An 881153-nucleotide genomic window follows, 5' to 3' on the forward strand; every position below is an offset into this window, starting at 1 on the left:
AAAAGTGTAAGATTTCACACACAAAAATCTGACTTGATTATGCCCTTAGCATGTGGAGAACTGTGTCAGGCCCCATGCTAGGGATCCAGCGAGCTTCAAATGGCAGGATCGAGCCCACCCATGACCGGGTGTAAAAACCTTGGCGCCAGTGTTGTCACAACCGTTTGTGTACAGTACACACCTCCTGTGTACTCAAAAGCACCCACGAATCCACTGGTAACTGACCAGATTTGTACCACACGAATATGTGCAAACCTGTTGCGCCTTGTTAGCTGCAAGAGCTGTATGTTCCCCAGGGAGTTGAGATTGATAATAGGATGAGTCGTTGCGACTGTCATCCAACGATCGAGTGGAAAAACAAAGCGCCAGTGAGCAGCCTAGAGGGAACTCCTCGCTATATGAATAGATCATAATTATACTCCTACCCCAAAAACTAAGCAACAACTTAGAAGTTACAACCTTACTCTTTGAAAGGTAAACATTCAAAGAACGTGTAACCTTTAGTTACTGTCGAATTGATTTACCTGATAACTATGAACACGTCACCCGAACGCAACCACCCTCAGAGACAACACGTGCAGTCTAGTCGGTTAAAACCTACCTGTAACCATTCCTCTGGTATAGCAAGCATGTCCTAATTCTATTTTTCATGGGTGATACTGGATGGAAAGAATTGTAATGATGCTTAGATCAACAACACAACACATATGGACTGGCGTGCAAGGTCAACTAATCTTAATCCCACAGAACATGCTTGGGACATTATTGGAAGTCGTGTTTACTGTCTCTCTGTTCACCCCCAGACTCGTGATGGACTTGACTTGAAAGAATGACAGAACATTCCACAACATCATTTGTATCATTCCATGATATGCAAGTTCAACAGTGAGTGAGTGAGTGAGTTTAGGTTAACGCCGCACCCAGCAATATTCCAGTCATATGGCTGCGGTCTGTAAATAATCAAGTCTGGACCAAACAATCCAGTTATCAACAGCTTGAGCATCGATCTGCGCAACTGGGAACCATCAGCCAAGCCTGGCTGAGCCTGACCACCTGATCCAGTTAGCGTCTCTTACGACAAGCACAGTGGCGTTTTATGGCAAGCCTGGGTTTCTGACGGCCTGTTCTATCCCGGACCTTCACGGGTCGCAATTTCAATAAATGAAAATGTAATGAGGCTAAAGGCTTGTGTTGCCTACCTTTGTATGAGGAGCTTATTATTATGCTGTTTACAGTGATGGGACTGAGACAACTGCACGCTTTCTAATCATGCATATTCATGAATCAAAACAGCTTGTAATAATCTTCCATTGTTAATTTTTCAATTGTTAATCCATTTCACGATCTTGAGTCAACAACAATGTATCTATGGAGTAGATATCCGCTGTTTATCGCAGCTTGACGCAAAATGTGTACCAGCTTTAGCCCTTGTCATTTGTCGGTAATGGGAGAACGCATAAACTTGTAGATTATAGATAACAGCGTGGGAAACACGATTGCTGAAAACATACATTGTATTTCACTAACAAGTAAGATGCACTCAAAACCTGAATAATCCAGAAAGCCATGTAGGGGGCACTGTTGTATCTTCCTACAGCTGATCTGCTGATCTGCCTATCTCTTCACTGAAGTTAGGCACGTTTTAGCCACACAAGTAAGCCATGCCTCATGTGTCTCTTGTTGTGTGAATTCTTTTATCTTCATCTTATGCCATATAACCAGACCTGTTTGACGTCATTATGTTTTCATGAGTCCATGTACCAATTTACCTTCAGCAGACTTTACCTAGAATATTCATCTCAATATCCAGTATGCAAGAATCATGAATGATTACCGAACACAGTGCTGTTTAGTTGGGTCAATGTGTAATCTGAGTTTCATATTGATCTTAAACAACTTCATCATATGGTTTCAATAATAAAGTCGGCAGTCGATAACTGCTTCCAAGCCTTTGCAAAGGACAAACCCCCAAAAGGAGACGATTCATTCGTCAAACATTAATGAATATTCCTAGAATGGTGCGTGCTACATATTCTTTTCAACCCAATGTAAGAAACAAACCATTCAGAGCTGCATTTGGTCCTTTGTGAATATCAGTTAGAATAGCACCCCATTACCTTGTGACATAAGAGCAGACTAACATTTGGACTAGGTGCTAACATTCGGCATTAGGAAACATGCATTCATTCACCCTAAACTTGGTTTCGACCATTTCTCCGATCCGCTGGAGAGTATACTTAAACTTTGATTAACAAACCATCTCGTCAGTTTGAACTGAGACTGTACATGGTTCGATTTCCCATTGTTATTGATGACATGTTGTGCTCTACCAGATGATCGTTCGTGGTATTACAGGTGATCAATCATATGTCCTCTGACAGACGGCGATGGGCATTTGTACTCTTACAGATGAACTCTTGTGGTCTTATACATGGCACCTTGTGGTCTTATACATGACATCTTGTGGTCTTATAGATGGCGTCTTGTGGTCTTATACATGGCATCTTTTGGTCTTATACATGATGTCTTGTGGTCCTATAGATGGCGTCTTGTGGTCTTATAGATGGCGTCTTGTGGTCTTATACATGCCGTCATGTGGTCTTATACATGGCATCTTGTGGCCTTATACATGGCATCTTGTGGTCTTATACATGACGCCTTGTGGTCTTATTGATGGCGTCGTGTGGTCTTATACATGACATCTTGTGGTCTTATACATGGCATCTTGTGGTATTACACGTGATGGTCTTTCAGATGCCAACCCGCGTTCTGACAGACGTCCTATTGTGGTCTTACACATGCCATCTTGTGGTGCCTGACTCTGACGGTGCGGGATCGAATCCCGGTTGGGACTCAAACCCCCCAAAAGTACTAGAATTTGTACTTTACTAAGAAGGTGAAATCCCAAATATGACATGTTGCATCTTCTCATCACCTTATGAAAGAAATGGTACATATTTTGATTTGATTTGTCCTACATATCCACAGTTTAGAAAACTTCTATTGTGTTAGATCAAGTGTTTATAAGTTTATGTTACTGTTTAGATATTCCAATAAATCTGTCTTGAGAAACTTTGCTAAATACATTAAACTTTCTAATGAAGTGAGTACCCAAACACAATACATTGTCCAGACTCCATAAACTGACGGCAAATATAGCCTATGTCGTTTACTGACCTGTACACCGTGCGTTTGGGGGGACGAGGAACGCACAGGTTTTAGTTCTTCATTCTTCTAACGTTTTCATCTGTGTGACTTACTTACGTTCTCACTTACTTCAAAACAAACAGTAAAACACCTTTTCAGCATATAATTACACGTATCTCCATGGATAGAAGAGAGAGAAACGACGCAAAACACATGTCAGATTAATGGATTCAATGGTTCTATGTGTGAACGTCATATCAATGGTGGGTGTACCCCACGAAGAAGGGGAACAACCGAAACGGGGATGTACGTGTCCACAACAGGTCAAAGATTATCAGTATCACCAGGGTTGGGTCACAGAGTCGCTCACTTTCTATCCCTGTCCCACCATCCCTGGTCGCCATACACTCTCCCTCAGTACCCGGGGTCACAAGACCAACGATCAGATTCCGACCAAGGGTGTCGAAGGATCTTCTACTGGAACAACCTCGCAAAGCGGAGCCGAATGAGCCACTTCATTCATGGTTTTATTTGAAGGACTGGAAACCCACTGAGTCATCCCTTAAGTGATTTTCTTCGCTTCTGTGTGATCCTTGGTGACTGATCTGGATGAGAATGGACAACTGGCTTTGTATCATTGTGTGTTGGCTGTCTACGGTGAGTTGTACGCTAGGACTATAAAAGGCCTACATTACTTCACCTTAATCTTCACCTTAATTTTCACCTTAATCTTCACCTTAATCACCCGATCACATACGTGTGTATTGTGCCAGTGCGACATTGTTGTCTAGATATGGATAAGACTCGTACTCTTGTTTGGATTCTGTTCTACTCACTCAAAGGTTTACTTGTTATCTCCAACGTTACCATGGTTGCAGGTTCACCACTGGCAAAAAACTGTCAAAATAACACACGTTTCTATGTCACAAAGTGCTTGAAGCTGAATTGGTAATCTTTTATAGACTTCTATTAACACCTCTGTTACTAAAACAATACAGTTGCTATTTGCATTACAGCACACTTGTGTGACCGCTTTGTAGGATACCATCGTAAACATATGTACCTGCATACAATTTAGACTGTTATGTATTAGGAACGGATATCACCATTTCTATTTTTCAATTTTTTTGGTGATATTTCCATACCCGCAAGATAAAGATATCACGTCAAGTCCGCAAGTGGATGCTTTGGAGACATTTTGACATTAGACCTTCTGATGTGCATGATGCGTTCAGTTTTCTTAGACTCAAACACAGAGATGTAAATATGATATTCATATAAAGCAATTTCCAAATGGGACGGGTTGTTGAAAAAATGTCAATTATCGTATTAATATCTAGTTTTCATAATCAAAACAGAGGCAGTGTAGCCCCTACGCCTGTTTACAATATACCGTATACTTCTGCACAGTGAAGACTTATACATTGTATTTGCTAAATGTTTAAAAAAGGTCATTCCGGAGGTTTAAAGTGCGCCTACATGAATATACATTTCACACCGTGTATGTGCAATCCATTTTCTTTTGGTGCATTATGTTCATATACTGAACAGCAAAAGAAGCGCATTTTGAGCAAAAGAATCTCGTAAACGTAGCGTTAATGTTATGGATCGTTCATGCTACCGTTACGTTATTGTCGCTACGTTATTGTCGTTACGTTATTGAGACGATGCCCTGTCATTATACGTTCATACGAAAGATTCGCACAAAAACAGCACGTGCATCGACGGCACTGGCTGGAAAGGCTGCATTTCACTCTGAAGTATCCTTTATAAAGGTTTGTGTGAAAAAAATAGTTCAGTATTGACGCTGGGAGGTGTACAACCCACACAAACGATGCCAAGACGAAGTGCAGAGCGAATTGGAATGTCCACTCGAAAGTTTCACTGAAGTAGCTCTGCAAACGCTGTAGATAGACAAATGGGCTGTCATCCTTCCACCATTACGCAACTTGCTCAAAGTCATCAGCAAACTGATTTGGCTGCTGATCGTCTTCGTCTTCGGACTTCCGGCTGCTGGATAACCACTTCCCTCAAGCAGTCTTTCAGACTCTAGTGAAGTCATTCAGGCGACTTTGCACGGCGTACGAGGGGATGTCAATAAGTTTTGAGCCTTGCATAGAAAAACACAAAATATTGGTATGAACCATATTTATTTTTCAACATAGTCCCCTTGTGAGTCAAGACACTTGTTCCATCTTTTCTGCTAGTCGCTGATGCCATCTCTGTAGAAGGCGCCATTTTGGTCCTCAAACCAAGCCTCAGTAGCAGCAATAAGCTCATTATCATCCTGAAATCTACGACCACGCAAGTGTTTCTTGAGATTTGGGAACAGATGGTAATCACTTGGTGCCAGGTCTGGAGAGTAGGGGGGATGCGGCAAGATTTCGCACCCGCATTCCTGGACAGCAGCGGCTGCAACGCGAGAGGTGTGTACTGGAGCATTGTCTTGATGTAGAAGAATACCACGTCTGATCTTGCCCCGGCGCTTGTCCTTGATTGACTGTCGCACTTGCCTCAACAAGTTAGCGTAATATTCCCCATTCATTGTTCTTCCTTTTGGTAAGTAATCTATGTGGATGACGCCTTTGCTACCCCAGAAGACTGTCGCCATTACCTTCTGCACTGATCTGGAGGCTTTGAACTTTTTGGTCCTGGGAGAAGTGACATGTTTCCATTCCATGGATTCTTTTTTGCTCTCAGGATCATAGTGGTGGATCCAGGTTTCATCACAGGTTACTAGCCTAAATTGAAAATCTTCTGGATTCTTGTTGTATCTGGTTAGCATGGAGTTGTTTATGATGACCCTTGTTTGCTTCATTTCATCTGTAAGCATTCTTGGCACCCATCTTACGCACACCTTAGACATGACGAGATGCTCATGAAGAATTGTCTCGATGGATCTGGTCTCCTCTAACTCGTGGAGGGTGATTCGACGATTTTCCAGCACAAGTCTATGCACTCTGTCAATGTTTTCCTGACTAGTGCCTGTTGTTGGGCGACCTGAACGGGGGTCATCTTCAAGGCTCTCTCTACCATGCTTAAATTCATTGACCCATCGTTTGATGGTAGCAGATGAAGGGGAAGACTTCCCATAAACTGCTGAAAGCCTTTCTTCAATGCTCTTCGTCGAGTTTCCTTCAAGAACTAAAAACGTAATTACTGCTCTATACTCAATTTTATTCATTTTCACTGCCGTGAGGGGGGTCTCTGTCTGTCAATGTGAGCTGTTCAATAACTTCTGAGAGTAGGATACCAAAACTTATATATCACATCAGCTACACCCCAAGGTTTAATGTCGTACCATAGGCTGTGACACCTGAGTATGAAAAATGATCAAGGCTCAAAACTTATTGACATCCCCTCGTGTGTGCACTAAACAGACTCACTTTACGCATTTAGGGGTATCTCCATTTGACCCACAGTCAGCAATTTGAATTTATTGCAATTCAATGTAAACAGCAAATTTCAGGTGTTAAATGGATTGTGTTTTCTATAGAATAAATGATTAGACATAACTCTGGTTGTCTTTTATTTAAACAACTTGACAAAAAGGCAGATTTGCTCCTCAAGCTCTCATATTACCGTGCTAGTCCATTTTGAACAAAGGGAATATGCCTTGCGTTGTTTTAATTGATCCCTCATTTGCTGGATGACTAGTGGGAGTAGTAATAATGGGAGTAGGACTAATGGGACATGACCTCTATAATGAAGTGATGTCGGTTGGTACTTTGTCTTTTTAAATAGTAATAATAATAATGAACCGTAAAACATCGTATGCATAAGTTTGTACTATGAAAGTGTTTAACTCTAAATTACATTGTTGTAGCATCTAAGGCTTGTCCCTTTGATCTCAGAGAGCTGAGACTTCGGGTTGACGATATGCCCCATGCCTATGTGTGTTGAATGTCTCCACATATCAATGTAGACTGTTAAAGGTGGTCGGCAGTGACGCATACCCCGGCTGCCGCTGTTGTCCCGGTAACAGTAGGGCAGGAGTATAATAACGTCTGCAGTGATAACAGGCAAAACATAAAATATACCTTATTTACGTTTCCCCTAGATGACCATGTATTTAGAAGGCAAATGAGATACTCTGCAGCGAATCTGTATTTTTAATCACTGTCCACCTCCCTGGATATCATCAGGTTCTTACTATGCTGATTTATTAACAGGATTTTGTCATATTTTGAAAATTCGAGTTGTAGAGAGTGAACAGGCCATTCCTGCAGTTACGTAAGGCTTCGTGTTATCAAGAAAAGGGATTAATTGATCGACAAAGGATTGAGTGATCGTTTAAAACTATACACATGTATACAGTTGTTCTAATCATCTAATCAAACTACATCCGTATAGTTTTACTTGATGTGTTGCAGACACATTTGAGCACATATTGTGACACATAGCGTTGAATCATATGCTATAGACCGAAGGTCACTCCAGTCCGAATAAATATTGTTTGAATTCTTCCCTTTCACTGATATCTCACAAAAAGAACGATTTTTAATACCATGCCTTAATCATTCTTTCTTAATGGCACTGTTGTATTTATGTATTTATTCAGCATGAAGTAAGACCATTTGTCTTAGGTACCACTGATATCTTCCAACGGCAAGTTCTATGTTGGTTTCCTGGGTTACAAGAACAACGGTAATCTGGGATATGATGGTCAGTGCTGTGACGGAGAGACGGACGCTACTGGACACTGCTTGGACACATGCGATCTAATCTTCCAAGTGTCCGTCTATGGACTGGACAGGTAAGCTTTTATGTTGGAAGTCCAGTTCCGGTCAACATCCTAGATTATAAATATCCAGATAAACATTCTATTTACATGTCCAGATAAACATTCCAGTTAAATGTCCAGATAAACATTGTCGTGTAGGGGTCAAGATAAATGTTCAGATAAACATTGCCGTTGGACGTCAAGGTAAATGTCCGGATAAACATTGCCGTTGGACGTCAAGGTAAATGTTCAGACAAACATTGCCGCTGGACGTCAAGGTAAATGTTCAGGTAAACACTCTAGTTAATGCAACAGTCTTGTCGAAAGAAAAGTCAGAATAATTTGCGAAATAGAATCAGTCTCTCCTTCTAACCCATGGCTATACATCCAACAAACTGACTGGCACCTAGGATCAGTGTGGCGTTGTGTCAGTGACTGGGCACCAGCCAGTAATCTGTGTCTACCGTGTCTCTACAGAGGAAACATAACCAACAAGCGGCCGTCTAGGCTCCCCATCAACGACACCAACTCATTCATGTTCTCTGACGAATACAAACACGCCATCAACCCCATCTCGTTTGAGTTCAAGAAGTGGCCAGTACGTATATTTAATCTTCCTTTCCCATTCTGATGCATGGCACTTTGGGAATTTAAGTCGGGAGTGGGAAAGTAGTGATTTTCAAGTCAGGCAACAAGAACTTATTCGTCTTTTCCACGTCGCGACTATTTCATACTTTAGATTTCGATAGCAGTGCGTGAATCCTACTTCTTACATGCCGAGTTATTACTGGAATATTGCTAAATCTTTCTACAACCATGCCTAGTCCTTCACTCACTCATGGTGATGGTTTGTACGCATATTTACTTTGTGACCTTTGTCCAGCAACTGGAATTTATCTTTGCTTCATTGCTGGGTTCATTTATAGAAATATAAGTATTAACAACAAATAAATAAATCAGGAATATACGTCACCACCACTGTGTCTATTCTCAGAAAGCCCTGCTTAGAATACAGGGTTTTCGTGGGGTGTTTTCATCACTTATATCTGGGTGACGTATGCTGTCTCTAGGGAGTGGTTCAGGTCGTGGTGCAGGTGTTTGACCAAGACACGGACGTTGTCAGTAGCAACAGGACGCTGGAAGCCGTGGACGAGATGCACTACAATGTCACCCTACATGAATCCTCTGACCACTTCCTGTACCAGAACATCTCAGGGTTGAGGGCAGTGTCGCCATCAATGTAAGTAACTGATATAGTACAGTTGCCAGGGGATAAATCATTGGTATTTGCTGATCAGGGATGTGCTCCTTTATCACTGGTTTATCCCACATGCTCGTGGGATATAAACATTTGTACTGTGTGATGTCTTCCCTGACTAATCTTACCCGCCATGACGTATGAGAAATGCTGAAAGACCAAATTTCACGCAATGACAGAACTGTGAAATTTTTTCAACAAAAGTATTTCTTCGCCTTCATCCTTGAATCCTCATGACAAATATTTATGAATTTATTAAAGCAATTCAGCTTCCCCTCCAGAATCATGGTGTTGTTCCGCTACAACTGTGACACCACCTACTACGGGGAAGACTGCCTCACAGACTGCCTGATGAACCCAACAAACCCCCTGTGTCCCCGCACCACCAGATCGTCAGTGGCTACAACATCGCCCACGGAACCCATCACCGACTGCTCAGGCTCCACAGATGTCGTCACAGACACCTACACACTAGCTACACCCCCAGCCCCAACAGGTAATCCGCAATCTCCATTGTTACAGTGGTATTTCGTCTAAGGCTTTCAGTACTATAACATAGACAACATCCACTTATAGTCTTTTGTCATCACCATCTCTCATAGTTCGGTGTTTTCCATATAGTATTATTTGGTAAATGTTATCATAAACTCTTTTTAATTCTACTATGAACTATTTTGTCATAAACTATATATAATTCTACCATAAACAAATGTCTCTAAGTGAATCCTGTAATATTGTTTCATCTATAGAACAACCAGCGACGTCTAAAACCAGATCACCATCAATATTATTGAGTATTTCTACACAACTAGGGTCAAGTGGCACCCCATCACAAGGCACAAGCACCCCGTCAACTGACACAAGCTCTATGTCACAAAGTACAAGCGCCCCGTCAACTGACACGAGCTCTACTTCACAAGACGCAAGCACCCCGTCAACTGACACAAGCATCCAGTCACAAGGCACAAGCACATCGTCAACTGACACAAGCACCCCGTCAACTGATTCAAGCACATCGTCAACCGACACACGCATCCCACCAGACGCAAACACCCCGTCAACTGGGACAAGCACCCCGTCACCAGACACAGACTTTACGTCTCCAGGCACAAACACCAGATCGACCGGCACAGACGCCCCATCACCTGGCAAGAGCACCCCGTCAGTCGGCCGAAGCAGTTCATTAACATCTCCAGATACAAGGACGTCATTATCAACTCGAGACGCAGACACTTCAACTCCCGCCACGACAACCAACATAAACATCCTCTCAACCCACACAAACGCCTCACCATCAAAAACTAGCACCCTGTCACCCGGCAGCAGCACCTCGTCACTAGAAACAAGCACCCTGCCAGGCGACACGATCACACCAAGTAAACATCGGGCAACAAGTACCTCAACAATTAATTCAAACACTCATAAACCAGGTGCCCTGTCAAATACACCTCCCACCTGGAGTGTGACCTCAACTGGCGAGGGACATTCTTCTGTAAGCAGCATTACTGACAACAAGAATACCTCTAGCAATCATCCATCATCCCAAACACCGTCAATGACGCTATCTACCTCCACAGCAACCCCATCTACTTCATCCCCCATTCCAACAGCATCATCGGAACTAACAAAAGCACACACCCAGACCTCTGTATCTCCCAATCATTCTTCAACAAGGAATTCTTCAGCAATCACTACGAAGGATCCAAAGGATTTTGCTTTAAAGAGCGGCAGCGACAGTACATGGGAGATCGTCCTTGGCTGTGTTCTTGGTGGTGTGGCGCTTACTGCCATCGTCGTGTTCCTTGCATATCACAACAGGCAAAAGTGAGTACGCCTTCTAACATATAGATCTTTAGAAATGTATAAACATCAGATCGTAATTTTACCCATCTATGAAGGGTTCGGGTTGAGTTGTCTCCAGAAGTCTGATGTGGCGCCTATTGTTGGTCAGGGTTTGGGACTAGCATGATTACCTTTAACAACAAATACACAAAAGCACCGCCTTAGTTGAGTGAGGTTTTAAAGTTTATTAGCATTATATACTGCCAATGGTCCCTTTTTTTGCTGTTGTAATTGTGAACCTGGCTCATTTAACGTGTCCACATAATTATCGTGGTGTTATCCACAAACATTAATCTGACATTTAGATGAAACACAGGCTTATCATTCACGATGACAAAATATTGCGGCTTTAGTTGGGCCTATTTGTAGGTACCAGCGTCAGCTACGTTCTTGGGCAAAACTTTCCCAGTTCTCCTCCACATCGTGTTTGGCAAACAATGTGACAGATAGGTCGCGACCGTGAAATTAATATCCATTCAAAAGCTATTAATAGTGTAGACCCATTTTGTGTGGAGTCGTGTTTGTGCTGGATGTTGTAAGTGAGGGCGGTGAATGTAAATGAGATTAAGATGGCCGATAAGTCCGGATCTCGGGATGGTTTGCTCGGAGAGGCGATGTCTGCTTCCCAAGGAAGGAAGCCAGTTGCACTTGTCTTCATGTATACAGGCCACCATCACTGATGCGGCCACACAGGACTGGAGTGAAAACAGGTCAGAATGGGTGGGTTTCCGTTTGACGTAGAATTGCGTAACATGATTGCAAAACCACAAATGGACTTCACAGACTGTGTCAACGTTAGTACTCAACCAGGGTCTTAGGACGTGACGATAAACACAGTTTGGAAGTCGTTTGTATACTTATGGCAGTAGATGGATTCCTCTGTTTATGTTTGGGTCAGATAAAGTACTTTCTTGTGGACAGGAAACATACTTGACTTACACCATTTCGGAATTATCCAATTTTTTTTATTGAGTAGGCGTATTAACACCGCAGCGTTATAAATATCAAAGATTAATGGATTGCCTTCTTCCAGGAAGGTTGTGTCTCGATCAGATAATTAATACTGATACACTCTTAAGGCTCCAAAGGTGTTTCGAAAGAATGAATATGTTTTTTATCAAAAGAAATATATTTTCTAGTGTCGTGTACACAATTGTATATGGTAAATATTGAAATAATTATCTGATACCCATTTTCCAGTTCGAGTATGTTTTGGCGTGACATAGTTTTTGGGGTTCTCATACACATACCATCTGCTCTAGAGCCGAGGTTATCAAGTATTAAGTTTCTGGTTGCCTGTTTACTCAGAACGCTGTTCCGTCAACTTTCACATCCTAAATGTCAGAGGTTTCTTTACTGATACTGCTGTGTACACGACACTAAGTATCCCCCCCCCCCCCCCCACCACCATCCTACAATAACATAACGGGGTGTCAAGACAGAGGGATCCAATTAGTCCCTAACAGACAAAACAGTTGACAGCAATACATAAACATATCCTTATGACAGAGTCGAAACAATGGACACGTTTTCTTCCGATCACACAGGTGTTTAGGGCGTTTTTTTTATATTTTGATATACGACAGGGTCAATATGATTTATATAAGAACAGACATAGGGCACAAGGCGAGTAAGCTGTACCTATCATGTCCGCGCCAGATGTTGCAGTGTCTTCTTTGAGACACTGTGGGATTTAGTGGTTGATGTGATGAACAACGAGGAGTGTTATTTGTATATAAACATCTATTACTTTTCGAATGACGTGTCGATGTAGCTAGTAATACTGTCATCACTTGCCTGATCATATTAATGTTAAAGAAGTTGTATATCCATTATCTACACAGAGGTACACCTACATTGGTCACGTATACCTTACACACAACCCTAAATCCTTCACTGAGATGGAATCGGTTAACTATACAGTAACCATATTTTGCACATATATTTTCGGTTAGAGCTACGAGAAGGAGATGACCGCTCAGTACAGAACAAGCATAGATCATATTGTCAGTTTAACCGCTCGTATATAAGGATGAAATCTAAAATCAAGATTGATTAGCCCAAGTATATTGTACCATTCCGACCATACCATTAGCATGAACTGAGGAATGATAGTGTCGATACCCGCCAGGACCTAACAATTCAGTGATCAACATCACGAGCTTTCGATATATGCAGTTAAGCGTCAGTCAGCGACCCTGACAACCAAAGCAAGTTACTTGCTTCTTTCGACATGCACAAATTGCTCTTGATCAACTCTAACCCGGATCTTCACGGGCTAATCTACATGCCTGTAAAAGACAATGCATCAAAGGGTCTAAGATCTGTATTTTTTCTTTGACTAACTGCAGATAATTGTTAGCATTATGACGCAATGACGTCAACGTTCAAGGTCATGAGTCAAACACTTCCCTATGTACCAACTTTACCTTAAGGTGCCATTTCTTATATCACCAAATATTCCCAACAGCATAAAGGGCTCATTTAAGGTACTAAAGCATCGAATAACGGCCACACACGTTAGAAGGTGTATTATTTGTTGCTGTCTGTTTTCAGAACTTTGCTGAAACGCCAGGAGATCTACAACGTCAGCCCTGAAGTGATAAGTATCGTGGAGGAGAACGGTGCAACAGAGAGAAGTGATGTTCCCATCACCACATCCCCACTGTAGTCCACCCCGTGAAACACTCCAGGCACTGACGTAACATGTGTAGTTATCATTCAGACACAATCCTCTGCTAATAATTGAATACTGCATCTGGTGGTAACGTTTAAACACTCCATCTAATGTTAACATTTAAACACTGCATCTGTTGTAAATATTCAAACACTGCATCTGGTGGTAACGTTTAAACACTTCATTTAATGTTAATGTTTAAACACTGCATCTGTTGTAAATATTCAAACACTGCATCAGTTGTTAACATTCATATACTACACACTGCATCCCTGGTTATCATTCAGCCATGTGTTTCATGCTTGTTGTTAACACAATAATGATGATAAGTTCAGACACGCAGATTCAATGGTCGTTCTACAGTTCTGAATACCTTCACAAATCTGTTTAGACCTGCTGCTCACATCTTGTTTACAATAAGGCAGTGCTAGTTATATCTGTTTACACAATACCAGTCAAATATTCTGTTTACAGGAGGACCATATTAGTCTCATGTTTTGAAACAATTCAGAAACGTAGGTTGTGTTGTTTGCGTTGAGCCAGTACTTAAGATATCACATCGGAAATTTACATTAAGACAGCAGTGGTTACAGCTTCTGTTCACACTAAGACAATACTGGTTACAGCTTCTTTTTACACTAAGACAATACTGGTTACAGCTTCTGTTTACACTAAGACAATACTGGTTACAACTTCTGTTTACACTAAGACAATACTGGTTACAGCATCTGTTTCTTCTGCTTACATTAAGGCAATACTGGTTACATCTGCTGTTTACACAAAGACAATGCTGGTTACAGCTACTGTTTACATTAAGACAATACATGTTACAGCTGCACTTTATGTCTATACGTGTATATTCTAACATATGCATTCATTACTCTGTTCCATGTGTGCACCTGTACAGGACAAGATTGTTGCCGCTGAATGACTTGCGTCAGTAGGTAGTTGCAGGACGCGCCTTCAGTAATCATGTATACTTTCATACGGTAATTGTTTGTAATCTGCTCAATAAACCTTCACCAAAACACCATCCGAGGCCAGTCTTTTTGGACGTTATTATGTTAACAGAAATTAATTACAAGAGTTATTTTTCAATTCCTCCGATCAGAAATACGTATACATCAATGAAGATGGTACTGACACTACAAGTCGATTGTCTAAGTCGTGATAAGTAACACCTGCCGGTAATGAACTCTGAACATATCCATGCCTACAGCGGATGGGATTCCGAACTTGTTTTTCCGATATCAACTAATCCGCCCCCCATTTTACTAAGCCCACTTTAATATTCCACAGGAAGTAAGACAATTTTTTCAAGTTGGATTATTCAGGTTTCATTGTTTAAGAAATTCTGGTCCCAAAAGCCGTCACCCTCCTACCTAAATAAATAAATAAAAAATGATGAAATAAATAAAGATGTATCGAAAAAAGCATGGCTTAACTTTTGATATATCGGACGTATATGTCAAGTAAAATATAAATAATATCCACATAAATCTGTATTCATAAAATAGTTACATTTTTGCTTTTGTGCATCATATCGTCACAACAGCCAAAACAAGTACTGATGCATGTAAAAACGGCCAAGGATTTCGCTGCCCCATCCCATCATTGATGAAAAATATAAATTGTCCTTTTGCGAAAGTTAAAATATTTGTCAAAATCAGATGTATTTAGTGTATCTTGATTCGATGAATATACAACCGCGTGGTGACCAATGATTTGTAACGTGTGACAGCATGCCGATATCATCTTCCGGTCAGCATTGTCACAAGACACGAAAAGAATTATTACACAATGTGTAGATACCCACACCATGGTCATTTCAAGACCATATGCGACTACAATCTTGTACATGTATATATACTTAATTCGAAATTCTGATATACAGAAATCAAAAGATCGAAATGCTTATACGGTTCCTATGTCATGTGAATTCCTGCTTTGATCTGGACTCAAGACCAATTGGTAGCTCTTTACAGGGATGGACTACTACGGAGTTCAGTGAAGGCATGTTCACAAAACTGTTTGGGGTTATGGTTGTCGTAAGGTTGTAACCACCTTAGATAAAGCTGAGCAGCCCACATCTGCAATTACACGAACAGGGGAGTGAGTAATTGGTGAGTGAGTGAGTGAGGTCTTATTTGACAGCTCTGAACCTCTTTTTGCCATTGTCTAGTCATGAAAAGGCCTAGGACACAAATAGGTTTCACGTATTGTAGCCATTGTAGTAGGGGAATCGAACCTGGGCGTTGGGTTGACAACTCATTGATTAAACCTCTAGTGTAGTCTCTGCCCGTTATGACTTGTCATATTGAAACACCGTATTTGTGACATGGAAGCATGACGCTGCATAACCTCAACGTCCACTGTTGACCTCAGATATAGAAAAATAGCGTTATAGTCATTATCAGCTTCATGAGAAAAGATCCCATTTTTCTAATTTCTGCATACCTCTAATGCTTAAGTGTTTTTGTTGTTGATCGGTTCATCCCTGAAAAACAATCTAAAGTTAGGAAGTCATGTATCTGGTATTGATTGTTCTCCTACATGACGCATTCATATATCGATCGATGATGTAAGGGAGTTTCAAACAGTTGTTTGATTTCAGTCGTGCATATTTTTTCTCTTGATAGACTGCTCGACAGTTACAAAACATTTCTGCAAATAACTCTATGTTTACCCGCTTAGCTTGACATATCGGCCCTATACACGTAGTGGAAACCAGACTCTTGCTCACCGAAGGTCCTAGGCAAATGGCCAATATGTCCGGTAATCCGTTGTTCGAAACAAGGGTTTGTATTAGAAGTATATTGGCAAACCGTGGTCGATAACGTCTAAACTTGTCTTAAACTTTCGAGTGTGTACCAATGAGGGGGTTTAACAGAATGTATCGTTGTGTGCTAATCTGTACAAATGCACCAAAAACAAAACAAACAGGAGAGGTAGCTTAAGACAATATTGAGTGTTTTTTACTATATCATTCAAACTGGAATTCGTAAAATGTGCTAAAGATGTTCAATGGATACGTTAACACATAACTACACAAAGTGTATTCTAAAGTATAATAATATAGAACTGTTGAGTGTAGTAGCTGAGGTACATACACAATAGATACAGTGCCAGTCTAGGTTCATACACAACAGATATGGTGACAATGTAGGTTCATACACAACAGATATGGTGACAATGTAGGTTCATACACAACAGATAGGGTGACAGTGTAGGTACATACTCAGTAAAATAGTGCCAGTATCCTATACAGATAGAAGCTTAGATTTCCAAGAAAACATACCGATTTTAAGCAGATGGAACAAAACGTTTGCTTCTGACGATGACACATCTTGTCGTGAAATCCATACCCGTATACCCGTGATCCACGTGTTACCAGATATCAGCCTCGAGGACACTGTGATAATATTGGTGACAAAAGTGTACCCATCACATTATGGCTTTGACGCATAAATATTTCATACTTGACCTTTGAGTATATTCCACAAACTGAAATATTTATGTTTTTCACCATCGCCGACAAACTCTTCATATTGAGCATATTCAGGAAACAACATATGTCAAAGGTATTCCCTTGGTGAACTGAATTTCCAAACCCAATTTGATCCGCCAGTCAGATGACACTGAAATGAGTGTTACATTTTTTAGCACATTACTGGACCGCAGAGCCGTGACGTAACACTCAAAACAGATCATGGTTGGTGTGGCAAATCTTGTTGTCGAAACTTGATCGGATCGCGTAAATGCTGAGAGACGCAACGCTGCTTTCCAAGTCATAGTGACACGTACCCCCTTGCACCCCCTTGCACCCCCTTGTACCCCCTTGCACCCCCTTGCACCCCCTTGCACCCCCTTGCACCCCCTTGCACCCCCTTGCACCCCCGTCCACTGTATTCGTGCATATAAATAAGTAAGTGAACGTTCTTACAGTTAATAAAATCTTGTTATCAAGTTGCGTCTAAAGGACAATACCCCTACCTCTGTGAAATATACTGCTAGGAAAATGCAAGTGTAGTCTGAAACGTGCCCCACTAAAATGTACTCAGGGTTTCACCCTTTGCCAGGCAGGAAACACAAAACACAATCGAAGCGACAAAGCCATTTGCCCACCCACAAAATGAGTCGATTGTACAAGCAGACCTATTCAGGAGTGCGACGCATTCAGCAGTAAAACATCTGAATTGACGTTTGTCCCAGTAAACGACTATAGCACATTTTGTGCGGTTTCATTCAAGTTTGGGAAAATTACACCATTCCTTCAGATAATCTACACTCTTGAAAAAAAGAAACGCAAAATGAAATTAAAAAATGATACTTACATAATTTTGTACACATATGTAAACTCAAACATTTTTAGGTTTTCTGGAATGCTTTAGAAGATCATGCTTGACCACCAAAAGCAACCAAAAATGATTTTGAAGAGTTTTATGTGGTTGCAGTTGGAGGTGGCCATACTGCTAGTACTGTCTTCAACACCACCTGGTGGACAGCAGTAATGACTGCAATGACTGTTATTCTCCTGAAATATGGACAAGGTAGCGATGCATTGCTCCACAAAATGTCATTCATGTAGCTTTGTTTTCCGCTGATCTACACGTCCTTGAATAACACCAAATTTTCATTGTAATTTGGGGTTTGAGGGGTTTTTGGAAGAGTGTACTAACACTGACTAAATATACAAGGACAAAAGACCTTTGGAGATATTAGCTAACTCCGCGTTAAGTAGGTTTTTTAACTGAAAGAGTGGTCAGGCTATTACTCAGTTGCCACATACGATCAGTGGATTAGAAGTATACTGCTTCGTTAACTGAATCAAGAGTGGTCAGGCTATTACTCAGTTGCCACATACGATCAGTGGATTAGAAGTATACTGCTTCGAGACAATGTCGTACTTGACATACTTTGAACCCTCGAAGATGAAAAAAAGTTTGCTCGTCAGTCTAAACATAGCCGTGACAGATATATCTTTAAAGGCATTATACCAAGGGTCACTGGAGGACAGCAGTGTCATATTATAAGTTTGTACCATCTCAAACTTTCCCGAGCTGCTGGAATAACGGAGATGGTAGACGTTGCCGCTTGCCATGACGTGCAGGTCGGGGTTGCTGGTGCTGTAAACGGTAATCGCGTCTACTCGCGACAAGCCGCTGCTGGCGAAGAAGGTGCTGAGGTAGTGAGTGTCGGGGCATGAGCTGAAGGAGAAGGCACCGCTACTAGCTCTCTGGAAGCAAGATTCCTTTGTACCTGCAAGGAAATATTCTGACATTCTCGGTACTGACAAAAATAATTATTCTGAAGAAAATCACATTATTTAGCATATTTGACAATATATTAAATCATAACATTGACATATATTTGCAATTCTGTTGTGACGACCTGACAGTAGCACTTTACATGTAAGATATGTATGCATTGACGAACAAGGAAAAGTTGAGCAGCGACCAGACAACTGGCCAGTATGTATGAGTAGCCCCCACTGGCGCTTTGCCAATGTGAGCGAAGGGGGCCCAGGTTGTCCAAAGTGTAGTGTGTTGAAGCGCGTGACTAAAGGCGTACCTAGAAACACCCCAGGCTTACACATGATGTTTGCTAAAAATCATATGAAATTTGGGCAAGCCCTAAATATTATCTAAATATAAATCTTCGCAGCCCATCAAGCTTACACGAAAAAGTGACTTGCTGCGCGCCTGATGGCCTGTCTCAGAAAACTCCTACAATTTCATCGTACTAAGCCTGCACTAGCCTCTACCTTACACAAGCCAACGGGTTTGCTCATTGCCGTGAACCGCCTACTTCTCGTAAACGTACTCTTTGTGCCGGTCCAACTTATCCAGTTGTCTTTACGTACGTCATTCGTAACTACTGGCCTTGACCAACAAGAAGACTCTACCCGTATGGTACGCTATTATTGCCAGCAGTAGTGGCAAATCAGCCTATTCGCGCGTAATATAATTTGAAATGAGGTCAAATACATTGGAGTTTCCTTGCGATTATCGATTTTCATTATTATTTCATTGATTATAAAATTACTTTGTAACTGATATTTGTTAACGACTTAGCAAACGTACTTAAGGTGACTTTCGTGTTGTATTATAAAAATTGGAGTAGGAGTGGCTATATTTGTAAATTCGGAGTTATCTTTCCTTCGAAACATGGCTGCTAGATGGGTACGAGTCGTCATCCGGCTTGCCGGAATGACACAAGTAGTTGTGAATGGTTTCTGCGTGTTTATCCATACAATACCTGGCCTTAGTCCTTTACACAAGATGTAAGAACCAACATGTTTCACCATACATCATTCAGATGTAAACCTCGGAATCTCACACGACAAGGTTAGCATCTTCATTTCAGCCAGCTTAAACCTTTAGAAACTCTTGCTTGTTAGAACCACCGACCATGCTAAACACCAATTTAAACAGTCTGAACATGTTTTTATTCAAACCGTTTAGATTTTAAATATGAAATGCTTAGATTTATACCACAATGCTTAACAGGTTTAAACAATGTCATATAAATGTGCTCAGATCATGGGATCTTAAAACACCGTATTGTATTTTCAGCAGTATTTCAGCATGTTAACAAACTCAAATCATTACTCAATGGTAAGTGGTGAAGGGTAACATATGTCATATTGGGGAGTGCCTGACTCTGAGAGTGCGGGTTCGAATCCCGAAAGGGGCTCAACAAAAAGCACTAGAATATGACCTTTACTAAGAAAATGAAACCCCCCAAATGTTACGGTAACTCAACTCAGATGTACCTTTTAGAAGTACAGTTTTTCTTGGGCTTGTTCCTATGAGTTCGAATCCTGCGTCCACGGATGTTGCATAACCGGGGTATATGTCGGAGATGGAATAGTCACCGACCCGATCTACAGAAGTGATGGTGGAGCGCACTATGTTGAACTTGTAAACTCTGACCTTCGAACCGCTGAACATAGATGAATGGTAATCTGAGAAGTGCGTCACAGAAGCGTCAACAGGGAAGTCCACTTCACATTTCCTCTGGAACGAAATAAGGAATTGATGGTTATTGATGGTTATCTTCATGAATAAATGAAGAAAATATTAAATCAAATACACTGCGGGACAAGGTGTATTGCTGGTGTCTTTTTGCTTCAACGTTTGAAGGTTTGAAACAACCGGTGCTCTGTAGTACAGCCTTTCTTAAATATAGCCATAGGTGACCCAATATCTGATGGAAGACGTTGTTAAAACTATCAGCTAAATCGCCTGGCATATACAGGAAATACGATGCATAGTACATAAGGTAGGCATCGAGCGGTTCTCCAGGACGCTTCTTAATCTGAAACGAACGCTGTTTACTCAGTCGGTGATTCAATTATAGTAATGATAAGGTCACAGGACAATCAGAATACATTCGTGCTGGTACCGGATGTATTTTAAGAAATATCTGAACAGCAAGTTATTACATTGGTGTGAAATAATAATAGTAATAATATAATGAAAATATTTATAACGCGACTTTTCCAGGCGAGATATCTTGCTCAAAGCGGGACAGGACTGAAGTCCTAGAAACTCTCACGAGTTAAGTTACCAACATGTTCACCGATCCAAGGGAACTTCAGCTGATTTAAGCGTTATGCACGGAGTTCCACTGTGGTCGTTTGATGATGCTAAGTCTTCCAACCTTTAGGTTTGGATGGCTTCCTTCGGTAACATTTCGTTGTGCGATTGCATTGTCTCTAAACTTGTTTGGGAGACACAGTTTTGTCCACACTACGTTCTTCGTTCGGGAGAAGGCCGTGAAGTATTGACCATTGGCGTTCATATTCGATCAGATCAAAAGAAAGTGTGAGTAAAGAATGTTTACATTTATCCATTGTTTCATAAAAAAACTAACCGGTTTTATGTATAAAGCATTAAGAAAATTGCACCTTGAGACCACATGGCGAACAGTAGCAGCAAAATCTTTTGGTTCGAGTGGCCTTTGTTTCCTAGTATAAAACAATGTTTTCCCTGTTTCTCTGGCATTGCACCATTCTAATGGAGCAACGCCATGTCGAGTCGTTTTACGTTAATGTAAAACATGCTGAGACGTTTATGCTGCCTGGATAAAGGTTATTTAAACAAAGACCTTTTTCAACAACAAAGTAATAAACCCGTCATACAATAAGAACCTTGCGGAGATAACTAGAGAATATCAAGACAAGTGCAGCATAAAACCGTTTGAAGTATTGCCATGCTATTGCTCGTGTGTTTTCCAGCAACACAACTAAGACTTGGAGAAGTGAGGTCAGTGGTGCTGGATCGAACAAGGTTCCCGAAGGACAAATTTGTTAATTTATCTCTATGCTCGAGCTCGTCATATCGGAATACCCGCCATATATCACTAAGTTTCCCCAAATGTGTTCAGGATATCGTTATTTTGGTTTTCTTTTCTTCTCTGTACTGGTGATGCAAACATTAGACTTGAACCTCACGGGAATCGTATCAAATGAAAGATATATATGCCCACATATGCACTGAACAATTTGAATATAGTGTTTGCAAAACTAGGGAAAACTAAACTTTTAATCTGGACAGGAGTCAGTATTTCAACCATAATTCATCATAATTTGTAACCAAATTTCAATTTCAAAATTTTGCCTTTTGTTTTAATAAGAGTAAAATATGTTGCTGTTAACGTTTATACATATATGTATACTCAACAATATTCTAACATAAAATAGTGGTTAGTGCTAGATTAATGCTGATGTGCTCGTATGTATGTGAAATTTCCTTTGCAAATCAGTCGCTTACAAATATACCGTGCGTATTACTGTTATCGCCTGCTGATTTATGAATCACAGACACAATAGCCGCTCAATATGGAGCCATGTCGCAAAGCATCTGCTCACAAACACCTTCATATCAGGACTGACAGGGTTCTCGACAAAACACAAATTAAGAATTTTATCGCCTGAATCGTATGTTTATTTTTCACTCCAATAGTTTTCCGTGGCCTCGTAAACAGCCACACAGTAAATAGAGATTAAGTGAGCGTGTTTTCGTATCGTAAATATATTATGTGAACAAATAAAGATCTCATTATATGAGCCTTTGATATAAACTATATAGCAACAATCGAGGATAAAAATGGTTTATCGTGGGATGTTCAAGATCATATAGATTAAAGACACATTGTCATTGTCCACATGCTTCATTTGCATCCCTAGCTCCTGCCATGGGAGACGTGCCACTTTATATTTGTCAGAAAGGTAAACGTGATCAAGACCACCAGTTCTGAACTTAATACGCCGTGCAGTGGCTGAGTGGGTTAGATCGCTGACTTTGTACGTTGATGCCTCAACTTGAGGGAGTAACTTCAATTCCCAGATGTGTTCACATTGTCATAGGTTGCAGTGTCTATAGACACTGGGTAGTAAAAAGATCCGGAGTGAACAACACAATTTTTGACTTAGCATCAAATAGGTTTCAACCAAGTCTGGTATAAACACACACGAGCGCACGCACGGGCGCACGGGCGCACGGGCGCATGCACACACACAAGGAGCAAAGTAATCTCGGGAAGAGATACACAGCGCTTGAAGAATGTTGTTTCTACATGGTGACTGTGAAACCATGAATAGTGGATTCGTTTACCTTCTCGGCATCATTGTCCATCATAAAAGACAGTGAGATAACGTTAACACCCAGTCCTGGCAGACAGAGCCCTCATGGCACAGTGGTTATTTCTTGCTACACACGAAAGTTTGTTTTTATTAATTTGTATGCAACATTGTCAGGCTATCTGGACTTGGGATATCGTCACAGACGTTTTCTAACGACATTAGAACAAATACCTGGTGTGTGACCTATTGATCGATTGTTGCAATAGCACATTAAAGACTATTGTTTGCAAATCGTGGGTCGTAAAACATAGCGCCCTCTACATTGTAAGCGGAACTGTAACTGTGACTCACGATTTCACACAATTATTGTAGCAAACCTTTGGGCAGTAAATTTCATGGGGATGAGAAATAACCCGAACTGAATACAAGCAGGGCACCTTTTTAATCTTGTGCTGCTCTTTCTCTACTTCAACAATAATGTAATGCATGCGCTTCTTGTATACATGCACAGCGTAAATACATTCTTGAAATTAAAGTTATGTACCTTGCTAATTTGCTCTGTTGCAGAAAGTTCTCGAAGATATCACATTACACTAGACTCGAAAAGGACAAAAAACACAGTAACGTCAACACCTTTACTTGGCCAAAAGCAGTGTTACATTTCTGTGGAATACTCATTGTTACAACACAGCAACATGACCTTCAACTAAACCTTATAGGAAATACTATGGTAAAGTTTCAATATCAAGCCCCTTCGGAGAATGAATGTTTGAACATAGAGATTGCTAATAAAAAGTTACAAATGGCAAGTATGGGAATATTTTACAAATGCGTTTGAAGTCAAACTCATCACTTTCATTTGCCATAGTGCAGCAGCAATTATCTTGCCTTTGCCGTTTATATGCTTTATGTCTAAATGCAATTCCTGTAAAGAAAACCGTAAGCACATTAAGCGATGCATTTTGTTGTTGTTTTTATGAGGGTGTGGACAAAATCAGTAGAGTGTGAACAGTACACACGTGAAAACAAAGCCTCACTCATGTACACGTCAAATTGTTGCCAAGCTTACAGCGCAAGAGTTATTTTTCACAATGGTTGAATAATTTCTCTGTAAAATTACAAACAGGGTGACTAAAGTCTCATGCACCCAATGCCATTTGATTGGATTCATACTCTAAAAATGTAGTTTGAATGGCGTTGGACAATGACATGAATAACATGAATAGGAATTCTACATGTGCCTGCGCATATATTCACGATTTGCTAAATACACAGCCAGCTTGACTACAATGAGTGTTTTAAAGAACGCAAGGTGCTACTCCAGGTCAGTGGAATATGTGATTGGATCAATCCCACCAGATCATCAGCAATGCCATGGATGTGACGCTGGAATGTGGCTAGAGCGTGTTTGATGACAAATGGCATGTTTTTCTACTGAAATACCTTTCTCTTTAGCCTATCCGTGAAGGTCCGGGTTAGAATTGATCCTCTGCAAACCATGCTTGTCATAAGAGACGACTAATGGGATCGGATGGCTGACATGTCATCGTATCCCAGTTGCACAGATCGATGCTCGTGCAGTTGATCATTGGATTGTCTTGTTAAGACTCGATTATTTACAGATCGCTGCCAAATAGCTGGATTATTACTGATTGCGGCGCAATACAACAACCAACCGAACCATCTGCTGTGTCAAAGCTGCTAAATGCTAGGCACGCTGTCAGTGGAATCTGACAACCCCTCTTCGACCTGACGTTCTCATCTTTGAGCGAGTCAGTTTCAGAAACAGTATTTACAGGTTTCATGTCGGTACATCATCTCTAGCGTAAACCAGGCTTCGGTATAAAACTACAAGGAGAGCTCCAGTCACTTTGATTCAACTTTGCCATTGTCCACCATGTACTGAACCTCCTGCTTCAAGGCATCAGGATTGACTGGATTCATCAGGAGTGGATGTTGCTCCACAGACACATAACCACCTACGTCTGTTTCGTGACACACTAAATCTGTACCGCCAGGTACGTCCGTAAAGTATTGAGTAAACTCGTCAATCAACATAGATGACAAATGAACTCAGCGGAAATCCCAGTTAGCGAAAATGTCAGAATTGTTAAGTCTAGAGCTAAAACAGACAGCAATGAGTTCATGTTTTTACAAAATAACCTTTTCAATATACATGTATCTCAATTAAAACAATTATGGATAGAAGATAAAGTGACAACATACTGAATCGCGTCTTTTCTTTTATGATACAGTAATGTACATCTAATCATTAAGACATGACGAAACCTGTATCGTATTCCGATTGACAAGCGTTGTCACAATAAAGTCCATATGATTTATTTTCTTTCTGATACCCAGATACTCAGAGTTTTTTGCTCATAATAGAACTAGCTTAGGTCTTACATAAGCATATAAAATGGAATGCAGAAAATACAAAGCATGCGAGAAGGTGACAGGAAATATACGTAATGATTCCTGAAAACTAGAGCATAAACAGTTTTTTAGTTTTTAGATGTAGTGAGATTTGGGATAGGCATTATCTTCCAGGTGAGTGTTACGTTGTTGGCTAAAATATGAACATCTAAAGACATAATGGAATTCATACCAAGTTCACTGTGAGTTAAAAAGGTTACACACTCTTTTTTCGTGCGATATTCGTCCATCTAGCATTTTCTATTGGAAATTTATGGATAAAAGTTTTAAAAGACTAGGGTTCCATATATTTCCTGACAGCAGTATTTGTTGAGTAAAGGGGACTTTTCAAACACCTTGTAATATTGTCCCTGGATGCCTCATTCATTTCACGGATCCACCATTGTTAAAAGTGGTCTTTCAGGATTGATTCAGACTTTGATATGATCCAGGATTGAGTATTATTGAGTATAAATGAATTACAAATATATCCGTTAAGCCGCATTTACAAAATATATGTTTCACGTGATTTGGCCAGCGAGCTTCATCCATGATGTAATCGAAAATGAAAAATACTATTTGTTGTTTGGGTGGGAAAATTTAAATTTGATCCAATAAGTAATTAATCGGTTAATGATTTGTAGCTGGTCTTTCAAGTTCTCCATAAACCATAAATTTTGGGGTGTTGTATCTAAGACCGGAAGCTAATTGAAGGAATTTAAGATGAACATGTTCAATGACATTGCAATTTTTGAATCCCCATATCTGACATCCATACTGGTAAAACCAATGTAAAACAATGTATCAGACGCGAAGAGTATGACATCTAACAGTAACTTTATATTTCTTGCTCAGATAATAAATTCTGGATCAGACAATCCAGTGATCAATAGCATGAGCATCGATCTGCGCAAATAGGAACCGATGCCATGTGTCACCGAAGTCAGCGAGTCTGACAACCCGATCCCGTTAGTCACCATTTACGACAATGTCGCCCTTTATGGCATATTCTAGGCCTATTCTACCCTCATCTGTCTACCTATCTCTGTATCTATCTATCTATGTATCTGTCTATCTATCTATCTATCTGCCTACCTACCTACGTACGTACGTATGTATGTGTGTGTGCGCGTGTGTATGTGTCTATCTGTCTGTCTATCTGTCTATCTGTCTATCTATCTATCTATCTATCTATCTGTCTGTCTGTCTGTCTGTCTGTCTGTCTGTCTGTCTATCTATCTATCTATACGTGCAATCGTGCTCGTGTTTACACGTACATACCTTCTCATAGTAATTAGTTCCAGGACTAGACACCATGTATCTTCTAAGTGTCAGTGTTCCGAACACCACACAGCTTCCTAGTGGAGCGTTCGTTAGCTTGAACTGAAATGCTGAACACCCGGTGTCCCGACCGCACTTGAGAGAACACCCAAACTTCGTCTTCTGTCCCCAGTCGGTGCCCTGGGACACAGGACGAGCATAATCAAACTCCCCATACACGGAGAACCATGCGTTTTCTATCCCCTCGCATTGTGCAAGAACCAGCACCAATACACATATCGCCAGCATTTTGAAATCCCTTAGTATCGTTGCTCAAATGAAGATATCTGTGAAAAAGATTGTCCATTGATATCGCTCAAATGGAAATATCAAATCTTGTTTCAAAAGTTGGTCTCTGGGTGCAGACAGCATGTTCGTCAACATAGCATGTGTGCAGACGTAACCATGCTGGGGAGAGAGCGTTCTTCTTTAATGCTGTCTCGGTACTAGTTCATTAATCTAACCTGTTAACAGCTTCGTAACGACAAACACGGGCGAGTTTCGCTGCCTGTAGTGGGCATCTGTAAATAAGAGGTCTGCAAGTCGTCTTTGAAGTTTTTCACTAACATGTATGAGGGCAGTTAATTTATGTTATGGTGTTTTTATTTGCTATTATTGTGTTCTCGCAGCAATAAGGATCAATTTATGGACTTTTTCTCAGAGATTTCCAGAGCCCTTGCTGGTTTTCTGTATTTAGAAGAGGCCTCACAGATAAACTTGTAAGTGAAGAAGAAACACAGCAGTACCATTACCTAGATCGATAGGCCCGACGCGTTCATTAACATATAACGTGGTTTATGATAAACTCAAGTATATCAACAAAATCTATATATTTCGTACAACATTAGACTTCAGCATATTGGATTTGTAAATAGTAAGTTACGATATCTGCATTATCGTAACTTATAACTATAATGATAGTACTTTTTTTAGTTATGGCAATACTACATACTGATCAGTACAGATACATCATATTTCACCGAAGGTTGGGTTTCTGGTGATTAAATAAACTGACAAGCAAAAGAAAGTACACATGTGTAATTGTTGCTGCAATCCCAAATCTCCGTTCTAACTAGTAAAATTATTGAAGAGCACGGATTGTAGAGAACACAACCATTATGTTCCATGTGCCAAAATGGAAATTTGTATGTTTTTCGCAAGGATTATTGGTAAATTGTGATTATTGTTCTATACACGAGCAATTTTCATGTAGATGGTATCAAACCTGTTTCTCGTGAAGACTGAACAATCACTTGAGGGAAATCTCACGAGACAATGACAAGACTGGCGTCGGCGCAACGAGAACGAGCCACATGAATGTCCCATTTCCAACAGCCACAGTGAAAGGACTTGGGTTGCACACGAAAAATACCATAACCGTTTAACCGACTCAGTATGACAAACCAGACATGTGATCGACCCAGAATTCGACTTCCAGGAGTCGGAACACCCCAAGGGGATCGCCATCTGCGGGCTATTCACCTACGCAACCGGATGTTGACCCTGGCGTCATCAGGATTCACATCACTGGGTCATCGCGTGAGCCGATTCGCAGCGACAAAACGACTTGGTGCTGCTGGCAAATGGACCTGCCGAACGCGGCTGTGAATGGCCATGACCTCCAGTATTGTAGGAACCTTCTCCAGTGGTCATAACTACATGGCTGTTTATTGTTGCAATGCCATTTTTGCAGTTAGAACACGTGTGTTGCAGTGTGCTTCAATATACATGTTCCATTTCATCCAAAGGTTTTGTTATTTTAATATTTCTGGAAGAAACACAACTTGTGTAATTTCTTTTGCTCGTCAGTTTAGATTGCTTGTCAGATATATGGCCCTAAGTAAAGTAATGGGTACATTAACGCTAGTTTCTCGTTTGTATTGATACAATGTTGATAGAAGTTGATGATTAAGGATAAACACCATTTACTCTGTCATAATGGCAAAGTCTTATTATAGACCAGTCTTTCTAGTGGTGCACATTGACAGGTCAGCATCGCATCAAAGGCAGAGGAGGACGCGCTCTTGTGAAAGAGGGAACACATGTTTTCCGTGGTCATTTAATAAACCTGTATTTGTAGGTTCAACGTTATTGCCCTGGTCCGTTCACACACTCCTGACCTGTCGCGAAATGAACACCCCATACAACCAAAGCATCCTGCAGACTGTCCTGACCTCGCGGAAGAAGACTAACCGAATGCTGCAATGTGTCATTTGTGGGCTTGTCGTGAGTCAACTAGTGGCGGGAACACGATCTACTGAGTATAATAATTACAGTTCCATCCATGCAAGCACCTGTAACGTAAACCATCTTCTACTGTTTACAGTAGCTGCATACTGACAACATAATATACATCCTTGTGGTGCATTGTAACCTCGCTGTTGTTTTGTACCATGAATACAAATGTTGAATATTACTGGATTGTCTGGTCCAGCCTCGATTATGTTCAAACTGCTGGAATATTGCTGAATGCGTCGTTAAATAAGAATCAACTAGTTGTTTGATTTTTTAACATGCTGCATACTAACAAACCGTCAATCGACAAAAACAAAGAAAAATACAATGAAAAGAAGAAATCCATTTAGTCTTTAATCTGCTTTCTTTGAAAATGATGACAGGCAAGAACCTGTATATAGAGCCACTGATACATTTTACGGTGAAACACCAAGAAAATACCCTTCATTTACTTAGATTACATTTATTACCACAAAATAATTAGAGGGTCATTGGCAACTGTGTTTTACACAGATGCAATAAATATCCGAGAAGAAAGTTAATTCAGGGCTGAGGAGTTCAGCTGTGATTTCGGTATATTCGAATTCAGCTTGTCCACAGAGAAGTGTACCATTGATCGTTGTAGCCCTGTGGGCGGAACTCCTGTCATGCTCCAAGCAGTTATTGAAAGTTTCTATGATGTTGGTCCGCTCATACGGGCAACTAAAGAGCTTCCAGAAATAGGAGATATTTTAGGAAATATGCGCTTCATCACGGCGTGAATCGAACGAACAATGTGTCAACTTCATGATGATTGTGTAGAAACAATGATGTGTGGGTGGGTTGTAAGGGGTGGGGTGGAGTTGGGTTAATGCTAAAAGCGGCGTAAAAGCATGCTCGCACTCGCTGTTTTGTGTATTCACTTCGCTCTACTGTGTACTGCCTCTGCTCTGTTGTGTACTGCCTTCGCTCTACTGTGTACTCTTGTGCTATTAGCGTATACACGATCCGCACTGTTGTCTGTTGTGTACTGCCCCTGCTCAATAGTGTACTCCGTTTTGTTGTCTACTCCCTCCGATCTATTATGTACTGTGAACTCTCTATTGTGTACTGGGTCCACTGTTGAGTACTCCCTCCGATCCATTATGTAGTCCATCCGATTTATTGTGTACTACCTTCATTCTGTTGTGTACTCCCTCCGCTCTGTTATATACACAGTCCACGCTACTGCGTTCTTCATCCACGCTGTGTACTGCCTCCGCTCTATTGTGTACTGTCACTTGTCATGTTGTGTACTCCCTCCCCTCTACTGTGCACCAAATCCACTCTATTGTCTACAATCAATGAGACCCCAGTCACCATACATCTAGTTTGCCCCAGGTAGCTACCCCGATGGAAATCCTGTGCTGACATGACATTTAACCTGTCTCTGTCGATGGTAAGAGTGAAAGTAAATGTAACAGATTAAATACGACGTCGCTACTTCGACTGCCCTAACTGCTTTTTAATGACTCGCCTGCATTGGACATCAACTCATTGTCCCTGACGCCAAGTTGTTTTGATTCCGTCACAGATCAACTGCTAGATGTCAATAGGGCGAAAATAGTTGTGCGTCCTTTATGATTCTGCCTCAAATACACGCTAAAAGGATATTAATGTAGCTATGTTTCTCCAATCACGTTGATATTCGATTGTCACTTAATCATTATCTGACATGACATGGGTCGATACCGGAAGTTTTGAGCGCGTTAATGCCAGATCTCTTGGAAGACTACCGACTCGTCTTTGAAATGATAATCTTTTACCAAAAAAAATCAGTTCATAGCAAAATATATAATGAAAAGGAGCCTTGAGAATGTGGAAATCTAGACTTGGCACATATTCTAGACGTCCATGGGCTCTCTTTGATATATTTGTTGTATGACAGACTGATCTAATGGGCATTTCTGGATATATAACACTGTTATTGTTATATGTTGTTTGTTCCAAGCATAACAGAGCTGCAACTAGTTAGTGTACAGAATTAATGGGTGGTGTAAATTTGATTTGAAACCAGTGTAAAGAGTCCAAATAGTTGATTATCCTATGTCCTAGGCGATTCCCCATTGTAATTTATCTAGCAGATGTTGCACTGTTTTGTTTTGTTGAACAACTGGCTTGCCTTTGTATGTGGCAAGTGCCTCAGGGATGCACGATGCATGAATTTCACACTTAACCTATCCCTGCATATCGGTTTGGTTGTCAGCTAGCAATCGACGTTGTGTGATAACACAGCATGTAGACTTACTGCTACATAGCTGACGGTGTGTGATCACACGCCATGTTTACTTACTGCTACACACCGAACGGTGTGTGATCACACGCCATGTTTACTTACTGCTACATAGCGGACGGTGTGTGATCACACCATATGTTTACTTACTGCTACACAGCGGACGGTGTGTAATCACATGCCATGTTTACTTACTGCTACATAGCGGACGGTGTGTGATCACATGCCATGTTTACTTACTGCTACACAGCGAACGGTGTGTAATCACATGCCATGTTTACTTACCGCTACACACCGAACGGTGTGTGATCACACGCCATGTTTACTTACTGCTACACACCGAACCGTGTGTGATCACACGATATGTTTACTTACTGCTACACAGCGGACGGTGTGTGATCACACGCCATGTTTACTTACTGCTACATAGCTGTCGCTGTAAGATTCCACGCCATTTTACTTACTGCTACACAACCGAGGACCGGGGTATATAATGACTGTGAATTTTTTCCTTCAGCCTTCAGTGGGTACCGGGTAGTAGTGACATCGATGTCTTCAATAACACTCACCTCCGTGCAAAATCAAGGAAGTACAGTAATCAAACGCAATATTGATTCTACTTGCTATCAGTTTCCTCCATAAATATCAATTTTCTGTTCATCACCTCCAGATATTGATTCATGAAGGAACTACACACATCATTGAGTGTCGGGGTCGTGGCTGCATATATTACAAACATTAACTGAAATGGGGCATTGATTACTCAGGTCGGGACCAACTCAAAGACCTACTCTTCCTAGAATAGCTAGGTCTAAATCACAACTTGTCTACTTAGTCTGACCGTCCAGGTAGATTGAGTCTGTGGAAAAAGTCCACTAAACAAAGAGGCACGAACATATAGGCAACCGAAACCACGGGTAACAGAAATATGGTTATAGTTATAGCAGAATTACAGGTAAAGACACACGAGAGGAAATGTGGCAGCAAAATCATAGGTGAAACATAAACAGAAGTACATGGGGTAATACACATACACATAACAGAAACACGGGAAACATACATACTTAGTCATGGGAAACAGACATACAGGTAACAGGCTTGAAGGTAACAGACCCGACCACTCGCAACATGCATACAGGTAACAAAACACAGGAAACAGACATACACGTAACAGAAACATGGGAACCAGGCACACAAGTAACATAAACATGGATAACCAACATACAGGTAACAGAAACATGAATAACAGGCATAAAGGTGACGGACACACAGGTAACAGAAACATGGGAACCAGACATACAGGTAACAGACATAGAGGTAACTGAAACACGGGTAAAGGACATGCAGGTAACAGAAATACGGGTAACAGACACACGGATAACAGACATACAGGTAACAGAAATAAGGGTAACAGAAACACGGATAACAGACATATAGGCAACAGGAACATGAGTAAAGGACATACAGGTAACAGAGAGGTAACAGAAACATGTATAGCAGATATACATGTAACAGAAACGTGGGAACCTGACATACAGGTAATAGGGACGTGGATAAAAGAAACACAGATAACAGAAACACGTGTAACAGACATACAGGTATTACAAAAAAAGAAACCACACATACAGATAATAGAGACACGGGTAACAGGTAACAGAAACAGGCACGACAGACATACAGGTAACTCGAGAATGGGTAACAGACATACAGCAACACAGACATGGGTACCATACGTACAGGTAATGGAAACATGGGAACCAGACATACATGTAACAGAAACACTGGTAACAGACATGCAGGTAACAGAAACACTTTGAACAGACACACTGGTAACAGAGACACTAGTAATAGACATACGGGTAACAGAAACACGGGTAACACACATACAGGTAACGCAAACATGGGTAAAAGAAACACAGGTAACAGAAACATAGGAACCAGACATACAGTTAAAACAGACATGGGAACCGGGCATGCAGGTACCAGAAACACGGGTAACAGAGACAGGGGACCCAGACATACAGGTAACAGCAGCTTGAGAAACACCGGCAACAGACATACAGTTAACAGGCATACATACATACATACATACATACATACATACATACATACATACATACATACATACATACATACATACATACATACATACATACATACATACATACATACATACATATGTAAAACCACGGATTATGCATAATCCCTGAATTTTTTAGTGATTATGTACAATGTCTGATGAGTGATTATATATAATCATTAGAATATTCATGGATTATACATAATCACCGAAGAATAAATTAGAATCTGAGACCTATTGCCTGAAATCACTTCTTATGTAGTTTGAAGAATATTTTGGCACCCGTGGCGAGCCACCTCCTCGTGGTCGGTGCTGGGTAACGCCAAGAGCTCGCCGACACCCCCGTAGTGGACCCGAGGGTATATTTGGTCCACCAACCCGTTTACCGTGGGTTGCGTCCCGTGTCGGTGGAGGACGGTAGTCTGGTGGTTGAGGGCAGCAGGAGCCTGGAACCACGCTCCTATTGCTCAACACACCACTTCGGCCCTTACTTCACCTAGACGGGTGGTAGAATCGGCCCGATTCTGTCAATCGTCTGGTCACGCCAAGCCCTGTGCATGGTGACTGTATTTTGCACATTTTAACTATTATTGGGTATTGGCCGTTTCTATGTCATATATATATACACTATTTATTGATTGAACTGCCTTGAGTCCTATGCCAGAAGGAGGTGGCTCATGGGCCAATCTGGCAGGTTCAAATTGTCATCAAATACATGTAGGGTCTGAACCAACCTGACTTTTATTCTATTTGGCAATATCTGCTACCTGTGTCGATATTGCTTGAGTATAACCCTAGTGTTTGTCGTTGGTTTCCACTACAGCACTGTCCTCGTTGACACTCGATGGCGGGTGGGGAGCAGGGATGTCGAATGTTTACCTTCAACATGGCTTCCCCACAAATCACTGGTTCTCGGTACGCAACTAAAAGACGTCATATTGATATAGACACTATTTCGTCTTCTAATGATGAAAGTTCTGTTTTAAGTGCAGAGTCATGGCCACGATTTCTGGTTGTGGAAGGTGCTAATGGTCTCCCGCTTAAGATAAGCCCTTTTGTTGTCTCTAAGGCTGTGGAAGGAATATGTGGCACTGTGCAAAATATTACTCGTCTCCGTTCTGGCTCTTTGTTGATTGAATGTGCTAAAAGGCAGCAGTCTCTAAATTTGCTCAAAGCAAGCCATTTTGCTGATACTGAGATTGTTGTATCTGTCCACAAGGCATTAAATTCGTGTCGAGGCATTGTTCGAGATCGTTCAAAATGTTTGTCTGACATGTCAGAAGAGGGGATTGTGGCAGAACTCAAACTCAAGGGGTGACATCCGTGAAACGTTTCACTAGAAAAGTTAATGACAGGGTTATCCCTACTTCCACCTATCCGTTTACCTTTGCGCTTTCCAAACTACCCAAATCCATCAAAGCTGGATATCTTAACATCGGTGTGGATACATGTTTCCCAAATCCACTCCGTTGTTTTAAATGTCAACATTTTGGTCATGGGGCAAGTTCTTGTAACAACTCCCCAATTTGTTCCCGCTGCAGTGGAAATCACGAGAACACTGATTGTACAAATGCCATGAAATGTGCAAACTGCAGTGGTGAGCATATGTCTTACTCTAAGCAATGTCCAGTGTTTGAGAAAGAATCTAGGATTATTAAAATCAAATATTCAAACAACATTTCTTTCTCTGAGACCAAAAAATTAGTTGCCGACCAGACACAAAACGACAATTTAACAAAGCCATATTCTGTCGCAGTTTCTTCTTCTATCCAAAAAGTGGATAGTGTGTGCCAGACAGCCATTAGCTGGGTCACTGATCAGCAAACACTCCTCTACTCGCTCAGTGAAGTAACTTCAACAACTGACACGCAGACTGATGTACCATCTACCCCCCAGTCTCAAACAGTTGATCGTAGACCAGAATCTGTGCCTGAACCCCATACTGGGAAAAAAAACTGAACCAAACAAAACTGTCATTTCCAAAGCAGAAAGAAAACAACATAAAAGAAAAGAATCAAAAGTTCTTAAGCACCTTGACGTACCTATCACAATTCTGTCGAGGTTCGTAACAGCTTTGAACCTCTGGATATGGAAACCTCTCCATTACAGTGCAGAGGACATTCCCCTCATTCACGATCTCCTGTTAAACCACCATGACTTCCTCCACCTGTTTATTACAATGGAATGTTAGAGGACTTCGGAACAATTATAATGACCTCCAGCTATTAATCCAGGATTACAAACCATCAGCTTTTTGTTTAAAAGAAACCTTCCTCAAAACAACTGATACATTAAATTTAAGACAGTACGACTCGTAACATTACTTTTCACCTGCAGGTGACAAAGCAACCGGAGGTGCTTCTGTTCTGGTACGACAGGGGGTAATTCACAGTCCAGTTTCTCTGAACACCCCTCTCCAAGCTGTTGCAGTACGTTTGACTCTGAATATTGTTTTCACCTTGTGTTCTTTGTATATCCCACCGTCCTATTCTCTTCACCAGTCTGATCTTCAGGCACTTTATGACCAACTTCCCAAACCCTGTGTAATAATGGGTGATTTGAACGGTCATAACCCACTTTGGGGCGGTAATGACACTAATGCAAAAGGAAAATTACTTGAAGATTTTTTCTCAAATAACAATTTATGCCTTTTAACGATGGTACTAAAACCTATCTACACCCTGGAACTGGCTCGTATTCCTGCTTCGACCTATCAGCTGTTGATTCCAGTTTACTATATGAATTCGAATGGTCAGTTCATGATGACCTCTGTGGTAGCGATCATTCTCCTACTGTATTAAAGTCAAATACACCATCTGATGTTCCTCAATCTTCGAGATGGAATTTTGCTAAAGCAGACTGGGCTCGCTATGAAACTCTTTGTTCAGAAAAGCTAACACCAGATGTTTTCATTGATGTTCCCGACTCTATACAGCTCTTTTCCGATAGGCTTCACAAAATAGCTGATAAATGTATTCTGAAATCCTCTATTATTCCCCACATACGTAAACCTTGGTTTACTGCAGACTGCAAACAAGCTAGGAAGGCACGGAAGAAGGCTGAGCAATATTTCCGTCGTCATCCAATGGTCCATAATTTGAATAAATTTAAAATACTCAATGCAAAAGCCTGGCGTACTTTTAAGCAAAACAAGCGCCAATCGTCTCGAAGATAAATTCACGAACGCCAATGTCAAAGGTATGGAACATGATCCAGAAAATTAAAGGTAAGGGTAGCAAATCAAGCATACACCATCTCAAATGCGGAGATGAACTGCTGACGGATAAATCTGATATCGCAAATAACCTGGGTGAAACACTTGCGAAACATTCTTCCTCAGCTAACTATATTCTTCAATTTCAAACATACCAGAAACAGCAGGAAAAGACCATTCTCAATTTTCATTCAGATAATGGGGAAGATTATAACGAAATCATTTCTATTCATGAGCTTCATACTGCTCTTGAACAATCCCATAATACTGCTACAGGAACTGATGGTATACATTATCAGCTCCTACAACACTTACCAGAATCCTGTTTAGAGACACTATTGAATATTTTCGATGAAATTTGGACATCAGGTAAATTTCCTCCATCCTGGCGTGATGCCATAGTTATACCTATTCCCAAACCTGGACGTGACCATACCGAATCGTCAAATTATAGGCCCATTTCTTTGACTAGCTGTGTTTGCAAAACCATGGAACGCGTGGTCAATAACTGATTAACTTGGTACCTGGAATCTAATAATTTAATCACAAATATCCAATGTGGTTTTCGTAAAAATCGCAGTACCGTTGACCATTTAGTTCGACTGGAGTCATTTGTCAAGAATGCCTTTATCAGCAAGCAACATGCAGTGTCGATCTTGTTCGATTTAGAAAAGGCTTATGATACCACCTGGAAGCACGGCATCATAAAAGACTTACATGACTTTGGTTTACGGGGCCGTATGCCTCAGTTTATATTACAGTTTTCAACTGACAGGCAGTTTCAAGTCCGAGTGGATTCTACCCTATCTGATCATTACCAACAGGATCAGGGTGTCCCACAAGGCAGTATTGTGTCTGTAACTTTATTTAGTATCAAGATTAATAGTTTAGCTAAAGTTTTAAATGATTCAGTTGATGGTTCACTTTTTGTGGATGATTTTAATATTTCTTGTCGTGGGAAAAATATGCATACTATTGAACGGCAATTGCAACTGTGCTTAAACAAAATAAACAAATGGTGTCTTGAAAACGGCTTTAAATTTTCTAAACCAAAAACTAATTGTATACATTTCTGCCGCAAATATAAACCACACAAGGACCCAGAACTCTTCTTAAATGGCACTCCCATCAGAGTTGTTAAGGAGGCCAAGTTCTTAGGTCTGACTCACATTTAACTTTGTTGCGGTATATTAAATCCCTCAAAACTAAATGCCTGAGGGCACTCGACTTATTGAAGGTCGTGTCTAATTCAAAGTGGGGAGGTGATCAAGCTACCCTTCTACATCTATATAGATCACTTATCCGTTCGAAGCTTGATTATGGCTCAATTGTATATGGTGGAGCCTGCAAGAGCAACTTAAAATTATTAGATTCTGTCCATCATCAAGGTCTAAGACTTTGTCTTGGCTCCTTTCGTACTACACCTGTTGACAGCCTGTATGTCGAGGCTGATGAACCATCTCTTGAGCAGCGACGTATAAAATTAGCCTTACAGTATATAACAAAACTACACTCCAATAAGTCAAACCCTGCATATAGCTGTGTTTTCAATCTTCTCTATGAGGATTTATGCAATAAGAAATCTCTTGTTCCACCTCTTGGTTTAAGAATAAAACGACTTATCCTTGCTGCCGGTATTGATCTGGATACTATAGCTCCTTCCCACCTTCTTTCCTCTCATCCTTGGCAGTTGGTTAGGCCCCAAGTGGACCTAACATTGACCACATTTAAAACATCAGACACTAATGAACTACAATAAAAACAAGAATTTAATCAATTACATACTAAATATAAGGCATATAAATCCTTATTTACAGATGGGTCCAAGGACGGTGGCGCAGTTGCTTGTGCCACTGTCACTGGATCCAGAACAATATCTTCTAGATTGCCAGATAACAGCTCTATTTTTACTGCTGAAGCTAACGCCATCTTAATGGCTCTTAAGTATATTAAAAGACACTATAAACATAAACAGTTTATAATCTATTTAGATTCACTTTCTTGCCTTCAGGCTCTTCAAAATATTTGTTGCAAACATCCACTTTTAATTGAAATTATTGAATTGCATAATGATCTTGCTACTGGCCAATACGACATCGTCTTTTGTTGGTTACCCAGCCACGTAGGCATTTCCAGGAACACAATGGCTGATCTTGCTGCCAAGGCAGCTCTCAACAAATCTGTGACACCACTTCTTATTCCATACACTGATTATAAAGCCTCCATTAGATCTTATATCCATGATCTGATGCAGAAGAAGTGGGACACCCACGTGGGCATTAATAAATTACATGCAATAAAACCTTATATTGGTTATACCTATTTGGGTTCCCAGTCAAGGTTTGAAGAGGTCATCATGCGGCGATGTCGTATTGGCCATACGAGATATACACATGAATATTTATTGAAAGGTGAGGATCCTCCATTTTGTATCCCTTGTGATGAAATAATCACAGTCAAGCATGTCTTGCTTGACTGTGTCGAATATTATTCCATCACAAGGGTTAAATATTTCAAATCACCAACTATGAAAGATCTTTTAGTAACATAAGTTGTTGTTTAATTTTTGCATTTTTAAAAGAATTGGATTTGCTAACGGATTTGTAAATAGATAAATATTTTATGATTGGAAGTTTAAATTGATAACAAAGATTGTTAGTGGCTGTATCCTCGAGGGGGGTTAAAGTAGTGTAAAATTATTGTCCTCCTGAGAGGGTACTTAAGTCCACAAACATTCAAAGTAAATTCAAACTCTCTGCTATTTTAATCGTAATATATGTGTCCTTTTAAATGCATGGCTAGACATGCCTAAATTGCTAACAACTGAGGGGACGGTGTAAATCCAGCTAGGAACCATGCAGGTAGCTAAAGTAATGCAAGTCCCCATGGCCCCTAGTGTGGTGATCTACCTTCAGTTGTTGGCAATCTATAGTCCATTTTTATGGTGTATTGTCCTCTATAATGAAACTGTTTTATAACTACTTACTAGTCTTAGTTGGATATCTGTGATATATACTAGTGGTCTTACTGTTCTTCGTCAACAGGGTTTTAGTTTCTTATATTCTTTCATTCTACAATGTCATTCTTACTTGTTCCCGTCACGATATGGCTGCAATATTGCCGATGTGACGATAAAATTTAACTCACTCACTCACTTGAAGAATATTTTATTTTAAAAAGGTGTGGAATCAGTTAGTATCTAGCTTAGATCATCCATCTTATTGACAAAGCATCAATAGCCATGACAACTTTTCCAGACCAGCTAGCATTGAGTGTGCCACCAGTAATGTAGCTGTTCTAGATCCCTCAACAGAGGCAGTCAAGCCAAATCCAGACCCTGATGTTATACCTTGGAGATACGGCAGATCCACATCCACCTGTGGTTGCGGATATGCGAGCAGAAGCAGGTATGCAAGAACTAGGGTCCCGTTCCACAAAGCAATCATAACTCCAATTAGTTAACATAGACTTACGACCGTCCTAGCGCTACGATCGCTTGAGGCACGGAGGCCAGGCCCACCTGTTGTAGCAGCGCTTATAGACCCACGAGCTGCCTAGAACCTAGATCCTAGAGCAGTAGACTCTCACAGGTGCCGAACAAATAGTTGGAAGTGCTACAAGGCTGGTGTAAAGTGTAATACAAGGTGCCACTCTTCATTGTCGTGTCAGACTAAAAACTGAATTGATGTTTTCCAAACATATTCATCATAATTGCTTTGTGTACACCAAACATGTAAAAATCTTTTATGTTGAATAAAGAAACCATTATAGGAAAGTAACGTCCATATCCCACTTAATACAAAAATCTAGTTCCACATCTGTTTTGAAGAAATATGCCTCAAACTACACAATAAGTTATTTCAGGGAATATGTCTAAAATTCTAGTCTTTTTAAATGATTATGTGTGATCCCTGAAAATTTCAGTATAATCACTGAGTGAATCAGACATTATAAAGTACATAATCACTGAAGATTTCAGGGATTATACATAATCCTTGGTTTTACATATTCACTATAACGTATACGGTTAGGTAACAGAAATAGGTGGATGAAGGAGTACACATTATCTCCGAAACGTTGTGTTCTCATAATAAAGAAGTTGATGTCCATAAAAATCTTCATTCTTATGTATTTCACTTCTAACTGCCCTTCAAAGACTTAACATGTAGGTCTATGGAAATTACGTCAAATGTCCCAATAGAGCTGGCACATGCCTGTACATGCAGCAAGTTTGCATGTATCAATATGGATGGCTGAAAGTCGGGTGATAGAAGCATTCTGCAAACACGTGAAACAAAAACATTCATGTCAACAGACTAAAATAGAGAGGCAATATATCGCGTAAAGATTCGTAAAATCTCACTCTTCTTCTCAAAACGACTGTTGCGTGAAAGGGACGTAACTCTTCGATTCAGCTACTTCCATAACTGTGGTTTCGGGAACAGTTTTTTTAAGATGTCGTTCGTTGCAGCCAGAGGCCTGTCACTTCTTTCCAAATCGGTGGTGAGTGTTGTACCCACACGTCTCACTAGCAGATGTCTGATTCATTAATAGCTCTTTCCACCAAAGGCAGCATATGAATTTTTACGAAAGTGGAAACAACGAGCCAAGCTTGCCTTGTCGTCACGGCTTATGGTCAATGTGGAGTTGTGCAGTTGTCGGTCTGGTGCTGCCTTTGAGGTGTACTATGATGTGCGCAGAATGTGTCATTATCAATGATGATTGTAAGTATATCTGCGAGACATCATGATTGCTATCACACGCTTGAAACTGAAAAAGTTTCCAACGGAATTATACAGTATCAAATGTCCATTGAATCAACGTATGTTCATGTAAGTTCGTGATAATGGGAAGCAGCTGTTGCATACTTAAAGTTTACATTATATTTCAGGCGCAGTCTTGCAGCAGGTCACTGAAATCATCTCCACCTGTACAGGTATATTGTTGTGGAACGTTGATGTGTGCTGACAAAATTTCGTTTTTGTTGTGCAGCACATGCCCAAAGGAATATTGTGGTGCTGTGTAGTTTGTGTGCGTTCATTATGATACGTCTAGTACTAGTTCTGCTAGCATTATCTCCTGTAATGGGTAACCCACGATTAACTCCACTGTCACTTTCAAAATTACAACTGTGTTTGTAAAAAATTATAAATGGGCAGCAGGTAGGTCAACCACTGTGAAACATAGGTGTTAACCAATAACCAATAGCTGATGTTTTTGCTTCAGTGAGCATATTTTTGTCTTGTTTGTAAGTAAACGCACACATTCTGAAATAACGCATGCCTCATGCAGTGTCTTTAGTGTGCTTTGCATGTTGTCTTCTTTCTCACGCTACACAGATATTACTACATCTGAAAGAGTGATGTGCCAGACAGTACAGTTTTATACAGACAGTTACTTGATCACCAGCTATCCAGTGGGTTTCAGTGACAGGACTTATAGGATAAATATGCAAGTGGAATTAGTTGCTCACATTTAAGGGCATGTACTCGCTGAAATTTAGGTCAAGATAATATGAGAAATATTTATCAAAATTAGTTGATTTATCCAATAACAAACCGGTAAATCGATAGGCTATCTAGGATATGACCATCTGGCAGATGTGCTCACTCGGTCAGTCTAGTCAATCTAGTTTTTTATATACACTGGATTCTGTATCTCATCCTTGTGAAAAACACAGCATCATTCTCTTCAGCTTTCTCCTAACTAGTACCTAATTAGCCAGTTATTCTTTCAAGCGCTTTTGTTGTCAGCTTTGCTGTATGGAGCTGTATAGGTTATTGGGAGTGAGCGGAAGACATCGCACTTTAAATCTGTCAACGTCACTAAAGTACTGGTCAAGGAGAGACTTACATGATCAGATCACCTTTGAGCATTTTCCAGATGTTTTGTAAAATCATTTAATGTGACCAGCATTTATGTTACATTAAGAGGTAAAAACTAATGACACAATTAATGAATAATATTTCCTGTTCCAGAGATAGTTCAGTTCTCTGTGCATTTTCCAGACGTTATGTGACCAGCATTTACGTTACATTAAGTGATACAAACTATTGACACAATCAAAGAATAATATTTCCAGTTCCAGAGATAGTTCAGTTTTCTGTGACATGATTTAAATTACAGGCCTGGAAAATTGGCAAGGTGAGCCACATCGCCATAGCTGTACCTGATCTGGAGAAAGCCACCAGTCTATACCGAGATGTACTGGGAGCTAGAGTCAGTGACAAGCAGGTACATATCAGATGTAGAACTAGATGCATTGCAATATCTACTTTCCCAGCATTGGCTTTTTCAGTAAAAGTCCTGTTCATTTTTTTTGCTCTGGATCCTGCATAATACCTCTGTATAACAGCAGCCATGAAGTCGGAATGTCCTGTGAACACAAAATCAGTTTTGATATAGTTTGTTTTGGTGGACTGGTTAGCGCAATTAGGATACACACTTTATACCAATTATTTTCCTGATTATTGTTGGTTTGGGTGATAGTTAGCTTTACAAAGTTAGGTCTGTACAAGATTCTCATCAGTGATTGGCAAAATCTGGTTGGACAGGGTACAGACAAGTTGAGTGAAAATTGTTAAAGGCATGCCTTCTGCACATAATCATGCTTAAGTGCACATAAGTGCATTTATGCATCTAAATGGTCTTTCATATGATCTTTACATAAACGTGTCGTCCAAAACTGTTGTATGTCCATACTTTAGTGATTTTACAGACATCGGTTCTGTATTCACGTGATGAGCAGTGAGGGAATGGTTGTGCAAGTCTAATCTTATCATGCTAAAAGAGGCACTGGTACCGAAACAGTCAAAAAGACTCCTTGTAATGGAAATTGTTCCCTTGGTACTTTCTGTTATCAGCTAGCTTTGTGTTTTTCCTCATTTTTTAATTGTGTCCTTTTCAATAGAAAACAATGTCTGTATGTCTTAGGGATGAGAGAAAGCCTGAAAGGAGATTCGAATTGTGTAACTTCAGTATTTGATCACAGCAATGTTTTTATGTTTTGTTCATAGATCATTTGATATGGATAGCTGATGCCATATACTTAATCCTGAAAATGTTTCTTGTGAATTGCCTATTAAATATATAACATGCATGCTGCAATTCATGTAGTTTTACAGATTCAGCACTCATCATCATGCGTACCCAGGGACTTCTAGTGCAAACCATGTGACATACCATGCAGACCATATGTGTCTTATTGTTGATAATCTCTGACCTATCATGTATACCATGCATACCGAGAGACTCTTCATGCATACTGTGTGACCCACTGTTGTACAAGGTTTATAAAGAAAATTGTTAAATATTGTGGAGGGCACAGTAAATATGACCTTGGAGTCTCCTTGACATCAGTGATGCGTGCTGGTATGGTGAGTGGAATGAGAAACAGCAATGTCATGGTCCTGTGGTGCTTCAGCCTATCAGAATCTTATTGACTGCCTTATTGTGTGATGAGCATTCCCATTGTGTTTCCTCTCTCTTGAGTGACCAAACAAGGCAGTTTTATGTTCTCAATTTGTTCAACTGTTTCAATATGTGTGAGCACATTTGTCGTCTAACAGTTTGTACTGTTTTTTATGTTAACTGAAGAATGCATTATTAAAATTCTTTTCCACTCTTCAGTGTACATTAAATATCAGATTTATAATTATCAGTTTATGCCATTCTTCTGCCTTTCCAAATGCATTTAGAAATGGACAACGAAACACCAGGTTAAGATGATGAAATGTAGCTGTTGTACTGTTGATATCAGGAGCACTGATGTAACTATCTGTTTCTGCTACAGGCTCTGCCAGACCATGGCGTCAGCACAGTGTTTGTGGAACTTGGGGAGACCAAGATAGAGGTTTGTTAGTTTGAATTCAACCTTTAAGTCTTCTTACCTCACAGTTTGTCTGAGGCACAATATTGTGTATTTTATTTTTGACATCAGATTCAGTGACATCAGCACTAGCTCCATGAATATTCCACAGTAGGTTCCTAGCTGCGCATGCCAGCATGGGACTCTTGACGGGTGGGAGTTCAGACTTGGTAACCTGGTTGTACTGCAGCGTGAACATCTGGGTTAAGATTTAAGATTGACCTTCAGCAACCCATTCTTGTCTCTGCCATGTATTCTAGGCACATCAAGAAACTGTGCATACAAAAATCTAAAATCCAAACTTATCAAACCTGTGTAGACACATACAGATTTAAACTCAGAGATTAGTGACATGTATCCAACACACATGCACGAGCCACATTCTATGATGTCAGTGGTGTTGTCCTTGAGACGTGCAATACGTTGTTTGTACATGCATTCCGGGAAAGAGAAACAGAGCAAATGAATGCCACTCAATACTGTCACTTTGAAAAGCTCAACCTCTGCGATCGTTCAAACAATTAAACGGCTGTTGAAACGCATAGTATGCCAAGGCTACCGTCTGCACAATGTCATGAGGCCATTGGGATGGTCCATGGGGTAACATCTCATCGACCAGTGGAGGCACATTCCAGCTGCCACCGGAACACCATTTCTGCACTTTGAGACACTACCAGAACACAGATGACGTCATCAATTGGCCACATTGTCTATGTCCACATCTAACAACGCCAAGACAGGACAGATGGATAAGGGTGACCCATCTTCGCCACAGGTTTCAGACTGCAGTGATGACTGCCAAGACCATTCCAGGACTTTGCCGTATTCACCCAACACAGTTCAACAAGGTTTACGTCATCACAGGATCAGACGTCCCACCATATGACACAATGTCATCGACAAACTCGCCGAATGTGGTGCCAAAATAGTGTCTGCAGACCCTTGTTTTGGTATAGAAATGTTGTTTTTACAGATGAGTCCAGACTTAACATATTCCATAGTGATGTGTGTCAAGCTGCCTATAGACGTTATACATAGGCCTGTGTCTTGGAGAGGAATCGCTTTGGTGGTCGTGATGGTTCTGTGATGATTTGGGGCTGAATAAAAGCATGCCCAAGGACAAAGCATGTCAGGGCAACTTAACTGGTGTGGGCTACAGGGATCAGATTCTTCGACCTCTGTGTGGCAACATCATGGCCCAGGGTTAACATTCCAACAGGACAATGCCTGCCCTCATACGGCAAGGGTTGCTGTGGATTTCTTGCAACACCACAACATTGACTTACTGAGTTGGCCTGCAAATTCACCAGATCTCTGCCCGAGCATGTTTGGGCCGAGATGTATCGACATCTACACTGTCTTCCTCATCCACCAGGACCCATGACATCATTGTGCTTGAATTGAAATTCTCCCGACTTATGGTCTTATGTTCCCTCCAGTAAAACTTTATATGTACATTTGACTATTGTTATCATGCTTATCAACTGGGATAATATTTTGACAATGTACAGTTTCTTTTCGTGGCCAATGTAGATGTGGTTTAAGACTGGCCTTCAGCAATGTTTGTTTTAAGAGGCAACTCATAGGACTGAATGGTCAGGCTTCGATTGCATAGGTCAATGCTGTTGATCACTAGATTGTCTAGTCCAGACTCAATTATTTACAGGCTGCTGCTTGAATATTGCTGAGATTGTCCTACTGTAACAAGTAAGAAACAGGATTAGTTTTAGAGATATTTTAAGGTTGGCCTGGTCAAGGGGAGCTTCTGTCAGTGGTGCTTATTGTCCCTTTACATGTCATTGTCTATATTCATGTCACATGCTACATGATCTTGAGGGTCAGTGGGGTAGGGTTGTAGTTACAGTGGGCTCTCATCATAGAGTGAAGCCCTCTGTGAAGCCACTCTCCTGAATTTATCACATTGTCACTTGATGATGTAATCTTTTGTGGAAGGTGAGCCTCTTTACCTGTGACAGTCTGGTACTGATACTGCCTGTATGTCATGTTGTTAGTTGCTGCACCCATTGGGAGACAAGAACCCAATACAGAACTTCCTGGACAAGAACAAAGCTGGAGGGATGCACCATATCTGCATAGAGGTAACAGACAGCAGGGTTCTTACACATGTGGCCTTTGTTAGCCTGGTTTCCCCAAGTAGGCCCCTAAAGGACTTTAGTTAATGGTAAACGTTACATAAATTTGCCTTACCATTACGTCAGACCTTTAACCATCCTTCCCTGACTTCAACATTTGGATGCAACTCAAAGCACCTGGTGATTTGAACACCACAATTAGCAGTTACCTCCCCTCTTCTTATCCCCCTTGCATCTATTCGTTATAGCTTATCCAAACTTGGTACACATGTCAACCATGATCTGTAGATGTGCCTTTTGGGTCTAATTAGACCCAGATATGAATTTTATTTTTTCCTGTTTTCATGGAAACGTGACTTAAGCTGTGACTATGAGGATGTCATCTTGTCCAGAGCAGACTATTCTTGCTAGCTTTATCAAACTAGATACAGATGTCAAGCATAATCTCAAGATGTACCTTGTGGAGTTTAGTGTATTTGTGTATGTGGTGTATTTTTTTGCGGTTTCCATGGAAACGCGACTTAGGCTGTGGCTATGAGGATGTCATCTTGTCCCAGAAATTTATGTTAGTGCTTTTTTTCCCAGGGCAGATCATCAAAAACATTAATTACTGTAAATCATTAAATGGTGTTCAAGATTGGCTGCAAACTTTAATATGTGATTGGATTTACTTCAGATAAGACTTTCAGATGCAAGTAAGCTTTGAAACTGTCAAACTAAACTATGTTTTGAGAATTAGGCAAGTCGCAAAAATATTGTGACGTAAAAACGTCTGTTGGTTGCCACTCGCAAAAATATCATGACACTAAAATTTTTTGATTTACATTATTTCTTCTCCAAAATTGGCACATGGATAGGTCTTGTGGTGTACTGGTGCCTTTTGCTATTTTAATTCTAATAAAATATTTCTGTTGCAACAAGTTTGATTTGACTGAAATTGGTGGAAGGGCTCTTTTCTGGAGCAGATCTTTGAAACCATTGAATATTCATCACCAAACTTCACACACAAATAGTTCTTGTGGTGCACTGGTGGTCTGTAGTAGTTTTGGATTTCTGAATAAAACATATCACATAGTCACAGACTTGATTGACACATATCATTGTATCCCATTTCTGTAGACTGATGCTCATGCTGTTGATCACTGGAGTATCTGGTCCATATTCTGTTGTTTATAGCTCTGTATACTGCTGAGTATGGCATAAAACTAAACTCTCTCACTGCTATATACACACCAAAACATTTGACATGGTTGCAGCTGTGTGACACATTCATTAGGAGTATTTTGCCATTGTAAGGGATATTGATGACTTTTTCTTCTACTTAAGGTTGGCATGAAAATTGAAATATAACATTCAAAAGTTTGAAATAGAGATAAATCTTTAACCATTACTCAGTATTGTATAATTTCGTTGATATACAGAAAGGACAAGCGGTGGATATATTATTGACTAGGTTTTATATTTCCTCGACCCATTGAGCCAATAAAACTGAAATAAATGAAATCAACAGTAATGATCAGTAATGATAAAATGATGATACAAGTGAAGATTTAACTGTTTGGGCAACTTGTGGCAACATGTGAACATGGCTGAAACACAAGCTACCATATATTTAAAGAAGACCACTGATCATTTTCAACTGACATCTCTCTGGCAATCTTACCATGTAAAGTCTACAATATTCTGGAGAGCAAGCACATCGACCCTTCACCATCAGTGTCCTACATGGATCAATATATGCCATCTCCATAGAATTCTTATGCATCTGTACCATGACTGATCTACACAATATCGTTATTAATATATTTGTATTATGCTGAGGTCTGCACCTGCAGGATAATTTTCAGTTTATGTGGAAGAAAATCGTATTAAGCTGAGGCTGACATACTGTCATGTAACTACAAGTGATGTGTTCCCAGACAGCTCATCTGAGACCTTGCTGACATGTTGGATTCTCCAGTTAGAATTTGTCCCCAGCAATCTGCAGCTGATGTGACATTGCTCATTAAAACAATAGCTGGTTTGTCTGGACCATATTTAGCTATTAATAGGCCACTATTAAGTATATAGAAACCAGCTGAATTTAACATTCTGGTGATTTCAACTATTGCATTGCTCACTCTATACTGGCCAAATGTGTACGCAATAGGAACATAGAAGCAGTTTTTGCAATAAGGCGGATGCCGAGTCATTGTTGTGAGAATTGACAGGCAATATATAAATAGGAACTGTGTCATCACAACACTACCATGCAGTGCAGCGTGAATGGTATGGCTCATCATTGAAACCCATTCAGAGAGGGCAACATTTTCACCTGTATGGTGTCATCAACACTATTTTTGTCAGAAACATTTGATATTTTTGTGTGAAATCATGACTTCTTACAATCCTCTCTCTTGCTACTGTCGAACCCATTTGACAGGAGAGCAGCATAGTGAGATCCATAAATAAAACTTATAATTATTCAATTGTCATTTGAATTATGTACTGGATGCATTAATTCTTAGCTTTCTAAATTAGTAAATTTTTAACTTACCCTACAATAGGGCTTATCCATATTACCTCAAGCATCACTTAGAAGAGATCAGATGCCATTCTACTGAATGCATGCGCGGATAGTGAGATCGCGTCACTTCCGTTCCTATACACTCGTCGATACATGAGGTAGCCATTCGGTAGAAAGGCGTATCAACGACTGTCTGATCTCTTCTAAGTGATGCTTGAGGTAATATACATAAGCCCTATGGTAAGGTAAGTATTTAAATATATAAAATATTTACATTTTAATAATTTTCAACTGGTTTATATACCTTAAAATGACACGCTCACGAATTCAAAATGTGTTCACCAAATTACTCAGCACACAACTACAATTAACAGCCATTGTCAACTTCAGGCACATCATGTCAAGTGGTAACCAGTCTAATAGTTTCGTCATAAAGAAACAATTTTTGTATGATTTGATAAATATTTTTCTGTTCTTTGGTGAAAAGAAAATACTGAAGTTTCCCATTTTCTAAAATTAAAATTAAAAATTCAAACTTTCATTTTAATTAGTTTTATAACTACAAGCAAAAACAAAAACAATCTCATTGTTACATCACCGACAGGATGATGTTTTGTCTGGAAACACCTGGGATTTTTAATTTATGTACTTGTTGACGTGTAGTTGTATGACTTTTGACCAACACAGTTGTAAAAATCATGTGAGCTACAGAACCATTTTACAATTGGGATGCTTCATGCTTGTGTCAAACAATTGCCCTGTGTTTTTGCATCTTACCTGTTCCACTAAGAGTCATATACATTTTAAGGTATTTCAATATTTTTGTCATCATTTACAAAGTGGCGAAAGATTGATTTTTTTATAGCATGATAGTTATCTGCCAGGGAGACTGATGACAGAATAAAATAGGTAAATGAACAGTCAAATTTGGTGTTTGTCTTGATTGCAAGTTAAAAATATTTCAGAAAAAAGTAATAGGACAAGGTTATATTTTTGCTGAAATTTGATTGTTCCTTGATCTCTGCCTGTTGTATATCATTCAATAAGACTATATCTGAGGTCACTTCCAAACCCTCAGGTTTGTGTATGTGATTTTCAATATGCTCACCGGCTGTGTTTTAATGTATTCAGAAGCTCATCTGAACAGCTCTTGTAAGAACTCCTAGTGACTTGTGTTGTAGGTACAAGCTTATACATCATTGTTTCATGACTGAAAGAAACAAATGAACTCACATTCAAGGGATATTCTTTCCAAGATGTAAGTCAAGAATAAGAATACAGTGAGTAGTTTTAACCAATTATTGGCACCCTTTTAGAATTTACTTTTTGTATTGACATTTTCAGGTTGACAATATTAAAGAAGCAATGAAGGACTTGAGGTCAAGAAATATTCGCTGTTTGACAGAAGATGCTAAAATTGGAGCTCATGGAAAACCAGTCGTATTTCTACACCCAAAAGACTGTAATGGAGTTCTTTTGGAACTGGAGGAAGCATAGCCAAGATGGCTATGGAAGGGCCCAAGAAGTAGTGGTCGTTTATGCGCCTGAGATTAGGGATGAGATTGGTGGGTGGACGGGGTTCAGGATGTGAGGGGAATAGGGTTTTCTGGGAGGATGTTGGAGGAAAGCTGATTGGGAGATTGCGGTGTGTTGAGGGAGGATAGAGAGGGTAATAGTTGGGTGTGGATGTGGTAGAACTGAAAGCATTGATATCAGTATTAGTAAGTTCTATATGTGAGCCCTTTTAAAACACTGTGATAAGTGGATAAGTGTTGAAAATATATGCATGTACATGTGCGGTTTGTTTTTGTTCTCTGTACAGTAAGATACGTTGTATCCTCATTGGAGACTGTCCATGACTTCATAGCAATCAGCTTCAACCCGTATTGTCACACATACTTGTGAAGGTGTTATTCAAGTGATTGATGCCTAAATCTTCTTCATGTTTACTTCATGTATACTATTGGGTTCCCACGATGGTTTCCATATTCTCCCAGCAACAAATGATTCTTGAAAGAGGAGACACAATGAAGAGGATGGCTGACACGGTTTCTTTGCTTGTCAATTTTGCCCATCATCATGGCGATCAATCACGTGTTGTCTGTCCTCAAAATAGAAATGCGGTTATGAGCAGACAGTTACACCTTTAAACAACATCAAAAGAAAAGTATAACTTATGATTTAGCAGAATCAGGTTGCTTACCTGGACTGATTTGCTTGGATCCTTTGTACCATACTTCATGTATTATGATTTGAATCATCCGTTTGTCTGGTCCTGTCTTCCGTTGCAAGAAACGATATAAGCACCACGATTGTGGGAGGCTTATGTCATAGCATAGAATTTACAATCATCTAAGCTCAAGTCCAATTTCATGGATCAGGATGTGGACTAGATTGTGTAGGACAGCTTTTATGTGGCAGGAATGTTGTCAACTACGACGTTGGAGATCATTCATTCCGTGTCATTGGTGTCATCTTGCTTCGACACCAAGGTATCCAGTAAACACGCCCATTGTCTGCATCTACATTCGACAATAACATGACATTTTGAAGCTGTAACCTCAAGTACAATTAAGCTAGAACATTGCAAGAACATTCAGTAATACAGTTGCAAGGCTTTCCCAACATGAACATCTAAAGCGAAACCCAACAATAAGACAGCAAGTATCTGACATTAATAACATGGCAAACACATTCCAGCGTTAAGATGACTACTTTAGGATTGCCAGCAAAAAGAGAGCAAGCATATTCCAGTCAGAAAATAATTTAACGTGGCTGCCATAATCGAGCACATGGGCTGCAAGTACTCTGTGTCAGTGAGATGGCGGTGAATATAATGCAGAAACCACATTCAAAAAATAAGACGGCAAACACTTTCCACTACGACCACACGTCCATATTGCAGAAAGACAAGCATACTTCAACGGCGAATTTATTGGAGAAGTAACATGGAAATGAGATTTTAATATTACGACGAGAAGGTCGGTAAACAGATTAAATCAATAATGTGGCAACCATGATCTAGGGAATAAGTCCGGATTTACTTTCCATGTTTTCCTGCTGGAATATTCTGAAAGCCATATGCTACTGGCTATATGCTATACATCATTCCCAACGGATGGCAAGGACAAGTGATGGCAACTTGAAGGGAGTTCATCCATTTGGTTCTGGGTTGGGGTGTCAACAGTTTGGGACATTGTAAACTATATGTACTTCTCACCTTGTACATAGGTGTGTGTGTGTGCGCGTGCGTGCGTTCATGCGTGTATGGGGTAGGGGTGGTGGGAGAACTCTCCTGAAGAATCACCATCACCTCCTACCCACAAATTGTGAGCGGTCCCATTTTGATTTTGATTAACACCTTTCAGCAAACATACTGTATACATGTTAAGTCATTAACAAGGTTTGTTCTATAAGGCCCCAAACGTTTTTCAACAATTCAACTGACACATTCAAGTGACCATTCAATCTAACATAAAGTCAACAAGTGCATTCTAACGACATTACAGATATAAGACTGTAACTATGTAACAGCAACACGCCGGCAAGCACATACCAGCAATATGACGGTAAGCACATGCCAGCAATAGGACATTAACCACATACCGGCAATAGGACGTTAAGCACATACCAGCAATGTGACTTTAAGCACATTCCAGTATTATGACCTGAAGCACATGCCAGCAATATCACGTGAAGCACATACCAGCATTAGGACCTGAAGCACATACCGTCAATAGGACGTCAACCATTTCATGACTTGGACGGTGAACTCAGTCGACCAATGACAGCGAACATATTCTAGCAATCATGGTGCAAGATTATTATTTAGACGTCAAAAACCAGAAATAAAGCGGTGAGACCCTCCCAGTAAAAAGACAACAGAAATAAAGGGATGAGCACCTTCTAGTACTAAGACAGCAATAGAAATGAGATGGTGGACACCTTCTAGTAAGAACAGAAACAGAAATAAAGCGGTGAGCACCTTCCAGTAATAAGACAACAGAAATAAGGTGGCGAGCACTTAGTAATAAGACGTAAACAGAAATAAGGTGGCGAGCACCTTCTAGTACTAAGACAGCAATAGAAATGAGATGGTGGACACCTTCTAGTAAGAACAGAAACAGAAATAAAGCGGTGAGCACCTTCCAGTAATAAGACAACAGAAATAAGGTGGCGAGCACCTAGTAATAAGACGTAAACAGAAATAAGGTGGCGAGCACCTTCCACTTATAAGACAGCTTCAGAAATACTGCGATGAATACCAAGTAATAAGACAACAACAGAAATACGGTGGGGGCACCTGCCCCTTTGAGAAATTCAACTGAAGCAAGTGCATAGATTTCTGAGGTGTCAATTAAATAAATGGCAAGTGGGGATGTTATGACGGTGATTTAATACGATTCATCATATGTTGTCTTGGATCTTATGTACCTGATTCTTTTACAAGAAGTGAGCGAAAGGTGGCGTACGTGTCACGTTAAAACATCTCTCTTCCTCTTTCGAAAACGTTTAATGTGCATTTCAAAGTCTTAAGTAGGGAAATCTTTTTCAAGATTGTTCAAAGTGTGTAAATATTGCATATTATTGGACATTTGTGTGGAGCCACTTCAGTTAAGAAGACCGAAAGCTCTTTTTTGAAGGGAGCTAACTCGTGCCTCCCTCGCGAACTGGGCTTCCGTTGTAGTGTGTCTATTCGGATAGTGTACATCATGACGTTAACAAATACCCTGTCTTAGTTTCCATATGTTAATATAAGTGGTACAAACATAGTAGTGATGAAATCATACTACTTCTTTAAAGAATGTGAATAACGGGACAGGCAAGTGTTTGCTCTTACGACCAATTCTGCTTGTGTGAAACGTCTGGTGTGTTTGGTGGAGTTCTGCTTGTGTGAAACTTCTGGTGTGTTTGGTGGAGTTCTGCTTGTGTGAAACTTCTGGTGTGTTTGGTGGAGTTCTGCTTGTGCGAAACGTCTGGTGTGTTTGGTGGAGTTCTGCTTGTTTGAAACTGCTGGTGTGTTTGGTGGAGTTCTGCTTGTGCGAAACGTCTGGTGTGTTTGGTAGAGTTCTGCTTGTGTGAAACTTCTGGTGTGTTTGGTGGAGTTCTGCTTGTGCATAAGAGGTGGTGGTCATTTATTATATGGCATGACTGGCGATGGAATTAAGGGCTGGGCGTGTGGTGTGGTGGGGAAAAATGATGAGGGTAGGGAGTGGACGTGTGGGGTGTTTGGTGTTGACCACTTGGGGGAAGTGAAGCAAAATATAATCGTCCTAAGACCATTCTTAGCCATGTGTCATGTAATGGCTTTGATTACAGGGTGACATTTAGGTCTGTCATACTATAAATCCCATTCTATTAGTGTAAGACGTTTGGGTCTATCTTATCACGCTAGGAATGTGGCCTGTCTTTTAATGAAGGACAGCCGAGTCTGTTTTACAGCTATGTGGAAGGGGTGCTGGACGATTCTGTTTCTTAAATATAGCCAGATTTAATTCACTACTGCATATTTTGTGTGCTCAGTAAGGGACCGATTCTTTTGGCATAAGACATTTAGGTATGTTCCACCACTGTAAGTCAAGTGTGTTCCGTAAGGGACCTGTTTTGTTAGTGTGAGTCATTTAGGTCTGCTCCTTTACTGTAAATCAGGTGTGTTCAGTAAGGGACCTGTTCTGTTAGTATAAGTCATTTGGGTCGGAACTATAACAGGTGTATAACAGGTGTATAACAGGTGTGATCTGTTACTGTGAGTGGGACCTATTCTTTTAGTGTAAGATATTCTCATTTATGTGACGACATTAAGGCCTGCTCTACCAAGTCAGGTTAGCTGGATGAAGGACACAGTCTGTTATTGTAAGCCATTCAGGCCTGTTCCACCTGGCAGTGTGTTGGGTATGATACCCATCCTGTTGGTCACTTGTATTATAGGGGGTTAACCCTGCTACTACATGTCAGTCCCCATCTGCAGTAATTGTCAGCAGATTGATTGTAATTAGCAGGTGAGTCGGTCAGTCTCTTCATATCAATATAACATATATCACAGTGCGTCCAGTATATTCAAGTTAAGTGTTCCACAGATGTGTCTTGTATATCCCCACTGTAATGTGAGAAAGTAAACCTGTATATCCTTATTTTGGTGGAGAGAGAAAACCTGTATATCACCACTGTCTAGAAGAGGGAAACCTGCATATCATCAATGAGGTGAAGAGGGACAATCTGTATATCACCACTGTCTTGAAGAGAGAGAAAAAACTGTATGTCATCAGTGAAGTGAAGAGGGAAACTCCGTACCGCCACTCTGTGGTGAAGAGGGGAAAATCTGTATATTAATACTGTGGTGGAAAATGTATGTGGACACTGTGTACACGCGTGATCGAGATGTATTTACCTGTGTGATTGTGAGACTCCCAGTTCAGCACTGTGATGGAGAGCTAACACCTGTATACCGCCACCTAATGCTGCACAGAGTTGCTCTTAACACGGAATGGATAGTAGTGTTCAGTATTCAGGGACATGCAACTAAATGTTCAGATGAATTTGAAGTGATGTGATCATCACCTAGACGGGGACACGTTATAAAATCCACATATAATCAACTCATGTCGTGACAGAGTTTTTTTCTTAGCATAAATGTTCACTCACCATTAGATTTTCAATTCAATACACACACTATCTATGGTTTTGATTACACCTCTACTGCATACACCAACAACGTCGACGTTCAAATTATCCTTTTGTTCAAATAGAACTTTGCAGGAATATTTTATAATCGCATTCATCCCTTACAAATACTATACATTCAGAAAACCTGTTTATATTCCCCCGTATGGTACACTGACAATACCTATAATTCCACTAACTGCTACAAAGAGGCAGCTTTATTCATAGAGTGTAAGCTACAATTACCTACGTATCCCCACTGTGTAATAAACACAGACCCAGGGGTACAACTGCGTGCAGTTCAGAGGATGATGGCAGCTGTCAAGATACATTAGTGTTGTCGATAGAGATGTCTCGCACGGTTCGATGAATGAGACGGAGCTGTCCCCATCTCTCCCATGTGTTCAGCCATCGTGATTCAGCCTGGCGGGGAGCTACAACCTCCGCCCAATACAAACCCAGCCATCCGTCACCCGTCCAATGGTTCTCTCCAGAGTTCACACCCGGTGACTCAGGCGGCTCGTTTGTTCAAGTTTATATGTATCAGTTTGCGACGAATGCATTTGAGTCCCATGACGTTAAACATACTCCTATTAGCGAACCATGACTACATTCATTGAAATTAAATGTTGTGCCCTCCGGATGCACTTTATACATTAATTGGTGTAGTACATGATTATGAAATGCCAGATCTGAATGGAAGATGTAATTACTGATGACAGTAAACGTATACTTAAAGAAGAGCACAGCAACAAAGCCAAGTGGTTCTAATGCATGGTTATATTCCTTCTGCACTGAATCGTATTGGGTTAATGACGATGGATAGATGACTTCAATCAGTTGAATCTTTGATGTTTTTCACTGACGTATGTTCAACAACCGATGTTTCATACAATGCAAGGACAATGATCCCGTGGTTGTTTCCAGGTATATCCGGCCCCGGCATTTTGGGATGCTACTACACTGTACACACCAGTTTTTGTTTTAGTTTGGGCAATTAAACAATGTATAAGAAAGATTAGCAATTGTATCGCTCGGAATGAATGGCTCGCAAGTTCTGAATCATACATTACATGACTGAGATGGTGAGACAGCGCTCAGCCAAAGGTCATCTGTAATGAAGGTTATCGACATTGTATGTCCTCCATGTGCGAGGATGCAGTCAGGTGCATCACGTTCTTGTCAGGTGTGAAGCTTCGTTAGTATGAAAGTCCCTGGTTCCCTCCTTGATTTGTAATTTGTGAAAAAGACATTCCTTAATGTAACACACATATAGAGCCAATGCACATTAACTATGACATTCTCCGTCTACTTGAGTGCTCCTCTCACAAGACAAACACACATCCATTCAAGGAAAGTGTGAAAGTTATTTTCATAATACCCATCAAAACTATTAAACGTGCAGTGTATTCAGGGGCCGATCCTAATATATTGGCAGACGCTGTACCTTGACTTGACCCCAGCTTTGAAGCGATGGTCTCGTGTGGCTGATCACAGCAGCTACAAGTAGAGTGATCGCCAGTCATCAAAGTAGGTGTTGTGGGTGTGTGGAGATGTCGGCAGTTGACTTCTTCTTACTCTAAGGGACAATATGACTCAAGCTTGGGAACATGTAAGGAGGGAACGTTGTTCCCCCGCCCTTTTACATGTTGCTTTCACGTAGCATAGCACCGGTCTGCGGTCGTTTGTTACTGGGACAGAATAATCGAAGCCATTTTTGCCTATAAAATATAAGACATTCTTTTAAAACAGAAAGCTGCTGTACATTCAGCGTAAGAGGTCTCAGGAACAATGACACTCATTGGCAAGGCCCATTATATGGTTTCATTTGTAATTACTTTCTCAGATCAAGGGTAGAAATGACAAAGGTTTCCAGTGTTCCCGTCAGCACAATCAGACAGGAAGGCAGAAATTAAGCACCAGAAAGCCTGAAATGAGAGTCACTTGTGCCACTTGACTGGTAAAGAACCTTGTGTTATTATTAAGAGTTACCGTGCATGCATGAGCGATCCTTTTTCAACACCGGGAAACAAAACCTTGCACGAACTGCACGTGCACATGTTGTTATGATTCCTTAATGAAATAACATGGCATGGCATTCTGTTGTTGCCTCCTTGTTATAATTAGCGAGGCAGTCCTTATAACGGGGTGTTTATTAGAAGAATAGATGAATAATTTATATAATGTCATCAAGTTATAATCTTATCCACGTTTTTAACCTTACATACATCACATGACGTGTACCAGGATGATGGGGTCAAGGGTTTGTCAATGAAGGTCTCGTACGTTATGAACAGAGAGTCTCACCCTTGCCGCCTTAAATACCAAGCGCATTACTGCGAGTCGATAAAATATCAAAGCCTCAGGATCCAAATTAATTGTTAAAACATTTCCAGTTTGTAAGCCGAAGAAATACTAGTAAAATGTAGAGAAGAAAAGTGCAACTGTGTGGCTGTGCATGTGTCATGTGTTTTACGATGGTCTGTACTGTACAGCACGGTGCTTTTTGTGTATAAAACCATATATTGGGTGTACAACCCCTAAGTGTCATGTGTACATCCCGATGTATCACGATATGTCTTGTGTCTAACCTTATATATGTCTTGTACAACCCGATGTATCATTTGTACAAGCCGATGCCCCATGCGTACAACACGATGATCTTGTGTCTAACCCCATGTATCTCTTGTACAATCCGATCCGATGTGTCATGTGTACAGCCCGATGTGCCATGTGTACAACAGGGTGTATTTTATGTTCACCTGTATGTATTGGGGTGAAGCATGTGTGGTTTCCTGGTATGTCTAGTGATAATCCTCCTACCCCTTGCCCGAGATGTTCCAAAATAACAGTACCAGATTTATTTATTTATTTGTTACATGAGCTAATACTCACGTGGACCTGGCGACTGATTTTGTCATCCATGAGGATATCACAACCTTGCCCGTCAAGTAGAAACTCTACATGTTTATCCCATGTCTTTTGTCTAACACCTTGTATTCGTGTATGATGAACCAGGGTGCCGTTGACCTGTTTCAGTGGGTGTCAGAGCAGCAGTCTGTTTATCTGTCCGATATATCTTCTACTATGAATGTGACATTTTTTCTTTACTGACAGCTTGCATTTCTGATTGCTGGAAGTTGATGATGGAAGTGAATATGTGGTCCCAATGCATGGTACACCTGTAGACGTCAGTGAGAATACTGCCTGTGTAGGTGTCTACCTCAGGGGCATCCAAGTAGATGAAGTACCCAGCTGATATGATTTGGCGCCAGCGACTCAGACAAACAGAATCGGTTCACAGAATACATTTGACAGGTTCTGATGATATATGCGGCATACATGTTTTACTGAGATAACGTTTTCTCAGTAAAGTAGAGATTGTAGAACGGTTTGTGGTTGACTCCCATTTGGATGTCAGTATGCAAGCGATTAAGTACTTTACTCTGGGAATGTGGTTTCGAAACCCTGATTGACGTCAGTCCCACAAATGTATTGGTTTCAATACGCTACGCTACTATTGGGATACAGATGGTAGAATATTGGTGACAGAATCAGATGGTGGGATACAGATGGTAGAATATTGGTAAAATATTGGTAAAGAATCAGATGGTGGGATACAGATGGTAGAATATTGGTAACAGAATCAGATGGTGGGATACAGATGGTAGAATACTTGTGACAGAATCAGATGGTGGGATACAGTTTACGTACAGAATCAGGTGACAGAATACAATTAACAGTTACATGTCTCGTAAGATGCAATTCTCTGTATCTTGCCCACCTACAATACTGCCTTTGACCCAAAACAAAGGACAACAACAGAACAGCTACTGTTTTAGTCGCTTCCCTTCCTTAGATTGCCTGTAGCCAATTACGGTCGGATTTCTCCCGAATAATCATAATCAATTATTAACACAAGCAGAGAAAATTAATCACCCACCCCAGCCTGTGTCGTTATTTTAAGACAACACACAGCCTCACTCCCATACACAAGACACGGGGTATTGCGCAGTGATTTCCCCGATATTGATTGCATTCCTTATCGTTATTATCGTACATTTTATGCTTGCTTCATCAACTCTTAAGTTCTTTCGCTTCCTTTTCTTAAATATTCCAAGACATATCTGAATCAAAGTGAGGTGAACAGTCATCCAAGTATAGGCAATTTCCAACGATAGGAATATACTACCGAAGCAAGAAATATATCTGTGTAAATGGTGAATACCTTAGTTCATGTGCTCAGTTACAGTCAGAAATTCACCTCACCGAGGAAAGACTGTGTTCCTAAATCAGTGTAATGATTTTCCTATTTGGCAGTTATTGAATATTGTCATCGGGTTTCCAGTTACCAGCAGTAATTCGTATGCACACCCCAAAAGAACCAGATCTTCAAGAAAGTCAACAAAGTTTAGATGATCTTTAACGAATAATATTTTCCTGAACCTTTGAAAATGGCGATGTACCTTTATCCACGGTAACGATGTTTGGTGACAACCGTCCCCTAAATCAGGTACAGAAATTGTTTCTGAAGTCTGCGGAATGAAATAATGGTGTACAGACTTGAAAACTGTGATCATGTTTTTTCTGTGATTCAACCTGATTCCTTTCTGTGATAAAATGCAAATCTTTGGATTTTAAAAAACATTCATCTGTTCCCAATTACGCTTTCTATTTATGTGAAGTAATTCTTTCTTGTTGTCTTTATGGTTTGTGTTTAATCTTTGGGGCCGAATATTTAGCTGATCCTTCAATACATCTTTATATCGATATTTATTGGTCCTTGAAATACAGTACCAACTACGATGGAAATCCGAACCAAGAGAGGCGATGGTTTAGTCTTGTGGTGAACGCTCTGGTTCGTCACGCCGAAGACCCGGGTTCAATTCCCCACATGGGTGCAATATGTGAGGCCCATTCCTGGTGTACCCCACCACGATATTGCTGGAATATTACTAAAAGCGGCGCAGAACCATATTCACTCGCTCACTCACCCAAACAAGCAATAGAACTGATACATGATTTGGGCGGATTGTTTCCCCTATTAACATAACCTTGTTTATGGTAACAACTAAGGCTGATATACTGAAAATGACAACTAGCAGAACATATGTTCGTTCCCATTTTTGTTTCCTCGTATCTGTTAATGTATACTGCTTCAAGCACTGACCTAACACACTCGAACGACATTCAACATCTACTTTTTCGGTTTGGAGCCTTTATAATTTTTTATAAGTCCTCTTTTGCTGCAGGTTGTCCACGCTATTTTGGGGTCACATAAGAAAAACTGACGATCCTTGTCATTATGTGACTAACAGGTTGACAGTCGTTGCGGCAACAGGTGACAGAATTTATAATATGAGTTGTCCAGTTAACGATCTGCAAAAACTTGACTACTTGGATAACCTGGATGGTATCGTGTTAGCATAAACCGGCTTCCAACGTGAACTTTTCTCTCCATATGAGGAAAACTTCATGCAAGTTGGATATACCTCTATCCCAGTCGAGAATACTTCTATCCAGACAAGAAATACTTCCTTCTAAATAAAGAATACTTCCATCCAAGGAGGATATACCACTATGTATGTAGGGAATACTTTCATCCAAGTAGGATATACCTCTATGTATGAAGGGAATACTTTCATCCAAGTAGGATATACCTCTATGTATGAAGGGAATACTTTCATCCAAGTAGGATATACCTCTATGTATGAAGGGAATACTTTCATCCAAGTAGGATATACCTCTATCCAAATAGGGAATACTTTCATCCAAGTAGGATATACCTCTATGTATGAAGGGAATACTTTCATCCAAGTAGGATATACCTCTATGTATGAAGGGAATACTTTCATCCAAGTAGGATATACCTCTATGTATGAAGGGAATACTTTCATCCAAGTAGGATATACCTCTATGTATGAAGGGAATACTTTCATCCAAGTAGGATATACCTCTATGTATGAAGTGAATGCTTTCATCCAAGTAGGATATACCTCTATGCATGAAGGGAATACTTTCATCCAAGTAGGATATACCTCTATCCAAATAGGGAATACTTTCATTCAAGTAGGATATACATCTATGTATGAAAGGAATACTTTCATCCAAGTAGGATATACCTCTATCCAAATAGGGAATACTTTCATCGAAGTAGGTTACATTCTGGTATCATATTATAGTAATTATCAGCTAATAGTTAATTTGGATAAAACTAAAGTGGTTGTTTTCAAGAATGGCGGTATTCTCTCGAGAATCCAAATAGGGAATACTATAGAGAATATTATAGAGAAAAACGTCTCGAATGCGTGCCATTCTACAAATATTTGGGTACTATTTTTACTAAAACACTGTCGTGGGATAAACATACCAAAAGTGCAGCTACCCAGGCCAGAAAAGTTTTGTTAGGCATATTAGGGACACTCCATAGATTTAAAGCAATTCCGTATGCATTATGTTATAGGGAATACTTTCATCCAAGTAGGTTACACCTCTGTCCAAAGGGGGAATACTTTCATCCAAATAGGTTACACCTCTATCCAAATAGGGAATATTTACGTCCAAGTAGGTTACATCTTTATCCAATTAGGGAATATTTCCTTCCAAAAAGGAATATTTCCATACAAGTAAGGAATACCTCTATCAAAGTAGGAAATAGTTCCATTCAGGTAGGGAATACAAATAGGACATACCTCTATCCAAATAGGAAATACCTCTTTCCAAATGGGAAATACCACTATCAAGAAGGGAATACTTCATTCACAATAAATATTACTTCCAAGTACTGGATACCTCTTCCCAAGTAGGGAATACCTCTATCTATATAGGGAATGCCTCAATCCAGGTAGGGAATAGTTCTGTTCAAGCATTTGAATACTTCCATCCAAGTATTAAATATCTGCATCCTAGAGATGTGAGAAGTGAATTAAGTGACTGTCTTTAGTCAGGTTTGCAGTATCTATATCCAAGTAGGGAATACTCTTAGGGAGACTGTCTTTGTTCAAATAGGGAATACCAACATCGCATTGGGGAAGACTTCTATTCAGATAGGGACTATCTCCTTTCATTACGAAATCCCTCTTCCTTAGTGTTGCTTCCTGATTACATGATATGACAGCAGATATGTAAACATGTATTTACTCGGCTAGTAGCAATATTCTAGAATGAAACAACATTCAACAACGATATTTCAATACCGAAATACCGTCACAACTTGTAACCATTTAGAAACTCGAACCCCCATATGCCAGCTTAAGCCGATCATTCCATATGTTACGTAAGCAATACAGAACAGGCAACAAGGTGGTCTGTGTAATTCCTTCCCATTGATTATATTTAATTGTTGAATCGGTGATCTCTAAACTATTTCTGGAATTGACATTTACTGTTTTACAGGACGTGAGTATTGACTCACAACAATTGAAACAAATGCTTCTGTGCACAGCATAACATCGATCAAGAAGACTGAGTTCAAACTGAAATTCTCTTTTTATTGAATGTTGAGTTTGAAAAGGTGATGACTTTACGACTTGGTACAACCTTGGACTAAATGCAAAACATACATGCATGGTCTTCTATCAAAAGAGAATTTGATTTGGACGAGTGTGCTATCCTTTCGCCGTGTCCTCTTAAAAATGCTTGTGTAGTGTCAATAGAGCTAAAGCATTCCTTACTTCTCCGTTGATATCACAGTCATTTGGTGGCCCCGAGAGTCGTTTAAACTATTTAACCTGAACGATTTTAGTGATTATCTTTAGAGCGTTTTTCTCTTACGTGAATACACTGACTGACCGAAGGTAATTATTGATATGTAGGTTAAAGGCGAGTAGCCGACCATGGAGATGAGAGCTGGCTGATTACATGCCAGTCGTTCATTCAAACAACGTGTTCTTTGTACAGAGACGTCCAGACACTGTTACTGTATGGCTCACAGTGTCATGGCTGTGTTGTCCTGGCTGATGACATGGGTTACACTACCGGGACCTACCCCACTCACAGAACAAGAATTACTGACTGTTACTTTTTTCAGTATAGCAATCCAGCTGCAACTTTTATTTTGTGGTACAGTCTATAAATGCTCTAACCATCATTTTCCATCTGCGACTTAGAATAAGATGTTAGGTCTTGTTTTCGGGTGTTGCGTTTCTAACTGCAACTAGACAACACCGTCTTATGATGCCAGCCCAAGACACATTTCACTTTGAAGTATAAGATATTTAAAATAGAGCTGGGAGGAAAGTTAAGGTTTTGTAGCAGTTTAAGGAATGGGCTAATCAATATGCTGCAATATAATTTACCTAACACTCCGACGAAAAGTCTGCTGTATGTTTGTTTCTATTTGGTACGAAAATAAAAAAAAGTTGGAAGAAACGTGGCAATCACTTCCTGTTGTATACCTGTCAACGTTTAGTGAGCGTGCAAGTACTGTTGTATAAAGAGCATGGTCTGTGTTTTATGCATAACAAACGAAATATGATTTATATAAAGTTATAATTGCCGTTGATGTAAACAAATGATAAAATACTGTTTCGTGATTATGCTTATATTTGTTGTAATTGTAAAAATCATTAGCGACAGTGTTAGGTGTTACTTGTGGCATTGTTCCTCACTCCATCTCTCAACTAAATTCTGAAATTCCGAAACCTGGAACAGTTTTTATAGCCTCGTCTTGTACATACATATCTCAAATCTACATAGATATAAACCACCCCATCTCTCCCTTTTTTCGACAAGTAATTTCGACCTGAATGGCCGTTTATGTCCATATTGGATATATGAAACATGGCGCAGACATAGATCAATGATACGTATCCGAGCCACTGCGTATACATTATTTTAAATTCATACACATAATTTACTCAGCAAGATGTTGCCACAATATACACGCATCAGTGACGTCAACCTATCCAAATAAATATTGTATACCAGTCATCATATTGAAGTAGATCTGTTGTTGTCATGGTGCTCTGCACTAGTCGTGCACTACCGTGACACCAAGTGTGCATTGTTTTTGTTTTTTGTGATCAGGCTGCGCTCTGATACACCGAGTTATCTGCTCCTCTGTGTCATGTGCTCGTGTAAGATTCAGGTTGGTGAGTTGGGTGGCTCATTGATCCTGCATGCAAGCTGTAATTAAGTCTCTGTCCTTTTATAAGCCCTTATCAGATAGGTTCATGGTCTGATGATGGCTTAATTGTGTTTTGACTTACAGTAACTCCATGTACCGCCTGCTCGGACACCAGCCCTGCTAACATGGTAATTTTGATGTAAATTTTGATGCACATGTCCTTTCGAAACACCTATTCGTCCTTGGGATCCACGCTTAAGTAGGGCACATCTGCTTGATATGTACTGCTAATCCCGAGCACAAGTCCATCATTGCTAAAGTGAGGTGGGACACGTCTACCCGCGTTGTACCTTTAATCCCCAACATAAGTCCATCATTGCCAGAGTAGGATGGTAATTGTGAAGTGGGGCACATCTACATGCGTTTTACCACTACACCCGAACACGTGTGCCTCATTACGACAGTGGTAAGTGTGAAGTGGGGCACATCTACATGCGTTTTACCTCTACACCCGAACACGTGTGCCTCATTACGACAGTGGTAAGTGTGAAGTGGGGCACATCTACCTGCATTGTACCGCCTTTCGGTGTATCCTCAATCACTGGTGCGATGGTAGAACTGTCGAGGGAGCTCTTCTGCTCTCGTGATACCAAACCATCCTTCATTGGAAGTTCCAAGCTACGACGCAATTGCAGTTCTTTTCTGGTTTAGTCATGGCGGATCAATGATGAAACATCAACACTTCATAAGTTTGTACGAAACGTTGTAACACGTGTACTAGACACACACACCCTTCCCCTGTTTATTCTGCTTATACCAAGGACAAGTGGATCTATTTAGCATGATTAACTCCTTAACGTTTTATTTTCGCCCTCTGTTCGTGAGAAATCGGAACCATTTACCGTTTCAGTTTGTTAATATAATTTTGTACATGCGTCCTCTGTTTCAGTTAATGTGTGTGATGGGGGGACACCATTATATTTTGTCATCGTTACAAAGATATGTTTCCGTATTATATAATTATATGAGATCGATAAGTCATAAAAATGTCCTTACATAGATGTCGTTAGTCCATATGCTTCATCAGTTTCCAGTGGCCTATCCCCCCACCTCTCCAACAAGATCATATTTTCGTCGGTAACAAAATATAATAATTTTTTTTCGAACATGCTTTTTTAGCTATACGAATGCATTATTTTAATGAGTCCAGACCAACAGAGATACGTCCCTTATGCAAATGATAATTGTTTGCGATGTTAACTATATTAAACAACACACAAATAAGAGCTCCAACTAATTTCAAACCAATGTTAATAGACCTGCCGTCCTTTTGTATATACCACCAGTGCGGATCGTTGAGGACATGTGTTCTGATTTTCATATATTTGTTAACAAATGTTGATGTAAAAAATAACAGTTTTTAAGTGACACTGCTTGTTTCGTGAAAACAAAGATAAACATACACCGATTTACGACACAGTCAGCAATATATTTACTAAAAATGAATATATTGCTGACTCTTTCTATTATTCCTATTTTTTGTGTAAAGAAACACAATAAAGCTGCAGTGTATCATCGGCAGCGTGTTGTATTGTCGGCTTTCTGTTACGGGATCCTGGTGTCGTCAGTGATTTTCAGTGGTCCATTCATCTGAGTATCATAACCTTTACACCAGATGGGATTTAATTGTTAGACTTCTGTTTGATCATGTTTGCTGTTATGCCCGCTCACTGACTGGTACATAACAAACGTATGGCACAAATATATTTCTGCCAACTGTGCGACTCACCATTAACCAAGTTAACATATTTTTGATGGTTAAAAAATCTGAAAAATGTCTTCATTTTTTATTTAAATATATTAGTGCTTTGGCACTTTTCAAGGCCGCAACATTCACAATCAAGAGAACATCTGAGATTTTACAAGTCCAAATCATTAGATGAATTTAACACGCAGACAACAAACATTCGAATGTGACATGTAAAAATTACAGGCGTAGGAGAAGGCAACGCAGAATTACAATTTTACCTCATTAAATTAATTTGAAATTTCAGTAACCAGTAATCACCATGTTGGTGATACCATGTGTGCGCGAATAGAGGTGTTTGTTGTAATAATTATATCATTCGCCATTCCAGGTGTTCTTCATCCAATGTTTTCAGGGTAGAATCGGCCATGTTGCTTACGTTCTTCTATAGAATAAGATCACACATTGTATTTTCTATTTTACTATTTGTGTTGATTTAAATTATCACAACAAATGTGTATGGCCCGTAACATTACTGGACTGTGTTATGATCATATAGAAAAAGTTAGGTAAATATCTGCCACTGTCCCTTGAACGTCGAACAGTTGGCAAGTCAAGATTTTCACATAAACTTCATGACCTCTCCTGCTCCTCTCAGTATTGTCTTCACCAACAGAGCGTGTAACCTTAATATCCACCTGCGTCAGCAGAATGCCATTAACACTATTTGTAGATTTCATTTGTATAATCATACATTCCCGAACACTAATTTTCATGTAAGGAATACAATGCCTGCTTCGCCAGGGTCTGTTAACCCTATCGGTGTGTCTCCCAAGACTCGGTGGGAAGCCGGAGAGGTCTTTTCACAGATGTATAAAGTTTATTTGTTGTTAGATTCTACTTGAGTGTAAAACAACAAATGATCACTTGTAATAAGTAATCGAATTTATGAGATATGGTTGTTTTGCTTGCTTTCTTGGACTTGTATTTTACCGTGTTTGTGGTTAACTCCGATCGCCGACTGAGACTGGATGGACCCGCACCCATTATCTCCGGGACAGTAAGGACAAATCACAAACATAATTGACAACTTTAATTGACAGTCGATAATCCTGCACCCAAATCACCACCTCGTTTCCATGGAGATTTACCAAAACACGAACCCAACGGTTTTGCTGCTTGAGAAAGTTTTTATCTATATTTGATAGCACTGCGAAATGTCCCTGATGGTTCCACACACATGCTGGTGAACAACTGAAGAGGAGTGGATGGGTAAAATAGCTTTAAGTTGATTGGTCGTTAATGACAGCAGATCTGAATACTCTAATTTGATTGGCTGTACCAGCGAGGCGTGACCAAACTATCTGTCTATGCGAGGGATGATCAGAAGAGGGTTACACGGTACACTTTATCGATTGGTTCTCACTGACACTGTGTTGAACTTCCAGCAAATGAATGCAATGGCAAGAGCAACTTTTCGCATCTCCTGTGTAGCAATCACTAGAGAATGCATCTTTGTTTAGGGTTCCAAGATTTCCCACAACAAAGGTTGAATATTTAGATTTCCATCTTCAATTGGAAATAGCACCCTAGACGGCCGATTACACTTTTTTCATTTAAAGTAGAAACTTTCACCTACTGGAATGGAGACTATAGTACCAAAATAGGTTCTCTTCATAGCCAGTTATTAACGTCAACTTTAGAGCAGTTGAAGGTTATCGTATCATTTTCGAATTTTACTCTAGCTTTCTAGTCTGTGGACGTAAAGAAAGAAAAAAATATGATACGAAAGCAATTTGAGAATGTGATGTTCTATTTAAAAGCATAATGAAATGTGTTTCATTAAATAGCTTGGATTGATGATGACTCACATTCAGGTTACCTGGATTGCATCTGTTCTTATGTGCAGATGTTGTCATACAGATTCTTTTCATACATATTTACGTTTTTACGGTTTGATGTAAGTACGTTAAGGCTATTCAGATGTGCTGAAGGCATCTGTTGTATGCAACCAGCTGGCCTTGTGAACTCAGATGACTGCCACACATTACCTATGTCTTGCGTACTAGGTGAAAGGTCAGCAGTGCAGGTATTGCCTTCTGTCATATGTACTCATGGAATTAAATAAGGGAACACATGAAAGCACACGTGTTGTTTTATTTACTTCCAAAGTTTCACTCACAATGCAATCCAGTGTTGTCCAAAAGTGAAAGCTGTCTAGATCAGCACCGAACCATCCAAGCTAAATAAGGTATTCGCAAAACATCACAAGCAGAGTAGACTATTTCTGAACGATAGGGTTAATCAGTGGACCGTTGTAAGGTAATTGCAAAATATTTGTCTGATGTCAAAGGCGGAATACTGTCGTGCTCACAGGGTTACTAAAGACTCAAAGGTCGCGGTGCAAAAGTCACTGATCTGTATATATGGGAGTCTCAACAAGACAACCCAGCGATCAACAGCATGAGCATAAACTATGCGACTGGTATACGATGATATGCATCAACCAAGTGCAAGCCCAGTCGGTCCCGTTAGTATAGGACTGTGAAGATCACTTCTCTCAGTCGCCTCTTACATGCATGGAATTGTGTAGATCACTTCTGTTAGTTGCCTCTTACAAGGATGGGATTGTGAAGATCACTTCTGTCAGTCGCCTCTTACAAGGATGGGATTGTGAAGATCACTTCTGTCAGTCGCCTCTTACAAGCATGGAATTGTGAAGATCGCTTCTACACATGGTCTTCATTGGTAGTATGGTTTGGTGATCACAGTGCCGCTCGGATTCCTATGTGTCGGGTATCCAACATCATCAGTGTGAAATCGTCTTTCCTCCATTAGACGAGGTGGGGAATTATTGACAAAAAGGGAAAACTTTGTTTGCAATGACTAATATACGATACAAAAAGTGAACTGATTCCGACCTTATGAAGTAGGCATCAAACATATACAAAGTGCATAGAGGATAAATTACTTCATGTGTTTATTTAGTCACAAGACGATCATACCAGTTAGTAAGCATGACAGTTAAATACATGACACCATAACACAAGTAATCAGAATTGTTTTTCAGAAATACACTAGTCTTCAGCCACCCATGTCTTGAGAAATGACTCACGGGATCTGACGGTCAGCCTCGTAGACTTCGCCTTTCATCTTGTCACAATGGAGTTGGTTATACTCGTAATGTCACATCAGGATTCAACTACATGTATTTACACACACCCGTTATTTTGTTGGAACATCGCTGAATATGGCGGTAAAAAACGAAAAAAACCCAGTGTATTCCAAAGATAAATGTACCACAGTCGTATGGCATAATCACGAACCACTTGGGAATCGCAAAGAATATAACCCGAGTACACGGTGCAAAACGGCTTAACAGGACTATTTCGTCATTCATCACTACCGAAAAACTGACATGATGTAAGAATCATGCCAGCCAACAATATCCATGTCATAAATGTGGAATCAAATCACGGGCCAAGTACTAAATATTAGGAGGAGCATATACCTCTGCTATGAAGAGTATTGTACTGCACTGGTTTGTTGAACATGTTCGCGCAATATTTCTTTCACCACTAGCATAAAACCTGGAGTATAGTCTGTTGCTCTCTCTCTCTCTATCTATCTATCTATCCATCTATCTATCTATCTATCTACCTATATATCTCTGTCTCTCTCTGTCTATCTGTCTCCTCTCTCTCTCTCCCTTAAGCACCCGTACGTCTGTGACATACCGTTTTTGTTATGGCTTAAACATTGCTTAACAACATGAACTAACGAGCGAAACCTTCATCAGAAAGCACAATCATTAATCTTTAATGAAAACTGTATTTATCTCATTCATGTGTTTTGGAATTGACAGTATATTTAGATAATGGGGATAACAATGGTACAAACAAATGGGATGTTCTAATTCCAGAAATAAACTGCTAAAATCGTGAGTGGTGGTTATATCGGGAAAGCACCATCGTGGCGTCCCATGGCTGCCAAGACACACTTCGGCTGGCGTGAGAGCAGAACGCCCAAATCTATTGATTGGCTTGCGTTTCTACCGATATCCATTAATAAAATAAATCGTACTAGGGTCAGTCGCTTACATAGCATGCAGTGCTGAAATTATCTTGGGTAACAACACGCGTAACCATTGGCAACGATGAACGGGTTCGGCGTGCGTATGCGCGTGACGGTCAAAGACGTAGACGAGCAAGCACCGTCGAATAGGCTGTTGGAACGTGAGATGTATCTCAGAAGAAGGTTCCTGGAAATGGATGTTGTTCGATACTCGAATATTGCTGATGATGCACGTTCCAGAGTAGTCTGTCTCGTACAGGTGGAGGGGACGTCCAGAACATTGTACAACATTTCTCTTACGAAGGAATTCAAGCGTTGCTTGTTTAACTGTCAATCAAATTGTACCAGCTATGCTGTACTGTCGAGTGTTCTGGAGAACAAGTGCAGCCTTTTAGCTAAAATAACAAATTGCACGATTGTCAATATTCGAATCATAGGTACGGTTGAAAGAAATGTTAGGTATAATGGATTGAAGTCGGGCATTGATTACATTGTATCCGTTATTCAATAGCCATTGGAATAGAGGTGTCGGTATATCTAGCACAGCCCTACATGGGATGACAAGTGGCGTGATAATGATTTATTCTATGATCGAAAGTTCTTAAAGTTAAAATAACAATAAAACCATCGTTTCCGTTTCGTCCGTTACATATATTCATTCAAATTTCAGTGTCCTGCTTTGATTCAGTGTATTCTCCCGTCGTATATCAAATACGTTCGATCATGGTCTCGTCACAGGCAATCACAAATACGCGGAGTTTTTAAATCACCATATAAAGTTTCAAAACTCACACATTAAATTAAGGCTTAGCAGACCAAGTATGCAAGCCACCTTTCTTTCTTTATTAACCTACCCGAACACACGCGCAGATCTCTGAAATCTTTTCTGAAATCACATGTTGTGGACAATCAGCTGGCTGAAGAAAGATAATCGCGTTTCATTAATACACGTATACCTAATTAAATGCATATTTCAAATTGTTAATCTATTAGCCTCTTTTGATAAAAGATAACAAAAATCGATTGCAAACTAATGAGTTTATAATCCAGATTTTCTCCACAATAAAACCATTACTTTTCATTAAGCTTGTGTTCAAATCGCAGAGTGTCCTTCCACGAGTCGGACTCATTCAATGGTCAACTTGATAATTGATGACAAGTTCCAGATGAATGGGCGCACCTGGCTTGACCCTACGTCCCGGTCAGTCCCAGGTGAACACAAGTAGCCTGTTAAGTGGTCACTGGTCAGGTAATCTTAGTGTGGATCAATCCTAAACACCTTCAAGGCAGGTATACCTAGGGCAGGCGTCAGTTGAAGGTGGCTATCTGGTAATCGGACCCAGATGATTGTTGCAGGGCCCGAGGTGTTGTAATGTCGAAGGAAAGTAGGTTTTAGGGGTGGTTTTACAACACATACTAATCTGCCTTCACTACTGAGACTCTTGGCAGCCGGGTAGGGTAAACAAATTTGGTTTGGTAACTGACATTAGAGTTATGAACTGTTTTATTCTTTTTTTTCCCCTTTTTTCTTATTTTTATACAGTTGTAAAAATGATCACTGTATGATCTGCTGACATGGACTGCATGGACAAAAGGTATATCCCGGATCACGACAGTAATTAGGTACAACTGACTACCAAACGTCAGTAAAAGTCGATAAAAGTCAGTAGTGGCACCGGATGCGTACAATGTGCACACAAAAGTCAGTCTTTCATGCCTGTCACCTCAGAGAAATCATAGCGACGCAGCTTCTGACCAGACAATAAATTACATTTGTGACGCCATTCCACCGCGCCGTGCTCCTTCCATTATGTTCATGCGATGTGTATTAGTTTCAAATGCAAGACTTTCATAGTTCGTGCTCTTTGCATTACATGTGGCTTTTACAATTACCTATACTTTGAATGTAATTCAAGTAGGATAATATCCGAGTAGAGACCATATAATATATGGTCTCTGATCCGAGTAACTCCCCACTCCTAAAAATATTGGAACTCTGCTAAATTATTTTTAATGAATGGAGAGTTACTGAGACATTACCCTCTCCGTGTGGTTACAGTGGACCAGACCACATGTACATTTCCAGGACAGGACACGTTACTAAATTTGTTGAACTGAAAACGGACAGCTTCGTTTTGTTTTGTTACAAGAAAACATACCAAAAACTCAACCTGGTAAAATCATAAATGTTTTTGTAACAGACTTGATAATATGTCTAGGGCGTCTCGTTCATGAAAGATTTCAAAATCTAGTGAACTAATGATGCATATGTCAGCCTGTTTTCCTGCCTTGGCATTCATCCTTCGTTTTGCCAATATCTTTTAAACGAGTACAGTGGAGCAGTAAAAGCACAGTCAAATATTTGCTGAGACAAACGTGTGATATTTGTTTTGTCCATCGTGTAGAGCTAGGGGTACTGCCAGTCGCTGAAGGCAATGATACGTGGACAAAGATTTCTACTGTGCGTTATTAACGCTATCCATAAATAATTAATCTGGCTGTGCTGACGCAGTCTTAATATGCCAGGTAAAAGCAATTTACGTGGATTCTGCCATCGTTGCCTGGTCAGCCATAAATGTGCAAGCGACGTACTGCCCCTTGGTACTCCTATCCATGCTTAATGAGAGCTGTAAATAGTGGTCATCTCTTCCTCGCGCAGGTCTATAACAACTCTACTCAGCAGTGCGGAAATACTGCTTTGATCACACCGAATCGTACTTTTCGCAAATATTGCAGAAGCTCATTAGCTGTCTTTAGCAACTATTATAGCCACAATAAACATAGAACAACAAACCTTTCTGTTTGCGCAGAAAGTACCTCCCAAATCATATGCATGTACGATTTTATTATTATAATTGTCTTTCAGTAGTTTTATAGTTGACCTTTAAACATATCATTAAACATCGGATCCAATGAATATGTTTCGACATGTACATAATTCATACAGGTGAATGAATGGCATGTGTCTAGATCATATTGACTGCTGATAGCTTCTTTACATTTTTAATTGAGCGAGTTTCCTGTTCGTAACTGTTGATCGTTTGATACAACTGCTTGTGTCCACCGCAACGTCGTTGCCAGTTTGTAGAAGGAAGGCAGACATATGTATACTAGGCACATAAAGAAACTGTGCATTGTCAAAATATTATCCGAGTTGATAAGTTCCATAGCAATGTGAAAGGTACATATAAACTTCATGGAGGGATCATGAAACCATAACAAGTCGGGAGAATTTCAATTGAAAAGTCAAGCACAATGACGTCACGAGTCCACAAGCAGGACAGGGGTCAAACCACCATGCCACAAGCTCAATAACGGGTATGTCCACTATCGGCATTGAGAACAGCAGCGCATCGACGGCATTTAGAGCCTATCAAACGTGCAAGGAACGCTTGGGGGATGTCACGCCAAGTTCTATCAAGTTCTGTTTCAAGGTCAAGGATGTTATATGGCGGATGAGGAAGACTGCGTAGATGTCGATCCATCTCGTCACACACATGCTCTATCGAGGAGAGAGGCGGTAAATTTGCAGTCCAAGGGAGTACGTCAACGCTGTGGTGTTGCAAGAAATCCATAGCAACCCTTGCCGTAAGAGGGTGGGCATTGTCCTGTTTGAATGTTAACCCAGGGCCATGACGTTGCAGAAAAGAAATTGGCACAGATCGAAGAATCTGATCCCTGTAGCCCACACCAGTTATGTTGCCCTGAACAATCACCAAAGGAGTTCTTTGGCGTGCTGTCACTCCATCCCAAATCATCAAGAAGCCAAAGCGATTCCTCTCCAAGACACAGACCAAGACACAGGCCTCCCACGCGTCTGTATAGGCTCTATCGGGGAGAGATCTGGTGAATTTGCAGGCCAACTCACTAAGTCAACGTTGTGGTGTTGCAAGAAATCCATAGCAACCCTTGACGTATGAGGTCAGGCACTGTTCTGTTGGAATGTTAACGACCGGTCGAAGAATCTGATCCCTGTAGTTCACAACAGTTAAGGTTACACAACACAGTACCTTTACAGTAACTTTATATTTTTTAAAAAAATATCCAGGCTATCAACAACCATTCCATGTACACATGGGCACAGTCTGACCTCTAAGCTACAATAAAACACAAGTTGTGGCCAACTTGTCCGGCACATTTGCCAAGCACAGGAAGCGGAACACATCAACCCCCAGCTCTGCACCGAATGTAACCTACTTTAAAATATATGTACATAAGCATAACCCGTGGTGGTAAAAATGACAGCACTAAATACTTAAAATTGTCCTCTGTCCGTTTGAGTTGTTTCCATAGGGTCCTCGCTCGGGCAGCGATATTGATATAGTGTAGTGGAACCTTAAGTTGCCCTGGCATGCTTTGTCCTTTGGCGTGCTTTTATTCCGCCCCAAATCATCACAGAACCACCACCACCAAAGCGATTCCTCTCCAAGACACAGGCCCAGGTATAACGTCTATAGGCACGTTCACATATATCACTATGGAATATGTTAAACCTGGACACATCTGTAAAAACAACATTTCTCCACTAAAGCAAGGGTCTACGGACATGATTTTGGCACCACCTTCGGCGAGCCTGTCGATGACGTTGTGTCAGGATAGGTCGTATGGCGGGATGTCGTGATCTGATCCCGTAATGACGTAAACTTTGTCGAACTGTGGTTGTGTTCTGGTAGCGTCTCACCAGTGCAGAAATAGCGTTCCGGTGGCGGGTGAAATGTGCCGCCACTTGTCGTTGAGACATTCCAACACAGACCATCCCAATGGCCTCATGACGTTGTGCAGACGTTAGCCTTGGTATGCTATGCGTTTCAATAGCCGTTTAATGTTTTGAACCATTGCAAGGGCAGGTTTGATCTTTCCAAAGTGACAGTATCGTGTGGTATTCATTTGCTCTGTTTCTCTTTCCCGGAATGCACGTGCAGCAACGTATTGCACGTCCCAAGGACGAAACCACTGACGTCACGGAGCGTCATATTGAAGGAATATCAGTCTATGTACACTGTAGGAATACACGCATGGGAACAAGCACGTTCTTTAGAAGGTATACAAGGATATGTACATATGCGTCCCTGTTGGAGTGATACAATCATATGTACATGCACGTACGGTTGAAGGAATGCAAGCATTTGTACAGATACATTCTACTGAAAGAATGCTAACATATATACATATGCGTCATGTTGAAAGAATACAAGCATATGTACAAGCACATTCCATTGAATGAAATACAGGCATATTTAAATACACGTCGTACTGAAGGAATACCGGTATATGTACATACGCGTCCTATTGGAGGAATACAAACATATGTACAAAACACATCTTCTTGAAGGAATATAAGCATTTGCCCAAGTGGAGAACAAAGAACTAGACGCGCATAAGCAAACGCACATTTTGTGAGTCACATCTCAACAAACATACATCAAACACAAAAGAAACCCTTACAAGTAAGTTGTTATACGTGAAATAATGGAAGACATTTGTCAATAGAATACTTGCACACCATTTTTACATTTAATTTCTCAGGAAATGCATGTAGGATCTGGCTTCCGCCAGACAATATAAAACAAACTGTATTACCCTTATTAGCAGTTAAGCTAACGACGGTTATCTTATATTTACTAACCTCACTCTTTAAAAGACATGATCTTTTGTGTAACAGACATATTTTTTAATCTGAATATGAAGGAAAGTGGACAGTATTGTGTTACAGCAGAATTGCACTCTTTATTACAGTTATATCTTTGAGTCTTCTACGCATTCCAATATTTTCTAGATATCTTGTTTTGTACTACATGTACATATGGTGATCCATCATGAGGCAACACATGTTATTAAGTGGTTGAAAAGATACACAGCCAATTACTGACTGATGTAAACTTAAGTTTTTTTCTGAATCAAAACTCACGTGCTGTCATCGATATAGTTCATCGGAACAAGGACATTGACGCTGCATATATAGTATACGTCCAGTTGATGTTATGCGCATTATGGGAACTTGATCTGAGAAGCTCAAGTTTTGGTAGGTTTTCCATGGGTATGGTTGGTGAAAGTAGGTGACATTATTGGTTGGCAGCATACTTGAGGTCAGTTTCACGAGGCAAGACGTATCTGGCAAATAAATTCATATGCGTATCAAGAAAGATATGTTTATATTGTGTTAATGAACAGTGCACATGTTTTAGATCACTGACTGCGCCTGCATTCGAATGAATGCTGAAATATGTACACCCAAACTGCACGACTTGTCTAAATTACCTGAGTAAACAGATGTCTATGACGATGTACCCAGATGACAGTAAGGTTTGAATACGGACAATTATCAACAATTATCCTTTCATTTCAAACTACTGCGAGAGAAGTCCTTGAATTATTCAAACGACAACGAAGGTAGAACAGCGCACTGGAGTGAGACAAGGTTACCTATTAAGTCCACCCTGGTTTCTCCCCTGCCTGACAAACTCCTCTTTTACAGGAGGCCATGTTCCAGTCGGTGGTTTTATAACTGCCAAATTGCTGAAATAAATGTTGCCCGGATAAAGTAGAAAATAGAAGACGTTTTATGATGGCACATTTACAGGCAGCCTTTATATTCAATCAATCGGGATACCGCCGACCAGTTTGATGAGAGGCCGCGGTCTCTGTATCGTGAACGGTCTAGGGCCCACAGTACCTTCCTATGGTCCTCTTAATTCCAAAATGAATCTATACAGATTTAATGAGATGATCTGGGCCGAATTTGGACCTTGATATGTCCACATTCCTGTACGTGTTCAATATGTGAGTTAGGGTGAAGTAGGAAAAACGCATATGTATGTTAGTTTTGTATGTTTCAAAGATTTTATGTGTTTTGGGGTGAAGGAAAGCATGCATGCACATATACGTCAGTATATGTTCCATACAATATATGTGTCAAGGTGTGGGGAAACATGCACACACGTGTTGATGGTATGCATTGTTTGTAAGATGTATCAAGGTGAAGGAAAGAACATTCATGCAATCGTTGTATAACAAGACATGCTTAGTCTCATCCCAAATACGTGCAAAAGAAACACAAGTCTGTTTTTGGAGGGTGGGGTTTTGGGTTGGGGGGGTGGGTGCTTGTCGTTTTATGAGATTTCATTTTTTTCGAGCTTGCGGAGGAGGGGGGTTATTTTGTTTTTTATCGCTTTATTGGGTTTTTTTCCTTGCTGTTCAGTATACACTTACGTACAGATATTATATATGTCTATCGTGCAATATGCGTTTCAAGGTGAATCATGCAACCTTCACTGGATGCAAACTGTGTCAAGTTTTTTCCATTCAATCCTATTACTATGTCAGTGTATGTTAAGAGTGGCAGTTTTCATATCTACGTTGCTGAAGCGTTTCCTTTTTCTTGCATAAGCGGTTACGAGAGAGGGAGCGAGGAAATTCCTCTTTATGGCTACCCTAGTGGGACAGAGCCACTTATTGCATAGCTGTTTGAATACGGGTAGAAAATATTCCTCATGTATTTTCTTGTCAAACATACTTCGGTTGAAATATACCATGGGTATATTGATATCATTCAAGTGCGTATGCTTACATTTGAAAATCTCATTTGATACTCTTTTCATTTTGAATGTGCTAGGAAGGTGTATGTAAACATTATGAATAATAATTCCGCCTTAACAGGTATTGAAAACTCTAAACAGGGTTAAGAATCTCCTTTCAACGAACCTGAATTGCACACCCATCCAAACAAACATTGTCATGACCGCGCTTCACAGGTCGATGTTTGTAGAACAAAACAAACTTCGAAAGCTTTACAAACAATGCATTTCTGTAGATTAAGCAAAATATTCAGCTTCTTACCGCCAGTTAATAAATCAGCCCACTGTTGACTCCGACAGATGGGAAGCAAACGACACCTCACGGTGAATTCTTTTCACTTTTCACATCATAATTTCATTCAGAGCCTACAGGGTCGGGCCGTGTGATGTTTGACGGGGTAACCTTGACATGGCAGGCACGGCATGGAACATTGTTACCCATGCTGTCTTTACATTGCTTGAATATTGTTGAACATTGCATATACAATTATGGAAGTGATGAATGGGCTGCAAACGGTGGAGACTCGAATCCCTGTCTTCGACGAACCACTAGACTACCCCGACACATCATCAGTTTAGATAGACATATTTAATAACGGCATATTACTATGGAACATACTCTGAACACTATGATTGTCAGAACGAGAGAGTCAACAGGAGTGTAAGTTACTGTCTCACATTAGATCCTGATAATAGCTTGATCACAGTTATATTCGGATTGTTTCGTGCATGGTCAGCGCTTTCTAGATATATAAGAAAGTTTGTTGATGCCTTTCGCACAAGTCAAGTGGCGGGGTAACTTCACAAACTTCTTAACAACCTGTGTGTTCCCATGCGGAGAACCGAACCCGTGTTTTGGTGTGACGAAGCAGCGCTTTATCCACTATGCTATCTACAGTCTCTGTAGTGTAAGTGAAGGATTTCCCTCTGTATGAACATTGCATTATCTAAATGGTGAAAGGTTTGATAAAATCAGTATTGAAAGTTTTGAATGACAAATTAACGAATCCCTTTTCAAAGACACATTTTCACAACTCTGAGCAGAGAAATGGATAAAGGAGACGAGCAATAGACTTAAGTGTGGTTTTGTCACCCGTCCATTGATACGTCGAGGTGTAGTTTCCGCATGCATGAACTACTATGCATGAATATCGTCATAAACTAGGGTAACGTGACAGTGTTCACACCCTCAGCGACGCACAGTGCGACTCCGGGGGTCAGAGAGCTGTGAGGGGGTGGTGAGTTGTAACAAGCATCAAACATACCGACGCTGTGGCAATAGACAGGTTTGGGTCCACGCCAGGTTTCGGGAGTACTTTTACATGCATTGTAGATCAGCGAATAATTGTACATTTCCACCTGTCAGAATGATGTATGTGGTTGTAAATACCAATGTGTATGGACACAATAAAAGTATGTATGAACATGGGGACACGTGTTGTGTTGATTCCGACACTCTCCCGCCATGTTTATGTTGGCCGTTGTAGACCAACTCGGAACCTTTCCTAGGAGGATTAAGTATATATATATATATATATATATATATATATATATATATATATATATCATATATGTGTATATGTGTGTCAGTCTACACCTAATTATACGTGGCTTAAAATAAAGAACATTCTCGCTTCAAATATTCCTGGCAATTGTTTATATTTTTTTCTTTCATATCCGTCTTGTTTGGGTCTGTTAGTCAATCCGTGCGACCCATGTTTGACTATCTACATGTTGTAGAATATACACCCAAGGTTATCGCCACAGTTCTGTTGACTCTTGCGTCAGTCCCTGTACGCCAGTTCATGCGGTTTTATAATGTTGTTAAACAGGTACCTGTATGAAATGTATTGCTGTATTACTACCATTAAGATAGATTTGGGATATCCACCATCACGTGCGTGTTTTAATGGACTTTGGTCTACTTATTGTTGATGGACTTATATTTCTTGGATAACGAACAAGGACATTTTGTTGGCCGATCACTATCAATACAATGCCCATACTTCGTTATTCTCTTTTCTTCGTGAACAGTTCAATACGTATGTGATATCCGTATTAGCTGTGGCGGCGCCTTTGAAGTGCTTTATTGCTGTCATGAAGGTAATGTGACGTCTTCGGGCCAGAACGTTTCTTTACAATAAGCCGCACCTGAGCCCCCCAGGGGCTATCTCCCTTCCACCCCACTGCACCCCATACCGACAGCCCCGGGCAGGGGGAGACTGTGTCTCAACTGTCACGTGGCCCGCAGACAAATACTTCACATATACCGTCATACTCCGTATTTATATTCACTTTAGGAGTAACATGTATAGCTGACGTTTTTCGCCTCTATGTGTTGTTCAGAGCTTGACAGGTGGAATTTCTTTGAATGATACCAAAGCTTTAGATCTCAGCAGATTATTTTAGAGGCAGTGAGATGTTGATGTGATGTTGTGAAGTCTGGTTGAAAGAATTGAACGTAACTACTTAATCTCGAATGTTACAACTAGATGAAGTGGTTTCAGGGAGGGTTCTCCGTCTGTCTCCCACCAACACCAGACTACATCTATAGCTTGCCGTATTCTGTCTGTCCAATCACACAAGTCGCATTATGTATCGAACTTACTCAGAAAGAAACTGAGGTACATATATTTTCACAATCCCTTGTACCAGCTGATTGAAAATCTTGAAAACGTTGTCTTCTTCTTATCGCAGAAGTTGATATCCATGAACATCACCCCCTTTATAGGCGTAGACCTGACCTTACGTATGTGACACACTTTAGGCACTAACGTGCACTGGTATGCGGTACCGGGTTTGTCACACTAGATATGGACCATCTCAATGCACTTGGTGCCAAGTATCACATGGTATTGATATAAACCATTCCTGGTATGCGTCTCCGTGTTGCTGCTGGTTTAAACTACGATCTTATACGGCAGTCTGTAACTAGTGAGTTCAGTATGAACCATGCGAGGTACATGATAAGGCGTACCGAGTCATGCATATGTGTCACCCACGTATCTTGGTATGAACTTTGCAGATGTGTCTGCCTGTCCCCAATTATCATTTAATGAACTCTGTATATGTGTCTAAATGTCTCCAACTATCCTTTAATGAACCGTGCATATGTGTCTACCTGCCCCTATTTATCTTTTAATGGACTGTGCACGTGTCTACCTCTCCCAATTATCTTTCAATGAACTGTGCACATGTGCCTACCTGTCCCCAATCTTCAATTTATGAACTGTGCATATGTGTCAACATGTCCCCAAATATCTTTTAATGAACTGTTCATATGTGTCTACCTAACCCCAATTGTCTATTAATGAACTGTGCATATGTGTCTACCTGTCCCCAATTGTCCATTAATGAACTGTGCATATGTGTCTACCTGTCTCCAGTTATCTTTTAATGAATTGTGCACATGTATCTACCTGCCCACAATTATCTTTTAACCAACTGTGCACATGTGTCTACCTGCCACCAATTATCTTGGTATGAGTCAGTCATATGTGTCTACCTGTTCCAGTTACGTTTTAGTGAAAGATATATATGTGTCTACTTGTCCCCAGTTCTCATTTAATGAACTGTGCATATGTGTCTACATGTGTCCCCAATCTTCTATTTATGAACTATGCATATGTGTCTACCTGTCCCCAATCATCTTTTAATGAACTGTTTATATCCGTCTACCTGTCCTCAGTTATCTTTTAATGAACTGTGCATACGTGTCTACCTGTCACCAATTTCTTTAAATAAAGTGTGTATATGTGTCTATCCATCCCCAATCTTCTATTTATGAACTGTGCATATTTGTCTACCTGTCCCCAATTATCTTTAAATGAACTGTGCATATTCGTCTACCTGTCCCCAATCTTCTATTTATGAACTGTGCATATGTATCTACCTGTACCCAATTATCTTTTAATGAACTGTGCATATGTGTCTACCTGTCCCCAATTGTCCATTAATGAACTGTGCATATGTGTCTACCTGTCTCCAGTTATCTTTTAATGAATTGTGCACATGTATCTACCTGCCCACAATTATCTTTTAACCAACTGTGCACATGTGTCTACCTGCCACCAATTATCTTGGTATGAGTCAGTCATATGTGTCTACCTGTTCCAGTTACGTTTTAGTGAAAGATATATATGTGTCTACTTGTCCCCAGTTCTCATTTAATGAACTGTGCATATGTGTCTACATGTGTCCCCAATCTTCTATTTATGAACTATGCATATGTGTCTACCTGTCCCCAATCATCTTTTAATGAACTGTTTATATCCGTCTACCTGTCCCCAAATATCTTTTAATGAACTGTGCATATGTGTCTACCTGTCCCCAGTCTTCTATTTATGAACTGTGCATATTTGTCTACCTGTCCCCAATTATCTTTAAATGAACTGTGCATATTTGTCTACCTGTCCCCAATCTTCTATTTATGAACTGTGCATATGTGTCTACCAGTCCTCAGTTATCTTTCGATGAACTGTGCATATGTGTCTACCTGTCTCCAATCTTCTATTTATGAACTGTGCACATGTGTCTGCCTATCTCCAATTATCTTTTAATGAACTGTGCATATGTGTCTACCTGTCTCCAGTTATCTTGGTATGAGTCAGTCACATGTGTCTACCTGTCTCCAGTTATCTTGGTATGAGTCAGTCACATGTGTCCACCTGTCTCCAGTTATCTTGGTATGAGTCAGTCACATGTGTCCACCTGTCTCCAGTTATCTTGGTATGAGTCAGTCATAAGTGTCTACCTGTCTCCAGTTATCTTGGTATGAGTCAGTCACATATGTCCACCTGTCTCCAGTTATCTTGGTATGAGTCAGTCATAAGTGTCTACCTGTCTCCAGTTATCTTGGTATGAGTCAGTCATAAGTGTCTACCTGTCTCCAGTTATCTTGGTATGAGTCAGTCATAAGTGTCTACCTGTCTCCAGTTATCTTGGTATGAGTCAGTCATAAGTGTCTACCTGTCTCCAGTTATCTTGGTATGAGTCAGTCACATGTGTCCACCTGTCTCCAGTTATCTTGGTATGAGTCAGTCATAAGTGTCTACCTGTCTCCAGTTATCTTGGTATGAGTCAGTCACATGTGTCCACCTGTCTCCAGTTATCTTGGTATGAGTCAGTCACATGTGTCTGCCTGTCTCCAGTTATCTTGGTATGAGTCAGCCACAGTGGCACAGTGCGTGCGTGTGTGCGTCCGTGATTGTGTTGTGCCGTGCTCCCAATGCACGAAATAATATTTTGTTTGTTGTGGACATGCGCTTAATGTGTTTCCTCTTCTTTGGGCAGGCACCTTGCTAATGGCTCAAGCTGGCCAGGACTTGACATCATACTGTGCGAATGTGTCACAACGACCCAATATCCATCGCTGTAATAGGCAACGTTTTGGAATCAATTAAGAATACACTTACGTCTCCCAATCACCACGACGTGTCAATGAACTAGGATCATCTCTGTCCAGATGTAACTGTTCATAGTTGTAGAAGCTTGCAAGACGCGGTCTAGTTCTACCAGAACAAGATCCCCTTTACATCAGACGTCAACACCCTAGCCTTCGTTACTGCACTCAGTGTCACCGTGTCAAGTGATAATCTCGATTGAGCACAAATTGCTATATAATCAAAAGTGCGGACTAAACACCCCCAAACTATAGGTTCGAATTTCACAACAGAAACTGTATCCGCCAGCACTCACAGCACTCACCCATGCCCGTCTCACTCTTGGACGTAGTGTGTCTTTCTCTAGCATAGTTAACAATCGCATAGATCCGTTGTGTAGTGAGGAGGTGCAGGTTGTGCCCGGTAAGGTGAAGAAAGTTGTGTCTTGTCAGATGATAAAGGTTGTGCTCGTGTATGAATGCCTTGGATTTGATGCAGAGTAAGTGATGCAGAGTAGTGCCGCTATATAGAGGGATAAACCTGGTTAACAAGTGAAGTAAGACGAGACAAGGATGTGACAGGGTCATGTGCCTTTCTAGTGAAGTGAAGTAGCATGTGCCCCTTTATGGTGATATAAATCAGATTGGGATCCAGTACACTGAGGTGAAGCACAGAGAGCTGGGTCTGAATAGTGTCCCCGCATAGAGGACTTAATCTGGGTGGTGCCCCTGTGTGTAGGACTGAGTCTGAATAGTCCCCCTATGTGTAGGACTGAGTCTGAATAGTGCCCTTGTATAGAGGACTGAGTTTGAATAGTCCCCCTGTATAGAGGACTGACTCTGAATAGTGCCCTTGTATTGAGTACTGAGTCTGAATAGTGCCGTTGTATAGAGGACTGAATCTGGGTAGTGCACCTGTATAGAGGACTGAGCCTGAGAAGTGCCCCTGTATGTAAGGCTTGTTCTGGGTAGTACCACTGTGCAGATGATGTAGTTTGTGTAGTGCCCCTTTACAGAGGACTGGGTCTAAGAGTGTCCCTACATAGGAAGTGGCACAGGAACGTTTTCTATGGGGAAATGAAGATGGGTAGATTCCATCAGACTGAAATGTGACAAAGTAAGGTCTTCTGTTGGGAAATGAAGCGGAATAGAATCCAAAAAGACATCGAGACGTGCTACAGTAACATCTTCTATTGTGAAATGAGACTGAGTACACTCCAACAGACTGTGAAGCTGTGGTGAAGCTGAGTAGATTCCAACAGGCCACACCGAACAGTACCAGGTTACACCGAGATACATCTCACGCAGGTTTTACTAGCATGTTCCCATTCTTACCAGAGAACGAAACTAGTAATTATAATACGGAATGGGGTGTCAACATAACACACAGACTTGATAATATTTTGAAGTCCATTGCTGTTCCTTTGAAATCATGGGTTATTCGAGCCGACCGTGTCATGTGTGTACACATTCTTCCCCGAGTTGATTCTCATGCCAACAAAACATAACTCGTCATGATCAATACACAGCCCCCTAACGTAGCATCCCCACTTCTTGTGTTGGTATATAAATGGCAGTACATGATGTCATATAGCTGCAGTGAAGCACACCACTCTGTATAATGTATATGCAGTAAGGTGCTGAGTTGGCAAAACGCCAGCTCAGTTGACATGTGCATCCAAATTATGTTAACGGAAGTGTATCAGTTTGTAATGGATGGCCGATAAAAAGCGTTGAAGTTGTGCTTCCACTCTGCTCGCTCTTAATTGTAACATGGAATATTCACAAACGTTTAACATAGAGCCGATCTATAAGTATCGTTTATTGTATTTTTGCATGCACTCATATTATTCATTATTTATTTGTTAATATTTTCTTAATGGTCATTTAATTCAATGTTTGATATCAACTGACTGCCTCGTTACCATTTGTGGCTGGAGTGTGTGCACGATGTGCAATATGCTAAGGGTCCTTGGTGTTAACATTCCGTAACAGTTTCAGCGTACACTTGGTGGAATCAACAACAAGCTGCAGTACATTGTTTATTGATGACTGCGACAAGAGCAGCTCAGTGCATCAATGAATAAAGCCGGAGAGGCATACTTAATGGAGTTCTGTATGATGAGTGGGAAGGTTTTAGCTTTCTTGTTAGTCTTCATGATAGGTTGAAGCATAGGATGTTGTGCTTGAGTGGTAGCCTTTCATTTCGTCAAAATGAAGGTTTGGTAATGTCGGTGCATTCACCTGTTCTTTAATTCTTCCAGTGAATGTAACCATGGCAACTTATTTCAGGTATATATATCTAACACACATAGATAGCCGTCAAGGTTATTCAGAGTGCACTGACCTGAGAGCTGACTATGCTTTCTAATCCGTATAGATCAGTTACGATGCATCCCACCCAATATCGACCACACATCCCATCATAAAAACACAAATTTGCCCCCATATCTCTGAAGAAAAGGGCAATTTTGGAGTTAAGGATCAGTTAGCAATTCATTTTAACTGCTACGCTAAAAGTAACGCATATGCTTAGTTTAGATTAATTTCAAAATTGAAACAAACATCCACTTTGTCTGTTTGTCTTCTTTCACCCTTCGCCATAGTCTCAGTCGAGGGAAACATGTGACCAGAGACTGCAGTAGGTGCTTGGCCAACAACAACAACAAAGGGACAACAGAGAACTCGTCAAGGCAAAGTGATAAAAGCCAGTATGATTTAGTTATTTAGTTACAGTATATAAATAATTACAGTAGCAGAACAACCACTGTAACATTGATCCCATGTTACCGCAGATCCTGGCTGTTCCAGTTGGCTGCATGTACAAAGTAATGTGCCAGATACCCAACATGCATTCGAGACTGTATCATACGTTGGTTGGATTAAGTTCCAAAGTTATTAATCCAGTAAACAGCTGAAAAACACCGCTACCATCATATTTTGAAAGTCCCCAGGATATAGCACTGTTTTCTATTGCTACTTCATGAACATTTAGCATTTAAAAATTCAAAACATGTGATTTTTAGTCTTAATGTGTACACAAAAAGTATTGAAAGTCGTATGTTTCAAGACAACGACATATGATTTGTATTGATATATATAATTCATTGTTATCGATAGTTCATGTTTATTAACAATAATTATTACCGTTTATGTTTACTATTACTTTATCAGTGTTACTACACAACTGTGAAGTTTATCATACATTTCACATTTACATTTAATTTTTACGTAAATTTTAACTTAGGAACTGTTAAATTATATGTGGCATTTATGAACACGATTGAACTATACCATTTGGCAAGGTCCATAAAAAGTCACAGCAGCTCACTTTGATATCATACAACACAGGCAAGTTCACAAGCATGAAAGATGTTTCTCCACTTCCATGAGCTATTTGAAGAATGAATGTAATTGTTTAATACAGTTTGATCATTGCCAGTTTTACAAATTACCAGCTGCGAAAACATAAAAATTCAAGTTGTCCTTTAATGTACAAAAACATTATTTTCAGTTAAACATATGCACTATCAAGAAAATGGATTTATTACTTTTATTCTGATTTCTATGTTTACAAGTACTTAAAATTCTTCAGTACTTGAGATAAATAACCTTTTTTCACTTTTATGTGAAAAATTAATTTGGCACAGTTTGATATTAAAAATGATTGTACAAAACACACGCCTAACATATGTAACATTACTTTTGTGTAAATGTGTTGGGATATACTTCAATGCAAATCTCGATATTTTGCTTCCATCATGAAGATGTTTATTATATATAAATCTAAGAAATATTTATAGTTACAAATATCAATAGTATTTTTCAAATTCCAATATTTAACGGCGTTCTGTGACATTAATTATTTTAATATCCGATGCTACAATATATTTTGAAATGATTATATAATAGTCATTAATTGTTTGTCACGTTTAGGAAGTCATCTAGTTCATGGTTTGTATGCAGTATACATATACAAGGATGTTTGATCAATTCGGTTGGCGCGTGTTGAAGACAGACTTGGTATATGCAATAGTAAAATCAAGAATATCTATCTATGACCCACACTGAGTATACACATAACGTCAACACCATAGAATAGCTTGTCGTGATAATCTGCCGAAACACGTTCTATTGGGGGCAAACGCAGAATAGCTTTTTGCTGTATCAGATAGTTTCTTCACATTTTCCAGTGAATCAGATAGTTGCATCACTTTTGGATAGGACCGTCACATCTTTCACTATTGCATGTGTTTGACAGATAACCGAGACTGGATTTGACGTATTGAATTTGATAAAGAATGAGGAAAATCCTATTCAACCAAAAAGAGCAGTTAGACGTGTATTGTATCATATAGTAAGGGTAGTTAACAAATATTGTACCTTCACATAGTAACACGGAGAATGCAAAATATTTACTTTTCCTCATTATATTAACCAAAGTCCAAAATCCTGTCATCATTGATTCGAAAATATTTGACATACTGAGGGCCTTTATGAAACCGGTTATATGTGGTTTTATACACTTGTTAAACTGTATATGACATCTTAAGGCTATGTACTGCTGAAACAAATATTTGTTCATGATATACTCACAACTGTACAATCGACTCTGCTTTTGGCATTGATTTCATATGTGTGTGGAAAAGACTTTGTCGCTCCTATGTAATAATCATATGTGAGTGTAAAGGAATTGTATTTGATTATGATATGTGAGTGCAAAGGAATTGCATGTGATAATGATATGGGCATGTAAAGGAATTGTTTGTAATAGTGATTTGTGAATCTAAAGGAATTGCATGTGATAATGATATGGATTTGTAAGGGAATTGTTTGTAATAATGATATGTGAATCTAAAGGAATTGCATGTGATAATGATATGGGCATGTAAAGGAATTGTTTGTAATAGTGATTTGTGAATCTAAAGGAATTGCATGTGATAATGATATGGACTTGTAAGGGAATTGTTTGTAATAATGATATGTGAATCTAAAGGAATTGCATGTGATAATGATATGGACTTGTAAGGGAATTGTTTGTGATAATTATTTGTGAGTCTAAAGGAATCGTTAATGATACTTGGTTGGATATTAATTAATGGAGAAGTACATGTATATGTAGGCGAGACGCTTGAATAAATTCAAACAAATATATATTAAGTGTGTATGCCCAAGATATAGGGCCGAATTACATTTATTTTAGCTGTGATTTCATAATAGTATGAATAGGGCGTTGTCGCTTTTATTTACCAAGTTATATTAAATAAAAGGACAATTTCTTAATTCAGATACAGTCCCACCCTGACTCTTTTATCTAACGCCACTCAGTTGTTTCAGTCTAGACTGACTGCCAGACAAATAGTACTTTTTCGTATGTATGATATGCCTGAAAAGCTCCCCCATTCATCAAAATATACTAGGATACTATTTTGAACAAGCAATATCTGTTCAGGGGTATGAAATTGTAGTCTTTTTACCGAATCACTCTTTTAGTGTTTGTTTTCAGAAACCAATAAGGGCTTGGTCGACATTTTAGAAGATGTTATTTGATGAACATAGAGAAGTTTCTGGATTTCGTCTTCTTTTTTCTCTTTGATACACAGTTTCAGGAATTGTTCTGGCCCCATCACCGGGCAAAACTAATGATTTACTAGTTTTACTTGATTGTGGGGCCAGAATGAGCCTTCAAACGTTGTATCAAAGACTGAAAACAAGATTCTCTATGTTCTCCATGTTCAGACCAGCAAAGCGACAAATACATTTCAAAACTTATAATGAATTCCACAATTATTATATTGAACATGTGTTAATGAAGAACTTTCGAGTAAAAGCAGAACGTCAAGGACCTTGGATGTAGAAATCATGTTTTTGAAACCACGAATGTGTAACTGACGACCTAATTTTAAACATTTCAGTGGAATATGATAAATGATATCTACAGCTTCATCATATATGTACACGGCTGAAAAATAAACAAAGATCTGTTTCTACCTCAAATGTAGAGAGCTATTACCCTGTTCGAATTATCGTCCTCTGCTGACAGATATAAATTGCACACATAAAGTCACCATAATACGACATATAGGTATGGAAATTATACATACACTATATTCTACAATGTACAATAAACACAAGATTTTTATTTACAATATACACAAGTGAAACAGTGATCTTGATTGCCTGTATTTCATCATTGCATGCATCCGTTTCTTTTTGCTCTGATATTGGATTTGTTAAAAGCCACCCGAGTATATATAATAAACATGTAAACTTTGTATAAATATTATTGATACACATTGTGCGAATTCGCACTCACATATACTCATAGACTGATATCGATTCGTTTATATATATATATATATATATATATATATCGATGAGAATGGCATTGCCTTAATGTTTGTACCATATACATACATACGAGTGGCACAGGTCATGTGGAACATGTTAGTCTATATTAACATATTTGAAATTTTATATGTACTCGGTATTATGCGATGTATATTTCAGAGCAAGAACTAAAATAGTACTAGGATATCTCAGGCTTATGTGGTGTTATACAACGGACGTATGAATAAATTTGATGTAGTTTGTACTCAGATCTGGTAATCGTTGAAATGAAAATTGACACGATGATTTCTAACAATTATGTGCGAGGCATTATATCTACTTAAGCGTATGTAAGATTGCCAGGTAATTCAAACTGAAAATATGGATTATTGTAAAGCTTCACATTCCATCAACATCTGCTCAGGTGGAACAGAAGACGGTGTGGAACACTGCATGGTTATATGAATATATGACTGTACCACATTTAATAGACGTACGACTTGTTGACCAGCACTGACAGTTTTTTAAAAGCTTTTTGAACAAAGAATCTAGGTGCGTGAGTATTCTTGTCGTTTCTCAAAACCCCGGAAATGACCAGTATTAAAAACACTACCAGACTGGGCTTCGTTTAAGCGGTCATTTCTTAATTGGGACAAACATATTCTCCTGTGTTTTGTTCTTCCACTAAATAACCCAGCCAATGGTACCAGCCCTCGGCTGGAATTATCCAATGCTTCCAAATGGGGCCATCAAGTGACGCCACAAATCTGCGATACTTCGGTCAAACAGACATTGTCTTTCCTAATTACACGATAGCTAGACCTGTACAGATCATTGCCTTCTATATCGGTTGCATTTCCTTGTTCCGCTTCACTTGTGCTATACATCACTGCAGCTTACTCCACAAACAGCATTGGCATGAGTTTCTTATGAAGGGTTTTAATGAGTAACATCTCGTTCTCTGTACGACACTTACAAGTAGACTAACCTCGCTTTTTTATTTTCCACGTTGAGCCCCGAACAAATTCACGTGGCATGGACAGCGTACACACGCACGCACGCACGCACGCACGCACGCACGCACGCACACATTCACATCACTGGTAATATTATTTTGTGTGGTTCTCTTTCAACACATTATTATATATTAGGTACAGTAGAATATTTGTATAATCATAACAACTTCAGAATTATATCTCCTAGCTATTTCATAATTATACCACAGAAGCTATATGCTATAAATATTATATTCCTTATCATATCTGCTGAATCTAAGTACTACTTCCACTCATGCCATATCAACTACACGTTGTAACTGTTCTATTCTGTTAGGACGCCATTTAATTACATGTGATAAATGATTTTACTCTACATCATGCCAGATATATCTCATAACTAACTTTACATTGCACCGTCCCATCCACACGTTATATCTACTTTATCACATTACATTTTCATACCTATTAAATATGTGTAAATATTCTTAAGCAGTATAATCCGTGTTGTAGATGCTTTACAATATACCTCAATATTAAAAATTCCATTCTATATCGTTAAACGTATACTTTTGTCGTTGTTTCCATTTTTATCTATATCATGTCAGGTTCATCTCATAGCTACTTTTGCTCTCTGTGATGTCAACTACATGTTATAGTAATAGTGTTTTATTATCATGTCTGTTATTTGCATGCTATAACTAATTTGCTTTAAATCCTCATGTCACACTATAGCTGGTTCTATTTTGTTTTTATGTCACATGGTACAGATTATTTACTCTATATCGTGTCAACTAAATTTACCTGTCGTACCTATTTTACTCTTTAGCATATCCGCTACATGTTACAAATAGTGTGTCTTTACATCACATCCAGTGTACATGTTATAATACCTTTCTCTTTATCATAATCCGCTGATTAAATTTTGAGAAATTTCAAAACAAAAGTTTCTGGAACCTTTCTACTGTCATTTTGATCACCGTTGCATGAATAAGCAATTTCCAGTTCCATATAAATGGCCGTTGATTGACAGTCCTTAAACCTGTCCACAAACTAGCTATGAGTTAATGCGTTCAGTAACAACCAGTTGCCATAGAAACTGATTTATTGATCATTTAATCACATTGCGCCTCCCTCAGCCCGTCGCGCATGCGCAGTCTCTTAGGCTTTATTCACAATGAGCTAATCAATAAAAACGACGACAGCCTTGGAAAACATTAGTTTTGAAAATTCACAATGAATGATCATTTTAGCATTAATTTTACGCATGAGCGATTTCAATAACTGTCGACCACTAATGAACATGGCTATTCATTGTTCCATTTGTTGAGGAGATGGCTCGTAACTACGACAGTATGATGCAATAATTACCCTCTGCCGAGGTGCCATGTGCTCATATATTTGAATGTGTATGCCACTAGTTCAACTTTATTTTACAATAACTGTAACTATGTACACGCCTAAGTACCAATAACAAATGATAACGAAATACAATATTCTTAACTCAATGTTACACGATCGAAACAAATATCAACATCATATATTCGTGTTTCGAAACAATTACAGACATTATATTCTCCGCTACAGACTACCCAAAACAAATGCATACTAAAATGCTCATTTCTGTACTTATGCATTATAAATATGTATTATATATGTTTGGCACACTCAAAATATCTAATATGAAAAAACGTATATTTTTCAGATATTGCTTAACACTTGCAGAACATCGCTTAAAACTGCCTCTGTGTCAGAATATCAAAGCTACTTTTATGGATTCAAAATGTGTTTTTGTAGTGTGTTGGCTTGTATTTTAATGTTATGTGTTATTAGTGAAATGCACTTAACACATGTTGCACTGAATCCCTTTTCTTCACCAAAAAAGTGTTATATGCATATTTTCCTCTCGACCCCGATTCTATGTTTAAAATGCAATTACCAATTTGTAAAATATACGTCGCACTGGATCTAACATGTAAGCGCAGTAAACCAGTCATAAATTTACAGCTTTCAAACAGTACCACCATCTAGCTTATGTTAATACTACCCAAAGTAAGCTTTTTTATTTTTCCAAAATGCATACCCAATGAAATAACAAATATTGTGCACTTGTGCACTTGAGAATATTTGTCGGGATAAACAATTTGACAGCTATGTACTATTTACTTCACGTGAAATATTTTTTAAACATAAAAAAACAAAATCAATGTTGGTATATTTTTATATAAATAATATATCATCTAATTTAAAACTGCAAGCAGGAAATGAAAGTATACAACTTAAAATTTGAAAAAACGTTGTGGAAACGTTGTTAGGGTGAAAAATGTCCCGAAACAATGCAAACCTAGCCACTATCACACGCGGATGTCATAAAATATCATCACACCATTATATTACACTGCCCTTAAATTTACATGTACTGTCAATTTATTATCTGTACTCATATTGGCTAATGTTATTACACCCTTTTCAAATTTGTAATTGAAACAGACACAACAGATTCCCCTAAATTAACATGAATGAAGCGCGTTGTCATTAGTTTAAGCTTGATGTGCCACAAACAAAATAAATATGCTTCAAATGGTACCAAATTTTCTATTATATTCTACAAAAGATTATATGCGGAGGGAATTCCAAAATGCCCTTGTGTTTGTGCTGCTAGGATGTTGGGGGTAACAGTAAACACAAAAACTAAAACACATCGACCACGCGTTATGGATTCTTTGGATGTGTCTGTGAATGGTCATATAAATACCGTTGTATATGTCAAGGTTGGATTACATGTCTCCTAATTGCCCAGTTGACTTTCTGAATATTTCTAGTATGGACATATTTGTTTATGACCCCAAATGTCCGACCCACGAATTTTGCCTGTTACAGCAGCAACAGCAGCAACAGCAGCAGCAACAGCAGCTACATCAACAGAGGTGAGTTTGTAACATGCACTGTATTACTTACAACTGTTTGTCAATGTTATCTTTACATCAGATATTGTGTATTATTTCCATATGTTCAGAGTTATATAGTGCATGGTGATAAAAGATTGCATCGTCCCATAACCATGAAATCCACCTATTCTTTGACAACTAACGTTATTGAGGTATTATCCTATATAGTAAGTATAAAAAAGAATGACAAGAACATACCCAGTCCCACTTATCTGCAGTAACTTATTCCCCTACGCGAAAGATGCAAACTAGCACCTATATGTCATCATTTACAGTGTGTTATGAACATAAAAACCCAAATAGAATTAAACCATGCATAGAATACCGTGGTCAGAAAATAAAAGTTGGGAGGTATTTTTACAAATTTGGATTGAAAACACATCGTTTTGGAGAAGCAGGATAATTCATGTTGTGAAACTAAATCTAGTAACTATACTTCAGTCTTATTTTGCTGAATTGCATCCACCTATGACACAGGATATAGGTAACAAATAGATTTATCTTTTTTTACTATAGTAGATAAGCATGTGTTGTATAATTACTTTACCATGGATCGCATAAAACGATATTTATACCGTTATTTGCCAGGTAAATTAATATTCAGTCATATTAGGATTCATAAATACGTTTTACATTGTTCCCTGTGCATCAAAATTTACCTGAAGAATCAAGTCTTTGAAGGGCATTTAGAAGTGAAATACATAAGAATGAAGATTTTTATGGATATCAACTTCTTTATTATGAGAACACACATCACCTGATGAAGGAGTAAGCATTACGTTGTGTTCTCATAATGAAGAAGTTGATATCCATTAAACTCTTCATTCTTACCTGAAGAATGTTTAATACGGTGCCGTGGCAAGAAATCTGATCAATCTAACAAACTAGTGGACATGACTATCATACGTTCTCAGTATTTTACGAGTTTAAACGTATTGTTAGATAAATCTGAGCTGTTACTTCAAAAAACTTTGAATATGTATATTTTGAGTTTTCGGCCTATTGTGAGTGGTTTGTAGTGCACATCAATATAATGGTGCTATGGAACCCTCTGCATGTCACTCTGTCCTGGGTGTTAGACATTAGCTTCATTAGCCTCTACATCATTATCTTAATTATCAGCAAGTGTTTTGCTCTTGGGAAAATGTTTCAAATTCCATATTCTTTATAATGTATTCCATTTTTTCAGTCGGGAAGAATTTACATAAAACTTGATTTACCATATTCTACCTACATTCAGATATATGATATGCTTGAATTTAAATATGAAAATACATAATATGGTTCAAAACATGTCTATTTTGCAGTTAAACGAAACGTGTGAGTAAATGCTGTGTCATTTCTGACAAGACACGTTATCAGACAGTGCAAGTCTGATAATGTACGTAGTGTGGTTATGTTTCTTCGTGTTTGTAATACACGCCTAAATGCCATTTTTCTTTCCATCAATTGATTATACTGCAAATGGAAAATACTATAAGCAACAGCAGCCTTCAACACGTTTCTTTATGGGTGAAGACGGAGTGTGGATTCTCGTTACAGCGACACACACGGAGATCGGAGAGCGTGAATAGCGATCTCACTGACTCACTTCTCCCCATTACGACATCAAAGTCGACTCGAATTTAATCAGTAAAATATCACCGAAGGCCCCTATCACCCCTCTGTCCTCCGCCTCCCCCAAACGCTCGAGAAATATCCCCCAATTTAAATGCATGAGTTTCTCCTCAACCGCCCCAATTATGTTAAATTCGATGTAAAATTGAATTATCACATAGAAGAAGGGGGAGAAAACCGTAAGGTGGGGGTGGGGGGTGGGGTCCGCCTGATGAGCCACGTGCTGGTCTCTCAAACACACAGAAAGTTAATGGTGAATGGTTTGAAATAATTTAACAATGAAGGATTTTGAGACTGAAATTGGTGAATGAAAGACGGAAATCAATAAATATTTATGCACTCAGTGACACTGCCTTGGACTGGTGTAGTGTGTAATTCGTGTCTTTAGTACTGTACACACATTAAGTATTGTTAGCAAGTCATTACTAAGTGAGACCATGCCCTGAATTTACTACCTTTTGGGAAGTGTTTAGTTTTCTTGCACGTAAATATCAAGTTAGAAAATCCAAAAAGTAATATTTAAAATAAATAAATAAATAAATAAATAAATAAATAAATAAATAAATAAATAAATAAATAAATAATGTGAAATGTAATGCATATCTAAAAAGAAACTTTAAACTTTTTCATGCTCCTCTGTGATAAGTTCAATATAACAGAATGCCAAAATGTACAACCAAACTTTACCCTGCATGCCTAGTAATCAGTTTTCAACTTCATTATTGCAATCATATTACTAATCTATTATTTTAACACTTGTTATCAGTTGTGATAACACGGTTACAAAGCAGCGTTTTCTCAAAGCCCGAAACGATTAGAAGTCTAACAATTTTTAACAAACATGCCCTTGTATTCTTTTCATTTAGTTGGAGTGCAAAAAGTTGTAAATATTAGCTTTGTGGTACAAAACAGCGTAACAGATACAGCCAAATATTGTGGCACATTCCCCTGTGTGATTAGTTAACAAAACACACCATCGCCCAGCAGAGTCATCTGCTCACTAAGTGAATGTCAAAGTAGACTAGCTATGTACTGACGAGGAGAGGTTAATTGCCAGTCGAAAATGTTATATATAGATACACTTATGATGGATGAAAAGGGCTTGATGCAATCGACATGACCACGTGACGTCCTCTCAGCCAATAAGAGAACGCCAACGGCAGGGCTATATCATACATAACATGTGGCTTATGATCCACATTCCCTTTGATGTTGCCGCTCCTGCGCGGTTCAGATGCGCAGAACAGGAAGTTATAAAGTGTGGGACCGTAGTCACTCTTTGAAGATTTTATATATTTTTTTCATCGTTGCTGAATAGCTTGAGACACATATCAATAACTTGACACAGCACAGATGTTCAGTCGGTTTCAGCAGCCCGAAGCAGCATGAGATGAAATTGACAAAGTTTTGATTGAGTGTTGAGGGTAGTGTTGTGGGAGGGGAGGGGACGCAAGCTCCCCTCTCAGCGGGGGTGAGTTTTTGTACGTGAAGAAACCCTCAACACTAAACAGCCACACTCGATTGTACTTAGAGGCACAGCTATCTATACAGGAAAGATTTTGAAATTTTCAGATAGTGGAAATTTGCTATGCATTGGTTGAATGAGCCGTCAGTTTAAGTACATTCCCTCGAATTCCGCAAACATTAGAACTGGTTCATTCAGAAGGATTTCGTGTAATAATTAATGATAAACACTTGATGAACATCAACAATATATACACACACTTTTAAGGAACATACAAACTTAAAAGACAATTTAATTTTGAATTATTAAAACAAATGAATGAATTTGAAAGCGACATATAGAAGAAGTAAACCACGAACTAACGATAATTCTGTTCAAGTAGCATGTTAGTGGTGCACGTGTCCACACTGACAAGAACATAGTTAACAAAGTTGTTGTGTGAGGTATACTGTAAACACAATGCCAATCCATATCGCAACAACGGTTCGAATTTATTTCAAGTGGATCCTCTCAGACTAAAGGTGTAAATGTTTGCTCGACATAAATAATTCGTAAAGGGTAATACCACAGTACTGAAAATGCAATTCACTTATTTGCATGTGAACAAGATTCATAGGTTTATACTGTGTTATAACCTATATAACCCACAGTAAGATCCGTTCCCGAGAGGGGAGAAAGACAAAGAAAGTGTTCATATAGTCAACAGGAAATTTATTCATTATGATTTTTTATCAAAAAGCTAATACAGAAATACGTGGAATTTTATATGAAACAAAAACCAATCAGAATCCAATTTCTCGTTATCATTTCTTGAATCTTCTCGTATAAAAAATCTCGGAAAAAAAACATTACATTTTCTGAATTTCGATAAAATTAATTTCGAATGAATTAAGTGAAGCTAGGTAAATATTTCTGCCTAAATTGTTTTGAACTAATTCTGAATATTTAGAAAAGCAGTCGAAAATACACATTTTTAATGTTCTATGGAAATGAAAAATGATTTAAATAAACACACCTGTTCCTCCGTAATCTGTTGCTGAATATGGCTACCATTTTTGCCTTTGGTAACCTAGCTTTATGATATTTCAACAACAATCATACAGCTAGATAACCAAAGACATAAACAGAGCCTTCGTCTTGACCACAGTTTCCAGGAACTGGACATCCGTTGAAGTGATAAAGCAGGTGCCCGTGAGAAGGAGGGAGGTCCCAGAGGGTTGGGTCAGGTTCCGGGAAGGCAGCACGGTAAACTCCACTATGACCAAATGCAGGGTGTTATCTGGCGAGTGTTTTCGCATCACAGGTGAAATCACATGAGGACAAAAACACCGCGAGCAATAATCCAAGTAGGTCCAGCATTATGTGTCCGGTGTTGAGATATCTCGGCCCACAGTCAGTGTTGTCCAGTGGGGAGGAGACAATGGACTCGGGACTTAATGTTCTCGCCCGCTGTTCACCTCTCCGCTCACTTCTAACAGTCTCAACACACAAAAAAGCCCCACCAGTTTATGAGAAATTTAGATTTGTTGAGTTAGTTGCCTTGGTAACTGGAGGACAGTCAGTATGTCCGGACGAATTGCACCTCATGCCTCGACGATACTGCTCACGTCCATCATCCACCACTCGTTCTCGTCCAATCTCATTTTCATGTCCGCCCAGCATCCACCTGAAATAATAATGAAGAGAATTAATAAAATGCCTCACCTGTACCTGAAGACAGAACTGACCAAGACAGAGCCTATTTCCTGCCTCAGTCTGCACCAACACCAACAGCCCTAACACGGCATACAACATCGTCGACCGTCTGCCTCTTACCATACGTAGTCAGCTTGATCAAATTATTTCTGCCGTGATATGCTATCCAATACCAGCGGGTGACGAAACGCGCCAGCTCTGTCGGGTAAGTTAATTAAACACCATCCCAGGACTGTACAGTACCTAACGGTGACCAGAAGTGGACACGGCACGTCCAGTCCCGGCGAGTTCCGTCTGTGTTCTAGTGCGGTCTCCCATGCTGCCTGGTGCTCTCAGGCCGGCGGACTGACAGAGCGAATCAGCTCTTCGCCTGCCAATATGTCGGACGATTCGCATCTAAGACCGATGACCTAAATATTAACACAAGCCACGCAAGAGTGAACAAGCTTTCATATCGACAAGCGCTTCACTCTCTCCCGTCAGCAACGCTTGACGAGAGTACGGGCGCGGCAAACTTGCTTCAAGATGGGTAGAGTGAAATGACATTCCCGCCACAGATCGTCCAAGTATCTCACGATCAACAATTTCATCGACTATAATAGTCCTTTTCATTGTCACGGTATGGACTCGTCACTCAAATTTTCAATGAAAAAAAGGAAACCCGGTTTGAATCTGAGCCTTCATATGTTGCAGTGTTGATCTTGCACACACGTGTTCCCTGAATTAACGCAATTGAAAGCTATCGCCTTCCCATCCACTCTTGATAGATCTCCCAGACCCAGGCCAGGCGGCCCGACCCTACACACGGGGTAGCACCCGATCGCTCGTCCCTACACATCCCTTAGCCAAGCGGTAATAGGGGGAAGCCTCGGCTTTTGCAAATGAATAAAACGGAGTTTTCAAAAGCATATGGGAAATGTACGTAGGCGAAGGCAAGGGAGGCGCATGGGTGAACACATAATTTGCGTTGAAATGTAAAGGGACTTCACAGGGACGTGGTTCGTCTTGCACTGAGTACAAGCCTTCAACTAAATCTGAGCAGGAAACAGATATAAAAAATTGACAAAACAGGCATGTGGATTTTCTGTTCTCATCCCTAATAACTGATAAACGTATTTCGGTATTGTGACGGTACATTGATATGTTGTAGATTAATTACAGCCTGTGATATCCCCATGACTAAGTGTTAGTAATGGCTATGGCGTAATGCTCTGTCACACCGTTGTCGATTCATCCCCTACCACTCCCTGTAATTCAGGCAGGACGGAGGGAGGAGCAGGAGGCAGGAGACGGCATCTGTAGCCTCTGGGATACGTTACCGGGTCGAGGACATGTGGGAACGTACTCAGTAATAGAAGCAACAGACATGAAACATATTTTGAGGAGCTGTAGGGAAAAGATTTGCCCCACTAACCCCCCTCCCCCCTACCTAAGCAGATGAATGACCGGACGGAACCACGACCTGGCGATTTCATTCACCACTTTCTATAGACCTTCAATAAAAGGAGGCCTGAGAACTCCACTGCTAAAATTAAAAAGGGTCAAGGAATAGTGCTGCTGTAAAATACAGAATAGATGCGTGCGTCGTAATCTACCAAATACCCCCGAATGACGATCCTAATCATTGAATTGCGCCTAATTTGGCAAAACTAGTCTTATAATAATATTTTCTTTCGTAATTCATCACCGCCGAAAGACGACCTATCATTTTATATTATTTTGAGTTAATTAAAAAACCTTATTTATTATTATTCCTTTGTTCAGTCCATTTAAATATGTTTTTTTTTCCGTTGTGAACATTCAGACAGTTCTACAAGTACACCTGGTAACCTCCAGCTGTACAAGCATGTTTAGAGGCCTTTAGAATTAGACAACCACTATGTCTTTACATGAATGGCCACAGTGTTGTACAGTGATTGAAAGTCGGGGGTTTTCTTAATAACATCTGTACAACCTGTCCTGGTCACAAGGTCCTTGCACAAGGACGAACTAATGCGCTTTTGTCAACAGTATGTATCTACAAGTATGGAATGTTTGAGGTGCTCAGCTACCATCAATGTCTGGACACGTGTATGTCAATCACTGTTACAATATATACCCACGAGTACTGTCAATCAGTGATACTAATCTGGACACTGTCCCGAAATAATACAGCACAAAGTAATTCAAATCCTTTCTTGTCAGACTGGATGAAAGCGAATTGTGTCAAGGGTTGTTCGACGATATTGCCCCGACCATTGTGTGGACACTTCTCATATGAAACATAGCAATGTGGCTGAACAATCACGAGAAAACCACCATTGAAAGTGTTTTGAACGGCCGATTGTAAACTAACGAGATATATATAGATAGAGGTGAAAAGGCTAGCCAACATAGGAAGAAGGGAATTGACTTATGACATTGACTGCGTTCGTGACACTGACTCCCTCGCCAAATACCATGTGGAGCAAATGTCATTTTCTGACACAAGCATTTTGTTACGACCTGTTTGATTGGCTGGTAATTTAGAACATTATCAATATGAGCCAATTATATCAGTGGTTATAGTTTAACTCCAGAACAAAGAAGATGAAACATCGATGCTAGCATTGCTCAGTCTGGATTTCATTTTGAGGAATGCATGGTAGAAATAACACGAAATGATTGTTGTTCATTATCCAACACACAAACATTTCATTCGGCGATATAGTCCCGAATTTTACAATCACCCATTGAGAACTAATGAGTCCATAAAAAAAATAAAATAATAACCTTCATGCCCTATTTAAAGGCCATTTACTTGTGCGCTCTCTAACCCTCCGAGTAATTATTAATATCCACACCCTTCAAGTAGATGACGGCAGTTCTGATATAATTGTGCATATCTAGATATTTAGTGCTGCGGGTCCAGTACACGTCTACACCAAGTACTGGAAGTCGATAGTTACTGAAGGTGAAACATCATCAGCTGAACCTTCTGCGCAAGGTTATGCACTAAGTCTATGATAATTTGCAGGAATGTTTCAGTGCTCGAACAGCTATGCATTCAATATCGCAGGATAACGGGCTTTTCATGTGAACTTTATAACCCTCGTACGAACTGATATCGTTTAGAATTACGGCCAATAAAGAGGAGCCGTACACTAGCCTTACCAAATGACCTTTTAATATCGTGTAAAATTAATGAAAGATTATTTGATAACCCTTTTCCTAAACAACTGTTTACGATCCGTCGTAATAACTCAGGTTTTTTCACACTTATTGAGTGGCAAATTGCCCATATAATAAGCATATGCGTATGTACGAAACCTCAGCCTAGGTATCAAGTTACAAAACCACATTTAGAGTTACAATCCACGAAAATTCTTGTCTGATTGCATACCATTAACAAGGAAGAACTGTCAAAATTACTGATGCTGCTAGACTTAACTTGCATGCAATAAGCAAGCACCAATAGAACAGTAATCTTGTATTTCCATGGGAAGTTCGACCCTCTCCTTCAGTACATATCTCCGGAAGCGTCTAACACAGGACAACTATGCACGGCACAGCCCAGACTGTCAGCTAATAAACTACTTAGGTCGCTACAAATCTGCGCACAACAAATAACATCGACAGTTTTGGTCGACTTGAAATCTCGTATGACCTCGCGGAAGCCATGTTATAAAGTACAAATCTCGCGGTTTCAATTGCTCAGCGGGACTGCAGGCAATAGACATACAAATTGGCATGCGCAGTGTGAAGGTAGGCAAACATGTCCGGAAGGGTCACACAGCTGTGCTTCACCTCACGCTGGTTGTCAACTGCCAGGTTCATACAAAATTACAACTGTAGCTGTTGCTGCTTTATACAATAATTCTAAATGGAGAACACCAGATCCCAGATGTTGCCTGGTTGCCTCTACAGGCGGGTGTAGCTGTCTACCGTACTGACAGATGATCAGAAAATATTGTCTTAAATAACATTCTTCATTAGATAATATCCAGTGTCGAATTTTAGCCCTTAACATTTTGAAGTATTTTCACATGCCATCAATCAGTTATGTTTTTGGGCAAATAGCCACTAATATTTCACCAATATCATAATTACTTCTGTGGTAACGCCATCGATTCAGAAGTTATGTTACTTTGCGATGCCAATTAACGTTTGAAATTAAATTTACAATGTGAAAATGATTCTAGCAGATGCATTTACTGAGGGCATCTTTACATGGTCAATTTCAAGCAAAATAACTGAGACTGTTGGCCATGAAGATGTGATTTTACACCGCCTTTAATGTACAAAAGCATTGCTGTTTGACCCTCATCAGCTTTGAACTGACGTGAGACGAGTTGGACTGGGGACTTGGGAACAGATTGAGCATTAATTCCAGTCATAAGAACACTCTGGTATTTTGATAGTTCTGACAGTAATGGAGTTGTGTGCACGGTGCTGCACCATACATTGCATGTGCATGTGTCAACCGGGTGTGTGCAGATGTGGAGCACGTGAGACGGGAGGGGGAGGCAGGGGGATCAGTGTTGTTGCTTCTCCATCCCGCCCTTCTCTGTAGCATCACCCCACGGTAACTGGCAGTCATTATTTAAGACAGTCTTTAGTGGTAGGGGCACTAACTGCACCTTTGCTTGGGATCATAGGATAAAGACGCAGACATTCCGGGGGCACCTTAACACATCTCACATCCTCCATGAGGCATCCAGGGGCTCCAACCTGTCATAACAAACATGTTTCAACCATTGCCGTTGCACTGGCCTATATACCAGCCTCTGGGTCTTTAAGGGGGTTTAACGCATTACAGTACATTGGAAGTGAATTAGCAGTCTGCATATGCTAGTAGGATCAACAGTAGAAACATATGAAGGACATGTAACATTGTGATCCTGGAACACATACGTCACGAGCAAACACTTTCGAATATTGTATCGCCTACTGAATTCAACTTAAACATTCAAAAAATAATAATTTCTGAAGGAAATAAAATCCCATTATTACATTGAAGGGAGAACCATCTTGAACAGGTGACAATATGCATGCAGTACATTTCTTCTGTTATTGTTACATATTCCTGTCATTGGGTTGGAGGAGAGTTGAAGCGTTCTTTCGATACGCTGAAAAAAGAGTTTGATTCCCCACATGGATACGAAATGAGACAGCATATTTTTTGCATCACGTTCCTTTATATTGTTGAATTGTTTATAAACTACATTCAATTATAAATACACACGCTCAAATACTTAAGCATATATATGCTTGGCTTACAAAACACCAGACTATCAGTGATCAAACCACTGCATGTTGCCACTGCATGTTGCCACTGCATGTTGCCACTGCATGTTGCCACTGCATTGATCCTGGAAGTAAGTTGTGTTTTGCAGTTTCCAGGTTATCACACACATAGATGTGTAACTGTCATTTAACGCGTGTGACAGATCTGATGTAACCAGTATGTAACGATGAGGATAAAGTTGTAACAAGTCAAAGACCACCTCCCAGTCACTCCCAACCACATCTCCACCCCCATCCCACACCCAACACCCCACACCCCACACCCCTCCACTCCATACAGATCCGGTTGATTCAACAATACCAGTTTTTGCCACAAACTCACACAGTCAACGACTGTAGCTTCGCTATTAATACTTCTGTAATTGCATTATTCCTTTACTGGAGAACAGTTTTATTAATTTATGACCAATACAATCTCCTAAACCTTTTAGTCTAAATTGTACCGCAACTAGCCCCAGGCGATCCACCGATGGGGTATTATGTCTTTTGGGGAGCAACTGTTACAGCCCCTCAGCCTCAAGCCATATCTCCCCCGACCCCTCCCGTCACGTGACACCGAAGACAACATTGTTTTTCCTTTATATATGCTGGGCAAGAACCAAGGTTTATCATTAGACGCGGTACAACCATCGTGTTTTATGTCTCTATTCCATGTAATAATCGTATAATGTACAGATAATCGTAAAGTGTATTGAACACATTTATACATATATTAAAAGCATCGGTTACCTGTATTTCTCAGGGTAAACGTAGAATATGCGTTTATTTAACAAGCTCCTAACGCTTTATCGTAATGCAAGCACTGTGTGTATTATGTAATGTGAGAGTTCAAGCCTTGAAATCACACCACGATGAGGTCTTATAACAGACCATAAACAAAATATTGATGTTTGCATTCTGCCACAAGCCATTACATGAATAGGTTGTGACATTTCAGAAACTAGCTGACAAGTTGAGCTCACATTATCTTCTGACTAAGAAATATCACAATCACCTGCTTAATACAGAGATTCATGCACACATTACTCGTTTAGGAAATCTTTTACACCTTCACCGAAGATTCAACACACTATAACAATAGAGCTACAAGACATCTGACACTGTATCGAGTCGTAAGGTCACCCGGTTCCCCCTGAATCCCCTCCTCCCTACCTCGAAGACACCACTCGATGTGTATGAGGTCGGGTGCATCAAAGACTGGGCTGTGGTAATGTGATGTCGGGGTACTCATAACTGGGACTTCAGGTGATACTGAGACAGACTGCACCTGCTGTGCCACATGTTCGTAAGCTAACAGGCAATGGTATATTGTGTCCTTGGAGATCTCTATTTATTGTCGCTCATTAATTACCACAGCCATATCGTGAGCTCTCGTCAACTCATAAACTCCGGATTGTGGGAGATAAAATATCCATCTCCTCGCATGTGTAAGGGAGCTTTACACCATCTTGTAGGGCGGGTTCGTTTTGTACAATTGGTCATGTGGGTGGAATCGACCTCTGATGACCTCTACCTTTAACCTGCCACCTGTCTCCTTTAATCTTACAGGCAATGCTGTTAATTACAGGTAAGGTATGCATGAACAGATTGCATATATAAAGCTAGATACGTCGAATGTGTGACGGGAAATGGCATTAACAGACGAATTGTCGTATGCTCGAATTTTACATAACACTCTGTAGACATGTTCAGATCTGTCATGAGCTCTCCACACAACTTCACAATGGGTAATTGAATGAACTGACGTATATTCCTACAAGCTACAAAGCTCAGTACATTTACGTAACACCTCGTTTGGTTTGAATAATTTATGTCAATTTCATAAGAGCATAGTCAGTACTCGGTTAACAGAGACGTACGGCTTTGACCGCTTAGTGGCAAATTACTGACAGATAATTGCAAATGTCTAACGAATGCTTACATTCCAGTGGTTCAGTACAATGTGGCGGAGACTTGCGCCCTTGGATTCAGTGTTGCTTGGAAATAGTCGCTCTGCCATACCCCGGATCGGGATACTTAAATCCACCAATCAGAGATGAGAATTTCATTAGCGCCGAATAATTACGTGATGCACCAATGCATAATTTTAATACATTATATTTAGCCGTCGACTGTTGGAGCATATATCAACATGTCTTTATAGGGTGTATAGATTGGTATTGCCGAAGCAGTAAAGACATCGAGTATTCAACAAGTTCCCAAGCTGTCTTTTGTGGCAATTCAAATCTCAATCTTTGTGTTGGACCGAGGGGCACCGGCGAAGCATTCAAGGGTCGATTCGAAGCGAATATAATTCTCAATACTACATGGGGTAATTTAGTGAAGATTTTGTGGCGCTTTCAAAGAATACCTGATAGCTCATAGGGTCTTGTGTGCTTGTCAAAACTCTTTTACACTGGTTTGAAAGACAACCTTCCATCTCCCACTTATCCAGGCAAACTCCGTTAACATGACTTGTAAATGTGATAGCAAGCGCCCCAAACAGAAAATCTTGCAGGCGCCATTGATACGAGTCTGTGTGGGCGGATCCCAAACGAGTCAAACAGTACTAGAATAACTCATTGTTCCTTATGGGAATATAACTTATTCCCAAGTATATATTTTAGCTAGAACGACTTTAACAGGACATATCATACGGTTCAAGATTATACCGTTCAAGTTGACGGTGAAACAGATTTTTTGACATCTAACATTCCATGCGTCCAAATGGAATTGAATAAACTATTCGTTCAACAGAAATTACACTCATGATGAAATGTGATCATGAAAAACGATCAGAATCACACTGTGTTCCATAATAATGATTCGGGAAATAATAATTTCCACATTTTGACGCAACTCAAACTGAGCTAGTCAATGAAATGCATCGAAAGGTTTCCGGTAACTTACCGCAAGACTGTAAACGCTGTCAGAACCTGTGATTTGACATCAAGCATATTCCTCGGAAAATATCAAAGAAAACTAATCTACTTGGGTTTTCAGCGAAGCTCCATAAAACATGTCTACACGGTGATACTATAAACAAAACTGTGAGGGTAGGCAACGCTACAAGCGTGCAATATGAACCTGTAACATTACTCGAATACATACAACCTAACGTTACATAATGATAACGCCAGTCACATCTCACCCGCCACCCCAACAGCGTCCCCGCCCTCCTTACGAGGCAGCACCACTCAGCCCGTCACTCCTGACGTTATTTCTCTATCACTACACAGTATCAAAAACTCCCATTGAAAACATGAAATATGAACCATCTTAGCGAGGTAGGGGACATCTAACACTGTAAATCGCTCGCCCATATGGTGCTCTCCGTTAGGCAGCCATAGTCACTCATTTAGTGCACTTGTAATTTGTATTTGGTGGAGAATAACGAAATTGGCTGGTAAACCCTGACACTAAGAGAGATAAATTTGACACTCACGTAGGAGGTAGGATCTCTTGATAAAAACTTTGAAGAAAGAAAATGTGTTTCTTATAAGGTAGGCTGTGGTTTATTTTAAAGTCCTGATTGAGCTAATTTCGTGCAGAATCACCCGACCCTGATCAGAAGGATGCATATGCTACAAGTGGACACGGAAAGAATTTTTGAAAATAGTTTTCGATTAAAATACTTTTATACTATCAATATCAAAGTTGATGGTATTAATATAGGTAAATTAAACAAACTTAATTAAGATCATTATCAAATCCAGTCACTGTTTCCAGTCATCCAGTTTTATAAATTCGAACAAACACTGATGCCAGAGCGTTTAGTTTACCAAGTAATGAAAACGTATATTTAAATTTTTCATTAACAAATTAATGCGTTATGTCCGGGTTTCAATAGATGTCTCTTTAATGAGATTTTAGTTAAATACTGTAATTTGTCTGCTCCGTTTTAAATATTATCATGTTTTACGACATTAATTAGTTAACACCGAAATAGTTTAAGTTATAAAGTAGTAACTAAATATAACAAACCAACTAATTATAACTGATAGATATCGTTTAGTTGTTCATTGTAAGTGCGCATTTATAAATGTAGAGCACCAAGTCATAGACGTGAAACACCCAGCAAGATTGTAACCATGTATATTTTGTTTACAACGACAGGTCAGCCAAAACATAGGCATCAACAATACAGGGTATTTATTGTTTAACGTTGTAGCTAAGTGTATCGACACAACATGAAAACGTCTGAAAACACAGGCTACTAGTGTCCACATAACTCAACAACACAGGTGTCTGCTGAGTCCAATGTTGCATTTGTGAATGCAAAAGTCTATATCATGTGAAGAATGGACTGAACATTATATAATAGACTGTAAGATGGAACATCTGTCTCGATGGTATAGCGTATTACTTACCCAAGGATCCATGTAAACGCAAGGAGCCCGTGTTTCCAACTGATATCGACAGGTTAACCAAAGTAGTATATATACCCGACTGACGTAATTATACCTGTGCAATTATTGTACCATCAACTCAGGTAATTGCCTGGCCGCGTTATCAAACGATGCTTCGACAGGTTGCTGCTGGCTTCGGGAGTGTTAGGACGTGATTTAAAAGTAATTCACATCCCCATTCTAAATACTCTCCCAATTACTTTGAAATTTAAATGATTGCTTGAACAGATTCTTATTTGATCTGTTTGAACGAATTCAATATAATATTTTAAATTTACTTTTCAGTCATTTAGCTTTTCGCTTTTGTGATTACCAATACGTTTTCGGTATCAATTAAAGTCAAGATTATGCGCGCTTTTTCCGCGTTTGAACATGTTTAAATAAATCCTGTAGAAACATTTGTTTGTTTCAAGCATGGATCGCTTAGAAACGACATTTCCGCCCCGCTGCTAAAGCCACGCCTACTTAAAGTTAATTGGGCGATGCAGGCTCTGACTGAGTGTTGATTGGTTTGCGCTGTTTGAGGGCAGCTACCGACATCTTTATCGTTCTTGCTGCGAACAGCTGATGGCATGCTAGCGGTCTCTCTACACAAATTCAAGTCTAATTAGTTTCATCGATAGATTTGATGAACGGTCAATTTATCCCTAGGACAGAACGCACAAAAGGTCTCTGTGCTAAGACAACAGAATAATATGCTCAGTAAATCGGCGATTGTAAAACACCATTGATACACAGTTGGATGTGTTCACTATACTGAACATTATTTCATATTTGTAATTTAGACGATTATACGGCAAAATTTTGTTTACATCTTGAAATATTGCATTAACGAAGAAAAAAAAGGAAGATTAATTGATTGCAAAATATTTTTGTCAACAAATTATTATAATTTCTAATAAAGGAAAGTGATATAACACGTTTACAAATGGGACAGGTGTCGACACGAACCGATAATAAATCGTCGATGTATGCATATTTTTGTGGCATGCAATATGATATAGTATGAAAGAAACGGAGAGATTAGACGAGATACATGAAATGATCACAAGTCAGAAATGATCACACAAAGCATGCAGGTACCAGGTGTAATAACATGTTGTCTGGCTGTATATAAGGAACTCACACAACGATGGACATTTATACACACTGTTGGATGTACATTTCCGACTACTGTTTGTATTATGAGCATAATCTGAAACTTTATTAATGTGTGGTGTTTCGATTGGCGAGCATTGTTCAAGACGCCTGCGTTAAGGTAACTGAAATAGTTCATTGTCTGATAAAGCCGTAAAAACAAGATTATCCGTGTCAGCTATAGGCATCGTGCAATTATTGTCAGCGGTGTCTTTGTCAATAAATCATCAACAGATACTGTTGAAATATATCGACAAGCATTGTGATTTATGTCAAAAATCCAGCATTTATTGATATGTTAAATTCTTGAAAACTAAATTTGGCATCATGATAAATATCAATAGTTTTATTACAGTTAAACACAATGTACTATTAAGCACCAATGGGAAATGATGCCTGGACATAATATTTATTTCATTGTTAAGAAATAACAACAAACTGCATGTTTTAGGTTTCTTCATCGAAATTGTTACTGCTTTTAAAAAGGACGTTGGTTCAAATCTTTAGGTATTTCAGTATTATCTGGACAAAATATATTGTATATTAATTGTATACATTTAAAAAAAACAAAGAAAACACACTTCCAACAATTCTTAATGTTAGGGTACTGTATGAACTTCTGTTGTACAAAGTGGTACAATGTTTCGAGCTATTCACAAATGATATTTGGACCCATCCTCTCTCTCTCTCTCTCTCTCTCTCTCTCTCTCTCTCAGCCTCTGCCCCCCCCCCCCCCCCCTCTCTCTCTCTCTCTCTGTTAATTAATAAGAAATTCATAACACGCAACACTAAAACGTTATTCAAAATGTATATCAGACTGCACAAAGATGTAACAGCCTGTCTGGTTTAATAGCTGCCTGCTATCTTCTAACAGCTACCTGTACGTAGACCACTTGTGCCTTGACAACTAACTGATTGATTAAATATCCGCCATATTACCCCCTGCAGAGCTTGCTGACAGGTACCCGGCCCTCTCAGCAGGAAGACAAATTCACCGTGACAGCTGGCTAGAATTTTATTTGAAAAATATTCGTCGTTTCAATGCATAATATTGTATTTTATCCACATGTCGAAGCAAATTAGGTGTCTTCATCCCCGCATCACGCCCGTTCAACCATCAGAGAGAGCCACATGTGTACACGAATGTATGTCATGGTTACTAGAGGTATTGATCTTGTCTTCAACACCTGTCTGTCACAGTAAAGACTCACCCATGAAAATCATTTTGACTACAAAGGCCACTAGAACAAACAATAATCAACAAATATGGTGAAATTTAATTTCAATAATCTGTCTGTATGTGGACACGTCATTGCGCGACCACTGATAATGTGTTGATATATGTGTCGATAGGCGGACATGGCAGCCTATTAACATTATTGTAACTCAGACAAGGTTTAAGGCAAATACAGTTATCTCGAACTGGAAACTATATCTATTGTCTTGGAGGTGAAGATGTTCGACGTAGAAGTAATGTTTTGTACACTATGGTGCCAATGGTTCGCAAGTGCAATGAAGAATAAACTGAGATTCCCCTTTCGCTTCTTCCCCTAGAATATGAGAATGAACCTGTGACATGTGTCCTTAATTAATGTTAGATGTCCCATCCGCTATAAGTGATGACATCGACACGCTATGTTCAGGGGATACAAGTTTATGAAATACAAACCACACCCTTCCTTGGTAGTCCTTTTCTTCAAGTCTCGCATACACAGTTGAAAATACTGGTGACAAGTGGCACTAAGGTTGAAGTAGATGCTTTGATATGCCAATACATAGGTAGACACAATGAATAAATGTTACTTGCTTAGCATGTATGGTTTGGGCCGGATTAGGATTGCTGGATGACTACCCCCTGGTACATGGTCAGATTCAAGCGTCTCATGTGCTGGTTGACTACCCTGTACATTGTCAGATTCAGTCGTCTCATGTGCTGGTTGCCTGGTACATAGATGTATTGTCAGATACAGGTATCTCATGTGCTTGCTGACCGGTACACACACACACACACACACACACACACACACACACACACACACACACACACACACACACACACACACACACACACACACACACACACACACACACACACACACACACACACACACACACACACACACACACACACACACACACACATATATATATATATATATATATATGGTAATGTATGTAATGTGGCAACCTCAATGAATGTGGTGGAGAGCGATATATATGTACTGCTAGGCATTGATTTTTGGAGATGGGGCTGGGACTATAGTTATACCATTAGGTGATGTCCCTGATACCGATCACTGCACCATATTTTAAACAAGTGTACGATGTGATATAAACCACTTATAACATTCACAATTATTGCATCTCCATTTATTTATACTATGCGGTATGTATACAACTCTCTCTCTCTCTCTCTCTCTCTCTGTGTATATATATATGTGTGTGTGTGTGTGTGTGTGTGTGTGTGTGTATCTATATCCAAGTGATCCTGATACAGGATAGTTACCATCGTAAAACACACAAACTTGACAACCTTGTAACCGGCAAATTAGAGACAACACATTGCACGTTTTCCTGGAATAGCTGCCTACACATATTGTTTCTTGTCTTACGCGGCAATTTAGAGTAATCGCCCCTTATGAAAGGGAGACTATTCTAACTCTCGTCTTTAAGACCAAGTTTCTTTCGAGGCTAGCTGGTAATAAGGTTAGGTTTAAGTTAGGTGTACTCCCATGGACATAATGAAACAAGGTGACAATGCAGACAAATCAAACTGTCTTCAGTTGGGGAAAAGACCCCAGACGTGTATAAACACATCTGTGGAATCTGCACTGGTATCCTCGTTAAATCTTTTTTTCACAATTTATACCTCCAAAGTTTCTCAAAATTGTGAAAAGGTGTAGTCAGGTCCCAGTGAGGCATCGATGTTTAGTATCTTGGACTGCTCTTAATATGAACAATTATCCTAGCTGTTTCTCTATACATACGATGGATAATTTGGGCTGGATTGGATACTGACAAGACAGACGCCATATTTGTTAATACACAATGAAGTCGGGCCTTTCACACTGTCATTTCTTTCCGGAGCCATCTACAGTTAGTCATACCCTGTTGTATATACTTCGCTGATTCAAGCTCACGCTGTGATATCATTAGTTAACCATCTCATCATTTATTCGTTGATGAGCATGCATTGTGACATCTTGTATTATTCTTCCTTAATCATACATGCCTTGTGGAATATATACAACCCACGTCAAAGTATATTTTGTCATATCAAATATTAATATCAATCTTGTTTTGTTGCATTTTATGAAAGAATTCCTCAGCATACACAGTGATATGATAAACCGTCACCGCGGATACATCCTATCTGCAAGCATTCATTTATCACCGTTGTATGAACATTCTCCAAGCTGCGACTCAGTATGGATATGTCATATCTAAACCATCGCCAAACCTTCATATAATGGGATATTATGCATAAACCATCGTCAAGCATTCGTTTAATGGGATATCGTGTAGAAACCATCAACTTGTCTTTAACTATTGTGGTGCCCAACTAAACAACACATGTACAACTGTAAAGGATTACCACATTCTAAACAGCACATATACTGGCAAGAAATGTCAGTGATTAAGGTTGGTTGTGCCAGTGAGAACAAAGGGGTAACTTGGGAGCGTACAGTACAGGTACAGAAGGGCTCAGCTGACTACAGCCGTGGGGAGGATAGGGCTATAACCATCAAGGGATTTATCTGTCTACATAATTAGCTTTCATAAACTATGAACCTAAGTAACCCCTCATAATACGAGTACGTTGAGATAGTTCTTTCAGAATGATTATACACCTGAACTGGCTAATGTTCCCCAACTTGGTACAAGAAGAATGTGTAAGAACGCTGGCATAGCTAGTTCGGTGCAGAAAATCACCAATCATAGCTTGGGCCTATTTCGTGAAAGAAGCCACCCAGCTATAACTAATACCGTACTACAGAATGAAAAGTATTTGCTGAATTCCCTCATCCCAAACACCTTATTCAACGTAAGTAATGCGCTACTGTTGCGGTTATTGGAACCGTATGTATCAGACATGTGGCCCGGAGAAGGATGAGCAGTTGCAGGGGAAATCGGGGAATTTCCTATGTGAGAGCTTGATCGTACACGGATTACAACTTGCAAATTAAGTCAGTTATATAATCAAATGCACATCTATTTTCTGTCCAGAGTTATATACCCCAACATATTTCTAACCAACGCATGCTTCTATGTTCAAACAGAATGAAATAGTCAATGCATTAATAGAAAAGCCATTAGGCGAAAAGGGAACATTGCAAACGCACAGAAAGACATTAAGGGAGATATGGGCACCAATACCGTGATTTGGTCCACCACATAATGCACTCATGGCTGGCCACTATATACACCTATATGTAAAGGAGGACTGACCAGGCAAATCGCCAAAATAACATGAAAGGTTCTCACCTTGCCCCACCTGCATCCGTCACCGTGGTCTCGGCGGCGTCAGGTGCCTGCCACCATGTCAAATGGAGATCCGTGGGTCTTGTTTGCCTTTAAAGGCCTACATCATACTCACTCTCATCCAGTGCCTGGGGCTGCATTCCTCTCTGCCTATGATTGATGTACTGAATATAGTCCCATATCGACGACTTTTGACTGATAGTGTTTATCTGATGGGCTTTTATCACACGGTGACTGGTCCGTGAAAACTGCCATAGGCTTTCATCTTGAAGCTACAGGCAAACATTGAGACGCGTTCGGATGAGGGTGCGCATTTGGGGGAAAAGGTCGGACATTGAAACAGGGTGAAGGCAATGGTGCGAGGATACAACATGGTCTTTCAAAGTCGCTCAGGCACGAACAGAATAGAACTGGCAGCGGTTTGCGACGGATGGCTGCAGTAACTGCGTCTTTACAACGTTTTCCTCCCTTTCCACGTTTCCTAATATTAAGCCAGTCTTGTGAAGTGTTAGTGTATGGGTTTGCCAGGCGACTTGGGGTTTAGAGAAGCCTGTTTGATGGTTTTCAATCCAGAGAATACCTGGTCATAATGGCAGCCGGCCAAGGCGCTTCACAGGGGCTCGCGTAAATGGCCGGAGTTTATGGAGCATGAGACAGATGGTTTGCTAAGTCATTGTGACGTCACAGACAACGTTTAGGGAACAAAGCTGACGTCACAATAATATTTTGAATGTACACCTGTAATGAAAGGACACAATCCATTGTGCGTGTTCTATTAAGAGTTGGGGTTGCGATAACACGAAATGGCCCACTGGCTACAAAATGAGGTCGAACCAACTAATTCTGGATATAAAACTCCTTGATACAAGAAAACAGGAGATGCCACAATGAACTGTTTTTGGACCTGCCGAACAACATTTGAAGGATTAAATATGGTTCATGGAATAATGCTGTATTTTGTGAATCAAATATACTTTCTGCAAAAGCCAAGATGATTTTCAATTTCAACTGTGTAAATAAATTATCCATGCGTATTAAGTCCCAGTTGAATTCGGATCTACATTATTGTTTGATATTTGAGTTTCGCCCGTCTCCAAATGATGAAGTAGCGACACATATTTCTAATGCCACCACGATGCAAAGAGTGTGATGAAGAATGTACCATGTTTGTTTAAATACGTATGTTTCATTTGGCCCTGTTTATGTATGATTTATATTAGAGTAGCGTAAAAGAAATGGATGCAAAACATTAGTCTTTATGTTCAAGACAAATTACGACAGTATATGAAAGTATCCTCATAGCATAAGGAGACACCATGTGGAAGACGTGCTTCGACCTGGACATGCTAAAGCAATGGTTAAAACCCCAGGTATTCCTAATTCCCATATCAACACCTTACAATAACCTATTGTTTGGCATAACAGGGTATTAGCATATCTTTCTGTTCCCATGTTTACCACTATGTACTGACGCACGGTCAATCGATGTCCACATCGACGTCCACTAACGTTTTGACCCAGGTCACAAGTCCACGCTACAATGACTGGCCATGCTCCGTATTGTAAATACGCCATTATATTTTGAGATTTGGGCGTCTAAGTATGTGTCCAGTTTGACCTTTGATCTGGTCACTGACGCATGATCAATGCTACCCGTGGTGAAGGTTTTCTGAACAATCAACAGTGCTTTTAAAATTACATTCTTTGAAAATATGGGTCTAATTCGCCATCGTGATGTCCATTAACTTGAATATCAGCTGGGACCCGACTATTGTTAATGTGACTATTTTTGTTGATGTAATTATATAAAAGTTAATTGTAATTGTGTAAAAGTTAAACTTCAGACTGACATCTTCGTTCATCGATTTCTTCTAAATGTAAAAAGTAACCACTTCAAATACAGATTTATGACATGATTGCGTGTTTGTCTTGCATTAAGGATGTGGATTAACGAGGCATATCCAACGGCCACCAATAAATCTAAGCTTCACTGTCATCGCTTTACATCGAACCTCCAGGTCTAGAGAACGATTACTGTTGAAATCTGTATAATTTCAATTTGATTTCCTTAAATTTAATCAAACAAGTAGAAGACATTAGAGCTTTCTAAAACATAAAAGGTTTCTGTCGTGATGTTGTGTCTAGATTGTGTTGATTTAAACTTGCATCACAACGCGTTGCTGACAAATCTATGACATAATCCCGTCATCGCCCTTCAACAGAGACGTATTGCATATCATGTCCGCTATCTTGAACCACATCACAAATCTGTGAGAACAGCGTTAACAGTTCCGTGTACATCCACGGCGTTATATCTGGCCGCGGGCACGTGCATGACGTTATTGGCTAATGGTGTTACGTCATGAGGTGTTATCACATATAATTGCCCCGGGAAACAAGGCGAAGGCACGCCAAACTATATCTCACCCCAGCCCAAGTGAGCAGACATTGTAACTCCGTTTACACATTCCTAGAATATGAGCAAAGGCCCTCTACGTCAGCTTTGTAACCTGTGTATGTTAATTTAAAAAAGTAGTTTGGAATATTACGCTATGTGAAAAAAGCACATACATTATCCACTCATTGGTTTTGAAGGAGTTCTATTATTTACAAGTTCACAATATAAACAATAATACATGTAACAGACAAAACTATGTAACGTACACATTATTTCAATTGCGATGAAATTGCACTTGAAGGTAAGACAATTACGGTAATACGTTGGACCTGCCGATGGCTAGCCATATATAAAGTAGATACCGTACCGTATAAAGTAGATATCTTCTTTTTTTTCACAAACCAGCCCTCTGCTCCAACAGAACCTGTCAGACGTGTCATCGTATTCGTCAGGAAAGACATGTTGATAAATGCTGACAAACAACAGCTTGATATTATTGCCTGTAATTTATTTTTGGTGTTGACTGACTTGACCTGATCCTTAATACTATCATCTCCAAGTGTAAAGCTTCCAGCTCATTAAGGCGGAATCAAATGATGCGTAAACCGGAGGAGATAATGTTATGTCCTCAGGCACGGCCACACTCTATGGCGGGAAACCCACTCAAGCGTGGAGGACGGTTAAACGACAACAATCAAATGTTGAATATTTCACAAATAACATGGAGACGAAATCGCACGCTTCAAAGGAAAGAGAGAGGAATTATTCATAATAAGGACTGTTGTTTTAACATACTGGCCAAATGAGGCATTGTCACGTAGCGGACGGCCTTCTTGACGGAGATGTTCAAATAGACAAGGGTTTCCTTGTTGTACATGCACAGTGCATGTAGTTTACATTGCCATGTTGTATCGAGCAGTGTGTAACCTGTATGGTAATTTTTCGTGAACACTCTGTGTCATTACTAATATTCGGATGGCGGCTGAGACCGACGTTGATGCACAGTAGTAGCTGTTTTGCATCATTATAACGTAGCGAAAGTCGTGTAGACAGATGTTGTACTACAGTGTGTGCAGCTGATATTGTAAATGTGTACAGCATATTGCTTGGATTAGGTGACTGTTCTGTACGTAAGGTACTTAACATTAACGTTTTGTTGTGTTAGTGAAGTAGTTAACTTTAACGTGCTGTTGTGTTCGTGAAGTACTTATCGTTAGCTAAGGTTGTTGGTGCTGGAATTATCACAGTGTAGGACAGGTTGTGGTGCTTTCATTATCACAGAGTAGGGTAGGTTGTGGAACTTGAATTATCCAATGTAGAGCAGGTTATTGGTGCTGGAATTATCACAGTGTAGGACAGGTTGTGGTGCTTTCATTATCACAGAGTAGGGTAGGTTGTGGAACTTGAATTATCCAATGTAGAGCAGGTTATTGGTGCTGGAATTATCACAATGTAGGACAGGTTGTGGTGCTTTCATTATCACAGAGTAGGGTAGGTTGTGGAACTTGAATTATCCAATGTAGAGCAGGTTATTGGTGGTGGTGCTTGAATTATCACAATGTAGGGCAGGTTGTGGTGCTTGAATTATCACAGTGTAGGGCAGGTTGTGGTGCATGAATTATCACAGTGTAGAGCAGGTTGTGGTGCATGAATTATCACAGTGTAGGGCAGGTTGTGGTGCATGAATTATCACAGTGTAGAGCAGGTTGTGGTGCTTGAATTATCACAGTGTAGGGCAGGTTGTGGTGCATGAATTATCACAGTGTAGGGCAGGTTGTGATGCATGAATTATCACAGTGTAGAGCAGGTTGTGGTGCTTGAATTATCACAGTGTAGGGCAGGTTGTGGTGCATGAATTATCACAGTGTAGGGCAGGTTGTGGTGCATGAATTATCACAGTGTAGAGCAGGTTGTGGTGCTTGAATTATCACAGCGTAGGGCAGGTTGTGGTGCATGAATTATCACAGTGTAGGGCAGGTTGTGGTGCATGAATTATCACAGTGTAGAGCAGGTTGCGGTGCATGAATTATCACAGTGTAGAGCAGGTTGTGTTGCAGGAAGACTCTACCTGCAGCGTATAACGTGCTGCTCGAATTACATTGCTGTAGTGTTCAGTATATTATTTGCTGTACTTTGTTTGGCATGCGATGAGTCGCTTGTGTTTTTTCTACGGCTGGACGCATGCAGTAGCTCAAATGCACTATATGTTGCGTTAGCTTGCATTCGCTTATAATTGTAGCATTTGTGTTATGTACTAGTTTCCTGAATTGTAGCACATGAGGCATGCAGTAAGTCTAGTGCTAAACAGCCTTGAAAGAATAGGCCTTCAGCAACCCCTGCTTGCTATAAAAGGAGTATATGCTTGTCGCAAGAGACAACTAACGGGATCGAGTGGTCAGGCTCGCATACCATCGGTTCCCAGTTGCGCAGATCGATCACTGTTGATCACTGAATTGTCCGGTCCGGACTCTATTATTTACAGACCGACGCCATATAACTGGAATATTTGCTGAGTGCGGCGTAATACTAATCTCACCCCCCCCGCTCTAGTGCTAAACACGGTAGCTTTGAAATGAAGCTATGTAACATCCGACATTCCCCCCAACATAGCAATGTATAGTTTAGGTCTATACACGGACACTCGGGCAGTGAATCAATGGGTTCAACGAATACGGAACACCGAATAGGAACTACGGGTTAACACTGAAACAATGACCGACGCATATTGAACATGTCACGGTAGCATATTTGATTTATTCCCACATGTAGCACACACCCAATCACGATGAATCGACATGATTTCTGATGATGTTATTTGATGAGTCAGCATGTGTGGTTTTGCTCTCCTGGATGTGAGTACAATGCTCTACCCATGCAGTATGCAGCATTGAATGGTGTGTGATGTATAATGTGTATCATCACCAACACACGTGTAATAAATGTGAAACACTGGCAAAATAAAGGTTGGTTCAACCTTGTTCCTCGGCAGGTGTCGAATATTGGCAGGTTCGTGACGTGACGTTGTCAGTCACGTGACAGCCAAACTGTCATTATGTCATATAGACGACATGAAAGAGACTAGGAAGCGCCATCTATCACTTGTTGCTGCATTAGCGGAGAGTTGGGGGACAACCATGGTGAGGTTACGATCAATCTACAGTACGACCAAATTATCATAATACGGCGCATTCGTTAGGGCCCGTCCCATTCACAGAAGAGCCCTGATCGAGCTGGCACTTGCATGCTACAAGTCTGGAAGACAACGGTGTGGCGATATAACGTAATTATTCACTGTGCGCCGCGGAAGTGCTGAAACTGCCTCTGTAGAATGACAGAGAGTGGGGCAATTAATAAATACGTTTACGTTTTATTCTCATCAGGTCAACAGTGTGACTGATAAGGGCATGATTACCGTAAATGTTAGAGTTATCGCGCTACTGAATAAAGGTGTGATTATCGAAAAGCAAACAACGGCCTGCCTTGACACTGGGTGTATCATGTTTAAGTTCTGCTTTTTGTGCATTTAAACATATAAGGTGATGTATTTCAGCTTTTGTTACTCATTTGAGGAAATGCATTTTTCAGGTTATGAATCTCATATTTGGGAGAGAATCGGTTTCCAAACGCCCCACTATTTCCAATAGGAATACCTTATTGTTGAACTGGCAGATGAATCCGATTTATGTTATCGGTTCGCAATAACAACAAAATATTTGTGTGTTTCACAATTTATTTTTCGTTGCCTGTTATTTTACGGTATAACAGAGACACGTATCTAAGGGAGAAGCACATTACTGATTGTGCTGCACGTGTTTCTGCTGATCAAACACATACTACCTGCCATATGCTCTTCCTAAGTACACCCAGTATATATACAACTTTAAATATATATTGTTTAATGCAGTCACACTCAATGCTAACCATAAATATTATTCGGTCTCCATGAAACCAATTGGTTAAATGGTTGGAGTGCACGCCGAAGGGTCATGTTCTTTTCCGATCATATACCAACTGGCCAAGATACGCTGTTGAATTTCCGCTGCTGTTTCTCTTTGGTCTCTTTGACTTTGTACCTCACAAAGGACTCTGCTATAAGGGAGTTCCTCTTGTTTAGTAAATACTATTCAATCATCTTGAATTTCTATGCACAGATGCAAAGAGCATACTGAATTGTTCTTTTTCACTTTATTTGATTTCTAACGTTGGTTAGATAAGACGAAAATATCACTTTCCTTGACGCGCATGATTGACTTAAACAGCCAAAGCGGTTCTGTTCATAACCAAAGAAAAACAAATTAGCTGGATCTATTTTTGATCATCAATACATTTTGTCTAGGGCATTTATAGCTTTACGAGACTGATTGTTGATCAACAATATATACACATCAAAACTACGTGAAAATGTCACATCGACACCAATTGTTGATAATAAATGCAAGCAAAGACATATTATGCTGTCATAACATCTTTTATGGCACACATAAAGCACATCAAGGTATGATATAATGCATCCAAAGGTGTAACCCCCCTTTCGTCTTGAAACTTTGTTATATGACCATTGAAATTCGGGTGAAAAAAAAGAGTGCACCCCACCCCCTTCTCAATAGTGTGCAAACACCACCACCCACACACACCACCCAAACCCTACCCCACCACTCCCTGCCCTCTTTCGCAAAATGCAGTATCCGCTTCTGGTATCAAATACAATTTAACGTTGATAATCGATTCATGCAGATTGATGGTAAATTATCACCAAAAGCAAGTGTAAGGAATATTACAGGAAATCATAAGGAGTCCTTGGATTATCAAATGTTTATAACCAATAAAGCAGAGATGTGTATTGTGTAATGCCATTATATTGATTTGGATATCAGTACAACAAAGCAAGGCATGCTATAACGGCATTCTTATTACATATTGACAGTGGATCAATAGCGATTGTTGATAATCAATATTTCAGCTTATTTTCAAACAAAAACAAGAGAGTAAAATGAATATACCCAACGGTATGCTGTAGTATTTGACCATGCGACACACATCCAGACCACCCTTTTCCGTCCTATTCAGGAAGAATTAATAACAGTGAACCATCGTCGTACCCCTAGAAGAAGTTTATTGATCTCAGTTCAACTGGAATGTGTTGTGATAAATGATTAAGTGGGGCTGCAGACTAATGGCCACAACCACTATTTCGGTACGAAGCAATTAATGTGAATATTTAATCCATTAAACATGTCTATATGTTTCACACAGATAACCATCTAATCGAGGGACACTGTCCGAGAAACGAACAAAATGTTATAAATTTGTGCAATAAATGCATTTGAATTGTGCGTTCCGTCATCAAAATACTCGTGCCAATGACCGCGGCCTTCTATAATGAATTAATTAATAATACGTACTGTTCCGCATACGTATCTTCAAACCCATCCCTGATCATCCAGACCCTGAAACAAATATATTTAAGAATGCCCATATAAGTAAAACATGTGTAGCAAGTCTCAATATCATCTCTACTGAAGAAAGTCGTTGGGCTCCTTTTCATAATATTTTATTATTAGAATTGAGGAAACGGGTTTATCTGTGAAATCTTGACAAGTACAATCGTCTGTTATTCTGCGAACTTCAAGTATTGTTTCCACCTAATACAGACAGCAATCGCCCTTTAAACAAGCAGCAAAACAAGGTTTGTCTTGTTTACCTTTGTTATGAATTTCACTTGGAAACGTAATTACATACATGCGTATAAATACATTTTTCATGTTTGGTCCAGATTTCATGTTGATTCATATCTCGATTCATTTAATTATTCCATGTAATGATAGTCATTTCATGTTGTTTATACAAATATGTATGAGTGGAAAATATAAAATATAAAATGACAATGAATGATATTTCACTTTTTAAATTTCCACTCATTAGATAATTGCCACAATTATATCACTATACACTTAGTCTCACTGAAATGTACTTGCTTAAGCGAGGATGTTTCCCCAATTACTTTCTCTGGTCTATCTAAAAACATATTTTAATTTTCCAGTTTCAAATCGGTTGACAAAAATCATTTCCAATCATTATTAGACAATACAGATATAATTATATGGGACAAGTTTGAACGAACTGGCTCAAACTTGGCGGCGTGTTCTGTCAGAATGTATTTGCCATCAGGCGTTTCCCGCGCCGTCTACAGCTGAAGCGAACGAGGGAAATGGGAACGCACTTAAAGACACATCACGCTTCGATACGTGAAATAAATGCTCTTCATATGACATTTTCAAATCTTTGTGAATTGACAAAGGTCCTCCCCGATCACCGCATACCGGCCATGTCTGGCTTATCATCAATAGAAAGTTCATCTCAACTAATGTCCCTCTAGAACAGGAATACTGAGAATATATCAGACCATGCTCAAGCACGATGTCTTATTAATAAAACATTCTAGATGTAAAGCTGGACATACACGATACACGGAACAAAGTCGTAAGGCCAAACTACGGCACATTTACTTTCATTACGTGAGACAAAATACGGTACTGTTACATTCATTCCATGAGACAAACTACGGCACATTTACCTTCCTTTCGTGAGACAAACCTCGGCACATTTACCTTCATTCCGTGAGACAAAGTACGGTACATTTACATTCATTCCATGAGACAAGGTACGGTACATTTACCTTCATTCCGTGAGACAAACTACACACATTTACCTTTATTCTGTGAGACAAAACTTTAACTTCGTTCACCGGCTCACTTAGTAGTAGTGAGGAAGATATTACTGGGAGTCGGAGGTCACATGGCTCTTTTCAACGGGTTTCGGATGGACTTGGTATCACAATACTAACTTGGTGACGATAGGCTACATCTGCTGTGAACACTGTATGGATCTCTACATCGAAGATGACGTTCACATAATTTTTTCCTGTCCAAAATATTCTGCACTCCGAATGAAATGTATGTATTTGTCGGACATTCGAGAAATACAAGCACCATTTGTAAATTATGTACACATGTCACTTTTGACTCGAAACGTCACATTTATACATCCATATGGTGATTCATGTCCTGCAAAAAGTGCTTTATATCTTTGAAAATGATATGACATGATGTATGATGTTTAAGAACACCCGGTGTCAGCTGACACTTCATACAAATGGTATGAACAGAATGCGTTCACAAACCTTTCATAATATACCATACACTTCGCTTTTATCACTTTCCATTACAAAACCTGTTTCATATTTGGAGCACAAGGGATAGTGGACTTAACGAACTTCGGATAAACTTCGCATATCATGATATATTTCATTATCAAATTGCATGTCAATTCTAAAGCGCTGACGAAATCTGAAGTTCCTGTTTTTCAGAATCTTGTCTAAAGGCGCATTACCTAAAATGTACATGTGCCATGTGTACATACATGCTATCTCGCGTCCATATTATCTACACGATCTACATCGACATAGTCTCTGAATTGTATGCGTACAAGTGTCATGCAGTCGTGAATACCACAATTCGCTCTGAATTGTTTTAGCCGCAGCAATTAAACTACTCAATCATTGTGTTGCAAAACTGAGATATTATTTAACATTTCCTCTAGCGGTAAACTCAATTTCAGTTTCAACACAATTGTCTGATCACTCTAATCAGATTGTCTGATCACTCTCATCAGATTGTCTGATCACTTGAACATCATGTATATCGTATGTAGTTTGAATATACATTTCAGAGCATACGTTCAACAATTGTCTAATCCATGTCTACATTATGATGAATGGTTGGACTGACGATTAGTCATCGTATGCTCAGTGACGTGGGCGTCGACTGCGGCATCCCCGCCCCGTAAGTCCCCCATACGACATCTCTGCAATGCCTTTACCCTCCCATAGATAGCAACGTCATGCACATATCTATCATGATGTCACATGTGTGGATAGATTAAGGAATGCATACTAATGACATGCATAATGACCTCAGCTGTTGATGAGCAAGGCTGTATCTGTCCTGGATACCAATCATTACCGTCGCCATGGTGATCGTTCGCCACATTGTCGGAATATCTACCATTCCTTTACTAACCTAGCATGATGCGTTCTTCGTGCGATATGATACCACGGTCCATCTGCTATACATGGATATATACATATGCATACAGCTCGGACTTACATGGACTTACAACAGTGTGTTGGAAAACCATGTTTATGCCATTAAATATTTGATTAAGCTGTACTGAAACATGAAAATATGACATAAGAGTTTATTTAAGCTTAGTTTTGAAACTCTCCACCAAAGTAATCATTTTCAACGTATTTGAAATGGAAACATAGACGTGAATACTTTAGATAATAGTTTTATGTTTAAGCACATGATCATACACACGAGGTGCACTATTGTTTTGTCTGTGTTTGTTTGCTTGTTTGTCTGTCTGTCTGTCTGTCTGTCTTTTGTTGTGTAACACTGTTGTCAGTTTGGATCCCAGCAATACTGTGTTCACTTAATGGGATACTGTTTCATGTTAAATATCACTGTTCACTGCTGAATTGCTACGTTCATACTGACAAATGAAAGAATTCAAATGCATTCCATCATTTCAACAAAACAACCTCTGACATGTCGATGAACTATGATCTGTTCTGCCTGGTAATATATTCTTTCCATATGAAGGATTATTGATGGCGATATGATAATCTGTAAACATACATACGGCATTTACCATAGTGGTTTAAGTCATAAATAAGGACATGAACAGTCGCAGACCTTTTACTGATATGTCAGATTTCGCTCTCATGTTCAGTTTGTGCAGTTGAAAACAGACAGTTCAGTTTGAAACGGGAATCCCGACAACACCAGACAATATGGCGGCGTAGATTCTGCAGCGTGCAACATATGTATCATAAGCAACACAATGCAAATATAACAGGCTAATTGTCATGCTTCAAGTTACGTATATTGACAATTTTGAAAAGACCTTGTGTGTTCATACATTATTTCCGTCCTAGTGGATATATTGAAATATTGGCTATGCAGCTATATTCGTCTCCGTCAACGATGTCACTGCAACAGAAACATTAAGAAAATATTGAGTACAATGGATTCTCAGTGTTACCGCTGCGTAAATTATGAGTACATCATACGCTTCTCTCCCTCGGCGACAACGTTAACGGTTATTACGTATTTAACGTGTTTGTTGTGTTTTTTGGTTTTTTGTCTATTTACTCGTACATTGCGTTCTTTTTATCACAGTGCTTTGCACTCGTGCTAAGATTAATAGAATTCCCATGGAGAGGTCGTGTCTCCTTTGGTGCAACATGCACGATAATGTCACAATTGATAATATAATAAAACATTCACATATCAGGGCACCCATGCATTCACTAAATCTTATTGTTTAATTGTCGTATACTTACATCTTGGCATGCGTAGTTGTTTGTTGGTATAATGCCTGTTTAATGGTTTCTGAGTCGTACGGACTCTTAATTCTTGATTCGGTTTCTATAGACTCGGAGACAGCAAATGTAAAACATCATGGATATATCTTTTATGAATAGTAACCCTGATATGAATAAAGTTAAGGTTATATGTACTAACACTTAAGCTTATACATGTCCATTAGCATCTCTGGTAAATCCATCACGTCAGACTCGTTAGTGCAAACATTTTCCTCTCTTGGAGGCAGACAGAAATAACACTTGACTTTATATTTTATGTACGCTTTAATAAATTACCAAAGCATCAGAAAAGTACAAGTGACTGAAACTATTATTATGTAGCGTTGAGAAATACTCAAAGGAAATCATGTAGTCAAGACTGGCTCAATTTAGCCTCGCTTCAAGGCAGTACTGAACGATCTGCCCATGGATATATAGTAATTCTATCCTTCGAAGAGGTAGGACTGTATAAGCATACAGAACACCAATATGTTAAATGTTATGTTTTAGAAATCATCATTTAAACTAATATCTTAGAGATTAATGCAAGCCGAAGGCCCCCGGTCTGGTATTTATCACCTATTATCTTTTACCCTACAGTTTAGCCTCATTTGTCCTTGATCCTGTGTTAACTAACACAATTTCCTTGAGAACCATATGGCAATGAAGGAACGCCTTTTTATTTCTGAGTTTGATGGCAGTACAGTTTGACGAAAAAAGAGCTGGATTGGAACCCATGACGTGCTGATGAAGACCGTATATGGTTTTCCTCTGTGGTATCGTGGAACAAAGTGTATTGAATAACACCGTCACAGACATGGAGTGAAGCGTTCATGTTCAAATGTTTGATAAGACATTCTCTCCTATTTCAACAACGCTTCCAATAGTATGTCATTTCTGCCCGTGTTGGATGATACTGGATGTCAATGCTAAGCATTCTTGATCTTTTATGTGTTAAAATATCCATATATCCGTCGCGTAACAACTTTCTGCTGATGTTGAAAACTCCAACTGCAAGTCTTGGCTCAAAGATCTCCCTGCAATGATGTCAACGGGTGAAACACGGGATAATGCCAAATTCCAAGTCAGAATTATTCATTTCTCAAAACACAAACCCGTCGTACAACGCTGCGGTTGACACCACGGTCATTATAGAGGCGCTTCACTCAATAAAATATTCTCTTGCCTCTATCCAATTTATTCTCAGACTGTCATTTTGCATGCATGTTGTTATTGTATGTGAAAATGCAGCCCTTTAGTGGGAATACATGACCATACACATACCCACTGCGTTAGTCAAAGCGGTGCATGCAGCGACATGCTTCATGTAGATGTTACCTTCCTATATGCTCTGTGTAAGTAATTTTAGTGGCACCGGGTACAATGTGTAGAAATCGTAAGTAAATGACTGTGTGACAGGTCATGTGTATGATAGGTTTACCATGTTTATGTTGGTCATATCAGGGTGGATGTCACATGTCATTCACACCATGGTTGTATACAGTTTGTAGGTTTCATCGTGGCTGTATATGTTTTGTTGGTTACACGCAGTTTATGATATACGATACGATATATGATATTAATGAAGGGCCAGACTGTTGATAACAATGTTTCTTAAACCTGTCAATGCTACTATCGAACCCATTCGACAGGAGTGCAGGATAATGACATCTTCAAATAAAACAAGGTTAAACGTTTTTTGTCTGAAATATATACAAGTGAATGTTCTACAAACTTTCTCAACAGTAATGAAAAACACGTCAGGCTAATGAATTGTCATTACTGCGTTCTTTTACGTCCAGTATATTCTGTTACATTTCTTATTCAAGTTGTAAACGTGGGATTCCACCTGCCACTTAATGTCAGTGATTTGCACGTTCAAGTCGCTCTGTCCATGGAAAGTGGAGGACAATACACTTGCATTCACTGTCGTCACATGCACCCACTGTTTGAAGTCGCAGCTCTAAATGAGACGTTTTTCACGCTTGCCGTTAGGGGTTAGGCTATAGGCTTTTTGGAATCTAATAAAACTCAGCGGCAGGTCGAGTTTTATCGGAGGACTGTGAGAAAGATTTCAAGCCAAAGTGTCCGTGGAATATGCACGTCGACCAGGTCACCCAGAGACACAACAGTCCGAGATATTAGACCCATGATTAACACTGGGTTACGTAACAGATTCCCTAACGCAGCAGATCAACGCATTTCAATGTTCCCAATCTAAGGGTATCCATGGAACACCGTTCGAAGTGTAAGGGCAACCGGACTCCGCATTTGGCGACCTGCAGTTCGTCAGCCACTATTAAACACCATGTCACAGGCAGGCGCTCATGAGATGGAGCTGACGTCATGGCCGCTGGAATCAACGTCAATGGTCTCGTGTGCTCGTTACATTTGAAAACGTATTCAGGTGTCCTTCCATGATGGCAGGGGATGTGTCGTCGCAATGGGAAGAGAATCAGAGTGCTTCTTTCTGGACAGCCTTATCAGAACGAGATTTTGGCTTCATCAGCAGTACCTTTCCTGCAAGCTATGCATGGCTTTCATTGTCGACCGTCTTTACTGCAAGTCGACAACACTAGGCCTGATATCTCAGGCAGCATGATGTAAATTGGATAGTATGGCCAGCAAGCTCACCAGACCTCAAACCAATTGAGCATGCTTGAGATGTAAAAGCGTACACACGTCACACGCCGTTGGTGGATCTCCCAAAACTCCGCAGAGCTCTAGTAGAGGAATGGAATGCGATTCCACAAGTTTTCTCTGTGAGCTTGGTAAGGAGCATGAGAGCAAAGTGCACCCGTGTCTTGGGCGTGCGAGGGGGGTACGCAAAATATTGAATGACAAAGAGCTCCATGTTTGACACTCTTGGTTCTATTACTTCTTATGTGAATTATCTCATTTGACCCCTCATTAATGACGCTTAGTACTGTGTCGGTATCTGCTAGGACAAATACTAGCTATCCTCCCATCACGGGTCAATGTAGGTCGTATGCCTTACCCTGGTTATATACAATATGTTGCCCTCACCACGTGTGTATTTGGTTCGTATGTCTTACCCTGATTAAATACAATGTATCTCCATCACCACGGATGTATTTAGTCCGTATGTGTTACCATTATTGTATACAATGTGTTGTTCTCACCACGGGTGTATGTAGTTTGTATGTTTTACCCTGATTAAATACAATGTGTCTCCCTCACCACGGGTGCATGTAGTTTGTATGTTTTACCCTGATTAAATACAATGTGTCTACCTCACCACGGGTGTATGTAGTTTGTATGTTTTACCCTGATTAAATACAATGTGTCTCCCTCACCACGGGTGTATGTAGTGTGTATGTTTTACCCTGATTAAATACAATGTGTCTCCCTCACCACGGGTGTATGTAGTTTGTATGTTTTACCCTGATTAAATACAATGTGTCTCCCTCACCACGTGTGTGTAGTTTGTATGTTTTACCCTGATTAAATACAATGTGTCTCCCTCACCACGTGTGTGTAGTTTGTATGTTTTACCCTGATTAAATACAATGTGTCTCCCTCACCACGTGTGTGTAGTTTGTATGTTTTACCCTGATTAAATACAATGTGTCTCCTTCACCACGGGTGTATGTAGTTCGTTTATGTTACCGTGATTAGATACAATGGGTCTACCTCACCACCGGTGCATGTTACGTTCTTTACAGCAGTGGGAATTGAGCATATAGTGCCTGCCTTTAGTACTTCAGGTCTAGTACCCTGTGGGTTGATCATCGTTTAGATCGTCGTCACCGTAAACGAAGAAGCGCATCCTCGATATAAAATATATTTATTGATTGCCATTAGGAATGGTTAAAAAAGACAATACCCTTCCTACCGGAGCCAGAATCAGTCGTCACATGGGCTGTAAGAATTTACAAGACAACACACAAAAGATGCACAGGAAGAGTCAGTCCTATCACAGTCCTCTGCGCACTGTAAAACATCCTCCCAGCAACCGCATTTCGCCACTGTGCCTATGCTGGATCATAGATGCTCTAAGGGCCTGGCGCACTATGCTCCTATTTCCTGACTATCCACAGCTCGTTGTACCTGTTCTTCGTCTGTAAGGGGCTACTGTAAGTGGCAAGGTAGAAGTGGCTGTTGTCGTATAGACGGGTATCACCGATGGCAGCCCTTAACTGGGCCCGCGTCTGTTTCACTCCAGACTTTGAAGTGTATCCGCCGAATGACCTGATGCAGGAATATAGCACACTCAATTTAATCATAGGCCTGTTTTGCATGTATATTAGAGGAATCACTTGCGACATGGATTGCTGTGAATTCAGCGTCTGGTTTCGGGCATTGCTGATTCTGTTTTACTGTTGCGGTAATATGTATTTTGTAAACCACTTTCACACAAGGAATTTCAGCCCAAACACTTTTCTTTAAGCAGTTTTACTGCCTTGGGCAGAAAACTGCGCTCATCGACACAAGGACCTGTTCGTTTTTTATAACGTCCCGAACACAGGCCTGTGATAATTGTGATTCTGAGACGCCTGAATTGTCCACAAACCAACTCGCAATAAAATATTAAAATATTAAATGGAATGTTTGTTCAGTTCATTGTTATATGCAACTCACTTGCTGTATACATAGGTGACTGGACTCGACACGACCTTGACCATGGGGTCAGATGGTGTGGGTGGAGCCAATTGGCTGGCCAGAGGGATGTACATATACATGCTCATGTCGGTCGTGACGTCAGATCCGGGTTCACGAACTACCTTGGTCAGGAAGGGCAGTGTAATGTTCAATGGTTTGTCTGGAAACATTACATATGGTCAGTGGCAAAACATAAATGAACGAGTGAGCAAAAGAGTGACCATCAGTGTATGGTGTTAGAACAGCCGAGGTCATTGTTCGGCAAAACAATTACATGTCTAACTTTTCATTCTGAAATCCTTTATTGTCCGTGAAATCATTTTGAAGTAAGGAAGACATACCCCATGACAAACCAATCAAAACAAAACAATTGCTTCTTTTCACCGTGCTGAATTTTCATCCCAGCCTAATCTTCCAACTCCACTCTAACTTCACTCTATGTGAAGATCTTAATCGTCCGTTTATTCAGTACTCTTCTGCATGTTCTCACTGCATACACAGATTTTATATATTGAATTGGACTGCACTACTGTGTTGTCCTATCATTGCCCGTCACATGTGGAATGTTTAGCAAAATACACGCGGTCACCTACTCTGTGTATTCAGTCCGCTCAGATAGGACAGCAGCCGGTTGAACATCTGCAAGCGAGACGATTCAAGGTTCCTGACGTCGCCGGAAGTGACAATCCATTTCTGGTTGGCATACACTCGCTCTTCATGTGTCTGTAATGGATTCAAAGATTCGTCAGTACGTTTCAGGCTTTCACATTTGTAGGTGTTTCACTCATTCATAGTTTCATTGCAATATCTTAGAGATGATAATATGGGTTGGTGAAAGTTAAAATGCCTTGTTCACAAGCGATACAAGGATATTAGAACAATTGTCCTCTGTGGTCTTGCTTGTGACACACATGTATATTTAATGAGAGGACAGATGATAATCCGGTGTGATACATGACACATGGCGGTATTGGTCTGAATATGAGGGCCAGAAACTTCCTCCTCATTGTAACCCCGGTCAGTCCACTCAGTCCCCTGACGACGAGTCAAGACGTGGTCCTGGGATACCGAATCAAAGAGCAGACACAATCCAGACACCCAGAATCCAACGAGACACAGCTCTGCAAAGCGAATTCAACGCTTGACCCCCTTTTCACATGTTAGACAATACGGAAGGTATTATCGATGAAATGGTTTTACATATTCTGTTCACAGTGTATCTTGTTAAAGAAATAAATGCATTCACTGATATCGTGTTTCCTATCATATACTCACACTGCGCTGAGCAATTTTGCTGTACGATGGGCAGTCAAAATAATAGCACATAACCGTCATGTTCTGCGCATGCGCACAGGCGGCTAGAGATAAAACAACCAAGAGACCAAGCTGAAAAACAGTATTTGACGTCATCATTCAGAACAGGGAGTACACCTGGAAAGAGAAGAAGGGAGCAATGTAATTGGATGTCGAATAAATGAGAGTGAATATGGCAGACAGCTGCTGAAAACAGAACTTCAGGTTTTGGTTACTCGCGTCATATTATGACCTCTCCTGACCAGGCCACCCGTATCCCTTTGATTTGATGACTATCTTATAACCCCTTTGATGGATATTTGATATCTCTAACATTGTGGTTCGATTCCTTACATCTACACAATGCATGGAAGTCCGCGCCTTACTGTTGCCTAATACTGATCAAGGCTTTGTACAGCCCAGCTCACTCACGTCCTGTCGACGCCATTAAAAAGTCACATGGTATTACGCTACTCGTCCAAGCAACGGACTGTCGTTATGCATCATGCGTTCCACTGACACCAGGGCAACTAAACTTACTACATATTCATATACATGATCATGATTTACCTAAGCCATGCTCCTGGGAATGGGATAATAAACTCATAGCTGGCATCTGCAAAGTAACATTAAGGGGTTTGGGGGCATAACGAAATGTCGCGCGCATCCGGTCGTGTCATCAACAAATGTGCTTGGCTAGGTGCGAATTGCCGTTGAGGAGATACATAAAATGCGTGATGGCACACTCGACTTTACAACCATCATTCAAGTCTTAGTCAGAATACGACATCATAATGCTAGATTTCATCATAACAATGACTCATAGATACTAAGACTAGTGCTGTAAAAATATCATCAAGTGCACTAGTGTGTATTTTTGTCTACAATATTTAACGTGTGTATACGCCAGCTCTGTTACTCAGATCAAATATTATATATTTACAACAGTTTCTGAAAGTATGTTTTCTGCCTTCTCTGTTGGCTCCCCATCGGCGATCTCTTGAACTCCAAGAGAACCAAGCATGGTGCTCAACCATTCCGGGAAAAAAACGTTTTTAAAGTGCTCGTGTGCAATCGTCACCATGTGATTCATAAAAAAACATTATGATGATATAATCTGTTCTTGGATGTGATGTGTCACAGGACACGTTTGGCAAAGGTACAATGTGTTTCTTTAGGACAACTTGTGTTGTCACTTTTTGGTACTAGTAATTCATAAACGCAAGGACACGATGTTGTCGAAATAGTACAACTACTTTGATTGTGGAATAAATTGTGTCCCATAATTGATTTATTTTTCAGACTTTGTATTATATTATAACATTCATTTATCATACACAGCCCGATTTAGTCAGGTATATAACTTGATAACTCCGAACTGTTGTGTATTATCATATATTGCAGAGATCAGAAATGACAACTCACAAACTTGAGGTGATCTATGTCAGTGAGGGACGTGTGATAGAACAGGTTTGGGTTTGGAGGAGCTTCATCACGAGAGATGGTAAGTGGCTCCTGATGTCAGATCGTGTGGAACGTTACGTCATGCTACAGCGAGTGACACAACAGGCTGTCAACAACAATAGATGGTGCATGTCCTCTATGTCCAAATACAAGCGCCGTGACTGATGACGTTCAAGAACATCCATGTCTATCTGACCAGCGTCAACATGCCATCATGGCGACTGGTTATACCACTCTAGTGTTCATATGATTTATCGTTCTGTAATTTTATGGAAGCTTTCGTGAATGTACAAACAACGGTTTGCGACATGTAACCATCCAAAAAGTAGATGGTGTCCACAAAATAATCCAGACACCACAACGATGGCTATTTTTCATCAATATCATTCTCGACAAGACACCATACACATGGCAATACTGAGGGTGCACAGGTGCGGTTGTCATGTCTCTTGAAATATTAAAGAATATAGTGTTTACGAAAGCTTCACTGTATTTACGTACAAAACATATCATGGCCATTTTGAATTGCAGTGGTGACGGTACCTACATATAGAACAGCGTTCAGTGGGCTTTAGAGTGTAGGTGATGTTGTGCATACTATGTCATAGGTACCCACCTAATAATTCAAAAGCTGGCTTCACAAGAATTTCGAACTGACGCCGACAGACTGGCATACAGACTGGCATTCAATACCGAACTGACGCTGACAGACTGGCATTCAATACCGAACTGACGCTGACAGACTGGCATTCAGTACCGAATCTTGTTCTCCTTAACACAATGTTTGTGTGAAATATTTATTGATAAACCAACGTAAACCGGAAACAAACAATAATAACCGAACTACCATCAACGTATGGTTTAACTTGCTCTAACCTGTCTATAATATACTTGTGGACTTACCAGTGTCGGGGGATTGTCGGGCTGTAGCACAAGGACTCAGGAAGAAAGTGGAAGTTCATGCCTTATATGTACAAGTTGTCACGTGATCAGACGCCAGTTCACCGAGTCATGTGACATGAGTGATGGACGACGTCGTGGATCAGTAGTGGAGGGTATGACAAATAATCATCAACGTCAGTGCCATTTTTCATGCCACTTTCAGCCTGTGTAACATCTGATTCATGGCGTGTCTGGCGACAATTTTGAATTAAAATATCTAACAAGCTTACTCCGGTAAACAACGGTTCATTTGGGTCGAAAAGTTGAATTGACATCTAAATCGAAAACTAATAAACATAAAATACTCAACGACTAGCCAGGTGTTCGAGAAACACATGCCGAAGTGTACGAGTACCGACAAAGTTATTGATTCATTAACCTATGCTGTGCCTTCCCCATCCTTTCTCGCACACCTGGCTGTCCCTTACTTTGCACTCGTAACGATTAGTGAACTAATTAAATGATTATTTGTTTAACAAACTTTTACTTTTTAGGCCGTTTAGGATCTTAGGACAAGCCTCACTGAGGTGATCTGATTTTTTGACTATGATCAGCGTTACATTGAGTATTGGTTTTCGAGTTACATTGCAATCCAACGGCCTGCTTTCTCTCTCTCTCTCTCTCTGTTTCTCTCTCTCTCTCTCTCTCTCTCTCTCTCTCTCACACACACACACACACTCACTCACTCACACTCTCACTGTATACCTTTATAAGAGGTTTATTATTGAACGGACGAAGCGAAGCTATCATACTGTATACATTATCTTGTACAAAGTAAGCACACTACTGTCATGTGTATGGCATTGCTTATTCTTATTGACATTCACGTTAATTAATAACATGACGCATTGTTCAGTTTTAGGTTTAAATGTTCGCTGGCTTTAGCTGTATTGTCGAACAGAGCCAGCATTGACTGGCATGGTTGTTTACTGGCCGAAGGAAAGGCAGTTCCATTACAGATTTTACAATACTATAACCCATTAAATTAGATCATATGTGATGTGAGAAGGTGCTTCTGAGGTACACATCGTGACGCACGCCTTACTCATGATGGCGGAGAGGTCAAACAGGAACCTCTTGACCTTTTAATTGTCACTGGCATTGTCATATTTCACACGGACAAAACCCATGACATTCATGCTCTTGACAATATCACATCAAAGTAGGTTACGATCAAGGCTACTATCAAGGCTAGTATTCGACAGAATGATGCCTAAAGAACTTAGACATCAACTAGGTCAGACATTTAACATCGATCTGTTTCGTAATTAAGTATTGTATTGTATTGCATCGGTATGTCAGACACAAGGATCTGAAGAATGGAGTTGTCAGCTACCACTGTGAGCTGAGACGGAATGGACAGTACCGTGTGTCCATCAAGGTTCTCGGCGACCAGTGCGTTGGTGTCCTGCATGAACACACACGCGCCTGATCAGATGTTATAGAATATTATAATGTAGAGAACTTGAGTTCATGCTACATGCAAACATGGCAATATCATACAAACATATTATCAGTAAAAGTTACAATGCCCTTATGTACGTCACAAAATAGTGCTTCCTTACTTTTAAAAATGCTATCATTTGTTATGTATCAAATAGGATCGGTACAACTGATACTAAAGCATGTCAAGAAGAAGGCAATAGTTTATGTTTGTTTTATATGGAATATTGTTACATGGTATATATGCTAAAATGAACAAATGTTGAAACCGAACCATGTTCTTCATGTTACTTTCATTTTGGGGTGGGAACTGTCCTTGGTGGGAATTGTCCTTTGTGGGAATTGCCCTAGGTGGGAGGCCAACAGATCGAAAACCAGATGATTTCCCTACAAAATGAACTATAAATGCTCACACTCGGATCAATATTTTAAAAGTTATCCGCCACGAATCATCGAAAACAGCTATCTCTGAAATTTCACACCAAAATCATGGATCACCCGATACGGCGAAAACTCACCTTTTAAATTCGTTTACTAATTCCGGCCACGTTGACGGCACCAGCGTTGGGCTGGATTCGATCGGCTGCGGCATACCGTGGGTCGGAAAAGTTACTGCAACATCTACATGTCATTTTCTCGACAGTAAGCAAGCATTTTCACCAAAATCGCCTGCAATCCTACTCACCTGTCGGTCATAAATGACCTTGACATTCAAGTGAACGGAACAGATCCGCACAAACAGACTCGGGCCATCCGAGTGGTTGAGAATAATATATACAGTGGGAATGGCCAATTCGTTGCATCCCTTCCTTTTATATAGTACTAGCGAAGGGTCTATACACCGATATCTCTTTCGAAAGCCGTTTATGGAACAGCTGCATATGTTTACCACGTGTATGATGCCGGCAGAACCCAACCTAACCTGGAACAGGAGTATATGTTTACCACGTGTATGGTACCGGCAGAACCCAACCTAACCTGGAACAGCTGTATATGTTTACCACGTGTATGATGCCAGCAGAACCCAACCTAACCTGGAACAGCTGTATATGTTTACCACGTGTATGGTACCGGCAGAACCCAACCTAACCTCAAACAGCTGCATATGTTTACCACGTGTATGGTACCGGCAGAACCCAACCTAACCTGGAACACCTGTATATGTTTACCACGTGTATGGTACCGGCAGAACCCAACCTAACCTGGAACACCTGTATATGTTTACCACGTGTATGGTACCGGCAGAACCCAACCTAACCTGGAACAGTTGTATATGTTTACCACGTGTATGGTACCGGCAGAACCCAACCTAACCTCGAACAGCCGTATGTGTTTACTAGGTGTATGGTACCGGCAGAACCCAACCTAACCTCGAACAGCCGTATGTGTTTACCACGTGTATGGTACCGGCAGAACCCAACCTAACCTGGATCAGTTGTATATGTTTACCACGTGTATGGTACCGGCAGAACCCAACCTAACCTGGAACAGCTGCACATGTTTACCAGGTGTATGGTACCGGCGGAACAAAACCTAACCTGGAACAGCCGTATGTGTTTACCAGGTGTATGGTACCGGCAGAACCCAACCTAACCTGGAACAGTTGTATATGTTTATCACGTGTACGGTACCGGCAGAACCCAACCTAACCTGGAACAGCCGTATGTGTTTACCAGGTGTATGGTACCGGCAGAACCCAACCTAACCTGGAACAGTTGTATATGTTTACCACGTGTACGGTACCGGCAGAACCCAACCTAACCTGGAACAGCCGTATGTGTTTACCACGTGTATGGTACCGGCAGAACCCAACCTAACCTGGAACAGCTGTATATGTTTACCACGTGTATGGTACCGGCAGAACCCAACCTAACCTGGAACAGTTGTATGTGTTTACCACGTGTATGGTACCGGCAGACCCCAACCTAACCTGGAACAGCTGTATATGTTTACCACGTGTATGGTACCGGGAGACCCAAACCTAACCTGGAACAGCCGTATATGTTTACCACGTGTATGGTACCGGCAGAACCCAACCTAACCTGGATCAGTTGTATATGTTTACCACGTGTAAGGTACCGGCAGAACCCAACCTAACCTGGAACAGCTGCATATGTTTGCCAGGTGTATGGTACCGGCGGAACCCAACCTAACCTGGAACAGCCGTATGTGTTTACCACGTGTAAGGTACCGGCAGAACCCAACCTAACCTGGATCAGTTGTATATGTTTACCACGTGTATGGTACCGGCAGACCCCAACCTAACCTGGAACAGTTGTATATGTTTACCACGTGTATGGTACCGGCATAACCCAACCTAACCTGGAACAGCCGTATGTGTTTACCACGTGTATGGTACCGGCAGAACCCAACCTAACCTGGATCAGTTGTATATGTTTACCACGTGTATGGTACCGGCAGACCCCAACCTAACCTGGAACAGCTGCATTTGTTTACCATGTGTTTGGTACCGGCGGAACAAAACCTAACCTGGAACAGTCGTATGTGTTTACCACGTGTATGGTACCGGCAGAACCCAACCTAACCTGGATCAGTTGTATATGTTTACCACGTGTATGGTACCGGCAGACCCCAACCTAACCTGGAACAGTTGTATATGTTTACGACGTGTAAGTTACCGGCAGAACCCAACCTAACCTGAAACAGCCGTATGTCTTTACCACGTGTATGGTACCGGCAGAACCCAACCTAACCTGGATCAGTTGTATATGTTTACCACGTGTATGGTACCGGCAGACCCCAACCTAACCTGGAACAGCTGCATATGTTTACCAGGTGTATGGTACCGGCGGAACAAAACCTAACCTGGAACAGTCGTATGTGTTTGCCACGTGTATGGTACCGGCAGAACCCAACCTAACCTGGATCAGTTGTATATGTTTACCACGTGTATGGTACCGGCAGACCCCAACCTAACCTGGAACAGTTGTATATGTTTACCACGTGTATGGTACCGGCAGACCCCAACCCAACCTGGAACAGTTGTATATGTTTACCACGTGTATGGTACCGGCAGACCCCAACCTAACCTGGAACAGTCGTATGTGTTTACCACGTGTATGGTACCGGCAGACCCCAACCTAACCTGGAACAGTTGTATATGTTTACCACGTGTAAGTTACCGGCAAAACCCAACCTAACCGGGAACAGCCGTATGTGTTTACCACGTGTATGGTACCGGCAGAACCCAACCTAACCTGGATCAGTTGTATATGTTTACCACGTGTAAGGTACCGGCAGAACCCAACCTAACCTGGAACAGCTGCATATGTTTACCAGGTGTATGGTACCGGCGGAACAAAACCTAACCTGGAACAGCTGTATGTGTTTACCACGTGTATGGTACCGGCAGAACCCAACCTAACCTGGAACAGTTGTATATGTTTACCACGTGCATGGTACCGGCAGACCCCAACCTAACCTGGAACAGTTGTATGTGTTTACCACGTGTATGGTACCGGCAGAACCCAACCTAACCTGGAACAGTTGTATATGTTTACCACGTGTATGGTACCGGCAGAACCCAACCTAACCTGGAACAGTTGTATATGTTTACCACGTGTATGGTACCGGCAGAACCCAACCTAACCTGGAAGAGTTGTATGTGTTTACCACGTGTATGGTACCGGCAGAACCCAACCTAACCTGGAACACCTGTATATGTTTACCACGTGTATGGTACCGGCAGAACCCAACCTAACCTGGAACAGCTGTATGTGTTTACCACGTGTATGGTACCGGCAGAACCCAACCTAACCTGGAACAGTTGTATATGTTTACCACGTGTATGGTACCGGCAGACCCCAACCTAACCTGGAACAGCCGTATGTGTTTACCACGTGTATGGTACCGGCAGAACCCAACCTAACCTGGAACAGTTGTATATGTTTACCACGTGTATGGTACCGGCAGAACCCAACCTAACCTGGAACAGTTGTATGTGTTTACCAGGTGTATGGTACCGGCAGAACCCAACCTAACCTGGAACATTTGTATATGTTTACCACGTGTAAGGTACCGGCAGAACCCAACCTAACCTGGAACAGCTGTATATGTTTACCACGTGTATGGTACCGGGAGACCCAAACCTAACCTGGAACAGCCGTATATGTTTACCACGTGTATGGTACCGGCAGAACCCAACCTAACCTGGATCAGTTGTATATGTTTACCACGTGTAAGGTACCGGCAGAACCCAACCTAACCTGGAACAGCTGCATATGTTTGCCAGGTGTATGGTACCGGCGGAACCCAACCTAACCTGGAACAGCCGTATGTGTTTACCACGTGTAAGGTACCGGCAGAACCCAACCTAACCTGGATCAGTTGTATATGTTTACCACGTGTATGGTACCGGCAGACCCCAACCTAACCTGGAACAGTTGTATATGTTTACCACGTGTATGGTACCGGCAGAACCCAACCTAACCTGGAACAGCCGTATGTGTTTACCACGTGTATGGTACCGGCAGAACCCAACCTAACCTGGATCAGTTGTATATGTTTACCACGTGTATGGTACCGGCAGACCCCAACCTAACCTGGAACAGCTGCATTTGTTTACCATGTGTTTGGTACCGGCGGAACAAAACCTAACCTGGAACAGTCGTATGTGTTTACCACGTGTATGGTACCGGCAGAACCCAACCTAACCTGGATCAGTTGTATATGTTTACCACGTGTATGGTACCGGCAGACCCCAACCTAACCTGGAACAGTTGTATATGTTTACGACGTGTAAGTTACCGGCAGAACCCAACCTAACCTGAAACAGCCGTATGTCTTTACCACGTGTATGGTACCGGCAGAACCCAACCTAACCTGGATCAGTTGTATATGTTTACCACGTGTATGGTACCGGCAGACCCCAACCTAACCTGGAACAGCTGCATATGTTTACCAGGTGTATGGTACCGGCGGAACAAAACCTAACCTGGAACAGTCGTATGTGTTTGCCACGTGTATGGTACCGGCAGAACCCAACCTAACCTGGATCAGTTGTATATGTTTACCACGTGTATGGTACCGGCAGACCCCAACCTAACCTGGAACAGTTGTATATGTTTACCACGTGTATGGTACCGGCAGAACCCAACCTAACCTCGAACAGTTGTATATGTTTACCACGTGTATGGTACCGGCAGACCCCAACCTAACCTGGAACAGTCGTATGTGTTTACCACGTGTATGGTACCGGCAGACCCCAACCTAACCTGGAACAGTTGTATATGTTTACCACGTGTAAGTTACCGGCAAAACCCAACCTAACCGGGAACAGCCGTATGTGTTTACCACGTGTATGGTACCGGCAGAACCCAACCTAACCTGGATCAGTTGTATATGTTTACCACGTGTAAGGTACCGGCAGAACCCAACCTAACCTGGAACAGCTGCATATGTTTACCAGGTGTATGGTACCGGCGGAACAAAACCTAACCTGGAACAGCTGTATGTGTTTACCACGTGTATGGTACCGGCAGAACCCAACCTAACCTGGAACAGTTGTATATGTTTACCACGTGCATGGTACCGGCAGACCCCAACCTAACCTGGAACAGTTGTATGTGTTTACCACGTGTATGGTACCGGCAGAACCCAACCTAACCTGGAACAGTTGTATATGTTTACCACGTGTATGGTACCGGCAGAACCCAACCTAACCTGGAACAGTTGTATATGTTTACCACGTGTAAGGTACCGGCAGAACCCAACCTAACCTGGAAGAGTTGTATGTGTTTACCACGTGTATGGTACCGGCAGAACCCAACCTAACCTGGAACACCTGTATATGTTTACCACGTGTATGGTACCGGCAGAACCCAACCTAACCTGGAACAGCTGTATGTGTTTACCACGTGTATGGTACCGGCAGAACCCAACCTAACCTGGAACAGTTGTATATGTTTACCACGTGTATGGTACCGGCAGACCCCAACCTAACCTGGAACAGCCGTATGTGTTTACCACGTGTAAGGTACCGGCAGAACCCAACCTAACCTGGAACAGTTGTATATGTTTACCACGTGTATGGTACCGGCAGAACCCAACCTAACCTGGAACAGTTGTATGTGTTTACCAGGTGTATGGTACCGGCAGAACCCAACCTAACCTGGAACATTTGTATATGTTTACCACGTGTAAGGTACCGGCAGAACCCAACCTAACCTGGAACAGTTGTATATGTTTACCACGTGTATGGTACCGGCAGAACCCAATCTAACCTGGAACAGCCGTATATGTTTACCACGTGTAAGCTGCCGGCAGAACCTAACCTGGAACAGCTGTAAATGTTTACCACCACGTGTAAGGTGCCGACAAAAGTAGGTTGAGTTTAGTACATAATTTGACCCTTTTCATTGATTACTCAGAAGTCAGTCCTGAACAACACGAGAAACCAGTCATCTCTGTGAAGCTGCGACGGAGGAATATGAAAATGTGTTTTGTGAAAGGAACTCTCTTGAAGAAAGGAACAGGAACATTGTGACTAGACCTTTATTATCACACGTCTTTTGTGTATATTTCACCAACAGAGAATTCAAACGCATGTGGCTGTTAGCAGATTTACTTATATAGATTTGTCAACCAAACACTTCACAGGTTTTCAATCCATACTAAACAGGGATACCCCAAAGACCTTGTGAAACATGTTTTCAACTTCACAAGGAGGCATTTATGAAAGGATTATCTGTATGATGGTGTTTCATAGTTTCATGTTGTAGTATCCGTAACAACCAAACCACAACAACCAAATGTAAGTAATTAGAGGCGGTGTTAGATGAACACGTGCTATTTTCAGTTCTGTAATGTTATTGTGACATTGGTGACATCCATCTGCAGTGTCAGTGGCTCACAGCACGACATACAATGTACAATGTATGACCTAACGTTCTAGCAACTGAATGATCACCGGGAATATGTGCCACTTCTGTGAAGACAACTGGCTCATCAGCAGGAGAATTCTTGCAGCAGTAATTTAGAACAATGTAATAGACTAACTAATGTCTGATGTTACAAGATCACGTTACACTAGGACTAAACACTGTCACTTGTCCATGAATTCTCCCTTCACAAAGCTAATATCACAGTTTTGTTGCAAGAAACGGATTTAACAAGGATCCGATGTCAAGGTCGCTCGGTGGTCAAGATGTCACCTAGTGGTCCACCAGAACTCCATTGTTCACAGACTGTCTTGATATAGCTAATATAAGACTGACTGGTGAAATACACTATATTCCATGAAGATCATGAACTGATCTTCAGTAACCCATGTTTGTATCAGACGACTAACCGGATAGGGTGGTCAGGCACACTGAAACATGTCATCGGTTCCCAATTGCGTAGATCGATGTTCATGCTGTTGATAACTGGATTGTCTGGTACAAACCCGACTACTTGCAGACCGCCCCATGTAGCTGGAATTCTGCTGACTGTAGTGTAAAACCAAACTCACTCACTAACTCTTGTTTTGAGCTCGTCGCTAACAGCAGTGGATCAAAATCTATCACTTGGAAAGGATAACTATTCAGACTCTCTGAAAGCAGGCAGCAGATTCTTGATGGTATGAGTTAAATCTTCCATCGCTTCAGCGTTTAACTTTCGACACTGAGTGCAACACACTGACTTACATTCACGACATTCGTGCCTTGCATGGCGGTGACTGAACTCGTTACATTTGCGGTCGATGATAGTCTTGAAGTCTTCCTGGAGATTTCCAGAAGCTGTCATGCAGCTTTCCAGCATCGGCCTCACAAGGCCCTCCACCAGCACCAACCGCCGCTTAAAGAACTCGAGAGCAGTCTTGTCGTTAAGATCTTTGAACCCCTCCATGTGTTGGAGCCCACTGACGTCACTGTATTCTACGTAGACAGCCTGACGAAGACATTCCTCAAGCACATCATCAAAGCCACATTTGTCTGCCATATTCATGAAATGAACCAACCTAGCCTTGGGTAAAGTTTTCACGTTCAGTTTCAGGTAGGTTGTGACAAATGTCCGACAGCGTTCTTTAAGCGACGTTATGTCGTACTCCTCTGCCAGCTCAAGTAGTACCTCGATATTGTTATCTGTAATCGGGTTGTACATGGAGGGGTAGATACATCGAAGCAGCTCTGTCATGTCGGCGTATGTCTTCCCGGGTAGGGGCACTTCTGATAATGTTTTTTCTTTGAATTCCCCAAAGAACATTCTTTCAAAGACTGGAGATGCAAGTGAAAGAACAGTTTTGTTCACATGTAGCTTTTTACCCTCGACTACTAGCGCCACATCACTTGTAAGGGATGGTTCGGAAAACGGCTTCTCTGAATTCTCCATGTTCACCTCTGTAACGAGACGTTTTACATAAGCATTAATAACTAGTAAAGTGCACAAAAGAAAGTACACACCTGGTTCCTTGGGAATATCCTCACCAATACAAAGTAAATATTTTGCAAAGTGTTTTGATAGTGGCACACAAGTCAGAAACACTGAGTATCTGTTGCCGATACAAAACATATATGCATTATAGTGATGTGAGTGGAACTTCGTGGAACTGGAAGACCGAGAGTAGAGTCTTTCGATATGCCACGAAACAGTCAAAAGGTGTCTGAATCGTCTACGCTGGTGTATTTGCTAACATGTGTGGTGTTTTGGCAGCACCTACACAATGTTGCACTTGCTAGTTACACTCATTCTTTCTAATAATCAATTATTCCATTGTCAATTGATTTCTATACGCATATTTCATGTTTTCAAAACGGAGTAGCTTGACAGTTGCCAATACAGTAGAAAATAAACGGCCTTTTACATCAGTGTGGTGGAATATATAAACAGTTTCCTTCTACGTTACGCACTGGAGAGACAAGTGTCACACACATACATGTCGATAGCGAGCTGTAGTGGTAGTGATAGCGAGCTGTAGCACTGTGAATCACGTATGTTCTAATATAGAACCGTGTTATCATATGTACATCTTCATTTAGATCCTGATGAGTCTACTGCAACAATGTTTGATGAGTCTACCGCCGCAAGAACATTGTTTCATATGTCTACCACCGTGACAACATTGTTTGGTGAGTCTACTGCAGTAACAACAGTGTTTCATGTATGTGACTGCCGAGATGTAACAGTTTATTTCCACAACTTTCCGGGAGTCAAACTGACAGAATATACTCCCCGCGCTAAGCAGGTAAAATCAGAAGTAAAACAAACTGAACCTTACACGTATAGCAGATTGACAGTTCACTGTCGCAATACTCACTCTCGTCAGAAGTGTGTGTCTTCTACGGCGTGTCTCCTGGAGTACTGTGAGTCTGCACAGAGGCAGTCACCGGGAGAGTGACACCGAGACTACAACGTAGGTACAACGGTGGCAATCGTAGGGCGACGTAGGTACAACGTACAGTCGTTGTTGCGATCAGAGACAACTTAGTCAGGGACAGCACAGTCTATTTATAGCTAACGGGAGCTCTACCATCTAAATCAATATTCCATAGAGTTATCTGCTCTTGATATGAGACAAGACCTAAACATATCGACTTCTACGTGCGTACAACGTTTGACGATTGCGAAATAACAAACTAAAATATCGAAACATCATTCGTGTTGTAATTTGAAAAAAATATTGTGTAAATGAGCCGGATATAATATTAATATGTGCATTATGTCAAAGGGTGTTTGTGGGTTGTGCAGTGCATTTTCCAATGAATACTCAACGAGTCGTAAGTAAAATGTGTAAGTGTAGTGGACAAAAGTACGAGATGGCCATACATAGACCACATGTACGACCCGAAGGTGTTACGCTGTACACATAGATTGTGCAATTACACAGTTCATGTTTAGCTGCCATGTTAGCTAGATGAAGTGTTTACCAGTGAAATGAATGTAAATGTCACTTCGAACGCATCCGAAAATATGACTGATTTTCTATGTGAGTGTTTCGTGTATGGAACCGAGGCGATAACACGATTACTATCTGTGATGAAGCACTGAGGTAATGTGACGATAGAGTGGTCTCTCATGCCACGTGACACTGAGCCAGTGGAACTTCTCACTGTATAATGACAGACAGAAGAACGTTTGACAAACGTCCGCAGCTGTTCACATGCGTCCGTCATAGGTTACGTCGATGCGTCCTCACACCCACGCACATGCATGTGTGTGTGCGTACCTGCGCGTGTGTGTCTTGTTAAGATGCAGTGTTATAAGTTATGCAACAAATCTTCTCGCGAAACGTTGTACCTTGAAAGTCAGAAGAGGCGGTGGTGTGCTTTATTTAAACTTGAGCTACCTCTAAACAGAGAGCTGGAATATATTAATCCTCCTCTGATGCAGTTAACATTAGTATATTATTTTTCTCAATGTATTAGTGGAGCAAGCTATTGCTTCCCATCTCATATTACATCTCAAGTCACAGCGACGCCAGTTTATGGTGAATATTACCACAGTTGTTCTTATATCTACAGCTTGAAGTGATCAAGCGCATAATAACGCACTGCATGGCCGTGTCACAACTGGCTGGGTCTATTACTGTGAAGGGGTTCGCCTTTGTCAGTTGATTGTCAAGCTTTTAAGAACAACCAAGACAAGGTCGACCTTTAACATTCTCTACTCCCCTATTTAATGAAGTTAACTAGACCTGCCGTTTGTGCCAACTGACCTACGGTTCATGCATATGTGGCGTAACTCAGGTCAAGCCGGACAAGCTGCACACATAATCACTGCTCGCGTGTTATACTTGTTTTTACTCTTGTAATAGTAGCTGTAGCGTTTGACGCTGTTTGGTACAGTCACAGTGATGCTGTTGTATTGATTCTTGAATTTCGTAATTACAGAATGAAATATTGTTAATTACAGCACACTTCTACGTTATTTGTTGGTTTCACATCGAGTTCGTTAACGGACTGATTCCAAGCTAACGTTTACGTTTCAACTTGGGCCTCAACACATGACGGTGTGTCTGTCTGTCCGTGTGTGTGCGTGTGTGTATGTGCGCGCACGTGTGTGTGCGTGACTGTGTCTCTTAAGCCATTATCTTTCGTCTGTAGCATGGTGATACTTTCTTTTCAGAAAATCCCTATACAGCTTTGTGTCACACTATGACAAAATACATATTCCTCTATTTGTCCCCAAACAAACAATTATACAAACACACGAACGATTATACTGATATTGTTTTATTGGAATATACCAACGGTGAAGAAATGATGTTGAGTATATACGAATCAGTACAGAATGTATGTACAGATGGATGCAACGCAAGATACATTACTTATGTACATGTGTAAAGTGGGAAACAATTACCCACAGCGAATTTACCGGTTAAACAATATTTCAGTTATATCACGGCTTCACTGAAAGTCACCATGCGGCTCATTTCACAAACATGTTGACAGGGGGCTTTATATCCCGTAGAGAGTAGGCTGTATATGCTGTAGGGTTTAGGCTTTATATCATTCAGCCGGAATATACACTTATTGGACAGTTAACTGTTAGTGATATCTGATACGTTAATCAAGGCGCTGTGCGGCTTAAAGAGAAGACCTTCGTTGGATATTTATAGGACGCGTTAATTCAGTCTTGCAGTCGTTCAGAATGCCTCGATGACCACCTCTAATGCGGGAAGGATCATGCAAGTCGTGGATAACGTGTGCATTCACACATTGTAAGAGCTCAGACGGACTGATGTCACAATGCATAACATCTCACACTGTACTGAAGTAAGTAACGTACTATTGTGATACGACAGAGAGACTTTATCCGAGAGGGAGTCAGGCTTTACACCACCTTTAGCAATATTACAGCAGAATGGTATTTGTGTGGAATGCACACAGGTATATACTTCATACTTCCCCTTTAATTGCCTACACTCCTGACAGGATGAATGGCCGATTCAATGAATCGTTTCAACCCCTCTGAACACAATTGCATGGAGATACTTGTTTTCATAACAACCTGTTTGTTTCGCTTGTGGGCACCCTTATAAAACAAGCTGGTAAATAGCTGCATTGTACAAAATCAGTGATATTTGCGTTCTGTTCACGAATGCATATTGGCAATGATGGATAGGTATTTCTATATACATGAATGTACAACTACACACATATAAATATACACATGGTATGATGATCTTTACACAATGTTAGGTGAAATAAATAGACAAGAAGAAAACATCGACGTCTAGCTTGCGTTTGCAAAACTCAGTTAAGCGTAAGTACCAGTAGACTGACAGTAGACTGTGCAGTTCATAGTCCTGCGCTAAAGTGAGAATTCTTGATGTACGTGACGTCACCACCTGCTGTGGGAAGCAAAGCATCGTGGTACCTGACCCGGATTGTACGTCCTGCCTTGTCTACGCCAGGCTCAGACCATTGCGATTGTACTTCCTGCCTTGTCAACGCCAGGTTCAGACCATCGCGATCCCAGCACATGGTTTATGGTTAGAGAACCTATGTACGACACTTGTTTGATGGTTGCATGCTTGAGAGATGACTGGGGAGGGGTTCACTGTGGACCTAGGCTCTATGAGGCGGAAAAGACAAAAGTTCAGGGTCGATGTATGTTCTATGATGGACCAAACGGTAAGAGACTTGATCCCGGTTCTGCTAGGGGTGCGATGTGAGGAGTTCAGTCTGGATCTAGGTTCTACGTGGTGTGAACGTCGACGAGATCGGTCTGGATCTAAGTTCCGCAAGGGTGAACATCGAATTCATTCTGGATCTAAGTGTTGTCAGGGGTGTAAGGGAAATGGTTCAGTCTGTATCTACGTTGTATGTGGGGTGGACGTCGAAGAGTCCAGTCTGGATCTAGGTTCTGCAAGGGGTATGAGGGGAGAGGGTCAGTCTGGATCTAGGTCCTACCTGGGGTGGACAACACGGAGTTAAGTCTGGATCTAGGTTCTACTTGGGGTGTGAGGGGAGGGGGTCAGTCTCGATCTAGGTTCTACGTGGGGTGAATGTCGCGGAGTTCAGTCTGGATCTAGGTTCTACTTGGGGTGTGAGGGGAGGGGGTCAGTGTGGATCTAAACTCTGCAAGGGGTGTGAGGGGAGGTGGTCAGTCTCGATGTAGGTTCTACGTGGGGTGACTGTCGAGGAGTTCTTTCTGGATCTAGGCTCTATGTGGGGTGGACGTCGAGGACTTCAGTCTGAATCGAGGTGCTGTATGGGGTGTGAGGATAGGGGTTCAGTCTGAATCGAGGTTCTGCAAAGAGTGTGAAGGGAGGGGGTTAGTCTGGATCTAGCTTGTACGTAGGGTGAACGTCGAGGAGTTCGATGTGGATCTAGGTGCTGTAAGGGGTGTGAGGGTAGGGGTTCAGTCTAGATCTAGGTCTACGCGGGGGTGGGGGGGTTGGGGGTTTGTTGGGTGGGTGGGGACGTTGAGGATCTTGATCGAGCACAAGCGACTATAAGCCGTTTGACGGCATGGCTTCATATTCAAAGGCAGTATAGTGAAAATGGCACCCAAGTCCGCATGTTGACAATTCAGACCGTACACTGAATCAAAATACAACAATCTGCGAGTATGCACCACAAGAAACAATATCAATATACTGGCATAACAAAAATGCAACAAATCTCATTCCACGAATGTTTTGCCCTCCAGTCGTACCTGGCGTCACTGTGACTGAGATCTTGACACTAAGACTGTGATGGGATAAGACTGGACAATACTAGCTTGCCGGGGTTGATGCTAGCAGCAGCACCAGCCCCAAGCCTGTTCATTGAGCAGATGTAACACGGAGACACGATAAGCCAAAAGCGTTTTGAATTTACATGCACACTGACCGTTCAGACATCACGACACAACATCGACATTACACACAACATTTACACACCAAAGTATAAAAATATCAAAATTATTAAAATTTTGAGAAATTCATGTTTGGAATCACACATAGCTTTCAGAACGCTCTTGGCTTATCCGAGAATGTCAAACATCAATTGAATGCCTGTGGTGATGCCCTCCTAAATAAAATGCTCGGCTGGTGTCGATTTTCCTGAAAGAAAGCAAATTGAAGTTATTAGTACATTCGCATTTACATAGGTTGACAGGACATTCACCCTGCAATTGTGCACTACTGACTATTTTTAAAATGTGTATGTTCAATATCACACTTACCTTACTATTCCATTACATTGTCTTAATTGTAATTAATTGCAGTATGTGTTTTTTTCAGTGAAGGTGGTCATCGAACGCTGATTTCAAATGCTGTGTTATACTATTCCTTCCCCTTATTCTAACTGGTAGTGTTAACACGAATGTCACCTTGACGTATACATGATACTTTGAAACTTCCAAAAGCTGGCATATTCGTGCACAACTACATGTACAGACTTACTTAAGTTAGTTGTTTGTTGTTAATAAACGCCGCGCCCAACAGCATGATACCTGTATGGACTTTGTTAAGAACGGCACTTTTGTACATTGTATATCCTGGCCTTTTTGTACAATTTCCACTATATTTCTACGGCACTTGTCAAAACGTGTCTTCCCAGCAGTAAACACATGATTAATTCTTGATGGGTTTAACTAGCGGCTGTTCAGTTTAATTTGCTTCACTTTTTGAAATATTTGTTTTAAAATGTTTTCTCGTGATGGAACACAATATTATTGCATTTTATTATTAAGCTAACCAATTCAGTTAAAATTACCCCGAACTGAGTAGGTTAGTTTGCGTTTTTGTTCGATCTTTCATAACTAAAAGTCTTATTAATCCTATTATGTCCCTAAAAAGTAAAACAACACATAAAAGAACTATTATTTCAGCAGATATCTAATTTGTCCAGTCATACCTGCCAGAAGAGCTACGCGGTCACGATGTTTAGTTTCATTACTATTATTCTGCTCCAATACGTATACTTTAGATTTGCTCTCATAACTAAACTATAAACTTGTATAGCATACAGCTAATTTAATTTACACGTTTTTAAGACAGTATAAGATTTGCAAGTTCACTTTGTGGCCAGCAATATATTCAAAACATTTAAGCAATTTCCCGTTCACTACTGAGACAGACATGTAACACATTGTTTCGGAGATGTTGTATCCTTTGTGCGAACAGCCATGCATTGTGACGAGGCGGGCTTCAGTGTGTACACACAATGAGGTTAAGCCGTACGAACGTGCCAAATCTTCACATCCTAACCTGTGGCCATCTGAAAACTTCTAACACAATGAAATGACTTTATCACGTGACCCGCTTTGTACTCAAAGAAGACAGGTCGTGTTAATACAAGGCTTGTACATCGTTAGCGTCTGTCTGTAACGGTATGTTCTCCACGAAGTCACATACTGCACCTTGCAACAATAAAGTGCTAGCAATTATATATGTATAACACAAGTAATAGAAATACTCGTCTCAATGAGATTTCATTGATGCATTGTAGCCTAAGTGCTCAGTTAAGAAACGACCAAAATAGTCCGTACTTAAATTTATCATTTTTTGCATCTGCTGAGTAATGTCTGTAGATGTACAGACCCGTCAAGACTTTACATCATTGGAACACATTCTCGGGTCGCTGTGCGAGCCGTCGGACTGTTTATAGCTTACATGAGATAACCGGCTTGACGATTACAGGGGAATGCAACAGGACATGCCTCCAGATCGTCCAGGGCTCTTAAATCTAGACACTGTATGATGGCGACAGAGTTTACTTCTTTTTGTCTTATCATAATCATTTAGAAGTTAAACGGAAAAGTGGATGACATAGGTAAACTACCATTTCACTTCTGTGTGGTTTAGCATTGTTGCTGAACTAGGAAGTGATGCTGACTGCGACAGTTCTAGCTAATGTATAGGAACTCTACTCAGATGTATCAGATGTATCTCAATAAGAGAACTAGATTTCCTAATGAAAAAGTTTCTCGAGTCGGTAAATTGACACTCCCAGCAAGTGTTGATTCATGTCATCGTTACGTACAGTGGTTGTCTCAGGAACGTGGGCATTTGTTCAGCAATACTCTCGCTGAGAGAGGCACAGATGCAGTGTTTCAATTTATTGAACTTATGATATTTAACGTATGATGCTTGTCACTTACTATCGCATATCATGATATTTAGTGGCTGTTACTCAATAACATTGAACTAGCACCATGTAGGGCGTTTAAGGAACTTGAAACATATGATAGTTTGCTGGGAATATCAGAAAGCTCGAGCCAACTCAGTTCTAAAGCCTTATGTGCAACTGGCTAAGACGGTGTATGTGTTTTGCTCGACGCCGGGTGGTCAGATATATATCGTCCTCTACAGTTCTAGATAACCTACTGCATGCAGTGCAGGTGCCGAGATCTATCACGACCATACAAGGTAGTACAATACATGCTGTTAGTCAGGTGAATAACAATACAGGATGCTGTATAATGCATTACGTATAGGGAGTAAAAGTCAAGGTCACTGCACAGGATATGCTCACTGCGCATGCCTACCTTGACTTGTGGGTGCTGGGGTGAAGCGTGACGTGCGCACTAAAGCGATGGGTACATGGACGGTGATCTAAAACGTGTAGGGTGGCCTAACCTCCTTTTATGAATGACAGTTATAGCTATTCCAAACACGATGATTGACGGTATCCCAATCACCATTGCTGCTACGATTGGCCAGAAAGTGTCGTCATTTTCCGGATCACCGGAAACGGAAATAGAAAGTCCTTTAGCTTTGGAATCACTGCTGGTTGCCAACAGTGGGCCTGGCGTATGTCCTGACGACAGGTCATCGGAAGGTGTTGTTATCACAGGATCAGTACTGGCCGATGACTTTGTTGATGTTGAAGAGGAATTGATTACAGGTGTCACAGTTTGGGATATTTTCAAAGTAGACGTTGTTTTCATCGCTGTCGTATTTGGGGTGATGGGCAATGCACTTGTCGTAGCTGTTGTTGAGGATATCTTATTGGATGAGCTCTTGTTAATTGTCGGACCCGTGCTTTGTGTTTCAGTTGATCTTTCAGTCGATGTAGTCGGCAATTCCTTTGCAGTTGTTGCTTCAGTTGCTGTAGGCTTTGTCGTCGTTGTTGGTGTTGATGCTGATTTTGATGCCTCAGTTGTAATAGTTGTCGGTGTTGGAGTTGATGTTGATGCCTCTGTTGTGATAGTTGTCGTTGTAGGTGTTGTTGATGTTTTTATTGTTGATGTCGAAGGTGTTTGTGTTGTTGCTGTGTCTTCAGTCTCACCAGTAGTTGTCTGAGACCCGATGTCATCGTTAGCAGTTTCCCTAAACTCAGTTGTGGTGTCATGCAACGTAAGTTTCCTAGATTTGTTATTGTCTGTATCAATTGCGGATGTTGCTGATGTCGTAGATGATGTTAACACTGTAGTTGTGTCAGAGATCTTGGACGAAATGTCTGTTGTTGCTGCTTGTTTGGTCACTCTAGCGACTGGTGGGTTATTTGGTACGAACATGTCTGTTGGTCCAGGTTCTAACGTGGAGTCTGTCTTCTGTGACATGGGTGGTTCTTGTGACATACTGCTTGTCGGTGTTGAAGTTGAGCTTGGACGTGGTACAGTAACTGAACCAATCGTTGCGTCATCTGCGTTTACCTTGGGCTTCCCTGTAGGCACACCTGTAAGTGGGCTGAGAGTATTGGCATCACCCACACCAGTATTTAAACTTATTTTAGCATCATCGGTACTGTTTGTTGAGTTCGATTTGGTTATTTCAGACCATGGGTTGAATTCAACTACTCGAGCTGATGGTGTTTCAATTGTCGACGAAATAGGCGCAGTTCTAATTGGCTCTGGTGGTGGCGCAGGAGGTGCAGTCGACGAGGTAGTTGTTGGAACTGGAACATGCGGTTTGGAGAACGCAAGAGGTGCAGGAGGGCCTCTGACAGGATTTTCATTAGCACCGTCGCGGAGGGAATCCAAAAGCTGATCAAGAAAATCCTGATCATTTATCTGTTTTATGACACGGGGTTCTTGTTCATCCGCTGCCCATTTAAAGTCTTCATTTTGAACTAAAAGCGGCTGTGTTTTTTCATCTGTTTTAAGTTCAATATTCCCCTTAACGTCAGCTACAGATTTGTTGTCTGTGGGCGGGACTGTTGAAACGCTGGCAGTCTTACTGATTGGACTTGTAGTTGCACTTGATGCACCCGAAACTGATTGTGACTTTGACGTCGTTAAATATTGAGTAGACGAGAGTGTAGGTGAAGGCGTTGTCGTCTGTGTTGCCGCCTTTGTCTGAACGGAGGAAGATCCTGGAGTGTCAGAAGCTGTAGCATGGCTTAAAGCAATCGAATTCATCATCTGCTGAAGCCGATGGAGAGAGTCTTTCACAACCTCGTCAAAAGATGGTGATCCCTGCTCACCTTCACCAGAGAAAACACTCTCTTCTCTTGCTGAGCCACTCTGCAACCGGTCTGTGATACTGATCTGAACTGGCCCATTACGCAGTTTGTTTTCTCTCCTAGACCGATCCAAAAGCACCATGCTTGGAGAGATGCAGGTCCGGTGCAAGGCAAGTTGTATCCTGAAATATAATATATCATCATATTACAATAATGTTTTTGCACAGTTTCAGTTTTTCATAACTACAACATGTACATTACCCATTTGAATTCTTATCCAATAATGCCAGTCGTAGCACTGACATAACTGCACGGCCGTTTTACTTCATAACGCAAATGTAATTCGACTACCATTGGATTTGGTTCTGTCATTTATGTGCACCGGGCTAGTAATTATTTGCAGTAATTAGTATATAATATATTATTTGTCTGAAAATGGGCACGTCACATAACCAGAATACATCCAATTCAGGAAATGTACTGTAAATGGGGAAACTATCATATACGCATATCAGCCCACGACTGATGATGAGAAATCTTACAAAGCATCGTTATTCCATCAAGATAGCAAAGGATCGGGTGAATGTTCATGTTGAACTTATTAAAGGGAGATATTTCTTCGGCCATTTGGCCCATACAATTTGACTGAAAGCATATTCGTATAACGTACGGGCAATTTAATTTGACAGCAAAAGAAAAAGTTCTATCCTCTTCATTACACCATTCTCATAGGCAATGATTACCCAAAGTCCCCGTTTATGATGATTCAGTGCATCATGATATCGACGAATATCAAATTAACACCTCTGTCAGTCGTGTTCACCTGGTTTGTCTATCTCGACCAATCGCCTCGAGTCTCGTGACGCCCTCGCTGGTAGACTGGAGGCTGGAGTGAACTTGAAACACGTCCAAGACTTTGGCAACGTCGTCATCCTGAACCATTAGTGACAACTCCACCGACAGACTGCCCCCCTGTAACATCGTCAATAGACACATACAGAGGAAAAACACGATGGACCATGTGAAATAGCAATCATTAAAGTCGGAAACGTTTTCTTCTTAATACATGTCTTGTTTGAATCGCACAGTGGAGTCTATTTTAATAATGAACATTTTATGAGTAAGGAATTGGTTCTTTTGCTACTTTTAACAAGATAGATGAGTCATGAGCCATCTTAATATGCATGCCTGTACAGCCATAATCATCGTGATTTACTAACTGCATACTTTTTATACTAAGTGTTTTAAGATTGCATTACGTCTCAGAGCATGCTGAAATGGGTTGAGTGTCAAGTTTAAACCACGAGCCACGTGCATATTATGAAGACTAGATAAAGTATATTAACATTATTAGACGTCATTGCATCAGCAATTTCACTCACACAGTTCATGTTTCGAACTGTGGAAAGTATATTTCTACGCAGTGTATGTTGATGACAAGTTTACTGGTACCATTGTCTTTGTGAACCAATGTGTCAATATAAACTAGTTAACCAGGATAATAACATGCAACTGAGTGAACGTTATGAAAGTGTCAGTACTGGACCAAGTGAAAGTATCCCGGTGACTCGTGTGTCCATGCTCCAACATTGCACACATTCTAACACCGGACATGTAACAAAACACAATCGGTAAGTGTGTCTGAACTGACACTGGTTAATGAAGACAAACAGTGGTATCTGGTGGACGGATACATGTGGTAATGACTGCATTGGTGCAAGGTGTCTTCAACTCACATATTGCTTGGAATTGGACCTGGAGATAGCGACCACCTTGGAGAGCTGCCGTTCTTCCTGACATACGTCCAACACTATAGGGTCGATAGGTTGGAGACATTTAAAACTGGAGAGAGAAACAAAAGAAAATATACAACCCGATAGGTATGTGTTTTGACGAGGACATTAAATGCAACACCAAGGAAACACGTTGACCTTAAAGAAAATTATATCTATGCTAGTAGGGATCAGCGTTTGGGACAATCAACTACAACGAATATTTGGAATGAACTTCAAATTTTGATTAATCAAAACATGTAGGAATTGGTACTCTAAGTTTTAACCTGCTACATTATCACACAGTAATTTCGGCTGAAAGACACATCTATGTTTGCACCCTGAAGAAAAGAATCCCTAACTTAGAAAACGTTATAAAGATTTTAAAAAGACATATGCATGGTTGAAAACCAAAAAGAAAGAATGTTTTCGAAAAATATACGAAAATGGTTTTCTCTAGTCCCACTAACTGACACAGTATGGCCATTGGAAACCGCAGAACTTCCATTTGCATGTATATTCAATGTATCAGTGACACATACTCACATCACATACCACTACATGTATATATTCTCGAAAGAACCTTGTATTGATGGGAACATAAATAAGAATTTAAAAAATGAACCTGATGCCTTTTACTGGTCATCAAATAATCAATAACATACTTATCTTGTCCTTTCATCCATGACGAATGATCATGCAAGTGTGCTTTCAAATGATTTTACAGCTTGTATTTAAGAATAATTTGGCACGTCACTTTTTCTGGTCTACAGTTCGCGGACACATTCGTCCTACATGTATATATACATATATATATTCTCCAACGAACCTTGTACTGATGGGAACATAAATATGAATTTAAAAAATAAACCACAGCAGCTGAGGCTTTTACTGGTCATACAAATAATCAATAACATGCTTATCTTGTCCTTTCATCCATGGCGAAATGATCATGCAAGTGTGCTTTCAAATGATTCTACAGCTTGTATTTAAGAATAATTTGGCACTTTTTCTGGTCTACAGTTCGCGGACACATTCGCCCTATCTTTAACAGTAAGCAACATTTGTTTAACATTAAGTCAATGGTGTTTCTGGATTACGCCCTGAACAACGTCATAACTGGTCTTATCATATTCTTTGCATTTTTAGCATAAAGGAGAGAATGTTCGGACTCCGATCTACGGTCGAGATGATTCGTATGTTGTGTGTTTAACAGGGCGTCACACGTTGTTCTATTGATGCCGTAAAGAGACAAGTGTTGGATAAATTTGCCTGTTCAATGTCTCCAAACAGATGCATGTAAGCTACGTTGGGCAGGAATGCATATCAAGACAAATTTGTATCGAAACTATTTCTCATCATTCAACGATAGCAAACACACCAATCATTAGTACCAAAAGAGGTTCGCCCTCGAATTGCTTAGTTAGTGAGAAAGAAGTTCGCCTACTGAATCAGTAAAGCATGACATTACTGGCGGTGATGACGGAGTGGTGTTAGCAGTTCTGTACTAACAGAGAGATATTGACTCTAAATATTATGACAGGCTTTGTAGTGTCATCACAATTGGTGTGAAACGCAGGGGATGAGAGAACCTCTGTTACCTTGGCATGCAGGTGTGAATTTCGCGTAAGGTGTCAAATTTCTTCGCTGCATAATTACCATTTCAGACCATTGATGAAGTGGAAATCAACGTGTGAGGAAGGGGCATGAGTGTGTTCAGGATTTAGTGTTGTGTGAGATGGGGTATGGGTTGCTTTGTCATCGTGTCAGGGACATATCGGTTTCTGCTGAAAAAGGTTTGTGGTCAAATATTAAGGCCTTGAGAGCCTTTACCCTTCTGAATACACGAGTCAAGTATCAGAAGATGCTCTACACTGTTGATTTTAACAAGCACCAAAGAAAGGGGAAAATGTTTGCATGGTTTAAATCACACAATTTTTAAGCCGTGAAACAATAATTTTGTTTTGGAAATATTCTCTCGGTCTATGCCTCGTACAAATACTGTGAAGGTTAAGGGCAATATTTCCCACTGCATCTGTTGTGTGTATTTCTAGTAATATGCACGGTTATACTAATTAAAACCCTCATGATCTGTATGTTTGTTTCGTAAACCAGTAAACCGGCTCTGCTTACTGACTCAAAGTCCATCCTTTTAAAGCAGTACCACACACGACCGTTATTGGGTATTCAGAAAATGCCTCTCAGATACATAAATCGATGTACATGAAGATGATCATTTGGATTGTCTGGTCCAGACCGTCGCCACATTGTTGGAATATTGCTAATAACGGCGTTCAACAACAACAACAACAGACATAAAATACCATAGCAATACCATGTAGCAAACAGAGGATTGTTGCACCTAGCCAAATATGGATTAGCAGTTCCGCATACTTTAAATTTGTACATGACATGCGAAGTTTCATCTTACTTTAACCAATACCGGTATTGTAAACATTCACATAAACATTAGTCACCACCCTCACGTCAAAAACAGCATGTTTTCTGGATTTCCTAAAAAGTGTTTGCTACAAATACGTTGTTGAACTTACGCAGCTGCGACTGTCCCAATAATTGTTATGCAACAGCTAAGGTATTTTCAAAAATACTCAATTATTGCCACCAACAGAAAAAAGGAAGGGAAGTGATGACATGAATGTTCTAATCATTGATGTGTAAATTTGGAATGTCTCGGCGCTGCAGCTGAGAGCAATATCTAGTCATTACATAATTTCACACTATGCGTTATTTCAACATTAACCGCTGCACCTGCACACAAGGTATGGCTGATCAAAACGTGTACTCGACAGACGGCCAGGTACTAACTAACTGCTAGGGTTGCATCGTGGAGTCTTGGACGTAGTATATTGCTTTAGAAAAACGAGATATGGACAAGATCAGCTTGTTATAGTCGAATAAAGTGAAATTAGGATTGTGAATCCTCATAATTTTACCTTGCCAATTAAACAATGAAATCTCTGACTTTTAATCATCCTTGGATAAATTTTCATTGGCAAGGTAAAATTATGAGGATGCGCAATCTTAATTCCACTTTTGGTTTACTTTTTTATGTAAAGTGAAATTCATCGATACGCTTTCACTGCAGACAGGTCATATCTTATGTACACTACACAGTGGATTCAAATCGGCTGTCTTTACCAATAGAGAAATTCATATAATTACAGGACAGCGAAAAGTCCTGAAAACCTGCCCATGCAAATTGCTTGAAAGTCTGTGGAATAGTGCGATACCTTGAATTAAATGAGTGAGTGAGTTTAGTTTTATGTCGCACTCAGCAATATTCCAGTTATATGGCGGGGGTCTGTGAATAATCGAGTCTGGACCAGACAATCCAGTGATCAACAGCATGAGTATCGATCTGCACAATTGGGAACAGATAACATGTGTCAACCAAGTCAGCGAGCCTGACCACCCGATCACGTTCGTCGCCTCTGACCACAAGCATAGCCGGCTGTTATGGCAAGCATGGGTTGCTGAAGGCCTATTCTACCCCGGACCTTCAAGGGTCATCGTGAGTTAAAGATACTAAGTGGGTATGTTTTGTTTTACGCTGTTTTTAGCAATAATCCAGCAATATCAGAGTGCTACGCACACACACACCATTTACGCTGTCTATTCAATCAGTCTTAGTTATGCATTAGCTTCAGCAACATCTGATGTTGTTATGACATATTTAGCTTGCATTACTGAAAGTTTGACATCTTGGTGCAGTGGTACACGGTCAAACTGAGGAGCTGTGTCTCGCCAACATATTTTGCAATTAGCTGCTTACGTCAGTGTTTATATAGTTTTGATACATGTCGATACCTTCAAAAACAGCAACGTGCACGCCGAGTCAGAATCGGCGATAGATGTTTCTCAATTTGTGTCAATATTAACTCGACTGTGAATCACCAATACCTAAATATTTTCATCGTCAATAATTTTGTGCTTCGTGTTATATTTGAAAGAGCCGTAATCCCATACACACATATTGTAACAATTATATAAACTCTCGAAACATCAATACTGAGGCGAGGGGAGCACAGACAATATTTAGACTTTATGTTCTGCATCAACCAAGAAACCTGTCAAGCAAGAAACTACCACTCATAAATCAAACGCTCTGTAATGACAACTACCCGTCCATACTGAACAACAAGGGACATTTCTGTGGTATCTGTTTGAACGAATCCCTCGAATTTTCGCTTTCAGTTCAGAGTGTTGGTGTCAGGTAATAGACACTATTTGCCCAGACGTTTGTTTTCTTAACCCGCGGTCACAAAAGATGAAACCCAAAGAAATGGTAACATTTTCTTAACGTATTGAGTAAAACAGACGGACAGAAGTTGACGTGTGGTCTGCATGAAAAAGCCGTAATTGCCCAATTGCAGTGGCGGCGTGCGCATGGGGTATTTACCTGGCTTTTGACCTTCTTTCATTCAGCATCACCCGATTTCAGGTATCACTGAAGTTTTTCAAATTGCATTTAAAGAAACTGCGTTTCGCATTTAACCTACGGCTATAAACTACCTTTCATGGGGAATCTACTTGAAAATGAAAAAAAAAACCTTAAAAAGTTTCCATTTCCGTGGACGTATTTACATTTATTTGACCTACTATTATAACGAGTGGATTCCCCATCCTATCCAAAAGGACAGGTTTTACCATTTTCTTAGCATGACTGCCCGGCGCGCGTACTTTTTGAAGTTCCATGAGAGCATCACACCAACAGACGAAACAGGGTGATCAGGCAGTGGGGTAGTCGAGAGCCTGTGTTTGATACCCCCATTTTGTACATGTGCAAGGCCCATTCCTGGTTTCCCTGGGTGAAATTAGTGACATACTGGGTGAAACTCATGTCACTCACTTACCAACAAGATGTTCACCGTCCCTGGCAGTCGAGATGAACAGGATACAACAGGTGTTGGTTGACTCGGAGTCAGTGAATCGTGTCTGACCGATTTATGTATGTTCAACACAAGGGCATCTCAGTAAAGAGCAACTTTAGTCTTGGTACAGACGTGTGTGAACGTAGTTAGGCAATAAAAAATTTCGATGCTAAACCCCATTTCACCAGCCTCTGATCATGTCTGTACGTGTAACGTGTTGACCGCAAGGTTTTCATAAGCCGGTTAGTCTTAACGAAATCAATTCTGGATCAATTCGTCAAGAAAGAAAGGTCTGGGTTTGGGTAACATGGATCTTACACACTGTCCACCTAATCCACAAAAGGAAATAATAGCAAGCTGCACGCCACTTTGAACCTCAAGTATTTTCGGTTGTGTAGAGAGGCTACAGTAACTGAATGTGTGATATCGCCTGAAAAACATCTGACTGCTAAAGTATGATGGTTATGCCAACACTCTCACCTCTCTTGGTCTTTACACGTGAGAACGAGGCTGACCCCGGGGGTCGAGGTCAGGGAACAGAGGTCATGGAGGACGTTCCCTTGTATTCCGTCAACTGACAGCTCGGTATTGCATTCACCTGCACCCTGAAACATATCGTGATATTTGGTTAGTGTCAAGCTCACATGTATTTACATACTCCAGATTTGTGATGCAAACAGAGAGTGCTTGCCTGTATATACTTAAGCTTCACCTGTGCAAGGAAGGTCACCATTGGCGTTAATTCAAACGTCAGCAGTATCTGCCAGAAGACTATCAAAAGATAATTTGCTTTTATAGCAGACCGAGGTATGGTTACATAAAGAAATGTTAACAGTTGGTTATAAATATCCGTGCCCCAGTAAGGACACTTGATAACATTCTGAGCTACGTATTTGTTTAACTGAGACAATGCTACTTCTTCAAAATGTCATTTACTGATGTCATCCCGATCAGTCCGCTACGATGTAAGGGTCATTTGGGTTCATCATGAACCACAAGGTCCAAGTGGTGAAGTGGCGTGATGGTGTCAAGTTCAAGGGAAATCGCAGTGGCAAATCTAACCTCTGGGACAATTTGGTAACATTCAGCAAATATTCGGTCAGTGAACGACGGCAGGTATGACGCCGACGTAGCCACCAGTGTATTGAAACTCGGCATAACTAACATGTAACACGTTTTCGAGATATGCAATTGGTTGTCACGTGGACATGGCTCTGGAAGAGGAATGATTACCGGGTTCTGGTGACAGTGTCACGTTCACACAGATGTTACTCAGAGCTACGCTTGCTGAAATTTCACATGTACAGGTTTCGATTTGCTAACCCCAATTGACCCCGCATCTTGGAGCAGGTGACAGGAGTGGAGTTCTGCTCTCATCATTTACGTTTTGTCTTAACGCCTTCCAATGTGTGGAGCCAGCAGCACAGATCAACACTGGGTTCTGTGTTGCCTCTGAGTGGCCAACTCCTGATGTTTTATTAGAAAGAATGCTTGCTGTGTAAGAGTCGCTGCTTTTATTTTGAACTAGCATCACGGTATATTCCAGATGTGATCCTTTACTACAGACAGACTTCGATAAAACAGACACCTCTGGCCTGACATGAAATCTCCTTACCTCCTCACTATCTAACATATGAATTTCACTATCTGACACCATCTGACAAAATGATTAATGATTAGACACTACTTGACATATTTGATCCTAATACAAAGTGTGATTCTCAAATACTAAGTGGTAATAGCACTTGAATACTATCTGAAACACTACATGATACTCAAATTGCTTAAACACTAAATAACAATGACGCTAGCACACTTTGTGACATTGCCACTTAACCACTATGTGAAAATGATACTCGAGCACTATCTGACAACTGAGTTTAAACATTATTAACCACTGCTCCTTAGCGCTCACATAAGGTATACATGTCGTTGCAGTTCAAAATTAACCATGTCCTGCTAACCAATAACGATACTTCTTTCTAACGTATGTTTGGCAGCTGAAACGACTACCCCATAGTAGAGCTATTGATTTTTTAAATTAACGCAAACCACCTACATAGAGCTTTCCACCTGTCATTATCCCTGTCGTTAAATTATGTACTGACTCCACGGTAATGAAGGCAATGCTGGCTCATTTAGGTACTCGCGAATGGGCATTGTTATTTCATTCAACACGGATTACATAAGCGCAACATTTCACAAAAAGGTATTACACACACACTCAGCCCACACTTTCTGCCCAGGGGAACATGTCTCTGCTTGGTATTCATGTAATGCATGACTACTCTCTTTACAGACTCACCTCCCTGGAGATTCGAGCAGGAAAAAGGCAGGACTTCAGCAAAGTGTGCTAAACACGTGGGATTTGTCAACGGAATCGAGTCCGCTGAAATCAAACCTCCACATTTACAGATACCTGGTCGTGTTTATAAATTTTAAACTGATCAGTGCATCATTGGATGAGATGAGTCTGTGGCTGGCAGGTGGATTCTGGATTGAGTACTAACTACTGCGAGTTGTGAAAAATATGCTTGCTAAATGGCTCGATATTGGTTTCGTGTACTGTACTTCTCACTCCATGCTTCTTGCCTTCACAAACAATCCATCACGTCACAGGATAGATATGTAGCAGCAGCTTTGGTGTGGCACTAAGGGACATAACTTTATTACCGAGTTACAGTTTACACGAAAACATAGACAGATGTCTCATTCAAGGCAATTAAGTACCAATCACAATATTTTTCTCCTGATATCAACTATGTATTTTCATCAAATATTAAAGTGTGTTATAGAAATTGTCTATACATATATTGTATTTCCTTACCTCCTCTCACCAGTCCCCCTCCCTCCCATCCACCAACACACATACACTCACACACACACATGCACACACGCACACACTCACTCGCTCTCTCTGTCTCTTTCTCTCTCACACACACACACACATACACACACAGATGTGGCTTTTCACAACAACACACTGACGTAAACATATAACATCAAACGAAGATAACGGCATTAGAGAACAGCAAATGTAGTCATACCTCTTTCCACAACAAAACTGAATAATGACTACTTGACACTTTATGGTCTACATTTGATTAAAATCAGAAACCCAGTTTCATTTCATACCTCGAAATTAACAAACTTGTCCACCCTAAAGCAGATGGAAACTTAGTTCTATCAATAGCTTGGACGTAGTCATGGATGCAACAGTGTCTGAGGTTAACCCATACGTAGGGTTGCATACAATGGACATCACACCACCACCTAAACAAACATAACGAATTTTTTCCTGAACAATCACACGTATAAACCGCTCACTAATCTCACTAAATCAGGACCACACAATCATAAGTGAAAAACCGAAAAGCAAAGTCACTAGACAGCAGCCGATTTACGACAAGTAAATGATGAACAAAATTACAACGCTCGGTTCCAAATTGAATCAGAGATGTGTAATCGTTCAGGCAACTTCAGAATACAAAAGACTGTAGGTTTATCTCCTAATGAGATACAGCGGTTTTTAAAACAGGCCTAATCTCTTAGATGTCGCCATTGCAATATAACTACAAGATAAGGTTAACTGTAGGCTAACTCTGGGTGACCTTTATGGTTAATTGCCGTTTGTATGAAGAACAGAACATAAAACAGTTTTTGCTGGAATGTATTCTGAATGATACCGTAGATGGTCAGATTTTGGTCTTGTTGACATCGAACATCCTTTTTGTCAATGATGAATAAAATTCAGATATATCTATACATATAGCCTTTTTGGTAGGTTTATGCAGGTCTGAAACATTGCAACAAGTGAAACATCGGATGATGCTCTGTGAAATATTCGAAGGTTGAACATGCTAGAAGTCTGACGTCAGGGAAACGGATAGCTGCCTATCTGAAAGTCGAAGTCATCCCTCTTATCACGCCGTCCGTCGGACGTCCCTCCTTTTCGCTCTGAATGTTTATGTATACCTCTAAATCTGAAACAGGTGTCACTTCACCCATATGTTTTTAGTTATGTTGGGTTAATCAGTTTAAAAGAATCGGTTATTTGATAGTTTGTAGCACATAAGATGTACCTGAAGATTGCATAAAGGAATATTTGTTCTCGTGGGCATTGCTCTTTCCTTTTCTCCAAATCCTCATATGTGTCATCAGGATTTTACACATATCGTTTACATAGTTTATTTGAGACAATATGTTTCTTCCATTGGCCAGAACATTTGCAAATCGAGATGCATCTATATCTGTTGTCGGCTCGCCATGAATCAAGCAATGAGGTATCTCATGGGAGATAGTGGTATATACAGTTGATACCTGACTTTAAAATTGAATTTTCTTTTTCTGAAATTGAGAAAAAAGCGAGCAAATCTCTTCAGTCTCTCAGAATCCATACGGTAGCAATATTTCCTTTGTATTAAATACTTTGCTTGGATCTAAGAAAAAAATATGCCAATATTTGAGAGGGGTTTGATCGCACATTTATAGATTACGTGACCTGCAATACATGTGTTTTCTGAGGGGTTTTGCAGACCTTTGTATCTGGTACAAAAGGGGAACAAACATGCATTTTGGTTGAGCTGAAAGTTGATAGTGCCAGTGGCCAGATTTGTCGTATTAGTTAACACACTTGAGATTGCTCGTTACACCCATCTGACGAAATTCAAATATTGTGTGTTATTAACGCGATCATGTTTTACTTCTAATTGATATGTGTCGTAAACAAGCTGTTAACCTATAGACAGCAGGAAAAACATCCGCCCTAATTAAACCAGAAGAGGGAGGGGGAACTAGGCTCAGATCTAGGTGGCATAGTTTGTGTTTGTTGTTAATTTACTTCCGTCTTTTAATTTGACCGCCAGCCAACAGACAAGACCCCTGCTTAAACACATGGTGTACTTGTGGCAAGGCGCCCGGGCTAATCGGTGTGACGATTGTCGTACCGTTTATAAGAAAGCCGTGCATGGACACGCGCCTTGAGCACCTAGTTGTCTCTCGGAACTGAAACGTTGACGTGAATGGAGGTTGATAAATGAACGTCCTGTAATCCATGAACAACACACCAAAGATAAACCATAACAACATCCATTGAATGGATGTGAACAGTGCATGTGAACTCAAGCTTTCAACTCTATATATCTCCATAAAGCAATGGAGTTAATGCTGATCACAAGAACTGTGTGAACACAAGCTTTCAACTCTATATATCTCCATAAAGCAATGGAGTTAATGCTGATCACAAGAACTGTCTCAACACAACAAATTCAACAAACACACAAATGTTACATGCGCTTCTCATTTCTCGGGGTTTTTTTATTAAAGGACATCACAAGTTGGCGAGCACCGGGTTCACTGTTCAGATTTTGGATTTATTCCCTAACGTAAACAGTGAACTGTTAAAATAATAAATAAATAAATAAATAAATAAGAAATAATGAGCATGAAAAATGAAACATCATTAACGGCTCTGTGGTTTTATGTCACTAAGTGGAACTGGTAAAATTATTTCAGACGCTTCGCCTTTACTGTTTCCATTTTTTTCAAGACAGAGTAAACCCATATTTATTTACTCATATCGACATTATGGAGTACTGTCAGCACTTTGCTTGCTTTCTTTCAAATACGGATTTCTTAGTTGCTGTTGTTCCTCAAGACTCCTACTAAAGGAGAAGTATAGAAGGTATATTCAATAATATGAAACTGTGTTTGCAAATTAATTACATTAAAATATACAAACACCGGAAACACACTGTTATGAGCCAAAGCACAGATCGATGTTCCGGTCATCAGGTCTGGTTTGGACCTAATAGGTGTAGTGTTGGTTGATTCCAGATGTATTTGTCTCGGTTATTAAACTTATAAGAACCTAATCTGCTGTCATTGGGGACATGCTTGTTGTCTCATTCGTCATGTGCGTGGGAGTGTTTCCAGCAAACTGTTTCCATTAAACAGTTCCAATAATGCAAACGAAGAGTTGGTTAGAATGTGATTTTTTCCAAGTAAAGGAGAAATTGTTCAGATGTCCGACTAATACAACTGAACACATGCGCATATCGGGGATAGTTTGTCCAGTTAAAGCTAAAACTAACACTGTCTCTCTGAATCCGGGGAATGACACTACCTCCTTTGGTAAACGCAATGTAGATAACGGTAGGGGAGCCTTGCTTAACTGACTTACCCGCGACAGCTACTGCCCTCTGGATTTTCTGTATTTGATGGGATTTAGTCAGTAAATAGCCTCACAAAACGGAGACTTTGTGTGAGAAAGCCAAGGATTTGGAGATTTACTTAAGCGAAAGGCACAAGTTGCAGTGTTATGTTAAGGGAAAATTGGGTAAGAGATTGATAAGGATTAGAGTGGCATTCAGAAAGTTTTGAACAAACTAAGCCAAATCTAATTTGAAAGATTTTAGAATTGTTCGTTATACAAAGGGGCGTGGTGTTGCTGTAAAATATCCTTCACATCCATAAACGCTTAAAGACACACTAGAATCTATATTATCTTTTCATGACGAGATTATCTTCGTAAATATCATAAGGAACTCTTACGGTAGCAGGACTCACTCGACTGTAGTTGTCTGTACCTTGTCATGACATGACCACAACATGGAACCAACCACACCACTGACAAACACGTTGCTCCATCCTACAAACACATGGCTCCCATCATACAAATATATTACTCAGTCATACAAAAACATAACTCAATCGTACAAACATATTACATTAATAATATCACATTTCTCAATCATACAAACACGTGGCTCCACCAAGTGAAAACGCCTCCTCATCATACAAACATATTACACATCATACAATTATATGACACAATCACACAAATATGTTGTTTCATCATGAATATACATTGCTCTGTCACACATATATATTACTCTATCATACAAACATATTACTACAGCATAAAACATATTATTCAACCATACACATCATACAAACATATTACTCTATCATACAAACATATTACTACAGCATAAAACATATTATTCAACCATACACATCATACAAACATATTACTCCATCGTACAAACATATTACTACAGCATAAAACATATTATTCAACCATACACATCATACAAACATATTACTCTATCATACAAACATATTACTACAGCATAAAACATATTATTCAACCATACACATCATACAAACATATTACTCCATCGTACAAACATATTACTCATCATACAAACATATTACACAGTAACACAAATGTGTTTCTTCATCATGAAAACACATTGTTCTGTCACACATACATATTACTCCATCATACAAAAATATCATTCCTTCATACAAACATATTACTCCATCATTCAAATCTGTTGCTTCATCATACAAATGTTGCCCCATCATCACTTATCTCCTGGTTTATGTCGCTATTCTTTCATCATTCTTTGGCAAAGAGAAACTGAACATAAAATATACTGTTTTGTTTGACAAAGACCATAGATCTAATCTGACCTAGTTTAGTTCCACGAGCTTACAAAGACTCCCATCTGCCTGCCATTAAATATAAGCTATTAGTAGGGTAGGGTAGTTTTAGTGACTGAGTGAGTGAGGTTAGGCTTATGCCGCAGTTTACTTTTACGCCGCACTCAGCAATATTCCAGCCATATGGCGGTGATCTGTATGTTATCGAGTCTGGACCAGACAATCCAGTGATCAACAGCATGAGCATCGACATACGCAATTTGGATATTATGACGTGCCAACCAAACCAGTGAGCCTTACATTCCGATCCGGTTCGTCGCGTCTTACAACAAGCATGGTTTATTGCTCAAAGATCAATTCAAACCCACATCCTAACGGATCAGTAGTAGTAGTAGTAGTAGTAGTAGTAGTAGTAGTAAGAGTAGTAGTAGTAGTAGTAGTAGTAGTTGCAGCAGCAGAATTATTATTTTGGCTTATTCATAATTTATTTAGAAATTACTTTAGCCAATTTGATACTAATGATTTATGTCAAGCTTGGAGATTCAACACACCGTTTTGTTAAGCGACATACCATGTGTGGTAAAACAAATTGACCCATATCTTCCAAGTCTTCGAGTGTACTCTAATACTCATGACACCCGTACTGGCTTCGTCGCACTGTATCAGATCACTCTAAGCCCATGTCGTATTTTCTTATGAGATCAGTCATTTTATCCACACGTTGCAACAGGCCACACTGAGCTGGACAAACAGGAGACTGACTAATCCCCATTGAATTGTGTGTCGTGTATGTGTACAACAATGAACTGCAAGCTTAATGCCAAAATTCAACATCAACAAATCCAAAAGCACGCCATGTACCGCGACAGCTCAGCCAGAAAACAGATTTTGCCAAGGACATTTGGAATTGATTGAACACAATAAACAGACGAGTGGAGTAATTAAACGTGAATCATGCTCCATTTTGGAATAAAACAAACACATTAGCCGCTGGTACGAATGCGTGCATTTAACAGGGACTGTTAACTTTTAACCTGTGGAATTAAGCTGTGTTCTTGATTTGTCAAACAATTGTCCGTTACCCTGATTCTACTCGATGAGTGAACATCATCAGATGTTTCGTACATTCTCGCGTACATTAGTAATTTGAAGCCAGGATCATCACTGTTTTTCATCGCTGTAATTCAGTCCTGAAGTGTTTAAATGTACAGTCAAATGGTTGAGTGTTATACACAAGTGATACATACGTGTACAGATCAAAGGTTATATCTCTGTAGTTTTGACATCGATGAGTTGAAGAAACGAATGCCAGTGAACCTCTGTATAAATCCGTTTATAGGTCAGGATTCCCTCACCTTTTGGCGAACACCTGGTCTCATCACTATGTGATAAAGATTCATGGCCACACGCTCTGGCATCGTATCACATGATGCCTGCCTGAAAGTCTGCCCAAGAATCAGCTATTTTCAAACCACCGTCATACAGACGGAATATTGAGTTTGGCATGAAATATTCAAATAAGCATATCCTCGGTCGGACTTGTACAATCGTATGCCTATCCTCGTACTATAGTCGGACTAGTGCAATCGTACTATTGTACAAAATTCTTATGAATGTGGAAAGAGCTTGTTACCTGTATTCACTATACATGTATATAAACATTAAGCATTTTCTTTCCTAGTAAGTATTTTCGAATATACAGCGAATAGCTGGAGTACTGGTGATGTGGTGTAATTATTCATTCGTTTCTTTCCCCGGACCAGCAGGGACTTCAGCAATAAGCCCCGGCAAGTATGGGGTGTATAGATGAATGAAGTGGCGTCCTTGTAAATGGCAGACCGCATAACATTTACCATGGAGTCACAAGCAACTAGGCACACAAACTAAACCCTTACACTGAAAATGAGTCCCCACTATTTCTGTGTAGTGACGTTTGTGCTAATCGAAACGTATCCTGCTGATAATCTGGGAGAAAAGGTCCATTAAACATCAAAGTACTTGACCTTTTAGTGGCTGCTTCGTAAGTGCTTGATGTCACCACGTTAGTTCACCAGGCCTGACTTAGCGCCTCACTAACAATAAAACCTATTCCTTTTTTTCAATTTCCATGGAAATGTCAAATGCGGGAGGGATTTTCTGAGATACAAAGCCACGAGTAGCAACGTTGGATAAACTGAAATAAAACTTTAGGGCTTAAGGAAAACGGACTCAAAAAGCAAGTAGCTACATTGAGCTTATTTGAAAACACTAAATATGAATAAAATTTTTAGGTTGAGGTCATGAGAATACAATAATATGTCCAGTCGATTGTGAAGCATCTTTCGACATAAAATCATCCTTCCAATAGTGTATATAACAATTAAAGAGAATGTCTAAATAAGCTGTGACTTAATGTCACGGCGCAGGTCACTGTCAAAACATAACTGCAACTGCTCAAAACAGTTTATACCTTTTATATATATGCTCTGCTTGTACTCCACTGTTTGTTTGTGACTGTGACGTATATGTGTCTGTTCCTGTCATTAGTGATGATTATGTGTGTTCTATGTACCTACTTGAAAGTGTAATATGTGTCGTAACCTGTGAACAACTTTACTTTACTTGCAGTTTTACCCGACATTCATCTTGTCAGATATGAGTTCTAAAACAACCTGTCATATTAGAGTTGTTTGTGTGGGTCAGCTTATGGTGATAACTCGACTCATCATAGAAATATACTGTTACCTAGCAACTCATCATAGTATGATACTGTTACCTAGCAACTCATCATAGTACGACACTGTTACCTAGCAACTCATCATAGTACAATACTGTTACCTAGCAACTCATCATAGTACGATACTGTTACCTAGCAACTCATCATAGTACAATACTGTTACCTAGCAACTCATCATAGTACGACACTGTTACCTAGCAACTCATCATAGTACGATACTGTTACCTAGCAACTCATCATAGTACGATACTGTTACCTAGCAACTCATCATAGTACGATACTGTTACCTAGCAACTCATCATGATAGTGTTCGTACAGTAGACGAAAAGAGTAAAGTTATTTTATGACAATGGAAATGGCTTTGTCACTCATATTTGTAAGTTGGAAAACACGTCACTATTTTCACAAGATGTAATATATCGTCTTATCTTTTTTGGCAGAAATTTACATCTGTTTGACCAAATTGGCTGTGTGCAACTTCTGTTAAGTAAAACACCTACACATTAGTATCGTTTACACAAATGTTAAAAGCATTCCAAACAAAACAGCAAAGAAGCAGGTTCTTGACATGATCAAGTGATTTACTTGAAAGAACACTGTATTTATATGAACAAGAAGCCACGTGAAGAAGTGATATATTGTATTTGTTTGGTGAGTTTATCTGGGCAAGTACTGTGCTGGGGATCACGTGGAGATTGTTCACATTACGTGTTTACCGTTATCCCTCTAATTCGAAGAATTACACTTTTGTTGTGAACAGTCTTACTTTCGCAAAGTCCGTAAAGATTATGCAAGATTTCACTCCAACGAAGTTCTCGAAATGTTCACGTTAACAGAGAAGACATCCTCTCCTGCAAAATTTCTTGCCATGCTGGGAACAAATATTAACAATATCGTCGAGTTTTAACACTTAGCGAACTGTCGTAAAAACAGCCTGCTTATTGGCTATGTACAACGATATGGCCAAGGAATGAGACGATTAACAGAGACACAGAGTGCATACTGAGGCTTTAACATGCCATGAAACTAACACTTCGAAGATTATGCCATAAGAAAACATGCTTAGTTTTTTCCTTCTGTTTGGAGTTGTACCAGATCCTGACTTCAATATTTCTTAACGTGGGACAATGAAAAGGTTACGTAATCACCTGACCGTTCAAAAACGATGACAGCCGTTCTTTAAGAAGGTAATCACAAAGCATTTTCTTGAACACATCCTTCTAGAGCTTCTCACCTTTTGACTAAGCATAAGAAAACGTAATGATGTACGTTAACTTATGCACGGAACTTTGACACAGTGACTGCCTAATTACGGCGACGAACACCGTTACTTGAATGGTTCATTTTACCATTCCGATGAAATCATAAGTATGCTTTTATGTATCGTTATCAAACAGTTTATTATGCAGACTCTACAATCTAGTTTTTATACGCGTACGTGTACAGTATGAATATTCTATCATGAATATTATCAAGATATGTGTTATCAAGTATAATATTAACAAGTTATAGATTTATGAATCCCAAGTCCCACTACGCTCTATATCATATGCTCGTCGTACATCCTTCGCCATGTTCCAGTGACGTCATTACACATAACATACATATGGTTACCGACCAACTAGTAGAATACTCGAAATGAATAATCTCAGAGATCTGAAGGTAATAAGGATAAATTAAATGTCACTGAATGATTTTTGTCATTTTTCTAAATTCAGCATACTGTGAAACCACGGTAAATCACGGTAAAACAGTAATAAAGGTTGGAATTTCGGTTGTACAATTTGGCAAGGTTGAATGTGACGTAGGGTGTACCTAATCACACAAAGACCTTGGTTGTCCTTCTTTGTCCCTTGTCTTTCTCTCATAGAGCAATACACTGCTACAGCCGAACGTGAGTTTTTGTTGACAACTAACAAGACAGATGTCTTTCTCATATTTAACAAAAGGATCGACTTAATAAATGTTGAATGGGACAATACCAACGCAACATCACTGAACAAAAAATCGCCCTTATTAATATAGAGATAGCCAACAGCTTCAATGTAACTTCCCGTTGATATTGTGACGAGACCGTACGTGTTGACCCGATGCTCTGTGACGTGCTGATGGTCTCCCTGCCACGTTAAGATGACCTACTGACCAATGTCCACAACCTCACGAACATGCTCATATGTAACACTATTCAGTTGAACAACACAGGGCACATCATTAGCATGGTCTTAACAGACTCTCCTCCACCTCCTCCTGATTTAAATGTACATGCCCTCGAGCACCTGATGTCCTCCCTGTGCTTATCATCACATACTTATGATGGACTACTTCTGTTCAGATTTCTCATTATTATGCAAATGGCTTTGTCGCTTTAATACTGTTGTCACTTCCCCTGTGAATATTTGACAAAGGCTTACTGGAATGTGTGAAATGTCACAATGAATCCCATTTGAGCTAAAGCTTTAGGTATTCTGATGCAACTCAGTGAGGATGGAGCAGTGAACGTAGGTTGGTGCCGCATATAATTTTGCAAGCAGTGGCGGCTATAAATAACCATGTTTTGACCAGCGGCTTGATAGGGAGTTGTCCTTGTGTGTTTACGATGTCACAAAATCTGTCGCGTTGGAACCGTAGTGCAATATCCTACAACAAGCATTGAGACCTGTTATAGCTCGACCTCAACCGATGTGCTGTTACTAAATAATACCCATTTATAAAAACATCCTTGGACGGATCTAATTGTACCAAAGTGTTAAGTCACGGCAAGGGATGATGTTACAAAAATACAACATAGTTACCTTACCCTACACGTCTATGGAGGATTTAATGACCAGCGAATTCATTACGTCACAGCTAATTGCACCACACTGGGAAATCTCTTGTACTCTGTGACAATGTCACTGTATGATGTCTTGCAATATTACCTGTTTCCGTTGCAGTTGCCTAAGATCTTAGACTGCACAAACTGCACAGAAGTAAACTCACATTGGTCCCAAGCCAGATATTTGTTGACGTCAAAGATTAAAGGTTGGTATATCCTTCAAGACAAACCTAGGTCTAGATACAGGGATCTATGAAACATTCCCTGCTGCAGCTTGTTATGCTGGGGATGACTTGTAACCAAACCACCCACCACACCTCGGTTGTGGATACATCCCGCCCTGCTCCAGCTCACTCTACAGCCCCTTCTTCAAAGACCCAGCATAACACTGGCATTTCCTGGTCACTTTACAAAGTGTCAACTAAGAATTCTCGCTTCCCTTTCTATATCAACTTTGTGTGCATTTCCTCTTCAAAACATGGCGTATGTTTGTGACGGCTTATTTCACATATTTCTGATATAGATTCAGCAACTGTGTTCCATTCATTGTCTACTCTAGGAGTTGTTGGTCCAGGAGAGTCTGTTTTGGATTGTCATTCCTCGCATCGTTCAGTAAAGCTTTTATCAACAAAGTGGTCACATGGTCAAACTTGGTAATTTAAATGACATTGGGAAAGCTTGATCCAAATTTATAAACAATGTTATATATTTATCTCTTTGTATAACGCAAAGACATTCGATTACAGGACAATCAACGACGACCCACCAGTAGATGGCCAGGGTATTGATTTAAAGGGTTGTTAGATTGGACTATGAATGCCTCTGTTTATGACGTCTATGGTTGAGGTGAAGGTTACCCTATTGATTACAATGAAGAAAACGAGTTTATAATTTGCCAAAAGTTGTTTAATGACAAACAATTTGAAATGGAATGATTAAACACAGCAAAAGAGCACTTATTTACTGAGGAATATTTAGTTAGACATTCAACGAAAATAACCAACACTTTTCTTCACTGAGTTAGCCTAGGCGTGATTTGCTCCCAACCGTTTGTACTCTTATTACACTTCTATGTTTGTTAGTAAAGCGTATTGTTTATCAGGCGAGCGGGTATTCCCCCGTCTACAAATATTGTTCTAAAAATGACACATTCATACATTCATAATAATGAAATCATTTGTCAGGGATTACCGGACTGGGATTTCTAACCAGTATATTTCATAGAGAATCAAGGTAAATTCTCCGTGGGATTAATTTCCTTAGAAAAAAAATCGCCACATGTATTCTATTTCGCTCACAGAATGAATTTTACTTTATAGGAACTAGATATTAGTTCACTAAAGATGTCACGACTAGGATGCAACATCATCTTGTGACGTCTGTGGCATACAGCACATCTGAAGACCTCACATCGTCCTTATTACAACGCATGCTAGCCATTGTCTGATAGATAACGAACGAAGGAGATTCACAAAGTTCATCAATTGACCGTTGCTGTTCAGAAGAGTAGGTGACTACATGTTTGCGTCGTAGTTCATAAAACACTAACAGATCCCTTTCCATGACAAACAAAATCTCAGCGCAAAGCACAGTAACGCGGCCTGAGTATGTGTATGAAGTGGAACAGGACAGACAATATGCCTACTTTAAAACCAATTCAATAACAAATCTGTGAAAACAAGCAAGATCGAGAGAAAATAACATGGTTCAGAGCGAAGTCCAATTGATTTATGAAATATGTGTCTAGTTTGTGTCCTGTCAATATATATACATAAACAATTTAAAAGTTTGAATCCTACTTTTTTGACATGACAGTGTCTTCCTGTGCAAACTTACTGCAAACTGTCAGGTTTGGTGCATTGTGCATGTGCAATGTTACGTGGTTGCATGTGGAGCAGTGTGCTTGTGTACACAGTGGTACGTTGATGACATGTGCTGTGCGATTCGCATAGAGAGTGGCATGAAATGTATGAGTCAATTCAAACCTGAATTCTCAGATAAGCTGTTATGATCCCCAGGGAGTCGAGAATGAAAATACCTTTATTGTTACATCCACGAACCGAAGTCGATAAGTATCACTGCGGCACCAAACGTTATGACAGATTACATGGTCGGTGAGGTACCTTGAACAAACGTCAGCCTCGTTGCAAAATTAGCCAAACATCAACGGTAATTATTTTCTTTATGGCAAGACAGGAATGGTAATTGTGCAAAATATTCTCATGCACAAATCTTGCCGTGTGAAAAAAAACCCTGTTTATCACAAACGGTGCACTCCCTTTACAGTTAATAGTGATGTTTAAAGGGGCACATTGCCTCCATGTTTGCATTGTATGGAGCATTCCTGTGTCCCGTTACATAATTCGTGAAAGCATTGTTCAGTTAATTAGGCTGATGTATGGTTAAACAAGAGCTGGTCACATTAGCGCAGTGCCGTGGTAATGAAGCTGCTTATATTTACCCAAGGCCCATCTTTACACTGCTGTCTCGACAGGAAGCGGCAATGTACTAGGGAAATATTGGGACAATAGTTTCCGGCAACGTCGCTTTTTGTTCACGTCATTAAGCACAATCGTGCTCATTTAAATTACACCAACTAATACCTCCGTATCTTAATGTACTTCGCCCGAGTCCGGTGCTACCTTTATGGCACACCAGCACTCACGCCAGTCACTATCCTCACTCATGCCAGTCACTATCCTCGCTCATGCCAGTCACTATCCTCACTCATGCCGGTCACTGTCATCATTCACACCAGTCACTGTCATCACTCATGCCAGTCAATGTCCTCATTCACACCAGTCACTGTCATCATTCACACCAGTCACTATCCTCACTCATGCCAGTCACTATCCTCATTCACGCCAGTCACTATCCTCAATCACGTCAGTTTCATACTGTGAGGCAGTCCCCCACCCACGCCAGTTGCTATCTGTATGACAAACCCGACTCAAACAAAAATAGTAATTGACAACCAAGTATCTATTTACATGCGTTATCTACTAAGAGGCGTGTTTCCTATATCATTCAATTAGTACAAAGAAATATGAATAGACTCCTACTATATATTTGGTACATATGTCAACTAACATTCCCATTCAGAAACTGGTCAGTATTGCAGTGTATATTTACACATACTGTAAAGCATCAATAGCTTGTACTTTAGCTGTGAGTGTTAGTGGGTGGTAATCGCAGTACTGAGAGCATAATACACTATCAAATGACGAGAAGTGACTCAGCATCACAATTACGGCCCGCTTGAAATTCCAGCGCCACTTTTAAGGGTTATACCACATGATGTTAGTGGTTATTCCAAGCGATGTTTCTTTTAGCTAGACTGTCAACACTTGGGGAAGGGTATGTGCACCAACTTCAGCTAGACAGGTGGGTGGTACGTGGTATCAGGGTGGTGACAGGATGGACTAATGTGTGGCCAGCCCTATAGCTAAACATAGACGACCACAGCGCTCCGGTCACATCGCGTACACAAGTCCAGACTACATGATTTGGGAAGAGGGTCAATTAAAGCGATTGGAATGTACTAAGCCCTTTTGTGATGTACAAAGTATGATGAACAAAGACATTAGGTAAAGCTCTTGAACTGTGGTTTTCTGGTTCGCTATCCTCATTATGCATCACGTCCTTGCCTCTGTTTTCCTAGGTCCAGTAAGTGTGATGCGTTGTTAGTTCATCGTTACCCTGCCTTACAAACCGTAGATTCCATCACGTCTCTACGTGCGTGTATGCCTTTCAGTTCTTTTGTTCTCGGCTCTTTACACGTTGCCATTACGTGTCTGAGACTGTAGGTACAATTAGTTGCCCCTTATGTTTATGAAATAATCCCATAACAAAGTTATAAATGTAGTAGAAACCTTGTATGATCGTATCGGTATTGACAACATTTATAAACAAGAAAAGAAAAATCTCGAAGAAAGGGAAAACCTAACCATTGGATAAGGACTGCAAATTCACATATACTTCCCATCAAAAGTTTCGACTCACTTAAAACATTCCCTATATGTTATGTGTATGTATATGGTGACATCGAAGATTGATTTCTCCACTAATTTTGGGGTACCAACTGCAAACCTTATGCAGATTAATTGCACGATGATCATGCATCAAACTACTGAAAAGCATGTGCAAATATCGTGCACGTGAGCAGCTGCGTTTGAGTGTAAAATTTGGTATATATATATATATAAAAACTACACATATGATATCACGACTTAGTGTCATGCTAAATAAGATATGTAGACATGTGAAGAACATATGACAAAAGATACATTTCCTCCATTTAACCTTTATGATGGGCATTGGTGAATAATGCAGTAATGCGGGGAATGTTTCCAAGCCAGGTCCTATTTTACGTGGGCTTTCTCAAAATGTGATTAATGTTGACCTCAAAATGTACCCACTGTGTCTTTTGAAAAATGAAGTCACCGTATTCACCTTTGGTGGAAACAATGTCTTTGCAAAGAGAAATAGTTGGAACACGACTATAAACAAACATAACTGAAATCAAGACAAGACAGGGCCAGTATGGGACGACACACCAGTATGTTGATCCAGAGTATGAGTACGGCAATGAATACACTAGCCCTTATTTTGTTCTAGAATTGTGTCTATATATTTCGGCATATGCTCCACGGTGGTGTCAAATAAAGGCTTAAAGTCTACCTATTGTTTCAGTCAATGTTTTGCGTAAAATTTGTTAACTCACATGTCACTTGTCAGCCATATTGTCATAGAATCACAGCAATTCTTTCAGAGGAACTACAATATGTGAAGATGTGAAGATGTCCTTTAACGGAAAATCATTTTTATTTATATGCACTCTCGTGTTTGCATAATTTTTACATCAAATTTCTATTGTTGACAAATATTCTTATCTGCACTGACTGTGTATGTAAGTGAATGTTTCATGTCCCATCAACACCCATTCAAAAAAGTGGATGAAACAATAACGGTATTTACATCATCCTCGAAGCAACGTCATTCATATTTGTCTTCATGCATATATGGATTTATATCATGTGTGTTTGCGAACGAGAAGACAGTTTAACGCTCAGACTTAACATAGTATAAAGCATCAGATCACTGTGTTTGTAAATCCAGCATGCATCATAAGAACGCACGCACACGTACATGCAGTGCTTCACATTTTTAGACGAAGTGCGTAGTTTTAAATGGTTTTATGTGAAAGGTTGCGCTTAAATAACCAAATGTGTCTAATGGTTACCACAGCGTATCGACAATTGAAAAAACTCTGAATGTATATGTATACATGTATACAGGATACTAAGATCAATCCTCTACTCGACCTTCATTTACAATTTAAAGAAAAATCAATTCAGAAAACTTAAGATTTTACTGTTGCCTAGTTATTACCATTAGACGTTGTGGAGTATTTGTGAACATGTATAGATATTTTAGTGATCTGACGTGTATTGAGGGAGTACCGCACCACGAAACTATATACCTAGAACGGCTCATGTTCAAATGGCAGGACACTGAGACAGTTTTCCACAATATGTTGTTATTTAATATGATAAGGCTATTTATCGGATGACGAAAAGAGTTGCAGTTAAATAAGGATACATAGTTGTTCAGGCTTTATCAGATACAATGTTCAACATTTGTTAGGGCGTGTTCTCCAACTAATCTTTGAGGTCTAGTGAACCAAATTTCTGAGTTTCTAATATTGTAGTATACACAGAGTCAAACAATATAATTCAGAAGAGATTAAGTTTACACACATTGCGATAGCTATATGCGATGGTGGTATGTCTTCTAAAGAATGTCAAACACCTTCTCCGGACATATGTATGATAAAACAGGCCCGTTATGGTGTAGAACGAAATTCAGACTATATTATATGATGTTTGATCTCTTCAAATGTACCCCTTACGTATATATAACAGACGAAATTTGATAACAAATATCGCTAAATAAGTTAGGTCCCTTTGAACGCTTATCCACTTTACGAGACGAAACAGAATTCATTCAAGAATACATTTGGGTTGGTTATGTTTTATTCCAATGTGGCCTAATCTGTCCCTTAATATCACATAAACAGTCAAATACATTAAAACAATTATCAAACTTATATTACAAAATACTTACCTTTGTGGGTGTGGTCGCCAGAATGGAACATAGAACATTCCAAGAACCGATAAGTATCGTTAATACGTGTCGCATTGCCGGTAGCAGTTTTGTAATAATCACAGTTAATGGATGACAGGCTTAAAAGCAAAAATATCGAAACCCAACACAAATAACGAAAGTTGTCAAGGGAGTTCAGGAAGACACCATCCGGTACTGTCCGTGCTACAGAGTATGTGTTATCTTCGGTATCTATGTGAAACTCATCCCTGATTAATTGTCCTCCTTTTCCTCCGCTAGATGCCTGAATCTCTGTGCTGCTATTACTGCACACATCCAACGTGTTGTCGTTACACCTATGAACATCGTCATCCCTTGGCTCCACTCGACGTTCATTGGCTGCCTGGTTTGTTTGACGCTCGCCAACACCAACAAACAGGTATCGTCTGCCTGAACTATCGTCTGCTCCTGTTTTCGCCTGCTTGCACCACAGCCCTGGGATTGTCTTTTTTCACTTTAGATGAAGGTTTCACCCCTTGGATGTATTTATTGTTAGTAGTGGTCAGGGAACACTTCCCTTGAAGTATTGATGTCGGGTGTGAAATGAATCAGACCAACTGGCCAACAGTTGGACAGCTTCTGATTTGGCTGACTAGTGTTGCGTGTGCGTCACAACGAGGAAGGCACTTGGACATTGTATTCTTTTTATATTAGGTTTGGAATAAAGGAGTGTGCTTTGGTCAGTCTTTAAAGTGATTTAAATCTAGGGATTTAGCCTGCATGGCTCATCGTTTATCTTTACGTTCACAAGTTAATGACGCCTGATATCAAAGCATGCGGAGTTTTTTATATTTTGGAAAGTTCAGTATCAACACAATGTTGTCTTTCTGCTCTGGAAAAGGCCTAAAAGATTTGGTGAGACTTCTCTAGGTGTTTCAAACCAACAGTGCAATACCCTAAAACACTCTGTCATTGTTTTTCGTGATTAGTATCTTGCTTGTTGACAGGGACAGTGGAAAAACAGAGTTTTCCCTACCGATATGTCGATCATATACATATAGCTATATATGTATGTATAATGTATGTGTGTATGTATGTGTGTATAATATATATATATATGTGTGTGTGTGTGTGTATGTGTGTGTGTCCGTGTCTCTCTCTTTCTCTCTCTCTCTCTCTATATATATATGTATATATATAGATATAGATAGATAGATAGATAGATAGATAGATAGATAGATAGATATGTATAGAGAGAGAGAAAGAGAGAGAGAGAGGAACACGGACACACACACATATAAGTATAAATGCATCCGCGTCATGCACACGTACACCTTCCCTTGGCAAGCTCTATACATTTACTGGACACCAAACCACACATTGGGATAAGACTGTGTACTCTCAACAAGAATGAAAACATGGGTTTCCTCACTTGCTCAGTTACCTGTTCAGTCTGACCCAATTAACATGCTACGTGGCAGGCAAACATAACACATCCCCGTGCCCCGGACCCCACAAACAAAGCTTCCTCCTTTGCACTGGACCTTTCATTCATTTCATCAGTTCGTGTTCTCTCCGAGTCTTTCGTTGATCGTGGGTTCAACGTCCAGGGGAAAGTACAGTTATAATTTGAAATGTTGATGTTCTAGCTTCAGTATGGTTGTCACCGGACCAAATCAGCTTCTTGCAATTCATCCAAGGAAAAACATTTTATTAAACATCAAGCTTAGAGAAGAGTATAATCAAACAGATCATCAAGAGAGGCATCTTTTTGCTAACACACGTTATCTTCACTATGTGACAATGATTCCGAAACACTCGCAGGAAAGTGTCCGAATCATGCAATGAAATTCTATCCATTCCGAACATTCATAATAATCAAGTACACGTGTAATGACAGAGAAGCCCCGTGCAATTCACAACCTTGCCTTTATGCAAATCCCGACCAACACGCACGGATCAAACTGGACACATTTGAAGTTGACTTAAAGCACATATAACACGCGACAGAGCCACACTTTAATTGACTTTTGTCGACCGGATGAAAATATTTGTCATGCAAAACCTGAGGATCGTGATGGAGGTGGAGAGACGTCTTTTTCTAGGTGTCCTGGATTTGCAACTGTCAAGTTTCCAGAGAGGACAGTTGAGAAACTTGTTTGGTTTTTTCTTATCACATTACATTTCCATATTTGATAGAATTATTTTTTGGGTACATTACATGTCACACAGAGGTATTCGTGTGTTAATTGAAACATTGCTCATGGTTTGAGGGAGTTTACACTTCAAACAAGTTTTGATCAAGATTTGTTGTGCATGACGTGTCTTTTGTTCTCGCTGAAAACTTCATCATTCATCACTGAATCATGTTTGGCAAATATTCATATGACTAAAAGTCAAACCCAAAATAACAAATATTACTTGTGTGTGATATAAAAACTAATGTCTCACTAATTTCAGGGTAAATGATTTTCTTTAATCTAATATGGCTGTGGTTTGTATTTCTGTGGCATACACTGTATTCGTTAGGAAAAGTAAGAACTCATCTGTGTCTTTTGCATGTTGCAAATATAAGCGACAAACGGCGTTCGATAATCACAAGAAATCTTTGCAAAAAGGTGTGGAGAGGAGGAAGATGTAACCGTGTTATATTGACAGCGTATGTGTTTATACATCAGGTTCATAGCACATAAACAATACATGTTTCATGTAGCAATGACGTTTGACCAATGATTTGTTTGACGTCAATATACATAGGTTATACGAGTATGTATGTTTAATCAACGAACTAGTTGGTTATGCTACGACCCGCGAAGCGGCGAGTAGGATAACCAACCAGTACCCGGATTAAACTGCACTTACGAATCGTATAACTTACTTACACCACGACTGTGAAGAAAGAACTCCCCGTGAAGGTGAAAAATAGCAATGAAAGTTAATACTGATACGTACTCATTTTTGTCACAACGCTTGCGCGTGTGTTAAATTAACCGCAGTTTCTATGACTTGTTAAACAGATGACAATATATTTTCCAAAATGTTCCCTGAATTTCTTTGTTTTGACTTAAAGTAGAATTTAAGTATATTTTCGTCCTCATCATATTACAACAGAATATAATGTTGTGTCTTTCTTGTTATTCAGCACCAGTGTGGGATTTAGTTTCTGCTGCTCCGTGTTTTGCTTGGGCGCACTCCAGAGGTAATGCGGCACACATATGTAGTCACGTACCAAATTTATCACCCGTTCAAAATCATCACGTGCGTCGGTATCAACATTGGTGCCGTGGCTCATGTCCAGTCGACCACGTTGTCATTTTGAGCCAGTATTCAGGAAACCATTTGCATTAGGTGAAATGGAGGACAAATTCGTTCTAGTATTTTAGACAGTAATTTATTGGATTTGTAACGAAAAGATACAAAAAAGAGTTGAAATTAATTCTTTCAATATGTCTGCTAATATGTAGTTGATAACATACATCGTATTGGTCATACAAGGTATACACATGCATACCTGCTGAAAGGTGAAGATCGTCCGTTTTGCATTCCTTGTTGGGTCTTTGGAATTTACGGTCAATGTCAAGGTTGCATAATTGTAATTTCCGAAATAAAGGTTAATTTGAACTTTTCCATGTCCGTGTCTATTTAAGAAGCAGACGCACAGAAGAAAGTACTATCCGTAGTATAACCAATATTATGGTTGGTTATACTACACCCGAGGACAAAGCAGTCGTAGTGTAATCTCGTTATCCATCTAATCAGTCATTTCAGATCATGAGTGCTGTGAGCATTCCAGGTGCTATCCAGACCACCAATAACCTAATAGTATGCTTCTCATAAGTGACAATGTAATTGTGAGTGTTTTTGTTTCGTGCATTTGAACATTCTCCGTGGATAGTTTCCCATATGGATAGTCCACACTTGATTATTTACACGCAGCCGTTTCGAAGTTTCAGCTTCGTACAATCTCATCACATGTTACTTTGATATGTTTCTTCATTGTATACAATCGATCAGGCTTGTTCCTCAAGTAACCATGAATACCCATGAACCTAACTATGACCCGACCCGTGAAGGTCCCGGGGTAGAATAGGCCTTCAGCAACCCATGCTTGCCACAAAAGGCGACTATGCTTGTCGTAAGAGGCGACTAACGGGATCGATCGGTCAGGCTCGCTGGCTTGGTTGACACATGTCATCGGTTCCCAATTGTGCAGATCGATGCTCATGTTGTTGATCACTGGATTGTCTGGTCCAGACTCGATTATTTACAGACCGCTGCCACCTAGCTGGAATATTGTTGAGTGCGGCATAAAACTAAACTCACTCACTAACTATGACCCAAATCAAATCATGCACATTATGTAATCACATTTACAATATATTTGCAAGGATTGCATTATTGGTTGAACAAATATTGTAGTGTTCTTGTGGACGCGGAACTAACATTATGCCACACCTGTCTGATCGGTCTGGAATGAGTTAATGTGACTGTAAATATACTGTGTAAGTTTGACTGACTGAGCCACCTGCAAATGTCCAAGAAGTATTGAATCAAGTAAAGACAAAACAAGCTTCTGTATGCAAAAATACATGGAGTGAATAAGTTGTTCTTTTCCACGAATTGCACAATGGTATTTCGTAATATATTATGTGTTAAAATCATGATGACAGTCGTGTATTCAAATTGACATGAAGACAAATTATGCTTGACAAATAGACTTGACCGGTAGGTCACGGAAGCTTTGAAAACGTTACAGTCGCAAAAGCACAACAAAGTTATTATACACACACTAAACACTTCATCGACGAATAATCGGGGTTTTTTTTGTCATTTCTACCGTGTATCGCCAGTTTCGGAAAAGATCTCTATTGGATATCTGAACTTTCGTTTATGGTTCTTGGTATAATTCTGTAAACTACCTTTCTGGCGTTTGATGATGGTTTCTGTAAACATTCTTCTCGATACAACATAACATATTGTATGACACCTATGTATGAAAATCTTGACGCTAAGGAAAAAGAACTTTTCAAAGTTTTCCACAAATCTGCATTTGTTCAAATGATTGTTAGTATTATGCCAACTGCACTGTTATGTTCCGTCCGCTTTTCATTCTTCTGTGATGTAGTATTGCACAGCCAGGCGTCAAATACCCTGAATGTTGCTGGCATTAGTCATCCTTTAAATTGAAATTTGAAACCACAAAGTCTACAGAGAACCTGACAAAGAGACTATTATATGTTCACGACTGATGTCACATGAGTGTAACTTTCAAATGCGGATTCGTTGACTCTCGAACGATCGTCATCTGAATGCGCGTAGAAGATAGTGACCTTGAAAAGGCACATCAAGTCTCTCTTAAGCCAGCCGTCATCCCTTTCATCTGTTATTCCGCTATTCAACTTCTGCCGTCTGGCTCACCAGTCGGCCTAATTTGAAGAACATCGAAACAAAGAGATGCCTGCCATTATTGTGTAGACTACAAACGTTAGCGAGAGGTAACGATGGTTTTTTTTCGTAGGAACAGACATTGTATCCCATACTTACAATGGCTGGCCACATTTATGTAACGCTGGATTTTTTGTGGTTTAATATGTATCACTATGACCAAAGAGGATGGAATGAAGGAGGGGCAAGGCAGAAAGGTCGGCATAGCTGCCAGCATGTCTTGTCAGGGGGTGTAGTTGGCCGTGTTGCATACTTGTGTCAACTCGTCATTATTTATAGTAACATACCCTCATGTATCCCCGGCCTCTACTGCTGTGTCAGAATGCACATCACCGACAGGTGTGTAAACAGTTGAACTCCCATTGTTAGACCATTTGTCCCGTATATCCTTTCTGAAAAAATATTTTATCGGAAATTTTGACCCTATAACATGACGTGGTTATGACTGTGCCCTACTCCTTATTTCCAGATATAATGTATTGCTGTATTGAAATGATACATGGTCTTGGAACTTAAGGGTGTGGCCTACCAACAATATGTGCACATTGTCACTCTGAAGCAGGTCTTGAAGGTCAGTCTGAAACATTCATGACTTTCCGTTTCGTTAGAACCCATTGAAGAACTGAAGCTATGTTATCCCGTGTACACTGCAGCGAGTATGATGTCTTGGGTGGTAAAGGCTGACCAATACATGCCTACGATGCTATGCTGTCATTCGTGAAAATAATAAATTATACTGAGTTACAAATGACTTTCGTTAGCTTATACTACATTCTGTTGTTTTGACATTAAATTTCAAAACATTCGACTAACTTTGGTTCATTCATCTTATCCACTGTGCCATCACTATAACACTATATTTTAATTCGCGTGGTCATAGCATAATGCTTTTCAGAAAATGATACTCGGTATAAATCGGGTACCAACGTGTTGTTGGGTTACCTGCTTTTACTGCGTGCTTTCACTGGGTATATGAAAAGCTGCACCAGCGTGCAGTCTTCCCGTCTGTTTGTAAAGAAAGTATCAAGCGGAATCGAAGATTTGCGGAGGAGAATGCTTACTGGACAAAGACTTGACTTGTGCGCATTGTTCGTTAAGGTATTGGAAGCCTTTAGGTGCTTCTATAATAAATTTTAGACCTATATTTGTTAATGCCGACCGTCAGCTGAAATGTATTTTGAGGAATGAATTTCATCCTTTTAAAAGTGAGTTGTTTGTCTCAATGAAGAGCAGACGTTTTACCACATGTTCTGGATATGCAATGCTGCAGGGCACCTGATGTTGACTTAAACGTCAATTCAATATGTGCCCTCAGACCGTTGTCACATGTATCACAAACACACCAATTGCTTTGTATGCGCATTGCAATCAGTTCGAGTTGCATCTGCCAGGCGTGGTAGAACCAGTCACATATGCAGTCACACATAAACATGACTTCGTTTGTATTTTGTTTTCAAATGCTGCATTTGAAAACCACATCCAACGACGTTTGGATTTTTTTCGATACGTTAGACAGAAACCTAACAAACAACCCAAAATATGTGGACAATTATGAAATACAATGTAGGAAATTGCATCGGACATCACTTTTGTCACAGATGCATCAAATGCATTTCCCCCGCATGTTCCCGATAAAATGTCTAGAAAGCTTTTGGGGGCCTTGAATGCTGTAACATTGGTCAAACAACATCTGGACAAGCGTGGCATGGCTCTCTTTGATTTAATGATGAAAAGAGCATGCTCGATATTGCCTCAAAAGTTGTAAAATGTACACACCAAAGGCTGAAGCAGTTGCAATATTGCAGTTGGAAAGTTGAAATCACCCCCCAAAGCCCCCACCTCACACACACACACCAGAGTTTTCTGTAGGATTACGACCACATATACGTGTACATGTAAGTCATCGTTAACAACTCCTTACAAACTGTCACTTATTAGCCCTGTAATATATATAATCTTTGAAATATTTCCTATATGAGTGATACTCAGATTCGTGTGCACAGTTTGGTTTTAATCGGGGATAATTTGTACATGTTTTCCGTTGTTAGTAACGGGATAGTCAGTGTGCTCACACCTTGTCTATACGCTGAAGCAGCAACAACACAGTTCAGAAACATACCAGCGCATACATCTCCACATGATTTGAATTATATATTCTATTAGCTCTGTTGTTAAACATTCGTTACATTTTAGACTTCAAAGTGTTCGACAATTTAACACGAGTTAGTTCATGTGAAATAATATTTCCCATACATATCGAACACAAGTTCAAGTACATTTACCAGGGAACGTCAACAGGCGCAATTCATAACATTATTAGTGTGCCTCTACATGCTTATAATTAAACTTAAATATTAAGCGGTGTTTAGAGAATGGTTAATATGAATGTCCGCACTGAACAACCCCTTTCCCAGATGCGGAAAACAAATGATATTCATATCTTCTATTTGCTTGTTTATGTTCATTGACACATGTCAACCACTTCTGTCTATTCTATATGCAGACTAAATATGAGTATCTCAAACACCGCTGATTTTTAACCTTGCCGTTAAAGAGCAAACCGGCGAAAACAGCGCAGCTGAAAGAAATGCAAGGTTGTAAATAACACACGAGGACTCCACGTGGGAACAATGATCGTGTACATTACAGGCAAATCAATTTCACTGTCCTGAAATAAACATTGACTCCTTTAAAACTCCTCACGGCATACTAGACTTACAGGGCTAGATGTAACATGCAGGGCGGCTGTGTAACTGGAGATAGCTGCCATTCTTCCTTTATCTCTGTCAAATATATACAACCTGTATTGGGTTGCATTTAGATATTTGAGCCTTAATCAATGGGCAATACATGATGAGCCCAGCCTATGTTGGAAGACGTTAATGTCTTCATCTTTAGATACTGGGAGGTTCATCATGCCACAAATAGTTTAACTACCGGGCATGGACTTCTCGGATTTTCTTGGAAAGCCTCCTGCTTCAACATGTGCGTACTAGAGATAATCTTAAGATAATCATCTTAATGTTTCGTTAAAATGTATGGTGGTGTAAGTTATGATATTAACTTCATGGTATAGGCCTAAAAAATTGACTTAAGAGACAGCCATGTTGATTTCCTACCGGTTATGAAGTATATTCTTTAATCAGGTACATTGCACTCATGGAAATGCTGCTTTATATATCTCATATAGTCAACTAATTACATGTAATTGTATATAGACGATAACGTTTGCTTCCTATGCATGTTAATTTCGTTTTTGTGTGTATTCAGATATTAGTACCACTCTGACTCACTATATTAATCTTCATAACGGCATCGAAATCAGCATTTATTGGATCAATGCACTAAGATTCTGTCCACATACCTTTGTGAGGAATCATTTTGTGTGTACAAAAATAGATGGAATATCAACGATCGCTACTTTATTATCGCACTTAATGACAAATTACAAGTTTGCATTGGTCGCTGACGGCGGTATAACTGGGGATGTGGTTGTTAGTTTCCTGTAGCAGGTACAGATGTCTCGCGGGTATTTCACATCACATCGTCGGGCTTCACACTGTCTTTTCTTCGGAAGTTCTGTCAGTGTTCAAATCCAATATTAAAAAAGGCTCAAGCAGATTCTCATAACCACCGACAACATGTGACTCTAAGTGCGACAATTGTAGGTCAACAATGAAAAACTGGGACCTCATAACCGTCCCGTAACAAGTGCGGTCCGTGGTTCGGCAAGACCAGGATCAGTCACAACTGTTGTTGTCTGGACATTCCAGCACTTCGTTCCGCCATTACGCCAACTGGAAATCCTACAATTTCCGGTAGAAGGTTTTTGTTGTTGTTATTTTGAGATTAGAATGTACGAGATAAAAACTCTCTATGAAAAAGACTTGTACTTGATTTCAGTTTTTTATGGATTGTGTGAGAACCAACTAAACCTGAAAATAGCTTTTCGAGACGGTGGTAGCGCAAGTTTGATGGTGCTAAAATCAAACACGCCTCTCTGTTTTTTAACGCATTGAACTTGTTTCACGTACACAGATTTCAACTTGATTTTTTATACTCTCACAACTGGAAAGGAAAATACACAACAGATGATGTCCCTTCCACTCGAATGAGAAGGCACGAAACTATTTTCAATCCATTCTCATCTATTTTCTCACGACAGGCTCATGTGCAAACTATGATTAGATTCAAAATCTGCATGCTCTTCTTTTCAGTACCTTGCCATCTCTTAAAAATGCACCACCAGGCAAAATGTGTCTAAACTTAACATTCATTGATGGTTTACCATGTTTCATCTTCACATACATTAACGAACATCTGTCAGTAATCTCCAGAAAATATTTTTCACTTCTTCATTATCTACCGAGTTGTGCGTGAAAGAACAAACTTATAACAAAGTTCCAATAAAAGATCACTTAAAATCTGTGACGAAACTACGGAAACGTCCTAGTGCCACAGCTTGAATTTTTTTATCTCTCAATTAGAACTTATTATCTCCTAATTAGGACTTGGTATCTCCTAATTAGGAATTCATATCTCCTAATTAGGACTTAGTATCTCCTAATTAGTATCTCCTAATTAGGACTTAATATCTACTAATTAGGACTTAGTATCTCCTAATTAGGACTTCTTAGGGTTTAGAGGTTTGTACTGGATCAGAGCGAGATGGTTGCCTTCGTTGTCTGAACCTTGATTGGAACAGTGTTTTTAAATGGAATTGGTTTTCACTTGTCTGCACCATCACTGTATTGGGATTCTTGAGAGGCATCAGAAGTTGCTGGATATAATAAGACGAGTATATTGATGGCAACTTCTTTTTATTGTCTAACACGACGTTTGCCCCTTCTTCAGGTGATAGAGACAGGAGTACGAGACATTATATATACCAGTACTTATAGGAAGAAGACAAGTACATGTATATACAAACAAATCACAGAGGAGAGATCAAATGCAGTTATAAAAACAATGTTAAGAGGGATTAAGTGAAGCCAGTTAACAACTATGTACACAGCAGTCATATATAGATAATTAGATTTACTGAAACTCTCGGGTGTGCATGTGTATACAATCAATGAGGTACATGAAATAGACGTAATATAATCAATGATGATGGGGAAATGTAAACACAACAGAGTGACACACAGCTGATTAAATGACATCAGGAGTAGCTTTTTTGATGTTCCAGGCACTGTGGAGATATACACCTTGATCTCTATTAATCTCTAGGGTTAATCCCCTGATGTTGATGGCTTCTATTAGTTTTCGTTTGCGCCAATCGTGAACGTTGGTAGCTAGGATGCTAGTCTGTTGCCAGTCAATGGAATGGGTGGGGTTGTTTTTGATGTGCTCTGAAAGGGCAGATTTGTTTTCGGCCCTTCCAACTAATGTTGTGTGTTCTTTGAGACGTATATCAAACGGGCGTTACGTTTCTCTAACGTAACTACTGCCACAATGGCAGTTTAGTTGGTTTGTGCAGCCTCAGGGGTTTTGTATAGTCTGGTTGCCTGTACCTCGTCTATGTGCCTTAAGGATGGCCTTCAAAGTGTTGTCCGAATGAAATGAAACATGTATGCTGGACGGTCGTTGGTTTTGCTGGGGTTTTAACTATGGTCTGCTCTACAAGGAATATGAACGATGTGATCTATACTCAGAAAAATAAAAGTTTGACACTCGTTTCAAGCTCAATAATTTGAACATTTTGGAAAATGGGTTTGAAATAACTATTGTATTCAATTCTCTTGTCCTTAAAGATGCTATAGCATACAGATCATGTTTGTCATGGAATCGGTTCCACCGAAAATGTGACTACAATGTCCATGATAAAAACTGTGAGTCACAACTTAATGAATTCATACACATTCCACACATGCTCTATGGGTTGAGGTCGGGAGATCTTGAGGGCCACTCCATGGTATTGATGCCAGCGTTAATGGGGAAATTCGTTGTTAAATTGGCCGTATGAGGTCTGGCGTTATCCTGTTGGAAAGTCAGACCTGGGCCATGAGCTGCCATGAATGGCAAAAGCTCTGGAACGAGTACCTGATCCCTGTATGCTGTCGCATTAAGGTTTCCCTGGATGACAATGAGTCGGGATTTAGCATGACCGTCGATAGCACCCCAAACCATAACGCTACCGGCCCCAAAACGATCCACGTCCTGTTCGCAACTCTGGGCATTGCGTTCTTCTCGTCTTGTCCAAACTCTAAGTCTTCCATCAGCAAAGGTTAATGTGAACCTTGATTCATCACTAAACACAACCCTATTCCAATCTCGCTGAGTCCATCTCAGGTGCCGTCGTGCCCAGAGAAGACGTTGGCGTCGATGGAAACTGGTTAGAATTGGTCGCCGTGCATGAAGACGAGCACAGCGAAGGCGATTTCGAATCGTTTGGGCAGTCACTCGACCTCCAAACAAAACATTCTCAGTGGATGAGACAGTGACAAACCGATTACGCAAACGACGTAAGACAATCTGTCGGTCTTTTGCCTGTGACGTCACACGTGGTCGACCAGGACGGGGGCGGTCAGCTGTGGTGCCATTTTGATGGACACGTCTAGAGATTATGGATGGTCTGTCGACTTCATCCTATAACCCTCGCAAAATGAGTGACGGACGTTCCCGTATTCAGCATGCCAATGGCACGTTCACGCTAAATGTTTGACAGTCGTGGCATTGCAAATTAACGAATCATTAACCATAAAACCGTGGGTTTTTTTCGGCTACCGTGAGATCAAATGCTCGTGTATCAATAGGTCACGTGACTTGTGGCACGTGGAAACGTGATTTTAGCGTGCAGTGCTTTCCCCCTTGCTACGTAGGCCCGACCAGTAGAATGAATGTGTGACGAAAGCCCTTGACAATGCATTTAACCATAATCACAACAAGAACTCGTTCAAGAAAAGTTTCAAAACACTATTTGAAAAATAACGAGAGTCAAGTTTTTATTTTTGCTGAGTTTATCTCGGCAGGTAGCCAGTTGAACTGGGTCACAGATGGACTTAACTCTTCTAATTAGAGTTGATAATCTGGGGGTGGTGATTGAACAGGTAGTGGATGTATTGGTCGGTGTGAGTTGGCTTTCTGCAGACTGATGTGTCAGGCGAGTTATGGAGGAAAGGAAAGGCCTGTTGTTGTTCGGTCTCCGTGGCAAAACACATCATCTACCTTCCTGTACCAACACAGAGGCTGGAATGGTGATAAGGATAATGGGGATTCTTCAAAAACTGGTCATTAAAACTTCAGTGATGAGTGCACAGAGAGGAGAGCCGCCCATGGGGAGTCCATGAATTTGTTGATAAACTTTGTTCTGTCATGTAAAATAAGAGGTGTGGAAACAGCTGGATACCAAGTTGATAATACTGTCTATGCTACATTTTGTATTCAAAGAGTCCATACAATTGTTTAACCTGGCACGTAGGACGTCGAGGCTTCGTGGAGAGGTATGCTGGTAAATAAACCAACTTAAAAAGTAGCTGACCATCCTTCCTGATACATTTGAATCTCGCAGTTCGCTAACAGAGGACGATGGGTCACTGATGAAGGCTTTTCCTTCTTTGCCCGAGGGAGCAAGGAATTTGCTGGAAAATTGTGAAGTATTGTAGAATGCTGATCCACGTAAGCAAACAAGAATTCTTGCTGTAACAGAGTTCTAACAGAGTTAGTTAACAGTTAGTTAAAAGTGGCACGAGCACAGGGAGCTTGACATTGATAGGATTTAGCTTATTGGATTCAGAGTCACTTATTTCTTTATTGTTGTGGAGGGTCTTCAGGGTTTTCTTGCGTTGTCGTTCTAACTTTGCTGTGGGATCCTCGGGGAGGATTTTGTAGGTTTAACTGTCACTCTGGCTGATGTTGACCAAGTTCAGGAAGTCTGGGATGTCCATACCTACTGCTGCTTTGCCTTTGTCTGCTTCAGTAATGGTTATGGTTTTGTCTTCACGGAGTTTTTTGATGGATTTTCGTTTTTGTTAGGAGAAGTTGCTGTGTTGTCTAGTGGGTTTTCTAATAATATCAGCTACTTGATGTCTCAGATATTCAATATTGCCATGGGGAGGTTGAAGGTCACTCTCAATGCTAGTGAAAATTTCATCTGATGGGGTGATTCTGCAGGTTGGGATGAATTGTAGGTCCTTCGACAGAAGGGAGGTCTAGGCTGGTGACAGGGTTTTGGAGCTAAGGTTGACAACTATCTTTGGTTGTAAGTCCCACCGTTGATAATGGTAGTGCTACCATGGGAGGTGTTGACAAAAGCCAACCCTGGTGCCAGCTGTATATCACTCTCTTGTGTTGTAAGTTCCATGGTTGATAATGGTAGTGCTACCATGGGAGGTGTTGACAAAAGCCAACCCTGGTGCCAGCTGTATATCACTCTCTTGTGTTGTAAGTTCCACCGTTGATAATGGTAGTGCTACCATGGGAGGTGTTGACAAAAGCCAACCCTGGTGCCAGCTGTATATCACTCTGTTGTGTTGTAAGTTCCACCGTTGATAATGGTAGTGCTACCATGGGAGGTGTTGACAAAAGCCAACCCTGGTGCCAGCTGTATATCACTCTGTTGTGTTGTAAGTTCCATGGTTGATAATGGTAGTGCTACCATGGGAGGTGTTGACAAAAGCCAACCCTGGTGCCAGCTGTATATCACTCTCTTGTGTTGTAAGTTCCATGGTTGATAATGGTAGTGCTACCATGGGAGGTGTTGACAAAAGCCAACCCTGGTGCCAGCTGTATATCACTCTGTTGTGTTGTAAGTTCCATGGTTGATAATGGTAGTGCTACCATGGGAGGTGTTGACAAAAGCCAACCCTGGTGCCAGCTGTGTGTCACTCTGTTGTGTTGTAAGTTCCATGGTTGATAATGGTAGTGCTACCATGGGAGGTGTTGACAAAAGCCAACCCTGGTGCCAGCTGTATATCACTCTGTTGTGTTGTAAGTCCCACCGTTGATAATGGTAGTGCTACCATGGGAGGTGTTGACAAAAGCCAACCCTGGTGCCAGCTGTATATCACTCTGTTGTGTTGTAAGTTCCACCGTTGATAATGGTAGTGCTACCATGGGAGGTGTTGACAAAAGCCAACCCTGGTGTCAGCTGTGTGTCACTCTGTTGTGTTGTAAGTTCCATGGTTGATAATGGTAGTGCTACCATGGGAGGTGTTGACAAAAGCCAACCCTGGTGCCAGCTGTATATCACTCTGTTGTGTTGTAAGTTCCATGGTTGATAATGGTAGTGCTACCATGGGAGGTGTTGACAAAAGCCAACCCTGGTGCCAGCTGTATATCACTCTGTTGTGTTGTAAGTCCCACCGTTGATAATGGTAGTGCTACCATGGGAGGTGTTGACAAAAGCCAACCCTGGTGCCAGCTGTATATCACTCTCTTGTGTTGTAAGTTCCACCGTTGATAATGGTAGTGCTACCATGGGAGGTGTTGACAAAAGCCAACCCTGGTGCCAGCTGTATATCACTCTGTTGTGTTGTAAGTTCCATGGTTGATAATGGTAGTGCTACCATGGGAGGTGTTGACAAAAGCCAACCCTGGTGCCAGCTGTATATCACTCTCTTGTGTTGTAAGTTCCATGGTTGATAATGGTAGTGCTACCATGGGAGGTGTTGACAAAAGCCAACCCTGGTGCCAGCTGTATATCACTCTGTTGTGTTGTAAGTTCCATGGTTGATAATGGTAGTGCTACCATGGGAGGTGTTGACAAAAGCCAACCCTGGTGCCAGCTGTATATCACTCTGTTGTGTTGTAAGTTCCATGGATGATAATGGTAGTGCTACCATGGGAGGTGTTGACAAAAGCCAACCCTGGTGCCAGCTGTATATCACTCTGTTGTGTTGTAAGTCCCACCGTTGATAATGGTAGTGCTACCATGGGAGGTGTTGACAAAAGCCAACCCTGGTGCCAGCTGTATATCACTCTGTTGTGTTGTAAGTTCCACCGTTGATAATGGTAGTGCTACCATGGGAGGTGTTGACAAAAGCCAACCCTGGTGTCAGCTGTGTGTCACTCTGTTGTGTTGTAAGTTCCATGGTTGATAATGGTAGTGCTACCATGGGAGGTGTTGACAAAAGCCAACCCTGGTGCCAGCTGTATATCACTCTCTTGTGTTGTAAGTCCCACCGTTGATAATGGTAGTGCTACCATGGGAGGTGTTGACAAAAGCCAACCCTGGTGCCAGCTGTATATCACTCTGTTGTGTTGTAAGTTCCACCGTTGATAATGGTAGTGCTACCATGGGAGGTGTTGACAAAAGCCAACCCTGGTGTCAGCTGTGTGTCACTCTGTTGTGTTGTAAGTTCCATGGTTGATAATGGTAGTGCTACCATGGGAGGTGTTGACAAAAGCCAACCCTGGTGTCAGCTGTGTGTCACTCTGTTGTGTTGTAAGTTCCATGGTTGATAATGGTAGTGCTACCATGGGAGGTGTTGACAAAAGCCAACCCTGGTGTCAGCTGTGTGTCACTCTGTTGTGTTGTAAGTCCCACCGTTGATAATGGTAGTGCTACCATGGGAGGTGTTGACAAAAGCCAACCCTGGTGTCAGCTGTGTGTCACTCTGTTGTGTTGTAAGTTCCACCGTTGATAATGGTAGTGCTACCATGGGAGGTGTTGACAAAAGCCAACCCTGGTGCCAGCTGTATATCACTCTGTTGTGTTGTAAGTTCCATGGTTGATAATGGTAGTGCTACCATGGGAGGTGTTGACAAAAGCCAACCCTGGTGCCAGCTGTATATCACTCTCTTGTGTTGTAAGTTCCACCGTTGATAATGGTAGTGCTACCATGGGAGGTGTTGACAAAAGCCAACCCTGGTGTCAGCTGTGTGTCACTCTGTTGTGTTGTAAGTCCCACCGTTGATAATGGTAGTGCTACCATGGGAGGTGTTGACAAAAGCCAACCCTGGTGTCAGCTGTGTGTCACTCTGTTGTGTTGTAAGTCCCACCGTTGATAATGGTAGTGCTACCATGGGAGGTGTTGACAAAAGCCAACCCTGGTGCCAGCTGTATATCACTCTGTTGTGTTGTAAGTTCCATGGTTGATAATGGTAGTGCTACCATGGGAGGTGTTGACAAAAGCCAACCCTGGTGTCAGCTGTGTGTCACTCTGTTGTGTTGTAAGTCCCACCGTTGATAATGGTAGTGCTACCATGGGAGGTGTTGACAAAAGCCAACCCTGGTGCCAGCTGTATATCACTCTGTTGTGTTGTAAGTTCCATGGTTGATAATGGTAGTGCTACCATGGGAGGTGTTGACAAAAGCCAACCCTGGTGTCAGCTGTGTGTCACTCTGTTGTGTTGTAAGTCCCACCGTTGATAATGGTAGTGCTACCATGGGAGGTGTTGACAAAAGCCAACCCTGGTGTCAGCTGTGTGTCACTCTGTTGTGTTGTAAGTTCCATGGTTGATAATGGTAGTGCTACCATGGGAGGTGTTGACAAAAGCCAACCCTGGTGTCAGCTGTATATCACTCTGTTGTGTTGTAAGTTCCATGGTTGATAATGGTAGTGCTACCATGGGAGGTGCTGACAAAAACCAACCCTGGTGTCAGCTGTGTGTCACTCTGTTGTGTTTACATTTCCCCATCATCATTGATTATATTACGTCTATTTCATCTATCTCATTGATTGTATACACATGCACACCCGGGAGTTTCAGTAAATCTAATTATCTGTATATGACTGCTGTGTACATAGTTGTTAACTGGCTTTACTTAATCCCTCTTAACATTGTTTTTATAACTGCATTTGATCTGTCCTCTGTGATTTGTTTGCATGTACTTGTACCTGTCTTCTACCTATCACCTGAAGAAGGGGCAAACGTCGTGTTAGACAATAAAAAGAAGTTGCCATCAGTATACTCGTCTTATTATATCCAGCAACTTCTAATGCCTCTCAAGAATCCCAATACAGTGATAGTGCAGACAAGTGAAAACCAATTCCATTTAAAAACACTGTTCCAATCAAGGTTAAGACAACGAAGGCAACCATCTCGCTCTGATCCAGTACAAACCTCTAAACCCTAAGAAGTCCTAATTAGGAGATACTAAGTCCTAATTAGTAGATATTAAGTCCTAATTAGGAGATACTAAGTCCTAATTACTAGATATTAAGTCCTAATTAGGAGATACCAAGTCCTAATTAGGAGATATGAATTCCTAATTAGGAGATAATAAGTTCTAATTAAGAGATAAAAAAATTCAAGCTGTGGCACTAGGACGTTTCCGTAGTTTCGTCACAGATTTTGAGTGATCTTTTATTGGAACTTTGTTATAAGTTTGTTCTTTCACGCACAACTCGGTAGATAATGAAGAAGTGAAAAATATTTTCTGGAGATTACTTACAGATGTTCGTTAATGTGAAGATGAAACATAGGGTGATGTCCAGCTGAATACATCACGTGGCTTTGGCTTAAGGTCACCATCCCATGTTCACAATCACTGGAAAGAGAAACAAACTCCATCCCAAGTACTACGCTGTGCATGTGGGCATCTCCCGTGACGTGTATGTCCCATGACTGTGAATAAGGCGCTCACGAGATATAGCCTGTAGAACGCTGGGCGAAAAGAATCTGTCCAGTATACACTAGGATCGCACGCCTGATGCTATTACCGTATTGTAGTCACCTGATTGGGGCACGCTTGACATGGTCACTCTGTTGACACTCGTCCACGTGTGGGAGAATATAAGGCGTGGTCACATCCATGCAATGTCTCTGAATGTTACAATATATCGCCTCTTTGACACTCCTTCTTTATATTGCACAAGGTTAAGAATGTCTGTAGCTATTTACGAAGGTGTGGAATAAAGAACATGGCAAATTAGTTGATAAACAAAGGCTCGTGTTTAGCATCTCCTTCACATGACACTACGTTCGGCTATAACGGACATATTATATTCGAATGTCTGTCTAAACTGTTGTCATGTGGACAAAGTAATTAACCCACACACAGATTAAAAAGTTCTCCCTTGTCACCGCTTGTCTGTAACACTAAAGGCGTTCCCTGAACATGTATTCTAATTCAGAACAACCAGGTTGAGTGAAACATTAAGTCACCTTGTTAATCATGAACTTTTAATTTATATTACTATTTTCCTTCTGTTTTATATTTAACATATCTTATATAATTATAAGATAATTAGTGAAGGATAAAACATCAGCATTTAATGATGAAAATCCGGCCAACAAAGCGTTCCGCTCTACCATGGCTTTGTATATGTTGTCATTGCCATCTTCAGTGGGTACAGTCGCACCCGGTCGGATGATGAAAGCAATGAACACACCTGGGCCACTAGTTCATATCGAGGTTTATTACCTATGATGGCGAAAGTATCGGGGTTTATATTTTTCATACGATGCCCTTGGGCAAAACATCACTTTGTCAAAGTGACGTGACGTCATGTGCAATGCTGTGACGTCATGTTCTTCGAATTCCATTACATTGCTTTCTATATGCGGCGACGGCGGGTAACCAGCCTCTGTTTGAAAGTAGGATTGGGTTTATTTTCCTAAATTTGGTAACTTGGGTAATAAATAGAAAATTATATGTTTACGACCCTCGAACTTAAACATCGGTATACCCCTCGATCTCGCTTGAGAAAACCTACATTTAGGCACTCGTGTCGTAAACATGGTATGGCATTGTCATCTATATTATAATATCCTCTGTGTACATCGCTGTTCGGTTTTGTCAAGATGGTGTCATCTGCACAAATATGGGTTATGGCTATCTCAGTATGTACACATTATCATCACCTGTTTTAATCATATATTTGTCAATCTACTATATGTACGAATGACCGGTCGTGTGTGTATTTTAGGTCAAACACTTAAAGTAATGTACGAAGGAAATCTACTCTCTAGACACAGGCAAGGTTTGGCGCAAAAACACAGTGTTTACTTTGACCAGCTAGGTGCTTTACGTGGTAGGTATCGTGCGTGATTCAAACAGGATATAAATAGCTAGAGAGCAAACGAATTCCGCTATTCTGTGTACTCTCGGATACAATATGAACATCACAGTGACAGGAGGATGTTTTCACATAGCAACCGAGCAGCGCATCTGGGCGCGATGACGTCACAATGAGGTGACGTGTCAGGACACATATCTGGCACATCCTGTATGAGACTATTCCCTGGTGGAGGTATCAAAGTCGAGGTTGCCGGGAGAGGAACGAATGTCCCATCTATTAAAATAGCGCCGGTTGTGCAGGAGAAAATGTATTCACAAAGAACCATTTTTACACAGTTTCCTAATATCTGGGTCGTAAAGAGGTTGATAAAGAGTGTCGTCATGCAACTAATGCGAGGACGCTGATTAGGGCTATATATTCCACATGTAACATTTCAACATAAAAGGGACAATAACAGGGACGGCATCGTATTGTATCTCTGTGGACACACTATCCATCAACATTCAAAACGGTGAAAATTTCCTCATGAAGGAAATGACGTTCACAATGTAAAATATATAAAGGATAGTGTACATTTTATGTATAACATACTTATCTATAAGATGCAATGCAAATCTCGTTCCACTTTCACAATCCACAATGTAAATGTTGAAAGCGCTGTAGGATCTGTATAGGACATACTGATATACATTTTGAATCATATTTGCCGTGCACCGCCTATGGTACGAAAGTGACAGTGTACATTAGATGTGTGACATACTTCTCAACAATGCAAATCGTGTTTCAAATTATATACGTTACACAAAAGACTTACAGATTGCAAAATCTCTGCCAGACCTACTGGTATAGCATGTAAATCATATTCATATTGCATAATACACAGTGTATAATAAGTCCTACCATGCTACACAGTGTGCGAAATATAGACATGCCGTGTTAACATACGTGCAAAATATATTTTATCTTTACCATGTGGCATGTGTTGAGATCTAGCCTTTGCGCTTACAAAACGTCATTTGCAATGTATTCAAAAGGTGTTTAGGATTTATTTTCGATTACGGTTGAAAATATAACTTTGACGAAAATACAACTCGGGCGCAGTAGCTCTGGGAACAGTCGTTGTTCACCAAGAGATTACCCACGTTTTCAGTGTACGTGCCAGGAGTATCGGCGTGTCGTTCTTTACATTGTCATGCAGAGTTGTTGACGGTTTGGCCAGTGGGCATGGTTATTGCAGGGTCAGCATCCAAGTGAACTTGGCTCATGACTGATGCTTTAAGCCTGCATGGTCAGAGAGTACAGGGTTTGCTTAGCCGTAGACAGCGTGTAAGCATTCCTCGTGTGACACACACACATGACAGGGTTGCACGTACTGTATTGGGCGCTGCGCAAAAGACGCATAGAACAACACGCTCAGGGTACCAGGAAAGTGTTCTCCGCGATTCAAATTTTTTCATTCAGTGTGAAAGGTCTACGGTCCAGTATACGTGTGTATATACGGTCTGTGTGTATATATAGTCTGGTCACAATGTATATTATTAACAGTTATAATGGTTAGGTTTCTCATCAACATAAGTTAGTGAAGCGTTCGTAAATATGTCAGTTGTACTCTATTCTTCATTATCATATTATCACAATATAAAAGACATATTCTACATTCTGATGTGATCTCGGTCTAATAGACATATCCTGTGGTGTGAAGTGTTCAGGGTAGAATGGATATCTGCTGCATTATCACATGAACATGTTGGAGTGGATATCTTCTACACCATCACATCATCAGAGTTCAATAGACATATTCTGCATTATCACATGAACACGATGGAATGGATATCATCTACAACATCACATCATCAGTGTTCAATAGACATATTCTGTATTATCACATGGACAGGGTGGAGTTGATATCTTCTATAACATAACAACATCAGTATTCAATAGCCAAATTCTGCATTATCACATGAACAGGACATAAACGTCATATTCTACTGGTAAACACATATAAGATGATCCACGACCTGACAAATGGCCCCAATTTGCATACTTGGGAACGCCCCACAGAACGATCCCCTTGAAACAAGAGGGAGACAGGTTGTCTGATAAATATCGAGAAGTTCATTTTCCCCGTGCGTTCACGCAAGTAGTATAGGGAATGACAGTTCTAAAACACTTTCAAGAAAAGTCTCTACAAAGCCTTATTTACTAAATAAGGCTTTGGTTGGGCCCTTAGCTCTTGCTACTATTACCCCTACTACAAAAAAGTTGGCGTGCCTATGTCACGTTTACCGTGTGTTGGTAGGAGGTAACACTGTGCCGTACGGTACGATCAATACACGTTTATATCGATGAAACAGTTTAACGTGAACCGCCTACGATCTCTTTGGTGTTCATAATAAAGGCTTGTTGGGCTTTTTGTATCCCCTGTTCTATGTACTTTTTTTTCTCGTCCTCGCTGATAGCAGACTTACGAGACTTGGATCGAATATCTTGTTTCATTCCGTTATATTTTTTGAGTTCAGAGAGGATTGAACGAAACTCCTCTTCTGAGATCTTACTATCAGAGAGTGCCGTGGAAATACGCTCACTCACTGTGTTGAGCTTTGCTTCAGCCAGAACCCTGATCTCGTCGTGTTTCAATGCCTTACGATGAAGTCTGCGTGATACTAACTTAAGCGCCAACCCTGCCAACCCTGCCAACCCTGCCACCCCTGCCACCCCTGCCGTTATTTCAATACCTAGCACTATAGGTGCAGCCACGATGGTAGCCAACAATCCAACACCTGCCGCCCCTAGTCCCATGCTGGTTGCCATAAGGGTAGTGTCAGCCCCGTCCACGATATTGAAAGCTCTATTGTACTTTTTACATAGTGCTTTCCGTGTGTCACGGTCTTGTTCTAGTTGGCGTTTCACATCACATAACTGCCTCAAGCGGAACCCATCTACGGTTTCCAGCGTCTTCGCTACTTCCTATTGTTATTGTTATATTGTTATAGCGCACTCGATTTGGGTACAATCCCAGTGAATTGAATCAACACAATATACTGAGCAAATATGTTTAGGACCACCGATCCATTTCACGAAGCAAATGGCATTTTCCTGGGGTTTTTTAAACAAAATTGTTGAATGTGTAAAATGTTTGTCAATGCCCCAATCATCTATTTGTCTTCGTCTTAACTAAAGGTTAGCGTGGAATATCAGTATCGTATGTCTGAAATTGCAGTCTTATCATTCGAAGGAATATGCGGTGTTGATTTCATGTCACGGTTAGCATGTATTGCACGTGCATAATCGTCAAGCTACCTGTAGCAGCCAAGTGTACTCGCCCAATTCGTTGTACTGCCTCTCTTGTCACAAATGCGTTTAGTGCGCAGGATCATCTAATATGTGTCTAGCAGTACATTATTGGATAGTCAGTGTTTAGTAAAAGAAATTCTGTATTACCATATGAAGAGGATATATTTTACAATATATATGCATTGACTTTTCTACATGATCACATGCTTGGTATTCTATGGGCAGGGTCTACATTATCACTGATATACTTTGTGAATATAGAAACGACATAGAACGACACAAATTGGTTATTTTACAATTCATTTTGGTGAATATTCTTTAGTATTCATGTAAAATAAATAGAAAACTTCAAAGTCTTAAATGTAACATGTGAAGGGGATGTGTGGCATAAAATATATTGCACATGCTAACAATACTTACATATCACATCTGTTCTCAACATCTGTTCTCAATATTTACGAACATGTAACTACTTGATATGCCCTGTAACAGGCGTACATATAATTATGACAGTACACTGTTTCTTACATGGTATTTTCAACCATTATTACATCAGAGCCTCAACAAAAGTTAGATGTTGAAAGATCACACTGGCATTCTTCCGAATGCACCTATATGTGCACTGGTGCATTAAAACTGCTTTCCCAGCGAGGTTTAAATGGGTTAGTCACGATTTGACGTTGTGCTAATAGTTTAATAGGGTAAGGCTGATTGTTGACTGACACACAGTGTTCTGTACATTCAAGGCATCTGCCTACCTGTTTACTGTTGGTGAGCTTAACCTCTGTCACACATGTAGATACAAGCACAAATACACAACGGTCGTGGGTGTTTTCCGGGCTGGGACTAGAGTACGACGTCAGTTGGGATAGTGCGCGAATGACGTCATTGACATATGACAAGGGACCACGTTACAATCCGGTTAACTTGATCATTATCTTTGATATTGACGTGTTCTGTGGTTCGAATGAAGGTATATGTTTAGAATGACCCTGCATAAAGTCAAGAGACATGTGGACATACAAACAAACAAACATATATTAATATGAACAAATAAATAACTAACTTTTATGCATTTCTATCTCAATCTTTAAACAAATAAATGTAGTAACGTATTATGGTGAGATTTTAACAAATATTTTGCATGGTCTCTACAGAGAGAAACAGTGTGTGTGTGTGTGTGTGTGTGTGTGTGTGTGTGTGTGTGTGTGTGTGTGTGTGTGTGTGTGTGTGTGTGTGTGTGTGTGTGTGTGTGTGTGTGTGTGTGAGTGTGAGTGTGAGTGATATAGTATTATTTCCGATAACTAAAAGCTAATCACATTTTACAAAGTAGTCTCTGTTTTTAATGCGGCGCTAAGCTCTATTGCGGCGGCCAGTAAACACTCGACAATTCAGTCGTTGGTATTTTGAACAACTAACCACCAGTCGGAACGCCAAAAACCATGTCATCGTGGTTGATTATCTCATAAAAGTTGGTTTATTCCGCGCGGCGTTAACTGAAATACGATTCAATAGTACCTTAATCAGTCGTTACACTGTTCTGCAGATGGAAGCAAATATGTTACGGGCAAAGTGTGAAATCATTTGGTGAAATGACTAAACATTTGATTTCGGGAGATGACGAAACGGGTCAGCCATTTCGCGTCATTTTGTGCAACAACATTTTTGTGACCTTTGCACTAGTCTTCATATTGGCTTTGAAGAATTTACACCTGTTTGTTTGCCACTTGCTGTGTCCAGAACAGAAACACCTCACAAAGCCCTGTCCAACACATATAGATGAAATGAAATTTCATTAAATGACTGATGTAGTTATTTCACCAAATGACTGATTTCACAATCTTGCTGTAAGATGTACACCCATTTTGTGGCTAGGAATGAGTGATATAATTGGGTCGAGCATCCTAATCTGTTTAATAACAAGTTCACATTGTAAAACAAAGGTACATGTCTGTTTGTACGCATATGTGTGTGCATGCGCGCACGTGTCTGTATATGTGAGCATCACACGAATATTATACAAATTTACAATGATTACTGTGCATTATATCAAAAGCTTAGATGTGATCACAACCATTTTATAATGTCTGTTTTCCGTGAATGACTCGAGTCCTCCTATGACTGTGATAATTCCATTTAAACCCCGTTAAGACGAGTTCATGTAATAAGGATCCACACAGGTGAAGCAAGCAAAGAGAATGTGTTTGAGATAAATATCCGGCAATGTTTAATGTTATGTCGGGCCTCAGAATGTTTCTCTAGTGATTTTCACCTGGAATGCCGGGAGATGAGAAATCGGCAGATATTTTTGTTACGGAGATGTCCAATTTAGATGTTAAAATGGATTTTTCTTTTATACCACGGATTACCCGATATCATGTTTCGTTACACGAGCAGAAGTTATTGCATTGCAAAGGATATGACAATTTCTAGATAATCGAGTGCAACTCTCACTCTGTGAGAAGTGATCGCAAAGTCTTCTCGCAAGATATTATTTTTTTCAGAATGTCCGGGACGAAAACAGACCTGACATAGGCTCCAAATATTGAACTAGATGATCTCGAACTTTCAGAAGTTATGTTAGTCGAACTTTCCATAAGAAGACACGACTGGTGTAAATACACATAATACCTCGTCTGTCCACCCTCCACCCCAACACTGGCATGTCATGTCCTCGCCAAGTTCGCCCGTGTTTGTTGTTTAGGGAGGAGGAAGGAAAAGCGCGTGCCCGACCGGCCGTCAGTTAGTTGTAGAGGCTCCGGTGTAGGAGATTTGCCCTGGGTGGAAACTTCCGGATATATCCAACAACAAATGAAAATTTTATGCTTGATCTTGCTTCGATATTTCACCCACATCACTTGGTATTCTGTTCAGTATAGTGCAGTACTTTACATATAAAAACACAACTATTTTGTTCGATGAGACATGGTAATTGCGAGCTCCATGCGACTGTCGACATGTATTGTCTCGTTCAGCATATCTCCGCAGTTTGTGATCTACTGGTCAACTGATCATATTCCCCACTGTTCATATGTATCAATCACTGGCATTCTAGAAGACCCAAAACTTGTGTGTGACAAGTGCACTATGTATGTTGGCTATGTTGACAGTATGTTAATGTCAGATGTCAACCTGCTCACCTTCCAATCACTACAGCCTGACCATGATTCAGAAACACAAGGTCATGATGAAGTCGTACTGTATGGTCGTACCAGTCGTCGTACATATTCACATTCGCTTACTTTTTAGAAGGAGAACATACCTTTAGTTGAAAGGTATTTGCAAGTAATAGTGACAGTTTTATGACTTATAAAATTGTTAGGGTGTAACTGAGACGTGTGGAAAATATGACATTTCGCCATTTAAGTGCTATACACCTTTGTTTGAGTATTCCTAGTTACTTCCTCAAAAACATCTTTCACATACACCTTTAATTCATATGAGGGGAATAAACTATCAGGTGAAATGAGTTTGCATGTAATAGTGATAGTTTCATAATCTAAAACAAAATGTTAGGGTGTATTTGAGGTTTGTGAAAAATATGACATTGCCGATCTGATCTGATTCGCCATTGATGCTTGAGGGTTATAGTTCCATAACTTCTTTCTTTCTTGTTGATCTTATTATTTGACAAAACTGGAAAGGTGTTTTAGAACGCTTTGTGATAGTTGTACACTTTCTTTGTGTGAAAGTGTCAGTTAACGTTTTGTTAATGTCCATTCAATTCCCCACGTGCAATAAGATATCTGAATAAATTTTTAATGTAAACAAAAATGTTTCAAAGTAGATTTTTTAAAAGGACAGCTGATGTTAACACGTGTTCTCGCGATACTTTTGCGTTCTTTAACATGTTTTGGGAGGGAATACCGCGGTGTATCATTTATTCTTTCATTCATTCACATATGTACTTCTTTCTTTTATTCTTTTTCTTTATTTCGTTCATTCATTCACATAATTCTTGTTCTTAATTCTTAATATAATTCATTCATTCATTCATTCATTCTAAAATTCTGACTGATACAATATATTGGCTGAAGTTCTGTTAAACCAGGGATAATCTACAACCAATATACTCTATATAGTCTCCCTGGTTATACACAACTGAAGTTGCACTGGGAACAAGCCAAGTCACTGTCTGCATTGGACCATGACAAGGCACACGTTAATTAGTACAAATCGTAAAGAAAGCAAGCGAGTGACCCATCCCTGTTGTAGAGTATCCCTGATATATCTTCCTGTATCATGTAGATGCCAATAGCCTGTCAAAACCTGTTCATTTATATAACTGTCACGCTGTCGAAAGTGTATTTACTTTTACGAGACTGTGACATCGTTCAAGGTCAAATCAAGTGGTGTTGTCGCTCCATTTCACATGCGTGAAGATGTATGAAAGGATCGACAACGACACATGGTACCTTCTCTACAACATTCCACAATTTTGTCAAGCGGGATTGGTTGTCAAAGAACATAGAGTCAAGGTTAGAGGATGGGAACGGTCTCAAGTACTTGGTGCAAGAATCATGGACTTAAAGATAAAGATTTCTGATTGGCATGGAACATGGTGTAGTTTTGTACACGTGAAACCCAATTCTAAGTCTATCCTACTTCGATCTATTTACTACGAAACGCCGTGATAGTGGTGTGATAGTCGTGATAGTTGTGGATAGATGAAGGGAAGCAACTCAAGTTCACCCTCATCCCACGAAGTGAAGTGTTCTGCTGGATGGTCATGTGTCACCCAGGACATATCACCCACGCGGAACATCGACCGCGGGAGCGAACTCTTTACCTAGTAATCTAAACCATTGTCCATTAAACATGCTAACAAGGGTTCGTTCATGCATCGATAGTGTACCTACTACAAACAGAATTGTGTGTCTTGCAAATCGTATCCTCTAAACCTTGCAGATCTTGTAATCTTCATTTCCCTTGTATATTTACAATTTCAGACGTCAGGTGTGATTCCACTGTTACACGATTTGTGGTCACTCCACATTCAATCGTCTGTGTGTGTATATATCTTGTTGATCTTCTAGGACATATCTTTGGATAAAGACTTTGGATCGCATGCTGAGGTAATTTGGCTATTTTATTTACTAATTGTTCATGCAATATCATATTGGGACATATCTACTAGTTGTATAAGCGTCTGCTAGTCTCAAATGCACAGTATTGTGAATTTGGGTTTCTATTTGGTGTAAATGACCCAATAGACCACTCTGCATCCATTATAAAGTAACATTAATAACGTGATTAATATAAGGCAAAGTTAACCGTGTGATAAAAGGATGAACACAAGCATAGCTTTGTAAACATAGATGGGCAAATAAAAATGAGCATGAATGAATGAATGAATGAACGAATGAATGAGTTCGTATTTTTGCGTTGTTTTACATCTTGCTCAGCTTCAGCCAAATTTGTATGTTTGACTACTGTATCATTGCTGGGATTCTTTGTATATGTTCGTTATTATCATGTCTGTACTTATCATTATCATTTTCTCTACAGACAAGCATTTGATACAACAGCGTCCCCAGGTGTGAAATAAACCTAGGCCCACACACCTGGTACGTTTATGTATTGTTTATATACTAGTATCATGTATCGCAAATAGAAGGCATTTTGTATACAGTACATGTAATTGGTTACTGATCACGAAGAAACTATTTCATAAAGTTATAGAACATGTATGCAGTATATGTGTGTATCTGTGTTAATGGCTTGTGTATATTTCTACATTTATTACATTGTACACCTGATTGTTTCAGGGTTATTGTTTCACCTATACACACCTCCAATAAAACGTCGGCCATTGAAGAACAACACAAGTAGCTTCTGTTTGCTATGCCTGACTGACGCAGCCCCGATACTGAATATTTATCTTTAACAGGGCGTACATATATAGTACCCCTGCTCAAAAACAGAAAATCCAAAATTATCCACATGACGGTTTCCGATGTTGTCAGCTATCCTGGGGATTAAGTGCAAATCATACTTTATCATCTGGCATTTCGTTGTTTAAACGACGTGTTGAATAAGTACTCACCACTAGAATTGGTGTATGACGATCTGGTGCAAATTTTAGACTTTCCATACAACTGAGAAGATCCTTTGTGTCTAGTCCACCATTTTGTAGCATTTTGAAGTTACCAGCCCTGATATCTGGTTCGGGTTTTGGCTTATTTCATTCACTGCTTGAAAGCTGCATATTGTCAACCGTGGATGGTGTAGAATGTTTGACTGTGCAATGTTTGAGTGTGTTCAGTAGGATAAGTGGTCTAGAGGATATTCGGCTACTGATATCCAAACAGTAATACTTTGCCAACGTATGCAGTTATGTTGAGTTCAAGACTAGAGTGTCGGAATTATCATAAATATCTCTACTATATCTGTTTGTGTTACATAACCCTAAGGGGTAGTCCCATGATTTTGAAAGTAGTCGATCAGTGTTTACGTCATAACGTGTGAACATGCCACTACAAATCGTAGTAAAATCACGCTAGATTGCATCCGACAGGTTCTTATGGATGAGGAAAGGGTTTCTTTGCTTCTGTTCACAAGACCCCGCAGTCGTTGTGTGTCAACTGGAGTATTTTATGACGCTTCTAAAGCATACGCACGACAGTGGTCCAAGATTAAGCGGAAAATGAGTGTGGAATGAAGGTGCCAAAAGTCACAGGACCACCCCTGAATCCAGATCAAAGCACATGTTTCTATAATATGTTCAACGTATTGATTTTCAATAGGATGTACCTTTTATGAACTATCATAAAAGGTAAATCCAAAATACCATTCCTACTGTATCGCTATATCACTTTGAAATCACCCGTGTCCACAATCGAAGTAAAAGATTGCCGGACACATGGATGGACCATATGGTTCCTGTAGCACTATAGGGCCTTGATATTGAACATCATTTTTGTCACTGATTTGGGAATCTACTATAATGCTTTACTGGAAAGTTGCATGTTTAATCCCTGAGCGTGAGTAATTCGAAGCGCTTATAAAGAGAGCTCTCATAAAGAGATATAAAATGAACTGCTGGAATACTCCTTGACAAAAAACGGAACTTTTTAAGCGTAATTTTTAAGTGATTCCGTTGTTGCACATTATTGTTGAGAGTTTGTGTCACCCAAAATGGGTATCACATACTGTACCTACTGGGAAATATAAATATACCCATCTTCGCCGTGACGAGCGAACGCGTCAGAAAAGTGACTACCTCATCGCCCAGAGAAGGGAATATGCTATTTGGGCACTACTGAACGACATAGGATCACCAACAGACCTGACGTTTATGTTAACGTTTGGACTACATTCCCTGACTTTTGATTTCTGCCAAAATCGAAATCATGTGCATTTTGTACAAATTGTTCATAACTTTTGATAATAGACGTATATATATACATGCGGTCATCAAGTTCACTGACACATTCTCCATGGATCAAGGAATAAAGTCTGTCCGTGAGTTTCCTGCGAAACTCCTGTATAATGGTGTACTAAGTTGACAATTTTGAACAAGCAAGTCCTTTGACTTGTTGAGACTCCACATTGTATTAATTCCATTTGTCTTAAATACCTTCCTTGAATATGGGACACGTCCTTCTGTCATTGTAAATTTATAAAGGATTATGGTTACTCTTCAAATCGACACATTTTCTGGACACCATCTCGAAGCTTGGCTCCCCCTCATACTGGAAGGCTCAACACAAATTCCGCATGTTTTTTTATGATACTTTTTTACATACTTGGTAAATGTACAAATCCTGTAAAAGAAAAAGACATGCGTAATCCTAAAAACTATATTTCTTTTAACTGCAGATCAACCCGCTGGTATATCAAACTATTCATGTTATGCAAGTACACGAGGCTCTGGGTTTGGGTTTTAGCAAACATGATGCTCAGAAACATGAAAAGTATAGCCAAGTCAAAGAAATAATCAAGCAATATGTTAAATGGTTTACCATCCCATTTTAGTGACAGTTACATGAGGTAATAGAAAAAACGCGCATGTATACAAATTCTGGAAATATGTGCTGAATCATTGAATGCACTTTCTTAACGGCGTCTCCTGGATTAAGGCCGTGATTCACAATTTGCACATGTATGTTCAGTAACAGCGTACAACTGGGATGTTTGGTTTGGACATGGTACTTACACACGTTTTGTTGTGAATGTGAACAGCATTCATTGATCGTTTGGCTACCATGTACTAGTGTAAAACCTCTACGCGCCGTCGGTATTCAACAAACATGATTAGAAAAACCAGTCACATTTAAATGCGCATGCAGACGTTATCTCGGACAACACCAAGTGCATGCCAGGTGTGACATCACGCCAAAGGGACAAAACATATTCGGCAGGTACATCAACGTCATCGTTACCAAACCTATCACATTAACAGCTCGGCCAGTCTCTGGCTTGAGACAAATAAAGGTGGAATTGTTTTGACATCACAGCCCATTTACACTACTTCATACAGGTTATTGATCGAATATAGATAAAAACGGTGTAACATTTCACTCGCCGACTAGTATATGGACATAAAAATGCTTTAACAAACGAGACGCTGCCGTTTGTAGAGATGTACACATTGGTGAATGTAGAATGAGAAAACCGTATATTCACGAACCGTGTACCGTGAACTGTGTACCGCGAACCGTGTACCGCGAACTGTGTACCGCGAACCGCGAACCGCGAACCGCGAACCGCGAACCGCGAACCGCGAACCGCGAACCCCTAGTATCTTTCTCGTTGCATTCGAGTGAAATAACCATAGATCATAGATTCACAGGAGAAATATTAGCCCAAGCGCATTGATTGTGTAGCAACTGAAGCCTGATACATTGTCGAGAAATCAAGATATCTACTCTTTTCATATATCTTGCCGCGAAATTGTACCTGTCAGTATTTGAAATATGCCTGTATACATTTTGAAATGTAGCTGAGAGGTTTTCTCTATTCGTTTTTAGAACGAATATACATGAAAGTATATTTTGACTGACTGATAACACAATATAGACTTGAGTTACCATACATGACGACAGCAGGACGTATGTATGTTGTCAAGTATGTGTCATTATAATACAACCTGCATCTGGAAAAATGCGTATGTCATGCGTATCGATATCCCATTTCAGTGCATATTGCTTGATAATCAACTCCCCAATAATATATATTGAATCTCAAGTTTGTTGTAATTATCAGTGTATGTTTCAACTGATGCAGATAACTAAAGGATTATGATTTAATACTATGCTAATTGATTTGTGCTGATTTACTACGGACTCCTTAAAGTATGACAGAAAACGTCCAGTGACATACAAAGTAACCATTGCTGTAAAGCGACATACAGACGGCATGTAGTGAACTTCACCATATATGATATACAGCACCGTGTGACAGTTACATTCTATATGCTTGCACGACGTGATCTGACTGCTCTGGTCTCTGTGTCCTGACTTGGATATGATCACCCCCTGTTTTCGTCAGGTCATGAGTGAGTGAATGGCATGGTTTCCCGCCTCTTTTAGCAATATTCCGGCAATATCATGGCGGAGGACACCAGAAATGGACTTCACATACTGAACCCATATGGGGAATCGAACTTAGGACAGACGAGCGAACGCTTTCACCACTGCCCCACCATGCCACGAAGAGGTTTCAAAAGTCTGCCATATGAAAGCACACTATCCATTACAGTGTGTTCTAAGATGTGAATCACTGGCTTATGATATCCTTGCCAATGGATGTCAACAGTCTGAAAGTTACATCAAGCTAACCTGACCTGATATAGAATACTGCTACGTTACGTGATGTCATACACAGCTCGGGGACGGTACTGTAGCCTAGTGGTTAAAGCGTCTGCTCGTCTATCTGAAGACCCAGGTTCGATTTCCCCACATGTGAGCAGCCGATTTTGGGTGTTCCCTGTCGTGATGTTTATGGAATATTGCTAAATGCGGCGTAAAACCATAGTTACTCACTCATACACAGCTCACTTACACACTAAAACAGATAAAAATCAACACGACAATCATTGTAGAAAATACAAAAGATATTTATTTGGATAAATCTTTGTTGGATAAATATGTATTGTGTGGATAGATTGAGTGTTGCCTCCCCGTAAATTCTCTTAGTAGAAGAGGCCAAAACCTGGAAGAGCAATGTACAAAAGTATAAGGTATTGTATAGTACACATAATTGGTGACTAACTTATCTAATATCTATAGCGACTAGAATAGCAACTTACAATCCAGCTAAACGCCAGTTGATATGCAATGCTAGATAGAAAAATAGTTCTTAGTTTATGAATATGAAATATCTAATATTTCACTGCAGATTAAAATACACACCGTTCCCGACTCCCCGCAAACTGCCAGCATGCAGACCGCCAACATGTAAACCACCCATATTGCCAGCGTAGATCCCTCCTCCGATGTTGCCGGCTTTGTAACCACCTGCAGGTCCTCCGTAGACAGCCCCAGTTATCTTCCCTGCATTTAAACCGTCAACTGTTCCAGGGTAGGGAGCCCCTGTCATCTTTCTTTCATCATAACCACCAGCAGCTCCAGGATAGACATGACCAGTCACCTTTCCTGCGTCGAGACCACCAGCAGCTCCAGGATAGACATCCCCAGTCACCTTTCCTGCGTTGAGACCACCAGCAGTTCCAGGATAGACATCCCCAGTCACCTTTCCTGCGTTGAGACCACCAGCAGTTCCAGGATAGACATCCCCACTCACCGTTCCTGCATTAAAACTCCCAACATTTCCTACGTGAAGACCACCTAGACTGCCACCATGCAATACGTTTGTTTTGCCACCGTAGTAACCGCCAACTTTCCTACTTAAGAGACCTCCGTTGTAGCCTGTATGGAGTCCCGTCTGGCCGCCAGTGTAGACACCCAATAGTCCAAACATTGGCATATGTCCTCTGTGGCCTCCTGTGTACTTGCTAGCCTCAAATGTGTTCCCATATAATCCGCCGTGAATTCCACCTTCTCCATAACCGGCATTTCCGGGCAGCGGTGATTCGTGATCATCTATCGTGTTGTCGTCGTTGATAGGCTCAGCTGCTGCAGCGAGAGCCATACAGATAATCGCGGTGAAGGTCTTCATTGTATAGAGATCTGGAATTGAGGCGAAAACATGAATTGTTCCATGGACTGTAGATGTAGATGTACCAACTGTAGACGAGCGTTACAAGACGTTGTGGGACATGCTTATGGTGCACTTCGTTGTGTTGGGTTGCTATGCCAGCATACGCCAATACTAGTTCTAAACCCAGATTTTTTCCTGAAAGTGATTCTGGGTATCTGTCCGTCAAAAGCGTATGTGACATGGGCCTGTCAAGGTGTGTCGTGTCAGTTAGTGTTCACCTGGGCCAAGAAGCTGTATTAGCGTTACGATAGTGTGCCATACATTGATATTAACTTACGGTTATCTTTGCGCTAAGAAAACTTCGAAAATCTAGGTCCTGGTCGTTACAGAGTAGGGATTGCAGGGTGGTCATTGATTTGAGTTTAACTACACACAAATCTGGTCCTGACTAAATGTTGCACTTGCATAATTTCTAGCAACAAGTGGACAATGTGTTGTCAAGATTTTGAAACCTGCTAAATATACAACCATGTAGATATATAGGTAAAAGTTTGATTATACTTACCAGGTGTGTGAATATTCTATAGAAAGAGTCTCCAGGTACCAAGACGATATGACAACTGAGGCAGGTGCTCCTTATAAAGTCTCCAGTGAGGCACGCTGACCTGGTTCCTCCCTAGGCCCCAGGGTGGGCTACTCACGGCGTACGTCATAGGTGACCATGACGCAGCTGACACACTCAACATGCCACAGAGCCTCGGGGATCATGACGTACGCCGAATAACAACGAACGCAAGTTGATACAAATGTATCACATAATATGATTACATCAGTAACCATGTCTAGTTTTCATAAAATGGACCAACTCTATGCATGTTTGCACTCAAAAATGGGAAACCAAAGATTTTGCAAAGTAATACACAATGTATCATTCTTTTTTGTCAAGAAATTATCATTCTATATTTCTCACTCCTTAACCGAGATTGCTTGTGGTTATAAACATGATAGTAAGTCCGGATCTCAGTTCCATTGGAAACACGGAAACGTCCGATCCAGAATCTCAATACGGTGATTTATGTAACAATTTCACACTCCATCCGGGCTTCAACGCCCAGTGATGCCAGATATAGTCAAATTCCTAAGATTGAAATCACTGTGGCTATTAAGCCAACATTTCACAATGCAAACTCCCCACCTCCCGGTCAACATGGACGTTTCCTTTATGCAGGTGGTTAATCTCTGTACACAAGCTTCTGTGATAAGGTCATAATTCAGTAGATTTCGTGACTTTGTTTGAGATGACCTTTATCCAATGCAGTCTTCATGTCTTTTACGACTGTCCAAAATCTAAAACATGGAATACATTTTGATGATGTTAGCAGCGTAAAGCCAGTTTACAGTTACGTAGAGTGCTCATGCAGACACTGCTGAACTTACCCTGCGCTCGACATTGGAGGTTCGACAACAGGCTGGATATCAATGTTAAGTGTAGTACCTCAGTGCTACTACGCACTAGGGTAGACTAATGGCAAGTCTCTAAATAATTTTCATTTTGATGGTAACAAACAAACCTACATGTATTTTTACTGAAAAGGAGCCTCAGGGAGACCAGAGATTCCAGGAAATCTAGACTTGCTTCACGTGAGGCTCACTGCAGAGAAGGTTTGGCATTAGGCAAAATAATGTGGTTTTAGGAAAGTTGCTACAAGTAATTTTCCGTTATCATGAAATTTAGAAGATCAAACAGAAATAACGGAAACAGGCACATGCCAACAAATCAGTCATTATATGAATGGCTGCAGTGATGAAGAACTACCACCTCCACCATGATGGTGGCTCGTATCATTTCGACATGATGATGACAGAGGTGGATGAGTGAAGTGTGTATCTGTCACCCGAGTACCAGGGACAGATTACCGTCTTACTCTGACTTCTATATTACCTTGTATTTCTTCATTCATGGTATGTTGAATGTAAAAACACGACTGTACATAGTGTTCTCTTTTTAGTAATTCTCTCCCACTTAAACTTGGCGAGCTGATTTGGTTCATCGTTATGGTGCTAAACAGGAATATAACTAACGAGTTGCTCATATTAATGTTTTATATTCCCCTAAATTAAACATGAGCTCCCCTTCATGAGCTCCAGGCCTGCTATACAATGATGCGCGCAGTCAGTCGAAATCTTCCGAATACGTTCATTACTTTTCGAAGCGGCCTGCAAATCACATTTTGAACGTTGTGAAAAATCAGACAATGATCACATGAATAATCGACAGCACTGTATTTCAAGGCATTAAAAATACGATATTACCGTACATGTTGAGAAGGGATTCTGCTGGTTTCTAATGTGTGTAAATGAGTAATATATAACATGCAGGCCATGTTTGGATGATTTAGTTTACTTGCTTTCCAATTAGGTTATATCAATATGTATATTACGTTTCATTCGTTTCTGCATGATTAAAGATATAAGTATTATAGTTATGCGTGTCATGAGATGTACTTCCCTCCAAACGGGGAAATGTTCGAATAATCGTGCTCCATCCATCTCTCATCCAATTAGGTTAATATGACAGTTACAGACATGCTACATGCTACATGCCACTACAGAACCACTGCAATCATTGCCTCGGGAACTGACATGCATAATGACATGTGAAATGACACGTGGAATGACATACTTACGCACTGTTTGATGCCGCCAATCAGCTCTCACCAACACTAGCTCCACCTAAACCCGTTAACCGTGTTATTGCTGGGTCAAGCTGAATGTGTACTGGCGATCTACAAGATCACTCAATGTATTTGTATTGGTCGTGTCGGTACTGCCATGGGCAGCATAGGTATAGCTATAGGCAATAGACGTACATGTATTAGCATAGGCAGTGTACCGTTGACAGAATATTATAGACACTGACTTAGAGAGTGAAAGTGTGAATAATCAACGTTAACAGTGTGAAAATTGATTCAGGTACGTGTTGCCTTCGTAGACGCGGGTTTGTACGTAGAATGAATTGCCTTTGACATGTGCTTACACTGGTGGTGCAGATACTGACAGGCAATGAAGGTATTGACAATGCCGTTGTAGGTACTGACACAGACAGTGTAGGTGTTGGCACAGGCGGTGTAGGTGCTGGTACAGGTGGTGTAGGTGCTGGTACAGGAGGTGTAGGTGCTGGTACAGGAGGTGTAGGTGCTGGCACAGGAGGTGTAGGTGCTGGTACAGATAGTGTAGGTGCTGGTACAGGTGGTGTAGGTGCTGGTACAGGCGGTGTAGGTGCTGGCACAGGAGGTGTAGGTGCTGGTACAGATAGTGTAGGTGCTGGCACAGGTGGTGTAGGTGCTGGTACAGGCGGTGTAGGTGCTGACACAGATAGTGTAGGTACTGACACAGATAGGTGCTGCTAAAGGCGGTGTAGGTGCTGGTACAGATAGTGTAGGTGCTGGTACAGGTACTGTAGGTGCTGACACAGGCGGTGTAGGTACTGACACAGACAGTGTAGGTGCTGACACTGGCGGTGTAGGTGCTGACACTGGTGGTGTAGGTGCTGACGCGGGCGGTGTAGGTGCTGACACTGGTGGTGTAGGTACTGACACAGATAGTGTAGGTGCTGGCACAGGCGGTGTAGGTACTGACACAGACAGTGTAGGTACTGACACAGACAGTGTAGGTACTGACACAGACAGTGTAGGTACTGACACAGATAGGTGCTGCTAAAGGCGGTGTAGGTGCTGGTACAGATAGTGTAGCTGCTGGTACAGGTACTGTAGGTGCTGGCACAGGCGGTGTAGGTACTGACACAGACAGTGTAGGTACTGACACAGACAGTGTAGGTACTGACACAGATAGGTGCTGCTAAAGGCGGTGTAGGTGCTGGTACAGATAGTGTAGGTGCTGGTACAGGTACTGTAGGTGCTGGCACAGGCGTTGTAGGTACTGACACAGACAGTGTAGGTACTGACACAGACAGTGTAGGTACTGACACAGATAGGTGCTGCTAAAGGCGGTGTAGGTGCTGGTACAGATAGAGTAGGTGCTGGTACAGGCGGTGTAGCTGCTGGTACAGATAGTGTAGGTGCTGGCACAGGTACTGTAGGTGCGGATACTGGTGGTGTAAGTACTGACACAGATAGTGTAGGTGCTGGCACAGGTGGTGTAGGTACTGACACAGATAGTGTAGGTACTGACACATATAGTGTAGGTACTGACACAGATAGTGTAGGTGCTCACACGGGTGGTGTAGGTGCTGACGCGGGCGGTGTAGGTACTGACACTGGTGGTGTAGGTACTGACACAGATAGTGTAGGTACTGACACAGATAGTGTAGGTACTGACACATATAGTGTAGGTACTGACACAGATAGTGTAGGTGCTCACACGGGTGGTGTAGGTGCTGACGCGGGCGGTGTAGGTACTGAGACAGATAGTGTAGGTACTGACACAGATAGTGTAGGTACTGACACAGATAGTGTAGGTGCTCACACGGGTGGTGTAGGTGCTGACGCGGGCGGTGTAGGTGCTGACACTGGTGGTGTAGGTGCTGACACTGGTGGTGTAGGTGCTGACACTGGTGGTGTAGGTACTGACACAGATAGTGTAGGTACTGACACAGATAGTGTAGGTACTGACACATATAGTGTAGGTACTGACACAGATAGTGTAGGTGCTGACACAGGTGGTGTGGGTGCTCACACGGGTGGTGTAGGTGCTGACGCGGGCGGTGTAGGTACTGACGCGGGCGGTGTAGGTACTGACACAGATAGTGTAGGTGCTGACACTGGTGGTGTAGGTACTGACGCGGGCGGTGTACGTACTGACACAGATAGTGTAGGTACTGACACAGATAGTGTAGGTACTGACACTGGTGGTGTAGGTGCTCACACGGGTGGTGTAGGTGCTGACACTGGTGGTGTAGGTGCTGACACTGGTGGTGTAGGTGCTGACACTGGTGGTGTAGGTACTGACACAGATAGTGTAGGTACTGACACAGATAGTGTAGGTACTGACACATATAGTGTAGGTACTGACACAGATAGTGTAGGTGCTGACACAGGTGGTGTGGGTGCTCACACGGGTGGTGTAGGTGCTGACGCGGGCGGTGTAGGTACTGACGCGGGCGGTGTAGGTACTGACACAGATAGTGTAGGTGCTGACGCGGGCGGTGTAGGTACTGACGCGGGCGGTGTAGGTACTGACACAGATAGTGTAGGTGCTGACACTGGTGGTGTAGGTACTGACGCGGGCGGTGTAGGTACTGACACAGATAGTGTAGGTACTGACACAGATAGTGTAGGTACTGACACTGGTGGTGTAGGTGCTCACACGGGTGGTGTAGGTGCTGACGCGGGCGGTGTAGGTGCTGACACTGGTGGTGTAGGTGCTGACACTGGTGGTGTAGGTGCTGACACTGGTGGTGTAGGTACTGACACAGATAGTGTAGGTACTGACACAGATAGTGTAGGTACTGACACATATAGTGTAGGTACTGACACAGATAGTGTAGGTGCTGACACTGGTGGTGTGGGTGCTCACACGGGTGGTGTAGGTGCTGACGCGGGCGGTGTAGGTACTGACGCGGGCGGTGTAGGTACTGACACAGATAGTGTAGGTGCTGACACTGGTGGTGTAGGTACTGACGCGGGCGGTGTAGATACTGACACAGATAGTGTAGGTACTGACACAGATAGTGTAGGTACTGACACTGGTGGTGTAGGTGCTCACACGGGTGGTGTAGGTGCTGACGCGGGCGGTGTAGGTGCTGACACTGGTGGTGTAGGTGCTGACACTGGTGGTGTAGGTACTGACACAGATAGTGTAGGTACTGACACAAATAGTGTAGGTACTGACAAAGATAGTGTAGGTGCTGACACTGGTGGTGTAGGTGCTGACGCGGGCGGTGTAGGTGCTGACACTGGTGGTGTAGGTGCTGACGTGGGCGGTGTAGGTACTGACACAGATAGTGTAGGTGCTGACACTGGTGGTGTAGGTGCTGACGCGGGCGGTGTAGGTACTGACACTGGTGGTGTAGGTGCTGACACTGGCGGTGTAGGTGCTGACACAGATAGTGTAGGTGCTGACACTGGCGGTGTAGGTGCTGACACTGGTGGTGTAGGTGCTGACGCGGGCGGTGTAGGTGCTGACGCGGGCTTTGTAGGTGCTGACGCGGGCGGTGCAGGTACTGACACAGATAGTGTAGGTGCTGACACTGGCGGTGTAGGTGCTGACGCGGGCGGTGTAGGTGCTGACGCGGGCGGTGTAGGTGCTGACACAGATAGTGTAGGTGCTGACACTGGTGGTGTAGGTGCTGACGCGGGCGGTGTAGGTACTGACACAGATAGTGTAGGTGCTGACACTGGTGGTGTAGGTGCTGACGCGGGCGGTGTAAGTGCTGACACAGATAGTGTAGGTGCTGACACTGGCGGTGTAGGTGCTGACACTGGTGGTGTAGATGCTGACGCGGGCGGTGTAGGTGCTGACACTGGTGGTGTAGGTGCTGACACTGGTGGTGTAGGTGCTGACGCGGGCGGTGTAGGTGCTGACGCGGGCGGTGTAGGTACTGACACTGGTGGTGTAGGTGCTGACACTGGTGGTGTAGGTGCTGACGCTGGTGGTGTAGGTGCTGACACTGGTGGTGTAGGTGCTGACACTGGTGGTGTAGGTGCTGACGCGGGCGGTGTAGGTACTGACACAGATAGTGTAGGTGCTGACACTGGTGGTGTAGGTGCTGACACTGGTGGTGTAGGTGCTGACGCGGGCGGTGTAGGTGCTGACACTGGTGGTGTAGGTGCTGACACTGGTGGTGTAGGTGCTGACACTGGTGGTGTAGGTGCTGACGCGGGCGGTGTACGTACTGACACAGATAGTGTAGGTGCTGACACTGGTGGTGTAGGTGCTGACACTGGTGGTGTAGGTGCTGACGCGGGCGGTGTAGGTGCTGACACAGATAGTGTAGGTGCTGACACTGGTGGTGTAGGTGCTGACACTGGTGGTGTAGGTGCTGACGCGGGCGGTGTAGGTACTGACACAGATAGTGTAGGTGCTGACACTGGTGGTGTAGGTGCTGACACGGGCGGTGTAGGTGCTGACACTGGTGGTGTAGGTGCTGACGCGGGCGGTGTAGGTGCTGACACTGGTGGTGCAGGTGCTGACACTGGTAGTGTAAGTGCTGACACTGGTGGTGTAGGTGCTGACACAGATAGTGTAGGTGCTGACACTGGTGGTGTAGGTGCTGACACTGGTGGTGTAGGTGCTGACGCGGGCGGTGTAGGTGCTGACACTGGTGGTGTAGGTGCTGACGCGGGCGGTGTAGGTACTGACACAGATACTGTAGGTGCTGACACTGGTGGTGTAGGTGCTGACACGGGCGGTGTAGGTGCTGACACTGGTGGTGTAGGTGCTGACGCGGGCGGTGTAGGTGCTGACACTGGTGGTGTAGGTGCTGACACTGGTAGTGTAGGTGCTGACACTGGTGGTGTAGGTGCTGACGCGGGCGGTGTAGGTGCTGACACTGGTGGTGTAGGTGCTGACACGGGCGGTGTATGTGCTGACACAGGTAGTGTGGGTGCTGAGACATGTGGTGTAGGTGCTGCCACAGGCGGTATCGCTGCTGATCTAGGAGCTGTGCAGTATACCTGCATACGGACGGTGGGGTAAACGCTTTCTCTTGTCACGCCGAAGATCAAGGTTCGATTCCAAGAGTACAATGTGTGAAAGCCCATTTCGGTGTCCCCAGCCGTGACATTACTGGAAGCAGCGTGAAACTAAATTCATGAACTTCACATATACACACAGTGAAATGCGCTAGTGGCTTTTAAACATCCGTCATACTGCTTATCAAGTACATGGTCACTTGATGTATTGCAGGCAATATACTGCACAAATAGCTATGTTCAAGCGGTCAGACATACATTCGTTTGCATTCATTTGGTATGCTCACGTGTCTCTGCCAGGTGTTCTCTTTTATCTTTAATCTACGGTTATCTTAAATCTAGAATTTAAAACATGTATTGCAATAGGTATAGGTCATATAGGCAGCCATCAGTACAAGAGTTACTCCCCTTACATTACATTATGACTAGCGCTGTCTGAAAACATTTGTAGACTGATTCACCACCACATTCTACAACGTGCACCGTGATGTACTGGTTATGCAAATGCTATAATTATACGTGGTATATCCTTTCAAGTGTTAAAGGTTTTGTAAGGTAGAATAACCCAGTATAACACACGGTATACAACAGATCTGGGCTCGAAGCCGCACATGGTATAATGGTGGCCAACACCTCGCTAATACGGGTTCCAGTGTTCACCCGTGTGTAAACCTTTACCAAGATTATAAAGTCATGACACCTCATTGCTAATATCATCAACCAATAATTGTCTGAGCCAAATGTCATATTGTCATACCAAATGATTTTCACGCCACCAAATGACAAATGTCTGCTGATTACATCCCTTTGGGCTGTCGTCCTGGGCCAGACTGACTCGCCCTGCTACAGCTGGAATATCGGCCAAAGGGGTCTAAAACCAAACCATCACTCCTCAGTTCATTCTATGCATGACTGTTTCTCGTAAACATGTTCTCCGAGAGGAGGTGATGCGATATGTGCACATGTCATCAGTGTGCGAGGAGGAGTGAAATGAGGTCTATAACAGTCATCAGTGTTGGATGTGGAGGAGTGAAATGAGGTCTATAACAGTCATCAGTGTTGGATGTGGAGGAGTGAAATGAGGTCTATAACAGTCATCAGTGTTGGATGTGGAGGAGTGAAATGGGACCTGCATTTTCATTCATGAAATGAAGTTAGGACCCGCTTGTTGTGCCAGTCTGGTTTTAACCGAGAGGTTTTAACCGATCACGCTGCATGTGTGCAATGTGGAGTACATTCATGCCACACACTTTTCATGCTGTTTCTGAGGGTGTTTGTATTCGGGTGATGCAACAACATGCCGGCAAAAAAATGAGAATGATAAAGATATTATACTGACTAACTTGTTGTTTATTTTCTTGTGAGGAATATATATTTAGATGATACATTCCTGCGCCTGCGTTATTCGTACATGCTGGTGTTTTACTAAAGTGCCGTAAGACCTGCCTGTTGTAGACCATATTCTGACATGCTGGTGTGTTTTACTAAAGTACCGTAAGACCTGCCTGTTGTAGACCATATTCTGACATGCTGGTGTGTTTTACTAAAGTGCTGTAAGACCTGCCTGTTGTAGACCATATTCTGACATGCTGGTGTGTTTTACTAAAGTGCCGTAAGACCTGCCTGTTGTAGACCATATTCTGACATGCTGGTGTGTTTTACTAAAGTGCTGTAAGACCTGCCTGTTGTAGACCATATTCTGACATGCTGGTGTGTTTTACTAAAGTACCGTAAGACCTGCCTGTTGTAGACCATATTCTGACATGCTGGTGTGTTTTACTAAAGTGATGTAAGACCTGCCTGTTGTAGACCATATTCTGACATGCTGGTGTGTTTTACTAAAGTGATGTAAGACCTGCCTGTTGTAGACCATATTCCGACATGCTGGTGTGTTTTACTAAAGTGATGTAAGACCTGCCTGTTGTAGACCATATTCTGACATGCTGGTGTGTTTTATTAAAGTGATGTAAGACCTGTCTGTTGTAGACCATATTCCGACATGCTGGTGTGTTTTACTAAAGTGATGTAAGACCTGTCTGTTGTAGACCATATTCTGACATGCTGGTGTGTTTTACTAAAGTGATGTAAGACCTGCCTGTTGTAGACCATATTTTGGCATGCTGGTGTGTTTTACTAAAGTGCTACACGACCCGCTCCTCACACATCCAGATGACACACTGTGCCGGAGCTGCTATATTGTTTAGAGAGGCGTTAAACCCAACTCAGCGACTTCTCCTCAAACTACAGACACTGAGTCAGAATACACTAAACTAGGCTGTGTGTCAACTGGTATAGAGGCAATAGCCATCTTCACATACAATCATTATAAGTAAGAGATTCCAGTCATCGATTCCGTTAGCCGTGAGGGAACAGTGACTTTGGCATGGATCGTGTCTTCTGATGGCAGCCCTATATTCTAAATTCACAAATTCTAATTGTGTAGAGATTGTATATCCGCGATAAACTGAATACTTATTTTTTGGAAACACACATTTCAGAGTCCGATTCATCGGTACAGACGCCCGTACAGACCACCCATTCCATACACATCGCCAATTTTGTACAGATCGAACATACCGTACAGACCACCAAAGGCGTGCAGACAGCCCATACCGTACAGAGCGCAACTTTTGTACAGACCGCCCATACCATACAGAATGGCCATACCACACAGATCTAATAGTATTTATTTTGCACAGACCATCCAAGTCGTACAGGCCAGCATAGCACATATACTGTATGGATGACCAAAGCTGTACAGATCGCCCATTCCGTACAGACGGCCAATACCATACAGATTGACCATCGATACAGAGCGCCGACGCCGAACAGACCACTCAAGCCATTCGGGCCACCCATACCGTACGGACCACCCATACCGTACAAGCTGCCTATACCGTACAGTCCGCCCACAACGTATCCAGTGTGTTGGATACCAAAGTCTTTACCGTACAGTCCGTAGCTTATCGGTTCAACAATGATCGCGGCGACCAGGCATTTAACACGGGGACCTCTTTTAAAATCTGTGGGAAATTTAAACGTTTTACCAGAATAATCTTTGACGCTTTTTCTGCAATACCATTCCTATGTATATACTTGAAGCACAAGTATATCATATGCGATTGTCGATCTCAAGCAAGACTCTAATGTCGATAACATTCCCCTGACCCCATGCACTGGTCACTTTCATATCATTTGGAGCCTGTGATGTTAAGGAGAAAACAACGTTGAAGGTTGTTCACCATCAAATATTGACAACTTATCATTTTGCCAAAATGTTTGCAAAATAATCACTTTCACTGGATATGTGGGATCTTCTGAAGAAAAGTGGTCATCTCTCCATTTGACCATCACTTATTCCTGAAAAAGTTGGTCAAGAAATATTCTAAGTCTAGGTAATTGTGTGTGAAAAAAGCCTTGCTATGTTTGTAGTGATGCAATTTTGGGCCGGAAAATATGTTGACTGATACTATTTTTCAAGACTTCTTCTTCCTCCCCCTCCCCCAAACCTGGGAACCAACTACACATACACTACATGATAGAGCAGTAACTGGATGTACGTAATGATTGTCGGCACTACTATGAATGATTGGTTCGAGTGTGGATTCCGTGACAAATTTTAGCTTGTTTAATGCAGGGAATAAAAAAATACGACGACTATAGATACACCATATAGCATGAGACATTCTGCAGTGTATACTGACCACAAGCTACTTGTCTATACTGTTCACCTCTCACTGTCCACACCTGTATACAGACTGTATTGCTCTAGAAGTGATGGTTTTCACTTGGCCAATACACCCTGAAGCTGTGAGACATCACTCGCTCACTTCACTGACAAACTGTGAGACCATCACTCGATCACTTCGCTGACAACTTGTGAGACTATCATTCGGTCACTTCTCTGACAAGCTGTGATACCTCCACTCGCTCACTTCACTGTCAAACTGTGAGACATCACTCGCTCACTCTGACAACTTGTAAAACCATCACTCACTCGCTCACATCACTGACAAGCTGTGAGACCATCACTCGATCACTTCACTGACTGGATATGAGACCATCACTCGATCACTTCACTGACAAGTTGTGAGACCATCACTTGCTAACTCCACTGTTGGCAGAGTGCCGACAAAGTGTATATATCATCAAATGTCTCTGTGCAGCTTCGAGGTCATCATTTGACTGTTGTATTTGGGTGAATGGGGCGAAGAAGTCAAGATGATTGTTTGAGAGCCTTATTGTTATAAGGTGAAAATTGCATTCGTATACAAGAAACGATTTATACATCTATCATTGAGATTTGCGGTTAGTTCGGCATAGCACCAATGCTATTACTATTGGGTAATATATTAAGGGATGGAAAAAGGGAATAAATGTCAAACAACAGAACAGAATAGATTCGTCAAGTAGCAATTAAAGCTGAGTCACTGATTAGAATTAAGGGAGATTTCCAATCACGAGGTAGTACACGAGACCAGGGAATGATGTAACTTCTAACGAATCAGAGAGATTGTAGAGGGTCATGTGATAAGGGTGGAGCAGGCTCGAACACCTTAAAAAGATACCGTCAGCACTAAAAAGGTGCGAGGTGCGGTGCGGGTTGAAGAGACAGCAGAACGTTCACATCCCGAGAGCTTGCCCTACCCTGTCCAGGCCAAGACTAATTGTTATGAAGAGAGGGATCGAGTAAACCGATGTGAGTATAGAAACTTGTGTTGTATTATTCATTGTATGCCTCAGTGCCAGTACATGGATGCTATGTGTTAGTTAGGAATCCCGGTCGTCAGACCACTTATTCCTAGATGTAGCAACCGGGACAGACCAAGCGAGTATGCCACCAGAACTGGCAGCATCCCCAATAAGGCAGAACGGTCATCGTAACAGGTAACTGGTAAGAGGGTTTACTAACACCCAAATCCCAGTTACGACATTATTGTATTAGTTTTCACTAGTTAAGCTATCGTTCGATACCCTACACCCATTTCGTAGTAACTCTTATACTTTTAAATGAAACAACACGTTCACTCACATCTATCAATGTTTAGCCCTTGTTTATGATAGTGATAGTCGCCAGTCCGTAAGTACATGTTATAACACTTCTGCCACTGAGCGGACATCACACGTTTAATAAACACCAGCAAACCAACGTATACATCTATTGACATTGGAGAGAACCGCTCGCGTCCAAGACCTACATAGGTTGCTAAAACTTGATCCAGTGAACGGCGACATGGAAGAGGTCCGTGTACTCAAGTTGGCAGCCATGTGAGTTGAACTGACAGGTGAAGGCAGGCAATTCGGGCATGGTCAAATGCGTGGTCATGTCACGGTCAATACCGACTTGGCAGTCGATGTACTGTGCCTTTGTTTGCAATATCAGTAATTTAACTTACTAGTTTTAAACTGACATACGTTTCAAGAATTTGAGGGACGATTCTGACATGTCTGTAACACATATAGCGGCTTTCTGTCATATTCCAAAACAGAGCCCTTTTCTGAAGGTGTTCAAGTGAGCCAGATACTAGCTTTATATTACATTATTGTTAAAACGTGGTACTCTAAAGAATTTTACCTACGAATGAAATTATCGTAGGTAGAGCGGCAAGGTAACCAGATACATACAACTCAACCTTTCCCACAGCCGTGCCGTTAAAACGTAATACAACGCATTTTGTTTAATAAAACGTGCAGCAATACCACTTTACATATTCATGCAATTACACATCTCAAAATTATTATTGAATGACCAAACTACTGCAACGCCTCGCGATAATGTCAATGTCAGTTTCTCAAAATGAACAGGAGAAGATTTTTAAACATGCAAATAATTGATACTGGTAAAATTATGGGTTGTATTGTACAAATATTTGGTCATATAAAAGCATATTGTTTAACATACTGTATGAACATTTAAATAGAAGCATGCAGATACATATACTGTTTCAACACACATAGATACAGTCACACTCAAAGGTATTTATCTATGACACATGATGATAATAATTGTGCACGGTTCTTGACTTCTTATATTTTTCTGCAACGAAAAACAGTTTTGTATTTCATGATGATGTTATTAGGGAACTGTAAATTTATTTGAGATAGAGGCTGACCTGGATTCATAGAAAGTTCCACATTTAAACAGGGAGGGGAGTTCATTTGGTGTACCTGGTGATATACACAGTTTACATGTCTTAAATTCTGTATCGATACCAAGCCAACAGTCTCGACGGGTAGATATTGGATACATGTTCTATATTCGGAATAGGGTAATACGTTTGATTACACAGAATGAGGAGAGGATTCTGAAATGAAAGAATATATTTTAAACCTTTATAATCACACCTTTTAGGGGTTTTCTCGACATTAGAATTCCAGACACAGCAGACATTTGGAGTCTGTTTTACGTGCGTCAGCCACTGGCTTGAAACATTTTCAGCATTTTGTGGGTCATGAAATACGTACGATGGCCAAAACCAGTTACGAATTTGCCCCACAGTAATCTTCCAATCATTTTGTTATATGTTTTATAATTTATAAAATTTAGATACATATTATCAGTGAGCAAACATTTAGATTCTTTGCAACAATTTCGAAGCAGGTCCAGCTTTACGAAGTTCATGCAAGAAACTACAACACGTTCAGTTGTATAAACCGATAAAAGTATTCTTCCTCGTTCCACATAAACCATATGTTTTGTGGTTGAGTCTCTAAGATCACATTCTAGTTTAAGGAATACAAAATGAACCTGTTCAGTTAATTAATTAAACGATCAATTGATTAATTAATTAATGACGGGATAATATGACGATCTATGGCACACGTGTGTATGTTCACAAGTAGACACATGGTGTTACTGTCGGTGGTAATGTCTCATAATCTGAGTACGATTCAGCATTAGATGTAAACGTCGGGGACCTGGCAGACATGGCAGATGGAGTTGGCAAGCACAAAGTCAACCCTGCTATTCTGGGAGAGTCAACACAGAGTAAGCATGTGCACTTTATAAACCTCTACAGGGTTTTAGGAGTCTACTATCAACTAGTCTACTGCATAATAAATCAGTGATTTACGTTTAAGCCTGGGAGAGTCAACACAGAGTAAGCATGTGCACTTTATAAACCTCTACAGGGTTTTAGGAGTCTACTATCAACTAGTCTACTGCATAATAAATCGGTGATTTACGTTTAAGCCTGGGAGAGTCAACACAGAGTAAGCATGTGCACTTTATAAACCTCTACAGGGTTTTAGGAGTCTACTATCAACTAGTCTACTGCATAATAAATCGGTGATTTACGTTTAAGCCTGGGAGAGTCAACACAGAGTAAGCATGTGCACTTTATAAACCTCTACAGGGTTTTAGGAGTCTACTATCAACTAGTCTACTGTATAATAAATCAGTGATTTACGTTTAAGCCTGGGAAAGTCAACACAGAGTAAGCATGTGCACTTTATAAACCTCTACAGGGTTTTAGGAGTCTACTATCAACTAGTCTACTGCATAATAAATCGGTGATTTACGTTTAAGCCAGGGAGAGTCAACACAGAGTAAGCATGTGCACTTTATAAACCTCTACAGGGTTTTAGGAGTCTACTATCAACTAGTCTACTGCATAATAAATCGGTGATTTACGTTTAAGCCTGGGAGAGTCAACACAGAGTAAGCATGTGCACTTTATAAACCTCTACAGGGTTTTAGGAGTTCTACTATCAACTAGTCTACTGCATAATAAATCGGTGATTTACGTTTAAGCCTGGGAGAGTCAACACAGAGTAAGCATGTGCACTTTATAAACCTCTACAGGGTTTTAGGAGTCTACTATCAACTAGTCTACTGCATAATAAATCGGTGATTTACGTTTAAGCCTTCCCACCATTTGACAGTTAAGAGAAAGATAAAATATTTAGATGTTTTCACGATATCGAATTGTGTTAACTGGAGGCGTTCAAAATGTACGGGATCTGTTTGCAGAAATTCCTGTCAATATGATAAGTGGCCTCAAGTTCATTTATCCATGGCACTGATATAACATTAGGAGTGATGGTTTAGCGTTAAACCGTGGTAATCATCTAATATTGATGCCTAGCTTATGTTAATAATTACCCGTATATAGACGCAAGGAAGTAAATTTGGGTGCTGATGGTATTGTTCATTACCAACCTTGCAACTGATCATCGGAGGTTCATTACGTTTTTATGCTGAGTCGAGCTGTACAAGGCCTTTGAAAGTTTTCAGTTTTCACCTGACCCCAATGTATTTGTGACAACTACAGCCGCATGTCGTATTGATGATGTGTTCCTATATATACATTATTGTTTAACTTTTAAATGCTTTAATAAATTTCGCTGGATTCAACCTCTACAAGGACCCATACACGTACTGTTACAAAATTCAAAAGCCATAAACATCGGGAAGGTGATGTGCATCGACTATTGTTCTCGCAATGTACATAGTATAATGTTATTTTCATGATAAACAGAACAGTTTCGGCTCTATGTACGGCATCTACATATTTCTACTGCATAGTACATCAGAGCTACATTTTTCTCTTGCATTTTACATCAGAGAGTGTACATTTTGTGCATTCTTCACGGATATAGGCACTTCTCTTACAACTATCAGAAATCACGGTTCACCATCAACGATCTGATCATGTCCCTCATTAATGATTTTCCTAGTATATAACTTACAGCAATCATGGTTTACCATCAATGATCTGATTCTTCCATTCACGGTCTTATGATTGTGACATTTGAATTATCATAAATTGAGACATGCATTTTGACAAGATTATGAGAGATTCTCTTTTTCAGTGTAGTTTTCACAGCAATGGTCCCTATCTTCCTAAAGATCTTTACGTGAGCCTTGAATGACACCGTCAGAACAGGACAACGATACGACATCAATAACCAAGCTCAGAACGACGCAACGACAGAAGAGCTGAACATAATCCTCTAATCGACGATGGTATAATGTTTGTTGAAACATAAACGAGGAGACATCAATGTTTCTTTGCCAACCAAAAGCCCCCTAATCCTTTGCAAATGATATATTACATTATAATCGTCAGGCAATGTAACTTTTGCCTTTGGCTGCGGACATCTGCCTGTGTCACTCATCTCAAGAGACATAAAACAAACAATTGTTTACAGACTCGATCTTTCTAATTTATCCTTGCGTTCATTAATTAGATTGCTTTAGAATAAACGATATGAATTCGGCCTCATGAGGAAATGATTCTCCAACAGAATACCAACAGCTTCCTTTCTGATGCAGGCGTATGGACTGGGCGAACGTTGGTGACTTGGTCTTTAAATGTGTGACTTGTAAAATCCCTTCTGAAATACCAAAGACAAAATTTATATGTGTACCGTCGCTATACAGTATCATCTACCTAACAGTGTGTATTCCTTTTTCTCACAGTGTGGTTTTCTAAGATCTGAGATACAATTCTATATCCCAACATCATTGCTTTCATTCTTGCCTTCTCCACATACGTCCGTTATAGAGAAAAGGGTCTTTTCTTGAGTTCTCCAGAAATTGAATAAATTCGCGTTCTGGTGAGACACGGAATCCCTCCGAAGGTCAAGTTTACATCTTGGTGTCATGTGGATCTTATACCAGGAAATTGTAGCCATGGGTTCCAAAAAAGACACACATGGCCATTTCACCTAACGTTAAGTGTTGTTGTGATGAGAGTTTATCGCTCTTAGCTTGGTTTACCAATGTGTGAAAAGATACAGTTTTAACCCAAATGTAAGCAAATCGTCCTCCGAGAATCCATGGGAATATTGACCGTTCCCCACTCGGGATGTCCACAGATTACCCCTCAAGTGTTAAGCTGATGACTGGGGACATAAAGGATGACCTTGTCGACAGGTTTTTCACACTTTATTTGGTCAACCGATCGGCTTCCGTGTCTCCGTGTCAAGGTTAACGATGAAACGTATGTCATTTTGTATGTGAATTTACAACTGCGACTAAAAACATGCATCGGTTGCGATTGTTTTTGATGCAGAATGATGGCATGAAAGCCACGCTGGTTGCGTGATGGGCCGGCCTCCTATGTGTGGCTAGTACAATCCAGTTTTAAATACCTCAAAAGAGACAAAAATGTTTGAAACAGTTATGAAATATGTTTCTCATATTTGAGTTGAAAAAAGTAAATTTTTCTAATTCAGACGGGACACATTTAAAAAATATCACCTTGAAAAGTTAACGTTGTCTCGATTTGTTATCCGAATTATTTCTTGAATTGTCGAGTGCAGGTTGTTTTGATATTTTGTGATTCACTCTTTATGGACGGTTGTTTTTGTTTGAAAGAAGCTGGCCGATGTGTGAACGATTGCCATTGATTACGGTCCGCCTTAGAAAGAACGGAGAATGTCATTGTAACATGACACAGAGGGCCTACATGAACCTACGAATATCCTCCGACTTTGATTGGAAGATGCATATTATCAACGATCCAGTGTGTTTTCTTAACCTCTGTGTGTGTGTGTGAAATTTCATTCTCAACTATTGCTGTTGACAACATTTCTATATTATTGATGAGTAAATTGCACATCCCCATGTTCCTACATGTGTTCAGTGTGTGTTATTTGGGTACAAAAAGCTGTCAGAATGTTTGTTTCGAAATCGCAAACACGTAATACATATATTCATAATACGGTTAACTATAATGTGCACAATAAACACTGGACGTGACTGTGCTATTTGTCTTTCATCACATTTATATACCAAATAAATATTTCTCCTTGTACTAATGAGCCTAACCTAAAACTAAACGTTCCCTGACGTATTATCAGTACATGTCTGTAGATTTAAAACCTGTGTGGAACATTATTTAGGAGTTATTAAAAATGATAAGTTATGGTTACAATATCAGAAAGTAACTCACTCAAAATTGACCCTGCCCATCCGTCCACCCAATCTTTCGTTTCAATTCGTTGAGCTCTCACCCCTCATTAATAGACATAGCAAAACAAGTAGATAATTTAACATAAATTTTATTTCGTTTGTTTATGGAAACTGAGAAGTATCCCGCTTCGAATTCTGTATTTGACCATCACTAATCACTGGGGTGGCTGCCCTGCGAGTGTAAGCTACCTTTTTAGCGTGTGAACTAAATATATGCGAAGGATGGGAAATCACATTAATTTCATTTATCACAATATGACCTCTCATTCGACTTTTGTGTCACATGCCCGCACGCAAATACAAGAAAACTGAGACCAAAAGTCTGGAATATTTGCAAACACATATTTCCAAATCGTTTCAAAAGCATCACACCTATGTCACCCTAGATGGTGACGACATGACCTCACTTGGTCCACCTGGAGCCAAATGTATCCTCAAGCTTCATGTGTTCCAAATGTTTGGAGATGATATCGAATAGCGATCAAGTCCGTGTCTTCAACATAGGGTACACGAGTTCTGTTCCATCACGGACTAACATGCTACACCTTTTCTGCTGTATTTGGAGCCGACGGATTCCCACTGACATCAGCTCCAGCAGCAAGGGGTTTGCTGCATACCAATAGTATAGGGCAGATACTCAACAATGTCCTTATTTTAAATAACTGCTCCTGGTATTGTATGTGACGCCGAAAATGGATCAAGCTGAGCAACAGAAATTGATCCCATGTCCAGTATATGGATGTTAACTGAGATGAAATCGGACATATTTATTGATTTACCGGGATTACATCCAAATACATGAGTGATATGTTTGCCATTGTGTACAATAAGAGCAGGATTAGAACAAAGTTTATTTGAGTGGCGCAAATGTTCTTGTTTGTTAAGGAACATTGAGAAACACTTTCATCAATAAAGAATGCGGGGTTTTTTGCATGGCAGTATGGGACGATGATTGATATCAGCTATTGCTCATAACCAATATTTAGGAACTTTGTGTAAAAAGTCAATCTGAAGAAAGTTTATCAATATCTGCTATCAGAATGAGATGATCTCAGGCACCATATCGTATGGAATTGTCATCGGAGCGTAAAGACGGCATCCATTTGACTGATACAGAGTGCACAGGCGAAAGGTAAATGTGCAGTAATGTTAAACGTATGTGTACGTCCTGTCGACCTATAGTCCTGAGATGAGCAGCTGTTTGGCAAGACATACAGCTGAAAATAATTTAAAAAACGAAATAATTAATACTATATATTTCCTGGTTCTAGAGCTCGTGATTTGCGGAAGAAATGGAAATCATATAGCTATTTATTCAAAGCTGGACCAAATGCATTTCAGGTAATGATAACATATCTACTATTATGTTTGGTTATGTGTCATACCTCTGCAGTTAATGTTATTTAATTCATGGTTTAAGTAATACCAATAAGATTACACCTTCTTAAGCACAAAACAGTCTTATTCTGTTATACTGCCCCAATGCTGGAGTCACTCCACTGTATCCGGCGTTCCTCAGCATGCTGCAGGATCCTGTATTATCCCTTTAAGTTTCAGTGTTTTCAGACCCACTATACACTTATGTTGTGTGACGTATGTCAAATATGTAGCAAAGGAAACATCTACATGTTCAGGTGTGACCAGTGATACATCCTTGAAATTATTGACACCATAACGTAACTATAAATCATATATATGTACTTCTTCACACCAATTCCTATCATGAGTGCAATCACGATGCCCTTGCTCATGCACTTTTTCTAACTGGTAAACTCCACCCTTACCTGCCTCATGTCGGCTGTAGCCCCGCATCAATCTTATACGAGCTTATACAGATAAGTGCAGAGACAAAACATATTTTTATGGCTGACCTTTTATGAAACGATTACAACAGGAGATGCTGAAATCAGTGATTCGGTAACTTAATATTCAGCTTCTGTTCCTAAACACTAAGGGATAACATATACTGGACAAAATTAGTTAGGGATAAATATGAATTGTGAAACATTGAATAAGGATACATTTATTCATTGACACACTGATAAAATTTCAGTCATAAAAATACCAATATCCCTAACGTATTTTGTCCATTATACATCTATGTGTTAAGAGTCGGAGGTTTGACATCACAATAATGTGGTTTAAGCATCGCGTCAGATGTAATGCGTTCGAATTAATGTCACATACGTGAGTGTTCTAAGTACAGTATGTGTGATGATAGTTATAAATAAATAATAATCCTTTTCCTAATAGACAGGTGTCATCACTGATTTTCACTGATCTATTCATATACTTTTCACATGTATTTTCCCCTTTATACCAAAACGGGATTTGCTTTTGAGGATATCCAAAACTGGATATTGTTTTGCTCTGACGATGTACATTTCAACAGCTGACATTAGTTGATTCTCGTTGCTATGCGTTATTGACTGTATTATGAACATCTGTTTTTAAATATGTTCCAAGGAAGTGTTTTTAGATATCGTGTCTGTATTACCCTCAGAATATGTTTGAATATGGACTGCTATTACAGAGTAATGACTTATTAAAATATGTTTAAGCTGTGTATATTAAAAGACCTGCTTGTAAGGAATTGACGAAGTACTAGTGTGCATTGCATTTTCTATTTATTGTATAACGTATGACCATGTTGTGTATATTTAGTGTATGGATCTGAGGCCTTCGTAGAAATAACCTTGTCCTTTTTCTACTTATCGGTTTTGTTTTATTTTCATGCTTAACACGGAAAGATGAATGTCGAACAAGCGGTCAAATATAATGCATCATCTTTGATTTGTCAAATCAAACGTCAAGATTTCACAAATATGCCACAATGCACGTCCTCGTTTGAACTTTATTTAGCTTCAGAGTGTTAAGAGCCATCAATGGTCATTTTTATCACTTGGAAACAATATTTCCTCGCTTGTTTTGAACAGACAGAGCTAGTTTGCATGTTGTGGGTATGGAGTAAAGGAATGTCCGCCGCACTGCTGGCAGTGACCACTGTTAATGTGTAACTAGTCGATAGTAGCCACACTGACGCATGACAAACATTGCTGACCACTGTGTCGCTTTGGTCATCGATTTGTCCTCGAAACACTAGCTTGAACCCACCATCAAATACAAACGACGATTTTTACAGGTGAAGGAATTTCATTTCATTGTTCAGAGCGTGAGCAGGACAAGTATTTGTCCAACCATTGATTGTAACCTTGCAGAATGCAGTTCTAGGTTGTTGATGTTAAAAGTCATCTACGCCGAGTTATCAGGTCTATAATACAACACATCCCAACTGAATGTTCAGTAAACACACAACCCTCATCCTAACAACTTGTGAAATTATTCGCAGCGTCGCTACCTAAACGAAAGTAAGATTATGCGTATCCGAAATGAATATAGCAATATTTGATGTAAAATGTAAGGAAAGGCTCTTTAATATTTTCTTTAGATTTTATGAATACATTCTTTGGCACTTCCAACGAACAGAGATACCGAATAACCTGTTCTGAATAAAAGCTGCGAGTTAGGTTACCCTGATTAGAAGTTTGTTTGCGAACACAATTTACTGTTTCCTCAATATAATCTTTCTAATCTTTTCTGACTATTACATCGAGATAAACTTTTGTATTTGTATTGTATTGTAAGAAATATGAATAGCGATTGTTTGAATAAATTCGACCTAATGCTAACACAGATACAGACGATAATTAAAATTTAAAGAAACGCTTTTGTGGATGTATATTTTGAAACTTTTAGCGTCAAATGTATGAGTGACTCTTTAAAAACATTACTAGGGTTAACTTCTACGATTGAATCCCATAAGCCGCATCATGTCTTCTTTAAGCCTTGCTTTACATGGCAACATACATAGATAAAGAATATCCGGTATCACTTGCACAGCTCGGTATGTGCAGTGTCACTCCAGATAGCATTATTCCTTTGCGCCAGGGAAGAATGTTTCTAATTTAAAAAGACAGACAATAGTTACTTAGAAAAATATAACGAACTTGAATTGAACTATTAGCGCATACAAGGTACAATGAATTAAACGTGTAGAATTATCAATAAATAGAGGATACTGCCTGTCTCTGCTCCTCGCCTGATAGACTGTTGTGATATTGGCATAACACAGAAACTGCAGTACAAATCCAGCCCCAGATTCTGTTTCGTTTGTATGGCTGTGTTTTTCAGGTCTACATATTTAGACAAGTTCTATCAATTTCCGTGTAGACATAGAGAAGGTCCCGTTTGTACAGTGGCTCGCAGAGATGATACGCCCCAGATACACAGCCTCGTGGCATGATCACAGGTTATATACCACCGTAGGTGAAACCACTACGTCAAAGACGGCTGCAGTGTATGTAAACCCATATATGAAACTACTTGTATGTCCACACATTAGGCTGGTCCTGCAGACCACCGTTCACTGGACCAACGGGAAAATTTCGAGTTATCCAGACCGCAAGACAATGTTATTTTCCATAAATGGCCAATGCGTTCAATCTTACAGCTTTTGAGGAGCAACAGAGCAAGCTCTTTCCATTCAAAGGGCGTCATGCTCACTTTCTCAAGAGGTTTTTAATCAGGGATGAAACTTTCAAGGCCTCTGAGACACTGAAAAAGCTATAGACGTATCCATTTATGTCCTCAGGAGCTCACTAATAAATGTAAGAGTTCGGGTAAGATTGACATGTCTTTGTGTGTGTTTGGGATCGCTCAGTATACGACCGATCACAGTACTTGGTCACTGAAAGTTGTTCATAAACGCATGCTCGCCTTCTAGTGGGACTGGGAGAATAGTATCAACACATACACGGTTCTCCTAACTATCACAAAACAGTGAGTAATGACAGGAAAAGCTTTATTTTCAAAAATACATTTTCGTCCTTATATACACTTCGATGGACACAGTATTTACATTTACTCATTGATGAATACGGCAAATGCATATCATTTTATAGTGGTGACCCAATGAGTTGGTGGCATGTACATATCTACAATCATTTACATACAGTACTGGTTGACTACTTTCACTCAGCAATCAATGCTGCGGAAATATACACCGGATACGTCCATTTCAGAAACATTATGATCAACAACGCCGACAAAGCCGATTCATTCAGTTCATTACATAATACATTAAACGATGTACAATGTTATACTGAACCAGTCACACGCTTAATGTACATGGAAGCGACGTTACATTCTTGTTGTCTATAGTAACAATTTACATGATATTCGCATAGCATGTACAGCATCAATACACGGTAGGTTGAGCAAGGGTAGAGATGCCTTTGGTTACAGTGCTAAAGTATTCACAGTTTATTTCACAATTTCATTTACTCTGTCATTCTTGTATGTACATTTACACGTAGCACACACCTGTCACACACATATACTCATCTACACACATTTGATAACATAACGTCAGTGCTACAAGCGTATTGACGAGCGCGTCGCGTCCGACACGAGCGAGGCGGCGGACGACGAGTACTCGCTAGTGTCCGGGGGCTCCGTCAGGTGCTGGGGTTGGTCGTTATACCGAGATCGCTGCACATATAATCTGAAACATAGGGGAAACATTAGATACCATTCTACCTAGGTCTTCGTTGCCGTCATGTGGTGTTGGGTGTGGGCTATAGGTATTCGAAAAGCTATGGTGAAGCAATATGACATTATACTTTCTGTCATCACTCGTGCGATACTTTCAGTCGTTACTCTCGTATGATGTATAGATGGGTGGATACAGATGTGGAGAACGTAAAATCACGTGTGTTCTGCTGCCGTTCATTTAAAAAAATGTTTCAATGCATTGTAATGTGTAACATAATCCTGTCATGAAAACATTAAAAGAATTACACAATAATATATGCATTATTTTCGCTTGTAATACTAGAGTGAATGTGTTAAAGTTAATTATGACGTTATATCTGTAATGAAACTTAAGATATATTGATGTCATAAATGTTTTGTCATTTTTATGCCACGCAGCACTGCACGTGCACTTCTTTTGAAAACCAGTGGAGCCATGGGGAGAGGGGAGGGGGTTTAAAAACCCCTGGAAATATCACACACACACACACACACATACACACACACACACACACACATACATACATACACACATACACACATACACACGCACGCATACACGCACACATTGAAGCAATTATCAGAATTGAAAACAATATTGAAATGTCGTGTTCCTCAAAATAACTAGGGGCGATGGGGTAGCCTCGTGGATTTGCTCGTCACGCCGAAGGCCCGGGTACAACTCCCCACCCGGGTACAACTCCCCACCTGGGTACAACGTGGGAAGTACATTTCTGGTATCCCCGCCGTGATATTGCCGGAATATTGCTAAAAGCAATGTAAAAGTAAATTGACTTACCCCAAATATAGACGTTGACAACCATAAATTCTTGCCTTTAGGATATTCAGGATACTTCTATATCCAAAATATCATAAACGACACGGCTTCCAATTAAGACTATGAATAAGCCTATGACACCCATATGAACCCAGATATTAACAACTGCACGTACAGTGCAATGCGTATATCACACATTTAGAAGATTTGTTCTCTATACTAGCAGGCTTTATCGAGGAAACATGATCCTCTTTATATTTCAATTATACACATCCAGTATACAGATATATCCCCAATGGACTGAAAAAAGGATAGAAAATGATGCTTAACACGATTTCGAAATAGGTACGAATACTGTAACCTTGCTTAAAAAGAGTAAAGTAGACTGAACATTGTTCTTATTGCTGTCAGGTGCATTATACTTCTATTGTAGATACTCAGTGTTCAGTTCTTAGGTTTACAGTGGCTTAACCATTTGTTTTTCAAAATGTCGCTAAACATGTCTAAATTATGGCATGAAATTTATTAGAAATATTTCCGCTGGTAGTTGTTCGACCTGTCAACATTACTTAACAAGAGGCAGAGTGAGGAACTTTAAGGTGTGAAATAGTTTAAACTGTTTTATTGGTCACATAATGCCTCTCACGTGCTTCAAATTCCGCTGCACTTTGGGGATTTTAGTATTTAAGTTATCCAATGTCCCTGACGGGGCAGAGATTATTTGATGAATTACCTAAAGTATTACAAGCTGAATGACACATTGTTCCTTAATGTAAAGAGTATGGACATGGCAATGCTTGTACCGCCGCGCTGTCGTGGCGTCGGTATAAATAGCGACATTTATGAGCTTGGTTATATTTATATAAGTGAGTTTTTTCCACCTTACACGGTTGTAAACATTTGTTATACCTGAAACTAATGTTGAAGGATACACAGACCTGATTGCACAAACTCGGCTAAGTCTATTGCTTACACTGGTATAATATATATCTAAGCTGTCGTAATCAGGTTTATGCACAGATTAGAAGTTACCATGCGAAAATATTTCTGTCCTGAAAGACTTGAAACGTTTAAAGCCTCCTTTACTCAAAGTGTGTGGAATACAAAGGTTAATCTAATCTTATTCTGTAAAGCATGTCATGTTGTTATCACAAGTTTTTTTGGAGTTTATTTTTTCAATAAAAAGAGACAAAACAAGTTGCAAACCATGCAATTCTTATAGACCGGACTGGGAACGGTTACCACAAGACACAGCATATCACATGGAGAATAATATTTACACAGCTCAGATGAAATGAACATATGGTAGTTTCAAGGGCTGGGACGCATTATTCAGATTCAAAGTCGAGACTACATATAAATATTCGAGACAAAAGAGTCCCGTTAGAGGAGGCAGCCGAAAATATCTGAACGAAAGAGAGTTACGATGAAAGGTATTAGCAAAAAGAAACAGATTTCCAGTGGTGTAGTGGTGATGGAGAATGCTGACCTCAACAAAACCGTAGACAAGATGTTCAGGCTATATTGCATGGTGCTTTAGAAGAAATGCTGTTCACCATGTATTGTGAACATGGTTCTTGCCACTAAAAGCAATGTCATGTGAAGTTTCTTTGTAAGGAACATGTAAAGTTTAGCATCTCGTTACTTATATAGACATACATGGCATTCTGTAGAATTTTCAGAAACGACTACTCCTCTCAATTTGGCCAATACTTGCACCAGTTCAAACATTTTATGTACCCGATTTGCGTATTGGACAGTGTGGATATAAATACTGTTAATCCGACAAAACTACACATTTTCGGATTAATACTTCCAGCCAAATCGATGAATGAGCTGGCGGTATAAAGAAGATTCTACAACTAATTCAGTTATATCTGATTAAATGGATGAACCTCTTCACTTCATTCTTCAGCACCTGATTTCATCGGTATGTTACATTCTGGTTGGAACCAGTGACTTAATTATGACATTTTTCTGTAAACCTTGCACAGATATGTCTCATAAGAAAGTGAAACGAAGGCTTGCAAATCAAATCTGAATATAAGGTACGCATGTCACATTTTAGTCATATATTTAATACAAGCAAATACATATTTATTAGGAAACGGATATCTGAACCGAACAGATGAAACTAGCAATTTGGAACTAGTGTGCAGAATCAGAAGAAAAAACTGGCATCAAGGTGAAGGTTTTACTTTCTAGCATTTTCTTCAATATGCATTGCAATATTTTCTCCATGACGTTCGCTATTAATGGCTACTCAAACATTTCCACTGAAGGGAGAAATAAAGGTTGTAAACAAAACCCTCTTGATCTAGTATTACAGCCCGCTTGACTTGATGTGCTGTTCAGGATACATCGGTATAAAACAGGACAAGCTCTTTTCCATGCCTAAAAATAAACCCGCTGCAACAATCCCTCCGAGTTTTTCGTCATCCGGGAAGCAGGTGCTTCACTTGCACTCAATCATAGACGACACATTAAGAAAAAATACATGTACTTAATAACAATATGTGCATTTTTGAAAGTTAGGTCAAAATAAATGGATTATCTGCTTCTCGTGTCTGTCTTATACAAAGTGTGTTTGTGGGGAAGAATGATTAGGGACGTTTTCTTTCAAGGAATGGACATTTTACAGAACATTATTTTTACACCTGTAAAATGATGCTAAAATCGCCATAATTGCAGAAACTGTAAATGGTTATTGAGTTTGGATTAGAATAGCTTTCCTTCTTTACCTTTGCTCGGCAACCATAAGTTCGTAACACAGGTTGGTTTATTTCAAGATCCCGAAGATACCACGTATGGCAGTCGCTAAGTCAGTAAAAGTCACTGGTGCAAGCGATGACATATTTAGAAATATTTATGTTTAAATGTACGTTTTGTGTGAATGCAAAATGGTTTTCAAGTACATAACCATGTGTTAGAATATTCAGTGTGGAAATCCAAAGATATGACTGTAGTGAAATTATCCTTGTTATCAAACGATGGACATGAACAATGGTACTTTAGAGGTGCACAAATCAAAACTACTCCTGTCTTGGTGCAATATTTTCGAAAACATAATCATGGCCAGGCAAACAGATTTCTACATGGTATATATAAATCTTAATTTTCTCTAAACCCGCTTCTTTTTGTTGTATTCTTCAAGATACGTGATACTGAAATTACCCCAATATCGGTATATGGGCCAGATGTATGGGATTGTCCTGTTCTCATAGCGGGATTGAAAAGGTTAATCTCTCTGCATGCAAACGTTTTCTACCATAGAAACGGTAAACAAGTCATCAAAACTGAATTCATATGCACCAAAACAAAACAAAAATCCATAAATAGGAAAACAAACTTCCAAAGCTGCAACAATATTCATTAAAGCTGAAACAATCTCTCTGCGATGGAAAACAAATCGTTTGCATTGGAAACTTGCGTATCAGCTACAAGAGCGACCGAGAGCGGACGCCGAGCGTACAAAACGCCAGTCATGGCGACGGCATAACTATCGTAAAAGAATGCATTGAGGGGAGATAAACAGGCTTTGGTCAATAATATTTTCATTCACTTTGAGTCTAATCTTGTAAATTTGATATCGGGATGTAATGCAAGAACCCCCTATTGCAGTAAGCTTAAAACATATGTTCATACTTCTCTATGCCAGGCTTGCGATTCTGCACAAGGCAATTCAGAAAGTCATAGTAAATATGAAAACTTAGATATGTAATTCAGGGAGAATGAACAAGGTTTTTGCGAACTTTTCAAATCACTAAAATATATTAAAGTTGAGTGTGACGCTATGAACACTTTATTTACAAAGGGAAACGGTAGCACGACACATTGTCTACAACAAAGTACAAGCTATTCGGTCGAACGATGGACTACATGGTCGCAAGCCTGACACAGAGAAGTATGAACATGGGTTTGAAGCTTACTACAATAGGGGGTTCATGCGCTACATCCCGATATCAGATTTTCAAGATTAGACTTATAGTGACGAAAACGAAAAACATTTTTGACCAAAGACCTTCGCTTTGACGGTATTATGCCGTTTCGGGTTACTTTTAGCAGTGATATGGGCCTAAAGCCCCCCTCACTTTTGAAATGATCTTGCCATAATTCATTTATGCATAGAATCTTAAATCTTCATCACATTTTGTTAGCTGGTTTCTTTTGGCAAGCAATGAAAGGAATGAGGTGTCATTTTACCAGTAAATAATATTTCTACACGTTTTTACACTGTAAAAGTACCTCCCACAAAGGGACACTACGCCTCAGAGTTACTTAAATTAGGGAATTTATTCGATTTTGGTGGGGTAATCAAACTCTTAAGTCTTACAGTTCACTCTTTCCATTTGAAAAGCTTTCATGTACTAAAAAGAAATTGGTTTTCATAGGGGTTAATGTGTATTAACAAATTGAAACGTCTTAATCCCATAAAATGTTTTCTGATGAACATCATAGTTGATGAATGTATCCCTAGGTCCTCTGTTGTTCCTCATATATGAAAACCATTGCTCCAGGGTTATTTTACAGTGTTAGGTAGGTGCATTCATACACACACCTGGGGGAAGTGAAGGGCCTTGAGTAAGTATTTCTTAGTATGTCATACTAAATCATGTACATCTTTACTTCAGTTTTTTTACATAAACCTAATTGTATTCCAGTAAGAAGATTATTGATTTCTAAGTACCAAACTAATTAATAACTGGTCATGCGTTCCTTGGTTTTGCAAACGCAGCTAATTAGTGATATTTCCCGATAATTTGACGCATCGATATGGTCACGTCCAGGCTAAGTGAGTGAGTGAGTTCAGTTTTGCACCGCACTTCGCAATATTCCAGCTATATAGCGGCAGTCTGTAAATAATCGAGTGTGGACCAGACAATCCAGTGATCAACAGCATGAACATCAATTTGCGCATATGGGAACCGATGACATGTGTTAACCAAGTCAGCGAGCCTGACCACCGGATCCCGTTAGTCGCCTCTTACGACAAGCATAGTCGCCTTGTATGGCAAACATGGGTTGCTGAAGGCCTATTCTACCCCGGACCTACAGGTTAAAGAATTGGAACACTAATAGCATCACGCCCTGAAGAAGGAAATTCCACTGACGTCCAAATACTGTCCGAAATATTTAGAAGGGTTTCTAAACACGATTCTGTAATTGCTTCAGGAGTTCATACTCTTTGTTATTAGTTCCTGCAGCAGTATCTTGAATATGTTTAAGAGCTTCACGAAGCCCAGGAATAGAAAACATTTCATAGTAATCTTCCCCAGCAGAGGAAATTGGGGTATATTCATCAACTATTATGTTTAGTTCATCAGAAAACATTTTATGGGACGAAGAATCCCCATGAAATGTTCAGGTTTCAATTTGTTTACACACAGAGTTCATATAAAAGCCAGTCTGGCTGTATGCCACGAACGCTTTTAAATTAAAAGAGGCAATTTTAAGATTTAAGAGATTGATCTTCCACCACCTAAGCCTAATATTTTACCTAATTTAAGTTAACACTTCTGTATATTGTTCCATATTTGGGGCAGAAAGATGGAGTTTTGAGCGTCAACTTGTAACTGTAAGAAATCAGTACACATATCTTGGTTTTATGTTTAACACAACCATTAATTTGGAAAAATAGGTTGCTGAACTAGCCTTCAGAGCAAAGAAAGCATTAATTAGTTTATTGTCAGTTATGCTTAACTTTGGCGTGTTGACATACAAAAGATTTTTAAGCTATTTCATTCACACATATAACCTATCTTCCTCTATGGATCCGACAAAATCATAAAAATGCATCTATTAGCGTGTAAATGTTTCTGTGTTGGGGACAGTCAACACAGAAGTGCATGGTATATGGTGAATGTGTGAGACATCCTATCAATCCCTTTATCAGATGCATAAAATACTGGCTGAAAATTATATGAATGCATGAAAATAGACTACCTAAAAAGGTTTACTAAATGCTTCTTTAACTGGATGAGTTGGGTAAAGTTGCATGAGCATCTCATATCAGAAATCTCCCCTTTTCTCATGCATATGGTTTTCTGTGGCTAAATCAGTCGGTTGGCAATGTGAATCTTTTTGCATCAATTTCGAGAAACAGCTGTTAATATATGTAATTAAGACTGGCATTCGTTTGTAGATAATTGCTCACGCTGTAATTCCTATAGAATGTTTAAAAACCTACTCCAACCCGAAAAGTACCTATCACATTTAACATCCAAAACGTTGAGCAGGGCTATCAAACTTAATGATTAATGAAGGAAAACGTATGTCCAAGGAAAGATGTGAAACAATTTGCCCTTTATATAAATTATCTATTGAAAACGAAATCCATTTTTTGGTTTTTCTGTCATATCTTACATAGATTTGCGAAAAATATATTTCTGAATGTTACCTCTCCAAGTCAACTATTGTAGTATTCAAATAAATCCTGTCTACTCATGATAACTGTATCAGCTTGAAACTATCACAATACATTGACAATGCAATGTCTAAGGGTGATATTTTGTGAACATCATCTGTGTATTCAGGCTGTATGTGATTGTATAATGCATGTAACCCCAATATATATGGGCCGGAGGCCTGAAATACAATAAACATCTTTGACTTTGACTTGGGGCGGTACGTTAGTGGACACGTGAGTATGGAAAAATGAAACCATTTTCATTTTATTGTTCTGTTTGAATAAAAGATTCTAATGAACTTGCATATTTGAAGTAGGGACCAATAAAAAAATTCTCGTATGTCACCGTTCACCGAAATGTCAGGGGACCTGCCTTGCCACTAAAAGTGACCATGCATGCTTAAAGAACTTAAACTCCACAAGTAATGGGAATCTGTCAACCACTAAACAGTTTACTCAGCTATATTCAAGTCTATACTGCAAGTTTCTATTTTCAAATATAGAAGAGAAATACATTTATAAGTACCTGTCCAAAAAGGGATGATATACATAAATGGGTTAACTTCACATGATACTCACAAACAAAAGTAACATAATCGTGTAATATGTAATATTTGGGGTACATATAAGTAACATAATCATGTTGAATGTAATATTTTGGGTACATCGTTTAGTTTAACCCTTCTGTCAGGTGTACCATGGCTTGTTTCAGTTTCATCGCGGATTGTCGAGTCATTCAGTGAGGCTATAAGCGGTGTAAAGCCACATTCAATCAATCATACAGGGAGGAAAGTCACACAGGAATAAACTGTTGTGCGCATGGGCACGTTCTATGTTGTCCCACATCATGGTCCTTGGTCAGACTATGGGTTTGAAACTAAGATGATTGGATCCTGACATATGGGATGCTAATCTTTACGGTAAACTGCGGTACATCAGAGGACTTGAACACAAGTGTTCTGCACATATGACTCTATATGTATGATATGGTGTGATGGCAGGTCGCCATTCAGTTACCAGCATTCCAACGTGGGTACAAATCAAAATCTCATTTTTTAGTGACTGAAAAATATCATAACTAAATTATTTGTAAACCGGAAACAGCTGCTTTGTCACTCATACCTAGAAGCACAGTGTAGTGCTGTGTAAGAACGTAAGGGATTATCTAGACCCATCGTGCCACACATCAAAGTATCTGAAAGTGGTTGTGATAAACAATGTTCTGGCAATGTCAGAACGAAACATGATCTGTGTGATTGTTCACACACGACCAAAGACAATTTCATTAATTTCGGTTGTCAAAACAGTTTTAAAAATTGATTGTCAATTAAATGCAGGGGTTTCCCACCACTGCACAATGAAACGATGAAGATTACGAGAGTGATGATTTCTTGAGTACTAGGTCCAACTATATCTGTGTTTCATTACTGTACTGGTTTTCAAGCCTAGATTATCAACATGAATAGCTGATAACTCGTCAAGTATTATATCTTGCTAGCTTCAACTATAAATTCTTCCATCAAGCTTCTAGCCTTATCCAGAAAGCCGAGCAATCACATTTGCTGTTTATTGTTGATCGTATATATTTATGTCTGATGCATATGTCTTTAGGATCTATACTATCGAAATATTTCTAGCATAACTCTGCACCTGCTTTCAGTTTTAATTATCAATACACACTCAGAATTATTAGTATCGTGCACCTCACCTTTGAGCTCGGCATGCCACTGATGTGAGAACCGCTGCCACAAGAAACACTGTTCCTATCGTGAGACCTAAGATGGCTGGCCAATACCGGTTGAACACAGTTTGTATATTGAGTCTTTTCACTTGGAGCCCAATTTGTTGAGCTTCAGAATTTGATGGTATTGCTACAAATACCTCTTCTTCTGTTATTGTCCCATTTTCATCCTTTTGAGATGTCACTATTTTCACTATTTTAGTTGGTCCTGGCACAAACAATCCATCATTTGGAACGATAACTCTTGGACCTTTGTCAGACGTCTTATTTAATAATGTCACAGTAGGCCTCGGCACTATTTTCCGTGAAATTATCTTCTTTTTAGTGTCAATTTTATTTGTTACTGGTTTCTTTATACTAACATTTATGCCAATTTCTTTCCCATATTTTTTCTTTGTGTCTGTTTTTGCTTTTGTATTTACTTTCTTCTTCACATCTGATTTCTTCTTTATATTAGATTTCTTCTTCATGAGTGTCTTCAAGTCTATCTTTTTCTTAACAGCTTTGGGCTTTGAAATGTCAGGCTTTCTCTTTGGTGTCTTTGGAGGTGTCTTCTTCGTAGTAGTATCTTTCTTGGTTGGAGCTGCTGTTGGTTTAGATTGTGTCTTCTTTTTCTGATTATTTTTCGTCTTGTTATTCTTGTTGCCCTTGTGTTTCTTTTTGTTTTGAATGCCCCTGGTTGAAGTCTCTTTCTTGGTTGGGAAAGATATCCAGTTCGGCAAGGTCAAATCTATTTTCACTGGCTTTGTTGTGGTCTTCAGTATGCTGCTTAAAGTTGTTTCTATTTTGGCTGTAGGCTTGACAGTTGCCTTTCCCTTAGGGGTTGAACGTTTGTCTGTTGCTGGTCCTGTCCGGGTTGATGTAGTGGACAAAGACGCCATTAAGTTTTTGGAAGAGGTGCTTATTTTAATATCTCCTTCACGTGTTACATGTGGTGTATTCAGTGTTGTTCTGAAGTTGAACGTCATCTTTGTTGATGTCTGTTCCTTAAAAGTTAACTGAGTCGTAGTTTTGATAGCTTCTCTACTCGTAGATTTTTCTCCTTTGATGACTGTGTGGTTAATACCCGTCTGTGTCACCTTTGAGGCATCTTTAGGTCTAGCTGTAGACCTTATTTGCTGTCTGGTACTGGAATTCCTGCCTCGGATTGTAGGTAATGTGCTTGTTCTATACGACGTCTGCTGGTGCATTCGGATGGTAGAACGGCTATCATGTTCTCCAGTTGTAGGCATCAACGATTTCAAAATCTTGCTCTTCTCCCGGGATGTCAATGCAGTTTTCTTTGTGACGTCATTACCTATGACCAAAGGTCGAGATGTGATGATAGTTGATGCAGACTTCAGGAGATGTTTTGGATTTGGATTTGCACCTGCAGCAGCTGAACTAGTCTTCTCTTTATTCATTTCTTCCACTGACTCACCATTATACATTTTACTTAGTATTTCAGGAAGAAATTCAAATATGTTCCATCCCTTCATTTTAACAGTCGTTTCAATTTTTGATGTTGTGACAAGACCTCGGTCCTTCTTTGCATCTGGCAAAGGCATGGTGGTCCACATATGCTTCGCTTTGGTTAGATAATCTGATGTTTGGTCGGTTGATTTACCACTGTTTCGAGAATCTGTTTTAAAAGTTGTCCCAGGAAGATTTATTGTTCTTCTCCTTTCCCACCATTTCGTGGCAGACTGTGGAGTAGATGTAGTGTGATGTCTCACATTTTTCACATCCACTGATCGTGTTTGTGGTGACTCAGGCGTTGTGGGTTTCCTTCTTTGCCATGATTCTGTCTGTGGCACGACTGATGTGGTTGTCTGTTTCCTTCGTTGCCAAGATTTCGTCTGTGGTTTTGCTGTTGTGACTACATGATTCATCTTTGTCCTCCTTTGCCAGGATTTCGTCTGTGGTTTTGTTGTTGTGCCGGCATCATTCATCTTTGTCCTCCTTTGCCAGGATTTCGTCTGTGGTTTTGTTGTCGTACCTGCATCATTTGCCTTTGTCCGCCTTTGCCAGGATTTTGTCTTGGGATTAGCTGTTGTTCCTGCATGATTCGACTTTGTCCTCCTTTGCCAGGATTTCGTCGGTGGTTTTGTAGTTTTGCCTGCATCATTCGTCTTTGTCCTCCTTTGCCAGGATTTCGTCTGTGGTTTTGTTTTCGTACCTGCATCATTTGTCTTTGTTCTCCTTTGCCAGGATTTTGTCTTGGGATTAACTGTTGTGACTGCATGATTCGTCTTTGCCCTTCGTTGCCATGATTTCACCTGGGGTTTTGTTGTTGTGACTACATCATTCGTCTTTGTCCTCCTTTGCCAGGATTTCGTCTGGGGTTTCGCTGTTGTGACTACATCATTCGTCTTTGTCCTTCTTTGCCAGGATTTCGTCTGGGATTTTGCCGTTGTGACGACATCATTCGTCTTTGTCCTTCTTTGCCAGGATTTCGTCTGGGATTTTGCCGTTGTGACTACATGATTTGTCTTTGTCCTTCGCTGCCATGGTTTTGTCTGTGGTTTTGTTGTAGTTATCAGCTCTTCTTGTGTACCTTGTTGCCATGATTTTGTCACAGGTTTCGTTGTTGTTAACGGATATTTTCGTTGTGTTCTTCCTTGCCCTAGATATGTCAATGGCTTCTTTGTTGTCATTTGTGTTGTCCTTTGTTTCTTCTGTTGCCATGATTTTGCCTGCGATGTTCTTGTAGTTGATTGATATTTAGGTGTAGAATCCATACGGTTTATTGACTTTTCATCTGCTTTTGATTTCTTGTTCTTTACTTTATTTTCATACAATGGTGACTTGGTATTCAGTGTCCCGTTAGCGAAATATGAAGTCTTTTGGATCCCAAATGGCCTTCTGGTATGTCTTTCCCACGTCTGTGTTGTCTTCGGTGTGAAGATGGATGAAGTGACCACTGGTGTTGCTGGTATTGATTGGGTGGAGGTTCGTGGTCTCCAGGACCTTGTGCTATGTTTTGAAAACATACCACTTGCTTGTTTAGTAACACGTTCAGATTTTTTCTTCCACAATCGGGTTGTAGGAGCTTCACTATGTACAGTGGGGGTCGTTCGTCTCTGCCAAAATCGTGTTGGGTGTCCAGTGTATCTTGTAAGCCTAACATTCTTGGAGTCAGGTGTGGTCATTACTGACTTTCTACCCTGGTTTGATTCAGCACTACTTTTGTCCTTTCCTTTTCTACGTCTCTGCCAGGGCTTAGTTGGTGCATTTGTTGGTATGGTTGTTAACCATGATTCAGCTGTACCATCACTTGTGGACGAAACTGATTGTGCTGTTGTCTTCACTCTACGCCACCACCTTGTTGGCCTGAGGGTAAATACAATGTCCTTGTCACGTGATGACTTGGTTGACGTACCATCAAATGTAGCAGGTGTTGTTCTAGGTGTTTCATTTCGATTTATTCGTTTCCACCACCTTGTTGATCTACCCATGGAAGGAGGAAGAGTAACTTTCCTGAATGTTGGGTTGGTTGTTGTTGTTCTCAAAGTTTGTGGGACTGTCGAAGTTCTTCTCTGCCACCAGCGTGTGACTCTTCTTGAAGTGCTTTGCATAACAGGGATTCGCGTTGGTGCATAATTTCTTCTTGTAACACGCTGCTCGTGAGCGTTTTGTCTGTTTTTCTGTCTAGCATTATCGTTTTGCCTTGGCTCAGGAATTGTTTTGGTCTTCTTTGCTTGGTTCTGTCTTTCCCAATTCTTCAATTTATTCAAATCCTTCAGTTGAAAAGGTGTTTTCTGGGTTGGTGCTGGTCCCGTTGGGATTATCCTTCTGTTAGTAATTATTCTTGTGCTCATCAATCCTTCCCATATGTTAGTGGTCTTTTCTATGTCTACATTTTTCTCTCCAGTCATGTAACGCCATTTTCTAGTACTGCTGGGTGATGCAAACTGTGGTGGCGTAGTTGTGTGCCTATTATAAAATGTTTTGATATTTAAAGGTTTCTTAACGTTACTTTTATACCTGGGAGCGTTTGTCATTGGTTTCCTATTCCCCCATCTTGTCAGGGGATATTTTGGAATCTGAGCTTTTGTGGTTGGTAACGCCTTTTTCTTGAAGGGGCTTTCAACAGGAGATGGCTTCCTGGTTGCAGGTTCCTGAGTGTCCCATTGTGTAGAGCTTGCAGTTTGATGTCCAGTCATCCGCTTGCGTTTGTCTGTGATCTGCTTTGAATCAGGACCTGGATCTTCTGTGTTTCTCCTCCCTGGGATTCGTATTCCTAATCTTGTGATTCCGGTATTGCCTTGTCGGGGTGCTGCAGTTGTATGGAAACTAGTTGTAAGTTGCAGTGTTGTCCTCTTTGTGAACGGAGTCCATCCACTCTTCTTTGTAACTTTCACAATTTTCTCACGTGTAGTTGTACCTAGTTTCGAACTTTTAGTAACTTTAGAAGAAAGTAGTTGGTTGCCTTTGTGACTGTTCCAGCCTGTGTTGTGAACATTTTTCGAGGTTGATGCTGTCACTCCCGCAGCAGCATTCCTTGGAGCAGCTTTTATACTGACCGGTTTCTTCATAGTTCCATTTAGCAATCCCATCTGTGTTGTTTTGGGTTGCTTTGTTGTTCGTGTTGTAGCATGGGTTGGGTGAGATATTGTTGTAGACCTCAGCTTCACAAAGCGATTGACCTTTGCCTTTGATTTAGCAGTTGTCTTTGACCTTGAACTCATGGGAAACTTCATCGGCGAGTGACTGCTTTTTGGCTGGTTTGTCTTTTGCATTTTCATCCTTTTGTACTCATCAACAACATGTAATACCTTTCCTTCATTCACGCCAGCTGGTAAGATTTTCAGAGGTGGCAGGGTTGTGAAAGTCTTTGGTCTCTGCCACCATCGCGTAAAGTGAGTCCATGCTGCTGATCTAGAGGGCGTCACTGCCACCGTTGTCTGCCCTTCTCGTTTTCCCATCTCTGATCCTGAGGAATCCACTTGTGTAGAAGTCTCATAATTGCTAATGTCATCCCTGTTTGTTTTGAAAGGAGATTTGTCAGTTTGGGCAATGCTTGTTGGCAGGGTTGTATGTTTTGGTGTCATTGTGTGATGACCAACTTTTATATTAATATCATCAGGTATCATTTTCTTCATACTACTTTCAACCATGCTTTTGAGATCTTTCAGCATACTGTCTTGCAAGTCTGTCTGCTTTGTGGGTTTTACTGGTGCAAACGGACTTTTGCCAGCGCCTTTGAGAGGCCTCACAGTTGGTCTTACTGGCTGTCGGATGTTCTTCTCTGTGATTCCCGTGGTAGATTTTAACGGTGCATGTTGTTTTTTCTTCTCTATTTGAGAAACTGTTTTTGTTGATGGTTTCATGCGTGTCTTTGTAGCTACTGGAACTTTTGCTGTCGGCTTGACGGTATTTCTTCTAGATGAGATATTTTCTTTAAGGCGCGCCGATGAAGTAGGCCTCAAACGGTTGGTTGTTGTTTGATGTGTCTGGATACTTTGTTTCTTTGACTTTGAGGTTGCCCATGATTGAAATGCTTGTCTAGTTACTGCTTGAACACTTGGTGGTGAAGATGTCTGCATTCTATGGACACTTTCTTGGGGTGTTTTTCTTGCATTTTGAGTAGTAGACATTGGTTCTGAATTTTCTGTAACAGAAGATTTAGACCATGGTTGGAAAGGCCTTCTTGAAGCAGTTTTTCTGATAGTTTGTGGTAAGTTCGTTGTTCTGGAATCATTTTCAGGTGGCGGCGTTTTGGTTGACATTGTTTTCTTCGATATAAGTCCAACAACAACTGCGGGGATTGCTTTCTCTTCCTTCTTTGTTAGTTTGGTTTTAGTTTTTTGTTGATGATGGGTCGACTTTAGGCCCTCCTTCTCAGTCGCTTTGGAAGGTAAACGAACCATTGGTTTAGCTTTGTCTGCCCTATTTTCATTTTCAGCTTCATACATAAGTTGATATCTGTTCTTAAGTGCGCCGCCAAAATATTTTCTCTTTCTCTCGCCAAACCTCCTTCTTGTTGTTTCATATGCGGGTGGTGTGGTAATAGTTGGAGCAGCTGTACGTCTTGGTTTAGAAGGAGATGGCCAACGCCGAACATGGGTTTGAGTAGTGTATTGGTCCCTGTATGATGTAACAGTCTTAGGTTTTCCTGTGTGGCCTTTATGATGCTTATCTGTTGTGGATGCATGCCAAAAGTAGGATTGCGTTGAAGGCGTAAGAATTTCAGGCTTCTTATCCCATGTCATCGTGGTAGACTGAGTTTGCCATTTATCTTTTGGGAAGTATAACTTCTTTACTGTCACATCTGAAGTGTCTTGGGGTTGCTTCACTGATTTTGTTGGCTTTCTCCAAGGGCTCTTTTTGACAGAAGCTGGCTTAGCTTTCTTCACTTCAGGTGTTTTTCTAGAAGCAGTGGTAGTTGGTTTCTTTACCACTGTTTGTTTCGTGTGGTTTTTATCGTTTCTCTTTCTATATGATGGATACGACTTTATAGCACCTTCGGACATGGATGAGGTATGGGGTAATCTATCGGTGCTTGTTTCTGTTGATGACCGCTGTATCCACTTCCAGCTGGCTGTTTTGAAAGTGTTATAAGGATTGCGTTTTGTTGGTGCTGTTGAAATTGTAGATCTGTCAGCTGGTTCATCGGATGATCTAACAAACTGGTCTGTTGATGCATCGTTAAATGCACGTGTGTTTGGAACCAGAGTCTTTCCCCGGGAAATAGGTTGTTTGGGACTGCTAGTAGAGTAGTATTTTTCTCCTACTGATGTATAAGTACTTGATGATATCACGTCTTGTTTCCTCACACTGGAGTTATTTTCATTTGGCTTGCTGAATGGTGGAATACCATGCTTGATTGCCCAACCGGATTTCGTCTTTCCTTTGATTGCACGGGTATTGGTGACACCAACGTCAGGTGTAGGTTGACTTCTTGTGTTTGTTTTACGAACAGTGGATCCTGTTGTAGCAATTTGAGCATGGTTACCCACGGCAGGGGTATCCGTCTTGACAAAACGTCCACCATCTGATGGCCTTGTGTAAGGGTTCCTAAATCCATGTCTGTTAACTTTTGTTCCAGACTTTATAGATAACTTCATTGCATTGCCTTGACGCTGTGACTGTCCATTTACATCTTGTGATCCTGGCCACAACTTATGCGCGTTTGCAGCGACAGGAGCAACGGCAACATTTGTAACAGCTTTAACGTTTATGCCTTCGTATGTGGTAGTTGTCTTTTCATGTGTACCATAGGCCTTCCGTCTTACATTTCTGAACTTCTCATCTCTTGATCTAATGGCGGGAACATCAAAGTCGGGTCTGGTCACTTCATCGTTATTGTGTGATTTCTTCCATTTACCATCCTTCCACTGATGCGTAGCGGTCTCATTCGTGAGCTCTAGAGTCGTGCTTGGTGGCGGCGTCTTCTCAGATGTGCTTTTTGGAATGTACAGACCAGATTTAGTTTCTTGATCCTTTCTGTCCCAGGGCCAGCTTTTCCATTCTGGGGGAGGCTTCAGGCAGTCGTTGGCGGTGAAGCAATGGACAGACCATTCGAATTCAAGCCTGGAATGCAGACGAAATGATGTTCAGAAAATGTAATTGCAGTAACAATTGGTGAGTTTAGTTTTACGTCGCACTCAGCAATATTTCAGCTATATAGCGTTAGTCTGTAAATAATCGAGTCTAGACCAGACAGTCCAGGGATCAACAGCATGAGCATGGATCTGTGCTATTGGGAACCGATGACATATGTCAACAGTAAATGTATTGATGACTGATGACATTGTCACAAACAATACGTGTGGCCAGTATTTTAATATGTCACAGACATAAACGTCACAATATGGCCTTCTTGATATTTTGGATGGAACTCAAGGAACTTCTAACAGAAGCATATGTCTGATGCACAGTCACCATGTAAGAACGATGACGGTATGCTTAGCGTGTTTCATGTCTGACATACAATTCGTTCCTTGTGTGTTATCCTCACATCACTATATCAAGATATGTGTTATACTAGTAGTTTTCACAAAGAAACTTTTAACATTGTCCATCTATTATGCAAAATCTACATTGTAAAGCTGGATATCTTATTAGAATTGGCACTGCATAGAGCAGTTAAACATAATAGGGATACAAATATGTTTACATCAAAATTTGTGCTAGCTTGCATTGATTCGTGTCTCTTACGGAGTAACTAGATCTTTGCTTAAAGCCTATAGCTAGTTAACAGTCAAGTTACTATATATCCATGCTTCTGAAATGCATTTTCAACATTTCAGTATTCTATTTTGAAAATATACCAGGATAGGAAGCAACATGTATCACCATTAATCAATAAAAACTGCATAATATGATTGAAATGCCGCGCCATATCATTTTATTTCTACTGACAAAGACATGGAACAATTTGACTTGGAAGAAGTCAGCAATTGATAACACAACAACCGATAACACGGCCTTGTTCGGTATCAATTTGAGAAGACCGATCACTAGCCAACTGTCTTTCATATATTGTGATATTGAGATATGTAAATGTACTCAGTGCAGTAAACATGTATGTGTGTAAATACGTATACAAGGGAATGTCTGCGTGTGAACAACAATGTTGCTTCATTTCTTATATATATTATACATAATCTCAGGGTGGTTTTTGAATATTTCAGTATTTTGTTGCAATTTGGATTTATTATCTGTAATTACCTTATTTCATCTGTCGATGCACATATAGCCCTCTCCACAATATAGTACAAACAAAAAGTATTTGAACACCCTAACATTTGATATTCATATATAAACTTAAACGGTATGAGGTCATTGATGCTCAAGGCTAGGTGTAAATTTGTGTATGCTTTATGGTCACTTTAACCGATATGTTAGAACATGCAGTGAAGCAACTGATTCAATATTCACCACATTTAAGCTCATATATGACCATAAAATTTTAGGATGTTCCTATACTTTTTGTTTGTAGTATATGTTGCTACTATTGACGTATAATGCATATGGTACATAATTCCAATCTTCCTACATACGTTTAGAGCAACATAAAACGTTTCTATAACGTTCTTAAACAGGTCGAGCATAATGAAAACTAATGTCTATCGCATGTTGCACAGTAACATGTAATCTCCCTTACAACATTCTCCAAATTCGGTGCAATGGAAATGTCAGGTTCTTTCATATGCTACACGTTGTGAGTAGGACTAAGCTCTGATCTCGTCAAAGCTCTCGCAACACAGTTGACGAAATTCAAGTTTACTTAGTGCCAGCGAGAGGGTTCACAAACGTTATCAGTCTATTTAAAAGAAAGAATCGTTATCTCCAAGATTTCTTTGAATTGCTCACGTGAAGGGCAGGAATTAAATTACCTCAATTAAAATTCCATTTTAATGCAGTCGTTAGGAATCACCGGTTGAGCGATAAGGATGGAGATTCTTGCATTAAACAGAATAATGCTTGTTTGGAAGAAGCCACATATTGTAAGGTACTCACACCACGCCTATATCCATCATTATGTGCTTGCTACTTTAGTATATCTAAAACGTAATCTGCATAAAACAACGGCAAAAGAACTCCTTATTTACTGTTCATGCAGTTTGTGGACCAGGTTTCGTTGGTTAGGTCACAGGACCCAACTGCGGGTCAGAAAATCGATAAACTGGTCCTGGTTTACAATGCATCCCCCTGCCATATAACATGTAAATGCGCGTAACAGTAATGATCGAAAAGCGGACAATTATGCACACATCAATCAATATATCTTATTTCAAAGGTCTCACAAGCGTCAAACGCCTTTGTCCATATTTCCGATGTGTGTAAGAGGTATACACAAGGCCTTCCACGAGGCTTGCATTTGTTGATTTTTATTAAATCGCTAAAGACCGAGTTGCTGTGCCGGTTGTTGCTGGATCATAAAATGACAACAAATGCAACAAAATAAAATCACAAAATGAGAGGGGAAATTCAAACGTTTTTCATCCTAGGTGACACCGTCTGTTGTTTAATCTAGGTGAGATAATATTAAAAACGAGTGAAGATACTTCTTCAAAGAAACACATAAAAACCTATTCATTCAGTTTAATGTGTTAGCCAATCGGATCGCTGGAGTAAAGCACAGACGACCTAACTTCGTGTACCTCCGGCATAGCAACTCGGTCTTTGGCGATTTAATAAAAACCAACAAATGTATCACCATGGAAGGCCTTGTGCATGTCTCCTACACATAAAAGCTGTTGATACTTGTGAGACCATTAAAATACCATATATTAATTGATGAGTGCGTAATTGTCCGGTTTCCGACGATGTCGCCCTATTTCAGTGATGCACCTTACATTATATATGCTAGGGTGACTGGATAGTAACCAGGGACTCAGTTTATTGATTTTGTGACCCGTAGTTGAGGGCCTATTGGTCCGATCTGATGGAAATTAGTTTGAAATCGTGTACAAAGTTTGGGATTTGGACCTGTGTTTATCGCCAACTTTACGTTTTACGTTAAAGACGGTCCTCCTCTGCTTACACGGTCAAAACAGCTCTTTCACAATGTGTTCTCAAACAGTTTCATCAAATTGCACCAGTCAATGAACTTTTAGGATTTTCACTGTATGTACTTTTTTTACAACATACACTTTTTATCTCCAATATTTGCACATGTAAGGGTATTACTCTTTTAGTTCTTGCCTTGCAAAGTACATTGTGTTCTTTAAGGTTGGGAAGTGGTGTGGGTCTATAGCCTTATAAAAACGACAGCACACTTCTGTCTATCCTGAGGACACACCGATGATTCGCAAACACTTGCACACATTATCTCTGACCTAAAGTTTGCGGTAAAGGAAGAAGGGATCTTTAGTTTTGTATTCATTCTTACAGTTTTGATGACACAGATTGGTGGAAACTGCCTGGTCAGAAAATTGACATTTTTTCTGCTTTTACACTTTTCTCTACTGACAACGATGCCAACGATACCTCTAGGGCCATACTCTAACAGTATAATCTCCAATGGATAAGCGTTTAATCGTTTAAATACCTAAGGCAAGGGTAGCGATGGAACTTGTTCCGCCACATTACTTTCTCATCCCATTATTGCAAACTCATTTCACTGCTTGTGATTCAGACAGTTAAAAGACGAAAGGCCATTTAAACTGTCACGTTTCTGGACACTACCACTCATCCACCTACTCTGCGAGATCAACGATGCTTACCTTGATCTGATTTGTGACCTGGGAGTTGTGCCACACATTCTTTAATTAGGAAGGAAATGTTATGCATTCTTCATGTTTGTCAGCCCCATGGATATTTTGTCAGATCGATGACTTCAGTACTAAGGCTGCCTACTTTGAAATAGTTTACAAACGTATTTTGGGTTACCAAAATCTTTAGAGTTTATATGTTGAGCTCAAGAAACCATTTCCACGTCGGTACTGTACTGTCAGCTATAGCTGTGGCATAGCATGATGTATCCGAGTGGTGTAAATGGCGGGTACTACTGCAACTTCAGGACTTTCTTACTCCTGTCGCCAACATACGGTTTCATCACCACTTGTAATTGATCAATTCAAATATTTTTTCTGAGCTAGTTTCCTGTTAACCCTAAGTGAATCTGTATTGGCTCAAAATCAAGACTGCTTAGTTCCTTGCACTGATTCCATTTGTAATTGTTGTAAGGGAAAACAAAGGTTTAAATGGCATGTGTTGGTTGCTACATTTGAAAAGTATTAACATAAATTACGTACAGTAGGTGTGGACATACCAAAAAACATCAGGGAACAACGTGAGTAAACATTTTGGCCTTAAAATATTGTCGGCACAACCGATATATCGTGTTGGATTTACTTACTTTGTTTTATCTGACTGGCGGTTGCCTTGAACCTGGGACCTCTGATATTGGCCTTTGTCAACAGTCCTTTTCAGTTCATTTTCGAACCAGTCCACTAACAGTGTCGTGTGGTCGTAGTCGTCGTAGTCGTAGAAGAACACGTTCATCTTGACATGACCCTGCAACAGACCATTATGTTGTTGAAAGGATGTGGAGGATCTGGGAAGATTTTCAAGTGAATTGTTTGCTGTTCTGTCCATATGACATCCGTCAAATATTTTCCACATAACGAAATAGTGATAAAACGGCGCTGAGTGCACCATAACTCAATGCGAACCATATATCAATAAAGCAATGGTCAGCACCCAGGCCACCTGCCCAGGGGATATCTGACTAACCAACATCAAGTTTGTACACTTTATCTGTTGGCTAGCGGAGAAAGCCGTGCTTAAGACTGGGGAAATACCTCCGTGTGCTCTGAATAATGACTGCTTGTTTTATCAAATCACCATAATCCTCGGTGAATATTTGCTCACTAATCATTAACAAACATTATAAAGGTTTTGTTATTTTATAATCATAGAGGTGTCTTAAACGGCCACCGGAGGCGTTGCACCATATGTGGGGCATGCACACCATGTTCTTCCATCACGATAAAAGACGAAGAGATCTTACTGGATCTGCCACAGAATCATGGAGACAAATAGTAGCTTTGATATGGAAGCTGGAGAGGTTTTGCTGGTAACCGTTCATGTGAGCCTTGAGCTACTTCATAAAAATTGTATAAATATGGACATGTTTCAACTTTTAATTTTACAAGATAGCGTTACAAGTTGCCAACGTCCATCAACGTTGACGTAGGTGGGCGATGTGTGTCAAGAATTCTTACCGTATTTGGCCATTCATCGAAGAGAATAGTGAGGACCATGTCGGTTCCTTCTTCTTGGAACGAAATGTCATTAGCATCATACTTCAGCGGTCGATGGAAGAGGAATACATGGTCATTTGCCCTGCAGTAACAAATACGTCAGCGTTGTAGTATCGCACACACACAACTTACATGTACATCGTAAGTACTGAGGTGAATTCATGTCCATATTAATATTGTCATAAAGACAGATAAAAAATCACCACTAGTTTATTGTGGCAATTCAGTTTTGCTAAAGGTTCGAGTAATGTTAAGAAAAGAATATCCACTAGGTAATGTAAACAGCTGCAGCAAGAGTAACAAAAACTCTTGAGAGGACGCTAAAACCTGGCTAGAGTTTCACCTCTGTCTGTATGTTTATGCATACATAATAAGGCTGTTATTTACAATTGTCTGTGGGGATAAAGAGTGTGCAGGTTTGCCACATGCATGTTCATCCTAGTAGACCACTACATGGCATTAGATAAAGAATGGAAGCCTTGTGTGGTTTGCTCGTGTCAAAGAAGAAGAAAGGTGTTGTTAGAACAAGCCTTACCTTCCAAGCCCTGAGATGATGAGTCTCATGACATAATCACACTGATCGGGGCAGGTGCTGCTGTCGTCCGTTGTCTGATCGCAACAACTCCCATCGTAGGTACGGCCTTTGTGGTTCTCGAAATTCAAAAGTCGGATTGTAAGGACTCCTCTGGCGTCCGTATGATGTATCTGTAAAGGACAGGATTATATCAAGATATCATTCGTCCTATATGGTTAGCATGTGATGCTGACGGGTGATACCGATGGGGGATGCTACAGTCACACTAACCATTTCACGAACACCTGGTATCATCATTCTTTGACATTGTTTCATGAATATATGAATATATAATTATCATGCAACAGTCTTACAATGGTTGGTAGGAGCACCAAGCATGCACCATCACACACGCTGTCACAGAAGAGTGTGAGTATGAGCTAGACAACTGCAGGACGAATAGGTATACGAATATATATACTTTCAATTGTCGTAAAGTACGTTCACCCGTATGTCTTTTCTTGGGAGTATTTGTACATAATCCGAACCTTCTTCTCAAGCCGGTGTGAATGTTTTTAATACCTCGATGACGACATTATTCTCTTTGTGATATTGGCATTTTCTGAATGTGAAGCTTAACACGCGTTTCTTTAAAGAAATAGCATCTCAAGAGCTTTTCATGAATGTCGTGATATTGTGGCTTGCCAGATGTTTTTAGCTTGTCATTGGGCTATCCTCGGAAAAGCAGTGAACGAAACTCTTTGAGTACAGGTATGACACTGTCCTTCAGACATTAATGTTTATAAACAGTCAACGAATTATTGTAATCATGTGCGATTGTAACCATGTCCATTCCATTTGCATACCTTCATCTTCCATGTTAAGTCAACGTAACAGACGGGTATGGAAACGATCTGCAGTTCATTTATCCATGCTAAACGTTTGCCTTATTTGTAGAGTGCTTGCATTGGTGCTGACTGATTCTATGTGTCATACACCTGTCATGCATGCGCTAATCCCTGGGTCGAAGCACCTTTGCCGGGGAAAAAGGTCTAACGACACAGGTTAATGGCAAATTGCAAACAAATTAAGACTCAGCCACACAAGATGTTTACACGCACCAGTAAAAAATCAATTAAGCTGGTAAATGAGCGGTGATTTGTGGACAGATGTGAAGTCACATGTTTTCACAATATAATCAATGAGCTTAATCAACAAGTGCATTCCATTCTGCTGACATTCTTTGGAAAAGAGTTGTCGGGTTTCTATTTTTTCGGCGGGTAATGTACACTTGATGCATGAGTAAAATATAGATTAAACAATAGACGATGTGCTCTTTTTCCTTTTTTCATGATTGTTCGCGTGTGAGACATTGCTGCCTGATGAGCAAATTGTAGAATGCGAAGGAAAATTCCCATGTGCTTTGTCTCAAATAACGATTGTTACATCTTACACTCTAAACATTTTCGTGACGAAGTTTATAATCCCGATAACACATACCAGAGAATTCATGAGAAGGGATTGGTGATTCATCTAAAAAGCAAAGCGTCCTTTACTTTTTATGTTGTTTTCCTGTGATGCTCTTGATGTTGATGACGAAGTTTCTCATGATTTTCTATAAACACCTGAACGAGGTTGATGTTGGGGCATTTTGTCATTTTGAAAATATTTCTTCGTAGTCCTCATCAGTTCTTTTCACATATCAGGATAAGGTTAATAATGCCACAAAGAACGAAAGCATAATACTGGACTCTTTGAATATTTAATGTCACTATTTCTGTTGTTACTGTTTCAATTGGTATTTTTCTGTAACTGTTCCATATTTGAATGTTGTATACGCACAGACTTGAAACACAAGTAAGATAACCTTGAGAACATAATGTCTGAAGTTATGCACGACCACTTAAATCGCGATCAAATTGCAATCTTAAGTAAATATTGAAATGAATACCATCTAATGTTTTATACTAAATGACTGCAGTCCAATTCAGTCAGAAATTTCTGAAACAATCGAAGATGACATTTTCAGAAACAATTAACCAGAAGTCGACAGGGAAGATTTGATGCCAATCTGTTGTGTTTGATAACGAAATATGAAGGGAATGAGAAATTGATTGCATCAATGAAACGTTGTCTTAAACTCTGTTCCTGTGTTTTAGTGTTGACCCATTGGGGTCCTCATCATCACGTTGGAGAAAGGCAAATGAACGTGAAGCTGAAGAAGCCAGCCCTATTTGTACTTATCATTGTTCTGTTATTGGTGCTCATTCCCATGATGTTGACCACGATAGTATGTTCAGATTCGTAACATCAGTTCTTCTGTTTGTGCATTAACCGTTTAAAGAGTATGTCCTGTTTACTATCATGTCTAATAGTCTTATGGGGCGGTGGGGTAGCCTAGTGGTTAAAGTGTTCGCTCGTCATGCCGAAGATCCGGGTTCGATTCCCCACATGGGTACAATGTGTGAGGCCCATTTTCTGGTGTCCCCCGCCGTGATATCGCTGGAATATTGCTAAAAGCGGCGTAAAACCAAACTCACTCACTCACTCTAATAGTCTTATGGTCACATTTTTTTTTCTTTTACACTGACTGTATTACAGTCTTTCTAACATTAACAAACGTTGTAACGGCTGATACGTTATTGTTACTCACTATTTATAAAGACTACATCGTGGGAACGCTACAGCCCAGTTGGTAGCTAAGTATTGAAGGATTTACCTAAACTTAACTTGTTAGAATTTGTACAACTGTCTATGACAAACCTGCTAAATTCTCTCGCAAAAAAATAGATAAGACAGGGTTTGATGTACCATGTCAACTTGCAAGTGACATTCTTAGTATAAATACATTGTTATGCTATCCCCATGTCTTACACTGAAGGCAGAGATGCAATGTAATCGATAAGCCTTGAAGAAAAACTTCCGAAAAACGACAGTATGCATCATAGCTCAATAGCCGGTCGCCGTGGGGCTTTCTTCCATTTCGATGAGTTTGGGGAAGATAAACTTTGTCCAGCACGTTTCGTGTTGCTATAACACATGCGAAGTCATATTCAAACACATGTGATGTCATCAATTTTAAATAAACAACGAAGGAGGATAAAACAAATTTGCCTTAGCGTTAAAAATCATCGATTTCTGCACTATGTATGGTGTAGAAAGGGGATTATTGACATTGAAAGGTGACTGGAATATTTTGCGGGGACCTATGTTTAAAGACAGTGATCCACAGGACTACATGTGGCCTATTGAGACATTTTTGGTTTTACAAAATGTATACTATTTTGGAAGCAAATATGAAACAGCAGACAAAGAGGGGGACGGTTTCTAGAGAGCCAGTAATAATCTTCATTCTAAACACAGATGTTACATGACAAATATTTATTAGACTTTCTTAAATTGAATGACAGTAAACAGCATCCAAATATGATGGGACATTATTTTTCAATTTTATATTTACTAACAGTAAGAGCATTAGTCATAAATACACTGATATGCCAGGCACAATATGTGGAAGATGGACATGAAATTCCTACAACGCACAGAGATATTGACGTGTACAACAGTTGTCTGGTGCCAGGATTAAATATAATCCCCGATGCACACATTAAATATATACGGCCAGCCTTTTTTCAAAGGTTTTTCAAGCATTAAATCTTCCTAAAGTATGAGTTTGCCTAGACAGAATGCATCACCTGCATGAACTGACACTGTGTCCGTTGATGTTTAATTAATAAATGATATTTCTCTTTCAGGGGACATGTCTCTATAACATCTAACTAGGCAATATAGTCATAAGAACTCACGCAGCACATATGTCCATCACAAACCTCAAGTAATGAGATGACCGTTGAATGACCATGACATTAACAGTGCAACATATGTCACATTTGAGATTTCATTTTCTTAGTAAAGTACAAATTCTAGGGATTCGAACCCGCACCCTCAGAGTCAGGCACCTAATCGCCAGCACACAAAGTCAGACGCCTAGCCCGCTCAGCCACCGCGACTTCCACAAACTGAAAGTCGGACAACTGGTAGTCTAGACTGCATAGTTTGTGTACCCCTCTGATAAGTGTAAATTGGCACGGCTCCCACGGCCGAAAGCTATGATTACACGATGCCATTAGAAAGTGGTCAAATGCAACATATGTCATATTTGGGATTTCACTTTTTCAGTAAAATACAAATTCTAGTACTTTTTTGGTTGAGTCCCATCCGGGATTCGAACCCGCACCCTCATTAACAGTGTTCGGGTATTCCGTTCACCTGCGAGTGTAACTGTACATCCGGTGGACGTTACACAGGACGTTACATGGTCTGGATGTCTCACCTCATCTGTGGATATGTTAGATTATATAACATGTGTCACATCAGCGAATTATTGATATTTTACACGGCCATTATTGATCGCAATATTATACAGATATGTTAATGAGGTGCATATTCACATTGACGTTACTTGATCCGTTTAATAATAAGTAAATATCCACTAAAGAGAACAGGACAGTTTTAATGAATGGAGAATCGTAAGGTATTCTCTTATTGTTTCAGGATTGAGTGTTCTCTGTTGGTTTTTCTGTTACTTCGTAGTTAAATATTTTATACAATTCCAGTCTGTCTTCAAGTAAGCGAAGTCTTTGTTGTTCTACAAAGCACTGCTGACGTTGACGGACCACAATAGTCAGAAATAAATCCTTTTTTGTGGTGGATCATGAACATACCAGGAATGGCCGACTAATGACGACAGGTCATGCCAGGCGAGTTAATCTGACCTCAGCTCTTCGTGATGGATCATTCTTTAGCGCGTTGGTGTGACCACCGTTGGTCACATGTTCCTTCTTTGAGTGACATTTTAGAAGTTGGGCAGTCTGATAATGGCAAACTTTATGGATGAATAACTTTTTTATTCATGTGGGGTTATTTTGGCATCACCTGAGTATATCCATGTTCATCCATAAAAGTTGTAGTTATCTTAGCTATAAGATGGTTGGAATTCTACTAAGTTCTTACGTGGTAAGGTGACTGACTATTGGACAGTCGATTTGGTCACAGTCTCAAATACCGCTGCTGAATAGTTATAGAGCAACACCGATGATTCCAAAACCATCAGCATCTGTTTCAGCCTCCAGGCACATCAAAGACCGTCAACATGTCCTGGAGCTTCAGGTGTATGAGATTAGGGATTTCTCTTGTTTGAACTGGATAAGTGTACGGTCTAAAGTATTTATTCCTAAGTCTTTCAAACAAACAAGTCAAACTTTCAGGTTCATGATGGACCATGTCGCATTTTTACAAGCTGTATAAATCATATTTAATGTTTCATCAAAACGTGAGAGATTGGGACATCGATCTATAAAAAGCGCTGCACTTGCTACGATTTGCTATGTCAACAACCTCCCGTTTGATATGCAGCTTCTTTCCAAATGGTTTCCAACCTGCCACGTGATATGCTTCTTGTTGATACAGATGCCATTTCATGAGCATGGATAGAGAGGACGTGTAGAAGTGTCAGGTGTTTTCCACCGGCTTATGTCAATACACGCCTCCACCGCAGGAAGCTCAGTCCTGCTAAGTACATAGTGGCGAGTAATTGACAACTACAATACTTGGGGTACCTTCACCGTCTGTTATAAACAAATTTCCTGTTCATTCAATATGAACCTATTTAATGAAAAAAATGGAATCATGTTCCAGAGACATTGTATAAGTAACTCCAGACATAAGCCGATGAGACCATACAAGTTCTTGAAAGGCGTTAACTGTAAATATGTTTATGTTTACCTTTTGACATTCCACAAGTAGCACTGAGAACTGGGAGAAAATATACAGATTGTCGGGACTAGTTCTAAACGTTTTATTCAAATTTTACTTTTCGAATACACAAGAAAGCCACACGCTAAACCTCATATAACCTTGTACTAAACAATACATTATCACATGCACGATTATGCTAATCGTCGCATACTGACAGGTGTAACAATGATATAAACTATGTTGTCCAATGTATACGCTCGGCATGGAACCATGACAGATGAAAAGTTAAGAAAATACTTCGGAAACATCATGCTTCTCATAGTACAGACATTTACATCCATGGCATCCCAACAACCATTTGCTGCCAAATGTAATTTATCACGTTTTGTGCTTTCAGGAACAAGAATGTATGTTCAAACTGATGATAGAAAGAATAATGAAAAAGGAGTGTCTTTTAAATACATGAGTATGTGTGTATTAAAAAGGCCATAACTATAAAGAAAACAAGGTGTTCCAGCTTTCACAAAAGACTGATTCCACGCCCAGAAATGACACAGCTTCGTGTCAGAACTCTTAGCATTCCTGTTAATTGTTGTAGCCGGATGACAATATTATCAAGACGGGTTTAAATTAATATGACAAAGATTCAACCATTGGTTCGTGTTGTCTGTTAAGGACCTTTTGCTCTTATCTCCCCAATTTTGTAGAAAAATTACTTAAAGAATCCTCGGGCTGTTAACTGGGTGAAATTGCCAGTGTGATGAGAGATACAGAGGCTTAAATGTCAAAGATCTGATTAATCATTTGTCTCCATTTCTCTTTCTTGAAAAAAGTTTCAAATTAAAATATTTTTGGAGATTTAGCATAATCGGCGAAAGGAACAATTGAAACATGCCTACATTTTATATTCAGGTATTATGTATTTTCTCTTATTATACTTTGCTTGTTTTTTTTAGGTAATTTTGTTTTAACTTTGTAATTTGTTTTAAGTATTTCTGTGTATCGTGGACGTAATGTGTATGAAGTCACTTAAGGACCTAAATTCTGCAAACACAGTGTACAGACATTATGCTCAAAAGAAGTCGGATACTGGACAAAAATTATGTTAACATTATGACTGCTTTAGACAAAGCACGGTTCTAGTTTGTCAGTTTTTGTCATAAAAGTCAACAGAACCCAACAGCAAAACTCTGAAGCATCAGGCCTCGTTACAAATATGGAACACTAATATGGTTTTATATAATCTAAAAACTACCACTGCGTACCTCCTGTTCAATTAACCACCAGACGTGATAGGTGTCTGACACTGAACGATTTTCTACTGTTTCTTTCAGCCAACAAACGACTAGTCGGTCCGAATAATCAAGCAACGCTACACAAATCCCTGTGCCAATATTGTATCTACACAGCGACCGCCACTTAGCGAGGCTCTATCACGCTGGCTACACACAACCTGAGAGGCTGTAGTTGACAAGCCGCAGGACTCACTGCCTAAAATCCGCTCAAGTTTCCAGGGTCAGTTTGGTATCTGATGTTATCTGTTCATATGAAACATCAATCGATTGTTCACCTGTCGCGGATTCCGCACTACACTGTCCTCTAGTCTGTCAACATCAGACGACATACCTGTTCCCCCATGTGATTCCCGTGCTTGGACACAGGGATAATCGTTCCAACCTGGTGTTGCACATCAGTCATATCAGCAAATACTAGTTGTTACTGATTTGTAGCCTTTAATTGGTAGGAATGAATCTATTCAGTCTACTGTCTTTTTATTTTATTTAAGTAAGGTCGGCTTTATTCTAAAACTGTGAAATACCTACCCACTCATTTTACTGTCCTTTGTCGAGACATATTTTAAAATGATACCTTGTTTTCATCGTTATATGGTTGCAATGTTGCGATGTAAGCTTTTAACATACTCAGCAAATGCTATTATCTATCGCTCCTTAACTCCATAATTTATGATTGTCGTTTAGAAGCATAATCTGACAGTATCTGGTTTTAGTCGCAAAATTCATGTTATGTACATAACATTTTGTTGCATTTCTGGATTTTAATATTAAATAGTAAAACTAGACCAACAAACATTCGACCGCAATAGTAGACATAAGAAAAGATGTTCATTTGCATGTGACTACAAGCCGCATAACGCCAGTACCAAATATTGTGCATATTTTTTGTTCTTGAAAGCAAGAAGCATTGTGCTTGACATAACCTGATATTCCAGCCATGTTGAGAAAACACACTTGTTCCAGAATTAGACATTCTAATATCCCTCACCTTGAGACTTTCATCTGTTATGGCAAATGTTTCAGCAGTATGCGGTTGCGTGTATTCAATGTCCTTATGGTAATACAAACGGCTGTGACATGTGAATTTTTTGTGCCGTTAATATTTGGCCCCATTGCATGATATCTCCCTGGTCAATAAACCGAGGCCTTGTTTGTATTCTGTCACCGACATCAATGGGCACTTGATACATTTTTCGCACCTTTTCATAAATTGTCTTTTTAATACAAACAGGGGCTGTGTAGAAGGGCTGGTCAGAATCCGAACAAAGACTTAATACAACGCGTTCACACAAATCGGAAATATCTACCCACTTCATTCATTTGAATCATGAATGATAGAAAAATATACGAATAATTAATAGCAGACAGTTATTAACCAACCAACATAAATCATTCATTTACTTATGAATTCTAAACGTTTTGGTTTTAACGCTATGTAAACAATTTATAAATTATTTTCTACCTTGTGTTTATTGTGTAATTAATGATGAAGTGTTGCTGTCCATATTTTTACAGGACTGGTACATCACTGCTTAATTGAAAGCAATTGAAAAACATATATATCTATAAACTTCAATTCAGTAAGTGCATCTCGGATGGGCATCAATTACAGTGTGATTAGGAAATAGATTTCCAGATCGAACAATCCCGTTCCCAACAGAACAAAGGCCGTTGTCCAACTGTAAGGATGTTAATTCACTGCACTTTCAATTGCATTTCTAACTTTAAAGTGAAACTTCGTGGAATTCTTGTAGGCAGGAAACCCGCACCGCGTGAGTGTTTCTAACGAGCGCCACAACCAACAGTGATCCCGGTCTCTGATTGGATAAGTGATGCATGATTACACGTTCAGCATTCCTGACTAAATACCAAAGGTGTAATGTCAACAGGTAAAGTCTCAAGAGTTTCGCTGTCTCAACTTAATGCACTAGTTGTCCTCCACAAGCTTTATGTATTATGTAAGCTCTAACATTCGAGTTTCATTCTATTGGACTTTTTTCGACAACATCATGAATTTAATCTACGGCCAGAACAGTATTCAGGGATGCAATCATTTGATCATGGTACACACAGTGTTTAGGTTTACTTTTGACGTTGATTTAAAATGAAGTGTACAAAATATAATCTGTTTGTACAGGAGATTTAAATCCTTTAACAAGATTACTGCTTTCACTTTGTATCAAATTTCATTGTTGTTGTTTTTTTTCAACAGTGTAACCATGGTCAGCTGATGTCGGAGGGCAGGAATAAAAATCTGACCAGCTATTTTTACTTTTACCTTTCAGTCACAGTGTCTGTCTATCCATCATTTTGAACGTAATGTTGAGAAAACATGCATGCAGTTCAGTTTTAGAGGTGTCTTAAAAACGAAATCTCACTCAGTCGTACCAGGGTTACAAAAATTCATAGTCTATCAAATGTTTCATGCATGTAATCACAGGTAATGAAATAACCTGTCATCCTGATGTGGTATCAGTGATTTTCAATGCTCTAATCTTGCACTTTCACCTTTTACGTCCTATAGAATGTTTCGAAATAAGTACATCCTGAACTTTAAAGGATTAGCCAATTTGTATGGCAAATCCACCATCACACGTGGCTTGTGGCAAACGGACGCCAGATATTCTTCCGACCTCAATTAACCCACCATCACAAGTGGCTTGCGGCAACGGACGCAAAATCTTCTTCCGACCCTCGATTAACCCACCATCACATATGGCTTGTGGCAAACGGACGCCAAATCTTTTCCCGACCCTCAATTAACCCACCATTACATGTGGTTTATGCTAAACGGACACCAACATCTTTTCCCGACCATCAATTAACCCACCAATGCATGTGGCTTGTGGCAAACGGACGCCAACATGGTTTCCCGACCATCATTTAACCCACCGTTAAATGTGGCATATGGCAAACGGATGCCAACATCTTTAATGAACCCGCCATTACATGTTAAGCAAGACGCTGATAACACGTTATGTGTAGATTTAACACAGGAAGTTCCCCCTGAAGCGCAAACCTACTTAGTGTGGTTATCCGCCTGAACACTGCACGGCGACATCGTTGTTGACACCAACTACATCATGATGTAGAGCTGCCCGTTGTTTTCAGTTTGCTTTTACCGGTTACAAAGTTGTCTATGATTTGGATTCCATGCGAATTAATCAGTTGTTTGGTTATCACCCCTGCTGGTTTTACATGTAATTATACTGAATGTTTACGTTTACGTTCTAATTATTACATTCACATGAAGTATGTGAGAGGCATTCAGAAGTGACTTTTGTCAACTTGTGTAGTAGATAGAACACAACGTTTCGGAGTATGTTACTATTCGATCATAAAGTGAATGCCATCTAGCAAGTTGATAGCTACATGTAGCTCCAACCGATGGAGAAGTATGAATACACTCAGACACGTCCCGCTCCTCATATATCAGAAGTTCACATCCATCAATTTTCCTCTTTGATATTCATGTAAAGGTAATGTTCTGCCATGCTGTTTGTTGATAAGATAGTGCAGCATACTTCATTGATGATAGATGGCCATGGTGTGGTCCACTTAATACAGTGTTCGTCAATCACGCCAAAGATAAAAGTTTGATTAGAATGTGAAACCCATTTTCAGTATTCCCTAGGTTATAGTACTGTATTTTTTCCACAACACGCCTGAAAAGCTTACTAGATCATTAATACTATTGGTTTTCAAAATCTAGTCGTAAAACCGTGATTTGTATGTGTACATTCATTACGTCTATATATAGATCATTACACTTGGATCAAGAGAAACTCCCACAATAATCCCCCGAATTAGGTTTTTTGGCTTGAGAGTTGACTCATGTAATCATATGTTAGGTCACATGCCCGTTATAAATCCTTCGTTAATTGCTATGTCAACAGCTCATTACCGGAACAAAGACCACAGGATGGTCTTCATCTGTTGCACTTGACAATGACAGAAACGGGTAAATAACGCTGAAAATACATGTCACGCTTTGAAATTAAACACGTGCTTTGTTTTTGCGAAGGACGGAAAAAGATGTCTGACCAACACAATTGCCAACTTCTGAAACGATCGAAAATGAGACTTAGAATACGTTGCCACATGACAGAAAACACGACATATTATATTATCAGACAACTGCAAAGGATACATACACTCTTGTAAGATTACATTAATAATATTATATACATATATCTCATGCCTTTGCATGTCAAACAGCAGTGCACCCTACGAACATATGCTTAGTGGATTAATGGCAGCCGTTGAACCGAACATCGATGATGCAACTTCCGAAGGTCATCTGTCTGCGGCTCCACAAAGAGTTTAGCAGCGCCGCAGCGAGTGTTTGGTAAGTGTTAAAGTTGCAAGCTTTGTTAGGTCAAATCTGATACAACTAGACGTCCTGGCAGTTAGTCGCGGTGCTGTGCATGTGTGCGTTGGCAGCGAAGCAAAAGTTGGACACGTCCGTGTTGGATCAACTCAAAGGTCGTACAATAAGTGAAAAAAATGCCTTTTAACACTGTGAACTGAATAACTTGTTCTGGTGCCACCAAGCGAGTAGTTAGATTATCATAAATTGTTTAAGCAGAAGAAAAGCAATTATCATTATGGTTGAAGTTGAAGAGTAATATTATAGAAAGCAATGTTTTCTGTGAGTTGTATTCGGAGGCCGTACGTTATGCTATGTAGCATAACCTGGCCCATTTGGAATTACCATTCGTATCAGAGGCAGCCAATTTAATGCTAACATATTTATTGCTAAGAAATATCCACTAATAATGACGCAAGTGTGGAGAAAGACTACACTTGAAAAATACATTATTTTCCGAATTATAGCTCAAAGCAAACTAGTAAACCAGAAATCGTTCCCAATTACTTTGCTTCTGTGTTTTTACATATTACATCATTTATACCTGGACGTGCGTATTCAGCTTACACACTGTACGTATAAAGGTATTAAGGAGCAATTAGTTAGAACTCTAATATTCGAAAGCTTTGCATTATCATTCTTAGTATATGGCCGTTCGGCTGTGCATGGAGTAATTATGATACTTTAGGAGATTTGTTCTTTGGTATGATTTGAGCATACATCAATCTGAGTTGTATGAAAATGACTTATAATCATGACAGATATTTTCAGATTTCTAAAATATGATCCATTAAAGACAATGCCAAAATACAAACGTTTATGACCAGAAGAGCATTTTGAACGTGTGACTAAGTATTCGGAAAGAAATATATTTAAAACTGAAATATATTCGAACATTGCGAGTGTAGGTACTTAAAACAATCTTTCAGATCTGTGATACATAAGTCGTCCGGGCTGCCAGTGTGAGTGAGTGAGGGTTGTACTTACAGCAGTGAAAGCATGTGAACATATAACCACTCCGAAGGATCAGTGATATAGCTCCAGTGCAAAATGAAATCCGCTTGAAGCTGCGAATGTGAATCCCAAACTAAGGTAAGTTCCATGGAATACTTACCACAAATCCAAGAATTATCACAGAAAGGAGGAAAGTCCGTAGCAGCATCTTCTTCACCTTCTGTAACGCTTCTATACAGAAGGTACAGAAAGTGAATGTCTCCTACAAAGATGTTCCTTTAAGAACCACTAAGTCCAACAGATGTGAGTCACCAAGATCCACCACCTGCCTACACCTCCTTCTTCCACTAAGTCCACGTTGCCAATGACAGTTGCTCCTTATCTCCTTCTTGTTATGTAATGTTTGGCAGAGCGAGCCTCTTCTCTTTGCAATGATGGTTCTAACTCTGATAGAGACGAAGGTTAATAGACAGTTTTAACACAGTGGAGACATTCGATTCTAATGCTCCCTCAGCGGAGCTTTCCCACACACGCGGTCGGTTCTGCAACCAACGTGAAATATGCTAATATTGTAACAGTGTAATCAATGATGCTCCTGCCGGTGCCCATGTGCCCCCTCTGTTTACATCCTCCGCTACTTTGACATTTGCGCATGCGTGAGCGTAGGCCTGTTAGTGGCGTTTAGATCCGTGACGTCACATGATTCGATAGCAGCGTACCTGTTGATCTGAAGAGATCATAATGTAGTTGTACTCAGCCAGAGACACACCGGAGGAAACACATTCAAAGAAACTGTCCTGATTATATTTACATTCCTTGTAATTATTTACCTTTCTTGTAATTATTTATCGTCTTTAAACGTGATACAAAGTCAGTCAACCTCGATGAAGGTATTAGTTTTGGCTCGGTATACCACAAATATGAATAACGAATGATTTGTTTAAGCACACTGTTTATGTTGATGATCAGTTTGCTGAATTTGCTCATTTTTTTTCAGTGTAATAGTTGACACTACTCACCACTCTACTCTAACTTCGTTTCCTTTCTTATATTTTCTATCTTTTCTATCGCTTCATGAATGTAAAAAGATTTTTGTCGCTTTTTTTATTTAAATCGCCAATGTCCACAGAAAGTTGAATGAAGTCGGTAAAATAACTGACAAAACTTATTAATAACGAAACATTAGGAATTTATAAATGAAAGTTCTTTCTTGTTCCCTCTATTGACAGTGAAGAAAATATATCCCAAACATATATTTTTTCAAGTCAAGTTTTACCCGAGTAAATAATCAAATAATCCACACTGATATATATTATGTTTATATGTAAAAGGTCATGTGGAAAACTGGTAATGTGTGTGCGTCTGTGTGCGTGTGTGTGCGTGTGTTGTGTGTGTGTGTGTGTCTGTGTGTGTGTGTGTGTGTGTGTCTGTGTCTGTGTGTGTCTGTGTGTGTGTGTACATATATGTTATGTCTGTATGTAAAAGGTAATGTGGCAAGCTTGTTGCATTACGTTGCTGGTAACCGTGGTTATTCTTTCAAAATGGAATATCTGACACTGGTGACAACGACGAACACGTTTTCCCGACAATGGTGCCGTCATCTACAATTACATATTCATGTCAGATATATGAATGTGTACCAATTACATTTTTATGCAAGTGAAGTTATTATAAAAAAAAATTTTACATACAGTATTTGACATATTGTCCGTTTACGCATTATGGAGTCACGAAAGCGTATTTGATCTGCATCAGCTGAATCCTAGGGTCTTGTCCAGATCCTTGTAGCCAGTGCAATGAAAGAATACTGAAGAAAAAACAAAACAAACAATTGGCACGTCCATCAAAATACTTTGAAATGTATTCACAAGAGCAACATCCAAATAACATATTACTTTTAAATGCAGACCAACGTGCTAGATGTTTGATTTAATTGAAGCGGAAATTACATTTCATTGAGGTTTGATCCCTTTACTCATATTTACTGTCCCTTGTGTGTTTACTGGTGACGAGGTCCTGCCAACACGTGACCCAAGCTCGGACAATATGAGCCGGGCTGACACCCTATAAAAGAGAAAATCGATTAGTTATTGCATATCTACATTCATAGCGTAGTACCTCTCTTCACGAGGCCACCTATATCATTCACGTGTTGGCTGGAATAGACTGATATTCACAATGTAAATTCTTGCCCTTGGCATTATCAAAGATCGGCATGCCCATTTTACCTGAAATAAGCACACGCTATTTCCAGAGCCTATTTCTTGTGCCGTGTACAATTCCAACTATGTAGGATTATTTTGAATGGAATATTAATAGTTTCTTAAAGCAAACTTCGAGTCTTTTCTTAATCGATTAGAATTATTAGAATGAAAACCGGTAAATGGTTGTTATTTGTTTATGATGATTGCGTTTTGCTATATCGTCTGGCTTGTGGAATTGTGACAATGTATTTGAGGACGGAAATGTTAATAAAGAAGACTAAGACCGTAAGGCCCTATCAAAGCAGGTGAACCTTTTGTCGTTCAGGACGGTTTATATTCGGATCTATTTTGTTTAACCAAAAGCTATTAAGAGTGAAATTTGAATACTGGCAACAAAACTATGAACATAAGTTCTTGCTTTCATTATTATGTTTCTTTTTTTTATCTTCATTTATTTCTAAATTCTCAGCAGAGGATCTTCATCGTGGTATGTTTTGAGTGCACATTTATTATGCAATAGACACGTGCTATCCTGAGTGTGGTATTCAAACATGAGTTTCAAACACTATCAAACATGCATAACATGCGTTACGGTACGTGCGCCCTGGACACCCATTGCCTGAACGCAAGCGTTTTAATCAATTATATTGATATGGCTTAGTTTGATTGTGTCAACGGATATTTGTTTATGAAAGTGTTCCTGCACATTCTAATACATGAATGTCAACAGAAGGGAGCGTTAAAGCTAAATGACATTTTATATTGAAACAGGACACAGGAGGGAGACGGAGACTGATGTCACTAAATGCACCTTAGTCATAAAATAACCTGTTCCTTATGCTATTTTGTTTCCAATACCTATTTCCACTGATAGAAGTGATCTATTTGCCCACAGTTTGGAATGATGTCGCCAAAATGCACGGTACAGGTGTGTTGGATATGTGTAGTGGTATCCTGTTCAATCTGCCTTGAACTAGTCTACAACTAGTCCAATCTCTGCCATTCTGCCATGTGTGGTTTGACTTCTACCACTATACTACACTTATTAACATGAAACTATAATACATGTTTACCATTCTACCATATTTGGTGTGACTTCTACCGTTGTACTATAGTTATTACATGGAACTAGTATACATGCTTATTACTCGCCCGTTGAAGATACTGCAGTGTAATATTTTACGGCAATATTACACTAGTGTAATACCGCTTGACGTATGACGCCAAAATGGTTCAAGTTTGTGACGTCACAATGCTAATATCTCGCAATTTTACCAGACCTTGCTTGACTTCAAAGCTGAGAGTCCTCACACTGTAGGCAATTTTGCCGCAGTTTCTGTCAATTTATGTTGGTAAGTAATACAGAGAATACTAAACTCGCTTCCGTGAGATAACATTTTTTATTAAACTCGTTAAATATTTAGTATCAAATCATTAACTCGTTTAATAAAAATGATATTGCACGGAAGATCGTTTAGTATCATCTATATACCATCCTGTCTTCTGTGGTGTGAGTTATACCAGTATACTACAGTTATGAACATGAAACTGTGATACATGTATACCATTCTGCCGTATGTTGTATGAGTGAGTGTGTGAGTTTAGTTTTACACCGCACATAGCAGTATACCAGCTATATGGCCTCGGTCTGTACCGGACAATCAAGTGATCACCAACATGAGACCACCTGATCCCATTATTCGCCTCGTACAAACATGGATTACTGAAGGCAAATATTCTAACCCGGACCGCCACAGGTACCTTATGTGGCGTGACTTCTATCACTATACTACAGTTATAACATGAAAGTATAATACATGCATACCATTCTGCCATGTGTGGCGTGACTTCTACCACTATACTACAGTTATAACATGAAACTATAATACATGCATACCATTCTGTCATGTGTGGCGTGACTTCTACCACTATACCACAGTTATAACATGAAACTATAATACATGCATACCATTCTGCCATGTGTGGCGTGACTTCTACCACTATACCAGTTATTACATGAAGCTATAATACGCCTACCATGTGTGGAGACCTAGAAATCGATCTGAAGATTACCACTCAGCTCCAGTTAGCAAACAAGTAACTATAATTAACCGGCTGTCTTTGACAATTCAACATACAGATCCAAACGGATCGGAGGATGAGCTTAATCATTATTTTCGCACTCGATTCTATTTCATTCGTAACTTCAAAACGAATAATGTAAGTTATTCTGTGGTTCTATAGAAGTCGGAGCGAGAATGTAAGCAGACAAATGCTTACTTCGGGGACAATCTTTGAACTTCGTGATGTACGCACTGAAGCATTTCATGACAAGCAGGCAACATTTCCTCAGCGTTGTCGAACAGTTTGAGCAGGGATAAAAAAAACTAGATTTGAATGCACCCCCAAGCCGGTATAGGCGATGAAGTGTGCAAACAGACAGGCTGAAGTAGCGGGGGGTTTCGCTTTGCTGGCGAAATTAACACAGTAGATTCAAAATCAGGCGTTGACTTAAATACCCTTATGGATCAGAAGGTCCTGTACAAATATACTGACTCCTATCCATGTCATGGTAAGAGAGCCTAATGTGACAACATTTGCGGTGTAGTCTTTTTCTTGAGCTTTCTTTTAATGTAACAGGCCAACGCTAAAAACTGAATCTGTTTTATTTATAGATCTATGTACACATATCCAATAGATATTCCATAAATTCAATTCCGAACTTTCGATGGCATAAAATTCTGATCTTAAATATATTTAAATTTATCAATGGTTACAGCAACATTAACGGAAGAATCAAGATGAATAAAAAACAATACTATATGAGATCCTGTTTTCAGAGTATCATTTTATTACATGAATACACAGTTAATAATATTTTTTAAAATATGTATTATGAACATGCATGTGTCCCTGTTCTACATAGTTTGGTTATATTAACTGTCACGTGTTGTCGAGATTTCCACCCATGATCCTTTATTCTTTCGAAACTGTTATATGTTGTTTTAAATGGCTGCGGTTTTCCATTTCGCCTGTTGCAAAGAAACCAAAGAGCACATGTTATTCCTGCTTAGGTAACTAGTTTTTATTGTTCATCTTTGAAAAACATGCCGAAGAGGTTAGTTATGTGTGAATACTTGACCACGAAGCCTTTGTGCTTTGACGTGGAGCTTTCTAAACATATTAAAATCTTTCAGGTTCCAGTAAATCCACATGGATAATCCATGGCAACGAAGAATTGCCGAGAGAACTCCTCTAGTCTTTCAGTAAACACCAAAGCTGAGTAAATTTCTGCCCCCTTAACACCTGTTAATGCTTTAATAAGTTGTTTGACAACACGGAGAAGGATTCACAAGTCTCCCAGGCATTTACTCTATATTAAGACGGCGAAACATAGCTTTCATATCTCCATTGCTTGATGGTATCAAACCATTACAAGATAGCTTAATTGTACAGTTCGTCTTTTTGAAATTTATCTTGTTTTCCACTGCTCGAAGGGTGATTATATCTGCGTCTGGAAGTCTGAAAATGTTTGGCTGCAAAATTAGACAGCTATATGAGGATCACTGTTTGGGACTCATAGGAAAGTAACTAAGTTGAATACTCGCTTGAATGTTCGTGACACTCATCGGATGAACTTGTACAACTTTCAAATTCCTTTCAGAGAATGTCGTCTCTGCTTCTTATGGCACGAACAGGTTATGACAGTAATGAGGCATTTGAGCCTCTCGGTTACTAAAATTATATCTATCAGTGAATATAATGAAAACTTTATTGCGACGTGTATCATGTGTAACATTTGGAAGCCATTCTAGCTCATTGGAGGTGTCTTAACAATAGCATCAGTCAAACTCTGCTTGTCCTAAAACGTGCATCCATAATGCGAAAGGATACTTTAACCCCTCGGGTTCTTGTACAGTTGCTCAGTGAGTTTGATTAAGCCTTTAATGTGGATGCCGTCTCACCTGCCAGGTACCGATACAGATTCAAATGTTCCAATACCTGCAGACATTCAAGCGTTGCAGAAAACTGCATTAATGAAATGAGGGCAATGGAAAGCTGCTTGAGCACCTGTGTGTGTGTGCCACTGCATTAGAGGATGACATTATGTGAATGACAAACATTGTTCCAAGACACTCTGCAAGATTCTGTCACCATGACTGGACTATGGCCTCTTCAGTAATCACGTCACAGATGTGTACGTGTGTGTCTCCTTTTTAAAGCGATGTTTCTCTATAATCCCAAGTCTTTGACGACCTGCCCACTTCACATCATGCAACCAATACGTTGCTTAGTCAGTACAGCAATACAAGAGGTTACGCTCTGTAACCAAGCCTATCGATGGTCACCTATCGATGGAAACAAAGAAGTAAGTAACATCAAAACCAAAAGTGTGAAGATTGCTTTGTACTCATTTTGTGTTTAATGTACATAGAGACTTGATATGCTATCCCATGCTTCTGTTTACAGTGTATGGTTGTGGTGTGTAGGTGCTTTTCTCAAGACATAAAAGATGTTCGGAGGTTCAAAGACAAGAAGAGATCGTCACTGCCTGACATGTAGGAATTCACATGAACAGTTTAGACTATTCCACGGTGTATGTTACTCGTTCTTGGTGTGTTTAGTGTCTCCGGACACGGCACTCAGCTTTAGCGCAATGTTTGCAACATGGTTCCTCTAGTGTTGTAAACTTGGCAGTAAACGTCTACACATATCTTTTTTTAAATTCATTGGAAAATATATAACAATGAATCTTCACCTTAACTGACAGCTTCTGCAAATACATTATCGTCTAATTCATTCACGGAGACGCGAGTATCACACGAACGTACCGTGGCTATTTACCAAGTGTCTTGACTTTGGCATAACTTGAAAGACTTCAACTATCCTGTCTCGAGTTCTACGCTATTCAAAACAACCCTCTACACAACTGGTGTGACATTTGTTTCAGGTAGAATGACATTTCAAGTGACAGTACAAAAAATGTCTCGCATATATGGCCAATTCTGTCAGGCAAGGTAAATAAATCAATATTCTGACATATATTTTTTCAAACCGTTCCAACCAACTTAAGATTGTTTTTTTTTTAGTCTGAATGGAGGCCCGATGTGCCCGTCTGTCTACTTCCAGATCCAGTGGTCTGTTCCTTGTTGGTGATTCCGCTGGCTCACTCAGACTTTTCACTGAAGGACTGGGCTTCATTAGTCACAGCTTCCCCAGAACTGCAGCAGACCTGAATATGAAAATACAAACAGTGCTTTCAATGCAGTCAAGATTTGTGTTTAATTTCCATGATGAAACAACAACTTTGCGAATTGAGTCAAACTGTGACCAAACAAAGGCCATAGCGACAGTGCTTCCACATTGACTGAGCGTGCTCAATCTCAAAGCCCCTGTCTAAATGAATCAGAGCTCAAATGACCCCACGAACCATTAATTTGTTCAATAAGTCACAGCTTCTTAATTCCAAAAGGACTGCATACAAGGCCCTACTTTACCTGTTGTTGCTATGAAAACGTATTGAGTTGTTCCAGATCGGAGTAAACTGTCTTCCTGGAATTTGCGACAAACACCAGCAAGGGAGGTTTTGCCAGTGTTCATTATGGCTGCCTCCCTGACTTCAGTGCCTGCAAACATCCAGGTAAATGCTACCTTTCTTTACATCCTTTGTTCCTCTTAGCTGTAAAAACACGACACTTATGGTGAGGCCTTTTTAACAATTTTGCTCTCAACAATTAACAATTATGTACAATTACAGGATTTATTGCTTCTGTTTTAAATATCCTAAGCATAAGAAATTTATAACAGTTTGTTTGATCAAAATGCACAAATCATACGTCAGGCTTTTTTATATCTCTCTATCTTTTGTCACATACTACAAAGAAATGGGGAGATTATGGGTGTTATAAATAAGTATTGTTTATCTGACATGACATATTGATAGCAATATCAAATTATGAGGGCATGGCATATTTGTTTCAGAGATTAAAGTAATATATTCATGTGCAACTATTTTGAGTTCGTAATATTTAGGAGCTGGAATAGTAATGTTGTTGAGTAATCATACACTCATATCAAGAACATATAATAATGCAATAGAGGCACATAATCCTAGATAATGCAATCAAGAAATCAAAATAGTTTCTACATTGCATATTTATTAAAATATTGTGTCAATTGTTGTGGTGTCTACAGATAGAAACATTGGTACTATGTTTTATGTTGGGCTGACTTTGCTCTCTGAAAATCCTTTATGATCAAGTTAGAAACGGATATTTTATGCAGAAGGAAAATAGATATACGATGCAGGTAAGCCTTGACAACACGCTATCATCGATCATATATTTTACAAGTTGTTTATGTATAACGCAACGGATTTCAGAAAGGATAACCTCTATATGTAATTGAAAAAATACCTTTTGAACTACAGTTGATAAAAACTATAGTCTGAAGTATCAAAAATGAACACTTCGTAGGTAAAGGTAATCTTAAGAGTATTTTCTGTAGTGAAGGTTGCTCTGGATTGTAGCCATGTTCCCACTATATCTAATTACCTAACTTATCATGTGTTACATAAAAATGTTTGATATTAAAATCAGTGCCACATCAACTATCATGTTTTCAGGTGTTTCAGGTGCGGATTCGGTGACGTCAACGTGTGACGTCATTGAGCTCATACCCGTATCGCACATGCGATGGGCAGGATAATCCTTGAAACATCACGCCCAGTGAGGATGGCGTGGTTGCCATAGTATTCGCGATGACCCTACATACTCTACATACGGTATAGCACCAGGACATTGACATTATTGGAAATTCTGACGGATCAAATACATCGTCCATCTCTTGTTGACCTCCGTTTTGACAACAGTGGTCATCCTGTCTGACCCTGTGTGACCGCCAGAGACTGTAGGATGTTTATCATTGTCAACACTTTATGCACACATTAAGTCACGTTCTACTTTCATAGGGAGGTTTATGGTATCTGAGAAGACGTATACAAATATATCCGTGTTGAAAGCACTGGTACACTGTTTGCTGGGGAAAGAGTTTATATTCAGGTGTTGTCTATAACATGTGATTGACCATCCTGCAAGGTAGTTTTGGGTTCACTTGGGTCAATCGCTATTCAGAGTAACACATCTTAGTGGAGTAAGTCGAGCATGAATCTCGACATATACGCAATATGTTGGATAGGACATGCATATGAACATGTAAGCTGGAAGCAATTGTACTTTTGAATTATATCGGCAGTATTTCTGCCAAGACAATATACACTCAAAATGGTTTCCAAATTGTTAAAGGTCACATTTCAACTTAAAAGAAACACGCACACGAAAATGTTTTCATACAAACACATGATAGGTCATACCAGACAAGACAACTCAAGACTTCTTTAAGTAGCGTCCTCTTTTTATAGTGAAATTAAACTCTAATTAAATCACGTCGAAATTGATTATATGACGTCAAATGGGATGATTCAACCCGCTTTTGAAAAATTAATACGAGTCCAGGTAGACACTGATTTACACTTCTGGTACAAACTCGGTTTTTCTCAGAAATAACTAGGAATGCATGGCTATGTATTGACAGTATGTTCTGACAAAATCATACTTAATAGTAATCACCTTTTTTCGTATATATGATAACCCTATGATCGTATAACTGATTTTAGCAGAGATTCCTGTGTTTATGGCTACTTTCTTCCTTTAGTGATATTGTTGTTTCAAATTTCAAACCTACGTTTGTGAACAGCGTTGAGCTTGATTTCAATACAGGTATGTGATTGATAAATTAATGTGTTGACCCTGAATGAACATATCAGCAGTCAAAACTTCGCTGAAGGTAACAACGTATCTGGGAAAACCTTGAGCTTTTTAACTGGAAGTAAGCAAAAACTGATAAGAAGACGCCAGTCCGAAGAGACGAAGCATCGTGGTGATGTTTATGTTCATTTTCCGATGTTCTCATTTCTCTCAGATTACAGTGTCTCTTCTACGGGAATGTACTAGATGTATAGGTGACAGAATGCATTGTGTGTTACATAATTATGCAATTGAAACACCATTATTAACTCTTTATAACAACATTTTCCACTTTTGTAAACAAATGCTTCTTTTCCTTAAATGTTTCAATACAAAAACTGAAGCATAGACAATTTCAAGCAGAATCCTTGATCAAAGGTATTCCAATGTCGACGGACTTTAAGTAAATAACATGAAAGTAACCTCTACAGCTTTTCAAAAGGAATGCTAGAAAATCGTCAATTTCAGCGAGAGGCATGCGACAAGTGTTTATTCTTATGACGACTGTTATCGAACAGACAAGCCACGTGGTTGTCTCTTCAAGGTTATCTGTTTACATATTGACGGTCATGCCAACATGCTCTTTGGCACATGGCCTTACTGCTCGCCAATGCGTTGAATTATTCAATTAAAACACGATCACATGCATTCTTATCTCAACTTCACATCCTTAGAACAATCTGTATATTGATATGTTGAAGCGTTTTTAACTACTAACATCACGGGACGTTCGAAATAGACATCTTCAGGTATGCATGTCATAGTTTTTGCCAAAGTTGTCCAAACAAGAAATGAATGTTATGTAAGCTCGTATGAAACAATGGCACTCTATATTTGATAATATCTAATAGCATTTTAATCTTAAATAGACTGTGTTTGTTTAAACAGGAGGGCAATGTTTTTGCAATAACATTTATTACTTGTATTTCTTGAATTGTAGCAACTGCAAAAACAAAAACGGATTACCGCACTGCTAACAGGAATGCATTCGTTCGTAAATTTATTTGAATCTGAACTTGAATATTTGTTTTTGTTCATGATATGTAACCTTTGATTTGGATCTAATCGCAGTGGACGCCAAAAGCATGAAGTCTCAAGAACGTTTAATATTGTACACCATTTGATTCCCCATGGACGGACATACAATGCTATATACTCCAGGATGATATTACGTTCCTATTTCCATATATACTAATTAAATGCTATTCATTTTGTTTTGTTTCGTTTTTTGGTATGTGTGTTTTTCATTTATTTGATATAGTTTGGTTTTCTTATGTCTTACAATACAATTCAAATCATTCCTTCGTAATAATACCAGGATGACTTGTGTACAAAGCAGCGGTTCATTCATGTCATACTTTGTCCCGATTTGAACTAACTCTTAATGGCAACATGTCTAATTTAGATTGTTTATTTACCCGTGGCCAAGTAGACGATATTTATTCATATATTCTTTACAAATTAGCATTATTCAACGATCATGCGCAAGATCTTAACATGACCAAGTTTGCCGAGCGAACTTTTCTGATTTAACCACCAGTTTTCATATCTGCATTGTATGATAGAAAATTGGTTCAGAAACTGAACATGTTATATTCAAGACACTTTATTACCAATGAAAGAGTGTATCATTTCCAAGGATCGTTTTCAGTTATTCAACTGATGTTGACTACCATCCCTAAACAACAGACGGCATGTATTGAACATTCGCTTGAACTTGCAGTAGATAATCTAGATTTGTGCCTCTCTTACGACGTCTCCTTTAAAAATAGTTTATGGTGGATTTAATAACTATATGCTGGTTATAAATGTCAATACTTCATGAAAAGAAATATTTAAGTACAATATAGAAACTATGGTACGGACTTTCGGTTACTAGCCTTCAAGTTCAGATTAATTCACGTTATGAGAATTCAGACTTTTACAAATATTCAGAAAGAAGGCTATATATATTTTTGGTTGTTTGTTTTTGTTTTTGTTTGTTTGTTGGTGGTGGTGAGGGTTTTTTTCAACCCTGAACCAGTAAGTATTAGAATTTCGATAGTTATTTCTTTTGAATACTCTCCAGGAATGTATAGACTGGTATGGAAAACGCTCTTGAACGGGTTTTTTAATGCTGTGTATATGCTGTTATTTTCTCTTGGAAACTTTTCAATACGAAAATTATGTTGTCATAGTCACTGAAATGAATTGAATACTACTTGTCTGAATGTTTGTGTTACATATGAACACTCACGGATAACATTTGCCCTGAAACCACCTGCAGGGTCGACGGGTTTGTCATGACAAAATGCTGACGATACAATTTTGATAAAATATGTTTCATAAATTTATTTACTTCATGAGCATCATGTGATTTAATATCATCTGGTGTATCAAGTATAATGATAATCAAACTAATGTTAGTCAGTTTCCTGGCTTTGTATTTGTTCAGTGATTAATGGTTAATTCTACAGATTCATCAATGTATCTATGAAAAAACACCTTCTTGCTATGGAGATCCGAATGTTCAAAAGCCAAAGCTACCAAGGTGTCATTTCAGTTGGAAGAGTGTTCAATACACAGGTACCATGACGCAGTATCTTGAATGCGTGTCAGAGAATTCAGTCATACAAAGCAATGACAGATACTCCGCTGGATTACCAATGATGAAAATATTTTTTTTCCCTCAGGGGACGTTTTTGTTTGGCCGTGACCCAGATGGATTCCGTTGTCCCTCATGCCTGAATGCCCGAGTGTGAGCTGACCTTGAGAATTGCTATCTTGTGTCCCTGCTGACGTCAGGAGATGCTCGGGCCTCCATATCTCGCGTTCAATGTTAGTTTTTGCCTTAGAAAGTTCGAACCTCTTCTAAATACAATGAGTAAAAACTAAGTCTGACGTTAAAACCAACACTGTCCGAAATGCCCATTGATGACCGTTTGTGACGCAGTGTTGATATTGCCCGCTCAGCGCTGACCAACAAAAGTGTATTGTAGTTGTAAACACGCTCTGGCACCTTACATGTAAAAGTTGGACGTCTAGGAGTCATCACATCAAAGAAAGGATATCAGGTGAAAAATCAACTGTTTGGTTTTGGTTTTGTGTGTTGAGATGATGGCATTCTTTTACTGTTTTTCACCATGCGTTCTATCAACGATGTTTCCACGTCAAGGTCAAGTGCAGTTGTCTATAGAGGATTAGCACTGTCACACACGAGACATCTCTCACTGTTACAATATTGCTAATGGAAAACGCTAACACTTACGTAATGTGGTGAACCGCATCAATCAGGGGCCAGATCAAAGTAGATACCTTGGCTTTCATTTCTGCAGGTTTTCCCGATGGTCACTTAATACTTGTGTCTTATGTGATTGACATAAAATTAAACTGTGAAAATCTGATGAATGTGGTGTCAGTACTATTTGTGTTTGCAGACGTCAAGGCCTTAGACGTGTTCGTATGCATACCTAGGCCGCGTGCACTGTACATATCACTGGTTTTACATTCATAACGAATGTGCAGACTTCAATGGAAATATTAATAACTTTAAAATCATACAAAACGTAACATGCTTTTATAAAATATATTGGTACATTTTTTACATTTAATCTTGCACTACGCATGCATCCATAAGTGAATAACACCACAGGCTGCAAGATGCAATCGCTCAAATCGGAACTTACACTATGTGTAATTCTTCATATCACATGATACCAACACTGGGGTATACTCGGTTTCTATTCTCAGAATATACTCGGCGTAGAAAGCAAAATAGTCCTAAACATTATAAGAAATGGGTCACGAAAAATATCCTGCTCTACCAGTAGCACATTCCTCTCACAAACTGGTGTGCTTTTGTGCTACGAGAAAGAAGCGCAACTTCCACTTGTTACTATTTCGAAGTACCAAGATATTTTATGGATTAATTGTTTTAATCTTTGATGACCCCGTTTGTGTGGAAAACATTAGGCTTGAGTATATATTTCCATCTGAAACGATTTGCATGAGTGAGCCGTGTTGCAATACATGTGGTTACATGTAGTAGTATAAATGAACATTTACACTAAAAACGAAATGTGCGAACACAACAAGAAAAAATACCAAGAACAAATACTAGTATTTCATAACCATTGTGCCATTCCGATCGTATCAGTGGATGATCAAATCGTGATGGTGCGAGGTGATCGCATGACGGCGAGTGTGTCCTGCCATGCGTCACAAACACAAGTAAACTCACATGACTTGCTCACCTGTAATTTGAAAATGCACTGGACATCATTTTTTCATTGGATCTTCATATGTAGAAATGTTCTCCCCATGTCCACAAGCAAATATTTTGAAAGATTTGCAGCGGCCTGGAATGTTGTAACCTGGACCAATTTGAACAAGAATGTTTGGAAGAGAAAGTATGCTCGACTTTACAGCAGAAATTGCGGGATGATGACACCATTCCATGGAACCGCTGGAATACTGCTCAGCATAAATGAAAAGTTGACTTTTAGAAAGTCATCTCACAGTAATGTGAAGAGTTTTCGGTCGCCCCTGAATTTTTATACATAGGTCTATTATTCATCTTCTTCATATCTAAACCATAGAAGTAAATCAGAGGAAGCGAACCGACTTTTTCATCGCTTATAACGATTCACCTGTTACACCCCTTGAAAAAATAACCTGGTTTTGTTTTTGCCAATCCAAACTGCAATTTAAAGCTATATACGAATTAAAAGACAATTACCTTTGAATCGGTAGACATATCATGCAATATATGTACGTATCCATAAAAATGTTAATTTCAAAGGTACCAATTCTTGCTACTGGCATAAATCAAAGCAGCATTTAAAGAAAAACTATAACGTTTTCTATTCCAACTTCTATTTAAACACGAAAACAGGTGCATCACAACATACATCTTTGTGTACCTGATGTTATGAATACATATTAATGTGAAGTAATACTTTATGTTTGTTCGAAAAGAATGTGTTGGTCCATACAAAGTATTTCCAGTGCAAAGCTGTTTTTCTATAACTAGACAGGCATTGTAAATGGACACCAGACCCATTTTAACAAGCAGTTACGGAATAGCTGATTTTGTTTACTGACGATGATGTGTGGCCGTATGCCTCACTCATGTGACTCACATTAGAGTATCAAATATCTCGTTTTGTATTTCTGTAAAAAAAAGACGCCTCAAAGATCCATCGGATAGGTGTAACAATTCGTTGGAATTCTCAAGTGCAAGTTCATTCGTAACACTTGTAGCCATAAATAGGAGTTGACTGATCGAAATGTTCGTCCAGAAATATTTCTTGAGCATGACCTCCAAATTTCACATGTGTCCGGTGTTGCAGTCTGTGGTTTGCAATTTCATAATATTTTGAAAAAAGTGTGAAATTCTTTTTCAAATGATAACATGTGAGTTGTTCTCATCGATACCAGTGCATCGACGTTGTTGGTTCTGGAGAGGTATTTGTCACTGCTTGGGTCTTGTGTAATATGTGCTGATTCTTGTGTTACTTCATTTCATTGATCAGGAGAGTCCGATCCTACAAAGGGTTTTAGCGCATGGATGATCGCAACCCAATAATGTAACATTAACGTACGACAGCCCTGGCTCTCGGGATGCTTTTTTTGGAATAGGGTGATGGTCAATACGGTTTTGCATTGTTATGGCAATCAGTCTATGTCTTAACGTGTTAATGTAAAACGTCAGGTAGCGGCACAAGTACCATAAACGCCAACTGCTCTAGACTCTGGGGTTGCACAATGGACCTTTGCAAGAGGCCTGTAACAGTACAACATGTATCAAAGTGTGGTAGTTATGACATAGTTAGTCTGTGACTGTTTGTTTCAGTATTGTACCATATAAGTTGGTAGTCTTTAGCCAAAATGTGTTTCAGTTACATGTACACAATTTCAATTCTTTGACAAATTTAGGTTTAGTTCAGTTCAATTCAATTCAATATTCATTCCGACAAACCGCCATTGGTGGTACAGGAACAGTACAAATAAAGTCATCAAATAAATGATCAATTGTTATGATCACTTGGTAACAATAACTGTATTAGTGTGTTTATCCTTATTGTGGTGTTATTGATAGTTCTTATAAATGTTGAAATATTCCTAACAAGTGAATAATCATCTATGGTAAACAGTAGTTTCATTTTTCGAGATTCGGCCATTTACTGTAATACGTAGGGATATATTGGGATCTTATGTTGTCAAAAAACGAACATGTAAATAGGTAGTGAAATTCGTCGACTATTGCCGGTGAGTTACAAAGATAACAATTTCTGTTTATCCTTGGTTTATTCTGTAATGTTTACAGACGTTTGGATGGAAAACTGTTTATGCAAGTTTATCATCTTGATGAATAAGGCAACTGGCAACACCGGGAACAAATCAGCACAGATCTTGTCTTGAATATCTACCAATATACCATGGTCATAAGTCTTGGTAGACATTCCTCATCTAAACTATGGACATATTTCTTTTCAGAGATTTGATAGAAGTACAAAGGGTATATATCTTTAAAGAGATTTGATATGGCAAGGGTATATAGCGTAAAAGAACGTTCGCACAAATACTAACTGCATATATTTTTGTACAGATTTGACATACCTTGGTCATGCTTCTTGTCATATATTGCTGTCTGTTATGACAATCTATAACGACAGTGTGTATATAATACAAATGAATTATGTATTCAAGTAACGATTTGACTAAAATAATGGCTCTAAATATTACCTCACTCACTCACTTGACAAATCTGTCATATACACTGCCATAGGTCTTGAGAGACATTTTACATATCTGCAATGGATATACGTCGTGGGAGAGATTTGCATTTCTAAAATTTATTTTAAATCCTCATTGTTTCACTTAAAAATTTACCGTCCGGATTATCGGTGTTTCACTGTTGCCATACGCCATTGGTTCCACTAACGTCGTGTAACGTGGTGTAGACGTTTACAACAGAATTTGTATATCTGATACACAGATAAGCAACAAAGTAGTGTCCAAGTTAGTTTTTCTGGTCGTACTTTATCATTGTCCTGTGAACCTTTAATGTGTCACTCTGATGAGGCATCCAAGTCAACAAAAGGTTATTCGGGGTATTTTGTATCAATAATTATTTTGATAGCGTCCCCGTGACGACAGCACGGGTGCTGCAAGTGGTGTGTAACACAGCTGTGTCAAACCCCAATACCTCAATGTGTTCTACATAGTCATCACGAATGAGAACCAGATGCAAGTCCCCCAGGAATGTTGTCCTCTTAACTCCAGTCATTCACGGGAGTTCTTGAATAGGTCAAGTGCAAGTTCACTGCTATCTTGTGAAGTAACTTAAAATCGAAAATTCCGTCCAAGTGATTCTCTAACAGGTGTTAGATTTTGAAGTTTCATTCAATATGCTAAGCCCCTAGAGCCCAGAGCAGAAGCTAATCTGTATCAACAGGACAACAGAAAGCCAGTCAACACCGAGCCATTCGTTTAATTTTATTTATCCAGATTGATACTATACAACCACTCTATGCCATGCTTTCTTTAACAGGTCTAACAGGGCTTAAATCCTCCCTAATCAATTTCAGTGGGTTTTTTTTCTGCCGGTAAAATGTATTGAGATGCATCTCGATACCATGATTGGGATCCATTGTGACCGTATTGTTTGCTTGATTCCAATCGTTTGGCCCCTGTGATAAATGCGATGCTGTAAACAAATGAAACTACTCTCTTGAAAACATAGAGTTGCATGTAAATACGACATTAATAAAATTGACCATATCAAAACATAAATACCTAAACAAATTTTAGGTAAATTTTGCAGCAGTAAAATCATTTTGATAAATAGATGATCACATTTGAAGTTTAGAATTAAGAAAGAAAGAAATCAGGTTTATGTTAGAATGGCATTTAATTCAACACATTGTAATTTCGAAAAAAAGTAATTATAGTAATGTGAAAACTGCCATTTCAGCCAGAATCATATTCTGAGATACATGAACGAAGAAAATGGTAATCACATTATGACACAGTGTTTGATTATCTGTTACCTGCACCATTTTTATCAACAGAAATAAATCAATATTACACTTGGTAGATACATTGTTCGTGTAAATATAATGTGGAAAATGTAAATGTGTCATGTGGCTTCTGAACTACTGGTTACAAAATAAGCATTTACTTTGTCAAAATAGTTTTCTCTACGTCCCCATCCTCTATTGGAGACAACAGTGCAGTCAATAAGTCGTCATGCTGTATTGTCCGGAAATCCGTTAAACAAATCTATTATTGTGACAAATCTATTATTGTGACAAATCTAATATTGTGAGGACGTGAACAACACCATACTAGAACGGAATGAGCACCAAACAAACTGCCTGAAACATGAACTAATTCTCCCCCTTGCATTGATGAAATGTACAGGTACATGAAGAATCTAGATTGCGAAATAATTCCTGGTCCCCTGTTTGTAGGTGGCAATTATCGATCCCCTGCTTCCTGATTAAATTAGATCAGTAACGCCAAAAGTCCCACAAACAACTGGTCATTGACAAAATGTGCCTTTTTAATTATATTGTCCAATACATAGTGTGAAGTATGCGGATATTTATAATCAGAATGAGATACTGGTGTTTGCGAGGCAGGCGGGTTAATCTAAATATATGCATAACGACTCTAATGTGCAATTTACACAAGCATTTTTCATCTCACTGCACTTCCTTGTAAGGGATTGATTACAACAGGGAAGTGTTAAAGCGCGTAGCGAGTTGTTTCCGAATAGTTCATGTATAATCTGCCAGCCATTACGTGATCTCCGACAACGGCTGTGCTTGTGTTCTACATTTAGCATCCGTTGATATGTCCGCAGTTTCCAGTGTCGCCGTCTCCCCAACCCCCTCCCCCAAGCACCACCACCCTGTACTCACTTGGCACCAACAAACTTTGATCACAGAGGTGTCTACTGATGTTTTAGCTGGTGCATAGCTTTGGTGCTATAGTTATAATATGTTTGTGAAATCTAGTTGGTGAGATAGACGAGACTAATTATCTGGCGTTTAGTCGTCAGTATCTATGGTTCTATCAAAACGTGATCACATCTGTATCTATGGTTGTTTGTGCCTGCGTTCTGTACTCTGATCAAGTGCTGGGTTGTTTGCATTTTCCTTATCTACACTGATTCCACAAAAATTGTATTTGATAAGTGAACCTGAATTCAATACACAGTAATTACATTTCATAAAATATGTATCAAACATACAATGCTATCTCACAACCTACAGTTTAAACGGTGGCAGAGAAATGTAATAGGCCAGCCCAGATTACATAATGGAATGTAAAGACACAGATGGAAAATGCTTTGAAGAAACACAGGAGAAAAATGCAATACAGAGACACAGATGAAAAATGCAACAGAAAAATACAGATGAAAAATGCAGTACAGAAACACAGCTGAAAAACACGGCACAGAAACACAGATGAACAATTAATAAAGTGTTTTGAATGATGTTAGAACATGGCTTTCTTTGTCCTTGATATTTGTATGGGTAGATAGGTATATAGGCAAATTATTAGGTTATTGCGGGCAAGTAGGTACCTTTCTGTGTAAGGTTAATAACTGATAAATCCATTGTGAAATAGTTTAGACAAAAGATACGTTTTCTTGAACTTCGTATTGTTAATGGCTGACAGTGAAAGCCGTCACATCTGAAGGCCTCGTAATAGTTTCCCCTGCATTGTGTGTTTTATCTGGAATTAATAGAATCCGTCTCAAGTAATGCGTTGGCCCTCCGTCGAATGTAGGCAATTGTCATCATCCAATGAAGTGTTCATCATTAAACAAAACCGGTAAAAATATTTGTTTGCTCTTAAAAGGCAGTGATCAGGTGACTCTCAAGGTACCTCAATCAGGAACCTACAAAAACCTGAAGTCGGTGTGATCATGGTAAGGATATTGACAATAACAGAAAAAAACAACCCTCATTTCGACAAACTAACTTACTAACTAACCACTTTTACACTTACATCTATTATCTGTCCACAGATTATTCACTTACGAATATGAATAATATCGTGCATATGCACATAACAGAAGAGTTGCTTTCTATTGTGCACAACCTAATGGGTCAACTGACGAAACAAAGGAAAATACATTTGTTTAAGATATCTTGCCATTCAAATTATGCAAAGAGCAAGCAGTCAGTTTTAATTGCACACACGTTTATTGGAATGTTATGATTTACTTTTTATGTAACATGCTTCACAGTCAGAGACATTAAATCATCAATGACTACAAATTCGTCGAAATGTTTGTTTCTCCAATTTCAGCAAATGAGACACAAACAATGACATTAAATTTGCACATTGAGTAGGTATACATGCCTGACCAATAGGCGGCTTCTGGGCATCCTGCAACACGCATTAGAACACAGTTGTTGATGTTGAGTTGACAACCTGGATGTTCTATACTATTCTATTCTGTTGTGTTCAGCCCTCGTCCAGACTGCACTCAGAAGTAAGGATGAAAAGTCGCCACTTCCTTCCACGTGAAGATAGATATGAATACAACGCCGCTGGCCATCTCTACACAAGGAACACCAATACATTTAAACTAACACCGCAACGCCACCTCGATCCATCTCTGTACCTGCTTTTGTTGATTCTGAATTTTATTGTGCCAACAACGACAGGACCAGGCACAGGTTCCTATATGTACACAGGTGTATAGATCGTTGTATTCCCGACCCCCACCCCCACCCCCACCCCCACCCCCACCCCCCACCCCCAGACTGAGGTCAGACCCCCCGACCCCAATCAGACTATGGCCAGAGTCCCAAACCCAGACAGAGCGTGGTCAGACTCCCGAACCCAGACAGAGCGTGGTCAGACCCACGACCCCTGGCAGAATGTGATCAGACTCCCGGCCCCAGACAGATAACGGGTCAACTAGGGTGTGGCTAGTGAACAGGTAGTCGAGATTCGTCATAAGTTCAGGAGCATATTTAAGTAGCTGTCAGCTACAAATGAAATATTTGGTCCGTGACATTACCACTGACCCTCCAGCGTGTTGCAAGAAAATGTATTTCCCATACGCTTTTTGCTTTACCTATGCGCACTTGAATCTCTGTACCCCTACACAGCTACCGAAATTCCAAGTTAGTGAAGTGGATTTGTTGATTGCCTGGTTTGTCTACAGGTAACAACAGCATGACAAGGGTATTGCGGTGCGACATAAGGCAAAACAAGGTCCATGTTTAGACAAATGTTCTGAATGGCTTCTGCTTCCGACAGGGCAGGACATGATCAGCGAATGTCTTAACCTCTTCATCACCGACACCTATGATCCATTTTGATCTTTTTTCACAACTGTTTTATCTTTACCCCAAATGGTATTGGTATCAGAGGGTAGTCAAGCCTGTGTATTCTTTTGCACTTCCTCTGTATAGTAAGACTCCCGATGAATGTGATTAGACAACAGATTTAGGCATTCATAAGATCGTATTCCTTACTAGGAATCATTTCTTTTTATTAAACCGTATGCAGTCATTGAATTATTTCACATTCGGGAAGCGTCAAATTTCATAACGCACCCAAAAATCACAACGGTTAGTCATAACCGCATCTTTCAAATATATACAGAAAAAGGTTCCATGTAAGGAACAGCATCAGATTTTTAGATCAATGGAAATCTCCTCGTTGTAGTTGGCTACTTTCCCATCACCGGTACAGTCGGTTTTACTATATATCGATGAAATATTGCCAGGAATCCAGCCTATGAGCAGGACGTGGATTACTCGTTACTTCTTCAAAGAATGCCGTACTTTCGATAATGAGAAAGGAATTGCCCTAACACTCCTCCGACTTCTTGAACAGAGATTCCAGTGTTTCTGACGCATTACGTGCGAACAAAGGAAGTAAAACGTCCCCTTACACGGAAACCTACCCTGTGCTTCCGACGACATCGTGATGCTTTTCTGCTGTTGACATTTGGCGGTTTTTGTCCTTGTCTGCGAGCTCGGACACCATCTGACGAAATGTTTCGATCCCGTTCGGTCATAAAAAAACGTATATTTGTATCCCCATCGGCGTCATAGCTTTGTTTGTGTCTCATTTGCGAGAAACGACTTGACCGTTTGTACAAACATTGGTCATTCTATGCAGTGTTCCTGAAGCTAGTCATTCGGGTATTGCGGTTGGCAAACGGACGAGGATGCTTTGCCTTACTCATCCCAGCAGCTGCAAACCCAGGTCTGTTTGCATTACCTTGAAATTAATTAATGCTAAATCTTCTAGTCACACGGTAATAACGTTATTATCAATGATGGTATCTGTATTAAAATACATTAAACGTGAATTTATATCATTCGGTACTTAATGTGGACCTGACTTTAGAATGACATACAATACTATGAAAATATGGACAACTGTCTGTATGATTCACACACTTTGAACATACAAGGGCTATGTCTCATAACAATGTTCAATATGTCTCCCTCTTAGAAATGTAACACCACATGTTAAATGTGCTACTACGAAAGTCTGGGACCATATCACACTTGAATGACCCATCACACTGTTACCGCTGTCGGTTCACGTAGCAAAAGAACATGGTTCCTACTGGCGAGACCAAACCGATTCACAGATCATCGTTTTTAGATCAGTTCGTGAAAACCTGACAAAGGGAACCTCGGTGCATGTATTTTATTCATGCCCTTTTGATCGTCCTTTTTTTCTTTCGCGTACTTCACTGTTCGTCTGTGTTATTCGCTGTTCCTCTTCCAGTGACGATCTCCCCCTTCCCTCCCATTCCCCTCCCGCCATCCACGATCCTGCCGGCCCATGGCCGCCACCTTCCCAGACAGATAGCCTGGAGTCGGCATGTTATGAATCTGGACAACACAGAGACTGAAACACGAGGTCGTACATGCATGGTGCTGGATAATCCCGAGACGATTACCTTGGGATCAGCCAGCCTGCACTTTACTTACTTATAATCATACAGTGTAACAGCACTATTACAAGCATGTCACACCTAATCCCGCCATGTCAAGTGTCACATGGAGTGATTCCGTCTTGGAAGATATCCACATCCTCTCACTATAAGAGCACGCCTTTTTATCACCGCACCAGTATTAAAAATGTTCCTTTGATTCCTCGGTCAGGTGATACGTACAGGGAAGGGTAAGACAGGTCAGGTAATAGGTGGGGACAACCCTGAAAAGAAGGGGAAGATGTTTGGCAAAAAGAATGGTTGTAATTATCCTTTATAGCAGTAGTGATTTTTGATTGTTTTCGTTGTGACTTTGGTAAACTTCAAGAGTCTCTCAGATGTAACTGTTGATGTGTGTTGAGCGTTATATAGAGGCATGTTTACAAACGAAACCACTCTTATCTTTACAGACGACATCTGAGGTATGTAGGTATAACAGCAGGTTATTATCTAAAATGAATAATTATAGTTCGTATTAATGTCAGATTTAACAATATTCAGTTGTTGATCCCAATTGTTGTGAAACTGTTTTCCTACACACAACCCATTGCCTTCAAAGTTCATTATAATATTATTATGGTATAACCTGTCATGTTCATGAAATATTGGGGTTCTAAATGTTTCCACTCACGTTATCACATAACATTAACTATCGCCGCAATGTGTCAATGTACTCAGAGATGACAAAATTAGTTCCTAAGACCGGAAGTTCAAAAGTCAAAAGAAAATCTCTCCATGGCTTAAATCGTAGCAAAACACCAATACTTCTTTCTTCCCAAAACCATCCGCAGAGTCACATTCCTTATTTCTGCATCGAGTGCAAGTAAAACATCCTTTATCCCCTTGGCCCTCCTCTGTCGCCCTGTCTCCTTCCCCGTCCCCCACTTCACTACAAAGCTTCCTAGCCTACCCATCCCATTAAGGCAACGGTATCTGACAAATCTCAAGAGCGAGGCAAAACCCCAGCCTATTGCCATCTTGCTTTTGTAAGGTAACGTAATGTCCCTTGAGGCACTTGAGAGGATCAGGAACTAATCTCCAGGTATATCAACTTAGTGCGACCGGTGGCACACGAGTGTGGGACAGGGAGTGAGCTGAAAGGTGGCATGTGTAGGTACCAGGACAGTGTTTACATCTAACCACCATGGGATTACAGGAGTATGGTGCCCTGCACTTCCAACTGCACTTGCACGTAATACCGTGACCGTACATCCATATCAGATGAAACGTATGTACGAAACAAGAGCGTGTCAGCATTTCAGTTTCTCACACTTATTGATGATAGGATTTGCTTTAGATAAGTATCACACTTTTTGTACTGCAGATATTAGATATATTACGTCAGTGCAAAATGATACGTACTCGTGACGGGAAACCATTGTCGCACCGTGAGGAACTACATTGACGTGTCCATGTCCCCTCAGTACATATATATAGCATAATGTTGATAGTACAAGTCATTCATCGGGACCAAAGGTGCAAACTTAGTTATTGTTAGCGAGTGCAAATGACAATGGCATTATCAATTTACTTATTTTCATCCAGTCTATACTACCTGTGAAGGATCTACGAAAATAAACTAACGAGAGTCCTTAAGGTCCTAAGTCTTAATTAGTGAGCAACAGCCCAATGCTGACTGGTAATGCAGAATACAACTGGTATCTCAGGACTTTCATAGTATAAAGATTCTATAGGTGTACCTGTGTCTCCAAACGGTTGTCTGCGGGACTGGGATTTAAAATGTTTAAATAATTAGTCCCAGAATACAATGGGAGAAATATTTCGTCTCCAGGTTTGACACAAAAAGTAATTGTTTGCTGGACACGCTGGATGCTCTGTGTTTGTCTCGGGAACACATGGTCTGGGTCTTCTCTGATAAATACTTGAATACCTGGACTCATGCTCATCAGAATTCCCACCCTAGTTTATACAGGTATTGAGGAACCTAGCTCGCACATGCTATGTTCATACGTTATTCAGTGTGTTTAACTACAGTGACATACATGTACGAGCGCAATGTATATACAAAATGTACTCTGTCTATTATATGTGTTTGAACGTTGATGGTGTGTTACCCTGTGCATTGTGATATATATGCTGATGTACAGACTTTACAACATAACGAAAATAGTATCAGAAACATCTTTTTACGTATGGTTTTGTTCCTTTTTATTACCTTTCCTGTGTAAGAATCTTGAAACGTTATATAAAGATTCATCAGCCGGTTAAAACTGTAACATAATCCAGATGGCACGAGCGTCCACCATACCCCTTGAATTCAACGTGAAGAGGGAGGCTGCCATTCTCGCACCTTCATCAAAGCATTACGGAGCACCAGAAGGTTGCGAGACTGTCAAGCATGCTGCACTGCAGCAGGAACTGGTGTCTTGTAAGGAAACACATTTGGCCACGCACTGACGTGGATTAGGGCTCATCATTGTCGTCGTTTGACCACGTTCTGCCTTTTTGTCGAGTGGGGTAGTTGCTGTGTTGGATCAGTCTTCTGGTTTAGAGTAAGAGACACGTGTCTCAGCTATGTTATTGACAAGCAGGATACAGGCTCACGCAAATAGAAATAAAAACATGACTCATGTTGAAATAAAATTTCCTGATTTGCATTATTTGGAAGGAGGATGTTTAGGACGGTAATGCACTGCCTCGACCCATTTGAGATAGAACACGGCATTCACTTACAGTTTCGTTCAGTTTTTTTCATTATATGCATGCTTAGATGTTCCTCCCATGAAATCCGCCATTCCCCGCGTGACAGATCTGCAGGTCATGTGTGGTTGTGTGTTATATGGTTATAACACTGGTAATGATTTAGTGATAGAATATCAATAAATTATCCAGAAACCACGTGGCTGATGAAGTTTTCGTATGTTGATAATCAGTATAAACATACATACAAACTTGCATATCTGGGTAATATAACCGCGATGGTGAATGGCATGGAAAATGAAAAGAAGAATAAACTGATGTGTTTGACGATAATGCTTTAAGTCAATGATTGACGGCCGCAGAGTTTAATGAAGGAAACAGCCCAACTTTCAGAAAATGTTAAGAAACTCCCTATAAACGACAGTCAGACTTTCACGATGACCACAAAATACCACTTTAATGCTAAGGCCACCACTAAAACCTATTTCCGATTTGTTAGTCTAAACTTCAAACTGTCAGGGAGCAGCGAGGTCGTCGATTCAGTGAGTGAGTTTAACGTTACCTCCGTAATATTTCAGACGAGAAATGTTGGACATACAAGAGGTTAACTAACATAACTAGAGTATCAGAAAAAGTTATAACTAGCTAACATTAAAAGCAGAAAACTATTTTAGACGACACAATGTAAAAGTGCTCCGCTGATAGCCAACAACTGAAAATAGATCACTATCTTCTAGACAGTGTCAGCGTGCAAATATGGTCCAGTCATTTAATGAGTCATCACTCACTGCATCCCTTGGCACGCTATAAACACTGGTTGTGGGTTTGAATCCCGGTTCCCCCTGATCATGTTCTCAGGGTTGTGAAATGTCCCTATGTCTGTGTTCGTGAGTTTTATTGGACTGAAACTGATCGGAGCCCTGCCTCACTTCAGAGTGTTCGCTCTCATTACTGCGTCACATAACTGGAATAATGTTATAGATAAATCCCTCACTCGCTTGCTCAGTATCCCAGTCTTCAAAACTCGCTATGTCATCCACTGTGAGGTAAGACAATCGTAAATATTACCTATATTGATTAATTATCATTTTCAAAAGACAAGACCTTGATTTTTCTTTCCGAACTAGAAATCCTGATTGGTATTCTCGGAGAATGGTGATAAAGTCAAATATCAGTTATAATTTCCCACATCCAATATTATGGGTAAAGTTTACATTTGCAACTGATCCGAGAAAATATCAATTATTTTGTTTCAAAAATCAACCAAGATACAATTCTTCACAAATCTGTCGCAGCCAAATGAGTGATAAAAACAACCAAGAGATCACCATGTTTTTAGCGCTCTCAGTGTCGGGAAAATCTCTGGATCCCCGTATTGTGCATATGTGTTACGACACTGACAAACGAGTTTCTGTGTTTTTGAGAATACGATCTAAATACACATTCATCGATGTATCGATACTCTTTACACTATTTACACCGATACTTTTGAATTATGTATTGTACGAATTATTTGAATATGCAAACAACAGGCCAAATGTACGGCGCTATCTATAATTAACTTCGAATCAAGAGAAGATCTCGTTCTTGTAAACAGATATCGAGCAAATTAGATCCATCAGGTATGTTCATACAAGCTCCCAAATATATTTTTTAGCTAAGCAGCTATTTACTGTCCACATGCTCAAACATTGTTGTGGTTTAATAAAGGAGGAAAGTAAACACACCAGTAAAAGAACCCCTTACTACCGCTTCGGAGATGATGTCTTACGTAACCTAATTTGTGTGCTAAATATGATCACACACGCCTTGCCATCGCATCACAAAATAAATTATCAATTGTGAGAAAGGGCGGAATAAACATTGCCTGTTTATCATAAAAAAATTACTATACTATAACTCCTATGCAAATACACAGAAAATAAATATTTCCGATTACTAGTACACTTGGTGAATTGCAGGTAAGAAATATTCAGACAATTGTCACGATGATGTAAGGAAGAATATTTAAGTAGCTTCTTTGTAACCCATCGGTCATTTGCGGTTAGCTCAAGGAGATAAAGAGAGATATTAGACATTTCCTTGCAGACAAAAAGGCGGTGAGGACTCAACTCCTACTGTTCTGTTGCCACTCTCCATGCGGGTGCAATTTGTTCCATTGTTCTCCGCTAGGATATTGTTATGATGTAGCATGAAACGTGACAGAGCCATTCTCCTTGGTTTTACAGTAATAGGAAAGCAGAACAGTTATTGCAAGGTGACACGTTTATAAATGCTGTCGCCATGTAACTGTCCTTTACTGGAATAACGTCTTCAACCACAGCGCTGTCAATACACTTATGGAGCCGCGAAGATCCAAGTTAGCTATGATCCTCAGCAATCCAAGCATGTCATACGCACCGACTACTGACATCGGGTGGTCAGGCTCGTCGACTTGGCTGACACATGTCATCGTATCAAAGCTGTGTGTTCATGCTGTTGATCACTGGATTGTCTGGCCAAGATTATTTATGGACCAACACCATATAGCTGGAATATTGCTGATTTGTTGCGTTAAAAGATCAATCAAATCAATACACGTACTGTTGACCACGTAATACCTTTCACCATATAAGATATTTATCCTGACCTGGGACGAGTGAATAATGTTTACCTACTAAAAGGATAATGGCGTCACTGTGCGGTAATGTGAATGATTATCATTTCACTTTTGTGAGAATTTGTGAAAGTTTCAAATTTGTCAGATGAAAGATGATTTCTGGTTTTGAAATACTTGCATCTGGATCTTGCCACGTTTATTGGCTGTTGTCTCAAGTGAGCTGATATGCAAAAATACACACCAGTTATGACAAAATTTATCAACAATGCCAGCTGTGCGCTGAATGTGTACATGTTCCACTTTTACTTTTAAAAACTAACGCACACTCGCGAAGCGTTTCGAATGTTTAACGTCATGACGTTTTATATCTGTATTCTGTATTTTTCTCCTTCAGGGAGTGTTTCAATGTTTTGATGATGGATGGCATAAACACAAAAAGTGAATATAATCCGATGAAAGATGTCTTGACTATCCAAGCATCGTTTACTTGTGCTAGATTTAACCTTAAGGACGTGATCTAAAACAAATCCACGACCTTCTCTGTACTTATTATGCTGTAAGGAGGGCAGAATGTTTAATTCATTGTTTTTTCCCCTTGTTCTTTGCTTGAACTTGACGAGAAAGCATTACAGGGATAGGGAAATATGCATACTGTTTTAACAACGTGACATTCACGGCATTTACGAGTATATATGCGAGATGATTGTCCTGCGAACACATTATATATGCATGGCTATCAGACTGAGGTCATTAGTAAACTGCAAGTGTTCCCCTGTATGTACTTTGATGTCTGGCAGCTGATTCTTCAGTTTATTGTAGCTATTTGAAGTGGCGCTTCTGTTGGACTATGTATCGCGTTGTCTTTGTCTGGACTCGATTAAAGAAGTCTTTAAACTGAATTGTCAGTGAATCCTCTCTACATGTACATACCTGCAAATTTGGACGTACCAAGGTATATGCCTTCGTAATACCTTACATACTGCTTGTGGCGTAGATAGACGGTGATCCACCAACGGATTTATAGCCCACCATCCTTTTGCCTACTGTTATGAAAGGGAACATGGAAATGTAGAATAGTATGTTATTTCCAGCTATTAAATTTTGTTATTGAATCGTAAGGATTATATATCAACGGTTATATACACTATATACCTATTTGCATCATTATTAATTTGTATATTTAATATTGTATCAACCGTCATGGTTGGTGCAAACAATATTTTGCAACTTTCAGATAACAGATTAGACAGATATTCTATAACCGTACACAACGTGAATTCTCTGGTTGCTCGTCATTCAATACATAGACTGCAGCTGGTGCAAATCGATTTTGAATCTTTGTTTCTTGAACATACAAGTATGGACACGTCACTTTCTTTAACTCTGTAACATCATAGTCTTCTACTTAAAGTTGGTGATTGCGCACGGATTTTCTTTGCTATTGCAATACGCTTGTTCGAGATTTTATGGGATTTAACTAGAGATTTATATCAACAAATCGTGATCAGATTAAAGTATGTACAAAATACGAAGACATCTGGAAGATAGACATTGTGTGCTCAACACATGCAACATGGATCTCTTAAGCTGAGGGTATATATTAAATGCACGTAAAATCGACTCCTAACCGACCCTCTAAGACGTGATTTCATTCCAGATAGTGTGTACTCAAGATTGGCAGTAGTTGTATAATACATGTGGAAAAGCATAACGCTACATGGGAGATTTGCTGAAGATATACCCCTAAAGATGACCAACTGGGAGGATCAGTCATATAAACAGCATGTGTTTCTGAAACTATGCTTCGTGAAAACATCATATCAGTTCATACGTGTATCCAATAAAAAACATTTTGTTAGGAACATTCATGTTAAATCGAAATTGATGTTCCAGGTATCTTTATGAATAGTTTTAATGTGCGTCGTGCAATCAAGGATTAAATGTGAATCATTCTCACACATGCTTTTCACATCTATTGAACAGATTACTCAATATTCTGTTGCCTGCAGAATATGGGGATTTTTACAATGTATTGCCCGACTGTCGAAACTGTGATTGTGTCAAATATGCAGGTACTAAAAAACCTATTCCTGTGCTTGTATTGGTAAGCTTATCGACATGTGGAAGAGACGTCACAGGGCAGATTATGTGTCAGTGTCAACTTACTTTTTCACCATGTGAATCATACCTGAATATTTCACAGACATGATCTGTTTGTCCTTCAAAAATCACACTTCTCTTAAGCATTAATATCAAAATTTTCCAGCTATCTGCAGTCTCTGAAGATCATCTTGGCAAGCACACACGAAAGATAGCAACTCAGTAAGAGATAATTTGAAGCTGGCGTCAAGCGATGTTCATGCTTCGTGTTATTGTATTTAAACCTTTGTCAACATAGCAATCCAACACTATGCGCTCTTAACAAATATAGAACACTTTCGGAAAGTTTTGAACAGTATGAAATTACGAAAAAAGCATAAATTTTGCACGGCGAGTTATGATGTTGAAATATGATTCATGATGATAAATACGACAATTTGAATGTTGACACAACCGCCTCAACCAGGTGCGTGCTGTTTAATTTTCATTCAACTATCATGAAGTACACAAAGAAAACGATTAAAGAAGGTTTAGAATTCCATAAACTTGCTAACACGATTGAAGAAGGTTTAGAATTCCATAAACTTGCTAACATCAACTATTTGAGAAAATAGATACATGTGCACCTATGTTAAAGGTCACGTTTTAATCTATTTTAGGAAGAATGTAAAATGAATATTGTTTTGGAGAATTCAAATGTAAACAAAACATGACATTTTTGCTTTATTTCGTGCACATCTTAGGCTTCGAAATAATGTATGGTATTTCACTGTTATTTTTATCAATAGATGTTAGTTGGTTCATTGTCAAAGCAAGTTGACCTGTTCTTATTCAGAACATATATTGTACGAGTGTTTTGTCAGATCTTACCGATGTAGCACTATAAAACTGAGGTATGATTTCTCAGTGATATAGCACTATAAAACTGAGACATAATATCTTATTGATGTAGCACTACAAAACTGTGTCTTGAATCTAGCACTATAAAACTGAGGCATAGTATCTTATTGATGTAGCACTACAAAACTGTGTCTTGAATCCAGCACTATAAAACTGAGGCATAGTATCTTATTGATATAGCACTACAAAACTGTGACTTGAATCAAGCATTATAAAAGTAAGGCATGGTATATTTTTCATGTAGCACCATAAACGTAAGTATGATATCACAGCGATGTACCACTATAAAACTGAGCCATGGTATTCAGTCATCTTATCGTTACAAAACTGAGGCATGGTATTCAATGATCTTGCTCTATAGAACTGAGACACAGTCATCTACCACTATCAAACAGAAAAAAATCGTGACCCTATTGTCTCCCTCATCTCACTTCACCTTACCACACCTCTTCACTCGGTGACATTTCTTTCTACAAATATATTTTCATGAATGATACATATAACAGTTCGATCAGTTCGGGCGACTAACAAACAGAATTAAACATATACAAAGACAAAGCCCTGATGCCCTGAATGATAAATCATACTGCTCTTAAATTGTCCCTAATTACTAGTATGCCCGGATCATATATTGTCTGTCGTACGTTTCATGAACGGAATGATTAAACATTCAAATGGAGCTTAATTAAAGATTTGATTTTACCCTCCCCATCGTATTATTTGATTGAGTTGTTGGGAGTGATGATAGAGACATGTTTTTGTTTCGCCCCACTGTGTCACTCCCATGACAGCAAGTTCTTCCTGTTGAAATGGAGAAGGTCCAAAGAAAGGGGATTATATTTGCGCAATGGCTTAGCAAGTTACTCAGGGCTTTATTCCAAATCTTTTATGGCTGTTTTTATTAGACATGCTATTACCACGTAAATTAAACGGATACCAGAGCGTTTGTTTTTGAATGCGAGTTTGAAAGACACGACATTAGACTTATCACCTGCCTGCAGTATGAGATATGTGAGACGTATCAACACCGCGGCAAGGTCTTATAATAGCGGCCATGAACCGTGTTCCTTTCTGTAAACCAATGAGAAGGTTGAAGAGGTGTAGAATGTTGTGTATTGTTTATAGAACATCTTCAACTGGCCGGGTGCTCACCTGCAATATTGGTAAAAATGTCTGAGCAGCAGGTATTTTTCAGCGAATTAATCTCCTTGCATATTATTTCTTCAGCATTGTAGTGTAAAGTATATTTGATAATGCATGAAAACGTCGACATGAAAATGATCACGATGAAAACATCTCGAGCAGCCAATCAAACATGCATGCATTGCACGTGTGTTGAGAAAAATGAACGGTTTGAATTATCTAAATCTTACATCCACTGGAGATATCGGTTTTATGACAACAGGTGTTAGATTCAAGGCGATACAGCGGTAATGACTCTGGACTGACACTTTCAAGGCCATAATGACGTCACAAGACGTAGTGCTGCGTGTTTATGCGTGTTACGATTACGAACTAAAATGTTTCTGAAATATGTATTTATTATGATACAAATATTCCCCTTATGTCTTCTAATGTGACAAGATAAAAGCATAAAACTCCCGTGTATATTTGACATCCGAAGATATAGAGGTTACAGTCTCCATTGCTGAAACGGTTCCTGATGAGAAACCTATATACCTACTTAGATGAGGACACAGGAAAATCATGAAACATTGATGAAAAGATATTTAATTTTATCTTCCATTTTTCAGTAGATTTCAGCCATTTATGTCGTATTTCAGCCGTATATGTAGCGTACAAGGCAATAACATGGACGGATACAAGAAAACCTAGAGAAAACATCACAGACTTTCTGCGTTTAACAGTTAGTCGGTTTTCGTATTGTAATCAACATATATCACATTGTTGGACATTACTGTTTGTATTTACACTATACATTGTGTCATAATGCATCATCTATTAAGGAATGTCAAGCATAAGACCCACATATTCCCCAGTGACGTCATGCTTCAGGGGTGAAGTCCTCGGTGCTGCGGCATTGGTTTCATGATGCCGTTTACAAACTGAATATCTCGGATTATGAATATTGTTGTTGTGTAAAGAAAGGATGTGACACAACACTGCCGATGGTACACTCGGACACCCCGAGGAGACAATAAGTTGGCGGTGATGTTCTCAGGAAGCTCATATCGACACCTTCAGGGCATGGGGAACCCCCGTTTGCTCATTTTGTGTACTTTATTGATACTGTTTAGACAGTGATTTCTGATTCTAAATACTCCTGCATCCTATAGTCACACACAGAATCCTTTGACACCTGCGCCGCAATGCACGCTTACATATTCTTGACATAGTATAGATTCAGTTCCTTTTCCGTATATATCTGAGAGTTGTTTTGAGGTAAAAAATAAGAACCCTTGAAGTAACAAAATAACAACACAAACCAGTTTTACAAACGTTACGCTAATCATTGTCTTTCAGAATAATTTCACACGAAAAAGGATAAAGTGAATTATATTTAGACTTGTTAACAAGCCCAAAGTGTTGACTCAGCAACTTAAACACACTGGGATTCTCTGTAGACACAGATGATCGAACTGAAACAATTTAATACACAGAGTATGGTGCTTTTAAGCGCAATCATAATTAAGTCCGTTTTGCCAGTAACTAAATTTCGTCCTTTGCAACGTGCTTACATTTGAAGCAATAAAAATTACGCTTACTCTAGCTTATAGCATACAAATAAACAGATTTGAATATAGTGTTAAACTGTTAACCGGGAAACGTGACGATGGCGTTGAAAATGTCTACAAAGAGTGTGAGAGAGCAGACGGTGGTTACGGGGTTTGTCGAGTGGGAGGCAGACGACCCTGCACCTACCGTTCCTCCTGCGACAACCTCCGTCACCAATCTGCTATCTATTGCCCCTCAACATCAACTCTACTATATTTGTTATTGAACAGTGTATTTCAACAGACACGTGTGTTACAGGTTCAGTGTGTAACGATAACTCGACAGACGCAATGTTCAAAGAGGATCTTTAGATGCAGGTACAAACCCAGGGCAGAACATATGAGGGAATGTACCCACAACACGTGACTCCAGTTGATGTTTGAATCAGGACATAAATCAAGTTTAAATATGCTCTTGAAAACACAATGTGACATTGGGAGACTGGTAATCAGGTGGAATTGTTTCGAGGGAAATGTTACACCACAAAGACGCTGTGTTCACATTGGACATTCTGTGAAGGCAATACATTCTGTATGTATGCCCTTATGTTTTCCATTCTTTACAATAGACGGTATTGTTTCAACATTTGTAAATATATCTACTGTTCAAAATCAGTATCCACTTTTTATGTGTTCCTGTACTTTTGTTGTCCAATATTTAGTTTTGGTGTGTACGTGCACACTAAGTGTGCTGATGAGAGTAAATATATGAGGGATATGCGATTGAAGATTCCAGTAAACATCAGTGATTCTAGAGAGATACTTTCAGAAAAATAGGAGAACCAGTATTCGGCGGTGTGGTGTAAAAATATATAAATGAGTGCAGGTATCATTGCAACTTCCCTTATCAATTCTGTATCGTTCAGGCAACGCTCCTGTTCAGATGATCAGATCTTTATCTCCATAACTCTGTCATCAGTTCGGGGTTTCTCTGTGGAATATCAGGAACTGTTTAATACCTTTTATTGAAATTAAAAACAATGAAATGTAACTAATATATGTCTTTGTAATGAGTTATGTCACTTATCTTTTCGTAGATGACCAGTTCGGGAATACCAGCGGTTGCTGAAATTTGGAATCGGCATATAATATTAGGTATAAAAGACAGCATGTTGGCATGTGTGCTGTGCAGTTGCGTGATCTATCCACACCAAAGGCTACGCTGATTAGTTCGATCCTAGATTGTGGGATTCAGGCAGATTATGATCCTCGGTCTGTCAGGATTATACACGCCAGTCAGTTAGGGGAGTACTCCTTCACACTGTAATGTAAGTGAACTCGGCGTTTGAACAAATACACTCATTCATCGGACTCTGATCACTCCCCAAATCGTCTTATTGACCTTGTTCGTGAGCCAGGGCTTTTGGTAAACATATGTTCTTATATACCGACGATCAGATTACCTTTGTCAACAAAATGTATGGCGGTCGTTGTGAACTTGGTATTGGGAATGTATCAGATGCATAACTCCCTGTACATGTACACAGTCATCTCTGCTATCTTGAAACTTAAATTCCTTAAGAAGGTATTCTCGTCCACGGGATTAATGAAGATATATTAATTGTGAGACATTCAGTTCGCAGAAGCAGTCATCAGAGACAATAGAATAGGAACACTGTGGCATGATTTGCATGACCTGTATGTGTCTTCTTGAAATGAATCTTGAAACTTAAATTCCTTAAGAAGGTATTCTCGTCCACGGGATTAATGAAGATATATTAATTGTGAGACATTCAGTTTGCAGAAGCAGTCATCAGAGACAATAGATAGAATAGGAACATTGCGACATGATTTGCATAACCTGTATGTATCTTCTTGAAATGAATCAGTTTATTCATTTGAGTGATCAGTGAATGAAATAAACTTGTCATCCAATTGCTGAAAAGTCATGTGATCAGCTGCGTTTTGATGTAAAGCTGTGAAGAAAATTTGCCAATTTTCACCAAGTTTCGTCATTTGTTTGAACGCATGACAATAATCGTTACATCAGTTCATGTGTAAACAGTATCTTTAAACAGTATTGATTATTTTGCAAAATGTAATTCAGAACAGTCGACTGAAGTGGTTATATTAATGACTCTAAACATTTGTTTGGTAGTATATGTGCCGCGAAAAGTTATCGTTTTCTTTTGAAGATGCTATGCCTATCAGCAGTTGGGTATTATGAGAATATTTGTATGTAACATCAACATATAAGTATAACAATGACTTTGTGCATTTATTCTTTGAAAAGAACAATTTCATCTCATTTACTTGATGTCATCACTCATTCCCAGTGATCCATGTGTTTTATAGCATAGTCAAAGCTACGAATACGTTTGAAATGACATTGTGTATACGATAAAATAATGACGATCTAAAATTATTTGCAATTGAAAATTAACACACGTTAAAATTATCTGCGATATACAGTATCATCTACTCCTTGCTTACTTCATCAAAAGTAATGATAAATTAGTAGTTTTTCTCTTTCGAAAAGTTCACTCCCAAACATATCACCTCTAAAGAGCTATCTTCAGATACCTGCATACGTTCACGTTGTATCATGTGAATAATATTGAGTCTACCTGCCTGAAATACACAGGGCCATGACGCCCATCTGACGTCCAAAGTTGACTGAAGGGATTTCCGAGCACTGCAGTTCCCTGTATATGGTACTGAACTGACTTACACAGCTAGAATCAACCTTTTCAGAACGCATTCCCTGGTTCAAATTCCATGGCTACCATACAATTGCTCTCTATGAATTAGTACAGATCTTCTGGATACACGTACTTCTTTTTCACCTGCAAAAAACATACATGTACGATTTCTTTAAGGTATTATGAATTGCAGTGTGAAGAAAATTACAAATTACAGATATGAATATTATGGATGTGTTTGTTTTATTACATATGTTTGTGCGCCTTGCATGTGACATATATATATGTCTTTTACTATCTGATCTCTGGTGTAATAGTTTAGAGTAGGCTGACAAGATTAGTTTCCCTGGTAACCATTCGGCACAACGCCACATACACTCATCGTTGTTCAAGACCTTGTCGAGACTGCACAACACTTCATTGGTCATTTAGATTTCTTGAATCTCCTAAACCTACCTGGCAAGTTTGTATATAGGAAGGGAAATAACTGCTGCATCTGCCCAGAATGTGAGCCTGAGGCCTTTTACGTCAGCTTCACATTACACAACGTTAACATATTCCTTATCGGGCTCGGTTGGAACACTGTAATGTAAATATACGTACCTTAAGCCTAGACTGCTTACCTGACAGATGTTTGAAAGTGAGTGATTGAACGTTTGATGTGAGTGTATGCCTGCTAGCGTCTCCGTTGAGTTGTAGGGGAGTTTTCAATAATGTGAATATATATTAATTCAATGTCGATGTCGTGATAACATAAGTCCAAAAGACCCATTGTGTCTTAATACCTCTTGTAGATAAACCACATCCTCAGACCAAACGAGATGCTATGGAGACAAATACACAGGAGAAACATTATGCACCATAGCCACCAGACCTCTGGTGGAAAACCTGATATATACAAATCTGCTCTCTCGGAACGTCACACCGAGAATACGGACCACAATTTCATGACAAGTCTCTACATACCAACACCAACTATTGGAAAAGAAGAAACTTCAAACAAGCACCCAAATCCAGACAGGAAAGCCCGCTATCAACAGAGACGTCTACCTCAGGGTGCAATCCACTGATAACATCCATCACTCATAACATCCATCTCGTTAGTTGCCTTATTTCGTGTATAGTAGCCTCTTCCTTCTCAACTGTATACTTAATTGAACTTAATTGTACACATACACGCAAGCAAGCACGAATGTACGCAAACATACACACACGCGCGCGCACACACACGCACACACGCGCACACACGCGCACACACACACATACACACACATACACACACACACACGCACACACACATACACACACGCACACGCACACGCACACGCACACGCACACGCACACGCACACGCACACGCACACGCATACAATTGTTATGGTCATTGACCTTGTTATTATGTTCATGGCTTCGACTATATTGTTGTCATTGTACATTCCCCCTACTGGCTTGGTCATCACATTCTAGTCTTTGTACATTCCCATACCTTGCGCTGTGTTACCATAAATGATCTATTTATATACCCTTTAAATAAAGACACTATACACGCTTTTGGGGAGTTTACTTACTGAGTACATATAACTGATTCGAACATCATTGTCTCAGTTACAGTGCAATCCTCACTTTACAAATTTCCAAAACATGATTAGCCAGGGAGTGATCGGTGAGGGCTATAAAAGTCACTTGTTCAGAGTATAATGTCAGTATCTAGTGTGACGAACATGAGTATCGATAACAGCTTGACCCATAGAAAAGGGAGATGCTGAATGCTGTCTTGAGCAATGTTTTGATCCTCTTGCTGACGTGTTGCAGTTCTTGCAGATGAGGTGGCGGATAACGCAGTCGTCGATCAAGAGTATCTCATATATCGGGTGTCCCACGTGAACCGTGAACCGGCATTTTCTCAGCGGTAGAGAAATTGAATTTATTTTAAAAATTTACAGAGTAACCCTAGGGTATCATCAACATGTGTATAACATATCTAACATATTGCTTGCAAATCATGCGAGTATTGTCAAATTCAAAACAGTATGTCAAAAATGCAATGCCATGTGGGACTGTCTAAAGGAGAAAGTTTACCGAGGGGTGACAGACAAACTGACCGCGCCGGCGTTGAAGGACAGTGTAGTTATGTCATGGGAGGAGATATCGGTGGAAGAAATACGTAAAAGTATTTCTGTTTGAAAGAAACGTTCTGCTTCGTTTAGTTGTGGAGGGAGATGGAGGCCACATTGAACATGAATTCACTTATTTCTGTGCATGTTCAATGTGGCCTCCATCTCCCTATACACGTAATAAGGCAACTAACGAGATGGTTGTTATGAGTAATGGTTGTTATGAGTAATGGTTGTTATGAGTAATGGATGTTATGAGTAATGGTTGTTATGAGTAATGGATGTTATGAGTAATGGATGTTATGAGTAATGGTTGTTATGAGTAATGGTTGTTATGAGTAATGGTTGTTATGAGTAATGGTTGTTATGAGTAATGGAGTAATGGTTGTTATGAGTAATGGTTGTTATGAGTAATGGAGTAATGGTTGTTATGAGTAATGGTTGTTATGAGTAATGGTTGTTATGAGTAATGGTTGTTATGAATAATGGTTGTTATGAATAATGGTTGTTATGAATAATGGTTGTTATGAATAATGGTTGTTATGAGTAATGGTTGTTATGAGTAATGGATGTTATGAGTAATGGATGTTATGAGTAATGGTTGTTATGAGTAATGGTTGTTATAAATAATGGTTGTTATGAGTAATGGTTGTTATGAGTAATGGATGTTATGAGTAATGGTTGTTATGAGTAATGGTTGTTATGAGTAATGGTTGTTATGAGTAATGGTTGTTATGAATAATGGTTGTTATGAATAATGGTTGTTATGAGTAATGGATGTCATGAGTAATGGATGTTATGAGTAATGGTTGTTATGAGTAATGGTTGTTATGAGTAATGGATGTTATGAGTAATGGTTGTTATGAGTAATGGATGTTATGAGTAATGGTTGTTATGAGTAATGGTTGTTATGAATAATGGTTGTTATGAATAATGGTTGTTATGAGTAATGGATGTTATGAGTAATGGATGTTATGAGTAATGGTTGTTATGAGTAATGGATGTTATGAGTAATGGTTGTTATGAGTAATGGATGTTATGAGTAATGGTTGTTATGAGTAATGGTTGTTATGAGTAATGGTTGTTATGAGTAATGGATGTTATGAGTAATGGTTGTTATGAGTAATGGATGTTATGAGTAATGGTTGTTATGAGTAATGGATGTTATGAGTAATGGATGTTATGAGTAATGGTTGTTATGAGTAATGGATGTTATGAGTAATGGTTGTTATGAGTAATGGTTGTTATGAGTAATGGTTGTTATGAGTAATGGATGTTATGAGTAATGGTTGTTATGAGTAATGGTTGTTATGAATAATGGTTGTTATGAATAATGGTTGTTATGAGTAATGGATGTTATGAGTAATTGTTGTTATGAGTAATGGTTGTTATGAATAATGGTTGTTATGAATAATGGTTGTTATGAGTAATGGTTGTTATGAGTAATGGTTGTTATGAGTAATGGTTGTTATGAGTAATGGATGTTATGAGTAATGGTTGTTATGAGTAATGGTTGTTATGAATAATGGTTGTTATGAATAATGGTTGTTATGAGTAATGGTTGTTATGAGTAATGGTTGTTATGAGTAATGGTTGTTATGAGTAATGGTTGTTATGAATAATGGTTGTTATGAGTAATGGTTGTTATGAGTAATGGATGTTATGAGTAATGGCTGCTATCAGTGGATTGCAAATTCAAATTATTGAAAACTCCCCCACAATTCAACGGAGACGCCAGCACAGATATAAGTGAATTTTCCAAAGATATTATATTTGACGCGCTGTTTTGAATTCGACAATGCTCGCATAATTTGCAACCAGTCTCTCAGATATTTTGTAGACTCGTTGAAGGTACGCTAGGGTTACCCAGTGAAACGTTTCAATGAATTCGGTTTATCTATCGATGGGAAAATACGTGTCAAAAACCGGTTCACATTTTGGGGACACCCGATATGTTCAAGGGGGACAAATCGGGCGATCTAGAATTCCAATGTAGCACTTGAACATGGTTTTGCAGGAGGAAGTTCTCACAAACACGTACACCGTACACAGCCATTGTGCACTGTCTGGTCGGAGATTCGGCGCGGGATTTTGGTCTGTTGTGGATGATGCGGCCGTGGTGTTGGAGCGAGGAAGTCTCAGCCAAATGTCGCGATTTGTAGCGATGGTTCTAACCCTTAACCTGACCAGACCTGGCATTAACACTCCCAGTATTGTTGTATCGGGGTCCATAGGTTTGAGATTATCTGTCTGGACACATCGATGTTCCTCACCATTCTCGTACCCGATGCCTGTCCTTGGAAACGGCTGATGGCGTTGTGGCATTGAGCATCTGGCAGTCTTTTCATTCTCTTATTGGCGATCCTGCATAAATCCTGAGCTAGACAAGATGTATATCTTTAGTACCCCATTTCGCAAAGACTGTTGGACCTCCTATACTTTGACATATACTTACGAAAGTCGTACCTTTACGATAGCTATGAGAAAATGGGCCCAGGTTCAAGTGTACTGATGGACCTAACATCGTTCATTACCCATTAAACTGTCATTACTTTCCTCAGTCTTTTCATTCTCTTGGCTTTTTAAAGCCGAGAGATATACGCTTCAGCTGAAGCGTGATTCACAATGCCATGTCGTGATGTGTGTGTGTGTGTGTGTGTGTGTGTGTGTGTGTGTGTGTGTGTGTGTGTGTGTGTGTGTGTGTGTGTGTGTATGAATGCTGTGCACTTACTCAGTATTCACCAGATAAAGAAACGATAAGTAGCTGTATTATGCCCTATAAAACTTGTTATCCCCACAAAGTGTCAAGTTTTCATGCTCTTTCAAGTTCCTCTCAAGGACTACCTTCGATTGTTGATTTTCTGTACACATTGCTTTTTATTTCCACCGACCGTTTCCTTAAATAGTTGAAAGGGGAACACGGTTTTTAAATTTTTCGATTATGCTCGAAGGAGTTATCTCCCTTGATATGAGCGTTACAATTCGTTCGGTGGCTGGTTACCCCTATATACCAATATGAATATTATGTGAAGATATCGATACACAGGACTACTTCCTGCAGAGGTGACTCCTGCGTATACAAATGGAATTTGCAACCAGCATCGGGTCGTGGGGAATACTAAAGAGATTCACTGTCAACACGTCTCAGCTTAGGATGCAGACAGGACGGTGTCCAGGTAAAATAGACACCAAACAGGTATGAATTTCCATCTTAGAAAACTATTTCATACGACGAAACGAAACTCGTTCCGTCTTTGATACGTGAGGTATTTGACCTATGTGAGAGCTGTAGACATTCCCAGTGGACACCACTGCTCTAGATAACTCATGATACGGCAACTCTCCTTACTTTTGGTCCTCCTTCTGTCCTTACTGCTGATCCTGCTTCTGCCTTACTGTTGATCCTGCCACTACCCTTACTGTTGAACCTGCCAGTACCCCTACTGATGATCCTGCCACTACCCCTACTGACGATCCTGCCACTACCCCTACTGACCCCTACTGTATAAACAATTGGTTCATCGAGACCTTGAAACATTTCTCTTTTTGCACACTGAGGTCAGTTTCAAGAGTGAATCATCAGTAGCCAAAATGTCACATGGCATTTATGTTTTGAGAATGTTTTGTTAGGCTGACGATGCCCTTGATTTCGAGTTGTGTTATGTGTCACCAGCAGGTTAGAATAGTTGCTCGCGTGGTAGTAATAACAATAACAATAATATATATGGATTTGTATAGCGCCAATATCCAGATAGTCTTGCTCAAAGACGCTTTTTGTATGCATCTGACAAGGTGCAGTCACTCAGAGAAATAGTGCTGCCTGAATAAGAACCTTTTCAGCATTCTCTTGAAAGAACAAATGTTCTCAACACTTCTATTGTCTAGTGGGATGTAGTTCCACAGAACTGGGCCTGCATTTGCGAAACATCTGTCTCCAAATGTCTTTGCCCTCGTACGTGGCACGACTAGCAGCTTGGCACTACCAGAGCGAAGAGAACGAACTGGCTGATGGCACTATATCAACTCAGTGATGTATGATGGAGCAATACCGTGGACAGCTTTGTACACCAGAACAAGACTTTTTATTTCAATTCGTTTGGCTACTGGGAGCCGTTGAAGCTGCTGTAGGACTGGAGTAATGTGGTCACGTTTGTTAGTACGAGAGACAACTCTCGCAGCCACATTTTGAACCTTGTAATTTGGTGTTTAGGTAGACTAACCGAGTGGGCGTGGCAGTAATCCCGACGGGATAGTAAGTGGGCATGGACGCGTGATGCAGCTACATGCGTGTTTATGTACTTCCTTATGAGAGCAATGTTTATGATACGTTTGTTTGCAGATTTGACTAATGTGATCATCAAGACAAAGAACTGAGTCCAGAATAACCCCCAGATTGCAAACTTTCTGTTTTGGTTTTATGGCAGCATCACCAATTTTGAAACCAGACAGTGACACATTCTTCAAACTGGATTTTGGGCTGATGATGAGAAGTTCAGTCTTGTCATCGTTTAGTTTGAGAAAGTTTACAGCCATCCATACACGGATATCAACAACTGTCAAATCGAATCACGACTGTCAAAGAGTTGAAAACACCTGCACATGGTTTTAAGAAGTAGTGTATAAATGGTTCTGTTAAAATATTTTAAGTTCATTAAGCAATAATTACAGTATTATCTATGCAGCTAAAAGTATATCCAATCAAGCTTGGAGGATTCATTTCAACTGAGCGTGGGGATATTGTTAATTTGTTCCTGTACACAATGATATTTGCCGACTATTTTAGACAGTGCCATTTTTGTTGTATGTATGCTCCTACTGTATACAATACACGATTTGTGTCAAAACATAAACTTCAGCTAAGCAGTTCAACGGACTCTGCACGCTGCCGCGACAAATGTATGTGACAGCAGTGATCTCTTTAAATTACTGTCATGTGTGACTAGCATGGACGGTGGGTGGGCGAGTCTCACATCCTACTTCCACACCATATCAAAGTATGAAATCTAATGTCCGCGTTGAAGAATTCCTCCAAATTCTCGGGCGTAGAGGAAAATATCAAATATGTCAGTACTTCTGGCTGTTCCTTTCAATGATCACAGTCTCCTTTGGGAGTCTTGGTTACATATTTGTCGGTGAGTTTGTCTTCTTTCAAGATATACTTTCTTTGAGAGGCATTTTAGAAGTTGTAAAGATGAACGATAAGCACGTTCTATGGATGGTCAACTTTTTTATGGCAACTTTTTTTCGGCTTAGGTACTAACACTGTTATCAAGCAGGTGATACAACCATATTCTCCATGTTTCGAATTGTTGTATCATTGCTTGATAACAACTTTAGTACCTACTCCGAAGCGTCGCACTCATTGCCATAAAGACGTTGACTATCCATAGAACTTGTTCATTCTTCAAAATATGCTTTGGTGGACCATTTCATATTTGCTATTCCTTCCAGAAAACACATATACATGTACAGTCACGTTCGCGGTGATTACACATGGATAGTTTTACTGACAGGTCAGCGTAAGGGGGTTTCGTCAGGACTTCTAACTGAAGAAATCACAAAATATTTTTGCTCCTGTTAGTCGCTGTATATTTCAGCCAAGAAACACTTGATTAACGAAATATGTAAATATACACGTCCTATCAAAAAATATACTAATTGATGCACCCTTTTGTCTGAAATGCTAGAAAATGTCTTTGCCCTCAAGTAGGATGTAATGTTTCATGATGTGTTGGTTTTGAGCAAGGACTCTATGATCTTGATCATGGATTGTCTGGCGTTTTAAGCATACAGGAGCTAACTCGTTTTATGAAATAGGCAAAGCTTTCTTCGTTCACCCAGTGTTCCCGATCCTGTCTCATTACATAGAACTTTTCTTGAGGTATGTTTAGGAAGACTCATAGCTATTCCAGAAACCTCCAATTCATGCTTCCAAAGGTTTTCTCACTTTACTACTGTACAACCGGTAATTCAAATGCCAAGTTGATTTCAATTCCTCAGTGCCGTCAGTTATGAGAAAAGGTAGGTGTGTGTGTGTCTGTGTGTCTGTGTGTGTGTGCGTCAGAACTATATGCAACCATGTTTTTCCAAGCAAAAAGTCATGTTATACTATACAATGTGATTTATCTGCAATATCGTTTGCATAAATCACAACTATAATCGCTCAGGTTATGTGCCGTTTTCTACATGCTACATAAATATTTGTCATTGCAGATAACCAGTTAATGCTAATGGCAGTGTCAGTTAGGATAACCTGCATTAGGTACATTTGTGTTATTTTGATATATCATATGTTCATAACGTTACGATTCCTATCTATTTAATGACGCCAGAAACACACAATCCTTCATGTCATTTCCGAAAGTAATGCTATTTCCGCAGAGAAACGATAAATATATCAGTTATGAGAACTGAATGTGAACTTGCTAATGGCGGCTCAGCAACAACTTATCACAATAACAATTCTAACTATCTCACTTTCATTTCGATGTCCCAGAAAATGAACACAATTTCATTACTGACTTCAGGCAAGAGCGTCACTCACCAGTGTGCTACATTGTCACCGCAGTCAATTACAGATATACTAACGTCTCTTGGCATCCCTGCTGTTGATGTGGTTGGAATTGACACCAACTACTATAAATGTAGCGTGGACGTCACCATCAACACCTTAGCGTCATCACAGACTGTGGAAGTGGGATGTCTTGACGGCCAAGACTTCGGGGACATGCTTTTCGTGTCTGTCATATCGGAGGTAGGTTCTGTCTTAATAAACAATGTAGGTATGGGATGTTCTGCAGCTGTGTCCCGGAAGCTGAAGGAAGGGGTGATACAACATACTTACCTTATGATGTTTGCGAGAACATATAACATATTCAGTTACTGACATTTCAACATCAATACGATGAAATGATAGCTTATGATTCAGCATCTGCAATCTGTTTCATTACTTATACTTCTCATTTTCATGTAAAACTTGCAAGCGCATTTTGTCTTTCACAATATCTTTTCCAAATTCCAAATTCTCCATCCACCCCACCTTGGCTTTTTCAGTGACAGCAGTTGTCATTGCGACTGTTACACATATTTGCTATAAATTCGTCTACATTGTGGGGCGGTGAGGTAGCCGAGTGGTTAAAGCCTTCGGTCGTCACGCCAATTCCCCACATGGGTACAATATGTGAAGCCCATTTCTGGTGTCCACCGCCGTGTTATTGCTGAAACATTGCTAAAATTGGCGTAGAACAACACTCTACATACTTGTGGTAATGGCGTTTTGTTTTTCTTCCCAGTTCGATTTGGTATGCGACCGACGAGTACTGGGAGTGTTACCCAAGATTGTTCTGATCGCCGCCCAGGCTGTTGGCGCTTTGACCCTCCCCGTGCTCGCTGACTATGTGGGTCGGAAGCCCATCCTGATTGCTGCCCAGGCACTATCACTGATGCTTGGGATAGCTCTTGCCTTCACCCGAAATATTGAACAGTTCCTCGTCCTGAAGGCACTCAGTGGTGTGTTTGTTGACGTGAGTACCCACAAATCTGCCGTTTGCGAGGAATACATGATCTGATTATTGATCTCTCTCGAGATTACGAAAGACTTTTTCATGAATTTTCTACATACATTTACATAAATTTAATTATTACACTAATTATTACGTTACATGTCTCGTTCTCTTGGCAGAGTAATCACAGATAGATTTATATAATTCATAACTGAACTACTTTAGAAACACATCACCCTATTATAATTGATCATGGAATGTGCTAATTATGAACCCACACATGTATGCTTGACGTATTCGGACAAAAACACATGCACAAGGAGAAGCACGTAGGAGAAGCACATGCATCCCCGTGTGGTCACGTGACTCACCATTTCCGAAAATCACCTTGTCACTTGCAAATCGCGAGCAAATGCATGAAACGCTGCGGTTCCGCAACACACTGACACGGAAAGTTTTGACATCACTAACCACGTTTATCAGCTGATGAGGCAGGAAGAGCCGTTTGGTCAAGTGACCAGAAGGTTTAACTTCATAATTCAAAAACTATCAGTTTTTCACATCACCTAAGACAAACTGGCACACCACCCAGGGCAGCACGATGCCATGACCTTGGCCTGTGATGGTCACATCTTCCCCGTTCGTTTATGGAATAGGCTTACACTGCGTCCATAATGCATGGCCCCGTAATGGCACACACAGCATGAACTTTCGTCACGAAAATATCTTTCCTCTCCTATCGTGGATGTGCTCGACGCAAATGATGGTCATACCATTCCTGACATTTTCTGTGTGAAGGTTTTAGCAATCCTCGTTAATGGTAATCAATGGTTGCAGTGATGAACGGCTGTTTTTTTCAATACTTTTTCGTTTCTTTCCAGTTTGATTGCCAATTTCAATGTAAGGGACAGGTTCTTTTCGACTTTTATGACGGAAATAGTTTCTAACGTAGTTCAATATATTAACTGTAAACATATATCACCATTGAAACCGTATTTATGGCACAAAAATAAGTATTGGTTCTTTCCTTTAAGGGCGCCCATTTAATATCATTTACTATGGCTTTGGAGCTGACCCTCGAGAGAGACAGAAAGTACATCGGAGTTCTTTTCGGGCTTGGATGGTTCCTGGGATCTGTGACCTTGATAGGAGTCAGCTATGGTTTGCGGATGGATTCTTGGAGGGCCATTCAATATTTCGCTGCAGGAGGATCGATTTTCGTGTTCGCACAGATAATGTATGGCCACGTATATGTCCAGTCCCACAGGGTCATCGAGATATTGTAGTATTTTGATAGACTACTACTACTCTAGACGTTAGTAGTTTCTATATACTGCGCAGTCAGTTCCATTCATTCAGCATTCATCCATACATTCATGTCCAGAGGTTGACGAGAGGGAAGTCTTCAAGCACTGTGTTATGGACACCCTTAAAGTCGTTCAAACAAACAAATGTTTTCCCACAAACTTCCATCAAAACAATACCTAAGTATCAGCAGCCATTGCACGTACGTGTGAGCACAGACTGACCTTAAAACACCAATGAAACACCCAAACACTGACATGTTTAACCCGTAACGTAGGTTTCATTTCCAAAAAGCACATCCCACAGATACAACATTAAATATTGAAAAACGAAGTCAGTTTCAATAAATGGGCGGATGTCTGTTTTAGAAAATACACAAAGAGGCCGGCAAAAAAACATAAAAAACAGCTGCCAATCAAGCGACGATACGAAATTATGAGCCGCGTCTCTTTCTCAGGGCGTCTAACTACAGGGAATTATAGATAGGTCTTGATATAAAAGTTCAAATATATTATAAGTAAGAGCTATGGTTACATTGTAAACTCAACTCCACTGACGGCATTGTGCCACATTTTGATAACCATCCCCTCAAGCACCAGACCAGTCTTCATGGACGACTGCTAAGATTATATCTTGCACATGCTGTTGGCGATATCTTACGTCGAGAGTAGTCACACTACTTTGGTCCGCCAGAAATTCTAATCTCAGTCCCATCGAACATGTTTGGAACATACTTGGCTGCAGAAAAGGTCAGAGAGATTCGTCAGTATACCTTGTTCTATTGGAACAAGCCCTCCGTCGAGTATAAAAAGCAACAGCCCCACGTCAACATTCGATACACTCATTGAGGAAGATGATCAGGGATTGCAGTTGGTGGAGAGTTTACCAGATATTGGTTTTGCGCTAGGTTATTGATACTAATGTGATTCCTGGATGATTGTATGCCAGGATCTTGAAAATGACCGCACTTATCAATAAAATGAATGAGTCAATGTTTGGCTATGTTTGCTCCCACATAGATGGTGCCTTGAAGTTTGGACACAGTTTTGTGATGGCTAATGGTAACATATCGATACTGTGAAAAATATGGATTGATGCGATGTATACATATTTATGCATGTGTTACATCCGACCTTGTCAACGACAGAGCAGTGATCCTGATGTAATGAGGCAAATCTAGTGCTGTGTCTGTGCACAGGGTCGGATGTAACAATGCTGTAGGAGTTTGGTTGAATTACTTTGGTGCATACATTTGTTGTTTGATTACAGTATTGTGGAAGAATCGATCCGTTGGCTATTTGCCGAAGATCGCAACGAAGAGGCCCTACAGTTGCTGATACAGGCCGCTGAGATTAATCATGTTGATACCAACACGATATTAAGACTCTACTATGGTCATACTAAGACCCCGAAGTCAGATGAAGGCAATGAAACTGTAAACAGTATTGGCGTGGATGAAGAAACCACATCACCTACAGCTGCTGTTGAACCATCCAGGTCAACACCAACTTCAGAGGGCACAGATACAGCAGAAACATCATCGAGTATAGAGCAGCCCAAAGATGGAACATCTAGTCCTGAACGTGTAGGTGCATCGACTGCAGCAGTGACAACAACGTCATCAGCAGATAATACGACACCAGCAGAGACACCAAGTACAACAGGACCAGGGACGGCTACGTCATCTAGTCGGGGGAGGCTGGTGAAGGCGGAAGAGCCCGAATCACGTGGTTGCCTCGGTATAATTCGCGACCGACGCCTTCTGATACAGACCGTAATTTTCGCTTACGTGTGGTGAGTTGAACGCAATGATCCAGTCTGTGATCCTATGTGTGAGAGGTCAGACAGGCGACCTGTGTGTGGTGAGGTGACAGGTCAGGCAGGCGACCTTTATGTGGTGTGATGGGAGGTCAGGCAGGCGACGTGTGTGTGGTGAGGTGAGAGGTCAGACAGGACTCGACCTGTGTGTGGTGAGGTGAGAGGTCAGGCAGGACTCGACCTGTGTGTGGTGAGGTGAGGGGTCAGGCAGGCGACCTGCGTGTGGTGAGGTGAGAGGTCAGGCAGGACTCGACCTATGTGTGGTGAGGTGAGAGGTCAGGCAGGCGACCTGTGTGTGGTGAGGTGAGAGGTCAGGCAGGACTCGACTTGTGTGTGGTGAGGTGACAGGTCAGGCAGGCGACCTTTATGTGGTGTGATGGGAGGTCAGGCAGGCGACCTGTGTGTGGTGAGGTGAGAGGTCAGACAGGACTCGACTTGTGCTTGGTGAAGTGACAGGTCAGGCAGGCGACCTTTATGTGGTGTGATGGGAGGTCAGGCAGGCGACCTGTGTGTGGTGAGGTGAGAGGTCAGACAGGACTCGACCTGTGTGTGGTGAGGTGAGAGGTCAGGCAGGACTCGACTTGTGTGTGGTGAGGTGACAGGTCAGGCAGGCGACCTTTATGTGGTGTGATGGGAGGTCAGGCAGGCGACGTGTGTGTGGTGAGGTGAGAGGTCAGACAGGACTCGACCTGTGTGTGGTGAGGTGACAGGTCAGGCAGGACTCGACCTGTGTGTGGTGAGGTGAGAGGTCAGGCAGGCGACCTGCGTGTGGTGAGGTGAGAGGTCAGGCAGGACTCGACCTATGTGTGGTGAGGTGAGAGGTCAGGCAGGACTCGACTTGTGTGTGGTGAGGTGACAGGTCAGGCAGGACACGACCAGTATGTGGTGAGGTGAGAGGTCAGACGGGACTCGACCTGTATGTGGTGAACTGTGTTGGTCTTGTGAGCTGACAGGTAGTCGTGTAGAATATTAAAGTAGTTTTTCATTCAATACAGAGACGGACTAAACGACACGTGACATAATCATGTGATCTTTCTTCAGGTCTGCAGTGGGCTTCTCCTTCTTGAGCTTGTACCTAGCAGAGACTGTGCTAGCGGACAGCCTGTATCTTAACTTCTCTGTCAATGTGCTGTCGGAACTGCCAGCGGGCATCATCTTCCTCTTGGTGGTTGACAGGTTCTATGCCATTCCCCCAGACCATACCTGATTCAATAAGCCCGAACACCTTGTCTCATCACCGATTTGTTTGTATATTTTTGTAGTCTTTCTGGACATCTCGGATGAGCTTCTTGTAACGTTTCTTTGTGTCAAACTGCTTGCTTGCTGACAGTACACAACAAGATGGCATTGAAGAGTTCCTGCTTGTCATATGGTGTTACCCGATATCAGTGAATTTGGCTGCAAATGCAAATTCCTAGTTTGACGTCCCTTGACCAACCTAGGTGCCACCCCTTCAACACACCAACCATAAACCTGTTTGATTTGAACGCCCACTCGAACACAGGGGCTGTGGGGTTGCCTAGTGGTTAAAGCGTTGGCTCGTCACGCAGACAACCGGGCTTCCCCGCATGGGTACAGTGTGTGAAGCCCGTTTCTCGTGGGATATTGCTGGAATATTGCTTAAAGCTGCTTTAAGCCATACTCACCCACGCATTCCTATACTGATATGTCCTTATGTTTGCTACCATACCCAATTTTTTTACTTGTGCATAATTTCACTCATTACATACTATTGTGAATACTAAACATAGAGACCCGACACTGGACACTTTTTGTTATTAGGATAATGCGACATACATTAATGTCACATGGTCTCAAAGCCTGATCTGCAGTGTATGCAATGCTCATATCAAAGGACCGAGCCCTGACAATACTCGGTTAATACATTGCTGAACTATGTTGTTATTCCTCTGATCATGCTCCGTGGAAATTTCCCACGACTGCTGTTTTTTTCTTTCAGGATTGGTCGGAAGAACACAATGTTCCTTTTCTTTGGAACAGCCCTAGCGTTCCTCTTCGCATGCACTCTGGTTAAAGTTCTGGCAGGTAGGGCTGTCGACCTGACAAAGTTTGTGTAAAAACGAAATACAATCTGCCACTTTGTAGAGTGCTTATGGTGATGTGCGATTGTGTGTATACAATACAGATCGGAAAGTAACGTTGATTACGGAGTATTTAGACAGGTGACAATGTCTGGCAGATTCCATAGAGTTTCAAGGACTTCTGTCCTACATCACAAACAAATCACATGTGTTATCTCAACTTAGACAAGGGGGTTTGTCCTCAAAAACGCCTGTTTGCCCATCAGAAAACGGGTACCCGGTGGGATAAGTCACATGACATTTAACCTGCCAGTGCCTAACAGGCAGCTTGGTTACCCAAGGTAACAATTCCTTCATGTAGTATGCACTAATGGCACGTCCCTGATGTAACCGCCATAATAAAGTAGTATAATTCATTATTAAACTAACACTGCTTCAATTTACTAATGCCAATAGATGTGGCCATCCAGGCGTGTGTGGTGCCTGTGCTGGGACTGATCGGGAAATCTGGTGTTGCGGGGCTACAACTGACTCTATTCGTGTACACTGGAGAAAGCTATCCTACGACTTCCAGGTTACCTAACTGTATTTTTACTTCTCCACGTATGATTCTTTCAATCTGACAAATTATGCAAATTGGTTTTCTTGTTGTCGTCTTTTCAGCCTAACTAATTATCTAATTTTGTTATTGTGCTGTATCCTTTCAGATTGATTGGGCTTGGGATCAGTTCTCTGGCGGCAAAGTTCGGAAATCTGGGCGCTCCGTTTGTTTTCTTTTTTGTAAGTATTCCATGCGAGATCTTCTCTTGAACATTCCCAAAACATGTCAGAGCATGACTTAGTCTATCAGCTTCAACTAAACAGGCACATTGCCGTCTATGATGGGACCAGCGATAAGAGCTTTAGAGGATTAAATGTATCTAAAATCAGATTCTACATAATCGACCTAAAACAACGAATGGAATTTGCCATGAATTTTCATTTTGTTGTAGGAGTACGAATTACCTGTCAGGCGACGTCAAATCGTCTGCAGGGAGCATATGTCCATACTTGATGGTCACGTGTTGTTCCGCCATTTACAATTTGTCACATTGCCAACAGACGCCAGGGGCGCGCACGACGTCAAACTGGTCGTGTTTTCAATTCGGGTTTACACTTACTTGATCGTGTTATCGTATCTGGCGACGTCGAAATGGACGTCAAGTAAATGTCAGCCTGAGACCTACTTTATGATTTGCAAGACGTATACGTAATTTCCCAGTGTCTCCCAGTTTATTAACAAAATGCAGCTAATTACGAAGTAGACACTATATGTTGTTCACTTGTCACTGGGGAAACATGGGTTGATGTCCCCTAAGGGCTGAGAGAACATAGACAAACATCGAGGGTTCAATCCATGGGGTCCGGGGGACCAGTGAACAATGTGTTTAACGTACCGAACACCTTAAGGTTAACTTTGAATTGTTTGAAGCACGAATACAAAGAGTTTTGTAGCCACCGCTATAATTTGCAGGCAAGAAAAACACAAATAGAGCTATATTCCTTTCATATCGATTTGCATTCGTAAAACAACGGTAATTTCCGTACATCATACTTGATTCAGTGTTATTCGAGATATAGAATTACCACCATGAAGTACCAAATGAGTTTGGTATCCCAAGCGGGGTACATTGAAAATGACAGAAGAGCACTCGGCCAATCAGACAGCGACATTCATGCGTGAGGTAAGATAAATGCCATTGTTCCTATTCCAGGAGGACACCATCCCATGGCTTCCAACGGCGTTGATTGTGATCCTACTGCTAATAGCCACCTTGGCTATCTTACCTCTGCCGGAGACGAAAGGGAACGACTTACCAGAGAGTGTTATCGATGGTGCCAACATATACGAGAATTGATACAACAATTCTTCAGTCTATAATCAACGTTTGCCATGATAGCAACACGAACATCAGCCAATTCAAAACGCAATATCACTTTTTCTGCCAGGCATACGGACATGCAATGGAAAAGTGTGAATCAGTATCAATGTGTGAATTAGCCACAATTATATCGGACAATAAAATATGCAGTATCGGCATGTTTATCTCTCATCACAGCAACAGCAACAAAGAAATGGAAATTGTTTTACCTCTGGCATGATAACTTCTTTGAGACTGAGGCATTTAGAAGATGTGAAAAGAACAGTTAATTGGATTGTCTACTTCTTTAGAGCAATGAGTTCAATGTCCCGGTGTAGGTACTAACAAGAATATACACATAGATTGCATAGTGAGTGCATACAGTTAACATGGTTGATGTTCACTGATATCTATTTAGTGATTCTAGCAGGGTACCTTGATGTACCGGGTGATGGGTTGTGATTAGATCAGTTTCATGTAAAATTAGATTGTAATTAGCAGGTAGGTAGAAATATATTGTTATTGGCTGTGATTACAATGCACAAAAGGAAGCATGGAAGCCATAGAGAAAAGGAAGGTATGGTTGGATTACTGGCGTTTGTCATTGACTAGGTGGCGACAGACCGAGGAGATAAAATAATCTCAATCCCGATTAATGGTGGAGTTGAAGCGTTGGATTCTCGTGGTGTCAATGATCTGGCCGTAATCAATGATAAAATTACATTTGCAGTATGAAATGGATGAATTCAGGTTACTGTTGACCTTTGCTAGAACAATGCTCAAAGTTAAAGAACAAACTGAAGGCATTCCTGTTTTGTGGAGAGCTTCACAGCCTACATTGAAATATGAAAGGAACGAGGCGGTTACATCTGTCTCTTATTTCTAGTTCAGGTGGGTACATAATGGAAGGATACATGACATTTTCAAAAGTGAGAATGACAGAGGTCCGTCGACATACGTGAAGCTAACATAAAACGTTTGGGGTCAAATGAAGATTGTGTCAGTTCGCGAAGAAAGCCGTGCTTGCCTAAAGAACCTAACCCCAATCTGGCCTAAATGCCGACCAGGAGGCCCATTTACGACATTTAATTTCCGGTTTTTCTTTTCATCTCTCCAATTACCTGCCAGAGATGCTATGCAGTAGACAGACCACACATTAGTGCGGTGAACCGTGGAACGAATATGTCTTTGTTCATCATATGTTATGTTTGATTTGTATACTTTCCTCACAAAGTACAAATTCTTGTACCAGGTTTGGTTGAATCATATCAGTTCTACGGACTCATTGTTTCCCTCCCACCTTGATTTTTTCCCGCTAAGGAGCGGTGAGGTACCTTAGTAGTTAAAGAGTTCGTTCTGAACGCCGAAGAGTTCGATTCTCCACGTGGGTACAAGGTGTCCATTTCTGCTGTACCCCGCCGTGATATTAATAGAATATTGCTAAAGGCGGTGTAAAACCAACCTCACTCACTCACTCTTAAACCCATAGGGCCCTAACACACTACTAAGACGTTCTTGTGTCTCGGTCCTGTTTTCGCTCTGGCTGTTCAGCCAAGGCATGTTTCATAATCGAGACTGTGGTACTGTTGCCACACGAAGAAACTACTGCCTTTGCATTTAGTACTACCACTCTGTTTTGTACAGCCATTGTAATTACATGGATTGTTTTGTTAACCAAACTGTATGATAGAATTGTAAGTTGTATAAACACTGAATTCTTTTGCGTTGAGTTTCTTGGTTAACGTTAGCATCATTGTGGAAGCCGACATGTAACTTTCAGTAAGACTGCCGCAGCGCAACAGAACATTTATAGTTCTAGGTCCTTATTTTCGAAACGTTTGTAGCCCTACGAACTTCTGAAGTCCATTCTTAACGATTATAGGAAAACTCTTTATCCTTGGTAAGACGATTCCGGTAAAAAAAAAGTCTCCTTATAGAAATTGGTTACGATCAAAGTTACGTATTCTTAAAGCTAATAACGATTCGAAAACAGGGGTTCACGTTTCACAATGCTATCATAGCGCTACGTAAGTCTGTGGAGGCACGGTGGTCGTAGAGTACGATAGCCCAAGTGAATATTTTACCTCCGCAATGTAAAGTGGTGAGATTCCGACTAAGAAGTGCACGTAGGGTCCTGTTTTAGTTATTCCAAAACAATATGAAACCTTGGAGCACCAGCACCCTCGTATCTAATGTATCCGAAAAACCTTAGAAAATTTATAACAAATTTAAAATTAACAGTGGCTAGCTAGCCACGGTGTAGCATAAGTGATAGCCAATACATGACCTATCACATCAAGAAAATGTGGAACATCAATAAAGGATGACCAGACTGTCACTAGATTATGGCTCAAACCTGTACAGCTTTATGGATGACAAGGTCTTATTTATTGCATGGAGCACTCTGCAAGAAGTTATCACCCATATACAATTGTTTCATGTTTGAGTCACCAACTTCTAGATTCGTTACAGAACGTATGCCGAACAACTAAACGCTTTTCGAAAACCAATCATTTCGTGTTTTATCTGAATTGTCCATACAGTCATGTGCTATGTAGTTTGGTTTACTAACTTTCACACTTTCACAATCCCATTCACACTCGCTTTCACACTCGACACAGTTGCTGCTCATGTTCACAACCCTAAACATTATATCACCTGTAGCTACTTGGTAAAGAAAGTTAAGACATTGCTGACAACACTGAGATGTCCAGCGGCGACCTTGCCTTGGCTGTTCGGTCACGTTGACAATCAGCTGACAAAGGTGTGTCCCTTCACTATAATAGACCAGTTGTGGCACGGTCATTCAATGCATTGAAGAATTTCACTTTAAACAAACAAAGTAAATGGAGTAAAGTGATAATTCGACTGTATACCCTCACACTTGTGCCATGGCAATTGAACATTTAAATCTCAGAATTTTATTCAGCTAAAGATTAATAATTTAATTTAATATATCTATTCTCAACGTAAAAAGGATTAGGGACAAGTTCTTTTCACTTATAAAACCCCTCTCCGACAGCATCCACAATAACTGATTCCATTACAAGCACTTATTAGAAACAGGGACAGAGAAAGATTGAAAGATAATATGAGGACACACAAGGAGCATAGAGAGCAGACTACTGGAATCGTTTAGAATTGCATTTGTATTAATGTACGTTTTGGAAAATAGTTTCATTTTTATGATTTGTCAGACCTGCAATGCCCTATAAAATAACCGATAATGTAATGATCACAGAATTACTAACACATACGTCTTGAATAGATTTAAGCATAATCTACGTATGTTGATTGTATAATGGACATTCTAAGAAATAGTGATGAGGTGAGGATGGATCAGTGATTGGCCCTACACTGTACAGATCGTAACATAATCTCCTAGCGTCATGACGTAGCTCAGTACATTTTCTAATTCCTTAAGAATAGTACAGTTGACGGGTATGGTGTTATTATGCTCGATTTAAAATTTGATAGTGAAGTACAGTTTCTTACATCTGTAGATGAATTGTTCCACAATCATAGAATCGATGGGAAGAAAGACTCATAAGATATTTTTCATTCTTGTTCTTGGCATGGATGTTGCCTGGATTTCTTGGATTGCAATTACTCCTGGAGCCCTCGCACTGAAAAATTATTTCTTTTAGGTAAAATGGACTTTTGTTTTGAATTTTATAGACCAGAGGCAGTTTTTCTTATTCTTCTACGCTCCGATAGTGCGTCCAAGCCGGTTTCATGATAAAGTGAAAAAAAACCCCAATATTTAGGAAGTCCTGTAATAATTCTTGCAGCTTCAATCTGGAGCCTTTCCAGGTTTAAACTTGGTTCTTTTCCGCAGCTCTCCCAGACTTCGCATGCGTACTCGAAATGAGGTCTTCGAAAACGCTTTGAATATTTAGTGTATTTCTATTTTTAAAGATGTAAGTTTTCTCACTGAGTAAATCATTTTAGAGGCTTTGGAAACAATATCATATACATGGGAGGACCATTTGCCGTTCGATGAAAGTATTACTCCCAAATGTTTATGATCTCCTACCGTTTTGAAAATCTTATCTTTAACAATAAGTTAGTCGGGCAAATATCTCTGAGTGAGAAAAGTAATGATTTGTCTTATCTGGACTGTATGATATCAACAACTTGTTGGCCCAGTCGTTTATCCAAGTCATTTAATGAGGTTTCTATCCTGTTAAGATTTCAAGACGCCTTGTCTAATGATGTGTCGTCTGCAAATAGCCGCGTTATGCAAATCATCACCATCATTATCTAAATAATCAGCAATATCATTTACATAAACAATGAATAACAACGGACCCAACACTGATCCCTGTGGGACGCCAGCTTGGAGTAACTTTGGTTTAGACAGGGCTCCATTAACGAAGACCTTTTGATAGCACTTATATATGTAATTACATAACCACTCTAACAGTCTACTTTTAATACCATACATTTCCACTTTATTTATAAGCCCTCAGTGCCAAACACGAGCACAAGCCTATCATCTAGAGCTTGGCATATTTGATGATATATGTTTTAATTAATTGATGGACAGGTGACCTCCCAGCTTGGTATTTGAACAATAACTTGTTCTAGGTGAAGTAGTTAGATATATGGTTGTATACAACTCTCTCACATAGCTTACCAACACACATTTCTAAGCGATATCAGCCTGTAGTTTGATGCTTCTGTTTTGTCACCTTTCTTGAATACAGGCATTGCATGAAGTAATTCCCATCCTGATGGATACACACCTATTCGTAATGACAGTTGAATGAGCAGTTGGTGTTCGCAGACGAGTAGGGATTTGTTGAACTCTATGACTCATTATCCAGGAGGATTACAGCTCGTATACATATAGACGATCCTTGAATACTGAACTGCTTACATATCGGGCAATACTAGTAAGCATGTAAACTCTGCCGGAAACTAAGACACTTAAGACACTTCTTCAGTCAGTCATTCATATGAAAAACAACAATACGTAGATCAACTTGAAACAAACGTATACATTATCAGTGAAAGAAACAATCATTTTCCCACAACCACAGTCGCCGATACAAATTGAAAAGCAGCGAACATCTTGGGGTCACTAGATTTATGATGTCCTCTGCATCACATCCCAGAGTTTGAATCTGCCGCTGTGTTCTGTGCGTAGGCTACAATTACTTGTACAGTTCTTCAATGTCATTCACAGTCTGGGGCAAATCTTTTCCCTTCGTTTCGGGCAGAGGAATAACGGTAAATATAGCAACGAAAAGGAGAGCCGAGATAAGAGCACTTGGGAACCATGGTATGTCCTCAGCCTACAAATATAGAACATATAACCAAAGTAAATAGCAAGAGAGGACGAACTTACGATCGTTGTTTGCGGATATGCATGAAACGAGCCACGGTGACGTGTACTGTGTGACTTCGCGCTCACTTCCAACATTAAGGCGGGATAAAACGTTATTGTGATTCCTACTTGCGTTAAGCTAATCACAAGGGTTGGGGTTAAGGGTGTCAGCTTGTCTTGCCGAAGGTCATGTGAAAGCCGACAGGAACAGGGCTGGAATATTCTTAGATACAACGTAAAACCCCAGCTCATATTTTCACTTACGACAAAGACAATAAATGGAGCTCCAAGTGATCCCAGTTTCGCCGCCATTCCAGCTGTGCCGAACCCGATCAGTCTGAAAGCAAAACCAGAACAGCGATGTAACACTGGAAGACGATGCGCCCATCCCGGTCACGTCATGCTTGGGGTAAGGTAGCCCGAAACCTGTCATCTTGGCAATGTCCTGCATCTAGACCACCTAGTATTTAGGTCAATGACTCGTTAAACCTAGGTTAACGCATAAGCTATATCCTCATCCCAGATGAATCGCCTTCAAGCCATACACAATATAGACTCGAGAATCTTCGCAAGGTATCGAACTCACCACTGCCACCACTGTTCCTCATCGCAGTTTAACAAACCGCAGCCAAACTGGCCATGGCTCCTTTCAATAGAGCCTCCTCTTTGCTTTGGATTAATCTTAACGTCGTCTGCTCCTAGACTCGAAACATTCCGCACAAATCTTAAAACCTGTCTATTTCCTTTGTGATTTGACACACCTATGCACGGGTCTAATTTGAAACAAACATATTACATGGACAGATTGTTTACATATAACTATTATATACCATAGACAGGTTAATGTCTCCTCATGTCCTGTGACGGGATTATGGGTGATCACTACCATGTTACATCATGTCATTGTTCCATGATTTCGTTATGCTATGAATCCAATCAATATGTTACTGTATTACTAACCTGTAGGTTGTTGGAAATGTTTCTTCAACGTACAGAAAGAGAGTGTAGTAAGTCCCGGACACGCCTAGTTTTCCAACGAATCCGAAGAGTGGTAAAAGCACCGATGTAGCGTCAGTGCCTGCACATATACGAGATAACAAATACATATTCCAGGGCTCCTTCCACAGAGCGATCTCAGCACTAAGGCGACTTGGCTATTTGATTAATTAATAATATTAATATTATTTATATGATGATATTTATATGATGAGTATGATATCGTAATATTGAATTCACGGATTTTTATTCCAATATACTGGGCCTGATATGTGGCATCGATGGGGGCTACATTTGGATGAACAGGTCAGAGGTTCCCCTGTGATTCTGGTCCATTCTTGAACATGTCATTAGGTAGCCTCCATAAGTACATGAGTCGTAATTCAAGCACACAAACTTAGATTGGATTTAGCTGCTTCGTTAACTGAAAAATCATCTTCAGTTTGAATCACTGACAAGGAAATGGTCTGCTTTGAAAAAAATGAACGTCTCCAACCCTAACTCTAACATATGAATAGATGTGTTCCTACACAGCATCAATAGCGTGGGTTCCTCAACAAAACTCGCGTGCGACTTTACACCACAGAAACCGCTCCTCCTTATACTCACCTGCAAATAATCGAACTATCGTTGAAAGTGTCAGAAAAACTACTGCAAGACCCAAAAAGAGGAATGTTGTTTTTTTTCTTCCAATGCTGTGAAAAGATTGTACCACGAATGAATCAACACATATAAAGCAGGTGTATTGTTACAAGGGTGGTGATGTGAAATGGCATTCGTAACTACTCGTGTCATTCCGGCAAGTTTGTAGGTCACGGAAAGAGACGAGTAGCTACGAATGGTGAAATGGGAGCGTAACGTTGCGTTCAAGATTATTGCACTATATGCAAAGTGCACCTACGCGTGTGACCGCTTGTACCAGAACGGACCAGCTTTACAAAATGCTTTGTCTGCTGATGTGCTGCACTTTGGACAATACTAAGACGTAGTGTGCTCACTCCGAACCACAGGAACCCGTTATCGCTATGTTTTGTAATATGTACATTATACTCTCTGTGTATGTGTGTACATCTGTGGTCTGTGTTTTACTTCCATAGTGATAACGGGTTCCTGTGATCCGAACCGACTCGTCCTTGTTTTATCTACATTGCGTTTATCGCACAGCAGGACAAGAATTCTTTAATGTATTTCGTGTAAATGAAAGAATAAACGTGTCTCCGCTTGCCGTGGGGATGCCCTGTTAAATAACGATTTGTTTTTCAGTGGTTTAACCATTTACTTATTAGAACTTCAATTCCATAATTATAAACATAAACAAGAAATATTCAGACTTGCATTTGCACCGCTCGCCTGTCACAAGGAAAACCTGGGTTCGATTCCTCATATGGTACACTTTTCTCCCTATGACACTGAACGAATATTAGCGTAAATAACGAATAGGTCAGCTACTCCGGTATTAAACTTTATTACACGTGTATAGCTGAAATACGTTTCAAAGCGACTGTGAAACCAGTCGATAGTTTGGTCTGAGACATACCTGTCTACTGAGAAAAGCAAAATTATTGCGGCGGGGAGTTCAGACAGTACATTGACGGTGAAATTGAGGTACGGGTCTTCGGCGAGAGCGCTCTCCGTCAGGTACAGGGTGTAGTATGAGAATCCGACGACGAACCTTCACCATGTTAGACATCAGGTATCAGAAAGACATACAATAACGATCAATGCTCAAATACATACAGTACGACAAGGTATTTGGTTATTAATAATCATTCGTGTTAGAAACGAAATAATAAATAATGACGTACATCCATTTACAAATTACACTTTGTGCAAAGGAAGTGTCGACAAGACTGCGACTATTCATGTGCTTTCGAGAGAGACTTGACTTGACTTCATTAATAATGGACGTGTCATTAACATGACACAGACGCAAATTAAGATGCACATGAGCATGTCTATTACACCCAAGGTTTATTAAAGATGAGAAATTGAAACATGTTGCATGATTTTCCACATTTCGTGTCTTTTAAACGTTGTACTTACCAAACGTAAATGTAAATAAACAGGTTTATTAATAAATGTTTATTGCGAACAAATGCACAGCAGCCGGGAGGATCAGCGTCGACATTGAAGTTAGTATGTCTCATGACTGCTCTTGATTCTGTTGGTGTTGTTGCTGATGTTACTGTTCCTGCAGCTGATGCTCCTGCAGGAACAGTAACATCAGCTGTTGTCGTGGAAGGATGAGGGAGACCTGATGTTCTTGTTGGACTGTTTTCGGAAATTGGTGTTCCCGTTGGTATAACTTCTGTTGTGTTATCCTTTGGACCTGATGTTTCCGTTCTTTTATCCTCTGGACCTGATGTTTCCGTTCTTTTATCTTCTGGACCCGATGTTTCTGTTGGCGAGTCTTCTGGACCTGACGTTTCTGTTGGCGAGTCTTCTGGGCCCGATGTTTCTGTTTTCGAGTCTTCTGGACTTGATGTTTCTGTTGGTGAGTCTTCTGGACCTGATGTTTCTGTTTTCGAGTCTTCTGGACCTAATGTTTCTGTTGGCGAGTCTTCTGGATCCGGAATGGTGTCAGAAGCTGCGGAAGACGTAGATGTTGTGATAGCTTCTTCCTCATCGTTGTGTGTTATGCCATATATCAGCTTTTCGTCAACAGTTACATTATTAAACTCAGCGGCGAATTCCACCAGTTTTACGGCAGCCTTTGTTCGTCCAACAGCGAATAGCCAACGAATGGACTCATGCAGTATACTGAAATATGATATTTTGGACACTGGGTATAAGAGACAGCAAAAGACTCGTTCGTCACATTCTTGTTTCGAAATAAATATAAGGTAGGAAACAATTTTCCTGCATTGTCGCGTCAGTTCTAAATCTTGCGGATCAGACATTTGTACTGACATTCTATTTTTTGTCAAATCTTCCGCATCACACGGCATGCTTTCACAGATTTTAAAGGTCACCCCTCACTACTGTGAAGAGCGTTGGTCGTTTCGTTAAGTATTGAAAGAATGCAATGTTCTATATACCTTTTTCATACCTAATCTTCTGTAGATACAGATCTGCAGCTTTCATAGATTTCTTCTAAAGCATATATATATACCATAAGCAGTATGGATACTTACAGAATCTGAGCAAACACTACAAGAGAGCCAGCCGCCAGTGCATACTGAATGGTCCGCCAAGACATCAACCTCAGACTAAACCCAATGGCGCCTAAGGTCAAGGCCGATACCGACCAACTCAGCAGCAAGAAGAACGCCACAAACTTTCTTTCCTTTGTAAGCGTTAATTCCAGTGCCATAGTCACAAGCACAAGCATGACCCCCTGGAACAACACAGCAGCAACATAGCAAAGTCGTTTGAACAGAAAGACCTGGATCACTTACTGCGAGTTTGGAACCATTGTGCTTGCTGCTTTATAACAGCTCGCCCCATTGTAAACGACGATTACACTTTCGGGTTACTGTGAAAGCGCACCCCAGTGAGGAAATGGATGTGTACGTTTGATGTTGGCAATATTATATTTTGACCTGAAGAATATTTTTCGAACCAAATCGAGAGGAGGACGTTGCCAACCTTTGCTCGCTTCGCTCGCATACAAAAGACTCCTCATTTTCTCTCAGTTGCGCAGCCGTATTTGCGCTACAGAAAGAGAAATGCCCCGGTCAGTGTGGTACAGGCAAACAGAAATGATAACAAAAATGATATGATCATTTGTGTTTGGGACTAGGCGATCGTACCTGATGGCTTCTACTGGTTGGTAATCAAAACCACCAACCAACTCATGTGTTAATCTGGAATGCCACCACTGATGTTATGGCGTTGTGTTGGGTATTCTTGTCACATAAATCCCCTCATTGCCAGACATCCCTGAATGTTTCTTTGGCTCCCCTATATTTAACACCTCGTATGTACTGGAGTAGTTCGAGGTGATCAGGATGCTCTTGGGAGTTACATTGTCTTAAATCATACAGCAGCTTGTAAACGGTAGCAATAGCGACATGGAATCAAATTAGACACTCACATCAATAAAAATACCACTGAAGGCTTTAAGGACTGTGAATTCAACAATAGATCGGGAGAACGCCATAGCAACTGTCAAGAGCAGGGTCGCCGCATGAGCTGTGATGAGCATTGGCCTCCTACCCAGCCTGTCGGCCAGAAGAGGGATCAAGATGGCGCCGAGGGCTTCCCCTGCCAGAACCAGGAACTGCGGGAGTCTCGACAGGATCTTTCTGTCGCACACCAAGCTGAACTGGAACATGAGCATATTCGTCTGACCCAACACATCATGTTTTGAAATGGAAAGTCCCCTATACCTACCTATGACATAACAGACCTCAGTACCAATTTCCCATACAACAGACCCCAGTACCTATATCCGATACAACAGACCTCAGTACCAACCTCCGGTACAACAGTCCCCAGGTACGTACCTCCCATACAACAGACCCCAGTACCTGCCTACAATACAACAGACCCCTATCTCCCATACAACAGACACCGGCACCTACCTCTTACATGACAGACCCTGTACCTACCTCTGACATAGTAGCATAATAGATTCCTGCCTTTTTATGTGACAGACCGAGTTTCCGAGTACTACCGCTGATACAATAGACCCATTACCTATCTCTGCACCTACCTCCCATATATCAGACACCAGCACCTACCTCTCATACATCAGACACCAGCACTTATAGCTACCTCCCATACATCAGACACCAGCATCTACCTCCCATACATCAGACACCAGCACATAACTCCCATATAACAGACACCAGCACCTACCTCCCATACAACAGACCCTGGAACCTACCATAAAACAGACTCCAGTACCAAACTCTGATGCAACGGACCCCAGTACCTACCTCCCACCCATCAGTCTAAATAAACTTAGCCTCAATACTTTTCGTTACGCTCCACTACTGTAGTGTAACGAAAAGTACTGAGACTAAATTTACAGAGAGTGTACTTTCCATACAACAAACCCAAGCACATATCTTTCATGCAACAGACCCTTAGTATCTACCTCCCATAAAACAAACCTCCATGCAACAGACCCCAGCTACCTTCCTCCCATTCAACAGACCCGAGTACCAACCTCCAATACATCAGAGACCCCGGTACCTACCTCCCATATAACGATCTCAGTACCTACCTCAGAAACAACCAGCCCCGGTATCTACCCCCGATACAACAGACCCTAGTACCTACCTCCGACACAACTGAAGTGAACGGAGGAGGCCCGAAGTCCTGGCCATCTAGACATCCTACTGTCACCGTCTGTGAAGATGTTGCCGTGTTTACGGTGACGTCGACGGTACATTCGCCGTAAATGTCATCAATTCCTACCACGTCAACGGCAGGGACGTTTATTGACGCCAGGATGCCGTCGACTGACTGGGCGGACAAGGTAGCACATTGGCTAGGTACTGCTTTACCTGAAACAACAGCACGCACCAGTCTATATGGGAAGCATATTCCGTTTCTGTGCCATTATCATCGGCCACGCAAATCGAACGGCTGACAAGGATTAGGTTGTCACAATACTGGAAAGTACAGAATGACGAGAGAATGAAACTACACCTTGCCAGTTGATTTTGTCATATGATTGAGTTTCATTTAATAATATGGTGACACATAGATAGTGCAACCGAAATATGCTGAACTATCGCTGGGTTGCTACGACATGAACAGTTCTACGTGGTTGAATTATGTAAACCTGACATGTGCTTCTCGCTCTATATTAGATCATCTCTTGTTTTCTCAGAATAACTGCATTTGAGGTTTTTGTTTTGGAGGGACAGGTTTTACTTTTTTCGCTAGAAAGACCTCTTCCCAGGTTTTACTTTTCCTAACTTTATAGGAACATAAACATTCAAATGATACAATGTGAGTGCTTGAAAATATCGTTCGAGATTGCACTCAAAGTACAAATGTATACCCTAGCGAGATTAGAACCGCAACTCTCAGATTCATAGGCAAAGGCTCTACCGCGGCCACCAGGCCGTTGAAGGTGGTGGTGTAAATAATCTACGTATTACGTGCGCTTCAGTTATTGTTATGTAGCTTCTTTAAATGATCCTCTACATTGTAATTATCCATCACTGACGGTTTTCTCCTTGGTTTTGGTAGACAATGCAAAACCATCGGGGTCTGGAAGAAGAAATTGTTATCCATAAACAATGTATATAGAGATGATGGGTTTTGTAAATACATGCTCTCTGCATTTCCGTTCAATCCAATGAGGGATGGATAATCTACAACATAATCTGTGTATAGTCTCCCTGATCCAATCAACAAATACTGAGGTGGCGAACTACTGCGTGGCTGGAAACTGTCGTTCGTCCAAGTACGAAACAGAACTTGAAACTGACAGTTCGAGTTTGCACCGAATTCCGTCGGTTCGTTTTCGTCCGATCCAGCCAACCGGGAAAAATAGATGCAGCTTGTCTACAACCCACAGACACAAAAACACGTCATGTGTATCACACCTACCTGTTTATGTAATTACATAGTGTGACAGAGACAGAATCTAGGTACACGAGTCATAAATCAATATATCCTGTTTATGGTGTATAGCCTGATGGGTGTTAAGTTCAAATTGTATGCGGTCAATGATTGAAGCTGTGTATTGCATATTGTCATTACCAGACAGGCATGCAGACACATAGGTGTCAATAAAACAGACATTGAGTTTTGTCTGTGACAAAATTAGTGCATCGTATAAACTGCAATTTCGCGGGCTTTTTTAATCGCGCTATTTTTCATCTTTTAAGTTGAATTTGTCATGTTTGATAATTTGTTTCTGCTGGGCTATGTCGATCTCCCCACCCTCACACACCCACTCCCCAATAAACAAGATATAGTATGTGGTCGTGCACAAAGTAACTTACCCACGAAGATGTAGCCCAAAACCCCATACGTAGCTGTTATCATAGATAGGAAGAGCCATATATACTGGCAGATGTGGTACCGTTTCTTGGTTCCCAGTGCTTCGAGAACATCTTCAATACGAACATCCGAGTGCATTCCTGTTGCGTATGGAGCACAGATCCATTTGATGCAGGGATGAGATGAAGACCAACGTGAGTCTTTTCGCTGACTTATGTGGGTCACGTTGTGCGTGGACGTGACACTGCTACTGATGTTGTATTAAATCAGTTTGCATAGATAGACGGGACAGCTAAATAGTTTCAAATCTATCTAATGATACGAAATTGACGTATGAAGGAGGAAGTGGCACATGACATTAGCAAACACACGTAGGTGTTGTCCTGTAGATCCTGGCAACTAGCAACACTCCACGTTGTTGTCCTGCAGATCCAGGAAACTAGCAGTACGCCAAGTTGTTGCCCAGTTGACCCTGGAAACTAGCAGTATGCCAAGTTGTTGTCCAGTAGATTCAGGAAACTAGCAACACACCAAGTTGCTGCCCTGTAAATCCAGGGCACTAGCAGTACGTCAAGTTGTTGTCCTGTAGATCCAGGAAACTAGCAACACACCTTGGTCATGTCCGGTAGATCCTGGAAACTAGCAATACACCAAGTTGCTGTCCTGTAGATCTTGGGAACTACCAACAAGCCAAGTTGTAGTCCTGCAGACCGTTGAAAGGTCTCAAATCTTGTTCAGTCAAGATTTTTCGACTGTCAGACAAAGACTGTCAGCATAAAACTGCAGTGTTGTATTTTATTTTCGGTGATATTTAGGATCTTCGACAGCAAGGAAATGTATGTGTTTACGTATGGAATAATTACAGTCAAAGTTGGCTGAGTATTCCGAGGCTAGACATAATAAAAGTGGTTACAACTACAAAATACAACACGAAGTCTTTACTTCGACTTAGCTGGACACATCATAGTTCGACACAACAATGTTTGTTTGTATGCGGTCGAAACTGCTTATGTAGGATTCAAAAATAATCATTTTATCTCTCCGAGTCTGCTGTTTAGTTGACTGCTACTATAGTCATGCGCGCTCATGAAAGTCACCAGAAAGGTCGCACATGCTATGAATAATAAAAGCTCTGAGTTGGAATTCAGAGAAACACACCATGCCTCGTATGTCAGCTCTGCAGTTACTGCTGGTATACAGAGGCTGTGAGGTACCCGAGAGGTCATAGCGTTCTTGTGTCACGCTGAAGTCCCTGGTTCGATTTGCCACTTGGAGACAATGTGTGAAACCCATTGCAAGTCACACACTCACTCATTCACTACTGATTTAATCAAGCAAACACAATGAACAGTTGTATATCTAGTTCAAACCGTACCAAAAATTAATGGTTATTACAGAAAATATAGGAGAGTTGTTTCTGATTGTTAGGTTGACCAGGAATGTATTTACCTGATACCGCAGGGTGAGCTTCTGGTTAGTATGCAGTTCATGATGAAGGCGATGATAAACAGCACCGCGTGGGTCACTCTTGTTTGCTGCTTGTATGAACGAATTGTTTGTGCAGCAATCCTATATCATTGTGACATCAATTTCAACAGAGAGATTATTCGGTGGGTGACTGACATATTTTGATGTGGCAGTGATATCAATTGTGTAAGGATTTTCCCAGTGTAATACATTGTACAGGTGATATAATCCTTTTGACTCAAAAGCGGACTGATGAATTGCAGTCTAACTCGAAAACTAACATGTAATATTCAATGAAGTGCTGATCATAACCAAAGCACCAGACCAAAGCTGTTTTTTTTTTAAGATTTTTTGTCCTGAAATTAAGTCATTGATTCATTTACCTGTGCTGTGTCGTCTCCATATCCTTTCTCGCACGTTTGACTGTTCCTCTCTTTGCACCTCTCGTTCCTCCTTCGTACCAAGGGGGTGGAGGTGGGGGTCATTCACATTGTACATGAAACTCTATACAAAGCATCATCACCATCCTAGCCATAAATTATGAACCGTCAACTCGGGGAATCATAACGTAACAACTTCACAAGACATTCACGTTGACAACTAAATGTTCAGGGTTTTCGTATACATGTACGCATTGATTTACAGCCCACTGCAACATGACATATTCAGTCGTTTGAATGAAGTTGAATGCCTTATCTATTCTTGACCAATCAAAACGCCATTAAAAGATAATACAGGTCTGAGAAAGCTTTGAGAACGCTGCAACGTTGCTGGGTAGTTTATCTTTCGCTGTCTTCGGGACCTGCGAGAGGACAATGTCATATTTCGGGGTTCTGCAGATGGAAAACGGGTGGTACGATGACGATGGTATTTGCCAAGTATTCCTTCAATGGCAGCCTTAATGCGTATATTTTAATGAACACTATACACTAGCATTTGTTCCCTTTCTACATGAAATTACATTTCAGTCCCGGTTAGTTACAGTTTGTAAACTTCGAAAGAGAGAACTGATATGTAACATATGTTATATCTGGGAGTACTTTTTCTCAGTAAAGAACTTGTTCTATAGAGAATAAGATCTCATAGTTTTTTAAATATTCATTCAATCCTGTCATTGGTTTCAAAATTACTCATTCAATTAAGAAAGTTCAAAGTGATATTTATATACTCAGCGTGTCATGGACATTTTATAACAACAATAGAGCGGATTCAAACGTAATTACTTTAATTAACAGAGAAATGAAGCGGGTTGATCTCGAATGGGTGTTATTGCAGAGTACCGAGTGATGACGGACATGTACGAGATCTTCCGAAGGAAAATGGCAAGGGCAGATAACTCTCAGTTCCTGTCGCGAAACGTGCTGCGAGATGTCGACTCGTGGAACTAGGTGAATATGACACATTTAGTAAACTAGAACAGGTATTAAAAGCAATCAGTGAATTTACTACAGTGTTGGAATATTGCACTCCCTTTAGAGGAAATGTTCTGTGTAAAACGTGGGACTACGGGCCGAAACCTTTCCATCTATTTTGTTTTTAATGTGACTTTAACAAAATGCAGGCTTTAAAATCTACAGGTGCTGAATAAAATCTGAAGTTCAGATTTTATTCTGCACCTGTAGATTGTAAAGTCTGCAGGTGGCGGCAGGCCCTGATAGCCAACTGACAATTAAGTTATTGAAAACACTGGTTAGTCGCCTTTTACAAAACAGCATGGGTTTCCCAAGACCAGGATTTTCACAGGCCCTATGTGAGTTTATTGGAGTATATTTATGGAGTGAATGAACATCAAGAGTGTCTCTCTGAATCTGTATTAAAATGCAAAGTATGATGAAAGGTTCAAAGTGATCAAGGGTAACATGTTAGAAAATTGTTGAAAATTTATGAAGATAAAAATGTATCCTTCATACACTAAAGAATATCAGTTTTCTGTACGTATGGCCGACCTCTCTTTCAAAACAAGCATGAAAATTTCAGGTTATTTTAGCTTATGAGTATAGCAGAAGGAATAAATCTATATGATATGTATATCAACCTTCGTGCATGGGATCTATGTATGTTTGTTGGACATATGGAACTTCCTAGTTGAAGAAGTTGAATTTTATTAAATATATACTTGTTTGAAATTGATCCATAGCAACTCATGCATGTTATAATATTGATGAGTGCTGCATTCACAAGTTCAGAAATTGATGCAGTATGATGGCATCAATAAGATTATCACAAACATTTTCAAAAGCATTGTTCACGAGAAGTTTATGCATTATACATTAGCAAGATTTATCATGTGTATAGAGTCCAACATCAACTGTTTATGATCTGCTGATGTTAATCTTTGATTTATCTTGAATTTTAGAGGTTGAGATTCCAGCAAGTAAGTCATGCTTCGCTCCGTGCTTGTCGGTCTGAGACGACCTTTCACCTGTGTTGTTCCTTTGATGAGGCTGCAACCAGTCTGTCCAGGTTAGAAGTTTACAATGTATGACAGACCAGCGACAGTTTAGATAGTGCATCTATTAAAGTTGTAAAGGATCCATTGGCAACTATATTCTAAAAGACATATATGGTCCATGTTGTTCCCTGTCTAGCACTTTGCTAAAATGGAAGCATATCATCATATGAGCGAAATATTCTTCAGTACAGTGTTACACCTCACCTCACCTCACCTCACCTCACCTCACCTCACCTCACCTCACCTCACCTCACCTCACCTCACCTCACCTCACCTCACCTCACCTGGGTATTATTTTTGATCACCATTTGACCTTTAAGCCTCATTTAACACATTTTAGAAGTATATGCCTGAAGCTCCTTGATATGTTAAAAGTTGTCTCAAACTCTAATTAGAGAGGGGATGAGAAAACTCTCCTCAAGTTGTACAGAGCTTTGATCCATTCTAAAGTGTATTATGTCTCCATCATGGATGGAGGGTGTAACAGCGAATTTATTCTATCCATCACCTGGACCTAAGGCTCATGATTATCTAGTGATGTTATGTAACTTCTGGGGGAGGATGTTCCTAAGTTGGGTAACTTTTGCCCAATCCAATACATTTTTTAGCAAAATATGTTTTATTAAAACAAGCCTTCAGAACCTCACAGATTCATAGTTTTAACATAATGGCAGGTGAGCCATTGCTAAAGCTATGCCACCTTGAGTTATTTTTACAGTATCTTCCTAAATTACACTTGACTTAATTCAGCTATGCACTGGACTGTGTTTTTAATTTTCTTTATGAAGTACTCAGGAAAATGAAAAAGTCAGGAAAATATTGCCCCAGGTCAGCTTTTCTCGTCTCCACCATGGTCATTATACAGCTCAAATGCTGAAATCTTAACTCGCTCGCTTGATCACTCACAAACCAACTTCATATGAAAATGTTGACATTACTCAGTAAAATGTTGTGAAAGATCTTTTCACGAATGTTAATGTCAAAGCATGTTTTATACTTCTCCCAGTGTCTTAAAACTGCCATAATGTCTATTCATTGCAACCAAAATACCACCACAAATTGTAATACTTTAGACACAAGCACAATGATAAAGCAGTTATATTTCCACAAACCCCATGACAGGACACATCAACTAACAATTTGGTGTGATCTTCATAAAGAATGATGTTTCAAAGCAGCAAATGAAAATGATCATTTTGCCAGGTGAACAGAAAGCAGTTCTCCACTCCTCTCCACCTCTAACAGTCTTGGACAAGGATAACCGACACAAGAAGTTTTTGTTAGCCCAGAAAACAGAAACTCTTTCTGTTGATGAAAACATTGAGGTGGAAGAATTTCGGTGAGTTAGTGAAACCGCTTTGTCAGAGGATCTGTTGATGTGACATTTATATCTAATTTAAAGTTTCAAGAGTTTGTGGACCATGTCTAGTGTATCTATAAAATCTATCAGCATTTTGTTTTATTTATTTTATTTGTCTTTGTTAATGATCAAGGGTCGCAGTTTTCAACGAATCTGCGGAAATCCTCAGATTTAAATGCAAAACAGTCAATCTTCAGATACGTCTAAATCCAGGGAGAAAATATTTTAGGGGAGAAGGTCCTGCTTACCAGCCTCAAGTACCCACATCTGTGTCCCATGGACTATCAAATTTCATAATTTTACCATAAGCTCATTAGATACATTGTTGCATCCCCAGGCCCCAACTGATTTTCAGCTGAAATCACTTCCACCTGTTTCTTTCCCTGTATGATGTTTATCCCATCAAATCTTCTGATGGGAAAGGAGATCACTTGTTACAAAATGGATACCTACATGCATTGAGTCCAGTGTGGAATGGAATCATAAACCCAGGGACCAACTGCAGTTACACAATGGCTGATTGGTGGGGTTGATGATTAAGAACCATCTCTCTCTCTCTCTCTCTCTCTCTCTCTCTCTTTCTCTCTCTGTCTGTCTGTCTGTCTGTCTGTCTGCATAAATTCAAATAATCCAGGTATTTTTGTATGCTGCTGTGTGATAATTGGTACCATTGTAATACTGGTGTAACTCATTGTATATCTCTGTCAGCCCCGGCTCAGTATATCCAACAATGGAGACTGCAGGGATGCTGGTTGATGGGATCAGGTTTGACAAGCTTCCTATCGTTCATGTCAAGGCCACACACAACAACACAATCGTCACTCTCACAAATGGGGAAGGTAGGCCTATAAGATGTTTGTGCTTATTGACTAACTGACTGCAAACATACTATAAACATAAGTAGCTGAAGCAATAACAGGATTCGTTTGTTAACCCAACCCTCTTGTTGGCAACAAGAGATGACTTGAAGCCATAATGTCATGCAACATAACTTGGTTGTTATAGTTACGTTTGAATGGCAGTGAAATAATTATCTGTCAGTTAATGGATGGATTATGCACATAAGTAGGGTCAGTTGAGCATGTGATGACACAGTGGCCAGACAACTTCAGTTATTGTCCATTATGGTCTGGATTTATGTAGCTATAAAAGAATAAAACAGATGTCTGGAGGATGCCAATATCTGAGATTATGAACAAAGACTAATCTATTGATGCATTTGTGTTGTAGGAATGGCCATGGCTAGTGAAAGTGGGGTGAGTATAGGAGGAGCAAACTTGAAAATTTGTTTCAAGGTGATTAACAATCTTTACAAGGTACAAATAGTACGATTATACCATGATAATTTGATAAAAACTGTTGTACCATGTAACCTGGAGAAGAGAAGTGTTTCAATTGTCAGTGCTTGGTGCTGCAGGGCTCTGTGGGGTTCCGGAACACCAGGAAGGGGACGAATGTTGCTGGACAGGCAGCTGCCCTGGCACTTGGAGAGGTCAGTGAGATACTCACCACAGAGGCTTGCAATACATAAACCTGATATCAAGGTGTAGATTGTAACTGTCAGGGGCTCAGGAATTGTATAGTGATCAGTGGTGAATATAACGTTTTGAGAAAGAGGGTGCACAGTTCATTTCCACCTATTTTCTCAAGAGTCTTAATGGTCACTTAATAAGCATTCACTCTGCACCCCCTCTGGATCCGTGAATGGCGCTTAAAGTGTTGATTGTGTGGCATGCTCCTGTTCTTGAAGGTAAGACTCCAGATGAACACAAGACTCAAACTGTGACAGTCAGATTTCAGTTGTCAAATCTGAACAATATGAGCGAATAATAATTATCTATTCTGGTGATCGTGGATTCAGAATGTCACAGTCTAGGTTTTCTAGGTTTTTTCCCCATTTAGGGGATGTGGCTACTGAGCTTGTACAGTGACAGGAAAGAAAAGTGAAGTCATCAGTCTTGGAAGTTCATGTTACTGAGGCTCTGCTGGCCTTAAAAGTGAGTGAATGAGTTTAACTTTATACTGGTTTTAACAATATTCCAGCAATATCACAGCAAAAGACAGCAAAAATGGGCTTCACACATTGTACCCATGTGGGGAATCGAACCATGGTCTTTGGTGTGACAAGCAAATGCCTTAACAACTAGGCTATGTTACCACTCCTCTGGCCTTGAGACAGTATCTGTGTAGATACAGATGTTGTGAGGAACTATAACAACATGTTTCGTTACAGAAAGGTCTGTCCAAAGGGGTAACAAAGGTGCGTGTCAGCATCAAGGGCATTGGACCTGGCAGAATGGTAACTATTTAGTCGTATTTACAGTCAAACTTTAGATGGTGATTTTTGTGTCAGAAACTACTACAAAACAATTTTTGAAGGATTGATGTATGTAACAAGTCACTTGAATGAACCCGTCTCTAAGCAGGAGTCTCTTGGTGTCTTCTGTGAATCATTATGTGTCTTAAATGAACTTGTCAGGCTTTGGCAGTGTTATGTGGTGACTTATATGGCTTTCAGTGTCGAAGTTTGAAACAAGTTAGGTTCTCCTATGTGACTGACAAGGTGAAGGAGACATCCCCAGATACCTTACATCTCGTTCTTTTCTGTATACACTTATACTCAAGGGAGTTCATGGTCAGGGATTGCAGGACAGGGTAATTATACCAGACAGGCTCCTAACGTTGACAATAAGTTGCTAGAACTGTGAAAACAGTGCATCACAAATTGTTGAGAAGTCTTGGAATGTGAGCACTTTCTGTATGCATTACTGGCAAGTAATATATTTTCTAACATATCAAACTAACACAAAGCAAGCTGAAATAGTGTCCCCAGTGTCACTACCACCAACCCACTGACTGTTTCACTGTTCCAGCCTGCCCTGAAAGGACTGCAGATGGCTGGCCTGACCATTGTTTCCATCACAGATGCCACTCCACTGCCTTTCAATGGGAACCGACCTCGCAAGAAGAGACGCTTGTAGTGGATTTGCGTATGGTTTCCCTAGTATTATGTGAATACTAAGTGTATGTCATCATGACCTGGCCTTGTGCAGACACCACTGTTGTAGCACTGCATATAGAAGTATGCTTGAATATCAGTCTCTCAGCAGGTTCGGGAAAATCCCAGGCTTCCATATGTGTTCCATTAATTTGAAAATTTTCCCGACATAGTAAAATATGAGCCCTGTAAGATATGAAATTTTAGCCAGGCCACCTGACAAGCCAGTTAAGCTTATATCATTGTCTGTCTGCTGTCTGTGCAGCAGATGTTCGAATCTGATTTGGCAGCCACATTGGAAAACATTCTGTTGTAAGAATGGGATGAACTTTGGTTTATTCTATATGCTGTTACTAGAGGCTGGGGCACTGACAAACTTTTAAAGAAATTGAATTGTTTTATGAAACTGAGTTAATAGTTACTAGGCAATGACATAACTTGTCTTTATTCAGTTGACTTCATGTACCGGGATAGTGAGTGCCATGTAGATTGTGTGTTAAACTGCGCTGTAAGTTTGTATAAAAAATTGTATATCACAGTGTGATGTGTTTTGACTCTATGATCAGAATGCTTTTCAAAGCATATCTACCCATCAGCATGCTGGAGCACAGCAACCCATTGCAGGTGATAAGAGGCGGCCAGATCGGTAACGTCATGAGCCAACAGATTTGGTCCCGGACAACCCAACCTCATTGTAGGAGGCCCTGAATGGGCTTGTAGGAGGCCCAGTATGAATTTGTTGCAATCCATTTCCATGATGAGAAGATGAAATTAGGTTGGTGGTTTGGCTTATATATTTCAACAGACTATTTTGATACTGATTTTAAGGATCAAGTTAGGACCTTGGCTTATGCGTGTGATAGGTTTACCTACAGTTATGTACAGTACTCCGGGTCTGCAACACTCACAGTTCATTCTGTTCTTATTGTTGAGGCTGATGCAATGCACTGAACGGAATAGAATAGCACATGCTTCCTTCCCAAACATAAACCAGCCATGATCAAAACTTCACCACACACAAATGTCATAAGATCTATGTTTCATCTTGTAATTGGATTGAAATTGGTTTTTCAGGATGTTTACAAAACTGTCATTGACCAGTGATAGTGTTGTGTGTAAGATATACCTTAACAGGTTATTGCTTTGGGGTAGCAAGAAAACATATACTGAAAACAAAAAGTATGGAAACACCCTGAAATTTGATAGTCAAATAAAAACTTAAACTTCATGATTATAGATATATTACTAAACGGTGGAATGTGTGCAATGCACCCATTGATACATTTTTATGCTGACTGTCTCAGGGCAGCTGTATCAGCACATGATTATGGCATTCATGCTCTGTTCACACATTATAATTATCAAATATGACCCACTGAGGTCAGACTGAATCTGTGGCTGTCGAGTGTTCTAGCAAAGTGACTAGTCCACAAATACCCATCATGCAGGTGTCCCAAGGCTAATGGACTGATGTGTGTTGTGCAGAGATAGGTGTTCTGCGGTAGCCAGTTCGCAGGAACTTGTGGCATGCCTTGTGCGCTGATGAGTAAACGTTCAGCTCCCTTCACCATAGAGGGAAAGTGGGGTGTGTAACAACTATCCTAAGGCACCATTCATAATTCATGGCTAAGCAAATTTAGTATATAAACATACTGATAAACATATGCTTAACAATGAATTGGGGAGGGACTTGGGCATGGACGGTTTATACCAGGACTGTCGACAACAACAAACAATCCGTCCAAATTACTTGTCGACAGTCCGGGGAAAGGGAGATGATGTTCCGCATGAGTGACTTGATGCCCAGTGTGCTTGCAATTAACAAATCAATTAAAAACACAGTGTGATATCAACAGTGCGCTACATGTTTATTATACCACCTATTATACCACTGACCGTATGTATTTGACAGGACAAATCATCTGACATTTGACAAGTTCTGATTGTTTCCATGGAAATCATGAAGTACGTAGATGTATCTGTAAATAGCAAAAGGCACCACTTCAAGATTGTCTCCAATATCTGCTAAGACCTGTTGAAAGATATCAAATGGTTTTCGAGATGTGCTCCAGAAATGAAGCCCAACTCTCCCTTTTGAGACTAAGTATGAATTGCTTCCATGGAAAACGGGGAAAAATAAAAATGCCAAAAATTTGTCACACATCTGCCAAGCTTTGCAGAAAGATGTGAAGAAATTTTCAAGGTGTGCTCTGGAAAGAAAGCCCATCCCTCCCTTTTGAGATTAAGTCTGAATCGTTTCCATGGAAACCCAGAAAAATAAAAATGACAAAAATCTGTAAATAGCAAAAGGCACCACTTTGAAATTTGCCTCACACATCTGACAAGTATCACTGAAAGATATTAAGGATTTTTCTGGAAACCACAAACACACCTATCCCTTTTGAGACCGTGCAAATAATACATCACAAAACCTATAAATAGCAAAAGGCACCACTTTATGTTCTGAGTAATACATGTACCAAGTTTTGCTGAAAAATGTTGAACCGGTTTTGAGTTATGCTCTAGAAATGAAGCCCACACTTCCCATTAGGCTAAGACCAAAATGTTTCCTTTGAAAGCAAAATAAATAAAAATGATGACAGTAATCTGTACATAGCAAAGGCACAAGCATAGGTTCAGTTTATTATATCTACTAATTTTGGTCTAAAAATACTGAATGGTTTTTGAGTTATGCTCTGGAAACAAAATGATTACGGAAGGGCGGTCAATCGGACTAAATCATCATTGTACCTCCAAACCATGAACATTTTTAGCAGTAGGGAAATAAAGACAATTCAGCACAACATTTTAGCTTACTCACTCTCGTGACAAGATCCCTTCCTCACTTGACCTCCACTGCACACTTCCATCTATGGTAATTCAAGGAGTATCAATTCAAGGAGCATCATGTATTACACAACCCAGCTATAGGAGTTCACCCTTTCCGATGGAGATGAATTTGTTTGCAAGCTTTGTCCATTTTCATCTGTAGAGAACACCTCATAACACTGAAACATGCTATTGGTGCTGTATCTGGTTCCACTGCAGTCTGCCATCTTTGACAGTGGTACATGTACCACACATCCTTCAAAGTTAAAACTCAGAACATTTCACTCACACACCCTTGAGAAAGCAACACAAATTTTGCATAAATTTATTCCAGATATAACTGAAACATGCTAAATAAAGGGTATCACAGTCTTGTCTTTCAAATAAGAATCTTGTCTTTTCAAATAAATGCTGCCTGCTGAGAATATCGGTAGAAAATGTGAATGGAAAGACAGAAAACAATCTGAGAAATGTCGCTGGCAAGCAAGGCTGCCTGTGCATCTGCTGCCAGTCTTGCTTTAATTTTACCTGATTTGTGATGTTTGATACATACAGGGCCAGGTATATACAACTGATTTCTGATCTTTGATACACACCAAGCCAAGTATATACAATTGTAGTTGTACGTGAAATGCAGACAATACTGATGAACATCTTGAACAGCATTGATCACGGCTGCCCAACAACACATTACTATGTTCAATAAGGATTGACTGTCTCATGACCAACCTTATGTTCACATGTTTTTATGTATAAACTAAATTATCTAGACTGGCTTCATGGCCAATAGTACCACTGTCCAATCCAGTTGTTGATCATATTATGAACTCTGAGCACAAAGAACAGAGTGATGTATGCACAACGCGTAGCACGCATTATGTGCTTCGGGCTTGTGTTGGCTGTGAACACAGAGCACTTTACACTTGTCCACACACCAGGCCACAATGATGTTCATGGCTCCATGTCTCTGGCTCATATTACATGCTGCATTTAAAACATGATTCAGATAACACAAACATACCCATTCCATGGCAAAATCGGCCACAACTCACAGAAACTCCATATTCCCAAACTGTGTACCAATAGAAACTGTGTACAAATGTACCTCTCAAGACAATACATGTATATGGCACAGGCTGTCACCCCAGGATGTCTCCTTCACATTAACAATCAGACATCAACTTGAACATTCATTGCATGTATATATTTAACCACTGTGTAATTGGCACAGTGGGTTAAACTGGTTTTCTTTCACATTTATATGTACAATTTATGTAGTTTATGTGTGGAAATGTGAAATATCTGTTAAAATGAGTTTGAACTAACTACAGTGGCAGGAAGTGCATGAGTTTAGTTTTACACCTCACTGGGCAATATTCCAGCTATAAAGGCTTCGGTCTTTAAATAATTGAGTCTGGACCAGACAATCCAGTCATCAACAGCATGAGCACTGATCTGGGCAACTGGGAACAAATAACATATGTCAAGCAGGTCATCAAGCCTGACCATGCACCTGTTGTGGTAAGCATGGGTTGCTGAAGACCTTTTCTACCCCAGATCTTCACAGGTCTAATGGTTGGGAGATAGGAAACATTGAAAAAGGGCTTTACTGGGGAGAGATTAGTCTAGAAATGAACAATTCTGTTATCCACAGCACTTATGTGGAACAGACCATGGCTTTATGCAAATTAGTATGCAATGATATTACAAATTACAAATTAGACAAGCACAAAAACAGACTGGTAGGAGGGGTTGTCTCAAAAGGAAAATCAGGACAGCTGTTGCTGGATAGAGATATCAGCTGAGATACGATAAGCCCTTAGGGAAGGTAAATGGCATCTCATAACAATTAACAAATAATATCCAGTCCTATCAATATTCAAATGGTTCTGCCACCTATATATTTTGAGACATTTAATGTGATTGCAGATTTAAGCTTTTCTATGGGTATAATACTATTTTACATAGCTCAGCATAAATCTAGTGAAACAAATACAAGTAAGATGTTAATCAATATATGAGACAAACCATAAAATATCTTTGAGATGACCCCTTGCGGCTGTAAGCATGTGGCTTTCATGCCTTGTGAGTTGACAGTCCCTCATCATACCTGACCTCATCATACCATAATTGCCATCTATGGTTAGGCTGGTGTGTGTTATTTCAACATATGCTATTTACAGCATGTAAATTTTAGGGATACAGAATTACAGCCTAAAAACCTGAAAGCCTTTTTCCTAATTCCGACAGTACTTTAGGAACAAAGATCCAGTGCATACCGATCTATGGATCAAGATTTCATGCCCTGAGTTGAGTTTAGTGCACTGCAAAAATGTCTTCAAATATGTTAATATATTCAAACATTAAATAAACCTATTAAAAGTGTACCCTTCTACCAGCTTGGTCTACTCTATATGTAGATATGATAATGTAATTTATTGCCGTCATGAGGTGGTTATTCTAGGCAGGTAGATATTCATCACACTCTGGTTGCCAATGTGCAAGCACACAATGATCAACCATTTTGTGGATAATATCATAGTTGCTCTTCTTGTTTTTGTTATCATTCTTTGAAAGTCTTTCTGAATATGTCACCATATAGCTGGAATATTGCTGAGTGTGGCATAAAGCTGAATTCACTTTAATCTGTACATGATCACACAATGTCTGTATATAGGACTGTAAGAAAACTGTACTAAGGAAAATTTCTTAACCTTATTTCTGAAAATGAAGCCAATTTCACTCAATGTTATGATTTAGGAAAGGTTATTATATAACTATGTAAATTCATATCACAAATTTTAGTACTCATCCATTGTTTATGTGTGTCATGTACCTGTATTCATGTTTATATTTGTCTTGACTTCTGTTTTCACAGTGAAAAGTTGTAGCTTGACTTTGGTGTATAATTGAAACTTGAGACAGGATGGTGTTTTCATCAGAAAAAGTTATCTTGCGACTTTAGTCTATTGTTTAAACCCAAGCTGGTATTTTTCCATTGATATAACTATGTCTGGACTTTGGAATATTAACTAAACTTGAGTAGGTATTGTTACATTGAATTATCTGTATCTTGTCTTTGAAGGATCAGTTAATTGAATGCATGAAGGTATTTATGCAACAATAAGAGTCTATCTTGACTTTCGAGTTTCCATCAAGCACGAGAGGGTATTTTTACAGAGCAAAGCTTGCACCATGTCTTTCGCCTCTTGTTCAAATCCTATTCAATGTATCAACAGTGAAATATTCACGAGTCAAAGTTGCCACTTGTGGATGGGTAACAAGGATTTAAAAAACACATCCAATAGGTTAAATAAATAGTTACCATACCAAAAATGGTGACTCTAACACAAGTTGTTTCTGAGTCTACATCATAACTGTGTAGAATTTTGCTGACTAAACAATCAGAGATTGTCAAGTGTGCATTGTTGATGTGCATCATATCATCCCGAGATTCAAGATGGGGCTTGATCATCATGTAGAATGTTGCTGACTACACAATAAGAGACTGTCAAACAAGTGCGTTTTTGAAGTGTATCATATCATCCCGAGATTCAAGATGGGGCTTGATCATCATGTAGAATGTTGCTGACTACACAATAAGAGACTGTCAAACAAGTGCGTTTTTGAAGTGTATCATATCATCCCGAGATTCAAGATGGGGCTTGATCATCATGTAGAATGTTGCTGACTACACAATAAGAGACTGTCAAACAAGTGCGTTTTTGAAGTGTATCATATCATCCCGAGATTCAAGATGGGGCTTGATCATCATGTAGAATGTTGCTGACTACACAATAAGAGACTGTCAAACAAGTGCGTTTTTGAAGTGTATCATATCATCCCGAGATTCAAGATGGGGCTTGATCATCATGTAGAATGTTGCTGACTACACAATAAGAGACTGTCAAACAAGTGCGTTTTTGAAGTGTATCATATCATCCAGGGATTCTGGATGGAGCTTGATCATCATGTAGAATGTTGCTGACTACACAATAAGAGACTGTCAAACAAGTGCGTTTTTGAAGTGTATCATATCATCCCGAGATTCAAGATGGGGCTTGATCATCATGTAGAATGTTGCTGACTACACAATAAGAGACTGTCAAACAAGTGCGTTTTTGAAGTGTATCATATCATCCCGAGATTCAAGATGGGGCTTGATCATCATGTAGAATGTTGCTGACTACACAATAAGAGACTGTCAAACAAGTGCGTTTTTGAAGTGTATCATATCATCCCGAGATTCAAGATGGGGCTTGATCATCATGTAGAATGTTGCTGACTACACAATAAGAGACTGTCAAACAAGTGCGTTTTTGAAGTGTATCATATCATCCAGGGATTCTGGATGGAGCTTGATCATCATGTAGAATGTTGCTGACTACACAATAAGAGACTGTCAAACAAGTGCGTTTTTGAAGTGTATCATATCATCCCGAGATTCAAGATGGAGCTTGATCATCATGTAGAATGTTGCTGACTACACAATAAGAGACTGTCAAACAAGTGCGTATTTGAAGTGTATCATATCATCCCGAGATTCAAGATGGAGCTTGATCATCATGTAGAATGTTGCTGACTACACAATAAGAGACTGTCAAACAAGTGCGTTTTTGAAGTGTATCATATCATCCCGAGATTCAAGATGGGGCTTGATCATCATGTAGAATGTTGCTGACTACACAATAAGAGACTGTCAAACAAGTGCGTATTTGAAGTGTATCATATCATCCCGAGATTCAAGATGGAGCTTGATCATCATGTAGAATGTTGCTGACTACACAATAAGAGACTGTCAAACAAGTGCGTTTTTGAAGTGTATCATATCATCCCGAGATTCAAGATGGAGCTTGATCATCATGTAGAATGTTGCTGACTACACAATAAGAGACTGTCAAACAAGTGCGTTTTTGAAGTGTATCATATCATCCCGAGATTCAAGATGGAGCTTGATCATCATGTAGAATGTTGCTGACTACACAATAAGAGACTGTCAAACAAGTGCGTTTTTGAAGTGTATCATATCATCCCGAGATTCAAGATGGAGCTTGATCATCATGTAGAATGTTGCTGACTACACAATAAGAGACTGTCAAACAAGTGCGTTTTTGAAGTGTATCATATCATCCCGAGATTCAAGATGGAGCTTGATCATCATGTAGAATGTTGCTGACTACACAATAAGAGACTGTCAAACAAGTGCGTTTTTGAAGTGTATCATATCATCCCGAGATTCAAGATGGAGCTTGATCATCATGTAGAATGTTGCTGACTACACAATAAGAGACTGTCAAACAAGTGCGTTTTTGAAGTGTATCATATCATCCCGAGATTCAAGATGGAGCTTGATCATCATGTAGAATGTTGCTGACTACACAATAAGAGACTGTCAAACAAGTGCGTTTTTGAAGTGTATCATATCATCCCGAGATTCAAGATGGGGCTTGATCATCATGTAGAATGTTGCTGACTACACAATAAGAGACTGTCAAACAAGTGCGTTTTTGAAGTGTATCATATCATCCCGAGATTCAAGATGGAGCTTGATCATCATGTAGAATGTTGCTGACTACACAATAAGAGACTGTCAAACAAGTGCGTTTTTGAAGTGTATCATATCATCCCGAGATTCAAGATGGGGCTTGATCATCATGTAGAATGTTGCTGACTACACAATAAGAGACTGTCAAACAAGTGCGTTTTTGAAGTGTATCATATCATCCCGAGATTCAAGATGGAGCTTGATCATCATGTAGAATGTTGCTGACTACACAATAAGAGACTGTCAAACAAGTGCGTTTTTGAAGTGTATCATATCATCCCGAGATTCAAGATGGGGCTTGATCATCATGTAGAATGTTGCTGACTACACAATAAGAGACTGTCAAACAAGTGCGTTTTTGAAGTGTATCATATCATCCCGAGATTCAAGATGGGGCTTGATCATCATGTAGAATGTTGCTGACTACACAATAAGAGACTGTCAAACAAGTGCGTTTTTGAAGTGTATCATATCATCCCGAGATTCAAGATGGGGCTTGATCATCATGTAGAATGTTGCTGACTACACAATAAGAGACTGTCAAACAAGTGCGTTTTTGAAGTGTATCATATCATCCCGAGATTCAAGATGGGGCTTGATCATCATGTAGAATGTTGCTGACTACACAATAAGAGACTGTCAAACAAGTGCGTTTTTGAAGTGTATCATATCATCCCGAGATTCAAGATGGGGCTTGATCATCATGTAGAATGTTGCTGACTACACAATAAGAGACTGTCAAACAAGTGCGTTTTTGAAGTGTATCATATCATCCCGAGATTCAAGATGGGGCTTGATCATCATGTGGTATGTTGCTGACTACACAATCAGAGACTGTCAAACAAGTGCGTTTTTGAAGTGTATCATATCATCCCGAGATTCAAGATGGGGCTTGATCATCATGTAGAATGTTGCTGACTACACAATAAGAGACTGTCAAACAAGTGCGTTTTTGAAGTGTATCATATCATCCCGAGATTCAAGATGGAGCTTGATCATCATGTAGAATGTTGCTGACTACACAATAAGAGACTGTCAAACAAGTGCGTTTTTGAAGTGTATCATATCATCCCGAGATTCAAGATGGAGCTTGATCATCATGTAGAATGTTGCTGACTACACAATAAGAGACTGTCAAACAAGTGCGTTTTTGAAGTGTATCATATCATCCCGAGATTCAAGATGGGGCTTGATCATCATGTGGTATGTTGCTGACTACACAATCAGAGACTGTCAAACAAGTGCGTTTTTGAAGTGTATCATATCATCCCGAGATTCAAGATGGGGCTTGATCATCATGTAGAATGTTGCTGACTACACAATAAGAGACTGTCAAACAAGTGCGTTTTTGAAGTGTATCATATCATCCCGAGATTCAAGATGGAGCTTGATCATCATGTAGAATGTTGCTGACTACACAATAAGAGACTGTCAAACAAGTGCGTTTTTGAAGTGTATCATATCATCCCGAGATTCAAGATGGGGCTTGATCATCATGTAGAATGTTGCTGACTACACAATAAGAGACTGTCAAACAAGTGCGTTTTTGAAGTGTATCATATCATCCCGAGATTCAAGATGGAGCTTGATCATCATGTAGAATGTTGCTGACTACACAATAAGAGACTGTCAAACAAGTGCGTTTTTGAAGTGTATCATATCATCCCGAGATTCAAGATGGGGCTTGATCATCATGTAGAATGTTGCTGACTACACAATAAGAGACTGTCAAACAAGTGCGTTTTTTAAGTGTATCATATCATCCCGAGATTCAAGATGGAACTTGATCATCATGTAGAATGTTGCTGACTACACAATAAGAGACTGTCAAACAAGTGCGTTTTTGAAGTGTATCATATCATCCCGAGATTCAAGATGGGGCTTGATCATCATGTAGAATGTTGCTGACTACACAATAAGAGACTGTCAAACAAGTGCGTTTTTGAAGTGTATCATATCATCCCGAGATTCAAGATGGAGCTTGATCATCATGTAGAATGTTGCTGACTACACAATAAGAGACTGTCAAACAAGTGCATTTTTGAAGTGTATCATATCATCCCGAGATTCAAGATGGGGCTTGATCATCATGTGGTATGTTGCTGACTACACAATCAGAGACTGTCAAGCGCATTGTTGAAGTGCATTATATCATCCAGAGATTCAAGATGGAGCTTTCTTTCGATGTAACTGAAGTAATATTCTGGAGCCTGTAGGATAAATGACAGCAATATTCAACCCAGACATTAATCACATAATTAATTATAAACATCAAACTGACAATATCAGTGGAATAAAAAGTATGATGCATGTTTTAGTGTTATCAGAGAGTACATATTATTTGCATCCTTTCACAGAACAATAATATGTAGAACTCCGGGCAGCGCTCACAAGCACAAAATTCCTACTGTTTTCAAATACACATATGGAAATTAATTAAGCAATACCGAAGTCACAGACCTATTCCAGAGCATTTTTCCAAATGATATCTGAACATGTTGCATCTTGATGTATAGCATGATTTTTAGGAGACATACGACGCTCATGCAACATCACACAATGCACATGAAATGTCGTACCTCCAACAGCGTTGAAATCAACATGTCAGACTCTCTCCTTTCAATCCCATGGGACATGTTATACAGTCATGTTCAACTCACCTGTCAAGATTCTCAATGAACTGAACTGCTGCTACTTTGTCTGAGGAATCAAACATGGAGACTAATCCCAGAATGAGGTGGCATCTTGAATCAGTTGTTAGTGTGCAGGGAGGATACATAAGATAGTGGAAGAAATTTGTTGGACTTGCAAGACATTATTCTTCGATTCAAAATGTGTGCATGGAACTGACAGTAAAGTGAAATTGGTAATGTGTTTGCATGGAATTAGTTTCCAAATCTGTACAATCTTCAAATCAGATCCTGTCATGGTAATCAATGCTTTGTTTTTCCTCAGCCTTTTCTCTTTACTACAAAATTAATATCTTATGGAAATCTTTGGCACATGGTATGCACCAGTTCATTAATTTGCTCATTCTGAAAAAATACAGGAGTTCCTTAATTGATTTTCATATGTATAGAAGTTGGGAAATAGAAACACAATGTTTCACACAGAGAGCAGCAACGGACGGTAGACACACTTAGGGGTAGATCATTCTTCATCCACAGAATCAGCTACAATACTTCAGTGTGTGTTTTAATGATATGTATCCACCATGGAATTTGCCAGAAGATGTACCTCACTGATAAAACATGAAAAAATCTCAATCTACTTACCCTGTGTGACAGTTTACGCAGAAAGGCAACATGCTCTCCTGTCAATTGTTTCAGATTCTCATTCCTGAAACACATCAATAACGCTGATCAGACATGGTCACATGCTATTCACATCTAGACTTTCATGTCAAATGATACTCACATTTAAACTCACATGGTCACAGGACATTCACATCTAGACTCTCACATGGTCACATGATATTCATATCTAGACTCACGTCACATGATATTCACATTTAGACTCACAAGTCACATGATATTCACATCTGGACTCTCACGTCACATGATATTCACATCTGGACTCTCACGTCATGTGATATTCACATCTGGACTCTCACGTCATGTGATATTCACATCTAGACTCATGCCACATGATTTTCACATTTAGACTCACATGGTCACATGATATTAACATCTAGACTCACATGGTCACATGATATTCATATCTAGACTCACGTCACATGATATTCACATTTAGACTCACAAGTCACATGATATTCACATCTAGACTCACATGGTCACATTATATTAACATCTAGACTCACATGATGACATTCAGACCTAGACTCAAATGGTTGAGTGATACTCAAATATAGATGCACATGGTTGTTTCACATTTTACATCAAGACTCTCATCCTCACATGACATACATACATACATGCATCCATCCATCCATCCATCCATCCATACAGACATACAGACATACAGACATACATACATACATACATACATACATACATACATACATACATACATACATACACTCAAATGTCACATGACATACACAACTAGACTCACATGATAGTCACATATAGACTCACATGGTCACATGACATTCGGATATAGTGTCACATGGTCACATGATACTCAACTATGGACTCACAGGGTCACTTTGGATTTGTGCAGCCAGTTGAGGACATCTTTACTGGACCAGTTTGCAACACTGGCACCCTTCCCAGCATCCACTGGGCCTGCTCGGATCACAGGGATCTTAGTCTCATCCTAAATCAGACATGGACAATTATGAATATAAACACAGCTAAATTCATACACAAACAACATTCAGCATCATTAGCTTCACTAAGCATCAACATGAAGGCCTTCAGTGAATGAAAACATCCTTTTTGTATCCTTTTCCCTGATGGTGTCAATCCGCCGCCTATTACCTGATGCTCTCATACCAGAATGAAAATATACTATCTGGACAATCAAGGATGGTCACTGTCTTAAGTTGATAGATCAAGTTTCTAAACTGTAGGACTGTGTAACTAGCAAATAAAATGTAATCCAACAGATTGCAATTCAGGTATACATTTATATGTTACAGTTCTGATAACAGCGGGGCGGTGGGATAGCCTAGTGGTTAAAGCATTCACTCGTCACGCCGAAGACCCGGGTTCAATTCCCCACATGGGTACAATGTGTGAATCCCATTTTCTGGTGTCACCCACCGTGAAATTGCTGCAATAGGGCTATAAAGTGGTGTAAAACTAAACTCACTCACTCACTCACTCTGATAACAGCAATCTCAAGATTAGGTTGAACAGTCAGTCAATTTTCATTGTATACAATTTCTAGTATTACAGTATGCCATTTTGTCACTGAATAACGAAAGAAAACATCTTTACCCAGTAAACCTGTTTACAGTGGAAACATTGCAATACATCTCGTCTGAAAGGCATATTGTGATATGCTGGTATACTGGTATACCGACAATACCATAGAGTCCTACTAAACTGTGTCATTTTTTTATGACATATCTCCAACCCACACAAAATCCTGTGAATGACGAGTCACAACATACTTCACAACTGATGTCATACAAACTGGACAGAAACTACAGCTATGACAGGCAACAGGTCCAGGACAACCAAGGATGGTGTTGGATCCAAGTCTGACTCTTTTGACTACATATTGATACCACTGGCTATTGTTTGACCCTTTATGGCATCTGCAGGTTTTACATAAATTTTCTTCACATTGAAATCACCTGTGAACATGAACCTCTAAGCAAAGTAGTTCTTCAACGTAATTCTGGATAATTTTGTAAGAAATGGTCATTGCACTTACAAGCATTCCATGATTTGAAGTCTTTCCCTTGTCTCCTAGTTCTTTGATGAGTTCATTGACCTTTACTTCAAATTCATATTTGCCACTAAAGTCAAAGAAGAGTTTTGTCCCCTTGATGATACCCAACCAGCCATCAGGCTTGTATGAACGCTGCATCAGGAGAGGCACTATGATCTTCTGGAGGGAGAAAGCGTACTCCGCTTCTGCAAGGGACATAAATCAGTTAAGTATATAACTTACTGGGGACCAGCCATTTTGGTTATGATGTATTTTCCATGTGATATTTAGGAGGCTTTAATTATGGAAAAAATGAATGTTATATAATGAATGAAATATAGAATGCTTGTGAACAATATTATGTAGAAGGCCATTGGTAGAGTCATCCAAACTATGACAGCGTAGAACAAGGACATCATTGGGTAGAGTCACCCCCAGGGTAGGTAGTGCATATCCCTTCTTTTGTTTTGAGACTGGTTGAAAGACAATAATCTCTAGTTAAATGTTGTACAATATGGTTAAACTGAAGAAATGAGAAAGATGTAACATCTTTGGTACGTTTTTTGAAACCACAATGTAAAAATAGTGTAATGATGCCGACTGCCAACCAGCAGTCTGAGGGTTTAAAGAAAACAGACGTAGAAATCCCAGCATCAAGTCGATCTTCATGTGTAAACTGTACTGAAACGGTTGTCTCCCTTGATGTGCAGTCACCTGATCTGCAGTTCTGGCTCTCCTTGTAACGTTCTGACATACAGACGAGAACAACAACAGCATTCTGCACTGCCTCTGCCATTGCCTGGAGTGTAGAGCCTCCCATGTTGTCTACATCCATCCACACACTGTAGCCTTGACCTCGGAGCATCTCTTTCACCTGCACAGCATCAGAGTAAATTTGGTCAGTTTGGAAGATGCAACCAGAGACCATTTATTATATGGTCTCTGATGCAACTCAATACAGGAATAATAGCACATTACACACATTAAACATGGCCTAACCTCGATCCTGAGACCTCAAAGAACGCTCGATAATACTACCCTGACGCTTTGAGACAGCTCACCCACCCCACCCCCATTCCTGTCTTCTGATGAGGGGCAGGAACAAGTAAATATACTAGACTCTATCCTGCTTATGAGGGAAATGAACAAGTAAACAGACTAGATCCTTGTCTGCTTATGAGGGGCAGGAAAAAGTAAACTGACCAGACTCTAGTCTGTGGATGCGGGGCATGCACACATACACAGACTAGACTCTAGTCTGCTGATGATGGGTAGAAGTAAGTAAACAGACTAACCTCTAGTCTGCTAATGAGAGACAGGAGTTAGTACATGGAATAGGTGAAGGCAGTCTACTGATGTAGGGTACCTGTAGCAGCTTCCTCTGGTCAGCCCACTGGTAGCTGATCATGATGTGTCCTCCTGCCTGTCCTCCATCCTGTCCTGCCCCACGTCCTTCAGCCAGTCCATTCACAGCCCTGTCTGGAAAACCAGACCACAAGGCCACTTATTTAACTGTTATCATATCCACTTGCGGTGTTGGTGGAGGTAGCTATCTGTGTTTTTAAAGATCACATATACTCTAGGGGGTACAAATACATAAATCAGTTATTAGCATTGTTATATATGAAACCCTGTCACTAAAACTACTCATTTTGACAGTTAACTACCTTAAATCGACCTTTTCAACAACAGAGCACAATTCTCCCACACATGAAATTTCAACCAATCAGAGGGGAGCATCTCCATGATGTAATGTGAGGTATGCCTATGTGGGGAGTTGCAGAATTTATCAACATTTCCAGGGATAAATTATCTTGTTTACAGGTTTGTAATTGCTTGCTGTCATATCGGTTCTAAATCATTATGCTATAACCTGTGTCATGCAAAATCCTTTTGCTCACGATTCAAATTTATCTAGTAACCATGAGTAGGAAGTAGTAACTTGATGAAAGCAAACCATAAGCTAATTGATTCTAGAACTCACTTTAGCCAGTAAATTCATATTTGAAAATGGTGGTGCCCTGTCGTGAACATCCACCAGTCTAAGAATAAATGCTATTTAGGTTTGTTTTCACCGAGTTACAAAATCAAAACTACTTTCTACCGGTAGTAAAATATTTATTTGATTGATGGACAATGGATCCTTTGATCAGCAAGCATTTACTACTACGAGTAAGTAGTTTGATTTTTTAACTCAGTGAAAACAAATCTAAATAGCTTTTTCTATCTTGGATGCAAGGTAGGAGTTGAGCCATCCAATTTATCATATACTACAGGTTTCCAAAACATTCACTTCGCACTCAAAAACATAGCCCATTCAGCACGAACTGCAGGGTCTGGTGGATATCTGTCCATGGTGACACCATCACCCAACTCATCAGAGAAACTGACGGCAACCCAATGATTCAGCATGTCTTTGTTGATGTCAAGAAAGCAACAAATTGAGCTTGTTCCACATTTTATATACAACTAACCACAAACCCTTCCTCACAGTATGTCACTTACGGTTCACTGGAGTGCTCTGGTGACAGGGTCATGTAACCCTCTTTAATCACTTGTTAATAACTAACCACAAATTTTTCAAGAATGAATTTGGTGTTCCACTAAAGACTAGCCACAAGTCTTTCATATGTATTAGTTGGAAAAGAGGACAAAAAACAAAAGTTTATTTTTTCTTTAAGCCTTAGAGATACAAAAGTGACATGTGACCTACTGGTCATTGCTGATTGGCTGGTCTAGATTTTCATCTTTGTTACATGACACATCCTAACTGACTAAGTTCACATACAGGACCTGTTGGGGAGTATCAGTAGTATATTTAGCCAAACATTACTTTCGTAATTTGTGTTCTCATACTGATGAATTCATAGTAAGTATAGGAAGCAGATTATAAGGTGTTTATGAGGTAAATATCTCTGTCCATCCCTCAGCCTCCTGGTATACCGGAGCATACCACCAGTAATATCTTCTACACAGCTGACTACTGCCACAGCTGCTACTAATACATAGCAACTATTTGAGAAATGCAGTCTGTAATAAATACATCGTAGAGCTAATACGTATCAGTTTATTACCAACCAAGGTTTAACCAACTTGAATCTAGTGATCCAATCCTTTGTGAATTCACTTACCTACACTGTGTAAATGTATTTCCCATAATGCTCCACCAGCAGCTTTTGACAATTTCCTGTTGTCTGACATTTTGAGGGACTTAAGCTGTGTCATCAGCTCTTCATTCTCCTGTGGATAATCACAAGATACTTAGTGAAAACTTGGCTAATATGACAAACAAGCAAGTGTGAGTGAGTTAGTGAGTGAGTGGGTGGGTGACTGAGTGAGTGAATTATGCTGAAGAACTCACATGAAAGGTTTTCCTGTTGTCATTGTCAAAGGAAAGCTCCCAGATGCATTTGACAGCACCCAACTTCTCATCATCACTTCCATCCTTCATAATCTTCATCATTGTCTCCACTGCACCTTTCTTCGCAATCAACTTCTTATTGTCATCATTCTTGGCGAGTCCTGTCACTCCTTCCACCAGCTCGAGAACACTACAGGAACAAGGAAGACAAGCATCAGCTGCTTGCACAATTCATGGAACAGCAAGATGAGTCCACAGCCATATTTCGAAAATGTGGTTCCAATCATTTAAACAAACAGGTTGAACATGAGGCCCCATTTCTGTTGTGTCAAATCTTTTACAGACAATTCTACTGAGCATGTCAGCCTTCTCTCTCTAGGCTGGGATAACGCCTTATTTGCCTTGACTCCCAGTCTACAAACTCTTGAGACATACTGCGGTATGCTGCTAGTACATGTACACCAGACTGGGATATTCCCAGTGCATACTGAAAACACCATGCTGCCAATACGCGTCACTCACACTGTACCTGAAACCATTATACCGATGTTCCTTTGTCCTCCAGGCCAGCTTGATCATCCTAAGTATGAAGTCAAAGACCGAATCGTCTGCCAAGAGGAGGTGATTCTGTGACTCATCAAGGACGTAGGACAAGGTCAGTAAAGTCACCATCTTTACCGCTGAGAAACAAACATATGAAGTATAATGTCACCATCTTATATTAATTACAGAATCACAATCTTTACCGCTGAGGAACAAACATATGAAGTATAATGTCACCATCTTATATTAATTACAGAATCACAATCTTTACCACTGGGGAACAAAGTCTTTATAAAGGTACTTCTAAATGATAACATATCCTTCCACGTAGTTTTCAGGTTATTGCAAACAAAATTTCACCTGTTTTCTGACATTTGAGGAATGGGAGCAAGTGTTGGCTGGTGTTCTGGGCTCGCAGCAATGGCCGATTTGCTTGAATCTTGGATGTATTGTGAAGGATCCCAACACAGGAATCAAAGGATAGACCCAGATCCTGCATCAAGGAAATGACAGATGAAGCCATTAGCAATGCCCATGTCTCAAGAAGTGTTTGTATTTCTTTAAGACCTATCCTTTATTTGGTCACCTGACATTAAAACATTGTAACTACACAGAGCCTCAACTGAACAAATTGTCAACATATTTAAAGTCACCCCCAAAGGAGACACTGTATAATTAAGTCATCTGCGCAAGGGCAAAGCACATATTTAAGGGCACCCCCAAAAGGAGACACACAATATTTAAAGTTATCCCCCAAGAACACACTGTATAATTAAGTCATCTGCCCAAGGAATCACCACATATTTAAGGTCACCTCCCAAGGACACACCATATAATTAAGTCACCTTCATAGGAGACACCACATATTTAAAGTCACCCCTGTAGAGGACACCACTTCTTTGAAATTTCAGTTGTCAACATGACTCGACTTCAGTGACTGTGACCACTGTTGACTATCTACTTACAACTACTTCTTCACCTACCCCTTCCTTCATGTGCTGAAGGTCCCTCACAAGGTTTTCAAACACCCCAGTGCTGCCAAGCTTCTCCGCAAACAGTGAACTTGCATCTGAATAATTCCACATTATACCCCGGAGGTTAACAAGGAACACTATCTCAGGTTTGGTAGTCCGTCCCTCCAGGACACTGTCAGCCATGTACTCCAACTTTTCTTTAGTCATTAAGCCTCTGTATGAATCATAAAAGACACTGGCTGCATTAATTTCAGCAAATAAATCACCCATGTGTGATCTGTTAATGTCAGTCTCATTCAAGAACATCATCGTGATGTCTGTTTCAGCTGAATTCTGCAAATAATTTCTTTCTGTTTCAAGTAGTAGATCACCTTTAAGTACTGACACAAACTGATACTGCCTTTGAAAAGTATCAGCTAAATGAGGGTACTTCTCCTTCATAGACTTTAACACTTTTACACTTGCGTCACTCATTTCTCCTCCTTCGTTCGTTTTCTCTTGAACAACAGGCTGTGCAACCAATGCCCCTGCGCCTTGTTTTGATTTGGGATGATACAACGGGGCATCCACTTCATCTTCTCCATCTTGAAGGTGTGGCTTCTTATCTTTGTCACCTGAACTAGACTGTACTGGTGGCGGTGGAGGTGGTGGAGGTGGGGGAGGTGGTGTAGTGGCTTTAGCCAGTGCTGTACTTGGCTTCCTGGTTGAACTTGACCTGTACATATCTGGTTCAACTTCAGCAGCCTCTGGCTTGGCTATGCTGGAGGTGCTGCCCATCTGTAGCTCACTCAACTGGACTTCTTCCACTTACTGGCATTAGTGTAGTAGTCTGAAATTATAAACAAAATATCAGTCCTTTCTCACCTTAACAGGTGTCATCCCACAGATGACAGCTTCACCTTGTCAGCATGTCTTTCTGATACACACAATACCACAGATGACAGACATCCTTACCTTGTCAGCCTGTCCTAGTGGGCATGTGGACAAACTGTTAAACCTTGGATCAATATCTTCGTGGTACAAATCTCGCCAAGGGACTCAGTAATTCTATACCAATACACTGGGACTGAGCACATGTGTATTCATATCAAAGTTGAGTCAAGGAGTTATCAGTAATCTACTTTGTGGACCCTTGATGTCATTTCTGTGAACAAGGGAATTTGTAGTGGGGCAGGGAGTTATCTACAAAGATCACCAATAGAGTCAGATTTGAATCCCTCAAACAGGGATTAGGAAATATCAGGCAACATTTTTAACTTGTCAACAGACTATCAAAGCTGAAATCAGTCTCCATGAAACCAGACCTCAGTACATGCTACAGCAAAAACTAATATCTGATTTTAGGGAGGTAGAGTTGGTATGATTGTGAACAAGAAAGGACCCAAAACAATGTTCTTGATGAGTGTCATTTTAGGACTGATCTCAGCCATAAACAAAACATCAGGTTGTCATGTTTTTAATATTCCTAGAATAAAACTATTCAGAAGGTTTTTAGGCAGTTTTATTGACTCTTTGAATGGGTTTAAACATTGTTCTCCACTGAAACAACTACAAATACTATTACTATTACTTACTACCACTACCACTACCACTACCACTACCACTACTAAATACTACTACTACTACTACTACTACTACTACTACTACTACTTCTACGACCCGCGAAGGTCCAGGTTAGAATATTGGCCTTCAGTAGCCCATGTTTGTCATCAGAGGCGACTAATGGGATCGGACGGTCAGGCTCACTGACTTGGTTGACACATGTCAATTGTCCCCAGTTGTGCAGATTGATACTCATGCTGTTGATCACTGGATTGTCTAGTCCAGATTCGATTATTTACAGACCACTGCCATATCGCTGGAATACAGCTGAGTGCTGCATAAAACTAACCTCACTCACTCACTCACTACTACTACAAAACTGATTTTGAAAATATGCCACTTGTTACATGTATGGTTATGAAGCACATCCTCTAAAAAATTAATGTAATATTCAGGACATGCACATTCAAAACATTCATTTGTGAAGACAGGAACCAAAATAATCATCACCATCTTTATCACTGATAAAATAACAATCAGAATAAAAAAAATAATAATCCCAGTGCGTGAGTGAGTTAAGATTTTGAGTCAAATCAGTATTGTTACAGCCACATGTTGACTTAAATAAGTGAGAGACTGCTAGTATATAAAGTGAAATGATAAAAATCAGTCCATGAAGGGCAGGAATAATCACAAAAATAAGTATGGACCCATACTTATTCTAAAAATCTCATTAGAGGCACAAATTTGAGGTTTAAAGATAAAAATCAAAGAATAATATAAATCGGTTCTTTTACACATTTATTGGCACAACGAATGTCTTATTTCATGCTTGCAGTAAAAGCTGTGTTGTAATAAACTAAACTGATTTCTGAAAAAATTATTGTCATAATTCATGTAGGATTTCAGGTCTATTATACTTTTTAAAACTGTCAGATAAGACTGTCACATACAAACAAACATTTCAGTGGTTAGTTTGGTTTCCTTTGTAAATTCTCATATGAATGAAGCAAATAAAACTGTTACCAAGACAGATGTTTTTTTTCATGTGATTAGGTGTATGAGACCTGATTTTTTAATTTTGTTAACAAATAATCTGTGATTATATCAGTCTTAAACTAATGAGCCCAACAAACATATCTTCCAGGAGATAACCAACACTTTTTGAAACATTGTACACATTAGTTATATGAATAATTCATCTAATAAAACTAAGACAAAAATGTTGTAACAGAGCATGACAATGTTAAACTGAGATGGTTGTAACCAAGTTGTAAATCACTGCAATATTTAGAAGTAGCAGAGTTAACTTAATAATAAAGTTACGAAAGGGCATTAAACACACACTATTTGTTAGCCATTTTCAGAAATACATTCTGACATTGAGATTGAGATTGGTATGGATTATCAATGCTTGCTGAAAATGCCTTCAGTCTATCGCGAGAAGACAGCATGTTTTGGTCATGCCATGCATTACTACTTTTGCAGGATGTTTTTACTTCGTTATGGAGTTGTACTGTAACTAAGCACACCATATTTTGGGTTAAAAAATATAAAAACGATTATGATTTTGTGAAATTGGTGTATGGACATAAATCACTGTTTATTGTGTGATTTTGTCAAATGCAGTACATGTTTAATATGACCTGCATTTTGTATGTTGGTCAGCGGACCTCCATATTTCCTAAGAAACTCTAAAAAAGTATAATGTTAGTCTTCTTAATAATTCCTGTGATTAAGTATTGCTCATGCAAATTTCAGCTAAAAACAATTGCGAGCTTTTATTTTTCAGCCAGATATGGCAACACATAGATGGTGGACTGTTGATACAAACACACCTCAAATGAGATTTTTACCCAGATATCTATTTATCATGTGCTCAAAGCACTACATTATCACCTTGATCTACAGAATAGTTTCTTGGTTTAAGTGATAAGATGGTTCAAATTTAGAAATAGTTCACCAACTGAAATAGAGGGTAGAGTAATGGATAATTCTGAGAAATGAATTTTATTGGGTGTGCAAGCAGTGTCAATATGGGAGAGATTTCCACCCTACCCCCCTACCCCCTACCCAACATTTCTTCTATCATTCTATGTGTTTTCACAGAAAGCCTACCCTAACCTTAAACCTAACATTTAATGCTGAATCCAGGCCTGCCATTTAACTCTCACGCCTCTGGTTAGAGACTCAAGGTTTTTAAGCATTTGTCACGCTCTCACGCCAGACATTGATAAACTCACGCTTTTTAAAAAAATGTAACGTAAATTAATCAAAGCCACTTTTTCACTCATTTTTTGCTTATCAATTCCACTTTTAGGGTGCAACATATGTCATATTTGGGATTTCACTTTCTTAGTAAAGTACAAATTCTAGTACTTTTTTCGGTTGAGTCCCATCCGGGATTCGAACCCGCACCCTCAGAGTCAGGCACCTAATCGCCAGCACACAAAGTCAGCCGCCTAGCCTGCTCAGCCACCGCGACTTCCACAAAAATGAAAGTCGGACAACTGGTAGTCTAGATTGCGTACTTTTATGTACCCCTCTGATAAGTGTAAATTGGCACGGCTCCCACGGCCGAAAGCTATGATTACACGATGCCATTTAGAAAGTGGTCAAATGCAACATATGTCATATTTGGGATTTCACTTTCTTAGTAAATGGCACTTTCTAAATGGCATCGTGTAATCATAGCTTTCGGCCGTGGGAGCCGTGCCAATTTACACTTATCAGAGGGGTACACAAAGTACGCAATCTAGACTACCAGTTGTCCGACTTTCATTTTTGTGGAAGTCGCGGTGGCTGAGCAGGCTAGGTGGCTGACTTTGTGTGCTGGCGATTAGGTGCCTGACTCTGAGGGTGCGGGTTCGAATCCCGGATGGGACTCAACCGAAAAAAGTACTAGAATTTGTACTTTACTAAGAAAGTGAAATCCCAAATATGACATATGTTGCATTTGACCACTTTCTAAATGGCATCGTGTAATCATCACTTTTAGGGTGTTAAAAACACTATTTCTCTTTAACTTCAGGGGGGTTTCGCCCCCCTGAACCCCAACCAAGTCTCTGCCCTGGACCCGGCCGGGGTCTGCAGTCTCTGGACCCCGGCTTCTCAAGCATTTTTTCTTTGGGGGGTTGGAAACTCTTTGAATTGAAAACCTGAACCTACACCCTAACCCCTAGAAATAATCGTAATAAAGAGAATACATTTCAAGCAGAACTCTTACCTCAAAATGTGGGCAGACGAGAACTGTGAAATGTGAAAGACATTGCATTAGTGCTTAGGGTATACATACTGATCAGTCAGCTCCCTATATTAAAGTTTCTAATTTTCAAGAAAGGAGTGGTTTCATCAGTGCCATTCCCTCAAGTTCTTTATTTGAAAGTGTGATCTTGTACAGGGTATTGATCCTTACATACCTTAATTGGAAATATCTTGTAGTTTTATACATAGTTTTATATATGAAACAGTGTTTGTTCACGTGGGGTTTTCTCTGAACAGTCACGTTTATTCAAGGATTTACGGTATGCAGACGTTTAGTCGAGGCTTTACGGTAAATTTAAGTTGTTTTTCGTCAGACTCCATTATTTTCTATCTGATCGACAGTCACACCATTGTATCTTTCACATAACTGCAAACTGTGCATGATCATGAGTTGTTTGTGTTAGAACTGATGAAGGTAATACTAATAGACACGGTACACAGGACAATGTTCTCTCTGAAACCTCTGCTGAAAACGGGTTCCCCACTTTCATGGGCATAACTGATCATTCCTGATTAAGATTTTGAAATAATAAAAGCTACCTTACATGGTGCGCTAGTCACACATATTCCGCGCCCATACACCTGTAAGTGTCAGACGAGTTCGTGTGTACAGCGTATTGCTAGGCACAATCGTAAACAACGGTTCAGGGGAAATAACTCTTCGATCTCGTGGGACACTTGTGGTTTTTATATCCTTTGAGGATTAATCGGTCGCATTCTGGAAGATTGCTTCACTCACTCATAAACGGGCTAATATAGCAGACTGTTAAATATTAAAAGGATCATCATTTCAAAAGACATACTTTCGTAAATGAACGTCAGAGGTTTGTTTTCAGCATCGACTTTCGCAGTCCGCATCCATGCAGGAGGTAGTAACTGATATTCGGAATGAAGTGTAAGGTTTCTGTAATTTAGTATCTCATGTGCCTTTCCGTCACATAGCAGGTGATAAATATCGCTGATATGTTGAAATTGTATACCTGAAGAATTGCTGGTAGTATTTTATATTTTATGCATTTTAGATTTATTGAAAGACCAATGCAGGGACTATTACGTTTATCGGACAGATAATGGGTCTGTGGCCTTCGCATGATCAGACCCGTGAAGGTCTACCCGGGGTAGAATTGGCCTTCAGCAACCCATGCTTTCTATAAAAGGTGACTATGCTTGTCGTCAGAGGCAACTAACGGGATCGGGTGGCCAGGCTCGCTGACTTGGTTGACACGTCATCGGTTCCTAATTGCGCAGATCGCTGTTCATACTGTTGATCATTGGATTGTCTGGTCTGGACTCGATTATTTACAGACCACCGCCATATAACTGGAATATTGCTGAGTGCGTCGTAAAACTCAACTCACTCACTCTCGTGATCAACAAAGAAACATAGATAGATTAAATAACATGGAAAGTCCATTCTTGGGCTGAGTTGGCATTATTAGAAGTTAGTGAGTAATAGGAAAGTAAGATTCTTTATGGATAACAACTTCTTTATTACATTCGGTATGGATCCTTATACAGATGTCAAGCAAGAGTGAAGCAGAGACCATATGGTCTCTGTGTGAAGTAATACAGCACAGAACATACTCATTATACATGAACAGGGATAAAGCAATAACAACATGAAGGTATATGAATCAAAGGTAATAACAACAACAATGGATGGTGGTAGTGATCTGACAATAAGAGGAAGCCAATGGTAACTGGAGCCGACATAAAGTATACATGGCTGATAGGCTAAATTACTATTGATGGCTGGTGTGCTCTAATCTGTTGTTTTTATCAGTTCATTGTATGCAGTTGGGATTAGATATCCCTGCTCTCTGTTGACTGAGGGCTTGTCTCCGGATTTGAACTGCTTCTGCCAGTTTTCTTTGGGTGAAGTCCTGGTGGTTTTTGGGATAATATCTCTACATTGTCCCAAATTATGTTGTGATTGGGGCATTTGATGATGCGGTCGGATATTGCTGATTTTCGATCTGATTTTGTTGTAGATGATGAGTGTTCTTTGATTCTAATGTTAATGGACCGGGAGGTTTCACCTACATATGCCTCGCCACAGTCGCACTTGGTTTTGTAGACGACACCGATGGGTAGCTGATGTTGTTCTGAGGTGTTCCTGCCATTAGCTTTCAGCAGGGTTTTCAGTGGTGTAGAGCTGGTAAAGTGTTCTTTGATTCTGATGTTTATGGGCCGGGATGTTTCACCTACATATGCCTCGCCACAGTCGCCGTTGATTTCGTAGACGACACCTTTGGGTTGCTGACGTTGTTTTGAGGTGTCCCTGCCATTAGCTTTCAGCAGAGTTTTCAGTAGTGCAGAGCTGGTAAAGAAGTTTACGATGTCTGCTTGTTGCTTTCGGAGACGATTGATGTGGTAGGAAGTTTTTTCCAATGAAGGGCAAAGAGATGAGAGTAGGTGCTGGCTCAGGTTTGTTGTTGGCCTATTTTCTTATTGGATGGAGTGTGGAGCTGATAATTTTATCAACTAACTTTGGCGGGTAGTGGTTGAACTTGGTGAAAATATGGCGGAGGTGCTCTATTTCTGCAGTAGGACTGTTGGAGGAGAGGTTTATGGCCCGTCTGGTAAGGGTAGAGATGATTCCAGTTTCGGTTTTCAAGGGGTGGTTTGGAGTCAAATGGATGTATTGGTCACAGTGGGTTGGCTTTCTGTAGACACTAGTTTCTACCCTATCATCTGGGGTTCTGGTTACAAGGACATCTAGAAGGGGAAGCTGGCCATTTGTTTCGAAGGTGAACTGAACCCGGAGTTGCTGTTGGTTGAGGTGTTGCAGGAGGGTAGCTGGGTCTTGGTGTTGACGTAGGATGACAAAGGTGTCATCGACCTTTCTGTACCAGTAAGTAGGTTTGATGGTTGAGGTGCCGAGGTCGTGATGTGTAATAAAGAATCTTACTCTCTCATTCTTGGGCTGTTGTAAATTTTGTGTGGTGTGTCATATCCAACTGAAGTGAATATGATCGTGTCATCAGCCACTGGCTCGTCTAGCTGAGGTTGATTATTCCCCGCAAGTTGGCTATAATTTCTTATACATGTACCTATACATCAGTAATCACCAATGTAACAGCAAAAATGCCGTCACCAAGGTGATGAGCATATATTATATCAGTGAAACCCCAACTCTGTTGTAGATTATCCCTGATTTTATATTCTGTTGAAACTTAGTTGACAGCTTCATACGAACATTGATGCATTCGAAGAATGAAAACTAATTTCATATACCTTATCAATAACCAATATTGGTGCACGTATTAGTATTTTCATTGGGACATATTTGTGACTTTTGGAATAAATCATTTAGATTGTCTATTTGTTTCTTGTTTGATACGGACTGCATTCAGCAAAGCAGATTCAATGAGATATCATATATTGACCGTGAAATGTAGATATTCCAGTCTCCAGTAACTGTAATCACCAGCATCAGCTTCCGTTTACGGAATTCGATTATGACATGTATCAATCCTATATCACCTGATTCCGTAAGTCACCTCCTACAAGCATGGCCTCTTACATTCTAACCCGCACCTCCTACAAGCATGGCCTCTTACATTCTAACCCGCTTCTTCCCTCTTTGGCTGCTGAGACTGACACTAAGTTACACACAGGACACAACGACACACAAATTGTACAACCACAAAAGAACGGATTTCGAATGGTTGATTCATGCAGGTAGACTATAGACAACCTTTATGTTGTAGATTATCCCTGATTCATGCAAAGGCGAATGTGCGTCTTTATTTCGTGCAAGTTGTGAGCAGACAGTTTCCGTGACCTACAACTGAGGCCTACAGTCGGCTTGTCTCGGAACTCGTTGCGTTTGGTCGATGCAATCCGATTTTGACCTACCGAAAATACCCGAGTCGTTTCAAGCGCGTTTGCGGAAGTCATATACACGCATGCGTTGTTGTCAAGATATACAATGATGGCGGTCCATGTGCAGTTTTGTTTACAAAAAATGATATCGTTGGGCGTGTTTTGACGAAATGTGAAACATGTAAAAACTGACTTAAATGCAAAGTATGGATAAATTTGGTTGTATATAAAACTCGTCGAAATGGCGATGGAAAAGCAATATGTCATTCGTGAAACCCACACAAGGGCCATCACAGCCTTAGGATACAACCCAGCTCGGCGGGAGATTCTAATGGGATGTGAAGGTAAAATTGACATGACGATGCATCACACTGTGAGAGTTGATTGCCAGACCTTGATTTTCATATTCGTTAGTTTTGTACGTCGGAATGAAGATTCGACGAAAAAAATCTCCTTTTGTACACCAAGTCGAGACGTTGGAACACCTCACTACTAATTTGCATTATCAGATCAATTTCTGTAATGTCAGACTGAATGAACACATTGCGTACCAAAAATGGTTTGTATTGAGAAGAACCCAAAATATTACACGAGGGTCAGTTTAATCATACACTAGTTATGATCATTTAGAATGCTGAGATGACCTTTTTTCACCTGCCAATGAAATCAGTCAACCTTATAATGACAGATATCCCCATTATATCACTACGTAAAATACGATGAAGTTGACAGCACTACAGAATCGAAGTTAAAGACACTTCCAGTATTGCAAATGAACTCTAAAGGATTCATTTCTGCAAATTTAGCCACAAGTCCAAGATCAGTGCAAATTTGGTTCAGTCTAGTAGGGTCACGTGAAAAAAAATAAGAATCTGTATGATAACACTTACATGTACTTAAAATGATACTCTCAGTCAAGTTCAGTCTTAACTTGAAAGTGTTTGGCACAGTTTGTCATACTGGCAACATATGTATGGTGTTAATCATGTTACAAGCCTAGAAAGTAATTAAAATATGGAAAACAATGAATAACAGACTGCTTGTAAATTTATTGTTTCAACTGCAATTGTTTTTCAGAAGTGTGAGTAACTGCACTTCCAGTGATGGACCTAGTTGCCTAACATGCCTGAAGATGTAGCACTTTGCAAGAACATATATGTATATCATCATCATAGGTTTAAATACCACAATGACACAGAGTATAGTGATTTATAATGTCCGGAAAGTTATCATTTTTACCATTTGTATGTAATATGTTGAAGGTCCTGGCTGCTAGAAGTTACTTTCTTTTCTTACTCTTCATGCACTTTTTCCGTGAGTTTTGTTTTTGATGTGTTTTGTAGATGGCGTGATCAAAGTATGGGAGTCTGAGAGTGGGAAGTTGTTATTGACATCAACAGAGCACCGGGGATGGGTCACAGACTTCCTCTACTGGTAACTTCAAATCACTGCTATTTTTCAAAATATGTGTTTAGATAAATTTAGTTGTTCTGCTGAAACCCATGTAGGTTTGTTTGTCCGTAAATTGAAGTGCCCATCTTTTTCCAACCAGTTTTATACTGAATAAACTGACACATTTTGAGGCCTAGGGAAGTGTTGTATAAGAACAGTGTCCATGCTTATCATTAAATTTTTCCTTAGTTATTGTTGCTGTTGCATTTCAGGGCCAGGGCCAAGCTCATGCTGTCAGCAGCTAATGATGGGTTTATTGTTGCATGGGGATCGGGTGGTGCACTGTTCGACAGAATTCAGGTCAGTCATACTGTCAAAGCACTATTTATATTGCCTCCTATTTCAAGTATTCAGTTGTAAGGGAATAACTGAAATATGTTTCACTTGAGAGAAGGAACAGTTGCTGCCCTAGTGTTAACTGATGCACACTTGCTTGATCGGAGTGCAGAACCCAAGCTTAAAAGGCACTATGAATTTTATGCACAATTAGACTACCTTGGAAGTTTTAGAATAATCTGAAAATGACTGCACTTAGGCTGATGATATTGGATATTTAACAAGTATTTCCTTCATTTGTGAAAAATGTGATTTTGTACTTGGAAATTCAGCAAAAATACCATGATATTGACAGTCAAATAGAATAGATGTAACCTTAACTGCTATTACTTGACATCTTATCTTACTTTCTTGAAAGGGGAAGTGTACACAAAACAAATCATGTTTTTTCTAACCAAAGTGGAATTTTGTAGTTACTTAATATCTATGTATATATCTAAATATATCTGTACATCTAAATATTCATTCATTTTTCTTACAATAAATGTATAACCCACATTATAAGTGTTGAAATGTTAAGCCATTATGAGGCCTCTGTTTGCCAAGGTGGAAGACATAATATATATTATGAAAAATGCAATGAATGGCGATTTAGTGTCAAGACTGGCTAGATTTTTTACTTATGTAATGTTCACTAATTCTCTATGCAATGAGCAGATGATATCATAGAAAAGCAAATTTCAAACAGAATTCAGAACAGTGAATGGTATCTTCAGGATGTATTTGGATATGTTTCCACATCAAAGTGAAGGTTTAAGAGGAGGAACATAAACACTCCAAAATAAAGGAGAAACAAGAAACACAAAAGGCAATATTTAACACAAATAGCGAACAAGTTTATTCCAGGCAGTTCTCAAAGACATTTGTGAATCATTGCACATTCACTGAAGAACATCCAAAGTCTGCCAAGATGAAGTCCACGGTCACTAGGTGAAGTTAAACATCACTCAACATCAATAACGAGTCTGCCCCACTTGAGCATCGATAACTGTCCATGGAAGCAATGAGATACAAATCACATTCTGTGGAATGGCTGTCCACTCAGCCTGCAAAGCTGCTGCAAGCCGAGATATTTTGCACAAACTGTGTAACGGAAGTTGACAGATATGGTGTTGATAGTGTTATGATGTGGTCCACCATTGCCTACAATGCCAGAACAGACATTATGCATATTCAAGGGAACCATATGCCTCAATGATACGTTGACGAGATTCTTAGGCCCCATGTGCAACGTTCTTCTCTGGCCCTCCAGATCACCAGATTCAAACCCCACTGAACATCATGGGATGACTGTGACAACCTCAACCTCTGTGGTTACACAGTTTGTGCAAAATGTTCACCTCGCTGACGATAAAAATGGGTCCTTCCATCCTGTCAAACGTGATTCATCACTGAACCAAACTTTCCTCCTGCATTTATGAGGCCATACCTGATGTGCCAGAGTCCACTGTAGCTGTGCTTGACCATGTGCTGGATGAGGATGACACCTCTTTCAAGGTCGGATTCCTGCATCTCCTAGACAGTTGCGTACAATCTGAGTGGAAATTCTATGCAGGTCTGGTATGGTTGAGACAGTGGTGCTCCTATCCGAAAGGTGACGTAACGAGATGTAGCAAGCTTGTGTGGGCATGGTCACGCAAGGTCTGCCACATCTGGGACGGTCATGAGTTGATCCATGTTGTTGGTGAGAATTCCATAGCCTTGTGATGGTGCATGGGTGGACATTCAAAGCCCTTGCAACATCTTATTGAGATTTACTTACATCCAAGCGAGCAATGGTGTTGTTACAGTCTGGGCAAAACTTTATTGTCTGTCAGTGGCTTAATGCTGAGCTGTGGAAACTGAAACCCGTCACTTTTATACACATTTTGCTCATGATGTACATGTAGTACATGAAGATCCCTCTAAGAAATTTATTTGACATGAATGTGTTTTGGCAAAATTTGATGTTGTCATCTGTTTTCAAAGTGGACAACTTTTATTGTCATTTTTTTCTGACAGTCAGTACCTCAACACATGTAAAATCACATACTATCAGTATGCGCTTGTAATGTTATTACATATATTTCTCTTTAAAACAAAAGTGATATCTAGTTTGCGTTTCCTTTTTTTTGAAGAGTATATATTCTGCTATTTATGTAGAATGTTGAATGGCTTTACAACAGACTCAGGTTGAGTGTGATGCAATTTGGTTGCATGGTAACACATTTTGTACAGTGTAACAGTGTGAAACCGACCATATAGCCGCCGACAGCCAGGCAATAGATTGATAAAAACAGTAGCCTGCGCATCAAGACACAAGAACCACGCCAATATCTGCACCACATGAAATGGGTCTAATAAGATCTAACAACATCATTTGTTTATCGTATAGGGACCAGTGACATGACTTCCAAAGGACATATGCCATGGTGTGTTCATTGTGGACATAGAACTCTCAGTTAATGTAGAAGCTTTGAATCAATATAATGAAAAAATTAAATTAGTTACTTCTGATATCTGTATTGTTTTGGCTATAAAACTACTTGACAAAGATTTCTTATCATGAAAAAGTGAAAGAAAAAATGGTTATTTTTCATGTAAACATGCCCTTTAATTCAGTCACAGCAAACTTCTTTTCAAATTAGATAGTAAAGGCTGACAGACAATGACATGTTGACATAAAAGGTAACAGTGATTGTTTCTTATCATAGAATTATTTGATAAGGTTGCCAAGGAAAAATGAAGCAGACTAATGTGATGTCATTTCTAGTATGTGCAGTGAACCCGACATGTTTATCAATTCTTGTAAAGCTGATGAAAGAGCTGCTATTTATTTTGAGCTTCATTATATATCTTGCATTGTTTCCTTATCTCAGAAATTATTCCCCAGTCTTCTGATGTCCTTCATGTATTGGTGCGCCATGCACCAGGAAGAAAATATTCAGGCTTTTTGGAGGTGAATGAATGCAAAGAATTTGGTTGTGATATTTTTGCCATCCATTAAACGCTGTACTAACACTTTTGACAGAATTGAACTTTAAATGAAGTAACTATGCATGTTGTGTTGTTCAGGATTCTCAGATCAGGTTGCAAATAGTTTCAGCATTGTTGAAAACAGCAATGATTTTCATCTTGACTTAAATAATTAGGAAGTAGAATTCATGAATAAGTGAATTTTCTTTCTTAAAATGACAACATGCATGTATGTATCAGTGCCATATTCACAATGTTGAATTTCGTATCCTTTGATTATACTTAAATAAGTGATGTTATTCTTTAGAAATGTTTTGCATATATACTCTGTTTATACACAGTTCATGAAGGCTAGTCTCTACATGGTTCATGAAGGAGAGTCTGTCCATCCTCTAAGGCTAGTCTCTACTTGGTGTTTCTATTGTTGACAGTTTTTTGTACCTGTATATACATGGTTCATAAGGAGAGTCTGTCCATCCTCTAAGGCTAGTCTCTACTTGGTGTATCTATTGTTGACAGTTTTTGTACCTGTATGTACATGGTTCATGAAGGATAGTCTGTCCATCCTCTAAGGCTCTACTTGCTGTATCTATTGTTGACAGTTTTTTGTACCTGTATATACATGGTTCATGAAGGAGAGTCTGTCCATCCTCTAAGGCTAGTCTCTACTTGGTGTATCTATTGTTGACAGTTTTTTGTACCTGTATACACATGGTTCATGAAGGAGAGTCTGTCCATCCTCTAAGGCTAGTCTCTACTTGGTGTTTCTATTGTTGACAGTTTTTTGTACCTGTATGTACATGGTTCATGAAGGAGAGTCTGTCCATCCTCTAAGGCTAGTCTCTACTTGGTGTATCTATTGTTGACAGTTTTTTGTACCTGTATATACATGGTTCATAAGGAGAGTCTGTCCATCCTCTAAGGCTAGTCTCTACTTGGTGTATCTATTGTTGACAGTTTTTGTACCTGTATGTACATGGTTCATGAAGGATAGTCTGTCCATCCTCTAAGGCTCTACTTGCTGTATCTATTGTTGACAGTTTTTTGTACCTGTATATACATGGTTCATGAAGGAGAGTCTGTCCATCCTCTAAGGCTAGTCTCTACTTGGTGTATCTATTGTTGACAGTTTTTTGTACCTGTATACACATGGTTCATGAAGGAGAGTCTGTCCATCCTCTAAGGCTAGTCTCTACTTGGTGTATCTATTGTTGACAGTTTTTTGTACCTGTATACACATGGTTCATGAAGGAGAGTCTGTCCATCCTCTAAGGCTAGTCTCTACTTGGTGTATCTGTTGTTGACAGTTTTTTGTACCTGTATACACATGGTTCATGAAGGAGAGTCTGTCCATCCTCTAAGGCTAGTCTCTACTTGGTGTATCTATTATTGACAGTTTTTTGTACCTGTATGTACATGGTTCATGAAGGAGAGTCTGTCCATCCTCTAAGGCTAGTCTCTACTTGGTGTTTCTATTGTTGACAGTTTTTTTGTACCTGTATATACATGGTTCATGAAGGAGAGTCTGTCCATCCTCTAAGGCTAGTCTCTACTTGGTGTATCTATTGTTGACAGTTTTTTGTACCTGTATATACATGGTTCATAAGGAGAGTCTGTCCATCCTCTAAGGCTAGTCTCTACTTGGTGTATCTATTGTTGACAGTTTTTGTACCTGTATGTACATGGTTCATGAAGGATAGTCTGTCCATCCTCTAAGGCTCTACTTGGTGTATCTATTGTTGACAGTTTTTTGTACCTGTATATACATGGTTCATGAAGGAGAGTCTGTCCATCCTCTAAGGCTAGTCTCTACTTGGTGTATCTATTGTTGACAGTTTTTTGTACCTGTATACACATGGTTCATGAAGGAGAGTCTGTCCATCCTCTAAGGCTAGTCTCTACTTGGTGTATCTATTGTTGACATTTTTTTGTACCTGTATACACATGGTTCATGAAGGAGAGTCTGTCCATCCTCTAAGGCTAGTCTCTACTTGGTGTTTCTATTGTTGACATTTTTTTGTACCTGTATACACATGGTTCATGAAGGAGAGTCTGTCCATCCTCTAAGGCTAGTCTCTACTTGGTGTTTCTATTGTTGACAGTTTTTTGTACCTGTATATACATGGTTCATGAAGGAGAGTCTGCCCATCCTCTAAGGCTAGTCTCTACTTGGTGTATCTATTATTGACAGTTTTTTGTACCTGTATGTACATGGTTCATGAAGGAGAGTCTGTCCATCCTCTAAGGCTAGTCTCTACTTGGTGTATCTATTGTTGACAGTTTTTTGTACCTGTATACACATGGTTCATGAAGGAGAGTCTGTCCATCCTCTAAGGCTAGTCTCTACTTGGTGTATCTATTGTTGACAGTTTTTTGTACCTGTATACACATGGTTCATGAAGGAGAGTCTGTCCATCCTCTAAGGCTAGTCTCTACTTGGTGTATCTATTGTTGACAGTTTTTTGTACCTGTATACACATGGTTCATGAAGGAGAGCCTGTCCATCCTCTAAGGCTAGTCTCTACTTGGTGTATCTATTGTTGACAGTTTTTTGTACCTGTATACACATGGTTCATGAAGGAGAGTCTGTCCATCCTCTAAGGCTAGTCTCTACTTGGTGTATCTATTGTTGACAGATTGGTATGCCTGTGTATTGCATGGCTCTCAATCCCAGGCGTCATCAGCTGGTTTGTGGGATGAATGGCGGCATCAGAGTGTACAGCCTTGATGAAAGTAAGATCTTCTCAGTTGTTCATGTATTTTCCAATTTCAGTTTCTGACCGAAAACATTTGACATAAATCTGTTTCTGTCCAAATGGATTGATGACCACAGTGATAACATGATATAGTATATCTTGTTCTCACAATCTGACTGCTGGTCAGTTACTTGTGTTACAAGGTGTCATGTATTTATGTTGGTCCAACTTGTAAATGCTTTTCAGGATCCATATATTTGTAACTTGTTTTTAAGAAACCATTTTGCAGATAACACTAACATTATTTTCCCTACATTCAACCTGAAAAGTAGCCATAGTAAAGTCCATGCAAAAGTCAAATTAGGGTAGTCTGTTAAAGTTGATACATAAAATGACAATGAAATACACTTCTTTCACTCAAAGATCAAATATTTCACAAATTTGTAAAAACATGATAGTCACATCACCTTAAAATAAGTATGTTGCTATGAGGTATGGTATGTGAGGAGGAGTATACAGTAGCTACATATAATGTACATGTGTGGTGACCAGGCTGTATGTTGCAGACAAAGAGTGTGGGCATGTAGTCAACAACCGGGTGCTGTATGTGGCCAAAGAACACACAGACATAGTCAGGAACATTGTGTGCTATGAGTCAAGGATATACTCAGCTGGGTAGGTATTTCTGTTGGTTTGCTTACAAACCTGATGATAACAATTCTTATGTTGATTTCATAACTTCAGTAAATATTTATTGAGAATGATTCAAAATTAACAGTGAGTTTAATTGTGCAGGAATTCTGCAACTCCTTGTGGACTACCACTTATATTGTCAGATTGATTGCACATTTGTTGTAGATAACTTCCATCAATTCCTGTGCATGTCATGTGGGTTAACTGATGCTAGGTGTATTTCAGATATGACCAGAAGCTTGTGATTTATGACTCATCATACACAGGAGACAACAGTCTGGAGGCCGTCTTTATGTGAGTAGTGCTCCCTCCCAATGTCTACACTCCACCTGGTTTTGGTTAACTCTTTGTACATATCATTCACTTGCACTGATTCCATAAATGCTTTCCCTTTTGGATTCTTGTTCAGTATTTTTAGATGGAGCATTTGTAAAGTGTAGCAGTGCCATGCAGCTTGGACAGACATGGCCATGAAATACAGTTAAGGGACATAAGTAAATTGTTGAAAATGTGCTGAGGACTGTAACTGTGTCACCAGTGGTGTTAGTGAATTAGTATTTAACACTCTCAGACACAGTTAGACTGGTTTTGTTTTACATGATATTGTCATGGTGTGTTTGTCATGACACTATCATGCTATGTTTGTTATGATATTGTCATTGTATGTTTGCCATGATATTGTCATGTGTTCTGTCATGATACTGTCATGGTGTGTTGTCATGATATTGTCATGGTACGTTTGTCATGTTATTATTATAGTATGTTTGTCCTGATATTGTCATGGTGTGTTGTCATAACATTGTCATGGTACTTTTGTCATGATATCATGATAGTATTCTTGTCATGATATTGTCATTGTATGTTATCCTACAGCAATCCACAGGCTCATGATGCTGGGATATCCTGCCTTCTGCTGGCTCGAGACAACGAGAACAACACGTGGTAGGACATACATTCTTTGTTCAAATATGTTGTAGTCATCCTTGACACTATCACTGTCGAAACTCCTATAGTTTAAGACGTATAGCAGTTTAGCCTATCTGTGGCTACCATGTCTGTAATTGTCCAAGATATAAAGTCTCCAGTGTGATAAAAACAGTGGTCATATATGTCACTACAGGTTTGTTGGCACAGACATCAAACATCACAACACTAAAATGTGCCATCCAGTCACAATATACCATTGATATGCATTCTGTGGATGTTACTGTTAATCACAAACAAAGTGATGTCACGTCAAACTTTGGAATGAAAACAAATTGAAAGAATATGTAAAAAAATAGTGTGTTTTGGGGACTAATCCCATGTTCTGCAGATTTGTGAAATCAGCAAATGCTAGTCAATAAACTGCTGAGACAAAAAGCAGATGGAAATACTATTAACAGTTCAAGCATAAGGTCAGGTTTTGGACACAGCCAGGACAGATATCTGGCATCTAAAACAGAAACGTAATTAGATTTTATGTCTAGGTGACATTGTTACTTGTGTGATATGGGTCTGTATGGTAGCCCAGTGGTTGAGACATTCGTTTGTCATGACAAAGACATTGGTTCAATTCCCCACATGGGTACAATGTCTGAAGCTCATTTCTGGTGTTCCCTGCTGTGAATATTGCTGGAATATTGCTAAAAGCATAGTAAAACTAAACTCCCAGACTCACTCACTTATGTGATATGGTAAGCATGTCTGTGGCAGGATTCTGACAGGGTCGTTTGACAAGAGTGTGAAGATCTGGTCCGCTGATGGCAAGCTGGTACACAAGCTGGACAACTTCACCTCCACCGTGACAGGCATCTGCTACGTGCCCCGCAACAAGACAGTGTGGGCTGCAGGAGGGATGTCTTACGCCAGCCTCTTCGACCCCAAGTCAGGGGATAATGTAAGCCTCTTTACTAGTGCATGATTCTATGCTTGTACATCTTTGGTGTCTATCATCTGCCAGCCTTATCCTGCTACATTAATTGCCATGATGTAGTGTAATGTAGCCTAGTGGTTAAACCGTTTGCTTGTCACTCTGAAGGCACAAGATCAGTTTCCCACATGGGTACAATATGTGAAGCCCATTTCTGGTGTCACCCACCATGATATTCATGATATTGCTGGAATATTGTTAAAAGTGACATAAAACCAAACTCAACCACCTATGATCAAAGGGGGAGAGTACTATAAACGAACTTCTGGTGTACCTTGCCATTTTTGCATGTATGTTGTCTCATTCACTGGCCAGGGATTTTGTTCTACTTTGTTTATGCAGTGAAATTCTTTTGTTATAAAGTGGAAATACTGCTTACAGTAAAATTGGACTCATTTGTGTTGCATTATTCTTCTAGTTATCTTAAGAGTCTTCTTTATGTCAGGTTTTCCTGTTTGTTACCATTCATTTGAGGTACAATATTTAGTTGTCTCTATGTGTCATTCACAGATACTGGCCCCCTCAGGTAAACAGTCATGATAATATTAATAAGAGGGTGCATGGGACTAATTGGTGCCAGTAACTTTTTAAACTGTTCTAGTGTTGACAACATAGATTTTGTTATTACAGCATTCATCTCGTGTTGTATTTGAGAGTAGGACTTGGTATGCATGCTGCTGTGTGTTTAGGGGTATTGAACTTGGTAGGAATTTGGCTTAGTGTTCATGTACCTAGTTGTAAGACTTGTACTGGTATATACATTTGTGTTGAGCTGTTGGACCTGCAACTGCATGTGGATGTGGCTGTAGGACCTGTTTCTCCATGTGTGTTGGGCTATAGGACTTGTAGGTACATGTGTGTTGAGCCGTTGGACCTGTTGCTGCATGTGTGTTGAGCTGTAGGACTTGTAGCTGCATGTGGATGTGGCTGTAGGACCTGTTGCTGCATGTGTGTTGAGCTGTAGGACTTGTAGCTGCATGTGTGTTGAGCTGTAGGACTTGTAGCTGCAAGTGTGTTGGGCTGTAAGACTTGTAGCTGCATGTGTGTTGAGCTGTAGGACTTGTAGCTGCATGTGGATGTGGTTGTAGGACTTGTAGCTGCATGTGTGTTGAGCCGTAGGACTTGTAGCTGCATGTGGATGTGGTTGTAGGACTTGTAGCTGCAAGTGTGTTGGGCTGTAAGACTTGTAGCTGCATGTGTGTTGAGCTGTAGGACTTGTAGCTGCATGTGGATGTGGTTGTAGGACTTGTAGCTGCATGTGTGTTGGGCTGTAAGACTTGTAGGTACATGTGTGTTGGGCTGTAAGACTTGTAGCTGCATGTGTGTGGAGCTGTAGGACTTGTAGCTGCAAGTGTGTTGGGCTGTAGGACTTGTAGCTGCATGTGTGTTGAGCTGTAGGACTTGTAGCTGCATGTGGATGTGGTTGTAGGACTTGTAGCTGCATGTGTGTTGGGCTGTAAGACTTGTAGGTACATGTGTGTTGGGCTGTTAGACTTGTAGCTGCATGTGTGTTGAGCTGTAGGACTTGTAGCTGCATGTGGATGTGGTTGTAGGACTTGTAGCTGCAAGTGTGTTGGGCTGTAAGACTTGTAGCTGCATGTGTGTTGAGCTGTAGGACTTGTAGCTGCATGTGTGTTGGGCTGTAGGACTTGTAGCTGCATGTGTGTTGAGCTGTAGGACTTGTAGCTGCATGTGGATGTGGTTGTAGGACTTGTAGCTGCAAGTGTGTTGGGCTGTAGGACTTGTAGCTGCATGTGGATGTGGTTGTAGGACTTGTAGCTGCAAGTGTGTTGGGCTGTAGGACTTGTAGCTGCATGTGTGTTGAGCTGTAGGACTTGTAGCTGCATGTGGATGTGGCTGTAGGACTTGTAGCTGCATGTGTGTTGAGCTATAGGACTTGTAGCTGCATGTGTGTTGAGCTGTAGGACTTGTAGCTGCATGTGTGTTGAGCTGTAGGACTTGTAGCTGCATGTGGATGTGGTTGTAGGACTTGTAGCTGCAAGTGTGTTGGGCTGTAAGACTTGTAGCTGCAAGTGTGTTGGGCTGTAAGACTTGTAGCTGCATGTGTGTTGAGCTGTAGGACTTGTAGCTGCATGTGGATGTGGTTGTAGGACTTGTAGCTGCATGTGTGTTGAGCTGTAGGACTTGTAGCTGCATGTGTGTTGGGCTGTAGGACTTGTAGCTGCATGTGTGTTGAGCTGTAGGACTTGTAGCTGCATGTGGATGTGGTTGTAGGACTTGTAGCTGCATGTGTGTTGAACTGTAGGACTTGTAGCTGCATGTGTGTTGGGCTGTAGGACTTGTAGCTGCATGTGTGTTGGGCTGTAGGACTTGTAGCTGCATGTGTGTTGAGCTGTAGGACTTGTAGCTGCATGTGTGTTGAGCTGTAGGACTTGTAGCTGCAAGTGTGTTGGGCTGTAAGACTTGTAGCTGCATGTGTGTTGAGCTGTAGGACTTGTAGCTGCATGTGGATGTGGTTGTAGGACTTGTAGCTGCAAGTGTGTTGGGCTGTAAGACTTGTAGCTGCATGTGTGTTGAGCTGTAGGACTTGTAGCTGCATGTGTGTTGGGCTGTAGGACTTGTAGCTGCATGTGTGTTGAGCTGTAGGACTTGTAGCTGCATGTGTGTTGAGCTGTAGGACTTGTAGCTGCAAGTGTGTTGGGCTGTAAGACTTGTAGCTGCAAGTGTGTTGGGCTGTAGGACTTGTAGCTGCATGTGGATGTGGTTGTAGGACTTGTAGCTGCAAGTGTGTTGGGCTGTAGGACTTGTAGCTGCATGTGTGTTGAGCTGTAGGACTTGTAGCTGCATGTGGATGTGGCTGTAGGACTTGTAGCTGCATGTGTGTTGAGCTATAGGACTTGTAGCTGCATGTGTGTTGAGCTGTAGGACTTGTAGCTGCATGTGTGTTGAGCTGTAGGACTTGTAGCTGCATGTGGATGTGGTTGTAGGACTTGTAGCTGCAAGTGTGTTGGGCTGTAAGACTTGTAGCTGCAAGTGTGTTGGGCTGTAAGACTTGTAGCTGCATGTGTGTTGAGCTGTAGGACTTGTAGCTGCATGTGGATGTGGTTGTAGGACTTGTAGCTGCATGTGTGTTGAGCTGTAGGACTTGTAGCTGCATGTGTGTTGGGCTGTAGGACTTGTAGCTGCATGTGTGTTGAGCTGTAGGACTTGTAGCTGCATGTGGATGTGGTTGTAGGACTTGTAGCTGCATGTGTGTTGAACTGTAGGACTTGTAGCTGCATGTGTGTTGGGCTGTAGGACTTGTAGCTGCATGTGTGTTGGGCTGTAGGACTTGTAGCTGCATGTGTGTTGAGCTGTAGGACTTGTAGCTGCATGTGTGTTGAGCTGTAGGACTTGTAGCTGCAAGTGTGTTGGGCTGTAAGACTTGTAGCTGCATGTGTGTTGAGCTGTAGGACTTGTAGCTGCATGTGGATGTGGTTGTAGGACTTGTAGCTGCAAGTGTGTTGGGCTGTAAGACTTGTAGCTGCATGTGTGTTGAGCTGTAGGACTTGTAGCTGCATGTGTGTTGGGCTGTAGGACTTGTAGCTGCATGTGTGTTGAGCTGTAGGACTTGTAGCTGCATGTGTGTTGAGCTGTAGGACTTGTAGCTGCAAGTGTGTTGGGCTGTAAGACTTGTAGCTGCATGTGTGTTGAGCTGTAGGACTTGTAGCTGCATGTGGATGTGGTTGTAGGACTTGTAGCTGCATGTGGATGTGGTTGTAGGACTTGTAGCTGCATGTGTGTTGAGCCGTAGGACTTGTAGCTGCATGTGGATGTGGTTGTAGGACTTGTAGCTGCAAGTGTGTTGGGCTGTAAGACTTGTAGCTGCATGTGTGTTGAGCTGTAGGACTTGTAGCTGCATGTGGATGTGGTTGTAGGACTTGTAGCTGCATGTGTGTTGGGCTGTAAGACTTGTAGGTACATGTGTGTTGGGCTGTAAGACTTGTAGCTGCATGTGTGTTGAGCTGTAGGACTTGTAGCTGCATGTGGATGTGGTTGTAGGACTTGTAGCTGCAAGTGTGTTGGGCTGTAGGACTTGTAGCTGCATGTGTGTTGAGCTGTAGGACTTGTAGCTGCATGTGTGTTGGGCTGTAAGACTTGTAGGTACATGTGTGTTGGGCTGTTAGACTTGTAGCTGCATGTGTGTTGAGCTGTAGGACTTGTAGCTGCATGTGGATGTGGTTGTAGGACTTGTAGCTGCAAGTGTGTTGGGCTGTAAGACTTGTAGCTGCATGTGTGTTGAGCTGTAGGACTTGTAGCTGCATGTGTGTTGGGCTGTAGGACTTGTAGCTGCATGTGTGTTGAGCTGTAGGACTTGTAGCTGCATGTGGATGTGGTTGTAGGACTTGTAGCTGCAAGTGTGTTGGGCTGTAGGACTTGTAGCTGCATGTGGATGTGGTTGTAGGACTTGTAGCTGCAAGTGTGTTGGGCTGTAGGACTTGTAGCTGCATGTGTGTTGAGCTGTAGGACTTGTAGCTGCATGTGGATGTGGCTGTAGGACTTGTAGCTGCATGTGTGTTGAGCTATAGGACTTGTAGCTGCATGTGTGTTGAGCTGTAGGACTTGTAGCTGCATGTGTGTTGAGCTGTAGGACTTGTAGCTGCATGTGGATGTGGTTGTAGGACTTGTAGCTGCAAGTGTGTTGGGCTGTAAGACTTGTAGCTGCAAGTGTGTTGGGCTGTAAGACTTGTAGCTGCATGTGTGTTGAGCTGTAGGACTTGTAGCTGCATGTGGATGTGGTTGTAGGACTTGTAGCTGCATGTGTGTTGAGCTGTAGGACTTGTAGCTGCATGTGTGTTGGGCTGTAGGACTTGTAGCTGCATGTGTGTTGAGCTGTAGGACTTGTAGCTGCATGTGGATGTGGTTGTAGGACTTGTAGCTGCATGTGTGTTGAACTGTAGGACTTGTAGCTGCATGTGTGTTGGGCTGTAGGACTTGTAGCTGCATGTGTGTTGGGCTGTAGGACTTGTAGCTGCATGTGTGTTGAGCTGTAGGACTTGTAGCTGCATGTGTGTTGAGCTGTAGGACTTGTAGCTGCAAGTGTGTTGGGCTGTAAGACTTGTAGCTGCATGTGTGTTGAGCTGTAGGACTTGTAGCTGCATGTGGATGTGGTTGTAGGACTTGTAGCTGCAAGTGTGTTGGGCTGTAAGACTTGTAGCTGCATGTGTGTTGAGCTGTAGGACTTGTAGCTGCATGTGTGTTGGGCTGTAGGACTTGTAGCTGCATGTGTGTTGAGCTGTAGGACTTGTAGCTGCATGTGTGTTGAGCTGTAGGACTTGTAGCTGCAAGTGTGTTGGGCTGTAAGACTTGTAGCTGCAAGTGTGTTGGGCTGTAGGACTTGTAGCTGCATGTGGATGTGGTTGTAGGACTTGTAGCTGCAAGTGTGTTGGGCTGTAGGACTTGTAGCTGCATGTGTGTTGAGCTGTAGGACTTGTAGCTGCATGTGGATGTGGCTGTAGGACTTGTAGCTGCATGTGTGTTGAGCTATAGGACTTGTAGCTGCATGTGTGTTGAGCTGTAGGACTTGTAGCTGCATGTGTGTTGAGCTGTAGGACTTGTAGCTGCATGTGGATGTGGTTGTAGGACTTGTAGCTGCAAGTGTGTTGGGCTGTAAGACTTGTAGCTGCAAGTGTGTTGGGCTGTAAGACTTGTAGCTGCATGTGTGTTGAGCTGTAGGACTTGTAGCTGCATGTGGATGTGGTTGTAGGACTTGTAGCTGCATGTGTGTTGAGCTGTAGGACTTGTAGCTGCATGTGTGTTGGGCTGTAGGACTTGTAGCTGCATGTGTGTTGAGCTGTAGGACTTGTAGCTGCATGTGGATGTGGTTGTAGGACTTGTAGCTGCATGTGTGTTGAACTGTAGGACTTGTAGCTGCATGTGTGTTGGGCTGTAGGACTTGTAGCTGCATGTGTGTTGGGCTGTAGGACTTGTAGCTGCATGTGTGTTGAGCTGTAGGACTTGTAGCTGCATGTGTGTTGAGCTGTAGGACTTGTAGCTGCAAGTGTGTTGGGCTGTAAGACTTGTAGCTGCATGTGTGTTGAGCTGTAGGACTTGTAGCTGCATGTGGATGTGGTTGTAGGACTTGTAGCTGCAAGTGTGTTGGGCTGTAAGACTTGTAGCTGCATGTGTGTTGAGCTGTAGGACTTGTAGCTGCATGTGTGTTGGGCTGTAGGACTTGTAGCTGCATGTGTGTTGAGCTGTAGGACTTGTAGCTGCATGTGTGTTGAGCTGTAGGACTTGTAGCTGCAAGTGTGTTGGGCTGTAAGACTTGTAGCTGCATGTGTGTTGAGCTGTAGGACTTGTAGCTGCATGTGGATGTGGTTGTAGGACTTGTAGCTGCATGTGGATGTGGTTGTAGGACTTGTAGCTGCATGTGTGTTGAGCCGTAGGACTTGTAGCTGCATGTGGATGTGGTTGTAGGACTTGTAGCTGCAAGTGTGTTGGGCTGTAAGACTTGTAGCTGCATGTGTGTTGAGCTGTAGGACTTGTAGCTGCATGTGGATGTGGTTGTAGGACTTGTAGCTGCATGTGTGTTGGGCTGTAAGACTTGTAGGTACATGTGTGTTGGGCTGTAAGACTTGTAGCTGCATGTGTGTTGAGCTGTAGGACTTGTAGCTGCATGTGGATGTGGTTGTAGGACTTGTAGCTGCAAGTGTGTTGGGCTGTAGGACTTGTAGCTGCATGTGTGTTGAGCTGTAGGACTTGTAGCTGCATGTGTGTTGAGCTGTAGGACTTGTAGCTGCATGTGGATGTGGTTGTAGGACTTGTAGCTGCAAGTGTGTTGGGCTGTAGGACTTGTAGCTGCATGTGGATGTGGTTGTAGGACTTGTAGCTGCAAGTGTGTTGGGCTGTAGGACTTGTAGCTGCATGTGTGTTGAGCTGTAGGACTTGTAGCTGCATGTGGATGTGGCTGTAGGACTTGTAGCTGCATGTGTGTTGAGCTATAGGACTTGTAGCTGCATGTGTGTTGAGCTGTAGGACTTGTAGCTGCATGTGTCTTGAGCTGTAGGACTTGTAGCTGCATGTGGATGTGGTTGTAGGACTTGTAGCTGCAAGTGTGTTGGGCTGTAGGACTTGTAGCTGCAAGTGTGTTGGGCTGTAAGACTTGTAGCTGCATGTGTGTTGAGCTGTAGGACTTGTAGCTGCATGTGGATGTGGTTGTAGGACTTGTAGCTGCATGTGTGTTGAGCTGTAGGACTTGTAGCTGCATGTGTGTTGGGCTGTAGGACTTGTAGCTGCAAGTGTGTTGAACTGTAAGACTTGTAGCTGCATGTGTGTTGAGCTGTAGGACTTGTAGCTGCATGTGGATGTGGTTGTAGGACTTGTAGCTGCAAGTGTGTTGGGCTGTAAGACTTGTAGCTGCATGTGTGTTGAGCTGTAGGACTTGTAGCTGCATGTGTGTTGGGCTGTAGGACTTGTAGCTGCATGTGTGTTGAGCTGTAGGACTTGTAGCTGCATGTGTGTTGAGCTGTAGGACTTGTAGCTGCAAGTGTGTTGGGCTGTAGGACTTGTAGCTGCATGTGTGTTGAGCTGTAGGACTTGTAGCTGCATGTGGATGTGGTTGTAGGACTTGTAGCTGCATGTGTGTTGAACTGTAGGACTTGTAGCTGCATGTGTGTTGGGCTGTAGGACTTGTAGCTGCATGTGTGTTGGGCTGTAGGACTTGTAGCTGCATGTGTGTTGAGCTGTAGGACTTGTAGCTGCATGTGTGTTGAGCTGTAGGACTTGTAGCTGCAAGTGTGTTGGGCTGTAAGACTTGTAGCTGCATGTGTGTTGAGCTGTAGGACTTGTAGCTGCATGTGGATGTGGTTGTAGGACTTGTAGCTGCAAGTGTGTTGGGCTGTAAGACTTGTAGCTGCATGTGTGTTGAGCTGTAGGACTTGTAGCTGCATGTGTGTTGGGCTGTAGGACTTGTAGCTGCATGTGTGTTGAGCTGTAGGACTTGTAGCTGCATGTGTGTTGAGCTGTAGGACTTGTAGCTGCAAGTGTCTTGAGCTGTAAGACTTGTAGCTGCATGTGTGTTGAGCTGTAGGACTTGTAGCTGCATGTGGATGTGGTTGTAGGACTTGTAGCTGCATGTGTGTTGAGCCGTAGGACTTGTAGCTGCATGTGGATGTGGTTGTAGGACTTGTAGCTGCAAGTGTGTTGGGCTGTAAGACTTGTAGCTGCATGTGTGTTGAGCTGTAGGACTTGTAGCTGCATGTGGATGTGGTTGTAGGACTTGTAGCTGCATGTGTGTTGGGCTGTAAGACTTGTAGGTACATGTGTGTTGGGCTGTAAGACTTGTAGCTGCATGTGTGTTGAGCTGTAGGACTTGTAGCTGCATGTGGATGTGGTTGTAGGACTTGTAGCTGCAAGTGTGTTGGGCTGTAAGACTTGTAGCTGCATGTGTGTTGAGCTGTAGGACTTGTAGCTGCATGTGTGTTGAGCTGTAGGACTTGTAGCTGCATGTGGATGTGGTTGTAGGACTTGTAGCTGCAAGTGTGTTGGGCTGTAGGACTTGTAGCTGCATGTGGATGTGGTTGTAGGACTTGTAGCTGCAAGTGTGTTGGGCTGTAGGACTTGTAGCTGCATGTGTGTTGAGCTGTAGGACTTGTAGCTGCATGTGGATGTGGCTGTAGGACTTGTAGCTGCATGTGTGTTGAGCTATAGGACTTGTAGCTGCATGTGTGTTGAGCTGTAGGACTTGTAGCTGCATGTGTCTTGAGCTGTAGGACTTGTAGCTGCATGTGGATGTGGTTGTAGGACTTGTAGCTGCAAGTGTGTTGGGCTGTAGGACTTGTAGCTGCAAGTGTGTTGGGCTGTAAGACTTGTAGCTGCATGTGTGTTGAGCTGTAGGACTTGTAGCTGCATGTGGATGTGGTTGTAGGACTTGTAGCTGCATGTGTGTTGAGCTGTAGGACTTGTAGCTGCATGTGTGTTGGGCTGTAGGACTTGTAGCTGCATGTGTGTTGAGCTGTAGGACTTGTAGCTGCATGTGGATGTGGTTGTAGGACTTGTAGCTGCATGTGTGTTGAACTGTAGGACTTGTAGCTGCATGTGTGTTGGGCTGTAAGACTTGTAGCTGCATGTGTGTTGAGCTGTAGGACTTGTAGCTGCATGTGGATGTGGTTGTAGGACTTGTAGCTGCAAGTGTGTTGAGCTGTAGGACTTGTAGCTGCAAGTGTGTTGGGCTGTAGGACTTGTAGCTGCATGTGTGTTGGGCTGTAGGACTTGTAGCTGCATGTGGATGTGGTTGTAGGACTTGTAGCTGCATGTGTGTTGAACTGTAGGACTTGTAGCTGCATGTGTGTTGGGCTGTAAGACTTGTAGCTGCATGTGTGTTGGGCTGTAGGACTTGTAGCTGCATGTGGATGTGGTTGTAGGACTTGTAGCTGCAAGTGTGTTGAGCTGTAGGACTTGTAGCTGCAAGTGTGTTGGGCTGTAGGACTTGTAGCTGCAAGTGTGTTGGGCTGTAGGACTTGTAGCTGCATGTGTGTTGGGCTGTAGGACTTGTAGCTGCATGTGGATGTGGTTGTAGGACTTGTAGCTGCATGTGGATGTGGTTGTTGGACTTGTAGCTGCATGTGTGTTGAACTGTAGGACTTGTAGCTGCATGTGTGTTGGGCTGTAGGACTTGTAGCTGCATGTGTGTTGGGCTGTAGGACTTGTAGCTGCATGTGTGTTGAACTGTAGGACTTGTAGCTGCATGTGTAGTAGTATAGGGAATGACAGTCCGAAAACACTTTTCAAAAACCCCTCTACAAAGCCTCATTTACTAAATGAGGCTTTGGTGGGACTATTAGCTCTTGCTATTATTACCCCTACTACAAAGCCACGCCATCACGTTTACCGTGACTTGGCAGGCGGTAACACTGTGCCGTACGGCACGATCAATAATTCTTCTCTTACAAATCCCCTACCCGGCCCATCCCTCAAGTAGTATAAGTTAGGTTCGTCGGCTTTCATATCCACTTTATCTATGTTGTAAGTTTTGACCGACCATATAGGATCGGTGGCTCGCTTACGGCTATCGCCCTCGTGTTCCCCCGGTTGGTATAGATACCTAACTAAGGCCCTATCTGGTATCTGTTTCTCCTTTCCACGCAATGGAGCAGACGACTCTGCTAACACTGATTTTAGTTTGATAGCGTCTGCCGGTTTCTTACCAGTGAGCCGGGTTACTTCATGGTTGATTGCCGACACCACCTCGGGTAACCTCGCTACCCATTCGGTCGATCGTTTTCCAGTGGTTGTCATTTCCCTAGCATATTGATGACCGAACAAGCGCTCAGCCAAAGTCCTATTAAATCTCTCAACTATAGCTTGGCTGCGATGGGCTCCGGCCGTGCCACGTCTGACCTTCGTATCGTGTTTGGCTAGCAGTTGTGAAACGGCACCCATGAACTCCCGTCCGGGATCAACTTGCAGCTCTGTTGGCCAAGTCAGCGGGCTGCGTTTGTATATGCGTTCTAATCCTTTGGCTACTTTGGCCGAATCTTTCGTGGTCAAGGGTTCGGCTTCCTTGTAACGACTGGCTACGTCCACTACGGTTAAGGCATACTTGTACCTCTTATCATGAGGTAGGAACAGTAGGTCTGCCTGGTGAATGCTATTAGGTATGTTAATTCCGAAACTCCTTCTAGGTACGTAGCGTGGCGCCGGCAAATAGATCTGCCACAGGGCTTGTTTTTCAAGCCACGCTTTGGCTTTCTCTGGTGATACTCGTGCCATTTTAGATAGCTTATCTACTGCGCTAGCTCCTTTCCAATATCCACGCGGGCTGTAATAAATAGCCTCAAATTTTTTCATGTCCATACGCGTATGTGTTTATACCATCAATAGCTATCCAACGTTTCGTGTCCATAGGCGATAGGGACGTCTTGTTTATAGTCAGTCCGTATATCTTATGTCCATCACTTCTAAGCGTGTTCATCTTATGCCTAAAGGTACGGGTCTTGAACAGGGCCTCCTTGAATCTGGCGTGTTTGATGTGTTGTTTCACCACATACTTCTTAACCCCTTTAGCTTTTCGGATCTCACTATTGTCGGCTTTCAATATGGAGTACATCTTAGGTCTCAAACCTATATACTCAGCTATTGGCGTGCCAGCACACTCGTCCTTCATCTTACCTAGGACCTTTTTATTTACCGTGCTGTGCATGGTATGGGTCTTAGGATAGTCGCTGGTGTCGTATAAATCGATGTGTTTTTTCATATCCTCGTATACATCCTCGGTTCGAATCTCCATCAGCAGGGAATCCGTGTCAGTGTACAGCACTTCGCACCTGTCGCCGTACTGTTTCTTAAGCTCGTTGTAGTAAAAGTCGTACATCAGGTGTTTGGATAAATCGAGGATACTCATCCCAACGTAAACAGGTCGGTTGAATTTTATGTGGCTTTTCTTCATGTGTATGGCAACTAGGTCGTCTGTGAATATTTTATTACGGTTGAATGCCGGACTGGCTATCAATTTCCTGAGCTTGTCTTCCTCATTAGATCTAACCAGTTTCACGGTTACGCGTTTCCTCAGGTTTTCCATAGTCTTACCAAACACCGAGTTGTTCATGAGCTTGTAGAGATTTTTCTCAAAATCACTGGTGGCTTTTTTTCGTAGGTCTGTGTTCATTCTGATGTAGGGCTCCATCCATGGGCTCTGGTCGAACATGAGCACCCTGTGTATTTTGGTCAACCTCATACCCAATGACAGGTACAGCTGTAGGTTGCGATAGTGAACTATGTACTTGGTCTTATTCATTAAGTTAGGCACGAGTTTCTCAACGTCCGCCACACGACCACCTGACAAGTTATGTTGGTACTCAGACATCCAGTCTGTGTTAACCTTCATACGTTCGGGTGCAAGGGGATAGCTGTTGTGCGATGTGTGTAATGCATTGGGATACTCTAAGTCAACTTCGAGGATATACCCTTTGTTCGAATCTGGTGCAATGCTCATAACATCAACGTTTGGTACCCATTCGAATCCTCCTGTAGGTAGATACTGGCTCATAGCCCAGCCGTACAGGTTATTTGCGTCGAGGTAGAGAATGTGATTGGTTGGTTTGTTAGGATCGTAACCTTTCACGTATTGATTATTTGCTTTCGCATATCGTTTGGATGCCATGGAAATCCCACCTCGCAAACCTTTCTCAATGAATAGGTGCATGTCGTAATCTGTGAGCAATTCCAAATTAACTCCGGTCTTTCTAAGCAAGGCGTCCCACGACAGACCTGGGCTGGTGTAATACCATGCGGGGTCGAGTTTATACTGCTTTAAACATGTTTGCCGAAACGTCTCGAACACGTCGGCTAACAGCAGTACATCTGTCCTCAAGTACAGGTCGTGATAATCGCCAAGGTTCTTACAACCAAGTTTATTCCATACGTTAATCGCGTGCGAGTAATCGTCTCGTGAGACGGACGCCTCATTCAGCTTGCTATAAAAACAGTCGATAGGAGGTAGTCTGGTCTCTGTGAACTTAGCCCAGCTATCCATGTACTCATATGGGTACACGCCCTTCCTCATGAGCAGGTGTCTAGTCTCGGCGTCTGTGTATCGATCTGTGATAGGGAAGGTATTGTTGGCCTTGACCAGACTGTCGAGTGACGACAGGAGGAACTGAAACGAGTCAATGAACCTAAGTCCGTTTAAACTGAAGGAGATGTATCTCTCCATGTTGTTGGGAATGCATGATATATTACCATCGATTTTCGCGATGGCCTGCATGATCAAGTGAGAGTCGTATCCTCTCAAGTTGTGAAAGACAACGGGGATGTTTATTGTCTTAGGATTGATTTTAAGCTTGAGGTTGCACGCGTTGTGAGCGGCGCCTCTATACTTACCAGTTATATGGCAGTGATCTCTCACCGAATCACCATTAAGTGGCGAGTCGCACACGTGGCAGTTAGTGCTACTGGCGTGAGCTAGCTTGTCGGCTCTGGTCATACGCATTGGAGCGATTTTATACAATGCATTCCTAATAATTTTTTCTTCCTCCTGCAAGCACTTTAGAAACCTTTCAGCCGCGTCAGGACCCCTATACACTACCGGAGCTTTCGTTTCCCCATCACAACGGACGACAATGTATCCAAACGAACAGGCTTTATGCTCTTGTGTTTTGTGTGTGAAACTCCCACTAGTGGGTGTGGGGGAATCCCCACCCACAACTAAGGCTTCGAAGTCGGCATATATAATATAAGGCACAGACATTTGATTCTTGTGATTGTCGAATTTTAGGATATTTTCACCTTCCTTAGGCATGTCGACTCGTATGGCCGTCTGCCCAACACCTTGGCAATCCTCCAGGTGGGATTCTAATAAATCAGCCCGACTGAAACAGTGTAGGCATCGTACACAAAAGTGTTTTTCCCCATCGTGTTTCGACTGGTCGTGTAACAACCGGCTGAGATGTTTTATCCACGTGTAGTGATACTTTTCACCTTTTTGAATCATGAATAAATTAATAACTTGACAATCCTTCACCGGGCTGACCCTGTGTATTATTGTTGTATTACCTTCGTGACCAAAAACATTTATAGCCAGATTATTCTGTTTTTCTACTTTAGTAATCTGGGTTATTGGGGTTGGTTCATCTATACCATCCCAGTTGAGCCCATCATCCTGTGGATAATTAGAAGGCCTGTTCGGATTAGTGGCAGCTGGAAATATGGCTGACCTGAGAGATAACCTCAGGCAATCGTTTCCTCTATTCTTAATGTTTACTATGGCTTGTTTGTTCTTATAGTAGGGAGGCAAGTCTAGGTATGACCCACCTCTGAACGGCACGTATTTAGCTATGTCTAGATAGACGTTATCGATTTTATCTACAGCCCACCCGGACCCCATGTGTGTGTAGCGTTCTAGGTATTCTCGTATCTGCTGAAAACTATTATCGATTGATGTGTCAATGGTCTCTGCATGTGTGACGACCTCTTGTTTACCTCGGAAGTAAGGTTGAACATACTCAGTGGTACTCCCAACCTGCTTATCGAGTGACATTTTCACTGTGATCTGAAACTTGATACTTCCTAGATTATTTAGTTCCTGGTTGACCTTATCAGCTATCAGAGGCTTAATATCTGTAATGTCTATGTTTCTATCAATGTGCATGCGCCAACCTCTCAAATAATTGCCTACGGCGTGCTCAGTGCGCACAAACTGTAGGTCAATAGCTCTATTCTGTCGTAATAATTCTACAAGCTGTGGTTTTCTCATACGAGAATACCCGCCTAAACCCAAATCGTGTGCCTCGGCTTTCAGTTGTTTTACAGTTGGACGTGCTACTGGGGTATGTGATAACAATGCGGTTAACCCGGCTTTCCCCAATTTTGAATAACCCGTGTATCCAAGCTGTTTCGCTTGAGCTTTTAACTGTTTTACCGTAGGAGGGACTTCTAAACCTAGTAATCTCAACAATGCTGGCTTCCGCATTCTAGAATACCCGATAACACCTCTCTGTTTTGCGACCCTCTTGAGCTCGCGCACAGTAGTCATTGTGTTTACACCTAAGAGAATCAATGTCTAATTGGTCGACAGTAAGGGGAGGTAACTCCTCCACTCTTGATAAAAAATATTTTATTTCTTGTAATCACTTATTAACCAAACTCGGTTTGTTGGCCACAATTCTCGTAAGTCTTCCAACAGCTTGTGTGAATCTATGTAGGCATCGATCAGTGTTTGGTTATTTGATAACAATTCGATTAACCCGGCTCTCCCCAGGTTTGAATAACGCCGGCATCCAAGCTGTTTTGCTATAGCTTTTAATTGTTTTACCGTAAGATAGGCTTCCATATTCAAGAATGTACAGTAGACATGTTTACACCTAAGAGAACCAATCTCTAATTGGATTTTATCTTGAGCAGCCGCCTACGTTCTTTTATGTAGCCTTTTTTATTCTCGTATATGAGTTGATGTCTGACTACGTTCGCTCCGTGAGCTTTACATAAACAGTAGTGCCCTTTAACCCCGATACCACACACAGAACACGTGTAGTTAGGACTTCCCATATGGAAACAACAGAACCCCTGATTCCTGCATTTCCTACCACAGGCCTCGGTCTTCCCCATAAGTATATATTCGCATCGGTATGGAGCGGGTCTCATGTTTACTTATATAGGTATTTTAGTTTAATTGCTTTGCAACCAACGCAGTAGCTGCTATACCCAACACTATGAAGCCCAGTTCACGATTCATTTGTCCCTTGGATGGTGTGTAGTACTGAGCGAGTGTGGGTTTATTGAGCGCTTCCAATCGTTTACCAGTTAGTAGGTAGTATTCTTTCATTGCTTCATCGACATCTTTGAATGTTTGAACGGCATGGTTTTCACGCGTGAGTTGTTCATTAATAAAATCGATCCTCTGGAGGCGTTTTTTAGCGTACTCGGCCTGTGCTCTTTGTAATTTCTCAGTAGCGAGATCGTGTCGCTTCCTTTCTTCCTGTATTTCAGCCGCGTGATCATCTCGTAGTTTCGAGAAGAGGAAATTACTCCCGGAAAATGCCAGGGCATTCACTAACGCCCCACCAACCATCATAGCTATCGTGGCCATCCCTATATTTATTTCATTATATTATCAGGTATTATTCCTTGTTTTACTAGGATGTCTTTTGTGGCCATCGCCATACCAAGGTTCATTATGAGCATACCCATATCCTGCAGGTTGAAATCTAGCTTGATAGTTGGTTGTTTAAGCACCATTTTAGTCAACCGAGCGTACCCTACTGCTAGACTGGCTACCACTGTGGCGTGGTATGCGTCGTTGACGAACGTTTTCCCCTCAGACATTATGTATATGATATAAAATATTTTAAATTATAACATGATATGCGGGTCTACCATGGGGGATACCCCCATACCCTCACTGTTCTCACTGTTGGGTTGTGGCTCACTGTGGGAGGTGTATAACCATGTTATAACCACGGCAGCAGTTACGCCTACAGCCAACAACAGTCGGGTTGGGTTGGTCACTTTATGTTGGTTACACCACCGTTTTTTACCGGCAGCTACTCTCTTAGGATTCTTCTGCCTGGTTACTGTTGGGGGTACCTCCACTGAAGGGGTCACTGTTGGGGGTGGGGTCTCCTCCATCACTGTTGGGGGTACCTCCACTGGGGTTTCCTGTGCAGCATCCATCTATACTATTATTATTATTCTTTCTCTCAAATTGGCAATGTTTTGCCGTGATAATCGCCGCCGTCACTGGAGCCAACAACATACCATATTTGTGGTACAGCCCGCAGCTGATAGAGCTCACGGCGTGTTCGATAAAAGGGTCTTTATCTAGGTCCTCCCACAGGTAAAGTCGGCGCTCTGGTGGAATGGGAAGGAATTGTGATACAATACCGGTGTATATCTGGGTCATAGCCGATCCTATTGTCTTTGTCATTTCTGCTCCGAGCCGGGACTCGTATCTAGCGTACAGCTTATCGATTTCTTCGGCTGACATTTTTTGAATTTTATCCGGGGTGTAGTCTCCAAAGTAATGTTTGGCTTTGCCGCCAACAGCCAACGCCACCAGTTTCTCTCGCTTGGGGGAATCCCCAGTTGGGGAACACTCCACAGACAATTGTTCGAGCAATTCCTCACACTCCATCTTATAATATAACAAGTAAGATTTAGTTTTAACTATATAATACCCGATACAAACAAAACACAGAGAAATGAAAGTTAAGTTGCACACGACAAATACTTCAAATATCATAGCTATATGCTTAGCTTTGCTTAGCTTTGCTTAGCTTTGCTTAGCTTTTACTTAGCTTTGCTTAGCAAACTATATATGCTACTGGTTGGTCGGTCTTTAGCACGAGCTTAGCGTGTTTAGTTTCAGCGAGCTGTTTCTTTACCCGTTCCCGTTCTAATTTACTCATCACATCGTTCTCTCTCAAACACTCCTCGAACGAATCCCTATCCTTGCAGTGAAATAAGGCCACCCATCGCGTCTGCTCCCTGAGGTCTTTCAACACCGAGTTGAACTTCTGCGTTAGCACCCAGACGCTGTGATTTGCATGCCGGCCGGAGAAGGCCAGGTACGATAGCATGTCTCTCTTTTTTGTTATCTCGCGATTAGCGCTGCAGTCGTCCAGTATAAACAGCGTCGGTTCCCCTTTAAATTTCTCGTGAAGAGCTTTCAACCAGTCCTGCAGGCGTGTTCCAGGGTCGATTTTGTGTACGTCCGGGTCCGTCATCACCCAAGGTCGCGCGTACGTTTTATTCATGCTCAGAGTAGGGCACATGATAACGATGTTATCGAACACATCCTTGTAGTAACCCTCCAACATATCCAACACGAAAACGGTCTTACCACAGCCAGTCTGCCCGCATATGATAGCGCAGTGTGGGTCAGTGGGGAGGGGGAGACCCCCACACCCCCCAGAGGTTGGTAGTTTATTGGGGGGGTACCCCCCACTAGTAGATGGCTTGCACGAATCTCCCATTGTCTATATTAAGTTGCGCGTCCATAATAACGTACAGATATAATTTCAACTTACCAGCGGTTTGAGCCTTCTTATTAATCTGGATGGTTATCCCTTCGCTGCCGTTATCTATACGGCGCCCGCTACCGTGCAGTTTATCATCATCCGTGGATCGCATGTCCAACCATAGGGCATACTTGGTGGTCAGGTATTCACCGATCTGCACGGAGCCGAGGTCCAGGTCCTTTGTTATGTAATCCCCCACTGGTAGCTTTTTTATCTCATCCCACTGCTGGTGTGGTCTCATACCATGACTGAACAGCTGGTTGGGCACGCCCTCGATGGTAACTTCCACCTTTTCAATCTCGGGGTTGAAAAACTTCTCGCTGTCCCTCCGGAATGGATCGTAATCCTCCACGGGGACGACCAGGATACCTTTCATCGATCGCGCCGGCACGTTCAGGTTGATATTCCACACAGTGTCGCTCTTATCTCGCACGACTGATCTATGCCTCAGTACGCGATCGTACAGGATAGCCATCTTCCCAGAATACTGGCTTCGAACCTGCCTGGCCAGCTCCGGGCTAGTGACCATGTCGAACTCAAGAGAGATGTTGTCTATGGTATAACTGGCCTCATCACCGTTCGGCGTACGCACTACTTTGCTATAGTCGTTAAACGTGAGCTCGTATTCGAGCCTATCACCCAGCGCGGCCTGGTAAAACGGCGCGTGTCCCGTGAGCAACTCGAAGTCGAGCGGCACGCAGAATCGATTCCCGTATGCTAGAGCGATGGCCTTTTCACCGTCCGATAGCTTGTCTTGCTGGTCTGTCGTGAAGACGTATCCTATGCGCGCCCGGGTTGATTTGCTGATGCCCTGGTACACATCATTGACTCGTTCTCTCTCGCTTTTCCAGAGATCCTTGTAGCAGTGAAACACGTCGCTGTCGTCGATGCTCAGTACCTCGTTACCGCTGATCTTGACGGTCGTTTTCTTGATGATAGCTCGACCCACGTTCCGCACTAGCTCGCGTTTGTCGTTGTCGGAGGTCAACGTGATATTGAACGCCAGTCGAACAGTGCCTGGTACAATGAGGTCATTCTCACCAAGGTTTGGAAATCTAACCAGCAGAGTTTGATTCTGGTCTATCTTGCTGGGATTGTTGGTGATGGTCACCGACTGTCGCACGGCTCTGGCACCTAATGGCTCTCTCAATTTTCTGAAAGGATCTAATTTTCTACCGTACATTGTTATATATAAATAAAATATATTTAAATACTAATGGATGAAGACATACCTATGGATGAGATGCCGGGCGCTAGTGCCCAGGCATCCGATGTGCAGGAGACCTCATTTACTAGTTTGCCATTGAGCCAACAACTCTTGGAAACAACGGTAAATGATTATTACGAAAGTTTAAAAAGTGATAAAAACTACGTTGAACCCCAGGGTATATACCATAAGAATTTTTTTGTTGATACAAAGGGTGTTCTACGTCTTAAGTCTGCCCCAGGGGTTGACCTCTTTAACAAGATCACTAAAAAACCACTGGCCTTGTCAACTCTAGCCAGCCGCAATGGTGGTGCTAGATTTATCATTGAACATCTAAACATGCGTGATTACGGTGGTGCAATACCTAAGACCGTTAAAGAAGATCTGCAAGCTACCAGATCCCACCTCACCACTATAGATGAAATGACGCCAGAGCGTGCTACAGAAGCCTCGGACAGCATAGAAAAACTGTTGAGCACCTACTGGGACAAACCGTTACCGGGGTTTGACTTTCCGGTAAGGGAACTGTACGGCTTAGACGAAGCCGTGAAACGCGTGCGTGGAGAACTCGTGAACAACATGGGGAAACTGAACGAAATCGACGAGCACATCGCTAGGGAAAAAACCAAACTCACCGAAACTGACGACGATGATATGAAGCGTCGCATCAATGAACGAATACGTGATTTAGAAGACGAGAGACGTACACGATTGGAAGCCGCTTCCTCGAATCGTGAACATCTTCGATCCCAGATCAGTCGCATTCGGGAAACAATCGATAGAATACTGAACGAAGATACAACTTTAGCCAACAGGATTCGGATATTGTTCCGGGAGCAAGGGATCACCATCGCCAGCATTCTAACTGCATTGGGTTTCATCATATCAACCCTGGTGGTGTCACTGGTGGGGGGTGCCCCTGTGGGGCCTGCCGGCGGCGGTGGAACTCCAGGCGGTAGTGGTGGTGTTAAAGACTGGATCAAAAAACTCGGGGAAGGCCTAGCTAAACTGGCTGGTAAAGCCGCCGAAGCCCTTCCCGGCATCCTGGGTAGCATCGTCTCGTGGTTGTTGAGCGCTCTGTCTAAAACTGCCATGTGGCTCAGTCAAAACCTGTGGGCAGCCATCGTCGCCGTGGCGGGTCTGGTGTACGTAGCGGCTAAGAAATCTTTAACCAAATAAGTCCTAAAGTTACCCCGCCAACCACTAGGGCTGTTTTATTATCAATATGCTGCTGATAGGTGGTGGAAACCCCCACACCCCCAGGGGGTACCTCCACATGAATTTTAGGCTCCGGAGGTGGCGCCACTATACCCTTTTCACGTGGTTGGGTGTGTGGGATATAGGGGGTGTTAATATCGGGGTTGATACCCAACTTTTGGTCCACCGTGGCTATGACTATTTCGTTGTTATAACCCACCACTTTTTTTATTCTAAGTTGCATATCACTCGGCGCCATGTACAACCCCACGCCGAACACGTAATTGACTTTCGATCTGGCGTATTCTAACACGTTTTGGTAGCGTTCTATGGCTCGCGGGAGATCAACTGGTGAATTGATAGCATCCTCAACGTTGGCAACGAATTGTTTCTGAGCGTCGTAAGCAGTTCCCTTACCGAGGATGTTGGAACGCGTCATCGACTGCGCACCCAACAGCGCCCACACGTACGTTCGAATCGAGTCGTTCAAGCGTATTGTACCAGCACGAGTGAATTCTTTCGATGTTTTTGAGATCATTTTAGTCCAGGCTGTGGCTGCATCAGGACTGGTTTGCTTTATACAGCTGACATGGATCTGTTCATTCGTTGTGGGGCCTGTAAATGTATGACGGTGTGGGTTGTATGAACCATCTTTAGAACCGGCATAATATTTTCCGGACCTGTAGAAGTACACGAGAACTATACCGAGACCATGGTTCACACCAGGAAGGCGAAAGTCTTTATTCGTTGGAATCTCAAACTCCCCACAAATACGTTCATAAGCGCGTCTATCATAGGGGTTATTCGTCATACTCCACGCTTTATCTTGAGGAAGAGGAGCACTTATTTCCTTCAATATTCGTCTCGTTTGATAATAAATATGAAACAAAACAACCGCCTTACTCAGTTCGTCTATACCATAGTCTGGTTTCACACCCGACCCTGTTGTCACACACCACACAGCAAAGTTGAGTTGGTTCTGCCAAAACTGCATTGGGTTTTGATTCCAGTTTACCACCGCCTGCGCGTTATTAACGGACACGACATACTTTTCAAAGATATCAATAAAGGTTGTTTTAAACCCCGTACCATCTGCATTCACCACGATTTTCAAGTGTGCTAAATCCATATTATATTATATAATTTATATATTATAATATGTACATAACACTTCCAGGAATAACTAGCGGTGAGGCCGTTCAGCTGACGCACGCGATCGATAACACGTCAGGTCAACTCGAAGTCGCACTCTGCGATATCACCTACCTACCGCAATGGACTAACATTAATATCAGCAACAATAAGCTGTTCGTCAGTGGAACTCGCAGTCAAATAACTGACGGCTACTACAGCGTGTGCTCGCTAAACGACGAGGTCTTCAAACCCCTGGGGGCCGAACTCAAGATGAACGACTCAAACGGCACAGTGGTGTTAATCAACAACGGAAGAACCTCATTGAGGCTAGGCCGACCATTAGCGAGGATACTCGGTATGTCTCCTGACGAGATAAAACCAACAACAACCGTCACAGGCACGAAGTTACCCGACCTAGTACCGTACCGAGAGCTGTACATTCATCTCGATCAGGTGAGCACAACGTATAACATTCAAGGAGGCCACCCTTCCACTATACTGAGAGCAGTGCCGGTGAAAACTGAGAAATTCAACGACGGTAGAACCGAGTCATTTTCACCACGGCAGTATAAGAGATTAACCCAGGGCAACATACCTGAACTGACAATATCGGTGTTAGATATAAATCATAATCCTGTAAATATAGGATACCTCAGCTTAACGCTTCACGTAACATGACCAGCGCACAAGGGCCCGGAGTGAAAAAATGCGTCAATATCGGGATCTCCGACCTCGGAGACACACGCGGTTTCGACGCTCCCGGAGTAGATGGTAAATCATACGCCTTGCAACTAAAAAACAACATTTACAAACGCGTTGAAATCCCCTCCGGTGGAGCCCTAAGTGATATGATAGATACCACAGGGGCAACAGCCAACATTAAGTACGCCCTCGTCAACACCGGTGATGACAACTGGAGAATATACCCATCATTCGGAGGTAAACTGTTCGACTTAGACGATGTTGAGAGCACTACCGTCGTCAAAAACAAACCATATATGCTCGTCTTCACCGAAGATGACAAGTGGGTGTTGTTACCCGATAACAAATGGTTTCTCAATATTAAACTCGTCTCCCCTTACGTGTTCACGGATAACAAAGACAACCACCTAAACAAAGTCGTGAACAATGGAACCCTGCTCGTGGCTTACGTCCCAACTCAGAGACGTAGCATAGTCGTCAGCCCAGTCAACACTATAGCAGCCCACATGCTATCGAGTAAACCGGCCATGCAAAACGTGAAATTGCAGTTGGTGTCTGAATTCGAAGGCGTGGTTAAGATACTAGAGAGTCTACCGGCAAACTCAACACTGTTCATCAAAGTCTACCTAGGGGAACCATCGGGGAATGATGTCGAGATCGTGAAGGGGATCAAACTCGGGTGGGTGAAACGACACCAGTTTCAAGTTTGCAACGTTTACGTGCGGGTGGGTGTCGACTCCAAGACCAGTCTGCAGGGGGTCAACGTGATCGTAGAAAACAAGATATCACTAATCAATATCTTCCTGCCTGACAACATACACTTCATGGGTATTAAGTTAACCCCTGAATTATTATCAGAAAACCAGTTGGAAATTATATCATAATAGTATAATAATGACTAGTCATCATCCCAACACTACGCTTAACGACCTAGGAGACACGGAGGGATTCGATCAGCCTGGTGAGGAAGATGAATTATACATCCTACACTTCAAAGACAACGTGTACAGACGGGTGCCGTTACCAGATTTAAAAGAGCCCAAATGGCTGATCAACTTAACATTCACCTCACCTTATATCACATTAAATAATGGGGTTGTCTCTAAGATTAAGAACAATGGTATCTGGGCAGGGGATTTCATTCCGGAGAGGGAATTAGTACACAGACAATCTATTGGTCACGGCAAAAAGGGGTTATTTGCTTATCCAAACAATAAATTAATATTTAGCAGTAATATTGATAGAATATCCTCCCCTTTCACCCTCATCATAGAAGTCTTCTTTACGGGTTTATCCGATAGAGACTACCCAATAGTACACCAAATTTTACCCGGGGTGTCAATACGCTGGTCTTACATAGACCAATATTGTCGTATTGTTATACAACGGAATACCCCCACTGGTTATATAAAACGTTTAATAAGCTCCCCTGGGGTTTCTATTACAACAGGAAATTCTATTAGCCTCTCACCTATTGCCCTGACTAGTAGTCTAGAACTTGTAGACTTCAAATACATTGATAGAATATTAACTGAACCCCAATTAAAATATCTTTCAAAATATACATTATAGGATGGGCCTGTACCCAGTCGTAGAGGAAGTAGCGAAGACGTTGGAAACCGTAGATGGGTTCCGCTTGAGGCAGTTATGTGATGTAAAACGTCAACTAGAACAAGACCGTGACACGCGGAAAGCACTATGTAAAAAGTACAATAGAGCTTTCAATATCGTGGATGGGGCTGACACTACCCTTATGGCAACCAGCATGGGACTAGGGGCGGCAGGCGTTGGGTTGTTAACCACCATCGTGGCTGCACCTATAGTGCTAGGTATTGAAATAACGGCTGGGGTGACAGGGTTGGTAGGGTTGGCGCTTAAGTTAGTATCACGCAGACTTAATCGTAAGGTATTGAAACACGACGAGATCAGGGTTCTGGCCGAAGCAAAACTCAACACAGTGAGTGAGCGAATTTCCACGGCACTATCTGACAGTAAGATCTCAGAAGAGGAGTTTAGTTCAATCCTCTCTGAACTCAAAAAATATAACGGAATGAAACAAGATATTCGATCTAAGTCTCGTAAGTCTGCTATCAGCGAGGACGAGAAAAAAAAGTACATAGCACAGGGAATACAAAAAGCCCAGCAAGCCTTTATTATGAACACCAAAGAGATCGTAGGCGGTTCACGTTAAACTGTTTCATCGATATAAACATAACATAGGGGCGATAGCCGTAAGCGAGCCACCGATCCTATATGGTCAGTCAAAACTTACAACATAGATAAAGTGGATATGAAAGCCGACGAACCTAACTTGTACTACTTGAGGGGTGGGCCGGGTAGGGGGTTTGTAAGAGAAGAATTATTGATCGTACCGTACGGCATAGTGTTACCGCCTGCCAAGTCACGGTAAACGTGATGGCGTGGCTTTGTAGTAGGGGTAATAATAGCAAGAGCTAATGGTCCCACCAAAGCCTCATTTAGTAAATGAGGCTTTGTAGAGGGGGTTTTGAAAAGTGTTTTCGGACTATCATTCCCTATACTACTTGTGTGTTGAGCTGTAGGACTTGTAGCTGCAAGTGTGTTGGGCTGTAAGACTTGTAGCTGCATGTGTGTTGAGCTGTAGGACTTGTAGCTGCATGTGGATGTGGTTGTAGGAGTTGTAGCTGCAAGTGTGTTGGGCTGTAAGACTTGTAGCTGCATGTGTGTTGAGCTGTAGGACTTGTAGCTGCATGTGTGTTGGGCTGTAGGACTTGTAGCTGCATGTGTGTTGAGCTGTAGGACTTGTAGCTGCATGTGTGTTGAGCTGTAGGACTTGTAGCTGCAAGTGTGTTGGGCTGTAAGACTTGTAGCTGCATGTGTGTTGAGCTGTAGGACTTGTAGCTGCATGTGGATGTGGTTGTAGGACTTGTAGCTGCATGTGTGTTGAGCCGTAGGACTTGTAGCTGCATGTGGATGTGGTTGTAGGACTTGTAGCTGCAAGTGTGTTGGGCTGTAAGACTTGTAGCTGCATGTGTGTTGAGCTGTAGGACTTGTAGCTGCATGTGGATGTGGTTGTAGGACTTGTAGCTGCATGTGTGTTGGGCTGTAAGACTTGTAGGTACATGTGTGTTTTGCTGTAAGACTTGTAGCTGCATGTGTGTTGAGCTGTAGGACTTGTAGCTGCATGTGGATGTGGTTGTAGGACTTGTAGCTGCAAGTGTGTTGGGCTGTAAGACTTGTAGCTGCATGTGTGTTGAGCTGTAGGACTTGTAGCTGCATGTGTGTTGGGCTGTAGGACTTGTAGCTGCATGTGTGTTGAGCTGTAGGACTTGTAGCTGCATGTGGATGTGGTTGTAGGACTTGTAGCTGCAAGTGTGTTGGGCTGTAGGACTTGTAGCTGCATGTGGATGTGGTTGTAGGACTTGTAGCTGCAAGTGTGTTGGGCTGTAGGACTTGTAGCTGCATGTGTGTTGAGCTGTAGGACTTTTAGCTGCATGTGGATGTGGCTGTAGGACTTGTAGCTGCATGTGTGTTGAGCTATAGGACTTGTAGCTGCATGTGTGTTGAGCTGTAGGACTTGTAGCTGCATGTGTCTTGAGCTGTAGGACTTGTAGCTGCATGTGGATGTGGTTGTAGGACTTGTAGCTGCAAGTGTGTTGGGCTGTAAGACTTGTAGCTGCAAGTGTGTTGGGCTGTAAGACTTGTAGCTGCATGTGTGTTGAGCTGTAGGACTTGTAGCTGCATGTGGATGTGGTTGTAGGACTTGTAGCTGCATGTGTGTTGGGCTGTAAGACTTGTAGGTACATGTGTGTTGGGCTGTAAGACTTGTAGCTGCATGTGTGTTGAGCTGTAGGACTTGTAGCTGCATGTGGATGTGGTTGTAGGACTTGTAGCTGCAAGTGTGTTGGGCTGTAAGACTTGTAGCTGCATGTGTGTTGAGCTGTAGGACTTGTAGCTGCATGTGTGTTGGGCTGTAGGACTTGTAGCTGCATGTGTGTTGAGCTGTAGGACTTGTAGCTGCATGTGGATGTGGTTGTAGGACTTGTAGCTGCAAGTGTGTTGGGCTGTAAGACTTGTAGCTGCATGTGTGTTGAGCTGTAGGACTTGTAGCTGCAAGTGTGTTGGGCTGTTGGACTTGTAGCTGCATGTGTGTTGAGCTGTAGGACTTGTAGCTGCATGTGGATGTGGTTGTAGGACTTGTAGCTGCATGTGTGTTGGGCTGTAAGACTTGTAGGTACATGTGTGTTGGGCTGTAAGACTTGTAGCTGCAAGTGTGTTGGGCTGTAAGACTTGTAGCTGCATGTGTGTTGAGCTGTAGGACTTGTAGCTGCATGTGTGTTGAACTGTAGGTTCTGTTCCTAGCTGTGTGTTGTACTGTAGGACTTGTAGGTGCATGTGTGGCAGGCTGTAGGTTCTGTTCCTACATGTATATTGTACTGTAGGACTTGTAGCTATATTTGTGTTGAACTGTTTGACTTGTTGCTACATGTGCTTGGGCTGTAGGGTAGCTACCTCCTTGTTGAACTGTAGGACTTACATATGTGTTGAGCTGTAGGTCCCCTAGCTACCTGTTCGCTGGGCTGTAAAACTTGTAACTACCTTGTTGTGTGGAACTGTAGGACTTGTAGCTACATATGTTTTGAGCTGTAGGACCTGTTGCTACATGTGTGTTTAGCTGTAGTTATGTGTCTTGGAGTGTTGGGGATGTAGCTGTGTCTTCATGTGTTCAGGTATCAGACTTCATCGGAACGTTCCAGAATCAGGAGGAAGAAAAGTACCAGCTGCATCTCCTCCGGTTCTTCCCGGAACTCAACCAGGTTGTTGGTCAGTACCACCTGCTGCTTTTCATCACTTGTACCATTGAAACTGACCACAAACTGAAATGTGGCAAATGAGTTTTCAACAACTTGTTTGAGTGGCATTTTAGATGTTGAGAAGTACAAATTAGAACAATATTTTTTAATAACTTCTTTAATTGCATGAGTGCAACATGTCGGTACAGATCCTTGTACTGTTGTCAAGCAAGAATGACTTGACAGTGGCTCAAGAGTCTGTATCGAAATGTCGCACTCACACAATTAAAGAAGTTGTGATGCATAAAATATTGCTGTAATTTGAGTTTCAACGAGTTTTCTATGAATTGCAAATTGGACATATGCTAATGTTTCTCTGAAGTAGGTAAACATGAAAGATTGAGAATTATGCTGAATGTAATTTTTTTATCAGGTTTACAGCTTAACACTAGAGTACTTCTGCAGTATTGGGCTAAATTGTAGTCTGTTTCAGCATCCACCAGTAGGCGCCACCTGGTGGTGTGGAAGTATCATTCATCTGGCTGCATCACAGCTCTGAAGTGCAAGTCTCCTCTGGAGAGTCTTTGTTATAGTAAGTCTCTCTAACATCTGTCTCTTCATGAATACACAGACAGCTTCACAGATGGGTTCTACAACTTTAGATCTCTGGACTCACTCACTCTGTGGAGCTACAGTCATATGTCAGCTGTAAGAGTGCTTTCTTTGCAATACATACAGCAGTAAAAACAGAGCATACATGCTATGTTTCCTTACATAATTTCTTATGTAGATTATTAATTCCTATGGTCACAGTTTTTGTGAGTCTAGTATAGTTAGGGGGTTGAAGCTTGTTGTCTCCAGGTCAGAGACAACTCTCCACATGGGTACAAAATATGAAGCTTATTGTGAGTGTGTATTCAAAGTGTAGTACCACCAGGATGTTGTCAGCAGTGATGTGAAACCATGTTCATCTGGAAGTCAGTAATGTGGAGGAACCTGCAACACTGAGACAGCATGTCTACAAATAACAGCAACACAGTGAATGATGTTTGAATGTTTGTTTGTGTGCCTGCAGCTCGAAAGGTGCCGATCCTCATCTTCTCTGGGGACAACGAAGGTGTGATAATCAAGTGGGAGAGGATGCAGTCCAACCATTTCATGTATAGGTAGGTTATACTCGTGGTCATAGCACAGTGGTTGAAATGTGACATGCAGTGGTAGCTTGGTATTACTGTTTACTAGTAATAGTATGTAACAGGGGTGTATAAGTCCATTGTTGTGACTGGTTGTACCAAAGGGACACTGTGTGAAGCCCATTTCTGGTGTCCCCGTCCGTGATATTGCTGAAATTTCTAAAGGTGGTGTAAAACCATACTCACTCACTCACTCACAACAAAGTAAGCAAGTATTACTAGCAAAGGTTGGAAGATTGAGCAGTCGATAAGCAAGGTTTGGTTCATGGTTTTGCATAATCGCGTAAAGTGAAAGAAAGTTGTGGTACATGTCAGTTTCATGTCATCTGGGGATTTGGAAACTCCTGAGATCATTGAGTGTCAGGATTACTGGTGTCTTGTGGTGATGGTGACAGACATGCTGTTATCCCCACAGTAAGGAACTGTTCCTGTTGAGTGACTCAAAGCTGAAGAAGAAGCGCCGGGCAGGAAGTAAGGCCCGGGAGCTGATGATTGAACAGCAGATGCTCTCACAGATTCTTCCTGCATCAAGTCGGGCCGAAACTGCCAGCTCACAGAAGTCCAGTAACAAGAACATCACCAGTCACTATGCCTTCAATAAACCCATGATACCACCTGTGAGTACATATCACCAGTCACCATACCTTCAAAACACTCACAATACCACCTGTGAATATATATCACCAGTCACTATACCTTCAATAAACTCACAATACCACCTATGAATATATATCACCAGTCACTATGCTTTCAATAAACATGGTGCCACCTGTGAGTATATATCACAGTCACTATGTCTTCAGTAAACCCATGGTACCACCTGTGAGTATATGTCACAGTCACTATGCCTCCAACAAACCCATGGTACCTACTGTGAGTATCTCACCATCTGTCACAAGGTATTATGGACACAATCTTATATTGTTTGTATGTTTCTGTAATAAACAAAAGTCGTCATCATCAAGGGATGATCTTTCTTTCTTTGCCAGGTATCAACCCACAACCATCCAAACACAACGATACTCAAGATAGTGTTTGTGGAGAGTTTGGACTTCATCCTTGCAGCATCTGAGGACAGCAATATCTGTGAGTGTTGAGGTCATCATGTCTGAAGGTGTTGTCAGGATGTATATAGATCTATTGTGAATCTGATGGAGCAGTTGCTATAGATATCTGAGTGTGTCACAAGGTTATTGTGGAGGTGCTGATGTATGCATTACAGATGTCTGGGGTTTTGACGAGGCTGCGGTTGAGGTGCTGCGGAACATGAAGCCCCAGGACCTGGAGGCTCTCATCAACAAGTACGCTGTACTGTTGGACTCGGCTTCAGAACTGTTGCCCAGAAACACAACACAGCAGAGGGTCAGTATCCCCACAGGTGTTGTAGCTGATGGTCAGTGTCACACATAGGTTGTAGCTGATGGTCAGTGTCTCACATACGTTGTAGCTGATGGTCTGTTAATCCTTGTCCCACACATGTTGTAGCTGATGGTCTGTGTCCCACACATGTTGTAGCTGATGGTCTGTGTCCCACACATGTTGTAGCTGATGGTCATGTTGTAGTTGTGGCTGTAGTAGGATGAACTCTAAGCGGATCAAACAGATCTTCTGCCGAATACTGTTCTCCCTAAACAACACACAAGAAGGAATGTTTTCTTCAGTCTAATACTGAGTGACCTATACTGCCTGCTGTCCTACAGATAAAACTGTTCACAATTGTTTTCAAATCAGTACTTGGCTTAGCACTTGAACTTTAGCTAACAGTACCATAAAAGCCAGCATGTTTCTGCCATCAAACGATCAACATCTGCTAGTGGTACCAAAGTCACATACCAAATCTTATGTTGACCAGTCATTTCAACATGCTGGCCAGTTCCTTTGGAACATGCTATCACAAGAAATCCAAAACACTAGAATGGTCCTCATCAATTTGTTCTTTAAGAGAGCCCTCAATCATACTAGCTATTTAAACAAATTTGAGCAGCTATTAATTGGAGAATGTCCAAGATAAATTCTGAATTTAATGTACTTCAGTTAATCCTTGTATCAGTCCGAGCTACTCTACTTCCAGGAGAGTGATTCTGTGACAAACCGTGTAGCGGGGTTTGTATGCAAGTTTGTGTTCTCGGAGCACATGAGTTGTGTGACCAGCCTGGTGGCAGTGGGCCGGGAGCATGGACAGGACAGCACATATGTTGTAAGTAGAGCTTGTTGTGAAGAACATTGAAATACAATATAATTGAGCATCAGATAGCATGCATCATCTTTAGGTGGCATTCAAAACTTGAAGCAGAGATTATGATACTTATTGTAAACATGTTCAGTATTCCACTATGAGGTTGTGTAGTTCAAGTGAATCTCAGTTAGCAGGAGCCCATTATCTCTTGGAAACATTAACATCTGATACTGACAAGCATACCAGTTTGTTTGGGTGAAAACATTATTTCCATATAAGGCATGAAGTCGTTCTTGATGGATCTGGTATTATTGTTTAACAAAGCGGCCCTCTGAACCTACTCCTTTGACAGAGGTCTTTCAAACAATTGTTACAACACGTTTCTGTTTGTGCAGCCAGTTATTGAGCACTTCCTGACTATCTAATTACTACAAGACACTTGTTTCCTACACCCTATATCTTGGTGATCTTCTGTACTGAAAAGTAGGATGGTGTTGTTACAGCTGAGTGGTGGCTGGGATCGGAGGATCTGTATCTGGGACCTGGAGAAGGGACAGTATGTATTGCCATATCTTCATCATCACTTTTGTCATCTTCATCTTCTTAATCGTCTTCATCCTTCTTCATGTCCTTAAGTTTCTTCAATTTCCTCATCTTTGTCACATTCCCAGTTTTCTTTTCCATTATCTGGTCATTTTCTTTCTTCATCTCTCCATCAGCTTTCTCCAATTCCTCCAGTGTCTCTATCTCCTTTATCACCAGCACTTCCCGGAGTGAGAACTGCCTCCTTTCATTTCACTATAGTAGAACTTCAGTTTGGGGTCTGATTCCACTTGAGTCTGCCATTTGTGTACAGTACATTGCCTTCATCAATATGTAGATGGTTAAACCTTTCAGACTTCATGACAACTTCCGAGCAGCAAACTCTGCCCGCGGTCAGGACAACATGGAGCTGGCGTGTGACGGTGTCATCCTGTGTATGGACTATTCCCCCAGCAAGTAGGTGTACCTGTTATAATCTTGATCAACTTGTGTTATACTTGATCCTCTGTCAACTGTTCTTCATCCCTGTCTTTTGTTATTTGAAATCATTTACAACTACATATTATAGCTAGCTAGTGTCATTACTCTATTTTCTGATGACATGCTTTTCTAAACATTATTCTGTTTTGACATATGTTTCAAGGGTTTACTTGGGTCTCACCTTTGTGTGTTTCTCTTGTCTGATTGCTCACCACCAAAAGGCATCGGTACCAGGTGTGAGGACCCTGCCATGAGAAGCCATACTATCATTATGTTATGTGTTATGAACATGAACAACTGGAGTGTCACCCAGCAGTGTGTTATATGTTCTTCTGTTTCTCTTCCAGGAATGAATTTGCTTATGCCTCAAGTGACAAGATGGTTTATATTCGCAAATTCTCAACAGATGGTTCTAAAATGACCTTGGTGAACACATTACAAGGCCACGAAGGGGAGATAACCTGTGTTCAGTGGAACCCAATTACCAGCAAGTGGGTCACTGGTTCTGAGGATGGTACCGTGAGAATCTGGGTAGGAAGTGTCAAAATATTGCCATCAGCCAGTAGATATCACTATGGCAACATTATCAAAATGTTACCAGGCTGAACATTGCATCCTCAAGGTCCTAAACTATAAAACATATTTCATTGTCAGACATCCATGTTTCATTTGATGAGCCACCATCAAACGTGGTTGGAAAATATCTTTAGTTCCGTTGGAGTTTAGTACAGTGTTGAACCCAAGCCAAGACACTCACACCATGTTATTTATGCAAGCCTCTCAGGAGCCTCACATCTCACATCACATTACATCTTTTCCAACCATGATTCCAATTGTTTTGCTTCTTGTTGCATGTTTCAGTCTGGCAGTGGAATGAATGAGTGCGAGACCATCTTGTCAGTCCAAGGCGGAGTGGCCTGTCTTTGCATGGACAAGATTCATGGTGCCATTGTAGCAGGCATCCAGAACACTATCAGGTCAGAGACTATTCTAGCAATTCCTTATATCCATCAAGAGGATCAGTGTGTGGTGTCTTGACCTTACTTACACATACTGAACATTAGCAAGCAATGTTGTTTATTCCATCATCATACCTGTGCTCCCAAGTTGCATGAAACTGTACAATTCTAAAACCTGCATCATGTTTGGCTTTGATCCCACACTGGGCTGACTTGCCATGATGTAATTGAAACAATTTTCAAACCACCATTAAAGACCAGTCAGCCTACTTCTTCAGTGATGGACAGCTGGGTCAGAAGACTTAGAAAAAGGGAACATTTTCATGACATTGATGAAACTGATGTATCATAATTGTTGTATGTTGCAGGGTGTATGAAGCCGAGTTCTACCGGCTTGTTCAGAGTAACCTGGGACACACTGACTCTGTGCGCAGTATTATACACATCCCCGAGAGGAATCAGGTTTGATCTTAACATCATTACAATCCAAGAAACTGTAGAATATTTTCTCTTTTTCCTCCCTAGTCCCTGTCTTCTAGATAATATATTTAATGTGACTGTTGAACAGGACCAACTGGTGTGATGACTTGGCAGGACTACCAATTCTCTTGAGCTGCTCTGGAAAGCAGACTGACTGATTGACTGACCTGCCTTTGTTTGTCTGCCATGTTTATAATTTGCTACATTATTTTGCAGTATGTGTCATGTTCATGGGATAAAACAATTCGAGTGTGGAATGCTTGGAGGTTGCCAAGGCGACGTAAACAAACCACTAAAATGTCAGAGAAGCGCAAGAACAGCGAAGACGGAAAGTTATCAGTTCCTGATGGGAAGACCAAAGATGATGGAGAGGGGGAGAAGTCAGAGGGAATCTCAGAGGAGGAGGAAGAGGAGGAGGAGGACATGAAAGAGATGACTCCATCAGCTGTTGAAGACAGACAGGAAGAAGAATAAGTTCGGGGAAAACTCGAACATTTATGTCACTTTTCCACCTGAAAATTCCAGGAAATGTCATGGTGTTTTTAATAATTTTGCCACATCATTGTGGATATCTGTATAGAACTGGGTTGTGATGATTGTGCTTGCCAATTAAGTGTTGCCAAATTTGCTTCCAATTCATGTGCTAGTTGTGTCGGTTAGTAATCATGTTATTGCAATGATCAGTCCTTAGCAAGTAAGGCAATAACAAACGTATCTACCTTGTCAGTTTCTGGGCAGCAGATGTTAGATATATTGTTCATATGTATAAATACTTCATGTCCACATACTTATTGCCTTGTGCTGATCTCCAAAGACTCTATGAAGTATATGTATCCTCCAAGTAGAACACTGATATTACTTGATAATGCATGATGCCAGTCCCAGCATTACCTGTGATACCTGCCGTCTTTACAGTCACAAATAAATATATTTCCCTACGTGTCAGTTGTTCATATTATCTGTACTAACTGTCCACGATAACTTTTCATCAAGGAACAAGAACAGAAATGGGTTTAAGTTTGTTATTCAGAATTCAACAGTTTCAGCTTTTGTCTTTCAGACATTGTGGTCAAATTTTCTGTCAAATTTTCATTGAATGCTCTAAGTGATCCATGGCAACACATGACATGTAAAATACACTTCTTATATTGTAGTGCTAATGACTGCAATACCTTACATATTTTCCGGAGCCTAAGAAACACAAGAAATCACATTACACACCTATCTCTGTGACAATATTGATGACATTGTGAAGTGAACATACCCCCATGTGATGGAAAGATACTTGATCCATAGTATCATTTACAAACTCAGATCTGGTAGAAAGAAACTTTCTAAATTTTACTTAAGAAAAATTCATTAAATATGACCTGGTGGAACAAGATAGCTCTCCCAGATATTAAACAATGGTTATCATTCCAAGGATCCTCTGTTACATCATCACTATTATTTTTGTGTATCCTCACAGTCTAAGTAAACTTATCCTCAGTACCTTTCGTTACACTCCACCAAAGAGTCTAACAAAACCTTATGGGAGGTCGCGTCAGGTAACCTTGAGATTGACCAATCAGAACACAGCTTACCAAATCGCGAAAGTGCACATTCGCACATCCCTTATGAACTTTTTATCTCGAAAAGGTTCGTACCCGAACGATTCTGAATGCTATTTAGCGTACAATCACTTCTGGGTGATGCTCACGACGTACGTACAGCCATGACAACAGTGAGTAAACAGTCGCTGAAAATAGTGTTTTTGGCAATATTCAAGGACATTATTTTGTGGAAATATTAGCTAATGGTAACCATGTCATCAGAAAACACCAAACTTATATACTGCAGGTCAAATAACTGTGTTATATGCTGATTTTTGTTTATGGAGAGATCTGTGTCGGTGACCTGAATATTTTGAAAGTCCCTCCCATCCCTAAATAGTAGCCGTCTGATTGGTTAAATCTATTAAATAAATCTCGCATTTGATTGGACTGTCATTGGTTGCTCAAAGGTTACCTGACGCGACCTTCTACTAGGTTTTGTTAGACTCAGTGGTGGAGTGTAACGAAATACACTGAGACGAAGTTTACTTAGACTGGGTATCCTCAGTAATGGTTGCCATCTTGCCTACTTCACTATCAGCTATCAACCAATCCAAACGCAGTATATTTGCTGTTTACGCACCAGGCTGGAAAAACATTCTTTCTTTTCTCTGTGAGCTGACAGGAAATCATTTCCCAGCAATTAAGAATATAAAATAGTCCCAGTGGAATCCCTTGTGTCATTTTACCACACAGTTGTACAGAAAAGACTCTAAACGAGTGTTCAATCACAAATGTAAAAGAAATTGGTTTATATCAAATTAAATGGCACAGAATCACAAGGTAAAATTTGAAAAAGTTTGGGATCACAAATATTTTCTTTTGAAATCGTCTCCACTATGAAACAACATCCTCCGAAATAAACTGTATGCCTTTGCGTAGCTCACAAAAAGCCTTGTCGACAAGACAGGTAGAACAATACCCAAAACTTACAACTGGACCGATTTCATTCTTCAAATATCACTAACCAAGTTTTTCATTTATAATAAGATATTTAATATGCTTTTATTATTTCAATACATCCAGGGATATTATGTGATGTGGCATGTGATGGCTGTATGCATTCTCATGTCACATACTGACTTTATGTATACTTGTTCTCTCAGGATATGGAAGGTTGACATGTCATTTGTCACCATCCATGCACAATAATAACAACAAAAACTCTTTGAAAATTTCATTTGACTGTATTGCTTAATGAAATAACATTGGACAAGGAAATATAAAACAAATTTCTAAAATCTGCTAATAGCAAATGTTCTTAAAAATAGTAGATATTAGACAAAACTATGTTCAAGTGTATACACCTGACAATGTCCAGGTATTGGTCCTGTTGGCATCGTGTCCCACACGCAGCTCTGGTCCATCATATACACATTGGTAAGTCGGCTATCAAATACAAGTACGGACTTAAGCTTAAGTTTACAGAACCGATCAATTACAAATGAGCCAATAAACTTTCGTCAGTATAATTCCAATGCATAAAGCCTACATGTTTCTAAAGTAACATATAGCTTATAATATAAACATAGTGACTACACAGATAATGAAGGAAACAGAGAGATCTAGGATATCGTGGGGTAGCTAGCCTCACATGAACTAGCGCTGTCAGCCAGCTGAGATTCCAGGACCGTGATCCTGTGTATGGCTCATATACAAAGGCAGTAGTGGTATCAGTGCAGCTGCAGAAGGGACAAGGGTTTCTATGCACTTTTGGTACACTTTGCTGGTGAACCAGCCTCTTGGGAATCAACAGACCCACTAGTCTAATAGCACCATGTGTCATATATACAACTGCTTCAAGCTTAAAAAATACACAAAAAAATTGGTTCTCTGGCACTGCATTTAGAGAATTGATGCGTGCAGCTGAGTCGCCAAAATTTAAGTATGATGTTTATAAATAAGGATATATTTCTGAGAGTTTTAAACACCAAGAAATGCAAAACCTGAGAACCTTCATATTAATTTTTTGAAAGCTTTATAAATAATTCAAGTGTAAGTATTACATACCCAAAACAAGTTATAGGTTGTTTTGAAAGTTTTCAATGGCTAGTGGTAAGAATGTTTCAGTATTATGCCAATAACTCACTGGATTGCTCGATACCACTGGCAATAGAAAAGAAACACCCAAATTCAAACTTAGCAATACCTACTGCAAGGCAAAGATCTTTATTCAAGAAAATAACAAAGAGCTTTACTTCAAACAGTTAACAACAAACAGTAACATTATGCCCTTCCAGGAACAAGTCAAGCACACAAGCTGCAGTGGAAATTGTCATCATGAAATTTTCTCTTCATATTGGTCCCATTCCAAATCACAATACAATCTAAACTTGTTATCAAAATATACATCCAAAATATATCAATTTGGAAAAATGGTGTAAAATCTTGGTCCCATTTGTCTTAAAATACTTAAAGCACTAGAATAGGAGATTCAACACATGACATGTAGTAAAACGTTGCAAAAGGACATAAAATCAGATCCAGAGATAGCCCTGCTCTTGGATAACACAAGTTGTATATGTCAACAGTGTAGATTTCACCTCTATGATGCTATATAACAAGATGGAGATATACATACAACTCAGGAACTGGCAAGACAATACAGATCGAGATGCAACATGTAGGTCTTCTGTGTGGTGTAGGAGCATGAACTGGTGATGGAATACCAAAGCAGTGTTCAGAGATAGAATGAGAGATGAGAATGGAGAAGCTGTTGATAGACACTCTACCCGACAACATTGTTCTCAAGTTGCCCTTTTGATGTACAACCACAGGCCACTGGACTGCTCAGATCAAGGAAGATAACTCTAGAAGACTGCAGCCGTACCGGTCCTTTCTGATCACAAGTTAGCAGCCAGTCAGGGGAGATGCCTCCAAGAAACAGATTAAAGAGAAGCAGAACTACTTGACCTGTGGTCAGCAGCTAGCAGACAGTGGACAGTTGAAAGAAGTATTGCACTAGAAACATCATATACAAAAAGGGGGAACAAGTCAATATTAAAAGCAGTGTTTTGATACTAATAATATATATTTCATAATTTAGCAGGCAATAAAAGAACAGGAATATATATGTATATGTTCTAGTCACTGGGAACTAATGGTTATCTACATTGCGTGCAATATATCAACAGAGCTAACAAATGCATGATAACAAACTATTGGTGCTATGACTGGCAGGTCAGAACACAGGACAAGATATACAATATGTGTTGCTACATGGCGTAATATACAGAAACAGGTAACGATACTTGATGAACTGCTCAAAGTCACTCCTTATAAATCTGCCTCATGGAGAAACAGTGAGTTTTCTTTGACACCAGTGACAATTTCACAGCTCCTGATCCTTGAAAGACATTGTTTTTACACTTCGTTCAGCTTGAAAAATCAGTTTGTTTACGAATACTCCACTATCACAAAATCAACCTTTTCCATAATTCTGTGTACTGCCTAATGAATTCCTTTCTCCAGGGGATGATCACAATGAAATAAGTTTTGTTGATGGTGAACGAGTTTTTGCATGTAACATGGGACTATTTCCCCAGCTGTTTGCCGTAGAACTTCCTGTTGAGGAGGAAGATGAGGAGATTGACGTTGATCTTGGCCTTGCCGAACATCACCATGACTGCAACACCCTCGTACTGCAGCTGTAACAGGTCCTGAAAGAAAGGCAGCTGACAATTACTCACTGCTTGCATCCAGCCAGGATTGACAAAATAAATAGTGATAGTACATGAGGTAATCTCTCTTTGCAACTCTGAAAGCTTAAAGTTTCATGAGAACAATACCAGTTAAATTTAAGGATACAATCTGATAAAACCGTGGCTACAGATCATTAGACCAATGATGTTCATTAACTGATGCATTATGAAACTAAGCTTCCACTCGTGCTGGGTGAGACATAAAGGGAAAGTATGATGTCAGGAATCTTTGTAACAGGACCCCCATACAGTTTCATACTTAATACTGACTTCTTCTGTGAGTCCGGAGCTGGTATCTACAGGTTTCAACTCACCTGGAAGACAAGTTCCACCTTATCCATTTGGACACCCATGAACTTGGCGTTCACCTCAAACACACCAGGGTCGTCTGTTGAGGCGATTTCAAACAACACGTTTTTGAATCTGCACAGAAAGCATCAGCAGATGATATAACCATCAGCAGATGATCTTCTGCCATGACATGCCATGACATGACAAGCAGTGAACAAAACAACATTCTCAGAGCATGTACAATGCATGACAACAATATCCACTCCAAGGTACTTGCTATATGGACTACATACATTGGAGCCCATTAACTTGTATTAACTAAAACATGTCCCAATAAGCCTAACAACCACCAAACCACCAGATGTTTCTGCCTAACACTGTCGATAGCAACTATGGATAAGAATGTTGCTTAAAATAAATAGATATATACTATACAGCATTTCTAGAATTATTCCCTACTCAGTATACAGATTTGTATAGAATTTACTTAAAAGTAGAAATTTGTTGGTACACTCACTGATTCTGTGGAAGGCCCTGTATCTCCAGGATGACACCCTTCTCATAGAGCCGTGCCCCGCTGTATGTCACTGACCCATGAACCTTCTGGTTGTCTGCCTGTTTCCGGAACAATCCTGGTTTCTTGTGCTTCCTGAAACATTTAATGACACATGATGATCGCAAGTCACTGATCACCAAATAAAAGACATTTGTTGATACATGTTGAACATAGGTCACTGACCACCACATAAAACACATGCCTGGTGTAAGAAACCACAAAGAAGACGTGTGACCCTAACGGCCAGGACCACTTAAATCATTCCTTCTAACACACAGACCCCTGAAGGTCCAGGCAGGACCAGGTGGACAGACACACTGACATGGTTGACACGTCATTGTACACCAGTTGAGTAGATTGATGCTCATGCTGTTGATCAATGGATTGTCTGACTCGGATTTGATTATTTATAGTCCCGCCGCCAGGTAATAGCTGAAATGTTACTGTTCGTTGTGTAATACTAAACTCACTCACTCACTCACTCTAATACAGTGACATGTCAAGAAGAAATGTGGCAATGGTGTAAGACTTGAATCATCACTCACTTGGCTTTCTGCTGCAGGTTAGCAAGACAAGTCTTCACATACTGGTTGTAGTAGTCAATCTGGGATTCATAGAATGATCGTTTGTTTGCTAAACTCTTGCATGTCGTCCTGAGTCGCATGAGTTCCTGCTTCCTGTTGTTGCGATACCGCCTCTGGTTGCGAATATCCTGAAAACATGCATTGTGCTGCCTGTCATGACAGTAAACAAATGAGAAATATTTATTCCCCACTGCTCTCAGTCACTTGTTTTATGACTGATAAATTTTGTTCAGAGTGTGTGTTCCGGGCAAACACAACATTACCCTAAGCTTTTGCAGTTTACTCTACAAGTGACATACCTGTACGATGGAGTTGGTCAGTTCCTGGTATTTGTTCTTCTTGGATACCATCCCTGCTATTTCTAGAGTCTGTAAATTCTTCTTGATCTTTCCCTTCATGTTCTCTAGCGGCAATCTGCAAATGGCAGTTCTTAGATCAGAGACTGCAGGGCATAATATAAGATACTACAAACAATATGGGGCACTACGTCGGGCACTACATCGGGCACTACAGATATCAGAGCCTGGTGGACACATGATCATACACAAGGTATAAGATCAGAAACTACAGATATCAGAGGCTGGTGGACACTACATCAGACACAAGGTACAAGATCAGAAACTACAGACATCAGCGGCTGGTGGACACTACATCAGACACAAGGTACAAGATCAGACACAGCAGAAATTAGAGACTGGTGGACACTTGATATGAGGGTACTTATCAGATACTCTAACAAGATATCACAGGATACTATATCAGACAATCCCTAGCAACAGGTGCTACAAGGCCACAAAAGCTTAAAAAATATACCATTGGTCCACACGATATCAAACTGAGTCTAGAAAAATAAGACAAAATTTGAAATTCATTAACCCAGTTTTCATATCTCCTTTTTTGGATACTGTTACAAACGATTTTGAAACCTCTTATCCATATTCATAGTATGAGTGCATGGCCTAGGTTCCAGTCATTTGTCAAGTGAGGTTTGAGAAGTGTACCTGGTGTCTCCAAGGATTGAAGCATGGCGAACTAGTTTCCCTTTCTCCTTGTTCTCTGTCATCTTGCGATCGATCATCTCACGCTTCTTCACTAGCGCCTGGTGGATTTCCTCCTGTAGAACATACCAGCACCAGTGCCTTATGGGTAATGACATATCTGCTTCACTATAGTAACAACACATCAAGGAGTGCTTGAGTGATTAATGCATTATGTCGTGCAACCAATCTTGCAACAGAGAAACCATTTTACTGTTAAAAATATCAACAAATGAAATGAAAGGTTGGACTACACAATCAGTACCTGTGTTTCACTGGATGGGATATCCAGCACCTGAATGAGGTCGTCACCTGGCTGACATGCTATCACGTCAACAATCATGCGCTTTGTCCTGAAAGACAACAACAGAATGTATACATAGGTTATTCCCCCCTGGCTCTGCAATGCCTGCTTACTGTGCCCTCGGCCATCAAGCCTTAGTGATGACAGCATTTGCAGCCATCATTACAATTCTGTGATCTGTGAACAAAGGTTATGACGAATTCAAAGGGATCACTCCTATAATTTGAAATGCCTGCGGTTTGTTAACCACATTAAAACTCAAATATTTCGCATGTCACCCTGGACAACATCAAATACAGTTTGATGTATATGCCAGTTCATTCATTATCAGCGTGTTCAACATAAACCCAGTTTAGTTTACTATTTGGTTTTGGGCTCCTATGGATAAAATCAGCTTGATGACTAACATGTATCACATACTGACAGAAACTGGACTACAAAATCAGTTGTTTCTTACTCCACAATGATGGCATTTCACACAACAGGAGTCCAGACATAAAAAGAAAAACTATAAGAGATGCTTTATCAACAGGAGTAGCTTGTGTATTTCTAGAGAGTTGTTAACATTCAACTTCTGGTGACTGACACACGTACATAGTATAGTTATATAAAGAAGATGACATCCACAAATTCTCACCTTTACGTGCATCATCTCTAAATGTTATTCAAAGACTCTACATAGTAGAGTTGTTGTAACTCATACTGAACATACTGAACATACTGAACTGTATCCCAAGATGATTTCATTTTCTTTATTCGAAAACAAATTATTATTAAAATCTAAATATTTTAGATATTTAAATACTTACCTTACCATAGGTCTTATGCATATTACCTCTAGCTTCGCTAAACGAGATCAGACAGTCGTTGATTCGCCATCCCCTCGATGGCTACCTCATGTAATCTACGAATGTAGTCACGGAAGTGACGTGATCTCTCCACTCGCGCGAGAGCGCAGAATCCAAAATTCACTTTTACCGTCAGCCAGAAGGTCCGAAGAGTCCAAAGTGGGGAGGAGCATCCAGCGTTGGGAGGGAGTCACCGCCCTATGGTAAGGTAAGTATTTAAATATCTAAAATATTTAGATTTTAATAAATTTTTAACTTACCTTACCATAGGTCTTATGCATATGGCTTCGACAGATGGATGGTGGTGTGGACTCCGGAGGACCATCCCTCAGCAAACAGTGCACATGCATCAGGAGAACTCGGGAAAACCAATGTCAACGGTCTCAGGATAATACCTGGAACAGGACAAAGAGTAACCCAATAGAACTCCAAAGAAAAACCGACGCACCCGGGGGGTGAGGTTAATCTTAAGACCAACGGTAAGTAGAAGTGTAGTTACCTAATGGGCGGATGGTCGGGTAAGTTGCTGAGCAACCACCAATGGACCAAATGACTGTAACCCCTCCACGTCTTCAACTGCCAAGTCCCTCAAGTAGTGGGATGCGAAGACAGTTGATGACCTCCAGAAACAGCCCTCCATGATCTGCGGTACTGTGCAGTTCCGATGGAGGGCCATTGTAGACGCCAAGGCCCTGATCTCGTGCGGGTTACTTGCTACCGGATGAGGCAGGTGCTTGTCGTCATAGGCCGCCAGGATAGTCGATCTGAGCCAGAGGGCAATAGTATTTCTGTTTACTTCGCCTTTGCAGGACACGGCAAAGGGAATGAATAATCTTTTGCGGGATCGTCTCCTAGAGGCTGACCTTTTAATATAGCATCTGAGAGCCCTGACTGGACATAACAGCTCCTCCTCCACGTCATGATGACCCAGGATCGTAGACAAAGGAGGGATGGAAAATAGCCTGTTAGGCTGCCCGGGAAGCTGGTTCTTAGCCACAAAATCCCAAAGCAAACCCAAATGAACACGTCCGTGTCTTGACTATTCAAATCGGATCTGAGTAACGTCCAGAGCATGGATCTCACTGACTCTAGCCGCTGTTGCCAATGATAGTAAGAAAACCGTCTTCTTGGAAAGATGTTCAAAGGAGGCTTCCTCTAATGGCTCGTACGGCGGCCCTCTGAGATGTTGAAGGACAACATTAAGATCCCAAGCTGGAGGACGGAACTTGGCCTTCTGGTCTTCCAGCTTGAAAGCTTTGAGAAGCGCAATAAGTTCCGGTATCTTGGAGATCTGTGTATCTGACTTGATAGCAAGGACAGAATTCAAAGCTGACAAATAGGTGCCTAAGGTACTGCCTTTGAGATGTCTAGAGTTCCGTAGATAGAGAAGGAACTGTGCCACAAACTGAGGAGATGCTGCCATGGGATCTTGAGATCTTCCTGCGCAAAAATTCTCAAAAGAGCGCCATTTGTCGTCATATAAAGAGCGGGTAGAAACTCTATGCGCGCGAGCTATAACGTTCGCCACGTGCGCAGAGTAGCCCTTAGCCTTTAATGCCCTCTGCAGATGACCCATGCGTGAAGATGGAATCGCAGTGGATCCGGATGCAGCTGTCGACTGTGTGGATGTCGAAGCAGATGCAACCACCCTGGAAGTTTGTAAGGGTCTCCGTTGGCGAGCCGTCGAAGATCGGGAAACCACGACCTGGCTGGCCACCAAGGCGCGACCAAAAGCAGTCGGAGGTTCTGCGTCAGTCTGATCTTGGCGATTACGTCCGAGAGAAGCACTGGAGGAGGGAACGCATATGCGTCCAGGCCTTCCCATGACAGAGACATCGCGTCGACTGCCCACGCCTGTGGATCCGGCACGGGAGATACGTACGTTGGTAACTGGTGATTGAAACTGGTGGCAAAAAGATCTACCAGTGGTCTCCCGTGTTGCCAGCAAATCTGGTGAAATGCGTCCGGATGAAGCATCCACTCCGTCGGGGATGGTTTGCCGGGGCGCGACAGGGCGTCTGCCAGAATGTTTTTGCAGCCGGGAATGTGACGAGCCGCGATCACGATGCCGTTGCTGTCTACCAGATCCGCTAACAGGAACATCTGGTCCAGAAGTTGTTTGGATCTGGTTGTACCCTGATTGTGAATCACCCACACGACCGTGGAATTGTCGGACGCTACCAGGAGTCTGGAGTCTGTTAGAACCGGTAGCCAGTGGCGGACCGCTAGGATGACTGCCTGCATCTCCAGGTTGTTGATATGCCACTCCCTTTCGGCGTCTGACCACAGCCCTGAGGTTGTCTGGCCGTTCAAGTGAGCGCCCCATCCCAAGAGGGATGCGTCTACAAACAATTCGTGGTCGTGGTTGAAGCTTGTCAAACAAACACCGGCGCAGACGTTCCACTCTACCGTCCACCACCTGAGGTACTGATGCAGGTGCGGGGGTAGAAGAAATGATGACTGGAGGTCGTTCTCCAGAATGAATGGTAATAGGAACCTCTGTAGTGGGCGCAGCATAAGCCGTCCTCTGAGGGTGAGGTCTTGCGCCGACGTCAACAAGCCCAACAGAGACTGCCATTCTCTGAGGGTGAGAGGTAGGGACAGAGCTCGATCCGTAAAGGCGAGAATCTTCTGCCATCGATCGGGAGGGACCCTGACCAGATTGAGCCGAGTCAGGAACAACCCCCCAATGAAAGTTAACTCCTGCGTTGGTTCCAGTTGCGACTTCTCGATATTGATAATCCACCCCAACTGCTGAAGTAGGCGTGTGGAGAAGTCCAGTTGTTTGCGTAGCAACTGAGGATTGCAGTGATTTAGAAAACAATCGTCGATGTAAGGATCGAAGTCTATCCCCCGGAGGTGCAGAAACCGGGTGACAGGCAGTGTGACCCGAGTGAAAAGCCACGGGGCCGTAGAAATTCCAAACGGCAGCACTCGCCACTGGTAGTGTACTCCGTTGAATATGAAACGCAGGAACTTCCTGTGGCGCGGGAATATAGGAACGTGCAGGTAAGCATCCTGTAAATCTAGGCTGGCCATCCAAGCTCCGGGTGACAACTTGGCTCGGATCTGATCCAGTGACGTCATTCGGAAATGCGGGGGCTCGGCTAAATACAGGCTGTTGAAAGTCGCCATGTTGTGAATCATCCGCATTTTGGTGGAACCTTTCTTGGGTATCAGGAAGATGGGTGAATAGAACCCCGGGGAGTGATGGGGTTCTGACACTATCTCTATAGCACGTTTTGTTAATAAAATGTTGATGTTCTCTAGTATAAGTACCTGTTGATCTATTGAGTACACTCGTGACAGGGGAGTGGTAGTCAACGGCGGAGCTCTGGCTAGTGGTAGCTTGTAGCCGGCTCTCAGGATCTTGCAAACAAACGGGTCTTCCAGGAATGTCCAGTTGGCCCAGAAGATCCCTAGTCTCCCACCTACAGGGGTCGGATGAACTGGTACGACTGGGGGTGGGAGGTCCCAGTCGTAGTAGTCCATGGCTTCAGCGGCCGGAGTAGGGACGCTTGCCCCTACCTCGACCGGACGTAGATGGGGCATCCCTGCCGCGTTCTCGAGGCTTGCGCTGGACATCTGAGTCCTTGGTACGACCTCGTCCCCTCCCAAACGAGGAACGGATAGACTCTCTCCTGGGTACATATCTTTTCTTGGCATTACCCCTGGCTCGGCCACGAAATGCAGAGCCCAAGGCCTCGAAGGTTGACAGCGCCACTTCCGTGTTAGTGAGTTCGGCATGTTGTTTATACACCGTTGGTATCTTTTCATCAAAGAGGAACTTAGACGTAAATGGTGCACGAAGTAGTTGTCGTTTAAATTCCTCTTGCCAAGAACAAGCATCTAAAAATCCAGATCGGCGCATAGTAGTAGTCATGGCTAGCGCCGCGCGTAAATGTCCAAGCAGGTCATGGAGTACTCTGCCTTGCCAAGCAAAAATGGTAGTTAAATGATCCACCCTCGAGGCATTATCCTCTGACAAATCCAAGGCTGCAGCGGAGGTGGCTGACACAAGCGCCGAGAGTTCTTAGAGTTCAATTCCTTGCAGGAAGTCCGCAGTGGTTCCGGCGATCGCGAACGCTGGGATCTAGAGAGACGCTGTGGTGATCTTGACCGAGATCGCACTCTACGTCTACTTCTGGTACGTGAGTCTTCCTCTAAGGAGCGCCTTGGAGAGCGGGAAACAGACCGGGAGCGCCGGCGCCGGCTACGGTGTGGAGAACGAGAGTGCCGACCCCTCGGGGACCTAGAACGAGATCTGCGCCGGGAGCGCTCAGCCTCTAAACGACGAGCGCGCTCTTCATCCAACTGGCGATGTAACATTTCTTCTTTAGTCAGCGTATGAGACTCTCTGGGGATCCGATAAGAAGTAGGCATAGGAGCAGGGTCCGGCAACAACACTGGCTCTGGCGTTGGTACAGGCGCTGGCGTCGGAATAAGCGCTGATGAAAACACCGGTGCTGATGTAAACAAAGGCGCCGGGACAGGCAGTGGCGCCAGGACAGGCAGAGGCGCTGGTACAGGCAACGGCGATGGCGTAAGTCTAGGCGCTGTCGTTGGTAAAGATGTAGACGACGAGGTAGGGCGTACAGCAGCGCCCGGTGTCAAGAGAGATCGCAGAAGCCTCTGAACTTCAGGATGGGATAAGGCATCTGGGTGAGATAAGTCTACAAAGGCGTCCAAATGCGTAGGCTCTGGAGAGGAGCGCGCCGGCGTAATAGATGAGCGCCCCACACTAGGCGTTGATACTGGTACTGAAGGCGGTGGTAGATCCTGGTCGTCAGGTAAAGATCCCAAGGAAGACGCTGGCGACGACATTCTTCTCTTACGTTGTGTAAAACGTTTCCTCCAAACCGCCAAAAAGGTCTTGAAATCGGCGAGAGATAACGCTTGACAGTGTAGGCACCGATTATCGATGGAGCAAACAGCGGACGCACAATCCGGACACCAGGGATGTGGGTCCTTGGCTGACTTCTGCCCCTTGCAGACAGTACAAAAGTGTCGAGTCATACACAGAAACTGTAACAGACAAGAAACCAAGACTTGACGACATGTTGATACAATACTAGGAGAAAAACCCCCTACATAAAAATGTAGAAAGTAGTTACACCCCTACGTAAAAAATAGACACACCCATAAGTGCGGGGCAGCGAAAAACAACAACCACAATGGCTGCCTTCGCTACGCTGAAATTCATGGCAGAAAATGGTATGAAAAATACCGAAAACACAAGTGAAAATGACCATGCATGGGCAGAAACATGACGGGCAAACAATCAACAAGATGTACTACCCCCATGGACGCCATGCCGTTCTCACATACGCAGGCCATGCCTGAGTGAGAAAAGAACAACACGAGGTAGCAAGGTAAGCACATTAAATGCTTGTATGACTTGACTTTAATACAAAATGAGGGGATACAAACCATACCTACCAAGGAGTAGCAACTTTATTGAAACTACACATAGTAGAAAAAACAGCAAACCAACACGTCCGTTCGCACGAACGCTAAAGGTAAAAGTGAATTTTGGATTCTGCGCTCTCGCGCGAGTGGAGAGATCACGTCACTTCCGTGACTACATTCGTAGATTACATGAGGTAGCCATCGAGGGGATGGCGAATCAACGACTGTCTGATCTCGTTTAGCGAAGCTAGAGGTAATATGCATAAGACCTATGGTAAGGTAAGTTAAAAATATCAAACATTAGGCCAGACCAATTTTATTTCTTGTTTTACAGATATTTGTCCTCTGAAAACCTGAAGGCAGGCGGGAAAATAAATAAAAATAAAATTTCCAATCAAAGTAATATTCCTTCTAAATACTAAAAAGTATTTTACTTTTGGCAATTTATGAAGTGAGTATGAGTCAAAAACAACCTAAAAAGTATGTTCTTGTGAGGTTACATTTTTAGCCAATGAAAACATTAGGATTTTATTTTTTGAACGGGGAAAATTAATTATTTTTTTTTTTCTGATTCTTGAAAAAGTACGGTAGGTGGATCCGTAAAACAAGAAATAACATTGGTCTGGCCTTAAAGATTTTTTCCGAAAACGAGCATTTTTATCTGAATTTGAATGTTTTTCAACAAAGCAAGATATGCAACATGGAATAATATTCAAACCTGGAAGGGTAGTATTCAGGATAGTGATTAGACAGAAAGACATGAGCAGATATTGTACCTTATCAGGAGTGTTTTCATGTCTGCTTTGTCGTCGTGCTGAACATCAAACTTGCTGGACAATGTCATGGACAACTCTGTCTTGGACAACTGGGCACGTAAGTCGTCGTTTGTCGCCTCGTCTCCCGTCAACTCTGTGCCTGAAGAGGATCATCATATGTCCATGTCATATCATTGATAACCAAGTCATATATATTTCATGTGTATCCCATATTACATATTGCATTTTCAAAGAAAAAATGCCTGGAAATGTCATCATGTGAAATGACAGTTCCTGACCAAGGGGTTTGTATCTTTCTAACTGTTCTCAAGTTAAAAATGCAAACTGTTTTGTTCATGAAAACAATACTAATTCAGATCACTACATGGAAACAGTTTTCTTTTCAAGACTCAGTTAAGTGACATCCTATTATTTAGTCCGCCACACAACATCGCCACTGAACAGAGCTGCTGTATACTGACTAGACCAGTTCTCTCCACTCACCCAGCAATTCATCGATGGTGGGCACCTCGCCTAGATCCTCCAGGAGTTCATGCAGCACATCCTGGTGTTCGGGGGCAATGGCATCCTGGTGTTGAAGCAGCAGCTGTAACAACACAACAAGAAGACAAAGTCATCAATATCCCCCACAGTAGCAAATTCTCCTTCATGAATATGTCTACAAGTTATGTCAAAAGTTTAGGTGTGTATAGATAAGTGGAAGGAGAGTAATGAAAGGTTTTCAAAGTTCTGCTCCTGAAAGGATTACATCTACCAATTTCAGTATAACTGAAACATGTTTCCATGAATATGAAAAAAATATTTTCTTCTGAATTCCATCACTACCAAAAGGCACCAGCACACCACCAGACCAATTCTGCACTGGAAAAGAGCACTACCATCAATTTCCGTCCAAGTCAAACTTGTTGCCAACTTCCTGTGACATATGAAATGTGACTGACAGATGCAGATGGTTTAAGGTCAAATACTCACGCTCTCCTTACTTGTGATGATTTTCTGTTTGATTAGCATATTACATGTATCTGTATGAATTCAAATATCAAGGTAAAGTCAATTATGATGTTCTCCACAGATATGAGTACTTGGTGACATCTCACCTGATGTGTGTCGACAATCTCCTGCACCGAGATGTAAACAACAGGTTTGGTGATCATGGTGACGTCTGTGTACTGGTCGATGTTGAACTTGACCTCTGGCTCCTCTACATCACAGGCCGCCAGACAGTACTTCCTGCAACAACCAGCAGCTCATTAAACTAACAAGGCTTTGGAAGACAAATTTACATGAATACTTTCAAATGTAAATAAAATATGATAGCATTATTATACTGTGTTCGATGTTTAATATACCCTTTTATTTATGCCATCAGCATCTGAGGCTAAGCATATCAAAGCTATGATGTTCTGTACAAGCTTTCCAGCACTGAAACAGAAATACTGATTCAAGGTTACTAAAGTATCCACAAATCTTTCTTAGTCCAGCAGATATGCCAATATTGTGAACTTACAACACCTGATTGTTCTGCTACTAAATAAACGAACGACTCACTTAAACTTATCATGTGCCACCCTGATGTAGTCATTCATACTGGCCAAGTAGGAACTCTCGCCTCCGAACTGGAAAGGGAAGCATTCTGACATCAACATCCTGACATACATGGCAGTCTCACCTTCACCTAAGGGCAGCTAACAACATCAATATTTGTAAAACAAAACTGTAGGTGAACCACAGAAGTATGTCTGTGTGAGCTGTGGTACAGAGTTATCAACTAATCTCATTTCAGCAACTCGCAATACAAAAAAACTGAGAGTGTTACCCCTTTATTGGATGCAGCAAACTGCAAGATTTTGGCAATTGATCCCAGATTTCTCCTTTGGTCGTTGGTTAAAGCTTTATCTGCGCCAACTGTGATGATGTCAAAGGCGTCAGGGGCCACAATGGCGGAATTGAGGTACCGATAGTAGAGGAGATTTCCCACAATCTACAACAGAACCAATGTCCCATGAACCAACACGAGTCTACAAACCATCCAGCAACTGCGACAAAGTTGTGCTCATGTTGTTGTCTAGGTACAGCTGTCCAACTGTCCAACATCCTACCTGACAGACTTCAATATATGACACTCAATTGTTACACTATCACACATTTCCAAACAACACTTTGGCCTGCGTTATACATTTTGGGATATAAGCACTCAGTTTAGCTTCCTATTGATGCAATAAAAGATTTACTGTCTCTTATGACTTGCCTGAAATTGATAACTGGAACAATTCCTCCAGACATTGACAACTGTCACACAAAATGTTGTCTGTGAACTGGTCTTAATCACAAGTTGTGCATAACTTACTCGCCAATAGTGGTCCAAGGGACATAACTCTATATGGCTTACTTGAAATAAAGTTCGAAGTCAATTTCATGCAATGTTTCATTAACTAACTATTTGAACTTTTTACATTAGTATTGTGACCTAAACACATAATGTTTGGGGTGGGGGAATAAGTGTTATGTGTTCAAAGTAAAACACATTTAGCACTTAAAACGAATTGTTCTTTGACTAGCGCTTTTTAAATTTTTTCACTCTTGTCGTTTTTGGAGAATACAAATCCGCAAAACGGTAGGACGGTAGGTAGGTAGGCAGGGAGACAGGCACTTACGCATGCATAATCTGATTCGATATTAATCTGATTCGAATTCTGATGAACAGTGTCAATATACATTATTTCACCCCTTTTAATGTACCAGGTGATCCTTGTGATTCTGGGTACATTAAAAACATAAACAACTAAACTGCAGTTTTCCATATTTGAACCTCAAGTTTGACTTTTCTTAATATTCAGGTTTCAGCATTTGAATCCTGAAGATTCAGAATTATGACAAATAGCATCAATATACATTATCTCACCCCTTCAAAAGGACTAGGTACAGTCACTAACCATTTCAGTTATTCATCTAAACTACCAATGATAAAATATTTATCTTTTCACAAACCATTTATCAAAATTATCTAGTACTTTTAATGTCTTTTAAAGGTCACGGGCAACCAAAAAACTCAAACATAATCGAAACACAATTATCACTTGTTCATGACATAAAATATGCATAAAAAAACAAACAAAAACAAATAAAATTATAAGCATACAATCACGCATCAAATGTGCAACTATGTATTTGCATAATGTGACAGAGACAGAAAGCAGTGTATTTTGTTTATGGTGTATAGCCTGATAGGTGTTTAGTTCAAATTGCCTGGGGTCAGTGAGTGAAGTTCTGCACTGCATATTGTCATTAGCAGACAGGCAGGCAAACACATAGGCATCAACAAAACAGACATTGAGTTTTGTCTGTGATAGACTTCCTATCACTATCAATATATTTTTCTATCTTATGCATTGAAATATAGTTTAGTTTTCACATGTCATGTTTGGGATTACACTTTCTTACTAAAGTACACCTAATCACCAGCACACAAGGTCAGCCACTCAACCACTGTCCCAACTGTAATGGCATAATGTATATGTAATGACGTCAAACTGTAACTGCTACAATCTCTCTGAAGATACATGCTAGCGAAAAAGGCATTCTGTTTGTATTTATGACTTACCACCTGTAATGATTTTTACATTTTGTACCCACCTACCTACCTACCAAACTACCGAATGCTGAATCTGCTCAAACCCGAATGTGAAGAAATTTCAAACTTGAAGACCAAACATGGAAAAGTGCAGTTCAGTTGTTTGTTTTTATGGAAAAAAAGATTGAGAGTCTGGTTTCAAAACCCGAATGTGATGAAAACTCAAACCAGAGGTTCAAAAATGGGAAACTGCAGTTTAGTTGTTTATGTTTTTACAATACCCAGGCTCACAAGGAGCTCCTAGTACATTAGAAGGGGTGAGATAATGCATATTGACACTGTTAGTCTTTCTTCGATTGTCATGGAGGGTTGACGCTTGCAAGCAGGGAAGGGTGCACAGCATCGTGGGGATTGAATTGTTTGACAGATGAAGGTGCAAAGAGCATAGTTACAAGGGCGCTGAAATGTGTAAAAGAAATACATACATACACACAAGCACGCTGGCACGCACGCTGGCACACACGCTGGCACACATGCACGCACGCACACACACACACACACACACCAAATGCTGAATGTGCAAAAGAAAAATCCTGAATGTGAACAAAAATTCAGATTACGGATGCGAATGAAATGCCGAAAACAATCAAATATGGAAAACCGTACATTCGCTGTATAGATACCAAGGCTCACAAGGAGCACCTAGTACATCTGAAGGGGTATATTGACAGTGTTTGAAAAGAAAAATCCAGAATATGAATAGAAATTGAATTCAGGAATTGAATCCCAAATCTGCAACAAAATTACAGTCATCCCTCGCCATAACGTGGGTCTTGGGGTCCACGGATGACTCCCCGCGTTATTAGACATCCACGTTATAGTACCTATTACATAATGTGGAACAAAGGCCGAGTTAGATCGTATATTCCTAGGACATAACAAAACTGCTGTTTCGTGAATTAGGTCCAGTAAAAATATATCGTAACGTTGAAGGTGAAAATAAACAAACTTTGAAAATGAAAATATATATATATACGGGAAACTTTGCAATAAAAAATCACTACCTGTCATCAAAGACGTATATTCACGTGAATATACGTCTTTGTTGTTATTCAACTAATCTGGAAATAGCGATCAGCTGTGCAGATATGTTTTGGTCGAATGTACCGGTGATTCAGGTAAAAACGATCCGATAATATTACATCACAGAACTTCTATTCCATTATCAGAATATTTTACATACTAAGCTGTTATTGTAACAGATTATTTTACATAGCTATCTGGCTAGTATATAATGCGAGTTTTCTGCAAACATATTTAACATAACAATGAACACACTCCGTTACCTTCTTGATACAATTTACGTAGGAGACAGTTTGACAAGTCACCGCTGACTTCCTGCGATACTTGCAACTTTGATAGTAAAAAAACAAAATTTTGCCCATTGAATTGTTGAAACTGACTTCAATGAGTCAATAACGCGAGTCTCGGAGTCCATGGATTACAAGACTGTAATCTGTTGGTGACTGCTAAGAATAATGTGAAATTGGTGCTATCGGGGTAGGCGCGAAAAACGGACCCTCACGAATGAGATAAGAGGAAGTTGTACGCGTATGGAATGAGGTAATGCTCTCATGGTGTTTCCGTTGTTTCTGTCAACAGTTTTAATAAATAAAATTGCGAATGAATTTAATCAAATAAAATGTGGTTTCTGACCCCTTACATCCTGGGATGACTGTGTCTTAAAGCGCGGTGTGTGTTGCATCACAGCGAACATTGTAAGTAACTCGACTGATAGCATGTCTTGTCTTTCATAAGTTACTGCTACAATGTTGGTACAATTTTTATTGAGAAAACCCTGCATGTTTTAAGCATGTGAAACACAATGGATATGTACAATAAGCACTGTGAGTTATAAGAGCGCAGCAGCGAATTTGTTGATGAGCTATTTTCGATTTTGTGAAGGGGTGTGATCGCAGTACAACCTTTTTATGGGAGCCATGGATTACCCCGCTGTTTAACTGAATCTGCGGTATCGCGAAGCGCATTATTGAGAGGAATGACTGTATTCACATTCGATATTCGAATCCTGAATCTGAAAAAAATATTCAGATTCGGGATTCGAATCCCCTATCCCCAATCTTGTATCCATTTCGAACTTTATGCTGCTGTGTTTTAATGATTTCATGCTTAACTGTACCTTCAGTACATCCTTCTCAGGGGCATCCGGGAACTTCTTTGTAAGAGCATCCATCATCACCCTGGCCATGTAGCGCATCCCGTATCTGAAGCAAGAAGTGTGTCTCAATAACCATGTTATCTCAACATGGGATCATGCACTACAAACACAAATACAACTGTACTGTATATAAATAATGCAACGACATAAATAATGAAAGGAAATCTGTTATATGGTATTGGTGGAAATGATTGATAAATCATGGGATCTCAGCCCCAAGTACAAAACATCTGATCAGATACCAAAGACAAGGGAATAATGGAAGTGATAACAATCATTTATGGAAATATATTATCAAAATATTCTGTATGTCATTACGGAATCTTGTCCAGTGAGGTGAGGATCTTGTTAAGGAAGCGATCAGAGACATCCTGCAGCCGTTTGATGGACTCCTGAATCTGTTGCTGCACCTCTGGGTGTTTCAGAGCTTGTTCAGTGGACACATCATATGGGAGGCCCCTAATACACATAACATATATCACTCTTGTTACTCGATGCTGTTACTTGGACATCAATTGTGTTTCTGAATTATTATTACACTGGCGCATTTATAGGAAGGAAATAAAACTCAAATGTATATTATTTTCATGCATCTTTCCACACCACCCACAAATAAACATTTTTTTTATTATTTTCAAAACCAAACTTTATCAAAAAAAAAAAAAAAAAGACAACAGGGAGACATTTTTCTGTAAAACTCAAACATCTGTCATAGATATTATGATGAAAAACTCTGGACACTGCCAGGAAAACATTAATCGACAAAAGCAGGCTTCCTGCTGAACTCACGTGGCCTTGCCAGTCTCGGACTCTGTCTGGTTCACCCAGGCCTTGTACACCTCGATGGGGTTGGTGTTGATACGGAGGTTTCTATCTTCCACAACCCCAGTGATGAGGGGGTTCAGCATCTCCCGCAGAGCATTCTGACCCCGCTGGTTCCTGGCAAAACAGTCCATGAATACGTCACTAGCATCCTGAACTGATGAAGCTTGTATTTGGGGGAATCGACACATGTATACTACCAGAACACTGATACACCTACTGTTTGTTCCATGTCATCATCAGTATCGTTACAATATCTGGGTTTTTTTGTCAGTTTAAGCTGAATTATTCATTACTGCAACAGTTTCACATACCTGTTGAAACCCACAATCATCTTGACAACAAGTGGGTTGCCAGTCACAATGTCCGTCATCTTGTCCACCTTAGAACTGTAACAAAGCATTCAGTCCAGTATTATTTACAGTGTCCACACATGGTATCATACTGTTGAGAGTAATGATCTATCAACTGATCTCTATCATCTGATCAACCTATCAACATGGCATGTCAAAGAGACAGCTATCCCAGGAGACAGTGTGAAGGAGATTGAGTTCAACAGCAATAAGACAGAGATCTACAGAGAGACAAGCAGTGTGTTGGAACATTACTGTCTTTAGAGTAATTCATATGAAATTGTTCTTACTTTCATGAAACCTGTAGGTAGATTGTTAATCTTTATTGTAAGAATTATCTTAACTGTATGTGTATTACAACACTCTCTGCAGTCATCCAGTTGGTATTTGTGTAGAGTGAGATGATAACCAGGTATTAAGTCACACAGCACATTGATAATTAGTGTCAGGGATCTGTGAGATTGAACACACAAATGACTGATGAATGTGAGGAGATGAATGTGAGATAATGACTTCCAAACAAAATAACGAAACAGAGCTGCGAGAACACTCATAATAAAAACTCTTTCACTAAATGCTATCTCTTGGTCTTAATACTGTCCTCTGTCGGTAATAAAACTCTATGTGGCATGCACATTTCATATAACTTTTCCCATGCACTCATTATTTGCCTCTATTGAGAAATACCATGCAATGGAGAGTGAACTGCACTAATCATTCATCTATTACTGTAGATGGGAAGAAGGAACCTCTCAGTCTGCTGGCTAATGTCATGCAGTCAGGTGTGTTTGTAATGGAGGCAGTAGGAGCCATGATGCAGACAAGGTATCTACAGCTACAGGGCATGTCATGGAAGACGCCTATATCACAGACTAACATGACCAGGCTGTGCATGATGCAGCAAATGTCACTTAAATACATATTTAATACATACGTAGGCCAGCTTAGTTCTACTCTAGTTATTACTGTAATGTTCTGTTTCATGATTTCAATCATACTACTGGTTGAAGGCACATCTGAACATGCAGTGCAGACTTTCTGTCACAAGGCTACCATGTTTGCCACACGAATCTTTCATACATTATGTCAATAAAATATGAGAAGGTAGAAGACAAAACAGAACAGAATAATAATAAAAATATAAAAAAAATATTTCCATTTAATAAATATTTCCTACATTAATATGGTACCAATCACCAGTTTTCCCAAAATGATAATCTTGTCTATAAACAAACAAATGTCTTGCAAACTACAAGTGATTATCTCTGTGGCAGATTCACAACCCAGTGCAAAAAATATGGAAAAAGAGAGAGCAAAACAGCAAATGTATTACAAATAACAAAGTGACAAAATATCAAGATGAAAGCAAGTTTCTGTTTCCTCAAGTACTCTACTACTCCCTTCTACTGACCAACAGGTATGGTACTGCATGTGAGACTACAAGAGAATCAAAGAATGACTGTATGTTTCTGCATGTGGTGCCAGTTTGGTACAGAAGTAAGCCAGATAATAGACAGCTAGATAGGCCAGCCCTATATACCATATCCTGTCTGGGGAACCATATGGAGGCATCATCAAGTATTACAAGCAGAATATTCACACTATTAGCGATCACAAAGCCTAACACAATGACATTCTCTCTCACCAATATGCATCAAAAAGATTCCTATATGAAAAATCAGGACTTTCAGGCATATTTTCGAACGCATTTCCAGGAAAGAGGTGTTGTCGGGTTAAAAGCACATACCAACTACACCTGGATGTACTTGAAGGAGGGAACATCATACACACTGCTTGTAACATTTACTGACAGCTCCACACAGTGTCATCCAAACATTGGGAAGTACTGATGATAGTGGGTACACTGTACGGAGTAGTAAACACGGCGTGACACAGACACGCTGACCTGTCCCACATGGATGTAGTGTACAACATCTACACACGACACATGCGTCAGACTACAAGGGAACATGGACTCATACGCTGGACAGACCTTTGTTTCATACATCCTGTTTCCTACTCCATCGGTTTTCAACTTCTTCCACACTTTGGTAAAAAACAACAATAATTTGAAAAAAAATAATGAGCTGAACTAGTACGGAAATATAAAGTGATACAGCAGAATCAAAGGGTCAGAAGAGCCGCTCTTTGGGTTATCAAAAACAAATAAATAATTTCCTGTATTAGAATAGGAAAAGGTGCTGTTATACAAAGCAATCTTGGGTAAGTCCACATGAACAGTTGTAGGTTGTAGGTTGATTTGTACAATGCTACCCTGAATCCTAGATTTTACACCATTGATGTTCTAGGGACCTATGTTATTTAATATGTTCATGTAGCAGCTACTATAGAACACTTGGATGTGCATCTACAGTTTAGATACACCAGGTGTCTGTCGAGAGTATGAATCCAGTATGGAATGCAGGCCCTTCTCAATGATGATGTCATGATAATGATGGTGGCGACAACACTGACATAATATCGGGTACACGACATCACCCATACACCGACGTCCATACTTACATTCGCCTGGGGAGGCAGAGAGAGAAGAGAAATTACATTAGCATGATTAACACTAGCTAACTGGGAGAACTTTGAAAAAAGTGACGGCTGAAATGTAAACAGCATCTTGTAAACAACAGGGATGAGAATTCATGTGGGGAGGAATGAGGTAGCAGTAGGAATATGTAATATGTTCACCAGGTATTGTCTGTATCTCATATTTATGGTTCATTCATGAACATGTCAAACATATCTCATAATTTTCCAAACAGAATTTTTATGAAATTACATGTACTTCAAGCCATGTTGGAAATTACTGACAGGGATAATTTAAACAGACCTGTAGAGGTTTCCAATTCTTTGAAGAGAATCAACCTTGAGGTACATATGTGCATTTTCTGCTGCTGAAAATGTCTTGTCACATTTATCCAACCAGGTAAGCATCCAAGCCCATATCATCATGTATTCTGCTGAATAAATCACTAAACAGAATTGCAGGAAGGTAGGTGTCCCTATCCCAAGGGCAATTCTCTTCAAAGAACTGGAATGCAGGAAGGTAGGTGTCCCTATCCCAAGGGCAATTCTCTTCAAAGAACTGGAAACCTATACAGGTTTGTCAAATTCTTTTTCAGAGATCGTCCTTGGGGTACATATATGCATTAACTCAGACCATATATGCATTAACCCAACTCAGAACCAACATAAACTCATACCGAAAGAAGTGGGATATGTCAACAACGGATATATCAATTGTATGCAATTGAAAACAGTGTCCTCTGTCCAGATAACCATGACTACCTCGGCCAGGCTTGCAGGATGCTGTCCACTGAACAGAACAGATCGGCCAAAACGTGCTCAATCATGGAAATGTGTATCAAGCTGAGAGTGCCGAATCAAAGTGCTAGACTGGCTCCAAACAGCAATGAGCTCTTCAGTGGGCAGTGCTGATGCAAAAACCTTTGAACTGGCCACTGACACTGACCGAGTGAGTCTTTAGCCTTTCATGGGTGTGTAGCACGCCGTTGAGTGAGAATGTCCGGTAGCAAAGGAAACATAACAGGAGGCTGAGCCAGAAACCTGAGAATTACTGAAAACCAGCTTTGTGACGGCCAATGCAGTGCCAGAACCACAAGTAGCTGAGCTGGCTGGGTGGACAGCTGGGCAGAGGACATGGGGAATGAGAGGTAGTGGCGGGAATGCCCACAGAACCTTGCCCGTCCAATCCAGCAGGAAGGCATCGGAGGCTAGTGCCCTCTGGTTCGGTATTCGAAAGCAGAGCACAGGTATATAATTCATCCCGCCGGACGACAGGAACAATCCGCACACCTGGGAGATAACACCGAATATCTGCCAAACGAGCATCCACTCATGCAGGTCCAGGATTTGGTGAGAGAAAGAGTCTCCTCGTACGATCTCCAGATCTGGTAGATAAACTGGAATCACCTACAGTCGTACAGATCGCACCAGAGGAGAAACTCCCATGTCTCCCAAAAGAGCACTCGCGACACTGTGCAGCCTTGCTTCAGAATATATGTCGTAGTTGATTCTGCAACTGAAGATGAACTACCTGGTCCCGCACAGGAAGCACTCGAAAACCAACCACACAGCTGTAAGTTCTTAGACATTGATGTGACGATTGGTTCTGGCTTTGGACCATCATCATTACCTGCCCAGAACATAACCCCCAGCACGAGAGGGATGCATAGGTTTGAGGTGAGACAGCCTGAACAGCCGACACGTCTAACAGGGAGTCGGAGCAGACCCCCCCACCAAATCACATCCTGTACCATGAAGCTGTGCCTGAGAGGGTTTCCTCGGAGAAAATGGCAGGCAAGATGTTGGCTTGGTTTATACATTGAGCAATATGTTGATGAACCTCCCCTAGAGCCAAGGAAAAACGGAAAGCACCCTCGGCACAAGTGCCCTAGTCAGAATCCCAGTCTCCCCGTGAAGAGGAGCCGAACCCTGCCCTGTCACGAGGCTGAGCCACAGACACAACAGGGAGACAAGAGCCTAAAGAACCTTCCGCTCCGGTATCCCACAGAAAGCCCGAACCCTATCCCGAGACATAGGAGGAAGCAAGGATGGAAACCGTCTCTTTCACTAACATGGGGCAGGGTGGCACAGGTACCGCAACCTCACTAATATTCAACAGACCCTGTACCAGCACTGAGAGGGACTGGGAGGGAACTCTCCCTCGTTGGGCTAGCAGAGGTGTCTGTACTTGAAGCCAAATGTTTCTATGTATCGAGCCGAGCCCAGCATTCCAGTCCCCTGACTCTCAGTACCCCATCCAGAATGGGTGAGGAACTCCTGATGGAAACCTCCAACCAACTCATGGACGAGAAATCCACCGCCCATCTGTTTGGAGGGGAGAAACCCAGACATCAATTGCAAATATCAGCATTGTTGCCAGCTTTTTCTTAGCAACACAAGCACTCGTCATGCTTATTCTGCGATGGTATATTCTGCTTGCAAGCAGAACACAACGTAAACACGCAAAGCAAACACGCAAGCATGTAGCTAACAGTTAACATACAAGTACAATACATTGAACATTACCTGAATAACCTGCACAAGACATGAAATAATTGGTACTTTTACCCAATATTTCAACACAGGGCATGCTAAACTTCCCACCACGGAATTGCAACACGTGTGCATAATTGTCATACAAAGTCACATTAAATGAGACGCAACAGACCCCAAAGGCAATATAATGTTCCCTAAGAACAAATAAAACCATACATACAGTAGCTGAGGACACTGAAATTCATCAAAGAAATAAATCACCAAGAGCACTATCAACACGTGTGAACGGTGAGAGTGACAGTAGAAGGAATGATGATACAGGCTTGGATGCTTACCTAGATGGCTGCGAATGCGTGGCAGATTCCACATGGTGAGGGGGCCACACAATGAATAGAAACCGACTCTTTGTTTATTGTACACTTTTTTATTAAAACATTGATACAAATGTCACAAGACATTTTCAGCAGCAGAAAATGCATATTTGTACCACAAGGATGATCTCTATAAAAAAGAAAGGTTCCTGTTTCAGAAAGCAGCTATAAGGCTATAATATTTTATGCATATTATATTAAAGTCTAGGACTTAGTACAGTCATTACAAACACTTTACGAACAGAGCCCACATCAGTTTCACACGAGACTGTTTTCAGCCAGACATAGTGGCACATTCCCAGAGGACTACCTCTGAACAGTGGTCAAGAGTGCATTATGTCATACCAAGTCATCAGACAAATGAACACTGCATATATTTACATGACCTCTTTGCCATAAAATCTCATCCCTGGATATTTCAAACATCCAACCCCAGCATATATCTAGGCAGTTGGTTAGTATGCACTATATACACTCTTCAAGGAGGATAGGAGCCCCGGGATGCATCATGTATCACACTACACTAACCCTGTCATTAACGGGCTCAATGCTGTGTACTCACGGTGACAAGACAAGTTGGCCGGTTAGTGGACATATATGCAGGGCTCCAGATAAGGGCAGCATTGGCATATGTACAGATAAATAATATGCACAATATGGTAGAAATTATTTACAAAATGTAGGAGATACCCACCACAGCAAAGGTGTATGGTCATTTATGCATATATTTATCTGATAAAAGTATCGTTTTATTGTATGTTGACCTGTTTACAATAGAGTAGCAATGTTGTGGTGCATATATGAAACAAAATGAAACACAAGATTAATGGTTCTCCATTAAATTCCATTCAGTATTCTAAATACACTCTTAAGATTTTTCAGTACTCCTGTATTAAAAAAATTAGGAGTATGTACTCCTGACTTTGAAAAATTATCTGGAGCCTGTATGTCATTTATTCCACCAAATATTTGCACAGAAATATCTCAATCTGAAATTCAGTGAAGCCTTTTCACCTTGAAGAGTATATACATGTATTTATGATCATAAACATTGTAATAAGGAGTTACGTACCCAAACACCTCAGAGAGACAGTACTGCTAAAACACACAACTTTCAAGTCCAAAACAAGCACACTGGTGCATGTGATGGATGACATTTCATCACATATACATCATGTGTGAAATGGAATACAATTGAAAATTTTCACGATTTGGAATCAGCTGTCTCAAGTTGTGTGAGTACAGTGTAACAATACATCTTATTAGCTCTCAACCCCCGGAGTAGCTGTCAGCAGAAAAACAAGCTCAGAGATTAGTCTTTCCTGCAACTAAATGTAAAACATCAGAATGGCAATAGTTACTCTTGTAAGTCCCTGAACGTTTAAACTTGCATTTTCATTTCTAAATTTCCTTTATCAGAGCTCCAAATGATTCTGAAATCAGGTCAAGAGGGAAACGCAGTCCATGTGAAAAATATGAGAGCGGGAGACCCATCAGGTTTTTAAACTGGACATATGTTTTCAACCCTTAGGCAATCTGATGCTCTGTACAAGAAAATTTAGCAAATTCAAGGAATTGATAAATTGATTATTACCTTTGACATTTAAAAGGGAAAAAGTACACAAAAAGATCATGAATAGAAATATTAATGATCAGATTATATTAAACAGGTTTGTATAATACAAGAATTAAGGAACGTAACCACCACGAAGCATAGTGCCATAACACTGTGCTTAGCGTGAACTACTGCGGAGTACAGAGGCCGACTATATGGGGAGTTAGACCAAGACTTACTTAGAACCACCTAACAGGAACCTACAAAAGAACGACATTGGTCACTCACACACGTTATTAGGAGACCATTACTACTTACATGCACAAGCTCTCACCACCATACCTAAAATCAAGTTTCTATTCACATCCACCTTGATACAAGGAATGACTTGTGACTAGCGAAAAAACAATTCCATAGCAATTTGTATGTAGCAATTCAATTACTATCATTTCATTCGCAAGTAAAAATGGGTTGCCACATACACTTTCAGCATTTGTTGGGTGTCTCCTCATAAAGACTACTCACAGACTAAAAAGGTCTAAAAAGAGGGTCAGGGGGTTTCCTGCAGCAAATGCTTCATAATTCAATTATGGTATTTTCTTTAGAAAATGTTCAGTATATCAAGCCACCTGCCAAATTGTCAGGTAAATGTGTGAAGGCAGTAGGTAGTGTGCATGGTGGTGACAAGAAGTGATAAAATGCACTGTGAACAAGCCTGGATGAGTTATCTCCCTTCTAACTCTACAAGAGGATAAAAACTCTAGGAATGTGGTATCAATCACAGAAGACAGAATGCCTAATATTTTGTATATCTTGATGAAAAGCTGATAAAAAAAGTGTGACCCTTTAAAGCAATTATTCTAAACAGTAAATGCTAAGTGAGCTAAGATTTAACGTCACATAGATGGCATTCCTTCAAGTATTTCAATGACAATACTAAATCACAAAATATTATTAAACAAGTTAAAAATACATAACATCAATACTCTACTCACGCTATTTCTTCTTCAAGCGCTGTCTTGAACAGTTTCAGGAGAAGGTATTCCTCTCTCTGATTCGACCCGTAGTTAAACAGTGAAAAGATGACAGCTTCCATGAACTTGGTAGTGCGACTCTGAGGCATCTCAAAGATTAGCTTGGCAAGGTATGTTGGGTTGGTCTGCAGCAGGTAGAACAAATGCTGGTACGCCTCCAGGCGCTCATGGCTCTCCTTGCTAAGTGCCTTCAAACCTTTCATGTATGACTCAGAAGAGATGTTCAACTTCCTGTTTTGTTTAACAACATCCTGTAGAAATATAGAAAGTCTAATTTAGAATGATGAAAGTGTTTCTTTCACGTCACTTCTCCAAAATGAACATTAAAGTTACTGATGTGTAAACAGAATTTAGAGATGTTTTATGATTCACTTGGCAAGGACATCCCCGGCCCCTACTTCCACTACCAACAAGACCTGCCTGCAATGTGATCCTATTTTTGATGAGCAGACCAATCTTGATGTCCATCTGGTCCAAGTCATGCTCCAGCTGTTGGTTGGATCTGATCTCGGATACAACTTGTTGACGCAGCTTCTGTAACTCTGTAGCCGAGGCGAACAAACACATGAAATAATGAGTACACTAGCACTGCTTCAGACAATGGTAATATTTCCTGGGTTTGTGCGACTACATTCCTCTATCACCTGTGAAAACATGCTGCCCATATGGATGGGTTAGTACTCTGAGAAAATATAACCCTAAATATAACATATATGGTGCATTTCACCTCTTTCTAAAAGGCTTATTGTCTTCATTCTTATTAGAGACAGCTGGAGGATTGAACAACCCACCTTTAAGTCTACAAGGAGAATCTATATTAGGCCATCGACACAGCTGTACCGCAAAGGACTAGTAAGAAACATTATTTGTTTTATATAATCTGGATGCTCATTGGTCATCTGAATTCACAGGTAATGTAGAAACATAGTTTATACAAACTAGAATTGATGTTCCACAAACAGACATGCTTGACGATGTGCCCAAGATACACCATGCACTGCTACCTCCAAGGGCATGAACTGATACAGTTGGGGTGGAGGGTTGGTCAGTTGTTCCATGCACTGTGATCATCTATCTATATCTACTTCACACAGAAGATAATACAGTTTGCCTCTTCGTGACAAATGAAACAAAGTGAAAACAAAGATCAAATTAATTAATATGGACGAAAGATATAGAAGTGGGACATTTGGGCCACTTAAAGAAAATTAATCAAACATTACTAGCACCATGACACTGTAGCTCACTTAATATATTCTTTAAATATCAGAAATAACTACACAAACATGTTCTGTCAGAATTAACATGCCAGCATCATTTTCCAATAAAAATACAGGTTGATAAAAATATAAAGAAGCTGACACCAGGTTTTGAAGTATCTTTCAGAGAAAGTGGGGGTTTCAGTCGTTTTTTTAAAGAATTCTCTTAGTGAAAAAAATGTCATGCATAAAGAAAACATGTTTAAAAGATGGTCGGTGTGATTCATCGATGATGGCTCTAATGCTGTTATTAGTCACGAAACCTATTGCTTGTTTCTTTAATAAAGGTTTGGGAAAACAACACACCCCACACCCCACACCCACAATTAAAAAGATCCAGATCTGTAAAAAACCTGAGTGGGGGACAATGGACAAACCTTCCATGTACGCTTAAACACTTGGTGAACACTATTGACAAACTTCAGAAAAACAAAGACAAAAATAACCTCAAATAGTTATCTGAGATAAAAAGTAGGAATTTTAGAACTGTCAAAACTCTGTCCTATTAAGAAAAGTATGTAAAATTACATAAATTAAAAAACCCAGCCAGCAATGTAAAACAAAACCTACAGCAACTCCATATGCTTTACAAATATTGAACAAAAAAAATATCAAGACAAAGCTACTTCACAGCCTTGATCTACTACTAACCTTCATTTTCTGTCCAAAGCCGCACATTAAACAAGATAGACCATTAACTTCACTTACTTTCGGTGTCAGTAGACATCTTAAAGTCTGGTCATGCAACACTAGGCAGACACACACAAGAACAACGATACCAGAACATATTGGCATGAGCGAAAGGAACTGAAGGCAGAAACATGCCAACTCAGAATAGGCATTGGTAAATACTGCTTCTTGTGAAGATGGTTTCACAACAGACTCTGGACTACCATCTGCATGTTGGTAATCATTATAAACAGTGTGTACCTGGTATTCTGAACAGATGTATCGCATAGTATCCACTATTCCACCGAGACTTCGTTATCTACTATTGCAACAAGCCTTGGGCCTGGTTATCTACTCTTGCAACAAGTCTTGAGCTGGTTATCTACCCTTGCAACAAGCTTTGGGACTGGTTTTCTACTGTTGCAACAAGTCTTGAGCTGGTTATCTACTCTCGTAACAAGTCTTGGACCTGGTTATCTATTCTTGCAACCAGTCTTGAGCTGGTTATCTACTCTTGCAACAAGCCTTAGGCTTGGTTATCTACTGTTACAAAAAGCCTTGGAGCCCTGTTACTAATTCTAACAAACCTGTAGAATTGGAGAATTCTTGATGAAATATTATGTTCATGTTTTGTCCTCTTCACTAATGCCAAGAGGCATGTTGTCCGATCTGGACTCTATACCCAGACAGTAATACATGCACAGCTATTAAAGGTTTCATTGTATTACACATCTGCACATAAAGAAAGGAAGCAATGAACATGAACACCTACCCAGTTCCTCGGCATAGTCATTGTCACTGGCATCAAGGAGATGGACAAACTTCCTCACTACAGACAGTGATGGGTTGCTGTCTTGCACTGCAACATAAGGCATGGATGTTTACCTGACGGCTGGCATCAGAAGGGAGGCAGTGAACAACAGGCAGCCACAGTGCCGACTGTCATTCATACATGGTATCTTCCATATGCTGATCACTTCTATGTTCGTGTTAATACTGTCATTCATACATGGTATCTTCCATATACTGATCACTTCTATGTTAGTGTTAATACTGTCATTCATACATGGTATCTTCCATATGCTGATCACTTCTATGTTAGTGTTAATACTGTCATTCACACATGGTATCTTCCATATACTGATCACTTCTATGTTAGTGTTAATACTGTCATTTATACATGGTATCTTCCATATACTGATCACTTCTATGTTAGTGTTAATACTGTCATTCACACATGGTATCTTCCATATACTGATCACTTCTATGTTAGTGTTAATACTGTCATTCACACATGGTATCTTCCATATACTGATCACTTCTATGTTAGTGTCAATACTGTCATTTATACATGGTATCTTCCATATACTGATCACTTCTATGTTAGTGTTAATACTGTCATTCACACATGGTATCTTCCATATACTGATCACTTGTATGTTAGTGTTAATACTGTCATTTATACATGGTATCTTCCATATACTGATCACTTCTATGTTAGTGTTAATACTGTCATTCATACATGGTATCTTCCATATACTGATCACTTCTATGTTAGTGTTAATACTGTCATTCACACATGGTATCTTCCATATACTGATCACTTCTATGTTAGTGTTAATACTGTCATTCACACATGGTATCTTCCATATACTGATCACTTCTATGTTAGTGTTAATACTGTCATTCATACATGGTATCTTCCATATACTGATCACTTCTATGTTCGTGTTAATACTGTCATTTATACATGGTATCTTCCATATACTGATCACTTCTATGTTAGTGTTAATACTGTCATTCATACATGGTATCTTCCATATACTGATCACTTCTATGTTAGTGTTAATACTGTCATTCATACACGGTATCTTCCATATACTGATCACTTCTATGTTAGTGTTAATACTGTCATTTATACATGGTATCTTCCATATACTGATCACTTCTATATTAGTGTTAATACTGTCATTTATACATGGTATCTTCCATATACTGATCACTTCTATGTTAGTGTTAATACTGTCATTCATACACGGTATCTTCCATATACTGATCACTTCTATGTTAGTGTTAATACTGTCATTTATACATGGTATCTTCCATATACTGATCACTTCTATGTTCGTGTTAATACTGTCATTCATACACGGTATCTTCCATATACTGATCACTTCTATGTTAGTGTTAATACTGTCATTCATACACGGTATCTTCCATATACTGATCACTTCTATGTTAGTGTTAATACTGTCATTCATACATGGTATCTTCCATATACTGATCACTTCTATGTTAGTGTTAATACTGTCATTCATACACGGTATCTTCCATATGCTGATCACTTCTATGTTAGTGTTAATACTGTCATTCATACATGGTATCTTCCATATACTGATCACTTCTATGTTAGTGTTAATACTGTCATTTATACATGGTATCTTCCATATACTGATCACTTCTATGTTAGTGTTAATACTGTCATTTATACATGGTATCTTCCATATACTGATCACTTCTATGTTAGTGTTAATACTGTCATTCATACATGGTATCTTCCATATACTGATCACTTCTATGTTAGTGTTAATACTGTCATTTATACATGGTATCTTCCATATACTGATCACTTCTATGTTAGTGTTAATACTGTCATTTATACATGGTATCTTCCATATACTGATCACTTCTATGTTAGTGTTAATACTGTCATTCATACACGGTATCTTCCATATACTGATCACTTCTATGTTAGTGTTAATACTGTCATTTATACATGGTATCTTCCATATACTGATCACTTCTATGTTAGTGTTAATACTGTCATTCATACATGGTATCTTCCATATACTGATCACTTCTATGTTAGTGTTAATACTGTCATTTATACATGGTATCTTCCATATACTGATCACTTCTATGTTAGTGTTAATACTGTCATTCATACACGGTATCTTCCATATACTGATCACTTCTATGTTAGTGTTAATACTGTCATTCACACATGGTATCTTCCATATACTGATCACTTCTATGTTAGTGTTAATACTGTCATTCATACATGGTATCTTCCATATACTGATCACTTCTATGTTAGTGTTAATACTGTCATTTATACATGGTATCTTCCATATACTGATCACTTCTATGTTAGTGTTAATACTGTCATTCATACATGGTATCTTCCATATACTGATCACTTCTATGTTAGTGTTAATACTGTCATTTATACATGGTATCTTCCATATACTGATCACTTCTATGTTAGTGTTAATACTGTCATTCATACACGGTATCTTCCATATACTGATCACTTCTATGTTAGTGTTAATACTGTCATTCACACATGGTATCTTCCATATACTGATCACTTCTATGTTAGTGTTAATACTGTCATTCATACATGGTATCTTCCATATACTGATCACTTCTATGTTAGTGTTAATACTGTCATTCATACATGGTATCTTCCATATACTGATCACTTCTATGTTCGTGTTAATACTGTCATTCATACATGGTATCTTCCATATACTGATCACTTCTATGTTTGTGTTAATACTGTCATTCACACATGGTATCTTCCATATACTGATCACTTCTATGTTAGTGTTAATACTGTCATTTATACACGGTATCTTCCATATACTGATCACTTCTATGTTAGTGTTAATACTGTCATTCATACATGGTATCTTCCATATACTGATCACTTCTATGTTAGTGTTAATACTGTCATTTATACACGGTATCTTCCATATACTGATCACTTCTATGTTAGTGTTAATACTGTCATTCATACATGGTATCTTCCATATACTGATCACTTCTATGTTAGTGTTAATACTGTCATTTATACACGGTATCTTCCATATACTGATCACTTCTATGTTAGTGTTAATACTGTCATTCATACATGGTATCTTCCATATACTGATCACTTCTATGTTAGTGTTAATACTGTCATTTATACATGGTATCTTCCATATACTGATCACTTCTATGTTAGTGTTAATACTGTCATTCATACATGGTATCTTCCATATACTGATCACTTCTATGTTAGTGTTAATACTGTCATTTATACATGGTATCTTCCATATACTGATCACTTCTATGTTAGTGTTAATACTGTCATTCATACACGGTATCTTCCATATACTGATCACTTCTATGTTAGTGTTAATACTGTCATTCACACATGGTATCTTCCATATACTGATCACTTCTATGTTAGTGTTAATACTGTCATTCATACATGGTATCTTCCATATACTGATCACTTCTATGTTAGTGTTAATACTGTCATTCATACATGGTATCTTCCATATACTGATCACTTCTATGTTCGTGTTAATACTGTCATTCATACATGGTATCTTCCATATACTGATCACTTCTATGTTTGTGTTAATACTGTCATTCACACATGGTATCTTCCATATACTGATCACTTCTATGTTAGTGTTAATACTGTCATTTATACACGGTATCTTCCATATACTGATCACTTCTATGTTAGTGTTAATACTGTCATTCATACATGGTATCTTCCATATACTGATCACTTCTATGTTAGTGTTAATACTGTCATTCACACATGGTATCTTCCATATACTGATCACTTCTATGTTAGTGTTAATACTGTCATTTATACACGGTATCTTCCATATACTGATCACTTCTATGTTAGTGTTAATACTGTCATTTATACACGGTATCTTCCATATACTGATCACTTCTATGTTAGTGTTAATACTGTCATTCACACATGGTATCTTCCATATACTGATCACTTCTATGTTAGTGTTAATACTGTCATTTATACACGGTATCTTCCATATACTGATCACTTCTATGTTAGTGTTAATACTGTCATTCACACATGGTATCTTCCATATACTGATCACTTCTATGTTAGTGTTAATACTGTCATTTATACACGGTATCTTCCATATACTGATCACTTCTATGTTAGTGTTAATACTGTCATTCATACATGGTATCTTCCATATACTGATCACTTCTATGTTAGTGTTAATACTGTCATTCACACATGGTATCTTCCATATACTGATCACTTCTATGTTAGTGTTAATACTGTCATTCATACACGGTATCTTCCATATACTGATCACTTCTATGTTAGTGTTAATACTGTCATTTATACACGGTATCTTCCATATACTGATCACTTCTATGTTTGTGTTAATACTGTCATTCACACATGGTATCTTCCATATACTGATCACTTCTATGTTAGTGTTAATACTGTCATTTATACACGGTATCTTCCATATACTGATCACTTCTATGTTAGTGTTAATACTGTCATTCATACATGGTATCTTCCATATACTGATCACTTCTATGTTAGTGTTAATACTGTCATTCATACACGGTATCTTCCATATACTGATCACTTCTATATTAGTGTTAATACTGTCATTCACACATGGTATCTTCCATATACTGATCACTTCTATGTTAGTGTTAATACTGTCATTTATACACGGTATCTTCCATATACTGATCACTTCTATGTTAGTGTTAATACTGTCATTCATACATGGTATCTTCCATATACTGATCACTTCTATGTTAGTGTTAATACTGTCATTCATACATGGTATCTTCCATATACTGATCACTTCTATGTTAGTGTTAATACTGTCATTTATACATGGTATCTTCCATATACTGATCACTTCTATGTTAGTGTTAATACTGTCATTCATACATGGTATCTTCCATATACTGATCACTTCTATATTAGTGTTAATACTGTCATTCATACACGGTATCTTCCATATACTGATCACTTCTATGTTAGTGTTAATACTGTCATTCATACACGGTATCTTCCATATACTGATCACTTCTATGTTAGTGTTAATACTGTCATTCACACATGGTATCTTCCATATACTGATCACTTCTATATTAGTGTTAATACTGTCATTTATACACGGTATCTTCCATATACTGATCACTTCTATGTTAGTGTTAATACTGTCATTCACACATGGTATCTTCCATATACTGATCACTTCTATGTTAGTGTTAATACTGTCATTCATACATGGTATCTTCCATATACTGATCACTTGTATGTTAGTGTTAATACTGTCATTCATACATGGTATCTTCCATATACTGATCACTTCTATGTTAGTGTTAATACTGTCATTCATACATGGTATCTTCCATATACTGATCACTTCTATGTTAGTGTTAATACTGTCATTCATACATGGTATCTTCCATATACTGATCACTTCTATGTTAGTGTTAATACTGTCATTCATACATGGTATCTTCCATATACTGATCACTTCTATATTAGTGTTAATACTGTCATTCATACACGGTATCTTCCATATACTGATCACTTCTATGTTAGTGTTAATACTGTCATTCATACACGGTATCTTCCATATACTGATCACTTCTATGTTAGTGTTAATACTGTCATTCATACATGGTATCTTCCATATACTGATCACTTCTATGTTAGTGTTAATACTGTCATTTATACATGGTATCTTCCATATACTGATCACTTCTATATTAGTGTTAATACTGTCATTCATACACGGTATCTTCCATATACTGATCACTTCTATGTTAGTGTTAATACTGTCATTTATACACGGTATCTTCCATATACTGATCACTTCTATGTTAGTGTTAATACTGTCATTCACACATGGTATCTTCCATACACTGATCACTTCTATATTAGTGTTAATACTGTCATTCATACACGGTATCTTCCATATACTGATCACTTCTATGTTAGTGTTAATACTGTCATTTATACACGGTATCTTCCATATACTGATCACTTCTATGTTAGTGTTAATACTGTCATCCATACATGGTATCTTCCATATACTGATCACTTCTATGTTAGTGTTAATACTGTCATCCATACATGGTATCTTCCATATACTGATCACTTCTATGTTAGTGTTAATACTGTCATTCATACATGGTATCTTCCATATACTGATCACTTCTATGTTAGTGTTAATACTGTCATTTATACATGGTATCTTCCATATACTGATCACTTCTATGTTAGTGTTAATACTGTCATCCATACATGGTATCTTCCATATACTGATCACTTCTATGTTAGTGTTAATACTGTCATTCATACATGGTATCTTCCATATACTGATCACTTCTATGTTAGTGTTAATACTGTCATTCATACATGGTATCTTCCATATACTGATCACTTCTATGTTAGTGTTAATACTGTCATTCATACATGGTATCTTCCATATACTGATCACTTCTATGTTAGTGTTAATACTGTCATTCATACACGGTATCTTCCATATACTGATCACTTCTATGTTAGTGTTAATACTGTCATTCACACATGGTATCTTCCATATACTGATCACTTCTATGTTAGTGTTAATACTGTCATTCACACACGGTATCTTCCATATACTGATCACTTCTATGTTAGTGTTAATACTGTCATTCATACATGGTATCTTCCATATACTGATCACTTCTATGTTAGTGTTAATACTGTCATTCATACACGGTATCTTCCATATACTGATCACTTCTATGTTAGTGTTAATACTGTCATTTATACATGGTATCTTCCATATACTGATCACTTCTATGTTAGTGTTAATACTGTCATTTATACATGGTATCTTCCATATACTGATCACTTCTATGTTAGTGTTAATACTGTCATTCATACATGGTATCTTCCATATACTGATCACTTCTATGTTAGTGTTAATACTGTCATTCATACATGGTATCTTCCATATACTGATCACTTCTATGTTAGTGTTAATACTGTCATTCACACATGGTATCTTCCATATACTGATCACTTCTATGTTAGTGTTAATACTGTCATTCATACACGGTATCTTCCATATACTGATCACTTCTATGTTAGTGTTAATACTGTCATTCACACATGGTATCTTCCATATACTGATCACTTCTATGTTAGTGTTAATACTGTCATTCATACACGGTATCTTCCATATACTGATCACTTCTATGTTAGTGTTAATACTGTCATTCACACATGGTATCTTCCATATACTGATCACTTCTATGTTAGTGTTAATACTGTCATTCATACACGGTATCTTCCATATACTGATCACTTCTATGTTAGTGTTAATACTGTCATTCATACACGGTATCTTCCATATACTGATCACTTGTATGTTAGTGTTAATACTGTCATTCACACATGGTATCTTCCATATACTGATCACTTCTATGTTAGTGTTAATACTGTCATTCATACATGGTATCTTCCATATACTGATCACTTCTATGTTAGTGTTAATACTGTCATTCATACATGGTATCTTCCATATACTGATCACTTCTATGTTAGTGTTAATACTGTCATTTATACATGGTATCTTCCATATACTGATCACTTCTATGTTAGTGTTAATACTGTCATTCACACATGGTATCTTCCATATACTGATCACTTCTATGTTAGTGTTAATACTGTCATTCATACATGGTATCTTCCATATACTGATCACTTCTATGTTAGTGTTAATACTGTCATTCATACATGGTATCTTCCATATACTGATCACTTCTATGTTAGTGTTAATACTGTCATTTATACATGGTATCTTCCATATACTGATCACTTCTATGTTAGTGTTAATACTGTCATTTATACATGGTATCTTCCATATACTGATCACTTCTATGTTAGTGTTAATACTGTCATTTATACATGGTATCTTCCATATACTGATCACTTCTATGTTAGTGTTAATACTGTCATTCATACATGGTATCTTCCATATACTGATCACTTCTATGTTAGTGTTAATACTGTCATTTATACATGGTATCTTCCATATACTGATCACTTCTATGTTAGTGTTAATACTGTCATTCATACACGGTATCTTCCATATACTGATCACTTCTATGTTAGTGTTAATACTGTCATTCACACATGGTATCTTCCATATACTGATCACTTCTATGTTAGTGTTAATACTGTCATTCATACACGGTATCTTCCATATACTGATCACTTCTATGTTAGTGTTAATACTGTCATTCACACATGGTATCTTCCATATACTGATCACTTCTATGTTAGTGTTAATACTGTCATTCATACACGGTATCTTCCATATACTGATCACTTCTATGTTAGTGTTAATACTGTCATTCATACACGGTATCTTCCATATACTGATCACTTCTATGTTAGTGTTAATACTGTCATTCATACATGGTATCTTCCATATACTGATCACTTCTATGTTAGTGTTAATACTGTCATTCATACATGGTATCTTCCATATACTGATCACTTCTATGTTAGTGTTAATACTGTCATTCACACATGGTATCTTCCATATACTGATCACTTCTATGTTAGTGTTAATACTGTCATTTATACACGGTATCTTCCATATACTGATCACTTCTATGTTAGTGTTAATACTGTCATTTATACATGGTATCTTCCATATACTGATCACTTCTATGTTAGTGTTAATACTGTCATTCATACACGGTATCTTCCATATGCTGATCACTTCTATGTTAGTGTTAATACTGTCATTCACACATGGTATCTTCCATATACTGATCACTTCTATGTTAGTGTTAATACTGTCATTCATACATGGTATCTTCCATATACTGATCACTTCTATGTTCGTGTTAATACTGTCATTCATACACGGTATCTTCCATATACTGATCACTTCTATGTTAGTGTTAATACTGTCATTTATACACGGTATCTTCCATATACTGATCACTTCTATGTTAGTGTTAATACTGTCATTCATACATGGTATCTTCCATATACTGATCACTTCTATGTTAGTGTTAATACTGTCATTCACACATGGTATCTTCCATATACTGATCACTTCTATGTTAGTGTTAATACTGTCATTTATACACGGTATCTTCCATATACTGATCACTTCTATGTTAGTGTTAATACTGTCATTCATACACGGTATCTTCCATATACTGATCACTTCTATGTTAGTGTTAATACTGTCATTTATACATGGTATCTTCCATATACTGATCACTTCTATGTTAGTGTTAATACTGTCATTCATACATGGTATCTTCCATATACTGATCACTTCTATGTTAGTGTTAATACTGTCATTTATACATGGTATCTCCCATATACTGATCACTTCTATGTTAGTGTTAATACTGTCATTCATACATGGTATCTTCCATATACTGATCACTTCTATGTTAGTGTTAATACTGTCATTTATACACGGTATCTTCCATATACTGATCACTTCTATGTTAGTGTTAATACTGTCATTCATACACGGTATCTTCCATATACTGATCACTTCTATGTTAGTGTTAATACTGTCATTCACACATGGTATCTTCCATATACTGATCACTTCTATATTAGTGTTAATACTGTCATTTATACATGGTATCTTCCATATACTGATCACTTCTATGTTAGTGTTAATACTGTCATTTATACATGGTATCTTCCATATGCTGATCACTTCTATGTTAGTGTTAATACTGTCATTCATACACGGTATCTTCCATATGCTGATCACTTCTATGTTAGTGTTAATACTGTCATTCATACACGGTATCTTCCATATACTGATCACTTCTATGTTAGTGTTAATACTGTCATTCATACATGGTATCTTCCATATACTGATCACTTCTATGTTTGTGTTAATACTGTCATTCACACATGGTATCTTCCATATACTGATCCCTTCTATGTTAGTGTTAATACTGTCATTCACACATGGTATCTTCCATATACTGATCACTTCTATGTTAGTGTTAATACTGTCATTCACACATGGTATCTTCCATATACTGATCACTTCTATGTTAGTGTTAATACTGTCATTCACACATGGTATCTTCCATATACTGATCACTTCTATGTTAGTGTTAATACTGTCATTCACACATGGTATCTTCCATATACTGATCACTTCTATGTTCGTGTTAATACTGTCATTTATACATGGTATCTTCCATATACTGATCACTTCTATGTTAGTGTTAATACTGTCATTCACACATGGTATCTTCCATATACTGATCACTTCTATGTTAGTGTTAATACTGTCATTCACACATGGTATCTTCCATATACTGATCACTTCTATGTTAGTGTTAATACTGTCATTCACACATGGTATCTTCCATATACTGATCACTTCTATGTTCGTGTTAATACTGTCATTCACACATGGTATCTTCCATATACTGATCACTTCTATGTTAGTGTTAATACTGTCATTCACACATGGTATCTTCCATATACTGATCACTTCTATGTTCGTGTTAATACTGTCATTTATACATGGTATCTTCCATATACTGATCACTTCTATGTTAGTGTTAATACTGTCATTCACACACGGTATCCTCCATATACTGATCACTTCTATGTTAGTGTTAATACTGTCATTCATACATGGTATCTTCCATATACTGATCACTTCTATGTTAGTGTTAATACTGTCATTCATACATGGTATCTTCCATATACTGATCACTTCTATGTTAGTGTTAATACTGTCATTCATACATGGTATCTTCCATATACTGATCACTTCTATGTTAGTGTTAATACTGTCATTCATACATGGTATCTTCCATATACTGATCACTTCTATGTTAGTGTTAATACTGTCATTCATACATGGTATCTTCCATATACTGATCACTTCTATGTTAGTGTTAATACTGTCATTCATACATGGTATCTTCCATATACTGATCACTTCTATGTTAGTGTTAATACTGTCATTTATACATGGTATCTTCCATATACTGATCACTTCTATGTTAGTGTTAATACTGTCATTCATACATGGTATCTTCCATATACTGATCACTTCTATGTTAGTGTTAATACTGTCATTCATACATGGTATCTTCCATATACTGATCACTTCTATGTTAGTGTTAATACTGTCATTTATACATGGTATCTTCCATATACTGATCACTTCTATGTTAGTGTTAATACTGTCATTTATACATGGTATCTTCCATATACTGATCACTTCTATGTTAGTGTTAATACTGTCATTTATACACGGTATCTTCCATATACTGATCACTTCTATGTTAGTGTTAATACTGTCATTCATACATGGTATCTTCCATATACTGATCACTTCTATGTTAGTGTTAATACTGTCATTCATACACGGTATCTTCCATATACTGATCACTTCTATGTTAGTGTTAATACTGTCATTTATACATGGTATCTTCCATATACTGATCACTTCTATGTTAGTGTTAATACTGTCATTCATACATGGTATCTTCCATATACTGATCACTTCTATGTTAGTGTTAATACTGTCATTCATACATGGTATCTTCCATATACTGATCACTTCTATGTTTGTGTTAATACTGTCTACACCTTCTTTCATCATAAACATTCATACAAAACTGGTAAACAGGATGTGTCAGAAGTTTGCGAGCAGAGACATACTGCTATACATCTACTCACTGAGGGCTTTGTAGTCTTGGCGAGCCAGATTGGAGCGGAAGAATGCCTGGATCTTGATGATCTTGTCCTCCTGCAAGGAACAGTAACAACACTCACCATCAACTGAAGCATAGATGTGGAAGCTTACTGGCTGCTGTAGCATCAGGAGAAGCTACCTTTGGGGACATAGTGATATTGTCATGGGCAGTCTTGTTAAGCACAATTAGTGTGAAACTTACATGTAACAATAGTTTTGCAAATTAGGTATGATATATTATGAGAATAATTTGAAGTTGTAAATGCTGACTACTCACATTTGATTTAAAGAATTTGAGCCTGTCCCTGTACCTCTTCCTCTCTCGCCACATCCGCACGTATGACTGAAGCTACAAGATAACAGGAGGATGTCTACACTCACATAACTAGGTAACAGTGTCATTAAGAGATCTGCACTAAGTCAATACATGTAAGAGCATTGAAACAGCAACCTACTTTTATGGCAGCATCTTCGTTGCTGTTAAGATAGTCCAGTCGACCTTTGAACTGGCGCCTTTGTTTGCCTCCCCGGAACCAAGACTGAAAGCAGGATGACACATAAATACGCATAACACATAAATAAACACTTGAGACACCAATACACTGACAGAGGCAACAGTAGTGTAGTACCAAACTGGTGTAGTAGTGAACCGGTATTGCCACAATGGAGGGAGGCACATCTGTCTTACCACTATGGAGGGCAATGAACCTATATTGCCACAATGGTCAGAAGTGTACCTGAATTGCCACAATGGCAGGCAGCTGTGTCTTCATGAAGTTCTGTCTCTCCTTGTATTTCTCTCGCTGCTGGTGACCTCTCACCATCGCCTGCAGCTTTATGATACGCGGCTCATTGGCCTTGAACAGCAACTCTCGGTCATAGGCTGCCGTCTCCTCTGATATAACTTTCTGAAAATAGATTTCACACAAATGAAGCAAATTCACATCTCCCCCTACCAGGTACGCACCAACAGTGCTCATATCAGAAGGTGGGGGACTTTTTTCAGATAGTCTGTGTGGTGCTAGAGGCACAACCATGTTACTATTATGCTTAATCACTTCATCAACATGTGTTAAGTTTTCATTCACTCCAAAGTATGTTCCTATGTTGATATGTTTGTGGCAGGTGTCGTGTGTTCATGTGTAATATTATACATCTGAACATTTAAGCCAAGCTTGCTGTCATAATGCATGTGTCAAAGCATATTTGGCAACAATAGTGAAGCAAAATCAGCATTAAAAATTGTCAGCCGTAAGGCGTTTGTGGTTTGAGAAGAAGTCCTAAGCATTTAAGTCTTATCAAATGTAGAAAGGCAAACTCACGAAATGATTTCAAACTCAATGTTGTGATTCCGTCTGAACGAAGACATTACCTGAATTTCATCTTTGGTGAGCAGACTGTGATCCTTGACCACTCCATCCTGTCGGTACCACTCATACGCATCAGTGTGGATGTTGTAGAAGAACTTGGATCCATCCCGTGTTCTGTTCATCATCCAGCCACTGCCACACTCGCCTACAAACCAACAACATCAAACAGATGGCACTCAACCAAAAAAGTACCAGAATTTGTACTTTACTAAGAAAGTGTAATCCCAAATATGTCGTGTGTTACAGTATCAGTTTAATTCATGTGCATGGACTGATCTGGCCTGCTATCATGAAGTCAGCGGATAATAATCTTCTCGGGTCTCGTATGAAATATTGAAGAAATACTATAGTAGCCCCTCAGTGCCTTGTTTGGATGAAGTTAATGCACCCACCAGCTTGTGACTTGTCAGTTTGCAGGGTCTTCAGACTGCCCATGTAGGTTGGGGTGCAGTCAGGTGTGACGCTGTGGAGACCCACATCCGAGTTTGTAAGACCAGACTGTAGACTGGCAACGTCTTCAGCGCTGATGGCTTCATTGATGGCCTTCACACCCAAGGAAACTGAAGAAGTAATAATTCACTCAATGGCTATCTCTTGTCATATCAGCAAGGATTTAAAAATGTGACTGTTTGCACAGAAACAACAGCATCTGTTGGTATCTTCACATAAAGCCACAATCAAGAATACTCTACTTCCGTTAACACAAGGGTAAGGAGAGAGTGGGTATTGTTTTTGTCCACTGCTGTTAGCAATATCATGGCATATTATCTACCTTTCAGCAAGTAAACTGAAAACCTGAACCACTTCTTACTAAATCGCGAACAGCAAAGATGGAATATTGTACATAAGAAACATAAAGGCTAAGGGCACAGTGCAAATTCTATTGTTTATGGAATCTGTATTAACTACATTTTTAACTTTTTTTCTGCCCATGTTTTCACATCAATATAACTTGAAAAGCAATGTATCGTTTGCTGCAAACAGAAATATAGTTGTATTGCTGTAGCAATACATGACAAACGCCATATGTTAAACTGGATGACACAAAGATGTGTGTAAAGATGACACAGAAAGACAAGGGTAGGAAGAGATCAAGATGGTGCTCACTCCTGACGCCGTCCTCCGCATCCTTGTTGGCCTTCTCCACACACAACTGAATCTCCTCTAACCACAACTCAGCATCCTCGTCGCCTGTAGCCTGCAAAAACATGCGTATAATGAGCTAAGATGTCTCATCACATCGGCAGTATTTCAGCCAAACAGTAACCATAATAACTCATAATTCAAGAGTATAAAAACATGTTGAAGAACTACATTAAAAACCAGAAAACCGCACGAACAGATGTAAAACCAGCATGTTATAATATATATAATATATATAACTGGGTACAAATTATCAACAACTGAAGGTAGATCACCACACTATGGACCATGGGGTGTAGCGAAATGTTTGCTTCCTGCATGGACCCTAGCTGGATTTACAACAGCACCTTAATCACTGGTGATCATGCTATTTATATATCTATATAACTTATTACATCCTCGATATCTCCAGGGTACACCTTCTGATAAGTCTCCACTATACCCTGGACGCATATACAGTCGAACCCCATTGTCTCGAACTCGGTTGAGGCGAATTCTCGGATGTGTCGAACTGACATCTCGGTCCCTGCCGATTTCCTTATATTTATCATTATTTTCACCCTGATGTGTCGAACTAGATGTGTCGAATTCCCGGTTGTGTCGAACTCATTTTAGGGTCCCCAAAGGCTCTAACAAGTACAAATTTACCCTTTTGTCTCGAACTGTCAAAGCTGGTTGTTGCAACTGAAAACTTCAGTCGCGCAATCGGAAGTCATCCTCATAAACGTGCTACTTAAAGATCAAAAGTAACGATTAACGGACTCAACAATCAAGTGACATGTTTAACTACGCATCTATACACACATTGTTAGCACACTTACCAACTGAATTTTACTCAAACAATTAACCATAATTAAGTTGTTACCAGTGACACGTTGATCATGGACCGACAGGATATCTCTAAACAAACAATGGCGCATGTTGTTGTCATGTGACAGTCTATGTTAGCGGCCATGTGATTTCCTTGAAAATACAAAATGAGAAGTGAGGAAAACGGAGTTGGATTATCTAAATTGATGTTTTGTTTTTGGTTTAGTATTTAAGGTGTAGGATCAATATTTTTAACCAGTGCGGTTAGTAACATGGCAGGGCAATTCAGCGAAGGACCCGATCAGCCTGGGGGGATAACTGGATCGCATGTTACACCTAAAAAGCGAAAATTATCTGTTAAGACAATAGAGACAAAATACGAGGCTGTCATAGATAAATTCCCCACATGTACACGTATGTACATTCCGATTCCGTTTGTATGAACTATACAACTTTTTATACTGACTGAAAATGAATTAGTGCTGTCAACTAAATGGGATCGCTTGTGAGTTTGTTAAATTATTCTTGTTCTTATCTTTTTGTATGTATATTTATTTGCCATGACGAATAGAGTGATTGAATTGATTTACATTTGTATATGTTGTAATTTAAAGATCAATACTGCCGTAAACATATATTGCAAAGATATATTGTTCGTATGTGTATCCTACTGCAAAATAACGATGTGTTAAGCAACGTGGTCGTGTTGGTTTTTGGTCTTTTCAATGCTGACGGATGTGTCGAACACTCGGATAAGTCGAACTTTCCCCTTGGACCCAACGAGTTCGACACAACGGGGTTTGACTGTACGACTCAATAATTTTATCACCTCCCTTTGCTGGCTCCGCATTCTCACAATAGCCGATCAGCTAGGCCTCCGTTATAACCGAAGCTTACCAGTGTCAACAAAGGTAGCAGTTTCCTCGCTGTGCGCCTCACAATTTGGGGAAATCATACAGACAAATTTATAGGTCCGAAACCTTTTAAAAACATATGCAAGAACTCCATCTCTATCTACCTTCAGAGAATCTCTGCATGTTTTGTTTGCCAAGTTTAATCGGTTAGATAATTCAAAAAGCAAAAGTGAGTTGTGATTGGTTCGCTCAACTTCCCAGCATATACACCTGATTGGATAAAAAGCCAGCCAAGGGAGGTAAGAAATTTATCGGGCCGAGCCGTAGATGCATCTAGGGTATAGTGGAGACTTTTTGGAACGTATACCCTGGAGATATCAAGGATGAACTTATTAGGAAACCTTTACAAACAATTCAATTTCCTTTACACAAAACACCAAAACAAAGCTACAGCACTACAATTAAATTACTGAACAGTTGCAACAACTAATCATCTTATGAGAATTTGGAAGTCCTCCAGCCCTATGTGAGTTCAGAGTGACAGAGGTATCTGGCACAGCATGGAAATAAAATCCTGCATGGATCAGGTCACTATCCATCCTCATAATTCCAGGGCAGACCTGTCTCCCAAAAAGATGTGTGGTCGACACACCAAAACTTAGCGAAGGTTAGGACTCCCCAACAATGTGGCCAAGACATCAAGGGAAGTACCTTCATATTGTAAATTGCCACCATTGGCCAACCAGTCTCAATCACCTATATATGTAAACCAGCAATAATAATATAGCTACATTAGCTCAGGGTTTCAGACATTGTGTCAAACAGGAACTAAAACACAGGCCTTTTGCTTTAACTGCTATGCTGAGACACTATCACATAACTCTTGACAAACACGAGACCAATTCAGGCGAATGGACATATAAGACGGAATGTGATCTCACCTCTGCCTTCTGTTGCTTTTCCTTGTAGAGCAGGGCCTGATAGTGGTAAGCCTGTCGGGCATCAATGCCATGCAGTTTCGCCGATGGTGTTTGTAGTGCCTCCAGTGTGTCCTCCGGGTCCCCTTGTGTGATGGCCTCATTAATCTTGTTGATGGCCAGGATTCCTGAAGTTACAAAAACTATCATTTAAAAAACAGCACTCAGAACAAAATGGTATTTGTAAGAAGCAAGTGTTTGTCAACAGTCAGCAATAAACATCCAGCAGACATACTAGTGGATGGCAGCCACAAACTTTGTTTATATGGATATGATGAGCAGTAATGTCAATATTTACAACACGTATCAGGACAAATTCTGCCCCAAAGTCACCCTAGTCATATTGTGTGGTGAGGACAATACAAAGGATATACACAAACGATCTACAAAAAGGACCTATACAAAGGACCAACTTGTATCAAAGGCATTTGTCAAGGACAGCTGTTTGTTGTCTCGGTACTATTTCCTGAACAACTATCAAAGGTCTTTCTTCATATTCCTTTCTGTTCCTGATGTACTACTTACCTAAGCACTATCTGAGACTTTAAGTAATGTTCTTCTTCCACGTGATGGCACTATTTCCCTAACAACTATCTTAGATTTATGTTTATGTTCCCCCTGCAACTTCTGATACAATTTCCCTAACCATTATGCAAGACTTACGTCAGCGTTAACCCTGCACCTCCTGATACTATTTCCCTAAACTATTATGTAAGACTTACATTCATGTTCCCCCTGCACCTCCTGATACTATTTCCCCAAACTATTATGTAAGACTTACATTCATGTTCCCCCTGCACCTCCTGATACTATTTCCCCAAACTATTATGTAAGACTTACATTCATGTTCCCCCTGCACCTCCTGATACTATTTCCCCAAACTATTATGTAAGACTTACATTCATGTTCCCCCTGCACCTCCTGATACTATTTCCCCAAACTATTATGTAAGACTTACATTCATGTTCCCCCTGCACCTCCTGATACTATTTCCCCAAACTATTATGTAAGACTTACATTCATGTTCCCCCTGCACCTCCTGATACTATTTCCCCAAACTACTATGTAAGACTTACATTCATGTTCCCCCTGCATCTCCTGATACTATTTCCCCAAACTATTATGTAAGACTTACATTCATGTTCCCCCTGCTTCTCCTGATACTATTTCCCCAAACTGTTATGTAAGACTTACATTCATGTTCCCCCTGCTTCTCCTGATACTATTTCCCCAAACTATTATGTAAGACTTACATTCATGTTCCCCCTGCACCTCCTGATACTATTTCCCCAAACTACTATGTAAGACTTGTGTTAATGTTTCCCCTGCAACTTCTGATACAATTTCCCTAACCACTATGCAAGACTTACGTTAACGTTCCCCCTGCACCTCCTGATACTATTTCCCTACCCACTATGTAAGACTTACGTTCATGTTCCTCTTGCACCTGCTGATGTATGGTCTCCACACCTGTTGAGATCTCATGATGAGTCAGCAGATCACATGGACTCTGTAATGGCGAAATGTAAAATTGGCTCAGGGTTAATAATTAGGATTAGACTGGTAATTCAAGACATATGATTTTATTATCTATGGTTCCAACATTAGCTGATTGAGCAAAAAACCTCCACAAACAAATATTTTTTTCTCATCGCCTAAAACGTATGTCTGTGGGTAATATTTAAAATAACCCCTTCACAGATAATTGCAGATTACATCCTTCATGAAATAAGGTTTAAAAAATTGTAACTTGTTCTTAACAGATACTTTACAGTTCCTTGTAACTTGTAAGTGGAGTCTAAGCACTTTCAAGCAGGTAACTTGAGCAGTTATCCCCCTTACCCCAGACTTGCTGTGTTTCTGAGCAGCCAAGTAATCCTGATATTTCTCCATATTGTTCTCATCCACCTCTGGCAAGTGGGCATCTGGCTGGCAGAGGGCACTGAAGGTGTTCTCCGGACTCCCAGTGTCCACCGCCTGGTTGATGAGTGCCACGGCAGTCAGCACTGGCAACGCATGGAGTATAGTGTACATAGTATGTACATAAACAGAAAACATACTCAGTCAAATACTCAAATACAACCACTAAAAAAGCCTGAGTCAAGGAAAACACTGTGTGATCAGATCCACATAACACTGAAACTTTCAGAAATTGATGCTGTTTAGACACAAACGATTTCTGTAGAGAGAGAGTTGCTAGTTACATTTTACTATGTTGGGCAGTCAAGACCAGATCTAAACTGTTAATGTACACCACTCATGTTCTGATCTTGCCATGATGACCATTCTGTAAACTCAGACCAAAATCCCTCTAACAATCAAATCTCACCTGTGATGGCTGATGCAATCTCATGGTGCTCAAGGTCACCCTGAAAACATATCCATGATGACAGGTAAACACAGATCAACTTGGGCTGGGTAATAACTGAACTGATAGTGCCTAAAACATTCCATGTACGAGATCGAGACTGAGAATTAGCTCTAGTCACAATGATATTCTCAACAAGTTTCATTATCAAAACATTACATACCAAATCTTTCTATGCACTTATCATGGTATCTGTGCAAAGCTGGTATATCTGTTCCCCAACCACTGGATTTGATGTGATATGATGTGACTTCAGGTGTCATCCTTAACTACTTGGAGCATATGAATGCAAAATGTCATTTCAAATCTGATTAAATTAAACATCTTGTATTTAGGATTACACTTTCTCAATAAAGTGGGTATACAACCAAAGATGTCTTAGGGGTTCAAAATTCCTATTACCTGATGCCCAGGAAAAGTCAGTTTTCATTTCAGCCAATCAAATAATATCTTACTTATCCATATTCTACAAGATAATTTCTGCTTACAGTTTCACACTGCAAATAAACTTTGAATTTATAAATAATGAATGAATGAATGAATAAATAAATCTGCTTAATTATTTAAATTTCACAATGATAATGTAGAGTTATCTTTCTTTGCTATTAATCACTTAACAATAGTCCACTAAACATTAACATCAAATACCACGATTTATTCTTATAAAATTACATGATTATGTCATAAAAATTAGAGGAAGTGGAAAATAATTCAGGACAAAGTACTTTCCAGAAGTCACTTGCTTTGTGTCTAGAGGCATTGGCAGGTTTACACATCTGCCTCACATATCTGGTAGCCATTACCTACTCGGGACATTTGTTCAACTGTCCAATGTGACATGTGTTTGAGGTGTATAAACATGTTTGCACTTCTACCTGGTCTTTGTGATCTGTCCCTATTCCTCCTTTGATGGCCATTTTAGAAGGTGAGGTTATATAGAAAGATGATAATTTTATGGATATATAACTTCTGTATTCTGTGAAAGGTGACATTTTCATATAGATTCTAATGTTATCAATCACTTGCTGGACAATGGCATTAGAATTACCTTTATCGTCATTCTACTGTCTCATTTTGTAGGTAAATCTTTTGACCTGAAGTGTGTGCAGAGGGGCATTTCATTTACAATACTCAAGTCTGTCATACCTGTTGTTACTGATTCATATTGTGTGTATACCATAATTTATTGTAATCTAGTATTTTACTGCCATTATTTATCCTATTTCTGATGCATGGTCCTTCAGAAAAGTGTATCCAATTTCTGACCTGTTTATCTGTCCTGATGTTCTGAAACTCCTCCAGATACAACATGGCCGCCCCCGGGACGACTGGCGGCAGCTGGGCAGCTGGGTTCTGTAGGGCCTTCATCAGCTGGGCAGGGTCATTGCCATTGATGGCAGAGTTGATGGCCAGTAGTGCTTGGGATTCTGGGACACATAAAGAGAATCTTGGCCAAGCGATCCCAGCACGCAGACTGACAATACTGTTACATGTTCATCATGTCTCTGTGAATGACCATTATGACCGATACACATTCATAACTACTCATGTCATTACGGCAAGCCGGATGGCGTCTCCTACTAATTGGGTGGCGAAGTTTACAACTGGGTCTTGTCTAAGCGCAAACAGGCATTAAGATGAAAACACTCTAGTACCTTTATAAAGGAAAGATAACTCTGAATTTCCAAAGGTGACTCTAAGAATATCCTACATCCTGCTGGCAAAACAGCAATACCGTCATTCCCTTCGCAAATATGTTTTATTGTTGAAAGTTGTTCATCCTTTAGTTCAAAGTTTATGTTTAAATTGTCCTTGGCATAGTTTCAAAGTTGCAAAGTTCAATGGTTCCGCCATTTTCATGTTTTGCTATGCGTGATTTGATTGGTTTGCCAGGACTCTTAGCAATAATGGCATACGAGAGGGGTACAAGTCTTCTTGTAAGTCACAGAAAGAGACAAGTAGTTATGAATGACTCGATATATACACAGACTGATTATGAAGCAAAAGCTTCAGAGAGTCTGTAGAGAGAGAAGCTGATGGAGCTGAATTAACTATTACAGCCCATACGTATGTTAGCTGTACTCAGGACAAATGACCAAACAAAAGGATGACATGATTGGCACGCCCACATAACACAGTTTCATTTGGGTTTAACGTTTTTTGATGAAATTGCATTTGCGGTCATCTTGGAAACAATGAAATACGAACTATGGCAGTAAGGTTGATCAAACTGAAACTTATCAAAAAATTGTTGGTCTCAGTTATATTGACTTTAATTCAATGGCACAACTGATTTTGCTTCTTGTTTAATGTCACACTCGGTATTATTCCAGGAATATGGCGACAGTGTGCAAATAATTCATAACCAGACAAGCATGTGATCAACAGCATGAGCACTGATCTACGATTAGGATTCAATGACATGTAACAATTAAGTGAGTGAGTCTGACCACTTGATCCCAATAGTGATCGTAGATTTGGATTTAATGAAGTGTTACTTCACAAATTTTATCTGTATGTATTCTTTTCAACAAAAGTACAGCATAATTTTTGTTCGAATATAGAAAACACACATGGCCACAAGAACAGAAGAGCTTCCTTACTCTGGTACTCGGTGTCAGCCTCCAAGTTGGCCTGGTTGATGGCTGCCTGGATTTCATCCTTGTCTAACACCAACTCCTCCCCATTATTATTGTTCTGTAACAAATTACTGGCATCTGAACAGAATGACAATGATGTGTAAAGCTGAACTACACCTTCCCTGAGTTTCATGCTTGCATCTGTCTAAGGCAGTACATGTTGAGGATATCACATAATTAAGATGAAATACTGACGGGTAAATGTTTTGTAAGGCAGTCATCTACCTTTTTGAGTTCTGCAGCCTGTCTGAGTTTCTCAATGTAGAACATGATGTTTTCATCTTTGACGTCCCTGAGTCCAAGATGGGGTGCCTTGAGGGCCGCCAGCACCAGGGAGGGGTCAGATTTCAGGAGCGCTTCATGCAAGTGCCCCAGAGCTGAGGATGCTGGGAAACAGTAATCATGTATCACTCGTATCGGTTACAGCTGAAGGGAACAGACACAGCATCATGCCCAGGAATGATGACTGTTTGTACTCATTTAAATATCCAGTTTTACGTACTTGTCCTCTCCAACCTTGACACTTTAGCTAGGTAACATCTAAATACAAACATTTTTTTCGAATAAATATTACTCAAGCATATACTGTTAGTAGAACTGGTGCAGTGATATCGAACAAACACTGATAAGTTGAGTGAATGAGTATTAGCAATATCAGAACAGTAAACAGGAGGACACAAGATTTTAATCAAATCACCCCATGTACATTTGTACATAGGACGACTTTCCCTCTGGTACTAACAGTAAGTCAACTTGCAATACAACCCAAACAGGTAAACATCCCGAGTAGTCTCCTCTGTTCAGAGATCAGTCATGATGTTTACTCACTGTTGACAGTGTTGATGTTTCCCTGGATCTCTGCTTGTGTCAAAAGTTCGTCATACACGTCATGCTCAAATTGTCGCTCAGTGTCCATGCTCTGAAACATGATACAGGTCATTAAAAAAATTCTACAAAAAACATATTTCCATTATCATCAATATTAATTCCTTAAATGTCACATGCAACGTAAAACACAACTTTGCAGATTCCGGTACCTTTCGGTATGTACTTACCAAAACAAATCATAAAAAATGCCAATTCAACCTATAAAGTTGAAAAAAAAAAACGAGATGAAAGCAAAGCCCGCGAAATCGGAGTTCAAACGTTTCACTAAATCAACTAAAACTGGTTTCATCAGCTGTGCTGTGCTGCGCTGCGTTCATAACGCATGCACAGTGAATAGGGTCGCGGAGCTTGAAACAGTATGCATGCCCAGAGTCTGAGGTCGTGGGCAGTAGTCTAATCTTGGTTGTGTACACAAACAAGTAAATAATCTACTCATTACGTAAAAAAAACCTTGTTGATTGTGGTAAGCAGTCTCTGAGAAAGCTCAGCGTCTGGTTTATTCACATCTATATGTCTGCCTGTCTGTCTGTTAAAGACAACATGCAGTACACAGCTTGTTGGCATTGACCACATGCAATTTGAACTTAACACCTATCAGAATATACGACATAAAGAAAATATATTGATTTATGACTCATGCACCCGAGTGCCGTCTCTGCCACATTATGTAATTAGGCAGGTGTGATACACATGTCATGTTTTTTTGGATGAGTGGATCTGACAGAAACTGGTGCAAACTCTTGTCAGTTTCAAGTCCTGCTTTGTACTTGGACGAATGACTGATTCCAGCCACACAGTAGTTTACCATCTCTACTGAGATGATTTTTGATTCGATCGATCGCAAATTCAGAGAAGATGTATTTTCAAAACCTAACATCTCTATATACATTCTTCATTGATAACAACTTCTTTTAGTGTATATGATTTTTGTTTGACAACAGTATATGAATCCATACTGAAACGACATATCAAGTACACAAAAATAAGTTGCTATCCATAAAGAATCTTACTTTCTTGTGACTTGCCATACTTCTAAAATGCCCATCAAACAGATCATCTGTCTGTAGACACAATGAACCCTCAGCATATCACCCTCTACGACTGGGTTCGGTCCCCTGAGGGCTTCGTTTTGGGGAAAGTAAGCCCAAGTACAAAATATTGCACTTTTGAATCGCAATTGTACGCTTATAATTTTGTTTATTTGGTTTTTTAAAAGCAGCAATGTATATTATATGTCATGAATAAGTGATAAAAGTGTTTTAATTATGTTTGATTTTTTGGTTGCATGTGACCTTTAAACAACTCATCAAGTACAATGTGAAACAAATGTTGTTTTATAGTGCCTACCCATCAATATATACTGTGCTTATCACATGTATACTCTACTCTATGCTATACAGTGCTAATGTACCTTGTTTCTTGAGTTCTCCATCTTTGTCTGCTTGGCCTCGAACAGTAGCTGCTGATAGCTGTCCATGTTGGCCATGTCGAGACTGACCAGCATGGCGGACGGGTTCTGCAGGGCTAACATTGTTTCTGTTGCACTCTGTTTGTCAATCGCTTCATTTATGGCAATGATGGCAGCATGTACTGGCAAAACAAAGTACAAAGTAGTGAACAACCTGCGGAGAACAAATCAAACATAATGAAGACAAATTGATGATGTACAAGACTGTTCACAGGAATGGCAACAGGAGAATCTATTTTCAGCTGAAAACTTTACACTGAATCATCATGGGAGGTTTGAATTGATGAACTTGATATAAAATCGGCAGAAACCTAAGGATCAGAGGAATATTGCCATACCTGTGTTCAGTTTTTAGCAGGTTTGGAGTGTACTATGGTGTTTGTTTACTGGTGCATTGACATTCCATGTCATGGTTGCCTGGACAGTGTTTACTGGCCTCTGATAACTGTCATGGCTTACTGGTGTGTGGCTTGCAGAGAAATGTCATGGTTGCCTGGACAGTGTTTACTGGCCTCTGATAACTGTCATGGCTTACTGGTGTGTGGCTTGCAGAGAAATGTCATGATTGCCTGGACAGTGTTTACTGGCCTCTGATAACTGTCATGGCTTACTGGTGTGAGGCTTGCAGAGAAATGTCATGCATGTTGTAAGTGTGTGCTGTGAGCAGTACTGTAATAATGACATGGCATGACCCATGACCCACGGAGATCCAGGTTAGAATTGCTCTTCAGCAACCCGAGGTTGTCATAAGAAGCCCTGACAGGATACAGGTCCATGATACATAAAAAAATACCACACAGATGCTAACAAACAAGGGAACATAAGCAGAGTCAATTTGAGATTCAAACCAATGATCACAGGACCACGGAATATCTAAGGGAAGCAACTCTACACATCTACAAGTCTGAGCTGCTGGGCTACACATCCTGCAATCAATTACAATTAATTGCTGACATGGCATTATTGTCAGGACAAACACATCTTTTGTCTCATCATGCAGGCAGTATCTCCTGTCAGAGATGTTTAACTGATCCTCGTCTGAGCCTCGCTCCATCATCTGTTCAGCCTGCATGTTCCTACTTATTAGAGTTACCATACTCAAGACAAAAGCCATGGAAAGAAGGTGAAGTGTGGCACATATTGAAACCAGATAAAAGTCAAAGTTGATGTCAGACACTGAACAGCTGAGCACAGAATTGGTTCAAAAACCGAGATTAGAGCAGTTTTAATAATCCAGACTGTAACATACAGTCAACTAACCACGAAGGGACCTTTCTTTCAGGCTTATCTACAAGTTGGTAAGGGGCACTTAATACTATGAATATGGTATACGTAGAGCATCACAGCTCACATCTAGCTCTATCTATCAAAGACGTCCATCATGTATTACCAGCCAGGGCCTTCCCTGCTGCTAGAAAATGGGATCTTATAATCACATCAAAACTGCATCAATATCGTCAAAAAACCATCACAGAGATTCAATATTGTACTTTAAAACATCAATGAAAGGAAAAGTGTTATTCATCTATGACACCATTATAAAGCCTTAGGTTTTCCAGGTCTGAATCAATACCCTTTCTCAATGCCATGTGACAAGTCACTCTCTTCTATAACTAAAACAGCCAAATCTAAAAAAACACATACATCTCTCTCTGTCTGATTATGCCCATGCTTCAATAACGGACAGAAAATGACTGGGTTTCATACACAGAGATTCAGTGTGTCCATTACTGTGAGGCACTAGAACCCATCATGTGTGCGATAACTGAGACAGCCCACTGGTAAATGTCATGTAATTCAACTCAGCACCGTAATGCAGCAAGTAATGGATTAGCTATTTGTTAGGGGATGCAAGCATCGGGACGAGTCGACCAATTTGGCAGCACTCGCCTGATAGTCTCTCTAATCTTGTTAACATCATGGGCAGTACATTCAACACGAGGCCTAACGAACAGGGCTTGATGTTCCAGCGACATTTCTGTCCTATGTGCAACTTAATTATTGATTCTTATGCACAGACATGAACACTGTAAAATGGGTGTCAATGATAAACAAGTTATGTGTATGTACTCCTGGCTCATCTGTGGAATAATTGATTCTGATGAGTTACAGGGCTTAGTCCCCAATTACTTTCATTGTCTGTACCTGCTGAGTCAGCACAACAATGTGCTACAACAACAATGGGACAACTTGACAGTAAGTGGCGGCCATGTTCCAGATGGATCATACAGTCCTCTTGTAAACACACAGATTATCAATGGGAATCTCTTGTAAAACAGGATCAATTACTATCTCTTTGAAAAACATAAACAGAGGAACAGAAACAGACTCTGGGTAATACTGTTCCCACATCAGAGTCCATCATTAATACACCAGCCTCACGGAAGTGGTATTCTCTCAGTAAAAGGAATCAGATGGAGCACCTTCATGCCACCATCAGCACGGTAGTTTCCTTTTCCTCATGAAGGAGAATATATAATTAATGTTTCAAACATCAGCGAAATAAATAGGCTGAATGGAAATACCACTTAAAAGCCATCCCACAAGCTACAAATGTCTGCATATGTAACAACTCTACAAATTTACAAACGCCATTATAGTATTAAGCCACTAAATTTCTCAAATTTCTGAAAGCCCCAACAGAATCTTCCATCTAACTTAATGTACCATTGCAGGCAATTATCTCCACATGATTCAGATTAACGTACTCCCTATTTAGTCTCTAAGGAGCACGACCATGCCATGCCATTATGAGAAATCCTCCCATGGCTGGTATATGTGTCCTGTGTTCTTGTCCCCTGTGTCAGGGCTATCCCCTTACTACCATGCCGCTGTCACGTTCCCTCATGCTACATGACAGAGCTGTCACGTTCCCTCACTACCATGCTGTCTGATGGGGCTGTCACGTTCCCTCACTACCATGCTACTTGGCAGGGCTGTCACGTTCCCTCACTACCATGCTGTCTGATGGGGTTGTCACCTTCCCTCACTACCAGACTGTCTGATGGGGCTGTCACGTTCCCTCACTACCATGCTACTTGACAGGGCTGTCACGTTCCCTCACTACCATGCTGTCTGATGGGGCTGTCACGTTCCCTCACTACCATAATGTCTGATGGGGCTGTCACATTCCTTCACTGCTATGCCAGCTGATGGGGCTGTCACGTTCCCTCACTACGACGCTGTCTGATGGGGCTGTCACGTTTCCCTCAATACCATGCCAACTGACAGGGCTGTCAAGTCCCCATTCTACCGTTGCTGCCTGACAGGGCTGTCACGTAACCAGAACCCAGCATCTTCTAGTACATGTATTGATTCCACATTCAGAGGTTCAAGTGACTCTACTCCACTTGCCAGGATTGTCATAGGCAAGTTTGGTTTTTTCAAAGTGAAACTGTTCTCTTCCACACTTAGCAAGGAGATAAGTGCTATCCTCTCCCATGAAAGGGCTTGGGTGAAAGAGTTTAGCCTGCAGAAGCAATTCTACAGCAACTTGGTACAAATGCTTGGTCGAAACTTTAAGAGTAAAGCACACACACTGCTCTTTCAGTACTGCTTGTATCATGCCCTTTCATAATGTAACAAAATCATGGAACATTAATCTGTCCTTTAATAGGTAATAAATACATGGCATATCTGGGTGTGTTTTTATTCTGTCCCAGAATCAATCCCACAAACCTCCAGCACAGAGGACTATGTAGTGGCCAAAGCGTTAACTCATCATGCCACAGACCTGTGTTCAATTCCCCACATCACTAGAATGAGGGAAGCCCATTTCTAGTGTCCCTCATTATGACATTGCTGAAATATTGCTAAAGGTGGCATAACACTAAGACTCACTCACTGAAATTCAGCTATGTCACATGTTAAGGACAGTTTAACTATGTTTAAGGGAGGCTACTGCTGTTTGTATACCTGACATATCCTAACATACAGAAGTTAACAGTCAGCTTCTAGTGGAATAAAGAACAGATCATCTGAAAACAGAGCCAAAGTCTCATAAACACTCTCAACACTTCCTTTTCCAGCCTGCCATGGAACTATATACATAAATACAAGGATATTAATTACACACTACAAACAAGGAAATATATTAGAACTGGCTACTGGTTGCTAAAATTAGCCACAGTTTGTGGGTCATTTTCTCTTTCCGCTGTCCAAAGTATCAGTACGTCAACCCATTCAATGACTATTTTGTTGCAGTGTATGTGATCATCTAAATACTTTAAACACAAAAAGGTTTAGAACTCTAATCTGTTGCTGGTACGAATGCTGCTACCACTACTTCTGCTAGTGTACGCATCATGTGGGATAATATGAGACATGTTCATTCAGTAAACTGGTAGTTGTTTTCTGACAAAGAATTAATGATTCTGAATTCAGAGATACCAATGTACACATGATGTAGCTAAAACAAGAGAACACTATCATTCTGTTCTTTTTTATGCAAGACATATTTATTTTAGGAATTTACTGTAATGAGCAAGTCTTCATAATCAATATTCATGACAAGTGGGAATATTTTCAACAGCTCATGCTTACCCTGTATATACATTCTATCTGCTGAGTGTATTGCATGCCTGTGTGCAAGCCAGACAATAGCGACTGTTGTCAGTGAACAGTTCCCACCTGCACAACAAGAGCATCCACCACATCCACACACAGTATCAATCTCGCAGGGACAAGCATCATGCAGTTGTTATACCACTTCCATGAAATGTCCAGTCCCACCACAATGTCCTTCCTTCAAGTTACAGACACTGGTTTATCTTGTCCTTACTTTTTACCTGATCTTAATATGGTTGTGGGAACAAGACATGTGAGGATTATACATGTGGATCAGACAGGTATGGCTGTGTGTTGCTGCAACTGTTCATCGTCACTGCACACAATAAAGATGTGCTACACGGCAACAGCAGAGCTAGACTAACGCCTCATCCCTGAATGTACATGTGATATTGATAGTACCAATAAACCCATGTAAATTGAAGATAACCCACAGTGATTTGGGAGATTCAGGCCTGAACCTGGGGAAATCTGGACTTGTTTTATTTTGTGCTCTTGCACAGTAGGGAGGTCTTATGTGGTTCAGGCACTGTGAGGCAGACTACACTGTAGGTAAGTCAAATGTGGTTCAGGCACTGTGAGGCAGACTACACTGTAGGGAGGTCTAATGTGGTTCAGGCACCGTGAGGCGGACTACACTGTAGGGAGGTCTAATGTTGTTCAGGCACTGTGAGGCAGACTACACTGTAGGGAGGTCTAATGTGGTTCAGGCACCGTGAGGCGGACTACACTGTAGGGAGGTCTAATTTGGTTCAGGCACTGTGAGGCAGACTACACTGTAGGGAAGTCTAATGTGGTTCAGGCACTGTGAGGCAGACTACACTGCAGGGAGGTCAAATGTGGTTCAGGCACTGTGAGGCAGACTACACTGTAGTGATGTCTTACATGGTTCAGGCACTGAAGGGAGGTCTAATGTGGTTCAGGCACTGTGAGGCAGACTACACTGTAGGGAAGTCTAATGTGGTTCAGGCACTGTGAGGCAGACTACACTGTAGGGAGATCTAATGTGGTTCAGGCACTGTGAGGCAGACTACACTGTAGGGAGATCTAATGTGGTTCAGGCACTGTGAAGCAGACTAAAGAAGAGTAAACAAGGCTTGACGAATACATCACCTGCATTTTACACTCCACAGATCCTAAACTTGCCTTAAAAAATGGGAAACCATTTCAATACTCTGTCGTTTATATGAGATTAATCACAAGATGCTGCCTCACTTTGAGTTTCTTCACGCTTCCCTTGTTACCGTACTGATTACACCCCTCGGCATACAGCAGTCTTCACTGTTACCATACTGATTACACCCCTCGGCATATAGCAGTCTTCACTGTTATCTTACTGCTTACACCCCATAGCATATAGCGGTTTTCACAGTTATCTTACTGCTTACACCCCATAGCATACAGCTGTCTTCGCTATCCTGTATCTGATGTCTAATGTCTGTGTTTAGTTTCTTACGGAGTGCAATAATTCCATGTGCATTTCACACAAGGCTCATTAAGTCATTACACATTCATTTCATACTGGAAGAAATACATCTTTATTGGGCCAAACTTTCAGTGAAGTTTCCTGAATGGGAACTGACAAAATGGCTTCACAACCAGGAGTTCTTAGCATCAATAGAACTGTTACATACCATTACAAACAATCAGTGGTTTAAACACCCTTTTAAACTAAGTCAACCAATGCTACATTTCTTTTGGCAGGGTTTACGTAAAGTAATTACATCGCAAACTACCAACCATGTAACTTCCAAAACATTGATTTTGTCTTGATTCCCATCTTTAGACCTGATACTAATTTCCTCCTGACAGCTTTTATTGGAAGCACTAAATGGTCATTGATTGCCTCTACATTCAATATCTGTGGAACTGTTCCCAATCTGCCATTATCAAGATCTTTTGTCATAATTCTCCATCAAGGAACTGCTATATACCACCCATGGCCATTAAGCTCCATCACATAAACTAGGGAACAATAACAGCAGGGTACTTCCTACAAGAACTTGTCAATAACATCACTGTGTGGTCCTCAGTAACAACTTTTCTGGGTTCTGGTACGTAACAAAGATAAAAGTAAACACTGACATCAGAGTCCTCTTAGGATCAACACTGTATACAGTAATACATCCAGTTGTGTGCATGTTGTAATACATCATGTGTGCATGTTGAGATAGCTAAAGACAATACATTGTTCAGACATGTTTAATGGACCAGTATCAACTGTCAGGTGCAACAAAAAGCAAACCAACAACAATTAGCTAGGCCACCTGTCAAAATGAGATCACCTGCCTTTTACTGAAACATCAAAGCACCACAAAAACAATTTCATTGTAAAAAAAACAATATATTTCTCAGTAACGTGTGATTCGTGGCCTGGCAGCATCTTCTTATGCTTCCAAGAAGTGTCTGAATGGTTGCCAGAGAAGATTGTTCCCGTCTTGATAAAGAGCCCTGAGTTTTTGCAGAGTGACAGGAGGAACAGGGCCTAGTTGGTGGATGACCTGAAGCATGTCTGAGAGTTTTTTTGACGGAACTGATGTCTGGTGACCAATGTGACCACACCATGCAGACGGTAGTCTCTTGCTCTACAAGTCAAGTCAACACAATGGCCCTTAACTGTAATGTCTGAACTAGCCAAACCAGTCACTGACAGAATGAACAACACAACGTCTTAGCAGAATGCTACAGACCTATATGTTATTCATTAAATGTATGACAAGTACAGACGAATGATGACCAGTTCCACAAGTTGTCATAAAGAAACCATAAAAGCAGACGAAGTCATTCCACATTAGATACATGCAATATAGTGAACAAAGCTGCATGTTACACCTTGACAGTTTCTTCTAGTTTGAAGAAAATGCTCTTCTGAAATCCTGCTCCTACTACTGAACCACAGGGGAATCAAATCAATAGATTTGAACAGGTTCAGCTATGAAATCAGAAATGTGACGAAGATGTGTGAGTCAAACTCTGGCTGACAGTCAGCAGTACCCAAATCCTGTAGTGTTGATCAATACCTAAAAGCAATATTTGCACTACACTCTAAATGATAACAAATATCATTGATTTTCTTCTCTAATTGCAGATATATTCAAACAACTAATTTACACTGCTCTAAGATCTGAACTTCACTAAGAGGTCACTTATTAGCCTACTCCTAAAATGTATGTTTCACTGTACTTAACCTGTTTACACTTCACAACAGAAGACATAGCAGGGAGGTCCCTGTGATTTCATAACACATAGACAAACTGGTAAGTATAAAACAACTATACATGTCAACATCCCAGCTTTATTGGCATGTATCTTAACAATGTATGGTATAAATTTACATCTTCATTAATACATACAACACTATCTTTTTTGGCTACTTCTTGCCCTTACATCAGGTGAATGCAGATGAAAGGGCAAGAAGCTGCCCAGAAATGTCATTTTGTCAACAATAAAGAAGTTGTAAATCCATACCACATGTTGTTATGATCCCTTGCACCTTCTAAATGGCTGTATCTGGTATGTATCTGATGGTCTGGCTTTGGTGTCACTACGACATCTTAATTTCTGCCGGGACACATATACAGAAGGTCTGTTGGAACTTTATCTCCCAACAATTAGAGAAAGACTTGGAACTTTCCCTGTTCCGTTGTTCGCTTAAATCTTCCGTTTAAAGGACAAAAACGTTCCATTTTCAAACATGCTTTCATTGAAATGAAGTCCAATGGGTGTCGATCACACTCCAGCATTTGTGTCCATTTTCAATGACAAATTACATGGTGTTTTAAGCTAGAAATTTTGTCATAAAATTTGCATGATTGATAGTCATTTTCTCCTAGAATCATCGGAAAGAGTCTGTATAGAGATCAATCACATGAAAATTGGAAGTGGATTCAGAATAAATATATAGTGGCATTTACAGTACACTTGCACCTCTGCACTGCTAACAAGGAGAGCGTTGTTAGTGTATGTCAGGTCAGCATGACAGCAGAGGCCATCAATAATACCTACAGCCTGTCAATCTCTTGGGATATCTAGTTCAGTTTGCTGCAAGTGAGCAGATTTGAAAATGGAGTAAATCTTGAATATATTACAGAGACTGGGTCAAGGAAACAGAAACAGATTGTTGCATTTTCATAATACTACACTGACATGGATGAGGGCTCTTCATGCAATCTGAACATATTCAGAGACGCCTACCTCTAAGTATTGCAAATAGTAGTTTCAAGGATTAGAGGTTAGCAGTTTGACAACTATTATTAAGATGGATTCTGAGAACGATAATATGACATTTATCAAAAGTGAAGCTCTAATTTCACATATGTCCAAATATTTCCAAATTATCAGTTTTACATTTCTTCTTGCGGTCTCTTTTTGGTAAAAATGTATTCAATTAACAAAAATATATGTGTTTGTGTATATATACAAATTTTAATGAATTTTCTTCACATTTCGTAGAATTTCTAGATCAGTCATATTGGCATAGAGTCAGGCTAAATTTTGATAAAATCGTATACATGGCATCTCTGCATATTTTGTGCTTAGCTTAATCTAATGACACCTGTATAGATCCAAAGACACCTTATAGCAACTAAGGATCATACAAACAAATGATGACAACTAACTTTAATACCTTCTCTTATACACCCTATCTTTTCACACCACTATTAGAGTTGGAGTTACTATCTGGTATCATACGAAACCAATGTCTGAACAAGCCATTGTGTTTATGTATTGATATATTGTGCCTATCCTCAGCTGAGGGTGTATAACAGGTGGCATGACTGTGGCAGGGAGAAAACACAAAGCCACCAGGGCCCACTTGCACAAAGCGAACTTAGCGCTAAGGCTCTCTTAAGCCAATATTGGAGAATGGTAGCTACAATCATTGTAGCGCTAAGATCACTTTGTGCAAGTGGGCCCAGGGCTTAGTGCACTTACTTGAATTGGACCTTATCAAAAGTACATTAAAGATACAATACGTGTTTGTTTACTATTAGGTTCATTTATCATTTGAAGTAAGTACTGACATCTGGAAACAGGCTAACTTATCCATGGAGAAATATGAAGTGAAAATACATTACTTAACAATTTCATTACAACTGGGATTTTTTTTATTGTTTGTAATTTGACTGCACATTCTTGCAACTGGTATTCTGACATGAACTGGGATGAGTTGTCTCCCCATGATCTGATTCTTCAAGAACAAGTTCAACACTTGATGTCCTACCACCACAACTAGCCCCTACCATTATCCTGAAGAAGTAGTGAGATAGGGTGATAGAGAGGTAGTTACTACTTACATGCTGCCTCGTCCACGGACAACTGTAACACAAACACAATCAGTTGATCAGTGCATGTCTGACAAGAGCCACGAAGTGTTGTAGGGACTTCACAACACACACCCTACAGAGGAACTACTGGTAACACTCTCCATCATCGTTCCATACCAGATGGTGTATGTCAAATAGCAGAATGTCCACAATTTCAGAAGCCTTGGCCAGATTACATAACAACTTGATGAATTTGAATTGATCAGAATCATCAGAATGAAACAAAATGCTGTCAGGTTCGTCTGATGACATTGATGCAGATAATCACCTCATTGGCAAGGATACCACCAATCTTGCTGAAGGCTGGCATCTGTATCCCGTACTTCTCCAACTCCCTCCTCATGGCACTGATTTCCTCCTCTGAAACATATCAGCCATGTTGGAAGCTGGTGACATCCAGTACACGATACAGTTACTAACTTCACACACATCATGGTTCATAATTTATTAGAATACACGCACCATGTTATAGCTAGGATTACACCAGAATTGAAGTAAAGATTCTAGTACTTTCGGGAGTTGGGGGCCATCAGGCATTCAAACCCACTATTTCCATGTGAGGCACCAAATTGTCAACAATCTAACCCACTCAGCCATATTGGCCTCCACATAACACAAGTTTGAAAATGGGTTGCTAACATCACATATTTTGTCTATCTTATTCCCACTGCCTAAAGCTTGAAATACACAATACCACATAGAAAATGTCAAAGATAACATAATTTTATATCTGGGAACAAACTTTCCCAGAAGAAGCACAGATTTCAAATTCTGGATGGGACTCAACAAGAAACAGTACTAGAATCTGTACTTTACTGGGAATTGTAATCCTAGATATTTGATGACCTCTTTCTAAATGGCATTGTGTATGCATTTACTTGAATGCATGTTCATGATAATAAATGCACACACAGATATAGTGAGTTTACTGTACTGCAATGCAGAGACAGTGACTACTGTACTGCAATGAGGTCACAGTGACTGTTGCAATGTCAGTGTCTATTGTACTGCAATGAGGTCACAGTGACTGTTGCACTGCAATGTCAGTGACTACTGTACTGCAATGAGGTCACAGTGACTGTTGCACTGCTATATCAGTGACTACTGTACTGCAATGAGGTCACAGTGACTGTTGTACTGCAATGTCACAGTGACGACTGTGTTGCACTGGGGTCAAATTGACTATTGTACTGCAATGAAGTCACATTGACTGTTGTAATGCAATGTCAGTGACTACTGTAGTGCAATGGGGTCACAATAACCGTACTGCAATGAGTTCATGGTACTGTACTACAATGAGGTCAGTTCCTTTACTAAAAAGCAATGAGGTCAAAGTGGCTGTATGCATGCCATGAAGTCACGAGAAACTAGAATGCCTCAAGAATGTTACTATAAATCATTACACATTCCACAACAACCAATAATGAGGCCTGGTCACACTTAGGAGCTCCTACTGAATACCATGTAGCTCTTCCTCTGCAAAGCCATATGACATCAATACATAATTTACAAGATCATTTTATAAATAATAATTATACAGCAAACTGATATTCAATCACATCAATACTGCAATTTCTTATCCAATAATAATTATACTGAAATCCTATTAATGTATCTGTTCCCAAGTTTCATTGTGAGAGTCATTTTGTCTAAGTGGCTTTCTCTGCTAGTCGCATGAGGATGTGATTTCACTTACAGAGTTCCTCTTAGCATTGTTTGTTTAATCTTATCAGCACACAAAACAGTGTAACACAAAGCAGCAAGGCTAAGCAATAATTCTTCTTTTTTTGCTCGACAATACATGTTTAAATGGCTGCCATGCACATGTCCGCCTATCTTTGTGATGTAACCAATGTTTTTCATGTACTAAAATCTCTTCCAGCACGACTGTCAGAGATCAGCATGAGAAGGAGATTACACACTACTTCCCTAAAGGCTTGAGTAACAAGTTTTGCATTAAAGGAGGCATAAACTTAAAAAAGCCGGTGTGCATAGTGGGTAAATCGAACAAGAGGATGTATGTAAACAACAGATATAGCTTATAACATAAAAAGAGTTTTTGATGTTGATTCTTAAACTGAATATGTCAACAACCAAAAATTCGCACAGTGCCGATTAAATCATTAAACATAAAAATCTTTAACAACAAGGAGACACTGTTCAGCACAACAACACTAAGTAAGTCCCGTCCATTTCATTATCACACCTTAGAAAACAGTCATCCGTTTGTGAGCACTGTTAGTCTTTCCTCTGAATTATCAAGGTACAGAGACTACAAAAATCGATTAATTACTAAGTCAACGCCACTTTCACTTACGCTTATCTTTCTAAGGACACTATGAATTAATAATTAGATTTTCATCAAAACACTTAATATGCATTAATATTGATCAAATTAACTGTCAACAGGAATTAGTGATATGTCCGGTTACACATATCACATCACACATGAAATGGATCAAGCAGAGCTTCTTGTGTGGGTCAATATGACTATGTTGTCCAGTGAGACTGTTGGTCAGTGTAACTCTGTTGGTCTAGTTCGGAAGTGAATGTGTCCAAACAATGATATCTCGATACTTATTCCCTGAAACAGATCCACCTATGTAAGACTATGTCAGTTGTTTAAGCATGTGTGCTTATCTGTACACACCTGTGAAGTTGATTTTTCCATAGAGGTCCTGTATCTGTGGTGCCAGACCAAGCTTGAACAAGTATAAACTGAAACAAAGGCAAGTCACAGATCACATATGGTGTCATCTCTTCATCTTGTGCTCGTCTGACAACTAATATATAAATATATATAATCTGAACTGCACAGTATTAATCACATACAATATGATTTTCATATTTTGCAATATTTAAATTGCATATTGGACTAAAAAAATAATACAAATTCTATTTATTTACATTAAAAATCTAAAATTTCCACATAAATTCATCCAAATGATCTTATTTGGAACTGATCGACAGACTGATTATTTTTTCGCATCATTTTCTCTCACGACAGCTCACTGTACTGTCAAAGCCAGAGAATAATCAGTCTCAGATTTCATCTGGTATAAAAGGCAAAAGAGTCTTGAAAATATTACAAAGGAATCACTGACACCAAGTGTGCACAAAAATGGTACCTGAGACTAACAAAGTGCATAAAGAAGTAAATATTTGTTTGTTGCGCATGTCAGAGCACCTGCCGTAGTATCTGCACCAAAACGTTACAGAGTGTGAACGACTACACGTAAAACTGGCTATGTTCAGGATCCAAGTCTGAACTATCATGTTAAATATTGTCACTGTCATAAATAGATACTGAGTTACTGAAACATCTATTGATGATTTACGTGAAAACTGGTTTTTGACAAATGCAATATAGAACGTCTTTGAGAGGTATTTACATACATAAATGCAACAGATGAAAACTATGTTATATAAGTAACAAACAAACAAGAAGCCTTCTACAAGCAAGTCTCTGTTATTGGACATGGCTGTGAAGCAACTCACCTCAGTGCGTGTATACAGTACACAGCTCGTGGCATGTTTTTCCTATCATAAATATCTGTTGTTTCTGGATAAAATATCTGCAAAAATCAATAATTTGATGTAACTGATCCATCTTCATCACAGATGTGGGATCTGATTCAAACATTGGCATGGTCTAAAAATGTCTCACATTATATTAACTTTTGAAATTATGAGGGATAACTCATTCATATTAAAATATACGTACAATAACCTTTTAATTAAAAAACTTTTTTAAAAAAATAATCATAAATTTAGATAACCAACATGGAATATTTTCAAGAAGGCAAAGTGTTTCTGAATATTTCTGAATGCTGTCACCATTGAAATTCATTTGAGTGAGTGAGTGAATTGTGTCTTGCACAGCACTATCATAGTAGTATCACTGAATACAGCACCCACATTACATATTCCTCAGTTCCCAGTTACCTTGCAAATCCTGCAATAGGTAATTACACTTGCTCTGACTGTTAAATTAATGGCAATGTGACATTTTAAAGGACCAAATTATTTCATTGTTTTCACCTGTGGTAATCCAATCTCTGTCATGGCAGCAAACCAGTGGTTGATATTGTCTGTGTGTCGAAAGTGGAGACCCTTCGCCTGAGAAAGTAACACACATCTCGAATTTGCTACATAAACATGTAAAAGGGGTTGTCATAAGCAGCCAACAAATCCTGTCAAGTAGTACAAACAGAAGATACTGGGGCATCAAACCCAGAATACAGACAAAACTCAGAACATGACACCGGGAATCTACATTCAACTGGAGCAGCCAAAGAGAAGAAATGTTACTTAACCAGACTCTGTCATGGTTCACTTTTTTAAAATTTCCATCATCAAACACATCTCAAAAATGAATCTGCTGTAAATCTCGCGTCAGTGAGATAATCCTAATTAACTTGTACTTCATGTGAATGTACAGCAAACTGCAAATTGTAGCAGTATGTGTCCTTTGTATTAACATCATGTACTTCATGATTTTGTATAGTGTAAGTCTTTAACAAGCAAAATATATTCATCCTTTTAATGTTTCACATTTATCATATGGAAACATCCTCAGCTAATAATCTGCTTATGATTTCTCATTCTAGCAATGATCAATATTCTAGTCACAATTTCTCTACACTAAGTAGCCCCATTTATCATACACATCATGTCTGTCTATAACATTTGTCTCAATTATCCTATACACCTCTGTAAACTCCTTTCTAACATCAGAAAGTTACGTTGTTTAATAGAGCAGACAATGTCTCCGTGTACAGAGATTAAAGCATGTCCTGCTGGGTGATGTCATTTACATATTTATCAGTTCCAGGTTTATCTGATTGGCTTATTGTAACAAGAATACTTTCCACTTTACTATAAATCCTTGCTTCACCTGTACTACAGGTACCTAGCAGTCAGAACTGTGTCCCCCAGTCTCCCTATCATATTTACAGTTCCCTGGCCACTGGATGACAACAAACAAACAAGAGTCCACAACAGAGACATGTTGATATGCTCTGCTATTGTTTCATCGGTCCAAACATTTCAAATAAATTATCACCCAATTGTCAAGTATCCACATGGCTTAATCAATATATCTGAAAAATATTTCCAAAGCTGACCTGAAATAAGACTTCTTAGACGACATTACCATCTTACAAGAGTCTCTGCCTGAACCGTTTATGTCCATTAGCATAAACTTTCTTTTTGGTGTTTGTGCGAATATTTTATGCTATTTTTGTCCAATCTTTCTAGACTGACTAGATTTGGGCTTCAGTTTGACTGTAGTCACAAATCTTCACTACTTTTCTTGAGATCTTATATATCAATATGAAAACATGAACAAATATCCATATCTCCACCTTATAGCGAGTCTGTTCTCTATCATATATTTTTTTGAGGGAAACAACTTGTGGTGAGAAGAAATGTCCAAGTTTGGCCAAAATGACGCCATTCCGTAGTCCTTCCTCCAGCTCTATCGTTGGCGGCAAGTCTTCGTTGATACAGGCCTGGATCCATCTGAAACAAACACACCCATCTTATTGCACTGTTTGCACTAGTTTGTTGCTCAAGGTCACACTCAGTTATACTCCATGATATGGCAGCAGTCTGTAAATAATTGAGTCTGGACCTGACAATCCAGTGATCAACAGCATGAGCATTGATTTATGCAATTGAGATAAGATAACATGTGTCAGCCAAGTCAGCAAGCCTTAACACTTAATCCCCTGTTATCCAGCACTCAGTGCAAAGTCATATGTTAACTTAGAACTTAAATGGTAAAGATATTTGCGCCTTCTCATAGCATATTCTTTAATAACAACAATGTGTCAATATATCATGAAGCAACAAGCACCACTTGTACAAAGAGACACCGCTGCAGGAACAGGCCAAGCTGTATCGTTATCACCCTTCCATCTTTATCACAACAAAACATAATTCATAAATATCAGCTGACACCATTAGGTACATGGCAATCAATCTCTTGCAGATTTGTGACAATTTACAGTATGCCTGACAATCCTTGTAACTGGGACTGTGCTAAGAGACACATGAGAGCAGTAACACGGCCCATGTTCCAAACATTACTAATACAGCATTATTCAACATCACGGCTTAATTTGATTGTGCTTGTGGTGAATAAGGTGTACAGAGGGTGTAAGTATCAGAGGGACACAAGAACTAGCAGCATTTAATGTAACACTATTAAACACCATTTGAAGTCAGCTTAATACACTAGGTTATGAACCAAAGTTAGATACGCTAAGAACATGTCTTATTACAAGACAGTGTAACAACTGGAATTACTTGTGTAATTCACTAGGGATCTGTTTAGGAAGACTGATTACAGCTAGAAGATTACCGAAGGATGATGGTTCAGACACACCATTTTGATTCTGATTTTAAGCGGTTAAGAATTATTTTGGCTTATGCATGATAGGCTGATTTATGGACAAAAGCCAATACAAACCAGTCAGTGTTATCATCCAAAACATGATCTCCTGTCATGCACACTCATATTTTCGGCCATGCCCATAAAAGGCTGTGATGTTGATGGTGTCACTAATATAAGATTTAATGGGGTGAAAACACAGATTTTAAATCATTTTAATTGCTCAAATAATGGCTTTTTCTTTTTAAATAATTGTGTCATGGTGAATATTATTGTTATAATTTTCATTGTGCTACAAGGGCACACTGACAACATTTCATCGGTGCCATTTCAATATCTACAGTGTCATGGCACATGCAAATCAAGCACTATTTCAATCGCTGATTTGGTTCAAAGATAGTCGACAGTAGAGCCCTGACGTGTTTGTGCAATACTGAACCGCCATAAGGAAACTTCAGCAGTCTTTCCTTCCGAGGAAATGTCAACTCACAAGGAGTCTGTTGTGTTCCGTATGAGAACACGTCAACAAAATCTAATTCATATATGACTGTTGTCTAAAAAAAGCTGATCACAATAGACCCACAGGTATACAGATGGACATCTTAACCAAGACAGATATTTAGTTTGTTGTTGTAACAGCACATACAGCAATATTCCACCTATATGTTGACAGGATGTAAAGACATAAGACCATGCACTGATTGATATAATGAGCAAGAGCAAACACCATTAGACTATAGCGACATACAATCAACCTTGTGACAGAGCCAGACTTTCTAAATGAGACAACATATTCTACTAGCAAGGCTCCTGGACAAGAGAAAACCTTTAATGCCTAAAATGGCTATCTCTGATATATAAGCCACCTGCCGCAGGAACCAAATTGTAATCTTCAAATATTCTGTTATCATAACACAAACATCCGCAACTCTGTGTATACCCCAGCATCAGGGTGGTGGGCGTGCCACTGATTCACCAGCTCCATGTCCTAACCCTGTCAACAAGCAGTCTCCCACCGAACCTATCTGTCTGCCCCTCTTGTCCTTACCCTGTCAACAAGCAGTCTCCCACCGAATCTATCTGTCTGCCCCTCTTGTCCTTACCCTGTCAACAAGCAGTCTCCCACCGAACCTATCTGTCTGCCCCTCTTGTCCTTACCCTGTCAACAAGCAGTCTCCCACCAAACCTATCTGTCTGCCCCACTTGTCCTAACTCAGGCAAAGTTTACAACTTTGATGAAACCACATGGAAATTTTCTTCCCCAAAAATTACATCTGATAAATTTTGAGACAATCCCCCTATTCAATACAAGTGGTCTCAATGTAGTCTTGAATGAGAAGAAGTGAATGCTTAGCACTGTTTAATGGACGTCCTGGCTTTTCCTCCCTATCCTTTTACATACTGGCAACAATTGTTGTAGGAGAGGTGGCCTTATATGGTGCAGGTGTAATAGTGAGAACCAAGTACATCATGGGAATATGAGGCGTATCACAAAGACAGAAAAACAAACTTGTGTCTTCATGGTTCACCCCCCTTCAAGTAATTTTGTATGCAGATTAAAGGATGTGTTAAAACACGCAATACAGGGCCAAAACAGAACTAACTGCATACATGTCAAAACAAAATACAATAGAACAGATTTACATTGGACAGATAAAGGTTTTACAGTATGAAAACCATACTGAACTCTCTGACCTTCTAAACAAAGATTAAATGGATGATTGGTAAGCGATTCTAGATAATGCGGCAAGTCCATGGGATGTTTGGCATTGATAGTTCTGTGGGTAGTCAATAAATCTGCATTCCCTTGTTAATACTGTTTGTTTGGTATTTGTATACCATGACTGACACATTGTTCAATAATTCTACTATGATGCTGATTTTCTGTTTGCATCAGTTTTGTACTGCCCCATGTGTACCCAATAAGCTCACAACAGCAATATACAGGTCTAATTAACCATAAAAAATGAAGAGACTTGTTATGTATTATTCACAGCAGTCAAGAGTTCATTCATGTCTGATGCCAGCATGTGATTGATATATACACACTGGATTACAGATCATAATAATTGGTTTAGGTGGAATCATTAAATTAGTGATAGGTAAAAAACTGTAAAGCCAAGGAATTAAAAAATATATTTCCTTACAAACCGATAAGAGAGAGAGAGATAAAGCAGGAGCCAGTTGCTTCTTCTATTTACATTTAAAAAGCTGTTCAAGAACGTATCTTGACATTAAAAACAAAACATGACTTGGCAAAGTTTACATTCGCCATGTTTGTAGATACTAATTCAATCTTGAAAGTGTATGAACTGAAATCCAGTGAACACATTATTTATTTGATACTAATTCATTTATAAACCACTGGCTTGTGACCACATGAGCACATAGAAACAGCTAATATTTAACAGTTAATAACAGGTTTGAAATGTGTGTGTGTTGAAATGTGACCTGTCAGTACGATATTAATGTTAAATCTGTACAACTCCAGTTACAGAAACACAAACATTATCTGGTTCTCACTTTCAGATGGACAAACACATGAAGTAAGGCCACTTTCATCCTCAAAGATGAAGAAAGAATATTTTTGTCTTTCGCCTAACAAAACATTGTCCAAATTGTTAGACAATCTCATATTAAACAAGAACTCTGTGTAAATTTGGATAAAGGTGTTCAGATGTTTTGGGTTATTCTTGAACACAATCAAAAAGTTCATGTGTAAATGTTGCACTCTAGTCATGATCACTGCATTATCCTCAATCCACCAATGACCTTTTTGTGGTAGATGTTTTCCACTTTCCATGACACTAACCAAGAAAGACCCCTCTGGAACAGCTTACTATTCTGCCCTGCCTCTGAATAAATAATGTAACACAGATTCACTGGCATTTCACAAATTAGCCGAACCATTTTCTCTGCATTCTTTAACCAACTGATATTTTCAATATTTTACATAACTAGAGACGAACTGCTAAAGCCAAATTATACATGTTGAAAACAGTTATTCACTGTTATTGAGTGATTCATCAATTACAGCTTATCACCACCATTTAATATGTTGGTGAAAGATTCTGACAACAGCACACACAAGCCCTTCAAGGAAAAGTGAAAACAAAATAGATTAAATTACATGGCAGTCATAAACCCAAGAAGAAACATCCAGGAAAACTACATTATGCATTCTGGATTATATCTTTAATTACCACCTCTTATTTTGATAAGCCCTTCCATTGTGTTGTGAAGTGCACAGCACAAGGGATAACCTCTTGTAAATGTCATAGCAGCCCTGTGTGGATATGATGACACAGATATACTATATTCCACCAGCCGGCTTCTTGACTCACTATATCACATTTACACAGGCGATAATTACCTATCATCAGAAATTCCATTTAATGAGTGTCTATGAGACAAAGGGATTTTTTTATATCACATAAAACTAGATGCATGTGATCTAAAAATAGCTCTTGACCTTCCCCTCACTGTAATGATGGTTGTATTAAGCACTATTTAGACATGAGATTTGCTGCAAAACACAAGATATCAAGAATATGTCTGAGGTGCCTGAGGAAAGGGAGACTCGAAGGTAAACAATTTTGGCACATATGTGCACAGACATATTTCACAGGTGAGAAGAATGACAGATTTACAGCCTGGTTGATATATATGAATGTATTCAACAAAGGGCCAATCCCTCCATGTTGAGACTAAATCCGAATTGTTTCCATGGAAACCGGGAAAAGTAAAAATGACAAAACATGGTAAATAGCAAAAGGCACCATTTTGTGGTCTGCCTCACATATCTGCCAAGTTTTACTGAAAAATATTAAGAAGTTTTAGAGTTGTGCTCCGGAAATGAAGAACATCCCCCCATTTTGAGACAGAATCGTTGCCATGGAAAATGATAAATCACAAAAATCTGCAAATAGCAAAAGGCACCACTTTAAGGTCTGCCTCACATATCTGACAAGTTTTGCTGAAAGATATTAAGAAGTTTTCAAGTTGTGTTCTATAAACAAAGCTCATTCATCCCTTTTCAGACTAGGTCTAAATCACTTCCATGGAAAATGGGAAAATTATAAATCACCAAAATCTGTAAATAGTAAAAGGCACCACTTTAGGGTCTCCCTCACATATGTGCTCCAGAAACGAATAACACCTCTCACATTTCAGATTAAGTCCAAACGTTTCCATGGAAACCAAGAAAATAAGAAATCACAAAAACCTGTAAATACCAAAAGGCTGGGGGGGGATAACAAAAGTTCTGTGGTAATATTGTTGATATGTATGAATGCATTTAACAAGCGGGGTTTGTGGTTTTATCAAAGGGTCTGTGTTAATATTGTTGACATACATGAATGTATTTAACAAAGGGTCTGTTGTAATATTGTTGATGTGTATTAATGTATTTAACAAAGGATCTGTTGTAATAATGTTGATTTATATGAATGCATTTAACAAAAGGTCTGTTGTAATATTGTTGATATACATAAATGTATTTAACATAGGGTCTGTTGTAATATTGTTGATGTGTATTAATGTATTTGACAAAGGGTCTGTTGTAATATTGTTGATATACATGAATGTATTTAACAAAGGGTCTATGGTAATATTGTTGATGTGTATTAATGTATTTAACAAAGGGTCTGTTGTAATATTGTTGATGTGTATTAATGTATTTGACAAAGGGTATGTTGTAATATTGTTGATGTGTATTAATGTATTTGACAAAGGGTATGTTGTAATATTGTTGATATACATGAATGCATTTAACAAAGGGTCTGTTGTAATAATGTTGATTTATATGAATGCATTTAACAAAGGGTCTGTTGTAATAATGTTGATGTGTATTAATGTATTTGACAAAGGGTATGTTGCAATAATGTTGATATACATGAATGCATTTAACAAAGGGTCTGTTGTAATATTGTTGATGTGTATTAATGTATTTGACAAAGGGTATGTTGTAATATTGTTGATATACATGAATGCATTTAACAAAGGGTCTGTTGTAATAATGTTGATTTATATGAATGCATTTAACAAAGGGTCTGTTGTAATATTGTTGATGTGTATTAATGTATTTGACAAAGGGTATGTTGTAATATTGTTGATATACATGAATGCATTTAACAAAGGGTCTGTTGTAATAATGTTGATTTATATGAATGCATTTAACAAAGGGTCTGTTGTAATAATGTTGATTTATATGAATGCATTTAACAAAGGGTCTGTTGTAATAATGTTGATTTATATGAATGCATTTAACAAAGGGTCTGTTGTAATATTGTTGATGTGTATTAATGTATTTGACAAAGGGTATGTTGTAATATTGTTGATATACATGAATGCATTTAACAAAGGGTCTGTTGTAATAATGTTGATTTATATGAATGCATTTAACAAAGGGTCTGTTGTAATAATGTTGATTTATATGAATGCATTTAACAAAGGGTCTGTTGTAATATTGTTGATATACATGAATGTATTTAACAAAGGGTCTATGGTAATATTGTTGATATACATGAATGTATTTAACAAAGGGTCTATGGTAATATTGTTGATATATATGAATGTATTTAACAAAGGGTGTGTTGTAATATTGTTGATATGCATGAATGTATTTAACAAAGGGTCTGTTGTAATATTGTTGATGTGTATTAATGTATTTAACAAAGGGTCTGTTGTAATATTGTTGATATACATGAATGTATTTGACAAAGGGTCTGTTGTAATATTGTTGATATACATGAATGTATTTAACAAAGGGTCTGTTGTAATATTGTTGATGTGTATTAATGTATTTAACAAAGGGTCTATGGTAATATTGTTGATATACATTAATGTATTTAACAAAGGGTCTATGGTAATATTGTTGATGTATATGAATGCATTTAACAAAGGGTATGTGGTAACACTGTTGCATCCAAACACTATAATATCCCATGAAATATATGATATGATATAATTAAAAAAAGTCATTGGCAAACATCAGTTAATTTGTGTTATATCCAGCACAGAACCAACCTTCATCATGTCCAGGTTACACATTCCGATAACTCTCCACTATACCCTGGATGCATATACAGTTCAGCTATGATTTTATTACCTCCCTTTGTTGGTTTTTTACCTAATCAGGTGTCTAGGCAGGGAAGTTGAGCATACCAATCACAACTCACTTTTGCTCAAAGCTCACAATTATCTACCCGATAAAACTTGGCAAAACAAATGGTGCAGAGGTACACTGAAAGAAGTAGGAGGAGTCCTTGCCTATATTTTTTTTAAAGTTCGGACCTGTCAATTTGTGTGAATGATTTTCCCCAAAATCTGAGTCACACTGCGAGCAAACGTTCACAGCTACGAACACTATCTTTGTTGACACTGGGAAGCTCAGTTGTAACAGCTGATTGGCTACTGTGAGAATGCGGGGCCAGCAAAGGGAGGTAATAAAATCAGTGGTAGATGCATCCAGGGTACAGTTGAGAGTTATCAGAACATATAGACTGGAGATTATCAAGGATGGCACAGACCTAACATCTGTGTTCTTAAAGAAGAAGAATGATGTTGGTGTGCAGATAAGAAATTTGCTCCATTCTCCCCTTCGCAAAACATTCTAAAAACAAGACATGAGTCTAAAACTATGGAAATTCAACTTTCAACGAATCTGTCCAAAAGTAAGACATCAGTCCCCTCATTGCATCATTAGCTCATAAAGAGATTCCTTGTACATGTGGGTCTTGTTTCTAATCGATTTAAAGCATTTTATTCAAAGTTTCATTCCATGATGTTAATTAATTTTGACTAAATCATGTGTGAACTGACTGGAAATTCGCCCCAGCTCACCATTATTTATAACTATGACCAGATTACGACAACTGATACATGGCAAGAACTTTGGTTCTCAGACAAACGGTATCTTGTATCAGTGACTCATACAATGTCATGTTCTTCGTTACTTCATTATTCCATATTAAGTTACTGTTTTTGTGATTTGAAACAGCAAGAAGACTCAAAAAGCCAGAAAGTTCTTTTCAGTTCAAACATTTTCCATATTTTAACAGAATTACTGTTCGATCTCCATGTGTTCAGCCATTAACTATTTGAACCTTATTCTACCTAACAATCACACATGACAATCTAAATCTCTACACTTTTTAGAAAACAAGCACGGCAGGAAATGCTATTATAATTGTGAGGTTTTATCACAAACGGCACATTTTCCACGGCCAAGTTTGTTATCTCCTGTTTGGTCCCTTGAAGCAGTACGATGTTGGGTCTGGGTGAGCCTGCACACTATACAGAGGTGGACTTCAAAATGCAATAGAACCAACACAGAACCAACAGTTCCTAAATAATAATCATACAAAATTATGAAAATGACCACAAAGACTTTCTTTTTTTCTGAAACTGGCGTGATAATGACTTTCACATTTTCTAGACTTGTATTCTGGGCAGTTTTAAAACGTTAGGGTGTATGTCATATTTTGGAATAGGGTTTATCAGGGTTATTTATATATTCCCTGTGTTTTGTAAATTGACCATCTCTTCTAAATAATGACCTATCAATAGAAATATAATCAACGCAGCTTGACCAATGTCATCATGGGAATCTGCACAAATCTGCATACTGCAGGATATATATAAATATCCTTGATAAAACCTGTTACAAAATACCTATGATACTTACATGGGCTTTCTACAATATACGTGTTTCAGGGTCTGGAAGCCAGACTAACTGTGTTGGTGCTGTGATAAACATTCACTGGATCTATCTTTTTATGTTTAATGGACTGAAATATTTTAGGAATTGTGTCTAAGAGTAAGTGATAATATGGCTGTCTTACACTCATCTAGACATCTAGGCAAAGGAGTTAACTGATCCTTAATGCCATATTTCTTGACAACAAGCCAGCTGCGATCTGCAACGCGAATGAATGGTGTTTTATCAAGCATCATATGATACAGAATCTGAAGGACTGGACATCAGGTCATCAGGAGGTTGACTAAAACCTAACCTGTCAGCTGATCCTCATCAACCTGCATACTCTTTATGTTCACAGGATTTTATGCCCATGTCTGCAAACTCAAGGAATATTAGATCAGGTCCTCCTTTCACAAAGCACTAATGTGATTGTAAATCACTAAGGTAACCTTAGAGCATTGTTGAAGAATGGGAGTTAAGGTTAACCTTAGTACAGATTGCTTCAAGAAGGGAGACCCTGGGTTCCACAGCTAACTGAAGACAACAAAACCAGTTTGGGCATCGAACCTTGCACTGCTAGGTCATCAAATATCTAAACAAGAATCAATATGAGGACGATAAACAATTGTTTTAAATAGCTTCACTTTTTGAAACAGTTGACATTAAACAGCTCAAAATAGCTATGTATTTCAGGCAGACAGCATCTGCTGCGGGTTGTCCTCTACAGTAAACAGACCATATCAACTTCATTGTGCTAATCCTGGCAAGACCCATGTTAAAAGAAGCGACCAGAAATAGATCAATGTTCCAGTTCAGTAGCATCAGTAATCGATGGAGATGTTTCACTTGAGCAAGTCGGCAATGTGTTGTCACAAGTGTGAAATAAAGCCTGACATGCTCAATTGTGCTCACTCTGGAACGTGACTTCAGTCAAAACACCAGATGTAAAAATGGCTCACGGCATAACTTAAATATCGTAATCCATTTGATCTCACAAGCCAGTCATAAAGATTCCCATTCAGATGCTGATACACGCACAAAGAGCTCTCTCTCCGGCACAACACGCAACCCAGACTGCACTAGGCACAACAAAACAATTCATAAACAATATTGCAAGAGTCAATAAATATACACTCAGAGTGTCAAATGGTTTTTATGATTCCTGTTTTTGTCATGTCTCTATTTTCACAAGAACTGTTCTGTGGTTGTCATTCTGACACAGTGATACGGAGCTCTGGCAAGAATGATTGAATCCATTTGAAAGCAAAGTACATAATTGACATTGACTAGTCCCACAGATTTCATCTTCTGAGTTCGACCACACAAAACAAATTTTTCACTTATATGTTTTAGTGGATGTGCCAAATCCAAGAGACAAGCCAAGCCATAATATAGTTCAGTTACCAATGGTTGACTTGGGACACTCTGTGATTGATACACCTGATACAGAGGTACAAATGTACCAAATACAACATCATGCATTACAATCTTCATGTTCTTGTTTTTCTTGTAACTAGGCTGCTGCATACAAAGTACAACAGGACTCATAACAAAACACATCAAATCATTTTAAATACAAAATACAGTTTTAAGGTTAATTAGTGAACTATTCTTTCAGGACACTGTATGGCTACATCTTGACCCTGCATTAACTGATCCTTCAAGGGGAGGAAATAGCCCTCAAGTATTGCAACAATGAAGCGTGGATGTACTGGTGATGTTCATCCAACTACTGAATGCTTGCCAAAGACCTGGACATAAATGAGGCAATGCTGACACACCAATGCCCATGCGAATGTAATGATTGTACCACTGAACATGAATATGGTTCTTCATTTATTCATTTCAGATCCAAATCTATCCACAATAAAAAATAATCATTGTTCTATGGCCTGAAATACTGCGCAGTTGGCAAAAATTGAGAGGCAGCTCGGTAAAAATAAATCAAACATGTTATTAGAAATAAGATGCTTACAATATCAATCTTTGAATAACCATGACATGACAGAAATGATGCCAATATATTGAGAAAAGAAAAGCAAAACTAGCACAGTATTGGCATTAAGTGGGCAGATATGTACCTTCTGAGCCAAACGGTTTGGACAGCAGTTTAAATAACTGTGAGACCATCAATGGTTATGGGAGATCCCGATCAGCCAGATAATTATTACCTTCATTTTGCTGTGTTCCAGATTATACACATCATTCACAAATGGCCGAGTAATGGCTTAAAAGGCCGTTGTCAATAATGTTCCATATGGTGAACACGACTGAAATATGGCTAGAAGTCTGAAACAGTTTATGGTCACTACCAGGTGGACACCACTACCAAGCTAATAGCCAAAGTTTTGATGTATAAGTGCCAAGACTAAAGGATATTATGAACATACAACATATAATTTGTCTACTATTTCTACAGGACATCCATTGTACACCACTGATGAAAGATGAAATAGAGACTCCATGCTCCCAGAGAGGTCTGGACCTATCAGCAATTCAATGATTATTTAGGGGAATGATAAAAGAAGTTTCCGCACTTCCTGCCTTCCTGCAACACTAACAAGCACACACTGATCACATCAGCATACATCGATAACGTAGGTAACTGTTAAACACATGTTTCAATGATCAGTAAATATGTCACTGCCAGTTTTTAGAAGATAGTTTTACCAAATTGTTGACAATAGGTCTATTCCAAGAATTCTCACAACATAATACTGTAATCCCTATATATTTTTTGTCCCAGGCCACAGGTCACCAACAGACAGACCATGTAAAGGCGGTAGATTGGAGATCACAATCAATACCTTCCTGGGACAAAATAATATACATGTCAGTAAATGTGGACGTCATTACAGGCCATAGACCAAGCCTCTTTGAAGACTGCACTCAAACATTGACCTGTGCCCTGGTAGATCAATGCCAGCAGGACTTATGGTAGCTCAAGCAAATATCATATGCATTACCAGCAGGATTTGGGGCTGTATGAGGTAGCAGGACTCAGTCTGTGTTTTTTCAAGGATTGAATCAGCTTTGATGCATCACTCCAAATTATGACGTAAATATCTAAGTCTACAGTGCAGTTGGGTGAGTGATGATTGTAACAAAAGAATATATCCAAATACGCTTCACTTGTCACTGAATATCAGTAAAGTGCACACTTTGTCTACACGCACAAATTGATATGGAGTTTTTGATGGCAACGAAACTTTATTAGTTTGGCTTACTATTTCTTCTTGAAACATTTTGTCTCAGGATTAAACCACATTTTTGAAAGTCCAAATGGTAAAAGAAACGGTCTCAGTGGAAAAGACTAAAAAACAAATATTCCAGAACAATTCCCACAAGCATCACTTGAGAAGCCTCGCTGAATATATGTGTCAACAGTGACAGCAGGTTATGAAGACAAGAAGAACAAGATTGGGCCAGTTCTCAACCATCTTGTTCTGGAATAATGCAAATCACTTTCAACATTCATCTGTTTCACATCAGCCATCTGACCTTGAACAGCACAGTCAAAAAAAACCATTCCACTTTATAATCCCCTGACTCACTAAGCCTCACAGAAGACAACTGATATATACATTTACTCCCCTTGTTCCCCCTTTATGTGTTTTGGACTCCAGCACTAGTACTAGGTACCTGGAGCAAATCTGTGAACTACTGTGTAATGGTGGGATGAAACTGAAACAGTTACCAGTCTGAACCGTAACAACATTTAACAACAACCTCTTCAACTGCTCTCCTTCCTCGATCAACAATACATGAATCAACTTAGACTGGTGCCAATTTGCATCCCTGTGAAGTCCTTTATCCCCATCTATCTTCTTTTAATTTTTACAAATCATTAAGAGCACTTTCTAAGCCCAAGGCCATGCTCCACAAATTGCCTACTGAACTTTAGAGGTCGTTTTACACAGCAGAGTTGACATGATGAGAATTCCAACACAAAGCAGGTTGACCTTTACATGTCAGTATGCAGCCTTCAGCCCTGCATGTCAACAGTCAAAAGTGGGTTTGAACAAGCAAGTAATACTGAACATAACACAGCTAATTAGCATTCACACAGAATGTAAGCATTCATCATCTTTCGAGCAGCTCGCAAGCATGTATGGTCCTGGCAAACCAGACTCTTCATCAGCAGATCCTGACAGCTAAGGGACACCACTCTGCACAAAGCTACCTGTGCTCTCAGGATCTTACATCTTGAATTTTTAAACAATCCCAGTAGACTGGAAGTAAGCAAAATTGCAGACAGAGGATTTCTTAAAATGTCATGATTGCACAGATTTTACAGTAGAGGACACCAAGGACTACAGCACTTAATACGAACAAACTGTGCAGTATGCACTGTTGGGTATATTCGCGATACATCAGTACACCAGTACACAACATGAGAACCATACACAACCACCAGCATAAACATATGCAGGTGCCCAAGACCACGTCCTGACATTAAGTTCCCCCAAACATCACTAAAATGAACACCACTAATCTTATTCGATTTGACAATCTCACAGACGTTTTATTCTTCAAAGCTGCTTATTGCTGATTCCACATCATGGCTTTATATGACATCCATTATGATTTACAAAACACTGTACTGAATAAATTTAAACCAGATTCCAAGAGACTAGACATGAAAATGTACTGACTAGTTCATCACCAAAATTCTGTGCTGTTAATCAACTTCCAAACTGAGACCAGAAGCTGTAGTTAAGCAACGATAACAAAGACAACTACAAGATGGAGGCTGTATGAAAGATATGGTCAGGCTTTAGGGACATCTGAGTAATTAGATTTTCCAGATTAATATTCATCCTTGAATTGCCTTGAGGACAATACATAATAACTGCATTTTGTTCTCAGTTAATTCTTTAGGAGTGTTCACTAACATGATGTCTGTGAGTCTCCTGATGGCCATAATGTGTCCTGGGATGATCTGGCAGTCAGTGTCCCCTGCGAGGTAATATCTGGGTATTTTTCCCTGCATGACATTATGACTGTAAAATCTTTCCCAAATTACTCTCCCTGAAGTCATACAATTACTTGCTACAGCTCACGTCTGTCTTGGGAATCTGTTGTAATACTTGCAATATGAAACAGAAAAAATGTTTGTATTTTCCATAGACCAGTCTGACCACAACAATCATATACTTACTGCTACTAATTCTATAGTGAGCACAACATCCCTTCAGGATGTATGTAATTTCTGATCTGTATAGATCTGTAGTCACTTTTCTTTATTTATAAAAATACTATGAAGTTATTGTGTTTTATATAGTCATAAAAAAATGTTTGCTTCAGCGCCTGAAAAATACGGTCTGCAAAGCGATAGAAACAACATAATATCGTTTTGACACAGCATTCCTGGTCTTGCCTACATCTGCATCTTGGTCAAACTAGGATGTAAGTCAGCCATTACTTACACCAGGATCCCACTGATACAAACCATGTGATTGATCAGTCCTGCATACCTTACTTCCATGATTAGACTGACAATCCTTGCTAATAAATAATTAAGTCAGACAACACCACGCACAGCTATTATTATAGACCTATTCAGTTATATGGAGATGTTAGTTCAACATAACTAGTGGTTGGGGCTAACATCTTGCATACTGATATGCATATATACACACACAAATACATCTTACTCAGAGTCAGCCATTAAAGTTGATATATCCAATATTTTGTATAAATACACAATATATATCAGGGTCACTTACTGACTGGCTGAGCAGTTTCTTATTAATTTCAATGTACGCTGCTTAAAAGCGAGCCACATTTCTATGGTACCCCCCGCCCCGGGAAAGCTAAACTCATTTGGCACTTCATGGTAGTACTTCTTACCTCGAACAACACTGAATCAAGCATGATGTATGAAAATTACCGATGTTTGGCGAATGCAAATCAATGGAAGGGAGGTAACTCTAAATCTGTTTTCTTGTCATCTGCAAAATCTAGCAATGGCTACAAAAAGATTTGTACCCATTCTTCAAACAATACAAAATTAACATTGAGGTGTTCAGTAAGATAAATACGCTGTTCACTGGCATGGTTCATGTACGTTAATGTTTGTACATGTTCCCCTCACCCTTTCGGCTCAAGGAGTGAGTGATAGTTGTTAAGTTTTACGCCACACTCAGCAATATTCCAGCTATATGGAGGTTGTCTGTAAATAATCAAGTCTGGACCAGACAATTCTGTGATCAACAACAGGAGCATTGATCTACACAATTGGGAACCGATGACATGTGTCAACCAAATCAGCGAGTCTGACCGCCCGATTCCGTTAGCCGCCTCTTACAACAATCATAGTTGCCATTTATGGCAAGCATGGCTTGCTGAAGGCCTGTTCTACCCCTGGACCTTCACGGGTCTTGGGCTCAAGGAGCATAAACAAAGATCAAGGGTATATCAACCCATGTCTCTCTCACGACCAGTGAACAACTCATATTTTCATACAAATTTTCTTCTGTAAACTTATATTTTCATGCATATTTTATTTTGTAAATTCAACAATCCAGATTTGATCAACAATGTGATTTCCAAGAAATAAAATCACAAATGTTTCTAAATGCATAAAAAATTGAATTCCCATCCACAAAATTCACATAAGATCACAGCTGTATTTCAAAATCACAATGGTGACTTCTTTGAAATACTAATCACCACTGCTTGGTTGCTTCCCACACTCATATGTGAAGGTCATGAATCTATATATACACAACAAGGCAACAGACCAATACATTATACAAGTCAATTCCCGATATACAGGTCCAACAATCTCACAGCTACCAGTAGAATAATATCCAAGTTTAACGAGGCATAAAACCACACCTGTAGCAGTATATGCCCCATCACAGCATTCGGTCGGGCAACATGGCTGACCCAGCTCATGTACAGGTATATGCTCCATTGTGTATATATATATATATATATAGGGGTCAGCAAACTCAAGGTGTTGGCATTTATATACCAACATTCACGCCATCAATAGCAGCTGGTCTGCCTGACAGGAACATAGGAGTAATATTTGTTTTAATAATTAACACTTAAATGACCTTCATCTGGTGACACACGTCAGAGCTTTTACTGATTTCATTTATTCTACTGCATGTAAACTTTTATATTCAAATAATAGAAGTGAGTGAGTTTAGTTTTACACTGCACTCTACAATATTCTAGATGTACGGCAGCAGTCCGTAAATAATCAAGTCTGGACCAGACAATCCAGTGATCAACAGCATGAGCATCAATAAGCGCAACTGGGAACCAAATCAGCACTCCTGACCAACTGATCCCATTAGTCACCTCTTACAGCATTTTAGTCTTCTTTTATGGCAAGCATGGGTTGCTGAAAGCCTATCTATAATGAACCTTCACAGGTCTCAAATAAATGGAAATATGCATGGAATATGTTAGGCTGCAAGTCTGCTGAAACAAACTTAACTAATACAACTTGAATGACAACACATATCATTTTGAAGAACAAAATGTTTTCTGTTAAATATTTACTCCCATGTACCAGGACTAACCACAACAATATTTGTAAATCAATTTACAAAAAAACAAAGTGTTTTTCATAAGCCTCAAAAATAGAAAAGGTATCAGGTACTACATGACAGTGAGTAACTTCAACACTCTTGGATGTGACAACTGACTGAAGCGTATATATATATATCGCCATTATTCTGTGTCATGGGTTTAAAAAAATTACTCACATCCACAAAATGACTAACAACAAGACAAATTAACACCATGTCAGGTGCAATATTCAGTATCAGACCTGATGGCAGGGCGGTTGTTACATGCTGATAACACAAGGTGCACATGGCTTCATATAATAGGAGGGGGAAGACAGGGTTGTGTTCTGGACCACTGCTTCTCTACATAAGATACACAGAAGTTAACAGAGTAAAGCTGTCTGAATCGTAGTGATACAACCAACCTTAGTGCTGTGTCATACCCACCTCACACATTTCCACTAAGTGAATAGGAGTCAAATTTGTATCAGCAGCTTACAGATTATTTCTATTTATAACACTGTGTCAAAAGGAGATGTTGGCCAACAAAGAAATCCAGTAATTTTCCATTTTAATATTTAGCCCCAGAATTATATTTAGTGAAAAAGAAGCATTTAAGTTTTTATATTATATCCATTACAAACTAACCCAGATACATCCTTATGTCAGGGAAGTATAAATTCTAGTGCATTTTGACTGTTGAATCTCAAATGTGATTATACCTCACCTTTGTAGGTGAGGCACCTAAGGCACCCAAGGCACCCATGAGTTTGCCCATTTAGCCCCTGTAACTTACACAAAAATAAAATAAAGGTCGAACAGCTAATCATCTAGTAGATCCTCTACCAACTGTAAATTTGCCAAATGGTACACAATCCCCACAGAGTATTTGTATCTGTACTTTACTCAAAAAGCATATTTACAAATACAGCATATGTTATACATGACCACTTTGTGAAAGTCATTGCATATTCACAGACTCGTATGGGGATTAGTGGATAAATTTGTGCATGGTCTGTATGAAAGACTGACAGTAGGTTTGATTCATTAGAAAATAAGACACTTGGAAAACAGAGTAACAGCGGTTGTCTTTTAAACAATTACAAACTGACAAAAAGATGTACGAACAAGTATTTATATGGTAGTCAATAGAAGCAAGTCTTTTGCTTTGATGAGTGTCAATTAAGTGATGTACAAAGCTAGGCTAGTCAAAATCATTTTGACATGGATGCATAGAATATTGACACGGAACTGTATGAAAGACTGCCAAAAAGTGCTCAGGAGACACTTGTTATACTGAGGGACAGAAATGTGTGATGTGAACTAAACAAAGCTTTTCTGAAATGGCAAGAAAAGCCTGCATATGTTGATGTATGGGAGGTCTGGCAAGGAACAGAACATCAATGGCCTCAATTTTACATACATTTCTATGATGAAAGTAATGATTTCTATTGATCAGAAAGTTCCATTGCGAAAATATATTTAGTGAAACTGTTTTCCTCACTGTGTGTGCAGCTGGCAGATTGTATAGGAAGCGTAATGACTGTCAAATGTAGAAAGAATGATTTACATTGAATTGTGAAAGCCAGGGAGCGGGTTGTGGACGTCACAAATACTGCTTATGTCAAGGCTTGGAGATGTTGGTTGTGTGTTCAACTGTTGCTATTGCAATGACAAGGCCTGAAAGAGGGTTGTGGTGGTCACAGTTGCAGTTGTTGCAATGAGAAGACCTGAGGATGGAGATTATGGTGGTCACGGTTGCAGTTGTTGCAATGACAAGACCTAAGGGTGGAGGTTGTGATGGTCACAGTTGCAGTTGTTGCAATGACAAGACCTGAGGGTTAAGGTTATGGTGGTCACGGTTGCAGTTGTTGCAATGACAAGACCTGAGGGTGGAGGTTGTGATGGTCACAGTTGCAGTTGTTGCAATGACAAGACCTGAGGGTTGAGGTTATGGTGGTCACGGTTGCAATTGTTGCAATGACAAGACCTGAGGGTGGAGGTTATGGTGGTCACGGTTGCAGTTGTTGCAATGAAAAGACCTGAGGGTGGAGGTTGTGATGGTCACAGTTGCTGTTGTTGCAATGAAAAGACCTGAGGGTTGAGGTTATGGTGGTCAAGGTTGCAGTTGTTGCTATTAGTGGAAAGTTAGGTGTTTCAAGTAATAATGAAGGAGACTCCAACAGTGTTGCCAAGCTGGAAAGCCAGGCACAGTGAAGCCTACCCACATGTACACCATGTGTCCCAAGTCAACAGCTTGGGTTTAAATATAGAGAACAAACTCAAAAGAACAACCAAAATAGGATATAGCATATGGCTTCTATTGTCAACGGCCACAGGGACTTTGTGCAAAGGCCCATTACATTTTATTCTAAACACTCTTCAGGGAGACAGTTCATTTTGCATTTTAAAGATAACTTCTAATGAAAAGAAGAAAAGAAAAATGTAAACATTGTAAATGTTAAAGCAATGCTTAATTTTCAAATCCTGAAACCACCCAAGGAATAAGTGCAAATTGTACAAAATGAAGCAAGATATGAGATCTTCCAGTCTCTGACATACACATACATGCAGTCCCTTAAACAAAAAAGTATCAGGTTGCACTAGAAAATATAACACAGGCATGGACCCTTGAAATCTCTTTACATTCAGACAGAGAGCTGAGAAGGCAATGAGTACCGAGTATGGTTTTACAACACTTTGGTCAGTCCAGTGAACGAGTGAGAATATGCTTTTAAGCCGCTTTTAACAACATTCCCGCAATATCACGGCAGGGGACACATGAAATTATCTTCACACATTGTAACTTGGTTACCAGCCTATGCTTTAACCACAGGGCAACCCCACCGCCCCTTTGGAGTATCGAACCAAGATGAGCAAATGCTTTAACCATCTGACTAACTCTACCATCCTAACCTGAGATGACAGGGACATGGGTGTGAAAGTTTTATATAATGTGTAATCTTGGATCTACGAGAAATTGACAACTGAGCTCATTTTAATCACTGACTAGCATATCCTGAAAAGAAATGGGCACAACTCAGGCTCCCATCTCCATCAGTAGAAATAGTAGTTCTTTGACATATATGTAACTGACTGTACTTGAAAACCATCATAGGACAAGACTGGAGAGAGTGTCAGGTTTGTGAAACCAACTTAACAAGTATACGTCAGCAACTGGGTTTGGCCATTTGAAGCACATGGGTGAGTAATGTCCCCGTATCTGCCACGAACAGAACAGGTTTTCAGTGTTAATATGCCGGAATAGTCAGCTTGTTTGAACTGTATAAAGTGGGATAGGTGATGTAGACAAGCAGTGCTGCAACCTCAAAATGTAAACACAAAAAACAACAACATAAAGCAAAGGAAATAATCTGCCAACAGGACACATTTCAGAAAGTAATTTAGAGAATATTTGTATGGATGTACTGATACGCTCATGTGTGTACCAATGGAGAAAGAGCAGGCAAGTCCACAGATCTTCCTGGATAGACTCACCACTCAAACTGTTTCATTTTAATTGGCTGACAAGTGATTTAGATTTATTTTTAATTCATTCATATGCCAATAATACTGACTGCAGCAACAGAAATAGACTTAAACAGAAAGTATTCGTTGGTCTTCCTGATCAGCAACAAGGGCAGGCATTCTCTCCACACCAGACGATGTCTCCCCACAAAATGTCCTCCAGGAAATTGTGTCACTGTTGTTTGTTTGGAGCAAATATTTCACTTTTTGCTGTGTGCGAGATTCTACATGGAGGAACATGGTTGTGAACACCCTCGTTGTCATGTCTGTTGTCATTCCACCACAACTTTACCTAAACACAACACAGGTTGCATCGAAGAGCAGACAATGATGGAAAAGGTCTACTTTTACGAAAAGATGTCATTTTCAGCTTCTCACATATCTTTTTAAATCAAGTGTTATATTACCCCAAATGCAACATCTGCATTGCTTAGAAGTGTGAGATTAGGTTCTGTGCACCACAGCAAGTGACTAAAGGGCTCAAAATGCCGCACATGGTTAAGAAAGACTAACATAAGTCAACATCTTTCTGAGCTCGTTCAACTCTACAGAATCAAAGTATTTATGATCTAGGTGCCTATTTCTAACACATTAACTTTAAACAAGACTCATAATCAACATTTGTTTTTTTCCAACACCTAATGTGATTTGTTTGCAGCAAATATTGGACACAGCCATAACACACAACACTGAGCTGCAGTAGAACCTCAATCAGATAATCAACACTGTCACACCATTATGTAATTAGAAATGTTATTTGTGTTCAATTAACAGAATTGATCTTCAGTAATGACTTAAATCAAAACTAACATGCCAGCATAAAGTAGTTAGACAGCAATATTATTAGGTCAATATATGTGATAATTCACACAACACTTTCCCTTTGACAAGAAATCACAGCTCATACTTGAGAAGTAATTTGAGGAGAAAACTCATTGTTAGAGAACGTGCGCTCAATGATTTTTAAGTACCTTTTTAAGCCTGTTTCACAACATGTTACAACTAGCATACCAACTAGGTATTAGTGGGGTTGACTCAACCAGCACAGTAATCTTACAGACTGCCGGATTCGAACTCATGATCATGGAATTCTCATATTGACCAGCATAGAAACTACTGCAATAACATCCTCTTCATTCCTAGTTAAATCATTCCACTAGACTTTGGGCACAACCTTTTTAATTAGTTTTGTCATAAGTGTTAACAATTACTAAAATCACCAAATATATTATATAATCTGATAATTCTATATATGGAAGCATGTAGGCCCATTAAAGACTTGCCATATTCTTTGTGAATGAAAGTTCCCATATAGTCACTTGTAACTTAACTTTGAAAACATCTCAGTGCCTGTTGTCTTGTTAGATTTAATACATAATTTCAATCAATTGCTATTATGCCAGACATAAAACTGTCTATGATGACACTTGATTAGACTTTAGATGTTTTGTGCTTCTGTGCAGCGAAGTAAGGATACAAAGCCTCCTGACAAACGAACAGCAGGTTTCCATGTACATGTTGGGTGTGTTTCGTCAGAGACTTGTGTGTCATGAATATCACAGCAGCAGGGTAGTTGTTGATGATGTTGCGCTTGACTTGGCTGCCAGCTGAGGAGGTCAACATTGCAGGTATAAACATGACACAGGCTGGAGAGCAAGGGCACTTACGACAACACCATGACTGATTGATGTGATGTTGTGCTCAATCAGAACACACGGCAGAAGGGTCTTGGATGGAGCATAGCAGATAGATAGAGCACAGAGGAGTGCTGAAGAAGAGTGGAGTGGCACAAAGGGGTGTGAGGTGGAGCAGAGCAGAGGAGATAGATATAGAGCACAGAAGAGTGCTGGAACGAAGTGGAGTGAAAAGGCACAGATGGGTGTGGGCCAGAGCAGAGCAGATAGATGGAGCACAGAAGAGTGCTCGAGAGGAGTGGAGTGGCACAAAGGGGTGTGAGGTGGAGCAGAGAAGATAGACACAGAGCACAGAGCAGTGCTGGAGTGGAGCAAATAGACAGCACAGAGGACTGCTGGAGAGGAGCGGAACAGAGAGGAACAGAGCAGAAAAGCACACAGGGGTGTGGGGTAGAGCAGAGCAGATACATGGAATGGCACAGCGGGGTGTGGGGTAGATACATGGAGCACAGAGCAGCATGAAGGAGTGCAGAGAGGAGCCTAGCAAAGAGGTGGAACATAGCAGGGTAGTGTAGTAGAGAGAAACTCGAAAGAAGTTAAAAGCAGATATAGATGTTGAGGAAAGTACACCTCAGAGCAGTCAAATGGAGAGCACAATATAAAATACAAATGGAAAATAGCTGTGTCTCAGTTTTTGTTTGTTGTTTGGCTTGGTTTCTCATGGGGTGAGTCCTGACAGGGTTGTCAATGCTTGATAACAGAATGCTGACAATACCAACAGAATGAATGATAATAAGTCCCAAAGCCTATGAATAATAATCATAATACATCATGCATATTGAGAACCAACAGCCATACACAAAAACCTTCACAAATTTCCCACCCTATGTAAATCCTGTCACATCCAGGCCTGGCAAATAACAGAGCCTAAAAATATTATATAACACTCATCAATTCCCTCCTAAACGTTTGATTTGGAGTTCAGCTATCAAGATCAGTCCATTCTAATGGTCTGATGAGTTGAGGTTACAGTACACGCAGACACTTCCCTGTCCTAGTGTATATTCTGCCATATTCACAGGCCTTGCTTGTTCAGTCAGACACAAGCAGCAGATGACAAAGCAGGCTGAGCAGATCTCTAGCTAGATGTGCATTTAGTCTCGCAAAACATGTACTGTTTATTACTGCACATCATTTTGCACATCAAAATTTTGTGATGACCCCCCCCCCCAAAAAACAGTCTAGAGAAAGGGACGACTTATCTATGGGCTCCACGTTCATCAAACTTTAAAAGATGTCAAATTTGCAATTAAACATCACTAGACAAGACTATTTACCTTTTTAGTTTGTTTGCCTGGCATTATATTATATGCTGGGATTACCATGTGTATTTGCACTGGAAGTAGCAATCAGCTGAGCACAAGCTGTTCCCAGTGAGCTACCAGTGGATCAGTTACAACATATCCAAAAATACAGTGTATAAAGAGATAAATTTAAATTTATTTGTAAATTTAAAACATCTATAATCATAGTGAGTAAGTGAGTTAAGTTCTATGTCGCACTTAGCAATGTTTCAGCTATGTGGCGGGGGGTCTGTATATAATCAAGTTTTAGGACCATACAATCCAGTGATCAACAGTATAAGCATTGACCTGCGCATTGGGGAACCAATGTATAATAATAACTAAAGTTATGCGACAGCAGCTTGTTGCATTGTTGGATAGTTTTCATGCATGGAACAAAGTGAACTGTTACCTGTGATGTTTCGTGTGATCTTGCTATTTCCACAAAAAAAAAAAAAATAATTGTTGACATGTGATTGTCCAATCACAAAAAAATAGAACACTTAGCAAAACAAAATAGGTACATGTATCCATTTTCTGTCAACTACACTTCATTTCAAGGCATGAGTTGATGCAGTATGTTAGTGACTGCTCAGACTTATCAAAGGATAAACTTGTGTAATTCAACATGGATTTCCATTTCAAATCGCTCATCATGACAAAAAGATGAGCAAAGCAATAACACACAGTATATTTTGATAGACCCCTTTAACTTTATTTACTATCCTTTGAAAAGGAGCTCAAGAATGAAAATCTACACTTGATTCATTTAGGGCATAAGCATTACAGACAGGGCCGGAAGAAGGGACAACAAATTGGTACTGCGATCGTGACACCAGCTACGATCTATAACATTAAAACACATTTATTATGGCTGGATTACTGTTCAACAGTGACAGCACTTACTTTAAATTCCTCACATTAAATTATCAGAACATTTTTCCATACATATAATTATTTATAATATTCTAAAAAGTCTTTTACGGTCATCTCAAATGTAACAAAAGATTTAAAATAGAGCCTACAGAAATCCACCTTCACATAATGAAGTTATTTAAGGGAACGTTCACAAGAGACAGTGAAATCTGCGTTGCAGCCAGTAAAGATCTAATCTGAAGAGTATGAGTTGCTCAACAATGCTTTGCCTGACGTTCCTGTTACACCAGCGTGTCACCTTAACATGGGTAGAAAGCACTGCATGTTCACCACCTTGGAGAAACCCAGAGCAGTGTTATGCTGCTGAGAAAGGAAGAGACATCATTAGGGCATCAAACCACAGTCGAAGGTTCCTGATGATCCAAAGGGGCACAAACCTGCACAGCCATAAATGGTGCCTGAATCAACCTTGAGCATATGTTTTACCATGACACCTCCTTAATATATTAAGACATAGAGGATGACAAGATCTCTAGTGAAATCAATATCAAAATTCAATTAATGGCAGGTATAAGATGACCTAAATTGCCTGTGGCCAATATTTAATATCCTTCATGCAGTAAGTATTACCTGTCTGACAGACAGACAAAATGCATTTGACACAAGTACACAGAGTGACAAGATGACACAACTGCATAGGAAGTGTAGAGATAATTCTACACCACTGTTTTATTAACATGTAGATCTAATGGTTTATCATTCATCCACTGACCTGTGACATACTATGTAACTCTAAGTTGAAAGAAGTCACGCTACACTGCTCAAATACGCAGTGCTGAATCTGTGTCACAAGCGCGTAAACAGCTCACAGCTCGATTAACTTGCAGCTTGATAGCTTCATGTAACTAGATGACAGAGCCCATGTCACAGTTGACACCCAGATCCCCAGTGAATATACACGCAAGCCATGGGACAAGACAAGGAAACATGAGACATATACAACACATACATCTCTGGAGGGTATGTCACAAACCTGTCACTAGATGGACAACAACACAAGTTAAATTGTTGAAAAGCACACCTTGAATTCAGAATTGAGGGTTTTGTGGGGGTGTTTTCTGCTAGCATATCTTTTGTTGGTTTGGATGGTTTGTTGTTGAAGGCCACAGCTCAGCAATATTCCAGCTATATGGCGGTGATCTGTAAATAATCAAGTCTGGACCAAACAATCCAGTGATCAACAGAATGATATCGATCTACGCAACTGGGATACAATAACATACGTCAACCATGATCAGCCATCATGACCATCTGATCCTGTCAGTCGCCTCTTAGGACAGGCATGAGTTGCTGAAGGCCAGTTCTAACAAGGCTCTTGACAGGTCAGCAAGTCATTAGTGATATCAGATATTTTTCTCTGGTGCTAATTCTGGTATGTTTTTTTTCAGACCAAGCAATAATCAGGGTGATATTCCAATATCTTTGACCTGTAGATCTTTGCACAGGTTAAGGCACACAACTCTTCACGGCAAATAAGTTCTGAAGGATCTGAGCTGGAAGTTCCAAGAACACTACATGACTCCATATCGCCACAGGTGGAAGTAGGTAAATGAGGCAACTAGTACACTCTTGCAAGAAGCCTGAATGTGATATGGACAGTTTACTGCTGCAATAATTTCAACTGCAGCAAGATTACATAACTTGCAAACATTTCAGACAGAAATGAGGCTCCATTCTAGGAACATTCTTAAGAACCTCTTGTGGATAACTAGTACAATAATTGTAGCATATGGATGCTGTAATTCTGTGTTATTATGGGTCTACCCATTGATCTGCGTCTGTACCTACTTATACTGCCGCATACAGTCTCCGTGCAGTCAGCAAGTTTACAAGCCCATCTGTCACAGCTGACACATCCAGGTACGACTGGATCGATATTTCTGGGGCTACATACTTACAAATCAAAACAGTTGATTGCAGTACAGACAGTACACAGTTAATCAACTCCAATATAATAAAGATAAGTTCATTATCAGATACATATGACCTACGACAAATTTTGCTAGGACAAAACAAAGAGATTGAAAATACTGTGAACAGAAGATGCTTTTCTAACACATCCTATAACACAACTGGTCACAGAGACACCATCACCAGGCCACACAAATTCACCGAATTACGACCATCATGATAGATCACATGCAAGTGCGACAAACTCTCAACTTTAGCCCAAAACATCCACGAAATCTCCTTGGTCACACCATGACACAAATCTCCCAAGTCGCACAACTATTACCATATGATAATTAAAAGCTCAACAAAGTTTACTGAAAGAGTAAAGTGAAAAGTGAGTCCCAATATAAAAATTGACAGTTTTCTACAGATTATCATAACTACCACAAGCTAAACATAGGCTACAGATCATCAGCCATCAGACTGTATTATGGAACTGGAGCCTGCTCACCTCAGCTAAGCCTTACTACACCATCCTGATATGATACAGTTGGGTCAGTGAGGACCAAGTTAAATCTGGAATCCCCAGGACATCCAAACTTTCAGCAGCATTTAAAATACTCGCCTTCAAGACTGCCTGGGATGGGTTATCTTCAACAAAGATTGCCAGATACTCAAATTTCACCTGAACGATGGTTGGATTAAAACTAGACATGTATAACATATGAAGGTATGTTGTGGACAGGTAAGTTTGGGCCACTGCTGCCAAGTTTTACATCTAACAGGAACTGGATCGATGTCACCTTAGCCAGGAACAGGATCCAGGTCACCTTAGCCTGGATCTGGATCCAGGTCACACAAGTCAGAAACTGGATCTGTATTGCCTTAGCCAGTGAATGGTTCCAGGTCACATAAGCCAGAATCTGGATGTATGTCATATAAGCCAGGAACTGGATCCATGTCGCCTCAGACAAATAGTATTCCAGACGTCATCCATGACTTCCCCCTCTCAAGTGTCAAAACACAAGGAACTTTATTAAACGCTATAGTATGTACACTGAGTAAGCTCAAACTTGCATGCAGCAATATCTACACGTATCTTTTAATGCCACAAAAAGAATGAGGAACACCCTGGCTCCAACACCATCTTCATGTTTAGTGTGTGTACCTGCAATAACCTAATTTCTCAGTACAGTTGTTGTGAAACTGTTAGGATCAATACTTATGTCCATCCACCTACCTTTTTGTGGGTAATCTGCACTGACTGTCACAATTAACACTTACACTGATAGGTCCAATCAATACCTCATACAGTGTGCAGCGAACACATACAACACTGAAGGCAACTGTCATGGTCAGCCAAAAATAAACACTGCCACATGTCCCAATATCTGATATGTAGCTATGATTCTTCTTTACTGGGCAGCAGTCTGGAGGATAACATCACAGACTCAGATGATGATGTAGTGCATGGCTTCCAGAACATCATAATCCCAATGCTTATGGGAGTGAGAGAGTGAGCGAGTCAGAGGGGAGAGTTTAAAAATGAAAGTGTGGGAAAGTTGTAGCCTGAGAGTGAATAAACGAAACTTGCACAGGTTACAATTTCTCTCTCTGAAGAGCTTTGTCAAGTGTGCTAGTGGTACCAACTGACATGTGAAACAGAATAACAGTCATTAGTTTATCTGGTGCAAACTTCATAATCACATCATTGTTATAGGTTTGAAATTTTGCAGTAAACACATAAACTAAACATGATAACCTGATAAGGTATCAGTACTGGAGCAAGGAGACCTGGGAGATGAAACCTATTATTTCAGGTGTGACTAAGAGGACTGGTTCACTGACTACAAACATCATGATGGTCCATTTAGAGTATCATTACAAAAACTGGTGGCACACAATGCTGACAGAAGGAATGGCTAACATTGATCCTCCAAAATTTCTCATTTATCAGTTACGGTTCTTTCACCTAATTGTTCCTTTCTCATCATAGAATTATTCTACACATGGACCAATAAATTCACTTTGCCGAATCAGAAACTCCCTGCTGACACTGAAGGGGATTTCTTTGGCTGCACTCTAGACTGTACATTTCCCCTGATGCTGGCTTCTTTCTTCTAGAAGTTCTAGAAGAAAAACTAAGCTGACTATTTGTCCACCAAACAGTCTTTTCATCTTAAAGGGAAACATCTTCATAATGTTCTTGTACACATATTACTCAATAAAAGCTGAAGAACACCTGCGTCGTCAACCAACCACAGTCGATATTTCATGTCCATAACAATTCAAGAATCTGTATCGAAATGTCACAACATCCTAATAAAGACACTGTTCTTCCATAAAGTTTGTTCTTATCTGATTCACCAACTTACAAATATTCCAATTTCACAAGTTCCTAACTTCATTTGTGTAGCATGCCTGCATGTTTGATACCTGTCTGGAGTATGCAGCTAATGAAATTACAGAGGTAAGAAAGAGCAGTGAATATTGTTACCACCAACCAAACTGAAAAAGTATATTTGCTTGAGTTACCATGCACATCATGAAGAACCCTGAAGAGAATTGTCCTCTGTGAACTTTAAGCCAATGACAGGAAGATTGACTTATCTTAGTTACAAGATCAAATTTTGAAGTCGGTTTGTCCAGCAAAGTCGGGAAGGCCACCTGACATTTCTCTGTGAAATATGCCTTATACCAGCAAGCAGATGACATCTTGATTCAGAGAAAAAATAAATCAATTTCAAACCATAATGACAGAAGTGACACAAAATTACATTGCTGAACACAAAACGATACATTTAGCTTTCCGCCCTCAAACATCAGTACCTGAACCACCTCAGTAAATATTTAGATTGATGATACGTCTTTCTGAGTGGAACACACCCAGGCTGATATAAAGCTATGACGCCATATGGCAAGAAATTGACACACATTCCAGAAACAGGAAGTCTAAAGTGAAATGTACAAGATGAAGATGACTAACACTTGCGTTAAGATTGATGGCGAGTCTGCATGCTAGCATGTCACTGAATTCATATCTGCTCCAATACACATCACCTGTCGTCTGCTTTTGGCAATGTCTAACATTACTGGAGAGTGTTCATATGGGGCATCACTAGCTGTTCTGTGGTGACAGGTGGACAGATATGAAAGGTTTACCACTAGATAAGTATTATTTGAGGGAGCCAGATTCATCACCACTTCATAACAACTATACTTAAAACATATGAAAATTCTTTTACACAGGGAAAAACAACAAATATCTAAAAACCTCAAAACTGCTGGGGATGTTTTAATGACTAAATAAAACTGATCAAAAACTTGCCACTGATTGTAAGTGTTTTTGATCAATTCAGGAAAAATGAAAATGTTATTATCACCCTTTTGATCTGTCAGTAACATTCATCACTCTCAGTAATGCCATAAGGTTGTTTCAGTTTCAAACAGTGGAAAAAAACAGACAAACAATTACAATCCATGAAGATCAGATAAAGAATCAAACAAAGACCAATTATTGATCACAAAATAACAATAACATACACTTCCTGGACCTCTCTTTGGTGAGACAATACTTTCTTTGTTGCTTGACAATGACAAGTGGGATATGAAACCATCTTGATTTGGAATGTTGGAATTTTTTTCAGGCCAATGATGCTTTTGAAAACATGTTTCTAATGTCATTACCAGCAATATTACACTATTTCAGTCATAAAGACAGTCTACTGATCAATATCAGGAGCATCAAATCTGGCCATGTGGACACATCGACAAGTCATTAACCAAGGCCATTAAGTCACCCCTTACAAGCACAGATTGGTTTGAACCTGTTCTAACATTGTTGGTAAGAATTCATGGTTTTTCAAGGTAGTGGGACACTGGATCTTGTAAGTTTCATGTCTGTCTGATTCACTGAAAATTCACAGGACCCATGAAATAAAAATTCAACACACCTTTTAGATTTAACATTTCTTATAATTGGCATTGACATTATTAACAAGTGTAAAGTCTATTCACAGCAATCAAGTGTGGCATGTGACATATGACAACTTCAGTTTCAAAAAACTGTGGCTGAATCTAACAGATCTGTCAGAGAGTCAGGTGCTATTCGAGAACACTGACGTTGGTTGGTTGGTTGGTTTTTTGTTCAGCAATATTCCAGTTCTCTGTAAATAATCAAATCTGGACCAGTGATCCAGTGATCAACATCATAAGCATCGATCTACACAATTGGGCTATGATAAGAAGCAAGGGACCAACATTACAAAATGGTGTTAAACTTATTAGTCGTCGGTGTGTCTTCCATCACTACTCATGAATCAAGTTATGGAATAAGGACCAAAATGTCTTTTCCATTTAGTGGCTAAAACTTTTGAAGGTATCTATCCAAACTTACATATTGGCAAAACTTTCTTTTCTATTTTAGCACTTTTATAACTTCATCAGATTCAGAGATCACTGTAATGGCTAAAGTTACAGACAATTCAAAATGTACATAGATCTGTTAGATGTGATGCCAAATGTTGAAATATATTTTAATCAGATTGTAGATAAATGTTAGAACTCTTTCAACAGGAAATGTAAGCCCATTAATAACACATGACTTCATTTTTCTCTATATGGAATAGATATAAAAAGCCCCTTGCCTACCATCCAGCCTTATTTGGAAACATGAAAATCAGAACACTTGGTCATCACTACAGGCCTAAAGTAAAATCACAACTTCTGCATATTTGTCAGTCACATTTCAAAATAGAATCGTGAAAAGAAGCACTAAACTCATTTTAAGGGCTGTATCATCATTACTGTATAGCCTTCATTTAGAGAAGGGGACTAACCACTCCACCAGTATAGTGAGGACTCCAGGGAAAGAACATATTTGTTCAGTGAAGACAATGTCTATCTTTCACAAACCCTATGAATCAAAAAGAGGCCAATACCAATACAAACTCAGGTTAGCAGAGGAAGCATCATTAATTGAATTGTAGTGAAATCGTGTTTGCGTAAAAATATTCGTACACCTTCTAAAAAGCAAATTTCAAAAGCTTTGTCACGTTTGTTTTAATCAACACAGAGATCTCATTAACTGACACACTTGGCGGGTTTTCCAGCTTTGTCAACACTGTCAGTGAATGTGTTATTGGTAGTCTTTCACAGTCTACAAGAGTTCCTGCCAACAATGTGATAAGCAATGACTAATGTCGTAATGTACTGCCTTCTAGTCCTGTCGAGAGAGGAGGGAAGGTTTTCTCCCTTCCTGATCCAAGGCTGACTCACCCTGTGTGGCAAGCAATTCTCATCAGATCACACTGCACACACATTTATGTCACACAAACACAAAATTCCTGACAGGGAACTTGTTATGAATGGGTACTTTCCGTTAAACTGGAATTTTCTCAAATTTGCACGTTAAACCTAACAAACATTGACATTCTGTTGACTGGGTTAGTGAAATGTATAGCACTACAAATAAGACCAATGATTATGCCCTTAAATCTATTGACAATGCGATGGTGTTGAGGAGCTGTACAGTATAAAGCCATAATGGCCTCGTGGGCATCCTGTACTGCCTGGGCTGTGTCGTAGTGAGTGAACACTCATCTCTTACGATGACAAGTACATGCTCACTTACATCCTTCTCAAGGAGAGCGCTCTCAGAATCTCCAATAAACACAGTCATATCACAGCTGATGGGAAAAATAGAGCTTTGTTTGCTGAAGGAGGCCTACATTTCTGTGTTGTTCTTATAATGATGTCGGTCCTAACCTACTGGCAACAACTGTTGAATATACTGCAAGTTAACACTGCACTATTTTAGTGATATGATAGCAGTCTGGAAATAACTTAATCTGGATCACACAATCAGGTGACAGATATGAGCACAACATAAGGAATCATTCCATCCTGACATGGGGTGAGGAATTCACCTGAACGATGGTTGGATTAAAATCTAGACATGTTTATCATATGAAAGTATTTTGTGGACAGGTAAGTCTAGGCCAGTGATGGCAAGTTTTACATCTAACCTGTCCTGTGGTCTCGGTGAAAGTTTTGGGACTTTCACACCTGGCATTAAGATACACACTATCCACAGTTGTAAGATACACACTATCAACAGTTGTAGATACACACTATCCACAGTTGTAAGATACACACTACCAACAGTTGTAAGATACACACTATCCATGGTTGCAAGATACACACTATCCACAGTTGTAAGATACACACTATCAACAGTTGTAGATACACACTATCCACAGTTGTAAGATACACACTATCAACAGTAGTAAGATACACACTATCCATGGTTGTAAGATACACACTATCCACAGTTGTAAGATACACACTATCCACAGTTGTAAGTTCTTGGGTTGTAATGATGCATCAAACTATCAAAGCATTGTCTTTGTTGAGTCTCCGGTAACAATTAATTGATTGTACACATAAAAAGCAGCCCTTATGTGCCCTTACTGTCAAACCCTTGGATGACCTGCATGCCTGTTGTAGAACATGGGGATTGATGTTTGTACCACCAACCCACATCAAACATCACTATGCGGCATTCATGATATTACCTCTACAGTTTAAAGGATAAACAAATATCCACCAAAACATGCTGAGAGGCACCTTGATGACTCTAAAGGGCTTAAGATTTCAACCACAGTGGTTAGTTCAGGATTTCCGTAAATGCAAATGCCCACAGCCTATACTGACCAAAATTTTTTCATATATCATGACAAGACTGTCGAGTATGTGGTCACCATGTGTCGTGCCGTCTGTCGCAAAATGGTAAATCTCTTGAAATGACCTCTGACCCTCAACATGCAAACATGCGATAGGTGGCCTTCTGTCTATCCATTGACTTGGCAAATAAAGAAAAACATGGCAAACCTGCTCCATCTTAATTCTCTCACCTATGTATATATACCAAACTAGAAATAATCACTTCTACAAACACATTCATATTCGGAAAAAGAAAACAACAGAAAAAGGACAACTGAACAAAACATTACGTTCCATGGTGTTGTATTTGGTCTGAAGCCTCAGCTACAACAGCAGCATTGTCACCCACGGATCAATACCATTTGAAAATGACAGCAATGTCCACAAATGATGTTTATTCATACTAGTACTTGTTTACCAACAACAAAGAAACACAATTAAAACGGTTACAATATTCCCAATATTGACAATTTTCATTTGTGTTAAGTTGAATATATTTGAAAACAATGACAACCCTCAACAAACATGACAAAATCATGCGATTCTCATCAGGCAAATGCTGCTGTGATTGAGTGAAAATATATGCCTCATTTGAAAACCATCAGCTTTTTGCACTGCTTTGGAAAATTTCAGGGCTCTCATGAAATGTAAACAACTACCTTCACAACAGATGTTCTCATCTTACATCCAGAATTCTATTAACTTTCAAAATCACTTTTTTCCTTCACAGTCACATCAACATTCTCCTTGTTTTCACTTCTAAATATCCTTTTCCACACTTTGAAAAACATTCCTGATGATACAGTTTTCAGCAGAGCTCTCCAAGGGCTTTCCAGCAGTTAGTAGGAGCTGAATACGTCCCACCATACAATCAGGAAAATGTACATGCATACAGTGTCTTAACACTGCTTTCAGTCACACAAACTGGTACACATCCTTGACTGAAGCAAGAGTCCTTATATATGAACATGTACCATAAGTTAGGCCCATATACTATCAGTGACTTACGTGGTAGTATAAAGCTATGATAAGTAAAACCTTGAACCATCTGACAAAGTGATGTTACTGTTACAGTATCCTTTCAAGCAGAAGTTTATAAAAAGTGATCTGTGTAACTGAAGACAGACATTTGGAAATAAATGTGGGTCATGTCAGATTGCTGTGCTTTGTCAGACTTGTGCAAGTAAGTAAGGAGTTACCAGTATGAGTTCATTCAGTAATCTATTTTCCAGTACAAGTAAAGTGAACGTGTACAAGAAAAAGAGAAAACCATATGTGTCCACATGGGTATTAAACAATTAACACCAATATTCAAAAGAAACTTGAAGGGAATACATCTAAACCATTAATGACATCCAATCTCAGTATTTGTGAACAAGACAGCTGAACATTTCAAGTTGCACACGCAAAGCTAATGCATCACTGGCTGATATTGGCTTTTGACCATTGACATCTCTTCCACAACAAAAAAGTGTGAAGCTGCAACAGGCAGCTTGCTGATTCCCCAAAAGAACAAGAATCATCAAAATGAGCTTTACAAAGCACTTCTGCTTTCCTGATTGCTTCGATTTGTCATTTCTAACACAAGCTGGGAGTGATGTGCAGAATTAAGAGTACAAAAGTCAATAACATCTCACTTCAGCAAGGGAGGGTAGCTGAAATTTTGTAGCAATTAAAGCTTAACTAGTTCATAGTTTACAGTTGACAAGTAAAACCAAACTGCTTGGCAGATTTATGTTTAAATTAACAAGTGCACCAACATGATCAGCCTGTCCAAAATCTCAGCCCGACAACTGATCTGGTAACTCTCAAAAGTTAAGAAAAATAATAAGAAGGTAAATAAGTGCAAGGAAACAGCTTAATGTTTTGCAAACCTGTTTCAGACTTTAGTCATTATACTCAAAGTCAATTCATCCAAGACCATCGCAAAGTAGACTGTCACAGATGTCACAGACAATGCTGCCATACCAAAAACATAGACATATGATATTTATGGGCCCAGCACAGATCAATTTTACCTGATACGTCACTTCTTGTCAATACCATGTCATGTGAACTTCCTCATGTACTTATAAAGATACGAGATAAAATCTCACATGAGACCAAAAACATGAGACCTATTTTCAAATCTTATGAGATTAACTGTTCATGATCCAAGTAGTCTTTGAAGGTTTTAGTATCAAATGAGCTGGTTTCATTAGCAGACTGCAAGGTTCAGAGTTTACCATACACCTTGCAGCGCAGCTCATTTTGTACAGCTCTGTGGAGCGATGTTCAAAGTTCCATACCAGAACTAGGAAGAAAGGTAAAAATAGGTAGAAAGCAACTGGAATATCATTCACAGAACAAAATAACAAAGACATCTCAGTAAAATAGATTTAAACACATTACTATTTGTGATCGTACACGTGAGCAGGATGCGATTTTTAATCGCTACAGATAAATTTTAATGCCATTGTATAGCAACTGATGTGAGAAATCTCAAGTTGATCACTGCTTCCTAATCGGCAAAGAAGCATGGACTTCGAAATTCTTGGTTTGAGATAGCAAAGCACTGCTTCAGTTCGGTGATCTGTGAAATTCCTTATCTCAGACACAACAGCAGGTTTTAGCATATTCCTGGATATCAGAGCTTTACAAGTTTTAGTATAGACACATACATTTCTATTCTGGTAGGAACAGATCCTCAGTTCAGAGTGCCAATGGTTGACTTTTTCAACAAACACAATAAAGAAATTCTTAGCCATCAAGTTAAGCGTTTTTGGTAGCTCTGTCTTCACCTCAAAATATCTTTGTAGACTCTACTAGACTCCTCCACAGACAGGTTCTGGGACTTCACTGATGCACAATCACTGCAACATATTCTACTTTTAGTGCATTTTCTTCTTATAATACTAAAATTGTCGCTAAATTGCTTAACAAAGCTGACATCTGACTGGATCAAAAACACACATTGCATTTCCTGCATTCAGCTCAAGTATTGAGTGTTCGTAGAAAAAGGTATGGAATCAAAATCTGATCTTAATTATATTGTCATTACTTCTAATCTCTGTCAGAGGTCTAAATGCCACCAAGGAACTTCTTAAGCATATCACTATGATTGAGATTAAGAATCTGCAGATAGAGGAAACTCTTCTATTAATTTGTTATTTCATGTTCAATATTCAGGCATGTAGTTGTACAGTAAAACTGCCAGAAATATAACAATCCATGCCCTGACCCATCCACTGCAGTCCTCATGAAGCACGATTGTACTCTTACTACCTCCGAAAAAAAAAGACATTTCTGGGGGTCATAATAATTACAGAAATATCAAGAAATACAAACATTCAGTCTCCAGTTGTCCTGCTTAAATAAATTCCAAAAAGGCTAAAACCAAGTCAGATCCTACATGGACAGCTCCCATTAGCATGAAACAAGGAAAACTCCCATACGGACAAAACAAGGGAAACTCCCATACGGACAAAACAAGGGGAATATCCACAAGGATAAAACAAGGAGAACTCCCAACAGGATAAAACAAGAACTCCCACAAGTATAAAACAAGAACTCCTACAAGTATAAAACAAGAACCCCCAAACCATAAAACAAGGAGAACTCCCACAAGAACAACACAACTACCATGAGGATAAAACAAGAACACTGGCCAGGATAAAACAAGAACACTGGCCAGGATAAAGCAAGAACACTGGCCAGGATAAAGCAAGAACACTGGCCAGGATAAAACAAGAACACTGGCCAGGATAAAACAAGAACACTGGCCAGGATAAAGCAAGAACACTGGCCAGGATAAAACAAGAACACTGGCCAGGATAAAGCAAGAACACTGGCCAGGATAAAGCAAGAACACTGGCCAGGATAAAGCAAGAACACTGGCCAGGATAAAGCAAGAACACTGGCCAGGATAAAGCAAGAACACTGGCCAGGATAAAGCAAGAACACTGGCCAGGATAAAGCAAGAACACTGGCCAGGATAAAGCAAGAACACTGGCCAGGATAAAGCAAGAACACTGGCCAGGATAAAGCAAGAACACTGGCCAGGATAAAGCAAGAAGACTGGCCAGGATAAAGCAAGAAGACTGGCCAGGATAAAGCAAGAAGAGCTCCCATCACCACAAATCAATAATTCCTATAAGGATAAAACTAAGAGAACTCCCACAAGAATAAAATGAGAACTCCCAAAGGATAACATAAGGAGAACTCACACAAGTACAAAACAAGAACACATTCAGATCAAATATGAACTTCAAAAAGGATAAAACAAGAACTCTCACCAGGACAAAAGAGGGAACACTCCCACCAGGATAAAATAAGGAGAACTCCCACCAGGATTAAAAAAGTGGATCTCCCACTAGGATAAAGTAAGCAGAACTGCCACCAGGACAAAACAAGGGGAACTCACACTAGGATAAATCAAATGAAATGAGACAACCTGAGAATCTGATTAAAGTTAGGTCATAGATGTGACAAAACACAGCAGCAAATGTCACCCCTAGATAACCCATGTGGCTCCTCTACACAGCCTTCACTTGCAGCATAAAATAAAACAAAACATGCCTTGTGCTGTCACTAGTGTCAGTGTCACCTGAGATCTAACAAAATACTTGGGCAATGCTTGTTTGAATGACATTTTCATCTTGTGCAAACAAAACACAGGTCAATCCAAAACAATGAGGCAGAGAGCGTATAAACAACACAACTACACATGGTATGGTTAAATTTACCTGTATCATGTGCATCATTCAGGCAAACATCCTGCCTATTACTACCAAGAAATGTCACATTTCATAGTGATTTGTCGAGGGATATACTAGGGTCAGTGCTGTGTCTAAACAATCAAAAGCATCACCTGGTCAATATTACATGTAGCCACCAGGCTCAATATAGCTTGTTTCCACCACATAATAGTAAACCAGATTATTATGCACTGCTGTTGGGACAGATGTGGGGTGAACCAGCTTACAAATTCATTATCAACACTTCATTATAAGCTGGTCCACCTCACATCTGTCCTAACAGCACTACATTATATTATGGGGTGAACCAGCTTATAATGTACTGCTGTTGGTTGGGACAGATGTGAGGTAAACCAGCTCATCATGTACTGCTGTTGGTTGGGACAGATGTGAGGCAAACCAGCTTATAATGTACTGCTGTTGGTTGGGACAGATGTGGGGTGAACCAGCTTATAATGTACTGCTGTTGGTTGGGACAGATGAAGGGTGAACCAGCTTATAATGTACTGCTATTGGTTGGGACAGATGAAGGGTGAACCAGCTTATAATGTACTGCTATTGGTTGGGACAGATGTGGGGTGAACCAGCTTATAATGTACTGCTATTGGTTGGGACAGATGTGGGGTGAACCAGCTTATAATGTACTGCTGTTGGTTGGGACAGATGTGGGGTGAACCAGCTTATAATGTACTGCTTTTGATTGGGACAGATGTGGGGTGAACCAGCTCATCATCTACTGCTATTGGTTGGGACAGATGTGAGGTAAACCAGCTTATAATGTACTGCTGTTGGGACAGATGTGGGGTGGACCAGCTTGTAATGTACTACTGCTGGGGAGCACTGTTAAGTGTTAAGAAAATGTTTCTCTACAACAAACTCAAAAACACTTAAACCTTCTGCACAGTACTTAAACATCATGATGAATGACCTCGCTCATGGAGACTTCCAAAGTATGACGTAGCAGCAACTATGACCGACAGACAGCACAGATCAGGTTATAATGGTTGTAGCATGATGTGTCAGTTTAAACACTCTAAACATATATTTATCATGTATTTTATAAACAAGAACAATTGCTCACATACCTGTCATTCCACTATTACACAAAGCACAAGGAAGAACATTTATTCATATATGGACCTTTAGGCTAGTGAAAGGTTTGGAGGGCAAATAGAATATCTTTCCTCATCTAACACTCAATGACCTGAAACTACCTACTAATGATCTACTAATGGCTGTATAAGTAGCACACTTCTATGTTAACCCTGGAAGTAAAATGACCTTGTCACTGCACTGGTATCAAAACCTGAACATTCAGGAATGACTGGACTAAATGAATACTGAACACTGTGCCAATGTATTACTGGACACCTTAAGGAATATGTTCAGTTAATAGTTTCAGTCCCTACATACGTTAAGTGACTAAAGAATACATGACATTTGCCATCATCTGCACAGCAGGCTTGGAGGTGGGAATGACTGGAGTAGAGTCATCTTGGAGAGCTTCATTCTGTCACATTTCTCAAACACCAGGTAATCCGTCTGGTCTAGCTCTGGACACAACAATCACTGACGGAGGTGGTTCTCAAGGCTGTGTAAGCCCATACATCAGGCAATAAATCTCAGCTAAGTCATTACTGGTAAAAAGTGTCCTGGTTAACACTGATGTATGTTAGAAAGATTCACAAATTACCTTTATGCTTCAAAAATGCTTTGACATGGAAATAAGCGATTTCTTTCAAACTACATTTTCTATCCACTTAGTGAAATAAACCTTTCAAACATGTCTAAAAATGAATGGACTGTGCTATTATTAACACAACTTAGTAAAATTACAGCCATATTTAGCCAATTCTGAAAGAATCAGACAACAGTGAGATTGACAGCTTGAGCACCAGGGTAAAAGACGTAAAATACTACACCCAACTCATAACCACCAGAATGACCAGTTCACTCAGCTGTTGACTGGCAACAGATATGTGCTCTGTCCAGGCTCTTAACACAATGCAAGACAACAGTACATGGCAAATGATAGTTGGATCATAGCCTCTTATACCAAACAAAATAGAACATTTTACTGCAGCTGACACAGTCAAATGTCCATATCTAACTTCCTGACAGACAAGACGTATTCACAACTGTGTCAGGTTGAAATACACCTTTAAATAAGAACTTTAATAGTTAACTTATCAATGATGAATGAGAACAGAAAAATATTCATACATTTCGCACATTTATATTAGCATTTTTCAGTTAACCTGGACAAATTATATCACTCTAACCTCAGTAACATGACTGCATTTACTGCATGACTAATAGCAAATGCAGCTGAACCTTGTCAGTGGGCTACATTTATACTGAATTACACTACACACAGAATTCATTAAAAATAAGAAGAAGAAAACAAATTATTATAGCTTCCAACGTCAATTCCATAACTGTAAACTACTAGCAATCAATCATAAAAGAAATTGATTAATTGGAACAATGTCGGTGATTAGCTCACAAATGAGTCTCTGAGGACGTCATCAGCACACCTGGTCTAGTGTTCCCTATAGGTAACAACTACAGTCACTCCAAACATGTGAAGGAATAACTAGTTGAGTGATACTGACGTTATGCTACCTACGCAGTCGTCACCTTCTCACACAGCACACACAAGTCTATATTTGACATGGGCCATCTCCTCACACTGTGCAAATAAAAGCAAGTAACAATTTCACTGTAAAGGATAAAAAAAAACTGTGACCCTCACACAGCATTCACAGACTACTCTCAGGGTTTATTTGACAAAATAAGCAGCCACATTAAAATGGTGTTTCATTACATTCAGCCATCTATAGTTAAATAAAGGACAAAAAAGATGTCTGTATACTTAGTCAACTTCAAATAACTGGGTTCAGTTAACAGAAATTGAATGTTTTTAATGACTGTTTGAATGTGAACACTATTTTCCAGAACAAATTTTAATACAATCCAAATGAAATTGAAAACTTAAATCCAGACTGGAATGGTTGGTCCACTAGCAGTACTTTAACTAAGTCTGTGTATATGATGTGGTAGCATTATGAAAAGTCCCATGTACAGATGTAGGTCAGAGATAAATGTAAGCCACTGGGAACATGATCTTGCCACAAGCAAGCAGCATATATATACCAGAACACACAATAGCGGCAAATCTCACTGATGAAATCTACATGGCCTGTGTTTGCAGTTTTGGTCAGAATGGGGGAATATATTAGCAATTTAAGAATGGTGGTCACTTTTACATTTTTTCTCATGCCCCCAATTTATGTTTCTTTATATACAGATATTTGAAAATGACATCCCCCATGAGGAGTCTTTATTTTACAGAAAGAGAACAATTTTGACAGATAAATTCACATTGTATATGTGCAAAATTTGTACATTTTCATGAAACTGAGGACTAGATGGTTCTTTGACACATAGAGGTTCCATAATTTGATGGTGTACAACCACTGAATTCATTCAAGTATAACTTAATGTGTATGCTATGTGTATATGTTAAATATGTACATGAAGCAGTAAAAACAGGTGTAAACAAAAACAAAGAGGACTATAAAAACAGTCTAGTGAATATGATTAAAAAATGATCAACTTTTTGGTTAATATGGAATATGCTTATGTTACAAATTAATAGCTTCCTGACAGAATAACTATATAAGTAAAACATGGACATTAGAGCAAAAAAGATGCTTAAATTGAAAGGGAACTTTCAAATAAATGTATTCATATGGAAATATATGCAATTTCTGAATATGCGGGATCATGAGTCATAAGGGATGTGACTGCAAGGTCACAATGACATATACTCATTCAACATCAAACTTTCAACATTGTTGAATACAAATACATTGTTAACTTGTTCAAAGACCCCTATATTTTGTGAGGCTTTTATTGGGGTTTCATTATACTGAAAACTCATACTCTTAAGACGGTATTTTTTATCCTCGCAAGTTATTGCAAAGAACAGTTTAACACTTGTCATGGTATATTGTGGCAACTGACACCTGTTGTCATTCAAACTGATTCTACTGCAGTCAAGTCCCCTGTGGGTTAACAATGCTGTTGCTTCTTATTCAAGCAAGTCAGACTATTTCCGTCCACAGTAATGTACAATCCGATATCACCTAAGTAAGCTTACAAGTGCGTATAAGAGATCAGTTCAATGGTGCGTGCAAATGTTAAATAGTTCATATCGCTGATGTTTCGTTGACATCTTTACCTTTCAAATTTCGTACATAAGGTGTTCTAAACTGTAACGGTCAAGTGGTATTTGAATATTACATTTAAATTAACTTACACTTTTGCTTCCTCCAAATGGCATAAATATTCGTATGCGATATTGAGTTTCCGTTGCTCGTCCATTTCATCGGCTGAGAGACGAGAGTCGTCTAAGGCTGAAATATACAAGGTTAGTTGACTTCACAATTAAGCTAATTAGTAAAACTGACAGTAGTTAATGAACATGCTGTCAATAAACAATTAACTGGCCGAAATGAGAGTAACACTCACTCCTGTAATGGGGACGGTGCTCTGATGTGTCGCTCTCCATCGCTGAAACAAATAGTAATCCAAACTATCCACAACAAACAAGGATGCTGTCAGGGTGAGTTCGGTATCACTTGTGAACAATCGTGTTCAAAACATATCCTCAACTGTACGTAGGCTACAAAATGTCAGTGCTTAGTGGTAATCCAAGAGAAAGGGAAAATGTCAATCCAGTGTCGCCCTGTATCGTTACTGCGCGTAAAACAAAACACACAAGAGCTTCCTATGATTCGTGTCGCTCAGCTCGGCGACTGTGGTACACTTGCAGAAAGCGCGCTAAGCTGATTCGAACCTTTTCGCGGGAATTGTGGGAACGTGAACTCACATAACCTCTAACCTTGCAAAACAACCTTCACCTTGAAATGAAAGTTATCTATCACCACTTATTTTATAACAGACCTCCTCGGTTAAAATTACCTGACTTAAAATACATTTCGTTGCTTTTAAAATGAAGAAAATACTGTGGAAAAGAAATTTTATAAATCTGCAACAGTATGCAAGTGATTTTATCATAAATCTAATATTCAATAATGTTATTATCGTCTTAATGTTGATAGTTTCAATACAACCCGAATGTACTCTTTTGTTTACTAATGGCCACAATTTACTAGCAACTGTTGATTCCATTGAAAATAGCCAGTCACTAAGTAAGTATCCCTTTGATTATGTCTTTCTGACTTGTTCTACTATTTTACTGTAAACGCAAGTCAAGACGTCACTGAAATTCGATGTTTTGTTATGTTTGTTGGAATATATTGCCTCCCAACAAAACTTGGAAACTTTTTGCCACCTGTTGAAGTTGTTGAAGTTAGCATAACTTGATAATCTCTTTATTTTTTACCGGTTTCGGAAAGAGTTCCTTCCATTCTTCTGTTTTCTTCCTCAGATTAACAGTGGAAACACTGAGCTGTTCAACCTTATATACTGTACTTAATTTGGGGGGCTTCATTTATTGTTGTGAGTCCTCTAGTAATTGTTGTTTTAGGTTTTGTCAATGATTCTATTATAGGGCCGTCTCCTATTCTCGCGGTAAACGCATTTTCTGCCGAGGTCGCCGATACGTGATACTTAGCAATTGTTTACATCATTGACCAGTAACTAAGAAGTGGCCCATTCCTGTGAATTATCAAAACTTTGCAGTGTAACGAATATTCTTGAGTTTTAACCAACTTGGAAAAATCGTTTCTATCCCCTGCCCTTCCCGATAAGATTCCCCTTCCTTACGCCTAATAGCGTTACTTTCACCTTGTACCGCGAGAATAGGAGACGCCTCGAAAAGTCAGCGGCGGACGACCATGTTTTTCATCAAGCTCAAATGAGATAATACACTTGATGGATCAAGCAGTTGACAGATGCAGATGTTAGAGGGGGATCTCTTCATTTAAAAACAACAAGCATACATACGAAAAGAACTGTTTATATTATTTTTTCAGCTGATATTCATAAGTACCGTGAGAATAGGAGACGCCAGGATATATCAATTTATACATACCATTTGGGATGGGGGAATGAGAGGAACTCTTACCCCAGTTTCGCCACACCTTGTTTCCTCTGTCACACGAAAACCAAATGTTTGGTAACAGAACCACCCATTCCCCCTTATAACTCATTATGGAAATATTATGTTTGAGTCTACATTGACAGCTATAGACTAACGCTACATCTCCAAATATATAATTTTGATTCTAAAAAATGAACCCATTTAATTTTAACAGGATCCCCAGTGAGATCTAGGCTGAATTCTGTTAGGGGTATGCATTGCAGGGAAGGCTAGGCTGTAGAGAAAATAATATAGTTCAAGACTGTAAAACAGACTGTGATAGCTGTATCAGTTCCTGGGACATTTTCAGCATTCTTAAGCTGATGTTGTTTGCAAAACATGATTTTCTTCTTCCGGATTGTAGTATGGCATGCATAGGGACATGTATAATAGTGAAACACATAAAAAGGCTTGAATTGTGAAGACTTGTATTTCCAGCGATGTTGTTGAACACAAAGATTATTGTTATTAAGCCATAGGGCATAAACCTTCAAGTCCATGCGTTCAAGTTAACCTATCTACATTGTTCAAGACTACTTCCTCTTTTCATTTTGAAAATGCAAATCAATTTTATTAATAGAATGCTAAACTTCAGGAAATAGATTGAAGCAATACTTTTCTCATTTCATTGTCAGCATATTCATTCTAGATTAGGGCATTGCAGCATATATTTCAGTTATAACAGTAAATATCAGTAAATGCTGCCATTGGATGCATGACTTTCAGCATTAGGGAAACCACAATCAGCACTCATGACTGCAAATTTATGATCACATGCCTTCACAGTGTGGCATCAGTATATAAACTGAACTCCTTATACTAGGGACCCATGAAGGTCCAGGGTAGAATAGGCCTTTAGGAACCCATGCTTGCCATAAAAGGCTACTGTGCTTGTCATAAGAGGGGACTAACGAGATCAGGTGGTAAGGTTCACTGACTTGGTTGACACGTCATCAGTCCCCAATTGCACAGTTTGATCACTGTTGATCACTGGATTGTCTGATCCAGACTCAATTATTTACTGACCACCACCACATAGCTGAGTGCAGTGTAAAACTAAACTCACTCACTCACTCACTGTACTAGGACCACACCTATTAACCTAAAACTGCTTCATAGACTACTGTGACATCCTTGGATTCTTTCTGCTATAGTGAGAGCATGTATTCAGTTGTATTCATCAATTCAAAGATTATTGCATGCATATTTTATGTATTACAGCACATCACATACAGATTTCCAAATCTGAATATTTGTTGTCATTTAGGAACCATTTCCTTGTCAAGTAAAATTCCAAAAGTGTACTTTTGTGGCATAATGGATGTATCTATGTATTTTTAAGAAGAAAAACATGCATGAAAGAAACTAAATGATTGAACACTTTCTGGCTAATTCACACCTGTCAGTTTTTCTTTTATATGACATTCTTAAAGCATTTATTACTTTATCAATGAAAATTCATGTTATAGCAATGTTGTGCTAGGAGTACCCTTAGAGTTATCTCCCTTTCATAGTAACAGCATTAGAAATTGAAATGTTCAGCAATGGGAACTTTACCTCTGAACTTGACTTCCCTCTTTGAAAATGTTTATTGGCTTAATTTGGTCAATGATTCAGTTGATGAATGGTTGATATATGGTTTATTTACATGTAAAATAGGAAGTATACAGATTACAGAAAGAATCGTCTACAAATTCATTTCATGTTGTATTTCACCATTTGCAAATGTTTCATCCACGAGGGATAGTCACAGGAATTTTATTGTTAGAGCTGAAGGGTTACTGTTATTAAACTCATAGGTACCAGTAAAGAACATGTTTCTGGTGAAATATCTTGATGATTCCACTTGTAGCAGAACTGACGACTGTATTGGTGTAATTTCTGTTCAGTCGTTATGAGTGTTCTTAATATGTTGTTGGTTTATGTACATACACATGAGATTGGAGACCTATTTATGTCATGTTAACTTAATTTTCATGAAAGAAATGATAATATGTGTCTGTTAGTGACATATTTGTTTTGTTATGATGTGGTCAACCACCGTGATTGGGGTATAATTTTTAAAATGGCTTTTTGGTAAGTTTTTCTGAACTTGATCTGGTCAGATATGATGACTGATATATTGGTTCTGTTTCAGTGTCAAAATATGGATATCCACAACTTAATTATTAAAAAGGTTAGCTTAGCATGTATTTTTGTAAAGAGATAATGTTTTGTATTATTGATATTTTTATTTACACCCAAAGTGCTGCTCAGCAGTGAAAGATCTTGTGTGCATAAAGGAGTTTTGAAAAGCACAAATATCTGCACTCCATTGCTCACCTGAAGAAGTCACTTGCTTATAAGTAATTTACTGTATATGAAGTTCGAGATGCCCAGAAGAGATAGAAAGTGAAAATCATCTAAAAAGATTGAGTGTGTCAAAGTTAAGGAACATCTGGAAGATCTCATTGAGAAACAACTGACAAAGAAATATAAAGGAAATCAAGAAAACTTATGCTAAATCTATGCTGTTAAATCTGCAGTAGTGTTTCAGTGTGGACAGATAGTTAAAGTCACAGAATGTTTCATTGATTAGTATGTTCTGTCATTATTTGGTTTAGAGGAATTGCTAGAAATGTCAACATTCAAATAGACATCAGACTGAATATCAACTACTTTTAAACTTTTACCAAAGTCTGAAGACGTGGTGTTGATATACCTACTGACAATAGCCGTGTGTTTGCGCTGACAATCATATTTACACAGAAACTGAAACAAGAGCAGTGGGAACCTGTCAACCAGCAAGTCCCTTCTACCAGTGTAATGTTATCAGTAGACTTACACAAGTCTCTAAGGAAATAATTAATAGTTTTCATGAAACTTTCTAAAACAAAATATGATTAACATACTGTCATCCTTAATTTGTAATGTACTGTCTAGACTTGCCTCTTTAAAGGCTGGAATTACTATACATCTATGGACTTAGCATTCAGTATAGCCATGGAGCAAGACTAGGTTGTCAAGTGAGACTGTGCTTTGGAAAAAAAAAATTCATATCAGAAATGAAAGGATTTCCAAGAGTCTGGTTGCTTCCATGTAATATTATAACATTTAAATGTATAATTTCAGCATGTGTAGTGATAAGGACACAGAGACTTTATTTTCTTCATGTCAAACTCTTCATGGATATTATAAGATAGTTTGGGCAAATAAGGGTTAGATGTAAAGAAAAACAATTTTTGCACCTCCCATACCTTTCACAATTGACTACCTGTAAACAAATCATGTTGTACTGTGTCAGATATCAGATATGATTATAACGAATGTTGTTACTAACTCACTACATAACAGCAGATGTTCACTATTTTTGAGCTTCCTCCTCTCGTAAAGTACAAGGTTCATAGAGCTATTATTTGGGTTTGATATGAATATGTTTAAGTTCATGATACTTGAATGAATGTACTTTGCAAACTTGAATTTCTTGTACAATGAGCAAGATACGCTGAAACTTCCTGAAGTGATATTGCTATGTAATTACATTTTTGTTTAGTTCACTGTAATTCGTGCGTTGTGATTGGCTGAGCTTATCACATGTTATCGCATTCATTTCTCAATGAATGTAAAACAATTAATCCCATTTATGGATGAGGTAATTCCCCTTCTGTTTACCTTATCATTTAAGGTAACATTTTATATTAACATTTTATACATAATCATTCGTATTCTCGATTGCTCAAATCACCTTCCAATCCCCGAAGCCCTTAAGTGAAACAACAGGGCCTGCTGGCTTGCTCGCATGTTTCTTTCACTTGTCAGGGTTACAATGTATGTGTTCAGGTTTTTATACTAAAAAGCATTCTCCAGCAGTGTTGACCTGTCCTTTGGATACCAATGCTTGAAGTTGATGGTTACTGATCATCTCACTTAAAAGAGTCTCTTCTTCCTGACATATTTCTTCTGATTCATTACAGTTAGACTGTTGTTGTTGACTCTTGTTATTGTGATTGACAGCTCCTGGGACCTTTGTTTTAATGCTACTCTCCATTGATTGTCTACTTGGCATGTCAAGTTGTGTGCATATATTGAACCATCACCTAATACATGTCACGCCATGTGCGAAATGTGCAGTATGTCAAAAAGCACATGTTAATCGCCAGTCATCATCACCATCTCACGTCATGCCATAGTATGTATCCCTTTTCTTGGAATGCTTTTCTATCTCTTTTCTATTTCTGTCTGCTTTAATTGTTAAAATATTTTCCAGGAAACCATTGCAAATATAATATTTTTGGGATTGTCCAGTTTAATTTTAAATGAAACACTGTATTTTTATATTTTCATTTTTCTTTTCTTTTTTTTCATTGAGATATGAACAGACAAAACATATATGCAAACCATTATGTGCATTCATACAGTACAGTTTGTGCATCAGTTTTCTTACTCATATCTCAATGAACAAAAAGGCCAGAGTCTGTCATGGCAAAAAAATTCATGTGTAATTTTTATGTGGTCATACCCATAAGAATAATGTGGATCATGGAGTTTTGGCTTCGGTCCTTTAAAATACACAACCCCAAGCACTTGTCTTTCTATTCATTTGCATAAAAACCAGAGCCAAAAGGGTAACTTGATAAAAGTTTACTCATCCTGGATGTGACAGGATATTTCTGATGGACAGGAGCAGTTTCCATGAATATATTTAGTAACCTCCATTCCTGTGTAATGATGTGAATTACTGAAAGAAATTACATATTACTAATACATATATGCATATTAGTTCTCGTTTATATAATATGATTCACTTAATCACATTGAAAATGAAATATAAATATATTTTGCATAAAAATGATTTTCATAAACTGGAGCTTGTAAAATGCCCTTCTGCAGGCCATATTTAGCACACAACTATTGAAAACTCCCAACAGAGCTTACTCAATGACAATGCATATATTAGTATATAACCCAAATAAACCCAAACAAGAGATCTCATAAAATGTATAAGAGTATTTAAATAAACCCAAACAAATGATCTCATGAAATGTATAAGAGTATTTAAACAAACCCAAACAAATGATCTCATGAAATGTATAAGAGTATTTAAACTCTGTCATCATGAGATGCCAGCAGCATTAAACTGTTAAGAGTTGTCAAAAATTAAGATTGAAAAAAAAAAATCTGCAACAAAATATTGGGCTCGTCCGGGATTTGAACCCGGGACCTCTCGCACCCTAAGCGAGAATCATACCCCTAGACCAACGAGCCAACTGGTTAAGGCTTAGAGACATACTGGGATAGTGGCTGACTGACAGCGGCCAACGGCAGCTCACAGCAACTTGAACTGGTTTGACCTACTTCTTGAGTCAGTGAACTGACTTCATTGTTGTCGGAAGGCTTCCTGTATGAGGACATAATCATGAAAATATTCTGTAATGTGTGTATGATTACTGTTGTATATAGCAAATGCTATTGAGGCATGAAGTTTCAGATGAATTTGGTGTTTTAATTTGAATATTCCATGTTTTTCTGTGATTCCAAGAGTTACAAATTTGCTTTTAATAGTTGTTGTTCTCATGTTTCTTTCACATCAATTATTGTTCAATACATCTTACTGATATCATTTGTTTTCTAATGGATGGTTTAGTACTACTCATAGTTCTTGTACTGGGAAGATTAACTCATTGGTTGGATTGTGTACAGTATGCACAGAGGCAGATCCAGGATCCAGGTCTGATGCTGTAATAGGACTGAAATGTCTCCCTCAAACAACACACTAGTCCTATAGCGGTGTCCATATGTTTACGGAAGTGACGTCACAAACCACGCTCACTCAGACATGGGTAGGCAGAAAGCCACAATGGTTGATGATAACGATGGGAACCGGTGTAGCGTGAAAGGCAAACAATGGTCGGATTATGTACTTAACATTTTATTTCTATCTGATAGACACCCCAGGTCAGTTCACCCTCGAATCTGTGAGACCCTTCAAGTAACTGAAAGCATATGAATATGTGGAAAGTGGACACGTTTTTCCGACACAGTACCACAATGTCGATGACAAAACACCTCTGTGCTTGCTGGATATCTGCTACGAGAAAATTATGTCTGTGAGATGACTGTTTAACTTACATATTGAATTGTTAGGAATAAAGAATATATTGCTGATGCCTACTACAAGTGTGTCTGGAAAGTTTTGAAACCACCCTGTTGGTGAGATTAGCCTAGATCAAGGCTGCTTTTGTATGTGTTTTTTATAAGTAGGAATTAATGTGATGACATGGTAACTCAATGCCATTTAAAGATTTAGCTTAGATCAATGCTACTTCTTTATCTGTTTTCATAAGAAGGAAAAGCTGTGATAAAATGGTAACTCAATGCCATTTAGATGCATGTGTTGTTATAGTTGACAAGGAAGGTTTGGGGTGGTGTTTATGTAACATGTATGACTGGCAGGTGAGGCAGATTACTCACCTTTCCTGATTATGTCATTGACAATATGTAAGCAAAGAAACAGTAAGTGAGGGATTATTTGTTTAAAATTTGTATTGTTTGAAAGAAATGCGAGACAAACACTTGGGAGTTTTTGCATTACATTCTTGCTTTAAAAAACGAAGACTTGCAGTATTGGACCAGAGTGAAGTATGAAATCTGGATATTGTCAATTAGATACTTTCCACAAATGTTTTAGAAAAATAATGGTTGTGTACCTGTCTCATTATACAACACACCAAACGAAAAAAGAAAACCAGATCGGGAGGAGTTGTTACGCATGACAAGTCAACGATCAAATGTATGCAGCTTGTGTGGTTCTCTCGTGTTTATGTTTAACTTCTGCCTACCGGAAGTACTCGGGCGCGTCACGTGATCAAAACACTGACGTCACCGTGGCCTCTCCTATATGATATTCTAACTGCTGACAATTTACAGTGTAACAACATTTGATCATTTTGATATATTTGTAATCTGGGCAAACTATATTTGTACCATAATAACCCAGGTACCACCCACGTTGATCACCAGTACTGGTACAACGTGTATATTGTGTTCATGGTATCTTCTGCTCTCACTCACCCACTCACTCACATGTAAGTATTCATTTTGACAATGGCTTGTTTGTGAGGTTGTACATATATCGTTTGTGCTCAATCTTATTAATGATTCTGTTTTAATGATTAAATTGTGCTTTGCCCCCTCCTAAACACTGTCCTCAAGGATTTTTGTTACAAAAATAACAAATCATAGCTAAAAACAATTCATGCTGAGTAGTTTAATGCTTAAATATGCAATGTAAAACACAACCTCTCCAGAGTTATTTGCTGAGAGATCGATGCAGCCCTCAGAGATCAGTGTTTTCTGTTTTATACTTACCTGCACATAGAGGTAAAAGGAGATAAAAAGGAGACAACCATGAGACAAGATACCTGTGAAGAACAGAATGTCTCACTATTAATACAAGCATTTGTGAGGAGGTGTTCAACAGGTGAGATTTGTTGACGCATCTGCAGTCTTCACGATGGTGTTTCAAAGTAACAGGACATTGGGTCCTGTAAGTTTCAGATTCTGTCTGACCCACTGAAAATTCACAGGACCCACAGAATAAAGTTAAACAAATATTTCAGATTTAGCATTTCTTATAACTAGCATTGAAATTATTAACATTATATGATAAGAAACATAAGATTTCTAAACAGCAAACAAGTGTCAGATGCTGCAACTAACAACCTCACACAAAGTCATTGTGAAATATTCAGTCAGACACTGGGGCTGTCGGGTTGGTGATTTCTATCTGACCACTGGCGAATCTGCCAGATTTGTCAGAGGGTCAGACACTATTCGTGAACACTGCAGAATATGCCCTCTCAGTTGAACACTTATATTGTGATTTTTAAAAAAAAGGATTGCATACACAATATGTGAACATACAAGACATATCTCGGATTTTATGGCTTTGATCAGTATTCAGGAATACATTGTATGTTGTCGAGGTACTCAGTTTTGTATTGACTGAGGCTTGAAAAGCCGATGGTGTTCTTTGTTTTGTGTTGCATTTGTCAGGAAATAAGAGCTACTAGTCATGCCACTTCCTCCAGCGTATTGAAAAAGCTTGATAAGGAGAAGGAAGGAAATCAATTGGAATTAAGATTCAGGGCACACACTTTGATAACACACTGACGAAAGCAGTAACCATGAAATGAGAACCATTAATTGTATTGTCGATAGACTGCTTCTCTGAATGTGGTTAGAACTTTCTATATACATGCAGCCATAATTAGTAAAATTACCAACATTTTGAATGGTATGATTGTAAGATCATGAACTCTGGCATGCAATGAATACTTTGCTATAACAAGCAGAGGGTCTTTCAGATCCCTCCAAGCTGTACAGACCAGAGCATATGCATTGGTGAAACTGTCTCAATGTTTGGAATATTTATTGGGAAAAATAGGTTCGTACTCATCATATTTAACGCTTTCTTGATCTGCACGTGTAATTATTTTTCATTGTATAACAGTTTCATTATTTTGGTATTGTTTCATGGTAACGGTGAGTTTTGATGCAACTTTGACGTTAGGAGACACATTAATACACGATAGGTGATACTAATTATTATAAGATTATGTTTTTCTGTTCACTGTGTAATGGTTTATGATAATATCATAGCTTTCTGTTGTATTTACCAGACAATTCAGTGATTACTATCAAAAGCAATATGTAACATTTAAGTATTGAAGCAAGTCACTGAGTATGACCAACCAGTTTCATGTTACTCATGACAAGAAATGATTGTAAAAGACCTGTCCTTACCTGAAATCTCCATGGTGATTGTTAAAGACCTGTCCTTACCTGTAATCTCCATGGTGATTGTTAAAGACCTGTCCTTACCTGAAATCTCCATGGTGATTGTTAAAGACCTGTCCTTACCTGAAATCTCCATGGTGATTGTTAAAGACCTGTTCTTACCTGAAATCTCTATGATGATTGTTAAAGACCTGTCCTTACCTGAAATCTCCATGGTGATTGTTAAAGACCTGTCCTTACCTGAAATCTCCATGGTGATTGTTAAAGACCTGTCCTTACCTGAAATCTCCATGGTGATTGTTAAAGACCTGTCCTTACCTGAAATCTCCATGGTGATTGTCAAAGACCTGTCCTTACCTGTAATCTCCATGGTGATTGTCAAAGACCTGTCCTTACCTGAAATCTCCATGGTGATTGTTAAAGACCTGTCCTTACCTGAAATCTCCATGGTGATTGTTAAAGACCTGTTCTTACCTGAAATCTCCATGGTGATTGTCAAAGACCTGTCCTTACCTGAAATCTCCATGGTGATTGTCAAAGACCTGTCCTTACCTGAAATCTCCATGGTGATTGTTAAAGACCTGTCCTTACCTGAAATCTCCATGGCGATTGTTAAAGACCTGTCCTTACCTGAAATCTCCATGGTGATTGTTAAAGACCTGTCCTTACCTGAAATCTCCATGGTGATTGTTAAAGACCTGTCCTTACCTGAAATCTCCATGGCGATTGTTAAAGACCTGTCCTTACCTGAAATCTCCATGGTGATTGTTAAAGACCTGTCCTTACCTGAAATCTCCATGGTGATTGTCAAAGACCTGTCCTTACCTGAAATCTCTATGGTGATTATCATTGTACAGTTCACTGAAATTTACTCCAACTTTTAACATTTCACAAACTAATCTGCTTTATCTCTAGATTTAAATGTTCAGCTGGCAATGTAAAAATATTAGGGTTCGCAATATCAATTTCATTACATTTGATTTACATTTTTGTTTTAAGTTAAATAAATTCATGATTATGTTTCCACTGCAAACAGACTATAGCACTAAGGCAGCCATAAGTGCCATAATTCAACATTAACTTACGACTATCTTAGCGCTAAGAGAGCTTTGAAAATGTAGGCCCTGGCCTGAAAAACTTGGAAGTCAGGTTATGCTCTCTATCTGAAGTAACAGTCGTATCCATTCCTGTATATATTATGACAGTCATTCACCGCACCACTTTTATGATATTAACTCATTTATCCTTATATTTCATTCACGCTGCACGATAATGGATTAATTTTCTGCATTGATTCTGTGGTCTTGTGCTTCTGATTAGTTCATTCAGAGGCAGGCGAGAAGCGAAGGCAAGAAACGTTATTGCTTCTTAAACTCAACAATGCTAATATTGATCGAGACAATATTGATTGAGAAATCACTTCCTTGATACATTGTTGACATTCATTTTACATTGTTCACATTTTGGAATCGGTAAACATTGTATCAGCTTTTTTTTATGAGACTATCAGTTTGATTGGTTGGTCATAATACATTCATAGCTCCACAATGGTAGGTGCGTACTCTCTCACATGCAAGAATAAGCCATGAGGTATTACCCCCTTGTCATGGTCGTCAAGTCTATTCAGCCCCACAGTGGCCATGTATAGTCTAGCCATGCTTCAAACTTTTAACTCCAGAACTTAAGGGCCTCTCATTACCATGTGTATGACCTGACAATAGAAGTGTCCAGTACCTGCTGTCTCCAAGGATGTGTTGATTGTGTTGATACTGTCTATGCCACACACTGTACAGCTACATTAACACACTGGGTGGACGGATTGTATGGTAAACATTCACAAGTCTTGACGCAATGGGTGGAGGTGTATAGGGACATGCTCACTAGTGATCATCTGTGGTTTGTTTGGGAGAGTACACGCAGGAACATGTTGGACTTCTATACGAAGACTGACTTCCACAGATAGCGAGTGGATCTTATATGATAATATCTACTTAAATACTGTGAGGAGGTGTTCAACAGGTGAGGAGGTTGTCCTGTAATATCTCAGTATATAATGTGATGATTATTTGTGTTTGTGTGTTTTTAAGTAAATGTGTACATGGTGAAAATACCTGGTTGTCATAACATCAGCAGTTAACATGTTTAGAATAAGGCTCTATGGATTGTCACTGTTTCAGAGTATTGTATTTTAATGAAAACTCAGTATATGTAAGAAACACTGAGGACATTAAGTGATTTGTTCGTGGTGGGATTAAAGTAGATGGCGATTGTTTCCAATGTTGCATGCTTTGCTGGACAATGGTGTATCATGATTAGGAGTTATTTCTGACTTACCTTTGAGATAGGTTTCCCTTCTGACACGTGAGAGCCATCTTTCATGATCAGTAATACATATACTTGATTGTCCACCCCTTCCTTTATTAGTTTTAGTTCAGCTAAATGTTACAGCATGAAGTTATTCTTATACAGTAGGTTGCAGGTAATATTTTTCAAAGGTTACCAGAGGCAAGATAACAGAGCTGACAAGATCTAAGATATTTCTACCTCCACAATCCAGTAAAATCATACTTTCTCTTGTCTGATGTCATATGATGAACATGGATAATCATGCAAGGCTGATTCTTTGCAGAGTCTATATTTGAAATAGACTGATGAATCATGATTTATGTTAAAGTAGATTAATACAGTCAGGGTTGTTTTTCACATTAGCATGAAACTTGTGGGGTTTTTTCAACATGAAGATAATGTTTTACCACGTAACATGATAGCGGAATGGTTCGTCACTGTAGCATAGCAGAATGGTTCTTCACTGTAGCATAGCAAAATGGTTCTTCACTGTTGCATAACACAATGGTTCTTCACTGTAGCATAGCGGAATGGTTCTTCACTGTAGCATGATGATAACAGATTAGTTCTTCACTCAGGGATAGAAATGCAGTTTATTCAACGTTTGCCATTGGGCACCAGATAGATGAATTTGGAGAGAATTTGTAGGATTTGTAAAATTTATTAGGCCCATGCCTTGTGTAACATCTCATCAATTACAGCATTTTAGTTTGCTGTTTAATAAATCAGTAGACATCATGTAAACCCGCAAATCCTGAGAGCAGGATTTCCTGAACACTATCATGACTGCAAGGATAGTTCCTTTGTCCTGACCATATACTATGTTATCATCCAAAACAGGATTACCTGTTATGTACACTGTTTATCAAAATGAGCACACCCATGTTAGCTCTATGAGATCTAAAGTGCCAATGATAATAATTATGGGTGGAAAAAATAGGTTTTGAATAATTTAACTTGGTCAGATTTATTGCATTTTTCATTAAATGAATTATGGTGAGTTTCAGTGTACCGCCAGGGCACATTGAAATTATTTTATCTGTGCAATATCGCTAATTACTTTGCCATAACTAAATGGTTGTTCACTACAGCATGAAACATGAAGTGTTTCAAAATATAGTATCTAGAAGTGTAATAATTTGTTTTAATAGTTTATTTGAATGTCCCTGCCATACCAGACAGTAAAGTATAGATAGATCCCCAATGTCAAATTCAAGACTAAAGGCTGTGCACTGATCTGTTCTCAGGATATTCAACATTTTCTGTGATAGGTATGTTTAGATTTGATATACTATTTGTAAAATGTGCAGTTCAAAGACCCTGTTATTGAGGAATATAAGTGGGGAAATCACTCACTGTGATTAACAATTTTGCATTTATGTAGCAAGGCATGAATCTGACATTGGGACCAATGTATTCAGTTAAAGTGTTCATCTATGGCAACACATAATTCCAGTGATCAGTGTGCTGTATGTTTAGAAATGCTTGTATTTACATATTACCTTCATATTTCTAACATGTTGCAAAATTTTCTGTGTCATGCTGTGTTGTCACATAATACAATGGACCTTAAAAATTACCTTACTTCAGCATTTATGAAGCTATGAACGTAAAAATCAGTGTACATACTGTTCAGTAGTGTTGAACGCAACATTAAACAACATTTTATTCAAGAAGAGTGAAGTCTTTTACAATGGCTGTTTCAGCTCATTATCTAATTATACAACAGTAACTTTATACCACAACCAGATACAGCAGCAGCAGCTCTGAGACTCCTGAAGACAGACCATTCTCCATGTCTACCTGCTTAGTGCCAAACAAACATCAATAATTGATACCACTGATTAATCACTCCCAGCAATTGAGAAACATTGGACCCTGGCCAGTGTTGACTGGGACTGAACACACCAACTGGGGCAGAAGTCTTTTACCACGACAGTAAGAGATTCTCTGTACGTGATTCAATCACATTTAGTCAGGAAACATGAAAACTCAGATTTAGAAACGTTTATAAATACAGAAACGGGTCCATCAGTTCATCTGTCATATTTTGTCTCAGGGGCATTGCAACTTTGTTTACATACAAGTACAGGAAATTTTGACTTATCTTTTTGCATTGGCAAGTCAGCAATGTAGACTTTTACGCACAGTTGAATGGTTGTCTTCTATCAAGTCATGAAGAAACAAAGAAGTTGTATTATATAACACAACCCAAAAGAACTCAACCAAGAATTTAATTAACTCCTTCTAAGACTTATTTGTATATTCCTCAACTTTTGATACCCCAGATGTTTTCATTATTCAATAATGCATCTAGTGATTGTATGAGGAGCAAGATCTGGTAGCTGACTGCCAGACATGTGCGTGCTGCACATTCTGTCCCAGGCTGGCTGTAATCAGGCAGCGCGCTGGTGTGCACTGCATTCAAATGGCTGTTACCGTTGGTGTTGCTCAGCAATGCCTGCATACACTCACACACGATCACACATTCTAAATGACCTCTGTCTAATTACTTGATCACGCCTCTGGACTGACTGATAGATATGGGGCTTGGCCAGGCACTGGCTGTTCACAGACAAACTGCTGGAGTGAAGGTGAGATATTGCATGCTGGAATTGCTCAAATCTTTGATCAGTACAAAGATTTGTGATCATGTGTTACAAAACAATGTCACAGGCATTTAGTCACATGTTGCTGTTTCTAAAAATCAGCGTTAACACATTTTTTGGGTGCAGCATTACTGACAACATTCTAGGTTTTGACAGTTCACATGAATGATGTAGTGAATAGATACAGATACTCTATCTGGCTGTTGCAGCCATTCTGAAGATTTAGACTGTAAAGTTGAACCTAGATTTTACCTATTGATAAGGTTTGTAATATTACAACCCCAGATATGTATCTAGTGACACGGTTTGTTCTATTACAACCCCAGATATGTACCTAGTGACACGGTTGGTTCTGTTACAACCCCAGATATGTACCTAGTGACACGGTTGGTTATATTACAACCCCAGATATGTAACTAGGGACACGGTTGGTTATATTACAACCCCAGATATGTACCTAGTGACACGGTTGATTATGTTGCAACCTCAGGTATGTACCTATTGATATGGTTATGTTACAACCAAAAAATCTACCTAGTGACACGATTGGTTATATTACAACCCTAGTTATGTACCTGATGACACGATTGGTTATGTTATAACCCCAGATGTGTACCTGTCACGTTAAATCTTTAACTGGCCATAAGCTAACCGAACATTAAACTGGTTAGCGTCCATATATCCCACAGTTCCTTTTTCTGTTTACTGACCGTTTACCAAAAATGGAAACACAAAATGTCACTTGCATCCCAAAGAAAATGAGAAGTGGAATTTCTCTGCTGACGAAGAGAATGTGATCCAATCAATGGTTGAGGCCAAATCTATGGTTTATCATAGGCATACAGATGTTAAGGCGTTACAAATGTTTTGTATTAGAAGACAAGGTTCCAGCTGTTTGCATATATATATTTCAAAGATATATGATCCCAGGTCTGTGTTGGACGTATTTCAATTCCGACAACAGTAAAAACATTTCAGTGAGAAACTGTAGCACAGCTATAAATAAAATATGATGAATCCATGAACATAATATTGATATCAGAAGCATCTTGTCGGTGGATAGAAGATTTGCATTTACACACAGGAGTTATGCTTAGACAGGTACAATCGTAATGCATCTTTGAATCCCCTCACCACCTATCTTTCACTTCTCACTCCTTAAATTGACATGACTGTATGGCCAAGTTGTGAAGATGCTATTAATATCATTTATAATTTGCCAAGGCTGTCAAAATTGTAATATATGACCACACTTTACCAAATCAAACAATATTATTAATACCAGTTTTTCATCTGATATATGCATTCAGTGCCATTTGAAACTTAATATGTTACTATAGGCCTCCATGCCGGCACAGCTGAAGAAAATCAATCCGTTATCATACCATAGTGTTGACAGGAATCTCATGAATAAAACTGTGTAATATTGTCATTATTTGAATGCCTTCACAGATGCATATTCCAGAAAGATGACTTTAAAAACATGAACGGAGTCTAATTTATAGATACACATATGGTCATTATTCATTAATCAGATTGATCCATTCTGTTCAATTCACATATCACTACAGAAAAAACATAGATATTTATTTACAGTGTCTTCAAGGATGGAAAACATGTATCATATTTCTTACGTGTATTACGAAATGGTGCAGCGATTCGGCAGAGAAATACTATTGTGCCACTGTATTCCTTATATGAAGCTATCAGCGGATAACATTAGCATTCAGATTTTGTTATAAAATAAGTGAAAAATTCCAAGAGCATCGTAGCAAGAAACAGGAAATTGAAAATAAGTACAATACAGGTACGTGATGTGTTAATGTGACTCTGTCAAGTTTTTGTGCAGCGTGATGTCATAACTGACACAAAATCATGCATAGCAACAATGGTAATGATAAGCGTTTCTGACTTCTCCTATTTCTTATGATGAAAACAACAAATGCTTACAACGGTACACAGATAGTCAGACTCATTCTGATTACTTACATCTCATATATATGTACAAATTATCCCTGGAGTGTAACATACAGTACTAAGAGTAAGATTACTTAAACTGGGACCCTCGCATACCCTATGTCAGACACCATGTTTTAAGAACTCAGTCCACGGTAATGATGTCATACGTAAACACTGTTGTACGTATTTGGAAATTTCTTTGAGGTGAAGGTCAGAAGAATAAGAGTACCGTATATTACCATGTATAAGCCAACCCCGTAGATAAGTCGACCCCCCAACTTGACCCTCAAAATCAGTCCCAAAATCGTATCTCTTAAGATAAGCAAACCCCCCACTATCTATGAAATCGTATCTCTCATAGATAAGCTGACCCCCCACTATGGCCAGACCAGAGATATCTTAATAGTAGTGTAAATAGTCACACACAAGGACATCTTCATCTTCCTTTCTGTCTTCATACATCAGGAACTCTTCGATTATGCATCATCAGAACCGTCCATCTTATTCGAAATTCCACATTTCAAGAAGGAATTTACAATCATGCTTGTTGGAATTTCCTACCACGATTCTTTTACCCATCTCGCCACTTCGCTTAGGGGAGCCCTCCTTATTGCATTTGACTTTGTGTAGATGTGTTCTCCATTAATCATCCAATCAGACCACTTTGTTCTAACATTCACCTTGAATGGCTTGTTTGGAGAAACATCTAGTGGTAGGAGCAGACATGTGCAGCCACCCGGACTAACTGCCTGGTGTTTTCTTCTTGACCAATTTCTTCTTTACAGAAGGACACAAATGGGCCCTAAACATGTCCCAAACAAGTAACAAGTTGCACCTTATCAATGCCCCTGGTCTCGTAGACCACACATACATTTGTTGACAAGAGCCTTGTCCATCCATCCCTTGGGGTGAACTGTAACTACGACACCTGTAGGAAACTTTTCCTTTGGCAATTTCTTCCACTTGAACACAATCATTGGCTTCAACTTCGTCCCATCTGCCATACAGGAAAGTACCACCGTGAAATGTTGTTTCTCATTCCCTGTTGTCTTCACAGACACTGTCCTTGCTCCTTTAACATGGACGGTCCTTGAACCTGGCATATCAAAACTAGGAGACGTCTCATCCATGTTACCTATCTGTCATATATCATACTTGACAGTCTTCCTTTCCTAAATTACAAAAAGCGTGAAATAGGTTCCCTTTTGTGCTCACTTGGTCCGGCAGTTTGGGGCAATATGTATCCCTTTCCACAGGGTCAAATTCCTCCTCTCCATGAATCGCCGTACACCATGCTGATGAGGCTCTAAAGGAAGAAGGGAGTCCTAACTCTTCCTTCTTCACCTTGTATATTGTCAGCGCTCCCTGACGAATCATGTTCCTGGTCACAGTGAAACCTGATTGCCTCTTTTCGTGTATCCACTCAGTCAGGACGTCCTCTAACTTGGTAAACGATGTTACCGTGAATCTCCTTGCTTTCTTGTTCTTTGGCTTGTCTCCTTCCTCCTTCCTCCAGGTTTGTACTTGTTTTTCGTTGATGTCAAACTCATGTGCAGCAGCACTGTTGTTAGTTGCCACAGCCTGAGCAACAACTTGCAACTTGAATGAAGCATCGTAAGCATGGCGTTTCCTTTTCAAATTCATAATGAGAATGTCATTTCCAGAAATTATTCAACCTTTTATACCTATGTGCAGTATCTCACCAATTTCCTTGACACATCTTGCACTCTTCAGACATAGCCTACATGTTAATGTGTTTGTACTGTATAAACTTTTTTACTCGAGTGCATTGGATCAGTTTCCTTGATACAACATCTCCCAGTCATCAAACATTGCCGCAATGTTAATCTGTTTGTACTGTATAGACTATACTTTATACATACATTATTCACTCATAGGCTTCACGGATTAATTATAATTGTTTTGAATATGAAAGAATTAGGTTCCTTCACAAAGTGTTTGTGCAAACATTGAAACAACAGCAACCTGCCCATTTAATATCCTTGTTTATGTACTTGTGTACTGCTTGTGTAGTGTGAAAAACAGTGGTGAGCAATCACACTTTTCACCCTGTGTGACATCACAGGAAACAGCTGATTGTATTGGCACATGTCATTTTGTAAATGGCGATCGGACAGGATTATGGGTGGATTCTTGGGTGGATTTATTGTGTGTAAATAGGTAGGTACTAACTGTAATATTGACTAAGAGCAAAATATTGTTAAAATAATGAACACTGTATAGTTTATAATGTATTTTATTGAGCAATCAGAACAAAGTGGCTGTAATTGTCGTAAACTTCCAGGCAGGTGTACCACTAATCTGTACGCTCGTCCTGACAGGGCCCTGATGACCTAAAAAATACTTTCGCAAAATTATATCTCATAGATAAACCGAACCCCTTCTACAGACTGATTCTTTTTTCCTCAAAATCCGGCTTATACACGGTAATATACGGTATACACAATCACTACATCCTGTCTTCAATATCATATCACACATGGGTATAGGGTGTATATGTTTTATTCTTTGAAAGTGATTGTTTGAATGATATTTGCTGAAGAAAATGACACATTTGGTGTAGTAAACCATACATATAACTTTATACAAGAGTTAAAAGATGATGATGTACATTAGTTCCTATGATGTGCATGGTTACAGTTTCATATGTACCCCTCCATGGGAACGATTCCCAATATGAACTTCTACACCACGATTTGCCCAATCCTTTCTTTGCAGAACTGGCATCATGAAAGCAGCATTAGCGATTTTTGAGTTAACAACACTTTTGAAAAAGTTAGCAGTGGTCCTTAGATTAACAACCTATTAAAAGTTTTGAACAACACAATAAGCGTCTGTTAATAGTTACCAGTCTGTTAAATGTACCTAACGGCTGGTCAAAAGGTAAGCATGTTTTGAACAACTGGGCCCAGATATGTACTGACTGACAAGGTTGGTTATGTTACAACACCAAATATATATAGATTGATATATACTGAACTTGGCCTCGTTACCTATACTCTGACATACACAGTTGAACCCTGTTTATCCAGACGTTTTGGTTTCACTCGAAAATCATGTGGATAGCGAGTCGTCCGGTTAACTGGATCAACCAGCAAAATCTGAAAATGAAGTGAAAGCAACATATGTCATATTTGGGATTTCACTTTCTTAGTAAAGTACAAATTCTAGTACTTTTTTGGTTGAGTCACATCCGGACAGAATTTGTACTTTACTAAGAAAGTGAAATCCCAAATATGTTCCATTTGATCACTTTCTAAAATTTTTTTTGTTTTCACTTATGTTTGCACGATGCCAAAAGAAAGCATCGTGCAAACATAAGTGAAAACAAAAAAAATTCATGTATGTATATCAATAAATCAACAGTCAATTGTAATAACAGTGAATCTCATAACATATAAGTGTACCGATAATACGTGGAAGGCAGAACGCAGGTTAACATTTGTCAGGTTGTCTCAGACGTAATCGTGTAGAGAGTGGAGCTTCAGGTGGTAAGTTAGATGAAAAACATTAATCGATGACAAAAAGTTTCTATTTTGCCAATTGCATATTCTCTTTTTTAATTTTAAATGCCATAAAAACATATGACATCGCGTCAAACTTATGCTGTCTGCAGAAAGTAAACTTCCGGATGGGATCACATGATTTTGATCATGTTGCAGGCTATTTTTAACTTGCATCGCGACAAATAGCAGGGTCGATTCATAAATGTTATATACAGTACAATTACAGTGTAGTTTACCTTAATCCTACATATGTTTTCGTTACTGATGAGGTGTTCTCACACGTGCCAAATCCTAATGAACAACCCAAGTGACACGCGTTACTAGTGTTTTAATTGCTAATTAATCTACACACACCAATTGCCTTCCGATAGATTAAGAATGAAATCACGTGCGGTAAACGGTATTGACGTGACACATACACATGGACGTTGCACAGATCTCTCTGTCCGGATAACTGGATCATTTTCCAATGGAAATCTATGGGAATGGTTTGAAAATTCACCGTCTGGGTGTCTGACATAGTCGCTCCTGCACCATCAGCACAAAACTGTCACAGAAATATATAGTATTCTTGCTGTTGTGCAAGTCACTGTGACTCAAGGCCGTCAATGCATAAAGGTTACATAGAAGACATGTAGTTAGAACATATTACTACATAGAACACAAAGCTATCTCATTTTAAAGGTCTTGCTGAGTTGTGTGGTGTCTTATGTTTAAGATTGACTCCTGGGTGAGGTGCTCAATAACACTCAAAAGTCTAGTACCCATACCTTGTATCAAAAGTATGTGGAGTTGTCTCCCTTAGCCATGCTATCCACATTCACTGCGAATATAGTTCTAGGTTTGTCAGCTATACCCTTGCATGTGAGTTTTACCATAGTTTAGAGCTATATGATTTTGTTCTCTTCTTCCATATGTAGGTTATACTCAATGAATTAACCCATAGCTGCATATTACTTAACCTATCTGTTTCAGTATAACCTGATAACTGGCTCATGATTTTGAAAGTCCAGTAATGAATGGTAATTTGTAAATAATTTCAAACAAATTTGAAACAGAACTTCCAAGGGCTACATCAGTTATGCTATGTAAGCTCTTTTTCATTAAGAATTTGTTTGTTTTTGGTGACTTAAAAGTGAAGTTAATACGTCTGTTATTACACAGAGCCTCCACGATGAGTCTGACGACGACAAAGCGAAAGCTTCCATACCTCCGGGCCCCCTATGACACCAACCAGGAGTACACTGCCATCAGTGTAGGGGGGATGGCGTCTCCCCGTAGTCTACAAGGCCTCCCCCATATTGCAGATGAACAGCATGCGCATCAGGCGATGCAGGTGGTGCAGCCGGCAGTTCAGGTGATGCAGCCAGCACAGGCAGTTCAGACTATTCCCACAGAGATCGTGCACTACGACAACAGCCCTTCCCATCAGCATCTGGACATGCTGGAAGAGAGGCTGGCACAGCAGGAGCGCAACACTCAGGGATTGATCGAGCGGGCATTCAAGATCAAGGAGGATGTCATTGAGAGCCTGAACTTTAGTCAGGGAACATGGCAAGATGAGAAGAACGCTCGAGCACATCTCCAGGAACACATTCGCAACATCACCTCAGTGGTCAACAGGCTAAACCATGACATTGCAGTGAGTACTAGTTGGTGGAGATGTTACTGGGGTGTTCATTAACTGGAAAGAGAATACTGTGACATAAATAACTACCTGTAGTGTGGGGTGTATTTTGTGCATAGGTACCTGCTATGGGTGTGAGATCTGCTACAAATGGTACCACCATTAGTACTGTGTGTTCAGAGGCTGTAACTATCTGCTGCAGATATGACTGCATGTAGTATGGGGTATAGCTATCTGTTACAGATGTGACTAGCTGTAGTATGGGGTGTATCAATCTACTACATGTTACCACCTGTAGTGTGGGGTGTAGCTATCTGCTACAGATGTGGCCACCTGTAGTATGGGGTGTAGCTATCTGCTACCGATGTGGCCACCTGTAGTATGGGGTTACATCTCGGCTGCATATGTGACCACCTGTAGGATTGCATGTAGACTGTAGCTATATGCTCCAGATATGACTGCGTAGTATCAGGTGTACAGAGGGTAATCCAGGCCTGTCTTATATCTAATGGTTGTATGATTATAGAGGGACACTTTGACACTTTGTACTGACCTTGGTTAGAAGCAACCCATATTGCTGAACACTGACAACTACCTATAAACAATATTCTTTTGCAGAGACAGTACATTTTGCTGCTTGTTTTGAGTCTGCAGTTAAACCTGTTTTATGGTAATGAAGTATGTGTAGAAGGAGAGAACAAGTTGATACCTCTATACCCTTGACTTCTCCAACCTCCATACAAGGCCATCTCTAGTATCTCCAGGCTCTGATCCCCACACCAAACAGACCCATACAGTGTCCTACCACTACTACAGTATCTCCAGACTCTGATCCCCACACCAAACAGACCCATACAGTGTCCTACCACTACTACAGTATCTCCAGACTCTGATCCCCACACCAAACAGACCCATACAGTGTCCTACCACTACTACAGTATCTCCAGGCTCTGATCCCCACACCAAACAGACCCATACAGTGTCCTACCACTACTACAGTATCTCCAGACTCTGATCCCCACACCAAACAGACCCATACAGTACCTTACCACTACTACAGTATCTCCAGACTCTGATCCTCACACCAAACAGACCCATACGGTACCCTACCACTACTACAGTATCTCCAGGCTCTGATTCCCACACCAAACAGACCCATACAGTGCCCTGCCACTACTACAGTATCTCCAGGCTCTGATCCCCACACCAAACAGACCCATACGGTACCCTACCACTACTACAGTATCTCCAGGCTCTGATCCCCACACCAAACAGACCCATACAGTGCCCTGCCACTACTACAGTATCTCCAGGCTCTGATCCCCACACCAAACAGACCCATACAGTGCCCTACCACTACTACAGTATCTCCAGACTCTGATCCCCACACCAAACAGACCCATACGGTACCCTACCACTACTACAGTATCTCCAGGCTCTGATCCCCACACCAAACAGACCCATACAGTGCCCTACCACTACTACAGTATCTCCAGGCTCTGATCCCCACACCAAACAGACCCATACAGTACCTTACCACTACTGCAGTATCTCCAGGCTCTGATCCCCACACCAAACAGACCCATACAGTACCCTACCACTACTACAGTATCTCCAGGCTCTGATCCCCACACCAAACAGACCCATACAGTGCCTTGCCACTACTACAGTATCTCCAGGCTCTGATCCCCACACCAAACAGACCCATACGGTACCCTACCACTACTACAGTATCTCCAGGCTCTGATCCCCACACCAAACAGACCCATACAGTGCCCTACCACTACTACAGTATCTCCAGGCTCTGATCCCCACACCAAACAGACCCATACAGTACCTTACCACTACTACAGTATCTCCAGGCTCTTATCCCCACGCCAAACAGACCCATAAAGTGTCCTACCACTACTACAGTATCTCCAGGCTCATACCCACACCAAACAGACCCATACAGTGTCCTACCACTACTACAGTATCTCCTGGCTCTGATCCCCACACCAAACAGACCCATACGGTACCCTTCCACTACTACAGTATCTCCAGGCTCCATTCCCTACATGCCTGCATGAGACCACAAGGTCTACTCATCAGTTTGTAGTGACTTATTTTTCCCTATTTTAGGTATTAGAAGAGAACATCAAAGCCAGGGATTCAGCAGCAGTGGGGACCAATAATGCTGTCAAAAGTATCGAAATGCATCATGTCACCAGTTTATCAGACCTCCGAGGTCGTATTGTCCGCTGTGATACAGCTATTGCCAAACTCAGTGTGGACATGCGCACATCCTTCGACTCCATCCGTGCATTGTCAAGTCAACAACAGCAGCTGCAAACCGGCATCATGGAGCGCATGCATGGAATAGAGTCTCAGGTCAGTTAAGTGTCTCTACACCAACATAGCTTCTACACAACACCAAGTGTCTGCACCAACATAGCTTCTACACAACACCAGGTGTCTACACCGGGATAGCTTAAACACAACACCAAGGTAGCTTCTACACAGCACCTTGTTAGATAGTCTCAGGTCAGTCAGGTGCCCCTAATCCCAACAGAGCTTCTACACAACGCCATAAAAAAGGAAGGCCCCTGTATGCTCAACACTGACCATGACCCTTTTCTTCTAACTACAGTTAGTGTCTATGACGAACACAATGGAGAAGGTAACAGGTGAGAGTCGGATCAAGTTTCAGCACTTGGAGGGGGACACAAACAATAACCTCTCCATGTTGGACAGTAAAACACGACAAATGATTGAAGACCTTAAGAACACCATCACAACTGTGGCAAGCTCAGCAGAGGCTGAAAGGGAACGCATGGAACAGAGAATCATCAGTCTGATTGAGAAGGCTGGCGGCACACGAGACCTCATGATTGTGAGTTGAGAGCTTGTCTCTCTCTTCATTCTTTTTATTGGGAGAACACATTTGATAGCATTCTTGTATATTTTGCTTATGAAACAGCCACGTCTTACAATAGTTCACGAATATTGTTAGTGTCATCTCCACCATGCATTACAGAGGTTACTTGTTGACTGATTGGTCCACAGGAGAAGATCGACAAGAAGATAGATGATAGTATGTACATGCTGGAGGTTCGCATACAGAAGCTGGAGGAAGCCTTGTTGGAGGATCGCAACCACTACACTGACCTGCAGGCAGTGAGTACACCTAGACACACCACACCAAGACCCTCACACCTTCAGTGTAACACCTTCACCAACACCTTTCCTGTCACCTTAGACCAACACCTTCCCTGTAACACCTACACCAACACCTTCCCTCTAACCATACACCTACACCTTCCCTGTAACACCTTCCCTCTAACCATACACCTACACCTTCAATGTAACACCTTCACAAACACCTTCTCTCTAACCATACACCCACACCTTCAGTGTAACACCTTCACCAACACCTTCCCTCTAACCATACACCAACACCTTCCCTGTAACACCTTCACCAACACCTTCCCTCTAACCATACACCTACACCTTCCCTGTAACACCTTCCCTCTAACCATACACCTACACCTTCAATGTAACACCTTCACAAACACCTTCTCTCTAACCATACACCCACACCTTCAGTGTAACACCTTCACCAACACCTTCCCTCTAACCATACACCTACACCTTCCCTGTAACACCTTCCCTCTAACCATACACCTACACCTTCAATGTAACACCTTCACAAACACCTTCTCTCTAACCATACACCTACACCTTCAGTCTAACACCTTCACCAACACCTTCCCACTAACCATACACCTACACCTTCACCAACACCTTCCCTCTAACCATACACCTACACCTTCAATGTAACACCTTCACCAACACCTTCAATGTAACACCTTCACCAACACCTTCCCTCTAACCATACACCTACACCTTCAATGTAACACCTTCACCAACACCATTCCTCTAACCCTACACCAACACCTTCAATGTAACACCTTCACCAACACCTTCCCTCTAACCATACACCTACACCTTCAATGTAACACCTTCACAACACCTTCCCACTAACCATACACCAACACCTTCAATGTAACACCTTCACCAACACCTTCCCTCTAACCATACACCTACACCTTCAATGTAACACCTTCACCAACACCTTCCCTCTAACCATACACCAACACTTTCCCAGTAACCTTTACACTGACACTTTCCCAGTACCCCTTCACCAGCACCTTCAATGTCACCTTACACCTACACCTTCCCTGTAACCCCTTAACAAACACCTTCACTGTAACACCTACATCAACACCTTCCATGTCACCCTACACAAACACCTTCCTTGTCACCTGACACAAACACCTTCCCTGTAACACCTACACCAACACCTTCCCTCTTACCATGCACCAACACCTTCCCTCTAACCATACATCGAAACCTTCCTTCTAACACCTACACCAACACCTTCCCTGTTCCCTTACATGAACACCTTCTCTGTAGCCTTTACACCAACACCTTCACTGTAACCCCTGCACCCACGCTCATCCTCAGCCCTTCACAATACACCCGCTCTGTGCCTCAACTGTTCACATTACACCCTCTCTGTGCCTAAACTGTTCACATTACACCCATGCTCTTCCTCAACCCTTCACATTACAATCCCTCTCTGCTTCAACCCTTCACATTACAATCCCTCTCTGCTTCAACCCTTCACATTATAATCCCTCTCTGCCTCAACCCTTCACATTACAATCCCTCTCTGCTTCAACCCTTCACATTACAATCCCTCTCTGCTTCAACCCTTCACATTATAATCCCTCTCTGCCTCAACCCTTCACATTACAATCCCTCCCTGCCTCAACCCTTCACATTACAATCCCTCCCTGCCTCAACCCTTCACATTACAATCCCTCCCTGCCTCAACCCTTCACATTACAATCCCTCTCTTCCTCAACCCTTCACATTACAATCCTCTCTGCCTCAATCCTTCATATTACAATCCCTCTCTGCCTCAACCCTTCACATTACAATCCCTCTCTGCCTCAACCCTTCACATTACAATCCCTCTCTGCTTCAACCCTTCACATTACAATCCCTCTCTGCTTCAACCCTTCACATTATAATCCCTCTCTGCCTCAACCCTTCACATTACAATCCCTCCCTGCCTCAACCCTTCACATTACAATCCCTCCCTGCCTCAACCCTTCACATTACAATCCCTCCCTGCCTCAACCCTTCACATTACAATCCCTCTCTTCCTCAACCCTTCACATTACAATCCTCTCTACCTCAATCCTTCATATTACAATCCCTCTCTGCCTCAACCCTTCACATTACAATCCCTCTCTGCCTCAACCCTTCACATTACAATCCCTCTCTGCTTCAACCCTTCACATTATAATCCCTCTCTGCCTCAGCCTTTCAAATTACAATCCCTCTCTGCTTCAACCCTTCAAATTACAATCCCTCTCTGCCTCAACCCTTCACATTACAATCCCTCTCTGCCTCAGCCCTTCAAATTACAATCCCTCTCTGCCTCAACCCTTCAAATTACAATCACTCTCTGCCTCAGCCCTTCACATTACAATCCCTCCCGGCCTCAGTCCTTCAAATTACAATCCCTCTCTGCCTGAGCCCTTCAAATTACAATCCCTCTCTGCCTCAGCCCTTCACATTACAATCCCTCTCTGCCTCAATCCTTCATATTACAATCCTCTCTGCCTCAATCCTTCATATTACAATCCCTCTCTGCCTCAACATTTCACATTACAATCCTCTCTGCCTCTACCCTTCAAATTACAATCCCTCTCTGTCTCAGCCCTTCACATTACAATCCCTCTCTGCCTCAACCCTTCACATTACAATCCCTCTCTGCCTCAACCCTTCATATTACACCCATGCTCTGCCTCAACCCAACTTTAGATCCCATCTGCATGCCATCTCTAATTTGTTGAATTACTATTGAATGAATTGTGGGGAAAGGTACATAAGCACATTAAGGTACATAATAAGTGCATTGATGCTGAAAACTTTATTTGTGTAAACCAGTCTGTGTAACTTTATATTGAAAATATGTAGATATGCTAAGAATACATATTTTCCTACAGCACATTGAGAGTAAGCTGTTGGCGCGTATTGAGGCTGACATTCGACGCCTGAATGAGGAGCTCGCCAAATTGAAACGTGAGTGTCGAGAAGGATTTTCAACAGTCCATGAGAGCATCAGCAACATGAAGACTGTGATGGAGGGAAGGCGGAAACTGTTGGAGGACCAGCTTAGGAAGGAGTTGTCACAGATCAGGAAGATGGTGGTATTGGTATAGGACACTTCATTTTTCACTCCAATCTTCCACAACTGATACTGCATCAGCTACCATGGCCAGGCATGATATAATGGTGGTAGTCCTGTGTTGAGTCATCAGCTGGAATTAGATAGGCAATTACTATAGATACAGGACAATTGTCAGATATTCATTCCATGTTTGAACTCTTCCAGGAATATGAAGGCATTTGAAATGCAATTTTGTAATTAAATGTAAAACCAGCATAGCAACATAATCTTAAAGAAGTCCCATCCATTTATGAACATGACTGACTGCCTCTGAAACTGATACATTTGGATGCATTGGATGTAAATGTTGTAAAAAGGTGATTTTAGATTTGCCAGCATATTATCATTATTTACAAACTGAGTGGTAGCTCTGTGCTTCCAGTATTTCGGTAGCAGAAGTTCCCTTGATTTAGATTGTTATACCTCAGTTTGTGTGGTGACAGTTTCTAAATCAGTCAGATTCGGAAGAAGATTGATAACAATACTGACTGTCCTTACCAACAATCTGACTGAACACTCATTCAGTCAAAGCAGTGGGATGGATGCTAATCAAAGGGAGTGAATTTCAGACCTTGAAAGTTATTCCCCCTTGACTGCTTCATTTTCAGCAAATGTCTGACAGAGATTTCTTTTGAACTGTGATATTTTTATGCATGATTACAATACCTTTTCATATATCTTTGTTACTGCATTGTTTATTTATTAAATAGAACAGTGTTGTATATTGTTTATATCAGTAATATATATAAACCGATTTATGAATGTTGAAGTTTTCACTTTCAATAATCATTCTTTTATTTTATGAACATCAGAAGAAGAATATTGTGATACCAATACTTTTATTGTTTCAGAGTTTGTCAGATGTGCAAATATTTTTAACATTCAAAGTCATCTATTTTCTCCCAAAGTTATTTATGTTTTAACTCTGATGTTTGACCATCCGTCCAGATTCAGTTACCAAGATTGTATGTTTTCTTCAGCTTGTGTTGTCACAAATCTCATGTGTATTCATAGACTTATTCATATTTGGACCATGGGTACAGATTCTTTGTGTCTTGTTAGGGAGGACATAGCTTTATCAAAATCACCCTTGACGCATATCATCATGTAAACTGTATTCATATTCACTATATTCAAGTGATTCTTTAACTGCAGCAGTCAGTGGAAGTTACACAGGTCACCAATGGGAATTTTATTCAATCTAAATTTGATACATGTAAAATCATGTCTGCCATTTTTGGAAAAGTGATCAGAGATTGGAGAAATGTCCGCTAGCAAGTACCAGTATCTGACAACCAGTAGGGTAGGCTAAATGGTTAAAGTGTTTCCCCATGTTGCCAAAACTCTGTGTTTTATTCCCAACAAGGACACAATATGTAAAGAAACTCCTACTGCCTTACCTTGCAGTGTCTTGCTTGCATTATGAATATACATTTCAGAATTTCCACCTTAAGAAGTAAGTGTGATATTATATCAAACATGTCCCATTTCTGTGTCATGTTGACCTAAGTAGGGTGTGAGGGTGTTTGCTGATAATGGGCTAGGAGGCTGTGTACATTATGAGTCATTACCATTGTAAACCGTACCAGCCTACAAAATGGGATCCTTTTATCAAAAGTTTGATGACATATGAGACACATCAGGTAGGACTGACTTCCCAGCCTTCCTGTTTTTCTTTCATCTCCAAACCTTTCAGTACTACATTCATGCGACAGCAAAAGGTCTACACATCCTGGAAAGTTGCTTTAAGAATTTTTTGTAGATTTAAGAAATATAAAAGAATAAAAAAAAATTTTTTAAAGTGATAAATTGAACTTTTTACAATAAGTATGTGATTCAGTGAGTGCTGTTACAGATCCCATGGGAGAAAAGCCTCTGATCAAAGATAGCACACAGTGTTACAAATAGGTGCAACGAGAATAGCGTGCCTCTGATGAATGGCATACATGTATCTCGTATCAATCAAAAGATTTTTTTTTTTTCAGTGTAGAAATTAATCCTGAAATATGTCCAGACAAGTTACCAGTCTTGAACAAACAAGACCAGTCCCAAAAACAAAAACAGTGAATAAATACATGTAGTAGATAAGACAAACTTCAAACCAACTCAAATTTATTTTGTCAAACATTTCCCCCAGCGAAAGGACAGCCTTACTTTTTAAATAGACCCTCCTTCACCAATAGAGACTGTTAAGGACGAGGGGACAGGATATGTTTTATGCACTGTCTATACAATTGAAGGCCTCGCTGTCTTTACAGTAGTGTTAGTGTTAATTCATGTGATAGAGAATGACTGTATCTTATGTCCATATTTACATCATCAGTGAGAGAATATTGCCATGTATTGTGTGTTGTCTCCCTTACACAATATACAAAGTACTGTTACATTTACAAGGATTCTGCTGTCATTCACTGTATACTGGATAGGTTGGGTCAGAGACTGACCCAAGGTGCCAGTCTTGTGATATCCATATAAGACCATCCAGAATTATTAATTGTTCCATGGGACATTTGGAGTAGAGTAATATTTAGTTTAGTCTATGGTTGTCTAAAAATATATCTTCAGACTGTGAGCCAAGTGGTGCCCAGAGCAATCTTTAGCTTCAGACAGTCTAGACTTGTCAAACCAATCAATCACTGTGCTGGATACATGTTTTAAATACATAGCGATGGGACTGGGCAGTGACTGGTGTGTCTCTGGACCTTGGGCACACAGCACACACAAAATTAACTAAGATGTGTGACTGTAACAAGGGAGACAACCCCTGATTATCACATCACTTCACCAACATAGACATAATGTTAGCCACTTGGTGTTTCTTTGTATTTATTTTGACCATAATACCAGGTTGAATGTCATAAACGTAAAGTTATTTTAATGTTTGATTCATGGAAACTAAAGATAAAAAATTTTCTTATAGAATAAAATTAAGTAGAATTTTTTTTAATTATCTTTTTGTGACTGAAAAAATATCTTATCCAGTAACAATATACATGTGAATTATGTGTTTTGAATGTACACTTCTACACTTCTGATGGATTCTGTACCCCTAATGTGGTCAGTCTAAGGAGCATCCACACTTCTACTTTTCCTATCGGCCAATAAATTATACTATTGTCATTAGTCTTTGTCCATGATTTTGTTTGATGTCTGTACAGAGTCAGAGTAAATGATGTAATATAGATATACTGTTATATCAGGTCTTGTATGGAAAGAAACCTCTGGTTAGAGTGGTGGATTTAGACCTACATGAGCACAGGAATAGTTATGCCAGAGAGTCCAAACTGCTTCTAGTAAAGGACCTTTCATAATAGTGAGTGAGATTTGAAGTCCATCAGCAATATCACAACCAAATTGTGGCTCAATAAAGTTGTGTAGCAACATGTCATGAAAACTGTCTTGAGGTTATGAATACCTTGCAGGTACCTGCATCGAATAATTTGACATAGATGACATCCTAACCATGACAGTTTGCAGATGTGGGATAACCTCTTTGGTCATGTGGACCAGGCAGCTTAAGGCCTCCAGATGAGATCATGGTTCGAATCCCAGTTCACATTTTATGGACGCTACATATGAATATATTACCGCATTTCAGGTTTTGCGACTGTAACATTTTCAGATAAGGGAATGATAATAAAATAATGATTATGAAAAAAATATACATTTGCAATATCTCATCCAATCGGCGAGCAACAAAGAATCCTTTGATTTTATATCGTGAAAAGTGTGGTAATGCGCACATGAAGTATACAAACCCAGTATTGTTCCTCTGGTCACATCTTCGTGCTACGTATCGTCGAGTTTGGAATACAAAACAAGAGGCACCTTGAATCTATACAATATGTTTTAATGTTTGGCACGATGAGGGAAAACCAGTGAAAACAGAGACAATGAGTGAGTGTACAGTTGAGACAACCCCCGACGTACACGTCTCCCATGTCACGGCCGCGACAAGCGTCTCGAACTCATCCACAGCATTTTTAATTGGTCGATATAGCCTATCTGCCCACACTCAGTGTTAGCTTGACTTCAGTCTGAACCCAACCCCGTGTATAAAATGACTTTGCAAACAAATGCAAGACAATTCTTCCTTGGTCAACCATAAGTAGTTATTATCGGTGGGGTCACTCGGGAGGTAAGGGTTTGAAACACGACCCGGTCACCAAATGATTTATTACAGTTAAAGTTTTATACCATGATGTTTCCAAAAGTATCCAGTCACTTCTGGCACAGATAGAGATGGAATAGGGATTTAGGCATCTCATAGGAGGAGTTCCTCAAAGAAAGTTAAAAGATATTCTTATGTCAATACTTTGATGCATAATAAGTAATCTGTAAACAAATTTTACATGGGGCAGCTGCCCCCTGCACCTTGGTCTACCTACGGCCCTGGGACAGTTTTGTTCAGTATAGAACAGCACAATCTGTGTGTTCCTGACAGAATCTGTGAACGCCGAGACGCTATAGCCGCCACTGAGACTGTTAGGAGAACTAACATCGGCGAGTATATGAGGTAATGACATTGTAGATATATAATTGCAAACAAAATAAAATATAGACGAATAAAGCTAAGTAAATGATTAAATCACATTTGTTTGAGTATATCCACGTGAAGACGTGATCACGATAAAATGAGCATAAACGTAGAAAATGAAAGCTAATAATTTCGCCAGGCGACCCCAGCTCCAAACGGTTACAATCTCAGATGACTTTTTATTAAAATTTAATTTATCAACAAATGGTCTATCTCATATACAACCTAAGGCACACTTCTTCTTCAACCGTTAAAGGGTGTTATTGCCTACAGACAATCGCATCACGTGACGAGTACAATGCACATGATCTATAACCCTCCAGTATTCGTTCACAGCCCTTGACTGAACAGCTCAGGCGCCGTAGAGTGACCAGAGTGGGTGTTCCGACATCCCTTACAAGACGAACAAAGTGGGATCTATTTGCCTATAACGCGTCCGTTCTGTTTGAACTGCCACTAGTCTTAAGAAACAATTATTTGTCGACCACTGAGTCCAGTAAATCAACTAAAGGCGCCCGTGTAAACGCCAAGATATTCTACCAGATCTGAAAAGGTTCGACAAACAGTATACATTTCTGTCGTACTGTAAGAGAGTGCATTTAAATGTCCGGCTCTGGGAATATCGCAGAGTCAGTAAGTCCTCAGGGAGAATCAGATCTTCACTCTCAGCAAGTCTGCTACTTCTTGTGTTGGAAGTTAGTCAGTGTTTAAATAGATGTCTACCCATATTAAATAGATACAATGTAGGACTTGCCACACAACTAACTATATACAACGTACAATACATGTTTCAATACGACACATCGCAGCAATCCTAACAAGTCTATGTCACGCATCATCCGAATTATATATGTATATAGATCGCACATTGCATAATTATGATGTATCCAGTTGTAGATTGTACTAACTGCACCATTACGATACACAGAACTAGTCTTGATGTGTCCATGTGAGACCTCGCAAAAATTACAAGCTGAACCTACCTACATCGCACATTGTAGTACATACAATGTGTCACAAACTATAGTGTATCCATGCCAGACGTCTTACTATTGTATTTATGCCAGACACAATCTAGCACGATTTATCCATGTCATACATCGAACTAAATACCAACGTCTCTCGCTGCACTAATGATGGTACTTAAAGAAAGATTTGAAGGGTGTCCAAGATAAGTATCCTTGAAGCCAAACTTTGTTGCCTAACCCTGATAATACATATAAAGACCCCGTTGCTTCATTGGGATAAGTTTACAGTATTACTATCGGACTGGGCAATAATTATGTCATGGTTTAATAGTTTACCTATTTGAAAAAATATAATTTGCTGACTGACACGTTGTTTAAAAACTGTTTCTGAATGTTTTGAACAGATATAGTGTAACAGATACCATTTTGAACATGGCAGTTTTGGCAGCCATACTGGAACTTGTATTCCAGATATTTGAATGACGCCTGTATCTAGACAAATTTCGGGAGTGGTGTTGTTTAAGAGACGCACACTGACTTAAATGAAGGTCCGTTGGATTAGACATGAAACAAACTGATGTTAGAATTAGATGAGAATAACAAATTCCATGATTGTTTGGTCGGCTTTCAAGACGTTGGTGAGATGATCAAGCGTAAAACTTTCTGGGTAAATAGCATGATTGGTAGATTTAATCGATAGGAAATGAGCAACACTTTGGTAGTGTTCGTGTTCGCCATCGTTTCAGACACGGCGTTAGATAAGGTACAGGAATCCATATAGTTGATTAGTGTTTAATGGAATGAGTGGGTAAAGTGATTGATCATTTCACACTATGACCCGAGCATATTCACCACCAGGAGGCGGTACTGGGCATGTTTTCTATAGAAATATCCATCATAAGAAAGACTATTTTTTTAATCTAAACATCATAAACATATCATCTATTTGTTAGAAATGCGCCGATTATGTACCTAAAGAGAATATAACTAATATAAGCCCTAACTTATGCCTGCTAGTTTCTTAATAATCACTTATGTTAAGAATATGTTAACAAGTATGTAATTTCAGTATATTCATACAGTCGAAGTGAACATTCCCTCAGTAAGATTGCATATAGAAACGTGTGATATACTTGCATATTTCCCCTTTATATATTGACCTCAAAGCTCTCATAATACAAACATGTGTGGTATAGCTGCATATATCACCTACTTAGACTGACTATGAAGCTCTCATGACACAGATATTGCCCTGCCTGGCGTATCCAAAATGACAGATCGCAGATTCTTCGGCCCAGTAATCGGGTTAAGTATCCAGCACTATCACGTGACCCACAACAATCGGTGTAAGAACAATCAAATCGCAAAACTGACAAAAGTTACAAAAATAGTTTTGTTCATAAATAGGAAATACTACAGTATACGGGAAGGAAATAAACTATACATAATTACCCTAACGGAAGCAATTGCATTTTGGAAGCACGTATTCAATTTATGACACCAGGAGAATGACCAAACGGGCTTCCTTCCTTGCCTGTAGAAGTAATAAAACACATTTTTTTAAATACAACAATTAATATTTTGGCCTCGGTGAGTTAACTGGCAACAGTCAGACAATACTGAGCATTAAGAATGAACCTGTCAGTTACATTACCTGTAACTATCTACGAGTCATCCATGGTATGCGTATTTAATTACAATACAGTGAACCCACATCGTATCGATCTTTGGAAGAAGTCTCAATCAGCAAGCCCGTACTTGTATCGAGGTGTAAGAGAGAAACATATTACGTCGAATCAGCAACGTTTGAGCTATATGTAGCGACAAGAATATTATATTCTGTATATAAGCTATAACGAAAAATTGTTCTAGAAATATCACAGATTATGTGTAATCTTTACCAGAAGTAGGTAAGGACGCGTGTATGTGCGTGAGCTTTAGCGTGCGTGCGTGTGTGTCTGTCGGTGTGTCAGTCGGTCTGTATGTCTGTGTGTCTGTTTGAGCTAGTGTGTAGTATGTGTGTCTGTTTGAGCTAATGTGTAGTCTGTGTGTCTGTTTGAGCTAATGTGTAGTCTGTGTGTCTGTTTGCGATTCGTTGTACCCAGTCACGGCTAAGGTATGAGTAAAATATTTGACAGTTATTTAAAGATTGATAGGACAGCTCAGATTATACATGCGTTTCTGGAAGAGGAGGAGCATGGAGTTGCATCAGTTGCATGAGGTCTGTCTACACTGTCCAGTCGAAACCCTAACAAACACGTTAATTCCTTGCATACACATAGGGACTGGTCCTTGTGTGGTGCGGGCGTGTGTTTGAAGTGTGTGCTTGAAGTATGCGTCTGTGCGAAGTATATGTGTGTGAAGTGTTTGTGTGTGCTATGTTTAACAATAAAAGATATAATGGTATAGCATTTCGCGTAAGTATAGGTGTGCTGTGGACAGAATGTGCTTGTTTGCGTTTCTATTTTTATCGCAACTGAATAGGTTGGTGCCTGTGTGGATAGAATTGTGTGCCTGTGTGGATCGAATTGTGTGCCTGTGTTTGTGTGATAGGATGGGGTTGAGGGGATGGAGTTCCTTAACAAAATATATGTTTCGATCCTCAGACCAATCATACCGCCAGCTATCCCCTTCAACGAATGGCCGGTCCCCTGCACAATAGGCATGAGATAACATAGTATCGATACACTCACCTCTGAAAACATACAGATGCCAAACGTATAGGCAACAAACAAAACTATGAACATAATGAAATAATAACTAGGGTTGAATATAACGTGGTTTGTAAACAGACAACAAAGACTCTACAATGTACATACTAATCACTGACTACACAAACATCTGTATATGGCACGAAGGTTTCTGTACACGTTCTTAAAAAAGATTAAAGTAGTGCACGTCCAGCACTGTCCAACACTGTAACTTCGGTTACATGCTACCGGACAATGTCAAGGTCATTTGCAGACAGGTAATGCACAGCGCCAACTGCCGGGCTTCGACTCGTCCCAACGAGAGCATCACCATGAAAGGTGAGAGAGTGTCTTCGTTCCAACAACAACGCTCACCTGATTGCAGCGTGCCTTCTGTAAACCAGCGTTACGCCAGAACCCATGCTACACCAGTGTCGTCTGCGCATGTTCTAAACTTTAGAAAATCATGTTTGACTTTAGTTCTACTCTATACACTAGTTGTACACCATCCATGCAACCGCCACACGTTCTCGGCGGAACTCTGTTTCCATCGCCCGACAATATATGAGAACTGAATTAACGCAGATATGCAGTGTCTATAATCACAACATTCGAGGTCTCCAGGCTTCACGGGCGTACTGAGGACTCGCAAATGTTACCACTGGTTAATATCCAAACACCGTAACATGACCGTTCCTTAACACATTAAGTGGTTCAACAGACACACAACGAACCGTTCACACTCCCTGTTTTCAGCTCAGACATACAACGGCCTTCTAGCAGTTCATGCAAGTCCTTTTCCCGGGATCCAACTTCATTTCACATATGAAAGGCCGCTCCACCTGGCACTTGCCCGCAGACCACTTCCAGGCACAAGTCTTTGACAGAATGAGGCACGTGTTGAGATCCGTGAATTTCAAATTTGTTGGAATTTCGCCATTACACCACTGAAGGTCTGTGGGGTCAGTGCCGACCATGCTTCGTTTGCCCTCCCAGCGCCAGTGCAGGTTGTCATAGGTCGGCTTCTTCTTGCCGGGCTCCCAGCTGTATGGTATATAGGAGGCGTCGCAGTGGATCCCGGATGTGAACACGGTCTGTACATGGCTGGCTGTAAAGGGAATGTAGACACAGTAAACGTTAGCTAGGGCTGTAACGATGCGGTGAACTATGGACACTGGATTACAATTGGTGAGTCTCCGATAGCAATTAATCAATGTTAGAAACCACAAACTATCGATGCATCGATAGTATGTGTGAGTATCGACGTTTTAGTAATTGACTTCGTTCACTTTGATTTAGAGAGAAGCTTCATTGAGTTTATATTTTAATTGTTTACTTGATCTGTTTTCTTGTCAGTATCAAAAGACTATTCAATGAGAAAAAAAGGAGTGTGTTGCAATAGACCATCGCTGTCGAAACAGATACGTTTCAACTTAAATAGTCACCCCCAGCAAACGTATATCCATACAATGTGTTCTAGAAGACCTTTGACTACTGTAGGCAATTCATGAACAATTGGCACTTGGCAAGTTTACATTAATTATAAAACGTCAACACCAGAAAACAACCAGTCTCGATTACCCGAAGACACATATTCTTTTTGGAGACACAACAGTCGGTGAAAATCTGTAGTATAACTTGACATTCGCTAAAAAGGGATAAACATGTTCTGCCAATCACAACACGAAACGGGGGAAAAGAAGTTATGTCACCAAAGTAATAACACTACTCTGGTATAGCATAACGTATTGGATACAAAACGGCGCTGTATGCATTCCTTGTTAGGACTGATCCCCAACAACCTGTACTGGTCGTGAGAAGCGACCAAATGCCGCGGGAGGTCTGGTTCGGTAACATTTGCAGTATCACCTGCAAAATGAACGATTGTAAGATAATGAGATGATCAACTACAACATGATCCATTACAAAAGGATCCATTCCATGATATAGTTCATGACTGATTATAGGATGATTCATCATTGCAAGATGATTCATTACAAGACGATCAATTACAAGGCGATTCACGAGGCATTACAACATGAAGGAAGGATTCATTACAAGATGATTACGTACAAGGTGATCTGCAATAAGAAAATAGAATTCTTTATGGATAACAACCTCTGTATTATGTATGATGCGACGTTTCGGTATGGATTCGTATATATAAGAATCACAAAGTGATCCAACTCTGTGGAGGACGATGGAGTGCATGTAATGATCCACAATGTAGAGGCACAACACTCCAACCTAGTCAGCTATGGAGTGTCTGTCCAAGCTTGTTGATGTTGCGACAACGAGTGAGAGAATGAGTATGGTTTTAAGACTCGTTTAGCAATGTCACGCCAACATCACGCCAGGAAATCCCTGAACACCACTGAATGATAACCTGATTGGTGTGTGCATACAACACAACCGACAACATCACGCCAGGAAATCCCTGAACACCACTGAATGATAACCTGATTGGTGTGTGCATACAACACAGCCGACAACATCACGCCAGGAAATCCCGGAACACCACTGAATGATAACCTGATTGGTGTGTGCATACAACACAGCCGACAACATCACGCCAGGAAATCCCGGAACACCATTGAATGATAACCTGATGTGTGTGTGCATACAACACAACCGACAACATCACACCAGGAAATCTTTGAACACCATTGAATGATAACCGATTGGTGTGTGCATACAACACAACCCCTGGATGGCTGGACATATGTACATATTGCTATACGCAGACTGTGTAACATGCAACAGTTCGTACTTGCGCAGTGTACATTTCACAATACCAGAATATATTACAGTGCACAACCATGATCAAGAGGTTTTATGGTTTGTGCCATGGAATTGTGAAACCGTCTGGACGTGACAGAACTTGTACAAACTCCGGACACCACCTACATCTCCGTTTACGGTGCACATTACATTGTCATTGGTTCCATTATACAGTATGAATTATGAGAAATTACCAACACAACGCGATGATGTAACATGATATCCCTCGTTATCGTTCACGTGGTGTTATTTACATAACTCTGGATAAAATGTGATCATTAACCCAAGTGATACAGATCTGTCGACAATACAACACGGCTCCTACAACACTAACACCATCAACAACAACAGCACTGAATATACTCGTGGTAGCACCTCACAGCCTGGTGAGCTCACTTGACAGAGTCAAAACGTCGAATCTCTAACGTCAATGAACGAGATCTAAAAAAGGTTTCAGATAGATTCCATTTGGTGTAAAGGTAAAATAGCAAGGAAACGTATATGACTGGTTCACTGAAAATCAGTGATGACACCGGCTATTCGCTAAAATCGATGACATGTTCTGTACTTCCGGTAGTACTGCTGTTCACACAATTTGCGGAACAAGAACTGCCTGACGTCGCGTACCAGTGGCTTGGAAACAAACCAGACAATCAAGTGATCGGTGGCGCACAGAGAGGATAGTGCATTTAAGATGAACAAAAAACTATATGATATATTGTATTGTGGCTACACGTATGTAGATTGTGCTGCTTTGAAAAAAATATATTCATTTTGCAGTACCGCAGGGAGAAGTTTTAAGTTCTCGGCACAAACACATTTGAAATGCATTTGGTAACACTGCCCTCATTTCTTTGCAAATGATATAGGACACACGCACCTGAATCCATACTTACTCGCAAGTCCCATTGGCAATAGCTGTACATAATAATACATTCATTTATGTAGCGCAACAATTTGTTAAATAAACATGTTCTGTGTGCTTTAAGAACTTAAGAATGTTGAACCAGAAAATACGTAAATACGTTGACGTGCGTCGTTGCCTCAAGTCAAAGCCGAATGATGAAGGGATGTTATATATAGAAAATCTGACCCGAGTGTCTTTTGATATCAGCTATATCACCACGGGTTGATAAAACTACAAATATCCTTGGCTTGCCGTGGACACTTTTACTTTTATCAACTAGTGTTGTTATATTTGATTTCAGAAGAAACGAGGGTGAGATTCTATTTATCATAAAAAATCGATCTTCATTAGTTCTGAATGAAAAATGTACATCTCTGAGCACGATACTGCCTTTAGACTTGCAGTGCGGTGATGTCATGGCATTGTGTCACAGCATCAAATTCATGACGTCATGGACATTGTCAGGACATGGAACAAAATTTACTGTCCAAATTAAAAATGATATCTTCTTGGACGTATCGTTTAAGCATACTCAAGCAGTATCTCCCTTTATTTGGATGATAAATCTCTAGTCGACGGCGCATAGCAGCAGAAATACAAGTCCATTTGGGTCAAAAATCTCCCCTAAGAATTGCAATCTAACTCAAAAACCAAGAATCGTAAATGACACATACTAACACCAAAGTAAATGGGACAAACACACAAACTCGGCAGAATTTTTGTTATAATTTCCGTCAACAAAATATAAAAGTGGCTGAACAAACCATTTTTATTTTCATTCGACACTGCAAGATTTGTGACATGGGTGTAGCAACAGCTCAGGTAACAGCCAGGTAAGCGAGAGGCACTTGCGATGTTAATTTCATCGGTAGGGTATGGCATCAAAAGTCATCACACTGTACGTCTGATCGGACATAGATCGGACATGCGTTCGTATGAACCGCTTCGAAGCCACTACTGATTCTCCACAGAATTTTCAACTTTCTCATCTGATATTTCCATATTTCTTGAAAAAACTTTCTTGCCATGGATTCTTGGGCTAGACTTTGAACGTCTGTCATATTCAACGTTGTGATATTCCGGGCAATGTCAAATTTCATGATACCCCAGATCAGTTCATCGGGTTCAAATCGCATTGATAAGGAGGCAAACGTAAGACATAATGACCTTGTGATTTCAGATACTGGTCAATTTTATACACAGGTGCTCTTTTGGTTGTTTTTTTTAAAAAAATTAATGATTTCAACGCTTTGGTTTTGTTGTGTTATGTGGAAATGGTATGCTATGGTTTTCTAACCATGTTATCATGTCTGAATTTGAAGTTGGTGCCTTTGTATCAGGATCCTGGACACTATGATATGGAGCACTGTCCATGACAGTTAAGTTCTTCCATGGCAAAGCTGGTACCAGTACCCATTCCACAAAACCCGTCCATTCATTTCAGTGTGGTAATCTCGGTTGTCTTTGGCTTTAGCGCTAAACAAAAGAGAACACCTAGGTAAGAATCCCACAGATTTACAATCTGAATGAAGCACTATTGGTCGCTCTCCTTTGCTTCTTGGCAGTCTTGTGGAACATGCCTCTTCAGTGCTAGGGACCCACTGCGTTTCCGCAGTATGGATCAAACCCCTCTTCCCTCTTTTGACATATGGTGCGTAAATAATTATTTCTCATTCGTTGAGAACACATCTCAACTAACTTTCTACTGAAGCTCTCAGCATCGCTTGTGACTACGCCTAGTTTTCAGCTTTCATTAAACCCGAAGAGCCGCTGAGTGGCCAAAGAGTTTGTCTGTATATGCGCATCTACACAAATGCATTCATACATACATACTTACATACGCGTGTATGAATGCAAAAACATATTGGAGCCGTACCTTCTATTTTATAATAATTTCATACACCCTTGAATTATTGACAAACACAGAAACTGTTGTCAAATTTCGAATCTGAAGACATATGTCACAGCAATAACGCAACAAGGGTTATCTCATTCAATCAGCAAATATAACGCATAAGCAATAATTGCTTAATTAGCAAATGGCCTTTTCAGCATTCACTTGCAATTACGAAAACGTCAACCAAACGTGTTTATCATGCTATAATGCCATAAGTCCGTGAGAGTGAACCGTTGGACACAAACTTGCATTCATATATGACAAGGAAAGCCCACTCACGTTACTATAAACGGTCAGATGGGGGCACCGTATGCAGAAGTACACTTAGCTACCCACACCTTCTGTCCATAGCTGTATTTTAAGTGATTAATTATGTGTAAACGTGTGTAAATATATGAACGATGCTGTTGGCGGCATTCACACTCGTATATCTTCCCATGTACAGTAGATCTGACAGAGTGACACACTGCACGTTCAGTGCACAGCGCCAGGACACCACGGCCTGCCACTTAGCCAAAACACATCCTTTGCCTAAGGGAGATCATAATGGTCAATTTTGCCACTACCTTTGAGAGTCGTATCGCAATTGTTTAAATGCAAGATCTTTATAAAAATAGGATGCCATGCTTTCTATTTGCAATGCTTGATAGACTAAAACCTAACAACCAAGAGGGTATTTTTTCACACTTTAATGCATATGCTGGTACACCCATTGGTATGCTAAAAGTATTACTTCCACCAGGTGTAAATACAACCAACAGAACCATCTTCTAATTATCATGTAGGGATATCCGATATGGATATCCGTTTTCAAAGCTTGACTCTGGCACTGAATGCTGTAACCCTGGTCAGTGTTTGAGTGACCAAAACACTGGGACAACACACGTCATACACACACTCCTCAGAGCTGTGACCTCAGTAGAAGAAGTCTCCTTATTCAAATCCCGACGTATGGTCGTATTTCTGTCTCTTGCACTCATCTACAAATCCGTTATTGTACCACATACATTGTGGAAAATGATGCGCCAGTGGAAATGAGTCCCGTGATTGAGAAGAGATTTTGCTATCATTGTTGGTAATATTCAAAATCCTTTTGACATAGATTTGACCTGACTTGCTAGTACAAGTGACAATTAACTGCCCACATTTTCTGTTGGGAGAATACAGAAAAAGTTAGGATCGTAAAAGCCATTCCCTTAGTCTACAAGAACTACACGTGTAGGCTGTCCGTGTATATACTCTTCGACGTTCTAGGCAATGCTTAATGGCGGGATTTCGTTTCTTGTCGGTGTTATGATCAAGGAGCCCTGTCGTTCATACTATGTAAATCTTCCCAAGTGGATAATCATGCACACCGACCTTCAAACGTTTACCCTTGGACGTAAACATGCCTTCGTGAAATAGATACACACATACATATTTATAAGTATATACACACCAGAAGGCCTGTACAGCGTGGAAATGCTCTCAATATATATAAGTGCAGATCGGCCTATTATAAATAAACTGGACAGAAACGATGATCGATACGTCTCTCTGTTTCTCTGTGAAAACGATCTGTGCAAGTGTGATATTACGTGGGAATGAATGGAGGTCCAGTTCTAACAGACTCAACATCCCTCAATATCTTAATCTACCACTCTCTCATACTTTATTTGCTAATATGTCTCAGTGACTCCCAAACACTTTCCTAATCTCCTAATTTCCCATCTAGCTCCTATTTCGTCCTCGCACGCTTCTGTCTTAGTCTCATTTCTTCAACTCTCACAACTCACCAAAGTTGTCTTTGAGGTGTTTCGCGACAAACTCCTGTTTCTTGGTGGAGTTGAGGAAGATGAGGTTGGCGCCAGCGTCCTGGCAATACTTCTGGGCATCCCTCCACGTCTTCTTGCTGTGCATAACGAACCGGAAGCAGAACTTCTTGTAGCGTATAAAGCCAGTCGGACACAGGTGTGATAGACACTCCAACTCTGTAACAACACAGCATTTCAGATCAGGAACCCGTTTCACAAAACTCTCGTAAGCCTAAGATCTCGTCAGTTTCTCGTAGCCGTTGTACCTCCTATACTGTAACTCAGGAACTGAGGATGCTAGGAGAAACGTTACGAGATCTTAGGCTTACGGGAGTTTTGTGAAACGGGCCCCAGAAGGTTATCTAAACAAAATAATGACCAACAAAATAAAAATATATACGGACAACTGACGCAGTTTTCTATTTCAGTTTCGGCTTAGGTTTGTTCCATACCCAACATCAAATACAGAAAAAAAGTTTACAACACATATGACTTTAAGGATATATGACATGCTGTTTGACAGTTTAATACAAATGCTTGAAAACAATGGGCCGATAACATCAAACTTAAATGTTTTTCACAAACTGCAAATGATGCGGTTCCAGTTATAGAGGAGCATTAGAGGACTCCAGGTTTTTCTGTACATTAACCATTGGAAAAATAGAGAAATATGTAGTATTTGCTTTCCGAATGTTTCTGGTCTGCAGCTCACGTGGTTTATTTCCACTACGCATTCCAAGTATGTTTGCAGGTAGCTCCGTCCTGCTTGCCGGGACATGTATATATAGACACAAGTACATTCGGGTACTTCTTGCTGCTTACGGAGGTCCCACTTTTTGTCTGAATACTCGGAAAAGGGGTTTACGATACTTGATACCTAAGAAATATCTGCCAAGTCGGTTGCACAGTTCCCATCAGCATGTGTTCATGAATCACTGGTTCATGATATCAGGTATTAGTGAAACAGTGAGTGTATCCTTCTCAAATATATCACACTAACACAACTGATACAGTGTGTTGCAAGTAAGTCAACATGTGTAATTTTGTCACTGATGCGTCGAATGTTGTCCACATCCTACCGTTAGAACGGTATGAGGCCATGAGTGCTGCAACTTTGACCAAAGACTAAGAACTAGTCTCTGAAATGGACATATTTTACTGAAAAAAGTTCATAGTTTAAAAATAATAACATAATAAAATGGAGCCCTGAGACTTTCTTTATTTTCAGCTAAGGGAATCTAGACTTGCCACATTTTCTAGATTTGCATGGGCTTTCTTGGATATATTTGCTTCAGGGTCTGTATGACAGACTGCTTTGATCACAGTACGAGGCTCTTTAAAATCCTGGTACAAAAACACATGCTCGATTGTACCCCAGGAGCTATAATACGACATTTTTGTCGGCTATGAAATTAGCTGAAAAAGGTCACTATATACACATACGAACCGAAATAGTGAAAAATATCGATAACGTGGGACTTACAGTGACTAGATTAGGTGTACAGTTCCGCATAGAGTCGTTTTCCTTAACAGGGTCCGGATCCGCTGGTAACTGGTTAATTGCATCCCAGGTTGTGTTGTGAATTTACCTTGATTGTATTTACCTATGTCGGTGAGTTTCAACTAAATGGCCACTTCCGTGACGTGTATAACTTTCCATCTATACTGAATTGACAGGTTGTGACAGAACTGGATACATATCAAAGAGTCGTTAAACCTTACTCACTCACTCACCTTTGATAAGAGATACGAACACAAACACCTTAACAAACAGGACATATTATATATGTGTACGGGACAACCTTTGAGACACTTAATACTGATTCCCACACTGGCGTGCCTGTCTGAGGACGATATCTCTGTGTCCAGCTCACAGACACATGTCTGTCTAGAACACGTGTGTGCGTGTACATTGTAGAATTCCCTTTGTGCGTATATCAATATACGCTAAGTATATCTACTGGAGAGACGGCAACAATGTACAAATACTGTTACAAGCACACAAAGATCTTAATATCCACATTGTAGTGTGGAATTACAAAGTGCTAAAGCTCATTGTGTCCTATGTTTTTGTCGGAGTGTGTAATAAATGCGTCTATTATGTCCCAGGGGACGGTGATAACAATGTGCATTTGTAATAATGGCATATACATTTTAGCTAGTTTTACATCGTATATACATAAATGAGTTCTTGCGGAACGGAGTTTGTGGAATGTTGGGCTGACACTATTCCACTGTTTCATCACCTTCTGTTCGTTGGCATTTCATCATACAAGAATTATTATACATTGGTAGTTTCTATGCGGGAAAGATTACACGTGGATAAGGTGTCAATCTACAGGAGACTTGTGTCACAACGATAGATGAATTCCCACAGGTGTTTCTCAAAATCGGTACGATTATCACACGAAAGTCATACTTTCTGTATGTGATAATCTCTAGTACCTGCTATCGGCGTCTTTTTCAAATAACCTAGTACGTAAATAGTCAACAAATTGTCGATAAAGGCGTGTCCATTACTGCAAGAGGTAATATTTACAGGTATGGGATATTTCTGACTGGCTTATTCTGAACGGCGAGGCTGATTAAGTCACAGTTGTAAACAAGCTATCTCTATCTAGCCACAGTAGGTTGGTCACGAAAGTAGGAAATCACTTCTGTACATTGATCTGGGTTTATATATGTTATACACGTGTATATATTGATGTGATTAATGGGTGTTGTAGACAGTCTTGGTGTCATATACATGTCAAGATATGTGTCAAGTATGGTGGTATGAAGCATATTGGTGTCTTATATACGAAGGTGGAATGCATTTTGTTATGTATAATACGTTATGAGTGAGTGAGTTTGGATTTACGCCACACTCAGCAATATTCCAGCTATGTGGCAGCGGTCTGTAAATAATCGAGTCTGGACCAGACAATCCAGTGATCAACAACATGAGCATCGATCTGCGCAATTGGGAACCTATGGCATGTGTCAACCAAGTCAGCCAGCCTGACCACCCGATCCCATTAGTCACCTCCTACTACAAGCACAGTCGCCTTTTATAGCAGGTATGGGTTGCTGAAGGCCTGTTCTACCCCGGGACCTTCACGGGTCTGTAATACTTTATGGATCATATTGTTCTTATATTCGAAGCAGAATGTTATATGTTCTATATAAAGGTAAGATGACTATTGATATGTTATATGTGAAAGTAAAATACAGGTGGGCTTATTATTTGACAGAGGGCATACTGATAGCTGACAGAGGGCATACTGATAGCTGACAGAGGGCATACTGATAGCTGACAGAGGGCATACTGATAGCTGACAGAGGGCATACTGATAGCTGACAGAGGGCATAGTGATAGCTGACAGAGGGCATACTGATAGCTGACAGAGGGCATAATATGACAGCTGACAGAGGGCATAATGATATCTGACATAGGGCATAATATGATAACTGACAGAGGGCATAATGATATGTTACAGGGGGCATAGTGTGATGTCTGACAGAGGGCCATTCGTTCTTCTCCGACTGTGGACGAGAAAACCCACCATATCACACACACTGGGACCATAAGCACCAGTTCTACTAACATCTCATAACTGATGTCATGGCAGATGCGATGGGACAAGGTCAGATATTCTCTGCTTCGTGGGTGATGAAAAGACAGAGGTGTGTGGCCAACTTACGACCACCGACTGGACTGATGTATTAGATTTTACAGGGACAAACATCAAACGCGGTCTTTGGGCTTTTTTCGGGGAAAAATGATGTAATAACTATATTGGTAAATAGCACAGCAAGTCTGAAGAATTACACCTTCGTTCCTTGTAATGTCTACAAGATCTATTTACCTGAGATTCGCACTGCATATTCCGATAAACATACACTAGTATGATTGCACATTGATCTGTTTAATAGATGTTTTTGCCTTTGGAGCTAGACTGGTATTTCACCAGTATATAGTGTGTTGACTATACGCGAACGAGCACCAGTGCTTGTGACACCAGAAAGGGGAGTTACGCATTGTACCCGCGTGAGAAACGAACCTGGGTCTTCAGCGTGACCAGCGAATACATTAACCACTAGGCTAACAAACCATCCCTCTTGATGATAACTTGCAATGATATATGTCCCAGAGAGTGTGCCTTCTGTGTATGTCTGCGACTGCACACATTGCCTGCCTATGACTATACATATATGTAGATGTATTATCATGCATTGTTTTCATGGAGGCATGTTATACAATCCAGTTTGTTCAAGATGGAAGAACAAATAGGAGTCAGTCAGATCAAATATAGACATCGTTGTGGGGTAGCCCAGTGGTTATAGCTTGTCACGTCTAAGGTCAAGGTTCGATTCTCCACAATGGTACTCTACGTAAACAATGAGGTCCCCTGCCGTGATATATCTGGCATATTGCCACGAATGGCGTAAACCCACGCTCACTCACTCACTCACTCACTCGTGCCGAACTGGGTATTTCCCTGAAATGCGATAGGTTCAATTCTCCATCAATGGTGACATATGTGATCACGTCTTTTCACTAATTACAACCGCGGCTTCCCGCTTTTGTGTCTACCAAGCGTTCCAGCAATGTGTTATGTGCGTGTAGCAAATCCCGAGGGTTATGTGAGCAGGGCAGTCAGGTACATTCCAACACTATCTAAATCACCGGTGAAAGCAGTGAAAGTTAGCGTCGCCGAGTTACCTAACAACACCTACATCAGACGTGCTTCAGAAGATCACCAAAACAACCCTTTGCTGAACCACACTGGCATACTTTCGAAACTGATTCAGGAGATCAAAAAGAAAGTTGTGTTATTTATCACATCTAACCAGTAATGTTGACTTCCAGTGTGGGTGTGACGGTGACAGTATATTCAATCATTCAGGGTGTGATATACAACGTTTCTACCGTTATCTGATTCTGCAATATGAATCAGTGGTTTCCCAGTCGGGATATATTGCTGTATGTACAATATGCAGCTATGTGGTCCCCTATTGAGACAGACAGTCTGCAGCCTTGTATACAGGTGTGAATGGCATTCCACTCTCTTTGTAGTGACGCTCTACCTCCCTGGTGGACGAGACGCGACGGGGGTGGGGCAGTACATTCAAATCGATAATTCTGATCATTCATAAAGTCGGGGAACTAGGTGTGTTTGTTTCGGCTCGTCTTTTTGTTCCACGAGAGTGATATTTTATTGCTATAAAGATGGTATACTTGGGAAGAGACCGAAACACAATATAATATAAATGAGCATCAAGAAACGAATTTGTTTTCAAGATAGTCAATATGAAATCCTTTCGGATTCACGTTTCACTACGCGTCTTTATCACATTTCATAAGAAGCGATCTGGTGATGCGGAAAGCTGTCATATCATATGTACGTCTTCTTGTCGTGCAACACAAAACATGACTGCCTACTTATACCTGCGGCTGCAATCTTGGTCCACACTCTTACGGACTTTTCATTGCATAAAATGTGCTCGACAGAGTGCCGGGTTATAAATCGTGATGGCGGCAACACTGTATGTAAATGGGTTACACAAGGTGCAAGGTTACATTCTGATGGTGACGGCTTTGTATAATGATGGTTAATGGATGAAGAACATGGCTATATATCGCCACATTGGCAATGTTATTTTTAAATCTCGTGCAAATATAAGGTCTCAACTTACATGGTATTGCAAGGTGGAAAACAAATTTATATATCCTGACGGCGACAATACTTAAAATTATGGGTGATAAAAGGCAGAAGGCTATTTATCTTCTTGGCTGCAACTTCGTGCAAGGATTGGGTCTGTTGTGATTGGTCATTGACAGAAGTATAGCTAGTCCAAGACACTGTTGTATGTTGCCCTACAGAGCAGTGTAGTTCCAGAAGCACGGTAATGTATGGGCAGTGAGGTAGAAGGTTGAATGAGCAAAGATTTGTTTTAATGCGGTGTACCCATATTGAGAATCAAACGCGGAAGCCAGCTAAATCACTAGGCCTTCCCACCTGTCAAGAAAAGATGTGTTGTTGCATGCATTGTTGGGTGCCCAACAGGACATTTTCTATTGGGTAGCAAGAGAACTAATGTTTGTGAGAAAGGGCCACTAAAATGAACGGTTGTTCACGCTGTTTGAGTTATGTTGGCTTCGTCTATTTACATGCATGGTATTGCAGTATTGGTGCTACCTTGTGTCACAACACACAACTCTGTCACGCGTGCCTATGTCAGGACACTGACCTATGTCAAGATCACGCTCGGTATTGGTACTTCATCCAAAAGCAGAACCTGCAGTCGGTAACCAATAAAGCGCAACAGTAAATACAAAGAGCTGAACGCCCTAACTTCCACAGATCCTCAGAAATATACCATCCTGTTACGCCTTACAAAAGCAGGTCTGCACACTTTCCTGTGGGTCCGTTAAAGAGACAGATGGTGGTAATGATTGCGTGTCAACAATGGCCGACGCCGTTTGACCATCGCCACTGGTTCTTCTGTCACTGTAAAATGGTCGTCATGTTGTCTGAGTTAGTAGCGTCTGGGCTGGTATGAAGTCGACCTGCGTCCGAGACTCGTGTAAAGTGTCAGGTAAGAATGTCTGGCAGACCATGCCTCCACTCTGTCGCCAGTATAACACGTATGCCCAGTATTCAATGGCGAACAAAGCTTACACATTGTCTGCCAGCCTACGTGAGCACTGAGGTGCGACAGTCTTCTTTGAATCATACTCAACTGCTGACAATTAACAAATGTCAACTGGCGACTGGTAGAGGTTCGAACACTGAACACTCTATCTGAAGACGGGCGCAGTGCCAACCCGTCTAATCCACCAATATGAATTTTCACTCACCCAACAGCCAATGTACACTTGTCGAAGTGCAACAAGGGGAGGTAACTCTCAGGGGTCACTGAGATTTACTTGAAAAGAACAATAGCCATGTTGTTTTCGCGTGCCGAACCGTCTGGCGACGTGCCAGTGTAAACCATCTCCATGTACCTACATACTGTCAGCTCCTTATCAGTCGCGCGCTTTTTCCTGAGAAGATTGTATGGATATAAAGCCCCTTCCTCTGCAGAACGCAGGGTGGGCGGGGCTAAGAAGTGGGGGGTCTCTCAATGTGTCTGTGCTTTGCACTAAGTTCAGGGTTTGGATGGGGGTGGGTAAGGTTAAAGTTCAACTTGAGCTGTCCTATTTTGTGATAGTCTTAGACGATCCGATAGACGAGACGTTCGACAGTACTCAGGCGGCAGTAGTGCATTTTGTAAACAGATTTCAGATGAATAAATAACTTCAACATGTACGTGTACAGTCTACCTGAACATGTTACTATCCCATGTATAGCCGGAGGTATTGAGAAGAGGAACGGTGTGGGGGGTGTCATACTAACGATAGTAACTGGGGTTTGATAGTCAGGTAGACGTCTGAACCAGATCAATAGCTTGCCTGCGCCACTATTTCACCACTGCGGTCTGCATTTTGATCTCACTCGCAAATTAACATGGTATCTCCGTCTTGTGTCACACTTGCCTGAAATACGTATCATTTCCCTGTACATTGTGACAAATAATTGTTTAAAACAGTATGAAATCTGCAAAATTCAATCAATGCCACTGCAGATGATATCAAGTGAGCTCATGTGTGCGAACACTTTGTCCACTTGGCTAACCAGCCATAGCCTCGTGTACTTGTTGGTACTCTGGAAACAATAAGAATACCACATTGTGTTATGACTGGACTACATCGGCTAGAGTTAAGAAAATCATTGATGTTGGTAAAGATGGCAAGTGAAAATCATAATATAGTGACCTTTCTCTTATCTACACTGCAATATCAGTAATAAAAGATTGTTGGTATTTATTAATGTTGAGCTGTTCCACAAGGGTTCCGTTATTGGACTTGAACATAAACAAATAGCACCAGGCGTTGTACATGGTTTGGCCTCTCCTAGCTGTAACTGTATATTAAAACTACAATTTGAGACTCTCACAGGAAATAAGTGACCGATGTCGTGGCGTCACGGATGTCCTGTCAGCACACGATCCGTCACTGTCAGCATACCATGAGCGGAATCTGACGATACCCCAAGCACAAGTCTTGGACCGGAAACAGGCCCAACTCGCCAACGAGTCGGTCAAACAAACAGATATGAAAATGGACAAAGGTTGGGGAAATACATGTGCTATATTTTCAAACATTATCTCTGTGATGACCTAAGGGATCACTTCATGTGGTGCGTCGAGGACACGTGTGATGATCATCAGCATGAGCTGCTAAAACCGCCTTTGACAAAAAGACGTAATAACGCATAACTTGGATTAAAACTTGCAACATGAATCACATGAAGGCCGATGTTTACTTAAATATTACTTTTATATAAAACATGCAGATACAACAGGCATACGGCATACTTGAACACGTGGTCGTTAAAATGAGTGCCAGTGTCTTTTAGACTCTGCGAAAGACACATTTGCATCGTGTTTCATTGAGAAGGGAACATCCGGAACAATATACAAAATGTTGTACTGATGTTTCGATGACGCTTCGTGACAGACCTTTGTATCCTTTAGATCCCCTGATAAGCCTTACACGTGTACCAAGACAATTAATTCAACTATCTAAAGTTGAAACCCCTAGTATTCCTAGGCAGGATAGGTCTGCAACAGCATCACAGCATACGAGGTCAGGCATTGACCCGGACAGTCAGTCTCGCTTCACATCGTGTCTGTCGTGACATCAATCACTGGATCCAACTTCTGTTGTTTAGAGGCCGCCGACATATACCAGATATTGTGCAGACTGTGGTGTTGCAACTCCAGTTGAAGCTCCCTCAGTGTTTTATGGTGTACTATTTTTGCATCGAAGTGTAGTGACATTGCCTCATAGCTATAAATACCTTGGATGGATATATTGTAAGCTCACACTTGGATTTGTCACAGCAACCCTTCCCCATCCGATTACAATGAATGCATAGCTGACTGACCGACTAACTGCCACGAATAGTTGCTGGTGACCTTGGTAATCCGCACACAGCTCAACATTCCACAGACGTCTTTCCACGTATTAGTGAAGTGCGTGGAGGTTGGGAGGCCTGTTTCCTTATCCTTTTGTTGTTTAATTGGATAAAACAACAGTGGAAAAACTATAAAACAGCACCATACAAGGTATCACCTACACGTGTCTTCCACGGGGTAGAAGGTGGGAATTGTTTGCAAGGGTATAAACACAATGCAAGGAATCCTCCATACGTATCTTGTGTATTCTCCTGCCATTGGGAGAGTCGTGATTTTATCCTATACACATGAGTACCCAGGGTTAACAGTTATACGACGATCGATAAAATCCGATAGGCCATCATACTATGCTGTGAAGTGATTTAGACAACTCAGGAAGAGCGATATACTTATACGGTTGCAGTTATACCACAGCTGTGTTTAGTCTGCAGAATCTTGGTTACGGTTATATCACGACTGTGAGTCTTTAGTCTACAGAATGTCGGCTACAGTTATACCACGGCTGTATTTAGTCTGCAGAATCTCAGTTACGGTTATGTCATGGCTGTCTTTAATCTACAGAATGTCGATTACAGTTATAGCGCGGCTGTTTTTAGTCTGCAGAATCTTGGTTACGGTTATATCAAGACTGTCTTTAGTCTACAGAATGTCGGTTACAGTTATACCACAGCTAACTCGGTTACATTAAGGCTCTCTTTAATCTAGAGAATGTCGGTTACAGTTGTACCACGGCTGTGTTTAGTCTGCAGAATCTCGGTTACGGACCTTAAGTCTGCAGATTACGAGCAGGAGGTCCATTATCCCGGGGAATATATATTTTACCAACAGTAACTCGCTTGTATCAGTTAACTCGTCCTTCGACTTCATGCCGAATCTCGGTTATCCCATGGCAGTCTCTAGTCATCCATACCTCAATTTATAACACTCTCAGAAATCGGCAGAAATATCTTGCTTATACTAACGCGGCCTAAAGTGACTAGATTCCAGGTTTTACCACGGAGGTCTACAGTGTGCAGTATGTTACTTTACTTCTGCAGCCACGGACATCTCGACTATGACGCAGAGGCTACAAACAGTAACTCAACTGACAGTAGGTCATCTACCAATTTTTATCATGTCGCCTTTACACCACTGTACGGGAAACAAAGACAAACGCTAAGTGATAATTAATTCAGAAATCAATAACTAAATTTAATAGTAGAACCATGAAGATGAGTGATTTTCAACCTGAACCAAAACAACATTTTAGTAAGGGCTCGGCGGAAGTGAACTTTAACCGACAACCGGAAACGTACGTTACACTATTCTGAAACTGCTAGCATTGTGTATAACCACAGCCTAAATATTACCCCTATACATATAGGACTGTGGAACAGAATTGTTATATCTATCCTCAAGACTGTGGACCGAAGTACACTCTGTAATATGCACATCATGATGACGTAAAACTTACTTAAATAGTAACCTTTGAACCTTGTGATAATCAGGTTATAGTACCGGACTTGATATGTCAGCAGGGGGTCGACCACGTGACCAAGGCCAAGCATTGTGTCATCACATTATCTTTCCTTAGTATTGCAGGTGTATATTCACCGTGATATGTGCATATCTGTTATGTCCCTAAACAACAACACATAGAATCATTGCACCAACAACAATAGAACCAACAACGACGAGTTGACTTATACGTGTGGTGGACGAGCTGTCTAAGGCGCCAGACTTGTGATCTAGCGAGCTTGAGGTGTCTGGATCGAGTCCACATGTGACCGGGTGTAAAAATCTTGGAATCAAATTTGTGTGCAGACTCTTTCAGTGTTGCCACACCCACTAGTGTCCAACCCTGTTCACTCAAAAGAACCCACGGATCGTATACGCGGGTACGGTAACGTGGAGTAAACTTGGACAAAGTACTGTGACTGCGTGTCCCAGTCCACCCAACTGTGAACAGGTGCCTCGTAAGAAACGGAAAGCCGCAACAGCTCAGTGCGCCTAGTGGCAGCAAGAATAGTCTAATCCCCAGGGAGCTTCGTTTGATAATACGATGTAGATTCACATCAATTATCGAGGGGAAAATATTGGCGCTTTGTAATAATTGTTTGTATTGATGCGCAATGTAAACGTCCTGTAATAATTAAAAAACAAATTTTGAAGTTCAACTTCCTTGCCGTTGTTTAACTTATATGCATAGAAACAGAAGTAGAGGATGCAGGAAGTGTAGCACATTTGTGTCCATACTTCTTGCCGAAATGTCTTACATTCACATCCATGCTCCCAGTGAGCATTACAATATAGTTATTTCTGGTTTCTCTAGTTGCCTCCAGATGGCACGTGCTTTCATACATATCCAATCGTTATGGAAGGGAAATATGTTACTGCCTATTGAGTTTTGTAAAGGAAACCTGACATCTAACTATACTTTAAGGCGACATGTAGCAATAATTCAAGGCGACGTGTAAACGCAATTTTATGGTGATATGTAACAATGATTTTAGGTGATATATAACGGTAATTTACCGCGATATGTTACAATAATGTAAGGTCAACAGTAGTTTAAGGTTACAATTAACACTAATTTCAGATGAAATGCCTCCTAATGTGTTATGTATGTTAAATATCAGTTCTAGTACTATACATACCATGATACGTCATTATGTTTCAATATAATAACCAGTCGTTCAACATTTCTAAAGTTCAGAACTTACGGCAATGTTCCATTTTCATGAACCAACCACATGACAAGTATATTTTTCCATGGCAACAACGTACATTCTAGCCGTTGTTTGTAATCTTACAGCGAAGTTTACAAAGCCATCTGTTATTCTCTGAGGAAACAATAGCTCATACATCTATTCAATGATAATGGCAATAGGTAACGGCCATAAACGTTGGGATGATGTCTCCTGTACTACTTTTGATTGAGGTCTGCTTAGAGGCATCGACATTAGGTTATCTCCCCTGTCAGAGTGTTTACGTTTGATCAGGGAGGGATTGTGATAGCATCTGAATGTCTTCTCGCCGAGTGTGTAAGGGTTGACCCCGGGAGGGTCTAGTACAGCGACAGACGGGACACATCAGCACCATGTGGCTGTATAGGTCACAGACGTTGTATATTTTGGGCTGTCTTCAATCATATACATGTCATAATCAACGTATACGTTGTAAAAAATGTAATGCATTCATTTCAACCTTCCTGACGTTAATGAAAACATTTTTCCTCAACCGAGTCGTAACGTTTTTTTGTTGTTTTTTTTTTTGTAATCCCACTCTAAAACACTTAACAGAACATGACAAGGCATACACCGAGATCCACATCGAAGCCCAGTGTTAACAGCACGTGTCGTAACTCTAGACTGATTAGGGCTATCAAACAAAGGCTACTACAATCTTAGACATATCTTGCCCGCTATCAACGGCACCCTCTTTCATCATATGGCTCGGAGCGTCCACACTCTCTCGCTGAACGGCAAGCGGATACAGGCTTGTTTGCCGAGTTACAAGAAACTATTTATCGTATGATATCGTGTCGGATGAGTACTCAGCAACTGGCCTTTGTGTAAAGCAAATTTATTCGGTGACGATGTAAACAGCGGGGTATCTGACGTAAACAATGATGAGATAAGGTTTGAGCTGACTGATGCGTTGTTTATCTCCTCTCCACCCCATGTCAACCAAAGACAGATTTCTGACGTGCAAGGCCTTCACCTTGTTCTGTTATTGACACACTTAATTGGCTCATAACGAACGAAATGTAGACCTACACGCATCTAATAATACATCATGTACTTGCTATATTATATACGGTAAATTCCAGCATATCTCAACGAAATTGGACTTGGTTTATGTGGGTAACGTCCTTGTCGTTTAGAATTTCCCGCAGTGTGTCATCGTAGTCTAAAACTGGGATCAAGACTCAGGCTTAAGGCTAATTATCGTGCTCAGCGACCTGGCACCGTTCCAAAAAGCTATCTCAGGACTGCGAGTACTGTAAGCCTTGTGTATAGACGTTACGATGCGCCAGGATACCGTTGTCGAGCGAGAGTGCTGCTCGTGCAGTCAACCATCGGTTTGCCGGCTCCAGACTGAACAGGCGGCCGTGGTACAACCGGGCTTCTGCGGGGTGTGGCGTGAAACATCAGACATTGTACCGGGGATCGTATGTCCCAACAATGCCAATCTGTAGACACATACCCAATGCCAGGCCACCCAACAGAATGGCTCTGCTCAGTCCAGTCACTCACTCACCCATAAGGCATGTTTATCTGTACTCTATTAGCTGTGTCTCATATTTATCACACATTATCTTTAAGAGGCATTTTACTGAATGTAATGTCAATGTAGGGAGGGTTCAATTCTTTACCGAGTTTCTTTCAGTGCGGAGTTTCGATACAGATGCAAGCACCTTACCAAGCTATATCATTTGCACTATAAATGCCCTTTCATCTGGACGTGAGACAATATAGACGCTGAAATGCACGATCAGCTTTGCCTTCATCTGTATGAAATCAAGCCTGTAAGGACAACAAATCAGCCTATTCTGTACGTACAAATGTCTGTCTGTTGTCAGCAAGGCCCCCATTTCTGATGGATACATAAGACATTCCACTAAAGGCCCATGGCGCTCGCCGACAGACACAATGACACACAGACTGAATGACACAAAGCCGTATTGTCTGACACGCGTATATCAGATATATTTCCATTTATACTGTGTGATATATACGGTTCAACGAGCTCGAATATTTGCACTTATAAAGCTATTAATATTCAGTGATTGATTTAACACTTGCTGATTACAATAGTGTCGGTGAATCCCGACCAATGTGCATGCCAACATGTGCATTGTAAGGAGGTTCCATACACGACCTGCTAACACAAGACAGGAAAGACAGACACAGAAGGCTCCTTGTATTCCCGAGTGAGTAAGGGGAACGCTACCTGGGAATTGCATGGTCACTGAGTGGAGGTACCTGAAATACTGCCTCAACACTCCCAACATTCACAATGAGGCGCGCACCAATTTGGGTCCTGTTTTTAACGAAATTCTTCTTTGTCTCGGACTTTTACTAAATCTATAAGAAAAACGTTTGCCCAGCATGTTGTGAACACGATTTAAAATTGTTCACCACCATGCTGAAAAAATAATTGTGCGTTTATATACTGGACAAACATAGTTAAGGATTTGTGTAAATTTTGAAATTATAAATAATGATCTATTTATCCATCGATGCACTGATGAAATATCAATCATAAAAATACCAATATCCCTAACTTATTTTGTCCAGTATATGTGAACATCGCTGAAAATACTAGTGTCTGAAATAAGCCAAAACCAGCCAGACATCAGGGTGAGGAACATTTTGAATGGATTTAACCACACCAGACAATCCAAAGAATTTTTTCAGTTCCAATGAACATTTACTGCATATGTTAACGAAGTGCTTTCAGCTTTGCGATGCACTAGTTCAATGTTTAAACGGTAATTGTCAAGACTATATCTAATGCTCAGTTTGAAAGATGGATTTTAAGATGTGGTGAATTTATGGAATATGTTATCTAATCTTTTTACCAGACCGCTAGGCTAGCTAGCTGTACACTTAGACCGCCCTTCACAAATCTAGCCCGTCTCAGGCGACCGGACGGGAACAGCACTGTAGCTGGTTCATACACTGTCACAACCGATAACGTCATCTTCCTCGACAACGCGACATATGGAACGCTACACAACTGTCCGCTGTTACACCTTCATGTATCTTTTCATAAATACCGAATTCGTAAAAGCAATTGCAGTACTGAGCAGAAAGATGTGAGTTGCCGAGACATGAATTTTTCCCCTAAACTAAGTTCTATTGTGGCTGGCTAGGGGCTATGTATTATGATACATATCGTATAATAGACTGGACATATTGTATCTGTGATAATGGAGGTTGGTGTCAGGATTAAGCTGGGCAAATACAACAATGAAAACCACGGAGTCGTATAGAGATTGTTGACTAGCGGTTTGTCGTGAAGAAGTTGTAGGCTAGGCTCCAGTAATGCCTGTCGTCGCTGTTGATGCTGTTGAACACGACGTGTATATGTAGAAACAGAAAGTGCACTAAGTTTTAATAAGGAAAAGACGCAGGGGTAGTATGTTTATTAAATGGTTTAAGTCGATTGCATGGAAGTTGTATACGGGTTACATATCTGCAGCACCCATTTCGCACAAAAAGACGAACACACATGTTGTGACTGTCGAAACATGTTGTAAATATACTATAAAAAAAAAGAACCGCATAGGCGATTCGTATTTTTACAAAATCTCTTAATTACCTATTGTGTTCAAACAATATGTATCAAAATATATATAAAAAGTGTTGATAACATGATTTTACACAAGTGCACAAGTGAACAATCGATTTTACCTGAAATTGTTGATTTTGATGATATTTCTTATAAGGATTATGAAGGCATGAAAACAGTTTCTAGTTGAAAGTGTGTAGCAAGGGGCATCCACCGTCTTGCAATAACAATCTGGATTACTTTCACAAATTGGCATTCGTTTTGAAGGAGTTTCAAGGTCAAATCACGTCTTGACTCGCGACACAGAACATCGCCATTGACAAAATGGAAACCCGATGTCGGGGTCGTGCTACGCCGTCACAATCGGGCTCAACGTCTCCGCTGTCTAAATGTATCCACCTGGTTGTATATACAATACTTTATTCTAAACTGGTGTAAACTTTCATGCACTAAAGCTTATTTGTGGACGAATTATACTTGTTTGAAAATACAACATCAATTTCGCAACAGATTTGTTGTCTATGATCAGGTTAGGAAAGTCATCCAGAGGTTGGTGTAGAGTCAAACTATGTAACACTGAAAAAATGAATCTGTTTAACTTTTTAATAAATATCATATATACTTCTCGTTTCTTAGCACATTAGCAGTGTGCCTGAAAGTTGACGTCCTGACCTGTTTGCAACATATATCCTACAATACTATATTGTGCTCTAGTTTGACAGGTTTTTGACGCATTTGTTACAAATATCGTAATGCATCTTTTTAAAACTTCCAAGTTCAAGGACATATTCAATACAAATATTATAAAGCATTGTAAATAGCTTCTAACCATTCTCAAATGCCTTGAAAGATGCCGCAATGAATTATTGTATTATTGCTGGACAATGTTCATGAGATGTCCATTACATGTACTACCTACAGTATCCATATTGATGTCTTTGAAATGTCCCTGACAGATTCACTACAGAACGTGACAGCGGCTGCTTCCAATAGTTAATTCAACATCTCTTAACAACAAATGACAGGATCAGGCTGAGCAAAGTAAATTGACCCGTTGGGAAATGAGGTTAGACGTACGTATTGGTCGTGACACATAAACCCCAAACAATGTGGCCATATAAACACTCCCAACCGGGTGCTTGTATCCTCCGACCGCCGTGTACAGCGCTGTAAAGCTGTACAGCTTCTTGCAATCACAATGCTGAACAGCTTACGTATTCATGTATGTAATCGCCCTGCTAAATGTTTCACAATTATCCTAAAGGAATGGACTCGGTGTAGTATACGTGACGAGTATCTGGGTACACAACTGGGGCCTCTTGCACACGTTAAGACGTATTCAGCACACATTCACAAACACAGCCAGGCTTTTATCCCGATTTAGAGACTTCTACAGTGACAAACACAAAATAAAGTATGGCCTTTAAAGATGCTTGGATTATTTAGAAAATGCTGTTGTTCGGATATAGAGGGTGACAAGTATTGTAACATGATTGGATTATTTAGATAATGTTGTTGTTCAGATATGGAAGGTGACAAGTATTTTAACATGTTTGGCTTATTTAGAAAATGTTGTTCTTCAGATATGGAGGGTGACAAGTATTTAAACATGTTTGGCTTGGATTATTTAGAAAATGCTGTTCTTCAGATATGGATGGTGAGAACATGTAACAATAACCAAGACAGAAAGCGAGACAACAAAATATACAGAGCCTCTGAGTGCCAAAAGTCCAGACGTATGTGATGACATACGACTTGAACAATCAAACATGACGAAACGGCTGATAAGACTATATCCATCACTTACATTAAAACATTAAGAAAATTTGTGCATTTTTCATGTTCACAGAGCATTTCATGATTCCCTTTTCAGTTACAGGAACTACCATTTTCTACTTCGACTAATGAGCCTTGAAAAATGTTTCTGATTAAGTTCGTAATTTAATGTAATGTCTGGAAGTGGAACCAAATATTCTTAAGTCCTGTAATATATGTTCTTAGCTCTGTGTCATTACTTTCAAATAAGACAAAATATATAAATGCTTCTTAAATCAACATAAAAGAGATTATTGCACAAGCGTGTAATACGACTTACACGAAACGAGTGTGATCTTTTGCGTGAGTTTCGTATGAATCATGACACACTTGCTCGAGTGAAAACATTTTTATAGTATTCATTTTATTGATATACATTTGTGCAGTAAAACGCGGTAAGGGAGTGTGACGGTCCAGTTCTTTTACGTCAGTTGTGTAATGACGTAACAGTGCACGAAACAGGGAAACAATGATTGCTAGGCAAACGTGATATGAGTACATAAGACATGTATGACACTGGTTATGTTTAACATGGCAAATTCACACCAAAAGAGATTGTTCTTACGTAACACAAGTACGGTTGGCTCCCATAAGCAGCGTTTGAATAATCTTTCAAAGATATTGTTCATTTCTATGTCATAAATTTCATTTCTCTATCGTCCTAATACGATGTTTACGATGATCCTTTTAACTGCTGCTAAGGCGGTCATTTGACAGTTCGCTACATGGCGTTTATGTCGTTGTAGCCAAGGACATGTGGAATGTGTTACACGATACTTTCATTTCAAGTCATCCATTCAAACAATTATTACCGCAATTGCGCGGCCATTGGAATCTGCTATTGGAGATGATGAAGATTTATACAGTATCATATATTGACGATTTTCAAAGACGATGGACCTGTTAATGTTCAGTGTTGAGAGAACCACGGATATAAACCCTTGACGCAAGTTCAAGACACATGTTCAATTTCACGATGACAAACCAAGTATAAAACGAATAGGAATTATTCTTTTGTTTATAGAACCATGAAAGGTTCCTCCACAATCATATCCCAATATACCAGGCACGTGTGTCAAACGTCACGTGGCGACAGAAGCACTTGCCGCACCCATCTGAACCAGATGTAACTGGGTACAAATCAATGACAAATGTGCATAGTATTACGTTGTAACTACTGAATGTCCACATGATCAGATACCTGAACACCCTAACCTGTAATCTGACCCTGACCTTGACCCTGATTCCTATCCTAAAGATAAGCCCGAATCTGAACACCACATATATTATATTGGAATGAAGAACAATGCATGAGTGTTTGTGTTAGAGTCCTCAAACACACCCAACAACAAAACCTGTTTATGAAGTCTTGATATGAAATCACATTACTCAAAATTGTATTGACCTATTAGGTGAAGAAGTAGGCGTTGAAGCAACAGCGGCAGCAACAGTATTTGTAGAAAGAGCATAAGCAACAGCAACAGCAACAGTAGTAGTAGTAGGAGGAGTAGACGTAGTGGTGGTAGCAGCAGCAGCAGCAGCAGTAGTAGTAGTAGTAGTAGTAGTAGTAGTAGGGGGAGGAGGAGGAGGAGCAACAGCAGCAACTGCAGCAACAGTAGCAGTAGTAGTACAAATATCAATTATACTTCATATTTTTGCAATAAACTGTATCAGCAGAGTTTAGATGCAGTTGCAATTCTTTCACCTTCAGTGGACAACGAATGACAACCAGACAAGACTGGGAGGGACAAATAACACACTTCAGGACATTACTGGAATACAGGTCCTGGGGGAAATATGTCCAACCCTGTTTGTAGATACATGTATATCCATTCTCATGTATATGAATGTTTGAGGTATCCTCGTATATTCCATCCCAGAATGGACATATATCCAGTCCTGTCTACATATGTATTCAATCTGTGCATAAACATAAACGTATCGCAACACCTATGACTTTAAAACCCTATGCAGTCATATTACATTCATATCATAATTTATGTCCGTTTATATAATTAATTACATATAGCCCTACTGGCGAACCATACATTCATCTTAGATGTGATAAAGAGGTGAGCATCACATACAAAACGTATGTATCCGCCATTAAGCATATATCAAGCTTTCGTAAACTGTTCTTCTAGATCGACAACGTGATTTCTTCGTTCATAAGCAAACATGATTGTAACTACAACATTGCAAGCTATTGGTATAGCATATCAATCGCGTCCTATTGTCATTAGTCGACTGGCCAGAAAACAACAAACGAACACTGTTAAAGACCGTAAGCCTTCAGGTTGACCACGATTGCCAACCCTTAGGGTGGATATACAGCCCTCCGAATGCGTTCACGTTTAGAAACAGAGTGGGTTCCACGCCGCCGTTTGTCCGACACAACAAATCCGAAATCGGGTAGAATTGATCGGGTATGGACCAAAAGGACCTATCAGACGTCTTCCTTGGTGTCACGCTCGACGTCACTGGAATCTGAGGTCCGCTGGTCGAGCTAAGATCGAGTTCGACTATCCTGACTGTAGGCTGGGATCGTGTTTGGTGCGGAATATCTTAGAGAAAAGAAAAAGAACCGTTTGTTGTGAGGTTTTCCTGTGACACGTCTGCAAATGTGACCTCTTGACGATCAGACAAACATCACTGACACTGGGTTGTTGTACCTCATTTCGATGGCCAGCCTGTGAACACAAGACCAGTCTGTACTGTGCCGACTGTGGTGTCTTTCGTCAAGAGGTAGCAGTAGCTGCCTTGGCCCGCCAAGAGTCCATGTCCAAATCCCACAGGGCAAGTTTGGGACATTATAGTCGCAGAATACTAATACGTCCGAGGGATCCTCAAGAACAAACTTTGACCCCCATCAAGAATGGAACGCGATAGCTCAACGTCATATTCTACGTCTGATAGCTAAGGAGAAGATTCGTTGATGTTATTGCAGTTGGCGGCGGTTACAGTAGATACTAACATAGTGCTAAATTTTGAGTACTTATGTGATTTGTTTACAACTGTATTTTTTCCTGTCCGACTGAAACAATTTCTTCTCCAGTCTGACTGATAAACTTGATGTAGATATATATATGAAAATACATATGATCAACGACGGAGGTATGCTGGCACTATTTCTCGGTGCAGAAATACATGACCTACCTGAAATAACTGACTATGATACAAGGGAATACATAATACTGTGGAATCTATGGAAACATCTGATGTACATCTATTAAACACTGCCCTACCGATTACAAATTGTACATTGTAAAATATCTTTTCAATAAACTACCTAAAATATGCTTCCATATTGTTACAAATGTTGTTCCATTTTGCTACATGAATCTGATGTATTGTAAATAATGTATCTGCGTTTGTATGATCTTCGGATACAACTCTGGAGGAAATGAAGACATTCATTCATTATCAAACCCAGCTGCAGGTGAACATATCCGACCCTGTACGTGGAAATGTCAAACCCTGTACGTGGACATACCCAGCTCTGAAGGTGAATATATCAAACCCTGTACATGGACATACCCAGCTCTGCAGGTGAATATATCAAACCCTGTACGTGGACATACCCAGCTCTGAAGGTGAATATATCAAACCCTGTACGTGGACATACCCAGCTCTGAAGGTGAATATATCAAACCCTGTACGTGGACATACCCAGCTCTGAAGGTGAATATATCAAACCCTGTACGTGAATATATCAAACCCTGTAGGTGAACATATCAAACTCTGTATTTGAACACATCATACCCTGTACATGAATATATCAAACTCTGTAGGTGAACATATCAAACTCTGCAGGTGAATATATCAAACCCTGTACGTGAATATATCAAACCCTGTACGTGAATATATCAAACCCTGTACGTGAATATATCAAACCCTGTAGGTGAACATATCAAACTCTGTATTTGAACACATCATACCCTGTACATGAATATATCAAACTCTGTAGGTGAGCATACCCAACTCTGCAGGTGAATATATCAAACCCTGTACGTGAACATATCCGAACCTGTATGTGAATATATCAAACCATGTACGTGAACATACCCAAAGCTACAGGTGAATATATCAAACCCTGTATGTGAATATATCAAACTTTGCACGTGAATATATCAAACCATGTACGTGAACATACCCAACTCTGCAGGTGAACATATCCAACCCTGTACGTGAATATATCAAACCCTGTAGGTGAACATATCAAACCATGCACACACTGAAAGCACTGACAAAGTCTCAAAGGACAAATTCAACGTCTGTTCATTAAAACATTGTAAATTGTCTTAAATGTATTGTGTACACGAGTGCACAGTGACGAAATCCCTCTTGTATGATACAACCCTGTTCTTCTCCACTGTGTAGTTATAACAATGGATGCCGTTTGCTGGATACACTTGAACTGTTAAGACGCAAACAGAATTATTCACATTTTAAAAGACAGAGGTCATTACCAACGAGACTGTTTTTATAGAACTATAAGAACACACTATTACTATACTTAAGTTAACTCACCAAGGACATATCTAGACTGTCACAATGTCAACATTTGGACTAGTGCCAGAAGGAGCGGGTATTTTCGGTCGGGTGCACAAAAACAGGAGTTTTGTTTCTGTTGGAGGACCCCTCTCTGGTATCAGTGGGTTCCGGGAATCACCTGACACTGTAGTAGTCTTTAAGGCCGGACTGGCATTGTATGCAACCACAATGGGTGATTATTATACAATGTTTATTGTTAGATGGAAAGAAAAGCTAAATCCACATGTTTTACATGAAGACAATGGTTGACTTCCAGGAATGGAGGTTATGTCAGTCAAGCAGGGTTTGACTCACATTGCGTCATTGTACTGGTGTGCAAGGGAACAATGAGTGTTCAGAAACCGATCTGATATGTACCACCAATTACTTCCCCCCATCCCCCTGTGCTACTGTGTGCAGGTGTGGAGGAACAATGAGTGTTCAGAAACTGATCTGATAATCTGATATGTACCATTACATACTTCCCCCCATCCCCCTGTGCTGCTCTGCAGGTGTGGAGGAACAATGAGTGTTCAGAAACTGATCTGATATGTACCATCACACACACACACACACACACACACCCCATCCCCCTGTGCTACTCTGCAGGTGTGGAGGAACAATGAGTGTTCAGAAACTGATCTGATATGTACCATCACATACTTCCCCCCATCCCCCTGTGCTACTCTGCAGGTGTGGAGGAACAATGAGTGTTCAGAAACTGATCTGATAATCTGATATGTACCACCACATACTTCCCCCCATCCCCCTGTGCTGCTCTGCAGGTGTGGAGGAACAATGAGTGTTCAGAAACTGATCTGATATGTACCATCACACCCCACACACCCCCATCCCCCTGTGCTACTCTGCAGGTGTGGAGGAACAATGAGTGTTCAGAAACCGATCTGATATGTACCACCACATACTTCCCCCCATCCCCCTGTGCTGCTCTGCAGGTGTGGAGGAACAATGAGTGTTCAGAAACCGATCTGATAATCTGATATGTACCACCACATACTTCCCCCCATCCCCCTGTGCTACTCTGCAGGTGTGGAGGAACAATGAGTGTTCAGAAACTGATCTGATATGTACCACCATATACTTCCCCCCATCCCCCTGTGCTACTGTGTGCAGGTGTGGAGGAACAATGAGTGTTCAGAAACTGATCTGATATGTACCACCACATACTTCCCCCCATCCCCCTGTGCTACTCTGCAGGTGTGGAGGAACAATGAGTGTTCAGAAACTGATCTGATATGTACCACCACATACTTCCCCCCATCCCCCTGTGCTACTCTGCAGGTGTGGAGGAACAATGAGTGTTCAGAAACTGATCTGATATGTACCATTACATACTTCCCCCCATCCCCCTGTGCTGCTCTGCAGGTGTGGAGGAACAATGAGTGTTCAGAAACCGATCTGATATGTACCACCACATACTTCCCCCCATCCCCCTGTGCTTCTCTGCAGGTGTGGAGGAACAATGAGTGTTCAGAAACCGATCTGATATGTACCACCACATACTTCCCCCCATCCCCCTGTGCTACTCTGCAGGTGTGGAGGAACAATGAGTGTTCAGAAACTGATCTGATATGTACCATTACATACTTCCCCCCATCCCCCTGTGCTACTCTGCAGGTGTGGAGGAACAATGAGTGTTCAGAAACCGATCTGATATGTACCACCACATACTTCCCCCCATCCCCCTGTGCTACTCTGCAGGTGTGGAGGAACAATGAGTGTTCAGAAACTGATCTGATATGTACGACCACGTACTTCCCCACAACCTTGTGGTTCCGAGGTACAATGAACTGTAACGCGAGTGAGGGCATATTCATCTTTAGGCACAAGTAAGAACTGTGTGAACTATGTATGGAAGGAAAAATCTCAGTGTTATACATTGACCGTGTTGCTACGATCAAGGGCCTATGATTAACATATGACCAAGAGTGAAAAGTACGATTATGATCTTAACATGTAAATATATTCACAAATTATCATTACTTTTTTAACAAGCTGCTGGCCACCCGCAACATAAATCAAATCCACTCTCACCTGCATGTGACAGGTATACAAGAAACTAGTCCCCGCAGCCTATTGACACTGTCGGTATTCTTATCTGGCCAAGGGTCCCTGAGGACTGTCAATGTCCGACACTCTCTCTGCCATATATAAAGGGCATAAATGCCCTATAGCTGCCGCTTGGCTGACTCCAGTGTGTCGACGTGTGCCCGTCGCGAGTGTGATCGTCGGTGCGGTGCCGGGACGCAGCTGTTAAGGTATCGACATCACAGACCACGCGTTATTCTGGTAGGGCTATTCAGGAGACGACATGGTCAGTAATCCGGATTAAGCGTGTCAGGTTAAAGGCATGGCAAGAATAGAGACTTCCACAACGACAATGGAGAGCGGCGTTGTTAGTCTGTGTGCAACTGTTTTCAAATTGGCGAAGGTCTTGATACGACTGTGTAAATGAGGAAAACGATACTGAATGTAACGTGTAAGTAATTTGGGCTTGAGGCTCTTAGCAGACTGAATGTGATCCACCTGAGCACGACAGTGCGTGTATGGACGTTGTAGTGGTGTTGGGTCTCAGAAGGTTTATCAGTGTATGAGCGGCAGTGAAATCTGTTCAGATTGTGAGAAGACAGTGTGTAAGAACTGTCAAAAGGCTGCGGGGGTTTCAGATTCTAGAATAATTTCTGCAGATCAAAAGGTGAGAGCTGTGTAAGAAGTGTCCCGAGGTTAGAGGAGTTTCAGATCCTAGAATGACTTCTGCAGATCAAAAGGTGAAAGAACTGTCAAATTGTGGGAAATAAGAAGGAGCAGATAAATGTTTGTGTGAGTGAGTAATTTCACAAGGTGCGGTCATGTCGGGAAGTAAGAAACAGTCTTGGGTTCGAGTTTACCATCCCCATACAACTCGGTGTTGAAGATGTAAGCGCTTGTGATAGAGCCACTTGAGATCTGGTTTATCCAGATGCTTGTTTAGCTGTCCAACACACAGACACTGGGTGTATATAAGGTGTTCGACAGGTCCACTTGTCAACTGACCCCGTGTTATCAGGGTATAGACTGGCAGGGGTGAGATGTTGACATACATAAAGTGGACGATACACTCTTACTGTCAAATACAGAAAATTATTGCCAGACTAACTTCAACACTGATAAAGTTCCATCATTCATCTGATGAAGAAAGATAAAACTAAAGCCAATGACAGCCAACGTAGGGGCGGCCTTTTGATATCCATTGGGAGAGACTGTAGAGTTTGAATATGAACGAAAATTGTTACAGAATTGTTAAGAATATGTTTACCTTAGGTTTATTACAATTAGATAGTATGATATCCCAGTGAACATGTGGGCCAAGTATATATGTGTTCTGTTTGTAAGATCTTGCAGCTGTGTGTGACAATAGTGACAGTAGATGTGAGTGATGGACAGCGCACTGATGAGGTCGGTATATTTAACTGAGTGAGTGAGTGAGTTTAGTTTTACGCCGCGCTCAGCAATACTCCAGCTATATGGCGGCGGTCTGTAAATAATCGAGTCCAGACAGTCTAGTGATCAACAGCATGAGCATCAATCTACGCAATAGGGAACCGATGGTTTGTGTCAACCAAGTCAGCGTGTCTGACCACACGATCCCCTTAGTCGCCTCTTATGACACGCATTGGTTACTGAAGATCAATTCTAGGCCGGATCTTCACGGGTCGGTACATATAGGACCGTTGGGTTCGGCATATCCTGCCCTCAATAAGAATGTTGGTGTGTTGCAAAATGTTGAGTTGTATAGAACAACTTGTATGTGATCAAATCTGGACAAATCCAACCTGCACTAAAAGGGTCTGGAAAGGCAACTGTTAAATCACAATGATATTTTATTACCTTGCCTATTGAACAATCTTTACCTTATTTCACCTGATTTGCACAGTTTTGGATATTTGAGGTCCATGTGCCCCTTAAAACCCGCGCTAGCCACCCAGATGAGGCTGGACATGTGATGATAGGTTTGTTATGAGTGTTCAAAGACACGCTAAACAGTTTTCACACGTAGATATGACAGGTCACGTATTTTTTCTCTGTCAAACACTTTAACACATAAAGCTTCCATCTCTGACAGATCTGTTAACAATGCAGCGAAAAGAAACATTTCTTTCCAATACCCATTGGACGATTTGAACAGAATATACACAGGAATGTCCACCTTCGGGGTAAAGTGAATACAAACGTCATGCTGTTAAGGCTAGTCGCTCTTGTAACAATGGCATATGGAAGGAGACAGTTTAAAAACCACCATGCTCATCATTCATTATAAACCAACTGACCAACTGGACTAAATTGGACAGGAGCAGCGCAAGGGAAAGCAGCCTGAACATGGGTAATCTAGATATGTTTCAGCATTGTAGGGAGGGCTAGACTGTGGTGGGAAATATAGTTCAGGGAGTGTCAGACAGACTAAGTCTTGAACTCTAGTCTGAGGACGGAGTGGAGTCTTGGAGCGGGTATAAGAGTGGAGAGCACTCTTGGGTTGGAACGAGAAGGTGAGGTCGAGTGTGCATTAATGGAACAGCAATAGACAGGGATTTGGGAAACACCCTTGAAGCATAGTTTTTGAGTGAAAGTAAAGTATGGAGTGTTGTAATCAGAATAACGTTCTGGATCTTCTGGAACACGCCGTGGAACTGAGTTTTAGCGGGTGTTTTGTCTTTAGATGTGTGTTAGATATGTTCGAATGAAACTAGCTGCACTATAACCATTGAGGTAATGAGTACACCGTACAAGACAGATTCGGATAAAAGTCTAACTAAAATATAACCGAGAGTAGCTGTCAGGGACCATGCATGGTCGTTTACACTGAGGGCTGTCCCCTCGCACACACTTGCTGACGTCCAAGTCGAGTTGGCGATTTCCCTCACACAACCTCATTAAATCAGAATAGTGGAAACTATGTACATTGGAAATTAATAAAACCAGTATTTATCATGAACGCGGTTATTACATATTCAAATATATTCCATCCAGTTCTTCAAATTGCTTATTATGTGATGTAAACAAGAAAGCAAGAAAAATAATTATAATAATGACACTTTTCTGATTTCTCATGATTTGCACAATTTGACATTTAGATACTTAAGTTTAGTTCTAATGAGTTGTTTGTACGTGTGGTGCATCGTTGCAGAATACACAAGTTCGTCTTACCGTAAATACTATTTAAATCAAAATTAGCCAGATTTATAACAAGTCGTCATAGGTATTCGTGAACACAGCTAATATACTTAGTTAAGGCAACACTTCCCCTCGGGTCAACTGCTTCTCAGATCCAGCTCCTCAAACACTAAGTGGGAGTCAGTGGCATGTGGAACATCTAGGGTGGGGGCGGAGAGAGGGGCTTGGGTCTCGGGTGCAACTGGGGTCAGTCAGGGCCCACGCAATGTATCAACTCCTGCACCTTACCACGAGGAACACACGACATGATATGAAATGAATACCCGCATATAGTCAGTGAAAAACTGTAGCTTAGTGGGCTATTAAAATACAGTCGTAAAACGACAATCTAGAAAGTGACCAGACTAGTAAGAGCAAACACACACAAGCACGAGTGCATTCACGAAACGTTTAAGTCTATAATACCAGTTCTCCAGTTATTACGACAAAACTCATGACCAAAAGTATAAAATGAAAAGCATGGAAATCGCTGTATCTGTAAAACATATGGGTGATTACATTTACATACATCGACTTCCGTTGTAGTTCCGTCATTGGATAGAAAAGTTGGACTGAATTCAAACATTATCAAGATAAAAAAACAACACAATCTAACAAAAGAAATATTAATTAAGTATCAGATTTCATTTTCTAGTTTAGCGATGACATTAAAGCTATCGATCTCTGATCTGCAGTCGTCACCATCTTGTTCGGGGGGTGTAACACTAAATCTTTCTTTCTTTAATGAAGTAGTTTCTCAATGTCCCAGTGACCCCTCGTCCTCGACATTTAATCTGTGTGCTAAAACCAAACATTCTTGTCAGCAAAGTCAACACAAATGTTTGAATATTTCTAGACAATTGCGTACTGAGGGCAGTCACGTGGCCGTATTACGCAACAGTCCAACTCGCGCATCAAGCCGCCTTCTTTGACAGGCTTAGTTAAGTGGTGGATTTACGGACGAGCTGGTGGCGCGGGAAGCGGGGGAAGACACGTGAGCCTCAATCATGGGTCTCAAACCACGTGGTCACTGGATAGTAAACCACGAGTATGACAAATTGTACAAACGATTTATTATAAAAAGCTTTATAAGAGATAAGTTCACGTGTTATCTGCATAAATTTTCCTACCTGATGTGACCAATTTCAACAAATATTAAATATCATATGTGTGTTAAACTATAGTCAAATCTGATCGCGAACCTTTCTGGGGAGAAATTAATTAATTAATCAGTGAAAGGTTGCTAGAATGACGTAGCTCTCTTGCTTCACATATTCATGTGACTGCGTAATTTGCTGGACAACCTATGAAATACAGACGGGAGCATACTGGAACGAAACAGGCAGCCCCGCCTAGACTTGCAAACGTCAAACCGTAGTGAGTATACAGTGGGGAAGAATCAAACTGCCAAATTCACTGAGAAAATGAATTATTATAGATATCGGTGTATACTGCATTTGGGTATGTTTTCCTTTTGAATGGAAAGGGAATTTTGAACAGGGTTGGGGTGTGCACAATTTCTGTAATTGTCAGAGTATATATGTGTTGAAGTAAGTGTGCTTGAATATCAGGGGCAGATGAAGTAATGATGACGAAACCAGACGAATACAAACGGGCAAGGGGTAATATATTCCGTCCCAATTTACCTCTACTTATAAGTCATAAAATGTATTTATCTAATTATTTATTCATACTACCCATCATAACTTTAGAGTTACTTAAAGCACTTACTATATGTCATGAATAGATGTGTGGTTACATCAAAGATGAATTTCTCCACTAACTTGGCGGAAAATACTGCAAACCTTATGCAGTTGAATTGCAAGAGAAACATGTATAAAATTGCTGAAAAGCATGTGCAAATATCCTATATTTACATTTGAACAGATGCGTTTTGGTGTAAGGTTTTGTTAAGAATTCGTCAATTTTCACTTTGTTTCATGTTTCATTGAACTCATGACAATAATCTTTTCAACGTTGCAAATTTGTTTTACAATATATAGGTTCATGTGTAAACAGTACTTTAAAACAATGTGGAATATTTTGAAAAATCTAGTTTTGAAAAGTTGGCTGAAGTAAGTGGCTACATTTACACCACTAAGTCTAAACTTTTAATGTTTAGTATATTTGAAGGCGCCAGTCTATCTATAAACCTTGAAAACCAAGGCATGTCGCATGCATGTGTGGTATGAAGATCCCTCTAGTCGTGCATCTAAATTACTGACGCTCATACGAGTATAACGTGGACGGTTGAGTGAGGGTAGACTTTAAGGTAATTACCCCAGTAACATCTGAATATAATAACATTGCATTTACCACAAAGCGACGATAAGTAGAAGCTGATCACTTTTTCTTTAAAGCTCTGATTTACAATAAATTAAACAAAAAAATAACCCCTAAACATACCCTTGACTCACTTTGGATATTTGTAACTTTCATCAACTCGTGTGATATGGAAAGCCGGTAAGATGAGCTGGGATACACTCTGTATTCAAATATTACACGCAGCGTGGAGTAAGAGGGTGAATGACATTGTTTCTAGGCTGTGTCAGAATGCAGAAGAACAATCACTGCCACAATTCCAAGACTTGTGTCAAACTCACACATATTCTGACAGATCGTGGATTATAATCACATCGAATCAGAAAATTCAACTTGTGACAACTCGCACCATGCGAGAAGCATTCACAGCCGATTAGCGCTTACTCCACTGGGCCACTAGCGCTGCCCACAGACAAACCAACACTGAAAAGACCTGTTCTGTGTTCTGTGTTACCTTTGAACTGGCAACAACTATCACCTGTTTCGTCAGATTACTGACATGACATCGTGGCATGACATCATGGCATGTCAGTGTGAAGAAAATCCACAGAACCCCGTTTGTCCGTAAAGCCCGTCTTCCGGGGACCGTAGCATGGAACGACCAGACGTTAGGGAGGCATTTGTGCCTCTGGTCAATCCGGAAACCCGGAACTACGGACGATTTCAATAGCTACAGGACAACTTGGAGTAATACTACGAATGCATGTGATTTTCATAAGTGAAGGGATTGTTACTGACCTTAATACAAAATATTTGCCACCTTTGCAACCCCTACCTAAAGTCAAACATGGGAAATGGAAGCACAGTAAACTGGGAGTTCACTCACTAATAGATTGGTGCGCCTAGACGTTGGATGGAAAACTAGCGGAAGTAAATGTCAGTTCAACTCTCTTGTTATTATGATTTTGTAGGTATGCAGGTCATTTATCGTATCTTACCCCTCGATTCGTGTTGCTAAAATCACAAAGACTCTGTTACATATAGCAAAGTTTCCGTCACAAAAATCACAAAATTTACTCCAGTCAGTACTGACGGAACATTACAGGACGGAACATTATATCTCGCTAAGTAAGGAGTACATGCAGCCACGTCATCAGTTCGAGGCATCATTATTTGGGAAGCATGTAACTGCATGGGACGCTTGGCAGAGCAGCGCTATGGATGACAAGATAAATGACAAAATGCATTCCAGTACTGTCAAGATGGACTGTACAATGCCTGCACGTGCCTTAAGGACGAGCTGTTATATTGCGGATATATGTGTATGTGACTAACACAAGGAGACGACAGGTACCTATCAATACACCTGGAATGTTACACTTGGAGCAAGGTGTGCCACTGACTAAAGCAGACATGTGCGAGGGCGGCGAGCATACTGTAAATCAGCGTTCACTGTCAATGTGCAAGAGGATAGAGGAATCATCTTGACTCCATTCCACTCCACTCCACTCCACTCCACTCCTCTCCACTCCACTCCGCTCCCCGCCATGATAATCCCTCTTAGTAAGGTCTACTTTTAGTTTCGTTGAGTTTCGTATTTAGATCTGTTGTTTCGTGAGAGCGCTTTGGAGGACATGTACGGTAAATATGAACACTGACAGCCTGGATCCACAACTGTCGTGGCGTCGGAGGATCAGTGCAGACAACACTAACAAGATTAAACGACAACTATCAAGACGAAGATAGTAGTAATGTCGTGAAAGAAGTGATACGATAAGAAGTGATAAATAATAGCACGCGCGCACACATACAAATGCATCATCATCATCGTCGTCGTCATCATCATCATCATCATCATCACCACAATATTGACAGTGATTTTAATACTTTATTTCATAACATCTCTGTAGTCTTACTACATTATCCACTATACCTTCGGGTTCCATTACAACAGATGCCAAATAGTAAGAGTGATTAAAATATCCAATATTTTGCTAGATATCCGTCATTTCCATACATGCAAGTTGACATGAATACTGAAGGCATAGAAGTCGTACGCTTGATCGACCCTGCATTACAACATATGTCTAATGTACTACTTGCAGGGAACATTGATGCACGATGTATTGCCCATAAAGCTGAAATGGACAGTTCAACGAATGACAGCAATATAATGGAAAATGGCAGTTTCTAAAAATGGCAATATGCTGAAATAAAATTTAGAGAAATACTTACTCTCCAATGTTATATACTTTTGTATTTAGTCTGTAAAAGTAAATGTTCCATAACTACATGTCGTATTTATTTATTTATTTATTTATTTATTTATTTATTTATTTATTTATTTATTTATTTAACCACATTGCATTTCGACTCTTTGCATAGCCATTTATAGTTATCGTTTGCGTGGAGTACTGCATAACTAGTATCTACCTTATATCGGTATGCTTTCTTCTGAGAGGTACCTACAGCGTGATGTATTGAGTAAGCATAACGCACAGAGTGTGTTACTGTGTTATCCTTTCATAAGTGGAAATTAGAATAACACAGCTGACGAATCAGAGTATAGTTCATGGCTTTAAACTGGCACAGACTAGTGATATATACAACGACACCCAAGGAGTTTAATTGACAAATATCGATACCTAGTAGGTTTTCTGCCCAAAACACAAATGTCTTTAAATATGAGTTGGATTTGAAATAGTTTACTTAGCCCTACTGTATTTAAGATGTGTATATATACTCATGTCTGACTGGCCAGGAAATCAATATGTATGATGATGAAACCTTAATTTGGTCCTGAAAAATGAGTGAGGGAAAATAGTTCTTCTCCCTGGTCGACAGGATAGCATGCCACGTATCACATCTGGCACGTATAGGTCAGTGTCCACAGCATGGCTACTGTGTCAGCTCACCCGAGGAAGCTATGACATGTCACATACATCGCCACTGTACCCGTGCATGTAAAACTGGGGGTGCAGTACCCCATGTGGTCTTCCTCACTTCTTCAGCATATATACATAAATATATATAATAAAACTCAATAGAACAGGCAATTCTTCAGCATATCCACACCCACAATAAAACTCAATAGAACAGGCAATTCTTCAGCATATCCACACCCACAATAAAACTCAATCGAAAATTGCAAAACTTTAACATATCCAAACGTTGTATTCTCAATGAATGATGCGTAACAACCAGCAAACACATGATTTACAATAGTGAACAAGAAAGCACATGCAACTTCACCACTTACAGCAGGGTATAAGAGAACACCTGCAACTTCACCACTTACAGCGGGGTATAAGAGAACACCTGCAACTTCATCACTTACAGGAGAGTATAAGAGAGCACCTTCAAGTTCACCACTTACAGCAGGGTATAAGAGAGCACCTTCATGTTCATCACTTACAACAGGGCACAAAGAGAGCATCTTCAAGTTCATCTATTACAACAATGCACAAGAGAGCACCTGCAACTTCATCACTTACAGCAGGGTATAAGAGAGCACCTGCAAGTTCATCACTTACAGGAGGGTATAAGAGAGCACCTTCAAGTTCACCACTTACGGCAGGGTATAAAAGAGCATCTTCAAGTTCGTCGCTTACAACAGGGCACAAGAGAGCATCTTCAAGTTCATCTCTTACAACAATGCACAAGAGAGCACCTGGAACGTCATCACTTACAACAGGGTAGAAGAGAGCACCGGCAAGTTCATTACTTAAAACAATGAACAAGACAGCACATGTAAGTTCATCACTTACAACAGGGTACAAGACAGCAACATCATTAACATATACAAACTCATAGTGAATCTTAGTAACACAAGTATTTATCAAACATATCCCAACGCACAAAATATACATTATAAACCATCTATTCCTTCAGTATATCCAAACCAGAACTCACTAAAACTATATTTATAAACACATGAACACCTGCATTTAAAGTCACAGAATATGTTCGTCTTCGACATATACTTGTTCCCAGTAAAACCTACTAAAATATGCATTCCTTTGACAGATGCAAACCTATAATGAACTCATTAAAATATAAGTGCCTCAGATCAGCCAGATCCACCCAAAGAGCCTAAACGTGCATTTCTTATGAATATTTCATAAATACAGAAGGAAGTAGTCCTTTTTTATTCATCGATATATCGAAACTCTCATTCAAACATCCTGAGAGAAGCGTTTTTTCAACATATCAAAATCTAACCAACAAACTCCCGAAAATGCACATTTTTCAAACCCATCTTCTGTATGTGAGACATTTTACGACCTGTCTGTTCATTACATGGGTTAACCATGGGACTACGCATGATGGGGTCCTCGTCTTCAACAAGAATCAACATGAAAATAACCCTCCACGTCTATAATGGGTACAAGTTAGGTGTAGCACTTGTAAGGAGATTCAGACTATGTCTTTTCTAGAACAGTGGCGCCAGATAATGCATGCAGTAACTATTGGAGACACAGAACACACGGACAAAAGCGTGCACTTCCTCAGAAGTATACTAATGACAAATGTTGTCCTACAATCAGCCTCAAGTCATTGTTACATGTTTGGTGACGCCATCTTTACTTCTCTCGGTGTAACGTGTGCATGCCTGTATAGTAGAATCTGCGTATCCTTAAGTCAGGACATAAGTTGATCCAAGCATGGTTGTGTTGAATACCTACACCACCTTGTGGTATTACAGTTAAAGACAATCAAAGTCTACAAAGCACTAACCAAACCTTTCACATAAATCTACACTACAAATGCAGCGATGTTTTTATCTTTCAAAGTGAATTCATAAGTTAATACATTTCATGGTTAATACATTTAATGTATTTATGCACGCTCGCATGTTTGTGAACTATATCATATACATTCCTGCGCTATGACATACCAAGGATCAAACTATTTCGTAAAAACTCCTTTTAACACCTACACGGAAACTAAACTTAAATGCAATAAAATGTTCAAAATAAATGTATGAGGAAGCTAAAACGATACAAATTACTCAGATGTCAAGACGGGTCGGGAGGGTGCGGGTTGGCTCGGATACGCAAAGTTACTATGGACAGTTTTAACTTAGAAGGACGGTACACTATACACTATTTCAAAACTACATTCATTCTGAGTCAGCATGACAACACACACGTGGGCCGGTGGCTGTGGTTTATATCAGCCATATCACACGGCAGTATGTTACATAAGACGAACCGAGGCAACCGACATCTCAGGGTCATCATCGGTATTTCATCGCGTATGTAGTCGTGTATTTATATGAGAGTAAACAAGGTATTTTACCTATAACTCTATAGTCTGTTACACTGAGAAAAGTGCTTATATGATCGCTCCAGCCCTCAAACAGAGGTTAGGGTTGGGGTTCGGGATACCGTGTGTCTGTCAGCTGACAGTGCACACCGGGTAACATGTCCCGTCAGTCTATGTATAAGATAGGTGCATGACCTACTATATATCGGGCCTTCACTAAGGCAATGGCCAACAACAGTGAGTGGAGAAAATCGTGTCTACCCTACCTTTCCTCATCGCATGCAGCAAACTTTCATACTTCTTCTGGTATGCCTCATATTCCTTGCGGATTTTGCGAATGGTTCTATTAACTGTTTTCTCCATTCGGTGTTCAACACGTTTAACAATGCTGTGCTGGCACTGGCGCCCACAATGTCGAACACGGTCATTATGGCGATGTTTTTTCAAGTCGAAGTGTTGGACGTGGATGACGAGAATGATTAGCGTCAAGGTAAGCACACGGCCATTCATGACCACAGAACAAGCCCTTCTACTCGGCCCACGAGGATCATTCCTGCTCTCTTGAGACACCTCGCTCCATTCAGCGTTTACAGTGCTGTGAACACTACACACAAAGCTACAAAGAGGAATTAACATGGACTGGTCGACGTCGAAACGAACGCCAAACTGATCCCCATACCCCAGATTCACTGTATTCTCGGGTACATATGTTCCTTGAGTACGTGGTATCCAAATTAAACGACTTTCTTCCCAGGGACCGAATGAATGACATATCGTAGTGAAGACATTGTTTGAATGGCTGTCTCGCCAGGTGACAGGCTCCGCACAACCAGGGAATCAGCACAACACTTTACCTGGTGGCACACACGCAGGTATAATGTGAAATATCACACGCGTTGTGGTCCTGCTGTCTTAATTTAGAAATCAACACTAATGCTGGCACTAATTTTCACAGTGGATGTGCCCATTTGCTAAACCGCCCACTATCTATGGCCACAAGCAGGTTGATTGGACGGATTCGAGAGGCGGTCAACGTGATCAGCTGTTGGGTTGAGGTGTAGTCATACGGTGTATTTATGAATGAGTGAAACTTAGCACATATCGCGAAATCAGATCGCTACATGTCCGCAAACATGTCTCCTCGATATATATAACGGGTAGGGATTTGGATGGGTTGTGAAATGTACCCAAGAGTGAAACCGGTTCGTTGATCCGGTTTAAACTGAAATATACATACCCGGAAGTGGGTGCTTTATTGCTGCGACACTTTACCTCCGAAGCTAATTATGTCTGCATGTGATGTTTCAACGGTGTAAAGAGTGTAGCGTTAACATCAAACCTAACAAAAGTAAGATGTAGAAGTGTGGATGTACCTCTGCGCACTGTAAGGGAACTCATTGATAGTTTGGGCATGTTGGGCGTTGTAGTCGTAATGCATAATGCATAACCGGTTACATGCAGCTCTCCATGCATAGTTTGACTATCAAGCTAGGTTCTGATGGTATGCATTTTCCTTATTTTCCTATCCAAGAGAATTTTCACTTCACATGGAACTGAACGAAAGACAGCACCAATAAAATCACCACTTCTTACAAGAAAGCACCTGCATGTCATCACATACAATAGGGAGCAAGGGGGACCTGTAAATGCGCGTCTTTCAATAGTGCACAAGGTAGTTCATCACTTACAACAGAGTACATTTAGCACCTGCAAGTTCATCACTTACAACTGTGTACATTTAGCACCTGCAAGTTCGTCACTTACAACTGTGTACATTTAGCACCTGCAAGTTCGTCACTTACAACTGTGCACATTTAGCACCTGCAAGTTCATCACTTACAACTGTGTACATTTAGCACCTGCAAGTTCATCACTTACAACAGTGCACATTTAGCACCTGAAAGTTCGTCACTTACAACTGAGTACATTTAGCACCTGCAAGTTCGTCACTTACAACAGTGCACATTTAGCACCTGCAAGTTCGCCACTTACAACAGTGCACATTTAGCACCTGCAAGTTCATCACTTACAACAGTGCACATTTAGCACCTGCAAGTTCATCACTTACAACAGTGTACATTTAGCACCCGCATCTGCACCACTTACAGCATGGCACGCGACAGCACCTGTAAAATCCCACTTCACTGTAAAAACACGCACACGAATAGTGCGAGTGTGAGTCTAGTTTTACTCCGTTTTTAGTAATATTCAAGCAATGTCACAGCGGGAGACACCAGAAGCTTCATACAGTGTACTCATGTGGGGAATCGAACCCGGGTCTTTGACATGACGAGCGAACGCTTCACCCACTAGGCTACCCCACCGCCCAAGGCACTCATAACCATATATGGAGGTACTAGCCGAAGGACCCTTCTTTGCAAGGACGTAAATACGCAGAACATGTAAGTATGTAGTAGGTAAATGTGTTTGTTTAACGACGCACTCAGCAGTGTTCCAGATCTGTGAGTGCGACGTACTAGTTATGTACATCAGTAGCAACTACTGCCGACGGCAGGTTACGACTGCAACCAATCACGGAGTCTGGCAAGCGGATCCAATTGGTCACGTCTTGAGACCTTTACCCGAAATCCTGTAGGGTGGGTATTACTGTGTTGACAAGCCCTGGGGCCATCCTATGGAGCTGGATATACTCCCTGACCGCAAAACCAGCACAAAGTGAATGTACAAATGAGAGAATCGGTCATTTCAACCGGAACCGTGCACCTAAACTTGTGTGCCCCAGAAAAGCCTGTCAGAAACTCTTCGAAACACATTCGTAACTACTCTGTAAACTCTGTTTCCGTGACCTTCAAGACGCCATTCGGCTTGCCGGAATGACATGAGTAGTTACGAATGTTCGAAACATTCGCCACGAGTAAGCTCCCTTGGTTACCGCCGGAAATCAGCACAGATACAAGGGTGCAAGGGTGCGCACCCTCTTTTGTCCTGAAATTTTGTTAAATGACCATTGTACCTCAGGTGAAGTTGAAGTGTGCTACGACTATCGTAAGTCTATGTTAAGGTTGGAAGTTACGACTTGGCGTTACGGTCGCTTTGAGGAACGAGACCCGAGGCCCAGATTTTCGAAGCTCTCTTAGCGCTAAGGTAGCTGTTTTATCGCTAAGAGAGCTTCGAAAATCTAGGCCCTGGATCTAAACATGGAACACGTGTCTGTTACATTGGGTCTCTGCTCTAAGAAGGTGTCTGTTACATGGAGTCTATGCTGTATGGGACATGTGTCTGTCACATGGTATTGATTCAGCAGGGGTAATCAGTGACCGCAAGTGTGAACTGAAAAACGAAACAGGAATTCGAACCTCAGTCGGCACTCGGTAGAACTACTGAAAAGCCAAGCCCATAAAAAACAGACCTCTACAGACACCCTATGTTGTTGAATTAATTAGTGTCAACATTAACGCGAATACAACACGTATGTTATATTTTAATCGTGGATGTTTTTGCTTTAACTTGGTTGGCCCGGGATCTGAACGACGACACATAAACTAACACAGATCGTCCTACATGCCGGTGGATGACTCGTTGTTAGCAGCCCTTCAAGATTCACACGTCCGGGGGCTAATGAATGCCTGACCTTCATATGCTATGACGTTCCAGTACAAGCATATGTCTTTAACGTCTGTTACGGCCACTGTAAAGTGAGGCCTTGATGTTGTATTAGACAGGTACACCTTGTCTCGTTACTGTGTAAAGATAATTCGGAGACACTGAAATCGGTAATAAATGCAGCCTCTAGATGCCCTAGTATACCTATACGTATGAATGGAAATAAATACGCCCCAGAGAGTCGCGTTGAGTTGAGGACAATGGCGACCTGCTTACGTACAGTATTGACAGTAGTACAGTCAGACAAGGCTTCGCATAATAAACCTCACACAGGCCATTCAAAGACGCTGACAGGCCGTTGCATCCGACAACCTGTAGCTCGTCATCGCAACAATCACAGCTACAGGTGTCCGCTGTTACATGAATTGAAATCACAGGTGTGAATGATGTATCTTTGGTAATGCATTTCTGTTTCAGCAAGTGAATATTGAAGGGGCAATTCATCACAAAGGGGCGTTGCTTGATTTTTACCTCCTGGACAGATATGCATTATTGCTGACAAAAATCGATGATGCGTCCTCGGCAAATGTTTTAGAACATATAATAGGAAACATATGAACAGAGAGATAATAGGAAATATATACTAGAGATGCACTGACTCTTGTAATCATGCAATCAACTTTATAACTGCACAGACAATGTAAAAATATACATAGCAACCAAAGACCAATCTCTCTCTCTCTCTCTCTCTCTCTCTCTCTCTCCCTCTCTCTCTCTCTCTCTCTCTCTCTCTCTCTCTCTCTCTCTTGTAATATCACAATCACACTGGAACATTGTTGAAGGCGTCGTAAAACAAATGGACTGACCTGGTACAGATGAATCATGGTACAAAGGAGAATTGGGATTCGAACAGAAGATTACAGTTTGCATTCACCGATCTGCGTGTAGTGCTTGGACTCTATGCTATATGGAACACGTGTCTGTTCCATGGAGTCTATACTATAGGTATCGCGTGTCTGTTACATGGAGTCTGTACTATGTGAAGCACATGTTTGTTACATGGAGTCTATGCTATGAGAAGCACGTGTCTGCTACATAGAGTCTGCAAGCACGTGTTTGTTACATGGAGTCTATGCTACATGAAGCACATATCTGTTACATGGAGTCTGTACTATATGAAGCACGTGTTTCTCCATGTTATATGAAGCACGTGTCTGTTTCATGGAGTCTGCAAGCACGTGTTTGTTACATGGAGTCTGTACTATATGAAGCACGTGTTTCTCCATGCTATATGAAGCACGTGTCTGTTACATAGAGTCTGCAAGCACGTGTCTGTTACATGGAGTCTATGCTATATGAAGCACGTGTTTGTTACATGGAGTCTATGCTATATGAAGCACGTGTTTGTTACATGGAGTCTGTGCTATATGAAGCACGTGTCTGTTACATAGAGTCTGCAAGCACGTGTTTGTTACATGGAGTCTATGCTATATGAAGCACGTGTCTGTTACATGGAGTCTATGCTATATGAAGCACGTGTTTGTTACATGGAGTCTGTACTACATGAAGCACGTGTGTCTCCATGTTATATGAAGCACGTGTCTGTTTCATGGAGTCTATGCTATATGAAGCACGTGTCTGTTACATGGAGTGTGCAAGCACGTGTTTGTTACATGGAGTCTGTACTATATGAAGCACGTGTCTGTTACATGGAGTCTATGCTATATGAAGCACGTGAATGTTACATAGAGTCTGCAAGCAGGTGTTTGTTACATGGAGTCTGTACTATATGAAGCACGTGTTTGTTACATGGAGTCTGTACTATATGAAGCACGTGTGTCTCCATGTTATATGGAGCACATGTCTGTTTCATGGAGTCTATGCTATATGAAGCACGTGTCTGTTACATGGAGTCTGCAAGCACGTGTTTGTTACATGGAGTCTGTACTATATGAAGCACGTGTCTGTTACATGGAATCTGTACTATATGAAGCACGTGTTTCTCCATGTTATATGGAGCACATGTCTGTTTCATGGAGTCTATGCTACACTGAGCATTTGCTCTGTTACATGGAGTCTCTGCTCTAAGAAGGTGTCTGAAGGAACTGAAAAACGAAACAGGAATTCGAACCTCAGTCGGCACTCGATAGAACTACTGAAAAGCCAAGCCCATAAAAAAAACACACCTCTACAGACATTCTATATTGTTGAATTAATTAGTGTCAACATTAACGCGAATACAACACGTATGTTATATTTTAATCGCGGATGTATTTGCTTTAACTTGGTTGGCCTCGAATACGTATTTTCTTCATCTAGTTCTAGGCGGTTATTTTGACAAGAACTTAGCGCAATGCAGAGAGTGTGGATACCTATGGAGTGCCCCTGCAGTTTTAAAGCATTTAAGACTTGAAATATGTTGTAAGTCGCTGAAATAAACCCGCCCGTCTTCCACGTTTAGAAAACTTTCATTCCCTCACTCACTCAATCACTTGTTAAAATGTAGTTGTTACATGATAGTTCAACGTTGTGGTGAAATAACAGTAATCAAAAACATCGCAACATCCTAGGTGATAACACCATATCTGAATCAAGAATAGAGATGTAGAGAAAACGGGCAACAGGGCCAACACTTCAAAGGGATATTACGTGCGCTTCGTTTGATATAGTGCGAGAAAGCAGGAAGGTCTCCCAACATAATTAGTACTATAACAGTTAGTACAATTAGTTTCAAGGGTTAGCTAGGTGACGGCGTATAAGCAGACAGTGACAATGGGAAGTGGGAATGAGTATTCACATCTTAATTAAGGTGCGAATGTTGTGTTCTTAGCCTCGGACCGAACGAGTACAGCGCGCCACCTGTAATAGTAATAGTCTCATAGAAACACTAGGCCGATACTGTATGCAATAAATGTCATACGGTCTGGAGACGTATAATCAGACCCGCTAATGCCACGGATTGATCTCCCAGGTGACCAACTCATCTGTATCAGAGAGCTCCTGTTAAATCTCCCTCTTCCTGTAGCAGCGAGCACCTGAAAATCAACCCATGTTACAATAAAGCCCACAAGAGCATCTACAGAATCAGCTCTACAAGGGTGCTGAAACACACCAGCACCATACCTGATTCAAACGCTCAAACACAACAGCCCAGTGTATGTACAAGACAGGCTCTTTATGCAGCTTGTGGCAATATTCTCTGGAATTAGTCTCTTGTCACCAAGGCCCTTAACGAACGTCACCACACTGGACACCGTCAGATTTTCACCTTTTCCATAACTTGAAAGAAGAACCGTCTGACAATTATTTCAGATGGGGAGGGCTTTTCAGCACCGGGGTCGAAGTCTTCCATACCAATACCACCCGGGCATTCGGAAGAATTACATGATGATAAAATATCAGCAACCAGAACTCCCCGGCCTTAGTTTGGCCCAGAGCTTAACATGCACCACTTATGCATCAACGATGGTTTGTTCCAGAATCTGATACATAATTTCTTGCACAAACCCAATATTTACATCGATCTTTGTTTTAACCCAATATCATCCACATGGTTGTTGGCGTATTCATTTAATCTCTTGGTATAGCTATAGAACTGCTAAACACAAACACTAAATGTGACACAAACACACTGGATCAGCAAGCCATTCACTACTGGAAGAAAGTAACTGTGCATTATTTGTTGTTATGCCTATTTTAATGCAAAAAGATAACAATATGATTTGTTGTGTTTTCTTTAATCACTGATTAACTGTTGACGGGGTATTAGTCTGTTTGATTTGACACAAGTTTGACAGCGTAACACGCCCTGGAAGAGATGATGACAGTGTCACATGGGCTACACTAGGACATGGACGAAAGCTTGGGGAATGTTGTTCCGTATCTGAGCCAACACTTGTCCCCACTTCAGCTGACGTCACTGGCTGATTCTGTGCTTGACGTAAACGTCGCTCAATTTCATCCAAAGCTTGCTCGATATTGGCGTGATGTGATGTCACCCTATACCAAGTAACGCTTTCGCAAACGAACTGTCGACGTTAGCATCTCTGCAGTCCAGCACGTTTGTCAAAACACGAACATGTGGACAGTCATTATCTTGCTGATGCGTGACGTTAGATGTCTGTATGTCTGTCCTTGAATGAGAAGTCTACACCTCTATTGCAGAACTGTCAGATTGCACTTGACAATGACAATGACAATCACAAGCCGACAGTCGGACCGAGGTAAATATCTCTTGCGTGTCCATTATATTGAAAAAATCTCCATAGCGACGAAATCGTATTTCAATGGACACCAAAATGTCTGGCCATTTCATTGTGGGCCAGTCCTGTCTCCAGCATACCCACAGCCATGTGACTCTGATTATCTGTTAGCAATGCCATGATGTACTGCCAGATTAGGCAGATGGAAACCTGAAGTTCATCGTGCACCTGGCGCGCGCGATATCAGATTTCCTGCAAAGTACTTTGCTGCGTTTTCAGGGCTATTGTTATAACATTCATTTTTTGCAGTTTTACGTTATGCAAGTTACTTTTATCCGTTAGTATACGCTACGCATCTACACGGGTTTGTGTGTACCAGGTCCAAACAGCTGCCACGATTACATGTGTCATAATCCCGGGATCCACAATGATTTCCCTTCATTAAACTCAATCTCCTGCAAATATTCAGCAACACATAGAGCTATGTAGGAGTTGTCTTTATCAGTGTTGTTTTCTCTCCTAAAATACATTTCTTTTACTGATGGTAATAAATTTACGTAAGAGGGGAGACTAGGGGGACAGTGAGAAAGAACGCCCAGACTGATGTACATGGTTTATTCTACACATAGTTACGCAGCAAACTGTGATGAAAGCCATACTACACTGCACATAATACACTCAGGAAAGCGGATTACACACCACTTGACCTACATCATCATGTTTAAAACCAAATGTATTCATATAACCAATGTGAAACAACATTCTGAAAAAGATCACACACATTTCCTTGTTTTCAGTTTCATATACTGCCAGCTGTACTTAAGTCCTGGATCTGTTGTGTAGAAACCAGAGGTCTCGTGTTGTCTGAGGTGGCCACCTGTCAGTATGACACATGAGGCCTGCAGGTCAACTGAGTCAGGGCAATATACATCAGCTGACACACCATGTGACTGGCATTAAGCATCATACATTATTAGTTGCCAAGCTGCACTTTTCAAGATAAATTACTCTTCAGACCCTTGGGTCTCTTTCACTTTACCGCCTGCTTAAGAGCCATCACGTAAGCAGTGTTCATATGATGAACTGTACACAATCATTCATTGATCAATTATCAACTCTGTTACACTAGGCCAGGAAACATATGGAGACAATCCATTCCTTATACTTGTCAGATGAAACTACCATAAGACCCTACATAGGGCCAACAGTTAAGGGCGCACTATGGAGGCCAACAGTCCAGGGTGCACTATGAAGGCCAATGGTCCAGGCTGCACAATAGAGGCCAAAGGTCAGGGGCGCACTATGGAAGCCAACAGTTTTCGATTGCAGAAGCAGTGTTGCAACTTTATTCAACATTGGGATATTTTTTATTTCATTTTGTGTCACAGTACTGACAATAACAGTTGATATAGGAGTGAAAAGTCATAGTATGACTAACTAATCAATACCAAATAGAGGTATATACCTATAGTTAACTACACATGTAAATCACTGAAAAAAAGTAGTTCGAAAACAGCAAATGTAGGGATTTGCACATGTGTGGGGGTACATGTCATATTAGCTTAGACAAAGAAAAGGAAACATATTACATGCCTCCTTGCAAGTTCAGATACTCAAACATTTGTTTCCTTGGATGTTAAAATATGGTTTGACCTTCGAAAGGCAAAGCAAATGCATGTACTTGAAGAAGCTGGACATGAGTATCAACACTGTAAACACAAACTGTAGCACTAGCACTACACAGCAGTTAAATTCATAAAGAATAACACAATTCAAAAACAATAAAAACTCATAAGTACTTATATGAAAGCTATCAAATGCCTCTCACACAACGCTGATCCTTGAATACATATTATTTGTGCAAATTAGAGACTAATGGTCATCAAAGGAGGTTTCAAAGCTGACATCACTTGTTCTGGTGCAGTTGTAGGCTGGTGATGATCATGAAGGATGATGAAGTAAAACATGCAAATGTCATTTCTCACAACCACATAACCAAGCACTAAGTCCTTTACTTTCCTTGTAACATCAGTCATGGCACTATCATGAAAATATTTCCATAACCTAAGTACAGGAGAGTTCTTCAACTCCACCCTGACATGGCTATCATCTCTGAACAACAAGGCACAGACATCACATGGTGGGATAAGTCCTTCATTGCCTCCTCAGTTGGTGCATAAGTCATATATATACTAGTTTTAATTACTGGGAAACATCATGATGTTTTGCAAAGATATCACCTTTATGCCAAACATTAAAAATGTGTTAAATACAAGGATAACTGGTCTGGAGAAAACTGTTCAAGTTTCGGTGAAAACAACAGCAAAATCCAGTTACATAAAATCTAAGGAAAAATAATGATAGAGCATTACAAGTACACTTGTGAGACTTCATTCAGTTTCCCATATTCAGAAACTACATATACTAGACGAGGTAATATTTCTACAGCATATACACTAGTTGTCATAGATACAAGAGTTGTAACTTACATTAATCTGATGATCCAAAACAGAGGACTAGCAACACAAACTGTTTTGCTGCACAGAGACAGCTTATTTAAGGGAGAGACAGCCAAAAGTAAGACCATCCATCCCTCTGCTAGAGGTAAGAGTATTCGGTGGTGAAGATGAAGAAACTCAATTCTCTACATTGGCACAACATGTGAAGTTAATTTTGAGTGTTTTCCACCGTGATATTACTAGAAAATAGCTTGGAAATTGGCATGAGACCTTGAATTACTCACCCTTAACTAGTCAGAATGCGCCTGAATTATGATCAAACTTTGATCAAGGTTTCCATTTTCAAGGACACTGAATGTTTATGCTATTTAGCAATGTCCCATCAAAACTTAATTATATCATGAAACTGCCATTTGTCTGCACTAAAGTCACTGTAATGTGTGATGAACTATTTGGCCACTTAATATGGGCCTGCAGGACCATCTCTAAGTACACAGTTACAATCTGTGGTTTCCTTACACCTATCAAAGTGCTTACTTGAGTGTTGAGATCCAAACATCCATTTAACATCAAGAAATCAGGAGAAACTATTTTCCAGCAAAACCATAATATATTTTCTTCCCACTGCTCTGGACATTTGAACATGACACAGACAAGATATTCAAGAAATATCTCATGGATATTATTGATTTTATGTGAACACAGAGGCCTTTCTTGCCCCTACGTTTACATGCGGACAACATTCCAACAATCTTAAGAGTCTCTCAGGTTCAGAGAAAAAAGAATCTCATTTGTCTACAAGCTCATCTTATATCAGAGGGGTCATCCAACCATTGCACACTGCTATCTATAAATCTATATCAGATCTAGACATGTAAACTTATAAAATGTACACATATTTACATGAATAAATTACAGACTGTTCCCTGTCCTTTAGACATGTTAGATGGACCATCTGTTTCCATCATTACTGTCATTTAAAGTTTTCTATTATGATGTTCCAAAATGGTAAGTACAACTCATGTACATAAATGTATCAAATAAGGATATACATGAACAGAAATAAGTTAGTACTCAGTATCATAATGCTTTATATCAACATAGTATGACTAACACTGTGAAAAATTCTTTGTTCTTCAATATATTTCCAACAAAATATTTCATTAGAGACCTAAAACACAAATTTTTTTTCACAGATCAGCTACTATCCCTGTTACTAACTTCGTTGGAGATAATGCTAGTCACATCAAAACTATCAACTGACAAAATGCCCTAAAAGAAAGCTTTGAGTGTTTCATTAAAGCTCAGTATACCCAGTAGACATTGGAGCATTGTGAATCAAGGCCAGCTAGACTGGTCCATGGATGGAGATTTGATGAGGATGTGTGCTGTCTACACACGCAAACCATTCCGTTGGGCACTCTCCAGTGTCTCATAACGTACATCCCGTGACCGACACAACAGGATGCAAGCGCTGATGAGGCCGAGGATCTGTGAAGACAACATACAGGAAGTGTACATCCTGGTACTGACGCATCAATCGAACTACACACAAACATGGTTGTGTTGTTCCAATATTTTTATCCTCAACATGGGTTTATAGACTGCTTAAAGCAACTGCATGATTTTGGTGTAACGCCACTTTAAACGGTAATATGTCACTGCCTGTAGAAAAATAGGATACAATGACATGCAACAAGCAAGCCAGCAAGCCTGACCACATTTTCCCTATAGTCATCTCTGAGTTACTGGAGAGGACTTCTAACCCACACTCTCTGACAATTCAGCATAACATCACTGTCACACACTTATTTGTACATCGCATTCCTGTGCTTAAGGGTGGTGGCTAATAGGTTATCCAGAGCAAAAGCAAACTATCCTGATTTCTCAATGTGTAATATAATAACAAAGCTAACTAGACACTCTGAGAGTGAGTAGGAAAGCAATGGAATAATTTATCCTCCACTCTACTTTAAAACTAGTAACTCATGATAAACTGAAGAGACATGAAAAATGGCATGTATTATTCCAAAATGTTAGACTACCTGGATGATGGCAAAGGCCACAGTGACAGCAGCGATGTAGACAAGGTTCATCAGGAACTTATCTTTCAGCAGATCCAGACAGCCCTGAAACATACAGACCATTCATACCTCTGTCAACAACCAGGAATACATGACATATTGTATGGATAACAACTCAAATTCTTGCTATTTCATCATGTGACTGACAATGAACACAACTCTGTTATGAGCATGTCTCTGCTATTCTGATATCAGTCACTAATGAGTCCAAATTAAAGCCTAGCAGACTGAAGGACATGCTTCCCATAAAGCCAAGCAGGTTTTACTGCAAGGGTTTATGATTCATAACTAAATGCCCTTTGCAGGCAAACTAGAGAAATGAATCGCATATTTTTCCATAAAGGAGGTATTTGTTGCAGTTCGTATTTTCTGATATTAGGATGTATCTTAAATTTCAGTCAGTGACCATCCCCTGTTATTACTATGCAGGTGTAATATAACAAACGTTATAATACTAATGATAATCATAATCATATGGTACATTTATGACGCATATAATCAAGACAAGACAAGACAAGAAGTGTAACTGATGTATTTAAAGTATATGTTAGTATTGAGATCATACCTCTTGGTAGATGTCTGTCCCTGTAAGTGACGGAACACAGCTTGTGGCGTTCTTACAGCAGCTTCTGGGAACCATAGTTGTGTTTCCCCAGCCTGGAGACGTAGACCAGTCGGAGGCATTGTGAATCCCACAGCACTTGAGCTAGAGGACAAGAATGCATAGCATACAGGCTCAGAATCAGAGAGTACCTGAGCTGGAGGACAAGAATGTACAGCAAACAGGCTCAGAATTGCACAGCACTTGAGCTACAATTTGTTGAGTCAACTGATTTGATAAAATTGTGCAAATAACAAGTAACATATTTTACTTATATGGAAGTAAAGATGGGATCTTACCTCCTCCTGAATATAGTTGATTTGATTTTTTTCAGCAGTCTCATTGTAGTTATTGATGGCATCCTTTAGACCAGTGTTAAGGACATCTCGCACCTGAAACAGACATTGTTATTTAAAACACAAACATGGTAAACTATTCTCAAAGGTCCATGTCAAAATGATCCACCCACATGATCCCTCAACATGATCCCTATCTTCTTTGAGGTACATTTCAAGTTGAAGCAGTAAGGAAGGATAACAATATATGGACCAACAACTTCTCTACTGGTGTGAGAGTGACATTTTGATGTAGATTCTGACATTGTTCTCAAGCAAGAAATGAACTGCGTGCTGATAGAGAAGCATTAACGTTAAGGAGATGTTTGTACAGTACAACAGGGGACTACTGAGGGGAGACAAATATTGCAAGAGCAATAGTCTATATTGACCTACTATTGCAATACTATTGCAATAGTTTCCATCTTCTTGAATTGTCTCATTTGAAGACGTATCCCAAATGAATGTATATAGGAAATTAAAACAAGCTGAAGTTGTTTCAGTTTCTTCTAATAAGTAACTAATAACAAACTTGAAACCTGGGTCAAGCAAACAGTTAAAACATAAAATCAATGAGGCTGCAAGTCTGCAGGGACGGATAACTCTAAATCAACAAGAATGAATCTGGCACTTCCTGTATTTTGCACTTTGTATTCATATCAACCTGTCAGGCAGCCATTGATCATCCAGATTCTGCATCTACATACATGAAGGTGAGTCACTGTCTCTCTGTAATCTGTGTTCTGTTTGACTGGTCATGTCGTAAACTTTAGAGATATCTATCATATACATTTTATGTAAGACCAGAAACTAAAGGTCCCGTTGGCAAGCCAAATGATAAAAGGAACAATACTCTGTTCAAAGTGGGAAGTTTACAGATGAATCAAGAACTGAGAACTCACATCATTCCTGAACACATAGCCCATTGTAGCTGCGACAACCTCTGCTAAGAACACCAGAAGAATCAGCGAGAAGAACTGAAAAGTAAAAAGATGTGCACTTTCATGATGCCAAAGCAAAAACAGTGGAAGTTATACTGAGTTTAATATACAACTAGACTCACACTGTAGCAATGCTTAAAGTATGTACTTACTGGTAATAACGTACAGCTACATGGGATCTATATCAGACCACAAGTGACAATACAAATCTGTACAAATTTATTCCATGTCAGTAGCAATTCACTTTGTAACAATTAACTGACCCAAATCTGTGCAACTACACAGGTGAGATTGTGAAATATTTCCTCTCATTCATGTGACATGATGTGAACACAGTCTGATTTACCTCAAGATGTTGTGCTGATAACGGGCACCACCATAAGTCTGAGCAAGGGACTAGGTGTAAATAAATTAATCAACAGGTAGAGAACCTGAACCTTTCATGTAGACATTTTGTCAGATGACTGGTTGTAATGTTACGAACACTTTGTGGATTGAGACCCTGGATTTCTACTAACCCGAAAAATACTCTAATCACTAGAACGCTGGCATACTGGGCCAATGGTAAGATAAACTTCTCTGTATCAGTGCTACACTTACCGCTGCTAACAGGCACTTGTTTTCCTTACATGCAGCGATGCAGCCAAGGAGGCCAATGATGAACATGAAGATGCCGACGCCGATGATGATGCTGGCCGGCACCAGGGTGAGGCTCGCCTCTGTCACCTCATCAAAGTGGCTGTATGTGGAGTACACCCATGCTCCTATGAAGCAGAGGCTTGCAGCAGCACCCTGAAAATATCAAAGCCTATTGTAACCATGACAAAATGTTGGCCCCATAGATCACCCTCAAAACTTCACAAACAGTTGCAACTGAGGTATCCATGACAGATCTGTAAGATCCGGAAGCCTGCAGATTACAGAAAGTTAAGGTGCAGTGAAGATCAGTACATTTGCATATTCTTAGGTTAAGCAATAAGCCATGTTACCATGTTTGACACACAAGTTCCAGTGTGAAGCATAGCTTGCTGCCCTGGAGCTGAGCATACAGCTGCTGTAAATGGGCATTCAGCATTCTGTTAAGTCAGCAGGGATTTACAGGATAACAATTCCTGCGTCCTACACACATAAAAATTGGCAATGGACACAACAAATTTATTAGCCCATCCACAGGGATGCAGAAAAAGTAAGTTATCACTGAGTTCGCTACAAGCTGGGTTATGGTATCATCTGCAATGTAACTACTGTATAAACTTATGTGATGATCATGATACACAATAGAACACCTATATTAGTAATAATATTTATGTGTCAAGTGTTTGGCCTAACTACAGTTGCAGTGGTAGGGAGACAGGAAACCTGAAGAAAGGACTTTACTGAGGAGAAATTAGTGCAGAAATGAAGCAGATGATGATTGAGGGATAGTGTTAGAGATATCAGCTAAGATATGATAATCCCATAGCAGAATTAAAGTAGCGAAGTACACAGTGTGTCTTAATATATACAACAATATCCAGTCCTATCAATCTTCAGGTGGTCAAGCTACCTATATATCTTGAGACATTTAGTAAAATGCTTTTCTATGGGTATCAGGTATCATACTCCCTTACATACCTTAACATAAACCTCATGAAAGAAAGACATGTAAGATGATAATCAATAGATGAGACATAAGGTACTCATAGCAGACAGATAAATAATCAAGTTTTTCTCTGTTCACTCTTGCTTGCTTGTCTCTGGAAACAAATTATTCCTGGAAAGGTTTGATGTACATGCTTAGATCTTGTAAGAATGAAGATTTTATGGATATCAACTTCTTCATATGAGAACACAACGTTTCGGAGTAAATGCTTACTCCTTCATCAGGTGACAGAGAATGGGGTACAGAACTGTATTATATATGTACAGGTAAAACAATAACAGAGTAACAAGTGGAATGAATTAACCAAAGCTGGAAGCCAGTATAAACAAGCACTGATAGGAAGCCGACAGTTATGATAACAATGATGGAAGCCAAAGGTAATAAATACAGATGATAGGATGTATTTACATAACACAGATAGGGGATAAGGACGATGTACATGATTGGGGATAAGGATGGAAGCCAATGGTGATACATTACGCATGATAGGATGATTATCTATTTTAAAACAAAACATTATCAAATTGCATAACTCTTGACTTAGTAGGAAACAGAACTGCAAATTATATCTCTTGGTTATATGAAACAAAATCAGAACCCCTTCTTTAATGACCTGTTTTCACTTGGAGCCATTAGTGGGCATTGAATCATATGACACATGTGATTGGATGAGTTTGTGTAAGATAATAGTGCTTCTAAATATCATATACATCCATTGAGTATTCAACCATAATATAAAATATTTAGTGCTGTCTTTTTAACCGGTTACATGTATGTACAACTGCTGAATGTGTTCTCAGAAACTGAACAACTGAAGGTGGTCATGTTTTTGTTATTATATTGTTGCTCTCAGGCAAGACTATCCACTCATGTACATTTAATGGCTGTTAATACCTTAGTTAATTTTTCAAAAATAAATTGTTACCATAGACATAAATGGAAAAAAATTGTTTTTTCAGTAGTGCTAACATACATAAGTGACTTAAAAGGGACAACAGCTGATCAGAGTGACAAATCATGTAGCAACTAAGCAGTGCTGATACTATAGTATATCAGTGATTATTGATGAGTTACAGAGAGAAATCGATGTTCATAAAAAATTATGCATCAAATTAAACCAGGAAGGAAGGTGCTTATTGTTTGTAAAATCATGACACAAACAACTGGTGCAGTTTCCGGGCTCACAACACAGCAATGTAAACAACATATCCTTCATGATCTTTATTGTAACATGAATCAGAGCATGTTTTAGACTGCACTGTGTTATTCCCTGCTTATAGATCACTACAAGTCTTGTGGCAGGATTTACATTTTCTTCATGCAGTGATGCACACATGCTTATTGTGTAATCATCAGAAAAAGAACAGGTTATTTCAACCAGCTTTTCCATATTGACCAAACAGGCTCCTTCTCTGTTACAGTGCAGCAAAACTTCAGAATGCATGCATATCAAAATTCGCTCAAAGCCCAAACTGTATTTCAGAACATTCAACTAATTTGAATTCTTTAACATGAAGTCCTTACACTGAGAACAAATGTCAGACTTCAGAAACACATGAGCATAGTGACTACTATTGCTACAAAATTTCTGAAATACCAAATGTTTTGTGAATCATACAGTGTGATAAGGTCCATATGTCATCACTATCAGTTTGATAGTTGTATTTTTTATATCATGTTTATATTATGCACAATGTCTCAGTGAATTCACTTTAAACATGTATTTTCTGAGTGTTCCCTAAAATCATCCCACCTCCATGACAGTGCAAGAATTGTAACCAGCTGCATGTATGTACAATCAATGTTTCTTTGTTGTTACCTACTGCAAAATGATAGAATCTGGACCAGTCTACCTAATGATTAACATCATGAGCATCAAGCTACACAATCGCATTATGATGACATGTCAACCAAGTAAGTGAGACTGACATCATGATCCTATTAGTTGCCTCTTAGGATAAGCATGGGTAGCTGAAGAACAGTTCTATCACTAACAGATCTTCACACAACTCCCATGTATACATTAAATGTGTACCAACAAACTTCAATGAACATGACCAAGGTGCAAAGGGAGGTAATGCCATCTTGCAACCTCTTTCATACAAAATTGATTGGGCTTTTATTGATTTGAATAGTAAAGATCAATAATCTGCAGCATAACAGTAAACAGCAATGTTTAGGACTGCATGCTGTCCTACTTTCCTAGGTGTCAGTATCGATCATCGTGTACCTAGACGTAACAGTTCTACAACCAGTAGCAACTTGTCATGAAAGGTCCTTTTATTTCTGACCTTAAGCTCAGCAATGACTCCGAAAACAATCAAAGCAATCTTTTCGTCTCTTCTGACTTAATAACCACACAAAGGCGTCTTCATAAGACTCAGAAAAGCAGTAGGTATTCCACAGACTAAGTTCACTTCACAACTAGCATAAAAGATTTCATCACGTGAAACACTTATTTCTTGTGCACATCCATAATACATGTGTTAAGGTATTACCACTTTATTTTAGAACCAGATGAATGCACTGTTGTAAAATGCTTTCTAGCTGTTCATGCAAGCAGTTCTCAAAAAGAAATGGAGACGTTTTCATCAAAATCTGAAGCAAATGTAAGCACCTATTTTAAGTATCCTTCAGGATGGACAGTTGACTGCAACATCTACAAAAAGTGTCAATCTCAGACTATGCCACAGTCTAACAATACCATTTAAATAGCTTTGCATTCACTCTCTCTCTCCTTATTATTTCAATATTACGTATTTGCTTAAATGCCCTTGTAAATTCACAAGCAAAATTTCTAACAATAACATGTAAAGACAAAAAAAACCAGACGGCACCTCAAATTTTTATCTGAATGATAATATGTAGAATCTAAGATTTGTATTCCAACACCATGCAAAAATTTTAAACAAATTAAATTCCAGACTTGTAAAGATGCTCTCACACATCTACCATGGTTAGACTCAGTCTTGGTTCTAAAGTCTGCTGTATGACTTGTTTTCATTTCTATTTTTGTGTTCCATACATATTTGTCTTGTTTCTTTAAACAAGAACTGTTTTCTCATAATACCCTCTCATGATTTTGTAGGTCAATAATGGAGGCGGTCAAAGTCACATTATTTGACACCAACTCAGTAGTCCATAGGACCAGCACATAGAAACCTCAGGTGTTAATGCTGGGTCTCTCTTGGACACAACACTGCTGACCAATAAGGAGTGAGTGAGTGAGTTAAGTTTTACGCCGCACTCAGCAATATTTCAGCTATATGGCGTTGGTCTGTGAATAATCGAGTCTGGATCAGACAATCCAGTGACCAACAACATGAGCATCGATCTGCACAATTGGGAACCGATGACATATGTCAACCAAGTCAGCGAGCCTGACCACCCGATCCCGTTAGTCGCTTCTTACGACAAGCATAGTCGCCTTTTATGGCAAGCATGGGTTGCTGAAGGCCTACTCTACCCCGGGACATTCACGGGTCTGACCAATAAGGGTTTTCAATGGTGTTTGATCTAATGCTTGGATGATTTATGACTAAACAGTACCTCACATGGAAACTAGATCATATGTAGTGGTCAGTATTCATGATTAATTACAATGAGAAACTATGTTGTGTTGTTTAGGTGCTGCTTTTGCCGAATGTAAACTACATTCATGTACTTTGAAACTAAAACAAGTGTCAGACCACTGTTTACTTAATTCTGTTGGTTAGAAGGAAAATATACTAGACTTGGACTAGTAAACCAACACTGAATATTTCCACCTTATTTTTGTTAACCGATGTGATATGGAATGAAAACACTGGATAATTCCTGCTGAATATTAAACATCACACTTACTGCCTTGATCTGTATGGCCCATTTCATGTGATCTCATACAGTTCCTGGGTAATACTGTTATGTTTTACATACATTTTACTGTAATAGACATTTGTCTACTTTAGTGATTATTATGAATAACAAAAGGTTTCAGTTATTTCTTATTTGTGCATACGCCAAGGTACATGGGTTATCCATGCATACACCAAACGTTGCCCGGATTAGAAACCTCTACATAGAATGGCAAGTTTGGATGATTATTGTACACTGAAAGAGGCCTGGATACATTTGAGTATACAGAACGGTAACTCGGTACATTTGATGGTACAGGTACCTGCGACGTTATATGACATTTCTACGAGATGTCTTTCTGATACAAAACAGTCAGTGGTTCTGAAATATGGAAACCAAAAGCATATCACCTTCACTTCTATAATGATTCGAAAATATTCATATGCACAAAATTATGAAGGAGAACTATCCGAGCGTTGTACACGGCTTTAGCTGTCTCGTGCGTCTCCATTGACATTAGATCGTGTTGTTGTTGAGGAAACGTCATGGCGCGCCATGTTTTCATGACTCAAAAACGTTATCAATATCTTACCCAAAATATCAATCCAACCACAACTAAACAGATCTTGGAAGTTACAGTACATCCACCAGCCATGTTGCTGAATGTCGTTGATAACGTTCTCTCAGTAACAACAGTTGATGATAAACACGGACTTGTCTGAATTTACCAATCGTCAGAAGTTCTTCCGTCATGAGATATTTATAGAAAGTCATGTGATTCCTTCATACTCTCAAACCACATGCTTCACCTTTTTCTGTTAAATATTGAGCACAATTTCGTATTATACACATATGTATACTATATCAATGACCATATTATATTTGCAAGACATATGATATAAGAAAATAATATTTTACTCTCCTAAATTATGGCAGCTATGACGCCCGAATTGGTAACCTTGGGGCCCTATTTAGGTTGCTTTCAATTATATTAATATTAGGCGTGAAAACAATGTCTGGTCAACATTTATTGAACAGTCAATCGATTAATTCCCTTTAAAGCTCTGAAATCAACGATCAGCCAATTGACTGCTAATTCTTTGAACAAAGCATGTAGTTTTTACGTATGTGCCTCTGGCTACTTTAGTAAACCTATATGTACATAAACACTTACTTTTTGATAAATTCACAGTGCAAGATTGCAATGATTAATCAACCAAGTGCGATGTGTTTGTCGTTCTGTTGTGTTTTGGCAAATGAACTAACTGTTTTTGTCCTGCTAAGCTGCCACATGCGTATTACATAACACATTCATTATCCAATCTTAGAGTGACTAATTTACATCTAGACAGGAGACAAAAACATTCGTGATTGTTGTGTCACCATGAAATAATGAGAGAGGGTGAGGCGGAGTGCTGATCAAGTTAATTACTACAAATCCACATTACGGTTTCAGGGGCGGATACGGCTTTTTGAGAAAGAATAGGTTGGAGGTGGGGTGGGGGCTGTGCACTCTATTGAGAAAAGAAGGGGTGCACTTTTCACCCAAGTTTCACTAGCCATTAAACAAAATTTCACATAGTAAATGCAACTCCATAAAATCATCATCACCCCCTATCCATACATCATGAATGGTCCCTAAATCAAATACGAATTGTCATCCCGAGCTGGCCCAAGGCTCTGTATGTTGTGCAGGACCCCGATTGGATCACGGAAATGAAATGAAAACATGCTGGAACCGGTTAAACCTCTGAGAGATTGGTGTTTTTACCTCAGACAATCCGAAAAAATGCACATGAACAACAGCTAAAGCACGACACACAGATATCAAAGAAAGATTTTGCACCTGAACGGTCCCATGACTTTCGTCATGGAAATTCAAACAAACCATGGGTCTACTGCGTGAGCGTTCTGAAATTGTCATACCTCTCGGGCCGTGCCTTATATCAGCGTCACGACCTTGTGTTGTCTATAAATGTGTAAATATATATTGAAGGTGAAAACAACAACCCCAGATTTTATGGTTTACGGTGAACTTAGAAACTATTCACTTAGGATTTTATCAAATTACGAATGTTATCACAATGGAGTAAATAATTATATCATTTCATTGTAAACTATCAGAAGTCATGTGTATGTTAAAGTCTAGTTTGCAAAATTCTCAGGCAAATGCTACATATCCAATAATAGCGGAAGTAAATCTGTCTTAGAGAGCACAAGGTTTAGTTACATACGGCAGTTACAAGGGTTACAGAGTAGGCTACCCATTCGTTGGTAAGCAATGTTAAATCGCACTCGTTGATCAGTTTCTACAAACTTGGAAAAAATGTAAATCACAATCATCGAAAGTCCCTTTTTACAACATGTTTAAGGGTAATTTTCATATTGAAACGTATTTGTTGCAACTTCCTCCAAATCTACAAAACTTTGAATCTGTAACCATAGACTGCACATCGGAAATGGCATGAAACTGATAAAGAAAATTGTGTACGTCTTTTAAGAGTAATTGGATTAATTACGCGTATGCTAGAATGTGTTACACGAATTACAAAACAAATATGTCCCTGCATATCATTGTAAACATCCACAGTTGATAAACATATTTCTCTTATGTCTATCACATACAAACCAATACGTGCTCTTTTGTGACATGGGGCTTGCGTAAGTTCCGTTAATATAACATATGCGTGTTTTGTTTATATATATATATATATATATATATATATATATATATATATATATATATATATATATATATATATATATATATATATATATATATATATATATATATTTGTTTACTCTATGTCACGTATACTCATAAGAATTAACTTTGACTTTACTTGATAAATATTGTACATGAATATGAGTTTGGAAATTGGCAGTGAAGATATGTTAACTACTTCTGTTATCCGTGAATATCCGGGTTAGAATTGATACCCGTGCTTGTCGTGAGCGGCGACTAACAGGATCGGGTGGTCAGACTTGCCAACGTGGCTGACACATGTCATCGTATCCCATTTGCTTAGTTCGATGCTGTTGATAACTGGATTGTCTGGTCCAGATTCGATTGGGAACAAATAGCCGCCAAATAGCTGGAATATTGCTGAGTGCCGTGTTACATAATAATCCAACCCAACTGCTTAGCTCGATGCACATGATGTTAATCATTAGATTCTCTGGGCCAGACTCGATTATTTCCAGCCGTCCGCCACATGGATGGGATATTGCTGAGTGAGGCGTTAACAACCAAACAAAAGACACTTCGAGGTCTGTATCAGATTAGTCTCACAAACCGACGCTGGAATATTTCTGAGACTGTACGATAATCTACCTTTAAATGTTTCCTATCCGGGTGACGCTATTCTCATTTCAGGTTCTGTTTCAGGGCAGCTTGCGCTCAAGAGAGTGGTTTTGGGGGACGGCTAATTTAGCATCCTAACATTTGAATGCAATTCGCTGAGTCCAGGATATACAATGGAAATAAACCACGTAAAGATCACATATACTCTAGTAGGGTACAAATACAAAATCACTTGCTGACATCGCTATAAATGAAACCCCGCCATTAAAACTACTCATTTCAACCTTTAATTAACTTAAATCGACGTTTTTGTCAACAGTGCACAATTCTCAGCCGCAAACGAAATTTCAACCAACCAGAGCGGCGCGTGTCCATGACGTAACTGCAGGTATAGAAATAAGGGTCTTTGCAGTATTCATCTACATTTCAGGGGTTAAGTATTTCGGTTACAGGTTTGTACAAACCTGAAATCGCGAAAGCTGTTGTGGAAAATGAAAGCTATATGTTCTCACAATCTACTATCATTTAGTTTTGTCTCCTGCTTTGCCTAGTTTTCGAGTTACAACCCTTGTTTTCATAGACGATTCTGTCAAAATCACTTGGTGTCGCTAGGTTGTAATCCGTGTTAGGTGGTATAAACCTACACGTTATTTGTCATTATTCACTTGATGCTCAGTTAATGAATTTATAACAGGTATAATTAGTGGTAACGCCACTTTGATTACCCGACAAAGGCCCCCATTTGGCATTTCTTGTGCCTGGATCGATCAAACGATTAACCGATAACACGCTGATTGATTAATTACTTTTATGCGGATCTAAATGTTGAATTTGTCAAAACGTAGTGTTTATGCATGTACATTTACTAAACTATACTGAATACACTCTGTCGTGTCTGTGTCTATGTAAAAACAACACCCTTCTTTCAAACCGCCAATACATTGATTGATTGCTCATTATTGGCTAACTAAATAACTTTTTTAAACGAATGACGCACATTATGCAATTAGTTGCCAGGTGTGCTATCTGGGGTGACCAATGTAACTATACAGCAATGTGAGAAACCTGAAACGATGCATCACGTTTTCGTATATTAGACTGTTAAAAGACACATCACTTGGGAAATCTGCAGATGAATAATATATCACTCGTTTTTTGTGGATATTGATGGATACATTCCTCGAACAACGTAATAGCCTGACATTGCTCCTATAACTTTAATTTTAATATTTGCATTTTAGTTTTTATTAACGTGTCGTTTCAACAGAATCATTGTGAAGTGTAATGATGCAGACGACATACGATAGGGCGTGCGTGCGAATTATGCTTCATATAGGAAAACTATAAAATGTCTACATATTACATTCCTGTCATACATTCGCAGATCGCTTCTTTTTATTAAGTTTCAAAATGCATACACGTATGATTATAAAGAAATTAGGATTATGAGACCAAGTATAAAGACGTATATTGATAAGTGCCTTCATACTGGTGAGTGAACGTTACAAACCAAGTAAATTCAGCAAGTGAGGAAATTTATAGCGCAGTATTTTCACTTCGACACAGACCTCGCCTAGGTTATGTTACAGGTTGTGTCATGCAAACTCCTTTAGGTAATGATTCAAATACATATTTAACTACTAGTAGAAAGTAGTTTTGATTTTCTCAACTTGATGAAAACAAACCATAATCTCATTATTTCAAATGGATTTGACTTCACGATTTTCAAAAATGACGGCGCCCTGTCTTAGGATGAATGCTATTTACGTTTCTTTTCACCGACTTAAAAAAGCAAAATTACTTTTTACTGGTAGTAAAATATGTATTTTATTGATGGACAATAGGATTTTGCATGACATTGCTTATAACATAACAATTTCACTCTTGGAAGTGAGGTGGAGATCAATATAATATTGCTTGCAATATAATTGTCACTTCGACCCCCACCTTGCTTCCTTGGAAGAAGTCCTTATGTTAAAATGTGTGTCATGCAAAATCCTTTTGGCTATAATTCAAATGCATATTTATCTACTAGTAAAGAGTATTTTTGATTTTCTAACTTGATGAGAACAAATTATAATCTCAATAATTCCAAAAGGACTTTAGCCCGTGACTTCACGATTTTGAAAAATGGCGGCGCCCTGTCTGAGGATGAATGCTATTTAAGTTTGTTTTCACCAACTTACAAAATCAAAATTACTTTTAACTGGTAGTAAAATGTGTATTTTATTGATGGACATTAGGATTTTACATGACATTGCTTAAAACATAACAATTTCACTCTTGGAAACGGTCAATATAAGGGGTCAATATAATATTACTTACGATAATATTGTCACTTCGACCACAACCTCGTGTCCGAGGAAGAAAGCGTTATATTCATGCAAAATCCTTTTGGTCAGCAATGTGTAGTAAGCAATCTTGATTTTATAAATTCGATGAAACTTGAACTTCATTTTCTATCCTGGAAGCGTGGTAGGGGCGAACCATCCGATTTAGTATATACCACAGGCTTCCATAACGCTCGCTTCGCACACACTAACAACCAATTTAAGCACAAACTACGGGGTCCGGTGGAAATCTGTGCATAGTGACACCATCACTCGAACCTAAGGAGCAATTGACGTCAACACAACAATTCGACATGTCTTTGGTGACGTCAAGAAGTCAGCAAAATGAGAGTTTCCTACACATTTTCTATACAACTAACTAAAAGTCGTTCCTTCTATGACGTCACGTTACGTAACCAGTCTCCGGTTTCGTTTGCGAGCGAGAGAGAAGCAGACGGCTTTATAGCAACTTGGTATTAATTAACCACAAGCTTTCTGTTGTTGTTTTCAAAAACAAAATGGTGTTCCGTTTATGACTAACCAGAAGTCTTTCATATGCATTGACAGATATAGTACCAAAAAAATTGAGTTTAGTGGTCCTTTAAGAACTGGGGTAATGATTCAGTTAATTCATATTCATGTTTTTAATAGTTATAGCACTCTCACGGACACTTTAGGTCTATTTGTCGTGGTATTCGTGGCAGTGAGTGAGTGATTTTAGTTTTATGCCGCTTTTATCCGGGAGACTATATACAGAGATTGTAGATTATATCTGCTTTTATGAACATTCCAAGAATATCACGGCAGAGCGACTCTGCCGTGTGTATGGATTTGAAAGATATTAAGCATCACAATGTGCTTCCACCTGCTCGCAAATCGTTGAAACATAATTCGAAAAACTAATCACAGTAATCACAGCCTCCAACACCACTCCCTTATCACAGATGTACGTCTCAGTCTTGGTGTCACTAAAAATAAAATTTAAAAAATTAAGATCTAATCCTTCAGAGAAGGCGTGTTGTACATCTCCAAGGTGATTAAGTTTGACATGATTCACTAAGAGACTGTGTCTTCTTGATGAACCAAATGAGTGAAACAAACATGCGACCTATGCAACCTCGACATGTAGCACCTTTTCAGGGCCTCGAATAATGCGATCATACTGCATTTTACGGCGCGGAAAGTAGGGTTCGAGGATAACCGGCGGGTGCCACGGGGAATCGCGTTCCTGTGCACGGTCTCCTGTTATTGACGGCCATTTTGGTCGGCTGAGAGAGTGACTACAGCCATGCTTTCGGCAAGACTAGCATCAGCACTAGCACGACAGCTCCCCAGAGCTGCACCTAAGGTACCAAGGTGTTCCTGTACATTCTTGCATACATATTTTCGATCTGTTGTGTCACAATCTGGAGTAATAACCGATTGCAGTAAGCTCTGGATGCAGATTGCAAGATCAAACCAAGGTCGCCGGTTAATGTCGACATGCTTTCTCAGCCCTGCCGTTCTGATCGAATTAAACTGTCCCAGTAACTTGGCAGACAGTCTTTAACAGTAACAGTGTAATGCATTTATCACCACTTCAGTAGCATATTCATGTCTTAGATATGTTGTCACTAAGAACAACGTGGTGTAAACTTGAATTGACCTTCGTGAACAGAACTTTTAGGTTTAAGGTTACTTAGTCTTCTACATTAGAAATTAGTCGCGTTTGCATTAACATTGTATTGAACAGTACTATGACACAGAGTTCTTTAGACCCACGATAGTATCAAACTGGAGTTAGAGCGGTGCACTTGTAGAATTGCAGTGCATGTCCTGTCAGTGCTTGATTTGTACGAAGACGGATACGTCTCTGATTTGTATCATGGGTGTCAAATGGAGAGAAATTTCAGTTTGTTTCAGAGCATAGATCTGGGAGGAAACATTGACTCTAAATGCATTTTTGTGTGTGTCTGGAACAATTATTTTACTCCTATCATTGAGGATGGAGCAGTTGCAATAAGTGCAGATAGTGTTCAGAATATTGAAAACTTATCTTACCGTAATTGTTTCTTCTCAAGTATTTAAAATGCCGATAAAGTCAATTTCATTCACAAGTGTACAATATTTGGAAATGGAAGATACATTCACAAAGGTCAGTTCAAGAGCGCGAAAGTGTCTTGTTGCAATCTTTCCATCACACAATCAAGATACTGATGCATAATGTAATAATACCGGGACAGATGACCAACAACGTGCTTCTTGTTTAGATAACTTTTAATGACGGAACCATACACTACGCATGCGCGAACATCATTAACTCAAAGGGGCCCATTTAGGGATGCATCACACTATCCCCCCTTTTTTTTTTGTAAGAGAAAGTCATTTCACAGGTTCAATTTCACTGGTGGCTTTGTGATTCGTTTCGGACGACCATCAGTTCTGTAGGTAGCTGTTGACAACTGATCAGTCATGGTTTTCTTTGGGAAAGTCAGTCGCTGTGACTGGACTTCCAACTCGCCTGTCGGATCCTCTGCATCTTCACTGCTGGATGACTCCATGGTCAAAGGATGTAGTTCCGGCTCTGTGGATGTCTCCTCCTTTTCGATGTTTGCATGCCTCTGTCTTGATGCTCTCTCTAAAACTCCAGGCACAGGAAGTCGCAGTGACTCCTGGTCTGAGTTCAATTCTGGGGTTGTCGGACACTGGTACTCCTCTACCACAGTATCCTCCAGTGTACCTTGGTCAGTAAGCTTTCTCCTGCATCGGGTCAGCCAGGTAGGAAGGGTCTCAGCCAAACAGGGCTTCAGTTTGTTGTGGTGAACAACCCGCGATTTCTTCTGGCAACGAACTTCGAACAAGACATCACCAAATCTCTTTGTGACAAGGCAGGGCCCAATCCACTGCGGTTGTAACTTAGGGGACTTCCCTTTCTTTCTAGCTGTGTCAATGATCATCACAACATCCCCAACGGCATATTGAGACTTGTTGACTCTTAAATCAAACAGGCGCTTTTGCCTCTTACAGGCTCTCTTGAGGTTTTTCCTAGTTTCGCTGTGCACAAGTTTCATTTTGGCTTGTAGTTCCTGTACATAGTCCGGCAGGTTAGTGAAATCTATTAAGTCGCCTGACTGGACATCAAAAGGGGTGCTCACCTCGCGGCCAAGCATGACTAAGTTCGGCGTCATGCGAGTAGAAGAATGTGGTGTGCTACGATATGCTGCCATCAGCAGAGGTAGGTAGGCATCCCAGTTTGTTTGACCCGTGTTCACAAAGCAGCGGATCATTTGTAGTACAGTCCTATTGAGTCTTTCTACTGCCCCATTTGAAGCCGGATAGTACGGAGTGGTCCTGGTCTTTGAAACTTGGAGCAGAGTGCAGGTTTCCCGAAACAGCTTGCTGTCAAAGTTTTTCCCTTGATCGGTATGTATTTCTCCCGGTGTCCCAAATCTACAAATGAACTCTTCCACAACTTTCTGTGCAGTTGTCTTTGCCTCTTGATCAGAAATCGCATAGGCTTCAGCCCACTTGGAGAATTGGTCAGTTAGAACCAGAATGTACTTGTTGCCACTTTCCGATTTTGGAAAAGGACCGAGAATGTCAATGTGGATTCTGTCCATGGGAGTGCCAGCCTGGTATGATTTCAGGGGGGCTCTTGCTGCCTTGCAACTTTTCTTCTGAGCACAGCAGGTTGCACATTTGAGAACATACTGTTCCACATCATCAGCCATATTGTGCCAATAGTATCGCAGCTTTAACCGTTCAAGCATTCTACTGCTTCCTGGGTGGCCTGCATAAAGGGCATCATGGTTCACACTAAGGACTCTCTTCTTCAGTGTTTCTGGCACAATCAGCCGCAGTGACCAATCATGTGCACTAGAACCTTCCCATTGGTAGTAAATGATATCATCGCGGAGCTTCAGCTGATTCCGGAATAGCCAATATCTGCGCAGTGCTGGACTCTCACTGAACATCATTTCTTGTGGCACCACTGTACCGGTGGTAAGCCAATGGTACACTTCCTGGAGATCTGGATCCTTCTTTTGTTCTTTCTTGATCTCCTCTACTGTGAGAGAATTGAACCCATCTGTCTTTTCTTCAGTGTCTTTAGATTCCCTTAGTTCGACATGTCTTATGGCCAAAGGGACTATGTCGTCTACATCTTCCTGAAATTTTTCCCATTCTGTGTGTCTCTTCTGGCAATGATTGCATCCGCCACATGGTAAATCTACCAGTTTAGTGCCAATATCGTAGCAGTTGCATGAACCCACTGATGTTTTTTGGCGTGACAGTGCATCTGCATTGGAATGGTTAGTGCCCTTTCTATGTTCTATTATGAACTGATATTGGCTCAATTCCTCTAGCCACCTGGCAAGTTGACCTTCTGGTGATTTGAATCGAAATAGCCAGGCCAAGCTTGCATGGTCAGTTCGCAACAAAAACTCACGTCCAAGGAGATAGTGGCGGAAATAGTGGATGAATGCTACCACCGCTAGTAATTCCCGTCTTGTTACACAGTATCGCCGCTGTGTTGTTCCAAGTGTCCTGCTGGCATAGGCTATCACCTTGCATTCATTTTCTTGTACCTGGGATAACACTGCACCTATCGCATCATTTGATGCATCTGTATCAAGGATGAAGGTGCCTTCTGACTTAGGGAATGCCAGGACTGGAGGGTTGGTCAGTTTTTCTCGAAGTTCTTCGAAAGCAGCTTGTGCTGTGCTATTCCAAATGAACTTGGTCCCTTTCTTTAGGAGATTATACAATGGCTGGGCAATGTTGGCATAACCTTTTATAAATTTCCTGTAATAGTTGGTTAGGCCCAAGAATGCAGAGAGCTCTTTCTCACGGGTAGGTTCCGGCCACGATCTGATAGTTTTGGTAAGCTCCGGGTTTGTTTCAACCCCTGAAGAGCTGATCACGTGTCCGAGGAACAACACTCTAGTTTGCATGAGGTGGCATTTTCTTGGCTTCAGCTTCAATCCAACCCTGTTCAATCTGGTAAGGACCTCATCCAGACGTTGAATGTGTTCTAAAACACTGCCACTGATGACAATGATGTCGTCCAAATATATCAACACATATTCCCATTGAATGCCTTGAAAAACTAGTTCCATTGCACGCTGAAAAGTGCTCGGAGCTGAACACAGACCAAAAGGCATGCGAGTGTATTGGTATAGGCCAAACTTTGTGATGAAGGCTGTTTTGTTCTTGTCTTCACTGGCAAGTTCTATTTGGTGATACCCACTTTGAAGATCCAAGGTGGAGAATAAGGTTGCTTGTCCAAGTGTGTCCAGGCACTCCTCGATTTTAGGCAGAGGGTACGCGTCCTTGACTGTCCTGTCATTCAGCTTCCTATAATCGATACACCACCTTACTCCTCCATCTTTTTTCCTCACAAGGACCACAGGGGATGCCCATTCTGACCTGGATGGTTCAACGACACCGGAGTCCAGCAGAAGCTGTAAGTGCGCTCGTTCTTCTTCTTGGAATCCAATTGGTGTCCTGCGTACAGGCTGGCGTATTGGAGTAGCTGACCCTGTTTCAATTGTGTGTTTAACCTCTGAAAAGGTTCCTAGATCCATGTCGTCCTTTGCAAAGACCTCGTGATGCTTCAAGAGGAGACTTCTGAATTGCTTCGCTTCGACTGTGGTCAGATCAGCTGATGCTTTCTGGAACAGGTCATCCAGATGCTGGGGCAGTTTTTGTTTGGGTGCTGATGTTTCCACTCTTCTTACTGTTCCACTGAGCTTGCTGCTTGATGAAATTTGTTCTGCTTCAGTTATCTTACCAAGCAGTGTTCCCTTCGATAATTTTACATCCTTCTCTGCTACATTTAGTACTCGCACTGGTATCACATTGTCCATATACACCAGACTTGACCCAGCATGGACATCATCTTGCAGATCACTCGGATCAAGAACACCTAGAGTTGATGGACTAGGATCTGTTATCCTTCCCAAAACAACTTTTTCGCATCTAGGTGGGATGATTTCATTTGCTACTAGCTTAACTCTTGCTGCTCGAAATTCTGTTCCTTCTCCCCGCGACTTCCCTTCAACTCTTGACCCATTTATCACCAAGTCTCCATCTCTGGTCAGAACTATCGCATTCAGGTGCCGAAGAAGATCCATTCCTATTAACATCGTGTCACTAATAGGTGCAATGCAAACCTGCCACTCCACCTCTTCAGATCCAAGCTTGATCAAAGTGGTCATACCTCCAATAGCGGTCATGCTCCTACCTGTTTGGGCATTTAAGAGTTGTACTTCTTCACTACCTGGCTGAAGACCGAGTTTCTTTGCAAATGATTGAGAAAGCACTGTACAATCAGCTCCAGTATCCACGACAGCTGAGCATATTTTCCCATTCACTGTGACATCAACTAGCATGGTACTCCCGTTGCCTGACAGCCTTTTGATTTTTGAAGGGCTTTCGACAGGACTATTGCTCCTAGACCTGCGGTAGTTTGGAGATGGTGACCAGCGCCTTCGTGCTGGACTAGGACTGGGTGACCTGCTTAAGTGGCAGTCTCGTTGGAAATGTCCAGACTGATTACATTTGTAGCACCTTAAGTCCTTTGACTTCTCCCTTTCAATCTGCTCATCGTGGATCTTTCCTTTTATAGCCAGTGTGAGGTCTGAAATGCTTTTCTCCATTCGTTTCATCACTTCCTCGAATTTATTCTCAGTTAAGGTAGTAACCGCTTTCTCCCCTGTGCTTGCGGTGTCCCAAGACACTCGTCTACTTTGTTTTCCCTCTGAGTCCCGTCCTACTGTGGCTTTATAATTGTGCTCAAGGGTTGTTACTAGTTCTAAAGCTTCCGAGACAGACTTTGGTTCTTTATTCATAACCTCAAATGCAATACGTGTGTTGCTAATTCCTTTTAGGAAGGCCTCTGCAGCCAATTCTTCTTGCATTGCTAATGGCACGGAGGGGAATGCTTTTGCAGCCAGACGCCTAACAGATTCTGCGAATTCATCAATTGTTTCATTCTTTTGTCGAAGTTCAGACAACTTCTTCCTTAAAGTTGAAGGTGGTTCATCCCTTCCAAATCTCCCTTTCAACTGTTCTTTCAGTTTATGGTAATCCTCCAAAACTTCTTCTGGTAAGGTATAGGCAAACTTTGCTGCAGACTTCCTTAGACAGCTATGGAGTCGATCCAGACGTTCGATATCTGACCACCCATTTCGACGGCTCATTCGCTCAAATGGTAAAATAAATCCTTCCCAATCATCGGTTCCATCAAAGCAAGCCATTTTCGGGCGTTGAGTATCCTGAAAGAAGGAACTATTGTTCCCATGTGAATTTCCCATGGATCTATCAAAAGTGTGTCTGTTATTTTGAAGAGTCCGTGCCTGCCTGCTAAAATCTTGCCTTCGCCGGTCTTCTCCGAATGGGCTTGAGTCCTCATAAGATGCCATCATGTTCTCACGTTCACTTTCAGGATCCCTATACGGTGTCGAAGTGAAACAATCTCTGTCGCGATCTCTGTCTCTCTGCGACTCCGAAACCAGCCTTTTGTTCATACTAAGTAGGTCGTTTATTTGCTGCCTCTGGTCATTAATCAGCCCAACTAATGTGGCAGTCTGTTGACCAAGCTCCAACATTCCTTGTAGGGATGCTTGTGCATCCTCTTGGTTCTTGGAATCTTTAATTTTATGAGTTCCCTCAGCTCCCCCTGGCTCTCCCATGTCCATGACTGTTACCGTAAGGCAAGTACTTCCTGAGGATCAGCAGCAATGGATAGGACAGAAGAACTTCTATCCCTGAATAAATCGTTCACAATGTCCAACTGTAGTTTGTGAAGCCACTTTCTTGACAAAAGTTCTCCTGGATGAATGCCGTCACGAAGAAGATTAAAATTGTAACGACTCTTTCCTGGTTTTGTTTTTAAGAGATCTGCATCAAATTTCAGTGTGGAGCGTCCTAGCTTCTTATTGAAATGTTCAATGTATATGTTTAGTTCATGAACTTGATGTTGAACTTCAAGGTCCAACTCGTGAAGATTTGCACTTTCTGGATGTTTCAGATGTGCACTTGCACAGTATGCAGAAAAGGAATACGTGGGAATTCCAATGACTTTAATTCTTCCGTCCAGGGCCAGTATGATGTCTCTAGCCTCCTTCAGTTTTCTACGAAAATTGTGCCATGTCTCTCTCTCTGAATTTCTTATTTGCAGTCGACCATGGAGTTTCTCAGTTATATCGCAGGTTCCTGTCCACCAATAAACATAAGGTTGTTTTTCAAAGGTGTCCACGATTTGCCTCAACTCTTGACGAAGACATCTAACCAGATCTGCAGTTGTCCCCCCTCTCACACATACAAATTGCAAATTTAAACACTTGAGTGGACCAGCAGTTTTCAAATACAGTCCTTTACTATCTGATACAAGAACTGGAATAAATGGAGAGGACGAATCCGGCACATTCAATGGGTGTCTTTCTATGAATTTCACTAACTCTCGCTCACTCATTCAGCTTGTCATGTGATTCGCAGTGAATCACACCTTAAACAACTCTTTACAGTTATTGAAGGATTCGCAGTGAATCCCAGTGTCCACTACGGTGGAACTTCTGAGGCACAGTAATTAAGTCAAAATCCAGCCTCCTCAGGTTTAAGAATGAAGGTGCAGAAACAAACACATCCAGTTGCAGAAGTGAAATTCTGTGACTAAAGTAGGTCAACTTTAACTAAAACAGCTAGATCGTGCCAACTATCACATAATAACATATTACATAAGCCTAGCTGATGGAATTACAAACAGAAACAACCTTACCAGCAAGTTTGGCACAATATGACAAGGCAACCTGTCAAATCAATGGGCAATAGCATGGATGTGCAGAAACAAACACGCCCGTCTGGCCGGATACTGTGATGACAGATGTTCAACAGCACAGACGCCTTGCCAGAAATTAATGATACTAAGCGAAAATCTGAGAAATCTGAATGAAAGGTTATGTGTCATGTAAGGTTTATGCAAAATCATCAGAAAATACACTCAAAAAACTAGACAAGGACACATGTTTCAATAGGCAACAACACAGAGAGTGGACAAAACGATCGGCTAGCAGACGACAAAACAGGACTAGGCCAGTTGATGCGCGAAGTTACGCGGGCTCAACAACCAGCAATACACAACGAAAAACTATATCTCTTCAATGCCAAAGCTTAGAAAAACTATGGGGCGAAGATTATAGCACATAAAATGTCAAACGATTTTTCAGTGGTAAGCTGAACCGCCCGGCAGCGAAATCTCGCGTAGATCGCACAGTAGTGCACCTACAAAGCAGAGGCAATATCGGCGAAACACTTCAAACCCTTTGAAAGTTAGCAAACCCGAATGTGAGTTTGCTAATTGGCGATGTTAATCTTCTTTTTACTTCTGACACCAGTGTAATAATACCGGGACAGATGACCAACAACGTGCTTCTTGTTTAGATAACTTTTAATGACGGAACCATACACTACGCATGCGCGAACATCATTAACTCAAAGGGGCCCATTTAGGGATGCATCACAATAATTTGGTATTTGTTCCAGGTGTGCAAACATGCTCTGGGGGCTGGTTTTGTTGCTGCAAGAAATGTCCACACCTCAAAACCAGCATTTGCTGCAGGTAACTACTATACTTTAGAACTGAAGAGGGTGAAGTGTATTACACCATGTTCATAGAGATTCAGATCTAGTTAATTTGTTGTTCAAGTCAGCTGTTGGGTTCAAAGCAGGTATAGCTGCAAGACTAATGGTCAGGAATGGAATGTTATTTTTCTGGTGGAATGATATGTCATTGAACTGTCACTGCGGAAATGGTATTACAAGTAATATCCAGGGTTAGCCTTCCCCATACATTTCAGAGGGTTTTGGGTGCTTGTATTTGTAATTAAAATCAGACATATTGTGGTTGGAGTTGTTTTGTGTGCCCTCAAGGCAGTTCTCCCAGAAGGAAGTTCCCTTTGAGAAAAGACACTGCACTGTTATTTCCAAAGGATTTGTCAACACGTTTGTGTTTGGCTGTCTTGTCAGTTATCAAAAGAATGTTACGACTAATGATGTCTTGAATTCAGATACTAGTTCCATGACAATTCTCTTTGCTAGATTTTTCTGGTGAATATATGTTTTTTGGTCCAGACTTCATTTTGAAGCAGACTGAGTATCGCCCTGATGATTTTGGCTATTAGAACTTGTTTCGGAGTTGTATGCATGAAATAAATACGGATATAAAGTAAATCTAATTCAGTCACTTACTCAGGAGCAATATTGCTTTATACCTTATTCACTAAACAAAACACCCAGACAAACTTATTACTTAAAATGGCAAACCAATTGTCAATAAATATTGATTACAGGTGCTGAGGTATCTTCCATTCTTGAAGACCGTATCCTTGGTCAGTCTGCAGCTGCAGAGCTAGAAGAGACAGGCAGAGTGCTCTCAATTGGTGATGGTATTGCTCGTGTTTATGGTCTCAAAAATATTCAGGCAGAAGAGATGGTGGAATTCTCCAGTGGGCTGAAGGTATTTGAAACATGACGGTATAAAAACTGTTTTCATGTTTTCAGATTAAGGTGCTAATGATTAACTTGCCTAGTGAGTGAACAAAACTGTATATTTTATGAATTAAGTTCAATAATAATTAGGATAGAAATATGATTGTGCTTTCACTTTAATTCCATTGGTCATTATCAAAGGCACGTGTGAGGGCATGTGTTTGGGCCATGGGTTTAAAACTTCAACTTTGATAATGTATCTTGTGTTTTGTTTAATTTATATTTACTTCATTTGTGCTTAAAACAGAATAAAAACGAATTGTATCTAATGCTACAACTTTCATGAATTTCAGGGTATGGCCTTGAACTTGGAGCCTGACAATGTTGGTGTTGTAGTGTTTGGTAATGACAAGCTCATCAAAGAGGGTGACATTGTGAAGAGAACAGGAGCCATTGTAGATGTCCCAATTGGTGCAGAGCTGCTTGGCAGAGTTGTTGATGCCTTGGGAAATGCCATTGATGGAAAGGTGAGAAATCTTTGATGCTTGTGGTACTTGCCTTATCGTTTGCATATTGGAGATTGGTTCAGATATTTTGAAGAGCGATATATGGAGCTAAAATATCTAGCCACTGCCATGTGTAGTTTCCCTTACAGCAGGCACACATATTTAATGTAATTACTTCAGGAAATTACCCCCATCAAGAAAACTGATGTTCTTGTGGCACCTAGGTGATGGTCAGGTTTGGAGGTGTGAGGTTAACTTTAGGTAAAGTATGTCAGGAGCTTGGATGAATCATAAACTTGGCTACCTTGATGTCCTGAACATTATCGCATCCATGCGAACCATTTGTTCTGATTTTGGATCTTTTATGCCAAGTATTTGACCACGGCCCAGTATCTTTGTCATGGATTGCAATAGTTATTTTCTCTTTGCTACTTTAGAACTTATTGGTATGGTTGAATGTCATGGGTGTTTGAAGAGTGTCAGTTTTCTTTCAGGGAGCAATCCCTGGCAAGAGGGCTCGAGTGGGAGTGAAGGCTCCTGGTATCATTCCACGTACATCTGTGAAAGAGCCTATGCAGACTGGTATCAAGGCTGTAGACAGTCTTGTACCCATTGGCAGAGGACAGCGAGAACTCATCATAGGTGACAGACAGACAGGGTCAGTTGCAAATCTAAAACATACTGTATGATTACAGTCCTTGAAATTCCAGACAAGACTGAAATCACTAAAACTGTGGTGAGACAATCATAACCAACAAGGAACATAAGTGTTAACAAGTCTTAATTAAACCAGTTACAAATTGGCTGACACAGTGAATTTTTTTACAAGTTAGTGTTGCTATATGGTTTTTGTATTTTCAGTAAAACTGCCATTGCCATTGATACTATCATCAACCAGAAGCGATTTAATGATGGTTCAGATGAAAAGGCTAAACTGTATTGTATCTATGTTGCCATTGGACAGAAGAGATCCACTGTCGCACAGCTTGTCAAAAGGCTTACAGATGCTGGTATGTAAGAATTTCAGGAACATGCAGACAAGTTCCTTTGACTTAACTTTCCCGCTGCGAAGATATGTATGTCAGTTTACAACTGTGTATATAACCTATGTTATATTTTGGATTATGCTTTCTGATGAATTGACTAAAAGACATTTACTGTGAAAAACATTTGAAAAAATGGATAGGAACCATCTTTGTCCAGTTTAGATGTAACTGCACTGATGTAAGATCAAAGTCAGCATATTTTTTGGACAGAAACCAGCTTTAAAGAGCCCTATTGTAGGGTTGACGTTATTTAAGTTAATGTTTTGAGGTTAGCAGTTCTGACATTTTACTCCTTCCCTTCTCAGATGCCATGAAGTACACCATTGTTGTGAGCGCCACAGCCTCTGATGCTGCTCCCCTGCAGTACCTGGCTCCATATTCAGGCTGTGCCATGGGAGAATACTTCAGAGATAATGGCATGCACGCCCTCATCATCTATGATGACTTGTCAAAACAGGTAAACTAGCACTTATAATTACCCTAAATTATAGGATCTAGTTTGGTTTCTTATCTATCATTTAACTTTTTTGGAATTTTGACAGTTTCATTGCACCAAATATTTTGTTCTTCATGAAGAACATTGTTGGGGTCAATAGCTTGACTGTGTAAATGACATTGAAACACCACCAAGGATGCTAGATTCAGTATTAAGTCTGCCTTGGCTCAGCAAGATATGGGAATGAACTGGAGTTCACATTTAGAAATATTTTAAACCATTTTGCATGTTTGAGCTAAGTACACAAAGGTTGCTTCAAAGCAACATTTACAAGGAATATCATACTCGGCTCACAATCTGACAGATCATGACAAGCTTATTGCATAGACTGTGAAAATTGTGAGTTGTGACTTCTTAAAATGGTAGTAATGTTCTAAATTTTTTAATTGTTGGAAAAATAATTAAAAGTTCTGCAAGAGCTGTTAAAGCATATTTTGTGATCTGTTATTTCTGAAAATACTTTTGCATTTTATTCGATCTGTGAAGGTCTGGGGGTAGAATAGGCCTTCAGCAACCTGTGCTTGCAACTAAAGGTGACTTATGGGATCTGGTGGTCAGACTGACCGACTTGGTTGACATCTCTTCAGTTTCCACTTAGTCAGATTGATGCTTATGCTGTTGATCACTGGATTCTCTGGCCCAGGCTTTATCATTTACAGACACTGCCATGTAGCATGAATATTGCTGAGAGCAGTGTAAAACTAAGCTTACTTGCTTGCATTTTGTCCTGTACTTTGGAGTCAGAAAACTGAAATAGCTTAATCTGTTTAGTGGAGCTACTTGGATTCAAGGGGACATATCTGAAAAGAAATAATGACCCCTTTATGAGTTATTTATCACCTTTCCATATCCAGGCCGTTGCCTACCGTCAGATGTCATTGCTTCTGCGACGTCCCCCTGGTCGTGAGGCCTACCCAGGTGATGTCTTCTACCTTCACTCGCGTCTTCTGGAGAGAGCAGCCAAAATGAATGATGACCATCAGGGTGGCTCCCTCACTGCTCTGCCTGTTATTGAAACCCAGGCCGGAGATGTGTCGGCTTACATCCCCACAAATGTAATCTCCATCACAGACGGACAGATCTTCTTGGAGACTGAGCTCTTCTACAAGGGTATCCGTCCTGCCATCAACGTAGGTCTGTCTGTTAGCAGAGTAGGATCTGCCGCTCAGACCAGAGCCATGAAACAGGTGACCATATCGCCACTATTTATGAATCGTTATTTGTTATCATTACTCAAACATGTATTCTTTGTATCATAGGTGAAAGTGAAAGTTGCTTGTCGGTGTGGAACTTTAATAAACTAATTCTTGTTTTCTTGTAACAGGTGGCTGGTTCCATGAAGTTGGAATTGGCCCAGTACCGTGAGGTTGCAGCTTTCGCCCAGTTCGGTTCTGATTTGGACCAGGCCACACAGAACTTGCTCAACAGGGGTGTTCGTCTCACTGAGCTGTTGAAACAGGGACAGTATGGTAAGCGAACTGAACGTTTTCCAAAACAGTAGCAAATATAAGTCACATGAGGGAGTCGAAATCCTGGGAGAAAATATTTAGGAGGTTGAAGTCCCGCTTGTCAGTGTACCCACATCTGTGTCTCTTGGGTTATCAAATTTTGGAATTTCACCGGAACTTCTCAGAGACATCGTTTTGGCCCCCCAAACCCTCAGCTGATTTTAAGCTAAAATCACATTTACCCGTTGCCCTCCCTGCTTTATAGAAATTGCAGTTGTTTGCCTTAATTTTTGCTTTGAGTGTAACAAGTAGTTATCTTATTTGCAGTGCCAATGGCCATTGAGGAACAAGTTGCAGTCATCTACGCTGGAGTAAGAGGTCATCTTGATAAAATAGATCCATCAAAAATCACTGTTTTCGAGGCTGAATTCTTGCAACATCTGAAGAGCAGCCATCAGGACTTACTGAAGACCATTGCCACAGATGGAAAAATCACAGACCAGTCAGACGAAAAACTGAAATCGATTGTGACAAATTTCTTAGCAGGGTTCCAGTCTTAATTGTGCTTGTTGCTAGGACTATCATTCATTGTTTGACCAGTGTATATTAGATACTACCAATTATCTATTGGAGTACCCACAGAGTGTGTCAGAGGCAAGACCAAGACTTAACCAAGGTGTCTATTTATAAGCCTTAAAAAACAAAGTGAAGTATGTACAGAAGTTGAAATTCAATTGCATTTGCATTTTTGAAATAAATGCAAAGATACCATAAGTGTCTTATGTTTTAAATTCTGATCTGATTTGATAACCAGAAGAATATTTGATGTTCTACACCACTGCCATTAATTAGTATCTGCCTGTTCCATGGTTACCATTGTCTCAACAACCTTGGTTATCTTCTGGAGAATTATGAATACTGACAGTCAGAAGCCAAAAAATGGAGTAATGATCTAATAGTGGACCCATCAACCAAAGCAAGAGATAAGAAGAATGAGTTAGACTGGAACTAATCAGAAGAAAATGGTGTACATCAGAATGAAATTTCTCACGGCTCTAATAAGAATTCCCTGACAGTCTGAGGTAATAAAAGAAGTCAGCTTTTTATCTCTAGCAACGCGTTTTGGGGGGGTATTGAAATGCACCCTGTCTGTGCACATTTATCTTTTCCAGAGCTCTTTAAAAACCATTCAATATTTCTTCAACAAACTTGGCACATAGATCTGGTGGTGTATTAGTGCCTTTTGGTAGTTTTGGTAGTTTTGTTATTCTTAATAACATATTTTTCGCATTTCCATGGCAACAAGTGTGACTTGGACTGAAATTGGAGGTATTGGGAGGGGGAACTTTCATTTGGACAGGAATGTAGTATCACAGGATTAGGTAGCTAATTAGTATACAGGAAATAAATCAACCTTATGAAAATTTAGTATTTGGTAAACAGCTACAACATGAAGCAGAAATTTTACGTGCATCATACCACTCCTAATGAATTAGACACACCTGGAACGTTTGATAGTTCAAGTACATACACCACTAAAGATGTACTACAAACTAAAAGTATGGTAACCCCCTGAAATTTGATAGTTGTGAATATACTTAAATGTGGTGAGGTCATTTATACCCTAATGTAAATGCAGCGTTTTGTGTGCTTAATGGGCACATTTGAACAGCCAGTGATGCAACTGATTCAATATGAGTTGAGTTTGAGTGAAATGAAACATTGTCTACAACGGCGGAAAACAGGGTGCTGAAACACACCAGCAGCATGTTGGATTCAAACACCCAAACACAACAGCCAAGTCCATGTAGATGACACTTCCCAATTGCTTGTAGCATACTTGGTCCATTATGGTACAAAGTAATGAAATTTGTAACATGATCTGTTGTGATTTATGTTGACCCTAATTTGTACTAATTCTAATTCCCTCGTACAAAACCACAAGATTAAGGGACTTGAAGGTGATGGTTTCTGTCAGTGACGGTATTCACACTTCAGATCCAGTTTTCAGTATCAAGCCTTGTCAGTGTCCTTAATAAATCAAAGTTTGTTTGTATATTACATGTACTTAATACTGGGAAGTTCCTGAAAGACATTTAGAAGTTAGACATGAATACATGACACTTGTTATCCTCCCGGCATGTAATGCTGGGGATAGAGTCGACACCTCGTCTGTCTGTGTCCGTCCGTCTGTCTGTAATCATTTTGTTTCCGGAGCATTACTCAAAAATCATTCAATATTTTTGGACCAAACTTGTTAGATATAATGATCTCAACCTATAGTTGTGCCTTTTGCTATTTGCAGAGTTGCAGCATTTTGTATTTTTTTTGTTTTTCCATGGAACATTTTGGTGTTAGTCTAATGGTAGGGCGGGCTTCATTTCCGGAGCAGAACTCAAAAACTGTTCAGTATTTTTCTGCAAAACTTGGTAGATATGTGTGGCCAGCCCCAAAGTGGTGCCTTTTGGTATTTACAGGTGTTTGTGATTTATTATTTTCTGGGTTTCCATGGAAATGTTTCGGACTTTGTCTCAAAATGAAGGGATGAGCTTCGTTTCTGGAGCATAACTCAAAAACCGTTCAATGTTTTCCTGAAAAACTTGATAGATATACCAATCAGAAGCTGCAGTGGTGCCTTTTGCTAGTTACAGGTTTTTTTGATTTCTTATTTTTGTGATTTATTATTTTCTCAGTTTCTATGGAAATGGTTCGGACTTAGTCTCAAAATGCAGGGATGTGCTTCGTTTCTGGAGCAGCACTTAAAAACCATTCAATATTTTTCTGCAAAATTTGTTACATTAGTTAGAACCTAAAGTGGTGCCTTTTGGTACTTTGTACAGGTTTTTGTGATATATCATTTTCTCAGTTTCCATAGAAATGATTCAGACTTCAGTCTCAAAAGCGAGAGGTGTGTTTTGTTTCTGGATCACATCTCAAAAAGTTACTAATATCTGTCAGCAAAACTTGGTAGATATATGTGGCAGACCCCAACGTGGTGCATTTCGCTATATATACAGATGTTTGTGATTTATGATTTTCTGAGTTGCCATGGAAACGTTTCGTACTTACTCTAACAAAAGTGAGAGGTGTGTTTGGTTTCCGGAGCAGAACTCAAAAACTTGTTAATATCTGTCAGCAAAACTTGGTAGGTATGTGTGGCAGACTCCAAAGTGGTGCCTTTGGCTATTTACATGTTTTTATGATGTATTGTTTTCTCTTTTCCATGAACACATTGCTGACTTTGTTTCCAGAGCTCGAAAACCATTTCATATCTTTCAAAAGATCTTGGCAGATATACGAGACAGATCTTGAAATGGGGACTTTCCTGATTACAGATATATGGCATTTATATTTTTCATGAATTCCATAGAAACAATTCAGACTTTAGTAACTGTCGGATTATTTGTCCTTTCAAATATGTCGGGGAGGGGGGGGGAGATAAGTCATCTTCTGATGACTCTTGTTATTTTATACCTTTTGCCCCATCAGAGCCAGAATTTGCTCTTCTGAAACTTTTAAATAATGAAAAAGTTGTTATCCATAGTAATGTGTCGTATATTCAAACTGGAGGTTTCAGGAAATACCATTAAAAGCACAGTAAATATCACTGACTGGTTTTGTGAAGTTCTATAACCATGGTTGGGTCTTGATACTTCTGCTTATCACATACTCAACAAATAATACACGAAACTGAGAGGTTGATCCCAGTCTTCATTATTCATGCTTTGATCAACTCTGCAGTGAGCCTGGTCATGTAAATAAGTAACTTACTACACAGGAGAGATGTTTCACACAGAATCGCATCTCATGATCTGTAACATGAGAGAGAAATGGGAGTCTTGATAACAAAGAACAAAACACTAATAAACTGCTTTCTGACTTCTTTATTTCACACAGCCACATAGCACTTATTGCACCAACACACCTTTACACAGGCCTTATATTTGTTTCAATACTGACACATCAAACCCATACTGTTTCAATGCTGTCACTCTGGCCAATTACTACCCTGCAGTCCAGTTCTAAATACTGGGATCACTTATGACCAGCCAGGGCTGGCAAGTAAGCATACTTGATCAATGTTCACATATTTGTATAGTAACTTCTAGTATTTACTTGTCATCCAATACGTTCATACATACGATGCAATCATGAGTTAACTGACAAACTGGTACGACTGCCTTTCCATCTGAAGAGGAGGACATCCTTTAGCTTACTGCACAGTTCGCCTTTTAAGCTTACAAGACACCTAAAATCTCACACATCGTCTGTCGATGAACTGTCTGGACAAACACAATTTCTTACAGTACAAACATATTCCTCAAACTATCCAAAAGTGATCCCATTTTCTAGATACACCAAGCAACTAGTTTAGCATGAAATATCGATATGGCACATTGATAAACATGATGATAATAAAAGACTAATGGAGCAAAAAGGTGTTCCTTGGAACAGAATTGTATCCTGTCCATAAGCCATGTTGAATTGCAAAGCCAATGAACAGTAATAAATGTACAGTATGTCAGCTTGAGGACACTTAATATGCTGATAAACCAAGGCTCATATTCCAGGAAAATATAGGATATGAACCCACAATACTGGCAACTACTAGTGACACAACGAACTGAGGTACCTACAACAACCAAAGCGCAAGCCTGCATGATTCTGGAAAATTTTGTGGTCCCAGGCCAAACCTGCAAGATTCTGCTGATCTTTGTCTGAGAGCAAACCTGCAAGATACTGCAGACACTGGCCCAAAGGCAAACTTAAAAAATCTGCAGATACTGTCCAGGAGTCAGGCCTGCAAGATACTGCTGATATTATCCAGGAGGTAGGCCTTTTAAATTCTGCAGGTACTGGCCAGAGGGCAGGCCTGCATACAAAGAAACAATCAGATCCTGGAGCCTAAATTTGCAAAGTCATCTCTTGAATACAACTGTTTTTAGTATCAGAAATGTGGCAGTAATGCTGAGTAAATGTTATCACATACAGTGAGATTTCATAAAGTATGGCTACAAAAACAAACTCCTCTCAGAGCTTCAGTGATTTACCAAATAACTCGAGCAGTAATTTGACAATGTTGACATTTGTTATTGCTAACGTTTTTGAGTATTGCTTTCAAAAGAAGGACTTGTTATTTTGTGTTCAAGATCTTCATTTGGTTGCACAACAATATATAAAAATCTCACAAACATTGCATGTTGTGACTATTTTACAGAACCTCAAGCAAAACAGAAAAATACAGCCAAGGCATTTTACACTCACCAGACTTATGAAGTCAAATCTTTATGTCCATGAAATATGAAACAAAGAAAGTTGGCCAAATCTGTTGCACCCTGCAGTTAAATATTTGTACATATTATTTCCTGCATATGAGAAGAGGCTCATCCAAACTGTTAACTACATAGGTACAATGTACCATACAAATACCTGTACTTAAAACAGAGGATACAAAATATGCTCTGGTGATCACCAAGTGTCCTCATTAAGCAGCCTAAAGTGGATGGGAGACTGAAGTGCCAGCTTCCTTTTCACACTAAAATGACAACAAATTCCCCAGGACGACAGTCCCTTGACAAAGGCATTGGTTGTTTATGAGCATGGATGAGTACAACACAGCACACCCCATGCAGACAGTGCATGACTGTTTTGGCTTCTCCTTGGACCTTACTGGGAGGCTTTCTCCGCATGTTGACAGTCCATATTAGAGTTGGCTTCTCCCTAAACTTTCACAGGGAGGCTTTTCTCACCATGCACACAATGCATATACGTTTAGACTTCTGATTAACATCTGCCATACAGACTGACACTAACACAGCCATACAGAGTGAATGATTACATTTTCCATAATAGCAGTGTGTTATGTCTACATCCTATGGCAACAAATACCATAGCCTCCTTTGGAGCCTGACTGCAAATATTTAACGCTAAAACAAGAGGTCCAGAAAGGAGAAACAATATTCTGGACTAAAGTGGATGAATTAAATAACGACATAATGAAGGTAAGTGTAAACAGTCAAACATATCATGTAACGGTGAAAACCAGTCCAGAGATTTGTGAATGGACCCGGTGAATTTCTATAACAATTCCAGGACTGATACACCCTGTTCCTGAAATGCCTCTCAAATGCAAGAGATAATTTCCTGCACCAGTGACAGTGAACAAAGTGATGGGGTTGATAAATAGCACAGTAACAGGTGAACCTTGCAGAACAAGATAAACTCAACAAGTCAATGACCTTGTGTTAACATAGGAAGTTTGGCAGATTTGTAAAAGATTCACAAACCAAAGCACAAGAACAACAGCTGTAAATGAGGTAACACAACAGTATTTCTAAACATCTATAAGTTGCACATGACAGTTCAGGTATAATTATGAATAAATACAAACTCAATAACACACAAACACAAAATAAATATCATTCACATGCAGGAGAGTAACAGAAAAACATGTCACTTCACATAAATAAATATTTCATAAATAATCGCAATATTTGTTCTTTGGATGAAATGAGAATATGACAATAAAATCATTAAATATTTAAATATGTTGTTTGAGAAAAAGATGAGATAGAGAGAATGCAAGAGCAAAATCTCAAAATAGAGCATAAACCAGGAACAAACAAGATGTTCAATAGTGTCAGCATTTCATTTCTATCACCCTTGATCACCTTGTATTGAGAGGAAAGCCACCGAAACGGGTCATTAAATGTTTAACTTTGATGAAAACAAGGGTTAACATCACTTTGAACAGTATTATTTTCAGTTATATGACCAAATGAAGGCCAACCATTTGAACAGCCTGGGCTGGTTGTGACCTTTTAATTCCCTTGTTGAATGTGTAGTGGCATAACTTTAGGGTTACCTCCCTTTACACTTACACTAATCTGCACTTGATAACGTGCTGTCTCCCCTTATCCTGGAATCTGAAGTTAGTGATGCATTTAAATAACACTTTCTGCTAACATTCATAGGATCAATCATGTCTGTTATAAGATGCTGACCAATATAACAACAGTAAAGGCACAACCAAAAGCTTTAACATCAACCAAGACAATTCTACAAGTGACAGATGACCATGAAGAGACTGTACTCCATTGGATAAGAGGCAACATGATTATCAGCATACAGAAGTCAGTGAAATCAGAACAAATGAAATATGTCAACAGAATGAATGTGGTTTGCAGGAATTTAAAAAAATTGTGTTTTCCAAGTTTGTAACTGTGAGGAACAACACCTACATCACCTTCATGATACTGTCTCCCCAATACAGGATAAACTGTTCATTACTTAACTGAAACTTGGCATCAGAACAAATGCAAAGGTTTTATACAAGAAAACAAAATAGAGAGGTTTTGGTGCATTTCTGAGAAATGTTTGTTTGAAGAAAGTGATGTGCTAACCTGGTTGATGTCAAAATGTTCAGGTCAATTACCTATCATTTTGAAACCTTATTACACAAATGTCACCCAACAAATGATTTCTAAATACATAATCTAATTTAAATATGATCCAGAAAAATAATTCAAATCGACAGGAATAAAATATCTTGCTTATTTCTACGAAAGGACATATGTTTGAGTATGTAATCCTCTTGACAAAGAATCTTCATGACTGATGTGCCCTCCGTCTCTTAAAGAAGTTCAAGCTATGAAAAAATGAACGCATTCTTCGCATTCTGTTTTTCTTGCGGTCTACTTTAGCCTGAGCTTCAGTAGCCTCCCTTTCTTTCCTGCGAATCTCTCGAACAAGTCCATGAAAGACATCATCTACACACTGACGCAGGACAGCAGAGGTTTCGTAGAATGGACATCTAAGCTGACGGGCAAGGGCAGCACCATCGTCAGTTGAAACCTGCATGCAAGTAGAAAAGGATGCCAGAATTAAGTCTGATATATCATGCATCATGATTGTGCCACATCATCCCTATCTCATTCCTCCTGACCATTAGACAGATGGCGTATGAAGAAAAGAACATGGAAGTCCAGGTGACACAGAACCCTGTATAGAACAGATCCAAATGAGAAAAATACAGGTTTTAATCATCATCATCTCTCAAAACGAATATAAGTCGTCCATACTGACCTTGCGTCGCTCTTCAAGGTCACACTTGTTACCAACAAGCACAATAGGAATATCCTGGTCACATCTGACACGGTCAATCAGCTTCTTGTACGCTAGAACTTCATCAAAGCTGCGGTGGTCAGTGATGGAGTAGCAGATGACGAAGCCCTCTCCCTTCCTCATGTACTGTTCCCGCATTGCAGTGAACTCAGGCTAGAACAGATGATATCATAATTATATAGCCATACCTAACGTCTTTATGGATACCCTTCATCACTCTTGGCATATGACTACTGCAAACTGAGAGAAACTATCAACTGTTCACAAACATTTTCTATCATAAAGCTACAGCATAAAACATACATCCTACTTATTGCCTGAGAAGAAAAATCCAAATAGCAAGTAATTAACTGTAGTATTCCATGTGAAAAACCAAGGCTGTGAAACTAGGGTACTAACCTGACCTGCCGTGTCAAGGATATCCAGATGGGCAGCTTCACCATCAATACGGCACTGGTGTTCATATGCATCCTCTGTATTGACAGAATCACAATTATTATCTGGCTGAAAGCTGTTTACCTACAAACAGCTACACATCTATGCATGTTATTTACAAAAAGTGTACTATTTACAAAAAGAAGCATAAAAGAATACACTGATTTTGATGTGACTATTGCATTAATAAAGATTCATGGAAAGTAGAGACTAATGTTTCAGATGAACTATTTTTTACAGAACAGCCACACGCAACTGAAAGAGACATTAGCCCTGTAGAGTATATGACTGAGATTACATGTAAGAGTAGATGATACTGCAGTACTATGTGGCACCCATCCTCGATATCTCCAGGGTCTACGTTCCGAAAGGTCTCCACTATACCCTGGACGCATCTACGGGTCAGCCCGATAACTTTATTACCTCCCTTTGCTGACTCCGCTTTCTCACACTAGCCAATCAGAGTGGTCGCTGTTATAACCGAACTTGCCAATGTCAACAAAGATAGCAGTTGCAACTGCGAAGGTCTGCTCGCCGTGCGACTCACAATTTGGGGAAATCATACATGCAACTTTATAGGTCCGTCCGAAACCTTTTTTAAAACATATGCAAGAAATCCATCTAATACTTTCAGAGAACCTACGCACGGTTTGTTTGCCAAGTTTTATCGGTTAGAGAATTTAAAAAGCGAAAGTGAGTTGTGATTGGTTCGCTCAAATTCCCAGCGTAGACACCTGATTGGATAAAAAGCCAGCCAAGGGAGGTAATAAATTTATCGGGCTGAGCCGTAGATGCATCCAGGGTATAGTGGAGACTTTTCGGAACGTAGACCCTGGAGATATCGAGGATGTGTGGCACCATGATACCATGGTATCTTGAGAAATCAGTCTTCACCAATACAGCTTATGCTGACTACTGATGTTGCTGCTGTGATCAACTGGCTCCACCAGACTTAAGGACTTGGTGATCTTTTGGAAGATCTCTGATAAAGTTATATAAATCTGTGAGTGGTAAAGATAAATTAATTTGATTAGGCCAGGCCCCTAGTGGTGCTACAAATACTGCACCCTTGTCTTCACCACGTACCAAATGACACATCAGACGTGACTCATGCTATGTCATATACAACAGGCTGCCTGAGTGAGTGAGTGTTGCTTATGGCAGTGTTACAGTGATCCCCAGCTATCCCACCGCAATTAACATAAATCTTTGCAAAATGATAAATATACTGTGATGGTGAGAATCCTCAATCGAAGTATGATGAAATGTATTTACCGATAGTCGGGTCGTGATACTCCTGGAACCTGTGGTAGGCAAACTGTATCACCAGAGCTGAAACAAACAAAGGATCACTTTAACATGCGTCACATGCAGATGTGTGTGAACTACAAGGAGGGAATCTCATGAAACTACAACCTGCTACTACAAAATAACTGATGCCTAAAATGACTGATATAAACAAACATGTTCATTCGTGATGATATGAACACTACTAGACATGAACTTTTCTCACCATATAGTCAACTAAGGTTGGGAATTGGTTGAAATCTCACAATTGGTGAATCATCTCCTCGGTGTAGTGGTTTGAGGGTTTGCCATGAACAGCGGCAGGTTGCGGGTTCAATCCCCAGGCACATTGTTCCAAAATTGTTAAGATTTGGTACTTTGTTGGTCCGTGCCTGGAATTTGGCATTAATGTGATTTGCTGACTTGGAGTCAGTGTATATCTGAGAGCTGTATTCATGCCTCATGAATTCATCCACATAGGTGGATCCAGAGGTGGGGTGCAGAGGTGCACACCCCATCTTTTGTCCTGACCGTTGAAACTTGGGTGAAAATGAAGTGTGCATTAGCATGAATCTACGTAATTTGCATACAATAACATGACAACCGAGTCCGAGAGTATTGACCACCCGAACCAACTAGTTGCTTCTTGCGACAAGCATGGGTTACTGAAGATCAACTGTAACCTGAATCTTCACAGCTCCAGTGAGTGAGTGAGTGAGTGAGTGAGTTTAGTTTTACGCCGCACTCAGCAATATTCCAGCTATATATTCCAGCATGTCATGTGTACAAGTATCACTCCTGCCTGTCTGTGTTATTACATAATGTGACACAGTCAGAACCCAGACACATGAGCCATAAATGGCCTGATAGGCGTTAAGCTCAAATTGCATGTGTCAATGATTGGAGTTGTGTATTGCATTATTAGCAGACAGGCTGGCAGACAAATAGGTGGCAATAAAACAGACATTCAGTTTTGTCAGTGACAGAGACAGATTGTTGCAATCAACATATTTTTCTATGTTGAATTTTGTTCTGTTGATTTTTAAACATTTCAGTTTTCAAGCTCAGCAAATTTTAGCAATGAAATTTGTATTTCTAATGCTACACTTTCTTGAAAACTTGTTTGCAAATCTGCATGTATGGGGCCAGTGCATATTTATGACTGCAGACCCATGATGCTTGTAATCAGAAGAAACATCTCTTGTTCTCGACTGTAGTGATAATCCTTGCATGCATCAAATGCTGTGTTTCTACGAATCGCCTTCCCAGTTCTACCCATCCCATCACTACGCATGCATTATGGGTGCATTGCAGCACAGATGGTGAAACCACTTTTACCCCAGGGTGAAAATTAGTGAATCGTTTAAACTGCAATTTTGCAGGCTTTTTTTCAGTGCGTTATTTTTAAAGTTGAATTTGCATTTTTGATGATATGTTTCTGCAAGTCCATACTGAAAGGTATGAGAATCTGCAAAGTTGTGTTTGCGTGGTATGCGACCTTTAAAGATAAGCTGCAGCTACAGTTTATTGTAATAGCTGCATGAAATCTCCAAATACTATCTGCTGATCCACCCCCACACCAGCCACAGCTATGTCACCTCCCACACTATCAATATCATTGCTGTTTGTCAGCTCCTCAACTCGCACCAGCTCAGCATGGACACCAACATATTTACTGTCATAATATAACCAAGCAAACCACTAAAGCTTCTGTGCCACAATTTGTATACTGATGTTGAGGAAGGGAGAATGAGAATTATTTTTCCAAGATATACAACTTAAAGCATTACCTTAGCATTTTGTGAAGCACAGGCCAACAGGTGGGGAATAAGCAAGGAGCTGCAAGACTGTGGCTCACCTGACTTATGAAGAAATAATGTTGGCTTTTGCCAACCAGTGAGTGAGTGAGTTAGGTTTTATGCTACCTTTAGCAATATTTCAGCAATATCATGGTGGTACACCAGAAATAGACTTCACACACTGAACCATGTGGGGAATCGTCAACCAAAGATCACATCACTCTTCTCACTGTACCTAAACTGAAAATCAAACAAGAGTCATCAGAAGATAACATATTTTCCCGGCTCCCACATATTTGAAAGGACAAATCATCTGAAGGTTACTTGATGTTTTTTAGACTAAGTTTGAATCATTTTCCATGGAAATCATGAAAAATATAAATGCCATATATCTGTAAACAGCAAAAGGCACCACTTCAAGATTTGTCTCATATATCTGCCAAGATCTGTTGAAAGATATGAAATGGTTTTGACTGATGTATCTAACAAGTTTTGCAGAAAAATATTGAACAGTTTTGGAGTTCTCCTCTGGAAACGAAGCACATCCCTCCATTTTGAGAAACATTTCCAGAGAAACCAAGCAAATCATAAATCACAAAAACTTGTAAATAGCAAAAGGCACCACTTCAGGTTCTAATTGATATATCTACCAAGATTTGCAGAAAAAAATTGAACGTTTTTTGAGTTCTCCTCTGGAAACGAAGCCCATTCCTCCATTTTGATTTTTCCAAGGAAACCCAGAAAATGATGAATCACCAAAACCTGTAAATAGCAAAAGGCAAACGGCAACCATGGAAACCAAGAAAACGATGCATCACAAAAACCTGTAAATACCAAAAGGCACCACAATAGGTTGTACAAATCATCTGACAGTTACTTATTGTAGACCATGTCTGAATTGTTTCCATGGAATTTATGAAAAATATAAATGCCATATATCTGTAATCACAACAAGAGTCATCAGAAGACATAAGACAGAAGACCATCTGATTGAAGACAGGAATCCCTGGCTGAACAGGCCTAACTGCCAGGGAAAGAGATCATAGACATGATAGTGATGACTGCCTGAGTTAATGTCAGCAGTCATGCTCTCCCTAACGAGCCCCACTGGAAACCTGTGGTATAGTTCTGGAAATTTCAACATGCTGTAGAATATGTACAACCTTGGTCAATAATGTAATTTTGAACAATAAACAAGAGTCATCAGAAGATGACATATCCCCCAGCCCCCACATGTTTGGAAGGACAAATCATCTCACAGTTACTCATTGTTTTTTTTAGACTAAGTTTAAATTGTTTCCATGGAATTCATGAAAATTATAAATGCCATATATCTGTAAACAGCAAAGTGACAATTTCAAGATCTGTCTCATATATCTGCCAAGATCTGTTGAAAGATATGAAATGGTTTTCGAGTTGTGCTCTGGGAATGAAACCCATCCCTCCATTTTGAGTCCGGAAGAAAATAATACATCACAAAAACCTGTAAAAACAAAGAGGCACCACTTTGGGGTCTCCAACACATATCTACCAAGTTTTACTGACAGATATTAAGACATTTTTTACTTCTGCTCTGGAAATGAAACACACCTCTCACTTTTCAGACTATGTCTGAAACGTTTCCATGGAAACCCAGAAAATAATACATCACAAAAAACTGTAACTAGCAAAAGGCACCACTTTAGGTTCTGATTGATATATCCACTAAGTTTTTCAGAAAAATATTGAACGGTTTTTGAGTTCTGCTCCGGAAACGAAGCCCATTCCTCCATTTTGAGACTAAGTGCGAAATGTTTCCATGGAAACCCAGAAAATAATAAATCACAATAACCTGTAAATAGCAAAAGGCACCACTTTGGGGTCTGCCACCCATATCTACCAAGCTTTCCAAAATATATTGAACGGTTTTTGAGTTCTTCTCCAGAAACGAAGCCCGCCCCACCATTAGACTAATACCAAAATGTTCCATGCCAAAAACAACAACCCAAAAAAAATTTTAAAAATGCCAAAACTCTGTACATAGCAAAAGTCACAACTACAGGTTGAGATTATTATATCTATCAAGTTTGGTCTAAAAATATTGAACGGTTTCTGAGTTGTGAGTACGGGCAGACAGACGGACGGATGGACAGACAGACGAGGCATTGACTATACCCCCTGCATTACATGCTGATGGGATAATAAAAGAGACTATGTGAATCATTGGGAAGTCATACCATTCTTATGTGCAGAGGCATTGGGCAACAGATCTTCGTGACTGTGATGCACATCATTGTTGGGATCACACATGAACTGTATCAGCTTCATGTACTTGACAACAAAATATAGAAACCATTGAACGAAAGTTTATGTCATGGCCATCTTCACAGTTTCAGCAAAAGTTTTTAGCAAAATACATGACACGAAAAATATAAATTTTCTGCTTATCAAATTACATCGTCAAAATAGAGAAATGCCTCAGTTCCTGTCTTTCATTCGGGTGAGGTGAGCGTACAAGGACACAGCATCTGTCTAGGTCAACAAGTCAAAAAGTGCAGGAACAAGTTAACTGTGTCTAAATCTGTGTATGAAGGACTAAGGATAGAGTTCAAATAAGTCAGCTAAATATTAACGGTATCCTATCGGTGATGTGGAGGAGTAAAAACTGAGAAATAACAAAATAATTTTGAGAGTGTGACGTCTTGTCTCGGTGAAAACAAAACCTGTAATCTTCTTCTTCCTTGATGAAAATACATTAACACAAATTACATCCCTGATTTGTTGAAATATGATTACTATTATTACTTGCCAACTATCCAATTTCAGTAAAATTCACCTATTAATCTGTAGCCTCATTAAAAACGTTCAAGGAGACAACTTACTGACTTCCTTTCATCTCATGCATTTGATTTCAGTTTGCTAAACTGACTTGGGTGACAGATTATCAGGGCAACCAAGGCCATGTGAAACATCTTGGTAACAAAACCCAACACAACAGAGAGTTTACAAGTTCATGTCAATATCAAAATCCTTCATGAACTGGATGTCATCATTCGTAGATGACTAGGGCTCCTGCCTATTGTATATTCAAAAACAAAAAAAAAAGAAAAGGTGTGTAGACATTTAATCCTAAACTTTTAATACCAATGCTCAGCCCTATTGTCCAACTCCAGTTAACTAGCATGATTGTTTACATTAAAATTACAGGCATTCCTTGGGTCACCTATCTTGCTAGTCACAACCTTGATGGCATAGAAAGTGGGTTTGCATGTCACTACACTACACTACTAAAGAACTGCACCTCCGTGGATAGAATGTTAATGTCATAGATTGATGTTGACATGCACCACGAACAAATAAGAAAGTTCAGCAGAGCACAGTCGAACCCATATTTCTGGATTCAAACCTGCGGCATACTGTAGAAACCCATCAAATCCATATTTCGGGACTGAAACTGGCGGAGTACTGTGGAAACCATCAAACCCATATTTCTGGGCTCAAACCTTTGGCATACTGTGGAAACCCATCAAACCCATATTTCTGGATTCAAACCTGCGGCATACTGTAGAAACCCATCCAACCCATATCTCTGGATTCAAACCTGTGGCGTACTGTGGAAACCCATCAAATCCATATTTCTGGATTCAAACTTGCAGCGTACTGTAGAAACCCATCCAACCCATATGTCTGGATTCAAACCTGCAGCGTACTGTGGAAACCCATCAAACATACATGCCAGGATTCAAACCTACACGGTACTGTTGAAACCCATCAAACACTCCTACCAGGATTCAAAAATGAAAATTCAAAACAGTCCAAGTCAAATACAAGGACATTTACTTAACACAGCAGACTATTCCTATATTGTTTTAGTTGTGTAAATTATAGTCTGTTCCACCACCCACTCTGTCCAGACATAGTACCACACTTATACAAACATCAAAGTCTGACCATGCAAGCTTTCTTGTATAGGTCTTACAAAGAGCCTGAGACACTGGGGATCCATGTCACCCCCAAATCTCATTGGCATCACAGCTCCCCATTAACTAAATTGTACTTCATCAACACATACAAAAGCCAGGATATCTCATAGAAATACTTCATAAAGGAAGCAAAATGTGAAAATCTACATTTCTCATCATTTCATAAAATCATGTACAAAAGAACTTCAACTGCAATACAAGACAATATTTTAAAATTTTACACGCTACTAATGTCTAGACAATAGACTCTGTGAAGTGCTGAATAACATTCCCTGACAGTCTCTGGGGTAAAAAGGGAATGATTAATGATACAGCAGCAATACATTTCAAGCCTGTTTTGTTTACCAGGTATGTAACTAGGACAATCAGATGTGTTGTCAAGTCCTTCCCTGACAGCTTCTCATTAATGAGCTCTAGGTTGTGGAAAGGAAGTCAATCTCATCTGTGATTAAAGCTGCTTGATACTACTGGACATTCTGTGTCATCATCAGTCTTGGGTTACACACCATCTGATTGAAGACAGGAATCCCTGGCTGAACAGGCCTAACTGCCAGGGAAAGAGATCATAGACATGATAGTGATGACTGCCTGAGTTAATGTCAGCAGTCATGCTCTCCCTAACGAGCCCCACTGGAAACCTGTGGTATAGTTCTGGAAATTTCAACATGCTGTAGAATATGTACAACCTTGGTCAATAATGTAATTTTGAACAATAAACAAGAGTCATCAGAAGATGACATATCCCCCTGGCCTCCACATATTTGAAAGGACAAATCATCTCACAGTTACTCATTGTTTTTTTTAGACTAAGTTTGATTTGTTTCCATGGAATTCATGAAAATTATAAATGCCATATATCTGTAAACAGCAAAGTGACAATTTCAAGATCTGTCTCATGTATCTGCCAAGATCTGTTAAAAGATATGAAATAGTAAGTCCAAAACTAAGATTAAGTCCAAAATGTTTCCATGGAAACCAAGAAAATAATACATCACAAAAACCTTTAAAAATCAAAAGGCACCACTTTGGGGTCTGCCACATGTATCTGCCAAGTTTTACTGACAGATATTAAGATGTTCTGGAGTTCTGCTCTGGAAATGAAACACACCTCTCACTTTTCAGACTAAGTCTGAAACATTTCAATGGAAACCGAGAAAATAATACATTACAAGACCCTATACATAGCAAAAGGCACCACTATAGATTCTGATTGATATATCTACCAAATTTTGCAGAAAAATATTGAATGGCTTTGAGTTCTGCTCCGGAAATGAAGCCCATCCATCCATTTTGAGACTAAGTCTGAAACGTTTCCACAGAAACCGAGAAAATAATACATCACAAAAACCTGTAAATAGCAAAAGACACCACTTTGGGGTCTGACACACATATCTGCCAAGTTTTACCAACAGATATTAAGACATTTTTTAGTTCTTCTCCGGAAACGAAAGAGACCTCTCACTTTTAAGAGTAAGTCAAAAACGTTTCAATGGAAACTGAGAAAATGATAAATCATAAAAACCTGGAAATAGCAAAAGACGCCAGTTTAGGTTCTGATTGATATATCTACTAAGTTTTGCAGAAAAATATTGAACGGTTTTTGAGTTCTGCTCCGGAAACGAGGCCCATACCTCCATTTTGAGATCCGAAATGTTTCCACAGAAACCGAGAAAATACTAAATCACAAAAACCTGTACATAGCACAAGGCACCACTTTGGGGTCTGCCACACACATCTGCCAAGTCTTACTGACAGATAATAGGAAGTTTTTGAGTTCTGCTCTGGAAACGGAAAAGACACCACTCACTTTTGAGACAATGTCCGAAACGTTTCCATGGAAACCAAGAAAATAATAAATCACAAAAACCTGCAAATAGCAAAAGGCACCACTTTAGGATCAGCCACACATATCTACCAAGTTTTGCAGAAAAATATTGAACAGTTTTTGAGTTCTGCTCCAGAAACGAAACAAACCTGTCACCTTTGAGACTAAATCAAAATGATGACGGATGGACGAGGCGTCGACTATATCCGCCCACATTACATGCTGGCGGGATAAAACCATGCCCTCCCTCAAACAAAATGTGTACACTCTATTTGCCTGGTGTATCCACCCATTGGTTTTGAATCTTGTAAAAAGATGGTTTTCACTCACTGACAAGATGAATGAACTATACCAGGCCAAAGAGGATAAAAAGACATGTTCTGCAAGCGGATTTATCATATAGATGATGATGATGATGATGATGATGATGTAGATGATGGCAAATTTCTTAGGAAGTTTAGATGAAACATATATTTTACATATATTTATGTTACCATGGCAACCAGATAACAGGAAGCAGCCTACTTTTCTCTCACACCCATGCAATATTTTAAAATTACTTTGCTAACTTGCCAAACATATCCAGCCTTGTTTGGTCTAGAGTTCTAACATAAAATAACCATATGCAATGAGGTTATTCCTACTGTAATGTAAAATTTAAAACATTTCCATCTAATACAACAACAGTCTCTTATAATGTCCAAGAACATTGCCTTGGAAGCATTGTGATATGCACTGATTATACTCATGATCCAGGCATCACACTAACCCAATAACTCTGTCACTCAGTATATGGACTCAACACAGATTTAACTCTCTGGTCTGTAATGAAATCTTCACAGCTGTATCTTTATTGTATCAGCCACAAATTCAGCCTGCGGGTGATTCTGCTGACCCTTTCATCTTCTTCCACAGATGTTCCTATGGACTTTCTCAAAACATGTTTCACAATTTTTTTCAAAAAGACATAAAGAACACATAATCTGTTGTTGTCTTGCGCTAATCTGCTGTACAAACATGTATCCAAATAAATATGTTCCAGAAAAAGGAAAGCTGACAAATGATGCCTCAGAATCAATTTACAAAGAATATTGTAGAAAGCTTTTTGAACTGTTCCCTGAAAATGTGAGTGTTAAAGTGATATGAAGAAGGTGATGATGGCTTGCTGGCCAGGTGCTTGCACTGATTTCACACATCCCAGGACATCAGGTTAGCTCTTCATCAGCGGGGCACACAAAAACTAAACACATGCTTCTAGAAAGTTTCTCCAACTTGAACTGAGCCTTTCCATTTTCGTTTTTTACAGTTTCGAAGTAGTTAAGAATTTGACATCTGAGTATTTACAATATTTCAATGAAACAATCTGTATACTTTACTAGGAATGTTTCAGTACACATTTATATAATGTTGTCACTCAAGTAATTATGTAGAGAATACATACAATCACAAATCATTTCAAACAACCTTAAATGTAAAGGATAGAGTGTCAAGTTCCAGACATAAATGCAGACTCAGACTGAGAGGTCCGTGTGTCTGCCTGTCTCTGTCTGTGTTGTAACAGAAAACATTTCAGGCTGCCTGGGCTTACAGCTCATTGATTGGCTTAAAAGAAACAGATCATTTTTATGTGCCTTCCATCCTCTGACCAAAAATATCCAAATCAACAAGAAAGACACTCATAATAATCGTTCATTTTCACAGAGATGTTTTCTTTTGCTGTAGATACCTGAACTAAACTCTGTGGCTTCTACTTCAAAATGTCTTAACATCACAATCAGCTTTGGTCCACTAACTTCTGATTCTGAATATGTACAGGTTACATATAAAGGTTAAGTATGAAATATCACACATCTTAAATAAAACAAATCCATGTTCTCTGACTCAACACATAAACAACTCCTTAAATACAGCATTGTATGAACTACAACAGAAAACACTTTAAGCAAACACAGAAATTTCACCAATACCAGTATGAGTCACCATGAACTGATCAACCATTTACCACTAATATACATTGCCCATTTTTCCTCAACCCTCATGTACGCTATTACCATTCAAAACTTCTAACTCATTATCCAGACAGCATTCAGACGTCGGCCCCCAATGTCTGCCAATGTTGGTCCAACTCTAAATGCTATCTGGGCATAACATAAACAGAAACAAAGTTTTCTTTTCTAGACTGACCTGTCAATGTGTCATACAATCTGAACCTTAAACACTGCTTTGTGAAATCATCCCTGTGTCCTGTATGACAGTATCTACTTCATCTACCTTCCTCACTGATCTCCACACTTTAATATTTACAGCATTCTTCACTACTAAACAATTCAACTCAGTTCCATCTATTTGTGATTCTTCCATGAAGCTAACCAATAAGATTTGCAACAGACCAATATAACTCATCTCCTCTAGCTGTGAGACTTCACTCAAAACTGACCTGTCTAACTCATCTGTTCCAGCTGCAATCTTCCTCTAAGCTGATCAGTATAACTCATCTCTCATAGCTCATCTCCACCAATTGTGACTTCCTCTACGCTGACATATAACTCATCTCTCATAGCTCATCTCCACCAGTTGCGACTTCCTCTACGCTGACATATATAACTCATCTCTCATAGCTCATCTCCAGCAGTTGCGACTTCCTCTACGTTGACATATATATCTCATCTCTTCCACCTGTGAGTTTTCCCCTAAACTGACCGACATAACTCATCTTCACCATTTGTGAGTCTTCCTCTAAACTGACCAACATAACTCATCTCCACCAGTTGTGAATCTTCCTCTACGTTGACCTATATAACTCATCCCTTCCAGCTGTGAGTCTTCCTCTAAACTAACCAACATAACTCATCTCCATCAGTTGTCAATCTTCCTCTATGCTGACATATATATCTCATCTCTTCCAATTGTGTGCGTCTCTTTGCTGAGTGATATAATGCCTTCCCAATAGTTGGGTTATAATGGTCAGCTGCAAGGCTAACAGCTGACCGATAACACCAATTTCTCTCCATGTTTAAGTCTACCCGATAGCTGAGGGACATAACTATATCATGACCAAAAACAGATTAATTGCCAAGACTGAACCTCATTAATTCCACATTTCAAGTCACAGTAAGCCCTTCTTATTGAAGATGCATCATAACATATTATATTAAAAGCATGTTGTTCAGAACACAAAAGCACCAAGCCAACATTTACAAGACAATATTTTTCTCATAGAAAAGAGCTCAATACATTCTAATATAATGAGACCAATATCAGAAGACACCCATTAACGACCACCATGCAAACATGGACAAAGCCTACTTTCATCAAATTAATCAATAATGTTCCTCATATAAATAGCAAACCAATCAATCAAATTCTGTTAATCAAGGCTGGCTGATGGCAACTGAACATTGAGGAGGAACAGCTTAGGCGCCACAAAGCCACTGTATCTCTTTCAAAGATAAGAATACTCTCCAAGCTCTAACATGCTCCATCGTTAAAGTGTTACCTACACTGACACTGGCAGCTTGTCACAGTTTTAATACAATGAAGGTATCACAATCTGAGTACATCAATGTTCTAGATTACCAAACAACTTCAATTTTACTGTGGCTGAGCTGTAATCCAAGGGTGCACTTTGATCACACACTGCATCCACTAACAAACAATACTCAAAACAATACAAGATGTCATGCTGTTGCACAGCTCCTGATCAACATATGATATTCTGTCCAAAACGTTTCCATGGAAACCAAGAAAATAATAAATCACCATAACCTGTAAATAGCTAAAGGCACCACTTTGGGATCTGCCACACATATCTACCAAGTTTTGAGGAAAAATACTGAACGGTTTTTGAGTTCTGCTCCGGAAACGAAGCCCACCCCACCAGACTAGACTAACACCAAAATGTTCCATGGAAAAAGAAAATAAATAAATAAAATAAAAATGCCAAAACTCTGTAAATAGCAAAATGCACAACCATAGGTTGAGATTATTATATCTATCAAGAAACCGTGAAAATGATAAATCACAAAAACCTGTACACAGCAAAAGGCACCACACTAGGTTCTCACTGATATATCTACCAAGTTTTGCAGAAAAATATTGAACGGTTTCTGAGTTATGCTCCGGAAACAAAATGACTACGGACAAATGGACAGACGAGACGTTGACTATATCCCCCAGCATGTAATGGATAGCCATGCCAAGCACAGAGCATGTGAATCATCCAAGGATAGCCATGCCAAGCACAGAGCATGTGAATCATCCAAGGATAGACATGCCAAGCACAGAGCATGTGAATCATCCAAGGATAGACATGCCAAGCACAGAGCATGTGAATCATCCAAGGATAGACATGCCAAGCACAGAGCATGTGAATCATCCAAGAATAGACATGCCAAGCACAGAGCATGTGAATCATCCAAGGATAGACATGCCAAGCACAGAGCATGTGAATCATCCAAGGAAAGCCATGCCAAGCACAGAGCATGTGAATCATCCAAGGATAGACATGCCAAGCACAGAGCATGTGAATCATCCAAGAATAGACATGTCAAGCACAGAACATGTGAATCATCCAAGAATAGACAAGCCAAGCAGAGAACATGTGAATCATCCAAGGATAGAGATACCAAGCATAGAGCATGTGAATCATCCAAGGACAGACATGAATCATCCACAGATAGATTTGCCAAGCACAAAGTGCATAAATCATCTAAGGAAAGGCTTGTCAACCACAGAGCATTTGAATCATTCAGGGAAAGTCTTGTCAAGCATGAAACATTTGAATCATCCATGGATAAACTTATAAAGCACAGACCACAAATTAAATTGACAGAGCAACATGAGATCATTACAAAAACAGCCATCAACATCTGTTTTCACTGAAGTACATGTAGATAGCACTAGCTTACTGTGTAACTGTTTTATTTCCATGGATTAAGACACACATGACCTAACATACTTATAATTCATTAATGTTCTGAGAAAATGCTTTAATGGTTGATATGTCCTTTTTTTCACTGACGTAGATATTTCTACCACATGGTTTTCACTGATCATGTACATGTAGACATATTACTCTTTATCAACATATATACAAATAGTTCAGTGAAGTGCTTGTTCTTGTAGAAGTGCCCTGAACAATTCATTTGACAACAAAACTTCTCTCATAAATTTCATGAATAGCATTATCTAAAGATGCTAAAAATACAAAAAGTTACAGGTCTTATGTATAGTTCACCTTTAGTGTGCAGCTTTGGTAACAACTTCCTCTTGACTATCGGACCAGTCAAACATTAAAATTAGTGAACATGGTAACAGGTCTTAATATAGGCATATGAAACACATAAGCTATGCTGACTAACATGATATATGTCATGATGGATTTCACAGACAAAATTAATGTGTATCTCCAATGTGCCTGTGACCCTCAAACACTTCCTTATCACAGTGGTGACACTGTCAAGGATGAAATTTGTATGTGTATGTAGTTTTCTCGTAACTTATCAAATTTCTCATACAAATCATAGAAACAAAGGTACAATAACTATGAGATTTGGGTCTAAATCTCAGCGCTCAATATAATTGCGAGAGGGCCAGCGCCAACTGTCCTTGTATGTGGCCTGCAATTTCAAATATTTGCTGACCCTTGTTGGTTTCAGTAAATTATGTCATTTATGTCAACTGTAATCTTTCCCATATTGTTTTTTCGTTATTGACATTAAGAAATGATCCATCATGTTATAATAACTTAAGAGTTTCATTTCCTGGTATTTCAGCACTTTGGAATAGGAATGTCAACACCCGTCAACAAACAAAAACTTTTCTCTGCGCCATACAAGCTTTGCTAATTGACTCTGAAGAAACTGTCTGAAACCCAGTACAACTTCAATGTAGTCTACTTTGTTTTTATTGGTTTGTAACTGGCCTGCAGACTTCATTCTAAGACTGTAAATCTTAAAGTCTTCAGGCAACAGCAGGCATTAATAGGCAACTGGCAAATTAAATCACTGCAAACTGCTACATCTTCAATTCCTTAATATGGCAGAGACTTAAACTGTGGTGGTAATCACAGGAAACAAAAGAACTCCAAACAATTCATTTCAAAGTCATAACATGCTTGCCTTCAACTTGTTTTGTGTCCCAACAATAACTTTCGTTACCAATGCCAATTCAGTATTGCTGTTAACACTTCACACTTATCCCATCTGTGTTTAATGTTAGATTCTGTTACTGAGTCTGATACCTGCACTACCCAGTCCTCCACTGTAATGTTGCAGGAATACTTCTAATGTGGGCATGAAACATCACTAACCAGTGCCCTCTGTAATTATTGCAAAACTGGTGTTATACAAGCCAACTTGCATCAAGAAGACATGTTGAAGGTATGTAAGTTTGTATATACACATTCAGTCACACAAGTTGTTTGACTAAAGAAGTACCAAAGTTACAGGTATTTTCAATGATCTTTACCAGCAGTTATAAGAGTAACAGTTCTAAGCATCAGCTGGAAATTAAATGACAAAATCAGTGCAATTAATTAAATCTACACACATAGATTTGTACGTCTGTCTTTTATAGCCAGGCATAAATTCCAGTGGACTGCCAGTTGCCTCTGTAGCAGGTCAAACTCATAACACTGGAAACAATGGACAATTTACTTCCAACATATTACACAAGCATATGCTCTTTAACTGAATGTAGGTCTTAATACTATTGTATCTGAGCCTGGCACATCTGATCCTGTCTTGTTTGTGTCACAGCAAAACAGTACAAACAAACAACATGCTGGTTGACAAGGGACCTCCTGACTGAAACTTGGACTGAATGGATCATTAGCTTCAAATACCTTTATAAAAATTGGTGGATGTATCATGTGGTAAAACCAGGTACTGAAGGTACGACCGCTTTGATGTGACTTATAGACTAAATCTTTTGGTACATATGACAACAAAACACCAGCACTAATGTACACTGCCCTTAGTCACTCACTGACTTTTTCATGAGACTGTAAGTGTTAAATAAAATGAAGTCATATGTTTCGAATTACAACATCTTGACGGGTACTGCCTGAACACAGAGGCATATGTTTTGAGTAACTCACAACTTCATGTGCTCAGTCCCATAGTGATCAATAAAGCAATAAAGATGTCAAGGGGTATAAACACATATTCAATACCTCTAGACATATACATGATGTTAACTGAAAGCAGCTGAGAGCTGGCCGAAACATCTACGTTACAATGTCATTTTCTTCAACCCTATTTAGGCCCCACCTAATCAAGCTGTTCCGGATTTCACACACGGAATGTTTTCAGTACTAAATACACGTAGTGCAGCACTGATTTCCTCGTCAGAGTCGACCACACTGTATAAACTAATCAACTCTATCGTAGGATTTTAACCGACAATTTTCTTGTTCGTTTTCCGAAAATGACAGGATTCCAGTAACTGTATCTGGACACAGATCGACAGCGAAACCGAGTTTACACACTTACCACTCTTCCCAACCCCTCCGTCACCGAGAATCACCAGCTTGTATTTTGTCCTGGTCTTAGCGGCCGAAGATGTCGCTCCACTCATTCCGATGTTCGTATAATTATTACACACATCGTCAGGCCATTTTGTTAAATGTTGATATACAAAGGCAAATCGTTTTTACGTGTAAATGTTTTGATTGCAATGATGTTCTAAAGATAGGTTGTTGCACACCGCAGTCGGGCACCTGCCGAAGCCCGTGACGGCTGCATTGATTGGTGGATATTTATAAATTATGAGAATAGCGAAGCTGATTGGTCTGAAGTTTAACCTAGTAGGTCAAAGGTTACGGGTCGTGAGACATCGGATAGTAGTTTGGATGTCCCGTTACTCGTATCGAATGTACTCAAGCATTACTGAAAGGTTGTGCCACATATACGTCTGAAACTTCATTATTTTCACGCCTGGTGTGGTGCATGGCTACCTGAAACGTTTTACAGACAATGTCTCCGACCAGTTGTTATGGTACATTTATTTATACAATTTCTGTTGGGTGACTGAAAGTAAATGAGTGAGGTCCATAAAGAGAAATGCGTATGCATAAATCTCTACTGCAGTACAGGAATCTAATCTATATGCATCCCTGTGCTATGCATAAATGTGTATACATGTAGATTAACACCCACACTCTGAACATATACAACTCTGTCAGACACAAATGGCTCAGTATGAAGTGAAACAATCCCCACGGGGATGTGGGATGGATCTTCTGAACCCGAGGTAATCTAGACTTGCTTCATTTACAGAGATTTGGCATTACAGGCAGTGCTGTGCTGAAGGGAAATGGGTTCATAGATATGTGTCTCGTGTGTCGTCGGCAATAGAATCTCACGTATGTTATTTTTTTCCATAGCCGAATCCAGACGGGAGTGCAGGGGTGTGCACCCCATTTGCCCTTAAACTTTAATAAATGACCGTTAAATCTCTCGTGCATTGAAGTGTGCACCCTCCTTTCTGAAGAGGGAACACCGCTAAAATCATCTATCCGTCCTTCTTTATAAATACCCGTTTGTGATACTTGCACATTACAATGTGACAGAGTATAATTTATGTTCTTCTCAACGTTTGCGAAATGATGTTATCGACAAACAACCTCTCAGGCGTCTGCCATTTTTTATCCCCATAGTATGTAATGCGGGGGAATAATTAAAGTCGACGCCTCGTCCGTCCATAATCATTTTGTTTCCGGAGTAGAACTCAGAAACCGTTCAATATTTTTAGACCAAACTTTATAGATATAATAATCCCAACCTACAGTCGCGCCTTTTGCTATTTACAGAGTTTTCGCATTTTTATTTATTGAAGTTTTTTTTCATGGAACATTTGGGTGTTAGTCTAATGGTGGGGTAGGCTTCGTTTCCGGAGAAGAACTGAAAAAACGTTCAATATTTTTCTGCAAACATTGTTACATACGTGAGTCAGAACCTAAAGTGGTGCCTTTTGGAATTTACAGGTTTTTGTGATGTATTATTTTCTCGGTTTCAATGGAAATGTTTCAGACTTAGTCTCAAAATGGAGGGATGGACTCTGTTTCCGGAGCAGAACTCGAAAACTATTCAAGATCTTACAGCAAAACGTGGCAGATATTTGAGACAGACCACAGAGTGGTGCCTTTTGCTATTTACAATGTTTTGGCCTTTTTTTTGTTTTTCCTGGTTTCCATTGAACAATTCTGACATAGTCTCATAATGGTGGAATAGGCTTCGTTTCCAGAGGACAACTGGAAAACCATAATTTTGATATCTTTCAACAGATCTTGGCAGATATATGAGACAAATCTTGAAGTGGTGCCTTTTGCTGTTTACAGATATATGGCATTTATATCTTTTCATGACTTCCATGGAAACGATTCAAACATCAAGTAACTCTCAGATGATTTGTCCTTTCAAATATGTGGGGGCCGGGGGATATGTCATCTTCTGATGACTCGTGTTTCTTTTGCTGATCAGTGAGGGTTTTCCTACTTAAAACCATTTCAAGTTGTGACCGAATAAATTATGTGAATAGATGTGTGCTTTATTAATGCTGGGTCAATGCTACATATGGACGAATGTTTCCATTTTAGTTTTCCAAAATGTGTATGTCTGTAAAAGTGGAAAGAATATTTTTCAATAATCCCATCCCGAATGTATATTACAACTTCTGTATGTTCATACTCTCTGCAAGGTGGTTATGTTTGTTCAATGCAGGTTTTCAATAAATACATCCCAATGAGTGTCGCCTATATGTAAGTCACGTCCACATATTACGGACAGGTGGAGATACAACAATATTTTTACGAATCGGATGGGTTTAATAAATGTTGTGAAAACGAGCGAGTCAGTTTGAAGGGTATTCAGATGCAGCATATCAACAGCCGACGGGACGCAGACCAAAGACGTCTTACAACTGTCGTTGAAACCCACAAGTATATACATTTATTATGTTGCCAGATCAACAAGCTTTATCGGAGCGAACCGCGAATAAATTCACCATCATTGTTTTTCCGTGGAAAAGACGTGCCCTTCTGATGTCATTACAATTTTTCATAAGGACGATGTACTACCAGTTATGAGGTTGTCATGTGACAATAACTTGAAGGAACTTGAAGACAATTCATAACATATAGTCCTGCAATGAATATTTGTTATAGTCAATTTAAACATCGTCCACATTATGAGAAACGAATTTATTTGACATTTTGAACCAGTACTTGTTCTACTGCCCTAAATTGCCACTTTCCTTGTTTAAATTTGTAGTACGGCAACAAAACTCATTTTATCAGTTTATTAAATTCAGAGAAATGGTACTGCGCTGATTTCATAATACTAATTGGTTTAAGAAAATTAGACTCAATTTTGTCTTCTCGATAGATAAATTCTAATCTTACAAGTGTAAAGTACGCCAGATTCCTGCGTTTAATGCTTTTCAAGTGAATTTGTTGCTCAGTTCAAAGTACATATGAATTGAAAAATGGTAAATGAAAAGACAAACATAATGCAAACTATAAGGTGATTAATGACCAGCTCCTCCCTTTCCTGGCTAATAATTGAGATGAACTAACGACCACAGATTTCCGACTTGTCCAAGGGACGCAACTCTATGAAATAAATTTAGGTGCTACTAGCGGCTGTTGATATTCAAAGGAGGGACGGGATACGGGCGTTAAATGTACAGTACACCACTTTAGGCTGAACACAACAAAATGAAAGACATTACTAGGCATTCAGCTCCCAGCCAGTTTCTTTTCCCAATACACCAAGCTAAACGCACTAAAGCCAGTTCCGCACCAAATTTTAACACCTTGTGGACAGATGTACATACATTCAGTAAAACGACATAACATGAAGTGATGAAAGATTGTGTCAAAACACGTTTATTGAAGTAAACCCTTTAGTAAAAAACATGCCGTACCGATGGCGGGAAGTCAGAACAGCAGATTGCAGATTAGCCCTGTGACCACACCAAGTGCCTCAACAAGTGGTTCGTCTGTTGTGCAACAAAACACACTCAGCAGGATTCCAGCTTTATGGCGGCAGTATGTAAATAATTGAGTTTTTACCAGACACTCCAGTGATCAACTCTGTGAGCACCGATCTCAGCAAATGTATTACGACGACAAGAGCACAACCGTGTGTCTTCTTCATCCACCATACCACTGTATGTAACGAATCCTTATCAAGGTGCGCAGGCAGACACAGCATTCAGTTATGTCCTTCACAACGAAGGCCTTGGTAGCATCATGGCGAGGACTGTAATCTTTTCAAATGCATTTTCCACTACACATCGGCCCCATCTGATCCTGTAGTTTCTGTCTCCTCTCTGGCGAACACTTTGACCTTTCATCAAGAAGGTCATTATGCCAAAGGCATCATCTCCTAAAATGAAGCGTGGTATGCGCTCATCATCTTGGGATAAGGGGAACGGATAAGGAAATCCTATGCTCCCGTCTTCAAGACAATCCTTGAGCAGCTCGAACTCATTGAAGATCGGAGCATAGGGACATCGGACATACTTGGGTAATCACCAGCACAGGAACTTGCATTTCCACCTACAAGAGCCACCATAGGCAAGACACGCTTGTAGTAGTTGTAGAATGAGCAGGTTTCCCAATGGCCACATGTTTGCCGTCTAAAGAACCTGGCATGAGGAATATTCTACCTGTTTCTGAACACCTCTTCAGTGGGTGGCCATTCTTCTGGAGTGACATGACAGATGATAACATCCTCCACAATGAGCATTACATAATTCTGGGATGATCAGGCTGATTGTGTTCCTTGCCACGTGGAAGATGCACATGATGCTGGGGTACCAACTTGAACCTGAACCCGAACATCAATGTGATCGCTAGGTTCAGGCCTGGGGGTAGTTCCTTTCTTATGTATCCTGCTTCTCTATTCTTGATCCCACTGCACCAACTAATCAAATATGGCAGACTCCATCTCAAGGTAGCTGAAGAACAACTATGTGTCCTCAACACTGAGCTCTTCCATCTTGTGTAATGTCAATACAACCTACTTTGTCAGCCATGCTTTGGTCTGGAATCTCCTGGTCTCCTCCACATCTCTTCAAATCGGGTCTTGCTGGAGGACAGCAATCTGGAGCAGTGCAATATGGTCCAAGGGTCTATACTGTATAGAACTTGTGCAGACTGTTGAATAGTCCGGATTCAACAAGTTTGTCTACCCCCATCATGGAACATTCATGCTGCATTCTTGATGCATTGCAAACATTTGTGTTACATTCTAAGTGCATTTGAAGGGCATTTGAAATATTCGAGCTGAATTCTATTTTAATTTTTTAACATTCAATCCATATTTGGGGCTCATTCTAAGTGGTTCTAAATGAATTCTACGTAAATTTGGACAGCATTCATACAGCAAATAGTGTATTCAAACGGCATTCTAAGTATTCCTGCTGTACTGCGATTCATTTGAGCAGCATCTGTGATCTAGTGCATTTGAGTAAGAAATGAGTAAGAAAATACTGTGCCACAAATATGGCAATGTCCCTATATTTACTACATAGGCAATACTTGGTCACATATAAGATGTCTGAAATGACAGCATTTTTGTCCAGCTCATCAGTCCTCATTCTATCAGGCTATTGGGCCTTTTTCGATTTCTTACATCTACCGTTTGATCCCATCTTGAGTTATACAAAAATGTAAGTTTGCTCACAGTGCTCTACCATATACTAAAAACTCAAGGCCTAAAACCTGCTTCCATTGCTTCCATGCAGTTTGGCCTGAGCCTGTGCAAAGGAAATCCCAGGATGCCAGTAGACAATGTGAACTCACACCTCGGAGCCTGTGGTCACTATCAATGCCACAAAACTCTTACGGTAGAGTTCTTTATCATACAGGCTGGTGGCAAATGTGATCAAGGTCTTGCATGGCTTAACAACAGAGTAAAGTTTGAAGTGACTCACAAGTTGGGTATGCTGACAAACCTAGGTTCATAATCAGTGGGGGCAGAGGGACAGTCTAATGGTTAAAGGTTCTTCTCACACTGAAGACTGATTCCCCACATAGGTATAATGTTTGAAACCCATTTCTGGTGTCCCCCACCATGATATTCCCGTCATATTGCTAAAAATGGTGTATAACCATACTCACTAAATCTAAATCAGGATCGACCCGGTACCGGTTAATGGCCCAGAATGTGCCACTGTTCCAACTTACAAGTACCATAACCAGATAATACAACTGTATTACAATCAACATCTCAGTACACTTGTGCGCTGATATCCCAGCACTAATATAATCCAGTCTGACTACTTCCTTCACAATTATGATTCTGGTTAATCAATAACCTTCATAAGGATTCTAACAGACACAGTGATGACTTCACATGCAGATTTATCTTGGACTTTAAACTGAAGTCAGAGAAAGCTATCACTATTGTGCATAAACTATGGGGAATTTCTGTATTTAGGCCCATGCAAAATTTAGCTCATGGACTAAAATACGGGATTTCTTTCCGAATTTAAGCCCATGGACTTAAATTTGAATGTTATTCTTGGGTGTTTAGAATGACGTCCCTTTCCATATGCAGTGCCTTTGACACATTAAATACTGGCTGCAGAGACTAGTCATTGTCTCAGATGCCAGTCAGTCCTTATTGTTTCATAATAGTTTGTGTTTTGCATTAAACAGACTGTGAGCTTTATTCAGTCAAGTAAACATTTTCATAATTTTCACTTTTGAATTCACAGACCATTTTCCCAATTAGAGTGTTGCAACAAAATCCTTATTCTTCTCATTTTTATCAACATATTGTGAATTTTCGAATTTAAGCTTAAGGCTTAGATATGATTAAACTATTTCATCACTAGAATGGTGATTTGCAATATATCAGACCAGAGCTTAAATATGGGAATACACGGTAGTTCTTGTTTCCCATAACACCAAGGCTAATAAGGATGATGAAGGAGCAAGAATTGGCTCTGAAAGGTGTTTGTTATCTGTAAAGCCTTTCAAGAATATAAATATTAAGGTATTTTTGACAGTGCATTTAGTGAAAATGGAGTTCCACTGAAGCCTGTTCAGTCCTTTTCATCCAGTGAGTTACAGCATAGGCAAACTGTAGCACAAGTGGGGTTGCACAGCGTAGAGAATATGACCAGTCTTCATATATCCGAGCTAAGCAAGCAAAGGTTGGCAACGCACTTCCCTCGCTTCGGTTCAAAAAGTATTTTTCATGTCAAAATAAAATTTCAAAACATATTTCATGTGAGTAATTATTAATATATGGGGTTAGAAATCGGAGAGCACAACCTAGTGAGGAAATGAGAGTGTACCTTTGATGGCGGCGATGTTTTATTTTGACATGAAAAATACTTCTTGAACCGAAGCAAGGGAAGTGTGTTGCCAACCTTTGCTCGCTTCGCTCGCATATATGAAGACTGGTCTTTTTCTCTATGCTGCGCAACCACATTTGTGCTACAGTTTGCCTGTGGTTACAGTTACCTTAAAAAAAAATAATGCTATAACAGAGTTACAACTACTATAACATGATCCTGAAGTTAAATGGTGATGGTTGGTGATGAACACTTTATCTCCTCAAAATTACTCATCGTATCAAAACACGTATTATAACTGAAATGACAAATAGAAAATATCAGTGGTGGGTAAGTACCTGACCGTTTGGGTAAATGCATAATGTCTTGCAAAACACACAATATTCTGATGTGTTTGCAGTTTCAGGACATAACATCCATATGAAACAGTCCTTATGGCAGATCCACCCTGCCCAACCATTGTTGTAAATAAGCTGTAACCCTCCCCACACCCACCCACCTTGGTCTACTAATCTACTCACTCACCGTAAATAGGAACGCAATGTGTGGTGTAATGCCATGCAATTGTTCAATACCCACAGCCATGACAAGAAATGGGACCAAACAATATGCACCAAAGAGTTGTCTCCCTTTAAAACCTGTTTACACTGTTCATACATTTTTTACAGAACAGACCTTAAATGTTACAAACATACAAACCCACATATTGTCTTAACAGATCTAAGACTTCAGGTTTGCTTGAGCATCTTAACTCAAAGAACTTTCTAGGCATAGTTCTTTGTGAAAAAATACATAAATATATGATCAGAAAGAGTTGAAATGCATCCACAGACATCTATAAGAGGACAGAACATATCAATTCACTTTTTATTTAATGTGACTGTAATGCATGACAGTGACACATTGTGTATGTTTCAAGTCTCATGACAACAATGACTGTGACAGTATGAGGAAACTGATGGCTACATAATGGTCATTGTTACTTAAAATGTTCAAATGTACAGTAGATCTATGTTTTTCATGAGTACACCAATTTGTGTGTTATGTTGTTCCTCATAACCTAAAATATTTCACTGGGACAGATATTTTCCTGGACTAATAAGGCTTCTCAAAACGTCATGTTTCATTCACACTTGAACATTGGGTATAATCCCTCTATTCTAAGATTCTAGGCAAAGGTTTTCTGTCAACTTGAAACACAATGTCTAATGTGAAAATTGACAACATATTCAGAGTTAGTCCTCTGTACACTGATTGCAAATGGTTCACTAGGATGAAAGGTGAAGGCCACTAGGCGTCTTGCAGCAGGAGGAGGGTTGCGGCTCAGGACTCCTGCATAGATCTTGAACATCAACAGTCCAGAGTCTCGTGTGTAGAACCTGATGGGAAAACAAAGCTGAGTTGAGTAATAGTGAAAAGAATTCCTTACTTAACAAGTGATATAAATGTCGAATTTAGTCAGTTTCAGAAAGATGTTCAGAGAGAATATAATCAATCTTTGAGCGAATTTAAGAGCAAGAACTGTAAAGTGTCACCAGTCATGCATCTGTGCTCACATTATCTTTGGTAAGTTCCTTCGGGGCTTGGAAAACTTTTGTAAACATTCTTCACAAAAAGTTTTTTCTTATGTCACTTCTCCAGTATCTTCATATCTGTACTTCAGGTCTATGCTTAAGATCTCCTTTATTTCCTAATAAATTACTTTGAGATCACCTGAGATGCTGCCCGTATTGCTTCATCTCATGCAAAAGGCGGGCCCTTTCTTTTAGCCAGCGCGTCGAGCAGCACGCTGTTGACCACAAGCACATTGTTTTGTCAAGTTTATATTAGCCAACAATCACATCATACTGGGTGAGGAAGCCATCTCCAGGTGTGGATAGATGTAGCCAAGGTAGTTGGGAGTCTGCCATTGTCAGTATTAAAAAAATACATGGACCCAGAGAATGGCTCTGTTCTGCTTTTGTACTTGGTACAGAATGCTGGCCTGATAGGAAACAGGACTGCAGCATAACGCTGCTGCCAGAACAAAAGAGATGAAAAACAATGGGCATCAGCAGTAGAAAATTAAGCTTAGGATTCAGATAATGCTTTAACATTGTTAAATGGTTTCCTGATTCTTTCCTTTAAAGATTGCTGTAGGTTTGGTCTTAGGGTCTTGAGTTAAGGATGCTGGGTGAAAGACCACAAGGTGAGGGGAAAGGGAAGGAACAGAACAGGTGGTCTATCAGGCAGTTGACAAGGCGGAAGAACTCTCGTTGGAGTTGGAAAGGCTCTGGATGAGAATTAAGGAACAGGAGGTCTGGATCAAGAATCAGCAATAGGAGACCAAAGAGCCAGTCATGATGGTCACCAGAAGGAGGCTGGACAGCTTTGGGGAAGGCCACAGAGGTCAGGTGACCCCACCCTGGTACAGTGGATTTTGGTCATCATGAGTGCCTGAATCCTTCGCTGCCACTTTTGTCATCATAGGCAATATGTTAGGGAGAGCCCAGCAAGGGATTCAAAGGCGTCGAGACCTTCTGGAAGGCCATCCAGAAGAGGTCTTCAAGGTCCTGACAAGAGTCTTTGGGGATGGAGACCAGTTAACCCTCCTGCAGGAAAGATTTTAATTTTACTCCTTGAGACAAGGGCTACAAAATCTTGTCACCTGTTCCCTCAAAATGATGGAACTTTTCGACCGGATTCAATCCCTCCATGTGAAAGAAATGGGATCAGACACTCAAGGAGACTGAAGAATGCCATCAGACTCAGTGGTGGCAACAAGGAAGGCAGGAAACCCTTCAGGTGTTGGATCTGTAGCTCTCGATCATCTAAAGAGGGATCCCATCAAAAAGCCAACAGGGAGAAGAGAAACTGTTAGAACCTGCAACAAAGAGCCACACTGCAGGAGAGCTGGATATAAGCTCAGTCTTACACGGGGCAGTGGGAACCTGCCCAGAGACAGTTGTCGTCTTGACAGTACAGAAGTTACATGCCTTGTTGACACGAGAACTCAGAGCTGTACTGACACAAGAGCAGAAACAGGGTAAAGTAGTCCTGCACTATGCCTTTGTCCTAATCAGAAGAACATGGAGAACTACAGCAGCATGAAGCTGGAGCTGCTTGTACTCAAATGGGCGGTGACTGAGAAGCATAGGAACCTTTGAAACAGAGTGTCTTGTGTTCACAGCTACATCCACAAAACAGTAAAACAGCAACCAAGATGAAATGGGTTGGCGAACAGGTTCCATTCAACCTTACCATCAGGCATAGATCAGGCAACAAGAATGCAGATTCTCACAGGTGCAAGTCAAACCATTCAGTCAAGCCAGTGTAAAGTCATTTGAAGTGGAAACCTCAACGGCATCTTTGAGTGACTCCATGAAACATCCAGGAGTCCTTTAATCAACAATCCATGAGGTAACGGAATTAGTAATGCAGGAAGAAATGAGCTCAACAGTTCAAAGGCAAGTCCCCATCATCTTCCCACATGCCAGACAACAGAAGATATAGTCAAACTTCAGAAGGAAGAGGGTGATTCGAGCACTTTTGAGATCAAGATAAAAACCTGGCAATAGATTTCACAGAGCTGGAACTAGGAACCAACAAAATCGAAAATCAGGTTTTCAAAAAATTTATAAAGCCTCTTGTCTTGACTAATTTTCAACTTTCCCTGATTTTTATGACATAATCATGATACAGTAAAAGAATAAAACAACATTGTATTTGATGTTAATGTTTTGTGGACTATTTACTGAGAAGTGATAAACAGCAAAGAAAGATAACTCTGTTTGTGAAATTTAACGGCTACATTTTAAGTATATTTGAAATGAAATCCAAGTGTATTCGCAGTTTGAAACCATAAGCAGAAATTATCTAGAAGCCCACGAACAAGAAAGGTACCATTATTTGATTGCTGTACCTTGGTTAAGGAGTGGTTTGTACACTATGGAGTCCCTTTGAGACTGCACAGTGACCAGGGTAAGAACTTTGAAAGTTGAGTCATACACGAGTTGTGCAACATCTATGGCAAACTGAAACCCGAAACAACACCTTATCATCCTGAGGTAAATGCCACCTGTGAGTGATTTAACAGAACTTACTAACAACTAAGAAAGAAGAACCACTGGTCTGAAGAACTGCCAGAACTCATTTATGCCAATAATGTAATTTCCCATACTAATTATGGATATGCTCTCAACTACCTGTTCTTTGGGAGGGAACCAAGGGTCCCATTCGACATGTTGATTGGTGCAAGCAGAACACTATAAAAAATTCCAAAATGTGTATTGCCTGGTACCTGAGAGGGCAGAACATGAAGCTCAGAAGAGAAGAACCCATACTGATAAAGATGCCAGAGACTAAGAACTCAGTATAGGTGCAAGAGTCGTTCTCAGGAACCCAGCCCCTGGTCAAAACAAAATCCAAGCAGGGGAGGAAAGAAGTACTACTCCATGTGAAGCGGGGGAGGTAAGAGGTACTACTCCTTACGAAGCAGGGGAGGTAAGAGGCACTACTCCATGCGAAGCCGGGGAGGTAAGAGGTACTACATGCGAAGCAGGGGAGGAAAAGGGGTAGTAGTATAGACAATAGTGTTTTTGAAATAAATTGGGCCCTTGGGAAATCTGTTATCCAATCGGCACGATTGTTTGTTAGCTACTGACTTGGAAAGGAGCACAGGGTTGGTCTGGGAAAAGGCAAAACCTTTAACTTAGGTACTACTCCTTGTGATGCGAGGCAGCAAAGGGGTACTATTACATGCGAAGAGTGGAGGAAAGGGATACTACTTCAGCTGAGTTGTAGTTTCACATCACATCGGCTTTATTCCGGCATTATTTCAGTGACGAGATCAAGTTTGCGTCCATTACCATTTTGAGTGCATTATAAAAAAGTGTTCGGCTTCAAAAACATATATTTTCATTTCACCACTGTTTAAAAACAGAAGATGTCATAGCATCAAATACAAAAGCAATTCATTCGTTATTCTCCCTATATAACTACAATTTGTGACATGGGTCAACTTTCCTCAGGAAATTTGTAATCAAGTGGATGCTCACACGTGAAAATAGACTTTTCAGATTTCTCACACCATAATTTGAGTTCCTTGCAGCTGAAAAGTCCACACAGTCAACCACAATATGCTTGATGGTGAACATGCACATGGGTGAAGCCAATACAACATGGGTGTCAGCTGTGGCCAATACGACATCATCGTAAAACTACTTCATCACGTCTTGATTGACAACCCAAGAAGGTATAACCAATTGTTGCCTTCAGTTCATGAAGTTTATTTCCTCCTACCTGGGTGTCCCACCTTTTGAGGTCACGAGTACAACTTTTGATAGTGGGTTTGAAGTCACTGTATGGGATCAGTTGTGGCATCGTCCTTTGTGTTCCCTGCTATGCCAACATGACTCAGCAGCTAGCAGAGGACGACGTCACATTGGCCAGTAGATAGATTGTTGTAAAGTTCTATAAGGTCCAGGATGATAGGTTGACTTGAAGTAACATTTTGAACAACTCCATGTGAAGCAGGGAAGGAAGGGGGTACTAGTCTGTGTGACACGGGGAGTAAAGGGGTACTACTCCATGTGAAGCAGGGAAGGAAGGGGGTACTAGTCTGTGTGACACGGGGAGTAAAGGGGTACTACTCCATGTGAAGCAGGGAAGGAAGGGGGTACTAGTCTGTGTGACACGGGGAGTAAAGGGGTACTACTCCATGTGAAGCAGGGAAGGAAGGGGGTACTAGTCTGTGTGACACGGGGAGTAAAGGGGTACTACTCCTTGTGAAGCAGGGAAGGAAGGGGGTACTAGTCTGTGTGACACGGGGAGTAAAGGGGTACTACTCCATGTGAAGCAGGGAAGGAAGGGGGTACTAGTCTGTGTGACACGGGGAGTAAAGGGGTACTACTCCATGTGAAGCAGGGAAGGAAGGGGGTACTAGTCTGTGTGACACGGGGAGTAAAGGGGTACTACTCCATGTGAAGCAGGGAAGGAAGGGGGTACTAGTCTGTGTGACACGGGGAGTAAAGGGGTACTACTCCATGTGACGCAGGGAAGGAAGGGGGTACTAGTCTGTGTGACACGGGGAGTAAAGGGGTACTACTCCATGTGAAGCAGGGAAGGAAGGGGGTACTAGTCTGTGTGACACGGGGAGTAAAGGGGTACTAATCCTTGTGAAGCAGGGAAGGAAGGGGGTACTAGTCTGTGTGACACGGGGAGTAAAGGGGTACTACTCCATGTGAAGCAGGGAAGGAAGGGGGTACTAGTCTGTGTGACATGGGGAGTAAAGGGGTACTACTCCTTGTGAAGCAGGGAAGGAAGGGGGTACTAGTCTGTGTGACACGGGGAGTAAAGGGGTACTACTCCATGTGAAGCAGGGGAGGAAGGGGGTACTAGTCTGTGTGACACGGGGAGTAAAGGGGTACTACTCCATGTGAAGCAGGGGAGGAAGGGGGTACTAGTCTGTGTGACACGGGGAGTAAAGGGGTACTACTCCATGTGACGCAGGGGAGGAAGGGGGTACTAGTCTGTGTGACACGGGGAGTAAAGGGGTACTACTCCTTGTGACGCAGGGGAGGAAGGGGGTACTAGTCTGTGTGACACGGGGAGTAAAGGGGTACTACTCCTTGTGACGCAGGGGAGGAAGGGGGTACTAGTCTGTGTGACACGGGGAGTAAAGGGGTACTACTCCTTGTGACGCAGGGAAGGAAGGGGGTACTAGTCTGTGTGACACGGGGAGTAAAGGGGTACTACTCCTTGTGACGCAGGGAAGGAAGGGGGTACTAGTCTGTGTGACACGGGGAGTAAAGGGGTACTACTCCTTGTGACGCAGGGAAGGAAGGGGGTACTAGTCTGTGTGACACGGGGAGTAAAGGGGTACTACTCCTTGTGAAGCAGGGAAGGAAGGGGGTACTAGTCTGTGTGACACGGGGAGTAAAGGGGTACTACTCCATGTGACGCAGGGAAGGAAGGGGGTACTAGTCTGTGTGACACGGGGAGTAAAGGGGTACTACTCCTTGTGACGCAGGGAAGGAAGGGGGTACTAGTCTGTGTGACACGGGGAGTAAAGGGGTACTACTCCATTTGAAGCAGGGAAGGAAGGGGGTACTAGTCTGTGTGACACGGGGAGTAAAGGGGTACTACTCCATGTGAAGCAGGGAAGGAAGGGGGTACTAGTCTGTGTGACACGGGGAGTAAAGGGGTACTACTCCATGTGAAGCAGGGGAGGAAGGGGGTACTAGTCTGTGTGACACGGGGAGTAAAGGGGTACTACTCCTTGTGACGCAGGGGAGGAAGGGGGTACTAGTCTGTGTGACACGGGGAGTAAAGGGGTACTACTCCTTGTGACGCAGGGGAGGAAGGGGGTACTAGTCTGTGTGACACGGGGAGTAAAGGGGTACTACTCCTTGTGACGCAGGGAAGGAAGGGGGTACTAGTCTGTGTGACACGGGGAGTAAAGGGGTACTACTCCTTGTGACGCAGGGCAGGAAAGAGGTACAACTCCATGCGAAGTGCAGGAGGAAAAGGTTTTATATTTTTTATCTGATTTTTTTCAATATATATCTTATGAGGTACATTTTTGGGTAGTTACATATATATCCACCCTATTTTGTATTGTATTTGTTCCTGTTACATGATGTCCTCAATTAATCTATTGTATTGTTACTTTGTGTTAATCAGTGCCTAGGAAGTAGGGGAGTGTTAAGTCCACCAGTTACATGTGAGTCACGCTCACATTATCTTCGGCAAATTCCTTCAGGGCTTGGAAAACTTTTGTAAACATTCTTGATAAGAAGATATTTCTTATGTCATTTTTCTGGGATTTTGATCTGTACTTGCAGTCTTTACTTAAGATCTTGTTTATTTCCTAATTAATTAGTGTGAGATCACCCAAGATACTCCCCTTATTGCTTCATCTCGCACCCGTGACAGGCCCTTTATTTTAGCCAAAGAGCCGAGCAGAGAGTTGTTGACCACAGGGCACATTTTTTGTCCAGTTCCATTTACCTAGTAATGACATCTTATACGGCGAGGAAGCCCTGTCCGTGCGTCATTATTATAAAATACATGGACCCAGAGAACGGCTCTCTTATGCTTTTCACTGATGCAAACCATATCAGCTTGAAAATTTATTGGTACATCTTCAGAATACTGAATACCTACCAACAATAATGTCACGTTACCCTTATGCTAATGCTAACCCTAAACCTTACCTAAACTTGACCATAACCTTAACCCTAAACCTGAACAAAAGTAAGCTCACTTGCTTTAAAAGATAGAGGAAGGTATCCAGTATTCTGTAGTCTTACCATTTTATTAATGAAAAAAAAGAAAATCATCACAGCTCCAGATAAAGGGAGTATTTACGTATTGTACTCCATAAAAATCACATTTACTCAATTAATTACAAATCAACGAGTACAACAAATGGATAAGAATTACTTAAAGGACCACTTAACTAAATTTTTTGGTACTCTTTTTATCACTGCATATGAAAGACTTCTGGTTAGTTATATAACGGAACACCATTTTTAAAAAAAAAAATTGTGGTTAATACCAAGCGCTTAAAAGTTGCTAAAAAGCCGTCTGCTTCTTTCTTGCCCGCAAACGAAACCGCAGAATGGTTACGTAACTCTGTCGCCAGAGTCCTACAGTGACGTCATAGAAGGAACGATTTTCAGTTAGTTGTATAGAAAATGTGTTGGAAGCTCGTCATTTTGCTGATTTCTTGATGTCACCAAAGACATGCCAAATTGTTGTGTTGCTGTCAATTGCTCCTTGGGGTAGGGTGATGGTGTCACTATGCACAGATTTCCACCGGACCCCGTAGTTTGTGCTTAAATTGGTTGTTAGTGTATGCGAAGCGAGCGTTGTGGAAGCCTGTGGTATATACTAAATCGGATGGTTTGCCCCCTACCATGCTTCCAGGATGGAAAAATGGAATTCAAGTTTCATCGAGTTTATAAAATCAAGACTGCTTACTACACATTAATGACCAAAAGGATTTTGCATGAATATAACGCTTTCTTCCTTGGAAACGAGGTTGTGGTCGAAGTGACAATATTATCGTAAGTAATATTATATTGACCCCTTACATTGACCGCTTCCAAGAGTGAAATTGTTATGTTTTAAGCAATGTCATGTAAAATCCTAATGTCCATCAATAAAATACATATTTTACTACCAGTTAAAAGTAATTTTGATTTTGTAAGTCGGTGAAAACAAGCTTAAACAGCATTTATCCTCAGACAGGGCGCCGCCATTTTGGAAAATCGTGAAGTCATGGGCTGAAGTCCGTTAAAATTTTTGAGATTAGGATTTGTTCTCATCAAGTTAGAAAATCAAAAATACTTTTTACTAGTAGATAAATATGCATTTGAATCATTAACGAAAGGATTTTGCATAACACAACTATTAACATAAGGACTTCTTCCAAGGATGCAAGGTGGGGGTCGAAGTGACAATTATATTGCAAGCAATGCGCAGTGAATAGGTTCGCGGAGCTTGAAACAGTATGCATTCCCAGTGTCTGAGGTCGTGAGCAGTAGTCTAATCTTGGTTGTGTACACAAACAAGTAAATAATCTACTCGTTACGTAAAACAACTTGTTGATTGTGGTAAGCAGTCACTGTCATAGAGAAAGCTCAGTGTCTGGTTTATTCCCACCTATATGTCTGCCTGCCTGTCTGCTAAAGACAACATGCAATACACAGCTTCAATCACTGACCAGGTGCAATTTGAACTTGATACCTATCAAGTGAACATGTCTGTCCTTTTATGCATCTCCCTCCACTCCAACCCCCATTATCAAAACTTGCCCCCCTCCAACTCTTAAACTGTTCCTACACCTATGCAATTACCCATACATGAACAGACATGGGAGTAAATACCAAAATTGCTTGAAAAATCATCTGGAGCTCTGAATCATGAATACAATTTCTGGGTAAGCATTTCAGCATTCACGTGATTACATAGTAAATGGTCATGCTGACACCATGCTTACCATGATTGTTTGGATTTTTTCAAGAACTTCAAATTAACAAGGTATCACAGTTTCAATGTAAAAGTTTTAGTTTCTGAAACTTGTTGTAAATTCCAATTACACCAAGAATTTTACAACATTGATTGTGGTCATACATACCAGTATTAAAAAAAAGGACCCTCAATCAATTACACTAAACCAAATGTGAAACATATACATCCAAACTCTTCAGTTCCCCAACCTATAGGATGCAATGGAATAATATTTATGGGTAGAAAGCCTGTTATTCACCTTATGGGATGATCTCCACATGCCTTGGGGCGCTCCATGACAGATACCCACTTGTCATCATAGCTGAAGAGTGACAGATCCAGGTAGGGGGAGCTGCTATAGGACTGTGCACTGATTGGAAGCTGTGCCAGCAGACGTCGAATTGCCTCAACTCGACCTCCAAACTTTGCATTGATGATTGTTTGTTTGAATCTCTGCTGGATCTGCCAGGCATAAATGTTACTGGACACAGAACATGTGAACTGTGCTTCACTGTGGAGTGTTGCATTGCGGAAAAGGTCACAAAAATTCTCAAAGAGCTCAAGGAGTTCTTCTGATGTGTTTTCAAACACTGATATGACTTTAGTTGTGATCATGTTATAGACTACAAAAAATGATGGTTGAGAATTTGGATCTGGGATGCGGAGAGTAACAACATCCTCACTAGCATACTTGATCAGTAAATGATTTTCATCCAGCAACTGCATCTTCCACATACGCAGTGCTCTGAACTGGTCAAAGTATTGGTAGAATTTCCTAAGAGCAAACAATGTACCTTCATGTCTGGCCCTATTAAACAGGAACACTAACAATCTGTGTTTGAGTGAATTCACTGTCTCTTCACTGCGAGGATGATTCCGATTACGTGGGTCCAAGCCCTGTCTGTACAGAAGTTCATCATCTTCATAACAGAAACGACCGATGCTTCGAACATCAACAAACTGACCATCAGCAGTCACTTGAAAGATGTGAATCGTCTGCTGTTGCACAGACAGAACTGACAGTGTGTTCTTGTACAAGTACAGGCCCTGGTTGTGAGAAAGGAAGATCTTATCACACTTGAAGCGCCGTCTGTCGCAAAGTCTTCCAGTCTCCAGCTCCACAAGGTGCAAGGAATAGTCCTCCAATGGAGACCTTTGGTTTGGTGGAACAGACTCGTTGTTGCGATACATGTCATGGAAATGAGGGTGGGGGTCTTCTGGGAGATACACAGCTGATCCGACGATAACATAGTTCCCATCATCAGTGAACAAACTACACTCCCTGTTCAAATGCTCTCCATTTTGGGCAACAGTTGTTGTATGTCTCAACTTAAAGAATCTCTCGAACAACTCATTACGAACTTGCTGTGATGCCTGGTCTGAGGACACTGATAGAACATCACCTTTAAGATTATTGATGAGATCTTCGGCTGAAGCTGAACCTTGGAACTCATATATTTCTATTGATGTCTGGTCTGAAGAAAAAGCTATAAAATAGCGCCCACTTGGTGAAAACTTTCTGAGGAAGCATGGTGGTTTCTCAACATTGATGACAGTGTAATTTGGAAAAACGTTGGTGTAAAACTTTCTGGCCTGATGGAACTGATTTCCTGATTTTGCTGCATTAATTTCTCTATTCATCAAACGATGCACTACATTCTGATTTGGAATCTTACGAAAACGTATTCCTGGTTCTTCCTTTGGTGCTGAGCAGTCACCAAAGGCAAAGATGTCTGTTTCATCACTGAAAAGGTCCAGCGGAACACTCTTGGCTGCATTCGACATCCAGTTCCTTGCTCTCATCTGCACCTCACAAACTTCAGGGTTCATTGCTACCTGCGGGAATGATGACACAACATTACTTTCCACAGAAGTCAGATAATCTAGACCTTCTTATGTAGATACTTGCATGAAACAGTAAAACTATTTATTTTACATACACAGGATTAACTCCAAGCATTAACTCCAATATGAATGTGAAATAACAAATTAAGGTATCCTGCCTTGCAATATGATGAACCGGAAACACTTATGTACAACCCTGAAGGAAACAAAACTACTGTTGTCCTAAATGAACAAAACAATTGTGGTGGGCACTAATTAAGACTTGTGGCAATGCTTATGCCCTGTGAATATAAATATCACTTGTTCTTTGATATTGTTGTTTGTTGGGATATTCCACTGAACATCAGCTTCTTTCTTGTTTTACAAATGAAATGTTTCATGAAGAGCATGAATCAAAATTCCATTTTATACTGGACTCTGAAACATGTTCTAATGGATTGAATTTAAGCAAAAACATGCAAACACGTATTTTCTTAAAGAAGAGACGTTCATCACACTTCTAGGGGACTTAATACACAGCACATATAGACATCAGGTAAAAAGTTAAATATGAACTCTGTGCAAGTTATATGGGGTGCTTCAGATCGCATTAACTGGTGTCAAATACTTTTATTCATTCTGTTCACATAACCCTTTTAGGTGTAAAATCAGTAATGTTTGTGGCTATCAAGCAGTAAGTTCGCTTCTTAGTCTTCTTATCGAATGCGGCTTGATGTGAGTCGTTGAGTTTATAGTGGTATTTCACACATGTCAAACAAACACGATGATTGGTGGGCAGAACTCTTAGCTTAATTTAGGAGAGTAACTTGCCCAAAATGATACTGGTATATGATTGGTACCTTTTTGGGGCAATTCGTTGTTTTCAATCAGAAAGCCCAAGATATTTCAAGAAAATCAACACAGGCCCTAGTTCACATATATTTGTTAAACATTCTAATTGTCTGTCGAGGGTAATAATCACTCGAAAATTTAGAAGACGAGCACTACTGACATGTTGTCTTGCCACCACGACCCATAAAATCTGTCACATCTCCACCCTTTCTCACTTTCATTTTCGCCGACGGGATGTTTACTTACCCGAGTTTGACTGGACCGAACTGTGTAAATTGAATGTTTTTATGAATGAAAATAATTATTCAGAAACAGTATGCATCTGTTATTATTGTTATTCTATGATATGTAGTCACAAAGCAGAACCTCAATTGAGGCTGCAAAATAAAAAAATAACCGTATCTTTCATACTAGGGTAAAGGTCAATCCCCATGCGAGAGGTCAACCACGCGGCAGCCATTTTTGGTCAAGAGTTTGCTAGACGGAAATTGAAAAACTCAAAATTAATTTTTCAGAAAACCGGTAAGAGTTGAGATGTGATCAAGTCCTATATTCACTAACCCATCTTTATAACCAATTGATATTATTTCATCAGAACGAAAATGATAGATGATACTTACGTAGCGAGGTCTACGAAAGCTAAATAGACAAGCTGAAAAGTCATCTTCGGCATGTGCTGAATTGAAAATAAACGATTTCTGTTCTCACTGTTAACAATAATGTGGTATCAGAAATTCGCTGTATTCAGGTGCGATTTTGAATTCATATTTGGTGTTCGTTTAAATGGTATCGTAAATAAATGTATTTCATTCTCAACGAAAGATACGAATGTATTCCTCAATTTTCATGTCGTTGCATGTTTATGAAATCCCTATTTAATGATGATTCGAGTGAAGTCATTTGATGTTTATCATGAAGGACCTTTATATTGTACTGTTTGTTCAAGGTTTACTTGTGTGTGTGAAGAAAAAGTTACTTGCTGGGGACTTGAATTTGAGGAATATTTACTTCCTTGTAGTAGGGTACGTTATGGGTTACCTCCCTTGGTTCACATGGTCCGAGCCGAAAACTACGTTTGATACATACTTTCTTCACTTTTCCATATTTGTCATTGGGAGTCGCAAAGAACGCTTTCTTGATATTAAATTACGATAACGCATCATGTTCATCCCATCTATTCCTACCTTTAGAAAATATTCATGTTGATTACCCCTTGACTTCCGTGTCTTGTAGGAAACACATTAGTTGGTTTCACATTAATTTTTGACTTGCTGTACGCATGCACAAAGCATTTTAAAATATCCACTGGCAAACTTCCGCAGTGGTCATATGTTTACCTGTAGTGTAAATACACTCAGTGTAAAATAGTAAATAAATAATTATTTACAAATGACAACTGTTCATAGTTGACTACATACATCCATTGAAATAATTGATGCCCTTTTTTGGTTGCAGCTGTATCAGATACGTGTTTTTCGTTAGCTGTGAGAACGGGATGTGTGAGAAGGACGGTGGCGAGATATGTTTATTCAAGAACTTGTCGATTTCTTGAATTTCACTACTCTTGGTCTTTTGTCCATAAAAGAATTGAGATAAGTTGCAATCGACATGAAAATATACATTTGTTTTGAATTTCACTTTCTTTGGAGTGCGTTTACACTTTTAGTAAAGCATACGACCAATGCGAAAGTTGGCCAGTAGATATTTTTACATGCTCTGCATATGTGCACAGAGATTGAAAATTGATGTGAAAATAATGAATAGGCAAAGCAAGGCCAAGTCAGCCTGTTTTTTTACTATACATTATCCAGCGTTTCTGCACACATTGTCATTGAGTAGGTCTTGTATGGAGAGTTTTATGTATTTGCTTCTTTAACAAAAGTTAGGCCATTTCATTTTATAGGATGTACTAGTTTTAAAAGCTCTTACACTATATTAGGTTACATTTCAAGGTATCAACTAACAAAAGGATTACAATTTTAAACAATATCTCATGGCCATGTTTATGTCTTCCTGTGATTCACACTATCTTAATAATCTTCCATACAACACTTTGGGCAGAAAAATCACCTGATGAATTACTGAATACGATGTCATTCATGCATGCTTTCATCTGTCATCTACAGCCTTTGAAGTTTGTGCCATTGTCAGGCCTAGGAATCGTACTGTGGTCCACGTTATCTTAAACGTCACATGCAATGTGAAACAGCTTTGAAGATACTAATACATTTCGGTATGCACTTACCAAAACATATCATCCAAAATGCCAGTTCGTCCTGTAAAGTTGAAAACGCAATGAACAAAAGCCCACGAAATTGGAGTTGTAACAATTCACTAATTTGTGGGAAAAAGTGGCTTCAACAGCTATGCTGCACTGCACTGATATTGCATGTGCAGTGAATAGGTTCGTTGAGCTTAAAATGGTCTGCTTGCCCGGAGTATGAGGTTGTGAGCATTGGTCTAATCCTAGTTGTGTACACAAACAAGTAAATTATCTACCCTTTACATAAGAAATCCATGTTGATTGTGATAAGCAGAGAAAACTCCATGTCTGGTTTATTGACACCTATATGTCTGCCTGCCTGTCTGCTAATGATAATATGCAATGCACAACTGACCACATGCAATTTTAAATGAACACCAATCGGGCTTATATGCTATAAACAAAGAACCAGTTAAGCGTATCGGCAAATGAATCAGTGGCCAATGAAAAAGCTTTGATACACTTTAGTGCATTCCCACCAGCTCTGACTGGGTTCAGTATTGTGGCAGCTTCAGTTTCATGGAGGTAAACCCAAGTACAAAATATTGCACTTTTGATTGGCGAGTATACGCTTAAATTTTTTTATCTGGTTTTTATTAATCAAGTGCAAGTGGCAAGTGGAAAATTAGTCAGGAGAAGTTAATTTCTTAGAGTCCCTTGCCCTATGGCAAGTGGCATTAAAAAATATTTTGAATCCCTGCGTGCTAGTGTTTTTCTTCATTTTTTTTCAATAATGTATTCATAGTGTCACATTAAATGTAGTCTATTTTGGTGATTATAACATTGATCATTCTGTCAGAATTGCATATCTAAGTGGTCAGTTTGTTCATAAAGTGAAAGAGTGCGAACTCAATCTACTGATTTGGACTGGGATTTCTGCAGAATGATAAAATCTTCTACTTCACAATACACAGTTGAAATTATATCAAGTTCGTGTTTCCTTCTCTGATGAGAACTTCTCTTTACATTGAAATTTGAATACACTCAAACGTTTGGAATTTGTGGAAGGTAATTTGTATATTTTGTAAGATGAAACTAGTAGATCTTTGTCTGAAAACATAGCCATACATATGGTGTGAAGGGATGGCATACAAGCTGGGAAGAATGTGTCTGAGGACACACATGATCAGAGGACTGTCACGGTTCTCTCAGGAATCTGTAAGTTTAAGTGTGAGAAATTACAATCGCATTGGCAATTTGGGAAGTCAAAGTAAATATGACCACTTAGATATGCAATTCAGGGAGAATGAGCAAAGTTTTTGTGCACATTTCAAATCACCTTCTTAAATATATTAGCGTTGAATGTGTATACTTTATTTACAAAAATGGACACAATATCATACTTCTGTGGACCATCATAATGTGAAATTCAGTTCTTCTAAATTTGACATTAAAGGCACAGGGGCTTGTAACGCTGAAAACTGCCATCAATTTATATATTGTCCTGTATTGGGTTTTACTACTATATAAAAGGTCCTTTCAGAGTTACAGGCCCTTGTGGATAAAGGGATGACAATCTGACTGTGATGCTTATTTTAGTTGGTTTATTTGACTTGTTACATTGGAATGAGCACTGGAAATGAACACTCCTTTACTGACAAAAAGTTCATAGTAGAAATAAAATACTATAATGAAATGGAGCCCTGAGAGTTACTTCATTTTCAGAGACACCCTGAAGCTAAGAAAACTAGACTTACCATCATTTTCTAGACTTGTGTGGGCTGTCTTGGATGTACTTGCTTCAGGGTCTTTACAGCAGACTAATCTAGTCGTGGCTGCATTCACATTTACACAAAACATAGTTCCAGTTCCTTAGTCAACAAGAATTTGTTTTGTTAACTTAAAATGAAAAATGGCTTTAAGTTAACATTCAATGTGTGTTAGAGTATTGTTTGATTCTTTCACATCAAGATATTATGAGCATAAAAAAATAATGAACTTTGCTCAAGAATAATTATGTGTGGAAGCTACTGTTACAGTTTGGCTGAGAGGCGTAGATTGTTGACTTAATGTGCTTTATTGTGTGGGTTCCATAGAGTACAAGAAATGAACATGACAAATAACTAAACATTTTGAGTGATATTAACTTGAAACCATCCTCGATATCTCCAGGGTACACATTCCGATGGATCTCCACTATACCTTGAATGCATCTACGTCCCGATAAATTTAGTATCTCCCTTGGTTCGCATTTTATCCTATGCAGAGGTTGTCTGTAAGATGTAAAAGGAGTTCTTGCATATATTTTTCTAAAGTTTTCTACCTATTTATTCATCTGTATGATTTCACCAAAATCTGCGTCGCACTGCGAACAAACCTTTGCAGGTATGACCGCTATCTTGGTTGACACTAGCAAACTCGCTTGTAAGGGCAGCTTAGCTGATTGGCTACTGTGAGAATACAGAACCAGCAAAGTAAGGTAATAAATTTATCGGGCAGGAATCATTTGCTCTTCCATTTACCTCCATTTGTAAAATTTTTGGCGGCAACTTCAGCAACTACAAGTCAGCAAATGAGTTACGGCAGTTTCTGGCATTTTCTTTGTTTGGCACCAGATTGTTTTCAGTAATAGCTACTGACCGATGCAACAGCATATGTCTGGAATAACTGCCACTGCCAGTGTTTGAGATACTGCGACTATTTCATTTACATTCATGGCCACAGGAATTTAGAACAGTCATAGAAAGGGAAGTAACTCCTGATGCCTTCTTGACATTTGTTGACATCAGTACTATTCATTTGTAGAACAATTTGAAACCAGTATGTTTATGCGAATGCAGTCACTGTATCAGAAAATGCTAACAGTCCCACTCATGGCAGTATACAGTTGATGCATGTAAAATTGAATAATAATTCTTGATGTTAACTGAACAAGCGCTGCAGTTAGCACTCGTTGGTTTCATTTGGTGTTTACATTTTATTGTGTGACACAGACATTGAATGATATCCAAGAAAAGAACATGGGATACTTGATACATTATTTTGAATGGAAAGGAACATTACCTATAAAAGACAATATACTGCAATTTAATACCTTCTGACGTTTTAAAATTAGCTGTGATGTACCGTGTTTTATCTTTCCTATAAAGATCTATTTGACAACAGGATGACGTTTCATCAGGCTTATTAATAACGAATGATGTGGAAAATGTATCATGTTCATTTTACTGATATAAACTGCTAAAAGTTGTGTTCCTAATCACGCAAAATCATATCTGTTTTTGTTATTTCGTTTACAAACTGTATATGGGATACAGTTAGTTTACTGTAGTGAAATTGTTACAATGGGCAGTTTACCAATCAGCAGAATCAGACAGTTTGAAAAGTAACAGTTTTATATTTTCATTTTCACATGTAGCCTGACTGATGATTATTGTTAGAACTGCTTGAATAAGTCTATCAGTATGTTTTTCTTTCTTTGACAAATTCAGTGAGTTTTCATGGACTAATGCCTTCGCAGTGTCATGATTTCTGTACAGTGGAAATGTTGTGACATGTACTTTACAATGAATTCATCATTTTTAGAAAATTTCATAAAAAAATCAAATTGTAAAGTATATTTTAACTTAAGGATTAGGATGGTGTTGGGTACCTTGGCAGTGAGGTGTGTGATTTATGTTAATTTCCTGCTATAATACTAAAGTCCATGGCCTACAGCCATTTGTGTTGTTTCCCATGTATTTTCTGATTATTATCATGCCTGAAATAATGGTCTAAGGGTGTGACTTTCCTATTTGTTTTTAAAGATGGTATTATCAATCCAGAGAGAAATACTTCATGCATAAGTCATCTGTAGTAACCATATCTCTCTGCTCATGCCAATAAATGATCTTGATGTTGACTTTCTATACAGTGTTGCAGGCAGTTCCTTAGTGTGTTCATGTAGATTCCTGATCTAGAGCATGTAGCACTAACAAGCTTGTCATAAATGTACATGAGTCAAAATACAATGAAAATGCTTCCCTAAACACATCTTAAATGTACTTGATTTAATCAAGCAACTATCTATGTACCTATGTAACAGTTTCCAACTCAATTAGTAAATGTATTGTGCAGAATCAAAGTTACTGTTACTCATCTTTGAAATCAAGTGTCTACTGAAACATAATTATTTTGTTTAATTTCATGTGCATTTTGCCAAAGTATATAAGGTGTTATACAGATTTTATGTTAGGGAATTGTTTGCAATACACTGTTCTTCTCAATAGTTCTGTGTAGCAACAAGTCAGAGTCAACTTTGTTTATAGTTAGGAGCACAAGAATATATTGTTACGGCAGCTAGGAACAAATAGCCACTATATTAAAGAAGTAAAGTGAGTAAGTCTTACAATACTGCACTTGGGTGTCTGTATGTACTGATATTGCTACACATGTCCCAAGATGTATAAGGCAAGGGAAATTGTTCTGCTGAGCACATTGAGAATGTGAGGCGTGTATCCAGTTTTATGCATGTGCTAGGTTGAGGTTGGAACTAGTTTGTTTCTGTTTGTCAGAGCAAGATGATACTGCAGATGTAGAAACAGTTAAGTTCAGATGCCAAATGCCATCTGTGGGGGTCTGTATTCTACATCGGGATGCCATACTACAGAGCTTATTATGTTAGGTAGGTAATATAGAAACAGGTTCTCCATCCACCATGGATTATCTGCTGACTAGGGTTAGAGCTGTCCTTTGAGGAGTGGAACATTTTGGTGTTTGCCCATGCCCTATTGATGATGAAGGCACTAACATTTATTTGTCTGTTGGGTAGAGGTTATTCATGTTTGTAATCCTTGATGAGGTATGTAATAGTGTATCTATCAGGGGTTCAAAACATTTCTTAAAAGCCACTTGCTACAGGGCAAGTGACTTCAAGAAAGTAACTTGTCCTGACTGATTTCCCACTTGCCCTGATTTTCCCACATTGCTCAATGTTTGATGTTAATGTTAGTGGACGTTTTTATCCAAGAGTGATAAATTTCAAAGAACCATAGCTCTACTTTATTACTATTGCGAAATGTGAAAGCTGCATTATGAGCTACAGATATGCAATGAAATCCAAGATTATTTGCAGTTTGAAAGCATAAGTGGAAAGTATCTAGTAGGCCACGGACAAGAAAGATACCATTATTTGACCGCCCGAAATGAAAATTGACTTGTCACGGGCGTCGGGCGATGGGATTTTTGAACCCCTGATCTATGTGTGCATATGTAGGTGAAAGACCTGGGGTTATTGCCTTAACCCAGTTGATAAAGGTTGAAGATTCAAATATCCAACATCAAGCCTTCAGAACACTTCATTGTTTCTGATGCACAAACATGATGGACAAACATATTACATGCATCTTAAGTATCACTAAAATAATGAGGTTATGCAAAATGAAAAAAAAACAGAACCCAGCTGAAATTATGCTACTCAAAACTAGTAACACAACACACACAATTATAAGGCTACCTGCTGCACCATCTAAGGCAGATGTGTTAACCATGTTTAAGTTCTTTTGGGAGTACATATTTGCAAAGAGATTTATGTAAAATTTCATCGTGCTTATCTTTACAACAATATGCAAGATGAATATGTACATGGAAGAATCAGTTATTATGTAAGTGCATGATTTTGCATATAGATTTTGTGACATATGTTCTTTGAACAAATCATATTTGAAAATATGGTAGCAAAGTACACAGATGAAGGTGATGTCAAGAGGTACAAGGTACTAATTTATGTCTCATTAAGAGAACCATGCCACCATTGGATTGGACACAGGCAATCACTTCAGGTCACATGGTTATGTTTGCTGCTGTCAAGAAATTCTATAGACTTCCTTAATATTTGTTTATCACTATGGCAACCATTGAATTTCCCCAGTTGGCGTTTTACAGGATTAGTAGTAGTGCAGGAAAGTGTGAGGGATTTGAATTTTCTTTTGGTGTGACTATATCAGTAGACATTGGCGGTGTAGATGTGACATTAATCCTCATGAACACTGTGTAGTATATATCAAAATTAATACCTGCTTATTTATTGTGGTATGCATTAATTCTTGGGTATAATGGAAAGTATGTTTCTCTAATATTTGTATCAGACATGTTTAGTGATTTTATTTCTTTGGGTCTTATTTTTGTGTTTACTAATTGTTTTGAGGGGTGGGGTAGATTTCCTCAATTTGTTTTTATGTGTATTTTGTTGAAGATGTTAATGGACCTTTGGTTTTGAATACATGCCATTGCTAGTGTATTTTATCTTGTCAAACCACAAGGGAATTTGATGGAAGAAGCTGCAGTTAATTTCGGGTCAATGGACCAAAGTCCTGTTAATTAAGAGCTTCCCTGGTTCTTGTTTCTATTATTTATCTCCAGACCTGAAAGATGGCTTCGACACGACCCAAGGACTAGGGAAATTACCATGGCTTTCTTATTAATGATATCATTGTTTATTCATGAGATGGAATCAATGAACTGGTTCTCCCCTTGCCCTGTTTCACATTTCTTTCAGTTGCGTAAATCTGAAGTCTGTTTTTTGTGCTTTTCATTTCTGAAAGCTATCAACATTCTTGTGTAGATATTAGATGTCAGCATATATGTCACAGATATCACGTGTTGCTGATAGCAATGTTGATGTTATTATGATGAGACAAAAAGGTCAAGTTTGTCTTGATTCTTGGTATTACAAACTTAATGAATGGTACACAGGAGCTTTTATCAGATACTATTGTGGTATGTTTAAGAGAATATTGTTATATTGATTGTATCTGTTCAGACAAAGTGTAATCTGAGATTTCACCATCATTGTTTTGTGTTGTTTCTTAGAGGTATTCAACAGTTGAATTCCATCCAATAACAGTCTGATTATTCTATATATTGTGACCTTTTCACAACGAAACAAATAATTAAATTTCACAAGAGTTACACAATGTACTGCAGTTCACACAATTTCGAGGAAATGTTGATTTTGCAGCTTTTCCTTTCTCTTGAATTTTAGATTTGCACCCTGTTGGCTAGTTTGGTCAGTTATTGGGCAACAGAAGGCTACATAATGCAATAATTCAGACAATTTCTAACTCTTTCATAACTTCAAACTGGAGGCATTGCTCTTATTAAGTGTGAGTTGGATTTTAGTAGGCAAGTTATTATGCCACGATGAAGTATACTGCTAATATTTTCTATATTACATGTAATTCTCAATAGCTGAACCATGGACACATTAATCAATTATTGCTGTTCATTTGATTTTGTCTTTTGATAAACAAAGAGAGTTAGGCCTTACTACCGTGGTGTGCATGACAGAGTTGGATGTCTATTTTATGCTGAGGAAGATTTGTCCTAACTAGTCGCCACGTCAATCTCAGGTTCCATGGAAACATGCAAACCTATTCCAGTTCACACCTGATTTCAATCTCAAATAATTATCGGTCTGAAGTCTTGATCAGCAAGGATAATTCAGGAGCATACATAAGTCCCTAGGAAGTTTGCTATAACCAAGAAGCCCACAATCGAATCACGGCTTAATTATAGCAGTATGCCATATGAATTAGTAAAGATAATAGTTGTCTCTGTGTGACTGCACCTGGGACTGCCACCTAGTGGTACCACCTGGCAAATATGCCGCTGATTAGTGGTCAACTCACTGGTCGCCATGGTCATTGCTATATGATTAAATAAGTTGAGAAAGAAACCTCATTTTGCAACATAGCACATTGGTTTGGTAACTCAGCCATAATAATTGGTATCAGATGATGCACTTTCTTTTTCTGTGTATGTTAGAACAAGACATTTTAATTCAGTCAGCTGCTACTTCACAAGGCCTAATGACCATTATTTTATGATAATGTATGGATGAAACCCCAAGGTCTTAATGGAAATTGTCCTAATATGAAAATGTTGATTTGAAAGTTTCTTAAGTACCCTGCTTTGTTTCTGACATTAATGTGAGGGACAGACCTAATAGTCTATAATGCAAATCAGTTGCTTCAGGATTGGTTTTCATTACAAAAGTTTCCATGATTGATAGGGGAAAATATGTTTGTGTCAGGGGTTCAGGGCAAGTGACTCTAAGAAAGTACTTGTCTTGACTAATTTGTATGATTTTTATGACATAATCATGATGTATTTACTAAAAAATTAGTCAACATTTAATGTTAATGGTAAGTGGACCATTTATTGAGAAGTGAAAAATAGCAAAAAAAGATAACTCAATGTTATTATCATTGTGAAATTTAATAGCTGCATTTTGATCAGATATGAAATGAAATCCAAGATTATTTGAAGTTTGAAACCATAAGCAGAAATTATCTAGTAGCCCATGGACAAGTAAGATAACATTGATTGCCCAAAATGAAAACTGACTTGTCCCGGGCATAGGGCAATGGGATTTTTGATTGTCTGTTGTTTATTGTTATTTTGAATTTTTTAAAAATAAAGTCTGTGTGCTTTGACAAGCACACTTAAGAAGTTTGTTAAAATAAGCAGCCACTTTCCCCACACATGTCCTAAGACACATGTCCTGAAAGACAAAATCAGAGACTTTAATGAAAAATAAATTATGAAAAACTGACAAATTAAAATCTTGAACCAATTATGAACAAAGATTACTTCTGTGACAATCAGGCAACAACCAGTAGCAGATGATGAGACAATAGCCAGATCCAAATTTTGTTTTATATCTTCTATACCTTTCATGTTTTGTAAAGCTTTCTGAGGACAATTGCACTCAATCCCAATCCATTTGACTTTGTGGAGATGGTCCCATGAGCATATGTATATATAGGGCTTGATTCTTAAGGATAGTTTTGCAGTAATGGAGGAAATAGATTGATTTTGTGTTTTAACTTGTGACATGAAAGTCTTGTCATTCACCTGTAATGTGGGAGCAGTCATTTGGTTTATTGTACATGTTGTATGTATAGCTTATTTTTTAACAAGTGGCATTGTATTCTAAAGTCACTGAACAACATGAGGTTTAGTTAAAGAGACTTGATTTGAAACAGTGTTATCCCTTGGAGTGTTACCTGTCACAATGTTTCAAGCCGATAGACAGTTGTATAATAAATACATTTATGGATGAAAGATTGAATAATGAACACTTTTGGAGTGTGCTCCCATTCTTCATCTCTAATCAATTGAAATATGAGAAGACTTAGTGATGTTAGTGTTCAGACAAGACAATATATGTGGCCAACACTCTACGGTACATTTCTTTATTGTAATGACAGAAACATGCACTAACGAGTTAAAGTATTCCCAGGCTTCAGTATCCATATTTGACTTTGATTGTATTGAAAAGGTTACTATGTTGCCATGCACTTGCTGCTGGAGAGGGATAGGAGGAGCAAGCTGGTTCATGTTGGGATTGATCGTCCTGTTCAGGTAGGAACAGGACTCATCGATTCCATTGACCGGTACTGAGTTGTGAACAATGCATCAGCAAACCTTAGACGTGCCTGGCTTGATGCCACAGCCTCGGTAACCAGTCCCCTTTCAAAATGTGCTGTATTATTTATGAGCCAGCCTTCAAGCTATTCTACCTCTTCACATCTTGTCACAATGCGGCACCAAAAATAAATCTACAACAATATTTCTGAAGACGTTCTTCACAGATGTTTCTGCTACTGTTAATGATTTGATCCTAGCAGGTTTTTTGGTGCTGCATGGTATTGTTTGTTTCCTGGGAGAATTTCGTCATACTTTATTATAATGGTGAAAGACCTAAGCGGGATGCTTCTGTGGATATGTGGGTAGATACATGTTTCATGTTGTGTTCTAGCATTTATCTGGTGTGTTAGGAGGTGGAGAAACTATGGTCGCTATGAATATTTAGTGGCTAGCAGGGTTGTCTTGTAGGTGTCATAGTTTAGGAGTAAGTTATCTGGGAATTGATGGAGTAAGGTGACAAAGAATGTAGGCAACAAGTAGAATATCAGAAGGTTAATTGAAGCGAATGGCACACACAAATGATCTTTTCCTTTCTGTCAGTAACGACTTACATGGATATGCATCATGTACATACATTTTTACTTGTAATTTCAGCATATAATATATGTTGTTCTTTTTCCCAGGGGCTCAGACTATTTCACAATCTCAACTTGTTCTGCACTTTTGCACTCTTCCTGAACTATTTTCACTTGTTAGATGTTTTGAATTTTATTTATTTTTCACCATTTTCTTTAAAGAACTTTTGAGGATGTTTACAACAGACACTGCCATCTAGGTTCATCAAAACCAATGTGCAAAATAGTTTCAAAATCTTGCTAGCCAGTCAGGCTAGCTTTGCCTGAAAGTTACTAGTCCACATAATAATTCACTTGCCCAAATCTAAACGAAGAAACTAAACAAAGGATGAAGAAAATACAGTCAAATCCCGTTTACCCGGATCCCACATATCCGGAAACCCCGCCTTCTGGACGATTTTTATGTGAAACAAAACTTATGTTCATTAATTGTACTCGCTTAACCGGACCTTGCGCTTCCGGACCTTGACGATGAATTTTCAAACCATTCCCATAGATTTCCACTGAAAAATGATTCAGTTATCCGGACAGAGAGATCGGTGCAACGTGCATGTGTATGTGTCACGTCAGTACCGTTTACCACACAACTATGTGATTTCATTCTTAATCTATCGGAAGGAATGACGCTGTCACTCGGGTTGTTCATTAGGATTTGGCGCGTATGAGAACATCTCATCAGTAAAGAAAACACATGAAGGATTAAGGGAAACTACACTGTATTTGTACTGTATATAACACTAAAATATACCCCTGCTGTCTGTCGCTATGCAAGTTAAAAATAGCCTGCCACATGATCTAAGGCATGTGATCCTGTTCGGAAGTTTACTTTCTGCAGGCAGCATAAGTTCGACGCGATGTCGTATGTTTCTAGGGCATTTGAAATTAACAAAAGAATATGCAGTTGGCAAAATAGAAACTTTTTGTCACCGGTTAATGTTTTTCATCTAACATACTATCTGAAACTCATCACGCTACACGATTATGTCCGAGACAACCTGACAAATGTTAACCTGCGTTCTGCCTTCCATGTATTATCGGTACACTTATATGTTAATTTTGTTATAATGAATGTTTTTTGCTTTCATGTAATTTTCACGTTTTGGTTGTTTGATTCAGTTAACCAGATGTCTCGATGTCTTGCAAGTGAAACCAAAACGTCCGGATAAACGGGGTTTGACTGTAGATGAGAATGAGATATTGTTGGCATGCCATGGGTTTCATCATTCAGCTGCTTATATGATGAGTATTTTTATCAGGCCATAATCTGGCATGATTTTAAAGTGTATTATATCTTAACAAGTCAGAGAAAGTAATATGTTTACAAAATGACCTCATGAAAAATCACTAGCCAGTTTGGCCAGAGAGTGTCGTGAATTACTGGCCTGACATGATTTTTTTCTAACCATGGGCTAGCAGGCTAGCCGGCCAGTTTCTGTGTCACACACTGTTCTCAATTCATTCAAACTTGCTCTGTAAATAAGGATAGAACCAAATAATGATGTATATTATATCAATGTGTAATTATTTATTTAATCAAGCTTCTTATCGGCTTTCTATAACTGAATGACCAATGTATGCCAGACAGGTTATCTGAAAGGTTATTTTATTTTATTCATACCACACAAAAATACAGTAGGGTCGGCACAAGAATTCAATTGTTGGTTGGATGGGTAACCAGAACTACAATATTATATTTTTAGGCCACGTTTGGGTATCAGTCTTCCATTAGGTAAAAGTGGGCACAGACAGCAACCTTTTCGTTGAAGTTTACCAGTGGACTGGGTAAGAACATATGTGGTGTTTATCACATGATTTTGGGGACATGCTTTCACTAATGTAAGTTCACATCGAGTCTTGTTTAGCATGTTAATCTGCTTGCAGTTTGCAATGTCAAAGCTTCAGCTGTGGTGCTGTCTGTGTCATGCATAAGTTAGCGTATACATGAAAGCTTACTCTTCAGATGATTGTTCTCTATTTTACCTGAATATGTGAATAGGTATAATAGTCTTAGATCAAGAGAGGCAGGTCATTTCAACTTTAATTATTGATAAGTGGATGAGCCTTTATTGGCCCCAGTGGAATCCTGATGGCCAAAGGTATGAGGTGGGGGTCAGCTTTACCATAATGTTCAGTCAGGAAGTGGATATAGAGGTGAATATTGCAAGAGCTAGCTTTGTGCTTGGTCATCAATGGTTGTGTAGGCATTAAAAGCTGAATCAATGGCAAAAATATCCCATATACATGGCAGGTGGTCCGTTGCCTCAATTATGTAAGGAAATATGCAATAGCTGAGGCACAGAATTAAGGCATTTCAACATTTCAAGGAATTTTCAGTGGAATAATATTCACATTCATCATTCATCAAAATTTAGGTGCCATGAAGTGTTGTGTTATTGTATGCTATGTTTGCTGAGGATAAAATTTTGATGATGTATAAACATCCAACAAATAAAGATGGATATAGCCTCTTACACTGTTATGTGGTCAACCCCTGTACAACCTCAGGTTTATGGTATATGAACCGAGGCATGCAGTCCTGGAAATCCACCTTGCACAGGGTTTGTCAGTAATGTGACCAACACTTGCAACAGCAGCAATAAAATATCCCCCTTCAGCATCACAGACATCTTTTGGATTTGAAGAATTGTTCAGATGCATATGTATGCTTTATGATGTTGTGAACATAGTTTAATGCTGTTCACTGTTAGTCAAAATGTGCACCAGACATGGATCAGCTACCTAGCAACATGCAAGTGGTCAGCAGCCTTCTCATATACAGCAGGTAGACAGGTCTTTCCAGATTGCACAAGGCTTCATCATTTCTTGACTGCTAGTTCGCTAAAACAATTATGTGAATTTGTAAGACCATTAGATGGGTCTGTTGTTTCCAAAGGATCATAAGGAACAATGATGCCAAGCAACATGACTGCCTGTACTCTCAGAAGTGATGTGAATTTGTAAGACCACTAGATGTGTCTCTAGTTGTCAAATGGCCTTAAGGCATCATGATGAAATGTAGAGCAACAGAGACCATATAGAAAATAAGAAATAAGGCTTTTGTCTTTTTGTTTGTATTTGATGTAACAAAATCTATACATCTGGCAAATTAAATCATTTGGTGAACATTAAGATGTGAATATTTGCGTACTTTTAAACAAATGTGTGTTGCATGGAGAAGGCATTGATTTCAGTAGGTATTAGATGCACTGCAACATATACATATATAGGCCTTGCATTGAATTATCCATGAGATGGTTTCATGTTTCTGCAAGGTTGGACTCTTAGTCTTCTGTTGTTTCTGTAATGTCAATAATTAATAATGTCAGCCGACTTCACCTTTAGGCAGCCTTAGTTGCTCATTGGTATCAGGCAACCAGATGGGAGATTTCATAGTATTCTTAAAGTATATGTTTCTCTTTTTAAAATGACTTCAGCCTTTAATATTATCATAATTTGTGTCATACAAAGTCTGTTGTGTCTGTTAATTCTGTGCAAGGTCTGAAGAGAAACTAAGACTAATAATGAGACATGTGTCTCTTTGTGGATTAGTACATTTTGAATTAAAAATAGGTTGATCCATTTCATTGCTTGATCACAGCTCCTCCTGTTATCATGTTCTCTTTGGAGACTACAAAACCAAGAAAGCTGTTCGATGCCCCAAATTGTTTAAGTGTTTTGAATCTGAATTCCAACATGACTGCCACCTGAGTGACAATGTGGAAATCTGTTCTGGCTTGTTGCTTGACCAGTTTGTTTCAAAATGGAATCTTTAGTAACTAATGGGAATGATTACACAGTCTCTTTTTGCCATCATTGCCACTGACCATGATAGAATAGGCCTTCAGCAACCCATGCTTGTCATGAAAGGTGACTATGCTTGTCGTAAGAGGCAACTAATGGGATTGACTGGTCAGGCTTGCTGACTCGGTTGACACATATCATCGGTTCCCAGTTTCACAGATGATGCTCATGCTGTTGATCACTTGATTGTCTGGTGCAGACTTGATTATTTACAGATTGCCGCCATATGGCTGGAATATTGCTGAGAGCGGTGTAAAACTAATCTCACTCACTCGCTCACACTGCGACTATTGCCTGTTGGAAACATCCAAGAGTCCAGTAACCTGCTTCAATATCATTGACAACCATAGTTACACTGGGTTGCCACTTGTCAACTGTAACAACGTCCCCTTCTATAGCACCTCATATCATCTAGACTGGATTTAGGCCATAATGACATAAACACAATATTTCATATTGCTGTGTCAGACATGAAACTAAACTCACTCATCATTGCCACAGTTTGATTTGTACCATTGACTAAATTCTCGAAAAATATATTTCCTTACCCAGTAAGCATTTTTCCTCGCCCAATAAAGCAGGACACCATAAACCATCAAACCAGAAATTTGTCATCTCACATGCACTCATGTAAATATGAACATTAATGTTGTTCTGCAATAGAGTGAAATATACACGTTGTCTGAGTTAAATGGGTGTGGGTATATTTGTTGCCTAAGTTAATATTCAAAGCTATAACGATTCTGTTACATAGTATCATATCGTCATCATGTGCCATTGACCAAACAATTCTTCCACTTATGTAATGCAAGTCAAGGCAATGTTTAGTAAGGACAGCAAGTTAGTAAGTGCGAAACATGCAAGTTCTCTTCTCAGCTGTTCAGCTGATTAGTGTTATGGTTTAGCTAAGAGCATGGAAACCATATTTCTTTTTCAATTATGAGATGTATGGAATCTGACTGGTATTTAATTTTATTCTGTATCTTCATCATAACGGATACTATCAATTGTTGGCCTTCAAGAGTGAGACTCATTCCAGAGAATGTCGCATTATGAAATAATTGATGTTTACCATTGAAACTTCCTTTATGAAATTGATAATCATTGTTTAGCAAATTGCGTCATAATTTTTTTTAAAACGCCTCTGGATGACAAAGACAGTGATTTTTGTTGCCGTAGAGACGGAAAAAGAAGCCTTGAGCTGTTTGTTCGTGCTGTATCACCTTAGCCGAGTTTGCTAGCTTCATTGTCTTGTTACATTCAAACACCTTTGTAACTACATGTGAAAGGTTATCATGGAGTATCTGACTCAACAGTATTGGACATTTAGTCATGTCTTGGTGTATAGAAACCTTGCATTTATGTTTAGTATCTACATATTTTGGCATTTAAGAAAAAGATTAATGAGGTAAGGTCAGATGTGGTGTTTAGTTCCGATTTTTATCTTAAGGAGTGACACACATTTTTAACTATCAGCAGAAAGACACTTGCACTGTAGAACCTTAAAAAGAAGTCCTGTAGACGTATATCAGTGTTTTCAGTGAAGTTGTACGTCTCTTCTGTTGTACACACAGGAAAAGGCTGGATATTTATGAATAGCACTATTGTTCAATCATATCCTGTTTATTCTGTTAAAAGCTTGCACAGAATATAAATAACGATTTTCAATAATAGGAGGCATAATGGAATTATGAATATTTTCTGTATGATCATAGCCTTGATCATTCATAATAGATTGACCTTATTAACATTTCGGTCTTGTTTCTCAAAAATTGATATGATTGTGTTAAGTGGTTCAAGGGATCGTAAGGATTAAAAAATGTTTTATAGGAGATTCTTTCCATTCTTGTTATAATCAGTAAGATATGTGAGTCCAGTGAATGTTATTTACCATTAATATCTAGTCTAAACAAGTGACATCCACCCAGATAAAACCTGGATTCCTCAGATACGAAACATTGCCAGTCTTACTACCAAGGGTGAATGAGTAATTATCACCTGAAAAATTTCCAAAATTGATTCTGAGATGTGTTTGTGTTTGGAAGTGTTTCTTTCATATGGTCATGTTTCTGGTTGACTGCTTTGTATTGTGGGTTAAAGTCATATTACCTTAGGGACATGACTATCATTGTCTAGCTAATGTGTGTTCGATACACTAGTTGTTAGGAGTGCTGCAAGCAAGAAATATCCTAAGTCTAATAGGAGGCAAATGGTACCTCGACAACAGCTAATGGAGACTGACTCCCATGTTGTTTTCATTGTTAAGAGCTGTGCAGCAAGTGCTAGGCATACATAGTCTCTTGCAAACAATTTCTAATTGCTGGTCTCCGTCTCCCAAATAGATACCCAGTTGTCTTTTGTTATTGAGATGACTGTCGGGATGACGGCATGTTAAACCTTTACTTTCTCTATCCATGAAAGTTTTGTCAATATTCCTACATCCAGGAATATTGGCTATCAATATGTGTACGATTGGTGCATTAAAATTAAATGTGTCGGTATTTACTCTGTTCTGACTGCACACAATGGGCTGTCCATTCTTTTGTTATGAGACTTTCACTCTCTTTTTCTGTCTTTGCAATTCAACAGTCATGCTTGAGCATGAAGAAAACTGTTTTCTATTTTCAATATTATTTGTACATGCAAGATGTTGTGGTTGTTTTCTGTGATGTGCATGTTGCCAGGCACCTAGGATGTAGTTTGCTTTGAGAACCATCCATATTGGAGATGTCTTTGTTTATTCGCCTTACTAACCCTATGTCACCAAGTACAAGTTGTATCTATCAAAGGATCTTTTATTCTTGATCAAAAGCAATATTGTGATAAAGAGCTTGAGGTCAGCTTAGATTGTTGGTTCTAAAGGTGATTGATCGTTTGAATGATGACATATTATTTTTGGCATACTGGTGGAAATATTTTTCAAACTCTGAAACGTGCAGCATTATTGTTTTTGTATATTCAGATCTTGTGATGACTTTCAGTGTTGATTTTGCCTTAAGCCACAGTTTAGAAATAAAACCTTATGTCAGTTATTTCGTAACATTTCAGCCCATCTCGAGTCGATTTTTGTCTCCCAGGAGACTCAGCTGACAGTTTTTCTATTAAATGTTTAAGAGCAACAAGAACTTAAAACAAAAAGTTCTTCTGGTGTTATTTTGTGCAAGATATATTGCACTTGACTTCAGTAATCTGTTTCATATTCCCTGCATTGCTATTCTTTCCTTTCTCCATGGAACAAGTGTTTTGTGTAAGTCTAGATGATGTGTTACTGTGACCTTCAGTATGTGCATTATTGCTGGAGATGCTACGTGATAAGTCATGGAGAAAGCCTGCATATGCTTGAGTCATCTGCTTTCAGTTTGGTTTGGGCATGCTTCATATGTGTGTAAATAGTTTCACATCTCCTCATAAGCCTAATAGTTGGACAATCAATACATATGCACTTTGTTTCCACAAACTGTAGGTCTATGTAAATATAGCCTGCATAGATTGACTGATATCTGTTGTCTCAGGTACTTAAAAAGATGTTTATACTTTGTTTTTGCCCTATAGTAAGTGGTTTAAACGTCATCCTGATAATCCTAAAAATTGTAGTTGTGTTCAATATTCTTCTATAAATGTTGCAAATGGGTACAGAGATAACAGTGTTCACAATAAGATCATTAAGAGATCTATAAGCCCACTAACAACAAAACAAGTGGGTCTACATGGTGATCCTTACATCTTTTTATGACTTTCTAGTATACACCCACTCGCAACATATGTCATATTTGGGATTTCACTTTCTCAGTAAAGAGACTTTGTGTGCTGGCGATTAGGTGCCTGACTCTGAGGGTGCGGGTTCGAATCCCGGATGGGACTCGACCAAAAAAGTACTAGAATTTGTACTTTACTGAGAAAGTGAAATCCCAAATATGACATATGTTGCATTTGACCACTTTCTAAATGGCATCGTGTAATCATGCACCCACTTGTCAAGAAGTTTGCTGTTCCATTTGTCTGCTGAACTCCAAATTCTTGAATGGAGAATTAGTTTTCTGTATGCAAATAGCATCTTTAAACCCTTGAACTGCATAAATATTGATGATTTTCCATCATGTGGTTTGAGATTTTCCCCATGTTTGCCTAACCAATCATAACAGTGATTATATCTGACAAACCAATCAAAAATCATGTTCTGCATGTCAGATATTACGACAAAACTTCCCTGTTGTATTTACTGTGTTCGTGTGAAGATGGTATGGACCTTGTGATGTAAATAGTAAGAGGTTAATATTACTTTAGTTTTTGTTGCAGAAGATAGGGCACTGTTGCATAACACTGACCATTGTTTGAAGTTCTTGTACTGAGTACAATTGGCACAGTGAAGATTTGTAATGACATGAATAAGATAGGTTCTTGTGTCCAAAAAGGCATTGACAATGAACACATGAATGCATATAATGTATGGGGATTAAGGATTAACTCACATCATTTAAGTGGAAACTTTAATGTGGATTCAAGGAGTGGGAACTGGGATAGCCAAGTGCTTGAAGTGTTTGCTTAGTGAAGTCCAGTTTCAGTTCTTCAAATGATGTGAATCCTGTACTGATGTCCACAACAGTGATATTTCTGGGATATTGCATGAGATAATGGCTGTTATGATAAATTCACATATTCGGTGAATTGAACTGTAACCCTTTATGAATTCAATTTGTTATTAGTGGTCACAAGACCTGAATATCAAAGAATATTTACATTTTCTGAAGGAGCATGTTTTGTGTATGTCCTTTTTCAAGGTGAGATTTTTAAGAATGGAATATGTACTAGCCTTGCGGTAGTGCATGTCATGTTAGTTTGCAATGGCTGGACATGGTATTGTGGACTATAACTATTAGTCTGTTATATACCAAATTTGAGTGTCATGTCAGATCACATTACTAAGACAAATTAACAACAACATGAGGGTTCCATATTGTGCATCTGTCACTTAACTACAATACTATATTCATGAATAATTGTTTGTATTTGTTACCAAATATTTGTGATACATGTCATATTCTCCACAGTATATTCGTTGCAGCCCTTCTTGAGATGTTTCAAGTATTACCAACAGACTGTAGTGTGATTCTGATTCTAGCCAACAATTTGAAACAATACTGATTTGACTTCTACTTCATGATAATGTTTGCAAAAATGGAGCACAGCTTTCCATATAGCTTATTCTTTACGTTGCATTCAAGATGCTAACCCTAAAATAAGAAAAGACCCTGTTTAAACATCTGAGAGCTGAAGTTTACTACTAGCTTAATTTATGAGTTAGAATTGTCTTCAGCATCCCATGCTTGTTCAGGGCTCCAGATGGGACTTTATTGTCGTATGTACGGATGAGAAAATATGCATGATATGGTATGAAATAATTTAGAAAACTTAGCAGATTTGCACCACAGCAATGGTGTTTGGTCTGAAAATCAGCAACAGACGTATTTATCTGGAAAAGTATTGTTTTATTGTTTATTGACCTGCTTGCACAAGAGTAGCAATGTTGTGGTACATGTATGATACGAAACAGAACATTAATGGTACTCCATTAATTTCCATGCAGGGCCTAGATCTTCAAAGCTCTCTTAGCATCAAATCCCATCTCTATAGATCAGTGCTTATGATATTGGTCACTTGATTGTCCAGTCCAGGCTTAATTATTTACAGAAAGGTACCATATAGCTGGAATATTGCTGAGTGTTGTGTTATGAGACAAACCAGCTAGATTTATCATTGGAATTTGCTTTGTTTTCTCATTACTGCAGTGATGGCAGGCCAGACATGACACTGGGATAGTTTGGAATCAGAACAATTCACTCCATGTTACTTGCTATTGAAAAAAATCCTACATGACTAAGAAATCTTAGGGATAGTGTTGTTGATACTGCTTATGGAAAATGAGTTAAACCATTAAAAAACCTCATCACTTCTTGAAATGAAATTGATGTCTCATAACAAGCTGAAGTGGTAAGATGATGTAAGAAGGGTGATTTTAAACCCATTGTTGTTTTGTGCATTGCTATAAACGATCTCCAGTTAGAACCTTAACATGTTAAGCAAGTCCCAGTCCCTCAGTAACATGAGATGGCTTTACCTTACATGAAATCCTGACAAATTTTTTCCATGTAAGTATGCGGGCACTATAAATAGACCTTGTTAAGTAGGCTTTTGTTTGCATGGATTGTTGGTGAAAGTTCTGATAGGTTTGTTTGATTGTGGGTGGTGGTGGCACATTCGTGCATGGTAGGGTGCTGAAGTATACAGAAATATATATCTCTACCAGCTGTGCCAGCTGTGTCAAGGTAATTGTAGGCTTTGCTTCCTGACATTTAGCTGTGCTTATCTTGTAAAAATGAATTTGTCAGATAGCTTGTACTTGCAAACCAGATTGTGAATACACCCTTGCAAGCTGAGTGACTTGTCTGATTTGAAGGTAGGCTGTCTGTTTCTTTCTCTCAAACTGCTTAAGTTGGATAGTGTTTATCTGTATGATACATAATGCGTCAAGGTGTCACCAGTGTGTTGTAAAACATTATCCGTGCATATTGAGTCTATAATGTCTTGGCACATATCTTTCTTGTTTGATCCAAGGCCATCTCTGTGCATATGCAGGTGTCATCTATGATAAGCTGGGTGTACAGGGTGTTAAATTAACATGTGGAGAGTCAAATCCAGATTTTTAGTGACACTCCTTTGTGTACTACTACTTTCACCAGAAGTAGGAAATAATTTTTATGTGCAGTTTGAATTCCTAATTCTGAGTTGTAATGTTGTCCCACATATCAACTGGGCTAGCATCTTAGTGTTTTCAAGATTCAAGATTCAAGATTCAAGATTTCAAGATCACATGATTACTCTATTATTGTAAGTCCCTGGGATGTGATTTGTGAATACCTTGAATGTGACTTTGATAATTTCTAAACTAATGTTTTGAAATAACTTTGTCAGGCTATCACTGATCATAAGATATCACATTAATGGAATTTTCCAATATATTGTGGCGACACCCGGTTTTGAACCTGCAACCCTTTGCTTTCTAGCTTGACAGTTTTATCCAATAGGCTACGAAGGATCACTGTGAAGTATGAGATCGTTTGTCAGTATATGTTCCTCACAAGAGGTGCTGCAGGCAGCACATGTGTAGTATGTCGAATGCACAAGCTCTTCTTGAAAATCGGCCAGGTTACAGCCAATGTCAACACACTTGCTATACCACGTACCCCATGGAGATATATCATAGGGCACTAAGGCATTATGATGGGCTTGTGATATCGATTGCTCTATATTATTTTGAAAGATATTTTACACAAAACGGTTGATAATTTTGAGAAACCACTCCTGTTCAGGTTTACAAGACATTGTAAACCCAGAAAATTGGAACATCCCTCATCAGGATTCATCTCTCGTGACCCGCGAAGGTTCTGGGGTAGAATAGGCTTTCAGCAACCCATGCTTGCCATAAAAGGCGACTATGCTTGTCGTAAAAGGCGACTAACGGGATCGGGTGGTCAGGCTCACTGACTTGGTTGACACATGTCATCGGTTCCCAATTTTGCAGATCGATGCTCATGCTGTTGATCAGTGGATTGTCTGCTCCAGACTCAATAATTTACAGACCGCTGCCATATAGCTGGGATATTGCTGAGTGCGGCGTAAAAATAGACTCTTTCACTCACTCACTCACTGAACTTACGAACCATACCGGAATAGGGGACTGTGTATTCAGCAGCGTCTGTACTATTGTACGTCCAGTTTCTTGTTAAAGCGATATCTTATGAACTGTTGTACCCAATGTCTTCAAAGTTGGTGACAGTCAAAATTTGGAAAATGTGCAGACACAAGTTTATTTAACCTTATTTACAAGGTCACACAGACTCTTTGACCACTTTTCAAACTGTTGTTTATGCTATATGTCATGAGCTGTTGTGCCCAAGGTCTTCAAATTTGGTGACAGCCCCTCATTAGGGGATTATGCAGACACTGGTCTCATGTAGTGTTGTACCCAGTGTACTCAGGTTTGGTAGGAGTGTATATTTGGGAATTACACAAACACCAGTCGATTTTGGTGATCTTGACCTTATTTTCAAGGTACCCCCAATTCTTTTACCACTTCAAACTCTTGTTTATTAAGAAATCCAGTTAGTTCTACCACCATGTATAGTGTAATAAAGCACACTTTCGCCCTGAACTTTTATAGTTAAAGCACAAGGACGCTTGCATCAGAGTCAGCCCCCTACGTAAAGACTTGCATCCGCCCCCTACGTAAAGGCAATCTTTAGTAGAAAAACAAATGATGAACAGTTTGGTGACGGTTTATGTTTGGTTTAAATATCTTCTCTAGATCATTTTAATTATATCTGTGATTCTCTTAAACCATACAAGGCAATATGACCGTCTCATTTCTACTACCAATTAAAGTTTAGATCAGTACATTCAACTGAAGCAGACTAGTCATGCGACATTTCACGATTGCATTGAGGGAATGTAAATATTGCAAACATTACCGCATCTCTGTAAAATTTTGAGTCGAACTATGAGACGTTTTATCCTTCGGAAAACATAAACGTAATGTTTCCACCAGTGATGTTGGCTGTGTGATGCAACTGCAAACCAAGATGCAGTTTACTATGGGAGGTTGTACGAGGTGATGGCAACTGACATCCATCGTGACATCGGTTACATTGTGACCTAATGCAAAGATGTTCGATTTCGAGGGGGCAGATATGAATGGCGCAGTAACGTCAACACATTGTGACGTAATGCGAAAAGTGCACATTATCGTCTGATAGAGTATTATCGGCGCCTTTGATCTTTCACTGAAGCTTCTTAGAATGTGATATCTCATGAACTGTTGTACCCAAGGTCTTCAAATTTGGTGACAGCTGACATGGGGGAATTATGCAGACACCGGTCAATTTGGGTGACCTTGATCTTATTTTCAGTGTGACTAGTACACTTTGTCCACTTTTCTCAACGCATTATCTCATAAAACTTTGTACCCAATATCCTCAATTTAGTCGACGGGCTATATTGGGGGATTTCTAGAAAAGTCATTTCATACATCTTGTGTGTGAGCAAAAGGTAAAAGATAGTGAATATGTTAGAAATATTTCATTCTTCTTTAGCGGCGAGGGACATTGCTATATCAGTGGCAAACACTTGTTCTTAGGATGGTTGTTGTGTTGCCATGCATATTTATTGGACTGGCATGTTTAGGCGTATGCTGATTTATTGGATTGGCCTGGAATTGTAATATCACTCGCTTATTCATTGTGAGGTTAGAATACATGGCACACTATACTGGTTATGTTTGCAGGTAGGAAGTCCTTTCAACCGTGTTTCAAGTAATCAGGTTCAACGTCATGTGATCAGCAATTCTCAAACTCAATTCCAATTACTGCACTACCTCTGCAGAATAATTGCAATGTTTTTCCTTCCAAAAATGCTCATAACTGTTTATGGACCTGTGTGGAATTTCATTGAAATCAAACCAAACAAAAGGTTCAGCAAATCCTGCAGATCCGAGTATGCTTTGACTTGTGGAATTGGAACAGATTTCTCCCAGCAGGGTGGGCATGCTGTCAATGTTATGCATCATTTTTCTGATTCTATTCCCTGAAATTAGGATTAGGTTTTCTTTAATTTCTGATGTATTCTTTCCACTACCATCAAATAGCAATAAATTTGCATATGTTTTTGTGAAGGCAATAGGTTATGTTGGTCAGAGATGAAAAGAGGTTGAATTGCAATTAGTGTGAGCAATGACTGCTCTCGTACAGCTGTCATTGCAGCATTAAGTTAGGTTAGAGCAATAGAAAGAACTGTAAAGTAATCCTACTGATTTGGCCACCTGTCCACTAGTTCCTAGTAAGACAAGTTAGCAGTGGTTGATATCAAGACCTGTCTGCAACCCACTTTAAGGGTGGCTTTATTTGGAAGTGTTGAAAGTTTGCATGCACTGTCGTGTATCCTCCCTTCCTCAATGTTGATTCTCTGGCTTCACAGTATCAAACTGCATGATTTCTGTGCCTGTTTAGATGCTAAAGCATTCATTCACACCAGTTATTAGTCTGTAAATATCTTGATTGATTGACTTCTACAAGATCTGATTTGACTTTCTTCTTGGAATGTGTGGTTTTGGTTGGGATACGTGAAACTAATGTTAAGTCCTGTTTAGATGGCACATTGGGGGTAACCACGGTATTACTGAATATTTGCTGACAAGTATAAAATTATAATTGCTGTGTGTTCATGCAGAGAAGTTAGAGAATTCGCCATCTTGTGCAGTATGAATATTTTTGTACAATCAAAATGACAAGACATTACATTGCCACGCCCACCCCTCCCATCCCTGTACTTCCTTCCCGATTCACCATCAATATCACCTGATGGGCACCTTTTTACATTGATCCTCTGTCACGGCTCCAGATATATTGATGTTTCACGACAATACCTCGTCTTTGTCTCAAACTTGCTCAGCATCAAGGAACTGGTTGTCATTGTTAGGAATATTGGGGCCCATCGATGTGTGAGGACTTTGAGAATCACCTTGATCTGCAATGCTTTTCTTGGAAGGAAGTGTACAGTTTGCTTCGGAACTGAATGTTCTCAACAAACAGTGTGGAGAGCTCTGCACTGGCACACACTGTGATGGAGAGTGTACTGACTGAAAGAATAAAAGCATCAAATAAGGGGACAACTTGATAAGATTAGTTCTTGGATCTGATAGGAAGCTTTTTCTTTCAAGACAGAATTGGCAATCAGATGTTTTGCTATCTTTGATATAATATTTCTGTTAAAGACAAACTGAAAACACTTTCAACACACATTACATGAAGTGGTGAAAACTAAATGAAACACTCTTATTTCAGTAGGCTGATTTCATTTAATGAGTTAAGTTTATACCATGAATCAGATATGTAGGTTTGTATCTTTTAATTAATGTATTTTATTCATTTAGATGACTTATTTTGACAAGTAATGAATCTGTATGTAACTTTTAACATCTCAGATAAGGACAGCATCCAGAGGTGCCTTAAGATTCCCAGTCTTGATCTTTATTGATTTTTATGTGTTTGGATAGTGTTTTCTATATGAAGTTAAGTTAAAGGCAGAAAATTATTTAAGAATAACACCAATTTAGGTTCAGACTTGTGTTTGAAATGACTCTTAACATGTGTACATGAATTTTTAAGACACCTTCAGACAGGCAAATTCTGAAATATCTTGATAAATCTTACCTGGAAGTTTTGAGCTGAAACTTGATGCAGCATGTACACTTCAGCCAATGTTTATCAGTTTATGACAATTTTGTAAATATATTGGAGGTTATTAATATCTCAATGACTTGTTATCCCCCCGGCATGTAATGCGGGGGGATATGGTCGACACCTCGTCTGTCTGTCTGTCCTTAATCATTTTGTTTCTGGAGCATAACTCAGAAAACGTTAAATATTTTTAGACCAAAATTGATAGATGTAATAATCTGAACCTATAGTTGTGCCTTTTGCTATTAACAGATTTTTGGCATATTTATTTTGTTTGTTTTTCCATGGAACATTTTGGTGTTAGTCTAATGGTGGGGTGGGCTTCATTTCTGAAGCAGAACTTGGTAGGTGTATCAATCAGAACCTGAAGTGGTGCCTTTTGCAATGTACAGGTTTTTGTGATGTATCATTTTCTTGGTTTCCTAATGGAAACGTTTCTGAAACGTCTCAAAATGGAGGCATGTGCTTCGTTTCAGGAGCAGAACTCAAAAACATCATAGTATCTGTCAGTATAACTTGGTAGATATGTGTGGCAGACCCCCAAAGTGGTGCCTTTTGGTATTTACGGGTTTTCGTGATATATTATTTTCTCGGTTTCCATGGAAACGTTTTGGACTTAGTCTCAAAATGGAGGATGGGCTTCGTTTCCGGAGCAGAACTCAAAAACTGTTCAATATTTGTCGCAAAACGTATATTAACAGATATTTTTGGGCAGACTACAATGTCTTAAAAGACATTAAGTAACTGTCAGATGATTTGCCCTTTCAAGTATGTGGGGGCCGGGGGGATATGTCGTCTTCTGATAACTCTTGTTTAGATGTGTGCAAATGTTTATTTTCTACAATTAAAACTTTGCAGTGGCCAGTTATTGTTTGTTAGGAAATCAGAGTTGATCTTTCAGGGAAGTATAATCAGCTGACCTATCGGTCGTGGCCATTCATTGTTTGAATGATATTTGAAAGTGCTGAGTAAGTAAGGTCAGGTTGATCATGTAGTAAGGAACCATAAATTGATTACATGCCTGATGTGATGTACTAGTTTTACCCTAGTCATGCCATGGGCTGATTGCTTTATACAAAGTATACATCTTTCACAAAGGCCATACAAAGCTCTTATTAGTAGATAGTCCAAGAAATAACAGAGTTTGTAAATATTTAATGGTGATGAAGTTCACAGGGTGGGGAATCAATATGCAGGTTCTCTGGATGTTGCTGCGTGTCTGCAGGTGGCAGGAGGAGGCAAGCCTTGGTAGATACAAGCATGGCAGGTCTGCTAGCCACAGAGAAATGAGCTTTTGTTATTGGGAAATGCAATATTTGTTCTTGACTTCAGATGCATATTCTTGTCATGCCAACGATTCTGCCATCTGACTCCCACGATAGGTAGCAGAGTGTGACGCGTGTGTCACATGGTGACACTTTGTTAAGTTGAGTGTGACAGCACTCGTGGGAATGTCCTGCGCGCTGATCAGGGAGTGTGCCCTTCCTTCCCTTGCACTTGCTAATTACTTATTTACCACAACTTGGATGGATATCCCTTTGAACGAATATTATCCAATAACTCATGATGACTGTCCCAGATGAAATATTAGGTTTTGTGGTATAGAAGACTATTCTGTTTTCAAAACAATAGATCAGATGAGAATAATATATTGATGTTGTCAATATTTTATGCAGTTATATTTTTAAAAAAACTTGAAAAGACCTCTAATCCAAGAATATGAACATTATCCATCCATTTATAAATGGCAATTTTAATCTACACATATTTTCAGACATTTTGCAGCCTCAGTTCTGTGTTTGTCTTGTTGCATTATTGTTAACATTCTGTTAAGTATTCAGTCAGCAGATGTATAATCTTGAAACAACACAGTATTGATGTAAACTAAGTTAGAGTTATCTCATTCTCTAGCAGTTTTGGCATTTTGTTGAACACTTAACTCAACAATATGACAGTTATGTGACAGTGATCTGTACAAATTTGAGTAAAGACCCAACAATCCAATGACTGACATCACAAGTGTCATCCTTCTTTATAAAGATATGATGCATATCATCCAAGTCAGTCTGGGGACTATAGCCTGTTTTTGCCTCTCAACAAGCATGGAGTGACAAAGCCCATTTGTCTTCATTAGGGCCTATTGTCCCAATTACTTCATTGGCTGTAACTTCTGTTTTGTTTGTGCTTGAACATAAGTAACGGATCAGAAATTCCACTTTGTATAAACTGATTCTCCAACTCCATACATCAGCAATGCATGTTCTTGAAATGTTCAGTGTATGTATAACATGGGAAGACCAGTATTTGAAAACAGTATCTGATAAGCAGTGAAACCTATTTCAGGGAGATCATAAGTATGGACTGAAATTAATTATTGTAAGTAAACAGAGACAAACATAAATTTATTTGTAGCCAGTTGAAGGTCTGTGTAGAGTTAAGCATTTTTAAATGTTTTTGTGTGAAGTCAATCCTACTTAAACAAGCAGACTGTCTGGATCTTTTCTGTATGTATGCTGAAATATATTGGTGAAGGGTTGTTTGATCAATATTACCTGCTGATTACAGGTGATGAGTGTGAATGTGTAATCAGTGTTAGAGATATGTGATCAGCCTCAGTGTATGCTGGTGTTTTTTCTGAGGCTGTTCTGCCACCCAACACACGTATGTACTTACCTTCGTGTGCAATATTTAATGAGGCATTGATTGGCTGAACAGAACTCTACCTGGAGCATTGTCATTGGTTGTAGCTTTTGTCATTTCAGGTGTGCTGGCAAGTTGTCGAACTGCAACTATTTTTGAATCAACGACAAGCTAATTACGCCCTGTGACATTGCTAATTAGAGCCCTTGGCTTGCTAATTAGCACAGACGACACCTCTCTAGCTTTGATTTCAACTTGGGCTTTGGCCACTGCCTTGAACTCACGCTGGCATACGATATGTCTGAAGGGATGGAGGGATTGGAAGGTGAGACCTCGCAACATTCTGTCTGGAATATGAATTAAAAACATAAAATCCTTGCAGTTAAAAGGAATCTGAAATAAAATATTACAGTGAGTCATGTTTTATTTGATCATTATCTAACAAAACTTAAAATGAAAACTAATCACATTCTTAGGGCACTTGAAAAGCGAGAGAACAAATATTTGTTTGAGATGCTGGTATGTAACATGGACATGTCTTTACATGTGCAGTGATGTCTTGAATATTAAACCTGATGACTTCCTCAACTGTGATGTCATCTAGTGCTGATAAAGATGCTTATCTCACAAGGTGTGAACTGTGCTAATTATGATAGGAATTGGTGCAGATGTCATGCCTGGTCAGTGGTTTGACAAAAGGAGACATTGACTATTTGAATTATCATTCCTGTTGGATTGTATTATATGATAAGTCCATACTTTAATCTGTTGTCATCTTGAAGATTATAAAATATTCAGTATTGACACAGTTTCTCAATGGAATCTGTTCACAAAGTAATTTTCATTGAAATTTATTGCATAGTACAGCACGTAGATGTTGCTGGTATAATCCATTTGAAATTTACTGAGAAGTTGTATGAGGATTAAAGGTTATCTATCCCATACAATAATTGGCAGAAGTAAATACCATGGATGGTTTTCATGAGCCTTGTTCTTGTTTTCCATGCTTTTACAAGTACTTTGGATGCTTTGATATTACAAAAGAAATGAAGGAATAGTGAAAGAATTATGGATATTCCCTTGTTTAAATTGTTTAAGTTCCCATTTTCCCATTAGTATTCAAAGAATGTGAATTCATTTCTTAAAATTTTACTAATTGCGTGTTTGCTAAGACCAGAGATAAAGTTGATTTGAAGACGGTGTTGTTCGATGTTGTTATCACAACAACATCACAGCTCTAAAACTTTTAATGATTTATTTAACACACCTGACTAGAGCTAAGATCAATATGTCCATTGGTAATGATGAGAAGTCATTGTTGTAGGTAAACACATCTTTGTTTTCCTCATTAGTGTAAATGTGTAGTCTGTACTTGACTCATTAATCATGTCAGAACATTTCAGTCAATAACATAAATGCACGTGTTACTTTCTGCAGTGATATTAGCACTGCAATCAAGGTGTCTTTAACTACACCCTGCTTGGAGGATAGAGAAAGTGAGTAGAGAAATAATTGACACATGCTTGTCATGCTTATTCCAACAAGACATGCTTTCCAATGTCATGCTGACAGACACAGTGTGCTGTAGACTTGTAGGAGAGAGAACCTCTAGGATTGACTGTTCCTGCCTGGACTGTCTCCAGTTGGAGAACCCCACTCTGGAAAGCAGGACACATAATCTGGGATACCTTGAGACTCAAACAAATGGTGCTTGTTTTCACCTTGCTAATGATGAAACAGGAACTGGTTAGTTTAGTCAGAACATTGAGTCAGAGTTAGCTAAAACCATGCCATGCATGCCCAACTGGCAGGCACTGTAAGAAGAGACTGGTATAGGAAGACTGTGTAAGTGTGGTAATGGTGAACATGATGTTAAACTTCATTTCACCTCATTGGTCCTATTCTTGGCTGGGGTCATGCCTGCATTACATGTTGGTCATTTTGTTGATAAACAAATCTGGACCAGATAATCCAGTGATTGACATTAAGAAAATCAATCTATAGATAGAGATGTGAGGACACAATCCAGCCTAGTGTGACCACCCACTCCTTAAAAAGCTCCTATAAGAAACTACCACTTCTAACCTGAATCTTTAGGCTTGGTAAGTTTCGACTTCAAGTGGGAGAGACAGAGTGTGTCTCAGAGTTACATGCTATTATTCCCCCAACAAAAGCTACTCAAGAACTTTTCCTGTAGTGTATTTTAGTGTGATCCTTATTGACATAATCCAGCTGTTTAAAATAATGTTTGTCCTTTATGTTCAAAGCTGTTATTCCTACAATGAAAACATTGTAATTTTATCCAGCTAGTTAAGAAAAATTATGTTGTCATCTACACACTACACCACACCACACCACACCACATTCATGAAGATGTATTTTGCTCATACTGCTTCCCTATAATATATAAACATACCATCCCCAACATCAAAGGAACATTTAATGTGATTGATAATGGAGAATTTAGTGCCAGTTGGCATAATGAGGTTTCAGTTCCAGCTCATGTGACAGGGTGTGTTGCTTGTGTTGCCGTGGAAATAGCAATGCTATTAATCACCAATGTTTGGTTATGCTGCAGCTAAATGGGAAATATTAACAGACTTCATACCTGTTCCATCTGGGTTATCTTTCAGTGCCAAGTGGAAATATGGGTTGTTCTTGTAATTAATTTACTGTATGGAAGTGCTATATAACCATACTTTCACACACTTTAAAGATTTTGTGGTGGAAAAAATAATTCTCTGAAAGAGACCTAGACATCAAGCAAATAACAAATGTGTCTTCTTGTAATCTTTCTTTCATTTATTATCCACGTTTCTGGTTGTATTGACTGCCTCATTTTCTTGTACTGATATATCTGAGTTCCAATGGAACACAAGTGGTTATTATGAAAGGATTATTGGATTGCCGTGATCACATGACAGGGAGGGGCCCATATGTGAGGAGGTCATGTGACACTGTACTATTAATGTGTTGCAGATTATCACCATTTGTTCTCATCTACTGTCTTTTTGATGAGTCATTTATCAAGGTCAGTGATCAGTTTTCCTGCAAGCTCATATCATATTATGTACTCATTAGCACCTGCTGGACACTCAGGTTGTCATTTACCTATGTCTTATCATTCTCAGGTTAATTGTGGGCTCTTGAATTGTGCTCTCTAAAAGATGATCGATGTTATGAGCATTTTCCCTAAAATAAGACATGCCTGTCCTGAACTTGTCAAACCTCATCTTTATCTGTATATCATGTTCTTTAACAGTAACTGTCCTTGGACTGAAGGTTCTAATTCAAACTTTGTCTGGAATTTGACACCAGGTAAGTGAGATGAAGTCTCTGACTGGCAATATGATTAAATAAATGCCTAGCCAGAGTAAAACATTTCCAGTGAACTAGCTCATGATCATTCATTATTTGATTGATCAGTAATTATGTGACAGAAATTCAACTTAATCCTTGACTGAAAATTGGTTACCACAGGTTGACCACTTTGAACAATGTCTTCAAGATCATCCTAGCTTCCTGCACAAAAACTTTTATCGGTGGTAGAAATTTTCATCTTAGAGGGGCACATTCTAAATCCAAAGTTTAAACAGTCAGGGATGTTTAATGCCTTGAATTATCAAATTACCTTAATGAGCAATGAGTTATACATGAAAGTTTGTGTTTATCACAGCCTGCTCAGGTGTGTTTGTAGAGAGATTGGAAGGCTTAGCTTTCTGCAGTGAAGGCAAATACTGTTTAGCTCAGAATTGCTGGAATTAAGGTGCTCAGTCGTGTGATTTAGATGCTGATTTGAAATTAATTCGGCACCATTGAATGCTTATCACCTGAGGCCGGGCGTGAGAATCGCGCATCAACAGTGTCGACGTCACGCTTGGATCAGAGAGTGCAGGATTTGTACGGTGATGCTTCACTGCCATTGCTGCAACTGAACCCAGGGATTGTATTGATCCCATAATGGACCCATCCACACCCGATCTCGTTTCCTTCCTGTGACTTCCACAATGCAAGCGTCCAATATCGCCTCAGAATCATGGATTTTTCTGACAAATGTGAAATCTCAATGAAATCTTTTCAGGAAAAAAAATCAAAATAATGGCATTTTCAGGTAGCAAGCTTTGGCCGAGTCAGTTGGGAACAATAGGTTATTGTGTAGAGTGAATAGATGGGATGTTGCTACTGCCAGTGCCAGAGAATTAAGAAACAAGAATTCTATCAAAAGTGTAGCCAGTATAGTCTGTCCACTTCTTGTCAAATGAAACTTTTCTAAACGATAAGCCTATAAATACCATTTTCTAAGCTGGATACCCTCCTGTTTTTGAGTCAGGAGAAAAAGTCTCAAGAAGCTGTGGCATGTTATCAATAATCATTTGAGCATGTCTGATTTTCCTTTCACACTAAAGGTAACAGTATGTGGGACTCACCTTTACTGTAAATTCAGTCTTTGACTTTGAAGACAAATCTGACTGAGGGTTTCAGGTTGGCTGATTATTAACATATATAGTCTGTTGAGTCAGGTGACATCTATTCTGAGAGTTAATCTAACCCCTGTAGAGAAATGTCTGTCCCCAAGCTGTGATTGATGTCTGTGTGCCCCACTTGGCAGTCGAGACCACTTTACCCGGACTCGCACATCATGAGCAATATCGTTCTCTAATGTATCACTATAACAGTAACCAAATTCAAATTGTTCTGTACCATGTTGTATGGTAAGACAAAATGTCATGTGGTTAAACTGTAAATGTGAAACTAATACAAGAACTTGGTATTGTATTTCATAATGAGACTGTGTAAATAGTCATTGAGTAGCTTCCATGTTCATATCAAAAATGATTTGTTGCCCTGTCCTGCAAATATTACTTCTAGAGTGGTAGTAATATGAGGTATGAAGTAGTACTATAAAGGTATGATAGGAAAACACTGGTCTTAAGGTGCTGACGCCAAAACATAACTGTTCTTGTGTTGTAGCTGTAGTCTGACATCAGTGTACCACAGTGTTTGCCATGGACTAGAACCACATCCGTCTCTGGAAGAGGCATCTTAGAAATTACTTATAACTGTGAAAGGTTTGAGTATTGTTCTGTAAGTTTTCAGACAGACAAGACAAGATCTTTTGCTTCATCATAACTGGTTTCATGGGAAACTTTGTGTGTTCCTTTTGCCAGTTATGCACATACTGAAAATATGCTGTTGTATAGTGACAATTATGAAGACAGCTTGTTTTTTTGTCGTAACTCAAGGTAGCCTCATACTTGTTTCCAGAAATTTTGCATTGTTTGATTTAAGTCGTCAAGAGAATGATGAATTGATCATGTTAAGATTGTTTTGTTCAGAGCCCAAAATTGCAGGCATTGATTGTATGAGCCAATCTGGCGTGACATAAATACAGGTATTATTCAGCAATATTGTGCAGCTCAACTCGTTAAAATTCCCTGAGGGTTCAGCAAGCAGCGTAGTTTGATGGATAACGCCAATACCCAAATTACCTTTGATCTATCATGGTAATCGCAGCATTATGATAGGACTGTAATCTGCGTCTATCGTTGTATTTGATACTGACTTAATCACTGCTTCCCAGTTAACCAGTTTCAGTAAACATGTCAGAGTGAACTGGAAGTTAGTTCTTGGACTGTATCCTGTGACCATATTCAAAGAAAGTCACAGCCCATATCGGTTACAGTGTTGTATCTGCTGTAGCTTCTCAGCTGTTACAGAAGGTAGCTGAATGGTGTTCAGCTGAATACCAAACCAACTTTTAGGTTTTAGCATTATTGAACACAAACAAACAGTTTGACAGTTGTTAAAATAAAGAAAACTCCAAAACTAGCATAATTGATTTTCAAACAGGTTGAACTGGGCCTGTGTAGTAACTCTGTAAATGCCGCTTCTCCAGTGATACCGAAAAAAAAAAAGAATTATTGTTTCACATGAGGGAACAAATATGTCTCACTAAGGGAAAAAAACCTTGCATCTTTTATGAAATGATGCAGCCTCAGTTTTTGTTAATTGATTTATAATTGATCAAAGCATGCGCCCTGGAGGTGTTATAATCATTTGTGATGGTATTAAACTGCATTTTTACCACAATGAAACATTCCATGTTTTCCTCAGTGGTAATAGAGATGATTCCTTTGTCATTTGTTGTACTGTCAGTCCTAAATGCATTGAATGCATGGCAGTGGTTATGCCTCAGTGGACAGTCTCAATACAGAAATTTGTCTTTGTTGCAAGTGTGATCAACATTGTTTGTTTGGGGAAGTCTGACTCCATCATTTATCACAATGAGTTCGAATTCATTGGTTGGTTTTGCACCTGGAGAAAAGATTGCTTCAGGAATAGCTCTTAATTTAGTCATCCAATTTTCTTCACTTAATGTTTTTGTCCCAAGGGTCCACGCTCTTTGCACTGATCTGTATTGCTAACTTCAGTTGCAGGAAATCGTCTCCCATCTCGTGTTCATCGTCAAACAAATACCCTTCACAGTATGCTTCACTCATCACATTGTTGATCAATGTTTGTCAAACAGCATATCATTACTTTATTACACTGGCATGGGGTTTTGTGTGAGAGACATTTTTTGTTGGCTAATGTGAATTTATGTTGACAGCGTGACTGTGCTTTCTGAGGAAAACTGATGAGATTTGTACTTAGGTAGAGAAGAATATTTCCTGTATTGCAGCTTTCCAAATGTCTGACTACCCATAAGGACCAAGGCAGATATAGACAACAAAGGTGAAAGGTGATACAGGTGATGGAAGAGGTGGGGGAGTGTCATGGGTGAGAACTATTGTTGTAGATTTCCTATTATTTAGGGTTCACGATCTCGACACTTCTCAGAAACTGTCTAATACTCATTGTACTGTGCAAAACTGGGAACTATTGAATAAAACTTTTGGTTACAGAATCTGCAGACCAATTAAGCTCTTGCAAATATAGAAATTAATATAAATATAGCACAAGAGGTTATCAGGTTTGTAATATATGTCAAGGAGGAGTCCCTTGAATATATTAAAATCATATGAAAACATTTTTAGGCCCATCATCTTTTCTGTTTCACAACAGAAAAAAGCAACGACAAAAGAACTGACATGAAGACTGCTCCAATTTAATAGATTAATGACACAGTGTCATGACAAGAAAAGATCATATCTGATGAAAATATGAAAATACACATTATGACATGTAGTAAAGAAATTAATACCATGATGGTTGTATACATTTATGGCATTTGCAGTGTGGATCCTTAGTGGTATAGCTTTGTGAATTATAGGTTGTAGTATATGATTTGCTCAGTTAAAATGCCAAGTTTCTGTTATAGACAGATTGACTGATCTTAAGATATATGATTGAGTTTGTGGGTTCATGGAAGACGTTCTGTATTAGATTGTTTCTGATAAAAAAACATTGGTAGTGTAACATTTATTTACTCTTATAGCATCAAAAAAAAAGATTCAAATCTGGCACATACAAAGAAATAAGGACATGCATCTTCAGTGGCCATACAATCTGCTCTCTCTGATATATGTTGTATTTGTCAGTGTTGAGATCACTACATCCTAGCCTTAAGCGACAGTGTAGGATATGACAAACTCTTGAACCCAGATGTATCGAAATGAATGACTTTAGTACTGGCACTTAAGGCACATTTGAAATCAGTGATGTCTGGAAGACATTTAATATTTTGCAGAAAAGGTTGTACATAAGGCTGTAAAATGTGTATTTGAAAGATGAAAGAAAAGAACATTTTTCTTATATCAAGTTGTCCACTTATAACTTACTGGAATGAAGGGCATACTTGTACCAACCTGAAATAAGGATCTGAGAGTAGAGGTAGCAGGGTAACCTAGTTTCTTCTGCACATGCATTTCTGCAATATGACTAGCAAGTGACAGCAAGTATTGACAGTGAACGCATTGCACCCATCAACCTCCCTTATGCATTCAAAGGACAGATCCACTGTCGTTTACTCAGTGCTATAGATACACTTTCTGTTTGGTCTTTTTTTCTGTGTCATTTTTGAACACATTTGTCTTTTCTTCCTTATATGGATGTGGAATTCCGTTCATAAGAATAAAAATTCTCTAACAAGTAAATTGTGAATGACAATAATTGCAGTATTCCCTTCCTCGCAGACACCTGTGTTGAGCCCCTCCCCTTTAATCCCTGTGTTTTGCCCCCACTGTGCCCTGCTACCCAAGGTTCCCTGCCACACCTGTCTACGTACATACTCAGCTCAATGAACCCGCATTTCATCTGCATCATTTAACAACCAGGATGCTGGCACATTCTGATTGGCTGTTGCTAGGTGACAGATTGTCAACAGCAGGGTTGGTGAAGGTAGAGACAACCTGATCATTTACAGGTAGTTTGCATGCTTGGGCTTCATTACCTGTTCAGGTAGGCATTCTGTCAGTTGCCCCTTGTCAGTTCAGGGAGAAAGACCGACAGAGGGAGGGAGGGGGTGGTTGCTGCCTGTAGCAGTAACAAGATGGGGTACCAAACACGATACCTGTGAACACCTGCCATCAGGGAGGAGGCTGGCCTTGTTATCTCACCTGCACAGGTAAGACATCAGACTAGGTCTTCGTTTGTCCCCTTTGTTGCAATCTTTTCAGTAATATTGTACTGATTTTCTCTTAAATGATTCTAATAGGCAAATTTCAATATATTTACAAATTTTGGTAAGACAAAGATTTCATTTCTCTTTGAGGGCTATGTCAGTCTGTCTGTATGATATTGGTGCTCCAGTGAAACAATAATGGCACTTCTGTCTGCATTCTTTGTTTTTTGTAATTGTGTCAAGTAATCCCTTCATCCCATAATGCGAAAACAAATGGGGGTGGATATGGGCGACAAGAACAAGAATTGGTTTCTGTGCAGCTAACATTGTCATATTACTGGCCAGGTATCACCAGGTATAAATAGCATCTTGCATGACTCATCAGAACCCATGGCAGGAATAAGGGGGAAGGAAATGTCAGAGACAGAATTACTAGAAACTTGAAACCAGGCTGTAGAAGTCTCGTCCTAGATGCTCAGTAGCTGTGATGCTGAATTAAAAGTGGAGCTTTGTTTAGGTGGAATTAGTATCATTTATCTGTAATGAGGTAGCCAAACCTCAGCTGACAGTTATATTTAACTCACAAACAGCACTGACCATTTTCTGTCTCTAATGATGACAGAGTAGGAATCACACTGAACAGCTGTCATTGTTACCTGGAGCATAGATTCTTACACCAGCCATTATGGCCCTCCTTGTGGCTAATATTCTTAATGAATAAACCAGTAATAAAATATAAACAGCCATGGTTCTTTCAAAGGTAAACTTTCTTAGTTCTGTAAGTAAGTACATGTGAGAAATTGAATATATTTATTTTTTGCTTTTATGCTTTTTTTAATTTCACTTGTTTGAAGTTTTTTGTTAATTTGATGTAACTATTAATACAGTGGTGATGCCTAGTTCCTTTGTCTTGTCTTGATGTGCCTCTTGTATAATTCATAAATATAACAGTGGACATTACTGTCAAGACCATCTATGTGGTAGACAACATGGAGGTGTGTGATACAGGAGAATCTATCTGAAGCAGTACACTGGAAAAGTGTGTCAAGCAGATCCTTTATTCCTAGAGGAATTCTGCAAATGTTAGGATTGTATGTCAAGCAGATCCTTCATTCTTAGAGGAATTCAGCAAATGTTAGGATTGTATGTCAAGCAGATCCTTTATTCTTAAAGGAATTCAGCAAATGTTAGGATTGTATGTCAAGCAGATCCTTTATTCTTAAAGGAATTCTGCAAATGTTAGGATCGAAGGAGACCCCACTTATGATTTTACTGAAAACAGAAACATTGTATTTTCATACAGAACATCTGACAATATTCTCATCTGCACTGTAGAGAATTTAGAGATGTCTTTGATACCTTATGTTTAGTGTTATATAACAAGAATGGTATATAGAAGGTTATATAGAGTCAGTGCTGTACATTATGGATGCATTTCTAGACTCCAGAGGTCATAAGGTCATTTGTATTCTGAGAAACAATATGGATGCAGGGCTGTGTTGCTGAGATGTGAGTTCAGTTCTAGGTTATGTTCTCAGATGTATTTACTTCACCTACATACACATGCTCTTGTCAGCGTTACATTTTGAGGAAAATACACAGTTTGTGTTTTCCGTAAATGTAGATTGATGATACTTTTTATGTTTATTGAACTGTTTAAACAACTTTATGTCGAAATGTCACCCTTCCCAATGGAGAATTTGTATATCCATAAAAAGTATCATCATTTGTCATCGCCCTAACTTCCATTAAGGAAGTTATACAGAAAGTGACTGTAGTTATCAATCAGGCTATTATCGGTGCTGCCCATGGTTGGTTCTGGTGAAGTAAATTTCTCCTAAGAGTTTCCACTTAACTATGTTCATCTAATTTATTAAATCATGTCTAAAAAATATGGCAGTTGCTCTGCCTTTTTCTCAGTTACTTTTTGGACAATTATCTATTAAACAGGTATATTCGAAAAAACTTTCATGTAAGTGATGTGTAAGGATGATGTTGCAACTTTTCTCTGGTTTAAAACACAAGGGATCATCAAGTATTTACTCTTGTAGAAGTACAATCAAGAGAATTGTCATCTTTTGGATTGAGTACTCTGTTTTTACCTTTGATATAACAATATTCATATTTGGCCAATTTCAATTCTACTTACATTTATTTTGTGAGATAAATATAATATCTCGTGCTCCATTATTTTGCATTAGTCCCCCAGTGGGTCAGATTTTACCACATTGTCGTGAACCTGTTGGTTCTGCAAGAAATGCAGGGTAATCCATGCTGATCAGTAGCTGTTATCAGCAGCCTTCCTGTGCTAATCTCTGATTGTCAACAAGGAGACACTGTCTTGTAGGTAATTTTCCCGCCTTAATAGTAGGTGTATCTTTACAGCAGTGCACTCCCACATATGCACTCTGGCACACAGCACATCACACACACCCCTGAGCAAAAGTGCTGTAACTCTACCCTCAGTTCTGATGAGCAGGAGACACCAGAGAGCCTACTAAGCTGTTTTTACAGTGTCCACATCAGTCATTACTTAACTAATTGGAAATGTGATAAGTGCACTTATCTTGTCTGTTAATGTTCACCTGTTCTCGGTGAAAAAGGAGAGGCTATGTGATGGGGTGGGGTAGGGGGAATATGATCCTTCCGTTAGTCAAGTCAGGTAAAGCTGGTCATTATTTAATGACTTTCCAAGGGTATATACACTTAGTTAACTAGTGACTGCAATTAGTCACTGTGTTTGGGCTGTTAGGTCTCACTTCTGAATAATATCTCACACCATATAACCATTACGTTATGTCCTGTAAGGTACATTATTACAGTTAGTCAAATCTCTAAAGTGTCAAGTAAAATTGTGTTAATGAATGAGGAAAGTTCGCTTTTCTCCCTTATTTGCCACGAAATTGTTCTGTAAGGTGATTCAGAGGTCATTTTGTTCAAGGTCATAAATAGTTCATATCTTACTTTATTGTTGTCAGGAACTATTATTGTTAATCAGTAATTCAGGTGCTGTGTCCTAATAATTATGTGAAAGAAAAATGTAATATCATTTAACATGACTAGTAGGTGTTCAAACAAGTCCAAACTTGATGACTACAGCTTCTGCTCTGCTCCAACCATAAAATTGATCTGTTCTGAACACGTCTTACGGTGCTCTAACTGTATTTGTCCTTCAAACAGGTTTGAACAGCTTTGTCCTAAACTAAAATACTGATGAGACAAAGCAGACAAATTTGCATTGGCCATGTTTGTCAGTTGTCATGCAACAGCATAATTGCACAGATCTGCTGATGGAGACTACATTGTTGCTGTCCTATTCTCCCAGTAGTCTGGTGCTACTTTTGGCAGGCTGCTGTGTCTTGAAACATATGCTCAAGAGAGGCATAAAGTATTTATAAGGCAACGAGTGCATATTGTTCTGTAGGCTGATCTAACGGCTGGCCTTCATACCTGGCTGACAATAACTCCATCATGGGTGGGAGGACATGAAGCCTCATTCACATTCGCTGTCCTAAATGTGGCTATTATGCTGTGTGTAGTCAAACAAAGCACTTACAACAATGGCTATTTTAACAATGAAATGAAACTGTTTCGCTCATCTGACCCTGGGTAATGGGTATTGACTACCCGACCATCACCCCTTGTTTAAACACCTCTGTGGTCGACTATACACTGTAACACGCCTATGGACCTTTGTTTCTAGTTTTCACATGGCTGGCATCGTCAATACCTGTCTCAGTCGTGCATTAATTGCTTTTAATCTTTTCTAAATACACTCAGGCCTCAAATATAACATTGATTGCCTATAGCAGCAGTGCTAGAGGCTTTAGCAGGAGACTATTTCCATTAGCGAAAGCTGTATGATATGTGTGAGCCCAGTAAATGTGTATGTTGTGGATTTTCATTAACTGTTAACCAGAACTATTAGTGAGTTCTCTGTACTAGATGAGAATATTTATGATTGTTCACAGTGAATCATCCAGCTATGGGATAATGTGGTACTCCATCGTGTACAAACATGTAATGGTGACTGACTGGTTGGGGCAACTATCTTTAACTGTTATTTGGAATCCGTTCTATTGCCCACAGTTAATGAGAGTCATATATCATGTATAAACATGAAGTAATGTCTAGTCATTTATGCATCATCCCATGCCAATCTATAAAGTCGGTGCTAATAGCATCTGCTATGAGCACTATAGAGAGTAGTAAAGGTAGGCCTCATTTGCTTTGCACAGTGGGGAGGCTGATTTTATAGTAGGGCTAGTTTACAATATGCTGGTCCCTAGCAATGACAGAGTGGGCGAGTAGGTGTAGTTAGAACTATCAGGGATATTTGAATAGCTGTCGGTGTCAGGTTACATTGAATTACATTTTCATTAGATACATGTTCCCTTGAAACATTTCTTTAATTTAGCAATTTTTTCACTCAAAGCCCAAGTTCTAAGAATTTTTAATACTGGTTCTTAAATTCTGTAATATCTCTGTCGTGTTTGTAAGCAAGTAGCAGGATGGAATGTTTGTCAGTGATACCAGTATTTGTTTTGAGATGTAGCTTTTGTGGCTTGTGAATGTTGGTATGTGTCTGTGGTGTCCATGCCGGGTTCGTCCTATTGACCAGGCAGGAAACATGCTCTTCTGGGAAGTTCCAGTGGAGACTGAGGCATTGGATGCACTCACATTCTTTGTCTTTTAGGGGACTCTTTGTTGATCACCCACAACTAATTTGGTGATTGTCTTATTTATTCTAGGGTCAATTTTAATTCGGTTTGGAAGGATTACTTGACTACTTATCTAGTGTTGGCAAGATACTGTTGAAATAGTCAACATTCGCATCACATACCATGATTCCGTCAGACAAACAGTTTTGATTATAGGTCCATTTAGTTTACTAGAAGGTATTCATATGTCTCAATACATGTAGTTAACTCAGAATGCATGAATTTGATACCCTTGTAACCCTCAACTGAAAAGAGTTAGTGTCACTTTGATTCAGGTAGCAATTGGGGCAAACTCCATGCTGAAATAACCAAGACTTTGTGGAAATTCTTACCTTAATTGCAAACTAAAACAAGTTTTATTTCGACAGAATTGATTAATAACTATTGCAGGTGATAGGATAAGCTTTGGGTTGTAATGAGGGAAATGCCATGCCTGACTAGTAGCTGCTCTCATTTCTAATTGGCTGTGTGTTCCCAGCGACTGCGTGTCCACTGTCTGATCAATCACAACACATTGATTTTTACCTCGGGGTATTGATGCCAAATATTGAACATAAGGTTCACTTTACCTGATACCATTTCACAGAACAGAAGCATTGCCATCTTATGAAAATTTGCACGATATTTGTAGAACTGTAGAACCATAAGTTTCTGTCAGACTAAATCTTTTAAATCTTGATGTTTCATGTATAAGAACTCGAAAGAAACCTCAGATCTGTGGTACTTTCTCAGGACTCAACAGACATACCAACTTGTAATACATGTGATGTGAATGTTAACTGATGGCATCTTACTTTGAAAAATGAATATCTTTGTTGTGTACTGTTAGTGCTATTCTGAAAACCCTCTAGCTCATGGCTGGCTGTCCAGTTTTGTATTAATTGATCCTCATATTTGGCTAGCACATGTTGATGAAGATAATCAAAGTCAGATTATGATAGCATGTGCCACTTTCAGTTATCAAATCTATCACCTGATTATTGGAAGTACAGGTACAGCAACAGGCCTCTGTGTTTGCTCAGCCTCAGAATGTAAAACAATGAATCAAACAAAAAATTGCCTTTGTTTGTTGGGGTCTGACACTAAGGGACCAAACGATCAATAGCTTCATCTAATGATGCTAAATATTCAACTACAGATCTTGGATAGGGATATTAAAGGCCAGGTTAATCTCAGCTAAACCTTTCTTTTGTGTCCCAGGCTGATCTTTGTTATCCTGTCTTCTGTTCTCTAAATTAGGTTTCATATCTATTTAATTGGATATAGGTTCAGTTCTGTTATCTATTGTGTCTACAGTATGTTCAGTTTCATCATGGAATTGTTTTGTTGGAAATTCCCCTTGTGCTTCCTGCTGTTTGTTCTTTACTGATTAACAGGATTTTCCACTGATGAGACCATTTGTCTTTATGTTTGCAACAAGATTATCTCAAATTAACAAAATAATTGTTGCAGTTTTGTGTAGAGCTTTATTTGCAATCCACTTTGTTCTAATTTATTTATATTTGGGAAATACCACAAGTGGTATCCTGCAAGAATGAGTCAGTTGGAAAAAACACTATGAAAGGAAAGGTCAACAGATGAAATTATTTATGAAAAGGAACAGAGAAACAATACAAAGAAAGGGAATAACAGAAAAATTAAATCCACTCAATCCCAGGCAGACTTAGAGATTGATTTTGGCTTCCACCACCAATATTTGTCTGCTCAGGTAGCAGTGTAGTAACGGGCTCTTTGTTCCTCAGCCTTTTCTTTCCCACAGTCACAGAGACCAGATTCCATTGACCATGTTACCGATCATAATGGCACTGCATTTACGGCGCCTGTCCACTCAAGATGGCCAATATTGGGTAGCATTATTTTTTTTAATTAGTATGTCCAGCCCCCCCCGGACTGACTGGCTCCAGGTCTTTACTTAATGGCATTGAAGGGCTAACTTGGACATTACAAGTATTGATACTAGGCCAAATAGCCTTTTAAATTAGTTTACGTATTAGAAAGAAATCTGAAACTATGATGATGAAGAAAATAGTAAGTGCGCAGATATCACAATTATTGGACTTACATTGTCATTGTTCGACTGTTATCCAGAATGAGAAATAAAATAGTGTGTGTCTAATATTTCTTCTTATCTAATTTCTGGTATTAAATGTTGTGTAAGATATATGTTGCTGGTTACCTGGGGACTCCCTGAGGTGCTTGCATGCCACCTTCATCAATTATTCAGCTTATGCTGGGATGTAATCAACTAAACAGGTGCCTACTCTCTAGCAAATTAAGCGACTAGGAGTTGTCAGGATATTAATATGTTGTAGGTGTTGCCTCTCGCATGACAACCAGTCATGGTGAGGTGGGAGGTCAACATTTGACCACCTGCTCAGGTGTTTAATCATTGTCTTTGCTAACTCAGGTGCTTTCTTTTTCTTGTGCATTTCTGTGTCACTTGCTTATACAACATGGAATATCTTTGTTCAACCGTGCCAGATAGCTGCTAGATATAATGTGAAGGTTCCATGATCCCGGTTCAACATGGCTGCACATCTGTTGTGTATTTGATTTGTCAATTAATGTTGATGACAGGGTGGGAAGATAATGAATAACCAATGTTCAGGGTCATAGAGACACATTTTTCACTAAGACAAGTGTTTGTTTGGGTTAGATTTCATTTTTTTAGGTGAAGTTCTGTATATTACCTGCACATATGAAAGCAGGTCACATTTTAAACACTTTACTTGTTTCATCTGTTGACATTTTTAGTGTATTTTAGCAATTTTTAAATTGCTAATTGTTAGTATTATTACTACACATAACACTTTGTCCCTTCAGGCAGAATGAAACGGCCCCTAGATGAGGGTGGAGAAGAAGAAGAAGGGAACTGTGGTGCTCCCAAGCGGCAGAGAGGGGAGGGACCTAAGGTTGATCTCCGTGTGCTCATACAAAGCAAGGTAAAAACATCTTTGAACGATCAGAATAGCAAACAATATTTACAACAAACACCTTTATAATAAATTGATAGACCCAAACATTTTAAAGTGCCGACTTCTTGCTGTATTGTTTATTCAAAATGCTTAAAACAAATATCACTTACAGAAACTAAAATTAGTTGTCTCCCTGAGTTCGTTATGAGGTAATTTACTCCAGTTGTGTTTTGGTAGTCCAGACACATCAGAAACACAGTGATATGTGCGCATTTGTTCTGTTAATGTACTTTAGTGTTGTTTCCATATTGGCTAGTTCATATACTGTATATCCTTCGGCATAGGGTTAACATATGCCCAGATGATTATTTGCATTAACAATATGTGGAAAAGGTTCTTTCTATGTTGAAGTCCTGAATGCAAACATTTTCATGTGTTTGTTGCTTCTAGTAATTGTGGATATGAGTCATTATGGGGCTATACAATGGAAACAGTAGTCAGAAAGCAGCCTTCCATGATAGGGCACGTGACCAAGTTCACTAACGAGCTGTTGACCTTGGCCCTTAAGTGGTTTATGTCCACATCAGTCCCCCATGCTGTGGCATGTATCTCCTTAGCCTATTGTTCACCTGGGTTGTGGTGGAAGATGTCAGTGAACAAGCATCCTGTGTCCACTTCTGTCTTTGGGGGTGGGACTCAGAACCAGATTAACCCCTAGCACCTCAAGTCTAGATACAATGCAAGCAAGATTAAATCTTTATGATGTGGGAGGTTAATGTTCTATTTATGGTATCTTAATGAATAATTCAGGTAAACTGTTTCCCACAAATTCATTTCACTGCCATTAGTATTTCATCTGTGAAATGTTGTGAGTTAATCGTGAGCTTTGGCTGTTGCTGATCTGTTTAACAACAATGGCAGTATTGAAGACAATGGTTTATTCATCTTGTTGGATTGTCCATGTTCCTTACATCGCCTCCATACACAGCCTTGAATATAGCAATAAATCACCATACTGAACTCTCCTTGCTAATGGGGAAGGAATGTTTCTGAGACGAAAGAGACTTGAGTGATTGTCGTTATAATTGTGTTACCGTTACAACAAGCTCAGAGCACCATGATTGGATCTTGATGAGACAGTGAAGCAAGCTCTGCATCTGCTCTAATCTTGCTGTAAAATAATTCCTAAATCATTTTTTATCGATTAGAAAGTTGAAGGAAAATGTTAAGCATCTGTAGTCAGTCTGTAACATTTTCTCTGCTCAACATGACAGAATGCCTGACCAGAGAACATGCCACTTAAGTTAGTTATTGTCAGTATTCCTGTAGGATACTATTGACTGTGTGTCTTTAATTCTTATTTCAGTTAGTTTGAAAAGAAAAAGGAAGAAATGTTTCAAAATCTTAATTGATTTTTTTTTTTTTTTTTTTCAACCATTATCTTTTTGAGGTATAGATTTTATCGATATTTTACCAATATTTGGTTGTGAATCAGATAACCCTGGATTCATACTGGTAGCCACGGGGATGGTGTCACAGATGCCTTGCATGTTTTGGGTTCAGAACCTATTCGTAATTACACCCTGTTACTCTGCTTTTCTGTGCCAGTTGAAGACAATACAACTTGCATCCATCACTATAGAATATTACCAGAGTGCCAGTTTCGGTGAATGATTGAAAGCTATTGAGTAACCAGCTGTGTATGAAATATGTGCACATTTGTTTGTTGTTCTTAATCATTACTGTTTTATTAATTTTATCCCCAGTATTTCAAGAGGAGATTTTTATTTTCAGAATGCTGGAGCCATTATTGGCAAGGGAGGAGTGAATATCAAACGACTTCGAAGTGATGTGAGTATGCATTTTACAGACCACTGTCAATCCCCATGTTACCATTTTCAAGTTCTGTAAGAGATAACATAACCATAGGCACGTCATTGTAGCACGTCAACAGTTTGACTAATACAAGAGTTCGTAGTGGAAGCACATCAAACCCCTGAAAACTGTTGACTTATAGTTACATGTATGGTAATTACAAGTGCCCAGCAGGTACTGCCTGAAGTGTCCGATAGTTGTGGCTCAACAGTGTCCACGCCCTCTACCATAGCTCTTCAAAGACTGTAGTGTTACAAGTAGTTGTGAAAAAAAACCTACACATTTTCGTCCTTAGGTATCAGTGACATGAATTTTAGGTGGGCGTCTGAATTCTCAAATAGTCGTGCATGTTTTACATAATGTAATTGTTTTATGAGACATACTTGTTGCAACCCTTTAAGATGTTTCATATTAGTTTGGCCTGGACACTGTTATGCAATGAAAAACTTAAGTAGTCTAAAAGAGATAATCACAAAGAAACCATGAAAATAAAATGTTTCTTTTTTCACAATAATTTGATGAATATGGCTCATGTTTTTGGCCCTGTTCCTCCTCTTACCTGGGGTCCTTCAGTTATTAGGAGCCAACGCTCTGGCCAAATGTAATCAAATAGCCCATTTATACAGCCCATTTAGATTATTGTCTTCGTTACCATGCTTCAATTTTTGCTTATTCTTGGATAATGACATGCCTTTTTATTTTCTCAGAATGTGAGTAACAGAATGACTAAGTATGATCCTTGCCCGTATACTTTGTGTAGAAGATCTGATAATTATTCTTGTACCCTTCCTTCCACCTCGCCACCCCAAACTCTCGCCCGCCCGCCCATCAAACAATGGCCTTGACCCTGATTGTCTGAATGTCCTTGACACGGAATCATGGTTCGCCCTCTGAAGTTCAAAGCCACAGTAACGGTACCAGATAGCGACGGTCCGGAACGGTATGCACCCTGTCTACATCAGTTGGTTACACCCACACATCCTACTGCCCACTTTGAGGGGGTTATTGAGGGGGTTGTTGGATTTTGTGGGGGAAAGTACTTCCTCTGAACCCATTATAAGCTCCAGAGTGTGCCCTTGTAAAAAAAATGGAAATGAGAAGAAAGTTCCTTGGACAGACGTGTCTTTTTCTTTTCTGACCAAATATAATTACCCGAAGTCATGGCTGTCAGCAATGATTGCTATGAATAGTTTTGGATTTAAGTTCATCTTTGTGTTGTGATTTTTTTTTGATTTTTTTTTTCAAAAAGAAATACAGTAAAATACATGAAAATGTTTGCATGGTATGCATATTTAACACATTGTGGTTTGTTTTTAGTTAATGAATTTTGTCTCTTCAAGTCCGACAGTTTGAATATAACATTTGTTATTGGTAGATCTTACTCATAGAGTGAATGTTGTGTTGTGTCGTGTGTGCACCTCTCAAGTCTCTGTAACTGTGACCAAACTACTGTTGCAGCATTCTCTCCGTCAGCGCAGACCTCGGCACTGTCCTCGAGTGTATACTTGATGTCATTCCCAACTTGGAGGAGGTATGTGTACTAACTGTATGCAGCAAAGAAACATATAGCAATTTTTGTCTCCCAAAATTAATATCATTATTATACTGTTTGCACTTTGTTATCTTGAAGCATTGAATTGAATGTGGTATGTGTAAATCTATCGGTACTTAACTTCTGGTTTGCACTTTGTTATCTTGAAGCATTGAATTGAATGTGGTATGTGTAAATCTATCGGTACTTAACTTCTGGTTTGCACTTTGTTATCTTGAAGCATTGAATTGAATGTGGTATGTGTAAATCTATCGGTACTTAACTTCTGGTTTGCACTTTGTTATCTTGAAGCATTGAATTGAATGTGGTATGTGTAAATCTATCGGTACTTAACTTCTGGTTTGCACTTTGTTATCTTGAAGCATTGAATTGAATGTGGTATGTGTAAATCTATCGGTACTTAACTTCTGGTTTGCACTTTGTTATCTTGAAGCATTGAATTGAATGTGGTATGTGTAAATCTATCGGTACTTAACTTCTGGTTTGCACTTTGTTATCTTGAAGCATTGAATTGAATGTGGTATGTGTAAATCTATCGGTACTTAACTTCTGGTTTGCACTTTGTTATCTTGAAGCATTGAATTGAATGTGGTATGTGTAAATCTATCGGTACTTAACTTCTGGTTTGCACTTTGTTATCTTGAAGCATTGAATTGAATGTGGTATGTGTAAATCTATCGGTACTTAACTTCTGAACAGGTGTAGCAGTGATTACTTTTTTTACACTTTTACATGCTGGATCCTACAATAAATATCTCTAGGAAATCTTCTCTTTGCGTTTCCTGAAAGCTAAATATGGCATGTGCTTACATCTGACATTATCAGTTGGATTCTAGGAGTGAGTGATGAGAAAAGTAGCATTGCTGCAACATTTAAATATTCAGTGCCACCACTTCACCCCTTTACATATATATTCACAAGAGACCCGTGAAGGTCCTGGGGTAGAAAAGGCCTTCATCAACCCATGCCATAAAAGGCTACTGTGCTTGTTGTAAGAGGTGATTAATGGGATCGGGTGGTCAGGCTTGCTGATTTGATTGACACATGTCATCGGTTCCCAATTGCACAGATCGATGCTCATGTTGTTGATCACTGGATTGTCTGGTCCAGACTCGATTATTTACAGACTGCTGCCATATATATCTGGAATGTTGCTGAGTGTGGCATAAAAGTAAACTTGCTCACTCACTATATTCACAATATCTTGCTGTGGCATGAATCCATAATATAATGTAACATTAACAATGTGCTGTTTGCTGTGCTCACATTGATCTTTCTACATCAGTACAAGAATCATGATGGTATGGACTTTGACTGTGAGATGCGGATGCTGGTTCACCAGAGTCAGGCAGGATGTATCATTGGCCGAGCCGGCTTCAAGATCAAAGAACTAAGAGAGGTGGGTCAGTTTTGCGCTGTGGCAGTACCTTAGGCAATGAAGAGAAATGGGTCAGCACTCCACTATATGCTGGATGTATCATGGTTTTCCATATGTCCTGTATTTTGTAAAACATGTACAAGGATTAACGTTGGAAATATTACTTAAGGTATCCATATAATGAAAAACAAATTTGCGTGATCTGTAAATTCATATGCTCTGGTAGAAATCTCCAGACCCCTCCTCTATTCACAGCCTGTATCTTTGTCATGACATTGTATTCTGATCTTTGTCTATATGTCTCTCATATGCTGATACTATCAATCCTGTTTTGATACTAAACAGTTGTGCAGATATGAACCAGGGCCCTCATGCACAAAGTGAGTTTAGCGCTATGACTGTCATAAGCCGATGTTGGAGAATGGGACTTACAATCATTGTAGCGCTAAGATCACTTCGTGCAAGTGGGTCCAGGACCAGGTTGTCTTGTTCTACTTGTGACGTCTGTATCTTGCGAATTTCATTTCAGAAAACTGGAGCTAACATCAAGGTGTACTCACAGTGCTGTCCACAATCCACTGATCGAGTGGTGATGATCTCTGGCAAACCCAAAATCGTTGTTGGTTGTATTGAGGAAGTCTTTGAAACTCTGCAGCAGGTGAGACTGAGCTTTATTGTTTGTAGTACATTAACTTGTCTGGATACATATAGATATACTGGAGGACATTACAGGGAAAATGTAAAGGGAATTATGTTGTGTATTCATACAAACTGCATGTATATCCTAAATGTATGTTCCCCGTTTCTAGGCTCCACCTAAAGGCCCAATCCAGCCATATGACCCACACAATTATGATGAGTTCTTTGCACATGAGTATGGTGGCTTCACATCTGCAGAAGGTGGCCGAGGCAAGGGAGGCCCACGAGGAGCTCCTCCTCCCCCACCCAGAGGAAACTTCGGAATGAGGGGGGGAAGGTCTGTCACTTTGCCATTCTTATACTTTGCATGTTGTTTCAGTGAAAGAATGCAAAATGTAATCACTGCTTTAGGATAATTAAAATTAATTATTTATCCAAATTTGCAGTTATGTACTTAGTTTGATTGACATCTTAGGAATGCTGTTAAATACCCCTTCTTTCTTTTCTTTCAGAGGTCGAATGGGGATGAATGATTTTGGAATGGGTGGAGGAATGAACATGGGTTTTGGCCGTGGAGGACGGGGTCGAGGTGGGATGATGGGCCGAGGGGGAATGAGAGGAGGCATGGGTGGGGGTATGGGGGGCATGGGAGCGGGGATGGATAATGACATGAGTGAAATGGGGGGAGGCTCCTTTGGAATGGCGTTTGGACAAGGAACAAGTAGAGGCAGCATGGGAGGACGTGGAGGAATGAGGTATGTTGCATCTACAGCTGCCAGTGTTACTCTTCAGTTCAGATTAATCTTGCTGTAAGGTGTTAATTTAGTTATCCATTATTACTTTGATCATTACTGGGCCTTTGGTGTTACATAGTGCTCAGTGTTATGTTTTTTGTTATTCCAAAGCCTGGATTAGAATTTATCACATGGGTACGTTGTGTGAGCTCATTCTATACTGGACAAAATAAGTTAGTGATATTGGTACATTTATGATTGTTATTTTATCAGTGTATCAATGAATGAATAGATCATTATTCAAAATTTCAAAATTTTCACATATCCCTTACTACTTTGGTCCAGTATCTAAAGTTACTGTTTTGGAAAATGGTTTCCAGTTTTGGGATGTTTTTTTCACTGTATTCCAGGGGTTCTCCAAATGGCAATATGGGCGGCGGTGGAGGGAACATGAACCGTGGAGGTAGCGGCGGTCAGGGGGACTTCTCCTCCCCCAAATCACTCCTTGCTGATGTTGAGCAAGGTCAGATCAATGGCTGTTACTTGAATATATCTTCATTAATTCACCCACTTCTATATTCTCATCACTAGGCTAATCAAAAGGGAGTTTATCACAACACACAGCCAGTTTAATCTCACCTTGTACATCAGGTGTGATGGTGCATCATGTTCTTCTGGATCTGAGAAAATGTTTTGAAGGAGACAAACTTCTCACTTAATGTCATAGTCTTATGCCTTGATATTTCCATTTTCTGTTCTTCATGCAAATAGCTGCAAAATTGTTGATGTGACATAGATTGACATTCACTTACCCAATACCCTTACTCCATTATACATTTGTCAGAAATAAGATGCTGACCTTGTAGAACATTTATGGTACACGGCTGCTAATGTATAGTGTATGTATGCTGTTGTTATGTACAGGGATGGGCGGAAGCTTCAACCAGGGAGGAGGGATGCATGACTTCGGGGATGATATGGTGAGTTGATGGACCAGATACATTGAGTTGATATATCATGCATGGTAACTTGATATACTACATATATTGAATTGATATACCATGTCGTATTGTCAGCAATTTGAGCAATGTTCTTGTAAGTTCATTGGCAAGAAATGCTTAAATGGAAACCTGTGTCATGACGTCTTCAGTGCTTGCTACTAATGAAGAAAGTTTTGAGAAACGTGTCATGAACGTCTCCAGTGCTTCCTACTTAAAAAGATTGTCTTGACAATATTTTTTTATTTTTTGTTCCAGGGCGGCATGGGGAACCAGGGAATGATGTTTGATGAAAAAACTAACTCCACACAAGTCACCATTCCAAAAGATGTAAGAATTGTTGGTTTAGACAAATAAACAGCTTCCAAAAACAACATTTCTCCTTTTGAGATCTATCATTCAAAATGAGAAAGAATCAGAAATATTAGTTGAACAGCTCTTTAGGTTACTGTTGTTGAGTTTTCAGATCCGATTTGAACAAAAGTATTCCTTCAAGAAAACTTTAGATTTCTACATTTTTAAAACATTTCTGTCCAGGCAGAAACAATGCATAGAAACACTGATTTGTTCGTTTGTTTCAGATGGCTGGTGCAATCATTGGCAAAGGCGGCAGTCGTATCATGGATATACGCCGCCAGTCAAATGCTCAGATTGTGATTGATGAGGCCCTACCAGGCTCCAATGATAGAATCATCACCATTACAGGAACCCCCGACCAGATACAAAACGCTCAGTACTTGCTGCAGATGAGGTGAGCATTTACAAATCCTAAGCTTGTATAACCTTCTTAACAATATAGTCAAGCTACTCAGTCTCACAAGCAGATCAGGCCAAAGTTATAGAACATTATCAGTCTTATTCCAAATTTTGAGAACAGTTAAAATGAATTATTTTTTGTATTTAAATGTTTTGTTTTCCTGTTTATGTAATATGCTTTCTGAAAACGGTTAAATCAATTCAGACTGATATGAAGTGACACAAAATGAAAGGTTTTCCCTGTAATTCTGTACTTGTTGAGACTGTTTATCTTGGACTAGACTTGTAGATGCTTGACTCTAACCATGTCTCATAACATCTGTCCCCTGCTCGTGGATTTACTCAGGCATCTTGTTAGGAGGTTACACTGGTTAAGATAGGATTAGTGATGGCATACAAGCCTTGCTGCAACTTGCATGGTTTCCTTATGGCATGGGTTTAACAACTTGAATCGACTAAAATTAACTAACTTGTAACTTGATAGAGGAAGTAATCTCTTTTATTGCTTTTAGACAGCTTGTTATGTATATTTATTCATAAACTTGGTTTTAGTCTCTTATTATGGCATTGATATTTCAATTAGTACGTTTTTCCTTAGTCCCAGGATATGGTTAGTTAATTGAAGGAGAATTTCTAATACTTGGTAGTATTTGCAGTTGTGATTAGTTCCAATGCTGGCTAGATGCTTGTCTAATTGCCTGATCTGCGACTGATACTTCCACCTGGTGATGGATGCTTGCTAACTCTCAGTCTTAGTCTGGAAGACTAGTGATTTTGTTGTTGTATATACCTAACAATAAATCACATTCTTCTCTGACTAAGGTTGTGCCTAACAGCCTGCTGCCTTGACCCTAACCTAGCATGACATTCACACTGGATGACCTGGGTCGCTATGACCTTTCAACTCTTGTTTCATATTAACATTCTTAGCATGGAGATGGGTTTTTTGTTTCATTTCATACAGATACTGGTGAATGGACTCCAGGGTTAAAGTTCTGAAGAGTGTAGTTCCTTTCATTGTGTTTTCCAGTTCTAGGATGCTAATGATGAATGGTCATTTATGTTACAGTCACTTCAGATGTGAAAGTTTCAGTTGCTATTGAGTGGGTTTTCAGTTGCTTTCGAGTTGGTTTAATTCTTTCATCTAGGTCACACAGAATTTTGTCAGAATCAGTGGAAAACTGAGAACTCTGTAGGTTGTGATCTTTTGAGATGGGTATTTATATACTTCGTATACAAGTAATGAAGTTATGGTTTGCGACAAGTAATGTTGTTTGCTTGTGATACTGGAAGATGCTGTGGTATAAAGGACATATACATATGTACATATTTCTTTTTCTATCAGTAATCATCAATTACCATACTATAGGAGAAGCCATTCTATCTTTATCGCTATCATGCTGTCAAACTTTTGACCATTTTTGTCCTTTCTTAATTGTAGTGAAATAATTAAACAAAAAACAGTGACTGAAGACTGGTATTTGTTGGAATATTTAGATACATTGTGCTGGCATGGTGACTTGTGTGCATGATATATGTACCATATTATATTCATTTAGAAACACCTGCGACTAAAACATTCCTCAGATAACATACACTAAGAGGATAACTGTTTGTCCTAACTTCTGTAACACTCTGGTTGTGGTGTACATCAGTTCAATAAACCATTCCTTTATTGTAAGCATATTTATTTGTGTATGACACATTTTCATCTTGCTAACGTGTACTTTCTATTCTAACTCATGATAACAACACTATCTATGACCTACTTTTCTCAACAGCAGTTCATGTTGTCCTGTTTATTGTAGTTAGGATCTGTAGCTAATCTATCCGGATTATGTTTTAATTGTTTGATCATTAAAATAATCACTTTTCATTGCCTCCTGTTTCCAAAATGTTTATTCAATGCCAAGAAAACAAAATGACAGCATATTTGTCCTGCTAGTTTGTCTAATATGCGAAAATAACAAGATGGAAGAGAATGTTGTCATCCTTCCTTAGGTTTTGTTAATATTGTATGTGTCCTTGTGCTGACTGAGATTGTGTGTTTCTAATCATCAGACTGAGAGGGCAGATGCAACAAGCAGGGGGGTGAGTACTGAAGCAGGTCTTTCATTCTGCCATCATGTAGTCTGCTCATTGCTGCCTCATTCACTGGGCAACAGGCTAGTTTGCATGTCATGGCAAGATGGTCAAAAGTTTGGCAAGCTTGTGTGTTGTCTCCTTTTGCTGTAATCTTTCCTCACTCTGTAGTGCAACCATTTTAACCTACCTCTTTTCTATAGTCAGGTACTAATCTCTGTCCAGGAGGAGGGATGTCAGGTGTCATGCATGAGGTCTTGAAAACTGATGACCACATAGTGATAGCAATGGGTTCAAACTAAAATGTATCCAGAAATAAATTTCATGTCAGAGACAAGGTCCTCATGATCACTTTTGGTCCATGCAGCTTTGCTTTCCTTCACTTTTCACTCAGACTCTTTTAGAAATTCCTTTCAAAACTATCATTATATTATGAAGAGACCAACATTTCTGGTTTCCCATGTTTGCTTATAGCATATCTGTTGCATGTGTACTGCTTCAATATTGTAAATGCCAGTTTACAGTGAAGTGATGACTTGCTATTCATATGCCAAAGCAATGTTTATGCTGTTTCTGTATGTTGATTGAGATAACAGTAAATTATCTGTACAAAGGGCCTGCATGCCCGCCATTATGAAGCATTGGGTCATCACCAGACCTTTCTTTCGTTGTGAAAAATAGTTTTTTTAAAAAACAGACTAGCCATATTAAGGCTTTCGATGAACTATATATGTTATTATCATAATTATAAAAATATGCTACTACAAGTGCAACAGAGAAGCTTTTTGTGTCAAAGTGATTTTAGCTAGTCCTCCAGAGAGATTCCGTGTGGATATTGAAGTGGAAAATTGAAATAGTGTCTCACATTTTAGGATATTTTCTCAATTAAACTTTCCAGGACATGTTTATCTAAAAGTGCAGCAGATGATAACCACACACAATATCTTTAATATAATAGTTGGCCACCATTAACATGTTGAAAAGTCATTAACTCAGTACCGCCCAGGCATTTATATTGTTATTGAGGGTTTGACTAACACTGGCCTCTAATTTAGTGAAGCCGGTAATACGTTTCAAAAGAACGTCATACAATATTTGTCTTCAGTTTGCCTCCAATAAAATATCTGCAAGGTCTGTTCTGAGCAGCACTTGAGTTGCTGGCTTGTCCTTCAGTTTGAGAATTGACTTATGGACGTATTAACTAAGGCCATGATATCAAATTGTTTCTTGTAATAAACACACCTAGAAACATGCCCCTCTCATGACCCACCAAAAAATGTTTGCATTTATCGTGTACTACAATAAAGGTATTTCTTCATTATGAAGCTGTTCTTGTTGAGCTCTAAAATGCTATTTATTTTCAGTGTGAAGAAGTACTCAGGGAAGTACTAGGAAATGTACTTGACTTTGGGGGATCGTCTACTTGGACCAGTCAGCTCTGTCTCATCTAGATAGCTCATGCTGATGGTGATTGCACTACCAAGGGGAAATAACTGTAGGCAGCTTGTCACATAGCACATACTGTAGGCAGAACACTGAGCGCTGACTGTGGCGAGCGTCTTCTTACTGCAGTGGGTGGCGAGATTCCACAACACTTGCCTTTTGTATATTTGTATTCAACTACTGCACTTTTGATAGGGCAATAAAAATAACTGTTGGTTCCTCACTGACATGTCGTTGGTAACAAGCTTCACATTCAAATCTTTTACAATGAAATCATGACAATTCATAAGGAATAATGTTTTAAGCATTCATTGTCACCTGTTAATGACGAGCCACGCTTCATGAATGTGTTCATTTTTTGTTATGACCTTGATGAACAAACTTAGCCTGAGAAGTCTGTTCCATGTAGCTCAACATCTCACAATATACATTCAAGAAATCTCTTATTAAAAGTGCATTTTGGTAATAAATACAAGCGACTATTTTTTTATCTCCCTCTCATCTCATGTTTGTATCAGATGTTCTATGTTTTATTTCACAAATTTCATACTCATTTTTCACTTGCAACCATGAAGGTTGTGTTTGTTTTATTATTTAACACAAGAAAACATCATTGTAATTATTTTTAGGTTCTGTTGATGCAGCATGTTTGTGTAGGTCGGACATCGGGGTCCGAGCGGGTCATTTTATCATTGTATTCTCATTGTTTTAAAATGTAAAACATGTTGAAATACTATGTTATTATTATAATAAACAGTTCAGTTCTACATTTGTGTTTGTTGTTTTCATCCATTTTTAATCAATATATTCTAGACACAAGTCATTGCCAGTTTCACATTTCAGTGTTTTAACAGTCTGCACCTGTAATAGTAATTAAGTCAGTGTTGAGGCTGGCAAACAAAAAGCTTGGTGCACACTGAACTCTCTTTAACATGTAATGATGTCACAAGATGCCATCCTCACTGCTGGCAAACAACAATAATTTGAGCACTGACCTGACAGTTGACCGGTATTAGCATGTATGAGTGCTTCTCGGTGGTGCTTGCTAATATTATGAGATCCATAGTGACTGTGATCAATGATTACACGATGCCATTTAGAAAGTGGTCAAATGCAACATATGTCATATCTGGGATTTTACTTTCTTAGTAAAGTACAAATTCTAGTACTTTTTTGGTTGAGTCCCATCCGGGATTCGAACCCGCACCCTCAGAGTCAGAGATCAAGTGCTAAACCGACCACATGAAAGTTTTAATTGTCATGTATTACATGTACCCTAGCCTTCATTGTCCACCTTTCACAAACCAAATGGGTTTGCTCATTGCCATGCACTGCCTACAACTTGTAAACACGTTCTGTTCCAACTTATCCTTGTTTGCCAGTAGTTGATGCATTTTAGTTATCATCAGCCTGCTTGTGGCCTAGCAAGGTTTGTTCAATTATACTTAGTGTTATTCAAATGTACCTAAGTTGATGTGGGGTGCTGTGCTTCCTGTTTGGAGGTGGGTCCAGACTGACCAATACAGTGGTTTCCTGCTGGGTTAAGACTGGCCATTACATTTGTCTTTTGTTGGGTTGCAACTGACCAATACCAAGAGTTAAAGCTTACTCCTTCATCAGGCTACTTCATCAGGTTACTACCTGTAGCTACCACTTCTGACATGTCTCTGCCACTATTGTCAACAACTCATGCTTATTCAGTTGGATGACAGAAATTGTGTAAAGGCACATTTCTATTTGGGTCCCAAATCCAAGAAGATTTCTTCTCAGCAAACCGATAATGCCTTTCAGAGAAACGTTTGTCCTATCAAATTTTATCCCACTTACCTGTACCAAACTGTGGCATAGTGTACTATTGCGTACACAAGTGTAAATTGGCACTGTTCCCACGGCTGAGAGCTTTGAACAGTCACGATGCCACTTAGAAAGTTTCATTTTCATTTTATATCGTTAGTGCCAATACCTATGTTAAGAAGGATGTAAGCGCTTATAAAGCACTGATTTCCACACACTTATGCATGTTGCAACAGCGCTAACAGTAACATGTTATTACCAAGGATAACCCAAACTGCTTGTTAACAGTCTAGAAATTTATCAATGGGTACCCATTCACTGCTGGGTGAAGAGAGTCAGTTCAGGAAAATACACACTTGCCTGAGATGAGATCACATGTGTCACATGTGCTTTGTTGTGGGACAGGACAGAGGTACTAGAAACTCTCACTGCACTGTCCATGACCAACTGATTTTTGAGCTGTGCTGTATGCACATGACCAAACACCACCACAAAACTTGCAAAGTTGGATCCAGGGTCCCATTCCATTATGCCATGCACCATTATCCAGCGAGGGTCCCTGATACCTGAAATGAACTTTCACTTACTCCATCAGACAGTGACTTTTCTATTCCACACAATCATAGACAAAAAGGGATGTTTTTAACTTGATTGTGATTAAGTTTGACCATATGTTTGGATTTCTAGTGTGCAAGTCTATTCAAATCGTACTAAGGTTCATTCAAGCTTGGAAAGGTTAAGAATTTTAAGGTCCCTCTTGAATTGCATTGCAAATGTCCGAAATAGCTTCTTAAATATCTTGACAAACTTGAAATGGTTGTGAAAATAAATCTAGGTATATGAACTATTGCTGGATTTAAGAATATGTCGACAGACTAAAGCAAATAGCCCTACTAAAGAATCCCTTTAAAAGCCTTCGATGGTAGTGTTTCATATCTGTGCAAAGCTTGTGTCTGCAGTGCTGCAAGTAACAAGTTTAATGCATTCAGACCACTCCAGAAGGAGTCTGCGCAGCACAGCTCTGAATACAGTGGCTGCTGTGACACTAAAATCTTGAAAAATAAACAATTTTCATATTGATCAGTAGTGTGATATTGTATCCATCAGTCATAGCTGAAGCATGTTTTTCATGCATTGACACTTATCAGGTTCACATAAACATACTACATGAATGATGGGAATGTGTATTTCCTGTCTGTGCCTTAGTCTTGCCTTCATGTAACTAATCACCAGTTTGTCTAGAGGATGCTTCTGTCACCACTCCTTGTATCACTGCTTGGGGTCAAGGTCATTTGGGTAATGAGCATGTGTTGAACAATGGAGAAGAAAGTTGTGGCATAATTGTTAGGTTTGTTTGTTTGCAGTCTTATTCTGATGGTCAGATAAAAACCTAATTGTAAAAGGGATATTGAAATATACATGCATGTATAATACCTGTGAGAATAACCATTTGAGGTTCATGAAAGTGATACATTGCTTCAGTTAAGATGCAAGTGCCAAATATCTACTACATCATAGGCTGTGCTTTAGTGCATAGCCCATCTGCCCTCAGAGAGGGAAGTAAAGTTGTCCTGATGTATGCCATACCAAATCACATCATCTTTAGGAACATATGGATCAGTACAAACTGTCATGCACAAGTACAGATTGTCAGGAGAATTATGACAAGTATGATTAAACCACAGCAAAGGATAGTCATCTCTTATCTCTCCTTATCATTCATTCCTTTAGGCTGAATAAATCTTAAAAATTATCACAATAACAGACAACTTGTATTGCAGTCTATACATTTTCAAGGAGTGAAAAACACATTCAACAAGGCTATTGCTTGGACACAGTCACAGTTAATACTGTCTAGATCGATATCAACATAAGATTCAATGCCATCGTTTACAAACATCAGCAAAGTATTTAACTGTCTTTTTAATACAATAATCCCAATGTTAAACTTGGCAGACAATACCACAGTACAGCAGAAGAATCATGATAGCTTAGTCTCATTGAAATGAAACTGCAGAGAAGCAGAGAAAATTGATCAAAATAAAGATAAACAACATTTTCATGGAGGATTAGACATTGTCTTTTATTTCTTGTATGGGGTGATAATAATTATCAGGGCGGCCTCCAGTTTCCAAATGAATAGTGAGGTTTGTGACAAGTTTTGCTTCAGTCCTTCAACCAATGCATGTATTCAGAGAGCAGGCTGCCATAACAGCTCTCTTCCTTTAGATGGAATTATAAATATTAATGCCAGTCCCTCGTTATTGTAATTAGCTCATTTAACCCTGGTTGTGAGGTAGCCTTCAGAATACCTGTACACAAACCAGTTGCTATAGCAACCAACAGGTGTTGACTGGCGGCCATTAGTTATTCATGTTGACGGAGTTGGCTGCCGCTGTTGCTACTAGGGCAGGTACGACCAGTGAATTGACATTACAGTTCTGCACAGATTGAATAGATACTCCGGACTTCATTACAAATACACGTTTGCGTAATATCAATATTCATATCAGTCGCCTAGTCACAAAAGTTTATAGATCAATATTTTTCAATTGCATTATTAATTAGATGGCATAGAAACGATTTGATTTTATTCATTTGTGCAAATTGATTTCAAGCAGTTAACTGTATACCATGGACTGGTAATTCTCTTTACAACCAATGCTGTATTTTAGCACAAAACGACACAACATTTCCATTTTCAATCAACTTGGAGAAAGCAAGTTAAAAAAAACAACACATAATTCTTCTGCATCAAATGTTGTCAGCGTCTGTCTGACCTGCAGTATTTATTGCATTCACAGTAAAACAAACATTTCACGTAAGGGACCATTAAATGATGGAAATCTATGATCTCATTTAGTATAGCTGGGTTGTGCAAATTATCTTAATGAGTTCATCGTTTGTAATGAGGAATGAAGTTGTTAACGAAGATCGGTGGTTTGAAGGATGGTGTAACTGGTACGAGATGTGAATGGCAGCCATCTGGGTGTGGCCAGATCCCATGCCTCATCATCAGGCTGGACAAAACAAAGCAAAACATCAATGTTAAACCCAGCAGGGGATTGTGGGTAATGAGGCAGGCGGACAAAGGGAGTCAAGGCTGAGGAGTACAAATGGATGGAGAAGCTCCTCCAGAGTTTCAGTCATTTTGGTTGAATATTAAGTATGTTATTTTTCAAACTTTATAAATGTATTTTTACCTATTTTCACCACAAACACCAAGGGATGGTTTAGAAGTAACACCGCATACGATGCTGATTTCATGCACAGGGCACAAAAGCAACGAGCAGTCCAACAAGAACAAGAAGTAATCTAAAGCTTCTGCCCATTGGTGGTGTATGACCCTGTGTATGAGCTCTGGTTACAAATCAGTTGAAGTTAAGCTCTACTGATCAGGGTGACCTTGTTTGGCAGCTTGACTCCTGAGAGAAACACATGTAGTCTCACCTTAGGCAAGTGAATTTGTTCAAAATTGCCTCTTTTTCACTAAGCTGAAAATGGGTACCCAAAGGGACTATAACCTTCTAGAGCCTGCTTTGGTTATCTGGGGTCGTAATATGTTAATATGCTTTGACTATACTTTTCATGGTGTTGAGACAGCAAAAGAAATGCCATTATTGTTACTATCATTGTGATCATACATAAAATTACATATGCAAAGACATTGTAAATGGAAACTGGTTTGGTCTTCCCATCTGTGGAAGAGGATGAATTTATGAAGTACTGTAGGGCACTACTGCAAAAGGTTGTACAAGTATCTGCTACAATAACACTGTTAGATATACAGTGCACTCTGTCTTATTGGGACTGGCTTGGGACCTGTTAGATATACAGTGCACTCTGTCTTATTGGGACTGGCTTGAGACCTGTTAGATATACAGTGCACTCTGTCTTATTGGGACTGGCTTGGGACCTGTTAGATATACAGTGCACTCTGTCTTATTGGGACTGGCTTGGGACCTGTTAGATATACAGTGCACTCTGTCTTATTGGGACTGGCTTGGGACCTGTTAGATATACAGTGCACTCTGTCTTATTGGGACTGGCGTGGGACCTGTTAGATATACAGTGCACTCTGTCTTGCTTGGGACCTGTTAGATATACAGTGCACTCTGTCTTGCTTGGGACCTGTTAGATATACAGTGCACTCTGTCTTATTGGGACTGGCTTGGGACCTGTTTGATATATTTATATTGTACAAATGCATGAAGGTTCAGGTCGTAAGTTCAGTCCAGTTTATACAGCAGTCCGAGAAATCCTGAGTCAAAGTTTGACAGAGTGCACTGTACAAATTTTCTAGTCATCCATGTTAAGGCTTAGAATATTGTGCATCTTTGTGTACTGCACAATGTGTTCATGTGAATGTAATGAATGGCTGTATGCAACATTGTGCTATAGGCACAGCCTAAGTACCGGGGAAAAGTATATGGTGCAGGTGAAATACAGAGGAATTATAAAGAAGTAGAACTACATGTATCTGTTTGCCTGCTGGGGAAGAAATAGTCTGGTTTTCAAGATCTGCTCTGGAAATAAGCACCACACCCTTTTCCAGCCAGAGTAAAAGATGTTGCCATGGAAACTAAAAAAAGTAAGATCTAAAAAAAATCCCAAGTATTAAAGTCTTAGGCTTACATCATAGTACCCATTTATGTGCTAGGTTTGGTGAGAATACAGGATGGTTGTCAATTAGTACAATGAAATGGGCACAAATATATATATTTCTATATAGTACGTTACATATATAGAGAGTTAAGTTTGTAAAAATACACAAAATACATGCTGATCCCTTTTGTCAGAATAGCCTATTTGATATGGAAGTGGGTGTATATTATTTTCCAGGTGTAAAGTTGTCTACTTCAGGATGCTTGGTTTATACCAGATACGGATTTTCACTGTGCACTACACATTGTCAAATATTAGACTTTTTAAATACTGATATTCACTGTGCACTACACATTGTCAAATATTAGACTTTTTAAATACTGATATTCATATAAATCTTTTATTCGTATATTATCTTCCCTTGTTTATTCCAGAACACTGTGAATCAAGAACAAGAGAATAGCCTTGGATAGTGTAAACAAGTATAAGAATACATGGTCCAGCAACAAGATAGTTGTTAGATGGAAAATAGCTTTGCTTGTTGCTTTGTAACTAGTTCTATCCCTCATTTTGTACCTCCTACAATAGCTAGTAACATGAAGATTACAATAAGTGTACGTTACAATCAACATGCAGACTAAGCTACAGCATTTGAAATAACTGCCGGATCGGAGGCCCAGCGCCAGATATTATTTTATCGGGCCGACAGTTTCCAACATGCGCATTCCCTTATGGCCTTCAGTAAATTATCTGTCAAATATTTTTCAGAAGGAATGTTTCCCCTTTCTTCTTTATTAACATTTGGGAATAATCCCCTATTCATCGCGTTAAGATAACCTACAATTACGCTTCCTGGAATTTCAGCGCATTGGCCTAGGAATGTCAACACCGGTCTAAGAAATAAAAACACCTCCATGTGCCAAAGGCTTCGCTAGATTTTGTAGAAACAGTGGGAAACTGTGTACAATGTAGTGTATTTCGTTTTTATTGGTTTGATTTTAACCAAAAGGGCCTGCAGATTTAATTCAGGGCCTGCAGATAGTAGCAGGCCCTGATGGCCAACAGCTGTAATTAAAGTACTGCAAACACTGCTGAGCTACCAGATATATGAAGCATTTGACATGTCATGGTGTGGCAGCTGCATGTGGCAAGAAATGCCGAAGTATTCCAAATCTCATAGGTTCAACATTTAGGTGCAACACGAGCAATCAGAGAAATAATCAGGTTGAATCTGATACCAAAACCATGTAGGATACGAGAAGACAGCAGCACCCATCTCCGCTCAGTCGAGATGAGGGAGGGATTGATTGACTGACTGTTGGATCATCTTGACATTCTTCCGAGATGAATAAATCATCACTTGGACCTAATGTTGAAATGAAGCTGACAACAGTTAAAATAATAATAATAATAATAATACTAAGAGTACTTATATGGCGCCTCATCCACATCACTAAGGGACATTCACTGAACATCATTATTATTACCCCAGATAACCCAAGCTGCCTGTTAGGCGCTAGAAGGTTATAGTCACATGACTTTATCTCACCGGGTACCCATTTTCTGCTGGGTGGACAGAGGCAGTTCTTGAACAAACTCACTTGCCTAAGGTGAGACCACATGTTTCACATGTGCTTCGTTGTGGGGCAGGACCGACGTCCTAGAAACTCTCAGGAGTCAAACTGCCAAACACGGCCACCCATCCAAGGACTGTCCGAGCTCAATGGTGCTTAACTTCAGCTGATTTTGTGACCTGAGCACTACACACAGGACCACTCGCCACCACGACAACCACAACAGTTCAGGTCCAACTAGCTCTCGCAGGATCAATCAACTATTTTGGTGCGTAAGTATTTTGATCAGGGGTCACAAATTACCTGATCTGTCACATACTACCCCAATCTGCGTTCATTGAAATAAGTGTCCCGTTGCCTAATCCATCTTACTCAAATTTCAAAGTTTGGTTGGGATTTCATTTTGTCACCTGTAAAACTTTACATTGTTGTTTTACAACATGAATTTTAAGACATGCATAAGCACCCAGTCTGTGGTATTTCAGATGGCATAAAAGTATATGGAGTATGACCAGGGGTGGGTTTTGGTGAGGCTCAGTGCTTAAAGCATTTGGTTACAATGCCACAAGTCTGGGTTTCATTCTCAACATCAGTGAAACGCATGAAGCCCATTCATGGCATCCCCAATATGTTGTCAAATGTCTGCATTTGAAATTTACTGTATTATCTGTGGTTTCAAAGCAAGTCAAAGGAATATTTGTAGTGATCATGTCTGCAGTAGTTGTACATGTGCATGATGAACGGGCACCTGGGAGGTGAATCTTCTACCTGCAGCAGGGTGATGTAATGTGTACCAAATACTGTACAACTTCTGGTGCCTTTATAAAACTCCATGATGAAACATTTACACATACCAGTAAGACATCTTCTTGTCACACATAATACGTGGACAGAACATTTAGCAGAGACGGTGCTGTACTCAGACATATTTAAATTAAAAAACCCTACTTCCTCAATGTTCCCAGGAACAGTGAAAACAGATAAACAAAAACAATACATTTCTGAAACATTTTTAATCAGAGAAATTGATATTCAGGTGTTTCAAGAGACTATTTCATAAATTCAAATTCCATGTTAAACCCTCAAATATGAATGTTTATGAGCAGGTTAGGGCTCATGGTAATGGACAAGACCTTACCTCTCTCTATATACCCATGCTCAGATAGTGGGGGAATATATAACTCTACCACGTTATCAACATTTGTCACAAAGGTTCCGAACATATCTTGCATGTCAGAGAGAGAGAGCTCTTCCAAAACAAATCAGCATAAATATTGATGTCAATAAATCAATTAACAAAAAAGGCAATGAATACCTATACATAAGTGATTGCATAATGAGAGAATTGCTACAAGCCTGTAAAGTGTGGGTGATGTCCTCCTACAATGCTATGTTGCCAGGGAGTGGTGACATAATGGCTGCCAGCAACCACATGTTACAACCTCAGATCACAGCTCAAACAGAACACAGATATAGGTGTTATACATGTAGATCACAGGTACAGCACAGGTGTAGTATATCAATAATACAGGTACAGTACTGGTGTTATACATGTAGATCACAGGCAGTCCCAGTACAGTACATGTAGATTACAGGTACAGGTGTGATGTATGAAGATCACAGGTGCAGTTCAGGTGTTTTACATGTACATCACTGGTACAATACAGGTACATGTAAACATGTGCGTAGCAAGCCAGTTTTTGTTGGTAAAAGTCAGGTTACAAAGATTTATTATTTAAATAGTATGAAGGGCTTGCCCAACTTATTTAGCAAGGATCATGAGTGGGGCAGTGCTTTTTTTGTATAATGGTAGTCATTCTCCTGGTACAGTACAGGCATTATACATGCAGATCACAGGTACATTATAGGTGTTATAAATGTAGATCGCAGGTACAGCACAGGTGGTACATATAGCATCTGGGATAGATATTAACCAGGATGTGGAAATGCATGGGAGCACACCATCCTTCTACCATCTCTTAAGATTACTATCCAATGGCTGAAAATAACATCTACCCCTAATTCATAATATTCCCAGTATTCACAACACTGATATATCTCTCAAGTTAACCATACCCAGTCACTATTTTCAGCTGTCATTTCTATAAATTTCATTCAAAAACATTTGTCTATGGACCAAGCCAGAGAAAATTAACAAAACAACTACAAGGCAGTTTGAGCTGATATAGAGGTGAACCCCTACTCCATTCATTGACAGCAGATATTGTGATTGAAGCTGTAAGCCTTATGAAGTCAATAAGGGAGGCTATATACACAGGTGTTATTTACACAAACATTGTTGAGCTACATAGTCAGTTAGTCACACATTCTGGGATGTATACCAACCTACATATGAACATTGATCCCACTGTTTCAATGAAAGAAAAAACTGAATCGTAGGTATTTATTAGTAAAGACACCTGGCATGATATATAAGCAATGATCTCAAATACTCTTAATTTGGGAGGGATTTACAACAGCTCCATTTGTCAGAAACAGTTGAGGGAAATAACAGCTGATAACCCATGTAATAATAACATCAACAAGATATCTAAACTCAACCAATCTCTGTATGATGAAGCCTTTTCTCACTCTCACTTCCCAACTTACCACACGGTGCCCAAGGGAACGAGAATTTCATATTCAAGGATTCAGCAAGTTCAAGAAACTGCCACTTAGATAAACAGATATTCTGCTCGACTTGCTGAGCTTCCTCAGTGTATAATAACATTAAACAAAGTAACAAATGTATGTCCTGAATCTATCACAAAGAAAATATTCCACCTTTGACAAATATTGGATTGTCCAAAAATATGAAATGGCTGTTCCCTCATGCCCAACTATAAGCATGGTACACACTAAGGTAAGCTACAGGCATACTAACATTGCGTGCACACGTACATAGCTTCCTGTGATACATCAATAACACAGGAACAGTAAACACACTCAATACATCAATGATAACACATGTTCATAACACTCTGATTCACACAAAAGGCTTGGTCATGTTTTTCAAAGTTTGATTACCAACTCAAATTTGATGACAAGTATCACTCCAACAGGAAATAATCTTTCAGATTGTACAGAGATGGTGTGTGAGTTTCTTACATGGCAGTACTATGGCAGATGTTTGAGTTGGGTCTGCTTATAGGGTTCAGAAGGGAAATAACTATTACCTATTTCAAAGAAAGAAATTACCTTTCAAACAGAGTTGTGAAAGAGAAAAAGGTTTTCCACTAATATTTGATGTGAGGCTGTATGACCTGCTTGTTTCCATAGTGTAGTGCTTCCACGTGAACCCTGAGCGTATGTCCCAGTGTTTGACAGTGTGGTGACATGAACTGGCCAACGTGAAATCAGTTACCTTTACCTGTTCATTTTAACAAGAATCTGGTCTTATCTAGGACAGGTATCATGTTGGCTACCTAGCTGTAGATTCCATTCACAGACTGGACACCCAACTTTTGAAAGTAATTTTTATGTGTCCCCCATATGAAAAGTAGATAACATGGAATAACTCAGGTGTTTCTCTAACACATACTGAGGAAATTTGATATGAGTGTCACCAAAGTTGTGTATATTTGTTTGTGGGACAGGCTCATCCAGGAACAATTGAGATTTCAAAAGAACAGTAACAGAATATGTACAGGAAAGCTAGGTAAACCAGTTACCTACAAAAATCATTCAATTTATCAAAACAAAAGATTTAAGAAAATAAAAATTCATTTAATAATTGCAAACTTGTTTCTCCCCAAATTGCCACAGACGTTTGGTAGTGAACATAGTTAGATCAGTCCAAGCGTGAAATGTCAACACAAATACAAAGTGTCACCTACACAGCACATCCATGGGTGGGTGGGGGCTTAATCAAAGGGAGGTAACTTCTGCAGACTGACGTCAACCATTTCTTGTTTAGAAAGAGTTGTGGTGAGGTAATTATAACATGCAGTCATTAAATGATGATGTTGCATGACTGAATTATGAATGGCTGTTTGTATGTAAACAAACACAGAAAGCTTTGAGACTGACAGTGACTGATGATGAAAACACTGGTGTAGGACACTTCACATCTAACCACTGAACCAAAGTTGATACAAGGAATAATACAAATCAGTCTTTCACACTGAAGACATTTCATTATGATTCAACATAAATATTACAGAAAATCAATGTTGTTCACAAGATGTTCATTCTCACTGTAAAAATACAATAACATGTCAGTTGTTAAAATCAACAAATAATTTGAGGTTTCTAGAAACAAAACCTTACTTAACAATGACCACTGCTGGATAGTGACACCTCAATCCACATCAAGTTGATATTAAAAGCAGAGGGTATAGCACCAAGTATGTTGGTAAAGTGAAGCTATACATCTACCCAAATATCATATTGTCCTAACTAGTTGGTACATACGAGACAATATACGCCTACGAGGCCAATCTGTGTACAATCTAGTTCAATACTAATTTGAATAGAAAGGATGATTCTAGCTGGGTCCTTGAGGCTGACTCAGATGTTAAGTGAGTTATCTCTCTTCACTCTACTTAACCCACCTGTAATGCTGAGAGATTTCATCCTCAGCTATTGTGATATGTATATCCTTCTTGTACAAAATCAGTGACTGAATTATACAGTAAAAGTGACTGCCATGGTAGATCTTGTCATCAAATAAGCATGTCAACAGTTTACAACTTTTCATCTATATTTGTAGCATCCAATCAATTAACTGTCACACACAACTAGTTTGCAGTCTGACAGACAATCACGAAAACTTTGGTCACATGGCTGTCAGTCTGTGTGGAGGTGGCAAGCTGAGTCAAGGGAGACAACCCACTCTGGAATGCAGATTTAGGGCAGTGGTGTTCTCACTTCAACATAGTTTACAGGGAAAAATCCAGTTCTTCCATCAACAGATCCTTCAAACCAGTTCTCGTCTATCTGTGTCAGCAGAGTAATGACCTGTCCTTCACTGAAGCCAAGCTCTCCTTCATTCTCTGGGACAAAGTCGTACATGGCCTCTGCACACGGCTGGGAACGTGAAGGGCCTACAACACAAATTAATTTTTTTTTTTTTTTTTTCAAGGTTTCACAAAATGATACTCAAGTCATATGGTAGCTGCCAGTAAATAATCTAGTTTGAACCAAGCTATCCAGTTACTGACATCATAAACATCAAGAGTCTGAGACAGCTGATTCTGTTAGTTGCTTCTTACGACAAAAATAGGTTGATGAAGACCAATTCTAGCAGCAATCTTCATGGTACCACTGTCTGACTTCATATCTTTGCAGCAACACACACAGGCAGATCAAACACAGGATCCATTAAAACAAAACGTCATACAGTACACAATAATGTGCCTATGAGATATCATATGACTAACTTGTCGTGCTAATAGCAATATCAGTGTTACTTGACTACAGGCTGTCCCATTACATCTCATTAAACATTGTTATACATGAGGTCAAAGATACAGATGACATAATGATCCAACACCATGAGTTAGTATAGTGAACATGGCTTTGTGATTAGTGAATAGCATAATGTACACAGGGCGGAACTGTTAATGATGAATACTTGATAAATGGTGTCACTGAAAACCTAACAAAATTGTCTGGTTCCATTCATCTGTTGTAAACATTCTGTGATGAAATACAAAATATACAGCCTGTTACAGCTGGCTTGAACAAATTATGGCTGCCATGAATAATGATTATAATTTGAACGATACCACAACTGAAGACAACAGACATCTTGTTGCATGTTATTTTGCAATATTACATACTTGGATATCATATCCCATTATAATGCATGTGGAAATGGTGGAGTTATTGGCAATTGTATTCAATTCCTTATTTCTTGCCAGCATAATTATGCAACAGGATCCAAACAATACCATTTCATTTTCAACACCAAACAACTACGAATAATGATAAGAGTCAACACATAGTTAATATTGTCTTTCTTAACAGCATTTAGAAAGTTGCCTTGATGTTTATACCTTCTTTAGTTTTTCTCCACAATATTTCAGTACTGATGCTGGTACTTCATGAAGTAATCAAAAGCATTCTTACCCAAGGTTTGTGACAAATGTTCCAGCACCTGCACTGAAATATGTTACTAAGTGGTTCTAGCACTGGTACAGAAACATCTCGCACAGACAACAGAGAGATTGACATCGAGAGGTGATGTGCAGGGCATGCAAACAGTACAGGCAGAAAGCTAGCAACAGGAAGAGCAGGCACAGTTTACTCTGATATCATCTGAGACTGACAAACAAGAGCAAGTGGCTGGCAAAAGGTAATGTGCATCATGTGTCTGAGCCTTAATACTCTTATGAGGAAATGACGGGCGTTTACAGTATGACAAATGATCAGAAAATATCATAATCAACTACTGAATCTCAAAGAGATAAATATAATTTCTCACAAAATGGCATGTGCAAAAGCAATTTGATGTCTATTTACAACAAATACTTGTGAACAAAATTACTTTAATCTTGAGAACTGAGTGAGAAAGGTATGCCAAAGTGCAGAGCATGCTCAACTGGACCAAACATTGGAGTGACGACAGAATTCAGGTAGAGGTACTGACATTAATCACCCAGTGACCCTTAGTATTGACCTCATGTATAACACTGCTCAGCTAGGTGTGATGGAATACACTATAAACCAGAGATAAACATAACTATGATCATGAGACAAAAGATCACAAATATACCAACTGGAGGACTTGTAACAGTCTAGACATGCAGGCCTGACAACAATGCACACTTACGTGCTGGAACTAACACTTGAATTTTGCTATACTGGCCACAGATTGAAAACACAATTGGGCGAGAAAAAGAAATTAGAAAGTAATCAAAGAAAGGGGTGGAATCATACATGACAGGTAAGCAAAACACAGGCCTTGTAACAATTTAACTATTCCTATTCTTGAATCGAAAAGAAAGATTAACACATGCATACATGCTGACTTTGTAGTTAGAAATATACTACCGTGATTGCTTACAAACAACTACAGAGAACACATAACACCTAATCTCCTGTAAGACAATGGCTTGTGATCAATTCAGTCAACATCCTCTCTAGTTTTACTAATCAAACAGAGAGTAAATGATAAGTTTGTTTTTTTGTTCTGAGACAGATGAATGAGGAATGAATGTTCACCAGTTGACAAATCCCGTGGACAGGGACACGGCTAGTCTTGTTATGTTATCAGAGTAAAGCAAGCAAAAATACAGTTACTGTTGCTGAGTTTGTTTAGGCAAGGAAGGAATGTATCAACTTACACTCTATCACATGGAATCCTCTGCGTTTTTCTACAGGTAGAGTTACAATGGGATGTTTATTATGAACATTTATTAACAAAACAAGGCTTTTCATATTCAAGAGTTGTGTAGAGCTTATCATGAACATATTTCATAATATCTCTTCTGGTTGACACAAATGGTTGCTGACTATGAAACAGTCACAGTTACAACTGTGGTCCAGAAATTCTGCCTTCATCACAACCATTATTGCAAACAAGATGAACAAATGGGTCAAACTGATGATTAGTTAACTTGGAAATGTGTTCATCATAACACTTTCACTGTACTGCAAATGGTACGTCACTTTCTCTGCATCCTAAACCACCTGCTTCCTTCATATCTTTAATTGACAATATCACTTACTACACTGATTGGGCAGGCTGCACACATCATGACCTTGGAGGATGTGGGCATATAACCATTGAATTCACTGCTTTAACATTTTTGCAGTATTTCATATATTTCAAAGGAAGAGAAGAATAAAAAAACAAACAAACCACATTACCGAATGGGTTCAAAGGACTTGATTTAGGTTACAGGTATGCTTGGGTATGGTGACAACAAATAGTGCTGCCAGATAACACTGGTTCTGCGTATGCTGCCACAGCCAAGGGTTGTCATATTCACAACTCTACAGCCCATCAACTATAGCAGACAGACTGAACTGTTTTACTGAAGATGTTACACAAAAGGATTTATTGATATGCCAGTGTTTCATTGAACAGCATTAAGGAATATCAATCAATCATCAGATTATGCAAGGGCCTTTTGGTGTGTGAAGATTCTAAATGTAGGTCAAAAGAAGCTCATGCAAATCTTGACAGAGATACATGCATGTATCTGTATTACCTGTAACAGTGGCAACAGCACTGTTGGTGTGCTAACTATGACATGAAAACAGCATCATTGGTGTGCTAACTATGACATGAAAACAGCACCATTGGTGTGCTAACTATGACATGAAAACAGCACCATTGGTGTGCTAACTATGACATGAAAACAACACATGCATCAGTGGGACATGGATACTACTGACTAAACTCACCTTCAAACTCATCAAAGGCATCGAAGCCTTCATAACCTGGTTAGCATGGACAGAGATGAACAGTTGAGTAGGGTGCAAGGGAGCTGTCACTACAGCTCTATCACATGTGGCCCATTGTAGCTATACTATTACATTGGTTAGCATGGACAGAGATGAACAGTTGAGTAGGGTGCAAGGGAGCTGTCACTACAGCTCTATCACATGTGGCCCATTGTGGCTGTACTGTTACATTGGTTAGCACGGACAAAGATGAGAAGCTGTGTTGAGTGTGAAGATGTGGTCACCACAGGTCTATGACATGTGGCCCATAGTGGCTATCCTGTTATGCTGGTAAGCATGGAGATGAAAACGTGAGTAGTGTGCGAGGGAGTGATCACAGTTGTGACCATTCCACTGTGGGTGTACTTTTACAGAGGATGGCATGGAGTTAAATTGGTACAAACTTGTTAGTAAACTGTTACATTGGCATTTTGTGCCAGGAGTCAGTATGTATGGTCTTATGCCCCTAGATCAACTTCCAGTAACGCGTCTCTAATCTTGAAGTATATTCTCCATGATACATCATATATAAATCTTATTGAGGAAAATGAATTTCATGATGATAAACTGTGACCCTACCTGTTTGGTTGAAATTTGAAGAGAAGTTGTAGCTCCCTGAGTTGCCGTCATAGTTATCATTCTTGGTTGTGTCAAACATGGAGGAGGAAGGCGACTCGCTTCTCCTAAAGGAGGACACTCGCTTTGGTATGTGCTCTCCCCGGGGCTTGCTGGCAGCTTCACTCCGTCTGTACAATATCATATCACATGTCAACACGGGTAGGAGGAAGACATTATGCAACAAAGAATGCAGAATCCACGAAAGGACCATATAATTGTGCAACAAATGGAATGCTAAACAATGTGACCAAAGGGAGGTAACACTCCAGTGAGGAGTTTCCAACCCTGTGATGATGCAAGCAGGTCCTGTCTGTTATCTCAGATTTATCCAAACCTCAGATGTCATGGTGTCCCACATATAGTGAATGTAGCTCATGATACAGTAAAAATGAAAGAAAGAATGTGCACAGTAGTGTTATCCTTAATTTGACCAGTAGCTTGACCAATGCACATGCAACATGCATTCTTCATGTGACTTAAAGATTCACATATAATTATTCAGCCATAGCCCTAAGATCATAACTTCTAAACTTCATCAATGACTTGTTCTCGTGTACTTAAAGATCATTTGTGGAATGGCCCTTGTATTTATCCAGACTAAGTCACAAGATATCACAGAGCATCAGTATTTGCTGCAGTACTGGCAATGGACAGTTCTGATTGGAGACCCTCTACTCACTTGTCCTTGATGACCTCCAGCAGAGACTGTAGTGACTCCATGGCCTGATTATGGTAGTCTAACTGCGCTTCCACAAATGTCTCCATCTGGGCAATCTGTTCCACCTGTAACAGTGAGTCCATCAATCAGATTTGTTTGTATATGAACCGTTTTGGTAACATCTCACTGTCAGTAGGACACAGGACAAAACCAAAGTTAAGCAAGTTGTGGACCTTCACAGCTCTCTTGAGTGAGTCAGTAAAACATTGATGCCACATTGGCAACATTTCAGCCATAAAGTGTCAAGAAAAATTTGGATGATCTTTTAGAGACATCTGTCACAAAGGACAGTAAAGCATTAGCAAATTATCACAATCTCAGTCTTAAAGATATAATCATTTCAAGTTACAAAAGATGTTACTTGCAGCTTTGCTAAAACTCATGGTTTCGCACAAAGAACCAAAATAACAGGCTGTGTGATAACCCTGTTGTAAAAAGAGTTCCCCTACCTTTTTCATCTTTTCACTTTTGTTCAGCTTGCATATACAACTACAAGGATTCTGTATCATGCTTTCATTCCCCTGATGATGGGGCAGCCATATACAACATTCCCTTTAATAAACAAGCTGATCTTCCATATGTACATTACTTCTAAGTGCCACTTACAGACATACAATGTCATCATACTGTAAAAGTTGGTGTTTTAATCACCAAGGTCTCATGACTTCTAATCCTGGGTCACATGCAAGAAGTAGTGACCCCTGCTGTCTGAGGTTTCAAGCTGCATACAGCTGCACACATCAATATCACCAGTTAACAATGACCTGTCAATAATCAGGGCCAGACAAGGAAATCAAGTGATCAATATTATGTGCACAGTATCCAGCTGTCGGGATACGATGATACAGTGTCAAGCATGCCATCATGCGTGTCCACCTGATCAGTCAGCTTACCTCTCAGCAACAGCTAGCATGGGTTTCTGAGCAGCAACTGTAGTCCACACTCTGCATAAGGTTAAATTAAACTGAACTGTGATACTACAAACACACTGTAATGGAGCTAGGCCTAGTCTACATCACTGAGAAAATGTCACTACATGTTCAATAACACACTACATGCCAGACAACAAACCTCATTTTCCAACACATTGTACATAGAGGTTTCTGCAATGGCTTTTGACTCTTCAAACTTGTCTTCAGCAAAGCGCAGCTCTTCATCTGTTATGTTGGAACCTAGGAAAGGACAAACATAATAACTTTTTTTCCCAAAATAAAGTCAACTGGTGTGTGGTCTGCAAAATTAATATAAAACAAACATAAATCAAGGAAATCATGGAAACACTTAAAAAATCTCACATAAGATAATAATATTAATACATACTTAACAACTGCTCGCCTTTCCTTGAGGACCATACCTGTATGGGCATTTTCATTATTGCTATTTATTGAACTAATACTGAAAACAAAAATACCATGTACATATGTGTGTAAGGTTCCACGTTTCACTACGGAAACATGTGTTTTGGCACACTATCAGTAGCAACAGAACACCACCACCATACAACTACACTCACTAGCCAACACAGAAAGCACTGAATGTTGGAGGCACAAGCTGATAATGACTGGGTGATGGACTTACTTAACCTTTTATCTCGAGTTTGCTTCCTGGTTTTTCATAGGTTTGATTACATAGACACTGCTGAACAAAAATGCAGGCTACAGATATATAAGTTTGGGCACAATTACATTGCCTCCTGGATTGATTGCATCTAGATTCTTGATGAGGTTTAGTATAATATGAGATTTAATACATTTGCATTGTCATATTCTGTCAAAAGCTGAAAGTTACTGCACTGAAGCTGGTGTTCCTGTAACAATATTCAAGTCATGATTTGGATACCTACAGAGTTCAGATGCTTTTCTTAAAACATATTACAGATTGTAAATCAAACTTAATCCTCATATACAGTAAACACAGTTAACTGTACTTTATTCTCCCATTAATGAGGTCAGGTTAATACTAGTTGATTACCCTCCATGGAGTATTATAACTATTAAATCAGCCTGTAAGGAACTAGCTGCTGATAGTAAGAACTACAGGAATCCAGAACATAATGACCCAATCAGCAGACAACATAATATAATTGTAATAACTGGATCCTCAATGAGCAGACGACATAATTTAATTGTGATAACTGGATCTCTAATCAAGTTGGATCGGGTACTAGAAACGTGGTATTATTTATGCCTGATCAGCATTTTTATGCATTATGGAACTTCTGGAAGATATGGTCTAGCTTTGGAATAAGTTAGTTGATATATTTGAGCTGCTGACTGCTGATTACATGAAGCAGCATGATTATATGACAGTATATACCATAGGCAGACCATCTTGTAACGGTTGATATGAACACGAGATCTCTGGATGAAGTCAACAATCAACACATGTACAATAAACAGGAACAATAGACCCACACCTCAGGTACCCTATCTGTCATATACAACACAGGAACACCAGACCCACACGAGGTACCCTATCCATAACATATAACACAGGAGTACTAGACTCACACCTGCGGTACCCTACCTGTCATATACAACAAAGCAGCACAAAACCCACACATGAGGTACCCTATCTACCATAAACAACACCGGAGCACTAAACTCACACCTAAGGTACCCCATCTGTCATACACAACACAGGAACACTAGACTCACACATAAGGTATCCTATCTGTCTTATACAACACAGGAACACAAGACCCACATCTGAGGTACCCTACCTGTCATATATAGCACAAGTGTACAAGACCCACATCTGAGGTACCCTACCTGTTATATACAACACACAAACATTACACCCGCACCTGAGGTGTCCTACCTGTCATGCACAACACAAAGAGCATCAGACCCAAACCTGAGCTACCCTGTTGTACAAATGGTTATCGTACTGTTGTCTGCTAAGCTGTCTATGCATATGTGTTAACTGGATGCATGTTTTGAGTGACAAGAGCGAGAGTTGGACATGATGTCCCTGAGCATATTATTGCGCTCGCAACAGGACTTGTGAGTTCCAATGACTTATCAGACGATGACTATGCTTTGACACATGGAATAAAGGTGTAAACCAAACCTCTGCCTTCTTTTCATATTACAAGAGCCTGTTCATATACCCTAATACCCTACCTGTCATATACAGAACATGAGCAATAGACCCACACCTGAGGTACCATTACAGTCATATACAACACACGAGCACGAGCACGAGACCCACACCTGAGGTATCCTACATGTCATAAACAACACAAGAGCATGAGACCCACACCTGAGATACCCTACCTGTCACATACAACACAGGAGCACTTGACCCATACCTGTAGCAACTTGCACACACATAATAATTTTATCAAACTTTTTATTAAAATTAACATTAAACAATTTGAACGGCAACTGTTCTGATTATTTTTCTGAACTCCAATCATTCCAGATTTCACAAAAGATAAATTATTGTTTGTGAGGCATTGTTTGTTTCTTGAGAATCAAATCCTTTTGGTAGAATAAAATTACCCCCCCCCCCAGTCTTCCCCAATGCTTCGTAGCATCTTATTACCACAGACATTCCACACTGAAATGTCAAGCATCTTTCCATCCTATAATTAAAGTTGACTCTGAAATTTCCACACATCACACGTGCACAGCTTAGGAATCTCATTACTAAATAACCCCTCACCTCAATACATAACTAAACACCATCAACCAGAACATGCAATGTCTTACTACATTACGACCACATGCTGGGTGAATGGATGAATGGATGAATGAATGAATGAATGAATGAATGAATATACTACCTCCAGCTGTCGGGGAGCATGCAAAGAAATAAGTAAAATTAAAATGGAAATCATGTTTATCTTTCTACCTGTGTTTTAACAAAACAGGGAACTAACACAGTTGAGCTGTGCCTACTATCAAACACAATTTCTAGGCCATCATTTTGACACCTATCAAACACAATTTACTCATTCTCAGTTTTCCACGGGATAAAAATGGACGCCATTTCATATGTGTTTAATTCAGGAAGTAGTTTGAAACCAAAATATCTGTAGCAGAAATGTCCCACAAGACTAACCTCTCCTACCCTCAAATAGGTAGTGTGAGCATATCCTATTCATTACAATGCTACAGATTGCTTCACTTATGCCTGCAACCTTGAATGCAAACTGTGAGACCATAACCACTGTTACCAGATGGGTCATGCAAATTAAAACTGAACAAACTGTGTTTCAACCAGTTCAATAGTACCATAGTCTTTCTGAGAAAATCCAACTGCCCATGGACCAAGTATAAATACAGTTGAACCAAACCATGCATCCATACAAAGTCAACCTATTTCGTGGCCACACAGGATATGAGCTACCACATGAGTGGTCAGATATAAAGTTTATTACATTCAGTAAAAGGTTAATGTGGGAAATTATTCATGCACCATCACTACACCATTGTTTGTAGAAAACATAGCCAAGGCTCTGTAACTCATTGGGTATAATTGGTCCTGCTGTTTTCAGTCTTAACACCGACATACAACAAAAGTCATATCTGTCTGAATTAAGCCTGTGAAATAAGGAGGTATAAGTCAAACTGAATCCAGTCATGGGCAGTATGTTTATATACATACCATGTAGCCATAAAGGAAGTTCAAGTTGGGTGAAAAACTAATTTATAATACATTATGTAGTTCTACTCCATTTTGGATAAGCTGCCAGTGAGGAATTTTCCCCATGAGTTGCTACATGCACGCAGACAAACATAACTTCTTAGTTCTGTCAAGTATGTTTAAACATGGTCAACCTGGAAGAGAACAGTCAGGTATTAAAACTGGCTTGCCTCATTATTCCAGGAGCACCACTGTTATCAGTACTCACAAGGATAGTTGCTCTTCAGCAACAAATAGTATGTGTGCGGGTTTTTCTGGACATATGTATCTCTCCAAACAATGAGTTAATTCATTTTTTTTTCAGACATGAACTACTATGAAGAGGAAGCTATTCGCAGAAATCTGACAGTTTTGAGAAGTTGCACATATCTGACAGATAACCAGTTTAACTCACAGCCAACAGACCAGACAAACAAGCCTTTTTGGCATAAGCTCATTAAGACTTCGTCCAGATGAGCTAAAAATGTACCAAAATGTTCTCTCCATACAGTCCTTTTGGATTCTTGTCCCACTGTCAAACTTTGACACTAACTTTTCACAAACCAACATAATATATTTATGAAAATAAAGAAGAAAAAAGTAACAGTTTTAAGTATTTGCAAATGTACAGAAAAAGTGTCAAAATATGAATTTCACAAACATGGTAAAATAGTTGCCAGGCATGAAAGGAATATAAGAAAACATATGAAAATAGAAAATACCTGTCCAAAACAAAACACTAAGTCCTATCTGTCCCAAAACATGGCGGACACTAGGTGTGGAGGAACATGGAGTTTCAAGTGTGCGGTAATACAACCCTATACCAGACCACAATGCATCATTATCATTCAGGAAGTGAGAGGTCATTACCATGGTCGCGGGAGCTTCCTTTGCTGTCACTTCCTGTGTAAGTAAACCATATGCCATTAAGCAGTTTACTTCGACTGTCGTATACACTGGATTCATGGAGAACTAGTATTAAACAGTGTTCCATAATGGTCACTGGGTAATGTAACAATGGTAAATGAGCAAGAAAGGAAAATGTTCTGATGTGAAAACTCATGTAAAAGTGAGGACAGACTGAGTTCAGAACTGCCAGTATCATGCATGCAGTTCAGTAAACAGAAGCAATCCATGCAAGCTTATACATCAGCACTTAGGACACACTTCCTTTGGAAGCTATAACTGCTGACACCAATTATATCCAGCTAGTCCTGACAGTTGCAGACCTAGGACTGGTCTGATACCAGTATGTGAAACAGTGAATTGGGTCCTAGCACCATTTTCAACAAAATTCCACATCCCTCATCACCTACGTCTACTCTAAATCATCTCAGAGAACACATCCACTAAAGGTGTGTGATCACATCAAAGTACTGGTACTGTATTATCACTTCCTTTCCTAAGTCCTTCAGTGGTGGTCAACTTATCTATCTCCCTTTGCCCTGTACAACCAATATGCATTTATGGTGTAACAAGAAGTAGATACAGACGTGAGGCTCATTATGGAATAGATTGATTTCCAACTTCAGCACTGTGATACAGAGTGAGTGAGTGAGTGAGTTTAGTTTTATGCCACACTCAGCAATATTCCAGCCATATGGCAGCGGTCTGTAAAGAATCAAGTATGGACCAGACAATCCAGTGATCCACATCATGAGCATCGATCTGCGCTATATGGCAAGCATGGGTTGCTGAAGGCCTATTCTATCCCGGGACCTTCACTGGTACTGTAATACAGAGAATATCTTACATTATATATCATCCTGATGTAAAACCCATGTGAACAACAATGAAACTGTAAAACCAGAGCATGGAAATTCTCTTGTATTTCCTGGCAGTGTAAAAATAGCAGGGTCATCACCATGATCACAGACCCCTAAAGATGATGGCGATCCCCTACAACATCCCATCTTCATTGTCGCAGGTTTAAAAAAGAAATTATTCAGAATTATGATTCACCTGCAGAAAGGGAGAGGACATGAACTTATAAAATAAAAGTGCTGTATCAAGACATAGCATCTATATCATCTGGACAGATATCCTGCCTTCACTGTATTGTTACACCTCTACATTACATTTGGAGATTTAACAAAATTCTGGACTGTTCACCCAAATTTCTCCATAAAAATCATTGATGATAGTGACTACACTAATACCTTAAGCCATGGAAACATCTGAACCCAAGTTACAATACTATATGGCCCAACAGCCACTGTCAGTTTGATACGATAAAAGTAGCACATAATGATAAATCCTTGTTGAAGTACTAGGGTTGCACATGACAAAACCTGTATCACAATACCAGTACATTAGGATAACATGTGAAAGTAAGCGCTTCCAGATTTAAGATTTATGAGAACTGTAGTATGAGAATCACCATGAAATGGAATTGTTGACCATATGAAGGCCTGTTTATGACTTACCCAGGTTGAGTTGAAGTATCCACCAAGAGAAGCAGATTTGTCAAAATGCTAAATACAAGTGTTTGAACCATTCACCATTACAAGAACCAGAAATTGTTAAGAGTAAAACATTTTTACTCAAACAAGAGTTGGTGCATATTAATTGAAATATATCAATTGTGCAATGGATACAATCATGCAAAACAAACAATTTTGAGGAATATGTATCCTCAAGTAGCATGGTTTCCATGGTAATCCCAACTGTACTAATGTTTAATGCCAAGGTGAGCTAACCAACACCTGTTGATTCAAGCTGACTGCAAGGAATGTCATATGGGAGGCATTACATGCCACTGCCTAATGTTCCTCTGTGGAAGACAAGCGGTCCCACTTGTCCCACCTGTTCAGATCATGCACTGTGTTACTGTCTAGAGCAGTTAGTTGCTACATCCTACAATAGGAAGCACAGAGAAAACCATTAATGGATAGCAAACTGTCTACTGGTTAAGTTGTTTTAACACAATCACCTGTTAAATGTTAGTAACACTTGGAATTCTCTTTACTGTTTTATGTCTCAACAAAGTATTAAGGCTCCATGGAAGGGAAAAATGGATGATAGACTTCTTTTCTTCCATTACATTGTACAGGTGAAAAAGCTTCAATTTGCAGTTTTGTGAGTCTGATAACAGTTAAAATTTGTATAAAATTTAATGGAAGAATGTAATGAGTGGGGATCTTTTCACAGTTTGACCGTAAGAAACTGTAAGAGAAATTCCATCAGCACTAGAAGTTGAAGCAGCAGAGCAGTCAGTGTTGTGAGCTGAGAAGTAAAAATACTTAGCTGTGAAACCATGTGTTTGACAGCAACTGTCAGTCTTACCTCCTGTAGGGTAGGAACATGTGTCATTAGGGATGTAGCATGAGCGGCAAATTGGGGAAGGAGAAAATGTGTCATTAGGGAAGTAGGAGGAGGTCATGGTTTTGAAGAAGATGAGGGAAACGAGTAATGAGATAACATATTTGGATTCACTGTATATTCCAGTTATGTCACAGCATGCCAGCTTTTCGCGGTAGGGCAGGTCAAGAGATCACAGATTAGACACATGCCACGCTGGTGAAACCCATAAGCATAGGCATGGTACTGACAAAAGATAAAACACATAGTTGGGGTAAATCAGGATTAGGATCCCACAAGTTCCTGGCATGTCATGGAATGCAAACTCCAGTGTTAATTGCGCCACATTAGACAGCTCCATGCCACCAGCTAGACATAACACACCAGGACCTGAAAACATGTCTTTGTTAAGCAGTTTGAGATGACCAGTTGTTGTACCGACTCAAGGTTTTAATCAGTGTCATCAAGGAGGAAACTGGATGAAGGCTGTAAAGTGTCATCAGAAAAGAAACATGAAGGTGGAGGTTGTAAAGTGTCATCAGGGAGTGAGTGAGTGAGTTATTTGTATGCCACACTCAGCAATATTCCAGCTATATGGCGTCGGTCTGTAAATAACCGGGTCTGGACCAGACAATCCAGTGATCAACAACATGAGCATCGATCTGCACAATTGGGAACCGATGACATGTGTCAACCAAGTCAGCGAGCCTGACCACCCAATCCCGTTAGTCGCCTCTTACAAGCATAGTCACCTTTTATGGCAAGCATGGGTTGCTGAAGCCCTGTTCTACCCGGGACCTGCACTTGTCTGTCATCAGGGAGGAAACAGGAGGGAGGAGGGTGGAGGTTGTAAAGTGTCATCAGGGAGGAAACAGGAGGGTGGAGGTTGTAAAGTGTCATCAGGGAGGAAACAGGAGGGTGGAGGTTGTAAAGTGTCATCAGGGAGCAAACAGGAGGGTGGAGGTTGCAAAATGTCACCAGGGAGGAAACAGGAGGGTGAAGGTTGTAGTGTCATCACGAAGGAAACAGGGGGGTGGAGGCTGTAAAGTGTCATCAGGGAGGAAACAGGAGAGTGGAGGTTGTAAAATGTCATAAGGGGCAAAACAGGAGGGTGAAGGTGGTAAAATGTCATCAAGAAGAAAACAGGAGCGTGAAGGTTTTAAAGTGTCATTGGGGGGAAAACAGGAGGGTGAAGGTTGTAAAATGTTATCAAGAAGGAAACATGAGGGTGAAGGTTGTAAAGTGTCATCAGGGAACAAACATGACCCACTAAATAACTTCTCATGGAATAATACATTTCTCAGACAATAAAATGTAAACTTGGTTCTCAGGCAGTGCAGCATAATAATAAAATCTTAACAGTTTCAATTTTATTTACTTTTGATATCTAAAGCATCTGCTTATTTTACTGTTTGCAAACATTCTGTAGTTATTCTAATCTCTCTCTCTCTATGTGTGTGTGTGTGTGTGTGTGTGCCCTTCTCAGTGAAGTACACATTCAGTACCCCTCTGAGAAAAGTGAATTTGCCATGTTCACCCTGTAATATGCTGAGGTGTAATACCAAACAAAACATGTGTTACAAGTGATCACTATCCTGACATTGTGTATTCATGGAAATGACGAGGGCTATGCATGACACATGTCTCCATCATTATGTCTGAAATGAAGAGAACTGCCCAGTGGGTGTGGTGGAAATACTATCTATCTTTGTGTCCATATCCTATCCCATATCATTATAGAAATAAAAATTTGTGATGAGTACGAAACAAAAGAAGGTATTGCTCCAAACTTTGGCTCTTAAAAAAAAATAAATGATAAAGTGGAATTTTGAAATAATACAAGGAAACATTTAACATTTCTTAGGGAAGAAATTCATTCCACCAAACCAATGAATTCAATGTACAGAAAGAGCGAATGTAAGGAATACATCAAATATGAGAAAATCATAATAGACTGCATTATATGATGACACTATGATCAGGAAATCCATTGGGTGAGATACGCATAAACAGCATATTTGTATGGTATGAGAAAAATCACATTTTTCAAAGTTTTGTATTAGATTTTCAAAAGAGAGGTTTCCAAACATGTAAAATAGATTAATGCCCAGTCACTAACACAAAACTTGCCAACAACACAGCAGACCATATTACATTTACAATTAGTTCCTGTTGAAGACAAGCTATCATCAGTAGAGATCTGATGCAGGAGGTAGATGCATGTAAGCATAGTGCATCACTGAATCAGCCGGTGTGCAAGTGAGGTGCCAGCTACACCATCTTCCACATATCTACATCACATACACACCTTTTTCTTTCTTTCTGCGTTTACAGTCAAAGTCCAAACGTCTCCCAGACAACTTCTTCCGATGGTGCTGTAAGTAAAAGAACTAAAATATCAGTCAAAAGAGAAAATGACATAAGATGCATAGAAAAGACATTTGTTTTTTGGACAAGGAAAAGTATTTGTACAGTTGTAAAAATTCAGCAAAGAAATGCACAATCAATAACTAATGTTTGATGTAATCCTTGATGACACTTCAAAGGGAGACAAATATACCAACAATGAAGTACTGTGGTTACCTCCCTTATATCATGAGCCCCCTGTATAAAAACAAATGTTATGCCAAAGAACATTGAATATCATTTCATTGTTTATGTAAAAAATCAATTCAATAATAATTGAGACATTTGAAAGTTAAACCAATAAAATATGCTTTTATTAATATGCATCCTACAACCAATAACCTGAAACTCTTTCATGCTAAAAGAAAATCAAAACAATAGTCATCAAAAGATGACATATTCCCTCGGGCCCCCACATATTTTAAAGAACAAATAATCTGACAGTTTTTAAAGACTAATTCCAAATTGTTTCCATGGAAACCGGGAAAATAATAAAAATTAAAAATGCCATAAATCTGCAAATAGGAAAAAGCACCACTTCGGGACCTGACTGACATATCTGTAAAGCTTTGCTGAAAGATATTCATAAGTTTTTGAGTTATGCTCCAGAGACATAAAGAATCCCTCCATTAAAAGACTAAATCTGAATTGTTTCCATGGAAACCAAACAAAAATAAAAGACAAAAATCTGTACATAGCAAAAGACACCACTTTAGCATATGTCTTATATATCTACAAAGTTCTGTTGAAAGATATTGAATGGTTTTCGAGCTGTGCTCAAGGTCCCTCCTTCCTTTGAGACTATGCGCAAACTGTTTCCATGGAAACCAAGAAAAATAAAAATTACCAAAATCTGCATATAGCAAAAGGTGCCACTTCTGGTCCTGTTTGATATATGCAGCAATTTCGGTTGAAAAATACTGAAAGATTTTTTAGTTATGAAAACAAAATGATTATAGACGTACATAAAGAGGAGGCATTGACAATTTACCCCCACATTCCATACCAGGGAGACAAAAATGATAAATCAAGTTTGATGGAGTTGATGATTAAACATGTTTTGAAAACATTATTTTACATAGTGGATTTGTGTAAACATGTGCTTGACTGTCACTAACATTGACTTCCTTGAGGTCCTTAGACTGCAGCAGTGCCAGGGGTTCGAGGAAGTTCTGTTTGACATTGTCCTCTAAGTTGTACTTGATTTCTGCAAGGTGCTTGTATGTCTCCCCAGCTTCCTGAAGGCATGATCCTGCAACAGAAGCAGTCAGTCCATTACAGAGTAATATGGGCTTTCAACGTAATACTGATATATTTTATAGTGTCTCAGTGTTCAAGAATAGTGTCTGACCCTCTGACAAATCTGGCAGATTTATCAGTGGTCAGTTAAAAATCACCTAGCTGCCAGACCGAGAGTCTTACTGAATATTTCGCAATGTTTTTTTGTGAAGTTGATATCTGCAGCATGCGACACTTGTTTGCTCTTTAGAAATCATATGTTTGTTATCATATAATGTTAATAATTTCAATGCCAATTATAAGAAATGTCAAATCTGAAGTGTTTGTTTAACTTTATTCTGTGGGTCCTGTGAAATTTCAGTGGGTGAGACAGACATCTAAAACTTACAGGACCCAAAGTCCTTTTACTTTGAAACACCATTGTGAACACTGGTGTCTCGGTTTTTACTCCAAATTGACACTTTGTAAGCAGATTTGGTGAAACATTTGGTATAAGTGTGGATCAAGGATCATAATCAATTTGATTTAAGGATACAAACCCAAAACTGTTAGGTACACATATACACATGAGCATTAATTAAGCACCACCAAAAATAATTGTCAACTGTAACAGAAAGGGATCAAACCAGAGAAGTCAACCTGTGATACTAAATACACATGCAGTTTGCATGCTTTTCATGTTAAAGTTCTCTCATGGTACAAGCGACTGAGGGGTATAAAAAAGTGAATTGAAGTATTCTCATTGCTTTCTTATCGACACATCAATAAGTGAACAGTGCTGAAATTGAACTTTTCTGGACATGCTGAGGCATAGACTTTCTGAAAATACCAGATGACAGATTATTGGTATGTCAAGGATCGCCCACGATCAGGAAGGCCGAGAAAGACCACTCCCTGTGATGACCATGCCCTAGTTTGCCTAGTTAGACGCAGACCCATGACCAATGCCAAAGATCTCCTAGAACAATGGAGCATGGGTGTTTGTCTCTCAACCATCACCATCTGAAGAAGAAGAGTCAGATCCTCTGTGCACATCGTCTAATCAAACGGCTACACGTTTGGCATGGTGTAATCAATGGCAAAACCACAAGCTAAGGACATGGCGTAGGAGATCCACTGGTCTGATGAGGGCTGTTTTCTTCTTCATCTTACTGATGGCGAGTTTGGAAAAGGAGTCATGAGGCTTATCAACAGCAGATGATCCATGTCCATAAAAGTCGCTCTCAACTTACACGTGAATCTTGCAGAGGCATATAAACAGAATGTCTTATATTAAAGCACATGACAGAGGATGAACAAGCTGACATTGTTCTCTCTATCTCTCTCTTTATTTGCTCTCTTGTCCTACCTGCTGGCCCACCAATCTGTTAGCAATGCTACCCAAAATGTTGACATGACAAACATCTTATTACACAAAGCTGTTTAACATCAACAGATACCTCCACATTCCAAAAGAGTATTTCTGCAAAACAATTACTTTCCCCTTTTCAAATGTAGCAAGGAATTAGAAAACATGTATGCCATGGAGAAAGATGAACTAATCTGACTGAGGAAGAAAAATGTTGACAGCAAGTGTGTAAGTGCTGGCCCTGTTTCATCTTTGTAACAGTGACAAAACATTGGCTGTTTATCTTGGATCCTGCTGTTTGCATTGCACAGCAGATGCCCAACAAAACCAGTCATGTGGACACTACTGTTCACCAAAAATCACAAAATGCAAGAAAACATTTACAATTCCCTTCAAATAACCCGTTATTTCAACTTTAATAGTCATCCATGCAGTGGGTTGAAGTGTCTTTTTCTAATGTCTTCCATATCAAACAATCATGTAGATATTTCACCAAACACAAAACTGTATAAAAGGAGACATGGTAATAACTCACATTTATCAGAAACAAACCCAACCTCAACACTACTTTCAGGCAACATTTATCACACTACTCCCAGCCATCAACACAATGTCATACAACAACCTGCACAAATGTCACATTCTTACAGCATATCCCTAAAATAAAAAAAAATGTTAAAAAAAAGCACTGAAGATCCAGGCTGGCAAGATTTTAAAATGTCTCAGTAGTTGAGGACCTGTTACGTTACGTCTTGTCTCAATTCAGCGATGTTTCAAGACTAAAACTGTATCATCAACAAAAGTAAAAATGCAGTTACCTTTGTTGAGTCATCAACACTGTACTCTGTGTAATTCATGAGGTTGGGACAAGTATATCTATCAGCTTGGCATTAAGCACAAGATGTGGTTTCAATAGTAAGTAATACTGTTGCTATTGTAAGTAATATCATTGCAAAAAGAAGTACTGGGTAATATCAATATGCACAACAGCCTTGACACCTAAACTGCTCCTGTTTCAAGCATGATCGGAAAATGTTCCCACATCAAATTTCCATTTTGGATAGCCATATGGTTTTGATATTACGTTGTAAAATATTATATTTCATGACCAGCTGGTGCAATTCTACACAATCTACAACTACCAAAATGCAATGACACATCATCTCTTGTGAGATCATGTGTCCACAATGATATGGCTAAATGTCCCTGGGATCACTGGCATGCAATGAACATGTGTTACAACAAAGTTCTTCATATATAAAACTGGTTCTCTTGCTTGTATTTACATGGGGTTGTCACCTTGTGTACGGAACGATGTGGGTTTACTTTCTGTCATAAATTTTTTATCAGCCGACTGTTACGTTGGGATTGCCCTTTGCAATAAACTTGATACTTTACAGTTTTAACTAATTCATTAATATTGAATCAACACTGTTGTATTTTGTAAAATATCAATATCAATACTATCACATATGATTGTTTTGGTTCCTGCTTCTTTGTACAGGATTTTGGTTATATCATGGTGGGCTACACCCACCCATGAACACTCTGTGGGTGGTGCTGATATACACCCACCCATGAACACTCTGTGGGTGGTGCTGATATACACCCACCCATGAACACCCTGTGGGTGGTGCTGATATACACCCACCCATGAACACTCTATGGGTGGTGCTGATAAAGGAAGACATATAACCTGGGCAAATCTGGGACTCATTGCACCCAGTGCACATTTCAATGGCAGCCAACAGAGAGTGACCCTCATCAGTCTAGAGAGGAAATCTAAACAGCAATATCGAATTAAGAAATGTTCAGCAAAACTGTGGTAAACTGAACTGAACAGTAACTGACCTCTTAGCACTGATGATCCTCTCTGTGTGTCTTCTGTATTGTTTGCTTTGGATGGACTACTTATGACACATATTCTTACTACCTTTGTCACCAGGACATCTTCAAACACATTCTCTACATGGAAGGAAGTGTATGGGGTAACTTACCACTTATGTTATATATGTCAGTGTATACTATATATTGACCACGTCAAACTTACTGCTTTCCACATAGGATATGCTTGTCACTAAAGATGGTGATACTGTTAACAGAAATGGTACATACAGCTACAGTTACTCAGATTAACAAACAAATGGTTTTCCTCTGACACTGAGCCTAGACAAGACAACTGCTCTGTGTTGAAATTCAGCAACCACTGATCATCATCAATAATCATTAATCTGTGCCACAAAACTGCTGGTTATAACTGCATCATAGACCCCTGACGTCTTCTTGTCATGAGAAAACATTTATAATTGATAAGTATTCACTGATCTAGACTGACCAAACTGTCCATGTATGCTTAGCACGTCTACTTTGTGCTACAGTGACATACACCACTATCACCAGGTCATGCTTCCTTTCAGGCTGGTTTACTGTGAGCACACAATAGGTTATACTAGTGACATTTAGTCTACAATAAGTCAGCATGAACTCACAGCGTGTGCGTCAGAATAAATACTGAAAAAAACCCACTACATATACTGTGCCCCAAGGGATGCCAAATATTACTTACAAAACAGCTACAATTCATTACAGTTATTGGTTATTTCATCCATCATACATGACCATCAACCACTTCATCAATGATCCACTCAAGGCTCCAGTAATCAAAATATCAAAATATGCAGTAAATGACACCATTTCTTTACTTCCTCAACCCTCAATATTGGTCCTGGGATCCCTAAAAGTCAATAACTGAAGTCCTCTGCCCCCCAGGTGGTATCCTGAGAATTTGTGTGAGGTCTAGTTTTCTCTTTGAACAAACTCATTTCACAAAGGGGCCAAGGTACAAAAACTGTTTTAAGATTATCTAAAAGCTCAGATTACTCTGTGAAATGTACCCCACATTATATGTCATATAGGCCTGTATCCAAAGTGCTAAATTGTGGCACTCAGCTAGCCACTAACACAGGAAGATATTGTGTGTTCTACACCCAGCTACTGATGGAAATGGGTCGCACATCTTCTTCTGACCAACAAGAGGGTTTATCACATCCTCTTACTTATCACCCCAAACATGACATCAGCTGGCCTGTGGCTTCATAATGAATAACTTTTTTTTACTGAATGTTGTCAAATTACACTAATTAAAAGTTTTCCTTACCAAATGCATGAGAAGTATCTGGACAAAAAAAACCCTGAAAAACATTCACTAACAATTAAGGCCAAAAAGTAGGGTTTTTTCATATTGCTACATGCTGAACAAGGTTCATGTCACTAACAAGCTAGATGAAGTGATTAATTATAGCCAGGAAACTCTCTCTCACAGCTATGGGAAGTGTAATATTTCAAGTGGTCATGTTGTCACGTTTTCTAATGCATTCATATGAACCAACCATTTCACGTGCATCTACACCTCGCATATCTTGAAACTAAAAGTTGACCCCAGAATAATAATGATTCCTCCATGGGTGCTGTGCAACATAATGACAACATTTCCTGTCCTGTCCTGTCCCACTATCACTACTGCAGCTGTGGTATTTCCTATATCCCGTGTCATCCTCTTTGCTATCACCTAATGCTTTACCACAAGATCCTCTGTTGTAGTTACACCTTAGCTCTCATCTCATCAAGGCTGGCTCGAACAGTCAGGAAAAAGATCCTTTTTCATTGATCACTTTCTATAGGAATGCCCTGATTCCTGTAGGTCATGAAAATAAGCTGCTATAGAAATAATTGTTACAAGGCTGCTGTAACAACAGAACAAGTATGCATACGTGCTGCTCCATAAACTCCACTATATTTAAAAGTAAATACTTATTAGTAGATTGTCAACATTTATAATGAAGGAACTTTGCTGGAGACAAATGTCATGTGGACATTTTATTGATTTTAACAAATCTTCATTGAACATTCTTCTAAACCATCAGCCAAGTGAAAAACATCTTCAGTAGATTTTTGTGCCAAAATATCTAATGATCTGAAAATGAGTTCATTGACTGCTATTTCATTATGTACACACAATAAATGACAACAGTACTAAATCGGACATTGTTCAGCACAACAACGCATGCTCAACCCCTAGCCTGTTACAAGGCAATCAGGAAACAGTTTATTTCAAAACAAAACAAACACAAAAACTAACTGCTTGGTTAGTTAGGCATGCCACGTAATCAGTTAGAAATGATACATTCAATCATGTTTGAGACATATAACTGATAACATATTGTCAATAAGGGCACCAAATAAGAAGTCTGTGTAGAGCTAAAAGAAAATGATACATATATGCTTGCTTCGTTAGGCTTGTGTACTGGAAAGATGAATGCAGAAATACTGCTATAGACCATTATGTATCCACCCACCCTGCATGAGGACACCTGATCATGGATAACCACACTCGGTCACACAGATTCCCTCAACGATTCAGAGAGGGAACATCAAGCACCATCTCTTAACATCTTTTGATTTTACACTGCAGTGGGAATCGAACCACTGATTCCTAGTGTATAATCAATCTACTCTCCCAGTGAAGTAGCAGACTGGTTTGACTGAACCTTCCACAAACCAAAATCTTGCAAAAGTGACCAGTTGCATGTACTGCATGCCTTGTAACTGTTTCCAGCCATGAAAGGTGTGATTGCTCCTGAAGACAGTAGGTATGACTGTGAGTACTGGAATCAATACCAAGTCCAGACATTCTCAGTGAGCAGCACATATGGCCTGCAATCTCTGGCCAGCCTCCTACATGAACCACTCTCCAGATGGCAGCAGTGTTCAGGATTCAGGACCGTAATGTGTCAATCCAAGGTCACTGTAAGTTATATCACCAGTATAGTGTGGAAGCTCTCTTCATGCCAACAAAGTCTTAGACGTAACTAAAAAGTTTCATATATGAGCATAAAGATTCAAATTTATCTCCTTAGTATATCTGGAATGCTATTTTGAATTATATTTGGGATCAATTATTAAATCATTAGGCTAAGCAAAAAATGTGAAATGTTTCTCGAGCATTGGCACGTCACTTTTGTTTCTGTGTGGAACAATTTCTTATTGCCATTTCAAAAAAATAATTTTGACTTGGCCGCATCCCCATCATCCATTTGTCCAATACAAGAGTGAGTGTCTGTATGAACGAGCGTGACTGAATCTGCAGTTTATTAACATGTGCTAAACTTCCCAAGCTGTATTTCTGACAGAATCAAATAAAAATGGGTTCCTCCCTTGTCACTTTTTTTCTATCAAAAATTAAAAACAAAGTCCTACTGCCCTCGTCACTTTTGAAAAAAATGTGATTGAGAAATATTTAATTTTTTTATGCAACCTTATATGTATTAATGAAGATATGAAAAGAACTGAATGTTTTTTTCCTTACAAAATCTATAATCTAATATAGATAAGAGGCAAGTATACAGCAAGTCTCGACACTAGCACTTATCAGTGAGTCACATCACTAACTACACTGAGACGTCTCTGATTAGGCAGCTTGGTTGAACCAGTTTCACTTACATTATTACAGTACAATAATACACATTTACACTGAGTGAGTGAGTGAGTGAGTGAGTATGGTTTTATATATTCAGCACTATTCTAGCAATATCATGGCAGGGGACACTAGAAATGGGCTTCACACATTGTATCCCTGTGGGAAATCGAACCCGTATCTTCGGTGTGACACGTTAAAATACAACAACTATGCTACCCCACTTACCCAAAACACTTACAGGAAGCAGTTTCAATCATGAACTGAAGTAAACAGAATACTGCATTAAGTTGAACCACGTGACATCACAAATGAATTGTGAAAACCTACGACCTAATGAATGCATCCACAAAAATTGTACCAGAGAGCGCAATCTGAGTGAGAGCTTATCATGACCATGAAATAACCGCTGACCTACCAAATCCCCCAACACCCCCATTTTTTACTACGTGTGTTAATCAATGTGGTGGGTGTGTGGTGTTCCAGCATCCGTGATAGGGAGAAGTTGTACAATGATTTCATGTGTTATGTCACCATGTCTCCTCTCTAAAGCAAGATTACATCAATACATCCTTGCCTTGAGTCCTCATTTTCCATATCTTAGCCTGGACTTCAGTTGCGGTGAACTAATTATTCATGACATTACTGATCGAAAACATCACATGAGATGACTTGTGTATCTGGAATGCAATCAACCCTGTAACCTACTACCATTTACATTACCCTTGGAAAATATGTTGTGTGCTTGCACGAAAATATAACTCATTGAATTACATTCAACACTAAACAGAATGCAAATCTTTAAAAATCCTATCAATATTAATCTGATCACCACACTAGTATCTGTGCCAGGGACACTTTATACACATGGGATTCAACTGCATGCTGAAGTTGACATCAAGAAACACCTACAGAAGTTTGTCATAATTGGCTTCATGAGTCAGAATCATTAACTGTCAATTTAATTTGTGGCATGAGGCAATAAAAATTGTGTTGGCAGAGACAAACATGTGACTGTGCAACACCTGTTAAGATGCATGGAGATGTGATACAGGTTGTATACCATAGCATAGCTGCTGTTGGTGACATCAGTCCTAACATGGTTTAACACACCACATTGAATATTCATGTGGAAAAGAGCATCCTTAAACAAGTGTGTTACTGAAATTCGTTTTCATATTTGAACTCATAAATACTGCATGCACTAAAACTGATTCACATTATTCAGTACTCTGATGGACGCTAATCATTATTGTTGAAGCCTGATATTTTGACAGAACGGAATTATTCAGTGATTTAAAGAGCATATTTATCATGATGACCTTATGTGTGGTTCAATCTTCAACCTGTTGTCAACAAAGGAAGAAATGAATGATCAATGTATTCATTGCTTTACTTGTTAATCTAATTTCCTTGCTTTGAACCTGAATGTTACAGGAAGTTCTATGAGAGCAATCTGTCACTTGTTGAGAGTATTCTACCTAATCAGTTCATATTTAAGGGGTTGTCACTAGTTTCAGTAGGTTGTAGTCTTTGTCAAAACAGGTATTAGTTTCAGATATATGGTCCAGACAAACAAACCACAACTAACAGTCCTAATCAAGCTTGGTCCTCGTAAAGTGGGAAAAGTAAAAGTGAAAAAATAATAATCCCAAATAGCAAAAGGCAGCAACTGACAGTGACAGCAGTATGTTCAAAGTCTCATGAATGAATACCTCTTGTTTCAGAGACACAATCCCAGCAGAAAATGATCTGGAACAGACAAATAAGCTTTTTGCCACACCTCCCATACATCCCGAGGGACACCAAAGGCAGATGAAACATGCTGTAGTTAACCACTGGAAACTGACAATGTGATGATTGTGAACTATATCAGTCGATGACAGACACCAAAGGCAGACGAAACATGCTGTAGTTAACCACTGGAAACTGACAATGTGATGATTGTGAACTATATCAGTCGATGACAGACACCAAAGGCAGACGAAACATGCTGTAGTTAACCACTGGAAACTGACAATGTGATGATTGTGAACTATATCAGTCGATGACAGATACCAATGCTTTCTCCACAACTTTCAGTTACCCAGTGACAGCACTATGTATCCTGATGACCTTAAACCACCAGGACATATATATCTACAGTCACCAATTTCAATATATGACAAACGATAGCACTTTGAGGCACAAAGAAACAACCCATTGGTACATAGCTGGATGTGTATTCTTTCTCTATCAACATTATTAAAGTTCTTCTCTATTAATGGTTCTTCTATAGTGTACATAACCTGCAAGAAAGCAACTTAATTCTAAAATAGGCATTTGAAGTCTGTAAGTAATCAACTGTGTTAGGTATTGTTGTTCTGGAGGCGATAGATCCCACAACTTACCAAAGGTACTGTCATCTCCAAGATCCCTGCCATGTTTGATCATGTGTTCTCCCAGGATTCCTTCTGGTTGTGGATATGGAGCCACCTTACCCTGGCCTCGCACTTTTGATATTGCATTCATTGTGGATAACTTTGCTCTTGATGCTGAAAACAACAAGTGTAGAATTGAGCACAGTTCATATATCCCGCTTCCCACTTTGGGACATGGATATGACTGATATTGATACATAATGTGACAAGGATCAGCAGCTCACAAAACTTTCTCCTTGACTGTACTAACTTTATATATATGTTAGGTAACAGTTTTACCATGTACACCTTTATATGCATATATGAAATGAAGAAATTAACAATTAAAAATCAATCAGAACTGTATTTGTACTTACGACATGAACAAAACAAACTATGTAGATACTGAAAAAAAATCACATGTTGATAACATCCAGGAAATAACTAATCTAGATACATATTGGTACACACACTTTGAATAATCACATTTTGCAAATAAACAGAACATGGCATATCTCTGGGTCATGATTAACTTGTGCATTAAGTTTGGTGAACCTAGCATATACAGTTTCGGTGATATGCTGCGGCCACGTAACCACCAAAGATATTTTGCACCAAGTCATGTTTCTATGGAAAACTTAGTAAAAGGCACATCAATGGGTAATGAGTAACATCTGTGTGAAGTTTGGTGAACCCTGGTTCAGGAAGGACATATGGACTGAACGCTATATACCCGTTACGTTTTAGTGGTGATATAAATATAAATGCTTCAGGATATCTGATCCGAAACGGAGGAAGTCCAGAGAACATTGGTTCTTGTGCTGCAACTAGTGCTAAAATATTTGTTAATCAGTTCATCAAAATCGTCAAAAACAATGTGCCTTCTGCATTTAGTCCAAGTCAGTGGCATTACACATAATTCAGCTGTACAGTGGACTGCAAATGATCAAGTCTTGGTCAGGGCATAATTTGTAGTTGTTAGCACATATACAATGGCCTGTAAATAATCAAATCTGGTCCAGCCACACCAGTGGTTGTTAGCAGATATAGGCCTGTATATGATCAAATCTGGCCCAGCCACACTGGTGGTTGTTGGCAGATATACAATGGCCTGTAAATGATCAAATCTAGTCCAGCCACACTGGAGGTTGTTACCAGATATAGGCCTGTAAATGATCAAATCTGTGAAACAGACTCAGACAGACACTCCAGCACTTAGTGGCAGGAGTAGTGATCCATGAAATCAAGGAACACACACTAAGGACATATTGTGACTACTGTAGCATATTTAGTCATGGTGGTTGGGGGATCTATCCTGCTTTGAATAACCAGTGGGAAATAGTCTTATGACATATAACAAAATGAAACAATGCCAAAATAGTAGCTTTTGTACTACAATCATGAGCAAATATCACATCATACAAAGAAAAACTTGTTTTATCTAAGAAAATGGATGCTAATCTATTTGAGATGGTAAATGTTGATCAGTATATAATCATGTCTGGACTAGGCGAACCAGTGATAAAACAGTGAAGCTAACCACCTTGGCACAATGACACCCGATGAACAAGTCACAGAGTGCACTTACATGCACTTGTCATTTAAAAATACAGTTCGTTCTACCACCATGTATAGTGTAATAAAGCACACTTTTGCCCTGAACTATTATAGTTAAAGCAGGAGGATGCTTGCGTCCGATTTGCTGATAAAGTATTGTCGGCGCCTTTGATCTTTTACCGAAGCATCTTAGAATAAGCAATACAAAGTTCATATCATGAGACTCCAGCAGGGAAACATCCTGATGAAGACTTAACAGTGTGATGTCATCAATAATTAATTATTCATATTATTATTATTGTGACAAACAAGAATGAATGGTGTGTAATTTATACAAATGCAACTGACTAAAATTAGATAAATGCCTGAAACATCAGACCAGCATTTCTCTGAAAAGGCATGGCCCAATACAACAAGTTCCTATCTCATGCAGAATTATTGGAGTTGTTTTATGACACGCCTGCAGGGATTGGGAAAGGCAGGGACCTTGGGCCATTTTGTACATAATAACAAGATATGGCCCATTAAAATTTTGAAGTTTACTATTAGGCAGTGGCCCATTCTAAATTTAGAAAATGGCTAATAATCCTGAAAACTGTCTAATGCCAAATCCCTGCTGCTGGCCTGATGGACACATGTACACACCTGGGTTTGGCTGGAGGTATTCCTGGGTTTTGATGATAAGGTCATCCACCAATTTTCCCATAATGTCAATCTTCTGCAAAACAAAAGAGAAAAACAATTAGTCCGAGTGAATATTGTTTCCTACCCCAATCAGCAATATTTCTTCTGTACCAGCATGTCCGTGTGTGTATGAGTTCCATGACCAACCACTGATTACATGATCCACAGGACAAGGCACTGTAGTGTGATGACACACAATCAGTAGGGTCGCACACCCTCGTATTTGGTTGTCAAAATAAAATAACAGAAAGGGATACTATACCTCATAAGCTGTCCCCAGACGGACAATACATGGAACAATTACATAAAGGTATGATGAACTCTTTGATTATAATACAATAACCATTGAAAAACTCAAATATTTCTCAGACTATTAATCTGTCATGTTATCAGCAACTGTTGGGAATTTAGTTCTCAGTTAAAAATTGCAATAAAGAAGAAATTGTTTGCACTTTTGTCCACCGACAGATATGATATAAATTGTCAAACCACAGATATGTCACAGTACATTCAGATATAAACTGGGCTTCATGAATGTTCTTGCTGCATGTCTGGCACTAATTAAGGGTTTAATCAATACAGCTCATTGGAACTGGGTGTTTATAAATATTCAGTTAGATTGGTCAAGACAAGTAAGGAAGGTACAACATCAATTGATCATAAATTCCATAACTTGCCACACTTTGGGAAAACATAAAAAATGCATGTGTCAGATCTTGTCAAAACTCAGATAACTTATAATCCTTTTGCAGGTTCCCTGAAACAATTTGTCGCTGGTGTTCATCCACCTATATCTGTATATAGAGAAGGATTGCTGCACTCAGACAAGGAAATATCAATGACATTACCAATTTAGTGTTCACCTCCTGTTATCTTTGAGAACAGTCATATTCTTTAGTAATTTATAAACAGTAACTTGATATAAGGTATCATGTTGTCTATACTGAACACCTTACACAAAGCATCTAATTAGTTGAGAAATAACTGGCAGGGTATATGTGCAAGCCAGTATAGGACAATGGTAACGGTCTCTCTCGGAATATAACATGGAGGTGTTCTGTCTATATATTCAACAATGTACCAAAATATTGCTGTGAGCACAGTTTCGAAACCTATGATATAAAACTGCAATCTGCTATAGTCAAAGCATGCTGTTGTTTTCACCTTCCTGAACAAAGCCCAAGCTACTAACTATTAAAACTCACAAAGAAAATCATATGGTTACATAAGAGATGCACTGAAGGTATCCAGAGTACTCCGTCCCCACCCCATCTGCAATACATTCTGACAGCAAAGACCAATAGTAAACAATATTCCATACTGTCATGCAACAGAAAGTAAACATCTACCGTACTGTGTTGAAATGCTGGAGATGTTAAGGAATGCAAATGAATGGGTGGCACTGGCACTTATCTTACCTCGTAAATGTCCTTTTCTGATTGGCTAAGTACTCCTCTGATATTTTCAATGTATTCCACTTACAAGTGAGGTACATTTGAAAGTACTCTGCTGCTCATGGCAAGCCATTCTGTACTTTGTGGTAGTATTTCTTTATTTTGAATAACACTGAATCACGCATGATGCACGGAAATACTGATGTTTTGCGAGTGCAAACCAATGGAAGGGAGTTAACTCTAAATCTGTTTTATGTGTCACCTGCAAAATGTAGCGACAGCTATAAAAATTTGCTTCACAATCCAATAAAAAATTTTAACAAAACATTCAAATGTAGTCCCTGTGAATATTACGAGGGAGAATTACACTGAGCCGACTTTACTTAGACAACACCTGCAGGCAAAACAGCAAGATCCAAGATTCGAATAGTTCGATTCACACAAGTTGGCTGAAGTGTATGATCTGATACTCATGCTTCAAACAGTTCAAAATTAACATTGAGGTGTTTGATAAGATAACCACATTGTTCACTGGTCCCTTGGGGTTCATGGGGTTCAAACATCAAGGGCACATCAACCCATGTCCCTCTTGTGACCACTGAACAACTGAATGTCTTCATGTTTTCTTTAGATCAGTTAAACTTCCTTCTGTTGATTATGTCTTTACATGACAACAGCAAAAACAGAAACAGAACATTTAAGATGTGAACCTGAAACTAAAATTCAGGTATTACCAATGTGAAAGGTAGATTAGATGGGAGATAACTACTACTAGCCAAAGACAAATATGCACACAACTTACTCCAACGTCCTGGTTCCCTAGTGATAGCAAACATTCAGTGGTATATTCAGGAAGTAAACTGACTGAGATTCAAATATTCAAATTTGAAAACACTGAAATGACATAAATGAAACGGGTTGTGTGGATGTTAAATACAACTGTCGCATAAATCAAAATATTATCATGAAAATGTAATAGCGAGGTAACTGTACTGCATACACTGTGTTACAGGTATATGCATTGTGGTATGTATTGCAACATGTCTTGAAGTATTAGACAGGATTATGACAACTCTTACCAAAACACTGAAGTACATACTACCAAGCATGGTCAGTCACTGATTTCACTGGTGTTGGGAAATCACAACATGAGAGAAAAATCACCTCAATGCTGTTGCCCTGTTATTATTTGTTAATGACTAATAGAGAAGAAATTAGGTTGACAAGAACAGAAATTTTGATCTCTCTTTCCCAATGTACCCTAAATATGACAAGATATCCTTACATGCATCAATTGCACTACATACTGAATTGCACCAGTATCACAGTGCAATGAGACAGTATACAGATGTACTACAACTGGCACTTGGCAATCTTGTAAGTGATGATGGAACAAATATACTTTCTAACTTTACTAATGCCACGTACAAGGTTTGTTTAGTGCAGTGCATGAGCTGCATAATGTAAATGTAAATATTGGGTTGGCTGCACCATCACGAAAACATAGGACACTCAGATGTCACAAACTTTCATCCTTTACATGGTACAACAAGGTATTTTTTCCAAAGTTAATCAGTTTCAAGTACTAAAACTACTATTACACTGACTTCAGCCCATTGTACCCAAATAAGAATCAATCCACAATCTAAACTTTGAGCACTGAACTAACACCATCATCCAGTCTTCACACTCTACTACTAGGCTCACCCTCTAGGCTAACTCAGGTGACCACCCCCTCTCTGAAAGGTAGCCATGGTTACCAACTCCAAGAGACAAGCCCTCTCTACAAGGGTACCCCTGGATACCAATACTAAGTGATAGGCCATCCCTAGATGTGTTCCCCCCGGACGCCAACTACAAGAGACAAGCCCAATCTCCAAGGACCTCTAGTTACCAATTCAAAAGAGATACCCATCTCTACAAGGCTTTCCCTGGTGACCAATTACAAGAAACAAGCCTATCTAAAAGCACATTTACAGGCTTCAGTGCCAAAAATAGTACAAATATTCTCTGGTTACTTAAACCACTTAGTTCAGTTCAGGAGATGTTTGTAATTGTCCTTGGGGCATAGATTATCTCCCACACTTCCCATCCCCAACAAGCTATCACCCCAATACACTGTAGTACTGGAGACAGGCTCTGACTTAACATTGATTTCAGTGGCCATTTCTTTTTTAACAGATGAAATTTGTCACAAAATTAAAGAAAATTCAACCTGATTTTAAGATCAATAATTGATTACAACAGAAAATGTTGTAACAAATGCCCTGCATGGCCTCCAAAGCTATGATTAAAACAGATTACTTGTGTAGAGCTATTCTCCCAAGTAGTCTCCTGTCAATAAGGACCACTTCAAAGGTGCTCATGTGGGGTTGGCTCGTCTTCATCACTGGGCCATCTTCTACAATCACATTAGAATAATTGTATCTATGATATCATCAACAGCTGAGTGTATGGCATGCTGTAAGACTGTAAGGTCTAATGGGAGTGGGCAGCTCCTCTGGAATCCCACTGACCCAAACGAAGACTGATTCAATAACCAAGACATATCTCTATAAAACAGCTACTGTTTCACCTCTTCAAATCAACCTAGAACAAAGGACATGGCCTTGAAATCATAATTGATTTTTAAACCTCACTTTCGAATTTCTATGCCATACAGACAGCCATTGCAACTGGAACATGGATAAAGAAAACTTTGCACAGGAGAGGAATCTTAATCTTTAACATATTCCTGTGTCAACCTGTAAAATTTGCACTTAACAGATCTGCTCACTTCCTATCACAGGTGAGACGCCAGAGCTCATCAACATGTTGATAAACTTGTCTACTGATATCTACAGTGTTACTGTTAGATCATCTTCAAAGCTAAGTCAAGTGAAATACCATGAGGAAAAACTTTATCTGATCCAGGAAGAGACTGCCACTTCAAACTGCACATGTCCACATAACATAGTGGTTAACTTTAACTACACAATATACAACTAAAAAAGTTGAAGAACACCAGATTCTTTTCACATGTCTGGTGTATTTGTCATCACAGTGCAGTCTTCCACTTGTGCTTGTACTGTACTGGGTTTTGAGAAGGATAAAATACAAAAAATATCTGGCATAGTCAACAATATGCACACTTCCATGAGAACATGTGAGATTAGTGCTGAGGTCAGCTGACTGAACAGCAAGCATGTCCCGGCAGTATTTTAATATTTCCCACAATGGACTAGAACAGGAAAGCATGCTTTACATCCAGTCAGATGTCAATGGCAGGATAAAAGGAAAACATTCTGCATGAAAGTGCTTCATTGTTCTGGGGCAATACCTGACTTTGCAGCTTGCCTAATATATGACCCCTTGTTGGAGGTCTTTTTGAGACAAATTCACATTGAGCTTTTAAATAAAGGTGGACACTTCACTTCCTCTTATTTGACTAAAAATACATCCTCAGGACAAGATGGAATGTTTAACTCTCTCACACTATAGCTAGCTACTTTCTATAGACCAGTTGCAAGAAAGAATGCAGAGAAAATTCACAAAAAAGAGTGTCTATATTATGGTAATAATACAGAGGGTAAACATGTTGAAACTTGTGGTGTAATAAAAAACTTATATCAGATAGAGATAGAACTGAGGCTATTTTGATAACAGTTAAGAATTGTATAAATATGGTAGCTTAGCACTGATGGCTGGAAGTGGTCATGGGGGTCCTTTGTGCAGTTGAGTAACTGACAGGATTAACCCAAGGAATTCATTCAAGTTGATGTACAGATGGTAGGTGGGACTTCAGCCTGAAACCACAGCATTCAGAATGTAGTGTGTTTGACAGAGCAAGTGAGTGATGGTGTGAGTGAATGTTTTTTTATGCCACTTTCAGCAAAATGCAAGTACTATCACTGCATGATTGCTGTGCCTTCAGCATGACAAACAAATGCTTTAACCACATGGCTACAAAACCACACTGACAATCTGTAGACAAAACTAGACAAACTAGACAATCTGAAGAACTTTCCGTGTTGGTTATATTCTATTCACAAATGCATTGATCTTGATCTAGCAACATCCCAGAAATATAGCTGCAAGGACACCAGCAATATGTTTCACTCACTTAACCCATGTGGAAGAGTCAAACCTGGGACTTCGAAAAAAAAACACAAGCAAAAACTTTGACCATTAACAGCCTTTACACAAAAGATGAAAGAAGGCACAAGGTCCTTGCATAGAGCTCAGGTCACAAATCAGTTGAAGGTAAGCAATGCTGAGCTCGGAGAGTCTTTGTTTTTATCACTTAAGTCCTGCCCCATAATGTAAAGCAAATGTGGTCTCACCTTAGGCAAGTGAATTTGTTTAAACATGCCTCTGTTCACCCAGCAGAAAATGGGTACTCTGTAGGGTAAGTCATGTGACTATAACCTTCTAATGCCTCACAGGCAGCTTGGGTCATCTGGGGCAATAATGAACTGTCTGTTTGTATGTGCCTCTAGCATGCACTTGATGTAAATGGAATTTAGTGCTATAGAAGCACATTATTATTAGTAACAGGAAATTTTAGCATCAAACTTATACGGAAGAAGAAATTAGAACCTTCAGTATCAGATGCTTAGCCCAATAGCACTGAAGGCAACACATGTACAACTGTAAGCTTTTTAGTCAGTTCATTCCTAGTCCTAAACACATCACTAATATTACATTTCTACATTTGAAGCTATTAGCTTGAACTGATGCCGAAAAAATAACAGCTAATATGCAGTGAGGTCACTGTAAGCAGCTGATGGAGTAAGCTGCCATGCTTGTGGAGAGAAGGAAAGTGGTTCCCATTGGTCTGGTGGTTTGCTGCAATACTTCACAGTCAAACTCGACTGAGGCTGGACATCTTCCCACCACTGTAGACACTGGCAATGTATGAAGCTCATCATTATCATACATACTACAGGTTTCTGCGACCTTGGACACAGACACTAATCTGATATGACCAATTTGACCTAGTAATCACATGATCAGGCTTTCAGACATATATTTGCTTGATGTTTCACACAAATTTGATGGTACTAACTCTTTATTGCTTGTTACAAAGATGTGACTAAATTTGATACATCGGACATATGATGGGACCTTCCAGTAATTGATACTGACAGCAACAATCCACACTGTTGGGCTATACAGTGATATACAACAGTCTGCCAGATCCATCTGATTGGCTCTTGTGACCAATCAGGTCAGTGACATTCACTATCATGCCTTGACCCCGGCCCCTGAAAAAATTATGCTATGGCACATCAAGTTTTCTTCTCCTGCTTCCAGGAATCCCCTTTTCAAACTGTCCTAAAACCACGGCCACTCATTACTGCCAAATGCTGACATGTTAATACAAGCTAATCAATGATATTGGCACATCTTATTATCTGGGAGGTCAATGATGGGGTCACACTAGGACTGAGCTTCCACTGTGACGTATCACTGTTACAGTCACCAGTTTTTATGTAAACACATTAGCAAAACAAGCACAACAATAAATGTCACACTATACATGCATGATACACTCTAACTACAATATGTTAATAAAATTGGATATCACCGCTGGATGGATGCGTTACATTGTCAGTCATAACAGAAATAGATATGACAACACCATTATACTGTGTTTGGGACAGCATCTCTAGATCAACTATCTGTACAAAAGATTGTGGGGCTCATGAAATCAAATTCAGGAAGAGCCATTGGCATAGCATTGATACACATCAGACAAAAGTGTTTCCTTTCTATCTTGTGGTCATAGTCTACATAAATACATATTCATTATTCAAGGTTTATGGTGTCTATCTGAATACACAGATAGTCTGTGGGGCAAATCACTGCTTGATAAAGAGCAGGGCCCATATTATAAACAGTGATATTACCATCACTTCCATTGTAACTCCTACATGAAACTAACTGGAAACAGTCAATACAGGTTACAGGTACAATTTCTTTGTACAACTGGGATGCACCTTATACTAAATGTACAGAGCATGTTCCCCTATGTACTTACTGCTACTTGTACAAATCTCCTAAAAGCACAATATCCTGATAGTCACACTGACTATGCTGAGGGTAACATAAAGTCTAGTAGAATTGCATACATTTTATGAATTTTGGTGAATTAATGTTTGAGGTTACTGTCTAACACTAGTGTCATTAAAGAAAAACTAAACTTCACTGAAAATCTGAATCAGTTCAACACAAATTTGCTTATGTGTTAACACCTTCTTCTGACGTATATCCAGCAGTTGATTCTTGAGTGATGTAAGTACAGAAAATCAATGTCTGAGCATCAGAAAGGCTACTAGCAGCTACATTTAAGCCTAGACTGGACATGCAACATTGGAGCACAGACCCCTTTTAACTACCTTTACTGTTGAGCATTGGCAGTAAATACAATCTGTGAACACTGAGCAACATGAAAGCTGAAAGTGAAGTTGTCACCTCGCATTAGTTGTGTGCAATGCTTCATCTACTTTCAGTTTTAAAGAGGATACTAATGGTGAGTTTTCATCATACTGAAAGCCAGTTTTGACTGTTAGTATACAAAACAAGAGTCATTATAAGATGACATATCCTCCCGTCCCCCACATATTTGAAAGGACAAATCATCTAACAGTTACTTATTGTGTTTTTAGACCAAGTCAGAATTGTTTCTATGGAATTCATGAAAAATATAAATGCCACATATCTGTAATCAGAAAAAGTCACCATTTCAAGATCTGTCTCACATATCTGCCAAGATCTTTTGAAAGATATGAAACTATTTTCGAGCTGTGCTCCGGAAACGGAAGTCAGCAACGTGTTCATGGAAAAGAGAAAATAATACATCATAAAAACCTGTAAATAGCAAAAGGCACCACTTTGGGGTCTGCCATCGTCAACTATATCCCCCGGCAAGTAATGTGGGGGGATAACAAGTAGCAGTTAAAGCATTATGATGAAATGCTTGATCAATATCTGCCTGGACTGATGATGAGCTGTAAGATTCTAGCTGTCACAAAAGAGGATCATAATATGTCTCCCTAAATATATTATATGTGGCTCTGTTGCACAGATTCAAGTCGATGCTTAACCACAGTGGCTAAATATTGTCTATAATTTAGACCTCCAACTTTGATGGTTCTGCATGTATCATGTTCACTGACATGAAAGTAACTTCATATCTGGCACACTGACATCTTATGGGTGTCAGAGCAGCACTTAGCTGATGTTTTGTCACTAGCCATAATAGTGCTAGGATTTAAGCAAAGAAATAATACAAAAACACAGATTTAGGTCTCCTCTACTTCAAAATGATATCAAAGAAAACACCAGGAAAAAGTCTGCCCCCAAAATACAACCACCAATGAGTTCATTGTGTATACTAGTATTGTTGGTTTATTTGATCTTGACAATATGAAGATCTATCAATGAAGATCCAAGACAAGTCAGTCTTTTCATATCTCGATGTAGTGTATTTCATTGTCAGTCAAGCCATGTCTTTAAACATGAATATCTTTCACATTACATAGACAAGCAGTCACAAACTGCTGTAAGTCATTTATGCAGCTATCAAACAATCAACATGCCACATACCAACAATAAAATGACTGCATCAAATTGTATTGTTCCCGATCGGACACTGTAGTTTTCTCTCCCACTTGAAGCCCTACTTCAAAACAGATATAGCCTGCTTAAGAAGTGATAGGTTTCTGGACAACACTGCATACCACTCTGATGGATCTGAAAATATTTAACAATGGCATTGGATCTCCACTGTTAGAATGCTCTGAAATTCATAGACATGCACCTCTTGCTACAGAACTTAGGAATATGATTAGGTTTTCCTGAAAATGACGCAACAAATCAATGGCATCAGTGAAACCTATGACTAAATCTGAAATACTTCTAGTAAACATCAGTCCTAAACTGAACCATGAAAGATGATTAATCAGACTTCCTTGTCTCCATTTCATGCTCCCACGATTGTAGCACAAAGGCCATGGCTCCAAGGTCATGGTGCTGACCGCATGGCACCTAGGGCTCTTTAGCTTCAAAGTAGAGATTGTCATAAACTTAGGGGCCCAAACGCATGCATGTCTATCCAACAGACACTTGCATAAACTTTATTGTTGGAATGTTCTTACTTCTTGAGTTTGACGATGAGTTAGGACTTGCATCTATATTTGTGTTACTGTCAGTCAGAATGATGAATACATGGACCTAAACCTGAAACCTGTACAACAATGACCCCATTTTCTTCATTTTATAAACATCACTTGTGACCAACCAAACATTAGACAGAGGGAGCAAGTTTAGTTTTAAATTAGCCTTCAGCAATATTCCAGAAATATGACAGTGGAAACACCAGAAATGGGTCCACACATTGTACCCATGTGGGGGCACAAACATTAAAATGAACTGAGAAGTAAATATGAATATCTTGCTGTCACATTTTCAACCTCCAACACTTGTTGCAACTGTATATATTTCAGAAATAAGGTCAGCTAGCAGACAAAGACTCAACCCTATTGAAACATACATGTACAAGATACTTGTGACAGCATTTTCATTATGCCACATATTTCATGTTAGCCAAATTGATATGCACAAAATCCTGTCCCTTGATACAGGTCACTAGGCAACTCATAAATGCTGTATCAAGTGACATTTCTGTATCAAAATGTCTGGCAAGCATTCCTTGCCATAAAAACAGTGTTACAAAAGAAGAGTCATCAGAAGATGACATATCCTCCCAGCCCCCACATATCTGAAAGGACAAATCATCTGACAGTTACTTATTGTTTTTTTAGTCTAAGTTTGAATTGTTTCAATGGAATTTATGAAAAATATAAATGCCATATATCTGTCATCAGCAAAAGTCACCATTTCAAGATCTGTCTCATATATCTGCCAAGATTTGTTGAAAGATATGAAATGGTTTTCGAGTTGTGCTCCAGACGCAAAGCCCATCCCTCCATTTTGAAACTAAGGCCGAAATGTGTCCATGGAACCAAGAAATTAATAAATCACAAAAACCTGTAAATACCAAAAGGCACCACTCTGGGGTCTGCCACACATATCTACCAAGTTCTATTGACAGATGTTAAGAAGCTTTTGAATTCTGCTCCTGAAACAAAACACACCTCTCACTTTTGAGATTAAATCCGAAATGTTTCCATGGAAACCCAGAAAATATACGAAATTACAGAAACATGTACATAGCAAAACGCACCACTTTGGGGTCTGTCACACATATCTACCAAGTTTTGCAGAAAAATATTGAACGGTTTTTGACTCCAGAAATGAAGTCCACCCCACCATTAGATAACACCAAAATGTTCCATGGAAAAACAAAAAAATTAAAAATGCCAAAACTGTGTAAATAGCACAGGTTGACACTATGATATATAGCAAGTTTGGTCTAAAACTATTGAACGGTTTCTGAGTTAAGCTCCAGAAACACAATGATTACAGACGGACAGATGGGCAGACAGACATATGAGGCGTCGACTATATCCACCCGCATTAAATGCTGTGGGGATAATAAAAATGCCCAGACTGCATAAATAGCAAAAGGCACAACTACAGGATGAGATTAAAATATCTATCAAGTTTGGTCTAAAAATATTGAATGGTTTCTGAGTTAAGCTCCGGAAACAAAATGATTACGGATGGACAGGCGGATGGGCGGACAGACAGACAGACGAGGCATCTATCTGACAACTTGTTTTGCCTAAAGGCTGCTACTTCACACTCCACAAATAGCCCTGACTCCAGGGAAGTGACCTGTGACCAGTTCACCCCATCTATAGAACCACTCATGTGGTAAACCCACCTGTACCTCAGTCCACCAATAAAAACCAGTGTATTGATCAGTCATCTACAAAGCCTTTAAGAAGAATAATACTGAACTGATATTGAAGATTTCCTCATTAGTTACACTTGAATGACTCGATAAAAACTCATTCTGAGCAAATAAATAATGTCAATACCACAAGGTGCATGTGGGCAGGTATAAAACAGCTAACAAAACAATTAAACACTGATGAATATTTTCAAAAATGTTCAAATAAGACCTATTACTCAAGTAATTACATTTACATAAATGCTTCAGCAATACTAGCTGAGATAACAATACAAGTATCTTAACTCTTTCCACACCTGTCAACCAGAGGCATATACTGCTATGACTCTGAGTTCCCAGAGACTCTGAGATGGAGCCTATGTTTATCAAGGAAAATACCTGCTCATAAATCATTATTACTACTACATGTCATACACCATTTGAAAGGTCTAATCCAACTGTTTATAAATATGAAAGTTATGTTTTACTATATTATTCACGTAATAAGACTACAACTTAAACAATGTAATTTTTAATGAAAATGCAGGCTTACACGTTGACACATATGTCCAGATATACCCCGAATGAAACAAAAACTGGGGCGATTTTTTTTCCATTTGTAACATGTCATTATATCCCCTTCCCTTTTTCTTTCACATTTTCATTTTTGCACAATCAGAAAATTATTATACAAAAGATTTCTGAAGTAATATGGATGATCGTGTATCTCCCGACATCAGTAACATTCCGTCTGGTAACGTGATACAACAGTGTGAAATACTTCCGTTTTCGAAGGTTCGTTTGAATAACATACGAGGTGACTTGTTTGATGGCAGGTATCGTTCGAAAGCTTTGAACATCAACCATATCACTCCACCCTTACCAAGAGTATTTTCACAGTTGTAAGAAGTGATCTTACTGGATGAAGATTGGTTTCTAATGATGCTTTTTCACCTCAGTCTGCCATAAGGATCGTGATTGGTCAAAAACAGACATGTGACCTATGTGAGACAATCAGATAACAGCAATGGATACTGTCCTCTTAAACTAAAACCTGTTAATTCAGACGTAAGTTTTGGGTACAATCATGCTATTCCGGACATGTTACACAAAAAAATCACCCCCAAAACGTATTATGTGGAACTTATACGACGTATCATGCTAGGTTATGTCCCATGTAAAGAAAGTTTTATGCATGTATTATAGCATTTAACATTATGTCTGAGCGTGAGTTCTGAAGCGACAAAAGCTGAGATGTCACTTGACTTACATTGCACGATTGCACAATAAAGATGAAAATAGTGAGTTAAGATGCTTTTTTGACGACTTTCATGAGTACTGTTGTTGATTTCATTTTTCAGGTTCTTCAGTTTGTTTAATTATTATCTCGAAACATTGTTATTTTACTCTTTGAAAACTTTGATGCGGACCCATTGCCGAAGCATGTGTCCGGGAATTGTGTTTTCATAAAAACATTGTGAAAAATAGTTTATAATTCTAATCCTGTCCATAATAAATAGTCATTTGAAATTTGATAAGTGTTTTCAGACATTGTGAAAAGTGATAGAGTTGATAAAAGAATCATATATAAGTTAGGTTCTGAAAATTATATATCATTTTGATGCAGCTACTGCCTGGTTGGTATACCAGCCCACAATGTTGAATGGGTTAACAAGAGACAAAATGCCACTCAAAACTTCAAAACTGGTCACCCTAACTTTTCACTTGAAGGCCTAATAGTGGGATTTGCCCATGCCACTCGACTGTCCCACTTATTGATGAATCAGGTTATTTAAATTGCCACATCTCTACTTCCTACTTAGCACATGCAACACTATTCTTCACACAACTATCTCAATCTCTGACATTATTTCACACAGCACACATAATTATATCATATTAACTGTGTAGTGAGTTGGACAAACATCCCTGTTTCTGTTTAGAGTATTCCTTTACAAGGGCTTGATGAGAAAGAGCTTATTATTTAGACTGAAGTAAGTTAGTTATAGTACACATAAATCAGCCAGTAATGTCCTTTTATGTCTGACTAGTTTAAATAAAACTTCATTTTATGAACTACTTTCAAGATCCAAAGGTCCCTGTGAGGTTAAATATAATGACTACATATGACATGCAACAATGTCCAAGTAAGTACTTAATGATGTGCATGGTTTGAAAATCCTTGGGTGAGTGAGTGAAATACCATTTTTTTGTGACCAGGTGACAATGAGTCAACCATATAAAACTACTGTTCACTTCATGTAAGATATTTAAATTCATTATAAACTTGCTTAAAGGTCACATGCAACGTAAAACACAACTTTGCAGATTCTGATACCTTTAGGTAAGCACTTACCGAAACAAATCATGAAAAGTGCCAATTCAACCTATATAGTTGAAAAAAAAAATGTGGTGAAAAAAAAGCCAGTGAAATCGGAGTTCAAACGATTCATTAAATTTCCCCCAGCACTGGGGGGAAAACTGGTTTCAACAGCTGTGCTGTGCTGCGCTGCGCCCATAACACATGCGCAGTGAATAGGTTCACGGAGCTTGAAACAGTATGCATACTCGGAGTATGAGATCGTGAGCAGTAGTCTAATCTTGGTTGTGTACACAAACAAGCTAATAATCTGCTCATTAGATAAAAAACTTGTTGATTGTGGTAAGCAGCCTCTGTAACAGAGAAAGCTCAATGTCTGGTTTATTGATACCTGTATGTCTGCCTGCCTGTCTGCTAAAGACAATATACAATAGACAGCTTCAATCATTGACCTCATGCAGTTTGTACTTAACACCCATCAGACTATACGGCATAAACAAAATAAATTAATTTATGACTCGTGCACCCGAGTCCAGTCTCTACCACATTATATAATTAGACAGGTGTGATACTTGTACACATGACAAGTCTTTATGTCTGTGGGTTGCAAACAAACTACATTTTCCTGCTTTGTACTCGGACGAATGGCAGTTTCCAGTCATGCAGTAGTTTACAATCTCTGCTGAGATGATATTTGATTTGATTGAACTCAAATTCAGAGAAGGTGTATTTACAAAACCAAACACCTCTATATAAATTCTCTATGGATAACAACTTCTTCTAGTGTACATGATTCTGTTTGACGACGGTATATGAATCCATAATGAAACGATGCATCAAGTACAATAAAAGAAGTTGTTATTCATAAAGAATCTTACTTTCTTGTGACTAGCCATAGTTATAAAATGCCCATCAAACAGATCATCTTTCCATACACACAATGAGCCCTCAGCGTAACAGCAAATGAACCAGCCAATCGGAAGCTGTTGTTACACTTGAGTGTTTCGAGGAAAGTAAGCCCAAGTACAAAATATTGCATTTTTGAATTGCGACTGTATGCTTATAACTTAGTTTATTTGTTTTTTAACAAGCAGCAATGTATATTTGATGTCATGAATAAGTGATAATTGTGTTTTAATTCTGTTTGATTTTTTGGTTGCACGTGACCTTTAAGGTGTCCATTTCTGGGTAGCTTAGCATGTACATTTTCAAAATCAAGCACTCGTTGCAGCAAAATTTCACTGAAACTGGTCAGGGTAATAGAAAGTCAATACAACAGTGAATGAATATAACCTTCACACACTGTACACGTGGGGAATCGGACATGGGTATGAACAAATGCTTTAACCAATAGTATGTGTTTAATTATTTCTTTGAATAAACAGTCCATGATGTTAAATTTGTTACCTTTTTTCCTCTTACTTTATGACAGACAAGGATGTAAACTAATGTAAAATAGCTTGTAAAAATCCTATTCTCTTGCAAGTCTCAACAACTGTGACTATTTGTTGTTCAAACTGTTAACCTCCAGATTCATATAACCGTTGCTCAAGTGCTCTCAAGCCTCAAGTGGTATGATATATATAATCAAATCTTGTTATCTCAAATGTTCAGGCAGCTTGACACATTAGTTCTTTGCTCTGCCAACCACTTGGCTGATCAGGCACTAGTTAATAACACAGGACCTACATCTTATTACTTTGATGACTGATTACCCAAGCATTTAACATGTTTAAATAAGCACTGCTTTTGCAACATGATTCACATATAAAGAACAGAAAGACCAAATTAGACAGCTATCCAAGTTACACAGAAATTTCCCATATCAATGCCTGAAGGCTCAAATTATTCTGTGGTCAAGAGGTTGGAGAACTGTCGGAAAATATTTTACTGTAACATTGCTGATGAATTAAGTAAGTTCAATCTGGTTTATACATCAATGCAAGAAAGACAGAGTCCGAGTTTGACAAAGTGCACTGTACGACAATGCACACTAAGCTTCCTCTTACTACTTCCTTCTTCATTACAGACTGTAGGAGGTAACTTTAATCCTGTCGTTTCCTGCTGGCATGATGGCCACACGGGTCATCCTGCGGACAGGTCATCCTTTCTTTGAAACATCACATTGATATGATGCCACGGCAACTGTTGCAATCTGAGAGTCTTCAGAGTTCTGTATTTCCTTATCACATCAATGGAACTAACCAACTTACTGTGAGTTACAATATGTACAGAAAATAAAAAACATCAAAATGATGATCAGCCTCGAAAGTTGTATTCTTCTTGGGATTCTTTCACCAAATATTATGTATTCATAATTTCATTAGCAATCTTTCACCACACTACAACGTAAGGCAAGGCTTACAATGCCGATTGTAAATAATGGCAAGTTACCTACACAACAATTAAAGCACAGTTGATTTTTCTTTAAACAGTACTAAGACTATATACCTAAAACACACAGGATGAATGGGCGATGATAGAACTATTTCACAAAATAGCAAACAAAGATAAAATATTTGAAACATCTGAACAAGAACGCGAACGTTCTGTTGATCATTACCTGGGATTTACAGGATGCAAATTCTAAGAACTGACGTATGAAATTTGACTGTGGATGCAATGAAATTTATCAGTGCACGCTAAAAAGGTCCAGCTACTCTTGTCAAAATTCCAGATCTTAATAGCCATTAGCATTTACCTGCATATTTATTACAGACAACTCTTAATACGTTTCAGTATCTTTCCACTGTATTTTGTGTTATATGTATGTGTATATATACATAGCTCATATGGCCTGTCTTATGAACCTGTCAATCATTAAGCTATATATATATACAGTCAAGTGTGACATGCAGGTCAGTAAGCGATATATGTAATCAGGTCAATTTTTGTGCTAATTTTAACTGCTACAGATGATCTACAGATTACACAGGAATTCTGAAAATTTAGGTCATTTAAGGAACTTTATGAGGACTTATAGTTACGTTACCCTTACAATACCAATTAAACTCTACTTCAAGGAAAACTGACTTGGTCTGTGAGTAAAGTGAGCTAATTAAAAAGACAGGAGATTTCAAATACCTATTTCTTATTACTTTTTTAACTTTAAATCTTTTATTCAATTACCCCAATACCTATTTGCTATCACTCAGCACAGAAGTCATCTTGCTTTAGTCTTGGATAACTTTCGTATAAACACAACAAACCAGTAAGTCACAAAATGATACTTACTCTTTCCATTTCTGTAAACTCTTCATCGAGTTCTGTGCCTTTGGCTCCACCAATCTTTTCACTGACATACTGCAATTAATGAAACCAACATAAAGCACGCTGAATCACCTGTAGGAAGAGTACCTTTTAAAACAATAGTCTTCTCATACATATTATGCAAATATGTCACTGTAAAGAGAAATGGAGACCCAGGAGTGTATGAAAAAAGCCCCAAACCAAGCCAGGCAAATTGGCTAATCAAGTCAAAATGTCACCAGCCAAAAATGTATTTAACCAGACCAGACAAAGCAAAGAAAATAACTAAATGTAACGCTCAATTTGAAAAGTAGATTTTAAGTCATGGTGAATTTATTCAGATGCACGGAACATGTTATCTAAAACTCTTACCAAACCATAGGGATGGCAAGCTCTGTCAGAAATGTAGACGGACTTCGGCAGTCAGATATTCCATATTTCATACAGTGGTAGTAAATTATTTGGACATAAAATCACATTTTCACTTTTCACAAGAATTCCAACGCAGTATATTCCAATGATTCATATTGCTTACAGATTATATATAAGGATCAAAACCAAATCTCTCAGAGAACAACAGTTCAAATCTGACATAACATTCTGTAGATTTCAAAACATATAGCTAATCCAGTAATAACAGCAACCACAAATTCACAGTCTAACTAATTCGCAGTCTCAATTAACAAGGAAACAGGATATTTTTATCCTGGTCCTTGTATAGGTGTGGCTGGGTTGGGTTGTTTTTATTGATCACAATACATGTACCCATATATCCAAACATTTTCAGCGTCCCAATGCATATGAACAGGTTGTCAACCACCTGTCATGATAAACAGTAAACAATTATACATATAGAGTGCCGATTCTAACATAATAGAACTAGGAACAAAGCTATGATACATAACACATGACCCCATAACGGTGGCAAACTAGCATAAGTAAGATTCAAAATCACTGAAGGGTGACACGCTGCTGTGTCGAAACACAGCCACTTGACTCTACCAGATTGTCAAAACACACGACTTGTCAGATCTTTCTCATTCCCGTTACTCGTCCATTTCTCTCTGTATGTGATTTGTTTTAAAACCATACCTGATTGGCCTTGTTAAACTGTTTCTTGAGTCCCGCCAACGACATTTTGACAATCGTGAGAGACTCACATGCGTCACAATACTCAAACACCCGTGATAATTTCTCGAAGCGAATTTACTCCCACCGACGGGGCATCCCTTTAGACGTCATATGGATCGTACTATCATTACGACTAATGTTTCAAGCAGTACGCGCTCATAAGCCTTCTGCTGGTTTCGTTCGACGAGTACTAAATTAGGTTCTTAGTTTGTAACACAAGGCAAAGGACATCTCAGTCCATCAGATATAATATAGAGTATGTGATGTTAATAAAGTTATTATTTTTCAGTGAAATAGAAAACTTGATTTAATGTTTCAATGTTGTGTGGTTAATAAATTAAATTGTCACTAGGAAAAGGGGATTTACTCATTTATTTAAGTTGTGAATTCATAAAGAGACGCTGCAGAAGAGAACACATCAAAGCAAATGTAGAGATATCAATAACGTTCCCGTTTCTGTTAGTAAATCTGCGTAAAGTGAAATACTACTCGTTCGTACAACGAAACTGTATATCGTGTCCAAAGTAGCAAACGACATCTAAAACACATTCCAAAAGAGGAATTGTTTAACTAACAATATGTTCACCATAGACATTCTAATCCAGTGTCTTGACTTTCAAATCAATTAAAAGAGAATTAAACTGATCGTCATAGCCTATACACTTCATTCATTCAGAAGTACCAGCTCCACATATAAAATATATTTATTTTACTTCGATTAATGGTAACGTATTGTAGTGATCAGTAGTTTGGGGTTGTCTGGTTGCTATTCCTCTGTAATCTAAACCAGACTGTACCTTGGACAGACCTGTCTTGCTTCTTTACTATCCGTCCAGTGTTTATGTTTCTGTCGTGGTGTTTGATCACCCCTAATCGTGTCGTAGGCTGGGCGTATCCACAAACACAACGTGTGTGTTTCAGTTGTTGACAGGCTGCTGTCGTGGAGCAGCCGGTGTATCTCACATTGAGCCACAGTCACAGACACATCACAATATGCAGCAATACGCCCGATATCCCTTTCTTATTTTCTTAGATTTTACAGCGGATTTATGTTGATACATGATGTATCGAATTCATATAACATATATTTCATGTCCACAGATCAGATCTTGATCCTTAGGATATGAATAGACTTGGACAAGCCTTTAGCCACAGAAAATACAGTCATTAGGAATAACAGAATACATTGAGTCCAGACAGAGCAGGTTTGACTGATTATTGTAGAGTCTGATATCTTTTTGAATACATGCACTTATGGTATTCATAACACAATGTATAAATAGGGTTACGTTATCAACTTCCATAGTTATACAGTCCCCTGGCCTTCAATAAAGACTAACATGTGGATTGATGGGCAACAATGTCGGCTGTTGATGTCCCACTGATGATCAACCCTCGTACAGCACCATGTAGACTTTCTTCGTATGTCATCGAACTTCAATACTTCCGGCAAAAAAATCTCCTAACCATCTGCATGTCGAGGTATAACTGCATAACTGGAGGTAGTTGCAGTTAAATCTAGACTGAGGTGAAACTTAGAACCTATTGACGAATTTCCAGTGTCCGTTACACACTGGTTAGGTTTTGGCAACCTCTTATGATTTGTTCACGTCAGGACGCTTCAGTGCCTCCTACGGAATGAACGAATGATCTTGCACGATGCCGTTGCCTCCCTCTGGACACTTTGTTATTCATACTTATGTCGTCCTTTTATATAGGCATACACTGATGGAAGTTGACATGCGGTGCTTTTCAACATATAGTTCCTGAAATATGGTTAGTTTGAGGTTACAGAAACATGCATGCTTCATTATGGGATCCTCGAGTATTATGAAACTCTCATTTAATCTTTTCAAGAGCTGAAAGGAAGTAATACTAGGCTGCTGGCTCTGAGAAGGGATTGATATAAGTACTAGGGTGGGTGTTTTGCATGCGATTTTGGTCTTACAAAGACAGATTTACTCGTTGTAAGTTTTAGTAGAACCTATATCCAATGTGATATCACATGTAGCTGTTAATCATATATCTACGACCCCGTGGAAAATCGAAACTAAAATAAACTACTGGCGTCCAATAAACAATGATACCAATGTTACAGGGACTTTCCGTTTCGTTTGATTTATTTACATACCTGTTGTCGTTACTGTTTATGAGCAGAAATAGTGTTGTTTGGAAAACATGTTAACAGCATACATTTATCCACTTTATCTTTTCTAACGCTCACATGTCGCGTAGAATAGGTTTCACTCACTATAATTTTTTTTCCCTGAGATTATTGTTTGACTGCTTTTGTCTAATTTCATGAATGCCGCTTAAAGTCACTATGAGTGAGTCATTTGTTTGATGGGATGTGAACATAAATCTAAAACGAAGACTCCAACCCGATCTCTGCTCGTAAGATTTGGCTGAAGAGAACATTTGTCAATTACACACCCAGGAGTTGTCTCCCTTGTGTTACTGCCTCATCAAGACATTTGATTAGTTGTGTACCAAGTAGAATACGTATTTAGTCAGAGTAATTACGCAGAAAAGAAAAAAATATTATGTAAGGACAAATGTTTTTAAATGTGCGTATTTTAAGATACACATTTTCTCCATGACACATTTTATCGTAGTATGACTTAAAACAAAAGTAAAGCCAAACCTAAAAATACTAGCCAATCATTTTATCAAATTGTCAATACTCCGTGGAAAGGCGCCAGGGATGAACACACAACATTCGCGCCAAGTGTGATCATTGTCATGTCGTGGTAACATTGTGAGACTGGTCACCTGTTCTGTTAATGTATTTATGTTTTTTTAGGTAAACGTGCTTTGCACCATACCTAGGAAGATGGCGCAAGTGGCCAACAGTGCCGAAAAACATGTTGATCTGTCTGGTGAGTACACCTAAATGTGCCTAACTCTAAATTATCGGGATAAATGGAATTTGGTGAGTGACGTTTAAGGAAATGGTTGCCTTAGCAATGTTTACTGTTTCAGGTTATCTTTAAAGGAAACCCAAACACATTATTCATGAACATTTGACTCATTAATTAAACTGATCTTTGAGAATTCTACTTCTAAAAGCTGCTGTTTGTTTAGTCAAAAACCATGTAATAACTGATCATATATGGGGGCCCATATATGGTCTCTGGTTATAGGACATATCGCACCACGTCATGTTTATCCAAGTCAAAATACGCCTTCGTGATTAAGTTTGTGTTGGCAGATGTATACTGTATGCCGGCTCCTGTAGGCTAGATTGCAGTATACCGGTCGCAGCAACCTTATCGATGCAGCAAGACTTCCGCCCGTATCCCCCCCTCCAAATTTTAAAAATGAGGAAACATTTCTTCGCGTGGGATTCAAGTCTTTCAGTATGTTAAAATACAATTTAAAAAATGTGTTCATACTCATTGGTGTTAGATAATGAATATATATTAAGGTTAGGCACCCTTTATGATCTTTGGATCTTTGATCTGAGTGCTAATAAATCTGAAAACGTGTGCCCGGTAAAGTGCAGTACTCCTATCCTGTATACTATTATACAAGGAAATTAATCATGAATTGTTCATGCTAATTTTGAACCCGTGAAGATTCGGGGTAGAATAGGTCTTCAGCAACCCCTGCTTCCCCTAAAAGGTGATTATGCTTGGCTGACACATCATCGGTACCCAACTGCTCAGATTGATGCTCATGTTGTTGATCACTGGATTGTCTGCATTGTTCACGAATAGTGTCTGACCCTCTGACAAATCCAGCAGATTTGCCAATGGTCAGACAGAAGTCCCCAACCTGCTGACCCCTGTGTCTGACTGAATATATCACAATAACTTTGTCTGAAGTTGTTATTTGTGACATGTGATACTTCATCATTGTTTATAAATTTAAGTTTATAATGTTGTCATTATATAATGTTAATAATTTCAATGCCAGTAATGAGAAATGTTACATCTGAAATGTGTGTTTAATTTTATTCTGTGGGTCCTGTGAATTTTCATTGGGTCAGGCAGACACCTGAAACTTACAGGACCCAATGTCCTGTTACTATGAAACACCATTCGTGAACACTGGTCTGGTCCAGACTTCATTATTACAGACTGCCGCCATATTGCTGAGTGTGGCGTAAAACTAAATTCACCCAATTTTGCTTTTTGATTTGGTTCTTTTATGTGGTTTAGCCTTCTTTCCACTTAAACCTGCTGTTGTCATGAACAACAGGGATGTGCCTTGGGGAATTGGTATTTGTACTTTATGTGTGTTAGTTGTTGTTCATGCTATTCGCCACTGGTTCATTTGGACCTGACTACTACCCATAGAGATCCGGGTTAGAATTTCTCCTGAGTAAGTGAGAGTGAGTGAGTGAGCTATTAAATATTTAACGTCACATCGGCAATATTCCAGCCATATTGTGACAGTAACCTTTACATGTCATCATATCCCTATTGCCTAGATCAATGCTAATACTACTGACCACTGGATTGTCTGGTCTAGCCCAATATTTAGACTGCTGCCTTAAAGCTGGAATACTGCTGAGTGCGGTGTCTCGACATTCAAACCAAAAACCAGTGAGGTGACACCCTTTATATTTTCCATTTTACCATGTTTACAGATTTGATCAGTCAACCAAATGAACCAGTCCCAAATGCCACAAACAGAAAACAGAATATTATAAGTTGTACTTCTTTTTTTAAATTTATATCATGAATATGCTTGATTCATTGTCATCTGGTCCCAAGATGGTGCTTGTAGAAATCATTTTGATGCCAACTGTTGTACATAGAGGTAATCTGTGTGAATTGTATAAAGTTGTGTGAGATGACCTCAGGATACAACAAAACAAGTAATACAAGACAACACATATGGTAATCATGATATTATCACATATTTACAGGCGTGCAATCTTCTCAGGGGATGACCATTGTTGGTGATGATGATTCACCATCATCTTCAAAGAAACTGAAACAAGGTGAGCTGATATTTAGTTCCTGACTCTCATAGTAGATAGAACTATGGGCTAGAATCTGATGCCTGTGTCAAGTAACTTGAAATTTCACATATGCTAACCAAATTACTTTCTCTGGTTATTGAAATAAGTAGTGAAAGGGTTGTTGGACATTTGCTATAAAGCACATGTTTAGTTCAGTAGTAAAATCCAAGGTTAACCTTTCACACGGCTTTGGCTCTTAGTCTTACCAGACAACCGTAGCCATTACTGAGATGTCACTCATGCCCATCAGAGACTATTTGGAAACCCATAGTGTTTTTTAATTTTGCAACTCTGCATTAAGGCTCAGCTGCAATTACTGTAATAGTATCTGTTGAATCAAGTCACCTATTCCATAGTGTTGTACTTTATAGAAAGACGGTAAAACAAATGCATGTTGCTTTGGAAGGGAAATAATCTTGTATCTGACAAACCCATTTTCACAGTATTCCATCATGTTTCAGCGCGCCTTCCATTTAAACCAATTGGACCTAAATCTCAAATATGTGTCAACCCCGCTCCTCATGGTATGACGAAGAAACGCAAATTATCAGATCAAGAATCACCCAGTGCTAAAGCTCCAAAGATTTTCAGCAAACACCAAGCTGACCGACTCAAACATGACATCCCAGAGAAGACTCAGTCTGACATTGTTGACCACGACAATGAGGTTAGTTCCAGCTCTGAAGCAGAAAATGTCCCTGTCTCCGGGATGCCAAAGCGTAAAGCCTGCGAAACTAACCTCCTGGAGAGATTTATTCGCAAATCGTCCCAAGAAGAGATATCTTCAACCAATGAAGTGGTAGATTTGACGGAGATCAGTGAGGAGATTGTTGATAACTCTGAAAATGCTAATGCGTCCCTTGAGGTGACAAGCTCTAGAGGGATCAAGAAGTCAATGAATAAGCTCACTGATACGTCCAATGAACAGGCTCAACTTGTAGATGGGAATAGAGCTGGTGTTAAACCGGAGACTTTGAATAATGGAGAAGCTGAAGATGAAGTTGAGAAAGAAATACGTATTTCAGAATCTGAGTGTAAAGATAAAGGCAGTAAAACTGGAAAAACATCTGTTGCTGAACCAGGGCCCATCAAATGTGTGGATGTTGATATGGTGGAACAGAAAGGCGCACCCACTTCACAGGCTAAGGAAGAGGTGACACAAGTTGATGCTCTCAAGTTAAACGATCTGGATGTATCTGTCATTAGTGGTCAGTCGGATGGAAACAAAAGTTTAGAATTAAATGCTTCGTCAAGTAGTAAATCTGACAGTGATGAAGAAAGTGGCATCTCTTCAGATGAGTCTGATGATGATGTGAATGATAGTGTGACAAATACCTCACTGAACGGAACACAAAACAGTTGTGCAGATATGTCTATAAATGACAGTCCGGCAGACAAGTCTGGATCCTCCCTAGACAAAAGCCCAACTGTCGACACATCCACTTGCAAAACACCAAAAACTAAACCCCTGAAGGCCAGTGTTTCCAAGACACCAGGTGGCAGCACAGTTCAGACAAGTACACCCAAGAACCTGCGTGAAAGACCTGCCAGCATTAAGGTATGTCAGACAGTGATGTGCGGGTCTCTGTTCGGTAGATAATTAAGGTGTCCTATTTACAGGAACAGACAAATTTAGTTTGTTACATAACCGCTTCTTTGAAATGTGTTGTTGGCCCTTGATGTTATCTGATTAGACTGTAAGGTATGTTGTCATAGTAACTTGTGTTACAGAGACTTGTTAAAACAACAGGTCCCCCTAATGTTTTTCTTAATCACACAAGGCAAGTGACTGAAGAAAGTAACTTGTCCTGACTAATTTTCCATTTGGCTTTGACCTGTGAAGGTCAGCATGGTCAGGGGTAGCATAGACCTTCAGCAACCCATGCTTGCCATAAAAGTTGACTAGGCTTATCATGCTTATTGTAAGAGGCAACTAATGGGATCAGGTGGTCAGGCTTGTTGACTTGGTTGACATGTCATCGGTTCCCAGTTAAGCAAGTCGATTTTCATGCTGTTGGTCACTCGATTTTCTCGTCCAGACTTGATTATTTACAGACTGCTGCTATATAGCTGTAATATTGCTGAGTGCGGTGTAAAACTAAATTCATTCACTCCACTTGCCCTGATCTTTATGACATAATAATGATGATGAAATTATGAAAGAACAAATCAACATGGTATTTGATGTTAGTATTTACTGAACTGTTCATTGAAAAGTGCTAAATAGCCAGGAAAGGTAATACTTTATTATCTTTGCGAAATTATTAGCTACATTTTGAGCAGATATGAAATGAAATCCAAGTTTATTTGCAGGTTGAAACCATAAGAGGAAATTATTTAGTAGCTCACGGAAAATAAGATACCATTATTTGACTGCCTGAAATGAAAACTGACCTGTCCCAGGCGTTGGGTGATGGAATTTTTGAACCCCTGTGCATCTCATAAGGATGATAAAGCCGCATTAACTTAGAGCACCTAGTTGCTGCAAGAGTTGAATGATCCCCATGGAGTTGAGATTGATAATGCGATGTGCCGTTGAGACTGATGATTCGACGTGCCATTGAGATTAACATCTAATTATCAAGGGGAAAAAACCCAAGGCTTTGAGCATGTACTACTTGCATAGATATGTACACTCTAGAAAATATCCTATAATAAACAAAAAAAACCATAAACAAATAATTTGCAAGGATAACATTAAATAGGTTGCAGAGGTAAATTTTGTTTCCCTTACAAAGGACCGATGGAGAAGTCCAAGATTTTGTTACATTATTAGAATATGTTCTAATTGTAAAAAAGAACTTTTAAGTTTATAAGCTTATACGTAGCATGGAATCCTAAATATGTCCCTCACCTATTAAGTTAATATGATCACATTTATCTCTGGTAAGAAAACACTTGTTAAGGTGACTTTTCATCTGTCTCAATTTCAAAACATAAAATATTTCTACCATTTTCTGACAGTTGTACCTATCAGTTTGTGTACTTTTGCAGCCAAACAGACATCTGAATACCCCTATCTTTTTATGGACATATGTGCTTTTCATAGCACTAGCCCTGACTAAAATGACTTGAGAATATATTGACCAATCAGAAGGAACCATTGCTTTCAGTACCTCCAAATTATTGAGTCATAATTGTTGACTTAAACAGGTGCAGAAGAATGAGTGATTGAGTGAGTTTAGTTTTATGCCGCACTTAGCAGTGTTCCAGCTATATGGCGTCGGTCTGTAAATAATCAAGTCTGGACCAGACAATCCAGTGATCATGTAAGCATCAATCTGCGCATTTGGGAATCAATGACATGTTGTAAAACAAGTCGGCGAGCCTGACCACCCAATCCCGTTAGTCGCCTCTTACGACAAGCATAGTCGCCTTTTATGGCAAGCATGGGTTGCTGAAGGCCTATTCTACCCCGGGACCTTCACAGGTCAGGTCCAGAAGAACCATGGGTCGGTTGGTTGGTTGGTTGGTTGGTTTGATGTTTAATGTCACACGATAATTTAGCTATGTGGTGGTGGCCTCTAAATAACTGAGTCCAAACCAGACAATCCAATAGTCGGCAGCGTCAGTCTATGCAAATGGATGGGATTGAAAACTAAGTCAGCGAGCCTGACCACCTGATCTGTTACCCCTTATGGTAGGCATGGGTTACTGCTGAGGAGTTCTAACCTGGATCTTCATAAACTGAAGTCAAGCGTTATTTTGTGATCATGGTGATGTTACGAAATTTCTGTCATCATGCGATTTTCAACCAATATACACTGCTTGAACAAGTGATTGGGAGAGGCAACTTGAGGCACCAGCTCATAGGCAATTGAAAAATCAGGAAAGTCTTATACGTTATGGATTTGATTGATTATTTACATACCACCATCAAATAGCTGGAAAATTACTGAGTATAGCATTATACATCAAAGGATGGATTTTTCCATATGGTTAGACATTGTTTTGTTGCCAAATAGTGGAGAGGAAATTATATTTTTGGAACCTTGCTAGTCTCAGATACCACAAAGCTTAGGTAGCTTTGTGCTTATGAGCATGAATTTAGAGTCTGATGATAGTGATCATACTGATTATGCATGTCTGAGTCAGTTCAGCGTTGAGATAACCACTAAACCAGTTGTAACTGCTGAATGCAGTGTTTGCCATAGGCATGAAAATTTAGGAGTCAATCGTGACTCATGGTGTCATGAGAATCATGGACATGTTTTCGGGAGTCAACTTCAGTTTGGAACTTTCATCAAGACTTAAATTGTCGTTGTTTAATAACAACAAAAGCAAGGTAAGACAGCTCAAGTATTTAATCAGCACTGAGCAGTTAACTGTCGAACAATAAACTACAGTTTTAAACAACAGCAATTTACCATGTTTACAAGCTTAGATTATCTGAGTGTCCAGTAGAATTACGTCAACAATGACACAAATGTTTAGAATGACTGCATATTTGAGGTAATTAGTGTGTCAAATCTGCATGTTTTCTGCACCAGGATCAACACTGAGAATGTCACTGTCTCTGAATGCTAATCCTCAATCTGAATATTTCTAGATGTCTGAAATCAAGAAGCTGGAGAGAAAACAGGAACGAGAAGCAAAGAGACAGAAAATACGGGAACAGAAGGAACGTGAGAGACAACAGCTGAAGGAAAAGAAAGAACAAGAGAGGTTAGAAGCAAAGAAAAAAAGAGATGAAGAAAAGGCAGAAAAGGAACGGAAGAAAAAAGAAGAAAAGGTCAGTTCTGTTTGTACTGTTCCCCAGTTGAAGATGGAAAGTCTAAAGCCTAGCAGTTGGCAGCATGCCAGAAACCTACAAAACTCTAGATTTGTCAACAACATACCTATCCTTCAGGATTTATATTTTTGAAATGCTGTTCTCGCAACACTCATAGCCATCTTAGTACAATGGTAGGGTGGAGGGTAGCCATTTGGATAAAGCATTGGCTTGTCACACCAAAGACACATGTTCAATTCCCCACATGGGCACACTGTGTGAACCCCATTTCTGGTGTCCCCTGCAATGTTATTGCTGCAATATTGCTCGTAAAAGCAGCGTAGAACCAAACCCACTGACTTGTGCTTTAGTGAGAGCTTCTCCCTCAGCCATTGTTGTGTACATGACACTTGGCTTGTTTCAGGACAAGAAGGAGCGCGAGAGGCAGGAGAAGAAGGATCAGCTGGAGCGTGAGAAGCAGGAGAAGCTCCAGTTGAAGGAGGAAGAGAAGAAGAAGAAGCAGGAGATCATTGAGTAAGACTGGTGCACTTAGTATTCCACTCTTGTGGAAATTTAACAAGGAGATTTCTAATATGGACTATAAATATTCTCTCTGGGTGTTAGCTATTGGAATGTCAGTGTAGTTGCCAACTTTGTTCACCTAGAACATAATGTGTTTAATTGTCATGTTACACATTTTCTGTCAGTTTTTTACTTTTACTATTCAATCACCGGAGACTTCGAATATTTCTAGAAATGATCAGTTATTTCCATAAAGAACAAGTTGAAGTTTATGTTTGCAAGGAGAATGAAAGACATCATGTTATTGATAAGGACCAGACAAATCCAGATTGCTGGTATGTGGAGTTTTTTGTAACAAAACTTTTGAATAGTCATTTCAACTGACTGTAAGCTGTTGATGGAATATCAATTTGAGTTAACCAGAGACTTTCCTGCAGATACTTTTTTTCATTTTGTACGGATGTTGTTTTTTAATTACAACTTGAGATATCATTTGGTTTAGATGCTAGTACTTGGAAATGTTCTTGGAATACATGTGATGATAGGGGAAGTTTTTAATTGCTTACTCTCCTCTTCCTGGCAAAGGTAGTGGAATACCTGCAATCCCTTGAAGTTCCCTTCTAAAAGAAATGGACGTAAAATTCACACTCACCCATGTATTTCCTCCCTTCCCATGCACATGGTCAGCTGACCGCCATGGTACTTCACTCTCCCCCTATCGCCCGATGAGGGTGGCTGGAGGCACCTGGGGTCCCGTATACGGCGATACGTTTTTCAGTCTTTTATTATATAAATGTGTGATTATTGTGCCTTTTTCTGACATGTATTTCATCAACTGAGACTTAGTCACAGTTGATGAAATCATGTTTTCAGTGCAGGTTACAGCTGTCAGCGTTTGACCTGCATGTACTTTGGCCGGCGTGTAAACCTTTATGTTCTGCTCATACTCATACATTAAATTGTCTCAAGCAGAATTATATTTATGGTCTGTTCACAGACATGCTAGAGATAAGCAACGTCGGCTCACATTAGACATGTCTAATCTAGTGAAGTAAAATCAAGTAACCAGCTGTATCTCTGAGGTTGTGTCCAGGGTTGGGCGAGTCCCCTCCCAAGACTCAGAAGAGACCATCTGTTGAGGCAGAGCCGTCACAGGCCAAGAAAACTAAGTCGTCCATTGATGATACGGAGAGAAGACATCACTCGCATGTCACCTGCAACCTTGGGCATCGTAGACAACTCTTCAACACAGTCGTCAATGCACGCGCCGCATGCATTCGACGCAGGTGCTTTAATGCAACAATTCACGAAGCAGATGATGAATCTTATGGAGCGGGTTTGGAAGAAGAAAGACGACTGCACTCGTCAACGATATCGACTGCGATTCAGCGAGAGCATTGATCTAGACATGCACTCGCATCTGAGGATGAAGAGGAGGTGCGCGCACGCACTCCAGAAGATCCAGGTCCGGACCATCGGGTCGCAGCACAGAGAAGGATATACCCACTCCGAATGAGTGCACTTGCACGAGTAGTTATACTTGGGAGAGTGACGAGTGCACTCGTGGATAGATGCGTCAGCGGAGAAGGTCTCCTTCAGCCTCCCCTATTCATAGAAGACATCGTATGCAGTCACCCTCCCCTTCGGACTTAGACTCACACAGTCGGGATGGTCGGAGATCTAATTCGTGTTACTCTAGGAAGAACGAAGTTAGACAACATCATGATTTGTCACCGGAGGAAGCCCTTTTTTTGACTCAGAAGTCACATCATGGATCATGAATGGTCTGGACTTAGTCTCATTATCCAAAGATTCCAACTAACTAAACACTTGTAGGATGAAGAAGGAAGACATGCGTTAATGTTTCATGGACTTAGTCTCATTATCCAAAGATTCCAACTAACTAAACACTTGTAGGATGAAGAAGGAAGACATGTGTTAATGTTTCCGGTAATAGCTCCAATATCTATAATTTCTGAGAAGTTATCTACGGCATTCAAGTCAGCATCTAAGTTTCAACAACAAGATGAGCAGCAGTCCCCACAATGATCTTTCAAGATAGATGACATTCGGACGGGCGCGATTTAGACTCGCATCTCAAGTTCATCAATCCTGTGAATGAGGAAGAATGAATGTTCCTGTCAACTGTCGTCACTCAGAAGAAGGATCAACAGTTTACGTCCGAACACCTCGTCTCAACTACTGCGGGATTGAATCTACTCCCTTGACAAGATTGAAGAGGTAACAAGGATGATTGCTCAAGACGTCAGAGAAGTCGTGATGATCAAGTCCATTGACACCTTGACAACGGTGCTTAAGCAGACGGATGCAGACTAGACCAACACTCGCTCTCAACGGTCCTTTTCAGGATCACCAAACAACCGAAAAGAATACTTGATAACTTGATGTAAAATGAAAGAAAACAATATGGTCAACGATGAGTACATCACAAAGATTCTTCGAGATGACTGCAACATACCACTGCAAACTACACGTCCGATCACAAGAGATGATGGTATTGTCTTTTTGGAAAAATTCTGACACATCTACCTGGAAGACAATTTGTCTACATCAGCTTCAAGTGGCGGAAGTTTTTTTTCTGGCGCTTTACTCATATAGACATGTGTTCTCCAAACAGCATGGTTATGGACAAGCTTAAATGCTAGCAAGGGTATCACCGTTTGAACAAGATTTCTACATGTCATGTTTACAATCTGATTGGTCCCCGAGAGACTACGCTCTGTAAAGAAACCAGTGACGTTACATCTACAATTTGATTGGTCCTCGAGAGACTGCGCAGAATGTGATGTTATTTTTCCAGTGCTAGGAAGTCGTCTACATTTGACCTACAGTCATTCAACGATGGAAAGGGTTGTTTACACACTAGTTTAACAGTGTACAGCATCATTTGATTGTTTAGACGGCATAGAGATCTTCTACAGCAGACTCAACGTTGCCTATCAGGAGGATTACAGCAATCAGTTTCTGATCGGACAGCTAGCCAGCTATAAATAGACTTCCTTGGAATGTCAACAAGTTCAGCGTTGATGATCTGAAGACGAAGAATGACGCATCTTCATGGCGTACAAGCTCATCATGGGAGCTACAGTTGGACTTCACTATCAGGCTACTAACTCGGCTCGAATGACTTAAGAATCTAATCCTTTTCAATGGCCAGCATTACCAATGGACAGTCCTACCGTTTGGCATATCTTCGGCCCCATGGCTATTTACACGGATAACCAAACCCATCATGAATTATCTAGACCTCAGGGGGCTATGCAATGCTTTTTATCTGGACGACGGCATACAAGCGCAGCAACGGGAAAAGTCAACTCGGACTGCAATTAGACTTCACGATCAGGCTACTAACAACTGGGTTGGTCGGAACTGGAACCTCAACAAGATATCGAATTCCTCAGGATTCGTTTCATCCCTATGTTCAATCAGATTTTAGTTCCGGAGGACCGGTGGGTCAGGATTCAAGATACGATAATGTAAGCTCTACTCTTTCTGCTAACACTTCGACAATGCCGGTGTCTACTAAGCCTCCTCACGTCCTCCAGCGCAAGATATGACCAGAAGACGAAGACTGCAGTTGCGTTCCTTACAACGATTCTTGAATCTTCATCTCAACAACAGAGGACAGATTCTGCTCCCAAACAGCCTGAAGCCTTTTCTAATGTGGTGGACTCGCCGAATGAATGTCTGCGCAGGAACCTATATGTTAGAGCCTGTATTCAACAACCACCTCTGTGTAGACGCATTTCTACAAGGATGGGGAGCTCATCTAGGAAACAAGGTAGAAGCAGGAATCTGGAACGAAGAGAAGCATGCTCTTCACATCAACCAGCTGGAAATGAAAGCGGTCATTCATGCCATCCACCACTGGTCGACAGCATCGAGAGACAAGTTATTAATGATCCACACGGACAACTCAACAGTAGCTTTTTACAGAAACAAGGGTCAACAAGATCACTATTTCTACTACGTTTCAGCTGTTCAACTTAGTCGACAGTCTGAATCTTCAAGTAAAAGCATGCCACATACCAGGAGCCTGCAATGTCATGGCAGTCCATCTCCAAAAGAACGGACACTGCATCGGAAGGCGGTTCAACTAATCAGTGAAGCTTTCGGATCACCGCAAATAGACCTATTTGTAACAAGATTCAACAAACAGACAGCAAACTTTGTGTCGCCAGTACCAGATCCCTTAGTCTGGGCAACGGACGCTCTCAGTATTCCAGAGGAAGGACTAAACGTGTACGCGTTTCCCCCTCCAGTACTGTTACCAAAAGTCATCGAGAAAATCAAACAAAGAGGATACAATTGATTTTGGTCGGGCCCTACTGGCCAACGAGAGCTTGGGTTCCAACACTTATAGAAGAGCTTTGACAACCAGCACTACAATTACCAGAGTGGAAGGATCTTCTCATCCATCCCCACACAAAGTAAATGCACGGCCAACCATCGGTATTTTGTCTTCGTGTATGGACCGTATCAAGACTTGTTTGAAGCGCAGAGGATATTCGGCGAGAGCAGCAAAAGCAGTCACCTTAGCCTTACGGAAATCCACTCGCACACTTTATGATGACAAGTGGAAACGTTTTGAGACATACACCAGGAAAAAGGGATTGTCCGCAAACAAGGCGACTCATCTTAAAATAGCAGACTATTTATGCTATTTCCGCCATTTTATGGGTCTGAAAATTTCTACATTATCTACATACTTAGCAGCTCTCAGCTCAGTCGTCACCATGGGAACAAGGACCAAGCTGACTAAAGTTCCAAAGCTTCTTGCCTTACTACGTTTGTTCAAGTTGGAAGATCAACAACACAGATTTAGAGCTCCGGCATGCGACCTAAATATTGTATTCCAACATCTTACAAGTGATGCGTATGAACCACTTGATCGGACTTCAGTTGAAATGTTGACTCGAAAGAAACTATTTTTACTTGCCCTGGCTACAGCTGCAAGAATGTCAGAAATTCATGCTCTAGACTTTAGTCGAATGAAGTTTGATACAAGTCACCAAGAAACAGCTCATTTAGGTCTAAGATGGGATTTCATAGCAAAGAATCAATTACCAGGTTAACCAGATAGACAATTCCATATACCGGCCTTGTCTTCAATCTTAGGACCTCACAATACACAAGATTTATCCTTATGTCCAGTGAGAGTATTGAAAATATACATTGCATGTACCAAGTCTAGAAGACAACGGTTCAAGCGCCTATTTATCCCTATATCTACTGAGACACCCATGGAAGTATCCCGCAACACTATCTCAGTGTGGATTGGAACTGTTATACTTAGAGCATATAAAGTTGCAGGATTGGATCATCTGTGAGCCACCAACCCACATGAAGTCCAAGCCTTGGCCTCTACACTAGCGCTACATGGGAATTGCTTGCTATCAACTATAATGGAGGGCTGCTTTTGGAAGTCAAACACGGTGTTTTCCAACCATTATCTACGAGACATAGCCACAGAGGACGTCTCTGGTATTCATCAGTTTGGGCCACTTGTTGTTCAGCAACTAGCTTTCCCCAGACAACGCTGACTTAACTCACCCGATTTATGATGTGACTAGTGGAAGCCAAATGCACTGCGGAGTATTTTGGTGGAAAGTCCATGCACACGTCTTAAACAGACTAGAATGAATGATTATGGCCCTGTACTCATAATGAAGATACTTGTACACAAAGAGAGGTCGCAACTAGTCGCGATTGCTGTATCTTGACATTTAGTTGCATCAGAAACTAGCAGGATGCTGGTTACTTTTGATGTCATCACATGCTAGTCAACAAAGCCATCTATGGAAGACAAGTTCGACTGGATGTGATTCCCCCCAAAATCTACAATGAATATGAGAAGAATAGGACTGAATTATTGCCGTTACAAGTTCCCGTTAGGGGGGAAATTATTGGATGAAATTTGGAACAGATAGCAGAATCCAGTGTGGTCTTGCCCACTGCCGTTTCCGTTGGATTCTGTAAGCAGTTAGGCATGAGTCAGGATAAGGAAAAATCTGTAATTTTTTTAATAGAATTGATATTTTATACTTATCCTGACTTAGCTCTCCCAGCCGCCCCTCACAGACGTGCTGAATTCTAGTATTCTTGTGTCGGGCGACACAGGAGAGAGTGAAGTATCACGGCGGTCGGCTGACCATGTGCGTGGGGAGGGAGGTAATACATGGGGGAGTGTGAATTTTACATCCACTTCTTTCAGAAGGGAACTTCAAGGAATTTCAGGTATACCACTACCTTTGCCAGGAAGAGGAGAGTAAGCACTTAAGCATGAGTCAAGATAGGTATAAAATATCAATTTTGTTCAGAAAATTACATTTTTCTGACCTCCATTTATGGTCAGGGTAATGGCAGAATCTACTGAACCTCCTGTGTTTGATCTTACAACTCACATCTGTGTCTCAATCTCCAGGGGATAAAGACTCTCCACACTTTAACAGTGACTCTCTGTTTTCAGTGCTAAGATGGAGGAGAAGCGGAAAAAGGACGAGGAAAAGCAAAGGGAAGAAGATGAAAAGGTAAAGATCTAATCATCTGACCTTCACCTTCATGAGTGACCCAGTCCAAAATGCTCTTGACTGCTATCACTCTCACCTTAGGCTTACCAGAAACATCAGAGACCTTCTGGGTTTGAATCCCAGTTCACTCTGGTTGTTTCTTGGTTTGTTTGAGACCTGCATCACTTCAGGCTCTCTTTCAATGTTAAGTGGACACTCAATGATATAACGAGAATACCGCTCGCAACATTAAACCAAACTTACTTCAAATTATGATTTCAAATTTTCAGAATAAGAAAAAGCAGAAGGAAAAACAAACGTTCACCAGCTTCTTCATCAAGAAAGCACAATCACAAGCACCTTCCAAGGTAAGAATGGCCTCTGATTCCTGGATCAGATGTAATGCATCCATGCAAGATTGTTGTGTAAATATTACTCACTGTAAATGCTGGCAGAATCAATTGAGAAAGGAATGTTATTGTATTCAACAGAGCTTGTGTTGGCAGGTAAAGGAGCAGTCTCACTTCTTCATGCCGTTTGAGGTGAAGAAGGACATGTTTCTGGCACCTCGCACTCGGCGGGAGTTGGAGGAAAACGACAAAGCAGCGCTGGACCAACATCTCAAGACACAGGTCCGTACACTTGTCACCTTCATAACTTTCAGTTTCTAATGAAGTTTCAACGTAAGTGTATTAGACAGCTACTTCAGGAAGGCAAATCTGCAAGATGTTTAAGCAATGAACGGGGAATGCATTGGTTACTGTTTTCTGTCTGTTTTCAGAAAGATGAACCACTGTACATCAAGGAGATAAGAAATTCTTCCTACCAGAAGAAGCAGAGTTCTCGAACTCTTCCACGGTAAGATCCTGGTATATGAAGGATTGATCATGATTTTTTATTTTTTCATTACATGGCATCAGTACATCAGATCCAAACTCCCCTGTGTGGTGTCCACTATTCCAGCTTGTTTTTTTAGACTTTGATCAATATTCCAAGTTCAGGTGATTGAGGACCTGTCACTGGCTCTGCCAGGACTTGTCACAAAGGGAAGCTGTGATGTCACCTGGACACTTCAGGAAATAGGGATCCTTCTGATCTGTTTAGCTTGTAATATTATTTTTAACCTTGTAGATATTGTCATTGGGGACTACATAGGATTGAAAATCTCCAGTACCCTGATGTCATAAACTGACTTCAGGCCCAGGGTTTTGTCTAAGATCCAAACCCAAGTGCCTAATAATGACAAACAAATTATTTCCCATTTCGAATTTTAACAGATATTTGCTAAAGACTTAAGGCAGAATGAAGGGTTTCATACTGTTGTAAATATAACCTGAAGGACATTAAAATACTCTCATATCTCTGTAATATGTAGGAAACAGTCTAATTGCAATTAAAACAAACAAGCAAGTGACCAAAGGACCTTTGTGATGCCTTTGATGCATAAATCTATATTTCGTCAGACTGGCGGTGTTGGCACCCACTGATGTTGACGATGAAGACAGTGTGAAGTGTATGGACACTGTTGAGGTGGAGAAAAACAAGAATCTAGTCCGCCATCACTGCAAACTACTGCAGTTCCACACCAACTATCGTCCTCCGTACTACGGCACCTGGCGCAAGACAAGTCAAGTGCTCAATCCCAGGAATCCGTTTAAGCAGGATACGGTTGGTGGCAGTGACTGCTGTACATTCTCTAATTTGGGAAAATGTCCCCTCAGTCAAGTGTTACGTGTTTGTGATACAGCATAAACATTCTGATGCAATGAAAGAAAACTAAAGTACATAAAAACAAATAATCAACATGTAATTCAGTACGTTTATAACCACAGAAGCACAAGTTCGATTAATATCTTGTACCATTTTCAAAACAAGCTTTCTTATTTGACTATAAGTTGTATTTCCCTTGTGTGCAGGAGCTGTTTGACTACGAGGTTGACAGTGATGACGAGTGGGAGGAGGAGGAACCAGGCGAGAGTGTCTCCAGTAGTGAGGTGGGGATTATGTCGAGTCATGTAACAGAGGTGTGTCATCTCAGACTGAGATGTGTCATCTCACATGGAGACATGTTGTCTCACAGAGGTGCGTTATCTCAGACTGAGGTGTGTCATCTCGCATAGAAAGCCTCATGTCGGTAATCATATAAATGGGTCCAACTGTCAGTGGAACTGGTAATTGTAAATAAGACAGTTCAAGAAGTATGGATTGAAAGTTGACACCCAATACTCACTTGCAGGACAGATGTCTGAAGAAAAGAAATAATGTTCATTGTGTTTAGTGTCTGTGTACACTATGTTGACATGTTTTCAGGATGAAGGCGAGGAGAAAGAAGACAAGGATGAGGATGAGGAAGAGGAGGAGGACGGGTGGATGGTCCCTCATGGCTACCTGTCTGAAGATGAGGGATGTGAGCAGGACGAGGAGGTAACTTTACACCCTTGTGACACCTTCAGTAATCAGCATTACTATGTCATAGGTGAAACTAGACATTCAAATGATATTCATTTAAAAGCATAGGTGTGAGTAATTTGTTAAAGCATCTTGCTATCTCAAATTGTTTTAAGCAAGTTGATCAGAAACATAGGTTACCTTTTACAGAGTCACAAAGCAGAGCTTGATGTGCAAGGTGCGACAAATATTGGGACAAGGAAGTTTGTCCTAAAGATCAGTTAATTATCCCAAGAAATTATAAGGACTGCAACAATGTGTGTGTTGTGTTGACAGATCACCCCCGATGTGCTGAAGGCTCGCCAAATGGCGAAGCAGGAAGCTTGGGAGGCAGAACAGAAGAGACAGAAGCAGCCAGTCCGAGCTGTCGTCATCGGCTTAGCCTGGGAAGGGGAAGATATTGCAGCTAACTTAGCTGCCAAACTTGCCCAGTTTCAGGTGAACAAAATCTTCACAGAGACAATCATATACTTGGTTGCTTAATTATACTACCTATCAAAAGTTTAGACTTACTGTTGTAACTGTAGCCACTTACTTCATTCGCAACTGTTCTAAACTAGGTTTTGCTAAATATTCCATTCTGTTTAAAGGTACTGTCTATGTATGAACTGATGTATTGTAAAACAAATTACTTTACAGGTCTGCAGACAAACTTTCTCATGAGAGAAAGTTTCCAAAACTCTGAAGTGGACTGATCAATATGACAAAAGACATGACATAATAAACTTGGTACAAAAGTTTGAAGAAAGTGCATGTATTTGAAGTTATTTTCTTTTTTCATAATTTCCTGTACCTTAGAGATTTGTGTAGCAATAGACTGATACAAGTGTGCTTTCAGGCTGTGTGTTTGTCTGTGGTGCCAATAGACACAAGGTCTAGGCCAGTGGACAACACAGGTGGAGGGAAGGATGGAGACCGGACATCGTTTGGAAAGGGAAACAGGAAGCCAGTACCAGAGGAAGGTGAGCACTCATCTAAAATTATATTGACGTGTAGTGTAAAGCTCTGATGCTAGACAAGTGTGTTACTTAGGGCACTAACTTTATTCTACATGTTTTGCTCTGTTTTCAGTTAAGTTATATATACCAGTCTCTACAGTAGTACTTCCTCTCAGATATTTTGTTCTTTTGAGGGAATGTGTTAAGTACTTCCAATTTCTCATTTTCAGCCATGCCTGATCTAATCCGGTTGTTGCATGGCAATCTTATTGGGATCAAGAAGCTGATCAAGGAGTTCCGATTGTACTGGAAGAAGAAGACTTCGGGCAGTCTGGGTGAGGCAGACGATGACAATATGGAAGTGGATGAAAGTGTGACCGACAAGAATGCCTCAGTGCTAGAGAGCTCTTGTACGGAAGACAAGAAGGCTCAAGTGAGTGGTGTGGATGTTAGTTCTGGTGGAGCTGAGGGGGACGGCAGCAAGGACACACCTGATGGTTGGGGCATGTCCAAACGGCAGCTGGAGATGAAAATTATGTCTATTGCTGTGCGGGAAAGGAGACCAAATTTTAAGAAAGTGTGCTGGTATGTGAAAGAAGAGGTTCTCAAACAGTACATGATGGAGGAACTGGCGCTTCCCAATGCTTGGCAGTATGTGTCCAAGGGCTTGATCAAGGTGAAGAACGAGGAGGCTGCAGGGAGAAAAACTCCCAATAACTTGTCGGAATCCTTCACGGATTCAGTTGCGATCATCATGAAGGAAGAGCCAGCTGCAGAAGATGCCGAGGCTAAACCCCTTCCAAAAGACCAACCCTCAATTATGCAATTTGCTAAGAAAATGCAACCTAGCGAACTCCCCAAACCCAAGATTCGAAGAGTACAACTGAAACCTGCTAGTCCAGTTCCCATGCCAAGTGTTGAGAAATCCCCAGTCACTGACCTTGACGTATCAGCAGGTGAAGAAGTCCTTGGTCCATATAAAACACTGCCAAAGGACCAAAGGTCAATTATGGATTTTGCCCAGAAACCTCAAAATGGTGCACGGACAGTTCCTCCAAATGTTGTTAAAAATATGCTTTTGTCACCAAAGTCTTCCAGTGCTGATAATATTACAAGCCCCAAACAGATTTTCTCAAAGGAGACCACCCCCAAACGGAAAATATCAAAGGAGACAAGGGAGACCACCCCGAAACAGAAAATGTCAAGGGTGACCACCCCCAAACAAACAATATCAAAGGAGACCACCCCCAAACAAACAATATCAAGGGAGACCACCCCCAAACAGACAATATCAAGGGAGGCAACCCCGAAAGGGGATGCCACAACTGAGTCTGTGAAGGGGTTTGTCCCAACACCGTCTGTGACAGCAGTCCATGCCATGGACAATGTTGTTTCCAAGAAAACCGTGATAAGTGCTAGTAAGGAGGAGGCAATGGATGTAGACGATTGCATCGTCATTGACTAGGATTCTTAGGTATAGGTGTAGAATATTCTCCTGTGTTTAATAGCAAATACTACTAGATGTGTGTCAATGTGTACAGATATTGCATATGTATTTAAGAAATGATTGATACAAAGCAATTCATTACTCTTTTTACAATTCCTTGAAACCATTTGGGGAGATACTTGTGACCATCATCAGTAAATGATGAATACAAGGCACATAATCTTGCCTGGATGACTGCCAAGATGATGAACTCTTGACGGCAGATTTGGAAGGACTGGTTTAACTCAACTAGACCACAAAACAAGTGCTTAATGTAACAAACGTTTGGGGGAAGAAATCTGCTTTCGTTCCAGACTGTCTGTTTCCTTTGACTATACATTTATGGTGATATTCTCTTCTGCAAGGGATGAAATCATTTTCAAAAGGAATGCAATACTTCATTATAATTCTATGTTAAGTTTGTCTTTCACAGAGATTCATACTCATGTGACTTTAACATGATTGCCTCCAAACTTTTATTAAGCATAAGTTTACACATACTTTTATGGGACATCTGTTCAGTTAATATGCTCAATAACAAAAGGAGCTGACTAATTGTTCTGGTCAAAGAGAAAATAAGAAACGGGTGGTGATGATCTCATTTAAGTGCAAGACTGACAAAGCCTTAATAATCAATGTTGTGATGCTGACTCTCTTGTTAACTTCAGTATGTGCCCTGACTGATTATCATGTTTTGTGAGTGTCCACTCTGTAAGAAACAATACATGGATATGATTAACTGAACATCAGTAATGAATATATGAAGTGAATGTATCTGAGATTAGTTGTGTGACTTTAGACTCTAGTCTGAAGACCAACACAAGTCAAGTATGATGCAGGGTGGTCAAGTGCTAATTGCTGTATTGATTACAACACAAAAATTTACTAATAATGAAGAGAGGTATGTCCAGGCAAGCAGACCAAGTGTTAAGTTGAGACTTTTTAAGTCAGAACAACAGCAGCTTGATGGCCACAGAAATATTTTAGGCCAGGATAAAAATATTCCTGTTGGTTAAGCTGACATAGCTGAAGTATTACTTTTCCAGCTTTAAGAATACTCTCACAAGAAAATGTAAAATAAAGGGTTGAAAAGTTGTATCCATGGTGTAGGAGGCGACATGATTTTAATCTGAAATAATGTGAAAGTGTATTTTCTAGTTGGCTGTGCTTTATCATCAGGTGCATCTACTCTGGTATGTCAACAGTGTAATCATGCTCCAGAGAAGGTCCTACTTTTCAACTTTACAGCTTGAGTATTGGTTCTTTTTCTGTCAAACCGATGCTGATCACCACTTGATTAGTTCAGATTATAGGATACAAACAATATAGGGTGGCTGAACCAAAATGGTATAAATTGTCATCTGCTTATTTCAGCAATGGATGTTACCCAATTTGGGGATATTTGTTATTAATATTGGCAGTATTATGAATATATGTCCAAAATGTACTATTCTTTCCACATATTGTCACTGGGGTGTTATCGTCAGTATGCTCAGGGTATAAACATGTACACACCTAATCTGCAGATCTGGGACGTTCCTGCCCACAGTGCAACAGTTGGAAAGCGAAATCTCTTTCTTGGACCAATTAACCATGAATTTTATTTATATCAAAATTATTTTAAAATAATGCCATTATGTACTCTTTTTTTTGTCTTCAGTGTCATGTGGACATTTGTGTGAAATACAAGGGTGAATGAATGAAAAATGTAAATAAATAATGTGATCAAACATCCTTCTGTGTTGTGTATTTCAACAACAGGTTAGTGCAGGTTTTACTATTAATCAAGTAACTGTGCCAAGACTGGTGTCTGGTTGTTGGTAATTCACATGTCTGCATATCCAATATGAACCATCTGAATATTTTTGCTGATGTTACTTCGTCCATTTTTGAATGAAGGTAAATTTAATTGTCTAACTGTTGTCTAGGGTCTACAGAATCGCAGGTTACACACCCTGACAATATGGTGTAAATAATACCAGGGTACAAACCAGTGTAAGAACTGGATATTTTTCGCACAAGTAATCCAACACTCCGCCCTTTATTATTGTGCAATGGGTTCCATAGCAGTTTTCAATTCCCAGGGGCTCGACACCTCGCTAGTGCAGGCAGAAAGATGGTCCTGGGATTGGCTGAAAAACTATTGTTATGGAACCCATGGCATCACTGCTTTGAGTCCCAATCCCTATTGCATGATTAGGAAACAGCAGGATATTTGGGTAACTTACAAGTCATCTCCCAAGAAATAACACTTCGCAAATACAGCTGTAGTTTTATTTACAATGTGACACTTGACAGTAATGCCAAGACAGAAATCAAGATAAATTAAGCTCATTGTCATGATTTACTTTGGAAGGAAGCTGATGAGGCAAGCTGACTGACAGTTCAATTACACACACTGAGCAACTACGTGCTTATAATACTTTCGGTTGTTATCACCAGTTATCACAATGTGATGTGAAAATCAATATTAAATGCCTGGGACTAACATGCGGTATACTGCTTTAAGAAGACTCAAAGGTATTCAGAAGTTGGTGAATATACAAGACAAGTATATGAATGGCAACCTCTTATTGTATAACACGTTTCTGGGCCACTTCCTGCCCCTTCTTCTGGTGAATATGTCTGAAACACTATGTTATACAATAAATAAGAAATCGCCATTCATTTACTTTTCTTATATGCTTCAGAAAGGACTCATTATATGAGTACTTTTCTCTCACTCCAGTTCAGTCCACTGTGCCTTTCACTGGTCAGTCAAAAGTCATACGTCAGGCATCGAGAACGCGCCCTGTTTTCAAGAGAATGGTGTCTTGGCAGATATTCTCTCATACCAGTCCTCTTGTTCATTTTACAGTTTAGATTAGAAACAAAATATTTAGAATTAGTTCGGTACTTGTTTTCTGAACCACAGAATAAAATGTCAACAGTTAACAAAACAGATTGACAACTGAGAGCAGTAAGTGGTGTCTTCATCAATGAGTGACTGATTACTGTCTACAAGTTACACAAATACTCTTATAACTCTGCCATGATAGTGGTGAGAATATGCCAGGTATTGACAAATCTATTGATGTGTTTTCATCAGGGAACTGTCTTCGTCCAAAACAAATATTTGTGAGGATTGTTCGTGAATTGAGGTGTTGACATGACTAGTTGAGATGATATTCTGGTGACCTCAGTGCCCATATTGCTTCTGACTGACGACATGTCCAGATCAAGTCTCGGAACCTGTCCTCCATTCTGAATGTTGTCTTATCACAGACAGCTGGCAGCATGATGAAGCATGTTCATGTGGGATGCTCAGAACTCATGTAAGCTTCAAAGTTGCCAATCTTCTTGCCATCTTCATCGTAGAGCAGAGCCTTGAAACACCTGTGGCACATGAAAGCTGGATTGCTGGGAAGTAATTGACAGCCATAGATGATCCACCTGCAAGAGTGACACATGGCTTGAATCACAGCTCCAGGTGGTACATGTGTCATATTGGAGGGTACAATTTGGTACATACATCCTATCACAGACACTACGCGACACATAATGTCCTGGATACAAAGGGGCATTAGGAAGATGTCCATGTAATATGCAATACTGTGGTTCAAGCAACGTATGGGTATTGACAGTTATTTGTGGTATAAAATATACTTCAGCCTTGGATCCAGTGGAACCCATGCATATTAACAGACTGTGTGTTCTGGGTGACTGTACTTTGCACATGATGTGATTGTACCTGTCTAAGGGTGTCAATTTGGTCATGACGTTTAAGTTAATATTTATGCTGTGCTTCAAACAACAATGGTCTATCTAACTAAATGGAAAACTGCACCCTTCAACACAAGGTTATTCATGATGGCCCATCTAAAACCATATAACAAAAATAACTGATCCTGTAACAAATGCTTGTGACTGAACATTTTTGGGGGGAAATATTCAGAAACTTGACAAAAATATGTCAAAGCAAACTTAACTGAGTGATCTGAGGAGACTTGCCAGCTACCACTTGCCAGCTCACATGAAGTTCTAAGTGCACTTACCCAGCAGTGTTTATCATACAGGATTTACAGATCTTGCGTTTGTGGTTCATTTCGCGGCAGAGGTATGGGTAAGACCGCAGGTCCTGGGGATCCATGGGGTGGAACATACTGCAACATGGCATGCCTCATGTAACAAATCACACACAGATGGACCAGAGAATTGCAGCTGCAGTGATATCAGATGGAATGGGGTATGATACTGTGCCTAGATTATTGCACTTTCACTGTGATGCACTTGCATATGTATGTATCTGTTTGTAATGCTGGTTTTTAATGTAGACATTAATTTTTACATCCATCTGCCACTTGTGATCAGTTATTCTGTATCCCCTATATGCAGAGTAGCTGGCTCAGTGACCAAAAGCACTTACAACATCTTGATATGAAGCACCATAGGATTGGGACTAGAAGTGTTTAAGCATGAGTCGCTTAACCAATATTTTAAACAAACAGCTAAGGTGCTTCTGACATTAAATGTGTTTGAATTCAATCCTAGAATCAGAAAGTAGGAATTAATTCATAGATGTGGCAATAGAATATATATATCACTCACTTGACTGAGAGATCATAATGATAAATTCTTGCAGTTCTTAAAAAAACATACACGCCACATAGAATCTTTCCTATGTCTCTGAATATGCATATGTAGCATGTACATAAAAGGTGAAGGTTAACTCGAGGATATTGTGAGAAGTGGTTGTATCAGCCCCAGCCAGAGTCGGTGAGAAAAGCACAGCACCTCTGAGCAGCTGAGTTGGATATGTAACAAATGTCAGAATAATAATAATGACCGTCTTCAGACTGCCCTCATACACCCATCATGGCTATCTTTACTTGAACTGTTTGTTTTGACGCCAGCTGGACCGTCCATTACAGTGTTTTTGACATTAATTTGGCACTGATTCAACGCTGCTGACAGAAACACAAATTTCACAAACTGCAGAAAAACAAACAGGAAGGCACAGTCAGATAGACATACTGGAAAGGTTAGATCCTGACATTTCAAGAACACTTATGGTTTTGACTGTAGAGCTAAGAATAAGAGAGATACAAATGTATGGACTACTTGCTTGGCCATTGGACAACTGACAAGTGGGCCTTATTGCTATATTTCACTGATGCTTCCTTCAGTAACGTTGCAAAAATCCGAATGTTCCACCCTGTATGTGTCGTAACTTTGATGCAATTATTGACTTTTACATAACCATAATGTGAAGCAAAAATGATTTCCATTCAAGTATCAACATTTTGGTACATTGAACGATGATATCTATTGTGTTTTATCAGAGTTATGAGAATTTTATGAACCCAAAGAAAATGTGTCTTGGAAAAACTGACCAACTACCAACGGTGATAACTCCAAAACTATTTAAGATATCAAAATGCCTTTGGCAAAGGTGACCAGGGTATGGGCTTTTTAACAGCATATAGAACATGACTGACTTCATGTAGTTCTGGAAAAGATGATTTTCATGCACAGGCACTGTCAAAACGCAAAAATTGATAAATTTCCATTATGGGGTGAATCAATGGGGAATAATGTTGTTGACCTTGAGTGAAAATTTGGTCAGTTTATCTCTAACAGTTTTGGAGATATTGAGGATGAAATATTTTCACAATTTGGGTTATCTGCCCTTAGTGGAAGCCAGGATTTTGCAGAATAATGATAATATGAATAATATTAATAATAAGAAGAATATTTGGATAATAACAGTAGGTCTTCCAGACTTTCGTCTGAAGACCGAATGATATTGCATGGTATGAAAATGACTTTGCTTAAACAAAGGTGTGTATCTGCTTCTATTTAATGACCAAATATACGTCAGAATAAAGAACTGACGGATAAAACTGAAATACATTCTGGAATCTAAGATACTTTTTATACTTGCTTACTTATACTGCCTAATTCCCCAATGCATTTACTGCTTTCCTTTGAAAAGACGAAGTTGTGCACTGGAAACATTGAAGAGTTGTTGTTCCAACTACATGGGCTGCCACATAGACATCCCACTGTGCCCGCATGACCCGGAAAGGGCTGGACATCACGAATCTTCACATTACTGATGGAATGTAACATCTGAGGAAATCCATCATGGGGAGGTAGCACAGCGATGGGCGAGCGAATAGATTGAGTAATGCAGGATAAGTGTACAAACATAAAATATCCAGATTTTACTAGATTTGTATCTTATCCTGTATTAGTCCTTAAGGCATCTATCCGACGGAAAAGAGGTGGGCAAACCTTCGGATGAGATACTCTTGTGAAAAAGAAACCTCTCACGTTGCCGCAGATACACTGTCAGTGCCCCTGGCCCAAAACTCCCGGCCTTCAACCTGTTGGCACAACAAAGAATGAGAGATGGAAGGCGTCCAGGTAGCTTGACAGTAACAAAGAAACATATGCTAAAATCTGAAACTGACCGACTGAGCGAAAGCAAACAGCATGAAACCAGCTCATCTGAGGTGATGTACACCAAAAGAATTGCAAGGCTCAATCTGGACTGCCATGGGCATTTGGATTAGACTGGAACAATTACTGTGAAGGGCCATCATGGATGTAACTGCTCTGATGAAGGAGGGTCATGTTGGCGGCTTCATAAGCCTGGAGGATGGTGATTCCCAACCCTAATACCAAGGTGTTATGGCTATCTTCTGCCGTAGATGTCTTGGAGAAATGAATAAAAAGTCATTTCCTTGCACCACAATGGTGTTGAATGGAGTGATGAAGAAAACACTGAAGTACCAAGCATAAATAAAGTTCTGTGTCATTCTCACCGGGACTGCTCCATGTGGGGTCCATTCAAGACGAACACAAGTGACATCCAGGGCATGCAGCTTCCTCACCCTAGCTGCCGTGGCCAATGCATGCAGAAAATACATCTTCTTGGTAAGGTTGTAAAAAGATATGGCATGAAGTGGCTGAAAAGGCGCCTCCCTTAACAGCCAAAGCACCACATTCAGGTCCCACTTTGGCAGCTAGTGACAAGATGAAAAAAATCAAAATGTCTGATGTAACGGGGATGGAAAATGAGTCATTTCCTGTTTGTGAAGACACCAAACCACCAAAACACACAGCCAGAATGATTGCCTCCAACTCCAGATTGTTGATATGCCACTGGTGTTGATTGGTAGACCATTGCTCTGAGATGACCTCACCCTTGAGATGAGCTCCCCAACCCTAGAGACAGACCACAGTTGATGTATCCTGCTGATTGAGGAGGCAGTTGTCCATGTAACACTGAATGTTCCTTTGGTGTAGAAAGGCTGCTATGGCTTGGGTACTCATTTGGAAAGCCACTGGTCCCACTGGTTTGAATGTTGTCATTTGGAAGTGAGGTAGGGGTGCCACGTAATGAATGTTGAACTGTCCAAGGTTGTGGACCATTCAGAACTTGTCGGTGTCCTTTAGGGGAACCAAAAACATTGGGGAGTAATAACCTAGTGTTAATGTTGGCCCTGAACAATCTTTGAGGCTTTTTTGTGCGACGAAATGTTTATATTTTCCAGTAGGTTGTAGATGTTGTAGGTTGGGAGGCTGGACATCGATTGGATATGAGATTGTTAATGGTGGACCCAATCTCCCACCTACTGGGGTGTCTGTGCCTGGCAAATATCCCTGGCACCTACAAGTATTGAGTAAGTGCCCTCTAAGAGGAAGCTAGTGCCCATATAGGTTTAAAGGAGCGTCGAATTTCATGTCTCAATAAAGGCCAATCAAGTGTCTGGCATTGGAAGCGTTGCAGGTTTAGACGAACCCGTAAGAAGTGCTGGTGGAGTCGGAGGGACACCAATGAAGAAGGCACTGGGAGTACCAGTGGCGTGGCTGGTAAAGGTGGTGTTGATTGCGTAGATGGCAACAAAAATACTGCATGTGCTGGATGAATGATCGAAGGACAGGCTCCCCAGTCCCCGTAGTCGCTGCAAAAGCCACCTGTCCCATGAGAATGACATTTGTGGATTAAATGGAAGAATCTCCAAAGGCACCATCCTCTGTTGAAACATAGACTGGAAAAAAGGACTGCATCCACACTTGGTCCATGTAAGGCGCACCTTGGTTGACAGGTAAACTAGGAGACATTACAGGTGCTGACGTTGCCACTGTAGATGGCACTAAAGGTGCCAGGAGCGCAGACGGAGGGGGAGCAAGAAGTGTCGATGGCATGGAAGCTGAAGACACAGTGGGAAAGGTCACCAGTCCCCTGAAAGATGCTGACGAAGACAAATCAGACATCGTTGTCTTCCATGGCAGTGACGTCTCCTGTGAAGAACCACGCATCTCCATAGTAGCCGGTGAAATAAGAGAATCCTGAGAAGCTGACATCCTGCAAGTGTGTAAGAAAAACACATGTGCACAACATAGAAAAACATAGATTCCCATCTACCAAAATATGGTTAATTGAAAAAAACTATATGATGGTAACAATATACTAAATAATGCACACAGTTATTTAGCAATTATAACACAAGAATTTACCAAAGAATAATAAATGAACAAGAACAATAGTAAAGGGAGAAAACACAAACCATTTCTGAAGAAACCATCAAAAAGAAATTGACAAGTCACAAGTTTAATCCCAGAGACAATCGCACAGCCTGTCAGGCAGAGTGACAAGCAGCAATGAGAAGATTTGTGACATCAGCATTTTCCCGGTCACATGGGTGCAGTGCAATGTCATATGGCGGCTTGCGTACTTGGGACAACTTCTCTTTGATGTTTCCATCGCACAGCTTCACCGTGTCAACGGAAAGCAGTAAATGCATTAAGGAGTGGTGCAGGATAAGGTAAAAACTGCAATGATGATTTGTATAATGATGTTCCATGATCTATTGGGAAGTATGGTGATGCACTGTGACGGACTTACCGGATGTCAGTGAAGACAAGTATATGTTCACAGTCACCCTGATGTTGATAGAAGTAGGGCTTGCCCAGGACAAGGTCAAGGTCAAGGAAAGTTGTGTCTTCCATCTTGGCTGTCTCAAATGGACCCATCCTCTCGCTTCGATTCTCCTGACTTACCCACTCTATTATGGCACTACAATGAACACCATAACACTGAACACCATAAACTCAGGAAATCAATGTGTGAAAACAACCCCTTGTGAAAATTTGGTTTTGTTGGTTTACCACTGCATTCAAATTTTCCAGCTGTATGACGGCAATCTATCTGTGATCAAGTCTGAACCCAACAAACCAGTGAAAGACATTATAAGCATCATGCAATTAAGACACAATAACACCAAGTCAGCGAGTCTGACCACCTGATCCTGTTAGTTGCCTTTTATAACAAGGCAAGTCAAGACAAGATTTTCATGAGGTCAAAGACCAATACAGCATAGATAAATTAACAAGCATGGACTGCCAATCTTCACATGACATCTTGTGACAAGAACCCAGGCTAATGTGCAAAGGTAGAAAGTTGGCACATTCTCTTCTCCTCTCATCCAGTACCATCTGACTTTAATATTTTCCTTCTGAATAAATAAATCTCATAAACAAAAATGTTTGCAAAACCAACAGTTCAGGATGAAAGTAAACATTGCAATCCAAATCCCCCCACCCTCAAATAAAAATAAAATACAACAACCATCCCCCATCCCACCTCCTACAAAAAAATTAAATAAAACAAAATATATGATGTATAAAATATGTCAGTTAAACAACATTACTAGCTCCTTTCTCTATACATGGATGTTAAAACATCAGCCCAAAAGATATTCTCACTTGCTGTAGTCTCGATTGTCAGGCTGACGCATATCATTGTAGAAGGTTCCTTCGATGAAGAAAAATCCTGACTTGTAAATATCCTACAAAACAAGTATGCTACGTATCACTTGACATTTCAAAGTAATAAAAAATACATACTTACCAATTTCAAGGCAAAAACAAGAAAATTAAAATTGTGACACATGGGTTTCCCTGAAGGACTGATGGGGTAACTACAACCCTATTCACAGGCAATATTGGACAAATGGTGGGATATTTACAACACCATACACAGGCAATATTGGAAGACTGATGGGATATTTACAACAATATTGGTGGACTACTGGGGTAACTATAACCCTATACACAGGCAATATTGGAGGACTGTCAGGACAACTAACTAGCCCCATGAGGTATATCAGTACACATCACAAGAGCTTTACCTTTGCAAATGTGAACTGTGTAATGTCTGGGTGTTCGCTGAGATCTCCGCTGATGGCATAGTCGTTGGAACACTTTATGACATCACGCAGCTCACTCAGTCTGTGGTTGCCAAGGAGTAGGTATGTTTCTGACATCACCAACTAGAAACAAAAGCCAGTACTTGTGCTGAAAGCCAGTACTTGTCCTGCACAATTCATATACACCAAGCATAATAGAAATCAGTCATGGTAATAATGATAAGGTTGCTTATATTGCGCTGAACTCTCAGCCACACAGGCCTGCTCTTGGAGCATACAACATAATGGAAACTAAATTACCCTGGATAACCCAAGCTGTCCATGATGTGATAGAAGATTAATATTTATTAACCCCACTGCGTACCCATTTTCTGCTGGTTGAAACAGAAGCATGTTTAGCTTAAGAGGCATATTTTAGAAGTTGGAAGTAAATAGAATAAGTGTATATGGATGACAACTTCTTTGATACTGGAACACGACGTTTCGATACAGGTTCTTGTATCGTTTTCAAAGTGTGATAAGAACCTGTATCGAAACGTCGAGTTCCAGTATTAAAGAAATTGTCATCCATATACACTTATTCTAGAAGCATGTTTAACAAACTCACACTTGCCTGGGGTGAGAGCCCATGGGACAATTGGTGCAGGGCAATTCCTGTAAAACCTTCAAGAGTAGCTACCAAACAGTCACCCATCCAAGGACTCTCAATGAACAGCGTTACTTAACTGATTTGTGACCTGAGCTCTGTGCACACCACCGGTAATGCCTAGACAATTCCCCTGGGGCTCATGTAAGCATTGGCATGTGAGTGGGTTAGATCACTAGGTTTGTATAATGGAGGTTTGTGACTCACTCTTACTGAAAAGGTCTGGACCCCTAAAATGACTAGAATTTGTACCTTACTTAAAAAGTGTAACAAAAACTCTTAACCAAATTCTAACATGTTTTATAAATAGAAGGATTGCAAAATATGGATCAACAACTTCTTGATTGCTGTGAGAGTGACCTTTTGGTGTAGATTCTAACAGCATTAAGTGATGCAATATTTTGGAGATGCAATAAAATCTATACCTATTGTATTGCAGTAATATTGGGATTCACTGCATGGAACAAAAGACACACATAAAACAAATTCATTTAGACACTGACAAACCAAGAGTTCCCAGTGATGGACATACTAGAAAACAACTTTCAATGGTGGATGGGTATCATAGTTCTGCTAGCATAAAGTTCAATGTCTACTGAGCTTTATAAATTAGTCAGATAAAACTTGAGACAACTTTTTAAACTAACAACTAAACATTGTATTCATGAATTTACAACTACACTTCCTCACCCGAGAACTTGGCAGATTACGGTAGGGTCGGTGGACTTGGACTGTCAGCACAACATTGGGTTCCCTGACCTTGGTGTCACTACCACCTGGTGGCAGATCGCTGAATGTCTCCTCTGTCTGATAGAAACACAGAAATGTGTCACATGAAGGGGTGTTTGGTAGAAGCAACTTTTCTCTGCAGTGTTGGGGTTTCATTACTAGTTACAAATGACAAAAAATAGACAGCTACAAAGGAAATGTCTGGCAGTGACGTGCTGACATAACAGTCATTCTGTCTCTATATACAACCTGTTTGCTCTTTAACTTTATTCCAGTTATAAGAAGGTAGCCTATAATAATCAAGCTAAAACTAACAACTAAGCAATATCCAAGTGTCAATGAAATCACCAAGCCTTACTAATAACCCATTAAGTATGAACTGTATACGATACGAGTGACATATTCTTACCTTATACATGTAGTGTGGAAAATATTCCCAAAATACTGCTGTCACGTAACCATGATTCATTATTAATATTAATTTTATTTTTGTTGATCTTCAAATAGACATGTTGATGTCAGAAATGGGAAAACTTTGAAAACCATTTCTGCAGTTTGAAGTGAGTATACATTATGTTGGTACTGTTACAACTAGATCAGGAGAACGCTACCTTGAAATATCTATACCAGTCCACATAGTTATACTTCATCTTCCGAAGGATATGGTTGTGATATGTTGGGTTTTTCAACCTCTTGTCCAGCTCTGCTGCTTGACTCCTGCAAACAGACGTTATCTGTCATCAGTGTCATCACTGAACTTTAAAAGAGTTGAAAACATTATACCAGTTAATACAAAGGCTTCCCGCATGGCTATAAGGTGTACCCATAGTACTAGACATATGAACCTACACCTGCACACAGTACAATTAAAATTAGCTGATATTTGTTGTAGGTCTAAGATGCTACCTGTCCCACTACTAATTCTTCCTACTAATGCACTCATTGTAGGTCTTAAACTTTTACAGTTAAAGGTTGCATACAATATGCCAGGAAATTGCATCGGCTCCAAAATGCCTGATTGTTTCTTTCTTTACTTCAAAATAGTTGCAATGGTTACAATTCATCATGTCTGGTCAAATTTAATGAAAACACTTAAAATATCTGCTTAATGTTCATTAACATTTTACCTTGAAATCAGTTCTTGTCACTTTCAGTTCTTTTCCATCTATTAAGTAAGGCATCAAAGGTGACAAATTCTTATCTTACTAACACACCATTTAGAATTGAGGTGTGTCCTTGAGGTTGGCTCAGAATAATGGACAAAATAGTGACCACCTAAATTGTAACTTTAACATTTTACATAGACAAGTAAACCTTGACTTTCCTCTGAGGTATAATGAATCATCAGAAGATTTCCTGTACAGTCAGTACTCACCTTACAGTTGCCAGGTCGACATCACTTGGAACATTCTCGTAAATGACTTTCCTGTCAATAGTGTCACCTTTACACATGAGGGTTTCAGGGCTGTAGGAGAGACAAGGCTGGTAATGCACTATCAAATGCACAGGAAACAATGGCAAATGGAGCACAAGTATCAGAACATATCAGAGATACAACAGTGATGTAGGATTTTATCTATTAATAAATCATTGAATGTATTGGGTGGGCAGAGTGAAAAACACCCCCAAAAACATACAGTGTGAGTGCCAAATTCAGGGATATGCTGTAATCAGTCATTAAAATCTATGGTATTCCACCCATCAAGTCATTTACTCACTCCATCTCTTGACCAATGTTTAATAATCTGCTATTTTGGTTGTTTACCTTCTTGGGCAGGCAAGTAATCATGAGTTCAACCACAGATTTCACCGATTATGTTTCTACCTTTGCCTGCATCATACATGCTAATAGGTTTTATGAAAGTGGCAGATATCGCAGATCACTCATCATGTTACGCATGATTACAGCTCCCATCAAATATTGAAGGCATAATGTCATAGTAGTACTAAATATCAGCCCATATATGTTACCATATATGTTACTTTAAAATAATTACAAATTTAGATTACAATATCAAATTTAACAAGTGCGAATGAAATAGTTGACTCTTGACCCTCTACATTATTTCAAGTGAACCCCAAAGAATTATGGCCCTTGGAATGGTCTTTACAGATATCTTATAATGTAACTTGTCATTCTGGCCAGTTCGGCAAACACTGACAACACAGCCTGTGACAGTGTTTTATGAACAGAGCAATCGTTTACATTCCATATATGGAAAGATTACTTGTTTGGAAGCTGTTTGCCTCAAAGTTTCAGTTATCAATTTCAGGCAAGTTGTAAGGGATAATAAGTATTTTATTACACATCAATAGGAAGCTAACGTGAGTGTATATGCTCCCTGTATATAAAATATAGGCAAAAATATTGTTGAAAATCTGTGACAGTGTGCTCCTAAGGTGAAATATGTGATGTTACAATTTAGTAGAGAACTGCACAAAGTTTGAACCAACTCACCTCCTCCAGCATTCACCACATAAGGGCAGGGGACAAAGTCTAGAGTCAATTTTGACGAGTACCATTGGTCATTATGGGTATGAAGTAAGGCTGTTATGATACACTTGCATATTTGATGAATCGAACCATAGCCCTTCAAGAATTCAGTTTGTTATTTGTGGTCACCAGAACCGAACATGAATGAATATTTACATGTTTTTTAAAGGGAGCATGTTTTGCTTGAGCCCATATGTCCTTTTCCAAAGTGAGCTACGCAAGACTGGAATATGTACTAGCATTGCAGCAGTGCAAGTCATGTTAGTTTGCAATGGCTGCGCGTGATACTGTGCACTACAACTATTAGTCTTTTACATACATGTAAGATCACTGGTTATTTACTAAGACAAATTAACAGTTAGCATGGGCGGTCCATACTGTGCATGAATCACTTAAGTACAATATTGTATTTGTGAATAATTATTTGTATTCACTACCAATATTCGTGATACGTATCAGAATTACCAACGAAACGGCCCCTGATATTTGACCCAAACTGGAACAGAGAAGTAAATATTTCAACACTGACATATAAATTCAACAGCTGTGCTGCTCTGCGTCCATAACGCATGCACAGTGAATAGTTTTGCGGAGCTGAAACAGTATGCATGCCCAGAGTATGAGGTCGTAAGCAGTAGTCTAATCTTGGCTGTGTACACAAACAAGTTAATTATCTACTCGATGCGTAAAAAAACTTGTTGATTGTGATAAGCAGTCTCTGTCACAGAGAAAGCTCGGTGTCTGGTATATTCACACCTATATGCCTGCCTGCCTGTCTGCTAAAGACAACATGCAGTACACAGCTTCTATCACTGACCACATGCAATTTGAACTTAACATCTATCAGACTATAAGACATAAAGAAAATAAATTGATTTATGACTTGTGCACCCTGGTCCCGTCTCTGCCACATTATGTAATTAGGCACGTGTGATACACATGACATGTTTTCATGTCTGTGGGTTGCAAACAAACTACATTTATTTTTTTCGGATGATTGGATCTGAAGGAAACTGGTGCAAACTCTTGTCAGTTTCAAGTCCTGCTTTGTACTTGGACAAATGATAGATTCCAACCATGCAGTAGTTTACCATCTCACCTGAGATGATTTTTGATTGGATCGAGCACAAATTCAGAGAACATGTATTTTCAATCCTAACATTTCTATATACATTCTTCATTGATAACAACTTCTTTTAGTGTATATGAATTTGTTTGACAACAGTATATGAATCCATACTGAAACAACGCATCAAGTACACAAAAAGAAGTTGCTATCCATAAAGAATCTTACTTTCTTGTGACTGGCTATACTTCTAAAATGCCCATCAAACAGATCATCTTTCTGTACACACAATGAACCCTCAGCGTATCAGCAAATGAAACAGCCAATCGGAACCTGTCGTTACACTTGAGTGCACATCCACCCACTATGACTGGGTTTGGTCTCCCGAGGGCTTCGTTTCGGGGGAAGTAAGCCCAAGTACAAAATATTGCACTTTTGAATCACGATTGTATGGTTATAATTATGTTTATTTGTTTTTTAGAAGCAGCAATGGATATTATATGTCATGAATAAGTGATAAATGTGTTTTAATCATGTTTGATTTTTTGGTTGCATGTGACCTTTAAAGATAATTATCATAACCATCCTTATCGATGCTTAATCCAGGGGGCCGGTTTGGCTTGGGGCAGGTTCGTGTGTATTCCAAATATATTCACCAAAACAATATATGATGAAGGAGTAAGCATTAACTCCGAAACGTTGTGTTCTCATATAAAGAAGTTGATATCCATATAATCTTCATTCTTTCTAATATATGTATTCGTTGCAGCCCTAGCATGAACGTTTTACTACAATTCAAAGATTCAACTTTAAAATTTCCATATGGTATGATATTGTGTAAACAAACCCACTTTCGGCGACACGATACCTCTTCATGTCAGTCTTTGTGAAACCAGATCTGTCACACGTTACCAAATCCGTTTAAAGTTACTTTAACTTATTAGGTTAAACTAGAAAGCGTATAAATTACCTGCATACTTCTGACACTTCTTTGACAGTGTCATTCGGAACGTTCATCGTGGCTGCTATAGACTCAAGTTCATTGTTACTTGTAGTGACTGAATATTTTATCTGATCTCCCCATTGCTCCAGAAACTGTCGAACATTAACTCGGTTTTCACCAGTTTCTGAAGCAATGGAGGTCGCCATTTTGAGTACTAAAATATGGAGTGTTCAATTTAAAACGGACCCAGTTCTAGATACCTGCTCATTTGTTGAGCCCACAACATCTAGTGGCATTCTTAAACTATATTCTTACCAGGTACTTAATGACACGTTTTAATACCTGAAAAGTATCAATTACGATGTATGAATTTATACAAACATCTGTCCGATTTTATACATTCGATTTGAACCTTTTGATAACCCGAGATTAAACTATTCACAGGGTTGTACTTTTGATAGTGGAGGTGGTTCCAGATGCTTACCAGAGAATGACAATATCAGAATAATTATGTACATAATCCTGTTGTAGGAGAGTGGTTTTTAAAATGTATCAAATGCAACGGCGCGTACTGGTATTGAATAAAACTGCTAACAATAAACCTGCCACCCCGCATATGATAAGTGGATTGTTCCTCACTCAAAATTTGGCGGTAAACTGTAATAGGAAAGGTGTGGGTGTTGTTCCATTGAGAAGTTGTTAACGGTCTGGTAGGTTTACATATTATTTATGACATATGTTTCAGTCGAAAATTCACCTCGAAAACCAACCGATGGCAAATTTAAATTTAGCGAGCACGTTTTCAAAGAAATCAGTCACTATCATTGAGGTAGGTCAGAATATTATAAGGGTAACGCTATTTTTCAGGGCATTATCATTTGCAGAAGCTCGAGGTCTTTCATTAACTGCCCCGCGAAGGAGGGCAGTTGAAAAGACCGAGGGCTTCTGCAAGTGATAATGCCCTGAAAAATAGCGTTACCGTTATTATAGCTAAAATGAATAGAATTTTTTTATAAAAGAATAATAAAAACAGCGGCATCGGTTTAGAAGCATTTACTGCCAACAACAAAACGACGGAGGTCACTGACACACATTTTACAAATATAGTCACGTCATAGAACAACAGAGATGACGTCACTATTGAAAGTGACGACATTCGACCTTGACCTTTAATCATACTACCAGCCGCCATTGTTATCAGTGATCAACAACGTTAGACTTCAAGTCGATATTTTCATTGCTGTATGTTGTCATTTATGGGACAATCATTATGGCTGGCACAAGCAGGAAAGTGCATAATGGCACAGGCACATGTGACGAATGTGAGCCAGATATATGGTCAATAATGAACCCAAGTTCATTCGAGCCGTATGTGATTGAACCTCAACAGCTGAGCTACTTATGACGTCACCTAACAACGGGCTTGATAATGGCCCGTCGTCAAGCATTTTGCGGGTGTTATCAAGTTTCAGTGGACCGCTCATTTCTGATAACGAGCGGTCGTTTTCATGATAATTCTATCCATTTTAGCTATAATGGTCTTCAGTAAGTGACTTTAAGAAAGTAACTTGTTCAGCTAGTGAAACATCGTGTTACTGCCAAGTCATACGACGTTTAGCTAGCTGAACTAGAAAGTAACTTGTCATGACTAATTGTCCATTTGCCCTGGACCCGTGAAAGTCCGGGATAGAATAGATCTTCAGCAACCCATGCTTGCCATAAAGGTCGACTATAAATGGCGCTTGTCGTAAGAGGCGACTAATGGGATCGGGTGGTCAGACTTGCTGACTCGGTTGGCACGTCATTGGTTTCCACTTGCGCAGATCGATGGCCATGCTGTTGATCACTGGATTGTCTGGGGAGTACTGCACTTTATCCAGGTCATTTTCTCAGATCAGAAACCATGAATGGTCTCAGCTCAGGTGAATTAGAGATCCCTAAAGATGAATTAGCGACCCTAACCTCAAACCCTAACCCTAAGGTTTGTAAGGGGTGTGCATTCTTAACCCAAAGGACTGTAAAGGAGATAATTGCTTTGCAGTGCTGGCTGATGGCCAGCAGTCATGTTTAGTGACTTTGACCTTCATCTCAAGGTCACAAGGGGACTTTACCTTGTCAGTGTGATATCTCAAGAATCGTCCACTGGATTTTCTTCATATTCAACACTAGGCTTTATCTAGGGAAGGTGCAGGGCCCATGCGATTTTGGTGACCTTCAGTTCATTTTCAAGGTCACAGCAACTTTGTCTTTATAGGAATTTCATGCACAGGTCAAGGTCTAAGTAACTCTTCAAGTTTGTGTTTTTGTGTTTTTGTGTTTGAGCAGATATCAAGAGAGTTTGATTTTAATGTTTTTGTTGACATTTTACTTCATCTTAAATTATGACCTTCACTTTCATTTCTTTTTAAGTTTGATTTGATAATATGCGGCGGGGGATTATGTCACTTTAGTGACAATGCTTATTTTTCAAGTGGTAGGTCTACATTGATCAAAAGATCACAGAAGGCTTGAAAAATAATTTTTCATAATAGCAAGAAATAACTTCATGAAAATGTGCACCCTTTGAAACATATTCATAAGGATGTCCAGTGCATTACATATATTTGATGAATTGTAAAAGGTTAAAACATATTATCTATAACTTTGATATTCAAGAGGAATTCATATGTAATATGATATAAGAACAGTGACATCAGCAATAAATCATTAATATTAATATTCACATCTGAGCAACAGTATTTCAAGTTTGCAGTGTACACAGACTATAATGACCATCACACTCAAAGCAGGTCTTGAAACTTGTGTGATAAGAAAGAGTTAGCTCCCCTTGTACATAAAAAATTAGAAACTGTATCATCAAAGGGACAAACAAATAAAGAGGTAAAATCACACTGACAAATGTTTTGTTGTTGATATGTGATTTTAAGCTTGAAGCTTTTGGTGAACATTATTATTCCCACTAACACACAAACAAGAAACAAAACAAAATAAACCACAATCAAAACAAAAAACAAAACAACCTGTAATAGAATATATCTTCAGAGACTTCAGGTGAATGAACATTTGATAACAAACTCTGAAATCTGAGATAAATTAATTATCATCAGAAATGATTTACTTTATGAAGTGTATTATATTTTCTGCTCAACTTTGTTTAGTTAAGTTATGAGGGGTGTCCCAAAAGTATTCGGCCTCACTATATTCTCTTGATGTCCAAGCTTCCATTATGTTTTGAAGGAGTCATTAGCAAAGGCTTATCCAGAATTTCACTTGTGTTTAATGTGGTTAACAAGATATTTGTCATCACAACACATTGGAGTGTTATATTTCTTGAAACGTTGCAGAAAGTGAAAAACATTATCTGTCATTTGATACCTCGTGGATGATGGTATGAGCTCAGATAATATGATACAACATATGTTCAGTATAGTATGGATGACTTCACGACATAATCACCATTCAAAGATTTGGATTACTTGATTTATAGTTAGACAAGGCTGTTGTTAAAGGACACCCCCATTTTAATCTTTCAAAAACACGTTCTGCAGACATTCATGTTGGCACTGTTTACAATATATTGAGATCTGACACTTGTGTGACCTTTCAGTATTTTGTTTGAACCCTTGGCATCATAGATTAATAAGTTAAAACTGAAGAATAAGTTATGTCCTTTTGATTATGTCATCTGAAAGTGGGTGTGGGAAGTGTCACCAAAACAAGCTCTGTCAGGTAACATCATGAGGGGAGTCTCTTTAACAAGCAGTTGTAGTTTCAAATTGCATTTTTATGCACTTTAATATCTGTGTTTGATTGTAGAGCACTTCTGCATGTACAAAAACACAAGAAATTGTTTCTTTCGTAGTTTGTTTCCGGAAGTTTTTTGGCTGTACCAAGATAAAAAGTCAAACAAAACAGGGCTTGTGATCCTGGAACATGCAAAAACAATTTGCTTGTGCTTGACAAGATAATATGTAGAAAATTAAAACATAAAAACAGTTGTATTTTTATAAGTGTCCACGTGAGGCAGACCACTTTTGGGATACACCTTGTATATAGGTAACTGTTTGTGATTTGGTGTATTTCTTAGATGTAGTAATTAGTTTGAGAACTCATTCGGATGTACGTGTATTTGATGTATAAAAGTATAACATAGTGCTGGATAAGTCTTTTTCGCCCTGACATTTAAAATTTAAGTTGGGGCTTAAATCAGGTTAAGCAGTTAGCAACATTTGTGAAATCTTTGATGACTTACATCTATTGTTGATAAAACAAAACAGTATATCCTCATTTAATATAATATGGTGTGCTGTCAGTCATGCCTAACTGTACTTATGGGTGCAGCAGCATTTTGAAAGTGATAGGAACGTGGCTGCTATTGGATTGATTGTAATGGAAACACCCTTCTAGTTTGGTTGTAATTCTTGTAACAATGAAGGTTTGCTACATGATTGAACATACAAGCTGAAACAGTCCTAGTTCTCTATCATGGGGCTACAGTCCATTCATCAACTGACTACAGTGCCTGTCATTGAAGGTAATGGAAGCAAGGGCTCTCTCTCCATGGTTCTCTATTTATACTTGGTGCCTCTCAGTCAGCACCCACCCACTGATAAGCTCAATCCATTTTAATTTTCCCTGCTTCTAAATATACACTCACCTGTCGGTTATGCTTCCTTGCTTATAAAACTGAATTCAACTATTTCACTCATTTGTGAGGCCTTTTTAAGGTTTGTTCCTGAGGCGGCAGAGTAGTATTTTTGTTTATGAAGTCTATTTTCAGTCAGACCATTATTGTCTGTACTCTGGGCAGGGTTTTACGAGACCATGACATTGGAAGTGTGTTGAAATACATATCTTGAGCTTGAGAGCTGACTGCAACTTTGAGTGGACTTCAAAGTATGGTCATTACACTGTTAAGATGTATTACAGTTGAAATCTCCATCAGAAGTTGGCACTTGACAATCCAGGTAATGTTGTAGCAATCACTCTGTACTTTTAATAGTGTTGACTTTTTGCCTATGAAAGCATTACAACATTAAATGCATCTGTTCGTAATGGAACAAGCACAAATCGACCAGCACTAAGCTGAATATCAGATAGATGAATCATGCAATAGGATTTGATCGCCTAATTTTAATAATAACATGAATACTGTATTTATAATGCTGTCCCTTCCCTCACCTCTTTAAACAAATTGTTGCAACCCACTGAGGGCCCCTTTTGAATGATGTGTTCTCTTACCTTGGTTGAGTGTAGCCTTGCACTATTCCAACCTGCTGTGTAACACTGCATGTACCAGCTCCCACAATGATACCTGGTAAGTTGCTCTATCCTTGTTGTAAAGGAGAGAATACCTCTCAGAAACGCTTTGTTTATCAACATCAGCCATGCAACAGCCTTGCATTCTCCACAAAGTGTGTGGAGTGTGTGTGTGTGATTCAGCTAATGTTTTGCTAATGGGGCTGATTCTTAATCTAGGTACTATCTCTGAAAACATGGCTATTTAATTTTGATGAAAATAAAGAACAGTTTGTCTTGATGATGAATTATTTTACAACCACATGCTGATTAGGTCAATTTATTGGGCAGGTTTCAAAGCATTTGATATTTGTTCAAATTTTCTGTAGTGTTAATTTTGAGTTTTTTCCCATTTGTCATGAATATGTACAAAGCTGAGGAAAATACATCAATATTGTGGACATGTCTTTTTGAAACATTTCAAGACACTTTTAGAAATATCTACTTTATAACAGTTTAACTGTATATGATTGTTACTTTTATCGTGAACAAAAGTCCACCAGGTAAAGATGATTCAAGTACAAAAAGGGAGGCTCATTTTCTTGTGGACTACCACTAACGGGATAAGGTGCTGATAGTTTGTGAAAACTCTTGTGTAGATATTTTTTTCTGAGCTGTGCTTCTTATCCTACTTGTGATACATGTTTGAAACAGCTTTATGCATTAGGTTATGTGACAATTATTAATTATCTGGCTAGCTATTCTCGAACGTTCGTAGCCCTATGAACTTCTTAACACATTGGGTACGATTAAAGTTACGAATTCTTAGGGCTACGAACACTTCGAGAATAAGAGCCCAGTTGTCTGATATATATATATACCCTGGTATAGTATGCACATCATCCGGTAGGTTTGTGGGTGAATCTGGCAGACTTTGGTAAGAGGTATTAATTGAGTGACTTGGCATAAAAATAGCCTAAATAGTTTTGTTAACTCCCAGTGATGGTTTTGATTATTATAACCATTTATTTGAATGAGAAAAAATGTAGAAGCATGAGGAATCTTGCAGACTGATGGTCATTTTGTAATTTCTTGGTTGGAAGTGTGACATTTATGTGCTTGGTCTGATGCACTGGGAACATGATAGTAATGTGTTGCAGACTCTGTCAGTGGAGAGAGTGTTTGTGAAGCTGTAACAAGCACCTGCTAGTGAGACAGCAAGTCTCGCATACCTTCAGTGATGTTATCTCTCACAGACTGCCACAAGCCCAATGTGATACCTCAGTTATAGCTAGCAGTGGGAAATGCCTTATTTCATTCATGTCAGAATCGCTTTGATCAGTTCGAGATGGCGCTAGTGACAGGAGATGTACTGTATCGTCCAGCTGTTTATTCATCTGTTTGACCTTCTAGTTAGCACTTCCTTTTTGAAACCCGATGCAGTAATTTGATGAAACTATCTGCTTCACTTATAAGATTGTATACCTGAGTAGGTGAATGACTAGTGCTTCATGGTTGATTGTTATTTAAGTCTACTGAATAAAATAGTTTAAAAAATACTGTGTGCATCAATTGCAAAAAATTTCTATGGATATTTAGAAATGACTGTTGTTATTTCATGGTTTGGTACCACTAGATATTTATACTCCAGTTCCTAGTCATATAAATATACTAAAATGATTCTTTTTAAACATATGATGTTCAGATTACATATTTAAACTTCAGTCTTAATACTAGTAGTAGTAGCTATACCACATGATTTTTTCATATTCCAGATAACTGAATACAACATTGTCTGATAGCTGGTATTCTACTGATTTCAGATCACTTTTCCTTTTGAAAATGGGACCATAAATAAATATTTTAGAGGCAAATAAAGTTGAAATTGTGGGTCCAGGTTTGGATCAATTGTGTTCATAATTACTGGGAAATCACGGACCACTTTTTTCGTCGCCAATATCTTAATTTTTCCATAACTTTGCCGTTTTGGGGTGTATTTAGACAAAATTTGACACTTAGGGTAATTGGATACCCCTGATTTCATTTTTGGCATCAGAATTCAGATACATGCAATGGATTAAGAGTTATTTTATGTATTTAAGCACAAAATTATATGAACAGCACTTGCCCAAGTAACATGGACCATGACTCCAGGGGAAGCACACTATCTACAACTCTGGAATTTATACAAAGATGACTCCTAAATATCATTAAACAAACAGCAAACACACTCATACTTTTTAAACATTTTTATTAATCTGTTCATATTCTTGATGTACTCAAGCAATATAAACTAGAAAGTGTAAACTATAAGTAGAAATATCTTTGCCTGCACAAAAATTAAATGCATCACACAAAATTGTGTCTCAGCATGTATGCAATAGGTTAATAACATTGTTCACAATATTATCTGTTAGTATTATTGCCTTCACTTTCTTCACTGGACTGGAGACTTTCCCACATGCTTAAAACCAGCAAAGAAAAGGGGAGTCATTTTGAAACCTTCCACCATCTGTATGTCACAAAATATGAAAAAATGTATAAAATATATTTTAGTTTTTGCCAGATGATATTTTGTTACTGTTTTGTTTTTACTTTGCAGAGCAATAAGTATTACTTTTATTCATGGAATTTACTGTTCTGTTTGTAATCTTCATAATCATATGTTGATTGAAGTTGAAGATATTGCAGGTGGAAACACATTTTACCAGCAAAAGTTGGCCTGGGATGGCTAGTTGAAAAAATAAACTGACTGCTGTTGATAGACTGGTCATCCAGGGAGAGATATATAAACTGTCCTGGAATACCGAGGGGGTGACGGAACTTCACTCATGGCTCAGTGAAGGAGATGCTAGGGAGACCCAGATGATCTGACCTGAAACAATATTTATTATAAGTTTTGTTAATTCTAACTCTTCTTCAGATCAGTTTGTGACATTTACTGATAAATAAGCTACATTTACTTTTCTTTCTATAGCTCGATGTTGAGAGGTAGTTCTGTTTCTGCAGTTGTCTATTATTTATCACTGCAGTGAAAAATATTTTATACTTCACACTTTCAAGCAGAGAAGCAAATATCTTATACATGAAATTTTAACTTAAGGCATTTTCCGTATGACAAAAACAGATTTCACAAACACACATCAACACAAATATATATATATATATATATATATATATATATATATATATATATATATATTCACTAATCAAAACTATTCCACTCATGGTTATACATTTTTCCTTTTCTCCTAATTTCTCAATCCTAACAGTATTATGAGTATATCATATTATTATAATAAATATATCAGTCATCTTGCGTTTTCATTATGCGGCATAATTTCAAGTCTTTTAGGCTACATAATCTTGGATTTCACCAGGAAAACAGAAAAATCAGAATGTTATAAACATTCCAGAACGTATACTGACAAATTTATTTTAGAAAATCAACCAATAACTAAATAATTTCTGAGCATATGAATTTACAAAATGCAGACAGAATCATCTTAGCTTGTCAGCTTTGTCATCATCCAAATTTCACATTTTAGAATTTGACAATTTTTTATTTGTCGGATAGTAGTATAGGGAATGACAGTTCTAAAACACTTTCAAGAAAAGTGTCTACAAAGCCTTATTTACTAAATAAGGCTTTGGTTGGGCCATTAGCTCTTGCTACTATTACCCCTACTACTTAACGTGTGTTGGAGGTAACACTGTGCCGTACGGTACGATCAATAATTCTTCTCTTACAAACCCCCTACCCGGCCCATCCCTCAAGTAGTATAAGTTAGGTTCGTCGGCTTTCATATCCACTTTATCTATGTTGTAAGTTTTGACTGACCATATAGGATCGGTGGCCCGCTTACGGCTATCACCCTCGTGTTCCCCCGGCTGGTATAGATACCTCACTAGGGCCCTATCTGGTATCTGTTTCTCCTTCCCACGCAATGGAGCGGCCAACTCTGCAACTATTGATTTTAGTTTGATAGCGTCTGCCGGTTTCTTACCGGTGAGACGGGTGACTTCATGGTTGATTGCCGACACCACCTTGGGTAACCTCGTGACCCATTCAGTCGATCGTTTTCCAGGGGTGGCCATCTCCCTAGCATACTGATAGCCGAACAAGCGCTCAGCCAAAGTCCTATTAAATCTCTCAACTATGGCTTGGCTGCGATGGGCTCCGGCCGTGCCACGCCTGACCTTTGTATCGTGTTTGGCTAGCAGTTGTGACACGGCACCCATGAACTCCCGTCCGGGGTCAACTTGCAGCTCTGTTGGCCACGTCAGCGGACTGCGTTTGTATATGCGTTCGAATCCTCTGGCTACCTGGGCCGAATCTTTCGTGGTCAAGGGTTCGGCTTCCTTGTAACGACTGGCTACGTCCACTACGGTTAAGGCATACTTGTACCTCTTGTTGTGGGGTAGGAACAGTAGGTCTGCCTGGTGAACGCTATTAGGTATGTTAATACCGAACCTCCTTCTAGGCACGTAGCGTGGTGCCGGCAAATAGATCTGCCACAGGGCTTGTTTTTCAAGCCACGCTTTGGCTTCCTCCGGGGGTACTCGCGCTATTTTAGCTAGCTTATCTACTGCGCTAGCTCCTTTCCAGTACCCACGCGGGCTGTAGTAAATAGCCTCAAATTTTTTCATGTCCATACGCGTATGTGTTTATCCCATCAATAGCTATCCAACGTTTCGTGTCCATAGGCGACAGGGACGTCTTGTTTATAGTCAGTCCGTATATCTTATGTCCATCACTTCTAAGTGTGTTCATTTTATGTCTAAAGGTACGGGTCTTGAACAGGGCTTCCTTGAATCTGGCGTGTTTGATGTGTTGTTTCACCACATACTTCTTAACCCCCTTAGCCTTCCGGATCTCACTATTGTCGGCTTTCAGTATGGAGTACATCTTAGGTCTCAAACCTATGTACTCGGCTATGGGCGTGCCAGCACACTCGTCCTTCATTTTACCTAGGACCTTTTTATTTACCGTACTGTGTAGGGCATGGGTCTTAGGGTAGTCGCTGGTGTCGTATAAATCGAGGTGTTTTTTCATGTCCTCGTACACGTCCTCGGTTCGAATCTCCATCAGCAGGGAATCCGTGTCAGTGTACAGCACTTCACACCTGTCGCCGTACTGTTTCTTGAGCTCGTTGTAGTAAAAGTCGTACATCAGGTGTTTGGATAAATCGAGGATGCTCATCCCCACGTAAACAGGCCGGTTGAATTTTATGTGGCTTTTCTTCATGTGTAGGGCAACCAGGTTGTCTGTGAATATCTTACTACGGTTGAATGCCGGACTGGCTATCAATCTCCTGAGCTTGTCTTCCTCACTAGATCGAACCAGCTTCACGGTCACGCGTTTCCTCAGGTTCTCCATAGTCTTACCAAACACCGAGTTGTTCATGAGCTTGTAGAGATTTTTCTCAAAATCACTGGTGGCTTTTTTTCGTAGGTCTGTGTTCATTCTGATGTAGGGCTCCATCCATGGGCTCTGGTCGAACATGAGCACCCTATGTATTTTGGTCAGCCTCATACCCAACGACAGGTACAGCTGTAGGTTGCGATAGTGAACGATGTACTTGGTCTTATTCATTAAGTTAGGCACGAGTTTTTCAACGTCTGTCACACGACCACCTGACAAGTTATGTTGGTACTCAGACATCCAGTCTGGGTTAACCCTCATACGTTCGGGGGCCAGGGGGTAGCTGTTGTGCGATGTGTGTAATTCCTTGGTATACTCTAAGTCAACCTCGAGGATATACCCTTTGTTCGAATTTGGTGCAACCCCCATAACATCAACGTGGGGTACCCATTCGAATCCCCCTGTAGGTAGATACTGGCTCATGGCCCAGCCGTACAGGTTGTTTGCGTCGAGGTAGAGAATGTGATTGGTTGGTTTGTTAGGATCGTAACCTTTCACGTATTGATTATTTGCTTTCGCGTATCGTTTGGATGCCATGGAAATCCCACCTCGCAAGCCTTTCTCAATGAATAGGTGCATGTCGTAATCTGTGAGCAATTCTAAATTAACTCCGGTCTTTTTAAGCAAGGCGTCCCACGACAGACCTGGGCTGGTGTAATACCATGCGGGGTCGAGTTTATACTGCTTGAAACATGTCCGCCTAAACGTCTCAAACACGTCGGCTAACAGCAGTACATCTGTCCTCAAGTACAGGTCGTGATAATCACCCAGGTTCTTACAACCCAGTTTATTCCATACGTTAGTCGCGTGCGAGTAATCATCTCGTGAGACGGACGCCTCATTCAGCTTGCTATAAAAGCAGTCAACAGGGGGTAGTCTGGTCTCGGTGAACTTGGCCCAACTATCCATGTACTCATAGGGGTACACACCCTTCCTCATAAGCAGGGGTCTAGTCTCGGCGTCTGTGTATCGATCGGTGATAGGGAAGGTATTGTTGGCCTTGACCAGACTGTCGAGTGACGACAGGAGGAACTGAAACGAGTCAATGAACCTAAGTCCGTTTAAGCTGAAGGAGATGTATCTCTCCATGTTGTTGGGGATGCACGTTATATTACCATCGATTTTCGCGATGGCCTGCATGATCAAGTGTGAGTCGTACCCTCTCAAGTTGTGAAAGACAACGGGGATGTTTATTGTCTTAGGGTTGATTTTAAGCTTGAGGTTGCACGCGTTGTGAGCGGCGCCTCTATACTTACCAGTTATGTGACAGTGATCTCTCACCGAATCACCGTTAAGTGGTGATTCACACACGTGACAGTTAGTGCTACTAGCGTGGGCTAGCCTGTCGACTCAGGTCAGACGCATGGGAGCGATTTTATACAATGCATTCCTAATAATTTTTTCTTCCTCCTGCAAACACTTTAGAAACCTTTCAGCCGCGTCAGGCCCCCTATACACTACCGGAGCTTTCGTTTCCCCGTCACAACGGACGACAATGTATCCAAACGAACAGGCTTTATGCTCTTGTGTCTTGTGGGTGAAGCTACCACTGGGAGCCTCGCCGGCGGCAGCCACTAAGGCTTCGAAGTCGGCGTATATGATATAAGGCACAGACATTTGGTTCTTGTGGTTACTGAATTTTAGGATATTATCACCTTCTTTAGGCATGTCGACTCGTATAGCCGTCTGCCCCACACCTTGGCAATCATCCCGGTGGGATTCTAATAAATCAGCTCGACTGAAACCGTGCAGGCATCGTACACAAAAGTGTTTTTCCCCATCGTGTTTCGACTGGTCGTGCAACAACCGGCTGAGATGTTTTATCCACGTGTAGTGATACTTTTCACCTCGTTGGATCATGAATATATTGATAACTTGGCGATCCTTCACCGGGCTGACCCTGTGTACTATTGTTTTGTTACCTTCGTGCCCAAAGACATTTATAGCCAAATTATTCTGTTTTTCTACTTTAGTGATCTGGGATATGGGGGTGGGTTCATCTATACCATCCCAGTTGAGCCCATCATCCTGAGGATAATTAGAAGGCCTGTTCGGATTAGTGTCAGCTGGAAATAAGGCTGACCTGATAGCTAACCTCAGGCAATCGTTTCCTCTATTCTTAACGTTTACTATGGCATGTTTGTTCCTATAGTAGGGAGGCAAGGCTAGGTATGACCCGCCTCTGAACGGCACGTAGTTAGCTATGTCTAGATAGACATTATCGATTTTATCTACAGCCCACCCGGACTCCAAGTGTGTGTAGCGTTCTAGGTATTCTCGTATCTGCTGAAAACTGGTATCGATTGATGCGTCAATGGTTTCTGTATGTGTGGCGACCTCTTGTTGACCTCGGAAGTAAGGCTGAACATACTCAGTGGCCCCTGTGGGGCCCCCAACCTGCTTATCGAGCGACATTTTCACTGTGATCTGAAACTTGATACTTCCTAGGTTATTTAGTTCCTGGTTGACCTTATCAGCTATCAGAGGCTTGATATCTGTAATGTCTATGTTTCTATCAACGTGCATGCGCCAACCTCTCAAATAGTTGCCTACAGCGCGCTCAGTGCGCACGAACTGTAGGTCAATAGCTCTATTCTGTCGTAATAATTCTACAAGCTGTGGTTTTCTCATACGAGAATACCCGCCTAAACCCAAATCGTGTGCCTCGGTTTTCAGTTGTTTTACAGTGGGACGTGCTACGGGGGCATGTGATAACAATGCGGTTAACCCGGCTCTCCCCAGGTTTGAATAACCCGTGTGTCCAAGCTGTTTTGCTTGAGCTTTTAATTGTTTTACCGTAGGAGGGGCTTCTAAACCTAGTAATCTCAACAATGCTGACTTCCGCATTCGAGAATACCCGATCACACCTCTCTGTTTTGCGACCCGCTTTAGCTCGCGCACAGTATACATAGTGTTTACACCTAAGAGAACCAATGTCTAATTGGTTCACAGTAACCCTTTCACGCATTGGAGTCTATCTTGAGCAGTCGCCTACGTTCTTTTATGTAGCCTTTTTTATTCTCGTAGATGAGTTGATGTCTGACTACGTTCGCTCCGTGAGCTTTACATAGACAGTAGTGCCCTTTAACCCCGATACCACACACAGAACACGTGTAGTTAGGACTTCCCATATGGAAACAACAGAACCCCTGATTCCTGCATTTCCTACCACAGGCCTCGGTCTTCCCCATAAGTATGTATTCGCATCGGTATGGAGCGGGTCTCATGTTTACTTATATAGGTATTTTAATTTAATTGCTTCGCAACCAACGCAGTAGCTGCTATACCCAACACTATGAAGACCAGTTCACGATTCATTTGCCCCTTGGATGGTGTGTAGTACTGAGCGAGTGTGGGTTTATTGAGCGGTTCCAATTGTTTACCAGTTAGTAGGTAGTTTTCTTTCATTGCTTCATCGACATCGTTGAATGTTTGAACGGCATGGTTTTCACGCGTGAGTTGTTCGTTAATAAAATCGATCCTCTGGAGGCGTTTTTTAGCGTACTCGGCCTGTGCTCTTTGTAATTTCTCAGTAGCGAGATCGTGCCGCTTCCTTTCTTCCTGTATTTCAGCCGCGTGATCATCTCGTAGTTTTGAGAAGAGGAAATTACTCCCGGAAAATGCCAGGGCATTCACTAACGCCCCACCGACCATCATAGCTATCGTGGCCATCCCTATATTTATTTCATTATATTATCAGGTATTATTCCTTGTTTTACTAGGATGTCTTTTGTGGCCATCGCCATACCAAGGTTCATTATGAGCATACCCATATCCTGCAGGTTGAAATCTAGCTTGATAGTTGGTTGTTTAAGCACCATTTTAGTCAACCGAGCGTACCCTACAGCTAGACTGGCGACCACTGTGGCGTGGTATGCGTCGTTGACGAACGTTTTCCCCTCAGACATTATGTATATGATATAAAAATATTTAAATTATAACATGATATGCGGGTCGACAGTGGGGCCTGCCGGCGGCGTGGGGGTACCCCCCACACCCCCAGAGTTTCCCTCAGTTCCCCCACGTGTATATAACCACGAGATAGCCAAGGCAGCAGTTACGCCTACAGCCAACAACAGTCGGGTTGGGTTGGTCACTTTATGTTGGTTACACCACCGTTTTTTACCGGCAGCTACTCTCTTAGGATTCTTCTGCCTGGTTACTGTTGGAGGTACCTCCACTGGGGTCACTTCCCTCACTGGTTCCTGTGAAGGGGTCTCCACCGTCACCTCGGGAGGGGTCTCCTGTGCAGCATCCATCTATACTATTATTATTATTCTTTCTCTCAAATTGACAATGCTTCGCTGTGATAATCGCTGCCGTCACTGGAGCCAACAACATACCATATTTGTGGTACAGCCCGCAGCTGATAGAGCTCACGGCGTGTTCGATAAAAGGGTCTTTCTCGAGGTCCTCCCACAGGTAAAGTCGGCGCTCTGGTGGAATGGGAAGGAAGTGTGATACAATACCGGTGTATATCTGGGTCATAGCCGATCCTATTGTCTTTGTCATTTCTGCTCCGAGCCGGGACTCGTATCTAGCGTACAGCTTATCGATTTCTTCGGCTGACATTTTGTGAATTTTATCCGGAGTGTAGTCTCCAAAGTAATGTTTGGCTTTGCCGCCAACAGCCAACGCCACCAGTTTCTCTCGCTTGGGGGAATCCCCCACACCCCCAGTGGGGGTACCCTCCAACGACAATTGTTCGAGCAATTCCTCACACTCCATCTTATAATATAATAAGTAAGATTTAGTTTTAACTATATAATACCCGATGCAGACAAAACACAGAGAAATGAAGGTTAAGTTGCACACGACAAATACTTCAAATATCATAGCTATGCTTAGCATTTGCTTAGCTTTAGCTTAGCTTTGCTTAGCTTTGCTTAGCTTTAGCATACTCTATATGCTACTGGTTGGTCGGTCTTTAGTACGAGCTTAGCGTGTTTAGTTTCAGCGAGCTGTTTCTTCACCCGTTCCCGTTCTAATTTACTCATCACATCGTTCTCTCTCAAACACTCCTCGAACGAATCCCTGTCCTTGCAGTGAAATAAGGCCACCCATCGCGTCTGCTCCCTGAGGTCTTTCAACACCGAGTTGAACTTCTGCGTTAGCACCCAGACGCTGTGATTTGCATGCCGGCCGGAGAAGGCCAGGTACGATAGCATGTCTCTCTTTTTTGTTATCTCGCGATTAGCGCTGCAGTCGTCCAGTATGAACAGCGTCGGTTCCCCTTTAAATTTCTCGTGAAGAGCTTTCAACCAGTCCTGCAGGCGTGTTCCAGGGTCGATTTTGTGTACGTCCGGGTCCGTCATCACCCAAGGTCGCGCGTACGTTTTATTCATGCTCAGAGTAGGGCACATGATAACGATGTTATCGAACACATCCTTGTAGTAACCCTCCAACATATCCAACACGAAAACGGTCTTCCCACAGCCAGTCTGCCCGCACACTATGGCGCAGTGTGGGTCAGTGGGCAGTTGGGGGTACCCCAGGGGGGTGTGGGGGTCTCCCCCACTAGTAGATGGCTTTATTAAGTTGCGCGTCCATAATAACGTACAGATATAATTTCAACTTACCAGCGGTTTGAGCCTTCTTAGTAATCTGGATGGTTATCCCTTCGCTGCCGTTATCTATACGGCGCCCGCTACCGTGCAGTTTATCATCATCCGTGGATCGCATGTCCAACCATAGGGCGTACTTGGTGGTCAGGTATTCACCGATCTGCACGGAGCCGAGGTCCAGGTCCTTTGTTATGTAGTCCCCCACTGGTAGCTTTTTTATCTCATCCCACTGCTGGTGTGGTCTCATACCATGACTGAACAGCTGGTTGGGCACGCCCTCGATGGTCACTTCCACCTTTTCAATCTTGGGGTTGAAAAACTTCTCGCTGTCCCTCCAGAATGGATCGTAATCCTCCACGGGGACGACCAGGATACCTTTCATCGATCGCGCCGGCACGTTCAGGTTGATATTCCACACAGTGTCGCTCTTATCTCGCATGACTGATCTATGCCTCAGTACGCGATCGTATAGGATAGCCATCTTCCCAGAGTACTGGCTTCGAACCTGCCTGGCCAGCTCCGGGCTAGTGACCATGTCGAACTCCAGAGAGATGTTGTCTATGGCATAACTGGCCTCATCACCGTTCGGCGTACGCACTACTTTGCTATAGTCGTTAAACGTGAGCTCGTATTCGAGCCTATCACCCAGCGCGGCCTGGTAAAACGGCGCGTGTCCCGTGAGCAACTCGAAATCGAGCGGCACGCAGAATCGATTCCCGTATGCTAGAGCGATGGCCTTTTCACCGTCCGATAGCTTGTCTTGCTGGTCTTGCGTGAAGACATACCCTATGCGCGCCCGGGTTGATTTGCTGATACCCTGGTACACATCATTGACTCGTTCTCCCTCGCTTTTCCAGAGATCCTGTAGCAGTGAAACACGTCGCTGTCGTCGATGCTCAGCACCTCGTTACCGCTGATCTTGACGGTCGTTTTCTTGATTATAGCTCGACCCACGTTCCGCACTAGCTCGCGTTTGTCGTTGTCGGAGGTCAACGTGATATTGAACGCCAGTCAAACAGTGCCTGGTACAATGAGGTCATTCTCACCAAGGTTTGGAAATCTAACCAGCAGAGTTTGATTCTGGTCTATCTTGCTGGGATTGTTGGTGATGGTCACCGACTGTCGCACGGCTCTGGCTCCTAATGGCTCTCTCAATCTTCTGAAAGGATCTAATTTTCTGCCGTACATTGTTATATAAAAGAAATATATTTTTAATACTAATGGATGAAGACATACCTATGGATGATATGCCGGGCGCTAGTGCCCAGGCATTCGATGATGAGCAGGAGACCTCATTTACTAGTTCACCATTGAACCAAGAACTCTTGGAAACAACGGTAAATGATTATTACGAAAGTTTAAGAAGAGATAAAAACTACGTTGAACCACAGGGTCGATACCATAAGAATTTTTTTATTGATACAAAGGGTGTTCTACGCCTTAAGTCTGACCCAGGGGTTGACCTCTTTAACAAGAGCAATAAAAAACCACTGGCCTTGTCAACTCTAGCCAGCCGCCATGGTGTCGAATTTATCCGTAAAAATCTAAACATGAATGATTACGGTGGTGCAATACCTAAGGCCGTTAAAGAAGATCTGCAAGCTACCAGATCCCACCTCACCACTAGAGATGAAATGACACCACAGCGTGCTACAGAAGCCTCGGACAGCATAGAAAAACTGTTGAGCACCTACTGGGACAAACCGTTACCGGGGTTTGACTTTCCGGTAAGGGAACTGCGCGGCTTAGACGAAGCCGTGAAACGCGTGCGTGGAGAACTCGTGAACAACATGGGGAAACTGAACGAAATCGACGAGCACATCGCTAGGGAAAAAACCAAACTCAACGAAACTGAAAACGATGATATGAAGCGTCGTATCAATGAACGAATACGTGATTTAGAAGACGAGAGACGTACACGATTGGAAGCCGCTTCCTCGAATCGTGAACAGCTTCGATCCCAGATCAGTCGCATTCGGGAAACAATCGATAGAATACTGAATGAGGATACAACTTTAGCCAACAGGATTCGGATATTATTCCGGGAGCAAGGGATCACCATCGCCAGCATTCTGACTGCATTGGGTTTCATCATATCAACCCTGGTGGTGTCACTGACAGGGGGAACCCCCACACCTGCCGGCGGGGGAACTCCCACTCCCACAGGCGGTGGTGTTAAAGACTGGATAAAAAAACTGGGGGAAGGCCTAGCTAAACTGGCTGGTAAAGCCGCCGAAGCCCTTCCCGGCATCCTGGGTAGCATCGTCTCGTGGTTGTTGAGCGCTCTGTCTAAAACTGCCATGTGGCTCAGTCAAAACCTGTGGGCAGCCATCGTCGCCGTGGCGGGTCTGGTGTACGTAGCGGCTAAGAAATCTTTAACCAAATAAGCCCCAAAGTTACCCCACCAACCACCAGGGCCGTTTTACTATCAATATGCTGCTGATAGGAGGGTACCCCCACATGAATATGGGGGTGTGGTGTTGGTTGAATTTTAGGCTCCGGGGGTGGCGCCACTATACCCTTTTCACGTGGTGGGATGTGTGGGATATAGGGGGTGTTAATATCGGGGTTGATACCCAACTTTTGGTCCGCCGTGGCTATGACTATTTTGTTGTTATAACCCACCACTTTTTTTATTCTCAGTTGCATATCACTCGGAGCCATGTACAACCCCACGCCGAATACGTAATTGACTTTCGATCTGGCGTATTCTAACACGTTTTGGTAACGGTCGATGGCCCTCGGGAGATCAACTGGAGAATTGATAGCATCATCAACGTTGGAAACGAATTGTGTCTGAGCGTCGTAAGCAGTTCCCTTACCGAGGATGTTGGAACGCGTCATCGACTGCGCACCCAACAGCGCCCACACGTACGTTCGAATCGAGTCGTTCAAGCGTATTGTACCAGCACGAGTGAATTCTTTCGATGTTTTTGAGATCATTTTAGTCCAGGCTGTGGCTGCATCAGGATTGGTTTGCTTTATACAGCTGACATGGATCTTTTCATTCGTTGTGGGGCCTGTAAATGTATGTCGGTTTGGGTTGTATGAACCATCTTTAGAACCGGCATAATATGTTCCGGACCTGTAGAAGTACACGAGAACTATACCGAGACCATGGTTCACACCAGGAAGGCGAAAGTCTTTATTCGTTGGAATCTCAAACTCCCCACAAATACGTTCATAAGCGCGTCTATCATAGGGGTTATTCGTCATACTCCACGCTTTATCTTGGGGAAGAGGAGCACTTATTTCCTTCAATATTCGTCTCGTTTGATAATAAATATGAAACAAAATAACCGCCTTACTCAGTTCGTCTATACCGTAGTCTGGTGTCACACCCGACCCTGTCGTCGCACACCACACAGCAAAGTTGAGTTGGTTCTGCCAAAACTGCATTGGGTTTTGATTCCAGTTTACCACCGCCTGCGCGTTATTAACGGACACGATATAGTTTTCAAAGATATCAATAAAGGTTGTTTTAAACCCCGTACCATCTGCATTCACCACGATTTTCAAGTGTGCTAAATCCATATTATAATATATAAATTATATATTATAATATGTACATAACACTTCCAGGGATAACGAGCGGTGAGGCCGTTCAGCTGACGCACGCGATCGATAACACGTCAGGTCAACTCGAAGTCGCACTCTGCGATATCACCTACCTACCGCAATGGACTAACATTAATATCAGCAACAATAAGCTGTTCGTCAGTGGAACTCGCAGCCAGATAACTGACGGCTACTACAGCGTGTGCTCTCTAAACGACGAGGTCTTCAAACCCCTGGGAGCCGAACTCAAGATGAACGACTCAAACGGTACAGTGGTGTTAATCAACAACGGAAGAACCTCATTGAGGCTCGGCCGACCATTAGCGAGGATACTCGGTATGTCTCCTGACGAGATAAAACCAACAACAACCGTCACAGGTACGAAGTTACCCGACCTAGTACAGTACCGAGAGCTGTACATTCATCTCGATCAGGTGAGCACAACGTACAACATTCAAGGAGGTCACCCTTCCACTATACTGAGAGCAGTGCCGGTGAAAACTGAGAAATACAACGACGGTAGAACCGAGTCATTTTCACCACGGCAGCATAAGAGATTAACTCAGGGCAACATACCTGAGCTGACAATATCGGTGTTAGATATAAATCATAATCCTGTAAATATAGGATACCTCAGCTTAACGCTTCATGTAAAATGACCAGCGCACAAGGCCCCGGAGTGAAAAAATGCGTCAATATCGGGATCTCCGACCTCGGAGACACGCGCGGTTTCAACGCTCCCGGAGTAGATGGTAAATCGTACGCCTTGCAACTGAAAAACAACATTTACAAACGCGTTGAAATCCCCTCCGGTGGAACCCTAAGTGATATGATAGATACCACAAGAGCAACAGTCAACACTAAGTACGCCCTTGTCAACACCGGTAATAATAATTGGGTAATATACCCATCGTTCGGTGGTAAACTGTTCGACTTAGACGATGTTGAGAGCACTACCGTCGTCCAAAACAAACCATATATGCTCGTCTTCACCGAAGATGACAAGTGGGGTGTTGTTACCCGATAAAGACGACTGGTTTCTCAATATTAGACTCGTCTCCCCTTACGTGTTCACGGATAACAAAGACAACCACCTAAACAAAGTCGTGAACAATGGAACCCTGCTCGTGGCTTACGTCCCAACTCAGAGACGTAGCGTAGTAGTCAGCCCAGTCAACACTATAGCAGCCCACATGCTATCGAGTAAACCGGCCATACAAAACGTGAAATTGCAGGTGGTGTCTGAATTCGAAGGCGTGGTCAAGGCACTAGAGAGTCTACCGGCAAACGGAACACTGATCATCAAAGTCTACCTAGGGGAACCATCGGGGAATGATGTCGAGATCGTGAAGGGGATCAAACTCGGGTGGGGCAAACAACATCAGTTTCAAGTTTGCAATGTTTACGTGCGGACGGGTGTCGACTCCAAGACCAGTCTGCAGGGGGTCAACGTGATCGTGGAAAATAAGATATCACTAACCAATATCTTCCTGCCTGACAACATACACTTCATAGGTATGAAGTTAACCCCTGAATTATTATCAGAAAACCAGTTGGAAATTATATCGTAATAGTATAATAATGACCAGTCATCGTCCCAACACTACGCTTAACGACCTAGGAGACACGGAGGGATTCGATCAGCCTGGTGAGGAAGATGAATTATACATCCTGCACTTCAAAGACAACGTGTACAGACGGGTGTCGTTATCAGATTTAAAAGAGCCTAAATGGCTGCTCAACTTAACAATCACCTCACCTTATATCACATTAAAAGAAGAAAAGTGGGGGTACATCTCTAAGATTAGGAATAACGGTATCTGGCCCGGGGATTTCATTACGGAAAATAAAGCAACAGTCTCGATAGATTCTCGTATTGGAGAAAAAAGTGGGTTACGTTCTGACACAGAAAGTAAATTAACATTTAGCAGTAAGTTTTTTTTACCCAAGGAGCATCTTGATCAAATAAACTACCTCTACACAATCATCATAGAAGTCGTCTTTACGTATTTTAACCAGGAAAACTCCTCGAAAGGACGCCAAATTTTACCCGGGTTGACAATACACTGGTATAACGAACACGTAGGTCAATATTGCCGTATTGTTATACAACGGAATGACCCGGGGGGTCCTATAAACCGCTTCATAAGCCTCCCTGGGGTTTTTATTACAACAGAAAAGTCTATTGGCTTCACACCTATTATCATTAATTATGATCTATCCCTTGTAGGCTTCAAATTCATTCGTGAAATATTAACTGAAACCCAATTAAAATATTTTTCAAAATATATATTATAGATGGGTCTGTACCCAGTCGTAGAGGAAGTAGCGAAGACGCTGGAAACCGTAGATGGGTTCCGCTTGAGGCAGTTATGTGATGTGAAACGTCAACTAGAACAAGACCGTGACACGCGGAAAGCACTATGTAAAAAATATAATAGAGCTTTCAATATCGTGGACGGGGCTGACACTACCCTTATGGCAACCAGCATGGGACTAGGGGCGGCAGGCGTTGGGTTGTTAGCTACCATCGTGGCCGCACCTATAGTGCTAGGTATTGAAATAACAGCTGGGGTGGCAGGGTTGGCAGGGTTGGCGCTTAAGTTAGTATCACGCAGACTTAATCGTAAGGCATTGAAACATGACGAGATCAGGGTTCTGGCCGAAGCAAAGCTGAACACAGTGAGTGAGCGAATTTCCACGGCACTCTCTGACAGTAAGATCTCAGAAGAGGAGTTTCGTTCAATCCTATCTGAACTCAAAAAATATAACGGAATGAAACAAGATATTCGGTCCAAGTCTCGTAAGTCTGCTATCAGCGAGGACGAGAAAAAAAAGTACATAGAACAGGGGATACAAAAAGCCCAGCAAGCCTTTATTATGAACACCAAAGAGATCGTAGGCGGTTCACGTTAAACTGTTTCATCGATATAAACATAACATAGGGGAACACGAGGGCGATAGCCGTAAGCGGGCCACCGATCCTATATGGTCAGTCAAAACTTACAACATAGATAAAGTGGATATGAAAGCCGACGAACCTAACTTATACTACTTGAGGGATGGGCCGGGTAGGGGGTTTGTAAGAGAAGAATTATTGATCGTACCGTACGGCACAGTGTTACCTCCAACACACGTTAAGTAGTAGGGGTAATAGTAGCAAGAGCTAATGGCCCAACCAAAGCCTTATTTAGTAAATAAGGCTTTGTAGACACTTTTCTTGAAAGTGTTTTAGAACTGTCATTCCCTATACTACTCGGATATATTTAGTATGGAACGTTTGTTTCTTTTGGAAATCCAGCTTGCCAAAGCAATACAGTGTTCCTGCTCACATGTGAGAAATCAAATGAGATGATTGGTAGTTTGCAAATATTTTCCTTGATATTTGGATAAGGAAACTAGGGCACACACGTAGGTATATGTACTAAGAAGTTGTTCAAATAGGTTTTTCATGCACACTAATCGTAACACTGCTTGAAAGTGCAGCAAAGGATTTCCACCATTATGACCTATGAAGATGCTGCATTGTGTGTATGTTAGTGAACATTATGTGGCTCACCTACTACTATGGAACAGCACAGTTGAAGATGTTCTTCTTGGAGCAACCTTTGCAGGATTATTTAAATCTTAGACGAATCTCCACCATTCAAACATTTGTGAAAGCTGCTTGCAGTGACAATTTGTATAATGCTAACTGTAGGCTGCGTTAAAAATCTGTGTTCATGTCTATAGTGACAGAATTGCTTTATGCTAACAGGACACCACGTTGAAGATCTGTGTTCATCTCAACTGAGTTGGGACATGACACAGCAGTATGTCATGCAGCCTAGTCATGATTTGAAAACATCAGGCTTCACACCCACATGTTATCATTCCTACAATAAGTCCCTCTCATATATCAGTTTTAAGTCTTGCACCATCCTTCCTGTCTTTTCAGTATAAGAGAAATGTATCAGGTCTTGCAAAATCTTGCAAGGTTTGGGAACATGTCTGTACTTGTTCAGATTCTTGTATCTATTTAAGTCGAGGTGCCTCGTATGGGGACAGTGTTGCTCTTGTTGGCCTGTGAGGTGTAGCCGTGGTCTTTCCAGTGTTGTAAGTCTTCAAGTTCGTATTTAGGTAGGTAAATGTATTATCATTGTGTACACATCTTGACCAGTAGATCAGCCATGTCAAGTGGTGCTTTGATAGTGGCCCACCATCCTCAGTGTTAGGCTTGGAGTCATGGGTATGCAGATATCAAGGCCAGAACATGAGAGAGTTGAACAGGAAGACAGTTGTGGACTATTTTTAGCTGAGCTTTTTGTGGAAGGCAATTAATAATATTTTTTCTGAGTTTCCATGTAAACGTTCTGGACTTAGTCTCAAAAGTGAGCAGAGCTCAAAAGCTTCTTAATATCTTTTGGTAAAACGTGGCAGATATGTGTTACAGACCCCAAAGTGGTGGCTTTTTCTTTGTACAGGTTTTTGTGATTTATTATTTTCTGGGTTTCCATGGAAACGTTTCGGACTTTGTTTCGAAATGGAGGGATGGGCTTCGTTTCGACAGCACAACTCGAAAACCATTTCATATCTTTCAAAAGATCTTGGCAGATATGTGAGACAGATCATGAAATGGTGACTTTTGCTGATGACAGATATATGGCATTTATAGTTTTCATGAATTCCATGGAAACAATTCAAACTTTGTTTAAAAAAAACATCAAGTAACTGTCAGATGATTTGTCCTTTGAAATGTGGGGGCCTGGGGGGATATGTCATCTTCTGATGACTGTTGTTTTCTGTGTCCGACAGTACTTCACTCAGCAATCTTTTTGTTTCAATCAGTTCTGCTAGGTCATTATTCTATGTCATCAAAAGAATTGAAAAGTATCTTCAGGATATTTTAGATGCCACTCATGTTTTCAGAATATGAAAGGATCTGAAGCACTAGTGGTTAAACTTAGGTGACAAATCTGTAGTGGTGTGAAGTCATTTTGTTCTTCAGAATAAACATATTAGTTGATATAGGTGAGAAGGTATGCATGATGAAATGGTTTTGTGAACCACTTAGATCTTTGATGGGTTACAGTGCATAGTATGTTTTGATAATGTGTTAAATTTCTTTAGAGCCAGTGTGATTGACTTATAACATTCTGAAGGTTGTAAGATAATATGCTGGAGCGATTATTTTTGTGTTAGAATATGTGGTAATCAGCGTTTATAGAGCCCTTCCCCAACTAACATATGCACCTGTTGCGTTGTTGGTGGGTGCGTCAGGCTCTACATTATGTTGTATGTGCCAGTGCAGGTGCAAAATGTGTTATGAGCTGAACATGCTAAAAAGCATGGAAAGCAAGAATTTATAGACTTGTGACCTTTTGAAATGCTTTTGGAAACAACTTTATTCCCTTGAGCATAGCGATAATGTTGTGCTTTTGAGAGTATTCTGTAATTCCTCAAGCGTTTCATGGATAGAGTCAGGTTATAAGTCACTTCTACATTGTTATTTTAGGAACCTGTTTGAATATATCAATCTTAGTGAAAGTTAAAAAGAACAAGAGGAAATGTTATAATCTGAAGAAACATTTTTTGTCAATCTTTTTGTTGGTGTACCATTGTTATGGTCGAGTTATAATTTGACTGAATATTGCCAATGTGACGTTAAATATTATCTCACTCACTATAATTTGATAAATTGAGAGAGATGGTGTAGCTGCTTAACGTTGATGTATTGTAATATCAGGACCCACCAAAAGCTCCATGTGATGCCTGTATTCATGTATTTTACTCAATAAAATCACACTTACTCCATTAATTACAAATACAGGAGTATAAACAACTCATAAGATTCACCTAAAAACCAATAGCTCAGTAATACCTTGCATACTTTACTCAGTGAACTGAACTGGCTTGTGTATGATAATTTGTTTGTGCCGCCCAAATTCTATAACAGGGTCAACAAATGTTAAGTGACGATTATATATGCATATACTGTTATGGCTGTAGTCACTGTCCTGAGTTTACTGTAGTAGACACATGACTTCCTTGTTGAGTGTTTGAATAAAAATGGCTTCCAACTATTTGGCAATACGAGAAATACCAAAAACTTAGGCCTATAAAGAAGCATTTGTATTTATGTATTTAGTAGTGTTAATTACCCAATAAGGATAAGAAACTGTGCAAAAGTACTCAATGTGTAAAAGTACTCAATTCTGTAAACTAGTTGGAGTACACAAAATGCTAGTTACTCCTCAAAACAAGCAGTTACTTATACATATGCAGACATGGGAGTAAATACCCAATTGCTTGAAAAATTATTTAGAGCCCTGCCCACTTCACTGATTTCACAGAGGATTATGAAACAGGTTTTGATTTTTTGCTATAGTAATGACTTGGATTGCGTAAGTAGATGCAATGTTGATGAAACCAGGGATGATCAATGTTTTTTTTGTGTGTTATTACCTTTGCTCCAGCACTGGAAATATATTGATAGTCTGTCATGTTCCTAATATCTGAGGATATTCATAGTACACATAATATACCCTTTCAATGTGAAATGTTGACAAACAGAATGCTTAAGTAATAAATGTGTTGTTTTCAGACAAGATGGTTTGGGGTGCAATTGCGGGCTTCCTTAGTAGCCAGGTTCTGGGTGCTCTGTGGTACGCACCCTTCCTGTTTGGGGGTCCATGGATGAAGGCAACCTTCCCAGGAAAGTCGCAGCAGCAGATATCACAGATGGGCTTCAGTATCGCCTACACTTTCACTCTGGTTTCTTCGGCAACACTGGCGTTGCTCCTTCAGTTTATTCTCATGTGAGTCCGGGAGAATCTTCTTTATCCCCTGATTGTCCAGTAAATTCCAGCAGCACCCTTCTTTATCCCCTGATTGTCCAGTAAATTCCAGCAGCACCCTTCTTTATCGCCTGATTGTCCAGTAAGTTCCAGTAGCACCCTTGAGTATCCCATGATTGTCCAGTAAATTCCAGCAGAACCTATTCATATGCCATGATTGTCCAATAAGTTACAGTAGCACCCTTCCATATACTATAATTTGCAAGTAAATTCCAGCAGAACCCTGCTATATCCCATGATTGTCCAGTAAATTCCAGCAAAACTCTTCCATATCCCATGATTGCCCAGTTAATTCCAGCAGAACCTTTCTGTATCCCATGATTTTGCAGCAAGTTCCAGAACCCTTCCATATCCCATAATTGTCCAGTAAATGCCAGCAGCACCCTTCTGTATCCCATAATTGTGCAGTAAATTCCAGCAGAACCCTTTTGTATCCCATAATTGTCCAGTAAATGCCATCAACACCCTTCTGTATCCCATGCTTGTCAAGTAAATTCCAGCAGAAACCCCTGACTCATGTATGTTCCATGCTCAGACTGTGCTATAAATTATAGCTGAAACCTGTATCAGTTATGACAAAGCACAACTCTCTGCACACCACAATAGTCGATCTACCTAAGTGGAACAGATTCCTGTTTGCACCAACCATTGGTGTCACTGAGAGGAAACATTTCAGGAAGCAAAAAAATTGAGTGTGTGTGAAGACGTTTTTGTTTTTGAATTAATCTTTGCATAAACTTGATTTTCAAATCGGAATTACTTCCATATGTTGAATACTCTGCAAGAAAAGAAACACAAACATGGTTTTCAGATGTATCCTTTATAAATTATGTAAGTAAACAACTTATAATAAATTGTTCAAATATGGCACAAGACAATGCCACTGACTAATGTTCATCATGGCACTCCACCGAATGTTAAGGTGAGGGTCATCTGTTCTCAATATCTTGTATGGCCTTCATGATAGTCCGGGAATTCCTAATATCACCCCATGGAATCAATCAGGCTACCATTTTTTGCAGAGTATACATTTACTGGTGAAGCATTGTATATGGTTTATTTCATTGACACCTCTAGTGCAGTCATCAAATCAATTAAGCAGGATGTTTAGACTATTTTATAGATCTGTATATGTTCATACTTTAATAAAGTTTTGCATTTGCTACATTCCTGTGTATGTCTTGTTAACCTCCATTGATTCCAGTTAACCTCCCTTGATACTCGAGCCAAGTTGGAAGTTGTTTATCAAGTTGCTGATCACATTCCAGTAGTCCATAAATCTAAAGATAAATGATGAATTTTTCACTCGTCGTGCTAGTAAAAGTCCAGTAAAACCCTTGCAGCGGATGCCAGCATTGTGTATTATGATTCCCAGAAAAGAATCTTTGATACTTTGACAAGCTCCTTACAGCCACAGTCACAAAGCAAATGTTGAACTGGTGTATTACTGCTAATGATGTGACAAATCTACTCGCTACAACGTTCATATCATACAAAGTGTGAATGTATGTGCTAGACAAATACAACATTCATATTGAAGGAAACAGCTCAAGATTCTCATTTAAAACATATTTGAAGGAAAGCATTAAACATTCATGTAATGCCTGTGTGCTGCCAAATACTGCATGTTTTTTTTAATTGTTTTCCATATGTCTATACTGAACTCAATAGACAGTATGTTGTTACTCCTCTATATTTGTCAGAATACACATTCAACTGGACAATAGGTACACATGATGATTCTTTGTCTGTTATTTGTGATTAATGGTCAGTTCCTTGTGCAGCCTCCTCCACATACCTCAACATTGTGGGTTATGATCCTGGGCCAAAATTTCGAGGCTCTCCTAGTGCTGAGATTGTCGTAAGTGCCATACATTAACATTTACTTACAACTACTTAGCACTAAGAGAACTTCGAAAATCTAGCCCTGGCTCTCACTTATGTGTCCAGGTTTGTCTGTACCATATCATAAGCAAACTGGTAAGCGTATTTGCAGAACATATTTCTACTATATTCTGGTTTTGGACTAGTGTATGAAAGTTGCAGACTGCGATTACATAACAATACATGTATAATCAAGAGAAATTGTTGTCAATATGTATTTTGGGACTTGTTTATTACATTCAGTCATTTTGTCCACAGCACATTCCTGAAGGTGACATCGGTTGAAGTTGCTTTGAAAACTGGCCTTGGCCTCGCCGCTTTGATGACCCTGGCTGATCTCTCTCACGTCTGCTTCTCCAAGCGGTCCATAGTGGCATTTATTATTGACCGTGCTTTTGATGCCCTTTGCCTTGCCATCACAAGTGCATTCATTGTCTACTTTCAGTAGATCTTAGATCAGTATCTGGGATCAAATTCAGATTTCACCAAAAGGAAAGAGGAATGAAGAATATTTTTTTTTTATTGTCTGTTCAGAAATACCCGGTCATATTTTACAGGGTTCATTGTCAACTTTATTGGGTATTGTACAATGTAATTTTTGCTCCTCATTGTCATCAGATCAGTCGTTTACGAAAGCAGTTGTTGGGATGTGTTAACTAGACAGAGCTAAGGATTCCTTGCAGTGGAATTCCGTAGTGCAGTTATAGAGGTAAATAGGTAGATATATGTTTCTTATTGTTTTGCATATTCTCTGAATATAGCTTTTTGTTACATTTTACCCTTAGTATGACTGCTAAGAAGTCATTTATAGTAGGTCACACCTAGGGATCTTCTGCCAACAAATTGTATGTTATATAATTTTGTTTTATGTTGTCCAAACTTATTTTTAGTTTGATTTTTACAGGACTTTTAGAGGAGAAATATTGACTGTTTTTTTAGTGTTTCAAATGTTATCTTTAAGTTTTGTGTTGAAAGGTTTCACGATATTGTTATGGAATTACCACTGTTTTTGTTACTGTGCTCGAGAGTTTTATGCAATTTTCTTGAATGCCAATGTCAGGAAAGTCTACTTATTACTATTAATAGAAACATCACCCCATCACTTGCCCATACTATGTTGGGACATATAATTAGTGGACAGAGATAATTATCACAGAGATAATTATCTCTAGTCCTAATCATTCTTTTCATAGGTTGTTCTATTCATCAGTATTTTGTGACAGTTTTGAACCAACCTCTGAAAAGCAAACATTGTCCATATATATATACATTGTCATACATAGTAGATACATTGATAAATTCATAGGAAGAAACAAATATTTATATTTCATTTGAAATGCATGTCTTCACTGTTTTCTTGTATCAGAAGCTCGTTCATTGTTAAAACATTTCTCATATTATTATTTCATTGCTGTGGTGATAACTCTGGTAGAGGTTAGGTTGACTGTTAGGCATTAGCTGGATGCAGATCAAAGTTATGCGCGTTTCAGTCACAGAAACATTGTTGTAAGATGTTACGCTGTTAATAATATATATCATTCCTGGCCTCATTAGTCACCACTGACTGATATGGTTCCAGCTGGCAGAGGTCATGTTGTGTACCTCAGACTGGAATTGCTTACACTTGTTTAGATAGTAACTGTGGCAAAACCTCACTCATTCATTGATTCTTAGCAAGAGGACACCTTGCCTAGTAATCTTAGGCTATTAGAATTAAGTTATCAGTTTAAAGCAGTGTTCACGATGGTGTTTCAAAGTAACAGGACATTGGGTCCTGTAAGTTTCAGATATCTGTCTGACCCACTGAAAATTCACAGGACCCACAGAATAAAGTTAAACAAACAATTCAGATATTACATTTCTTATAACTGGCACTGAAATTATTAACATTATATGATAACAAACATAAGATTTCTAAACAGCAAACAAGTGTCACATGCCGCAAATAACAACTTCACACAAAGATATTGTGAAATATTCAGCCAGACCCTGGGGCTGGTGGGTTGGTGAATTCTATCTGACCACTCGCGAATCTGCCAGATTTGTCAGAGGGTCAGACGCTATTCGTGAACACTGTAAAGGATATTAATGTTTTGTTGGATGTGTAAGGGCCTGTGGCAGAACAGACCTTGTTTTATCACCACAATTGTGTTCATTGTTCTTTTTAGCTTGGATATCCTCCTCAGCATGTTTGGCAGTATGACCGTTACTTGGCCCTTAGTGTCAGGTGAGCTGTATATTTTATATGAAACAGGACAAAAAGAAATTATTCTTCCTTTGAGAAATTTACCTTCTAATGAGGGAGGAATGCAAGTATTTTGGGGATATGGCCATGGAGTCAAGAAAATGTCAGCCTGTGTATCGCGAATAAACACAAATATCTGCCTATTGGCAGGATAATTTCCTTGTCCAAAATTTAATAAAATATGCACTGCACCTTTAAACTTGCCACATACTTGTAGCTGTCAGTAAACAAAGCATGTGTCAAGTGCATTGTGCAAAATTAACATCCAAATGAAGGTCATGTTATGAGGATGACATTTGATCTTGTAGAAAATGATTTTCCCTGATATTTTGCTAGAAAATAGTAGTTTCTGAGTACGGTATAATGGGAATTTACCAATTTTTCAGTTTGATAATAGATTTGGAAATACTTATATACCTTTGCAGCTGATTGTATGTCAACTTTTTAGTGCCATCATTTTATGACATTGTACCTTTTGTAATTCAAATAGCATTAAATTTTCTTGAAATACTGATTTGCTCTGATTGATATAGAGCCATACCAACTGACTACGATTCAGTCAGGCTCTGGACCAGCCAGCTGTTCGAACCATAGGGGCATAGATCATTGTCCATGTTAACATTCACTGGTTTGTCGGGAAAGTTGAAAACGACTGCATCCATTCACCACTGACCTGGATTGAGGAGGTGGCTTTGAGTTAAGGTATTGTTCTGATCTGGATTGAGGATAAATTGATGTATGAACACAGATATTGATGTGGGCATGGAGGGTGAGCTGTCCAAAAACCTTGGTGTTGAAATCTTGGAGCTAGCACTAGTTGCAGGCTCTTTGGGTGTTGCGTCACACACTCCTAGTTTGCAGTACACATCACTGAACCCACTCAGCCGATGGTAGGTGACCAGATGGTGTACACTGGAACAAACCTACTGACACCTGGTTGTGGCTATTGCTATTATCTTTGGACAAAATACAGTCACTATATCACTATATTTCCCAGTCCACCCAGGTAGGGATATGTTCAATTTCAGTTTCAATGCTTTATTGTTTTCAAGGCCTCATGACCCATAATACATTGTTATATATTTTTTGTACATTAATTGCTAACATGCGTATCAGAGATATTCTCTTATATGAAAACACATTATACAGATATTTTCCCAACATAGACAAGTGGTTACAATCAGTAGAAATCAATAATGATTTTGAATTATCAATATTTTTGCTATGAGTGGAAATAAATGGAACGTCCTTACAGATTCTTTGTACAAAGGACAATGATATATAGTATGACATTCATCTACAAAGAGAATACATAGAATCATTATCTTGATAATCACTTAAGCCTTTTCTAATACACTGTATGCCTAATCGATTAAAACAGGATCTCAATAAGAGAAGCGCTTTTCCATATTTAATATTTTAACATTGTATATGTACAGTTCTGGAGAAAGTGAATGTTTTATTAAGGATTCTAAGATGCGTCGGCGAAAGATCAAAGGCGCCGACAATACTTCATCAGACGATAATGTGCACTTTTTGCATTACGTCACAATGTGTTGACGTCACTGCACCATTCCAGTCTGCCCCCTCGTAATCGAACTTTTTTGTATTACGTCACAATGTAACCGACGTCACGATGGATGTCAGCTGCCATCGCCTCGTACAGCCTTCCACTGCTTCGTCGCATCCCGTTTCTTGGTTTGCAGTTGCACCACACAGCCAACATCACTGTGGAAATATTACATCTATGTTTTCCGACGGATACAATGTCTCATAGTTCGACTCAAAATCTTAAAGAGACACGGTAATGTTGGCAATGTTTACATTCCCACAATGCAATTGTGGAATGTCGCATGACTTGTCAGCTTCCTCTGAATGTACTGATCTAAACTTCCGTTGGAAGTAGAAATGAAGAGGTCATATTGCCTTGTATGGTTTAAGAGAATCACGGATGTAATTAAAATGATCTAGGGAAGATATTTAACCCGAACATAAACCATCACCAAACTGTTCATCATTTGTATTTTCTAGTAACCTTTGTCTTAACGTAGGGGGCTGACACGTCAAAAGAACAGCGCGTCAGTTAGCCCTGTGCGAGGATTCTTAATTTAGGTCACGGACACCGTCGTTTGTTTTCTGCCATAGATTAATCGAAATTAGGCGTAGAAGTTATTGAATACGGCATCTTAGAAAATACAGTTCGCTCTACCACCATGTATAGTTTAATAAAGCACACTTTCGCCCTGAACTATTATAACGTCAAACCTCTCGGACGCAAGAAATAAAATTGTAATGACGCTTTATCAGATAGCCCAGAATGCCAATCTTGTCTGGTGCAGTCAGTTACTCTTCTGAAAAACATTTAAAACATATCAATATCCTCTATCCCATGTTGAATCCATACATGGCAAAACCCTTAAGAAAATAATAGTTGCATTATATTAGTTGCCCAATTAGACCGTTTCTATTACAGGATTGTTTCATCATAAGATACGATCGGCGAGGATATCTATATGACGGCATGGAGATTAATTTCAACCAATATCTAATACAATTCTTATATGAGTTCACATATAATGGGTATCTCCCACATTCGCCATACAGAGCAATATTTGAAAATGATTTACTAACATTAAATAAATATCTACAAAATGATCGGTGAACAATTTCTAATTGGTTCATTTCCTTGAATCTCCATATTTCGCTACCATACATTGAAGGTCCCGGGGTAGAATAGGCCTTCAGCAACCCATGCTTGCCATAAAAGGCGACTAACCATCGGTTCCCAATTGCACAGATCGATGCTCGTGTTGTTGATCACTGGGTTGTCTGGTCCAGACTTGATTATTTACAGACTGCCGCCATATGGCTGGAATATTGCTGAGTGCGGCGTATAAAACTAAACTCACCAAACATTATAAAAGGTACATACGTTTCGCATCGAACATCTTAAAGGCATCTGTAATGTCTATATTAAACTTGCGAATAAGACATTTCAAAGGGAATAGGGCTTTAGTTGCTTGCTGTGATTAAAATGGTACAGGCTCTTGTCCATACTAGCTTAGGGGTCATCATGATTCCTAAGTATTTATATGCATTAACAACTTCTATTTGTTCTTCATTATAAGTCCACTGTTCATATCGTGATGGTGGTCCCCCGTTTATGATCCCCTATATTGATCTCCATGCCCCATTTGAAACAATATGTGCACAATATAAATATCCTTATGTAAAGAAATCAAGACAAATCTATGAAGTGAATTTACAACACAAAGAGCATGTGTACTTATCGTACATGTTTTCAGACAGATGTTTGTGGATACACTGAATTGTTCAACCATTTTCAATGTGTGAAGAACTACTGGTTTTATATGTGCTTGGTAGACATGGTATTATAGTATCTTGCAGTACACCACAGATACGGTGTTCCAGGATCATCAGGTATGGTTTGGTACATATCTTCTGGTCTGGCCATGCCGACACTTTAACGTGTGGTAATTGTTGTTTCGGTACCCATCTCTCGATCAAGGAGATAACAGACCTTTCTGAATGGCTTACCTGTGCCAAACTGCTGAATGGTATCTCGGTGGGAAACCCAAAATTTAAGCCGATGTTAGTCTTGAATAGTGGATACACATTCAGTTTATACAGTGATAAAATGCATTCCCCAACAG

The 881153-nt window shown here is 39.8% G+C and overlaps 26 protein-coding genes, 1 long non-coding RNA gene and 1 pseudogene across 39 annotated transcripts; 11 read left to right on the forward strand and 17 right to left on the reverse strand.

Annotated features, from left to right (window-relative positions):
- Nucleotides 1-5968: 5968 nt before the first annotated feature.
- LOC137279178 (uncharacterized) lies at nt 5969-14680 on the forward strand. The gene is made up of 6 exons (XM_067811666.1): nt 5969-7903; nt 8348-8468; nt 8941-9110; nt 9410-9624; nt 9941-10952; nt 13527-14680. Exons 2-6 carry the CDS (start codon nt 8406-8408, stop codon nt 13639-13641), a joined length of 1575 nt encoding a protein of 524 aa, XP_067667767.1. The 5' UTR covers nt 5969-7903; nt 8348-8405; the 3' UTR covers nt 13642-14680.
- Nucleotides 14681-18496: 3816 nt separating this feature from the next.
- Nucleotides 18497-27220, reverse strand: LOC137278149 (uncharacterized). The gene is made up of 3 exons (XM_067810319.1): nt 26933-27220; nt 20423-20666; nt 18497-18906 (listed from the first exon to the last, which is right to left on the reverse strand). The coding sequence occupies exons 1-3, from the start codon at nt 27218-27220 to the stop codon at nt 18497-18499; spliced, it is 942 nt and encodes a 313-aa protein (XP_067666420.1).
- A 13931-nt stretch (nt 27221-41151) lies between these two features.
- Nucleotides 41152-51014, forward strand: LOC137279179 (methylmalonyl-CoA epimerase, mitochondrial-like). 2 transcript variants are annotated; one of them, XM_067811667.1, is made up of 6 exons: nt 41152-41254; nt 41643-41687; nt 42878-42985; nt 44544-44603; nt 46631-46717; nt 50562-51014. In XM_067811667.1, the coding sequence occupies exons 1-6, from the start codon at nt 41207-41209 to the stop codon at nt 50712-50714; spliced, it is 501 nt and encodes a 166-aa protein (XP_067667768.1). In that variant the 5' UTR covers nt 41152-41206; the 3' UTR covers nt 50715-51014. The 2 variants fall into 2 exon arrangements, with proteins under 2 accessions (XP_067667768.1, XP_067667769.1); XM_067811668.1 differs by lacking the exon at nt 41152-41254 and adding an exon at nt 41371-41475.
- A 78643-nt stretch (nt 51015-129657) lies between these two features.
- LOC137279180 (heme-binding protein 1-like) lies at nt 129658-134179 on the reverse strand. Its single transcript, XM_067811669.1, has 5 exons — nt 134150-134179; nt 131765-131920; nt 131083-131212; nt 130469-130649; nt 129658-130078 (listed from the first exon to the last, which is right to left on the reverse strand). The coding sequence occupies exons 2-5, from the start codon at nt 131900-131902 to the stop codon at nt 129907-129909; spliced, it is 621 nt and encodes a 206-aa protein (XP_067667770.1). The 5' UTR covers nt 131903-131920; nt 134150-134179; the 3' UTR covers nt 129658-129906.
- A 7951-nt stretch (nt 134180-142130) lies between these two features.
- LOC137279181 (BTB and MATH domain-containing protein 38-like) lies at nt 142131-145006 on the reverse strand. Its single transcript, XM_067811670.1, has 2 exons — nt 144888-145006; nt 142131-143970 (listed from the first exon to the last, which is right to left on the reverse strand). Exon 2 carries the CDS (start codon nt 143960-143962, stop codon nt 143171-143173), a length of 792 nt encoding a protein of 263 aa, XP_067667771.1. The 5' UTR covers nt 143963-143970; nt 144888-145006; the 3' UTR covers nt 142131-143170.
- Nucleotides 145007-149554: 4548 nt separating this feature from the next.
- LOC137279182 (uncharacterized) lies at nt 149555-179754 on the reverse strand. The gene is made up of 6 exons (XM_067811671.1): nt 179680-179754; nt 161054-161178; nt 155646-155751; nt 154733-154881; nt 152142-154091; nt 149555-149621 (listed from the first exon to the last, which is right to left on the reverse strand). The coding sequence occupies exons 1-6, from the start codon at nt 179752-179754 to the stop codon at nt 149555-149557; spliced, it is 2472 nt and encodes an 823-aa protein (XP_067667772.1).
- Nucleotides 179755-212422: 32668 nt separating this feature from the next.
- LOC137279184 (keratin, type I cytoskeletal 9-like) lies at nt 212423-214002 on the reverse strand. Its single transcript, XM_067811672.1, has 3 exons — nt 213973-214002; nt 212660-213436; nt 212423-212459 (listed from the first exon to the last, which is right to left on the reverse strand). The coding sequence occupies exons 2-3, from the start codon at nt 213423-213425 to the stop codon at nt 212440-212442; spliced, it is 786 nt and encodes a 261-aa protein (XP_067667773.1). The 5' UTR covers nt 213426-213436; nt 213973-214002; the 3' UTR covers nt 212423-212439.
- A 2374-nt stretch (nt 214003-216376) lies between these two features.
- LOC137277304 (uncharacterized) lies at nt 216377-223936 on the reverse strand. Its single transcript, XM_067808964.1, has 3 exons — nt 223863-223936; nt 217394-220953; nt 216377-217041 (listed from the first exon to the last, which is right to left on the reverse strand). The coding sequence occupies exons 1-3, from the start codon at nt 223934-223936 to the stop codon at nt 216377-216379; spliced, it is 4299 nt and encodes a 1432-aa protein (XP_067665065.1).
- A 13477-nt stretch (nt 223937-237413) lies between these two features.
- LOC137277306 (mucin-2-like) lies at nt 237414-260581 on the reverse strand. Its single transcript, XM_067808966.1, has 7 exons — nt 260576-260581; nt 259731-259900; nt 259157-259277; nt 258289-258446; nt 248756-254012; nt 246465-248455; nt 237414-237543 (listed from the first exon to the last, which is right to left on the reverse strand). Exons 1-7 carry the CDS (start codon nt 260579-260581, stop codon nt 237414-237416), a joined length of 7833 nt encoding a protein of 2610 aa, XP_067665067.1.
- Nucleotides 260582-297310: 36729 nt separating this feature from the next.
- On the forward strand, nt 297311-325377 carry LOC137277308 (solute carrier family 22 member 3-like). Its single transcript, XM_067808967.1, has 9 exons — nt 297311-297452; nt 317340-317566; nt 318105-318335; nt 319349-319407; nt 320889-321413; nt 322479-322613; nt 323398-323505; nt 324187-324259; nt 325234-325377. The coding sequence occupies exons 1-9, from the start codon at nt 297311-297313 to the stop codon at nt 325375-325377; spliced, it is 1644 nt and encodes a 547-aa protein (XP_067665068.1).
- Nucleotides 325378-330359: 4982 nt separating this feature from the next.
- On the reverse strand, nt 330360-338769 carry LOC137279185 (organic cation transporter protein-like). Its single transcript, XM_067811673.1, has 10 exons — nt 338620-338769; nt 336938-337164; nt 335745-335975; nt 334843-335045; nt 333752-334468; nt 333246-333380; nt 332318-332403; nt 331673-331790; nt 330977-331049; nt 330360-330680 (listed from the first exon to the last, which is right to left on the reverse strand). Exons 1-10 carry the CDS (start codon nt 338753-338755, stop codon nt 330540-330542), a joined length of 2067 nt encoding a protein of 688 aa, XP_067667774.1. The 5' UTR covers nt 338756-338769; the 3' UTR covers nt 330360-330539.
- A 2643-nt stretch (nt 338770-341412) lies between these two features.
- On the forward strand, nt 341413-347432 carry LOC137277412 (small ribosomal subunit protein uS11-like). 2 transcript variants are annotated; one of them, XM_067809123.1, is made up of 8 exons: nt 341413-341472; nt 342441-342547; nt 343740-343875; nt 344605-344735; nt 345127-345152; nt 345314-345388; nt 346130-346195; nt 346770-347432. In XM_067809123.1, the coding sequence occupies exons 2-8, from the start codon at nt 342466-342468 to the stop codon at nt 346875-346877; spliced, it is 624 nt and encodes a 207-aa protein (XP_067665224.1). In that variant the 5' UTR covers nt 341413-341472; nt 342441-342465; the 3' UTR covers nt 346878-347432. The 2 variants fall into 2 exon arrangements, with proteins under 2 accessions (XP_067665224.1, XP_067665225.1); XM_067809124.1 differs by having other exon boundaries at nt 341426-341504.
- A 9950-nt stretch (nt 347433-357382) lies between these two features.
- Nucleotides 357383-366266, reverse strand: LOC137277406 (uncharacterized). Its single transcript, XM_067809115.1, has 11 exons — nt 365499-366266; nt 364876-365008; nt 364502-364652; nt 363973-364162; nt 363743-363851; nt 361978-362090; nt 361326-361485; nt 360615-360817; nt 359428-359546; nt 358544-358607; nt 357383-357478 (listed from the first exon to the last, which is right to left on the reverse strand). Exons 1-11 carry the CDS (start codon nt 366264-366266, stop codon nt 357383-357385), a joined length of 2106 nt encoding a protein of 701 aa, XP_067665216.1.
- Nucleotides 366267-374005: 7739 nt separating this feature from the next.
- Nucleotides 374006-417406, forward strand: LOC137279186 (uncharacterized WD repeat-containing protein all2124-like). Its single transcript, XM_067811674.1, has 21 exons — nt 374006-374467; nt 375467-375557; nt 375788-375875; nt 381503-381599; nt 382129-382237; nt 382481-382549; nt 383129-383197; nt 383951-384134; nt 410573-410666; nt 411129-411227; nt 411711-411801; nt 412244-412445; nt 412818-412914; nt 413051-413190; nt 413900-414025; nt 414508-414560; nt 414902-415003; nt 415375-415558; nt 415889-416004; nt 416355-416448; nt 416683-417406. The coding sequence occupies exons 1-21, from the start codon at nt 374365-374367 to the stop codon at nt 416938-416940; spliced, it is 2466 nt and encodes an 821-aa protein (XP_067667775.1). The 5' UTR covers nt 374006-374364; the 3' UTR covers nt 416941-417406.
- A 1819-nt stretch (nt 417407-419225) lies between these two features.
- On the reverse strand, nt 419226-530802 carry LOC137277392 (ras GTPase-activating-like protein IQGAP1). 2 transcript variants are annotated; one of them, XM_067809098.1, is made up of 44 exons: nt 530408-530802; nt 530196-530292; nt 488817-488973; nt 487492-487569; nt 486949-487025; nt 486101-486168; nt 483719-483810; nt 483421-483442; nt 473501-473679; nt 472030-472120; nt 471427-471587; nt 471166-471259; nt 469829-469989; nt 468524-468563; nt 468037-468200; nt 467623-467704; nt 466159-466322; nt 463518-463608; nt 462803-462970; nt 462413-462555; nt 461778-461948; nt 461496-461579; nt 461318-461389; nt 461025-461094; nt 449244-449330; nt 446964-447085; nt 446505-446794; nt 445749-445769; nt 438511-438585; nt 438164-438313; nt 437693-437833; nt 437336-437420; nt 433381-433545; nt 433113-433180; nt 432662-432794; nt 432048-432150; nt 431565-431703; nt 424493-424580; nt 424192-424304; nt 423490-423604; nt 423152-423318; nt 422568-422699; nt 422074-422182; nt 419226-421717 (listed from the first exon to the last, which is right to left on the reverse strand). In XM_067809098.1, exons 1-44 carry the CDS (start codon nt 530445-530447, stop codon nt 421592-421594), a joined length of 4995 nt encoding a protein of 1664 aa, XP_067665199.1. In that variant the 5' UTR covers nt 530448-530802; the 3' UTR covers nt 419226-421591. The 2 variants fall into 2 exon arrangements, with proteins under 2 accessions (XP_067665199.1, XP_067665200.1); XM_067809099.1 differs by lacking the exon at nt 445749-445769.
- Nucleotides 530803-531016: 214 nt separating this feature from the next.
- LOC137277407 (protein FAM81A-like) lies at nt 531017-562235 on the forward strand. Of its 3 annotated transcripts, none has more exons than XM_067809116.1 (6): nt 531017-531090; nt 552367-552844; nt 554951-555199; nt 555459-555701; nt 555875-555985; nt 558892-562235. In XM_067809116.1, the coding sequence occupies exons 2-6, from the start codon at nt 552377-552379 to the stop codon at nt 559105-559107; spliced, it is 1287 nt and encodes a 428-aa protein (XP_067665217.1). In that variant the 5' UTR covers nt 531017-531090; nt 552367-552376; the 3' UTR covers nt 559108-562235. The 3 variants fall into 3 exon arrangements, with proteins under 3 accessions (XP_067665217.1, XP_067665219.1, XP_067665218.1); XM_067809118.1 differs by lacking the exon at nt 531017-531090 and adding an exon at nt 537334-537396; XM_067809117.1 differs by lacking the exon at nt 531017-531090 and adding an exon at nt 542436-542780.
- On the reverse strand, nt 558801-609956 carry LOC137277409 (C-type lectin domain family 4 member C-like). 2 transcript variants are annotated; one of them, XM_067809121.1, is made up of 3 exons: nt 609326-609956; nt 574671-574865; nt 558801-559206 (listed from the first exon to the last, which is right to left on the reverse strand). In XM_067809121.1, the coding sequence occupies exons 1-3, from the start codon at nt 609693-609695 to the stop codon at nt 559151-559153; spliced, it is 621 nt and encodes a 206-aa protein (XP_067665222.1). In that variant the 5' UTR covers nt 609696-609956; the 3' UTR covers nt 558801-559150. The 2 variants fall into 2 exon arrangements, with proteins under 2 accessions (XP_067665222.1, XP_067665221.1); XM_067809120.1 differs by lacking the exon at nt 558801-559206 and adding an exon at nt 562949-568418 and having other exon boundaries at nt 609326-609693.
- Nucleotides 599880-877993, forward strand: LOC137277413 (uncharacterized). Of its 3 annotated transcripts, none has more exons than XM_067809128.1 (3): nt 599880-599884; nt 873098-873311; nt 875493-877993. In XM_067809128.1, the coding sequence occupies exons 2-3, from the start codon at nt 873103-873105 to the stop codon at nt 875680-875682; spliced, it is 399 nt and encodes a 132-aa protein (XP_067665229.1). In that variant the 5' UTR covers nt 599880-599884; nt 873098-873102; the 3' UTR covers nt 875683-877993. The 3 variants fall into 3 exon arrangements, with proteins under 3 accessions (XP_067665229.1, XP_067665227.1, XP_067665226.1); XM_067809126.1 differs by lacking the exon at nt 599880-599884 and adding an exon at nt 847166-847439; XM_067809125.1 differs by lacking the exon at nt 599880-599884 and adding an exon at nt 851981-852046.
- On the reverse strand, nt 617427-629506 carry LOC137277410 (tetraspanin-3-like). Its single transcript, XM_067809122.1, has 7 exons — nt 629314-629506; nt 623846-624037; nt 623207-623281; nt 622269-622361; nt 621934-622074; nt 621330-621413; nt 617427-620775 (listed from the first exon to the last, which is right to left on the reverse strand). Exons 1-7 carry the CDS (start codon nt 629374-629376, stop codon nt 620677-620679), a joined length of 747 nt encoding a protein of 248 aa, XP_067665223.1. The 5' UTR covers nt 629377-629506; the 3' UTR covers nt 617427-620676.
- Nucleotides 635515-649089, forward strand: LOC137277396 (ATP synthase subunit alpha, mitochondrial). The gene is made up of 10 exons (XM_067809101.1): nt 635515-635703; nt 643878-643953; nt 644684-644850; nt 645176-645349; nt 645823-645986; nt 646190-646338; nt 646680-646831; nt 647725-648057; nt 648195-648339; nt 648646-649089. The coding sequence occupies exons 1-10, from the start codon at nt 635644-635646 to the stop codon at nt 648876-648878; spliced, it is 1653 nt and encodes a 550-aa protein (XP_067665202.1). The 5' UTR covers nt 635515-635643; the 3' UTR covers nt 648879-649089.
- Nucleotides 652187-673490, reverse strand: LOC137277397 (GTP-binding protein Rit1-like). The gene is made up of 5 exons (XM_067809102.1): nt 673244-673490; nt 658153-658209; nt 656842-656915; nt 656404-656595; nt 652187-656172 (listed from the first exon to the last, which is right to left on the reverse strand). Exons 1-5 carry the CDS (start codon nt 673326-673328, stop codon nt 655927-655929), a joined length of 654 nt encoding a protein of 217 aa, XP_067665203.1. The 5' UTR covers nt 673329-673490; the 3' UTR covers nt 652187-655926.
- LOC137277399 (DET1 homolog) lies at nt 679405-692991 on the reverse strand. Its single transcript, XM_067809105.1, has 3 exons — nt 692896-692991; nt 690319-691895; nt 679405-681442 (listed from the first exon to the last, which is right to left on the reverse strand). Exons 2-3 carry the CDS (start codon nt 691887-691889, stop codon nt 681250-681252), a joined length of 1764 nt encoding a protein of 587 aa, XP_067665206.1. The 5' UTR covers nt 691890-691895; nt 692896-692991; the 3' UTR covers nt 679405-681249.
- Nucleotides 693153-751136, forward strand: LOC137277400 (heterogeneous nuclear ribonucleoprotein K-like). 2 transcript variants are annotated; one of them, XM_067809106.1, is made up of 16 exons: nt 693153-693257; nt 722836-723038; nt 738821-738939; nt 740707-740763; nt 741684-741727; nt 742246-742318; nt 743625-743738; nt 744247-744375; nt 744527-744693; nt 744869-745111; nt 745501-745613; nt 746015-746070; nt 746347-746418; nt 746670-746839; nt 748906-748935; nt 750291-751136. In XM_067809106.1, exons 2-16 carry the CDS (start codon nt 723011-723013, stop codon nt 750316-750318), a joined length of 1443 nt encoding a protein of 480 aa, XP_067665207.1. In that variant the 5' UTR covers nt 693153-693257; nt 722836-723010; the 3' UTR covers nt 750319-751136. The 2 variants fall into 2 exon arrangements, with proteins under 2 accessions (XP_067665207.1, XP_067665208.1); XM_067809107.1 differs by lacking the exons at nt 693153-693257; nt 722836-723038 and adding an exon at nt 731024-731279.
- LOC137277402 (endophilin-A3-like) lies at nt 759341-809180 on the reverse strand. 4 transcript variants are annotated; one of them, XM_067809109.1, is made up of 12 exons: nt 809007-809180; nt 807900-807968; nt 791072-791144; nt 788861-789004; nt 779529-779662; nt 778312-778379; nt 773575-773609; nt 769144-769244; nt 768034-768137; nt 767316-767482; nt 765632-765661; nt 759341-763387 (listed from the first exon to the last, which is right to left on the reverse strand). In XM_067809109.1, the coding sequence occupies exons 1-12, from the start codon at nt 809049-809051 to the stop codon at nt 763191-763193; spliced, it is 1167 nt and encodes a 388-aa protein (XP_067665210.1). In that variant the 5' UTR covers nt 809052-809180; the 3' UTR covers nt 759341-763190. The 4 variants fall into 4 exon arrangements, with proteins under 4 accessions (XP_067665210.1, XP_067665212.1, XP_067665211.1 ...); XM_067809111.1 differs by lacking the exon at nt 773575-773609 and having other exon boundaries at nt 778313-778379; XM_067809110.1 differs by lacking the exon at nt 765632-765661.
- Nucleotides 769929-771550, reverse strand: LOC137277403 (uncharacterized). The gene is made up of 2 exons (XR_010956615.1): nt 771288-771550; nt 769929-771232 (listed from the first exon to the last, which is right to left on the reverse strand). It is a non-coding gene; the product is annotated as an uncharacterized lncRNA (long non-coding RNA).
- Nucleotides 811725-832386, forward strand: LOC137277404 (chromatin assembly factor 1 subunit A-like). Its single transcript, XM_067809113.1, has 15 exons — nt 811725-811924; nt 813922-813996; nt 814479-815575; nt 818567-818749; nt 819153-819262; nt 825741-825801; nt 826071-826148; nt 826287-826412; nt 826562-826638; nt 827244-827448; nt 827697-827774; nt 828091-828204; nt 828505-828666; nt 829067-829190; nt 829397-832386. The coding sequence occupies exons 1-15, from the start codon at nt 811879-811881 to the stop codon at nt 830629-830631; spliced, it is 3771 nt and encodes a 1256-aa protein (XP_067665214.1). The 5' UTR covers nt 811725-811878; the 3' UTR covers nt 830632-832386.
- Nucleotides 821379-824601, forward strand: LOC137277214 (uncharacterized; annotated as a pseudogene).
- LOC137277408 (snRNA-activating protein complex subunit 3-like) lies at nt 832913-847390 on the reverse strand. The gene is made up of 9 exons (XM_067809119.1): nt 846757-847390; nt 843602-843691; nt 842838-842943; nt 842188-842304; nt 840834-840974; nt 840409-840491; nt 839549-839719; nt 834687-834794; nt 832913-834084 (listed from the first exon to the last, which is right to left on the reverse strand). The coding sequence occupies exons 1-9, from the start codon at nt 846933-846935 to the stop codon at nt 833943-833945; spliced, it is 1137 nt and encodes a 378-aa protein (XP_067665220.1). The 5' UTR covers nt 846936-847390; the 3' UTR covers nt 832913-833942.
- Nucleotides 877994-881153: the final 3160 nt, after the last annotated feature.

This window comes from Haliotis asinina, chromosome 3, assembly GCF_037392515.1.
Source record: "Haliotis asinina isolate JCU_RB_2024 chromosome 3, JCU_Hal_asi_v2, whole genome shotgun sequence".
In the NCBI taxonomy this organism is placed as follows: Eukaryota; Metazoa; Mollusca; class Gastropoda; order Lepetellida; family Haliotidae; genus Haliotis; species Haliotis asinina.

Coding starts and splice junctions, on each gene's coding strand:
- LOC137277308 (XM_067808967.1), top strand. CDS start 297,311: ATGGCACGAGCGTCCACCATACCCCTTGAATTCAACGTGAAGAGGGAG. Junction 323,506..324,186: donor AGGGCTGTCGACCTGACAAA/GTTTGTGTAAAA, acceptor GTATCCTTTCAG/ATTGATTGGGCTTGGGATCA. Junction 324,260..325,233: donor CTCCGTTTGTTTTCTTTTTT/GTAAGTATTCCA, acceptor TTCCTATTCCAG/GAGGACACCATCCCATGGCT.
- LOC137277413 (XM_067809125.1), top strand. Junction 873,312..875,492: donor CTCCTTCAGTTTATTCTCAT/GTGAGTCCGGGA, acceptor TTTTGTCCACAG/CACATTCCTGAAGGTGACAT.
- LOC137278149 (XM_067810319.1), bottom strand. CDS start 27,220: ATGCTGGCGATATGTGTATTGGTGCTGGTTCTTGCACAATGCGAGGGG. Junction 20,667..26,932: donor GAACTAATTACTATGAGAAG/GTATGTACGTGT, acceptor ATTTCGTTCCAG/AGGAAATGTGAAGTGGACTT. Junction 18,907..20,422: donor AAAAACTGTACTTCTAAAAG/GTACATCTGAGT, acceptor ATTTCCTTGCAG/GTACAAAGGAATCTTGCTTC.
- LOC137277304 (XM_067808964.1), bottom strand. CDS start 223,936: ATGGGTGGTCCGTACGGTATGGGTGGCCCGAATGGCTTGAGTGGTCTG. Junction 220,954..223,862: donor GTCGGCGCTCTGTATCGATG/GTCAATCTGTAT, acceptor TACCTGTGTCAG/CACATACACCGCCCGTGTCA. Junction 217,042..217,393: donor CTTTAGCAGCACCTATCTGT/GTCAGTACCTAC, acceptor TGTCTGTGTCAG/TACCTACACCGCCTGTGCCA.
- LOC137277396 (XM_067809101.1), top strand. CDS start 635,644: ATGCTTTCGGCAAGACTAGCATCAGCACTAGCACGACAGCTCCCCAGA. Junction 635,704..643,877: donor TCCCCAGAGCTGCACCTAAG/GTACCAAGGTGT, acceptor TATTTGTTCCAG/GTGTGCAAACATGCTCTGGG. Junction 646,339..646,679: donor CAAAAGGCTTACAGATGCTG/GTATGTAAGAAT, acceptor TTCCCTTCTCAG/ATGCCATGAAGTACACCATT.
- LOC137277408 (XM_067809119.1), bottom strand. CDS start 846,935: ATGGCGACCTCCATTGCTTCAGAAACTGGTGAAAACCGAGTTAATGTT. Junction 843,692..846,756: donor GAAGTGTCAGAAGTATGCAG/GTAATTTATACG, acceptor TCTCTCCTACAG/CCCTGAAACCCTCATGTGTA. Junction 834,085..834,686: donor TGTATGATAAACACTGCTGG/GTAAGTGCACTT, acceptor TCACTCTTGCAG/GTGGATCATCTATGGCTGTC.
- LOC137277402 (XM_067809109.1), bottom strand. CDS start 809,051: ATGTCGTTGGCGGGACTCAAGAAACAGTTTAACAAGGCCAATCAG. Junction 807,969..809,006: donor AGTTTAACAAGGCCAATCAG/GTATGGTTTTAA, acceptor CATTAATTGCAG/TATGTCAGTGAAAAGATTGG. Junction 768,138..769,143: donor ACAATGTGTTGGAAAATGAG/GTTTGTTGTCTG, acceptor TCACTGTTACAG/GTGGAACAGATTGCCCAGAT.
- LOC137279182 (XM_067811671.1), bottom strand. CDS start 179,754: ATGCGACACGTATTAACGATACTTATCGGTTCTTGGAATGTTCTATGT. Junction 155,752..161,053: donor ACGTGTAAAGACCAAGAGAG/GTGAGAGTGTTG, acceptor TTCTCTCTCCAG/TTTTAAATGTCTCCAACCTA. Junction 149,622..152,141: donor ACTGTCATTCATAAAAGGAG/GTTAGGCCACCC, acceptor GCTTTCTTTCAG/GAAAATCGACACCAGCCGAG.
- LOC137279178 (XM_067811666.1), top strand. CDS start 8,406: ATGTTCTCTGACGAATACAAACACGCCATCAACCCCATCTCGTTTGAG. Junction 9,111..9,409: donor AGGGCAGTGTCGCCATCAAT/GTAAGTAACTGA, acceptor CTTCCCCTCCAG/AATCATGGTGTTGTTCCGCT. Junction 9,625..9,940: donor TACACCCCCAGCCCCAACAG/GTAATCCGCAAT, acceptor CTACACAACTAG/GGTCAAGTGGCACCCCATCA.
- LOC137277306 (XM_067808966.1), bottom strand. Junction 248,456..248,755: donor TCACAACAACAAAACCCCAG/GTGAAATCATGG, acceptor ACAAAACCACAG/ACGAAATCCTGGCAAAGGAG. Junction 237,544..246,464: donor GTGGCATGCCGAGCTCAAAG/GTGAGGTGCACG, acceptor CCTATGTTTCAG/ATTATATGTGCAGCGATCTC.
- LOC137279180 (XM_067811669.1), bottom strand. CDS start 131,902: ATGATGACGTCAAATACTGTTTTTCAGCTTGGTCTCTTGGTTGTTTTA. Junction 130,650..131,082: donor GAGCGGACTGAATACACAGA/GTAGGTGACCGC, acceptor TAATGTTTCCAG/ACAAACCATTGAACATTACA. Junction 130,079..130,468: donor GTCACCTATGTATACAGCAA/GTGAGTTGCATA, acceptor TTCCTGCATCAG/GTCATTCGGCGGATACACTT.
- LOC137279179 (XM_067811667.1), top strand. CDS start 41,207: ATGTCGTTCGTTGCAGCCAGAGGCCTGTCACTTCTTTCCAAATCGGTG. Junction 41,255..41,642: donor CACTTCTTTCCAAATCGGTG/GTGAGTGTTGTA, acceptor ATTATATTTCAG/GCGCAGTCTTGCAGCAGGTC. Junction 41,688..42,877: donor AATCATCTCCACCTGTACAG/GTATATTGTTGT, acceptor TTTAAATTACAG/GCCTGGAAAATTGGCAAGGT.
- LOC137277412 (XM_067809123.1), top strand. CDS start 342,466: ATGCTTCGCTCCGTGCTTGTCGGTCTGAGACGACCTTTCACCTGTGTT. Junction 342,548..343,739: donor GCTGCAACCAGTCTGTCCAG/GTTAGAAGTTTA, acceptor TCATTTTGCCAG/GTGAACAGAAAGCAGTTCTC. Junction 346,196..346,769: donor GCATTGGACCTGGCAGAATG/GTAACTATTTAG, acceptor TCACTGTTCCAG/CCTGCCCTGAAAGGACTGCA.
- LOC137277409 (XM_067809120.1), bottom strand. CDS start 609,569: ATGAATGGCCGTGTGCTTACCTTGACGCTAATCATTCTCGTCATCCAC. Junction 574,866..609,325: donor GCTGCATGCGATGAGGAAAG/GTAGGGTAGACA, acceptor GTGTTGTTACAG/AGTTGGAGTGTCTATCACAC. Junction 568,419..574,670: donor ACACCTCAAAGACAACTTTG/GTGAGTTGTGAG, acceptor TTCCCTTTACAG/CCAGCCATGTACAGACCGTG.
- LOC137277392 (XM_067809098.1), bottom strand. CDS start 530,447: ATGGAGAGCGACACATCAGAGCACCGTCCCCATTACAGGA. Junction 473,680..483,420: donor GTCCGTGGACGAGGCAGCAT/GTAAGTAGTAAC, acceptor TTGTTTTGCCAG/TACATGCTGCCATCATTGCC. Junction 461,390..461,495: donor ACGAAGATGCTGCCATAAAA/GTAGGTTGCTGT, acceptor GTTATCTTGTAG/CTTCAGTCATACGTGCGGAT.
- LOC137277400 (XM_067809106.1), top strand. CDS start 723,011: ATGTCTGAAGGGATGGAGGGATTGGAAG. Junction 723,039..738,820: donor AGGGATGGAGGGATTGGAAG/GTGAGACCTCGC, acceptor TTGTCCCTTCAG/GCAGAATGAAACGGCCCCTA. Junction 746,071..746,346: donor ATGACTTCGGGGATGATATG/GTGAGTTGATGG, acceptor TTTTTGTTCCAG/GGCGGCATGGGGAACCAGGG.
- LOC137277410 (XM_067809122.1), bottom strand. CDS start 629,376: ATGGCTGGTGGATGTACTGTAACTTCCAAGATCTGTTTAGTTGTGGTT. Junction 622,075..622,268: donor TCAACTATATTCAGGAGGAG/GTAAGATCCCAT, acceptor CTTGTCCTCTAG/CTCAAGTGCTGTGGGATTCA. Junction 620,776..621,329: donor TGGCCTTTGCCATCATCCAG/GTAGTCTAACAT, acceptor TTGTCTTCACAG/ATCCTCGGCCTCATCAGCGC.
- LOC137277397 (XM_067809102.1), bottom strand. CDS start 673,328: ATGAGTGGAGCGACATCTTCGGCCGCTAAGACCAGGACAAAATACAAG. Junction 656,916..658,152: donor GTATCACGACCCGACTATCG/GTAAATACATTT, acceptor CTGTCAATACAG/AGGATGCATATGAACACCAG. Junction 656,173..656,403: donor ACCTTGAAGAGCGACGCAAG/GTCAGTATGGAC, acceptor ACTTGCATGCAG/GTTTCAACTGACGATGGTGC.
- LOC137279185 (XM_067811673.1), bottom strand. CDS start 338,755: ATGCACTCGGATGTTCGTATTGAAGATGTTCTCGAAGCACTGGGAACC. Junction 337,165..338,619: donor TTTGGGCTACATCTTCGTGG/GTAAGTTACTTT, acceptor CTGTTGTTTCAG/GTAAAGCAGTACCTAGCCAA. Junction 335,976..336,937: donor TCACTTCAGTTGTGTCGGAG/GTAGGTACTAGG, acceptor CTCATGTTCCAG/TTCAGCTTGGTGTGCGACAG.
- LOC137277407 (XM_067809116.1), top strand. CDS start 552,377: ATGAGTCTGACGACGACAAAGCGAAAGCTTCCATACCTCCGGGCCCCC. Junction 552,845..554,950: donor GGCTAAACCATGACATTGCA/GTGAGTACTAGT, acceptor TCCCTATTTTAG/GTATTAGAAGAGAACATCAA. Junction 555,986..558,891: donor ACTACACTGACCTGCAGGCA/GTGAGTACACCT, acceptor ATTTTCCTACAG/CACATTGAGAGTAAGCTGTT.
- LOC137277406 (XM_067809115.1), bottom strand. CDS start 366,266: ATGGGCAGCACCTCCAGCATAGCCAAGCCAGAGGCTGCTGAAGTTGAA. Junction 364,163..364,501: donor CATCGGTATAATGGTTTCAG/GTACAGTGTGAG, acceptor TTGTTCCTGTAG/TGTTCTCGAGCTGGTGGAAG. Junction 360,818..361,325: donor GAGCCAGAACTGCAGATCAG/GTGACTGCACAT, acceptor TGTCCCTTGCAG/AAGCGGAGTACGCTTTCTCC.
- LOC137279181 (XM_067811670.1), bottom strand. CDS start 143,962: ATGGAGAATTCAGAGAAGCCGTTTTCCGAACCATCCCTTACAAGTGAT.
- LOC137277399 (XM_067809105.1), bottom strand. CDS start 691,889: ATGAACCCTGAAGTTTGTGAGGTGCAGATGAGAGCAAGGAACTGGATG. Junction 681,443..690,318: donor TGTGGAGATCATCCCATAAG/GTGAATAACAGG, acceptor TTTTCCCATCAG/GTTCTACACACGAGACTCTG.
- LOC137279184 (XM_067811672.1), bottom strand. CDS start 213,425: ATGAAGACCTTCACCGCGATTATCTGTATGGCTCTCGCTGCAGCAGCT. Junction 212,460..212,659: donor TTTGCGGGGAGTCGGGAACG/GTGTGTATTTTA, acceptor TTGCTCTTCCAG/GTTTTGGCCTCTTCTACTAA.
- LOC137279186 (XM_067811674.1), top strand. CDS start 374,365: ATGGCGATGGAAAAGCAATATGTCATTCGTGAAACCCACACAAGGGCC. Junction 414,561..414,901: donor TGGGACCTGGAGAAGGGACA/GTATGTATTGCC, acceptor TAAACCTTTCAG/ACTTCATGACAACTTCCGAG. Junction 415,004..415,374: donor ATGGACTATTCCCCCAGCAA/GTAGGTGTACCT, acceptor TTTCTCTTCCAG/GAATGAATTTGCTTATGCCT.
- LOC137277404 (XM_067809113.1), top strand. CDS start 811,879: ATGGCGCAAGTGGCCAACAGTGCCGAAAAACATGTTGATCTGTCTG. Junction 827,449..827,696: donor ATCCGTTTAAGCAGGATACG/GTTGGTGGCAGT, acceptor CCTTGTGTGCAG/GAGCTGTTTGACTACGAGGT. Junction 828,205..828,504: donor GATGTGAGCAGGACGAGGAG/GTAACTTTACAC, acceptor TTGTGTTGACAG/ATCACCCCCGATGTGCTGAA.